Below are 1,150,551 nucleotides of genomic sequence, written 5' to 3' on the forward strand. Positions count from 1 at the left end.
CTCAGTCTCATGCGTGCATGCATAAAACATTCAGAGTGATGGAACTAAGAGGAAAAAAGTAAGATACACCTACAGTATGAGCAACATGTTGAAATGGTTAGGCATTCTTTGTGCCAGGGAGGGTGGTATTGGAGAAGGTGCCCTAAGATGGAGAGGGCACCAGGATCAGACCACTGCTTTGGTAATTAAAGCCAGAAGGGGAAGTTGGGGGTGTGACTGGGCAAGTGGTCTGATTGGTAGTGCCATTTGGGAAGGGGAGAATAAAAAAAATCTAGTGCCCATCATTAAGTTCTACAAGAGACCCTGCTGCCAGAAAACTCCTTGTGTGCAGCTTGTGAAATGTCTGCTCATAGCACAGCAGTCTTTCACTGAAGCTGCCACCCAGTGCATCTGCAGCTTCTGGATTCAATTCACCAGCCTTATTGCAAAAATGAAAAATTATTAAAAGAAAAGGAGTGAGTGGATGTTAAAGTGTCCATGTCTGGGTTACCAGCCGTTCCTTACTATAAAGGAGCATTTCACAAACTTTTCTGGTCAGTGGCGCCTTATTAAAACTCAAATATTTTTGTGCTTGCCATATATGATATCCTTTTACAGAGAATGTATCAATGGTAACAACAAGCCTAATTTATCTGTGGGTGTTTTGAGAAGTGGCAGACAATAATTGACCTTAAAAGGTGAAGATGTGGAGAAGTGAGATTTTCCTTTGATTTACATTGTAATAAAATTTGCAACAACTTGAGATACTCCCCCACACCAATTGCCTTTCATAAGCCCCAGTAGTCACAAACCACCTATTGAAAAATACTGCTTTTGATCCACTGCATTAAAGCATCATTTTCCAGAAGGTGTTATTCCTAGCACCATCACTTCAATCTTCCCAGCACAGAAGAAGTCACTTCCTGAAGTACAGAAGCCACAGTAGCAGTACATCTAGCAAACACAGCCATGCTGGTAATTTAAGTGTTACACCTTGTTACGGAGCCACTGGGTGATGCTCTGGAACTACTCCATACGAAGCCAGTCAGGACTCTGGGGGAGCATGCCTCCTCTCTGAGCATACTGACTCCAGGGCAAGAAGCTTACACAGCTTTGACCTTCCTGGGTCTGACCTCAGAGTATTCAGCATCCCCTTCTCACACCATGCGCTTCCCACAGCAAGTCCGCACAGGTAGGGCTCCTGTGGAAGCCAGAGGGCCTGCACCCCAATTCTGCAGTCAGACTTGACTCTCAGCCAGCCAGTAAAACAGAAGGTTTATTAGATGACAGGAACATGGTCTAAAACAGAGCCTGTAGGTACAGGAAACAGAACCCCTCAGTCAGGTCCATCTTGGGGCCAGGGAGCCCAGAGCCTCATCTGGACCTTCCTCCATTTCCCGAGCCAGCTCCAAACTGAAACTCTCCTGCCCCACATTTGCCTTTCTCTCGCCAAGGCCCGACTTCCTTGCTTTTCATACCATGTGGGACACACCACATTTATATCTACCACCTATTACCACCCCAGTGCTCACTTTCCAAACTAACTAGTCAAAGAGCTTACAAATGAAGAATGTAGTTTCCTTAATAAAATAATGTTTTGCATGTATTTAACATCCCACATAGTTCAAAGCACTATGAACTTTAATCCTCACAACAGTTCTATATGGTAGTCAAATAGGTAACACTAGCCCATTTTACAGATTGGCCATCTGAGACACAGAGCGTAAGTGACACACCTGAGGGCACCTAACAGTTCTGCAGCTGAGCCAGAATTTAGAGTCCAAACCTCCCAGTCCTGTGCTCTATCCATGAGCCTGTGTTACTTCTCATTAACATAGATTGACCAGCAAAAGATAAAGGTCTTATATTACAAATGAAAAGAACAAATTAGGAACAGGTAGAGCCTGTCACTTGCTGAATTACCACAGAGCTTGCTAATACTGCTGCATTATGTTCAGTTTCAATAATTTAATGCCACTTCAAATAGAGAAGCTGCTCCAGACGAAACACGGCAGCTCTGAAGAAATGTTTGGATAAAACAGCAGGAAAAAATGAACCCAGATGGAGCGATGGTTGATATGGTTTACTAACAAATCATTAGAGTTAATAACAACAAAAAACCCATCATCATCATAGTCTGGTGTAAATCCTATGATTAGGATGGCCACAGTCAGAATAGCACATGCAACTGGTGGAGATTTACAAACTATACCCAGAGCACTGAAAATAGATACCTACTCTGGTAGGTCTGATTCACAGCAAGTTAGCACTGAGGGGGCAGGACCTGTTCTGCTTTAGCCACTGAATGTTGCAAGGTATGTCATTGTTAGAGTCCAGTCCTGTTTACTAGAAAACAAAACTAAGACACACACAAAAGGGGAGAGAAAAGAACAGCAAAAATAGACAATACATCCATCTCTGATGTTGACTCTCATTTACAACCTCACTGCTGGAAAAATCCAGGCATGGCACTTGGTCTTATTAGCCTTTCTGAGACGTGGCAAATTCACACCATCATCAGGCAGTTTAGGGCATTGTTTTTAATTGGCCTCTTCCATTCCAGACTCACGGCAGTGTTGCAAAATATACAGTATTGGCCAGCTAAGCCAGACTCTTATTAGACAGAAGGAAAAGGAGAAGGATAGGAAAGTGAAGACAAAGCAGGGAAGAAAAAGGACACATGGGAAGGGAGTGACACAGTCTCATATCCCACAAGACAGTTGGGATTTATCTGGGGACAGTAGAGATGGCAATGTCATCTGGGTCCCTCTCTCTCTCACCCAGTCACGATCTCTCTCAGGATCAAGACAACAATGGGCCAACAGTCACACGGTGGACCCCAGGAGACAGTGGGGATGGCAGCCATGATGCTGAAGCTCACTCTTTTCCTATTCACCCATTAACCAGCTAGCAGTTGTTGTCAGACAGCTAAGTCCTCTGCTAATTTTCCCACCAAAGTCTTCATTTTTTTAAGAACTACAAAAGGGAGTCTGTGAAAGGGTTGGTACTCACCACCACAGCACCTCCTGCTGACACATCTGGGAATTAGCTCTGTCTTCTGCAGGGCACCCTCTGCTGGTGGTGTTCTATGCACTGTCTCTGCTCCACTGTCCTGGGACCCACATGGCTCCCTGCTCAGCAGCATCCTCTGCAGGACACTCTGCAGCCACTTCAGGACACTGCCCTCCAGCAGTGCCCACCACTCTGGTCTCACCCCCTTCCAGGAGGAGTGGGGGTGGTTAACACCAGTCTTCCAATTCATCCCTGCCACAGCAGCCAACCACTATCCCCAAAGTCTAGCCCCTCTGCTGGCTGTAGTCTGTCATGACCAGGTGCAGTACAGGGAGGGGGGACGACACCCAGACCCAACCACTGCTCTGGGTCCCAACCCAGGCAGCCTCTCCACCCTTCTTCTCTCCCCTCATCTGTCCATCCTCCCTGGGACACTTCCCCTCTGACCCCTTGCACCCTCTAGGCCCTTCTGGTCAGGGCCCACAGTCTGACAGGTGTCTGGCTGGAGCTCTCCTCTGCTCCCCGTAGCCTGCGCTGCGCTGTCCAAGATGCTAGTCTCCTTAGCTCAGGAGACAGACCTTCCCCTCTGAAGGTCTGGGAGAGACTAACTACTTTGCTCCTGGACAGCCTTTATATAGGGCCTAGCCTGGCCCTGATTGGCTGCCCTCTGCTCAGCACTGATTGGCTCCCCCACAGGCCCTCTCTGATTGGCTGCATTTCCACGCAGCTGCTCTGGCCTGTTGTAGCCCAATCTTGCCGGGGGGTGGGCACCACCCCACCACAGAGGAGTGGGTGGAACAGCCTATCCTTTTATTTTTTATTCATCAATTAGGCCTAATTTCCAGCACACCAATTTTGGTCCACTGCTTCCAGTCCCTCACTTGTCTTTTCACCAGGCATGATCTTAACAGTTCTTGAATTATATCAGTAGGTCTCTTTGTTTGCTCTGGCTCCCTTCTGCATCTTTTTCCATTATCACTTGTTATAGGTTATGACATTTTCTGAAATTTCACTAACTTTTTTACAATTCAGGTGAATTTGTAGGTTCAATAATCACAACATAATTTCTAAGGATATACACTTTATTTTAAAAAGCTATTTTCCACTGGCTAATGTTTAAAATACTGTGATATTATCTTTAGTCATAGCACTAGCTATGTTTTGCTAGGTGCTATCTTCAACTTCATTAAGGATCTGGAGGATGGCGTGGATTGCACCTTCAGCAAGTTTGCAGATAGTATTAAACTGGGAGGAGAGGTAGGTACGCTGGAGGATAGGGATAGGATACAGAGGGACCTAGACAAATTAGAGGATTGGGCCAAAAGAAATCTAATGAGGTTCAACAAGGACAAGTGCAGAGTCCTGCATTGAGGAAGGAAGAATCCCATGCATTGCTACAGACTAGGGACCGAGTGGCTAGGCAGCAGTTCTGCAGAAAAGGACCTAGGGGTTACAGTGGACGAGACGCTGGATATAAGTAAACAGTGTGCCCTTGTTGCCAAGAAGGCTAAAGGCATTTTAGGCTGTATAAGCAGGGATATTGCCAGCAGATTGAGGGACGTGATCATTCCATTCTATTCAGCATTGGTGAGGCCTCATCTGGAGTACTGTGTCCAATTTTGGGACCCACACTACAAGAAGGATGTGGAAAAATTGGAAAGAGTCCAGTGGAGGGCAACAAAAATTATTAGAGGGCTGGAGCACATGACTTATGAAGAGAGGCTGAGGGAACTGGGATTATTTAGTCTCCAGAAGAGAAGAATGAGGGGTGATTTGATAGCTGCTTTCAACTACCTGAAAGGGGGTTCCAAAGAGGATGGATCTAGACTGTTCTCAGTGGTGGCAGATGACAGAATAAGGACTAATGGTCTCAAGTTGCAGTGGGGGTGATTTAGGTTGGATATTCTCAAAAACTTTTTCACTAGGAGAGTGGTAAAGTGCTGGAATGGGTTACCTAGGGAGGTGGTGGAATCTCCTTCCTTCGAGGTTTTTAAGGTCAGGCTTGACAGAGTCGTGGCTGGGATGATTTAGTTGGGGATTGGTCCCTGCTTTGAGCAGGGGTTTGGAGTAGATGACCTCCTGAGGTCCCTTTCAACCCTGATATTCTATGATTCTATGAACTGAAATTGTGCCTCTATACTGTGCTTATGACTTTACAATCCAGATCTGCAAGTTGCTCAATTCACAACAACTGTTTTTCCTACAAAATGGTGCACGTTTCCCAAAATTTAAAACCACTTATATATATATATATATCCAAAGACTGTAGTCCTGGACAGTTCTGTTATTTGGGTACTTGGGAAGCAGGAGTCATGGCAACTGAAAGAAAAGCATCTCCAGAAGCCACAAGCTCAGGAAGCAGTATCTAGTGGGCTCCTGCAGGGATCTGTCCTGGTTCCAGTACTGTTCAATATTTTATTAACAATTTGGATAATGGAGTGGAGAGTATTTTTATAACATTTGTGGACAACAGCAGGCTGCTAGCACTTTGGAGAAGAGGATGATAATTCAAAATGAATAATTGGTCTGAAATCAACAAGATGAAATTCAGTAAAGACAAGTGCAAAATACTACACTTAGAAAGGAAACATTAAATGTGCAACTAGAAAATGGAAAATAACTAGGGCTGTTGATTAATTGCAGTTAACTCATGTGATTAACTCAAAAAAAATAATCGCAATTAAAAAATTAATCACAATTAATTGCAGTTGTAATTGCACCGGTAAATAATGGAATACCAATTGAAATGTATTAAATATTTTGGATGTTTTTCTACCTCTTCAAATATATTGATTTCAGTTACAACACAAAGTACAAAGGGTACCCTGCTCACTTTATATTATTTTTTATTTCAAATATTTGCACTGTAAAAATGATAAACAAAAGAAACAGTATTTTTCAATTCAACTCATACAATACCATAATGCAATCTCTTTATCATGAAAGTGAAACTTACAAATGTAGATTTTTTTGTTACATAACTGCACTCAAAAACAAAACTGTGTAAAACTTTAGACCCTCCAAGTCCACTCAGTCCTACTTCTTATTCAGCCAATCGCTAAGACAAACAAGTTTGTTTACATTTAAGGGAGATAATGCTGCCCACTTCTTATTTATAATGTCACCAGAAAGTGAGAACAGGCATTCGCATGGCACTTTTGTAGTTGGCATTACAAGGTATTTATGTGCTAGATATGTTAAACATTCGTATTCCCCTTCCATGTCTCGGCCACCATTCCAGAGGACATGCTTCCATGATGATGATGCTCACTAAAAAAATAATGCTTTAATTAAATTTGTGACTGAACTCCTTGGGGGAGAATTGTATGTCTCTGGCTCTATTTTACCCACATTCTGCCATATATTTCATATTATAGTAGTCTTGGATGATGACTCAGCACATGTTGTTCATTGTAAGAACACTTTCACTGCAGATGTGCCAAAATGCAAAGAAGGTACCAATGTGAGATTTCTAAAGATAGCTACAGCACTCAACCCAAGGTTTAAGAATCTGAAGTGCCTTCCAAAATCTGAGATGGATGTGGTGTGGAGCTTGCTTTCAGAAGTCTTAGAAGAGCAACACTCCAATGCAGAAACTACAGAACCCGAACCACCAAAATAGAAAATCAACCTTCTGCTGGTGGCATTTGACTCAGATGATAAAAATGAACATGTGACGGTCCACCTGCTTTGGATTGTTATTGAGCAGAACCCGTCATCAGCATGGATGCATGTCCTTTGGAATGGTGGTTGAAGCATGAAGGGACATATGAATCTTTAGTGCATCTGGCATGTAAATATCTTGGAATGCTGGCTACAATAGTGCCATGTGAACACTTGTTCTCACTTTCAGGTGACATTGTGAACAAGAAGCAGGCAGCATTATCTCCTGCAAATGTAAACAAACTTATTTGTCTGAAGAAAAGGAGTACTTGTGGCACCTTAGAGATTAACCAATTTATTTGAGCATGAGCTTTCGTGAGCTACAGCTCACTTCATCGGATGCATACTGTGGAAACTGCAGAAGACATTATATACACAGAGACCATGAAACAATACCTCCTCACACCCCACTCTCATGCTGGTAATAGTTTATCTAAAGTGATCATCAAGTTGGGCCATTTCCAGCACAAATCCAGGTTTTCTCACCCTCTCCCCCCACCCACAAACTCACTCTCCTGCTGGTAATAGCCCATCCAAAGTGACCACTCTCTTTAAAATGTGTATGATAATCAAGGTGGGCCATTTTCAGCACAAATCCAGGTTTTCTCACCCCCCCCACCCCCCTCCAAAAACCACACACACAAACTCACTCTCCTGCTGGTAATAGCTTATCCAAAGTGACCACTCTCCTCACAATGTGTATGAAAATCAAGGTGGGCCATTTCCAGCACAAATACAGGTTTTCTCACCCCCCCACCCCCTTTTTTCAAAAAAAAAAAAAAAAAAAACCACCACACACACAAAAACTCACTCTCCTGCTGGTAATAGCTTATCCAAAGCGACCACTCTCCCTACAATGTGCATGATAATCAAGGTGGGCCATTTCCAGCACAAATCCAGGTTTTCTCACCCCCCACCCCCAAACACACACACAAACTCACTCTCCTGCTGGCAATAGCTCATACAAACTGACCACTCTCCTTACAATGTGCATGATAATCAAGGTGGGCCATTTCCAGCACAAATCCAGGTTTTCTCACCCCCCACCCCCAAACACACACACAAACTCACTCTCCTGCGGGCAATAGCTCATCCAAACTGACCACTCTCCTTACAATGTGCATGATAATCAAGGTGGGCCATTTCCAGCATAAATCCAAGTTTAACCAGAACGTCGTGGGGGGGAGGGGAGGGTAGAAAAAAACAAGGGGAAATAGTTTGTGGGGGGGGGGGGGCGGAGGGTGAGAAAACCTGGATTTGTGCTGGAAATGGCCCAACTTGATGATCACTTTAGATAAGCTATTACCAGCAGGAGAGTGGGGTGGGAGGAGGTATTGTTTCATGGTCTGTGTATATAATGTCTTCTGCAGTTTCCACAGTATGCATCCGATGAAGTGAGCTGTAGCTCACGAAAGCTCATGCTCAAATAAATTGGTTAGTCTCTAAGGTGCCACAAGTACTGCTTTTCTTTTTGCGAATACAGACTAACACGGCTGTTACTCTGAAACCTGTCATTATTTGTCTGAGTGATTGGCTGAACAAGAAATAGCACTGAGTGGACTTGTAGGCTCTAAAGTTTTACATTGTTTTATTTTTGAATGCAGTTATTTTTTGTACATAATTCTACATTTGTAAGTTCAACTTTCATGATAAAGAGATTGCACTACAGTACGTGTATTACGTGAATTGAAAAACACTATTTCTTTTGTTTTTTACAGCGCAAATATTTGTAATAAAAATAAATATAAAGTGAGCACTGTACACTTTGTATTCTGTGTTATAATTGAAATCAACATATTTGAAAATGTGGAAAACATCCAAAAATATTTAAATAAATGGTATTATATTATTTTTTAACAGTGAGATTAATCACGATTAATTTTTTTAATTACTTGACAGCCCTAAGAATAACTGAAAATTATCAAGGCATTATAGTGGATCACAAATTGAATATAAGGCAACAATGTGATGCCACTGCAAAAAAGCTAACATCTTTCTGGGGTGTATTAACAAAGGAGCAGTGTATTTAAGACACAGAAGTTGTTGTCCCACTCTACTCAGCATTGGTGAGACGTCAGCTGGAGTACTGTGTCCAATTCTGGGTGCCAAACTTTAGGAAAGACATGGATCAATTGGAGGGAGTCCAGAGAAGAGCAACAAAAATTATGAAAGTTTTAGAAAACCTGACCTTTGAGGAAAGATTTTAAAAAACTGGACATGTTTAGTCTTGAGAAAAGCAGACTGAGTGGGACCTGATATCAGTCTTCAAATATGTAAGGACTATTATAAAGAAGATGGTGATCAGTTAGTTGTTTTCTGTGTCCACTGAAAGTAGGACAAGAAGTAAAGGGCTCAATCTGCAGTAAGGGAGATTTAGGTTAGATGTTAGGAAAAACTTTCTAACTATAAAGATAGTTAAGCACTGGAATAGGCTTCCAAAGGAAGTTGTGGAACGCCCATCACTGGAGGTTTTTAAGAACAGGTTAGACAATCACTTGTGAGGGAAGGTCTAGATTTATTTGGTTTTGCCTTAGTGCAGAGGGCTGAACAAGATGACCTCACAATGTCCCTTCCAGCCCTAGATTTATATGATCCTCCATGCCTGGAGATTCTGAATTGCCATTACAAAAAATTCTCCCCTGTATTTTTGTCCTTCCAGCAACCTTCTGAAGCTTCCATGAATCCTCACAACTCACCCGCTTCTCAACTGCGAACACTGTCTTAAAGGTGAATAGATGAAAAATGCAAGAGATGAGAAAACCAGGGAAGTTTTCTAAAAGGCATGATACTCACTAGGGGTCTGATCTAAAGACCATCAAGGTCTGAGACTCTTTCCATTTGCTTCACTGGGCTTTGGTCCAGGCTCTCAGGGCCCCCAAAAATCCAGTTAAGTTCCCAACTTCTATCTCATTTCTTAAAAGCAGGCTCCAAAGCAGCCACAAACAAGCTCACCATCATGTTTTCTGGTACCATCTGTCTGTTGCAAGACTTCTCTAGTGACAGCCATAGCCAGAGATGCAATGGAGTAAAGGTGATGATGCACTACCATTTATTCAAACAAATAGCACATAAAACAGCCTAAAAGGGTCCTTTGTGACCCAGCAGCACCTGAAGACTAAATCAATTTTCAGTCTTGAAACTTGTGTGTTATAACTGTTTTTGTTTGTCCTGTAACAATCACCATTTTATCTAGTTCAGTGGTCCCCAATCATTTGGTGGAACTATACCAGTTTACCAGCTTCAGAGCTCAGGTTTTCCCTCAGACATTCCTATCCAATCCCATTTATTTGAATAGCTCAGCGATAAGCAACGAAGAATTGGAGCCCATAAACCTAATTATTCCAGCCATTGCTAAAATACTTACCGATTCAGTTGCATATGTTCAGCCCTAATAGAATGTGTGCTTCTCCAAGCCCAGGTTTCAATTACTTTATACTCTATTATAGAAGACAATGGAAACACAAAGATGACGTGGTGGGAACACTGGAGCGCCTGGGAGCCAGGACAGAGACTCATTAAATAAGGGAGTGAGGGAAGCTAGAGTATGATAAGAGAATGAAGTACAAGTACTAGTGTCCTTACAAGTGGAGGAGAAGCACTAATCTGCTATACTTTCCCAGTCTCCTTTATGGGTCCATATCCCTATCAATGTGATCTGAATATCTTACTTTTATAAGCCTCTCCAAACGCATGACACTTTTCTTGCCAAACACTAGAGTGCTAAGGGATCTGACTGGCAACTCTTAGTCCATGTATAGCAGCTTTTAAAAAAAGAGAACAGAGAGAAAGAAAAAGGTTCCTCTTATATATTGGAAAGCTGTTGTTTCTTTGAAGTTTCTCTAGCCCATTGTTTTGTTTTGTTTTTTAATGTTAGATGCCCAATTAATTACTTGGGGGTTTGTGTGATTCTGCTTAACAAACAGCACTATTTTCTTGGTAGGGCACATCCCATTAGTGATTGATCGTAAGAGCCTAGGAAATGAAGCTCTAAGTACTTTATCAGCTTCCTGCCCTTCCTTTGAATGACAGCCCATAATCGTTAAAAAAACACACCCCTGGCATTAAAATGATTTATTTTAATCTAAACAGCTATTACTTTAATTAAACACACTTTACTCCTCTTGAAAGTGACAAAGTACTTCTCTGAAGCCCTCTATCGCTCTATTTATCAAACAATTACAATGGAACAGCACGTCCGTTCTCCCAGACCACTTTGCCATGGAATTTCAGTTTCGCTCTGAAGAGAAAAATGCGCAGGGGAAACAATAAGTGGCCAGAATAATCTCAGATGGAACTGCAGCAATGTCAATGGAGTTCCACCTGAGGTGAGCCTGGATCATTGGTTTGAAACAGGAAACAAACCCAAACAGCAAAGCGTGGATCCAAATCTACATGTAAGCTTTCTCAAAGCTCAGAAATATTCAAATCCAAGGTTTTGGCTTAGATGAAATCTCTTCATCATAGGTGGGTGAGGAATCTAAACCTCACTATTGCTATTATATAACATTTGTATTGCACTAGTGCCTAGAGGCCTGCCAGACCTCATTGTTCAAGGCACTGTACAAACATGTAGTAAATGACAGTCCCTGCTCCAAATAACTTACAATCTAAGAGGAATCCTAATACTTGGAAAAGACAAACAAGCATGTTGAGAAAGACAGGGTAACAAAAGTAAGAGGATGTGAGCAATGGAGCAAACCAGTTCAGCTAACTTAAGAACTAAATATCAAAACTAACTTTTTTTTGAAATTCAAAGAAGTCCATTAGATTTTGACTTTTACAGATATACAATTCTGTAATTGCCGATTTTGACAAGGTCTCCAAACACAAATATTGTAAGAATGGCAATTCTCATAATATTCCCAACCAAGCTGAAACCAGCTATTACAGAAAGTCCAATTCTCCTCTCACTTATTCCTGGACAAATCAAGAGTAACTCCACTGCAGTCCATGGAGATAATCTGTAAAATACCAGGATTTTACAGATACTAAAATAGAATAATTGCCAGAAAACCTCACCACCACACCTTTCAATACATTTGCTTGTTTTGTAGAAATAAAGACACGTTAGCATTTTCAAAATATTCAGTTCACTCCTTTTTCCATTATCATGAGTCAGTATTTTTGGGGTTTGATTCAGGACCAAAACTGTGAGGTGTCAGAAGGAAGGTTATTGAATAGTACTTTTAGACCAGCATGCAACAGGGAAGACTACACATCTCATAAGAAAAACAGATTTTGTCATATTATCAGCCTAATTTACAGGTTGGAAGAGTTTGGTTAAACCTGACAAGCATCCACACTATTGTGTAGCTGGCCTAATCAAATCAGAATGCCAGACATTTGAGCTTCACCCATTCGAAGTCTCATGGGAAAGTCTGTTCTTATGAAAATTCTACCCCAGTTGTCTGGATAGCTGTCTGAGTTTTTCAATGCTTTATAGAACAGAACCTTTTCAGGTTCACCTTTCATTTATTATTTATTTAGCAGTATTTACACACAGTTGAAGTTGGCTGTAGCATTAGTATGTGAATATAGAGAGGAGAGAGAGAGAGAAACAAGTATAGACAATATTATATTGTACTATTTATCAGAGGACCATAAAATGAGAGTACAATTCCTATGTAGGAGGACACAGCGATGAGTCACACTTGTTTGAAAAGTTCAGGTGGTTCCTCAAATGGCTCCAGTTATCCTTACCTACTCACGTATACGGTGCACAATTTATTATCCTTGAATTGTCTACTGTAATACACATTTCCACCAAAGATCAGCACCAGTGAACATTCTTCCTGGGGGGAGTGAGGGCTGTTAAGGTTTCTTCTTGGCTCAGAGCTACTTTTATGTCCTGCGATATATACCATAGAAGCTTTCGATATACATTTTGTCTCCAGTTAAGAATATAAGAACAGCCATAATGTGTCAGACCAATGGTCCATCTAGCCCAGTACTGTATTCCAACAGTGGCCAATGCCAGGTGCTTCAGAGGGAATGAACAGGACAATTATCAAGTGATCCATCCCATATTGTCCGTTCAGAGGCTAGAGACACCCAGAGCATAGGGTTGCAATCCTGATCATCCTGGCTAATAGCCATTGATGGACTTATCCTCCATGAACTTATCTAATTCATTTTTTAACTCTGTTATAGTTTTGTGAGATCCCTTTTAACTCTTCATAGTCTGCTTTGGACTTAACTATCTTAAGTAGATTTGTATCATCTGCAAATTTTGCCACCTCACTGTTCATTTATGAATATGTTGAACAGTACTGGTCCCAGTACAGAGCCCTGGGGAACATCACTATTTACCTCTCTCCATTCTGAAAACTGATAATTTATTCCTACCCTTTGTTTCCTATCTTGTAACTAATTACGGAACCATGAGAGAACCTTCCCTCTAATCCCATGACAGCTTACTTTGTTTAAGAGCTGTCATGTGATACTATAAGAAAGGAAAACTGTCTATCTATGGCATTTATAGGACAATGTAAGAAAGATCCCAACAGAAAAAAAAGGAAAACCAAGCTAAAAATAGTTCAAACAGCTATATCCAGTTTAAATACATAAAAACACTAAGGGCAGGTCTACACTACGGGGCTAAGTCAACTTAAGTTACGCAACTCCAGCTATGTGACTAACGTAGCTGGAGTTGACGTAGCTTAGGTCGACCTTCTGAGGTGTCTACACTGTGCTGGGTTGATGGGAGAAACTTTCCCATGAACTTACCTTGCCGGTGGAGTACCAGCGTCGATGGGAGAGTGATCGGCAGTCGATTTAGCGGGTCTTCACTAGACCCACTAAATCAAGCCCCCGTTGGATCAATCACTGTGTGTAAATCCCCCGGTAAGTGGAGACAAACCCTAATAGAGCTGCCTGTCCAAGCAATGGTTATATTCCAACTGGGGGGAAAAAAAGTTCACATTTTACAAATTGTTACTTTGAACAAATGACATGGTATAGCCATGTTTAACTACTATTATATGCTGGACAATGATACTTAGAACCGTAAGAAATCCCAAATTTTTATTTTGCATCTTTCTCATGGCAAAAAGCTGAGACTTCAGGCAAAAGCAACAAGTTTAGCTGAAAGAAAAATTTTAGATTTTTAATATGGAAGACTGAGTTTTAGTACTGAATGCACTATGCAAGGCTTGGGCCTACGCCCAAGGATATCACAAGATAGGAGGACTTCATGCCCTTAAGGATAATACCCCATTACTATAGGTTCTACCTTGACCTTTTTTATTATCTCCCTAGTTAGACTAATAAAGCATCCCACACTGTATGGGTGAGTGAACTTGTTTGAGTATAATATAAACCACCTGAAACATACTCCCATTCTTTACTTCAGGCTTCTTTGGAGGTTTGGAAAAATTAGGTGAGAACTCCCCTTCCTCTCCACCATCATCATCTCCCTTCCTCTCAGAGTAACTGGAAGGAAGTGCAACTATTTTCACCAGGCTGAGAAAGTGCCCATTTGAAATGGCCACAGTAGCACCTACAGGAGTTTTTTCAGGTCCCACTGCAGAAGAACTGAGGCAGTTTTGGGGAAAGTCCTCAAAGAAGTGGGAGATTCCAGGTAGTTTACAGCTCCCAGACAACCGAAGGGGGAGACAAGGGGAGAGAAAGTGCCAGATGATCACCCCCTCAAGCTGTGGGAAGAGTTAACAGATGCTGGGCCTCACTGTCCAAAGGCAACACAAGGAAAGAAGAGAGGCTCTGCCTGTTGGAAAAGAGGACTCCTATGGGGAGGAAGTAAGGATTTTCTGACCTGTGGTGTGGAGGGTGATTCATTTTGAGATTTGAAGGGGCACTAGATATGCTGATATTGCAGACAACCATGTTCTGAATATATTTAGTTCTGTTTTCATGGTTTGCTATTCTTCTCATCAGATATATCTCAGGCACTAGGAAGTGACAGCATTTTTTTATTATTGCTCTTTCAACTTCTCTAATTTCTTACCACACTGGACACCAATTCAGAATTCATTGTGCAGAATTTATTCATATTTTGTAGCAAAGTGACTTACCCTTTGGGGGAAAAAGAGAGGAGAAAGGGAAGTAAAGATTTTTTTGATGTAAGTCTTCCCTCTAGGCTTATTAACCATGGATTTAATTTCACTTCTATCATCTGAACGAGCCAATATAACCCTGTCATTCAGTCTTTCAAACATTTATTTATCTTTTTGTGATCCAGTTCCACTGTTAATGAAATAGCATGTAATAAGAGCCATTGAGATAACAAAATCTATTAATATATCTCAATATGAGTTAGTGACTTGGCAAACATGATCTGACACAAAAGTCATCAAAATTTCTGTAGGACTTTTCCACTGGGAGGTGCTTTCAGATCTCTTCCTAGTGGGCACACAATACCTCATATAAACCATCACAATTGGCACTGGTCATAAATATAAAAGGAAGGGTAAACCCCTTCAAAATCCCTCCTGGCCAGAGGAAAAATCCTCTCACCTGTAAAGGGTTAAGAAGCTAAAGGTAACCTCGCTGGCACCTGACCAAAATGACCAATGAGGAGACAAGATACTTTCAAAAGCTGGGAGGAGGGAGAGAAACAAAGGGTCTGTGACTGTCTATATGCTGGTTTCTGCCGGGGATAGACCAGGAATGGAGTCTTAGAACTTTTAGTAAGTAATCTAGCTAGGTATGCATTAGATTATGATTTCTTTAAATGGCTGAGAAAAGAACTGTGCTGAATAGAATGACTATTTCTGTCTGTGTGTCTTTTTTGTAACTTAAGGTTTTGCCTAGAGGGATTCTCTATGTTTTGAATCTAATTACCCTGTAAGGTACCTACCATCCTGATTTTACAGGGGTGATTCCTTTACTTCTATTTCTATTAAAAGTCTTCTTGTAAGAAAACTGAATGCTTTTTCATTGTTCTCAGATCCAAGGGTTTGGGTCTGTGGTCACCTATGCAAATTGGTGAGGATTTTTACCAAACCTTTCCCAGGAAGTGGGGTGCAAGGGTTGGGAGGATTTGGGGGGGAAAGATTTGTCCAAACTACATTTCCCAGTAAATCCAGATAAAGTTTGGTGGCAGTGGAAATCCAAGGAAAAAGGGTAAAATTAACTTGTACCTTGGGGAAGTTTTAACCTAAGCTGGTGAAAGTAAGCTTAGGAGGTTTTCATGCAGGTCCCCACATCTGTACACTAGGAGTTCAGAGTGGGGGAGGAACCTTGACAGCACCTTTATTGTCAGTCTCAGCAGAAGCACAAAGGATTAATTGGGTCAGAAACAATGAATTAACTTCTTACTCCTAGAGGTAGTCTTTCCAGAAAATTTGAAGTTCACTAATGGAGCAGAGCAGAGGAAACTTGCATTGTGCTGTTCACTTTGTACCTCAACTATAGATAAATGGGATTTAGGTCATCAAGGCTTTCAATTTCACACCTTTCTATGAACACTAATTTCAGTTTAAAGAAGATTGTCTAAGAGTCTCAGAAAGGGCAAACTTGTCCACTGCCACTCATGTTAAAGTTGGCAAGGCAGGCAGCTCAACATAGAGGATGCATAGTTAGACTAGCCTTCCATGGATTTTTGTTTGCCAAAACTGAAATTGAGAAACCAACGATGGAAAAAACAAGAAAGAAAAATGCTTAAAGTGGTAAAGCAACAAGATTTGCTTCAGGGCAAAATCTGGAGAGCCCCACATATGTGTGTTATCAATAACTGTGCCGACAGAGCAGACACATACACCCATTTATCTGCCCTTGTTGAAAAAGTATGACACTCAAAAGAATATGGGAAATCTAAACTCAGAGATTGTTAAACTTATAGCAAAGGACCTTGGAAATCTGCACTGATGGCCTTAAGAAACCAAACAGTGAGAACTGATTCAGCAAAAATTTGGAACTCAAGGGAACAGCCACCTTAAAAATTTATAAGCACCTGTAATGAAAAAAACAATGCTCAGGCTTTTCAACTGCTTGATGAAGTGGACCACTTTAACTGTTTCAGACAATTCCCCCCCTCCCCCCCAGCAACTATAGTTAATTCTTAATGTAACTCTGAAACAAGATGTCATTGTGATCTTGGAAGACTTTAATGCACACATAGGAAAGGATAATGACACCTGGGCAAGAACACTCAGGAAGTTTTTTGTCAGGCAGAAGAACGGAAATGGGCAGTGACTGCTGGAAAGTGCTTGCTGACTCACTCTTCTGCCACCCAAAGATTCACAAACCCACTGTAGCCCAGATGGTTTAATTAAAACAGTGATTGATCATGATCACTAACAATTGTTAACAAGGACAATAGTCATGGATGTACAAGTGTGCAGAAGTGCTGAACTTGACACTGATTATCAGCTTCTGCAGACAAAAGTCTTCAAAGACGGACAGTTAACGGACCAAAATTAGTCCTGTTCAACCAAAGGTTCTTATTACAAACACACTATCAGACAGCATTGTGTTTGGAACTGCTTTAGGCCACTGAAGCACTAGAGACTGAAGTCTCAGTCCCTGTATCATCTGATGAGGCATGGCGCTGTTTCAAGTCCTCAGTGCTGACTACTGCCAGCTCAGTGCAGGGGCTGCAGCCCTTCAAACGTCATCCAGAGATCAGTGAGCAGACACTCACTGGAGTTGGAGCTAAGGAAAAAAAGCAAGGCTACAATTTGAGTCTTTAAAGAAACGTCTGCGTTACTGGGAAGATAGAGTCATGGATAGAAGAACTATATAGTGGAATGAAAACCAGTGTTTGAGTCAATGGCAGGTAAATGGCATGATTTCCTATCTCCATGGGAGTTCAGCAAGGCTGCGTTCTGTCATCATTGTTATTCCACATCGGCATTGATTTGTTGATGGATAAGCTGATGAGGCAGCTGTTGGTGGTGATAAGCAGAATGTCATTCCGCTTCGACATCTCAAATATGCTGATGACATTGTTGGCTGAGTTTGGTGAATCGCTACAGCTCATGACTGATCTGGTTGGGCAACAAGCAATGTGTGTTGGTCTGGTTATTAGTCCAGATAAAAGTGTGTTCCTGGCCATTACCACCAAGTAGCCTCTGGCTCCAGATTATAGCCATCTCAGCATTAACCTGTCCAGATGGGACACTGAGCATGGGACAACTATCAAATATTTGCGCAGCATCAGAGACAGTGCTAGAAGATGTTTGAAAGATGTGGATACTTATATAGCAATAGCGGTTGCCATCTGTCAGGCTTTATAGTGGCCTCTGTGGGGACATCATGACAAACTGGCTATGAAGCTGTGGCTCTACAGAACCAGAGTTATACCTACTCTTTTGTACAGCAGTGAAACATGGGTGCTGAGGAAGGCTGATGAACAACTGAATTACATTTTTTGAATCTTGTTGTCTTCATCAGCTGCTCCATAACAAGTGGCAGGACAAGATCAGAAATGAAGATATTTGAAGCCGAACCCAGCAACATGGCTATGGGAGGACATTAAGCCGAATGACAACAAATGCTTCTACAGAACTCTGCAAGACTCAACCATTTTCATTGAGAGAAAGAAAAATGTTTTTTCCATAACTATGATGTAGAGAAACCAGACTAGTGAATGCAATAGTAAGAAGTTCTGAACAAAGAACTCTTTAATCTGAGATAAAAATCAGCCAAGAAACACAGGCCAAGAGACAGTTACCCAGATTTTGTTGTGAGACCTTGTCTACATCTGAAGTGGCACCACTTTAATTAAAGGTGTAATTTTAAACTGATTTAGCTAAAGTGATACAAAACCCTGTGTGGACGCTCATAAGTCAGATTTAAACTGAATTAAGAGGGTGCACACAGGATTTTCAACTATTTTATTAAATCAGTTTTTAAACTGATTAAAAATGCACTGGTTCATAGAGAAGGCCTCAGTTACACAAGTATAAATCCAGAGTGACTCCCGTTGACCTCTGGTCATGTAATAACTCCATTGAGCTATTTACTGCAGTGGAGACAGCTCCGTATCTGTAAGGTACAGATACTAAATCTACCTTGTTTACATTTTGGCCAGTGTTGCTGAGTGAGGTTCTGGAAATGTTGTGGGTACTCCAGGACATGGACTGCAGGTGACAATTACATCCTTCATTATTGATGAAGGTCAGCAGCGAGTATTGGGTCTGTTGGCTGAGCAGGTCAACATTGCCCCAAGGGAAGCGATTGCTGGGGTGGGAGCCTCAAAGGTGCAGGTACTCTTAACAAATTTGCTGTGGGGCCTCTGCACATGAGATGACTGTCTCTTGATTTTGGCAGTCTTGCTAACTGTTCCAGTTGTTTCTAGTCTCCTGTTTTTGGCAAAGATCAGAGAGAATGTCTTGACTGTGCAGCTCTAGTAGTTCCAGATTTTCTTAATCCTGATCGATTATCTCTTGTAAGCAATGGATCAAATGCCTATGATCATAAGGGTCTTCTTTTATTTATCACCTGATTGATTATTTTTTTACTACCACTAACCACAAGATTTTACCAACACATTTGCAGTCACTTTCAAGCATAAACATATTTGCTTTAAGTGACCACATTCCTGTCTTTCCAAGAGGTCCCAGAGGGTAGTGCCAAAAGGGACCTCTCCCATGGGGTGCTGCAGGAGTCCATTTTGTCACCCTTGCTATTCAACTTTAATGAAGATATCAGAAGAGTTAGTGTGGGGAGACAGACTGCTGTGTATTCAAGAGCCTCCTGACACACAGTGCTACATATCTTATGTCTGATCCAGCCAATACAGTGGCACAAACCGTTTCTGAGAGACTGGAGACATATATAAGGGTTAGTGGGCCATAGCTCAATCCAGATGAACAGAGATAACATTGGTAGGTTGTGGGAAGTTGCCAGAAAAGTTGGAGTATGTCTGTAATTGCTACTTTAGTTCAAACTCTGGGAATCTTATTAGATCCTGGTTTATTCCTGGGTGAGTAGTAGGTATCAGGAGTAGCTAACAGTGCACTTTTTCCATCTGCTGTTAACTAGAAGAATTTGACTTGCCCTTTCAGATGGTCTCAATTAGCCATGTGCTAGACACTTCAAGTTACTATAGTGCACTTTACATAGGGCTACAAGAGGAAACATTTGAAGCTGAAACTTGAGCAGAATACATCTGCGGGTGTTTCACACAGGGAAAATATTACACTTGTGCTCTGGGATCTGCACTGGCTCTCAGTTTTTCAGTTGGCATTCAAGGTATTAGTTTCAACTCTTGGGAGACTAAATGGTTTTGAACCTGGTTACCTGACAGACTGCCTCCCTCCTGTGGTGCACTGAAAACCATGTTACAATTACAACCTATCACTTTGTTTGTAAGGGGTTTCCTGGTCCTGTTTGCAGGCTAAGGGGCTCAGTAGGGAAGTGTGCAATCTGGACTTAGCATTGGTCAGTCTGCAAAGAGCCAGCCCAGATCAAGGTGGGATGAGTTGTGCCTCTCTGCCCTAGTTAGCACCCTGCTTTTGTCTCTGCGGTTTTGATTCGTGTGTGTTAGGGTTCTGGATTTTAAGAAATAAAGTACTGTAGTGTTACTTTGCAACCTTCCAGAAAGAGCATTCTATGTTTTTAATCTATTTTTTTTCTGTTTGTATGCCATGAAATATAAAAAACATCTTCCTTTTTAGTGCCACCATGGTTATGGTTAATGGAGGCAATAAACCCCAAAACTAAACTCGGCATTTGTTCAAATAATCTGAATAACATCTGCATTGCCAATAGAGCTAAGACAAAGTTACAGTGGGCTTACACGGGTACAAAAACACTTCTAGCATAATTGGCAGCATTTTACACTGGGTCTGCACAAGTGTAAGTGGGTAAATAAAGTGCAAGGCAGTGGGGAATTGGGCCAATAGTCCCAATGTCTATAAATCCTCATGTTCTAGATCATAAACTGCATCACAAGGTGCCAGGGAGATGTCTTACCCGCATTGTACAAGGGGTTAAAACCAGCCTTATGTTCCCCTACTCTTGCACAGGTAAAAAGCAGGTAGGAGCATGCCTGTGGGAAGACAGGGCTTCACGTGAAGGTGCTGAGTGAACCCCAGGCTGGGGAATCTCTGTGTATGTTTGCTAATGGTAACTTGTTTTAATGCTGATGATCATTGCTGTCTTATTTTGGCAGCGCCACCCTGATGTGGCACACTGGGAGCGTTTTGTGCTTTTCTCTGAGGCATCTGGCATTAGGTAACATTGGCGACAAAGTATCAGACTAGATGGATCACGTGGTTGGTTCCATTATGGCAGTTCCTGTGAAATGGTGTAAATATGTAGTAATAGTTCTTACTAACTGGCAGTGTCAGTTAAGAATGAGGGAGCAAATAAGCCATATAGGAATTGGTTCAACCCTTCATTCATCTTACAAAGTAAACTGAAACCCTTTTTGTACTAAGGAAAAAATTCCCTTTCCTTAGTGGTCTTTGCTGATCCTCTCTGGCATCATTTAAATGTGACAAGCTTCTGTGTTATGCTGTCTCTGGTACTTCTATCTCATTATCTGAGCTTCTTCACTAATGGAGAAGACACAATGGGAAACTGAAACTCTCTTGGTACACTAGCTGAGCCTATGACAGGAGAAAATACTCAAATGATCCTTGAGGGCCTCCAAAATGGTACCAGTTGTGTTTGCTTCTCCACCATACCTATTGTCATTCTGAGCTGCTTGGCCATACTGCCTTTGTTTTCATAGTTTCATTTTACCAGAGGCTGTTTTTCCCCTTAAAGGGGTGATTCACTGCTGATATTCCCATATGTCCATCATCTTTCTCTCAGCTGATGTTTTAGTAGCAGATGGTTTACATAGCTGCTGCATGCATGTACCAGATTTCTGGCTACTTTACATTAGCAGTGGATGGCTAGTAAGAGATGATGATCTTGGATTATAATTGAAATTGAATTTTCAATGACCTTTGCAGTGACTCTGGTGTGTATCTAACCTCCAGGTTTTTTTTCTTTGACACTTAGTTCAGTGTCCCTTTTCAGCAGTTGTACTAGATATTTAGAAATGGATTTTTCCGTTAGCATTTTCCCCTAACTCTGAAAGAAGATCAGATTTTCTTTACTCTTCTTCACAAGAACGAAATATGGTACTGGATGGAATTAAGACGGTAGGCATCTTCGCACTAAAGGGCTTGACACTTCTTTTCCCTTTAGTTCTCTTCATTGATCATTTGATATAATCCTATTAATAGAAATTGATGATGGTGCACAAATATAGTTTTCTCAGGTTAGTTTATAGTACAGGAGGAGAACTCTATCTAGGTCCTTACATGGCTTCCATCAGCATAGTATTTGAGCATCTGGAGAAGGACCTATGGCTGTGCTCAGTAGTACTATGAATGTTTCATAATGGGTACTGACTGGAGATCTGAACACTTCCAAACTTCGGAAACTTTAGATCTGACTATGAACTCTAGGGCTGTTTCCATCTCAATAATGGGATCATTCAAAAGTCTGAATCCCAAAACTTTGAGTAAGTCTAGGTGTGGATCCACACTTTGTATAGGCTCCTATCTGTGAAGCTAACTGAACCAAATTCCTAGATCCAAGCACCCCTGAAATTTGGAAGAGTTCGGAACAGGATCCAATTTTTGTCTTATGCCATCTCTAATCTTGACACTGTTTCTTTTTTTTCCCTTCAAAAGATGGTCTTCTGATGAATGGTATCCAGGGTAGAGGTGCTGGATAGACCTGGTCTGTTGTGTGGGAAACTCCACGAACTACTGGCTTGGTTCCAAATTGAGATGAAAAATCAAAATCTCTGAATTTTTCACAAAGTGAAATATTTTAAAATATTTCATTTCAACCTCTTTGAAGCATTTCATTTTGACTTTCTCATTTCAACTTTTGTTATATTATTACTTATTTTATTATAATATAAAAGATGAAACAATACAGTCTAAACAAAATGTTTAGTATATGGTAAGTTTGGACAAAATTGATACATTCCTGTGAAAAATTTTTGATTTAATGGAATCAGCTTTTTATGAGGAAATATTGTTCCGTCAGAAAATTTTTGACCGACCCTAATGCTGGTTTGCTCATTTAACTTAGACTTTATTTGTAAATCGGAAGCTGCAAGGCTCATTAGAGAGTGTCAGATTCAGACAGTTCTGTCTCTCTCTATTTATTTTATCTATGAAAATTATGTTGACCTCTGTAGAGATGTATAATTTTGCTAATTACTGTTATGGAATGGCCTGCTAAACAAGTATTGTCTCTATGTTTTTTAAACTTAATGGCAAATATATTTAAAAAGAGACAGTTAACTATAGAACAGAAAGTGTCATAGGTTCTATTCAAATAGCAAGAGTTTTATGAATGATTTTCTGTTTAACATACCCCTCAAGGCAGTAGGCAACATATTTAGAAACATTATGAAATAAAACTTAAAGATTGGCATGCCAATAGAATTGCACCAAAAATCCATTATACTCAGTAGGATTGCACTAGGGTTGATTTTGACCCTGTAGTAATAATTTGAAAGCTTCTTGAAATTCAAACCAGATTAAGCACAGCGAGAGGAGCCAAATTATTTCTCAAATATGACTATAGAGTGAACTCAAGAAAAAAAAATCACAGAGCTTTAGCTTGTCCAACAACTTCCATACATTTCTTGGGGATGAAATCTGGTGTATAAGAACACATAAATTACTGCTAGGATCCTCTCTGTCTTCATGCATGGACTGTGCATTAAAGAATCTTCTGCACCCTCTGGAGTTCTTCCACTTGTTCTAATGCTGGTGCCCAATAAGCACCTCTGCCAAATTTTCATAGGAGTCCTGATAAGAATATTTTCATTAGCTGGCATTGGTACTCAGGACAGTGTCCATGCAACCATTACCAACTGTTTGAGCTTCCCTTTCTGCTTTCAGAGGGATTGGGATAGGGTCCAGGTGTATTTAGTAGAGAGACAAATTTATAAGAGTGGTATATAAATATACATTTTGAAAAATATTTCTTTACATCAGTATTGTAGCAGTTATATAAAGTCAGCATTGTCCAATCTGTAACTTCAATAGGATGTTGGCTTTGGGTTTGATGAAATCATATTAGGATCAGGCGCTCATAGAGAGAGTGGGTTATTTAGGATCTGCAGGAGAAGTCGATATTTTGGACCATACTTAACGCTCATTTAATCAGTAGGATCTTTCTCAAGATCAGAGTCTCTTGCTGGGTCTACTGCTGTATTCAAAATTTTGTCCAGCATTCCCTCCTATGGTACCTACATTTTTCAGGTTACAAAACCTTGAGCTCTGTTCCAGGCTACTTGAAGACAGAAGTTCGTGGACCAGTTGTATAGATATAAATCTGAAGTAATTAAAAACTCAAATAATTAGGTTAGCGTGTTTAAAGATTTAACATTTCTAGTCCTATATACTAGGTGCTTTAAATACTTGCAATATTTAATGCAACCAATCAAAATTTTGCCTTTACTATATTAACACAAATAAACTTAATTATATTAAGTTTTTCAGATTATCAACCTACTCTCTCCTCCATTTGCCTGGAGAAGAAGGTGAGCTTTGCAGTGTGCCTGGAAAGTTAGTAAATTCAAGTTCTAAGGTGCCTAGGGGAAAGCCAATTCCAAAATCAAGGGGCCTTCACAGAAAATGTCCAACAGCTCCTTCTGTTTTAATCCTACAAAGATTTTGTCTCTCATCCTGTGAGCAAGAAACCATTTCCTTTCATCCCTTTTATCTATGTCACCTTAATTTCTTCAATGGAAGTAGTGGTTAGCAACTGAAAACATAATTCTGGTATCCTCAATCTGCTTTGCTCAGCTTTGGCCTCCAAGAACCTGAAGTGCTGCTAATAGAGTTGCACCCAAAAGCAAGACTTCCATTGTTGCACATAGTGTAATTGTAGCTGTATCAGTCCCAGGATATTAGAGAGACAAGGTGGTAATTTTTTGGCCTTTCCCCGTGTTTGAGCTTGGAGGAATTCACACAGGTCTGCTATAAAATAATCATTTGTACTATAGAATAATTTGCCTTTCAAAACTCTTTAAAAACATGTATTAAACCTCACAGAGCCTGATATTGCAAGGTGTTGAAATCAACAAGTATTAAGGTTTCTCAACACCTCACAGACAGTTCTCAATAGTACCTATAAGGCATGGGACCAAAATATCATGACACCCCTTTTCCAAAGCAGACTCAAAGACTTTCTCTGGATCACACAGCAAGTCATTTGCAGTAAGGTACTTAAGCATGTGCCTAACATTATCCACAAGTAGTCTCTGATTGGCGTCAATGAGACAACTAGTCTTTTTAAAGTTAAGCTTCTGCTTAAGCATCTAGCTGAATTGGGCCCAGAACCAGTGACCACTCCCCATTCTGTGATCTAATCATTAGACACATCTGACATTAGAGTCAGAAGGAACTTGCTTATCAGTGCTACAGTGTATGGCACTTCACTTAAAGAAAAATAAAAGGGAAAAATGAGTCTGGCAAACTACTCAGATTATTATACATCTTTCCTTCCAATTTACACCCCACAGGTTGAAGGAACAGGAGGGGAGCAAGAACAATTAAAATTTATCAGAGTGGGTAGACCTTACTTTTTGGTCTCAGACCATTTCCTCTCCCTTTCCAAAATACAGGAATAAATATTATACACACACACACCTTGACTGAAGCAAATACACAAATCAAACACCCGTCTTATCTATCATCAGGGACGCAGAGCTGCGTCTATGCTACCGTCCGTCTAGCTGCACGCTATGCTCCATGTCAGTTGCTTGACTAGGCGGGGGTTTCATTACCGAGAAAGGTGACCTGAGGCAGTCACTTGAGAGAGATTATTTCATCATGAACCAAACACTGAAGCTGTACTGGTTTCAATGCTAGAATAGTTGGTGTAAAGCCTGATTCCCCACTCTGGCACTTCGAGTGCAGAAGTAGGGGCCCACAGGATTTTTAAAATTAATACTGGCCATTCCAGGCTTGTATTAAACTCCCAAGGTTACAGCTTCTCTCTAACTTTGGATGTGTAGATGCTGCCACCACCCAAGTGCAAAAAACCCCTTTGAATCCAGGAAGGAGCACTTGGGAATTCCTCCCTGTGGGGTACCCTCAAGCCTTTTCACCCCGCCCCCTTCCAGGGAATTGCTGAGAAAGAAACCAAAGGAATCAGCTGTTGCCACCAGCTAATTAAGGAACATATGCACAAACCTCTTAGGACACCAAAAATCTAATCCTGTTCTTAAAAAAGGTAAATTTTATTAAAACCAAAAAAAAAAAAGAAAATACATTTGGAACTTAGGCTTTTGCTAGATTTAAAAAACCCACTTACAAAATTTAAACATCAAGAATATCCTTCTTGAGGTCCATCTTAAAGATTACAAGCAAAACAAAAGCATTTGGGATTAGCACAGAGGAGTCCACAAGCCAATAAGAAATAAACAAAAATAAACCTAATCTTGTCTTTCTAAACATTACTAATCTACTTACATATCTGGGTTGTTAAATAAGTATTCCTAGACATCATCTGATGATTTTCATATCTGGCCTTCAGCTTCCTACAGCATAACTGCTTCCTGTTCCCCTCTTTCCCGGAGAACCACAACACACAGACAAAGGGAAGTTTTTTCCCAATTTTAAAAAGTTATAGCTCTCCCATTGGCTCTTTTGGTCAGGTGCCCACTCTTTTCCTTTTACCTGTGGGCTTGTTAACCCTTTACAGGTAAAGAATTAGAGAACAGCTACTAAGGGGAATTCTATAGTTAACTGGCTGGCTGGGTGTCCACAAAAGAGAGCTACCCCCCAACCTCATTTATCACAGTTGGGTTACCCCCTTTGCTGACAGGTGTGTTAAAAGGCTGTGCACATATCTGCATATCAAGTTCCGGTTTTGATTTAGGGGGTTTGAGGTTGCTCTTGATTTCCATTCTCTCAACCATCCCTGGATCCCTTCACCCTTTCCTCTCCCTGTTGTAGCCTCCCATCAGGCTCTTGGCTTCCTGTCTCCCACCCTGTGACCTTTCTGCCTCTGTGTGACCTCTCTCTGGGGCGTAGACTCATTTCTGGCAGTATTGCTGTAGCTCTGCACTGGGCTCTTTTATTAAAGTTGTGATAAATGAAGGGAAGGGTGGGGGGTAGCTCCCTGTTATGGACACCCAGACAGCCAGTTAGCTATAAAATCCCTCTTAGTAGCTGTTCTCTACTTGCTTTACCTATAAAAGGTTAAAAAGTACCATTGCAGTGCACAGATAAAAGGAGTGGGCACCTGACCAAAAGAACCAATGGGAAGGCCAGAACTTTTTAAAATTGAAACATCTCCCCGTTTGTCTGTCTGTTATTCTCAGGGAGAAGCAGAGACAGGGCTGGAACTATGCTGTAAGAAGCTTGGGGCCAGGTATGAAAAATCATCTGAATCATACCTAGAAACTACTCGCTTGAAGCCCCCAGAGATGTAAGTAGATCAGAAAATGTCTAGGAAGACGCGATTAGGTTTATTTTCTATTTCTTTATGGCTTGTGGATTCCTCCATGCTAACCCCAAATGCTTTTGTTTTGCTTGTAACTTTTAAGCTTGACCTCAAGAAGGTTATACTTGATGCTTAATTCTTGTAAGTGGTTTTTTTTTAATCTAGCAAGAGTGTAGGATTCATACAAGGTTCATGCGCTTGGCAACATTCAGGGCACCCCCGGAGTGTTGTATAGGAGCTGTGCACACACAGCTCTTCTCAAGGGCATGAACCTTGGAATCTCGCCCAGATGACATGAACCGTGGGAAGCCTCCCAGGACTGGGCTCAAGGCCCGAGAGCAAGGAATGCCGTAGATAGAAACTGGTAAATAAGAATGTTAAACAAAGCCAGTGTATTCCTTTTATCTGTTGGAGAATGTAATGTGCGGGGGGAGAGAAAAAATAAAGGGGAAGGTGGAATGCTGACAGGCAGAAGTTGGTTGGCAGACCAGCTCGCTTGCTTGCTAAAAGCTCTGTGCTGTCTTGTATTTGAACCGCAACAGCAAGAGCCTGAGTTTTCAAATGTATTTTCTTTCTTTTTGTTTTTAATAAAATTTACCTTTTGAAGAACAGGATTGGATTTTGTGTCCTAAGAGGTTTGTGAACATGTTGTTTAATTAGTTGGTGGCAACAGCTGATTTCCTTTGTTTTCTTTCTCAGCTCTTCCCTGGAGGGGAGGTGAAAGGGCTTGAGGATACCCCACAGGAAAGAATTCCCAAATGCGCCTTCCTGGATTCTCAAAGGGGTTTTTGCACTTGGGTGGTGGCAGCATCTAACGTCAGAAAGAAGCTGTAACCTTGGGAGTTTAATATAAGCCTGGAGTGGCCAGTATTAATTTTTAGAATCCTGGTGGGCCCCCCACCTTCTGCACTCAAAGTGCCAGAGTGGGGAATCAGACTTGGCAAAGGTCATGGACTCTCTAGCACTCAGTGGATACCTGAATGTTCCTCAGTGCCAAAGCTCTAGGTAGTTCAACTATAACAGCCATCATCTTAGCTGCCGCCAAGGACTGAATGGGGAACTTTCAGAGTTAAAGCATGAGTCTCTACAGCTTGAGCTAATCAGCCAGGCTGTCGAGCTAAGGGCTCTAACAGACACACATTTCCAGTGGATTGGGTACAAAGGGGGACATGGAATGCAGCTGACCAGTGAGTTTCACATTTTCAGCCTAGAAGACCAGGGCCAATGTAGAATGACAGACAGCGTGCTAGGACAATATTCATGGGATCATCATGGGGTCTGTGCAGATTGTAGGGTGAAATGGGGCCTGAAGGGGAATTCTAGCTCCCAAGTTGTGGGGAGAGGAGATGGAAGCATAATAGGAGGTTGTGGGATGCAGGGAAAGAAAAGAAAATTGCCAGACCTAAACTATTCTATTTTAATTTTTTAAAACACGTCCCAATAGCATGAAATTTAAGCTATTTGCATTTCATTAACCATATTCATGATCGCTAATATTTAAATAGGACTCAAGCAGGATGGGTTATTCAAATATCCACCCAATTTTAATTGCAATAAGTTTTCAAAAGAAATGTATTTTTCTAGAGAGATTGACTTGTCAGCTCTATCCCAGAGCTAATAATACCAGTGCTATTATTGTGCTCTCAGCCAGAGAGCTACCATGATGCTATGTAACCCTCTATTGTGTTCTTCCACTAGGTCAAAGAAGTAATTCATATAAAATTAATATATTTGTATTGTGGTAGCACTTGAAAACTCCAGTAAGACTCAAGGTCCCACTGAGTTAGGCACTGTACAAACATGTACTAAAATACAGTCCTTGCCCCAAAGCACTTACAACCTAATCAAACATGCAAAAATATATGTACAAATTAAGTTCCCAATCCAACAAAGACATACACATGCCTAACTCTGTGTTCAGAGTGAGTTCAATGGGCTACTCACGTGCATAAAATTAAGGGTGGCACAAAAATTTAAGGATGACACAAGTGGGCTTCTAGTAGTTTTCAGACCTTGTCCTTACACACACCTTTTTTCCCCAGGTTGACATGATTGAAGAGACACAGGAACCTCTTGTGAAAATATATCTATGGCCCACGAGGCTCCTTAAATACCATAAACAGAGTGTAAGCTTTACTGATTATGTCCAGAGCCCCAGTTATTCAATGATTCTGTAACCACACTACAGAAACACAACAGTTCAGCACAGAAGATGAAGTGTAACTAATGTGAATGGTTCTACAGCTTTTGTATAATGTTGACTTCTTCATACCAGAGAGATTCCCTCCAACACACCACCTCGTCTCCCAGTCCCCTAAAGCATGGCTCTCAAATGGTTAAATTCTGCACACTGCCAGACAAGGCTCCATGGAACAGAATTTGAGAACTTCTGCCTAGCCATTTATAACTACAGGGAAATGTCTTCAGAGGCAGAATATAACTGTCTAACTGGAATTTATCCAGGACTCCTGGACTCTCAGTCCTCCCTAGATGTGTAAAAGCACCACAAGCATTTTTAATGGCCATATGTCATCCTCAAGAAATAGGTGTGCTAAATTCAAAATTTAATGCGAGTCAAAAGCAAACTCAGATCAGAGTTGGCACAGTCATTGCAAAAATAATGACAGGGATAAATAGCTAGCAAGTTGAAACAAAATGCAGGAATAAATGCCTTCAGCAACTTGGAGAGATCCACAAGAAATTAAATCATAGTCCATTAATTTAGTCAAAAGTTATCTGACAATGTCATGATATATGATTGGAATGCGTGGGTTTGGGGAAGGCCTAGTGGAAAAGAATACTGATAATCTCATTGGTACTATGCAGATGAAAAGATTAATATGGCTGCTGCCTCCTTATCTAGAGAGCTTCAAATATTAATGACACTTTTAGAAATGGTCTGATTTGATCGATACAGTTTGTGTTAATGAAAGAAGAAATGAGTTAATCATAATATTGACTTTCATTAAAAGAGGTGATTTTTTTTAAATGTTCTGGTATTGAAACCTAGCAAGTACTCCCTCACCCCTGCTTGCTTTTTTAGAAAAAATAAAAAGACATGTGACTACAGCATGGCAAGCCCTGTGAAGTGTGTGGAGGAGAGACAACGGATTGTGCGATATGCTGTAACTAGGATGAGAGCTACAATGGATTTCTTATCTGTGGAAGCCATATGACAAATCATCCTGCAACAAAACCTTATTGTGCCTTATTCATTTTCTTGTGACCCAAATTGTGTGTCATTCCTGATTGATATGCTGGGGGTTTTTTATTGTGGAACTGTGGGACCACATTGACAAAGATATAAGCTGGGACCCAGAGAACAGGTCTTTTTGTGCCCATTCTGAATTCATTCCAAGGTCCCTGGAGGGCACACATACACAAAGCCGTGAATTTGTCCACTGGGCCTCCAGCTCTCTTGATGCTTTGCATTAGTAAGACAAATGGCTAATTCACTGCAGCCAAATGTTCCACATTTCATGATTAAACACAAGCCTCCTCAGACTTGGCTTCATTTGTTTCCCCTGCAATGAAATATGTGCAGGTTTATATTTTTTCATTACTACATAAATACATGCAGTTTATAAAACACTGGAGGAATTATCAAAGTTAAATCTCTCACTCATAGCATGGAAATGGGGGTTTGACAGTATTTTTGTAAGTATCTGCTCCCATATATTTATTTAGTAGGGATATTTAATTATCTTTAAATTAAAAATTTTCATTATCTCAGGAATTCAATTGGATCTCGCCTCAGGTCTCTCAACATTAAGGGGCAGTGTGAAATCTTGCTGTTTCAACTGGCCCTAGTTATTAGAATGTATATATTGCTGTTAAGTATGAGTAGAATTGGTAGCACCTCTTTCACATTCTGGGATGCAGTCCAGATCAGTGAAGAGTTGTGTTACCTCTCACCCTGAGTACCTCACAGCACCTTGCTACTGTAGCTCTCTTACTGGGATGCCCAAAGTCAGCACCAGGCATGTGCTCAGTGTTGATGTATTGGGGAGCCCCGGTCCATGCTCTGGATCCTTTAGATACCTGCCTGCAATACCACAGAGTTCCATTACTCTCCTTGGTTAGCAACTGGTAAAGTGGCTCCACGCTCTTCCCAGCCCCAAATTTCCCCCAAAACATGTGTTCTGAAGTGTCCCAGTCCTGTCCTGGAACAGCCAGAGGAAAGTAAAGGGTTATTGCTCCTTTAAAGAGTCACCATCCAACAGTTTGTTACTTTAATTGGAGTTACCAAGCAGTTCAGTTCAAACACTGCACTGCATTGGTTTAGATTAAAAATAAAGCAAGTTTATTTCATTCCAAAAAGATGGTTTTTAAGTGAGTACAACCATAAGGATTAAAGCCAGAAAAGGTTACAAGGGAAAAAGATAAAACACTTTCTAGTAACTAAAACTTAACAAGGTAGACTTGCTTCAAGGTAAAATCCTCAGCACATTTCCATCAAAATGGCTGAACCAACTTCTGGGTCAGGATCGATTCCCCAAAGTCAAAGGGCTGGTACCTTTGTCTTCTTAGAAGAAAGTGTTTTGGCAGTACTTTTTGTAAGTGTCTGCTACCATACAATTATTTAATGGACATATTTAGTTATGTTTAAAGAATGACAATTTTCATTGCCTCAGGAATTCAGTTGAATCTCACCTCAGGTCTCAAGACATCAAAGAGCAGTCTGAAATCTTGCTGTTTCAACTGGTCCTAGTTATTAGGATTTATATATTGCTGTTAAGCATCAGTAGAATTCATAGCCCCTTACACAGTTTTCAGTAGGGTAATCAAAGTAATTAGCAAAGCTAACTATAAGCACAGCTAAGTACTATATGCCATGCTTGATACACGATAAAGAGTATGTGCTTTAAATACTCAGTGCTTATTGTCCTGGTGTTGTCAGTACTATACGGCACCTGTGTATGATGTGTGCCTCATGAACTCTGATCCCTGGAACAAACAACTGATGCAAAACTCTGGTACAGGATTGTGTAGCAAGGATTGACTTTCTGTATTTTTACCCCTCTCCATTAGAAATAGAGGCTCTCAGACCCTCCTAAAAGCATGCACTGCAGCCTGACTGTTCATCAATTAAGGGTTATTCTGCTGAATAGAAGCTTGATTTAATCATGACTCAGATGGGAAATCACAGCTGCTATCTCCTATTTGAAACTCCAACTCTTCTTACAGCAATCTAACACTTTGGCTCCCCACATGGAATGAACTCAACCTCTTTCATCACCACCTATCCTTGCTAGGTCTTGTTTACACCAGGGATTAGCCCCAATTTCAGCAATCGCTGGCCAATAACCAATTGTAGACAAGGAAATCCCCAATTTACACTGATCTATTTTTACCCCTTTTCAAGCAAAATTAAGCTCTACTGGTGCAAACAGTGGCTTTGCCTGTCTATACAAGGGATTTGCACCAGTGCAGCTACACTGACTGCTGGCCACTGATTGCTGAAATTGGTAATCCCCCGTACCAACGGGTAGAAGCACATGGCAACAGGAGATCAGGACACATCTCATGTTTATCCTATTCTGTCTGTCACCCCCTTTGCACTTAGTTCAGTTTCAGGTGAACTGGGTGACTCAGGGTGTTCCCGGGTCTCAGGGGCACCACATGGAGAAACATAGCTCATATTTGTACCGTAGCTGAGAAAGGCACAAAAGACAAGTCCGTTAGGTAAGATTATATTTCCTAGTTTTCTAAACTAGCCTAATTCCTGCATGACTATTGGTATTGTCTGAAAAACATTGTACCGTCATCTGCATAGCGGGAGTTCACACAACAGGACTGCTTGTTGCCAGCTGAATCAGGTGAACATTTTCTAATGCATTTTTCACCAGCAACTGGGCCGTCTCCTCTTGGGAAGATCGTATTGGTATCTGCTGCTCTGTGTCTCAGTTTCTCTACCCCAACTCCAAAGTACCCTTCAGTCTCCTGCCCTTGGATAGGTCATTTCCAGCATTTCTGGATAATTTAGTCAAATCATGAAGTCCTCCCTCACCACTTTCTGCGGATAAACAAAAAGTTCAACACCACAAAAAGTCTTTCAACCATTCACGCTGGGCTCAGGATTCCTCAAAGCCTTTTGGCCCTCCTCCAGGGTTCACTCTTGTATCAGACCTTCACAAGTCCAGTTGATCCCTTTTTTCAGGATTTCTCAGTCACCCGTACAACAGGCTTCAGGCAAACTTCTCTTGGCTCCCCATTTCCTTCTGAACAGGGGAGCTCTGCTAGTTCTACTCTGGACTCAGACCTTTCTGGAGAGGCCTTCCCTTTGTGGTCTCTGGTCTCCCCCTCACTCCTTTCTGGCTGTTTCCTAAGCCTTCTTCCTGGCCCACTTCAGACAGCTTCGTAGCACTTCCTCTCAGCCACCTGGGCTTTACTGTAGGAAGCCTTCCTCATGTGTCTGCCTTCCTCTGTCTAAGAAGGCTCCCTCTCACATCAAGCACCACCCCCAATATACTGTCATTGAGGCTTAGTTACCTGACCCAGCCTCCAGCCCAAGTCTGTACCCATAATAAGGATGGGCATACTGGGTCAGACCAAAGGTACATCCAGCTCAGTATCCTCTCTACCGACAGTGGCCAATGCCAGGTGCCCCAGAGGGAGTGAACCTAACAGGTAATGATCAAGTGACCTCTCTCCTGTCATCCATCTCCACCATCTGACAAACAGAGGGACACCATTCCTTACCCATCCTGGCTAATAGCCATTAATGGACTTAACCTCCATGAGTGTATCCAGGAGTGTATCCAGTTCTCTTTTAAACCCTGTTACAGTAATAGCCTTCACAACCTCCTCAGGCAAGGAGTTCCACAGATTGACTGTGTGCTGAGTGAAGAAGAACTTCCTTTTATTTGTTTTAAACCTGCTGCCCATTAATTTCATTTGGTGGCCCCTAGTTCTTATATTATGGGAAGAAGTAAATAACTTTTCTTATTCACTTTCTCCACACCACTCATGATTTTATATACCTCTATCATATCCCCCCCTTAATCTCCTCTTTTCCAAGCTGAAAAGTCCTAGCCTCTTTAAACTCTCCTCATATGGGACCCATTCCAACCCCCTAATCATTTTAGTTGCCCTTTTCTGAACCTTTTCTAATGCCAGTATATCCTTTTTGAGATGAGGGGACCACATTTGTATGCAGTATTCAAGATGTGGGCATACCGTGGATTTATAGAAGGGCAATAAGATATTCGTCATCTTACTCTCTATTCCTTTTTTAATGATTCCTTATATCCCGTTTGCTTTTTTGACTGCCGCTGAACACTGCATGGACGTCTTCAGAGAACTATCGACGATGACTCCAAGATCTTTCTCCTGATTAGTTATAGCTAAATTAGCCCCCATCATATTGCCTATATTGTATGTATAGTAGGGGTTATTTTTTCCAGTGTGCATTACTTTACATTTATCCACATTAAATTTCATTTGCCATTTTGTTGTCCAATCACTTAGTTTTGTGAGATCTTTTTGAAGTTCTTCATAGTCTGCTTTGGTCTTAACTATCTTGAGCAGTTTAGTATCATCTGCAAACTTGGCCACCTTGCTGTTTACCCCTTTCTCCAGATCATTTATGAATAGGTTGAATAGGATTGGTCCTAGGACTGACCCTTGGGGAACACCACTAGTTACCCCTCTCCATTCTGAAAATTTACCATTTATTCCTACCCTTTGTTCCCTGTCTTTTAACCAGTTCTCAATCCATGAAAGGATCTTCCCTCTTATCCCATGACAACTTAATTTACGTAAGAGCCTTTGGTGAGGGACCTTGTCAAAGGCTTTCTGGAAATCTAAGTATACTATGTCCACTGGATCCTCCTTGTCCACATGTTTGTTGACCCCCTCAAAGAACTCTAATAGATTAGTAAGACATGATCTCCCTTTACAGAAACTATGTTGACTTTTGCACAATTTAGGTTCTTCTATGTGTCTGACAATTTTATTCTTTACTATTGTTTCAACTAATTTGCCCTGTACGGACGTTAGACTTACTCATCCGTAATTGCCAGGATCACCTCTAGAGCCCTTCCTAACTATTGGCGTTACATTAGCTATGTTCCAGTCATTGGGTACAGTAGCTGATTTAAAGGACAGCTTACAAACCATAGTTAATAGTTCCGCAATTTCACATTTGAGTTCTTTCAGAACTCTTGGGTGAATGCCATCTGGTCCCAGTGACTTGTTACTGTTAAGTTTCTCAATTAATTCCAAAACCTCCTCTAGTTGCACTTCAATCTGTGACAATTCCTCAGATTTGCCACCTACAAAAGACGGCTCAGGTTTGGGAATCTCCCTAACATCCTCAGCCGTGAAGAAAGAAGCAAAGAATTCATTTAGTTTCTCCACAATAACTTTAAGTGCTCCTTTTGTATCTCGATCGTCAAAAGCCCCACTGGTTGTTTAACAGGCTTCCTGCTTCTGATGTACTTAAAAAACATTTTGTTATTACCTTTTGAGTTTTTGGCTAGCTTTTCTTCAAACTCCTTTTTGGCTTTTCTTATTAGATTTTTACATTTAATTTGGCAGTGTTTATGCTCCTTTCTCTTTACCTCACTAGGATTTGACTTCCACTTCTTAAAAGATGCCTTTTTATCTCTCACTGCTTCTTTTACATGGTTGTTAAGCCATGGTCGCTCTTTTGTAGCTCTTTTACTGTGTTTTGTAATTTGGGATATACATTAAAGTTGAGCCTCTATTATTGTGTCTTTGAAAAGTGTCCATGCAGCTTGCAGAGATTTCACTCTAGTCACTGTTCCTTTTAATTTCTGTTTAACTAACCTCCTCATTTTTGCATAGTTCCTCTTTCTGAAATTAAATGCCAGTGTTGGGCTGTTGAGGTGTTTTTCCCACCACAGGAATGTTAAATGTTATTTTATTATGGTCACTATTTCCAAGCAGTTCTATTATAGTTATCTCTTGGACCAGATCCTGCGCTCCACTCAGGACTAGATCGAGAGCTGCCTCTCCCCTTCTGGGTTCCTGTACCTGCTGCTCCAAGAAGCAGTCATTTAAAGTATGAAGAAATTTTGTCTCTGTATTTGTCCTGAGGTGACATGTACCTGGTCAATATGGGGATAACTTAAATCACCCACTATTATTGAGTTTTTTATTTTGATTAGCCTCTCTAGTCTCCCTTAAGCATTTCATCGTCACTATCACTGTCCTGGTCAGGTGGTCGACAATAGATCCCTACTGTTATATTCTTATTAGAGCACGGAATTACTATCCATAGAGATTCTGTGGAACATGTGGATTCATTTAAGATTTTTATTTCATTTGATTTTACATTTTCTTTCACATATAGTGCCACTCCCCCCCACCGCACGACCTGTTCTGTCCTTCTGATATATTTTGTACCCCAGAATGATTGTGTCCCATTGATTGACCTCACTCCACCAGGTTTCTGTGATGCCTATTATATCAATATCCTCCTTTAACACGAGGCACTCTAGTTCACCCATCTTATTATTTAGACTTCTAGCATTTCTGTACAAGCACTTTAAAAACTTGTCATTGTTTATTTGTCTGCCCTTTTCTGATGTGTCAGATTCTTTATGTGAATGTTTCTCATCTGATCTGGCTCATACTTTGTCCTCTTTTGTCACCTCCTCCTGACTAAAACCTAGAGAATCTCTATCAATAGACTCTCCTCTAAGAGAAGTCTCTGTCTGATCCACGTGCACCTCCGCAGCAATCGGCTTTCCTCCATCTCTTAGTCTCTAACCTTTTTAATGTTAAGTGCCAACAGTCTGGATCCACTTTGGTTTAGGTGGAGCTCATCCTTCCTGTATAGGCTCCCCCATCCCAAAAGTTTCCCCAGTTCCTAATAAATCTAAACCCCTCCTCTCTACACCATCGTCTCATCCACGCATTGAGACTCTGAAGCTCTGCCTGCCTACCTGGCCCTGTGCGTGGAATTGGTAGCATTTCTGAGAATGCTACCATAGAGGTCCTGGATTTCAGTCTCTCCTAGCAGCCTAAATTTGGCCTCCAAGATGTCTCTCCTACCCTTCCCTACGTCATTGGTACCTACATGTACTACAACCAGCGGCTCCTCCCCAGCACTACACATAAGTTTATCTAGATGCCTCGAGAGATCTGCAACCTTCACACCAGGCAGGATAGTCACCTTCTCCCGGTCATCACAAACCCAGCTATCTATGTTTCTAATGATCGAATCTCCCATTACTAACACCTGCCTTTTCCTAATGACTGGAGTTCCCTCCCCCGGAAAGGTAACTTCAGTGCGAAAGGATACCCCAACATCATCTGGAAGGAGGGTTCCAACTATGGGAAGGTTTCCCTCTGTTCCCATTGACTGCTCTCCTTCTCTGGGCCTTTCATCCTCCTTAACAGCACAGGGACCGTCTGACCATTGGTGGGACAAATCTACAGTGTCCTGGAAAGCCTCATCAACATACCTCTCTGCCTCCCTTAGCTCCTCCAGTTCTGCCACCCTGGCATCCAAAGCCCATACATGGTCTCTGAGGGCCAGGAGCTCATTGCACCAAATGCACACATACGCCACCCACCCACAGGACTGGTAATCAGACATGCTACACTGAGTGCAATAAACAGAATAGTCCCCACTCTGCTGCTGGGCTTCTGCCTGCATTTTCTCCTACAGTTACCTATGTTAATGATAGGGTTTTTGTTTAAACCAAGATGTTTTGATTATAGTTTAGAGCAAAGGTTTTAAAGAATGGCAAGTGTACCTTGACCTCTTCCCATTCCCCTTCCAAACTCCCTCTCGAAGCTCCCTGTTCACAAAGCTCCCTGGTCGCTTGCTTATAAAGCCCTGGCCTCCTTGATAGCCCCACCCCCTGCCTAAGGCTCAGCCAATGAACAGAGGATTCTAGATTTCAAACCTTGTTTAGAAGGTCACAGCTTCCAACTGCCAGCCACAGCACACGGTCCTACAAACAGACAAACCCAAGCTCAGCACACAGCACATAACCCCCAAACACAAACACACACTACAAACAGCCACTTACCCCAAGGGTCCCGTATTTGCTCCTCCTTCACCTGGAGAACTGCCTCTTGAAAGTCCCTGTTAGCGGCCCCTGTTCGCAAAGCTGTACTTTTTCCAGTGCCAATATATCATTTTTGAGATGGGGTGACCACATCTGCACAGAGTATTCAAGATGTGGGCGTACCATGGATTTATGTAGAGGCAATATGATACTTTCCGTCTTATTGTCTAAACCTTTCTTAATGATTCCCAATATTCTGTTTATTTTTTTTGACTGCCACTGCACATTGAGTGGATGTATTCAGAGAACTATCCACAGTGACTGCAAGATCTCTTTCTTGAGTGGTAACACCTAATTTAGATCCCATCATTTTATATGTATAGTTAGGATGATGTTTTTCAATGTGCATTACTTTGCATTTATCAACATTGAATGTCATCTGCCATTTTGTTGCTCAGTCACACAGTTTTGTGAGATCCTTGTGTAGCTCTTCGCAGTCTTCTTGGGACTTAATTATCTTGAGTAGTTTTGTATCATCTGCAAATTTTGCCACCTCACTGTTTACCCCTTTTTCCAGATCATTTATGAATATGTTGAAAAGGACTGGTCCCAGTACAGATCCCTGGGGGACACCATTATTTACCTCTCTACATTCTGAAAACTGACCATTTATTCCTACCCTTTGTTTCCTATCTTTTAGCCAGTTACCAATCCATGAGAGGACCTTCCTTCTTATCCCATGACAGCTTACTTTGCTTAAGAGCCTTTAGTGAGGGACTTGTCAAAGGCTTTCTGAAAATCTAAGTACAGTATATCCACCGGATCCCCCTTGTCCAAATGCTTGTTGACCCCAACAAAGAATTCTAATAGACTGGTGAGGCATGATTTCCCTTTACAAAAACCATGTTGACTCTTCCCCAACAAATTATGTTCATCTATACATCTGACAATTTTGTTCAATAGTTTCAACCATTTTGACCGGTACTGGCAGACAGATAACTAGGCACAGGAGGAAATGAGTCCAATGCCTCTTACAGGGCCAACACACCCTGGAACACTCCCCAAAAGTTTTTTCAACTTCTAAGGGGATAGTGAGGCTCCCCCTGCCAACCTCAGCCAATCTCCTAAACCCCATACCCCAATGAAGGAGATAGCAGAAGTAGAACCTCAAACAGACATTGCTACTTTGGTCCCAGTGATGACACAAACACACACTGACAGTACAATACTATTAGAAGAACTCAGGCCCAACGACGTCACTGCAAAGATTCCTATTAACTCAATGTGGTTTGGATCAGGCATTTACTATCATAACCAGATCTTATTGGACTGGTAAAGAGCTACTATCAAGGGGCTCATCACCAAGTTATGGTTGGTCACATCCACTACAGCTTCAGTACACAGTCATTCTCAGTACTGTACAAACATACAGCAGTGCTCACAGGTTGGGAGTTTCCATTTCTAATGTAATTCTTGGTAAATAATTTTCTTTTTAAGAGAAACACAATCTGGCATTATTGTTTGTTTGTTATATAGGTACCTACTAAATTTTACATTTTAATAAAATTGTCCTGTGTTATGTGTCACTCTGTTCAGGAGACTAATAGCAAGAAATAACCATGGCAACACAGTAATAACTGGTACCTTTTGAATATCTTTAAATAATTTTTGAATAACTTCTTGACAGTAACTGTAGCCAAAATATGTATGTATTTTTCACAAAATATATGTTATATTATTGTCACTGTAAGCAACAGAGATAGATTATAGGTAATTTCTACTTTTAACTCCTGTTACTATGGTAATATGAGCAACTGCCATTACTTCAGAGCTTGTTACCATGGTAATTTCAGGTTATTAATGTCCTTAAACCTAAAGTGATACTCCCTTCTCCCCCACCCCAATGATGTTGAGTGAAATCACAGTTCATATTTAGGGAGAAACACAGCTCTCCTGGAAGAGGAGAAGAGACAAAAGCAATTGTATATCCTTTGACCTCTGCATGAAAAGCTCATTTCCTCATCCTGTGGGCAACTCTCTCTCACACATGCACAAACACACAGTCTGCAGATGAGCAGTGGAGCTTGCTTCACTTGGTGGTGAAGAGCAGCTATAACCATCCTTGGCTGAAAGGAAGAGCTGTGAACTTCCAAATCCCCTCTGGTCTTATGGAACCTGGTTATAAGGGACTGATTTACCCACTTCTTACAAGTGCTGGCTGAGAGGGTTGCTTGTTCTGAAGCAGACTGTCCCCACATTTCCCTAGCAATAGTTATTTGGGAGCCTGTTCTGTCATTAATTAAATAGGACCCTGATTGAGTCCTATATCAGGATCATCTCACTTAGCATAATCAAATTAAAAAGTTGAGGCAGGCCCACATGATCTTTAATCATAATACAGTAGGACACCAGGCTCTCCCCTGAGGAACCGCTCCAAGTTCCTGAGTTTTTAAAGCTGGTTACGATGATTGGATTCAGAGCCTTCCCCAGGGAGGAAGGATAGGTACCATGAAAGGGTATCATCATCAGAAGACACCATGCCTGTGAAAATAAACTGGCTCTTTATTACTAGAACTATTTACAGAAGTGCTGCAATTGCAGCTACCATTTCCAGGCAAATGTATACACACTAACTTCCTGGTACCTACTCCAAACTTTTCTCTTCAGGACCCTCTGCTCCTCCCTCCAAGTTCCATGCAGGTTGCTGCATCTTTCCTTTCAACATTTTCTGTTGTTGTGTCTTTCATGCATTTGCTGACTTACTGGGGCCAGAGGTTACAAGTACACAGCCCACTGCAGGGAGATGGCCTTTACTGTTAACCCATTGTGGTCTCTTAGGCCTCATAGTCCTTCAAGTATGCAGGTCTTTGTACCGACCTCCCATTTCTTATCTGTGTTATTGCTGTTGGAAGGAAACTTATTGTCACACTGTGGCTGCCTTCATTATGTGGGGTGCAGTCCTGTTGGTCCTCAGTGTGACTCACATACCTTGTTTCTGACACTACCTACAAATGGCCAGCTGATGGTTGAGGCTTTATGTCTTCCTGGTCCTGGTCCTGGTCCTGGTCCTGTCTGTCCCGGTGGGCCATCCGTCTGTCGCTACACTGCAGTCATCTTCAGTTTAGCTCCGCAGCTATTGTGAGTATAATGTATGTCCGGCTGTTGCCCTTTGCCATTGCTTTGTGTGACTGTTTGATGGTCAAACCCAAACCTGTTCATCTGTGCATCGTGGCCTCAGGTCCTCGGCTCCTTTCTTACAGTGGGCTGCCTCCTTAGCTTGGTGTTCTCTTAGCTTGCTCTGTATGCTATTGTGACTTAGGTGGGCTGCAACAGACTATCCACTAAGGGAAGTAGAGCCTTGGTTCTCCAGATCATCATCTGGGCTACTATCTAGTCCCTGGGAGAGTGTAGAAGAGATGGTCTAGCATTGCCAGGTTGGGATCCCTTTTGGTCTGTTTTGCCTTTTCCATTACTCTCTTGGCTATTTTTATAGCTGTGTTTTGGGGCTGGAAGGTTGTGGAAATTTTCTATAATTCTAGTTTTTGTTCTGATGTAGGACAAAAATGTTGGAACTTCAACATTTTTCTCAAAGCAGAATTCCTGTTTTCCAGTCAGCTCCACACACAATGGTTGAAATGCTTTTGTTTTCCCTTGGAGTTCACAAAGTCCTTCCTTTCAGGAAATGATGTTTGTTTCACAACTTTCCTTGAGTTGCTTCAAACCCCTAAGTGCAAAACTCTTTTGACATAGTTTAGATCAAAGTTACTCATCTTTCAAGCAGATACATTCTTTCTCATCTAAGATGAGAACATCTGTAGATAGTAATCATATAAATGGCATCTAAAGCTATTTACACCAACCCACTCTAGAGTGCCATTATATCTAGTGGAAGGGCACCAACCTAACTGAATAAATTGCGGAGACATTTTCCAGTACACAGCTCCTATTTGCAGGCTTGCAGCACAAAATTCAAAGAGGCTCTCTCAATCTCCCTAACCCCCCTTTTCGCTCTTCTGACCCAGGAAGGTCAAGACACTGAGGCTCCTCATAATCTTGAGAGCATAGAAAGCAACACTACTCTGTCCAGACTGCTTCTTACCTAAGAAATGTGGCCCTTTCCTTTCTAAAGTGTAGCCATCAGCATGTAAAAGGACATCTTAATTTTTATCCTTTTGAATTAGTGGCTCACAGCTCTTTCACTTGGCTATATTGTTCCTTTTAATTTCCCTTTTCTAAGCAGCACTGGACTATACTATGGCAAACTCCTGGCATTTTATTATTCCAATATGAGCTCAGTCAGGGTGGGACTATGCAGCACTGAGAATTGCTCTGGACCCCCTCCTGTGCATACCAGCTGTGCTCTTTCCACAAGTGCTGTTTCTAAGGTTTGTTATGCTCTTAATCTCATGCCTCTTTTGTGCCTCACAACACCACCTGTGTATTTGCTTTTCAGTCTGCCAAAATAGTCTCTGACCTGGACAGATTATGAGTAGGATAAATGGGGAGGGCACCACTATCTGCTTTGTATATGTGCTTCCAATATTCCTTACTCTGAATTTTGAAAACTGAAAAAAACAAAAAACAAACAAAAACAACAACAACAACAACAACAAAAAATCCAACCACACTTTACTCTTCCTCCCCCTCCAACATTTCAGTCAGTGCTCATTTCAGCCTAATTACAGAAAGCCAAATCTGGGAAGCTAAGCTGCTCCCAAAGTAAGAACCTAGCCACAAAATCTATTCATTTGCATGACAGTGATTACCACTTTGCAGTAATCTGGAAGCTCCTTCTCTCAAGAAGATTCTCCCCACCTCCGATATCATCCTCTGAATTGGATTTTTTTTCTTTTTCCTAATTTCCTCAACTTTGGCACAGAGTACTCAGGGAGCTGATATGGAAAATACAAATTTTGGTCCATTGCTCTTAACCTTGGATACCGAGTTGCATTCTCCCTTGCCAGGGAAACAACTCTTGAAGCGAGCTTTTCAAAGCAAGCTGCAGCACTTAGAAACATCTCTTCCATTAAAGTTAATGGAAGATGTGTCTCTAAGTCCTTTAGGCTGCTTTGAAAAGCTCAGCCTAGAAGGTTAAGACATCCCTTTCAAAAAGGCATCTCTTCTTAGAGAGGTGGAATTTATTCACACAGGCTACTGAAGTCCCTTGGGAGAAACTTGTCTTTTTACTGAGAAATCCAGGGAATTTATGAGACAGTGTTGTAATTTCTTTTCTCACAGCCAAAAAATAAACAAATCCCAGTACTCAGGAGATGAGCAGCCTTATTGCCTGTGCCTTGCATTTTATGTCATCATTAATGCCTGTGCACAGGGAGTATAAAATTGCACCAGAATAGAACAGTAACATTTTACACACACTTTGCAAGGGTGGGAGGCAGGACTTTGTGATCACATGGCTCTAGCAGCCTCCTTCCCTTCCAGGACCACCAAATGGGCTGAAGTCCTCCACAGAATTTCTCAGGAGCAGTGGCCCTTTAAAAGGCAGCCCCAGATTGTTCAAGAAGGAAAGAGTCAGCAAGCAGGAACAACAGGCCCAAGTGGCTAGCTGAGCTCCTGCAGGCCTTCAGAAGAGCTAGGGCTTTGTAGACACTTGCCATCAACAGCCCTTCTTCCCTCCCAGCAATTCAAGGGTGCCTCAAGGATGTTTCTTGGCAGTTTTGTGTGAATGGGAGATTGCCTGTGTGGGTGGGGTAGGTTTGGGAAATATAGCGTAACTGAGCAGTGGACTCAGTGATGGGCAGGAACCAGAGGCACGGGAACAACCCTGGGTCACAGTGACACAGAGCAAGTGCTTCATAACTGAGCAACAGGCCCTCTTTTACTTGATGCCTGCCAAGGTTACCCCTGGCTCGCTGTACAGCAGCAGTGTGGGGGAGAGCCCTTAAACTGGGCAAACATCTCCTGCATTCTCCTAATCTATTCACATTTTTCAAATGTGGGAGTGCCTCAATGAGCTTAAATAAAAGATTTCAGATGGGCGCTGCAAGTGCTCAGCACTTCCGAAAGCCAGGTCACTTCTTTAGGAGCTGAAATGTGGATTTAGGTGGCTAATTTTAGTCACCCATCTTTGAAGATTTTGGACCCAGAGCTGACCCCCGCCCCCTTCATCTCCCCCACTTCCATCCTGGAGTTTTTCATCTGTTGTACATCTTTTTTCTTTAAAAAGTGACAATTGTCAGTGGAATTCTTTCCTGATTCTAAGTGGATGCTGCTGCTAATGAGGCATACAACCTTTGTGTCCATTGTTATTTCTCATATGAGGGACAAAGCAGCTTTTTTATTATAAATCAATCTCTGAGAATCACCACTATCTGAAAAATGTTAACAATTAAACAATAATTCAGGGATTTTGAAATTAACTACCCTGTGTGTGAACAGATTAAGAGAATATTGTCTATGTAATTCAGGAGAAAACTAATTAAGCCTACCATCTAATGAGCAATGATGCTTTCTCACATCTGCCAACAAAACCAGTCACCAACCTCTATTACAGACTGATATGTTTTCTATTCAGTACACTATAGGGATAGCTTTAGCACCATAAATTATGTAACCATAATCAACAAACGCTAATATAATGTAAGAGGCCATAGTTCTCCTCGTGCTCAGAATCAAACTACAGTTGTGTCAAAAACAGAACCCTTACTTTTGAGTTTGTTACCTGTCCAGCACAATTAAATCAAATCAACAATCCTTCCAAAATGACCCGAAAGGTATCAGAGAGTCTTCATTTGCTGCCACTCCTTTGCACTTCAAGGGTTTGATCACAAGCCCATTGAAGTAGAGTGGAGTCTTCCCATGAGCATCAGTGAGCTGTGGATCAGGTTTCTAATCATCATTTTTTGTAGGTTATAGTATAAAAAAGTTGTAGCCAAACTGTTTCTGTGATATTTGGCAGGATTCTATTATTAATGAGTCTTCTTTTCTTATTTTGCAAAGTCGATCCAAAGATTAAGATCTTATTTATAATCCTCCCACCACGAAAACTAACTTTTTGTCATCAATATAAGGTAACATTTTGATAGGTTTAATGAAAGATGGCAATTGCTTAATAAAATGTTGAATAATCATGAATTGACAGTTGGCAGCTGGCAAAAACAACCTAAATTCAGAGAACTCTGATGTTTGCTAGACAAATAAACTAGACTAATTCCTGGTGTAATGCCACTGAAGCCAAGAGAATAAAATCAAGGGTGAACTTGGTCCATAATCTATTAATCAGATGCACACCTAAAACCAGAAGCTCAATAATCTCCATGTAACGATTGTGATGGAATTATTCACTAAATCCAAAGCTTAACTATGGTCCATGTAACCTTTGGTTAAGATTCCCTCATGGAACAGAACAAATCATCTTTAAAACAAACCAATGAAGCTGTTGCACTATATCCATCAAATACTATGCTGATAGATACCCAAAACTCATTCTCCCTTTTAAAATTTCACTTTCTAGGATTATAGTGAGTTAATTTTTCAAGTTGTGTCAACCTCAGTTCAAATCCTGTTTTGCAATCCTGGTGAAAATGGACCAGAGTCATGGTGAGTCTAGGGAAGTCTGAAATGGTATAGTTTATACACTGATAGGATCAGAAGAAGGGGCCAGTTCACCAGTTTATTCTGACTCACCTCTGAATTTGAGCCAAATTTGTTGTGTGTTCATCATGAAGACACTGGGCTCAATCTTGAACTCTGCTCCAACTACTTTTGCACTGTTCCATAATCCCTGAACTTTTTAGCGACACACTGAAACCCAACTGCTTTTGACAGAGGCCACCAGAAACCAGAAGACTTTAAAGTCAATTAGTAGAAGAGCTCAGAACAGAAATCAGATTCCATGCAGGCGCTCCTTCCCCAATTGAGGTGAAGAGAGTATTTTGATGGGGAAATAAAGCAGGAAGTTCCCTTTTACCCAGACTCGTATTTCTGTGTGACATTTTGAAAGGCATCCTGACCAGGTTGGAATAATTCAAGGGTCCAAAGAATTAAATTCAAGTTTGACTCATTAGCTACATACAGTGTGTGACAGCATCGGGCCAGATGGCTATAGGACAGTAATAGAAGGCAGATATATTAGCCCCAGGCTAAGTAGGTCCCTTTTCCCTGGGTAAAGTAACAGGGAAGTTTCCAGAATAATCAGGAACCTTCTGGAGACAATTAAGACAGGCTAATTAGAACACCTGCAGCCAATCAAGAAGCTGCTAGAATCAATTAAGGCAGGCTAATCAGGGCACCTGGGTTTTAGAAAGGAGCTCACTTCAGTTTGTGGTGTGTGTGTGAGGAGCTGGGAGCAAGAAGCACTAGGAGCTGAGAGTGAGAAAGCAGACTGTTGGAGGACTGAGGTGTACAAGCATTATCAGACACCAGGAGGAAGGCCCTATGGTGAGGCTAAAGAAGGTGTTGGGAGGAGGCCATGGGGAAGTAGCCCAGGGAGTTGTAGCTCTCGCACAGCTGTTCCAGGAGGCACTCTAGACAGCTGCATTCCACAGGGCCCCGGGCTGGAACCCGGAGTAGAGGGCGGGCCCAGATTCCCCCCAAATCCTCCCAACTCCTGGTCAGACACAGGAGGATTCGACCTGGTCTGTGGGTTCAGAAAAACGGCCAAGCTAGGGGCTGCTGTGAAGCTCCAAGGCGAGCAAATCTGCCAACAAGTGCAAGACCCACCAAGGTAGAGCAGGAACTTTGTCATAAGTATGACATTTCTTAGCTTCTCACTAAACATGGAAAATTTCAGGATGAAGAGAGAAAGTTTCAAAAAGTTATTAGTGCCTGAAAACAGGAGGCTGTAGTGGGAACTATTTCGCAACCTTATCTAAAGTAGGTTGCGACCAACACTCCACTATAATACACACAGAAAGACAGAGATATCCTCATATAATAGGAAATAGCTTACATATTATCCAGAAAACAAATACTTTTAGTGCTTCAAGTCCTCATGAAAGGGAGACATTGAGAAATAGCAAGATTACTAAATAATTAGGCCCACAAAACCATCCTCATTTTTCCTTCTGACAGAATCTTCATTTCTTGTGAGTAACACATGGTCATTATTCATTAGTCTGATTATTGGATGTAACCTGGAAATGAATTACAGAACTTGAAAAATGTTATTTTGTCAAGACCCACACATCCAAGAGCACTCAAGCAGTGCCTGATTAAACTACTAATAGAGTACTCCCGCTGTATGAAACAAGCATCTCTGCAGTGGTCCATCACTATAAGGATTATTCATCTTCGGTGAATAACCACTGATGGGATCTTATTTTTTTAAATGTAAGACTTGTATGCATATTACACTATATGAGCTCTCACATGTCCCTATTCTAACTAAGTACATATAGTATGGCTTCCTTCCTGTGAAAATCTGTAGCTGCTATAAGCATTTAAAAAAATCAAATGTTGCAGTTTTCCTCTTGCTTTTCTCCCTCTCTTGCTCAGTTTCTGTATGTGTCCCACTAATTTTAAGAATGATATCTCCTCACCCCCAGGAAAGCCTCCCAAAAGATTATGAGTTTCAACTCTGAAGTTGCTTGTCAACATTGCATTGTGGGGAGGGGAGGTTTGCAACCTTCAGCTACACTTCTCTCTCTTCCCTCTCCCACTACTGCACAGTGGGCAGAGAATTAGCCCCCTAAACAAGCAGATGTGCTGTGATCTACACAGATCAATACACCTGTGAAGGCCCAATATTTCCCTACCACTACTTCCATGCTCCCTGCCTACCATTGTCTGTTTCCTCTTCCTGGTTGCCCAGGGTGAACCACATATAGAGAATGCTCTTAGGAACAGCATTAACTCCTGATTCAACTGGATAGTCACAGGATCTGTAGGGGAGCATGCCACGGAGTGAGGCCCCTTCCTGGCTTTACCTCACCTTCCTTGCCTCTGAATCCAAGCAGAGGCCAGAATTTATGGAGAAGCTTCTACTGGGACCTGTTCAGGGGGAGAGGAAGTGACCATGCCAAAGAAACAGAACCTTTTACACTGCCATCACCCTTTCCCCTACCTACCAGCTTTTAGCAGGTTTGGCTACCTTCTGCTTCAGAATATGGAAAGCAGAACAAATCCCAAAGTATACTGAAGAAGAACTGTTTATTTAATTCTATGTTTGATTATCTATTGCTACCATTAGAACTTGACAGGAACTTGGGGCTGGCAGTACATTACACACCATATTTCTTTGTATTTACCCTTGATGCACTGTTGGCTGCTCAGTTCCCTGACTTTGACATCATCCCTCCCTTTGTGTACGCTCAGAATTTTCTTCTGGCGAGCACAGAGAATCAAGTTTTTAAGATCAAATAGATGAACGTGATCACAAAAGCTCCACATCATCGAATCTGCAAAGTGCAGTCTCCGCTCTCACCTACATTAGGAATGCCATAAAAAATGGATTTCCAGAACTACTAACACACAATTCTTGTTTCCAGTTGTCATGAGTTTTCCCATTTTATACCATGTTATAAACCTGCTGTAGCTGCTCCTTGGGTTAAGATATTATTAAACATGGAATTTCACAGAAATTAAAATGAAAAGAATCCCTGCTCTAAAGGGCACATAGCGTTCTTGAAATCATTGTTATTTAGCAACAGCAAAAAACAGCTAACAATAGTTTACAGTATAGTTCAAATATAAACTTTCCATTGTTGATACCAGTTGCTCACCCTAGTTAAGCAAGCCAAATATATTTGGATTTAAAATGTATAGGGTCTATATATTGCATCTCTGAAGGATGTAGGCCTCATGAGATAGAGCACTCATCTTCTCTTTACAACTAAATGCTTCATTGGGATAACGGACTAATGTTCAGGTATTACACATTTAACATGGTTTGCACATACATTTAAAATAAAGTGTGTATGACAATGTAAATATTCTATGACTGGATAATACAATGACCTAATTCCTATGGCCCCATTAAAGTGAACTACCATCAATTTCAGAAAGATGAAGATTTGGCCAAAAGACTACACCATAATAATTAGTTAATAAGGGTTCCCACGTGTCTGACAGGAGGGATCCTGTTACACAATACTTGTGACAGAATCACACAAGTATTTAAGTGTCCAGCAAAGTAAAAATAAATTTCAGATCTGATCCTTTTCAAATTACTTTCTTTAAAAATGTTGGGACTAGATTGTATCTATTAGGCCCAGCTGTGCATTGGCAATGGTGCACTGCCCCAAGGAGAGACAATCAAAGGAATTTCTTTTATAGTGTCACAGACAAATCAGCAGAGCACTTATTCTTGTGCCTAAACTTGAATCATGCACTTAAGTCCCTGTGATGCCCTATCTGCCACACTAGCCCATAAAGGGTTAATAGAACCCTAAGGAGGCTGCATAACAGCCAATTGGGAAGGACCAGAGGGAGACTGTGCAGGAGACAGCCAATCAGGGCTGGGCAGGCCCATATAAGAAGAGCTGCAGGGCAGAACAGGGCAGTCATTCCCTGGAGCTAGAAGAGGGAGGAGGACTGGCTGCCTTGCAGGCAGAGGGCAGCTAGCACCTTGGACAGAGCAGTGTTGGGCAGGATCCTGGAGTGAGAGTGAGCTCGAGCTCCTGGCTGACTGCTGACAAGATGCAGCCCTGAGACAAGGGCAGAGAAGGTACTGGGGCTATAGGGAAGTGGCCCAGGGAAGTAGACTGTGGGGTTGGAGGGTATGCAGCATGTGGCTGCCATCTATCTACAGGGTCCCTGGGCCAGGACCCAGAATAGTGGGAGGGTCTGGGTCCCCCCCTGCTCCCACTTGACACTGTGGCTGGACAGTGGACTGCTGTTCCCCCAGAAGGGCAGGAGAATCAAGTGACACATAGCTGGAGGGCTGTGTCCTGAAGAGGATGCTGTGTTCTTTGTGACAGCATGCTTCCTGGAGCAGATGTCACCAGGTGAGGGTGCACTGGCAAACTAAGCAATTCCCAGGGCAGCCAGTAGGAGGTGCCATAGTGGTGACTTGAGCCCTGTTACAATCCTATTGAAGTCAATGAGACTTGAGCATGTGCTGTTTATGTCCTTTGATGAACAGAGAGAACTTTAAGTACATGCTTAAATCTAAGCAAGTCCTTAAGAGTTTTGCTGACTCAGAGACAGCACTTAAAATCCTTTCCATATATAAATAATGGAAGCAAAGAACTTTGTACAAGTCTCTTGACTCTTGAAAACCATGACTCTTTTCTTTGCATATTAAGCACTCCAGGCAGCAGATTTCAGTTCTCAGAAGGGAGAGAGGTAAATAGCGGTGTCCCCCAGGGACCTGTACTGGAACCAGTCCTATTCAACATATTCATAAGTGATCTGGAAAAAGGGGTAAACAGTGAGGGGGCAAAATTTACACATGATACAAAACTACTCAAGAGAGCTAAGTCCAAAGCAGACTGAAAAGAGCTACACAAGGATCTCCCAAAACTGGAAAACATAATGCCAACTATACATATAAAATGATGGGGTCTAAATTAGCTGTTACCACTCAAGAAAGAGATCTTGGAGTCACTGTAGATAGTTCTCTGAAAACATCCACTCAACGTGCAGCAGCAGTCAAAAAAGCTAACAGAATGTTGGGAATCATTAGGAAAAGGATAGACAATAAGACAGAAATATCATATTGCCTCTATATAAATCCATGGTACGCCCATCTTGACTACTGCATGCAGATATGGCTGCCCCATCTCAAAAAAAGATACATTGGAAAAGGTACAGAAAAGGGCAACAGAAATTATTCGGGGTATGGAATACCTTCCATGTGAGGCGAGATTAATAAGACTGGGACTTTCCAGCTTGGAAAAGAGATGACTAAGGGGGGACATGATAGAAGTCTATAAAATCATGAATGGTGTGAAGAAAGTAAATAAGTGTTATTTACTTCTCATAACACAAGAACTAGGGGTCACCAAATGAAATTGATAGGTTTAAAAACAAACAAAAGGAAGCATTTATTCACATAATGCACAGTCAACCTGTGGAACTCCTTGCCAGAGGATGTTGTGAAGGCCAAGACCATAACAGTGTTTACAAAATGAACTAGACAAATTCATGGAGGATACGTCCATCAATGGCTATGTCAAGGTTCCTCCCCCACTCTGAACTCTAGGGTACAGATGTGGGGACCTGCATGAAAAACCTCCTAAGCTTATCTTTACCAGCTTAGGTCAAAACTTCCCCAAGGTACAAAATATTCCACCTGTTGTCCTTGAATTGGCCGCTACCACCACCAAACTAATACTGGTTACTGGGGAAGAGCTGTTTGGATGCGTCTTTCCCCCCAAAATACTTCCCAAAACCTTGCACCCCACTTCCTGGACAAGGTTTGGTAAAAAGCCTCACCAATTTGCCTAGGTGACTACAGACCCAGACCCTTGGATCTTAAGAACAATGAACAATCCTCCCAACACTTGCACCCCCCCTTTCCTGGGAAATGTTGGATAAAAAGCCTCACCAATTTGCATAGGTGACCACAGACCCAAACCCTTGGATCTGAGAACAATGAAAAAGCATTCAGTTTCTTACAAGAAGACTTTTAATAAAAAATAGAAGTAAATAGAAATAAAGAAACCCCCCCTGTAAAATCAGGATGGTAGATATCTTACAGGGTAATTAGATTCAAAAACATAGAGAACCCCTCTAGGCAAAACCTTAAGCTACAAAAAAGATACACAGACAGAAATAGTTATTCTATTCAGCACAATTCTTTTCTCAGCCATTTAAAGAAATCATAATCTAACACGTACCTAGCTAGATTACTTACTAAAAGTAATAAGACTCCATTCCTGGTCTATCCCCGGTAAAGACCAGCATAAGACAGACACAGACCCTTTGTTTCTCTCCCTCCTCCCAGCTTTTGAAAGTATCTTGTCTCCTCATTGGTCATTTTGGTCAGGTGCCAGCGAGGTTACCTTTAGCTTCTTAACCCTTTACAGGTGAGAGGAGCTTTCCCCTGGCCAGGAGGGATTTCAAAGGGGTTTACCCTTCCCTTTATATTTATGACACGCCCCCCAAATCTCAGCTAGGGTGAAACACTGGCTAGGATTTCTTCCTGGAGCTCTAGGAAAACAGAGTTAATAAGACACATGCATCTCTAAATATACTACCAAGTACATAAAGACTAACAATATTTTCCACATCTCAAGGACGATTTTAACCAGTTGATTCTGGGAAACTTTCATAGGAGAGTGCATCAGCCACTTTGTTAGAAGCTCCTGAGATGTGTTGGATGTCGAAATCAAAATCTTGGAGAGCTAAACTCCACCGAAGAAGTTTTTTGTTAGTTTCTTTGACGGTGTGAAGCCACTTTAGTGCAGCATGGTCGGTTTGCAGGTGGAAACGCCGTCCCCAAACATATGGGCGTAGCTTTTCCAGAGCGTAGACAATGGCATAACATTCTTTTTCAGTGACTGACCAGTTGCTTTCCCTCTCAGACAGTTTTTTGCTGAGAAACACTACAGGGTGGAATTCTTGATCAGGTCCCTTCTGCATTAAAACTGCTCCCACACCACGCTCGGATGCATCTGTGGTTACTAGGAACGGTTTGTCAAAGTCTGGGGCCCTTAGTACAGGGTCAGACATGAGTGTCGCTTTAAGCTTGTTAAAGGCCTTCTGACACTTTCCGGTCCACTGAACAGCATTTGGCTGTTTCTTTTTGGTTAGGTCTGTCAGTGGGGCAGCGATTTGGCTGTAGTGCGGTACAAATGGTCTGTAATAACCGGCCAAGCCTAAGAAGGATTGAACCTGTTTCTTTGACTTTGGGACAGGCCACTTTTGGATAGCATCCACTTTGGCCTGTAGGGGGCTGATAGTTCCTTGACCCACCTGGTGTCCAAGGTAAGTCACTCTGTTTAGGCCTATTTGACACTTCTTAGCCTTAACAGTTAGTCCTGCCTCCCTTATGCGCTCAAGGACTTTTTGTAGATGTTCCAGGTGGTCTGCCCAGGAATCCGAAAATATGGCCACATCGTCAAGGTAGGCGACTGCATATTCTCCTAATCCCGCTAGGAGACCATCTACAAGTCTTTGGAAAGTGGCGGGTACATTTCGCAGCCCGAAAGGGAGTACATTAAATTCATACAGCCCGAGATGTGTGATGAAGGCTGACCTTTCCTTGGCAGATTCATCTAGCGGTACCTGCCAGTACCCCTTGGTTAAGTCCAAGGTAGAGATGAACTGGGTCCGTCCCAGTTTCTCTAATAGTTCATCTGTGCGTGGCATGGGATAGTTGTCTGGGCGAGTTATAGCATTTAGCTTACGGTAGTCCACGCAAAAACGTATTTCCCCATCTGGTTTGGGAACTAGAACCACTGGAGATGCCCATGCACTTTCAGAGGGGCGGATTACACCCATCTGTAACATATCCTGGATCTCCCGTTCTATAGCAGTTTTAGCTTGAGGAGACACCCGGTAAGGTTGGACCCTAATTGGGTGAGCATTACCTGTGTCAATGGAGTGGTATGCCCGTTCAGTCAGTCCTGGGGTGGCTGAGAACGTTGGCGCGTAGCTAGTGCACAGCTCCTGGATCTGCTGTTGCTGCATACGCCCAAGGGTCATGGAGAGGTTCACCTCTTCCACACCACCAGCACATTTCCCTTCGTAGTAAACACCTTCAGGCCACTCAGCGTCATCTCCTCCCTGGGCTGTAAACTGACAAACCTTTAATTCTCTGGAATAAAAGGGCTTTAGAGAATTAATATGGTACACCTTAGGCTTTCGGTTGGAGGTAGGGAATGCTATGAGATAATTAACAGCTCCCAGGCGCTCCTGGACCGTGAATGGCCCTTCCCACGATGCTTCCATTTTATGGGCCTGGAGCGCCTTTAAGACCATGACCTGGTCTCCTACTTTGAAGGAACGCTCTCTGGCATGTGGAACGCTCTCTGGCATGTTTATCATACCAGGCTTTTTGCTCTTTTTGAGCATCCTGTAAGTTTTCTCTAGCAAGGGCTAAAGAGGTTCGGAGGGTGTTTTGTAGGTTGGTTACAAAGTCCAGAATGTTAGTTCCTGGAGAAGGTGTAAATCCCTCCCATTGCTGCTTCACCAACTGCAATGGCCCCTTAACCTCACGGCCATATACAAGTTCAAATGGGGAAAACCCTAAACTGGGATGTGGTACAGCTCTGTAGGCAAAGAGCAACTGCTGCAATACTAGGTCCCAATCATTGGAGTGCTCATTTACGAATTTACGTATCATGGCCCCCAAAGTTCCATTAAACTTCTCCACCATGCCATTTGTTTGATGGTGGTAAGGAGTGGCAACCAAGTGATTTACCCCATGAGCTTCCCAAAGGTTTTTCATAGTTCCTGCCAGGAAATTAGTCCCTGCATCTGTGAGGATGTCGGAGGGCCAACCTACCCTGGCAAAAATGTCTGCTAGTGCCTGACACACACTTTTAGCCCTGGTGTTGCTTAGAGCTACTGCTTCCGGCCATCGGGTGGCAAAATCCATGAAAGTCAGTATGTACTGCTTTCCTCTGGGTGTCTTTTTCGGAAAAGGACCCAGAATATCCACAGCTACTCGCTGAAATGGAACTTCAATGATGGGGAGTGGCTGGAGAGGGGCTTTGACCTGGTCTTGGGGTTTTCCCACTCTTTGGCACACCTCACAAGACTGGACATAGGTAGAAACATCCTTGCCCATTCCCTCCCAGTGGAATGATCCCCCCAAACGGTCTTTGGTCCTGTTCACCCCAGCATGGCTACTAGGGTGATCATGGGCTAAGCTCAAGAGCTTGGCCCGGTATTTAGTTGGAACTACCAACTGTCTCTGAGGATGCCAGTCTTCCTGGTGTCCACCAGAAAGAGTTTCCTTGTATAAAAGTCCTCTTTCTACAACAAACCTGGATCGATTAGAAGAGCTGAGAGGCGGTGGGTTGCTCCGTGCCGCCGTCCAAGCTCTCTGGAGGCTTTCATCTGCTTCCTGTTTGGTCTGGAACTGTTCCCTTGATGCTGGAGACATCAGTTCCTCATGGGATTGTGGACCTAGGCTTGGTCCCTCTGGAAGCAATATAGGGGATGGAGCTGTTTCTGTTGACTGTGAACCGCTCTCCGCTGGTGCACTATGTTGGGATTCAGGCTCCGGCTGAGCCTCTTGTGTAGGGTTATCGGCTGCTGCCAGTTCAGGTTCGGTGGGGCCCTCTGGTGTTGAGGTTGCAAGTACTGGATTCAGTGCTGACACGGGGTCTGGTGTTGGTTGTTCGGCTGGTTCCGGTTCTGGGACTGGTTCCGTCTGGGTCTCTGGGACTGGATCCACTACTGCTGTTGCAGACATTGGCCTGGGGGCCGGGTCCATCACCTCTGACTGGGTCCTGATAGAAGTTTCCGGAACAGAGCTAGGCCTCACAGCTTGTTTAGCCTGGCTGCGGGTGACCGTTCCCACCCTCTTGGCCTGCTTCACATGATTGGCCAAGTCTTCCCCCAACAGCATGGGGATGGGATAATCATCATAGACTGCAAAAGTCCACATTCCTGACCAGCCCTTGTACTGGACAGGCAACTTGGCTGTAGGCAAATTGAAAGAGTTGGACTTGAAGGGTTGAATCGTCACTTGGATCTCTGGGTTGATTAAATTGGGGTCCACTAAGGAAGCATGGATAGCTGACACTTGTGCTCCGGTGTCCCTCCACGCGGTGACCTTCTTCCCGCCCACACTCAGTTTCCCTCCGCTCCAAGGGTATCTGGGAGGTATCTGGGCCTGTGGACCTCTGGTGTGATTCCGGTGCAATGAACTGTAATCTGTTGGGGTTCTTGGGGCAGTTGGCCTTTACATGCCCCAGCTCGTTACACTTAAAACATCGTCCAGCTGACGGGTCACCGGGGCGAGGAGGGTTGCTGGAGAACGGGGTGGTGGGACGATAAGGGGTCTGGAGGGTTCTTTGGGAGTTGGTGGGGCTTTGGGCGGCCCCCGGTAATAGGGTGTGGTCTGGGGTGGTCCCTTCTGGTCTCCGCTCCAACTGCGACCAGTTTTCTTCTTCTCTGCCACCTCCACCCATCTGGCTCCAATCTCTCCTGCCTCAATTACAGTTTTGGGTTTCCCATCTAGGATGTATCTTTCTATTTCCTCAGGAACACCCTCTAAGAATTGTTCCATTTGCATTAGGAAGGGCAAATTTACTGGAGATTCAACACTTGCTCCTGATATCCAGGCATCCCAATGTTTTACAATGTGGTAGGCATGTCGGGTAAATGACATGTTTGGTTTCCACCTTAGGGCTCGGAACCGCCGACAAGACTGCTCGGGTGTTATCCCCATTCTGACTCTCGCCTTGGATTTAAACAGTTCATACTTGTTCATGTGTTCTTTAGGCATTTCAGCTGCCACCTCAGCTAAGGGTCCACTGAGCTGCAGCCTCAGCTCTACCATGTATTGGTCAGTAGAGATGTTGTACCCAAGGCAGGCCCTTTCGAAGTTTTCTAAGAAGGCCTCAGTATCATCACCTGCCTTGTAGGTGGGGAACTTTCTGGGATGGGAAGTGGTACCTGGAGAAGGATTGCTAGGGTTTGTTGGTATATTCTGCTGGGCCTTTATCCTCTCCATCTCCTCCACATGCTTCCTCTCTTTTTCCTTCTCCTCCTCCACATGCTTCCTCTCTTTTTCCCTCTCCTCCTCCACATGCTTCCTTGCCTCCATTTCCCTCTTGTGGGCAGCCTCTTGGTGTTGTTCTGCCTCCCTTTCTTGTTCCTTCTTCAGCTGCATGAGTTCTATCTGTCTTTCATGTTCCCTTTGTTTTTCCTCAGCCTGAAATTTGGCTAATTCCAGCTGTAGTCGAGCTGAGGATTTGGCCATTCTAACCTCTCTGTTTTTAACTAACTTTACACCCGAGGTTTAGAAATAAACAAACAAAACTTGGCTGTAAAATTTTGCTGTGCTGGAATAGAATACCTATTCTCTGATAGTGATTGTCAGCCTACAGAAAAAGACAATTCCCTTGTCTCTGCTCTGGGCCCAAATTAAAGCAAAAAACCTCCAACTACTTGGAAACCTGCTTACCCAGCCCAAAGAAAAAAAAAATTTCTTTTCAAACCTGTGCTCCTTGTAAAACAAAAAAAAAAAATCAAAATCCTAAAAAAAACCCTGCCACTTTTGTCTCCAGGCAAATGGGTAGAGCACACCCCCCCTATTTACTTTTAGGAAGAAAAGAAAAAAAAACCTCTGGGTTGGAAGACTGTGAATTTCCCTGCAGGAGTTAAGTACCCTGCCTCCAGGCAAAGAAAACCTGCAATTCACAAGATAATCCCCTTTTGTCTCTGCTTGGCCACAAAGCAGAGAGAAACCAAGCTGCTTTCAGTTTCAAAGCTGCTTTCTGGACTTTCTTTCCAAAGAAAAAAAAATTTCCTTTTTAAAATCTGTATTTCTAGTTCAAAAAATCTCAACTGGATCTCAAATGATTTCAGGTTAATCCCACCACTGTGCCACCATGTCAAGGTTCCTCCCCCACTCTGAACTCTAGGGTACAGATGTGGGGACCTGCATGAAAAACCTCCTAAGCTTATCTTTACCAGCTTAGGTCAAAACTTCCCCAAGGTACAAAATATTCCACCTGTTGTCCTTGAATTGGCCGCTACCACCACCAAACTAATACTGGTTACTGGGGAAGAGCTGTTTGGATGCGTCTTTCCCCCCAAAATACTTCCCAAAACCTTGCACCCCACTTCCTGGACAAGGTTTGGTAAAAAGCCTCACCAATTTGCCTAGGTGACTACAGACCCAGACCCTTGGATCTTAAGAACAATGAACAATCCTCCCAACACTTGCACCCCCCCCTTTCCTGGGAAATGTTGGATAAAAAGCCTCACCAATTTGCATAGGTGACCACAGACCCAAACCCTTGGATCTGAGAACAATGAAAAAGCATTCAGTGTTTTACAAGAAGACTTTTAATAAAAAATAGAAGTAAATAGAAATAAAGAAATCCCCCCTGTAAAATCAGGATGGTAGATATCTTACAGGGTAATTAGATTCAAAAACATAGAGAACCCCTCTAGGCAAAACCTTAAGTTACAAAAAAGATACACAGACAGAAATAGTTATTCTATTCAGCACAATTCTTTTCTCAGCCATTTAAAGAAATCATAATCTAACACATACCTAGCTAGATTACTTACTAAAAGTTCTAAGACTCCATTCCTGTTCTGTCCCTGGCCAAGACGACTACAGACAGACACAGACCCTTTGTTTCTCTCCCTCCTCCCAGCTTTTGAAAGTATCTTGTCTCCTCATTGGTCATTTTGGTCAGGTGCCAGCGAGGTTACCTTTAGCTTCTTAACCCTTTACAGGTGAGAGGAGCTTTCCCCTGGCCAGGAGGGATTTCAAAGGGGTTTACCCTTCCCTTTATATTTATGACAGGCTATTAGCCAGCATTGGCAGGGATGGTGTCCCTAGCTTCTGTTTGCCAGAAGCTGGGAATGAACTACAGGGGATGGATCATTTGATCATTACCTGTTCTGTTCATTTGTTCTGAAGCACCTGGCATTGGCCACTGACAAAAGACCGAATACTGGGCTAGAGGGACCTTTGGTTTGACCCAGTATGGCTGTTCTGATGTAAACCCACTTCCTATCCTGAGGTTAAAGTTTCTCATCAAGTGTGAGACAAGTACTGGAACTGTCTCTAGACTCATTCTGACAGGTAACCCATTTTCTTACAATCAGTACCTACAAAAGAGGCTGCTTTATGTTAAAATTCCTAAATGCTTCTACAGTACATATTGCATTTACTTTAAATACTGTTTTTTGAAATATGAACATGTGAGGGGGGTGGGGAAAGAAATATATATGCCCATAACATAAAAAGATACCATTTTTCCTGACATTCTGAGATCTGCAGGAGAAAGCTCTAAGTCGTGTAGTCAGTGTCAAGTAGCAGATGCTAGCAGATTAATTCTCAGCTGCAGTATGCAGTTTATGGTAAGTGAATACATTAGTATGTAATTGTATGAATGCATATTGACAAATGACTGATTCTTTGTAGTCCTTCTGAATAGAAAAGGCTGTCATAACAAATTACTACTGTTCAGGAACAGGTATCTAGAAAATGCTGATACAAAGAACTCCAGTGATTCTTGGCCAATGCTTTACATAATAGGGGCAAATCATTATTGTTTCCCTTAGTATTCATGGTTCTGCTATCCATCATGTGTATTTCCATAGGAATTCCACTGAAATTTAGAATTACCATCAATTAATGTCCATTTACCATGAAGCAGTTTTGATTTATGGACAGTTGCACTACTGAGGTCCAGTGCAGCTGTCACTGGAAAGTGAAACTATTATACCCCAAGGCAGTGGCAGCTCTGATTTTTCTGTGTGAAAGAGAATCTCCAACAGAGGGTCACATTTAACTTCTCCCATATTGCTGAGAAGAACTCTGACCTTGATCTGTACTAGCTCAACAGAAATGTCATACTTAACTTATTGAGAGGGAATCAGTGTATTCAGTGTTTAATGTGAAATTTCACAAAAATTGTATTCTCATTTCTTATTTCAGAAGAGTAGAGAGTAAGATTTGATACTTTTTAATCAAAAAGGAACATTGTTGTTTATAGGTACAATACATATTCATAATTATAATTTATACTATATCTCCTTGTAGCTGAAGGTGACCACCAAAAGAACTTCATGTTAAGTTAATTAAACTGTGTAACAACTTATTAAAAATAAAGTAAACTTTCATCCATTGTTTAAGTTCCTTTCCTAGCAGTGGTCTCCGTTCAGGTATAATTCCAAGATCCATTATTCTGGCCAAGGACCCGCATATGGGCTTTAGTGGCTGAGATACTCATACTCATGGTACTTATTTAAGATCAGCAACAACCTGCATGTATTTGCATCAGCAATGGAGCTCAGTCTTTTACCTTTAGCTACATGAAGGAAGCCCCTCCCCCCACCCTCCTCCACCCCTTTTTTTTAAAAGACATTCAGGTGACAATTCTGAAGTTATAGTGCAGTGGAGGACAATTAATCCAATTAATATGGTAAATATGCATAGGAGGTTTTGTTTGTACAGTACTTTAGTATTGCAGAAAAAACCCACAACGCTAACAAACCTATGCTTATTTACCACGGGGTAGCCAATCCGATATAAGGCCAAATGCTGTAGTCTTTTTCTGAGTAAGAATTACAAGCTTGTAGGTATGGTATTGGGATAGTGACACTTTCCACAAATTAATCAAATGTTTCTTATTTGAGGAAACAATCAGTTGCTCGGGACATCGGAGGTATATTTTCAGCAGTAAATCTGAGGTATATTTTCCAGCAGTAAGTGTGCCTGCTAATTTCCTATCACACCAGGTACACTGTATCCTCGGACTACATAATATTCTCCATATGGCTCTGATTCAGCAAGATACTTAAGGGCATGCCTAACTTTAAGCACATGAATACTACTGACTTAAATTGGAATATTTATGTGCTTAAATATAAGCACATGCTTCAGTGTTTGTCTGAATTGGTACCTCAAAATGGGCAAATGCTACAAAAGTATGTGCAAACTGTCATTTAAATAAAACTATACATTCAGCTGTTTCCACAAACATTCATACAACCAATGTTTTTTGTTCAGAAGATTGTTCACACAAATAAAAACCTTGCAAATATTCATGAAATTGTGTTCACACACTGATATAAGCCAAAAGCATTCAAGAGTTCTTGTTGAAATCTGATCTCCCTCCTCCTCCGAGTACGTTTCAGTCAGTTAAGAAGCAGAAGTGTATATTCACAAGGCCAATTGGTCATCATGAACAACTTGATGACAATCAAAGCGAGTAGTTTACAAAAAAAAACCAGCCATCCAACCATAGGCTAAAATACATTTGTATAAAGTGTTCTAACAATATAGAAGAATGTGTAAAGCTCAAATATATTCTGTGATAATTTACAAACCGAAAAGTTAAATTTGTCAAATATGTCATTCACTATAAACAGTCACCTATTAATTGGCATTTATTTCTTATTTGATATTCTTTGGATACACACAAGTTTATACATTTGTATATGATAAAGCAGTGACAAACATGCAATAACTATATTTATAATTAAAGCAGTTTAGTGTTTGTGGTCCCAGATTAGATCAAACTGATTTTTAAATATATTTTATATTCCTCATGATTCCCACACCCTCTCAACACATACACTCCCTTTCTTAATGTCACTAAGGGCAGAGCTAAAGTTGTTTGGATGCCATACATGTCCATTTGTATACTTTAACATGTTTGGATTTCTTTTAAATTTAACCTTTACTCTTAATTTCCTGTGTTTGTCACACTTGGTTTGGGAATAATTACACTATAATTATATTTTAAAAATATTTTTACCCCAAATATATTAACCTACTTTTTACCCTTCATTACTGATAATTGGCCTTAAATTACTGATTTGTACATTCAATCTTACCTCCATTTTAATGTAGCCTTCATTTGGAAATATCCTATATGAAAAACAAATAAGTAATGCAAACAATGCTACCATGTGATATTTATAATTTGAAAATATAAAGCATCGACCTTAAATAATTCTTTAAAATTTAATTTATATGTCCAGAATCACCAGTATATTTTTCTCCTTTGGTCATTCTAGAGCAGTGCAAACCAGCTGCAACCAGCCAGTTCAGCTGGGTTGACAGCAGCTTTATTTTTGCCAAAGTAGTACAAATCAGGAGTGTACTCCCCAACTTATACCTCTTTCCAGTCCTACGCATTCCCCTGCATGGAAACATGCACACAATTTTCCCCCTTCACTCCTGTACACCCTTTATTTCCCTCTGCAACCCCCATAGTAGTTTCCCTCTCCCTCTGACTCTCTCCACCCACATTCTCCAACATGTGCATGTACACATACACACTAAAGTTCCCCCCTCCAGATTGTTTTCTCTATTGAGCAGCTCTCGTGCTACAAGGACCCTTTTACATTTAGGATTAATGGTCATTTATTGTTGCTTTTCACAACCAAAAGTTGACTCATCAGCGGAGGCTAATGCATAAAATCTTTTTTTAGAGAAATTCACAAATCCTGAATTTCCAAGTGACAATCTCCCATTGTTCTCATTGGGACTAAGGAAATTGGTTCTTTCACCCTGGCCACCACCATTGTTTTAGATAAGAGCGAATCCAGAAAAGGAAGTGGCTCCCCATGCTGCCAGAAGGTGGAGAGTGCTCTGTCCCTTTGAGAACAATAGGAAATAGCCATTTTGAGAATGGCATCTACCCGAAGGCAGCCTGTTTCTTCATCCCATTAAGAACAGTGTAAGGTGGCAACCATTTCTTCAGAGATATGAAATTTTTTCTCACTGGTTAAGGGAATAGCTTTGTAACAGGCCAGAGGGGAAGATATGTCATTGATTTTTTTCCACATTTCTATTCACTCCTTCTTCCAGGCCAATGGCACAACTAGTTTTAGTATGGGTCCCTGGGACACCCCACACTCTTTCCATGATGAGCATTAGCCACTTACATGTATCTCTGCTTCCTTGCTTTCAGCCACTTTAAAATCCAGTACTGATCTTTATCTAAAGCTTCTGAAGGTCTAAATAAATTATATTCCATGCTTCTTTTTATCAATTATTTTACTATCTAATAATATTTCAAAAAATAACTAAGAAAAGAAATAACTCTGTAGATAATATCCTAACTACAGCAATGCTAATGCTTAAGGTAACATTAAGGTTAAAAAAAAAAACATTAAGCAACATTAAGGTAAAAAATGGGAAAGGTTTAAAGATTTACTTTGAAAACTTGAAGTGGTTTTGGCCGGGAGGATCTATTTTAATATGAAAACACTTCTGCACAGATACATGTATAATTTTTCCTGTATGGAGAAAAGTAGCACAATCTTCAATAGGAAAATAGCATCTGACTTGCAGACCCTAGGGCCCTTTTCAATTTAAGGGGGGAAAAGGAGCTACTTATACAGTTGGATCAAGTGAGCTGTAGCTCACGAAAGCTTATGCTCAAATAAATGTGTTAGTCTCTAAGGTGCTACAAGTCCTCCTTTTCTTTTTTCGTTTGTCAGCCATTTCATGTACGACTTGGGAGAAGGAAAGGGTTTCTGTGGGTTAATTATATGGGTCTGATCCAAACCCTTAAGTCATTGGAGAAAACTGACTACAGGGGACTTTGGATCACGTCCATTAAAACGAACCTGTATATTGCCAGTTCACATTACCAATATTATTCTGAATGTGCTTCAGAGGAACCCCCCCCCCTTTTTTATCATAACTATGCTTTCCCCTTTCTATTTGTAGTATTCAATCATATTTTAATTTGTGTTTAAACATCAAAAAATGAAACAGCTGAAAATGGTTAATGAGGATTTTTTTGTTTTTTTGTCTCTCTAGAGAGAAGGGTCACAGTCTACTGCACCATTTTCATCATAAGCCAGCAAGGGAGGTGAGGAAAAGCTATCCTCCCTTGCACAGTCTCTGTTGTCTCCCAGTCTCAGTGATTAATCGGGGGAAGGGAGAGGAGGGGCCCAGGCCCCCCCTCTACTCCGGGCTCCAGCCCAGGGACCCTAATAGTATCAGCTCTGGTAGCTGACCTTTTAGAAACATGACATGTACAATTCCCTGGGCTACTTCCCCCACAGCAGCCCTCACTTCCTCAAGCTCCACTTCACCCTTACCTCAGGGCCTCCTTCCTTGTGCCTGATATGGTGTGTACTGCTCAGTCTCTCCAACAGCGCAACTTCCTCCCACAGCTCCTGGCATGCCCACCCACCTGACTGGCTGGGAGGCTTTTAACTAGTTTCAGCCAGCCCTGGTTCGCTTCACGTGTCCCAATCAACCTAGCGTTCTCCCTGCCTTCTGGAAAGTTCTTAATTGGCCCCAGGTGTCTTAATTGACCTGGAGCAGCTTCCATTTCACTTAACCTGGTACCAGGGATTTGTTTAGCCTGGAGCTAATATAGCTATCTCCAACTACTTTTCTACAGCCATCTGGCCTTGCCCTGTCACAGTACGTACAAAATATATATTTTACACACACTTTAATATCTCTTTATAGAGAAATAAAAGAGATGTAAGTTAACACAGACCTCCCATTACCCCTTAAAATCCTCAGACCCAGATCTCAAACCAAAAATGAGGAAACAGATCCCAAGCACAGTAATGGAGCCTAATCAACCTGAGCTCTGTGGGAGCAATGGATCAGTGGGATGGAGTCAAAAATCGTCCAACCCCCTAGACAAACAAATCTATGGAATCCCTGCCAGACAGCCCCAGCTTAACTCAGCTACCAGCTTTGTGTGATGCTGTGAGATCCATAAATGAAAAGCAGGGTATATATTTGCAGTATTAGCATTAAAAGTACCTAAGGCATCTCGACTGTCCTATCCTGGTAAAACCACTTCCCCTTAGCCTTAGAATTATGTAGTGTGGCAGTTACCATGGAAACTAGTTGTATTTTTTAAAAATACTTTGTCAATAAGTGCACACACTATATTACATGTCTCAGGTGCCAGAGTGAATTATGCCCCCTTTGCTTCAACATGAATTCCTGTATTTATGCAGAAGTGTGAAGTCTGCTTCTTTCTTGTATGACTGACACTGCCCCTTTCACAGCACAATATGCTCTTGTGTATAGTCAGGTGAAAACCCACGTATCTGCACAATAATAAATTAGCTTACATGTCTCAGGAGGAGTGGAGTGAGAAGGGATGGGTGACATTAAAGTTTTGTGCAATTCCAGTGAAACTCAAGATGCATCATTACACACACACACAGAGTGTTAGCAGGAGGATCTTAAATGCCAGAGGTATTTTAAAAAAAAAAAAGTAAAACCCTGATTGACCTTTGGTTATCTAAAGAAATGAAGACTGAACATCTGCACTGATGTATCGTTTCTAGATAGAGGACAGCCTCAAATATGCCAGCACACGGTTTCTATGCAAGCCTTCACTAACATTAAAATAAATGTAAAGGCAGTATGCTTAGGCTTGTGTCATTGTATTACCAACAAGCTGTGTGAACAAGTGACCTGCCACCATGGTAGAAGCCATAGTACTCACACACTAGAGATTCAAGAGCAAATATTTCTACTATAGTATAGAATTCAGAAAAGACCTTCTGTATATAAAAATGAAATTGGGTTTTATTCTTACACTGCTGAAATGCATAAGGACCTATATTCAGAGCTATTAATGTAATATAAAGGAGGCCTGAATAACCAGGCATGGTGGAATATGGCTGTCAATATAAGAAGCTTTAATACAGTATATAATGAAGTTTAAGTATGGAGCTAGAGATAGGTACTGTATAATGTGTACCTTCCTCTGGTAATGATAGAATTTGATAGAGAGAGTATCTTGTATGAGGAGATCAATTTATATCTCAAAGGGGTTCAGATAGTAAACATACATTAAAAAAGACTATTTATGTGGAACTTCATTTATTTGAATTTAGTATTTGTGACAACCAGATAGGACTTCAGTCTCACAGGTTTTCTAACAGGTATTGCAATGACTGTAACAGTGCCCACTTCCTCCCACTGCCCTGTATAAGATGCTCCTAAGTCCTATGCCAGAAGGCCAAGAGAATGGTTGAGTTTCTATGCTTACTATCTGTGGCCTTTGAATTATAATGGTGGCTCTTACAACATGGGCATCTGTCTGTGAGGAAATGAATTGATACCAATTAGTCATTTCTTGTAGACCTCTGAACAGTTGTTAGATAGTAACAATCTTCACTAGTATATAGGGGTGCAAATAGATTTTAACTCTTACTGGTATAGTACTGACCCGCGACCCCAGCCCCCGCCCCCTTCACAAAAAATGTCCCGTGACTAGAGCCCTGCGCAGATACAAATTTATACCCGCAGATGCAGAAATCAATATCCGCTGAACCGCAGCAGTGAAAGGCGCAAAATGTGAGGCTGCCGCTCCCAGGAGCCAGCACCCCACACCAGCAGCTCCTCTGGCACCACAGTACTGTCTCCTGCCCTGCCCCAAGCCCTGTCCTCCGGCAGAGTGGTACAGAGCCCCAGACAAGAGATGCAGCCACATGGAAGGGATGGGGGCAGTACAGCTGTGGGGGAGGAGCTGCCAGCGTGGGGCACTGGCTCCTGGGAGCAGCGGTCCTACATTCTGCTCCTTTTGCCACTGCAGTTCCCAGGAGAGCCCTGCGGTTCAGCAGATACTGATTTCTATCGGCGGATATAAATTTGTATCCACGCAGAGCTCTACAATTCATTCTTGAAAATGTCTTTCCGGTACGGCATACCAGCAATATATGTCTTACTGGTACGGCATTCCTGACCATACCGGCTTACTTGCACCACTGCTGGTATATAACTTTTTCATTACTAACCAAGATTTGATATGCAAGTGAACTCTGACTCACTCTCTAGGCTCAGAAATGCAAGATGAACAACACCTTTCTACAACAGAACAATTTTTCTGTAGTACATAAATATTGTACCAAAAAAATCATTCTGTTTAGGAGAGGCTTTAATTATCCAATTTGTCTCAATAAAAGACAGAAGCAAGGCTGCCCAAATTCTGTTCTCAGTTATACACAAATAGGTAAGTCTCCATCAAATGATGTGGAGTTACATCTGTGTAAATCTTGTATAACAGCAGAATTGGGCCAAAATAGTTCTCTTTTCTGCATATGGTACATATTGGAAAAACAAAGGATAGATATACAATGACTAAGCCTGCCCCTGTGCCCCAAAAATGAATCTGTTGGCTGATGGAACATATCAGCAAGATACTAGACATCTCCTTCAACACCCTCCCATTACACAAGGCGGGCTAAAAGGGGATGGTTAGGGGAGCATTTGCAGTCTGTCATCTGCACAAATGTCTATATGGCACTGCTAGATTATGGGTAAGCTTCTGAAAGCTTTACTTTGCATTTAAATACCTACAAGATTGCATTTTAGCACCCGCTCCCTGAACAGTGTTGCACTACTTGTCTGTCCATTTGGGGAATGATGTATTTGTTTTGTTCCATTCTTGATTTTACAGAACTTCAAAGAGGCACCACAAAGATCACTGCTGGATTCTGTCTCACAATATTTAATATGAGAACTAGATCTTGAGTGTTGTTGATCATGCAGGTCAGTGTGCACTAATCCACAATTAGTGTTTCCACAGTTACAACTAGTTGCCTGTAATCCCACTCCCAAATCAGAGTGTCCGTCTCTTTCCTTTCCAGTCTACTAAAGATCAGATAGACTTAAACATTGAGCAGACAGAACTAGTGCAATCTAATCTTCCCAAATATTTCTGCCCTAGGAAGACAATATAGAGGAGATAAAATTCTCGCTTCCAAACATTGCTATAACATTGCAAAGTGTCTGATGTCCTTCATGCACCACATGCTGTTATCCCACTGACTCTGCTCAACTTTGGTGACCCAAAGATGTCACTGCTGCTCCTGTCAGCCTGCAATTTCTGTTTCCCAGTATTGTCTGAAGTTCTCTTTACATACCTCACAGAAAGAATAGACCAGGATTTGAAGTGGGGAAAGGGAAGGGAGGGGGGAAATCTGATGGAGCTACACTCATGCCCAACTAACCTTGCTCTCTTTCATGGTGGTTCCCCAACTGCCCTTTCCCTTCTCCCTCAGTGGCTGCTTCTGCCTCTCCTTCCAGCCAAGTGTATGGTGACTCTTTCTTTAGTCCCCATTTTATGGGGCTGAATTTTAAACCTGGGTATAAGTAATAGGATGGAGAAAAATGGCAAAGAAAATTTACCCCGGAATAGAGTAACATTTCTAACTGAGGTCTATTAGGCTGTGAAATGGTCTCCCGTGGTGGATACTGCCATTCCCTGAGTCATTTATAACTGGTTTATACAAAGAATTAGACAACATATTGAAGGAAAGAATCCTGCCCTGGCAGGGGGATGGATTAGACTACAGGCCTTTCCATCTCTAGTGTTTGCTGTATCCATTCCCAGTGAAGCACAATAGCTGGATAGGTCTGCAAAAATGAACAGTGATGAAAGTTAACACTGACACTAAATCATAATCAGGCATGAATTAAACACCCAATTAAGTGGAATGGGACATTTGACACTTCTCTTAGAGCTACTGTTTCAGGCTCCCAACAGACCCAGGAAGACAAGTTAACATTTTCAAGGTTCTTTCCCAACTGGAAAGGCAAGGTAGCTTTAAAAAAAATAACAACACACTTTACCAAAACCACCTTACCTTCTGAAGAAACTGAAGAGCATACACATCTAAGGTTCACCCTTGCTCACTTTGAACCCTGAAACAGACAGTAAGTCAAGGGTAACTGTCAAAATGGCTGAATTTAGACAAAAGTATTAGTACATATGAAGAATCATAGAATATCAGGGTTGGAAGGGACCTCAGGAGGTCATCTAGTCCAACCCCCTGCTCAAAAGCAGGATCCATACCCAATTAAATCATCCCAGCCAGGGCTTTGTCAAGCCTGACCTTAAAAACTTCTAAGGAAGGAGATTCCACCACCTCCCTAGGCAACACATTCCAGTGTTTCACCACTCTCCTAGTGAAAAAGTTTTTCCTAATATCCAACCTAAACCTCCCCCACTGCAACTTGAGACCATTACTCCTTGTCCTGTCCTCTTCCACCACTGAGAATAGTCTAGAACCATCCTCTCTGGAACCACCTCTCAGGTAGTTGAAAGCAGCTATCAAATCCCCCCTCATTCTTCTCTTCCGCAGACTAAACAATCCCAGTTCCCTCAGCCTCTCCTCATAACTCATGTGTTCCAGACCCCGAATCTGGACTCTCTCCAATTTATCCACATCCTTCTTGTAGTGTGGGGCCCAAAACTGGACACAGTACTCCAGATGAGGCCTCACCAATGTTGAATAGAGGGGGACGATCACGTCCCTCGATCTGCTCACTATGCCCCTACTTATACATCCCAAAATGCCATTGGCCTTCTTGGCAACAAGGGCACACTGCTGGCTCATCCAGCTTCTCATCCACTGTCACCCCTAGGTCCTTTTCCGCAGAACTGCTGCCGAGCCATTCGGTCCCTAGTCTGTAGCTGTGCATTGGGTTCTTCCGTCCTAAGTGCAGGACCCTGCACTTATCCTTATTGAACCTCATCAGATTTCTTTTGGCCCAATCCTCCAATTTGTCTAGGTCCCTCTGTAGCCTATCCCTCCCCTCCAGCGTATCTACCACTCCTCCCAGTTTAGTATCATCCGCAAATTTGCTGAGAGTGCAATCCACACCATCCTCCAGATCATTTATGAAGATATTGAACAAAACCGGCCCCAGGACCAACCCCTGGGGCACTCCACTTGACACCGGCTGCCAACTAGACATGGAGCCATTGATCACTACCCGTTGAGCCCGACAATCTAGCCAACTTTCTACCCACCTTATAGTGCATTCATCCAGCCCATACTTCTTTAACTTGCTGACAAGAATACTGTGGGAAACCGTGTCAAAAGCTTTGCTAAAGTCAAGATACAATACATCCACTGCTTTCCCTTCATCCACACAACCAGTAATCTCATCATAGAAGGCGATTAGATTAGTCAGGCATGACCTTCCCCTGGTGAATCCATGCTGACTGTTCCTGATCACTTTCCTCTCGTGTAAGTGCTTCAGGATTGATTCTTTGAGGACCTGCTCCATGATTTTTCTGGGGACTGAAGTGAGGCTTACTGGCCTGTAGTTCCCAGGATCCTCCTTCTTCCCTTTTTTAAAGATTGGCACTACATTTGCCTTTTTCCAGTCATCCGGGACTTCCCCTGTTCACCATGAGTTTTCAAAGATAATGGCCAATGGCTCTGCAATCACAGCCGCCAGTTCCTTTAGCACTCTCGGATGCAACTCGTCCGGCCCCATGGACTTGTGCACGTCCAGTTTTTCTAAATAGTCCCTAAACACCTCTTTCTCCAAAGAGGGCTGGCCATCTATTCCCCATGTTGTGATGCCCAGCACAGCAGTCTGGGAGCTGACCTTGTTCGTGAAGACAGAGGCAAAAAAAGCATTGAGTACATTAGCTTTTTCCACATCCTCCATCACTAGGTTGCCTCCCTCATTCATTAAGGGGCCCACACTTTCCTTGACTTTCTTCTTGTTGCCAACATACCTGAAGAAACCCTTCTTGTTACTCTTGACATCTCTCGCTAGCTGCAGCTCCAGGTGCGATTTGGCCCTCCTAATTTCATTCCTACATGCCCGAGCAATATTTTTATACTCTTCCCTGGTCATATGTCCAACCTTCCACTTCTTGTAAGCTTCTTTTTTATGCTTAAGATCTGCTAGGATTTCACCGTTAAGCCAAGCAGGTCGCCTGCCATATTTACTATTCTTTCAACACCTGGGGATGGTTTGTCCCTGTAACCTCAACAGGGATTCCTTGAAATACAGCCAGCTCTCCTGGACTCCTTTCCCTTTCATGTTAGTCCCCCCAGGGGATCCTACCCATCCGTTCCCTGAGGGAGTCGAAGTCTGCTTTCCTGAAGTCCAGGGTCCGTATCCTGCTGCTTACCTTTCTTCCCTGTGTCAGGATCCTGAACTCAACCAACTCATGGTCACTTCCTCCCAGATTCCCATCCACTTTTGCTTCCCCTACTAATTCTTCCCGGTTTGTGAGCAGCAGGTCAAGAAAAGCTCCCCCCTCCCCTAGTTAGCTCCTCTAGCACTTGCACCAGGAAATTGTCCCCTATGCTTTCCAAAAACTTCCTGGATTGTCTATGCACCGCTGTATTGCTCTCCCAGCAGATATCAGGAAAATTCAAGTCACCCATGAGAACCAGGGCATGCGATCTAGTAGCTTCCGTGAGCTGCCGGAAGAAAGCCTCATCCACCTCATCTCCCTGGTCCAGTGGTCTATAGCAGACTCCCACCACTACATCACTCCTGTTGCTCACACTTCTAAACTTAATCCAGAGACACTCAGGTTTTTCTGCAGTATCATACCGGAGCTCTGAGCAGTCATACTGCTCCCTTACATACAGTGCTACTCCCCCACCTTTTCTGCCCTGCCTGTCCTTCCTGAACAGTTTATAACCATCCATGACAGTACTCCAGTCATGTGAGTTATCCCACCAAGTCTGTTATTCCAATCACGTCATAATTCTTTGACGTCACCAGGACCTCCAGTTCTCCCTGCTTGTTTCCAAGGCTTTGTGCATTCATATATAAGCACTTGAGATAACCTGCTGATTGCCCCTCATTCTCAGTATGAGGCAGGAGCCCTCCCCTCACAGACATTCCTGCCTGTGCTTCCTCCCGGTATCTCGCTTTCCCACTTACCTCAGGGCTTTGGTCTCCTTCCCCCGGTGAACCTAGTTTAAAGCCCTCCTCTCTAGGTTAGCCAGCCTGCTCGCAAAGATGCTCTTCCCTCTCTTCGTAAGTTGGAGCCCGTCTCTGCCCAGCACTCCTCCTTCATGGAACACCATCCCATGGTCAAAGAATCCAAAGCCTTCTCTCCAACACCACCTGCATAGCCATTCGTTGACTTCCACTATTCGACGATCCCTACGCAGGCCTTTTTCTTCCACAGGGAGGATGGACAAGAACACCACCTGTGCCTCAAACTCCTTTATCCTTCTTCCCAGAGCCACGTAATCCGCAGTGATCCGCTCAAGGTCATTCTTGGCAGTATCATTGGTGCCCACGTGGAGAAGCAGGAAGGGGTAGCGATCCGAGGGCTTGATGAGTCTCGGCGGTCTCTCCGTCACATCGTGAATCTTAGCCCCCAGCAAGCAGCAGACTTCTCGGTTTTCCCGGTCAGAGCGGCAGATAGATGACTCAGTCCCCCGGAGTAGAGAGTCCCCGACCACCACCACCCGCCTCCTTCTCTTGGGAGTGGTGGTCGTGGAACCCCCCATCTCAGGACAGTGCATCTCATGCCTTCCAACCAGCGGAGTCTCCTTCTGCTTTCTCCCCCCAGACATATCATCTGGTCCACTCTCCACAACGGTACCTGTGGAGAGAACATGAAAGCGGTTAGTTACCTGTGTCCATGTTGCTGGAACCCGGACATTCCCCCTTCTTCTTCTTCTGGAAGTCACATGTTGCCAAGCTTCTTCACTGGCCTCTTGGCTCCGCTGTGCAACCTGCTCTAAATCTTTAGAGCTTTGTGCCCGTAGAAGCATATCCTGACTTTTGTCCAGAAAATCCTCCGTTTCTCGTATGCAACGTAGGGTCGTTATCTGTTGCTCCAGACCTTCAATTTTCTCTTCCAGTATGGAGACCAGCTTGCACTTTGTACAGACAAAGTCGCTTCTGTCCTGTGGAAGAAAGACAAACATGGCACATCCAGTGCAGGTCACAATAGCTGAAGCCCTCCCTTCCATATCACCTTCTTACTATGAGCTTCTTCAGAGAAGTTGGCAAGATGTAAGCCTCGCTGGGCTCACTCCAGGCGAACTCCCAGGCAAACTCCTGCTGTTTGCTGCTCTGCTGTCCCCCGCTGCTCAGCTGGTTCACCACAGCTCAGCTGGTTCGCGAAGCTCTGGCTATTTTTAAACAGCCAGGCTCCCCTGAAACAAACAGTCCGCCCCACTGCCCGCCCCCTGCAGGCTACCAGCCAATCAGACACTCGCTCAGGCTCTCACACTGACATGAAGGTGGGGGTGAGTAAGATTTTTCAAAAGCACCCAAGTAATATTAGTCAATGGGATTTAGGCAGCCATGTCGGCAAGGTACTTTTGAAAATGTTACTGAGCATCTCTTTCCAGAATAAGCAGTATTAAATATCCTCACTTCTTTCTCATGACCTTTCCTAAGTGATTTTCCTCAACCCACTCCTGCTGTGTCTTATGCCAGTGACAGAGTGCAAGAATCTTTTCTCCAACCTGGATAAAGTGGCATGGTCAGATTCCTTCTTTCAACAGGACCACACAGCACTCTAGAGAGTTTGGCGACCACCTCTGCATGAATAGTCCAGTTTCTTGTGGATTAAAACTTGGCTTCCTAACCATGGCAAAAGGGAATGTCTGGAGGGAAAGTGGGACTTTGTGTCTCAAGTTGCTGACAGTGTTTCCTGTAGTTGTCAACAGTATCTTCTGAGAGTGGAGACAGCTACTTTTTGAGGAGCTGCTCTGGGAGCTTTACAGAGAGGTTGTGAAAGCTACAAGAATTAATTTCCTGACTGGGAGAGATTCTATTGTGGAACCCCACAGTAAATGTGTGATTTGTGTCTCCTTTACATTGCCAGTTTCATGTTAATAAATTAACAAATAAAATGGTATGGAATATAGTCTCCTCTAGACTATGAGGGGGTTAACTCAGGAAAATAAGATTTAAATTGTAGTAAAATTAAGTATTATAAATTCTTCAGTGGGCTTTGACTCTCCTAAGGATATTTTTGTTTGTTTTTTATGGAGAGTAAATATACTGAACATAACAAGGAATTTTTATTAATCTACTCCAGGGATTTGAACTGTAAAAAAAGACTCATAATTTACATTTGATTTAAGTAGTAGATTAAATATTTTGGACAGACATTTGAAAATTGTGCCAAGAATATATATAATATATAACTTTAAACTTTAAAGCTATGGTAACTAAACTCTAAATCACAAGTATGGGTCTTGGGCATACATTGCCTGTTTGGTGTAAATTGCTGAAGAATTCTTGTTCCTGTAGGCAGCCATTACTCACAAGAAATCAATGGGATCAGCTCTGTGAGGGACAGCTGCTTGACTGGCTCTAGTGTGTGCAAAAATCTAGGTTTTTTGCTTTTTGATATTGGTAACCCAGTGTCAAGAAATGAGCATGATGTTTGGGAAAACAATTGTATCAGTCTGAATCTTAGCCCCTTTTTCCAAGTGTAGATGACTCTTCCCTTCCATCTTCTCACCTGAACAGTCTTCCTCTATTGGTTTTCCAACTGTGGAGGTTCAGGTGTATAGTCCCTTTCACTAGGCTTGACTAGTTGTTCTGTTCAAATAGGGTATGGTCCCATCAGAGGCACGTACCACATTTTAGGGCACACTATACCAGAGAGATAGCAAACCTATTGGACCCTGGGATGGGATTTGTGACCAAGAGGGGAAAAGATAACCAGGAGGTGCTCAACCCAGCTGGAAATATCAAATCTTTATGGGATACTCAGTGACTCATCTACCAAGGAACCTGTCTGTGGAGGAATGAATCAGAAAGCTACAAGGGAAATACATGGTGGTTTTCCTCGCAGTATGACACGAGCAGCTACCAAAAGAGGTCCTTCAAGCGTCCTAGGAAGACAAACAATAGCATTGGTGTCTCCACATTAAGAATGGATGGAGAATTCAGCAAAGGACACAAGAACAGGACAGTGTCCTGTCTCCCTGGAGCAAAAATTAGATGTCAACTGCAAGGTTTGGTGGGATTAGGATGTTGGCTGGCAAGTCTCCAGAGACAATGATACCCATTGGAACCAATGACACAACGTCAACAAGGGTGCCTGCCCTGTGGCACCACCAGCTGAGCAAGTGTGGCTCTGCTAAGGTCTGCTTCAGTTTCCTATTCACTGAGGGCCCCTTATGAAGTCCACGTAGTCTAGATGGTCAAAACAAGCCCTTTGAGGTCCAATTTATTAAATCCTGCACAAAGTCTTTCAAAATAGAACTCTAACCTACAAAATCTTTATCCCAGTTTCAGCTGCTCTCAGCCCCATCCTGTCCTCTCTTTATACAACATTTATTTTGCCCCAGTCTCGAGCTGGGCATAACCTCTGCTCCCTTGAAGGTCTGCCATCCCTTCAAAGTTCCAACACACTTGGCACTCCACTCTCCATCCTGAGGATCTGTCTTTCTGTTCTTCCAGCACCTGTTGCCTGAAGTTTGGCCTTTTCCACCAGCTTTCCCTCACTGGTGTCTTTCCCCTGCTGACTGAAGGCCCTACAGTAGCAGTGTTACTTTCTGCAGTGTTGGCAGGCATCTGCCAACACCCACCTGCCGCTGCCTCCCCCTTTAAGGCCAAAATACCTTCCCTGAAACACAATTGGGCAGCAGTTAATCAGTCAGGCTTACTGGATTTCATTCTCTTAAAGGGGCCAGTCACCCTATAACACACAGCTACGCAGATTATAGAAGACTTCAGGGATCTTGGAAGAGAGCTGAAGAAGAGAAGTTCAAGTGATCTTCTTGGAAATCCTTCCAGGTCCCATGAGCGAGATAAAGCAGAATGTATGTGAGGTGAACAGTTGGCTGTGCGGCTGGTGTGAAACCAAAGGTTTTGGAACACTGGGTCATATTTCAGTGTCAGAGTGGGCTGTACAAACAGAACAGCCTACATCGCACAGGTGTGTGTGTGTAGGGGGGAGTTAATCTTCTTGGTTGGAAAATAGCTGGAGCAGCCAGGAGGACACTCAACTAGCAATGCAAGGAGAGGGTGCTAAAATAGCATATGTTGTACAAACTCAAACACAGCATGTGACACAGAAATTTAACTGAAGTGGCAAGAAATATGAAGAGGAGAAATGTTTCAGTTGCTTATATACCAATGATAGGAGTGTGGGTAGCAAGCTAAAAGCACTGGAAATTCTCACTGATGAGTAGAAATGTGAAATTCAGCATTACTGAAACCTGATGGGATAATTCACATGGTTAGAATGTTAAAACCTCTTTTAGGAAGGATAGTGTGGGTAGGAAAGGTGGGGGTTTGGCTCTCTCTGTTAGAGACATTACCTATTAAGTGTTGTTAACTCAGAAGCACAAGATTTTTGAATGCATATTGATCAGTGTGCTAACTAAGCCCAGAAAGCAGTACAAGTATGGGTCCATTTCACACCACTGAATCCAGAGATTCGGATGAGCTAATCCTTAAACACTTGTGTAATATATGGAAAGAAAAGCTATTATGGGGAACTTCAGTTTGGGAGATATGCTGGAGGTCTCATGTATCCAGTATTAAAACATCATTTGAGTTTCTAAAAATTATAAATTTTCTAACAGTGTCAGTGCACCAACACAAGGTAACTCTATGGTGGACCTCATTAATTCATCTTGAAATGTCATAATCATTGGTCTGGAAGTTGGTGGTTGCCTAGGGACTAGTGATCATGATCTGATTGCATTCTGTATGAACAAACAGAAGATAGTCTCAATGCTGAGGAAAAATATGAGCAAAATTGACAGGGAAGAAAAACGTAGACACAAATTGAATGAAAACTGGTAAATTCTTTAAGAAGAACTCATGAGATGGCCAAAAAGCCACGATTCCACAAGCAAGAAAGAGGACAATTTTTGCTGAAAGCCAATCCTAGTTCAGTGGCAAAGTGGAGGTAGCAGTTAGAAACAAGCAATATGACAAATGAAAAAAGGGGGAAATAGCAATAAATATAAATTCAAGTTCAGAAGTGCAGAAAATTGATAAGGGAAGCTAGACATAAGGAAAAATCCATGGTGGACAGGACTAAGGACAATAGGGACTTTTTAAAGTACATTAGGAATAAAAGAAATCCTAGTAATGGCATAAGCCCATTGCTAGATGGAGATGGTAAAATTGTTAATAATGATGCAGAAAAGGCAGAAGTGTTCAGTAAATATTTGTTCTGTTATTGTGTTTGGAAAGAAGCAGGATTATTTGCTTCTATTACATGAGTATGTTGAAATATTTTTCTAGTCCATTAGTAACAAAGATGTTAAACATCTATTGGAGATAAAGATCAGACAGAAATATACAAGATGTTGTTCATACTAAAAAATGAAACCTACATCTTAAGATTTGTCTACTAACAATTTTCTTATTGTCTGAGTCACACTATGTCCCAGGTTTGGACTTCAGGAGCCAGACACAGACATTTTACTTTTTTCCCCCAAAAAAATCTTTATTTGTATTCCAAACTGCTGTCTAGTCGAACCATGTTCAAACCCCCTTGAGATTCAATATTTGTTCACCTGACTATTCACAAGTATTTGTTTAGACAAATGCTTAAGGAAGGGCTGTTCACACAAATATCTGTCCATGCATAAGAAACAAACAAGATTCATTACCTGCTATTTGACATTCACTATTCTCCTGTTTAAAAAAAAAAAAATTCAGATGTCCTATCATGGAGCAGAATACCCTGTGACACAGATGATCAATCCCATAGTCTGACTATTGAATGGTGAATTGTTCAAAGGATCAGCAAAAATCCATAGGCTGAAAATTGTTCATAAATATTTACTGAATAGTTTGGATGAACAGCCTATGCGTTACAAGTGTCAGGAATGTTTGCAAATCATTTCTGAACACAAACAATGGCTAATTTTCAATGTATATTATTTGCTAATTCAACCAGCATTACTACTAAAAAGACAGTTTGACACTAGCCAGTCAATATTTCAGCTACTAAAATTTCTTTTGGAGACTATATCAGTCTGGAAGTGATCTAGCGGAAAATGATAATTCAACAAGATATAGTAATTTGAGGACATACTTTCAAGTATAGAGTGTTTAAGGAAGATATTTAAACCCACACACAATTTGAAGACACACTTCAGTGTCTGAAAAGTGTTGAGTTATTAAGGTTTGCCTCATAAGTGTTACAATGTCAATAAGCACTGAGAGTTTATCATCAATTCTTCCATTTTGTCTGGTTGGAATTGAAGTGTGTTATTTCATCAGGAGGATTATTGTTTTGGGATGATCTCCAGAACATTAAAGCTTTACATTTAACCTCTGTTACAGTCCAGAATTGAATTAACCTCTCATATAAAAGCAGCTAACTTTCTTTTCATGTAAAATGTGAATGTTTTTAGAAAAATTCAATGAAAATACAGCTCGTAAAATTTCAATGCAATCAGTTAGAACACAAAATTATAAGAAAATTCGTTTTTTCATCTGTTTTTTCTGAAACTTAGAAGAACAGATGCTGTCATGTTACACATTTGTTAAAATTTCAATCAATATTTTAGTGAATAAATCAGGGCGTGTATAGATTATGTACAGTATTGTACAGGAATATCTTGAAGATTGCTTTCTACAACATAAAATAATCAGACAGAATTATGTTTTATGAAATATCTAGAAATATGTTCTCTTAATAAACTAGAAGTTTAGCGGGACCAGGTGGGTGAGTTAATATATCTTTATGTGGACCAACTTCCAGTGGTCCAGTAAAACTCTCACCAACAGAAGTTGGTCCAATAAAAAAATATTACCTCTAAAAATCTCATCCTGGATACTTGGCATTTTTATTAGGGCACTCTTAGAATTTTACTTGCTGATTGGATCTCTTTCTTGTTTTCCACATCTTTCTCAAATATTATTTTATGTTTAGAGTCTTGCAGAGGACAGAACTTCCATCTGACAAAGGATTTTAAGATTTTTGAAATTTGGCTTCGTTCCAATTTGGAACCAAACCAAAACATTTCAAAAATTTTCCACAAAGGAAAATTTCACACACAAAATTGTTTCCGACCTACCAAAATATTGTTTTGATGTCAGCTTTTAAAAATATTTTGTTTTATAACATATACAATAAAAAGTATTAACAAAGTCTTTTCAAAATGAAAAATTGAAATATAATGTTCCAAAATGTTGAAACAGGTCATTGCAATACTGTCAGAACCTTTTTCTTTTTCCAATTTTCTGCCAAAATGAAAACCCTGCTTCAATATTTAAAAAGTGTCATTAGGCCAGAAAGTGAAAGTGAGAATGACTCTATGGCCTGGTGATTAAAGCACTCACCTGGGAGATGGAAGACCCAGGGTCCAGGCTCCCTTCTCCAATGACTTCTTAATTATTGATACACAGTGGAGTCACTGAGAGACCACCACATCACCACCACCTTTTTCTCTTACAGTCATAGAATTTAAGGCTAGAAGAGACCACCGGATCAGCAGGTAGCAATCAATATATCGGGGGTCAATTTAGCACGTCTAGTCCCCGAGCGCTCTCCTGTCGACTCCGGAACTCCAGCGCCGCGAGAGGAACAAGCACAGTCGATGGGGGAGCAGCGGCAGTCAACTCACCACCGTGAAAACACCATGGTAAGTCGATCTAGGTATGTCGACTTCAGCTACACTATTCTCGTAGCTGAAGTTGCGTACCTTACATTGACTCCCCCGGCCCCAAGTGTAGACCAGGGCTATGTGGTACAAAAACAAATTTTGAAATGTTTGAAATTGTTAGAGGATGAAAATTCCATTCTCCAGCAAGCTCTGACCCACTTTATACACAGCCTCACCAGATAATGAGAGAAAGAGGTGACCCTGCACCACTAAAGACAAGGATAATTTTCCCATTGTTTATAATAGGAGCAGAAGCAGGCCCTAACACAGTATTAGATGAGATCATATCCAGTTGACAGTCAACACACAAAGCCATACACGAGATCTTAGGAAAGTAGGCCTTTCATACATTGGCTTGTGCTGCCTAGTGCACTAGGGGTTGCATTTTTATTAGCGGCCACAACCATGTCAGGCACCTCCATGAACAATTGAGTTTAAAAATCTTAATGATGGACTACAGAGACCATGTTCAAGTGAGGATGTAACATACCCCTGAAAAGACGGTGGCAAAAAAAGACACAAGTTATGGAAATATAATGACAGTTATTCAGCATAGGCATATATACAACAACCTGGGTTCAGAGTAATTTGGGAGAGAAAATTCACATATTGGAGAAAGAAGAAAACATTTTTGTTACAAGATCTTTTATAAAATAACGGAGGGATGGAGATGGTTTTAAAGTTGGTCAGAGGTTTGGACTAGCCAGGGTAGAAGAGGATTAATGGGCTGAGAGCAGGCAAGACTGTCAGAGGAACAAACTAAATGCAATTTATCACATGGCCACCGAAATAAACTAATTAGAATGATATTATTATTACAGAGGAAGAAGAGTAGAGACATCCTTTCATTATCTGCTGGATTAATAGAACCAACAATAACATATTTTTTTCCATCCTTTTAGCTTTACTTCATAAATCAAAATTTGACTCTCACTGTTCTAAGAGGACTTTAAACCAGAAAGAGTTTTAAGGTTTTTTGCTTTTTTTCCCTCAAATGGACCTTTTCCCCTTGTTTTCAGTCAGCCATTGGAAGTATCTTTCAATTACAAACACAGGTTCAGACCCTTGTAGAGGCAGACTTTACACTGCCCATAAATCCTAGATGCTCACAGCCATCAGACAGACTCTGTAAAAGCTTTTATGAGAAAATATGGTTTAGGACACAGACAGCAGGTATTTAAATTATCCAAGTGAGAGAAATTACTCTTATTCATTCACCAGATGCTTTATTCATATATAGATTTTTAAATTAATAATTCCATATAGTTAAAACTATGTAATTCTAAAATCCACACGGTTTTGCTCACTGACCTTAACAAGTTTTGACATCTTTTTCGTTTCTTCCAAATAGTACAGCACACTTGCCAACTCCCATTTTGATTAAATATTGTAATGGATGAAGAATAAAAGTCAATGTTTACAGACAAGTTGAGAAGAGTTCAGCAGAACGTTATTTCTATGCAGAGTCAAGTGTAAGGTGATGAGCCACTCCTGTTCTGAGCTCCAGCCAATCCACAAGCCAGGAACTGATCTGGTGAGTCCCAGGGCAGGCAGGTATAAAAGCCCCCCAGCAGGAGCAGCATCTCAGTCTGTTCAACATCACTCCAGGGCTTGGAACACTTTCCTGCCTGATGGTGGTAATAGACTGCCCAAGGCTGAGCTTGTTCCAGCACTGCTGTTGCTCTCGCCCTATTCCTCATCCTACTCTAGTCTCTCTCCAATCCTGCTGTGGAATCCTGATTCCAGCTCTGAACCCTGGCTCCACCCACTAGGCCCAACTGCTACCACTCCACCTAGTAGGCCTGACCATCCCCATCAAGGTTTAACAGACACCTAGGTTCAGAATATTTCAGAAAGAAAAATACCATCAAGTCACATGCAGTACGCACACCCCTTTTTCTCCAACTGGGCTGCAATACATCAAAGCTCATCACATGAAAGCTAGAGAGATATTTAGAGAGAAAAATAAGATTCAGTATTAAAGCACAATTGAAAACTATGCCAATGCGAAGGAAAGATAGGAAGAATAATAAGGGACCAATATCACTCAATCAGAAGCTCTTTAATCACCTGAAGTCAACAAGGAATCTACAAAAATGTGGAAACATGGAGGAATTGCTAAGGAGAAGTAGCGCAGGCATGTAGGGACAAAATCAGAAAGGTTAAGACACAAAATGAGTTACACCTAGAAGGAGACATAAGACAATAAAAAGAGGCTCTTTAAATACTTTAGAAGCATGAGTAAGATGAAGAAAAAGTGCAAGTCCACTACTTAGCAGGGAAGGGGAGCTCATAACTCAGGATATCAAGAAGGCTGAGGTGTTTAACACCTATTTTGCCTCAGTCTTCACTAACAAGGTCAACGGTGATAAGATATTCAACACAATTAATCTTAATAACAAGGGGGAAGGAGCACAAATCAAAATAGGGATAGAACAGGTTAATGAATATTTAGACAAGTTAGATGTATTCAAGTTGGCAGGACTTAATGAAATTTATCCAAGGAACTATCTGAAGCAATCTCATAATTAGCAACTCTCTTTGAGAACTCATGGAGGATGGGAAAGATCCCAGAAGACTGGAAAAGGGCAAACATAGTACCTGTCATGCTGTCTTGCATAGTTCATGACCATGACTGCCATCCTCAGGGCAGATTGTCAAAAAGCAGTGCAGACACTCCATACTGGTGGTATGTTTTATAATTAGATTTTACCAACCTAGTAACAAATGTGCACTCCTGGATCACTGTAACTGTCTTTCCATGGAGTCACAGATAGTTCCCTTGGACACTCCAGTCTACCTTACCACTATTTAGTGATAAATAGTCACTTACACCAAAAATTGCAAAATATTCAGGTTGTTCCCAGGCCCAAGAGACCAGTCACTTACCCCAGATCAATTTGTACCTCACATCTCAGACCAAAGAGAACACTGGTAGCCAATTCTAGTGCAAACTAACCAAGGATTTATTAACTAGGAAAAAGTAACGAGAGAGAGAGAGAGTTATTTACAGGTTAAAGCATGCAACATAAGCACAAACAAGACTCAGTCTGTGGTTTCAAAAGGTGACAGAAATGTAATAATCTGTCTTTTACGGTTGACCTTGGGAGCGGGGAGGGAGGGGGAGATATCTATCCTTTTGTTTCTTAGCTCCAGACCTAGTAAGAGTCCAAACACTGAAGAGATGTGATTATCTTTATATGCCCTTCCCCCAGAATTCAAACTGATGGGGCAAGAGCCCCTGCACATAACTTTTTCATGAGTGGTAGGAGCAATCAACAAAGTTTTTGCCCTACAGTGGCCCATTTAGTCTTGATTAGTCCTTCTTGATGGGCAGTGGAATTACTCTTCCTGCCGAATTTCACAAGTTCAGAACAGGCATTTTTACAATTGTAAAGCAAAGCTTACATATTGCCTTATAGCACGGGATACAGACATTACAAGTAAGATTAATGACTGCATCAGCGTAAAAGCATTTTATAGAGTCCAAACACTAAACATATTCTTACAAGTCTGGCACCTATCTTGAACAATACTATATAGGTGAGCTGGTCTGGTTTCCAGCTATAAATTTGTTAGTGTTCAGCTGACACCTACACATTTGGCAAGAGCTGGCACCTGGTTTATCACTGCCACAGTACCTATCTTTAAAAAGTGAAAGAAAGAGACCCAGAGAATTATAAACTAGTCAAAAACGATGAGGAGTCCGGTGGCACCTTAAAGACTAACAGATTTATTTGGGCATAAGCTTTTGTGGGTACAAACCCCACTTCTGACTCCATGCATCTGAAGAAGTGCATTTTTTACCCATGAAAGCTAATGCCCAAATAAATCTGTTAGTCTTTAAAGCGCCACCGGACTAGTCGTTGTTTTTGTGGATACAGACTAACATGTGTCCAGTTTTGGGCCCCACACTTCAAGAAGGATGTGGATAAATTGGAGAGAGTCCAGCGAAGGGCAACAAAAATTATTAGGGGACTGGAACACATAAATGAGTTATGAGGAGAGGCTGAGGGAGCTGGGATTGTTTAGCCTGCAGAAGAGAAGAATGAGGGGGGATTTGATAGCTGCTTTCAACTACCTGAAAGGGGGTTCCAAAGAGGATGGCTCTATTCTCAATGGTAGCAGATGACAGAACGAGGAGTAATGGTCTCAAGTTGCAGTGGGGGAGGTTTAGATTGGATATTAGGAAAAACTTTTTCACTAAGAGGGTGGTGAAACACTGGAATGCGTTACCTAGGGAGGTGGTAGAATCTCCTTCCTTAGAGGTTTTTAAGGTCAGGCTTGACAAAGCCCTGGCTGGGATGATTTAACTGGGAATTGGTCCTGCTTTGAGCAGGGGGTTGGACTAGATGACCTTCTGGGGTCCCTTCCAACCCTGATATTCTATGATTCTATGGCTACTCCTCTGATAATAAACTAGTCAGCCTAACTTCATTATCTGGAAAGATGCTGGAACAAATTAGTAAACAATCAATTTGTAAGCACCTAGTAGATAAGGAATAGCCAGTATGGATTTGTCAAGAACAAACCATGCAAAACCAGTCTAATTTCCTTCTTGGACAGGGATATTGGTCTATTGGATGAGAGGAAGCTGCAGATGTCATATATCTTGATTTTAGTAATGCTTTTGATAGTCCCACACAGGGTTGTCCCTAGGGGGTGTGTAGGGCACCAGGGCAGAAGTGACGAATCTTTCACTTCTGGAACCGACCTGTCACTTCCGGGACCAATCTGGTCAATCACACCAGCCCGTGGGATGCCCCAAAGCACAGGGCCAGAGCAGTTGCCCAAATTTGCCTTACCCAAGGGACGGCTCTGGTGCCACATGACAGTGTCATAAGCAACCTAAGGAAATGTGGTTAGATGAAGGTACTATAAGGTGGGTGCAAAACTGATTTAAAAGTCATACTCAAACAGTACTTATCAATGATTCATTGTCAAACTGGGTGGATGTATTTAGTAGGTTCCCAGAGAGATTTGTCCTGAGTCTGGTACTAATCAATATTTTTATAAATTACTTGGATAATGGAGTGGAAAGTATGCTTATAAAATTTGTGGATGACACCAACATGGCAGGGGTTGCTAGCACTTTGGAGGACAGGATTAGAATTTAAACCAACTTGACAAATTAGAGAATTGGTGTGAAATCAACATGACGAAATTCAGTAAAGACAAGTGCAAAGTACTACACTTAAGAAGCAAAAAAAAAAAATCAAATGAACAACTACAAAACAGGGAACAACTGGCTAGGCTGTAGTATTGCTGAAAAAGATCTGGTGGTTTAGTAGATCACAAATTGAATATGAGTCAACAATGCAATGCAGTTGTGAAACAGACTAATATTCTGGGATGTATTAACAGGAGTGTCATATTTAAGACATGTGAGAGAATTGTTCTACTTGGCACTGGTTAGGCCTCAGCTGGACTACTGGGTCCAATTCTGGGACCCACAATTTAGGAAGGATTTGAAGAAATTGGAGAGAGTCCAGAGGAGAGCAACAAAAATTATAAAAGGTTTAGAAAACCTGACCTATAAGGAAAGCTTTTAAAACTGGGCCTGTTTAGTCTTGAGAAAAGAAGACTGAAGGGGGACCTGATAAAAGTCTTCAAATATGTTAAGGGCTGTTATAAACAGGACAGTGATCAATTGTTCTCCATTACCACTGGAGGTAGGACAAGAAGTAAGGGCTTACTCTGCAGCAAGGGAGATTTAGGTTAGATATGAGGAAAAACTTTACAATAATAAGGATAGCTAAATTTTGGAATAGGCTTCCAAGGGAGGTTTTGGAATCCCCATCATTGGAGGTTTTTAAGCACAGGTTAGACAAACACCCCTCAGGGATGGTCTACGTTTACTTGGTCCTGCCTCAGCTCAGAGGGCTAAACTTGGTGTCCTCGAGGTCCCTTCCAGCCTTATATTTCTACAATTCTCTGATTTCAGTTTACTGAAACACAGTGGACTAGGCAAGGATTTGAGGAAAACAGAATGGGGAAAGAAACACTAGTTTGCAAAAACATTACAGATAATCACTCAAGTAACTGGCATTTGTGATGTACAGTAGTACATACTGTGACTGGGCTTGCTTTCTATCATGGAAGGTCTGTAAAAGAAATACTTTAGAGACTAACCAATTTATTTGAGCATAAGCTTTCGTGAGCTACAGCTCACTTCATTGGATGCATCCGATGAAGTGAGCTATAGCTCACGAAAACTTATGTTCAAATAAATTGGTTAGTCTCTAAGGTGCCACAAGTACTCCTTTTCTTTTTGCGAATACAGACTAACACGGCTGTTACTATGAAACCTGTAAAAGAAATGTAATACACCCGAGTTACTGAAATTCAGCACTCAAGCTCATTCAAGAAAATAAAATGAGGGAGGGTTAAGGTCATTTCTTTATCTCAGTCTATCTTATTGCTTCTCTCTCTCTCTCCCCAACAGCCCTAAAAATTTTCCTTTTCATTTCTCCTGCCTAAATACTTGTCCCTTAGTGATCTTTTATCTTGACCCCTGCAACCTCCTCCTTTCACACATAGTAATAGCAGCAGGAGACACGCGGGTTCTAATCTCTGCTAATGTTGACTCCATCTGTGGCCTTGGTCAAGCCAGCTAATCTTCTCCCCCACCACAAGTAAAATGAGGCTAACAATACTTAACTCTCTCATTCAGAGAAGAAGTTGTTGTGATAATCAAATAGTGAATGTGTGCTAAGCTTCGCCAGAAAACTGAGCCAAAAACTCCAGGAGTTGGGGGCCTCGCAAACCAAAGCACCCCAAGTCATTTGGCGATTGCTTCCCTGAAAACCTTTTAAGCTACTGGCAACCAAGCATAGATCCCACAAAGCAGCTGCATTCCACTTCTGCAGCAGAAGCCCCAGGGGAGAAGTGAACCCAACTTTGTATTAAAATTAGTCAGTTGAGCTTAGGATGGGTCCCCAGAATCATCTCACTTAACCTTCTGCACAACATTCTGGCTGGTGCTCTCTATAGTGCAGAGATCATGGTAAACAGGGGGTCAGTTACATTTTGGTGGGGGAGAAAGACTAGTCAAGCCCATTCAAAAACACTTAGGCTAGCTGGTGACAATTTTTTTACTTTTGAAGTTGATTTTTTTTTAAGGTGGAACATTTCCCTCCCTTCCCATCACTCCTTTCCAAATGTAGGTATTTTTTTCTGATCAACTCCACCTCCAATACAGTATGAATCCAAAACTACTCCTTAACTGTTTCAGTCTGATTGTTCCAATGTCACTGCATAAAGAAGTCCATTCACATTTTAGCACATTCATATATTGCAGTTGTCAAGGTTCCTCCCCCACTCTGAACTCTAGGGTACAGATGTGGGGACCTGCATGAAAAAACCTCCTAAGCTTATCTTTACCAGCTTAGGTCAAAACTTCCCCAAGGTACAAAATATTACACCCGTTGTCCTTGGACTGGCCGCTACCACCACCAAACTAATACTGGTTACTGGGGAAGAGCTGTTTGGACGCGTCCTTCCCCCCAAAATACTTCCCAAAACCTTGCACCCCACTTCCTGGACAAGGTTTGGTAAAAAGCCTCACCAATTTGCCTAGGTGACTACAGACCCAGACCCTTGGATCTTAAGAACAATGAACAATCCTCCCAACACTTGCACCCCCCCTTTCCTGGGAAATGTTGGATAAAAAGCCTCACCAATTTGCATAGGTGACCACAGACCCAAACCCTTGGATCTGAGAACAATGAAAAAGCATTCAGTTTTTTACAAGAAGATTTTTAATAAAAAATAGAAGTAAATAGAAATAAAGAAATCCCCCCTGTAAAATCAGGATGGTAGATATCTTACAGGGTAATTAGATTCAAAAACATAGAGAACCCCTCTAGGCAAAACCTTAAGTTACAAAAAAGATACACAGACAGAAATAGTTATTCTATTCAGCACAAATTCTTTTCTCAGCCATTTAAAGAAATCATAATCTAACACATACCTAGCTAGATTACTTACTAAAAGTTCAAAGACTCCATTCCTGGTCTAACCCCGGTAAAGACCAGCATAAGACAGACACAGACCCTTTGTTTCTCTCCCTCCTCCCAGCTTTTGAAAGTATCTTGTCTCCTCATTGGTCATTTTGGTCAGGTGCCAGCGAGGTTACCTTTAGCTTCTTAACCCTTTACAGGTGAGAGGAGCTTTCCCCTGGCCAGGAGGGATTTCAAAGGGGTTTACCCTTCCCTTTATATTTATGACAGCAGTGTTCCCCAAACTGTGGGCTGCAAGCACATTCTAGATGGGTCACAGGGCCCTAGGCAAACATACTCTTCTCCCTCCGTGTGGAGGGGAGGGATTGGAGAGCAAGCTCACTCAGCAGTCACCCATCATCAGCACCAATTCTCCACTCCAGATGTTGCGACCTGGTGCATGGGATCACAGCACCATTGAGGTTAGCCTGGCTGCTAGGTTGCAATGCCTGGAGCGGGGAGCCAGGCCCGGACCCACAGGACAGGAGCCATTGCTGTCAGGTGAATGCAGGGCAGGCTCCATCTCCCCTCTCTGTCCCCGAGGCTCGGGTTAGAGTTGTGATACCAGGGAGGAGGATGCATAAATGTAATGGTGGGTCACAAGGGGAAAAAAAAGACAAAATGCAGTTAGTGGGTCACCTTAGTAACAAGTTTGGGAACAACTCATCTATTTTAATAAGTCTTTTCATGTGCGGCAGGCTGCTAAGGGCCATATCCACTGCCAAAACTCACCAGTAGAATATCTAGGGACAAGACAGTGGAAAAACTGAAGAATTACATCATTAGAATAAGCTGTAATTGGCTGATCATAAACTGAGGTCATGACAATGCAGCAGCTTCAGAAATCTGCCATTGTCAAATTAACTTTTCCCACGTGTGTCACAAATAAAGGGCTATATTAATATAGCAGACGTATGGGGAAACACAGCATGAGCCACAAGAACACACATGGTTGAGAAATAGGAAGTCCTGCATTCAGTCCTCAGCTCTGAAACTGACCAGGTATGTGGCCTTCAGCAAATCACTTCATTCCTCTGCTCCAGTTTTCCCACTTGTAATAGAGAAAACATTTATATAAGCCACAAAAGTGTCATGAAGATCAGGTAATATCTACATAATTATCTGAACATTTCAAGTGCTATGTAAGTCCTACCAATTAATTAAGATCTGAGTTTATTAATATTTGTGTGGTTTGCAGTGTCCTAAACATTGTTTCCAGATATAACAGCTCATATGTATTCTCTCAAGAAAGACCCTGTTACTGCCATGCCAGGTTACACATTTCCTGGGTTGAGATATACTACTTTAGGGCCTGATCTAAGCCCACTGAAGTCAATGCAAGTCTTACTATTGACTTCATTGAGTTTTGGATCAAACCACTAGAGATCTGTAAAAACATTTCTAGTTTTACCTGGAGCTCTTTTTTTGTGTGACAAAGAATTAGATCAATGCTATTATTACAGCAGTAGTGACTTTCATTCTTTGAATAAAAAAGTAAAGACTTAGCCCCCTGCAATGATCACTGCTCTATTACTTTGGTTCAATATACACCTCAAAATTATTACTACAGCTTTAGCAGTCGGGTGCAAAAAGATTATCTCTGATCTGATACTCCTGAATCAGGCTGCTTTATGCACAGTGGAAATAGTCTGCACATAATAAAAGGCAGAAATAATAGCTCTGTAGCAATGGTTTCCTTAGATGATATGGTAGGCTGGACTGTTCTATACAGTGCTTTGGGAGAACTCTGAATTTTGACATGACAAAGCCAAGTTTCATTATTTTCATTGGTGTGTCCCAATTATCACTAATTGCAAGTGTGGACTCTCTCTGCCCCTAAACTTCACCATAATCTGGGACGGGGTGGGGATGGGAGGAAGCAGAGAGGAGAAGTGTTTAGCTTTATGACCACAAACCCCATTAATGTTACACTTTACTCTCCATTCTTGATAATACTTAAAATATATTCTTTGCCTCTTAAATTTGTTCTGTTCTCTGTGTCAGATACCAATTGTTGTATTTACTGAATGGGATTTCATTGTTCTCTTTGTTTAGCAGAGACGTCAATTTGTGTGGTAGAGCACCAGTGGTCTGGGGACTCAAAGATGTCTCTCTTGCTCCATCAACTGTGTATGTGTGTGTGTGTGAGAGAGAGAAAACTTGTGTGTGTCTGTCACAAATGTACTTTTCTATAGCTGCTCTCATCCCAAAAGATCTCACAAGCTACACACAAACAGCCATACTGAAATGCATGCAGTTTGCTATGTGGTAGGATGGAGAGATCCAGGCGAATAATGGATACACAGCTACAAAATATTGGGTTGGGGATTTTTTTCTCATTAATGAGCAGAACCCCTGACATGGGGGCAGACACTTATACTGCTTAAAAGTTCCCTAGGGTCTTTGCTAAAGCAGAGCTGACAGGACCTTGGAGCTAGATCTGCTGTAAACTGATGCAGTTCCACTGAAGTCAACGGAATCATGCAGATTTACACCAACTAAGGATCTGGCTCTTAGTTTTCAAGACTCTCCTTAAACATATATCAGATTCATTTCAACTAGTTTTTTTTCTCTCTCTCTCTCTCTCTTTTTTTTTTTTTTTTTTTTGTGCAGCCCTACACAAGTCTGTAGGCTTGTTGGCAGGACACTTGCAGAGACACACCAGCAACATCCCAGTGACTTGGAAAATAATTCATATTAATCTGTTGTATCTCAAATACTTTTAGTTGTCATCAAGCTTGTATCTTAGAGCTCACATAGGTTCCAATCCAGCAAAGCACTTAAGAATGTGCTTAATGACACCTACATGTGTTTGTATGGTCTGTTCTTTCATCTTTGCTCTTGAATCTAAGGCCTGAAACATGCAGGTATCCAGCATAATTTCATACCCTTTCATGCTCATTGCTTACATATATTTTTGGCCCGTGTGATATTCCAGATACACACTGAACCTATACTAGGAAAATATTTAACATTAGCTCTGTATATGTATGATCAGGAGGCAGTTCATCCCATAAGGAATGCAGATTACATGTAATTATGTCTTCAGCAGCCACATGAATGATTATTTGTTACTCTGGAGCTTTTCAACAAATTAAGACTCTACTCTGCTCTTCTATTAACTACTCTGCATATCACCAATTATGCTTCTCTTGCAATTCTGCTAAAAAACTCTCACATTGCAAAAGAGATTGAGACACAAAGAATAAATCTCTTTATATAGATAAGCAACCTGTTTTAATTCAATGGGTTGTAAGGAATGCCATCAGAAATACAAATATGATGATATATACAATAAATAAGGTGTTAATTCATCATGATCTCTAGGTTGAATTAATGACTCTCCATTTCTTTTGAAAGCTTGACTTGCTATTGAATTCACTGAAATTGTTATTAGCCCCTCATGAGCAGCAGAATACACTAGACTTGTGTTTGGCATCTGGAAGTTGCAACTGCTTCTAATGCAGTAAATAGAGATGATCAGAAGATTTTTGGGGCCAAGGCTGAAGTTGTAGATGTCCATGGGAAAGGAAGATGCTAGTTGCTATAATCTCCAGTTTAACCACCTAACCATGGCCTATCATGCTGTAAAGTCATTTAGAAATTCAATATGGTGAGGGATATGCATAGATGATGGTGTAACCCTTGTGCCTAATAGGGAGATATCTCTTAAAGAGATCTATAGGGGCAGCATAGGAACGAGTCGTATCTGGGTGACTGTTACTAGGCAGATGCACAATTAGCACTCCTGTAATGGCATGGCACCCACCTCTCACGACTGCCTCCTTCCAGTCAGGTGTGTCTACACTATTTAAACAGTCCCAGCCCTGGTATCCACAGCTTCCTCACTGGAAACAATGGTGTCATCCTCTCAGAGCCCTTCTGGCCCCAACTCTCCAGCTGGGCCACTAAGTAGTTCAGATCCCCTTCTGGAGGTTTATCACTGTTCAATTGCAGGCCTCTTGGGGGAGGAGACCCAGGCTGCCCACTACTCCGGGTCCCAGACCAGGGACCCTAAGAATAGTGCCACACCCCACCATGTCCCTTTACCAAAACTGCTTTCAGTTCCCTGGGCCATTTCCCTGCAGCCCCAGCCTCTATGAATGCTCCACCTCACCCCCGGGCTCTTCCATGTTCTGACTGGCTGCTGGGCCTGAAGCTCTTTCTCACTTCTCCCAATCCCTGCAGGCACTGAGCTGTCCATGGTGCTGCAGTTCCCTTTGGCCAGCGAGGAGCACCATCTACATTCCTCTAGCTCCAGCAAAGAACTGACTCTGGTCTGCACTGCAGCTCCTTTTATACTAGCTTGCAACCCTCTGATTGTCTAGCTCCTTGCAGCCTCCCCCGATTGACTACTTTCCTGCACAGTCTCTCTAGCAAGGAAAAGGAGAACTTAGCTCCACTGCTCCTTTCCTGGGATGGATGTGGCAGGACCCTGAAGCCTTCTGCAGGGAGAGCACGTCAACTCAGTCACACCTCCATACCCAGAATTTTCTGGAATTGGGTGTGGTAGTTTGGGGCATAAGTCCCTGTAGTTGGACTCAGAGTCCACTGAGGGCAAGTTGTCTGGGCAGTTGCTTTGCAAAAGGCCATGTGACCTATATGGGTTGGGAGAAGATGAGCCACGGAAGCAGTCTGGTTTTTCCCTAACTCTGAAGCATTTTGTAGCTGATTAGTGATATTGTGAATCCTCTCACAGGGAAGCCCTGGCAGTGTTCATTATAGAACGGGAAAATTGGGAGGGAAAACTAATTTCTTTTATTGTAATTGTATACTTTGAATGTTATTTGGTGTAGCCAAACTGTTTTAGTTAAACTGTCTCAACCAATATGACTTGCCAACTCTTCTTTTATTTAAATGGGATGATGAGGAAAGAGTCATTTATATTTTGCTATTCTCAGTTTATTTTTCTTGTAACAGGGTTGTTTTTATTTTTATATTTAATCTGAGTGGTTGGTTAATCAGGTAGCTGAGTGATTTCAGCAGAGGAGGAGGAGGAAGAATTTGCATGGATGCCAGGGAGGTTTCTGCAAGCAAGAGAGAAGATATTGTTGCAGTGATTTCAACTCAACAGACTGTATAGATTTTGGTGATCAAAGACTGTTACTGAGACTCAGGTGAACTCAACCTAAGTTTGGAAACTCTGCAGACATTCTCCGCTACAATGCATTGGTGTAGACTTCCAAATTTTTAAGTACTGGCTGCTGCCAACAGCCGTTTTATGTATAGTCTAGGTCACTACAAGATCACTTCAACTAGGTTTGTGCCTCTTTTGCATTCACTGCCTATGAATTCTCTAGCAAATGAGCTTACTGACAAGAGTTTTCTAAAAAAAAAAGTTGTAAAGAAATACATTTAGAATGACTCAAATTGGAAACCATATTCTAAGGGGATCCATCCAGTCAGGAATCATAAAATATGTAGTATGATCAATGTGTCCAATCAAAACTGCTTGAATGTCAAATATCAAAACACTGATGATGACCTGCTACAGACCAAGAATTATTCAGTGAATCATTCTGAAAAGTGAATGCATTTGAGAAGTCGTGATCTGTTGTGGATAATTCATGAACAACAAAAAAGGCAAAATTCATCAAATTAATCGTTTATTATAAATTATTCATGCAACTCTTCTTTGGGGCTATGAAGTCTAAACAAAGTGGCAAGCTTTGCTTAAACGAGGAACTGAATATAAAGTATATAGAATATGATTCAACAGACTCTAATGAGTTAACTGGTTTTGGAGGGAAGGCAACAATTTTTTTTTTGTTTCCTTGCCCTTGCTACTTGATTCTTTGTTTGAACAGGGGGACACAGAGCCTGATCCTGAAGATGCTGAGTCCACACAGCTCTCAGTGGGAGCTGCTCAGCACATTTCAGTATGGGGCTCATAAAGTGCTATATGTAAAGTGCTAAGTTTTATTATTATTGATGGGACAAGTTAATCATTAAATTGAAAAGTCAGTGACGAGTAACTGAAAACTGGACTGGAAATCTCTCAAGCACTCACTCTCTCATGACATTTCTGCTTCTAATAACTCTAGAGACACCAGGAGAACAACCTCGCTGACTGCATCATGTTTTTGCAAGTGCACAAATATTTTTCTTTTTGATGATCCACATTTTTTCTAACCTGAAAAATATTTTTTTTCCACATACAACAGGGACGTTAGCATTTTAGTGACTTTTTGAGATTAGAAGGAAACAATCTGCCTCTTTTGGAATTGACAAAGTTTCTGAAATTTGATTTTTCTGATAGGGCAACTCTTTAAATAGTAGGCCCTATTGGAAAGAAAATCTCATTAATAAAGCACTAAGAGTTTTCCTGCTCCCCTGTTGATGCTTACAACAGGGTTTTGGTCAGGCCCAAGATTGACATCACCAAACAATCAGGTTTCCTCCTCCCCTCTTTCTCTGCCTGCTGCTGTTACAGATAAAGAAAGGCACCAACTAAAACTACATCTACACAAACACTCTGACATACAGTAGAGTTGGTCAAAAGCTTTTGAAGTTCACAATTTTTAACAAAAATTCAGTCCCATTTTTCTGACCAGCACTAACTTATAGTCATCTTAATGGTTATTTTTTAAAAAAAATTAGTACCAGGATGTATACACTCTTCCCTTGTGAATATTATTTTCTATCTGATGGTGACCTTTTAAGAAAATAGCAATGCAAGATAGAAAGAAAAGACTCCATGAGAGAGCATACTATGTCACTCTCCTCTTTGACAGTCAGCCTTAAAACGAACCCAGAATGGTTTCCTCAGAATGGCTGCCTTTTCCAGTAGACAGCAGAGTTCTCAGGGATTTAAAGGTACACTACACAGAAAAATGTAAAATAGTTACACAGCTTAATACACTACATAAACCAGGTACAGTTCAAGGTCGGGGAAGGTTCTGTTCTGATTACGTCTAAAACAGTTTTCTGATTCCTACATGAACTCAAATACCTTGCTTTCACACTTTCTCTCTTTTGCGTTCAAGCTAGAGTTTGCAAGGCAAGGAGCAGCCCACAGGGATGAAACCCTACAGGCAGTCCCTTGTTACTGAACATTGCCACATTTATGAAAAGGAGAAACCTGCCATCCCTTCCAACCTCTACAAGAAACATTCACTTCCCCATCCCCTCAAGGGTGGCTTTTTTTAATCCACTTTGTATCTCCAAAAATAAATGGAGACTTTCCCAAGGTTATGCTGCCTTAATTTGAGATTGATGTGTCGTTATCACCCTCGGCTCAGGAATATTAAAATATGACAGAATGAAGCATTTTAGTTCTAAATTTTTTAATGATATTACATTTCCTGGAAGTGAGGTTGTGGACTCTCATTTGTTTCACTTACTGGTTGATCTACACTTTTTCCTTAAGAGGGGAGAGCAAAAAGGCTTTTCTTTGGTCTTCTGAGCATTACAGAACAGTAACCAGTTCAGTGCCAGGTTCTCCACCTCATCCACAGGTCACTAGTCCTATAGGAAAGTGGTTTTCTCAACAGTGCACACACACAGTTCTAGTGATACAAATCAATTCATGGGTGCTAGCTTTCCAGAGCAGAATTTCATATATCACCAGTTTGGGAATCAATTCAGCAGATCCCAACTCCTGTCCCAGGCAAGCAGATTTCTACCCTTGCCCAGTGACTTTGGTATCATTAGATTAACTTAACGATTAAGTACTGCAAAGCTTCCTTGGAATGACAGTCTGACTTAAGAAAAGCAGCACAGAATTTCTTCGTGTTGGAATTTTTTTCTATGCTTCACTGTAGCAGCAAATTTAACAACATACTGTATGGATGCCACAGAGTCTTAGTCCAGCATTTTATAGTATAGGTGAGAGCAGCTAGAGCTGTGCTTCTCAGCTGCCTAAACACAATTTAAATAGGTAGACTGCAAGGAACAATTTTGGAGATTAGAAATCCTTCCTATTCCTACTCTGCTAGAGGGCAGTGGCAGAGACAACTGTGGCCTTCACCCACCTGTACCAGCACAATCCACAATGTTTTTAGTTGTGAGGCGCAATCCCAGGGGAACATAAAACTTTATACAAATACACTCATCACAACAAGATTTTACAAATAGGACAGTTGGTGGCCTGCAGAGTGTTACTGCATGGGGCATTGTATACTGATTTTAAAAAAAGGCTCTTGAAATCTTGTGTATATGAACCCTCACGCGCCCTTTGACTACCCTCAGTGCAAATAGCAGGGGTAACTGAACATCTGCTAGAGTTTGACCCCTGAGTTAATTCTAATTGGGTTCTCTCTCTTTCTCTCTACACCTGAATTGATAGTGGGTATTTGGTCTAAACACTGTTTTAAACATTTCTGATGGGTCTGGCACGTCCCTTTATGAGGCACCAGATGTGCAGGTCCTGAAATAGCTACTACCAGCTTCTACTCACAGGAAAGCATGTAGGCACTTACAATTTTTTAAAAAATATAAACTCTGTGTATGTGTGTGTTTTTAAAAAATGAAATAGCTGAAAAGTCAGTTAACTGAAAAAATATCTATTATAAAATGTGATTTCAAATTTCCCCAGGCTTGATGCTCCATCTGGATAGTCTTAGATGCCTGGTTACATCAAATTACATTATATTTATATAGATCTCCCTAATCCCAAAGTATACTCCAAAAGGTTATTGTATTTTTGTGACTCCTGAGCATTTATGCAGGTGAATAATAGGGCAGCAGTGGTTTAACACAATATTCATGCCACCAGCAAGAGGTTGGTTCCCTCACTCCTTCCCTTGCCTCACTCATCCTGGCCGCCTTATCTGATTCTTCCCTGGATAATTCAGCACAGTTCTAATTATAGGAGGGATAACAACTGGCAGGAAGGAAATGCTTTATTTTTATATCTGCTGCCACTGGTTTGCTATTCACATTGTTCTGGTGTGTGTGTGTGTGTGGAGGGGGGAACTGTTTACAAATGTATCATTATACTGCAGATCTTCAATTGCACAACTATTAGCTGTAACTATTGACTACTGTCAGAGCTTTGCTGCTGCCCATGAAAAGGTCAGGACTTTTCATTTGTGTTCTTTTTATGTGATGAATACCAAATAATAAAAGCACACAATTGATTGGGCTGTTGAGATTTCTTTCCCAAACCTGCGGCAGACCTGTCTCCAGTTCTGAGTCTTCTTTTCATGATTACATGAACAAGTTAATTTCTTTATCTAGTCTTTCTGCTCTTTTTTAATCCCCAGAAGGGGTTTAATTTATGGCAATAGCACCCAGAATTAATGCTGCTTATTTTCGAATTAGGAATGATAGACACCTGCATCGTTATCAACTCCACTATGCTTCCAGCCCGAGGACCTCAACACAGACCAGGAGATTTTTGCTTTGGGGACAAGAAGTAATGATTGGTCCTTGTTGATATGCCAAACTGACCATCAGTCTGAGCTCAGTTTGGAATTGAAGTCTAACATCAGAAATTCTTCATTATCCACTAAGGGCAACATTTTGAAGTGTCAGGTACCCAACTTTGGGCATCTAAATTAAGATGGCCTGATTTTCAGAGGTGTTAAGCAACTGCAAACTCCCACTTGAAATCAATGCTCAGCACCTCTGAAAAATCAGGTCACTTAAATCTGTTCTTGGGCAACTAAGTTAAGTACATAACTTTAAGCAACCAAGTTTGAAAATGTTGGTCCTCACTCACTTAGGGCCAAATTCTGCTGTAAGGGGTATGAGTACAATCCCAGTGAAGTGAAACTGATGACAGATTTTTGACCTCTGAGGACAAATTCTCTATTTACAATTCATACGATCACCTTGAAAATAATGGAACTGCACAGGGTGTAAATCAGTACCGAATATGGCTCTGGACTAAAGAGAATTGTAAGGACACTCACTACAGAGATGCAAAACAGGAAGCAGAAAGCAGCAATTCTCAACCCATCACCTTCTATTCTTCATTCACCAATAAAGAATTATTACTGTGGTGGACTGATATCAAAACATCCACTACCTTGTGCCTGAAAAATCTGCAGTATGTTTGGGCTTTCGGTACCCTACCTTTACATGCCTCCATGTTGGAAGTATGCCGATCATGCACCCCAAGCACTGTACTGCTCTTTCTATCATGAGATCAAGCTATATAAAAGAACTCCACCCAAACATTGGGCAGATGAGTTCTAGTCCTCTACCAAGGCTGTGAACTGAAGGAAGCACATGTCCTTCTAACTTGGAGTAAGACTCCAAGTTCCCTTATATGCTTCCAAGGATGATCATTTCTTTACTTCCCCTTTTTATGCCCTTTCCATGGACTCTTCTAGAATAAGAAGAGACTCAAAACTTAACCCTTTAATTGAAGCAAGCCAGGAGTTCCAGTGTTTCTGCAGATATACGTGCACTGCTCACAGTGAATTCAGTGGAAATTTTGAATACAAAAATAACCAGGGTTCAGTAATCAAGTTATCAGCGTACTTCCTGGAGCCCACGCTGGGTTCCTCAAAGACAGTAGTGAGAGAAGGGGAACAAGTCAGGGGGTTGGTGGATTGCTGCAGGAAGAGATATGGATGTCTCCAAAACACGAAGGGACATAGCACTCTGCCTGCTAACACATTCATTAAAACAATGAATAGTTTGTCCGTGTCTCTCGAATGAGCACCATTTATAGGAATGATAACAAATAAGTTTAACTAATTCCACTGTTGCATTTTCCAGCTTCCTTCAAAGGCTTGGAATGCTCCCACCCCTTTCTTTAGCAAAGACACAGCCCTTGAACTGAGACTGCACCTCCTACATTCAGAGAGCCTCTTCTCTTCTCTTTCAGGTTCACCTTTCAACATATAACAGCAGCTATACCAATCCCTGTTGACAACCTGCATGCAGCCTACAGCCTCTCCTGGAACCCTCTGTTCCTGCTTCAGCCTCCTGCCTGCTTGGCACTTCTCCTGCTGCTCACCTCTCTCCTTCCCTCACTTCTATTCTCTGGCTTCTCGGGCTCACCACCAACCTCCCACTGGAGCCCAGGAACTTTCCTGAACACATTTGCCACACCAAATTCTTGTTTCACACAACCAGCCTCTAATCCCTTACATACCTTTTTTTTAATCTCAGGAGCAAAGAAGTTAAAGATGCCATTGGTCTAGTTTGAAATGCACTCAGGAGCTAATTAAGTATTTCAAATAAATCTCTTAGGTGGGAAAGTACAGTAAAAGGCTAGCCCTGAACTCAAGTCTCCCACTTTACATATAAATTTAACTGCTTAGACAGGAAGCTTGTTGTAAAGTACACAACAAAAATCAAGTTACTCTCTGATAAGGAGGATGATAGAGTGATGACTAGGGATAAGTATATCTAAAACCAAGAACTGACCCATTTTTCATGCCTGCTCCCAAACTGATGTCACCTTTTTGCAAAGTATGATGCACTTGGGAATTAAAAACAGAAACAAAAACACCTTTATGTGTAACCCTTCTGCCTGTTGGTGTTGGCAGCACCGTGGAACCATTTAAGGAATCTAGAGCTTCCACTTAAACTTCACAAAACACCACCAGCTCAAGCTCTCAACCAGAAACCAGGGAAAAACAAAATACTTTCCCTAGGCTACTTTAAAAGGCAACATGTCCCCTCTGGCAAACACAGAGTCTATGATTAAAACAAAGAGAACTTCATTAAGGAGTACACAGCATTAATATACAAAAACAGTAGAGTGATCACATGTTTATTTGAATAAGCAGAACACTTACCCACAGTATCTTTGACAGTTTTTAAACGGCATGCAAGACTCTTGTGCAGAATCCTGGCCATCAGGGATTTACTCCTCATCACAAGGAAGGAACTCCTTTCCCCTCCTTCTCTGCCTGGGTTGGGTCCAAGCTCCACCACTCAGCGGTGCAAGACTGAGGTGTGGTTAGGACAACTCCCCAGTCAGGTCATAGTCAAGATAGTTCCTTTGCCCTTTTGTCACATGATAAGGATAACAACATTTAATTACTTAAATTACTCAAAACTTAAATGAATTTTAAACAGAACAACCAGATGTTCACACTGGGATCGTGGGCAACAAACATGCAAATAGGTCTGCTCATTCTGTCTCTTCCTCCAGATCACCAATAGATTGTAGCAGAAAGCTCCCTCCCTAATACTACACACCACAGGGCTTAACCATGACACTGTACTTCCTGGTCTTACCGAGGAGAGGAAGCAGACACCCTCTGACACCGAGTATTATTCTCACTATATTGCCAATCTAGATGTAAAGAAATAGTGGAAATCTCACAAGAAACACTGTTTTTATGAGATTTATAGTCTGATGTTCAGATAAGCATCCTAACTTGTAGATACTTATCCAAGGCCAACCTTCAAACCTTTTGCATTTTATAGTTATTTCTATTTTAAACGTGAGATAATGCATTTCATAGAATATCACAGAATCATAGAATATCAGGGTTGGAAGGGACCTCAGGAGGTCATCTAGTCCAACCCCCTGCTCAAAAGCAGGACCCATCCCCAATTAAATCATCCCAGCCAGGGCTTTGTCAAGCCTGACGTTAAAAACTTCTAAGGAAGGAAATTCCACCACCTCCCTAGGCAACGCATTCCAGTGTTTCACCACCCTCCTAGTGAAAAAGTTTTTCCTAATATCCAACCTAAACCTCCCCTACTGCAACTTGAGACCATTACTCCTTATCCTGTCCTCTTCCACCACTGAGAATAGTCTAGAACCATCCTCTCTGGAACCACCTCTCAGGTAGTTGAGAGCAGCTATCAAATCCCCCCTCATTCTTCTCTTCCGCAGACTAAACAATCCCAGTTCCCTCAGCCTCTCCTCATAACTCATGTATTCCAGAACCCTAATCATTTTTGTTGCCCTTCGCTGGACTCTTTCCAATTTATCCACATCCTTCTTGTAGTGTGGGGCCCAAAACTGGACACAGTACTCCAGATGAGGCCTCACCAATGTCGAATAGAGGGGGACAATCACGTCCCTCGATCTGCTTGCTATGCCCCTACTTATACATCCCAAAATGCCATTGGCCTTCTTGGCAACAAGGGCACACTGCTGACTCATATCCAGCTTCTCGTCCACTGTCACCCCTAGGTCCTTTTCCGCAGAACTGCTGCCTAGCCATTCGGTCCCTAGTCTGTAGCTGTGCATTGGGTTCTTCCGTCCTAAGTGCAGGACCCTGCATGTATCCTTATTGAACCTCATCAGATTTCTTTTGGCCCAATCCTCCAATTTGTCTAGGTCCCTCTGTAGCCTATCCCTACCCTCCAGCGTATCTAACACTCCTCCCAGTTTAGTATCATCCGCAAATTTGCTGAGAGTGCAATCCACACCATCCTCCAGATCATTTATGAAGATATTGAACAAAACCGGCCCCAGGACCGACCCCTGGGGCACTCCACTTGACACCGGCTGCCAACTAGACATGGAGCCATTGATCACTACCCGTTGAGCCCGACAATCTAGCCAACTTTCTACCCACCTTATAGTGCATTCATCCAGCCCATACTTCTTTAACTTGCTGACAAGAATACTGTGGGAGACCGTGTCAAAAGCTTTGCTAAAGTCAAGATACAATACATCCACTGCTTTCCCTTCATCCACACAACCAGTAATCTCATCATAGAAGGCGATTAGATTAGTCAGGCATGACCTTCCCCTGGTGAATCCATGCTGACTGTTCCTGATCACTTTCCTCTCATGTAAGTGCTTCAGGATTGATTCTTTGAGGACCTGAAGTGAGGCTGACTGGCCTGTAGTTTCCAGGATCCTCCTTCTTCCCTTTTTTAAAGATTGGCACTACATTTGCCTTTTTCCAGTCATCCGGGTCTTCCCCCGTTCACCATGAGTTTTCAAAGATAATGGCCAATGGCTCTGCAATCACAGCTGCCAGTTCCTTTAGCACTCTCAGATGCAACTCGTCCGGCCCCATGGACTTGTGCACGTCCAGCTTTTCTAAATAGTCCCTAACCACCTCTTTCTCCACAGAGGGCTGGCCATCTATTCCCCATGTTGTGATGCCCAGCGCAGCAGTCTGGGAGCTGACCTTGTTCGTGAAGACAGAGGCAAAAAAAGCATTGAGTACATTAGCTTTTTCCACATCCTCCGTCACTAGGTTGCCTCCCTCATTCATTAAGGGGCCCACACTTTCCTTAACTTTCTTCTTGTTGCCAACATACCTGAAGAAACCCTTCTTGTTACTCTTGACATCTCTCGCTAGCTGCAGTTCCAGGTGCGATTTGGCCCTCCTAATTTCATTCCTACATGCCCGAGCAATATTTTTATACTCTTCCCTGGTCATATGTCCAACCTTCCACTTCTTGTAAGCTTCTTTTTTATGCTTAAGATCTGCTAGGATTTCACCGTTAAGCCAAGCAGGTCGCCTGCCATATTTACTATTCTTTCAACACATGGGGATGGTTTGTCCCTGTAACCTCAACAGGGATTCCTTGAAATACAGCCAGCTCTCCTGGACTCCTTTCCCTTTCATGTTAGTCCCCCCAGGGGATCCTACCCATCCGTTCCCTGAGGGAGTCGAAGTCTGCTTTCCTGAAGTCCAGGGTCCGTATCCTGCTGCTTACCTTTCTTCCCTGTGTCAGGATCCTGAACTCAACCAACTCATGGTCACTGCCTCCCAGATTCCCATCCACTTTTGCTTCCCCTACTAATTCTTCCCGGTTTGTGAGCAGCAGGTCAAGAAAAGCTCCCCCCTCCCCTAGTTGGCTCCTCTAGCACTTGCACCAGGAAATTGTCCCCTATGCTCTCCAAAAACTTCCTGGATTGTCTATGCACCGCTGTATTGCTCTCCCAGCAGATATCAGGAAAATTAAAGTCACCCATGAGAACCAGGGCATGCGATCTAGTAACTTCCGCGAGCTGCGGGAAGAAAGCCTCATCCACCTCATCCCCCTGGTCCGGTGGTCTATAGCAGACTCCCACCACTACATCACTCTTGTTGCTCACACTTCTAAACTTAATCCAGAGACACTCAGGTTTTTCTGCAGTTCCGTACCGGAGCTCTGAGCAGTCATACTGCTCCCTTACATACAGTGCTACTCCCCCACCTTTTCTGCCCTGCCTGTCCTTCCTGAACAGTTTATAACCATCCATGACAGTACTCCAGTCATATGAGTTATCCCACCAAGTCTCTGTTATTCCAATCTCGTCATAATTCCTTGACATCACCAGGACCTCCAGTTCTCCCTGCTTGTTTCCAAGGCTTTGTGCATTTATATGGATAACAAGAATATCTACAGATACAAGAGTTAATGCTTAAAGATAATTTTGGAAGTCATGTGAAAAGCTCATGCTTCAAGTCTTAAGTCAATCTTTATTTGAGACAGGGATAAAACTTCCATGGAGGACCAATTATCCCATATTGGTCCTCTGAGGGTTTTTTGCACCTGCATTTGAAGCACCTGGTACTGGCCACTGTTGGAGATAAGATATTGGACTAGCTAGATTACAAATCTGATCCCAGTATGGCAATTCGTGTGTGTGCACTGTATACATATATTGGTTGCACTTAACATTTTTTTTTTCATTTTGAAATATTTCACGAGTTCAATACCTATTCTCTATATTTAATATGGGGGATACCAATAGAACCAACAACTACTGAAAATGGAAGTACAACCATCCTGTATATACTTGTTACAAAAGCACTAGACTCTGTAATGTGGGGGGTAGTACCAGATACAAACCAAGATTTTTCCTGGATTAAACTGATGTTGAAGAACTATATTGGAACAGAGGTTTAATCATCACAGGTAGGGTTTGGATGTGAATGGCATAAAAAATGTCTCCATTGTAGAATCAAATAATACTCTGTGCTTCCACTTCAGTAGACATTTCATTCAGTAGCATATTCCATGTGTAAGAATCTGAAGAAACTGATTTTCTGAACTTTGAGATGACCACAAATATTGTCTGTCCTGCTTCTTAATAGCTTTTGCAAACCTTTATATTTGACTTAAGAATAATTATCTGTTCTCATTTCTTCAGTCCATTTAATCCATTGTTTCCTATCACTTTCTTCAATGTTAAGCATGTTGAGCCAGATAAATTCAAACACTGATGTTTGGTAACCACTGAACACTAATCACCCATTTGCAGTATTGATCAATAGCTTGCACATTTGCTACAGTTAGACTGAGAAGCAACCACCTAGTTAATTCAGCACTGAAGACTGAAAAATAAGATGCTTTATACCAACCTATATCAGATGTACACATTCCAGAGGTTTCAAGATTCTAGAAAAATGCAGACAGGAAATGAGAATGAGAATCTAGGGGTTTTAGACCCACCCTCCAAAATTCACAATTCTATTCACTCTCCTCTCCAACACTGAATTACAGCTGATTGCACCTGACAGCCACAACCATCTCTCTACACATTCCCATTCCCGTCTATAATTATAAAACTATAATTTCCTGTTTCCTAACAGAAACAACAAGAATCTTGCTATTCACTTATCTTTCCTTCTTAGTGAAATTGTTAAAGTGTTCAGACACAGACAGAAATCTGATCGTAATGTTTTAAGTATCCAGAAAACCTCTGAATATATGATGGGTTCATGTAGATACTTCAGAATGACATAGAAATTTTAAAAACAACAACACTAGACTGAGTTTTTATAAAGACAAAAAAATCCATATTTCCCCACAACACTAGTAGGGGACTTCAGGGAGCAGAGAGGTGAACTGCAGAGAATGAGTAAATGCAAGGCACATTTCTTCAGCCTTTGCTTCTCCCATATAAACACATCACTCTGTGTACACTAAAAACCCTACCACTGGAAAACACTCCACTGCACATGCATTTCTCCCTCTGGGGAGAGGATGAGAGAAGAAACCATATGTGACAGATGTTAGTCATGTCACTTAACACTCTGCTGGAAGGTGCTCAAACAGTAGTACAAGAGCCTATGTAGGACAGACTAGCAGAAGCGTAAGTACATGGGTGGTAGTGCACAGGAGTAGGGGGCACAATGCAAGGAAGAAGAGGCTTCATTTTAGTGTTTTCTTTCTTTTTTGTTTGTTTTTTAAGCAGGGAAATTCCTATATTCACAAAAAACTCCATTGCCCTAGAGTTAAGGTTACTCAAATGTATCATCTATCAACTCAATTAATAAAATAATCAAGAAAGTCACCAGTAAAGGTATCATTAACCTCCAGATCAACACAGACTCCTCACCTTCAATATAATCTCCCCTTCCCTTCCAATATACTGCCACTCATAAAACACGTCTAATTCCTGGAAAGAAAAAAAAAATCACATTCAAGAGGCAAACTTTTTACCTCAGTAAGGTATTTTCATCTGGCTAGGTTCAGAGTTCAGGTTGTGCGTTTGCCTGTGATTACTAGGAACAGAACGTGTATGGGTGGTGATATGCTGGAAGTGTAAAAGAAGCTTTTTTGGAAGTCAGGAGCCCGAGAGTTTGGGTAGCAAGGCACGCCAGCTGTGGTTGGTCTGGATGCGAATCTTAATGGTCTTACCTGATGGTTTCCATGAGTTATAATGCAATTGTGCTGATAAGATTTCTCAAGTGAAATACCTAATTCTAAAGTCAAGGAGTTTGGGGGTAGGGATTTATTAGGGCCTGTATTGTTTCTTTACCTTCTTTAAAGATCCACAACACAGTGTACATTATGTCTTGAAGAGACACTTTTGTAGCTCTGTGGAAAACATGCAATTTATCCTGCTCTCTTTCACAACACAGGCGGTTTTCCTTAAAAACTGAATGACACAAAGGGTTAAAGACATTCTCTCTCTCACACACACACAGAGAGAAAGCATATGCACCACATGATCTGCAAGCAAATATCTTTCCCCCACTGAATTCTCTAGTAAATAGTCATATAAAATCTTCTGTAAATAAGCACTCTCTCTCTCTCTCTCTCTCTCTCTCTGTTTGAAAATAAATGTTCTCACTGAGGTTTTTCCTTGTAATAATATTAATCCATGTGTAGGGCATCCCTATCAATATAGGAATGAGTATATATTTTAATGTACAGTATGCATCTTGGGTGGTTATGCACATGTGCATGTCTGTGTGTATATAGATATTAAAACACAGGACACGAGAAATAAATGAAAATTGAAATGAAGGAACAGATTTTTTTCTTAAGGAATTCTGCATTTTGTTTTTGCCAGTAAATTTCATGAAAAGGATGTCTCAATCGAGTATAACTCATTAATGCTAGAACCTAATATGTTAAGTATTATTAGAATACTTAGTCCATTATACAAAAATGAAAGCTAATCTAAATATGGAGTCTCAAACAAAAATCTATGACTTTTTTTTTAATTTGGTAGTTTTCTTGCTGACTTCATTTTGCTGCTCTGTTTTCCTTTCATTTTGCAGAGGATCAAAAAAGTGAGACCATTACAAAAGATAGGACATAATACAGTGATTTCACAGTACCACCTAGAGTCTGAGGAGGTTATGACAGCCCTAAAAAGGAAATGTAAGTAATTTTGTAGACTCTTGCTAGGGTCCATATACAGTAGGCTAAAAAAAAATGTTGTAATTATTCCAATGATATCTTAGTAGTGATATTCTGAGTTATTTTGGTGGATATAAAACTAGCAATTAGCACTTGCCATCCCTCTGTCCCCACCCCATCCCACGGATGCGTGTGTGATTAAGAAGGTGACAAGATACAATTCTTATGATGTTTCTCCATCACATTACCAATGCCTAACAAGGAATGGAGGTACCCAATGGCCTATGTCGTTAATCCTCTTGGCATGTTAGGTAGTTTGATCCTTCAATTCACACATCCTGGTCAAAGTATATTTTAATATCACTATAGTTGAGCTCTATGGCATATAATTCAGATCTTGATACCACTTCCAACCTGCCCATCCTTTGCCCAACATGTGGCAGCATTTCGTTTCTGAGTTTTGACTCAGTCCTCCCGGCCCCAAAATGTCTAATTCATTCAGGGGCGTGATAACATCATGGGGGGCAAAAAACTACTCAGCTAGTCAAGCAGGCCAAGTTCTTCTTTAGCCCATGAAGCACTGAGCACCTGGAACTCCTTCCCTCTATTTATGCACCAGATACTCATCCCTTCCTTGCAAATCCCTCCTCCAAACCCTTTCTCTATGAAGCCTGCTTCACTAGAAACACTCTGAAGTACCCATTGTACAGGCATGTTTAAAACTCTTAGACAGAACCTTCCTTGGGGTCTCCTATTGACTTGTACCACTCTTCTGTTTAGATGATAAACTATTTAGTGCAGGGCCTGGCTTTCCCTTCCTTGTCTTGTCTGGGGGTGAGTTCAGTGGTTAGTACTCAGATAATAGCAATACTAATAGGCCATTTAGAATTCAAAATACATTTTAGTGTGAAGGGGAAGAAAAGAAAATCATTGTCCACACTTCTCTCTTTTTCTTCACTCCCTCTTCCTTTAAGATTCCTCCCTTTCTCTCAGGCATGTCAGCTGTTCCTCTTCTGTGTGTTACATTTTATGAATCTCTCTTTTCCACACAGAGTTGCCTAAAGCTATTGGTGGTCCATAAGGCAGCAGAATTAATGCAGTTGATAAGTGATAAAAAAGGAGAAATGTTGGCAATATATGATTACAGATTAAATGATGCAATTTCAGGGTCAGCACTACAGAAGGCACTCATGAAGAGGCTGACAAGTGAAGATGAATGGCAAATGAATAAGGGCAGTTATAGTATTTAATGTACATTTGCCTTCTCTGAGATCCATAGACTCTGCTACCATCTGCTGGCTTATGAAAAAGAGCCAGAGAATCGGTTTTAGAGGCTCCACATACATAATCTTTCAGCTGTCTCTCATTATGAGAACAGTCCTCATTTCAGGTCACAGCATACCTTCAGCCTCCATAGACCTGTCAATTAGCCTCTCTTTTGTATTCTGATGCATTTCCGACAGCAGGCGTGAGGAAGAACAGCAAAGAGGCAATGGAAAATTTATTCTAAACCCAAATAATGTTTCCAACAGTTAATGCACAGCTTGTGCATTTTTTAAAATATTGAATCGATATAATTAACTACAATATATTCGAAAGGGCAGGAGGTGAGGATAGATTGAAAGGCATTCAATTTTGTTTTTTGAATGAATGCACCTCCTCAGACAGTGTAAGTTGGCATAGCTCCACTGAAGTCAATGGAACTTGCAGATTCACAACAGCTGAGAATCTGGTCCAGTGAGTGAGTGGGATAGATTTCCTCCTTAAATGTAAATGTAATAAAATGTAGTCTCCAATTTATCTCAAGAAAGAGGAAATGCATATGTATGTGCACAGACACTTTTTGATTTTTTAAATAGTCCACCTACCTTCCCCCCCCCGACGTATGTCTAATACAAAAAAATTACAAATCTCACAAAATAAACCAGTATTAAAGTGCAGACTCTTCCTCAGCCATTCCACCTGTCAAGACTAACAGCTACTAATGCCATCTAGCTTGTTTACATCTTTCTTAACCCACTTCCTTCTCAAAACCCTGTCAGAAAAGTAGGCCTTCTATATGGAGTACATAGATCCAATCTAACTGTATTGGTTTTAATGCCAGAAAGTATGATTATGACCATCTTCTGTGACCTCCTGCACATCACAGTATTTCGCCAAGTGATTTCTGCATCCAGCCCATAACTTCTGGCTGAGCTAGATCATATCATATAGAAATACATCCAGTCATGATTCAAAGACTTCAAGTGATAGAGAATTCACTGCAGCCCTTGAAAAGTTGTTCCAGTGATTAGTCATCCTTATTATGAAAAATCTGCTCCTTACTTCCAGTGTGAGTCTGCCCTATGTTGGGAATGGAGAGAAATCACATCTTACCACAGTGAGCTCTGGGGAGGGTTGTGACTCAAGGAGGCACAAACCCTTCCAGAGCTGCTTGGTGCTCAGGCAGAGTGCACATGCTGTACTATCCCATAGAAAGGTGCAGATTTCTCCCCTGGGCAAGAGACCAGCTCTGTAGGCCAGCTGAGGTTGGCCTTGTCTCCTGCCTTCCCCATATGGAGCAATTTGTACCTCTTGGGACATGATGCATTTGGGCAAAAGTCAGCATTTAGCTCATATACCATACGTGTATGTATCCTGAGCACCAGCAGTTCTAATTCAAGTTTAAAAACTCTTTGCCCTGTATCCTCAGGGGAAAAAAGTCACCCACACGTAATAGAAGGCAAAGGAGGCACACTTGCTTTGTGGATGCAGCACACTCTGGGCCACCTACTGGAGATACTCAACTTCTTCAGGAGAGTCTTTTAATGAACCAGGTTGAAACACATAGAGCACCTGGATCAGGGGATATTACAGGGAGCTGCTGACAATGAGATTTTGGCATAAGGTCAGAGGGATTTTACCCCTTAAGAAACATCAGCAGGTCTTGCTTGCCTTGGCTATGTGACATTATTGACTTGAACTGGGACCATATAGATCATTGTTGCAACCAAGGTCCTGTAGTGGCACCAAATCTTATATAAAGGGGGTCAAATGAGGTGTCTAAGACAAGGTTGTGGTTTGCTGGTTATGATTATGATATCCGTATAAGTGTATAATTTTTTATAGTTGAAGGTATGAATATTGGCTCTATACGGTCTGTATTTCAAACTTATGCTATGCTTCTGGGTGACACCCCAGACAAGTTGGTGTCAGCTCTGCCTAGCCTGCTTGATGGCCCATCAAGGACCATCAGCCATACAACTGACCCAGACAGAAGGCAGACACGCCTTGGGACTCAGCAATGTATGCAGGAACATGCCTATGGACAGAACTCTGAGTTTTTTCCAGGCCCTGTGATGGACAACTTGTCTTTGGAACAAAGAAAGAAAGACCACATGACAAGAAAATATAAAAAGCTGCTGCAGCTCCTCCATCTGGTCTTCAATCCTACTTCATACCTCTGGAGGAACTTGGCTACACTGAAGCTTTGAACCAAGGACTGAAAGACCCATCCCAGCTGTGGATGTTCTCCAGAGACTTGATTTGAACCTGCAGTTTATTCTACCACTGCTGCAAGCCTGATCCAAGAACTTTGCCATTACTGTATGTAATTGATTCCATTTAACCAATTCTAACTCTCCTCTATATTTCTTTCCTTTTATGAATAAACCTTTAGATTTTAGATTCTAAAGGATTGGCAACAGCGTGATTTGTGGGTAAGATCTGATTTGTATATTGACCTGGGTCTGGGGCTTGGTCCTTTGGGATCGAGAGAACCTTTTTTCTTTTACTGGGGTATTGGTTTTCATAACCATTTGTCCCCATAACGAGTGGCACTGGTGGTGATACTGGGAAACTGGAGTGTCTAAGGGAATTGCTTGTGTGACTCGTGGTTAGCCAGTGGAGTAAAACCAAAGTCTTCTCTGTTTGGCTGGTTTGGTTTGCCTTGGTGTGCACAGAAACCCCAGCCTTGGGCTGTAACTGTCCTGCCTTAAGCAATTTGTCCTGAATTGGCACTCTCAGTTGGGTCCTGCCAGAACCAGCCTCATTACAGGCTAGTCCAGGACAAATAAGATTAAGTGATTCGCTATGCATGCAGCTTTGCTTAGGACCCTACAAATCCGTGTGAGGAGAGAAAATGCATAAGCTAGGTGAAGTACCATGGAATTAGCAGATGCTTCATAGGCCAGTATTCCTTGGTCTCCATAAATAGGAGAGCTGCCAAAAATAGAGAGCACTGGCACTGAAATTTGTTGCCAACAGGTCTACACCAGGGATTCCCTGATTCTTGCAGAATCTGCTGGAAAACCTTCACCTTTAGGGACTACTCTCCTGGGAGAATCTTAGATCTGCTAGTCAGCCAAACAGCAGATTGAAATTGAAGGGAACCCAAAGAATAGGACCTTACTATGAGAATCATTACCTACATCCAAGAGAATAAGAAGGGCATTCTGGTTTCTTGAGCCACTCTATCAGCTCAGATGTGCACTTACAACCATGCTAAATGTTGGGGGCTAGCCTTCTGACTGTTAAGGTGGCTAACTCTGCCATTCAAGAGTCTTTATGTAGTATAACTTTCTTCCCCTTGCAGGCCAAGTTCCCCGAACTGAGTGGGCATCTATGCAAGTCTCCCATACCAACAAGCTCACATGAGGGATACACATTTTCTGCCTTGATTCATGGATTCCAAGGCTAGAAGGGACCATTGTGATCATCTAGTCTGACCTCATGTATAAGACAGGCCTTATACCTTCCCCAAAATAATTCCTAGATCATGTCTTTTAAACATCCAATCTTGATTTTAAAATTGCCAGTGATGGAGAATCCACCAAGACCCTTGGTAAATTTTTCCAATGGTTAATTACCCTCACTGTTAAAAATGTACACCTTACTTCCAGTCTGAATTTGTCTAGCTTTCCAGCCACTGGATTGTGTTATACCTTTCTCTACTAGATGGAAGAGCCCATGTTCAAATATTTGTTTCTCATATAGGTACTAATTGACTGTAACTAAATTACTCCCTAATCTTCTTTTTGTTAAGCTAAATAGATTGAGCTTTTTGTGTCCATTGCTATAAGGCATGTTTCAAATCTTTTAATCATACTGGTCCAGTTTATCAACATCCTTCTTGAATGAACACCAGAACTGGACACAGTATTCCAGCAGTGATTACAGCAGTGCCAAATACAGACTTAATATAAACTTTGTACTTCGACTCAAGATTTTCCTGTTTATGCACGAGCCCTTTTGCCACAGTGTTGCACTGGGAGCTCACGTTCAGCTAATTACCTACCAGGACTCCCAGGTCTTTTTTCAGAATCACTGCTTCCCAGGATACAGTCCACTACCCTATAATAGACCTATATTCTTTGTTCCTAGATGTATACATTTACATTTAGCCATATTGAAATACATATTGTTTGCTTGCACTCATTCACTCAATCCTCTCCATTATTTACCTCTCTGCCAATTTTTGTGTCATCTGCAAATTTCATCAGTTGTGATCTTATGTTTTCTTCCAAGTCATTGATAACAATTAAATAGTGTAGGGCCAAGAACTGAGCCCTGTGGGATTCCACTAGAAACACACCTGCTCCATGAGGTAACATTGCAAGGTCTAGGTGTATCTTCCTGGTACTTTCAATACTCTTTCTGGATCTGGGCCTGTCATTCCTTCTCTACTTTATTACAACCACATTCTTCAATATTCCAGAATTTCAGATACCCTTCCATTCTTATAGATAACCCGGCACGGAACACAAACATGAAATATTTAAGCCCACACCTGCCAATGCTCTTTGATTTAAATCTTTGACACTCTTTAAATAGGATGTTGTGCCATGCTAACATTTGCTTTTGGGAAGAAAGAGGGATAACAAGTACACAGAGCTCCCATGAGGATAAACTAACACGAAACAGACTGTCTACTGCTCGTCATTAACAAGGGTGGAAGAATCTGGGAAGATCAGATTTGACCAAAACATTCAACTAAAGCAGCATCATGTAATGAATTATGGATAAAATGAACAAGCTGAGCTTCCTCATCAGCTCAAGATGCAGAAGGGACAAGCCAGAGCTACATTCCCATCACACAGCTAACTTCACCTACTAGATTAATTCAGTCATTGGCAAGGTTTCCTGTTTATGCAAGGGAGCTTGGGAAAAGTATGTACAGTATGTGCTGAATATATTTTTGGATAAAGAGGCAAATGCACAAAAATATCCTTGTCATGATGGTTCCTCACAGGGTTGGTTGTTTGTAGAGTGCCTGAATAATTAAAGGCTCCAACTCTGTACCGGAAAAAAGAAAATTGAAAATAAAGCTAGTATTGGGGGGGGATGAAAGAGAAAGGAAGGTGTTTTGGTGCCACCCACCCATGGAAGAGCTTAGCAGAAAAAACAAACAAAATACAGTGTGCTAAATTAATCTCTGGTGCAAGTCCATTACAATGGATAAGTTTGGCCCTGGTTGTTCGGTTATGGGATGGGACAGGACACTAGACGAACGCAACTGTCTCTGCAGCTGTCCACAGTTGTATACTTTAATGGCAACAAAGGAGTATTACAGGAATTTAGGCAATAACAGAGATTGCTGGCAACAGAGTACAGTCAGGTTATTTTGTGCACTCAACACTGCAGTGAGGGTGGGGATGGCTGCTCTTTGCAGACATAAGCCCAATGCTCAGCTGTCTTCTGTTACAATGGCTGCTGGTTTTGGATTTATTTCAAAACACTCAAGGCCCAGAGGATCTATATCAGTTTAGGCCCAAAGATGGGTTGCATTTTATTTTTTTCCATTCATAATTCAGAAGCTTAGAGGTGTCTGGAGTCTAGTTTCCCCTCCCATGGATTTCAGAGTTACTCTGCAAGCTTGATTTTGCTTCCCTCCATTATCACAGGTGGGCATTTTGCCAAAGAATAAATAAAAAGGATTTTAAAATAGCATTTGAGGTGGTGATATTTTTGTTCTGTTTTCAAATATAGAGGAAATGTAAGGGCCAGATCTTGCAGGCCTTGCTCCTCAGAGATCATGAATAAAGGTTGCAGAGCCAGGCCCTAAAAAAAACACTTCTAAAAATTAAATGTAATATTTTGTTTAGATGGACTGCATGTTGTTGCCTAGGCAGACCACCACAAAGTTAGAAAGTTGTTCCAACTGTTCTTTGTGTACACATCTTTCCAGAAAGGATCAAACAGACAGAAAAAATATTCACATCCCCATGAAGATGAAAACCTCACTCATTACTCTCCTGCATCTCTTCACCTGACAAGAAGACCCATCCACTAAAGTTGCTTATTTGCAAACATAGAGAAAGAGAAAATGAGATTGAAAAAAGGCAAAAAGAAAAAGAAAAAGTTTGTGGCAATAGCCTTTTGTTCAATAAAATCACCACCACGGGTGAAATCTTGACTCCATTGAAGTCAAGGGGAATTTTGCCACTGACTTCAGTGAGACCAGGATTTTGCCCCAAGTCTTCAAAGAACAAAAACAGACACATCTTACCTCTCTGGCACGAGAAGAAAAAGAAGAAAGAGGGAGGTGGATCATGGGGGGGCTGTTTTAGTTAAAAGGTCAGTCATCTTTACAAAAGATAATGAAACAAATGTCATTACATGTAAGAGATAGAAAAGGTCAAATATATACTCTGAACATGGAGCTAAAATGTTACTAAAGGACTAAGGGAAGCAGAGGATCATATCTCTTCCCTGGAGGATAACATAATTAAAGAATAAAAATAATTTTGGATGAAGAATCTCTAGGAAGGAAAATAAATCCACATGGCAAAGACTTGAAGTAGCAAACCAAAGTTAGAAAAATTAGGTCCTAGTATTTGGTGTAACAGGGGCAGAAGGAGAGAGCAGGAACTACAGTGATTAAATGTATTGGAAAACTTCTGAATGAGATTTTTAAAACTTGAATCCTCCTGGGAATCAGAGAGCCATAGGTGGCTAGGTGGCCAAACAAAAATAAAACCTCCCCCAAGCCATTTTAGAAGGTTTCTGAAATGTACAGCCTGAGATACCATTTCAAATCAATTATTCAAAATGAAAGGAAATACAGAGCCATTTTTCTGAGAGTCAGGATTGAAGATTAGTTCAATCACCAGTTATTGTCCTAGATGCAAGAATTGCTGGGTCAAATTCCATGAGTCAACGGGTGAAATCCTGGCTCCATTAATGTCAATGGAAGATTAGCCATTGAGGTCAGGGAGGCCAGGATTTCACCCAAAGAATCTATGAAAGGGGGGTCAGACTATACAAGTGTTTTCAGGATTGAGCCCTTATACATATTAACATTCACTGGGAGGGTTTTCCCCTATTCTTGTATACCTAATTTCATCACCATAACAGTCCACTCTATAGATTTCTGGACTTACACTTTGACAATTTCTCTTCATCATAATGAATCTTAACACTCATCCTATCTATTTTCAGCATATTTCTCCCCACCCCTTTGAGAGAGATGCCTCTGAACAATAATTTATTACTGTAGTATCTTATTCACTATTTCTCAGAGAAGCACACACAGAGTTGAATTAATAGTGTATTTTTTAATTTCTTGTCTGGCTATGTGTCTTATGAAGAAGAGTATCTAATTTGTACAAACTGTCTTAATAAAAATTGAATATTACTTTATCCAAGTAATGGGTGCACTTTCTGTCAATTTAATTCTATGAAGAGAACTTATGACTCTCCTCTACCGCTTTGAAACTTATCAGTGTTCTTCTAACTGCACAAATACAAGTGACTTTTTCCATATTCAGCCATCAAAATGTATGCTTGTTTCCAGAGGCTCATTATTCAGCTGTATTACTGTAAATTATATGACTGAAGAAGAACTGCTATGCTATTATATGGACTGTTTACATCTGTATGTTTAAAAGAGCTATAGAAAGGAAGGTAAGCATTATTAGCCCCATTTTGCATATGAGACAACAAAGCACAAAGGTCTAAAGTAATGTACCTGAGTGTTGCTGTGGTTTAGCAAATACAACAGATGTAGTTTCTGTTACCCACTCTGCCACAAGCTTCCTGGGTGACCTTTGCCAAGTCACTTAGTCCCAGATATTTAAAGCTAATTAAGCATTGCTGTGTTCAGTGTTGCAATGCCTAAGTCTCAATTTCAAAAGGAATTTAGGGATTTTGGGTCCTAAGTGCCCAAATCCTTTATGAAAATAAGACTCCAGCTCCTAAATCAGTGGAGTTGCAACGCAAAGCACAGCAATGCCTAAATACCTTTAAAGATACGGGTGTTCACCTCTGTGTTCCTCTGTTTCTCCATCTGTAACATGTGGGGCAGGAGTGATGAGGTAGAGCCCACAGGGCTGGCTGTAGTTGTTTTGGCACCATCCTTCCCCCTCTTTCACCTCCCTTCCCCGTCTCCCCCCACAAGAGCTTAGCAGAAAAAACAATAAAACCAAAACAGCCGAGCAATGTGCCACCCTCCAGAACCCTAGACGCTGATTTGGTGCTCCCAGAAGTTGGCACCCAGGGCAACCATCCTGAGCACCTGCCCTTAAGGCTAAAGAGCAGAGAATTAAGGCCAATCAGTAGAAAAGGTGGGACAAGAACTCAAAAATTCCCCTCCCCCAGGCATGTCTGGGTTTTTTGGAGGGGGGAGGATTGTAGCAAAGGGGGAATGAATGCAGCAGCAGCAAGTTTTCCTTGGCCAAATCTCGAGTTCCATGAAAAATATTTGTAAAGTTGTCTGAGCTATTTTTGAGCAATTTTGTGGTGTTAGAATTTCACCACAAAACTAATGTAGTCTCACACACGCATCCCACGCAAGGTAATATAATAGCTTAAAATTCAGCATCAGAGTGCTTAACACTTTTGATTACAAATGTAGCAGTGGCTTACCCGATCTGGCTTTGAGCCTAAATCAGTTTCCTCAGTTTGGTACCTCAATTTCCTCTCTGATAGCCAACTCACTGGTTTCCTTCTGTTCACCCCTCCCCCCCAGCTTAAAGTGCTTTTAGGTCACTGAGGAGACTTAGCCCTTCAGCTAAGTCACAAAAGGCCTCCCCTTTTCTGGACTTCACTGAAGTGCAAGAGGAAACACAAATCAATCTTCCACCTCAGATTCTTGCCAATACAGCCCTTCCTCTCCAGGTCCACCATTTCCCACACCCTTCTCTGGGGCTCAGCTTCCAGTTCTTTTGGGCTCCAGTCAGTCATTTTCCCGCCTTGTTGACATGGGTGGCTATACTACTCACATGGAGGAAATGCAAGAGGAACCTGTGCCCCCCTTCTACTACAGGTCCCAGGCCCTGGGACCCTAAACACTGGGCTATCTCCCCAGAACCCAAACTCCTCTGTCTTTCCTTTCCAAGGCCTCTTCCTATATACTGCGCTTAGGCCACCTCACTGGCCCTTTTCTGGCTAGTATCCCATGCTTTAGTGCAGTGATTGCTCAATCCTAGGTCTGCTCTTCATGTCTACCCTGAAGGACCACAAGCTACCTTTATAGCTCCCAATAGGTCTGGTCCTTAGTCACATGCTCCCTGTCATGTGGCTTTTAGACTCATTCCGTGCATCTGGGGAGGCAGGCAGGCTAAACCTGGCACAAGTGAGGCTGAGTCCCACCCTGTTACCAGGCCAGTTCACCTTGTGACAACAACCCTCTGTGTTCAGTTTTTTGGTTTTTTTTCACTTTGACAAATTAATCTGTCAGGCTGGAGTTTTCCAGGCTTGGTCTCTGCCTGAAGCTGGATTATTTTGGAAAGCTTCAGCAAAAACAGTGGAGTTATTTCATAGAATGGTGTTGGTTAAAATAGACAGTTTCTGTTATTGTCAACAAATTTTATAACCATTTCTTTGAGCAGCTCTAGTGCCTCATTAGTGTGGAGTAGGGACTTGAAATATAGCAGGGGGATAGTCCTGAGGATGAAAAAGTGCCTTTCGCTCTTCCCAAGCAAGTCCATCCAGATTAGACCAAGATATAAACTATAGAAAATTGCCATGTGCACATGCACAATATAACTTGTTCAACTGCATCATCTATGTTCTAAGACAGTAGTGGGCAACCTGGGGCCCACCAGGGTAATCCGCTGGTGGCCCGCGAGACAGTTTGTTTACATTGACCCTCTGCAGGCACCTCTGCCTGCACTCCGAGTGGCCCAGACTGGGAATTGAGAGCTTTGCTCATAAGTTTTGACCAGGCATCCAAGGACCTTCCTGCCCCAGATGTCATGGAGACCGCTGCAATGGAACAGTTCCAGCTGGAGTACTTGGCAGCCCAGGAAGAATGGAAGCATGAGAGACTGATGGCAGAACTGCAGACCAGGGAGACTGAGGCAACCAAAGCAGCAGTCAAAGCCAATGCAGAGCCTGAGGAAGAGAGCCAGCAAACAGATCGAGGAGAGAGCCCACCAAAGATGCATGGAACAAATAGCAAAAGTCAAAGCCAGCGCTGAAGCTGAGGAGAGGACACACCAGAAAAAGATGGATGCTCACACATTGCAGCTCAGAGTTCTGGAGCAGCAAAAGGAGCTTCCTTGGCCAATGAGTGCACCCCCCCAGAACACCAGGGAATGGGAGAAAGTCTGTTCAATTTATAAAGAGACTGGACAGAAGAGTACTGGTCCACCTTTAAGAGACTGAGATGCACAAGATCCCACAGGATAAGACGATGCTTATCCTCCTAACCAGATTAACTGGGAAAACCACACAAGTTTTTAATCTTATGGAGGAGGATGCTAAGTTGGATAAAAAAGTTAAGCAAAAGGGAACTGAAAACATTTAAGATGACCCTGAGACCTATCGATTGAAGTCAAAATGTTTGACAATATCACTCACATTGAATATGTGCATCAGATGTGTAATTTTATGAGAACATGGATAATGGGGGCAGGGGCTGAAGGTGGTTATAAAAAACTGATCTGATGGCCCTGGAAAAATTGTTATAGATTCATAGATTCATAGATATTTAGGTCAGAAGGGACCATTATGATCATCTAGTCTGACCTCCTGCACAATGCAGGCCACAGAACTTCACCCACCACTCCTAAAAAAGACCTCACACCTATATCTGTGCTATTGAAGTCCTCAAATTGTAGTTTGAAGACCTCAAGGAGCAGAGAATCCTCCAGCAAGTGACCCATGCCCCATGCTACAGAGGAAGGCGAAAAACCTCCAGGGCCTTCCAATCTGCCCTGGAGGAAAATTCCTTCCCGACCCCAAATATGGCGATCAGCTAAACCCTGAGCATATGGGCAAGATTCATCAGCCAGATACTACAGAAAATTCTTTCCCGGGTAACTTGGATCTTACCCCATCTAAAAACCCATCACAGGCCATTGGGCCTATTTACCATGAATATTTAATTACCAAAACCATGTTATCCCATCATACCATCTCCTCCATAAACTTATCGAGTTTAATCTTAAAGCAAGATAGATCTTTTGCCCCCACTACTTCCCTCGGAAGGCTATTCCAAAACTTCACTCCTCTGATGGTTAGAAACCTTCGTCTAATTTCTAATCTAAATTTCCTAGTGGCCAGTTTATATCCATTTGTTCTTGTGTCCACATTGGTACTGAGTTTAAATAATTCCTCTCCCTCTCTGGTATTTATCCCTCTGATATATTTATAGAGAGCAATCATATCTCCCCTCAACCTTCTTTTAGTTAGGCTAAACAAGCCAAGCTCCCTGAGTCTCCTTTCATAAGACAAGTTTTCCATTCCTCGGATCATCCTAGTAGCCCTTCTCTGTACCTGTTCCAGTTTGAATTCATCCTTCTTAAACATGGGAGACCAGAACTGCACACAGTATTCCAGGTGAGGTCTCACCAGTGCCTTATATAACGGTACTAAAACCTCCTTATCCCTACTGGAAATACCTCTCCTGATGCATCCCAAGACGACATTAGCTTTTTTCACAGCCATATCACATTGGCAGCTCATAGTCAACCTATGATCAACCAATACTCCAAGGTCCTTTTCCTCCTCCGTTACTTCTAGTTGATGCGTCCCTAGCTTATAACTAAAATTCTTGTTATTAATCCCTAAATGCATGACCTTACACTTCTCACTATTAAATTTCATCCTATTCCTATTACTCCAGTTTACAAGGTCATCCAGATCCTCCTGTAGGGTATCCCTGTCCTTCTCTAAATTAGCAATACCTCCCAGCTTTGTATCATCTGCAAACTTTATTAGCACACTCCCACTTTTTGTGCCCAGGTCAGTAATAAAAAGATTAAATAAGATTGGTCCCAAAACTGATCCTTGAGGAACTCCACTGGTAACCTCCCTCCAACTTGACAGTTCACCTTTCAGTAGGACCCGTTGTAGTCTCCCCTTTAACCAATTCCCTATCCACCTTTCAATTTTCCTATTGATGCCCATCTTATCCAATTTAACTAATAATTCCCCATGTGGCACAGTATCAAACGCCTTACTAAAATCTAAATAAATTAGATCCACTGCGTTTCCTTTATCTAAAAAATCTGTTACTCTCTCAAAGAAGGAAATCAGGTTGGTTTGGCACGATCTACCTTTTGTAAAACCATGTTGTATTTTGTCCCATTTACCATTGACTTCAATGTCCTTAACTACCTTCTCCTTCAAAATTTTTTCCAAGACCTTGCATACTACAGATGTCAAACTAACAGGCCTATAATTACTTGGATCACTTTTTTTCCCTTTCTTAAAAATAGGAACTATGTTAGCAATTCTCCAATCATATGGTACAACCCCTGAATTTACAGATTCATTAAAAATTCTTGCTAATGGGCTTGCAATTTCTTGTGCCAATTCTTTTAATATTCTTGGATGAAGATTATCTGGGCCCCCCGATTTAGCCCCATTAAGCTGTTTGAGTTTCGCTTCTACCTCAGATATGGTGATGTCTACCTCCATATCCTCATTCCCATTTATCATGCTACCATTATCCCTAAGATCCTCTTTAGTCTTATTAAAGACTGAGGCAAAGTATTTGTTTAGATATTGGGCCATGCCTAGATTATCCTTGACCTCCACTCCATCCTCAGTTTTTAGCGGTCCCACTTCTTCTTTCTTTGTTTTCTTCCTATTTATATGACTATAGAACCTTTTACTATTGGTTTTAATTCCCTTTGCAAGGTCCAACTCTACTTGACTTTTAGCCTGTCTCACTTTATCCCTACATATTCTGACCTCAATAAGGTAGCTTTCCTTACTGATCCCTCCCTTCTTCCACTCCCTATATGCTTTCTGCTTTTTCTTAATTACCTCTCTAAGATGCTTGCTCATCCAGCTTGGTCTACAACTCCTGCCTATGAATTTTTTCCCCTTTCTTGGGATGCAGGCTTCCGATAGCTTCTGCAGCTTTAATTTAAAATAATCCCAGGCCTCCTCTACCTTTAAACCCATAAATTCTTCAGTCCAATCCACTTCCCTAACTAATTTCCTTAATTTTTGAAAGTCAGCCCTTTTGAAATCAAAAACCCTAGTTGCAGATTTATTTTTGTTAATCCTTCCATTCAGTTTGAACTGAATTAGCTCATGATCACTTGAGCCAAGATTATCCCCTACAACCATTTCCTCTATGAGATCCTCATTACTCGCCAAGACCAAATCTAAAATGGCATCCCCTCTAGTCGGTTCAGCAACTACTTGTTGAAGGAATCCATCAGCTATCGCATCTAGGAAAATCTGAGCCCTATTATTATTACTAGCACTCATCCTCCAGTCTATATCTGGGAAGTTAAAGTCTCCCATGATCACACAGTTTCCATTAGTATTTACTTTATTAAAAACATTAAAAAGGGCTCTATCCATATCCAAATTAGATCCCGGCGGTCTATAGCATAGTTATGAATAGTTACACATAAGGCAAAGGCAGCCATCTGTCCCCCAGAGTTCAAACTGATGGAACAAGTATCAGTGCCTGTCTCCTCTTCATGGGTGAGCTGGGGGGGAGGGGAGGGGCAATTGGGAGTCTTTGTTCTTTCAACGGCTCATTTGGTTTCAAAGGACCTTCTTGTATGCAGGGCCAGCACTTTGCATTGTAAGCCTCTTCAATTCATCCGATGAAGTGAGCTGTAGCTTATGAAAGCTTATGTTTAAATAAATTGGTTAGTCTCTAAGGTGCCACAAGTACTCCTTTTCTTTTTGCGGATACAGACTAACACGGCTGCTACTCTGAAACCTCTCCAATTGTGTAACTCATCAAAAGGAAGGAAGCATTAATTAATGTAAACACTCTATATCATGGGTTACAGATGTTATAAGTGAGCTCACTACATGCAGCATCCTATAAGCATTTCACCAACTCTAAACAATTTCTTATCAACGTAAAATCTATTTTAACAATGCTAACACACAGATAAAGCCAGTCTGGTTTCCAGCTACGCATTTGTCAGTATTCAGTGAGGCCTAAGGGCCTTGGCATGAGCTGGCACCTGGTCTGCCAGCATCACATCTATAATAAAGTGAATCACAAAATTTCAACTTCACCTACTTCTTGGGCTTAGTATATCACCACTACATCAAACAGAGGGTTTTAATTTAGTCCCTTTATGCTATTTTAGACAAATAAAAACCTATCACATTCCAAACTATCACCAGGCCTTAGGGCCTTTAAAAACTTTGCTCAGATCAAGAGTTTGGTGGCTTTTGAAGAAGCTTTAATCCACCTAGCAAAAGACTACTCTAATTCTGCTCAGCATTCTCACAAGCAGAGATTTTCTCATAATGCCACATTCATTGCTTCAAGGAACAATTTCATGCCAAATAGGGATCACAGCTCTTAGTGCTCATACACCTGTAGATTTAATAATAAATTTGGATAGCAGTCAAGTGAGATCAAATAGGTAGAGAATGAACTCTTCTGAACTCAGAGAAAAAATATGCTTACACACTAGAAAAAAAGCACTAACGTCCATTTCAGGATCAAGCTCAGGCTCAGTTCAAACATAATGAGGCCTCTGCGAAACAAAAGAATTCTTCCATCAGAGGTGTTATAATCAAAGAACACCGTTAGATGAAAAATCTGCAATTACTGAAACTGTAAATTTAGAAAGAAGAAAAATAAGACTATGAAGATCAACCAGCTAATGAGAGGCTACAAACCTTTGTAAGGTGAAATATGATATTAATAAAAATCTGTGATAATAGAGTATGCCTTATTTAGGCCAAAGTGAAGCTATTACGAATCTGGCAATAAGGCTGTCAGGCTATCAGCCGGGTATTTAAAGAAAATTAGAAAGTTCAATTGGAATGTGAAATGTAGAAATAATTAGCAAAATGCTTATTTCTGATCTTGCAACCACAAACAGAACCTTTGCAGCCTTGTATGTGAACTTGTATAAATCCTGATTCTCTTCAGAACAAAAGCAGTTTAAGTTATTCTTTCCTAAAATTACATTACCAAAAGAATTAGAAGTGGCTACAAATAGCCTGGAGCAAAATATTACACTAGATGAGGAAAAAAGGAGGGCTAAAAAAATGGTACTTTTCCAGGCAGAAATGAACTGCTTGAGGGGTTATATATTATACCAAGCAAAATATAAGCCTGCACTCATGGAGCCAGATCCTCAGCTAGCACAGATCAGTGTAACTCCATTGACTGTAACAGAATTAAAACAGATTTACACCACTTGAGGTTGAAAGTCATAAACAATGAAGGGAAATGCCTCTCACCGTGAACTGAGCAATAGTTTCAATAGCGTCCATAACTTTGAAGCCTGGTAAGGACCCAACAAAATGTGGTAGCTATCATCAGAAATCCTTCCTAAATGCTAGCTATAAACTAGCAAGGGGTTGGACTAGATGACCTCCTGATGTCCCTTCCAACCCTGATATTCTATGATTCTATGATTCTAAATAAGATCCTAAAAACACAAGACTAAATAAAAGTAGGATTAATATTTTAAATCCAGTTTGGGTTACTTGCATGCCAAGGAGATACCGGCGGAGAAGAAGGAGGTTCCACAAATTGTTTTTGACAAGAATGAATTGTGCTACCTACAATATGCTTAGGGTGAAATTCTCCCCTGTGCAGAGGTCCAGCACAAATCCCATGCACAACTTAACTAGGACATAAGTGGTGCACAGATGTGAAGCCCATGCCTTTTTTTTTTAAATACAAAGGGATCAGTTTTACCCTCAAAGAATTCAAATTTGGACCAATTTTTTAGAGGCGTATCACAAGCATTTGCTCTCAATTTCAGTTTAATTCCTGGTCCAGACATGTATATTTTTTTTCAGAGGCTACAAAATAAAACCCTATCTAGATGCAGAATAAAAGTCTAGGCATGATCAGCTGAAAAGAATGCAGCATGTGTTGGGTACAGTTAGTAACATTTCAGGATTTTTAGGAGAAATTCACCCTTATGTGAAGAACCAGCCCAAGGTCTCTAACTACTTAAATCCTATTTAAGCCCTAATTTGACATCCCATCTTGTCATGATTTGTAGGAAGATAATAGAAGCTAAACTAAAATATATAAAGCCTAGTCCAAAGACAACTAAAGTCAATGGGTTATGGATCAGGCCCATTGGAATACTAGATACTAGTCATAAGGAGAGTCGGTTTCAATCAGTGAAGCCATACTAAACGAAATCAAAATTACAGGCCAGAAAACTAATTTTCTTTTTCACTTGTGATGGATTTACTTCTCTAGGCTGAAGTCATGGGAGGTAGCAGGCAGTCACCAACCACATAGGCAGTATAATAAGATAGTGAATAGATGCAGAAATAGTCAGTACAAATAAAGATAAGAGAGAGGCAGCTATGCAGAAACAAAAGTGATCACTGAGAAAACTTCTCAAAGTTGAATTAGCTTGAGACAGAAAGAGATGCTGTAAAGTCTAGCTGAACTCAAAAATTACTTCTTCCCAGAAGGAAAAGGTTTATATCCCTTCGTATACTTTTTTATTTTAATCCATACGTCTTCATCCTGAAACTCATTGTAAACAGATTGAAGGATCTGTTACCTGAAATTTGTGTCTGGCAGACAGCAACGCAAATTTCTAATGTTCAGAAAAAGAATGTAGAGATGACCAGGTAGCAGGTTTTCTCCTAATAAAGCTGGTATTTTAATATCCTACATGTTCCTTATCTCTGGTGGAATGAGCCCCAAAGATCTTATGGGCAGGAGACACAAGGACAGGGGAAGTTATCAAACTGATGATTTATTTCCCAGGAAGATGGGGTTATTTGAGCCATCTGATAAAGTAGAACTTGGAATACAATGTAGCCTTTTCATGAGTGCACTAAATATCATTGGTCAGGATTTTTTTAATTAATTTGGGGGGGGGGGTCACAAAAAGCCAATTTGTTGAAACCAAAAGTCTTTGTGAGAAAAGGTCATTGAGCTTTCCATTTTGGAAAAAAAATGTTTTGGAGTTATTCAAGCATCCTGTTTTGATCGTTTCAAAATGAAAAAGTTCCAGATTTGGGTTGAAATAAATTTTTGTTCTGGAATTTAACTTCACTTATAGTTAAAAATATAAACAAAAATTGAAAGGTCAAAATTGAAATGAAATGTGTCAATTACCAGGTCACATTTTTTTTCTAAATTTAAAGGAGGGTAATATAATTAATTCCAATATACACGGGTTTATGGAAGATAGATCTTTTTTTGATGAGACTGCAAGTTTGATTGATAAAGGTAATAATGTTGATGTAGTATACTCAGACTTCTTTAAGGCTTTGACTTTGTACTGCATGATATTTTGAGTAAAAAACTAGAATGATATAAAATGAACATGCCATATATTAAATGAATACAAAACTGGCTAAATGGCAGGTCTCAAAATGTAACTGTAAATGGGGAATCATCATTGAGCAGGTGTGTTTATAGTGGGGTCCTGCAAGATCTGTTCTTGGCTGTATGCTATTTAGCATGTTTATCAACGACTTGGAAGAATACATAAAATCATCACTGATAAAGTTTGCAGATGACACAAAAATTGGGGGAGTGGTAAATAACAAAGAGAACAGGTCACAAATACAGAGCAATTTAGATCACTTGCTAAGCTGGGCGGAAGCAAACAATATGCATTTTAATATGGCCAAATGTAAATGTATAAATCTAGGAACAAAGACTGTAGGCCCCACTTACAGGATGGGGGACTCTCTCCTGGGAAGTGGTGATTCTGAAAAAGATGTAGGGGTCATAGTGAATAATTGTTATGGACTGGGATGTAGGCAGTCAGGTCTAGTGGGCAGAGCAAGCATACCAGTTGGGGAACAAAGCCAAGGGTCAGCACTACAGTCAATTGCCAGTTACCAGAGCCAGGGGGTAAGCCAAAGTCAGAACCAAGAATCAAAGCTGAGGGTCAGAGCTGAGGTCAGATGCCAAATGCCAGAGCCAAGCTGGAGTCAGGTTCAGAAGTCAGAGGCCAGGGTTAGAGCCGGAACTGGTCACTGAGGATTGGAGGAAAGGGGTAAGGACAGGAAGAGAAGCAAGGCTCAAGCATGGTGGGATAAGGCAGGAGCCAGGAGCAGAGCAGAGCAGGAAGGTTGCAGGAGGCAGGCACAAGCAGGGTCCAATGCAGCGACACCAGGAAACCATCCTGTTGCTTGGACAAACTTTATGTTCCTCCTCCTGACTGAAATAATGTGGTTGGACCAATCGGTGGAGCCAGGCAATCCACCGATTAGAGCTCCCATAGGTGATGCCTTGGCTGGGGCTATAGTCCTAGTAGCTTCAAGACGTGGGACACTGCAATAATCAGCTGTTCCTGAGCTCCCAGTGCAACGTTATAGACAAAAGGGCTAATGTGATCATTGGATGTATAAACAGGAGACTCTCAATTAGGAGAGAGTTTAAACTGCCTCTATATTTGGCACTGGTGCAACCACGGCTGGAATACTGTGTCCTGTTCTGGTGTCCACAATTCAAGAAGGATGTTGATAAATTGGAGAGTGTTCAGAGAAGAGCCATGAGAATGATTAAAGTATTAGAAAACATATTCTATACTGAGAGACACAAGGAGCCTAATCTATGTAGCTTAAAAAAGAGGAGGATAATGGATGACTTGATCACCATCTGTAAGTACCTACACTGGAAACAAATATTTTATAATGTGCTCTTCAGTCTAGCAGACAAAGTTCTAACAAGATCCAAAGGGATGAAGATGAAGCCAAAAAAGTTCACATTCAAAATAAGGCACAGATTTTTAAAGTGAGTGTAATTTACCATAGGAACAATTTGCCAAAGATGTTGGAAAGTTTGCAAGTTTTTCTAAAAGATATGCTCCAGTCCAAACAGGAATTAATTAAGGAAGGTTCTCTGGCATCTGTTATGCATGAGGTCAGACTAGATGATCGCATTGGTCTCCTCTGCCCTTATAATGAAAACAAATGTTGGATTTTTGGTTTGCAAAAATTTTTGAGATTTTGACTCTTCATCTCAAATTGGGATGGGAAAATTTGCAAAAATCCCAAAATTGTTCAAGGGACAGGAAAGCCATTTTCTGCCCAGGTTTACTGCCAGCCATCACAAGAAAGACATTAGTCCACAAAGTAAATGAACTCCATTCCCAGATGCAAAATTCTGGGAATGGGAAATAGCGAAAGGAAAACAATCTTTTGTAAAAGGCTCTCACATTGAACAGATAGGGAAAAAATCTGCTTTCCTCAGTAGAGTCAGTGCTGCAAACATGGCAGAAAGTTGCAAGAAACAGGCCAGCTTTTATTTCTAAAGGAAAAATACAGGAGCTCTGTCTTCATTCTGCAGGATCGGCCAGAAATACCGGTTAGTCAGGACTTCCATCCAGAGCATTCAATCTAGCACAGGAAAAATAAATCCTGCGGTGTGTCACATACTACTTTTTGGTAAGTGTTGGCAGATGTTGATATTTGGAAGCAGTAGCCACTGCAGATGGAGTGTTTAAGAGAGCAAGTTTTCTGAAAACCCACACTCCAGCACCATTCCTAATTTTCAGCTTAACAATCCAATTCATCAAAAATATCTGGGTTCTTAAAAAGCAAGAGCAGCTTAATGATTCATGATGATGACTTGTGAAAAGAGAAAATGAAGTTTCTGTTACAACTCATTAATTTGAATTTTTACCCATGCCATCTTGTTAAAGGGATTATAAATAAAGAACTGAATGCCAATCTGCTTCTCCTTCTCAGAAGCTTGCAAAGGGTTTCACAGCTGGCATCTGAAAAGCCCTCACTCTTCATACTGTACAGGATGTGCTTACAGTACTTTGAAAAAATACTGCATCCAAATAATACCCCATCTAAATCAACATATTGGTGACATTAGCCAATGGGAGTTTTATCTCAGCAATATATGGTATGATTCTGCCACAAGTGTATCATTTATAGCTAATTGGACTCCATATTATATCTATATGGGGTTGATTCATCAGTGAGCTTTTCCAGTTTTGCACCATAGCAATCACAGAATCACAGAAGATTAGGGTTGAAAGAGACCTCAGGAGATTATCTAGTCCAACCCCCTGCTCAGAGCAGAGTAATGCTATTGATTTAAATGAAGCAAAACTGGTGTATGATCTGTCTAGTGCATGTAGTAATCAGGCCCTCTATCTCCACTCTGTGGATCAACTAGATTGGACACTTTATGCTTCCAGAACTCACTCAAGGGGCGAGGATTCAGGAAAAGCTAACTACCATACCATAAGAAAAATTACAGAAGGAGCCCTTGGAGAGGAATTAATAAAGTCTACTGGCATTGATCATGAGCAAAGATGGTGGCAATTTTAGTATTGGTTGAAATGGAAGAGAGCAACTCCTGTGGTCACCATTTATACATCACATACCAGATGAGGGAAGAAATTTTACTTCTGGCATCTACAGGAATTGAGGGTAAAATTCGCTCCTGAGGAGAGAGCCAGCAAAAGGACTATGCACTTAACAGGGCTTAAGTGGGCCATAAGTAATGGATAAACTTTGTGTTGCTCATTGCTAAAGACAAAATGCCAGTTTGAATGGGAGACTCAAGAGCACAAATAAGTAGGGGCAAAGAAAGTTATTCTTTAGGTCAGAAGTGACATACCTATTTGGGGCAAAATTCACTCCTGCCAGCTGCAGATCTATACCCTACTTAACCCTTCAAGATAGAGTTTAAGTGCAATTTAAGTGCTTTTTTGTTATTCAAGCCTGCTGCACAGGGGTGAATTTCATTTTTTGTGAGCATCCAGTCTAAAATTAATCATCCAATGGTACTTTTATAGCAATATTTTGAAATTAAACATGGTTTTGGTCTTTTCCTGCCCCATGTTTTATTTTTCCATTCTCTTTATTAAAAATTGTTTTTTTTTAAATACAGTACACACAAACATTTCTCTCTCTCTTGGGGAAAATATATTGTTTCCTTCCACCACCCCCCACCATACCAATTAACTAATCTCATCAATATGCCAAGTTCAAATAATTCCAGTATGCTGCAAGAGAAGGAAGTCCAGGCCTCTTTCCCCAAGCTTATGAACTGAATCAAAGATAGATGCTGACTCCACATATGAAGAGCAGGGACAACTTCATTTATATCCACTTGCAAAGTTTACCTGTTTCTGAAAAAAGGCTGAAAGTTTTGAAAGGACAAATTGACAGTTTGTGTGTCACACATTTTTGGGGGGCCCAATACAGGGGAAACAGGGTGAAAATTTAATGGCCTTTGTTATACAGGAGGTCAGACTAGATGTGGTCTTAAAACTATTAATCTAAATATTGCATTAAAAATGTGTGATTTTGAGTTTTGCAAAAAGCATGCAGTTGATCTGTAAACAAAAAGACTAGCTGTCCTGATCTCCCTCAAGAAGATGAATTGTGCGCAACAAATAACCTTCAAGAACTGGATAACAGGTAAAATGCTTCATTAGCCATGGAGAGAAGTTTTAGAGCAACATTGTTTAAGAACTAGATCTCAAGTAACTTACAAAGAGAATTATTGAAGAGCTTACAGCCAAAATCTTTCCCGTCAACCTATTTATTTATAGACATTAGCTTCGGGAATCTCCTTCCTTCTTCCCCCGCCCCCCCCCCCATGATAATTGACTAGAGCACAACATAAAATGACCCTGGATAGTTTATTTACTTTCAGTGTTGCTTGTTTTGTCTGATTATGAGCTGCTCTACCTGGACTTACCCTGGAGGCGATTACATAAAGGACAAGGGTCAGGATGCAGGGGTGGGGGGGGAAGTCAGGTAGTCAGAGAGGAAATTGTGCTGCTGTAGAATGGTGCCACAGCTGGTGAATCATATCATTCTTTAATTATTTTATCTGTTAAATATTTATGAAGAGTGTCTGGAGAACAAAAAAAACTATCCAACACCCAGATGTTTGAGACCTTGTAGCTGAATGTTAATGCATAGGAGGGAGCCCCGTGGCACAGTTATTCCAATTCAATGGAAAATAAATCACCCTAACAAAAGATAATAATTCAATTAGTATAACAGGAATGGCAAAAATGTCAGGAACTAGACAAGCATGATTTCGGATAACATGCCAAGCTGGGCTGCTTTACAACTGTAAGGCCAATAATATGCTTTGAACAGTTGTGCACCCGGATCATATTTCCCATTCAATTCTCTGTATATATGTATTTTTAACCTAAAGTTATACTGGCATAAATGCAGCGTGCACCCTAAACTGTAAAATGGAACCTTCTTGATTGACACGCAATTAACACATTTTTAACGTATTCACTAAATACATGATGACAGCGGTCCTATGAAGATTACAGCTTTGCTCCCTGTAAAGAGAAAAACATGCTAAAATACTTCAATATATTCAAACGTAAGGAGCCGTTTAACTTCCACTGACTTTAAATGTGGTTATGCCTGAGTGATGTACAGAGTGGTTTAGCCATAAATGGCATCTATGGCATAGACTGTCTCTGGATGTTTGCCAAATTTATACAAGCACCATCATAAATCAAGGACAATATATTTTCAAGATTTTTAAAGGAATAAAACTACTTAAGTACCTCAGCTACCTACCTTTAATTGGTATGAATTAGACAGAATGGCTATGGGAAATTGAGCTTGAGAGAACATCACATATAGTGAAGAGAATATTTTCAGATACCTCCTGAGCATTTAAAGGTGTGTTTTGTGAGCAATTTATGTTAAATTGGTGCAGTAAAAACAAAAATAATAAAAAACCCTAACATGTGTTTGTGTGTACGCATTATATACATGAATCAAGCATTTTTTATGAAGAAAAGTAGATACTAGAAGTCAAGGTAGCATATTCTCTGGCAGGTAGCAAGTACAACCATATCAGAATAGGAACATAGGAATGGTCACAATGGACCAAAAGAGTGGTCCAAGTAGCCCAGTATCCTAGTTTGGCACAGGTTGGCACAAGAATCTTCAGAGGAGGATGCAAGAAACCCTGCTGCAGATTAATCTGCCCCAATGAGTCCCTCATCCTAACCCCTAATAGTTTGAGATTCCTTCAGAGAGATATACAAGAAACTTCATAGTGGACAGTTATGGAATACTCTACCCACATGAAATGTTTTGTGCAACAACTGAATCAGGAAAGGAAAGAATTTTGAATATCTAAATGGAGTTAAAATACCTTTGTGGGTGTAGAAACACAAATAAGTAAGTGTGAAAGGGTATTGCTCCTGTGTGGATAAACACAAACCCAACAAGACCTCCCTCCAGCCAAAGCCAAGCACAAAGATCTAGCACATGGTTTGCTTCAGCAAAGTTCCAGAGAAAATGAAAAAACAGCACTCGGCCTCCTGGTTCTTCTCACAACCACAGACCTTTTCACAGACCTGGAGATCCTTCCTGACTCTTACTGCCTGATTGAACCTCTAATGCCCTTGGCACATCCCTTTTTAGTATACTGGGAGGTAATCATTCATTCTACACAGCCGACTAACACAGCAACCCAGCAAATCCCTGCACTCACAGCAAGCAGCAGAAGGATAAAATTCATTTCTTTCTTGCCAGCCTTTAGACAGGGTTTATTTACCCCCTCCGTGGTGTATCTGTTGTCATACATTTTACTCATTACATAAAGAAATATGGAAAATATTCACCCATGGAGGAAACTAGATATCATCAATAACTGATGCATAGTCGTAATAAATAAATAAAATAAATAAATATAAACAAACTACTGAATTTGTCCCCAAAGGCTTTATTTGTGCATTCATGCACCTAACATTTCATATCAAATCTGAAAGTAAGAAAGTAAACTGACATTTTGATTATGGAACATATTAGAAACTGACTATATTTTTATTGATCTATCAAAACATTTGAAGGATTGATTACTACAGTTTCCAAGTCATTCATTCCTCAGGAGGTGCAGACATGAGAATGTTGCAGTCCATGGCAAACAAAGGGAACAAAAAGCTTTAATGCTCTTGATTGAAAGTACAATTTTCAGTCTCAATGTAAGTGTTATAGCCATTTTTGCCTTGAAATTGTTGTGCTAAGCAAACAATACTTTATAATTAAGAAAACTACTCAGTGTTTGTTTAGTGCAGTGTTATAGATGTCTTTTGATAGGGTTCACTGAACCTTAAAAGATATGTCATTCATATTCTATCTTTAGTAAGACAACACAAAGGTAGCCTCAAAGGAAAAACAATGGAATTACATCGAAAATTCTCCAGAATGCAACAGTATGTTTGATAATTAAATTGAACTGAGTTCATTACATCAGATGGCACAAAAATAATTAAATGACTTAAATAACTCACTTAAGGTAGGCTGTGTCATTTATTCTCTCTCCCTCATTCACTCCTGAGTATATCTGTTGCAAGGCATTCCTCTCCTCCTTAACTGATAGTCTAACAGACGAGTCTGCCAGATCTCAAAGTAAAATGACAGCCATTTGCCCTTCAGATTGTGCTCCCATCTATGACTAGTAATTTAAACCTTCCTTAAGGTCCCTAAAGATCCAACAAGAGTGGCAGGCAGAAACAACACATGCATCTTCAGTGGTGCAACTGTATCATGAGATAGGTCCAAGTAGACACCTGACTATCAACAGGTCATCAACAGGACATCGTCAGAATAATAATCTGTACAGTCAACAGCAGAGAGAAAGTGCGTCAAGGAATTGAACAAAACAAGACGGATTAAGACAGTTTAAGAGGTGCTGTGGCCTGTGTGTAACAACGAGGTGAGAGTTTTGTAACGACTGGAAGGAGAAGTGATAAACAAAAAGGAAGACTGAAGACAGAGGAAAGCCCTAAGGGGAGCAGACTGTTTTCCTACCCTATTAAGAAGCACTTTAGGCAGAGGCACTGACTTTCTTCTGTCCGGGTGGGTGCTCCACCCCCACTGTACCCTGAGGCCCTGCCCCCACTCCGCCCTTTCCCCCAAGGCTCCATCCTCACCCCCTCATCCCACCCCCTGCTCTTCTCCCTTCCCTGAGCATACCTCACCCTCACTCCATCTCTTCCTGCCCCTTTCCAACCCCTCCCCCCAGCACCTACCATTGCCAAACTGCTGACTGGCAGGTGGCTGCTGAGCACTCACTGGTTTTTCCCCCGCATCTGACTGACTCAGAAAGGGAAGTCCCACACGCCTTGCGCTACGTGCTTTTCTTAAAGGTCTCCAGGGCAGAAGAGGTTTCGTGTATTATTGTGATTTGTGGCTCATGAGGCGTTTCTGAGATAGTGTACCAAGGGGAGTGATGGGACAGCACCATCCTGCAGTAGCTTGACAAGCAGAGCAAACAGTAGCAAGTGCACAATAGGGGAAAGTCCTGGAATAGCAGGGAGGGATGGAAGAGATGACCTAATAGCGCACCACTCTTCCCTCTACCCACATCTCTGACTCTACTGGACAAACAGAAGAAAGAGACCCACTTCTTGGGGCCTGAGCCACAATTCTTTTCTGGAGCTCCTGCTGGGGCAGCATAACTGTATGCCATCCCTTACACAGGAACAAGCACAAACGCTTATCAAGCCCACATTTGGTGCTCTCCCATCCATTTGTCATGTGCCATTTTTCCTACTCTCCAACACACTTTGCCTTTCGTACCTGACTCAACTTTTCACATACAGCGCCACAAGCACAAGTCCAGGAAAAAGAAAAGAGCCCCAACACTCCATTATGGGAGAGCATACAGACTCAGAGGCAGCTCCCTTCCAGCTAACGGTGTTGCTATTAGCTCATGGCTCCTTCGCCATGGCTCCTTCGTAGGACATACCCCCCGAACTTTCCATCAGATTTACTTCCTGAACCAGGGGGTCGTTCCCCCCAAGGGAGGAGTCAGAGCCTTTGGGGGGCATCTTTACATGTGCCAGGAGCACTTACCCATCCATCCAATACTGTAATTCTACTACAAAATATAATCTGGTTTAACTGATCTCTGGAATAAGTAGAAGTTTATGGACAAAAGAGGGTTCTAGCTAGTGATTCCTCCGGTGTTGAAGGAGAAGGAAGGAAGCGATAAGAGGAAAGGAGCAAACCAGCACAAATTGTTTTCCAAACCCAACTAGCTGAAGAGGCAGTCCTACTACAGAGTTTCCTCTCAAATTAGATTCCTCTCTCTGTAGCTTCCACACATTACTACCAACTCTCAATATAGCACATTTGAAATGAAAACAAATGACATTAGTACAACCTTAGATGCTGGAACTGCTTTCCAGCTGAAGTCATTATGTTGCCAAAAATATTTATGAATCTGAGTGCTGAGTTTCAACCCTTTCTCCTCAGCCCTTTTGATAAGAAAGAGGGGTTTACACACTAATGAAGAGTACTATTTATGCAATCTAAACACAGTATCCCTTCTTGAGCAACATAATGCCAGTTGTCCCAGGCATTTATGAAAATGCGAGGAAGAAAGCTGAGCGACTCAAAAGGGCAGCTGAATGGGACGTGCAAACTGGCTTTAGTGTCTGGAATGCATATCATTCACTAGCAGCATACTGGGTTTCCTTTAGTTGCAGAAAGCCATATTGTGTTTGCGTGCTTGCATAGACCAAAATGCCAGAGAGAGCACTTTATGTAGACAAACGCTTTTCCATAACACTCTGACCATCTAAAGCCATTAAGTATTTGGATCACCAATAACATGGCAGAAATTAGATCCATGTCAATAAGTTGTGATATACTGTAGTTGATAAGAGGAAAAATGTATCTACCCTTTCTAGAATGGGAAAATAGCTGTTCTCATTCAGTTTGGTCTCTAGAAGAACAATTTCTGAAATTCTTCCAAAAGCACCACTCCCAGCACCCTCCACATATGGGATATTCTTCAGTGGCACACAAGCAATGCAGTGGTTCTATACCACTTTCCCTGGCAGCCCCTGGTATACATGGTATAACTGGAGAAAGAGCACTGTTTTGCCCTTGCCATTCTTGGCTACCAGAACAGCCTTTTGAGGACACAGAAAGCAGCCCTTTGCTGGTTTCTGAACTGGTTCCAGAAGATATGGAGTGCAAAGGTGGTCTTTGCCCTCTCCCCCTTCCTGAGCTGAGCAGACCTCAGCTAGGACTGAGAACCAGGGCTTCCATCTCCAAAACCACTTTCATTTGTATATAAACTGAGCCTTTTTCTTTCAGGTTATTCCCCCTTAGAAACTTCAGTGGCATTAATTTTAATTTTTGCCACTTTGCGTTCCTCATGTCTAAGCCAAAAAGAAAGCAAAGATTCAAGGTCCTGCTCAAACATTAGGAATTAATCACCAGGCAGTGAGCCATCCTTTGGATTGGTTTAGTAATAGATTTTACCCTTAGGCAAGCCATTAAATTAAGAAAACTCTTCATTCTGACATTTCAAACCAAAAAAGGGAAGGCAGCCTATGAGATACCATCCGGTGCATCTGGGAGTACTGGAATGCAGAATTTATAGGTGGAGGGGGGATGGGAGGGGTGGCTTTGAAGTGGGGGGACAAGAACTATTAACATTTGCTAATCTAATTGAAATCCAAAAATGAGAATCATTTTTTTTCTATCAGACTTTAAAAAAAACTGTTCTAAACAATAATAAAAATCTCCAAAATATAAGCTTCCTAAATGAGCTACATAATGTTCCATGCCATAATCACCACTGCAACGAGAAAATTGTTCAAATCGTTTCTGAGCCAGAGTTGTCAGTCATGCTGCTCTGTGCTCTGAGTAGCAATGTTCTGTGCAATTAATATCAAACCTTCCAAGGCAGCTCTGACTTCTGATGTTCTGTGTGCTTCTGTCATTACAGAAAAGGCAAAGCCATACATGACGGTAATATAGAGCACTGAAGGGAAGAAGAGAGGAAGAAAGAACTTTTGTAGTCAAACAGGGTCCAGAAATTGTAAGATAATGGTGTGGTTTTGTGCAAGATGGCAGCAACTCACTTTGTCTCCTCCCCCCACCCCGCCCCACTGCCACATACACATTTTTATGCTTAATTATGGTTTTTATTGCACTTGTAAGAAATTCAGCTGGTAAAATAACCCTAGGAACCAAGAACAATTCATTTTTTCCCTTTTCGAAAAACTTCCAGCCCAGCCATTATGCACTCTCTCTTTGAGATGAAACCAAGTGCTGTTAGACTCTTGTTTACTTTGGGGTCCTCGTATGTGATCATTATTCTGAGTCTGCATGAAAATCCTGGGGAAGGAAATGGACAAGTGGCACACAGGGATCTAAACAGGACAAAATTATTCTTCTCTGCACCTTGCTGTGCCTTTGCACTGCAAAATTACCACTAGCATCAGTAAAATGCACATCAGGCACTGGGCGTATAGAGCCCTAGCAAAGGGAAAAATCACAAATCAAGTAGGTATGAAATAATCCTGAAACCTCAGACACCTCCCCCCGCCCCACATATGTTTAAATTATACTCCCTAAGCATAGACTGCTGAAGAAACATCCCTCTGCATAAGCACTGGAGGGGTGGAAAGGAAGGAGAAATTACATATGAGGACATTCTTAAATAGCATTGAAATTCAAGATGGTAAGCGATCTGGTAAATATAGATTATTCATCAAACTCTTCAGTATATTTAGAACAGTGCAAATTTGTGCTCATTTACTATTTGTGACCAGATTAAAAAATTAAGCCCACAGCAGGCAGTACTGTGAAGCAGAATTTGATGGGCATAAACAGGAGCCCAACAGACATAATTTGGGGCTTATTTACGTGTTGCTGTCAAATAGTATCTGTGATCACTCCTGTAACCCTGACTCACATGAGCTGTCCTGATTAAATCAACAGGGCTACTCCTTAGAGTAAGGATTGCAGGATTTGGCCTTAATCATTAAAGGATAGTAGACTACACAGAATAGTAGCAATTACCTTCAGGCAACAGACTATTTAAGTAAGATGTTTATTTGTGGAATTCTAAGGATCCTGTCAGTAAGAAACAATGCTCTCTGGCTCCTGTTGAAATGAGATTTAAAATTAGTTGAAGAAATTTTACCTGTTAAAGAAAGGGCATCCAGCGACAGTGTCTATTACCTACAAAGAACTTCAGTTCATCTCACTAACTTCAGCTTCCAATGTGTCTGACCCACCACGCTCGCTCTGTTCCTCTTTCTCGCCTCCCCAAGCTTTTCCTCCCACCAAAATTAAACTCAGGCAGGTGGGGAAAATTCCCATGAAGTATTCAGGTCAGAGAATTGAGGAGTTGGGGGATTCAGGGATGGGATTTCAGCTAAAACACTCTTGTAACATCTGCATAATTTGAAGGGATACTATCAATTGAAATTTGGCCCAAAAATTTGATTTTATAGTAGCAAGCTTTTACCAAACCCAAGCCCAACAGAAATGTTTCCATTTAAAAAAAAATCCAACGGACAGACTACTTTAAAAAAATCCTCTGTACTATCTGTGATCAAAACATTGTGTCACTGAGAACCCACAATGAAATGGACTATGAAACAAAGATGAAATTGACTTAAATAAAATTGTAGAAGGAGAAAGACAGAAAGATGGCATAAATGGTTCAAGTAAAAAGGATTTTTTACACAATATATAGATATATAAAATCAGTTATAAAACCCTCTGGTATTAATGACTCAGGTGAAGAAATATTTGTTTACAATGGAAGGCTCCAGTCTTGCAAACTGTTCTGCATAGGTGGACCCCCCTGACTTCAGCGGGGATCTTTGTGGGAATAAAGTTCCACTGAAATCAACTGGAGGGGCGGGGCAAAGAAAGATCGGCCTATACAGATCAGTGCAGGGCATAATATTTTAAATGAAGGGTCTCTTAATCATAGGGTGACCATATTTTCCCAAAGGGAAAATGGGACACCACACAGGGCTGGCCTGAGATCCCTCTCTGCCCCCCACATACACGGGACCAGCCAGAGCCCCCCTGCCACTGCTGGCCTTAGGCCCCTTCCAACTCACTGCATGTGGTGTGGGCCCAAGACCCCCTGCTTCCCGCCCACGTGGGGCTGGCCCAGCCGGACCCTCTCTTGTCACGGTTCCTCCCCCACTCTGAACTCTAGGGTACAGATGTGGGGACCTGCATGAAAAACCTCCTAAGCTTATCTTTACCAGCTTAGGTCAAAACTTCCCCAAGGTACAAAATATTCCCCCCGTTGTCCTTGGACTGGCCGCTACCACCACCAAACTAATACTGGTTACTGGGGAAGAGCTGTTTGGACGCGTCCTTCCCCCCAAAATACTTCCCAAAACCTTGCACCCCACTTCCTGGACAAAGTTTGGTAAAAAGCCTCACCAATTTGCCTAGGTGACTACAGACCCAGACCCTTGGATCTTAAGAACAATGAACAATCCTCCCAACACTTGCACCCCCCCTTTCCTGGGAAATGTTGGATAAAAAGCCTCACCAATTTGCATAGGTGACCACAGACCCAAACCCTTGGATCTGAGAACAATGAAAAAGCATTCAGTTTTTTTACAAGAAGACTTTTAATAAAAAAAAGAAGAAAATAGAAATAAAGAAATCCCCCCTGTAAAATCAGGATGGTAGATATCTTACAGGGTAATTAGATTCAAAAACATAGAGAACCCCTCTAGGCAAAACCTTAAGTTACAAAAAAGATACACAGACAGAAATAGTTATTCTATTCAGCACAATTCTTTTCTCAGCCATTTAAAGAAATCATAATCTAACACATACCTAGCTAGATTACTTACTAAAAGTTCTAAGACTCCATTCCTGTTCTGTCCCTGGCCAAGACGACTACAGACAGACACAGACCCTTTGTTTCTCTCCCTCCTCCCAGCTTTTGAAAGTATCTTGTCTCCTCATTGGTCATTTTGGTCAGGTGCCAGCGAGGTTACCTTTAGCTTCTTAACCCTTTACAGGTGAGAGGAGCTTTCCCCTGGCCAGGAGGGATTTCAAAGGGGTTTACCCTTCCCTTTATATTTATGACACGCCCCCCAAATCTCAGCTAGGGTGAAACACTGGCTGGGATTTCTTCCTGGAGCTCTAGGAAAACAGAGTTAATAAGACACATGCATCTCTAAATATACTACCAAGTACATAAAGACTAACAATATTTTCCACATCTCAAGGACGATTTTAACCAGTTGATTCTGGGAAACTTTCACGGGAGAGTGCATCAGCCACTTTGTTAGAAGCTCCTGAGATGTGTTGGATGTCGAAATCAAAATCTTGGAGAGCTAAACTCCACCGAAGAAGTTTTTTGTTAGTTTCTTTGACGGTGTGAAGCCACTTTAGTGCAGCATGGTCGGTTTGCAGGTGGAAACGCCGTCCCCAAACATATGGGCGTAGCTTTTCCAGAGCGTAGACAATGGCATAACATTCTTTTTCAGTGACTGACCAGTTGCTTTCCCTCTCAGACAGTTTTTTGCTGAGAAACACTACAGGGTGGAATTCTTGATCAGGTCCTTTCTGCATTAAAACTGCTCCCACACCACGCTCGGATGCATCTGTGGTTACTAGGAACGGTTTGTCAAAGTCTGGGGCCCTTAGTACAGGGTCAGACATGAGTGTCGCTTTAAGCTTGTTAAAGGCCTTCTGACACTTTCTGGTCCACTGAACAGCATTTGGCTGTTTCTTTTTGGTTAGGTCTGTCAGTGGGGCAGCGATTTGGCTGTAGTGCGGTACAAATCGTCTGTAATAACCGGCCACGCCTAAGAAGGATTGAACCTGTTTCTTTGACTTTGGGACAGGCCACTTTTGGATAGCATCCACTTTGGCCTGTAGGGGGCTGATAGTTCCTTGACCCACCTGGTGTCCAAGGTAAGTCACTCTGTTTAGGCCTATTTGACACTTCTTAGCCTTAACAGTTAGTCCTGCCTCCCTTATGCGCTCAAGGACTTTTTGTAGATGTTCCAGGTGGTCTGCCCAGGAATCCGAAAATATGGCCACATCGTCAAGGTAGGCGACTGCATATTCTCCTAATCCCGCTAGGAGACCATCTACAAGTCTTTGGAAAGTGGCGGGTGCATTTCGCAGCCCGAAAGGGAGTACATTAAATTCATACAGCCCGAGATGTGTGATGAAGGCTGACCTTTCCTTGGCAGATTCATCTAGCGGTACCTGCCAGTACCCCTTGGTTAAGTCCAAGGTAGAGATGAACTGGGCCCGTCCCAGTTTCTCTAATAGTTCATCAGTGCGTGGCATTGGATAGTTGTCTGGGCGAGTTACAGCATTTAGCTTACGGTAGTCCACGCAAAAACGTATTTCCCCATCTGGTTTGGGAACTAGAACCACTGGAGATGCCCATGCACTTTCAGAGGGGCGGATTACACCCATCTGTAACATATCCTGGATCTCCCGTTCTATAGCAGTTTTAGCTTGAGGAGACACCCGGTAAGGTTGGACCCTAATTGGGTGAGCATTACCTGTGTCAATGGAGTGGTATGCCCGTTCAGTCAGTCCTGGGGTGGCTGAGAACGTTGGCGCGTAGCTAGTGCACAGCTCCTGGATCTGCTGTCGCTGCATACGCCCAAGGGTCATGGAGAGGTTCACCTCTTCCACACCACCAGCACATTTCCCTTCGTAATAGACACCTTCAGGCCACTCAGCGTCGTCTCCTCCCTGGGCTGTAAACTGACAAACCTTTAATTCTCTGGAATAAAAGGGCTTTAGAGAATTAATATGATACACCTTAGGCTTTCGGTTGGAGGTGGGGAATGCTATGAGATAATTAACAGCTCCCAGGCGCTCCTGGACCACGAATGGCCCTTCCCACGATGCTTCCATTTTATGGGCCTGGAGCGCCTTTAAGACCATGACCTGGTCTCCTACTTTGAAGGAACGCTCTCTGGCATGTTTATCATACCAGGCTTTTTGCTCTTTTTGAGCATCCTGTAAGTTTTCTCTAGCAAGGGCTAAAGAGGTTCGGAGGGTGTTTTGTAGGTTGGTTACAAAGTCCAGAATGTTAGTTCCTGGAGAAGGTGTAAATCCCTCCCATTGCTGCTTCACCAACTGCAATGGCCCCTTAACCTCACGGCCATATACAAGTTCAAATGGGGAAAACCCTAAACTGGGATGTGGTACAGCTCTGTAGGCAAAGAGCAACTGCTGCAATACTAGGTCCCAATCATTGGAGTGCTCATTTACGAATTTACGTATCATGGCCCCCAAAGTTCCATTAAACTTCTCCACCATGCCATTTGTTTGATGATGGTAAGGAGTGGCAACCAAGTGATTTACCCCATGAGCTTCCCAAAGGTTTTTCATAGTTCCTGCCAGGAAATTAGTCCCTGCATCTGTGAGGATGTCGGAGGGCCAACCTACCCTGGCAAAAATGTCTGCTAGTGCCTGGCACACACTTTTAGCCCTGGTGTTGCTTAGAGCTACTGCTTCCGGCCATCGGGTGGCAAAATCCATGAAAGTCAGTATGTACTGCTTTCCTCTGGGTGTCTTTTTCGGAAAAGGACCCAGAATATCCACAGCTACTCGCTGAAATGGAACTTCAATGATGGGGAGTGGCTGGAGAGGAGCTTTGACCTGGTCTTGGGGTTTTCCCACTCTTTGGCACACCTCACAAGACTGGACATAGGTAGAAACATCCTTGCCCATTCCCTCCCAGTGGAATGACCCCCCCAAACGGTCTTTGGTCCTGTTCACCCCAGCATGGCCACTAGGGTGATCATGGGCTAAGCTCAAGAGCTTGGCCCGGTATTTAGTTGGAACTACCAACTGTCTCTGAGGATGCCAGTCTTCCTGGTGTCCCCCAGAAAGAGTTTCCTTGTATAAAAGTCCTCTTTCTACAACAAACCTGGATCGATTAGAAGAGCTGAGAGGCGGTGGGTTGCTCCGTGCCGCCGTCCACGCTCTCTGGAGGCTTTCATCTGCTTCCTGTTCGGTCTGGAACTGTTCCCTTGATGCTGGAGACATCAGTTCCTCATTGGATTGGGGACATAGGCTTGGTCCCTCTGGAAGCGATATAGGGGATGGAGCTGTTTCTGTTGACTGTGAACCGCTCTCCGCTGGTGCACTATGTTGGGATTCAGGCTCCGGCTGAGCCTCTTGTGTAGGGTTATCGGCTGCTGCCAGTTCAGGTTCGGTGGGGCCCTCTGGTGTTGAGGTTGCAAGTACTGGATTCAGTGCTGACACGGGGTCTGGTGTTGGTTGTTCGGCTGGTTCCGGTTCTGGGACTGGTTCCGTCTGGGTCTCTGGGACTGGATCCACTACTGCTGTTGCAGACATTGGCCTGGGGTCCAGGTCCATCACCTCTGACTAGGTCCTGATAGAAGTTTCCGGAACAGAGCTAGGCCTCATGGCTTGTTTAGCCTGGCTGTGGGTGACCATTCCCACCCTCTTGGCCTGCTTCACATGATTGGCCAAGTCTTCCCCCAACAGCATGGGGATGGGATAATCATCATAGACTGGAAAAGTCCACATTCCTGACCAGCCCTTGTACTGGATAGGCAACTTGGCTGTAGGCAAATTGAAAGAGTTGGACTTGAAGGGTTGAATCGTCACTTGGATCTCTGGGTTGATTAAATTGGGGTCCACTAAGGAAGCATGGATAGCTGACACTTGTGCTCCGGTGTCCCTCCACGCGGTGACCTTCTTCCCGCCCACACTCACAGTTTCCCTCCGCTCCAAGGGTATCTGGGAGGTATCTGGGCCTGTGGACCTCTGGTGTGATTCCGGTGCAATGAACTGTAATCTGTTGGGGTTCTTGGGGCAGTTGGCCTTTACATGCCCCAGCTCGTTACATTTAAAACATCGTCCAGCTGACGGGTCACCGGGGCGAGGTGGGTTGCTGGAGAACGGGGTGGTGGGACGATAAGGGGTCTGGAGGGTTCTTTGGGAGGTAGGTGGGGCTTTGGGCGGCCCCCGGTAATAGGGTGTGGTCTGGGGTGGTCCCTTCTGGTCTCCGCTCCAACTGCGACCAGTTTTCTTCTTCTCTGCCACCTCCACCCATCTGGCTCCAATTTCTCCTGCCTCGATTACAGTTTTGGGCTTCCCGTCTAGGATGTATCTTTCTATTTCCTCAGGAACACCCTCTAAGAATTGTTCCATTTGCATTAGGAAGGGCAAATTTACTGGAGATTCAACACTTGCTCCTGATATCCAGGCATCCCAATGTTTCACAATGTGGTAGGCATGTCGGATAAATGACATGTCTGGTTTCCACCTTAGGGCTCGGAACCTCCGACGAGACTGCTCGGGTGTTATCCCCATTCTGACTCTCGCCTTGGATTTAAACAGTTCATACTTGTTCATATGTTCTTTAGGCATTTCAGCTGCCACCTCAGCTAAGGGTCCACTGAGCTGCGGCCTCAGCTCTACCATGTATTGGTCAGTAGAGATGTTGTACCCAAGGCAGGCCCTTTCGAAGTTTTCTAAGAAGGCCTCAGTATCATCACCTGCCTTGTAGGTGGGGAACTTTCTGGGATGGGAAGTGGTACCTGGAGAAGGATTGCTAGGGTTTGTTGGTATATTCTGCTGGGCCTTTATCCTCTCCATCTCCTCCACATGCTTCCTTGCCTCCATTTCCCTCTTGTGGGCAGCCTCCTCTACCTCCTTCTCCAGCCGCATGAGTTCTATCTGTCTTTCATGTTCCCTTTGTTTTTCCTCAGCCTGAAATTTGGCTAATTCCAGCTGTAGTCGAGCCGAGGATTTGGCCATTCTAACCTCTCTGTTTTTAACTAACTTTACACCCGAGGTTTAGAAATAAACAAACAAAACTTGGCTGTAAAATTTTGCTGTGCTGGAATAGAATACCTATTCTCTGATAGTGATTGTCAGCCTACAGAAAAAGACAATTCCCTTGTCTCTGCTCTGGGCCCAAATTAAAGCAAAAAACCTCCAACTACTTGGAAACCTGCTTACCCAGCCCAAAGAAAAAAAAATTTCTTTTCAAACCTGTGCTCCTTGTAAAACAAAAAAAAATCAAAATCCTAAAAAAAAACCTGCCACTTTTGTCTCCAGGCAAATGGGTAGAGCACACACCCCCTATTTACTTTTAGGAAGAAAAGAAAAAAAAAACCTCTGGGTTGGAAGACTGTGAATTTCCCTGCAGGAGTTAAGTACCCTGCCTCCAGGCAAAGAAAACCTGCAATTCACAAGATAATCCCCTTTTGTCTCTGCTTGGCCACAAAGCAGAGAGAAACCAAGCTGCTTTCAGTTTCAAAGCTGCTTTCTGGACTTCCTAAAAATTCCTTTTTAAAATCTGTATTTCTAGTTCAAAAAATCTCAACTGGATCTCAAAATGATTTCAGGTTAATCCCACCACTGTGCCACCATGTCACGGTTCCTCCCCCACTCTGAACTCTAGGGTACAGATGTGGGGACCTGCACGAAAAACCTCCTAAGCTTATCTTTACCAGCTTAGGTCAAAACTTCCCCAAGGTACAAAATATTCCCCCCGTTGTCCTTGGACTGGCCGCTACCACCACCAAACTAATACTGGTTACTGGGGAAGAGCTGTTTGGACGCGTCCTTCCCCCCAAAATACTTCCCAAAACCTTGCACCCCACTTCCTGGACAAAGTTTGGTAAAAAGCCTCACCAATTTGCCTAGGTGACTACAGACCCAGACCCTTGGATCTTAAGAACAATGAACAATCCTCCCAACACTTGCACCCCCCCTTTCCTGGGAAATGTTGGATAAAAAGCCTCACCAATTTGCATAGGTGACCACAGACCCAAACCCTTGGATCTGAGAACAATGAAAAAGCATTCAGTTTTTTTACAAGAAGACTTTTAATAAAAAAAAGAAGAAAATAGAAATAAAGAAATCCCCCCTGTAAAATCAGGATGGTAGATATCTTACAGGGTAATTAGATTCAAAAACATAGAGAACCCCTCTAGGCAAAACCTTAAGTTACAAAAAAGATACACAGACAGAAATAGTTATTCTATTCAGCACAATTCTTTTCTCAGCCATTTAAAGAAATCATAATCTAACACATACCTAGCTAGATTACTTACTAAAAGTTCTAAGACTCCATTCCTGTTCTGTCCCTGGCCAAGACGACTACAGACAGACACAGACCCTTTGTTTCTCTCCCTCCTCCCAGCTTTTGAAAGTATCTTGTCTCCTCATTGGTCATTTTGGTCAGGTGCCAGCGAGGTTACCTTTAGCTTCTTAACCCTTTACAGGTGAGAGGAGCTTTCCCCTGGCCAGGAGGGATTTCAAAGGGGTTTACCCTTCCCTTTATATTTATGACAGGGCCCAAGACCCCCTGCTTCCCGCCCACGTGGGGCTGGCCCAGCCGGACCCTCTCTCCCGAGCCCTCCCTCCCATGCAGGGCTGGCATTGCCACTTGCCTCCCCTCCCTCCCACACGTTGCTTCACACACTGCTAGGGTTTGCAAAACTGAGCTTTTGTCCAAGAGATTTTTCCTGGTAACATACCATGATGACCACTTGGCAAAAGCAAATGGGACAAATGCCCAGTTTTGCCAAAAAAAAAGTTGGGACAGCCAAGACAGGGCTTAAAAAGGGACTGTTCTGGCCAAAACGGGACATATGGTCACTGTACTTAATCATGTCCTGATTTGCTGATCAAAAAAAAAAAAAAACAAAAAACAAACAAAAAAATAAACCTGACTCATGGGCCACTGAGACAGTTAAGACAACTTTTTCTTTGGCTGGTAGCTGATGTAGACCATATAAAACAATTAGGGCCTAAACTCGAGATGAACCGAGTGTCATAATTTCTATGATGTATCACCCCAGATCACTGACTGCCAGAATTCCTACGGACTTCAAGGGAAATTGCAGGTGCTCAGCACTTCTCAGGATTCAACACTGAATACTAGATCTGATCACCATTTATTTAAAAAAAAAAAGTTTCCGACAAATGTTTCCATATTTTTCTTCAAGCTTTAATTAGTACATTCCAGGGAGGACAGCTCAGAAATTACTTGTTAGTGTGAACATGAAAACTCAGTTTGATCCCACAGGGCTTCACATAGACTGTTCTGCAGAATCCAGTTCCAATTGTCCTCTCACACATCCACTGGAGAAGTCTTCTGGACAGAAACTTAGCCATACATCCACTCTCTCCCAGGGAAGTTAAAGTATGAAGCAAATTACCCTAGACTTTCCTAAATCTGAAAAGGATGTATAACCAACAAATCTATTTTCCGAAGACTCAAATGATTAAGAAAAAAATGTTGATGTTGGTGCTTTGATTTTTCAGGAAAATGTTGGATTGTCTTTAAGAAGAGAGAAGCTTGGCTGAAATCCTTTTATCCTGAAGTTTATGTTAGGAAGAAAAAAATACATTTTTCCCACTGACCTATTTCATCAACTTTTGTGACCGTTAGTACCAGCCTTTAATTGATAAACATCAACTTTTCTAACCTTTCCCCTTCAGCTTTTGTAAGCACAACTATCAACATTGGGGTTGACACACTGGTAACCTCACCACAATCCGTTGTCAGAACATGGTTTCTAAAAATCAGTTATGATAGCATCACATTTTTCAGGTCTGTGTCAACCAGCTGTGCTCAGTCAAGAGGAAAATAGAAGGAGAAACTCAGTGCTGAAGAACAGGTCTGGGTTTGGGGGGCAAAGCACCAGGCAGCCTGGGGAGCACGGAAAAGCAGGATTCTGCACAGCAGACTTGGTTCAGTCATTATTCAGGAATTCTATGGCCTGTGTTAAGCAGGAGCTCAGACTAGATTATCACAATGGCCCCTGCTGGCCTTAAAATCTGAAACAGTAAACAGAAAGAGAAGAGTTAATGTGTCATAGACTCAGACTTGATTTCCTCCTAGTTAATCTTATTAATCTTGGTACTTTTGTGTGTGTTTGTCTGTCAAGTAAAATAGTCATAGCTTTTGTTTTCAAGGAGCGCTGGGACATAGCTCCTATAAATGAAAGGGAAAGTACCAGAGCTCAGTGTTGCCCCTATTTTGAAGTTATTAAATAAGATATATCATTTCAGTCCATGGTTGCTATACATACAAACTCATATCCCAATTACGCCTTGGTCACAATCAAGTGTACTGCCTAAGTATATAGGCCTCCTGGGCCCATTAGCTACTAAGGACTAGTCTTCCCTTTTTCAAGTCTTTTAACATTCATAGGGACCAGTTATTAAAGCAATACATCTCTCAAAATACACCTTTCATAAAAGATTAGGTGATAATTTATGTGTGAATATTTTAAGATGGAGAAATTAACCAGAAATTGCAAATCCTTTTTTATATTTCCCCCTTTATGTTTAACTTAGAGCTAGAGTTTTTTCTTGGTAACATGCCAGTCATTTTCATTTTCCCTAGCCCACATTAGAAGCTTTTCAGGCTGAACTTTTTGTTCATTCATTTAGACTTTCTGCACTTTCATAAGAGCCAAACTTTTCTCAAATAAAAGATCTTATATGTCCCATACAAAAATCAATAAAATATATACTAAGAAGATGAGAAAAGCCACGTTTCCCAGTATTACTTATCCTTGGACAGATCTATATTCCTCTAATTGTTTTAAACTGGGAGGAGAATGGAACATCTTCAACTCTATAAATATCTAGGAAGATTTGTGACAGGGTTTTGCTTATACTCAGAACTCCGCTAACAATTAACTCTTCAGTAACCACAGAGAAAACAGGTCCCACACACATTCATCTGGGAAAAAAAAAACATCAAAGGCTGATTGATAGTACAGTACATTTACAGATTAAAAATACCAAATATAAAATAATTGCACCAATAGTCTCCCTGGCTGGACCGTGTCTCTATCAGGGCCAGAACTGCAGTACAAAGCAGAGCAAAAGCTAGGCAACAGCGCCACATCCACCCCTTGCCTGCCTAGGCAACCAGCAGCCATAGTCACCATGGTCTTTCTCCTGATCCTCCTTCATCTGGGCCAGTGAGGAGAGGCCATGACCAGCTTCAAGCAACACTGGCTATTCCACATTGCCAGCAGCAGAGGTCACCTGTCATCTGTTCTCTCCTGCCAGAGCCATGGTTTCATCTGGGCAGGGACAGCACCAGTAAGAACAGCCAAAACCTGTGAGTTAGGTCTAATGGGAACATGCTGTCTTTGGGTAATATTTCCAATTGTCCAATAACTGGCGGAGGGAGCAAAAATTCATTGGCCTGGGAATATGATTCCCAGGCCTGCAAGGGTGTGTATTTAAATGAATGACCTTTGTTCATACTTTTTCAAGAGACCTTTTTTCTTGTGTGTGTCTCTCTCTCCTAGGAGTAAACCTGAAACATATATGTCTAATTCTGGGGAAGAGGATATATGAGGGGAGTGTGGGGTGGGGCAGAGTTAATTATAAGAAGGATTCTTTAAAAGGTCTGTACCTTTAAGAGGACTTTGCAGTTTAGGATGAGTGAGTTTTTCTTTCTGGGGAAGAGTAAATAAGTAAGAGGCTGGCTAGAAGATTACTGGTGTATTACGCAACCCAGAAAAGATAGGCGTCCAATGCAATGTTGTGTATTGTTAAAAACATAGCAATAGTATTTGTAAATTGTGAGTTTGCATATACAGCAGTAATGCCGGCAAGATCAGAAGCAGATACTTATGCTGGGTGTCCTCATGGTGACTTAGAGCTATAAAGAAGATGCGCAGACAACTAGAGGCTTCTTTCTGGGAGGAGAGCGCGAACTCATACCATCAGTCCATTGATGTTTGGGAAATGTAGTTTAGTAATTGAGTGGCAATTTTATTGCAGGCTCTGTTGCTCCTTATTGGTTAAATTCATGCAGGTGGCTTTACTGAAAGAGACTGCCTATATGAAACTGTTTGAGATAAATTACTTGACCTGTTTGCAGCATGTGTGGGTTCATGGCATTTGTTTGTTTGAAATGAAAAGGGAGATTTTAAATGGGAAGGGGAACAAAGAGAGGAATTGGGTAATTAAAAGAAGGGTGTCCCCTCACCCCAACAAGGAATTAGATACAGCCAGAAAAAACAGGAGTGGACAGAAGCCTGGAATCAGTAGCTGCATCTAGGTCTGTCCATTTTAATATGCATTTGTACTGTAAATTAGCAGACAACTCCTCAAACATGGTGGAAGTCAGTTTTGATCAGGGGATTTCGTTGTTTTAATGACCTATTTATTTTCTCTAATGTTTAAACGAGATGGCTTTCATATCAATATTCCTAATTATTCAGCCATTCACATTAACCATGCTGGACACTCTATGAAATCAGTAGAAAGCCTTATAAACAGATGCTAAAATATCACTCCAAACACTGTACTAATACTATTGTAAGCCAAAGAGTTTGTACCAGAACTGGTTGTTGTGTTGTTGTAGTTGTTTTTAGAACAGAATCAAGGCCGGTGCCTTCTCTTCTCCCTGATGATAGTGGTGCTAGCAGTAGGAGACGTTTCTGAGCGGGCCACCTACCACCATCTATGTCACCACATCACCCATTCCCTCTCTCCATCTCCTCATCCCACCTGTGGAGGGAGGTTATAGTGGTGAGATCATCATCAGGAGCCTGTTAGCAGCTGCAGCTGCTCCATGTAGCCAGTTAGGCTCCATTAGGGCTGAGGTAGCAATGAAAAGAACAGCAGGCAATGTAGGAGTGGCTCCCACAAATACTGGACTTTTGAAATGATTAGCAGCAGGGGCTGCCATCTTTGCTCCCACAAGACACTGCTCTATAAGGGCAGCTTTTCAGCACCGAAGACCACAACTTTCAACTTCCTAAAGCCTAAATGTGGATCAAGGTGATCAATATAGACCCAAAATTAGGGATGGTAAGTAAGTAATAGTACAGGACTTCCTTACTCAACAGATCTCTTCCATTTGTATACAAAATCATATCTATTTGCTTTGGGGGGGGATCAGTTTTTACTCGTTAACTCTGCAGAGTCAACTCTGCTAATAGGAAGTTGGGTTCTATTCCATCCCGTGCATCAACAGCTCAGTTTACTAAATTCTAGTTAGTTACACCTGTGTAAAACCCCATGATGGCAGCAAGGAAGGCACCAACTTACAGAAGCTTTATTACAGTTGAGGTTAAAGGGGAAGGAAAGAACCAGCTTGACTCTCAGAGTCCAGGCTAAATTTAAAGAGCTGCTGGTTGGAAAAAAAATCAAAAATGCTTCTTCTGTGTTCATCTGCTGTAGCCTGTGGCCAAAATTTTAAACAAGCCCAGTTATAGCTAATCACAGGAATCCAAAATGGCTGTTGAAAACATGCCTTCCTTTACATATTCTGTTTGGATTAATTCATTTTAAGTATGTTTTGAGAGTGAGGTATTCTTTACAAAAAGATCTCTGAATGTCTTATATCATGGCATTATGCTTATTGTCTGAGTCTATCTGAACTGCATGAGGTAGTGTTTGTAAGAATAACCACAGCTCAGGGGATTGGTAATGGATATACAGATCTTCAGCGGTTATTGGTTCAAATCTAACCCACGTTCGTAGTGGCCAGAAGTCACTGATAAATTAAAATCATAATAAAATAAAACCAGATAAAACCTGATGGTTCCACAGTAGGGTTTAGAAATTTCGAAGCAGCAATGGGGGACACTCAGGACCAAGGGATGTGGAAACTTTCGTGGGTCCTTGATCCAGCTAATTAACAGCCCAAGAAAGCCCCAGGCAGGCCCATGTCTATCTCTAAATGCTGCTTGCTGTCTGTGATGACATCAGCTAAGTGATTATAGTTGCCTTATCTAAGCTGTATTGGGAAATGTCACTCATCTGTCTGCAGCAGTACCAAAATCTAGCAGCGAGTCCTGATCTAGCCTAGCCACAAGGGCTTTCTGGCCTGTCCAGGCCCCATCCTGTGGATTGTCAGGTCAATCACAAATATGCAGAAGAGACCTGGAGGACAACAGGGAGGCTAATAGATTTGGCCAGGGAGAATATGCTGATTGCAGCTGGAAGGGAATGTGTGCACAAGAGTCCTGGCTCTCCCCTAGGCACTTCTTACACTGCCTCTCTAAATGTATAAGATCATCTCTGCTTGCACACGCAGTCTGTCTGTCCTGCACTTGCTATGTGGATGATGTCAGGGCAGTCAAGCTTGCATTTTTCCATCAGCACTACATTCACATGGAAAAGGTAACAAAGAAAGAAATCTTTCATTTGATGCCGTTAAGCATTAGGGGTCTCAAATAGGGCGTGGATGCCAAGCAAAGACAGATTTAGATGAGGAACCTGCAATAGTTTTCATGTGCCATATCTTCCATAGGAAAAAGTCTTTCCTTCTGATGACAGCAATGCCACAGTGGTGTCACATGCCTTTTTATGCTTGGTCAAATCTGTTGACATTTACTTGACTAAAAAGGAATAGCTGAACAGTTCAAGGAAAGAAGAGTTTTTTTCAATGTTAGTAGAAGCCCATTAGACTCATTGTAGCAATAGATATCTGGAAAAAATAATAGACTATGCAGTGTGTTAGAAGAGTAGAGCCAGGAAGCACTGCATGTGAAGGCAGATCCATGGTAGAGTCAGCCACACCAGGGCAATAGCTAGCTCAGTCAAAAAAGTTTTAAGATACCAGAATACAATATAGAAAGCACAAGTGGGAAAGTTTACTCAGAAGTGTGACGGCTGTAAACTTCTCATCCTCTATAACACTAATGAAATGTTTTCATTTACCCTCATTTAGACTAGTCTAAGTCCTCTGAAATCAATGAATTGCATGCATGTAAATCTAAACTGTGGGGCTGAAAACCACCATATTAGGGGTTATTTTTCTTATAGCTTCAGTGTGGAAAGCTGCTGCTGCCACCTCCAGTGGCAGCTGAAGGCAATGGTGAACCCAACTGTATTATGACTTGACTTGCAAACTGTAGGTTGTGACATACACCAGCCAGGTTCCATGATAAGGTTCTGTTTGGTAGGAGTGGAAGTCCTGGTTTGTTAAGAGCCAGTGTCTTTAACAAGTCAGCCCATCCAGAGGGAGATAGGGTTTGCTGAGGTGGGGCAGAGAAAGGGGCAATTAGCAAAGACACATAATCCTGTCATACACACTTTCAAACGTGCCAAAGACTGAAAGCCCTGGTGCAAACTATGTTTGCTTTGCCTGGAATGCTGTACTTTGTCTACTGCCAGGAATGAGCAGAAGAGAGAGTAATTACCTGGCTCAAACACATGGATAGGAGTAGGGGAGTTCAAAAGAGCAGGTTGGTATGATTGTTAGTCATGCTGTGTTGGAGGTACAATAATGAGGAGTCTGGAGGTGAATTTTAAAAACATAAGCAGGGTATATTATAATCTAATTAATTCAACTACAGAAATGTGAGAGCTGGAATCTTCTCTGTGCCTAAGACACCAGTTCAGACTTTATTCACAGAATTTCAGTTTTCAAATTTCTCCAGCATGATAACAAGCAACAATACAATACACTAAAGAAAACACACGTTAGAAACATTACAGTGCTTCTTTAGGACAAACAGTCATTGCTTGATAAGTGATCCTGAGGGCAGGACTTCTATCACCTAGCTATTTTGTATATTAATACCTAGCTCTTATGTAGCACTTTTTGTCCATAGATCTTAAAGTGCTGTACACAAGAGTTCAGAATTATTCCCCCTATTTTACAGATGGGGAAACTGAGGCACAGGCAGGGAAGTCACTTGGCCAAGGTCACCCAGCAAGGCAGTGGCAGAGCCTGGAACTGAACCCGGGTTTCTCAAATCTGACACCACTAGACCAAACTGCCTCATCAAGTGGGTGATGCACATAACAAACCTGCCCAGTACTCTGAAATTGTAATGTGAACTTAAAAAAAATTCGCAATACAACCACCAACAAAATCATACCAGTTCTAATCTACAAATACAGCCCATCTAGAAGCTCTCCTGAGCTATGGTTAGCACATTAGATCTAATATCTGCATGCCCTGAAGATTAATGTCATGGTTTCTTTCAGTAGTAACACTTAAATGTTTGCTGATGCCATTTTGAAGAGATCTGGAATTTCTCAACCACAAACTGGAATTTCAATCTCTGAAGATATCTTAGAACCTCCTGGATAACTATGAATCATCTGAACCTTATTTATCCACCACAATTTTTAGCCATCTACTGCCACAGTTTTTACTGGACCATCAAGGATTTTCTTTATTTTCCTTTGTAACCAAGTTTCTCAATCTCTTCTTCCCCTATCATTTTTAAAGAATATTGATTACTCCAGGGAAGAAGGTACTTGGTGTGTTGGCTCACACTCAGGTCCCTGGGTTTTTCTAGGCAAGCTTGAAAGAGGATCACTATGTATGTATGCTGCTCTCCAGGATTACTATCAATATACTTATACTACTTACCAAGTATTTCAGCACCTCACAGTCATGAATTGATTTTAATCCTCAGAACATCTGGGTGAAGTAGGGATTTGTAATCCACATTTTACAGAAGATGAACTATTTCACCTACTTTATAACACCACAGCATGTCTTCTCAGCAGCACAGGCTACCATGAGCCCATCACATCTCTGCTCCCTCCACAGGCTTCTCATAGGATATCAAATTAAGTTCAAGATCTCTGTCCTTATCTGCAAGGTGTTCCAGGGGCTGGGCCCAGGATATCTAAGAGACTCTCTTAAACTATAGGATGAAGACTGTGGTTGGCGCCTCTGGCACAGTGGAACTGTACAATGAGTAAAGTTTGTCTGTGCCATGAGACAGAACTTTCCTGGTGGCCAGTCTAGTCTGTGGAATGAACTCCCACAGGAACTCAGGACCAACACAAACCTCACCACCTTCCATGCCAAATGCAAGGCACATTTTTTGACCATGCCATCTCTAACATAAACACATAGGAACATGTATATTAAAACAAAAACCCCTATCAAAACAAGAAACGCCTCTGAACATGCTTCTCCCCTGTGGAGAGGATGAGAGAACAAACAACATATGGCAGCTGTGTAGCCCTGCTACTTAATGCATGACTGGAAGGGTCTCCGACGCTACGGGGTGAGTATGGTCGAAGAACCTGTACAGAATAGCAAAATCAGGTTAAGTAACCAAAGTGGCCCAGGAAGCCTGTGGCTGAGCTAAGAATTGAACCCAGCTCTCCTGAGTCCCAGTGCAGTGCTCCAGCCACAAGGTCATCCTTTCTACCCTTATGACGACATCATCATTCGATATCATGCTGTTATGCAGAGAATATCAACGAACATCATTAGTGTGAGCCCCTCTCTTTCACGATAACAGAGTTTGGGGACTCTAGCTCATTCTGTCTCTAGGTTGTCAGGCTTCTCACGGCTGTCTGCCTATCAGCATGACATCACAGCTCCTGCTCCCATGAGTGAGGCATCACAAGGCAAGGACACCAACAGAAAAGGATCGGAATACACCAACTCTTGTGTAGCCGCACCAGATGCTATGTGGCATTCCCATGACCCAATTTTTCCTTCTTGTAACAATTCAGTCAGTGATTTTGCTACAGTAGGTAAGCATGAAATGAATTTCCCACAATTGTTTACCAGTACTAGGAAACCCTATAGCTCAGGAACACTTGCAGATCCCAATGCTAGTCTGATTGCTTCTGTTTTTTTTCTTATTTGGGCAAATTTAGCATTAACTCTGAACTCTATCTAATCTTTTCCTTTACTCACAATTCATAGTCTTGACATCTGCTTATGGCTGCTTCAAAGTTAAACAGAATATTTCTACTGTGGTTTCTTCTGTAACTAAGATATTGTCTAAGTAACAGAGGACTTTTTTAGTGCTTGCGTTATCAGGTCCATAATTCTCTCCATTACATTGTATATGATTTATCCATAAGAATATGAGAATCATCCATGACAATGGCAAAGCTGGCAGAATAATTAATGAGTCCCAGATTGGGGTTATCCTTACACACCCTGAGTAATACTTTACTACACAGATAGTCCTATTGACGATAGTGGAACAACTTGTGATGTAAGGTACTATTCAGTGGGAGTTCGGTTATCCCAGTCTGGCCCCAGCTTTACAGTGGTACGGAGTTAATCAGTTCACTAAAGACTCAATTGTGCATTTACAATAAGAACAGCCATACTGGGTCAGAGCAATGGTCCATCTAGCCCAGTATCCTGTCTTCTGACAACGGCCAATGCCAGGTGCCCCAGAGGGAATGAACAGAAGAGGTAATCATCAAGTGATCCATCCCCTGTTACCCATTCCCAGCTTCTGGCAAAGAGAAGCTAGGGACACATTTAAGGTATCAAGGACAAATCTAAGAATGATTGTTTTAGCAAGCATAATCCCTCCTCCAGTTCCTTTTGCATGTCATGCTCCACACTGGAATTTCTTAAATTGGGAGCTGCACCATGAATCCCCAAAGTGTAAAAACAAAAAAGAAGCAAGTGCAGAGTTTTGTCACTGGTTCTGCCAGCTAGCTATTTGGTTGCCTTGAGCATGATGATTACTTCTTGTTCCCTGCAAACAGAAACTCAGTGTACCCATGTAATTGTTATGGAATAGCAGAAAGCAGTGAAATCTTCCATGCTATGTGCAGTGCATTCAAAATTATTTGCAACATCCAGAGTTCTTGCCTAAGACAAATTTTCCTTTTAGTAATTTCCTACAAAGCTCTCTGTGGCTAATTCCATACACAAAATTGATCTGTCAGCAATTCTTCTAATGTAATGCCAAACTCAGTTGTGGAAGCCAACCTTTTTCAGACATGCTATAAATTCAAAAAACTTTTCTCCCAAATGTTTTCAATAGCCATGGAAACTATTACTGCACCTTTTGGCTGAGACATTGTTCATAGCTGAATAAATATTTCTTAATACCTTAATGGCTACATTAAATTGTAGCTTGTGCTTTTTCTCCCACGGACACCAGCTCCTATAGCAGGGTGAATATCTTCAGTACATTGGTTGACAGGAACACAGATCTTTTCTTGCATTCTTCATTATTGTCTGTTTGTAGAAAGCTCCACGTATGTGCCAACTCCATCAAAGCAAAACCCCACTTTCTCATTTAAAAAGAGGCAAGTTTTTTCTGTGTTTATTTTCTTTCAGAGACTTTTCAAAACACCATCTATAATATTCTCATTGCCAAATTGATGTGTTTGACGTATAAGCAGAGATGGAGTTGAAACTATAAGATGAAAACTCTAAATCCAAATAGTTTTGAAGTGTGGGGCTGTTCAGAATGCTAACTCCGAGCCTGATTGCTTTCCTGGCAATCACAGGCAACATATGCCAAAACTTGGGAGGGCCCATAAATGGAACCTCAGTGGTCATCCATGCATTTATCTTTTGAAGCTACATTCCTGAGTGGTGCTATCGATTATCCTCACTGTGCAATTCAGATATTGTAATGTTATTAGTGTAAGTCACACATGCATATATATGCACAGTGGAGAGCATTGTTCCCTGGTAAGCTCAAGGGTTACATTTAAAGACAGGGATCCAAGTTCCAGAGAGAGAGAGAATGTATATGAGTGTAAATGTGTTTGTGTTTTCACAATTGAATTAGCTTCAGTCTCATTTCAGCCAAGATGCTGAAGCCCGAAGAGCTCCTTGCAGCCAAAATGTGCAATGGGAATTTATGCAGAGCCTTGAGAGTAATGGGTTGTTTTCTTTTTTATGTCCCTCAGAGAAATAGAGATTTGACATTTATCATGTTTAATAGATTTTGCTTTGCAGCAAAGTGTATTTGTAAATATTTTCTGACTGCAGTATTCAGTTTAATTTAAGTCTGACCTCAGCCCAACTTGAAGAGGGGAGAAGGGTGTCTAACAGTGGCACAATGTTTTACCTTGCAAGGATGTGTGTGTAAGCAACTCCTCGCCACTAGGGGAAGACTTCAGCAACACCGTGGTGTGGCATTGGCTATTGTGCTGAAGGGCTGTGGAAAGAACCTCTTTGGCTGGAAGAGCAGTTGTTGAGGTGTGAGTTCCTGGGAATAGAGTGAGATGGATGAGTGTCAGTAGAGGAGGACTTATTATTTAGCATTAACATCTTCTCAAAGCCACACAAACATTAGCTATTGAATCCACACAACACCCCTTTGAGGTAAACATTGATATTTATCCCCATTTTATAGCTGGGAAAACAGACATAGTGAGGTGGAAAAGATGGGATTTTCATATGTGCCCAGGAAGTTAGGTGCTCAAATTCCTTTGAGTTTCAATGCAAGTTACGCACCTCTGGTATATAGAAATTGGGAAATATCCTGGAAATAGTTTGCAAGCCCTCTAGTGGCCCCTACAGGCTTCTGTGTTTCAGAAGCAACCAGAACACTATATAAGTAGCTAGGCCTTACATATTCTACATGGTGACTAAACATGATTATTTTGACTTCACTATGCCAGCGTGGTTCCTTCATATTGCACTTGTGCAAAGAGTAAAAGACAATAGCACCTAACGGCCTTAGGTGCTTTTGAAAACTCCAACCCAGTGAGGCCAACTTTTGCAACCTTATCCCAAGTCATGCAATATTTGATGTTTTCCTTAAAAGCCCAGTTTCTGGAATCAAAAGATTGCATGAGAATCTCAGCTTTCATTTGAAAAAAAGTAAGTTTCTAGACCCTGTGGTTGTGAAGAAAAGTTTGAAAATATGAAGAAAGTGCATCCTAAAGGCTCAGAAAACTAAGACAAAGAAAAAGAGCCTCAGCATTATTATTTTTTAAAATCTCATTTTTAAGTTAATATCATGAGTTCTAGAGACCTGACATGGTTTTTGAATGCTTGAGCTTAGCAATACTGCCATCCTAAGTGAATTGCTCAAGGCCACAGAACATAACAGTGGCAGAACCAGGAGCTGACCTACTAAACAGCATTGCCTCTAGGGATCAAATATGTTTCCCCGCCTACATCTGAAATGTGATATTCCATCTTAAAATGATAAAGAATTGAATATGTTTTGGTATGAATGTATATGAATATATAATCGTATACTGATATTCTTCTAATAACTTTTGCATTTTTATCTTTCACAGAATAAAAATAAATATTATTCAAAACTTCTCCTGTAACTGACGAGCAAAAAAATTACATTTGTAAATATGTTTTGTTTCCAAAGGGCACAGAACATGCAGATTCCACCTCATTCCAGAGAGTAATCAAGATGCTAAAAGAGCAATAACAGAATGTGGTGGGGAGAGGAGTTTTATTTTCATTTTGGCCTATTAGAAATTAAGAGACACTAATAGAAAACGTGTCACAGCAGCTGCACCATGTCAGAGCCTGCTAAAGAAAAGTGGAAACCATAGTTAATCACGTTCATTGTCAACACTATTTTTTAAAAATTGCAGGCAAGAACTAACATCTGCAAAAGTGTTTGTTCTCTGAGTGAGAAATTACCCATCAATCTCCCTGTGATGTTTTCTGCTATAGTGCAGGTTTGTTATCCTCCCATATTTTACTCAGTGCTTTGCTGGGAGGGGCCGGGGGGAGGGAATCAATGCATATGCATCCTGGAATAAATTCAGCTCCCAAACAAAAGAGAGGCATTTGTGATAAGCAGATTGTATCAAGAAAGCTACCTGTTACCTTTGTGGGTGCCAATTTATATGACAGACCAAGAGATGCTGGATTCTACTGCCAATTAAAGTTGCAGTGCTGGTAGCCACAAAGCTACCTAAGCATTAATCTGAACAGCTTAGTGATATGAAACCTAATTTTGCTTAACAGTGAGCATGGAAACAGTGATTCCATGTTCATGAATTATGTTTGTACTGTGAAATCAAAAATCATAGTTTTCAGCGAAGAACTAATTAAGAGCAAGAGCAATTGTTCTGTGTCTACAAAACCTAAGAGTACACTTTAAAAGGTGAGCAGTGTATATCCATAATGGGATTTCTGTGTTAGCTTTTCCTATCTACCATAACAAAAATATTGTAAAAAGAAAAGGAGGACTTGTGGCACCTTAGAGACTAACACATTTATTTGAGCATAAGCTTTCGTGAGCTACAGCTCACTTCATGCATCCGATGCAGTGAGCTGTAGCTCTCGAAAGCTTATGCTCAAATAAATTGGTTAGTCTCTAAGGTGCCACAAGTCGTCCTTTTCTTCTTGCGAATACAGACTAACACGGCTGCTACTCTGAAAAATATTGTAGATTCCTAAACCCTAAAATCTTGCCCCTTGTATAAAGTAGGCTATACTGATTTAGAAAAATTGATGAAAATTAAAAAAACAAAACAACCTTAGCAGTGGTAAAGGCAGCTTTAAGTAGCTGTGACTTGTAATATGGGTAATTATATTTGATTTTTCTCCGTTAGTGAATCCATAGTAGAAATGGACAAGTGTGAAAAGAGGAATGGGCAAAAATAAAAATAGTCAACAGTTCCTTTTGGATAAAAATCATCAGTCAAGAAACTAGGCACGAAGTCTCAGAAGGAAGTGAGATGTCCCTTATTTGCTGGTTACAAACTGACAAAAGAACTGTTAGAAATAAAATAAGCCTTTCTGAACAGGATGATTCATAGGATTAGTTGGTTGATAAAGAGCCTTTCACCTCTAGATCACTGGTTCAAATCCAGGCAAGGTCAGTAAGAACAGAAATTTATTATCACCTTTCAACTCTTCAGTGACTTACCATATATGAAATAAGATGGTGGCAAAGTCCAGTTCTCTGTGGAGAAGTGTCCACATCACAGAAACCACCACCACATGTGGCATTAGCGGGCACCCTTGCTGGCAGTCCCAATAGAGAGGCCAAAGACTGAATGGGCATAAAAATTAAACTATATACACATCCTAGAAGTGATCCTTCCAGGGCAGGAATCAAGTATGTTGGCAGAATAATGCTGGAGCTTGCATTGCCCCACCTGTTCTGTGGATAAATAAAAGACATTCATCCACCCTTCATAAGAAGTGTATACATACAGCATTTTCAGGACAAAAGAAGTTACCTCTATATTGGTATTTTTGTTCTTCAGCTCCTAGTCTAGGAGAAAATAAAAATCAACAAAAATCTTTGACTCTGGCTGTATCCTGTTCTTGAAATCCCTTCACTGGCTTCTCCTCACTTTATACGTTGGTTGAAAGATCCTTGTCCTGGCCTTCAAGATCCTGCCTGATTTAGGTCCTTCCTACTCATAAGAACATAGAAATTGCCATATGCACTCATACCCAAGGTCCATCTAGTCCAATATCCTGTCTCTGACAATGGGCAGCACCAGACGCTTTAGAGGAAGGTGCAAGAACCCTGCAGTAAGCAGATGTGCGATTAGGTAACCAGCCCCCCACATTAGGTCTCATCCTAATCTCTAATAGAGACTGGCAAAAGTCCTGACACAGAAGGTTTAATATTCCTTCTAAAGATATTGTTATCATTAATGACTGTAACATCTTGTTAGCCATATAAATGTCCAATCCCTTTTTGAATCTTGGAAAGTTTCTGACCTCAATGACTTCCTGTGGCAATGAGTTCCACAGTCTAATTAGGCATTGGGTGAAAAAGTATCTCCTTTACAAGTCTTGAATTTTCTACCTTTTAATTTAATTGAGTGTCCTCAATTTTCCACCTGTTAATTTAACAGAGAACAGAGGCTGGGCTCAATACCTGCCATTCTATACCCCCAGTCAAGGCCAGATTTTTCCCATTTAGGCAGAAAAGATTGTGGCTAGATTTTCCAAAGAACTCAGCACACTAGGTGTGCTCTCATCTCTCATTGCTTTAGTATGAGTATGTGCACACATGTGAGGAATCACACCCCAGCTCACAGTGTAAATGTAGACTACGTGTGCACTAAGAGTAAGGGTGACATGAACACCCTAAACAGAGAATGTGCAAATGGAGAATTGGGTGATATGTAAAGAAAAGTAGTGTAAATGAAATGTGACACTAGCATATATCATGTTAGATTGATGTCTAAATGCAAATTGAGCTCTTTGGAAAGTCTGGCCCTTAGAACGTAAATTCCTCAGGGTAAGGACTTTTGGGGCCTGTAATAAGCCTAGCACATCCCTGGCAGTATCTTAACAATGAATAACAGTAGAACCAGGAACTGGAGAGGCACACAAATATGGCGGCGGGGGAGGAGATCAACATACCAAACCATACAGCCTCTAAGAGAGTAGTCCAGAGGTCTGCACAAGGACGTTGCATTGCCTTCAAATACAGCAGTAGCATAGCTGCTGTTTGTCAGTACAGATGTAAAGGACTGGTCAAAAACTTGCACCAACTACTTCCACTACTCTTATTAAAGAGAGAAGAGGAGAGAAAGTTACAGTGATCAGAGGCTGTTAATAGATCCCCCATGCCAGGGTTGGCTAGTAAGAGGACAGGGGCACCACACAAGAGATATACATATAGCATTGTTGAAGGATACCAAGCAGAAAATCCCATTCAAAGCTCCTGTTGAGTATTTCCCCTTAGATAAGTGTTCCACTTTCTGGACCAGTCCCCAACACTGTTCCCTCTAAGCTGTGCACGTGTGTGCATGCACACAGATCCTAAACCCCACGCACACGGCAAAACACCGTGCGCACAAAAATTTGCACAGAAGCACAATAATTTGCACAGAAGAAATTTTTTGTGCACACAGCCTGTCAGAAATTTGCACAGAAGAAATTTTTTGCGCACACAGCCTGTCAAAAATTAGAGGGAACATTGGTCCCCAAATCTTCAAAAATCCCCTTCACCACTTTTTCTGGCATCACAAGATTTTTGAGGCTGCATCATGAAATGTATGCAATGTCATGACACAGAGATCCGATTCTAGGGCTACATCATAATGGACACACCCTAAGATGATGCAACATCACAATGTTACTTTTCCCCCACAGAACATAGCACCTCCACACAATTTTGCACAAAGTGTTACTACCCAGGAGTGTTTCTATATTATCTGGTCCTCCCTCTCCATTTCCAATACAAGCAGGCACAGAGAACCACAAACAAGCTTTTTCTTTCCCCAGCATTGCCCTTAAAAGTTAGTCCCTCATCCCCAAACTCTGCCAAAAAAATACAGTAAACCTAAAATTATGATAACCTCTGGGAGGTTCACAGAAATTATGGAGATTTATGACTGAATGACTGTGGCAAGACATTTCATCTTTGATTGCCAACCACAAACTGGCTTTAATTAATCTCAGAACACAAGTTGCTCTCTGGCACAAGCCACTTGCTTCCTGAATGCTTTGATATGTGACAACTTTTGAAACAGAAATACTTGGTTTTCATCCAAGTAAAATAAGCCTTAAAAAAATACCTAATTTACTAGTTCACATAAACACCATTTTATCATCCAGCATTTATATCTACTTTTCTGGGAAGCATTTAGTCCTTTTCAATCTCTCCCCCATTATAATCATTCTTCACATATTATTGCCTTCTCTCTCTCTCTGGTGTATAAAATCATGCTGCCAAGTCCACTGATTTGACACCTCTGGCTGCTGCTATAAACTAGATACTTTGCCTTCTGGCATCCCACCAGAAAAGAGCATGCTCAGTATTTCCTCTGCCATCCCATTCAATATGAGAGCATGAGTGGGCCAGGTCCCAGTGGCTAACAGAGCCTGGATAAAATTTGTACCTCAACAATTTCCACAGAGTAGTACTCTCTGATCTGAAAGATGAGCCAGACAGCACAATACAGTAGATTGCAATGGGGTAAAGGCATCTTCATAAGCTGAAGCTGTATATGTCTGGAGTTCCTCCTTCCCATTAGACTATTTCAGTGACTTCTTTCCATGTATGTGTCTTGTTCCTCTGAGGTCATTCTAACCCCAAAGATCACCAGGGAGGTATAAATCCAAAGAAACAATGAGGACTGAATTTCCATGCTCTTTCTGAGAACTGTGGTCCGTACTAACTCTCCTTGTAAAAAAGTACAGGGAAGTCAGAGCATGTGTATGGCTCCCTCCCCTCTTTTCCATGAGGCCAAGGGTCAGTGATTACTGACTGGGTCATTGCGGCAGCTTGTTGAAGTTTTCTAGTTGGGCAGGTGACATGCCATTTCAAATTTTTCATAATGGGAACTTTAGCTATGCACAGACAATTTGCAACTCAGCTCCAGAGAATTAGGAGGGAAAGACGGAAAAGTGAAGAGAGGAGAGGAGTAAATGAAGAAAATGCAGTGTTCATATCCAGGATGTCTAGAGGTAGGAACACACTAACTCCATCTTCCTATCCAAGTGTTACTTTAAAGTCTGCAAAACAGACTTTATGTAGATTCATTAACTTCCCCATGCTGCAACCCCCATGTTCTTCAAGCCTGACGTGGAAGAACCAGTTCTAGAGGTAAGTAGGCAGTTCAGTCTGTGTTTTGATGAGACTGACAATAGGGGTGCCAACTGGTGTCAGCATTGAGATAAAAACTGGCAACTTAGAGGTAAAAATCTCTGATTCTCATGACTAGTCTCGGTGGGCCATCAAGTCCTGAGCCTCAGAAAGAGTCTGCTTCTAATGTCATTGGGTATTAGCATAGATTGTCTGCAACTCAAATATTTCCCCTCAAAATCAACAGCAACAAGTAATATATTAATATAAATTAGCATTTTCAATATAAATTTTAGTGAACATTTTTGAATTTTTAGTGAAAAATGGCATTACAGAAATGCTGCTTATGGTGGGTTTGTTTTTAACTATGCAACAAAAATGAAGCTCTCACAAACATGAAACAACCAGGCTTTCTGATTTTCTCCCAATCAGTCCACCTCGAAAGGAGTTCTACATCACCAGCACTGACAATGAGCACACGCTGGCCTGGAACATTGGCACATGTACTTCCCAGAGACTTAACTGCAACCGTGGATGGAAGCCCAGTTTTAAATTGTGAAATGTCCTGATAATAAGGGTACCAAGTACTGCAATCAGGAGATCCTACTATGTAATTTAGTAATTTAAAGCTGGGCTTGTTTCCATGATTGCAGTTAGTTTCCGTAAGTCCTTTGTTGGTGCCAAGAATGTGTGTCATGGGGATATATTCTGGGTATGGAGCCATTTTCTTGATGATATTTCTTAAACCATTATTTCATTTTTTTATTGTAAACGCAACACATGGAATCAGTCACAATTAACCCTTAGAATGTTCAGGTCAGGGGCAGAAGCTGAGATGCTCTCCTTCACCCATCAAGCCATGCCAATCCCATTCTCTTTGTGTTCTCTGCCTATCTCTCCTAGCTGCTAAATAAGACTCCGCCCCACCAGTGTAGCCATCCTCTGATCAACCCCTCACTCCCACAAAGCTTTTGAAGAACTCCATCCCTTCCCAGAAAGCAGTAAGTCACCTTATCTCTGCTGTAAGATGCTTCTTCAGCACAAAGTTTTTTTGTGGTCTGTACCAGGACATCCTTTCCATGTCTAATAGCAGTCACTTGCCTGAGCTACTCCTTCCCAGCTGGTTCCTGGTAGGAGACGGGACAAGAGCTGGCAGGAAGAATAGGCTGACGAAGGTCCTAGGCAGGCTGGTTGAGGAGGGCTAGTTCTTGGTAGGGGCAGAGATTCGGTGGGACGAGACTAGCTCTGCATAAGAGTCTTCCTCCAAATGGGAACAGATCTTCCCTCCTCCGCAGTACAGTATGACTTAATGGACTTCCCTCCCATCAGGAAACTGACTGGTCCTGGTGATATAAAACACCATTAGGATTAGCCAATATTTTGTGCATTAAAATAACAATGCTTGGCCTTAGGGATTATAACTCCAGTTCCATGGTGCTCAATGTCTCCCTCTAGAGATGTATGAGGCCGATTGTAGCACCTCTCCATCTGCAAGCTCTTATAAAAGGTTGCAGGGTTTGTGACCTTACTACATAGACATGCCAAGTTAGGGTAACAAAGCAATGTCACAATGAGGGTGGCACAACACAGGATCCAGTCAATACATGCCAATTATTTTGTGAAGTCAAAGCAGCTCATACACCCTATGTGCCTGGATTCCAAATGTGACAATTGGTGAAAATCCAGATTTGGGATCTGTAAAAGACATTAAAATACAGATTTGGGTTAGAACGAAGCAGCGCATTACAAGGAAAATGCAATGCAATATTGTGTAACTGGAGTGTATCTTCAGGGAGGAATTTTCTGAAGCAGTGAGAGAGCATCACAGCAGTAAAGGCCATGAGCAGTCAGAGCTAATAGGAGGGATGCAGGCACTGTCTGGATGAAAAATTAAAAACCATTCATAGCAGGTAAGGCACAGCAGCGGGCAAGCAAGTATATATACTAGTAGGGGATAGCACAGAGTGGGGCACTGCTTTGTCAAGCACTAGTACCTCACTAAACAGGGAATACCTTGGGCCAAAAAACACCTAGTAAGAGGATGCAGCTTCATTGAAGTCAATGGAGTTGCACCCGCACACAGCAGTGATGAATCTGGTTTATCGCACTGAGGAGCAGGGATGTTCTGGTATTTACAGACATGTTGCTGCTGTGCATGGAGCCACTACTGGGCTCAGATTCAGACATTACAGAAGCATCACTTGGAGTCTCATTGCCCAGCAGCAGCAGCTGCCTCAGCTCCTCTTGGCTGTTGTGCTTTTTATTCCCCAGAGCAGACAGGAGGCAGGAGCAGGTGCACCACTGCCAGTTCTGGTGTGAGCACCAGAGGCAGAAGCCTTTGACAGGGTGTATACACTGTCCTTTCCTTTTTAAGACAGGCAGAGCGATGGGGTCACTTTCCATCCCTCATGTCCCGCACCAATTCAGATGGTTCTATTGCACTTGCTAGCGGGGTAATAGGGTGCTCGAAAGATGTGTCTTCCCTTTCAATTACATTGCCCCTTCAGCATCATGTGAAGGAAGATAAAATGTGACACAACAGCCATTGCAGTGTCACTGCTGCCTGAATATAACCATGTTTCTTTTTTAAAGTAATGCTTTTAAGGCTTAAGAATTCCCTCAGTGACCGGCAGTTCACAAATGTTCCTTAGCTGTTGCATTAAAAAGAAAAGGAAAAGTGCTAGTCCTTTGGTTTAGCTTGCTGGGTGATTCATCCTCTGCCACCGATTCTGTACAACTTTGGGTAAACAACTTAGGGCCAGATTCTTGATAGCCCTTTTCGAGTGCAAGGAGTTAGGTCATCACAGAGGAGAACTCCCACTCTTCTCCTCTAGCTCTGCAAAAGGAGCAAGCACAATCCCCCCAATGCTTGTATTCCTGAAGCTGAAGGAAGTAGGGGAGTCACAGTAATTCCAGAATGGGGTGGGGGACATGGTCATCTAGAACACCTCTTCTGACATAATGCATACATATAAGGGGGCCTGTAGGGCTGCTGACGAGTCACCCCAGCCCAGGAAGGACTAAAGCCACACCTAAGTCTCTTTCAGGCCCTTCCCTCAGGGCATGACTTATTAATTCAAACACAAAACCAGCAAAGTAACATACTCCCCTGACCAACAACATAATGTATAGAGGCCCCGAGGCCTTTGCAGCAATGGCAGCCCTCCCTCTTCTCCAGGGCCAGGAGCCACCTGTCTCCTGCAGTTCTCCTTCAGCTATGCTCTCTCTGACCTTTATGGAGATTATCTGACCCCTTCCCAGCTGGCTTTAATAATTAAACAGGGCTGGCTGGCCCCAGGCCACCCTGTTACAGGGTTGACTCAAGGTTGCATGGGCAATGTTTACTCTGGCATTTTCTAACTTCTGAGTGCCCGACTTAGCAACCTTAACATTAAAATTTATAGTAATTCTTTCGGATGTAACATTCATATACCTTGTCTCTTGATTATGTCTGAATGTCTCCAAGAACAAGATGCCTAGTCACATCACGCCCCTTGAGCCTTCTGGACAAGCAATACCTGGATCCCACAATATAGTTAAAGTTTTTCTTACTGGCCACCAACTGGGGGGTCTAAGATACCATTTATTATTTTATATTCTTCTGTCATATCCATTCTTCTTGGTCTCCTTACTGAACAAAAAACCAGTCCCCATCTTTTCAATCTCTCTTCCTATAAAAGTTATTCCATGCCCCAGTCATTCTCATCATCTGTTTTTGAACATCTTCTCTTTATACTATGTCCTGTTTGAAATGGGTGAAAACAACAGAACCCAGGATTCCAGGAGAGCATGTATCATAGTTTTACATACTGGCATAAATAATATTTTTGGCACCCCACCAAAGTTTTAGAATTTATATGCAACTTGGCCATGCCAACTGGATCGGAGGCATTTCCAAAAGTAAAAATGTGTATTTGTTTACATTATAATAAGAAATGTTTCTCACTAACTCACCTCTGCTTTCCTAAAAGTTTTGCCCTTTCTCCGAGCTCCTACTCATGCAAATAATATCATTTAATTCAAGTGGACCATTTACCAAAGTGTAACAGAACCAAACAGTCTAAACCACTTTAAAAAATAAAAGGAAAAATTGTCCATTGTCCCCTTTACCATCATTAAACTCATACCACACTCCTCTGAGATAGCTATATAAGTATTATACCCATGTTATGGGGGGAAACTGAGGCAGGAAAAGCCTTGCTCAAGGCCACAGAGAAATGATCAGATCAAGGATTAGAACTCAGGAGCTCCCAGACTGTTGTCAAATAGCTACTGTACACTTTTCTCTTTATCATACTGACAACAGCTGTTAGGGCTACAAATTTTGGCCATTGTGGGAGGCATTAACAGCACTGCTATCTTAAGTCTCTTGACATTTTGTAATGCCTGTAATGCTTTACCCTGACTTGCAAGGCATTGGGGCATTTTGCTAGCTTTAATCAGCAACACAATCCAGACAACAGCAGGGTTTACTAAAGAAGGTCTTTTGAAACAAATAGCACATAATTCTCAAAAACGAAATGTAACTCCTTTAAAGGGATCACCTCGAGAGTCACACATTAACACTGGTACATTGTATCAACCTTCACGTATCTCCACACCTCATCGGTTCTCCACCTTCTACCAAAAAAAAATTTTAAACATCTCTTCTCCCTCCTATCTACTTCTTAATTTCTCTCTCCCCCTGTTATTGGCCTCATGACCCAAATGCTGTCTGCCGTGCGAGTGATTAATTTATTCACCATACAGTGTCTAACACCACCATTTCCTATAATTTTATATTTCCTTGTATTATTTAACTGTGTAATACTATCTTGGGATACAGTTTGTAGGAAAGGGGGTATACAAAACAGAGATGCTTTGTGGTGTAATGCTGCAACATGATCTTGTTTCCAGAAAGATTATTTGTTTTTTAAGGCCAGTCAGAGGAATATAGTATAAAGGAAATAATGTAGATGAATCAAAAGGAATTCAGCAAAAACAATGAGGAGTCCTTGTGGCACCTTAGAGACTAACATTTATTTGGGCATAAGCTTTCGTGGGCTAAAACCCACTTCATCAGATGCATGGAGTGGAAAATACAGTAGGGAGGTATAAATACACAGCATATGAAAAGATGGGAGTTGCCTTATTAAGTGTGTGGAGGGGTCAGCGCTACCTTGGCAGCTCTCATACGTATGTGCAGAATTTTATATCATGTCCTAGGAACAATTCTGCAGGTCAGTCACATTTACAAATGGTAAAGGCAATAAAAGTTTGAATCCATCATATTAGGGAAGTGAAATTATTTTGCCTCACTAGACAGCATTACCTTTTGTTCCACATATTGTTCTGCTAGGCAGCATTTCTACTGGGTGAAGAAAATAACCTCTCAAAGGGCAGCCAGCTTAAAAGGTTTGGAAGTTTGCTTCAGATCTCCCTGCTGCTGCATGCATTTACTCACTCAAGTGCTGCAGGTCAAATACAGCTTCCTGTGCCTTGTCTCCTTCCAAGGGAAAAATCCAATGGGAATTTTAGGGTATGTCACAGGCAGGCAATCAGCTCATCACAAAATCTGCAGCTACACAGTGGCCTCCAGGCCTTCCTCAAGTAGGTGAACAATGCTACCATCAACCTTGGTTACCAGTAGTCCTCCAGTATCATGTCAAATCTGTGCAGTACCGTAAGTATAGCATCCATTGTATTGCCAACCCTACCTATGTGACATGTAGTGCCTACAGAGTCAACGGCTCAGCAGGAGCTGGGGCAGAAGGTCAAAGCCTGTAATAGGAAACGGGGCTGGCCTTTCAGGCCCACTAAGCTGTAAGCCTTCAGTTTGGAGAGCCATGTGCCCCTCCCCACTGGATCCAGGAATCTTTCAGGGCAGACCCAAGTAGCCCCACACTTCACCTTTTCCCAGGAGCACCAGCATCACCAGCAGGAGCCAGGAAGAGAGAAGCAAACACTCCAGGTCCCCATCTCCAGCTCTCACCAAGCTGAGAAGCCTGTGACATCATCAGGGCTCCTTCTGAACCTCTGACATGAACTAGTATCTCTTGTTCTGTTATGTCCCGACCTGCACCCCACTCTGTAGCCAGGCCTTTGCCCACTACCCAGCTCTCCTTCCTTATGATAGTTATTGATGATTTCTATTGCAGCAGCGCCCAGGAGCCCCAGTCATGAACCAGGACCCTATTGTGCTAGGTGCTGAACAAACACAGGACAAAAAGATGGTCCCTGCCCCAAAGAGTTATAATGCAAGAACACGGTGGAGGCAGACAGACTGACTGGGGGGTGGGAAATCAGCCATTTCCCTCAGTCTCTATATGCCCTCTCCTGACCCTGGCTCTCTCTGCCCTTAAACGTCTGTCTCCATTGACTCCCCTCCTATGCCCTACCACATGCAGCACCCCTTATGCCCTTTCCATCTTATCTTACCTTCCTTTCTCCTTAGTATCCACTCCCAAAACAAAGCCATAACAATCAGTATTTGAATTAGGATAGCAACAGAGGCCACAAACGGAGACTGTGACCCCGTTGTGCTAGGCACTGTACGAACACATAGCAAAAGACAGCCCCGACCCCAAAGAGCTAGCAATCTGACAAAGGGTGGGAAGGGAAACAGAAGCACCGAAAGGTGAAATGGTCACTGGCAGAGGTAGGCATAGAGCCCACATCTCCTGACTCTTGGTCCAGTGTCCTACCCCCACCCCCATAAGTTTAGCTATTATCCTACACAAAACTCTGCAACTGTATAAAGTGTGCATAGCCAAGCAAACTTACAACCTGCTCTTCTTGTGCATCCCTCATGCTCTCCCCTTCTTTAGTTTGTCTTCACTGTTATTTTGGATTCTAAGTTCTGTTCGGGTACAGATCTTTCTATTTGTTCCATACGGTGCATATCACATTCTTGGGGACTAGTTAAAGCAGGGGTGGGCAAACTTTTTGGCCCAAGGGCCACATCGGCATTGCGAAACTGTATGGAGCACCGGGTAGGGAAGGTTGTGCCTCCCCAAACAGCCTGGCGCTCGCCCCCTCCCACTTCCCACCCTCTGACTGCCCCCCTCAGAACCGCCGACCCATCCAACTGCCCCTGCTCCTAGTCCCCGACCACCCCCTCCCGAGACACCACGCCCATCCAAGCCCCCCTCCCCCGCTCCCTGTCCCCTAACTGCCCCGACCCCTATCCCCTGACAGCCCCCCCCCCCGGACTCCCAGACCTATCCAACCCCCCCCGTTCCCCGGCCCCTGATTGCCCCCCCCCGAACCTCTGCCCCATCCAACTGCCCCCTGCTCCCTTTCTGCCCCATGGGACCCCCTGCCCCTTATCCAACCTCCCCCCCTCTTACCATGCGCAGGAGCGCACAGCCCCACCGTCTGGCCAAGGCCAGCCGCGCTGCCTGGCAGGAGTGGCAGCCCAGAGTGCTGGCGGCGCAGCACGCTGAAGCTGCTGGGGAGAGGGAACAGCAGGGGCGGGGACGGGGGCTAGCCATAGTTTGTCCACTTCTGGGTTAAAGAGTCTATATCAATAATTTGCGGGCTAATTTCTGCGTTTATTATTTTTTAAACAAGAAAGTTTCCAACTCTTTCCAATGCAGAGATAGAATTCAACACACAGATGGATCACTAGGCACGAACATTAGTCCTGAAAATCACCAGTATCTGCCACGGCTGCCCAAAACTTGCTAATTGAGCCTGGCAAGTCTGTGGCTGAGGGTACCCCATTTGAGACTGATTTATGACATGATGGCACTGCTAAGATTTCTGTGAACTCCCCTCTTCCATGGTCTGGTAGACTGTAACTGAGCTCCAAAATAGTCTCCAACCACAAGGGAAGAGACGGAAGCACAATGGTGTCGTCTTCTCAGCTGCACTGCTCAAGAGGCTAGAAAGGAGGACCCTGGAATTGCTACACTCTCAGCTCCCTGGGTAAACAAGAGGAATATGTTGGAAGAGGAAAATACAGTCTCGCTTCCCTCACCGTCAACAGCAGAAGCAATGTTCCGCAAGGGAGTGGGGAGAGGAAAGGTGAAACCCAGTGAGGAGACAGGAGTGAGGGGTCATGGGAGGGAGGGGGGTTTTAAGCATGGGGAGGATAAAGAGCTGTAGAGTCCTGCGTGGGTGGAGGGGGAGACAGAATGTAATACAAAGGGGAGAGCAGGGAATGTGTGCCCCTTATTGTATTTTGTCTATCCCCTTTACTCCTCACCTGCTCACAGAAACAGATATCGTCAGAAGGGAGTGAGCAAGGGGAATGGACAATGGGGAATGAACAAATAGGAACTAGAAAGGATGAGAAGAAAGGAGATGCTGTTTAAAAAGATGGAAACAACAGAAAGAGAGGAAGGAGGTATAATATTAAGATACATGCTGTTTAGCACGTTTACCTCTGGAAGTCTAGCTTCGAGGGAAAGGCTCTGAACTGGGGCTCAAGACAGCTAGATTCAATTCCTAACTCTGCCCCAGATTTCCTGAGTGAAATTCAACTGTTTTCTGTGCCTCCTCTGCAAAATGAGGATAATGTTTCCTCTCTCCACCCTTTGTCGTGTCTATTTAAATTGTAAGCTCTTTGGGGAAGGGACTGTCTCTTGCCATCGGTATTTAAAGCTCCCTGTACAGTGGGATCCCTCTGTGTGGAATATATATAAAAATAAGGAATGAGGAGAATGCTAAAGAGAGAGTTGTACAATTCTTTGCTATTAAGAGAAAGGGACAGCGAAACAAACAATACATGGACAATGATCAAAGTTCTGTGGGTTTCTATCTCCACCTTTCACCCCAGCTATCTAAGTCAGTTAACAAGATATCGGATCATTTTGCTTAATAAAAAAAAATCTGGCAAATTACAGACCATGCAGAAATTTTCACAGAATCTGAGAGGCCATTTCTTAGAGCTATTGCCGACCGCACTCCATGGGTGGGGGGATAGCAAGCTTTATGCTTTATGACAAGGGAATTGTTATGTGGCCCAAGTCCTGGAAATGTTTCCAATTTGCTTGTTTTTTTAAACCTCACAGCTTGCATTTCCCCTGAGCCCTACTAACAAGTGCAAAGCAAGGGAGGCACTGACAAGAAACCTATTAACCCAAATGTATCCTTGCTTCAGCTTAGCCAAGAAAAACAATTCACCAGGCCAGGAAACCAAAGTAAAATGTTTCCACCAGGCACAGAACTATTCAGTGGCTGTATGCCACAGTGCCTGTTCCAATGAATTAATGGTGGGCTGCAGAGCTACAGGTTCAGTCTGTTAAAAGGGGGGCATGTCTGAGGTGGAGGAGTCTGTTGAAGAATATATTTGGAGCCAGGAGGGTTCAGAGAACACCAGCTGTCTTCCTCATGCTCCTCCTCCACCCATCCCAGAAAGTTGTCTGCTCTCAATGCAGCAGCCCCGCTCCTCACTAAAGAAAGCAGAATGTGGGTTTCCTCTCTCACAGACCACATAAGCACCAACTTTGGAAAAGGTCTTTGGCAGCCTTCCTCCAAGAGCAGGTGGATGAGAGCTAGCGCAAGTATGTGTGCGCAAGTATGAATCGCACCCCTAACTCATAATGTAGAAGTAGCCCTAATATAGTAGCCAGAGTGTGTCTTATCCCTCTATCAACAAAAGAGGCCTTAAAGCCCATTGGCACACATTCATAAAAGTGCCCCCTACCCAGCCCTGTCAGTCTCCTGTGGTCCTGGATATATCATAGGAAGGGCTGGTAGCATCACCTATTATTAAGCTTGCCTGACACTTCACATTATAAGACCCTGTTTTCAGTTGCTTATAACTTTGCAAACGTAAACAATTTAGGCAGAAATTTTCCAGGTTGGATGCCTGCCTCAGGCTGAAATATTTGAAAGTTTTTTAAGCAGAATGGTTCAGCTGTTTCTGAGAACAAGACTAGGGGAAAATACATTGTTTTGCCTGGGTTAAAAAATTCTGGCAGTGTTTTCTTAGAACAGCTCTAGCGTCCCCATGCATTGAAACATGGATTTGAAATTTGGCAGGGGAGTGGCCTTCATGTCAGGGATGTGGCTTTTCCCATCCCTGTGAAAATCTGCCCAGATTTGGGCAAGTTTTAAGTCTTTGAAAAATTGCAGTTTGCACCTACTCAATAGAGACTTGTTGCTTGACAGCTAAAAGCTCTGAAGATTCTGCCCACACTGAGCATGCTCCAGCCTCTCACAGCTCCTAGTACTGACCAGACTGTGTAGTCACCATCCACACAGAGGGACACTGCATGCTTCAGCCTGGGTTTGAAGGACTTTCCCTAGAAGGGCTGGTCCGGGCCCAAGTGGAGCCAGGCACCGGAACAAAGAGTAGGAAACCTGTCTTTCCTCTGCTCGTAATGCACAGGCAACCTTAATTCTGGAATTTCTTAACTTTTAAGTACTTTTGTCTCGTTTCTCATGCATTTTTCCCTCTCAGCCATTTCTAAAAGATAAGGCGCTTCCTAATCTCCCAGGCTCCAATCCTGCATTGTGGTCCACATAGGCAGACTGTTGCACCCAAGTGGTGTCACAGTGAAACAATACAGGATTGGGGTCCCAATCAAAAAGGCTCAGGTAACATACTTCCCCGATTAACGGTTTCTAGAGAGGCAGTTGTTGGTGTTTGTTTTTAGTGGTTAGGGCAGGGATAGTAGGAGTCAGGGATTCTGTGGTCCATTTCCAAGTTCACCCTTGACTTGGACAAATCACTTGCAGTAATTGCTCCGTGCCTCAGTTTACCTGTAATGGTCATAATATTAAGACCAATATCTGCCTCACATGAGTGATGAAAGACATATGACATGGCAACATGGAGTAATGCACACTATGGGGGTGTGATTTCTAAAGGGCACTTACACATTGCACATTAATTGGTCCATGTAGACCCTGCTGGAGGGCACTGAAAGTTCCCTAGTGTGCTTTCATGGATTCCAACGCCAAAAAGGATCATTGTGATCACCTAGTCTGACCTTCTGCATAACACAGGCCATCCAACTTCCCCCCAAAATTTCCTAGAGCAGAGCTTTTTTAAAAAGCATCCAACCTTGATTTAGAAATTGCCTGTGCTAGAGAATCCACCACGACCATTGGTAAATTTTTCTAAGGTTAATTATCCTCACTTTTAAAAATTTATGCCTTATTTCCTGTCTGAATTTGTCTAGCTTCAACTTCCAGCCGTTGGATGTTGTTATATTTTTGTCTGCTAGATTGTATATATTTGTCCTCATGTAGGTACTTATAGAGTGTAATCAAATTACCCATTAACTGTTTCTTTGATAACCTAAATGGATTGGGCTCCTTGAGTCTATCACTATAACGCACTTTTCCTAATCCTTCAGTCATTCTCATGGCTCTTCTCTGAACCTTCTCCAATTTATCAACATCCTTCTTGGATTGTTGCCACCAGAACTAGACACAGTATTCTGGCAGTGATTGCACCAATCCCAAATACGGAGGAAAAAAATCTCTCTACTCCTACTTGAGATTCCCCTGTCTATGCATCCCAGAATTGTCTTAGGTTTTTTGCCACAGCATCACATGAGAGCTCTTGTTCAGCTGATGATCCACCACCATCTCCAAATCTTTTTCAGAGTCACTGCTTCCCAAGATAGAGTTCACCATCCTGAAAGTCTGACTTACATTCTTTGTTCCTAGATATATACATTTAAATATAGCTGTATTGAAATGCTTGTGCCCAGCTTACCAAGTGATTCAGATCACTCTGTATCAGTGACCTGTCTATCCTCTTCATTATTTACTACTCCCCTAATTATTGTACCATCTGCAAATTTAATCAGTAGTGATTTTATGTTTTCTTCCAGGTCATTGATAAAAAATGTTAAATACTGCAGGGTCAAGAATTGATCCCTGAGGACTCTGCTAGAAACTGACCCACTTAATGATGATTCCCTGTTTACAAGTACATTTTGAGAAGAAAGCCAGCTTTCAATCCATTTAATGTGCACCATATTAACTTTATATTGTTCTAGATTTTTAGTCAAATGTCTTAAAGAAGAGTCAGTATATTACGTCAACTCTATTGCCTTTATCAACCAAATTTATAATCTCATAAAAAAAGATATCACATTAGTTTAACAGGATCTATATTCCATAGACTCATGTTGATTACCATTAATTACCCTCCTTTATTCCTTTATTAATTCAATTCCCATGTCAGCAATTCCCTCGTCTTGCCGGGGATTAGTGTCAGATTGACAGGTCGATAATTGCCCAAATCTTCCCATTTACCCTTTTTAAATATTAGTGCAACATTAGCTTTGTTCCCATCTCCTGGAACTGCCCCAGGGATGCAAGGCTTATTGAGAGTCAACCTTAATCGTCCTGCAAGTTCGTCAGCCAGCTCTTTTAAATCTCTTGCATGCAAGCTGATTTCAAACAGCACTAGATTAAAACACACTAGGGAACATATAGCACACACCAGCAGGGTCTGCAATGAATGTGCAGCATGTTAGTACACTTTAGAAAGAACACCACTGTGGTGCACGTTACCCCACCATGTAGACACATCCTTAAAGTTTACATGGATTGTGAGACCCTGTTGAAAGATACTAAATAGAAGTAAATACAGTCTATTTTTATTAGATAAACCTACAAGATTTCTTTGTCACCTTCGCACAGATGCACCCGATTGTGGAACTAAGCTTGTAGTAAGATATGATGTATCATTTTGGTAAACAGCTGGTAAACTATCTTTTCACGCTGCTTAAAGTGGCAAGAGATGAGTCTGGCTTCTCTTGGAAACATAAAACGTTTACCCACCACCTGCTAAGAAGGCTTTTGTTACTTGCAATTTGTCCTTTGGGCCGTATATAGAGCAAGCACATATTCTAAGTGTATCTTCAGATAATGAACCAGTTCTGATGTCTTAAAACATGTTTTCTCCAAAATAAATAACAGGTTGTATCACTTAAGGTGATTTTTAATGCTCATAAAAGGTACGGATTTGAAAGCCCCAGAGACCGACGTTCACAAAGGGCCAGAGTCTGAGCCCGCTACCGTCACTGGTGAGCAATTACTCATATGAGCAATACCACTCAGCAGAGGAAAGGCAGTACTATAAATTCATAGAACTGTACAGGACTAAAATTTCCATCTCACGGTGAGTGGTGCCTCCGCTTGGCTGTTCTAGGAATTAGCACTCTTCCAGTACCTTGCGGTCTCTCCACCTGTTGTCCTTTGTCTCACTCTGTGGACCCTCTCTCGCTCCAGGAGCTGCAACTTCCTCTTCGCGACTCAGCCTTCCAGCCAGGTCACTATGTGGTTTCCCCCTCTGGGGTATAGAGTCTCACTTGACCTGCTTTCCAGGCACAGCCACTCTGTCAGTGGCTAGTGAGGAACCTGGGCCGACTCACTACTCCAGGTGCCATCCTAGGGAGCCTAGAACACACAGCCATGGTCTGTTCAGTCCCCAACCTTGCTGTTTTCTCTCTGGGCCGCTTCCTACTCTGACCCCCGGGGCTTTCTTCTCCACCCTTCTCTTTTCTGGGTATGCCCTTCCCTGACAGCCTGGCCGCCAGGGTCCTACTCTTTCCCTAGGTTCTCTCCCTCCTTCTTCAATGCACAGAGGGTGGCTACAGATTTCCTCACTGCAACCATTTCTGTTGCCAGCTTCTAGCTTTATACTTGCCCAGCCCCCAACTGCTCAGCTGAGCTCCAGCTTCCAATCAGGAGTTGCTTCTCCAGCCTAAACCCCTCATGTGCGGCCTCTCTCACTGACTGGCCCCTTTCTCCACTTCCTTCAACCTTTCAGGGCTGTTACGGGGTGAACAGCCCATCAACACCACACCACAAAAAAATTGCATTTCTGGAAAAAAAAATTGTTATGAATTGTAGAAATGCAAATTTTTCCACAGAATGGAATTTGTCAAAATATTGAACCAAAACAGAAGTTTTCAAACATTTCTGGAGCTGGGAAGCTGGAGAGACAGGCTCCTGGGGATGGATCCCAGGGAAGCAGGCAGCTGAGGAGCCTGGTGAGGCAGGCAATGTGGGGAGCTGGGCAGCTCACTAAGCATGCCGCTAGAGCATCAGGTAGCTGGAGGTGCCAAGAATTAGGTCAGCCCATCAGCCAGGCAGCTGGGCAGGCAGGCAGGCAGGCTGGCTGCAAACCAGACAGGGGCAGACAGCATCCCTTGTTTCCATTGAGAGTTATGATGGAATTGACACTTTCTCACAGATCATTCAACATTTTTCAACCAGCTCTATATATTAACAATATGGTTGCCTGACAGCACAGTACAAAGAGTGGAAGCTTACCCAACACCTCACAGCACTATGCCTCCAATGCTACTCGTCCTGCTCTTTTGTAATAACTAAAACACAAACCCACCTACTGCGCTATTCGTCTTGCCTTTTTTGTAAGAACTAAAATAAATACAGACCCACCTAGTTTGTCTGGAAAATATTTTCAGGCATCTCATATGTATTGGGATATGGGGACAGCATCAAATTAGACAGACTAAGTTCAGCTTGCAGATTGTTTTTAGTTATCCAGGATCTCAAACTGCATCCCAGATGTGACAAAGTTAATGCTTTGACTCAAATTACTTGGGGAGACGAGAAGGACAGCGCGGCAGGACATAGGAGGCTTGAGAGCTCAACTGTGGGCAAAAGCAGGGCAAAAAATGACTTTCCAGTCCTCTGGAGGGGTCTTTGCTGATGCAAACCCTTCATATGTAGCATTAGTTCATTACAGTATGTCACAAACTGACATGCAAGTGCAAAATGTAAAATAACGCAAGGAAAGCCAATTTGCGTGCCATTGCCCTGTACTTGTTTGCTGGGAACGCTAACATTTCAGGGGCTCTCCTTTCCTAGGCTTTTGAAGTTGTTAGAGGTTGTTCTCCCAGTCTCCCGAGTGCATTTGGACCTACACAAGCCACACTTTGATTTGGTTAGCCACAAGAACAGCTCCACCAGCACTTTTACCAAGGTGCAGGTAGACCCCTGGCTCTTCTACTGCCTTGCTCGGTGCACTTCAGAAGTTCCTTACAGTACATGCCACGCAACCTGGGAAAACAGCTGACGTGGGGGGAGGGTCGGGGCTGTCAGAGCTTTAAACATGCCAAGAAAGGTAATTCCAGAGCTAGTTTTGAAAACCAAACAAAGTGACAATCCACTTGGTTGTCCATTTTATGAGGAAAATCACGCTTCTATCATTACGAGCTGACTATAATATTAACTTATTAGCTGACTCAACTCCATTTTGTGTGCAGGATTGAGAAGGATAGCCTCCAGCTTTTGTCCCTTTAACTCTAATTATCAAGTGTACACCAGATTAAATTCAGAATGAAGTAGCCAGGTCAGGCAATCCACTTAAAGTTTAATGGAAGTTAATGATTCATTGATCAAACTCATTTATGTCTAATTAAAGCTTCCCTGCATTGCAAAAGGCAAGGGGTAAGTTTCATAATACACCTCTCTACCCCTCCATCCCCAGCACATGGCAGATTTGCTGCACAAATGAATGGAAAATCCACAGTGTGTGTCTTTCATGAGTACATGGCTTGGCAACTGCAATGCATATTTAAAGTATAATTATTTTAGATGACTTCACCAAATGGATGGGGTTTGCATGATGCTGCCAAATACAATCCTGGTATCCAGCTGCACACAGCCAGATTGCAAAGTAAGTGTGTGTGCACCAGCACCAGCTCACAATGATTACGCTGGGGGAGCATAATAACTAGAGCTGTGTGAGGCTTTCGAGCATGAACCTGAGTATAGCCAGGTGGCAAGGACTGAAAGCTTGAGCCTGAGAGGGAAACTTCTGTTTGTATGTGGATTCACTGTCCACGCTGCCCACATTTTAAAAATAGGCAAAATGGCAGAGCCCTCTAAGGCAGAGGAAGGATGGTGTTCAGTATTTGAGCATAAAAATAGAGAGTCAAGACAGTGCAAGATGCAGACTTTATTGCTTCCTCCACATATCAGATCCTCTGTCATCAAGCATCTCCTCAAAATAGTGCTCTCTGAATTCCTGGACATTGTGCTTTATACATAATCATACTATCAGTTTCCCCAATAGGGGGAATATCATAACAGCTTTTATGTCACGTTTGAGAAAGTAAAATTAAACCTGAATACCATAGCCTACTTACATGTGTCACATGCTGTTCCCTTAAAGTCTGTATCATCATTTATATATAATTTAACACCAACTCTTTGACTAACTCAACTTGCTTGAGAGCTGAAGTATTTTCTTTTGTGTTTGGGATGGTTGTTCTTTCATACCTTAGTATTGTCAAAGTCTTGCGTGCACCTTGCAGGTGGTTTAAGGTTGGAACGAGTGAGTCTTTCTCTGGTGAGACAGGAGACTGCCTTGCACTTGGTGGTTCTTGTGGCGTGGTGTTCTGAATCTGTTCTAATACCTGTCACTTTTTGGCCTGTGTTTCTTCTGTGTCCTGCTGATCAGGTAAGTATCAACAGAGTGTTTTTCACTCTCCTCCTCCTCCATGTTTATCGTTTGTGTTTGTAGTGGATTAAGGTATTTGCGGAAGTGGCTGTTGGGCCAAGTCACAAAGAGTGAGAACCCTGAGTCATGGTGTGTTGTGGGGGAGGGGGAGAGAGAGAGAGAGAGAGAGGCACCCTGGTGTGAACAACCAACAGAAGGGGGTGCCAGATGGGGCAAGACCCAGACCCAGCCACAAGGAGGTTCACCTGAAGGCATCTTGGGGCCTCTAGCAGTGGCTTTTTATAAAAGGCTCTACTGGTTTATTTTCATTTTCATTCAAATGGTTTCCCACCCTAGAACATACTGGTCAGACTCTTCACATGCAAACCTTATGGCAAGTCATTCCTTTTCCATTTGGGTTTCTCTTTTGTTCAGCTGCCAAGAGTGACTTTGTCACAAAAGCTACCTGCTCCACCATCCCCTGGTCCCCTTTTGTAGGAGTGATGCCCCAAGCCCCATCTCACTGGCATCACATTGTACAATTGTTTCTTTGTTCACTGGTATGCTGTCAGGAGTGCCTGACAGTATGCTGGTATGCTGTCAGTTAAGTGCCTACTTCAGGGCAGACTGACAAAAACAGGGCAGACACCCCAGGCTGGTGGTGTGTTCCATAATTAGAGTTCACCAACACAGTAACACATGTGAACTTCTGGATCACTATAACAGTCATACCATGGAGCCACAGACAGTCCCCTTGGGCTCTCCAGTCCATCTTGCCATCCAGGCAAGCTGGACTTAGTGGTAGTTGGATGCTATACACCAAAGAGCACAAAAGATTCAGGTTACTTCCAGTCCCAAGAGATCCATCACATACCTCAGATCAATTTGTATCTCAGATCTCCCACCAAAGGCAATCCTGTGATTGTAGCCAGTCCTGTGATTAACAAAAGGTTTCTTAACTAGGAAAAAGAAACAAGACCGAGTTATTTGCAAGTTAATGCAAACAAGCATATACACATACATGAGCTGCCATCTATGGTTCCTAAAGATGAGAGATGTAGTAATCTGTCAATTCAAAACGTTTTTCAGAGCAGACCCAGGGGTAACAACTCTGAAACTGGGCCTATGAGCTCCAGCAATCTCCATGGCTCTCTGCAGTGAGTCCAACCAAAGTTGAGAGACTTTACTTTTGTAGGGTGAAATGCATATCAGTACGTATTTGCCATGACATTGAACAACCTTTTCAAAACAAGGTAGGTTTAATCATTACCTGGAATACAGCATCTCAAAGTTTTTAGGTTCGCATTAGACAGGCAATCTTAAAATAGGGTTCATATTGGTGGAAGCCATAGCCCAATCCATGCTTTGTTCAGATCCCAGTGCTCTCTCCTTGTTCCTTTGTCTAAGTCTCAAATGAGAAGGTTTTTAATTCCTCTGCACCCAGTGGGTAACAATTCAAAGTCAAATGGGTAAACTGAGACACGTTAATAAAAATATTACAGAAAAGTGTTGTTTTCATCACAGAAGGTATTTTCCATTGTCATGTTTTTCTCCACAGTATCCACAGGTCCTTTGCATTTTGTTTGCTTTGTATTTGTGCATTTGCTTTTGCATGAGCTTTGGTGGTGTAGTTTTTCCTTGTATTTCATGTTTTCCCTGTGCTAGTTGGTGCATTATTTCTGAGTTTGCTCCACTTATTCTCTGTGTTTGGATGTGAGCTTGTTCACTTGCTTTGCACACGTCTATAGCCCTTGGTAGAATTAGTGTCGATTCTCTGAGCATCTGCATTCAGGCTCTTGCATCTTTTGTCTGTATTACTAATTTATCCTGAATTAATTCATCTTTAAGGTTTGATCATTGCATGAGTCAGCCATTTTGTGAAGCTTGGCAATATACTGTGTCTACGATTCATTACCAACTGTGATACTTACCAGGCCCAACAGGCTTGGCACCTGCAAGATTTTCCCTTCAGGAGTCTGTGGACAATAATAGTGACACAGGGACAGCTTCTTCAAAACAAAGTACGATTTATTTGCCAAAAAGATCACAGCTCTCAGGATGCATCTACCCTGCATGCTTCTTTCTGCAGCATGTAATGTACATACCCATGTAGCCCCATTAGCACAGGTATAAATAGCAGCTTAGACAGAGAGGCAGGTGAGTAGAGTAAAGACACACCTGAAGAGTGGTGGGTATGTACTCCTACATGGATCTCTGTTCACCCATACTGTGCCTCCCTGTCTGCATGGTCAGGTTTAAAAAGACTCCTGCCCTTTTAAAACTAGGAATTTCAAGAGATTTTTAGAGCTGGGTATATGCTAAATTTTTGAGTTTAGTTTCTGGAAATCTGATCTCAAACAAATGGTCCGTGGATACTGATAGATACTAAAATCCTATGAGCTAGATTAAGTGCTGAATCACACCAGTTTATGATGGCTTAATGCAGATCTCCCAGTGGAGGCAAGTCCACAGACAAAAGATGTTGCAGCCCAAAGTGACTGTAAATCATTAACCTCTCCACCCCCAACCCCGCCCCGTCTTGCTGGGGGACAGCAGATAGCTAGCACAGTCCTGGAAGTAGGCAGTGATGGCTGTGGAGGAAGCCTGGCTAGAGTAGCTGGGGGATATACCAATTCATACCCACACCCTTCAGGTGTGTTTACTCTACTCACCAAGTCAGAGGCAAAGGGCAGGCTGCTGATGTTAACCCTGCCTCCCTCATATGAGGGTGAACCCAAGGTCCTTACTGATACAAAACAAGGTGCCCACGTGCCTCTCCCCAGGCCAGCAGGTGTGACTCAGTCCTAATCTCTGTGATCCAAGGGAACAATCTGCACAAATTCTACCACAGTACATACTCAGAGATGTCCCTTGGGTAGGGCGAATCGAGGCAACCGCCCCAGGCCCCGCACTTCAATAAAATTGGGACTGTCCCAATATATAGCCCTTTGTCCTGTGTCCCAACCGATGTACAATCGGGACACCATTTGTCCCGATATTCAGGTGAGGAGGCGGGAGGGGAGGGCAGGGGTTGGGAAGCGGAAGGCAGGCGGGCGAGCGGGGTGAGGAGGTGAATGGGGAGGCGAGCAGCAGATGGACAGGTGGGAGGGGGTGAGGAGGCAGGCAGACAGATGATGAGGAGACTAGCAAAAAGGCGAGTGGCGGGCAGATGGTTGAGAGGTGAGCAGTAGGCGGGTGGGTAGACGAGGAGGAGGAAAACGGCGGGCAGATGTGGGTGGGGGAGAGGAGGCGAGCAGCAGCCAGGTGCGCCAGGCAAATGGCGAGGAGACTAGAGGGGAGGCTGATTTGTCCCGGGCCCCACATCCCCATAGGGATGGCCCTGTACATACTGTCTCAGTCCTGTCTCTCACTCCTCTGACTTCCTGCTCAACCCAGATCATGGACAGCTGAACTATAAATTAACTACGTGACTAGTAGGATCCAATAGTGACAACACATTAATATACAAATACAAGCAATAGTAATACTTCACACTTCCATAATGCCTCCCAGGCCAAAGCCTATACTTACAATGAAAATATACCATATTTTCAATACACCCTATACATATACCAATAAATTAATTTACAATATACTTTAACATTCCTGAAGCTACTGTGATGAATGTGCTAAGCAGGAAACTACCCTTACCAGCAACCCCCTCCCTGTTAATCTATGACCCTCCAGGGTAGAAGAACAGATCTAGTCCCATCCCCAAAAAGGAGGACTTGTGGCACCTTAGAGACTAACACATTTATTTGAGCATAAGCTTTCGTGAAGTGAGCTGTAGCTCATGAAAGCTTATGCTCAAATAAATGTGTTAGTCTCTAAGGTGCCACAAGTCCGCCTTTTCTTTTTTGCAGATACAGACTAACATGGCTGCTACTCTGAGATCTAGTCCCCTACCCCAGCCAATAGGTGGAGGGGGTGGAAACTCTTTGAAAGGGTTAGACCTGCTCTCTCTCTCTCTCCGGGAAGGTAGCAGCAGAGCAGGATGGGCTGCAGAGCTGCATGGTACGCAGGAGCAGAGCGAGGAAGCAGGAGCTGGAGAGTTGCTAGCAGTGCTCCATGGGGAGCTGAGGACAGGGAAGCAGGCTGCAGGGATGCTGAGGTGTTACACATGCAATGGCTTAGGAGGGTGCTCCTATCACTCTAATACACTCCCCTCCAATCTTTTCAAGGAGATGGCTTCGCAATCTCTGCTGTGGACTTTATGGGAATAACACGCAAATTCACCTCAAATCCAATGGCGCGCTCATCTTGTGGCGTTTCCTTTGCTTGCGTCTTTTCCCTCTGATCTTCATTGAATACAGCACTCTAGCTTGAATCAAATAAAAAATCATCCATTTCCTCTGTCGGCAGTGCACAGCTGCATTAGCTGCTTTCTGTAGGGTTCTCCTGCCTACTGGAGTTTCTGCCAGCAGTTCTCCCAGCAAGCAGGTCTATTTCTATTGGCTCTGGACCAGAAACATGCACGAGTTTGACTGGAACCTTCTCCCACTGTTGTACCTTGTAAACAGGTAAATCACCTTCAAGTTGTTCTACTACTACATATACTAGTGGCTCCCATCTATCTGCATTCTTAGTTTGTTACCTCGTGTCATCCTTCCTGCTGAATTTCAAAACACAGATAAACTGGTAACAGAGGTTGCCTTCCAAAACGTTAAAAATCATGGCGATTGACAGTTGTATCATTCCTAATATGAAGTTCTCCAGTAGCAGTTAGGTACAGCCATGTTGCAATAGCATCTGTTTTCTTCCTATCTGGACAAATCCCCTTTCGGGAGATGGTATGACCCAAGTATTTCACTGAAGTCTGAAAGATCTTATATTTTGAAGGTGCCAGTTTCAAGCCATACTGCTACAGTCTGCTCAAAACTCTTAGAAGACACGGGTCATGTTCTTCTTGAGTAGCTGAGACAATAACCAGATCTAGAAATGCAACAACTTCAGTAAGATTCATGTCTGTAATGACATGCTCCAGCATTCACTAAAAGGTTGCAAGGGCATTGGTATGTCATGAAGGCATCGTTTTGAATTGTCAGTTATCAGATGGCTTGGTAAAAGTGTTTTTGCATGAACTTGTGTCTCTACAGGAACTTGGTAATATCCACTGTTCAGATCCAACATGAAAAACCATTTGAATCCTGCAAATAAAGTAAATGTTTCCTTTATGATTTAACTGTCATCACATAAATTCTGTGGAATACATCTCATGACTGGAATATTGGTATAAAGTGATATAGCTTGTTCAGAAAGGACAAGCATGGGTCAAAAGAGAGGCGATGTTGCATTGTATATTAAGAATATACACACTTGTTCTGAGGTCCAGAAGGAGGGGAGATGCAGGCCAGTTGAAACGCTCTGGATGAAGATAAAAGAAAGAAAACAGGGGTGATATCATGGTAGGGGGTCTACCACAGAAGACCAGATCAGGAGGAGAAGGTAAATGAGGCATTTCTAGAACAAATAACAGAAACATCCAAGACCAGGTAGTAATGGGGGACTTGCACTACCCAGACATCTATTGGAAAAGTAATACGGCAAAATACAAAATGTCCAGTAAGTTACTGGACTGTATTGGGGACAATTTTTTGTTTCAGAAAGTGGGGGTTGTAACTAGGAGGACAGCCATTTTAGACTTGGTTCTCACTAAAAGGGAGGAATTGGCTGTGAATCTGAAGACTGAACGATGCAACAACAAACTATCCCTCAGGAAAGAAAAAATAAGAATGAATAGTAAGAGGTCCCATCAGGAGCTTTTTAAAGACCCGAAAATCAAAAAGGAATCCTACAAAAAGTGGAAATATGGACTAATTGCTAATGACGAGTACAAAATAATAGCACAAGCATACAGGGACAAAATCAGAAAGGCTAAGTACAAAATGAGTTACACTTTGCAAGGGACATAAATGGCAATAAGAAGAGGTTCTATAAATGCACTAGAAGCAAGAGATGGAGGAAAGTGTAGGTTGTCTGCTTAGCGGAAATGGAGAACTAATAATGGATGACATCAAGAAGGCTGAGGAATTTAATGCCTGTTTTGCTTCAGTCTTCAGTAAAAAATAGGGCTGTCTATTAATCTCAGTTAATTCATGTGATTAACTAAAAAAAATTAATCGCAATTTAAAAAATTAATTGCGATGAATCGCACTGATAACAATAGAATACCAATTGAAATTTAGAAGATATTTTTGGATGTTTTTCTACATTTTCAATATAGGTTTCAATTACACCACAAAATACAAAGTACACAGTGTTCACTTTATATTATTATTTTTATTACAAATATATGCACTGTAAAAATGATAAAAGAAATGGTATTTTTCAATTCACCTCATACAAGTACTGAAGTGCAATCTCTTTATCGTGAAAGTTTAACTTACAAATGCAGATTTTTTTATTACATAACTGCACTCAAAAACAAAACAGTATAAAACTTTAGCGCCTACAAGTCCACTCAGTCCTACTTCTTATTCTGCCAATCGTGAAGACAAACAAGTTTGTTTACATTGATGGGAGATACTGCTGCCTGCTTCTTATATACAATGCCACCTGAAAGTGAGAACAGGCGTTCGCATGGCACATTTGTAGCTGGCATTGCAAAATATTTACATGCCAGATATGCTAAATATCCATATGCCCCTTCATGCTTTGGCCACCATTCCAGAGAACATGCTTCCATGCTGATGGTGCTCGTTAAAAAAATAATGCATCAATTAAATTTGTGACTACTCCTTGAGGGGGAGAATTGTATGTCTCCTGCTCTGTTTTACCCGCATTCTGCATATATTTTCATGTTATAGCAGTCTCAGATGATGACCCAGCACATGCTCATCTTAAGAACACTTTCATAGCAGATTTGACAAAATGCAAAGAAGGTACCGATGTGAGATTTCTAAAAATAGCTACAGCACTCGACCCAAGGTTTAAGAATCTGAAGTGCTGTCCAAAATCTGAGAGGGATGAGGTGTGGAGCATGCTTTCAGAAGTCTTAAAAGAGCAACACTCCGATGCGGAAACTACAGAACCCGAACCACCAAAAAAGAAAATCGACCTTCTGCTGGTGGCATCTGACTCAGATGATGAAAATGAACATGTGTCAGTCCGCACTGCTTTGGATCATTATCAAGCAGAACCCATCATCAGCATGGAAGTATGTCCTCTGGAATGGTGGTTGAAGCATGAAGGGACATATGAATCTTTAGCGCATCCGGCACACAAATATCTTGCAACGCCAGCTACAACAGTGCCATGCGAATGCCTGTTCTCACTTTCAGGTGACATTGTAAACAAGAAGCAGGCAGCATTATCTCCTGCAAATTGTAACCAACCTTGTTTGTCTGTGTGATTGGCTGACCAAGAAGTAGGACTGAGTGGACTTGTAGGCTCTAAAGTTTTACATTGTTTTATTTTTGAATGCAGTTTTTGTACATAATTCTACATTTGTAAGTTCAGCTTTCATGGTAAAGAGATTACACTACTGTATTTGTATGAGGTGAATTGAAAAATATATTTTTTTGTTTTTTACAGTGCAAATCTTTGTAATAAAAATAAATATAAAGTGAGCACTGTACACTTTGTATTCTGTATTGTAATTGAAATTAATATATTTGAAAATGTAGTAAACATCCAAAAATTTTTAAAATAAATGGCATTCTACTGTTATTTAGCAGCGCAATTAATTGTGCAACTCATCACTATTAATTTTTTTAATCGCTTGACAGCCCTAGTAAAAAGGTTAACGGTGACCAGATTCTCAACACAATTAATATTAACAACAAGGGAGAAGGCACGCAAGCCAATAGGGAAAGAACAGGTTAAAAAATATTTAGATAAGTTACATGTATTCAAGTCAGCAGGGCCTGACGAAATGCAGCCTAAGATACGTAAGGAACTAGCTGAACCAATCTCAGAACCATTAGCAATTATCTCATGGAGAACTCATGGAGAATCAGTGAGGTCCCACAGGAGTAGAGAAGGGCAAACATGCCTATCTTTAAAAAGGGGAACAAAGAGGGAATTATAAACCTGTCATGCTAATGTTGATACCTGGAAAGATACTGGAACAAATGAATCACTTTGGAAGCACCTAGAGGATAACAGGGTTATAAGTAATAGCCAACATGCATTTTTCCAGTACAAATCAGCCAGATCAGCCTAACAGGGTTACCAGTCAAGTGGATAGGGGATTTTAGTAAGGCTTTTGATGGCTCCACATAACATTCTCTTAATCAAATTAGGGAAATGTGAGCTAGATGAAATGAATATAAGGTGGGTGCAAAACTGGTTATACAGCCATACTCAGAGATTAGTTATCAGTGATTTGCTATAAAATGGAGGGGTGGGACATATCCAGTGGGATTCCTCAGGGATCAGTCCTGGGGCAATATTTCCATTAATGACTTGCATAATCGTGTGTAGAGCATGCTTCTAAAATTTGTGAATGACACCAAGCTGGGAGGGGTTGCAAGCACTTTGGAAGACAGGATTTCAAAACAAACTTGACAAACTGGAGAATTGGTATAAAATCAACAAGATGATATTCAGTCAAGACAAGAGCAAAGTACTACACTTAGGAAGAAAAAAATGGATTGCACAACTACAAAACGGAGAATAACTTGCTAGGCTATAGTTCTGCTGAAAAGGATCTGGGGGTGATCGTGGATCACAAATTAAATATAAGTCAATAATGTGATGCAGTTGCAAAAAAAGGCTAATATCATTCTGGGGTGTATTAAGAGGACTGTCATATGTAAGACCTGGGACGTAATTGTCCCGCTCTACCCAGCACTTGTGAGGCATCAGCTGCAGTACTGTGTCAATTTCTAGGCACCATACCTTAGGAAAGATGTGGGCGAATTGGAGAGTGTCCAAAGGAGAGCAACAAAAATGATAAAAGGTTTCAAAAACCTGACCTCTGAGCATGTTTAGTCTCATGAAAAGAAGAGTGAGGGGGACCTGATAACAGTCTTCAAATACATTAAGTGCTGTTATAAAGAGGATGGTGATCAATTGCTCCCCATGTCCACTGAAGGTGGGAGAAGTAGTAATTGGCTTAATCTGCAGCAAGGGAGATTTAGGTCAGATACTGGGGGGGAAACTCCAAATATAAGGATAGTTAAGCTGTGCAATAGCTTCCCAGGGAGGTTGTGGAATCCCCATCAGTGGAGGTTTTAAGAACATGTTAGACAAATACCTTTCATGGATAGTATAGGTATCCTGCTTGGTCCTGCTTCAGCACAGGGGGTTGGACTAGGTGGTCTCTCAAGGTCGCTTCCAGCCCTCCATTTCTTGATTGTAGGTAAAGGATAAATATCCTTCTAAGTAATGCTGTTCAGTTTTCTTCTGTCTACCACCACCCTGGGGACCCCCATTTTTTGATGAACGAGCACCACAGGTGATGCATATGGGCTATACCTTTCTTCAGATCACACCAACTGTCAGCAATTCACACGGATGTTGCTGCAGACTATCAAAGTCCGAAGGAGACACTCATCTGGTTCACACCTGGAATGATTTCGAAGTCACCTCACCTTCAACTTCCTGATGCAGTTTCTGACTGAAGAAGATGTACATGTAGGTTTCTGCCCATTCATCTGGTAATGAAATCATCATAAAACCAGAAAGCCATTCTTTCTTACAGTCTTCAGTTAAGTACTTCATCACATTAGTATCAATGAGAGCTGGAACTTGCTGATTCATTCGCTGATTTGGATGAACAAGGATAAGGATTGCATGTTTCCTGTTACAATTCCCAAAAGCCATTTTGGGACTCTCTTTAGGGGTATATGCCCTAAGCAAGGAAAAGTTTGACTTCCAGCCCCTTCAATCTTTAGTTGATCACTGAGAGACTGTCATGATATACCTAGTGTCCTGTTGAGTACCTTAAGCAGTCTGGTAAATAATAGCACTGAGCAGTCATGTTAAGTACACCTCATTAATTTTACATGATCACCCTTGAACCTTGATAACAACCTAAATAATGGGCACAGTATATTGGTGGATTATTATTAATTTGTGTTGGCATAACTCCGAGTTGGCCCAGTTAGGAAGTGGGACCCCACTGTGCTAGATACTGTGCTAATACATAACAAAAAGAGCTTTACGATCTAAATGTAAGACGAAAGACAACAGGTAGACAAACAGATTGGAGGGGGCACAAAGCAACAATGAAACAACTGAAAAGATACCCCCACCCACAGCTGAATGTAGCATCTATGTACAAAGATATATATATAAGAAGAATAGTTATAAGGAAATAATACTGCATACAGTACCTACAGCATTACTGTTTTCATTAAAGGTGGTTATTCAAACTTACTATACAAAGTTAGGGCAAAATTTCATGTACAGAGCCTAGTATAATGCAGACCCTATCTTATCTGGGGCCTTTCGATGATATTGTAATACAATAAATAAACAAACATAAAACATATTGTATTTTAGAACCCTCCTCCCACAGGAAAAATACTTTAAAGAGGAGTGTTTCTAATCCATACACAGCTACCATTCAAAACGTTATAAGGGCTCTAAACCCTCATCTACTTCAGGGCCTAAGCCAATCACTAATGGATGGGAGTTGGGTAAAATATCCCCTACAGGCAGGTTATTCCATAATCATCCATAATTGTGTTCTTTCTCATTTTTCTAAAGGATCAGGTACCTGCCGCTGTCAAAGAGCATCATGGATTAAATGGACCACTAGTCTGATCCAGTATACAGTTCCTGTGTTTCTAGTATCCAAATCTAAACACTAGCATTCTTATTACACCTGTGTTAATCTCATCTACTTTTGATGGATGTAGCGAGACAAGCTTTTAAGGAAAGTATAATTACTTTTTTGGAAGATTTACATCATCTGCAGAAGGTCATTAGCAAGTTCCTAATATGCCTGAATTACTTTTGAAAGATTGAATAGACCTTAAGCAAAGGTGTTTCAAGATGAATAATCATTCATGGGTGTTATGATTTTCTACCCATTAATACTAGCTATGCAACTGAAGCATCAGATATTGAGTAATTAATAACAGGTATGTCAGCTGTAGTGTTTTTAGACCATAAAACTAAGACCATGTTAATGGAAGATTAGGTGGCTAAACAACAGAACAGAGCACCCAGGTCTACATCTTGTAATGGATGAGTTTATCCTTTGCATGATGTCTCCACCCACATAAGTTGTAAAGGCAAAAAATCAAGTCTCCTCGAGAACTTTCTTAGACTAGCAGTTTTCTATTATTACATACATGAGCAATATTTACAGGAGTGTGAATGTTTCCATATAAAAGCCAACAGCTTGTCACATAACCAGCACCAGGCTGCAGTCAGGTAGCTGTAAGGCCGGTCAGACAGCTGAATCCTGGTAACTTAGATCCTGTAGGCCAGGTGTAGCTAATGTTTGGCAGGCTTTAACACTGAAAAACTATTATGAGAAGGAATAGCTATTTTAGTGCAAAGCCGGTGAGTCAATAGAACCAGGAAGGTCCAGCTTTGACTTTATTGCAGCCAAGTAGCAGAGGTGGTAGGAAGTATTGTAGTGCCATAGCCCCTTCAAAATACCTTTACAGATCTGCAGTTGTCATCTGGATGGATGACAGGAAATGTATGTGACACACCCAGAGGGAAAGCATTTGGGAACTAAACAATCTAGGTGAAAAAGAGATGGACAGGGAAGATTAATAAGAGTGCTTTAGCGTTTAAGGGGGAATTTAATATTAAAGTTGTAGGGCACCCATGAATTCAGAACAAACATTTCTCCTAGACAATGCACCAGAGAGAAACTTGTAGACAAAACTCCTTTCCCCTATAGTCCTGAAGGCATAAAATTTCACCTGTCCTGTGAAGGATTTCCTGCTCTGCAGAATGAATGCCACTAAACAACATTGTCCCAAAACAAAACACACACACTCCTGCAGGACAAGAGGATGTTTTAAGGCTCCAGAATTGCATGTGTGAACAATCAGGAAGCAACCACAGCAACCAGGAAACACCTGTCTGGACTGTCACCAACTAGAGTACTGGTTTGAAATCCAGATTACAGGGCCAAGCAGCAAAAGTTATTGGGGGGGTTGGGTCTAGAGAGAGCAACTTTTTTGTCTACCCTGCCTTTTCCCAGGGACTGAAGAAAGAGTGGAGGTGAAAGGAAGGCAAGTAGGGAGGATATATGAGAGAGGGGACATGCAGGGGACAAAGGAAAAGGAGCAATATCAAGGGGAGAATATTTGTAATCTGGCTCAGAGAAAGAAAGGGCTGCTATCAGGAAAGTACACAATCAAGCAACAAACAATGGTACTGGAAGTGATAAACCACCTCAGATTACTGGCCTGGTGAACACGGAGTAGTGGAGGTCTTAGTGCCATACCGGAAGGAGAGAGTTGAACTCTGGTTCCAGCTAGAAGGCAGTCTTCTAGAAGATTCCAAGCCAGCACAGATCATTAACCACACAAATGAGCAGCGTAGACCCAGCCAATGTTTCATGTGAGACTAGAAGCAGCCTGAAAGATGCTGACATCACACCCAAGAATCTAACAAGATCATAAAGAGTAGAGGATACCAGTACCAAGGACTAATGGACTGAGACTTCATGGGCAAGCCTATGAGCCAAGCAAAATGTTGAGTACCCAGAGTACAATGCGCCAGTGTGGGGGCTTAGGAAGAAGTTGCAGACCCATTGGCAAAGGAGAAGCAGTGCTATAGTTTTGCATACAAAGCTGTTTCAGAAGACAAGCAGCCATCAGGATTACTAGGACCCACCCAGAGCAAGAACAAAATATTGCAATTTTTATTTCTATACACATACATAAATAATTATTTTTAAAATAATTTTAAAAACAATTCAGTGAGTTCTACTTATTTGTAAATACCCCCTAAACATTTTAGGGAAACAGACTTTCAGGCCATTGGTTGTTCACAAAATGTTCACTGGTTTCAGAGTGGTAGCCGTGTTAGTCTGTATCAGCAAAAACAATGAGAAGTCCTTCTGGCACCTTAAAGACTAACAAATATATTTGGGCATAAGCTTTCATGGGCTAGAACCCACTTCATTAGATGCATGGAGTGGAAAATACAGTAGCAGGTATATATATATATATATACACACACACACACACAGTACATGAAAAGATAAGATAGATAGATAGATAGATAGATATACACACACACACACGCACGCTACTGTATTTTCCACTTCATGCATCTGAAAGCCCATGAAAGCTTATGCCCAAATAAATTTGTTAGTCTCTAAGGTGCCACAAGGATTCCAAAATGTTCACTGTGATGATCTGCTGCCTGCAGTGTGTGATTGGTCACATTATATTTTCTGCTTCCTCATTAAATACTTGAAACTTTTGCAGCAGAACACTAACAAATAGAGCTGGCCAGGAATTTTTCAACAGAACATTTTTTTCAATGGAAAATGCAGATTCATCTAAACAAAACCCTTTTTTTGTGGAAACAGATCAGTTTTGACAACCTTTCTCAGGTCCAGGATATAACTCACAAAGAGACCTACCCCAGAATAGCTAATAACTTGGTGGTTAGCACACTTACCTGAGATGTGGGAATTTGAGGTTCAAGTCGCTGCTCTGAATAGCATCTCTCTCTCTCTCTCTGGCCCATATACAAATATGACAGCTCCACCAGGAGAGACTGAGACTGGCTCTATAGCAAGCTGGTGAATTAGGCAAGGCAGGGACTTGAACGTACGTCTCCCACATCAGAGGTGAGTGCCCTAACCATGGGGGTATTGGCTATTCTGGAGCAGGTAAGTCTCTCTTTTTTCCTTCATAGTGTTCTGCAAAAAAAAAAAAAAAAGTTTTTGTTTGATGTGGAACAAGAAGTATTTTCAAAACATTAAATTTTCCACAAAACAGAATTGTTGCTGTCTGGTCAGCCCCAACAAACGTCCATCCAATCACAAATAGTCAGTTAGAATTCATGAACAAATCCCCTGACTCTCCATTAAATGAATATTCATGTTCAAAAAATAATATGAACTCATTAGTAGCAGCAAATTGAATTAGAGGTCTTGGTGAATAGATTCACAAATCTATGTTTGTTATCTGACTAGTTCTAAAATATTATTTAATGGGTTATGAATTATTGGTCCTTTCCTTGTAAACTAAACTAATAACTAATGTTGAAGATGTAAGGATTATAGATACTTTCTCCTATTGTATATCACTCCCCATCTATCCATAACACAAGGCTACATGGTGTGTACTCTAGATCACTACAATTTAAATATGCTGGACTTATACAGAAAGGACATGACCTGCAGTTGCTATTGATATGTTAATAGTTTTACAGGTTAGAATTCAATTTTTCTAACCTTCCATATGGCGTCTAAAAGAATTTTGTTGTTCACGTAAAAATACAAAAACCAATTAAAAAATGAAAATTTTATATTATAACATCTTACTTAACACAAAAATCAACACAGTGCATTGCCCTCCTGAATTGTCACCTACAGGGATTGAATGGCAAAGAATCCTTTCAATAGTTAGAACTGGCTGGACATTTTTTTAAAAGAAAGAGAGAGAATATGACCACGTATGCTTACTTTCCATTGACCGGAGCTTTGTTTTCACTGTGCTGTTCCAATCCCCAGGGCCTCCCCTCTCCCCCCCAAGTCCCCTCCAAATGTAAATTGTCAAAATTAGTCTATTTAAAAAATAGGTTGAGTTACCCTCACACTGACTTACATAAACCCATTTTCCTGTTTTATTAGTTGCATTAGCATTCAATTGCCCTTGAAATGTCACAAGTTCAAGAGCACAGCTGTACATATTTCTATTTGTTGTAATAAAACATGGGGATACAATTTCCTGGGACACAGAAAAGATGGAAGAGAAGGGGGAATGTACGCGGGCAGCTTAAAATTGACTAACACAGTAGACAGGAAAACAAGATTGTTTTCAGAAGAATGGAGAGCTGGAGGTGAACGTGAAGCAGTTTTAGAAAAGCAAATGATTGACTTGATTACTCAGTTATGAGGTTTGGCTTGTTTGTGTTGTCTCTATCTGGAGACATGAAACAGCCCAAAGACCTGCCACTGGCTTCCACTCAAGTTGAGGAAGAGAAATGACACAGTCTCTACTTCAAACAGCTTCCGTGACCTCTTAGTTGCCTTTTCAGAACTACATTGTACATTCTGACTACTCTCATTTGTTAGTGGTGATTTATTTGGGGGCAGAAGCTAGCAATATTCCCTGGCTGTGCATTAACTAACCTAAAATGTTCCAGGGTTACCAAGTGTAATAAAGAAATTGCAGATTACTGAGTAAGTTTTGAATAAAGTAACAAAAAATCCTGAACTTTTGGGAATCTGATCTATGTACTCTTACCTGCTGTAGAAACTCGGGGGAGGGGCGGGAGAAAAGACGAAGAGGAAATGTGCGGAAGAGAAGAGGAGAGAGAGAGAAGCAACAAAAATCAATTGTTGTTCTTTAAGTTGTGAACCTCTCATATTTAAAACCACTATTATCTCGTAATGGGTGTGCAAGATAGATACATTTTAACTCGGGCTTTTTTTTGAGGGGTTCATTTCTGGGGGATGGTTTTTAGCAATCTTTGTGTTGTGTACCTGTCCAAAAATCAGAGGGTTTCAGGTCTGTCTGTGTTTATATGCTAATGAGCAATGTACATTATATACATTACTCATTACAGTACTATATGCTGTAACAAGCAATCTCTTTGAAATGCTCCCTAATGCAGTTTAATATAGTATTGTTTTAAACAGCACTACATTAAAGCACCCTTTAGTGCACACCAATTAATGCACAACACATTAGTTCACTTTGGAAATCGCACCCCTGTAATCCACATTATTATTCTGTGTAGACAAGCCCTTAGATACAGCTAATGATAGGCAGTGTTTTTCTAGTGTCTATTGGATAAATACCAATTTGTTTTCTTTTTTCCTTTTTTTTTTAAATCAGGGTGTGTTATCGATGTTTATCAGCTAAAACCTAAAATCAGAAGTCCTAATTTTATTACCTGTCCTAAGCAGTTTCTAGGCAGAAAAGCCTTCTTTTGGTGGAGGGCTCCCAGTTGCCTGAAACGCATGCATGCCATTCAAGGACATACACATATAAGCACAGCCACCTAATAGACACATCTTCGAAACTTGGCTGCCTGTGGGGTTGGCCATCCAGAGATAAATGATGGCTACAACTCTTAGGATATGTCTATATTACCTGCCGGATCGGTGGGCAGCGATCAATCCAGCGGGGGTCAATTTATCGTGTCTAGTCTAGACACGATAAATCAACCCCCGAGCACTCTCCTGTCGACTCCTGTACTCCGGCACCATGGGAGGCGCAGGCAGAATCGACGGGGGAGCAGCAGCAGTCAACTCACCATAGTGGAGACACTGTGGTGAGTAGGTCTAAGTATGTCTGGGAGGAGTAAACTGGGAGGAGTGGTAGATACGCTGGAGGGGAGGGATAGGATACAGAAGGACCTAGACCAATTGGAAGATTGGGCCAAAAGGAATCTGATGAGGTTCAATAAGGATAAGTGCAGGGTCCTGCACTTAGGACGGAAGAACCCAATGCACAGCTACAGACTAGGGACCGAATGGCTAGGCAGCAGTTCTGCGGAAAAGGACCTAGGGGTGACAGTGGACGAGAAGCTGGATATGAGTCAGCAGTGTGCCCTTGTTGCCAAGAAGGCCAATGGCATTTTGGGATGTATAAGTAGGGGCATAGCGAGCAGATCGAGGGACGTGATCGTTCCCCTCTATTCGACATTGGTGAGGCCTCATCTGGAGTACTGTGTCCAGTTTTGGGCCCCACACTTCAAGAAGGATGTGGATAAATTGGAGAGAGTCCAGCGAAGGGCAACAAAAATGATTAGGGGACTGGAACACATGAGTTATGAGGAGAGGCTGAGGGAGCTGGGATTGTTTAGCCTGCAGAAGAGAAGAATGAGGGGGGATTTGATAGCTGCTTTCAACTACCTGAAAGGGGGTTCCAAAGAGGATGGCTCTAGACTGTTCTCAATGGTAGCAGATGACAGAACGAGGAGTAATGGTCTCAAGTTGCAGTGGGGGAGGTTTAGATTGGATATTAGGAAAAACTTTTTCACTAAGAGGGTAGTGAAACACCGGAATGCGTTACCTAGGGAGGTGGTAGAATCTCCTTCCTTAGAGGTTTTTAAGGTCAGGCTTGACAAAGCCCTGGCTGGGATTATTTAACTGGGAATTGGTCCTGCTTTGAGCAGGGGGTTGGACTAGATGACCTTCTGGGGTCCCTTCCAACCCTGATATTCTATGATTCTATGATTCTATGTCAACTTCAGCTACATTATTCATGTAGCTGAAGTTGCGTAACTTAGATCGACCCCCCACCCTGCAGTGTAGACCCGGCCTTACTGTCATGGCACAAGCTAATGTTCACCAATATTTTCAGACTGGCCCTATATGCACGAAACTATTCCTTCACGGTGTAACGGGCTGCAGCAGTCTGATGAAAAGCTAGCCAAAACTCAGCTGCCACTACTGTGGATGCACTGAGCTGCAGAGGCAGAACGGTTGCGGCCAGTTTATTTGATAAGGGGGTGAACCTTCCAGTCAAGGGAATGTGAGTGTACAAGATGAGCTGAATGCTGCTCAGCAGGAACAGGTCGGGGACACAGTACTAGAATGGATCACTGCTCTGGGTGGCCACAGGAGGACACCAAGAAGAAATGAAGTTTTCTCCTTGTGCATGCAAAGGACAAGGTGGCCACCAATAGAGTGACTAGAGAAAGATTCTCTTACCAAAATTGGGGGAGGGGGAAGCAATGATTGACTCAGCAGAAAGCCCAGGTCACCACATCCAAGACCATCTATGGGAGCAGTGGTCCGGACGCTACATTAATAAGCTGCCAAAGGCAACATCAGAAAACAAGCACCTTGTGCATTCGTGTACCTCGTTTGCTGTAGTAGGTGGCCTAAAAGCCAAGTGTGTGAGGGAAGGCACTGGTGGGAGACCATTTCTTCCAGCCTCTCCTGGCTTCCACCTTCCTGGCCCATGACTAGCTTGCATGCACCACCCAAGTTAACCTGAGTGGACCCAGCACTGTTCTGAATAAAGGCTGTGATCATCAAGGCTCAGCCCATTTGCACCCACCCATTCTTTAGTGCATGCATGTTCTGCATGCAACCAGCTACACTTCTCTGAAAATCCCAGATGCACCAATCTTCCTCTTGTGCCCCAGACTGAACATTTGTAGAGGTATTTGCATGCATGTAAAATTTGGAAAACTTAACTCTGTTTTCTGGAAATGCTCAATGGTTCTCTCTCTCTTCAGCCTGTCAGGCCTGCAACCAGAGCAGTAAAAATGTGCTCTCAATAAATGTTAAACAACAAGTGAGATAGATGCAATACAACAATTTTGGTCAAATCTGAATGGATCTGTGGACTATATATCGTGCAGCAATGCATCCTCTGTTAGACACACAGATTGCCTTTTTCTTTAACTATTGATACAACCCCACCACCACCACCACCTTTCATTTGATTGCTCCAATAAACCACTTGCCAGCATGTTCTATGGGTTCTGTTACTGTTTCCTCAGTCCTCTTTGTTGTTAATAATTTGGGAGGAATGTATGCAGATGAGATTCAAACATCTCTTTTCCTGGGATATAGTACGTATACATTGCTTGTTCTGCATATTAAATTAGAGGAGGATGTGGTAAGAACTTCAAGTGTTTTCAGCATTTTGCTTCAGACAATATTGTGCCACTCATCTATTTCTGCACTCCAGAGAAACAAGGTTTCAAGTGTACCCTTGAAACAGATTAAAAAAGAAATCCCTCATCCATACTAGACTCATAGACTTTCAGGTCAGAAGAGACTATCCTGATCATCTAGTCTGACCTCTTCTACATTGAAGGCCGCAGAACCTCACCCACTCACTCCTGTAATTGACCCCAACCTCTTCTACCACTTGTTTAAAAGGAAACTTGCCTTTATTCACAATGGAGGGTAGTTGAAAAAACAAAGAATGTGCCTACAAAACACAAATACACCTTCTGCATTTTGTTGGCAATTATGTAAAACACAAATGTCTGAAACAAGCAATGTCTCATTCGTGACCTGGCTTCTTCAATGACATCACAGTCTGTTATGAAAAACACATTGTATATGTTCAGCACTTGCATTTCACTACTAAATCCAGCAGGAACAGGAAATAGGCGAGTAAGAAATCCTTGTTTAAATACGCTTCTCTTCAATTGGCCACTAGGTCAAAACCATAAACTGAAATAAAAGACTTATTTGTTGATTGAGTAAGTGGCACTTCTTCATCTAAGTTACTCAGTACAGAACCAACGCCCCAATATAATGGCACTATACTGCTAGAGGTATTATATCTTTCAGATGAGATGTAAAACCAACCTCTTGATCACTGTGGTCATTAATTAAAAATCCAAATATAATTTTTTGCAGATACAGGAATATTTAACACCAGTGTCCCATCCAAATGTAAACCTGGGTAGTTACTTTCTACCTACATATTATCCCACTACAGTTTCAATGAGTTACAGTATAATTCCCTTCCTGTTTTTAAACACTATGGAGTTTTGCTGCATATTGTGTCTCTAAGAGGTGCAGCACAGAACTTTCAGCCCAGGAAGAGAGGGCCTAAGCTGACTCTAAACCTCCTTTGCACCCAGACTCCTGATCCTGGGCCGTTCCAGGGATGGAGAGGCCTCCAACATAACTTATACAGCCCTGGGGCCTGTTTAAATTATGGAAGCCTGCCCAGGCTGCCTGTTGGGTCACAGTGCTGCCTGGAATCAAAACTCAGCACTGAAATCTCATCCCCAGCACATCCTTCCCATTCCCAGCATGTCCCCATGCCAGAGTTTGTGAGAGGGTCCTCAGAAGTCTTGTGGCTTTCTTCAAAGGGCCTGCACTAGGGGAATCTTGGCTGGATATGGGACATGTGAGTCCCCTTTATGCTGCCTCGGTCCTTTCACATGGCACAAAGGTACTGGAGCAGAGGTGAAGATCTCACTTGGGTTTTTTCAAGTCCCATGATATATTATGGAGTCAAAGGCATGGCACTGGGATAAATGCAATACTATCTAATAACTATCTAATAACATATCAAAACGCTCTACTTCTTATGGGTTTCAGAGTAGCAGCCGTGTTAGTCTGTATCCGCAAAAAGAACAGGAGGACTTGTGGCACCTTAGAGACTAACAAATTTATTTGAGCATAAGCTTTCATGAGCTTTCGTCTCTAAGGTGCCACAAGTCCTCCTTTTCTACTTCTTATGTCTGCCTCCACCAGATTCCTTTTCAAATGGCTGGCACTGAGCTTTAGGAGAGCTGTTATCAATAGCAGCATTCCCTACAGGATCTTTCCATTGCAGAGCAACAAATGATAGTCTTCATCATCCCGTTCCCACTTGCTGCTGAACAGCTGTTTAATGGCCCACAGCAGTGACCTCTGATCCTCATTCAGCTCCTGTGAAGTGCAAAAATAAGGAAAGCCAACACAGGTGGGTAGGGAGAGAGAGAGACGGATAGGAACCAATAAGGAGACAATGCTAGATGTATCCATAATCATAATGGAACTGGAGTCAGAGGGGCCATGTTCCCTGGAGGAACTGTAATTGATGGGACACCTCTGGAACAGGGACCATGGGACATTAGGCTGGAAGCTACTCAACCACATGGATAGAGCCATGCAAGTTCCACTTGTTCAATTTAACCTGCATTCAGCATCACTCGTGCATGAAACATGGTGGCAGCATCTGAGCTGTGAGGTTTCTGCAGTGCAGCAGCTGGTGCAGTGAGATATGGAACTAGGTCAGAAGCCCCCTAAAGCTCTGGATTTTGCAGACACAAGCCTAGCCCAGTGATGGACCTGGTGGAAGGAGGAGCTCAAGCTATACACAGACCTGCCCCTGCAGGAGTATGACAACAGCAGGATGGTAAAACAGTTACTTTACCTTGTTGCAGACCAAGGCAGAGAGATCTGCAGCACACTGAAGCTCACCATTTCCTCAAGCTTCACAGCAGTCCTAGGAGCCCTGGGGAACTGTTGCTCCCCAAAGCAAAACAAAAGTGTGCAATATGCACACTGGTTGCTACCTGCAATTTTGGGGACTTGATGGACTCCCTGATTCAGGACAGGATAGTCTGCAGCATTTGGAATCACCACTTGAGGGAGCGGCTGCTCTGGGAAGGCAATTTCACATTAGTCAATTGCTTAGACATGGGGTGTGCAGCAGAAGCCCTAAGCGAAAGGTGAAAGCCCTAGGAGGCACAGCACCACCAGAAGAACAAGCAGTGTGACAATAGCAAAGGAGAGCAGGTGGCCAGGGTTCCATACCCATAGCAAGATGCATTTACTAGGGGACACATCATGAGCACCCAAAGGAGAAGTGCCCAGCACTCAGACAGCATTGCAAGGAATGTGGCCAGTTGAACTATTTTAGCAGCATGGGCAAGAGCAGAGGAAGGTCCCAGAAAGATTCAGTCAGACTTGTACAAGATGGGGATGGCACATCAGACAGCGGTGATGACATCTTTACTTTCTTGAGTCTAGGGGCATATCAAGTTCAAGCTGTTGGGACAGGAAAGCAACAAGCGATAATATGAACTTCCATGTGCAGAGTGGAGCAATTCCATCAGTACACTTATGGCCACTCAGTAAAAGTGCAATCAGACCCCAATCCCAGAGACAATCATGGCAAAGCCTCTTCTTAGTACTCCAAAAAGATTGCGGCACATGTTGATGCACCTCTAGCACTACCAGGTAGAGATCAGGTATTATCCGAGATGATTACCAGTGTTAGTGGACATGCAGAACAAGGCATATCTACACAGCATCAGTGATTTGGGGGAAAGGAATCAGGCACTGAATCCATTAACATGCTGAACTATCTCCCAGTTTCAACTGATGGAAATCAAAGAGGCTGCAGAAAAGGATCTCCAACCACAGACAGCCAAGAGAGTGATATTAGCAGAATGGCCAGAAGACAAAACAAAAGTGCTGGTAGGAGCAGAGTTCAAATGATGTTCAAATGATGGGGTCTAAATTAGCTGTTACCACTCTAGAACGAGATCTTGGAGTCATTGTGGACGGTTCTCTGAAAACATCTGCTCAATGTGAAGAGGCAGTCTAAAAAGCTAACAGGATGTTGGGAACCATTAAGAAAGAGATAAGACAGAAAATATCATAATGAGGCTGTATAAATCCATGGTACACGCACACCTTGAATACTGCATGCAGTTCTAGTCACCTAAAAATGGATGTATTACAACTGGAAAAAGTACAAAGAAGGGCAAGAAAAATTATTAGGGTATGGAACAGGTCCACCTGAGGAGAGATTAAAAAGACTGGGACTGTTCAGCTTAGAAAAGAGATGACAAACAGGGGAGATATGATAGAGGTCTATAAAATCATGACTGGTGTGGAGAAAGTGTATAAGGATGTGTTATTTGTCTCTTTGCATAACACAAGTATCAGAGTTCACCCAATTAAATTAATAGGCATATAACATATATAAAACATATATAAGGAAGTACTTTTTCCATACAATGCACAGTCAACCTGTGGAACTCATTGCCAGGGTATGTTGTGAAGGCCAAAAGTATAACTGGGTTCAAAAAAGAATTACATAAGCTCATGGAGGATAGGTCCATCAATGGCTGTTAGGGATGCAACACTATGCTCTGGATGCAACACTATGCTCTGGATGTTCTTAAAACTGATTGCCAGAAGCTGGGATTGGCTAACTCTATAATTGCCATGTTCTATTCATTCCCTCTGAAGCATCTGGCACTAGCCACTGTTTGAAGACAGAATACTGGGCTAGATGGAACACTGGTCTGAGCCAGTACAGCCATTTTTATGTTCTTAAGAATGACCTGAGTGTGCAGGATGGAATCATATTTCAAGGACAGAGAGCTGTTGTCCCTGCCTCATTACGTAGGTGTGTCATGCAAAAAAATACATGCTTGAGACATGGGCATTGACAACTGTCTTAGCCAGGCTTCAGAGTGTGTATAGTTGCCAGAAACGAATATACAACTCCGTTTATTGATAGAAGGGTGTGACACCTGCTGGTCATGTGATAACTGCCTTCAGAAAGAGACTCCATTACCATGAGCTGCCTGCCTGACCATGGGAAAAGCTAGGAGTAGAGTTATTTGCCTTCAGTGAAAAGTAGTATTTGATTAGAGTGAACTACAATTCAAACTGTTTGGAGGTCGGTACCATGCCTGAATCAAGCAGCAAATCAGTGATTGCCAAACTGAAGGCTCACTTTGCACAATACAGCATTCCAGACACTGTATTCCAAGAAGAGACCCCAGCATGCCTTGGCAGAATTCAAGGAATTTGCACGCATATGCGAGTTTGACCACCACAACTCCTTCCCAGCAAACCCACAGAGTAATTGGTAACATGGTATCCGCTGTGAAAACAGATTAGGGACTGTTACACAGGGCTGTTTCTTGTGGTTCAGATCCTTTGTTAGCATTTTTGGTACACACAACTACCCCATTGTAGGGGAGTCAAAACAGCCCATTGCAGGCACTGACAGGACAAAGGACCAAAATCCTACAATCAGTGAAGGTAAACCTATTGCAGCAAGAATGCTGGAGATGCTGCTGAGAGGAGATAACCAACAATCAGAAAGCAGCCATTTGAGTACAACAGGTCAGCCAAGGACCTACCGGCCCTGGAGACAGGCATTCTTATGAGGATCCAGCCATTACAGAGACACCAGAAGAAGTGGACTAAAGGAGATGTCAGGGGTACAGTGGCACATGAGTCATACAAGGCAACCGTGCAAGAGGGACAAGTGATTCAAAAGAAAAGGAGACATTTACAAGCCAGCAGACACAACGGTGACAGATGCCACCTGGAACGGGGGTACACTGAGCCCTCTGACCCACCAGCCTGGGCTCCCTCTCACACTGTGCTGCTGTGACAAGCTGCAAAGCCCTCCAGCCTGCACTTTCACCAGCATTCACACAGGTAGGGATACACACAGCTGCAGTTACACACAGGCTCTCTAACCACCAGCTTCCCAGCCTAGGACCCCAGAGCAGTACCATCCTGCCCTGGTCAAATCTGGCCAGTATATGGGTTTAATACCCAGTCCACCTCTCCCTCAATGTGAGGAGAACAATGCACATTTGTGGTAAGCAGAGATTTTCCCCAAGCATACCAGTCAATGCTCACTGGTTTGGATTAAAACATAAAATAAGTTTATTAATTACAAGAGATAGATTTTAACTGATTATAAGTGCTATCAAACAGATCAAAGCAGATTACTTCGTAAATAAACAGAAATGCAACCTAAGCTTAGATAGATTGGATATGAATAGCAGATTCTCACCCTAACTGATGGTACAGGCAGACTTGTAGATTCTTAAGGGGCAAGCTGCATTTGCTTTAGATTTGGAATCCCGAGGTCTTTCAAACACAGGCTAGAAATCCCTTTAGCCTGGGTCCAGCACTTCCCCCAGTTCAGTCTTTGTTCCTCAGGTATTTCCAGGTGTCTTCTTGTGTGGGGAATGAAGAACCACCGACGATGTCACTCCCTGCCTTATATAGCTTTAGCATATGGCAGGAACTCTTTGATTCAAAACTTCGTTCCCAGACTGATTTGTGGAAAAATACTGACATCTCAAGATGGAGTCCAGAATCATGTGGCCTGGTCACATGACCTTGCAGTGTTATAGTAGCTATTGCTTACAGACTGGCCGAAGTGCCCACAGGAAGGTTAAGCTATTCCACGGTCCATTGGTTTTGCTGATGGGTCATCAGCCCCATCTGGCTTCATTGTTGCACCTGAAAGGCTGGCTATGGGTGTTTTCCAGAGTAAGCCCATTTGAAATACAGATCCCTAGTCAATATTCATAACTCCAGATAAAAAAAAGATACATGCATACAAATAGGATAATCATGTTCAGCAAATCATAACTTTTCCACTGACACCTCACATGACTTATCTTGCATAAAATACATCATAATAATGCTATAATCATATCATAATAATCATATGAAGAATATGGGGTGTAGTGTCACAATAACACCCAGAGAGATCCTACAGAGAGACAGAGAACCATCCAGAGGCTAACCTCACAGGAAAGCAGAAATCTCCACACAGAAATAGTTTGCTAGACTAGGAGATGGAGATAACTCACTCCTGGTGTTGTCACCTGTTGAGAAGACCAAACTATCTCAAAGACTATATCACTAGCTGAGTCTGTGGTAAAGACAAAATTTGCACTCAGCTATGTTCCAGAAGCCTCAGGCAGAAAGGATGGGGAATGGAAGGCTGGGTGTCAATTATTTGTTTTTAATGTTTATAAAATAAGGAAGATGTATCATGATGCAAGTGGAACTGGAGTCAAAGGGTCCATATTCCCTGGAAGGTTGTTATTGATGTGACATCAGTGGAACAGGGGGAATTAGGCTGGAAGCAATTCAGCTCCCTGGACAGAGCAGTGCACAGGGTTTAATAAACTTCCACCTGTTCACTTAACCTGCATTCAGCATCACTCTGTGAATGAAACATTGGATACATGCTTTACATGGCTTTATGTTTTAATCCAGTGAAAATAAACAGGTTAATTCCAAAAAACACGCAATGTGTGCACATGAGCTAAACTGAAGAGCACGTGTGTCACTATGTTCCTATGGCCTAGAAGTGTATGGGAACAGTAGAAAGTGATACATTGTTGCAATTAATGCTCACCTTCACCTGATGTGTAATTAGTCTGCACAGGGCAGTTTCAGAGCTGTACTGAGCATGGCTGAAAAGGGGGCTGCTTCTACAAGCTAGAAGCTGGAAAAACCTTCTCTTGCCCTTTGTAATTCTCTCTTTTCTGGCAAGTTCTCCAGAATCCAACCCTTGGATAAGTACCAGATATGTGTCATGCTTTCTTTGTAATATGGACATAATTATGTGTATGGTATATAGGGGGCCACCTGTGCACACTGTGACGGGTTGGCTCACAGAAACCCCCTGGGGCTGCCAACTGATGTACCAGGACTACTTCTGCCCCTGCTTTCTTGCCCTGGCAGGTTGGGACTCCAGCACCCTGTCTTGCTGAGCCAGACACACCAGTCTGCTCCAACACAGACCCAGCATCTGAACCACATGCCCCAAAGCTGCAGGCTAACTGAAAGCAACTTAAGAAGTGTTCCTTTCTTTGACACTCAGATGCCCAACTCCCAGTGGGGTCCAAACCCCAAATAAATCCGTTTTACCCTGCATAAAGCTTATACTGTCCCTGCAGAGTTCAGAGCAAAAAAGCACCTTCCACATGGGGATAACCCTTGGAGGGGACTGCTGACTAGCCATTACCTGCACAAGCCTCAAATGCCCATTAGGAACACTGCAGAGAGTGGAATTCTGGGAACACATGGCTTCTCACAGATTCCAATTGATTCACGGGGTTTGGATGTCCTTGCAGCCTGTTCCACAGAGGGGGGTATAAAGTTACAAGCAGCAGCTCCACTTGCCTGATGGAACAATCAAGACACTGCTCTGTGAGGAGACCCCTCTGTTTACATTTCCTCCCCTTTAGTCTATGGCAATCGTGTTAAAATCTAAAATGCAGGTGCTTACACATGCTATGATAAGGCTGTCCAATGGAGGATTTCTTTTCTTTTTGCTTTTTTTCTTTTGGAATAAAAAAAGCTCTCCTTTGCTTTCCTAACATTTCCTTGGCTGGGCACAAGGCTGAATAAAAATAAATTTCTCAGCAAAAATATGTTTTGCCTGTAGCAACAGTGTAAAGAGACAGGTGCACAAGGCCAGAAGATGTATTTTACCTGGCGTGGCACATTTTGCCACTCTGAATGTATCCTGTGTGATCTGATACACTTATTCTAACAAGAGACAACCCCAGAGCAAGAGGGAGCATGTGACAGCAGTGATGGGGCGGGGAGAGAAATGCAGAAGAAACTCAGCTATTAAAAAAAATAACTAGACTTGAATCTGATTATTTGTTTGAGAAATGAGCAACTGAAAGCTGTTGCATTCCATAAGCAGGCAAGTGCTGTCATCACTGACCTTAGTGGGGGATTTGTGTGTGCCTGTTGAAATACAGCCTCATAAGCTGCACACTGGCAGGAGAAAGACTGTTCATCGTCATCTGGTGGATTACTGGAATGCGACGAAGCTTTTTTGTTCTTGTTCAGAAGCCAGGAGGATTGGCTGATGTCTCAGGAGCTGGCTTTGGTTGGTGCTATAAAGTACTAGAAATAGCTTAGTTGTATATGCATCCATGTCCTCTACGGGATGGAATGTCAGCCCTGATCATGTGTTTATTATGCTACCCATCACTGGCTGGCCTACGAAAAGGTTAGTAAGCTGATTGACACAACATGGACTGAGTGCGTCTCAAATGCCAGAGACCTGTATCCTTGGAGCTTACTATCCTGAGCCATATTTTGGCCCCCGTTCATCTTGGTTGCACTGCCCTGGCAACACATACCAACTGGAAAGCCACCAGATCCAAACCCCAACGGATATCTGCAGTGGGGCAGAGGTGGGAGAAGGGAGGGAGAATCCTCAAATGACATAGCATGGGGTGAAGTTGGGGCATTTCCTTATCTTGACTACCAGAATAGCCATTTGGACCCATGGTCAGCAGGGTGTAAATTACAACAGCCCAGAGACTACTCCAACTTATACTGGGAATGACCACGTCCTTGGCTGGCCGCATGGTCATTGGGATGAGGGGCGTAAAAGTAGCTTAATGTACCACCGCACACCCCTCCAGAGCTGCACCAAGATGAGAGCCCCTGAGTGCAAGGTGATGGGTGCATCACCTAGTGCCTCCTGCTTAATTGCTGTTGCTATGCTGGCTGCCCCAGCCCACCTGATCCCTACAGTGGCTGTCACCTTTGTGTTTGCTCATCACAGACACCATTTTGATAGGGGTCTCACTAGGTAGGCTTATTATTGTTTAATTTTGGTAAGCTAGGCATACAAGGCCTGTAAAGATTTCTGCATGCAACAGAAAAAGACTCTTGGGTAAAAGACTGAGTTTGCTTGTAAAAGCTGCTTTCTGTCTGTTGTCAGATGTTGGCTCCTTGTGTGTGTTTTTGCAATACCAGCCCTGTTCTTGTCCATTTCTGTGAGCCTGCCCACGGGCAGAACCTGACTTCTGCTCACAGCCAGTCTCTTGCTATCTTGACATTATATTAGCAAGGCTTGACCACTCCTTTAGTTCAGGCCTCAGGTCTCACACTGGGCCTCCGATACAAGGCCTTATGTCACAGGCTCCCTTTCTACTACACTGCCGCATAAAGAAACAAGCATTTCCTGGCCATTTTTACATTTGTGTGGTAATGACTAAAAGACAATGCTCCAAATTGATAACATATATGTGGGGCTAACAGCTATCCAGCAGGGAGAAAATAATGTTCAAATTGTATAAGCTGTCTGCTTCCATGGGCTAAGAAGGGTGGGAAGGGGTAACTGAAAATTTGGTCTGGTGGCATTAGAATTAAAAACAATTAATTCTAGGGGATCCCTAATTGAATAAAAAAGTATGAAGGGGTTGTGCAAAATTACCAACGATAAGAGAAAATCCTTGCTAATGTCACCAGAATGCCGAGATATACAGGACAGTGTTAGGGGGCTTATTCCTTCACCCACTTACTTCCCTGGTCCTTCTCGCATGAACAGAGAGCAACAATACCCGAAGTCCAAAGGTGCAAACAATTCGATGTTTATTGGGGTGAACTTCCAGCAAACATGATTCCAGTTTCCTTCCTTAGTATCCTCCTTCCCAGCTCTGACACCACAGAGCCTTACACCTGTGTCCCTGATCCCATTCCTACCCTTAGCCAAACATGATTCGATCTTCCTTACTCCCATTCCCTGTTCCCATTTCCCCCTTTAGCAAAACATGATTCCAATTTTCTTACCCCCATTCCCTGTTCCCATCTCACACACCCACATGCCCACCCCCACCCACACCCAGTCACTTCCTCATTGACTACAGATTATATAGTAAAACTTGAGTTCTGCTTAGCTATACCTTAACCAATCATTTTCCTGAAATTTAACTAACCAATCCTAACATATTGTAACATGATTATGTAACCAATTATATCCCACCACCTCAATTAGTTTACACCCAGCAAAATTAATTATACAGCAGACAGGAACAATCACAGAACCAGACAGAGATTATACAGACAAACAATAGCAAAGTAGGAACTACAATGACAAGACAACACAGAAGTGAGGATTTCACATCCCAGCTATTGATAAGTGACAGGTTTCAGAGGAACAGCCGTGTTAGTCTGTATTCGCAAAAAGAAAAGGAGTACTTGTGGCACCTTAGAGACTAACCAATTTATTTGAGCATGAGCTTTCGTGAGCTACAGCTCACTTCATCAGATGTTTACCGTGCAGTTTCCACGGTAAACATCTGATGAAGTGAGCTGTAGCTCACGAAAGCTCATGCTCAAATAAATTGGTTAGTCTCTAAGGTGCCACAAGTACTCCTTTTCTTTTTATTGATAAGTGAGTTCTTGCCAGACAGGATGCTATCAAACTAAGTTTCCTTTTACATTTTCTAGGCACTTCCCTTTCTCTGGAGGTGATAGGAATACAATCCTGTCCTGATAGTGCCTAACAGCCCAATAGCACCTTATTTCAATGCGACTAGTTTGGAATGTGAGGATGTGACCGTTCGCTTCCCAGCTTATGGCTGCCTCTGCTGCTTAGCCAAAGGCCTGAGCCTAAGCACAGGGCCTCAGACTGTCACAGTAAGAGAAGGCCCTTACACTGGCAAACAGTGGTTTTGATTCTTTCTTTTATACCTCTGTCACTAGCCAAGTGATAAGAATACACCTAAATTCTTAGAGTATAGGCCTTTACAGACAGGCCTGAATATCTATATCCTAACAGACAGTGTTATTACCATTGGGCTCTTACGACATTTTTTAATAATATAGTAGAGTAAGGCATATGGAAATTTGAAAAAAAAATCTGTATATTATAAAGTGGGAGAAAATAATTGATGAGTTCTTGCTGCTTTCCATCAGCCTTTTCTACCCACTCCTCCTTCCTTTATCCTCCCCACTTCCATAGGTGTAATTTTCTCTAAGACATCTTAATCAGGGGCTTAAAACACTCCATATATTTGATTTTTAAAGGGATTGAGTTTTGCCACTGAAGCCAAGGATATAAGCCCCGCTGGAACCTATGACCAGTTTACTGTTTTGATATTAAAACCATATTTTAAAGTCTTCTATGTGGCTACACCAAAGCCTTGTAATACATGGAGCTTGTGCCATGTTCAAGAAGGAAATGGAGTTTGAGTGACATGTCATTAGAGGCCATTTTTCAACTGAAAAATATGCTTGAAATAAGGCACCATACATACACCTGAAGGGCACCAGGAAGGTGACCCCCACCTCACCCCTCTATTGGCTCCACCACAGCTTCATCAACTCTCGGCTGGACCACAGCCATGTGCAACACCTGGGCATGAAGCCACGGGTGGCGGGTGAATCCCCACTTTGGGGAGGCTAGCCAGCCTGCCCTGCTCCTTCCACCCAAGGCCCATCCCCGCCCCCGCATGCTGGAGTCCCAAACCCCCCTGCAGCTGGAGGAGCCCGAGGCTGCCCCCTCCCCATAACCATAGAAGCCCCAGCCTGCCCACCCCGGCCACGCCCACCCCCCAAGCGCCGGGGTGACCCCAGCACTGGACTGAGCCACCAGCGCTCCCAAGCACCAGGCCGGGTCACTGGCCCGATGCCCCTCCGTCTCAGGCCAGCCCAAGTGCCAACCCTGGCAGTCCTGAGGTCCAGGCCTCCAGCTGTAGCTGAGCCCTCAGAGGCTTCATGTTAGCCAAGGAGGGAAGGCGGGGCCTCCCAGGGGAACATGGGCAGGACCATGGTGTGGGTCAGGGGCGGTTTAGCCCATGCGTGAAGCCTTCAGCCCTTAGGAAACTCCAACTAGTACAGAATGCTGCGGTGCATCTCCTCCACAACATGGGCTACTGCGATCACATCAGATATGTCCTCCACTCTCTAACACTGGCTTCCCATAGACTGTCTAATCAAATTCAAAGACTCAGTCCTTATCTTCCAGGCACTCAGTGACCTGTGCCCAGGATATCTAAAAGATCATCTAGAGTTCCGAGATGGAGACCCTGATTGACAACTTCCCTCCTCAGCACAGTGACACTTTCTATTGTAAGGATAAAGTTCATCTGTGTAGGAGACCATGCTTTCTCAGGAGCTGTCTGAGACTGGAAGGAACTCTCCCAGGAACTAAGACCATCACAAACCTCAACATTTTCCATCCCAAGTGCAAGTGCACTTCTTTGACCTTGCCCTTTCTAATATAAACACATCACATCATATACGTTTAAAAAAAATCCTAGAACAAGACACTCCACACACAATCCTCCCGCTTGGAAGTGGATGAGAGGAAAAAGCAAACCTCAAGTGTCAGATGTTAATCATGTTGATTAATGCACTCAGATAATACAGTGATGGGAGTGGCATGAGAACCTATATAGAATGGAATATAAATACAGGGACAGAGCCTCTCCTGAGTATCTATCCCAAAGCATGGATATCTCTGAACTTTGAACTACTTGTGTCCTCAGAACTCACAAGGAATTTGACCATATCAACTTCTCATTTAATCATTAATCTGCTATTGTATTAATTGTACCATTGATTGGGACCACACACAAAGCACTAGTCACTATGAATAAGATTAAGGGCCAGATCCTGCCAATCATTGGACATTTAACTAGAGCTGAACAAAATTCAGATTTTTTGCCCCATAGGAAATGCTGACATTTCAACATTTGTTTTTCTCATATATCAGGACAAAATGATGGAATTTCAGAGTTTCCTACAGTATGGAAATTCTGAAGAGTTTTGCTTTGGAAATGTTGACGTGTTTTGTTTCAACATTTTCAGTCCAAACAAAATGTTCTAACATTTACAAAATTGAAATGTTGTTTGGTTTGTTGAAATGACCCGAAACACTTGGTTTCAATATTATGCTGCATTTTCCCATTGTGGCACTTTGCATTATGGGAGTTGTAATTCAGGATTCTCATGCTCCACATTCTCCCCTTTGTGCCACGCTCTCTGGCTGGACTACAACTTCTATATTGTAACCAGAATCAGGTAATTCCACTGATGCATCACACAGCTGGGTCAGAAGGAAATCAGTACCTTATAAGAGATGTAATCCTTCAGGGAGTATATATGAGTGAATGGGGGCCAGAACTACAACTCCGGTAAGGCAATGTGCTGAGAGGAAAATGCTGTTTAATGTTTTGTTGAACTGATTCAAAACTAAATGTTTCAGTTAAGTTCAAAAATGTAAATATTCTGATTTGGTTCAAACTGACACAAAAATGAAATATTTAATTTTGATATTCCTAAGAAAAAATTAAAATTTTCATTAAAATTATTTTTTTCCATGGAAAATTTCAATTTTGTGAAAACTACATTTCCTTTTGGAAAATCAATCCCAGACAATGTTTAAATAAACTATAGTAACTTCAAGAAGCTTCTTGTAAATATAATCTTAATACACATTTCTGCCTCTGGCCTCAGATTTTGATCTCAAAATAAGGGAAGTACTTGTAAACAGAAAGCACATTCAAATGATCATATTCTAAGTCTTCTCATTTTCATTATAGTGTAATATTGCAGAAAGTCCAAAACCAAGAAGTACAAAGCAAACAAGTTGGGAGGGAAGAAGCCAACTTCTGGCACGGAGGTGTTGCAGAGCCTGGGGGGTAGGTTGTGTATTTTGTATTTTATAACCTAATCTGGAAACTAGTAGATGCCTACCTTTTGACCATTATTCCCCACCACCACCCCCGAGTATCATTGCCATTGGTGATTGTACTAAATTCACAGCAGTGACACACTATTATGTCAGACAACACTCACTGACTGACAATGGTGATGTCACCTTTGAAGGTGGTGCCTCTGGAGATTATGCGCAAAAATATTATTCACCATAAGTTTTGACCAGTCTCCAAACTGGGCCTAATTAGTGCCCTTTTCCCCCATCATTCCAAACTTCTAGTCAAAATATATGTTCAAGAAATTGCATGAAACTGTTCTGTCCTTGTGGAAGCTGCTACAGATGCTCTGCAGCTGATTTAACTGCTATTTTTATCTAGATGCTATAATAAAGCTCCTTCCCCCAAAAGACAGACAGTAACTTTTTCAAGGTAGCTAATGAGATTAAGGAGTGGTAAAGCTGAAAAGGTTACTGTTCCTGACCTTTCATACAGGCCTAACTGTCTTAATGAATTCACAGGCTAAGACAAGTCAGCTTCAGACATTGGATTCCAGATTCACTTCCTCTCACATGGGAAAAAAATCTCAAATTTATTGAAGAACTGAGGAGTGGTGCATTAAAGAAAAAAAGAAAAGGCAAATCACTCAATACAGAAGTAACCCAACTAACTAAAAAAGATAGGCAGAGGTCTGTGTGACTGCATGGTAAGCAGCTATAAAAGAATGTGCGCAGAATATCAGTGGTCTTCAGAGAGGTCTTCATTTGTGCCAGATAAAAAATAAATTGAGACAAACTGAAAAAGTTTGTTTTCCAAAAACACCTGGGAACACAACCTATTGAATCTCCATATGGACTCACTGGGCCTAGTTCTATGCTCAGTAACGTGTACAATCTCACTGGCTGCACTGGGGAGCATGTGTATAAGTAAGGGCAGAATTTGCCCCACCATTTTTAAAAACATAAATAAATGGAGATTAACCTTAACACTCTCAGGGCTTGTCTACATGGTGCCTTAATCCACAACAGCAGGGGTGTAAATTCTAATATGCACCAGCGTGTCATGCACTAACTGGCCCCTGCAGACACTTCTGGTGCACGCTAAAAGTTCCCTCATGTGTTAACATAGCACTTTTTGAAATGTACTACATTTACCGTTTGAAACCATTTCAAAAAGTACTATGTTAAGGCACCCTAAGGAACTTTTAGTGTGCATCAGCAGTATCGGTGCAGGCCAGTTAGTGTGTGACACACTGGTGCGTATTAGAATTTACACCCCTGCTAGTGTGGATTAAGGCACTGTGTAGACAAGCTCTTATATATGAATTGGAGTTCTGGCTCCTTTCCCCTACCTCCATAACAGACACACCAAAAGAAAAAAGGTCTTCCTGGCCAACAACAATCTCCCCCTCTCCTCACCACCCCTTCTGGACACATGGTCTTTGTGATGCTCTGTACCTCAAAGTAGCACCCTGGAACCCCCACATTCACCACTGTCACATGATTATGATATGTTTTGTACAAAATATGCTTTGTGGGGTATCAATTAAGAAGTTTTGATTTGCTGAACATTAATATCCTGTTGGATTGTATGTACTATCATTGTATGTGAAGTTATGAAGTGCTGCTACCTGTATTAGTGAAGTATGTTGTGAGGTTGGGAGACTCCTACAGCTGGCCTTTCAGTTGCAACAAAGGAGCAGCTATCACTGACCAGACAGGTGTTAATGGCCCATCAAGAAGAATCCACCCTCCCAGAGGCTCCTGAGAAAGGGCACACATGCTATGGGGACTGCCTAAGCAATAGGAACTGCCTGACTCCCCACGTCAGGGCAAGGCTCTTTCTAGAGGATGCAAGAAAGTATAAAAGAGGGACAGTAACATCATCACTTGGCCTCTCCTGACCTCCCCCTTCCCCCATCTCAATACCTGGAAGATCATCTTGAAGACAAAACACTTGGAATAGGGAGATTGGGCCCAGGCTGGAAGGGAGTTCAGTCTGAGTATTGAGAACTCCCAGCTGCCTGTAACATCTATTAGGGTGAGAGACTGTTTGGTTCAGATCTTGCTTAGTCTATTAAAGTTAGAATTTAGACTGCATTTAAATTTTTATTTCTTTGGTAACCAACTTTGATCTCTATGCCTGCTACTTATAGTCACTTAAAATCTATCTTTCGGTCATTGTTAAATTTGTTTTATATTTTACCTAAAACAGTGTGGTTTTGGCTGACATGCTTTGGGAATCTCAGCTCAGATTACAAAGCTTGGTGCATGTCCACTTTCCTTTGAAGAAGTGGGGAACTTATTAATGAGCTTGCACTGTCCGAGGGAGTCTTGAGCAGTGTAAGATGGTATATTTCTGGGGTGCAAGGTGGGAGCTGGGGTGATTGTCTGGTGCCTCTCTATATATGATTCACGAATGGCTAAAGGAGCATTCATGCAATTTAGCTGGGGGTGAGGCTCCACACGTTGATGACTGAGTGATCACAGCACCTGGGGGGATTTGCTGCTTGTCACTGGCATAACTTTGTGAGAGACCCCCCCCCCCAGGCTGGAGAATTAAGGTGGCACTGCGGTCCCACAGTTCCAGGTTGTACCCTGGGCATCCCGTCACAGTCCTATAACACCCTGTCAATCCAGACATTAACAAATAGCATTGGGAAGCAGTAGTGTGATGAAAGGGGTGTTCAGAAAGATTGACAGGTTAGTCTGGTGTGTTGAGAGGGGATAGTTTAGTACATGGGGTGCTGGAAGGCTGATACCCCTAGGGTGCATGGTCTGTGATATGCACTATCACAGTGTGTGTACCATACTGTTAGATGACAAGATTTTAATCTCCTCATGTTTGTTGTGTGTGTATATAGCAACCTTCATTGTTTCACAATAAGGTTTCTGTCTGTGTATTAATTCTAATCAAGTTCCTTGTTCAGTGTCTGAAGAAAGTGACTCTTTCTGTGATCCTTTACCACTGTGACAAGACAACAGCTCTGGATACTCAAGTCCTCCATCCAAAGAGCACATGCACCCCAGCAATAGGTGTGCAAGGCTCTTTCATATACCTTACCAGTGTCTCAGCCCTTACTTGAATGGAGTCACATCTAGGGAGAAGAGGGCAGAGTTTAAGCCGCCAGGTCCTTGAAGTCCTGTTCCTCTCTGTTGAAACTGCCATAGTGGTGGTAGTTGCTGGTGTGGATATGTGCACAGTAGGAACCAAAGAAAGACCACTCTCTCATTTCACAGAGCAATTAGATAGTGACAGCATTCAGGTACAAAATGTAGGCTGGTTTTAAATTATTGTGCTAAATAGAGCTGGTCAGGAAGCTTTCATGAAAACATTTTTTAAAATTAGAAAATGCCAATTCATTGCAACTGAAACTTTTCAGAGGAAAGGGTCAGTTTCAACACATTTCTCAATTTGAAAAAAAAATGTTGGAAATTGTTGAAATGTTTCATTTTGACATTTTCAAAATGACAATGCCTGGTTTCCTGGGTCAAAACTATTTTTCTTTTAGGAATTCAAACTAATTATAGTAAAAAATAAAATAATGGTGAAAATTGAAATGAAACATTTTGATTTGACCCAAATTGAAATGTCTTTCAGATTTTCAGCTTGTAAAAATATTTGAGAAGGATTGTTCATCCTGATTCAGGATGGAAACAATTTTTGAAATTTCAATAATTTTGGCAGGATGGGAAATCCAATTCCCATCCAGCTCTAGTGCTAAAGGTCCCTTCCTCCATTTCTGCTTTAGTCCACCCTTCTCTGGCCCTGTACTTAAATTTTTTACTTTTGGTAATTTATTGTGTTTAAAGCACAGACAAAAAATGTGGTTTTTTATGTGTGGTATCAGTCACTCTGAAGGACTCACAATGGCAGGTGAAATTAACTCGTGGACTGCTTTAACCTATTGTAGTTATTACAGGTTTGTGCTGATGTAATTATCTTTTTAGTGTGCTCCTTCTATTATATGGCTTTTATTAAAATATGACCTCGGACGACCTCACACTATATCAATCTGTAGCAAGAAAAAATAAAGTCTAATTAAAAAAAACCCTTAGCACCTTCAGAATTGTTGCTGAATTGTCCATATTCTTTTGCTTTCTTGCAGTAATTAAATAGGCTTCAGCTCTGACAGGGGAGACTTTTAGTATTAAGGCCAATTGTTAGCGAGACGCTCAGTAAAACAGTCACATTTTTCACTTTCAAGGCAAAAATATAAAAGATAGCAAAATTTGAATGAGAAGCAGAATGGAACAGCTCTCCAGAACACCCACTGCACCAAGGATTCTCAGCTGGAGTAGATTGGCCTGGCTCCAGTGCCGATTTATACCAGCTGAGCACATGACCCAGAATATTCAAATATAGTTTTCTCAAGTTTGTCACGTCTGTGGGCCCTATTCTGTAGCATTTCAACCGAAAGACACTAGGTGGTGATATGAAAGACAGTGTTCAGTGGTCTATTTGTCAAAAGCATGGCTGTGGCTAGGTTCCTGAGAAATTCCACTGGTGACATTAATGCCATGCTGTTCTTTTTAATACAGCGTTGCACACACCAGTAAAAGTTATCTGCCTGAGTTTCTACAAATATGTATCAGGCATAGAACTACAGCAAATGCCAGCAGCAAAATTAGGGATTTCCTAAACGTCTTTCAATAGCTACATATTCCTCACCTCCTCCTCCTCTTCTGCAATCTCTCGTATAAGAAAGCTACAAAACAACAATAGCAGAATTTATGGCAGACTCCCCCAGCCAGTAAATGAAAAAGAGTTTACTTGAATTTTCCCCTATCAGGGTTAGTCACCTCCACTATAGCAACACAAGATAGTTTATCTCCATGCTGGTAACAGAGCAGCCTCACCCAGCCTTCTAAATAGGGAGCAGATCATGTCCCTGTTTTGTGTGTTCCCAAAAGGAATCTCTCTTATTATCCAAGGACTACATGGGTGCCTCATGTCAATGACAACCCATTCCCTTGGCCAACAATGATATTACCCTGTTCATAGATCAGGCAAGTACATATGAAGATCAAACCCAAAATCAGAGACCATGACAAGAGACAGTGCTAGAAGTAGAACAGGGATGATGCTTATTCACTTTCTATCATTTCTGCCTAGGAAATTCCATTTTAACTGGGGACTCTGATTAAAGTACCAGTTCAGGAAGATTATTAAAGGGCCTCATATTTGTAGGCCAGTGCAGTTAGTGAATCAGATGCCATAGCTTTGGGCTCTGTAATATGCATCTCAGCCTTTGCTGAAACCACAGAATATCTGTTCATTAACACAGGCTCAGCAACATATTTTTGCAAAGTATTAGGGTGCAGTGTTAAATTCATATTTAATTAAAAGAGGAAAGGCATAGGGCAGTCCCTGTTTATGCTAAAGGACCATGCTCAACTGTGAAAAGAATGGCACTGTTTTAAAGTAACACAATTATTCTGGATTACCAATATTTTGGAGCCATGCCATTATTTTCTAATTATTCATTTTTAAACACGCACACACGGGGGGGGGGGTCCCAATTCCCCTACTCCTGACATCTCCTAGATCCTTTCCCCAGCCCAAAATTCAGCGAGAGGACCCCACCACTTTCTCTTTGCAGCAGCTCCAGCACTTCTGCTATATACATTCTAACTAGGTGTGTGAATACAAGTTATTTTGTTGTGAGAAACAGTAAATTGTGCACCATTTGGGTGGTTCAATCCTGAAAAGTGACTATAAAAAAATCTGTGTATATTGTGGCCTACTGAGTCCATATCAAAATTGCTCAGATATCTGTTAACTGCCAGTCTGCACACTCACCCAGGGCTCTAAAAGTCAGACAGGGTTCTTTTCCGCCTGTGCATTATCATTAGGGCTCCATGTCTGTCACATGGAGGTCGCAGAAATCACCGATTCTGTGACCTCCTGCAACCTGCATGACTTCTGCAGCGGCCACTGTGGCTGACCCCAGGGCCGCCCAAGCAGCTAGCCCCGGAGCCAGCTGCTCAGGCAGTCCTGTGGCAGCCATACCAGCCCGCTGCTAGAGCAGCTCAGCACCCCACCACTTACGCGGTCTCGCAGCCAGCCACACCAGCCACTGCTCTGGGGACCACCCAAGCAGCTGCTAATGTGGCTGGCCCTGGGACGCCCCCCTCCCAACAGCAGCGGGAGCAACAGCGGGCTTCCTGGGGCACCCCCCTCCCAGTGGTGGCCAGAGTGGCGATGGGCCTCCCTTTCCCTCAGCGGCTGCAGGACCCCCGAGGCTCCATCCCCTGCAGCAGGCCCCCTGGGGTTCTTCCCCTGCAGTGTCCCCCTCCCCAATCATGAGTATTTTTAGTAAAAGTCATGGACAGGTCGTGGGGCCATGATTTTGTGGTTTTTGCCCCTGTCCAGTCCATGACTTTTACTAAAAATACTCATGATTAAATTGTAGCCTTAATTATCATCTCTAGTAAGCATTCTGCAGGACAGATTCTCCCCCTGCAGTTACACTTGCGCAGCTCCATTGCCTTCAATATTACTGAAGAGATGTGAATAGGGAAAGAATTTGGCCTCGCAGTCGGAACAATGTTAAAAATTCTGATGAAGACGCGTGAACAGGAATAGAATGCAACCTACTCTTTCAGAGTTGTGCAGGCTTGTTAGGAAAACCGGCGAAAATGTTGGGTGAAATCCTGGCCCCATGGAAGTCAATAGCAAAATTCCCATAAAACTTCCACAGGGCCTGGTTTTCCGCCTTGATTTTTGTCACTCAGGTCAGCAAATCTGATTGACTACAGAAAGGGATGACTACAGAAAGGGAACGGATCTGTTGATTAAGGAAGTGTCATTTTTACAATCACTTTTTATTGTGCTTAAAACGGTTCTGCATCTGCCCTTCTGGAATGGTAGAATGTATATTAACAAGTCTCCATTTCATTTCTTCCCTTCTCACAAATGATTTTTCTCCTCTGCACATTTCCAGGGGAATCCTTTGATACTTCCCACCTGTATGGTTTTTAATAGGTTAGAAATCCAATTGTGTGCTGACCATTGCAATAAAGGGTGCACTGTACACCATTTCCAAACACCTACAATATAGCTTTGCTAAGAAGGGCAGAATTTGATGCTAAGATTCATCATACCATGATTGCATTTAAGTGAAAAGCAATATCTAGCTACCAGTCAGTTAAATAGTTCAGATGAGATTTGTAGCCCACAGAGCTCTTATACTTGTGTGTTACAAACTAAGATGCTGACTCAGGAAAGCACTGAAGTGCATGCTTAACTTAAAGCATGTCCTTAAATCACAATAATTTCAATTAAACCTAAGCAGATGCTTAAATACCCCTCCTGAATAGGGGTGTTTTCATCAATCAGTGCCTACATATTTAGGCACCAGCTGCCGTGCACTTGAGTACAAGGTGTAAGGCCATTCTTTGTAGTGTCTTGTGGAAGTAAATGCAGGCACGTACACAGGTAAAAAGCTAACGCTCTTTTTAGCAGAACTCTATATTCTTCTCCCCACTCCAAAGGCTTGTTTACTATGTAACCCGGGCAGCACTGGGTTTCGTTGATTACAGTATGGAGGCCTTAAAGGGACATGTAATTACAGGGTGGAGATGGCGCAAAGATGAGTACTTTCCTCCCCAATGGCAGTAAAAGCAGCTCTGCTCTTTCGGTACCTTGTGCTCCTGATGATTGGCACCCTTAGTTAACTGTACAATAAATGTCATAACTAGCCTGTAAACATACTACTTTGCTCTAAGTACATTTTTTCTTATTCAGATATAATGTTAGGGGTTGAAACTTTTTAAAAAAGGGCAACAGGTTGAAAAGACCACAAAAAGCAGCATTTTTTTAAACCAATCAAATAGAGCCATCCAAAATGGTACGTTGGGGCAGAAAAAAAGGGCATCTCCTGTCCTTACAATAGCGAAGGCCAGGCAGTATCTTTTCCACTTGTTCACTATAAGCAGAAATACAAAATACAATCAAAATACTTTGTCCCTCTGCAGTTGTTGGGAGGTATCAGGAAAGAATCTTCAATTACAGTGATTTGGACAGGAGATATTATAACACTGATAAAAGCAAAGAAGTTTGAATGCCAGAATGTTACTCTCAAAAATAGGAAAGAGAAAATGCTGCATATACAAAGCATTCAACAACCAATCATTAAACCAGGAAGTGGTGTTTTGAGCAAATGATGCCTGCAGATTATTTGATTGTGTAGTGCTATTCAGTAAAGAGTCCTAATGTAACAAACCTGGAAGAATGAAATGTGATTTCTGCTGAATACCCCCTTTCTCCTCCTCTTAATGGGAGTGTCAGTATCTCTTCCTCTCACCACCCTGTGGTTTCTCTCAACATTTAAACAGATGTAGTACTCTCTACCTCCATACAGAGCATCCAATTTTATTCTAAGTGCTGGAATTTTAAAGAGTCTGTGAGCTTGATGGGATTTTGAAAGAACAGACAAGTGTCTTTATCTTATGCTGCCAGGTTATGCTATCAAATCAGTAATGACATATCAAAATGGCTTGTTCCAGCTGTAGAACTATCAAAGCAGCACATGAACAAACGACAAAGCTCTCCTCACAGGTGAGTTACAAATGAATTTAGGACTAGTCCCCCGCTTTAGCAACAGGGGCCTGAGTGCCTCTGAGTACATTGTACACACAACCAAAAAGCTCACGCTTTGCATTTTTTCTTGCAATGGCTCATGATGTCCCCCCCGCCATAACAAATAGTCCCGTTTTTCTGCAACATACTTGCTCACAGCTTCTGTTGATACTCTGACTTCCCCAGCATGTCACTCCCACACAAAGCTCACCTGTTTGGAGTGAACGGGGAAGTAAATCAGTTAATCAGTGTTTTTATTACATTGTACATTTCTTTTCAGTTTCTATTATTGTTGTATACACTTCCCAAGATAGACACAAAGGAACAAACAAGCAGGAGGCAGCAGAAACACATTTAGTAAATGAGGTTAGAAGCTAAGGGCTCAATTGTGCCTTGGAGGCACAGTCTTTCGTCAACACCTCATTTGGGAGCTGCCGCACCTCAGGGGGAGGCAGAATGGCTTCTGGTGCTCCTGGGGGTACTGCACAGTACTGAACCCCTCTATGGAGTGCAGCCTGGGTCAGAGGTGTGGTCTTGCTCCCTTCCCACCCGTTTTGGCCACCTTGCTCCTACAGGGGAGTAGAGAAAGGAGAATTCCCCATACTTTCCAATTCTACCTGACCCTTATGTGTACTCTGAGAACGCAGAATCTGGCCCTTAATTCTTTGTGATTATTGACTGCTTGCTAAGTTAATTAATAAACCTGGAACGTCATTGTGCAGAAAAAACTCCGTTCCCACTATTTCAAAGCACCTTAGAGAATTCCAAATTATAAGCCAGGTCCTGAGGCTATGTCCTATCATATGGATCATGGAAGCCCCTTATCACCAACATCTATACCAGGTGTGCAACAGGCATAAAAAGCCTGAAGGCCATCTGACACAGTGCTCAAAAAGGGTAGAGGGAACCTGCTTCTGCTTTGGAGTAGGTGGTACAAAGCTACACACGCTACTTCAATTTATGGCCAGAAGAGTTTCTACTATGAGGCTACAGCAATTCCCATGGAACTTCTGCAGGTGAGTGGATAAGGTCTGGGTTGGATAGGGCGAGGAGGACAGTCTCACAAGCTCCACCCATAAACCAGGCCCCACCTACTTAAGAAGCCAAAATGAGAGGCCAGTTGAACGAATTTCAAATGGGAGTAGTGTAGCTAAATCCTCTAGTTGGCTTGGTAACCTCAACCTTTTGTCTCTACCTTGCACAGACTAGTGTCTGGAGCCATTGAACTCAATGCTGGAAACAAGTTAAAAAGTTGTTGTTCATCTAAGTTTGCACAGAAACATAACAATGGTCTGAATCTGAGTCTGGAGTGAATTCATAGCAAGCAATCTTTCTCTTTGAAGTCGATTCAAGACAATGTTGATTATTATACCAACATTTTAGTGTGCTATACTGGATATTCCTCTTCATTGGGATACTTTTAATTGGTGAGCTGCTACGAAGCTCTGCCTTTTAATACAGAATTCAGGTTTAAAGATAAAATACAGGTAATGCCACCTTTATTCAGTATTGTCATTCAAAACCTTTCAAACTGATTTTTGTTTAAATAATCTCTTGTCTTAGTCAGAACAACCATTGGCTTGGGATGGTTGCTATCCACTTAACTGGAACATTAGTCTACTTTATCCAATTACAAGATTCTATTGTATTTTCATAGAAGAAAAACAACTGAGGGCAGAAGAAGGGAGACATGAATGGACTTAAACAGTTAGTTCTTTTGAAGGGAGAACCTCAAAAAGTTCAAGGGAATAAATTGTCACAATTTAAGTCAGTGTAAATCTGGAGTAACTCCAGTGAGGTCTGCATTCACATCAATGTGACTGAGAGCAGAGTATGGTTCTACAGGTCCAACCAAACTACTTGTGTCTGCAGGACTGGACTAGAAATTTCATGAAAACATCCTGACCTAGATCAAGGCCCTCACTATGGACACTTCATGCCAGAAATGCTGCCTTCACCTTGGGGGCGGTTTCCTGCTAGCACAAGTTAAAGCCACCCTTGACAGCTGGTTTCACAATTGGCCCCAGTATCAGGAGGCATATATGTGCTGCAAAGTCACCTTTGAGTCTCGCTGCTATGTCCTGTGCCAAGTGGTGCTTAGCCAAACCAGAAGTTATGGGTCCTTTCTGCTTTCACTTATGATCAGAACCAGAAAGTGCAGAAGTAGGTGAAAGTGACCAAAAAAGGTCTTAACCCACTTTTCCCCCAGATTCAGCTTAGGTTAGTTCACAGGACTGGAGAAGTTTTCAAGTCCATTTTACTTTATCTGCACCAGCTCAGTTTCCCAAGGGCCAAATTATTTTATCCACTGCAAAGGTGTAAATCCAGAGGGACTCCTAACATGTGAACAGCTGGGCAACAGGGTGTGATTCCCTGGAGAATTTGGCATGGTAGCCTAACAGCAAGGAATGTTCAAAGCAGGAACGTGCAAACAAGTGTGCTGTTAATTACTGGAAGCCTTGGTAGCTGAGAAATATCACAAGCAGCAGAGAATGCATCAGTTTGTCTCCAAAAGACACAGAGGGGGCAACATTGACAGAAATCACAACTTGGGAGCTTCTAAGAAGGGATGGATTTAGATCCTGCCTGGTTTAATGAAAAGTATCCTGAGTGCAGCATGGGCTGCCAGGAGAGAGTGCCCATTACCAATTTATTGTCCATGCTTTTAGTAAATGAAAGAATAATTTTATAATAATTTCATATCTGAATATCCATTTTCATGAGAGCACTGCGCTCTACTCATAGAACGACACCGAACCGAGCCGCAGCACTATTAATGTCATAAACTGCTCCAAACAGATTAACACAGTATAGTGAAATAGCTTCTATGGATCCACTCTGAAGCATCCCCTCAAAAGCTCTATTTATGCAAATCTGCAAATGGTGGATTGACAAGATACTTTGTCTGCAAGATCCGCTTATTACTGTCTCCATACAACTGACTGACATCGCACGTTGTAAGAAATCCATCGTCAGGTCTCAGGCTTCTCTATATAAGACATTTTGCAGCTTTATGAAGCTCCATGTGTTGGTAAGTAATGAATGATGTGAAGCAAGCTCAGGGGAGCCAGGAACACACTGACACAGATCTATGAGCCAGCTGCAAAATGGTGGATTACATGTCATTACCTGTCTGCTAGCCCTGCCATTTCCAGGACTTTCAAATTGAATGTCATTGAGATACATGCAGTGCAGAGTGTGCTGAAATGACACCAACAATCTTGGAGCAACCCCAGCACCACTATGACATCAACATGTGCTGTAAGGATTGTGACCTGCTTCATTGTGTGGTTTACACTCATTTCCCAGCCCAGGATCTGTCATCTCAGAGAATGGCACCAAGAGGAACGACTGTTTTAAAAAACTAGAACACTTATAAATCTGATTCGTGTTTGCTTCTGAATACAAGTTAGTGATCTTTTTTTCTTTCTCTACCTCTCTAATAGAGCATTCGTCTAAGGTATTCCTATGGTATCTATCCCTTTTAAGCATGCATCCACGTGTGGACTTTGAATCAAATGTTGGGAGAACCCCAACGCCTCCATGTGCTCCAGATAACAAAAGAGCTTTAGTGCGCCAAGTTTCCATAACATTTGTGTTATGATACAACTCATCACTCATGTTCACAAAGGTTTGGGTTCATTTGTACAGGGTAGAACACAACTTGTTCAAATTTCCACCTGAACTACTTGCCCAGCCCTAACTCACATATAATGCAAAAAATAAGAAATACTTGCTGTTGTGTTATACTTGACGTGAGATGGGTGGGACTGTGACAATTGAGTCCCATTTTGTGGGTGGGACCCACAGAAGGTGATAAGAAAATGAAAATAAGATGTTAGATACTGAGGAGATGGATAGTACGAAAGGGAGATACACACAGTGGTCAATTTCTCCATCTACAGGATATGAGCCATTCGCCTTGACTCCAGTGGGAGTTATTCATATCTTAATGTGTTGGTTTGGGGTTGCAGAATCAAGCCCCAAAAGAGAAGCTGGTGTAAATCAGCAGAGCTCCACATCAGTCAATAGAGATATGCTGCTTTACACCAGTTGAAGATCAAGCCTTTGATTCTCCCTACATTCAGCATTTAGAAGCAATATTTATGTTTATTCATATATAGACTGAAATAGAGGAAGAAAGCAGGCAGATAATTTGCTAGATCTCCTAGCACTGAGCTATTATGTACATTTTTCCTTGCTTCTTGTGCCAGGGCAGAGGCAGAAGCACACAATATGTACACACAAAGTACACTTTTTAATTTCCTGGGGGGCAACATTTCTTATGTCAACTCGTAATGTTGTGCTTCACTGCTAGACAGGTCTAAATCTCCATCACCTGCACCTACTATGACAGTGACCATATTATGTACAATGGTAGGTCTTCCTTGACAGATTAGGGAGATACTGAGAACTACACTGTGGGGGGGTAGTAGAGAGGGAATGGATCAGTCAATTTGTTTGCAGATTTCAACTTCCTAACTATATCTCCTGTAGCCAGGAGGGCTCCTCAAACTGTTCTTTTAATCTGAGTCCATCTAAAATTTTCAGGTGCTTCCAAATCTAAAGGATATTGAAATGTATTCTGGATTTCAACTTCCATGAATAATTATTCAACCACTGATCAAAGTAGATGCTACATTTAATACTTTTAGATTTAAATAAATAACAGTTAAAATGCCCATATGAAAAAGATCTCGGCACCCTAACAATTAGACTTTCAACCACAAATGATGACCACCCAAGCAGCAAAATAAATCATATTCAAACAACAAATTAACTCAGCCTGCCACTAAATCAAAGCAGCAAATTAACCCCTTTAACTGCTCCTCAAGAGCCCTCAAGCTTTCACCAAAACTCGGTCAAATACAGTAAATGGTTTTTGCAGCACACAGAGATGGTCCTCCAGTTTGGGCTATTTAGGACCAAGCTGTTGGATATAAATTGCTATATCATCCTCTTTGTTCATATAATTACTGGATTTTTTTTTCTACTCAGCTTTTGCAAAGATTCCTCTCTCTGTCTTTTTTTCTTTTTCATCTCAGTGCCTCCATTCCTTTCAGTTCTCTATCTTCTTCATGTGGGCAGGGGAAGAGGTCTAAAAGCTCTGTAAAACTGTCATACATCCAAAACAAACCAAGGGCTGCTGGAAAGAAAAGCGAAGACTTAGGAAGAGAAAGAACACAAGAGAGAAAAATAATGTTGGTTATTCAGACAAGATTATAAACCAAGGCTCTGACCTCTGAGCTATTGAAAGAAAAAACTGTCTTCATTCTGCTCTGCCATCGGAAAGTTCACAAGAGAACAACCACCTCCCATCATCCATAAACTGAGACAAGTATTTTAAAAAAAAGTTAAGGATCAGGCCCTGCAAGATACAAGATGTCTCCGGTAAGGTGCCAAGAGCCTTTTGCTACCCCAGTGTTCAATGGGAACAGAGCGTGCTCAGCATTTTGTCGCAGTAAGCCTCGTACTTTTAATCTCAATTGACATGTCTGGGTTTTTGGCTGGAAGCAGCCATCTTCCAAGGGGTGACATTTATGTTAACAGGAGTATGGAAATCTAATGCTGGAGAATGTAAATCCATTTTCCCTCTTGCTTTAATACTGGGCTTAACCCTCATAAGTAGAACTTTAATCTTTAAAATTAAACATTTGATTTAAATGTTAAATATTAAGGTCCATCCATTCGCTAAAACATAGAAGTAGATTTTGAAAGCCAGTCTGTGCTGGAGCAAATGCGGAGTTCCTCTAATTTACATCACTAATGTAGCATCCTTATTGCAGTGATGGAACTTAATGGACCCTATATCTGTGGAGGATAGATGTTGCAGGGCACAGCTCCACATGCCCCCTCTCCATCTCTGCTCTCCCTTACACGTCCCCTACACTGCGGGTGGAGCTGGGGCAGAGGCAGGAGCTCGAGAGCTTTACACCAGAGGGGAGTTCTTCAGCACCAGAGAAATTCCCTGCTGGCCATGAGTAGCCAGAATCCAGTCGTTTTGCGCTACCTGAGTAGAGGAAAGGATGAGGATCTTAGCTTAGAGTCTGGCCTTTTATCTTCACAAGGTTTCGTAATATATTCAGAGCATGAATGCCAGTCATCCTGGTGAACTTTTAGACTGCTAAGTTGAGCAAATGAGGTTGCCTTTTCCTAAAAGGTCTCTTGATAATTTTCACAAGGGTAAGAATTTTAGCCCCAGCCTCCTGGCAAATTCCGTTTTAAGAAATTATATTCTGCAGACCTAAATTTCGTTTTTAGTTTCAAATAGTTAAATCCTTCTTCACATCTGTTCCTAAAGCCACTGTTGCACAGTTTTGCTGGGGCAGAATGGCCACCATGTTTCCACCTGCAAGGTGGCTCTGTAGCACTTTGGGAGTTTTTGTCATAGAAAAATGCAAAGTATTTTTAATTGCCCTTTAGCTCTCTGTTTACATTAACTGTGACAAGCATTCTTCCAAAGCAGACTATTCTTTTTGGCCTCTGTTTCAGAGTACAGCTCTCTTGAAATAACCAAATGATGAAGTTTTCAGCTCAGCTCAGTTCATGCCATTCTGAAAACTTAACTCATACAGACACCTCGTTTGTCAGGACTGGACACTATGCAGGGAGAAATCAAGACCGATCACAGCAAACAGAAGCTAGTTATCCTGATGAAAGATCTCAGGGAATCACAGCTGTAGTAAACTGCGACCCTTAACATCTCCTTTGCACTGTTCAGAAAATAAAGGACACATTGTACACAGATTCTTCTTTGATCTGAAAGCTGCGCACCCTGCTGATATTTTTATTATTTTAAAAACATTTCCTAGTAATGGCCTCTCTGATTTGTGGAGACAATATTGTGACTAATTGTAAGCAGAACTCTGCATTCAAGTGAAGGTCACAATTTGATTTTGGAAATCAGAATCCAGCAGTTCTCTGTGCATTTGCATCTGACCCTATAATCTTTGCCATACCACATTACTTGTATAAGAATTCATCCAGGTTTGTGATTTCAAGGAGAATAGAATCAGTACACTGTGAGGAGAGTGAGAATGGGGCTATCATGAGGAATTAAATACATCTTGAAGGCTTGTCAAGAAACAAAAGCGGAGTTAGCTGGGCTGTTTTTCAGATGGTGAGCAAACAGAACAGTGTTAAAAGGTGATGTGGCTACCCACAGGTCATTCTGCTGACAAAAGAGCAAAGTTCAAGGGGGACTGCATGGCTCAGGGGATTTGTAGCGGGTTACAGAGCCTTTCACCTTTGGATCAGTTCTTGGAATCTGGCTAGGGCATTTCTCATAGGAAGTTACAATCAGCTGGCTGTCCTTTGTGAAATGGAGGGGTGGCCTTAGGCAAATATCTGTAGTGGACAGGAGCCTGTCGCAGAAACAACCATTACAAGTGGCATTAATTGGCATGTTGGAGTGGAAAGGAGTCCCTGTACTATACACAAGGCTATGGAGCAGCCCGTAGGAAGCGGCTATAAATTAAAACAAATGGACGCTGGGTGCTGCACTGGCCCCAGGAACACCCCAGAATCCCTGGAGAGCAAAGGTGCTTTAGTTTCTTTCACTCACACCCTGCCCTTGCTCCTAGGGGCAGTATTTCTGTGCTGCACCTCCTAGAGATGCAGCAAGAATTCTAGCCCAGTTATTATGATAACAACTAGAAAAAGAGAGCCAGTTTCAAGACGGGCATTAGGATCTTCATCTTCAGTCAAAAGAGACAGGAAGAACAACAGGAGAGATGTGATTCTCTTTGTGAAAATGAGGTATCACATAGGAGGGCTAGTAAAAGACTGGACTTCATTTCCTAGCCCCAGGGGGCAGGGATACAAGACCTTAAAGCCACGTCAGCCAGCAGGTGTCAGAATCCACGGATTCTAATTGACTTGATTCTAAGTTCCCTTGCCCCAGTTATACAAAGATATAACTCCACTGTCTTCAGAGAAGATCCTTTACACCAGCGCGGCAGCAGAATTAGATCCTCAGTCCACAGGGAGAATGGTATCAACAGCACCTCCTCGTTGTTCTAGATACAGTCAGCAAACACAAATCTGCTAGTCGCAAGCGAAGAGCAAAACTCCAGGAATAAAATGGCAGCACAAATTAGATGCATGGTTGAAAGTCCTACAGCTCCACTCAGGTCAGCTTAATAGTCAGATAATCAGGGAGGAGAGAAGAACCCTCAACAGACACACATGGTCGAGGACTGGATAATTAGCTAGGCTTGCCTTGCGATTCCTGGGGCCCTTTGCTGTACAAAGAATATATCAAGTTTATTGATTCTATCTGTAAATACTTGGGAGGCATTCAGACTGTAGTGATAGAATGATATTGATAGACAGGCTGAAAGAGAAGATGGATGGACAGAGCCCAGTTGTGATCTCATTTACAATGGTTTTACTCTGGTGTAATTCAACTGACTACAGTGGAATAACTCCTGATTTATAACAATGAGAGATGAGAATCAGGTGTAGAGATGCCAAATCATTTCTTGAAATACAATACTGAACCCGTTTCCAGTATTTGTTATTTGGTTAAGTTCAAGCACAATAGCTTTTAGCTACAGTTGTATACATCTGAATAGTGTTACCAAAAAGTGGATAATATCCTCTCTCCCAGCCAATATTTGACGTAACTGCATACAACTTACCTTCGAAGTTCTCTCTTTCGCAAAAGCCAAACTTGTCTTTTTAGGGTTGCTCTTAGAGGGCAGGTATCTTTATTGAAATGTAAAGTGCCCTGCAATGCCCATCATCAGGTAAGAGTGAGTAGTGGAAGGGAACTATGTTGGGTTCCAACACTTTAGTTATCAGAAGCATAAAAAAGCAAGATTCAGATCAGGTCAGGTCGCATTTGAGGCATTAAAAGGCTCATTAGTTCAGTATGTTTATCAGGATTCACATTATTGGAAAATATCTGTTTCTATATATATAGAATTTTTAAGATGTTCATCAAATGCACAATCAGTATCAAGTTCAGTGTCCCAGGGCGTTAATTATTCATCAGCGGAGAAGGGTTTTCCAATCAAGTCCCATTGTCCAGCTCTTCTCAATAATGAGCAGAATGGGCTGCTTTTCCTTCCAGCCCATCCCCACTTCCTCCAAACCTCTGTCTGTATCTATACTGTGGAGAGTGCTTTGTCACCCTGAAGAAGTAGACATCTGGGAAAACCTGAAAAGGGATGGGGAGGGGAATATTTAACTACAACAGCTGCATCCCATTCAGCTGGCTTGTCAAAGTACATCCTGATTGGAATAAATTACATTGAAGCCTTCTGAATACTGGAGGGGAAACAAGGTGTTTACAGTATACCACCTTGTTGGATCAGATCCAAATCATGACTCATGTCACACAAAGTTGCCCTGGTAGAATTAAACACGGATTCCTATCCAAAAATTGAATGCAGTGCATTAGCATTAAAATTTGGATCATCATATTGTATGACAGCATCATCACAGGAAGGTCACAATTCTCCAATCCATTACACTGGCAGAAAATTGGTGTAACTCCAGATTTATAGAGTTACACCTGGTAAAGCTGATGTAACAAAGTGAAGGATTGTCCCCTAAAACTAAATAACTATATTACTGGAAACCAAATTTTTAAATGTACAATGCAGTTCTACTCTGAAAAGAGATTTTTTTCCCCAATATGGCATTGTATGGCTGCTGTTTATAGCCACTCAGTGATGCCAGATCAAATTTGCTCAGTTTACAAGTAAAAGATGACATTAAAAGAAAACTAATCACTAGCTCTATAATGTCAGGGCAGAAAGTGAATTTCAAGCTTTGTTGGAGTTATTTTGCACTTATCACTACTATTAAAAATTCTGCAAATTGAACTTGGTTATCAATTATGATGATGTGTGAGCCAGCACAGAACCCAATTCTCTCTGCCAAGAGTAAAAATTTAATCATCAGAATCAAAAAATATAACCATACCTCTACGGGGAGCTGATCCATTGTTTAATCGGGTGTCATTTCCATGTGGTCCCTTTTCTGACTACGTAAGCACATTTCTACTCAGCACGTGTTTCACTTAATGAAATTTGACTGAAAAAGTCAGAAACAGAATGTCCACAATTTTTCTTGGCCCTCGTGAGGGAATTAAGAAGAGATCAACAAACTTGTGACTTTAGCCAGGATTTGAACTTGTGTATGCAGTGAGCACACAAAGTTGGTGATTCAAGTAGCCCTACAGCACCGAGAGTTTTAAAGGAAGGGGTCTTTAATCTTTGCTGATGCATGGTATTACCTATGTAATGAAATAGTCTCTCCTCCAATTGCTCTCCATCTCAGGAGGAGATTTCATCCTCCATTCTGAGCCTATCCTCTTACTACCAGGAACATCACAAAACAGACATGACAGATGTTAATCGCGTCAATTACTGCACTGGAAGGCACTCAGCTATTACTGCGATGAGGGTAGTATAAGCACCTGTACAGACTAGATTAGAAAAACGATACTTCACAGTGCCATCAAGTAGTCAAGTCTACTCAATACACCTAACGTGTTTTGTAATTTCTTATTCCTATCCCCTCTGATACACAGCCATCATACCATGGACGTTTCTGTGTTTGCCCTTTAAATCCATAAGCCATTTTTACTTTGTATACTTGAATCCAAACCAGTATAAACGATTTGTGAAGATTAAAACAATGATGGGTATTTTTGTGCTTACTCAAAAGTCCAGAAGGCTGCTAACTAGGCAACAGTTTGTCACCAGTCCTTTCAGCCTGAAGCTCAATTACTGTAGAAAAGCAAGCATTCTCAGTGTTTCACCATGTCAAATAGAAGATTAATGGCAATTATCCGGCTGTCTCTTCCCTGCTCACTCAGACCAGTGTAATATTCAGGCTCGCCCACTACCCTTTTCTACACCCAGGATGTCGTCAAAAGTTCAAATGCCCCCCGTCTTTCCACCCCCTCAACCAAACTCTTTTGCTTCAGCTCCATCAAAGGGTTGCTTGCTTCATTTACAGATAGGCAGCTGAACAACTGTACTGAGCTGTTTGCATTTAAGCAGAAAATGACACGGATTGTCACTAAATATAATGAGTGCCGTATGTACGTTTCATTGGAAATGCAAGCTCAAATTAGCCTGTCAGAATTTCACTGTACCCTGATGCCAGCTTGTCAAATGACACAATTAGCTCAAAAGAATAAAGAAAAGGCTTGTCAAAGGCATCAAGGCTTTCCTCTTGCTCAAGTCCCATCCCTTTGCTCACTACCTTTATTAAATCCAAATGCATTTCATACTTGCAGTTAGGTAACTGCTGTCTATGTCTCCCCTGCATCCCCCCCACTCACCTCCCTCCCCGCACCCATCAGCCCCCCTGTCATACTTTAAAAAACCATCAACTCTGTGAAGAGGGAAGGGAAATAACTTCCTTACAGGCCTCAAAGTTTGGTTTTCTAAAGGTGAAGGGGATTTTTAACAGTAGATGAAAACTTATCAAAGGCTGAACCCTAGTGCTGTGCAAGGAAAACAAACAACAACAAAAATACCAGATTTAGAGCCGAACTGGAGAGCACAGAGTTGAAGTACAATAAATGATGATAATCGTTTTATTTAGGAGTATCTTCTCCCCCACCAAAGCACACAGAACACAATATTTCTTTTGTCATAGCTGCAGAATTCTCAGACAATAAGGAATCGAGCTCAGAATTGGTATCTGCTGCCTCAAAGGGATAGCAGGGTCCAGCACAAAAAGCAAACTCGCTAAACCCAATTGCTTCGGAAATTAGCTGGGAGGTTGGTGATCCTGGAGTAAGTCTAAATGCCTTCCCAGCAGCAGCACCTTCTTCCTCTCCCAAGGAATCTTTTCAACTCCTCCCCAGTGCTCTTCACACTCAGAAGTCCCCTCACAATCACCACATTCTCTTTGGGTCCCTGAACACTGACCCTGGGTTAATGTACTTCCCGATATTGTTGCTTACTCAACTGCAAATGTGGGCAATATTTCAATTTTGGGAATTATTTATTCCTGTGGTCAATATTTTCGTGTTTTTCCCCTCTGAGCCAGCATAGAGTTGTAGTGAATAATCAGTTCTATGTCTCCTTTTCCTAAGCCTAAACTACAAAGACTCATTACAGTACTAGTGTTTAAACCCAGATCTGGACTCTGTTCTGATAAACAATGTTCATGGAGCCCATGCCTTAGGTGAGACTCTCGTCTCAGGCAGAGTCAGTGGAAAGACACACTCAAGGAGCACAGGGAGTGCTGAGCAAATGGACTGGAGCATCTGGGATCCCTTCCTGTCCCTCTAAACAGTCAAGAGAGGTGGAGCAGAGAAGAAAAGTGTCTTACCTTCTCTCCCATTTGCCACTGGCAAAGAGAGGGGAAATATTGTGTCAAAGTTGCAGAAAGGTACAAAAACAGTGGCTTCAATGTCTTGATGCTGAATTGTGATGTTCACATTATAGTGTTGCATCAACACAGAAGATCACTGTTTAGCGATGGCAAAATGTCATGGAACAAGCACTGGAGTGTCAGCATGCCACCCCAGGTCTGTCTGACTCCTGGAGATAGCTGTTGAAGTGGCTCTCCAGCTCTCTCAGCAGACACTATTTCACGCAAACCTCCACCCAATTCAAACATTAAAGGTTTACACTCTAAAAACCTGCTCAGCCAAGGTGTACAGTAAGGGCTTGTCTTGACTAGCATCTAAAGCTATGACATTGCATTGTGCTATCTGGCTAATCTAACCAGAGCCTTTGTACTTTAGCACATGCTACACTGAGCAGATTAAAGTCTAGGAACCCCCTTAGGCTTTAACTTGACCAGTTTATCAGGTACTCAAGTACAATTTGCCTTGTCTTGATTAGAGTGTAGGAAGGCGTTAATTAGATAAAGCTAGATAATGTGAGCTAACACACTTTTAAATCCTAGTCCTGGTGAAGCCTAACAGTCTACACTGCATCTGTTTTTAGTTGTGCTTGAAAACTGAGATTGGGGGTTATAATTTGCCTTAGTCCAGTTACCATCCACCCCCTCAAGCACTTTTTCTGGAGACACCCATGTACATAGGGCTAGCATCTAATGAAAGACAGTCACACACCTTGGATCTGCTATTGGTGTATGCACTACTGTACAGCAGTATCCTGTTACAAGAGTATCATCCAAGGGTGGCTAAACAAAAACTTCAGCAGCACAGAGTAAGAAACAGAAGAACATAACTAATGCTCTAACACTTAAATATTAATTAGACGGAATGGAACATGGAAATGTTTAAAATAAATGCTCTTGGTGGTATTATTAAATGTTAACTTTTATGCATACTAAATCATTTTGTAGCCTGTTAAAATAGCTTTGCTGTGGCCTAGGAAATGCATAATTAATATTTTTTTTTCTAGCCATTGATGTTTAATAATTAAATAGATTGACTAACATTTAGATGCTAAAAGAATAAAAAGTCGTTTGAAAAAGCCTAACATTTCATAAAGAACATTACCGAGATAAGTCATTTTTTTAAATCATTTATTTTAAAATAGCAAGCACCAGTCTCTTTAGGCCTTTCTGAAGTCCAGTGGGGATGGGAAAGAGGGTTTTTCCGGTCAACTCCTGAATTCCAAAATAATTCCTTTTTGAATGGACAAGCTAACTACATGGAATAGGTGAATCAATATAGAAAAACTCCCTTACAGAGTAACTAGATAAATCTGATTGGAGATTTTTTGCCATTACACTTATATTTAGCATCGAGCAAGAATAAGACTTTTCTTAATAATAATACTTATTTAGAACTTTTCACCATAGATCTCAGAACAGTTTGAAAAGTGAGTATGCATAATTATTTCTGTTTTATAAAGAGAAACTGACACTTAGATAGGTCAAGTGACTTGCTCAAGGGCACACAGCTTGTCAGTGGCAGAGATGGGAAGAGAACCGAAGTTCTCTGCTTGTTATTTTTATGAAAGGTATGAGAGGATTCTGGAACCTTTGGAGATGAAGGATGAAGAAATCTATTCTTCCTTTCTAAGGTAAATACCGAAAGTGTAGCTGACTACTGCTACTCTTTGAATCACACAGCCAAATACTCCCGTCTCTCCAATTGATCAACACCTTCCCCTCCCTCCCTGCACCTCACAATCATCTGTTTTGTGGGAGGCAGGAGGCTCTGGGGGTGGGGTGGGGGGGAACAAGGGCATGGTAGGCTCAAGGGAAGGGGTGGGAAGGGGGCAGGGCCTGTGGCAGAGCCAGGCGTTGAGCAGTGAGCACCCCCCGGCACATTGGAAAGTTGGCTCCTGTAGCTCCAGCCCCGGAGTCTGTGCCTATACAAGGAGCTGCATATTAATTTCTGAAGAGCCGCATGTGGCTCCGGAACCACGGGTTGGCCACCCCTTATTGGAAAGAATTTAAAACAGGAAAGGAAGAGCACTTGAGGAAGAAAACTGAGTAGCTCTTTCTTGCACAAGGCATGATATGAAAGAAGATACCTGTCAAGGTTCCTTCCACACTCTGAACTCTAGGATACAGATGTGGGGACCTGCATGAAAGACCCCCTAAGCTTCTTCTTACCAGCTTAGGTTAAAAACTTCCTCAAGGTACAAACTTTGCCTTGTCCTTGAACCCCATGCTGCCACCACCAAGCGTGTTAAACAAAGAACAGGGAAAGAGCCCACTTGGAGATGTCTTCCCCCCCCCCGCAAAATATCGCACCAAGCCCTACACCCCCTTTCCTGAGGAAGGCTTGATAAAAATCCTCACCAATTTGCATAGGCGAACACAGACCCAAACCCTTGGATCTTAAGAACAATGAAAAATCAATCAGGTTCTTAAAAGAAGAATTTTAATTAAAGAAAAAGTAAAAGAATCACCTCTGTAAAATCAGGATAGTAAATACCTTACAGGGTAATCAGATTCAAAACATAGAGAATCCCTCTAGGCAAAACCTTAAGTTACAAAAAGACACAAAAACAGGAATATACATTCCAGTAAGCAAAGCTATTTTACCAGCTATTAAACAAAAGAAAATCTAACGCATTTTCTAGCTAGATTACTTACTAACTTAACAGGAGTTGGAAGGCTGCACTCCTGATCTGTTCCCGGCAAAAGCATCACACAGACAGACAGACCCTTTGTCCCGTCACCCCCCCACCCCCCAGCTTTGAAAGTATCTTGTCTCCTCATTGGTCATTTTGGTCAGGTGCCAGCGAGGTTATCCTAGCTTCTTAACCCTTTACAGGTAAAAGGGTTTTGCCTCTGGCCAGGAGGGATTTTATAGTTCTGTATACAGAAAGGTGGTTACCCTTCCCTTTATATTTATGACAGTACCAAAGAGACGACTCAGAACCCGTTGAAGTCAAGCTCCTATTGACTTCAATGGTGCAAGTTTAGGTAGAGAGGGAATGGAAAGCAGAGACAATGGAATGACATGCGGATCTTAGTTCAAGAAGATATTTTTCCATTTGCTTATTTTACGAAGTATGAGAGCATCACCAATTCATGGAAACCCAGAAAGAAACAATCTGAACTCCAACCAGTGTAGTGATGTGGTTATTTATGCAGGTACACGGCTGCTTTATAATAAGCCTTTTTCATCAGAAGCAGCAGCTAAGCTGATAACTGACTAATGCAATTAGTGGTGAGTCATTTCCTCAAAGTTTGGTAAATAAGCATAAAGTATATGTTACTGGGCAACATTCCTTCTGAGTAACGATGTTCTCTGTGCAGAAGAAGCCTGGAAGTGTGTGTCAATGAAAATTTCATATAGGCTACATTGTTCTCAAAAGCTTACAGAAAACATTCTGCAGACACAGGGGGTTTAAAACAACAACAATTTTTGCCTATTGCAAGGTTCAAACAAACAGTATTTTGTAACCCATGTACAGAATAAATATGAAGTTGCTAACAAAAAACTTCAGCTCTAGTTCAGCAAAGCCACTTAAGCGTGTGAGTAGGCCCACTGAAATCAGTGCACGTGCTTAGTGGATTGGGGCATTAGAGAATGAAGTGTCTTTCCTCGTAATAGATAACTGTGGTTAAAAAGAATTGACAAACAATTTTACTTCAGTCCCTAAACTATCCCCCTGTGATCCTGATATATTCTACTCCTGTCCACTGCTTGACAATAATCTCTCTGGAGAGGACATTTCTGACACACTGCTGTTCAACTTTCTTCAGAAATTTCAACTGTCACGTTTCAATCAACCAAAACTGCAGCTTGTTTGAACTGCCGTCTGGAACCTAGCATTTTCTCCACGGCTAAGATTTGGGCTGTACTGCCATCTAATGGACGTTTTGAAATAAACTTTTGGAAAGTGAGGCTAGCAGGAGGTGTTGTACCATTCAAAGAGGGTGAACTGGATTTGATGTGCATGGTTATACATGCTGCATCACAGACTGGCCTCTGAAATAGGTGTTGCTGTACCATAATCATTAGTGAAGTAAAAAGTGCAACATACTTAGATAAAAATGAACAGGATGTTAACCAATTAATGTTTAACATCCATTTAGTATGAGTTAATAAAATCATTTTCCACAAAATTGTATTTGATACACTAATTTTCTCAGAAATCTGTGAACATATATCCAGTTTGCGAACACTATTTGACCACTGAAGATTGCATAATCTTCAAACTTCCCCTGACAGGTATTAAAGGCATATCCCACAACAGGTAGTCATTAAAACAATTCATTCATTCTTCTATAGTATATTCAAATATTGCAAAGTGTAGCAGAGTCAAAATAAGTAGACAAAAATCCAAGGTTTCATTATGTAGCACTTTTCACAAATGAAACTTCCCAAAAATGCTACATAGAAGATAAAGTTTAAAAAACTGGAAAGGATTTCAAGAAAATTGTCTGGGATATGCAATTTTGGGGCAAAATTCTTCTGACATCAGAGGAAATTCTGCATATGGATCAAATATTGAAAACCCAGGAGATATTTTTAGTGCAGATGGAAGAAGAGAATTTTCCCCTCAATCTCCGTGTAGACTCCTAACAGAAGGTAGGGAGATGGTGACTAAGCCCAGAGGTAAGTGGGGAAGTGGGATACCTGGAGAAAACACAAGGAGGAGGATGCAACAGGGGAGGCCTCCTGATTCATACTGAGAAAGTTGGCAATCAGCTAGTTAACGCAAGAAGCCTGGGAAAGAAGCAGGAAGAATTGGAAGTCCTGGCACAGTCAAGGAACTATGATGTGATGGAATAACAGAGACTTGGTGGGGTAACTCACATGACTGGAGCACTGTCATGAATGGGTATAAACTGTTCAGGAAGGACAGGCTGGGGAGAAAAGGTTGAGGAGTTGCACTGTATGTAAGAGAGCAGTATGATTGCTCAGAGCTCCAGTATGAAACTGGAGAAAAGCCTGTTGAGAGTCTTTGGGTTAAGTTTAGAGGCGAGAGCAACAAGAGCGATGTCGTGGTGGGCATCTGCTATAGACCTCCAGACCGGGAGGATGAGGTAGACAGGGCTTTCTTCGGACAACTAACAGAAGTTGCCAGATCGCAGGCCCTGGTTCTCCTGGGGGGACTTCAATCACCCTGACATCTGCTGGGAGAGCAATACAACAGTGCACAAAAAATCCAGGAAGTTTTTGAAGAGTGTTGGGGACAACTTCCTAGTACAAGTGCTGGAGGAACCAACTAGGGACCATGCTGCTCACAAACAGAGAATAACAGGTAGGAGAAGAAGAAGTGGGTGGCAACCTGGGCAGTAGTGACCATGAGATGGTTGAGTTCAGGATCCTGACACAAGGAAGAAAGGAAAGCAGCAGAATACGGACCCTGGACTTCAGAAAAGCAGACTTTGACTCCCTCAGGGAATTGATGGGCAGGATCCCCTTGGAGGCTAATATGTCGGGATAGAAGTCCAGGAGAGCTGGCTGTATTTTATAGAAGCCTTATTGAGGGTGCAGGAACAAACCATCCAAATATGCAGAAAGAATAGCAAATATGGCAGGCGACCAGCTTGGCTTAACAGAGAAATTTTTGGTGAGCTTAAAGACAAAAAAAGCTTACAAGAAGTGGAAACTTGGACAGATGACTAGAGAGGAGTATAAAGATATTGCTCGAGCATGCAGGGGTGTAATCAGGAAGGCCAAAGCAAACTTGGAGTTGCAGCTAGTAAGGGATGTGAAGGGTAACAAGAAGGGTTTCTACAGGTATGTTAGCAACAAGAAGTAGTTCACGGAAAGTGTGGGACCCTTACTGAATGGGGGAGGCAACCTAGTGACAGATGATATGGATAAAGCTGAAGTACTCAATGGTTTTTTTGCCTATGTCTTCACAAACAAGGTCAGCTCCCAGACTACTGCACTGGGCAGCACAGTATGGGGTGGAGGTGAGCAGCCCTCAGTGGTGAAAGAACAGGTTAAGGACTATTTAGAAAAGCTGGACATGCACAAGTCCATGGGTCTGGATCTAATGCATCCGAGGGTGCTGAGGGAGTTGGCTGATGTGATTGCAGAGCCATTGGCCATTATCTTTGAAAACTCATGGCGATCAGCAGAGGTTGCGGACAATTGGAAAAAGGAAAATATAGTGCCCATCTTTAAAAAAAGGAAGAAGGAGAATCTGGGGAACTACAGACTGGTCAGCCTCACTTCAGTCCCTGGAAAAATCATGGAGCAGGACCACAAGGAATCCATTTTGAAGCACTTGGAGGAGAGAAAGGTGATCAGGAACAGTCAACATGGATTCACCAAGGCAAAGTCATGCCTCACCAACCTGATTGCCTTCTATGATGAGATAACTGGCTCTGTGAATATGAGGAAAGCGGTGAATGTGATATATCTGTATCAAAAGCTTTGCTAAAGTCAAATCTCCCACAGTATTCTTGACAGCAAGTTAAAAAAATACGGAGAGGATGAATGGACTATAAGGTGGTAGAAAGCTGACTAGATCGTCAGGTTCAACGGGTAGTGATAAATGGCTCGATGTCTAGTTGGCAGCCGGTATCAAGCAGAGTGCCCCAGGGGTTGGTCCTGGGCTGGTTTTGTTCAACATCTTCATTAATGATCTGGATGATGGGATGGATTGCACCCTCAGCAAGTCTGTGGATGACACTAAGCTGGGGGGAGAGGTAGATACGCTGGAGGGTAGGGATAGGGTCCAGAGTGACCTAGACAAATTGGAGGATTGGGCCAAAAGAAATCTGATGAGGTTCAACAAGGAAAAGCTCAGAGTCCTGCATTTAGGACAGAAGAATCGCATGCACAGCTACAGGCTGGGGACCGACTGGCTAAGTGACAGTTTTGCAGAAAAGGACTTGGGGATTACAGTGGATGAGAAGCTGAATATGAGTCAACAGTGTGCCCTTTGTGCCAAGAAAGCTATGGCATATTGGGCTGCATTAGTAGGAGCATTGCCAGCAGATCGAGGGAAGTGATTATTCCCCTCTATTCGGCACTGGTGAGGCTACATCTGGAGTATTGCGTCCAGTTTTGGGCCCCCCGCTACAGAAAGGATGTGGACAAATTGGAGAGAGTCCAGTGGAGGGCAACGAAAATGATTAGGGGGCTGGGGCACATGATTTATGAGGAGAGGCTGAGGGAACTGGGCTTGTTTAGTCTGCAGAAGAGAAGAGTGAGTGGGGAATTTGATAGCAGCCTTCAACTATCTGAAGGGGGGATCCAAAGAGGATGGAGCTAGGCTAGTAGGATGGTGAAGCACTGGAATCTAGGGAGGTGGTGGAATCTCTATCCTTGGAGGTTTTTAAGGCCCAGCTTGACAAAGCCCTGGCTGGGATGATTTAGTTGGGGTTGGTCCTGCTTTGAGCAGGGGGTTGGATTAGATGACCTCCTGAGATCTCTTCCAACCCTAATCTTCTATGATTCTGTGGTGTAAAAAAAAAGAGAGAGACAAAAAAGTGGAAAAAAATATTTTAGGTAACATGAGAAACAACTGAAAATGAAAATGTTCACACAGAGGAATATACCATAAACCAGACTCTGACAGACACCCTTATTCATCTTGGATAAATTGTTATTCTCCAGGTAGCCACAATGAAATCAATGAGAGAAGTAAAAGAAAGAAAATAAATTCACAAGTAAAACTCTAGGCTTTGTTTGTTTGGTTTTTTACTTTATTTTATTTTTCAGAACACCCATCAGTCAGTAGGACAGCTAGTGAACTGCCCTTACAAAGGGACATCTGTAACTATAGTTTTAAAATTGAAGTTTGATTCTCAGAAATCCAGAGCTCAGCTCTGAGAAACTGAAGTATTTCACACTTTCAGAGGGTCGCACCATGCGATAACTGTACCTGTAAGCATAGGTACAATCAAATTATTAGTATGAGAGATTCTACAAATGAGATCATGGGATTGATTTTGTTGATGTTCGAGGTAAGCTTTAGAACGTGCCCAGTGTGAAATAGAGGTTTTCAGTAGTCTGAGCAGTCTCAGACTGCTCTGAGTGCCGATGCCATTAATACAAACACTGAATCTTCTCTCCAGACAAACCTGATTCCTGAGTTCCTTAGTAAACATTCCAATCTGAGGTTTCTCTTCCTGAGCCTGGCCTCAGCACAGAACTGCCATTGACTTCAAAACACAAAGCAGTTGCTGGACCTTATTCAGCCTCAGAACACCCATTCTTTTTCTACAGAGTCAAAGGAAAGAAAGAAAACTGATTATAGCAAAGGGGAAAGTCATTATTATAACTACTGCCTAGAGGGAACAAGGATTACAGGGGATTTTCTTTTCTCCAAAGGTTATAATGAGGGCTGTATGAAATTCAGATGCTTTGGGAATTCAAACCACAGTATTCTTCACAGGCCCTCCAACTGCTGGACTTCTGCTTTGAGCTTCAGATTTGAATGAACACCTAATACTCCATTCAGCGACTTTGATGAGAGACAGTGCGAGCAGCCCTTACCCTATTGAGAGAGGTGTTTCAAGATCCAGATCTGAACTCTGCACACCAAGCACAGATCTAGTTCAGATTCCAAAACCATAAATTGGTGCAGCATCACTCTAAACCAGGCCCAGGTTCACTCAAAAGGCTTGTGAACTTTAACAGGGACGTTTCTAGGAACCTGAACTGAGTTTTCGGTTTGCAATAAAACCCTAGAAGAGGCAAGTCTCACATGGATTCAGGTTGCACTGTGAACAGCTTGCACAGCTCTCTTATATATGATACATGATTTCTACAAACCTTGAGGGCAAGTCTAGGTCAAGACAAAGCATGAAAACTTCACACACCCTTCCCCCCAGAATCAATCTGTCTTGCTCCTTGGGCCTCTCTTTTTCCCCGTATTATCCCTTCCTTCCCATAGAACTCCTTGACCTCTCCCAGTTGTCTCAAAGATTCTTCAGCCCAAATTCTCCAAGGTATTTAGACGTCTTAGTCCCACTGTTTTCCATGGAAGTTAGAACCTAAATACCTTTGAGGATCTGGGCTTTAGTTTCTTAATGATTCCTTGCTGTGACTGGGCCCCTCAAAGCCAGCTCTCTGTAGCCCGACTTAACCCTAAAGCAGAGGTACATTGTCTCTTTAATTGAACAAGGACTAATTAACGTATAAAAGTAAAACATAGTAACCTGTAAATGGCCTAAGACATTGCAACCAAACTTGCTGGGAGATGGATAGCCTCCTTAACACAACACATGGCAAGGTCTAAGGTGAGGGGTACTACTCTGAATCCTTCCATCCAAAACTCCAAGTATCAAACACATTTTCTTTCTATTCTAACGTATTAGTTGACAATTTCCTTCAAACCAATAAAAAGGAGGCTATTGCACACCAAGATATAGAGGAAGAAACCAAAAATCAAACTTTTTTTCCAAAGCCCAAAAGGTGGTAAACTACAACAGAAAAGAAAGCATGATTTGATGAAGAGTTCAACCTTCAAAGAGTCTTCATTTGAGACATGAAAAGCAGAATTAAAAGGTTATAGTATTCTTTGTATAAAAGAAAACTCTCTAACCCAGCACAGCAAACTGGCTGATTATATTCAGATCAGGTGCTTTAACCAGATGTTACATATAAGCTCATCAGCATAATGCATGGTTATTGTGATAATCATGTAGACATCAGATTCTGGAAGAACCAATATCTGTGAGTAAAATAGGTGCAGTGGGTGTCATTACAATTCTGACATTTACTATTTGCAGTAAGCATACTTATGTTATTTGTGGAATTTCATTCTAAGTACATGGGGATTCTGCAGACCGTGTGGTATTGGTAAATACTGAAATACTGTGGTACAGTCAGCTCCAATGGCTTGAATTTTTTACCTGAGGGTACACTTTTACCACTCTGGCAGCGTAAAGGGATCTTAAAGTGACTCTAAACCACATCTCAAGTGAGCGTAAGGATCCTCTACACTGCCAGAGTGGTGTCAAGAGCCCTTCGTTTAAACGCAAATCAGGCCTTGAGTTTTTAAAGACATCCTCTGCAACAATATAACAAAGTATAGACTTACCCCAGCAGTCAATAGTCTGCTTGATAAACATCTGAGGACAACTCAGTGAAGGAAAAGGCTGACCAGTCCGCACAAGCTACTGTGGCATACGCAATAATGGCTGCGGTTGGAAAGGGTCAAGTAGAATTAGTTTCTACTTAAATTTCTCCTCTGACATAGGAATAGTTTTGCATGGTTTCATTTTCTGTATTTTCCTCATACTAGATTAAAATCAAAGCAACAGTAACATACATTTGTATAGTCTCTATTTTAATCTAATTCCACAGGAAAGCTGCTGCTTGACACGAGGCCCCAACTCTATTAAAGTGCTACTTAAAAACCAAGAACAAAATATAAGTAATTGTGTAAAGATAACCAAATTTCATAGATGGTGCGAACATGTCCAGACTCCAGGGCTTCTAAACATTTACTGTGGCAAACAAAGAAGGGGTTGAAACCCCATGATTTCTTTAGGTACTATGGAGTCATCCGTAAATATTTAAAGCATGTTGCAAAAAAGCAGAGGCGTCTCTGTGCGCTATGAAGCAACAGATCTTATGTGCTATGCTGGTCGTGGTGCTGGAACTAGGAGTGCTGCAGCAACACCCCTTGGCTTGAAGTGGTTTCCATCATATACAGGGTTTACAGTTTTGTTCAATGGCTTTCAGCACCCCCCACTATAAAACCTGTTCCAACACCACTGATGCTGGTTCATTTCTTTTGGCAGATCTGCATGGGCATATGTTTCTGAGTGGAGCTTCCACTTCTAGCCTTTTCATAAGGACAAAGCCTAATCCTGTGAATCTCACTCATGAATAATTCTTATAAACTCAGTGGCACTCCTTGCGTGTGGAAAGACTATTGCGTGAATTAGGTTTACAGTATCAGCCCTGGCACAGTGTTTATATTTTTGATTAGACATAGGTTGTTCATATTCATTTATGTAAATGGCATTGCCCCTGGTTGTCCAATCCAAAATGTGCTTCCATAGTCATATGTTTATTAATAGACATAACAGAGCAGAGTAATAACTTTGCATGTGAAACAACATACTGATTATTCCCCTTTGTGACATTGGATCTGAGAGAACTGAACTTCTTTTGATCGTTAAACTAAATGTTACCATCCTGGAACAGTCTGTGCTTTCTGTTTAATTCAAGTTTTCTGATGCTACAAAAAATGTTGATAGAACTGAAAAAGGATCCTACTGTAATTTCTGTCAAATACTTTAAAGTCTTCAAGAATCATAGAATATCAGGGTTCGAAGGGACCTCAGGAGGTCATCTAGTCCAACCCCCTGCTCAAAGCAGGACCAATCCCCAACTAAATCATCCCAGCCAGGGCTTTGTCAAGCCTAACCTTAAAAACCTCTAAGGAAGGAGATTCCACCACCTCCCTAGGTAACCCATTTCAGTGCTTCACCACCCTCCTAGTGAAAAAGTTTTTTTGAATATCCAACCTAGACCTCCCCCACTGCAACTTGAGACTATTGCTCCTCATTCTGTCATCTGGTACCACTGAGAACAGTCTAGCTCCATCCTCTTTGGAACCGCCCTTCAGGGGGTTGAAAGCAGCTATCAAATCCTCCGTCATTCTTCTCTTCTTGCCCAATCTGGATTCATTTCATGCTCCTAAAATACGTTGGGCCAGACTCACCACTGGCTTAAGTGGACTTGCATCCTTTTCCATCACTGGTGAATTTGGTTCACTCAAGAAGCAGATACATTTCCTGTCTCTTCTCTTCACTTTGGGCCTTCTGAACAAACTGGAATACGTTGCTTTGAAGTTTTTGTGCTCTGCTTTCCAAGTAATCATATTTTTTGCCCCCTTTATTGACCTCAGCTTCTCTCTCTCTTGATCATAACCATATGGACATGATTTATAGTGCAAATGAACACTGGATTTTGGGACCCCTGGAATAAAGCAAACTATTATCAGGCTATGCTGCCTGAAATTGAGTCAATTTTAAATCATTACTGCTACTTAAATTAGTCTTTCTTTTCATTCTGGGCTTAATTTTCAGCCAACATAATCATCCTCCCCAGGCTTTCGAACATTAACTTTTCTGACTTGTCTTTTCTATGTAAAAAACCTTCATCAAGGTTAAAGATGAGCATGAAGAAGAACTGAAAATGTTTTAACTGTATTCTGCTCCTAGGTTAATATCAAGGACCGCTAAGGGCAGGTGTACTAGGAGAGAAGAAATACAGTGGTCAGGGACTTTTTGCATGACCCCTTAGACAAGCAATCCATTATACAGTAAGTGAAATACTATGCAGTAATTGCTCTGCCTGTGGTGCTGCTTTTTTTTTTTCAGTACCATAATACCATTAAAATAGCAACTCAGTGAACATTATACAGAATTGCTACTCAGGGCACTAGACAATTCCACTATATGCTACTGAGCTGAATGACACAGAAAGACTTATGCTGTTCCCCCACAGGGCACCGAAGGATATATGTATACATAAAGAGGCCACCCCTACAATTCGGACACTTTTGGCTTGTGGTAAATTTGGTGGGAACACTGTGATATTAATTTAAATGGAAACCACTCTGTGTGTGCGCACACACTCTAGAGCTGGTCAGGAAATGGCCTTTTTCCATAGAAAATTTTGACTTTTTGATAAAAATTTAAAACCATAATATTTCAATTCAGAAATGCAGCTGCAGGGCCTCATGCGGGGTGGAGGTGGCGGGGGAGAGGGGTTGAAATTCTAGTGCCTCATGTTCCCAGTCTCCTCTATAGGTTGGGCTCCCTGGTCAGACTACACCTGCTATGATGAGAGGTTTTATCATGGGAGACCCTTGCCATGGTGTACAGCAATCAAGGTAAAATTTAACAAAAAACTTATTTGAAGTTTTACATTGCACAAGTATAGGGATGGCTTTAAAAAAGCCAGAAAGGTGCTTGTGACAGGAGATGAAGGCAACAAGTTTTACATTGAAACAGTATGTATGAAAAGATACAGGTCGCTTCAAAATACTATATGCTTTTCAGTGCAAGAAGGAACACTTAAAGCTTAAAAAAACAACAAATAAAACATGGTAACTGGGCATCTGCAGAATTCTGTCCAGTCATGACATAACAATCCTATGTACTATGAGTATTATGCTTTATACATAAGCTTAAATTTACTTTAAAAGCTTGTTTAAAAGACTGGATTGCATAGAAAGAAAGGCATTGTTTTGCCACTCATGCTAAGCATTTATTACAGTTTAGTTTAACAACTGGTCTACCAATGACCTCTCAGAAATTGCAAGCTGCACAGCAGGCTGAAGTAGGGATATAGGAGTGACCTCACAGCGGCTTATGTCTTGTAGCAGCCCAGACATGCTAGAGAGGCCATTGGCACTATCTCACCATGGCCTATGGCTGGTCAGCAGCCTAGTAGACCAGAATGGAATGTGCAGAGGCTTTGAGGCAATGCAGCAGCCCAGAAAGCTAAAGGTAAGAAACCCTGAAGTCTAAATTGAGTGAAGCAAGCACCTCACAGAAACCTTTATAAAGGGTGCTTACCCTCCCCCCCACCCCTATGGAAATTCAACGAGTCCGAAAAGCAAGGTGTTCTCTGTCCAGTCAGGGAGTTTTTCCTCTGAGAAAAAGAAGCTACAGGACAAATAAGTTTTTAAAAAATGGCAGTAGGAGATGTGGGAACAAAGCCAGGAGACACCTTAGTTACAAAATCCCAAACCAAAGCTGAAACTCAACCCAGTTTAGTCAAGAGTTTTGTGGACACTTGTGAGCAAACCAGGATCCAGCTTCAAGCAAAACTGGGCCAATTTATGGTGGTGTAAAAGTACACAAATCATAACCAAAAGGAAAAAGGTTCATATGAACCCTGCCATCCAAAAGGATAAAGTTAGAAAAAAGATTTCCTGTGGGCAGTCTACTACCTCTCCAGGAGGAGGAAAGGTTTTTGGTTTTGTTCTACAACTGCTCTGCCGATCAAGAGAGCTGCTGCTGCCCTCCATTCTGTTATCCAGCACACAGACACTTGGCTTTAACTGTGTGATGTATCTTTGACATGTTTTCTCCCCCCAGTTGCCTTTATGACATCTTTGGCCAAATGCTGGGCAATTCCTTAGCACATGTGCTCGGCCACCTCTGGCTCCCAAGGATTTTTGCCAGTCAAGAACATTTTTGGTTCCTATTTTCAATGTTAATTTGCCTTTCCCGCCCCATTTTTAGCTAAGAGAATAGGAAGGAAAATACAAGCATATGCACATATATGCATGTATTTTTTTTTAAAACAGAACCACATACAAGTATACATCTTCTAAATAAAAGCCTGTTTTTTCTTAAAAGAAGTTACTTAAATCCCCAAATTCACATGACTGAACTCTAAGCCTGCCACATAAATACCAGCTAGAACATTTTGCCCTTCATTACAGACACACATTTCTCTAATATGTAACACTTCTCCTGGGCTTACTGCACCTCTTATAGTTATCCACAAGCTGGGCCAAATCCCCTTTAATTTCTTCCTTCCTCATAAAAAAACATTGTATCTGCCACTCCACTGGGCTTGTCCCAAGTAGAAATGTTGACTGAACTTCACATGCACTGAAGAGTTAGTGATGGCTTGCCTCAGCCCCTCATTAAAGTTACCAGATTTCTCTTGGTTTGACACACCTGCCCCTGCTCTCAGGAGAACTCTCTTATTGCAGCCCCTCCCAGTGTGTCTTCAGTCTCTGCAACTAACCTGCCAGTTGCACTGCTCCAACAATAAGGAGAGGCAGAGCCACGTTGCTGCTACAATGAGCATTGATTGAGACTGTAAAAGCCTACTCACCTAAGCCATGTTGGAACTGGGAGCACCCCCACCACCCAGCTGTAGGTCAGACTCCACCAGGCCTCAAAGGACCTGACCCCTCCTCTCAGCCAACTCACCTTCCCCTTATCCTCAGGCCACGGGGGAGCCCATACTCTCAGGCTAAAGAGGAAGACTCCTCACACTTGAGAGATTCATCTCTTCCCCACCCATTATGGCTCCCCTTCACAAAAATCTTAAGGGGGTGTGAACAGTCCCTTCCCAAGGCACCAAGGGACAAAAGTCATAGGGGACTCACTTCCCACAAAGTTTCAGGAAATGGAACCTTATCTCTCCCGGAGATATCAGACACACTTTCTTCAAAACTTCTTCCTCTTTGAAGTCTCAGGGGACAAAACCTTCCCTACCCCAGGGGTCAAAGAACATCTTCCTCAACTGATCCCCTCACCCCAAGCCACAGGGGGCCCAACTTACTCCATCCCTTTAGCAGCAGAGGAAACACTCCCCACATGAACTTTCCTCCCCAGTTCATCAGAAGATATGTGCCCAACATGATCCCCCACACAAGGCTTCCTGAACCCACCTCCCCAGAGACATGAAATGTGCTCTAATCTCAACCCTTTCCTCCTCTTCTACAAGTGAATCTCAAAGGACCTGACATCTTTACCCCAAGCCACAAGGTACCTGCTCCCTCCACTCTGTTCACAGGAAATCCACTATCATCTGACACCCTCCATCCTCCATGCACAACAGAACCCATCCCCTCCCCCACAAGCCACAGGGGATTGGTCTCACTCAAACTTCCCATCCCAGATCAGAGGGAACTAAATCTGTACCTGACCCCAGATCTACCCCTGTCATACCCCCACCTTCTTCAGTTGAGAAAGACCTTTTCCCTCTTCCCCACAAGCTAGTCAACTGGAGTACAAACCCACCTAAACCCCATGGATATGTATTTGGGGCTGCTAGCCTCTGCTGCCACAGCCCATGCTATCACGGCTACTGTACTATTTGACGTGCTAGCTCAGATGAGAGCTAAGGCAAGTATGTCTACTCAAGCTGAGAATCATACCCCTATAGACTTAGCCACAGACTCTGGCCTAAAGAGCTTCCAGTCTAAAAACAAGCAAAAAACAAAGGGGTGGAGACAGTGGGGGGGGATAGAGTCAATAACCTACATTTTTATATCCAGTATCATTCTATTTAAATAAAAATATTGCAACCATTCCTTCAGCCTTTACCTTATAAGCTGGTTGATATGTTGTAGACATCAGAGAAGAAATAGTTCTTGAGGAGGGAATTGAAATGGGAAATAGAAGTGGCCTTACAGATCACTTGGGGAAGGGGATCCCAGGAATAGGGGGTGGGGTGGAAAAAGGCATGAAGATAGTTGTGGGAGAAAAGTAGACAAAAAGTCATCCAAGGTTATATGGCTGGCAAAGTAGAGGGGACAGGAAGCACGGCTGCAAGAAACAAGTGGATATGTTGGAAGAGCCAGACCTGTGAAGGGCCTTTATGCCCATGTTTAGTTAGCTCATAGGAAGCAGGTTCACTGGAGGAAAGGCACAGGATTTAACAGCACAAGCAGCCCAGTCAGCCTGAAGTTCACAAGTAGAGTTACATTTTCAGAAGTGCCTACATGACTCAGGACCAGATTTTTTTAAATTAATCGAAGTTAGGTGCCTAAATACCTTCTTAAAATATCTGGCCCTTAAACCCCCCTGAAAGTCTATGAGACTTACGAACTTCTGAAAATTTACCCATAATGCACATGATCAAAGGCTTAAAAGAGATATTAACAGAATTACACCCATATTACCATATACATAAGCTCATCTGTATCGTCACGCCCATGATGATAATTCAATATCTAGTTTTTCTCTGCATGCACAGAGTGGTTTTATATGTTGTTTTTAATTTACTTTGTTAACAGTGTCCCTTCATCATATGTTTATCTTTTCCCTAAGGAGACTGGTTGTTAATTACAGTATCTTACTATTATCCACTTCATGCTCTCTGTTTATTGGAAAAAAATAAAAAAGATTGAATACACCAAATGTTCTAGGTTAAATAATTTAATCACTTTGGATAATGGCTTAATTAACTAGAAAAACAACACTGGAGAAATGTGTGCCACATTTTGATTCTCTGTCATGTGTCCAGATTTGTAATGACTTGAGATAAGTGTCCTGCTTCCCGAGAGCTAATAATGGAGAATTACTTGTCTTCTAATTCAACTTCTCTGAAGAGGATAGTCATGCCAGATTCTCACACTTCTGTCTCAGCCCCCTGGCATGAGAAAGACTGAGCTCCCCTAAATCTAGAGGACTTTTTGTTCCTAATGGTAGTGGATAGGAATGTGAGCCTCTCTGTCCACCACTGATGGTCACATTCCGTCCTGGAACCGTAACCCTTGGAAGCTTCCATACAATTCCAGATATGAATGGGAAACCAAAGTTTCCCAAGGAAAAATAAGCCAAGGACAAAAAATAAATGAACTGACAATTGTAAAACATGAACAACAAAGTGCACAACCCCACCTCCAAAGGCTCCCTCCACATTGTGTGGGTCGGTAAGTGGGAATCCTGCAGAATGAATCTTCAGGGAGGAGGATCACCAGGGAAGTAATGTCCCCTTTCTGAAGACACATCCAGGATTAAATTTGGACTGAGCAAGCCCTGCATGGTGGGTAAGTCAGGCTGTATTCATTCCTTAGTGGATTCCCTGTGGGGTTGGCCAGAGACAATGTACACCATCTCAGCCACACACCAAACATTTCCATCCACACCTCTGAAATTCAAGTTCCTCTAGTGGGCTCTCATTTCAGGGGGTGGGAGGAGATCTGTGCACAGAGGGCCTTTCCATGATTGAGACCCTGTGGGATGACTTGGCCTTAAATTAGAAATTCAGGGTCTGATCCTGTAGGATTAGAAGCTCTTCACTTTCCTGTGAGCAGTTTGCTGATATAATGCATGATCAGATAACCAAAAGTTTCCCCATATCATCTCCAGTGCCGCAAGTATGAAATATACAGGATACTAACCCTCAGGAGTGAAATCCTGGCCCTCAGTGAAGTCAATAGGAATTCTGCCATTGACTCCAACAGGTCAGAATTTCACTGCAGAGGTGTTTGCCAGAGATGTTTAAACTGAAGAAATGGGGTGTCCAAGTCTGCAAGCTCATCATCATTCACCCTCGTTTACAAAACTGCCATAACTCTTGAAAATATATATTTCACGTCTGCCTTGCTTACAAAAAATCCTTCATAGACTGCTAGGACACTGAAACATGACCAGAAGTAAGAGGCAGTGCAGCTGTTGAAGGTGAAGAATATGTTGTCAGCAAAAGAACTGCATCAGAATCTGCTTCTGAAAATAAGGCTTTGTTCTGTGATCACTGGTCTTCCAATCTGAATGGTTCCATTACGCAAGCTGCAGTGGATGACATTCTGAGGCTCTTCTCTCTCTGATCCTTCAGCCAGATGGGGACATCAAAGCTGGTCAGCAAGTTTCCTCAGTCCCACCAGTCCTGCTGACAAACTGGGCTGGCCTATGATTTGCCAGATGAGCATGGGGCTATAGGACTGCCAATATAACGGTCACCAAAGCTCTCACTTGTGTTGCTTGTATTTAAGGCTAGCTCACTGTGTCTTTGTGTATAACACTGAGCATCCAAGAGGCTTGGGGTAGGAAGAGAATGACTATATACAAAAGTTGAATCAGAAAAATAACTAATGTTATAGTTATATGTTATAATGTGAATGGCATTTATGCAGTGTGGAGGCACAGACCCTGTGGAGAGTTTGATGTGGTCAGAGTGTGGCAGATGGGAGGGAAGGGAAGGCATGCATAGATATGACATAGTGTTGCCAAGATGGCACTGTGAAAACCACGTTAGTAGTACCAAAGGTTGTTTTCTCGCTCTTTTTAGTTTTTCAATTAATTTTTATGAGTAAACGGATCAGGAATAAAATAATATTTAAACTTTGTTTATAATTGAAAATCAGTGTGCTGGAAAGCAACACATCTAAGAAGGAAATGGCAATTTTACTGTTAAACAGAATTCTATCAGTTTAACAAAAACAAAAACAGTACCTCTTCCAAATCTAATTAAGAGGCCTGCTCTCCTTGAACATAATGAGTAACATTCTATTTTAAGGACTCAGTGGAAAGTTCTGAAGAGACCTTGAGAGTTTGCTAGTAGAAAACATTAATCATACAGTTGAAGGAAGACCTAATAAAAGGCATGCTGTATGGGAGTTAAAAACACATGTGAAATCAAATCTCAAGCCTTCATTTTGTGATAAGACAATTTGTATTCTAAAAATAACATGTACTTCACTAGCTAGTATCATTTACGCCATAGGCATGTTAGGAAAGGAGGATCTCATATCCAAGACCACTGAAATTAATACATGGACTCAGAATTAAGGTAAAGAATAAGTTGTGGCTGTCTATATAGAACTTACTAAACACTTCTAAAATGTCCTGTTCTAGCATATTCAGGGGTTTGTTTATGACCTGCAAGGGACTCTTCGGAGATGGTATTTACTCTGATTGTCTGAAAGTTTGGGTCTGGGACACAGATGGGAACTTTTATCTAACTCCTCTATCATCCTTTACTCTTGGTTTCATGCCTATGCTGCCCTTTATGCCTGGAGCATACATATTGTCCCCATCCACCAAACTCCCCAGCCTTTCTTACTCTTCTAAATCTTCCTTAAAATCCACCTTTTCACATAATTGTTCTTCCATTCTACTCATTATCATACTCTCACTCTCCTTCTGCTGAGCTGTTGTCCTGGGTCTTACATTTTCTTTGTCCTATTTAGACTATTTTTTTTTCAGGAGATGGAATGCAATTTATCTAGATTTGCAAAATACCCTGTAAATTAAATGTTACACAAATGTTTTTAATAATAATAATGTGGATTTTACACAGAGAACGATCACAGTCTAGTCTGTTGCTTATCCATCTTCATGCCAGAGTGCGGGAACTAGGGGTCGTTTTAAGCCTTTTGGGGTTTCTTCTGAAGGAAATAAAGTCCACTAGAACTTTAAATCACCAGTGTATTTCCACCTTCCAAACCTCCTATCATAAATATAAAGGGAAGGGTAACAACCTTCCCGTATACAGTACTATAAAATCCCTCCTGGCCAGAGGCACAAAATCCTTTTACCTGTAAAGGGTTAAAAAGTTCAGGTAACCTGGCTGGCACCTGACCAAAAGGACCAATAAGGGGACAAGATACTTTCAAATCTGGGGGGTGGGGGTGGGGGTGGGGATAGGTTTTTGTCTGTTCAGTGTGCTTGCCAGACACAGATCAAGAAAGCAAGCAGTCCAACTCCATTAGAATTAGTAAGTACTAGCAAGGGAATGTGTTAGCTTATTTTTGTTTTGGCTTGTGATTTTCTCTGTGCTGAGAGGAAGGTGTATTCCTGGTTTTCTTTTTGTAACTTTAAAGTTTGGCCCAGAGGTAAATCCTCTGTGTTTTTGAATCTGATTGCCCTGTAGATTATCTTCCATTCTAATTTTACAGAGGTGCTTCTTTTACCTTTTTTCTTCCTAATAAAGTTCTGTTTCTTTTAGAATCTGATTGGGTTTGTTTTTTTTTAGTGTCCTAAAAAAACCCAAGGTTGTTCTGTGCTCATCTTGTTTATTCTTAAGCCTCCCCAGGAAAGAGGTTTTGGGGGGTTGGGGGGATATTAAGTGGGGAGTAGGAACTCCAAGTGGTCCTTTCCCTGATTCTTTGTTAAATCACTTGGTGGTGGCAGCATACCCTCCAAGGGCAAAGAATTTGTGCCTTGGGGAAGTTTTAACTTAAGCTGGTAGAAATAAGCTTAGGGGGGTCTTTCATGCCAGTCCCCACATCTGTACCCTAAAGTTCAGAGTGGGGAGGGAACCCTGACACCTCCTTTGTCTGCTCACTGCCAAAAACAGACCCCCTCCTTTTTGAAAGGAAAAATATTTTCTAGTGTCAAACTCTATCTTCTCAAATAGTGGTGTGCCTTCTAGCTTGACATCCAGCATCAGATGAGGGAGGAATTAGATTCCCCTAGAACAGCCATAACTGCCAAATAAAATACAATTTCCTAGGCCTACTGCATCTGAGAAATGGAAGGAGAGTATTATATGAGCCACAAGCCTTTCTCTTCCTTCTACAAGCAGATTTACCACTGCCTGGGCAGAAGGATGGTAACAATATATAAAAAGGTTATACAAAATATTTCTGAAATTAGTTGGTTACCAGTCCAGTTCTTAGTGAATACATATCCACAACAGAAAAACCACCACAACCACCACATTTGACACTCCTTGTTGGCGATCTTAGCAGAAAGGCACTGCACTACCATATGTATGTTGGAAAAACTAGGCAGTGGTCCCTAACCTTTCTGTGGGAACAGCATATTCCTATTCCCAGAAGACTGTGGCGGGTGCCAGACACCCCGCCGCCGAAATACCGCCAAGAAGTGGCAGCGGCAAGAAGCGTTGCCGCTGAAATGCCGCCGAGAAACGGCAACGCTTCTTGGCAGCATTTCAGCAGGCGGTGTCCTGCGGGCACACACAACTGCCCCAGCAGGCACCATTGCGCCCGCAGGCACTGCATTGGGGACCCCTGAACTAGAGGATATATTCTAAGAAGAAAAATAAAATGACTGAGGGACTGGGAGGATTGATTCATAAGAAGAGATTAAAGGCCTCATCCAGAGTCCATGGACATCAATGGAAGCATCCCCAATAAGGATCACGAAAGAATGAGGACATTCCTTGGTAGCATCTTGTGCTGACTATGTATACAAATGTTAACAAAAAGTGAAGGTAAAGATTAAATGTGTCCATAAATACCAGGTTAAGTGACAGCTTCTCTTATAAATGAGATGCTGTCTAGCATTTTGATTATTAAAAACAAAAGAAAAGAAAACAACTACTTTGTTCACTAGACTAGAATTCCATGCCCATTTTGCCCCTGACTTGCTAGGTAACCTTGGAAAAGTCATTATTTAGTTTCCGTTTGTCCCAGTTTATCCATCTATAACATGGAAGTGTTGTGAAACTTAATTAATGTTTGTAAACTGCTTGGAGAGTCTCCGTTGAAAGGTGAGCACAAAACATTATTATACTTTCAACACCTTAGGAGCACCCATATTTTTTCATAAATGCATTAAAAGTAAATAGGGAATTACAAGAAGAAAATTATTAATCTGCTGTAAGAGTTAGCAAGTTCAAAATGCATATTCTAGTTCATAGAATACCTAGGTACACAGATACAAGAATGCACATCAGAGTTTATGTACTGATTGTTTTACTTTACTAACAAAAATGAGATGAAGAACATTTTCCCTACATTCAGGTTTAAATTTCTGCAGGAGGAGAGCTCCTATTACCTTTTTTCAAGTTATTTTATAGTGATAGATGCATGCAAAAATACAGAAAGAATGAAGTATGGAAGAAAGGTGGCCTTGTAGTCAAGGCACTAGACTGGGCCTCAGAAGATCTGTGTTTAATTCCTTGCTCTGCCAGCACACACACTTCCTGTGTGACCTTGGGCAAATCAACTAATCTCTCCCAGTTCCCCATCTGTAAAATGGAACATAGGAATTGCCACATTGGATCAGCCTCATGATTCAGCTGGTCCAGTATCCTGTCTCCAACTGCAGCTTGTACCAGATGTTTCAGAGAAAGGTGAAATTAACCCCACAGTAAACAGCTGTGAGATAGTTTACCCAATATTTAGTTCCGATTCTAATCCCTAAGAGTTAAAAACTGGTTTAAACCCTGAAGCGTGAGGTTTTGTATCCCTTCCAAAACTGATTTTTTTTTTTAGCATTCACAGTTATAAAAACTGGATATTCTTGTAATCCATATAAACATTCAATATCTCTGAATCTTGCTCACTTCTTGGCCTCAGTGACATCCGGTGACAATGAGTTCCAGGGTCTAAATGTTGAATGGAAAAATATTAAATGGGGATAACAATACTTCTTTTTTCCCTCCTTTGCTCTTCTTGTCTATGTTAATTGCAAACTTTTCAAGGTAGGAAATATCTTTTACCATGTGTATATACAGTGTGCAGCACAAAGTCTTGATCAAGGTGATACAAATATATAAAAGTTTTGATACTTCTAATTGTAAGGACAAAGACCCAAGATCCCCCTCAGACTTTGAAGAAAATAACTGTAATGCTCTAGTCTCTGTTACATCAGTGACTCAACAAAATAATTATTAATATACTGGAACGATATGCTACAACTGAACAGGCGAAGCCGAAGAACAGAAAATGCTTGTTTCATATGTAGGCATATTGTTGCAGCACTAACTATTTCAACAAGAAGATTAGTCATCAGAAAATATCAGCCAGCCAGGCAGGCAGCAATTCAGAGCCTGCCACATTTTTCTAAAAATGGAAAACAATTAAAATCATAACAATTTTGCTTTACTAGAAATATTGGGGCCTTCCTAAACTTGGCACTACACTAGGGTATAATGTCCCTTTGACCGTTTCTCCTCAAACCTATCAACACTGGTGGTTTTCAACCTGTGGTCCGCAAACCAACTGGGGTCTGCAAAAGGTTGTCATTACATAGAGCAGTGGTTTTCAACCTGTGGTCTGCGGACCCCTGAAGGGCTATGTCTAAGATTTCCAAAGGGGTCTGCACCTTCATTCAAAAATTTTTAGGGGTCTGTAAATGATTTTTTTTAAAAAAAACATTGCTCTACACAGTTAAGTGTACATGTGTAGTCACTAAAGCTGCCAAGTGAGCTCCATGGAAAATGTTACATTAAATGTGAAATATTGCAGTGCCATGCCTGGCCCACCTTTATCACATTTTACTAATGCAGTGATTTAGTGAAATAAAGTTTAAAAACAAATCACTGATGAAAAATAATTTAAATAGCCTTTCATTCCTGCCAAGTTAGAGATAGGTTTGAACTAAACCCCATGATCCAAATATCCTTGAATTATGGTAGAGTGCAGTTATCTATCTAAACTTTGTTCTTGGGCCTGAGTCAAAGATTGACCTGTAAAAAAAGAAGGTAGATGTGCTCTTCCAAGCTCTACTCATTGCAGATGCCGAAAGGAGAGGCTGCACTCAGCAGATTGTGCATATTGTGTCAGGGTCAGGCCAGATGGCTACAAGAGAGTGGTTGAAGGTAGATACATTAGTTCCAGGTTAAGCAGGTCCCTTTTCCCTGGGTAAGGTAACAGGGACTGTTCCAGAACACTCAGGAACTTTCTAGAACTAATTAAGGCAGGCAGGCCAATTAGGACACCTGTAGCCAATTGGGAAGCTGCTAGAATTAATTAAGGATACTCAGGACACCTGGTTTAAAAAGGCTCTCACTCCAGTTAGTGAGGGGTGCGTAAGGAGCTGGGAGTGAGAGGATGTGCTGCTGGAGGACTGAGGAGTACAGGCATTAACAGACATCAGGAGGAAGGTCCTGTGGTGAGGACAAAGAAGGTGTTGGGAGGAGGCCATGGGGAAGTAGCCCAGGGAGTTGTAGCTGTTGCACAGCTGTTCCAGAAGGCACTCTACACAGCTGCAGTCCACAGGGCCCTGGGCTGGAACCCAGGATAGAGGGTGGGCCCGGGTTGCCCCCAAATCTCCCAACTCCTGATCCAACACAGAAGGTTCCACTGGAGGGGAAGTTCTCTAGGCTGTTCCCCGACCCACACGGTGGATCAGCAGAGACTGTGGGGATTGTTCTTACTCTTTTTTCCCCATTCTGGCCAGTGATGAGGTTATCTGAGTGAACGGCAGATTTGAGCCATGAAAGTGGCCAAACTGAGGGCTACTGTGAATCTCTGAGGTGAGCAAAATCCACCAATAAGCGCAGGACCCACCAAGTTAGAGGAGGAACTTTATCACAATATGTTCCAAGTTTGATTGTACATGGTCTCTGAGCCTCTTGAGTTTAGCTTCACCTTACTGGGGGATTCAAATACACCCAGAGGCTCTGCTAGCCTCCCTGGCTTGGTTTTCTCTCAGGGTACTTCTGCACTGCACAAAGGTTTTAGCCTGAACCTACCATCCATATTAAAAAAAAAACCTGTGACCTAGCTTTAATTTCAGGTTATCTTACCCAGCTGGGTGTGCAGGTTAGACGTCAGTGGCTAAAATCACTCAAGTTCTGACAGTCCTCCAGTATATTTCCCAGACTGGACAATTGACAACTAACTGGGAAAGAATTTTAGAGCACCTCAGCAGAAAGAACTATGGGATATGCCCATAGACACACATTGGCAGACACAGTGGGGACACTCATGTCCAGGCTAAGCTTACCTGGCTGCTCAGACCCAGGGGCCAGTCAGGGGTTATTTACCTGTGCAATGTAGACATAGCCTGGGTGGAGTATGAATGTCCCCCTACTCTCCCTGGATTTTGGCTCCTTTTTGATTGGGGAAAATAATTAGTAGGGGTATTCTCCCCCTTGTTGCATGGCAAAAAAGGAGCTGCTACTTGCAGTAGTCTGTGCAAATCTTCATAATATCAGTCTTCCTTCCTTCCTCTATTTTTTCTTACATACTCTGATGAGCCATGAAATAATAAACAATGTTGACATTTAAAATATCATTACTGGCATCTGAATTAACACCTCTTTGAGATGAATGGGGCAATACACACTTCGGAGCTAGCTTTACAGGCACTCTGCAAATTCAGGCAGACACTGCTGCTTCACATATACTTGGTTTGTGTTTTCAAGGGTTTTATTGCAATTGTAACAGCTAGACATTTACTTTTCTAAGACGGAAGCTGAGATTCTGAAGAACAAGAAGGGCTTCCGGGAGAGGTGCCAGTATGCCATACCACTGTATACCAGTCCAAATCAAGTCCTGTATGCAGTACTTGCAAGAAAGTGTTTGCACACAGTGATATAAATAGATCTTATTTAGAAGCTGCAGCTTCCATTTACTTGAATAGCTGTTAGTTGTGAGTTCCATCCTGGGATTTTAATTAATAACTTCTGCCACTTGCATAATAAAGGTTCCATCACGAAGCGAGGGCGGCTTCTATTGAAAGCTGCATGGAAAAGGCATAGTTACTTAAACAATTGCTATTACTAATTCAGGGCATTTTCTAGATAGTATACAGTAATCTCTTTCTATATATACAGAATACCAAACCATGATAATTTGTGTAAAAAATGGCATGCATTTCTATTTCTGAAGTTGCATTATTATACTTAATTCTGAGACTCAGCATCAGTTTTTCATATTTGGATTTCATTTGCATGGTTTCAAGGTGTCAAGTATACCATCAAGGCATCTACAATTTATCTTCCTACATGTTCTTCTGAATTGTCTGACGATTCATTATCTTCAAGTGACAAGAATTTCTTCAGCAACTCCCACAACTTTCTAAAAACAAAAAGCACACAATCAATACACTAACTGCATAGAAAGCACAGGGTAAAAGTGTCACAGCAAACATCTGGGACAGAATAGCAACCCCTCCATGAACTCTTCCACTGTCAGCAATATAAAAGGAAAGAAAGGTTACTTACCTGTGCAGTAACTGGAGTTCTTTGAGATGTGTGGTCCTATCTGTATTCCACTTAAGGTGTGCATGTGCTCCATGCGCTGAGATGGAAGATTTTTGCTAGCAGTGTCCATTGGTCTGTGCTTGCACCCCTCTACTCCTCATGCTTTGAACTGAGCGAATAAGTGGCAGTGTGACCTCTCCAGTTACTTTTCTACTGTGAATGGCTGTAGGATAAGGCTCCACAGGAGAGGAGCAGGAGGATGGGTAGTGGAATACAAATAGGGACCACACATGTTGAAGAACTCCAATTACTGTAGAGATAAGGAGAGGTCACTTACCTTGTGCAGTAACTGGAGTTCTTCGAGATGTGTGGTCCCTATGGGTGCTCCACTTCAGGACATGCATGCGCCCATGCACTCTTGATCAGAGATTTTTATCAGTGGTGTCTGTGAATCTGCGCCTATGCCCTGTATATCCTTGTGCTGCTCTGCAAGGATTTTCATGGGGAAGTGGTCCTGCTGCCACTCCAGTTCCTTCTCAACCACAAAGTCCAGAGAGAAAGAGATTCTGAGGCAGAAGTGAAAGAAGGTGGGGAGTGGAGCACTCATAGGGACAAAACTTCTTCAAGAACTCCAATTACTGTACAAGATATGTAACCTCTCCTCCTCCTTTGAGTTATTGTCCCTCTGGGTGCTCCATTTGATTCCCATGAAGTACCTCAATACTGAGGAGGCAGATTCCCTACAGACTGTAGAACAGCATCACCGAAAGTTGTGTTGGCTCTGAAAGCAAGTGTGAGAGAGTAGTGCTGGAAAAAGGTGCGCACTGAAGATCAGATAGCAAATAACTGAGATGGATGTTTTTAGTAGGGTCAGAGAGGTTGACTGGATCCTAGCAGAATAAGAAATCATCCTGGGAGGGGGATGCACCCCCAAGACATTGTAACAGGTTAAGATGAACCCCAAAACCCATTTAGACAGTCTTTGAGTGGAGATCAGATCAGATTTGTTCTGTGATCGAGATGAAAAGTCTAGGGCAAGCCCTAAAGTGCTTAGTCCTGTCAAGGTAAAAAGCAAGAGCTCTTCTTACACCTAGTGTACGAAGGGTTGCTGCTTCTCTCACAGAGTGAGCCTTGGGATAACACATGATGTATGTCCTGATGAATGGGGAATTCTGAAGAAATTTTAGGTATGAAATGAAGACAGGGATGTAATGTCACATTGTCCCAATAGAATGCCATGCATGGTGGGTCATCCATAAGAGCTCCCAGCTCCCCAACCCTCCTGGCTGAGGTGATGGCTGTGAGGAATGAGGTCCTGAGGGACAGACGAAGGTGGGAACAACTGCCCAGATGCTCAAACAGTGGTTTACTCAGCTTATTAAGAATGAAATTGAGGTTCCATGGTGGAGTAGGTTCTTTGACAGGAGAAAAAAGGTTGAACAGGCCATTAGCAAACCTCATGGTGGTCAGGTGAGCAAAGACTGAAAAACCTTCAATAAGGAGGTGAAAGGCTGTAAAAGCAGCCAGATGAACGTGGATTCAGCTCAGTGACAATCCTGTGGTTTTTAAATTCAGTAGGTAATTGAGAATATGTGATGCACAAGACTCAAGAGGAGGTGCAGACTGATGGCTGCACCAAACTTGAAAATGTTTCCACTTCTGTAGGAAGGTTTTCCTCATAGTGGATTTCCTGCTCTAGAGCAGTACTCTTTATACTTCTGCTGAGCAAGCCAGTTCTATGCCAGTGAGCCACGTGTAGCCTCAGTGCTTGAGGTAAAGCACTGAGAAGCTGGGCTGGGTGGTGAATCTCAACTGCTGGGTAAGGAGATCCAATGTTAGAGAAAGGTGGAAAGGTGGCTGCAGAGCCATGCAAATCAGCTCTGGGAACCATGACTGTCTTGGCACAACAGCGCTATGAGGCTGGTTACTAATTTCTCCTGTTTCAGCTTGTTCAGAACCTTGCGTAGTGATGGCGTTGGAAATAAGCATATAGCAATATATGATGCCTAGGAGTGGCTAGGATATCTCCCATTGAGTTGCAGCCATGCTCCCCCCAGACAGAAATGCCTGCTCAGGGAATCGACTACTGTGTTCTGCAACCTTGGTAGACAAACCACGAGATCAGGATGCAGTGAGATACGCACCAGTTCCATAGTCTTATGGACTCTGTGCATAGGACTGGGGTCTTGCTCCTCCTCATTGGTTGATATAATATATTGCTGCTCTGTTGTCCACCATTATTCTGATTGGGTGTCTCTTGATATGGGAAGTGATGGCAGTGAAACTGACTACTCTGAGCTCTAATATGTTGATGTAGGGGTTGCCTCCTGGAGGGCCTATTTGCCGTGAAGTCCTGAAAGCGTGCACCCCAGCCTGAGTCCAGTGCTGATGCCAATGCTGTTTCAGGCGGACTGCTCTGCTGAAGAATGTCTACTACAGAAGTTTGTATCATGACATAATGTTTTACAAAACTGTGCATGGAGCCTCATGCTGCAGCCCCCTGTGGATCCCCAGAAGAGGGGCATCTCAAATTACGCTACAGATGCAGCCTAGCTTCTAGTCAAGTGGGGCCTCAAACCTTGTAGGGGAAGAGTCACTATTAGCTCATAACAAAGCAAAATGTAGCCCAAACGCCATTTGAAAAGTCTTTGTGTGGAGATTATTTCCCCTGTCATACACTCAGCAAAGGAGGCAAAACGGTCAAGAGATTTCCTGAAGGGTTTTGTCCTTTGCAGGTATAATGTCAGGGCTCAACAGTGTAGTTTCCTGCCCTCTCTGGTAACATGTGGCTTTGAATAGAAAATTGGTGAGTGTATGACCTCGTTTTAAAGAAATTCTGAGATTATTTTTGAATGAATTTGGGGTGTAATCTCATGGAAACTTTCTCCTTGTGGAATTCCATATTTAGGTCCACTATAAGGGCCCCAGCTTACTTACTATTCTGGCTGAGGTGACTGAAACCAGAAAGGCAAACTTTATAGATAGATGAGCAAAGGCACATGATGCTAACCGTTTGAATGGAGAGTTCATTAAACCCAATAGGACAAGATTGAGGTCCCATATTGTGCTAAACATCAGCAGTGGAGGAAAGATTCTGACAAGTCCCTTCAGAAACTAGTAGTAGGATGGGCAAAGACCATATGGCTATCCACTGGAGAGTGAAAGGCACTAACAGCTGCCAAGTGCACCCGCAAGGAACTGAGAGACAATCCCAACATTTTTAGAAGGAGGAGGTAGTCTATAATAGTAGGGATCTCAGCATCCTCTGGGGGTATCCCACAATAAATAGGCCCAATGGCCTGTGATGGGTTTTTAGATGGGGTAAGATCCAAGTTACCCGGGAAAGAATTTTCTGTAGTATCTGGCAGATGAATCTTGCCCATATGCTCAGGGTTTAGCTGATCGCCATATTTGGGGTCGGGAAGGAATTTTCCTCCAGGGCAGATTGGAAGGCCCTGGAGGTTTTTCGCCTTCCTCTGTAGCATGGGGCACGGGTCACTTGCTGGAGGATTCTCTGCTCCTTGAGGTCTTCAAACTACAATTTGAGGACTTCAATAGCACAGATATAGGTGTGAGGTCTTTTTTAGGAGTGGTGGGTGAAATTCTTTGGCCTGCATTGTGCAGGAGGTCAGACTAGATGATCATAATGGTCCCTTCTGACCTAAATATCTATGAATCTATGAATCTATGAATGCTGGCACCAGGTAGAAAATCTTTTCCATGCTGTGTAAGTATATTTGAATGAATTGAGCAGAGGGTTGAATCTGTTTATGTGAATTTGCAGTTATAGTTTCTTAAGCAGTTGCTTATGTTGAATCTGTTGTTATATAGCGGTTACTATGTTTTTCTTCTCTCTCTGCAGTACAAGATGTAGTCAGCCATCATGGTTCAAACCATGTGTACATGAATGTGTTTCTAAATCAGGGACTCATGCTGTTTCTGCCATACAGAGCAACTGGCAATGAGGATTTCAAGAACATTCTATGCATCAAAGGAGCAAAACAATGTCTGACATTGCTTGCAGCCCTGCGTGGGGAGAGGAGTCTCCTATAACTGTGACTACTCCGAAGTACTAAACTAACAGCAGCGAGGTCAAATAGAAGGCTGTACTGGAAATATGAAGGCCTTCAACACTGCCATTGAGGACTGGCTCACATATAGAGAGAGGCTGGAGCTGTAGTCTGAAGTAAATGCACTTCCACCAGAAAAACATGTAGCAGCATTATTGTGTGTGATAAGAGGAAAAACGTAACAGTTTAATAGGCAGTCTGATTGCCCCAGAGAAACCAGCAAGCAAAACCTTTAAAGAGATAATGCAAACCGTTCAAGAGCACTTGGCACCCAAGCCCCTGATTATAGCACAAAGATTCAGGTTTCATAAGAGAAATCAACTTGAAAGTGAATCTATTTCTGCCTTTGTGACAGAGTTTAAAAGGTTATCACAACATAGTGCTTTTAAGGATGGGCTTAACAAAGCCCTACGTGGCAGATTTGTGTGTGGACTGCTTAATGAAAGCATACAGAAGAGGCTCTTAATTGAGGAAAATCTTATCTTTAAACATGCAGTAGAAATTGGAGTAAGGCTGAAAACTGCAGCAAGGGATGCAACAGAATTGCATACCGCAGCTAAAACGGAAGTGGGAATGAATAAACTATCTGCAACCCAAGGCAAGATCTGGTCCACTCAGCAGACAGACACGTTATTAGTGCAGAAAAGGGTTTCACACTCCTGATTGCTGATTCAAAGATGCATATTGCAGAAGCTGTAATAAAAAAGATCCTATCCAAGCTGTTTGTCACACTAAGATTAATATGGAGGAGACCAAAGATGCAAATTGAAATGGACTATTAGTGTATAGTCTGTAAACAGAGGAAATAGTGACACAGAGCATGAGAGTGGAGTAGCCAGCCTGGATATATATAGTCTGATTAAAAATGACAAGTCAGCAATCTAGTTGACATCCTGGGTGGTGGGAAAAGTGCTCAAACAGGTGCCGCAGTGTCTGTTATCTCACGTCTGGAATATGGAAACTTTTAAAAATACCAAACTGAAGGGGACATTAATGTTGCTGAAAAAAGAGTGCCAATTGGAGTGATGCAAGTGAGTGTGGAGTACAACAATAAGCACTGTTTATCAGACTTATGTCATTGAGAAGTGGGGACTGGCTCTGTGAGGCCATGAATGGTTATACAATCATTACTCTGGATGGGAAATCTATAAAGATGCTGCAGTCACTTTCAGAAGACCTCATGAAAACAGTTGAACAACAGCTGGAAGGGATACTATGTCAGGCACTGGGAACCTGCAAGAAGGACATAGGAACTCTAAAACACATAAAGGCTAAAATAATCCTAGCTGAGAAGTGCAGCCCAAATTTCACAGAGGTTGACCTGCCCTTTCAGCAATGGAACACCTTTTTTCATTTGTGGACCCCTAAAAAGTTTCAGATGGAGGTCAGAACCCCTTTGGAAATCTTAGACATAGTCTGCGGACCCCCAGGGGTCCATGGACCACAGATTGAAAACCACTGTTCTATGGTAATGGCAATTTTTCACAGAACCCTTAGACAGTCTGCAGACCCCCAGGGGGTCACGGACCACCGGTTGAAAACCACTGCCTTACAGTATTCTACTCCTATCGTCCCAAATGTTAAACTTGATGCAGTAAGGGTATGTGGAGATTTTAAGGTCACCGTAAACCCTGTACTGACTTGAAAAATGCCCCCTTCCTTGAATTGAGGACATTTTTGCTACACTGGGAGGGGCAATGATTCAGCAAAATGGGTTTGTCACAGGCCTACCTACGAATGGAATTGAAGGAGAGTCTAAGGCAAACCTCACAATCAAAAGGGTATGTATCAGTACCACAGACTAGTGTTTGGTATTGCTTCAGCTCCTGCTATGTGGCAATGGACCAGGTTTTGCAAGGTATTCTCAGAACAGAGTGTTATTTGGATGACATTATTGTGACTGGTGGAAGTGAAGAACATCATCTGGAAACCCTGAAAAGCATATTAAAACATCTTGAAGAATATGGCTTATGAGCCAATCACATAAAATGTGAATATTTCAAGGACTCGATAGCTTACTGTGAGCACATTATTGATGCATAAGGCCTACATAAATCTCAGGAGACGATTAAAGCAGTTCTGAAAGCTCCACTGCTAAAGGATGTGTCACAACTTAGATCATTTCTCGGATTTATCAATGACTATAGCCAATCTGTACCAAGTATAGTACTGTATTGCATCCGCTTAATTGTTTACTGCAGACTGGTCAAAAGTGGGTATGGTCATGTGAGTGTCAAAAAGCTTTCCTGGAAGCAAAGCAGTAGGTCCTTGAGAAAGTGTGCTTACACACCTTAACCCATCCTTGCCTATCAAGTTACCATGTGAAGCTTCATCCCATGGAATTGGGGTGGTTATATTGCACTCCATGCCAGGTGGCAGTGAGAGAGCCATAGCGTTTGCCTTAAATCTCTCACAGCAGCAGAACATAACTATGCACAAATAGACAAGGAGGATTTAAATTTGGAATGGGGTGTGAAGAAATTCAACCAGTATCTATATGGGAGGAAATTCACCCTTGTCACCAACCACTGACCATTAATAGTCATGCTTCATCCAAGGAATGGAGCTTCTGTAACAACAGCAGCATGAATGCAATGCTGGGCTCTCTTCTGGTTACATCTATGACATCAAATTCAAAAGAAAAGACGTGCACACAAATACAGATGGGCTCCCCCGCCTGCCTGTGCTAGTTGAAGGGCGGCCTGTAATAGAGACAGGATCTATCAAATCTGTCAATGTGTTTCAGATCAAGTGCTCCTGAGTGAATCGTAGTTTGATTGAGCAAGAAACCAAGAGGGATCCCACACTAGCTCAGGTTTATGAAGCCAGCTTTGAAGAGCTGGAAATATACTGACTGCCCGAAGCTGGCACCTTTTTACACATGCAAAGGTGAGCTTACCATACATCAAGGGTATGTCACGTGGGGAATTTGTGTTATTTTACCTAGTAAACTGGGCACAAGAGTATTAGATGAGATTCATTTAGGTCTCTTAGGGGTAGCAAAAATGATGGCACTTGCCAGTTTTGTATGGTGGCCAGGCATTGACCAAGAAATAGAGCAGCTTGCTAAAGAATGTTTAGGATGCCAACAGGTACAGCGCGTGCCTAAACCAGCACCATTACACTCTTGGGAATGGCCATCAACTTCCTGGTAATGTCTGCATTTTGATTTTGCCAGACCATTTTTGGGTATGATGTATCTAGTAGTTGTAGCTGCCCATTCCAAATGGCTGGAAGTTTTTTGCATGAAAACCACCACAGCTGCACAGACAGTATAGAACGTCAACGTTTGTTTGCCAGAACTGGACCACCAGAATAAGTTGAGAGTGAAAGGGGTTCTCTGTTTCGTTCAGAAGATTTTCAGCAGTTCATAAAGAAAAATGTTATTAGATATATTACCTCTGCACCTTACCATCCAGCCATAAATGGCTTTGTTTAAAGGTTTATATAATTCTTTTAAGCAAGCCCTGCAATTCTTGGCAGATGAGAAGGGGTCACTACAGCAAAAGCTGGTACATTTTTTGCTAGCATATCAAAATGCAACACATGCCAATGCTGTTTGTGAGCCAAAATCTCAGGTCACACTTGGGCTTATTAAAGTCAGATATAAGCCAGAAATAATACGTCAAGTGAAGGTGAGAAGGACCAGGGCACCTCATCAGCTACAAGTGGGTCAAACAGTACTGGTGCATGATTACTGGGGACCCAGTACACGGCTTTCATCAATTGTTAGTGCACAAATGAGTCCTTTGTCCTACACAGTACAAGTGGCACCAAATATGTTTTGCAAACGGCACACTGACCAATTGCGAGATTTGTTGGTGACTCCATGTCTGACAAAAAAAGCAACAGTTAGGGAGACGCTATTTGTGCCCCAGCTTGATGCAACAACCAATAACATTATACAGAAAGCAGCTGTGCTGAACAACTGGCATCATCTGAGGGAACACATGAGTCAGACATTGCTGCAGACACCCCACTTCCTCAGGGGAGTGTTCAAAATGTTGGCAGACACTATCCAGAAAGAAAACACTAGCCACCTGAAAGATCTGATTTGTAATTGGACCTTGGATTGTTCTGCCACAAGTATGTCTGACAGCGCTGTGCCCATTATATTTCTGGGGAGAAGACAGATGTGATATATTTGAATGTATCAAGCAGATTTTGAATCTGTTTATGTGAATTTTGCAGTTATAGTTTCTTAAGCAGTTGCTTATGTTGACTCTGTTGTTAGATAGTGGTTACGATGTTTTTCTTCTCTCTCTGCAATACAAAAGTCAGCCAGCCATCATGGCTTCATGTGTACATTTCTGTGTTTCTAATCAGGGATTTGTGCTACATCCACCATACCCAACACTGTTAGATGGAGGGATGCAGGGTTGGGGTATTTGCTTCTGTCTGAATCAACAGGTCTGGGAAAAGCCAAATATGGATGCACAAGGACATCTTGAGAATGCTTGGACATCAGAACTATCGGGGCCATTGGGGAGCAATCACGATTGCTGACATTTCATCTTCTTTGATCTTCTTCAGAACTTGAGGTAAGAGAAGGATCAGAGGAAACATGTACATCCTCTGTCCTGACCATCAAACTAGACGTGTGTGCCCTCTGGAGTTGTGGCCTGGAGCAGGAGGTCAGGCATTTCTTGTTCTGTTGAGATGCAAACAGATCCCAAGATGGGAATGCCCACCGCATTCTCCTCACCACTAAGTCAGATAGTTCCCACTCCTGGTCCTTAGAGAAACATCTGCTAAGGATCTCTGCTATAATGTGTTGTGCACCCGTGGAAGGTGCGCTGCTGAACAAGTGATTGGGTAGCAAATGCACCAGTTTGAGATTGCACAGAAGCAGTAAAAGAGGGATGGACCTTGTTCCCCCTTGTTTCTTGCCGTGGTCTTCATTATTGATGACTTCTTCTCACTCTGTGTTGCTACTGACAGCGTAGAAGATGTCTTCTGCCTTTTTCCCTTTGCCAGTGTTGTGGATGGTCCTACTTTTTCAGTTAGAAAGCTGTTTTCAGGGTGCTGTTGCCCTTTGGTGCCAGGAAACCAGTACCATGTTCCTTGCAAGCTCCTGAAGCTCTCATACTGGGGTGCAGTGTCTCACCTGACTTAGTGGATGTCAGAGATGAGGATCTCTTCTTGGATGTGGACATCCACAGGCTGCAGGAGGAGCTGAAAAGGGAAGCAGAGAGTAGCTCGCCTGCAGCAGCCAGTGAAGGTGAGCAGACCTGCACTCTGAAGCTCTGCAAAAGGAGAATTTTGGGAGGCCCAGCTGCCAGGGCCCCTGACACATCTTTCCCTGCTAAGAGAAAAGGACTCTGGACATTTGCAAGGTCAGAGACATCTTCTTTGGCTTATTTTCTTTACCGGTTTTCTCTTGGAGACTGTTAGGAAGTGATCCAGGGAGACAGTTGCATAGCACTCCAGAGTGCAGGACTCAGCTGCCTGCCTCTGGGCCCTGAATTAGAACCTCATACAGAGGGTGGGATCAAGTTCCCGTACCCATACACCCTGCTCCTGATAGGGCTGGAGGAAAAAAGCCTATGTCTGACACCAGAGACTTATAAGGAAGACCTCCATATCCCAGAGAGTCCTGACTCAGGGACTTTGGCCAGGTGAAGCCTGATGCCCCCAGCTGGGCTGCAGAACTATACTTTGTGGCACTCTTCACATACCCCGGAAGGGGTGGATGCAACTTGTGGCCCACTCAGAGGGCCAGTCACAGAACAGTGCCTGTCATCCTCCTCTGAGCACTAGGTGGTGCCCTGTGGGGCGCAGACCGCTTCACAAGGGGGTTCTAATGAATCAAGCAATAGAGGCATGAGTTGTGATTGTCGCTGATTGGAAAAGCCCAGGGGAGCAAGCCATGCACTTTTTAAATCCAGGGATCCTGGACATACTAGACAGCCCATACAAGGGGCTGTTCGGGTTGGGAGGGATCCCAAGCTCCCATGACTCCTAAACTGCACTATCTAAAAACAGGTTTACAACTATTGGCAACTAACTACAGTTTAAAAGAAGCAGCTACCTAACGGTGCAGGTACCAAAGAGGTTCTGTCTCAGACCACTGTGGTGGAAAGGAACTGGAGAGGCAGTCAGTCCGCACTGCCACTTACACCCTCGGTTTGAAGCACGAGGAGGAGAAAGCACAGGCGCAAAACCAATGTGCATTGCTAGCAAAAATCTACCAGTCTCAGGTGAATGGAGCACATGCGCTCCTGAAGTGGAATAGACATAGGGACCATCACTCAAAGAACTAAGGCCTGGTCTACGCTGGGGGTGTGGTGGGGAGATGGATCTAAGTTACGCAACTTCAGCTACATGAATAACGTAACTGAAGTTGACGTACTTAGATCTACTTACTGCGGTGTCTTCACTGTGGTAGGTTGACTGCTGGCACTCCCCCATTGACTTCGCCCGCACTTCTCACTCCCACGGAGTAACTGGAGTCGACGGGAGAGCGCTCAGCGGTTGATTTATCGCATCTTCACTAGATGCGATAAATCGACCCCCGCTGGATCAATCACTCCGGAGGTAAGTGTAGACATGCCCTAAGAGTTGGAGTCACCATTAGTTGTTATTGTTCGATTGCATAGTACTCCACCTCTCTCTCTCTCTCCCCCAACCCCCGCCACCCCACTGGAGGCAACCGATTTGGAAAGTTAAGCTTGGGCTGTTCCCTGTAAGTCTCGTACTGGGAGCACAGACCAAAGAGTGTAATTTATACAGCATGTATCTTTGGAGAATAATAAATCTGTGACAACAGATAATGGTTTACATTAATTGTCACAGATCTGTACATCCTTTATAATGTTAAATGCAGGCATCTTCACATCCTGCGTTTAGTTCTCTCACTGCAGCTACATGCTGCTTTCCTATGGAAAGAGGAGTAAACCATGGATCAGGTGTTAATGATGCAAGGAGCAGCATTAACTTATACCATTAACTGCCCTATGTCGTACCAGGGATGACTTTGCGGGCAGAACAATGAATGCAATTTTTTTTGTAAATATTCATATGTTTAAACACATTCACTTCAACCATCTTTGTGACACATTTGTGGGCATTTTCTGCAAATATTTGAGGGATCTAGAACTGTAAGAATAACTGGTTTTTCAGGTTGGTGTCCCAACTGAAAAAGTGTTTAAGAAAGAAAGTCAGATAGATTGTTTCAGGTCAAGTGACACAAGGGGGAGGTGGGAGGGCATTGAATTTTTAAGGGGGTTCTTTACCATTTTTAAATAAAAGTGAAGTACAATTAAAAACAAAATATCATTTTGAATTGAAAAATAAAAAGGTTTTGATTTTTTTGCTAGTTTGTTGGGGGGGGGGGTAATTGCCCCCAAACAATTCAGTGAATTTGACACAAATTTGCAAAATGTTTCAATCTTCCTGAATCTGCATTTTTTTGGCAAAAGAAAGTTTCATCTGAAAAACTTCATCTAACTTTAGAGAAATCCAGTTTACTAGCATAAATAATTTCAGAAAGCTAATTCTGAGGGGAATTTTTACTCCTTGTGCTGCAAATCCATGCACACTCATCCAGCCAGGGAAACAAACAATACAATGTGACTTAATCTGTCCAATTACAACTAAACAACAGAATTTGAGTTTAGAATATTTGCAACTAATCAACCGAGGAAAGATACTGTAAAGCCATTTGTCAAATGGAAAAATAAATCTGAGGAAATCACAGCCATCTTCCAGAAAGCTGAATAAATGTCTGCAAAAGATTTTCTCAGCTCTCATCACAGGCTGCATGTTTCACCCCTAATTCACTGAACAATCCCACAGCACCTTGGGGAAGCTGCTGCTGTAGAGATTAAATAATTAAATTGTTAATCTATGCCTTGCCTGTAATTAAATTCCATATTAATAAAGTTATGTGCTTTAAGGGCAAAGGATGATAAAGTTCTGACATCAGACAATTAGGTGTTCTCCTTCAATTGTGCCTCCAGACAGGCTTTGATTCAGAAATCTCATGCTATTGCTAATGTTTTAGTTTTCCTGATCTATCCTGGATAGGAAGAGTAATGTCAGCTCCAGAATTGAGAATCATAATACTAGGAGGGCAGAATTTGGAGGTATCTCATTTATAATATGCCTTATTATGCAAATATCCTGAGGCACTGTACATTTTTAAAGGGTTTATACTTGAGCTCTGCTGGAAGCAAAACTTAAGTCTTTATGTTACATTAAAAAACATTTAGTGAGGGCCCTTTCTTAAGTACCTCAGGGCTAATTACTTTTAATAATTAACATCATAGAAATGAAACTAATTAACTTTGTATTCAAGTATATCTACTACTAATTTCCTTGATATTTTATTTCTAATAACCTCTTGGCTAAGCAAGCGCTGCATTTGAATGATTTTAAAACAATGCTACTGAATTTTTATTTTTTACAAAATAGTTCTCATTATTCTTTCAGATGCAGTGACATTCCATTTTCTTCCAAGTTTTCTTTGTCATATGCCATTGACTTTGGGTTGGGAGGTTCCACTCCTGCTCTCTGGGACATGCAGTTCTAATCTAAAATGTTGTTTTACCTCACAGAACCAAAGGACTATCAGAAACTAAAATCACATGCAGCCCTGTAATTCTGACCCTCCCTCTAACCAGATCTGAGTTGTCACAGTCCCTAGGCTAACCCACACCTCTGACTTCTCCAGATGTTCCCACTTTGTATCAATCAGTGGGTCAGAGATTGACTCTATAGCCTGTTAGTCAGAGCACTCACCTGGCATATGGGAGACCCAATTCTGAGCTCCAGATCAGGCACAGCAGGGATTTGAAAACAGGTCTCCTATTCCACCCCCCCCCGCCCATGAGTGCCCTAACAACCAGGCTCTTGGCTGTAATGACATGGGAGCTCTTTTTCTCCCATAACCACCCCCCACACACACACACACACTTTTTCCCATGAGAAAGTACTGAGCTGGTTTAGGTGCCTAATTCCAGGAGAGGGTGCACAGGTGTGAATCCCAAGCAGAAATAGGCACCTCCTCCTAGCCCAGCATTAGGGCAAGAGCCGAGTTCAGGCCCCACCTCTCTCCTTTGCATTTTCTATTGGCCACCTCACTTAGCTTCCCCACTCACATGCTCTCTTCTATGAATCCCATTCTTAGGCACCGACTTTCTCCCCATGTATTGTATAGGGAGTCTGAATGCCTAAATTGTGTTTGTTAATTCCACTGGGCAACAACTAATTCCCTTTGTGGATTTAGGCCTTTGTAACTTCTTATAGCCTTTTGATCTGTTAGTTCCCAGCTCTGGCAAAGCAGTCTTGCAGATCTGGGCTTGAAAGTAGGTTGTTGTCTGAGGTAATTATTTGTTGGGAGATTGCTTATCCAGATCCATTGTGTTGCTTTTCTGCCTGTTTTTCCAACAGTCTCCTATCAAGCTAGTTTAATACATTCAGACAGGAAAGTCTAATAACCCAAAACACAGCAACTTCATTTTGCTGACCTGGTCACATAAGTATTTATAGCATTACTACAGATCAGTATTCTTAGATAATTACATAGCAGCTCTGTGTCTCCCCTATGAATTGTGAGCCATTTTGCAATGTGGCACTGGACCTCCAAAAATAAAAACCACTGTGATACCACGGACTGACAATCTACAACTAAGTAAAAGAGCATGAAGCAGATTCTGAAATCTTCTCTTAAGTTTAACACTGAACTGAAAAGCTTTTTACATGTCAAGATTTGAGATCACAGTTCTCTATTTGCCACAAGACTCCATTAAAATACCTCAAAGAGTGATGTGACTTTTCTACATTCCAATTGTTGATTTAAAAGTTAGTGATTCTGTCAATGGCAGCAAATAAAGCACAGACTCCATTTAAACTCAGCCCTTGGCAGGTAAGAAGAGAAGGAAACAGTGTTCCACTAATTGCATTATTATGCCATTTTAATCCTAGTCTACACATATAGATTCAGATTTGTACCATTAGTCACGTAACTGCATGTGTACATTTGGGAATTTTGCAGACCATGGCCCTGTATCTACAGACACCATTGTTGTCTGTGGGTACTGAATGTGAGACTTTCACCACCAAAAACATACACACCTCCCATCTGGGCTCAGGGAATAACGTCTGTAGCTATGGTTAAATAGCATAGCGTTAAAATACTATGGGGACAGATACTATAAGGAGATAGGCATTTAATGTCTCAGATCATTAAGTCAATGAGAAGCTTTTCTTTCAGTGTGCACTGGATCAGACCCCATACCAGTATATCACATGTGTCTAACTGGTATGTGAAAAAAAATCTGGCCCAAAAATTATCACTGAAATGGACTCTTAAAACTTTTTATGTAACTTTCAGTCTACTGTTAACCTCTTTCTGCTACAGAAGTTTGCAAGTTAGGTTTTCATAAAACTATATTGCAGACCTATAATACATACCCAAACCTGATGTTATACTACACTAATTTGAATATAGACAATTAACAGAGAGAGCAGTATGTGGTTAGCTGAAAACATCATCTGTAGACCTAATAAATGAAGTCTTGGGCTAAATCTTTGCACCTAATTGAAACCATAATAATAAATACTTTCCTTACTTACCTCTGAAATAAGCATAGATGTCAAAAGTGTAGTCTTTATAATGCAGACTTAGCTGCGTGCTGTCTCTTTTTTCTTTCAGCCCATCTTGATACTAACAAGATGTCATGTAGGAAGGTGGGGAGGATGCCTGAGGGGAGTGGTAATGGAATGTACAGTCTTCTGCCCCTGGCAACCAATTCAGATCCAGCCCCGCTCTGCAGTGACCACTGTTCCCTCTAAGCTGAGCACGCGTGCACAGATCCTAAACCCCGCACACACGGCAAAACACCACACGCACAAAAATTTGCACAGAAGCACAATAATTTGCACAGAAGAAATTTTTTGCGCACACGGCCTGTCAAAAATTAGAGTGAACATTGGTAGTGACTAAAACTTTCTAACTCATTCCTTTGCAAAGCACTCTGAAATACCTTGAATGCAAACAGCACTACTTAACCCAGAGAGCCACAGACAATAAAGGAGCTGTGTGTGAAATAAGGTCTCAGTTCAGTTCCTATGGACATGAGTCCACATAATAAAAAACACTACCACACCTAGCACTGGACCGCAGCCTCAGAACAGAGGCCAAGGACTGGATGGGCATGGAGACTGTACTACTATCTCATGCCCAGAGGTCACTTCTCTGGGGCAAGTCAGAAGCATATCAGCAGGGCCGTGTGGGGAAGCTTAAACAGCCTCTAAAATATATCTGCTCAATAGTTGAATAGACAAGTGCAGCAAGTGGGGGTGTCAATCAAACATCATGCAGAAGCACTCAGATTCACATTATTTTTTTCTTACCTTATTCTAGACTACAGGGCCTTATTTAAACTGAGTCCCTATCTTAATCCCTAAAGTGCTACTGTGTATGTTGTACTAAGTAATACTTAAACCTAGCAGCTATAAATAACTGATCTTTCTTACTCTATTCTGGGACGTTTTTATGACGGGGTTTCAATCATCATTCTGTAACATGTAACATTTATAATATAGACCTAAAACAATATAGTACATCTCAAATACGTACTAACATTTAAAACTCACCGCTGAATTTCCTGGGTGACCTTCTGTTTATTTAAGATGCCTGTGATGTTGTATTGAACTTCCTAAAAAAACACCAACAACAAAAAACTCATCTATGTATAAATGCAGAGAAATATTTTTCAGTGGTTAAGAAAAAAATGGTTTGTGATGCAGTATCTGTGATAAGTAATTGGTGGTGCTGAAGTCTTTTTTAACTTCTTAACCCTAATTTATGGGAAAGGGATACGATGGTTCCTGTGCTATAAAAGGTTAAACTTCAGCAGGAAGTTTAAAGTTGCCAGGCATCTTTGGACATTATGTAGTGCTACACTTCCTGTTGATTCTCACAGGCTCTCACAAAGACTGACAGGAAACAATTGCAGAGATTAAGACAACTAGGTTAGATTACAGCACCGCTGACCAGGCCGTTAAAAGCTGCAGGGCTAAGGCAGGCTAGTCCCTACCTGTCCTGGCCCCGCGTTACCCCCCAGAAGCAGCCAGCAGGTCCGGCTCCTAGGTGTGGGGGCCACAGGGCTCCCTGCACTGCCCCCGCCTCGAGCACTGGCTCTGCACTCCCATTGGCCAGGAACCGGGACCAATGGGAGCTGGGGGGGCAGTGCCTGTGGGCGAGAGCAGCACACGGAGCCTCCTGGCCCCCCTGCCTAGGAACCAGATCTGCTGGCTGCTTCCCGGGCACAGCATGGAGCCAGGACAGGCAGGGACGCTGCCTTAGACCCGCTGCGCCACTAACTGGGAGCCGCCCGAAGTAAGCCTGCGCCCCAACCCTGAGCCCCCTCCAGCACCTGAAACCCGTCATCCCAGCCCCACCCTAGAGCCTGCACCCCGAACTCAGAGTCCATAACCCCTCCTGCACCCCAACCCCCTGCCTCAACCCGCAGCCCCCTCCCACATTCCAAATCCCTCACCCCCACCAAACCCAGAGCCCCCTCCTGCACCCTAACCCCCTCATCCCCAGCCCCATCCCAGAGCCTGCACCCCCATCCAGAGTCCTCACCCCCTCCTAAACCCCAACTCCCTGCCCCATCCCGGAGCCCCCTCCTGCACCTTGAACCCCTCATTTCTGGCCCTACTCCAGAGTCTGCACCCCCAGTTAGAGCCCTCCCTCTTTCCGACGCCCCAGCCCAGTGAAAGTGAGTGAGGGTAGGGAAGAGCGAGCCACTGAGGGAAGGGGAATGTAGTGAGCGGGAGGGGTGGGGCCTTGGGGAAGGGGCAGGGCTAGGGTGTTTGGTTTTGTGCGATTAGAAAGTTGGCAACCATACTCTTTTGTGAGTTATGCATTTTGTGGGTATGTTAAATCCACCTAGCATAGGAACCCGTCCTTCATGCTAGTTCCCTAATTATACTAGCCGCTTTAGCATCATTGATTGAGTTATGAATTATGAAGCTTTGACAAGTTCTTGTAAAAAATAATGCAAATGGTGATCAGGAGAAATTTGCTTCTGATCAAAGTACCCTAATAGCTCTCCTAAATGGTGAAAAATAGAGTAAAGGGACAACCAACACCTTTCTACTCTCTAGCAGGTGGTTCACCTTGTGCCTCACGCAGAGCCCACAATAGTAAATGGGAGTCTTTCCAATGACTTCAGTGGGCTCTGGATTAGACCTAGTGAAGGCAACTGGAGCAAACAGGTTTAATAATGGGGCTTTGGACCATATCACAGTTCTAAAGAAGAAACTTACTTTGATTTGTTTCTGAAGGAAGCTGTTGTCTGAGCTGAGTTTGACAGCTTCGGCCTGTAAAAGCAATAACACAGCTTTGCTAAACTGGAGCGCAACATTTCCAAAAACGCAAGTCATTGAACTGACCTATTTTTAAAATTTCATACATGTGCACAGTACAGGTTCCTGCCATCTTGGCATTATGACATCATAGTGTTAGGAGAACTACAAAGATGGGCTGGTTCAATTAGCTTGCTCTTCTTAAATGATAGCATACTTGCCCTTTGTCTAAATATCCAGTGGGTGCAAGGTTTAGATTATAGCTTTATTATTATGAATAATAATTTGAAATCATATACACCTTATACATTCAGACCCAGATTAACTAACCACCCATTTGCTTGGGGAACTAATGTCTCAGACTTTGTAGAGCAGTGGTTCTCAACCAGGGGTACATGTACTCCTGGGAATATGCAGAGGTCTTCCAGGGGGGACATCAGCTCATCTCGACATTTGCCTAGTTTTACAACAGGCTACATAAAAAGCACTAACAAAGTCAGTACAAACTAAAATAGGGTAAAGACAATCACTTGTTTAGACTGCTCTATACTCTGTACACTGAAATGTAAGTACAATATTTTTATTCCAAAGTATTTATTTTATAATTATATGGTAAAAATTAGAAAGTCAGCAATTTTTTAGTCATAATGTGCTGTGACACCTGGAGTGGCTACACATGAAGCATCCAGCCGGTCTGCCTCAGGCAGCAGCTGCATCTCTCAGGCTGAGAACGCTGTGCAACAGTGCCCTCTGCTGGCTGCTCTTCCTCATTCCAGCTCAGGTAAAGTTAGTAAAAAAATTCATAGATTCATAGATATTTAGGTCAGAAGGGACCATTATGATCATCTAGTCTGACCTCCTGCACAACGCCAGCCACAGAATTTCACCCACCACTCCTACAAAAAAAAAAACCTCACGCCTATATCTGTTTTATTGAAGTCCTCAAATTGTAGTTTAAATTAAACAAATAAAAATAACATGAACAGAAAGTTAAACCCATATAAGGAACTTCTGGTTACTCGTGTCCCCTTAATCGGTATCTCTGGAGCAGAGAAAGGATTTATTCCCTTAAGGTGCTTCACATTTCGCCCAGAAATTAATTGTTTATTTAGCTGTGAGGGGCATAACTCACACATTGTTGATCAGTTTGCAAAAGAAAATTTTCAGAAAATATCTTGGGCTTATACCCTTTCTTTGCCAGTACAAACATGGAAAACTGTGGTGGCTTATTGTTGTTATTCTCTGATCTAATACATTAACACTATATAAATTCATCTGAGTCCAGTCTTTCTCTCCAAATGAATGTTTGTCATTTGTGGGTGACAGGTTTTTGTTTTTTTTAAGTGAACTAGTTTTCTGTCTTGTACGGTTTGATAAGAAGACAAGATTGAAAAAATTGGCAGACAAGACAAAGAATTGGAATGTATTCTGTCAGTTTAAAGGCACCCAAGTGAAACCCAGCAAACACCATGATGGTCTGTGCACTTGATCTGGAAAAGACAAGAAGTGTGGAGTGTGCATGAATTTTGGTCTGTGTGTTTGTTTTCATATTTTTTCCTGGATGCTACACAATTGCATGACTGCTCTGTTTTACTACCAGTACAACTAACTGAATGGATCTGATGTCCTGAAGGAAGGCTAAATTCAGCCTCAGAGGACAAAAGGCTTGGGGAAACATTTGAATGTTAGATGTGTATTTAAATCATGTCTACCCATCAATAACTGTGCCACATTTCACTTTCTGCATGAGCAGGGAATATTCAGCTTTTATTTAATTTCAGGAAATTATTTCACTGAACACACCTGGGATTCCTATCCACCTGATCAGGGACAGGGAAAGCATGGCTCTGTTGAGAGCTTGTGGTATTTCTAGTGGCATAATTTCCAAAGGAAAGAGAATGCTGTTTTTAATGTGTTTGGCACCAATCCTGCAGGCACTTACACACATTTGACTTGTCATACTGTCAGTGATCCCAAGACTTCAATGGGACCACTCACAGAGCTAAAGTTAGGCCCTTAAAGTCTCTGCGAGATCAGAGCCTTAGACTGTACACTCCAGAGCAGGGACTGTCTCTTATCCTCAGCACAGTGAGGCTCCAATCCTGACTGGGACCTCTGAATGCTACTGGAATACAAACAGATGATATATTTGTAGTTTTATTCCTCTGCTTGGTTTTATTAAATAAGGATTTTATTATATATTGACAGTATATTATAGGCCTTATATTTTCAGTCTGGAATCATCCAGGCCTTCCTTTCTGTGCCTGAAATGTGGTGCTCACAGCTAAGTTCATTTAGACATCCAAGAAATTGATTTGCAGGCACATTCATATATTTAGATGTCTACGGGTAGGATTTTTTAAAAGTGCTCAGTGCTGGTCCAGCCATGCTCCCTTTAAGCCAATGGGAGTTTACCATTGTCTTCAATAGGAGAAGAGTTAGGCCAACCAAGTGCTTTTGAAAATCCCACCTGTTATGACCTTACCAGTGCACACAGTTATTACCACACATCAAGTGCAGGAGCAAAAGGAGAGAACATCAGTTTAAAAAAAAAATCAGACCCTCCACCTGTATCACTTATATATTTTAACGTATGTACTTTACAATACATATGGCTCTAAAGCCTCAATCCTGCAATGTGGTGCATGCAGACAGACCCCTGTGTCTCCAGAGCTCCATTTACTTTAACGCGGGGGTCCACCCATATGCATCACATTGCAGGATCAAAGCCTAAACACCATGGTGGGTTGCGGCCATATAAGTACAAGGAGTAGAGATGTATGTTCTCAGAGGAGAAAATACAGGCAACTGAGTCACTGTCTGTCTCGTTCTAAAGAGCCCATCACCAAAGTAGCTAGCTAGGCACCAATAAACTTGATAGGAACTGTTTAGAAATAATTATGTCATGCCTCTATGTCTTTAACCATCTTCTCTATAGTATTTGCCATCCCAGCATAAGTCATGGTTTCTCGAATCTCTTTCTCTAGCGCTTGCATTTCCTCCCACTTAGCGAGAACTTGGCACCTCATAGATTCAATCTGTTCAGCAAGGGTGAGAGGTTTCTCTTCAGGCAGTTTCATAGTATGGTCCCTGGAGGTCTCTGGAACTATAAAAAGGCAGGCATGGTTAATAAGATAGTGTTGCCAGAGAATTATTTGGCTATTCTGTGCTAAACCGTTGCAATCTCAGTTTGAGGACCCAGTGAAAATGGCAAAATGTCTACAGAGAGACCAGTGAGACATTAGATTGCATGCTCTTTTCTCAGAAATTGCCAGATGATGAATCAGCTTGCAGGCACGCATGGTACCTGGGAATTACATCTTGTCCGGCAGCACAGTGAGTATGATAGTGTCTGGTTCATTCCTAGTAGATAATAAAGTTGATTGAGTGTTTTAAAAAAAGAATGAAAAATCTGCCCAGTTAGTGAGTAAAGTATCTCTGCTAAGTATCTGCTAAAATATTTAGAAATAACCGTTCATAAATTATACAGTGTTTTGTTATGGTGATGCTCTAATGTTTTTTTCAAACCAAAGATCCTTCTCTATTCAGATGACCCTCCCCAACTGCACACTTGTTTGCCATCCCTTGCAGCTACCTATGTTTCTAACTTAGGCTATGTCTACACCACGCACCTTTTCGCGACAGAGCCGTGCCGCAACAGGTGCGCAGTGTAGCCGCTCTTTGTCGCAGGAGAGCTCACCCGCCGACAAAGCGCTGTTCACACCAGCGCTTTTCATCAGTAAAACTTTTGTCATTCGGGGGGAGATGTGTGTGTTTTTTTCACACCCCTGAACGACAAACCTTTACTGACAACAGTCCAGTGTACACAAAGCCTTCATTTCCTGTTCCATGCAGTGAGCATCATCTTCTTCCACACATCCCCCGCCAGGAAACAGGCAGCATCACATTTCTGCCTTTGTCCTTCCAGTGATCATACTTGGTATAATAAACAGCAGTCACTGCATACCCCCCGTCTATTGTAGGTAGGCCTCACAGCAGAGGTGAGTTTTAAGGAGGGATTTGCTAAAAACAATGCGGTAATTTGTAATGTTTGTAAAGGTTTTGAAGGCACAAACTGCTAAAGATTATCATTGTGGTTAAGGTTCTACGCTCAGGAGACCTGAATTCAGTTCTTGCTTATGCCACAGACTTCGTGTGTGACCTTTGCCAAATATCTTAATCTCTCTGCTTCAGTTCTCCATCTATAAAATGGGAATAATAGTAGTATTTCCTTTTCTGTCTTGTCTCGACTATAAGTGTACAGAACAAGGACTGTCTCTTACTATGTGTTTGTATAGTGACTAGCACATTTGGGCCTCAATCTCATATTGGATTTTTAAGCATAGTATTCAGCCCCTTCTAATTTTGTTCTTTGTAATTCCTTTTTATCTGAAGCTTTCCCCATACAGTTGTCTAATATATTGAAAATGTTAGGGAGGGGAGCTTGGAATGAATTGGACCAGCACTTCTGAGATGCAAGACTTTAAAAAAGGAAGCATTTTCACATAGTTCTTAAGTCTTCTAACTTGTTTCATGCACAGCCATCTCTAAGAAATGTCTTGGCCTAGAAACTTCAAATTCATTAGTTCTGTCAGAGATCTAGAGCCAATTATCATTTCTGAGAGGGACAGCTGTAAACCTTTGGAATTCAAAGCCTGGGCCAAGTTGTAGAATCAGACATAGCAAAGCAAATGCAACCCCAGCTAAGTCCACTAAAGTGCATGGAGTTACATCAGGGAGGAATTTGGGCCAGCACATTTCCTGAGTGATGGAAGAGCAGAAGTTGGTTTGATTATACGGCACTTTTCATATGCAACATGCGTTCATAATAATAAGTAAGATACTGATAGTAGCACCTAAAATAAGGCACTAATAACAGATCACATGCAGCCTTGGGTATGATGCTGTATTTAATTGACAGGGAGAGTATGGGCCAAAACAGAGTTACGTCCTCCATTTCAGAAGCTGCCATTTTGTATTTAACATATGTGTGGAGCAGCTATCAGAGACAGCCAGAAAGCATCTCACCTTAACAACTCATGTGGCTATTTATTTATTCTCTCTATTTACAGTGTAGAAGCTTACCATTTTATATGGTCACATGCTATGTAAAGAAGCCATGTTTTGCATCTGCCATAAGTACAGAAGTTTAACAAATGCATGAAATATAGATGTACTATGCAGTCTGACTTGGCATACTGTATTCTACCCTGATGACATTTTACAGAACTTCAGAAATGGCCCAGTTCATCAGAAAATGAAGTCTCTTTCCTTTTTGCCCTTTCATGAGCTTCCAGATTCACATACTCTTTTCTTTATTGAATCAGCTGAAAGACCCTGATCCAATGCTCATTGAAGGCAAATTCAAAACTGATCAAAGGAGAGAATTATTCATGCAGCACAGAATTAGACTGTGGAACTCATTGCCACAGGATGTTGTTGAGGCTGAGAATTTAGCAAGTGTCAAAGAGGGATCAAACATTTATATAAATAACAAGATTATCCAGAGTTATAGTCGCTGATGCTTAAAAGAGTTTATGAAAGGACTACGAAAGCTCATGCTGCACAACTTAACCTGCCCTCTGACTATTAGAGATCAGGACAAGACCTTCATGAAGTATCAGATTATCTCACGTCTGAGGCATCTCCTGCTGGCTATAAGATACTTAACTAGATGGACCACGGGTCTTATTTGGTGTGACACATGCCCCGTGTTCTTTAATAAATGCAAATTCTCCTGTTGATTTCAGTGGGATTTAGATCAGGCCAAGAATGAAAAGCAAGGAAAATGTTATGTTGCATTATCCCACAAGATGCTCAGCACCACTGAGATCTATTTCTTTGCTTTTCGTGAGAAGCTGTTTAGCTTTAGTGTGTTTTGATACCCTGAGTCACAATATATGCGCGTGCATGCGTGTGTGTATTTGTTTCTTGCAAAACATCAATTCTGTAAATCCACACTGTGTTGTTACTTACCAATTTTACTCTCAGGAGACTGGCTCACCCACAATTGAATTTCTAATTCATTTCTGAGTCTAGCGTGGAACAAAAGAGAACACTGTGTTAATGTGATCACTGCCATGTTTTGAGTATCACGCTGCAGATTAGACATGAGCCAAGGCAATTCAGGTAATCCTGCAGCTCTGATACATGTGAGGATTCCCACGGACATCCACAGGCCAAATTCTGAGCTCAGGTATACTTGTGTAAATGCAGAGTAATGGTTAATTCAGTGAACTGACTGGAGTTACTCTGGATTCGAGTGATGTAAATCAGAGAAGAATTTGGTCCATGATCCCTGCTCTGAGAAACTTGCAGACTCGAGGCATCATCATACTAAGCCCTTGTTTCCTGAAGGAAGTAATATTAAAATGGCAACAGAGAGAAAACAGCTTGTTTGCTAAATGGAACTACTGAAACAACTACACATCATTTAAACACATGGTAGGGTACACACATAACCCAGAAACACATGTGGAGTGCTGTCCGTGTAATCCACTGCAGACCCATGTAATGATCAGCTGATCACATACTTGCCCCCCCTCACCTGCTCTCTGCTGATTAATCCATCTCCCCTGGACTTGTTTTAAAATTGCAAGCAGCTTCAAACAAATGCCATTTTAAAAAGATATCAACCAAGAAACATTTCCTTCTTCTGCCCCTCCTCCACCAACAATTACATGAGCCCAAGCAAAATTCAGACCTACACCAGTAACACCTTTGGTCTACTTAAAAATGTTACAGCTTTAAATTCAGATTACTAGTGGCAGAAATGAAGATACCATTGGGACAGGGAAATCCCATTTCTCTTGTAACACAGACTCCCCTCTAGACCTGGAAGATCTTGTGATAATGGACTTCTACCCTCTGAGCCCAACACAGTTGGATTCATGGTAAGAAAGGCAGCTGGATTTGCTACTAGAAGAATACAGAAAATAGTAAAAATGCATTTTTCTTAAAATCTAAACATTTGTATGATATGGTGCATATACAGAATGCATGAAGTTGTGAGATGTTATAAAGGTTTTACAACACACTCCAAACACAACACACAAAACCATTCTCTGAAGTGTCCCTAGCCACTGTTTGCCAGAAGCTGGGAATGGGTGACAGGGGACAGATCACTTGATGATTACCTCTTCTGTTCATTCCCTCTGGAGCACCTGGAATTGGCCACTGTCAGGAGACAGGATACTAGGCTAGACGGACCATTGGTCTGAACCAGTATGACTGTTCTTATGAGCCATCCCAAACTGATATCAATAAAACCCTTCTCCCATACCAATCTGTCGCACAATCTGTCTCTGTAGACATCTACATGTTTAATTGTTTGGGCACTGTTTATTAGCAACATGTTTTTGCTACAGTTTCGTTTGGTGTAAACAAGGCTCTGTCACACTTCAATATCTTAATGATCATGGAATTATACAAAATAAATTTGGAAAGCGCAGTGTTAATGCTGTTATGTACACAATTTTGATCAAATAAAAATAACTACAAAATAAATTAAACAGACCTATTCAGTCATCTAATCTAGGTAGCTCATGCAAATGAGAATAAGGAAAAAAGATGAAAGGGAGCAAAAGTCAACTAGGTTAGATTGTGACTCGCTAGTTCTTGACTTTGATGGAAGGGGTGTTGGAGGCAGGAGCATGTGATTGAATTGTCTCCAATTCATGTAAATGGGTCACCAGCAAGATTTCAACAGTCCAGTATGGACTCAACAACTTGAGCGAGGAATAACTCCATTTCTTTTGCAGTAGTAATAGACTCTCATCCTCTATGAGTACTAGGCACTAGAATGGGATAACACATATGGTTTGTACATCCCTTACACTTACGGCACTTACTCTTCATTTCTCTCCCAGACACTTTTGGCTTTTTTCACAAGGGTCTGTACTTCTCGCCTGAGCTCTTCTATTTCTCGCGTCTTCAGAGTTCTTTTCTCCATACCTTTTACCTGAGCCATCAGGGTCTGTGAGATTAAATAAACAGGAGTGAAATATGAGAACGTGCACATTTATAAGGGGCATATGGAAGAAATATGCAAGAACTTGTACAATTTTTCTCCATTGGGCCGATCACAATTTTTTTTTTTTGAGGTGAAAAATCAATTCTGAGGGAAACTTCTGAATGAGGATAAGTGCTAATGCTAACACTTCCACTGATGAACCAGAAAAACTACCGCATGTTTTACAACCATCTCTATAAATGGACAATTCATTCTAATTCCACCGAGATATTGGAAAGGTAGAGTAAAGGTGGTTACCAACAGAAAGAAGACTGACAATGCTGTGTGTCTTCCCCAGCCAATTATCTCTCCATTCCTATCCATCTGAAGGCTTTGCTGCTTGTGGGATAATCACTTTCGTTGCTTCTCTCCTGTGTAATGGGCTAGTTATGCTAGAGAAAGCATACTTCCACTACTGTCAGCAGTTTCAGGTTCATCATTACTGTGATTTCAACAGATCATCATAGTAACACAGCAGCACCAGGGCCCCAGCACAGAGTGCCATTAAGAAAGGGAGGTGGTACCTAGGGTGAAATTCTCACCCCATTGAAGTAAATGGTAAACTCCCATAGGGCCAGGATTTTCACCTTGAGCCTACAACAAAAGCCTGTACTTGTGGTTGGCAGGAGACCATTGACCGAAACAATTACTTTTATATTTCACAGTAAAAGCAAAACAAAAGTATAAAATGTCACACAGTATCCTTGTGTTACAAGCTTCCTGACAGCAATATATAACAACAGCAGAAAACACTATCAATCAGAGAAAATAAAACAATTACAAAAGAGAATAAGGTGTGTCAACACAGCGACAGGGAGCGTGCTTCCCAGTGCGGGTTGACAGATGTGCCCTAGTTCTCCTTGAGTGAGAGTCCTAAAAATAGCAGTGTGGCCACCACAGCATGTGTGGCGGTTCGGGCAAGCCCTCCTGAGAACAAACGCACCAGATTACCTGACTCCCTGGGTCTGCAGGGTCAGCAAGGCCACACTGCCACTATGGCCACACAACTATGTTTAGTGGGCTAGCTCAAGTGGAGCTAGTATGGGTCTGTCTACCCACTCTGGGAAGCATGTTCCCAGCTACTATGGATCCCTACCCTTAGAGAGCCAGTTTCTGCTACCTGATTCAAAGCTACCCAGTCCCTGGCCCAAATGACTACATGCTGGTGGAGAATCAGGTGAATCACAGCACCCCCCCTCCCTGTCCTGCCTGTATTGCACCCCAGAACACTCCCAACGTTCCTTTTTCTTCCCATTATGCTAAGGGGGAGCGGGGGAAGGCAGCTGATGTAGAATGCACAGGAAGCTAACTTTACCAGCTTCATTCCAGTGGTGAGTTCCTCTGCACAGGAGGAATTCTCCTCCTGCTTTAAGGGAACAATACACCACAAAATTGCCTTAGACAGGAGTTTCTGGCTTGAAATGTTTACACAGCTCTGTGTAATTTTCAGTACAAATACCAAAGTTTAAAATTCAGATTTTGTGCTCCGCACAAAATCACTGTGCAGAACATTTCTCGGAGGAACCCTCCCCACTCTCTTAGCTTTAAACATCTGGCTGTGTGAACATATATTTATGTAACATGTCTACACATAGCTGGACATTGCAGCTTGGCACTTATTCAGAATGCTTTCTTTTCCATTTGTGAGGGTGGTATTTTGTGACGCAGATATAAGTCCACTAGGAATTGGAGTGAAACCACTAGCTCACTCGACAGAGACCAACAAAACAGATGTCAGTGGTAGGGACTAAAAGTCACTATCATTCTGTGCTTGCTTCAACCAGTGACTCAGAGATAAATAATACTGAATTTAAATTACGAATCCCCGAGCCATTCGTTCTACTTAAATTCCCCCTTCTGACCACAGAAGAAAATGGAACATATCTTAATACAGAGTGAACAGTGTGCAGATGCAGTATTCATCAATGAAGTCAAAGCCCCCAACAATACATATAGACAGACGTCATGGTTGGGTGCTTCAACATATTCAATTCATGCTGCTTCTGCCAACTCTGTTTTTATGCCTGAGATCTGCAGCCTCCTTAGCCTTTTGCTGTTGGTGCTCCTGCAGAAGTCCTCATAAGCAATGAAATAACAGGCAGGCTTTAGATCTTTGTATCAAAGATAAGTGCACATCACTTTCAGCAGTCCCAAAAGTGTCTAAATCACAGGACAAAACAATCAAGGGCTGTTCAGTTTCATGTAGCTTGTGTGTGTGTGCGCTCATGTGTGCATGTATCCGTTTGCATGTGTCCAAAGGAAGTTTTAACTCATCCATGTGGCTCCACCCACTGTTTTCTAAGCTTTGAATGCAAGTAACATTGACCTTGTGACCTCCTTCTGAGCTGCCATTGGCAAACGACTATTACCTTGTATTGTGTTGTAGGCAGAGAATCCAGAAGTATCACCATGTAGAGCTCATATTCATTCTAAACAAACAAAGAGGAACAAGGAACATTACAGAACAATTATCAACAATGTTCAGAGATTATACAAACTGGATTCACTTCAACACCAGCAACCACGTACTGTACGTGCTCTACAAGAACCTTTTCTGATAGGGCTAGGAATGAGTGTGGTCTTGATCTCACTGAAGTCATTTGAAAGAGTTGGATCATGTCATTTGTTAGTAAATATACCGATTCGTAGTGCATTCTTGCCACCCCCTCAAGCTTCCTTTAACATAGACTGTCTTTTTTCTCCAACCTGCCGCTCCTTCTCTTCTCACTGCCATTAATCCAAGATAGTACTCTGTTTCCTGCCTTTTGCCATTACCCATTGCCAACTATTGGAAGGCACTGGGGTGTGTTCACTTTCTTAACAAGTGTGAAATGTTGCCATTTCTCTCCCTCTCAAATATCAGACCGTGTGTCAACCTGGCACTGTCTAATGCCAATGGCATAACTCGACTATGTACAGAACAGAAAGAGTGAAACTCAATTTTCGTAACAGAGTTTTTAGGTTCTGTTCCATATTAGAGTCACTCTCACAAGGGTACAGCCGGAGGGACAAATAGATTTGATGTCCAGAGAGTTTTAAATGTTAACTTTCAACATGACGACAGTTCAAAAACAGAGGGGGGATAACAAACACTGACTATTGCAGCTAGGTAATAATACAGGAATCAGCATTTTTCATATGTAGATCTCTGAGAGCTTTACATGGGGAAGTATTACCATCCTAATTTTACAGAGAGAGGGAAATTAAGACACTGAAAGGTTAACCCCGAATGACAAAAGTTTTGCCGATGAAAAGTGCCGGTGTGAACAGCGCTTTGTTGGCTGAGCACTCTCCTGCCAACAAAGCTACTGACAGGTTTCAGAGTAACAGCCATGTTAGTCTGTATTCGCAAAAAGAAAAGGAGTACTTGTGGCACCTTAGAGACTAACCAATTTATTTGAGCATAAGCTTTCGTGAGCTACAGCTCACTTCATCGGATGCATACTGTGGAAAGTGTAGAAGATCTTTTTATATACACACAAAGCATGAAAATATACCTCCTCCCACCCCACTCTCCTGCTGCTAATAGCTTATCTAAAGTGATCACTCTCCTTACAATGTGTATGATAATCAAGTTGGGCCATTTCCAGCACAAATCCAGGTTTTCTCACCCCTCTCCCCCCCACACACACACAAACCCACTCTCCTGCTGGTAATAGCTTATCTAAAGTGACCACTCTCCTTACAATGTGTATGATAATCAAGGTGGGCCATTTCCAGCACAAATCCAGGGTTTAACAAGAACGTCTGGGGGAGGAGGGGGTAGGAAAAAACAAGGGGAAATAGGTTACCTTGCATAATGACTTAGCCACTCCCAGTCTCTATTCAAGCCTAAGTTAATTGTATCCAATTTGCAAATGAATTCCAATTCAACAGTTTCTCGCTGGAGTCTGGATTTGAAGTTTTTTTGTTGTGATATCACAACTTTCATGTCTGTGATCACGTGACCAGAGAGATTGAAGTGTTCTCCGACTGGTTTATGAATGTTATAATTCTTGACATCTGATTTGTGACAGTACAGTGCTAATAAATGATGGTCACATAAACACCACCCTATACCGGAAACCTACTGACCGCTATTCCTACCTACATGCCTCCAGCTTTCACCCTGACCACACCACACGATCCATCGTCTACAGCCAAGCTCTGCAATACAACCGCATTTGCTCCAACCCCTCAGACAGAGACAAACACCTACAAGAGCTCTATCAAGCATTCTTACAACAACAATACCCACCTGCGGAAGTGAAGAAACAGATTGATAAAGCCAGAAGAGTTCCCAGAAGTCACCTACTACAGGACAGGCCTAACAAAGAAAATAACAGAATGCCACTAGCCGTCACCTTCAGCCCCCAACTAAAACCCTCCAATGGATTATCAAGGATCTACAGCCTATTCTGAAGGATGACCCAACACTCTTACAAACCTTGGGAGACAGGCCAGTCCTTGCCTACAGACAGGCCCCCAACCTGAAGCAAATACTCACCAACAACCACATACCACACAACAGAACCACTAACCCAGGAACCTATCCTTGCAACAAAGCCCGTTGCCAACTGTGCCCACATATCTATTCAGGGGACACCATCACAGGGCCTAATAACATCAGCCACACTATCAGAGGCTCGTTCACCTGCATATCCACCAATGTGATATATGCCATCATGTGCCAGCAATGCCCCTCTGCCATGTACATTGGTCAAACTGGACAGTCTCTACGTAAAAGAATAAATGGACACAAATCAGATGTCAAGAATTATAACATTCAGAAACCAGTCGGAGAACACTTCAATCTCTCTGGTCACACGATCACAGACATGAAAGTTGTGATATTACAACAAAAAAACTTCAAATCCAGATTCCAGCGAGAAACTGTTGAATTGGAATTCATTTGCAAATTGGATACAATTAACTTAGGCTTGAATAGAGACTGGGAGTGGCTAAGTCATTATGCAAGGTAACCTATTTCCCCTTGTTTTTTCCTACCCCCCCCCCCCAGATGTTCTTGTTAAACCCTGGATTTGTGCTGGAAATGGCCCACCTTCATTATCATACACATTGTAAGGAGAGTGGTCACTTTAGATAAGCTATTACCAGCAGGAGAGTGGGGTGGGGGGAGGTATTTTTTCATGCTTTGTGTGTATATAAAAAGATCTGCAGTTTCCACGGTGTGCATCCGATGAAGTGAGCTGTAGCTCACGAAAGCTTATGCTCAAATAAATTGGTTAGTCTCTAAGGTGCCACAAATACTCCTTTTCTTCTAACAAAGCTACTGCCGCTTATTGGGGGTGGAAGAGTTTTGTCGGCAAAGAGGGGCTACACTGTGCACCTTCTAGCGGCATGGCTGTAGCTGAACGGCCATGTCACTATAAGGTGTATAGTGTAGACAAAGCCTTAGAAACTGGAGAACAGCAGCCGAAATGAAGATGAAAGGCAAGTATTGAAAATATAAGAAAACATGGAGTCTGTGGCATTCATAAAGTCACAGTTAAAGACCTTGTGAAACTCCGGATTTAGTACCTTTTAATGGCATGTGCTCTATGCCTATTACGGTTGAAGATTTTGCCAAGTTATGTTAAGAGACCTAGTTAATTGCTATAAACCTTCAAGTGTAACCTTTGATTTATATATTTCCAATTCGCAGTTTAAAAATGAGGGATAAAAACCAAACTGAATTTTTTAAGGCTTGAGCCTGCAGGGTAGTTATAGATAATTGAATTTAGTGGAGATTTGTGAATAGCACATTAAGTGATAAAATTAAAAACTTTATTTAATATAAAATACTTAAGAAAACAGGCATTACAATATAACCATACACTGCATTTATACTTATATTTTAAGGTGGAATGAGGCATTTTTAAAGGTGATTAGTCCCTAAATGAAGAAAGTGTGTATAATCCTTTTTCTATCAGTTCCTTGATGATGGATGGGCATACCTAAGCTAAAAGTAGCAGGCTACCCTTTTTATAATCAATTATAACACCCCTTAAATAATTAAAATTAAATTTACCTTTTACCATTCCTATATTTCCGCTACCATGATTAAATATATTTTTTACTTTTTCATTGGCTATTTAACATTAAATATTATTTTAATTAGCATTTGTGTAAATACCATACCACTAACTATTAATATAGAGAACATTTTCCAAAACATTAACCATTTATTTAAAACACTTGTAAAAACTGGTTAAGATCAAACCATGTTTACAATGACCGCCCTGCAGCTTAAGTGGGGAGGTAAGGTGACCATTTTAGCTGGGACAGTACCTTTTTTAAGCACTGTCCTCACTGTCCTAACTTTTTTTTGGCAAAAGTGGGCTTTTGTCCCATTTGCTCTTGCCAACTTGATCAGTTGGCAAGAGCAAACGGGACTGTCAAGGTTCCTCCCCCACTCTGAACTCTAGGGTACAGATGTGGGGACCTGCATGAAAACCCTCCTAAGCTTATCTTTACCAGCTTAGGTCAAAACTTCCCCAAGGTACAAAATATTCCACCTGTTGTCCTTGAATTGGCCGCTACCACCACCAAACTAATACTGGTTACTGGGGAAGAGCTGTTTGGATGCGTCTTTCCCCCCAAAATACTTCCCAAAACCTTGCACCCCAGTTCCTGGACAAGGTTTGGTAAAAAGCCTCACCAATTTGCCTAGGTGACTACAGACCCAGACCCTTGGATCTTAAGAACCTGAACAATCCTCCCAACACTTGCACCCCCCCTTTCCTGGGAAATGTTGGATAAAAAGCCTCACCAATTTGCATAGGTGACCACAGACCCAAACCCTTGGATTTGAGAACAATGAAGTAAATTGTTTAATAAAAATAGAAGTAAATAGAAATAAAGAAATCCCCCCTGTAAAATCAGGATGGTAGATATCTTACAGGGTAATTAGATTCAAAAACATAGAGAACCCCTCTAGGCAAAACCTTAAGTTACAAAAAAGGTACACAGACAGAAATAGTTATTCTATTCAGCACAATTCTTTTCTCAGCCATTTAAAGAAATCATAATCTAACGTATACCTAGCTAGATTACTTACTAAAAGTTCTAAGACTCCATTCCTGGTCTGTCCCCGGCAAAGACAGAATATAGACAGACACACAGACCCTTTGTTTCTCTCCCTCCTCCCAGCTTTTGAAAGTATCTTGTCTCCTCATTGGTCATTTTGGTCAGGTGCCAGCGAGGTTACCTTTAGCTTCTTAACCCTTTACAGGTGAGAGGAGCTTTCCCCTGGCCAGGAGGGATTTCAAAGGGGTTTACCCTTCCCTTTATATTTATGACAGGGACAAATGCCCACTTTTGTCAAAAAAGCGGTGTGCGGAGGAATGTGCGGGGTGGGGGAGCAGCAGTGGTAGCCCATGCAGGGGGAGGCAGGGCTCGGGTGAGAGACTCAGGCCAGCCCTGCGGGGGAGGGGGTGGCTCAGACTAGCCCCACACGATGTCCCATTTTCCCTTTGGGAAATATGGTCACCCTTGAGGGGGAGGGTATTGTCTGGCTTGCCGGGGGAGGGGGAATAGAGTTTTACAGGCAGGAAATAAAAGAGGGGCTCAGAAGCTGCCGCAAAAGTGGGCGTGGGAAGGGTTTTGGAACTGTGTAATGTATACTGGCAGGGGCAAGAAGTGATGATACATTTCTGAAGGTCAATGACTTATCGGGGCGGCTGGGGTGAATCTGTTATTCAGGTGGTGAGCCTGAGGTCTGCCCCATGGAGGCTTTGAGGGCATACGACTGGAGAGGGATGGGCCTCTCTTTATGCATGGTGACGGGAGTCCCCTCACAACGTACCAGTTCGTTACAGTGTTGAGACAGGGACTGACAAGGCTGGCGCTGCCAGCCCAGGAATTTGATTCCCACTCGTTCAGGATTGGGGTGGCACCAGCAGCAGCACAGCTAGGTATGGGGGCAGAGGCAATCGAGGCAATCGGACATTGGCATTCAGAAGCCTACAGGATGTATGTGAGACCCCAGGGGGTGAGTCAGTGTTAATTTATTGTATTTTCATTCCAGAGGAATGGATGACCAGCCATACAGATGGTGGTGTGGCTCTAAGGGCACAGTATTGGGGTTTTTTTGAGCGCATAGGTGAGCGGCCAAGTTGCCTGAGAATTCGCAGCTGTGAGGGCTTGTCAGCGGTCACCAGATATAATTGTGGTGCACCAGGGGGGAAAACAATTTGGGAATGTGTGAAGGGAACTTTTTCCAGGAGTAAAAATTGTGTGGTTAGACTTGCTTCAATGCAGAATCTGGCAGGGAGCTGTGAAGCCCCCCAAGGTGGACAAGGTAAGGAGGTATGGGAACAGGGAGTTGGCCAAATTCCTTGGAGCCATAGAAGGGTCGGTAATTTTGCATTCTGGCCTAGCATATGGGGAACCAGAGTTATTTCAGGAGGATGAGGTTTACCTGTCAGACTTGGGCACAGACACGTTTTTGGCTGATATAACAGGGGCATTAAGGAATGTCTGGGAACCTGACTGGATGGTAATTACTGGCACCTCCTTGTGGCGGATGTCCAGTGCAGGGGAGGGATACAGTGATCAGATAAATGGCTTGGTAAAGGTCTTAAAAAGGAGGTGGTTGTTAAAGCAGCAGAAGTGGGGGAGGGGATTCTGGGCTCCTATGACTGGCATGGCAGGAAGCCGACCCCTCTTTCTTATCGTCCACCTTCACCCTTGTTCAAGGGGTGGGGGAATGGTAAGGTCCCAGCAATGAGTTGGCTGGGGGATCTGGATGGAAAAAAGGGTGGGACGGGCGCTGGCAGAAGCTCCTGGGTAGATACTGAATGATCATGGAGGTTCCTGCACTGTACACTTTTATCTGCCAGGTAGTCCCAGACATCCAATAATAAAGTTTCAGCCTGATTAAAACCATATCAAGTGTCTCCTGTCCTTCTTTCGGTATAGCCAGATAACATGACCTGGGGTTATGCCCTAACTTGTTTCCAGCTTGCTTCTGAATTGTTGTACTTAACTTTCCTTATATTTCACCAGGCCTCACTTGGCTATTGTCAAACCTTGTTGAGCATACTTACATTTCAACATATTTTTATATCAATATAAGCAAACATTATCTTTATAGGCTACGCAAGACCCCACACCTCCCACTGTGTGCATGTTCACAGCCCAGGAACTGCTGCCATCTCCTTCGTGGATCTGTGGAAGACCCTCTCGCTATTAGCACAGCGATACCTGGAGATGGTAGGGAAGCAGAGAAAGCTTTTTGTCACCTCAGATTGCTGGGCAGGCAGACTGACTTTTTCTCCAGTTGCTCTCTCTCTCAGCACTTCTCTGCTCTTGTATGTTTAGCAAAATAGAGCAAAGGAGCCAGGAGAGAGCACAAACTAAGAAAGAATCATCCAACCTTCGTGGGGGCATAACAATTACATACAAATTAGGAGATTCTTTGAGCATATCAGGAGCACAGGAAGGCTTCACAGGTGTGTCTGATTTTAATGTGTGGCCAAGAGATCAGGGAGGAATAAAAGGAAAGTAAAAATGTCACTTCATTTACAGTAGCTAGGAAGGGATGGACATCTTGGTTCCATAGAGTAGTGTTAGCTGATTCCATGACATTTTGTGAACAGTCCCTAGAGTTCATAGGGCACAACACTGATAATACAAAACAGGAGATAGAGAACCTTTAGATCACAATGTGCTAAGCCTGACTGGTATCTCTTACCTTAACTTCCTTCAGAATATCACCAAATATTAAAGAGCTGTTGCAAATATCTTCAAACACATCCCCAAAGACCTGCAGCCGTTTGAAATGGGGACGGTTACAATCACAGATCCTCTGGAGCTCCTGGAGTAAAAATCAGAATTAACAGCTGCATGCAGGTGTGTGTCGGATGCATCATCCCCACTCGGCTCTAGAGGGTACAGACAGCACAGACTCAGGGATATGCTTTAAACCAGTGATTCTCAAACAGCAGTCCTTCAACCGTCTGTGGATCTGTGGAGCCCGTCCTGATGGTGTACGAAATTAAATATGGCAACCAAGCAATGGAAGATTAAAGAATTAGGAGGAGATCACTCAAGAAAAGATTTTCTCTCACTCATAACACAGTTCACAGGATGAAAAATACATTTGGAGAACCCTGCTCAGCAGTAAGAAGAAAGGCTCAGATTGGAAATGAAAAGTAAGTGTTGTTTATAATAGCCAAGAGAAAAGAAAGAGAAGCCCTAGGAAGAGTGTTATAGGCAGCAATTAGTATATTAGACCTGAATATATTGTTAAGTATCATTGCTTAGACATTTAAGGCCAATTCCTCAGCCGTTATTAATCGGTATAATGCCACAGGCTTCCACGGATCTATGCCTGTTTACAACAGATGAGAATGTTGCCCTTAGAATCCATCATCTCATTCCTTAAAGAAAACTGTTATGAAATCTTGGACAAGGTATGCAACATTTATAACCTCACGGTTAGGGCTCTACCAAATTCACGGCCATGAAAAATGCATCACGGACCATGAAATCTGGTCTCCCCACCCATGAAATCTGGTCTTGTGTGCGCTTTTACCCTATACTATACAGATTTCACGAGAAAGATTTCAAATTGGGGGTCCTGACCCAAAAGGGATTTGCAGGGGGGTCACAAGGTTATTTTAGGGGGGTTGCCATAAGGCCACCCTTACTTCTGCGCTGCCTTCAGAGCTGGCTGGGTTGGAGAGCGGCAGCTGCTGGCCGGGAGCCCAGCTCTGAAGGCAGAGTCGCCTCCAGCAGCAGCGCAGAAGTAAGGCTGGCCTGGTATGGTGATGCCACCCTAACTTCTGCACTGCTGCCTGCAGAGCTGGGCGGCCGGAGAGTGGCGGCTGCTGACTGAGGGCCCAGCTCTGCAGGCAGCAGTGCAGAAGTTAGGGTGGCAACACCATACCAGGCCAGCCTTACTTCTGCGCTGCTGCCGGTGGCGGCTCTGCATTTAAGGCTGGGATTTAAGGCCAGCAGCTGCTGCTCTCCAGGCACCCAGCTCTGATGGCAGTGCGGTCACAGCAGTAGCGCAGTAGCGAGGGTAGCAGTACCGCATCCCCTCTACAATAACTTTGCACCCCCCCGACACACACACGCGCACACACACACACACACACACCTCCTTTTTTGCTCAGGACCCCCTACAATTACAATACTGTGAAATTTCAGATTTAAATAGCTGAAATCATGAAATTTACAATTTTTAAAATCCTATGACCATTAAATTGACCGAAATGGACTGTGAATTTGGTAGGGCCCTACTCATGGTGTTGTGACTGTTCATATAGACATCTCTTCTGACTACAAAATCTTAGGCATTAGAGACAGAAGAGATATGTTAAGTCATCGGCTCCATCCCCATCCACTGCAACATTTGCTCTATAGTGCTTCTAGTCTAGTCTTCTAGTGCTCTGTTCATCTCCAATATCATACTTGCTTCAGGGAGATGTCCTTATTCAGGTGATGAGCCATGGCACAGTTTCACTTTGTGAACATTCCTATCTCCCAACAGAGGCAGAAAGGGAAATGTGCAGATCCAATCAAAGGCCAAAGTTTGCCATTGCTGCTGGCTAACAGCTTTCACTGTAGTAGACTTTCACAAAGTCACAAAAAAACGTGATGGACTCAAACTTGTCTTGGGGAAAATGTTCTCTGTATTTTTGTAGAGAAATGTCAATGTTTTTGCAGCAAATCAGTTGTGGGTTATTTTTTTTTATTAAGGCTAAACTGCTCTTTTATTCGAATAGCAAGATGCCATTTTCCTGCTTATGATAATGAACAGCACACACTCCCTTCATTTCAAATTGTGGCAAACCTCGCTCCTCTGATTCTAATTCACATCGATGTACCTTCTCTAGCTCATTCTACTGACAGCGTGATCATCTTTTCTTCCCAGTGAAGAAAAGTCTCTCTTGATTCATTATTGCCTTATAACTGTGTCCCTCGGATGAAGAATTAGTAAGTGCAAGGTTGGCCTATAAATTCTTGGTTTTCCTGGGAATTTTTAATGCAATGGCAACTCTACAAAGAGGCAGTTCCTGGGAGGTCTCTCTCAGGTATGTATTTATTCCTTTGCCTACTCTTCTCCTGTTCTCTTTGATGCACCCTGGGACCAAGTGGAGAGATATTCCTCTAGGGATACCTATTGCAGTTGGAAGTTACCAACTTCTTATCCAGTTCTCTCAGCATGGCAGCTTGTATCTAAGAGGAGCCAAAGGTCTGGTGGTGGTTATCCTTCCTCAAGCATTCAGCCCTCTTACCAGAGATGTACACTTTGTCCTAGTGCAGCTGCTGCAGTAGGTTGGAGGCATCCAGGAAGTGGGAGCACACCTTTCCTTAGCTGTTCGTTACCCATTTCATTGCCAACATCTGGTTTGCCCAGTGCTCTCACTGAGGGGGGCTGCTGCCTCTTTCAAGCCTGGACTATCAGTCTCCCTCTCTGGCGAGCAGCCATCACTACTCACTGGCCTGTTAAGCTGAACTCCCTGTCTGCAAATACCACTGATCACCAACCCGCTGCACTCTTATAAAATAGCTAGTGTGTAAATTGGGTGGGGGGAGCTTTGCCTCTTGCACAGCCACAGGATAACATTTCAAAAATCTTGTATGCTGCAGTCAGACAGATTTCTATTTCTGCCATCAGTACTCTTAGCTCTCTAGTTATCTCCCTGCCTACTGCATCATTCCCAAGGCTTCTGAATACCACGGTGACATAGGCAGACAAAGCTGACAGAGAGGACAATGAGGAGCCAATGTATCAATGGCCAGGGACAACTAAGCTATCTAAAGTCACCCTGGCCCACCAGTAGAGTGGTCCATCAGCAAAATGGCATCCTTCCTTCGAGACCTCTGAAACCTGGTGGGTTCCAAAAATACAGAACAATTAGTGTTGGTGACTTGAATGCTGCAGTGCAAGCAGGGATTCTACGGTGCACCAGAGAACCTCTGCTAGTACCTTCTTCATCTCATTCTGACATTCACATCCAAGCAGGACACCCTTAATCAAGGCCAGTTTTAGAGTGGGAAACCACTTGCACTGAAGGGTGGTTGCGAAAAGCTTGGCTATATCACCTCCTAAACTCTCTCTTGATTCAAGCTGAATAGAGTGCCCAGCTGCAGTCATCCAGTATGCAAAGCCCAAAGCCTCATCCCAAATCAAACCATGGTTAGTGATCACAGGTAGCCTGTATTCTTAAACTTAACAGCAGGAACTGAAGAGCAAGATCAGGATCAGCCAATACCCTGTGCTTCTGAGAAAGACCCCATGCTGTGTATGTCGGTGGGACCAATACTGACAAACTGTCAGCCTGTGCTATGACTCTTCCTTGACCTAGAACAAATTTGTACCCACCCTCACACCCCTGCCCACCATGGAAAGGGTCAAGGGACACAAGGCCTTGTAAAAATGATTCTCTCACATGCCCAGACTGAAATACATTTCCCTGCTCACAGCAATGTTAATCAGCTGTTCGGTGACCCAGCAACTGCAGTTGGGTGCCCAAATGAGAACCTAACAAATCTTTTCTGTCTCTAACTACTACTAAATGAATCTCTTACTGTAACTCCTTGGCTACGAGTGGGGCTCTCTCATAGCAATGATCAGATTTATCATTTCTTACCCTGTCCAGTTTAGAAGGTTTGTAGGATCTGGGGGGAGGATGTGTTGTGTTTGTAATAATTATTGACGTGCTTTTCCTTACCTGAGCCAACTTCCTTTCATGCCGCTCTGATGCTTTGCTCCCAGTGGTGTCATTCTCTAGCAGATCACGCTTGACAATAAAATCCCTCTGAAAATGTAAAAACTTGTTAAACTGATCAGTTTTAGTCACTCCAGCCAAATATGAAGGCATAAACTGGTACTCATCCTTAGCAACTTCAGCAGCAGCACGTCGGCTGTTCTTAGCTGGCTTGTACTTCAACACCTTCATCTCTGGCACATCTAACTCTTCTCTTTTAAGTGGCTTATTGAGTCTGTCAGTTTCTTCCTCTATTTTCTTTTTAAGCTCTTTCAACTGCCTTTCCAAAGGAGTAGAAGTTAATGGGCCATTCACTGGGCGATAAACACTGGCCATGAGTGCCTGAGAGTGTTTGTAGATAGGAGATGCAGATTTGGCACGTACTGGAACCAGTGTGGTGCTGGGGGTGAAAGTATTTTTCATCTTCTTGGCTGTCTCATCGCATATATTTTGAGCTGGGAATTGCTTTCTTTCTGTCATGAAACGTGTTGGTTTCTTGGCGCTGTCCCAGTATCCCGGTTTTATATTCTCTTGCGGCTTATAAAGCTTGTTATGGTTTAAGTGTCCTGAGGTGTAAAGTTGAACATCAGCTCTGTGGGCCTTTTCCAAGCCATCTAAAAGATGAGTCAAGCTCCTCTCTTGCTTGCTTTCTGCCATGGTAAAACTGATGATTATATCACAGAAAACAACAACAAAAAGTAGGAAAGTTTTAGTTGAAAAAAAATTCAACATTTGCCTCACCTCTTCTAGCTTCATAATAGAATATTTTAAGTGAAATTAGTGGTTGGATTCTCAGCCCTGGATAGCCAAGCCCATGAAGTATCAAACCAAACAGCACAGAAAGCAGTCATGTCAAATTCAACATGCCTTCCCTACAATGTGCCCCATTCAGCATGTCCCAACCTTGAACTGGGAGTACCACCTGTAGGGCTAAAAGTCTGCATCCATTCTCCATGCCCAGTATATTGCTGATCTCATCTCTACAACCATACCCGTAGGTGCCAGTTGTGATGGGAATTTTTGTAGGACCCATGAATGACATTAGACTCTACAATGAGATAGACTGCAAACAGGGTGATCTGTGGAAAATTATAAGAAAGAATTCCAAGAGTTGCCAAAAATATTAGTGACATGGAAAATTATGAGGGGAATTTCCTGATTTTTTGCAGGGAGGAATTGAGGTTTTTTAAAAAATAATTTTGTAACACATCTGATTGTCACTCACATTCTGTTTCAAAGTTATGTCTTAAATCAGATCACTGTGGTGTTGTGGTCCCTTTGAAATCACTCAGGAAAATGCCATTTCTGCAAAGCATCTGACAGAGGATGTCTGTGTAGTTTCATCAGGACGCAATGTGGGAGAGCTGTGCATAAAGCCGTCATCCTACACCTATTTATGTCTTTGCTTAACTTTAAACACAAGAGTAGTCCCACTGATTTCAATGAGATTACTCATGTGCTTAAAGTTAACCATGTGTATGTATAAAAGCTTGCAGGATCAGGACCTTAGTACTAGACCTAGTGTGTGATTCAATTTACAGTAGCTCAACAACCAAGTATAACTAAGGTGCTTAAGTTTAAACTCAGTTGTGGCAAAAAGAAGTTTGTCTAATACAGTTTGGGCAGCCAATTTAGACGTGTTAGAAGAGAAGTATTTTGCACATACAACATGGTTTTTGAGTATAGCTCTAACCTAGTTTGACTCCATGCACACCTGCCAGTTATCACAGCTTTTGCGTCACTACATGTAGGTTGGTATTTACCCAACAAATCTGTTGGACAAACCAGGCTTTGCAGAAGTATGTGCTGAGCCTCCAAGAGTCAGGGGTTCTGTTGCAGCTCCTCAGCAACTCACTCCCACTGGCACATGTGCAGTGGCTTGTAGTGAGGAGCTAAAAAATAATTTAAAAAAAAATCTACATGCAGGTCCTTCCCCGCCCTTGCTATGTAAGAACGGTGGCTGAGAAACTGCAAAAAACAAACCCTAATCAACCAGCTTAGTTTGATAGAAAATCACACTTTGGCCCCCGTCTTTACTGGCCGTAGGACAAAATCATATTTAAACATGGTTCAATCACTGCTCCATCTAACATAATGCAACATGACAGATCGGTATTGTCTGTGGCCACCCCATGTTTGGGGCTGTGTCAGACCAAAGGTCCATCTAGCCCAGGATCCTGTCGTCCAACGTGGCCAGTGCCAGGTGCCCCAGAGGGAATGAACAGAAGAGGTGATCACCAAGTGATCCATCCCGTCGCTCATTCGCAGCTTCAGGCAAACAGAGGAGCCTGGTCTGACTCTCTTTCTTGGCCACCCAGAAGCTGGGGCTATGTGCTGGCCTGGGGGTGTAAGGAAAGAAAAGGGGTTGTTACGGCAGCCCAGGGGCCTCTCTGCATTCCCCTACCCGCAGTGCAGCTACCGCTCTGGCAACTCCCAGGTATTCCTAGTGCAGTGGAGGCTGCCGTTGTGGGAGTGACAAGGCTGGGCTCTTCAGAATATTTAGTGGTTTGAGCCAAAACGTTCCCAAGGAGAGACATGAGAGGAGGGAACTGGTGATTTTTAACACTCGGAGCTTGTCTTCAAGAACAATTATTGCAGTTGTTCATGGCAAGCAGGGGCGTGAGTGTGCGCTACACTAGCCTGCTGGGGTCTCACTGTCCCTCAGCATCCTGCTGCTGGGTGTTAGCAGCTTGGCAGAGCGCTCTGAGCTCGTCCTTTTTGAAATGGGACTAGCTCAAAGCGCATCATCAAAAAATGGTGGCTGCCCATTAGCAGAGTGCTGAGGGACAGTCAGACCCCAGCAGGCTAGTGCAGAGTAGATTGACACCCCAGCTTGCCACAAACTCATTGTTCCTGTGGACAAGCCCTTAGCTAAATCTCAATAGACGATCACCAGACACAGAAAAGGCACTTTTGTAGCATGAAGGGATCTCCCTGTCCTGAATGTCAAACAATGGAGGTGCTAATGCTTCTTAGAGAAAAGGTCCCAAAAATCCATTATAATGGAAAGTGTTAGGAAACATAAATGTAGGGGCTTGCGACGACCTCACCCTATCATTAAAGAAGAACAAGCAACAGTGTAAATGAATGTGTTTTATAATATTCTGCAGTATTTGTTCAACGTATTACATTTTACAACAGTACATTCTAATACAATACTACATTATAGCTATAGACGGCAGAGCTTGGGGGCTTTCCTGTGTAAAACTCGAAGTGAGCTGTAGCTCACGAAAGCTTATGCTCAAATAAATTGGTTAGTCTCTAAGGTGCCACAAGTACTCCTTTTCTTTTTGCGAATACAGACTAACACGGCTGTTACTCTGAAACCTTCCTTGACAAGGTTACTTATGCCTGTTCCCAGCCTGCTCTTGAGAGCTGCTGAGTGCTCTCAACCCCCACGTGCTGCTCAGAGCCTTGTTGGATCATGCTCTGATACGGTAAGCTCACTAGGCTAGAGAACTTGAGTTCAATTCTGGCCCTATTTATGCCGGTGTAAACAGAATTATTGGAGTCTTTGGAGTTACTCCGTATTTATCTCAGTGTAGCTAGGAGCAGATTGGGACCCTGCATCTGCCGTTATGCTTTACGTAGCACTGACCACACGCTTGGTACTGAATAATGAATGGTAGTAGTCCTGCTCTGCTTCTTGGGCTTGAGTCAACTGAAAGCACAGTTCATTTTCAGACACGCCAAACCCGCAAAGAAAACGCAGACATTGGGCTTGTTTTTGGCTTAATTGGCTTGTGAGTTGCTTGTTGGCTAGTTTTTGGCCTGTAGCTTCTTGCTTGTGTTTTTTTATCGGCCTCCCGCAAGCAGGGGCAAGATGGGGAGAGAGTCAGGGGTGCACAGCAGGCCCACCACAGTCCCAGACTGCATGCCGGGGGCAGGGCCGGATTAATGCAGGGGCTTTAGGGGTTGCAGCCCAGGGTCTTGGGCCAAGGGGAGGCCTGCGGGATGGATGGGGCCTGTTGCTTCTTTTCATCCAGCCCGTGGCAAGTTTCCACGCTGAGGGCCGGTCACGGGTCCCCGAGCCTCGCACACTCAGCCCCGGCCCCACCCCCACCCCCACGGGGCTGGAGCCGCGAGTGCTGGCATGCCCCTCTTGCCTAGAGGCCGCAGGAGTTCAGGGGCAAGGGCAGGGGAGGGGACGCACACACACACTCAGCGCTGCTGCCACGCACAGTGACGCACACACATGCTATAGCGGGACTGGAGCCAAAATCACCCAATTCAAGCTTTCATTCTGATTGGCCGGGAGCCAATCAAAAAACAAGAAACTACAAGCTACTGTAAAAGCCCTGACAGCCAAAGAGCTAGCCAACACGCAACGCACGAGCCAATTCAGCCTAAAACAAGCCCAATTTCTGCTTAGTTTCCATGGATTTGACAACTCTTGGGGATCCTGCCTTAGCCCCGCTGTGCCACTGACCAGGAGCTGCCCAAGATAAGCGCCTTCTGGCTGGAGCCTGCACCCCCTCCTGCACCCCAACCCCCTGCCCCAGCCCAGAGCCCCCTCCTACACCCAAACTCCCTCCCAGACCCCGCACCTCCACCTGCACCCCAACCCCCGTCCCAACCCTGAGCCCCTTCCTGCACCCAAACTCCCACCCAGAGCCCACACCCCGAACCTCCTGCTGCAACCCAACCCCATCCCATCCCTGGCCCCACCCCAGAGCCCACCACCCAGCTGGAACTGCACCCCCTCCCAGACCCCTGCCCCAGCCCTGAGCCCACTCCCACACTTCAAACCCTCAGGGGCCCCATAAAATCGGATAGCCCTGGGCCCACAGGAGAGTTAATCTGGCTCTGGCCAGTGTGATCTAGTCACATAGAGTATTGGGTTTCTCAGGGGTTGGCTTGTTTTGAAATGGGATTAGCTTGATTTTTGGCTTATTGTGAAAGTCGGGGTGCTTATTGACCGCGTGAAAGTCGGCAACTGTGTTCATTTTCTGTAGCGCCCTTTCACTGCACCTTCTAGTAGTAACTCGCTCGCTCTGCACAGCCCGGCCCACAGCCTCCAGGACCCACCCATGCAGTGCGTTGCTTTCTAAAAACGACGGACTCTAAACCACTGTCCCACAGAACCCAGCCCCGGGGGAAGCATTGCAGCAGAGGCCCGAATGGCGGAACGGTAACTTACGTCAAGGCTCCGCTGTCTGCTCTCACCGGCTCCACTGTGTCTCCAGCATAACGGCTCCCCTTCGGCCGGGATGCTGTTACCGGGAAACCAGAGAAACATTCTGCATTCTCGCTCCTGCTGCTGCTGAGCGACCGTGCACGCTGCTGCGAAAGGAACCTCCGAAGGCCAGGGTATTTCCCAGTGGAGTCGAGCAAGCTTGTGGGATCAAAACCGCCTCCCTGGTGGGAATTCTTTTTCTCCTCAAGGTTGACAACTGGTATTTTAAATTCCAACCTGATTGTTTTGTTTTTGTTTGGAATACTGATCTGTTAAAACACACTGGACAGTTGGACACACTCCCAGGAGCTATTCTGCATCCCAAGGAGCGACAGCCTGTTCTTCTTTGTATATTGAATGCACATAACACCTTGTGCAAAGTTGAAAGCCTATTTCTCCCTGCTGTCAGAGTTCAATATTTGCAAACAGATAACACCCCGGAAAATTACACTCTCAATAATTTAAACTCTTCGGATCAAAGACTGTCTTTGTTTTTGAACCTGATACGGCACCTAGCAGATCATAAATAATCATTAAATAATAACTTAGTGCTCATGTAATTGTGGGCTATTAGGCCTGGCTTGAGCCAGGCACTGTGTGGGCAGATGCATTGCAAACTCTTATGTAATATGACTCAATGACAGCACAGTGCAAGTTAATTTTTAGCACAGTGATACACTGTGTCAGAGATACACTGGTAACATAACAGGGGTTTATATTTACAGAGGCGTGGAGCAGAGCAAGGGCCCTGGTCCCATGGTATACTTCCTTGATAAGTTTAACCATTGTGATGCCATTATATCTAACACCCACCTTCAGCATACTCTATGCGCATGATACCACATAACAGAGGTTAATATCTGCTGATTTGTGAAGGTGTGCTTCCATGGTGGGATCATTCCAACCACATTTCTAAACACTTCATTAATATATAATTATTAAGCTTTCCATCTAAGACACTCCAATACTATAGTGCTGGAGGTCATGAATTCTAAATAGATCAATAAATAACTAGACTAGTAGTATTTAACTGCTATAAAAGTATCACTTATTACTAAACAATAAGGAGTACGGTGGCACCTTAAAGACTAACAGTTTTATTTGAGCATAAGCTTTCGTGGGTAAAAACCTCACTTCTTCAGTGGGGTTTTTACCCATGAAAGCTTATGCTCAAATAAATCTGTTAGTCTTTAAGGTGCCACCAGTCTCCTTGTTGTTTTTGTGGATACAGACTAACACGGCTACCCCCGATACTTGTCACTTATTACTGATCATCTTACTACTACAATACAAAAGGCATCATGATTATAAAGTATTTATTTTACAGAATACTTCTGGAAGGCACAACAATGAATTATGAACACAGTGAGCACCACAACACAGAATTTAAAGAGATACAGGCCGCCAACAAATATTACAATATAAGAATATGAACAGGGAAGAACTGAGAATGGGCCCAGTGCTGTGAAGATGAATGCGCAGAACCCTTGCAGAATCAGGCATAGTTTTTGGGGAAGGAGCTGAGGCGAAGGGTGAAATCTTAGTCCTAAAAACTGCTTGACCTCAATTGGCCAGGATTTCACCCTAAACGTTTTAGAAGTCATTTGAAAGTACATGTACAGAAATAATATATTACATAGCAGAAAAGAATCTATAGAGAGAGTTTGTTACACCAAAAAAGAGGCAAAAAATAGAAAATGGATGGAATCAGGAAGAGGAAACACACAAAAAGAACTGAATGGAAAAGAAGTGTGCAGTGGCTAGCAAACAAAATGTTTGGATTTAGGTATGAAGTTTGGAAAACATGGAAACAAGATGGGCCAAGCAAAAGTGTGGAATCAAAATTGTGAACTCCATGTAAATTTGACTCAGTAGTCAGGTAAGCTGATGCAGCAGTGAGAGAACAGATGAAACAGGATGGGCTGTGGAATCCATTCCACGTAAGGCAAGAGTGACCACCTCTAGGACACCCATCTTTGAACCTCAGGTTTCCCATATCAGTTATAGTTGCTTGAACATCTGTGTGTGCTCCTGGCAAGGGTGATGTCGAAATAATGTTAATACCTGTGTATTAATCCTCAGAGGGTGCTCAGAAGCCTGAGCAAAGTCCCAGTCTGATCCAAGCGCTCATGCTGTTAACATAAGCATTGTGCTGCCTTCTCCTGACAAACCAGGTGACTGAAAGCTCACTGAACACTGCACCCAGCACTGATTTTTTCTCTCTACCTCAGAGAACAGGCATATGGTGGTTCTCATGGCCAATACCGTTTCTACAATTTGGCACACAGCAGTCCAGATGCCCTTCCAAGGCATTGTAGTATTTACACACATGGGATCCGTGAGGCAATTGGATCTGCTAATAGTTTGGAATAAACCTGAAACTGTCCGTCTGTGCCCAGAATTGATGTCTCCCAGCTGGCAATGCTGTACATGGCCACAGAGCCAGCTAAAGCAACATCATTTTTTAAATCATGCTCAACTTAGGCACCGACCAACTTCAAAACCTCCAATATCCTTCGGCTGATTCCCTATTCCTCAAACTATGTTTGTTTAAAGAGTAAAGCAGCTGAAGCAGTCTTTTCAGAATGACTGTTAGTGCCACAAGGCTTTTGTTTGCGGCAAACACCACATTGGGCTGCCAGGAAACCAGACCCACTGTTACATATTTTATAGATATTATCATTCCAAAACATGTTCACGATGCACGTTTCTAATGTTGAACGTCTTATTTAAAACAGAGACATTCACATTGCTAGTCCCACTTGCTTTAGTTTCACACTGTTGTTGAATAATATGTATTCATAATAAGGTAAATCCACAGAGGGCCCATACTAGGCTACACACATACCGCACAAGCCCTGAAGGCATAATTCAGGGATTCAGAGCTCAATCCAAGTATCAACGTAGATGGAAGGAGCGAATCTTCCCTCTAGACTATAGAGCTGTTCCATGGAGGCTGCTTTAGCCCAATGGCACAAGACTCCATGGCCCCAGTGTCTCCACATCCTGGACTGGAGGATGTGCATGCAAGTGGAGCCTCTGGCCCCTCCCCTTTCCACAGCCCCACTGCTCCCCTGCCCAGCCAAATTCAGCCCCAAGAGGCTGCTAAGGCAATGTTCCATGGCTGAAATGTGAGGACTGCTGTCTGACTGTCTTACCCAGATTATTATTAGCCATCACTGTGGTATCTGACCACCATGGATGTATGCTTTCCTTTGGGGCTGAAGTAGGACTTCAGCAGAAGCTATGCCTTTTTAAAATCAGGTGCAATTTGGCCCTGATTGCCTTTTATTGAGTCGGACAAAATGGAACGAGATTCCATATTTACACAGTTCTGCCTGTAAGTCTATGAAAAGAAATAAGAATACAATTCTTAGGTCATTAATATACTTCTGATCATCTAAAACTGCCAGAGGACCCTCTCAGGGATCTTTTCTAGTACAGCAACTAAGAACCTCCTTCAGCAGGGGCTTACTGTCAGGGGTAGCTATGTTATCTATGTTATGTTGTGCAAAGACATGGGGGAGAGCTGAAACCCCCTCCTTGTGTGGCCCACAGAAAAGTCAGGCACAAACGCAGTCCTTAGGCTCAGGGAAGGATGGAGCACTTTGCAGGGCTAGGCTCTAGGATCAGACCTGTGAAGGAAAGCTCAACCTGGCTGTTTATAGTGCAAGTATCTGCAGTTCTCCTCATTGTTTTAATGGACCTTAAGCTATGGAAGCCTCAGCCAGGGCAGGAGTGGAGGAGGGGCTGTATTAGGTGCAAAGTGCCTACTTGTTGCAACAGCAATGGGGCGGAGCTACTTGCCTGAGACCTGGGAAAATCTTGCTGATTGCAGAAGTCCTCCTGGGACAATTTCATGACTTTGGACAACATTTCTACATGGAGTGGGATCAGCAGGGGCTGCAGGAGTATGCGGCATTCTGTAAAGGTGAAGTATCAAGTGGTAACGTAAGTTCTCCATTGGTTCTGAGTTTTAGCGTGCAAACTATGCTTGTAAATTTGTGTATGAAAATTGCAAAAAAGTCACGGTCTTTGGATTATATAGAGTAGATGGGGCTCAAATATGTTCCATATTTTCTTAGAAATTGTAAAGTCACCATTTAAATTGTAAGAAGCACTCTGGTTTTTTTCATGGTTTGTTACACACTACACTGGCAAGTTTACCTTGACTGTGGCCCTGAAGGGTGGGATTTTAGTAATATCACTGGCAGTAGAGTTAGGCCAATGATGAGTGCCTTCAAAAATTCTATCCTAAATTCTTTTTAGTGTGTGTTAATAACTAGGGTAGTTGGGTCTGTTGCCTGTTATTCTGGTGATTGGGGTTATTTGCTGTTTTTTTAAGAGGACTGTTTGAGATATGAAATGGCTTATGAACATCATCCTGCCAAGTGCTGAGCACCTCTTGCAAATAATACTGAGTGCTTCCCTCTGGTTCCACTGAAGTCAGTGAGACTGATGTGCTGATCACGTTGCAAGACTGAGCCATATACATTCATAGCCTTTAAGGCCAGAAAGGACCACTGTGATCATTGCATCCGAGCACTACATCCGAGGGTGCTAAAGGAGTTGGCAGATGTGATTGCAGAGTCATTGGCCATTATCTTTGAAAACTCATGGCGATAGGGCAAGGTCCTGGATGACTGGACAGAGGCTAAGGTAGTGTCCATCTTTAAAAAAGGGAAGGAGGAGGATCTGGGGAACTATAGGCCAGTCAGCCTCACCTCAGTCCCTGGAAAAATCATGGAGCAGGTCCTCAAGGAATCAATTCTCAAGCACTTAGAGGAGAGAAAAGTGATCAGGAACAGTCAGCATGGATTCACCAAGGGCAAGTCATGCCTGACTAACCTAATTGCCTTCTATGATGAGATAACGGGCTCTGTCGATGAGGGGAAAGCGGTGGACATGTTATTCCTTGACTTTAGCAAAGCTTTTGACACGGTCTCCCACAGTATTCTTGCCAGCAAGTTAAAGAAGTATGGGCTGGATGAATGCACTATAAGGTGGACAGAAAGCTGGCTAGATCATTAGGCTTAACAGGTAGTGATCAATGGCTCCATGTCTAGTTGGCAGCCGGTATCAAGCGGAGTGCCCCAAGGGTCGGTCCTGGGGCCAGTTTTGTTCAGTATCTTCATTAATCGTCTGGAGGATGGCATGGATTGCACCCTCAGCAAGTTTGCAGATGACATTAAACTAGGAGGAGGAGAGGTAGATACATTGGATGGTAGGGATAGAATACAGAGGGACCTAAACAAATTAGAGGATTGGGCCAAAAGAAATCTGATGAGGTTCAAAAAGGACAAGTGCAGAGTCCTGCACTTAGGAAGGAAGAATCCCATGTACTGCTACAGACTAGGGACCGAGTGGCTAGGCAGCAGTTCTGCAGAAAAGGACCTAGGGTTCCGGTGGATGAGAAGCTGGATATGAGTCAACAGTGTGCCCTTGTTGCCAAGAAGGCTAACGGCATTTTGGGCTGTATAAGTAGGAGCATTGCCAGCAGATTGAGGGATGTGATCATTCCCCTCTATTCGGCATTGGTGATGGTGAAGCCTCATCTGGAGTACTGTGTCCATCCACACTACAAGAAGGATGTGGAAAAATTGGAAAGAGTCCAGAGGAGGGCAACAAAAATGATTAGGGGGCTGAAGCACATGACTTATGAGGAGAGGCTGAGGGAACTGGGATTGTCTAGTCTGTGGAAGAGAAGAATGAGGGGGGGATTTGATAGCTGCTTTAACTACCTGAAGGGGGGGTTCCAAAGAGGATGGATCTAGACTGTTCTCAGTGGTACCAGATGACAGAACAAGGAGTAATAGTCACAAGTTGCAATGGGGGAGGTTTAGGTTGGATGCTAGGAAAAACTTTTTCACTAGGAGGGTGGGGAAGCACTGGAATGGGTTACCTAGGGAGGTGGTGGAATCTCCTGTCTTAGAGGTTTTTAAGGTCAGGCTTGACAAAGCCCTGGCTGAGATGATTTAGTTGGGGATTAGGTCCTGCTTTGAGCAGGGGTTTGGACTAGATGACTTCCTGAGGTCCCTTCCAACCCTGATATTCTACGATTCTATGATCACCTAGTCTGACCTGTTGTATAACATAGACCATAGAACTGCCCCCAAAATAATTCCTAGACTGTATCTGTTAGAAAAAACATGTAATCTTGATTTAAAAATTATCAGTCTTAAAGACTCCACCATGAACCTTGGTACATTGTGCCAATGATTAATTACTCTCACCATTAAAAAACTATACCTTATTTCCAGTCAGGGGTAGCCTTGTTATCTAAGTGTTACACGGGTAAACTGTTTTGAAGTTCTGTAGTGTTCAAACTTACATGTCATCTCTTTCTGATATTTCAGTTGGTGATCCTTCACTTCCTATCCTACACTATTGTGCAATATATCTAGTCCTGTTAAAAAACTACCATGGTCAACCCCACAGACAGCTTTATGTCATCACGGGTCAAGTGATCCCTGTATATAATCTCTAAAAACGTCACATGGTCTCTCTGTATGAGCAAAGACACTGTATATAAAAAAGCTGGAATTCTCCAGGTGAGATTCCGTGCTGTACCTCTAAGGGGTGCAACACAGAATTCACAGCTCAGCACTGAAGCACTTTTGAAAATCCCACAAGCTGCTTAAGCACCTAACTCCCATTAATTTCAATGAGAGTTAGGGACCCTGCCACTTTTGAAAATCCCACTAGGCGCCTATCTGCATTTTTAGGTGCCTGAATATCTTTAAAAATCTGACCCTCGGTGACTTGTACAAGGTCACACAGGAACTCTGTATGGAACAGGGACTTAAATCCAGATCTCCCAAGCACTTAACTCAAATCGAAATGGAGACATCAAGCAGGATTCTTCACAAAATCCCATGCATTTTATGTCAACTATCTTGTGCCCATAATTTGTCACCTATTCCTTTCCCAAGCCAATCCATACGGCTAACAATAATTGTCAAGTGAGGTGATTATTTACTGTTTAGTCACTTTTACAACAGGCACCAATACAGGACTTTACCTGCCCTTAAAAGTGGGCATTGAGGGAAGGGTGGAATCTCCTTGGAAACTAGGCAAATCACGTTCAAGTTCCACTTTACTTTAATTAAGATTGATCTGATGATCTGTGGTATTTCTGGTCTGCCTATTCCCCACAGTATTTGGACACTGATGGTAATATTTTCAAAAGTGCCTAGCAGATGCTTGAAGTCCCTCTGGTACGAGTGAAAATTTTACCCCGAGACTTGGAAACTAGGGCTCTTTTCTGGACCCATAGTTTTGATTTATTGGTGCAAGATGCTGTTCGTGTAAAAACAGTGTAATTAGAGGTAGTTCTCTGTGAATAATGTACTGAATCAACAGCCATTTTCGCTGTATTCTCTCACGGGTGTTCAGGTGCTGTGACTGCAAAGATTACCTAGACCTTCCAGTAATCTTAGAACATAAAGGAAAATTACTTACCTGCTGTAATTCAGCTTTTCCAAAGGTGTCATTTGACTGGATTCCTATTGTTGGGTTTCAAGTTTCCAGTGTGAGACAAGAGGGCACTCTTGTTGTTCTCAACAGACTTTTGACTTTCAAGCACCAAGTGGTGTTCTGTGTACATATCAGACACCAGGACCTTCTAACATGTATCCCTTGGGTTTCTTCATGAGCAGGAAGCCAAGAGCTCCCTCATCTCCAAACAGTATTTATGCCTGATATAAACTTTCCTAAGACAAAATGAGCAGAAAGTTACTGAAATTCAGCTTCCCAACTCTGAGGGGAATGAAGGTGTGGGTGAGCAGTCAAGTAATATTTTCAGAGAAGCTCTCTGAAGATACCTGGGGAACTCCTGGCTCTGTTGAAGACACTGGTAGTTTTGTCAGACTTAAATGGCACCAAGATTTCATCCCCCATATTGACGTGGATACCTATATTGGAACCTGATCCCAAGTTCATGAAATGATCCCCCCCAGTAGCTTCAATGGGTTTTGCATCAGGGCCTTGGAAACTAAAATGTTCAAAGGAAGTATCCACAAAGCAGTACATTCTCTAACTTATAAGGGGGTAAGAAAAATTCAGAGGCATTTTTGTAAGTCTCAAGAAACCCCTTTCATCAAACAGGAGGTAAGAGTTGGAGAAAATATTACTGGGTGGGTAGCAAAGAGTCACTGGCATGCAATGTTCTCTGCAATGTAAGAGCAACTACATTGCCTGTACTGCAAGAAGGAAAACATGAAAAGAGCAAAGGACGTGCTCTATTGCCACCAATTTGAGAAGCTGGATCAAATAGTAACCAATTGGTCCAGAATACTAGTTCTTACCAACAATAAAAAAATTGGTGGAAAGGACCAGGTTAATAAAGAATTTGCAGAAACATTGTCCTTGTGCAAACGTGTTGGGATAGGGGAAAATGTCAAACTAGGATGAGAAAACCTTTGTCCTACACACAGGTCAAATCTCAGCACAGTTAATGTATTAGAACATTGGTCTTGAGGTTGAAACAATCCACAGTTAGATAAAAGGAGCTGAGTCTAGAAGGAAAAGGGAAGGGGTTTGTTTCCCTAAGGAATTCGGAAACAAACTTCAAAACACCCTAAGTGAAGGTGGAAAAAGACAAGCTACAATATGTCCAAAATAGCCTCTGAAATATCTCTGAAGGAGGCACTCAACTCCAGCACAGCATCAAAACTAACTGCATGAGTGAGAAAGACAATGCTCCTCCCCTCAGAAGAGCTGAGGCTGTTGATGTGCTCAGGACTGAGGAGTCCCATATGCCATATCAACACACCATAGCTGACAGAGAACTGAAATTCCCTTATCAACCCCGATTTCAAAGTCCTAGTTGGTTATGAAGTTGAAGGGCTAAGAAAGAAATCGGTTCTCCAAGCAATCTACTGGGAACAGGGCACTGAAAAAAGGATACAGAGCACTGTCCAAGTGGAACTGAGGTCTGCAGAACTGGACCTGGCCTCTATGGCAGCAGTTCCAGCAAGGAGCTCCTTTGACAAACTCAATAAAAAAAAAAAGGAACTGGAGGGGAACATTACACAGTTGGGATTTTCATGCTTTTTAAGTGTGTGGACCCAAATCATAATAGACATTGTTTCATGGATCATCTCCCTTTGATTCAGGACATCATGGATCTCCCTTCCCCCTCCACATACTATCAATCACATAAAATTCTTGTGCCAACTATAGCAATTGCTTACATGGAAAAATAACATAAAGAGATAATATATGTATTTGTATTAGTCATCTAATGCAAGGCAAGAGCTGAAAACAGAGGGAGCCAACAGCATCTGACCAGCCAGTTCTCCACTGATCACTAGTGAGTGCCCTGTGTTCAGTGGGTGGTCTTTTGAAAACTGTTCAGGAGGGCACTGAGGCACCTACTCTAATGTCTTGAAGGGTCAAAAACCATTGAGAGAGATGAGAGTTCCTGCCACTCATGCTGGAACTTTGCTACTTAAAAGTAAGAGTCCAGTCACCATGGTATCTTTAGATGTATTTTTATTATAGTGATCACCATTAAAAAGTCAATGTTTCCCCATAGCTACCCACCATTCTATACCCGAAATAACACATTTCCCTGCACATACAACAAGAAATCTCAGTTACTATGGGCGAATGTTGATTTTTAATGGCAGCTACAGATGAATCTCATTTTGACAGAAGCATATATAAAATCACCTGTTGTATTGAAATTAACTCATCCATGTTATTTTCTACAATTGTCAATACTACCTCACATGATCACATGCTAACCCAATAGAAGGCTCTTATGGAGCAAGGATTTGTTTGTATAGCATCAAGCAGAATCCCCGTCTGGAACGTCTGAGTACTACTGTTATATAAATAGTAATAAAAGGAGGAGTGGCAGAATTATAGGTACTGTAATAAGGTGCATTCATATGGTCTTTTTTTAAATCTGTAATTTTGTCTAGCCATTTCTACCGTGAGGTTTGTTTTAGCACACCTAGCTCTTCCTGGGAACAAACCTTTTCTCTCAGTTAGATGTACCTGTGTGGCTCATGAAAAACAGGGTTTGGAGCATAAGAGTTCTGAAGGAAACCCATGTAAAGAAACTATTCTAACAATACTAATTTTTTGCCCCCTTTCCTCCTCATCACTGTGCCTAGACAAAAAGGGCCACAAATCTTTTCAAGCAACATATATGTAGTTCCAAGGTGCTGGAAATAGATGGATTGTAAATGTACTCAATTAAATTTAATTGTGAACTAAAAAGGATAGCCCAGATCCTCAGCATGGAAATCAATGTAGCTCTGGCAATTTACACCAGCTGAGGATCTGATTGTAATTTTAATATTTAACATACAGCAAGACATATTTTGTTATAGAAAATAGCTGCAACAGCAGACGTTTGGAAAAATGCACCTTAACTGATAAGTTGTCACATGTACAGAAAATCAAATGTTGATCTTTTTCATGGAATCCATTGCCTTTTGTTCTTATTTCTCCTTGTATTTTACTTGTAGTGGATCAACAAACATACACACAGATCCACAAGAAGTCCCTCTCCCTCACTCACAACACCACCAAAAAATGAACATAGAAAATATTAAAAAACTCTGTATTCAGTAATATTCACACCAAAGTGTATGGATATGTATATATCCATTAAAATTATGAACATTTCTAAATATATTTTATGTATCATACATATATTTATATGTATAATTACATATCCACAGAAGTTATCTTGCTGTGCTAAAGCCAGCAATTAAAGCAGAAACAGGTTTCACAACAGGACACCCATATATGCATATGTACTGGCTGTTTGGTTTGTTAATTTATTTACAGCTTAACTATATCATAATAAATGATTACTGCTCTATTGTACAAACATAATAGTAAAGGTTGTTTGTTTTTTAAATACAAAGACTGCAAATGAATACATGAAAAAATACACACCATGTACAGTATTTATAATTTATAAATGCAAAGGTAAGACCTCTTTAAATTATTGCACTTGCATTTTTTTTTACAAAGAAGATAGTTTATATGTGTCATATATATAAAATCAATTTTTCAGCTCACTAGATGTCATAAAGTTGAATGTTGTTATCTTGAAGTTTTTTCTTCTTCACAGAACTGCCCCCCCATCCCTTGAATTTTGAATATACATGGATCTACTCTACAAACCAGTTTGATCTACCCTGCAAACCGGTTGATTACTAACTTTTTCAGTTTTTGACAGAGCATACACCCAAATTACAATCGAGCACAGTTTTTGGTCAGCAAGCAGACAAAAAATAGTTGTGATGTGCCTTTGCTAGATTGGGATACATAACCTAAAATTTGAATATGAGTATCCTTATAGGAGAGTATAGAAAGTCACTTACTCTCCTTAGAATGAACAATTTACTGCACCATTTCACAGAATGGCAACTATATTACAGTGTTTTAGGCAAATGCATTTCTTCAAGAAGGTTGCAACTGTCTGAACAGGTAAGGGACTTGAGTATTTCTTTTAGATAAATAATGCTCTATGTTGCCCTTACAATTTTAACACTAAGTGGCCTGAACACAGTAACAGCAAGAGACTGATTAGCTAGTACAAATATTTCTACTTCGAAATTTGCAATCCATACAGATTATTTAAAACACACCTAAGTACTGTGTACTGCGTGCCATATGAAAATGTAAGTGCCACACTGCATGCCTCCGAGAATCTAATTAACATATTTGAGAATGTGCTCCCATTTAAAAAAAAGCAGTACATTATTCTAATGTAATGCTTCTACCATGCTACAATTTATAACAGTGTAGCTGCAATGTGCTGACCCATTACAGTAGAATATTGCACTATCTGACAAAAATTCTTAATGTGATTACCGCAGTAATGGAGTTTCCAGCAAAGCTTTTATAGAATATACAGTATATTAAGTGAAAGCTAAAATGGCTAATACCATCCTGTGCCAACCACTTTTCACAGGTTGGCTATGTTTTCCGTATTCATTATGTTCCAGGTATTGTTTCAAGATGCATCAGCAGGAGCTATGGCTGAATATGCATCCTTCTCAAATTCAGCTTCTTACACCTACTCAAAAGAATGCTCAAATATGGCTTGAAATAGTCCCTTTTTTCTATTGTTTTGTTTAGAAGGGAAAAGATCATTAAAACTTTAATAAAAACAGTGCTCTTTTGGGAATAAAAACTATACATTTTACAAGACTTCTAGGAAAAATGTCTGTGCCAATTTTTTAAAAGTTCTTATTCATTTTGTGTGACTACATTTTTAAAGAGACAAAAACTCAGCTGACATTTGACCACAAAAATGGTTGTGTCAGATGTTTAGTTGTTCTATTTGCCAGCACAAGTATAAATTTTTGGACAACCAAATATTCAACATGGACCTGAGTCATGACATTCAAATGCAGACTCGAACTTCTTCTTAGATTAGGGTTTTCAGTTCTGGGATACTGATTTGGGTTTACTTCTGTCAAACACCTGGATGCCTAAAATTGCCCTCACTAAATTAGTCTATAGGACAAATAGATGCAACTTAGAAAATTTTGCCCATTAAGACTATTATTTTTGTTGTTGCCTAAAATATAGGTAGGCTTTGTCCGTATGGTTTTACTCTTTTCCCCTGTCTTACTCCGGAGGAGAAGAAAGGGGGTGGGGGGACTGTATTAACTCTAATGGAACTTTAACAAACTATTTTAAGTGGTTCAGGTTACTCAAAATGTCAAGTACCAATATGGTTGTCTCATCACATTAATAGAACTATTTATTGCAACTTTGCTTAATTCGTTAGGGAAATATTTAAAGCACCTATATGATACTGCCAAGCATTTTCAGTGACGACTCATGATTTAGTTAATTTAGATTTTACAGTCACTGACTGGAAATCAGACAAACTTTCTGTGAAATGAATATAGCATGTGACAAGGAATATTTTGCAACACTGACAAGACCAGCAAATAGAGGGAGAAGGGGACAGTAATAACAGACATGCTTGAGCCATGAAAGAGATTTTCAATATGAGTTGTTTTGGGTATCTCACAGATATACAGACAGACTGTATTTGAGGCCACCACTGTGAAGTTTCTACATAAATCAGTAACTCTGTGTCCCAAGTTCTTTGCTTGCAGTCACGCAGGCTGCGTATGAATTGCGTTATTTAAACCAGAACTGATAAGGAATAAAGTAGAGGACACACTTACGTCGATCTTGTTTGTTTAGTTTGATAAAATTGCATCCTTATAATTTTTTTTCATTCCCAAAAAATTCACTGGTGACTATGCAGAGAATAACAGCATTTAGTATTGGCAAAGCAAATTGAGCGTTGCATGGATGTTGCTAGACATCCTTTGTCCCCTGTATGATTCAGATCTGAACTTCAAATAAAAAGATTTGATCAAGATACCCCAAATCTAACCCTACATGGTATTTTATGTACTGCAAAGGCTTATGTATACGTTATGTGATTACAGATCACAAACATATACTGGTTTGTGCTCAACCAGAACAGAAGGCAAAGCTCTTCAGGGACCCAGACATTTTAATAAAAACAAATAATAAGATGCATGCTTATTAGATCAATACAGTTCAGTAAACAAGAGATACTACCTATTGCCTTTAACTGCTGACCGTACTACTTCTTTGTATTTATACTACACGGTAGTGCTGTCACTGAACCACTTCAAGACTTGCCTATCTGCAAGCAGGTAAGAAGAGTTGATTAATAGAACGTAGGCGCGGTGGCGCAGATTACACAAATGCAGGGTTGCTACCGACCGGGGTATAGACAAAATGTACTATATACTGAAAGTTTATTTTATTTTTAAAAAGAAAGATTCAGGGTCAAATTCTGTATATTGAAAGTACACCCTTTGCAACCACATTAAAATCAAAAGGGTTGCATAGAGCATAAGGCCCAAAACTGCAAACTGTTATACATGTGCTTAATGTTAAGCACATGCATAATTGTTTGCAGGATCAGAGCCCTATATCAGCACAGAATTTCTTCCACAGAGTTTCAGTTTTCTGAATCAGTTATTTTTCTGCTTATTTAGGTAGCTCTAAACTTGGAAATGTTTGCTGAACTAGAAAAAAAAGCAAACATAAAAAAGGTAAATGGCTTCCCTTTTTTTTTTTTTTTGTAGTAGAAAACATACAGTACTGGTGAGCAACATAAAAGCTAGTCAAAGAAAAATACTTTCCTTTTATTGTGATGGTACCGCAGTAATGCCTAGTATACCTGACTTTTCTGACAAGGCTCCTACTTCCAGCAGAAAGTATTGTATGTTAAACATGTCTCTCTAATATTTTCTAAAATATGACTCACCACGAAAAATACTAGCATGACCACTTGACATATAGCTAGCTCGGCAGGCAGATCTCTGCTATTACATTCAAACTTTAGCCCGTCATTTTAGTCAATGTTGATAAAAAGGTCCAGCCTGAAATTATATAAGCCTGCATCTTTCCTTACTGGAGATAAATATCCAGTACTTCCAGTGTATGAATGGATGAGCTCTCTAGCTTTTCACATAATTACAAAAAACCGAAACACAGCCAGTGCTTTCAACATTTAACTTGAGAAATAAAACAGTTGCTCTGTGATACCTAATAGAATTTTTGGAGCCTTGAACCTAGAAGTTGATTTTCCTTCTGTCTGCAGCAAGATAATTCAAGTACTGTAACTTCAGTAAAAGTTACAGCTCCAGAGGTTTTCTGCTAAATTTCAAACTGATTACCAGTAGATCACACATAAACATTCACAATAGCAATGTGTAAAATGTTCTATTTATAGCCAAGAACTCCCAAGTGACACTGGTGTTAAATCCAGCCACAGTACAATATAATAAAAGTACCATTGAAACCCTTACTAGAAAGATACAATTTTAAAAGTACCCCCTAATATTTTTCCCTTCAGTTTTGAATTAAGGCCTCAGCAATGTAGCCCATGAGAAAAGGCCAGTCTTTTATATTCACATGTCATAAGTTTGCTTTGACAGCTGATTCTGAAGCAACTGAGTTGTCAGTCTCTCTCTGGTTATGTTGTGTCACTGATGTTAGACAGGAGACTGGTGGACAGTCACCTAGCTGAGGTAACTCTGTAGGTATTACCTCCACAGGCAGATCTGCTTCTCAGCATCTGTAGCTTTTTTTTTCCTTTCCAAAAAAGAAAAAAAACCAAACCAAACAAAAAATGAACAAAGGAGAGATGCCTTAGAGTTAAAGCAATTTGTCACGGCTGTTTAGTCATCAATCTTCACAGGAAGTGAATCTGAGGTCTGGGGATCATGTGATTGGGACGGAATCCATAATGAAGTTTCCTCTCCTTGTGTCAATTTCTCCCATTGTTTGAGATTTTCCCTGGAGATGCAAAAAGAGCAAAGCCTGTATATAAATTTAACAGTTCTTTCCTAATAAGTTCTGCTACATTATACCAACAGAAGTAGCTTTATGGAGTACATAACACTGGTCTATAATAAAGTTTTTCTTACTACTGTATTTATTTCATCTTATTTCTTTCTGTCAACACCACATTTTTAATCTTGATGCCTATTTTAGGGAAGTATATGCTGGCTATTGCCAGGATCCTGTGTGTTCTGCAATTCAACAGCTGCCAATTTGCCACAGAATTCACCCCTTGCTAAAGAATTGTGCTAAGGAACCTGCTTCCATTTCTTATAAAAATTGAATTTCTAATCCTCATCATTGCAGAGATGTCTTTGAAAGCATGACGTAATGCCGTGATGCCTGCTCAAGGCTGCAGAGAAACTGAAACAATAGCTTTTGAGAGATGTGACCTGTCCCATACCTCACTCAGGGAATCATGGACTTTGTGGCAGCCTAATTTGTTGTTTTTCCAGGATGCCACAGAATTCAGCATTCTTGCCATGCCATTTGCCTCTATGGAAGCCCACAATTCTTCATGAAGTCCTCTCTCCATTTAGAGCAGTAAGACAATACAATTCTGCTGGCCAAAGTAGCTAATGATATTTTAGATATTAGGATTATTGTATTAGTCAGTCTTCTCCAAAGCAAAGGGCCTTCGAATAAGGGGGGGTGTTCTTGTCTGATATTCTCCTTCCTAGAGGAAGAGAGTGCTCATTACCTTAGAGCCTGGCCTACCCTATCTTTCAAGTCTCCAAACTTTGGTTTTACAAATCATAAAAGTGTCAAATAACAAAGTTGTACAGGGAGATTTTGGAAAATCAGTAAAGTACCTGAAACCACTATTGCTTATTGCTAAAAGCAGCCAAGTTAGCAGGCCGTAAATTGGCCGTGCAGCAACCTCAGCTTAACCAAGGCAGGAGGGGAGGGGGTTTTGGGTGCCACAGAAAGGGCAGCTTGACCCCACGTCCTTCCTGACAAAAACTGTGTTGAAGTTGCGGATACATGCATTTTAGAAGAGCAGGATGTGCCACAGGAATGTCCATTAGGGCTTCAAGGCTGCAAACTCTGGGAAAATACCCACACCTGATTAATCAATAATCAGAAAGAAACCTCTTGCTTGACCGTTGAAACTGCTTGGTTAACAAGTTTTCTTTAAGTGACATGTCATTGTATTATTAATGTATAAATAAGGGGGAAAAGTTTGAGGTAATGGGACTGCATTCCTCCTCTGAATGCGTCTTGTGTTCCCCACTGGCAGACAGGCTGCTGCTGTGCCACTCGAGAGTCACACTCAGCTTTGGTAATTATCGAGGGTTGGGGGTGTTTTACTAACCTGTGGCGGACGTGTGTAAGTGCTTGAGACTAAGTAAAGTTTAGCTTTAAGTGAAAGCACTCCTGTGTTGTCCTGTTTGTGCCAGCCATCTATCGGTCGGACAGCCGTGTCTCCCCTGATTTATTTCCTGACACCACCCCGCACAGAGCAAAAGTTACCAAGAGCTTTGGGTTGAAAAAACCCCGGGTAACACAGCTGCTTACAGCTTAAGTATCTGAATGGAATATGGAGCCAGAGTTTCACGTGGTGTAAACTTGTATCACTCCAAGGACTTAAATTGGATTATGTCAATTTATATCGCAGTGGATCTAGCGAGTCCATGATATTTACATATGGTCAAAATCGACCATTCAGTTTTCAAATGCAGAGTAAAGGACAGCCATACTATCTGAGCTTTAACAAATTCACTCCATTCTGTCCTACCAAGTGTCTAGTTATGTAGACAGACTCTCAGACAGATGTCTGCAGTGAAGGAATAGGAATACAGTAACTCCTCACTTAAAGTCTTCCCAGTTAACGGTGTTTTACTGTTACATTGCTGATCAATTAGGGAACACACTTGTTTAAAGTTGCGCAATGCTCCCTTATAACGTTGTTTGGCAGCTGCCTGCTTTGTTCACTGCTTGCAGAAAGAGCAGCATTGGAGCTCCTGGTGGGGGGCTTGGAACCAGGGTGGACCGGCAGCCCCCCACTCCCCTAAGTTCTCTGTGTCTGGACAGTTCAGCTGTCCCTCCCTCACTGCCTTGTGCTGCTCCTGCCCTCTTCCTTGGACCTGCCCCTGGGAGCCTCCTGCTTGCTGTGCAAGGGCAGGGCGGGGGGGGGGGGGCAAAGAGGGGTGTTAATGTCAGGGTGTCCCTCTTGCCCCCCCCCACTTTATCCATCTCCATAGAGCAGGGCGGTGACACGACAGGACTTAGGAGGGAGGGAGCTTGATGGCAGCAGCTGCTGTCTCAACTTGCTGATCTACTTAAAAGGGCAATGTACTTAGAGTGGGGTCAGCCTACTTAAAGGGGCAATGCGCATCTCTCTCTCACGCACGTGTGTGTGTCTCTCTCTCTCTGCCATGATGTTTTTGATAAGCCTAAAATTTTGAAAAGTTTTGGGACAACCCAAAAAAGGGTTTTTTTTGGAACTTCTGACAATTATATGCTGTGCAACCTTATGCATCTTATTTACCCTCCCTAATCCTTAATTTCCATATCTCTAAAATGATGATAATAATGCTCAACTACTTCACACAAGTATTGTGAGGCTATGTACATATTTGTAAAATAAGTGCAAAACATAATTAAGGCCAGTCACGTGACTGAGGAGTTCCTGGCTTCCAGTCCTGAGGTTAATCCATCAATCATGTGGCCTCTAAGAAGACTTCTTTCCCACCTACTTCATAATGAAAATATTTAAGAACATATTTTTGAGCAAAAGTGGATTTCTGATTTCAAAGACATCCAGCTAATGGGAAATATTTCATGAAGAAATTCATCTGGAGTTTTCATAAATGTAAAACATTTTGAGGAAGTTGAATACTTTTTTTTAATTTAAAAAAAAACCAAAAAAAAAAAAACAACCAAGACAGCATAATTGAGAAAAATTGTGATGGGAACCAGCTCTGCTACAGAATATGCAATTTGTCTTTAGGCCACAGTGGACCAGCCAGCCAACATCTAGCTTTCAGCTGTTGATATTACTGGATGACTATTTTGTACTTCCTGCGTGGGGTAGATTACTAATCTAGCAATTAGCAAGGTTGCAAGATCGCACAAGCTACCTCTACAAGACAGCTGACTGATTCACAGTCAATTAAGACTGTTTACAAGTAGTTTTATAGGGAACTTTAAGTGAACTAATTTTTTTTTTTTTAAATTCTCAGGATTAGCTTTGGTCTTTTGTTTCTAGCATTAGGAAGGGAGTCTGGAGCCTCCAACACCGAAGGGAATGAGACATAAGGTTCCACTGAGGGAAACTCAGTGTAATAACAAAAACTATGTTAAAGCAGATAGGAACATCTGGAATAGGCAGAAGTAGGTCTTGCTGCCACAGTTACATTTAGGCAATTGGTGGGCTTACATCTGATATGTAGAAAAGGAGAGAATGCAGAGGAAAAAAGGTATGTGCATGCATGGGTGGGAAAGAGTCAGGAATAGCCTCCATCACAATGAGATCTAGAAGTGGTAGTATTTATTTTATTTAGCATTTGCATATTTGCTGAGCCAAGCAATGTGGCCAAGTGGCGCTCTCGGAGCCCATCAATGAATTTAGTTAGCGGGCACTACTCAGTAATGGATATAACTGCTTGATCTGTGCCACAGCTGCAGCTTGCATTGTCTCGAAGATCCCAGTGGTGCTGGTTGGCTGCACAGAGGCCTTGCCCAATCCTGGATCGACTAAGAAGGACCCACTGATGACATGGCAGGTCGAAGCTGGGTGGGTGAGCAGGAGGGTCTGTGATGAGGAACTGATTGGTGGTTGGTGTTAAGCACCAGTCTTCCCGCCACAGGGATTCTGCTGTCATGTCCTGACGTAGCAGCCTCGACCACGGTGAGTGTCATAATGAAAGACATGTAGCTAGTGGGCTAAAAAGGGCGTTGAACAAGGGCAAGTTTGGATTGGCACGTCCCTTCTCAAGCAGTTTGCCAGCTGCAATCTCCCTCCTGACGTAAGGGGGGATCAATGTGGCTCAGAATTGGAAGCTATGGAAGATGAGTCAGTCAGACGGTTCCTGTGATAATGTGTATTGTTGAGCTGATTTGCATGTCAACAAGTTTGGTGTTCCCTGACCGACTCCATACTGGCACACAGTATTCTGCTATTGAGTATGAGATGGCAAGGGCTGAGGTCCTTAGGGTTGGAGCATCTGCTCCGCATGAAGAACCTGCCAATTTGCTGAGAAGGTTGTTGTGTGTCTTGACCTTGTTGTATCTTGCTCAGGTGGCTTTTGCAGGTCAGTGTTCGGTCAAGGGTCATGCCTAAATAAATTGGGTAAGCTTCATGCTTCCGCCTCTGGACATTTATTATGATGTTTAGTTCCCTCTTAGTGTTTGCATGGTGGAAGTGGTATGTGCTAGAGACTGTCCTGCTGGTGCCATGTCTTGAAGTAGTTAGCCAGCTTTGCAATGTTATCACTTCTTCAACTCAGAGAAAGTCGGAGCCTACAGCCCACAGCAAATGCTGTCTACAAAGATGAACTTCTGTGACTGGATTGGTGGCAAGTCACTGATGTATAGGTTGAACAAGGTTAGGCTAGAACAGACCCCTGGGGTAACCTGGCTAAAACAGACCCCTGGGTGGCAATGGATCAGCATTCTCATTGCACCACCGGTCAGTACCCAGTACAGTCCAGGGAAGCTAATGATCCTCCTAGCAAACCAAATTCCGCAAGTTCATACTTGAAGAATCCCAGTATCGCCACTTCCCGTAACCCTAAGAAATGGTAGTGTCACAATGTAAACAGTGTGTGTTTGTACCCACACCACGTCTCACACACACACACGCATGTAGCTAAAAGCCTGTGCTTCACCTATGTGTGGCAGTTGGGCCAAGTAAGCCACCATCTGAGTATTCGTGTCATATAACCAATGGAACTGTTGTATGCAAATGCTGTAGAGCAAGGGTGGTGATTTGTTGACTTACCTCTGAAATCACGTTAGTTCTAGGTCTGTTGGCATGGCATAGATACTTACCTTGCTGTCACACGGATATAATCTGCAAAGTCAAAGTGGCTGAGAACTTAAAAATTGGATGATAACAGACTGTGTATCCCAGTGATGACTGAACCTGGTGATATTCTGAATTAAAAGAGCTTTCAGCCGAGCTTGTAGCTGTTTCCATCACTTCACGCTGACTCAGACGTTGTAGGCTTCAGAGTGACAGTTCTGGAATCTTATTTTATTTATACTACGTATACACAAACACACACACTTCTGGACCTCAAATGTATATTTTAGATGGAGGAGTGGATGGACAGAGAGAGAGAGAGAGAGGATTTCCTTCTATTTACTTTACACTGCCACTGTACCCAGAAAAGAAAATGCTAGTGGTTTAAAGATCTGAAGAACGAAGAGAGTACTCTGATCTGCCACATAGGAGAGAGAGACATGTCTGTTAAACTAGAATACAGGAACACAACCAGAAGAAAAGGAATAGGAGAGAGATGAGGAGACAGTAAAAGCACAGAAGAAAAAGGCATTTTAATTCCCAGTAGTTATGCAAGTAAAATGGAGGCATGAAGCAGACAGTGGGAAGTTGAGTTGTACTAGGCTAGATGGAGGCAGTTAACTGAGGACACATTACGGATGGACCTGTTTGTCTACAGGTAGTTTTGACATTAAATAGATTTTAATAGCTGCATCGATGGACCTGTGTTGGCTGAACCTACCCAATAATCCCTGCCTCCAGGTGTTGGATGCACTTGCTAGAGAAGAACATTTATGTTTGTCTACATGCAATATTTGGAATTTAGAGGCATATATTTCTAGACAGATATATGTAGTGGGACACACTCTCACTCAGCCAAGATATATGCTGTGCAAAAACTTGCACTGCTACTCACCTGCATGCCCGGAGTAGTGGCCCAGCAGGAGGGAAGATCTGTGTGAGTGTGGTGTAACATGGGATGGCTACAGCATTGTAGAATCCAATCTGTGAAAAACAGTGGAAAAAATATTGACAGGAGCCAAATTATGACACAGTTAACTGCAAAAGAGCCCCAAACTAATCTATTTACTTACTTATTTTACAATTTACTGACTTACAACCTATCTTACTGTTCTGTACTGCTGCCCATCTCCACAGCATCTGAGCACCATCAAAGTGAACTCAGTAGCAGTCAGCTCTCCCTTTTGGGGGTAAAACATACTGCTTGAGGTAGGTTTTCTCTTTGAACTTTGTTGGCTGGTTGATTTGTTCATTTTGGGGGTTGGAGGCATGTGGGAGGATGGGACTGTCCATGTTCGGAGTGTCATTCTTATGGTGGAAAGGCTTTTCAAAGCGGAAAATATTGCAGTGTTCCACAAAGATGGGTCAGATTCTGGATTTGACTTATGTCCTCTGGAATTTTAATTCACACTTGGATTCTCTGGATGTTCTAAGGATATGGTATACTGGGGAAATTTTCTAAAAATGTCTCTTGTTTCTAAATACTGGTTTAGCTCTACCTGTGGGGCCCCTCAGTAGATGGCTCAACTGACATTTTTAATGCTGTGTCTCAGAACGCTGCTTAGAGCAGGTCTAGTCAACACAGTGTTAAAGGTGCCACTAGCCCATCTAGGGTAGGGCTCCTAACGTTGCTACCTTTGGTGTACCTGAATTGGTGTTAATGGCAGGACATTTTCTGAAAACGGCCCTAGTACAGGCAGGGCTAAGGGGCCAAATTCAGCCCTGCTGTAACTTCACTGATTTAAATGTAGTGTTTGCTTACACTATACATTTAAATTTGTCCCCCTCCTATCGCCTCTCACTTTAAAAAAAAAAAAATCCCCACAGCTTTAGTAGAGGACCACACGCTAGCCAGTCTAGTGCAAGAATATCCACAGTGTGGGCTACCAGTCTTTTTTTCTGATATATAGTTTTAAATGTATTTTAGTGAAATAGCATACTGTACCATGATCACAGGGTTGACATGTAAACCCCTTTTTATCTACTGACATATTAGACCTTATCCACATCTTAAAAAGCAAATCCTACCTCTGCCTCCACAGATGCAGAGGTTCCCTCTGCAATGGAAGTGGAGTGTAAATAGGTGTGTTTGGTGCTCTACAACAGATAGGAGATACAGTCCCTGTCCTCAGATTCTTACAGTCTAGGCTACAGAACATATGACATGACTGACAGAGAGGCTGCAGTTGGTAAGGGGGCAGGGCTGCAGCAAGAGGAGGGAGGTTTAAACATCACAAGGGAGCTCACTATTTTAAACTGTATGTTTTATATGCACAACATGGGTTTTTTTAAAGATGTTTGTAATTAATTTTTATTTTATTTTAAGAACTGACAGACTGCTACAGACCTGTCACAAATTCTAAAGGAAATATCTGCTTAACCTATCAGTATTAATACCATGTCAAAAAAGTGAGAGGTTTTGCCAAAATTAAACACATCTGGGATTTACATCATAGAATCCTATCACTGAAACCACAGTACTTAAAAATAAAATAAAATATTATGGTTTGAGCCGTATTAATTAGACCATTTTCATTTAAAAAATACACAACAAACTGGACAAACTCTGAGAGGGTCAAAAAGAGGTAGGGTGGAAAAATGAATAAAACCAGTTAATCCATGACAATTCCTTGAGATAGTTTCCACTTCTGACCAGGAGCTTTAAATTTTAGATTTTTTTTATTTTAAAAAGGGCATGGATTCCCCAAACTAACATTCCAGTTCTCATCCTCTCAACCATACGTCTGCATTTTAAGGGCAGATTGTGGCTAGATTAAAGAATTTCATATAGTTCCTCTTTAATTCTGTTTTATAAGTACATGAATATGTAAAAGATTGCAGAAAAACTTTCAAAAGCACCAAGGTGACTTGGGCGCTTAAGTCTCATTGACCTTCAGTGACACACAGGCTCCTCAGTGCCTAAGTCCCTTTTTAAAATGAAATTTAGGCATTTCTGAAAAAGTTACCCAATGTTTTTCCATTTATTAATAACCAACATGTTAAAACCATCACTCGCTTTCATAAACAAGGCTTTTAACTTTCAGAGAATAAAATTTAAAACAACTCTATTTCAGTTTTGCTGCATAAGAAAAAAATTATTTTATTTTCCTACCTGAAAATCCTATTTCTGAGAAAAGCTGTCTTTAATCTGAAGTGTGCGTGCAGCTCTTTCTTCCCTCCCTTCATTACTACGGCTGCATTAGTCTGCTTATCAACAGGGCTTGCTGCTCAATGCATAATTGTGGCAATCACGCATCTGTTCAATGGACCTCAAAAATCTTACTCTTCCAGGTGGGAGTGGAATTCTTCTGAGTGAGAGCTTTGAATCTGCCCTCTCCAAGCAGCTGATTAAAAAGAGCTAAGGTCTAGAGGAAGTAGAGCTGCAACACACTATATTTCAGGACAGCATGAAATAGCATGCTCTTGTTCCAACAATGTCTCTGAGGAGGATGTTTTCAGTTGCCATTTTTAAAATCAGCTATGGGTTTGTATGTAAAGTATGGAATTTGGCATGACAACTCACAGGTCAAAAAATTATCACATGCCTTGCTAGAGGCTAATATCATATCCCCTTATCAGGTTTTACTTGTGTGTATCTTACAGCAACTATAAAACATTTAATTTTAGATAGCCCATACTTGGCCTTGAGGGACCTCATCCTTCTTGTCTCTGTCCATCATAGGTATAGGTTGAATACCTATCTTCCTCATTTCATCACCCTGAAAAGAGAAAGAAAAAAGGGTAATGTACTCCCCAAATAACTAAGGACATTCAGAAGGAAAAATCAAGATTTCTTAAATCAAAAAGTGTTTCAAAAGGTGTTTCTGGTTTATATTATTTTTAATCTGAGTATTTAGAATTCAACATACCATACGGGAACAACTGAAGATACAATCTCAGAAAACTGTACAAGGACTCCTTTCATAGCATGATACACTCAAATGGTAATGCAAGCAATAACTCCTAGAAACTAAACACAACTGTGATATATTTTTGTGTATTTAATTTTGTTTTAGATGGGCCTATCCAAGGTTGAAGCACTTGTACAGAGTAAAAATAACAGATCAATATAAAGATTTACCTGTCCTCCCCACAATCAACCTCATTTCTCTCAAAATGTGTCACCAATGCCTCATAAAATAATGATCTGCTTTGACAAGTTATCCCACATCCCTCAACTCACTCATTCAGCAAAAGCCCAAGAGATGAATCTTGCAGCATGCCCTGAAGGTCAGCTGATCTAGGCAATTTTGGACCAACGGTAAGGAGTACATTTCTCAGTATAGGGCACCTCGCAGAAAGTATCTTGCCAATCAGACACCTCTTTTAAAAACAGATGGTGCTAGCCACGTGCTTGTGCTCATCACAAGTGCTGCAGTATTACATGGTGAAAGAGGCAGACTTTCAGGTATATGGGAGCCACACCTTTTATAGGGCAAAACCATCACCTTAAATTCTACCTGGGAACTAAAGAGAACCCAGTGCACCCTGCTGATCACCACAATAATGTAGTCAAGTTGCCCAATGGTCTTAAAACATAACAGCATGTTTAGAACACCGCAAAAGTGTGATCTAAGAAACATATAGATGCAATAAGATTAGTTTTGGCAACAGCCAGTACTTGAACATCCAGGAATAGTAGAGAACCTAATGTGACCTTCATACTGAAAAACTGAGTAATAAATGTTCTAGAAACTACCTCATTAAGTTGCTGATATAATCTGTGCTTGTTTCAGACCTCTACTGTATTAATAAAAGGCAAATAATTTGAAAAGCAGGTACTGTTCTGCACACTGTAAGAGAAACACACCTTACAGTACATACTGCTCTCTAATGGCAGATGTAAGCGCAAATCTGGTTACGAGTGAGGTTTCCATATGCACACTTCTGGCAAATATGGTCAGTGTTTAACTCAGATATACATATATATGGATCTTTGTTTACACGTTTTTGTCTGTTTGTATATCTTGTTCGGGCAGTCCAGTCCAGTCTTCCTAGCCATTTCTACAAACCAGAACAGTAATTGAAATTAGCATGAGGTGAGATGAACAAGTTGAACCAGCAGAGTCCAAATAACTTAGATAATATATGCAGGTATGAAGGAGGTGGAGAGAATTATTGATCTGCAGGGTTCCTAGAAATCTGTTTGCCATGGAAAAATGCAGAATTTGTGTTTTTACATTAAAAGAAAAGGAGGACTTGTGGCACCTTAGAGACTAACCAATTTATTTGAGCATGAGCTTTCGTGAGCTACAGCTCACTTCATCAGCTGTAGCTCACGAAAGCTCATGCTCAAATAAATTGGTTAGTCTCTAAGGTGCCACAAGTCCTCCTTTTCTTTTTGCGAATACAGACTAACACGGCTGTTCCTCTGAAACCTGTTTTTACATTGAATCTTTAGTTTTTACATTTTGTGGGGAAAAAAACAAAAAACAAATAACTAAATTTTACTGAAAGTATCAGTGTCACTTATTCAACGAGTACAACCTCCCGCTCTTGTGGCTGATTTTTTAATTTGCTGACCACCCCAGCCGCTATCAGCCCTGGGCAGCTGGTGGTTTGATTAATACAGAAAGCCAGATAATGGAGGCTTGGATAAACAGGGTTCTATTGTACATTGCTAAACATACTCCAATAAACTGCTTCTGGAGTATAGAGGCTACTCAACGGCATATCAGGATTCAATTTTAATGCATCTCAAATTTCACTTTAGTCTCCAGGACTAATTCAGAAAGTGAGTAATGTTAATATAAAAGCAATTTTTATTTTATTTTTTGTGCTTTTCAAAAAAAAATCTGAAAATATAGAATACAGACATAGAAGTATTTGGTATATGTAAGAAATACAAATTGCAATTCTATTATTTTTATATTATAATGATTGATGGCACTGGTAGGCTTTGAACTTGCTTAAAAATTGTAAATATATCAATAAAACATTATGTTCAACTGATACCTATATATAGATGTATGTTCCTATTTAACACTTACACAAAGTGAATAACATTTTAAACATACTAGTATTATTAATACTTGTATTCAATATATTGAAAGTAGCTATTAATCTCATATGCAGTTTGTAAGCAAATGGCTTTTCCACTCATCTCTGAGAACTGTACAGACAACAGCTAGATCTTGTCCAAACTTACCCTATTACCCCAGTTTAGCATTATTGCTAACTTAAGTAACAACAAAACATATGGTGGAATGCAGTCTACATTTTCTACTGAGTTTGGCTGTTCTTATGGTTTCCCCTGCAGGATACATCTGTACCTGCCCCTAGTTTCCTCTGCTTCAGAGGAACCTTCAGATCCTTTTATGTTCCTGAGGTAGCACTTGCCTGTACTGCCTGCTAGGACAGGGTGAGGCACCAGAATAAATGCATCTCCTACCACCTGCCACCCCCTCAGATGATCCTTTTCTGAAAAGTGATCCAGTAAAATATTATTGCAGGGCTCTGTGTTTATTGTCAATAGTTTCCAAAGAAAATTTCCTTCATTTACAAGTAAAGAGATGTTTCTCTTAGACACATCCTGGTATTAGGGAGTCGAGTTAAAGTTTTTCCTTCTGGCACATCCTCACCAGTCAAACACTCTGCAGGGCAAATTTTGTCCTTAATCTCACCTTTATTACTGATTAGAAAAAAAAACCCCAACTTGACTCTCCCCTTCCACGTTGGGTTTACAGCTCTGGCAGTTACAATTGAGGTCTTTATACTTGTAAGCAAAGCAAATTTGCTACAGAATCACTGAGATACAATAAAACAATAACCAAATCATTCACATTTTGAATTCCAGAAGAAACATGCAGTAGACAAGAAACAAACAAAATCCATGAAAAATCCATGCAACATCAACTCTGTGAGCCTGATTCTCGCCTCACACCATTGTAGATCACGAGTAACTCCACTGAAGTTAACAGACACACACCTAGTATATAAGAGAAAGGAATCAGGCCCTACAACTTACACATGCAACATCAGTTCAAAATATACAACAGATCTTCTGAAACTGAAACTGGAGAATTGTAGGATAGTTCTTGTTTTAGTTTTTTAGCCCATATTCTCATCTTTGTTCATCTAAACCATTGTCCATTAAATGGGAAATTATCAATCTGTTTAGGCTCTAAAAATATTTTCTTCAAAAGGTTTCAGAGTAACAGCCGTGTTAGTCTGTATTCGCAAAAAGAAAAGGAGTACTAGTGGCACCTTAGAGACTAACCAATTTATTTGAGCATAAGCTTTCGTGAGCTACAGCTCACTTCATCGGATCCGATGAAGTGAGCTGTAGCTCACGAAAGCTTATGCTCAAATAAATTGGTTAGTCTCTAAGGTGCCACTAGTACTCCTTTTCTTTCTTCAAAAGGAAGCTAAATCCAGTGCAACATTCTTTGAATAATACCTTACATTCACTTTATCAGTCATCCTCCCCCCTCTTGTTTTTTTGAACTATTGTAACAGTATTTGGGTTCTCATTTATCTAAGCACAGGACATAATTGTACAAGTACAACTATGTTCCATGTATAGATTCTCATTACATCGTCTTTGTAAAGGGAGCTTTGTGGCTTATTACAAGGCTACCATCACAAACAGCTAGGTCTACTTTAGAGAATTCCCACTAGTGACCTGAAAATCATACAGATTTTCTTCTCTTTCGTCTTGTTATCCATTAAATCACTTTCTATTTTGATGAGATAGATGCCTTCTAAATATAAATCTTTTATTTTGGGAAAACAATATACTTCTTGCTTGCAAGTTGATGACAAATCCCCATACTAATTTAGATGCTCAAATGCTTTCCAGGGAGCTTACAATACCTCTGCATGCATACATGAATATATTTCAAGACATATGTGGTAATTAATCTATTGAAAACTGTTCTAGATCAACCTACTGTTGTGTTCCTTTCTCTCATTTATCTGAATATTTTCCATATGTAGAACAAATGTAAGAGACATATACATACCTCAGCCCAGAACTCTGCATATATATCATTAGCTGTCAATCTGGTAACTGGCCACAACTTTGTTACAGAACATAGATCACACGCTGTCATCATCAGACCAATCATACGATCCCTAGAATACAAGAATATGAAATTTGTTATTTAGATAAAGCTTTATGTTATTGTGTTTTGAAGCTTTTTGTGTGTCCTGTCATATATATGTCCAACAACAAACAAAAAGTACAGATTCTACAAAATACCTCCCACATAACTCCACCATCCCCCTTTGATATTAGCTCATTGATATTTCATCAAATGAATCATATTAGTAACATATCACTCTTATTCAGTTCAGTAGCTTATACTATTGAAAAATGGCTCAATTCAAGAGCAGCCAAGTGAAAACTTTGATGGCTGACCCAAGCAAGTGTAAATAAATGTAGTGTTTCAAGGAAGATCATGCTATAATTGATTTATAGCATACATTATCCACTTTTGAGAAAAATTATGTCCCGTGATTTATACCTGTTGTATTTGTGAAGTTTTTAAGCAATTATTATATCTGACTTGGTACTATACTAAAACGTCCCTTTGTATTTTAACGATTATATGATCCTAGTCTGTTTTGAACATGTGTTAGTTGTAAATTAGAATTTTGTTTGTGTTAATAGCCTGTCTTTTTATTATAAGGTAGATTAATTTAGGGCCATACATATAACGTGTAGGAAATATGAGCAAAATGAAGATCTTTCATAATTATGCAGAGATATAAAAATTAAGTAGTCCAAGGATATCAGTGGTCAGATATTTTCATTTTTAAACAGTAATATATGTGCCCACTCTCGTGTGAGTAAGTTTAGCCCAGAGCTCATTTTCTATTGTTAATTTACATAATGGCATGTCTACTCTTGGAAATTTATCAAAATATCTGTTTTGTAATAATTATTTCAGAATTGCTATTTTGGTAAATTTCCAAGCCCTAAGAAGGACTTTTCAGTTCTTGGGACATTCTCAGGGTTGCCATCAGGAGGGTAAATCCACTCTTGTTGCTTTCAAAGTGGGCTTGGGAAGCAATGGGGATAGAGGAACTTGTTGCTTTCCTTGAGTTTCAAGATACTACAATGATGGGTGCTATAAGAAACAGCCAAGGTGGAAATATTTTTATTCTTTACATGGTCAGGACGCTTGTTCCAGAGTGTTTTCCATTCAAGTACCAGTTTTGCCCCAATGTAAGACATACAGAGGGACTGAAAACTGGTCAAACTGGGATTTTCCACAGGAAACTCACTCTCTCGCTCAATCATTTTGAAAAGTTTTGTCATACTGTGCTACTTTGGTTTGGAGGGGTGGAATGTGTCTGTGTGGTGCTTTGGGTTTGTTTGTTTTTAATAGGTATTTGGGCCTTTGTAATTTACAGGTATTTGTAATTAAGGACATATGTTGGAATTGCACATCTGAATTGAGAATTTATGGCAAATATATATCATAAATGTTTAATGTAATTATTGCTAATGACAATTAAAAAGTTATAAAGCACAAAAACATGAATAATTTGAAACACCCTGTATTACCCGAAACCAATTCAGAGAGTTAACTGATTAGAATCTGAGATACTAGGAGAAAGTAGGGGCTAAAATATTTAAATACCTTTTTACATGTCACAAAAATGCTGCACACTCATATTGTGATAAGTAATGTTCATTCTGTTGTATCCTCTCATACATGATTAAAAATACTTAATTAAAAAACTGCATCTATCCTATTTTGTTTTATCCATAAATTTTAAATTTCAAATGTTAATGCAAAAATGCTTTGAGTATACATTTCTGAGTTTAGTTATGTTGAAAGGTACTTGTGATCTTTTGTGCTTTCAGCTGACCAAATTCTGAAGTACTTGGCTCAAGAGTCCATTCTCCCCTATACCAAATATTTTAATATGGTGTAGCGGTAGTGCTCCGATTTTTATTTTGGCAGGGATGAAAAAACATCCCATACAATCTCTGTGTTTTGCATGCCCAAAAGTAATACATACATAGATTTAATCCAACTCACTCTGTCAAGCAAAACCTTAATAGTGACCTCAGCAATCTTAAAGCAGAGTAAATGGACTGTGTGGCAGTCAGATGTGTCTATCTGTTGATTCAAGAGAGTATGAGATCACTATCAAGATTTGGCATGACAGACCAAGCTGGGTGAAGCTGGGATATGTACTGCTTTTCAGTATGTGCTGGAGGTAGAATAAATGCCTTATAAAATGTGATGCAGATTATGTGAAAGTGGCAAAAGACATTGGAGACTTTTCCCTTAATTCTTATTTTCATGCTTTCAAGGATTTAGGTAGGTGAGGTGAATCCTGGTGCAAATTAGGTTTTGTTTAGGCATGCAAGTGTGAATGTATATTCTAAAACCAGGTGTTTCTGTGGTCTAAATCTCAAGGATAAGGGGGCTGATTCTCCTCTCACTAACCCCGGGTTTCCAACCAGTAAAACTCTACTGATGTCAGTGCAGCTATTCATTATTTACACTGGCATGGGAGGAGAATCAGGCCTTAGGGCTAAAAGTATTTTTATATTAACTGTGTGAATAGGTAATCCCCGTTAAAAGGATTAATTGATTTTAACTAGAGTCGGCTCAGGCACTTAGGCCCTGATCCTGCAAACACTTATGTATGTGCATAATTTCACAAATATGCATAATCCCCTTGAAGTCAATGAGACAGGTGTAAAGTTAAGCATGTGTGTAAGAATTTGCAGAACTGGGGCCTGAGTTACTAATGAACTCCTCAATAGGAACAGTTTGAAAGCAATGAAATGTCAGTGTGATAGATTTAAACATACAATATCTGAACACTGTAAATTGTCCTTTTATAGCTGGAATACTATATTTGTGCATCCATATTTGCTCGTAGAGCTTACTCTGTGTAAAGAACAAGATATTGTGTGCATGGTAAAAGTTCTCATCTTAATTCTTCTTTGTTGTCATTTGCAGAAACAAGGTTCTTTCTTCAAGTTATGAATGTTTGCTTGTTTGCTTTACCTATGTGCTTGGTTTTTAAGGTTTAAGGCTCCTGTCTGATGCAGTTCTTCCAGCTGTTTTCTGTTTCCAAAGTACAGGGCAAGATCTGTGGCAATGATGGCTTTGCGGATGATCTCCAGGACCTGCTCGTACTCGCTGGAGCTCAGTTTGGAGAAGATATTGTGACCTTCCAGCTACAAAAAAATAAAACCAATAAAAAGCACAAGCTCTAATTTTGAGATGATTCATGGAGGACAGGTCCATCAAGGCTATTAGCCAGGATGGGCAGGAATGGTGTCCCAACCTCTGTTTGCCAGAAGCTGGGAATGAACAACAGAGGATGGATCACTTGATGATTACCTGTTCTGTTCATTCCCTCTGGGGCACCTGTCACTGGCCTCTGTTGGATGACAGGATACTGGGCTAGATGGACCCTTGGTCTGACCCAGTAGGGCCATTCTTATGTTCTTCTTATTCCTATATTTATCAGTTTATAACAGTTTTACAGCCCACTAAGGATTTTTGTATTTTGTAAATGAAACCATGAACAGCATGAAACATGCTTTGATATTTTCTTTTTAAAAGGTTAACATGGAGCTGTTGCTATGATTGAAATGCTGCTCTGTGTTTAGGACTCAAAGACATGCCGTCTCTCACAATACTCAGATCATAGATCCCTATTTTTTGCCATAGTACAGCCTACCGTGATTAGCCCAATCCATTGTCATAAACAAACATATTATCTCTATTATGAATCTTAAATTTGCACTCCATTTATTTCTGAACTCTTCATTTCCCCTAAGTTTGCAAATGAATTTACATTGTGGGCCAAAATTTAAAAATTAGGAAAAAATATCTGCATGTGTCTAACATGTACACAAATAACAAATGTGCAAGTTCAAACCAGAGGTTTGGTCTCTTACATTGTCAGATGTGTGAATAACTGGGCATTTGCCCACTTTAGTACCTGAATTGCACACAAATTAGGCACTTGAAATATTTACATGCATCTAACTTTGAAGATCTAGCCCTGTGACCTTCCCTAAAGATATGTCCTGATGCTGGAAGGTGCTGGGTACCTACTGCAAAGTACTGAGTGCCCCACCAGCCCAGGAGCTGATGGTTCTCAGCACTTCTCAAGCCCAATGTTTGCTTGTTTTTTTTTTTTTTAACACTCCTCTCTCCTTCTAAATGGAGAAAGCTCTCTAAAAGTAGAAGAAATTACTAGGCAGAAATACATTTTAACAAAACATTTCCCAGAAGTTCTACAAAGCACTCCCACTTACAGCTGGCTTGGGAGCCTGGGATTCCCAACCTGATCCAGAGTGCTGAGCTGCCACTAGCCTGGCAAACTGGCTTGGGATTTCTTCCTGAAGATAACAGGAGTGTTTTAATAGTGCTCAGTGTATGCACAATATTTAATATGGATAAAGAAATATCTAGTTACTGTAATAAGGTTATTGCAATTTGATTAAAGTGCCCTAAATGAAATGTAATTAATATTCATTAGCAGATGCAATTTCCTCTTTCAAAACCAAGTTAGGTACAGTATTTTCATGTGTGTATATTTAGGAAAAAGCAGCTTTGTTTAAGAATGAGCTGACTTATGAACTTAGAAGAGAGAATAATGTCTTACACCAGGGAGACTGTGGAAACATGCCATGCTTCATGCCCTTTCCATTTTTGCTATTATTAAACCATATGTAATGAACAATATCCATATATGGTAATCGCTGGTGAAAGCTACACCATATAGTTAGAAAACTCTGCACTATCCAATGTTTTTCTCCTTTTGGAAACAATTAATTAAAGGTCTTGCTAAAGCCCAGAGGGGGCAAGAAGAAAAAAGGATGAACCAGCTAAATCAAGGTGCACACATTCACAAACAGAAAACATAAAAAATATATTAAACTTGGATGTGCTTCAACATTTCACTGCCACTTGTACAGAACATAACCAAAAGCCTCCCTGCCTTTTGTCAAGATTTTCTATAAGGATAAGTTGTTCAAAAACAATTTCTTATTGGTGCAAATAAAATAGGCTTGTTTTTGCCATCACCGGGAATGTGAGCTTTATTTTCTAACATTTTGCTTGGACAAATAGATTTATTGTGAATAATGAAGAGAAAATACAATCCATTTGTGTCTCAATGTTCCAAGTCATGGTACAGGATGTTTCAAAAAACTTATTTTAATCCATCGTCAGCACTCTGGTGCCAGACAATGTTTAGCAGTAGTTCTCCTAGTCTGGATTTTTGGCATTGATTTTTTTCCTACTCTTGCTGCATGATTACTATTAATATACTCCAAGTTCTATTACTAAGGTTATACCGTGGCACAACACCACAGGGTATACAGTAGACACCTCTTAGGACCTCAGAAGTTACAGTATCAGGAACATTAACATGACCAGATGGTTATGACTGTTTCTACACAGAGTATTTACCTACAAAAACTGGTTGGTTTTTTATCTACTAATGGAAGTTGCCATTTTGGATATGCCATTTATGTTTCTGAACACTATGTGAATGCATGCCTGCTGATAAGGTTTGTTTCTTTCCAGGATCAGCTAAAACTGGTAACTGGAATACTCTATATTTATACAAAATAAGTAGGGCTGTCAATTAATCATAGTTAACTCAAGCAATTAATGCAAAACAAATTACCTAGATTTAAAAAAAGTCACAATTAACTGTATTTTTAATCACACTGTTAAACAATAATAGAATACCAATTTAAATTTATTATAAATATTTTGGATGCTTTTCTGTAATTTCAAATATATTAATTTCAATTACAATACAGGATACCAAGTGTACAGTACTCACTTATATTATTTTATTACAAATATTTGCACTGTTAAAAGATAAACAAAAGATATAATATTTTTCAATTTATCTCATACAAGAACTGTAGTGTAATCCCTTTATCGGGAAAGTGCAACTTACAAATGTAGAACTATTTTTGTACATAACTGCACTCAAAAATAAAACAATGTAAAACGTTAGAGCCTTCAAGTCCACTCAGTCCTACTTCTTGTTCAGCCAATTGCTGAGACAAACAAGTTTGTTTACATTTATGGAAGACAATGCTGCCCGTTTCTAATTTTTAATAAATAATAATATATGTGAGCACTCTACACTTGGTATTCTGTGTTGTAATTGAAATCAACATATCTGAAAATGTAGAAAAACATCTAAAAATATTTATAATAAATTTAAATTGGTATTCTATTATTGTTTAACAGTGCAATTAAAACTGTGATTAATCACAACTTTTTTAAAATCGCATGACTGTGATTATTTTTTTAATCATTTGACAGCCCTAAAAATAAGTATGGCATAAACCTATGTTTATGATGGTTGAAACAAATAACTATAAAGTTCTAATTAATGTAATGTTTTTACTATTTATTCTGCTGACACACAAGGCCAGATCCCCTAGCTCTGGTTGGTGCTAGTCTAAGAAGGTTCCCTGATCCTGGGCCATCCAGTCCCTAGTGCAAAACGGAGCAACCTAAAGGCTGCTTTATATGACACTCGCCACCAGTGACCTCAAGTGACCATTCTGGCTGCCAGTATTTTAGCCTACACAGTAGCATCCTTGCCATGTCCCATTTCCCAAAACACCACCCCATGCCCAACTGCCAGGGCTAGGATGTGGCATAGGAGCAGCTATGGTGGATTTATGCAACTCAGGGATTCCACAACACAGGGAAACCCCAAATAGGCCATTAAAGTACTGATTTAAGTTTGCTTTGCACTTCCAGAGTGGTACAAAGAAGTCTTAATAGGCCTGAGTTTCTTGCTCACTGTATATAAACTCATTTGAAAAACAAATACTAAAAATCTAATGCCATACTAACACTGATGGACTCATTTACACCCTCCTAAATGAAGGAACATTAAGAGTTAAGGCTTACATTCTGTGAAGGCCTCCATGTATATGAGTCCTAAAAATATGAATCACATGATGTGCTTATGAATGTGATACAGAACATGTGTTTTTATGAATAGCTGATAAGATATTTAAGAAAATAAATAAGTCCCCCTTGAAAGACCAGGAAGAGAAAAAAGTTAGCAAGGGATGAAAGACACAGTACCATGTAAAGGGTGTGTATAGGGAATGTGTACACCAAAACGAAAAACAGTGAGCACAGAAATCATAATGGACTAGGAGCTATTTTTGTAGCTATGAGGTCTCTCTCTCTTTCCAATTCAACATCAGTTTATTTTTAATGAATAACAAAATATCTGTGTGTTATCACTAAGTTTAACTTTCATGAAATTGGTTAGCACGCTCTGTGGTAACTTTGTATTAACTCAACAGACAAAGGCACTACTTCATATTATGTACCCACCGGCATGCAAAATTTAATATTTAAAACAGTTATTTTTAAATCAAGAAGAACAAGAAAGCATATGAAAACAATCAAACTATTATGTACATTTTTCCATGCATGCCAAATATTATGTTTGCTCCTAGGTAAAAGATGCATACACATTTAAAGCCATGCATTTAATTCTCTCAGGAATTTATCACAGCAGATTGCTATAACTCTGCAATAGACTGAAATAAAAGACTAATAAGCACTGTTGCCAATTCTTGTGGCTTTATTGTAAGTCTCAAATTTGGTCATTTTAGGTATGTCTACACTGTAATCCAACATGTGTTTACCTATGCCAGAATGGCTGAAAACAGCAGTGCAGGTGCAGTGATGCAGACTTTAGTGCAGGCTGGACAAGCACCCCATGGACCCTGGGTACCTACTTGCATTGCTAGCCCATGCTGAAGCCCGTGCTGTGGCATCCACCTGCCATTTTAGCCATGCTAGTGTGGGTAAAGTCAGCGTAAGTCTACCTGAGTTGCAACCACATCTCAGGCTGCAGTGTAGACCTACTCTTTCTTGAAGCATCAGCTGCTAGAATCATCTAACAATATGGGAATCTCAGGGAATTTTTCATTTAAAAAACAAGTACGTTTCTAGGTCTTCACTGCTAGAGAAAAAAGCATCAAAACATGACCCAGGTGCGTTCTAAAGCCTCAGAAACCAGACAGCAAATAAAAAGAACTCAATTCTTTATATTTTTTAAAATCTATGGGGTTTTATGGAAATCTCAAGATTTTGGGGGATGGAGGGGTTGACTCCTGATTTTTAACGCTTAGGGTTTGGTAATAGTGCAATACAGGCTTGCTGTAATAAACCGTGGCAACATCCCTTGCAAATATTTTTATTTTCTAGACTAGCACTACAAATCTAGTAATAAAATTAAACATGCTTAAAAATAGCTATTAAGAAATGCTGAGTCTACTACATTCACTACTATGATTCTAAGATGAGCATTCAGTAATCCTACCTGCAGAATGGCCACTGTCTGGGAGAAGTGGTGTTGCTCCATAGTCGAGGTGGAATAAAGAGCTGCCAGAGGGTGATCAAATTTCTGAAGGTAGCTGTTGCTGTAACCCCTGTGATCCAGGTCATGACACAAGCATGCAACTAGGAGACCTTTTCGCTAAAGAAATGTGTGAGGCAAACAAAAGGAAAATATAAGAAGTGAAGAGATGCATTTCCCTGTCTCTAGGTTTCACTTCAATCTCTTTAAATATTGTACAGTCACACTACAATATATAAATTAAAAAGAAACCAAATGGCAGTTTTTCACTCTATGCAATGAATTTTTGATGCTCTCAATTTTCCATTTTATTAGTACGACTGTTTCAGGTTTCCTGTTTAAAGTATGTTTTCTTGGTATTCTAAACTCTTTGTAGTTGTCCACCAGATGCACAGACTATAGCATGTTTCTGAGAAGATCTGTTTTATCACAGAAGTTACACAGGGTGTAAACATATTTGGCCAAATTGTTCTCATTAGATCCATGAACTGAGCTTGACCTTCTCACTTGTGTGTGTATATCAACTACCTGCCCCCAGATCCACTGAGGAGTTTCCAGGGGTCCAGGAGTCTGTGTGGGAGGAGGATGAAGGAGTCAGGGAACATACATCATTCCACCCAGTACCCATCTATCAATTTACTAAACAATTAAATACTGGCTGTGGCTGTATTAATCGGATAGTGGAAATCCTTCTGTGCTGGAGAAGAACTATGTGGGAAAAGTTCCCACAAGCTGGGGAAGTTCAGGAGAGAAGCAAGAGGCCCAAAAGCCAGTGCAGATAGTTACTGAGAGTCAACCTACTGTTTCTTCAGTAGTAGGCAAACCCTGTTCCAAATGGAAAAATATGGAAGAAACTCCAGGAGGGGGACTTTGCAGAATTACAGAATACACATACATACTCCAGAGGAGGAGCAACTGGGCCCATTTTTGTTAGGTGTTTATGTGTGTGTATGTATATGTATGTATGTCTGTGTGTGATGGTCCAAAGAGAGGGTGGAGAAAAGCAACACATTTATACTTCATCTGAAGACAAAGTGCTACATTCTACACCCAGCCTGAGCTCTGCTCAGACACAGAAAAGGGGGAGGCATGAGGAGCTGGTTATTTCTAGGAGCAGCTCTAATTTACACCAGTAGTGTAAGGTCCACCTTATTCCAGTAGAGAACTGGGAGTAGAGAGGAGCAAAGTGGATTTAGCAGACCAGAGAGAATCCAGCCCAAAGATTCTATGGCTTGGAAGGGATCATTGTTTATTTAACGGGATTTAACAGCAAACTAACAATTTAATAACAAGCTAACCTTGTTTTGTTTTTTTATCATCACATTTAAAAAAAAATGGCCTGTCTGTTCTTATATTACAGGAAGGCAAAACAAGGAAGCTAATTAGTTTCAGATTATTTTTCTCATACAAGTTGGGCAATGATAGTACATAGAATTACATTTTTATATTGCAGGCTCTCTCTCTACCATATAGACAAATTGCATTTGATAGGTTTTATTTAAAAATTCTTATTTGAACTAGAATACTAGTGTCACCTTCTGAGGTGCAATCCAGACTGGTGAAGAGTTGTGTCACCTTCTACCTTGTGACTCTGAGTACCTCAGAATGCCTTGCTGCTGTAGCTCTCTGCCTAGGACACCCACAATTAGCAACAACCATGAGCGCTATGTCTATGCATTGGGCAGCCCTGATCCAAAGATTTGGATCCTGGAGCTTGCCTGCAATACTACAGACTTCCACGGCTCTCCACCAGCCTTGGTTAACAACTGGTAAGGTGATGCCATGCTCCAACCCCAGCCCTAAATTTTCCCAAAACATGTGATCTGAACTGTCCTGGAACAATCAGAGGAATCAGAGTAGCAGCCGTGTTAATCTGTATCCGCAAAAAGAAAAGGAGTACTTGTGGCACCTTAGAGACCAACAAATTTATCTGAGCATAAGCTTTCGTGAGCTACAGCTCACTTCATCGGATGCATGCAGTGGAAAATACAGTGGGGAGATTTTATATACACAGAGAACATGAAACCATGGGTGTTGCCATACATACTACTCTACTTGTGCTACATTGATGAAATCTTCATCATCTGGACCTATGGAAAAGAAGCCCTTGAGGAATTCCACCATGATTTCAACAATTTCCATCCCACCATCAACCTCAGCCTGGACCAATCCACACAAGAGATCCACTTCCTGGACACTATGGTGCTAATAACCGTTGGTCAAATAAACACTATCCTATACCGGAAACCTACTGACTGCTATGCTTACCTACATGCCTCCAGCTTTCATCCAGACCACATCACATGATCCATTGTCTACAGCCAAGCTCTACGATACAACCGAATTTGCTCCAACCCCTCAGACAAACACCTACAAGATCTGTATCAAGTGTTCTTACAACTACAATACCCACCTGCTGAAGTGAAGAAACAGATTGACAGAGCCAGAAGAGTACCCAGAAGTTACCTACTACAGGACAGGCCCAACAAAGAAAATAACAGAACACCACAAGCCATTACCTTCAGCCCCCAACTAAAACTTCTCCAACGCATCATCAAGGATCTACAACCTATCCTGAAGGACGACCCATCACTCTCACAGATCTTGGGAGACAGGCCACTCCTTGCTTACAGACAGCCCCCCAACCTGAAGCAAATATTCACCAGCAACCACACACCACACAACAAAAACATTAACCCAGGAACCTATCCTTGCAACAAAGCTCGTTGCCAACTGTGTCCACATACCTATTCAGAAGACACCATCATAGGGCCTAATCACATCAATCACACTATTAGAGGCTCATTCACCTGCACATCTACCAATGTGATATATGCCATCATGTGCCAGCAATGCCCCTCTGCCATGTACATTGGTCAAACTGGACAGTCTCTACGTAAAAGAATAAATGGACACAAATCAGACATCAAGAATTATAACATTCAAAAACCAGTCGGAGAACACTTCAATCTCTTTGGTCACTCGATTACAGACCTAAAAGTGGCAATTCTTCAACAAAGAAAACTTCAAAAACAGACTCCAACGAGAGACTGCTGGATTGGAATTAATTTGCAAACAGGATACAATTAACTTAGGCTTGAGTAAAGACTGGGAGTGGATGTGTCATTACACAAAGTAAAACTATTTCCCCATGTTTATTTCCTCTCCCCACCCCCACTGTTCCTCACACATTCTTGTCAACTGCTGGAAATGGCCCACCTTGATTATCACTACAAAAGGTTCCGCTGCCCCCGACCCCGCTCTCCTGCTGATAATAGCTCACCTTACCTGATCACTCTTGTTACAGTGTGTATGGTAACACCCATTGTTTCATGTTCTCTGTGTATATAAAATCTCCCCACTGTATTTTCCACTGCATGCAGCCGATGAAGCGAGCTGTAGCTCACGAAAGCTTATGCTCAAATAAATTTGTGTCTCTAAGGTGCCACAAGTACTCCTTTAATCAGAGGAATGTTAAGGTTCATTGCTCCTTTAAAGGGTCACTATCCAACAGCTGTTACTTTAACTGGAGCTACCAAACAGTTCAGTTCAAACACAGCATTGGATTGGTTCACATGGAAAATAAAGCAAGCTTACTTCATTCCAAAGAGATAGATTTTAAGTGTGTACAAGTATAGGGATTAAAGCCAGAAATGGTAACAAGAGAAATAAAGATCAAAATGATTTTTAGTAATTAAAACTTAACAAGTTAGACTTGGTTCAAGGTAAAATCCTCACCACACCTTTCCATCAAGATGGCTGACCAAACCCCAAGGTCAGGACCTATCCCCCAAAGCCAAATGGCTGGTACCTTTGTCTTCTGAGTAACTACCTTCTATCAAAAACTGCAACATGAAAGGAGACAAGGGCAGATGTAGACGGGGAGGGGCAGAGTTGAGAAGGGTCTTGAAGGATAACAATTTTTATTATTACATGTGCTAGGTTCTTTCCAAACACAGAGGATGAGAGAATCTGTGCACTGAATAGAATATACTCTGACTACTGAGGCTATTCTGAACCCTTTGTTTCCTATGCTACCAGGAAATTAAAACAAATATTAAAAGACGCTTTTGCTATATAAATAAAAAGAGAACAAGAAAATAACTGGAGCCACTTTGCAGCGAGGAAGGGTAGAGACTAAGGATTATTTAGTTATGACCCAAAAGCTAGAGGAATACTTTGCTTCCATTTTCAGTAAGGATGCTAATGTGGAATATGGGGGCAAAGGCCGGTTGGCAAATGGGTGTGAGTAAACAGAAATGCAAATGGTCTTATTTAAACTCAAACAACTTCATGTGTTCATGTTGTGGTGACTGGCTAAACTCCATCCCAGAATACTGAAAGAATTGGCACATAACATTTTAAGTCTGGTAGCAAGGATTTTTAATAAATCTGTCAAGTTGGGGGTGGTACCATATGACTGGAGAACAGTGAAAGTAGTACCTATATTTAAGAAAGGGGAAAAAGGTGATCTGGACAACTGCAAACATGTTAGTCTGACAGCACTAGTATGCAAGCCTTGAGAACAAATTTTGAGGGGAAAAATCATTAAAGATGTGGAGGTAAATGAAAAATGGGATACAATGCAATGTGGGTTTACCAAAGGTAGGTTGTGCCAAACTAACCTGATATCTTTCTTTAACTGATATCTTGCAATTCAATAAAGCATTTGACATGGTATCACATGGGAAATTATTAGTTAAACTGAAGAAAATGGGGATTATTACAAGAACTGTAAGGTGGGTAAGGAACTGGCTAATGGGGAGATAACAGATTCACCTAAAGGGGAACTATGAGCTGGACAGAGGTTACTGGTGGAGTTTCTCAAGGATTGGTGTTGGGACAAAACTTATTTAACATTTTCATTAATGACCCTGGCACAAAAAGGAGGAAGTACTAATAAAATTTGCTGATGACACAAAATTGGGAGGCATTGTAAATCCAGAGGAGGATCAGAATGCGATACCAGAAGAATTGGGATGACTTTGAAGACTGCAGTAACAGAAATAGGATAAAAATTAATAGTACAAAGTTCAAAGTCATGCAATTAGGAGCTAACAGCAAGAATTTATGTTCTAAACTGGGGAATCATCAGTTGAAAACAACAGATGAGGAGGAAGACCTGTGTGGATTAGTCAACTCCTTGATGACTATGAGCCATCAATGTGATCAGGCAATGAAAAAGGTAAAGGCAATCCTAGAATGTAAGAGGCAAGGTATTTCTAGTAGAGAGAATTAAAATATGTTTCTTCATGTCTAAATATTAGTGACATTGTAGCAGAATTTTTGGAAGCCTTCTTGATCCATTGCTAGCTTCAAGCACTCAGCCACTGACCTCCCAGGGATCTGCTGCACACCATCTACCCACCTCCTTGCTGGTTGTCCCCTACTGCAATGACCTGCCACCATTCCTTCCATAATAATGTTCTCAAGTTTATTTCCATCTCTACGCCTGATGTGATCAAAATACATAGGTTTGTACCTGCTGATATCTGACAGCAGTGTCCGCTTCTCTCCAATAAAGAAATGTAATAAAAAGGTGGAAGAGTTGAATCATGCAGGGAAGGAAACTGGAATCCACTCTCTGTACTTTCTCCCACAAGAAGTATCCAGTAGAGATAGGGAAGTATTAATGCCATTTTACAAGACACTGGTAAGACCTCATCTGGAATACTGTGTACAATTCTGATTGCCCATGGTGAAGAAAGATTAACTTAAACTGGAACAGGTGCAGAGAAGGACCAATAGGAGGATTAGGGGAACTGTGGATCCATCTTACGAGAACAGACTGAAAGAGTTTGGCTTGTTTAGTTTAGCAAAATGAAGGCTGAGAGTGGATATGACTACTCTCTGTAAATACATCTGGGGGTAGGCACTAGGGAAGGAGAAGAGCTATTTAAACTAAAGGACAATGTTGGCCCAAGAACAAATGGTTATACATTGGCCATGAATAAATTTAAGCTGGAAATTAGAAGACTGTGTCTAACCATCAGAGGAGTGAGATTCTGGAACAGTCTCCCAAGAGCAGAAGTGGGAACAAGTTGCCTACGATAGCAAGGGACTGCACCCAGTTACCCAGGGGGTCCCTTCCAGGCTTATGATCCTCTGAAGCAGGGGAAGACACAATTCTCTGTGAAAAACCACTGCATTTTATAGTGAAATTTGTGCAACAAAAGTATTATGCTTTGCACTGACTTCAAATGGGAATTTTGCATGCATAGAGAACAACAGGCCCATAATTTGGATGTCGTTTTTCTTTTTTAAGTTGTTAACTGAAATACCACCCAAATGAAATGCTGTATTTTGGGCAAAGAATCTCTCTCTGAGTAAGACCAAATTATTTTTGTCAAAGTTCTGAGAGGTTGAAAATATATAAATAAACCCAACCGTCCCCCTCCCCCAAGAAATCCCCACATCAACCAATACACACTTGTAAATCTGAACCCTAGAACTGTTGTCTTGAGGATGGAAGAACTCCCAATCTAAGAACTACATTTTGTAATTTTATATGGCATGGATTCCATCTAAATCAACTGCTGAAGTAAAAAACATTTTGTTCTTTCAGATCTAGAAATTATTTCTTGCACAGTATTAAAATTCTGAACAACCATCATCATGCTGTGTAAGAATTCTAATTTTAGTTGGCTTAAAGATCATTCTTCATGACTGTAAGCATTATTATGGTAATTTTATCCATCCTGATCTGCATCTGAATTATACAGAAAGCAAGCTTTAACTTAGAGAAAGAACACCTTTGCTTTAAAAGAATATATAGGGGCTTTTTTCTTTTACAGAGTTTGCCATTAGAAAGTCAACATTTACACACAATTACCAAACAGTGATACCAGATATCACATTATTTCCTGTATTTAGAACAGCTGCAGCGTTGCTCATAACACTGTGTGGTAAATATGGATAAATGCTGACTTTTTAATGGTAATCACTGTATGGGAGAGTGCCATCTTGAGGACACCGCTGTGAGTATATAAAGGCCAAATTTTATGGAAAAGCCCACAGAGAATAAGTTTACAGAAAAACTCAAAGCAAAACAATAACAGACGAAAGATACTGTACATATTTCCAGGACATTTGACACCTTCCTTCCTAGCTCAGAATGACATTGCTGTCTGAGTTATGAGATTTTATGAGAGTACTATAGTCCCCGTGCTTACCTCCAGATCCGTGAAAAGCCCTTGGTTGTTCTGAAGTATGGCATACATGCAATGTGCAACTGTAATTGCATGCTTCCAGTTGTGATAGGGCACACGGCGATAGTTCTTCTTTACAGACATAGTAAAACGACATAGCTTTTCAAGTTCAAAGCTTCAAAGAAAAAATTGGTGAGAGAGAAGAAACAAAATGAAAAAAATGAGAATAATTCTATTTCATCCCAAAATAACCCACTCTTTATAACAAAAAATATATGATTTGGTTTCCTTTCTAAGATCTGTTAGAATTATGAAACTTTTAGATTCCAATAGTCATTGAGTACAAATCCAGGATGGTGGTCTGATTTTGGTCTGCCATCTTCTGATGCAGACCATTTTCCCAAGTAACTCTCAGGGTTCATTTGAACAAAACCCTCAGAATCCCTGACTGTTGCTTTCTTAAACAGGTATCTACTGCTAATAATCTCAAGAGAAATAATGAGTTTAAAGTGGACTATGTTTGTCAAGAAAACGTAACAATTTTTCCTTTTTTCTTCTTCTTTGATACATTTTTGTCTAGAACTCCATTCAAATTGTTGGAGCATGTAGTGGCTCCAGAAATAGTCTCATTGGCTTTTTTACTGAGTTATTGTCACTCAAACATAATTGACATCCTCTGACCATAATCCATGTCTCAATCTATATAGTTTGAGGGGCTATTTTATTTAAGGAAACTTATCTCTAAGCCTGCTTACCTACTATGAATGCTTAAAATAGACTGGTGGTCAAAAGAAATTGGGGAGTAATAGTAAAAAGGACTGCTAAATCAGCATTATGTGATTAAGCATAAGCACGCAGCATTAAGAATATCTACCAGCATCGCTGTTTCTGACTGTCAGCATATTTATATGGCCCTTGTCACAAACGTGTATGAGTGTCTCACAATCATTAATGGATTTTGTCTACATAACACTCCTGCAAGATGGCAGGAAGCAGTATCCCTATTGTTACACAATGGAAATTTAGGCCTCTAATAGTTTAAAGGTAAAATTTTCAAAAGCCCCTGCATGACCTGTCAAAGGTCACAGAGGAAATCTGTTGAACCCAAGTTTTTGAATTAAACCCAAGTCTCCTGATTTCCAGTTCTGTGCTCTTTCAAACTGCCCACTCTTCCAACCTATTTTAGCAGTTTCTTTGAAACTGAGGTGTTGTTCTATAGCAGAATTTCTTGTACATTACATTAGCTAGTTACTATACTGATACTGTTTGTGTGTCTAAAAATGGAGGTTACTTCCTTCTTTCAAGATAGGTGGTCCCTATCTGTATTCCACATGGGCATGCGTACCTACGAAAGGAATACACATGGAAACCAGCACTCAAAGAAGAAATGGCAGTTACTGTAACTAGAGGTTCTTCGAGATGTGTGGTCCCTATCTGTATTCCACTCGGAGGTATGCATGTGCGTGTGGAATACACAAAGGGTCCAGCACTCAAAGAAGTAAAACTTTGATTATATATAATTATTATTAATAATAATATTAATATACATTTCATACACCATCCTTCACTCAAGTTTAAATGCCTGGGTATTGCAATGTATGTTATATGCATGATTACCAACCACATGGTGAGTCCTTCAATATTATGGTTGAACATGCAAAGTTAAGGATGAAGTGGACACATTAATCATAAACCCCTTCCTTTTGGTTAGTGTGGATTGACTGTCTGACCTCATCTGGGAGAGTTCTCTTTGGTTTTGTTACTCTTTTATATAGTGGCAGTATTAATGTCCTGCTTTTACAGTATACATGGGCTGAAAAAACAGCTAAATGGTTCTGACCTATCATGTAAAAATGTAAACACATTTACTATAGAAAGCTATTTAGACAGAAAAATATAGTACTCCATGCTTATTGTTTAGTATTATAACATTTACAGAGCTTTAGCCTTGCATCAGAAAAAAAACTGGAGGCATATTGTCTTTCACAAAATCTTTAGTATTTTTTCTTCTCTTTCTTAAATTCTAGAGGTTTCAGTCAAACATTTTCAAACATTTGTTAAAAATATTCTTTGAAATAGGATATTCCTCAGAATATATATATTACAATGATCACTTCCTTCTGTACAAATACCTGTCCATGCCTATTTACTTTCAGAAACTACTAAAGGACAGGACAATCACCACCAAAAGCAAAATCACCACAGAGAGAATACCTCAGCCTAGAATATAACTATTCCCTCTACTGCTGTGCTCTCATTAGAGGGCAGCACTACATCACTTCTTATTGGGAGCAAGCAAGGAATTGTCACTGGGAGTTGCAGCTCTTTCTCTACACTCCCTCTCTGTGGACAGCTTAACAGCTACACTCTACCCTTTACACAGGACTGTGCTCAATGGTGTAATTCTAGTCCTCAATAAGCTCAGCATCTAAATGCAATGTTAAGACAGTTGCAGACTTTGTTTTGGAGAGATAAGAAGCTTTTTTTCTCTCTATATATATATATTTAAAAATATAAGAAACTTCAAAATAATAAATATGTTTGGATGGCTTGAAGGATTCCAGGCCTTCCAATCTTGACAGTATTCCTTTGGAAATATTTTTTTCTCACATTTATTTATTTTTTAAAAATATCTGTGGGCTAAGACTCACTAAGCAAAGTTTCAACTTGGTGCAATTTTTTCCACACCAAACTGAAACCCCCTGGAAAACAAAGTTTAGAATAGAAGCAATTTAGGAGTAAATTTAGCTCCCATCTCTGGAACCAAAGACTTCTGACACTGGAAACAAGGTGATTTTTCTGTGAAGCAGGGTGCTGTATTTAAGAGGGGCTACTGCTCATCCACGTTGCAGCATGGAGGCAGAAGGGAGCAGAATGCGTCAGGAATGGGGCCAGAAGGGCCATTCATGTCTTCTATTCCTGTCCACAGTTGTTGAATGCTAGATAAGGTTCTAATCAATAACATCTTTTTAGACACTATTTAAATAATATTTTAAACTAATTCAGCAGCTATATTTTGAAATCCTGTGTAGATGAGCCTTAGGTCTCCTTTACTATTGAGAGGTCCTGTTATGTTGCCATCATCCTTCTCACTGAGGAGCAGCTGATGCATCTCCACTCAGAACCAAGCAATGCTGCTGTTTACTCAAAGGGCCATTGTCCAATGGAAAGAGTTCCCTCACTCGGAACTGAGCTCACTGACCCCACAACATCCCCAGCCCTACCAGCTGAGGAACAAAAACTGGGCCTGGAAATCCAATTTGCTTAATAGATTCCTGTGTAGACAAGGTATACTATGTTGCTAAAAAAAAATATCCAAGCATGAGGAGTCTGATTACAACATTCAGTAAAAGAAAAATAAAATAATAATAATAATCACAGAACCAAAATAATAGTGATGAAAAATACTTGTAATTCATACCAGGTTGCACCACAGGACTGGTGGACCATGTAGACAAAAATGGCCGGCCAGACATCCTCGTAGGGACCGATATCAAAGTGGTATCTGACATAAAGAATATTTAAGTTCAGCAGCAGGAAATATCCTTTAATTCTTATTATACTTAGGCTAAAAACTGCTAGATGACATGCTCACCTGACAGCAGAGTCTTGTTTCTGACCATACATACTATATTGACTTTGTCGACCAGATCCTCAGCTGGTGCAAGTTGGTGTAGTTCCACTGACTTCAATGGAGCTAGGAAGATTTACATCAGCTCAGGACCTGGCCCTATTGCTTAATAGAAACATCCTCCCCTTTCCCTTTTTAAGGGAACTATATCGTTTAAAGAACGAGTAAGAGAGCTCATCAGAATCTTCTTTGTTGAATTAGGATAATGAGGGGAGTTATAATGTCATTCAAAAGTATTCAAACTCAAATTAACCCTTCGCCACACAAAGCTGTAAGGGTGGCTCATATTTAATGAGAAATTCACTGGTGTTTTCAGGGCTGGTTGAAATCAATTACTTATTTCAAGAACTGGATGCAACTTCCACCAGGTTTCATTTTTGTAGGGAAAAACATTAGCTTTTACTATTTAATAGAAACTAAATAAAAATGTCAAAATTTAAGGATTTAATACTGTACTTTTATGCTTCATTAGTTGATGTTCCCCCCTGCCCACCCATATCAACATTCATAGCCTCATGTTGGGGGCTAGCATAGCAGAGCTGCTTGTCCTTCCAATATTAATTACCCTCTTTCATTGCACCTGATGTGCTGAAATGTTCTATTTATGTCCCATTGAATCTAACCAAATGTTAGAGTGTCTGTGATACACTGAACAGCACAGCAGGTGTCAGATCTGAAAGTAGCTGAATTGTTTGGAAAACGATTACCTGTGTTCAGATTCTAAAACAATGGGGGTTTGTATTTCCAAAAAGAAAGCCTGCCATATTTAAAAGTAAAAATCATTTTGTTGAGGAGGTGCGTTATATAATATCATTCAACAAAACATTAAAAATTATACTGCAAAGAACTATCCTACATTACGCTTAATCCTGAAAACTGCTGAGCACTCCAACAATCAAAGCACTTAAGCACATATTTAACTTTAATCATGAGTAGTCCCAGTTAAACTTAAGCACATGCATGCATGCCTTGCTGGATTGGAGCCAGAGTGCTCAATGCTTTGCATCACTGAGCTTTTGTATTTTCATTTTTTTGTGGTTTATTTTTTATATGATCAGAAAGTCGGGTCTCCCTTACTTGGTTTCTCCTGGAAGCCTCATTCACTACAGGAGAACTGGTAGGATTAGGATAGCAGAGATCCCATGCAAACAAAGCCTAATTAATAGAACTTTTTTCTCTACATTCCTTTGGCTTGATTTACTGTTGCTGTGCAAAATATATAATTATTTACACGTGTGCAAAGTGGATGCAAAATGCTTCTACTCTGATTAGGTAACATTTTACATTTGTGTTACACTTTGTACAGATATAATGAGGTGCAAGGTAATTCAAAATGAATCCCAATAGCTTTAGGATGTTTCTTTGATAACAACTTCCACAAACCCTCTGCTGTACATGGAAAATTTAACTTCATGAGCAAAATACAGGTTATAGCTGCTGTTGAAATGACAAAAGACTCACAGTTCAATTTCTTTGCAGATGTGGGTAGGGAGTGTGCAGTTCATGAGATTTTGCCATTCTTCTGCTGTACAAATACTGTGATAGGACAGCTTCTCCATCGTTACACGATAAATACACTCTGAATGGCGAATTCTGTGGTACATCTGAAAGAACAATCGTTATTCATTAACACTGGACTTCGGTTACAAAGATAATGCCTGTTTCCTTCAAGATCAAACATTTATTCTTAAGAATAAAGGCTTACATTTTCAAAACTGACTAGTTATTTTGGATGCCTGACCTGACACATTTTATAAGAGCCAGATGTTACGAAGGTGAAAACTTAGCACTTCTGAAAATCAGGTCCTTTCCCTTTAAGGCAGGGGTGGGCAAACTTTTTGGCCGAAGGGCCACACTGGCGTTGCAAAACTTTATGGAGTGCTGGGTAGGGAAGGCTGTGCCTCCCCAAACAGCCTGGCCTCCGCCCCCTATCCACCCCCTCCCACTTCCTGCCCCCTGTCTGCCGCCGTCAGAACCCCCAACCCATCCAACGCTCCTTGTCCTCTGACCGCCCCCTCCCGGAACCCACAGGCTATCCAACCCCCCCTGCTCCTTGTCCCCTGACTACCCTGCCCTGAGGGACACTCAAAAAAGGAAGCACCTCTGCGAAGCCTATTTCAATGCCCTTGCTACTACCTGTGATGTGGGTAGAAGGTGCAGAACTGAGAAACGAGCACATTGCATCCTTTTGACCACTGCGCTAGCCAAGCCACAATTTGGCCCAAAAGAGCTAATTTAGATAACATATTTTCTACACATTTTCAATCTCCCACTGAGTTTTTCAAGTAATGTATTGTCACTGTTGCTTCAGGGACAGCGTTTTTCACAACAGAGAGTGGAGAAATTACCACTCAGCGCCAGGGAAAAACAAGTTCAATGATATAGTAAAAGATTGAAATTCAACTATATTAGGCCTGGTGTGGATTGTAAATGAGTAAAGAGAATTATGCTTCATTTGTAGAAAGTCCCCAGGAGCAACATGCTTTGAGGGTTCATCCTCTAACATGGTAGATCCATGTCCAATAGATGGACTTGACTAGACCTGATCCTGATTTACACTAAGGCCACTTTATACCACTCTAAAGAGGCCTTAAAGTGGGCATAAATATAATTTACTTCCCCTTTTACAGCCAGAGTGCTGTAAAAGGGATCTTATGAGACTCTGGTCTATGTCATTGTACAATATCTCTCTTCAATAAAATGTGCTGAGTTCCTCTTTGTAATGGTCAATATTGCATTTTTATACCTATATGGTAATGATTATAAATGTTTTTATACTTTCTAAATGAACAGTTATCTTTCTTTAAAAGAAAAAGAAGGCTGACTTTCACAGTTAATAGCATCAACACTCATCTAGACGCATGGGTAGTTATGTGAGAAAATTCCAGGATGTTAAAATAAATATTCAAATGTATTTGATATACTCTTTCCACACTACGTATTTGAGTACACTCCCTCCACCATGCAGTAAACTGTGCAAAATACATACTCTGAACCTGAATAAATGACTCAGGCCCATTCACCTTATCTGAACAAAGTTAAGTGGTGCTCTACATACTTTGACTGGAGTACATTGTTTTACGTTAGCTGTACATAACAGATATATCAATTGCACAATTATTTCAGAAGAAATCAACCGAATCCTTATTGTGAAAGAATCAACATATTACTGATGCCCCATTAGCTCAACAAAACAGAATTATTAATCAATTTTAATGATTTGGAAGATGAAGCAGAATTGATAAAATCCCAAACTGATCCTAACTCAATATGTTACAAGCAATAGCTGACAGAACTGAAACTATTTTCTTCACACTTCATATTAGGCTTTTGGGGGGTAAAACTTACATTAGCACAGTGTAAGGCTAAAGCACAAAAGACTGCAAACATTTTAAAGTTGTTCTCATCGGTTTTAGAGAAGGCACTTCCACTTATTTTGTTCACCATCTGCACAACGCCTATTACACTCCCTCGACTCACAATCGGCATGCACAGAATGTTCCTGGTTGTGTAGCCTGTGTAGAGGTCAACTTCTCTGGAGAGTTGGGGAAGAGAAGGACAACAGTTAATGGTCATCCCTTCTTCCCTAGAAATGTCATTTAAATATACACAGGGTTCACTAATCTAACACTTAAATGCATGCATCAATTATTATAATACCCATTTAAAAGTTAAAGAAATAAACTTCAGCCAATTAAGTCAGCTCATTCATAAAAATACTGAAAATGTTTTAAAAACTCTATTTTTATGACTTAGCTGGTCGTCAGGTGACTGAAACACACCTATTTTCTAAACCAATCAGACTTAATTAAGGTTATTAATGTACAGCAATAGTCCATCCAGCTGTGCAAACTTCTATATAGAACAAAATAACTAATGCTTCCTCAATTATTTGGTAAAACAGAATCAAAATCATTTTAATAGACTACAGTCACAAGATCAGAGTGCATGCTATGAAAATAAATATTTCAAGTTTGTCTCTTCATCATACCCCTTAATTCCATGAAAACGTACTAATCAAGTGATAACGTCTTTAAAATTTGAGTGGAACATTAAGTAAAAAGCAAGCTTTTTTTTTCCCTGTCTTAGTTGTAATTAAAGAATGTCTTACCTGTTAAAGCGTGGATCTGCATAGGCATCAGGAATGTTAAGGACTTCACCTGTTCTTGCTACCTGACCCGCTATTCCTTTCTCAATAGAAAATCTGCACATATTAAAGAAACATGTTGATCAGCATACGAACAGTTTGAATAAACATTTTTTCATTGTAGACTACCCTGAACATACAAATGTACATTCAATCCAAACCAGCTTAATTTTGTTGTTTGTAAGGATAAAATTCTTGAAAGACAAGAAGGAATTGTAATGAATAATACAGATCTACTGAAAATATTTATATGGATATAGAGCAGGGGTGTGCAAACTTTTTGGCCTGAGGGCCACATCTGGGAATAGAAATTGTATGGCGGGCCATGAATACTCACAAAATTGGGGTTGAGGTGCAGGAGGGGGTGAGGGCTCTGAGGTGGGGCCAGAAATAAGGCATTCAGGGTGCAGGAGGGGGCTCCAGGCTGGGGTGGAGTGCAGGGGGATGGGGAGAGGTGAGGGTTCTGATTGGGGGTGCAGGCTCTGGAGTGGGGATGGGGATGATGGGTTTGGGGTGCAGGAGGTTGCTCTGGGCTAGGATCGAGGGGTTTGGAGGGCAGGAGGGGGATCAGGGCTGGGGTAGGGGCGCGAGGGGAGGCTCAGGGATGCAAGCTCTGGGCAGCGCTTACCTCAAGAATCTCCCGAAAGCAGCGGCATGTCCCTTCTCTGGCTCCTACATGGAGGCACAGCCAGGCAGCTCTGCTCACTGCCCCATCCACAGGCACTGTCCCTGCTGCTCCCACTGGCCATGGTTCCTGACCAATGGGAGCTGAGGGGGCGGCGCCTGTGACGGGGGCAGTGTGCAGAGAGGAGCCCCTGGCTGCCCCTAAGTGTAGGAGCCGGAGGGGGGCCATGCCGCTGCTTCTGGGAGCCACACGGAGTGGCCCCAGACCTTGCTCCCTGGCTGGAGCAGGGCAAGCCTCAGACCCTACTTCCCAGCGGGAGCTCGAGGGCTGGATTAAAATGGATGGTGGGCTGGATCCGACCCACGGGCCGTAGTTTGCCCACCCCGATATAGAGCTAAAAAAGGTCCCATACTATAATCATTTTGGTTCAGTATGGATTGCTGCCCATAATAAGATTAGAGGTTATTTTTAATTCATGTTCATTACATTCAATTACATTTGCGCAGTCTGATGACTTGTGTTTAAGTCATCAGTTTATTTTATAATTTATCAACTGAATCTCTTATATTCATGCTATTTTATGAATGAATCTCATGTAATATGCTTCTTTGGTGCAAAAAAAAAAAAAGTTTGGAATAAGTCAATGGAAAATGTCAAGTATGCAGTTCATGTGCACTTGGGTCACACAGACCTTAAAATGGATGGATAAATTTCATTTTACAGCAAGCTAAAATGCACTAGTACTGACAGAATCTTGTAGACCTTCCACAATGAAATCAAATACATGAAGCATACTATAGTTGAATCATACAAATCCTGCAGTCAATATTATTACAAGAAAATAATTTGGATCATTCTTCAACATAAAACACTTCTGGCTTTTATAATTCAAAGGAGACATGGGTGAAATAAGCAGAGATGCCCAAAGGTGGGCCACACGCAGATGTTAGTCTAAGTGGGTAAATCCTGGCTCCACTGAAATCAGTTGCAAAACTCCCTTTGACTTCATTAGGGCCAGGATTTTACGCAGTACAGCAGGAAAGCAGAGTTGCGAACTGAACGGTCAACCACACACCTCATTTGAAAGCAAATACAGTACAGTACTGTGTTAAATGTAAACTACTAAAAATATAAAGTGAAAGTTTATAAAAAGATTTGACCAAGTAAGGAAACTGGGCTTGTTTCATTTTTCTTCTGTATAGCAAAGTTTCAAAACTGTATTAAGTCAACGTTCCGTTTTAAAGTTTTGAAAGAACCACTGTAACATTTTGTTCAGTTATGAACATTTCAGAGTTACAATCAACCTCCATTCCCCAGGTGTTTGTAACTCCTACGTTCTACTGTATGTCTAGAAGAAGTTTAAGTTGGTGTATTCTATACCTTCTTCTGCCTATCCCCACAACATGTACACCAATTACAGCATTATACCAATTCAGACTACTTCAGACAGACTCTTACCCTCTTGCAAATGTATATGTTACAGTCCTTTCCCCTTATACATCACACCTGAATTTGCCTCATAGATTCCCTTACATTCAAAGTCAAAATTTGTGTAATTCTCACACTGAGGGGACAGACGAGAGGACTGTAAACAAGAAAATCAATTATCAGGAGGGTATAAGAAAGTGTAAGTAGGCCACCTCCTTCTTTAATTCACACCATCTTCTTGCTCCTTAATATGTAAACTGCACCAGTGTAGACTCTCTTATGCTCATGTACACAATGTAGTAAGAAAGAATAAACATCAGCCTACGTGAGTCCCATTGAGAGTATGGGAATTTGACTTACATTCTTGTATGAACCATATCTGATACTATAACTTTAAAGATACAAAGAAACAATTGAATAAACCATTTTAGAATGTCACTGCTGAGTGAAGAGTGGTATGTATTTTATGTTTGAAAGATTTTGAAGTAATGCATGGGATTTAGTCACACATTTTTCACTAAACTATAAAACAATGTGGACCCAAATCCCCTACCCTGCTTTGAAAAATCTCAACCTATATCCATTAGGGATTTTCCTGAACGAAAGGCACTATATAAATTATCATTCGCTCCTAAAACTGAAATATTTAAAAGTTACCTTGTTATTCTGGCTGTTTTTTCCACTAAGGAGGTGTGTATGTGTAAAATGTACACATTAATGAGGCAATTTGTACCATGTAGATGATGCACAAGTTTTAAAAATACTCATAGAATCTTGTGTAACCTTCCATGCCTGTGCAAAGCTTAAAATTGACCAGTTCCAGTGCACTTTAAAATCACAATTATTTAAATCAGAACAAAGTCCAGACTCATCATATCAGGTGAGGCAAGGAGACACTAAACTAAGAGTAAATGGATTGCCCACCTTAAAAGGATTGATTAGATCTGACCAGTTACCGGCAATGCCTGATTCGCCAACCAGAATTACCCACAATAATTTCCCTACTTTGGGTGTGTGTGAGAGAACATGTCACATTTAGATTGATCTTGGGAAAGCCAATAAAAGTCTTGTACTTTCAGAACTGTAGATAAGGGGGTTTAATTTAACACCTGCTCCTTTACCTACCTTGGAGCACCTGTGTTTTTTTCCAACCTGATTTCCAAAAGGACCGCCTCCGGAAGACGGCATTTCCAGGAGTGACGTTATAGCTTCAGAGACGTTGTTTCGATGGCACTGCAATGTCATTCCCAGAAGTACTACCTTCTGGAGGCGGGTCCTGGTGGGAATGATATCACAGTATGACAAGTATTGTCAGGGTAGGCACCTGCAAGTAGGCACAGACACTGGGTAACAAAATACCTGCCATCGCTAGTTAGAATTAAATTGCATTCTTCTGCTGTTCCTACCTTATTTCTTTGGTCTTCTTGAAGACAGGTTTCCCCTCCTTCTCCTCTCCAATATCAAAAAGGTCTGAATACAGCTCCTTGTTTTTGTGATCAACCTGGAAGAGTGCACAGCGGTCTGCATTCACCAGGTTTTTTGCATATATCTATAGACAAAGAACAAAACTAAGATTAACCATCATGAGATTCAGGTGAACTTTAGTCCCTAATCTGTTCATGAAGGTAGACCCTTCGAATATGAAAGTTCTGACAGCTTTTCTAATAGAGAAAGCATTTTCCAGAAGTTTCCTCAACTATAACAATTTAGGCCATAACTTCACACAAAAATATTTTTTTTGTTTTATACAATAATTTCTTTAAATCAAGCTGTCATTTACAGTTTTAACATTTAAATTTAAAAAGTCAGGGATTTTTTTTAGATGCTTCAGTGGGTGATGTACAAGGAGAAAAATGGGTCTCCCATTGAAGAGGGGTATTTTGTGGGTAGAAAGTCCTTGCTTTTGGACTGACAACCTTTTCCCTACTTTTTAAAATGATTTACTTTCCAGTACTTTAATAGATTTGAAGACACAACAATATCAAAGAACATTTTATGGGCATTATGATTTCTAAAACTCTGAATAAATAGTGTTCCTAATGGAAACGCAGGCTGACCAGTCACTGTATCATTACAGCTAGATGCACCTATCAAAATGTGCTTTGAGGCCAAAGAGAGAAGCATCACGGCATCCTACTTTACAATTAGAGCTTGATGAGATTTTTCTGACATTTCTTTTCCCATTTTTTTTAATAAAATAAGCAAGAAAAGTCCTTGCTTTCTTACATCCTTTAGTTTATTTATCATTAATAGCATTTATTGTACTGTGGTAGCATTTAGATGCCTCAGCCAGGTTGGGACCCCTCTGTGTTAGGCATTGCACAGACATATAATAAATGACAGTCCTTGGCCCCAAAGACATAGAGACTTCAAACCCCTTGGGGTTCAGAGTGTTTTCTCAAGATTAAAATACTCCACATTTTAAATGATAAGCCAGATAAATATTTATTGTTTGAAAATTATAATACGCTTAACTCCTAAAGTGCTTACCTAGGTTACTTCTGAACTATACAAGAGCAAGAAAATTCTGGGATTAAGAGCTAACCCCTGAGTACACGAAACGCAATCCCTCTTGCGTATATGATATTGTAGCTCATAAGGGCACAGTTTAGCTCAAAATACACCAAACTTTCCATCTGCAGAAGCCTTGAAAAATAACTTTTTGCATAAAGTCCAAAAGTACTTTTGGTTGACTCAAGTACACAATGCATATCCTTTCCTAAGAGTTCTGAAATATCCAGGCCCAACAGTGTGACCTAAGGACACAGCAAAAATCTCATCTCTGAATTCCTCCTCTCACTTCAAATGAGAACAGGTTAACACTTCCCACACACTACTCTGTGGGATCACTTTTCAGAAAATTAGTTTGCAGCAACTAAAAAAAGAAGAGAGAGAGAGAGCAATGGACAGAGACTATCCAAATGTATGAGTCCAGCTGAAGTAAAAGATTTTATATAATATTTTTCAAATGTATTGTGTAGCATAGTAGTCATTTTATTATCACGTTACAGGATTTAATGCTACTGTATATATTACATAAATTATATTCTGACATCTGAAAATATAGATCACAAAAGCATGTGTATAGCGGGTGTGCTCTCTCCTTATACTACTAATATAGGAGTTTGCATACACACAGTTTCAAGCTTTTCCAGGACACACATAGACATGTGAAATCCATCAGTAACAATCCCAACCAGATTTTTAAAAGGATGCAAAAGGTAAAATCAAAACTGGACTTTAGAGCATTCAATTTTGGGAATGTCCCCTAATCATGATGATTTCAGCTGGACAAAACACAAACACAAACGCACGCACATCTGATTCTTTTTTTTCTCATTTGCTTTGCCATTGTGAAGAATACCCCGAGATATGTTCATTTACAGCAGACAAAAGGGCCAGACCTTAATCTCAGATTTTAAGAACTCTACATTTGTGTGCATGAATTTTGTTAAAATATCCTTTGTGCGTGTGTGTTAAACATACACTCAAGAATGCTAGGATTCTGAAGTTAGCATACATTTCTAAAGAAGCAAAAGTGCCATTTTTGTCATGGATAGTAGTGAGATATAAAAATATTGTGCCAGATTCTCATCTGTACCAATGTGCGCTGGACTCAGCCTGAGTTGCAAAAAATCTGTGTGTGGCTCCCTGATTCTGGGGCGAATGCTATGCCAACTACCTTTGGCACACAAGGTACCGACTGCCAGCCAGGGACTGCTGGACCACAGCAGTCCTGTCGTACTTTCTATATCCTATCCCTTATGCTGCGACCTGTGTAGAACCCAGCTACACCAGCTGAAGGCTCCCCTCATGCTGGAAAAATCCCCATCTGGAGAGATCCAGAAGTGTTCTGGCTCCTTGGTGCCACCAGGCTAGTGCAAGAGGGGAAGATGGCAGGCTGAGTGTCAGGCCCAAGGTATCTTTTCTCCATGTGGGAGTTCATTAAAAAGTCTAGCCATTCCCATTATTCCTTTATTCAGTCAAACCAGAGGAACTAATTTAAACCACTTTGGCAATCCCTGGGATTACAGTAAAGGAGGTTTCCCTATGTACCTTCTGAAACCATGTCAGGTGCTTCGTAAAGCAGCAGTACTTTAAAACAGACCACAAGGCATTGTATTTTAATACATTCAACTCCTGAAGGATGATGTCATTTATCTTATGTCACAACCTATTTTTGTCAGACTTGCCTGCTTAAAATACTACTGTTTGTGGAGCAGATGCCTAACGGGTTTGGCAAAGCCTTTCTTCATGGGTCATTGGCTCAAATCCAACCCACCTAGACAGTGACTGGCAGGTGATATAATCACAAAAGGTACCCTTGTAACTAGAGTAATAAGGAGGCCAAGGACGGAAGGGGACCAACCTATCATCTCTCCCCTCAGGGCAGAGCCTTCAGAATAGTTCTGAAACACATTAGTGAGGCAGTGTGTGGGGAAACTTACACTCCTGTTCCCTACGCTGCACCACTTCTGTGGATGAAGAAAGACCTTTATTTTCAGGTGCTCCCAATCAGGCACCTTTTACTGCACTAAATTCACTAAGGAGTTTGAATAAGAAAGAAACAAAGATATAAAGATAAACTTAAAGCAGAGAAATGCTACTATTATTAGTGTAAGAACCATCAAAAGCTTGCACTGTAATCTCCAGGAGGTGGACTGGGGAGTGGAGATTGATTCTTGCTGTTCTCTCACTCTAGGAGATAGGGTGAGTCACAGAAATGATCCAACTGGTCTCCAGTAGAATTGCAGTGGATGCACAAACTAGCAGATCCATCCTTCTCTTTCTGCTAGACCCAGAAGAAGCCAATTGGCACAAACTTCAAAGGAAGTTGAATGTGAAGCATCAAAGCAGGTTGTACAGCAGAATGCTGAGAGCAGGTGCTTGGAAGGAAGATGAAAGAATAAGCATATTGCATTGCCATGCGTGTGTTCTACTTGGTGACTGTTCACAGAGAAGAATATCATTATCTGTCATTAAGTTCTGTGTATTATGTTACCACAGTGCTTTTAAATGTTAAACAATGTTGTGAAGCAATTTGTGTAAATAAGAATAGACAAAGCTGCTGAAACTGAGGAATGTTTCTTGTGCATTGAAGAGAGCAATTCTTGTCTGTGTAGTAACTAGATTCAGCTAAGACTGCAAAATATCTCTCCTGAATATTGATTTGAATTTATGAACAAATTTGCTTTGACATGGTTTGCACTGTTGGTGTGCTTACTTTCTGTGAAGATTCTAGCTAAAAAGTTCACTGATAAGGTTAGGGCAAACACTGGAGAGTATTGTTGGATAGCGATTTTTAAATTGGTAAAAATGCAAGCACTCATCAGAAAACTGACTCTTATTTACACTCATTCAATCAGGGAAGAGAACCATATTATTCAACATGTTTGTCCAAAACTAAACACATTCAAACACTCAGCAAACAATCTACAGGCAAACTGATTTGCAGATAATGTTCAATGAATAATTCTGAATAATGAATAAATTCAAGAAAATTGTGATCGGTTTATGAACTCAAAAAAGTGAAATCCATTGACTAAATAATCTGTTAGTTATTACTATGCAACCAGCTTTAATTGCTGCCATAATGTTCTGTGACTGACTGTGCCACTCTGTAACTGCGGAATCTAAATCGGTTTATGTCCTAATTGGTAGGAAACAACTCTCTTTTGTACCTATCACATGTCATTGGATAAACTATCTATGGGTAATACTGTCTATTTTCACATGGCTTCACACAGACAATGCTCTTCAATCAGAAGGGCTATTTTTGTGGGGTTTTTTGAGGAGTGTATTGTAATGTGCAGTGATTTGAAAGTAGAAAGAACCAGTCAGAGGAACAAGTTGAAATGATAAGAAAAAGTGGTACCTTTCCATATACAAATATTCCATTTATCTAGCAAATCTGAGATCAACATTTAGTTCACAGAGACCCAATAACTCAGTACTTATGAAACTGTGAAATGAAGTTTTTGCAATAAATAAAACCAAGAGGACCCTTATCACTATTTCCTTATAGACCATCCTCAGAATTACTGATCATATGAACTCATTATAAACAGCTTCTATGGTTCAACAATGCCACACTTTACTTCAATGAAAGAGAGACTGGAAGACTAACAGATGTGATGTATGAATTTAAAGATGAAAAAAGATAGCTTACCATTATATGTTCAAGTAGAGAATCTATTGCGACTATATTATCAAAATAGGTTCTGTAAAGAAGAAGAGATACAAAATTAGTAAGTAATGTTATTTAGATTGGTGCAGAACAAGGATTTGAGCAGGTTCCAAGTTGTAGTCCCTTTTAGATAAGCATGCAACTCTGTTAAAAATAAATAAACAAAATGAATGAATGAATAAATAGAGAGCCTACCATATGCTGCTTCAGGCCCCTATTTAGCAAAACTGTTCAGCATACGTTTCAGTGCTTTGCTGCCCTTCAGGGCAAGTGTTCCTTACTCTCTCTCTCTCTCTCTCTCTCATTAAATGCTTTAACATATGCATTATTTAATTCCTTCCAAATATACTTCATTAGGTTTATGTATTAGGTTATTTGTCAAAATTAATGTCATACCAAACCACTTTTCCTAATGGAGGCAAACACCTAGAAAACATTTAAATGAACGTTCTTTATTAACCCAGGTAAAGTCTGCTTGGGTGGGTGGAGGCACAACAGCGCAAGACACCTGCACCAATGGGAGCATTAGGGAATGCCAGTGCAGAAAAGCGTGGTGCTGGTGAGGGTGGGGCTTGGGTGACAGGAAATGCACTTTGAGTCCTGGCAGAAATTAAATTCTGGGGAAAGCAGCAGTGTAAACACCACCTGCCCTCCCCATTTATGGCAAAGTTCCCCATCAAGCACAGAAGCCCCCAACACTAGAGAAGCTGACCCACACCGCTGTATTCTCATAGTAAGTCAAAAGGCCAGACATTTTTTTTAAACCGTAAGTATAACAAGGCATCTGGGAAAATAAAACAGTCTTGGATGCTCTCTGTCATCATCACAAAGACAATGGAAAGACTTCATCCACACAGCCCTTGAATTTACTACGTTATTCTAGACAAGGCCTCAACCCATTGTGCTGCATATGGGGTTTCTTCAGATTAAGGAGATGTTACTTATCTGCACAATAACTGGAGTTTTTTGAGATGTGTGGTCCCTAGCTGTATTCCACTTGAGTTGTGCATGTGCTACATGTACTTGATATCAGAAAATTTTTGCTAGCTGTATTCATTGGTCCATTCCTGTGCCCTTCTCCTCCTCATACTCCACATCAAGGCCACATGGGGCAGTGAGGACTGCCTGCCTCTCTAGTAACCTTTCTACTGCCAATAGGCCTGGGATAAGGCTCTGCAGCAGAGGGGAAAGACGGCAGGTAGTGGAATACAGACCACAGATCTCAAAGAACTCCAATTAATGTACAGGTAAGTAATCTTTTCTTCTTCTTCGTCAAGTGGTTGTCACTATGTGTATTCTACCTGAGGTGACTTATAAGCAGTATTCATTGAGGAGGATAGTGCAAGGAATGCTGCTGTACCACATATTGAAGGACTGCTAAACCAAGAGGCTTCTGCTGTAGAAGCCTGTACCAGGGCAAAATGTCTAACAAAGGTACAGATGGAGCCCCACATTGCCACTTGGCAGATATCTAGAAGGATGTCTCAAAGTGAGGCTACTGAGGTAACCTGGGTTCTTGTTGAATGGCTCTCGCCACCTGAGGGGGAGTAGTCACTGATAGTTTGTAATGTATCAGGATTCAGACCAAAATCTCTATAAAGGAGACAGCTTCTCTTCTCATGTATTTGGCAAAGGACACAAACAGTTTGGGAAATTTTCTAAGGGGCTTTGTCCCTGTACGTAAAAAAGACCAGTGCTTGGCAAACATCCAGAGAGTGGAGTATTCTGACCTTTCTAGTGACATGGACATTCAGATAGAAGACAGGTAGGTATACGACTTGGTTCAGATGGAATTCCAAGATTACTTTGGGAGACTACATCCTAAATTCAGGAAATCTTTATCCTCATGGAAGACCATACATGGATAGTCAGCCATAAGAGCATCCAGCTTACTGACTCTTCTGCCCGAGGTGATTGCCATGAGAAAGGCCACCTTCACTGAGAGATGTGTGAATGAGGCTGAAACTAATGGTTCAAATGGGGTCTTCATCAGTGCTGATAAGACAAGATTGGAGGTCCCATGTCGGTGTGGGTCTCAGCACTGGAGGAAAGGTTCTGATGAGCCCTTTTAAATCCTTCCTGTGGTAGGATGGGTGAAGACTGGAGGGCTTCCCACTAGAGGCTGAAAACTGCTAATAGCCACCACATGAACATGCAAGGAGCTAAGAGATAGTCCTCATGTCTTTTGAGAGAGGAGCTAGTCTAAAATAGTAGGGATCTCAAAAGTTTCTGAAGGTATTCACCAATGCTGGCCTCAGGTAGAGAATTATTTTCCATTTTGTGGCATAGTGTTTTCTTGTGGAAGCTTTCCTACTATTGTTAAGGATTGTACTGCCACTGAATGTGCCTTTTCTATGTCCGTCATCCAGACAAATAACATGTTGTTAGATGGAGGACTACTCGATTGGAGTATTTGATTCTGCCCTCATTTTAACTCAGTAGGTCTGGGAAGAGGTGAATATGGACACATGGGCCTGAGGCCACCTGGAGAATGCTCATAAACCAGAACTGTCTAGGCCACCAGGGAGTAATCAGGATAATCAGCTCTCTCTCTTGTTTGATCTTCCTCAGAACTTCAGGTTCCCCTGAGATGCAAAGAGCTCCCACAATGGTAATGTCCATTGCTGAAAGACACTCCATACCACTGAGTCGTGCAGTTATCACTCATGGTCCTTGGAGAAATGTCTGCTGAGGTTGTCTCGCGTGACCAAAAGGTGCACTGCTCTAAGAGGGTGAGCTGATGGAGAATACACTATTTCCACTATTCACTGCTTCTATGCAAAGAGGGGTGGACCTTGTTTCCCCTTCTTACTTGATATAGTAACTATTTGAGAGACAAGGTGGATGAGGTAATATCTTTTATTGGACCAACATCCATTGGTGAAAGAGACAACCTTTTGAACTTACACAGAGCTCTTCTTCATGTCTGGGAAAGGTACTCAGACTGTCAGAGTTAAAGACAAGGTGGAACAGTCTGTTAAGCAAGGGGAGTTAACACATATTGCAAGGGACGTCATCCACTTTCTCTCTCAAATGCCCTGGGACTAACACAGCTACAACACTGCAAATATAAACTATTCTTATGTTGTCTGACATGACCTGGATGTGCAAGGTCTAAATAAAGAGTAGGATTTGTTCGTAGGCATCATGTACAGCAAGCAACTTCAGAAGGTTTATATACAACTGGGATTCTTGGTTTGTCCAGGTACCCTGCATTACATGTTCATATAGGTGAGCTCCCCTCTCTAGGAGGAAGGCATTTGTGATCAGTATTTTTGTCGATGGGGGACAGATTTCAATTCCAAGCAATTATATGCAAGAGTTATATTCAATTCTTTGAGGGAACGTAATGATTCATCTGTCTTTCCTCTCAATAGATCATTTCCCTCAAAAGGCAGATCTTCCATGGTGGATTGGACTTCTTTGGGAAATATGGAGGACTGGAGCCACAAATATCATCTCAGGACTATGGAAGTTGCCATCAAGTGGGAGATTGTATCTCCCGCATTCACTGAGGCCAGGAGAGCCAATCTACCCAGCAAGTTACCTTTGTTGATAATTGCTTGAATTTGAAGTCTATCTTCTTGAGGGAGTTTGTTAGTGAATTCTGATAACTTATTATAATTAATAAAATCATATTTTCACATTAAAGCTTGGTGGTTCACTATGAAGAACTGTAAACTCACCGAAGTGAAGTTCTTTCTCCTGGAGGGGTCTAGATGTTTGGACTCCTTATTAAAGGGCGTAGATCTGGAGCAATGTTGCCTGTTCATTTTGAGGAAGCTTGTCTTGATTCCTGGTGTGATCTTATGGATTTGGGATGTTGCACATAGAATCCCAGAGACCCCAATAAAGCCAGTGTGAAGGGGCTGTAAGGAAAAGGGGGTGGTCCCTGTGACTGTATCTAACCCCTGGCCCAAGACAATGGACTAGGCTTCTTTCTTTTGGTCACGCCAGAGTTGTTGGTCTTGTCATGGTCTACAATACTGACTCCTTCGTAGGCCGTGTTGGTATCATTGGGGTAGGAGGCATCTGCTGCCTTCTTTCCCTCTCTGGTACTGAGGATGCTCCCACTATCATTGATCAGGTCTGGTTTTGGGGCACACTTGCCCTTTGGTGCCACAAAACTGGTACCATGCTCCTTGTGAGTGCCTGACAATTCTATAGCGAGGTGCAGAGTCTGACCTGGCTTATAGGATATCAGAAAGGAAGTCCATTTGGATTAGGACTTGGAGGGGGGTTTCTCACTTTTTTTGTGAGACTGTTTGTTTTTTTCCTCCTACTTGGAGGAGTCGTTTGCCCTACTCCAGAACTAGAGACCAACGTGCTCAGAAGGGCACTTCTTGATGCCTCTGCCCAATGTACACAGGGATCTCATGGGCCAGGATCAGACTGGGGCCTCATAGCGCTATCCACTAAGGATTCTCTGAAGCCTATACTCAGAGGCTTGACAGGTTCTACTTGAAAAGGACCAGCAGATACTGCACTTAGAGTAGAAAGGAACTGTAGAGGTGGTCAGTCTGCACTGCTGCTCCTTATGCCCTTATTTCAGAGCATGAGGAGGAGAAGGGCATAGGTGTGGACCAACAGCCATTGCTAGCAAAACTCTTCCAGTCTCAGGCATATGGAGTACATATACACCTTAAGTGGAATGCACATAGGTACTATTACTTGAAGAAGAAGTAACAGTTTGATATAACAGTGTCCAGCAGTGCAGTGTGGATTGCAATCATCATCGGTGGCAGCAGCAGCTTCATATGGCTATGATGTAGTTGTGGGGGCAAACAGAATGGACTTCCATCTTGAATGGGGTCCTTTGCAACTCTTCTTCCTTTAGGAAGATTCAGTATGGGAGGATTCAGGCTTATTAAATCCTTCAAAATTGCATCTTTCAATCTCATTCATGGTCAGCCTTCTGCTCTCCTTCCTTCGACCTCAGCTCCATAAACATGTAAAAACATACTTTCTTTTGTGCGGTGGACATAACCCCACCACTGCAGTCAATCTTGTTCTCAACTGGTGCAAGAATGCAACTTGCTGCAATCATCTAAGTATCTCCTCCATTGTGACAAAAATCAAACCAATGGATGTTAAGAATATAACTTTTGACGCTGAAAACTGTTTCGACTACTTCCTCTCCTCAGCTCTTTTTAATGACCATGTTTCATCTCCATATAACAGAGTTGTCATCACCAAACACATTGAACACTTGTATCTTAGTTGTCACACAAACATCACACTGCCCAAACAGAGGTCTTTGATATTGCTGAAATGCCAGAGATGTAAGACCAACCCAGTGAGTGATGTCTTTGGATACAGAATCTCTTGCTGTCAACTGACTACCCATTCAATGTCTGTCAAGGTTCCTCCCCCACTCTGAACTCTAGGGTACAGATGTGGGGACCTGCATGAAAAACCTCCTAAGCTTATCTTTACCAGCTTAGGTCAAAACTTCCCCAAGGTACAAAATATTCCACCCGTTGTCCTTGGATTGGCCGCTACCACCACCAAACTAATATTGGTTACTGGGGAAGAGCTGTTTGGAAACGTCTTTCCCCCCAAAATACTTCCCAAAACCTTGCACCCCACTTCCTGGACAAGGTTTGGTAAAAAGCCTCACCAATTTGCCTAGGTGACTACAGACCCAGACCCTTGGATCTTAAGAACAATGAACAATCCTCCCAACACTTGCACCCGCCCCTTTCCTGGGAAATGTTGGATAAAAAGCCTCACCAATTTGCTTAGGTGACCACAGACCCAAACCCTTGGATCTGAGAACAATGAAAAAGCATTTAGTTTTCTTACAAGAAGACTTTTAATAGAAATAGGAGTAAATAGAAGTAAAGAAATCCCCTCTGTAAAATCAGGATAGTAGATACCTTACAGGGTACCTTATTAGATTCAAAAACATAGAGAACCGCTCTAGGCAAAAACTTAAGTTGCAAAAAAGATACACAGACAGAAATAGTTATTCTATTCAGCACAATTCTTTTCTCAGCCATTTAAAGAAATCATAATCTAACACGTACCTAGCTAGATTACTTACTAAAAGTTCTAAGACTCCATTCCTGGTCTATCCCTGGCAGAAACAGCATACAGACAGACACACAGACCCTTTGTTTCTCTCCCTCCTCCCAGCTTTTGAAAGTATCTTATCTCCTCATTGGTCATTTTGGTCAGGTGCCAGCGAGGTTACCTTTAACTTCTTAACCCTTTACAGGTGAGAGGAGTTTTCCCCTGGCCAGGAGGGATTTCAAAGGGGTTTACCCTTCCCTTTATATTTATGACAATGTCATTGCCAACTACATGCAGTATTAGCAGGTCATTCATTTCCATTTTATAGGAGGCATGCATAAATTTGGTTTTATATCACCATTGATCTTAAATCCTATAGGTTCTGCAGTTTTTCACAGCTCTTCCAGCATTAGCTGTAGTTGGTCAGTAGTCTGTCCAAATAAGGCAATATCAGCCTACCCAAGATTTCACACCTTCTCTTTTAACCTCTATCAGCTTTGTCATCAGATAGTCTATTAGAACATTATTTAATATAGGTAAGAAGGATCCCTGGTGTATCCTTGATTCTACAGAAAACCAGTCTGTAATACAACCACTGACCCTCACACAGTTAAATGTACCATAATACAGTTCCTCCACGAGGCACACTAAGTCCTCAGGCACCCCATAGCCACAGTGTTGATCCGTGCACTGAATCAAAAGATGAATTAAAAGAATTAAAAGAATATTTTAAAAGACACCACACACTTGTATAACACTTTGAAAATGTAAATGGGATCCTCCAGCAAAGGAGGTAAAGACTAGTCTTACATTCCTGACATATTAAGGTTAACAAAAACCCAAAGCACAGATTAAAAAAAAAAGTTTTAAACAATCTTTTTCAACCCTTCTAATACTCATCATAAGCTAAAAGAGATACAAATACCATTTTCTATTTTTCTGTAGCAAGACATCTTTAACACTGGAGACAGGAGAAAAACATGGAGACAAGGAAAAACAAAGAGAAAAAAAAACTCAAATAGAGAGCAGCAGCAAATACAACACCTTACTCTTGTTTTAATGGGATGCGAATTTCAGAGCCTGACACCATTTAAAAGCTATTGTTAAGTAGAGTTATTTTCTCCTCCTTTCCTCATTTAAACAAGGTAACTAAATGGAAAAATATTGACCTGATGTTAATCCAATGATCCCTTTACGGCCCCTTGATAAAGGGTTGGGGCTAAGTCAGAAAGAAGGTTTAAAAGCCAGCTCCTAAGCAACCAGAGGAGCTAGTGAACTGGTGCAGCAAACAGGGCAGTTTGGTGAGGGAGTTCTCCATGAGAAGGAGGAGAGACTACATGACCCTTGCACTTGGGGTGAATTTGTCTGTTACCTTGTTGTCTGCTCGTTTGCTTGTTTATCTGCTTGCTTGCTGTGTGTTTGCTTGATTAAAGAGTGTAGCACGGTCTGCTGTAGGGCTGTGTGCTGAGCCAAGCGACCTGCTAGGCTAGGCTGAGAACTTCCTAACGAGGCTCTAGCCTGCCATCTTTTGGTCCCTTACCCCTTTACAATCCCTTGATGGGGAGAAAGGGAGGTGGGTTAGCTCAGGGAGAACAGGAGTTTTAAAAGTCATTTCCTAAGCCACCAGAGGAGCTAGCAGACAGGGGAGTTTTGCAAGGGAGGGTGAGAGGCAGACACACCTAACAAACATACTCTAAACTTAGGCCAATAACCCCCCAAAAAACAACCAACCAAAACAAAAATCCCTGCTAGAGTAGAAATAGTGCAGGTAGAAGTCTAGCAGCAGAGTAGGGGCGATCCACTTTATTGCACTGAATGCAGCATGTACGATATTTGCCTTGTATGCAGGTGCCGTATCAAGCAGTCAGCAAAAGCAACTCATGGCCCTCAGAGCCCAAAGCCGCTGAACTTGACGAGCTAAGGGAAACAGAGAGGTACACAGAGAAGACTTTCAGAAACACAGTAGAGCAGTCCCACACCTAGTGTGACAGCCTCTGTGCTACTAAGGAGGATAAAAGTCTCAGGGAAGGAGCGGAGGGAAACAATCCCATATTTGGGACCCTCCTTCGAGATGATGTCATATCTTCCTGCACTCAGGATATCTCTTCAGGGATAGGACCCTAGTTATGAGGAAGAAACAGGTAATAATAATGGGGGGATTTGATATCAGAAATACAGATAGCTGGGTTTGTGGTGACCAGGAGAACCACATGGTGAACTGCCTGCCAGGTGTGAAGGTTGCAGACTTGGAGACATCTAGATAGATGTATGTGCAGTGCTGGGGAGCAGCTGGTGGTCATGGTACCTGTAGATACCAATGACATAGGGAAAGGTAGGAGAGAAATCCTGGAGGCCAAATTTTGGTTGCTAGGTAAGAGAGTGAAGTCCAGGATGTCTGCAGTAGTATTCTGTGAAATGCTTCCTGTTCCATGTTCAGGGCCAGCTAGACAGACAGAACTGTAGGGTTTCAATACATGGATGAGATGATGGTGGTGGGAGAAAGCGTTTTGGTTTATTGATAACTTGGAATCTTTGATGAAAGGAGCATTTTATACAGGAAGGATGGGTTCCACCTAAACCAAAATGGAACCACACAGCTGGCATGTAAATTTTAAAAGGCCACAGAGGACTTTTTAAACTAAGGGCTAAGGGAAAGTTGACAGGTGCAGAGGAGCATATGATTTGGAGAGAGACATCCCTTAGGGGAGGGTTTATTTAAAAAGATAATCTATATACTAGTAAACATGAGAGGATAAAAGTTGATAAAGTACAATTAGGAGCCAAAGAGAAACAGTCAAATGAAAAAGAGTCCCATTCAGTTACAACACATGAAGGCAGACAACTAAATATTGACAAATTTTATAAGTGCTTGTATATGAATTCAAGAAATATAAATACTAAGATGGGTGAACCTGAGTGCCTGGTATGAAATGAGGATATCAATATAATAGGCATCACAGAAACTTGGTGGAATGATGATAATCAATGGGACATGGTAATATCAGAGCACAAAATATATAGGAATAACAGAGTAGATCACGCTGGTGGAAGAGGGACACTATATGTAAAAGAAAGCATAGAGTCAAATATAGTAATAATCTTAAATGAATCGAACTGTATCACAGAATTCTATGGACAGAAATTCCATACTTGAAAAGTAAGTGTACAGAAGTAGGAATACACTACTGACTACCTGACCAGGATGCTGACAGTAATTGTGAAATGCCCAGGGAGATCAGACATGCTACAAAAACAGAAAACCCAATAAAATAGGGGATTTCAACTAACCCCAAATTTGCTAGACACATGTCATCCCAGAATGGGATGCAGAGATAAAATTTATAGACAACATATGACTGTTGCTTGGAGCAGCTAGCCCTGGAACTGACCAGGGGAGATCAGTTCTTCATTTAGTGCTAAGTGGAGCACAAGATCTGGGCCAAGAGGTGAACATAGATGAACTACACGGTAACAGCAACCATAATGTAATTAAATTTAACATTCTTGGGGGGGGGGTATCAAAGAAACCCAGCACAGTAGTTTTTAACTTCAAAAGGGGGAACTACACAAAAATGAGGAAGCTAGTTAAATGGAAATTAAAAGGAACAGTCAAAGGAGTGAAATGCCTGGAAGCTGCATGGAAACTATTTAAATACACCATAATAGAGGATCAAATTAAAAGGATACTCCAAATAAAAAGAACTGTAACAGGACCAAAAAAAAGCCACCAAGGCTAAAAAGCAGAGTAAAAGAGATGGTTAGAGGCAAAAAGGCATCCTTTAAAAACTGGAAGTCAAATCCTACTGAGGAAAATAGAAAGAAGCATAAACTCTGTCAAGTGAAATATAAAAGTATAATTAAACAGTCCAAAAAAGAATCTGAAGAGCAACTAGCAAAAGACACAAAAACTAAGAGCAATTTTTTTAAAATACATCAGAAGAAAGAAACCTGCCAAACAATCAGCGGGATCTCTGGATGATCGAGGTGCTAACGGAGCACTCAAAGAAGACAAGGCTGTTGTGGAGAAGCTAAATGAATTCTTTGCATCTGTCTTCACTGCAGAGGATGTGAGGGAGATTTGTCACCTAAAAAGAATGGCTCAGGAGTGCCAATCTGAGGAACTGTCTCAGATTAAGGTGTCAGTAGAGGAGGTTTTAGAACAAACTGATACATTTAACATTATAAAGTCACCGGGAACAAGTTGTATTCACCAAGAGTTCTGAAGGAACTCAAATATGACATTGCAGAACTCTCTCCCTCATTCAGTAAGGGTGTGGGACCCTTTCTAAATGGGGGAGGCAACCTAGTGACAGATGATGTGGAAAAAGTTGAAGTACTCAATGCTTTTTTTGCCTTGGTTTGCACAGACAAGGTCAGCTCCCAGACTGCTGCACTGGGCAACACAGTATGGGGAGGAGGTGAGCAGCCATCAGTGGTGAAAGAACAGGTTAAGGACTATTTAGAAAAGCTAGACATGCACAAGACCATGGGTCCAGATCTAATGCATCCAAGGGTGCTGAGGGAGTTGGCTGATGTGATTGCAGAGCCATTGGCTATTATTTTTGAAAATTCGTGGTGATCAGGGGGAGATCCCGGACGATTGGAAAAAGGCAAATATAGTGCCCATATTTAAAAAAGGGAAGAAAGAGAACCCGGGGAACTACAGACTGGTCAGCCTGACTTCAGTCCCTGGCAAAATCATGGAGCAGGTCCTCACAGAATCCAATTTGGAGCACGTGGAGGAGAGTAAGGTGATCAGGAACAGTCAACATGGATTCATCAAGGGCAAGTCATGCCTGACCAACCTGACTGACTTCTATGATGAGATAACTAGCTCTGTGGATATGGGAAAAAGTGGTGGATGAGATATATCTTGACATTAGCAAAGCTTTTGACACGGTCTCCCACAGTATTCTTGCCAGCAAGTTAAAGAAGTATGGATTGGATGAATGGACTCGAAGGTGGACAGAAAACTGGCTAGATCGCTGGGCTCAACAGGTAGTGATCAATGGCTTGATGTCTAGTTAGCAGCCAGTATCAAGCGGAGTGCCCCAGGGGTCAGTCCTGGGGCTGGTTCTGTTCAACATCTTCATTAATGATCTGGATGATGGGATGAATTGCATCCTCAGCAAGTTTGCAGATGACACTAAGCTGTGGGGAAGATGTAGATACGCTGGAGGATAGGAGGGACAGGGGCCGGAGGGACCTAGACAAATTTGGAGATTGGGCCAAAAGGAATCTGATGCCGTTCAAGAAGGACAAGTGCAGAGTCCTGCACTTAGGACAGAAGAATCCCATGCACCGCTACAGGCTGGGGACCAACTGGCTAAGCAGCAGTTCTGCAGAAAAGGACCTGAGGATTAAAGTGGACGAGAAGCTGGATATGAGTCAGCAGTGTGCCCTTGTGGCCAAGAAGGCCAACGGCATATTGGGCTGTATTAGTAGGAGCATTGCCAGCAGACTGAGGGAAGTGATTATTCCCCTCAGTTTGGCACTGGTGAAGTCACACCTGGAGTAGTGTGTCCAGTTTTGGTCCCCCCACTACAGAAGGGATGTGGACAAATTGGAGAGAGTCCAGCAGAGGGCAACAAAAATTATTAGGGGTGCTGGGGAACATGACTTACAAGGAGAGGCTGACGGAACTGGGGTTATTTAGTCTGCAGAAGAGAAGAGTGAGGGGGGATTTGATAGCAGCCTTCAACTACCTGAAGGGGGGCTCCAAAGAGGATGGAGCTAGGCTGTTCTCAGTGGTGGCAGATGACAGAACAAGAAGCAGTGGTCTCAAGTTGCAGTGGGGGAGGTCTAAGTTAGATATTAGGAAACCCAATTTCACTAGGAGGGTGGTGAAGCACTGGAAGGGGTTACCTAAGGAGGTGGTAGAATCTCCTTCTTTAGAGGTTTTTAAGGCCCTGACAAAGCCCTGGCTGGGATGACTGAGTTGGTATTGGTCCTGCTTTGAGCAGGGGATTGGACTAGATGACCTCCTGAGGTCTCTTCCAACACTAATATTCTATGATCCTTAACTATGGTATGTAACCTATCACTTAAATCAGCCTCTGTACCAGATGACTGGCAGATAGCCAATGTAACACCAATTTTTAAAAAAAGGCACCAGAGGTGATCTGGCAATAAAAGGCTGGTAAGCCTGACTTCAGTACCAGGCAAATTGGTTGAAACTATAGTAAAGAACAGAATTATCAGACACATTGATGAACACGATATGTTGGGGAAGAGTCAAGACGACTTTGTAAAGGAAAATCATGCCTCATTAATCTATTAGAATTCTTTGAATGTGTCAAACATGTGGACAAGGGTGATCCAGCTGATAGAGTGGACTTTCAGAAAACATCTGACAAAGTCCCACATCAAAGGCTCTGAAGCAAAATAAGTAGTCATGGGATAAGAGAGACTGTCCTCTCATGGATCAGTAATTGGTTAAAAGATAGACAACAAATGGTAGGAATAAATGGTCAGTTTTCACAATGTAAAGTGGTAAATAGCAGTGTCCCCCAAGGATCTGCACTGGGATTTGTGCTGTTCAACATATTCATAAATGATCTGTAAAAAGGGGTAAACAGTGAGATACAAAGCTGGCAGATGAAACAAAACTACTCAAGATAGTTAAGTCCAAAGCTGACTGTGAAGAGTTACAAAGGGATCTCACAAAACTGGATGACTGGACAACAAAATGGCAGATGAAATTCAATGTTGATAAATGCAAAGTAATGCACACTGGAAAACATAATCCCAACTATACATACTAAATGATGGGGTCTAAATTAGCTGTTACTGCGCAATAAAAAGATCTTTGAGTCATCATGGATCATCCGCTCAATGTGCAGTGGCAATCAAAAAAGCTAACAGAATGTTACAAACCATTAGGAAAGTGATAGATAGTAAGACAGAAAATATCATAATGCCACTGTATAAATTGATGGTACACCAACACCTTGAATACTGCATGCAGTTCTGGTTACCCCATCTCAAAAAAAGATATATTAGAATTGGAAAAGGTACAGAAAGACAACAAAAAATAATTAGGGGTATGGAACAGATTCCGTATGAAGAGAGATTAAAAAGTCTGAGACTGTTCATCTTAGAGAAGAGACAACTTAAGGGGGGAATATGACAGAGGTCTGTAGAATCATGAATGGTGTGGAGAAAGTGAATAAGGAAGCATTATTTACACCTTCATAAGAACCATGGATCACCAAATGAAATTACTAGACAGCAGATTTAAAACAAATATAAGGAAGTACTTCTTCACACCCCACCCAGCCAGCCTGTGGAACACAGTAAATGCCAACTATGATTTTAACAGCCACATTAACATGTTACTTGTGTTTATTATTTCTTTTCCTATTTTCCCAATTAAATGCATAGCTGAATTATAGGGAAGCAATGGACTCCAAATGCAAAAATTCTATTAATGATGTAAAAGAATGCCTATGGGCATTTGCCAACTCCAGTTACATCCTAAACATTAGCAACTTCACGTATTTCTACAAAACAGTAGAAATGTGGTAAAATGTCTTATATTTGAAGTGTAATGATCAGAAGTCACACTAAAACACAGTAAGTGACCTTGAAGCAAAAATACAAATATTTATCACATGAATAATGAATAAAATTGGGACTTTACAAGACTTGTATTGTACAAGAGAAAGCCTTAAGCAGCATTGAAAAAAGGGCAAATGCAGAGAGAGGAAACCCATAAACAAACAGGGAAAATGGAAGGGAAGCACAAACATACAAATTGCCAAGGAAACATATGAATTAGTAACTTTCACTTATCAAAAAAGGAGCCTGTCACAGAAGCAATCATTCAGCTGAAACTGGCTTGTTGCAAATCACACTTACTTTGATACGTCAAGCAGGAAGTCATTCAGTTCAGTCTGTTTGGCAAGACCCCTGCACACCTGAGGGAAACACATTATACATTGTTGCTTATTCCAGGAGAACACTGGACTCATAATGAAACTGTAGGACAAACATTTTATTGGTCTAATCTGTATATAAACAAACAGGTATATATAACAACACGTGTAAAATGTACCAAAAAGCTAATACAAGTTTGTATGTCGGGCTTCAAGTTTAAATATCTTTTTGCAGAGCTGTGGATATGTTAACATGGATGAGCAATACATTTCTCCATCTCTGCTAAAAAAAATACTGCCTATTGTTCAGTACTGTAAAATTTGAGGTGCCATTAACTGGCATCTTTGGGTCCTGCTATGAAATCAACTTAACTACTGCACTTCCATAACAAATGCTACACCCTTGCTGGGAATGCTAATAGCATTTGTTTCCTTTATCCCTTATCCTGTTCCTTCATCACTTCTCTCAGCTTGCCAAAAGTAGCCCATAAAGGCACCTAATGAGTGAAGTGAAGCAGAATTGCTAGATTCCCCTTCCCCATGCTCTTTCTTTGGGGAAGTCAACAGGATTACAGAGACCGAATACAATTAACAGCGCAGGGAAAGGAAAATATTGCTGGATGAAGTGAGGACTTTGAACCCCATTGCTACTTCACCAGATTTCATACTCATTTCATATTAGTTGACAAAAGAATTTTACTCCTATAATGTGCATGAAGCTTTGCAGAAAGAATAAAGAAAACGGGCCTTTACCGCTCTGCACCTTTTATATCATAAAATACCATTCAAATCTGATAATGCTTTATACATGTGCAAAGTGGATGTAAATAACTACATAAAATGTGAAGAATCAGACCCACAGTTTCTACTTAGATTTACTCTATGGTTCCTTAAAAGTGCCATGAAACAATTAACAATTAGGCTAAGGGATGACTTGATCACAATCTCTGGAGAACAAAATTTGATAATCGGTTTTTGAGTTTAGCAGACAAAGGTATAACATGATCCAATGGATGAAGTTGAAAAAAAAAATTCAGACTGGAATAAGGCACACATTTTTAAGTGAGGACAATTAGCCATTGGAACAATTTACCAGTGGTACCGGTGGAATCTCCATCACTGCCAACTTTTAAAACAAGATTAGATATTTTTCCAAGTTATGGGCTCAAACTTTTAAAGGAATTTAGGCGTTGCTGCACTTGCAATGCCTAACTGATTTAAGAGCCTACGTCTCATTTTCAAAATGGATTTAGGCACTTAATCCAGGGGACAATGTGATTTAAGCTCCTAAATGCCTTAATCCCTTTTGAATATAAGTTTTAGGCTCCTAAATCAGGTGTTGCAAAGCTCAGCGCAGCAACACCTAAATACCTTTAAAATCTGGCTCTGCTCTAGTTCAAACAGGAATTAATTCAGGGCTATCCTATGGCCTGAATTATGCACGAGATCAGATTAGATGATCACAATGGTCCCTATGAGTCAATGAATTCAGACCCACCTGTACTTGATGTATTGCTACCGAGGCCCATGCAAGATTTGCTGTTGCAACCTGAAACAAAATATAAGAAACCAACTTTGAGGAAGTCCAGTAAATTTCAAACCAGCTCTATAATACTTTGTTTTTTGATCCAGCTGCTAAATGTCTTTGAATATCCTAATACTTCACCTGCTGATTGTTTTAGATCATAGACAGGGAACTATATTTTGCAGGGGAGGGAGGACAGACAATGAATTTATGAAAGTGTAACAGGACTACCAGTGGTTCATTGTTCTAAAAGAGTATTCAGGCCACACATAGCAAGTGTTTAATACTTTTCATTTGTTTTGTGCCATTGGGAGGCTCACAGAGCTGTGCTCTCCAGAGGCAGCATGACAGATTCACCCCAGCAAACACAAGACAGAAGCAGCCCTTCCAAGAACTCAAGAGGGGCTTTAAAAACTACATTTCATACATTGTTAAAATGTTTCTGCCACACAAAGAAAGATCCTTGTGAGAACAATATATTCTTTATGAGGACCAATCCATTAAACCACCAATATTTCTAAGGGAAAATCTCTGTTTGTGGACAGGCACTGCTTTCTTCATTGCCATTTGTGTTTCAGAAGAATCAGATATGATCACTAAAACAAGAATTCTGTTTAAAATATGTCAGTTTCTGTACAACATTTCAAACAAATGTCATGTAATCTGTAGTTAGCTAAATTTAAATAAGATGTGCTACCAGGCATAATCTCCTGTCCTTAAAGCACACAGGTTTTGTTGGGAACAAACAGAACTGTAAAAAGTCTACTGTTATATACTCTATTACAGCGTTTCTCCAACTGGGGTGTGCAGACCACTGGGGTTCCCCCGAGTGTACCCCAGGGGGTTCGCGGGCCCTGCTGATCAACTCCTCTCCAGCCCTCCCAGCGCCTCCTGCACCCAAACTCTCTCCCAGAGCTCACACCCTGCATCAATTCCTGCACCCCAAATCCCTGCCCCGGCCTAGTGAAAGTGAGCGAAAGTGGGGAAGAGCGAGCGACAGAGGGAGGGGGGATGGAGTGAGCAGGGGGCAGGGCTTCAGGGAAGGGGCGGAGCAGGGGCGTGGCCTCAACAGAGGGGGAGGGGTAAGGGCTGAGCTGGGGGTTCCCGAAAAATTTTACATCAAAATGGGGGTCCTTGGGTTCCTAAAATTTCAGAACCGCTGTTCTATTAATATACATATTTCCTATAGAAGATACTGTAGCTTTTTTTAACTGCATAACTGTGGCATAAGATGTTTTGTGAGATAAAATTAAAAAGATTAAAAGGATACAAGTTACCTTAAAAATTCTCAGATTAGAACGAAAACATTTTATGCAGCATTATTTATTTTTTAAACAAAAAGCTACTGAATTATTGGAAATGTAGCAATTAGTTTAAAGTAGGTCCCAAATGTAAACAAATTGTCCAATACATACACAGCTTTGTACAGAACAAAATATGTGTAAGACCTACAAGAAGTGTGGTTTTATTAACTGCTGAAGTTATTCTAGGGAAGGTGAGGTTACTCACCCTATGTAGTAACTGTAGTTCCATAGCATTTTTGCTTCGGCACAAAGAGAAGGGGATCTTGCCAACCGTTGTTGGTTGATGTAAAACATGCAAGGTATGCTGTCTGTCATGTTTTAACAGATTTGTCTCTGATTCCTGACTGCCCTCAGCTCCAGAAGGTAGATATGTAAATGACCTTCTTGGGCAGACCATTGGCCCTGAATAGCATTGTCAAGGTTCCTCCACCACTCTGAACTCTAGGGTACAGATGTGGGGACCTGCATGAAAAACCTCCTAAGCTAACCTTAACCAGCTTAGGTCAAAACTTCCCCAAGGTACAAAATATTACTCCCGTTGTCCTTGGATTGGCCGCTACCACCACCAAACTAATATTGGTTACTGGGGAAGAGCTGTTTGGACGCGTCTTTCCCCCCAAAATACTTCCCAAAACCTTGCACCCCACTTCCTGGACAAGGTTTGGTAAAAAGCCTCACCAATTTGCCTAGGTGACTACAGACCCAGACCCTTGGATCTTAAGAACCTGAACAATCCTCACAACACTTGCACCCCCCCTTTCCTGGGAAATGTTGGATAAAAAGCCTCACCAATTTGCATAGGTGACCACAGACCCAAACCCTTGGATCTGAGAACAATGAAAAAGCATTCAGTTTTCTTACAAGAAGACTTTTAATAAAAATAGAAGTAAATAGAAATAAAGAAATTCCCCCTGTAAAATCAGGATGGTAGATATCTTACAGGGTAATTAGATTCAAAAACATAGAGAACCCCTCTAGGCAAAACCTTAAGTTACAAAAAAGATACACAGACAGAAATAGTTATTCTATTCAGCACAATTCTTTTCTCAGCCATTTAATGAAATCATAATCTAACACATGCCTAGCTAGATTACTTACTAAAAGTTCTAAGACTCCATTCCTGGTCTATCCCCGGCAAAAACCAGTATATAGACAGACACACAGACCCTTTTGTTTCTCTCCCTCCTCCCAGCTTTTGAAAGTATCTTGTCTCCTCATTGGTCATTTTGGTCAGGTGCCAGCGAGGTTACCTTTAGCTTCTTAACCCTTTACAGGTGAGAGGAGCTTTCCCCTGGCCAGGAGGGATTTCAAAGGGGTTTACCCTTCCCTTTATATTTATGACAAGCATATGTCCCTAGATGAGCCTCCCAATCCAACAACAAAGTTAAATTTGTCTTTATGGTGATGGTTGTAGCTGGCTGGATAAAGGGTACTCTGGTACAGACATTGTGAAGTTTCTTCAGACTGTTTGGTCAGCATATAAACTGTAAGCAGAAAAGGCATCACCTTGTATGACATGTTATGGCAGCTTGTACTTTTGTATGTCCCAGAAGCTGAAGACAATTTCTTGTCAAAGTCTGGGGGCTTATTTGAATCTTTGCAATGTGGTTTGAATGAGTCGAAATGGGTCCATGAGGAGGGAAGCTCTGGCTGCTACTATGTCTAAGGAGTCGCCTATGAATTCTACCCTTTGTATAGAGGTCTAAGTGGACTTTTCTACATTGACCCGGAGATCTTGTCTGAGGAACAGGGACAAAGCTATCTTCGTGGTGGAAAGAACCTCACAGAAAGACCAACCAGTTGTTGAGGTATGGAAAAACTATCATCACCTTCCAACACAGACAGGTGGAAACCATTGCCAATACCTTTGAGAATACTGTTGGAGCAGAGAAAAGGCCAAATGGAAGTACCCAACATTGGAAGTGGTCTCAGCTGACCAGAACCCGAAGGAATCTCTTTGTGAGATGGGTGAATCATGATATGAAAATATGCATCCCGAAGGTTGAGGACCAAAAACCTAGATCCAACGATGGAATTTTTAGCTGCAAGGGTTCCCATCCTGAATTTCTGTACTTTCACTAAGATGCTATTAAGTCTTAGATCTAGAATAGGTCTCCACTCTTCTATGGGACCAGAGAATACTTGGAGTAAAATCCCTTCTCCCTGTGCTGAGCAGGAACTGGTTCTATGGCTCCGAAGCATAGAAGGAAAGTGATTTCCTGTCTCAAGTATTTGTGAGAGGGATCCTTTAAAATGGAGAGGGAAAAGGGGTGGGGTTGGAGATGCAGGTCAAATGAATGCAGTAACCTGATCTTATAAGCTCCAAGTTCAAGTGGAGAGTCACGTGGTCCCATGGAGACATGTAATTCCAGTGACTGTGTCAAACTTGGTACCAATAAATGTTCAGTACTCATCAGGGGAGGGGAGACTCTGGATCATCTGAAACTAACAGGTAGCTAGAATACCTAAACTCCTGAAAGACTGTGTGGGTTAATGGTACCGAGAGAGGAGTCTACCCAGAAGAGTCTGTTGGAGTGGAAGTCATCAGTACCAACAATGTTCATTGCCTCAAAGAGCGTGTGGTCTGAGGTGGCTTCTTAGACTGAAGGAGTCATGGTGCTAGGTACCAGAGGTTGTGGAGGAAGGTCCATCGGTACCATCTTGCTAGAAACAAGCTGCTTCTCTCTGCTGCCCTGCTTGCATTTTGATAGTACCCAAAATAGTTTAAGTACCAATGCACATTTAGAATCATGGCTCCTAGAGGAACTCAAGAGTCTTTAAAGCACTATTGGTTGGTACAGGAGGAGCATGGAACCTCAGATGGTATCCAGCCCAGAACCTGAGGGCTTGGACATGGTCAACTTGTGAGAAAACCAAAATCTTTTTGAAACAGGCTCTTTGTGAGGAAAGGTAAAACTTCTTTTCTGAAAGTCACTCCCAGAATGCGGTGTCAAGGTAGAAAGGGCACTCTGCTCACTTGGAGACTGATGAACGGGCAGAGGGTCTCTCATAACTCTCTGGTGAGGGTGAAGAGAGCTCTCTCTGATGAAGAATTGAAGTCTAATCTCTGTTTTCTTAGCCCTGCTCTTAAGTCAAAGTTCCCCTGAGCCAATGGCTCACTGGACTGATGTGGTTAAGGCATGTCAATTTTATAGCCAACAGTACACAAAGGAGTAACGTGGCCAGCACCACATCCAACTGCCTTTGGCTGCCCTAACCCGATGGATCAAATACTCATTTTCCCCATGGGTGTACTGGAGGTGGCTTTTCAGTGTGAGACTAAGCAAGATTCAAACCTCTGACCTTCAGGATTGTAGTCAAGCACCTTACTCACTCAGCCACCACACTTCTAACGGCACTGCACCTCAGCTCTTAAGGGCTGAGCAGAAATTGCATTTGTGAGGGATGTGCATGCCCCCAGATAAGGAATGCACCAGGAATGCCTGCTGATGACTGGGATAGCCTATTGGTAGGTGAGGCAACACATGAATCTTGGTGATCCTGGTATACTGCCTTCACCTGGAGTGAAAGCCTCCCAAAAGGAGGGTGGGGGAACACCCTGAACAGGCACTGCTACCAAACATCTCTGATCAAAGGTGCATGAAACACATGCACACTTGAAGGGGAGCACCGTACTTGAAGAATAAATGCTTTGAAAAAGTTGACCAGTGTAGAAACACTACCTACCCATATTGCAAAATATAGCTTTACCAAAAGATTTAAATTGAGCTCTGTGTAACTTGGTAATGTCCTTTTAAACAGTAGCAATTTCATTCTGTAACACTAGTTCATGTACTTGTAATAGCCTGAGCTTTCATTGACCCACCCTTCCATTAAGGTGCTGACAACATCTATTATTTTAAAATTCATAATCAATAAACAATTGATAACAACATGCTTTCAATTATTCCCACAAGATGGAACAAAACAATTAGAAAATGCTGTGTGTATGAAATGAATCTTTACCACTTCCCACTCAGAATACCAATGAGAATCAACCGGCCTTATAAGGCCCACTCTCCAAGTACATAACTCAATTACAAAAAATATCAAAACAAAATGAGGAAAAAAAAGGAGGAAGTCTGGGGTCAAAAGTAGCTGGCACCATCTTGAAGGGGGAAATTTAAAAAGAAAACCAGCTGCAAAATTTAGGCCTTACCTCCTGGTGACTGAGATGGAAGGCTTCTTTGCCCCAATGCCGATAAAGCTCCAGGATACCAATCAAATCACCAATTGCAGTGACAATCGGTAAACAAAGAACAGATTGGATACGAGTCCCTGATTCCAGTCCAGTACCTTTGGGAAATCGTTCATCCTAAAAAGTGCAAACAATGTTTCATCAAATGTAAATATTATAACATTAATATAAAAAATAAATCAACATTTCTCTCTCAGCTGGCTGAACCACTTAGCACGAACAGCTACACCCTTCACGTTCAAGAACTCAATCAAAAATGTCTCTCCATGGTTATTCTACAAATATAAATGACCTTATCCAAAGTTAGACTCAGTTATGGTATCAGATGCAAGCTTTGTATTTATTTTTAAAGTACATCTCTTTTAACCTCACGCTCAGCAGAAATAGTACCTTATTGCTGAGGCTAGTCTGTACAATGGCAGAAAGAAAACTAAATACACTGGCAACTGTGCTGTGTCTACACTACTGTGGTAAGTCAACCTAAGTTACTCTACTTCAGCTATGTGAATAATGTAGCTGGAGTTGACGTAGCTTAGGTAGACTTACTGCAGTGTCTACGCCGTACTGGGTCAACAGGCGAGCACTCTTCACTAGACCCGCTAAATGGACCACATGTGCATCGACTGCAGCAGTGTCGATCCCGCAGTAGTGTAGACGTAGCCTCTGAATTGAATTGCAGCAACTCAAACCACAGGGTTACCAAGCAGGCAATAGCCTCTGCGGGAGTAAGTAATCAAAGCCTGAGGCACTCACCGGTGCCAAAGGCCCCATGGAGACACAAATCTGCACTAATAATTCCCAAACTATCCCAATACTGAGGACAAAAGTTACATCTATACAAGACAGAAAGGCTCTTCCCCATATCCTATTGTGCTTTACCACCCATCCTTAGTATACCTGTTCTCAAACTTGGGCAAAAATTACAGGAAAGAATGTCATGACGATGAAATGCTACCACAAAGGGGTCCAGTCTATCAAGTTGTGCCATTAATAAGATATGCCCCAGGCTTTACAGATCAAATGCCCCAGGAAAGGGAACTTATCATGAATAGGAAAATTGCCCATATGCTATTTTTTACTGGGGTTGTAACTAATCTCGAGGTGTAACTGTGGGCCCACACTCTTGAGTACTAACTCTTTAATCCTCTACTCTCAACAGATGATCCCTGCAGTGTGCTCCAGGGAAAGGAGAACACCCCTCCTAGCTTGGCCAATCTGCTGTAGTGGAAAAAAATGCCTTCCTCACCCCAAATAAGGTGATCATTTTCCCTTTTAGCATGACAGTGAGGGTCAATCTGAATGTAACCCATAGCCTGAAAGCAATCGTCGCTCAAACCAATGGTAAATAGTCCCTCCCTCAGGCAACCCCAAAGGAAGGAGAATGTGAAGAACTTCAGACTGTCAGGAAGCAACGTAACAGGAGGATCCTACTTCCACTAGCAGACTCTTTTAGTGCCTGCTTGCATGGAGAGGGATCTGGCAAGTCAGTGTACAAGGGCCTGCTGCTTCCCCTTGTTGAAACACTCCAAAGCCTCTGGAACCCATTCATCCTGGTCAATAACCTCCTTGTAGAAAAGCAAACAAGAATAAGGGGTCTGGGAGGAGAGGAAAACAGGCCAGGTGGAAGCAGCCCTTGCATTTTTCCCAAATCCAACCCACAGGCCATTGTAACACTGCTCACTCTCTGCTGAGATGGAGAGCCTGAATTCTAGAAGAACATAGACTACGCAGAAAAGATTTCTTCTGAGACGAAGGTGAATGACTTGGCACATATGGATATGCACAATCTTTGCAAATAAACATCTATTTGAGAAGAGAAAAGCTGCCATGCTATACTGGTGCTCTGGTGAGAGTGTAAACCGGAAGACATTATTCATACGTTTTCCCCCACAAAAACTCTAGAATTTGATTATGAATATGAAAGATACATATATAAAACATTAAGGTATTCACTGAAAACTACTGAGAAAATTTTCAAGTAATGCAGTCAAGTAGTGTCATGTATTAAATCAAAATTTGGTTGACTGTGCAAGTTAATAGAGTGTCAGTCACTTTAGCATTTGGGCTTGGCATACTGCCTGTTGTGAGGGCTAGGAAGGGAATTTTGGCTGATCATGCTTTTTTCTCCCAGGGATTTTTAGTGCACAGTAGTGTTATTTCCCTTTTCTGGCAGAAAAAAAGTTAGTTTTAAAAAAATGTATAAGATTTGTAAAAGTTAAAAAAATTATACAGGGATGAGTTTTTATTAAACCAATCCAGACACAGAGAATTCATGCTTCTGGTCAGACACTACAAGTAGCAATGTAAATTATTTACTCTATGAATAATCCAGTTTACATTTCAACAATAATACATTTTTTGGGGAAAAAAAATCCATGTATCTCTTTAAAAAGAGAAAGTAATTTACCCCCAGAATATCTTCTACTAACAAAGTTTTTCTATATTTGGCTACATATGCAGATATTGTGGTGCCAAGTGCAATGGGCCCTGCAGGAATGAGCTGTGGTTGTCCTTCCTTAGCTCCCGGAGGTGTGAACACACAGAGGCTCTAATCAGAAGAAGAAAGAAAATGCCATTAGAAAGTTGGACTGTATTTGCACTGTAATTTGTGTTATGTATTGTACAATAAATAATAAGAAGAATTAAAGGATAAATTAAAATAATTTAGGTAGATCCATTTTGAGCTGATACAATGAAACTGAGGTGGACTGATGGACTCAGCTTCATTCTGTCAACAACTGTATCAAGAGATTATAGCAAATTCTGCCCTGGCTTAAGTGGATACACCTATTGTAGTCAATATCCACTGTGCTCACTTACATCAGAGATAGATTCTGCCCTTTTGAATACATTATGTATCGTATATAGAACTCCAGAGCAGTAAGTGACAAGATAACAGAAAACTACTCTTTTGTCAAGGATACATTTACTTCCAACTTTTCAAAGAAAAGTTTTAACAAACTTGGATAACTCCAAGTTCTTGTTTCTCTTTCCTGTTACTTCCCCACCTCTATCTCCATGGTCAGGTGGCTTTGGCCCTGAACCTGCAATTGTATCCAGGCAGATAGACATTTGAACCCATGTGAAGCACAACTGACGACAGAGGGCCTCTGAGCAAGTGTGAAAGTGTCCCGCCGCATGCATTCTGTTTTGCTGCCTTTGCACCCAAGATCAATCCGAGCTGATTATGTTGCTGAAGACTCAGAAGTAGTTATGACAACTTTCACTTTATGAAAGCCGTCCTCAAAACAATGACTTTTTTTTAAAAAAAGCTGAAGTATAAACCAAGGTAGCATTAGTAAAGTAAATAAGGCCAGCACAGAAAAAAGCTGCTGGCTAAATGGATCCAACTGCAGCATCAAGGCCTAAGAGAGACTAAACTAGAGCATCTATTTTTTCCTCTTATTAAAATCAAACATTAAATTACAAATAATAAATAGATTGAACACAACCACTAGCATACATAGGGGCTAACCTGCCAGCCCTCCAGGTGCCCATCTCCCATTGGGAGTCTAGGAGAGTTGTGTTCACAAGGATTTTAGGATCAACTATATACTGCAAGGAACAATCCCATGCTGGAAAGAAAATGGAATAGATGATCACCATCTTCCATTTCATGAGTCTATAGAAGTAGTTATGGCTTTCTGTAAGGTATTTATTGCTAGATGAATGGAACAAGTAACCCAGCCTGCCATGAATCAAAGTAGCGCCATTACCTTCAATGAGGAACTAGTCCATAGTTTCAGTACTATTTCCCTGTTTGTTACTGCAATGACAGTGCTGTTTGAGTTACTGTTTTTTGCTGGGTTTCAGAGTAGCAGCCGTGTTAGTCTGTATTCGCAAAAATAGAAGGAGTACTTGTGGCACCTTAGAGACTAACAAATTTATTTGAGCATAAGCTTTCGTGAGCTACAGCTCACTTCATCGGATGCATTCAGTGGAAAATACAGTGAGGAGATTTATATACATAGAGAACATGAAACAATGGGTGTTACAATACACACTGTAAGGAGAGTGATCACTTAAGGTGAGCTATTACCAGCAGGAAAGCAGGGGGTAAGGTAAACCAAGGTAGCATTAGTAAAGTAAATAAGGCCAGCACAGAAAAAAGCTGCTGGCTAAATGGATCCAACTGCAGCATCAAGGCCTAAGAGAGACTAAACTAGAGCATCTATTTTTTCCTCTTATTAAAATCAAACATTAAATTACAAATAATAAATAGACTGAACACAACCACTAGCATACATAGGGGCTAACCTGCCAGCCCTCCGGATGCCCATCCCGGGGGGAGAACCTTTTCTAGTGATAATCAAGGTGGGCCATTTCCACCAGTTGACAAGAATGTCTGAGGAACAGTGGGGGAAATAAACATGGGGAAGTAGTTTTACTTTGTGTAATGACCCATCCACTCCCAGTCTTTATTCAAGCCTAAATTAATTGTAACCAGTTTGAAAATTAATTCCAATTCAGCAGTCTCTCGTTGGAGTCTGTTTTTGAAGTTTTTTTGTTGAAGAATTGCCACTTTCAGGTCTGTAATCGAGTGACCAAAGAGACTGAAATGTTCTCCGACTGGTTTTTGAATGTTATCACCTTCAGCCCCCAACTAAAACCTCTCCAATGCATCATCAAGGATCTACAACCTACCCTGAAGGACGACCCATCACTCTCAGATCTTGGGAGACAGGCCACTCCTTGCTTACAGACAGCCCCCCAACCTGAAGCAAATACTCACCAGCAACCACACACCACACAACAAAAACACTAACCCAGAAACCTATCCTTGCAACAAAGCCCGTTGCAACTGTACCACATACCTATTCAGGGGACACCATCATAGGGCCTAATCACATCAGCCACACTATCAGAGGCTCGTTCACCTGCACATCTACCAATGTGATATATGCCATGTGCCAGCAATGCCCCTCTGCCATGTACACTGGCCAAACTGTACAGTCTCTACATAAAAGAATAAATGGACACAAATCAGATGTCAAGAATTATAACATTCAAAAACCAGTCGGAGAACACTTCAATCTCTTTGGTCACTCGATTACAGACCTAAAAGTTGCAATTCTTCAACAAAAAAACTTCAAAAACGGACTCCAACGAGAGACTGCTGAATTGGAATTAATTTGCAAACAGGGTACAATTAACTTAGGCTTGAATAGAGACTGGGAGTGGATGGGTCATTACACAAAGTAAAACTATTTCCCCGTGTTTATTCCCCCCCCCCCCCCCCCGTTCCTCAGACATTCTTGTCAACTGCTGAAAATGGCCCACCTTGATTATCACTGCAAAAGGTTCCCCCCTTGCACCCCCCCTGCTTGTAATAGTGACCTTAAGTGATCACTCTCGTTATAGTGTGTATGGTAACTCCCACTGTTTCATGTTCTCTATGTATATAAATCTCCCCACTGTATTTTCTACTGAATGCATCCGATGAAGCGAGCTGTAGCTCACGAAAGCTTATGCTCAAATAAATTTGTTAGTCTCTAAGGTGCCACAAGTACTCCTTTTCTTTTTGTTTTTTGCTGGTTACTGCTTCAGATCTATTTGGCTTTCTTCTCTAGCCAGCTGACACTGTACTAGTTGTAAGATTTGAAGGATCACTCAGTCACTCAAAAGCATCTGACAGGCTGCCACTGGTGGCTGAAATACTGTGAGACATCATACATATCAGCAAGAAAATTAGCTAAAATGTTGATTAATGGGTTAAATAATTATTTAAGTTGTATTTCTAGAAAGCAGGACTGTTCTACTTAATTTACTCTTTGCTTGTTAGTAAAAATAAATCCACTAAGATACTGTTCTCTACTGTCAGAATGTTCTCTTCTCTTCCCTGCTCCTAACCAGTTCCCCTTTAAAATGATTTTGTTTTACTTCTCAAATAATCAGACATCCAAAGTTGAATGGCAAAACAATAAAGCAACATGTTAGTGACTGTCAGTATAACAGTCACATAAGATTATTAAATGCACAGGAAGCAGAATGATATTTCAAACCTTAATTGGAATCCTGGCTCTATTGAAATTAATAGCAAAACATCCATTGACTTCAAGGGGCCAGGAATTCCTGCCCTTATTTTTATTTACTTTCGGTAATTATGTGGCCCCAGGTACCATAGTATCTGAGTGCCTCACAATTTTTATCTTCACAACCACCCCCAGTGAGGTAGGGCAGTACTATCATACTCATTCTACAAATGGGGAACAGAGATACAGAGCGGCTCAGTGACTTGCCCAGTCACACAAAAAGACTGTGGCAGAGCACGGAATCAAATTCTGGCTTCCCAAGTCTGAAGCCTAGTGCTCTAGCCACTGCATCATCCTTTTTTTAAAAAATTCTTTACATTAATAAAACCCAAAGCACTTTTTGAAGAGACTCTTTTTAAATAGGCAAGGGGTGGCTTGTTACTAGTTTGGTGCTGAAATCTTTAGCCCAAATGGTTTGATTTGTTTCAATAGCAAAATTAAATAAAACTGAACCAATAATAATATGCAGAATTTCCATACAGTAAGTAACAATAATGATAAATAGTATTATGACTTTTGGTACGAAATAAACAGGAGATACACTAAGGATGAGAGCTCTTTATTCATGCAAATGTCCCTACTAATAAAAATTATGGAAACAGAAATCAGAAAATATATAATATTTAGGGAACAATTTCTCCAAACCGAATGTACTGCAAGCTTTTTCATTAGGTATCAGAAAGTCTTAATTGTCCAGACACATATGCAGTCATATGATTGCACTGATTAATTTTACCATCAGATGCTGTGTTCATTAAGTCTATTATAGGGATTAAATTCCCCAAGCTTCAAATACTATCACAGACATTATTTTTAAGGATAATTAATATTAATGAATTTTGTTTATATCTTAGGTATATCAAACCTAAAGCTTCCTTTGCCAACAGTGGAAAGCGATACTGCATGTACTCTTCTGCTATGAGAGAATCAAACTGTTCAGAACAGAGCACCACCTTGAAAGCCAGAACAAAAACACCACCTTCTTTCTGAGGCCCTTTTATTTCCTAAAATGGTTTCAGTTTGGGTATAAGGTTGAATCAGGGGACTGGCAGTAATTTTGTTATTTGAATATTACAGTGCCCTAAATATGAATGACCCTTTGTAGACAAAGCAGCAGCAAATCCCAGTAGATTTTATAATCTCAGGGCCTGATCCTGGAAACACTACCAGACACAGGGCTTACCACCATGAGTAGTCCCATCCAACTGATTCCTCATTTGGTAGCTTCTTGTGTTATATCTGATTGTTGTTTGTTTCACAGCACCCAAACTGTGCTAAGTGTGTTATTAAAACACCAAAAAGACAGCTCCCTATCCTGAAGAGTTCAGAATCTAAGTAGGGTACAAAACACAGAGACAAGGAGCAGCAAGGGCCAGGAGGACAACGGGTACAAATACAGAATCATGAGCTGACTTTGGTGGTCTTAATGCATCTTGTGGATTTTTTCATGTATTAAATGTTCTGTCAGGTGAGGGTTTCGACTATGCAAAGGGGGACAAAGAAATGGTTGGGAAGGTGAGAAGAATGGTCAAGCCAGAGGAGCAGAAAGACATGCAGAACTCAACTAGAGGAGGAGGAAGGAATGAAAACTGAGAAGGGGATTGGATCAGAGGATACAGAAACTTTCACCTGTCTCTGGGTGGGCGTGATAAAAGTAAATGCCATCTGCTTGCAGTGGCCTACACTGAATTAGATGGTAGTCCTGTGTCCAGATCACATAAATACCACTAGAACAATTGTTGACCGTGTCAGAAGAGAGGTTAAGGGCTTGTCACTGCAGAGACTTTGTACAGGGCAAACCAGGCTATGAATCTACATTGCACTAGCCTGCCATGCACTAAAAGTTCCATAGTGCGCTTTGACCTACTGTTTCTAACTTTTAACTCTCATGACAGTTACAGTATCAGAGTGACATCAAAAGTTACTGAAATCCTGCATCCTGTTACGAATAGTGGTATGTCCAATCACGCTATGGAACTTTTAATTCACGGTAGCAGGGTCCTCATGGCCACATAGTACATGGCAGCCTTGTAGGCTGTAGATACATATCCCAACTTGCCGTTCACTAGATCTCTGAATAGATATGCCCTTAGTACAGAATGGGCCTGGATGCTGTGCTCCCTCTAGATCAAGATTGAGGTACCTTGATGGAGGTAGTGAGGAGAAACTGTATCTCTTTTGTAGATACAGATCTTCAGTAACTTGTGATATCAGTCTGATATTGTCACACCGATGGGAACCAAATTATCTTAATTTTTTTTTTTAAAAAAAAGAATAAATAAATAAATAAATAGTCCTTTAGCTCTGATAGATTCCACCATGGTGTATTCCATACTACTTACGTGATCTGAAGAAACAACACTTCTTTGGACAGGAAAGTGCTAGTGACCATGCACAAGACAACCATTTTCTTCTGCTGCACCTAGTAGAGGCAGGTGCAATACTGAGGTTTGGTGCTCATTCACTTAAGTCTAATCTGAGACATTATGCTCTGAATCCATATAAATTCACAACTTCTTTTTAAGTTTGGCCTTTTGAAGGGATAAGGGAACTGTTCAAGTCAGATTCTTTGCTATACAAGTGTAGTTTCTTATATGTAGTGAGAAAGAAAATTTAAGAATCCAGCAGAAATCTACCTTTCAATATAATGGATAAACCCATAAAAGTCTGCAAAAGACGGCCAGAATAGAAAAGCATTTTTATTCTGCTTTCAATTACATTCTTATAATCTAATGGAATGCATATACATTATTATATTCAACTGGGAATTTTACGTTTACATGGCTACTTGCCTTTCATGAGACTTAAAACTTAATCCGAGTTTGACGTTATTAAGCTTATTTCAATAAAAGCAAGAAGAATATATTATGCAACAGACACAAAGTAGGGGTCTTGGGATCTGAATAGAAATGAACCATCTTAATAAAACTCAAGAAACCACCACACACAGAAAATGCAGTTACCCCCACCCCCGATTTGTTTTTAAAAAATCAAATAAGCTAATAAACCTACATGCACATTTCTTTCTTTCTAAATTTTGTTTTTGTTAATTTGTACACTTCTAGGGGAAAGAAAGGCTGAAGATTTAGAAAAACATAAGACTATGATTTTGGTATGTGTATTAATAGTATTATTTGTTTAGCACTGAGAGTGTGCTTGACAGTGTACACAGTATCCAAAAATGCAGATGTTCCATGAAACACACAAAGATGGGAGTAAGAATGATATAATATGACATGTGGGAATATGAATGAAAATTACATTAAATTAACAGGACACTGACAAGCCAAGATGACCTCTTGCAGACTTAAAAGCTAACAGTTCGTTTCAAAACAATCTCCTGAACCCCACCCTTAAAAATGTATCTGGTCCCCCAAGATGACAGCAGAACATATGTGAAACTCAATTCAGCAAAGCAATGGTATCGCTATTTTTTTAAGTTATTAGTTAGATGTATTAAAGGGGCTCTTCCACATAAGTCCAGGGGCATGTCCAACTCCGAATATAAAAACCATACACACAAATCTGTCTCTTCTCAGAGGCAACCCCACCCTCCTTTCCTCCCCCTGAAAACCCAACAAAGCAAAGCAAAACAAACAAAAATCTCATAACAAAGGATGTTCCATCCCATTCATGGGCCTTCCACTGTGTCCTCAAGGCCAGTAAACTGAGATATCTCTATTTATGGGTAAACATCAAAAGGATGGGAGAATCAGTTTGATTTTGAATCGCTGGAAACTTGCTTGAAATTCCAATCCTGTAGAAGCTAGCACTGTCCTAGAGAGCAAGAGCTCCCTCCATCCCACTCAACAGGCCTCTGCTCTTCCCTATCTTGATCTGTTATTCTCTCTTCCAGAGGCAGCAACAAAATCTCTTCACTCAGGTAGGACAGTGGCAAAGACTGACAGACCATTATCCCCCCTTCTTTCAGCAAGGTCTGTTTGGTGACAGACTTCTTCCTCCATTAACTGTGGCTAGTTAGTGGGACCCAAGACTCTCACTGTTGACCCTAGTGCAGAGGCCCCCAGAATGTACTGGAAACTCCCTTCCTCCCTTCTCTGTCAGAACTAAAAAATTAGGAGATTTGCAACCAAAGAGGCGCAGTATTTTTCTACAAAGTTCCCTCTTGTGTCAGTTTTTTAGACTTACGTTAGAGTTTACTGTCCATTAACAAAAACAAAAAAATCTCATGAATCTTGGTTGAAAGGTGTTATTGTGCATAAATAGTGATCACTTTTCAAACTCAAATAGCTCAGTCATTCTCATTTATGAATTCTGAAGTATTTCAGTGTACCAGGATTCATATTAAGCATTAAAGGCCTGTACAATTTTAGTTGATAAAGAAATACATTTTTAGTTACAGGACTGTAAAAAAGAATCTACAGCCACACTACCCCCTACCTTTGCTGCTGCTGTTATTGTTTGGTTTGGTTGGTTGTATTTTTTGCTGTGCGGTGATGGTTTTTTATTTTGTTTTGCTGCCTATAAATTAACATTGACCAAACCAATTTAAACCAAGTTTATCACTATAATAATTTTTTAAAACAGTATGCTAAATTTTGGCCTCAAATCTCCACTGGTCAAATTCTGAGTCTCACAAAATAAGAGTTGCTAAAAAGAAACCCTAACAACTTTTACTGGAGGTTAAAAAAAATAACACAACTGCCACTCAACTTCCTATGTACTCTACATATACACAACCTCTACTATATCATCATCACCATGACACTAATATATTAACAAATTTTATGGTTTACCATAATGAGGAGTGATGCATGTTATAATGAATTTTGGAAGAATTTCATCAACTAGACAATATTCTCAGGTACTTGTTACTTTAGCAAAGCTGAACATTTGTTGGATATTTTAAGTGTGATTTTAGTGTTTGATCAAAGTGCTAGATTGGGAACCCCTGAGACCAAAGCCCTCTGTTTATCAACAGAAATGATACAGCATGAGCAGCAGTAGTCTAAGTTTCCCCACACCGTGCTACCAATGTTCCTCAACCATCTTCTGGAAAATCCACTAAGGGATTTGCCGGGCTCAGTCAGTCATTGGCCTTTCAGATGAGGCTGATAACAAAGGAGCCAATTCATGCCAGCTCTTATTGTGGCTGCTGTGCTGTAGCCATTGGGAACCTGGTAAATCACCAAATACATTTTACATAAGCAGTCATCAGATGACAAAAAGTTTCCTTGGGCTGCATTTGAACTGGAGACCTGTTTCATTAACAACTAGTGAGCCATTCAGTTGCTCTTTTTCTTTTTTAAAAAATACTCCTGCTCAGTTAAGCAATACCAGTAACAATCAGATTTTTAAAACACTTCAGATTTTTATTTCACAAAGACAGAAGACAGATTTTGCAGTTAGAATGAGTTTAGGGTTAAAGTAAGTACACACGTTATAAAGCATTCCACCATTAACAATTTGTTTGTTTTTTTTTATTACAGGGGATGTGATCTTGCCCCTACTTCATTCACAGAGAGTTTTGCAGCTCATTTCACTGGAAGAAAGAATGGGCCCAGAAAATGCTGAATGGAAAATTATTTAACATTCAATTAACATTAAATGGACACATCAGTGCTAAATTATTGTTGTATACTTTGGTGCCTAGAAAAGACATTTCCATTCAAGAGAATTCTATATTAAGCAAGTTGATATTAAGTGAGCTTAAGTATATCTGCATCTCACATTCTCTTCCATTTGGTAGCAGAGGCAGGGTGGTTTGTTTTGTTTGTTTTTTGTTAAAGGACATGGCAGCCCAACATATAAGAGCATATCCAAACTCTTGTACAATAAAAATTCTTGGCAAATATATATCAAGGACTGTGCCTTAAAATAATATTCTTAAATGAACAAAACTAAGCCCAGTAGAAATGACGACCAATACAACAAAACAAATCAATAGAAAAGTATCCCCAGCAGAAAAGGTTGGAATTGTAAAATGCCCAAGTTGAAGAACCAGCCAGATGCTATAGCTCTAAAATCTTCCACAGTTAAAGCCAACTGTATCCTGTGTTTGAACACAATTGCCAGCAATCCCACTGCTACGAGAAGTTGGCCAGGGGGAAAAGAATAAACAATAACTTCTTGCATTTTTACAGAAACATTGATAACTCATGATTTATCTGAAGAGCTCTGCATTTTTCTATTATACAGTATTAAGTATGCTGGGAAAACAGATATAAATGTTAGAAAACTAAAGCAAAGACAACATATTTGTACACTGTAAAACAATTTGTAACGTAGCTGATAATTTTGGGGGCCTGTGATAAACTAATCACTTAAGGATTGTGAAGCTGCATGATGGGAGTGCTAAATTATCATAATTAAAAGTCATGCTAAAATTCCAAACTAGTTGGTATATTTTCTGAGTGAATTTGTTTGTTTTTAAGATGGGGGCTGCCATTTCTAAATGCATTTAATTGCTGAAGACTTTGCTATTGGGCAGTGCATTCTACACTGACAAATATGAAAGAAGCAAAGATTTTTCTCTCTATATATACACAAAGGATGCATAATGGCAGAAGTAATTTTAGTAATTTTGGGAGCTATCAACTTGAGACACCTTAAAGTGATTGATTTTCAGAGAATGGGTGCTCTGTTCTTTCACAAAAATCAGTGGCCTTTAAGCTGTCTCCATTTGGCCATCCAAAAACAGAGACAACTATAATCACTAGTCATTACTCCAGGGTTCTTAATATCTACAATCTTCCCTTCTACATAAAATCACTAGATGGCGCTGCATATCTAGCTAGAACAATAATTTCTACATACTGTAGGAATTCTAGAATAATAGCTCTATTACATTCACCCTGAAGCACAGAGTATGTGCACATATTTGTGGCCTCTGACAAGTCTCTTTACAATAAAGCTGTTGTGAATCACCATTTGAAGGGAGGATGATTGATTTGGCATAGCAATTTACAGCATCAGGAAATAGACAATGCTCACAATATAAGATAGAAACTAATGTAAGCGTCTTGCTATTACATTTCAAAAACTAAATGGGTCCAAACCTGCATATCCTTACTCACATGAGTATAGTATTATAACTAACCAATGAGGAATTACTCACAGGAATAAAAACTACATGAGTGAGAAAGCATTTGCAGGAACTGCTCATATATTAATACATAAATATTGTAGTTGTGACACAAAACAAAAAGTTTTGGGAACATTCACATACATAGGCCACAAACTAGAAGCATGTACTTAAGTCCATCCCTATTTAACATAGTACTTAGGAACATGTGTAAATCCCACTGCAGTCAACAGGACTTAATTAAGTCATTCAAGTTAAGCACATGATTAAATGCTATGCTCAATTAAGACCATAACTGCTAAAGTTTTGAACTGTATGTAATTCCCTGTTTTGGGTAATAAAACGGAGGGAACAAAATAGGACAAACGTCTTTTCTCTGAGAGTTGACAAACATTACTGTTTGCTTACAAGGCTGTTCCAGTCTCCAAGGTAAACACAATTAGTTGGTATTTTCAAATATGTGTTAGTGCCCTTAAGACCAAAGTCTCTTATTTGTAATTGTACCAGCCTATCAGACAAACTTTTAAGTAGACCATTGCACAGGCTAGATAGGACAGGGGCCCAGGGTATGTGTGCGCAGGAGGGGGGTAAACAGGACACAAGAAGCCCTTTACACTCTTTCAGGCAAGAGTGTAGGAGGCAGCAGAATCTTGGTGCTTGCACTTCCTGAGCACATCGTGAAGGGAGTGTTAGCACTGCCAGCAGTTCTAGACAATCCAATGCTGTCATAAATATACAGGGAAGGGTAAACCCCTTTGAAATCCCTCCTGGCCAGGGGAAAGCTCCTCTCACCTGTAAAGGGTTAAGAAGCTAAAGGTAACCTCGCTGGCACCTGACCAAAATGACCAATGAGGAGACAAGATACTTTCAAAAGCTGGGAGGAGGGAGAAAAACAAAGGGTCTGTGTCTGTCTGTAGTCGTCTTGGCCGGGGACAGAACAGGAATGGAGTCTTAGAACTTTTAGTAAGTAATCTAGCTAGGTATGTGTTAGATTATGATTTCTTTAAATGGCTGAGAAAAGAATTGTGCTGAATAGAATAACTATTTCTGTCTGTGTATCTTTTTTGTAACTTAAGGTTTTGCCTAGAGGGGTTCTCTATGTTTTTGAATCTAATTACCCTGTAAGATATCTACCATCCTGATTTTACAGGGGGGATTTCTTTATTTCTATTTACTTCTATTTTTTATTAAAAGTCTTCTTGTAAAACACTGAATGCTTTTTCATTGTTCTCAGATCCAAGGGTTTGGGTCTGTGGTCACCTATGCAAATTGGTGAGGCTTTTTATCCAACATTTCCCAGGAAAGGGGGGGTGCAAGTGTTGGGAGGATTGTTCATTGTTCTTAAGATCCAAGGGTCTGGGTCTGTAGTCACCTAAGCAAATTGGTGAGGCTTTTTACCAAACCTTGTCCAGGAAGTGGGGTGCAAGGTTTTGGGAAGTATTTTGGGGGGAAGGACGCGTCCAAACAGCTCTTCCCCACTAACCAGTATTAGTTTGGTGGTGGTAGCGGCCAGTCCAAGGATAACGGGAGTAATATTTTGTACCTTGGGGAAGTTTTGACCTAAGCTGGTAAAGATAAGCTTAGGAGGTTTTTTCATGCAGGTCCCCACATCTGTACCCTAGAGTTCAGAGTGGGGGAGGAACCGTGACAAATGCCCATGTCCCCTTTGGCATCTGCTAGGGGCTGCTGGTTTGTGTGAAAAAGCACAGTGAACACTTTAAACAGATGTAGCAGCTGCCACCTCAGAGATCCTACTCCAGGGATCTTGGGGGCAATCTTTGCCTCTTTTCTCAGCAGGAAACTGCTGCAGGTACATTGCATTACCACACAACTCCTACATACCTTTATAGAAAAGTCCTGTAGAATTTAATAGGGATAAAACCAACAAGGTTATAGAGAAATTACTCTGAAAACCTATGGAATTTTATTAGGAGTGAAAACTACTTAACATATATTTTAACAATCTTATGAAATTCAAGAGCAAGGATATAATTTCCTATTCAACTCCGTCAGATGGTTAAAACACTTACAGAAAGATATCTTGTTCTGTTAAATTATATAGGACTTTTCTCCATTAGTGAGATACCTCTTTAGAAGCCAGTGTAACACCTGTATTATGCACAAAGCAGAATACAGCAGACAGACTAATTCAGAGCTTTCTTTTGAATTAATCAAATGTGCATTAATTTTTGTTTAAAAAAGCACATTCATTTCACCATATTCAAATACAATTTTCAAATACAGAAAGGGCTATCCATACTAAAACCAAGAGAGTGGAAAGCATTTATGACTAATTCATTAAAGCCAATTTTAAAACTGCAATGACAAGGCTGTTTCCCTGTTCCTTCAATGAAATTTTAAAAAAAGCACAAACATCTTCCATGATATGAAGTAATCACTTGTTGGGTCTCACTTTGTAAACCTAGATTCTGAAGTATCTGAAATGAGGAAACTTTCTTCTGTGTTATGTATAAATTAATGCATTAGAGAAATGGTCAGAAGTAAATAGGATGAAATTCAATGAGGACAAATTAAAAGTACTCCATTTAGGAAGGAACAATCAGTTGCACACATACAAAATGGAAAATGACTGCCTAGGAAGGAGTACTGCATAAAGGGATTTGGGGGTCACAGTGGACCACAAGCTCAGTATTATTCAACAGTGTAAAGCCATTGCAAAAAAAAAGTGAACATCCTTCTGAGATGTGTTAGCAGGAGTGTTGTAAGCAAGACATGAGAAGTAATTCTTCTGCTCTACTCTACTCTGATTAGGCCTCAACTGGAGTATTGTGTCCAGTTCTGGGCGCCACATTTCAGGATGGATATGGACAAACTGGAGAGAATCCAGAGAAGAGCAACAAAAATGATTAAAGGTCTAGAAAACATGACCTGTGTGGGAAGACTGAAAAAATTGGGTTTGCTTAATCTGGAAAAGAGAAGACAGAGGGGACATGATAAAAATTTTCAAGTGTGTAAAAGGTTGTTACAAGGGGGAGGAAAAAAAATTGTTTTTCTTAACCTCTGAGGCTAGGACAAGAAGCAATGGGTTTAAATTTCAGCAAGAGAGGTTTTGGTTGGATATTAGGAAAAACTTGCTAACTGACAGAGTGGTTAAGCTCTGGAATAAATTGCCTAGGGAGGTTGTGGAATCTCCATCATTGGAGATTTTTAAGAGCAGGTTAGACAATCATCTGTCAGGAATGGTCTAGATAGTTCTGCCTTGAGTGCAGGGGACTGGACTAGATGACCTCTTGAGGTCCCTTCCAGTTCTATGATTCTGTAAATACACAACTAGTTGCAAGACAACAGTGGAACACTGGGCATCAAGATTCCTACTTTCTTATACAATATCATCCCTCCTTTCCCCATGTACATACATATATACAGGCCCACACACAATGATGTCACTAGTCTCAGGCACCAAAACTTCTCAAATATTCCTTCAAAAAGCATGATGTTATGAGGCTCAAACAAAGATTGGCTTAACACTGAAGTAGTCATCCTGACTGTTGAGATTACTTACTGGATGGAATCAAGAAGCTTTTCAAATATTTCCCAAGTTAGCTAAAAAAGCCTAAGGCCAATATTTCAAAATTGTCCACTATTTTTGGTTGCCAAATTTGATACAGTATAGCTATCCATACCTCAAACTGGATACCCGAAACACTGAGCCACCAAAAATTAGAGGCCATTTTTGAAAATATGGGTGTAAATATTTAACTGCTTCATTCATCTAAATTTAGGAACTTGTATCATTTTGCATTTATATATGCTACACAGAACAGCAGAGCAAAACACGGGAAGTTTTATCTGTGCAACAGAAGTAACTGTAACTAAACCACCAAGAGGGATACTTTCAAACACACAACTGGCAATGAGAGATACCTACCTCGCACTGAAAGTCAATGGTAGTTAGATACCTCACTGTCATTTGTGCCTTTGAAAATGTAACCTCCTTAAAACTACAAAACTTAGGGTAGGTCAAAAATGTTATAGGTCCAGTACACAGGAACAAGGATCCCCAAATTAACTGTTAGTTACAATTTTTTAAAAAAGAAGTCTACTGCATTACTATTAAGTGACAGGAGTACAATATGGGCCTAACCTCAAGCCACTGAAGTGGCAATGGGCTTAAATTGGAGCAAGGGAGGTATAGGTTGGACATTAGGAAAAACTTGCTAACTGACAGAGTGGTTAAGCTCTGGAATAAATTGCCTAGGGAGGTTGTGGAATCTCCATCATTGGAGATTTTTAAGAGCGGGTTAGACAAACACCTGTCAGGAACGGTCTAGATAATATAGTCCTGCCATGAGTGCAGGAGACTGGACTAGATGACCTATTGAGATCCCTTCCAGTCCTATGATTCTATGGTAAGTGAACAGAAAATCTCACATGGGTTTTGATGGGCTTTGGATCAGGCCCTATATGACCAGATGAACACCATGCCATTGTGGGGCAACTGTAATCACATTTCAGTGACAAATATAATCAATGTGTATTTTTTATGCAGCTGGTATTTATTTTTTTCAGTGGTAGAGTTCATTATAATGGAGCACATTATCTTGCTTGTCTAAAAAGCTATAAAGACAGCAAACATACAGCTCCCATGTCAGGTGCTCAAGAGGTCAGGAAGCTGTAAGGTACCCCTCCTCATCTTGTTCCCCCCATGCAGAATCATAGAATATCAGGGTTGGAAGGGACCCCTGAAGGTCATCTAGTCCAACCCCCTGCTCAAAGCAGGACCAATTCCCAGTTAAATCATCCCAGCCAGGGCTTTGTCAAGCCTGACCTTAAAAACCTCTAAGGAAGGAGATTCTACCACCTCCCTAGGTAACGCATTCCAGTGTTTCACCACCCTCTTAGTGAAAAAGTTTTTCCTAATATCCAATCTAAACCTCCCCCACTGCAACTTGAGACCATTACTCCTCGTTCTGTCATCTGCTACCATTGAGAACAGTCTAGAGCCATCCTCTTTGGAACCCCCTTTCAGGTAGTTGAAAGCAGCTATCAAATCCCCCCTCATTCTTCTCTTCTGCAGGCTAAACAATCCCAGCTCCCTCAGCCTCTCCTCATAACTCATGTGTTCCAGTCCCCTAATCATTTTTGTTGCCCTTTGCTGGACTCTCTCCAATTTATCCACATCCTTCTTGAAGTGTGGGGCCCAAAACTGGACACAGTACTCCAGATGAGGCCTCACCAATGTCGAATAGAGGGGAACGATCACGTCCCTCGATCTGCTCACTATGCCCCTACTTATACATCCCAAAATGCCATTGGCCTTCTTGGCAACAAGGGCACACTGCTGACTCATATCCAGCTTCTCGTCCACTGTCACCCCTAGGTCCTTTTCCGCAGAACTGCTGCCTAGCCATTCGGTCCCTAGTCTGTAGCTGTGCATTGGGTTCTTCCATCCTAAGTGCAGAACCCTGCACTTATCCTTATTGAACCTCATCAGATTTCTTTTGGCCCAATCCTCCAATTTGTCTAGGTCCTTCTGTATCCTATCCCTCCCCTCCAGCGTATCTACCACTCCTCCCAGTTTAGTATCATCCGCAAATTTGCTGAGAGTGCAATCCACACCATCCTCCAGATCATTTATGAAGATATTGAACAAAACCGGCCCCAGGACCGACCCTTGGGGCACTCCACTTGATACCGGCTGCCAACTAGATATGGAGCCATTGATCACTACCCGTTGAGCCCGACAATCTAGCCAGCTTTCTACCCACCTTGTAGTGCATTCATCCAGCCCATACTTCCTTAACTTGCTGACAAGAATACTGTGGGAGACCGTGTCAAAAGCTTTGCAGAAGATGAGCATAATGTGAAATCTTGAGCTGCAAGGTTAATGCTACTAGTAGTTTCTGCAAAGAGGAAGTGGAGGAGGTAGGGCTGTTGTTCAGTTCTCTCAGAGTACAGCCACCAGCAGAGCTAGCCATCCATCCACATGCTACACCCTCATAAGTGAAGGCTAAACTTCCTGCGAGCTCAGTGGAGGTTTGCATCACCCCCAAAGTGGAACAATGATTAAATGCCAGAATTGGGCAGAAAAAACTGAAGATGGTATTGACAGTCGGTGGGCAATGTGTGGAAAAGCATACGCCCACGGAAGAAAAGTGATGTCTTTTGCAAGAAATACCTATGTTACAAAACTCTCTCAGAACAGGACTGATTTCTGAATCATAAAATGGGTTCTCTTTATTATACCAAATATTTATTGAAGGAGTGAACTAGAACCCGAAAGTTAGATTCATTTCTTACTTTGAAAGAGCTATTGTACGACATTTAATTCATACCTTTGAATGGGACACTGTCGACTAGTCTGTTTTTAACAAATGAGTTAAAAGTATTTCCAGGTAGTACTCCAGCCCCCTGTCAGTTAGTGCACCTTTACAATCATGCTTTCCTGCTGTTTTGTAAGTAGTTTTCTCTTCTCTTTCGCTGCATGAAAGACCCACACAAACAGCAGCAGGGAAAACTGAATAATGGACTATGCAGGAATAAACCATGAAAGCTGACTAAAGTGAAAGATTAAACTAAAACAATGGAGAAAAATGTTTTGCCTCTCTAAACAGTTGCATTTTTAAGAGTCGGAGGTGTTTCTTGTACCAACAGTAGGCACACATTTTTCAGACAAAAATGTGATTTTTAACTCAATGGTGTCCCTTTAAAGTGTAACTACATTTTCCTGCCTGCAATTTTGTCACGTAACTAAATCTTATATGAGGGCATCTGGATAAATTGCCAAGATAAACATTTCTGCTTAACTTAATGCATTCTAAAAACCACAGCAAAATAGTGATTATACAACAAACAACACTGGACTAAACTCATTCCTGTTATAATTGTTGTAGCCAATTAATTTATACCACAAATTAATTTGGCTCCTCATTTTAAATGTATGTGATCTATTTCTTCATGTTAATCAATGCAGGAGTTTGAAATTTAGGTCACTTCATTTTCAGCCTACAATTGACAACAAAGAAACTGATGAAGTTTAGAAACCAGAAACTTAACAGGATAAAAAGAGTAAGTCACATTTAGAGAAAATCAAAGTTACATTTTCTCTCTTTAAAGAGAACATCTTTGGATAAATGCCAGGACTTGTGCTTGGCCATGTTGTGGGGAAAACTGTACAAGAATGCAGTCTTGCAGCTTCATAGTAACATAAGAATGGCAATACTGGGTCAGACCAACATCCACCTAGCCCGGTACCCTGTCTTACGACAGTGGCCAATGCCGGATGCTTCAGAGGGTAATGAACAGAACAGGGCAATTATTGAGAGACCCATCTCTTGTCGTCCACTCCCAGTTTCTGGCAGTCAGAGGTTTAGGGACAACAAGAGCATGGAGTAGTGTCCCTGACCATCTTGACTAATAGCCATTGATGGGCCTATCCTCCATCAACTCATCTAATTCTTTTTTTGGACCCAGTTACACTTTTGGACTTCACAACATCCCCAAGCATCGAGTTCTACACATTGACTGTGCATTGTGTGAAATGTACCGTCATTTGTTTGTTTTCAACCTGCTGCCTTTTATTAATGAAGTTGCTAGACTTTAGAGAAAGAATAGCATTATATCTGTAAAGCTAAAAAAATACTGATTAAAAAGCAAGGCCCTTGGAAGCTCAGTGCAAAAAATACTTTTGCTCATCACTAAATTCAGCAATATTGCATCTACAGAAACAAAAATAATGTAAAATTAATATTCAGAACTTAACTAGCATTTCCTGCTAAATGATGTACAAATAAGATTACAGTATATTTGGGGAAGTGGAAAATGCACTTTTAGTTAACTGTACAGAAAAGCAGCATCTAAATCCAGAATACTTACATTATTGCATTCTCCCAGGAAATATAGTGCAAATCCATCAGCTTTTGTAGCTGCCAAAGCAATAATAAAAGAAGTAATTGTACTCAGAGGGAGAATCAAACTTTTGCATGTTCTCCAAGGTGAAACCATAGACTCATTCCACTTAGGACAATCAGCTAAACTTCTGAACGTGAAACACCATTGATGTATCTCCTAAAACTGCAAAGTTAGTGGCATATGATAATACTTTGCAGAAACCCTGCAAAGTTAGTGGCATATGATAATACTATCTGTTTCCCCACCAAATTTAATATATTTGAGACATAATTGGAAGCTGCAACCTGATAAACTTACCTAGTCTTTACTTCATGTCTAGTGAATGTTACATTGCATGAGTACATATTACAGCATAAGAATTAAGTAAAAATACACATCCATAATGTAATCATACAGAACATAGATAGCACATTTTCCATCAACAGAAGAAAAGTTGTTTCCCATGTATAGAGCGTAAATATCTCTGTCCTTGCCTTAAGATACATAAGCCTCAAATGCTGCCACTAAGTGTGTATGACAGGATTGTTTCTAGTTTCTATGACATGTGGAGGCCTATGTTTTCCATAGCTGTTCTGTATTAAATTCATTAAGACACTCCAGGGAGTAAATATTTGCTGGCAATTACTGCAAGACTCAGGTGGTGTTGTGAGGCATAAGGCCAAAGGCTAAGTGTTTAAACATGAAAAAGTGCAATAATCCCTTAGAAATAAACCATCAGAGGTATCTTATTGCTAAAACAAAAAAGAACTCTCGGAAACAGAAGAACACATCAAGCCTGTGCTTTTACACTCAGCATTACAAAATAGGCTTAACACTTTGGGCACAAATAGACCTCTCTGCCTGTCAGTAATGCTATCTCCTGTAAATGCACAGGTCTGAATGATTTCCTCATTTTTATGAACAAATAAAACACTCCAGTCAGTGCAGTTCAGGGAAATGATTATATTTTGAGGGCGGTTAAAGTCAGTTGGCCTTCTACACTTGTTTGACAGAACCAAAACTCCACTGTCTGATTGCTTAATTATTGACATGGATATGAATCACATCATTGCCAGTCAGTGAGAAGCTCATTTGTATTTGAGTTCAAAAGTCATTTCCAGAGAAAATATTACATGTCTATTGGACATTACAGGAAAGAAGAGCATTGTAAGTTAAGGAAAGAAAACCTACTCTCTAGTCTACTAGGAGTATGGAAGGATGTGCTGCCTTTGTCTCTCCTCCAGCCCTCATTTGCTCTCTAACATAAACCAGTACTGACCAGCTAGGATGAAGTTGAATCAGAACCCTCAGGGGTTCTCAAACTTCATTGCACCACGACCCCCTTCTGGCAACCAAAATTACTACATGACCCCTGGAGAGGGGGCCAAAGCCTAAGCCTGCCCATGCCCCTCTTCCAGGAAGTGGTGCTCAGGCTTAGGCTTTGGCTCCAGACCCCAGGAAGTCTAACGCCAGCCCTGGCAACCCCATTAAAATGGGGTCCTGACCCACTTTGGGGTCCTCACCCACAGTTTGAGAACCACTGCATTAAAGTGACGGTAAACAAATACAGTCTATTTGAAATACAATACACATAAAACAGAAGAACCAGCTTCATGTTACAAAGTGTCAAGAGTGGTAGGGGTATGGGGGAAAGGTTGTAAAACAACTATTTGCAAAGTATGTGAGGCAAACAAGCCTGAAGAGATGCTTTCAATACAAATCTGCCTGTTCTCACGTTGGTTAAAATTTGGGGCAAGGGGAGGTGATGGAAGCTTTACATTTTTACCGGAAACGTGTTTCACTTTTATTCTTGGACAATATTCTGTTTCACAAAGAGGCACCTGTATCACATCAAAAAGTGCTATAACTCTATAGAGTTTTAATTTATCTTCTAGGAAAACACACATCCAAATCACCTCACTTTTGTTAAAGGAGCAGTCAAGATTTGCAATAATATTGCTGATAGCTAATTCCACAACTTTCCAAAGCAATCTGTCAGGCAGCACCAAAACCAGAATAATCTACCAAGTGGTTTGCTTTGCAGCGGGCCCTGATCCTGCAACTGGACTCATAGCTGGGTGGACCCTTGCCCCAAGCTGTAGTTCCACTGACATCAGTGGGGCTCCATACCAAGGCAAGGGCTACTTGGCGTGGATGCAGTTGCAGGATGGTGTACCAAGCACGTACAGTTATTCTGTAATAACAATATTTATTTAATAGCTTAAGTAATGCACAGAGTACCAAGACAAGGCTTCAAATAAAGGGCATCAAATCCTCTTCCTTACCTATTTTAATGATGCTGCTCAGTTCATATAAGAGAAGTTGGTTGTCTCCGCCTGTATCCAACCGTTGTTCTATGTAGCTGTTCAGTTCGTACACCACTCCTTGCATATTTGTATCCTGGTACTATTGACCCAAAGAGGAAAAACCCAGTTTAGAACAAACATATTCTACAACTTGAAAAAAGCGTTCTCAACATACATATAGAAAAATACACAGTGGAGGTAATGTATCTAATCAATCCTCAATTGTCCCCCTAACCCAATTGCCTGAATATTCACGCCATGGCCATGTGATATGAATTAACATTCCATGCTGTAGCCAGCTAGTCAATTGTTCAAAACTCAACTATCTTTAGTAATTATGTATCATCTGGCTTCAGAGGGGTAGCCGTGTTAGTCTGAATCTGCAAAAGCGGCAAAGAGTCCTGTGGCACCTTATAGACCAACAGATGTATCGGAGCATGAGCTTTCGTGGGTGAATACATCTGACGAAGTGGGTGTTCACCCACGAAAGCTCATGCTCCAATACGTCTGTTAGTCTACAAGGTGACACAGGACTCTTTGCCGCTTGCATCATCTGCAAATTTTGCCACCTCACTGTTTACCCCTTTTTCCAGATCATTTATGAATAAGTTGAATAGGACTGGTCCCAGAATAGATCCCTGGGGGATAGCACTATTTACCTCTCTCCATTCTGAAAACTGACCATTTATACCTACCCTGTTTTCTATCTTTTACCCAGTTACCAATCCATGAGAGCACCTTCCCTCTTATCCCATGGCAGCTTACTTTGCATAAGAGCCTTTGGTGAGGGACCTTGTCAAAGGCTTTCTGAAAATCTAAGTACACTATACCCACTGGATCCCCTTGGTGTACATGCTTGTTGACCCCTCAGAGAATTCTAATAGATTGGTGAGACATAATTTCCCTTTACTAAAACCATGTTGACTCTTCCTCAACAAGTTATGTTCATCTGGTTCTTTTGGGTGTGTAGGCACATTTGACCAACCATACTTATTGATGGATTCAACACACAGCTTACCCCAGGCATCCCAGAATATGGTGTGCTGTTATTTCTGCTATTGCTTTCTTGCATAGATTTCTACTATTTGTATAATTCCCTCCACACTTTCTGCCACAAATACAGAACATATGACCCTATACATCTGAGAGTCATTTGGTTTCCTCATTTCAAAACAAGTAAATGCTTGCTGAGTGAATAGCATTAATTCCCAACAGCCTTATTTAAACTGAACTTTTGTCATCAACGGAACTGAATACTGACCAAAAATGCTGATGGGAGAACAACTCATTGTTTGACCCATAACCTCTTCTTAACTACCTTAATACTGTGTCCACCTATTGTTCCAATAGACATGTACAACTGCATGATACCTGGCAGCTCAGATATCCTCCTTGAGGTTAAGGTTGTTTTTAAATTATATAATTTTTTAAATTATTTGTATTACAAACATTCCTGAAACAATATTAGGTGACAGTGGATGTGTGTGTTTACATTTTGGAAGAGAGCGTGGTGCTTACCAAAAAGAACATCTACTAACATTTTTTTAGAGGAGCACACAGTGCAAGTAAGGTGCTTGGCAAGCTGCGTCCACATACTGAACCTGGTTCTCCACTGCCTTACCCCTTGTGTAGTAATTTACAAGGGAGTACAATCAGAATGGTGGTATTCTACATATAACTTAGCACTCACTTTGCACAGGCACAAGTAACTACACAAAGAGCAAGGCAATGAAGAATGAGGTCTGGTGTTGCCAGCATACATGAGCCCAGATCTGCAAACTCATGTTGCCACAGTCTGGGTTTCTCTAAAACCAGGACTGTAAATCATGAAAAATTGCACATTGGATTTGTTATGTAGAAAAATGTCCTCAAAGGACTTGGGGGTGACCAAATTCATTTTCACCTGTGACCTACAGTAATCAGGATCTGAAGCTAAATCTTCAAAGGTTAAGGCTTATATTTTAACCCGCTCCATCATCTACATCAATCTATCAGCATAGCATCATAACCCTTTACTCAACTTTCACATAACTCAGAACTATGTATACATTCTAATTATGCTGTCATAAATATAAAGGGAAGGGTAAACCCCTTTGAAATCCCTCCTGGCCAGGGGAAAGCTCCTCTCACCTGTAAAGGGTTAAGAAGCTAAAGGTAACCTCGCTGGCACCTGACCAAAATGACCAATGAGGAGACAAGATACTTTCAAAAGCTGGGAGGAGGGAGAGAAACAAAGGGTTTGTGGGTCTGTCTGTAGTCGTCTTGGCCAGGGACAGAACAGGAATGGAGCCTTAGAACTTTTAGTAAGTAATCTAGCTAGGTATGTGTTAGATTATGATTTCTTTAAATGGCTGAGAAAAGAATTGTGCTGAATAGAATAACTATTTCTGTCTGTGTATCTTTTTTGTAACTTAAGGTTTTGCCTAGAGGGGTTCTCTATGTTTTTGAATCTAATTACCCTGTAAGATATCTACCATCCTGATTTTACAGGGGGGATTTCTTTATTTCTATTTACTTCTATTTTTTATTAAAAGTCTTCTTGTAAAACACTGAATGCTTTTTCATTGTTCTCAGATCCAAGGGTTTGGGTCTGTGGTCACCTATGCAAATTGGTGAGGCTTTTTATCCAACATTTCCCAGGAAAGGGGGAGTGCAAGTGTTGGGAGGATTGTTCATTGTTCTTAAGATCCAAGGGTCTGGGTCTGTAGTCACCTAGGCGAATTGGTGAGGCTTTTTACCAAACCTTGTCCAGGAAGTAGGGTGCAAGGTTTTGGGAAGTATTTTGGGGGGAAGGACGCGTCCAAACAGCTCTTCCCCAGTAACCAGTATTAGTTTGGTGGTGGTAGCGGCCATTCCAAGGATAACGGGGGTAATATTTTGTACCTTGGGGAAGTTTTGACCTAAGCTGGTAAAGATAAGCTTAGGAGGTTTTTCATGCAGGTCCCCACATCTGTACCCTAGAGTTCAGAGTGGGGGAGGAACCTTAACATGGTGGCACAGTGGTGGGATTAACCTGAAATCATTTTGAGATCCAGTTGAGATTTTTTGAACTAGAAATACAGATTTTAAAAAGGAATTTTTAGGAAGTCCAGAAGGCAGCTTTGAAACTGAAAGCAGCTTGGTTTCTCTCTGCTTTGTGGCCAAGCAGAGACAAAAGGGGATTATCTTGTGAATTGCAGGTTTCATTTGCCTGGAGGCAGGGTACTTAACTCCTGCAGGGAAATTCACAGTCTTCCAACCCAGAGGTTTGTTTTTTTTTCTTTTCTTCCTAAAAGTAAATAGGGGGTGTGTGCTCTACCCATTTGCCTGGAGACAAAAGTGGCAGGGTTTTTTTTAGGATTTTGATTTTTTTTTTGTTTTACAAGGAGCACAGGTTTGAAAAGAAATTTTTTTTTTCTTTGGGCTGGGTAAGCAGGTTCCCAAGTAGTTCGAGGTTTTTTGCTTTAATTTGGGCCCAGAGCAGAGACAAGGGAATTGTCTTTTTCTGTAGGCTGACAATCACTATCAGAGAATAGGTATTCTATTCCAGCACAGCAAAAAATTACAGCCAAGTTTTGTTTGTTTATTTCTAAACCTCGGGTGTAAAGTTAGTTAAAAACAGAGAGGTTAGAATGACCAAATCCTCAGCTCGACTACAGCTGGAATTAGCCAAATTTCAGGCTGAGGAAAAACAAAGGGAACATGAAAGACAGATAGAACTCATGCGGCTGAAGGAGGAGGTACAGGAGGCTGCCCACAAGAGGGAAATGGAGGCAAGGAAGCATGTGGAGGAGGTGGAGAGGATAAAGGCCCAGCAGAATATACCAACAAACCCTAGCAATCCTTCTCCAGGTACCACTTCCCATCCCAGAAAGTTCCCCACCTACAAGGCAGGTGATGATACTGAGGCCTTCTTAGAAAACTTCGAAAGGGCCTGCCTTGGGTACAACATCTCTACTGACCAATACATGGTAGAGCTGAGGCCGCAGCTCAGTGGACCCTTAGCTGAGGTGGCAGCTGAAATGCCTAAAGAACACATGAACAAGTATGAACTGTTTAAATCCAAGGCGAGAGTCAGAATGGGGATAACACCCGAGCAGTCTCGTCGGAGGTTCCGAGCCCTAAGGTGGAAACCAGACATGTCATTTACCCGACATGCCTACCACATTGTGAAACATTGGGATGCCTGGATATCAGGAGCAAGTGTTGAATCTCCAGTAAATTTGCCCTTCCTAATGCAAATGGAACAATTCTTAGAGGGTGTTCCTGAGGAAATAGAAAGATACATCCTAGATGGGAAACCCAAAACTGTAATCGAGGCAGGAGAGATTGGAGCCAGATGGGTGGAGGTGGCAGAGAAGAAGAAAACTGGTCGCAGTTGGAGCGGAGACCAGAAGGGACCACCCCAGACCACACCCTATTACCGGGGGCCGCCCAAAGCCCCACCTACCTCCCAAAGAACCCTCCAGACCCCTTATCGTCCCACCACCCCATTCTCCAGCAACCCTCCTCGTCCCAGTGACCCGTCAGCTGGACGATGTTTTAAGTGTAACGAGCTGGGGCATGTAAAGGCCAACTGCCCCAAGAACCCCAACAGATTACAGTTCATTGCACCGGAATCACACCAGAGGTCCACAGGCCCAGATACCTCCCAGATACCCTTGGAGCGGAGGGAAACTGTGAGTGTGGGCGGGAAGAAGGTCACCGCGTGGAGGGACACCGGAGCACAAGTGTCAGCTATCCATGCTTCCTTAGTGGACCCCAATTTAATCAACCCAGAGATCCAAGTGACGATTCAACCCTTCAAGTCCAACTCTTTCAATTTGCCTACAGCCAAGTTGCCTGTCCAGTACAAGGGCTGGTCAGGAATGTGGACTTTTGCAGTCTATGATGATTATCCCATCCCCATGCTGTTGGGGGAAGACTTGGCCAATCATGTGAAGCAGGCCAAGAGGGTGGGAATGGTCACCCGCAACCAGGCTAAACAAGCCGTGAGGCCTAGCTCTGTTCCGGAAACTTCTATCAGGACCCAGTCAGAGGTGATGGACCTGGACCCCAGGCCAATGTCTGCAACAGCAGTAGTGGATCCAGTCCCAGAGACCCAGACGGAACCAGTCCCAGAACCGGAACCAGCCGAACAACCAACACCAGACCCCGTGTCAGCACTGAATCCAGTACTTGCAACCTCAACACCAGAGGGCCCCACCGAACCTGAACTGGCAGCAGCCGATAACCCTACACAAGAGGCTCAGCCGGAGCCTGAATCCCAACATAGTGCACCAGCGGAGAGCGGTTCACAGTCAACAGAAACAGCTCCATCCCCTATATCGCTTCCAGAGGGACCAAGCCTAGGTCCACAATCCCATGAGGAACTGATGTCTCCAGGATCAAGGGAACAGTTCCAGACCGAACAGGAAGCAGATGAAAGCCTCCAGAGAGCTTGGACGGCGGCACGGAGCAACCCACCGCCTCTCAGATCTTCTAATCGATCCAGGTTTGTTGTAGAAAGAGGACTTTTATACAAGGAAACTCTTTCTGGGGGACACCAGGAAGACTGGCATCCTCAGAGACAGTTGGTAGTTCCAACTAAATACCGGGCCAAGCTCTTGAGCTTAGCCCATGATCACCCTAGTGGCCATGCTGGGGTGAACAGGACCAAAGACCGTTTGGGGGGGTCATTCCACTGGGAGGGAATGGGCAAGGATGTTTCTACCTATGTCCAGTCTTGTGAGGTGTACCAAAGAGTGGGAAAACCCCAAGACCAGGTCAAAGCTCCTCTCCAGCCACTCCCCATCATTGAAGTTCCATTTCAGCGAGTAGCTGTGGATATTCTGGGTCCTTTTCCGAAAAAGACACCCAGAGGAAAGCAGTACATACTGACTTTCATGGATTTTGCCACCCGATGGCCGGAAGCAGTAGCTCTAAGCAACACCAGGGCTAAAAGTGTGTGCCAGGCACTAGCAGACATTTTTGCCAGGGTAGGTTGGCCCTCCGACATCCTCACAGATGCAGGGACTAATTTCCTGGCAGGAACTATGAAAAACCTTTGGGAAGCTCATGGGGTAAATCACTTGGTTGCCACTCCTTACCATCATCAAACAAATGGCATGGTGGAGAAGTTTAATGGAACTTTGGGGGCCATGATACGTAAATTCGTAAATGAGCACTCCAATGATTGGGACCTAGTATTGCAGCAGTTGCTCTTTGCCTACAGAGCTGTACCACATCCCAGTTTAGGGTTTTCCCCATTTGAACTTGTATATGGCCGTGAGGTTAAGGGGCCATTGCAGTTGGTGAAGCAGCAATGGGAGGGATTTACACCTTCTCCAGGAACTAACATTCTGGACTTTGTAACCAACCTACAAAACACCCTCCGAACCTCTTTAGCCCTTGCTAGAGAAAACTTACAGGATGCTCAAAAAGAGCAAAAAGCCTGGTATGATAAACATGCCAGAGAGCGTTCCTTCAAAGTAGGAGACCAGGTCATGGTCTTAAAGGCGCTCCAGGCCCATAAAATGGAAGCATCGTGGGAAGGGCCATTCGTGGTCCAGGAGCGCCTGGGAGCTGTTAATTATCTCATAGCATTCCCCACCTCCAACCGAAAGCCTAAGGTGTACCATATTAATTCTCTAAAGCCCTTTTATTCCAGAGAATTAAAGGTTTGTCAGTTTACAGCCCAGGGAGGAGACGACGCTGAGTGGCCTGAAGGTGTTTACTACGAAGGGAAATGTGCTGGTGGTGTGGAAGAGGTGAACCTCTCCATGACCCTTGGGCGTATGCAGCGACAGCAGATCCAGGAGCTGTGCACTAGCTACGCGCCAACGTTCTCAGCCACCCCAGGACTGACTGAACGGGCATACCACTCCATTGACACAGGTAATGCTCACCCAATTAGGGTCCACCCTTACCGGGTGTCTCCTCAAGCTAAAACTGCTATAGAACGGGAGATCCAGGATATGTTACAGATGGGTGTAATCCGCCCCTCTGAAAGTGCATGGGCATCTCCAGTGGTTCTAGTTCCCAAACCAGATGGGGAAATACGTTTTTGCGTGGACTACCGTAAGCTAAATGCTGTAACTCGCCCAGACAACTATCCCATGCCACGCACAGATGAACTATTAGAGAAACTGGGAAGGGCCCAGTTCATCTCTACCTTGGACTTAACCAAGGGGTACTGGCAGGTACCGCTAGATGAATCTGCCAAGGAAAGGTCAGCCTTCATCACACATCTCGGGCTGTATGAATTTAATGTACTCCCTTTCGGGCTGCGAAATGCACCCGCCACTTTCCAAAGACTTGTAGATGGTCTCCTAGCGGGATTAGGAGAATATGCAGTCGCCTACCTTGACGATGTGGCCATATTTTCGGATTCCTGGGCAGACCACCTGGAACATCTACAAAAAGTCCTTGAGCGCATAAGGGAGGCAGGACTAACTGTTAAGGCTAAGAAGTGTCAAATAGGCCTAAACAGAGTGACTTACCTTGGACACCAGGTGGGTCAAGGAACTATCAGCCCCCTACAGGCCAAAGTGGATGCTATCCAAAAGTGGCCTGTCCCAAAGTCAAAGAAACAGGTTCAATCCTTCTTAGGCTTGGCCGGTTATTACAGACGATTTGTACCGCACTACAGCCAAATCGCTGCCCCACTGACAGACCTAACCAAAAAGAAACAACCAAATGCTGTTCAGTGGACCGGAAGGTGTCAGAAGGCCTTTAACAAGCTTAAAGCGACACTCATGTCTGACCCTGTACTAAGGGCCCCAGACTTTGACAAACCGTTCCTAGTAACCACAGATGCATCCGAGCGTGGTGTGGGAGCAGTTTTAATGCAGAAAGGACCTGATCAAGAATTCCACCCTGTAGTGTTTCTCAGCAAAAAACTGTCTGAGAGGGAAAGCAACTGGTCAGTCACTGAAAAAGAATGTTATGCCATTGTCTACGCTCTGGAAAAGCTACGCCCATATGTTTGGGGACGGCGTTTCCACCTGCAAACCGACCATGCTGCACTAAAGTGGCTTCACACCGTCAAAGAAACTAACAGAAAACTTCTTCGGTGGAGTTTAGCTCTCCAAGATTTTGATTTCGACATCCAACACATCTCAGGAGCTTCTAACAAAGTGACTGATGCACTCTCCCGTGAAAGTTTCCCAGAATCAACTGGTTAAAATCGTCCTTGAGATGTGGAAAATATTGTTAGTCTTTATGTACTTGGTAGTATATTTAGAGATGCATGTGTCTTATTAACTCTGTTTTCCTAGAGCTCCAGGAAGAAATCCCAGCCAGTGTTTCACCCTAGCTGAGATTTGGGGGGCGTGTCATAAATATAAAGGGAAGGGTAAACCCCTTTGAAATCCCTCCTGGCCAGGGGAAAGCTCCTCTCACCTGTAAAGGGTTAAGAAGCTAAAGGTAACCTCGCTGGCACCTGACCAAAATGACCAATGAGGAGACAAGATACTTTCAAAAGCTGGGAGGAGGGAGAGAAACAAAGGGTTTGTGGGTCTGTCTGTAGTCGTCTTGGCCAGGGACAGAACAGGAATGGAGCCTTAGAACTTTTAGTAAGTAATCTAGCTAGGTATGTGTTAGATTATGATTTCTTTAAATGGCTGAGAAAAGAATTGTGCTGAATAGAATAACTATTTCTGTCTGTGTATCTTTTTTGTAACTTAAGGTTTTGCCTAGAGGGGTTCTCTATGTTTTTGAATCTAATTACCCTGTAAGATATCTACCATCCTGATTTTACAGGGGGGATTTCTTTATTTCTATTTACTTCTATTTTTTATTAAAAGTCTTCTTGTAAAACACTGAATGCTTTTTCATTGTTCTCAGATCCAAGGGTCTGGGTCTGTGGTCACCTATGCAAATTGGTGAGGCTTTTTACCAAACCTTGTCCAGGAAGTAGGGTGCAAGGTTTTGGGAAGTATTTTGGGGGGAAGGACGCGTCCAAACAGCTCTTCCCCAGTAACCAGTATTAGTTTGGTGGTGGTAGCGGCCATTCCAAGGATAACGGGGGTAATATTTTGTACCTTGGGGAAGTTTTGACCTAAGCTGGTAAAGATAAGCTTAGGAGGTTTTTCATGCAGGTCCCCACATCTGTACCCTAGAGTTCAGAGTGGGGGAGGAACCTTGACATATGCAATTAACTATGTGAATAAACGATGTCACCTTTGTAACGTGTTAGCAAACATTTAATAAATCTAAGGAGACTGAAGTTCCTGCACACATTTGTGCAACTGTGAAAATGCTAGCTGCATAACAAGAGTATTAATTTGTAACATGGCAGATTTCCATCCTGAGATTATCTGGATTTGACAACCAGCAAGATGAGCAGAATTTGTTTAGAATCATAATCAAGTCATTTTATAAGAGGCTGATGAGGTCTAAGACAAGTGGAAAATAAAAAGCTAAATCAATCACTATGACTTTGGACCTGTACTGGTTTCATTTTATAACACAGACTAGCACATATTTTGTACAGGTTTGGCAAAATAAAATCTAAACTGATCCCAGCTGATGAAAGAAATTCCTCAAACAATTCAACCTTCAGCAGGAAAAAAAAAGGCATGCAAATATGGTTATTTGCCATCACATAACTATGAAAATATTTAAACTGTAACAGGAGTCCTGAAGGTTAAAAATTACCAACGATACTCAAATCTAACTAACCCCTTCCTCTGCCTACTCAACACTTTGTGTATCAAACTGATGACCCTACCAATATTTTGGGGCTTTTAATTGGGAAATCTAAATTTCAATGTCACTAAACTAAGGCAGCATTAATCTATTTTAATTAACTCTATCAGTGCCAGTGATAAAACTGCATCCTACTGACATGTTAATTGTACTGATCACCTAAATCATAGTACCATAAAATGGGATAATAATTTGAAGGACAAATCACTTTGTAAACATCCATGATTAAAGAATTTTTTGCAGAGCTTTTTCAGAAATACTTCTAGCACCTGTTTATCTTTAGAACATACCAGTAAAGCGCAACAGCTGACAAGAAATCAACAATGAAAAATAATTGGAAGAATACTGCTAGATTTTCTATCTAAACAAAAGGACGCACACTTTTTTTAGAAAGCTGCACAAAAATTACAATGATCGCTGAGTCCATGCAGAGATATTGTGACTTCAGAAAGAGTCAGATGGATGTGAGTCATTCAATATGAAGAATTAAGTAATCAAAAGGTAAAGTGTATGTAACATTAAATGAAACATGAATAAGTATGAAGAACTAAAGTGACAGATTAATCTGCATGCCTTGCTGCTTATAAGGTAACTGTGCCAGGAACATTATTCCTCTTGCTATTGGGGCGGGGGGGGGAGGGGGAGGGGAGAGGGAACTCAACAAAAAAACGACTGATATAATCTGCTGTAACAGAAAGGCTATGGTAATAGGAATCAATGTCAGTAAATACAAAGTTAAAAATCAGGTTTCAGAGTAACAGAGTAATGCATCCCATGAAGTGAGCTGTAGCTCACGAAAGCTTATGCTCAAATAAATTGGTTAGTCTCTAAGGTGCCACAAGTACTCCTAAAGTTAAAAATTAGTAGCAGACATGTGCCTATCTTAGTGTTTTCTATAGTTTCTTACAGTGTTTGCAGAGTTCCTGTGGCAAAATATTAACAACAAAATTGATATTATAGTAATTATTATTATTATTTTCTCCCCCCAAATCAGAGATTCCCAGCCTGTGAGGTACAGTCCTGTCCTTTTATGTGATCTCAGTTATTCAGCAGAATTCACTTTGCAGTGCATGAAATTACTTACAGGATTTTAAAAACTAGGACTGTAGCTTCCCTTTGATGTGTGAGAAGGGAGTGCCAGACGCATTTTGGGACTATAGAAGGATTGGAACTCAGAAACCTCTCTGGATAAGGTGAAGAGAGGTGAGGAAGCCACAAAACATGATGGAGGAAGGGGAGGCAGTAAGAAAGATCACAAGCTTTAAAACAACATTGCTTGAGACATTTAAGAAATGAACTGGCCAGAGCACTAGAAAATATTTATGATGGATTTGGAGCTACTCTGTAATAACCTTAGGGTGACCAGACAGCAAGTATGAAAATCGGGAAGGAGTGGAGGATAATAGGCATTTATATAAGACACAGCCCCGAATAATAGGACTCTCCCTATAAGAGTGGGACATCGGGCCATCCTAAATAATGTATGAATATCATATATTCTAACCATTTGACTGTTGTAAGGGGGGAGGCTGTTTACTGTATGAATACAAAGGGTTAATTCAGGTAGGGGCCAGCTGCAAATATGCAGAATAAAGGACAACAGATTCAAATAGCAACCCAGTTACTCACACTTCAGGGAGAATATTTGACCTATTCACTTTAATGTCCTATATCCAACCCGCTATGGAGATCAAGGGACCAGTTTGTCATGGGGTGATCTCAGTTTGTAAACGTAAGAAAACCAAAAAGCCTGGGAGTCTAAGACAAAGGGCTCCTGGGGGGGATAAAAGTGCCATTCTTGAGGGAGCGGGGAGTGGGTGTTGGGAGTTGCTGATGAGAAGCAGGTTCTCATTGGGTACGTCTACACTGGAAAACAAACAAACCTGCAGCACCATGCCCCACAGCCTGGGTCTGCAGACTCAGACTTGCACTACACCACTAAAAATAGTGGTTTAGTTGTTCCCACCAGGCTGGAGCTTTGGTTCTGAGACACGACCCCCAACACCAGGTTTCAGAGCCGGAGCAGGAACCTCCACATTACTGTTTTTAGCACTGTAGCATGAGCTGGTCTATGGACCCAGGCTCTCTGGCTCACTGCTGTGGGTTTTTTGTTTGGTACTATTTTTTTTTACAGTATAGACTGTGAAGGGGCAAGGCCAGATGGCTACAGAAAAGTAGTGGGAGATAGATATATTACCTCCAGGCTAAACAAATGCCTGGTACCAGGATAAGTGAAATGGCAGCTGCTCCAGGTTAATTAAGACACCTGGGGCCAATTAAGAACTTTCCAGAAGGCAGGGAGAATGCTAGGTTGATTGGGACACCTGAAGCCAATCAGGGCTGGCTGAAACTAGTTAAAAGCCTCTCAGCCAGTCAGGTGGGTGGGCATGTCAGGAGCTGTGGGAGGAAGTTGTGCTGTTGGAGAGACTGAGTAGTACACACCATATCAGGCACAAGGAAGGAGGTTGTGAGGTAAGGTGAAGTGGAGCTTGAGGAAGTGAGGGCTGCTGTGTGAGAAGTAGCCCAGGGAATTGTACATGTCATGTTTCTAAAAGGTCAACTACCATAGTCAGCGGGGGAGCTACCCACCTGAGCCCCAGGGCTCCATGTGGGATGGCAGCCTGAGCCCCAGGGAGAATGGCGCTGGGCAGTTGGGGCTGGCAGCCTGAGCCCCAGCAGTCAGTGGGACCTGCAGCCCAAGCTCAGTGGAGCTCAGTTGACCAGGGCAGTGAATGGGGTCCAGCAACAGGAGCCTCACAGAGTGCGGAGGAAATTTAAACTTAAAACCCTGGAAATATTCATTTTTAGGAGGGGGTTCACGAGATTTCACAATTTAGTGAAGGGTTCACAGGCTGTTAAAGTTTGGGAACCACTGCTCTAGGTCCTCATATCCAGGCTATTTCCAAGTCTTGTAAATTCTTTTTGCATAACATTGACACATTCTACATAACATCCATTCTTTCTGCCTTTCCTATCCATCCACGAGAACTGTAGTCCAAACTGTCATAAATATCATGCCTCAATTATTGTAATATCCCTTTTGCTGGCCTGAAGATATGCAGTCTTGCCCTATTGATATCCATTTGGTATACTGATGCAAAGATCATTTTCCAAGTGTGTTGCTTTGCCTTACCATACTGACTATATTGTTTCCTTATAGTACCAAGTCAGTCTGTCTGTATACATCTGTTGTCTCTTGGCTTAACCTTAGAGAATAAGCTCTTTGGGATCGAGGCTGTCTTTTTGTTCTGTTTTTGTACAGCACCTAGCACAATGGTGTCCTGATCCATGACCAGAGCTTCTAGGTAATACAATAATACAAATAATTAATATAATAATAATAATAGATGGATGTGTTGTGGAGAAGAGGTAGTCTCAGCCTCTTAAGCCATGTAAAGGTTTTCCATGGCTAACTTGTTGGCTGAGGAATAATAATGATAAAAATCAGTTTGAAGACAAAGCAAATTACCACCTCAAATGCACTTTCCATAGGTGACAGAGGATGAAGCAACATAGATCACTTGTGGGAAAGAGGAAAGACATTTCCATGCAACCAGTCCAGTCAGCATTATGTGAAGAGAGAAAAAGAAGCAGAGAGGAGTAGAAAATACCCATTTATAGAAATTTATACACTTATTTGAGTGAGAAGGATTTAGTTCTCATTTGACACACAAAGTGATTACCTATATATGAAAAAATAATGTACTTTATTCCATAAATGATAAAAGATGGCACTAGGTTCCTTACAGATAGAATTTATACATTTAGATTACACAAACCAAAGTAAAATATGCTGACAGCATCTAAGAGCCAATTTTCCCATAAATTTCTTTTCCCAATCATCCCTGTGATGGGGTGGGGATCCCCATCCAGTGCGGGGTGAGTACACCCCACCACTCGAGCACCTGTTTCTTCAGAGTAGGACGCCTGATGGACCTACACTGATAAGATTAGCAATAAGGCCTAATATTCAGAGTCAGTGGAGAATCTCTGGTTCGCAGGGTCAAGGCTTAGCGGTCTGAGTTTATAGGGGGTCTCTGATTCACAGGGTCTCGAGGCCTAGTGGCTGGAGTCAATAGTGGTTCCCTGGTTCACAGGGTAGGCAGACCTAGTGGCCAGAGTTCATCAGGAATCCCTGGGCTGCTGGGTTGGTAGGCCTAGCGGCCAGAGTCCATGAGGAGTCCCTGGATGGCAGAGTAAGCAGGCCTAATGGCCAGAGCCAATGAGGGGTCCCTGATTCACAGGGTAGTGGGCAACCCCCAGGGGGAGGGTGGCAGCCTAGGGTAGGCGGACCTGGGTCCTCCCTACTCCACCGGGTCCCAGCCCAGCGCCCTCGTAGTGGCAGAGGGTTCCACCAAGGAGGTCAGCAGGGATCCAACTGCAACACGCTGCTTATGTCTAGGACTATGGCTAGTCCCCCCCAGGCTACTTCCTACTGTGGTTCTGGTGGAAGTAGTTGGGGCATCTTCAGGTTGCTCGGCAGGGACTGTTCCTGGCGTCTCCAACCCCTCTTGAGTATCAGTGGGTGCCTGGGCGTCAGCCAGGGCCTCAGAGTTTTGGGCTTCTGCGGGGTGGATTGGTAGCTGCTCCCCAGCGAGGCCCTGTATGCTATATCCTTCCCCTCTGGTGATCAGCCCCAACTGAACTGGGCTGTCTGTCTTTATACTGCCACTGCACCTGGAGCATGCCCAGTAGGACCATGGGGGCATGGCTTCCTCAGCCACCCAGGAAGAGTTAACCCCTGTCCAGTGTCGGGTGAGTACACCCTGTCACAATCCCACAGAAAATGATGACCAAAGTTCCTTTAAAGACTATGCATAGTGTAATTATGTGATGTTTGTTCATATACAAATGCATTACAAAATGTCACGTCAATGTTTTTCCTACTAGCAGCAGCCAGCACAAGCTTTCACTACTTTAACAACAAGATCCTTAGCACTGAAACAGAGAACCATCAATGGAAAAACTAAGCCATCATTTTAAAGGTGAACTGAAAAATAAATCAATACAGGTTATTTGTTACAGTCTGGAGGGCTAGAATAATATTTTGTCTGGATGCAAATAAAAACAATATGATCCTCAATGTAGTCAGGATTGAGGAATGCTGATAGTGTTACATAGGGAAGTTTGCAATGCCACTGCTGTGCTATATCTGTTTTGTAGATAATTAAAAGATTTCAGCTCCCACAGCTACAATCCTGCACCTTTCACTATTGCTATATTATTCAATAATTTTTTAAAAATTAAAGATAATAAAATGATTTGATGTATTGTGTTAAAATACATTAGCTGCCCTTCTTTTGAAGTAGCATTTGGTCTTATGAAAAAAGAAAGACAATTAGGAGGTGAAGGTGTACTGCATGAATTTATTGGGCTCTCTCTACATAAGATTCACTGTCTACACCATCATCTTTCTTCATGGCAGAATATTACAGGCTGTTGATTTATTGTATCATAAAAAAATCAAGCTATATAATTTAAAGAATCATATGACCATTGGCTTATTTGTCCACATAACTACCTTTCTCCTAATTTGCTTCTAATACAAAAATGCATTCTCTTCTCCAATCTTCCTTTGTGGCCTACTTTTAAAAAATACTAGAAAAGAAACACTGGTGTAAAATAATTTTCTCAACCTCAGCCTAACGGGTACTTTCAAAGAGCTGCCAGGTTTTGCAGTGCTTGGCTGCACTAATAGCTAGATCCTTCATATATGCAAATTGATATTCCCATTTCCAATCATGAGTTACAGTGACATATCTTAGCTTTCGTGCAATGATACTGCGAAAACAGTTAAACCACACCTGTGAAGAACTGAAATATGGGACACAGTTTCATGCCCCCCAAAATTATGGAAGGTCATGAAATTCCATTAAGACAAAAGTTTGATTTTTGAGGGCAGAAGCACTGAGCGGTGGGATATCATATACTTGGCTTCAAAAATAAAAGTATAGAGAAACACAACAATAGGCTTAAAGTATCCACCTGGCTTTCAAAGCAGTAGAGATGTTGAAGACAGGAAACAAAGAAATCTCCTTGATCCAAAAATCAAGGGTTGGCTTGTGTGAGCAGTTTTGTTTAAGCGTGGACACTGGAAAGCATGATGCTATAAAAAGCTGGCTCTGCTGTGATTAATTGTAATGCTTGTATATAGCCTGAGAGCAAACTGCTGCTACATGTATTTGTCTGACGTCTATTCTTCTTGTTTTGACTGAAGAGGACATGGGTTATAACTTGTTCAGTAAATAAAGCTTAACTTTGCAGCACCATGCACAGGTATTTATGAATTGTTTGTTCACACATCAAATGCTGCTCATGACAAAATCAAAGGAGGGAAAAATGTGAAATAACAGCTGGCAGGACAAGCCCTATTATTAAGTTGAAGGATGCAAAACAGCTCTATTACTACACAGAGAGCGCTCACAGTTTTTGAAGGCATACATTTTCCAGCTTGTTTATACAGTCGATTTTCAGGCCTGATCTTAGAGAGAGAGAGAGAGAGAGAACACTGCCTTCTGAACATCAACTTCTTGCCGCATAGTCACTGATCGCTGGCATCCAATCCCAGAGACTTTCCTCCAACTTTTCATCCACTGGTACATGTCAATATTGAGACAGATTCCCTCAATGCAAACATTAAATTAAAAATTATTTTAATGGAGTGAAGGAGGCATTGACTGGACTATAAAGACAGAACACTTTGATTATGCAGAACAGAAAAGACAGACCCATTTTATAAAATCTGATATTCACTGCAAGTGTTACGAAGACCATACTACCTTAGTTATACCACTTATCCAGACAACAGCATTGTGAAAAACATTTAATGAAGTCCATTAACCTTTATATTTTAATTTGGCAGGTCTGGATATTGCAATTTATTTAAATTTGCCTTGATAAATTGCACATTCCCTGTTAATATAGCTATGTTGATGCCTCACCTGTAAAACACTCCAAAAGACATTCCAAAAGAAATCATGAAAAAATTAAAAATATGGTCCAACCTTTTTCCATCTCCATTCTGCTTATCTGCCCCTTTCCCTAGTCTCTTACTACTACCAACAGTATCCATAAGCCTCTTTCTCCATTCCAACTTCATAAAATGCAAGCATCTTCCTCTGATAACACTGAATGTTGTATTATCTTCTGAAGGATATATATACTGCTCCTGGGGGAATTCTATGCCACTGCGCATGCGCAGAGTTCATGTCCCTTACAGATTTCTTTGTTTCCCTGCAGAAAAATGACTTTCTGACAGGGAAGCAAAGGAAGCCACAAGAGCGGTCATGTGACTCTCCCCAGGAGTATATTTTGGGTGCCAAGGGCAGCCGGCAGAGAGATAAATCACTGTGGGGAAGGGGGCAGGACTGTGGAAGACCCAGCTGGTGGCTTCTACCCTGTGCTGGGCTAAGTTCCTAGTCCCAGCTGGGCTGGGGAGGACAGGACTTCCTCTTTCCCTGCACAGCATCTAGGGCCAGGTCAGACATCCCCAGATTTCTCCCCATGCTGCAGGAAGCTTTGCAAGCTCACTACTCCCTGGCTTCTTGCCTCCATCACTCCTCAGCTGCAGGGGGAGGGATCACTGTACGGGAAGCTGCTCCCTCTTTCGACCAACCCTCATACTCAGATCCTCATGCCCCCACACCTAGAATCCCTCCCCCACACACGGACCATGCTGACAAGTCATATGCACCCGGATCCCCATCCCACTGAGCCCCAACCAGGTGCACCTGGAGCCCCACCCCACTGAGCCCCCACTCCCCCCAGCATTTGGACCCCCCACTGAATCCACCACACCCAGACCCCCCTGCCAAGCTCTATCCCCACCCCCCCCAACCTACCCCCGCTGAGTTGCAACCACTTTAACCTGGGCCCCCCTACAGCATCCCATTACTGATGCACCCAGAACCCCACAACAAACCCTTGTGCATCCAGATCCCCCCTGCCCCCAGGTCCCCCACTTAGCTGCCTGCACCCAGATTGCCCCCCCACATAACCCTCTCAACCCACACCAGGATCCCCCCACACGAAGTTCCTCCACACTTAGATCCTGCTGGGCTGAGCCTGCCTGGCCATACCTGGTGCACCTGGCACAGAGGGGGCAGGGACCTGGGGTATTTCTGGGGCAAGCCCGGTCCCTGCCCTATGTCAGGGTTGAGTCCAGCCTTACTGCTGAGTCCATTTCCCAGGGGGAGCTGCAGAGTGATCTCCCACCTCTGTGCAGCCAGTGGCCTGTGCTCCCCAATGCCATGCTGGAGCCTCCACATTTAGTACACAAATAAAATTTGCAGAATTTTAAAATATTGTGCACAGAATTTTTTTTTTTTGGGTGGTAGAATGCCCTCAAGAGTAATACATATATGTCTGATGTCCTAACCCTTTTCTTTTAACTTTTCATTACACCATTCATTTTTGGTTGTGAAAAAGTTTAAATCCTATGATCAATAAAGAAACGGTGTGAAGAATGAATAATGAACTTGCTGTGGCAGGGAAATATGGAAGGGATTTAAATGGGACAGAGAAGTCATGCAATTATTACAATTATTTACTGAAAAGATACTGATTCTGTAACTTTCAGTGGCATATTATGCGAGGGTGTTACCTGGTGCCAAGGCAGCTGCCAAAAGCCCTAAGTCCAAAAACGGGAAAGGAGAGGATTAAGTGTTATTGCCATTTCCAAGAATAAAGTACTGTAAATCAGTTAGTCATTTGCTAGGTAATAATTTCATGGTGTTTATACTGTAAACTACAGCAAAGCGAATTGCTGCTGGGATCACTACAGTTTACAAAGCAAACAGGCTTGCCAAAATGCAGCTTCACCATGGGTACTGTACAAGCCAAAGTGGAATGCAAAAGAAGCCATTATTTGAAATGAACAAGGGCTAATTTCACTATGATTGTATCAGGCACACTGAGCATTTTTGTTTAAGTTTAAGGTTCTGAGGTACAACATGGAACACAGCCACCATGGGAGAAGGAAGCAGCATACAGGACAAAATCCTCGCCATGACTTAAGCAGCAGTATTGGATATGTTAACCCCTAGCCTGCACACACATGCCAGTTCTGCACCAGACCCATCCACAACATACGTGATATCCTGTACTCTCCCCTCCCTGCACAGCTGTCTGTGATCCCAGTCTTTTTCTACCCATGGACTGGGAAAGCAGACACACAGCACCTTTCACGTAGTTGCCATAGGGGAAAGAAAGTGGTGGGTACCAGATGCATTCAGGGTGGTCAGACTGTCTGGGGTTGCTTGGAAGGCCATGTCCTTCACTTTCCAAATCACCAGAAGTTTCTCCATTCCAAGAAGTTCTGCACCCCTATGGAAGATCTCTTAACTGGACTGTGTGTTCTATATAGTCTCACCAGTCAGTCCATTCCCCCACGGTCTTGGACGGACACTGTACATGCTTAATGTCTCTCTAATGTTATTTCTGATGTCTAGATGAGGCAGAATTATGGACTTTACCCCTGTTTTGGTAGCCATAGAAGACTGACCCCTCTCCAATTCACAAATAGTGTTTTACTAATATTGTGAATGGAATGAGTCCTTACCTCAGTCTAGCACAGAACACACATATGCAAGATTAGTGCCCAAACTCACCCTTCTTCCTGTAGCAGTTCCTTTCTTAGGAGGTAAAAGAGTGATAGCACAATATGAAGCTTAACCTAAGCTATTTCCACTAGGCTGATTCTAGGTTTTCCATCCAGAACCTCTGTCCCAAGACCCTCTACCCTGATAGCCACACCCACCTCTAGTATACCTAGGAAAAGAAAAAATAAGAATAAAAGAAAAAATGACACATGAAACAGAACTCCTGGACATCATTTTATAATGTGTTCAGTGACAAAAAGGTTAAAAAAGAGTGGCGTGGGGGGAACAGAAACTCAAAAACTTGAAATTTTCAGAAAAATAAATCATTGTTTCACTTTGAACCCTGCAAAATAGAAACAACTAAGCAAAACTGTCTTTCCATTTTTCAACCATTTCTGCTCAGACCTAGGGTGCAGGTAGCAAGATGACATCTGTACCGTAAATGAACAGGAATCAATCAGCATTTCCATACAGGTTCCCCAACATTTGTTCACAGGATGGGTCAAAAGAAGGTGCTTGCCACCCATTACAGATACTGAAAGATATTTCACAAATGTTACAAAGTTAAAGTGATAACATGCAGAAAAAAAGTTCCTAGGTTCAAAGTTTCGTCACAGATGTTTATGAAATATTCTGGTTCTTGCATTTTTGATGGTGATAACAACTCTCTGTGATCAGAAAATCCTTGGTAGAATGATTTCCATTTTTGTGGGGGACAATATTTATATCAAGACAATCTAACATCTTTACTTGAGATTTCTGAACCCAAGTTGGTTGAAAAATTGAAAGAATTTTACTTTGTTGTTTCTATTTTGCCAGGTTCTAAGTGAAACATTTTTTTTTTTAATTTTAAGTTTTTGAGATTCAGTTCCCTTCACTTCCATCCTTTTAAAAACCTTTTTGCCAATGAATACAATAGAAAATAATGATGTCCAGGAGTTTTGTTTCACGTTTCATTTTTTCTTTTGCTATTTTGTGACTTTTCAAACCTTCTCCAACTTTTCAAAGATGAAAAAAGGAAAAATGAAACTAACTCTGGGACTCTAATTTTTCAATACTTTGCCACTCTGTAACTTTTGAAAAGTTGGAAGAGTTACAAAGCTTCATTTTTCCATTTTCCATTCTCACTTTTTCAAAAGTTGAGCAAATGCTGAAAAGTTACAGAATGGAAAAAAGAAAAAAAAAAGGAAAAAATACTACACAGCACTCCATCTATTGAATTTAGTGATAGAAAGGAATTAAAAAAAAAAAAAAGAAAGAAAAAACTGGAAGGGGGGAACAAAAGAACACAATTCACATTTTTCAATTGCAAAAACCCCTCTCCCCCAAAATAAAAAACTATTCCTATATGAAAGTTTTTCATAACATTTTTTACTTTTGAAAGGCCATTTTTAATTGTGCAAGAGAGTACTGAAGCAAGTTCACAGCAGAACATAGGAGTCTGATGTTTCATTTTAAAGTTAGTTTTTCATGAGACGTGGTGTAAAGAAAAATGATTTAGCTAGGAAAAAACAAGTAAATTTCAATTTTAGAACTTTGAATAATTTAAGGTTTTTCCATCTATGTACTCATTTTACTCTGCAATAAAATAACTTTCATTGAGCTCTTTGCTTATATTGTAAATTGTCTGTGATCCAGACAAAAGTACTTTTTACAACATTTCCAGAAATGAAAATGTACCATTTATTGCCTTTAAAACTCCCACACAGACTTAAAACTACTTCAAAAATTGTATTTTTGCTGGGTCTGGAGAACTCTACAATTATTCAAGTTTATTATTTTCAGAATTCAATTCTTGAGCAGAGAGATATTTACAATCCAATTACATTTGAACCTGTTTTGGGTTGTTACTGAAGGTAAGCAGTGCACTACCACAGTCTAGATTATTATATACTGTTTCTTAGAGAATACAATATATGCTAACAAAGATGTCTACAACTTTATATACACACACATCCATTTGTAGTGCTGTGTATTAACCTCTGCGTGCCAGACGGAGTCCATTAAAATTATGCAGTGAACCATACTTATTTAATATACAACATATTACATACAAAGTGACTAATATTAAACGTTTGAGGAATAGGGATACCCACATTTACACCCCAAAATTCTGCACTGCACATTTGTATGCAGATAAGTTAGCTTTGTACTCAATTGGCTCCAAGATCTATACTGAAGCCTCACTGGTCTCTGACTGGAGTTTAAGGTGTTTCTTATGATTTGTACGCCTATAAAAGAGTTGGGACTGGCCTATCTGAGGGATTGCCTCTCTCCCACTTCCAGCTGCAGTCATGGGAGATACCCAAGCTGGATCCCCTCACAATAAAAGAGAGGGAGAGCTGGCACAGCATTCTCTGTCAGAACTTCATGACTCTGGAAACTGTTCCCCTGCTTAGTCCTAAATAACCTGAATCTGGAGGCCTTTTGAGCATGCTGCAAAAGAAATGTGTTTGATAGGATTTTTGGAGAGGAATGAGGAAATGATTCCCAGAACAATTAAGGGGTGGAAAGGAGTTTCAGTATGTGGCTGGCTGGCTGGCTGAGTTCCTGTTGAAATGATTAATGCTGCTGGGGTTTTACTGCATTGTTAATGATGTGTTAGGGCATCTAGAGCTTTGGCATCATTTTAATTATTTTAAATCTGAACAAAATAAAGTAAATTATTAAATATCCCCTCAATTATACAATTAACAGTAGGATGAGTACACAGATAAATTAGTTTTATAGATAACCACACTATCCCCCTAATTTCAAAAGCCCTCCAGATATCTCTACCATGTAAAAGGATATGGAGGACTGACCTCAGCATAAATTTACTCAGAAATCTTTCAGTTTCTCATAAATAGCCTGCATTAGGGATTAAGGCTCAGTTACCTAACACGTCAGTCCTTTGCCTTCAGGGTTACTAATCCAAGAAACTTGGTATCAGGCTTCTCCTATACCTTCACAATTCCTTTCTTCATAGCTGTTGTGCAAAAAAGATTCACAGTGCAACCATGACACTTCAGCCTGGGTCTGTGGTCCCTTGGACAATCTTGTTTTTAATCCTCTAGTGGAGACCTCACTATATTGGTTTCAGTCTCCTTTCTTTAGCAATTACTTCTGTTAGAGTAAGTGATTTGAGATGTCTGTTGTTTGGAGAACTCTATCTTTAATTTTTTCTTCTGACTTTGCACACAAACAGAAACCAGAGTTCTATTTTTCTCTTTAATGTTTATACTCTGGACGTGAAATCAGCTTTAAAAAGTCCATCTACATTGGATTAAAACAGAGAACGTCAGAGACCTTATTCTTCAGGGAAAGCAAAAAAAAGCTCAAAGGCCTCCAGTACTCAGTTGCTTGATGGATCATATAAAACATATGTCTAACTTGCAAAGCATTCCATAAGAGACCTCCTAAGGGTAGCAAAATACATTCTACAAATTGTTTCCCAAAGCTTTAACCTGATATGCAATATCACCCTTTCAGGTTTAAAATTCTTTCACTGAGCACTACAAGGCTGATATTCCATCCTTGACTGATGCAGCCTATGATTCTTCCAGCTTCCCTTCATCCAAACTAAGTGAGCAAATAAAGTGAAAAATTACAAAAAGTAAACAAAGAAATGTTTTAGTTCTATTTCTTTGTTCAATAATAATGCAGAAAAGGCAGAGGTAGTCAATAAATATTTCTGTTCTGTATTTGGGGAAAAAGCAGATTATATAGTCTCATCATATGCGGATAACAATACTGTTTCCATTCCACTAGTATCTCAGGAGGATGTTAAACAGAAACTGCTAAAATGAGACATTTTAAAATTAGCAGGTCCATATACTTTGCATTGAATAGTTTTAAAAGAGTTTGTTGAGGAGCTTGCTGGACCATTAATATGGATTTTCAATAAGTTTTAGAGCACTGGGGAAGATCCAGAAGACTGGAATAAAGTGAACATTGTCCCAGTATTTAAAAGTTTAAATGGGATGAACCGGGTAATTATAGGCTTGTCAGTCTGAGACTGATCTCAGACAAGATAATGGAGCAGCTTAGCTGATAATAAGGACTCTATTACTAAAGACTTAAAGAAGGGCAAAGTAATCAATGCCAATCGACATGGATTTATGAAAAGCAGATCCTTTCAAACTAACTTGATATCTTTTTTTTGGATGAGATTACAGGTTTGGTTGGTAAAGATAATAGTGCTGATGTAATATATTTAGACTTCTGTAAGGTGTTTGACTTGATACTGCACAACATTTTGATAAAAAACTAGAATATAAAATTAACATTGCACACATTAAATGAAATTAAAAAACCGGCTAAATGATAGGTCTCAAAATGTGATTGTAAATGAGCAATCATCATTGAGCAGGTGTGTTTCTAGAGGGGTCCCACGGGGATCTGTTCTTAGCCCTTCACTCTAACATTTTTATCAATGACCTGGAAGAAAACAAATTTATCACTGACAAAGATTGCAGATCACAAGCAAATAGGCTGACCAGATAACGTGTGTCAAAAATCGGGACAGGAGTTGGGGGATAATTGTGCCTATGTGAGAAAAAGAAATCGGGACTGTCCCTATAAAATTTGGATATCTGGTCACCCTACAAGCAAACAACGTGCATTTTAATACAGCTAAATGTAGATGTACACATCTAGAAACAGAGAAGGTAGGCCATACTTACAAGATGGCAGACTCTATCCTGGGAAGCAGTGATTCTAAAAAAGATTTGGGGGTCATGGTGGATAATCAGCTGAACATGAGCCCCAATACAACACTATGGCCAAAAGGGCTAATGTGATCCTTGGAGGTATAATGGGTTTCTTGAGTAGGAGTAGAGAGGCTACCTTTATATTTGGCACTGGTGTGACTGATGCTGGAATACTGTGTCCAGCTCTGGTGTAGACAATTCAAGAAGAAAGCTGATAAATTGAAGAGGCTTCAGAGAAGAGCCATGAGAATGTATAAAGGATTAGAAAATATGCCTTATAGTGATAGACCCGAAGAGCTCCACCTTATTTATCTTATCAAAGAGAAAGCTAAGCTGTGACTTGATTATAGTCTGTAAGTATCTACATAGGAAACAAAGATTTAATAATAGGCTCTTCAATCTATCTGAGAGAGGTATAACATGATCCAATGGCTGGAAATTGAATTTAGGACAAATTAACACTGGAATTAAGGCACAATTTTTTAGCAGTGAGAATAATAAACTATTGGAACACTTTATCAAGTGTCATGATGGATTCTCCCTCATTGCTAATTTTTAAATCAACACTGGATGTTTTTCTAAAACATATGCTCTAGGAATTATTTTGGGGAAGTTCTACTGTCTATGTTATACAGGACGTCAGACTAGATTATCACAATGGTCCCTTCTGGCCTTGGATCTTTTCCCCACCTTTTTGAAATTATATTTTTGGATTTCAGGCTGAAAAGCTTGGACACCACTGTTTTAGAGGGGAAAATATTGCCCTATATTGATGTTTCTTCCTTTCCCAGAAGGAGCAGTTAGCCACGAGTAGCTAATGGGGCTAACTTGCACCAGTAATGTCACAGCTGTGTAGTGTTACTGATGTATTGCAGGGTGCAGTAGCACCTGATGCTACTGGCAGGACTCTTGGCATACATGCTGAAACTACAGGTACTGGGGGTGCTGCCGCACCTCCTGGGTGGAAGTGATTTCCATTATATACAGGGTTTACAGTTTGGTTCAATGGCTCTCAGAACCCCAACTATAAAAACTGCTCCAGACCCCCTGCCTCTTGGGGGAGCAGAAGCTGTTCCAGCCCCTAGAAGCTACAATATATATGACTGCCACCAGGGGACTTTTGGCCCTCAGCACACAGACTGCAAGCCTCAGAGGAAGGCAGTATAAAATAGGGAATACAGGCTTCGCTGACTCTAACCCCACAGGCGCAGAATCTAGCACTCTTTGTACATTCTCTCTCAAACTCCTGAAGTTCATGCACCATATGGAGAAGACATAGAACAGGATATTCCAGATCCCATGCTCCCTACAGCCTCCTCTACTGCTTTTCCAGACCCAGCAACAAGTCATGGGGAATTTCTGAGCAGGGTGGACTGGAGCTTCTGACCCCGTGCTGGTGATGAGTGTCAGGTTGTAGGGAGAAGAATTCTGACACTGAATTTCTGTAACAGGATCCACGACCCGCCCCTCTTCCTGGGGCCCGCCTGATGCCCCAGTAAGGCTCAGAGAGGCTTCAGGTTGTGCAAAACCTGTGTCTTTGTTCATTTAAGGTTTGCTCAAGACCGGGCTACGTTGCGGGAACTGGTAAACCAGCTAAAGGCCCTTACAGAGCTGAACTGCAGCCATGATGGGACGCAGATCATGCGGGCCAGCAATTGGCTGCAGAAAATGATGCGGGAGGATGATGTAGAGGCATACCTCCTAGCCTTTTAGAGGACAGCCTTGTGGGAGGTTTGGCCCCGAGAACAATGGTCTGGCATCCTCGCTCCATTCCTGTGTGGGGAGGCCCAGAAGGCCTATTATGATTTGCCTGAAGAGTACACTGCCTGACGTCCCAAGTACACTGCCTGACGTCCCAAGTTGCCCAACCCCATAGTGTTGAGCGGGGGCTGGGGGGGGTGTATATGTGACAGGGTCGGGCCAGATGGCTATAGGAGAGTAATAGAAGGCAGGTATATTAGCCCCAGATTAAGTAGGTCCCTTTTCCCTGGGTAAGATAACAGGGAAGATTCCAGAACAAACAGGAATCTTCTGGAGACAATTAAGACAGGCTGATTAGAACACCTGCAGCCAATCAAGAAGCTGCTAGAATCAATTAAGGCAGGCTAATCAGGGCACCTGGGTTTTAAAAAGGAGCTCACTTCAGTTTGTGGTGTGCATGTGAGGAGCTGGGAGCAAGAGGCACTAGGAGCTGAGAGTGAGAATGCGGACTGTTGGAGGACTGAGGTGTACAAGCATTTTCAGACACCAGGAGGAAGGCCCTATGGTGAGGATAAAGAAGGTGTTGGGAGGAAGCCATGGGGAAGTAGCCCAGGGAGTTGTAGCTCTCGCACAGCTGTTCCAGGAGGCACTCTAGACAGCTGCATTCCACAGGGCCCTGGGCTGGAACCCGGAGTAGAGGGCAGTCCCGGGTTCCCCCCAAATCCTCCCAACTCCTGGTCAGACACAGGAGGAGTCGACCTGGACTGTGAATTCAGAAAAACGGCCAAGCTGAGGGCTGCCGTGAAGCTCCAAGGGGAGCAAATCCGCCAATAAGTGCAGGACCCATCAGGGTGGAGCAGGAACTTTGTCACACTATAGAAATGTTAAGTAGGAAGAGGAGAGTGAGTATGTGGAGGGCTATTTCTTGAGCTGGTGAGGATTTGGGAGGTTGTGAGCTGGAAAAGTATGTGTCAGGTTGGCAGGGGAGTCAACTGATGAATGAGATTGTGTGTGAATTGAGCAGGAGATGGTAGGATCACACCTAGATTGGAGGAGCAGAAATTGCTTTACGAGAGAATACTTAAGGAGTAACAGGGTAAAACTATTGTTTTCTCCCACACTTTCCTTTTCTGTAAAGTGCCCCAGTTTTTCACCTCAAAAATACAATCAACCTCGGGGGAGCGGGAACTGGTGGGAGGTGCAGATTGCTATTTGCAGCCCTTCCACTTATTTTGGGAACCAGCTGTCACTCTAAGAATCAGCCTACTTCTTATTACTTCCCATAAGCAATGTCCAGATACATGACTATCCACGACTGAGAAAGAGACAATTAGTTTCCTTACTTGTAAATTTTATTTCCCATAACAGAAAGCATCTGGCTTGGATAAACTCTTCCTATATATCAAAATGTTTTTGATAAAACAGACTGTAGATGTTATAGTCTTTATTCTATTAAATTTACAATTTACAGTGGTATTACCTCTCTCTTCTAACTAGTTTACATAGTTTCAGCTTCAGAAGATTTCACCTGTAATAAGAGTATGGTCCTGCAGCAGACTCACAAAAGGAGTCTGAACTCAAAGCCGGGAGGAAGGAAAGCGTGGTCGGGGGGAAGCGCTTAAGATGCCTGTATTGCTGTGAAATTAGTAAGGCTTACCTAATGAGTAATGATAATACCAGCTGATTCCCTCCATTGTGAGAAATAAAACTACAGGTAAGGAAACTAAACATCTCCATTCTCAGGAACTTTTATTTATTCAGAAATAGATTTTGATTTTACAGAAACTAGAAAAACTAAAAAGGCACAAATTTCTCCCACCGTACAGGATGTTTTGGAGGAAACTAAGGGGAAAATTCAATACTCAGAATTACATACACACACGCACATAATACCTTTGGCTTCGCCGCTCAAGTTTATGCTTTTATATGGTAAATATGACAAATTACAATTAGGTTCAGACTGTTCTGAGATGAGTGAGGTGGCATTTCTTCTTTTCTATGATTTTGGTTAAGAAAACAGCAGTTACACACTAGTTACCCTCTCATTAGTTACCCCTCCCACACCATGATCATTTTAATGAATCTAGGTTTGATGCATGCACAGCTCAACCAAGTGACTGTTTTCAGAACTCTCCATATTGGCAGCTAGTTAGGGAGGTGGTAGGGGTAGAAGGTTCTAGACTCCATGCCCAGGTAGCTCTAACAAGCCTTAAACTGATGACTTGGGCAAATGTGTGCATTGTGCTGGGAGATATGTGTTGATTTGTGTGGGTGGCAAATGAGAGGTGCATGTTACAGTGAGGGGCTGTGTGTGTCTGGGGTCAGTGTGTGTGCTGATTGTATTGCTTTGTGGGTGGTTTGACTGATTTTTGTCTGGGGACTGTACTGGGGGTTTGTGTGTTGATTTGCGTGTGGTTTATGCTGGAAAATTTTGTGTTCCTTTGTGTGGATTGTGATAGGGAGTTAGTGCTGAGTTGTATGAGTGGCAAATCAACCCCTAAAGAACTGTGGCCATTGGGCCAAGCAACCCACTATCCGTTCAGTCTAGGACTCTTGCCATAGAAACACCTTTCTGATAGTGACTAACAGTTTTGTAAGTGCGTGCCTGGAAAAGATGAATTGTACAATGCTTATTTCTTTCGTAAAACAAGATACGGTTTTCAAGATTACAGTACACAATTAGCACTCAGTAGTTGGGTTCAAAAAACCATGCATGTAATCCCCGGAATTTCAACAGATTTCACATATCTTGGATAAACAGTCTCTACTAGACTTATCCCCTTAAAGACTCAGACCACAGTGAAGATGAAAACTGCAGATGTACAATACAATTCTGGGTGTGAAACTGAAACCTGAAAGGCTAGTCCTGATTCAGATAATGATGCTACTGTATTTGTTTGAGAGTAATTATTTTACACATGTATAATTATTTATATTAATAACTTAAATACCAGGATAGTGTCAGAAAAGTAACTAATGCTACATAATGCTTTTTTATTTCCTCTTCCTTGTCTAACTTTTATTTTATGCTGTGTCATTGTTATAAGGATTATAATCATGTCAAGACGTGATCTTAGTAATGTTTAAGAAATTTGGAAAGATTGACTTTATAGTAGATCCTTAATCTTTAAATTTCCACCCATTTAAAAGATTCTAACCTATTTCTGGGCAGAAGGTTTTCTTCAAAGGTTATTTTATTATCACTTCTCCCTCACAGACAGATATACTAAAAGGTTTGGATGACAAATGTGTTGAAAATATGCTTAAATAATAAACTGATTGCTGTTGGTTTTACCTTTAAGTGCAGTATATACTTAAATTCCTTTAAAAGTAATAGTATTGTTACTCTAGATTTGTTTTTCTATGTTGTAGTCTTCTGTGGTGACTTTTGATACTGTTAAAAATTAAAGTTGCTACATGAAAAATGTATCAACAAAATCAAATAACATTTGTAAATCTTGAGGAAAAAATGTAAACAAATATTCTGATTGAAAGAGATACTGAACTTGATTGTCTATAAAACTTTCTACCTTTAGCTTATTCAAAGTTATCGTAAGATTGATGGTTATTGGGCTAATGTTCCTTTTTTTTTTCCCCGCTGTGAGGGCAGCATTAATAGGTGTGAAAGAAAAAAGGCACTGAAAAAGACCATCGTTTGGCTAGGGCTGATGCATCAAGCAAATCCACCATTCATAAGCGAAGTGTAGAAAAGGCTATTGATGTCCCTTAATTACATGATTATATCTATGACTGGCTCATGAGATGACAGACATGGTAATGTCACTGGTGGAAGAGAGTCCACAGTGAAAAAGGGAAAAGCAGAGAAGTGTGTTTAGAAGGAATAAAAAAGGTGGCAACCATTTGTTTGTGTGGCAGATGGAAGGTTAAGAATGCAAATAGAGCAGAATTATTTACCAAAATATCAAGGTACAACATGGGAGCAGAAAGACATCACCACCTAGTTACCACAAGATACTACATGGTAGACTATGGTAACTCTTTCAACATGAAGTATTTGTTCATTGTATATATCACCCAGATAAATAGGGCACTGAGACAGAAAGAAATACATAATTCTCAAACACTGAAGTTGTGTCATATTAGTTTTCATTCAATAGATTGCAAAATATTTTACATCAGTGAATTTAGTTCTTCTGTACCCTACCATATCTCAAAGGGCAGAATTATATAGGACATAATCCTTGCCTTGTTTCCTCTTCAATAGTATCATGCATGCCATCTCTCATGGTAGTAATACTGATTAAATAGTGGGTAGTCATATTAACAACTAGTCAGAACATTCAAAGTTGCTATGAATTTCCTGTTTTTGTTTAAGCAGCCTTGTTCACATGGGATCATACCAGTAGCTCCTGTATAAGCTCCCTTATTTTGCTAATGAAAAGATGTGACCTTCACTCATTTACAACTAATCAAATGTTTTGAATAATAGGATTTTGTATTTTAATTGCTCTGCAAGTTGTCAGTTAGATATACTTCTCTGGAGATCTGATTCATTCAGGGAATAGAGCATAGCCTTGATCAGAGACTGAAAGAAAGTTACCTCAGGTGACCAGTGGGCCAGAGAGACCTCTTTTTTTTTTTTCTAGTGTGGGATGGAGAGATATCTGTAAAGCAGTACTTACCCTGCTGACTTCCTTAGGAGGTGACTCATCTGTGAGGAAACAAAGCAAACAATTAGGTTCTAGAATGAATGTAGAACAAGATATTGTCCTTCAAGAAACTTTGTACTGTTGTACAAGACTTTCTCTGACTTAAGTTAATTATTTTGGTTGAAATGTCTGTTTTTACTGATATATATTCAACTGGCTTGCCAACAGTCAAGGAGTATAAAATTCCACACCTAGAGCCACAGCAACAGTCTGATTAAACAGGTGAGCTTTGCTGTTACTCTTAAATTAGGACACTATTAGACAAGCTGGGGAAGTGAGTTGCCACCAGATCCCACATGTGCAAGGCTAGAAACTGAGGGCTCGATTCTGCTCTATTTGACGCCAATGACAATACCCACATTTACTTCTTTGGGTGCAGGCGCAAGCCTTAATGACCAAGAGCACATTGATGATGTTGCCTGGCTTAACATCAAAAAAAGAAGCATAAATTATAGAAATATATCTCATCATGTCTTCCATTTTTAGAATACATACAGGCTATACTGTGCATTTTTTGAAGTTTACATTTCAAGTTATAAAGACAGATATAGCAACGTGGCATATCTTTAAAGGATTATGCAACACTTCAGCAAGTGAACAAAGGGAAAGTGATCATACAATAAGAGACCCTCTATGACATGAAGGTTATTATGAACCTACAGTCTCATGTGTCTTCTGCTGCATAATTATTTCTAATAAGAAAACAGGGAACAATCTGTATCTTTCTATTTTTGATCCCACAAGCTAAATTATTACTTTTTGGACATGTCGTACACCCACTATCAAAGAAACATTTTTTTAAAAAAAAAAAGCGTTGGTGACAAAGTTCTGGACAAAATTTACAAGGAAAGTCTGATATCACTAATCGTGTTCATCTCCTCAAATTTGTTTGAAGGATGCTAAGTAAAATAACAGATTTCATGGTGATGAACCATTATGCCTGACCTTAGTTCCGAAAAATAAATCTTACATTGAAAATTCTATGCACAAAGAGTACAGAGATATGCCCAGCTGAGCCATTCTAATTAGTCCTGTTAAAAACTTATCAATGGACCTCTTGCACTTTGCAGTGTGACATACTTATTGTATACGGAAGTGTACATCAAAGACATTAGATCACCATCCCTGGCTGGATCAGTCCAATGTGATTGTCCTTGCAATCATACGGCTTTCATAGCATTTCAAGATGTGATTCTCACTACAACTCCAACTGACAGCCAGAATATGAATAAACCAAATGCCACGAAGCTAAAATCAGCAAAGAGTCTATCATGTTATATGCAGCCTGATTAGATCTTCATTTAAGATAAAAAGAAAAGGAGTACTTGTGGCACCTTAGAGACTAATAAATTTATTTGAGCATAAGCTTTCATGAGCTACAGCTCACTTCATCGGATGCATTCAGTGGTTGAAGTGAGCTGTAGCTCATGAAAGCTTATGCTCAAATAAATTGGTTAGTCTCTAAGGTGCCACAAGTACTCCTTTTCTTTTTGCGAATACAGACTAACACAGCTGCTACTCTGAAACCTGTCATTTAAGATAGTAATTCCAACATCATAAACACCAATCCATGGCTATATATTGTTCCGCACCTTCACCATGACATTGTGATTTCAGACTCCTCTCTGAGCTAAATAATTTTAGCTGTATAATCTGCTTAATGTGAAACAGCATTTCATTCTTCCTGTAAATATTTTATGCAAGGCTTTGGTATATAGGTTACCAGACATTTAGAGGTCTTGCAGTTCACAATTAATGCCTTTATTATTATTTATATTTTCTAGTAAGGAAGCATCTAGAGGCCCTAATCAAGGTTTGGATCTTATTAGTGCTAGGCATAGGACATGCCACATGAAAAGACAGTCTCTTGTACCAAAGAATTTACAATCTAAGAATATCAATAAGTGAATATAACAAACAAATGGGGAGGAGGGGATGACACACACAAGGTATCAACGAGACAATTAAGATTAGAATAATAAACAGCAGTCACAACACACTAGCCTCCTAGCCACTATCTTTTTCTTTGGGGGTGGAGGGGACACGCATCACACTGATGGGTTTTAAGGAGGAATTTCAAGGACAATATAGTGGTGTTGCAGATTTTTCCACTATGCTTCTCCCAGTGGCAGCATTGGGAAAAGCACAATGGTATCTGAGGGAAAGCAGAGGTCAAAGGCTAGATGCTAACCAAGAGGCGACAGGACAGGGCTTCAGCATCAAGGGTCTTAAAAGCAAAGACAAGTTATTCATTCAATATTCATAAATGGCCTGTTCCAAAGTCCACTGAAGTCAATATAGTCTTTCCACAGTCTCCAATGGACTTTGGAGCAGGCCCAAAGTCAACAAGCTTTCATGACAGACATGTCCCAAATGGAACTTGAACCACAGTGTTTAATATGTTGAGTTTCAATTCTTCCAAACTGAACTACATGAGAACTGAACATACTGGTCCATTAAAATTCCAACTCTCAGTCTCCATAGGGAAAGCATGTTACTCAAGATAGAGTAACAGTAATTGAGGCAAAACAGTCCCCAACCCACATAACAACGAGTTCTGTAATAAACTGGGGCTCAATTCTCCTCCCCTAAATTCCTACAGCTCCCATTGGCGAGGAATGGCGAACCACGGCCACTGGGAGCTGCGGGGGACTGTGCCTGCAGATGGTGAACGTAAACAAAATGTTTCACAGCCCACCAGTGGATTACCCTGATGGGCTGCATGCCGAAGGTTGTAACCCTGAGTTACAGCATCCTTGGGGTTGGTTCTTCTAATGAGCACCTGAACGTATCCAGTTTACACCAAAAACAGGAACAATTACTTTCCATAGGATGAGTTGGTGAAGCCCTTCCAGCTTTAAAAAAGAAAAAGCCCTGCGGGCTCTTTTTACAGCAGTAAAACAAGCACTGTGACCTGGAGGACCTGATGTATACTGAATTTATTCTTTTGGAATACAGGGAAATGTAATGCCCAGGGACATTCAGTGTTGAAGGAAGCACGTGGAATATCTGTCGATCTCAGTTTGATGTTTGTACTTGCACTATTCTACAAATCTACACTATAATGTGAAGCAGCCCTTCTTTGTGGATCATTTCCATGCAATGAATACAACAGACATCACTGGTGGAATGGCCTCTTTTCATTAATGATTTTATTCAACAGCAGATTGCTAACAGAATCAGTTAATACATCAAAAGAATGGAGAAAGTGGATATAAAAGGGAATGCCCTGGATCTGTACACCTGTGTTTATTTAAAAGACAGCACATAAACACACCAAGTCCTTTTTTGTAACTCAAGCTCTGCAACTTTAAGAGTTATGAGACATTCAAATAAATTGATTAGTAATTAAACTATACAAAGGTGCATTTATCTTAACACATAGTATGTGAATCCTGCCTAGCAAGTTAAAAGCTTAGGGCAAAATTCAGTCCCATTCTATGTAGATGGTTCTCATTTAGTCAATGGGGATAGGCGGAATTGACAGAATTTGGCCCTTAGTGGAAAGTGGAATACCAAACACATGTAGTACACAATTTTCAATACAATTTTTTCATTAAGTTTTGTCCAAACAATCCATGGTATCCATCTTTATTGACAAGCAAGTCCACGGCAAGTTTAAATTTTGGGAGTAATGAGAATGCAAAAAAGAGTGTGTTGGGAAAGTCTTCTATTACCATGATCTGTTAATTCAAAATTACTGAACAAAATGTTAAATTTAAAAAAAAAATTCATCTTTGGACTGACGGGGAAAAAATATCAGCCATTCCCCCACTTTCCCAGAAAGTTATAAACATTTTTAAAAACAGGGTTTGAAATGAAATTTCTTCCCTTGTAATGACAGCTGTATCTTGTCAGTAATATGACACTTAAAAAATAAAACAATGGTCCATAAAATCAGTCCTTCCTTCACTTACCGGAGTGCAGGGTTTCAAGCAAGGACACACTAGAATGGCTCACACTGGCTTAGCAAGACAGCACTTTTATTTTATTTTTTGAAGAGGCTATCATAGAATCATAGAACTGGAAGGGACCTCGAGAGGTCATCTAGTCCAGTCCCCGGCAATCAAGGAAGGACTAAGTATTATCTAGACCATCCCTGAGAGGTGCTTGTCCAACCTGCTCTTAAAAATCCCCAATGATGGAGATTCCACAACGTCCCTAAGCAATTTATTCCAGTGCTTAACCACTCCGACAGTTAGGAAGTTTTCCCTAATGTACAACCTAAACCTCCCTTGCTACAATTTAAGCCCATTGCTTCTTGTCTTATCCTGAGAGGTTAAGAATGATAATTTTCTCCCTCCTCCTTGTAACAACCTTTTATGTACTTAAAAACTGTTACCAAGTCCCCTCTCAGTCTTCTCTTCTCCAAACTAAACAAACCCAATTTTTTCAATCTTCCGTCATATGTCATGTTTTCTAAACCTTTAATCATTTTTGTTGCTCTTCTCTGGACTTTCTCCAATTTGTCGACATCTTTCCTGAAATGTGGCACCCAGAACTGGACATGATACTCCAGTTGAGGCCTAATCAGTGCAGAGGAGAGAGGAAGAATTACTTCTCGTGCCTTGCTTACAATACTCCTGCTAATACATTGCTTTTTTTGCAACAGCATTACACTTTTAACTCATATTTAGCTTGTGATCCACTATGACCCCCAGATCCATTTCCGCAGTACCCTTTCCTAAGCAGTCATTTCCCATTTTGTATGTGTGCAACTGATTGGTCCTTCCTAAATGGAGTACTTTGCATTTGTCCTTATTGAATTTCATCCTATTTACTTCAGACCATTTCTCCAGTTTGTCCAGATCATTTTGAATTTTAATCCTATCCTCCAAAGCACTTGCAACCCCTCCCAGCTTGGTACCGTCTACAAACTTTATAAGTGTACTCTCTATGCCATTATCTAAATCATTGATGAAGATATTGAACAGAACTGGACCCAGAACTGATCCCTGCGGGAACCCACTCGTTATGCCCTTCCAGCATGACTATGAACCACTGATAACTACTCTCTGGGAACGGTTTTCCAACCAGTTATGCACCCACCTTTTTGTAACTCCATCTAGGTTGTATTTCCCTAGTTTGTTTATGAGAAGGTCACAAGAGACAGTATCAAAAGCCTTACTAAAGTAAAGATAGACCACATCTACCACTTGTTACCCTGTCAAAGAAAGCTATAAGGTTGGTTTGACAAGATTTGTTCTTGACAAATTCATGCTGACTGTTATTTATCACCTTATTATCTTCTAGGTGTTTGCAAATTGATAGCTTAATTATTTGCTCCATTATCTTTCCAGGTACAGAAGTTAAGCTGACTAGTCTGTAATTCCCTGGGTTGTCCTTATTTCCCTTTTTATAGATGGGCATTATATTTGCCCTTTTCCAGTCTTCTAGAATGTCTCCGGTCTTCCATGACTTTTCACAGATAAGTGCTAATGGCTCAGATATCTCCTCAGTCAGCTCCTTGAGTATTCTAGGATGCATTTCATGAGGCCATGGTGATTTGAAGACATCTATCTTGTCTAAGTAATTATTTACTTATTCTTTCCCTATTTTAGACTCTGATCCTACCTCATCTTGTGCTCCAAACTCTAAACTTTCAATTAACATCAATTCTCTAGCTCTTATGGTTGAAAAATTTTCAAATGTGAACCAAGTCTAACACAGTGGAGTGATATCTCCCTGATTCCACAGACAACCTGAAACAATGATTCAGAGAAACATGAATTGCCCCATTTGTTTCAGTGGCTGTTAACTTTGAAGCATAACAATGACCATAATTTAATTGACAAAATTGTTAACTGTTGTTAAAATGGCAGATCATGCAGGAAAACCTGCACATTCTACAGTAAGTGGTTTCTTATTTTGGCATACCAAGCAGATTGATCTTTCTTTGTGAGCAGAGCCTGGGAGAGTGCATCTACTTTATTTCCAGCTCAGTCTCTACCATCAGGGTGTAACTTAAGATATTCTGTAATAATCTCTGGAATCATTAGCACTGTGTAAGGAAATGATCTAGGGAATTTAGTTCCTGCATTGTATGAGTTGGTAATGTCATCAACTGTTGCAAGAGCAATATATGCATGTCCTGTTTTTTCAGATATTAGAATCCTTTGGGATATTACTACAGTCTGGTTGGCTGTGGACAGAAACTATGCTGATAATCATTCCTGCTACAGTTCAATACGTGTACAGATTGTAATTCCCAAAATATGCCATGTTCCTGGAAACTCTTATAATTAACTAGGCCACATTGCTCATAGTTGTGTACTTTAATACACTGTCTCTTACAATTGTGGTTTGTGAGGCACCTTCAATTAGTTAGCAAAGCTGCTTCCATCACACCTCTGAAGAATGTGCAATTTAAACAAGAAGTGAGTTTGCCATTCTAAAAAAATGCAATTGGGCATGTGTCAGTTTTTGAGCAGAGTTCCTTCATTTAGGTTGTGCTTAGGATCTAAAGACTGATAAGTTTCTTTGTTGTTAATCCAAGTACAATCAATTCTTGATTAGACCAGAGAAGAACAAACTGTCAGGTGACCTGGAGAGAATGTGGGAGCTGCAAGCACTATGAGACAACTCGGTACAACTACTTCTACATACTATTAATAATAATTCCTGTCTCTACTATATCACTTCCCAGCAGTAGATCTCAAAAATTTTAATGTATTTACCCTCATAATACCTCTGTGAGGTGGGGAAGTGCTATTACCCCCATTTTACAGATGGGGAACTGAAGCACAGAGAGTTTAAGTGACTTGCCCAAGGTCACACAGGAAGTCTGTGGTGGAGCAGGGAATTAAGGTTGACAACCTGCAAGGAGGGAAAGGAAATAGTTCAACTACAAAATGGGGGGAATATAACCAAGTAGCTATCCAGCTCATTAAAGCAGTTATTTTTAAAATCTTTTCTCCTTAATACTTTGCAAATGTTCTTTAAAAAAGCCACAACACCATCATACCCAGGCATTAATGATGCCACAAAGAATGTGTGGGGTAGTGAGGGGAAGTGCCATAAGAGAATCTCAGTTTTAAGTGGTTCACAATCTGACAACTTTGAATGACTCAGCCTTAGCATGTGTAATTATGACTAACCTCTCTACATATAGCACCACAGGTGTGCATAGCACTTAACATGGTTATAAAAGACAACCCCTGACCAAAAGAACTTCCAGTCTAAACTAAAGGTGGGAAGATAGAAGAGGAACAGAGAAAAAGATTAGAAGGATGAAGGGAAAGAGTACATAGAAGGTGGTTATGGGGATACAGTAGAACTTCAGAGTGACTAACACCAGACTTACGAACTGACTGCTCAACCACACACCTCATTTGAAACTGGAAGTATGCAATCAGACAGCAGCAGAGACATATACACAAAAAAGCAAATACAGTACAGTACTTGTTAAATGTAAACTACTAAAAAATAAAGGGAAAGCAGAATTTCTTATGCATAGTAAAGTTTCAAAACTGTATTAAGCCAATGTTCAGTTGTAAACTTTTGGAAGAACAACCTTGACGTTTTGTTCAGAGTTATGAACATTTCAGAGTTATGAACAACTTCTATTCCCGGGGTGTTTGTAAATCTGAGGTTCTGCTGTCTTCTCCTTCTTTCATGCAGGGCCAGCTCTTGGTTTTTTGCCCCCCACCCCAAAAAAAAAAAAAAGATGGCCAGAATGCCGTCCCTGCAATTGTGCCGTCCCAAGCATGTGCTTGCTCTGCTGGTGCCTAAAGCCGGTCCTGCTTTCATGTAGCTTGGGTAGGTAGCAACAACTACAAATTTATATCTAAGTTTGACAGCCAGCACATTACCACAGAAGTGAGCTGCTGAATATCCTTCAGGGCCCCAGAAAAAGAACAAACGGAACACTCAGATATGATGAACTCTATTGTTTGTGCCTGGTGATCACAGTTACATACAGGTGTTTGCCTCATTTTCCATTTAAACGGGGTTTGTCCACATCTCCCATGAGCTGTCCAGATGCTATTCAATCTGCACCAGCCTTTCCAACACAAATCAAAACCCGGTGGTTCCTCAACAGGATCAATGACAAGCAGTTTGTTTTGAGCAAAATGCTTCATACGACTCTCCATTGAGCCTCAGCACCGAAATTCGGTGTAAGGGTCTTAATACAGTTGCACAGAGGGTTGAAGGATTTTAATCTCATCTTTGGTGGATTCTGCAGGTCATGGTGTAGTGGGATCCTTGCATTTGCATTAACATGGTTAAGAAAATGAGAAGTCTGAGCAGCTCTTCTAATCTGTGGAGGCTGGATGTGCGATAGGACCGGAAGGCAGTCAACTATAATTGGGAGGTGAAGTACAATTCAAGCTACTTGCTAAGTTTGTTTTGGTTTTATAATATTTTGTGTTAAATGGGAACCTTAATTTTGGAATTTTGTGCTTTCAAAGTTTCATCCTTCAGATATGCATATTTTATAATAGAAGATGTAAACTTCTATTTTACAGAGGGGGATGATTCTCTCACAGCTGCACACTGATAGACTAGAGTTGTACTGAAAAAACCATGATGCCAAGCAGTCTTTCAGCATCTCAACCACAATTTATCTGATGGGTGTATTGAGGAGACACCTAGTAAAATGACCAGTCATTTGTAGTCAAAAACTTATTAGTAACAACAGCACTGTAGTTTCCCTTTGGTGTTGAACTGCTTTCTGTTCTGTGCAGAAAAATAATGTGGTACTGTATTTGAATATGTTTCAGATGCACAGATTAAGGGCTGATGTTTATGGTCAACAGGAGCGTTAATGGGGGGAAACTGCAATATGAAGTCAGGTCAAATATCACCCAGATTTACACCTCATAGAACTCCATGGAAATCAAAGGGACTTCTGGGATATCAGTCAGGGGAGATTTTTTTTTCCAGACATGGGGAGAGAGGGGGAAAGAAAGTAGTAGTAGTCTAAGCTTCACCCACAAACTCCACACACTTGAGATGCCAAAATGACACTGCTCAAGGTAGATTGGTCATCAATTAAAAATATGATCATGCATTCTCTCTGTGCTCTCCTGGGCCCCTTGAGTTTAGTTTGCTCATGTTTAGCCATGGATGATGCAATAGTCTTATGACTTATGAGCAGGCCTCTAGAAGTTGTGACTGGACAGAGTCAAGTGAGGCCATAACATGATTCTTCACTGGGTCTGAGCACATGGGAACCACAGTGGTTGTGGCTTCCTGATCCCAAGCAACTAGTTCTGACACCAGTTAGAACCTCAAAGGAGGACTGGACATATTATTTGTATCACAGTAGTGCTTAGAAGCTCCAACTAAGATTGGAGACCAGTTGTGCTTGGTGCTGTACAAACATTAGGTGGGGGGAGGAGGTGCTAGCACCACCTGTCATTAAGGTTGCTTGACACATCCATTTATAGGGCCCTGTTTTATGTTGCTTATAACTTTGTCAAACTAGCTGTTTGGACTGAAATTTTCCAGGCCAGATGCCTGACTCAGGCTGATTTCTTTCTTTCCTTTTTTTTTTTTTTTTTTAACTTTCAGCCAAAACAGTTGAGCTGGTTCAGAGAACAAAGCTAGTGGAAAATTCACTGTTTTGCTCATGTTAAAAAAAAAATCTGGTGATCTTTTATTTGAACAGCTCTAGCTCCCCCATGCTAGGAAGTTACATACAAAATATGTATGGTAAAAGTTTATTAATGTTATAAAGTCCAGCACTCAAAAGTTAAGAAATATCAGAATTAAAGTTTGCCTATGCACCCTTAATTTGGCCCTCTTGTGCTTATGCATGTTGATACATGGATCAACCTGCTTTGCAAATACATCAGGGTTGCATAGTGAAGGAGACTGTTGCCTGTAGGACACTAGCCTCAATAGTTGTGGCAGCTGGCAAGTGTGTAGAGAAGGAGGCAGGGGATTGCAGAAAGAGAAAAGGGAGTCTCGTGGTTAAGGCAGTTGAATGCTGCCCTGGAGAGCTGTATTCTGTCCCTGACTCAGCCACAGAGTTGCTGGGTGATGTTAGGCAAGTTACTTAAACCAATTTTTCACAGGTGGCCACTAATTGTGAGTTCTTGGTTTTCTGGGTGTTAAAAAACATAAGACCCTAGAGTCTGCATTGCAGAAGTGCTGAGCACTCAGAGATGCAACTGAAGTCAATGGGAGCTATGTTCTGAGCACATAAATTACTGTATAAAGCTAAATACTCTGAAAAATCAGGTCCTAGGAATCTCAAATTGGGCATGCCAAATTAGTGGATACTTTAAACATAACTCTCTGTGCCTCAGTTCCCCATTGTAAACGGGGAATAATACCCAGTCATCTCATAGGGGTGTGGTGAAAAACACATTCATTAATATTTGTAAAGCACTCAGTTATTATAATGATGGCATTTCTGCAACCTTAATAATGTATATTTAATGTAGTATGGGCATTTGTAATATGGCAAGAGATAGATTATAAGCTGCTTCGGGCAGACACTAACAGACAAGACAGACAAATGGTACAGAAATAACATACAAGCAGATTTATCATTATGAGCTTGTCTTCATATTGCATTAGTCCGCATGAGAGGGGTCTAAGCTCTAGTTTTGCATGGAAGCAATGTTTCAAGTAACAACATCCTTGATGCCCTTAGCCTATCTATCCAATTTTGGCAACTACTCCCAGCTCCTAAGAGCCTGAACCCAAGGAGAGAAGTACAAACACAGGGATGGAAAAAAGAGTAATAGTAAGTGGGTCTGTGTATCAGAGAACTTCAAATGTCTTTATGTCTGTATTGTGTCAGAAACCAGGACTAGCTAAAATTACAATAACTAGTCCCGACTGCTTCCCCACTGTGTTCCTGAACAAATGGTGAAGTACATATTGGTTGATACTGGCTGATTATGTAACACACACTGTCAAATAAAAGGTGTGTGCACACCGAGACTTTGCACTGTTGGATTAGGATTCTTTTTTCAAGGGATATATGTTAGCACATGCTGGGAGACATATTCAGAAGATATTTATAGGTCGGCCATGCAATTTAGTGTTCAAAAATGTAGAAGTGAAATTGTTTGTCTAATTTTTGCACTCAGTTATCACGACCACATGCACAAATTGGGTATTTATGTGCATGAATGACCTGATAATTCTCTTCAGAGAGTCCAGATCTCACATAGGAATGGAAAGGACAGGCACTGCTTTCTCCTCCATCAAGCTCTGAGTGACCCCCCTCAGCCATATATGGCGGGGGTAGAATCCAGACTACGTATAGAGGAGAGGGCAGGCCAGGGTGGCTGGGACAATGCCATGGGAAGTTCTCACCTCTGGCCAGAAGCACTGTTTCAGGGACTCAGAACCCAGCTGGGCCATGCGCATTGGCTGAACTCTGTGCTTCTGATGCAGCAAAAAAAGGATCTGGCACTGTAATAGGAATATGATGTGATGGTCCTTGTTTCACTGTATTGTAGAAGCCCTGGAAACATTTCAAGTTGTATGCAAATATCTTTACTTCAGTTCTGCATTTTTCCCTTTGTTGCCTGTTATATTGCTCTCATTACTACCCATTTTATTTATTTGCCATATTTTCACCTGTAACTTTTTTTTTAAGGAAATGAACAAAAAATATTCCTGTGGCAAAAGAGAAGTAATGAAGTTATTATACCCCTGTGAAGTTGCTCCAAACTCCCAGCTTCCACTTCTCATCAGCCACAGAATCTGAAATAGACTGAGGAGCTTTGCTTACTGGCTTACTTTCTGCTGCCTATGTCTCTGAATACATTGAAAACAAACAGATTTGTGCTGAACTTTGCAGTGGAACTCTCAACATCTGCAGAGAAGTCAAGACTGAGCAGTTCTCTCTTCTCTTAGACCAGCTGACAAGGGAAACAAAAGGAAATGTCCTGGGGGAATAGTCTGCTAACGTCAACAAGGGTAAGAAGATCATTAGCAGCTGAGATGATACGTTACCACATGGGAGTACCATAGTGAGCCACTGTGGAGCATACTTACGTCAAGGGAATCATTTCATTCCCTCTGAAGGAACCCTGCTGTAACTACAACATACGTACATCTGTATTAGAGACGTATGCTATTTATTTTGCCCAAGGGATTGAAAACAAGAAACTAAAATGTGTTCTGTGTCATTTAAATAAACACTGTAATAGAATAAAAATGACAGAATAAATGCTTGTATGCAGTCATTTTAGTATATTTCCACTGACCTGTTTGTAATCCCAGTCCAGTGTTGACTGGATGTGTGTTGTATATTACAGAATAATGATATGCAGACAGTTCAAGATTTTAGAGTCTTTGGAAAATGGCAAATTAAACTAACATGATAAAGTAATAGCAGCTCACAATAAATCTAAATGATTTAGCACTCATCACCCTTCTTAGCAATATCACTACTGGGAGTGAAGCATTTTTCTCTGCTATAAAGAAATTACTTATCTGGAACTGCTGTTGTCTGAAACTGTATGTTGTAACAGATTCCCACCCTCACATCCATTCTCCGAGTAAGTGACTGGTGGGAACTACCAAAGCTTCACAATTTGGGAGGCAGACTCCTCACCTCCAAACTAGAACAGTGTAGGAGTCCCTAGAGTTAGTTCCTTTTTTAAAGACACTAGAAAACATTAAAAAATATCCAAATGTACCACCAAGTCTGGGGGGAGAGTCAGTCCATGAATACCGACAGGGAGAACCCAATCCTCAGTGCATTGGTGACTTCTCCATCTCTGGGCACATCAGTGTTTAAGGCAATGGTTTTCAAACATTTTGTATTGGTGACCTCTTTCACATAGCAAGCCTCAGAGTGCAACCCCCCCTTATAAATTAAAAATGGAGTTTTTAAATTTTAATTTAACAGCAGTTTGGGGATGACAGCCCCCACACATGGCTGGGCTTGTGACCCCCCACATAACCACTTTGTGACCCCCTGAAGGGTCATCACCCCCAGCTTGAGAACCCCTGGCTTAAGGGAATCCCCTTTTCATCTCTCTGGCACCATGACTCTCCATTAGCACTTAAGAACTGGAGGGAGACAATGATGGGTACCATTGATGTTTGGAGAATCTGTGGTACCTTGGTGCACCAGTGCTTATCTAGCTATTAACACTCACTGAAACTCCAAATATGGCTGCAAATTGATCACCTGTGGTTGATGAATCCTATGTTTGTCAATTACAATTTCATTTTTACAAACTTACCATTCTGGCTGTTCGTCTCTACCAACAACCTTTCTAATGTAACCAAGTGCCACATTTATAGCTTGAATAGGAATTTTGAAAAATAAGTTTGAGTATGTGACCGATTCTATAGAAATCTTCTGCATATACTGCATCTGCCTGTAATGAGGAACTCAAAGAGTTTATTATATTGTTTGCAACCACAGTTCAGTTTGTTTCTAACTTTCCATAGCCAAGCAGAGTAGCATGAAATCTCTCGTATGCCTCAGCTTAAATTTTAGAGTATTGTGAGAGTGAATTAATATTTTAACAGAGAATAACTTAATTTTTTTGCAAAAAGAAAAGGAGGACTTGTGGCACCTTAGAGACTAACAAATTTATTTGAGCATAAGCTTTTGTGAGCTACACATCACTTCATCGGATGCATTTTTTTGTAGCAGGGTGAGGGAGGAGTGACCTGCCCAACCCCATTACCTCCCCTCCCGGAATGATGTGGGGAGGCAGTTTTCTTTAATAGGAGTCCAAGAAACTTTAACAAAAGTTTGTCTCATCAACACATAGCTTGTTCAGGCTCCTTTCTGGGGGTAGGTGGTCCCCAAAGAAACTTAAAAGGGAAACAGAGTCCCAAAAATCTGTCCCAGGGCATGGCTCTTACCTCAGAGCCTGAGTGCATGAAAAGGATTCCTTCACAGAGTCTCTCTTCTGGGCTTGCAGATGCCCTGCCCAAGCTGACTCCCTTGTGGCTTCTCAGTCAGCCCTGCCCCCCAGAACTGCTTCAACTTTCTAACAAAGGAATCTGCTGTTTAAGGTTCCTTTCCTGAGCCAGGTGTCTCCGATTGGCTTATTTAGTAACCCTGCTCCAGGCTTCAAGTCTCCTGCAGAGCAGCTTCCTCACTCCCTCTCATATCCTTACATATCCTTTATCTACACACACGTCAACAGTTCAACATAAAAGATGGACTTTTTTTGAACACACAAAACTAATAAGAAAGACACGAGAACTGTCAATTGTTTAAAAGTGCTAAATAGAGAGTACGAAAAAGGTTATACTACCCTTTTACTGAGGTTGGCTGTATACATGCAATGTCTAATATTTGATTTAGGATTGTGACATAATATTTCATGTCAACTTTTGATAAAAAAATGAAACCATATTTACATACAAAATAGAAAAATAATAAAAACTAAATATTCAAACTTTACCTTCCTGCTAATTTACCACAGAAGAGAATAAAATCCCTCCCAGTCTTCCACACACACAAATAGAGGTGTATACCACTGATAATCCTTGCAGCAGTTACTTAGTCCTTACTCTTTCCTAACAGGTCTTTTTCAAAGTCTCCTCCTTAGAGCTCTTAGAGATACCCAAACAGTCTCTTCTCTGTCTAAAGATTTCCTCCTCAGAGCTGAAAGTCCATATCCAATTTATCAGAAGGCAAATCCAACCTTCCCCCGTTGCAGTCTGACATACAATCAATCCCCTCACAAACATGTTATTTCAGTACCTTCCAAATCCTCTTTTTAGAACTCTGGGCAAAAGATTAAGGAATTTACATTGTGAAGTTACTATGGTAACTGCTGTGTGTCACATTTAGAATGTCTTGAGGCTCTGTAGATTCCAGCTTTACAGTTCACATTTCCATCCCATGTAGCTAAGATGATTTTTTGGGGGTCCAATTGAAGAGGAATCTGCAGTCAGAAGTGATGAGAAAAGAGTGCTCAACATCCATGAGCACTGAATCTTCTGGGAGCTCTTGGGCACTTTACCACTTTTGAAAATTAGGCGACTTATACAGAGGCCTAAATATGGGAGTGGGGTCAAGTAGAGAAATGAAACTTCAGAACAGAGCAGAACCACCAATGCATAACAAAAAGGCAAACACTTGAAAAAATAAGTAACAACTAAGAAAAGGAAATGGAAAGTCAAAGAAGAGGGCTTCAGACAGAGTTGCTACTTGCTGAACCACTCTGCACAGGGGGAGGAAGAATAGAGATTCTGGGAATATTAAGAATCTTAGAGAAAATTCTCTATTGCAATTGGCTGTGACCTGCTTCACTGACTTGTGTAGGAATTACCTCACCTGCTTCCCTGGTAGAAAGAGGAGCACATTCTGCCATGCTTACCCAGAGGCAATAGAACAGTGTCCTACTCCACAAGTAATCCGAGTGAAATCAATGGGTCTATTTAAGGAGTAAAACAGTACTCACCATAACTATAGGAGGCAGAATCTGAGCCAAAATGAAAACAGAATTGTGAAAAGAAGTAAACTGTGAACAAAAAAGCAAAAACTGGGAACTTAACCCTCAACGTTTTAAAACAGTCAAGTCAGGCATTGCAGTGTACTAGATTGATTTCCATAAAGTGAACAGATGGCATAATTAAAATGTTAGAAGAATCAAGTACGTGTAAGTTCCTTAGAAAACTTTCATTATATGAAAAAACTGAGATAGATAAAATTAAGCTACAGGATTCTAAATGACATGAAAACACAAGCAACTCTTCAACATTTATAAGACCCAAATTTTTGAATTCGTTTTAAAAATATTAACTACTGCATTATGGAACAAGAACTACTCAGGAAATACATTGAAGGGACTATAAACCCATGATTCAGTTTCAAAGACCATTTCCAAGTTATACAATATTTTCTGAACCCGAATTGCTGTTAATTTCATTTGAAGGACAGAAGATGGAAACTAAGCAGTCTATAAAAGAACAGAGGGAGGAAAATAGTTCTGCACCTTTGTTGGTCTCTTTGCATCTTTCTCTCTCAAAGCCACTCCATTAATTTCAGGGATACAATACACTTAGTGTGAAAAACCACCTTTACATGTATATTCTCAGACTCATAGATATTAAGGTCACAAGGGACCATTATGATCATCTAGTCTGACCTCCTGCACAATGCAGGCCACAGAATCTCACCCACCCACTCCTGCTATAAACCTCTCACCTATGTCTGAGCTATTGAAGTCCTCAAATCATGGTTTAAAGACTTCAAGGTGCAGAGAATCGTTCAGCAAGTGACCCGTGCCCCATACTACAGAGGAAGGCGAAAAAAACCAGGGTCTCTTCTAATCCTCCCTGGAGGAAAATTCCTTCCTGACCCCATATATCGCGATCAACTGAACCCTGAGCGTGTGGGCAAGATTCACCAGCCAGATACCCAGGAAAGAATTCTCTGTAGTAACTCAGATCCCACCCCCCTAACATCCCATCACAGGCCATTGGGCCTATTTACCATGAATAGTTAAAGATCAATTAATTGCCAAAAACATGTCATCCCATACCATCTCCTCCATAAACTTATCGAGTTTAATCTTGAAGCCAAATAGGTCTTTTGCCCCCACTGCTTTCCTTGGAAGGCTATTCCAGAACTTCACTCCTCTGATGGTTAGAAACCTTCGTCTAATCTCAAGTCTAAACTTCCCGATGGCCAGTTTATATCCATTTGTTCTTGTATCCACATTGGTACTGAGCTTAAATAATTCCTCTCCCTCTCTGGTATTTATCCCTCTGATATATTTATAGAGAGCAATCATATCTCCCCTCAACCTTCTTTTGGTTAGGCTAAACAAGCCAAGCTCCTTGAGTCTCCTTTCATAAGACAGCTTTTCCATTCCTCAGATCATCCTAGTAGCCCTTCTCTGTACCTGTTCCAGTTTGAATTCATCCTTCTTAAACATGGGAGACCAGAACTGCACACAGTATTCCAGATGAGGTCTCACCACTGCCTTGTATAACGGTACTAACACCTCCTTATTTCTACTGGAAATACCTCGCCTGATGCATCCCAAGACCGCATTAGCTTTTTTCATGGCCATATCACATTGGCGGCTCATAGTCATCCTGTGGTCAACCAATACTCCAAGGTCCTTCTCCTCCTCCGTTACTTCTAATTGATGCGTCCCCAGCTTATAACTAAAATTCTTGTTATTAATCCCTAAATGCATGACCATACACTTCTCACTATTAAATTTCATCCTATTACTATTACTCCAGTTTACAAGGTCATCCAGATCCTCCTGTATGATATCCCGGTCCTTCTCTAAATTGGCAATACCTCCCAGCTTTGTATCATCCGCAAACTTTATTATTATTACACTCCCACTTTTTGTGCCAAGGTCAGTAATAAAAAGATTAAATAAGACTGGTCCCAAAACTGATCCCTGAGGAACTCCACTGGCAACCTCCCTCCGGTCTGATAGTTCACCTTTCAATATGACCCGCTATAGTCTCCCTTTTAACCAATTCCTTATCCACCTTTCAATTTTCATATTGATCCCCATCTTTTCCAATTTAACTAATAATTTCCCACGTGGCACTATATCAAACGCCTTACTGAAATCTAGGTAAATTAGATCCACTGTGTTTCCTTTGTCTAAAAAAATCTGTTACTTTCTCAAAGAAGGAGATCAGGTTGGTTTGGCATGATCTACCTTTTGTAAAACCATGTTGTATTTTGTCCCATTTACCATTGACCTCAATGTCCTTAACTACTTTCTCCTTCAAAAATTTTTCCAAGACCTTGCATACTACAGATGTCAAATTAACAGGCCTGTAGTTACCTGGATCACTTATTTTTCCTTTTTTAAAAATAGGAACTATTTTAGCAATTCTCCAGTCATAACGGTACAACCCCTGAGTTTACAGATTCATTAAAAATTCTTGGTAATGGGCTTGCAATTTCATGTGCCAATTCCTTTAATATTCTTGGATGAAGATTATCTGGGCCCCCCGATTTAGTCCCATTAAGCTGTTCGAGTTTCGCTTCCACCTCAGTTATGGTAATATCTACCTCCATATCCTCATTCCCATTTGTCATGCTAAATAAACAGAAACAAAATTACACTTTAAGCATAATCTATGCAGAAATACAAACCTTATTATCTTGGCTGAAGGTTCTCATAAGGTAAACAAAAGGTCATTCAAATGTCTAAAATACATGCGTCAATGCTTTTTAATGTAATGTTAGATCTGCTTATTTGACACCCAAACTGTTGTACTTTGCTGTCCATTTCACCAACTTGAATTATTATACTGGATGGGATTCAACTAGGCACCATATGATTTCAAACCGCTTGTCTTACTTCCTATTGTCTTGATTCTAGCATCTGCAATGGCTTGATTCAGTAAGATGATGTCTGCTGATATTTTAATTTACATAAAGAGATGAAGATTCCTTGTCACCTCCAAAATGTGAGAAACTCAGTATATTATGAACAGGTGACAGACTAAAAACACTGCGAAAATTCAACTTTCCCCCACAAGCTAATATGCAAAGTTTGCATGTAGGTTGTCTTACTAAGATAGACATTTCTTTCACCTCAGGTTTCATTAGCATACTCTGGAGTGTAGTGAAATTTGCCTCTTTTAAGCCCTTCACCCCCTCATTCTAGAAAAACAGTCAACAAAATAAAACAATTACATGATAACTGAATTATATTCTCAAATTCTCATTTTTCAGAGGACAGTGTCAATTATGGGTGTTCAACAGAAATGTGTACATTAAAAAAAAACAACAGTAAGCACTTTAACAGTCAAGGTCAATGCAGGGACTGAGCCAATTAAAGATGCTAAAGGGCGAAACTAAGACAGCATTGCCCAGCCAAAAAAGTGTCCTTTTGAAACTTCCTCAGGTCCAAATTTGTAACTAGAACTCTGAGGAAGAGGAAAACGTGCATGTAGAGTTACACTGTGGAGAGGTTGTCTCAAATAATTTTGGTTACAGGTAAGTAACCTTCACTTCAAGTAGCCTCTGCACAACCCCACACTTAGAAGTTTGAAGCAGTGCTCCTCTCTCCAGATGCAGAGTCCTAGTTTAATAGGGATTGCAATATTGCTTTTGTGATCTAAGAAATAATGTTCTGAGAAGTATGAATCAAGATCCAACTGGCAGTTCTAGAGAGTTCTAATATTGGAATATGTCTAAAGGAGGACATGAAAGTGGCCTGTGCTCTAGCTGACTGAGATCTAAGCCCTTCTAGAAGGGAAACAAAAATGTATTTCTAACACTCTTCAGTATAGACTCTAACCTCTTAGAAAGGTATTGGGATGTGACTGCCTGACCCCTCTACTCTTATGAGAAGAGACAGTCTAAGTCATTTTCTGTATCCCTTAGATCTATTCAAACAGTAGGCAAAATCCACACACTTTGCTGGGTCAATAGGTTTAGATTTGCAGGATATAGTCACAATAGATCCTAGAACCATTTTTGTCTCACTCAGGCTGTTGCTATCAGAATAACCTTCAGTCTCATTTGATTTTGTTAAGAACTCCCTCAGTTAGATGAGGGAAGGCATGAAGGAGACCTAATCCCACAAATCACCCCAAATTTAGAGGAAATGCATTTGAGATGGACTGGTTGTCTTCTCCTGGTTTGGAGCAAAATTTTGACATTTGGAGTTGTGTGTAAGTGCCTTACACTTCTTTCCTGTATGTTTCACTATTGAAGATAATGTATACAGTGTTGCATGGGGGGTCCCGATCCAAAGGGTCCAAATGAGCGTGTTCTAGAAGCACAACATGATTAACCAGAGCCACCATGGTAACTGTGGATCCAGCAGGAATAGATGGATTCAAAAAATCATCAGGTGCCTTTTAAGGCTTACACTGAGGTTTCAGTCATGGAACTGATGGCCTCGGATGGGGGCGGGTTGTGGAGTAAGGTGTTCCTCTATTTTGCAAGATGCATGAAGAAGGCATGAGAAAAACTGCTCCCGTACCACAACCAGTAAGATGCATTTGTCTGAGATTTTTGTTTTTAATTGGTGGGGGAAGAATGAAGAAAAACAAAGTCAGATGTCCCCTAACTACAGACTTTTTATCTGGGAGACAAAAATGATTGTCAAGCATTTGTTCTGGCATTTGTTCCTGAGGAATCTGTGGAATCCTGCTTGGTTTGCCTCTTTCATTGCTCCTATTTCAAAATCTGGCTCTGCTATAATTGGAATCTTTCTTGATTAATTTGTTTGTTATACAGGCCAAATTAATGCTTCTTCCTCACAATAATTTCATCCCATCTTTAAAGTTCTGAGGAAGGTTTTTAATGTTTAGCTTTTTCAGATGACCCCAGGACCGGTTTTTTTAGAATCTTGCCAAATAGTCTACCCTTTCTTAATTTAGCAAATGAAAAGGTTTAGCAAATAAAAATTATTATAAACTTGCCAACCATGTAAACAGAGGAGTCTTTTCCACTATGTCCACTAGAGACAACTTCAAAGTAATCTATAGCAACATCTGCTATGAAAAATGTGACTAAGGTGAACTTCTTCAAAGTAGGTTTGAAATTATTTTCTTTAGCATCTAACCAGTATCACTGCACCAGGAGAAACAGCACTTAAACTGAGCTGTCTGTGAGGAAACATACAACTTCCACATTTATCTTTATAGTTCTTGAGTGTTTTGACCTAATAGATTTCTCTTCAAGGAGTATTCCGATGGAATGACCATATCTGTGACAAACAATATTACTGCAGTATTATGTCTGGGATAGACACAATGTGGGATTTGGAATGTTGCAATTTATAGCGTGGTTGACAGATTTACCTTCAGGATTCTCACTCTGAATGGGCAGTCTCCCCAAAAGAAAAATAGCTAAATAATACCTTATTTTTATTTGTGGTACATTGAATTGTCATACTAGATCAGGCCAACAGTCCATTTAACGTTCAGCCTCTGAAAGTGGCCAGTAAAAGAAACTTCAAAGAAAAGTGTAAAAAAGGTTGACAGTAACAGTATTTCTGAGAAGATTCATTATACTTTTATTAACTCTCCATTATCCCTTTGTGTTGACTACTTTGAATCAAAGTTTCAAACATTTCGCAGGGAATAATTTAGCCTACTGGTCCTGGTCAAACTGTATTGATTGATAACTTGACAAATCCCATTCCACAGTTGAACTAAGAACTTTTGATAGAAAAAAACAGAACTTGATACCAGATTTCTTAGTTTTTTCTATATTTCATTTTTAAAGACCTTTTCCTGTCAATTTCCATGCTGCCATCTTCACTGTATTTTACAATATGTATAATGACTGCTAATATAACCACCTTGGACATTAAAATGTCCCAGAAATTTATTCACAATGGACATTGATACAGCTGTCATGGGTGAATGCTCACAAGCTAAGCTTTCTGAGGAAATGTGGTAACAAGGACATTGCTGGAAAACACTTAAGTCATTGTAGTATAAATCTTTTATCTGACTGGAGGACACATAAGAGTTTCCTACAAAGACATGCCTATGACAACTTACTAATGTTTGTCCAGCTATAAGTTTAACAAGAGGAATAGGCAACAGGGAAAAAACATAGACGGTTCCTAATGTGTCTACAAGCTTTTGTTGCCTAGGCCAGTGGCTGTCAACTTTTCCAGACCAGGTTGACAGCCACTGGCCTAGGCAACAAAAGCTTGCACACTGCACTCATAAAGATACTGCTCTGCTGTGAAATTGCAAAGTCTATGCCCAAATAATGGCATCTGGCCTTACAGCTGGCATTAGCGCCAACCATACATCTACACTGGATAGCAGTGGAATTCACCAACAACAAATATATAAGCAACAGTAAATGGAGCTCACAACAAATGTGCATTTAGGAGCTAAACAGATTAACAGAAGCACCTGTTCATGATTATTGATTATTTGATTGTTGATTATTTGAAGCAATGAGTTGAGTGGTGGATGGAATGAAAGAGCTGGGAATGAGATGGCATATTCATGTCTTTTACTAGAGAGCTGCAAATTAAGATGCATTCATAAAACATGCTACTGTAGGTAACAAAGTAGTTTAATGCAGTCTAATTTGCATTTAATTGTCAGCATTTATTTCAATTTTTACAGCATAAAGAAGCGCACAGGATAATTTGACGTTTATGTAATTTTACCTCTTCAAAGCATTAGAACTACTGATGGTCAGTAGAATCATAGAATATCAGGGTTGGAAGGGACCTCAGGAGGTCATCTAGTCCAACCCCCTGCTCAAAGCAGGACCAATCCCCAACTAAATCATCCCAGTAGGATAATAAGGTGAATTTCAATTACTCACAAGATACAAAGGCTCTGAAATATTTTTTCAACAGCAGATGAACAGAGACTGGGCAGACAGACTAAATCTAGCCAAGCACACAGTATAGAATAATTAAATTCTTATAATCATCTATCTAACAACACTGCTAGAAATGATAGCTATAAAACGGATAGCCCTGATTCATCTAATACTAATTCCTCTGTTACAAACTATTTTAAAATTGATACACTTTGTATGTGCTTCATAGTCCTCTGTCTTAGACAACCTGAATGTTTATGAAAAGCCTGAGTATAAAAGATAAATTTACCTTAGTTGGCACTCTTTATTAAACGTCAGTCAGAGATGGAGAGAGATGTGGATACTTGCCTCTTCCCATAGAGAGACAAACACATCAATTTGTGGAGCATAATATATATATTACCATTAGCATATCTCCATGGAAAGAAACGAGTTTATGTTCAACTTCAGGTGTTCTATGTTTCCGGGGAGATAAGTAAATGGCAATATTTACTGCATGACTCACCAACATATTTTTAATACCATATATGCAATATATAGAACACATGATCTGGATCTTTGTGCATTTATTTTTCAATATTTGTAGCCAATATGTAAATGACAAAATAAATGCAGTGTTAATTCATAGAGTAATGAAGTATAAGGCCAGAATAGACCACTGTGATCCTCTAGTTCAATATTCAACATTTTTCCATTTGTGGATCCCAAAAATTTTTTGAATGGAGGTTGGGACGCTTTTGGAAATCTTAGACACAGTCTGCGGACCCCGAGGAGTCACAGAAAACAGGTTGAAAGCCACTGTTCTATGGTAACAACAACATTTCACAAACCTCTTAGATCAGAGGTTTTCAAACTGCGGGGCAAGTCCCTCTGGGGGGGCATGAAGGAATTTTCAGGGAGGGGGTCTGGAAATGCCAGGCAGTTTGGGCCAGCAATGCCGGGGGGGGGGGGCGCTCAGGGAGGAAGCCCCACCTCCAACCCGATTTACCTCAGCAGGACACCCCATGTGTGGATTAGTGTCAACATTGCTACACTGATTTCCGCTGCCAGCAGCCTCTGCCCCAAGAAACTGTCGCACACGCCTTCTCCCATCCTGAAAACCTGAGCGGGGAGGGGCAGGTATTGTGTCTATTTTTGTCTAGGCAGGGAGGCGCAAGCAAAAATTGTAACTCAAAGAGGGGGCTCAGCTCAAAAAGTTTGAAAACTGCTGCCATAGACATAGCCTGCAGACCCCGAGGGGACTGAGGACCACAGGTTGAAAACCACTGATCCAGACTGACATCTTGCATAAAACAGGTCACAGGGCTTCCCTGAACTAAGTTCCTGTTAGATTTAAAGCATATCTTTTTTAAAAAAATCTGATCTTGATTTTAAAATTGCCAGTGATGAAAATCCACCACAATCCTTGATATGTTGTTTTAATGGTTAACTACCCTCACTGCTAAAAATTTCCAACTTATTTCCAGTCTGAATTTCTCTAGCTTCAACTTCCAGGCTTTGGATCCTGTTACATCTTTGTCTGTTAGATTGAAACCCTTCTATTATCAAATTTCCATTCCCTGTGTAAGTATTCATCAGGGTGGATAAAAATCAATGATTTAAAAAAAAATCTGATTTTGTTTAATTTAAATTGGATTTTTTTGATAAAATGCTTTTTGAGGAAAAAACCTATCTAAAGTTAGTTTTAATTAAGATACATTATAGCTCAAAGATATCTCATCATGGAATAGGGATTATAAATCCTAATTCTATAGTATGAGACAATACACCAGATCGTCTACATAACGTGAATTCGGATATAACGCAGTCACGGCCATGGATCTCAAACTTAAGTACTGTACAGTACAATTTTTTTGAGTATAGACGTGATAAATCGACCGCTGAGTGCTCTCCTGTCACCTCTAGCATTCCACCAGAATGAGGGGCACAAGCGCAGTCGACGGAAGAATGTCAGCTATTCACGTAGCTGAAGTTGCGTATCTTAGATCAACCCAGCATGGTAGTGTAGACAAGCCCTAAGACGATTTCTGTAGGTCTAGAACGCCATACAAATGTAATGTAATAAAAATGTACAAGTACAGTATTTATCTTTAGAAAGATGTCAAAAATGTCAGGCAAAAGGAAGGCTTAATCGGTGCAGCAGAAATTGGATGCTATCGAACGACTTAGGAATGGCGAAACCCAGACAATGATTAGCTGCAATATTGGCATTAACGAGTCCACCATTCGTGGATGGCTAAAGAATGCTGACAAGCTCAGAACTTACATTCATAACCTGGATGAAGAGCATGGCCTTCAAAGAAAATGAGTCTGTTTAGCGAATGATGCTGATCTTGATTTTGCGGTTTACACATGGTTTGTGCAAGAACAGCTGAAAGGCATTCTGATTTCTGGTCCACTTGTAGCCATGCAAGCGGAAAAATTCGACTGGGAACTTAATGGCGAATTCAGCAATTTCAAGGCGAGTTCGGGTTGGCTATAGCGATTTCAGAAAAGACACAGAATCTCTCAGATTGCAGTTTCGGGAGAAAAACGCTCTGCTGATGCCGACGCCACGCAATCATACCCTGCGAAGCTGAGGGAAATTTTACAGGCAAAGGGTTACTTAGAGGAACAGGTTTACAATGCAGACGAAACAGGAATTTATTATAAAATGTTGCCTGATAAAACCCTGGCTGTCAGAACAGATGAACATAAGAAAGAAGGACATAAACAGGCAAAAGATCATCTTACTTTATCGTTTTGTGTGCGTGCAACAGGCAAGAATAAATTAAAACCACTGTGCATTGGAAAGTCTCGCATGCCTCGGTGCTTTCATCACGTAAATGTGAATTGCCAGCTGTTTTCATATTCCAAACTCCAAAAATTCCTGGATGATAAGAGAGATTTTTGAACAATGATTCTTCACTGAATTTGTCCCTTCTGTGCGAAAGCATTTGAGGGCAAAACACTTAGAAGAAAAAGCCGCTCTTTTGCGAGACAACTGTCCAGCGCATCCTCCGGCCGAAAGACTCAGAAACCGTGATGGTATAATACGGGTTGAATAATTACCTAAAAACACGACTTCCAAAATCCAGCCACTTGATCAAGGTGTTATCACCATTTTTAAGCAGCACTATCGACAGAACTTGGTATGACAAATGATAGAAAGCGAATTGTCTGTCACCGATTTCTAAATAAGTTGATTATAAAAGACTTCTTTTACATTGGCGGCGATTCCTGGAATTCATTACACGCTGAAACAATAAACTGCTGTTGGATGGTGGGACTGAGAGAGTCGTTTGGCCACCCGCTCCTGAAAGAAAATGAAGAAAGTAGATCACAATCTGACGAGAAATTTGACTTCGAGGGATTTACAGAGGAGGAAGTTGGAAGTGGATGCAGGAGCTGTGGATGCAGGAGCTGTGCCAGCAACTGTCCAGGCTCAGGGTAACTGTTCTGCCACAAAATATCGAGTCCTGGATAAGAGGTGATGATGAAGCAGAAGAATTTTGTCCCGTTGCTGAAAGTCTAATGGATGACCAAATTCTTCAGGCAGTACGACCAAACAACATTCCAGAAGCTGAAGAATTGGCCTTCACCGTGGAAGAAGAGGAGGAAGATGAAGTGGACGTCGTTCCAACATCAACTGCGACCGTAGCTGGCTTAGAGACTGCTTTGAGATGGTTTGAGTCGCAAGACGTTGAGCCTATAAAAATTATGCAGCTACGTAGTCTTTTGCAGTTTGCTAAGCGGAAGCAGACAGCAGCAAGAAGCAAAAGCAACTCACCGACTTTTTAAAGAAAAACTAGACTAGTTTATTGTAATGTCTACTTTAAATCTCTAATAAAGCAACACTTTTTCTCGTTTATTGTTTCCTTCAAGTAGGAGTTTATTTTCTAGGGTTTTCTATACTTTATGGATGTGACATTTACTGTATACAGTAATTTCATTTTAACGTGGTCCCCGCTATAACACAGTACTTGGCATGGATCCCAAATCTCACGTTCTAGCGAGGGTCCAGTGTATATTCATGTAACGTTGAAGAAAAGTTTTGTAAATGATTTCCAATAGTTCATGGATTAGGGACCTTATCTTATGGGGTTCCAAGGGCTTCTGAATAGATTATTTAGGTTAATCTTTCTATCTACCCAATAGGACTCAGTGCTCGGTCTAGAAGATACCATCAGAGATGCTTAGTTTTGCAGTTCTCAAATTGTGGATTTGTATCTCCAGAGATAACATGCTTATGAACAGCAAAAATGTTTAAAATAAATAATATATTGAGGTGAAAAATAACTGACCTCAACCCTATTGACACTCTGCAAATCTGTGTACACAGAGTCAATCCCTTATCTCTCTCTAAAAGTGCAAAGTTTCAAAAAGTTCAATGAATAGAAGATTGCTGGGGACAGAATAGATCCAGACAAGGAGAAGAACTCTGGAGATAAATGTGAGAAGGCAGGGACAGGCAGTAGAAACAAAAGTGAAACTGTTTGAGCAGCATATTCCCGAAGTCTTGAAGTCTTTCTGAGTGTAGCCTTCATTGATTTGAGATCTACCATACTATTCTCTCACTAGAAAAGGAAAACCTATAATGGCAGCAGGCCGTAAAAGAGACCCACTTTGGGAATAAGAAAAGGAGTACTTGTGGCACCTTAGAGACTAACCAATTTCTCTGTGTATATATAAAGTCTGCTGCAGTTTCCACGGTATGCATCCGATGAAGTGAGCTGTAGCTCACGAAAGCTTATGCTCAAATAAATTGGTTAGTCTCTAAGGTGCCACAAGTACTCCTTTTCTTTTTGCGAATACAGACTAACACGGCTGTTACTCTGAAACTTTGGGAATAAGAACCATTCAAGAAATATATGTTTGCTGCTGCTGTTTTAAAGAAAGTCACACCAGCGAACTGGTGGAAGCCACTTAAGCACTTGGATTCAGAGACTGTTGAAGTGATAATCTCACTTTTAACAGCAGTAGCTTCTTCTCCCGGTGTAGAAAGAATATTTTCTTCCTTTGGACTAATTGATTCCAAATTGAGAAATCGTTTGGGACCTGAAAAAGCAGGAAAGCTTGTTTTTCTTTACCAGATTATGAACAAATTGGAAAATGAAGGTGAAGATGACTGAGTTAGCTGCAGAAGCCAATGTTCTAAGTATTTCATGTTGACCTGGCTGACATAGTCGTTTTAATTTTTGTGGGTTTTTTTAATTTCATTTAACTATTTTAGTTAAAAACTATTATAACAAAAACAAACCTGATTTTAAAAAACTTGAATGTTTAACTAAATTCAAAAATTCATGTCCTTGTTTTGTTAAAATATTATGTGTTTGCTGTTGAAGAAAAAAATCCAGAATACCTAACGTTGTTGTTTTAGTTTAATAAAATAGTTTAAATGTCTGGAGATGTTCTCCTCCTAATACAGCATGGCAAGAAAATCCTCCAAATAATAATTAACCTGTTGAATTGGAGATAGTTCACCTCCCAATGACTTCATAAATATCTGCTTCAATTACCTTTGGTAAATGAAATAACCAAACCATCATGCATTTTCTGATATAGCTGTGATACTAGTCTGAAAAGTTTTCAAAATAAATCACTTTAAAAATGTATAGTGAGTACCTTCTAAAAATGAAACCTCCATCTATCTCTGAGTTGTGAAGAATATGTATTAAAGTTATAACAACCAACAAGAATGCACTTTTATGTAGAAATCCATGATTAAATCAAGTCTTCCTGACTAGTGATTTAAATCAATTTGATTTAAATGAAATCCACCCTGGTTTCACAGACTGTGATCACGTCATCTCTTAACCTTCTTTTTGATAAACTAAACAGATTGAGTTCCTTTCACTACAAGGCATGTTTTCAAATCCTTTAAACATTCTTGAGGTCTCTTCCAGTTTATAAACATCCTTCCTCAATTGTGGGCACTAGAAATGGACACAGTATTCCAATAGTGGCTGCTGTAGTGTGAATAGAAAGTACAGTACAAAGGTACAGTACAAAGGTAATATAACCAATTGTACTCCTGCTCCATATTCCCTTGTTTATACATCACAGGACCACCTTACCCTTTTGGCCACAGCATTTCACTGGGAGCTCATGTTCAGCTGATTATCTACCATAAGCCTAAGTCTTTTTCAGAGTAATTTCTCCCTAGAAAAGAGTCCTCCATCCTTTACGTATGGCCTACATTCTTTGTTCCTAGATCTATAACTACACTGGTCATACCGAAACACATACTGTTTGCTGGCATCCAGTTCATCAAGCAGTCGAGACTGTTCTGTATCAGTGACCTGTCCTTTTCATTTTTTACCACTCCCACAATCTTTGTGTCATTTGCAAACTTTATCATTAATGATTTTATGTTTTCTTCCAGGTCACTAATTAAAACATCAAATAGTATAGAGCCAGGAACCAATGCCTGTGGGACTCCATTAGAAGCACACTTGCTTGATGATGATTCTCCATTTACAATTACAATTTAAGACCTGTGTTGTTTGCACTGATGTTGTAGCTATGTTGGTCCCAGGATATGAGAGACACAAGGTGGGTGAGAGAACCTTTTATTGGACCAACTTCTGTTGGTGAGAGAGAGAGAAGCTTTCGAGTTTCACAGCTCTTTTTCAGGTCAAGAAGAGCTCTCTGAAGGTCAAAAGCTTGTCTCTTTCACCAACAGAATTTGGTCTATTAAACTATTTTACCTCATCAATCTTGCCTCTCTCAGTTTAAGACCTATCAGTTAGCCAGTTTTTAATGAATTTACTGTGTGCCATGTTGAATGTGCCATATCTTTCTAGTTTCTTAGTCAAAATATTATTCAGGACCAAGTCAAATGCCTTACAGAAGTTTATTATGTGAACACTTTTACCTTTATCAAGCAAACTTGTAATCTCATCAAAAAAGATATCATGTTAGTCTGACAGAATCTATTTTTCATAAACCCATGTTGGTTGGCATTAATTATATCACCCTCCATTAATTCTTTATTAATCAAGTCCTATATCAGCTGTCACATTATTTTGCCCAGAATCAATGCCAGGTTGACAGGCCTATAATTACCACCACCCTAGGCTTGTGATTATGCATTATCATACAGTCTTCAGTTACATGATCACATACTATTTTTTCTCATGACATCTGCCTCATTCAGTGCATTGGACGCACAGTGATCATTGTATGGGTAGCTATTCAATATATTGTTTTACCCTCATCATTTAATATGTGGTCCTAGGCTTTATTTACTGGACACCATCCAAATCCTGCATTGCATACAGAATTATTAATTTCTTTGTGGACTCTTCTGCAGTGTTCCTCACCACAGCATCCAAGATCGTCAAAAATATTAACAAATTTATCTTCAAAACATACCTCCAAAGTGTGGAAATGATATTATTATCCCATTTTACACATGGGGAGCTAAGGCACAGAGGAATGAAAGCTAAATCTGTCAAGTATCCAGTAGTCTGGAGTGCCCAGTGTGCAATCCCTATGGCCTGATCTTTCAGAGTATTTAGTATTGTATAGCACCTTTATATGTTCAGAGCAGTGGTCCCAAGTTGCAGCTGAGTGAGTCCTCAGCACTTCTGCAACTCTGACTCCAAAAGTTTCAAATTGCACAACCAGAAAATGAGAAACACAATTAGTGGCCACTTGTGAAAAGTTTGGCTTGGGAAATGCAGGGACAGAATCCAACTCCCCAGGGCAACATTCAACTCCCATGAGACCATCTTTTCTCTTCCTGCAGTCCCCTGCCTTAGTCACTACACAATTTCCAACTGCTGCAACAAATGAAGCAGTGGTCCTATAGATCAGTGGTTCTCAAAGCCGGTCCGCCGCTTGTTCAGGGAAAGCCCCTGGCGGGCCGGACTAGTTTGTTTACCTGCCGCATCTGCAGGTTCAGCCAATCACGGCTCCCACTGGCTGCAGTTCGCCGCTCCAGGCCAGTGGGGGCTGTGGGAAGTGGTGTAGGACAAGGGACATGATGGCCACCCTTTATAGTTAACAGTTCCTCCACTATGCAACCCTGATTCATCCCCTGATAGAAGCATACAAAGGCATAAGAGGATTCAGTGATTGATAGCTGAAGTTAGATAAAGTCAGACTAATTTTTAACAGCAATAGTCATTTACCATAGGAATAATTTACCGAGTGATATTGTGAAGTCTCCATCATTAAAAGTCTCTAAATAAAGAGCAAGCGTCTTCATATAAGATATGTTCTAGCTCAGGGGTTCCCAAACTGTGGTACATGTACTACTGGTGAGATCTGAACTTCATGTTCCATCCATTTACTTCATAACATTTTTTTAAGGTGATACATGAACCAGTGAAGTTTGGAAGCCTCTCCTCTAGCTCAACCAGAAGTTAAGGGCTTGATGCAGGAAACACTTTGTACGGTTTTATGGCGTCAGTTATGCAAGAGGTCAAACTAGATGGTCTTAAAAGGAACCAACTTCCTCACCTTAATACTTATAATGGGGAAGGGAAGGAATGGAGATACATAAGGAAATAAGGAAGAGGATTAAGGGAAGGAGAGGAATGAAGGATGAATTATGAATTATTATTATTATGAAAAATGAATTATTTCTCTCTCATAATGTCACATTGGCATGTGTGACACTGCTTGGGGGCATCTGAAATGCTATTGAGTCAGTTACATAGTTACATAGTTCAGTATCCTCACCAGCCAACTTTATTATTTCCAACTAGAAGGAAGCCATTTTATAAAGCAGGGTATGCTCACAACTTTTTTTCTAATCCTACCAATCTTCATGGTACCTTACATTTAAGAGAAGACTCCCCAGATACTTCTGAAAATTATAAATGGTAGTAGGCTTGAGTGATAAACTGTAAAGCTCACAGTTACTATCCCAGTGCCAGTATTGTAAGTGGAACACTGCCCAAACAATTCACATATTCACTGTTCATTTTTGGCAAGTATTCCTGCTTGTTGGTATATCCTGGGAACGTAAGCACAGCAAGGCTGCATCAGGATGAAACGGCATGCTTACAGCATCAGTGAAGCATGAATACAGCCTAAATATAAAACATGGAGGTTATTAACATGCTGCCATGTCATTTCCTTTTGCACAGTCTGATGAGGTATCAGAATTGCAGTGAGTTATGAAATGTTGCTACTAGAGTAATACCCCCACTTTTTGAATATATTTACTGCTCTTTCATATACACGGTTTGGAAGTACTTCATTAACCTGCTGAACAAACTAGTATTAGCAACTGGATGGTTTGAAGCTGTAGAGCTCCCAAAATAGGCAAACCCTCCATAGGCTCCTTCCTCCTATTTTTACAGGCTGATAGCAAACTGCCAGATTTTTAGCACCACACATACACTGATACAAGAACATTCCTGCTAAGCAGAAACATTTGGCAGTTAGCTACCTTTCACACGTTAAAAGTCTGTGGACAAATTGCAAATGACACATCTCTATATTGCACCGTTTAGTAAAAAGTTCTTCCAAATAAAACCTTTAAAAACATAGGCTGTACAAAAACCCAGAAAGTAAATGAAGGGAAAACAAAATCATACCTTACTTACTCTAAAACCATACACGTTTGTTGTACTCTTTTTATTAACATGCCCACAACACAGCAGAAAAACAATTCCCTTTTCATACCATACCCACAAATACTGAGAAATTACCTACTTCCTATTGGTAAGAACCCATCAATTACTCTCAAAGACTCGCTTGCGTAGGAAGGGAGATTGGGGTGAAAGGAAGAGATTAATGTAATAGAAGTCAGTGTAGTGTACTCTAAAGTTGAACATTATAATGTGAGGTATTGCAAAAGAAACAATTCCCATTCTATTTTGGACCATGGAAGAATTGTTTTTCATGATTCAGCACTGGACAGATTTGCTTTTAATATAAGCCTAAAGGACTAGTGGACAAATTGTCTCTTTTGTGCAGAAGACAACCTCAGGGTTTGGGAATGATGGAGTCTTTTGGTGCAGGTTCCAAAGTTTTATAACAATTAAAACACAAAAACTGTCAACATCACATGTCAAAATATTCAAAGTAAATATCCTTCAATAGACCTATGAGTCTATGACTCTAAATCAAACTCCAAGTTCTCAAGCAACATTCTTCTTTCTTTGCCTATCTGTAAATTTCTATTATCACTGAAGGAAATATTTTTCTGTCAGTTTGTATGTGTATGGAGAAATTGATGTTTACTGACATTTACCATTAAAAATCTAATCCTTTCAAGTCTAGGTGTAATGTAGCTGAGTCTGGATGGCATAGTTGCCCCTCCTTCTGGGAGATTACCTCTGGAAGAAGAGGTACATATATATTGGCAGATGAATGGACAGATTCACTGGGGCTGAATATCAGAACTGATTATCATGGCTGAATACTGTCTGAGCTTCCAGATGTCCCTTGGTACCAGCGGGATAGGTAGGTTGATGAATATTATTCCTGGAGCCCAGGGGATCAGAAAGGCATTTGACAGAGATCTTGGGATCTGGCACCCTCTGGAGCGGAACATGTGGCATTTTGTGTTCTCATTCTTTGCAAATAGGTTTATAATTAGGTGATCTCACTTGTCATATGTCCTGCATGACGGTGTCTTTGACCATTCATGGTCATTTGCAAAATGTTTGCTGCGGTGGTCTTCCAGGATATTCTGCAGCCTGGCTGCAGAAACAGAATTAAAGGCACAACTGTAAAATATGCGAAAAAAAGATAGTACAAATAGTAAGAGGCCATTATGGCTCTTTCAGAAGCTCCTTAATTACCTCAAAATCAAAAAGGAATCCTACAGAAAGTGGAAATATGGACAAATTGATAAGGAAGACTACAAAAGAACAGCACAAGCACATAGGGACAAAATCAGAAAGGCGAAGGCACAAAATGAGTTACACCTAGCAAGGAACATAAAAGGTAATAATAGATTCTTTAAACGCAGAAGGAGCAAGAGAAAGATGAAGGAAAGCATAGGTCCTCTATTTAGCAGTGAAGGAGAGCTAGTACCTGATGATATCAAGAAGGCGGAGGTGTTTAATGCCTATGTTGCTTCAGTCTTCATTAAAAAGCTTATTGGTGACCAGATACTCAACACAATATTTACCAAAATGGGGAAGGAACACAAGCCAGAATAGGGAAAGAGTAGGTTAAAGAATATTTAGATAAGTTAGATGTATTAAAGTAGGCAGGACCTGATGAAAGTCATCCTAGGGCAGCATTTCTCAAATGCGGCCACCATGGCCGCATGCAGCCAGCCAACAGGGGCTTTTCTTGCAGCAACAGGCTTCTGGGTGGTGACTGGGGCGGGGGAAAGAAGTGGCTCCTCCCCTGGGGCTGCCAGGAGAGGTTGGGCCCTGCCCACCTCTGGAGCCACAAATGCCAGAGGAGCAGGAAGCCGGTATGAATTCCCCACCTTCCTGGGGGCAGTAGCGGGCGGACTTCCGGCTTCAGCCCTGGGGTGGCAGGCTCTGGGCATGTGGCAGTGGGTTCAGGTGCCGACCCCAGGCTCACAACCCCAAACATTGCCCCAGCCCGTGCTGCCTTCCCCAGTCCCCCGTCAATTCCCCCATTGCCCCTGCTGCCTCCCTATCCATCTCCCCATTTGGACTTAATTGTACCCTGGTTTGCTGGGGATGAGTAAGTCTGCTGTGAAAAGTGATATTCGTATATTTGTTAATATCACTTTTCAGTACCTCTCAGCTAGCTAGCAGACTTCTAGCTAGCAAGTCTAAAAAATAAAGAAACCAAAAAGCAAAAGAAACAACAACGAAGACAAGAACATGCAAAGCACCTTATATGTGTTTCTATTCCGTTTAGGTTCAGTAACGAATAGAGACAACCATACATTATTTTTATTATTGAGTCTGCAAACAAAAACCGACATAAATAAATTACAATGATTTGGACATGTACATGTGCATATTTATTTTTTTCCCTAAAATTAAGTAAGTATTTTAGGAAATATTGTCAGAGTTGCTGGCTGCACTCTGAGGCCACAAAAGAATTTGTTGTGAGAATCCCTATCCTAGGGTTCTTAAGGTAATAGCTGAAGCAATCTTAGAACCATTAACAATTATCTTCAAGAACTAATGGGGTATAAACTCATGGGTATAAGTAAAGAGCCAGAGGACTGGAGAAGGGCAAACAAAGTTCCTATCTTTAAAAAGGGAAACTAAGAGGACCTGGAGAATTACAGGCCAGTCAGCCTAACTTTGATGCCCAGAAAGGTACTGGAACAAATTATTAAACAATTATTTTGTAAGCCCCAGAGGATAATACGATTATAAGAAATAGCCAATGATGAATTTTTCAAGAATAAATCATGCCAAACCAACCTAATTTCATGCTCTGACAGGGTTACTGGCTTAGTGGATAGGTGGGAAGAAGTAGATGTGAGATATCTTGATTTTTGTATCTTTGACACAGCCCCATACGATATTCTCATAAGCAAACTAGGGAAATGGGGTCAAGGTGAAATTACTAGAAGATGAGTATGCAACTGGTTGAAAGGCCATACTCAAAAGAATAGTTATCAGTGGTTTGCTGTCAAACTGGCAGTGGATATCTAGTGGGATCCCATAGAGATCAGTCCTGGGGCTGATACTATTCAATGTTTTCATTAATGACTTCGAAAATGGAGTGAAGAGTTTGCTTATGAAATCTGAAGATAACACCAAGATGGGAGGGGTTGCAAACACTTTAGAGCACAGGATTAGAATTCAAAATGACTTTGAAAAATTCGAAAATTGGTCTGTTAAGAATAGGGCTGTGGCTTTCTCCTCTAAGCAGGTGCTTAGACATCCAAAGATCTCAATGTTGCTCAAGAATATTTAAATGAGCACAGAGCCTCATCGATCTTAATATTAAATAAAGTGACAGCCTTCAAATAGAACACCTTCTATTGTTGTCTGTACCTCCGTAGGCATGCCAGAAAACTGTAACCTTCAGGATCTCCTGTTAAGAGATGGCCATGGAAACTCAGAGACAAGAGACTTAAATTCTTCCCTGCTGTGATGATATTTGTCTATGAATTTAGAAGCATTGTCCCAATTCAAATAATCCTATTTTGAAGTCGCTTCTAACCCTATCTGTGACACTCTGTACCTCAAAGCAGCACCCTGGAACCCTCATATTCCCCACTGTGATATGATTATGACAGGTTTTGTACAAAGTGTGCCTTGTGAGGGATCATTTGCTGAACATTACCATCCAGTTGAATTATGTGTGTTAGCATTGTATCTGAAGTTATGAAGTTTTGCTATGTGTGTGTTACTGAAATATGTTGAAACAACGAGGAGAAGTGGGTTTTAGCCCACAAAAGCTTATCCCCAAATAAATTTGTTAGTCTCTAAGGTGCCACAAGGACTCCTCGTTGTTTTTGCTGATACAGACTAATACAGCCACTACCCTGAAACCTGAAATATGTTGAGAGTCTGAGAGATAGCCACAGCTGGCCTTTCAGTGGCACAAAGGAGAAACTAACACCCTCAAGAAAGATTTACATTCGGCAATGTGTTGCTGGCCCATTAAGGAGAATCCGCTCACTCAGTAAGCCGCTCCTAAAGCACTTAGACAATGGGAATTGCTTAACTCAGTAGGAGACATAGAACATGTGATCCCTAACTCCATGTTTAAGACAGTATCTTTCCATGCTCATGGATTGGGGAGCGGAGGGTAATAAATTGGAGTCTGTGATATCAGCCCAGGGCCTCTCTCCTCCCCCTCCTGCTCTGAAAGCAACAAGAACATTCAGTAGAAAAGACTTTGCACTGAAGAGACAAGTCCCAGCTGAGCACAGAATTAAGCCTGTGTATTAAGAACTGTGAATTGCTTACAACACCTAGTAGGGTGAGAAACTGCTTGATTCAAATCTTGCTTAATCTGAAAAGATGTAGAATTTAGACTGCAATTTTATTTTTATTTCGTATGTAACCAACTTTGGCCTCTATGCCTACAACTTATAACTAAGGCTAAGATTTTGTCTCAGTTATTTTTACTAAAAGTCATGGACAAGTCATGGGCAATAACTAAATATTCACGGAAGCCCGTGACCTGTCCCTGACTTTTATTTAAAAAAACTATGACAAAATGGGGAGGGAGGAGGTTCCAGCACCCACTGCTTCTGGGCTCTAGAGTTCCCCCCACCCACGGTGGCTGAGAGTGCAGGGTTTCCCCTGCTGCTGGCAGCAGCTTAGAGTTGTGGGGTCTGCCCGTGGGAGCTGGGAGCTGCAGGGACCGCCCCCCAACCCGTGCTGGCTGGGGGCTGCAAGGTTAATTATGGACACCTGAGTGCAAATAAGCGAAGTCTATGACTTTTAAAAACCTCTTCAGAGGAGGGATGAGAAACAGGCAGCAGAAGGGTTGTGTGCAGAAAAGGGGAAAGGTTCTTCTAGATAAACAGGTGTTTTTTTCTATAAGGGAAACCTTGTGTTTATTTCTGTTTGGGGATGAGGCCTTGGTTCCCAGAATGGGTTAGTAAGGGTGGCTGACAATTGGTAGCCAGCATAAGAAGAGGCAGTACTCCAGTGGGAGTTAGGACGGGGGGAGGAGGAGTGGTTTACAAAACAAAACAAAAAACCTCTTGGGCTAACCCTAGGGCCTACCCTGTAAATGCTGAAAATAAACCAATGCTAAGAATTAAACCTCCAGAGTCAGACTGATTTACTCCAGACAGACCAGCCACCCACCAATGCCAGAAGGAGAAATGCTGAGCCCTGATGTGTTGAAAGAGGTGCACTGTCACAGCACCCAATAGGACTAAGGCTGGGGGGAGCTGTCAGGGGTAGGGAACCAAGGCGAATGCTCATGTTTGGAACCACTAGGTCTAGGGAAATAACACTTTGTCCTAGATTCCCCATCACAGCTATAGGGATCAAATAACTGGGACCTTTGAGAGCAGATTGGTGATGTTTCCCTGATGTGCTCAAAGGCTGAAGAGGAGAATGAGTATTCTTTTTCGAGATGTGAAGCTACCTTCACTGGGTCCCAGGCAAAATTATAGTGTCAGATCTGGCCTGCTCCAAGGAAGCACTCAATCCCATAATGGTAGAGGTGCCCAGTCCCAGGAGTGATACTCTCACAACACAGGAGAGTAGTGGTGATTTAAGTAGAGATGACACACTAAGGCGAATCAGCACCATAAAGGCTTTCAGAACTAGGAATAGCAGTACCGAGGGCAGGTGAAGAGAGGCTGTCGGTCTGGAGCGGTGGGCACTGAGAGTTTCTGTGCTGACAAATCAACATTGGATAAGACATGAAACTCATTCTGAGGCATTACCAAGCCGTGGTGCCTGACGGGGTACAAGAGGAACCCATCTTGGGTCTTGAGCTACCCTTTAAAGAGGCAACATGAGGAGATTTCTGCCTTTTCTTGCCAGGATCTGGTGATGGTGACCTAGATCTATGCCCCTTGCAGGAGTAGTGCTTCTTCTTTCCTCTGACCTCAGCTGTTTTACCAGTAATGGAAGACATCTTCCTAGAGACATAAGCCCTAGAACTATGAACCAAGCCTGACCTCTCCGAAGCACTTCATGAAGAGGGTTGGCCACGTGTGAGGAAGAATGTAGAGGAAGAATGTATAGCCCTCTCTAACAAAAAGAGATTCTTGTGAGCCTCTCTTGCCTTCTGCCTTCTCTTAGAGAACAATCTACAGAAGGCACATTTATCAGGAGTGTGTCCCTCTCCAAGGCACAATGTGGCACCCTGTATGCCCATAATTCAGCAGCAGCATCACATCAGAAGATGGGCAGCTTTTAAATCCAGGAGACTTCTGCTCAACAAGAAGAGCAGGAGCTGGTACTGGGAAAGTCTCATAAGAAGAAGTATGAAAGAGCAAGAGCGAGAGATTTTGTGCATGTGTGTGTTTTGTTTTTTTACCAGAGAAGACTGCAAACTACTACTTACATAATTAACCCTAACAGCTATTTAAAAACTATTTACAAGACAAAAGTTAGCCACACAGTGAGTGAGAGAGATGGACACCGCTAGGATTCTGACTCACAGCCACTGGTGGTAAAAAGGAAATAAGGGGCAGATGAGGTAGCCCCATACTTTATATCCTCACTTTAGGGTCATTAGGACTCCTAAGGTGCAAGATGCCACTGCTGGTCAAATGAATCTGAACTCAAGTGCATGGGATGTACATGCACGCAGAATGGAAAGCACATCTCAAAGAAGAGAAAGAATTAAAAGATGAAAAATTAAAGCTCCTATTTTGCAGAGCACAGACCAAATTGTGGAGACTCTCTGAAATAACAGTATCCATAATTATGTTTCTAATTTATTATTAGTCTGATTATTGAAATTCTCTGGTGTGTGTTTCAATGAAACTGATATTGTCCTTAATGTAAACACACACAACAGTAGCTTCTGTACCTGCAAGGTCCCTGACGAAGCCAGGTTTGGAGAACATGCATTCTGCTGTGTCAAAGGGAAGTGTGTTTTAGTATGCTCTGTTAAAGTTCTTAGCAGATGCTCACGGAGCATAGTTATAGATTATTTTTAAAAAATCAATTACTTTATTCACAGTCTTTCAAGCTTCAAGAAGACTAGTAACATCTTAGATAATTTCTGAGCTACTAGTCTGGGGCAAAAGAAAAGCATGGCAATAATTTTCTTTAAAAATAATCCCCCTGCCCCCTTTTATCTTGCCATTGTAACTCAAACAACTATAAGGATGTTGCTTACCCTTCACCCTGCCCCTCCCAAAAAAACAACTTTAGCCAGAGACCATGCATGGAGTGTTTCTGCCCAAAAGTTCAATTTTTTCAGAAAATTAAGAGCATGTAAACCAAAGAGTTATTCACTCAAATTGTTTTGCAAGCTTAACGATAGCACTTACTGTCAAGTGAATGCTATAATATACAAAAATGTAATTGCAAGCTGAATTTGTGTGGAATGGATCTGTTATTTTAATTGCCTTCTTATGTAGATTATTATTGAATACACCAGTTACATCACGGAATGCCACCATCTGTCCACACACTGACTTTACAGCTCTTCATGCTTACTTTGAGAGAGACTAGTTAACTTTTCTGCCTAATTTTCTTGGAATTATATATATAAGCACATACCAGAATGTTGCAAAATTTCAATTTTAGAGACAAATCCAGGTTTAGGAAAGAAGAGATAAAACTCAGCCAATGTCTAGAAGGCACCACTGGATGTCCTTCACATGCACTTAAAAATGAAATGGAACTGCAGATTATGTTACAAATCATATTTATAAGTATGTGACTCACAGATGTGAAAGATCCTAATGTAACCAAAGCAGGAAGAGTCAATGCTTCAATTTTTCTACTTTGTGATATATTACAGTGGTTCTTAACCTTTCTGTACAGCTAGCCTGCACATTCCTAAAATTGTTCCTCAACAATAAATGTTAGCGTGTCTTCTTTCTGTTTGTCTTAGTTCTAGGATAATTTGTTCTCTTCATATTACTCTTATTTTGTGTTCCTCTCATTTGTTTGCATGCCTCAGAATTGTCTGTCATTTTGTTGTGTCTCTGTTCAATATTTTGTTCTGAGTCGTTACTAGATAGATCATTTGCTATGATAAGTGAAATTCTAAGGTCTTTCTTCTCTTTTCCTGAATCATTGTATTCAGTCTTTTGTGTATGTGTTTTTCATATGCATTTTTCCATTCTCTTTTGGTGTCTTCTGTTTTCTTCTTTTTAGTGCCAAGGGTAGAAAGGGAAATGTTAGAATGTTGTGAAGGCCTAAACCATAATGGGGTTCAAGAAAGAATTAGGTAAGTTCATGGTGAATAGGTCCATCAATGGCTATTAGACAAGATGGTCAGGGATACAACCCAATGCTCTGGGTGTCCCCAGCCTCTGACTGCCAGAAGCTAGGTGTGGGTGACAAAGGCTGGATCACTCAATGATTGCCTGTTCTGTTCTTTCTTCTGAAGCATCTGACACTGTCAGAAGATAGGATACTGGTCTAGATGGATCATTGGTCTGACCCAGTATGACCATTCTTATGAGAAGGAAAAACAGTTGGCATGCATTACAATGGTGCAAGTCATATTTTGCACATGTGACTACAGGCTTCCAAGAACAACCTTAATTTCAAAGAACTGAGCTATTTGGAGTAGTTTTAAAATATGAATATCTGCCTGTACAACTCTGCAGAGCCAAGAATATGTACAACCATACCTCCCCAGCATAGAAAAGAGAATTTTCAAAGCCCAATAGTGAGCATTCTTTCAACTCTGAGCTTCATATTACTTACATATGGAAGGCAATCACTTATTTCTGAACTCCTTTTCCATTGTGCTCAACAGCATTTGCTTACTATAGGTATTTGGTAAACTTACATAATAGTAAATATGAAACAATCAACACATGTATGAAAAGGCAATCTAGATGTTCAAGTAATCCTCTAAATTTGCATAATTATATTTTTATATAGCTATTGGGCAGAGATGTAAGTATATACAAAATCTGACATGTCCAATTATATCTTCATTTTATTGTTGTCAAGATACACTAAGATTTCACTCATTCCAAAATTTCATACTTATCAAGCTCTATGCAACTCATTCAGAGTTTACATTTGCAGCTGAACATCAGAAGAAAAACACACAGTAGTGACTACTTCTCATTATAATAGCATCCATAGGATGTATTCAATGTTAGTTTCTTAAAAGATTATGACTTTTTGCCATTACAGCTAATATATAGCATATGTGGCTTTCTTTCAGAAATAAAGATTTCTTTTGGCTTATGTTTATCTAAAACATTTTCCTTTGCAAAGTCCAAAATGGAATAGCTGAAATATTTTTGTATGTACAATGGTCCATTTACGGCAATTGCTTCCAAAGCTTTGTCAGGATCCTACTCATAATAAAATATCCTGAAGATTAAATTAACAAATATGTATAATTAATAACATTTCTCCCATTATTTATTAATTGTGGTTTCCTCATCTGTAGACTGGGGAGTGCAATACTTTCCTATCTTCCAAGAAGGTTGTGATCATTAATGAATGTTTGTATAAAGTTTTGAAAATATAAAAAGTGTTATATAACTGCAAATAGCATTTGCATACTGCAACTGTCATTAGCATTAGCAACTGTCTAATCACACAATAATTTGAAGGAAATGATTTCTCTTCTCCTTGGTTACAGTTGTTCAGATGTCACCTGACCAGAACGAAGGTTGCTGAGAGGCACATTTATTTGCCTGATTTTGTAAATAGCTTCAGCATTTTTCCATCTAATTTTTGCGAAGTCCTGAAATGGCAATATAATGCCACCCAGGCAAATCTGCACCCCTCCCCACAAACAGTTTGAAAATACACTCATGAATATACCTAAAATCCGGATTTGGACATTCAATAAATATGCAAAAACATGCTTCCTTATTGGGTCAATGGAAATCACAATTATTGTTTCTGAAACTTTTAACTTTATCTCCTTCAAAATGTTACTTATAAAATTTTTTGTTAGATTCAAGAAAAACTTGGCTCAAAATCAGAGACTTCTAGCTATCGCTCACAAAAATATAAAGAAAATCTGTAACAATCTATACATTGACTTCACGTTTCAAGGAAAACCAAGGTTTATTGACCCTAGAGTTGTCAACTGTCTAATCACACAAAACCAAACAGCCTTGCCCCGCCCCTTCCCCAAGGCCTTGGCCCTGCCCTGCCCCTTCTCACTCCATCCTCCTTCCCTCCGTTGTTGCTTGCTCTTCCCTGCCCCGGCAGGGCATTGGGTTTTGGGAGGGGGTGGGGCTGGGGGTGGGCCCAGGGTTTCAGAGTGTGGGAGGGGACTTGGGCTGAGCCTGGGACAAGAGGTTAGGGTGCAAGAGGGGGTGCGGGCTCTGGGAGGGAGTTTGGGTACATAAAGGGGCTCAGGGCTGGGACAAGGGCTTGGAGTGCAGGAGGAGATGAGGGGTAAGGGCTGTGGGAGGGAGTTTGGGTGTAGGTGGGGGCTCAGGGCTGAGGCCGGAAGTTGGGGTGCAGGAGGTGATGCGGGGTGTGGGCTCCAGCTGGGCGGTGCTTACCTCAGGCAACTCCCAGAAGCTACCGGCATGTCCCTGCAGCTCCTAGGCCAGGCGGCTCCGCGCACTACCAATGCCTGCAGGCACTGCCCATGTAGCTCCCACTGGCCATGGTTCCCGGCCACTGGGAGTTGTGGAGCCAGTGCTCAGGGCGGGGCAGTGTGTGGAGCCTCCCTGATTGCCTCTGTGCCTCGGGGCCGCAAGGACATGCCAGCCGCTTCCGGGAACCGCACGGAGGCAGCCCTCCCTGCTGTGCCACCGACCGGATTTTTGGCCTATTAAAATCTCCCAGATTGCTTTCAATAGCAACTGGGAGACTGAGGCCAATTCCAGGAGACTCCTGGCCAATCTGGGAGGGTTGGCAACCCTAACTGACCCTCAAGGTCAATATTTACCTTGTCTTTGTTAACTGGTTGGCTCAATACAACTTGAAGCTTACTTCCACAGAAGTCACCATTATTAGAACGTTTTAATGTCACACCCAAGTGTGTGAACAAGCACCATAAGATAATGGCAGCAGAGAAATTCTAAGCAAACCAAAATAACTTCTACTTAAAACTGTCATGTTCTCTGAACTGAAACACTATCTGAAACTTTCTGCCACATTTAAGCACTCATATTCTTAACTCACACCATAACCTACATTTCACACGGAATATCACTCCCTGTACATATCCTGACCTGTTGTAGAAAATCACCCTTTGCACAGGGTGGAAAGACACTATTGTAATCTAAAATAAGGATTTTCCTAGTAGCACCAAAGTATTTACTAATTTGTAAGAAGTCTGACTCAAATGAGTCCATTAGTAGTTACTAGGCTATTCTGCACCCCACCCCACAAAGCTCTCCATACAGACATAGTATACACTTATGGTTCTATTGGGTATCACAGTTCCCATGAGTAACAGTCAAAATAAAAAAAACCCTAACTTTTAGCTCCATACTTGACACACAAACTTGATACAGAAAAATGCTGTTGTGTATGTGTAGATAAATTATAAATATAAACACTCTGTTGTGTATCCATTAAAGTTGCACTATACCTATACCTAAAACAAAACCACAAAAGTAAATGAAAGAACAACTAAGGAACCTAATAGTACGTACCCACCACTCCTTTTCCTAAACACAGGCATCTCACCATTAGAACAATCATCATACACCAAAGAAAATACACTGCATCTTAACTCTGCACACATAATAAGGCCATCCATGCAGTACTACCTTTCACAAACTCCTTAGCACCATTACCACAAACAGACCAGATTCACCCACCACTATCCTTTCTGCATTGTTATAGAAAATCATATTGACTCGTATATGGGAAAGTGGCAATATTCCATATATTTAAAATGGGGAATATCATTCAAACTAGTATTTTAAAAAAACAAAACACAACAAAAACTATTTATTGCTGCATATACGGAGCAAAATCAGGCTTTTTTCCCCAACCTACTATACTGCAACCTCATGTACAATTTGCTACTGTGATCCAGAACTTTACTAGAATTCATTCCTTCCAAGTGTCTCCTTTGCATTGACTCTCTGACGTCTGGATGATGTTTTTCCCCCGATGAATTTATTCACATTTTTCCAGAAAAAATATAATTGTTATTGCCTGTCAATATTTTTTCCTGGTAATTTTTATTTCTCTTCATTCCTCAGTGTTTGCAATAATTTTATTTAATTTCATCTGCAGACCTAGGTTCCAGTGTTGCAAACTACTGAACAAGCAAGGACCTTTCATCTCACAGCTCCACTAAATTCAAAAGGGTTCCAAGTATCCATTCACGTACAACAGCTTGTAGGACTGAGGCATTAGTTAACAAGTTGGCTATCAACAAGTCCAGATCATTAAAAGGAGAAGAGCTCTATGTAGCTGTAAGTCTGTCTCTTTCACAATAGAAATTGATCCAAGAAAAGATATTACCTCACTCACCTTGTCTCTCTGTTAAGTATAAATTAAGCCTAATACTGATCCTGCAGCAGCGCAAGAACCTCCCCATAATTCAATACATTGCTTTTTATAATTACCCTTTGCTTACAATCCATGTGTCACTGCTCATATCCAAACCCATTTTAATTCATGTTGCATGTAGGAATTTGCGAGGTAACGTACCAACTATTTTACTGAAGGCTACATATTATGTGTTGCAGAACCTCCTTTCAGTATTTTAGCAATTTTAGAGGTAAGAAACAAAATTATGTTTTCAATAAACTTGCACCGATGTAATGTTTGTAATGATTAATGGTTGGCCCAAATGTTCATATTTATTCATTTTCAGTTACAATTATTGGACTAAACTTCTACAAAGGAATACCAGTACATTCAACCAGAAATAGCTAACGGCTAGAAACATAAGGAATTCCTAGCCTTTTTTTTTTTTTAACTTTATTAAAAATTTTGCAACCTTGACATGTAAGCTACAAAATACAAGTTTTAAAGAATGAAGCCGGTTTATAAAACCAATCTCCAACCTGTTTAACATTAATGTTTAATCACAATTAATAAGATTTTACCTTCCTGTCTGTTGTTTTTTCTCTTCAGCCATTTTTCCACTGTCTCAGCACTTACACTTTCTGACACAAATTCATCCAGTACCTGGGGGTGAAGAGAAAGATAGGCCTTCACTTTTTCATCTGTCAAACCTGCAAAAGAGAATATTAACTGATTACATTTTTAATCACATTATTCCTTATAGAAATGCTTAGAGACCCCAATCTGGATCAGGGCTCCCAATTGTGCTAAGGGCTGTAAAAATACACATGTACACATGGTTCCTGACCTGAAGCTAAGGTTGCCAACTTTCTACTCACACAAACCCGAACACCTTTGCCCTGCCCCTCCTCCGAGGCCCCACCCATATCCTGCCCCTTCTCTGAGGCCACACCCCCTGCTCACTCCATCCCCCTTCCCTCTGTCGCTCGCTCTCTCCACCCTCACTGACTCGCTCATTTTCACTTGGAGGGTATCAGGAGCGCAGGCTCTGGGTAGCACTTACCTCAAGCAGCTCTGGAAGCAGCCAGCACGTCCCCCTCCAGCTCCTATGCAGAGCAGCGGAGGTGCAGCCAGGCAGCTCTGTGCGCTGCCCCATCAGCAGGCACCGTCCCCACAGTTCCTGGCCAATGGGAGCTGTGGGGGCGGTGCTTGGGGCGGGGGCAGCATGCGGAGCCCCCTTACTATTCCTACACATAGGAGCCAGAGGGGGGACATGCCAGTTGCTTCCCCAGAGCCACATGGCATGGAGGCTAGCAGGGAGCCTGCCAGCCCCGCTGCACAGAGTCACCTACCGGACAGTCAACAGCCCGGTCAGCGGTACTGACCAGAGTCTCCAGGATCCTTTTTTGAAAGAGTATTCCAGGCAAAAACCAGACATTTGGTCACCCTACCTGAAGCGTTTACAATCTAAGACAGGAAATGACATGCAAAGAGTGGGAAAAGGGGATATGGATCCATTCATGGAATATATTTCCACTATAAGGAGATGCATGGAAGAACACACAAAGGCTGTTACAGGGTTGTGGGAGAAAAGTATAGGCAGGAAATCAAGGCTGGAATCGCCGGTGCAGTGATAGGAGACATGTAGGCAGGTTTGAATGAAAATGGGGAGACAGTGGAGCAATTTCAGGGGCAGCACGATCTAAGAATGAGGATTTTAGCAGATGCATTTTGTTAGATTGGAGAGAGGGGATGTGAGAGGAGGAAACTGCAGTAGGTGGGGTGTAAAGGCCTAAATGGGGATTTTTTGAAGCAAGGACAGAGATTTTAGAGACGTTACAGAGGAACAACCAGCAACCTTTGGACACGGCCAGAGGGGATAGGGTGAAGAAGAGTGAGGAGTCAAAGATCACCATTGGGTTACAAGCCTGAATGACACGATGGCTGGTGACAGTGTCATCAGAAACACAGAAAGCGAAAGTAGGGGTGGTTTTGAATGACAAATCAAGAGTTCAGTTTTGGCCAGGCTGAACGTAAGCTAACAGTGAGACATTCAGGACGATATAATTGGAGAGAGAGGCTGAGATGTGGGGTTGGATGCAGGAAGGTAGCCGGGGTAAACATGTCTCATATACAGTGCCAAACTCAGTTTCATCACTTAAACAGCAACAAGAGCAATAACTACAATAACATGTAACATCAAAATTAGGTGGGAACTTAAAAAGGAAAAAAGTTGCAGATATAGCTTCAGAAGCAGAAGCAATATTCAAATCAAGAAGCAACCATTATTTTAGAAATTCCGTTATCATGCTAAGATTACACTTAAGGGTATATTTCTTTACAATATCTAACAACAGGAAACCAGTGATACGTATTTTAGAAAATGCAGGACAACCAAAAGGCCAAATCAGAAATTCTATGATATGGGAAATTCCTGATATCACAAACCTACTGTACCATTCAAAAGTCCACTTAATGTAACTACTCACTTCAGGGGTGTGCAAGTGAAATGAAGCTAAAATTTTTCAAGGGAGAATAGGAAACAACTCTAACTGCCTTGAGAGAGATACATGTTTTCGCAAACAGAAGGTATACTGAATGCAGAAGTGTTAATTAGTTCTGCTGGGGACTGAAGTAACAATTGCAGTAACTCCTTAACTACCTCTTCTCCTCCAGAGTTGTGTGTACATAAACATATTGTCAGTGAAGCTGTGAATTAACGACAGAGTTAGCACAAGTAATGAAAAAGCAGATCAGCATTAGACAAACCTGAAACTCTCCCCAAACCGTGTTAAGTTTGTTTTGAGAATTCCGACACAATACCGAAACATTGATGCTTCTTTTCATATTTCTTGCTTAGTACAGTGTTAGAATACACTGAAAAACCCCTTCAGCCACTGAGATTATAAATTGTAATAATATTCTATAGTAATTTTAAAAATATTATAGCTAGTGTCTTTCAGAATGAAAATATTTGACAAGTAATATCAAAATACAAAAACAAACACAGCACTGACATAATTTTGTACTATCCAGATTCATTAACACTGAATGTTGGAGCTGCAACACTAGATCAGCCACACCAGACCACTAGTACCAAACTGACCACAGATCATACCATTAGTACCAAATTAGTGAAGAATCTCAGTCCACCTAATCCGGGTACATTGCCTCCAGCAGCAATCAGTACTTGATGCAGCAGATAATAGTTTCAAAATACCAACTGACCATGCTTGCACAATTTAAGTTAGACCACATAGCAGGGTGCTTGATTTTCGTTTGGGACAAGCAGTTGGAACTCTCATTTAAGTCAATGAGAGCAGCAGCTGCACAGCTACTCTGAAATTCAGGTTACTTCTTTGGATGCCTAACCTTAGGCAACCATATTTTAAATGTGTACCATAATGCATCGACCACAATCCAGACGTGCATGCTCTGTACGGATTAAAAACTCTCAGCCGATGTAGATCATCATCTACATCCTGAAGAATTAGATTTGGTTACCTATATATAATTTTTGTAACCGGCTGCACAAAGAAATACACAATAATATTTTGGTATCTAAAATACTGGTATTCTTATGGGACAATATGTTTTAATAGGATAATATGTTTACAGTAATGATGTATAACAAACATTTTGGAGATTCAGTTCAGTTAAGCATCAGAAAGTTGTTTAACTTAGCCAAAGCTCTCCGGTCTAAAAATATGGCTGATAACTCATTAGTACAGAAATGCCTGCTATGTTCCAGGTTCTATGCAGATTGCAAGGACAGAAAAAATAGCATTTTTTAGCACTCCTGCTTCTGGCCAAAACTAGGAATCGGGAGGCATGTAAAGCATAAAAAAAAATTTACTCCTACAAGGTTTGGTTTGAATTTTAAATGAAAGTTCATGTCTCCTCTCATTTATCTGAACTAGTCAGCTAATTCTTAAATTTACATTGAAACATAATGTTAAAAAATTATGAATTATGGCCCAATCTTGTAAATCATTACTTAACTTGAGATACTGCGGAAATTGCAGATTCCCCAATATTCAGTTTCCACCACAGGTCTGATAGTGGGAGCCTCCGCTCTCAGCCCCACGCGGCTGACAGCAGAAAATCGCAGAAAAGGAATAATGGACTTTAGTACCGCAAATAATAAGGACCATTATTACTGGTCTGCAATTTTCCATGGCTTGCCCGCAACCCAGCCACACTTTTTTTTGACAATCACCCTGCAATTCAAGTAGGACCTTACTTGTGAGCATAGTCCTTATTCCTTGCCTTCCAAGGAAAGGAACGTGTGCTTTAAACTTTTATAGGATCAAGTCCCATATTAACACTTGCCATCATTCAGTAGAATGTCCACAGGAACTAAGAGCTTACATCTACATTCCATACATTTAACTATAACTTCAAAAATAATTTTGTCCCAAATGTCTTGCAACTTCAGCTACCCTGCGCAGAGGCTTCTGTTTTAACCTCATGGGGACATGTGAGTCTTTCGGTCAATAGGAGAATTCCAGCAGTAATCCAAGAGGAGCACACTTGCATTTGGCTAAGATGTATGTGTCCACACTTGGCTTTGTGTGTGTGTCAGACAATTAAAATAGAATAAATAGGTTCTAAATTCTATTCTATAATTGCAGAGGTGAAAAGAAATGGCAAGATTAATTACAAAATAATAATTTGAACTAATTTTCTTTGCAACATAAAGCAGGTATTTTACCGAGGTTCTAATCTTTAGCCTTCTCTATAGAAAAAGAAATGTTATAGCCACATTAAGAAACCATGTTTTAACCTTACAGATTTTAAACACTGTTCACTTAATGTGGCTATAAAATTTATTTTTCTTCTGTACACGAAGACAATAAAAGTGTTATAATACAGTTTGGTCACAAAAAAGTTTACTGCATTTAAACAGAGCTATTCTGTGGTATATATGGGGCTTTCCATGTCACAGGAATTTATAGGTATTAAATTAGCTACACCACTCTCTTGTTGATCCCTCAGTGCAAGGGAATCATATTGCAGAATTAAAAAGACAATAGTCAATTAATAAAAATTTAACATAAAGGACTATAAAGTTCATACCAAGATGCATGTGCCAGAAATTTTTCATACAAATCTGACATTTTTTACAGAGCATTTAATTTATTCAATAAAAAAACAGAATGAGAAGGAAGAAAAGGATAAGACAATTTTTGCAATAAACCTCTCTTTAAATGTGTCAAAGCCTTAATTATCAGTGCTCTTAAAATATCCTTTTCTGTAAAATTAAAAATATGTATTTTTACATTAAAAATATTTTTTTCTATTTCTCTCCACCTCCACCCAAACCTACAGCATATGTAAATTAAATGAACTTAATTCACCTATATGAATTAGAATTTACACTTGCAGATCTTTTGGAAGATACCATGAATGAAATCTTAGATCTCACTGACTTCAGTGGAGCCAGGATTTCACCCATGTTGTTAGCAATTCTGGTGCTGAACATTTTAAAACTATGTAAACAGCATTTTACAGAAGTCATATCTCCAGAACTTTATTTCTATTTGATGAGCTCACAAAGTTTCACAGACCAGTTTCCTCCAAGGACCTACATTGGTTCTTCTGGCAGAAAATAATGAGCATTCTCATTTCCTGAAAACAATTCTATCCTCCGACAGTGCAGGGATAGTATCAAGAGGGACTATCACTCAGGAGACCTGAACTTGGGCCACTAGCTTACTATACACAAAGCCAGAGCACACAGAAAGGTTTGGAACAATTGATTCTTCTGAGAATTAAAAGGAAAACTTGCATCTCAGTTGACCAGTCAATGGTTCCCTTTATGCATTAGACTTTGCCTTGCTGATTCATACATATCCTGTTTAAAAAAAAACCCACCACAATGCATCTTCCAACTCCCATTTTTCCTCTTTTTTAGGTGATAACCCTATATTTTGGTGTTGACATCCCTTGCTGCAACCTGCTAATCCCCTGTTACATACATGTTAACTATTTGTTCTGGTTTTGTGATTAAACAACGATTATAATGAAACTAAAACACAAAAAGGACCCGCGTATCAGATAAGCACTTCCTTTCTTCATTTCCCTCAGAACAAACTGTAAGCAGAGAAATTGTGCAGGGTCTACCCTCTGCTTCTGCTAGGTCAGCAGCTACTAACTTCCTGACCAGCACATTTGTTTAGGTTCTCTTTGTGGAGCTCACTTAGAAATGTTCCCTTAGGCCAAGCATCCAGTTCATAAAGTTAATTCATATGCGGGACTAACCAGAAGGACTTTTTTTTTCCCCTGGCTATTGCTGTCCTGATAGTCACTGAACACACATCGCTACATCACTGTTGTATAAATGACAACTTTCGCGTGAGTTTTACACACTGTTGTGCTCTCTGTGTCATTCAGGCTAGCTTGCTTATTCTATGGTCAGGAAGAGACTAACATTTTTGGAACCCTGTAAAACGAAGAAGGGAGAGAGGAAACAGCATAGTTTTTACAAAGACAATGCCCTGATCCACAACACTGGTATTTATCACTGAGGAGGGATAACCTATGTTGGAACTGGTTTATCTAGTAGCATTCAGGCAATATCCATCAGGCAAGAGGGAAAGAAAAGGGATACAAAGATGATTTTTCCTAATATTTTTCCATTTTGATTTGACTTGGTTAGGGTGTTAGCTGTGGCCTATTCATACAGTGACTATAAACATTTGGATACTGTGTCCAGTGCATTCAAGTGTACAGTCGAGGTATGATCTGTTCCCTAATCTGCCACCAACGCCTACACAGTCTATAAGGACAGATTTTTTTTTTAATTAAACTTCCTGGCCTTGAATGGAGCAGGCAAAGGGGCAACATTTTTATTCTTGGCATAAGGCAACATAAACCACTAAATTTAACATTACATTTGTCTTTATACCAAGGCAGAATTAGGGATGGAGTCTTTCCTCTTCTTCTTCCTGTCTACTTTTTTAACTAATTATAGAAAATCTGAACGTACATGTTTTTCTAATATTACTATGTAATGACATAGTTTAGTTTTCTAAGCACTAAAGTTGGAGCCAAGAATCTGAGTGCTAAGTCTGGCTCTGCAATTTTTTTTTCTTTGGCCTTAGGTCTGTCACTTAAAGTGCAGAACTTCAGTTTCCTCATCTGAGAAACAGAGAGAAATCTTAAAAAGTTATTGTGGTGATTAATTCACTAACTTTTCTAAAGCACTTTAAAGATGAATAGCACTGAAAGTACATACTGTAACAGCTAAGCATTAATATTATCCATTATTTCTGATTCCATCATTCTAGTGGAACTAGAACACTGGGGCCAACGGCATAACTAGAACTTGGATTCTGTTGCTAGTAGATGTACTACTCTCTCCTTTTAAAAAAAAAGAAAGCATGGTATGAATTGTAGTATTGGTGAAAGGTTTGGTTTGCAAAAGACTGACAGTTCTAGAGTCTGACAACCTTCACTTGTCCACATGAAATCGCTCAAAACCGGATTCTGCTTCTTCTACTATCCAGTGTTAGTAAATAATCAAGAGCTTCACTAAATCAAACAGCAAATCCATAACAGAGTACATGCTATTGGCTTTGATGAGAAAGATAATAAAGCCTGTACAAGAAAAACAAAGTGGACTTCTTGTAGCAACTGGGAGTACTACACAAGTGGAATATATACACAGAATCAGTTTCACTGCAACTCAAATAAGTCTCCTGTTCACTATAACCCTTTTCAAAACGGCAGTCCCTCACAGAGTTTAAATAATTAATAAAATTTGTTACGACTGTGAGCAAATGCTTCAGTCACAGTGAGCTCAGCAATAGTTCACTCACAAGCTAGGAAACTCTTACTGAGAGAGGAATGTTGGCCATAACACTGGAACTATCTTTATACTTTTTTTAAAAAATGCAACATGAACTTCTAAGTTCCACCTGAAAAATCACACAGTCACAGAAAGGATCTTGAGTTAACATTTTCATATGCAATAATGAACCTGTAAATACAACCAAGACCAATATTTCACTGTTAGAAGTAGACGGTATCAGTGCAAAGAGTTTTTGAGATGCCTGAAGTCAAAACAAAATGTTTCAAATGAAATGCACATATTTCCACTTCAATCCAGTGACCAGAAAATAAAAAATAAAGCGAAGCCAGAAGACAAAGCTTACAGAATAGGAAGACTAATGCAACAAATATATGGGCACTCTCCCAGTTGATAAACACAATACTCATAATTTCTATGGTAGGATTTAGGAGAGACAGGATCTCTAAATACTGTCATAGTCTTATATACAGCTGTCCCTTCAAGATGCCTGCAAAATATTCCTTGGAAAATTAGTCTGTATGAACATTTTAGTTTGTCCAGTGCAAAACACTATCACTAACTTAAAAGACCGTTATGTATTCAGCAAATATGATAAGGTATATCCTTTAGAAAGTTGATGCTTTAAAAACTTGAAAAACGCAGTGGCAACTGAGTATGAAAAGAGATTTCGTTCAAATAGGAGTGGAGGGGAGTTCGGATTTACAAAGAGAATGAAATCTTTCATTCCTGCACCCCCCCAAAAAATAAAAATCCCTCCTTCATTTGGAATTTACAATGAAACAAAAAATACCAAAATTATGTTTCTGCTATTAAAGGTATATGTTTTGTAAGCCATATAAAAAATATAAGTTCTTTAGACATTTTGTTTTCATTAACAGCCCAATTCTGGGACTCTTACACATGCTGTGTATCACTTTGTTCTGGGAGTAGCCTCATTGAACTCAGTGTAAAGCAGTGCTACTTGAAGTGGTGGTCCGCGGACCGGTGCCAGTCTGCGAGCCATCGGCTGCCAGTCTGCGCGCACATTGGAAAAAAAAAAATTCCGGTCCCCCACATCAGATAGCTTGCGAAGTACTGGTGTAAAGTACTACTCACTTCCACGATGAATAGGTGGAAGAATTGGGCCCTGTAGCTACACTTTAAAAATCCGTTGTGTTTGGCACCAAGAGTAAGTCACAACCTTGCCGGCTCTTACAGTTTTATCACAAATCTTGCTTACTTGGTGTTGTACAAAAGGTGCCAACTAAAGCAGCCATTCATGTGACTATGTGAGAATCTCATCTTTCATTTAAAAAAAAGTTTCTAGCCCCCTGGCTGTTGAGAAAAATTTGAAAACATGAAACCTAAAGGTTCAAGCACCAGCAAATCAATAAAAACAACCCAAATTCTATTTTTAAAATCTTGTGATTTTTAAGACAGTCTTGTCATGGGGTGGGGCGGGGGCTGGACCTGTCTCACAATTTTTCTACAAACCTGTTTGGACATACTCCAGTCACTGCTATCCCTCAAAGTTCTTCTGCAACGCCCTCAGTGGAATATCATGTTGGTCTAGACACGGCCAATCGCTTTAATAACCATTGCAAGAAAGACCACTAAGAAATTAAGACAGGTTTCAGAGTAGCAGCCATGTTAGTCTGTATTCGCAAAAAGAAAAGGAGTACTTGTGGCACCTTTTCTTTTTAAGAAATTAAGCAGATTTTAAAGTATAGACCAACAATGATGGGGAAAAACAGCTTCAAATATTACAACTTCTTTGGTAATGGAAGTTTAAAAAAAAGCTGGTTTTGCTCTAACTCTGATGGACCACTGCAAAATATTTGACAAGGGCAAATTCATCACTTCTCCACACAATTAAGACAGATATTTTGTACCAAGCATAAACTTTAGCAAAAACACATTATGACAGACTACAGATTAGAAAACAACCTTACCTCCAATAAAGGTAAAAATTTTGTAATGTTAAAATAAATCCTTTCATTTGGACCCGAAAAATGATGAACAGAGATGTGTAACAGCACTTCCTATAAATAAGCATTTGAACTGGAGTGTCATAGTCGGCACAGTGAGATCTTTGACATGAAAAATTCTCAAATTAATCCAGCAAGGAAATGTCAATGCATTTTTGCTCCTATCTTCCTTCCTGAATAATTTAAATAGTCCTGTCCCATGCCCACCCAACACAAAAATCACCTCAGAGTGTCTCACTACAGAACCTTATAACTGTTATTTGTACTCATTCTTGAAGGCATTTGGGGCTTGTGTGTACACTGCTTCACTTGGATTAAACACTAATCCCATTAAATCAATCCCTTCTTTGTTCAAAACATCAGGATTCAAAACCACAGACATAGTCAGTTTTGGAATATTCTTTTAAAGTCAGACTTTTTATCTTAATCCATTTAAGTATACAGGAATGTAATGCAACCAAGTGCCCAAACTGCACAATACCTAAGATTACACTGGTTTGGCAAGAAGTGTAGTTGTCAATTGCTAGCAATCAGAATGGTTGGATCTCTTCTTTAGTTTAACTAGCATTCAGGCTACCTCTTTTCCTTCTTCCTATCCAACCCTCCACTATTACCCCAAGCCTTAATTGATAGGAAAAGAGAAATCATAAATTATTCCTTTGTACACTGACCAGCAAACCAAGTCATTTCTGTATTAAAAACAATTACAAGTATTATAGCAGCTTTAGATAAAGATATTATAGTGCACATAAAAAATACAACAGTGAAAAAAGTATCTAAAGTTAAAAAGGTAAAATCTAAAATTGTCTTTAGAGTTCAAAAAAAGTAGGTGTTTTACACACCTGATATGGTTTACAAATATATTTGTATATCTGTTGCACATTTTAAAATATTTAATCTAGATGCGGAGACGGGACTATGTTAAATTGAAATTGTATGATAAATGTTAAGTGAAGTTTTGTGAAGGGAAATATTGTTGGACAGAAATCAACAAAACATATCCTGCTGGGAGATACAGAGGCTTAGACACCTGGACAGAAGCTCCGCCCATCCTGCTTGTTCGGAAGTTTCGGGGGGTTGAACTGGAAGAGTTGCTGGTTGTCTCCAGAGGGAGGGAGCGAGTGAGCAGGATCAGGGAAAGGGGAGAGCTAGACTATGGTCAGGAAAGGAAGCACTGCTGGATTAGGCTTTCCCTTTGGGAATAAGAAATAGAAGGGATATTGAATGCTATTGTTATGTTTATTCTGGTTAACCAAAAGTTTAGTGGTTTTTGAAACCCAAAAGTTGGAGGCATCATTAATCAGTAGTTTTTGAAGAGATCTTCAGGGCCTTCAAAATAGACTTAGAAACAGCAGCCAGAATGGCCCATTATTCACAGGCAAGTGTCGTCAGGGGAAGCTTTGGAGGGGTGAAAGGGTTGTACTAGGCGACCCAGAGACACACCATTGTTGAACAGGGTCAGGTCATTACACTATATGGTATTGTAAACTGTGTACATATAGGGAATGCTTCATTTCGTCCACCACCAAAATGCCATCTCAGAAGTGGAATATGGTAATTAATATAAGGCTTCCAGCAGCACTACACAACAGTTTGAGAGAGAGAAAATGAAGAATACCTTATCCAATTAAAGCAACAAAGAAATTTAGGCAGGTAGAGCACTCGTAATCATACTGGAATTTAGCCAAGATACAGAGGTGAAAGTAAGCCAGTACGCCCCGGTACGGCGTACCGGCAAGAGCCAGTGCGCTGTACCGGGGTGGACTGGCTTCCTCAGGTGCAATTTAAAGGGCCTGCGGCTCCCAGCAGTGGCTGGTGCCTCTGGCCCTTTAAATTGCTGCCAGAGCCCTGGGGGAGCGGCAGCAGGGCGGCGATTTAAAGGGCTCAGGGTGTTGGTGGTGGCTGGAGCCCCATCCCCGGAGCCCTGCTCCCAGAGCCCTGGGGAAGTGGTGGCGGGGTTCCGGGGATGATTTAAAGGACCCAGGGCTCTAGCTGCCGCTACCACCCGGGGCCCTTTAAACCGCTGCCAGAGCCCCCGGCTGCTGCTGTTACCCCAGGGAGGGGGAAGGAAGCACTTGCCGGTACAGGGTGGGCCGGGGCTGGCTCGGACCTTCCCCAGCCCCGCCCCTTCCCCCCGAGGCCCCGCCCCTTCCGGGGGCCAGAGCTGGCCCCAGCCTAGCCCCAGTAAGTCCCTAGATTTACTTTCACCCCTGCCAGGATACCATGGTTCAAGCCCCTTACTCTTGTGAAAAGTGCCTCAAGAAACTTTAATGACTACGGGGGGGGGGGGGGCTTGATCCCACAGTCTGAGCAACAACGTGAGGTGCTGAGCACCCTCAACTCCTATTGACTTCAACAAAAATAAAGTGCACTGAACACCTCCAGAAACTGCTCAGTTTCTTACAGAATCTAATCCTAGAATTGGTTATGCCCTCTGTCTGATATGTCATCCAAAATATTATACTCTAATGCTCCAATAACTGCAGGGCAGAGCCCTGATTCAGTACTACCTAGTATATGGAAGAACACCATCTATTGAATCCTTATCAAATTTAGTTTTTATTAACTAGGGTAACAAAGATCTGTTCTCTTAGCTTAAGACTTACACACTTGAATGGGTGAATAACCCCCCATGATTTTAGCATTCAGTTTTCAATAAAAACATAAATATTAATACTGAATTGAAAATCTATATATTATGCAACACTGCAGTACATGTATACTGTTATTATACAACATTATCCATCAGTTAATGTACAGGTATTTGATAAAATTGTGACCATTACTGTTATGCCCTGAGAACAGGTCCACTACATTTCTAACTAGAACTCTGGAATAACTTTAAAGAATGCATAATAAGTTTTAGTCTCCACCCAAGTGCATGCTGGGACAGAAGACTGGGTATTTAGTATGCAAGAAGCTCATGGAATGAATGCAGACACACTAACAGCTTCAGATTTTAATCAAAGTAATCTCAAAAATTTGCCTGAAGAATAAACTAAATATTCACTCAGAATTCATGCTAAAGGTGATTACCAACATTTGTAATGAAGTTTCAACATTTCTACAAGTAGCAGAATTAATAACAAATATATAATGAATATTTCACTACAGTTTAAAATCATTTGCCCTTTTTTCCTTCTCTTGTGTAGATTCATGAAAATATTTCCTATTGCCCAGGTTTTCACCCAACGTGCTCTGTGCTAACAGTCTAAATTAATATCAACACGTGCTGAAGCCGTATCTGATTATACATTATGTAACTCATCCAAAACTAAGTAAATTTCATAAAATAAACAAACACATAAATCAGGTTGCAAAATTAATTACTCAAATGTCAAGAAATGCCAAAGATAAGGATGCAACCTTAACCCTGCCTTTGGGTGTCTACAGTAATACAATTTAGTATACAAACAACATTTTCTACAATACAGGACCTGATCCTATAACGTTTATATATTTGAATAATCTCACCGGTCTCAATATTAGTCTCATTATCTATAATCAAGTACTACACTAATTTTTTATATTCATGATTAGAATTCTAGTTACATTAGCCAGAAGCTAAAAGTTTGCCTGATGAACAAGCTGGATACAGAGGTATTTACTTATGAAAGGAGCAAACAAATCAGCCAAACAGTTGCATGCTCAGACAGTTTACCTGGAGCACACAGAAAATCATAATCATGATAGAATCCTCTGACGTAATGATTAACACAGAACATTGATGCAAAATAATCTATTGCATAGCAATGAGACTGTGCACCTGTGTTTTCTCCACTTTGGTGGTATCGGGTGCCCATTTACAGCAGCATACCATAGCTCTACATTTCATTGTAATTGTTTCCAACTTTCAGTGTACATTTTCAGAGAAAAATAAAGGAAAAGTGCACTAAGAAAAGAGAAGATATAAAAACACGGAAACCTGTCATTAGGAAGTTCCATTAGTAAGAAACCTAACATGACTTCCTCATGTTTGATCTGGTACGTGAAAACGTAGCTCTTCTAATACAAACTATACTTCTCTAATTACGTGTCATTTTATTTGTAATTGAGGTTAAACTAAAAATCATAGCTTTTCGTTAGCTCTTTATGAGATATAAAGTAATATAGTCCTAAATATCTTGAGCTGTGACTTTCTCAGATCTTTTAAGATTGTCAGGAACAATCCTGTTTAGTACTTGAATGGGAGATCTCAAAGGAAAACCCCAGGTCCCAACAGGAACGTGTACTGATGCTTTCGGAGGTGGCACTCTTCCATCTGAGTTTGACCTGAACGAACACCCAGGCCTGGTATTGATAAATTCATAGCTTTTAAAGCCAAAAGGTAGGCATAATTGTGATTATTTTGTCTGATAAAAACATAAGAACAGCCATACGGGTCAGACCTAAGGTCCATCTAGCCCAATACTGTGTCTTCTGACAGTGGCCAATGCCAGGAGCTTCTGAGGGAATTAACAGAAAGGTAATCATCAAGCAATCCATCCCCCGTTGCCCATCCCAGCTTCCGGCAAACAGAGGCTAGAGACACCATCCCTGCCCCTCTTGGCTAATAGCCATTGATGTACACTGTCCTCCATGAATTTATCTAATTCTTTTTTGAACCCTGTTATAGTCTTGGCCTTCACAACATCGTCTGGCAAAGAGTTCTAAAGGTAGTCTCTGCGTTGACTGACCTGCCTAACACAGGCCACAGAACTTTATCCGGTAATTTGTGCATTGAGCCCAGTAAATTGTGTTTGACCCAGCGTATATCTTTTGAAAGACATCCAATCTTGAATTCAAGACTTATAAAGGTACCTATAGCCTGTACACAAATAACCTCTTGACATGCTCTTCAAGAGACTAAATAGATTGAATTCCTTAAGCTGAATTTCCTTAATTTAAAGGGGTGCTTTATTACTTGTGATGGCATAATTCAGATGAGATTTATAAAACACAAGGCCTGATCACTCACATTTATTATCACATAGTAGATTCTGACGAGTTTGGTCTTGCAGTTCAGACTAAGGGGGTGTGAACAGCAGTGCGGACCAGAGTACTGCACTGTAACTTCTCTATGTGCACACTGAAGGCTTAAACTTAAAGGTCCCAATTTTGCACTCCTGTAGTTCTCTTCAAAGCTGTTCAAGAGGACTACACTAGCTGAAACTTGGGATCTTTAAGTTTATGCCTGCAGTGTCCACACAGAGGTGTTACAGCATAGCACTTTGGGGCGGTCACACCCTCGTAGTCCCACACAATATAAGTTCTCAAAAATTGACTTGTATATCATGGACCCTAGATGTACTGCATTTTTTGCTACATCTGACTCCTAAACATTAAAGTTGCTCATGTCAGAGAAGTTAATAGCACATTCACTGCTATGAAAACTACTCTCGCTATTTTGTCTCAATACTGCTGTAAAATATAGATACTGTATGTCACTCTCTTCAGATCTAATGCAGTTCTTGACGGACATTAAAAATAAAATTTACCAGTCAAATTCTTGGGGGGAGGGGCGAAATTCCCACTTTCACACTAATTAAGTGTTGAAAATTAGGTGCTGACTCCATCAAAGTGTCAGAAAAAAGTTAGAAATTCCAATTTATTTAAAACAAGATAAATGAAAAGCAGTGTTTTTTTTTTCCAACATCTCAGTCTTCAGATGTGCAAGTGAATAGAGTGAGAGAGGACGCTTTAAAGATACTAATACTGCTCAATTCTGTGGTGATGGATGTAATGATATCTCCATCTAAAATATGGCCTAAAAAGAGCAGCATAATTTAAGAGATTTCAATAAACACTCTGCTAAAGTGAATGGTGATTTAAAGTGACAATTAAATACTGTGTTAAGCTTACTTTTACATTACAAATAAGACTAAGTTGCACAACCCGTGCTGCGAGCACTTACTCAACTCGAGTATTCCCATTGACGTCAGTATATTTGTGTGGGTAAACAGTCACCAACATGATCAAGGGTTGTGCAACAAAGCCCCAACCATGTTTCATTCCACACATTGGTTCAGACGTTATTTCTTTGCCAAAAGTTGCTGCTTACTAGTATGTACAATATTACTTCATTAAATCATGACAATACAAGAAACTCTTTGCATGCACAAAATATGGTTACAGAATTGTTCAACAGCAAGTTACAAATTATGGACCCAATCTGGCTCCAACTGAAATCAATGAAAAATCTTCCACTGATTTGAATGGGAGCAAAATGGGATCATAAACACAAATGCATTTCAAAAGATACATGGTAATTTGGGAGGATTTGCTATTTGCTCTTAAGATAAAATAGTGGAAGATAAAAGAAATGTAGAACAAGCAAACTATGGATATATGCTGAACTATCAGTGTGCAAATTCAAAAGATACCCATGGGCTGCAGCTATTAGAATATGAATATCGTGTTTAAGTTTGAAATATGAAAATTGTTGATAATCTTAATACTTAATAGCTCGTTAGTGCCCTTCATCACAAAGGATCCTAAGGCACCATATGAACTATGGAAATCATCCTGCCATCTTTAATCTTCATAAAATTCCCATAGATTCAATGTGCTATTATTTTCACAGGCCCTGAAATATTAATACAGAATTTTGCAGCACTATTACTCCTATATTTGATGCTATGCAATATTAATAAATTCAGATCAAATTACAAGATATACAATTCAAAAAGTTTTCATTAAGAATGTATACAGTTTCCTTTTCAATATATTAAATACATTATATGCAGTGAATGCAATTAACCAATGTTGCCATGAGCATATTAACAAATTACACAATCCAGCATTTGTAATTCTTTTTTGACAAAAAACAGAATGAAAGGTTCTAAGTTATGGTAACATCAAATCAAGAACTGGATGGTTTGCATGTTACACGAATGAAAACTTGAGAACGTCTGGACTAGGTTTTACAAACTAAATGTTTACACCACTACAAAGCACTACAAGCTGACAATACCTAGACGTATAATGTCCCAAGACCTTTGCTTATTGCACAGTAATTTGCTCACTTACTCTTCCCTCATCACCCTCATTTATGCCTTGGTCACCTCCTGCCAGGACTACAGCAATGCAGCATAGCTAAGCATGATGCCTTCACCACTTGCAAAAAACCAAATAGTACAGAACGCTGCAGCACCTCTCAGCAACATGGGTTACAACGACCACATCAGACATGTCCTCCACTCTCTACACTGGCTTTGTCCTATGACTGCAAAGATTTTAATTATCCACTTCATTGTGAATGGCTTCTTGTATTATGCATTAACTCCTTATACTTAACAATCTGTTCCGCCTTGATACTCTGATTACCTTCCCCAAACCTGAAGAAGAGCTCTGTGGTGCTTGAAAGCTTGTCTCTTTCACTAACAGAAGTTGCTTAACAAAAGGTTAAAAAGTTGTATTTTACAGAATAGTGCAGATAAGTGAAAAGGTTTTGAATTGTGTGACGCAGTTTATGGGAGATGGTGGGTTTTCCATTAAGTTGCATAGATGTTTGAAAGCCAGTATGTCTCTTCTGCCATCCTTTTCAGTGAGTGGTACTACAGAGAGACAGATTTTTTAATTACTTTGTTCACCTATACAACCGTGGGCAGGAAAAAGAATGGAAGGCAAGACAAGACTGGTGGACCAATCGTGGATTCAGAGACTAGCAACAGTAGTATGAGTGGAAGGGACAAAGTTCTGGATGTAACAGAAACACAGTGTCCCAGTAAGGTAGGGCAGCCACTGAGAGGGAGTGCTATTTACTTTTTTCCCCCCAAAGAAGAATAATTTTAAAATTCAGAATATGATTTCTCTTCATCTGCAGCTCCAATTTAATTTATCAAAAAAATTCTAAACATACATTTTAAGAATCAAAATTGACAAAACCACCTAAGATTTTAGCTTTAATAATAAATACTATAATAACAACTATTGATAATAACACTATGACACCATACATTGCCATGTATATGAGAACCTCAAAGCACTTTCTAAAGGTGGATAAATACCAACGCCCCCATTCCGTAGATAGGGAAAACAAGCATTGGAAGGTAAAGTGACTTGCCAAAGGTAACACAATAAATCAGTGGCAATGTCAGGAATAGAACCCTGGTCTCCTGCCTCCCAGGTATCTGTTCTAACCATAAAAAAAAAAATCAGAATGCTGCCTATAATATCTAATATTGGAAGTGGTTTGCAGAAATAGCAAGGTAAGTACAAAGGTGACTGGCACTCTGGAAAGGAACAAATTTTGAATGGCTGCTTTTCCAAAACTTTCTATTGGTGTGACAATCTTCCACTAATAGCAGATTACTTGGCAAGTGATGTTCTAATCTTTAGACATGTAGTCTAGTGCTAGTTTCAGTTCTAGAGGTTTCCCCTCCCTGCACACAATCTAAAAAAAGAGTCACAGGATTTCAGTCAGGCCTCCTAGTTTACCACAATGCTTAAGCAAATGCCACAGAATTCAAGGCTGGCCTCAGAAATTAAAAGTGAGCAGCTGTTTCTCTTCTCTCTCCTCCTCCCCCTCATCACTTCCCCACCCTTTTTCGTTTGTTTTGGAGACAGTGCAGCTCACCACCATGTGTTAATGTCTGAAAAGCATCTTCAAAGGAAAAAAGAGTTGGAAGAGAAATGGAAAAGTAGTGGTAGATGGAAAAGGAGAGATTTCCCCCGGGTTTGTTCGGGACTCAGAAAACACCTAAAAGAATTAAATTGCAGCCCCCACCTTTGCACTCACAATGTGTCTTTGTTGTAATGACATATACAGCATTAGTCAGTCAGTAAGCATTGTGCATGCTCTGATTCTAGACTGTTAAGCACCTAAAGCCCAGGATTCTGTTTTGCATCTGGTGCACTGACCAAATGCAAAGATGCACACATTACAGTGCAATATAAATGTCAAAATAATAATAGTGAAAAGAAACGTGGAAATCATGAAGCGGGCACTTATAAACAGACTGACCCGTTCTCAAAATGAATTAGTTAGAAACTGCAACATTAGAAAACCTCCTGTAGCAGAGGTACACCGTGAAATGATCACTTAATGCTTAACTATTAAAATCAGTGAAAAAACACAGAGGCTTAATAAAATGTAGCTTTTCAAAACCTCAAAATTAAAACCTTTTTTGTTGACTTCAGAGAGGGCCTCCACATTAGCTGTAAAATTGCTGCACTTGTAGGCAAGACCGCATTAATTTAAAGGCAGCTCAAATTAATTGACAGTGACAAGAAAAGTCCGGAGAAAGAATCATTAGGCATAATAATTGAGATACTAAAAGTATTGCATCTGTAGGATGCAGCACAGGAAAAATGGACTCCAGAGGTCTCTCTGGCGTATGGTACAACACATTACTGCTTCTCCTCTTGCTCTTTAGATTTCCCCAGTTTCGAACCTTCAGTGACAATTTTTGGGACTTCATCCTGCTGACATGCTATTCATGTTATTCCATGTGTTAACACTTAGGAAGGCATATCTTACACTTAACTTCTAGTTAATCCTCCTGGAAGGAACAACTTTTTCCACTGAACAATGAGTCCCAAAAAGATACAATATGCTCAAACTACCGTGACTCAAAGATAAGATCTTAAGTGTGAGACACACTTTATGCAATTATTTAACTCAGTAAATATTATACTATTCAAGATATACGAAACTTTTTCTTCTAAAGTGCGTTTTTGGTTTATTTTTGTTTTGCTTTCCTGGTTTTCCTGTAAAAATGACAAAAGCAAGGTTCCATACTTATACTCTCTTAATTGCTCCATATCAAGTGACTTGACAAAGTGCACCCAACATAAGAGCAAGTTGCAGACTTCTTAATCTGTCTGTATTTTTTACTTTGAGGGGGCAAGCAGAGAGGAGGAGTGCACAGAATGAAAGGGGAAAGAGGGCAGACAAAATGGGATAATGAGAGCCACGCTGACTCACAATTCTGATGAATAGCTGCCTCCCACTGTAATTGGCAGGTCACACAAAGCCTGCTGGGTGCATCGGCAGCAGGGAACCATCACGGGAGCTCTGGGGACATCAGCTATTATAGAGGGAGAGGAAGACAGAGCACAGCTGGAAGACAGCACAGATAGGAGAAAGATATAAGCTCCAGAATGTGTGCAGATAAACAGGGAGCCAGAAAGAATGAGGAGGGGATTTAGGAAACAAGTGAATGAAATTTCAGTGTAGGTGGTGGTATCATGATCAGCGGAAATGGAGTCACAGGGCCCATATTCCCTAGAGGGATTGTTGTTGGTGGGACATCAGTAGAACAGGAGAAGCAGGGAGTTAGGTGAGAAACAGTTTGGTCACATGGACAGAGCAGTGCACAAAGTTAATAAAGTTTCATTTGTTCAGCCTAATTTGCATTCAGTTTAACATTTTGCAAATGAAACAGGTGGGTGAGGCAATTCTATGGAAGGGTGGAAACAAGAGAAAAACAAAAGAGAAAGGACAATTCAATTGACTGTGGACATGACTTCTTGGAAAGCAGGGAAAATGTTTTGCAAGAATGATAGGATGTATACTATCTTATCATGAAAAATAAGGTCTTAAGGGAAGCATAGATAAATCCTATGACTGCAGCATGGCTCTTTCCTCTCTTCCCTCCCTCCCCCCCAAACCTGAAGAAGGAAAAAGTGAGGCATAAAACCACACCAAGATAAAACACCTAGTGGAAAGCAATCTCAAAGACAAAGGGGAGTGGACATGACATTGGAGGTGGGAGGGATCAGGGGAGGATGAAGCGGTGAAGGTATCGGAGGCAATACTTTCAATGTAATCTCAGGATTTTATTTTTATTTGTTTCATTTTCTGCCCCCTTTTGGGGCCAGTAGTACTGTATAGTTATATCGGGTCTGCTGTGCTAAAAGTAATTCACATCAGTAAAGTAGAAACATACATAACTAATAAACATAGGGAGCGACATGTTGCTACATGTTATAAAGCCACATTTTAACCTGCAAGTATATAATGTATAGAAAAGTTCAGCTACACACGTTAATCGTACATGTACACACAATCATTTAATAGTTCAACAGGATTTTTTCACTTGTGAGATAAAACACATATGCCCCACTGTGATAGGATCCCTGGGGTACAACCTGGAACTGTGGGACCACTGCACCTCCTTAACTCTCCAGCCTGGGCTGTCTCCCACAATGCTTTGCTCGTGACAAGCAGCAAACCCCTCCAGGTCCTGTTATCATTCAGACACCAGCATACAGAGACACACCCAGCTAAACTGCATGAATGCTCTCTAACCACTCATGAACTATACACAGGGAGACATCAGCAAATCCCCCCAGCCTTACACCCTAGTGTGTCTTACGCTGCTCAAGACCTTCTCTTCAGCAATGCAAGCTCATTGATTAATTCACCACTTTGTCAAAGGATAGTGAAATGCACCAGCCTGTGTAATCTGATCAGATTCCCCTAGCACTTAGGACAAACTCACTGGTAAGGATAAAACATTAAAGTAAGTTTATTGACTACAGAAGGATGGATTTTAAGTGATTATAAGATGTAGGCATAAAAGTTGGCGACAATTACCTACAAAAATAAAAATTAAACACCCATTCTAAAGTCTGAACTTTCAGACTAAGGAAAATTTGAATCAATCAGCTTTTCTCACCCCGTTGGATGTTGCAGGTAGGTTACAGTTCTTAATACAGAGGCTGAATTTCCTTCTCAGTCGGGGACCAATCTCCTCAATTTAAAGTCGGTCTTTCCAGAGTTCTTGTTGTCTTCCGCACAGGTAGGAGAGGAGAGAGGTATTCTCCTGGTGCCACTATCCCTTATTTTATACTCTTAATTCATGGCCCAGGCATGTCCTGGTGGGCCTTGCTGAGCCACAGAGTTGAGCAATTCTCATTGTGTGCGGCTTGTACAACTGTCTTACAGAATTGTAAATCCCTTATTTACAATTCCTCTGCTGATCTATGGCTCATGATGGTCAGATAACGCCCATTTGGGTGTGGGTCACCACCTTTGTCACCACTGAAGAGCTAGCAGTGTGTGACTCCCAAATTCACAACATATTTCAATAAAAACCATATAGCAAAATCTCATAACTTCATACACACTAACGATATACCTATTTTGCCAGAACAATGAGTTTCAGCAGATCATCACTTTTCATATGACATCTTACATGGCATGCTTTGTATGAAATATCAGAACCGCAGATAAATGACAAATATGGGGTGCTACTTTGAGGCCCAACGCATCACACCCATCAAAACTGTTCTCAGTGAATATGCATTCACTTTATGGGAGCATAAAGAACATGTCAGAATTTTTAGGGGAAAATATCTTCTGCACAAAACCCTGAGCTGCTTAGCCTTCTTGGAATACAATAATGCACCCATTGTACAGTATTGTATTTCTTATGGCAAACTCTTTCAATGTCTTCAACTATGTCATCAAGCCATTTTATTCCAAAGATGTAAAACTTCTTTAAGCTCTGTTTCTTGTGACAGAGATGTTTGCTCACATTAAGAGGCTTATCTAAAGGGATCATATATGAATAACTTGCCTTTTTAATATTTAAAGCCAGTGTAACAGCCTTGGAGATTAAGTACCACTAGACAGCTACAGAACAGATGATGCAAGCTTCCTCACAACTCCCTGCTCCAAAAGGGCCACCTCTAGCAATGAGAGCAAGATTTGCCAGTGGAGAATGGGAAGACTGCGAGGTGAGCATGGGGATCTAAGTCATCAGTTTGGGCATAATTTAAGCTTTCATTTAAAAAAAAAAAGTTTTTAGCCCTTATGGTGGCATGCGAAGTTTTCATTCTGTTCACTTTTTGAAGGTTAACTGATGAAACCACCAGAGTCTGCAGAGTGAGCTGTAGCTCACGAAAGCTTATGCTCTAATAAATTGGTTAGTCTCTAAGGTGCCACAAGTCCTCCTTTTCTTTTTGCAGTGGCTCTGTTGTTCATAGCTTTATCAAGCAGCCTCAGAGTGAAATAACAGGTCTCTGTTCAATTTCATTGTTATTATTCAGAACCCTGAGGGTTATCAGGAAACTTTTAAGAATGATGTCAGTTTCATGTTGCTACTTCTTGGGGAAAGCTATCAGCAGAGGCAGGGAGTAAAGTTATTCACAGGAAAGGAAAACCCCTTCAACCCTCACCCCTCCCCCCCGCAAAAAAACAACCACCCATTGTCACACACCAAAGGCTGTTTGAAGAGTAGAGCCATGGAGAGTAGCAGTGGAGATATCTTTCCATTTTCATTGCAGTGGGCAAGATACTCTTTGGGAATGCAAGGGGGAGGGGGGAGAAGGGGAGAAGAGACAAAGTTCTTTCTCCCTTCCAGCAGCTAGTCAAAGAGAATGGGGATAGATTTCAAATTTACAAGACTCCTACTAGATAGCAACTGATAAGAAAGATGGAGTCCCCCACCAAAAGGGTTCAGGATATCATCCTAGTAGACATCACTCTTTTCCACCAACTTGAGGCAGGAAGGAAGCTTGGCTTCTCAATATGCATTTACTTCTGAACCTCATTAGTGGGGCTCCCTACCCTCATTTATTTTATCTATTTCTGACTATAATCCTCTAGCTATTAGATGTCTAGTAAATTTTTGATTCCTCTAGGGAAGCGTCTAGCTTATCCAAACCTTGTCCTCTATGCTAAGAAAGTTACCAGTTGGTGCCAATATGATATATGAGTGAGTCCAGTCTGCAAATACCAAGGAGGATAAAAATCAACAATTTTTGTTAAATAAAAAAAATCTGATATTTTTATTTAAATTCAATTTTTTTATTTAAAATTGTATTTTAAAATTAAATTTGAAATTAACAACTTACATTAAGGCTTATACTTTTTATAATTGATTTAAATAATTTAAATTAAATACCAAAAATAATATTAGGCACTATGTGTTAGCTGTCAAGTTTTAAAGAAAGCCAGATCACTGAACTGGTGGAAGTCACTGGCTAAGCACCTGGAACCAGAGTTTGTGGAAGAGCTGAACCAGCTTCTGACAACAGTAGCCTCTTCTGTAGGCGCAGAGAGAATATTTTCATTTCAGTTTATTCAACTAGTTCAGTACAATGACTGGTTCAGTCAAAATTAAGAAACTAACAGGGAGTTGAAAAAGGAGAAAAAGAGAAGATTACTCAGTAACTGAGATTCTTTGAGATGTGTCCCCCTGTGGGTGCTCCACTGAAGATGCAGCAGCCTGCACCTGGGATCAGAGATCTTTGGGAGTAGTGCCTGTCACACCACACATGCGCTGCTTCCCATCTCATACCATGAACAGCATCTATATATAGCACTGCACAGTCCAACTGCCCCCCAGCTCCTCCTTTTCCACAGAGCTTATATGTCAGCTCAGAAGCAACAGGGAGGAGGGCGGGTAGTAGAGCACCCATAGGGGGACACATCTCGAAGAACCTCGGTTACTACACAGAGTGAGTAACCTTCTCTTCTTCTTCAAGTGATGTCCCTATGGGTACTCCACTGAAGTTGACTATAAAATAGTGCCCCTAGTTGGAAGGCTGGGGCTTCAGAGTGGTGTTTAATGCCAAGGATAGAACAGTCCATCCTAGTAGGGCATCTGAAGCTCCCTCATAAGTAATTGCGTAGTGATGGCTAAAAGTGTCCGCAGATGCCCATGTGGCTGCTTTGCAAATGTCAGCAATTGGGACACTGTTGAGAAAGGTTTCAGAGTGGTAGCCGTGTTAGTCCGTATCAGCAAAAACAACGAGGAGTCCTTGTGGCACCTTAGAGTCTCTAAAGTGCCACAAGGACTCCTCGTTGTTTTTACTGTTGAGAAAGGCAATCAAGGTGGAGAGAGAACAGATGGAATGTGCTCGAGTTCCAGGAGGAGGCTGTTGAATGTTTAGTTTGGTAGGATAGGTGTATACACTGCAAGATCCACTTGGAAAGGCGCTGCTTAGAAATGGCCGTGCCTTTCGATCTTTCACCAGTGGGTTGGAATAAGCTTGGTGATTGTCTGAAAGGTTTAGTTCTGTCCAGGTAAAAGGCTAATGCTCGTCTGATGTCTAAGATGTATAATGCCGCCTTCTGCTGGTTGTTGTGTGGTTTTGGAAAGAAGCAGGGGAGATTAATAGGTTGCTTTAGATGAAAGGAGGATGGTACTTTGGGTAAGAATTTCAAATGTGGATGTAACATAATTTTAGCTTTATGAAAAATCGTGTACAGGGGTATGCCATGAGCCCACCAATTTCACCTATTCCTCGGGCAGAGGTGATAGTAACAAGAAATGCTGTTTTCATGGATAAATGAATATAAGAACACATTGCCATAGGTTCAAATGCTGGTCTAGTAAGAGAGTGTAGAATCAGGCCAGGGTCCCAAACTGGAGTGAGATCCTGTATGTGAGGGTAACGGTTTTGGAAGCTTTTCAGGAATCTTTTCATGAATGAGTGAGTGAAAACGGAGTGGCCGTCTATATCGTGGTGAAAGGTCATGATGGCAGCTAAATGTACATGAATGGAGCTTGTGGATAACCCTGATCTTTTAAGAAGTAAAATATAGTCTAGGATGAGCAGTAATGGAGTGCTCTTTGCCTCGACATGATTGGTGGTGCACCAGGATCGGAATCTTGTCCATTGTTGCAGTTCAGTGTGTCAAGTTGTGTCACATATGCTATTGAAGAGTACTTCTTTTACTGCCTCTGAACAGGTCATCTCTGAATCCCGAAACCATGGAGAAACCACACCTTCAGAGGGGGTAGCTATGGACTGGCATGGAGGATTCGACCCGAATCCTGTGAGAGGAGTTGTGGACTCGATCACAGAGTGATAGGAGGACATACCACCATGCAAATAAGGTAAGTTTACCAGATCTGTCATGGCTATGTTGGAGCTATAAGGGCTCAGTCCCCTAGGATCTTGTGGAGTATTCTGAACAAAAGGAAAAGAGAGGAAAGGCAAAGAGTAGCTAGGCATTTTAAGTGAGGAGGAACACGTCTCCCAAGGGATTCGTGGCCTAGGCCTGCCCTCAAGCAGAATGGAGAACATTGGGCATTCTCGAGTGTGGTGAAGAGATCTATGGTGGGGAATCCCCAGTGGCTGAATACGTGGTGTAGGGCTTTGTAACCAGCTCCCACTCATGGTCTTGGGAGAATCTCTTGCTCAGTGAGTCCTCTGTGGTGTTCTGGTGTCAAGGGAGATATGTGGCTGTTGTGTTGGATACACTAGTTCCATAATTTCAGTGCTTACAAGCACAGAGAGTGGGACCTCATTCCACCGTGCCAGTTAATGCAGAACATGCAGGAAATATTGTCCGTCATAACTCATACTGCACTGTCTGATCAATGGCAGAAAAGGTCAGCAGGCATTGTGGACCGCTCATAGCTCTAGGGGGTTGATATGCACGGTGGGACCATCCGCCCTGCACTGTATGGGTCTGAAGGCAGGTAAGGAGGCATGAGTTGCTAGCATCATGGACGGTGCTTGCTGAAGGAAAGGGACCCTGTGCAGATGGTTTTGGGTTGGGTCCACCAGAGTAGCGAGTTCTTGACCTTGATAAACATGGATAGGATTTTGTGAAGGCTGTGTCTGTGAAGTACATTAACTGTATGTAGCCATGCACGGAGACAGTGCTTGTGCAACCCTGCATACTCTCCCACAAACTGGTTGCTGCCAAGGGGCTGAATAGTTGAAGTGATTTCCTGGCTGATATCTGGGGACAGCTTCTCACCATGGATACGAGATCGACTATTGCTGAAAATCTTTGAGGTGGGAGGAAAGCTCTGGCTTGTATGGCATCCAGTTGTGCCCCTATGAACTCCAGGTGTTGCACTGGTGAAAGTGTAGATTTTTCTAGGTTTATGCAAAGGCTGAGGCTTGAAAAAAGGTCCATTGTCAGTCATATGGCGTGAAGGGCGTTGGCCTTGAATGGGGCTTGAGGAGACAGTCGTCTAAGTATGGAAATATGACTATGCCATGTTTGCATAAGTAGGCAGCACTACCATGAGGACTTTGAAGAATACTCAGGGGGCTGTAGAGAGTCCAAAAGGTAGTACTCTGTATTGATAGTTATTGGTCCCCATGATGAATTGGAGGAACTGTCTGCGGGCAGGGTGTATTGTGTTGAGGGCCAAGAACCAGTCCAGCAGGGAGAGAACTTGACCAGGGCTGTGACAGATGTGCAAACAGAATATCTAACTCAACAAGAAGAATTAAAGTACTCCTTTTGAAGGTGGGCAACATTTGCTTTTATCAATTCAGAGAGATTGGAGAGATCCTTGGGAAAGCAGCCAAACAATTTTGTTCCTGAAATTTTTTAGAAGTCAGCAATAGTTTTCAGTGGTTGTCAGCCTTCCATAGTACTATATTAATATTTTTGCTTACAAGCCGTCAGTGGCTCTTTCCCAACACAGTACTTTCTCAACACAGTCCCAGTCATAAATAACTAACAATATAAAGGCCTGATCATTCAGAGCACTGCACCTCAATAAAGCTGAGCACCGCTACCTAACTCAGAGACACAGAACAGTTCAGACACAAACACAATGGATGACCAGGGGATGGTCAGATCTCAAAGCACTGTACATTGGGAGAGTGACTTCAGCCAACAGTGGCAGAAAAATGTTAACTCCCCTTCACTGATTCAAGCAATAAAAGGAAAGAAGGAACAGAAGATAGAAAATCTTTTCTTGGCTAGATGCCAAATTGCTAGTGGAGAAGTCAACCCTGGATTTTATTTAAAGGGGTGAAAGCATTTGTGCAAACTTGTCATATTTAATATATGTCTACAGTCCTCTGTTGCATAAGCTGAGCTGAAGGTCCTCAGCTCACTCAGACATCATGAAGCAATGCACTTTTTTGCAAAACACACAAATTACAATTTCATGGTTTTAAAATCTAGACTTAACCCCTTCACTCCTGGAGAAGCAGCATAGCATTGTGCACTAGAAAGCATATATGCACTAGAAAGCACCAATATTCTTGAGATTTCAGAACAAGATATTTAAAATATTATTGTTGCATACAGCCTAGGGTAAATCTTCCAGAAAATGTTAAACATTACGCAAATGCTAAAGATTATTAATAAAACAGAATCAATCTGTATTTTGTACCATGTACATTGCTGGTATCTTGAAATTCTACCTGTCCTGAAGGAAGGAAAGCTTTTGTTTTGTTCTTAAACAGGAACCCATTAACATTTAATGGTCTTTGCCCTACAGGAAAAGAAATCTCCTGCAGGACAGGTAGAATTTTATCCTTCAGAAGATTTTTATATATATATATATATATATATATATACATACACACACATACAGAGAGAGAGAGTAATAAAAATCCTTAAGAGTTAGTACACAGAAATGTACATCAGAATAAACCACTATTAAATACTATTAAGTATCTTTGTTCTTTTGACTAATTAGAGAAAAATACAGTAACAGAACAGTGATCCATCTGTGACACACATTTGACACAGTGCTAAAAATTGAGTTTTTATTCAATATTTGGGATAATTGAATATTTCAATTCTACAGTCTGGGATATCCACAGGCAGGTCTCCTGACTGCCTATGGAATCTCTGCATATCAGCACAGCAGCACAAAGCATTCTAAATACTTCCCAGTAGACCTAGCTATTGAAGAGTAGTTAACACATACAGTTTTTAAGCACATAGGCAAGCTACTGTTTGAACTCTAACCACCAAGTTTAGTTATTAAAGAAACAAGGTGTGTGAAGTACTATCTTTTATTGGACCAACTTCTGTTGGTCAGAGACATATACTTTCGAGCTGACACAGAGCTCTTCTTCAGGTCTGGGAAAGGTACTCAGAGTGTACTGCTAAATACAAGGTGGAACAGACAGTTTGGCATAAGTAATTAACACCTGATAATATCTCTCCAATCACAGGAGGGAAAGGAAAGCAGAGGGGAGGGGGGAGAATGCCACAGGGGAAAAGGGTGTTGTTAGTGGGTTATAGATTGTTGTGATAAGGCATAAATCCAATTTCTCTAGTCCATGATTTTTAGTGTCTAACAAAGTTATGAATTTAAGCTCCCAGGTTCATCTTTTGAAAGCATTGTGGAGGTTTCCTTTGAGGATGAGGAGGCCTGAGAGATCAAATACAGCGTGATTACTTTATGAAAACTGTTCACCCACAGGTGATATGGTGTTTTTGTCTATCAGTTTCCTGTGTGCATTCATTCAAGAGCGTAGTGATTGTCTGGTTTCACCCACATAGTTGTTATTGTGACATTTAGTGCACTGAACAAGGTACGCCACATGCTGTCATACACATGTGTAGGCCACATGGATCTTGAAAGGTGTGTTGTGGGCAGTGTTGATCATTGCAGCAGTGGAGATATGTTTGCAGGTTTTGCATCTGTTGTTCTGGCAGGATCTGCTGCCGCTTTGATTGGTGTGTCTGTGGGGAGCTTCCTTCTGATAATGACCTTGGAAAGGTTGGGAGGGTGTTTGAAGACCAGAAGAGGGGATTCAGGAAAGATTTCTTTCAGGATAGGGTCCCCATCAACTATGGGTTGTAGTTATTTGATAATATGGGTTCCAGTGTGGGGTGGCAAGTGTTAATTAGGGTTGTGTGATCAAAGGGGAGCTAATTTCTGTACTGAAGCAGGTTTTCTCAGGGTATTTGGTGGGCCCCTTTCCATGATGCAATCTATTTCTCTGGTGGAGTGTCTTTGGAAGACAGTTTGGAGTATGTTAAGATGTAGATCTTGGGCTTTCTTCCCAGAGCATATTCTGTGGTATCTGAGTGCTTGGCTCTAGATAACATTTATTGATGTGTTTGAGGTAGTTACCTGATCTATGAAGATAGGTGTGGGGCCTGGTAGGTTTCTTGTACATAGTTGTCTGTAGTGCTCCACTGTTGCAGCTGATCAAGGTGTCCAGGAAGTCATGCTAGTTAGTGTCCAGCAAGGTGTCCAGGAAGTCACAGCTAGCCAAAAACTCAAAAGGTAATAACAAAATGTTTTTTAAGTACATCAGAAGCACAAAGCCTGCTAAACAACTGTGGTTTGAAACCTGTCCTTTAAATCAGCTTCTGTACCCAATGACTGGAAGTCAGCTAATGTAATGGCAATTTTTAAGAAGGGCTCTAGAGGTGATCCTGGCAATTACAGACTGGTAAGTCTAACATCAGTACCAGGCAAATTAGTTGAAACAACAGTAAAGAACAGAATTGTCAGACACATAGAAGAACATAAATTGTTGCGCAAAAGTCAACATGGTTTCTGTAAAGGGAGATCATGCCTTACTAATCTATTAGAGTTCTTTGAGGAGGTCAACAAACATGTGGGCAAGGGGGATCCAGTGGACATAGTGTACTTAGATTTCCAGAAAGCCTTTGACAAGGTCCCTCACCAAAGACCCTTATGTAAATTAAGTTGTCATGGGATAAGAGGGAAGATCCTTTCATGGATTGAGAACTGGTTAAAAGACAGGGAGCAAAAGGTAGGAATAAATGGTACATTTTCAGAATGGAAAGGGGTAACTTGTGGTGTTCCCCAAGGGTCAGTCCTAGGACCAATCCTATTCAACCTATTCATAAATGATCTGAAGAAAGGGATAAAGAGCAAGGTGGCAAAGTCTTCAGATGATACTAAATGGCTCAAGATAGTTAAGATCAAAGCGGATTGTGAAGAACTTCAAAAAGATCTCACAAAACTAAGTGATTGGACAACAAAATGGCAAATGAAATTTAATGTGGATAAATGTAAAGTAATGCACACTGGAAAAAATAACCCCAACTATACATACAATATGATAGGGGCTAATTTAGCTACAACTAATCAGGAGAAAGATCTTGGAATCGTCATGGATAGTTCTCTGAAGACATCCACGCACCATGAACGTGCAGCATGTGCAGCAGCAGTCAAAGAAGCAAACGGGATGTTAGGAATCATTTAAAAAGGAATAGAGAATAAGACGAAGAATATCTTATTGCCCTTCTATAAATCCATGGTACGCCCACATCTTGAATACTGCGTACAGATGTGGTCCCTCATCTCAAAAAAGATATACTGGTATTAGAAAAGCTTCAGAAAAGGGCAACTAAAATGATTAGGGGTTTGGTCTGTCCCATATGAGGAGAGATTAAAAAGGCTTGGACTTTTCAACTTGGAAAACAGGAGGCTCAGGGGGGATGTGATAGAGGTATATAAAATCATGAGTGGTGTGGAGAAAGTGAATAAAAGTTATTTACTTGTTCCCATAATATAAGAACCAGGGGCCACCAAATGAAATTAATGGGCAGCTGGTTTAAAACAAATAAAAAGAAGTTCTTCTTCACACAGCGCACAGTCAACCTGTGGAACTCCTTGCCTGAGGAGGTTGTGAAGGCTAGGGCTATAACAGGGTTTAAAAGAACCTCCATGAATTTATCCAGTTTTAAGTCCATTAATGGCTATTAGCCAGGATGGGTAAGGAATGGTGTCCCTAGCCTCTATTTGTCAGGGGGTGGAGATGGATGGCAGGAGAGAGATCACTAGATCATTACCTGTTAGGTTCACTCCCTCTGGGGCACCTGGCATTGGCCACTGTCAGTAGACAGGATGCTGGGCTAGATGTACCTTTGGTCTGACCCAGTATTGCTATTCTTATGTTCTTATGGGAGAGTTCCAGAGAGAGTTTAATGGATGGGTGGTGGCTGTTGAAGTTGCGGTGGAAATCCGTGAGGGATTTTAAATCATCTGTCCAGACAATGAAAAGATCATTGATATATCTCAGGTTTATCATTGGTTTCATGGTGCATTTGTCCAGAAATTCTTCTTTAAGGTTGCCAACCTCTTCATGGGCCACCTTGATGATCTTGATTAGGAAAGGTGTACATTGGATGTAGGGCAGTAGTTAGCATCTAGGGTTGGCTTCTTCAGAAACAGTTTGATTATTGCCTTCTTCATGGTAATTGGCAGACTTTGATGACATTGGATACTAGTGGGTACAGATGTTCTTAACTGCTTTTCATCAGCCAGAAGGGGCAGATGTCTGTTTCACATATGGTGATCTGGACCTACTTCATAGCCTAGAGAGCTTCCTATTTTTTATGGTCAGAATGAATTCCCTGAAGTACGGATTCTCTGATTTAAAGAGGGTTGTTGGTTCAATGTATCTTGTTCTAGTTGTCAAACAGAAGCAGACTAACTTTTTTCAAATCTGAGTATCATTCTAGTTGCAGAATACAATTGTATGAAACATTATATTTGTGTTTCTTCTGAAAGACCAGGATCATATTGGACAAACATACATAAAGTTCTAAACCAGATAACCTCAATAACTGTTTTCTAAAATTGATGGATACCAAAAAGTCAAAGGTTGCATAACTCTTGTGTTGGACGCTCAATCAAAGCATGTTTGTGGTCATCAAAAGATTAGGCTCCAAAAGAAAGCACTTAGGGTCACAGCATTTGTTGGCATATTGCATGCATGTCACAGCTAAAAATCAGATGTGTGATACTCTTCACTTTACTGATATGCAGACCATAAAACCCCTTCACACATTGGATAAACAACTTCTATTGCCGCAGTCTCATAAATGTTCAAACACAAAAGTACACTTTTTGTTCAGTCAATAAGTGTGAAGTTTCATCTGTTGCCAAGTTAATATTTATACTATAAATATTTCTGAGTTTGTTTGGGGTGTATAGCAATGGCTATTCTTGTTCAAAAATGTACATGCAACCTGAGTTAGCTCCTGCTAATGTGCTCAGTTCTCTAAAGTGGTTGCCAAGAATTCAATCCAATTTTCCTGCTTTTCCTTGGAGACTTATCCTGGAATGTGCTCATGGGCACTACACAAAGCTGGGCACTCTGACACAGCTGCCCAAGAATATGTGAAAACCCTTCTATTACCAGAACATTAATACTGGTGGACAGCATACAGAGTTAAAAGAAAGATAAATTTAGTTTAGGTTGCCCCAAGATGCCAAAAGGAAAGTTTTGGAAGTATAATCGTCCCAGAACATCTCAAATCCATAAAAGGGTCATGAGTGCAAAAGTCGGAGTTGGACTCTTTACATTAATATATAAGAACAAAGGGTTAAAATGAAATATAAATTAAAAACAGAAATTAAAAAGGTATAGTGCCAAAAGTGAAATCCCTGCAAGCAGCATGGAAACCTTTTAAAGACACCATAATAGAGGTTGAACTTAAAGGTATACCCAAATTAAAAAACATAGTAAGAGAACCAAAAAAAGTGCCACCGTGCCTAAACAACAAAGTAAAGAAGCAGTGAGAGACAAAAAGGCATCCTTTAAAAAGTGGAAGTTAAATCCTAGCGAGGAAAATAGAAAGGAGCATAAACTCTGGCAAACAAAGTATAAACATATCATTGGGAAGGCCAAAAAAGAATTTGAAGAACAGCTAGCCAAAGATTCAAAAAATAATAGCAAATGTACTTTTTTTAAGTTTATCAGAAGCAGGAAACCTGCTAAACAACCAGTGGGGCCACTGGACAATCGAGATGCTAAAGGAGCACTCAAGGATTGTAAGGCCATTGCGGAGAAACTAAATGAATTTGCATCCATCTTCATGACTGAGGATGTAAGGAAAATTCCCAAACCTGAGCCCTTCTTTTTAGGTGACAAACTATGTAGACTCCCTCCTCAGGCCCTACACTACCAGCACTCCCAGCTACCTTTGAGACACCACTGACTTCCTGAGGAAACTACAATCCATCGGTGATCTTCCTGAAAACACCATCCTGGCCACTATGGATGTAGAAGCCCTCTACACCAACATTCCACACAAAGATGGACTACAAGCCGTCAAGAACACTATCCCCGATACTGTCACTGCTAACCTGGTGGCTGAACTTTGTGACTTTGTCCTCACCCATAACTATTTTACATTTGGAGACAAAGTATACCTTCAGATCAGCAGCACTGCTATGGGTACCCGCATGGCCCCACAGTATGCCAACATTTTTATGGCTGACTTAGAACAACGCCTCCTCAGCTCTCGTCCCCTAATGCCCCTACTCTACTTGCGCTATATTGATGACATCTTCATCATCTGGACCCATGGAAAAGAAGCCCTTGCGGAATTCCACCATGATTTCAACAATTTCCATCTCACCATCAACCTCAGCCTGGACCAGTCCACACAAGAGATTCACTTCCTGGACACTACGGTGCTAATAAGCGATGGTCACATAAACACCACCCTATACCGGAAACCTACCGACCGCTATTCCTACCTACATGCCTACAGCTTTCACCCAGACCACACCACACGATCCATCGTCTACAGCCAAGCTCTACGATACAACCACATTTGCTCCAACCTCTCAGACAGAGACAAACACCTACAAGATCTCTATCAAGCATTCTTACAACTACAATACCCACCTGCTGAAGTGAAGAAACAGACTGACAGAGCCAGAAGAGTACCCAGAAATCACCTACTACAGGACAGGCCCAACAAAGAAAATAACAGAACGCTACTAGCCGTCACCTTCAGCCCCCAACTAAAACCTCTCCAACGCATTATCAAGGATCTACAACCTATCCTGAATGATGACCCAACACTCTCACAAATCTTGGGAGACAGGCCACTCCTTGCCTACAGACAGCCCCCCAACCTGAAGCAAATACTCACCAGCAACCACACACTTCATAACAGAACCACTAACCCAGGAACCTATCCTTGCAACAAAGCCCGTTGCCAACTGTGTCCACATATCTATTCAGGGGACACCATCATAGGGCCTAATCACCTGCACATCTACCAATGTGATATATGCCATCATGTGCCAGCAATGCCCCTCTGCCATGTACATTGGTCAAACTGGACAGTCTCTACGTAAAAGAATAAATGGACACAAATCAGATGTCAAGAATTATAACATTCATAAACCAGTCGGAGAACACTTCAATCTCTCTGGTCACTCGATTTCTGACTAAAAGTGACTATTCTTCAACAAAAAAACTTCAAAATCAGACTCCAATGAGAGACTGCTGAATTGGAATTAATTTACAAATTGGATACAATTAACTTAGGCTTGAATAGAGACTGGGAGTGGTTGAGTCATTATACAAAGTAAAACTATTTCCCCTTGTTTATTCCTCCCTGCCCACTGTTCCTCAGACGTTCTTGTTAACTCCTGGAAATGTGCTGGAAATGGCCCACCTTGATTATCACTGCAAAAGGTTTTCTTTCCCCCCACCCCACTCTCCTGCTGGTAATAGCTCATCTTAAGTGATCACTCTCCTTACAATGTGTATGATAAACACCCATTTTTTCATGGTCTGTGTGTATATAAATCTCCTCACTGTATTTTCCACTTTATGCATCCGACGAAGTGAGCTGTAGCTCACAAAAGCTTATGCTCAAATAAATTGGTTAGTCTCTAAGGTGTCACAAATACTCCTTTTCTTTAAACTGAGGAACTGTGGCAGATTGAGGTGTCATTAGAGGAGGTTTTGGAACAACTTGATAAACTAAACAGTAATAAGTCACCATGTCCAGATAGTATTCACCCAAGAGTTCTGAAGGAACTCAAATGTGAAATTGCAGAACTACTAACTGGTAGTTTGTAACCTATCATTTAAATCAGCGTCTGTACCAAATGACTGGAGGATAGCTAATGTGACACCAATTTTTAAAAAGGGGCTCCAGGGTGATCCAGGCAATTACAGGCCGGTAAGCCTGACTTCAGTACCAGACAAACTGGTTGAAACTATATGGTAAAGAACAAAATTGTCAAACAAATAGATGAACAAAATGTGTTGGGGAAGAGTCAACATGGTGTTTGTAGAAATCGATGCAAGAAAGCAAAGCAGAAACAACAGCACACCATATTCTGGGATGTCTGGGGTAAGCTGAATCCATCAATAAGTGTGGTTAGTCAAATGTGCCTACACACCCAAAAGAAGCAGATGAACATAATTTGTTAAGGAAGATTCAACATGGTTTTAGTAAAGAGAAATCATGCCTCACCAATCTACTAGAATTCTTTAAGGGGGTCAACAAACATGTGGAAAAGGAGGATCCAGGGCATATAATGTACTTAGATTTTCAGAAAACCTTTCACAAGGTCCCTCACCAAAGACTCTTAAGCAAAGTAAGCTGTCATGGTATAAGAGGAAAGGTCCTCTCAAGGACTGGTAATTGGTTAAAAGATAGGAATAAATGGTCAGTTTTCAGAATGGAGAGAGGTAAATAGCTGTGTTCCCCAAGGGTCTGTACTGGGACCAGTTCTATTCAACATATTCATAAATGATCTGGAAAAAGGGATAAACAGTGAGGCGGCAAAATTTGCAGATGATACAAAACTACTCAAGATAGTTAAGTCCCAGGCAAACTGCGAAGAACTACAAAAGGATCTCACAAAACTGTGTGACTGGGAAACAACATGGCCGATGAAATTCAGTGTTGATAAATGCAAAGTAATGCACGTTGGAAAACATAATCCCAACTACACGTATAAAATGATGGGGTCTAAATTAGCTGTTACCACTCAAGAAAGAGATTTTGGAGTCATTGTGGATAGTTCTCTGAAAACATCCACTCAATGTGCAGCGGCAGTCAAAAAAGCAAACAGAATGTTGGGAATCATTCAGAAAGGGATGGATAATAAGACAGAAAATATCATATTGTCTCTATATAAATCCATGATACACCCACATCTTGAATACTGCAAGCAGATGTGGTCGCCCTATTTCAAAAAAGATATATTGGAATTGAAAAAGGTTCAGAAAAGGGCAACAAAAGTGATTAGGGGTATGGAACAGTTTTCATATCAGGAGAGATTAATAAGATTGGGACTTTTTAGCTTGGAAAAGAGATGACTAAGGGAGGATATGATAGAGGTTTATACAATCATGACTGGTGTGGAGAAAGTAAATAAGGAAGTGTTATTTACTCCTTCTCATAACACAAGAACTAGGGATCACCAAATGAAATTAATAGGCAACAGGTTTAAAATAAATAAAAAGAAGTATTTTTTCACACAACGCACAGTGAACCTGTGGAACTCCTTGTCAGAGTATGTTGTGAAGCCCAAGACTATGACCGGGTTCAAGAAAGAACTAGATAAGTCCATGGAGGATAGGTCCATCAATGGCTATTAGCCAGGATAGGCAGGGATGGTGTCCCTAACCTCTGTTTGCCTGAAGCGGGAAATGAGAGACAGGGGATGGATCACTTGATGATTACCTCTTCTGTTCATTCCCTCTTGGGCACCTGGCATTGGCCACTGTTGGAAGACAGAATACTGGGCTAGATGGACCTTTAGTGTGACCCAGCATGGCCGTTCTTATGTTCTTAAGCTAAGATTTCTACCAGAAATGTTCTATATACTCTGCAAAGAAAAGAAAACCCTTAGAGACAGTGATGCCAGCCTGAGCTAAAGAGCTGCACAGTTTTAATTAAAATAGGCACCATAACTCCATAGTTAAGAATACTCTTATAATAACTCTCTTCTCTGGTCCTAATTCACAAAAAGAAATAAAAGAATATGGAAGTTCAACCCAGTACATTTCTCTATGTGAAGCCACATTGCTAACTAATTGCTGTAAATATGCCCACTGTGCAAACGGTGTACATACAAGGCCAAATTTATCCCTGGTGCAGCTCTATTGAAATCAACAGAACTACAACAAGGATGAACTTGCCCCACTTCTTGTCAATATGACTAGTTCCAAGCATATTCATTTATGCTCTCAGGGTTAATGAAGTAAATATGTTTTTAATATCTTTATAGATATCTTATTTTTCATTATAACGATGCACAGAACTATTACTCAATAACAGTATAATGGAAGTGTTTATCAAACATTATTAATTATCAAATATAACACAACAGACGTGCATGGCACTAGACAGCCATGTCCTTGTCCATAAGGATTTACAATTTAAAATACAATGTATAACCAGGACAGACAAAGGAGTGGAAGAGTGATGAGTAAACAGTGAATAGAAAGGATATAATGAGAATTATATTACTGTAGCATTTAGGGATATGTCTACACTGCAAATGGGAGCATGCTTCCCAACCCCAGTGGAAAGACATGTGCGAGCTTTGTTAGAGCTGCTGTGCTAAAAATAACAGTGTGGACATTGTAGCACAGGACACAGCTCAGGCTAGTCACACAACTATGTCCTCCACACAAAGTTACAGCCTTTCTAAAATGCTACCAGTAGCTATGCTGCTTTGAACATTGGCTCACTGTAATGTTATGAATAAGGCCCTACCAAATTCACGCCATGAAAAACGTGTTACGGACTATGAAATCTGGTCTCCCGCCGTGAAATCTGGTCTTTTGTGTGCTTTTACCCTATACTATACAGATTTCACGGGGGAGACCAGCGTTTCTCAAATTGGGGGTCCTGACCCAAGAGAGAGTTGCAAGGGGGTCACAAGATTATTTTAGGGGACTCACGGTATTGATACCCTTACTTCTGCGCTGCTTTCAGAGCTCGGCAGCCAGAGAGCGGCAGCTATTGGCCAGGCACCCCAGCTCTGAAGGCAGCGCCCCGCCAGCAGCAGTGCAGAAGTAAGGGTGGCAATACCATACCATGTCACCCTTACTTCTGCGTTCCTGCCTTCAGAGCTGGGTGGCTGGAGAGTTGCAGCTGCTGACTGAGGCCCCAGCTCTGCAGGCAGCAGCGTAGAAGTAAGGGTGGCAATACCATGCCATCCTTATTTCTACATTGCTGCTGGGATCCAGCCAGCAGGTGCCACTCTCCAACTACCCAGCTTTGAAGGCAGCGCCACCACCATCAGCAGGGCAGAAGTAAGGGTAGCAGTACCACAACTCCCACCCCCGCCCATTGCCTGGCAACCTTCACATAACTCCTTTTTGGGTCAGGACCCTACAATTACAACACTGTGAAATTTCAGATTTAAATAGCTGAAATCATGAAAGGATTTTTTAAATGCTCTGGCCATGAAATTGACCAAAATGAACAGTGAATTTGGTAGGGCCCTAGTTATGAACTGGGTAAAATCTTGTTATGGGTTAAAACCTCATTGAGATTAATAGGTGTGAACCTTCAATTAACATAATGTGACAAAGCTCTGTCCTTGCCTCCATGGGTCCAGTGTTTCCTGGCGGATTTCGCTAGCCTCAGAGGCTCACTGTGACCCTCCACGTAACCCTTCTCTCTCTAGAGACAAGGATCACAGTCTACTGAGCCACTTTCATCATAAGCCAGCGAGGGAGGTGAGGAGAAGTTATCCTTCCTTGCACAGTCTCTGTTGCCTTCCAGTCTCAGTGATTAATCAGGGGGCTAAGTGGAAGTGGGGGGGAGCCAGGTCCACCCTCTACTCCGGGCTCCAGACCAGGGACCCTAATAGTATCAGCTATGGTAGCTGACCTTTTAGAAACAGGACATGTACAATTCCCTGGGCTACTTCCCACACAGCAGCCCTCACTTCCTCAAGCTCCACTTCACCCTTACCTCAGGGCCTCCTTCCTTGTGCCTGATATGGTGTGTACTGCTCAGTCTCTCCAGCAGCACAACTTCCTCCCACAGCTCCTGGCATCCACGCCCACCTGACTAACTGGGAGGCTTTTAACTAGTTTCAGCCAGCCCCTGATTGGCTTCAGGTGTCCTAATCAACCTAGCATTCTCCCTGCCTTCTGGAAAGTTCTTAATTGGCCCCAGGTGTCTTAATTGACCTGGAGCAGCTACCATTTCACTTATCCTGGTACCAGGGATTTGTTTAGCCTGGAGCTAATATATCTATCTCCCACTACTTTTCCATAACCATCTGGCCTTGCCCCATCACAATAACTAAGGATACATTAATTACAACCCTCCCACCTCCCACTTAGAACAAATAGGGTTATGTGAACCTAGCCAGGAGTTTTCGGATTGTGTAGACAGAGGAGCTTTTGCTGAGTAAGCACAGTGTGGCTTTGGGAAAAGCTAGAGAGAGTGCACTTTTGGGTCTGGGTGGCTGGCTGAAGAGTAAATTAAACTGCTCATTTTCTCTTTGGTTCCTCCTGCATTAGCAGAAGCAGGATGTTGTATATGCCTTACAAATAAATAAGATTGCACCAAAGAAAATACCAGACTCCATCATCAATTTCTACTCCCAGTGGAACATCTCCAGGGCCTCAAACTTAGACTAGCTGCTTGGTTCAGAAAAGGTGCAACAATCACTTCAGAAGCAGTAGAATCTTCAAAATGTGCTTAATGTACCCCAATAATCAGAAAATAAATCTGAATCTCCTCTTTAAAAAGAAAAAAAGAAAAAAAAGTTAGTGCATGAAATTTGGAAAGCCCTGACATTGATGTCACAATAGTCTATATTTATACTTCTGTTGTGTCATTATTTTTAAAAAATAATATACATTGTTTGTTCTCAGCAATTACCTTTTCTAAGACTTTCTGTGTATTCTGTTCCTAAACCAAACAACACACATGAAAATCATGTTAGTGTCCACTGCCTTTATATTGTTATTTCAATATCAAAACATGGACTTCCCATATTTTATCAGAGACACTCCACAATACTCTATCGTTTTTTTGGCTAGCAAATACTACTTTGCACTTAAACAGAACTTTGAAGCATTTAAAACACATTAAATTAATTAAGCCCATGAGGTAGGCAAGAATTATGAACTCATTATAGATATGTTATAGATGTAAAAACTGATATGGAAAGGCTAATTGATTTCTCCAAATTTATATGGCAAGAGCTGAGAGCAGAATCCAGGAGTCCTGATTTCCACTTCTTTGATTTAACTACTGAACAACTCTCTATCATCTTGAGGGAGCTAACAATGCTCCCAAACTACTGACAATTGTTTATGTTAAGACCCCTGCCAAAGCATCTTAAAACAAAAACAAAAAGGCTTTTAGTTTAAAAGGTTTTGACATCACTGACACAGAGGGACAAAACTTTCATGAGAATTTTAGCTTTAAATGCTAAAGCTGTATTCTCATATAAGTCCAAAACTATTACATCATTAGCATCTAACTCTCTGGAAGGCGTATACAATATTTACAACTTCTAAGAATATGCCTGTATGTAAATGTATGTATTGAAGCCCATGTAGCAGCCTTATATATCTCAGACATTGGTACATTCTTCAGTAATGCTGTAGACGTTGCCTAAGATCTTCTAACATCCAGGGTATGGAAATAGGATTCCTGCTGAAAACTATCAGATTTCAGAAAAAAATACTAGTGGATGGATTGATTGAGGTGGAAATCCGATAGAACTTTTGGTAAGAACTTAGGATGTGGGTGCAAGAACACTGTAAAGGAGGGATCGCCATTAAGGCCCTGATTTCCCCAACCCCACAGGCCATGTGATGGCAACTAATAAGGTAGTCTTCGTAGATAAATGGAGCTGGGAGCAATTTGCCATTGGTTTGAATGGAGGTCTCACAAAGTGATTGAGAACCAGGTTGAGGTCCCAGGTAAGGGCAAGCTATGTAAACGTTGGGGTAGAGATTTCCTAACTCATTAATGAATCTAGATGATGCTGGATAAGTAAACACAGAGAATCTTACTTCACTGGGGGATGAAAGGCTGATATAGTGGCCAAATGTACTTTAATCAGGATAATCCCAATTTCTTCAGATCCAACAGATAATCCAGGATGAGTGGAAGTGTAACTGAATCAGTCCAGAAGGAGCAACGATCGCATCAACGAGAGAATCTCTTCCACTTTTGTAGGTAAGCAGTATGGGTTGAGGTCTTTCTAATATTTAATAGTACTTGTAGTACTTCCACAGAACAGGAAGCCTCTAACCCCAAGAACTATCAAGGAATTACACCTGAGCATAGAACCACTAGACTGCGCTGAAGCACATGACCCACATCCTGAGATTGAAGGTGAGGAATGGTTGGAAGTTTGAACAGCGGTTGAACAGATAGGTGAAGCAGGTACAGGAAACCAAGGTTGTCTTGGACAGTTTTGCACTATAAAGATACTTCTGGCTCTGTCCTATCTGATCTTGATCATGACCCGGACAATTAAGGGTGTAGGGGGAACCACATAAAGAAGGTCCTTCTTCCAAGATAGAAGGAAGGCATCTCCCAAGGAGTGGTGACCCAGACCCCCTCTTCAGCAGAAAAGAGGGCACTTCTTGTTTTTGGAGGTGGCAAAAAGGTCGACCTGGGACAGTTCCCATTTTTGGAATATGCTGCGGAGAATCTGAGCATCCTGTGAGAATCATCTGCTGAGGGCATCGGCTGTGGTGTTCTGAATGCCTAGGAGATAGACCACTGAAATATGGAACTGATGGGTTATGCAATTCCATAGCTTCAGTGCACAAGGAAAGAGCCCTTGCTCCCGCTGTTTGTTGATGCAGAACATGCCGGGCATGTTGTCCGTCATGACCCTGACTTCTTTGCCCTTTATGAGGGGCAGAAAAGGACAGCAAACATTCCTGACAGCTCTGAGCTGCAATGTACTGATGTGTAGACTGCTTTCCTGGGCTGTCCATCTGCCGTGAATCATGAGGGTATTGAGATGTGCTCCCCATCCTAACATGCATCAGTTGTTAAAGCCACTGATAGGGCTGGGCAACAGAAAAGGACACCAGCACAGACGTTGATTTGCTCCTTCCAACAGTTTAGGGCGTTTTTTTACTTGCAGAGGAACCATCATCTGTCCATCTAGGGTGTCCCTGACTGGGGAGTAGGTTGATCTGAGCCAACCTTGGAAGCTTCAAAGACACAGCCTTGCATGATCAATCACAAATGTGCAAGCAACCATGTGTCTCAAGAGCCGAAGAAAGTTCCTTATTGTGGTTTAAGGACTTCCCTGAATTGCCCCTACCAGACTTGACAAAGTTAGCAATCCGTCCAAAAGAAGGTAGGCTCTGGCTATCAATGAGTCCAAATACACCCTTCTCCTGGCTGCTTTTCCCAGGCACAAAGCCCCTTTCTGCCACTCATTTGAATGCCTTGCCACTCTCTCTCTCTTTATGACCCAGCGTGCTCCACCTTCTTGGCTTGGCCCTCCAGCCAGATCACTGTGTGCTTTCCCCTCCCCTTTCAGGGGATCAAAATCCCACTGCACACCTGTCCTAGGGAGTCTTCTGCTCCACTGCTTGGCCTGTACCACTTCCTCGGTGTCTGGTAGGGGAATCCAGGCATGCCCACTACTCCAGGTTCCAGCCCAGGGACCCTACAACCAGCAGCCAAGGTCTGCACAGTCCTGAACCTTGCTATTGTTTCCCTGGGGTGATTCTATTTTGCCTTTTTCTCCACCCTCGTCTGGGTACATCCTTCCCTCAAGGCCGGGATCCCAGGACTTCTATTCTCCCCCTTTTTTTTCCCTTTCCTTCTCTACTGCTAGAGTGACTGCAGGCCTCCACACTGCAGCCCCTTTCTGCTGCCAATTTCCTGGGTTTATCATAGCTTCCCCTGTTCCTTCTTAGATCAGCTCTATGCCCAATCACGGGCTGCTTATCCCACCTAATTCCCCTCAGATGTGGCCTATCCAGTTATTTGTTAGCCTCATTAACCCTTTCAAGGCTGGTGTAGGGGTGAACACCCAATCACACCCCCTATAAAGTGTACCCTTTGTACGAGCGTCAATATGGATTTCTTTTCATTCAGCTGCCAGCCCAACTCCTGGAACAGGGTGAGGGGAATATGAGTTGATGATAACACTGATTCATAGGAGCAACCCTGGAGCAGCCAGTTATTGAGGTATGGAAAGTCTAGGATCACTTCCTGCTGAAGGTTAGCCACCCTTGCTGCTAAAACCTTTTTGAGAATACATTTGGAGCTGATGATAGACCGAAGGAAAGCACCCAGTATTGGAAGTTATTCTGGCCTATGGTGAAGCATAGGTATTTCCTCTGCAATGGGTGTATTGCTATATGAAAATAAGCATCTTGTAGGTCAAGGGCTGAAAACCAATCCTCTCCCTCCAGTAAGGGAATTATAATTGCCAGAGTTACCATCCTGAACTTCTGAGGCTTCATGTGCTTGTTTCATGTATATCTATACATACAACACTGCTGTGATGCAGTTGTACTGATACAGAGATGCACTTAGAGTGGCCATCGCTTACAGGAATAGCCTCTCAGGAGGAGAGGCAGTGTTTAAAGCCTGACAAGCCAAGCATGCCCTGTGAGGTAAACAAGTCTCCCGGAGGAAAAAGGGAGAGGAGAACAAAACAATCCCCTCACTACCTAAACAAACTATCTATACCTATACTAACAACTGCAAACTAAGTATATTAACACTAAGGAGAAAGAAACCAGAAAGGCCATGGCACGCTCAAAGCAGACACGCTAAAGCTCCATCTCAGGCCAAGGTGGTTGAGAAGGAACTGAGAGCACTTTGCCCGTGCACCCCAAGTAGCCTCTGTTTCTGGCACAAGGAAGCTTAGGGTGCATGCTTGGAAGTATTATGGATACTGCTAGCTGGTTGTGGGTCCCCTTATCAAATAAGTTGCCTGTCTTTTTATTGGCAGAAACCGAGAAGCATCTAATTCAGCATTTTCAAAAAGAATTCCCATCACCTTACCATGAAAAAAGGTGATAAGAATGAAGTATGTTTCTCTAAAGGGGACTCCAACACTTGCTTAACAGAGTAGTTGGTACCCACAGATGTCTTCAGGCAAACACAGCTTACCACCACATTAACACACTTAGGTTGGGGCTTGAAGATAAAATTTTGAAGACTATGGGCCAGATTTACAAAGGTATTTATTTAGGCATGTAAAGAAATGGGTAGGTGCTCAAATGTGTCACTTTGAAACCTAAGACCCAACTATTTCAATGGGAGTTAGGCACCTAATCTATTTAGGTGCTTTTGAAAATCCCATTAGGCAACTATCTGCATCTTTGGGCACCCAAATCCTTTGTAAAGCTGGCACTCTGACTCTCTCTACTCTGTTGTTTGAAACAATTCATTTATGTTTGGATAATTAATATCAAGTGATGGTAATGTATTGCAATAACATTGTGCCTTTCATAAAAGGACGACTGTCAGTTTAAATTAGTTTACAAACAAGGGTGCCAAAACATTTTTGCTGCCTGGCCAGATCACCACCACCACAAAGAGGCTCTGAGCAATAACTGTCTCATGGCTGCTTCTTTCCAGCCCACCCACTGTACTCCTTCAGGTCACTGACTGGGCTTGCCTGCCTGTTGTAACTATAACCACCCCCCCTTTTTTTGAAGTCAAACCTTCCATCATTTCTTATTTGTCCTAGTCCTGTCTCCTCCTCTATCACTATATTAAGTTTTGCCAACTACTGAAAGAAATAACAGCAGCCAGCTGTACACTCAGCTGCTGCACTTTGGTCTAGATATTGTGTAGATGACTGAACATGTAAAAATTTCAACTGCCATGCTGACTACGATGGGCTGCATTACAAGTGCTGAAGGCTTATCCAATGTGTCAGTTCAGTTTGACACAAGAAAATCTTTGTTTTCTCTTAAATTGGTTATTTCACTCTTAAAGTTCATAATATGTATCAGTAAGGTTACCTGCTTTACATACACCATTGTGTATGGCATAGTATTTACAAAAGCAAAAAAATGCTACTGACATACGCTATTCTCTAGACTTAGCCTCACTGATATCTCTATTCATGCCTAAATCACTTCCTTCTGGACTTCTGCAACTCCCTCTCAGAAGAGCTTAAATCCACACACCAAATTTCAGGAAGTCAAGAATACTGTGGCTGCATTCTGAAGTCATGCCAGGAAGTGAGTTTATCTCATCTCTGCCCTCCATTGCCTTTACTTGCTTCCTAGAGCCACCTCCATCTCCAATTCTAAACTGACCTCTTGGTTTTCAAAACTTTCCCTGGACTCACTCTCCCTCTCTGATCCATTCTTCACCTAATCTCTTGCCTATTCATCCTGCTCCTCCAATCTTGGCTTTCTCTCTGCCCTCACCTGGCAATTTTTCATAGTTTGGAGTGGGGTGCGGGTGTCACTCTTTTGTCTTGAGCCATAATTCTGGAATTCTCTCCCCCTTCTCGGAACAACTGCGTCACTGCCTCTTTAAATCTTGCCTAAAAAAACCTTTCATTTTCTCCTTAGATTATGATTGTGTAACTTCTTTGTGCAGCATTTTCTGATACTTGCTATGAAAGAAGCCGTATAAAAAATACAGTGTAAAAGTGAATGAAGTTGCTCAATCACATTCATTTAACTATAGTTTAATGATGACATGCAAAATACTGTACATCTGTTTTGCTGTTCTGGAGGGAGTAGGAAAGCTGTGAAAGGAGGTCAGTCTGTTGTTTTTTTGGAGGAGAACAGGAGGGATTTTCCGAAATGCATAACACAGAAATTATGAATTTTAAGAAGTATGCTGCCAAAAGATTCAGGCCAGAGGCCAACATGTAGGTTGGTCTCTAATTTTCTCACATGAATTACTGGGGAAAAGGCAGAGCTGAACATACTTTTGTATCATTAAAAAAATGTTTTAAACTTATAGCGTTAATTCTTTATTTTTATGGAACCATCAAGATTACCCTAGTAAAGTTATCAAACAAAGCAACTGTAAATATAGAATTAGCTGACCTTTCTGTACTAACCTTTCTGTAACTATTGTTCTTCAAGATGTGTTGTTCATGTCCATTCCATGTTAGGTGTGTGCACACTGCATGAATCATCACCAGAGATTTTTTCCTCAGTTGTATCCGTTGGGCCGTCTCTAGCACCCGCTGGTGCAACATGCCTATGTGCTGGTATAAGGGGCACTGCTGACCCCGCTTCCTCTCAGTTCCTTCTTGCCAGAGAACTCCGACAGACGGGCAGGAGCATGGGTCGTGGAATGGGCATGAGGAACACATCTCAAAGAACAACAGTTACAGAAAGATTAGTAACTGGGGTTTTTTCGTTGAGTGCTTGCTCATGTCCATTACATCTTAGGTGACCCACAAGTGGAGGTGGGTTCAAAGTCCTGGGAGGTGGGTTCAAAGTTCATGGACGTGCGGATTGCAACACTGCTCTCCTGAACCTGGTGTCATCTCAAGCCTGCTGGGTGATGGCATAGTGGGAGGAGAAGGTATGCACTGACAACCAGGTTGTAGCCCTGCAGATGCCTTGGACTGGGACCTGGGCCAGGACCACCACTGATGAGGCCTGAGCTCTCGTCAAATGAGCGGTGAAGGTAGCAGGAGGTGGGATGCCTGCCTACCCATAGCATGCCTGAATACAGGAAGTTATTCAGAATGAGATTCTCTGGGCTGAGACTGGCAGGCCTTTCATCCTCTCTGCTATTGCTACAAGATGGCAGAGTGAGCAAAACTGCTGACATTTTCTGTTCTGCCTGGTTGTGAAGAGGTCTACCTGGGGAGACCTCCACATCTGGATGATGTATCTGGTCACTTCTGGGTGAACGGACCACTCGTGGTAAGAAAAGAAAGGTCTGCTAAGGTGATCTGTGAAGGCATTCTGGGCTCCCGGAATATGGGAGGCCTCAAGGTGAATGGAGTACTTTACACAAAAGTACCACAGACAGAAGGCCTCCCGGCACAGGGTAGAGGAGCACACTCCTCCCTGTCTGTTGATGTAAAACATGGCTGCCATGTTGTCCATAAGCACTCGAACTACTTTTCCTGTGATCTGGGGAACAAACACTTGGCAAGCTAAACGGACCATTATGAGCTCCCTGACATTTATGTATGTAAAGGGATAGCTCTTCCTGGGACCACAGGTCCTGCATCCTGAGGTGTTCAAGGTGGGCTCCCCAACCTGCATTGGATGTGCCCAAAATTAGGGATCCTGAAGGGTGATGGGTGGCAAAGGGAATGCCTGCAGCTACCGACTGGGGGCCCTCCACCAGTCAAGGGAGGCAAGTCCCTGGGCAGGAACCATAAGCACTGAGTCCAAGTGGTGTCTGTTTGGTGAGTACAATGACGCCAACTACATCTGCAAGGGTCTGAAGCACAGCCTTGCATGTCATACCATGTAAGCAGACACAGCCATGTTCCCCAAAAGTATGAGCTGTTGCGACAGGGTGGGCCTTGACCCTGGATATCAGATCCAATATCGTCTGGAAACAGGCCTATGGAAGGAAGACTCTGGCCTGGGTCGAGTCTCGCACTGCCCTGATAAACCTCTGTTCTCTCTACTGGAACGAGAGTCTACTTTTATTAGTTTATCAACAGGCCCAGTATTTGGAAGGTGGCTTGGACCAGGCTGATACTGTTCCTTACTTAAGTCTCTGAGCGACCTTTGATCAGCCAGTTGTCGAGGTATGTGTAGACTTGATTGCCTTGCCAAGGGGCTGCCGACAGGCCAAAGGGGACGATGGTGAATTGGTAATGGGCTTGGGTTACAATAAACCTGAGGAACCTTCTATGGCCTCAGAATATTGAAACAGGCATCTTCAAGTCAAGGGCGGTGTACCAGTCCCCCAGATCCAGGAAGTGAATGATGGAGGCCAGGGAGACCATACCGAACCTCAGTTTCTTGAGATATCTGTTGAGGCAGTGCAAGTCCAGGATTGGTCGAAGACCTGGTGCTGGTGGGGGGAACTGCACCGGGGTTCAGTGGGATGTAAGAACGACAGTGGTGGCAGCTCTTAGACTGGGAGTATGGTTCAGACTCCGAAGAAAAGTCCTCCTGAAGAGACCATGGGGGAGCGGTAACCCTTACTTCAAAGGGGGTTGAACTATCTACACTATAGTATTTACACTACTACTAACTAAGACTAATAAAACTAAGTTGAAGAGAAAACCACTGAATAATGCCTTGCCGAAGAAATAGGTGTTGTTCCAGCTCACGAGCAGTAAGAAGGAACTGAGAGAGCGCAGAACTGGCAGTGCCCCTTTTACCGACGCACAGGCATATGGCACCAGAGGGCACTAGAGCTAGTCCGACAGACACTACTGCGGGGAAAATCTCTGGCAATGATGCACCTGGCACGGGCACACCTAATGTGGAATGGACATGAGCAAGCACTCGAAGAAGAATGACAAGCTGTCCTTAATTAATGCCAACTTGTACAGAAATATATTAACACTCAAAACACTTAAAATATGGTGCACAAATGACAAAAGAGTTAATTAATATTTAAGGCCTATCTGCTATCTTTAACTGTAAAGTGGCTTTGACAGATGTATTTCAACTGTTATTCAAAAATCAATGTAAGTGATTATAAACATACTGTAGTTTTTGGTGTTTTAAAGGAAAAGAGTACGGTAATATAAAGAACATCAGAATCATTAGATCTAGTTACAAAGAAGGGGGCATGATGATGCTTCCCTCACAGAAGTCAACAGACCATCTCCACTGACTTCAGTGAAAGCAGATTAAATCCCTCGTTACAAAATGTAAACAATAGAACTATTTACATTCAAATAGGAAGCTGTCCTCTTGTCAGTCTGATATTATAAAGAAGAATACTGCATGTCTGAGATAGGTGATTTTCAAAGTTATATGGTAATTATATTTATTTTCTAAACTTTTTTTAATCAAACATTTTTGATGGATAAACAGAACTTACAGTTTTAAAAGTCATCAATTCAAATGGGAACTGAATGACCTGTTCTCCCACATCAAATTTCAGAAACTCCTATTGATTTCAATTGGGAATATTCATGCCCTACTGCAAGAGAATAGGGACTCAAGTCCTAAGGTGAAATCCTGACCCCACTCAATTTATTAGGAATTTTGCCACTGTCTTCAATGAGGCCAGGATCTTACCCCTAATTTACAACATCAGGTTCTATCTCCTGTTGGGAAGTAAAATTAAATAGCAGATCCCACAAAGAGACATGATTTACAGTTATGGAGATGACGAAACAGAGGTTGGTATTTCTAAGCTCTTATGATAATTCATTTTTATTATGTATTATTTTTGTACTAAATATTTAAACTGATCATTGATCAGTTTTTCTTTGAAATAAAAGTTCATGCAAAAGTTCTAAAATATTTGGTTATCTATCAGACCAAACTGCTCCAAACGCGTCAGGTAAATTATATTTGAATAATTTATTCTTTTAAATGTACGCTGCATATTCTGTTCTTTATATAAGTAAATATGCACATAGTCAAATAGGTTTGACCAAAAGTCATCCCCTCCCACCCCCGAAAATACCAATACGGATAAAGTGATTAGCTTTTACACAATGAGTTACCTTATGCCAAATTTCATTTCAATATTATTCAAATGAGCTATCCAGATGAGCTCCTCACTTCAACAGTCCCTTATCTGACTGTTCAGTTGGGAATTAACACGATATTTTTCACAAAGAGATAAAAACAGTGTTCTGTCCAATATTCCCACTCTGAATAAAATCTGAATGTATGAGACAGTGTATAAACTGCTATCAGTACAGTCATTCCTACATTACCTCTTACTCGATCATTGTGAGCCCAATCCTGCAAGCTCTCCGTGGCTGGAACTTTGACTTTAATAGGAGTTCCCCATGCAGAGAGAGCCATTGTAGGATCAGGCTCTTGATTGCCATATAGTAAAGCTGCATTTTGAGTTACCCAGAATATGAAATAAGCAATATAGAACTAAATTCTATTATACTGGTTTTGAGAAATATGCATAAGAGGTTTTTCCAAACTATTATGTGTTTACAGGCAGTTGTGCATTGCATAGGTAAGGTTGAACTGAGTTTTGTACTTAGAGGAGCAATTCAACCATGTTGTTAAACATGAAAAACACATCATATACCTGTCCAAGTTACAGTACTTATTCTTTGAGTACAGAATGAGTTTTCTGAGAACTTACAAGTAAACTGATTTGCATTAAAATTAATTTAACAGTGGTGCTTAAAAAATACAGCATATTATGTTAAACTTTTTTGTCCCAAATTAGCTTAATAACAGAATACTGCAGACTTTTCAAACTTCCCATCCATCAATTAAAACTCACTAAAATCTCAATACACTCGGTTATATTTAAAACAAATGTTTTTTTAGGATTAATGGTCATTTTTCCCATTATTCTTCATAATTGAAAGTTTCCTCTTCAGCAGGATCTGACAAACACTGCTGTGCTGCAGAGAATTCCATGACAAAACGGCTGACATACTCTATTGTTTTCAATGGGAATGAGGCTAGAAGTTCCTTTATCAAAGACGCCCCAATGGGCACTGCCACCCATTGTTTCCATTCAGAGTAAAGAAAAGCTGCCCTTGGAAAAGAAAGTAATCCACTATACCGTCCTTAACTATGGAGTTAACTACCAGGGTCTCCATTATATGTACACAGACCATGTCACATATGTGAAACTGATATCTATCTCCACTAGAACATATACTTAAATATATAACTCTTCTTCATCTAAGGGTATAGCTACACTTCAAGCTGGGGTGTGATTCCCAGCACAAGGAGACATACACCCATGCTAGCTCGAACAGACTGTACCTGTCCAAGATGCCAGATATATACTCAGGCAGCTAGCCTCTCCTGCTGCTCACACTGCTGTGGCTACACTTCTTATTTTTAGCTCAATAGCTTGATCTTTGAGCTGGGAATCACTCTCCGCTCAAAATGTAGACATATCCTAGATGTGGTGCCCACTAAAAAAATGTTTCCTTCTTTCTCCTAAATGGAGAATTCCACTGTCCTCTGTCCCCCAAAAATTTACACTGGCACAAAACAGGCTGTATTTGGTCTTGGATTAGTTACTCATTTAAAAGATCAGTAAGACCAAACCTGCAATGTTAGAATTGGGAGCCAGGATTAACTTCTAGCCTCAAAAGTCCCAAGATATCAGATTCCAAAGCTGTGATATTTTACTAGATATAAAAGTAATTTAGGGGATTTTTTAGAGGTTTTTAAGATTTACAGTGAGGCCTGTACAGATGGACTCAAGACAACCAAATTATTTGGCTTTATAGGCAAAAGGATGCAGAAAGTAGCCCCAATAAAATTTTTACAAACTCTCTGAAATATTTCAAAAGTAGTTTTTTTTCTGAAATGTGTGTGACACATACACAGAATACTATGATGGTATAATATAAAGCTTTTACCACCACTCAGACTGACCTCCACAACTCACTCATGGCTTCACAATTTATCATTAATATGGCCATCCCAGACACATTCTTAAAACCTTTTTACACTACATCACCACGTATTCCCTACAGATTACGCCAACTGGCTCAAAAATGGTCAAACAAAATTAAAATACACACACAACTAAAATAAAAATATATATGCCAAGTTATAGGTGGGGTGAACTTTTATAGGCAATCTGCATACCCATGAAAATAGGACCTTTAAACAAAAGGCTTACACAACAATTACTTATATAAATCCATCATAAGAAGGGACCAAACACAGCTCATAAGCTCCAGCATTAATTCAAAAGAGTTTCAATGATTCATAGACGACTGCCTGAAAATGGCAGCTAACTGTCCCCATTTTTTCCTGTATATATCTTAACATTGAGCAATATTTGACAAAGAGGACACTACAGGTTTTTGTTGATATACAAGACATTACCAAGAGAGAGAACACCAAGGAGTATATTATCAAAGTATGTTTGCACTTCTTTAATGATCGCTTAGGCTACGTATACATGAGAGACCTTACAGTGGCATAGCTCTACCAATGCAGCTGCACCGCTGTAAGATCTCCCGTGTAGCTGCTCTATGCCGACAGGAGAGAGTTCTGCTATTGACATAATTAAACCATCACAAACAAGCGGCGGTAGCTATGTCAGTGGGGGAGCGTCTCCTGCCAACATAGCACTGTCCATGCCAATGCTTCTGTCATTGTAACTTATGCCACTCAGGGGGGTGGGGGTTTCACACCCCTGAGCAACATAAATTATACCAACAAAAATGCTAGTGCAGACATAACCTTAGAAGTATCACAACTGGAAATGCATTACAAAATGTTACAGAGTAAAAAGAACCATAACGAGAGAAGATAAGGAACAACAGTAAACAAGTAAGAATACTGTGTCAGTTCTCATACTCCATACAGAGTACTATCAAATTCTATTAATACTATTACATTTCAATATATTACTTAAATAGTGTAATATTTTGAGACAACACATGCTTTATCTAAAATTATTCTTGGATTTCATGACATTTCTTTCTGGCCCTCAGCCAGAAATTGGGTTCTTGCAAAGCGTACTTCACATAGCTTTTAAACAGCACTCTGTAATACACAAAAAAGTGGGTTCAGACATCCCATTTTAAAAACAATTCATGCTGTATTCTGCATCTGATGTGACAAGCATAATGAAGTACACATTATGCATGATGAATTAAACACTTTTTTCTAGTGAACATTTATTCTTGCCAAACAATTTAGAAATAATACTAAATAGTTTAAACAGACAGGACTCTGGCTTTAATTCAAGAAAAGCAATAAGATGTTAAAAAAATACCTCAACAAAGCTGCCTTTTTCAGACAAAGAGCCTATTTTCCCCCTCTGGCACAGAAGTTTGGGAACAGAGCCAAGATGCTACTTATCAGCTGTTTGACATCAGGGGAGAACTGCTTGCGTCAGTAGGCCCAGTAGAGACCCCTAGCTTATGGCAATGGACCATGTGGTTCTTATCTTATCAGTTTGCAGGGTCTGGCACTTCAACCCATTGCAGTGTGAATAGAAAAAAAAATAAAAGCAGGAAGGTGTGTATAACTGGGAGGGAGGAGGTGAAAGATGACTAGCGAACCAGGTTATGGTGTGTTACAGCTGGCAGCCCGATTCTGTTTGAGTCTTAGTTTGTCGTACAGTGTTGGGGGGAGGGCATAAGCAGCTTTCCCCACAGTACCCCCCATTTAAGGTTCAGGCAGAACTGCAACCCGTGTTCTGTATGCCACAGGGATTGCTCCTTCTCTGTTTGCCTGGGAGCAGACACAGCAATGTCTGTGTCCCCTCATATACACCAAATCAGTAGAACTGGCTACTCGGGTAAGGGGGAAATAAGCTGCACCCCACAAAGGGGTATTATAACAAACACACTGCCTCCTGGTGTCCAAAAACTTTCTGCGGCAGTACAGCACCACATGACCCTTTACTGTGGACTGCGTCTAAATTGCACAGCATAGTCCTTAGCACAGCTTCAGTAGGACTTGTTACTAAAGAATACTACTTTTGGAGCGATACTGTACCATGAGGTACATAACTCACCATGCCTAAGACCCAATTGCACACAATGACCATTTATTTTTAATAATTAGAAAAACATTCACCTAGAAAGGCAACCATAAAGTAAAACATTTCCTTTTCAACAGTGCTATGCCAACTGAAAAATTAGTAACTTACATACACCACTCAGAAAAATATAAATCTCCCCACCTGTCTCTCCCTCTTTCTCTCTCTCTCTCACACAATGTATGTGCGAGTTGGTGAAACAGAAAGCTGTCTCCTTTGGATGATTTTTTTTTTTTAAGTAATACACAGCTCTGCTGAGAATGAGAGGGCAGTTACCCCATATGTTCTAAAGCTGCATCATAAGGCACATATTATACAAGGTTCATTGAGAAGCTGGTTAAAATATCTGTGGAAACTAGCTGTTTTATGTCCTTGACTAACTATAATTCTGTTCAGATTTTTTCCTTCCAAAGATATGTTACTTTATACTGCAGTAAACCAGAACAACAGCAGTGCACAATATGGTGGGACTGCATAACAATTTAGCAGCCACACAGAAACCTTATTTGTTAAAGATTCGAGGCAGTTTTCTAGAACTTTTATCCCTTCTTGCCAAAGTCAGAATTAGCATGGGCAGCTTATGGTGGACCTCCGATGACTTTAATGAAGGTTACTTGCTTTGTTATTCCAAATACATTTTATATAAATAATGTAACTAGGAATAAATCTTTTGCTGCATATAACCACCATTTACTCAAAATATTTCTTAAGTTTTCTCCATCATGTTACGGCAGCTCTGTCAACCATAATAACCTCAGGCAGTTTGTGGCCCAGCGTTGAGCTTTAAATATTATTAATCTGAAGAAGTAATATACTTTGTTATGGTATAAATATACTACAGTAAATGATCAATTAAACAAAACCATACCTTAAGCCTTGACACTAGAAAAATTAAAGCAATACTATGAGCTAAGTGTATTTTGCTGAATTTTCCAGTACACGTAATACACTTTCCTCACCCCAGCTTTATAAGAAAGCTCTCTGTATTTATTAGGTAAGACTAACAATGTGCTTGGAGAGATACAGGCACAAAATAAAGGCAGTCCCTTCCTCAAAAAGGCACATGAGGTTCTACATGAGGTAGACATGGGCACTGCATGCCCATACGGCTACAAAGAGTACAGTTTCCTTATAAATGCCCTCTAATATTCATTCTTCCATACTGGTAACAGCTAACCTTTCAGGCAACCATTGCAGAACCCAAGATTTTTTTCATTGTACTTTCAACATGTCTGCAGGGGAGATAAAGCAAAATCCAAGTCTGAGAAATTGCTCAATTTTTTTTTTTTTTTTTGAAATTGAGGAATAACTGCACAGTCATCTCCCCAGCTATAGCTCGCAGTTCCCTTCCACTCAATGCAATACTTCGGGGGGGGGAGGGGGAAACCATATCGGGGAATAACTTCACAGTGTGCCTTTCTTTGTCTTTTTGAAGAAGGCTATTCTGTGCCTTCTAGCTACCCACTTCAGTGTAATGTCATCCAGAGTCAAGACACCCTAACGGGAGTTTAGGGAGAATTACTATCAAGCTCTTCCCCCAGATGCCCTCCGCTAACCCCTCCAACACCATACAGACACTTCCTGGCACAGCAAAACTACAAAGCCAGACCAGGAACCTAATTCCCAACCCCATCTCGTGACCAGGAACATGATTCCCAATCCCACTCCACCCCCAGCCTCCAAGGCACAATGTCAAAGCCACACCACATACACTGCACAGCCAAAAATCCCAATTCACACACTACTGACTACCTCCCAGGTTCCCTCATGACAGGGAAGAATCCCAGGGAGATAAAACCAGACATACATGTTTAAAAAAATGCTATCACAGCCTCCCTAGAATATGAACAATAAGTGTTTATCTTTTCTTTAAAAATATCTCCACAACTATGGTAACAACACCGGCCTGACCTTCAAGGACAGGGGCCTTATCAATGCCTGAACAGCTGAAAAACCTAAGGGGAAGAAAACAGAAAACTCATGTAGAAGTGTTTGTGGACATCATTACAGAGCCTCTCAGAAAACCAGCAAAATGCAGAGAGGTAGAGGCAATGTGTGAGGGAAGAGAAGAATCTGATAAGGAGCTTTCCAGGGAGATCATTGTGGTGACCAGTGACAGCACAGCAATTTCCAGGGAAAGCCTTGCCCTGGCCACTATGGAAAAAGACAGGAAGATGCAGAGACAATTCCTGGAGGCAATACAAAGAGCAAATGCCCTGTTGCAGCACATGTTACTATTAGGGCAGCAGGCAATACAATTCTGTAAACCAGCACCCAGCCATGTTATACAGCCATTAGTCAATACAGGCTACCGGGAAGATAGAAACTCCACCCTTCTGTACCTCTACAGCACTGCTCCCAGAGGCCATTCCCCTCCTAGACCCCAGCTTAGGGCACCAAGAACAGTGGTACCTGGGACCCCCAGCTCTTTTGAGCCCTCTATCACCGATGGTACTTTTGAGCCTCAGCACTCCAGGCCAGAAGAGGCAGAGCCAAGACATATACTCGCCTGTGACTGTAAGCCCCTGCACTGTGTCCTGCACTGCACTGTTGCACTTTATTGTTTTGTTTAGCTGCCGGTTTAATAAAAGGGTTCTTTGAGTTAGATCATAGATTGGTTTTTAATATATTGTTTCATAATTATAAGTTGGTTTTTCATTTAAGCTGAAGGTTCATTTCTGTTTGTTCCATGATATATTGTTTAATAATAAACAAACTTTAAAATTTCATTCATACTGAGTCTACAGTTCACTCTGCATAGAAAATAATTAAGTGTGCACTAATACATAAGGTTTTTGCAAACACAGATAGGCAAAAATACAAGATACAATAAAGAATTGCCACAAAGTTGCACTTCTACTGCCAAAAAGCAACACTGAACTGCACAAAAATCTTCCACTCCACACGTAAACCGCTGGAGGTACAGCCGCACCGTTTCAGGCCTGAGATTCAAAATAGGAGCAACAGGCACCCCTGACAACTTTCCTCTGCCTATTTCCATTTTGTATTGGACACCTTGCTGCTTGCTGAAATCACTGAGAAAGTCTCTTCACTTCAGCTTCCCACTTATCGCTAAGTCTTTCTCCCTTCCTCTCACAAATATTGTGCAAAATACAACATGACGTGATAAATTTTAGGATTTTTTTTCGCTGCTTGAAACCTATTCCACTAAAAGTGACACCTTCCTTTCAAACAGCCCAATGCACACTCCAATACCAAACTGCAACTACTGAGGCAATAGTTAAACAGTCCCTTCCTTCTGTCCAAGCAGCTTGTGAATGGTTCATTAACCAGGAAAGCAGACAGTAAGCCGAGGTATCCAGGATAACCAGAGCAACATCCATATAATTAATATCCATAGTGCTCCCAGGTGCAAACATGCCTTTCTCCATTAATCTAAACAGAGCTGAATTCTGCAAGATCCTAGTATCATGGACCCTTCCAGATCGCCTAGCATCTACGTCTGTAAACATGCCACAGAGGTCAACCAGCCCTTGGATAACCGTGAACAAATATACTTCCTGTTAACGAATTCTGAGCCCAGGCGGCAGAAGGGACAACAAATGATAGGTACACGGGTTCCATCAACTGCCCTAATATGGTTTGGAAACCCCACGGCTGCAAAGACATCAATAAAATCCTGAGTATTGCCAAGCTTTATAACCTAGTGCAACAGTACGTATTCCATGGCATCACACACCTGCATGACAAGGGCCCCCAACATCTCTCCCCAACCTAAGCTGGTTTGCTACAGACCCATTACATTCAGGGGGTGACCAGCTTCCAGATGGCAATGGCAACATACTTGTGCATGGATATGGGGCACCAGGTGTTGGCAGGCTGCCACTTTGGGGTTAGTTCAGCACATATCTCCAGAAAGGTTGCCTTCCCCACCCTGAAATTCTCTTGTCACTGCTGGTCATCTCAGGACGGCAAAAAAGTCCTTTCCCACCAGCATGAGCCCAGAAACAGCGCTGCACCCTGTGAAGCTGCTCCAGGAACCAATCACTATCAGCTCCGTGTCTTCCTCTTCCTCCTCAAACAAGTCAGAGTTCCACTGCCATTGAAGACCCTCCTGCTGATAGACAAGCTACTGTCACTGCCACTTCATCTGTTCTGTGGTGTGGCAAGCAAAGTCCCAAACCAAATTCATCCAGTTTTGAGTGCTAAAATACAGCCCAAGCAGCCTCTCATCGCTGAGGGTGCCAGCATAGTAGTACAGAGCCTTGTTGGGTCCATGCTGGCCAAAAGCAATTAGAAAATAGCACTAGGCCGCCATAAAGGAAATACAGGGCAGAGACAGATGAATCATGGATTTTTTTTAAAATATGAACTAGCCTGGCTTCCGTTACGCATCCCACAATGCAAAGCAAGAAAAAAACACCAGAGGCACACTGCTCAGCAACCAAGAAAAGGACCATCCAAGAAAACCATGCCCCCAAACCACGTGGCAAACTGCCATCACACACTGACAGAGGGAATGCCAAACTGTGTACACGTTATTACTGCAGATTGGGTAATGCAAGATTGCAGGTTAACCCCCGCCATTACTCTGATCCAAACTGTTAGTCTGATCTAGTTTACAGCTCTAAAGTAACACTGGGGTGAAGAACGCCTTTGATGTGTGATAGCATTTGTAGGCTTACAGAAAAGGGGAGTCTTTTAGACTATTTGGTTTTCCTTGCTGTCAGTAACAATGTTTTTATACTTCACTGGAAATACCTGAGTAGCAAAATGACAAAACTGATTAGAAAAACAAACTATAGATTTATGATAGCCAGATATGTAAAGATTAGATGTGATGACTTCAATAGCCAAGAAAAAGAGACACACATGAATTCCAAATGTACACTGTCCCCTTTGAAGACTAAGGATCTGCCATACTAACCGACTGCATCATCTAAGAATAAACAAATATATACATAAATAGTAAAAAAAAAATCTTGTACACTATGTGTTTCACTTTACTTTAATCGGAGACTGATAACAGAAAAGATTCCTATGCAAGCGTACGATGCCAATGCACTATTTTTTAAATCTGTTTTCCTCTATAAAAGTATACTAAATTAAAAAAGAGTCAGATACACAATTATGCAGTCATATATCTTTCTACTATTTATGTAAAACACAATTATTCTTTTATCAGAACATTTAAGAATGTCAGAGATTCCACACCATGAAGTAAATGATATGCATTATTAAAGTGTGGTTTTATTCTGAAATGCAACAGTAAAAAAGCACAAAATGGGAGCCCAAAACAAGTTTTGGTACTTTTTGCTCTTGTGACACAGCAGAGCCAACAGAGTTCTGTTCCTTTTTGAGCAGTAGCCACAGTATTGTTACTAAATCCCAATTAGTTATATTTTGACACATCTACTGAAGACAATGGGTTTTGCAGTGGTGTTGCTGTAGACTTACTTTTACCAACAGAATATTTATTACAGATGATGACATAGAAGAAAGAAGGAATCCAACTCGATTTTCAGGTCTTGGGTTGAAAATGTATATTCTTACCTGACAACTGAGCACACCAGACATGAAAAAAAATCAGAAAGTTAAACAAAGAATCCCACAATGCTATTATTACAGAGTCATCTTTCAAAGCAGAACTGTGCTTTAAGGGAAGTCAGTTTTGTAGTAAAACTGAAACACCGAAAAAAGTTTAGGGGCATCAGTATGTGTCCATCAATGGTAATGCTAATTTTAAAAGTGAAGATAGTAGTACTAGTTAGTTTTACTCATAGTATACTGGTAACACACTTCAGTCTTGACTTTTACTATATTTGCTAGTCTAAAAGCTACGTCTACACTACAGACACCACAGTGTCATAGCTACGGCTTTGCAGCTGTAGCGTCATAGTGTAGACACTTGCTACAGTGACAGAAGGGGTTTTTCCATTGCTGTAGTTAATCCACGCCTCCAAGAGGCAGTAGCTAAATCAGCTGAAGAATTCTTCTAATGAACTAGCAGTATCTACACTGGGGCTTAGGCCAGTTTAACTACGTCTCTCAAGGGCGTGAATTTTCTCACCCTGACCAACATAGCTAGGTTGACCTAAGTTTTAGGTGTAGACAATGCCTACAATTTATCCTTTACAGAGCACAGAATACCAGTCATATTGAATAATATGTCTAATTGTGTGATGTTCTTGTGGTGTGAGTAAACATCCACTAGGGAGTAGACTCAAATAACCTGATTGTCACTTGTAACACTTTCATTTAAATGAACAAAGTTCCTTCCTACACAACTAAAGTAATATCTGTATGGTATATTGCACTTATTAGGAGAATTTGACTTGGGATTGGAACTCTGGATCAGATATCAGAATCTACCTTTGAGACAAAACATTCCTTTAGAAGAGGGAAGTGTCAGATGTTTCTTACTGTAGCTAGATTTCTTGTCAACAGAAGAAACACACTGCTGCCAACTATAATCCTACCCTAGAGGAAGAAATCCTGATGACACATTGGCCAAAACACCGGAAAGAATAATAAAAGAGAGAGAGAGAGAGAGAGAAAGTCTGGCCCTCTGGTATGATCTGCCAGAACCACACTTTATGAGATTAGTGAAGATATAGCTACAATGTAACTAACAAGTCTGTTCAAACTTGGTCTGGCATTCAGAAAAACCAGTAGTAGCTGCTGTCCTGAAGTAGGATAACCCAACACAAGAGAGATGAATTAAAACCAGTGATTTTAAAATTCAACTCACTTTCAGTATTAATACTTATCGGACAGTAAACTATTAAGAGATGTTTTGCTAGTGGGTTTTTTTTTTTGGTTTTGGTTTGCTTGTTCATTTTTTGACAGGAGTAAAAATAAATGTTTGAATAATCACCTCAGTTCCTCATCACTTCCATTTTTAATACAGTATGGTACAAGATGTTAAATATTAATTTGCCTGAGGTTAAAAGAATATTGAAAATGAACAATAATCCTCATTTACTATTTCATCTTTTTTGATTTCCCCCCGTCAGTAAATGGTAGCAAATGAAAACTGACAATGAGAAGTCTATTTTTCTTAAAAATCAAGAGTAACAAGGAGCTCCATGAAACAAGTAACATGAAACAAGTAACATGAAACAGATAAAACAGTATCTTGTCGAACCACTACATCAGATAAATGATTGGCTTGCTGTGCTATCCAATGTTCTAGGCAAAAAGTTCAACAAAACTACACAGAACAAGTTTTGATTGCTTAAAAGGAAGACTTGTCTTGTGAACTGAGAGTCACGAAGATCTGAGTTAAATTTTCAGCTCTGTCTCAGACTTAGTTGTGTGACCTTGCAAATCACTTAATTTCTCTGTGACTAATTTCCATATCTGTATAATGGGGAAAAGACTTCTTTTCTCCCACACTTTTCCTCTTCTACTTGGGCTAACACTCAGACACTTAACTTGACTCTTGTAAGTAGTCTAATTGAACTCCATGGAACTACTCATGTGCTTAAAGGTAACAACCTAAGGAGCCCTGAATTGTAAACTCTTCAATGCAGGAACTATATCTCACAAGGTATGTGTACAGCACTTTGAACAATAGGACCTCAATCTTGATTGTGGCCTCTAGGCACAACTATAATGCAATAAATAATCTTATTATTAAATAGCTTCTTAGAAATAATCAAAGCAATAATATTTTACAAATTCACAGCAGGCTTCTCCTGAGGATTCCAAACTGCTATACAAACTAACTAATTTAAGAGACAACACCCTTGTGAGACAGATAAGGGATATATACAGATCACTTCACTCACCAGTGAAATGGCACATCATCTGGGGTGGAACCCTGCTCTTTTTAATACCATACCACAACACTAATAAACAGAGATAAGCAAAGAAGAGCACAGTATCTTACTGAAACTGAAAGAGGAATTTAAGTAGGAAAAATAAAATTACACGAGTTAAAATTTAATCAGGTCAATTGGGTTAACATCCCCATCCAAAGAGTGCCACAAGAAAGTCAAATGACCTCAGGTGGTGGGGACTATTGTTTTACCCAGAAGTTCACACCTCCGATAACAAACTTCCCCTAAACACTATGCTGGAACAATGATTCAGTAGTGACTCAAAGGGAGAAATGTACTTACTGAGTCACCAACATGATTTCCATCACCACCCGCATGTTTCCTGGAGATCCCCCACTCAGGTACTAACCCTGCAAAGCCCTGCTTGGTTTGTGACATCTAAAAAGATCACAGCTCAGTTTTTACAGTTGCAGGCAAACGGTCTCAAATACAAACTAAAACATGCACATCGCATATTCTAAAAACACAACAGAAAAGTTATAGACAACTGTGCTCTTTACAACCCTAAAATGTTTATTTTTCATAAGTGTATATTTTAGCCACAATGTTACATGACCTACATCAACTTTGACAAGGGAAAGAGTTGAGGAGGGATGAATCATAGACCACAGAACATTTGCTACAGAAAGGTGTTCTGAGCCCATTATAATGGGGCTTATGTTTTTTTAATATGAGTTATGCAAAATCACCTAAAATGTGGCTTTATCAGATATTCTGCTATGTCTTACTTTCCCCTTATGGAGAATACTATAGAATTTAATAGACAATAACCACCTTTTTATTGACTTTTTAAACCACTCTACTTAATAATGACATATCTGCTACAGAATTCTATAGAATGGATACAAATATACATAAGAGATATAGATTTTTGAGTAATTTCTATAGAATCCTATTATTTTTAATGAACCTGGTAATGTTTTTCTATAAGGGTATTAGTACAAGAAATTAATATTCTATTACATAAAGCATGCAGAATTGGATACTTTTACTGTGTGCCATTTATGAGAATTGTGTACTTATTTCCTCCCTAAAAACAATGAAAATGCATATCCCAAAGCTTTTACAGAAATAGGCAATCTGGACATGTAACTTTCAAAAATAAATGAAATCCATTATTTATATGTTGGCAGTTATAACCATCCTTTTAATCTTCAATAGTACAAGGTGGTGTGTTGCCTTTTTTAACTCCTGTTTTTATTTTCTCATATGGAATATGTTTGTAAATTTTAAAATCACAAAACAAGAGGTTGTATGTCAAGGTGATTTTGGAAAGACTGCAACCAATGGCGAAGGAACCAGGGAAGGGTCAGGGGGCCACTTTTAAAAGTGGGAGAGTTCGGGGGGGGGGGCAGGGGATGACATTGTCCCCCTGAACTACAAGCCACCGGCATGCATGGAGCAGCGCTGCCAGGGACTGCAGTGGGGGAAGCTGATAATTGTGATCAGCTCCCACACCATGAAGCGCAGCCCCTGCCAGCACCACTATACACCTGCCCAAGGCTTGCAGTGCCATCCCTTACCCCCAAACTACACCCATGTTAAAAAGTGGGGGCATGGCTTCCTCCCACCCTCTCCAGTTCCATAACCGGTGCCCTCCCCACCCCTTCTACAAATGTTTCAGCATACCTGACTGCAATAGCATTCATATCAAGAAAGTTTGCAGTAAATGATACAGGAAATTATTATTTTCCCCACAGTAACAATACCTTTGCTAATACAAACAATTCTGTCTTTACCACTAATGTTGCCATGTAGCAGATGTGGTTTCTGGCCTACACATTGCATTACCTGACCTTTCTGCAAATTTATGTTGTGTCCCCAATACATACCTTTTTTGCAAATTTAAGCCTCAGAAAGTTTTACCAGCATAAGTTCTGCCAATGCTCTAGTTATTTCAGCAGACTGCATTCATATTTGTCTGTCTTTGCCAGTGCAGTATATATCTTCAGCACATCAGGCGGTACACACAAAAGATGTGTGGCACTGTCAGTAGGCATCCCAGTGTTCTCTGCTCCACCGTCTGGTGCACTACCTTGTGGGAAATGTTTGCAGTTTATTGTGGGCTGCTGCCATGCATTGTGGGATATCCCTCCTCCCAGGGAGCTTTTCATTCTATCATCCAGTCTTTTTCGTGCCATTTTTCCATTTTGCACCCAAAATACATGGATGTGATACAGATCAACAGAGCTCTCTTAACCATTTTAAAGACAAGACAAATGACTGTTGTGTATTTGTGGAACCACAGCTAGCACACAACACATTAAAACAGAATTTCTTTGTCCCGTACGTGACCAGCCACCATTTTGAAAGAGATGTTTCGGGGGCCTCAGAGAAAATAAACAAAATGGCCTGTATTAGAGGAGCAGTCTTACTAAATTGCATGTACCCGAGCCCCCTTCCTCAGTGACTGACTGAGTCTTTGGGGCTGGCTGGTTCTCTAAGAGTTTCTGGCTGTTAGACTGGCCCAAACATAGTCCATGTCCCTGTTTTCAGTGCTCTCTTCTTTGGTCACCAGTTGTGGGGTGCCCTACACTGCAGCTCACAAGGTGTCCACTGTTTCTCTCAAGGGAGAATCCCAACTCAGCAGGACTATTATAGGGCCAGGTCTTGGGGAGCACACCAGACTTGAGGTTGTGCTCCTTTGTCTTCTGGTAAGCCTCCACAGCTCCCCGCAACTTTGCCAGCATTGGCCCTTGTCCATCCTGCACCCCAGGTTCTTCATGGCTCTTACAATGTCTGCATATCTTTATTCCTGTGGGAATGCTGCAGCTGTGTCTGCAAAATGTTCCTCCCCACAATCTGTGGCCTCACTCCTGGACTAGAAAGCAGCATGAGGGCAAGCTGTAGCCATGCTTGTACAGGTATACTTATAGAGGGGCAGGGAAAGAGGTATCTCCAAAACACAGTGGGAATTTTAACTGGGAGGTGGGCTTCTGGTCATTGTGAACCCTGGGAAGTAGCATTCAAAAATCTGACCAGAGTGGTCACCGCCGCAGGGACAGCTGCACTGAAAGCTTGCTGCTGCAGGACTGCTTTAACCTGTATAGCGTTACTTCTGTGTCCGCATGGGCATGGTGCCAGTCAAACTATACCAGTAGAGGGCTTGTTTCATTCAGGGATTTTGTGAAATTTTGCTGGCAAAAGTTGAGGGTGTTGACAGCAAACTCAAACAGAACATGAATGCAGGAAAGCTGTGCTGACATAAGGAAAGTTTGGCCGGTAAAACTTATGCACCAAACCTGCAAATATGTATGCATGAAAGATCCCACTGAATTCAAAGAAACTGACGATGTGCTTAAAGTTACTCACATGCAAAGGTAATTTGCTGGATTGAAGTCTGATGCTGTATGTGCAAGGGTGCTAAATTTGTTAAAAAGATACTTTTTCATTAGGGCTGTCAAAATCTTTCAAGACTCCTCATTTACAGTACACTTTGCACAGTAATTTTTTCTTCAGGTAAAACTGATAAAAATAGGGAAATTTATATGTGCTTACCTGAAAATGTCCTTTCTTCAACTAGTGAAATCCAGAGATCTTAACAGGCTTTCAACCTGCTTGCAGCTCTGTGCCTAAAATGGAGGGGGTTTGGGGTTTGTTTTTTGTATTTTTAAGATGTACATCTTCATGGAGACACACCCAGGGTCAGAACCAGGCTTGGTTTTGATCCTACAGTTTTTGCACTTCCTTATGAATCAGATACAGTAGGTATATCTGAGGAACGGCCAAAGAATTTCCGTAGAACGCCAAAATCTCCCCAGATGATTGTAGCTTTAGTTTGCCCTACGGGGCTAATCAAATCTTTGTTCTCCTTATCTAGGCAATAAGGCTTCATCTAGATTTGAATTTGGAAGGGGTTTGTTATTACCTGTTATTCTAAGCAAGGCCTTAAGACTTTCTTAATCATTATTTTAATTGACCGACAATTAACTCAGGTTGTTTGCACTGTTGTAGCAATGTTGGTCCCAGGATATTAGAGTGACCGGAGGAAGAGCTCTGTGTGGCTGAAAAGCTTGTCTCTCTCACCAACAGAAGCTGGTCCTACAAAAGATATTATCTCACCCACCTTATCTGGCTAATTAACTCAGGGTAACTGACCTATTTGTAAAGACTAAATCTGGACATTCCCCAAACATTTATTCCAGGCTACAAATATTTGAGGAGTGTCCAGACGAGCCTTTATAAAGTGTTGACAGCCTTGAGATAACTGGCAGTCAATTAACTCAAGATAAATGTATAGTCTAGTCAAAGCCTTAGAGGTAAGTTCTGGGAAGGGGACACTGATATGTGTTTGGGCTTCTCTATGGGAATTTTTGCTCAGGATAGAAAGTCCTAGGGAACCCTCAAGGTTCATTTAAACCAAGGGCTTGTCTTCAAGTACAGTACTGTCAAGTACAGTCTTCAAGTACAAGAAGGATGTGGATAAATTGGAGAGAGTCCAGCGAAGAGCAACAAAAATGATTAGGGGTCTGGAACACATGACTTATGAGGAGAGGCTGAGGGAACTGGGATTGTTTAGTCTGCGGAAGAGAAGAATGAGGGGGGATTTGATAGCTGCTTTCAACTACCTGAAAGGGGGTTCCAAAGAGGATGGCTCTAGACTGTTCTCAGTGGTAGCAGATGACAGAACAAGGAGTAATGGTCTCAAGTTGCAGTGGGGGAGATTTAGGTTGGATATTAGGAAAAACTTTTTCACTAGGAGGGTGGTGAAGCACTGGAATGGGTTACCTAGGGAGGTGGTAGAATCTCCTTCCTTAGAAGTTTTTAAGGTCAGGCTTGACAAAGCCCTGGCTGGGATGATTTAATTGGGGATTGGTCCTACTTTGAGCAGGGGGTTGGACTAGATGACCTCCTGAGGTCCCTTCCAACCCTATGATTCTATGATACTGCAGTGGCACAGACACACTGGTACAGCTGTAGCGCTTTAGAGAAGATGCTACTGCACCAACGGGAGAACTTCTCCCATCGACAGAGTTAATTCACCTCCCCGAGAGGCAGTAATATCTTGGCGGCAGAAGCCCTCCCACTGACATCATGCTATATACATGCAGGGTTAGGATGGCATAACTAGGTGGATTTTTCACACTCCTGAGTGACACCATTATAGCAATATAGGTCTGTACTGTAGACCTGGCCTAAGACTTTTGCATGTGTGCTTCTGATCATAGCAACACCTACTGATTCCACTAGCTAAACAGTTACATCACAAACTGCTGCCACAAAAAGGACAATGAGATTTTAAATAGAACACATTATGGGCTAAGAAAATTGCAGATTCAAGTACATGAAAAAGGGAGAAACTGTTTTATGAGTCATGGGAAACAAGAAAAAATAGTCTTATTCTTATTAATTATGTAGCAAAGGCAAGTACTGAACTTCAGAAGATGGACAGTTAAGTCAAACATTGTTGACAAATGTGATTGAAAGCAGTCTGTCTGCACCATTATTCAGCTACAGGAACAAAGCTTTTTACTAAACTCAAGATTATAACATACCATTAAAAGTCATGACTTTGAGCTATTAAAATTGTCACAAAATGTCATCACAACAAAAATGTAATTCTAGAACTTAACATAACAGTTCTTTACATTTTAGCTACTAGTACTTCCATCTGAATGGCAAGAGAAGTGGGGGGAAAGAAAGGAAAATCGGGTGGATTAAGCCAAGGCCTTCCATCAATTTGCACCCAGAAATCCCACTCAAGTCAATTGTTATCTTTCTTTACACACACACAACCTATCTACAACCTCAAGTGCTAGGGATTACACATGGAGGCAAGCTATAAATCTCTAGGGCACCTCCTTTTTAATATTTAGTTAAGAATATCATGCTGAGAATTTAACACAAAGAATAAAAAGGGTGCTCCTGGAATAAAGCTATTTTGGGTTTACATTTGATCCAAAACAGGATTGTGCTTGGCAATGTCTTTGCCCAAGGAAACTGAATAAAGCTGCAATAATAAATACTATGATGGCTAGTGGCCTTGAAAAAAATAATAAAAAAGCCTATTAAATATCTGACAAATCTTTGTATGGTTGGTTGGAACTTTAATCTTCAAAGGACTGCAGTCATAACGTATGCCATACTTTTCTTAGGAGTTTATGCCCGATTGCTTACTTCCTACCCTTAATTCCAACTTTTTTCTCCCTGCTCCATTTCTTTTTCCCCAGTCTAGCTGCATTTTTTAAAACACAAATCCACTATTTTTAATCTCTATGATTTGTAATAAAATGTATTTTCTATACCATTTTAAAACAGTCTCATCATGAGGGCTTGAGAATACTGCAAGGTTAAAGAGCACTGTGGCCCTGATCCTGCAAAGCACTGAAACATGTGTTTAACTATAAGCACGTGAATAGTTCCACTGAAGCTCTGCTGGAACAGGGTAGAGTACAAAGCACGTTGCATGATCAAGCTCTGAATTTATAATGGAGCAGAAGCCAACATGGGCCTACTGTTTACTTTTACTACTTCTTTTTTTTATTTATCATCCTTATCACACACGGATGCCAATTCTCACTCTGGGCTTGGCCCCTATACACCACTGGAGCAGTATACAGGACCAACCCAGGAATTGTACATGGTGGCCCAGAAGAATTCCCCCAATGCAGGAGCAAACAGAGGACCAAGAATTTTGGGGAGCAAAGGTGATGTAAAACCACCTTTCTTCCCCAAGCTTCACACTGAATGCTTCCCTCAGGAAAAAAAAGCACAGGATCTAGTCCAATACATCACCATAGATGAGATGCTGTACACCACTCAAAATGATTCATTTCAACCCTAAGTAATAAAAATATAGCAAATTGGAAATATTCAGTTTCAAGACCAGGCTGGCCCCAGCCTGGGGCAAGGAAGGAAAAGCACATGTTAAATTAGTGGCTTAATACCTCATTGCTACATATATGTTCTGAGGCAAATGCATAGTTAATTACACTCAGACATTTCTTGAGTTCCCTTTAATCAACCTTCATCTTCATGGCTCTTCCCCAAATGTCTGCACTCATTTACAAAAAATGCAAACTGCAGCCATTAATAGGCAAATTTCTACTAAACAAAAATGTGTGTTGACTTCTCTTCATCTCTACAAGCAACATCAGTGATGTTTAACAGGACTGATAAGTACACAGACTTGAAAATGCTAATGTATTACCACATGGCAGGGGTGTAAACAACTGTTTTATTTGGGGGTCGGGAGCAGCTAGATTTAAAAAAATAATAATAAAATAAGAGTTGCTGAACATCGCTTCAGTGAGCAGTTCTGTACCATGAATAAATCCATCCATTTTTAATAAAGTGAGATAAATGATCTAATACAGTGTTTTCTTTACTAATGCAAACCCTAAATTTCTAAAGCCTCACTAAGTCCTCAATTGCTTATCCACATACAGAGGAGAACTGAATAAGTGTCAACTGTAGTAGACGTCAAATCCCTTCCACTTCCACCAACAGAGTGGACTCAAATAGGGTGGATGGCATATAGAAAATGGGGGAAATGCTATTTCAATGTTGTGCTTTCCCCAATCCCTAAAATACCCTTCTACAGGTGCAATATGGTGTCTTCATGACTCCAGAGATGTGCCAGTGACAGGAGGAGAAAACATGATGGTCACTATGTGGCATCACCCTTCCTTATACTCCTCAGGGATTCCAAACGTAAAATAATGATAACTATCAGAATTATCTTAAGTGAAGGGCTGTTCCACGCACTGAAGGGAGTTACAGGTATAGCAAAAGCAAGGAGGCACTGGCAACATGGTTCCTGAGTAAAGTGGGAGGCCATCAGTGACGGGGAATGATGAAGAGGTGAGGGTCTCTGAAGTATGGGGCATCCATGGTTTCAGTGGTAGCAAAACCCCTGTCCCAGCTCCCTCTTCTTCATGACAGCAAAAGAAACAGTTTGAAAGAAAGTCTATGAGTTAAAATTTGAAGTTTCCTTCCCTTTATATAGCTTTATTTTCTCATGTAGGATTTGGCCTTTACCCATTGAAAACAAATCTTCTTAATCTGTTTAGAACTAAAATGTTACCTACTTTTTAAATTTTCTGGTGAAATGGTCTTCCAGGCCCTAAACATTAAAATCCACAAAGCTATTTCTTGGCAAATTTAAGTCACGTTAAATTTTCAAACAAGCACCTTCATGCTTCAAGCACCTCACAAACATCCACAAAGCTACCTCATTATCCTCAAAACTCTGCTTTGCCATGACGCCTACAAAAATAAATTGACACTGGTTAGGCTGCTGGTGTACAGAGATCACTGCTTATCATGCTGACCAATGTTGTCTAATTGTTTCCTTGAACTTCCCCTTCTGTCTGTATCCATCTGTTGTCTGCCTTATACTTGGATTATAAGATCCTTGGGACAGCGATGGTCTTTGTGTTCAGCGTTTCTACAGCATCTAGCACAATGGGATCCTGGTCCATGACTAGGGCTCTTAGGTGCTACTACAATACAAATTATTATTTTGACTTGAAACACTAAAAAGCAACATGCTCCCGGCACGCAAATACAATTTTGTGAACCTGTATTTTGGGAGATCCTGGACAAGATACATGGTGTGGTACCAATGCTGCAGACGCCACAATTTTAATATGCTCATGTTTTTTGTACTCCTGTCATTTCTTTATCTGGAATAATTACTGTGGTTCTTAACTTTCTTCAAGCTTAAAAATCAAGGTAGATGCAAAATTAAACCACCAAAATCCAGCAAACTCAGCCTATTCAAGATTAAAGGCTGAATAATGTGACCCCAGAGAAATAAACAAAATGAACATCTGTGAGATTTCCCACAAAAAATGATTTATAGCAAAATTCCTTTCTTTTTGATGAATTATAGTGTCATCTATCTTTATTTTTCTTTGAAAACTGCACACTGTAATATGAAAATTTAAGATTTATAGTAGAACTGATGCAATCATTTCTAAATAACCGACTTTATCCAGGATAATGTGTGGTATGTATTGTATTTCACCATAGAGTAAGAAAATAGTGAGTGCTAAAAACATTTCTTGTATAAAACATGGACATGCAATTTGGCGGCCTGCAACAGAGACTATATTAATAACTTTTACACAGATTTATAGGCTCTTACACATATTTAAAAACTAATGATTGTAGACAGAATTTTGAAAACTGAGGAGATCATATCTCAAATATATTTGCTGCATTGACACACTGGTATAACATACAGTAGTAGTTGCAGTTAGAGACAAATCCTCCCATGCATCACACAGACTGATACTTTGCTGAGGAGGAAGGCCAACTGGGAAGGAATCCTCCCCGGAGGCCATGGGCTACTCTGCAGCCACTACTGCAGCTCAAGATGCCAGTAGCCTCACAATCCTGCAAGCAGGTTGCCACCTTAGAGCTGAATTCTGTGTAATACCAGCGCCCAATTTAGCCCCCTAGACAGAACTGCACCATTTCTACTGATAAGAGACTCTCTTCATTCAGAGGAGAAGGAAGCAGATTTTACTTACTAAACAAGAACTAGCTTCATCTTCACAGAATGCAAAGGAAACATCACTAAAGCTGTATGAAGTTTAAATTGATTAGCAAGTTATGATCTTTAATACAGTCTAAGACAGGGTTTTCAAACTTCCTCCACATTTTAAACACAGAGATGTCATGGACTACCCCCTTTCAGTGGACCGACTACTTCCCCTCCCATTCACATGACACAGCACAGCACCTCTGTGGCATCTACAGAAACTGCCAACATAGAAAAGTCATAACAGGAAATTATTTAATATATTTTATGTCCATCACCTTGTGACCAGCCAGCTGCCTCCACAGACCACAATTTTGTCACTCTAAAATTCAGCCCCCGATCCCAATACACACACACACTTCATGGCAAAATGGCAGAACTAGCATAAGGAGGTAGAGTAATCTGGATAGTCCCCAAATTATTAGTTTTTATTTAAAATGGGTCTGAATCAAAACCAAAGATTTAATCTTCATCTCTGTATAATGGGCCACATCACAAATGACTACATCTAAATATGGAGGTTCAAAATCTGTATCCAAACTTAAATGCCACTTAACAAAATATATTGGCGCATAGATTCCATAATCATACATGGCCCAGTAGAGGCACAAGTCTGAGCTACAAATTCAGACCTGGACCGAGATCTATGGCTTAGACCAAGCACTAATCTTAATATAAAACCAAATCTAGGGTCCAAAGATATTGGCAATCCCTTTGGTACAACAGTACATCTCTTTCTCTTTGCCTCTGTTTTGTTTTCATAGTTATTTGTTTTGTTTTCTTTCCATCCATTCTCAATTATTTAGAGGACTCACCCTATCCTCTTTCCTCTGCAATACCTTTATCTATTCTTGACCACATACCACATTTTCCCTTTGCGCTATAATAGATGGGTCCAAATCTTCATGTCAGAATGAAAAGATGATCAGAAGTGCTTTCTAAATAAATAATTTATAGCTTAAAAGCTCAAATTATGACTATAAATGTGTAAACTTAATTATTACAAACAAGTCCATTTAAAAACAAGATGAAAATAATTTCTGCTGTCAAGTAACTGACAATATTTTTATTCAGACCTTTTGGGTTCTGTGTTCCCTCTGTTTGATTGGTAGCTCTACTAATGTTTAAAGCAGTGAAAGAAATGCAACTCCCCCAGTTTAGGTGTAAGTGATGTCTCCAACTGTTATGAGAGAAATACATAACTCTCAGGGACTGAACTCTGTTCCTGGCAGGAAAATCCCTTTCAATTGACCTTTACATTTAAACTGCAGCATTACTTACTTTAAATCATAAGGTGAAAAGTAAAATTACTTTTTAGCTACACAATATGCCATAGCATTTAACTGGTTTGCATTAAGTTTTTGTTGTTAAAACTAGTAAAGCAGGGATGGGTTAATATACAGCATGGGTGCATCTTATCATCCCCACCTATTTTCAGGAAAGTTTTTTACTTCTAGGAAGAGAGTAAATCAATGTGTGAAAGATATGGCAATTACCTATAATATCCTTGAATACCTTATGGTTTTAAGTTTATGTATTATTGTGGGCCAGGACTGAATGTAACTTCTCAAGGAGAGAGATGAGACACATATTGCAATGCAGTATCTTTGGGGTCCATTGTGTTAAATGAAAGTTTTATAACTGTGTTATACTCAATGGGGAGGGATATCACAGCTCCCCTCTGGGAACTAAGCATTGTATGTGGTGATTATGGCAAATCAACCAGGTTGTAACCCCCCACAAAAGGTATCACATATACTAGTTCAAACTGAATTCTCCAGAGGCCAACAGACAAAGAAAGGACTTTGAGATAAATAGCCTGCATTTGAACTGACTTGGTACCTTCTTTCGGATCCAGCCAACGGACGGAACCTCCAGCTCAAAGGGGGTCCCAGCGCTTGTGGAAGGGTCGGAAAGATTTTGGTCTCCTAAGCCCTCATAAGGTTAATGGGTGACCTCTGGTAAGCTGTTAGCATGGGTTTAGGAATGCTTATGTTTTTTATATCTTATCTGTAATGCTTTTTACCTGAAGAATAAATGCACTTGCTTAAAAGGAGCTGTGTTGTAACTTTTCACTGTGGTCAACACACAGGTTTTAGCAAAGCACAGATGCTGGCCTGTTTAGGCAGTTTGGCTTGTTGGGGATATCACAGTGTAAACCCAGGGAACTGTGCAGCCTTAAACCTCTCTGTCAGCAGAGACTGAGATGCAGGTCTCTGCCCAAGAGAGGTAATGGCTGGGAGCTAGAAACCTTTAAGAGGGTGCCCTTTCTGGACCAGAGAGGGGGAAATCAGGTGCAGTTGGATTAAAATTGTGACACAATATACCAGATCTTCTATCCATCTGATATCTCCAACTACAGAAAGACAAGACTGTCCCTTTGAATTTACTTTTATTATAGCTGGAGCACATACCTACAACTCTAGTTAAAGGGACACTGTCAATTTAAAACTTACTTCTGACTGATTTTATTTTTAACTACTATTGTTTCAAACACCACCTAAAGTTTCTGTACACTAAGAAAAGGAGTACTTGTGGCACCTTAGAGACTAACCAATTTATTTGAGCATGAGCTTTCGTGAGCTACAGCTCACTTCATCGGATGCACACTAAGCGTATGTCTACACTGCAGCTGGGAGCATGGCTCCCTACACCAGTAGACAGTGCATTAAAAATAGAACTGTGGACTTCGTGGCACAGGCAATAACAAAGGCCAGCCACCCAAGTATGAGCGTGCCACCATGTTCACGGTGCTATTTTTAGCATGCTAGCTCAAGGAGAGGTAGCGCATGTCTGTCTACCCTGGCTCACAGACACACTCTCAGCTACAGTGTACACATTAGACAAACAAATATTTTCTCTATTTTTCAGTTTATTTCCTTTGTCAATCTGACAGCATTCTTCGTATAACCAGTTTAACATTTTTCCCTGTTCAGTCACTATCCCATTTATATACATCTTTCCCACAGCAATAAGAGAGAGAAAAACACTTTAAAATACAACTTGATAGCAAAAAATACAAAAATTCATTTTTCACTGCCTAGATACAAGTATTTTAATTGTTAAAACACAAGTTTAGCATTTAGTCCAGAAAAAAAATCACAATTATCTGATATTTAACCCAGGTTTTGTAAATAAGAGTGTTGTCTCTTCCTGTTAACTAAATGCAGTAACTAATGCATTCAATATGATATTGCTAGGATTTTATAGAGGTTTTTATTTATTGTTACTGTCTAGTTAATAATTTTCCCTCTTAAACTCTATCAGATGCTTTTCTTTGGTCTGGTTGTTTTTCTGTCCACTGGCTGACAGAGACCAGATTTGTATAATGTGACATTGCCTGTTATAAACTTTTGAGAATTCCATATACAACTCTGAGCTTCACATCAGTTGGTTTTGTATTCAGTTTAAGTTCCTTTGGCTTAAACAAGTTCCTACAACAACATCAATTCTTCCATATTGCAAATGTGTAGGATTTTCTATTTCTACTTAATTGATTAATGTAAATCTCAACAGACTGCATTACAGTTTGTGTTGTTAAATGAATACCATAAAATATACGAAGTATTCAACATGTCCAAGTTAATGTTGCAAACTTTAACAACCTTTAACAGTGGAGAAACATTTTTCCTCCCCTCATATAACATTTATATTAGAGGGAAATCTGAAAAGGTGGAGAACATTGTCATGCTATAGTCTGAGGTCCCAATCTTACAATGCAATCTATGTATGCAGACCTAGGAGCTCATGCAGTTCTGAAGTCCATGGGAATGAACAATATCTTAAGAAAAATAAAAAACATAATATACAACAAATCACATAAGCACTACTAAGCAACTGTCAATCACTATTCAAAAACATCATACAATCAGAGCAGCCTAGGTGTTTTAAGACATTTTTGAAGTACAGTGATAGAGCTGTGTTGGGAAGCTTGCACGAGACCTGTTTGCTAGCCAAAGCATGTGGCTCTAGCTAGTCGTCTAGTCCCTCACTTTTGTGAGTACTAAATACACTCAAATTTGAAAACAAAAGCACAATATATAATAACACCAATTAAGCCCTATAAAAGAAATTCTCTGAAGTGATTCAAGTAAAATTCTTGCCAAAAAGATCATGGGGAAAAAATTAGTAACTCAGAAAAAATTAACCTAAAAAGAAAGAACAACGAAGTTGAGGGCAAGTTTCTGTGTGCATGTATAACAAATATAGCATCTTTGGAATAGACATCTTTGGAACAGGCTAACTATTAATGTTTGCTGCTGATAGTCACTTGCTGCAGTAGTGGATCCCACAGCACTAAATCTGTTCCATGTAAAACTTCAGCTTCAGAAAAATCACATATTAGTATTGTTATAATTGAAATTTAGGAAAACATGTTGTTTGGGTGGGCAAAAAATGTTTTCCTCCCTGTTCCATACATATCATATTTTAGGGATAATAATTAAGAGGTTACATTCATCAGGCATGTTGTTCAAGCATCATACTACATATCTGGCGGTGTGGGGGGAGAGAGCCTCCAACCACTACCTGCAATTCAGGTTGACTGAAGATTGACAGTCAAACTAGTGGCATGCTAGGGTGTGCATGAGTTGATGTATAGTCTGCGCAGTATTTATGTCTTTGTCATAATACTGCCAGAGAAACTGTCCGGAGAATAGTGAAGGACAACTCTTGTTATAATTCAAAAGATGTAGACCATGCTCCTCCTAGTGTTGCTTGACTGATGCATGATGGGCAGAGCAACAGCTCTATATGCACACACTATTACCTTGCCCAGATACACCCTTTTTGGTGCCAATGACAGCTAACAGTAGTACAACCCTTACACTCCCCACAGCCAATTTCTGGCTTCCCCTGCTCAGATGTGTAAGGAGCAGGAGAGAGAGGGCTTCTCATGCCTTCTTTCCTTTCTAGGGCACCATGCTAGAGCAGCTGTACTCTGAGACAAAGCCTAAGAGTTAATATGAGAAATAGCAGACCAAAATCCAAATATCCTGAGAAGAATTGATGGTAATACATCTGACTGAGTTACCTGATAATTTTTAATAAATCCAGCAAAGTAGTGGTAGTCTAATTAACTGAACCTGGTAAGGAATACAAGCCATCTGAAGACTGTGACACAACTTCAACTAATTAATGCTACGATTTAAATTTAAAGGTGAATTGAACAGCTTTAACCTTGCCAAGACCAGAATTCAGGACTTAGAAGGTTGAGGGGAGATATGATTGCTCTCTATAAATATATCAGAGGGATAAATACCAGAGAGGGAGAGGAATTATTTAAGCTCAGTACCAATGTGGACACAAGAACAAATGGATATAAACTGGTCATTGGGAAGTTTAGACTTGAAATTAGACCGAAGGTTTCTAACCATCAGAGGAGTGAAGTTCTGGAATAGCCTTCCAAGGGAAGCAGTGGGGGGCAAAAGATCTATCTGGCTTTAAGATTAAGCTCGATAAGTTTATGGAGGAGATGGTATGATGGGATAACATGATTTAGTAATTAATTGATCTTTAAATATTCATGGTAAATAGGCCTAATGGCCTGTGATGGGATGTTAGATGGGGTGGGATCTGAGTTACTATAGAAAATTCTTTCCTGGGTATCTGGCTGGTGAATCTTGCCCATATGCTCAGGGTTTAGCTGATCGCCATATTTGGGGTCAGGAAGGAATTTTCCTGCAGGGCAGATTGGAAGAGGCCCTGGAGGTTTTTCGCCTTCCTCTGTAGCATGGGGCACGGGTCACTTGCTGGAGGATTCTCTGCTCCTTGAAGTCTTTAAACCACAATTTGAGGACTTCAATAGCTCAGACATAGGTGAGAGGTTTTTTGCAGAAGTGGGTGGGTAAGATTCTGTGGCCTGCGTTGTGCAGGAGGTTGGACTAGATGATCATAATGGTCCCTTCTGACCTTAGTATCTATGAATCTATGAATTATTTTCCTGCAATAGTCAATGACATCACTAATGCCAACAATTATACCACTTTAGGTGTTAGTGATGCTGCCAAGTGCAGCAGTGGAGACATGGAATCAGAAAAGACAAATAATACGAACACACATGTCAAGGTTCCTTCCCCACTCTGAACTCTAGGGTACAGATGTGGGGACCTGCACGAAAACCTCCTAAGCTTACTTTTACCAGCTTAAGTTAAAACTTCCCCAAGGTACAAATTAATTTTATCCTTTGTCCTTGGAATAACCACTGCCACCACCAAACTCTAACTGGGTTTACTGGGAAACGTAGTTTGGACACGTCTTTCCCCCCAAAATCCTCTCAACCCTTGCACCCCACTTCCTGGGAAAGGTTTGGTAAAAATCCTCACCAATTTGCATAGGTGACCACAGACCCAAACCCTTGGATCTGAGAACAATGAAAAAGCATTCCGTTTTCTTACAAGAAGACTTTTAATAGAAATAGAAGTAAATAGGAGTAAAGGAATCACCCCTGTAAAATCAGGATGGTAGGTACCTTACAGGGTAATTAGATTCAAAACATAGAGAATCCCTCCAGGCAAAACCTTAAGTTACAAAAAAGACACACAGACAGAAATAGTCATTCTATTCAGCACAATTCTTTTCTCAGCCATTTAAAGAAATCATAATCTAACGTATACCTAGCTAGATTACTTACTAAAAGTTCTAAGACTCCATTCCTGTTCTATCCCCGGCAAAGCAGCATACCAACAGACACAGACCCTTTGTTTCTCTCCCTCCTCCCAGCTTTTGAAAATATCTGGTCTCTTCATTGGTCATTTTGGTCAGGTGCCAGCGAGGTTACCTTTAGCTTCCTAACCCTTTACAGGTGAGAGGATTTTTCCTCTGGCCAGGAGGGATTTTAAAGGGGTTTACCCTTCCCTTTACATTTATGACAACACACTATAAATTAGACACTGTCAAGGACAAAAGGCTTAAAATGTGATGTGTCTGCGTTGATCCATCCTTCTGCGTTGCTCTTCGGCTCCATTCTTAGGAGCAGGGGAAGTGTGGATATATACAAGTGTCCTGCTTTCCAAGGGGAGCTATGTACAAGCCGCCTCCCAGTAACAAGCTGGAATTTTATCTGCATTATTGGCAGGAGGGACTGATAATATTTTCTCAATCAAGGGCCATGAGTGTATTTCAAAATTTTGGATTGTGATGACCTGAACAAATTCATTTTAAGGCTTTTTTTTAAACAAGCTCTCTATTCTACCCTTGAGTGTGTGTACTTAAGCAACTGAAAATATTCGGAAACCTCAGATATAACATCCTGGTGAAAGCGTTAACATTTACTTTTCATTTGGCCTGGCAAAGTACATCTTTTTTATACAATCTCCTCCAATTTTGTCATTTGGCTGTTTTATATTTCACACTGTTGGTGGAAATGTATTAAAATACAGCACCTCAAGGTAAAACAGGGTGGGGTTTTGTTTGTTTGAAGTCTAGACATTTATATCAATAAATAAAATCTCAGCGAAAGGAAAAAATTTTGTTACAAGATCCCCTCAATTTTCAGATGTATTGAATCAAGACAATTAAAATAATGATCCAGAGTTTCACAGGTTTCATTTGATTGTGTTTGTCTTTTATTAGTCATGTGCCTTCAAAGTGCAGCCCAGCAATGGAAGAGGTATTTTTATGAAGCAGGAAGTGCACGTTTGGGAGGGAGGCGATTTAAAAGGAACTATGCACAATACTCTTGGATAAGACAGTTGTGTCAAAAAGGGAATTATGCTGCTACCTTCCTGTACAGCCAACACAAAGGTGCTTTTCTTTTACAGCCCATAAAGAAGGGTGAACATGTTTAGAGAATTTTATTACTGCCAAGTTTTTCCAGTCTTTTTCTCTTTTTTTGGTGGAAGCAGAAGGAGAAAGGAGTAACGTCTAACACAGTGGCTCTCAACCTTTCCAGACTACTGTACCCCATTCAGGAGTCTGATTGGTCTTGCATATCCCCAAGTTTCACCTCACTTAAAAACTATTTGCTTACAAAATCTGACATTAAAATACAGAAGTGCCATAGCGCATTATTACTGAAAAATAATTTACTTCCTCATTTTTAACATATTATAAAATAATCAATTGGAATATAAATATTGTACATTTACATTTCAGTGTATAATATATAGAGTAGTAGAAGTCATTGTTTGTATAAAATGTTAGTTTGCACTGACTTCACTAGTGCTTTACATGTAGCCTGTTGTAAAACTAGGCAAATATCTAGAGGAGTTGATGTACTCCCTGGAAGACTTCTGCGTATCCTCAGCGGTATGTATACCCCTGATTGAGAACCACTGGCGTAAAAAACTTTGTAGTAGATGCTAAAGCTGTTCCCACTGTATTGATGGTAGTATGTTGTTTTATTGTAACTGATCTGCCAAATTCCAGCCGTTTCCTATTTATTGCAAAATGTGGGTTTTAAATGAGAGGCAACACAGCTGCTTAAAATGGTTCCCCAGAGATCTGAACCACCACAAACATTACTCATCTGGTCCTGCCCTGATCAGTTTTTTTGTCCAAAAGTCAGGCTCAGGCATGCCTGAGACTTGGGACATACAAACTAAAACTTTAAAATAGTACTTTTCTGAATATGAAAACTATTCTCATGTATCCTCTGAAAAGTTACATATAGTTCTGACCTAGGTTACAAATATAATCCACTATGGTCGTTTTTTATGGTCCTCTACACTAAATAGTTATGGGGTAAAGGACTATAACTTATAACTTGAAACATATCCACAAAACTACATCCATCCACCCAAGATGGTTATCAAAGGGGACAACACTAACCGTTTTATTTATTCCTAAGTAGTTCACTTTAAACAAAAACAATCTGTAAATGTTTCTCTATACACGCTTGCCAACTTCATCTAACAGGTGCACACAACTGTAAAAAGCCATTAAAAAGCTTTGCATTCTGATTGACTAACAGACAAGGCATTGTGTGGTATAAACACAACAGCACAGGTTCAAAATTAGTTTTGTTTGCTGAACTGCATCACAAATACTATCAACAGAGCCATAGAAGTTATGGGTACTGACACTTAATGTTGCATTTTCTAGTGGCATTGCTCATATTTTAACTGTATTTTTATCAATAAAAGCTTTGCACATGACAAAACCAAAACCTTCCTTTCTTCTATCCATTTATTCCTTGTTTTTGGTTTACTAGCCTATATTTAAAAATTCATGTCTTAAATTTTCCCCTAATCTTTCATCACGTTTCTCTGGAAGACCATGACTTACTCTCCTGCTGGCTTCTTCTGCTTCCTGGTCTCTGATTCTCTACATCTCTTTGCCTCTCTTACCGTCTCTCTTCCACATTTTGTACTCTCCTGTTTCCTGGATAGATTATTGTAGCTTTATATTTGAGAATATTTACCCCCCCACACACACACACACTTGAATAGCACTTTTTCATTTTGAAGAATTCTAAAATGCTCTAAAGACTAACGTGATTTTTTCTGTTATTGGGCAACCTCCTGGCTTTAGAGGCAAATAGTCTCCCTAAACTTACTGAATACAAGATTGTTCCACCTACCCAGCCAGCAGTTTCTGTCAAATACATAATTTTTCCAGTCCCTGGCAGATGTGTGTGTACTGTATATATTGTAGACTGAATTAGAGAAGATAAATCACTCCCTCACTACTGAAATGCAGCTTTTCTGAGTACAACATGGCGGACATTCTGCACCAGTACCATGCACACCAGCCTTTATGAGAGAAGTGGACAATATCTTCTCCCATAAAAAGAATTTTAGGTAAGCAGCATGGGTAATCAAGTAATCAAACAGGTATTTAGTGAAGTGACAATAGCTAACACCACTACACCTAAACAAAGTAGCACGGGACATTTAACAACAAATGGACAGGATCTTGGCTTTTAAAGCTCATCCAAAGCCACAGTCAACAGCATTGTGTCCTCTAGCATTACATGCTGGAATTACTTCATTATTGACACAGAAGAAAGAATGCCACGCACCGAATCACCAAACTATTTCCAACACCCTGGGTTTGGAGGCCTCTTCTCCTAAATGCTGACCAAGCTTATTCACCCTGCTCTGGAGATGATATACGACTGCAGGCGTTGATACAGTATTCTTCACCAAAATAACTTCTCAGCTCTCCTGCAAGGTTTTCTAAACTTTTGCATTTAAAAGTAAAATAGCTAAATCATTAATGACTCCAGAATAAAATCTAAAAACCTCTCAGGCAAGAGCAGATGCTATGTTAGTGGATGAAGCAGTGAGACAGGGAAGAAGACTGTACAGGACGCCAGTTTCTTCCAGAGACAAAAGAAACAGAAAAACCAAGAGGAGCAAGTTTTTAGATTTTAAAGGTCTTTTCTTTTAAAAATGTATTTATATATTCCATCTTTCAGTGGAGAAAGCTGAATCAGTAATTTGCAGCAAGCGTTAAACAGCAAATTGAAGATTTTTCCTTTTTTGAAGCTTTTACAAGCTCAACTGGCAAATTTATAAAGGCAAGAATAGTTGAACTGACTTCTGCAAACAATAGGAACTGACCCACTTGCAGTAGCGACAGGGACGTTTCAGTCAGAGTGACGCATGCATAATATTATTTTGCCTAAAGCTTTCTGGGACTGAAGCCAGAACACCTACCCCTTAGAAAAGCAGCTAGTTTCATTCGACCCAGCTGACCCTCTCTGCCTAGCTCTTCCTTCTCCCTCTGGAAGGAGCCAGCCAGCTCACTCCATTCACTCTCCTGGTCGGGTTAGCCAACTTCTGTCCCATTGAGAAATTGACATCCCATCCTTCCAATGGGGGCTAGCCAGCTGCATCACTCTCCTCCTTAATGAGGCTTGCCTCCTCACCCTCTAGCAGCGTCCAGGTGGCTCTGCTCCCCTCCTTTCACTTAATGTGTCTAACCTTTCATTGCTTGTTTCTGATAAGGCTGGCAGGCGCCAACCTGCTCTGCCTTGCTTCTCCCAGACTCCTCCTCCCAGGTCCCGCTTTCCCTCTCCAATAACTCTCTTGCACACCTTCTAAGCTCCTGCAAAACCTTCTTGATAGCGTCCCTTGTCACCCTCCCATTTTCTGTCGGTTAGCGTTCTTCAGCAGTAATTACAGGGTGGGATGCATCTGCAAACCCTGCTAGCAAGGGCCTAGTTACCAATAAAAGAAAATTAAACTTTGGCTCTGTCAACACTACAAAATAAAGTCTCTTAGGAAACCATTTTTCAAAAAAGTGACTTAAAACATCTGAAAACTATCAACAGGGGCATCTGAGGAGATAAATAAGGACACAGAAATACACTGTATTTGGGGAGCTTTTGAGAGACAGAACATGGAAAAATGGTATGTATCTGGCTTGAACAACAGGTCTGTCCCTCCAACCTAGCAGTTTAGCCAACATGGGTTTTGCCACTTACATGAACAGAATACAAATGTGTTAATTAAAAAAACACCACACACACACGTGCGAAACTAGTTTCAATTATGCCCTGCTCCCACGGGCAACAAAACCATGTGAGGCTGAAATGTTAAAATTTGATTTGTGAAGCTCTATTTCTTTGTTGTACCATGTATTATTTTCCACCATTTCAATAAATGTGCCCCCTCACCACCACCACGTGCTATCACCTATCTGCGCCCACTCAAAAGTTTGGGACACAAATGCTTCTCCTCACCGAAGTTTTTTCCTGCCATCCAATACATGCTCTGGTTTTTGGTTTTCTGGTCCCTCTTACAGGCTGCAGGTGGTTCTGGTGTTTTGAGCACGCCAAGTTTGGCTGTCTTGCCCCTCTTCTCGCTGGTGTCGTCCATGCACTCGTGCTGAGCGCCTGGCACAGCGCTGCTTCTGACGCGGCCTGGGAAGCGCAGGGAAGCATCAGATAATGGGCCCACTCAACAGAGCACCGCAAGACAGGTTGGGACAGCAGACGCCCCGGCCCTCGCTGAGTGACGGACACACAGACAGGGCTCCGCCCAACAGACAGTCTGCCTCTAACTGACCAACTGACTCTTCCTAGAACTTTCTTTCCGGGCTACTGTGACATCAGCATCTCCTCCCTTTCTCGCCCACTGGATTCTAAGCGGCTCTCAGCACCAGGTGACTGTCAAACATGTTAAAAAGGGGCACTGCAAGGCTAAACGTCAGATACTTACAAAAACTTTTATTGTGCTAATGGCACCGTCTGAGATGACTAAATCTGAAAGTATCTTAAAAATCTAATTCAATTTACTTTTCACTAGTCATGCCATTGGTTTATGCGTCACACTTCCCTCAGCTTGGGCAATGTACATCACATTAGTCTCTGTTATGTGATTATGTATTGAAAGACCTTCCTGTATGTGTATATACAAGGGGGAAGAGGTCAGACTGTTGTAGGAAACAACATGTAATGAGACTGAAATCATAACTTTAAAGATGCATCAACTTTTTTGTGCATGTTATTATATTTAATAGCACCAACCACATGTCAGTTCAGTGGTTTTCAAATTTTTTCCTAGTGGGACTCCCTTTTTCATATCAGAACTTCTTTTCCTATGCCTCCTCAATCTAGCTGGACCTAGCCGACAGCACTCACCCATATAATCGTTTGGAAAGGGCAGGGTTAGCAGGACCCCTAGACACCAGTGTGCAACATGCCTTCACAGTGTGACCTCCATTTTGAGAACTCCTACATGAGGCACTTCACAGAGGTGGCAGGAGTGAAAACAAAACCGCAGAAAAATCCTGCAGAAGACAAAACTGCAGCAGAAGTCTAATGTAGAAAAGATACACATTTCACAAAGTTCTTCCTTTTTTATAAATTGGCATTCTCCTATCCATGAACTAGCCGCACTTAACTTTGCCTAGCTGAGAGACCTGACATAGCTGACCTGACTAGTACCAGCTAGTTCGATAATAAAACAGAACAATCATTAAATCCTGGGGAGTAGATAAGAACAGCAAGCATCAAACACAAATATTACAAATAACTACTGCTAGGCCACAAGGTAAAAGCTCAAATATATAAAATCTCTCCAACTAATACCTCAGAAAAATTACAGACAATGCCTACAGTTAAGGTTGCCTAACACTTTCCATTATAATCCCCCTTTACAGCTGTTCATAACTACAACAAATTTTAACTATTTAGGAGGAAATTTTCCATGCATGGTCTCTACTTCAGGTTACATTTTTTTTTTAAATAAAGTTGAGCAAAAATGGCTTGACTGTTTCAGAGAATAAGGTGGTGAAAAATATATAGGCTTACCAATACTAAAAAAAAATCAGTTCATTTATATATTTATTTTCTTAACTCTAATGTCTCAGGAATTTAGGAGTAGGAATTTGACATTTGGCAGTGGGTACATCTGAGGTCAGAAACGAGCCTTTCACTGTCTATGTGAAGATTTGACCAAATATGGCGAAGTTATAACCAACCGAAAATCATCCACTGAACATGGACAGAACTTGTTCTACACTTGTCCTTTAACTTTCTAAATGTTCTGACTGAACTTCACATGCTCCCAGAATCTGCTGAGCCTCCTGCAATACACACAGCTTCAGACAGGTCACAGAAAAAACTTATGCTTCTGCTCTTCATCAAAATACCCGTGAGCCTTGTGGAAGATGCACTGTGTTGGGAGCCAGGAAACCACATATTCTACTCTTCACTCTTCCACTGACTTCTGATAATATTACTTGCACTTCACAATCCTCCTTATTAAGCAAGGCCTCATACCGCTAACTCAGGAGGCTGGCAAGTAGTCTGCCATTTCTCCTCATTTACAAACTAAGTAACATGATCTCTTACAGTTGCGCAGAATGGAATTTCTTTGATTTTTCAGGTTTCTGTTTTAAGAAACCTAGGTAATGTCTTTTTTTTTTTTTTTAAATCTACATTGTGCGACCTGATTTGTGCTCTGTGTTTTGTAAATCAAGCCATTTGATAGTGAATACTGTACCTCTGTTCTTTTACTGAAAAAAAAAAACTGGGAAGGCTGAACTATACTTAAGTAAATAAAGAGCACCTGTGTACTGTGGGTAACATTAGCTAGAAGAATGAGAATGATCAAAGCATGTCAGGTGCTGTTAGCATAGACAGCTTTTCTACAGAGCAGTTGGCCTCTACATGAACTATAATGGTAATATTATCACTCAACAAAGTTTAGCAAGTTAATCTTTGACCTCAACAAGCTAAACTGTCTGTGACCACTACAGATTTGCCTGCATGACAATATAAACTTAGCCTGTACCACAAAACTCTGGAGCAGAGTTTTATTCATCTCCCATAAGGACTACTGGATTCACAAAATCCTGACCCCAAGTCCAAAACTAAGGAACTATTATTGTCGCCGCAGAGGCATTACCAATCTTTAACAAATTTTACTGATCTCTGATAACACCACTATAGATAACCTGACTTTAATAAAATTATTCATTGTTACATAAAATTGCTGAATGCCGAATTACTACTGAATTACAAGTACATCTTTCCCTCTGGAAAAATGCTACTACACTGAAACGTAATACAGCCTCTCAACAAATATCACTTGTGCCAGGGATGATTATACTGCTCATAGTGAAACACCCAACATTGAGAGACTGGAATAACCATTTTTGATCAGAGCTGACATGCCCCTGCAAATCACAGCAGCTAGGGTTACCTGTTACTTCACAAATAGGAGAATGGCTTGTATCTCCTGAAGCTAACTCCATTAATGAACAAAGAAGGGGGAAAGTGCAACTGCATTATTTAGGAGTAGAATTAAATTAATTACAAAACATGCCCAGGGTTACTGATATGCCTTCTAAGGCATTCCTTTTCATCAAAACTGCTAAGAAAGCTTCTATTTATACATTAAAAAATAAATCCCAACAGGATAGATCAGGTTCCACCCATTTCTCATTTACTAGGTAATTTAAAGAGGTAGCCTTCATGGGCCTCCTCCGGTCCCTTTACAGTCAAGGTAAGTTTCATTGCTGACTTCCGTGGAAGCAAGATCAAGCCTGTGTTTGTTACCGTATTTTGCATGATGTTTTTAAAATATATATTTTCTGGAAAGCAAAGTAAGTAAAATTAGAACTCAAATTAAACTGAGTCATGACACCACATATCAGACTGCAGCAATTTTTAAAATCAACTCTGCTTGCTTTGTACAACAGCTAGCATGCTTGGTTATACATACTAACCTGCCAACCTGAAATCATTATTTAAGATGGGTCTTTCAGTTCTATGCACTAAGCCTATTATGCAATTTTACCAAATAGCTTATAAATATTATAGTAGTATAGTCATTACTTTTTAAACATAAAAATTAGAATTGTGTTCCAAATGCTATCTCGATTATCTTTCCAAACACAAAGATGCTGCTGACTCATTTGCTGAATCTGAATCCAACTTTGCACTCTGTCCAAACTCATTCACATTCCCTACAAGGACAGCTTACTGTAGAACAGGCATTCACAAAACCCACAAGTGCATAGAACAATATCAACATTTTACTATGTACTGTAAATACAAAGGCAGACTAAACATAATCAGCATATTTTGTGAATACAATCACAACTACAGAATGAAAAGGAACACACCACTTATTGAATAAATTAAAAGAACTGCATAATTAAACATGAGAACCTTCTAAAAAACACACATGGATAAGATTTTAAATAAATTATTAGACTTAATACTTATCTAACATTAGACATTTTTCATTTTAAGTGTGAATTTCCTAAGCAGGTTCTGTACAACCCACGTCACTAAAACTGTTTATTTTAATATTGTTGGGATGACAGACAGTTGTGATTTCATTCATGAGTGACACACAAAAGAAGATTATGAGTCTGTAATGAAAGCAAGTGGATATTATCATTGGGTAAAAGAGACAAGAAGATAAAATTTGAACACCAATAACGGTAGTGATGTCACTCAATAAGTTACAATATTAGGCCTGGATTCCACAAAGAGATCCACCAGTGTGCACCCTAATCTCTATACTCACCTGGAATACTTTAGTAGGACTCCATAAGGGTGTCCAGTAGTGGTTCCTTTTGCAGGATCAGAAATTGCTACAGAAAGTTGCAAAATGTCTACACATTTTGAAGATAACAGCAAAATAGTCAAAACAACATTGACATGAAACACTTTTAAAAAAGCTTATCACTCTAGGCAACCAAAACTGACACAAATTAATTTAGCTTTTAAAAATTCCCTCATTTATGTTGTTTATTCTTTGCATTTCATTTATCCCAGACAATGACACTAGCTTGGTCCCTTCCACTTTCTGGTTCTCAGGCATTAATCGTGAAAGCCTACAAGGAATGGTTACATTAAAAACAAAAGAAAAGATTAAATTCACTGAAATTTTATTTTAAAAAATTAAAACATCTAGAAATTAGGTTTCGTGAGCACACTGCTTTTTATTTTTATCGGAACCTACATTTTGGGCCTAAATTAAGCACCATATGACAGTATCCTTGTAATTCATGGTTGATGATGAGAAAGAATCATAGAATATCAGGGTTCGAAGGGACCTCAGGAGGTCATCTAGTCCAACCCCCTGCTCAAAGCAGGACCAATCCCCAATTAAATCATCCCAGCCAGGGCTTTGTCAAGCCTGACCTTAAAAACCTCTAAGGAAGGAGATTCTACCACCTCCCTAGGTAACGCATTCCAGTGTTTCACCACCCTCTAGTGAAAAAGTTTTTCCTAATATCCAACCTAAACCTCCCCCACTGCAACTTGAGACCATTACTCCTTGTCCTGTCCTCTTCTACCACTGAGAATAGTCTAGAACCATCCTCTCTGGAACCACCTCTCAGGTAGTTGAAAGCAGCTATCAAATCCCCCCTCATTCTTCTCTTCTCTTCTGCAGACTAAACAATCCCAGTTCCCTCAGCCTCTCCTCATAAGTCATGTGTTCCAGACCCCTAATCATTTTTGTTGCCCTTCGCTGGACTCTCTCCAATTTATCCACATCCTTCTTGTAGCGTGGGGCCCAAAACTGGACACAGTACTCCAGATGAGGCCTCACCAATGTCGAATAGAGGGGGACGATCACGTCCCTCGATCTGCTCGCTATGCCCCTACTTATACATCCCAAAATGCCATTGGCCTTCTTGGCAACAAGGGCACACTGTTGACTCATATCCAGCTTCTCGTCCACTGTCACCCCTAGGTCCTTTTCCGCAGAACTGCTGCCTAGCCATTCGGTCCCTAGTCTGTAGCTGTGCATTGGGTTCTTCTGTCTTAAGTGCAGGACCCTGCACTTATCCTTATTGAACCTCATCAGATTTCTTTTGGCCCAATCCTCCAATTTGTCTAGGTCCCTCTGTAGCCTTCCCTGCCCTCCAGCGTATCTACCACTCCTCCCAGTTTAGTATCATCCGCAAATTTGCTGAGAGTGCAATCCACACCATCCTCCAGATCATTTATGAAGATATTGAACAAAACCGGCCCCAAGACCGACCCTTGGGGTACTCCACTTGATACCGGCTGCCAAATAGACATGGAGCCGTTGATCACTACCCGTTGAGCCCGACAATCTAGCCAACTTTCTACCCACCTTATAGTGCATTCATCCAGCCCATACTTCTTTAACTTGCTGACAAGAATACTGTGGGAGACCGTGTCAAAAGCTTTGCTAAAGTCAAGGAACAATACATCCACTGCTTTCCCTTCATCCACACAACCAGTAATCTCATCATAGAAGGCGATTAGATTAGTCAGGCATGACCTTCCCTTGGTGAATCCATGCTGACTGTTCCTGATCATTTTCCTCTCATATAAGTGCTTCAGGATTGATTCTTTGAGGACCTGCTCCATGATTTTTCCGGGGACTGAGGTGAGGCTGACTGGCCTGTAGTTCCCAGGATCCTCCTTCTTCCCTTTTTTAAAGATTGGCACTACATTTGCCTTTTTCCAGTCATCCGGGACTTCCCCCGTTCGCCACGAGTTTTCAAAGATAATGGCCAATGGCTCTTCAATCACAGCCGCCAATTCCTTTAGCACTCTTTCATGCAACTCCTCCGGCCCCATGGACTTGTGCACGTCCAGCTTTTCTAAATAGTCCCTAACCACCTCTTTCTCCACAGAGGGCTGGCCATCTATTCCCCATGTTGTGATGCCCAGCGCAGCAGTCTGGGAGCTGACCTTGTTCGTGAAGACAGAGGCAAAAAAAGCATTGAGTACATTAGCTTTTTCCACATCCTCTGTCACTAGGTTGCCTCCCTCATTCAGTAAGGGGCCCACACATTCCTTGGCTTTCTTCTTGTTGCCAACATACCTGAAGAAACCCTTCTTGTTACTCTTGACATCTCTCACTAGCTGCAGCTCCAGGTGCGATTTGGCCCTCCTGATTTCATTCCTACATGCCCGAACAATATTTTTATACTCTTCCCTGGTCATATGTCCAAACTTCCACTTCTTGTAAGCTTCTTTTTTATGTTTAAGATCCGCTAGGATTTCACTGTTAAGCCAAGCCAAGGCAAGTTTTCAAACTCCTGAAGTTATTTCAACTTAAGTTTTCTTTCTGCATTGTTTTCCATTTCCTCTCTACATTACTTACCAAGTGCACAGAAGTCTAACAGTTCAGTACTTTGACTATTTGTTATTTTAGAACAGATGCACTAACTACTTATCATTGAGTTTACACAAAGAAATAAAAACAGCTCTTCCAGAATTGCTTGTTTTACTGGACCTGGTTATAAATACAGAAAAACCTGCCTTACAGATCGCCTCTGAAGACAGGAAAATCAACCCTGGAACATCACTATTCTCTGGTGTGCAAACCTTTGAAGAGAGAGCACTTTTGCTAAATCCCAGATCTGGTCACTCTTGGCAGGTTTTACTGTAAGTATATAATCATACAGGAAAAATCAATTTCCACCTGACATCCAGTGCAACACTGGCTACCAGGAAGTTACAAGGAATCTTGCTTGAGCAAACAGAGCACCAGACTGGGAGTCAGGAGCCCGGAGCTCTATTCCCAGTTTGGCCACAGATGCGATGTTCAGCTGGGGCAAGTCACTTCACCTCTGTTCCTCTCCCTCCTTTTGGGTGTCTCATGTTTTTATCATGTAAGCTCTTCCTCAGGGCAAAGACCATCTCTTATTATATGTGTTTGTACAGTGCCCAAATACATTATTTGTAATCCAAACTAATAATAGTAACATCAAGAAATTATGGGCCAGACTGTGCATGCTCGATTCACTTACAAATCTCACCCCTCCCAGGCAGAAAGGGAATAGGACACAAATAATCACCTCTGCAGTTCCCTTCCTAAAACCATGAGAAAGACACTGCATAGGTGGTATTCACAAGGGGAAGGAGACAGGGATCCAGCAGCCTTATATTGGGCGAGGACATGGTCAGGCCAGGGTGGGGCAGAATGTACATTATCCCTCTGATCTTTAACTAATCACATTCTAATACCAGAGGAGATTCTCAAGATGGTGTCCATGCTTAATGAGAGAAAGATTCATTTTACTAATGTCTTTAGCTGCTATTCAGATTAAACTAGAATAACCCCTAGCAGAAATATGTGCTGTTAAATTTTAAAAAAAAAATACAGATGTTCCAATGCCCTGATGGTGGCACTATGCACTGCCAAGTGAAAAACCAAAGTTTGGATCTCTGAAATAGCCTTTTGCTTCTTAGGCCAGTAGCTTTAAATTGATGCAATAAACTCCTTAGGGCAAGGGAGCCTCATGTTGCTTTAACAGCAGTTTACTCCCTTAAATGGCTACTCGATGAGCAGCTCATGCTTGGAACGGTGATCCAGGTCTAGTTACATGGCCAGAAAAAAGATTAGGGGAAAACAAAGCAAATCTATTCGTACAGGAGGATAGTTTTGAAGGTTTGGAGAGAAGGACAAATTCAGATCTCTGTTTCTCCAGTTTAAATCTCTAGTAACTTCGCTGCAATTACTCTGGATATATATCAGTATAACCGAGATCAGACTCTAGATCAGAATGCTCAAAAAAGAGGATGTGTGCTCTTCAGACCTTCCAACCTAGGCCCTGACCCTGTTTCTGATTAGTCTAAGTATCCCAAAAAGAGGGGAGAAAGGTGGTGTGTTCGTCAGCCACTCTGAGGTTGAGGAGACACCTGTTAGATGCAGCCTAGGTGTTTAATAAAGGAAATTAAAAGATTCAAAGAACCTTGTCATTAAGACTAACCACATCTAGCATTATGGTTTAAAGGGTCCTCTTCATTGTTCAGGAAACTCCATGGGGCTATAAAGCAATTATAGTAGTTCAGTCCACAAAACAAGTTATAAACCAGCCGGGACATCACAACTGTCACATCAATCTTTATGTAGGTGGAGAAGATGATAATCTTCTCTTGTCATTTGTAGTTTCAAAGTAAATTGAATTTTTATTTCCAATTTCAGAGTCATACAATTTCATAAACATATTTTTCTAACTTTTGACAACCCCCTCAGACACAGAGCGCAATCTCGTACCCAGTTATGTAAATGGAAGTTTTGTGAATGGATTTGATGGCAGCAGGATCAAACCCAAGTGAACAAATCACCTAAAAATCAAGATAGCATCTCAAAACAATTTAATACGTAAAACTTAGCTCTACTTTATAAACACACAAAACACTAACAGATTAAACTGGCCCATGGCAAGATACTCTCTCATCTGAACTAAATCCCTGCAGTTTGATTCCTTCTCAATGGTTGCTACATATTTTTAATGCAGTATTTCACCATTTTCTTTCCTGAGAGTGGAGAAAACACAAGCTGATAAGAATTAGCTACCTCTCGCATAGCCTATAAGAATTGGTGTAGCACAGAATCAAGCCAAGGTTTCTACAGCACTGCTGACTTAACCACATTGTCCATATAGAGTATTTTCTATTCCTGTTTCTGTGGCAAATGTGTAATTTATATTCAAAATATACAAATGTAAAGATTCCAACAAGACTTTGAAGTTTACATCTCATTAAGATGAACAGGTTAATGGACAGCAGTGTTTCCATCTTTGATGATGATTCTGTTTTCCAGGAGACAATTTTCTGCAAAACTGAGTTAAATATGGCCGCATCACATAGGTTTATATCAAAAGAAAAATAGAAACTTCTGTTCAAAATAAGAGTCTAAAAATTGCAGAACATCACAGAAAGCAGCAGAAACTTCAGGAGCACCTTAAATTGCCGGATCTCTGCCTTTTTTTTATATTTTTTGAGACCATGGTTTCTTCCTCTCTTTGATGTTGAGGCAGGTTTGGTTGGATTTGTTTTTTTGAGGATTTAATTGTGGGTCTTTCAGCAAGATATTTACATCAGCCTTGCATAAACTGTCTCAGCAGCAGTTATGGACAATGAGAATGTGGCTGGGCAAAGAGAATGTGGCATTCAGAGACAAATTACGTGATGTCTCAAAGGAGATGGGTTTCAGCAGGCTTTGACAAAAATCTGAGATAATCTCCAAGCATGTTCTGCAATGACGTTTCCATCACTTAGATGTTACCCAAGTGTCATGCTACATGTGTGATGCACCTGCAGGCCACCTACCACCATCACCACCCCACACTTCTGCAGGATTCTCTTACACATGGGCTGCAGGGTGGCAGTAGTGATTCCCCTGTAATTTATTCTACAGACTGCCAGGGCTTCTGTGGAGCTGAGATCAAGGGTAGCAAGGTTTCCTCTTTCTCACTCCTCATAATGCTACTCCTGGAGGCCATCCAGCATGGAACAGCCAGAAATAAGGAGGAATCAGCAATGGCAGGCCTAGTGCAAGTGGGAGAACTGAACACTGGGGTCAAATGGGGGAAGCTGCCTCTGGTTCTCCATGAACCTGGTCAACCACCCCCTTAGGCTGCCCCAGATCCCCTGCCACTTCCACACACACAACCCCCTAGTCAGTTCCACAGCCAAACTACACCTCTTGGTGGCCTAAGGCTCTCCACCTTCCTCTCCCAATAACTGCCCTGCCCCAAAATATGCCCCGCTGATTTTGCTCCAACACCTCCCTCTTGTCAGGCTTTTTACCTGAAATTCAGGCTTTTATAGGATTTCTCAGGCCTGCCTCCAAAATCTCATAACATGTGGTGCTGCAAGTAGGTCAATGACACTGAATACCACAGATGAGGAAGAGGGCAGGGAGTTCTCTCCTGGTAGTCTGCAAAGAAGGTAGTTCTCAAGCAATTTGGGCAACAGAGGATCTTGAGTCACAAAGTCAAGGAACATATTATTGTTTGATCAATGAGAAACTTTGGAGGGAGAGAATACAGGGAGTGGTTGCCAAGACGAAATAGGGAACCGGAGAGCAAAGAGGCACAGAGACGGAACAAAACTTGAAAGAGGCTCAGAGAGCTGAGGGGACAAGAAACAGAGCAGAAATAAGTTACAGACTTATATGAGACATGTCCAGAGAAAGCGGGGAGGGGCTCAGCCCTTCAGGGAATGAGGAGAGCATCTTCTCAGGTTGCCGCAGGGTGGCAGACCATCTGCCCTTGAAGATGTGGAAATTAGCGGACGGAAATGCTTGGTTTCATTTTCTCAAAGAGAATGACTATTAAAATATACACAAATTAGCAATTACCTCAAGACACATATAAAGGGTTTATCTAGATTAGAAAAAAAGTCTTCAAGCTTAGGTCAGACTTAGCTAACTTATATTAGCTGAGCCTCACCTAAACTCCAACTTTCTCCTAGTGAAGACAAGGCCAAATATTGGCTCTCAGCCTAAGACCAGGCAGGGAAAGAGTCAGTCTCAAAAGGATTTTCTTTTTAAAAGCATGTGTATAAGACCTGAGAAGGTGGAGGCAAAAACCAAACTAACAAAAAAATCCTCCACTCTAAAAAGGCCTCCTAACCAAGCCCACTGGTCAACTTTCTAGATCTTTTATGGTTCTAGGTGTCAGGCAGGCTTTCTTCTTTCCCTTAGACATCAGGTTGGGGGAAGAGCAAATTAACAAAGTTCATAACCCCCTTACCTCAGAGCCTTGAGTCAGTGCAACCAAATTTACAGTCAGCAAAACAAGAGTCTCTAGGGTGTCCTTGTGTCTAAGGGGGCCTAAAATCCATGGCAGCCAGCAGGACTTCTGCCTCCCCAGATCAGCATCCTTTTCCTGTTTAAACAGCCCAGCCCCGAGCCTCGGGCAGGCTGCTCCTTGATTGCACCCAGGCTGTCTCAGCTATAAGCACCAGACTGTCCCTTAAAGGGGCAGTACACCTCACTTAAGAACTTCTGAAAACAGGAGGTTGTAACGGAAACCATTTTGCAGCCCTAACTGTATCTTTTGCTTCTAGCAAAAGTTAGAATAGCAAAAAGGAAACCACCAATGATTTTAAGTTAGCTTAATACAGAGAGGAAGATAAAACAAAGCAGTGATCATTTTCACAGTTCAAGGTCTACCAATTAATCTAATGGGATACGTGTAAATTAAAACATTGATGACCAGGGAATACAAACATGCTCATTCCAGATAACAAAAATGCTCACTGACAGCTTTAAGGGAAAAAAGGAAATAGGATATAAGCAAAAATTAAACACAACCCTTATTTTTTTATTATTATTATTACTACAAAAGCTCACAACCATAAGACAGAAGGTCTGTTGCTTAGAATCTACTCATGAAATAGACAGACAGAAATAAAAATGTTTTCCCCATGGGGAAAAAAAAATCTAGGGTAAAATATGTAGGCCAAAGTTCAGAAGTTCAAACCACATCTATCTAATGTTGACTGAAGAATCTGAAGTTTATAGAACCCCACACATTTATAGACAGACTACTGGAAACTGCATTATTTGATCTTCTTCCCAGTGAATGCAGTCAATCTAGGTACTGGTCCTTTACAACATTTGACCACACCAATCTCAAAGCCAGAAAAAGATCTCCCCCACCTCTTCAAATTTAATTCTGTTTGGTACCAAAAAGCATCTGAGGCTACCCAGTCAATCTTTTTTTAATTTAACATTTAAAAACAAATCACTTTAAAGGGATTATATCAATTTAGGCAAAACCCCTGCAATTATCAAAAAAAGAGGCCATTACATTTCAAACTATTGCCATGCCTCCCCAATCTGCAGTACAATATTTTATTATTTTGTAAGGAATATATTCTGGGATTGTCAATGGTGCCTAAAAGAATTAGCTGCTCAAATCCCATCAGCTTCCCCACTGCCTTTGAAAAATTCCACCCATCATCTTAATATTCCTTTTTCCTTAAAAGCACAATATTTAAAAAAAAATAAACCTTGGGTGATTTCATAAAATCTCATATGCTTAAAGAGTGCCAAATTGGGTCAGTTCTAGGGAAACCTTCAGAGAAAATCCAATTGCTGTAGGAAGTGGTTTGGTGAGTCGGTAGATTGCACATTTTCCTTTGACCATGCTTAAACAATGCCCTACAACAGTACTTGTGGGCACTATGCTCAAGGTGCAAATCTTTTGGATAAGACCTACAAATGAGGTCCTGGCCATCTGCAGCCATTAAACATCCCAAAGCATTTAAAACAAAAAAAAAAAATGGGAGCAGAGATGTTAAACAAAGCACACCAGCCAAATTCTACTTTGGCTGATTATATTCTGTCTACTATAAACATACCAATTTAGTTTCAATTGGCTACAGTATTCTTCACTTCCTGTCCTAACTGTAACATGATGTTTCTGTGTTCTTAGACACAGCAGCTGTGTCTTGCTCTAGAGATAGCTGCATTTCATCAGTGGCTAAAAGAATTCCTAAACATACCTTATAAATCAGCTTGTAGCATTTTGGGATCTTTCTGAATGAAAACTATGCATCTCCTAGCAGCTTCACACTCCCTTTGTACATACAGGGGAAAACTGGGGGAAAACTCTACAGAACCCCACATGACAGCCTTCTGGGTGACTGAAAAATAACACCACACTCTGGGATCAATCTTAAACAGTGCCTACATGAGGATCAAGATTTCCCAGGTGGCTCCTGAATCTCCCATATGGTAATGCTTAATATTGTCATCCAGGCCATCAACTCACACCAATGGAGGCCTTTCTGAAAGAGATAACTGCAGTAAAGAGCTGGACATAACCTAAGACAGACATACTGAAGTAGATACGATTTTAGTTTTGTACTTTCAACTTCACGGTAAAGCAGCCTAATAAAGATTTGTTGGAAATACACAGGTCCCATCTGCACCAGTGGCAATGTTGATTTTCCTCAAAATAAAAACCTGCCAAATAAGTAGGGTGAGAGTAAACATATTTATGCTAGCCATTTACAGCAGTGATTCTTCTCCAAAACAGTCTCATGCTACAAACTTCAGTCGACACTGTTTTGACATCTAGTAGCCCATTATTTTAAGTTGGACCTCGGCTTACACTTTTTAAAATCCTGTAACATTCTATGCTCTTCTGAAAGATTACTGCTTCTACTCAGCTAGGCAGAAGATTTGTCCATATATGGACAACTGAGAAGACAACAAATGGCTCTTTTCCCAGTCTATCAAGCCAAGAAATTAGAGGGCTTGAGGTAGTCTGGCTGACTTATTTTGTTCAGAGCCTTGACGGAAACCTTTATGAATTAGTTAGTTCCATGAAGAGATCGATACTCTATGATGTTGGCTGCAGTCAGCACTGTCAATTTCATAAAAGAGCAGAAGACGTGGCACTCATATAGATACAGAGAAGAACTGATGGTGATTGCTGCCATACTCCCAAAAGGAGTATCTCCTGATAAAATGCACATCAATAAATCCAACAACACTTACAGGAAAAATTGGCACCAAGGAGAAAGTCAATCCGTTATTTGCTGCTTAAAGCCCCTCACAACTTTCCTCTTGATTCCTAAAATTTTGCTTAGTTCTTTATAAACGTAAAATTTGCAGACTTTGATCAGTATGCAACATTTTGTCCTCCGACACTGGATTATCTGTAAGACAGTTTAACTTTCTTCAGTGAATTCTAGTTGAAACTGTTTTCTTCTGATATCAAAAAATGCAATGGATGAATCAAACAAATTATGGGACTTTGAACCATTCTCAAAACATAGATTTAAGATCTAAAACAGAACAAAATTTCACAGGTAAGCTTTCTCACACTGGGACCCTGGAAAGAAATTCCCTTCCAGTCAGCTCAGCTACCTGGAAACTTAACAGTATGCCGTGCCTTGCGTTTTTAAGCTGCAACAGAGGAAATGATTAAGGAAGCATTAAAATCTAAATGCACCATAAAAGGCATCTGCCAGAAAACTAGCTGCTATTTGCAGTAAGGAAAGTATGTTATTCACACAACATAAAGAAACAGCAACATTGTCCTCTAAACGTTTCTAACCAAACACATGAACCATGAACCAAGGTTGGCATTTCAGAGTCTCTAACTGGCAGAGTTTATTTCAGGAACTTGAATAAGTGGGGCAGTATCTCTCCAGTGACAAAAAAACATGAATCAAAGTTTTAAGAAGCTTCATGCCCCAATTTTATTTTGTTCAGGTTTTTTTACCCTTTACCTTATGCCAGAAAATCCTTATCACCCCTTCAGTTTCCTGATGCCTGAATTGATTTTTTGGTAGTACTTATTTTCTTACTGGCAAGAAAGCACTGAAATTCTCTGCTGTGTTTCTTTTTGTGTTTTCTGTCTTCCCTTCTGTTTTCCTACTAATACCCCATCCTGCCAGTCACCCTACCCTTAACCTTTCAGGACAGATCTAATGGTACAAGTTAGCAGCCATTCTAGTATCTTAGCCAGCCAGCATTTAACACTGCCAGTAATAGGCATAACATACTGATACAATTGCTATCTATTATTGGCATAGAATTCATTACTCAAGAAAAATTCTTGCAAACTTTTCTTAAAGCTCTCCTGTTGTAAGAAAAAATTAAAATGGGCCAGGGAAATAGCAGTCAATCAAAAGCATTTGAGTATTCCAGTGTAAATTGGATTTGATTTGATCAAATTGATGACATTTGCACTCTGCATAAGTGCAGTATATTTTGCATGGGATTTTCTTGTTCAGCTCATAAAAGTGAGAAAGGAAAGCCAATATGCACACAATGTGTGTGGTGAAAAACACAGTGCAACTGAATAGTTAATGAAGGAGGGCTGTGCAAAACTGATGTGTAGTAATCTTTGCTTCAAGAGTTGACAGCCTCACCAAGTGAGGTCAGATAAGGTAAGCCCAGGAGCTGCTAGAAAGAAGTCTCTGTTCTGCACAGTACTGATTTAATAATAAAAGCGTTTACAGATTAATATATTCATATTAAAATCATGCTACTATTAACAAGAGAGATTGAAAAATCCACTTACAAAATACAAGACCAAGTATGGGGATCTAAGCCATTAATGATGGCAGCATCGAAGCTTTCATCTTTTTTAAAAAAAATATGCATTAGCCTTTATGCACCCTCCACATGGGAGCTTACTGTAAACAAGTTTAGTGCCATCTTCCTGAGTCTGCAGACAGAGAGCTAGCTAGATCCAGGGCCTCTACTATTGCTCATCGCAGAGTGAAACTAACAAGATTTTGGAAGTTTCAGTGCTACTATTCAAAAGATTGTGGGTAACCATCAAACTGCCAGTTTTTAATCAATTGTATGCTGCTTCTGCTTGGGAAAGCTGTGATAGAAAGCTTGGGAGAGCAGAAGAGGCAGAAAGTAGAGCTGCTGAAGGGTAAGGCCTCCCACACCCAAAAAATGGAAGTTGGGGTGGAAAAGAAAAATGAAAACTTCCCCCTTCTTCCCCAAACACTGCTCACAGCAGCCAGGAGGCTGTGGGAAGATTAAATTAACACTAATATACACAGCTGGCAGGAGTTCTGGAAGGAAGAGAAGAGACAAAAAGTTCTCTTTCCTTTCCAGCAGCTAGAAGGCAACTTAATAATTCACCTATCTGCCTCAAGAGGATATGAAAGGTGGAGCCATGAAGCAGGTTCAGGAACAACATATATTGGTAGAAATCCCAGCACCCCATTTTCCCAGTAGCTAAAGGTGACATGAATAGGACTAGGCTGCATGCAAGGGCTACTCCTCTTTCTCATCTTCTGAAAGTTGTCGAGCTAGTGTGTCAAAAATGAAAGATTTGGGTAACAGTACACAAACTACTAGTTAAAAAAACAAAACACAGCAGGTACCAAACATATACCACAATCCCATGCCAATGCTATGTATATTTCTCATTTAGTAAATAAATATTCGAGAGGGGAGGGTGAATAAAGAGAATTGCAATGCAACAACTCTAGTGGTTAATAATTTAACAAAATATTTACTTTTTAAAACAAACTTTTTCTTTCGATTGTTGAACCAGTATTAATCTCTTGAAGGCTGTGTCACACACCTGCTGTGGTACTTAAATTGGAAATGCCAACACATCAAAAGGAAGCAGCTGCAGTCCACATGCAGCCACAGTAGTAACAAATGATATAATAGAAAGTAAAGCTAGTTTGCAGGCTTACACGCCACTCCCACATTCCAACTGTAACCAGCAGCATTGCTTTTTCAGCACGATGGCAACCTTTTGACATAGGCTCAGAATTAAATGCCAACTACAATTTTGTTTAAAAAAAAAAAGGAATTACTTATTTCAGTTCTATTCATGGGGAGAATAGAATATATTACTTTTAATATATTCAGACTGTGATGCTTAAGTAAAATGAATTCAATTTTCCTGTAAGCAGGACTGTAATTGACTACCTAACATTAAATTGTAAAATCATCAGGGCAGGGATTGTGTCTGCCTCTGCTTGTACAACAGCTAGCAGAAAAGGCTCATTGTTGGAGAAGGGACACTGCATCCTACTGTAAAATAGATATTAAATATTTAATAATCTACACAATATTAATAAGGATTTTTACCATGGCAGTTGTGAAGTCCATGGCTGATTGTCATCATCATCAACCAATTTGCTTGATACTGAAGTTAGGCTGACTGTCTTATAATTGCCAGGATTGTCTCTGCAGCCTTTTTTAAAAATTGGCGTCACTTATCTCCAGGCTTCTGGTACAGAGGCTGATCTAAGCAATAGGTTATATTCCACAGTTAGTAGTTCTGCAATTTCATATTTGACTTCCTTCAGAACATTTGGGTGAATACTATCTGATCCTGGTGACTTATTACTGTTTAATTTATCAATTTGTTCCAAAACCTCCTCTACTGACACCTCAATCTGGGACAGTTCCTCAGATCGGTCAGCTAAAAAGAATGGTTCAGCTGTAGGATTCTCCCTCACATCCTCTGCAGTGAAGACTGATGCAAAAAATCCATTTAGCTTCTCCACTATGAAAAAGGTATGCACAAATTGCTATGAACTGAAATCAGTATGTTTTGCCTAGCTGCATGTGTCACACATGCTCTAATGGACAATGATACATACACAAAGAGCACATCCATGTGAAAGTCAGTAAGAAAAATCCCTACTTTTCTAGGTGAAAGGTCTGTCAGAGTTAAAGAAACACCTTTGGAGGAGTATCAGAAGTGAGAGACAATATTTTGATATGCAATTTATGCAGAAATAGTGGCCAAGAAAATGCCAGAACCTTTTCCTCCCAGCAGGAGTTCATATTATCAAGAGACATGCTCAGCTCCTATTAAGTGGTTTTAAATACTATTCAGTGGAATCTTTTTACAGGGAAGAAATATTTTTTACCACAACAAATACAGATTTACTTATCATAACAGCAATTTGAACATTGCCACGAACTGAAACAGTCCAAAGCTTTCAACCTGCTGCACTCAAGATGAAATTTTACCATATTAGGCTTAAGTGGGCTCCAACAGTACTTAAAAACAATTGATAACTAATGTTCCTTAGTAAGTTTTATGCAGTGACTTCTTGGAGAGGAAGAGCAAGTTTAATAATTCTGAAATGATCGAACAGCTAGGCAAATACAATTGTTCCACAGTGGAAAATCAAGGTGTGACCTAGAGCAAGACTCCTGCACAGGCCAATCCAAGGTCTATGCACCACTCAAGTCCTTCTTAAACCATATATTTAATGTTGAGTGGTGCACAGACCTTGGGCTGGGCTCTGCAGAGGGGTGCATTGTCATCCTACAGGGTGAACAGCTTTCTGAAAAATATACTTACTTTGTTTAAAAAGCATCTTGGGCCATTTTGACAAGGTATCTTAGAAAAGCTTTGTGCAAAGATGACCATTTGGGAAACCTCACATTCAAGAAGTGTGTCAATCTAGCCCTTCTACCTTAAGGCATTAGCTGAAGCCACAGAAAGAGCAGTCTCTCCCTTTTCTTCTTTCCACTGTAAACTGGGAACAACACTTACCTTACCTTCCTCCCTCACATGGTTGTGGTGAGACTCAATCAGTGTTTGCAAACCTCTCTGAGATCCATGGATGGAAGATACTATACAACAGTGGAACAAATTCTCTTTATTTGCAATTTGTGTCCACTTCAAGTTTTTTTTCCGTTCTGCTGATATGTGAAGTCATTTTTGCTATTAAAACAGCATCTCTAATTGTTCAGAAACTTTAGAGAAATGTCTAAAGTGAGTATGTTCATAACTAAAGCCACTAAATGGATTTTGCTGAATCCTGCAAGCATCCAAAAAGTGCTTAATGCAAATAGGCTGATTCTGAGTTTAAAATTATTTCTTCAAGGATAATCTAACCTCTTTCATAATATACATACATTATTTTATACACACACTTTAGAATTTTCACATACATTCCCTCTTCCCCTATCCCCCTCTCTTATCACACGCAAAAATGTATTTACAAAATTACCACGGGCCAAACTGTGCCCTCAGTTATACCCATGAAAATCCCACTGAAGTTAACATGTATAGCTGAAGGCAGAATTTTGCCTTACGAGTACTGTTAAAACCCTTCTGGGTATGCCTTCTTTACACAATTATTCACCACATAAATTAGGGAAGTTTGTGGTATAGAAAAACACATTTGGACTACCCAGCAATTCAGAGTGACTGCTGGTACATGAAGTAGTTCATGTGTGCAGACTGTCAGCTTTCCTTATTCTGTCTGAAGTGACTAAAGAAGAGGCCATGCCAGACAGTTCGTAAGAAAGTCACTAGCTTTGGGATGTCAAAACCCAAATTCAAAACAAGTTATTTCATTTTAAATCTTTAAAAATATATAGTAATTCCTTGAGTGATGGAGTGCAGTGTGTTCATACCTCAAATTAAATAAATTATTGTAATATATTTGGACTAAATAGCTAAAATAATACATAATATAGCAAACTGATTTGGTTTAAACACACATTCACGCAGTGGATAAGATCCAGGTGATACTGTCTCTACCTAATGCACTTTTATCTTCCAAGAATGCAGAGTTTAGATCAAGAAAGGCCAGGAGGGATCAATATGTCTTCATCAAAAAGCATTTAGTCATTAAGGTCAGTCATTTCCATGAAAGTACTGTGCATTAGACAGCTGTATTCTTTCAACACATTAAATGTTTATTCTATTTATCAGATTCATGAGGTTTTATGCATTTAGCAATTCTTATTGTGGAATCAATTACCAAGGATTCCCTGGTTCAGCATAATGCAAAACTAAACAGAGGTTTCATTAAACTCAGAAAATTTCCTTGCACTAAGTTTAAAAATAAAGCTTTTTCACTAGTTCTGTAGACAGCTGTACGTGAACAAAACAAAAAACCTGCCACTTTGCAATGATTTGCAATGAGGGATCAACCTCAGGAAACTTGTTTCCTAGACCAGTGGACAAACAACAAGGTCAAACACTTGGGGTGAAATTCTGGCCCCACTGAAGTTGATAGCAAATCTCCACTCACTTCAATGGAGTCAAGATTTTGCCCTTACTTCGAAAGGGCTATGAATGAATTAATCAATAGAGAGGCATTAATGGTATAATTGTAACTGCAGAGACAAATCCCATAATGACAGCTATTTAGGTGAAGATACACTGGTAAAGAACATTGGGAAGGTATGGAGCCCCTCAATGGTCATGGGAACTTTGACCACATTCTGAAGCCTCGTATGCAAGAACAGAGAACTCTTCGATCCTAAAAGGCAAGAGAGTCATCATCAGAGAATCATGGCTGCATTAGAAATGAGTATGGGCATATCTTTAAACAAATCCTTTCTGGAAATTCATTTGGACATTTTTCTAAAGGATTTATTTTTTTTATTTGCTTAAATGCTTTGTCGTGATTGCACATTTGCAATTCACCAAGATCTCGGCAGAAAAAACATGCAAGTCAAGTGCCTGGAAAAACATAGACTGATCCTGTGAAAGGAGACAGTGATTTGGGAATACTCAAACAAGTTATCACACTACTACTAAAAAGGGGAGTAGGTGCCAGTAAAACTAAATATAAGTCAACATTTTGTGCTTTACCCACAGATACTCACATTACCTATGTAACAGAATATATGAATAGTGTAGCTTTTTCAGAGAAGTACTGTTACCAAACAAGTGTGGGATAAGAAATCATTAAAAATATCTAAAAGTGAATCTAAAAAAGGCAAATTAACACAAGCCTTTATTTGACAGAAGGTGGTACTAATTACCAAACAATTAATCCCCTGCTCAGATACAACACTGCACAGCCAATCAATAAAAACCAAACACCAATAAGCAGAGGTCTGTAGACAAGTATTACTTCTGCATTTTATCATATATAAATGCCAGCAAATCATCTGGAAAGCAGTCTAGGAAAGAATTGGCAACCAGCACTGTGGAGCCTGAGAGCACATTCCAGCTTCTCTGTGATTGCACTGCACGATGTTAAACATGAATGTCCAGCCCTCTTTCCTTTCTCCTCCCTGTCCTCTGGTATTTATGAATGCATGATGGTTTCAGTGCAAGAAGATCTCTTACACTTTCTAAAACATCTTCACAAAAGTTTCTGAACACAAGCAAAGGAATATGGACAGAATATTGAGAATGACCATAATAAGAGTCACCTCGCATAATCTCTAGTTTTGCCACCCTTAGACTAAGCAGTAGTTTACTCTGCAAGTTATGCCACTGAAATCAATAGAACTACTTGTGGACAAAGGTTCTAGTCAACATAAAGAAGGAAGAATTGGGCCCTTAGTCTGAAAGCATAAGGCAAGTACCAGTGCTGCAGTTGGAGACTGATGGGGGAAAAGAACCACCACGGGGAAGAAGCAAAATTTGCTATAAATTATGAGGCCCGAATAGAAGTATGGCAGAAGAGACCAACTGTCCAGAAATCTTCTGAGCCAAACACAGAGTCTGGCAGCATTTTAATATTATCCTTCCCTGTTTTCACTTCTTTTGTCTTATTTATTTTCTTATTCCTTTTTTTTTTTTAATTACTATTGCCCAGGTAAGATGGGCTCCATTATTATTTCTGTCATTTCTCAACAAATGTATCATTAGTTCCTGAAATGGTGATTGCTCCCTGTGAATGAGGACTTGTCTAACTTAGAAAAGTTGCACCACTGTAATTAAATTGATCTAATTACACCATTTCAGCACTCTTAAACCGGTTTAAATATGCCTGTATGAATCAGTGTTTCCAAAACGGTGAGTCTCGACCCACAAGTGGGTCATAGGAAGGGTCTAGCAAGGTTGCTCGCCATTGCCGCCCTCCCTCCACATCATTCCGCACCCTGTGTATACCCCAGAAGCAGTCCCCCACAGCAGGGCCAGCCAGGGCAGCGGGAAAAGGGGCAGTTTACCTCAAAGCCCAATTTGACAGAGTTCCCAAATTAAGTGATGTTGCAATCTGGTGCACAGGGTCACAGTGCCACTCAGTTTTGGCCTGTCCACCCTTCTGTCATGATGGAGGGGGAGACCATGCCAAACCTGAGTGGCACTGAGACCCCATGCAACAGGACGCGATGCCCAAAGTGGGGAGCCGGGCCCAGCTGGGTTGGGGCAGGCTCACTCTTCAAACCACCACCAGGAATTCTCCAGCCAGGCTGAGGAAGGGAGGAGAAGGGGGGCAGGAGGCTGGGCAGTGGTACTAGCAGTGTAGAAAGCACATAATTGTGTGTTTTTCTTTCATGTTTGAATTTTAAAAAGTTAAAATATAGTAAATAGTCGTTACCACACTTACATACGTACTCTCTCTCTCTCCCCGTGTATAATATATGCAATTGTCAGTCACCTTAATAAACAGTCTGGGAACCACTGGTTTAAATAGCTCTTGAGCCATTTTGTGTTCCTCATTTTCTGGCTGCTCAACCTGAGACATCTGAAGCCTGATATGCAGAAGTTCTGAGCCCCCACAACTGTAACTGAAGTCACTGGAAGCTGTAGATACTCAGCACCTGTGCCAAGGCAAAGTGATTCAGAGAACTGAGCACCAGGTAGGGAGCAAGGAGAGCCTGAGTTCTAATTCTGGCTCTCCACTTATTCACTGTGTAGCCTTAAGCAAGTCACACTGTCATTGTGTGTGCTTTCTGGTCTGTAAAACAGGGATGACGATGATGCCTACCAACTTACCTTCCAGGTGTGCTCTGATTAGCCAATGCCTGTACAGTGCTTTGCACAAATAAAATACTCAGAAATACCAGTCCCTAAGTATCTCAAATTGGGGAGCAATCACTGAGGTGCCCAAAGTTAATAAAGACTTTTGCATAGTGGCCTCAATCTCCCTGTTTCGCAGCTCCTCATCTGTACAATGGAAATTACATTACTACCTCATAAAGTGGTTGAGTAGATAAATTCATCAATGCTTGTGAACAGGGCTTAGTACCATAGAAAAGCACATGGGAAACTCATCACTCCATGCAGGGTTTGGATGGTGTGCACAAAACATTGCATAATGAGGAAAAAATAAATATTACATAATAATAATAATACCTCTCTCTTATATAGCGCTTTTCATCGGTAGATCTCAAAGCGCTTCACAATCTGCTTTATTCCCAAAGCACTATCTACCCTGTGCACTGAATGAGGCAGGGGTCCTGTGGAAGAAACAGTATGCAATCATGTAATTAAGGAGTGTTTCATAATGCACATGCACAAGGTGGCAAAGGCAGTACAGGCACCCTCAAATCAGGCATTTCTTACCTTTCAAATGAGGTAGATTTTGCAACCTCAATAACTTTTTTTAATTAGGGTTTTTTTAAATTGAGAGAGTAGGGGAAAGAGAGAAAGAATGATTTTTTTGTGTGAGTGAAAAACTGATCTTTATTTTCCAGAAATATACAAACTTATTCTCTCATTTCTCCATCTTCATCTTCTACTCCTCTGATGTACAGAACTTATCAAAACTTCACCAAGGTGCCCTGACAATGCACCATCTATGTATTCTTCTGTGTTTACAAGCTGCATGTTCATGTAGCTATCGCCAGACACCAGGTAGCCCTTGTACTCCATGATTGCAGGCAGAAAGAGCATGCTGGTAGAACTTAAAAACTTTTCTAAAGCTAATTAACATTAGGTAAAGGTGCAGAATATATTTTCTTGTTAATTTAAAGTAAATGCTATGACTTTGGCTCTGTATGTAGCAACAGTAATCTTCCCCCAGACTGAACCTCCTCTTTTTTTCCTATCCTTTAAAAGGCATCTATGATCAGCTTTTTTTCCCTCCCGGGGTACTCAGCACCTTGCAGGATTAGGCATTTAGTGCCCCTTCTGTTCCATTGAAATCAATGGGGAAAAACAGTCAATAGAGCTCTTCGGAATCCATCTGGATGAGACACTCTACAGAAATGCAAGATCCTTATCAGAAAGACAAGTAACCAGCACTTTAAACTTTGGCAATTTAAACAAATGCACACTGATTACAAGACACTTGAGCACACAATTTACTGTAAGAAGTATGTAGAAAAGAATAGCTCCTCACAGTTTATATATCTAGCTTCAAGCATAAAGGAGAAAATAAGTTCCCAAGAGTAATTTTTTTTAATAAATAGATTACAATGGATATAAGCAAGACTCTAAAACCCTTGGCCAAATACAAACTTGCACCAGTTCAGTTAAAGTGATTCAAAGCCAATGCAAAATTCTATGTAGAGACTTATTTCAGTTTGAAAATGGCTAATTTCAGTTTAGTTTAAATCTGTTTCTAATCAATGTAAACCAACCAAAATAAACATGGTTTAAATTAATATACGAGTCCCATCCACACAGACTTCTGTACCAGTTTAATAAAATCAGTTTAAAATCACACCTTGAGTTAAACTAGTATAACTCTGTATGTAAAGAAGCCTCCCCATGACTTTATGTCTTTGATCTTAACAACATGCGGATTTCTTCTCAGTACTGACCATTTTAAGTGGGTGACCAGCTTTGTTATAATCTTTTTTCTTATGCATAATTTATGGAGAAGAATTCAGCTTTCCTAAAGCCCCTTTATACTACATAAGCATCAAACCGAAAATATGTTTTCAAATAGAAAAAAACCCCTCCTTTTGTAGGGGATTGGAAAAAAATTGCTTCTTGGCTCTCCAGAATGGCCAGTTGCTTTGATTCAGGCTCAGTCAGCCTCAAAGACATTAAAAAAAGATGTTGCAGAGAGTCAGCAAAGTGGTTCATCACATTAAGGTACACATAGCTGAATCCACCAAAACAAATAAAAGTTCAGTTCTTACAGCCATGTTGGAAGTGAACACAAATGTAACATCATATTCGTGATCTTGACAGTAAATATTGACACTTGTCTTGGAGCCAGAGTACTTTACATACTGCCCACGCAATTGTCATCAATACTAGTCTCTATTTTGGTGGTCTATGATGATATCACAGCCACACACAGGTCCTTTAGAGCAGTGGTTCTCAACCAGGGGGTACATCAACTCACCTAGATACTTGCTTAGTTTTACAACAGGCTACATAAAAAGCACTAGCGAAGTCAGTACAAACTAAAATTTCATATGACTTGTTTATACTGCTCTGTATACTACATACTGAAATGCAAGGACAATATTTATATTCCAAAGAATTTATTTTATAATTATATGGTAAAAATGAGAAAGTCAGCAATTTTTCATTAATAGTGTGCTGTGAGACTTTGTATTTCTGTGTCTGATTTCTGTAAGTAAGTGATTTTAAGTGAGGTGTAATTTGGGGGTACGCAAGACAAATCAGACTCCTGAAAGGAATACAGTTGTCTGGAAAGGTTGAGACACACCCTTTTAGAGACTAATCAGATTAACAAATCAAAAATGGGCAAGCAGTATGTATGTAACCATATTTGTATTATTCATGCAGGGAGGGAGAGGAACAATGTGCACAAATCATTGTGTTACAAATAAAGGATACAACGAAATGTACTGAAGAAAGTACATAAAAGTCCTAGAGTGACTTAGCAGAAAAATGGTAAAAGACTGGGCCAGTTTACATATACAAAGGTTTGTTACAAAGAAATGAATCAGATAAGAATAATAATGTTCAAACTGCAAAAAGTGCAGAATACACATTTTAGGCACTCACTGCAAATGTATAAATAAATTCAGAAACAATATACCAGTATGGATGCTTGGTGACTTTTATCGATATTAAATAAAGGAAAGAAAAACATTTTTGTTGAAAGGAGGAGATGATGATAGTTAAAGAAAGGGCTGGAGCCACATACAGGAAAAAACCTCATCTTACTTCAATGAAAGAATATCTACAAAATCATATCAACAACTTGCTGACAGACATCATTTACAAAGTAATGGAAAAATTGTTTCATCTACCCGAAAGACATAAGATTAGAGTTTAAATATAGCCTTCTCTAAAGGGATGCACCTTTTCTTCCAATGTAATCACATTCTTTTGAGCACTGAAAATGTTGCATTCTCCTTCTTTCCTATAATGTTTTTCACTTTGATTTCTTTGTAATGCCACCACTTTAACTAGATATGTTGCTGTCATTTTCCCCTAATATCTGCAGTCAAAATTATTAGCATATTCTAGCCTCTTGTCATCAATAGATAAACTTTTCCCCCACCTTATAAATATACTTAGCACTTATATAGCAGTTTTCATCCAAAGCTTTCAGAGAGTTTTACAAGGTATTGTCAGACAGGGCAAAGGCACAGATGGGTCAAATGATTTGCTCACGGTCACACAACAAATCAAAGTCCACCACTCTGGTGCCATATCCAATGGACCCCTCTGTTTCACTTACCAGTTTGTATGACATATGGTTCTGCTTTAAAGGTGAAATACTGGTCTATGATTTTGTGGAAGTAAGGGCTGCATTAGCCCATTCAACAGCATATGCTAGCTCTGCACTGGCTCAAACAATCCAAGGAAATTGAGGTCAGGTATAAGAGGCGCAGACAAACTCCACAATCAGAATTTGTGCAACTGCTCAGCTGGCAGGAGGCCTCTGTGGATCACAGACCATTTTCTTCCCACACAGTCTATGCAGGTTTCTCTCACTACACAGAGTAGATACATGAGGAGAAACAAAGGCTGAAGCAAGGTCCCATTCCCCCTAGTGATTATCCTTGACCGATACAGTTTTCACTGAAGAGAGTTTTGCAGGGATGGCTGGGGAACTAGTAATCTCCATTCCTTCCCCAACCAAGACAGATGTTTCTGCAGGCCTCTACACATTCCCAGGCTACCTAGCTCTTCCCAGACTCTGCATTACATCTGGAATTTGGCCTTCAATTCTTAGAATAGGACATAACTTTATTTAGTCATGACCCTGAGTCACCTAGAGTTTCTTGCCTTTCTAGATGCAGTGGCTGGAAAGAAGCCAGTAGTCCTGAAAGCCATGCTGAAGCTGATTATACTCATAATCATAGACTGACGGATCTGAAAACTAAATTCTACAAATTAGGATCTATGCTAAAGATCAGCTTCTCAAGGGAAGCTGACTCAAAAACATTATTTGTGAAAAGTAAAGACTGAACCTCCTTCCCCATAAAAGTAGTTTCCCTACAGGTTTGTAGTCAGGCACATCAGAAGGCTGGTGTAAAGAAACTTGCGCATGCTGGCTAAGGCAGCGCCAGTTATGAGAATAGATTACTTCAGTTTTCTGTTACATCAAACTGCACCTTTTAAGAGAGCTAGAGTACTGTGGCACCTTAGAGACTAACAAATTTATTTGAGCATAAGCTTTCGTGAGCTACAGCTCACTAGAGCTGTTTGCTTTAAGAAAAAAATACTAGTGATATCACACTTAGGGCAAGGCAGACAGTGCCAGATTAGGAAATTCAGTGAATCACAGGAAACATGCAACACATAGGAAGGTTTCTGAGATTGCTGTGTGTGATTTGGAATTCTTGGTGGGGGTGGGTGAAGAACAGGACATATAGGTAAAATGAACTTGAACTGAAGTAAGACCAGTGCACTGGCTCAGAGGAAAACAGCTGTTGGGGGTATGCTGTGGGAAACTAAAACCTGTAGATAGGACAGGGTAAAGAGTCAGGCATATGGGGGGAGGAGAAGGAATCTCTACAGAATCCAGCAATCAGGAAGGAAACAGCAGCTAAAATAAGCTGATGGGTGGATGAGGAGGAAATAATATTAAGCAGAGAAACAGATAAGGCCTAAACAGCGGGAGAGGATGATCGTGAAGACAAAAATACCGGAAACAGGGCGAAACTCCAAGAAAACAATAAAGAGTTCACTCAGAGGAAGTTTCCAAGACATCTGTATATAAATGAAAGAAGCATATCAAAAATAAATAAAATAGACACTATAGGCAAACAGGTGATATATCACAAGCATGAGAAAAGTCAGTGAAGGATAAATATGGAGGTGTATAACTTTGCTTTTAGGAAATCTCAGAGCAGAAGAGAGACTAGTAGCTTTAGACATACAGGAAAGTTTGGAAGTAAATGCAATAAGACATCATGGAAGGAACTACTATTGAGGTACAAAGATTAGATAGTGAAGGGAACTATAGAGAAATAAGGAGGACAGATACCTAGTTATCACACTAAAGATAGGAGAGCCCAAGTTTAGCCTCTTGTTCTCTGAATCAACAGAATTTTTGAGAGTTGCAGAAATGTTGCTGAAATACTCAGGACAAGGAAAAGGTATATTTTCTGCCAATATGATGTTACCCTACAGGCTGAAGCAAATTAAAGCTGCACTCCTAAGGGGTACATATACTAGTTTATGGCTTTAGCTGGAAAGCATTAATTCCTAAAAGATCAGGTGGTCCCAAGCAGGAAGAGGAATTAGATGATCTAGATCCTGACCATCTACAACTTCTGAAGTTCCCTCCATCATGCAAGATCAGGATTATTCTTCTTCTTGTTATAGGATTTTTTTAAGAGATATTTTATTTTTGAAAAGCCACTTTAAAACAAAACAAACCACTAAAGTAGTTTGGGCTGCGATTAACATCCCAAAGTCATTTATTTTGTGACTTTTTAGGGCTAGGTTAGCATGCTAAACCCCACCGGGAATCAGGGATTCTCCCTCCCAGTGGCATAGAGCTCCCATTTCTAGCCTTTTGGGACTGTGACATATCACTTTTGAAGATGTGACCATTTAATGAACTGAAAAGCTGTTACTTGCCCAGGATTAAATCTTACCTATCCTGGGATACAGACAGGTGTACTACGGGGGAGGTCAACATTTTAGAGAACAAAACATTTCTATGTCAGCTTTTTTTTTTTTTTTTTTTTTAAATTGTACCTGTTTGAAGCATGAGTTCTGGGCACTGGGGTTGAGGGGTGTATAAATGACTTCATCCTCCATCTACATAGTACATTGATTTACAATGATCCAAGCTTTTCCCAATAAATCAATTAGCAAAATCCATCTCTGATTAACAATTACCCTAAAATGAATGATATTGCTCATGAGCATTAAAAGAATGATTCATTCTTTTTCTTTAGGATAAAATACAGCATGTTGATCTCTAATTTAAATTGGGGTGTTTTTTTTAAATAGTGGATTTGATATGCATAAGGTAGGAGAGAAAACAATGAGTCTCACTTGCAGCCTTTGTTAATTCTTGGCAAGAATATACTGTAATACGTACACGAATGAATGTTCGGAAATAGCCATCATCTAAGTACATACATATACACAATACTGTTTTCCTCCACACCATTCCCACAACAGGAGCTGCCATGTTTCATTGATGTTCTTCAGTACTGCCAACACCAAAAATTCAAAAAATCATGTATCAGACCCTTTAAAAAATCATGAGATTTGAAAAGATTAAATCGTGGGATTTGGTCTGTCTGTGATTTGAACCCCCAACTACTCCCAATACGTCTGCGATAATGAACAGTTAAAACTAATTCTGTCGTGCACATTGATTCCAGCTCACTCTGCTTCTCCAAAATCCATAACTGCCGACATCTTCTGTCAAAATAAGCAGCAGATCTTTAATTTGCATAAAATTATAGAAAAGTGTATAAAGTGCTTCTGATAGTGTTGAAGCTTTCCAACTTCTCCCAAAACTCAAAAATGTCAACTAAATAATTCTGTATCCCTTCTAACCCCTCCCCACTACTAGGCCAGCCTTTTGTCTGGTTTTAAGCTTGACAGTCCTGTTTTATCAAGGTTTGTCTGCTGTCTGGTACCAGTATAAAACTGGACATGGTTTTGCCCGGCATTGGGCATGGAGGATGCCATTTTGAAGAGCAAGCCATGCTGCTTCCGCTGGCATCCTCCAGGGGCAGAGTAACACAGGCAGCGTGGGCCCATGACATTCCTGGATGTACCAGAATGTCCAGTATTTTGGGGGTCATGAGTGGCCACCTTACTATCCATTAATTATCCATTCCTACAGCAATCGATTCTGCACCTCCAGCCCTGTAATGCATGTCTGCCCTCAGCTCCAAATCAATCATTTTTTGCCCCCCAAGCCCACATCAATTCTGCCCACCCGGTCACACAACTGTCCCTGGCCTCCTGCCGCTGCAGATGTTGTACACCCAGTGGTTATTAACCTGTGGTCTGTGGACCCCTGGGAGTCCACAGACTAAGATTTCCAAAGGGGTTCGCACCTCTATTAGAAATTTTGTTTAGGGGTCCACACATTAAAAAAGGGTTGAGAACCACTGTTCTCTACCCCCTACCAGGACGGAGAGCATCCAGGGATTTTTCCACTCCCCTCCCAGTCCTGGGACAGTTCCAACAGCAGTCATCTTCTGCCCCTTCCCAGCATGAGGCTGAAGGAGAAAGAGGAGGAAAGGAGCATAGATGAGCTGACAAACTTATTACAAGAGAAGAGGGAACAGAGTCATCCTGAGCTGCTAGTCTCTGATTCCTCCCCCCCTGCCCCAGCACCTTATGAAAGTGATATCAGCTGCTTTTTGCTCCCAGAACAATTCTGCCAGCCCTTGACGGGACAGAGAGCACTGCCTGCAGCAGCTGTGATTGCCTGTCCATCCCCAGGCGGCAGGTAGTGGGGAAGGCAGACAATCAGAGGAAGTTTTCCCTGGGCAGGCCTGAAAATCACATGAAGACTTGATTCAGAGTAACAGTCGTGTTAGTATGTATTCGCAAAAAGAAAAGGAGTACTTGTGGCACCTTAGAGACTAACCAATTTATTTGAGCATGAGCTTTCGTGAGCTACAGCTCACTTCATCGGATGCATACCGTGGAAAATGGCACCTTAGAGACTAACCAATTTATGTGAGCATGAGCTTTCGTGAGCTACAGCTCACTTCATCGGATGCATACCGTGGAAAGTTTCCACGGTATGCAACCGATGAAGTGAGCTGTAGCTCACGAAAGCTCATGCTCACATAAATTGGTTAGTCTCTAAGGTGCCACAAGTACTCCTTTTCTTTTTATGAAGACTTGAGTTTCTTCACATCATGGTGTGACTGCTCATAGCATATGCCAACATCACCTGTGAGAGTGAGCAACGCCAATTCATTCTGAATGTTATTCTTTGAGTAACAGGTCACTACAGATCAAGGGACCAGCCTAAATAACTCCTGCTGTTCTACACCTTAGGACAAAAAAGTAATGAAGAAATAAACAAAATAAACCACGGAATTACACCATTTTATTACATTTAAATGACTACTGTGACAATGAATAGCTACATTAAAAAGAAATCTTCCAGAATCAAAACTTTGTTTCCTTGCTTTGTCTGAATTAGATAGTAAAAACCTGCCATTGGATAGAATAGGCCAGCAGAGCTGAGGCTTGATTCTGCTTAAATGCCACATGCAACCACACAAATCTGTGCGGAGTGCCAGTCAGATCTCACAAGTTAAGCAGAGTCAGGCTATGTGAGCATCTGAATGGAAGAAGAAACACCAAGGTGCTGCAGGAAGGGATGTTTGTGATTCAGTCTGTGTCAGAATTAAACCAGAACACCAGCACAGATGAGGTATAAAACAGTGGCCTTAACCATTTGGTAGTAACTAAAGATCTTGGAGGCATGGTCCAAATTCCATGCCTACCTAAATTCCCCTTGCAGTTTCAGCTAAATAGTGGCATTTACTTCCAGCTCTGAAATGTTGCTATACACTCTTAAAATTGCCTTATTTCCCCTCCAGAAGTTGCTGCATTTCAGTGGTACATGAAGCAATCCCTGGCTTAGTCTGTAAAATGCTCAAGGATGGAAGGTGCTATATAAGTGTAATACAATTATTGTACACTGGTGCACAAATCAAGTTTCCTATAAAACTAGCTATTGCATTTATACAAGAAACACATGAACACATGCCTATACAACTAAATATAAGATTGAGCACTGGTTGTGGTGATCTTACAAAGTAAAAAAAAAGTTCATGGCCCTTTCTGCAGTTTTTAAATCCCATACTACGACAGAATATTGTTTGGTGTATAATACACCCATCTGAGACTTTCCAGTGTAGTGTGATGTTTATTTACCTTGGTGTTTATTTACTGATAAAGGAGATCCTCACAGGAGTCAAAGGATATCAACTTTTCTAAAGTTAAAATCAATGCAAAGTAAAACAAAAATGAGAAGACCCTTCTTAGAAATTTGCACATATTTTCTTTTTCCACCAATTTTTTTTCATTTACCAACTGTAAGTTCTTCTGAATTTCTACTGATGATTGAAATGAACACAGATTTCTGCAATTCTGAATACCAATGTTTCTGAAAGCATTGGTAATATCAGCACAGATTTAATACCAGGGTTTGAAATAGTTATTTACAATTCAAACAGCCAGCAGAGGGAGTAGAAAAGCCCAAAATATACTGAGTCAAAGAAAATAAAGGCAGTTAAGTTTGAACAACAATAAAAAAAAAAACATTGTGTGCAGTGTTGTTGTAGCTGTGTTGGTCCCAGGATATCAGATAGACAAGGAGAGTGAGGTAGTATCTTTTACTGGACCAACTTCTGTTGGTGAGAGAGACAAGCTTTTTGAGAAAAAAGAAAAGGAGTACTTGTGGCACCTTAGAGACTAACCAATTTATTTGAGCATGAGCTTTCGTGAGCTACAGCTCACTTCAGAAGTGAGCTGTAGCTCACGAAAGCTCATGCTCAAATAAATTGGTTAGTCTCTAAGGTGCCACAAGTACTCCTTTTCTTTTTGCGAATACAGACTAACACGGCTGTTACTTTGAAGCTTTTTGAGCTTACACAGAGCTCTTCTTCAGCTCTGGGAAAGGTACTCAGAGTATCACTGCTAAATACAAGGTGGAACAGATTGTTTAGCATAAGTAGCTAACACATATTTCAGGTTTCAGAGTAGCAGCCGTGTTAGTCTGTATCTGCAAAAAGAAAAGGAGTACTTGTGGTACTAATAAATTTGTTAGTCTCTAAGGTGCCACAAGTACTCCTTTTCTTTTTACATATTTCAGGGACCATTTAAAGTGAAGTGGCAACTCCTCTCAAGTCATATGGGGGAAAGGGGTGGGGGAAATGCTGGGGGAGGGGTAAGTGGGTTATAGATTGTTGTAATAAGACATAAATCCAGCGTCTCCATTCAGTCCACGAGTTTTAGTATCAAAGTTATGAATTTAAGCTCCCAGGTTCGTCATTTGACGGTGTTGTGCAGCTCTCCTTTGAGGATAAGGACTCAGAGGTCGAATATAGAGGGATAGTTTTATTAAAAGCATTCACCTACAGGTGATAATGGGTTGGTTTTTGGTTTTGTTTTATTGTCCTTTAACATTTTCCTGTGTGAGCTGGAGAACGTAGTGATAAAAAAACATTAACATCCTAAAAGTATAAAAGGTATAAATTCTGTGCTAAGGAAAACATGCCATTTTGTATTTTTAGAAAATAATAAATAGCAAAGGAACAGAGACTATTCTTTAAATGGTGTTATTCATTTAAATCTCATTGACCAAACTACTATTAAACTGAAACCCTGTAAAATTTTGGATATATTCAAGCCTGACACTAAACTGTGCTCTGTTTTTAAACTATGAACATACATTCAGAGAATATCTGATGGGCGTGTTTTATAAAGCAAAAAGTAAATTAAAACAATTTCAAAAATTTACTGGAAGCTGCTACGTACACTCTATTGGTATTAGAATAATGAAGGAGAACAATTTTAAAGCTGAATAAAGGGAGGTTTTGGTCTGTACAAGAGATTAAAAAGTTGGTAAGAACAAGTATTTACTGAGTTTTAGCAGAGATAAGTGACTCAGTGGCTTGGGTGTGAAAGTTATATAAACACATACATATGTACCCATCCTAACACTCTAATTTCCACCAGATCAGATTAAATGACAGTGGTTCAAATACCTGATACCACTACCAAAGGCAGGAGGGAGGTCAGTGTGGGTGTCAGGACACTCCATTACAGTTATAAAGCTTTAATCCAACAAAACACAAAAAACCTGTCCTTTTCTGAAAAGTGGCATCTCACTCAAGTGGTGTGATCCCAGTGTCCATTTGTTTGCTTCTCCCACAAAGATTCTTCTGCTTTCTTTCACACTGCCCCTTCCACAAGGAATGCACTCCCTAACTGATATGTGAGATCACTACCTCCGCAACTTAAGACCTAATTCTGCCATGATGCCTACAAGAAATCAGTCAGTCAATGACGCTGGGGAACATCTGATTTATTTATAAAATAAATCACAAGATTTAGAGCCATGAAGTTGTTCAATAGCTAACCTATGTAACTGCATGAGCCTTTTATCATTACCCTGCTCGTCACTGCTCCCATTCCCTCTCCTACTCCCTGATATATACAATTTTTTTCAAAAGAAACAAGTGAATGCTCTTCATAGCAAGGCCCCTGGTGTTCCTACATGTTTGCACAGAGCAACAGAACAATCCTGATATGGCCTTTCAGTGACACCCCAAATCACATAAATAATTGTTTATATTACTTCAGTGACATTTCTACTCCCATAAACAATGCAGAACCAGCACATTTATAAGAGTGAGAGCCAAAGCCTATGCTGGCTACTGCATCATCAACTAAGTTCTAAAGTAAGATTCAATTGCAAAACCTACTTCTGCTCAGTCACACATCTGAATCACTGCTGAAGACAAACATTTGTCCTACAAAATCTTGATGACAAGTGATGATACATAAGCCAGAGACAAAATAGCTTGATCCCAGGTAGAATTTCCTGTTAGCCAGGCTAACAGGGGCATTCAAGATACTACTTTACCTAAAATCTCATCCTTCCCCACACTTCCACGTCCCACTACATCCACCCTTTTTGGATGATTACTTCATACTGATGCTTTAAGTTTGCACATTTAAATGCAGACAAACTCGTGGCATCACAACAAAGCATTATTGAGACATGAGATTGCAAACATGAGACCCAAAGTATTAGTGTCACAATAGTGTTTCTACCAGCACAGGTCTCCAATCTGCAAATACTTATGCATACGAGTAATTTTCTGTATGCGAGTAGTCCCCTGGGACACGCACATGGAAAGTTATATGTGTGTTTGCAGAAGTGGCCTCTTGGAAATTAAGACCATTCCACAAAAAACGGGAATGGGTGGCAACTTACAATATCACAGCTACTGTGGAATTCCACTGGAGGATGGACCCAAAATCAAGTCTTATGGATTAGATTATATTATATGTTTCCCAAAGTTTATTTTATATCCCAAATTATCTTAAATATATAGTTTTTAAAACTTTGAAAAACACAATATAATAATAAAGGACATTTACCTGACCCACTGCAGGCCAGTGCAATGCTCTAGTTGCGACAAAACCAATATGTGGCATGTTTGGGCATCACAACAGAGCAAGAAACAGCCAGATGTGGCATGAACTGATACTGCAGGACCTGAAATAAAAAATATAATCAGCTTTTAGCTAATATTTTGAATGCCACTATTAGCCTGGTTCGCGTGGACGTGTCGAAGAGCAGTGAGGAAATAAATTCCTAGCAACTTCATCTGAATCACAATGCTGAGAACTTCAATTAGGTCACCTCAACGTCTCTTTTCAAGAAACCCATCCCAATTTCCATAACCTTTCCTTATGTAAATTTCATTTAGTCATTATATTGTGCAGTTTTTCAAAGATTTTATTTACACACGCACAGTGTTTGGGATAGAAAACAAACTTTGAGATATGCATAGTATAATCCATCAGACTCATTATCTTCATTACCCTGAACTACCTCACCTTCTTCATAACAGTAATATCGTTCTTACGATACTGTAAGCAGTAATGCAAGCAGTATTCCAAATGTGGACTGACAAGTGCATTTTCCAAAAGATATTCTGCCTTTTACAATAGCCCCGCTAAAACTGTCTAGACTCTAGTATTTTGTTTGACTTTCTTCCCTTATTTATTTATTTAAAAGCTTCTCTGTGAACTGGACTCATGTTTTCAAAATATTTTACATAATAATCCTTCAAATCCTTTTCCTGATGAAGTGTGCCAGAGAACTGCCCAACTGGCAGAAATTCACTGGTATAGTCTCTTGTTCTCAGACTATTTATTTTAAAATATCTGACTTGTGCCGTAAGTATGAGTAGCCTTCTACCATCTCTCTCAAAGTGGGAACAGGAATAAAGACAGCAAGAAACCCCATGGCTTAAGCTTTTTCTTTTAATTTCTATTTCTACAAACACTTCTGGAATTAGCTATACATGTTTGTAGTGTGATAACACTGTGTATGTGAACATGCATAAACAGCTATATAAAAATTTGATTGTATGGCAGGGTGACATGCTGATCAACATGGAAAGAAGTGCCAAAGCATGTGTGAGGGAGTCCTTTCCCATGCCAATCAGATCACAAAGCAACAAATATTCACTATGCTAATTACACTAAAATCACTGATGAGTTATCAAGCAATGTGGTGCGATTTTAGGTAGCATCCCTGCAATTTTTACTTTACTTCCAAAATGCCTATATTTGTGTATGTAAAATAGCTTTTACATGCACCCAAAAAAGTCAGCTAATCAAACTGAACCTGTGACATTAAAAATAATTACGATTCAACAGCCTTCTAGTTAACAGACCCCTATGGCAATAACCAACTCCAAAAACTACCTGTGATTTTTTTTTTAAATGAAGTAACTGGGTGTCAAAATTGGCCCCAAAACATTTTCACACTAATACAGTTACAATACCCTAGGGAGGAAAAACGCAACTCAGGTTCCAAGTAAAGCAGAGAAAGCTTAATACAGTTCCATAAATATTTGCACTTGGGTGAAATGAATTTCTCCTAAAACAGAACCAGGGGTGCTGGAACAATTTGTATAGCAGTGGCACTGAGAGCCATTGAACCAATCTGTAAACCCTGTATATGATGGAAACCACTTCAAGTCAGGGGGTGCTGCAGCACCCCCAGGTCCAGCGCCTAGCACAGAAAGGACCAATCCAGGCGCGTGGTCATAGATTGGCTAGTTCATGCGGCTCATTAAGCAGAACAGCGAGAATTCCCAGAAAAAAAAGCCCGTTTGTCCTTCCTTCTCCATTGTGCAAACCTCTCCCCCAGCCTCCTTTCACAGCCAGAGCCTGGCAACTGCCCCCCGGGTCCAGAGCTTCCAGGGCGCGACTCCCATCGCCAGTCCCAGCAGCGAAGGGCGGTGGAGAGACGCGAATGCGAAGCGCAGCACGGCCCTGGGGGCGGGGCTGACACTCGGGCGCGGAGGGAGAGCCCGGCGCTGGGTTATGAATGGAGCGGTCCTGCAATGCGAAGACTCGCTCCCCTTTCACCACCTCGTGGATTTGGCAGCTCTTCGCTGGCTGCGAGCGGCTCCCCGCTCCCCCGCGCCATGTGCTCCGCTCCCGGGCACCCGCCCTCCTCTCAAAGCTGCCCCCCGTCCACGCTACCCCCTCCTCCTCCGCCGACAACCTTCCTCCCCCCGGCCGCCTGCCCTCCAAGCCACCCCGCCACGTGTCCCCCCCAACTGCTGCCGCCACCTCGTCCCTCCCATGGAGCACCAAGGAAACCCCCCCCACACACACACCCCGCTGTTGCGACCGGACAACTGCGAGCCTGCCCCCAGACCCCGACTGAGCAGTGCAGGGAGGAGGGACGTTGGGTATATTGGTCTCACTGCCACCTCTTGGTACTTTTGTAACTGGGCCCACCGACACCTGCTTATGTGTAGACCGGGGGGGGGGGGGGGAGGGCGGTCTGACCGCTTCTTGTGGGGGTGGTAGCTATTAGTCGTACGAAAGTCCCTTGTGACTGTCCAGACCCATTGATTTCAGCCTCCTGCCACTCGGGCACCAGCCACCCCAGCGGTATCCCGCAGCTGCACAGAGCACGTGTTTCTGCCGTGGCTGTTGTTATCCCGGCGGCACGAAAAGCCACAGCCAGGAGGAGAGGGCATTGGCTGCTGAAGAGCGACCAACCACACACCCATCTCCTTGTGTCGGATCTGACCGGAGCGTGGGGTTTTGGTTGGTCTTCTTCAAAGCATCCCACCCTTTCTCGTCCCGATTCCATATTCTCTGCTGCTGCTTTCCCGCCCCCACCTGGAGATAGCAGGAGCTTGGTGATTTTACGACTTTAGGCAAGTCCTGAGCCTGGAAAGGGGGAAAGTCTCCGATCCTCCCCCGGGGTACCCACGGCATGAATGGCCACACAAGCATGCACCAACTCAAACACTGATTGCCCCCGCGCTGCAACTGATTCTAAAACAACGCTCGAGAGAGAAATTCCGAACACATCATAGCCTCCCCCAAAATAAAACTCGGTCCACCCACCACCCCCTTCCGCCATGCACCCCATCCTCCATGCATCTCCACGCACCCCGCTCTGTGCAACCTGAGCCACCCCATCCTCCCCACGCGGAGAATAAAAGGCCTTCCCCTTCGTGTAGCTCCCCCAAAACACCCCCGTCCGTGCACCCAGCCCTCCCTCCATCCTCTCCCCCCCGCAGGCAAGCAGCCAGTCCCTGCCCTGAGTGCTCGGTCACCTACTTGTGCCCAGGAAACAGTCTGTAAACCTCCTAAAGCAGCTTGTAGAAGAAGATCCATCTTCCATGTCTGGCCTTAGCAGCAGGGGAGACGAGAAGGAGAGGAAGGAGCCTCTGTGCCGCTGCCTAGGGGTCCTGCTCCTGCCGGGGCCGTCTCCTCTGATCCCGTCGCCGCGGGCGGCTGCTGCTGCAGCACCCAGGAAATTGTAGGACCACAGACGAGAGGCAGCTGGGGCCAGGAGGAGCCGCGGCTGGTGCTGCCGGGGTCCGGCGGCTGGAGAGGGGAGCAGCAAGCCCTGGATGGAGGAAGAGAAGAACAGCCTGCTCCTGCTGCTGCTCCTGCTGCTGGGATGGACGATCAAGGGAGCTGCTGCTTCGGCTCCTCCAACATCTCCTCCTCCTGCCGCCTCTCCTCCTCCCCCCTTTCCTTGGAGACTTGCGAGCGCAGAGGCAGGGGAGGGGGGGAGGAGAGGAGGAGGCGGCGGCAAGAAGCGAAGGGAAGAGGGAGCAGGGGCGGGGAAGAAGGGGGCTGGAGGAGCCCGGCGAGGAGCGGCGGCGACTCTGGGGACGACGCTGGAGGAGGCGGCGGCTGCGGCCGTCCCCGCGGCGCGGCGGCTGTTTGGGAGCAGGGCAGAGGAGGAGCTGCAGGCGGCCGAGCCGCTTCTCGGAGGAGGAGGAGCCCGGGCGCTGCCTCCGCTGCTCTGCCCACAGGAGGGGACCGTGCCGGAGCCGGGCTTTTCCCCGGCGGCAGCCAGGGGGGCCTGGGGGCGGGCTGAGAGCAGCCTCTCGGGGTTGGACATCTGCCCGCCCGGAGGCAGGACGTTGGCCGGCGACACGCGAGCGGAGGGGAGAGGCGCGGCGGGCGAGGCGCTCTCCCCGCCCCCCAGCAGATTCCCCCCGGGAAACAGCTTCACCCCCCGCTTTAGGGCGGAGGGGCCACGGCGCTGCTGCGGCTGCGGCTGGTCGCGAAGCGGCTCCGCCCCGGGTCCCCCCCCCGGGGGGGCCCCCGCGCCGGCACGCGCTCGCCTCGCGATTTCAAGACAGCTGGAGCGTCTTCCCCGCCATGCAAATATTTCCGTGCGTGTGTCTGCGAGGGAGGCGGAGAACCTGGCCGCCGCCGCCGCGCGCCCTGCAGCTCCGGCCCCCGCCGCCAGAAACCGCCCACTGGCGGAGCTCTCGCTGCCCCGGCTGCCTCCGCGCCTCTCACGGCCCGCCCGGCCGCCGGAGCCACAGCACGCGCGCTACCCCCGGGAAACGCGCGGGCTTTGGGTTTTTCTCTCTTACGAAGAGCAGCGGGGGGGGGGAATCCTTCCTAGGGGGTCCCGTGACCGAGAACAGCTCCAGCTGCGGAGCTCAAAGAGGCTGGGTGGGAGCAGATGCGATGCAGCAGCGGCGATGGGAGCGTGAGGTAGAGGACTGCTGGGAGCATAGTCCAGGCTCCGCTAAACACCACCGCCCCCTTCTCTCGCTTTATATAGAGAGACATAATGATGTGCATAACCACACTCCCCCCCCCCTTCATTTATTATTTTATCTGAGTCTCCAAGTTTCTATTACGCTCATGAAGCCAGAAAAATAGTTCACACGTTTGAACCCCCCCCCATAAACCTCCTTCTGCCCCGCCCCACCCAGAGCTATACCCTGATCTCCCACGCCGGGTGGTGCAAATCTGATGAAAATGCATTAAATTCGCTAGAATTACTCCAGATTTACACGGAGCGTAACTGGCAACGGGATGGGGGTGGGGGAAGAGGAGGCGTGCATGCAAGAGTGGCACATTAAAGTTTGTGGTTGAATTTAGGGCATATACACTCAGTGGTCAAATGAAGTAAAAGATCGCTTTAAGAAGGCTACGCAAACAAAACAACACAGCCACCACAAACAAAGAAACCCAACCTTGGCTCTGCTTGAGCTGATGCCTCACTAATGGGAGACCCCTGGACAAACCCCATGGTGGCTTTCCAGGCTCTCTCATTTAGCAGCACATGGACCTATCAACACCGCACAGTTTAGGACCCACAAAGAAATGGCAAATAGCAAAGCGGGGTGTTTGGAAAATAAACCTCAGTTGATAAGAGTGTCAGACAAAACAATACCTAATAATGGGGAGGGCTGTGCCGGGCAGCAGTGACCCAAGCACATCCTCTGGAGAGGTTTGACACGGGGCGGGTTGAGGAGCTCCACAAGAAGGCTACACAATCCAGATTTCGTTCTCAGTTCAAATCTTTTTAAGCACCACATAGAAAAGGAAAAGATAGAGGAGTTTTAAATATGCCCTTCCTGCCCTTCACCCTCAAAAAGGAGTGGGGGGGGGGGCTTACTGCAGTTACAATACGATATGGATAAGTATAAACAGCCAAACAAAACAGTACCACGCGCAGAGTTACAACAGGATGTAAGGAGAACTGCTCCCTGTAGTAATAACGTCTTTCGCACATTTTAATACCCTAATGCTGTCCCCCCTCCCCCACCGTAGAAAAGTTTTACTCTCTCTAAGGTGCATGGTTAAAAACAAACTGTTACAAAGTTCAGGGGTTTGATATTGTCTTCAGTAGAAATCAACTGCCTGCCTGCCTTTAGTTAAGCTAGCCATTCGTGAAATATTCCCCCATTATTTTATCATTTTTGTTTCTAAATCGTAGTGAAAATTCGTTAGCTAACGGAAATTAGTCTCATCAGGAATTATATCAACATTAGAAATTCCCAGGGAAAAGAAAATACAGCCACCGACTTGCTTATTAAAGAGAGCTGCGTTTACATTGGGATGGCCGTTCTTTCATGGAGAAAAAAAACTTGTTCTCGCAAGGAAACTATTTTCCCCAGACATCCAGCAGTGTAAAATCCACAAACAAGCTCGTCTACTGTTCCTTTCTTATTCTGACAGTTGAGTCCCCGGTGCTGGGGGCATTTCCTTGCATTTGCTGTTGTTGGGGGGGGGGGGGGGAGTGGAGGATTTGCAGCAACCTCCTGAAAAGAGGTCCGATCCTATATTAGCTTCAAAAGGTATTAGCTAAGAAATTTAGTATTAATAGTAGTCGCATCCAAAGAGCCGTTTTCCAAACCCTTAGCTCTTCCTCCAAAAAAGAAAAAAGTCCTATTACAACTCTATCAAATTCAGACCATAACAAATATATTTTTCCTTGGGGAGCACACACATTTTTGCTATACTATCCCAAATTTAAATGAGGTCTTCATTAGTCTAATATAAGCATTTAATATAAACTTCCCTCCTTTACTAGATTCAGTCTCATCTTCAGTTATTATTTACTCCCCCTCCCTATTTGCCAGTTTTAGTATATAGAGCAAGCTACCTACAGTTCTCTAGGCTTTTGCAAAACTGATAAGAAAGGTCTCTTTTTTAAAAAATCCTCATTATAGCAATGCCTTGTTAAATGCTTTTAGAGCTATTACTGGGAGAACAAACCAAACTCTTTAATTAAAGATGATTCAAATTTACATTCCTGCATATAATAAGCCACCATAAACTGAGTTAACATAAAAAGTCAAGGTATAATTTGAACTCACAAGAGCAAAGAAATTATTCTTTACTTACCCTTTTGTGCTCACACATTGGAACGGGGATAGTATTTCTGTGGACTAATTTCCTTTGTTTTGATTTTTCTATAATAATGTAAAATAAGGGGAATTTGTTTAATTATATGTATATGGACCTATTGAGGCTCTTTCAGAGACCTGTTGAGTTTTGCGCATTATTCTTATATTTAAACACAGTATACTGTAAAATCAGATCAGCATTAGTATGTGCATAATGGATCAGAATTACAGAACATTTCTGCATTTTGCATGCTCTTTTTGAATTGGTATCATAACACTAGCTCACATTTGCATATTATGGATTTATAATACTAATCCATAGAAAAAGCATGAATTTCAGAAGTATTTGTATGAGTATTAGCACTTATCTGTATTACATGTATATAGTATTATACATACATAATCTATTGCATATCTATCATACGTTCATATTGATAAGTTGTGTTACATGCATACTTTATATATGTGACTGCACCTATTAAAAGGGTCTTGGTCTACATGATACAATAACTAATTTTAAAATATATTTTTATCAGACACAAAAAAACCCAGCTGTAACTAGTAATAGTCTGTTTTCCTCTAGGTCCACCTTTACCTCTCCATGGACCTAAATATTTAATTGCCAGGTTTCATTCCTGAGTTAATTGTTATGGCTAATTTATTTATAAACCCCCTGAACACAGGGGTTTATATTAAGAATCCTGAAAAAGTTGACAATTGCAATTGAGAAAGAGAACTACTTATAATCTTTCCATTTTAACCCTTCTCCCTGAAGTAGCTACTTATTTTCCACTCAAAAATACTAACACAAAAGTAAGATTTTGTCCTTTATTGTAATAATACAATTATTTTTACTTATTACTTCAGGTACAGTTTTTAAAAGGCTAGGAGGACTACTATTTCAGTTTAAGGATCAAAGCCCTGATGTATCATCACCATTAACCCTGAAAATTATCAAATGAGATGGTATTTCTCTCAAGATCATACAACCCTCCGAGTGAAATACTTTTGTCAGTTATTTGAATGCTTGTAACTGTGGAAAACAATCCACACAGTTTGCAAAATTTTTGTTCAAGAGATCAAAACAGATTAGAGAACTCATTTTAAAAAAACAGAAACAGAGGTTGGCAGGTTTTGGTAAAGTTGCTATCCTACATATATAACCTATTTTTGCCTAAAAATGCTGAATTGAAATACAGAAAAACAAAAACAGTGGATTTGCTTTCATGACTCACACTTTCCATTTCATACTGTTTGACTTTTTGTCAAAACAGCTTAATAACTGTAATTTCACATATATATTGAAGTTGGACAGAAAGTAAATACTTTTGTTTGCTTGAATGTGAATATGTTATTTCTTGTGAATCAATCAGGATTCCTAGAGATTTATAGAATAATACAATTCCTTTACAAAAGATTTAGTTAGTTTACAGAAAGAAGAGATTAGTGAATGGTGTTTTATTGTTGCAACCTATTTTTAAATGCATATATTTTGCTGACATAAATTTGTAAGCTCTTCAGGGCAAGGACCTTGTCTTTATTTCTGTCTGTAAACCACCTAGTAGAACCAAATACATTAATGAGCTGTCAATTGCTAAGCAAATATCTGTAGTTACTGTTACAAAATATTTAATAATAAAATATCTTACAAAGAAGAAGAAGAAGACTGTCAAATTAGAGTAAAACTCTCAACAAGGAAAATCATCACCAAAAATTAAAGATACCAAGCCATCCAAAATCCACCTTTATTGTGTTTAGGTATTGCAGTCAGTATGGGATTCAATTAATTAAATTAGTTACTGAATCTCTACATTTTCAGTGCATGTTTTCAGAAACCCTACTAGACTCTGAAAATCTGTGTTAAGTCCCTGTATTGTTGCTTATCCAAAAGTATAGCAGATTGAACAGTATTAATCAAACCAAACATTGCCATAGTTTGGCTTTTTATATTATGTTATACACAAACACTCTTCCCCCCTCCCCACAAATCATTCATACTCCATTGAGGATGTATTCTATATTTGTAAGAAATCACCAGATTCTCCAGACAAATAGTTTTCAGGCCAAGAGTTGTTTGCAAACTGTTCACTTCATTTATGTATTATTCATTAATTTGTTATTCATGGATGATTGGTCCCATAATATTGTTTCTGCTTTCTGACTAAATGACTGCAGCATTATTAGAACAACAAATAGTGAATAATGAAAATAAAATTTTATAAGATCTACATTTGAGAACTTTTCTTGATTTGAGAACATTTTCATGAATGCCTGGTGATTATCTGAATAATCAGGAATAAATCAACAGAAAATCATATTTGATTCACAAACAGATTTGTGAATAAACAAATTTTTCATTATTTGACCAGCTCTATTCAAAACCCAGTATAACACAACTGCCAGTGCCACTGTGGAATGATGGGGCTGTTACAACAATAGTGCACAATCCTACATGCTTTGTATCTCATAGAAACTCCCATGGACTTCAACACCACTTTTGGGTGTGTAAAGAACGCAGAATCAGCCCTGAATCTAAGAAATCAAACAAACTTTTCTTGTACAAAAATAAATAAAAAAGTTAAAATGATCCTCCCTACCCACCTGATTCAGATGTGTGCATCCCTCCGAGAACAAATGATACCAATACAATATGGTCAAAATGTATTCTAGGTGGCATTTGCAGTTACAAATGTTGATTCTGATCCTGTAAGAGCTCCCCATACAGAACTCCCATTGAAGTCATCATGAATTCTGTATTCAGTGCACTTACATCATTAGAAATATTATGAAAAGCAGTTTGTGTGCCTATCCAGGAGCTACTTTACAACAACAATAGTTTGGGGGGTTTTTTTGTTTGATTGTTTTTAAACATAGTTAACCAACAAACACCCCAAATTTGCCTAATTCCACTTGTAAACTGTGACTTTTCAGGAAAGACAGCAAAGTAGGCTGTCTGATGTCTGGCCCCCATTGTCTGTTCCTCTGCCTGGTAAATACTCCTGTCTCTGAGCTGCCTCCATCCTGGAGCCCACTCTGTGCAAACCTGGTCTACTCCCTTGAAAGAATAAAGAAAAACAGCCAGAGAAAGGGAAAGGCAAATTTAGCAAAATCTAAGACTGAAGTCATCCAGAATTCAAGATTCAGCAGATGAGCGAGATGGTTTCCGCGTGGGTTAGAGAGGGGCCGCAGCTGTGAAATGTAACCTGCTGGAAAAGTGGAGCTGTAACCAGAAAGTGGAGGGGTGGGGGGTGCTGGGAGGAGGAAGAGGCAGAAAGAGAAAGACAGATAAGACTCTGTCCTAGCACTGAGTAAATACCACCTTTAAAGAAATCCCTTATGTAAAAATCCTTTGTAATTCAATAACAGTGACAGCCTTTTTATAGTTTTTTTCTGCTAAATTATCTTACAAAATGTAATGATTATATCTCAGCTACCAAATTCCATAGAGTGATAAAAAAGCCCCACTATATAAAGGACATTCTTCTTTATTAAATTCTATAATATTTTTGAATAATCTATACAGAATACTTTTGGTTTAATCCCTATTACATTCTGTAGCACACTCTCATGTGGGATTACTCAAAGATTTATAAATCAAAAGCATGAATTCAATACAAGGGTATACACCAGCCATTTTATTTAATTTCCACATTCAAACGAGCTAATTCTTGTTCCAAGGTCATTGACTAAAAGAGAAAGTGTTTAGAATACTCACACAAGTATGTATTTACAGAACTATTCATGCTGCTGGCCATTTTGAAGGCTCTTTATGAGTTTGGGAGGCATCTAATCCAAGAGAAGAAATAATACAGTTTGATTTATGGTGACCAGAATCACTCACAAGGTGCAAATAAGGAAGTACAAATACCCAAAGCAATACTTGCAGCAAATAATTTGTAAGCATCTCATAGGCTGCAATATGTTCAAATAAAACTGTTAATTGAATAATTCAAAATAATGAACACATTCTTAAAAATCACAGATCACTGGCAAATAGGAAAAAAGGGGGGAGGGCTAAAGTATGAATATATTGCTCATTCTGAGTAGTTCCCCCAGCTCTGCTCATCTCACTCTGCAATATGGCAGCTGAGAGAATATGTATTCATAGGTACCAATAGATACAAAATATTTAAAACTTTCACAGGAGTCTGTTCAGTAGCAGTTATTCTTTAATGTTAATGATATATTCATTTTCATAGATTTTTTTATAGTTGGTTGGAAAATATATTACCCCCCCTTACAGAAAATTTTAATTTGGGGGTGGGGGGAACTGAAAAAACAAAAAGGGTTCAATTTTTAACTTTTTTTTTAAACAAAAATTCATAATTCCCTATGGAAAGCAGGTAACTTGTGGGAAAAAAAATCCCCATCCACCATTTGGTGAAAAAACCCAATATTCCATCAAAAAACATTTTGACAGAAAATTTTTGATTTAATATTTCAGACTCTGTTTAAAAAAAAAACCAAAACAAAACAAATGTTATCGTTAAAAACAGGAAAAGGTTGGTACCAATGCACAAATTGAATTCTGAGTCTGACTTTCTTTTTAGTCATGTGCTTGGGTTTGTTCACTCTAAAAAGATCATGTAAACCTAAGCAGCCAAAGAAAATATAAATTTTGTGGCTTCTTCCACCTTGTCTGTCACCATGAAATACACAGGTCAGATATTGCATAGTTTTTAGGTGGTTGTTTGTTTGTTTCGGGGCCGGGGGGGGGGGGAGATTGGACAGGGGAGAAAAGAGAGAATTTTTTTTTTAATTTCAATGGTCAAAATAAAGGACATAAAAATCACTAGTGAAGGACTGACACCTTCTGTCTAACAAATGGAACCGTAATAAATAATAATAATAATATCTAGCTCACACAGAGTTTTCTGGCAGCAAAAGGTTTTACAAGGAAGGTCAGTACTATTTCCCCCACCACCACTTTACAGATGGGGAAACTGAGGCACAGATTTCAGGGTAACAGCCATGTTAGTCTGTATTCGCAAAAAGAAAAGGAGTACTTGTGGCACCTTAGAGACTAACCAATTTATTTGAGCATAAGCTTTCATGAGCTACAGCTCACTTCATTGGATGCAGCTTATGCTCAAATTAACCAATTTATTTGAGCATAAGCTGCATCCAATGAAGTGAGCTGTAGCTCATGAAAGCTTATGCTCAAATAAATTGGTTAGTCTCTAAGGTGCCACAAGTACTCCTTTTCTTTTTGAGGCACAGAGGTGAATTGTTACACCTTACACAAGTTCCCCCAGCAGGCCAGTGGCAGATCTCCTCAGTCCTAGTCTAGTGCTCTGTTCACTAGGCCAGCCATCAGCTTTAACAGTAACATTTAGAACATACCTTGTTATTTGTATAACAAAAGTTCCACAAACAAAGTAAGCTCTTTGAGGCAGGGCCATCTTTTTTGTTTGTTTGTAGAACCTATAGCACAATAGGACCCTTGATGAGAACTCATAGGTGCTCTTGCAATACAAATTATAAACAGCAGCAGCAGGCAGCAATGTGGAAAGCAGAATCAGGAAACTGATGCTATTAAAACAGCCATTTTTGTTATGCAAATAAAAATAAAACCAGGCTACCAGTATTTTTGTAATCCTATTTTTCAACTGTAATATGCAAATAATTTATAAAAATCCAATGATTACAATTATGTATCTGCTAAGTGACAAGTAATATTGATATGTTATTTCAATTCAGTAATTAATCAGCACACCTACACTAGGTTGAGAGAGAGTTAGGATCCCTCTATACAGAACATACCTAAGAAAACCAAAAAAGCAAGGAAATGAAAAGGTAAGGCATCTAACATGACGTATCTTTTACTCCTCCACCTAGTGACACACATCTGACTACTACACAACTACTGTATCCCACAGGCAACCCACCACAACCTCAACCCTGCTCCAATTGGCATACCAACCTTCCAGTGCCCTTTCCTAAACTCACCACCCACTATGAACATCCAGACTTTCCCTGTTCTGCACAGTTTTGGAAAATTGCACTTGTGGTTAGGTTTCAGAGTAACAGCCGTGATAGTCTGTAACCGCAAAAAGAACAGGAGTACTTGTAGCACCTTAGAAACTAAGAAATTTATTTGAGCATAAGCTTTTGTGGGCTACAGCCCACTTAATCAGATGTGTAGAATGGAGAATATAGTAATAGGATATATATACATACAGAGAATATGAAAAGGTGGAAGTTGCCAGACCAACTCTAAGAGGCAAATTAATTAAGATGAGCTATTATCAGCAGGAGAAAAAAAATTAATTAAGATGGCCATCAGATGACACCACTGTTGTCTAGAATACATATTAAATGTTATTAAATATATATAAACAGGCACACAGGATTGACACCTTATGGTCCCCTAGGCACAGCATCTTCAGTGCCCCTTCCCCACCCACAGAACCTCCCCCTGCCCCCACTCCACTGCCCAGCACCTCCCACAAACTCTTAATATACTGTAAAAAATGGCAGGAAAGTTTGGAGAGATTAGATGGAAATATTGAGATCCTGCAGTTGTTTGTAGTATACCACTAGGTTAATAAATAAAATAATAATAATAATAATAAAAAAGTACTTATTTTTGAAGCAATTTCTCTTGAGCCTTCACAGTAAGATACAGAAAAGAAAGACTGCACAGTTCAGCATAGTCCACTAGACTCAATCTCTAAAGTGTCCTCAGTGAAAACTGATTTTGCTAGAGAGACTATGCAGGAATGAAATCCTGCAACTAAACAACTGTGGGTTTCATATGTATATGATCAGATGAGTGCCATTGTCATAAATATAAAGGGAAGGGTAACCATCTTTCTGTATACAGAACTATAAAATCCCTCCTGGCCAGAGGCAAAACCCTTTCACCTGTAAAGGGTTAAGAAGCTAAGATAACCTCGCTGGCACCTGACCAAAATGACCAATGAGGAGACAAGTTACTTTCAAAGCTGGGAGTGGGGGGAACAAAGGGTCTGTCTGTCTGTGTGATGCTTTTGCTGGGACCAGGTCAGGAATACTCTTCAGAACTTCTGTTAAGTTAGTAAGTAATCTAGCTAGAAATGCATTAGATTTCCTTTTGTTTAAATGGCTGGTAAATAAGCTGTGCTGAACGGAATGTATATTCCTGTTTTTGTGTCTTTTTGTAACTTAAGGTTTTGCCTAGAGGGATTCTCTATGTTTTGAATCTGATTACCCTGTAAGGTATTTACCATCCTGATTTTACAGAGGTGATTCTTTTACTTTTTCTTTAATTAAAATTCTTCTTTTAAGAACCTGATTGATTTTTCATTGTTCTTAAGATCCAAAGGTTTGGGTCTGTGTTCACCTATGCAAATTGGTGAGGATTTTTATTAAGCCTTCCCCACGAAAGGGGGTGTACGGCTTGGGGCGATATATTTTTTTGTGGGGGGAGGGGAAGACATCTCCAGGTGGGCTTTTTCCCTGTTCTTTGTTTAACATGCGTGGTGATGGCAGCATGAGGTTCAAGGACAAGGCAAAGTTTGTACCTTGGGTAAGTTTTTAACCTAAGCTGGTAAGAAGAAGCTTAGGGGGTCTTTCATGCAGGTCCCCACATCTGTACTCTAGGGTTCAGAGTGGGGAAGGAACCTTGACATCCATACTGCTTCTAGCCATAGAAAATAGTCAAATCCACAAACTGACATATGGTGCTTGACAACCCCTTGAATTTCTGATTTCCAGGGAGCAGTAAAACTATAGCAACACAACAGTTCCAATACCCCGGTCACATCAGATGATCCCTATATCTGATCTGACTAGTGCACACAAAAGTGTCATTGTCTATCATTACCTTTTTTTTGTAAGGACAGATTGACATTCAGACTAAACAGATTAGGGCAGGAGCAGCTTTGGGTTTTTATTTGTGGAAAAAGGATTAGTTTGTGAGACCACAAAACCTTATAGTGAACCGAAAGCTGTTTGTGGGAGTTTTTCACAAGTTATTCTAACCTAACTCATGGCTTAACTGGATGTGACTTCACTACAGAAAATCTAGGGGTGTTTATTAGAAAAGCCAGATACCTGCTGCCAGTAGCTTTTGCAACCTGTCGGTCTCCTGTCCTTCAGCATCATGGCCTAACGCAATATGGATGCAGAGTTCGAAGACCATCTCTCACCTACAAAAATGACAAAGAGTTGATTCTCTACCTTCAGAGGGGGTTTACATCTGTTGCTGTTTAGATTCTCTAGAACTCCAGAGAGAGTGACAGATTACCACTTTAATCCATCTCTCAGACAAGACTTTAAAAAAAGGGGAGCCATGAAAACATTTAAATGGGACAAAAATAAGCACATATTTGAAAATGAAGCAGATTAGGTAGATGGAAAGTTGAGGTGAGTAAAACCTTTAGGAACAGACCATTTGTCGTACCAGGTAAGACCACTGGTACATTATATCTGCAGTCCCGTCTCTGGCAGCTTTTAATGGCAGATAAAAGCCATAATGCAGTTTCAGTTTATTGCACTTTTATTTATTTATAGGTATTTCTAAGACACTCATGATTGTAGTACCTCAGTGCTTCACAAATATTCATGAATTTGACCTCTTAACACCCCTGCAAAGTACATATTAATTACATGTAAAGAAAAACAGGGAGGTTAAAATGACTTTCCCAAGGTCATGCAGGAAGTCTGTGGCAGAGTCAGGGGAAAAAACTGGCACCCTGGTTCCCAGCTCAGTATTTTACTTACAAAGCCACCTTAATACCCTTCTTCTCTCTCCTTCAGTGGAGAAGAATTAGTAATTCCTTCCTGATTCCTGTGGTGATCAGCTTACAGCCAAAAGCATAGTGTGTGTTATCCTTATGTTAACATGCTTAACTGCAGATAGCGTTATTCGTCATAGAACTCTCCAGTTCTTTTAAAAATTCAGCTACAGTGTCTGATTATGGCCTCCCACAGGAGCAAACTGTAGAGACTTTCATGGCACAGTGTACACAGGGGTAGAAAACTGAAGCACATGGAGCCCAACACCCTTTCAGTTTTAGGGAACCTTGAGTAATCCCATTAAGGACCACTTTTAAGAAAGGGAATTTAATACTAAAGTGTTGACCTCTGTTTGACCTTTCCATACAGACTTTCTTGCTACTTATTAGGGCTGTCATGTAATCACAGTAAACTCATGTGATTAACTCAAAAAAATTAATCACTGTTAATCATAGTTTTAATCACACTGTTAAACAATAGAAATGTATTCTATATTTTGGATGTTTTTCTACATTTTCATATATTGTATTTTGTGTTGTAATTGAAATCAAAGTATATATTTTTATTACAAATATTTGCACTGTAAAACTGATAAACAAAAGGAACAGTATTTTTCAATTCACCTCATACAAGTACTGTAGTGCAATCTCTTTGTTGTGAAAGCGCAGTTTAGAAATAGATTTCTTGTGTTACATATCTGCACTCAAAAACAAAACAATGTAAAACTTCAGACACTACAGTCCTCTCAGTCCTACTTCTTGTTCAGCCAATCACTAAGACAAACAAGTTTGTTTACGTATCAGAGGGGTAGCCATGTTAGTCTGGATCTGTAAAAGCGGCAAAGAGTCCTGTGGCACCTTCTAGGCTAACAGACGTATTGGAGCATAAGCTTTCATCGGCGAATACCCACTTCGTCAGATGCATGTAGTGGAAATTTCCACTACATGTAGTTTGTTTACATTTACTGAGATAATGCTGCCCTCTTTATTTACAGTGTCACCAGAAAGGGAGAACAGGCATTTGCATGGCACTTCTGTAGCCAGCATTGCCAGATATGCTAAATATTCATATGCCCCTTTATGCTTCTGCCACCATTCCAGAGGATGTGCTTCCATGCTGATGACGCTCGTTAAAAAAAAATAATGCATTAATTAGATGTGACTGAACTCCTTGAGGGAGAATTGGATGTCCCATGCTCTGTTTTACCTGCATTCTGCCATATATCTCACGTTATAGCAGTCTCAGATAATGATCCAGCACATGTTCATTTTAAGAACACTTTCACTGCAGATTTGACAAAACGCAAAGAAGGTACCAATGTGAGATTTCTAAAGACGGCTACAGTATTCAACCCAAGGTTTAAGAATCTGAAGTGCCTTCCAAAAATCTGAGAGGGATGAGGTGTGGAGCATGCTTTCAGAAGTCTTAAAAAAGCAACACTCTGATGCGGAAACTACAGGACCCAAACCAACAAAAAGAAAATCAACCTTCTGCTGGTGGCATCTGAATATGCGTCAGTCCGCACTGCTTTGGATTGTTATCCAGCAGAACCAGTCATCAGCATGGACGCATGTCCCCTGGAATGGTGGTTGAAGCATGAAGGGACATATGAATATTTATCATATCTGGCACGTAAATAGAATGCCTGTTCTCACTTTCAGGTGACATTGTAAACAAGAAACAGGCAGCATTATCTCCTGAAAATGTAAACAAACTTGTTTGTCTAAGTGATTGGCTGAACAAGAAGCAAGACTGAGTCAACTCGCAGGCTCTAAAATTTTACATTGTTTTGTTTAATATAATTCTACAGTTGCAAGTTCAACTTTCATGATAAAGAGATTGCACTACAGTACTAGTATCAGGTGAATTGTCAAATACTATCTTTTTACAGTGCAAATATTTCTAATAAAAATAAATATAAAAGTGAGCACTGTACACCTTGTATTCTGTGTTGTAATGGAAATAAATATATTTGAAAATGTAGAAAACATCCAAAAATATTTAAATACATGGTATTCTATTATTGTTTCACAGTGTGATTAATCGCTTGACAGCCCTACTAGTTATACATCACACCTGGTAGCCTTTTAACCAAACATCTGATCCAACAGAAGTGTGATTTTTCAAAACCACTCTTAATGCTGGGACTCAACTCAGCTTCCTCCACTGTGGACTACCAGCACATCTTCCCAAGACCCCTCTACAGAATGTTAAATACATCATGTGTGTTAGTTTCTTAATTTCATTTTACATGAAATTTTAAAACTCCTAGCAACAGTAACTTCACTATAATCTCAGAAGGAGCTCTTGTTTTATTTGTACGATCATTGTGTGATTTAAAGCAGTCAGGGTTCAGCAGATACATTTGCTTAAATGACAGCTTGTTCTTTGGGTTTTCTGGCATGTCACACACAAAATGTGAAGAGGAAAAATAATTTACTGCCAGATTGTCACCCAAGAATTAGTAATATTTATTAACAATAACTAATTGATTTCATAAGATAACATAGTAATCTTATACTTTCCTCACAGATAGAAGAATTAGCCTTATACATTTAAATATAACAAAATATTTAAACCATGTGGTAAGGGCAGAGTCTTGAAACACTGCATTGCTTTTAGTGCAATTTCATACACTTCTGACATGTTTCTTGGACCTTGTATATTCTTTCAGCCACTGGTGTAGCTGCACTGGTAGAAAACGCTATTGTGGACATGAGTCTCACAGGAGGGACATAATTTGCATTAGTGCAAATTGTATTCACTTCAGGGGGTTGCCCCAGTGCAGTTACTCCACTGGTTGAAATCCTAGTGTAGGCAAGGCCTTGTTAGTATGCAGAATAAGTTTCAATAAAGATCAAGACAGAGGGGATGGTGAATTCTGTAACACTGCAACTTGCTCCAAGACACCTGTTTCAAAAGACATGTTGAAATGGTTACTGTTCTGGGCCACAGTGCAGCCACCTCTGGGGTGCCCCCCATGGCCTCACAGGGGCCCTGAAAGAAGCCCCTTGCCCCTGTTGCTGGGGAGCATTCTCCTCCCTGTTTCTCTCCCAGGTATGGTTTATGCACTTGCCTGGAGACATCAGCAGGCTTATCTCTCCATCACAGTGCATACTTCATCTTCAGCTCTCTTCATCTTCCTCTGCTGCTCTCAGCCTTCAGCTTCCTCCAGCACTCTTGGGTCTGGAAAAAATGTAGGGGACCCTGAACTGCCTTCTTTCCTTCTGTTTTCACCAGCCTGCTCTGTCTCTACTGCTCTCTCGGGAACTCTCAATCCATGTTCCTTCAAGCACATTCGCTCCCTGAAGCTCTCAACCCCTGCTCTTGTTCTGAAATCTGGCTTCTGAACCCTCCCTTGCTTTTGTGGCTCTCACTTATAGCTCCCAGGGGCAGCCCTGCCTCTTCAGTACACCAAACTAGGGGGCACCAGGACAGGAACAGGAGAGCTGGGTCCAATTTCACTTAAGGGGCCAGCTACCCTGTTACATTGTGATTAGCAGAAATATTAATTTGCACTGTTACTCCTTGGTGAGAATAAGCTTCCGTGAAACCTATACAAAATATTTCTCCTGTATATGGATTGTGTGTTTCTGCTGAAACCTAGCCCCACAACTAGTCAGTGAATGTGACTTGAATGAGAAAAACCTAGCAAATGGTCTCAACGTTTGCAAACATTAAAACATACGACAGAGAAAAAAATTGAGCTTTATTATCTGACAGCAACTTCAAATAGGAAAGAGAAAGGAATGTGGGGGGAAGGTAATGAACCATAAGCCACATATTAGGGCTTTGGGAGAACCCCCTGGTTTAGGATAAGTGGTCTTTGAACACTCCATCTCCCTTTCTTTCTTTTTCTCTCTTTAAAAAGCCAAATACATTAGTTAATGGTTTAGCCAAGGTTTGTTTCTTTTTTAATTAATACAAAAAGTGAAGGTCTCTGATATCTAAAGCCAAGCAATCAGATATAGGGTGATAAGCTCATCCTTCAGCCAGCATTATTGTGCTACCCAATCGGACAATCTTCCTGAATGAGGAGGAATCAGAGGTGACCAAATATGATTCACAAATTCAGCTGGAAGGAAGACTACCATAGGAGGTGCACACAGTCCAGATCACCCAGGCCGACCTTGAACGAGGCCATAAAATGCAGGAAATCTTTAGATAAGGATAAATTACTCAGGAGCAATTTAATCACTGTGTAATAGACACAAAGCCTCTCTCTGCTACAACTGAAAGATTAGGCTTGATTCTCCTCTCATTTATGCCAGTGTAACTCTACTGACTTCAATGGCATCACTTATTTACATATGTGGAAAAGAAAGGAGAATCAAGCCACATACCTTAGCCACTTTCTTCCAGTCAGTCACTGTCCTGCATTTCTGTCTCATTCTCCCTAATGAATTCAAGCATCACTTGTTGCCTTCGCTATAGATCAGCAGCAGGTCTCAAATTATGGTCTGTGGAAAGCCGGCTGATCACAAGGTGCTGGTTTCCCCTCCTTGGTTCCACCAGCTAAAGAGCATTAAAAAGATACATAAAAATGCATTGCTTTCCTACTATTACTTTTCCAGATAACCACTTACTGTAGTTGCCCCATGGACATTACGCGATCAAGAATGGAAGAGGAAGCACCTATAAAACAATTTCTTGATAAGCTGTAGTCCACACTATAAAAAAGGGTTTGAGAACCCCTGTTATGCATATGTGGGTTACACATAAGAATGATATGAGGCTAACAGTAATGCCCAGTATAAGTGGCATTGCTCCAGCTGGATGAACCCACCAGTCAAAAAACTTGCTTCATGCTAGAGATCTTGCCACATTCAGCATGTGGCTTCCAAGGAAGTTTGAGTTAAAAAACAAACACAAATCTTTAGAAAACTAGGAAATGCAGAGCTAAGACTGCACTTCTCACACAAAACACCCAAACAAAATTGCCCTGGTTAGTAACCTCAGTCCTCTCAGGCTACCTAGATATCGGGGACATTTTTCATGCACTGAGTAATTCTTAGATTAATGGGATTTTCCTAGAACTGACTACAATAAAGCATCTTTTAAAAAGAAATACAGATGGGACAAAACACACATGATAAAAAAGCCCATTTGTGCTTAATACACAGAAGAAATTGTTTAAAAAACTTTCATTTCTATAACATTGCCATGGTCGGTGTCCGATTAGGTAACTGGTCAAAGCCAGTCACCCCAGAGGCAATTTTGACTTGCACAATAAAGATTTTCAAAGGCATTCTATGTTCTGCTTTTAGGAATAGGCTGCCTTGTTTGGAAGAAAGGAAGCCTCTCTTTTTCTCTGCCTCCACCTCAGCTTATACATCCCCCTACTGTTCACTGGGCTGAATAAGTATTTAAGATCATTTTGGACTTTATGCAAATATCCACATGGGATAGTGCTGGTTTTAGAGTTTTGCATGTTCCATACACAAGACACTGGCCTTCTATGGGTTGCAAGTGATTAGAGAAGAGAGTTCTCAGTGTTTAACCCCTTGAACACTTTACCCCTGTGCACTCAAGGTCTGTAGGGATACCATGGAAATAAAATTATGAGTATAGGAATCACTGTGCAAATAAAACTGGTTCTATCTCAGTATGGGGATGACTGTGCTAATACCTGTGGGCATACCCAATGTGAGCTGGATGTTTTCAGAAATCTGAGCAGACTCAGATGGAGCTAAACATTTGTAAAGTGTTGTGCGTTCTTCTGAAAGATGACACATGCCCAACTGAGAACAGAGAGACAAGGTGGGTGAGGTAATATCTTTTTTTGGACCAACTTCAGTTTGGTGAGAGAGACAAGCTTTTAAACTTACACACAGCTCCTCTTCAGGTCACTAATATCAGCTCTCGTTCTTCAGCTCTCTACTATCCTGGGACTGACACGGCTACACCACCACTGCATACAACCAATAAGAAATGTTTAAAATACACAATGCATAATTAACCTGTAGAACTCATTGTCACTCAATTTCATTGATCTCCAAAGCATAGGAAGATTTAAAAAATGATTAGACATTTATAGGGATAATAAAAACATTCACATTTATATTAGGATAAAAATTAGCAGAGATGCAAACCTTCATGCTATAAGCCAACCATTAACTGAAATGAGAAAAATCATCTTGCACCTTCTTCTGAAGCCTCTGGTTCTGGTCTCTTTCAGAGACAAGGCACACTGCACTAGACATTGTCACCTGGCGTGGATGTCCTTATGTTCCTGACAAACCAGACTCCTGCATGCTTTTTAAATGTTACTGGGGGATAGGGAGACCCATGACTTAATCAGAGCAGCGAAACAAAGTCAACGGGAGTTTTGCCAGTGTAAAAAGTGAATAAGAACTTTAGGATACAGCCCTTGAAACAGATTGTACTGCAAATGGTACCTGCAAGAACAGTTGTTTTAATGTATTTTGTGTGACATAATGGTACCTCAGAATAGAAGTGATTGTCTAAACAGACTAGTGTTCATATAACATTAGTAATAATATTTCCACAGCCCAGTAAAAGATTGTCAGAAAGAAGATAAGACGACATGCAGGATACCCTTCATGATTGCAGCCTCACATTTTTAGACCTCCAAAAGGTGCATCTTTCATTAGCAAAGATCTTCTGGATAGCAATTCCCTCCTTTCCCCCCAATCAATTTTCTCCTCCAGTTCTGGGAATCACTAAAAAACTCCCCATTCTAATCTAAAAGGCAATTACTGACCTTATTGAAGCCCATGTACAAACAAAGCCCTGCACTCAAGTTGTGACTGCAGATGGCACATGCATGGTTCTGGCACATAAGGAGTTAGAAGTAATAGTCGTGCATCTTTATCCATATATGCCAGTTGTTCTCACTCAGGGACAATATGCCACATTTTAGGAAATTTATCTATTTCCCCCCCTCAATGTCTACCCAAAAGTGAATGGATTTACCAAAAAGAACCACCACCCCCCACCCACACCCCTCTTTTAGCCATATTGGCTAAAGGATCATGCTTACTATGACAAACTGAAATATCCTGGACAAACATTTGGAATTAAGTTAAATCTTATTGAATTAGGATTAAAACCTTTGGGGGCCATTGAATTAAAAATGCTATTTGGTATGTGTTATTGTGGAGCTGTAACTCCTGTAGGAGAAGGGGGATGGTAATATAATTCCTCCAGTTATCAGTCTTTTGAAGCCACTCCCTGGAGAAGTTCACATATACTAATTTAAATGGGATTCTCCAGGGACCACCAGACAAAGAAAGAACTTAGGTATAAATAGCCTGATTTTAAATAGGCTTGTGGCCTTCTTCCTGATTCAGCAAATGGACAGGACCTCTGGTCCACAGAGGGCCTCAATCCTTCAGGAAGGATTGGGCCTACTGAGGCCCCTTAAGACTGGGTGCTTGTTCTGAGCTGAAGCTGTGATGAACTTGGAAAGCACAAGGAAACCCTTGGATGGGGTGCTGAAGAACTGCTCCTGCCAGACTCCAAGTTAGGGCTGGGGTGATCTCTGGTAAGTTTATTCACAAGTATGTAGGCTCTTTTATTGTTTTTAATAGGTTTCTCTGTAATGCTTTTACCTTAAAAATAAAATAGGCTTCCACAGGAAGTATTGTGTGGTACCTTATAGTTATGGGCAATTACTCTGTTTTTCATCTCTGAAGAGAAAGTAAGCAGCCCTGCTTAGGTAGAATCACTTGCAGGGGTATCACAGTGTAGTCAAGGGAGTATGCAGACTGGAAATATCCCAACTCAGAAGGGAGCGAGGTGTGCTTCCCCCCTGATGGCCAGGGGAGCCCGAAGCTCTTGCTGGACCATAGAGGGGGAATACGGGTGCAGATACCCTGAACCGTGAAACTTACTCTTTTCTCTCCACACCCACACAGAGACCCTGTTAGTATCTTCCAAATTGTGGCAAATTTTGTTTTCATGACTGTACCAAAGTATCTTAACCCTGTTAACACGGCAGACTGGCTTGAGCCTCATCTGTCAGGCCTCTGTGTTAGGGCACCATTCTTCTTTTACATGCCCACGACTGCCTCTAAAGTCAGCAGGCTATTATAAACTGTCTGCTGTACACAGCCCTAGATAATGGAAATTATTCTTCCTTGACAGATACTCATTTAAGTTCCTCTCTCCATATTTATCAAAAATTAAAAACCTTTGAAGTATGTTTGCTTTTATTTATGAATACCATTGACCTCATATCTATTATCTTTCTCCTCACCCCCCAACCCTACTTCTACATACATCTTTTCCTCCAGGGGATCCGCTTGGACTACTATTGTTTATTTGGATTTCTAGAGGCTGGCATTTCATTTTAACATTTTTATGTATGTGTTTGAGTTATGGCTCCTATGTGGTAAGCACAATAAGAGCCTCCAGAGGGAATGTTGTAAATCCTGCGGGTTTCATCTCAAATCCAGCCACTCCTCTCAATCCGCACTGCTAATACCCTTGATTCTCTTGTGCATTGTCTTGATTCTCTTGTGCATTGACTGCTGCAGTTTCCTCCTCTCTGGTCTCCCTGACACTCACCTTACTCCCTCTCCAAACCCATCCAAAGCTAGGCTGGAAGGATCATCTATCTTAACCTATAACACATTCAGCGCCTCTTAAATTCCCTTCACTTGTCTTCCCATTGCCCACACCCCAAATCAAATACAAACTCTGTGTTTTCACCTCCAGGGCCCTCTACAGTCTAATTCCTCCCATCCTCTCAGTCTCCTCTTACTACTCTCCTCTGCTCAGCACAAGCCACTCACCTGGGTGCCCCCTACCCCCCCCATCCTCTTTGCATTCTTTTTACATGCCTGCTTCTAAGTCATCTTTCATGCTGCCACTATGCCTGGATTTCCCTTCCTAAGCCCCATCTGCCATTTATTCTCTCCCTCTCCTACCTTAAATCCCTGCTCAAAACCCACTTCAAGACGACTTACAACAATGGCATCTTATACATTTCAAAATGAATTGACTTTTTTTAGGACACCTCATTACTTCCAGCCCATGATGTGCATTAGTTTCACAAGCAGCCACATAATTATACTGGTCTTTTCTTCATCCTCTCCTCCCCCCGTCCCCCATCTTACTGCCCTCTGCTGTTTGCTCTCGACTTAAATCAAGTTGTGAGCTCTTTGGGCATTTCTGTCTTGACTGCAAGTGCCACGCATATCTGTGGCACTATGGAATAGATAAGTAACTGAACCGATTGGAGTCAAGATGACTCAAATCTTGCTGAAGATGCTGCGTCAAAGCCTTCTCAGTTGCCTTCTCCAAAAGGAGCAGATTTGAGACACGTGATCAAGAGTTTGTCTGTGTTAAGAGATGATTGCTTGAGCTCATATCTAACAACCACTTCTTTCACAGAAGATGGCATCTTGCCCACCATACGGAAGGCAGTAAATCCACTCCAGAATTTCCTTGCCGTGTTTCACCAGCCAGGGATGGCATAAATACAACTCACAGGACTTACATAAAGCTCCCCCAGCTTCTCTAGAACTTCAGTGAATGACACTGGCTGGCTCTCAGGATGATAGGACTCTATGTTCCCCTCCTAACACCATCCCAGACATGGCTCTGCTACTGTAGAGACTGACAGTTGGGTTTGTCATATCACAATAAAAGTTCCATTGCAACAATCTTAGTTTTGCCACTGGTTGCCTGTGTGAAGTCACTTCATCTCTCGGCCTCAGTTTTCCAGTCTGTAAACTGGGAATAATACCTATCTACCCAATATGAATGTTGTGAGAACTAATTCATTCTTGCCCTAGGCACCTGAGCAAGGAAGTAAGGAGCCAGAAGGTACATCCTTATTTATTAGTATTGCAGTAGCACTTTGGAGCACCAATCATGGACCAGGACCCCACCGTGATAGGCACTGTACAACACAGAACAAAAAGATGGCCCATGCCCTAAATAACATATAATCTTAATCCCCTGTGCAAACTACCTGCATCATAGGTCACAACAGTGGGGAGAGCAGCCTCTGTGGGGGTTACCATTCCCCCTCCCATGCAGGTGGGCAGGCAATGAGAGGAGCATTGGCTTGATCAGCCCCCACCTAAAGACAGCTGAGTCACCACAAAGAGAGATGTCATCTGCTACAGTACTCCTAGCCTGGATCAAGGGAGGAAGTAGGGAGAGGACTGTCCATGTAGCATTTGTCATAGGCTATAAATCCTATTATCAATCTCAAATTCAGAGAGAAACCATATTTTTCAATGTATCAAATACATTTCTTCTTGATCTTCCACCTCTCCCTCTACTGCCTGAACACAGCTCAGAATTTAACAATAAAACCTAGTCTCTTCACCACAGCCAGTGAAATACTAAGGGCAAAATTTTTTCAAAAAAGAGCGCAAGGCCAGAATTTAAAGTGTTCATCCTCTAAAACTGGTGTCCAGTTTTTGGAAAAATTCAGTTCCCTTTTAGGTATATAAATCAGGGCTAGATTTTCAAAATTGCTTAGCACCCAAAGTACTGAGCTTTTATGAAAACGTAAAGACTTATTACACAGCCTAAATGAAAGTGAAGCTCTTTTGAAAATCAGTTCCTACCTGCTTGTTTCTAATATCAGAAACAGATATTCAGCATTTCCCCAAATCTTAACATCAATAACTGTATAAGGAAATACAGTGGCTGATTGTTCCAGAATTCATATAAGTATACACAGCTGCACACACTAATGCAACACTGGAATTCGTTAGCAATATTCTTATTGATTATCATTGATACATTCAAGAGCAGCAACCAAGGAGATTTAATTAGCCTGATTATGATCTCAATCTGTGGCCTGATTTACACCAGACTGAGACCAATATCAGGCCCAGTAGCCCTGATATGCCACAGAGAAAGTGAAAGGACAGAAAAGGATACAGAATCTCTTGGAATCTACATTTTAAAGTGATACTTAGACACACAAAATTAATCTATGTCATGCTATCCTTAAACAATGTAAAGAAAACAACCAGTCCAACAAGGAGAAGAATGATGAAGGAAATAGAGAGAGAATAAGGAAAAAAACAGATATCTGAGCTCTTCCCTATTTGTAGTTAGGAACACAAACCATCTCCTACATTTGAATTTGTTTACAGTGTCCAGGCAGTATTCCCATATATCCTGAAAGTTTGAAAAATTATCGTTACATCAAAACGTTAGAAATTAGTCCATGATTATGTAGATTCAGTTGTGGATTTCTCTTCTTTTTGCTAAACCAAATCACTAAATCACTGATCCTACAATGCACTCTGGGCATATGTAGGGGGTCCACACATACAGAGCTCCTTGTGGGATTGGAGCCTTACTGGTTAGCTGTAACATACTGCTCAGATCTTTAACACAATATAACATTAATAAAATGCCAAGACTAACAATTGTTCTTGCCATCACTTGGTCAATTTTGTCTGACTACACTCATTTACTGAACCCATGCTTTTAAGATTATATTTATCTGTGTCCTAATATTTATCAGTGCCAAATAACCAAACCAAAAGTGGACTTTATACTGTCAGGCAAATATAAAACAAGAAACAAACTGAATTAAATGAAACTTATTTCATTCAAATAAAATTTAGAAAATAACCTCTCTCCCCTACTACATTTGCACTTTATCATGCTGATAGTTCATGTATATTTTATTTCTGTTGCATCATTTATTCCTGTGGGGCTGGACTGTAACCTTACAATTAGAGCCGGCCAAAACTCCAGGTTTCTGGTTTGCAAGAAATTTCAGCATTTCAAAATTTGGTTTTGTTCTGAATTGGATCAAAACCAATATTTTTAAAATTTCTCACAAACTGGAAATCCCCCAAAAATTAATTTTGGAAACATATGGTGTTTCTGAAACAAAATATGCTCCTTAGGACTACCTGCTGCTGACTGAAACTAACAGGAATGTGAATTTCATAGATTCATAGATATTTAGGTCAGAAGGGACCATTATGATCATCTAGTCTGACCTCCTGCACAATGCAGGCCACAGAATTTCACCCACCACTCCTAAAAAAGACCTCACACCTATATCTGTGCTATTGAAGTCCTCAAATTGTAGTTTGAAGACCTCAAGGAGCAGAGAATCCTCCAGCAAGTGACCCGTGCCCCATGCTACAGAGGAAGGCGAAAAACCTCCAGGGCCTTCCAATCTGCCCTGGAGGAAAATTCCTTCCCGACCCCAAATATGGCGATCAGCTAAACCCTGAGCATATGGGCAAGATTCATCAGCCAGATACTACAAAAAATTCTTTCCTGGGTAACTTGGATCTTACCCCATCTAAAAACCCATCACAGGCCATTGGGCCTATTTACCATGAATATTTAATTACCAAAACCATGTTATCCCATCATACCATCTCCTCCATAAACTTATCGAGTTTAATCTTAAAGCAAGATAGATCTTTTGCCCCCACTACTTCCCTCGGAAGGCTATTCCAAAACTTCACTCCTCTGATGGTTAGAAACCTTCGTCTAATTTCTAATCTAAATTTCCCAGTGGCCAGTTTATATCCATTTGTTTTCAGTCAGCAGCTTCCGGGGCTCCAATGGCCTGTGGCTCTAAGGCAGCCCCACAGCTTCCAGACTTCTGGAAAAGCTGGCTCCATAGGCTGCCGGCCAGCACAAGGAGCCAGCTGGCCCGGAAGTCACAAAGTCCTGAAGCTCCCAACACAGGCCAGTCCTCATGACAGGACTGCCCCAGAGCTGCAGACTTTGGAAACCCAACTCAGGAGGACTTCTAGGTTCCCAACTCTATGGCTGGAACCCTGGAAGCCCTGGTATGGCCAGGCTGCCCCAGAGGCAGGGATCCTGGAAGTATGGGGTCCCAGGGCTTGGGGCAGACAGCATGGAGCCAGGGACCCTGGAAGCCTGGGCTCTCCAGCATCCTGACAGGCAAGCTGGCAGGGAACCAGGCAGTTTTCCAACACAACACTGCTTGTGATTAGGTGAAAGTTTGTTGAACCCAGCACACTTTTATGACATTTCAGGTTCAACAATCAGCATTTTCGAGCTAATTTTCTACTTACAATCCCACCCACGTAAGGAGCAGTGCTGCCTCAGAAGCACAGCAGGAACCAGGCTGCAGTGTTACCCACTGTCAAGATATTTGGTGATGTTCTTAAAATCCAAGATAACAGCTGGACTGTAGTGAGGTCAAGACTCACCGGTGCAGTGCCTCTTGCTCTCCGCCCTGGGAATTAGCTCTACTCCAGCTGCAGAGCGCTCTCAGCTGGTCCAGTGTCTTGGCTGCCTCAGGCCCTGTGTCCCTCCCGGACCTGGTACCCCTTTACCTCGGGGTTCTGCCCCAGCAGTATCCCCATATGCTGGGTCTCCCCTCCCAGGGGAACTCCTAATCCTCTACACACACCTTGCCTCAGTGGCTACTGCCAGTCATCAGCTAGTCCTGGCTCCCAGGCAGCCAGGTCCTTCTCTCTCCACAGCTAGAGAGAGGCTGACCCAATTCCTCCCTAAGCCCTTATAACAGGGCCAGGGGTGACCTGATTGGGGCGTGGCCCCAGCTGTGGCTGCCTCCCCAGTCAGCCGAGCCTTCTTCCACCAGAGCAGGGTAACTGCCCCACTACATGGACAACCCACATCAGTGACTGGATCCCCAGAGATCACAAGCAACCTCTGGGCAGACTGAAAATGCATTGGGCCAATCTCATGACAAAACTCTTTGGCCAGATATAGAAAGAATGTGTTCACAACAAAACGGAATGGTGTGGCATCAACTTGCGTTCGTGGGAGGAAGGACGAGGACAAGCCAGACAAAGGCAATAAAATTTCAGCTCCTGGAGTCAAAAGAGTATGAGGAATATCTCATCTTTCAGTTAAAGGAAATAAAAATAAAAAGATTTTAGCCCTCACGGGGGTGGCGAAAAACTTGAAAATGTGACCCAAGTGCGCCCATAGTGGTTCACAAACTAGGAAGTAAATATGAAACCCCACAAAATATGGGGGTTTTTTTAAATCTTTTTTTTTTTTAAAGCCAATCTCATGATTTTGGGGCCTGACCCATGATTTTTTAATGCTTGGAGTTGTCAGTACTGAGACAGCGATTTCAGTCACAATTTTATCCCTACTTTCTTCTCGCTCTAACAGAGAAGACGTCTGTTCTAGCCCTTTTGCTGCTACAGTTGACTTCCCCTTCTGAAACTAGCTCAATATTGCTGACCAGTAAGCCGGAATGGCAGAGCCAAGAATCTACCCAGTCTCCACTCCTGACAAGCCACAAGTAGAAACTTGGCAGCAGCAGCTCTTCCAACAAGCAGGCTGGGGTGTTTGTGGGTTGCCCACAAAAACAGAGTTGCAGGGCTCCTTACACACACTTCCTTCTGCACAGATGGGCTCACAACTGATCCCACGTTAAACTTCCCTATTAAAATGTATTTTATTTTTAAATATGTAAAATAAACCTAATGTTACACACCCAGAAAGAACATAACACATACATACCTACTACAAACTAAAACAAAAGTCAGATAGGCACTTATTTTTGAAAATTTTTGCCTAACGTGCCCAAGTGTATATTTAGGTGCCTAAGTATGGGCATTTCAAAAGCACTTAAGTGACTTGGGAGCCCAAGGGCTGAGATTTTCAACAAAGATAGGTCCTCAAATCCTGTTGATTTTCAATGGGAGCTGGGCACATGATAACTTCCGTTCTTCCCTTTGAAGGTCCCAGCCTGAGTCCCATTTTCAAAGGCAATTTACGGTTTTAGGAGCCTAAGTTTCACTGAAAGTCCTTGAGATAGTAATTAAGATCCCTTTTTTCTAAAGTTAGACTTAAAAACAAAACAATCAAACAAAACCAACCACCACTAATTTTTAACACAAACTGGAATTTTTCAAGGCAGAGGACAAATGACAAGGATCTAATTAATCCAATAACATACCTGACTTCAGAAACGGGTCACACAGGCTGAATGTCAATTTTCAGGGACTTGTAAAGCCTACTATATCTTTATAAAAGTATTACAGAATTCTACAGTAATGCCCCAAAACAATGGAGGTAAATTTGAATCTCGGTTACACCACTGCAATCCCAGTGTATTCTGTGGAGTTTTACCAGTGTTAGCAAGAGTAGAATTTTACCCAGCAGTAGTGCTGAACGTTAGTATTTTCCTTTTTTTTTTTTTTTTAAATGCTATTGAATGCTACTGTATTCTTGTTTAAGGAGATGCTTGAATAGCGGAGACAGTTTTGCTGAGTTCAGCCCTATGTTTTCTTTATATTTTACACAGAAATTATTTATTGTGTAGCTTGTAAGCTCTTTGGAGCAGGGACTCTACTACATTGAGTTTGTACAGTGCCTAGCATAATGAACCTCTGATCTTGGTTGGTTTCACAGCAATACCATAATAAATAATAATAATGATTTAATGCTGGTAATGGTGTATAAGCAACATCACTTTTGTCTAGTCTTTTTTTAAAAAACAAAAACACCTTTTTACATTCTTGGCTGGAGCTCAGGAGAAATCTGCATAATTGGAGTTAATAAAATGGCAATGTGGCCTACTCATTGTGCTCAGACTGCCATATTTATGGGGCCACATACAGGCCTCTCCTGTTTTGGGCTGTAGGAGAAAGCATTCAGCCTACATGTGAGCATGGGGCGTGTGAATGTTTGGGGGCAGAAGAGATTACTGAAAAACTGATTTAAAATACCGCTGAATTCCATAATAGCAGTTCAAAACACTGTAGCCATAACACAAGTTTAATTATGTGTTTTTAGCCATTGCTGTAAAATATTGTAAGTTTATTTCGGTGCTTTTTAATAAGGAATAAGGTAATAAGGTAAGGAAATGCCTTGCATTGCTCAGGGATCTGAAAGGAACATGAAAGATACCCAGAGGGAGTAAAGGCCAGGAATCAAGTTAAATCAGGGGAAGTAGCAATAGCTGTAAAAAGCTCTTGCTATTTTTTGTGTTCAGGTTTATAAAGCCTCCTGCAAATGAGTAAGTCGTATGAAAACGTTAAAAGGTTACAGTTAGACATGGAGTAAACTCAGCTGTGTGTGTGTCACAAACAGCAATATGCTGCATTCCTAACTTGGAGATTCCAGATACATTTTGGAAGAGACCCAAGCTGTCAGGCTCTGGGCCAGCAGAATCTGTGGGTAGGTGCCAGTTGCACTCCTAGAACAACACCCATTGTCAGCTAACCTATGGCGCAATAATGGCATCAGTTTTGGAGGGAGATATTGATCTGCCTTCCAAGCAGGAGATGAAGAGTTAGCATGGTGGCAGAGGACAGCACGGTGGAAGGAATTCTAAAAAATGGCTTCGCCTCAATTTTAGGTAAACCCCACTCCCAAAATTACTTTCTGATGTCATGATGAATATTGTTAAACAGCACACTAAGGAGAGACTTGATGAGAGGATCTTTGAGAGGATCAAAGACAAGGTAAAATCATATATTAAACATTTCTTAATCAGTATTTCTAACAATACTCAAATGTATAGGAAGGAACAGAAAGAATGCAAAGAGGCTATTCAAAGAGCAAAAAAGAGGAAGTGAAACATATTAGATAAACATAATGGGAGGCTGAAAAATAAGAGAGCAAATGGGGCCATTAATAGGGCAACAAAGTAGAGAATTTTAGGTTACTGAATAAGAAAATGAAGAAATAAGTAGTTTGATCAAATCTGTGTTTGTTAAAAAGAGAGATCCCTGGAGAACGTTTTTCTGAGAACGGATACTGACAAATCAGAGAATACCAGTTACTAAAAGAGTGATAAGCAAGTATTTGGATTGGATATAGGTTGCTAAAGGATCACATCGGAATAAGTTACATCTTTGGATTACTGAATAATATACTCCACTCATTTGGAAATACCTTATTAAGAAATGAGCCCTGATTCTGTGGTCTGGATGCCGACAGAACTCCTCCTGATAATTCCCAATGGTAGTTCTGTCTAGCTAAAGAATGTAAACTAGTAGGTGGAAAAGAGAAGGCTGGAATTAGTCATGTATTCTTCCTGGAAGTTCTTGAGAAGTGGAATTTTTCAGGGCTCTATTCTAGGACCAATGCTTTTATACTGTTTTGATACAATAAATAAAGTAATAATAATGTGTACTTCTGTAGTGCTTTTTATGCAAGGCTTTCAAAGCATTTTACAAAGGTCTGCACTACTATCCCCATTTTACAGATGGAAAAACAGGGGCAAAGAAAAATCATAGGACTTGTGTAAAGGTACAAAGCAAGGGCTCTGCACCACTGAAATCAATGGTTGTTTTGCCACCGAGTTCAATGGCAGCAGCTTCGGGGTCCAAATCAGTCCAGAATCAGGAGTAGAGCACTTCATCTTTCCTGTTTCAAGTCTGTCCAAAATGCTGAAGCTATTAATGTCATCGTCCCCTCGCACCACTCAAACTAGATCACCTCCTCTTTGAACCCGTTAGCTTCCTCTCTCTCTTGCTGAGTAAAATGCACATGCCCTGTGCTCACCTAAAACAGCTATTCTATCTACATGTTCTCCTGTACTCCCTACTGCTCTCTAGACTTCCCCGTTCTCTCAGCTTACTCTGCTTTTCATTTCCTCATTCTAGTCTCAGATTTACATTTTATATTATCTCACCCCCTCCGGTAGGAGCACACTACCTGCCAAGTGCCTTCTTGCTTTTCCTTTAAATCACTTCTTAAAACCCATCTCTTCCAGAAATCCCCCCTTTCCTAGGTCTTGTTGCGCATTTGTCTTGACTCTTAACTCTCTACAGAGAAGGCATCGTGTCTGTCTATGTTATGTAAAGTAGTTATGTTAAACTAATTATGTTAAACTACCTAAAGTAGTTATCTTATGTAAAATAGATCTCCTAACTCCCACTTCCCTAATCCAACCACTAGACCACGTTATAACATTGTGTTTTGGGTGGCAATTGTTGAATTCCCTGTTAAGTAGACATGGAAGTAGTTAAGATTTAGAGACACACAGCTGTTTTAGTGGATAATTGTAATAGATTAGGTGAATGGACTCAGAAATACACTATGAAATAAAATGTTTAATTGCAAAGTAATGCACTTGAGTAGAATACTTACGCTACATAAAGTTTAAATGGCACTGGATTCATTATTATAGTAGAGAAAAAGATCTGGGTATTTTGGGATATCCAACATTCATATACTAAGTTCAGAGAGGAGCACCAATAAAGATGAACAACAAGATGTTTGTTTGCACCCAGGGAAACAATCCAGTGACTAATTAGATTAAATCTGAACTGTAGTGTCCAGTGTGCGTCATCTTATTTAAATAATATACTTAAGAGAACACAACATAAGGCAATTAACATGCTGAAAGACTGACAAGCTTGATATTTAGTTTTGAAAAAAGACTGTTAAAGGGGAGGTATTTGAAGTATGTAAACTAGCTAGGGACTAGTTTAAGTTATTAATGTAACATAAAGAGGCCACAATCACATTTCTGTTGGAAATTTTTGTACCTAATATAATCACAGCTAATATCTAATGATGTCTAAAACTGAAACAAGTTGGAAAAAAATTCTCTAGATGTTCAATTTGTACATTTGATGGCACTTTGTATATAGTAACTTCCAATGTCTGCAAAGACCTTATTCACCATAAAAAGTGAGCAGAAAAACCCTTCTAAATATCTTTAAAGGATTTTTTAAAAATTAGGTTATACTATTTAAGAAGCACTCTCACAAAATAGCTACTTGTAATTAGTCAGTTTTTAAAAAATTCAAGCTGACAGTCTCTCTTTAAACTTGATCTAAATGAGGTTGTCAGAGCAGAACTAAGGAACATAGGTATATGAATTAAATGGAAAGACTGTCAGAACAATTAAAAAGGTATTATATGTTAGAGTGGTGAGTAGTTAAAATAAACTTCTGGAGCCAAATGGTTTAAAGTTTTTATGCAAAAACTGGATGACTATATGGAATGGAATGAGACAAAGTATTTGTTTTCTCCTTGGATGCAGTCACTCTCCCTGCTGGGGTTTATCATACTTTCCCTTTGTCTCCCCCACCCCACACCCGCAATTGGCTTTGTGGTATTTTGAATGGCAGTGTTTCTGGGAGCCCTCTGCCAAAAATGTTATAATGGAGAATGATACTAGAGTTGTAAATTTCACTTTCTGTTTAGGGTTCATTTCACTCCCCAGCTCTGATGCACTAGCACAAAATTCTTTTGTTTGGATTCGCATTACAGGGGATCTCAAATATGTTTTTTAAAAATCCTCCCCCCCCAAAAAAAATAATTATGAAAACAACTGTTTTCATACCAATTTTGTAAACCAAGCCTTTCAGCTAAGCCCACAAACTAAATTTTAGGCCTCAACTAAATTGATACTGTCTTTTTAATCCTCTATAATAACCACTCTCAAAAGGATGGGAAAGTTACAACTAACTTTCTCAGATTAGTGCGTAGGCGCTTAACTAGGTTCCACTCCCCCACAACACTATTCAATCAGCTCTCCACATAGAATCTCCAAGGAATTTGCATGTGAAAACATCACAAGATACTGAAAATCTTTGAAAACTGGAATGTCTTAAGTAATTGGTTTTAATATATAATTTAGAATACTGGTTTTAATAAAGAGCTGTTTGGAGGTTGTCTCCTGTGCCCTTGAGTTTCTGCTTATGAATATTTATGTTGCGCTGGGAAACAAGGAAAAAGGCTTCTGTGCAAGTTCAGCCTGTGACAAACAGATGAGTCCCTTGGCTCTATCCCAGATAAGACAGCCATAAAACAGGTAGCTGATACACAGTCACCATGTTCTGCGTTCCTGGGCCACAACAAAATTACAGTCTCCTAAATTTAGTCCACTTGTCCCTCCCCCCCCTAGTAACCAGGTCCAATCACATGCCTGGAGGCTCTTATCCTCCTGGAGGTTCAGACATGGCATAGGCTTGTTAGGAGCAGTACACACAGTGTTTGCTTCACCTGACTGCCAGCTCCAGACTCAGCCTGCCTAACCTCTGGCTTGCAGCTTCTCTTTCCAGTCACCACAAACCTTACAAGGTATTTCATAGGTTCAGATAAGAATTTCACAGGTAAAATGACCTTCTCTAGCTGCCTTAGGGCCCCATAGGCAGGCACTCCACAGCGGGAGGACGGCACAAGGCTCCGAAGGGTGACAGGAGAAAGAGCCCCTCCAACAAGTTATTGGTTCAGAATAGGGGTAACTGGGTGAAATTTATGGCCTGTGTTATACAGGCAGTCAGACTAGATGAGCACTGTGATCCCTCCTGGCCTTAAAACCTATGAACACACTTTACAGATTGCACAGCACAGAGTGTTCCAGTGGTGTCTTGTCAAATAGTTCAGGACTGGCTATAATCGGATTATTTTAAAACAAAACAACTTCTGAGAAACGTCATGCAAAAAATGAATGAAAAGAATGTTAAGACTACACAGTGAAACTTTCAAAAAACAGGAACGGACTAAGTTAAGATTGTACATGCAACCTAAACTCTACCCCTTTGTGCATATGCATTATAATAGTCTGCTAATTACACAGGATACATATAATTGCTCAAATAATGCAATGTACATTTTTTCTACTAACTTAGATACACATGTGAAGCATCTTGTATTACTGCATACAATTCTGTGTATGCCAGAAAGAGTCCATGACAGTCCGTTATTTTAAAAGTATATATTAAATCATTTACTCAGCATATACAATAGTAATAAACATATATAGGATACCTAATTTTTCATATAAATTAGCTTTGATCTTAACTGCCTCATCCCATAAATTGCATCTAAAAAAGCTATTAAGTTCTGGTATCTCCTGACGGGCTGGAGTATGAAAAACACTGTATTACTGTGGAAAAAGAAGGGTTTCAGGATCCACAGTGGGGTGGACAAAAATATCATTTTGAGTCTTAAAGATGCTTGGGACCCTGGATTTTAAACCCCTCCCTAACAGAGAAGTGAATGTTGCTCACCCTGTAATTCTGGGGGAAACTCCACATTAAGTGAGGAAAAACATTTGGGGAAGAGGGGGCTTGTCTTATCTTGTTTGTTTTCATAGATTCTTAGTGTTTAAGGCCAAAAGGGACAATGAGATCATGTAGTCTTATCTATTGTATATCACAGGCCATTACATTTCATACACTTGAAACTTGGGTTTGACAAAGCATAAAACTTTGTTTGATCTAAGTATACCTTCCAGAAAGGTGTTCAGTCTTGATCTGAAGATGTCAAAAGATAAAAAATCCACCTCTCCCTTTGGTAGTTTCAATGATTAATTACCCTTGCTGTTAAACAAACAAATGAACAAAAAAAAAACCACCTTCCCTATTTCCAGTTGGAATTTGTCCGGCTTCAGCTTCCAGCCATTGGTTCTTGTTATGTCATTCTCGGCTAGATTAAAGAGCCCTTTAGTACATGCTATTTTCTCCCCATGAAGGAACTTCTGCATGGTGATCATGTCACCTCTTAGTCTTCTTTTCAATAACTTTAACAGATCCAGCTCTTTACATCTCTCACTGAAAGGCATTTTTGTCTAGTCTTGAAATAATTTTTGTGGCTCTTTTCCATACCCTCTCCATTTTTTCAGCATCCTTGTTAAAATGTGGATGCTAGAACTGGACCCCGTATTTCAGTGTTCGTTTCACCAGTGCTATATACAAAAGGTATCACCTCCCTACTCCTACTCACCACTCCCCTGTTTACACATCCAAAGATCATGCATTAGCCCTTTTTGGCACAGTATCACACTGGGAGATCTTTCTGTTGCTTGTCCACTGTGATCCCTAAATCCTTTGAGTCACTGCTTTCCAGGATTCAGTCCCTCATTCTGTAGGTAGGGCCTGCATTCCTTGTCCCTAGACGTACAACTTTGCATTTGGCTGGATTAAGACATTTGTTTGAATGTGCCCAGCTTACTGAACAATACAGCTCACTCAATACGACTGCCCTGTCCTCCTCTCTATTTACCATCCCATCAAACAGAGTCATCCATAAATTTTATCAGCAGTTATTTTAAATTACTTCCAGATCAATGATAAAAGTGTTGAATAGCTTGAAACTTAGAAGCAATCCCTGTGGAACTCAACTAGAAACATCCCCATTTGATGTCAGTTAGCCAATGAAATCAATTGAATGTGATTCTCCATTGATACTGGATAGTACTGCACAACATTCGGATGAATAAGTACTAAGTCAAACGCTTACAAAAGTTCATGTTACATCTATGCTTTATCAACCAAATTAGCAGTCGCCTTAAAGAATGAAATCAGATTTGTTTGACGAGATCTCGTTCCATAAAACCATGTTCATTGGCATTAATTGTATTTTATCTTTTCGTTATCAGTTGAATTCTGTATCAGCTTTTCCATTATTTTACACAGTATTTATGCCAGGCTAACCCGTCTATTGTGACTTAGGTCACCCTTCCTGCCCTCTTCGAATACTTGCACAACAATAGCACTCTTCTAGTCTTCTGGAACTCCCCACCGTACGCCAAGGCCTACTAAAAATTAACATCAGCAGCCCAGAGATCTCCTTAGTCTGCTCTTTTAGAACTGCTGAGTACAAGTTATCCAGATGATTTATCCTGATGATTTAAAATGTTTATCCCTGGTAGATGTTGTTTAACATCCTCCTGAGTTATTAATGGACTAGAAAGTACATCAACCTCATATGATACAAACATATCATCTTGCCTCTTTTCCAATAGAAATATGTGTTAAACATTTCTGCCTTTTCTGAATCATCAGCAATTTTTCCATCTCCATCTAGTAATATGCCTATATCATGTAAGTGCTGTTTGAAGCTTCTCAGAAGTTTGGAATGTAAAAAGTAGTCCAGGTGGAGATGTTTTAGTGGGAGAATGCTGGTGAAATTGGGGATGAAAGATGGTCTTGTGCTTAAGGCACTGGGAGAACTGGATTCAATTCCTGGCTCTGCCACAGACTTCCTTGTAACCATGGACAAGTTACTTCATCTTTCTGTGTCATAGCTTACCCATGTATCAAATGAGCTTCCTTCCCTCAACAAGGGTTCTGTAAAGTTAAACTCATCAGGTTTGAATAGAACAGGTACTATGGTGATGGGGATTATATAAATACTTAGATAGCAAGCTAAAGGTGCATTTATCGCAAATGAGGTATTAAAAAAAGAACCCATTCCTATGTCTTCAAGTCTACATCAATGGCGACCTAGTCTATACAATCATCCATCCAATATACAAAGGGTAAGTTGGTTTCACTCAGTTTAATGGTAATAAAAATATTATCTTTAGACACCGGAAGTATATACAGCATCAGGAACAGAAAAGCAACAAAAAACAAAAACAAAAAACAACTAACAATCCAAACACCCCAGAACTTTGAGAAAGCTTGAATCTTTAAGGCTAGTCCCTATTTGTGTAATGGATTAAGCCAAAACACATGATCCAACACTAAAGTGCACTGAAACAGTTTAAAAAATTATCATTCCACTTCATCTTAAGATCCTGAGTTACCTCAAGCCACAACTGTTACTGCATGTCCCTCTAAAGCAGTGGTTCCCAAACTGGGGTTCATGAAAAGTTACAGGGGGTTCTCGGGAAAAAATTCTCTAATGGCAGACAGCTGTCCCTAGGAACCCCGGGCAGCATGGGGCCAGCAGCCAGGAGCTCCTGGACTTCCAAGAGCTAAGCAGATCAAAGCAAGCATATCTATCCCACTGAGGAGATTTACATGTTAAGACTCCTTATAAGAAATGGAAAAGGAGGGGGATAATTTTTGCTGTTTTGAAAATTAAATAGGCAGCTAGTATTGTTTTAAAAATTATTATGAAGAACAAGTTTAAGCTTCGTTGTAACGTGCGTATTTGCCTGGACTGCTGAAGAGCTGAATGCTTGTGTAGGAGGAACTCTGAGTTGGCTTCTTACATCCCTTCATGCTGTTTCACATCTGATACTCCTTGATGAAACATAGGAGCCTTGTCTTATAACAGGCTTATTCAAAGTGATACAAGCTATGCAAGTGAGATCTTGGAAGAGCGTTGCCGTTTTCATAATGCATTAAAATACTGTCAAAAATAATAATTAAAAATAAATAGTGTGTAATAAGCATGTCATAAAACAAATTTTATATTTCCAAGACCACTGCTTTTATAATTTATACTCAGGTAAAGGAGAAAATCCCTGGAAATATTCATTTTTAGGAGGGGGTTCACGAGGCTTGACATTTTATTGAAAGGGGTTCACAGGTTGTTAAAGTTTGGGAACCACTACTCTAAAGCAACTGAGAATAGTTACATTGCCTGTGTTCTCTGTCCCATGGTGCCATCTTGACAAGGCTAAGAACAGAGGTTTCCCAGTTCAAAGCCCTTGCTCATGGAACTCCATCTCCAAGGATATCCACCAGAATCATTCTGTAGCTCTTGTCAAAGGCAGGTTGAATGCCCTTTCTATCATTTTTACTATGTTAGCCTCCTCTTGTGGGTTATTTTCCCCATGTGCTGATCATCTGGTTTGTTAAGAGTGGCCAGCTTTACTGGGACATAAATATTTCAGGTAATATATTGGAAACTTTTTCCAGATAAAAAATAGGAATATCTATTTAGGCGACTCATGATCTGCTATTTTGTACCATTTTGCACAGAAAAAAAATGTTTTTAGCAAAGATGACATCACTGAACTTTAAAAGGGTTTCATCGGACAGACTTCCTGTAAAAAGAATGAATAAAGTTAATTAATGGCTGATTCAAAGCTCTTATTTAACTTTTAGAGATTGAATATGCACATTCTAAGCCTTCTATCTAAGCAGAAGCATTAACAACTCTCTTGGTCATTTACTTCAATTCTGTTTCCAAACTAAAAAAAACCAAAAACCTGGTTGTAGTGGCATTCGTGGAAAAATATATAAAATTACTAAGTTTGTGCCTTTCGGATCCAAACACATGGTTACAAAACGGACAACTCAGTTCATAAAGCAAGAACTTCTGGACCATAAAACTTCACATTTGTAATACACAAGCAAAAAATAAAGCAGGTTTCAGGAAGTGATAGGATCAGGGTTTTTGCTACTCCCTCTGTTTGAAAAAAATCCAAAGGAGTCTTATCCTCATGAGATTTGGGTACTGTGTTAGTATTTTTACATCTGAACATCATGAGAAAGGAAATAAACTCCATACTGGTGAGTTTTCCACAGCTTGACACAATCAATAAGGTATCTTCAAGGTGTCTCGATCAAAGGACAAGAGGGATACTGTGAGGCTATTTTCAGACGAAACGGTAAAAGTGATCCCAAATTTCTCTCTCTCTCTCTTTTAAAATAAACACAAATACTCACACTTTATTCTATGATGCAGAAGCAATTCAAGTTTATGGGGGTCAACAGGAGCAGGGTTATTGGATTTATTGTTTGAGGTGGAGAAAGGGGCTGGTTAACTCAATTCTCTCTCTACTTTTGGCTGTTTAGGCTAACTTGCATGCCAGCCACTAGCAATCAGGAGGGAGCACATGACACTGGCTTCTAATAGATGTGGTGTATGGACTAAGGAAAGGGTCTGCCAGGAAAAAGAATTCCCATTCTGCTAACGTCATGTCTACCACAGAGTTTATAAGGACACTATTACTAAGCATTTATATAACACTCTGTCTTATATTTAAAGTGCTAAACAAATATTAATAGTCATAAATATTCCTCGAAGGTGAGCTGAGAAGCATTATCCTTGTTTTCAGGTGGGTAGGCAAATATATTCTCCGATAACGTTGCTACGCCCACTCTGCCTATCATTTCTTGTTCACTACTGAGATGTTGACTCCCACCTCTGATCAGCCCATGATCCCACCCTCCATTGCCCACTGGTTTAAATTTTCAAATGAACATCTCCTTGTTTTCTCCTATGTTGCCCCTCACACTGGGGAGGTGCTCCCCATAAACATCCATAAAGCTACCTCATTATCCTCCTTCAAAACATTCCTCTGCCATGAAGACTACCAAAAACCTGACAACAGTTGGACCACTGGTGCACTAAAACCATTGCCTCATCATGCTGACCAATACGGTCTCCTGGTTTCCTTGTACTCCCCATCTGACTTTATCCATCTCTTGTCTTTTACTTAGATTGTAAGCTACTGGGGGCAGGGACTGCCTATTTGTTCTGTGTTTGTACAGCACCTAGCACAGTGGGGTTTTGGTCCTTGATTAGGGCTTGGAGATAGGGTTCGGTGGACGAGTCTAGAAGATTCTCTCCACCACTTGCAGTTCAGTTAATTTATTGAACGCACTGTTTCATTCGCAAAGTGGGAGGCCGAATGCAGGTTAACAAGGTTGAATGCAGGTTGAACAAGTAAAACCTCATTAAACCCTGTGCACTCTCTATATGGCTGAGTTGCTTCCAGCCTTACTCTCCACATTCCCTGTTCCACTCATGTGCTCTCAATAACAGTTCCTCCAGGAAACATGGGCCCTCTGACTCCAGTTCCACTGATCACAGTACAGTCACTTGTTATTCTTCTAATCTGCCTTCAGACTTTTAATTACTGTTGCTCCAAAAGACACTGCCACAGCTTTGATGGAATGAGATCAAACCATTATAGGTACAGGAACTTCTGCTAATATGTCACATTGAACAATTCATTGTTTAATCCATCTAGAAACAGTGTGGGAAGACACAGTATAACCCGTGTGATTCTTAGCATAAGACACAAATAATCTAGATGATTTTCAAAAGCTTTTTTCTTCTGTTGAAACAATACATAAGAGCTCTTCTTGCATCCAAAGTATATAAAAGAGTTTCCCCCTTATTAATATGGAGCTCTGGAAAAAATACCAGCAAATTCATTGTCTGATTGATGTGAAATTCAGAAACCACTCCAAAAACCTGGGATCACTTGAAGAAAAAAGGTTACTTTAATATAGCAAGAGGACAAAATGTCACTCACAAAAAATTAAGTCATTAAAACAAAATTTAAAGGGACTCTGAAGCATGGAATGAAATTCAGCCATCTTGAGTCTTCACTCACTGGCATAAATCAAAACTACTTATTTGCTACATACTGTGAGGCTTATTATCCATTGGTCGGCTAGACAATAAAGGAGTTAGAGTACAACAATAATGGTAACGTGCTAATCTGTTTTATTTCTCATAAGCCAGAGTGCTTTTCTTGTGAAACTGATTAGTAAAATGAAACAAAGAAACACACACCACTTTTTACACTAAATAAACAACCTCCAATCCTATTAAAATTCAGACCAGAAACTTATAAAAAAAAACATTTTGCAGGAAATGGATATGTGATTTATAAAGACAGTTAAACATACTATTCCTTTTTCAGTGAAAGGGCAAAATAAATATCAGTCTTGCAATCACTGGACTGTCACACGAGTCAACAGCATTTGCTAACAGAGACTGCATTAGTATCATACAGGAGGAGAGGACTCAGTCTTTTAAATTCACTAGAAACAAGGTGCATTCTAACCTGCAAGAGAGATTTATGCTTAGTGCCTTATCCTGTGGTCCAGACAGGGTAAGGCCTGGGGCAACAGTAAACAAACCTCAATATCTAACAGTCAAAAGAGTGAGAAAAGGAACTAATAGATTTCTTATCCATGACATTTTTCACTTTTTAATTTTACTCACAGTCATGTGTTTTGTTATGGCCCACTGGTTGCTCTCTGATCATTTGTCCAATGCATTTTTGCAGATACTTGAAGTTGTGCCTGTTTGCTGAATTCAGTTCCAGTAGCCTAGGCAAGATACAGAGGTATGGGGAGAAAGAGAGAGTTTTACTTCCTGCCCTTCAGTGGAGCAGGCTGGGAGGCAGTGTTTTGTTTTGTTTTTTTGTTTTTGTTTTATCCCAAGGCAACAGAAAGGGTTAATCCATCACTGCCCAGGAACTGCAGTCTTTTATCATAAGGAAACATACAGATATCCTGACTCAAGTATCTGCAATTGTCTCCAGGCTTATGTACACCACAAACAGTGCCATGTTGTTTGGTCCTGCCTCTGTAGACAGGACTGAAATGTTTTAACTATGTTGCAGATTTTTGCTGTAGCCTTGGACTTTACAAGGCTCTATTGTGATTTAGTAATGTGGGGCAATATCATCTTTAGGTGGTCAGACCAGCCAATCACAGAGGTCCCTGCTGGCCTTAAAAGATCTATGACTCTTCTATATAGGCAAGACCAAACCATGTTCTGGCCATTTTGTGGCACTACTTTCATGTACTCCAATACTGTACTTTGTGCAGTAAATGGGACCCAATGCTCCATTTCAGAAAAGTACTTAAGCATGTGAGTAGACCTAAAACAGGAATACGAATGTCCTGGGACTACTCATGTGCTTGAAGTTGGGCATGTTCTTAAGTACCATGCTTAACTGGGACCTGAACCTATAACACTGTAACAAGCTTTTAAAATGTTCAGTTTCCGCCCCTTTCAAAATTGTAAAGATGACATCTCTTTCAACACATCCCCACAGCACACACATTAAATTTAGACAGCATGTCAGACTGCTGAATTTTGTTTATTAATATTTAGAAGGTTCCTCTCCAACACGTAAGTGTTTATGACAGCCTCCTTTTAACCTGATCACCATGTAAGGCATTGAAAGATCCCAAAGGGAGGGCTCCAGGCAACTGTGCACTCCAAGGTCGCACTTATATTATGGAGAAGGCTGGTAGTGACTCCATAGTTCTAAAACTATGTTGTGTGTTCTAAAATGGATTTAAAATAGGGCATAAAATCCTGTCTCTCTAAAAGTAGATGGCTTATTCAGTGTGAAGTGTCATGCAGGGATAGTTGTTATACCCTTTCAATTTTCTGTATAGTTTGTTTGGTTTCTATTAGTTTTTTTAAAGTAGTCTTTGAACTTGGACTCTATCTGAATTTTTCCCTTGACAATCCTACTGTTGACCAAGCTCTCTTCAAAAATCTTTGTCTATACAAAAATTGACAGAAAGGTGGACTCTGGTGCAAAAGGTAGTTTTTTTTAAAAAAAGTTACGTTTAGATTAATTTTTAGTCATGATTCATGCTGTAGGTGTAGGTGCTGTGCATGCAAGCCCGATTGGCTGATGGGGGCTGGCCAGATGCATGCCTTATTTGTTGATATAGGCACTTTTCTGCCTGACTGTCCTACAGCAGAGGAGGATTCATGTGCAGCTGCATTCCCTATCAGCAGCTGTACTTCTACCCACACTCCTAACTCACTCTCACAGCCAGTAAACCATAAACAAAATAGAAAAGTAATGTGTGTTGTGAAGCAGTTAGGATTGCTTACATATAGAATTCCTGACAAAAAAAGGAAATGAAAAGATAAGCCACCTAAAAGCACATCCCATTTACTCCTCCACCTACAATTACACACTTTGCTATTAACACAACCATCATGCCTCATGCAGACCATGCAATGTACCCTTAACTCTGCATCCCTAAGGAAGTCAGCCTTCCATCACCCCCTTTCGCTGCCCACCTGCACATAACTCGTTAGTGAAGTATCCTCTCCCAATGCAACCTACTACCGCACCCAACAGCCACAGCTAATAAGAGCATGGGGGTGGGGGATTATCTAATAAAGGAGTACATGTGGAGAAAGGCAACATTAAGGTTGAGTTGCATACCCTATAGAAGGTACAATAATCATGGTAATGGTAAGATGCGAGCTTGCAGAGGGAGGAAGAAGCAGCAGATACGTACTATTAGGAGGCTTAACGGTTCATTCCTTGATTTTGTGGCTTTGTACCACACAAGCTTGCTATGCACACTATGTAACTGCTTCACAATAAAGATTTCTGTGTATTAATACCACTAGCACTCTGACAGCAGGGGTTGTACGTACAGGCAAACAAACACCATTTCCAACAGCAAACAGATATGAGGAAACCTTACCCAGCAGAATCTTAAGCCATAAAAGGATAGGAACATGAGGAGAAAGTGAATATTGGATACCATATCTTACCAAGAGAGTTATTAGACAGATCAATAGGCTGATTACATACACTAGACAAAATTCATCCCTGATGAAACTCCGTAAACTTCAGTGGTGTGACAGGGATGAATGCGGCCTGTTTTGATGAAAATCGCTGTGCATTTACAGCTCACTTCATCCGATGAAGTGAGCTGTAGCTCATGAAAGCTTATGCTCAAATAAATTGGTTAGTCTCTAAGGTGCCACAAGTCCTCCTTTTCTTTTTGCGAATACAGACTAACACGGCTGCTACTCTGAAACCTGTGCATTTACAGTGTATTCTCACACATGTGGGTGTTATTTTAAAACTATATATAAAAACTATTATATAAAACTATAATGAAAATGAAGCCAAAAATTAGACAATTTTAGCACTTTTGTGGACTCCAGCAACTGCAGATCATATGCTCTATATTGCTGTTTATTTCCTCAAAACGAGGTCATTAGAACTTGGAAAATTCAGTTTCAATAACGCAGAAGTTTTGGGTAAGCTTTTGAAAACATGAACTTTTATCCAAATAATCCAGATTTCTTTAGTTTGGCAAATTTGAATGAGAAATTACAATGAATGAACTTTCCTGGAATGTCAGCTCTTCAGCTTATGGTCCTTGAGAAATCTGGGACAATCAGAGCAATGTGAATAAAAAAAATTAGTGAGTGCGCTTGCACGGGGGAGGGTCATGTACTTAAACGTCCCACCCCCAAACACCTTTATGCAAAAAGGGTTCACAATCTGGATTCAAGGTCATACTTGTTTTAGCCAAATTTGGTGACCTCTTCCTAGTCCTAACAAATCAGTTTGCAGACTACTTACTTCATGGGATATTAACATGGACGAAGAGGCAATTTAAGGTACATCACCACAAATATTTGGATGTTGTAATATGGCTCACTTAACAACAGAAAGACCATAACATCTTTAAGAGCTCAGGTTAGCCAGTCCAAGGTTTGACTCTCTATTGCATATGGATGGCACTGCAAGGCCGTGTCATGGTAAGTAGTTCCAGATTCCATCAAGCAGTCCACAATCAATTAAAAAGCAATGCAATCCAGATGCTTTCTCTAGTAAACACTTCCTTTCTCAGCAAGGTGAACTAAATGCAAAGGATATTGCAATATAGTTTTTTTTCCTAGAACATTTATTTTACAGAAGCTAAAGTCAAGTGTAAATACCATAAATGTCTTTTCTTTCAACACAGTAGAGCCTTCTGACATACTTCTTTGTGCTATCCATGTTGTAAGCCAAATTCTTGAGGACATAAATCATTCATGCAAGCAAGATATATTTGCCTATAGATATTTGTAAGCCTACTCTTACTAGGACTGACATGTCAAATTTGGCCCCCAAAACCTTGCAACACAAATATTGGTGTTTTACTTTTGTACCTAGAAATAGGAACTGAAATTGACTATAAATAAAAATGAAACTGACTAGCATAATTATTGTCCAAGCTGAGAGAGATACAAAAAGTATCAAATACAATTCATTAATTAAAAGCATAAAAACTACAAAGTAAATAAATTATTTTAAAATCTTTTCATTTTTGATCATCCTTGTACCAGAGATAAGGATTTTTTAAACATAATTTTTAATCTGATAGAGTCACTTTCAATGGAGGCAAATTTTCTCAAAGTATGAAACTTTAATTGAAATGTGTTTCTGAATTTAGGTTTGGGGTTTTTGTTTGTATTTGCTTCATAAAATTTTTGGCTGCTGAAATTAACAAAACAAAACTTTTCAAGGGAGACAGAATGTGTGTGTTAAAGCTGGGTCTGTCTGAACAAACGTGCAAATAATTTAGAGCTCCATACTCAAAATCTCAAAGGAAATGACTAAAACCTCTCAAGATCAAGCCCTTAGGATATCATTTAGGTACATTCTTCCTTTTAGAATCCAAGGACCAGATTCCTCAGCTGGTGCACCTGGGAGCTTGTGCGGAGCCCCATTGACCTCAGTGGGGATTTGTGTGGGTGAAGGGTGGGTCTAGCAACAAGTCTAGGACCTAGTGGAGGCTTCTGTAATCCTGTCCGGAGAAAACTGAAGGCCAAATCCTGCCCTGGATGACACTATAAGGGGGTTGGGGAGCAGGATAGCTGTCATATGGTGGGGAGAATTTGCTGTGGTTCTGAAAAGGAGTATATCGTATCCCCTAGGGCCACAGCATATCAGCCACCATGTTCAGTGTCTCTGCCTTTCTAGGGTTCTCATGACCAGTAAAGATCTTAACCATCCGTTTCTACATACACCCTCTTCCCAACCCAGTGCATCAGATGGAAAGATCTAGCCCTGAGCATCAACAACAGATTTCATTCACTCAATAAAAAGGGTGTCCGCTTACTTCATGTAATTCCTCTTCTATGTATGGTCTGCCACAGATCCCTCTACCTGAGCAGGCAGCTCCTATGGTGCGGCTCTGTGGAGGGAAATATCCTGAAGGAGAACACATTTTAAAATACAAATCTTGATGCAGCAGCCTCCCTAGTGCTGTACAGGGGATCGACTGCTTCAGCCAATGCCTTGATAAATTAAACTATGCTACATCTGCTCATCCTCCAAACACAGCACGTGGTTTTGTAGCTTGAATGAAAGCTACAGACCACCATACTTCTTGATTTAGGATTTTAGCTAAAATAAATAATAATTTATCTTGTAATAGGTTTTTAAACCTAACCTTGTCATCTTGAAAAATGATGCAAGATTCAAGTATAAAGAAACTGACAAGCTCAAGGGTCATTTTTATATGCATACATCCCATACAATACCTACTGTATCTGCAACCATCTAGAAGATTCAAAAATCCCATCACAGCTTTTACTTTGGAGCAATTACATTAAAAAGCAATAAATGAACATTAAAAACCATCTTATCCAATATAGAAAAACATCAAAAAATAAGTGAAAATGAGGTATTCCTTGGTGAAAACTAGCTTATATAAATGAAACAGTGATCATAACCATTGCTCCATACATCACAGCATTAAAGGAGATCTGAAAAATCTTTTTGTCTGCCAGAATCTGACTTCATTGCTTTGAGTTTCTTTTGCTCAGGCTGATATTGCTAGCACCAAGAGCAGACATTTTCCTATATTTTTGCAGTTTTTAGTTGCATGAAGGTAGATTCTGTTCTTACTGACCACAACATGAATCCAGAGTTCCTCCACTGAAATCAACGAAGATAGTCTAGATGTGTACCACGGAAATTATTGTGTGCAGTGTTGATGTAGCTGTGTTAGTCCCAGGATATGAGACACACAAAGTGGGTGAGGTAATACCTTTTATTGGACCAACTTCTGGTGGTGAAAAACAAGCAAGCTTTTGAGCTCAAGAGAGTTCTTCTTCATGTCCTGAAGAAATCAAACTCCAATTGTGACATTTATAGTAAATAAGTGAAGAAATGATTTTTAATTTTTTTATTTTAAATGTTGGATATTTGTACGTTTGAAAGTATATTTTCAGAACTCTGATACAGTTTTGAAAACCGGTCCCGTTAAGTTAACACACACACTATATATATTCTGTCAGAGTACTCTGGGAAGCTTTTAAAAAAAGAATTATTGAAAAGAAAAGGGAACAAAAAACCTTTAAAAGTGGTTTGGGTAGAAGGAATGCAAATTTCTCTAAACAAGACCACACAACAAAGGTTTATTTGATGAGAAGAAGTGTCTTGATTTAGTCCTTTCCTTTCCCCGGCAGTCTGGTCTGTGAAGTGTAGGCAAATGATGCAATCCCTCTGGGGGATGGGGAGAGGACAGCAAGCAAGCAAGCGACTATTTCACAGCGCAGTGTATTGCTGGCATGTCTGAAGTTATGTAAGCTGTTCCTGAAGCTAATGCAGGAACTCTCAAGTTCACTGCACTGCAGGGAAAGCTGATAAACAGGGTGCTCAAATCCCCATTCTGGCTGTAGATGTGCCAGTCACCCATCTCAATTAAGTACATGAGATTTGGGCTGAATTAGGAAAAGCATCAGAAGTAGCCAGATCATCTAAATTAAAAAAATTGTAATTTTAACATTTTTGTTTCTAAAAAACAGCCAATCCAGAATCAGAACATTGATGATTTTTCTGAACTGAAGATTAGCTTTTGTTCTGGTGTTTGAACTTGCCAAATGTGTTTACCCTTAAAAAAAGCAGGCAGGAATTATAAGGCTCTTCTAAATTTCTATACGATCCCTTACAATTCTTATATACAATTCTTATATAACATATTTAGAAAGCCAAGGAATGTGTGGGCCCCTTACTGAATGAGGGAGGCAACCTAGTGACAGAGGATGTGGAAAAAGCTAATGTACTCAATGCTTTTTTTGCCTCTGTTTTCACTAACAAGGTCAGCTCCCAGACTGCTGCGCTGGGCATCACAAAATGCGGAAGAGATGGCCAGCCCTTTGTGGAGATAGAGGCGGTTAGGGACTATTTAGAAAAGCTGGACGTGCACAAGTCCATGGGGCCGGACGAGTTGCATCCGAGAGTGCTGAAGGAATTGGCGGCTGTGATTGCAGAGCCACTGGCCATTATCTTTGAAAACTCGTGGCGAACCGGGGAAGTCCCGGATGACTGGAAAAAGGCTAATGTAGTGCCAATCTTTAAAAAAGGGAAGAAGGAAGATCCTGGGAACTACAGGCCAGTCAGCCTCACCTCAGTCCCTGGAAAAATCATGGAGCAGGTCCTCAAAGAATCAATCCTGAAGCACTTGCATGAGAGGAAAGTGATCAGGAACAGCCAGCATGGATTCACCAAGGGAAGGTCATGCCTGACTAATCTAATCGCCTTTTACGATGAGATTACTGGTTCTGTGGATGAAGGGAAAGCAGTGGATGTATTGTTTCTTGACTTTAGCAAAGCTTTTGACACGGTCTCCCATAGTATTCTTGTCAGCAAGTTAAGGAAGTATGGGCTGGATGAATGCACTATAAGGTGGGTAGAAAGCTGGCTAGATTGTCGGGCTCAACGGGTAGTGATCAATGGCTCCATGTCTAGTTGGCAGCCGGTATCAAGTGGAGTGCCCCAGGGGTCGGTCCTGGGGCCGGTTTTATTCAATATCTTCATAAATGATCTGGAGGATGGTGTGGATTGCACTCTCAGCAAATTTGCGGATGATACTAAACTGGGAGGAGTGGTAGATACGCTGGAGGGGAGGGATAGGATACAGAAGGACCTAGACCAATTGGAAGATTGGGCCAAAAGGAATCTGATGAGGTTCAATAAGGATAAGTGCAGGGTCCTGCACTTAGGACGGAAGAACCCAATGCACAGCTACAGACTAGGGACCGAATGGCTAGGCAGCAGTTCTGCGGAAAAGGACCTAGGGGTGACAGTGGACGAGAAGCTGGATATGAGTCAGCAGTGTGCCCTTGTTGCCAAGAAGGCCAATGGCATTTTGGGATGTATAAGTAGGGGCATAGCGAGCAGATCGAGGGACGTGATCGTTCCCCTCTATTCGACATTGGTGAGGCCTCATCTGGAGTACTGTGTCCAGTTTTGGGCCCCACACTTCAAGAAGGATGTGGATAAATTGGAGAGAGTCCAGCGAAGGGCAACAAAAATGATTAGGGGACTGGAACACATGAGTTATGAGGAGAGGCTGAGGGAGCTGGGATTGTTTAGTCTGCAGAAGAGAAGAATGAGGGGGGATTTGATAGCTGCTTTCAACTACCTGAAAGGGGGTTCCAAAGAGGATGGCTCTAGACTGTTCTCAATGGTAGCAGATGACAGAACGAGGAGTAATGGTCTCAAGTTGCAGTGGGGGAGGTTTAGATTGGATATTAGGAAAAACTTTTTCACTAAGAGGGTGGTGAAACACTGGAATGCGTTACCTAGGGAGGTGGTAGAATCTCCTTCCTTAGAGGTTTTTAAGGTCAGGCTTGACAAAGCCCTGGCTGGGATGATTTAACTGGGAATTGGTCCTGCTTTGAGCAGGGAGTTGGACTAGATGACCTTCTGGGGTCCCTTCCAACCCTGATATTCTATGATTCTATGTTTGCAAGAGTAAATCACAAGTCACATGCATCCTCTCTATTTACAAGTGAGTGACTAGTTAAATGGAGTTTATTTACACTACAAATTACACAGAATGAAACTCAGGTTAAGCATTAGATGATTCTCCAATGTAACAGGGTAACTTTTCAGCATCAGGAACGTTTTGAAGCTTATTTGTATGTCTATCTATGGTCCTGAATCAATTCCCATCAAAGTCAATGGGAGTCTTTAATGGATTTCGGATCAGGCCATATCTGCCTATCTCCAGTGTTGCTAAGTTTCATGATTTTATCACGACTAATTTTTTTTCCTAAAATCCCAGGTGCTAAATTCAAGAGATGGCACGATAGTTTCAGCATTCATTTCTATCTATGACATAGCCCTCCTGGTTGTGGAAAAAGCTTGAAAGTGTAAAGTGAATGAACACTAAAGAACATTCCCCCACAGACCACCAACACTGCTTTAACCTCAGGATTTCTGAGGGCTTGATTCATGATATTTGAAAACGCACCTGGCAATATGGTACCTATGTGTGTTGAGGGGTGGGGATAAATGGCACAACAGTCAAAGGACTTTAAATGGAATTCACTATTTGGTGCTAAATGAATCCGGTTTCAGTCCATTCAAACCTTTTCTACTCCAAGGAGTTTCATTCATTTTAAAACTCGTCTCCCTCTAGATTTAGCTCACACTACTTGTCACTGCCTAGCAGTCAAAAGGGATCATCCACAAGGATGGCTGTCATAGTGTTGCTGAATTGCAAAAGGGAAGCAGTATGGTCTAACAGAGCACAGGACTGGGATTCAGGAGACCTGGCTTCTATTCCTGGCTCTGCCGCTAACATGCCATATGACCTTGGGCAACTCACTTCAACTCTGTGCCTCAATTTTCCCCATCTATAAAATGAGAATGATACTGACCACCTTTGTAAAGCACTTTGAGATCTACTGGTGAAAAAAAAGTGCTGTCCTGGAGCTAGATATTAATAATAATACAATTTAGTCTAAAACGAAGTGCCAGCTACAAAGTATATTAATAAAATAATATGTTACATATAGCGTGGGATTCCTCCCAGAAAGGACATACTTTATAATTGTACTTTATGGAAACACTACTGGGTGGAAAGGTGGGAATTATTTAACAGTGGATTTAAACACTACAACAATAATTTAGAACAGAGAGTGAGGAACACCTTATCCAACAGAAACTGCAGAGGTAAATGAGGTAGAGAGAAAGTAATTACTCGGCAACATTCTTGTCAATGGAACCATATGCCAAAAAAACCCCCAAAACAAACAAACAAAAACCACAATCAAGCACTTAAGTGTATCGTAGAGCATCTGAAAACAGAATGTAACATCAGACAAGGAAAAATGCATTTATGAACATATATTTTCAGAAAAAAGTGTCAGCCTAGCTCTTTTAAAAGTCAAAGCAATCAAGATGACGATAACACAGCAGTGTTGCAGATGTCTAACCATTCGCATGCCAGTTCCTGCTTGTGTCTCCTCTTATATTTTCCAACTTTGACTGCTTCATTTAAATGACTTCTAAAACAAGACAAGGTGCTTGCATGGATGATTGGAGGCATTTGAAGGCATAACATCTAATCTTGCTGAACAGATAGCATTGCTGGACTTTAGCACTACTTTTTACACCAAACTTGTGGCTAATGTACGTGCATTCTGATTTGCAGCTAGGATGACTCAAGTAAATCCTGCTGGATCATCATCATGTTGTAGCCCTTTCAATCGGAAACCAGTCAGATGACAAAAATAAATAAAGATTTGTAGAGAGCAAGATTTGGCTGGAGGGTGGGGTGGTGAATGCTTTTACCCATCCTTGTATTCTGCTCTATTCATCATAATTATTGATCACCAGACACTGGTAAACCCTTCTGGAAATACTAATGCCAAAGCAATCAGCCAGGACTGAATGATGAGACCTATGACTCTAAGCGTATACTTTTGAAATACTTCACAGATCTGGAAAGACCAGGCCTGCTGACTCCGTCATCAGACACTGCATAAACACTATAAATCCCCCTCCACCAACTGCTGAAAGAACATCAATCATATTGTCATTGACGCAATTCCAGAAATCTTGGACTATGAAGGAAACTGCAGTCACATCATGAACTGACCCTGCTCTGACCTCCATTAGACAATGAAGACAAAATGAATAGTGGTTGGTAGAATATCTTACTTTAAAAGAAGATGAGGATTTTGTTCCTCCCTGAAACAGAAGAGAACATACCACACATAAGGATTCTACTCTTTAAAAGAAATCTGGCAGTACCTGCAACTCCCAGGAAGATGATCACTGAAGTTGTGTATTTTTAGCCTATGCGACACACACATTGGAGGATGATTTAGACCCTTCCACTGCATTTAAACTACTCAAATCACAGAAAAAATTATTTTGCTGAAGATAGCAAAACATCTCTGGGACTAGCCATACCAGGTGACTCAAGATAAAATATTGCTATAAGGCTGATAATTTCACTTTCTCCCAATGACACTGTGCGATGCTATTTGAGAGTTTTGCATAATAATATTCTACATTATAGCTGACAAACTGAAAAGGCTAGTGTAACAGCCATATAGTTTCCCCAGATAAGAAGAGCAGTCGTTAATCAATCCCCACCTTGTGCAGGTATTTTGTTTTCCTGCTACATGAAATAAAAGAAAAAGTACTTGCAGCACCTTAGAGACTAATAAATTTATTAGAGCATAAGCTTTCATGCACTACAGCTCACTTTAGCTCACGAAAGCTTATGCTCAAATAAATTTGTTAGTCTCTAAGGTGCCACATGTACTCCTTTTCTTTTTGCGGATACAGACTAACATGGCTGCTACTCTGAAACATGAAATAAAAGATGACTCTTGTATAATTGTCCCAGAATATCGGCTTGAGCCCAAATAATCTCCAGATGGTAACTTCAGACTAACATGCTTCATTCTTGGGGCCAGATTTGGATGCCTTTACTCAAACCAAGTAATATTTTATCTGCTAATAGGCTCCTCAAGGAGTAAAGGTATACTCAACATGACTAAAGGTATTAGAATTGGGCTCTGGTGTTAGGTGGACTGCTTTTAGTAAATTTAACGAACAAATCAACATGGTACACACAAAGACAAAAACTGCCAAGAAACTGAAATACATATGGAGCGCTTGTTATTTGGCAGCGTTTTGTACCCAGTTCACACTAGTGTAAATAATTACACAAAGTGCAGAGACAGAGAATCTGGCCCAAATTTTAACTCTCCTGCCCCATTTCTCCCATTCCTATACATCTGTCTAACCCAGTGATATGCAGACTGAAGCTCATGAGCCACAAATGCTGTTATTGCTGTTAATATATTTATTTCCAAGGTACTCAAACCTGAACATTTCTGCACAGCTAAGAAAACCCAACAACTAAACTCAAGAATTTCAAAAACACAATAGATTTGAATAGCAAAAGCAATACTTGAGACAGTATAAATACCCACCCCCCTCCCCCGCACACACACACACACACACACACACACACACACACAAACCATCACCTACCCTAGACAATAAAAACAAAGGAAATAAAGAAAAAAAACAACTAAATTCAACATGCAAACTGCAATCTTAAATGGAGATGTCAAATGGCTTTCGGTCATTGCCAAGTGCTGTACTACTATGTTTACCTCTGCACAATGTAAGCACTATAGCTGCAGATCTGGTTATGATCACTAATGTAGAATTAAACTTGTTGAATAGGCCACACAATGTCTAACAACAATAAATCAGTTTGCATGTGATTTGAACAGCAGCAAACAATGTCTGCTTCAAAAGTTCAAGGGTGAAATCTCAGCCCCACTGAAGTTAATGGCAAAACTCCCATTTCAGTGAGATTGGGATTTCAGTGAGATTGGGATTTCACGTCAAGGATATGCAAGCTTATGCCTCCTGTAAAGTTGAAACAATTGATTTCAGATAAGCCAGGCAAAACCTTGGAAGGCCAGGCAAAACACAAATAAACTCACTAAAAACACAATACACTCTTTTCCACTTGGAAAGGCTTGTCCTTCTGAAAACATTTCATTTTAAAATATCTCTCATAAGTCCAAAACAATAATGCGCTCCAGTCCAAAAACTACCATTGATTCTGAGCAAGTCACTTTGATCTTCTGCACCTCATATCCCACATCTGTAAAATGAGGATGATAATCAAATTTATAAAGCACTTTGAGTTCTATGAATGAAAAATGGCAGACAATTGCTACAGTATTACCATTAATAAAGTTTACAATGATCAGCCAATCCCTTCCCATCTCAGTATAGTTGCCTTTTCTTTTCTGTCGTTTCACACAGTCTGCCTCAATAGTGGCATGGTAGTCCAGGTCTGGTTAGTATCTCGCACCACACACAATAGACAATAAAAAGAGGAGCCAGCATTTGGGATTAAACATGCCAAAATTAAACATGCCAAAATTCATTTTTACAAAGTTGATGAGTCACTTAATTCTCTTCCCTGCAGCAGGAGCAAGCAAGCCTAAAATATTCAGGACTCCATCTTATGCTATATTCTGTCCTCCACCCAAAATTTACCTTGATGTTTGTCTTTTGAATAAATTTTCCTGGACTAACACAGTGGGCTTAAAAAAATGAAGCTGAAGATATTTTAAGAGAGTCCAATATAAAAACATGCACAGCACATTATATATAGAGAGAAAATATGGGATCCAGTTCTTCCTTATAACAGAAAATCATGCTATTATTGTATTTGATGGTCCAATAGGACCATTCAACACTACTGTCCAGTTACATGGTAGCAAAACTGGAGTAGAAATATCCAGTAATGGACATGAGTAGACAATGAGGACAGCCAATACATAGGCATTGGATTATAAACAGACACTTGCCAAGAAAGATGGACTGACATCCATAGACAGAACTTGTCAAATGCTTATAGTAACAAGACTATCATGAAACCTATGGATAGTCACTGAGGAAGGTAATATAAAGGGATACCTATAACATATATTTCAGGTTCTTGCAACACGGGCAATATTGTCTACTTAAGCCTGGTGTGTTCCAGTCTATTTATTACAGATCAGTAATTATTTAATATTTATTAAATGCAGACAAGATGCTCAATGCTGTATAAGATGCAAACAACCCAGAATCCACCGGTGAGGTTTCTGTTTCTGCAGCAGTATACTTACAATGCTATGCAGGAATTACATTTTAATGTCAGGCAAAACATCAGGGTACTTTAAGCCCAAAATTCAAGTTTCATGTACAAAAAAAACAAAAAAACCCCAAACGACTGATATGATTAGAAATGCATTCATGAATGGCTTTAACATGTCTACTTGAGCCTCATATTTTCCTCTCTAGGCTACCACAGAAGGTGTTTGAGAACAACCACTTAGTCTTAAAACGGGACACCCCAGATCCTTTCTACAGCTTTACAATGAACAACACAGTGCTGAAGCTATATTCACAATTGTTCAGTGTACCCACTGAATGAGGATCAAAGAATGTTAATATAACCTCTCTCACTAACAGGACATAACTGGGGTTTATGATTTAACTGGGAATTGGTCCTGCTTTGAGCAGGGGGTTGGACTAGATGACCTTCTGGGGTCCCTTCCAACCCTGATATTCTATGATTCTATAACACAGAAACTAAAAGGAGTTGTAAGTCAAAACACATATTAAGAACAAAAAAATCTAATATTTAAAGGAATATTTAATATTCTTTCCCATGTGGACAAAAATCAGATTGGCTTTTGGACTGATTCTCCTATAAAAGGTAGCTGTCCAAATTGTGCATCAAATAAAAGGTTGAAGAAAGAATTCAGCAAATCAAAAGAGAAGGCAAAATCTAAACGTTCTACCCTCTATTATAAAATGGGGCCAACAACAATCAAAGAAGAGATTGATAGTGCCAGAATAAATGCAGTGTAATTTTCTCCTGCATCATTATTCATCATGACATTTCAAAAATAGACGCCCAGATACATTTTAACTATACAGTTATCAAATTTAGGTGTTTCTATTATGCCCATGAGTATCTACACTACTAACAAAAGGAAATGGCACACATAGAGGGAGTAAGGTAAAATCAGGGCTGGCCTTACCATGAGGTGAACTGAGGCGGCCGCCCCAGGTGCCAGACTGTGCAGGGGTGCCACTAGGATCCAGCATTTCAAAGTTTTGGCCCAAGCAAGGGGGCATGGGGCATCATTTGAGCTCCCCGCCTCAGGTGCCAAAATGTTGTGGGCCGGCCCTGGGTAAAATGGGGGAGTAGAGTAAAAAGAAAGTTCTAAAGACACAGGTACCCAAAACATCCTTACAGGATAGTCACAAGGAAATAGGGATGGCCCTAGAGGTGAAAGTAAGCTGGTACACCGTGCCATACTGGCTTCCCCGGGCAGGCGATTTAAAGGGCCCAGGGCTCCCTGCAACAGCCGGAGCTCCAGGCCCTTTAAAGTGCTGCCTGAGCCCCACTGCCTGAGCCCCAGGGTAGCAGCGGCAGGGCTCTGGCGGTGATTTAAAGGCCCAGGGCTCCGGCTGCTGCTGGGAGCCCCGGGCCCTTTAAATCACCGCCGTAGCCCTGCCGCCGCTACCCTGAGGCTCAGGTAGCGGGACTCAGGCAGAGATTTAAAGGGCCCGGAGCTCCGCTGTGGTAGCGGTGGCTGGAGCCCGGGGCCCTTTAAATTGCCCCTGAGCCCCGGGGCTCCAAACCACCTCTGTAGCTGGGAGCTTCGGGGGTGATTTAAATGCTGCAGCTGGGAGCCCCAGGGCCTTTAAATCTTCTGGTTGAGGCCATGCCCCCACTCAGGACTCCAGCATACCGGTAAGTCCTTTAAGTTACTTTCATCCCGGGAAACCCAGAGGCAAAACTAGCATCTGTCAATGCTTTCTTTGGTCTCCTCCCTGTCAACAGTACAGAGAACCTGATTCACTTCTTATTTCCATCAGTGTAAACCTGAGATAAGTGAAAGGAGAACCAGGATTCTATATGGCTCTCAATTATACAGCTCTCAATTATATGGATCTAGCTTACATCAAGAGGAGGAGATGGTCTTATCTGAACTGAGATTTGTGGGGTGAAATCCTGGCTCCATTTAACCAATGGCAAAACTCCCAGGGAGGCAGGATTTCACCCCAGAGCTGCACAGCTGTGTACCAAGTGAGGCAGAAAGAGAGCTGAAGTGCTGCGCCAGAGATGCTGACCCAATGAATACACCGAAATGACCACGTAATATGCTTTTCTGCTTCCAAGAGTTTCCGAAATCAACTGTAAAGCATTTCTCTCTATTTTCCTCTTACCTGTAAAACTATTTGCCATAGATAGTTTAAAGGTAAAGACATTTCATTTCACTGTACTCTTCCACAGGAGCTCCCTCATTGCTTATGAGCACTAGAGAGCCAGCCATTTATGTAAAGGGAGTGCTTTGCTCTGAACCACACCCTCCCTTCTTTATACCACCATCCTGATGAAGGGAGGAAAGTTCAGCTGTATTACACTGAGCTAGATAAAACCCCAGTGCCTCCCATTAAGGGCCCCACATATTTTAGCTAACTAAGGATGTGACTTTTACCTCGCAATACTATGAGGTTGTTTTTACACAGGGGAGAATACAGGTAGCAGCTGAAATTTCAGTAGCCTTCTAACTGCCTATAACTTACTTTATGCCAAGTAAAAGCCCTCATAGGGAAAAAAAGTCACCCATGTTTTGGTTCCAAAGTCTCAGTTTAGTACTTTCCCCACATTTCTGCTGTTCCATCCTGTGTGAACGTCTTCCCTTCTTGAAGGGGAAGCAGGTGGCAAAGAGAGAAAGTGATGGGGAAGGCTAGGAGATGGAGAAGAGCAGGTAGGTGTTTCCTGAAAGGAAGTTACAAAAAATTTGTCTGTATTTTGTGGTGACTCCTGTCATTTTTGCCACTGCTGCTGGTGATTCTGACCCTCAAAGCAGCTGTGGTCAGCAAAATGAAAAGAATCCTGTCAGAACTTCGTCTCAAGCAGAAAATTAATAGCAGCCTGATGTTTAAAAATATCTATCCTTGCACTAGAGAGCATGAAATTTGTTCCCTTCTCTGATATAAGTGACTCAATAAGGTTACAGAATAGCAGCCATGTTAGTCTGTATTCACAAAAAGAAAAGGAGTACTTGTGGCACCTTAGAGACTAACAAATTTATTTGAGCATAATCTGTAGCTCACGAAAGCTTATGCTCAAATAAATTTGTTAGTCTCTAAGGTGCCACAAGTACTCCTTTTCTTTTTGTGAATAAGGTTAGTGATTATAATGAATTCTGATTATTTAAGGGCCAACATTGGAATACAATAATAATACAATGGAATAATAATGCACCTCAGATATTAATGAATTCAAACTGACAACACCTTACTGAAGGAGCCCATTTTGCATATATGGAATTGAAGCACAGGAGGGATTAAATGACTTGCCCAAAGGTCATCAAAAAAAAATCCATAGTTGAGCTGGGAAAAGAACTTAGATTTTCTGACTCCTAGTTTTGTGCTCTAGCCACAAAACCGTCCTTCCCGACAATAACCTTTTACCAAAGTGTGTGATATCAGAGAGCTTTATACTAAGGGCTCGTCTACATGGGAAAGTGATACTATTATAAGCTAGGGTATGAATTTAAAATTAAATGCATGTATAACTCCCCACATGGATACCCCTATCCTGGAATGATTTTTTTTTTTGGCTTACCCCGTGTCACTTTGGAAGGGATGAAGCTAAATCAAAGTCACTCTTATTCTAGAATGAGAATGGCCACATGAGGAGTTATAGATGCATAACTGGTAAAAGTTTCCTGTGTAGACAAGCCCTTAGACTCTTGGGTGATAATCAACAATCTATACTTGGTTTAAACGTGGTTTCAACAGAACTGATTTCTAGCAGTGTAGCCTTCTTTACACTGAGCTGTTTTTGTTTTTTAAGTTTCCCATCAATGCAGAGCCATCCAATGGGAGCTCATGTACAAAAGGTTCTGGTTACCACTAGCGATCTGAGCACCATGTCATCTAGACTAGCTCTGAGCAGGGTTAGGAAACACATTGGTTAAAATACTGGTTGTCACTGATATTTTCTTTACACTAGAGCTCCCACTGCTGCTGTCTCCAGTGAAGCTGACTCATCACTAATGTCATCATGAGAAAGGACCAGGACAAAACAGAACTTAAAAAAAAATCATATTATGGTTTAGATACCCAGGTTTTTTAAATAGTTAGGTCACATCCACAAGGCCTAACTATGCCAGAAATCAGTTTTCCCTGAAGATGTGTAACACCACAGTTATATAACTCAACCCACTTGGAAGCCTGTTACAGATGGGACCTATTGGTAAAGAGAGGGTGATCAAGTATTCGGATTGTCTATGACTAATGTCACCAAATTAATTACCATGACAAGTCAGATTAAAAGAAAGAAAGAAAAATGTTCTGATGTATTTTGAATTTCCCACTGAAATTAAAGTCTTATGCATCAACAGCAGGATAAGCCAAACATAGGTTGAGTGCAATTGTCTGGGCTAATCCCTAAACCACCATGAATGTAGAGTTTGAATACGTGGTTTCAATATATTTTTCTCTCTAGACCAAAACCAACACAAACCCTCCCTCTGTGTGAAAACATTCTGGGAGAGACAAAAAGCAGTTTAAATATCCACTCTCCTTTGCCGATAACTGGAGAGCAGCACCATTTTAATCACACCAAATGGTGAGAAAAGATTTTTAAGAAATCTGAAGCCTTGTTTAACTGTGCCACTTAAAACATCCTTAGTTGGGTGTGACATCAGACAATGCTGCATATCCCATTAAGTCCATACCTTTTTTGGTATACTGCAGTTTATAGTGAACAAATTCCTTTTTAACCAGCGGTAAAAGCTGACTGACATAGATGGGTAGAATAAAAGTTGTGGTGGTGTATTGTTGTGGGTTTGATTTTGTAATGTAGTAGTTTAGAGTCTGTAGTTAGTTGTTTTATCTACATTATATGCAACTGCTGCAGAATAGTACTGACGAGTTCTGTGAACCCAGCCATAAGGTTCACCTGCAACTTAGACTGTAGGCTCGATTCTCCTCTCATCGTTTATAATGATTTTAAGCTTGAACTACTCCTATTAATTTGGAGGTGCTCCTGATTTAAGCAATGACAGATGAAACTAGAAATCAGGCCCCATGATTTTATACAGAAAAAAATGAACTGGAGGCATTGAAATGGTAACCAAGGTGGCTAAGTTAGCTCATTAGCTTTCAAACTTGGACATATGGGTTCAAAACGTGCTTTCAGTCACAGATGAAAATAAGGTTAGTGTCCCATCCTAAACTGCAGGACAACACTGGTTCACAAACCACAATTCAATAATGATACTTCACACTTAAAAAGCACTTTTCAATGTCAAAGTCTTTTGCAAACTTTAACTAATTTGCCAACGTGGGGCAGCGTGGATGGAACAAAGGCACCACAAGTCTCCCTTAAATTTTTCCGCTTACTTGGTTAGATCAAGAGTGGACATGATTGGTTTTATTGGCGTTTGAGTGGGAGTTCTGTTGGAGGAGAAGAGGCTTGTAGGGGCAGTGTGCTGGGAGAGAAGCTGAGCTCTGATTAGGGGGCGGGGCTTCTCTGACTCGGGGTCCTATAAAGGTAGACAGCCAGTCAGGCAGCGGCACAGACAACTGCAGCGGCACAGGAGCCAGCAAATAGAGGAGCTTGAAAGAGGAGTTTGGGAGGAAGACTAAGAGAGCCAGGCAGAGGAACAGACAGGCTAGTGAAGTGAGTGTGTGGTGTTGTGGAAGTGTTTTCATGCTCGTTGGGGGTTTGTTTTGCTCTGGGTGGGTGTTTCGGTTCGGTTTCTGTTTCCCAGACTAACAGGACTTAGGTGGGAAGGCTATGACAGACACAGAGGCAGCAGCGGTAGTGACCCACATAGTGGAAGACACTATGAAGATGACTGGATGGAGAAGCTGTGGCATGTACATGACCCTGGAGGGGGTACCTTTAAAGAATTTCGTCTGCATGAAGTGCCGCCTGATAGAGCTGATGGAAGAGAAGATCCTAGGATTGGAGATGCAGGTGGAGACTCTGGTTGAGTTTAGAAGGGCGTTCGAGCGGATGATGGAGCAAAGACATGAGGAGGTTGAAAGGAAAAGCTCAGACTTGCAGATAGAAGCAGGACCGAAGAACTCTGAGGGAATACTACTGGGTGAGGAAAGTGGACAGTGGAAGCATGTGACTAGGAGAACGAGGCAGAGGAAAAGATGGGGCAGTGAAGGAGAAATAGAGCTCAGAAACAGGTTTGCAGAGCTGGAAAATGAAGAAGGGGCACAGCAAGTGGTCACTGAAGGTGAGAGGACAAGGAAAAAGAGAAGAGCAGATAGTCCTATTGGAAGAGGGCAAGAGTCAATGGAGATAACACACTAACCCAGGAACCTATCCTTGCAACAAAGCCCGTTGCCAACTGTGTCCACATATATATTCAGGGGACACCATCGTAGGGCCTAATCACATCAGCCACACTATCAGAGGCTCGTTCACCTGCATATCTACCAATGTGATATATGCCATCATGTGCCAGCAATGCCCCTCTGCCGTGTACCTTGGCCAAACTGGACAGTCTCTACGTAAAAGAATAAATGGACACAAATCAGACGTCAAGAATTAGAACATTCAAAAACCAGTCGGAGAACACTTCAATCTCTTTGGTCACTCGATTAGAGGCCTAAAAGTGGCAATTCTTCAACAAAAAAACCTTCAGAAACAGACTCCAACGAGAGACTGCTGAATTGGAATTAATTTGCAAACTGGATACAATTAACTTAGGCTTGAATAGAGACTGGGAGAAGATGTGTCATTACACAAAGTAAAACTATTTCCCCATGTTTATTTCCCCCCCTACTGTTCCTCACACGTTCTTGTCAACTGCTGGAAATGGCCCACTTTGATTATCACTACAAAAGGTTTTTTCCCCCCCTGCTCTCCTGCTGGTAATAGCTCATCTTACCTGATTACTCTTGTTACAGTGTGTATGGTAACACCCATTGTTTCATGTTCTCTGTGTATATAAATCTCCCCACTGTATTTTCCACTGCATGCATCTGATGAAGTGAACTGTAGTTCATGAAAGCTTATGCTCGAATAAATTTGTTAGTCTCTAAGGTGCCACAAGTCCTCCTATTCTAATCTCTGTACTAGTAACTCCAGTGCTTTCGATTTTATACCTGTGTAACTAGAATCAGAATCTGAGCTCAAAGGACCCAATTCTGTCACCTTATACTGTGGGTACATTCAGACCTTCAGCGTAGCTGCTGCGGTGCAAGCAGCAGGGTGGGCTAGCCACCTGAGGTACAGGCCTTGGGTCTCGGAAGGGTATGTGCTTGGGGTGGGTGCATCTCCTTGAGCTGGGAATTGTGTAGACAAAGTGTAGTGTAGACATACCTGCAGAAAAGTACTTCAATCTGAGAACACACCTAGTGGTTTCAATAAGATTATCCACAGAGCAAGGTATTTCTTGCTGTTTGTAGCAGTGAAATAATCAGGCTCAGAAAGAGCAGGGAATAGTACTGAGAATTTCCTAGCCTCCAGTCTTAGTTTAGACTCCGAGACCAGGCTTCTATCACAGCAGGCTTTTTTTGCTCAAGAAAAGCCTGGAATTAGAGGAGTGTTGCATGTCAGGACCGAGACCATGTCTACACTAGCGAGCTTACAGCACTACAGCTGTACCAATACAGCTGTGCCGCCAAAAGCTCGCTCATGTAGCTGCTCTATGCTGAGGGGAGAGAGCTCTCTTGTTGGCATAAAACCACCTCAACAAGCGGTGGTACCTATGACAGCGCTGTGCACACTAGGGCTTATGCCAGTGAAATTTATGTTACTCGGGGATGTGTTTTTTCACACCCCTAAGCGACATTAGTTTTACCAACATAAGTGGTAGTGCAGACATGGCCTGAGGTGCATTGACAAACCAGAAAAGAGCCCCAGGACTGTTGACCCCTGCCCTCTACCAACACAAACAACCCCATCATACAGTCACACTCTAATTTGTCCATCTCTTTTAAAACTAATTAAGTTGTTTGCCCCACAACTCCTATTGGGAGGCTGTTCCAGAACCTCACTCCTTTGAGGGTCATAAATCTTCTAATTTCCAACCTGAATCTTTTCATGGCCAGTTTATACCCTTTCGTATAGCTCTTTACCCTTCTGGGTGTTTACCCCTGTGACGGGGTTCACTCCCCCACGCTATTGCCTCCTGCTGGCTGTCCCAGGGGTTAGTTCCTCTCACCAGTGTGCCTTCTTCTGGTGTGTCTCACCCTCACCACTTCTGCTCCTGGACCTGTGTTGTTCCAAGAATAATTTTCAGGACACAGCCCTCCGCTGTGCCACACCCTGTGTTCCCCAGTTCCAGGGGACCTGCAGTCCACTGTCCAGCAACTCTCTCAGTGGCAACTGCAGCCCATTGTCTGACCACTTTCTCGGTGGCAAAGGTGGGAGTGGGAGGGACCCGGGCCCACTCACTACTCTGGATCCCAGCCAGGGACCTTGTAGAAGGCCGCTGCTTGTGGCACCCTCTCTGACTCCTCAGTAGATTTCCCTAAGCTACAGCCCCAGCACCCTCCTTTCTCTTGCCTGAGAGCCTCAGCCTGCAGATCCCTGCAGTGCACCAGGAGCTGCTGTTAGCTCCCCAGGTCTCTGCCTGCACCACTGCTCTGTCCAGGGTACTTGCTGCCATCAGCCTGCAAGGCAGCCAGTCCTCAAGCTCCAGGGAGTGATGAACCTGCTCTGCCCTGCAGCTTTTCTTATGTAGGCCTACCTAGCCCTTCTCTGATTGGCTGCCTCCTGCGCAGCCTCCCAAGGGCTCTATGAACTGCTTAGAGCCCAGTGTGGGGCAGGCACCCCATCACAACTCCCTAATATATTTAGAGAGAGCAATCATATCCCCTCTCATCCTTCTTTTTTGAGAGACTAAACAAGCCTGGCTCTTCCAGTCTCTTCTCATAAGATAGGATGATCAGGGAATGGAGGGCCTGATAGCCCTTCTCTGCACCTGTTTCAGTTTAAAATTCATTGGCGACCAGAATTATACACAGTATTCCACAGGGGGTCTAAACAGTGCCTTGTACAATGGCATTAATACTTCTCTCTCTCTCTCTCTACCAGAAATGTCTTGCCTGATACATCCTCAGATTGCCTTTACCCCTTTCACAGCTGCATCACACTGGGGCCTCAGTCATCCTGTGACTGACCCCACCCCCGTCACACACATACAGGTCTCTCTCCTCGTCAGTCACTTCCAATTGATAAACCCCCACATTGTAGCAAGATTTCTCATTAAACTAAGTGTATGACTTTGTACTTCTTACTATTGAATTTCATCCTATTTCTCTCTCTCCAGGCTTCAAGGTGATCCAGATCTTCCTGTATAGTATCCTGATCCTGCTCTCTGTTCACAATGCTGCCCAGCTTTGTATCAGCAGCAAATTTCATTAGCATGTTCCTAATTTGGGTGCCAAGATCAATAAAATTATTCAACAAAATTGGTCCCAAGACTGATCCTTGAGGAACCTCAGAAGTAACCTCTCTCAGCACAATAGTTCCCCTTTTGGCACAATCTATTGCCTTCTCCTGATTTATCCAGTTCCTTATTCTAGTCACCTTACAATTCTTGTACTAATCCTCATCTTTTCTAATGTAACTAATGATTTCCCATGTGGTATGGTTTCAAATGCTTTACTGGAGTCCAAGTGTGAGATCTACTGCATTTCCCTTATCTAAAAAAAATAGTCATTTTCTCAAAGGAGGACATCAGGTTAGTTTGGCAATATCTATCTTTGGTAAATCCTTGTTGCATTACATCCCCTTTACCTCCATGAATTTAATTGTTCTTTTCTTCACCACTTATTCTACAGCCTTGAATAGTACTAAGTTCAGACTAACAGATTTGTAATTGCCTTTCTTAAATATAGATATGACATTAGCTATTTTCCAGTCATATGATGCCACCCTCAAACAGATAGTTGCTACTAGATTAGCAATCTCATATGCCATTCTTTTAGTAGTAGTATGTGTGGCATGCGCAAAAGAGTCAGAATTTACAGAAGGAAAGCTAAGTCAAAGAAACAATTTTTTGATTTAGTTCTGTATATGGTAAAGTCAGCAGCCATTGTTCTCTCTTCCGGAACAGAGGTCTGTAAGCTACATCTATTTCCTGTGACAGTCCTGTCCCATGAGCTGACAATCCTCAACAGTTTCCTTGGGCCAGTCAAACCTGTTGTGGTGGGGGGATATAATTTTAAGGTTGCCGAGAAAGAAGCCAGGGCCAATCCCATTGATGAGGTTGAATATCAGGACAAGTTCTTGAACTGGATTCTGTATGCAATGGGGGTATCAGTGAAGAGTCAGAGCACTAAGCTGATGTGTTCATAGTGAACTGCATTGTTTAGAAAACAGGCAGCTGCATTTTGTATCAACTAGACTCTTTCTGGTTGCGTGGCTTCATTTCTAGAGATGAACTGCAGTGATCAGTTCTGGAGGTCACATATCATGGTGTCTGGGCCTGTATCTGACAGACTGGGAAACAATCTTGGGGCCTTTTGCAGATGGAAGTGAATATTTGTGACCCAGGAATCTCTTAATGGCAGTTAGCAAGAGGGTGCAGAGGGGTTACAGAAATCTCCTGAGTCTGGTATGTACATTCTAGTTAATCAAAACAAGTCATGTGAGGTCTCAAATAAAAGCCGGGGTCACAGTGAGAAGAAAAGGAGTACTTGTGGCACCTTGGAGACTAACCAATTTATTTGAGCATAAGCTTTCGTGAGCTACAACTCACTTCATCGGATGCATACTGTGGAAACTGCAGAAGACATTATATTCACAGACACCATGAAACAATACCTCCTCCCACCCCACTCTCCTGCTGGTAATAGCTTATCTAAAGTGATCACTCTCCCCACAATGTGCACGATAATCAAGGTGGGCCATTTCCAGCACAAATCCAGGTCTTCTCACCCCCCCCCCCCCACACACAAACTCACTCTCCTGCTGGTAATAGCTCATCCAAAGTGACCACTCTCCTTACAATGTGTATGATAATCAAGGTGGGCCATTTCCAGCATAAATCCAAGTTTAACCAGAACGTCTGGGGGGGGGGGGGGGAGGTAGGAAAAAACAAGGGGAAATAGGCTACCTTGCATAATGACTTAGCCACTCCCAGTCTCTATTTAAGCCTAAATTAATAGTATCCAATTTGCAAATTAATTCCAATTCAGCAGTTTCTCGCTGGAGTCTGGATTTGAAGTTTTTTGTTGTTGTAAGATAGTGACCTTCATGTCTGTAATTGTGTGACCAGAGAGATTGAAGTGTTCTCTGACTGGTTTATGAATGTTATAATTCTTGACATCTGATTTGTGTCCATTTATTCTTTTACGTAGAGACTGTCCAGTTTGACCAATGTACATGGCAGAGGGGCATTGCTGGCACATGATGGCATATATCACATTGGTGGATGTGCAGGTGAACGAGCCTCTGATAGTGTGGCTGATGTCATTAGGCCCTGTGATGGTGTCCCCTGAATAGATATGTGGGCACAGTTGGCAACGGGTTTTGTTGCAAGGATAGGTTCCTGGTTAGTGGTTCTGTTGTGTGGTATGTGGTCGTTGGTGAGTATTTGCTTCAGGTTGGGGGGCTGTCTGTAGGCAAGGAGTGGCCTGTCTCCCAAGATTTGTGAGAGTGTTGGGTCATCCTTCAGAATAGGTTGTAGATCCTTAATAATGCATTGGAGGGGTTTTAGTTGGGGGCTGAAGGTGACGGTTAGTGGCGTTCTGTTATTTTCTTTGTTAGGCCTGTCCTGTAGTAGGTGACTTCTGGGAACTCTTCTGGCTCTATCAATCTGTTTCTTCTCTTCCACAGGTGGGTATTGTAGTTGTAAGAACGCTTGATAGAGATCTTGTAGGTGTTTGTCTCTGTCTGAGGGGTTGGAGCAAATGCGGTTGTATCGCAGAGCTTGGCTGTAGACGATGGATCGTGTGGTGTGGTCAGGGTGAAAGCTGGAGGCATGTAGGTAGGAATAGCAGTCAGTAGGTTTCCGGTATAGGGTGGTGTTTATATGACCATTGTTTATTAGCACTGTAGTGTCCAGGAAGTGGATCTCTTGTGTGGACTGGTCCAGACTAAGGTTGATGGTGGGATGGAAATTGTTGAAATCATGGTGGAATTCCTCAAGGGCTTCTTTTCCATGGGTCCAGATAATGAAGATGTCATCACTATAGCACAAGTAGAGTAGGCGCATTAGGGGACGAGAGCTGAGGAAGCGTTGTTCTAAATCAGCCATAAAAATGTTGGCATACTGTGGGGCCATGCGGGTACCCATAGCAGTGCCGCTGATCTGAAGGTATACTTTGTCTCCAAATGTGAAATAGTTATGGGTGAGGACAAAGTCACAAAGTTCAGCCACCAGGTTAGCAGTGACATTATCGGGGATAGTGTTCTTGATGGCTTGTAGTCCATCTTTGTGTGGAATGTTGGTGTAGAGGACTTCTACATCCATAGTGGCCAGGATGGTGTTATCAGGAAGATCACTGATGGATTGTAGTTTCCTCAGGAAGTCAGTGGTGTCTCAAAGGTAGCTGGGAGTGCTGGTAGCGTAGGGCCTGAGGAGGGACTCTACATAGCCAGACAATCCTACTGTCAGGGTGCCAATGCCTGAGATGATGGGGCGCCCAGGATTTCCAGGTTTATGGATCTTCGGTAGTAGATAGAATATCCCAGGTCGGGGTTCCAGGGGTGTGTCTGTGCGGATTTGATCTTGTGCTTTTTCAGGAAGTTTCTTGAGCATATGCTGTAGTTGTTTTTGGTAACTCTCAGTGGGATCAGAGGGTAATGGCTTGTAGAAAGTGGTGTTGGAGAGCTGCCGAGCAGCCTCTTGTTCATATTCCGACCTATTCATGATGACAACAGCACCTCCTTTGTCAGCCTTTTTGATTATGATGTCAGAGTTGTTTCTGAGGCTGTGGATGGCATTGTGTTCTGCATGGCTGAGGTTATGGGGCAAGTGATGCTGCTTTTCCACAATTTCAGCCCGTGCACGTAGGCGGAAGCACTCTATGTAGAAGTCCAGTCTGCTGTGGGGAGAGTGGTCGCTTTGGATGGGCTGTTACCAGCAGGAGAGTGAGTTTGTGTGTGTGTGTTTTGGGGAGGGGGGTGAGAAAACCTGGATTTGTGCTGGAAATGGCCCACCTTGATTATCATGCACATTGTAGGGAGAGTGATCACTTTAGATAAGCTATTACCAGCAGGAGAGTGGGGTGGGAGGAGGTATTGTTTCATGGTCTCTGTGTATATAATGTCTTCTGCAGTTTCCACAGTATGCATCCGATGAAGTGAGCTGTAGCTCACGAAACCTTATGCTCAAATAAATTGGTTAGTCTCTAAGGTGCCACAAGTCCTCCTTTTCTTTTTGTGGATACAGACTAACACAGCTGCTACTCTGAAACCAGCTATTTAACAGTGGCTCTTGGACCATATGACAGAAGTATCTTCTTATTTCCAGATCTGAGACTATGTATACACAAGGAACAGGGTTGTCTTAGAAGCAGGCCTCCTAATAGGAATCAGAGACATTGTTGCTATATTCTGGTTAAAATGCAGATCCATCTCATAATGGAAAACTATACTTATTTTGGCAAAGCAACCCTAGTCAGCTAGTGATCCCAAACTGGAATGAATGCAAGTACAGATTTCAGGCCCTGCAAGCTAAACCCATTACTCTAACAAAGTTTATTAGACTCTTCTGAAATTTATGAATCTGTGTATGGTTATTCATATTTATGAATATATTAATTAACAAAATTGGGATGTTTAATGTGAGTTGGTTTATTCCTCTGCGTGGGAATTATAAAACAATTAGAAGAGAAACAAGAGCTGCATATTAGGGGACAGTATTTTCACCCAAAAGTTCAAACTTGTCCTAACAAATGCTAAATCCATGATGAAAATCCCAGCCATCTGGAAAATTATAACTGTATCAGTGAACTTCTAAAACTGTGTTTGTTCAAATCTGAGCCGGTCGCTGGGAACAGGCCAAAGATGTAAAAGCTATAATGTGTCAAATTCTGGGGCCACACAGGATGCAAATGAGAAATGAACTTGTTCCAAAGTGCTTTCTTACTATAACCCCCCTGAATAAGCAGCAACAGCGAGGCCATGATGTCCGATCACAATCCTAATATTGCATGGATATCCTGAAATCTTACATCAAAGATTGTTTATTAAGTGGATTATTTTTATTACCCCATTGTACTCCTGCTCTTCCCAATTTCCTTCCTGTATTGTCCGCTGTAATCCTCAATTGTTGGCTTTGTCATATTATGAAACACACACAAAATCAAAAATCACTTGATACGTCAGTACTCAAGGAAGAACGAGTGTGTGATCTCACTGCTTGTTCAAGACGTCCTTTTTTTTTTTCCCGTCCAGATTTGAGGCATACGTTCCTCTGATTCCAACAATGTGATCTTATCACAGGTATTTGGCTTGCGTTCTACACTTTCATTTTTATTGTGTGGGGTCTGAGCCTCTGATGCAAACAGTCTGCCAAACATCCTCCCTCAACTGCACATGATTTCCCTCCCCCTCTTCAAACTCCTCCATGCAGTGCACTCTAGAGTCACCCTGGCTCCAGCCAGCTCCCATTGTTTTCATGTCAAGGGCGTGAGAAGGATCTTTTTGCCAGAGCAGCAGTTTAAAGAGTAGGCCTTGAAAACATACTCGCTGTTTGCAGAAGAGCAGCTATCCGGCTCTTCACAAGGCCAGAGATGAGGAACAGTTCTTTGTGGTTTAAAAAAAGAGATGGGCAAATGGAATTAAATGATAGGGCCAATGTTATAAACACACACACACACACACACACACCCCAATTACAGAACTACGTGGAGACACCAAAACCAAAGTCTTTTCTGGAATGGCACAAAAAGAGGTATTGCCATAGCAGATTAGACTACAGCTCCAAGTTGGCTGGTGTGCTGACTCCAGTAGAGGTCAATACCTGATGCTTCAGAGAAATTGAGTGTTTGGGGGTGACAGAGGTAGATAATAAATTTAACCAATTGTGCAGTGTCGAACACAGGGTATGAGAAGTTTCTCCCTGACCCATGCAGGTGAGCTTTAGTATTAATCTCTTAGCTTGCTTAGGCAGAAATGTTACTACAGGTCCTAACATTGTCCAATCCTTTAAAAATAAATCCATCCACAGGATTTCTCATTTGTCTAAATCTTCTGAGACAGCAAATTCCAGAATTTGATTGTGTGTTCGGAAAGGAAGTATATCCTTTGATTTGCTCTAAATTTACTACACTAGCTTCATTGAACACATCCTTGTTTTTTGCATTATACTACAGGAAAAAACACCAGGAAATGATAATTTTTCACTCTCTCCATATTTTTTTTGTTACTACTCTCCTTCATAGTTTTAAATGCCCCAATTCCATCTCCTTTAGCTCTTCTCCTTTTCTTTCTCTCATTATGTGTAAATCCTACCATCCTTCTATAACAAGTCCTATCAGCTCTTTAACTTTTCCAATCACTACTAATTTTTTCTTAAGAGGTGACCAAAACAGGACACAATATTCCAGGCTATCATGAGTCTATACAATGTCACTTTATATTTTCTAGCTTAATTTTTATCCCCCTTTTAATGCAAGCGTCTTAGTAGCATTGTTAATGGCTGCTATGCCCTTCACAAACATCTTCCTTGAGATATCCACGGTGATCCCAAGATCTTTTCCTTCATGCAGTCTTGGAGCCTGTCAAGTGTCCATGGGAAGTCCAGACTATTTTGCCAATATGAATTATCTTGCCCTGTTCTAAGTTAAGTTGAATCTCCATTGTGTTACTCACTCCAAAAAGACGTCTACATCCGAGTTCTCACAATTCTGCACACATATTACTGACCAAAACACTTTTGTGTTACTAACTCACTTCACTAAGGGCTCCATCCAAAGCTCACTGAGATCAATGGGATTCTTTCCACTGACTTCATGAGTTTTGGATCAGATCTCAACCCACATTCTGCTCCCTCCTCTAAACCAGCAGCTCTCAACCTTTTCAGACGACTGTATCCACAAGTTACACCTCATTTAAAACTACTTGCTTACAAAATCAGACATAAAAATACAAAAAAGTTCACAGCACACTATGACTGAAAACTGCTTGCTTTCTCATTTTTACCATATAATTATAAAATAAATCAATTGGAATATAAATATTGTACTTGCATTTCAGTAGATAGTATATAGAATAGTATAAACAAGTCATTGTATGACATTTTAGTTTTCACTGACAGCATAAGTGCTTTTTATGTAGCCTGTTGTAAAACTAGGCAAATATCTAGATGAGTTGAGGTACCCCTGGAAGACCTCTACGTACCCCTGGTTGAAAACCATTGCTCCAAATCATTAGCAAACGTATTACACACTTATTCTGTCACGAGTGACTCACTGCCAATCCACTGTTACAACTACCAACACACTACAAACTTCACTCTACTTTGAGGAGCTGCCATTAATGATTTATTGTATTGTTTTGTAGAGTACCCAGTGGCATAGGAAATATCTATGGTTCTGAATCTACCTCTTAGCCAAGATGTAATCCATGCCAAGACTTGACCCCTTACCCTGTGATTATTTATTTTCCTTGAAGTTTCTTATAAGGGACGTCACCAAAGTTTCTGAAAGTCTAAATATATCATGTCTGCCAAGACACCACTATCTATTGCACTGACTTTTTCAAAGCATTCTAACAGGGTAGAAAGACACAATGGATCTTCCCTTACAAAAGCCACACTAACTTGGCCTTATTAGGGTATACATGGCCAAATGTTGCACTTTCCTCTCCTTAATTACAAGCACAATAGTCTCAAAGAGAAGCATAAAGCAGTAGTGGGCAACCTGCGGCCCGCAGGCTGCACACAACCCATCAGAGTAATCTGCCGGCGGGCCACAAGACAGTTTGTTTACATTGACCATCTGCAGGCACAGCTGCCCGCAGCTCCCAGTAGCTGTGGTTCACCGTTCCCGGCCAATGGAAGCTGCAGGAAGCAGTGGCAGACAGTCCATATAAACAAACTGTCTTGCAGCCCACCAGCAGATTACTTTGATGGGCTGCGTGCGGCCCGTGGGCCGCAGATTGCCCACCACTGGTATAGAGTCACCAATCTGAAATAGGCTCCCTCTGATTAGTTTTTGGCAGTTTGGAAAGTCACTAATGTCACATTCAGAAACTCACTTTCTGAAGAAAGTCACTTTCAGAAACTCTTGCTGTTTTTACAGCTATTTCATATATATTACACTTGGGGCCTGATCCAGAACCCAGTGTAAAAAACAAATCAATGGGCATCTTTCAGCCAACTTCACTAGGCTTTGGATTGGCCCATTCGGAGTATATTAGTATTTTTTCTGTTGCACAATTTATTTCAGAATTCTTAAATGAATACTGGTACCTGAAAGACCTGGCAATTTACTGAGCTTCAGTTTCTCAAGTGGCTCTATAGCTTCCCCCTCAGACACATCCATCTCTGTTAAAGAGACAGACTGGTTAAAAATTGTATTTTTAAATGTCAACATGTCCTTTAGAGAGACAAAGTGAGTGAGGGAATACCTGGTTTTGGACCCACTGCTCTTGGTGAGAGAGACAAGTGAGCACTCTACATCTGACCTATCAGTCCTCATCCTCCAATGAAACCCGAGCAACACTTTTGTCATAAATATAAAGGGAAGGGTAAACCCCTTTGAAATCCCTCCTGGCCAGGGGAAAGCTCCTCTCACCTGTAAGGGGTTAAGAAGCTAAAGGTAACCTCGCTGGCACCTGACCAAAATGACCAATGAGGAGACAAGATACTTTCAAAAGCTGGGAGGAGGGAGAGAAACAAAGGGTCTGTGTGTCTGTCTATATGCTGGTTTCTGCAGGGGATAGACCAGGAATGGAGTCTTAGAACTTTTAGTAAGTAATCTAGCTAGGTATGTGTTAGATTATGATTTCTTTAAATGGCTGAGAAAAGAATTGTGCTGAATAGAGTAACTATTTCTGTCTGTGTATCTTTTTTGTAACTTAAGGTTTTGCCTAGAGGGGTTCTCTATGTTTTTGAATCTAAATTACCCTGTAAGATATCTACCATCCTGATTTTACAGGGGGGATTTCTTTATTTCTATTTACTTCTATTTTTATTAAAAGTCTTCTTGTAAGAAAACTGAATGCTTTTTCATTGTTCTCAGATCCAAGGGTTTGGGTCTGTAGTCACCTAGGCAAATTGGTGAGGCTTTTTACCAAACCTTGTCCAGGAAGTGGGGTGCAAGGTTTTGGGAAGTATTTTGGGGGGAAAGACGCGTCCAAACAGCTCTTCCCCAGTAACCAGTATTAGTTTGGTGGTGGTAGCGGCCAATCCAAGGACAACAGGTGGAATATTTTGTACCTTGGGGAAGTTTTGACCTAAGCTGGTAAAGATAAGCTTAGGAGGTTTTTCATGCAGGTCCCCACATCTGTACCCTAGAGTTCAGAGTAGGGGAGGAACCTTGACAACTTTCAAAAGACAACCTTGGAAGCTTAAATTCATGACTTGGCTGGGTGCTAACCCACCCACCCCCCGGACTCAACAGAGGCACTGGTTTTATGGCTTAGTCCAACAATCTGTAACCTGAGCTCTTAAAAAAGCAGGCCAGGACTGGACACGGGCAAGTAGGAGGGAAAGATGGCTGCAGAATTTGCTCTCAGCGCCACAGCAGCATAGCGCCACCTGATCTGCTCTTCCCACAGCACTTCTGGGGTGGCTCGTGGGAAAGGGCATGGAGTTAGCATCCCCTGTGCACTGGCGGCAGCAGCTGCCGCACTCAGGACAGAGAGAGCATGCCTGTTGCCTCAGTCCCAGCCCTAGAGAGGGCTAAACATGTTAATAAGAAGAGCCATTTGTGGACGGGCAGGCAAACAATTTTATGTCACCTCACCCCAAGCACACCTGATTCATAGTTACCAGCCTTCCAGCACCTATGCATGGGACATTTCTCAAATGGAAGGTGGTCATGGATTCCTCTTCCCTACAGTACCCCGAGCAACAGGAACAGGGTGAGATTTAGGAGCCTATTCACCCTGTCCACCATTCACAAGATCACATAAGGATTTGGGGGAGCATCAGTGATAGGAATACACATTTATTTTTAAAATAAAATCCCCAATAGAATGTTTTTTTTAAATCATGCACATATTTCTGTACAGTTTTCCAAAATTATGAAGAAACTTACATTGGGGATTAAAATTTAACTTGATTATGTTCCAATGGCTGCTAATTTTCTGGAAAAGTCCTCTTAGAAGAGGATTTTCTTCATAGTCCTCCCCAATAAAATCCAATATGCATAGTAACTATAGAGCTTGATCATGTGAGAGCCCTATGCTCAGAGTGGCTACGTGATCCAATCACAATTAACTCTTTTCCTATCTCACATAATTCCAAGTTATACTTCCTCTCTGTAAAGAGGAACAGGATGGCGGAAGGTGGGTTTGCACTTCTTTGTATTCTAAACCCACTTCCTGGCATGGGTTAGAGCAGCCTCAAGGCTGTTCTAACTTATGCTCAGCAGGAACACAAATTTCACAGCTGAGAGTAACTGTAGCACAGCAATGCTCTAGCCATGACTCTCGCATGTGTCCTAAGCCAAAGGCTGTGATTGGGCAGCACAGAAATAGTTTGCCAGCTGTACCTGAGCCAGACAACCCCATTTCACACAGTTTGTTGCCCAGGGGCTTGTTCTGCCAGATTTACAGTCTCTTTCGGCCACTGGAATTGCATGAAAGGGCTAGTATACAAGATAGAGGGTAAAGCCTGTGCGCCTGATTGGCTCTCTCTCCTGATATAGAAAACATACCTAGCTGCCGTGCTTTAGCTGCATCTTACCCAATACTGTTGCCATGCTACTTTCATTGCTCAGAGAGGATTTAGCCTCTGAAAGAGATGCTTTTTAGCCCTAATAAGCTTGTGTACTTCTCTGCTTAATCATGCTCATTTTACTTTTTCTTCTTTTGCTCAGAGGCACACCAGCTTCCTGGGCCTCTAGTACAGTGTTCTGAAAAGCCTGCATGTTGGTTAGGTTCTTATAGCCTTTACTTCACCCTACTGCTAACCATTTTCCTCAGTTTTAAAATCTGCCCCTTGAAAAATCTATTGATGTTGTTTCAGAGTAACAGCCGTGTTAAGTCTGTATTCGCAAAAAGAAAAGGAGTGCTTGTGGCACCTTAGAGACTAATTTAGATTGGTTAGTCTCTAAGGTGCCACAAGTACTCCTTTTCTTATTGATGTTGTGTTACACCCCTTAGAAAAGTCAGCCTATCACAATACTCATCTCTATCATCATTATTATTTAGTGACACGTTTCAGAGTAGCAGCCATGTTAGTTTGTATTTGCAAAAAGAAAAGGAGTACTTGTGGCACCTTAGAGGCTAACCATTTATTTGAGCATAAGCTTTCGTGAGCTACAGCTCACTCCATCAGATGCATTCAGTGGAAAATACAGTAGGGAGATTTATATACACGCAGAACATGAAAAAATGGGTGTTATCATACACACTGTAAGAAAAGTGATCACTTAAGATGAGCTATTACCAGCAGGAGAGCTGAGGGTGGGGGGGAGGAAAAAAACCTTTTGCAGTGATAATCAAGGTGGGCCATTTCCAGCAGTTAACAAGAACATCTGAGGAACAGTGCGGGGGGGGGGGGAATAAACATGGGGAAATAGTTTTACTTTGTGTAATGACCCATTCACTCCCAGTCTCTATTCAAGCCTAAGTTAACTGTATCCAGTTTGCAAATTAATTCCAATTCAGCAGTCTCTCATTGGAGTCTGTTTCTGAAGTCTTTTTGTTGTAATATTTTGAATTTTAGGTCTGTAATCGAGTGACTAGAGAGATTGAAGTGTTCTCCCACTGGTTTATGAATGTTCTAATTCTTGACGTCTGATTTGTGTCCATTTATTCTTTTACGTAGAGACTGTCCAGTTTGACCAATGTACATGGCAGAGGGGCATTGCTGGCACATGATGGCATATAACACATTGGTAGATATGCAGGTGAATGAGCCTCTGATAGTGTGGCTGATGTGATTAGGCCCTATGATGGTATCCCCTGAATAGATATGTGGACACAGTTGGCATCGGGCTTTGTTGCAAGGATAAGTTCCTGGGTTAGTGGTTCTGTTGTGAAGTGTGTGGTTGCTGGTGAGTATTTGCTTCAGGTTGAGGGGCTGTCTGTAGGCAAGGAGTGGCCTGTCTCCCAAGATTTGTGAGAGTGGTGGGTCGTCCTTCAGGATAGGTTGTAGATCCTTGATGATGCGTTGGAGAGGTTTTAGTTGGGGGCTGAAGGTGATGGCTAGTGGCGTTCTATTATTTTCTTTGTTGGGCCTGTCCTGTAGTTGGTAACTTCTGGGTACTCTTCTGGCTCTTTCAATCTGTTTCTTCACTTCAGCAGGTGGGTATTGTAGTTGTAAGAATGCTTGATAGAGATCTTGTAGGTGTTTGTGTCTGTCTGAGGGGTTGGAGCAAATGTGGTTGTATCGTAGAGCTTGGCTGTAGACAATGGATTGTTTGGTGTGGTCTGGGTGAAAGCTGGAGGCATGTAGGTAGGAATAGCGGTCAGTAGGTTTCCGGTATAGGATGGTGTTTATGTGACCATCGCTTATTAGCACCGTAGTGTCCAGGAAGTGGATCTCTTGTGTGGACTGGTCCAGGCTAAGGTTGATGGTGGGATGGAAATTGTTGAAATCATGGTGGAATTCCTCAAGGGCTTCTTTTCCATAGGTCCAGATGATGAAGATGTCATCACTATAGCACAAGTAGAGTAGGGGCATTAGGGGACGAGAGCTGAGGAAGCGTTGTTCTAAGTCATAAAAATGTTGGCATACTGTGGGGCCATGCGGGTACCCATAGCAGTGCCGCTGATTTGGAGGTATACATTGTCCCCAAATGTGAAATAGTTATGGGTGAGGACAAAGTCACAAAGTTCAGCCACCAGGTTTGCCGTGACATTATCGGGGATACTGTTCCTGACGGCTTGTAGTCCATCCTTGTGTGGAATGTTGGTGTAGAGGGCTTCTACATCCATAGTGGCCAGGATGGTGTTATCAGGAAGATCACCGATGGATTGTAGTTTCCTCAGGAAGTCAGTGGTGTCTCAAAGGTAGCTGGGAGTGCTGGTAGCATAGGGCCTGAGGAGGGACTCTACATAGCCAGACAATCCTGCTGTCAGGGTGCCAATGCCTGAGATGATGGGGAGTCCAGGATTTCCAGGTTTACGGATCTTGGGTAGCAGATAGAATACCCCAGGGTTGGGGTTTCAGGGGTGTGGCTGTGCGATCACAGGCGTCCCATGGAGTTCCTATGTTTACCTCTTGTATGTACTCTGACAACAGCGAGTGAGGCTACTCCCTCAATAAAGTTAAAGCTAGCTCCCCCCATTATATACCTAGTATCAACTCTTCCCAAACTTGTATTGATCTTGGCGCAGTCTCATGCTCTCTCTTTCTATCCCTTGGATATCACATTCATCACATTATACTAAGTGAGGTTTTGGTCTTTCCTCCCCATCTTTTTCACTTTCCTCCTATGTGCACAGGAAGGAGCAGTTGGTGCAGAGTTTGACTTTTGTCGTTTGCCTCTGGATCTTGTCAATTACAAGTTATCTAGCCTTCGGCACAGAGGACTGCTTCAGAGATGGTCCCAACTCTGAATGATTACATTCAGATGCAGCAGATACTCGGACAGCCTTCTCTAACAAGAGAAGGCTAAGCTTCAATTCTCAATGGCCATAGGTGCAGGAAACAAAGAACATTCAGGTCAAGTACAGACTTGAGCAATCCCCTTTCTTCCAGGCACTACAGGCAACAAGAATGGTGGTCAGTGATGGACATCTCGTCTTGGCAACATGCAGACCATTTGAACCGAGACTTCTCGCAGAGACTGGTTTTGTTGATAGCACCAAAGAATAGAGCTGGTCAGCCCATGCCACATGCGGTACAGAATAGAAATTGATCCCAAAAAATCCATTTACCTACACTAACTACAGAACTAATAATATACTGATTACCACTGTCTTCACAAGTGTTGGTTTACTGAAATGTTAATGGTGAACACCTGTTAAAGTGAAAGAAGAGAAAAACTAGGGGTTCCACCTGTAGCTGATGCACTAGGAGGGGCTGAAGTTACACTCCCATATATACCCTCAAGTCTGAATATATAGTGCTGTCAGCAAGCAAAAGTGCAGCTTCAGCCATCATTCCCTTCTAAAGAGTGTTCTTACCTGATGCTCTTGGGCACATGCACATGCACATTATAAGAGTGGAGATCCCCACTGCCAATACTCAAAGGGCAATATAGTATACAATGCTTAGGAACCCATTGTGACAGGTTCGGTCACAGAGACCCCCTTGGGACTGTCACCCGGTGTGCCGAGACAACCTCTGAGCCCATTTTCTCTGCCAGTTTGGGCCTCCAGAACCCTGCCTTGTTGAGCCAGACATGCCAGTCTGCTCCAACGCAGACCCAGGGTCTGAACCACGTGCTCCAAAGCTGCAGACTTAACTGAAAACAGCTTAAGAGGTGCTCCTGTCTCCAGCACCCAGACACTCAGCTCCCCATGGGATCCAAAACCCAAATGAATCGGTTTTACTTTGTATAAAGCTTATACAGGGTAAACTCATAAATTGTACACCCTCTATAACACTGATAGAGAGAGATGCACAGCTGTTTGCTCCTCCGGGTATTACTTACTTACTCTGGGTTAATTAATAAGCAAAAGTGATTTTATTAAGTATAAAAAGTACGATTTAAGTGGTTCCAAGTAATAACAGACAGAACAAAGTAAGTTACCAAGCAAATAAAACAAAACACGCAATTCTAAGCATAATACATTAAGAAATTGATTACAGATAAAATCTCACCCTCAGAGATGTTCCAGTAAGCTTCTTTCACAGACTGGACTCCTTCCTAGTCTGGGGCCAATTCTTTCTCCTGGTACAGTTCTTGTTAGCTCCAGCTCAGGTGGTAACTAGGGGATTTCTCATGACTGGAACCCCCTTTGTTCTGTTCCACCCCCTCTAATACCTTTGGCACAAGGTGGGAATCTTTTGTTTCTCTCTGGGTCCCCACCCATCCTTCCAAATGGAAAAGCACCAGGTTTAAGATGGATTCCAGTACCAGGTGACATGGTTACATGTTCTGTGAGACACCAAACCTTCATTCTTCCTGGCCTGACTCACAGGAAGTCTTGCAAGTAAACAGAGCCATTTACAACCAATTATCCCAGTTGATGGGAGCCATCAAGATTCCAAACCACCATTAATGGCCCACACTTTGCAATAGAACCTGAGAATTATATTTCATATTTCTAGTTTCAGATACAAGAATTATACATTTATACAAATAGGATGACCCCACTCAGTAGATTATAAGCTTTGTAAGGATACCTTACAAGAGACCTTTTTCATGAAGCATATTCCAGTTACATTATATTCACACTCATTAGCATATTTTCATAAAATCATATGGAGTGCAACATCACACCCACACATTAAAACCAAAGAGTTCTGCCTTTAAAAGACAGGATTTTGCATGACATGAAATAAATTGTTGCAAAAAAGATCTTTTTTCCAAAACGCTAAGCTTTGCTGTTCCTATTTTAGAGCAGTGTACAAACACCATCCAAAACCATTAACTTCTTTTTTCCTAAACAACCTTTTTTCCTAAACTTCCTCTTGTGCAGAGACCTTGCATGCCAAGTTTCATTTATTCCCAAAACAAGCAGTTTGCTCGCTCACAGCCTCCTGAAATCAGCCAATATCTGGGCTGCTCCAGAATCATTCCTTTTGCTGTTTTGTAATGTTCCTGACAGCAGTGAGAAAAAATGGCTTGAGTGGGCACATGCAGCAAAAAAAAAAAAAAAAAAAATCTTTGGGCTAAACGTGCAACTTAATAGTAACATTTGTCATTTATTTGTATTATTGTAGCATCTCTGAGCCCCAATCTTGACCAGGACCCCATTGTGCTGGGCACTGTATAACCAGAACAAAACAGACAGCCAGGCTACAAAACGGGCTCCATTGGGAAACAGACAGCCATGTCTACATTGGGATGTTAGCCGCTGGTGCAGCTATGCACACACAAACCCCTTGGTGAAGACAGCGTTTACTGCAGTGTGGCATTAGTTTGTATTGAGGTCAGATACACAGGTTTAAATAGCGTCTCCTCGGTTTTGCACCCCAAAAGCTGCGCCAGTGACTAAAATCCCAGTCCAGACATCTTAAGAAGAAACCAATATAGGTCTAATTTTCGTGAGCACATTTTTAATAGGCCCCACTAATACCCTAGGTTCTGGCTTAGTGATTAACCATAGCTGACCATATTATGAAATTCTTTCAAAACAAAAAGTGAAAGTTTTTCATTAAATCTTTTCCATTTTCTATAAGTAACACTAACTGCCCTGGCCAAATTACTCAAAAGATTCCATAATAGAAACAAGTTACCAAGCAAGACCTTGTTCAGTGTATCATTTTATAACCCGGTATACATCTGTTCTGCACAGCTATTTCATGGAAATTTATACTCCAAAATTAAATCACACACACACAGATGTGGATCAGACTAGTTTAATTAGGATCTGGAATGATACTGAGTATCTCCTACTGCTAAATCACAGTCCGTTACTGTTAAAAAAAGAGATCATGCAGCAAGGCTATTAATTTTAACTACATTGACACCATAACCCTTAAAACATATCATTGACCGCATGAGACTGTAGAGAGAAAGGCCAGCAGCAGAGGGAAAACACTGGAGGGTGGGGCAGAGTCGTCAGAAGAGGGCTGGGGTCTTGTTGGTCAGAGGAAGGGACCTGGAGAAGGGAAGGAGATGGGGATACCTTTGGGGTGTGGGGAACACATCCAATACCTACATAACATTTGGGATTCACCTACTAAGCAATAACACCATGGTCCTCTCTCTTTTACAAATACAATAATCCAATTCCTGAAGGGATAAGATACAAGAATGAAGGCCAAGTAGTGTAGTCACAACACGGGAATCCAATTATTCTTGAGGAAACAAGAGGGGCAAGGATATCATTGCTATCATCATACAAATTAATGCAACAGTGAGGCTAAGAAATTAAGGACATAAAGTCAGGGTTCCATTTAAGAAACATATCAGGGGTGAAAGTAACTTAAAAGGACTTACCAGTACTCTGGAGTCCTGAGCAGGGGGCATGGCCTCGACCAGAAGAGGCATGGCCTCAACCGGAAGAGGCGGGGCGGGGCGGGCCCTTTAAATCAACATTTAAAGGCCACAGGGCTCCGGCTGTAGCTGGGAGCCCCAGGGCCTTTAAATCTCCCCCAGAGCTACCAGCTGCAGAGGCAGCTGGGAGCCCTGGCGCTCAGGGGCAATTTAAAGAGCCCCGGGCTCTGGGCACCGCTACCGCAGTGGAGCTCTGGGCCCTTTAAATCACCGCCGGAGTCCTGCTGCCGCTACCCCAGGGGCTCTGACAGCGGGGCTCGGGGAGGGGGCGCTTTAATCCTTCTACGTATTATTTACTAGCTACTTTTGCTATGTTTGATCACCTGAACATTTTCTAAATTTCCCTATTTTATTTGGATGGTGGGGTTTGTTTGTGGTTTTACAGGTCCCATCCCCAAGCATTATCACTTATGAAAACATGGAGTGCATAAAAGCTGAAATCAATTAAACAAAACCCTCCTGATCTTCAATGGTCCAGTTAAAAATGGAATCCATTCTGATCCAACCCCAATCTTGGCTTTGCAAAATAACCCAAGCAGGAAGGTTTTACAAAACAAAAGCCATCACTTCTGTTTTGCCCATCTACAAGGTTACACAAAAATCTTTATATTGTACAAGATAGATTTGCTTTTTCCAAATATAAATATACACTAATTATGTAGCCCTGAGCTATATTTGTTACAAGCATTGATAGACTGTCCATCATTGTAGTGTCTGGGCACACTTGTGTCTGTGTCTTATACCAATTTTACTGCAAGGCAATCTGAAGATGAGTGACTTGTCCCAGGTCACACGAAAAATTAATGTGGAATGGAACCCAAATGTCCTGATTTGTCAGTCCCCTTTTTTAGGGCCTAATACTGTAGACACCTTATTCATGGGAATAGAAATAAGAAAATCATTGGGACTACTTAGGTGTGTGGCTGTACTACAGGGCCTACAGACAGTAGACCACATCTACTGACATCTGACATTTTGCCATTCTGAGATGTTTTTAATGAAAACAATGTACCAAAAGTTACATATTTCCTGAAATTGTAGACTTTTTCAGACTTATTTATACAAGCTTTTAGGGGTGGGGGTTTTTGGTAGGTGTGTTTTTTTTTTCTTTTTTGAGGGGGATGCATGTGTGGAGGGAAACTAACTATTTTGTCTTGTCCTTTCTTGTGCTGAATTCTTTTTACCAGTTCAATTATATAGGTCACTTTCACGAGACAGGAAAGAGGCATAAATGACAGGTTGCTTCAGCTGATCCTTGTGTCTGCTCTCTAATGCGTCTACTCATCCAGTCACATTTACTATGTATATATGTGACTGGATAAGTAGAAGAGTTAGAGGGCAGACACAAGGATCTGCTGAAATGACGGGTTGCTTATGCCACTTTCTGGTCTACCAAAAGTGAGCTAAATAAGAGAACACCCACCCAATTAATTTAATCTGCATTAAGCGTCTCTTGCACCACCGAAGTCCAGGGAGATTTGTTCTTGCTCGCCGTAAGAGCAGGAGCAGGCCCTAATTTATCTGTGCATTTGGTTTCTTGAAAGGACAGGCATGGTGTTCAGCCTCACAGCATGAAGGAGAACTGCATTATACACATTCACCAATAATTTAATAAACTGAAATGATTTTTAATCCAGACAGAATTAGCATGGACAAAAATAGAATCAGATTAATTAGGTCTGACTGGTTTATAATAGTTTCCCCAGTAGTAGCCCAAGACAGAATCAGAAAGGGACCTGTCTGCATTCACGCAGTGCCATCTGATGGCCACGTCTCCTACCCAAGCTTCAAGGAAACACTGCAGTGATTAATCATAATTTGAGAGTTAAAATAAATATTCAGAGCCAGATTGTGTCTAACCCATATACAGAGATCAAGCATGTCAGGAGGGGAAGGACTGCTTAAGGGGCATTACCTCCTTTGTCTTCCCAAGGCACTGACTCAGATGTAGTACCTATATACTGCTCCCTGCAGCTGCCCCTTGGTGTGCCAGCCACTCTAAATAGGGCTTTTAAAATAGCAGAACCTGAATTTAAAAAAAAATTTAGAAGCATCTGAGACCAATTCAGTGTCTGCAGAGCTCTGAACAGTTTATGTGGTAGATGTAGAGATTCAAATATTTTATATATTACTTGGCAGTTTTCCGACAAGCAATCTCTCTGACGGAAATATCACTGTGGTATATAGCTGCCAGAATACACTGGCCTCACCCTGCAAGACTCTCTCATGTGATTAATCCTTCTGACTTCACTGGATGAGTAAAGGCTGCGGAGTTGGGGCTGGAGTTTGAAGAACATACTTTATACACTCACTCATCACAATAAACTTTCTGCTTCTCCCCACCCGCATCCTTAAATTTTAGTTAGAGCCTTTCAAGTTCCAGCACTATTACCTGGGATTTCTTATGTATTTCTAGGAATAGCTAGTGAACTACTTGCAGGAAAGTCATTGACTAAGCAGGCTGACATCACCACACCAACAGTTTCCAAGAACAGCTGTCAGAACACCACCACCCACCCACCCACACAGAGGTATAGAAGTATTTGTTGATTTATTTCAAATCCATTGGAGCAAACCCTGGCCCTTGCTGCAGCAACTCTGAGCCAGTCTGCGAGTACAAAACAACCACAAAGCCACTTTATCTGGCTGTACAAGGATTCTCCCAGCATAAAGGGGAATCCCTAGCTGATGTAGGGCTGATATAGCTGGCTCTCCATCACTCTCTCATGGCTTCTCCACCATAGAGACTATAGTGGGGAGTAAGGGGACAAGGCTAAAAAAACCCTTGTATTCCAGCATTCTGCCAATGACCAGAACAACCCACTGGGGGATACTCCAGCTGGGCACAAATTAGAGAAGCCCAAAAGCTGCTCTAACTTTAACTGAGGGCTAAATCAGCTTCCAGTCAGGATCAGGAAGACATATGCTCAGGTCCTGAGCCAAGTGATGCTCAGATAGGCCTGAGGATCTAGCCCCTTGTTTCCAGGTTCATAGATTCATGTTCGTATGATCACTATTTTGCACATGGCCTCTAACAGCAAGGTTCAGACACTTAAAGCGGAACAAACGGAGCTAAATATATTATTTAATGGGGTTATTACCACCATCTGCCAGTAATCAATCTTCCCTCCATTACATTCCCCCACCCTCTACCCACACGCAGCATTTATTTATTTATTTAGGTCTTGCTGTTTTACTGGAATTAGTGTGCACACTAATTTTCCATTCATTGCTTTACAGTCATCCTTTCCAACTGCTTATGATTATCACCTTTTTACTCTAATCTTCCTTCCCAAGGACACTCTTATAAAGAAGATGCAATTTACAGCTGCAGGTTTTTTTCTGAAATTTTAAACCTAGCTGTCTTTTTTTTTTTATTTTAATTGAAAAAGGTAAAAAATTAGGCACAGGGAGCAGAAAGAACAAAAGCTCAGAGGGCTCTAGTGCATTAAAAAAATCAATAGCAGCAGTCGAACAGCGCTAAAGGTTGATTCATGTAAAAGATGATGGATCAAATACATATAATTTCTGCAGTTACCTCAAGGGCTCAATCTACACGTGTGCTCCCTTGCACAGTCAAAGCCTGGAATGCAACGCAAGGTTGAGTCAGACCATTAAAGGGCTGTTCCGTTCTCTATATGTAAAACAAAATAAATCCAAATTAAGAACATGCCCTTTTAAAACTTTGGCAAAAAACTGGGTACAATAAGGTCTTGTCTACACTACAGAATTTTGTCAACAAAAGTCAGCTTTCATTGGAGGTGTACATGCTCCAATGCTCCTCCTGCCGACAAAACTCTCCTGCTTTGCTGAAAAAATAAAATCACCTCAGTGAGAGGAGTGGAGGTTTTTGCAGTAAAGTTATAATCGACAAAGTGTCAGGGTAGACACTGCGTTTGGTTATGTTACTGTAAATGGCCTCCAGGAGATGTCCCATAATTCCCATCCTGACCGCTCTGGTCAGCAGTTTGAACTTGCTGCCCTCCACCCAGGTACACAAAACATCCACCCCTTCCGCTTTAAAGGCCCAGGGATTTTTGGAATTCTACTTCCTATTTGCTCAGCATAGAGAGCTCATATTGCATCTTCTGAGCTGACCATCGTTTGCTGCATGGAGCCACCCTCTCCCGCTTGGAGCACACCTGAGTTATTGGCTCTGTGGGGAAAGCAGGCTGTGCAGTCTTCGCTCCGCTCCAGCCATAGGAACTTCGACATGCAAGGTCAGATTTCTCGTGGCATGCTGGAGAAGGGTTATGAATGGGACATGCATCAGTGCCCTGCAAAGACCAAGTAGCTGAGGCAGGAGAACCAGAAGGCAATGAATTCAAACCGTCACTCTGGTGCTGCACCGAAGACCTGCCACTTCTAGAAAGAGCTGGATGCCATCCTTGGCAGCAATCCCACTTCCACTGCCGAGAGCCTTGCGGATACTGCAGCAGAGCTGGAGCCAGTGGAATCACCCCCAGAGGATGAAGTTGTGGATGAGGAGTTCGAGTTGGAGGACAAGCAATAGGATCATCCGGTACCATGCGGAGCCAGGACCACTTCTCAACTCCGGAGGGTTCTAGCCAGTACTGTCGCTGGCGTGCATGACGCAAGAGAGGGGAGCTCTGGTAAGTCATCTTTTTGAGTTGATGCTGCTCAGTTATGAGGTAGAGCTGTCCTTTGCTTTGTTATATTCTAGAAGTGGGTGAAGAGATAGAAATGTATATTATTAGCTGTTGTGTGCTTCACATTCCCTTGTGAAGCTAAGCAGTGTGGCAGAGATTTTGCAGGAATCCTCCATAGAAATCTCTAGGAAACTTTCCTGGAGGTACTCGCCAATCCTCGGCTGAAGGTTCCTTAGCAGAGCAGCTTTGATCTTTCCCCCATTGTAGGAAACTTTCCCACATCAATCAGAAATCGCTTGTGCAGCGATCAAAGCGGCACATAAGCGAGCAGCACAGTGACCCGATCTGAAGCTGCACACATGCAGGAGATGCGCCTATGCATCCTTGTTTGCCCTCAGGAGGAAGATATCAACTACAATGACTCCTGCCTGTGGAAAATGGTGGCTGAATTTACAAGTTTGTCCTAGTCACCTGCAGTGATCTCCTTAAAAAGCCATGTAGATCCTTTGCCCCATCTTGAGCCCCCTCTGCCTTCCATGGGCCGAACGCACAATATTTAGGGCATTTGCCAAGCTGTGCGCTTGCTCAGGGACAGTGAGAAACTGATTCGTATTTAAAAAGAGGTGTATTTTACTATAATGATTCAATGCTGTAAGTGCACTAACAATCATGCTTCTGTTTATTGTTTGCTTCTGCAGATGTGGCTTTCAGGAGAGCCCCCTACACACAGAGGTGAAAGTAAGCCGGTACGCCCAGGTATGGCGTACCGGTAAGAGCCAGTGCGCCGTACCAGGACCGGCTTTCCCAGAGGGCAATTTAAAGCCCTGGGGTAGTGGCGGTGGGGCTGCGGCCAGGATTTAAAGGGCCCCGGAGCTCCAGCCGCTGCTACCTCCACCCCGGACCCTTTAAATCCCGGCCTGAGCCCTGCTGCCCGAGCCCTGGGGTAGCGGCGGCGGGGCTCTGGTGGAGATTTAAAGGGCACCAGAGCTCCAGCCGCTCCTACTGCCCCAGGGCCCTTTAAATCCCAGCCTGAGCCCTGCTGCCTGAGCCCCAGGGTAGCAGAGGTGGGGCTCTGGTGGGGATTTAAAGGGCACCGGAGCTCCAGCCACTCCTACTGCCCCAGGACCCTTTAAATCCCGGCCTGAGCCCTGCTGCCTGAGCCCCAGGGTAGCAGAGGTGGGGCTCTGGCGGGGATTTAAAGGGTCTCGGAGCTCCAGCCATTGCTACTGCCCCGGGGCCCTTTAAATCCCAGCCTGAGCCCTGCTGCCCGAGCCCCGGGGTAGCGGAGGCGGGGCTCTGGTGGGGATTTAAAGGGCACCGGAGCTCCAGCCGCTCCTACTGCCCCAGGACCCTTTAAATCCCGGCCTGAGCCCTGCTGCCTGAGCCCTGGGGTAGCGGCTGAGGTGGGGCTCTGGCGGGGATTTAAAGGACCCCAGAGCTCCAGCCCCCACTACCCTCCTGGGGCCCTTTAAATCCCTGCCTGAGCCCTGCTGCCAAAGCCCTGAGGTAGCGGCGGTGGGGCTCTGAGGGGATGTAAAGGACCGCGGCGGTAGCGGCGGCTGGAGCCCCAAGCCCTTGAAATCCCCGCCTGAGCCCTGCTGCCTGAGCCCTGGGGTAGCGGCAGTGGCAGGGCTCAGGCGGGGATTTTTCAAGGGCCCCGGAGCTCCAGCCCCCACTACCCTCCCGGTGCCCTTGAAATCCCTGCCTGAGCCCTGCTGCCAAAGCCCTGGGGTAGCGGCGGTGGGGCTCCGGCGGGCATTTAAAGAGCCCGGGTGGTAGCAGTGGCTGGAGCCCCGGGGCCTTTTAAATCCCTAGTGGAGCCCGGCCACCGCTATCCCAGGGCTCAGGCAGCAGGGCTCAGATGGGGATTTAAAGGTCTCGGGGCTCTGTAAGATGTTACCACAGTGGAGCCCCAGGCCCTTTAAAGCTCTGCACATCACCGGGAGCCCCCAGGGCTCCTCAGTGATGTAGAGGGCCCAGGGCTCCGCTGCAGTAGCAGCAGCTTGGGCCCTGGGCCTTTTAAATTGCCCCCGAGCCCCAGGGCTCCCAGCCGCCTCTGCAGCTGGTAGCTCAGGGGTGATTTAAAGGGCCCCGGGCTCCCAGCTGCCACTACTGCAGCTGGAGCCCTGGCCCTTTAAATCAAGATTTAAAGGGCCCGGGGACTTAAGGCCCTGCCTCTTCCAGTTGAGGCCATGCCCCCTGTTCAGGACTCCAGCGTACTGGTAAGTCCACTAACTTACTTTCACCCCTGCCTACACACCTGCAGAGTGCCTCCACCCGCTAAGGAAACGACCAAGGAGGAGCAAGGACAACATGTTTCAAGAGGTGATTCAATCCTCAGAGGATGATAAACAAGAATGTAGGGCGTGGAGAGAGACTTTAAAAAAATTATAAAATAGACAGGCAGGACAGAAAGGATAGCCAGGAGTGAATTTTAACAGGCCAGGAGAGGATGACAAAAGTGGAGGATCACCAAACAGATGTCGCAGTCCCTAATCACGCTGCAGGTTGAATTCATGCATGCTCACCTCCCCTGCAACCGATACAGAACTGCTTGCTATGCCCTCCCCAAACTCTCACACAGTCCTTGCAACCTCCCAGCCTGTCTCGGTACCCTGTACACTCCACCCTTTGGACAGCTTCCAAAATGATAGCTGCACTTACACACAGCTATGAGCGCTTACACTGCCCTTCAGCGTTATCTCCCTTCCCACCAAGTGTTGTGTGTGGTTAACTGGTATTTAATGAAAACATTATATGAAAGATCATCTTTATTTGTCTCCTACCCACGGTGGTTACTGCTGAAATTAACACACAGTGGCAATTGGATCATTTGCAGACTACAAATCCTGATCAGGGATCAAAATTTTCATGCAAGGCAGCAAATTAACAAAACATGGTAGAGTGCTCTACAGAAAGACATTACTAGTGCTCATTGTCAAAATGGTGCCTCAAGACCTCCCTGATTCGAATAGCCTCCCTCCCCCGGGTTGCGTGCCCCGCATAGTCCTGGTATCTGGCTGCACATAATCAGTCACCAGGTGCTCCACCTCCATGTTCCATGCCAGGGGAAACTTTTCACCCTTAGCCTCACAAATATTATGGAGCACACAGCAGGCTGCTTTGACCATAGGAATATTTTCCTCATTTAGATCTAACCTGCCATAAAGGCAGTGCCAGTGTGCTTTTAATCTGCCAGAGGCACATTCAACAGTCATTCTGCACCTGCTCAGCCTATTACTGAAGCGCTCCTGGCTGCTGTCCAGCTTTCCCATATAAGGCTTCATAAGCCATGGGAGTAAAGGTTGGCTGGGTCTCCCAGAATCACTATGGGCATTTCAACATCCCCCACTGGTCTGGAAAGAAAGTCCCCGCTTACTTTCTGTACAGGCCAGTACTCCTGAAGATGCATACACCATGCATCTTCCCTGGCCACCCCATGTTGATGTCAGTGAAACGCCGACGGTGATCCAAAAGCACCTGCATTACCATAGAGAAGTACCTCTTTCTATTGATGTACTCCGTCACAAGATGGTCCGGGGCCAAAATAGGGATATGCGTGCCATTTATCGCCCCGCCATAGTTAGGGAATCCCATTGCCACAAAACCATCCACTATTTCATGCACGTTGCCAAGAGTCACAGTCCTTCATAGCAGAATGCAATTAATGGCCCTACACTCTTCTGTTACTGCAGCCCCCAACAGTGGGCTTCTTGACTTCAAACTGTTCTGCAACTGACTGGTAGCAGTCTGGAATTTACACAGCAATCGCCATGCATGTCTCCACCAGCTCTCATTTTGGTGTTCTTCCACCGCAATGCTGGTGTGAGCTCTGCACACGTTTCCAGGAAGGTGGAATCCTGCAGCCCCTGTTCATCATCCAGGCCTGCACAATGACACGATATCACCATTCAGCACTTGTTTCCCAAGACCTTAAAGCAACAGTCCACCATGTGCAGCTGCTCTGTGAATGCCAAAAGTAACCTGGTGTTGTTTCTTTCCAGGGCACACAGCACATCAGGCATGACCATCCACAAAGCAGTAGACGTGCTATATCTTGACTTTAGTAAAGCTTTTGATACTGTCTCACATAACCTTCTCATCAGCAAACTAGGGAAACACAACGTAGATGGAGCTACTATAAGGTGGATGCAAAACTGGTTGGAAAACTATTCCCATACAGTAGTTATCAGTGATTCACAGTCATGCTGGCAGAACATGACAGGTGGGGTCCCGCAGGGATCGGTTCTGGATCCGGTTCTGTTCAATATCTTCATCAATGATTTAGATAATGGCATAGAGAGTACACTTATAAAGTTTGTGGATGATACCAAGCTGGTAGGGGTTGCAAGTGCTTTGGAGGATAGGATTAAAATTCAAAATGATCTGGACAAACTGGAGAAATGGTCGGAAGTAAATAGGATGAAATTCAATAAGGACAAATGCAAAGTACTCCATTTAGGAAGGAACAATCAGTTGCACACATACAAAATGGGAAATGACTGCCTAGGAAGGAGTGCTGCAGAAATGGATCTGGGGGTCATGGTGGACCACAAGCTAAATATGAGTCAACAGTGTAACACTGTTGCAAAAAAAACGCCAACATCATTCTGGAATGTATTAGCAGGAGTGTTGTAAGCAAGACATGAGAAGTAATTCTTCCACTCTACTCTGCGCTGATTAGGCTTCAGCTGGAGTATTGTGTCCAGTTCAGGAAAGATGTGGACAAATTGGAGAGAATCCAGAGAAGAGTGACAAAAATGATTAAAGGTCTAGAAAACACAGGATGACCAGATGTTCCAATTTTATAGGGACAGTCCCGATGTTTGGGGCTTTGTCTTATGTAGGCGCGTATTAGTCCCCCACACCCATCCTGATTTTTCACACTTGCTGTCTGATCACCCTAAGAAAACATGACCTATGAGGGAAGACTGAAAAAATTAGGTTTGTTTAGTCTGGAAAATAGAAGACAGAGCGGGGAAATGATAACAGTTTTCAAGTATGTAAAAAGTTGTTACAAGGAGGAGGGAGAAAAATTGTTCTTCTTAACCTCTGAGGATAAGACAAGAAGCAACGGGCTTAAATTGTAGCAAGGGAGGTTTAGGTTGGACATTAGGGAAAACTTCCTGTCAGGATGGTTAAGCGCTGGAATAAATTGCCTAGGGAGGTTGTGAAATCTCCATCATGGGAGATTTTTAAGAGTAGGTTAGACAAACACCTGTCAGGAATGGTCTAGAAAATACTTAGTCTTGCCATGAGTGCAGGGGACTGGACTAGATGACCTCTCAAGGTCCCTTCCAGTCCTACGAGTCTATAATAGCAACCTCAACAGTGGAGAGCAGTGCAGGATCCATGCTTTTGGGCAGAGATGGTGGGTGCACAGTAAACATGGACCATTGAAAAATGCCACAAAATGCAGTTGGAAGCCCATTGAATGATGGGGTCAGAAAAAAATGCATCATGGGACGTTGAGCCAGCACTCATGATGCACTGCAATCCACTCTGCCTTCCCAGAACTCCTAGCTGTAGAAGGTGGTGAGTTGCACAGTGGGAGAGCTACCCACAGTGCACTGCTCTTACAGATGATGCTAGAGCACCAACTGTGGACACTCTCCACCAACAGAAGGAGCATTGTGTGAACATGCACAAGTCAGATAATTATAAACACTTTTGATAGTTAGTGTAACTCACTTCAACAAAACTCTGTAGTGTAGACAAGGCCTAATGTTCTCAACAGGAATTTTGATGACATGAGTTCCTCGGAGGCAGTGTTTCCGCTCATAACTTTCTTGTACATAATGTAAATGGTTGCTTCTCAAACAGAGACGCATTGGGTGCATTTATGTTATAAGGCCAAGGTTTTCAAAAGTGACTAGTAATTTTGAGTTCCTCACTTGAGAAACCTTTGAGATGCCTGATTTTCAGAGTGGCACTTTCCAAACATCAGGCCTCAGTAAGGTGTCAAGTTGGGCACTCAAAGTCACTTGTGAAAATCATGGCCTCGTTTTCCAATTCAGATGCGGGAAGTTAGACACCTAAATCCAGAATTTAGCACATAAATACCTGCTTTTAAGTACTTACTGTAAGTCCTGATAGGTCAAAATTTTCAAAGTCAGGTCCATAAAGTTAATTCCATAGTTTGGCACCTAAAACAAAAGTAGTCCAGTCTTCAAAGACATACTTGCAGCTTCCATTATACTTGTATATGCTCAGCACCTCTGGGGTGGGGGTAAACCACCTATTTCAGGTGACCAAATGCAAAATTACGTACCTAACTTTCATGACCACATTTGAAACATTTCATACTAGCACTTCATCAGAGCTCAAAGTGCTTTCCAAATGTGATAAATATAATTATCCCATTTTACATACAGAAAAACTTAAGTGTGAAAGACAGATTACTCCAATAGAGTCAAACTAGTACTGACTCCTGCCCTATACTTAAGCCCCTTTGTTTTCCGTTTAAACCAATTTTTATTGAAGAATTCCTAGGTTTTACAAAAGTATTATTCATTTTTTTCTGATTTTCACCCTACTTTTGTATCATTCAAATATATAAAAAAATTGTATTTTCCTAAAAAACCAACACGTTGCATGAAATATGTGTACAGTATTACAACAATACATTAGTCTGTGCGTATATGCAAAACTGCCTGTTGAAGTAAGGCTATGCATTAGTCCAGAAGATACATCAAACAGACACATATGCAGGCTCTGAAGTGCATGCACATCTGAACGTACTGATGAATCTCACGCCCACCTCATACACATTTCAAGCTGTTAGCAGATAACGGTTTAAAGATTTGACACACTAAATGGGAAAAAAATGAAAATCTGTATCAGAATACATTTCAGAACACAAGGAAGTATTCAAAAGTTTAAAAAAAAAACAGGAGAAAAGGATGAAGTTGAGTGTATGCGCTGCAAATGGTGTGGCCCAATTATTAAATGTAAATATTTAGAGACTAATAGTTCTAAGTCTGCAACAGCAAACTCTTCAGTCAAATGAAAAGTTATTTGGGGATCAGAGATACATTGTTTTCTTAAACTCAGAGGTGGCACTGTGTTCTGAGTTCTGTTTTAGTTCTGCAGAAAACCACACTGAATTCCATTTCTCTAAGCATTAATCTACTGAATACTTCCCCCCGTCTTTCCATCCACCAAAATAAACCCTGATATTTACCCAGAAAATTAATAGTTTTTGCACTGATTTTCGTCTTTTTTGTTCTTGTGGTAATAAAAACAGATAAATTCCCAAGAAAAATTAAATAAAATAAAAACTGAAAGTGAAGGGCCCTACCTATACTGGATACAACAAACACTTCAGCATTACTAAATTTTGTCAACCTATGGAAAAGGATTACCTGCTGGAGATCTGCTACCTGTCAATGGCATGTGTTGGGGAAATATGCAACTGAAGCTAGGTAAAGCAGTAGTCAGATACTTCACACATGCAAAGCATCCTTTTGACACATGATTTTGGCTGGCAAAGGATTAAAGTTACTATTGTATGTACGCAGTAGAGATTCAATCCTTCGAGTTTAAAAGGTGAACAACAAAGGTTAAATAGTGTGACCAAACAAACATATGTGGCAGGGATTTTGGCACAATAAAACTTGTTAACCACTGGCGTGTGGCTTTAGGGACTGGCTTGGGGAATCTTAATCTTCTCATGTTTAATGCCCAATCTTGTAAAATGCTGAATCCCAGCAGCTCCTATTGACTTTAGGGGGAATTGAAATCACTCAGTGACCCTTCAGCATCAGGCTTCAAAAGCGTGTAGATATTCAAGCATGGTTCTGGTCCACTAGAGGTGGATAATGTGCTTCATCCAACAGGCACACACAATAAAGTCATGGCTTTATAAAGTAATTTTCCATTATTGCATTTAAAATTAGTAGCTAATACAATATTCATTTTTGCTTTTGGATATATCCACACAGAGCCAGCTAAATACCGATTTGTTTATAGTGTTACTGGTTTGTTTTCTGCTTTTACAGTTAAGTTACATGGAGCAAGGGATTGTCACACAGTAACTTGGCAGATGTACTTTACTAGTGTCTATTGCATTCCATTTTCTGCATAAATCTGATGCTGGCATCCAATCATTACAGTTGCCTCTTCCCTTATCCTCAAATTTCAGATCATTGCTGTGCTTATGAATGTTAATGAAAGAAGTTTTTAATAAATTTAAAATTGCAATTTATTTTTCTTAACAGGAATCTGGCACCCTGACACTTTAAAAATATTTTTGTCCCAGAAGTAGTTTGGGGTGCATTAGCCAAGACTGCAAGAGATTTTCCAACAGTGTTGTGACATTCTGCAGTTTTTGGTTGGTTTCAAAACAATGTGTTAGTTCATTTGAAAGTAGTCAATTTCACCTTGTTGTCTGAAATTTTCTGCTTCTCCTCATCCTTCTTTTTGTGGTTATGAAAATAATCAGTTGGGAAAGTGCTGTATTTACAGGGTGAAGGAGGAAATCATAGGGCAAGTGACAGCACGCAAGATGGGGAACATTTTGCCAGGATCCTGTTTTGAATGTGATAGCTTTATACAGTGGAATATTAAGTGTTGTTCTGACTCCTACTCATATAAATCTTGCTCCTGAAATTGACTCACTGTTATGGGACCCTACTGACTTCAGTGGCATTCTACACAGTGCAGGAGTGTGTTCACACGGAGGCAACTGTAGGATGGGGCCATGTTACTATGTCCATATATACACACACAGAGCCAAATTAAGTTCTTCATTACACTGGCTTGATCTAAAACAAATCTGAAGTTACTCCAGCTTTACACCATTGTTTGTGAAAGAAGTATTGGGTCTTTGGCCCCCGTTTCCTTTAGATTGATGTATAATTTATTAGAGAACAAACCAGTCATGATGCCTTGTAGCACACTGGATGCTTCAGAGTTTATAAACCCCAATGTGTTATTTATTGGGACCCCCCTCCACCACTTCACTAGTACAGCTTTGGGCAGGAAGACATAATCTTAAGTAAAGTCCCTCCTTAGCCCACTCTGTATCCTGATCCTGTATCCCCTGGTCCATGTCAGCCTCCCCACTTATACTTCCTTCCTCTCCTTTAACTGTTCCTAGCTGACAGGTTGATTGCTCTCATTAGCTTGCCAGCCTCTGGCCTAATCAAGTCATTGTGCACCCATCCCCTAAATTAAATCCACTCTTGGAGGGAGAGGGAAGAAACAGCTAGTAACTTAGTTACCAGAGGGCTGGGTCATGCTAGGTTCTTAGTACTTGTCACCTGCCTCAATAAGTATTTCCCCCCCCATACAGGCTGCCTCTGTATTAATAAAGCTCAGCTCAAAGGTCCAGCTGAATGTTTCTGCACAGGAAACCAGGTAGGCAAGTTGGCTGGGAATCCAACTGTGGCATTTAACGGGCTTTACAAATTAACGTCAATGCTTCATGCAATTGTTTTTTCAACCTGGTCAGGTTTCTCTGAACTCTAATTGTTCTATAGCAATGTGGTAAACACTTCCTGCAGACAATTTGTTAGGAAGTTTGGATTTTATATAACCCAGGAAATGAAGTCATCAGACCTGTAGGCTGACTGTAATGATTCAGTCCCTGGTTCCTGAAAGAAGCAGACCTTTTGGATCCATAAAAAAAACAATCCACAGGCAGTGAAAGTAATTGAAGAAAAATTGTGGATAACAGTTTCTTAACTAACTCCATTTGAAGAGTTGTAGGGAACTCCTAGATGCTTCTGAGCTTTTTATTTTACTCTAGGGCTGCAAGCTTTATATACACTATGTGTCATTTCAGCTCAAATCAATACTGAATGTTTTTTTCCATGATACAGAAAGGGTGGAAAGAAAAGCAGAGTTTCTGTCCCTCTCCTTTTTCATTTGGCAAATGTGGATTTTCTACTCTCTATTTCTGCTTGATCTGAAAGGAAGATGGCATTTTTTATGTATTTCCCTGCTTGTGCATCACCACCACCACCGACCATTTAATCACAGCTCTGGGAAAAATGTTCTCGAAACTACTACCTGGTACAGAACAGCAGGGGGAGTGTCACCAAATTATTTTTGAGTGTTCCACCAAACTTCTTCTAAGGGTGCTTTCTTGGCAATGGAGGTAGAGTTTTATTAAGATTAAAAAAAATAAAGATATTTAGAATTTGGAGGACTTTCCAACTAGTATGTAACACCATACTACCTCTCGCTCCTGGACACAATGCCACAGCTTTGAAAAGTCCATGTACGCTAGATCCCTCTCGGTGTAACAGAAGGTGCTGCTGCCCAGTGTTCTCTGGAATAGCTCACTGGTTCAAAATAGCTCCAGCTCTGGTTCAAAATAGCCTGGATTGTCAACAATGGAGCATGCTGCAGCTCTCATTTGTTTCACCAGGCCTCAGAGGAGAATCAGGGGAGGCTTAGATGCTGTCTGATGTACGGGGTTATTAGTATTTTATATTAAGAAATGTGTCTTTGTAGGACTGAGGCCAGTTCAAAATGCACAACTCATTTTGGAGGTTTAAATAACTCTGAGGGTGTACAGAGCCTGTGTGGGGGTGCTTTTTAGTGCTGCAAATCAAAATAAATTCAACGTAATTTCCAAAATACAGTCACATATTGGATACATATTTTGACAGTGTACCTATCAAGGTGATCTGAATCAAATAAAAACCAGTTCTACCCTACACTGCTCATATATGATAAGGCACTCAGTTTCTTTATTTCCTACTAAAAAGTAAAGTTTCTGCTTGTTTTGTACATTAGGAACATGAGGTCCTGAGTGCTCTTTTTTTCCCGGAAGACAACTGCAAACTCCGATGCACCTGTTTTCCTGGAAACTAAAATTTCCCCCATCTTATTTTAGACCCATTGAACCATGCAATGCCCCCCTTTTGAAGTTCTAATGCATATTGTTCCTTCCATCCAGCCCTGGATCTGCACATAAATGTGGAACATGACCTCAATCTGGCCATTCCCCAAGGTACTGTAAGTGTGTTATACTGGAAGCAAAACACTTATAAGCAGAGCAACATTCCTCCCAGTAGCCTCGAGGAAAAAAAAAACCACAATAGGTATAAAAAGATGGAAGGAATTTCATGTTACAAACAAAGGACAGTCCTCTCTTGCCTAACATCCTGGAAAAACAGTGCACAAGCAATTCATCTATGGGAAAATTATACAGTACTCCACATTTAATCAGGAAAACTGCTTAATTGCACATCTCCCAGTAGACAGACCGAAGCTGACTGCTACTTAGTGTGTCTGCCACTGAAGCAGAAAGCTTTTGGGGTACTTACTGGCATTCAGACATTTTACTGTGTCTCAGCTTAATACTGTTTTTGCCAGTCTGCTTTTCAAACAACAGTTTTTAGTTCCTGTTTAGCCATTTTATGTACTGGAGGTGATTTAAGTGCTTCACCACTGCATCTTCCTGACTGGCACCTTGCTCCTTCCACATCACTGGCAGCTGTACAAGACATTTTGAAGCAGCTCAAATGCCAAAGTTGGGCAGACAGCTCAATCTTCACCCAACTGCATATCTAGGGCCTCCGATATCCAAGCAATATGCACTCATGTGACTGGATCACTGCAGCTTAAAGGAAGCCATGTTACTGTTGAAATGCCACCTCAGACTGGAATTCCACACACACTAGAATTACTGATCTTCCCCTGAATTGTCTTGCTTAAGAGGATTCTACTCTACCCGTGTACTACTGCACACCTCAAGTTCTAGTGTTATGCTGTGTTAGCACCGGTCTCACAAGCTAACACTGCCTGAGGGCACTCTTCACTTGGGGCCTGTCAAGATTCCTTCCCCACTCTGAACTCTAGGGTATAGATGTGGGGACCTGCATGAAAACCTCCTAAGCTTACTTTTACCAGCTTAGGTTAAAACTTCCCCAAGGTACAAACTATTTTACCCTTTGCCCTTGGATTTCCACTGCCACCACCAAATGTTTATCTGGGTTTATTTTTATTAGGAAAGCATTGTTTGGAAACATCTTTCCCCCCAAAATCCTCCCAACCCTTGCACCCCACTTCCTGCTGAAGGTTTGGTAAAAATCCTCACCAATTTGCATAGGTGACAACAGACCCAAACCCTTGGATCTTAAGAACAATGAAAAAAAGCATTCAGTTCTTGAAAAGAAGAATTTTAATAGAAGTAACAGTAAAAAAGAAGTAACAATAAAAAGAATCACCTCTGTAAAATCAGGATGGTAAATACCTTACAGGGTAATTAGATTCAAAACATAGAGAATCCCTCTAGGCAAAACCTTAAGTTACAAAAAGACACACAGACAGGAATATCCATTCTATTCAGCACAGCTTAATTTCTCAGCCATTTAAAGAAATCATAATCCAACGCATATCTAGCTAGATTACTTACTAAATTCTAAGACTCCATTCCTGTTCTGTCCCCAGCAAAAGCATCACACAGACAGACACTTTGTTTTTCCCTCCCCCAGCTTTTGAAAGTATCTTGTCTCCTCATTGGTCATTTTGGTCAGGTGTCAGTGAGGTTATCCTAGCTTCTTAACCCTTTTACAGGTGAGAGGATTTTTCCTCTGGCCAGGAGGGATTTTAAAGGGGTTTACCCTTCCCTTTATATTTATGACAGGGCCCAACCCAACCACCACTGAATTTAATGAAAAAAATCCCATGCCAGGTATATGACAGGACAGTGAAAGGTAAGTTTCCTTTCTGAGATGTGGCATAATTTGAATGGGAAAATACCATGGCTTCAACCTTGTAATTCAATTTAGGCAAACAAACAATCAGAGTTGCAGAAGGCACATACAGACAACCACAGATGAGCTCCCGTGTGGTAATTCGTTCCACTGAGCACACACGTATCAAGGATCTGTGAATCTGTCCCTTTTAAATGTGATTATCCAGGCGTAAGCAGGCACCATCCGCATTCCAACACATGTATTTGCACAAGGAGAGGTTGCTTACCTTTCACTTGCATTCTTCAAAATGTTTTGTCCCTACAGGTGCCCACTGTAGGAAGTGTGTGCACCCCTGTTCTCTCGGAGATTTGTATTAGCAGCATCCATGGGGCTATGCCTGCACACCATGAAGCCTCATGCTCCAAAACAAGGGCATCTAGGGAGAAGCGGACCCGCTACCACTCCAGTTCCTTCTCAACTACAGAGCAAGAGACTCCGCAGCAGAGGATGACAGGAAGTGGAGCACCCATAGGGACAAAACATCTTGAAAAATTGAAGTTCTCGCTCCTCCTCCAACTGTATGTCCCTATGGATGCTCCTCTACAGGAGACTCCCAAGCAGTAACTCAACATGGAGGTGGATCCAAGAAGGTGTGGAGGACAGCATCAAAGGTCATGTATGTCCTGGGTGCCAATAGAATAGCATAATCTTTAGAAAATGTCTGAACAGAGGACCAAGTTGTGGCTCTGCAAATTTCCACAATGGGTATGTCCTTGAGGAGGGCAACAGAAATGGACTGAGCTATCACCCAAGGATGAGGCTGTACACCTTGGACCTGATAGCAGGCTATGAATGAAACCTGAACCCCACTTTGGTTTGTTTGTTCATATCCTTTTCTGAAAGAAAAAGAAAGAAGGAAAGAAAGAACTATCTAGGAGAAATCCTAAAGGTTCTAGTCCTGTCCAGAAAAAAGGAAAACACTCTCCAAATGTCTAAAGTATGAGGATGGCCTCATCTCTCGAACAGTGAGGTTTGGGAAATAATGCTGGCTGACTGATACAAAAGTCTGAGGAGATCTTCAGGAGGAACAGAGGATGGGGGTGTAGCATGACCTTGTGATGGTAGAAGGTAGCGTAAGGAAGGTCACTCATGAGGGCCTCAAGTTCTTCCCCCCTACTAGCTGAAGTGATGACCAGTGGGGATGAGACTTTAAAGGAAAGATGGCAGAATGAACAGGTAGCCATAAGTTTGAAAAGGTGGCTCCTTAAGGCACTGAGGACCAAATGTCTGATGGAGGTGAGGGATTCCAGATATAAGGAAACGATCAGATGGCTGTGGTCGGGTAGGCAAAAAATGAGAGAACTTCGACAGGCAAATGAAAGGCCATAATAACCTTCCGGTATACTTTAACCAAACTCATAGATAATCCCCTTGTTTTTATTCCAGCAGGTAAAAGGATTCTTGAGAGTTGCTTCTGAAGTGGATAAACAGTTACGTGAACACCAGGAAAGAAAGCATTTCCACTCCTGCAGTTTTATGTGTGGAGGGCTTTCTACTATTGAGAAGTACAGACTGGACCTCTGCCAAGCAGTCCAGCTCTAAAAAGTGAAGCGCCATTGAGGAGCCAGGCCTTGAGGTTCAGGGATGGAAGATTGGGGTGGTTCATGGTCCCTGAGTTCTGTATAACAAGCTCTCTCTAGTGAAAGGTAACAACCCCAAATACCACATTTGTCTGGGCTTCGACAACACTATCAGGATGACCCTCACCTGCTCCTGCTGTAATTTGATCAGTGTCTTGAGAATTAACGGTGCTAGAGGGAGGCATAAAGATGAATACAAGACCAGGAGATATGGAAGATATCCCCTAAGGAGTTGTGGCAAGTCCCCCCTCTGAGCAGAAGATTTGGCATTTTCTTTGTCCAAAGTTGCAAATAAATCCACTGCGGGGATGCCCCATTCATTGCAAATGTAGCAAGAGATCAGATTGTTAAGCTCCCACTCATAGTCCTAATGAAGTGTCTACTTAGGCCATCTGCTACCACATTCCGGAGGCCTGGTAGGTAAACTACAGAAAGCTCTATGTGACGGGCAATGCACTAGTTTCAGGGATTCTGTGCATAAGGACTAGGATCTTGCTTCCCTTAGTCAATATATATAGTATATTGTCACCTTGTTGTCTATCATTACTCTGATATGATGCCCTTGAATATTGTGGAAAGTGTTGGCATGCATAATGAATTCTCCATAGCTCTAGAATGTTGATGCCTAAAGAAATGTTGCTTTACAACCATTCGACCTTCACTATGGAATTCTAAGTTGGCTCCCCAGCCTAGGATGAAGGTGTTCATTGTGATGATTCATGCTGGTGAATCACCCAAGATAACCCAGCACCTATGAGGGTATGGAAAGTCATTTGGTAAGGCTGTGCTTGTTTGGTGTGTATATCGATTTGAGACAGGCCTGAAGATGTGCATGGAAGATGTAGTCCTGCATATGGGGTTATAAACATTAAAGCAGACATGTGGCCTGAAGCCAGGTCCTTGCTGTTGTCTGGGGACTCAGCTGTAGGGTAATAACTAGATTAGATATGGCGGAGAATCTGTCCTCTGGTAAATTGGATCCGGCTGTTTGGGCATCCAGGGTAGCCCCAATGAAATCTATCTTCTGGCAACATGTTGTCATAAATATAAAGGGAAGGGTAAACCCCTTTGAAATCCCTCCTGGCCAGGGGAAAGCTCCTCTCACCTGTAAAGGGTTAAGAAGCTAAAGGTAACCTCTCTGGCACCTGACCAAAATGACCAATGAGGAGACAAGATACTTTCAAAAGCTGGGAGGAGGGAGAGAAACAAAGGGTCTGTGTGTCTGTCTTATACTGGTTTCTGCAGGGGATAGACCAGGAATGGAGTCTTAGAACTTTTAGTAAGTAATCTAGCTAGGTATGTGTTAGATTATGATTTCTTTAAATGGCTGAGAAAAGAATTGTGCAGCATAGAATAACTATTTCTGTCTGTGTATCTTTTTTGTAACTTAAGGTTTTGCCTAGAGGGGTTCTTTATGTTTTTGAATCTAATTACCCTGTAAGCTATCTACCATCCTGATTTTACAGGGGGGATTTCTTTATTTCTATTTACTTCTATTTTTATTAAAAGTCTTCTTGTAAGAAAACTGAATGCTTTTTCATTGTTCTCAGATCCAAGGGTTTGGGTCTGTGGTCACCTATGCAAATTGGTGAGGCTTTTTATCCAACATTTCCCAGGAAAGGGGGGGTGCAAGTGTTGTGAGGATTGTTCAGGTTCTTAAGATCCAAGGGTCTGGGTCTGTAGTCACCTAGGCAAATTGGTGAGGCTTTTTACCAAACCTTGTCCAGGAAGTGGGGTGCAAGGTTTTGGGAAGTATTTTGGGGGGAAAGACGCATCCAAACAGCTCTTCCCCAGTAACCAGTATTAGTTTGGTGGTGGTAGCAGCCAATCCAAGGACAACGGGTGGAATATTTTGTACCTTGGGGAAGTTTTGACCTAAGCTGGTAAAGATAAGCTTAGGAGGTTTTTCATGCAGGTCCCCACATCTGTACCCTAGAGTTCAGAGTGGGGGAGGAACCTTGACACATGTCAATGTGGATTTTTTTAAGTTGATAAGAAGACCCAGAGACCAAAACAAGGTGAAGGCCTTATTGGTTGCTGATTGGACCTCTGAAGCAGAGTTCACCTTGAGGAGCCACAACATTGCCATCTTGATTTAAGTGAACAGTGACTATTGAGAGGACCATCATAAAATGTGTTGGGCTGGGGAAAGTTCGAAGGGGAGGAGATGGTATTGATAATGTTCTGAGCCAACAATGAAGTACAGAAAATGTTTCTGGGAGGGGTTTTTTCACGTTGCTATGCACCCATTTTGAAGCTCAAGGGCGGCAAACCAATCCCCCTCATTCAGGAATAGGATTATAATAAGGAGAGTCACCATGCTGAAATGCTGTGAAAGGATATATGTGGTCAGGCTCCTGAGGTCTAGAATTAGCCTGCAACTACCCTTTCTTTTCGGAACCAGGAAATATTTGGAGTAAAATCCTCTCACAACAAATTTTAAGGGAATTGGCTCTATCACCCTCAGATTGAGGAGGAACTGAACCTCCTGTTTCAAGAAATTGTTGTAAGAGGGGTCCCTGAACAGGGAAGGGAAGGGAAAGGAGGGTGGGCCATAGATTGGAAATGGACAGAGTAACCCATAGCTATTACTTCTCAAATCAACTTGTCCATGGTGATAAGTTCCCACATGTGCACGAAATGCGAGAGACTGTTCCCAGAGCAATGACAGAAGGCAGGGGAGCGAAGCATACCCAGAGAAGGGGAATGATTGTGACCCTCAACAAGACTGTCAAGATGGTTGTTTGGAGGGAGACCCACAAAGGGAGGTGGTTGTCAGGATTGTCCCTTTCTCCTGTGAGGCCTGGGTCTTCTTAGGGGAGGTTCTGTAGGTCTGGAATAGGCCTGGGATGCTTGATACGGAATGGCTGGGATTGTTGTATTATCTGAAATTTACTCGAACATCTTTGTACCAGGTACAAAGATTCTGAGTGACCTCATGGTTGCCCTTGAATCTTCGAGGGAATATAGTGAGGTGTCATTATTGTCATGGAACAGCTTCAGTCCTATGAAGGGGAGATCTCCCATTGTGTTTTGTACGTCTCTGCGGAGGACAGACAATTGAAGCCAGGATGCTTACCTCATCACAATAGAAGTGGCTAGAGAACATGAAGCTGTATCAGCAGTGTTAGGGCACTCTGTAAAGAAGTCTTGGCTTGGAGCTGACCCTCAGAAATGAAGGCTTGGAACTGCTACCTCTTGTCCTGTGACAAATAATTAATATGAATAACTTTGCATAGTTACTAAAGTCATATTTTGTCATCAGACTTGGTAGTTTGCTACCCAAAACTGAAGGGCAGAGGAGAAATAACTTCCTGCAAGGAGGTCTAGGCATTTGGTCCATGGCCCAAGCCAGAGATTTGGCAGAGGGATAGCTTAGTGGTTTGAGCATTGGCCTGCTAACCCCAGGGTTGTGAGTTCAATCCTTGAGGGGGCCATTTATGGATCTGGGACAAAAATTGGGGATTGGTCCTGCTTTGAGCAGGGGTTGGACTAGAACTCCTGAGGTCCCTTCCAACCCTCATATTCTATGATTCTATGAAGGACACGGTATCCAGGAGGATGCTGAGGTGACAGACTGGTATTTCTCTGGTTCGAGTGCATATGGCCGGAGGATGGTACTGGAGAGTCAACTAATACCAGAGCTTCGGGTTTCCTCAGGTCCTTTGGTTCAGACAAACCTTGATGCCTAGACAGTGCCAGAGAAGATGGCTTTCTACTGTGCTTGCTAGCAGGCTTGTCTCAAGTTGCCTGCTTGGGCTGTACCAGGGCCCCGGGGCAGTGTCAATGGGGGCCTTGGAGGTACTCATTTTGGGACACGAGCTGACTTACCTCTTTTTCTGGAGGCTTTGTCCAGAAGGAGAGCTCTCTCTTTTTAGAGTGCTTCACCTCTGAAGGAGTCTCAGTAGCCACTGAGGTACTGGGAGGAGTGGGAAGATCAGACCCCACAGCTCTTAGGGAGAGCTCCATGAGGAAAGGTTTCAACCTCACCTCCCTTTCCCTGCAAGTCCTGCTCTTAAACATTGTGCAAACTTTGTATTTCACCATGTTTAAGAATCTCCAACACACCAGAGATAGCTGGAGTGCCCATTGCTCTGAGGGGGGGAAATGTATTGCATAACTGGCAGGCTTTGATGCCTGGAGCTTTTGGCATGCCCCATCGTACGGCCAGTGGGAAGATCAAAGAATTTGTCCCCCAAAAGCAGGAAAGACTGGGGCAGAGGAGGGTCTCTAAACACACAATCTGTGCAGGGGTGGGGGGTGAGGGTGGATAAAAGCTAAATACAAGGAAAAATACAAAAGAATAAAATAAAAGTGAAGGAAATAAGTAAGAAATTAGTATAGCTACTAGAAGCAGAGGCCATGCAGTTGCTCCATCTCAAACAGCAGATGGCTGAGAAAGAAGTAGAGTGGCAGAGGGTCCTATAGGCCCTCATTCTGGAGCGTGACACTGCTAATTCAAATCTCCAACCAAGAGCGTGCAGGCCTATGCACATCTTATGGTGGAGCACCCATAGGGACATACACTGGAAGAAGAAATCAGACTCCTTCGTATTCTGCTTCAGCATTTCTTAAGAAAACAGGATCAGCCCTACAGACAATACCAGCTTGAAGGGTTTTGCTGCCTTATATCAAAGTAAAAATGCATGCTGTTCCCAGTCTGCAGTCACTCATACCACTAGTGATCACTGAAAGGTAGGGAATTAACTGAAGATCTGAAAAAACTGACTAGAATAGCATCCTGGGGGCTAGACAGTGTATTATGAGAGCCTGGATTGAAGATGTTGAATCAATGGTATCAGCAGGGATACTGAGGGAGAATTCTCACCCTTCATTAGAGGCATGGTCATGTAAATCAGTGTAGGGTAACCACATCTAAGTGTGTATAGAATATTTACAGTTAGTACATTTAGTATTTATATTTGCTACCTATACTTCAAGATTTACTTACTTCCTGCACTTATCAAGTTTTGTTTTCATTGGAGTTTGGGTTTGTCATTTTTGTAGGCCACCTGATCTTGGAGCCAATGAAGTTAATGGCAAAACTCATCTTCAAAGGGAGCACAACTTGGGCAAAAGATAGGTTTCATTTAAAAAACTGGGGGAATGGGGGGGAGAAGCAAACAAAAAAACATTCTGGGGAAAAATCTTACTGTCTGTACCCACACAAATAGCCCCATTGACTTTGACGGGACAACTCCTGGAAATAAAGCTCCTTTATTATCTTGCATGATGAAATGTGTTAGTTTCGAAGCACAGCATCAATTTTGTTGTATGTTTTTAGCTATTATAAACACAAACACACACACTCTCCCCACTCCTAAGTTCTTCCCACCTGGAAAACAGATTCAGAGCTTCAGATGAGTAAAAGAGGCAACAGTCATAAGTAAATCCCAAGAGAGAAATAAAAGGACTTAATAGCAGGCTATTATTAAACTCTATTTGACATATTAAAAAAATCACAAGCATGCCTGTCAAAAAAAATTACCATGCTCAAATAAATTGCAAGGCAAAGCTGTCAGTCACATCATGTGAACAGGTGAGGCAGAGACATGATGGAAAATAAAGAGTCGCAATGCCAGTGAAAAGTCAGCATTGTAACACTGAACAAGTTGATGTCCTGGTGCAGCTACTTTGTCCCCAACTAATCCTAGTCACCTGCCACCTTCATAGGTTGGCCTTCTCTAGTTGTTGGCCTGGTGAAACTTAAGAGCAGTACATAACCCGTGTTCTGGTGCAGAACCCCCTCTAAATAAAACCCATTCTTCTGCTCTATGCTAGTTACTGTCTACACAGTCATTGTACTAACTTATAAGTAACTGCTTTGCAAACTGCTTTTGGGATTATTTTGGTGGTTTATAAAACCGACTGTTCCACATCATTGAAGCACCTATCTTACAGATAGTGCCAGACACTGGCAGAGACTTTCGTTTAAAAGTGAAGCTTTTTAAAATAAAAAGAAGCCTTTTGATGTTTGTCCCCAACACACTCCATGCAAAGGTGCAGCACAATATATCTAATGCAAAACAAACAACAAAAACAAAATCCACACCCCACAACATACACAACATCATGGTTGCAAAGTTAAGCACTCAAAAGTCCGGAAATGGGAAAGTCAAGGGTGAACATATAATGAAGGCACACAAAGAACAGAGATGAGGTTACAATACTGTCTAGGATCACATACTATTGCCCAAATTATACAACACAAGGCAACTTCTTCTACGTCCTCCAATACACATTCATATCACAGAGAGTGGCATAGATTTAAAGACCATATCATAAGGTACATGTGGAAGAGGGCAGAGTTAATGTTAAATGTTCAGCTTCACTTTTTAAACTTAATATTTCCCCCCATTTCATTTGCTGGACATATTTTTAAAGAAAGGTGGGAGAATTCCCAGTTTTATAACAAGGACATTCAGCCAACTTGTGCCTATCAACATAGTTGGCAAACAGAGCACTTGAAGATTTAACAGGCATGAATCAATAGAAGATTGACTAGTGTCTGTTAGCACAGCAGGCTAGGTGTGCATTTCCACACATATTTGTGTCTATATCTTTATAAGTATTGAATTTAAGAAATAATTAAAGGTACATAATACTCCTCCTGTATCCTGTCCAGTCTTCTAGGACATTGGTACTCTCCCCGCACCCCCAAGCAACATTGTGAGTGGGAAATTTTTCCAGTTTAAAATTTTCCCAAGTCTTAATAGGTGGGTTAAAGCTGCTTATTTGTCTTAACCCACCTACCATGGGGGCTGGCCCTCTGAAGGGTCAAGCACCCAGCCTCCCTATGCAGGACCGGCTCTAGGCCCCAGCAAAGCAAGCACATGCTTGGGGCGGCACATGTCCAGGGGTGGCATTCCGGCCATCCCAAGCATGTGCTTGCTTTGCTGGGGCCTAGAGCCCATCCCATCTCCTCCCCCGCGAGCATGCCCAGGGGCTTGGCCCTGCCCTCCGGAGCTGGGCGTTGCAGCCCAGTGCCAGCAGGAGCAAGCAGCGGGCATTGGGGCGAGTAGTGGGCCTGCTCGGTCCCTCCAGCCAGGGCACAATCACCTCCGCTCCCCTGATGCCAATCCAGAAGTGAGTAGCTCACTCCCCAGGAGCTTCAAGAGAGCTGGATTACTCCCAGTGGTGTCTCCTTGGAGAGCAGAGGCTCCCAGAGAGAGGAACAGCCCCCAGAATACAAACAGAGAATGCTTTAGAGGAGACAGACTATGAAGCTGTCCAGGAAAAGAGGGCCCGAGAGAGTACCCCTGCTAACTCTGGGTGACTGCAGAACTCCAGGCTGTGGAGAAGCCTGGAGACATGCAGCAAAAGGTGGTTTATATACGTACCACGTCTGGCAGTTGATTAAATAAATCAGACCCCTGAAGTGACACTGTTCACAGTCACTGAATTTACTGAAAGCTCAATAGGGGAAACTGAGGCAGAGATATAACTGCCATTTCCGGGGGGCACTCTAGGGGTGAGTGCCTGCCACTACACCATCTGAAAGCCAAAGCTGGCTTGCTTAAGACAGAAGACATAATGAAAGCAGCAAAAGTATGGACATAAAGAGAACAAGCATGACTTGGCCAAAGGTGGGTTTAAACCCCATACTTCACTTTAAGGCTTTAGAGTAATAGTTGAAACTGCAGAAAGTAAATAACAGATCACCATAGAGAGGGAAGACAACAGGACTGCTGCAACTTAACCAGTCTTAGAAAGTGAGCACTTCCTCAGCTACACACCTGCATTAGGTGCATCTACCAAGGAAAACGCCACCATTCTATTTAACATGTTCAGTAGTTTTCAAACACTCCTAAACATTTTCTTTCAAACCAAGCGAAAGCACTAGTCTAGAAAGCAGAGCGGCTAGTGCATACTCAGATGTCCCAGCTGCATGCATGCTCTTATAGGAAACCCGGTGGCAGACAGAAGTTGTAGGTACAGCATTGCAAGGGAAAGGCTGGGAAGGCTCCCACTGCCAGCGACCCTGTAGTTACATCCCACCCATTTAAAAGGGACATGACAACTAACCTTTAGAATCCAGTCAAGCTGGAGCCCTCCATAGCCGTGCAAGAGGTAGCCCAAAAGACATGGCATGTACTTCCACCAGCATATACCTGATCTTTGGCGGAGAAAGAACATGCCGGATATTTGAATCTAGGGCCAGGTCTACCACATGCTGTACCTAGGTCATAATCCAGCAAAGCACTTTAGCATGTACTTAACTTTAAGCATGTGAATAGTTGAAATCTGTGTCTAAATGCTTTGCTGAAGCAGGGCCAAACTGTTACAAAGGTTCAGCTCTTAACCCATACCACATATAAGTAGATGAGGTGGCTTTTGTGCCTCATGCTTTAACAAAACAGGGATTGAAGAGCAATTCTTTGCAGAGCGGGCTTTCTGCTCTACAGCATACCTGTGTGCAGGCTGCAGACCCACCTGGTAAAAAACTCCTGGGTTTCCTTTTTACATTTGCAGTGACAAATTCATTCTCATACTGTCATTTATCCTTGTTTGTAGTATATAAGCCTCAATATAGCTACTGTGACTTCTCAGAGAACTAGCTCGCTGCATTCTGCTGATGGGCTTGACATGGTGTTGCTAGGACAGTCTGGTGTGGGTTACTTTTTCCTCTGGTCCCTACTAGGGCAGCCTCTCCTGAGACCCAAGTAAAATGCCCCGTGTTACACAGGAGGTCAGAATGGATTATAATGGTACCTTCTGGCCTTAAAAATAAAATCTATCAATCCACGTAAGTGCGCTACTCCAGGTCAAGGGTTACAATATTTTATTGGCTGTACTTGTACTCACTGCTGCACTATCCTTGAACCAACTACTGAACATGGGGTAGCAGCTGGAGAGGCTGTCTGGTCTCCCTACATTCTCCGTTTGCCCTCCCCACTTTGCTTCCAGGCTACGCTCTGTCATGCTTAGGGCACTATGAGAGGATGTACAACCTAGTTAATTATTCCAAAAGAAAAAAAAAACATTAGAATGGATTAGGTTAAAGTTAATTCAAAATCTAATTAAAATTAGGTTACTGACACATACTCCCAACTGTAAGGGTAAAAAAACATTACAGGGTGGTTGTAAGTATCCCAAAACCAACCCTAATACACCCAAGAAATCCAGACATAAGGTTAAAAGAAATCCAAACATGTTAAGGCCAGAAATGCACAGTTAGAGCACCCGAACAACTTTAAATCTGTCCTATAGTGACACCAGGCAATAATTATATGATTAAGACTTTAGTTTTTGTGGTCCCAGAATAAATTAAACTAATTTTCACAGACCCCTTCATTTCTTCCCCTTCACAGCATCACTACAGGGTAGAGTTAATGTAGAATTTCCCTGGTCTTTCAAAATTAATAATTTAATACACAAGAAACACAAAGAGAATGCTATGATGCCTTCAAATCATTAGAAATATCTAGTATCAACCTTAAATCACTTTTAAAATATTTTAACTTTTGAGAGCAGAGTCACAGATACACCAGATGGCTACAGTGCACTGGACAGGTAAGCTGTGGTTAGAACTGCTTTCATAGATGTTAAGGCCAGAAGGGACTACTGTGATAATCTAGTCTAACCTAGTGCATAACACCGGCCATAGGATTTCCTTGAATTAATTCCTACTTCAAGTCCAATACCTGTGGTTTAGCTAGATCATACCTTTTAGAAAATCATCCACTCTTGGTTTTAAACTTTTCAGTGATGGAGAATCCACCATTACCCTGTCAAAAATTTGCAGATGCCACTCAATATAAAGTCCCTCGTGATAACATAGCTTTCATTCATTCACGTTATAGATATGTGCTTCAGGAGCCAGTCATCCTGTTCCCTAGTGTGACTTTGTGGTCTGTAGCACACCAACTAGTGCCCCATCTTGTGCACTTCATCTGTTAGATTACTGATCCATAAGCATTCAAGAATATTCTCTTCTGAGTTATCAGTGACTTGGAAACAGGTAATGCATTTTCTGACTGAGTGTCACTCCCCTTTTGCCCATTCAATCCTTTCTAAATAGGTTATAACCATTTATTTTAATGTTCCAATCATGCGACTCCTCTCACTAGAGTTCAGTAATACCAGACAGGTTGAATTTATGCTCTTAAATGAATAATTCCAATTCCTCTTGTTTACCACGCAGAACTCTTAGCATTGGTGTATTCTTCTCTTCATAGCCCTTGGTGTCTTGATTAATTTGGTTCTCTACATCTTGATTTTGTGCTAAATGAACACTCATTTGTTTCCCCCGTTCACCCTCCCTTTTTGTTGTTCATTTAACACCCTCCTGACTAGTCTAGGCATATTGTCCCTTAGAAGACTGGTTCTCCTTCTACTGAGATGGCCCATCTCCCCATAGAAGGTGGGCCAACGTTCCACAAAACTAGAACCCTTCCACCCTACACCACTGACCTTGGCAGTGATTCACCTCTAGAATCTTCAGTGTGCCATCTTCCTTCACTCATGGGACAGGACGGATCTTAGAGAAGATCATTTGACCATTCCTCTTCTTCAGCACACTCCTGAGTTCCCTGAAGTCATCATATCTGTGAGGTATCCTGAGCAGCAGAGCCTCTGATGGTGCATATCTGCACTATCACCAGTGAATCCTTGCCTGCCTCAGAAGCCTATCAAATCTTGGTCACATCTCATGTTTTGGCTTCAGGAAGAGAGCATGTTACTCTGTTGTCCACCTGTCCCTTTCAGAATGTTCTTTCCAGTACAGAATCCCCACCAAGGATTACCTGTCTTTGCTGGATGGCTGGAGATATCTTTGTGGGCACAATTGATTGTCTTGTGGATTGGGCTGAGAAGCTATGGGGGCATACCACTATGAATTGGGCATTCTCAGCTATGTCCCATACAGCTCTCCATTCTGTTCAACCAGCTGGTTCTTCAGACATTTTTTCTGGAGGTTTCCACACTGAGCACGACAGTGATTGACTACTTCTAGCTCTGTTGAATTCCTCCTGGTCCACTTCTCTCCAGTAGTCTCAGCCTGCCCATTCTTGTTTGCCTCCAGCTGTGCAGAATGTGGTCCTTTTGCCTCTGGTTACAAACTTCCAAGACTCTTCTCTGGTATCCACTCTCTCGCTGGTTCCTCCTGACCAATTCCTTTTTTCCTTGAATCTGGGGTAATGACATTTGCTGAACCTGGCTGTCCAAGAGCTCCTCTCAAACTCTTTAATAAGCGGTCATGTCTGTACTTGCTCTTTCACATCATGAATCTTTTCTTCCAGCAGAGCCACCAGCTTATACTTAATGCACAGGAAGTCCCTGCTGGCTTCAGGCAGCACACAAAATACATTGCAGGTTGTGACTACTGTTCTATTGCTGGCTGTCACCGGATTGAGCGTAGAACTCTGCTTTCAACGAAAACCTCACATACTCCCTCCTGTAAACTCCTTCAGAAACTCCACTGATTGCCATTCCTGTTCACCTGCTCAGGAATTTGAGATGAAGAGGGATGAAGTGGGGAAGGGAAGAGGGGAACAGGGAAGGGAGGAGAGGAGAAGATGATGATGACTAGCAGAAACTACCTCTGAAATCACAATCTTAGCAACTCAGTGTTTCATGGGTACCAGATAGTTCTTACTGACTGACTGTTCTCTTCACCTTTTTGAGAACCAGGGATGGATGAAAGTTTTGTATTGAAGGCCAATGATTACCTTTCAACTTTATTTCTTAAATTTAATCTCTGAACGGGCCTGAATTCATGCTGACTATGCTCTATTCCACAGAGTCTCCTAAAAAGTCACTGTGCTTTTATTTATTCTTTCAAATATCTGAAAGCTATTTTTCAACAGTGGCTATTCAGTTTCTGTTTGAGGGGATCTCGGTTCATCACAAGCTACAAGGTCAGCATGAGATAGAACAATGACTTGTTGCAGATCATCCTGTGATGCAAGAAATAGACTAAAGGCTAGATTATAGCAAACACTAATGCAGCCATGCAGGGAAATGAGCCCCACACCTCTTTGCATAGATGAAAAAGGCCTACTCAGATCTTGGGACCAGGCCATGGGTATAGCACACGCACTACAAGGCCAATGCTCCCAACTATGAGCAAGTAAGCAGGAAGAGGATGGGGAGAGAAAAAGTGGGAGGAGCGTTTATTCTACTCCTCTCTCCCCACAACGCCAACCAGCACATCTGGCTGGGCACACACAGTGGAGGGAACAGGGGAATATAATGCACTCTTTCAAGGGCTAGAGTAAATTATTCACCCCTCCTCTGAGCCATAATTCCTTCTAGGCAATGCAGCTTGTGAACCACCCCTTTTGGGGCTGTGCATATAGGCAAAATCTAACCTGTAGCAAGTTGGTGTAAGATCCTGTAAGATAGTCCATCTGCAGGCAACGTATTGACAAAAAAAATCCCAAAGGAAAGTTTAAAAATCTCAGATGTAGAACAACAACAAATCTGCAAAAATTTACAAAGCCATAACTCCCACAAGGGGCAGAGGGCGGTGATGAGAGACAAAGAAAGCAAAGCTTGAGTGGTTGGCAATATCAAAAATACCATGCTGGAAATGGAATTAAAGTTTGCAGTTTTTCATTTATATTGCTCCAAAACCTTCCAGAATATCTTCCACAAACCTGAAATACAGTTTCTGTTCTCTCTCCTCCTTTACATCCTCCGCTTCAAAACCCACTCCTTTCCACAACCTCACCAGCAATGACTCACATCAGCCTAATAAGACAATTTTGAAATTCCTGAAGTAAAAAACTAGCAACACAGGCCTGGCTTATGCAAGCAACCTTATGACCCTACTTTGTGCAAACCTCCCCTCTTTAGGTCTCCTCCTCATGAGCCATATTATATTACATCTAACCTAGACTGAATGCTTCTCAGGGCTGGCACTAAGTGCCACAAATACCTTTGGTGCTATACATAACTAATATCAAAACTTAGTTTGTTCTCAAGGTTGGCAGATTGCCAGTTCACGAGTCTGAAGCTCTCTGCAAAGTAAAGGTACAATACAGGCAATAGCAATACAGGCTGCCCTGCCAGCGAGCCTCAACCCTGACTCAGAAGGACCAATTCAGTGGGGTGAATCACTTCGCTTATCCAATCCTTGGCTCCTTTAATGAGACTGCCAGTGGAAGCCTGCTGTGTTCATGCTTTTGTGATATTGACCATAGTGCACTGGGAACTGGACTAAAGTCACCAAAATGATTTCAGAGCAACTTGATATCAATGGTTTTCATTAGATGCTAACCTAGGATGGAGCTGGTCTATAGGGGAAAGAATTCTGACTCCTTACCTTATTATGAAACCTTGGTGCCAGCCAGTGCCCCATAGTACTTGAAGAGCAGATATGGAAATATTTAAATTATGATGTAACTGTTCATTTTGATTGTAAAATAACCTTAGACACTGACAAGCTGTACTATAATTGATTTGTGAAACACTAATGTAATCTACTGTAATGGCTCAACACACTATGGCCCTATTCCCCAGCTGCAGCCAAGGAGCACACAGCACAACTCAGGAGGGGCACGTGTACACAAAGATGGTTCAGGCATCTCTAGGTTACAACAGTGTACTGATTCTCTTAATCCTGATTCAGGCAGTGCACTGGCATAAGCTAGAGATGTCTGAAGGCTGTTCTAAATTAGATCAGCTGCTACAGCTTCACTGGACTTAAAGGGCATAGTAGCCATTATACTAACTCTACAACACTGGAGTACCCCCATATGTTGAGTGAATCTCTGAAGCAGTCCCAATGCAGCCAAGGATCATAGATGACAGCTCTTCTGTTGCAAGAGGTGTTATCTTATGTGATTACCATAAAATACAGCCTTTAAAAAAAAACATAATTCAGTGTTCATACAAATATTGTGATAATTCTATGTCCTCTGCCATGCTGCACATTTATAGTTGAATTTGTCTTTATATATTTCTAGCATACAGAGTGAAGCAATTTTCCCACAAATATTTAATCACATTAATCAAAAACAAGGTCAATGGAGGAAACGAGATTAGACATTTCAGAGACCTGATCTGTTGCCGTAACAAAAAAGCACAAGATAAAAATCAACATTGTTAAGCCAAATCGTGGTTAGGCTGAAGCAACCTCTCCAAAGTAATTGTCCCCAAAAATTCTCCTTTCTACTCTAGTATTGGCCATTGCAATCAGAATTACATAACAGTAGTAACCAAGGCTTCCTTAGCAACCAGCTTAGCGATATGCCCTCATCGTCCATTATTATGGCAACAGGCTGATTTTTTTTTCTATTTATCAACTTTTTATAAAGTCATCAGAAGAAAAACGAAAAATTAAATGTTTTTCTTGGACTTTTTCCCAGGCACACAACACCCAGTAAGCTACCAGAAACACAATGTGTGCTGCTAGACGAATAAAAACAAAGTTTCCATTTAAAAAACTGCCTTTACTATACAGAACAGTTGAGGAGAAGGATAGAGTTATTGCCGCTCTTTCTTTGTTATGGATAGAAAGGGTTCAATTCTTGCAGACATCTATATGCATCAGGCAGACGTCCCTTAAAATGACGGGCGTTCACATCAGGTGAAAGAGGATGGCAGATTGAGGGTTGGTCTATACCCAAAACTTAGGGCTGTGAAAAATTTTACACCCTGTGCAATATACTTCAGTTGACCTAACCCTGGGGTGGACACTGCTAGGTTGATAGAAGAATTTTTCTGTCAGCATAGCTATAGGATCACCAATTTTCAAATTTCTCCAAACTGGACACTACACACAGCTATGGTCAACATTTTTGATGTTGAAGGGGACTGTGTCTCTCCTGCTCCATCCAGCAGCAGCTCTGAGACAAAGAGTTTGCAGGGAGCGATGAGGGCAGGAAGTGGGGCGGGGGAGCTTCCTGAAGCTGGGGGAGGTTCCCAGAGGTGCTATCCCTCCCCTGCCTGTCTGGGACAAGCAACTGGGGCACCACCAGCTCTGACCCTCCCCATCTCTGGGGCCAGCGCTCAGCGGTTAAAGGGACCTGGGACTGGCATGACAATGCGATCGCAATAACTGGACTTTTGGTGTCTGGTCAATACTTCTGACCGGAGACTGCACTGGTCTCCTTAAAACTGGACTTTCCAGTCAAAAACCAGACACCTGGCAACCCTACATAGCTACCACCTCTCAAAGGGATGGATTTACTCCAGTGACTGCCACCACGGTAGCAAATCTCTACACTACAGCAGTGCAGCTGCAATGCTTGGAATGTAGACTACCTTCAGGAAATCTGGGGTCTGCCACAGAGTGACTCTGGGAGCTGGGACAAGTCCCATGGGGGAGTTAGATGCCTCACTATCACTTGTGCCTGTGCAATCTCCCCCTTGTGTCTCTCTGTACCTCAGTTCCCCCATGTGGAAAAGGAGGATGATTATACTTCCCTTCTTCCACATGACCTTGTCTACTGAAGTTGTAAGCTCATTAGGGCAGACTGTGTGTCTCTATGTGTACAATGCCTAGCACAACAGGACCCCAGTCTCAACCTGGATGATTCGGTGCTACTAGAATACAAAGTTAATTAACACCGTTGGTTGAGAAATCAGTTAAAATGTTGTATGAAATATTTGCAAATTTTACTGATTTTTCAAAATTAGAAGAAAAAAATGCATCAAGCTCTGTAGTTGGTTAAGAAACTAACTGTGGACTGGAAGCACAGTTGCTCTCAGTTCCTGAAAACTCAGTGTTGTGAAATCTCCACACCTACAAGGAATGTAAAATTAGGAAAGGAAAACAAAGAATTTTATCCTATCTGCCTGCCATTGTGCTGCTGCCATTCCCCATATCTTTGCTGCTGCTGGTGGTGGTGATAAACTTTTGCAGCCAAATCCAGTGTTGCTCATCTTCTAAACTTTTCCACTTCCTACTTGTGCACCCTGCTTTGAAGGAGCTGTTTATTTCAGGGTTCTGTGCTGATGTTGTAAGCCATTTGGGGGCAAGGACCATCTTTGTGTTAGGTGTGTGCACAGTGAGGCCCCAATTGGGGTCTTTAGGTGCTTCTCCAATAGAATCAGCATCATCATCATACTGGACCAAATTCATACCTGGTGTAAGAGGATGAAGTTTCCATTGAAGTCCATAGGAATTGCCCATTACTATGAAGCTTATTAGAAAGACCACCAAGAACAACAAGCCCTCTTCTAAAAAGGTGAACATTTTCTCCAAATGACTGGGATCACCATATAGATGCTTCCAAAAAGCATATCCAGCAAACTATTAGTACTTCACCATTTATTAATGAATTAGTTCAAGTTCTCATTTTAAAAATAATTTTAGAGTGGAGATGTCTTCACCTTTGGGTTGCAGAAAACTAAAATTGACAGTATGGTTTAACACAAAAACTCTCATCTGTTCATTCTAACAAGATCTTCTTTTAATCTCTTATTGCTTCAGATAAGCTTAAAGGAGGGATGTGAACAATAAGCGATTAAAGTTGCACTACTTAGAATCATAGAATATCAGGGTTGGAAGGGACCTCAGGAGGTCATCTAGTCCAACCCCCTACTCAAAGCAGGACCAATCCCCAATTTTTGCCCTAGATCCCAAATGGCCCCCTCAAGGATTGAACTCACAACCCTGGGTTTAGCAGGCCAATGCTCAAACCACTGAGCTATCCCTCCCCCCATTGTATTATATTGTAAACAAGTGAGATTATGTATAATGGTTTTGATCACTTTGCAGTAACATATTGCATATTAGCAAGATTATACTACTTGGTTAAAAACAGATAATGTTTCAATGGACAACTCAGCACAAAATCCTCTCTTAAATTCACTTGACAATATTTCCATACTCTGAACTGTACAGTTATACATATTAAACAAGATTATGTATACTAAAAACAGTCAAGGTTAAGATTTTATCAGGGTAGTCTTAGTAAAAGTCACAGACAAGTTGCAGGCAATAAACAAAAATTCATGAAGCCCACGACCTGTCCTTGACTTTTACTAAAAATAACTGGGGGGTGGGACTGACTGCCGGGGGACTGAAGCCTGAGCCCTGCGAGGTAAGGATGGGAGAAAGGCCTTACAGCTCCCGCCACAGCCACTGGGGCTGAAGCAGTCATTAAAAAGTCACAGAATCAATGGCCTCCTCATATCATATCCTTAAATGTAATGTGTGTGATTTGTAAAAGTTAGACCATGCTTCACAATTCATCTTTCCCCATCAACCTCCCATTGTCCGTCATCTCCTCCTACTCAGCTTATACTGACAACAAACTCTTCACAGTAGGAACTTTGTCTTTACGTGTTTTGAACTGTTTTACTTATAAGGCACTATGCACATCTATGTCTCTGTATAAACAATACACAGTGCTGATCCTAGGCTTGTTTACCAGACATGCATTCGATGTCTGTTAACCACAACTCCTTAATGGACATCCGAATTTACATCATAGTCATGCATCAGACCATGACCTTAAGTTGTGGTTCATGCAGCTGATCTGGGCGGGGTACAAACAGAAATGGGAGGCTGGTGAAAAGGAGTCTATCATAGGAGAAGGCTGCGTTCTCTCCCCATATAGCTAGCTGGTGCTGGAAAGGTGCCAGTGTTATTACCCAACAGTTTAAGTTGATTTGTTTGGTCTAAGAGAGTTTGTGTTTTTGGAGATAATGCAAGCCCTGAGGAAAGAGCTATGAAGAGTCCTGTAGTTGGGATTTTTCCCCCATCCTTGGCAGCTGGGTATGCACCCTGGCTCACACAGTATTACTGGGTGCACTAGTCTGAAATATACTAGAAAATACAAACTCAATCATATATAGACTATTTTACTGCTGTTATACTGAAAGAGTGTTCATGCAACATTAGAGCTCTGAGAACACTGGAAATTTCAAAATTAAGGTTGACCCAGCAATGGTGACTTGGTCATGCAGTATATCCTATGTATTTCAAGCACTAAAACTGGAAACATGGTTTTATTTTACAGCAAACTCTGTCTATATGTTAGTTAAGTAAACCAAAAAACTAACACTTGGGACTTCAGGTATTATTGTAATACTTTACAGCAGTTTGTTTTTAAATGCACTTTTCCAGTACTAGTAAATAATACACATTTAAAAATATATTTTATGTTTTCATCCTTTCCAAATACTAAGTAGCTAAAGGATTTTGCTCAAAATTTTCTAAGAGAAAACAAATCTTCCTAGGAAGAGATCAGCTTTCAAGGTTTTCATGCCAAGCAGTGAAAGTTTCAGAAGGTGAAGACAAGAGGATGTAATTTAAACTGTTTTGCAACCTTAGCTATGGTATCATGGATGCTACCAGCTGACTGCCACAATGCAGTACAACTGCAAAGTTACATGTCAATTAAGAGTCCTTCAGACATTAAGGGCCTGATCCAAAGGTTGCTGAAGTCAATAGATAGATTCCAATCAACTTCAATAGCTTTTGAAATCAGGTCCTAACAGTACTGGTCATCTAAAGTTTTGCATATCTACTTTGAAAAAGAAACAAAAGAATTTTTAAGTGTAGAAATTTTATGACAGTAAATTTCATTAGTGAAGTTACTGTAAAACACAAAAAGGATTAAATCATTAGATGAATCACTGACATGTTAATCAGCCTCTGGGAGTCTGTCACTCTCATCAGGAGTCAAATGCTTTCACGAAGTTGCTTTACTCAGTTTATGAGTACACTTTACAGAACATGCACCTACTGATTCGGTCACAGTCACAGTCTCACACTTAAGCCTACCATATATGTAGCTCAGAATCTCTGGGCTAAATTCACCCCAGTGTAGATGCAGGTCCTGGAAGAGGGGCTGTGTAACGGTGTAGCCTTCCCCTTTATGGGCTGGTGACCAGGAGCTAGCCTGTCCTGCCTGCCACACCTGGGATGAGGTATGGGGTTTAATTAGAACCAGCTAGGTATGGACTAGATTTCCCCTATAAAGCAGGAAGCTGCAAAGCCGGTGGGGGGTGGGGAAGGAGCTCAGGATGCTGCAGAGAGTGGGAGACAGGAGACCTACTCCAGCTATGAAGGTCTGGGACAGGCCTACTAAAGCAGGAAGGACCCTGCCCAGACCAGACCCTGCCCAGTTGAAGGCTGCAGGGAAGTCTTTCCTGTTTATTTTTGAATTTTAAGTTAATGAACCAGACCCAAAGGAGAGCTGGTGTGATTGGACTTGTAAATACTTTTAATTCACTGAGGAACCAAGAGGGTAAACTGAGATGATGGGGCACTCACAGGGCCCAAGGCCATGAAATGGTGCGTGTGATCAAGCCACTTGTTGACAGGCTGCAGCCTGTCAACAATTGAGACAAGCCCACCGACGGGGGGGCCAGGGGCAAAGGGGGGCAATTGCCCAGGGCCCTGGGTGATTTAAAAGGGTCCAGGGGCCCCTGGCCACTGCCAGGGGCACAGCAGGGCTAAGGCAGTCTTCCTGCCCACCCTCACTCTGCACCACTCTCGAAAGCAGCTGGCGTGTCCCTGCGGCCCCTAGGGAGGGGGTCTCCGCAAGCTGCCCCCACCCTGAACGCCGACACCGTAACTCTCTTTGGCCAGGAACTGCGGCCAATGGAAGCTGCAGGGGTGGTGCCTGCAGGCAGCAGCACACAGAGATGCCCTGGGCTCCCCGCTTAGGAGCCGCTGCCAGAGGGGAGTGCTGGTCGCTTTCAGGAGCCATCTGTGGTAAGCACTGATCCCCTCCTGCACCCCAACCCCCTGCCCCAGCCTAGAGCCCACATCCAAACTCTCTCCCAGAGTCTGACCCCGCATCCCCTCCCACACCCAAACTCCCTCCCAGAGCCTGCATCCCACACCAACCCCTGCCCCAGCAGGGTGAAAGTGAGCGATGGAGGGAGGGGGATAGAGTGAGCAGGGGGCAGGGCCTTGGAGAAGGGGTGGGAGAGCGGCATGGTCTCAGGGAAGGGGCAGGGCAAGGGTCTTTGGGTTTGCGCAATTAGACAGTTGGCAACCCTATCAGGCGGGTATGTGGAAGCCCTGGCCATGCCGGCAGCTCACTGGCCACCAGCCAGTGCACCGCCCAAATGTCAGGTGGACAATGGCCGTGGCTTGTGTGTGCGTGGGGGCCTACTGTTCTGCCCTGGGATCCAGAATTGCTGTCAGTGGGCCTGAACTGAGAGGACTCAGGGGTTCGGTCACTATCACCCAAAAAATAGAGTGACTCTCTCTGGAAAACGTGTGTGGCCAGCATGTGCACTCATTTGGCACTTCCCTTCAGCAGAGTCTGGTGATGGGTTTCCTATAAACCCAACAGCAAATTAAACTGCCTTTCCCCATGGAAAGCCCCCAAAAGAACCCCCGCACGCCCCTATGCTGAGGGGGGGGGAGGGAGTGAGTGTGAGTGAGTGTTTAAAGAACCTTGCTGATGCAAGGATACACAATTTGCTTCTCCTGTGCTAGATTTAATCTAGTCCTATATAACTATGATTTTTTTGGACAGAAATTTGAGACAGTTACCACACTTAAGACCTTGTCTTCACTAGGAAAAGTTTCTTTTAAAAATAATCCAGTTAGCTAACTGGATTTGAAATTCCACTTGGCACCTAGAAGGGACACAGTTTAACACTTAAAGTTAGTGAGTGATGGGGTGCCCTGCCAGATAACCTGGGGTACCCCATGATCTACCACCATGAATTTAAGTTCTCAGATCCTGAGACCTCTGAGCAACAGGCTTCCTTGTGTCCCTGACAGTCTGAGCGACATCACAACTGCTAGAAATATAGATTCTCCTCTTCTAAACTTCTAATTTTAATTTATTTATATTATGTGCTGTGCCACTCAGCCAAGTAACCCATTGCTTAAATTTCTAGGTGTCTTTGGACAAGAATTTTGCTAAAATACACTTCATTGCTACACTAAACAGCCAGTCCTGGTATTTCTTTTAATATCTTTCAAACAAGTTTTCCAATTCACCTTTTAAATAAAAAAAATGTAAACTTTTGAGAGGAAGTTGGATTTTTTTTGCAATCCACCATTGGCCGCATTCTGAAAAATCCTCCACATTTATTCTATTTTAAAATAAAGTTTGACTCACATAGAGATGGCTTGAGCCGTGTTCGCTACCCCATACTTTGAGTAGTTGGTACAATACTTTGACAGGCTTTGGTTAGTCTGTAATTGACATTTCTACATAAATAAGATTAATAGACTTGCCATGCAGCACCTTGTTTTCTGTCCCTTGACTTTTACTGACATCCAGTGGAGATATAGTCAGACCTCTTTAACGCACTAATATCAGCAGTGCATTTTAAAGATGCTGTAATTAATTCGCTAATGAGCTGGACAAGTCTGTCCTTGTAAAAGCTAGGACTTTTCTCACATTTTATCTATATTTAGCGTGTTTAGGAAACCAACTCACAGAAAATCAAACCTTAAAATCATTTCATTAATTTAAATAATTACATTTCACAGTTCAGTCACAACCATCCTCTTGGGTTAGATTTCAACACACTGGAATTCACATTCTCCTTCCCCCTCCCCAACCTCTGATCACAGAAAGATTAAAAACAACACGTGATGTGTTATTCTTGCACATGTAAACTCAGTCTGTTAACTGGAAGAGGATTGCAATCGTAAATGAAAGCACACCGGCATACACACCGGATTTGGAATCCAAAGAGAGAGCATCTGGAATATTACAACTAGAATATTCTATTTATGAATGAAATTAAACAATCTGATCTAAACCCTCCTCAGTTCTCGTTAACCTTAGCTGGGTTATGGCCCCCAGCATCCATTATTTACGTTGCAGTTTCCCACCTTTTTGTACAAATACAACCCCCCACATATCTAAATAAACTCAGTGTTCTCCCACAGTATTTGGATAAACTGAGCCCCCTTATAATAAAAACTTAAAACACAAAACTTGCTCTTCAAGATCCCATATGCTACAGTATATTCCAGTCACAAAGCAAGATGAATCTGGTATAAGGATCTTTCAGTTTTTTTCTGGTTTTGTACAGCGTATTATAAAACTTTTAAGAGAAAGGGACATTTACATAAATTTCCCTATATATTGGAATCTCTGAACAGTGCACCCCAGCACAGTGAAACTGTCTAGTGATGAGAAACAATTTAGAATTTGTTTCAAGGAACAGCAATGGGCAAACTAATTCTGGTTACAGTGAAATTGTTCTTCCCCCTCCCCCTCCACAAAAAAAAAAAAGAAAGAAATGTAAAGGGTTCATCGGCATTTCACTTTTTATTGTCTTTGACCTGAACTGGATCCCCAACCCAATTGCCTTGAATTCACACAAGATTAATTTACAGATCTGTCTCTGAGCTTTAGCCATCTGTCTCAAAAATAGTTCTATTACACTCTTATAGGTCCAGCGCTTATTGTGGGCAAAAGTTTGTGTGAAAAGAATAAGTGTGTTGTAGAAATTTGGGGACTCATTTACCACTCCATTACACCTGTTTTGTTGCTGAAGTCATAGCAGCATAAAAATGATTTAATGGAGCGGAAAACGAAGCCCTTTGTTCCACAACCCTTCATTTACCAACTTCAACTTTTCATATTCTGAGGACAAATTTGGAAAAACAGATACCTTCTGGATCTGCCACAAAAACACAGTTGTAAAACCAGCAAATGTTCTGAGATATATTTCGTCCCTGCCATATAACCACTAAGACAATCTTCTCTCTTCCCACTGACCTCAATATTAATGTCCTAATTTCTAAACTGTGGTATAATAAATTATGCTATAATCACCAAACCACAGGGCCTCTATATATGGGTACTACTTTCTCCACAAAACACAACTTCTTACTTGTTTATACATATGTCCTCATACAGGTAAGCTTCTTCTGGTGACTTGCCCAGCTCAAATCCTGGTCCAACTGAAATAAATGAAAATTTTGCTATTGACTTCAAATAGATTAGGATGTAGCCTCAAGTCCTGTTTTGGAGCTTTCTCAGAAGCAATATTTAACACATATAGCTTCTCACCCTTTTTCCAAAGTGTTGCACAAACAAACTCAGTAATGCTCACCTCGCCCCTTCAAACTTCCATCAGTTAAGACATGCCAGTGTTTCCATTCTTAGTTCCAGGTGTTCATTTCATTTCTACTTCTACTCAGCCTTTGCCCAGGGAAAAAAAATCTCAGTTACCCCCACTTCATCACCATCAACTCCTCTCTCCTCTCCTCCCCTTATTCAGTCAAATATTTTACCTCCAAAGTTTTAGTTCTTAAACAAAAACAGTTGATATATGTTCTTATATGATTTGGGTTTCAAGTATATAAGAATGTTTGTTCTAAAATAGACCTAAAAGTTAAAACTATGGCCCAGATCATCCCATATCTAGGAGTAAAATCCATGGAAACAGGCTCTGGTGGAAGTTTCCCCGATGATCTGCTCACAACATTCCTATCTTATCATTCCATCTGTGGAGCAGAGGTTGCCTTCTATTCCTGGGAAAAGGAAACTGGGTCCACCACCAAACCTGGTAAAATCTCCATACTCAGGTACAAGGACAAGCACTTCCCTGGCACAGTCCTGAGTACCCTCAATTTCTGTTAGAGCATCTGGCAGGGACTGGCCTCTAATTCATACAGCTTTGAAAGAAGCAATATACCTCAAAATGCTATATGTTATTGCAACATGGCGAAAAAAAAACTCACCCACACACCTTGGTCTTACTCTTCTAACATTATGGCAAGAAAATATGTGGTAATGGTTAACAGGCAACTTTCAGAATCTGCTAGATTAATGTCCTCAGTGAATGAAAATATCTTCTGGTAATGGAAATTTTGACTTTGGGTTTCTTCAGACATGTTCTTACTTGATGTCCTGCTGAGATGCGTTCAGGGGTGGAGTTCCGTGGAATAGCCAAAGAGGCTTCTCCCGTCCACACACAGCTCCGAAAGAAGTTAGTTTTCTAATCCACCTCAACACTGTTAGGATCAAATCCTGTAAAGTGCAAGTATGAGAGACTTCCTTTGATTTCAGAGACAAAGAGCAGTGGCTCAACTCTTCTCAGGATTTGGCCCTGTATTGCTAATGCTCAAACAACAACAAAAACCCACACAAAAAAACCCACCCTCCTTTCTGCTATTTTATTTTAAACTTTTAGATCTATCCAAAAGGTGCCTACTTGCTATTTCAGATATTCATTTCATCTGGCTGTAGCAGGTGTTATTCAGTTTAGTATGATTGTTCATGTAAGCAAGCATGCATGCTATCCAAAATATGGAATCACTGTGTCCTGACATGTCTAGTATTATCTGGATGATCCCCTGTCCTGTACCTTGGATAGGAACATTTTTTGTTGTTGATTTTCTCTGGCAGGAATTTCTCTCGCTTACTTCAGCTCCACATCAAGTTTCCTGGTTTTAGAGACCTTTTCCTCAACTAACAGAGTGCTGTCTGGCAAGCTCAGATGTGAGAGCAAGATTTCTCCACAGGGATCTAGTAGTATTTTGTGTAGTATCAGGTACATTACATCTGTGCCAGGGTCTTTCCTGGTCAGGGAGAGCTCTTCTCGAGAATACCTTTATCATATACAAGTGTAACACTGACAGACCCCAGTGGTTGGTAGGCGGAACCGAACCTGGGACCTCAGTGCATGAGCTAAAGGCCAGCTAGCTCTTAGAGAGACACCCACCCACCCGCTCCCTGACTATACATTGAACTGTGTTAATGACCAGTTAATAATTGACCTCTAAAGGACAAACACCAAAACAAAGAAGCAACTTTTATTGAAAATAATTAGGGATGGACGGACACTACAAAATTCTGATTCAGATTTCAAACAACAAAATTCAGGGCTGTTCGGATCTGGAGCACTTGTTCAGGGCTCCTCATTATACAAAACAAATGTGAAGCATCAACTCATTTAGACCCTCATTATAGATATCTCATTGAGACCCTTCAAACTGCTAAAGCAAATATAGAAAGGATATTCATATTTTTCTTTTTGAAAGTAAAGTAGTTTCATTTTAGAGGCAAATAGCACATTTTACAGGCAGAGAAAAGGTGTGTCACTCTGGTATGTTCCCATGGGTACATACTACACTGTGCTGAAAAAGAAGGGAATTTAGTCATTTCTTGCTTATATCTCGCAATAAGGGGAAAAGGGCAGGGAGGAGAGAACATGGTTCCAAAAAAAAAAAAAAAATTAATACGCCTACAAAAGATATATTACAGGTTATATAAATATAAATCTATTTCATTATAATCATTTATTTAGAAATACATACTGCATTCATGCAAATACTCTGGCCAGACTGGTCTGGTTTGCACCATAGTTTATACCACTTTAACTGACCCGAAATGCCCCCTCTAAGCATTATGTTAAATGGGCTGTCAAGCTGTCTAGTTTCATTTTACATGCAGTTCTTTATCTTCTGCTAAATACCCTTTTTAAAAACAATTTTTACAAGGTCCTCAGTGAATTACTTCAGATATGCCCACGCCTGCTGCAGCAGCTTTTATGTAACACAGTCTATATCTGTGGTGCTATATAAGTGACTGATTAATAACATGACTTTTTTCACAGATGGGTAACAGTCTGCAGTGCTAAGGGCAACAGCTTAATGAGTGTCCACTAGTAAGTTGTTTGAGGCAGGGACTGTCCTTTATTCTATGTTTGTATTGCACTTAACACAATGAGCCTCAACCTGCTTGTGGCCTTTATATATGACCATGAGGTAAACGATACATTTTAATCACTCTTTTGAATGCCTCAGGATTGGGGCATTCTAAGAGACACCAATGGCCTAGTTATTAGAAGCATTAAATTTTGAAAATGCAGGTTCTCAGCAACTCTGACAATTAGGCCCCATGCATCTTAACTTGAGTAGGGATGCCACCTGGCCAATATTTGACCGACCTGACCAGGATTTTTATGGATTTGCCAGTTGCTAGAAAAAAAAATGAAATCTGCTGGCTTGTTTTTTTTTTAAGTGATCTAAAGATTTGCATTATCACCACAATACAGTGAGATATCGAATGTTAAAAGTTTCTGTGTCCAGCTAAAGATGCTGCAGTGTTCCCACTGCCGCCATTTAAGAAAGAAAATGATGTTCTCTCTTTAGATACTATAAGTGGCTGTTGAAGTGGGGGAGGTGTGGAACTGCCATGTGGTTGGGGTTGCGGTGGGCACCCTCTTTTTGCATTTCAAAGGTGGTAACCCTACACCTGAGGCATCCCAAGTAAGTGGACGCACTTTGAAGTTTGGGCTGAAGCAATTTGGACAAGGTCACACACTGAGTTAGTGGCCAACTGGACACTAGACCTGAGGAGTTTTAATTCCCAGTTCCCTGCTTTAACCAACAAACCACATTCCCCTCCCCCCGCAACCAAAGTCATGATGCTGTATTAATGCTCCCTGATGGGACAACATACCGCGTTTCCATGTTAGAAGAGGGGGGTTGTTTATGTTGGACATGGTCTCACAGCTGATGTGAATTATGAATGCACAGACAGCATCAGAAGACTTAAGAGGTATTTGATAAGATAAATCAGGAAACCTATGAACCAGGTTAAATTCTATTTTCTATATATTATTCATAATCTGCATTATTATTGTACCAAGATAATTATGGCCTCAATTCTCCAGTAAGTCCAAGCTACACTTGGACATGGTTCCTTGTGGCTCCACCCTGCACTAATTGTGGTTCCCTAACCTTGGTAGTTTGACCCTACTGGGAGGGTCTCCTGCCGTTCTAACTTCTGCCACTCTTGGAAACTGAGTTTATATTAGCTAGGGATCAAGCATTGTGGAGCACAGCTCTACCATGTACACCCCACCCAGTCCTGTTTACACCATAGGTGGGGAGACTGCAGAGGAAAAGTTGGCACAGGAGGCAGCTACACTGCTTCTGTCGGTTTTGCACCTGCAGAGATTCCTCCTATTGAATTTCTTCTGTGGAGGGGAAATCTCTGGCCAGTTTAGTACGCTTTGTGCTGCATAAGCCTAAGAGGCACAAAGTGAAATTTGCCGACTGAGAATCCAGCCTTGTGCTGTTTAAACTATTCTCTTTTAAAAAGAGCAATTACTTACATGATACATATTTTCCAGATGTAACTTTTAAAGACTATATGGTGATTCATAAGACTTTAAAAACTTTTGACGTGGGTACAGAACAACGTTAAACAGTGTACCTAATTGTCAGTTTTTCTTAAATCGACAAGAGTTATCACATCTACAATAGCAGAAGTATAATAATATCTTAAATATAAAAGTGAACTGTCATGATGATTTAATTCAAGCTTATATTTTAATTTGTACAGTATATTATGAACTGTAGAGTACCATTATATATTAGCAAAAAAGATATAAACTTAATTTTATAGATGACAGTAGATTAATATACTGAGAAGTCAGATAAGAAAATTCACATAAGTTCAGTTTTTAATGAATCTATGATATGGCAGTTTGCAAGTCTTGAAAAAACTCATGAGAAAGGCAGGCAAAAAAATCAAATTTTAATTAAAAAACACAATCTGATGGGAAGAAACAAAGTGGTACAGAAAATTCTTTCCCAATGCCTAAAATTAGAAAATACTCCTAGGAGTTCAAAGAAACTGCACAGTACAAATATATAGTTTTCAATCTTTGCAATATATAAATGAAAACAAATAAAGAATGAGCACTCATGATTCAGCATGTCCATCAATCACAGAATGTTAGTGTATAATTATGGCCTAGTTAAGTACATGCTGTATTTATTTTCTAACAGACACATGGAATATTATTCACACATATTTGGGTCAAATTTATACTAAGTATATATAAAAAAAATTAAGTGAAATTCTCATGCACACTAAAACTGGAAAAACTATTTCCTTTAGTAGTCGTAATAGAAGTAATGCAAATGTTTCTTTTAATTATCTCAAATTAGACAGAAGTCTATTGAAGTATTTTTCCTGTAATAAAACCCTTTAAAAGCTAGGTTTTGGCTGGCCCCTGCACAGGCATGAAGGAGACAGGTGATGGAGAAACAGTACAAGAAGCTTTTCCACTATCCTATTGCAAGGACCAAACAACTGCAGGCCACGGAATCAGGGGACAGCAGGAATTTCACTCTCCTAGAGCACCCATAGAAAGAAACCATCCCAAAGGGAACTGAGTGGAGGTAGGGTTACAGCTTTGTCTTCCTGTCTCTACCACCATGCACGCACAGAAAGCTGGCTTACACCAGACGGGTAGTGCAGCTGGCTCCCATCTAAGGAACTGAAAACGCCAAGAGATTGTGCTTCAGGAGGTACAATCTCATCAACAGCTCCCTCTCAGGAGGAGCATTCTGTACTGTCCTAAATAGGAGCCTGTGACTGTAAGACACATCTGGTCCTAAACTGGGGTGGCCAGGTGCCTGGTTTTTGACTGGAAAGTCCGGTCGAAACAGTGTCTGGCCAGATCTACTGACTGGAGACACAAAGTTCAGTAACAACAGGAGGGGAAGGTGCCAGGTCATCACCCGCGCCAGCCCATCCTCGACCAAGGCCGCCGCCTACATGCATTGGGCATCTGCAGCTCACAGCCCCGGAGGGAAGGAAGGAGGGAGAGGAAAAGCAGTGAGCGATGCCGGAAGGGAGGGAAGAGGAGTGGACAGGGACGAGGCCTTGGGAAAGAGGCGGGGCAGGGGAGGTTCCGGCACTCCTGCTGGAGTGTTCAGTTTTTAAATATTACCAAATTGGCAACCTAGTAACAGTGTATAACAGTAACAAGCTGTATAAATAAGTGAAATCAGAAAATGGCACATGACACTGAATGCGTGGTATTTATATAGGGTAGTCAGTCCATTCCCACGAGAGCCATTGTCAAAGTGCCTTTGTGGTTTTTTCATGATGAAAGATTAGATCAAAAATAATTTGTGGAGGTGGAGGGCAAGGAAGAATAGGCGTTAACTCTGCAAACACATGGAAAACAAAAATATGCCTGCCGTCTTTGCCACTGGTGAAACCGCATTTCCAACTTGTACACTTTTAGTGAGAGTCTCGCAATATCTGGTGCACTTCTTGAGGTCTCACCATCTGGAGTCATGTAATTATATGAGCAGAGCAGCTTTTGTTTAAAAACAACAGTTTCTAATCATGCTGGTTGCAGAAAAAAACCTGGAAACATGACCAGAGTGTACCCTAAAGGCTCAGAGAGCCAAAGGCAAATAAGAATCATCTCAAAGTAACTAATTTTGTTTAAAGCTCATGATTCTTGGGGCCTGTCTTGTGATTTTGAATGCTTGGGTTTGACAGTTCTGGTACATGCCCTTCATTTAGGGCTGATGTGATAATCTTGCAAAGATTTCCACATGTGTTTAACTAAATTCCACGCTAGTCCCACTGAAATTAATTGGATTACCTATGTATTTAAGATTAAGCACATGAGTAGGTCTTTGCAGAATCACTGTCTTGGACTGTAAGCTATTTGCAGATAGGGAATTAACTTCACAGCTGTCTGTAAAGCACTATGTGAATAAATATATAAATAATGAAGTAAACATCAATGACGCATGTGAAATAATATTACAAGTCTATTAATATTATTTTCCTGGTCTACTTTTAAGATACATATATAAAACTAAAACTTAGTGCTTGGCAAGTTAGTGTGCTGTATATTCACACCCTCCCTTGCTTCACACTATGTCCCTGTGTGAACCAGCAAAGCCAAAGACCAGAAAGAGGATAGGGTTGACCTTAAGCAAGGTATGTAGACTTCACTTGGCATTCCTATCCTGCCCCACCTGCCCAATACAATATTTTCAATCTGCAGTTACCTACCAATATTCCGTTGGCTAGCGTTTCCAAGGGAATATAAAGGTAAGATTGTTTACTTCAGCATTCTGCAAATACTATAACAGGATTTGATCCTACACCACTGCAGTCAACAGATAGGCTGTCATTTCTTTCAAGGGAAGCCAGGACCAGGCTCCCAAAGCACAATAATTTATAACCTACTCTATCTTAATGAAGCCTTCTGTCTGAATTTCTCCCCCTTCTTTTCCTATCAGACATTTTAAACAACAAAATGAAATGAACGATAGCCTTCTTGACCGTATGGCAACAAATTATAAAGAACAGAACATATTCTACATAGTCTATATCAAAAAGTAGACCAGTTAGGAAAAGATCTGTCTCTGCAGATGTGAGTTAAAACAGAAAATGTTGATGATCCACAACAGCTGTGTAACATATTACAAATATTTCATGTAAATTGTTCAATATCTGTATCACATCCACAAAAATAGTTCACACTTTTGTTTAAGGACTTTCAAAACCATGTATTAAAAACAGTTCAAAATAATTTTAGTGGTCAAATGCAAACCAGAAACCAACAGATGGTAAATCTTGTAATATTTCTACATTACAAATATACTGGTGTGTTTTATCTTGATTATAGAACAATGTAGTGTCAATTGCAAATGTGAATGGAAATCAAACATTTCACGCCTCCAGAGAAAACTGACTGCCATTCAAAAGCCCACATACATCCCCTTGTAGGCTTGGGTTCATTTTCTATTACCTAATTAATGAAATATACTAACTGTATAGACCTATATTTTCAGCTGGTGTGACCTGGCATAGTTCTTTTGACTTTGGTACAAGTACGTCAGTTTATACCAGTTTATAATCTGGGCCTCAGTGTTTAAATTAACGAGCCATTCTAAATGGATGATCATTTTACAAAAGCTAAAAAAAAACCAACCACCCCACTCTTACTTAGATTTTTTTCAGAATACGCCCTAACTGTAGCATAGAAAATAAGTTCTCAGTACTTGGAATTTTTATTTGAAAGTATACAGAAATGTTTTCCTGCTTCAGTCAATCAGACATAGTCTATGGATGTAAATAAGAATTGCAAAATGATTTACTTGGTGGCCACAGACATTTTTATTTTAGAGATTTTGTATTCCCAGCCAGCCATTGTGTGATGGAAGTCCAGAATCCCAAAAATGTGAACAATTCAGATAAGCAGGATACATATGCTATACACTTTGAATTGTATTATGATCCAAAAGTGTAGGCAAAGGGAATATAAAACCAATATAAATATGACCATACATTGTATCAGAAGATGAAATATTGAAGGCATTGTAAAATAGTTTTATCTTTCAAATTATATATTGATATTGTTAATATGGGGCAGTTTAAACCAATTTCAAAAACAGCAGTAAACTGAAGGAATGCTGGAAACCTATGGAATGGAACCTAGGCATCTCTTAGACAAAGTAGAATGGACATTACCAAAAGACAAGGTCCCAGAGGTACCATCCAATGGAGAAGAAAGTAAGCTGCAAAGATTGACTGTTTGCCTACGTCACAGAGGAAGAGATTACATGAAAGGACTTACAAAAGATGTGGTCACTCAAACACCACTAAAGCCCTTGAACAAATTTGGGTACTCAAATGCCAAGTGTTATGGAAACTGGCCATTACCAGGATACATGGGTGTATACCATACAAAGCATAACTTCTATGTTCCTTTTTCAATTACCTATTCTTGGACAAGATGAAACAAGTAGGGAATACTCTCACAATTCTGAATATAAAACCAATCCAGCGCCAATACCTTCAACACTTTGTTAACCCAAAGGAGTGCTATTACACCTTCAGAAGCCTTTCTGATGGCTGATCATCAGACCCCTAAGTCCACACCCCTGATCTGCCTCTTTCCTCCCCCCTGCCCCCCACGCCAAGTCTCTGCCTCTCCCCTATGTCCAGATTTTTTAAAAAGGGCTTGTCAAATGGCACCTGGATACACAAGCCAAAACCCGGACTGTCTGGGTGGAAAAATGGACAGGTGGCAACCCTACTTCTAATACTTTGGTTATCTGGCTTCTTACGGTAGGGGATAAGTGTGACAACTGCAGTTTTAATTTAATCTTAATTTTTCCCCTCACCCGCCTGCTGCTCATTCTTCCAAGAACTCTATAATAATTATGTCATATAACAGTTACTATAGACAGACATTTTACTTGGCTTGTCATTAGACTGGTATACAACACTGCTGCCTAGATTTTCTTAGGCAAGATTTTTTCCAAGTCTGGTTTTTTTCCCATGGTGTCCCTTAACATTATAGGATTTTTCATGCCAATTCAGTGTCACTTTGTTGATCTGCTGTTTCACATGTATCACATTTGCTGTTCGACAGTCTTAATTCCCATGCCCAGTTAATAAGCTCCCACGTCTCTCAGAAAGTAGTTTCTTTGTATTGACTAGATGTGTCATTTCCGATATCATAAAACTCACTGTCTGCTATAAAAAGCTGAGTGGGTCAATTTTAATAGCAGGGGTGTAATCCATAGAGGGTACATGTCCCAACATGCTCGGCTCTATCTTGATCAGAGCAGACCTGGCTGCTAGCAAATTAGCTGCAATAGCTTTTACATGTCTCTTATGTTTATGACTTGCAAACAGGGAAATTCTTCTATTCTATCTGAAAAACAAAGTTTCACTATAACCACCAGTGCCCACCATTTTAGAGACTCAGCTCTTTGATCACTTTACAGCTACGAGTAGGAAAGGACTCTCCTCTCCTGCCCATCCTTCTCCAAATCTTCAAGAGGCAGCGTGGGTTAGTGGGATAGGACATTTGATTGGGAGTCAGGAGCCCCAGGTTCTATTTCTGGCTAAGTCACTGATCAGCTGTACGACTCTGAGCAAATCACTTCACCTCTCTGCACTTTTGTTTTCCCTCCCACCCTGTCTGCCTGCCTTGCCTATTAAGTTCTTGAGGACAGGGGCCATGCATCAGTATGAATTTGTACAATGCTAAGCACCCTGGAGTTTGGGTCTCAGCTAGGTCCTTTCAGCACTATCATGCTTCAAACACACACAACAACAAATATAGCTATCTGGATAAGTGAATCAAAGAGGTTTATTATACAGGCCCCCTAATGAAGGGACTGGTTCCATCTGCACCATGCAATTGCAGAAACTTTCTAAGTGGCAGGGGAAAAAGTCACGCGACTCAGAAAGCTCAACGGTCAAAAATAATGAAGTTAGTAAGCCTATTGGGGCAGAGAGCAACTTAACATTAGGCATATGTACAACATCCAACACAACAGAGCGTAAGTCAGGGATCTGGGGCCTAAGTGCCACCACTGTACAAATCAACAAAACAAGTGTGATCAGAGCAGCTGCTGACATCACTGCAATTCAATCACTTCACAGTGCGAAGGGTGTCTGAGCCAATCAGACCACATTGTCTAAAATTTTAAATGCAGCCAGGAGTGGCTCTCTCCCAGGGCTGGGTGCCGGCACAGCACAAGCAGCACCATTTCTCTCTCTCAAACCCAGCTGTCAGGCTATGGGGAACCCACCACACTATTAAGCTCTGGTCAGAAACTAAAACTTTTACAACTTGACTTAGAGATGGCAACACACTTGTTCCAAAATCCTTCCCCCAAACAACAGGAGACCCTTTCTGATGCATTGATAACCTTTTTTTAGGAAAAAGTTATTTTTCATTCTTCAAGCTGTATATACAAACAAAATAACCCAATAAAAAGTACATCCATTTGTAGCAAAGCCAGAAGGAGCAGAAAGTGATCTTCTCCTTGCAGCAGCAAACTTCCCAGGAGATTTCCCATTCATAATGCTTTGAAAATTAGGGTCATCCGTTCTGGTTGTTACTTGAACTCAAGAGAGCTAGTCTGGGTCTTAGCCTCCCACTCACTGAGCCAATGTGTTTCCCTTCATTTAGGCTTTAAAGACCATCAAGATTGGTATTAATTCAATGTAATCACCACATTTAAAGAGTTATTTAACTGAACACATCACCCTCGGAGAAAAAAAAAGTGTTTCTTCCACCAAACGTTCTATAAAAAAGGGTTGGGTTATAATCTATTTTGAGTTTTAATGAGACTGTATCTGCACATTTTGGAAAAGCTTCCTATGGAATCTGAAACAAAGGAAAAACTAATTTAAAAGGAACTCTTTATATTCAAATAGCTGACTAAATAGAACCTAGTAAGAGCTCTTATTAGATAGGACAGTGATGAGCACCACATAAATGCCTCTGAATAAACAGATTGCAGGACTACCAATAGCGCATGGAAGACAAAAGGTCATTAAGGGGGTAGCAACTCAAATTACTTTCTACATACATTTGCACTGTGTGTGTGTGTGGGGGGGGAAGTTAACCTATAATATGAAACTATGCCTGAAAGAGGACTGTGCAAGTTTTCCCATAATTTGATTATATCATCACAAGAAAAGCACATAAAAAAAGAAATTTGCTTATTCCCCAAAATAAACCTATTTAAGTAGCAATCCATCCATTATATGAGAACTACATACGCTCATCATCACAGATGGGCTAACAGCTTTAGGCAAAGTAAAAATTATGCAACAAGACTCAAAGCTTTGCAGAGCACAGAAATGGCTCTAGCTATTATAGAAAGTCATATCTAGGAGTGAGAAAACACACTCTGAGAAAGCTCCAACTGGTGCAAGAGGTGACAAGCCCGCCTGCTTAGCAAGCCAGGTAACCATGAAAACATCCCCTTGATGCTCTGCTCTCTGTGCTGGATCCCCATTCAGCACAGTGTCCACTTCAATGTTGATAGCTAAAGCCCCTTGGAAACTTTCATAGGAACTGGGCCTAGATTACCCAACTCACTCCCAGAAGATGGACAAACCACCACAGATTTAGTCATATCCCAATTAAATACAAGACTCTCCTCCCTCATCTTCCCCTCAGTAAGGTGTACACTCACAAATGAATCAAGTCATTCCCTTTTATTGGTTAGGAAGGAGAATATGGGGGATTGCCTCTCAAATATTTAAAGTTAGAAATGAGAAGAACACAGATACAATGGTGACTGGGGCCAGGCATCGACAGCAATTGATTAACTAGTTAGACAAGAACGGAAGAGAGGGCTAGAACAGTCCCAGCAAGAATGATCCACTGCACATGCTTGCACTAGAAAGTGTCCATCGCTCAGTCTCTTTGCACGATCAATCCCCACACACAACATTTTAGTATAAGAGAGTACATTCTCCGAGAACAGTGACAACAACAGGTCAAACATGAGGAGCTTTGCACTAGAAAACTCTGATGAACAGGCCCCCATACATATGTGCGCACACACACACTTCCGTTCTATTTTAAACATGGACAAAGGAGGCCAACCCTATTTACCAAACAAATGAGATGATGCAAGTGCAGTTCTAACTTGACACACCACTATATAAAAGTAGCACGTTATTACAGTACTCAACTTCTGTTTGCATACTGAGACTTGAGAGAAATAGTTTTTGTTGCTCTATTCCTGTTAGCCCTGCAAAAACAACACAGCTAAGGAAGAACAAGGAAGATTTCATTCCCTGTGGTACCTGAACAGATTGTTCCAGTTGGTGGGATCTGGGTATATCCATTCCCTTCAATGGGTTTGCACAGGTGTTGCTAAGAGTTTAAATGGGCCTGCAGAACCTTAATAACTGATGATGATGATGACGACAAGTGAATTGGTCTCAGGCTGAATTTGCAGGGCTAGGAGTTGTGGGGAGGGGGACTTAATTGTAAACTAAACTTAAATAGTCTTGATCTGGAAATCAGTGAAATGCAATAAACATGAAAACTCACAATTCCATTTTTATAATTATTTTTCAGAACAGAATTCCAATTTAGAGACCCAAATTCTGCTAGCGTTTGTTCTTCAGAAAGAAGTCAGATATAATACAGGTGTTGCAGTTTCTAGCATTGTTTTGTCTTTCAAAGGCCAAAATCACCACGTCCATCCCTAATAAAAAAAAACAAAAAGCCTTTAATAGATACACACACCTCACACTGAATGATGGCAAGGACAGTTATAGCCAGTGACATAGTAACAGACATATTGCTATAGTTTAGAAGGGGTCTCATGACAGAGACAAAAATTGAAGTAGTAGACTATTGCTTAGTTACCTTACAAAATTGCTCATGAAGTCATTGATTTGGGGATAGATCTTTATCCCCATTGCAGAGATAGGGAGAACTGAAATGCAAGGAGTTTATGTAACTTGCCTATGGTCATACAGCAAGGCTTTGTCTACACCAGCTTTTCCTTGCCATTCCACTAGCATTGCTGCAGCTGTAGCAATGATGGAAAGCCTCACGCAGACTTGGCACAGATCTTTCCAATTACTGTGAACTAGATTTTTAAAAAGGTATTTAGGTGCCTAGTGGGATTTTCAAAAGCATCGACATGCTTAACATCCAGTAAAAATCAATTAATGATGCTCAAGGCAGTGGTAAGCACACATGCAACTGATCCATGCTAGCTGCTAGCACAGAGAGAGTCACACTAATGCCAAGCCAATAGCGAGTAAAGGGCTGAAAATCCCCAGCAGAGACATGCCCCAGGAGTGGCAGAATAGACTCAGACCAGTGCTCTAAGCCCTAGTACTTATTGATGGGCAAAGGGGCAGATCTTCTGAGAGTTTAAATGTTCATTATTTTAAATTTGCTCTAGGTGAGGACCTGACCCCAAGCAGTCTTTAAAGAAAATATTCACTGAGTTCTGGATCACAGTAATGAAGTGTCCTCAAAGGTGCTTTGTTAAATTAACTAGTGCCATTAGATTGAAAACAGGGATAACTAAATATTTTAAAATTTACCTCAAATCAATTGGAGAGTAGTCAAACATCACACAGAGTGTGTGATTGTGAATTCTGTAGACACTAGGCATAATGGAAACAATAAAATTTTAGTTTCAAGTATTTTGAACAAGGAGGATATGGAAAAAGTGAAGAGACACATTTAAGGATAGTTTGAGGAATAGTGATCTCATTTTAATAAGGTTCCAAATACATTGGAAGGAGCTCAGTTTCCAATATGATCAACCTTGTAAAAGGAGAAATAAAGTGAAATAGATGGGCATAGTTCATAGAAGTGCCATAGATAAAAACTAGCTACAGTTTAAAGAAGTGATGGAGTTAGCTCAAAGGGAGTGTATACTATTATGCAAAATTAAGCACAGAATTTCAAAACCAAGGAGTCTGAGTGACAACTTGCTTAAGTTAATTGCAAGTAAAAATGGAGCTCTAAAAAATTACAGGGAGCATAAGACTACAGCATTGTTAGTTTTAAAAGGAAAATCAAAAGGAATGGAAAGATGGTATTTCAAGCGCACAAAGGAATAATGAAGCACAAATAGCTAGGAGTATTAAGACTAACAATAAGATTCTTTAAATATATTAGAGAACTGAAAAATGAGAAAGAACAAGTGGTTCCATAAATAAAGTGACAAAGTAAGGAAATATTTGTTGTTGAAAAAAGAATTAGCAGAAGAACTAAATACTTTTCCACATTTGTATTTGAAGACATTATTAACTACAAATTCACTGTGAATGTATTTGTGGCTACAAAGGAGGACAGAAACTGAGAAGACTAAGATTAATATTAAACAAGTATATTTGGTTAGTGAACTGCTGAGACCCCATTTGCAGTAAAATGTTTAATTGTGTTCACATTTAGGTAACCTAATGCTTTTCCATTATACAAAAAAGTTGGCTTTAAAAAAAAAATTAAAATACTAACATGGCTTACAGCAGGAGCTTGAATTTTGGCAGGGAAATAGTCTCAGTGCACAAACTGTTACTCTCCTAAGGAAAATTCACTCAAACTGGACCGTGTTATACGATGTTAAAAAAAAATCACCCTTTGCAGTCCTCATTTTGTTCAACAGAACTTGCTAGAGTTAGCTACTCAATTCTACAAGTTTGCAGATGACACTGAACGGGGAGGAGAGGTAGATATGCTGGGAGGGTAGGAATAGGATACAGAAGGACCTAGACAAATTAGAGGATTGGGCCAAAAGAAATCTGATGAGATTCAACAAGGACAAGTGCAGAGTCCTGCACTTAGGAAGGAAGAATCCCATGCACTGCTACAGACTAGGGACCGAATGGCTAGACAGCAGTTCTGCAGAAAAGGACCTAGGGGTTACAGTGGACGAGAAGCTGGATATGAGTCAACAGTGTGCCCTTGTTGCCAAGAAGGCTAATGGCATTTTGGGCTAGATAAGTAGGGCACTGCCAGCAGATCGAGGGACGTGATCTTTCCCCTCTAATCAATATTGGTGAGGCCTCATTTGGAGTACTGTGTCCATCCACACTACAAGAAGGATGTGGAAAAATTGGAAAGAGTCCAGTGGAGGGCAACAAAAATGATTAGGGGACTGGAACACATGACTTATGAGGAGAGGCTGAGGGAACTGGGGATGTTTAGTCTTCTGAAGAGAAGAATGAGGGGTGATTTGATAGCTGCTTTCAACTACCTGAAAGGGGGTTCCAAAGAGGATGGATCTAGACTGTTCTCAGTGGTACCAGGTGACAGAACAAGGAGTAATAGTCTCAAGTTGCAGTGGGGGAGGTTTAGGTTGGATGTTAGGAAAAACTTTTTCACTAGAACAGTGGTGAAGAACTGGAATGGGTTATGTAAGGTGGTGGTGGAATCTCCTTCCTTAAAGGTTTTCAAAGTCAGGCTTGACAAAGCCCTGGCTGGGATGATTTAGTTGGGGAATGGTCCTGCTTTGAGCAGGGGATTGGACTAGATGACCTCCTGAGGTCCCTTCCAACCCTGATATTCTATGATTCTATACAAACATCCCCTCTGGACTCCGCATGTACCATCCCTACTGAGCCTCCTCACAGACCCCTTCATGCTAAGCATGCTCACCAACATCAAACCTGAAGCAGCCACAAGGAACCATAAGGGCAATGGGAGAAAAGAATGTGTCCTCCTATAACAGAGTCCACTGCCCAGTATACCTCCCTCATGACCCAGTGTGACATAGCAACCCCCAGGTAAGCTAGCATCCCCTGTTGACAGTCACTCTGGCACCATGGTGGTTTCTCTGTCAGATAACTCAGCCCTCTAGGCAGCGTGCAGTCTTTTATTCACCCTTCCAGGTCACAGCCAGCCAAGCTAAACTTCAAAATTATTTTTAACAGAAACAAAAAGTTTCCACCCTTGTCTAGGGCTCTTCTTCAGTCAGTATCTTCCCTGGTTATTCAAGGTCTACTCCCAGACCTCCCTGCTCGAAAAGCTTGCCTCCCCACTCATTCACTCACAGTCCTGAAGGAGCTTCTTGCAATCTCTTCCAAGCAGCCTTTTCCCAGGTGGACCCTCTCAGGGCTTAAACCTGGCCCCTTTTAATACAGGAATCATCTGATTCCTTTCAGGTGGGGTCCATTCTGTAATCAGGACTGGCTTAGCCTCAGGCTCTCCAGTCCACAGGGCAAGCCACCCTATTATGCCTCCACATAGTGATTTCCATTCCAACTTTGCTTTGCCAAACTGTAAAAAGAAAAGGCTCCTTCTTCCCCTTTCTCCCACATGCCCGCCTGTTGTTGCTAGTCTCCCTTTAACACCTCCTGGACCAAGCCATTAGCTTACCTCCTGTTGGTGCCACCTAGCTTCTGGATTGTTGGAGCCAGCAGATCCTGAAGGGAGAGAAAGAAGCCCAGGTACTGTAGCTCCTCCTCCTCCTAAGGGGATGCAGGGAAAAGCGTGTGCTGTGGGGACAGGGAATGTGCTGGGGAAAGGGAGGTGGGGTCAGAACATGTTGGGGGAGGGACACAGAGGGGAAAAGAGCATTTGATTACTATATGAAGATCATCATAATACATACAGATGGGGGCAGAACTGAAGTTGCATGGGAAGCCTTAAATCCAATATTTCTTAGCTTCCTCATGCTTGATTTTGTAACCCATGTAACATGCACTTAGCACTTTAACCCACTAACCCCCTTTTGGGGGGGGGCGCTAAGATTGCTACAGTATTAACAGGCCACTGTACCATGAATGGTCCCTTAGAATATGTGCTAACTACTTATGCTAAACAATCTTCCAATGTGCATTTAGCTGTGATGCTAACAGTACCTTTCCCAGGCTTGTACACACTGCCACTTGTGTCACTCAGGGCCATGAATAAGCCACCCCTCTGAGCGACGTAAGTTAGACCGACTTAAGCACGAGTATTCACAGTGCTAGGCCAGCGGGAGACCTTTTCCCGCCGACATAGTTACCAGTGCTCATGAAGGTGGTTTTATTATGCCGATGGGAGAGCTCCCATGCAGCTAGTGCTTCTAGTGTAGACTACCCTGCAGACTTGAAGAAGAGCTCTGTGTGGCTCGAAAGCTTGTCTCTCTCACCAATAGAAGCTGGTCCAATAAAAGATAGTACCTCACATACCTTGTCTCTCTAATATTCTGGGACTGAGACAGCTACAACAGAACTGCTTTTTAAAATGTAATTTTAAGAAATGCATAACTAAAAGGGAGATAGTATAGCATAGGGAAATATTGATTATAGGAGGGACAGAGGGGATTACACAGCAATATGGGGGGAGACTGACAAAAGAAATTGCTTACTCTCAAGAAAAGACAAATGAAAGGTGACTTGATTAAGTATGGAAACTAGGCTAAGCATTGTTCTAAAAATTAAGCTTCATGATTTACTCAAGGTCACTGGACAAACCAGGACTAGAGGTGTCAGAAAAACTCAAGGAGATATTATTTTAGGGAGCGAGTGTACTGGGTAACTGGAGGGGACTTCCAGTTGAGTAAAGGGTGTCAAGTAGTATTAATGTGTTTCAGTCAGAACTGGTTGATTATATGGAATGTAGTACATCTAGAGAAAGGTGTATTAGCTTGGTACCTGGGAGTTGCTAACTAGAGCTGATTGAGAAGTTTTCAAGTAAATATTTTTTCATTGGGAAATGCCTATTTGTCAAAACCAAAACTTTTCACAGAAACGTATCTGTTTAGACAAAACTTTAGCTGGGAAGATTTCTCACGTCCAAGAAGAGATTGTGTGCAAGCGTGCACCTACAATAGCTAATAACCCAGTGCATAGGGCACTCACCTACAATGTAGAAGACCCACACTCAAGTCTGTACACTGAATCCAACTGAGCAGGGATTTGAACCTAGGTCTCCCTCATCCCAGGTAAGTGCACTAACCACTGGCCTATTGATGACTCTGTAATGGGTGGGTGTGCGTCTCATGTTTTTTTGTGAAAAAACTGAGCAGTCTCATTTTTGGACTGATGCAGAAAACAAAACAAAAAATTCTGGACAGGAATTCTGGTCAGCTCTCTTGCTAACCCATCTTTTGAGGGTAGGTCACAAGAAAATTTCCCCCACTGATTTTGTTATTCCCCTCCTCCCTGAGGCTGGCTATTGTGTTTTCTTTATTCAGAATGTTTTACTTTTGCTCTGGTACAAAAAGATTTTTTTAAAAAAATTTTAAATGTAAGAATGTAAAAAATTGAAAAACAGAGGAGGAAAAAGAAGCAGACTGTTATCAGTTGTTCATGAGATGAAAGCCTCTTGGCTTGCTTCTCTTTCCAGCTACGCAACTATAGATCGGATGTGGTAGCATAGCATGCTGCTGTCCGAGTCACTGGGTCAGCCAAAACAAACTCAGAGGCAGCAAAAATTGAGGAAAAGGGGACACCGAGCCATAAACATTCTGATCTTTAGACAGCAAATCAATCAAGGAGTTCCATGCTGTTAATCAGAGGACTGATTCTCTCCACTTTCCAAGATATTGAAAAGAAAGTGACAGTTCAGAAATCCATACAATATGGTCTATATTCCTCTCCTACAGATTACAATAACCTTTTATTTGGGAGTATATCATCAGAGCCTGTACCTAAAAGAAATCAGTTCAATGACTAAACCACTTACTCCTCTTTTGCTTTCTTTTAGCTCAGCTAGAATTAACACTGCTTCAGAAAAACACAATGTACTGCCTAGTCCTTCAGCTTTTACAGCCTGGTTATCTGTCCTGCAGCAGAGTGGATAAACAGTTTTCTTGCCAAGTAGAAGTGGATTAGCTAGAGCAGTGGTGACGATAGCACAGTGTGTGGATGGACAAGAGTTATAATAGATATTCCCAGAGATGTAACATGAGATGGGATAGGAGGAGATGAAATGGCATCATTCAGGCAAACATCTACATGCTGTGGAAAGGATGACCGGGATTTGGATAGAACAGAAGGGCGAGTTTGACGTCACATATCTCATCAAAGTGCACTGGATAAAAATCATCGGTGCTGAACTTTAACTCCAGGCAGTCCCACTTCAGCTTTAGTTCTGAAGATATAAATGCAGGTTATGCTGCTATGATAAATTCCGTGCAGCAGGTCACCATTAAAGTATTCAGGATTCCAACAGCGTTAACAGATCAAGACTTTGACATTTTCTGTTGTCAGCACTTTGATGGCTGAGGAGTGGAGAATTCTGTCTCTATATTTCTTTACTCAGGGCATGGCTACACTTGCAGATGCAGAGCGCTTTGAGTTAAACCAGCTTTCGTAGAGCGCAGTAGGGAAAGCGCTGCAGTCTGTCCACACTGACAGCTTCAAGTGCACTGGCGTGGCCACATTTACGGTACTTGCAGCAGCATTGGGCACGGTGCATTATGGGCAGCTATCCCAGCGTGCAAGTGACTGCAACGTGCTTTTCAAATGGGGAATGGGGTGGAGTGTGACAGGGAGTGTGTTGTGTGTATATGGGGGGAAAGAGAGTGGGTTTTGGGGGCTCTGAAAGCATGTCAGCTCAGTCTTGTAAGTTCAGACAGCAGCAGACCCCCCTGACCCCCAGCCTCTCCCTCTCATACACACAGCATTCCACACTAATGGTTGCTTTGTCTCAGAGCAGATAAGCATGCCAGCTGGCAGAAACTGAGCTTTCAAAGGGCATATCCGCATTCCTACAGTGATTCAAAAACAATGACAAGAGTGGCCACTTGACTTAAGGGGATTATGGGATGTTTCCGGAGGCTAATTAGAGCGCAGTAATGCAACACCTTGTCCACACTGGCGCTGTGTCGCTCCAGCGGGGGCGCAGCAAATGTTATTCCACTCGCCAAGGTGAAGTACCAGCAGCCCTGTAGCCGTGGAGTCAGAGCGCTCTATGTGCCTTGCCAGTGTGGACGGGTAGTGAGCTAGTGCTCCTGGGGCTCCTTTATTGCGCTGTAACTCGCAAAGGTAGCCAAGCCCTCAGGGTCTGATCCTGAGAGATGCTAAGCAATCTCAATTTCCAATCATTTCAAAGAGCTGCCAGTCCTCAGAACCTACCAGGATCAGGCTTGTAAATTGATTCTAACCAGCCAAGAACAAGTTGTCCAAGATTACAAGGGGTCTGGAAAAATTGGAGGGAAAAACCCCATGCAAACATTGAGTTACTTACTATATGAGTATTAACTATCAGAGGGGTAGCCGTGTTAGTCTGGATCTGTAAAAGCAGCAAAGAGTCCTATGGCACCTTCTAGACTAACAGACGTATTGGAGCATAAGCTTTTGTGGGTGAATACCCACTTCGTTGGATGCATGTAGTGGAAATTTCCAGAGGCAGGTATAAACATGCAAGCAAGAATCAGGCTAGGGATAATGAGGTTAGTTCAATCAGGGAGGATGAGGCCCTCTTCTAGCAGTTGAGGTGTGAACACCCAGGGAGGAGAAACTGCTTTTGTAGTTGGCTAGCCATTCATAGTCTTTGTTTAATCCTGAGCTGATGGTGTCAAATTTGTAAATGAACTGAAGCTCAGCAGTTTCTCTTTTATGTCTGGTCCTGAAGTTTTTTTGCTGCAGGGTGGCTACCTTTAAATCTGCTATTGTGTGTCCAGGGAGACTGAAGTGTTCTCCTACAGGTTTTTGTACATTGCCATTCCTAATATCTGATTTGTGTCCATTTATCCTTTTATATAGGGACTGTCCAGTTTGGCAGATGTACATAGCAGAGGGGCACTCCTGGCACATGATGGCATATATTACATTGGTGGATGTGCAGGTGAATGAACCGGTGATGGTGTGGCTGATCTGGTTAGGTCCTGTGATGGTGTCACTGATGTAGATATGTGGGCAGAGTTGGCATCAAGGTTTGTTGCATGGATTGGTTCCTGAGTTAGAGTAACTATGGAGTGGTGTGTAGTTGCTGGTGAAAGTTACATGAGTATTGTACCACAGCAGTGTTTTTCCAGTTATATATTGGTGTTCCTAGACTTGCCCAATTTAATGCAGTACTTGACATACCAAACATCACAAACAAAACATTTTATGGATTGGTATGTGGTACTTCCCTCAGTGTCTTCTGAATGAAGTAAAGCTCATGTACCCCTGAGAGGTACAGAGGCATTAGCACCATTTTACATATAGGAAGAATGAAGCACAGAGCTGTTAAGAGGAAGGTTGGTCCAGTGGTTAGGGCACTAGCCTGGACACAGTTGCAATTCCCTGCCCTGCCAGAATCTACCTGTGTGACTTTAGAGAAGTCACTTAGCTTCTTGATGCCTCACTTCCTCCATCTTTAAAATGAGGATAACAGCACTTCCTTTGCACCCCCCACATAGGTTTTGTGAGAATAAATATACTTAAAGACTATGAGGAGCTCAGATACTATGGTAATGGGGTCGTATAAGTGCCACAGGCCTTTTCCAAGGTCACAGAGACACTCTGTGGAAGATGTGAGAACAGACCCCAAACCTACAAGCTCCCACTCTTATACTTTGCCTACAAGACCATCCATCTCCTTCCTCAAAGTATCTGATTTATGTTATGACTGGTGATGCCATATCCTGCCAATTTCCTATTGCTTCACTTTCCACATTGGTTCTCTCCTTTTTAGTGTGGGTTCTGAAACTAGCTCAGGTTCTTTCACTGTTTTGCTCTCATTAACAAAGCATTCAGCCAGCACTTTTCTCTGCTCATGTTGAAGAATTTGTTCCAGGTCATTGCTGAGCTGAAGATAATGTCCTTGAACGCGTAACCTGTAAAGAAATGAATGATTCCCTTATCAGTTGCCAACTGTTCATCCAGGACATTTCTTTTTCCAGACATTTCATCTGATTGTTGGACTGGCTCCCCATTCCACTCACTGAATGTGTCATGGCAGGGTAAAAGAAAAAAAAGGGGGAAGATGGAAAAATTAGAGCTATTTCTCCTTCCCCAGTTCACATCCTATGGGATCCTATGGAAGGGATCCTATGGATGACCTGGGTAACAGTCATGGTTTGGGCTTTGCAAACTGTTGTGTAAGTCACTATTTACCCATATTTCGGCAGAATTTGAAGTTTTCATGCAGTGCCTACAGACCACCCATATTAACATGCTTAAAGAACTTAGATTTATATATAGCAGTCAATTATACATAAGTAGCATCCCAAGCAGCATCTACCACATAGCAGAAGTGGAGACTATGATTATGGAAGTTGCACCCTAATCCCTTTGAGTTAGTTGACCCAGGCAACATCCCAGTGACCAGCTATTGGTCATCCCCTCCAAAAGCAAAGCTGCCCATCCCCTTCCCCATCCCAAATCAACTCAGTGTCATGGCCACAGAAGGACATAATTTATTTACAAGTGCTAATTTGTGTGTTTTTACAACAACGTTTCAACATGAAATGTAAAAAAGTTTGCTCCTTCTTTGCTGGGCAATGCTGCTTGTGCCATTCACAGCCAGTCTTCAATGTGCTGTCTACAGAAACCCAGCAGAAGCTGCTAGAGCCTGAAGGACTCAGGCAATAAGCATCTATTCCTTTTGTTTGAGAGACTTTCATTGGGAGGGGAGAGGATAAGGAGCATCCCCAACTCTTTCTGCCTTTTCTGGCTATATTGTCTTAGCCATTAGACTAATCGGTTCCCCCTTTCCCCCTCACTCCACCCCAGAGCCTTTAAATGTATGTAAGGGACATATGAAACAGATATGCCATGAATGATTAATACCTACGGATTCCTTCTGGCCCTCATAACATTAGAAAAGCTGTCCACCTGTGCTTATCCAAAATAGATTTCACCTAAGTTGTAGAGACAATAAGGTGGTTCACATCATGAGAGACGCTTTGTCAAAGAACCCACAGATCAGCCCAAGATCGGGAGTTTCTATCCCCAAACACAGAATCTGAACATGGCTAAATGAAAGTATTGTTAATCACCTAGGCAAGAATCCCTCATAATCTACATATGAAAAAAATACTTTCCCTCCCACAACCTAGCAGAAAAAAATCAGTTACCAAGCAAGGGTCATGCCCTGCTTTCCTATGCAAAGTGTTTGCACCCCAAAGTAGTAAACTATACAGTGTGTTCTTTGTAAAATCAAACTTACCATGGAAATCTCTCACCCCAAATTAGATGACCCAGGCGTACATCCTTCTATATGTGAAAAAATGTCTCATTGCTATAAGTCCTAAATAAGGTGAAGTGCTTATGTACAATCAAAGAATGTATGGAGTATATGTCCTTCAAATTTAGAAGATTATAATAAGCATTTTGTTGTTTTTCATTGTAAATAACTGTTGCACTCTAGAAATAATAGGAATTGTGTGGCACAAAAAAGGGAAAAAAATATTAAAAGATATAAATCAGGATATAACTTTGGGATATTAAGACCAATTGCTTAAGAGGAGGGATCCCAGTTGATAGTAGGGGAAAATAATGAAATACAATCCTTAAAATGAATCAAACTTAAAGCCTCCATTAACAAAAGGACTAAAGAAATTGGTTATACACCAAAGCCATCTACTGGATACCAATGGAAGCAGCAAAGAAACCTAAGCACTCACTTGGAAGGTATCGAAAGGGATTAAGAGGGTGGGCCCCCTCCTACGAGCTCTGAAATGAGGGTATATAAAGTGACATCACCATGCGCTGAAGAGAATTGACCAGGGATGCTGGAACAATTTTACAGTGGGGGTGCTGAGAGCCATTGAACCAAACTATAAATACTGTATGTAATGGAAACCACTTCAAACCAGGGGGGTGCAGCAGGACCCCTAGTTCCAGCACCTATGGAGTTCACTGAACCCAACAAAAAGGTGAAGAATCCTAAGTGCAACCAATACTTGGACTAGTTGTGTGGAAAGGATTCTCACCCATCCTACCGTTAAGAGGATAAGAAATGGTGAACATGGGACATCACCATCTTCATTGGGGGCTGGAGGACCTGGGGCTCCACGCAAGACCCTACCTCAGCCACCTTCAGCAAGAGGCAGAGTTCAGCATTCCAGCAAACTGCTGCTCAGTCCCTGGGTCCCAAACCCAGGTGGCCATGCTGGCTGCTGCTTCTCTTCAGATGTCCCAGGTTGTAGCTCCCCAGGTGCCCCAGGCTCATTAAAATAGCATGCTAATGCCTCTGGACACAGTAAAAATGGAGTATCCTACTGGATTCCAATATATATACACAAATCTAGTTCATTAGATTTCAGTTTTAAAATCTAACTGGCACCCTGGCAAATTGATAAATTGACCCCCTTTCATGCTTACATGTGATGTTATGAACACAAGAAAGAGGATCAAATCAAGACTGCAGTAATTACATCCTATTTAAACTTGACCATTAGGATGGTTAAACTTTTTTTTAACATGTCTGTTTTTATAGCAATAACATCTTTATATGGCTGAACAACTTTAATTTGGCTTTCCTTTTTTTAAGGAAATGCATGTGAAAAATGTTGACACCAACAATATGATAGATGGATTTACAAGAGAGGCCTTTTCATGGACTGACCATGAACAAATAGCCCAGACAAGAAAGATGGGTTTCACTAATTAATTTGCTCATTTCTGGCTTTTTAATACAACTACATTTTGATGGTTCAAAGTCTACCAGCTACATGGGTCTCCCAAAAGAAAGAGGGAGGCGGAGAAACAGCAGTGAACGTACTGCAGCTCTTTCTTTGCAGAATTTTCTCCCCCTCCAAAAGCATTTAAGTTAATTTTGACTAGGTTTGACAAGAGTAGGCTTCAGCCTCTGTGCTGAAAACATTTTCAATGTGACAGCTCTGTCGGGGGGGGGGGGAGAGATCTGTGATATCTTAAAGTTACACAATAAAAGTTACTTTTAAAATGTCTTCTTTGTTTGCATGCAGCTTTTCACCAATGTCCTGAATAAGCCCATTCTGTCAAGGAAGGACAGAAACAAGGTGGTTAACATAAGCCAGCTGAAGACGCCTGCTGCTTTTCCTGTAAATAAAGCTGACCTTTTGGAGCACTGACAGAAACTGCTGTAAAGCAACAAAATAAATTCTTTGTTTCTTTGCAAAGATACATTCATGAGTGCATGTATTTAGGTACACCTCATGTTGTTAGCCAAACAACCAGCTTTCATGCACAGAGTTGCAGTACAGTGCTCAGTTCAGCAGTCAGTTTGCTGTGGAGACAAAGCTCTGTGGCAAAAAGTGTGACTGTTTACAGCATACTGCAATGAGCCCAGAAACTGCAGGCAGTCAGAAACCCAATGACAATTCAACTACACAATCACTACTGTAGCAGAGGAGTATTTTTGCCCACTGCCCTTTTTTCATGCAGTGCACTGCTATTTATTCAGAGCTGGAGGGAGAGAGAAAGAGTGTGGGCAGATAATAGTTTCAAGAACTGTCTACTAAGAAGACTGAAAAGATCACAGCGCTACACCAGCACTTTCCAACTTTCTCCAGTTAAAGTAAGTAAATTCCTTGGAGACTATCATCAGTTTTTCTCTTTCTCTCAGGTTTGAGAAATAACTGAGCACTTTGAAAGATAATAGGAATATCTGTCCCTGTACTTAACTGAGTACCTCACATTTATTAGTAGATTTTATCCACACAACATCCCTGTGAGGTAGAAAGCATTATCCACCTTTTACAGATGGGGAACTGAGACCGAGAAGATTAAGTGATTTGCCCATGGTCATACAGGAAGCCTGTAGCAGAGGTGGGTACTGAACCCAGGTATTGAGTCACACTTCAGTGTCCTCTCCAATAGGCCATTTCTTCTCCCCTAGGAATGTCTACCTAGTACATCTGAAATATTTACAAGGTGACACTCTCCCCCAAGAGCCATACCAATCTTCTGTATAGAGCCCCTCTCCTACTTCCTCCCGCACACTCCAGCCTGAGAGAGGTGAACTGGACTAGTTTCCCCCTAGTGATAGAAACATCAAACTAGCAATAATAGTTTCTCCTGATCAGCAGGAACGCCACAGATCCACACAGGGATTGCTGCTGACTAGCAACTAAACCAGAAATTAGTGTGTGTATATAAACTCCTCCGACCCCAAATCCCATCCCCACAACTTTTGCACATTTCCTCTTCCATTCTAAGATTCTGCTCTGTCCCAGAGACTTGATGCCATGTACTCTGACAGTTTCAGGTTTGGCTTTCTATGCTCTCTGGGATAGAGAAATTAGGAGATCAGAGGAATGCAGGCAAAAAAAGGAAGATTTAATGGCACTCTGGGAAGTAGAAAAAGAGCTCAGCTGGCTACACTGCTTGCTAGTGCTATCTGCTGGCAAAAGCATGGGAACCACAATGGTGTTACCCACAGACTGTGTTGCATTTGAAGCCATCAAGAGAAGGAGCAGAAGGGCTAAAGTTTATGGGGGAAATGGAGGGTCCCCAGGAATGAATCAGAGGCAGCTTGCTCTTTGGGATCCTGCTTGGACCAACTTCTGGAATGGAGGCAGGCCTAACAAGGAGGATTCTTGTGTGGGGCTTTAAATAAAGCAGAAATGTCACTTGGAGGAAGACAGTTTGTACAACAGGAGGTCTGTCCTTCCAACTAGGAATTAGTTTTACCAGCCCCTTTTCCTTTAATTTTTGAGAGAAAAAGGAATAGACCTAAAACCTTATATCTGAAGACCCCAACGATGAGTGTAGTACAAGCCTCCCTCTGTATTGTGGTAGCACATAGGAGCTCCAATCAGGGTTTGGGGCACCATTGTGGTAGGCTCTGTGTAAACACATAGCACAAAGATTGTCCATAATAGACAACTTAGGTAAGGCTCCACCATCACTAGAGGAAACATCCAAACGCATGATTGCACTCATACACATGAGCATTGACCAGCCAGATGAGTAGTCCCGTTCATGGACCATTGAAATCAATTATCCTTATGCGAATGAACCCTTAATATATTCACTAGTTTGCAGACACCACTGTAATGCAAGATAGTGGTTATATATTTTTAATTAGAAAAGTAAATATTCTAGAAATTGGAGTCCCCCTCCAAATGAACTTCCATTCATTTGTTCCTCTCTATGATACTTGAACAATCCTCAAAGGTAGAGTTGGTTACAGCATGCCTCCGCCAGGTTTAGTTCTGTTCCACCAACATTACCTTGCTCTCAAGGGAATTTATTGTTATGTGCACTGAAGAATTTCAGAAGAATGTCAGGATGGAGGGGCCATTAGATTAGATGAAGAAAACATCCAGATAATTAGATTGGCAAAATGATCCAATTGTTTACACACATTAGCAAGTTACCTCTTCATACAGTATCCCTTCTTGGAAGTCTCAATTAACCTCTTTCAACAAGTATGTGCTCAGAAAGAGACATGAGCACCTAATATGGACGGTGTCATCAAATTAAAAAGAGAGCTTATCATCCAGTTTCACATTATGCCACTGGGCAGCCACTCTGAAGGTAGTAGTATGTTTGCACTCAGCTCCATGCCATTGGGCAGATCTGGACAGTAGTTTTTTAAGGAGACACTGAAGAGGTTTAAACCAAAAATGAGATTTTTGACAGAAAGCAAAAGAAAAGGGGTTTTACAGGAAAGTATTAATAAAAACCATCAGTGAAACCAATGAATTAAACATTCCCCTGTAATCAGACATCCAAAACACATGTGCTAATGCATGAGAAGAAATTGAAATGGACTGTTGGATTCTCAGAGTCAAAGCTGAGAGAAAAACAAAGTAAACAGTATAAATAGGGAAAAGTACACTTGATTTTTCAAGGGTTTTTTCATTTTAATCATGAGGTATTATTAGAAAAAGACAGGGATTTATGATTTTTTAGATTAAATTTACAGGTAAAACTGTTCAAGTGTCATCAGTGCAATTATTAGTTACAGAAATATTAGCATCCAAACCACAAGCTCATCTGCTTCCTGTGGGGGTCTACAGCTGAGGACAAGTAATTCTGGGCTTCATTCACAGCACTTGTGCATATTTGAATAAACTCCCTGTACAAAAATATTCACTCGGGGTAACTCATGAGCCATCTTCTCCTCAGTTTCCAGCTCATCCATTTCACCTCCTGCAACTCATGATTAAAATCACATAGCATCCTTCAAGCTCCAGAGACTACCAAAATACAAGTCAAAGTCCAGAGGCCCCTCCAATAGCTACCAATGAAAAGACTGACATCCTGTTTGGAAGAGGAGACCAAAGAGGTCATGGTACCAGTGAGGAGACTACTAAAAATCAACAGCACTCATGAAATGGTTAGGCTGGGATTAAATACATTCGAGCCCACTCTGATGTGGATATGGAATAGTCAGCACTGGTACTGGTTGGGTGATGGTCAAATTCTGCAACAGGAGTTTCTGCATTTATAAAAGAAGATAGTCTATTGCCACATGATCCATTTAAATTTTTTTAAAATGGCAATAATTCCTAAACGATGCTTAACATACGGCAGTGTAAGAACAGACTGAAGCAGAGCCTCCCTAGGAGGGTCAAAGCACTCCATTCCAAAACAGTAAAATAGAGGCACTAAGCAACAGCACACTTTAAAATAAAATGTACACTTTCCTCAATGACCAATGAAATGTCTATGTATTCCTAAATCTAGCATCCTTAGAGAAACAATTTCAAAGGAAGAGCCTAGCTACCTCAGGTCCTATCAGTGAGATCTCAGAAAAGCTATATTATTAACAGAAGACTGAAAACAACCACCAATATCATGCATTAGGCTGCACGAAAGAAGCTGCAATAAGGCCATGAAGAGCTTTGAATGTAAGCAACATAATCAACTACTTTTACTGGAAGACCGTAGTGGTGATAAAACATGTCCACTAGAAGGACACTTGGATCTTTTCTTTTGGAATTACAGTTTAATATTAATAATGCCAGTATTGTTACTGCTAGGTGAAAAAGAAAAGATGATGAAACTGTTTGGGAGATAGCTGAAGTTGGAATGACTAATTCAGATGTAAGAATTAGAAACTGGAGAAGAGAGGATTTTGATTCTCTAGATCCCAAAAGCTGGCATGAGGTGGAAATGGAGAAATCAAACTAGTAAGTATATCTGGCTTTTTCCTGCAGAAAGTCCTTGGGATTGAAAGGATGTGTTAGGGAGCTTATTCCTTCACCCATTTAGCCCTGGTCTACACTAGGAGTTGAGGTCGAATTTAGCAGTATTAAATCGATTTAACCCTGCACCCTGCTCCATTGTGACCGCTCTGGACAACACTCTCAACTCAGATGCACTGGCCAGGTAGACAGGAAAAGGCCCACGAACTTTTGAATTTCAATTTCCTGTTTGGCCAGCATGGCAAGCTGCAGGTGAGTGCAGAGTTCATCAGCAGAGGTGACCATGATGGAGTCCCAGAATCGCAAAAGAGCTCCAGCATGGACCGAACGGGAGGTACGGGATCTGATCGCTGTATGTGGAGAGGAATCTGTGCTATCAGAACTACGTTCCAGTTTTTGAAATGCCAAAACATTTGTCAAAATCTCCCAGGGCATGAAGGACAGAGGCCATAACAGGGACCCAAAGCAGTGCCGCATGAAACTTAAGATGCTGAGGCAAGCCTACCAGAAAACCAGAGAGGCGAACGGCTGCTCCGGGTCAGAGCCCAAAACATGCCACTTCTATGATGAGCTGCATGCCATTTTAAGGGGTTCAGCCACCACTACCCCAGCTGTGTTGTTTGACTCCTTCAGTGGAGATGGAGGCAACACGGAAGCAGGTTTTGGGGATGAGGAAGATGATGATGATGAGATTGTAGATAGCTCACGGCACGCAAGCGGAGAAACCGGTTTTCCCAACAGCCAGGAACTGTTTCTCACCCTGGACCTGGAGCCAGTACCCCCCGAACCCACCCAAGGCTGTCTTCTGGACCTGCCTGGCGGAGAAGGGACCTCTGGTGAGTGTACCTTTTAAAATACTATACATACAAAAGCAAGCATGTTTAATGATTAATTTGCCCTGGCATTCGTGGCTCTCCTGGAGCAAACCTTGCAAAAGGTTTCTGAGGAGGGCAGCCTTATTCTGTCCACCATGGTAGAACACTTTACCACTCCAGGCCAGTAGCACGTACTCCAGAATCATTGTAGAACAAAGCATTGCAGTGTATGTTTGCTGGTGTTCAAACAACATCTGTTCTTTATCTCTCTGTGTTATCCTCAGGAGAGTGCTATCATTCATGGTTACCTGGTTGAAATAGGGGGCTTTTCTTAAGGGGACATTCAGAGGTGGTTGTTCCTGCTGGGCTGTTTGCCTGTGGCTGAACAGAAATGTTCCCCGATGTTAGCCACAGGGAGGGGGGAGGGGCTAGCCACGTGGTGGGGGGAGGCAAAATACAACCTTGGAATGAAAGCACATGTGCTATGTATGTAATGTTAACAGCAAGGTTTACCGTGAAAGAGTGTACCCATTGTTTTATAAAATGTGTCTTTTTAAATACCACTGTCCATTTTTTTTCCCTCCACCAGCTTCATGTGTTTCAAGGATCACAGGATCTTCTCCTTCCCAGAGGCTAACGAAGATAAGACGGCGAAAAAAACGCACTCTCGATTAAATGTTCTCTGAGCTCATGCTGTCCTCCCACACTGACAGAGCACAGACGAATGCATGGAGGTAGACAATGTCAGAGTGCAGGAAAGCACAAAATGACGAGGAGGAGAGGTGGCGGGCTGAAGAGAGGGCTGAAGCTGAAAGGTGGCGGCAGCATGATGAGAGGAGGCAGGATTCAATGCTGAGGCTGCTGGAGGATCAAACTAACATGCTCCAGCGTATGGTTGAGCTGAAGGAAAGGCAGCAGGAGCACAGACCGCCGCTACAGCACCTGTGTAACCAACCGCCCTCCTCCCCAGGTTCCATAGCCTCCACACCCAGACGCCCAAGAACGCAGTGCGGGGCCTCCGGCCACTCAGCCACTCCACCCAAGGATTGCCCAAGCAACAGAAGGCTGGCATTCAATAAATTTTAAAGTTTTAAACTTTTAAAGTGCTGTGTGGCCTTGTCCTTCCCTCCTCCACCACCCCTCCTGGTGCTTCTCTCCTCCACCACCCCTCCTGAGCTACCTTGGTAGTTATCCCCCTATTTGTGTGATGAATTAATAAAGAATGCATAAATGTGAAGCAACAATGACTTTATTGCCTCTGCAAGCAGTGATCGAAGGGAGGAGGGGAGGGTGGTTAGCTTACAAGGAAGTAGAATGAACCAAGGGACGGGAAGTTTAATCAAGGAGAAACAACCAGAACTTTCACACCATAGCCTGGCCAGTCATGAAACTGGTTTTCAAAGCTTCTCTAATGCGCATTGCGCCCTCCTGTGCTCTTCTAACCGCTCTGGTTTCTGGCTGGGCATAACCAGCAGCCAGGCAATCTGCCTCAACCTCCCACCCCGCCATAAATGTCTCCCCCTTACTCTCACAGATATTATGGAGTGCACAGCAAGCCGTAATAACAGTGGGAATATTGGTTTTGCTGAGGTATAACCGAGTCAGTAAACTGCACCAGCATGCTTTTAAACGTCCAAATGCACATTCTACCACCATTCTGCACTTGCTCAGCCTGTAGCTGAACAGCTCTTGACGGCTGTCCAGACTGCCTGTGTATGGCTTCATGAGCCATGGCATTAAGGTGTAGGCTGGGTCCCCAAAGGATACATATAGGCATTTCAACATCCCCAACAGTTATTTTCTGGTCTGGGAATAAAGTCCCTTCCTGCAGCTTTTGAAACAGACCAGAGTTCCTGAAGATGCGAGCGTCATGTACCTTTCCCGGCCATCCCACGTTGATGTTGGTGAAACGCCCCTTGTGATCCACCAGTGCTTGCAGCACTATTGAAAAGTACCCCTTGCGGTTTATGTACTCGCCAGCTTGGTGCTCTGGTGCCAAGATAGGGATATGGGTTCCGTCTATGGCCCCACCACAGTTAGGGAATCCCATTGCAACAAAGCCATCCACTATGACCTGCACATTTCCCAGGGTCACTACCCTTGATATCAGCAGATCTTTGATTGCATTGGCTACTTGCATCACAGCAGCCCCCACAGTAGATTTGCCCACTCCAAATTGATTCCTGACTGACCGGTAGCTGTCTGGCGTTGCAAGGTTCCACAGAGCTATTGCCACTCGCTTCTCAACTGTGAGGGCTGCTCTCATCTTGGTATTATTGCACCTCAGGGCAGGGGAAAGCAAGTCACAAAGTTCCATGAAAGTGCCCTTACGCATGCGAAAGTTTCGCAGCCACTGGGAATCGTCCCAGACCTGCAACACTATGCGGTCCCACCAGTCTGTGCTTGTTTCCCAAGCCCAGAATCAGCGTTCCACCACATGAACCTGCCCCATTAGCACCATGATGCCCATATTGCCAGGGCCCGTGCTTTGAGAGAAGTCTGTGTCCATGTCCTCATCACTCTCATCACCGCGCTGACGTTGCCTACTCGCCAAGTTTCGCTTTGCCAGGTTCTGGTGCTGCATATACTGCTGGATAATGCATGTGGTAACCCATACCCTTACTTCCCTGGTGTTTAATGTGCTCCTAATTGCCAAAGTGATCTGAGCGAGCTCCATGTTTGCCGTGGTGTGGTGTCTGCACAGAAAAAAGGCATGGAACGATTGTCTGCCATTGCCCTGATGGAGGGAGGGGCGACTGATGACATGGCTTACAGGGTTGGCTTACAGGGAATTAAAATCAACAAAGGGGGTGGCTTTGCGAGAAACTGAATGGCCCCCTCAAGGATAGAACTCAAAACCTCAAGGATAGAACTCAAAACTGGGTTTAGCAGGCCGCTGAGTTCACGGAGAGAGGGAGGGAGGAGAAAATGAATACAAAACAAATCTGGTCTATTTCTTGTTTTGAGCCACTTCATCTATCTTTATACATCTTGCTGGCAGCAGACTGTGCAGTACGACCACTAGCCATCGTCATCTCCTGGGTGCTCGGCAGAAGATGGTGCAGTATGACTGCTGGCCATCATCTTCTCCTGGCTGCTGATTAAAAGACAGTGCACTGCCGGTAGAACTCAATCGCCATGAGACGAAACTTAAAAGGGAAATGACCTGTCTGAGTCACTCCCATGTTTGCCCAGGCGCCCCGACCTCATCGAGATCGGTTAAAAGAGCACCCAGGACCATGCCGATGACGGTTACCAGTCATACTGCACTGTCTGCTGCCAAAAGGCAATAAACTGCTGCTGTGTAGCAATGCATTACCACGTCTGCCAGCACCCAGGAGACATACAGTAACAGTTAGCTGAGTGGGCTCCATGCTTGTCATGGTGTGGCGTCTGCACAGGTAACTCAAGAAAAAAGGCGCAAAATGATTATCTACCCTTGCTTTCACGGAAGGAGGGAGGGAAGGGGGGTCTGACGATATGTACCCAGAACCACCCGCGACAATGTTTTAGCCCCATCAGGCACTGGGATTTCTACCCAGAATTCAAATGGGCGGCAGAGACTGCGGGAACTGTGGGATAGCTACCCACAGTGCAATGCTCCGGAAGTCGATGGTTGCCTCAGTACTGTGGACACACTCCACCGACTACATGCACTTAGAGCATTTGTGTGGGGACACAATCAACTGTATAAAACCGCTTTCTAGAAAACAGACTTCTATAAATTCGACCTAATTTCATAGTGTAGACATACCCTTACTTCCCTGGTCCTACTCGCATGAATAGAGAGCAACAATACCCGAAGTCCAAAGGTGCAAACAATTCAATGTTTATTGGGGTGAACTTCCAGCAAGTATGATTCCAGTTTCCTTCCTTAGTGTCCCCTTTCCCAGCTCTGACACCATAGAGCCTTACCTGTGTCCCTGTTCCCATTTCCCCCCTTAGCAAAACATGATTCCAATTTCCCCACCCCCATTCCCTGTTCCCATTTCCCCCACCCACACACTTCCTGATTGGTTAAGGTATAGCTAAGCAGAACTCAAGTTTTACTATATAGTCTGCAGTCAATCATTTTACTGAAATGTAACTAACCAATCCTAACATATTGTAACATGATTATTTAACTAACTATATCCCACCATCTTAACTAGTTTACACCCAGCAAAATTAATTATACAGCATACAGAAACAATCACAGAACCAGACAGAGATTATACAGACGAACAATAGGGAAATGGGGGCTACAGTGATGGAACAACAAAGAAATGAGGATTTCACATCCTAGCTATTGATAAGTGAGTTCTTGACAGACAGGATGCTATCAAACTAAGTTTCCTTTTACATCTTCTAGGCACTTCCCTTTCTCTGGAGGCAATAGGCACTATCAGGGCAGGACTGTATTCCTAACAGCCCAATAGCACCTTATTTCAATGTGACTAATTTGGAATGTGAGGATCTGACCATTCACTTCCCAGCTTATGGCTGCCTCTGCTGCTTAGCCAAAGGTCTTAGCCGAAGCACAGGGCCTCAGACTGTCACAGTAAGAGAAGGACCTTACACCGGCAGACAGTGATATTGATTCTTTCTTTTATACCTCTATAACTAGCTAAGTGGTAAGAATACACCTAAATTCTTAGAGTATAGGCCTTTACAGACAGGCCTGAATATCTGTATCCTAACAGGATGTATGAATCACGATCACACATTTAAAGTGGATTCTCATGCAGTATGTGGTCTTGAACAGGAAGAAAGTGTTCACATCTATTACACTTAGCTTACATTTGTTGAAAATTCAGAAAACCTAATTTAAGGCATTTACACTTCGCCACTGAAAGCAGCATTTTTGAAGCTCCATGCATCAGACTACTTCAAATGGCATACATTACCTTTACTAACTTCTGTCAACCCAACCACTTGATCACACAGATTCAAACTAGTTCTTTGTAGCTTTTACAGTTAAGTTACGGTCCAAAAGGTGGCTATGTAAAAATATTAAATGTACCATACTAGCTCCCTGTGTATATTCATATTCAAAGTCATACCTCATTGTTGTGTTGACAAGCAAGTTTTACTATTGTTAGCAAATTTATTCTTCAGGCAGCAACAAAATTGTCAGATAATTACAAAATCTCATTATAGGCAAATATGTAAGATGCAGAAACTACACAAGCCTGGTTTTCAGATGCAGGGGGATGGGGAATGAAGCATCTTTTGCTAATACTAAGCCTCTGACTGAGTTCAAATATATTCAAGTCTGTGAGAATTCACAAATGTGCAAAGCTTTAGAGGTGTTCTAGATTAACTTGCTTGAATACATGTATTTGATGTCTCGTACATAGATTTGCCCCACCTCTTGTCTTTATATATACTTGCTGTGTGTCACATACCAGTGTGGGAGTAGGGGAGCTGGAGAGGGAGCCTGTGACTCTTGAATGTTACTGTATTGAGTGTTCACTGTTCTCTCTCTCAGAGGGAGAGCGTGAGTGTCGCTCTTAGCAACAGTGCAGGAAAGTAAGGGGGTAAGGGGATAGAAAAATTACAGGGACCAATACAAAATATCAACACAGTCTATTTCACTCATGATCTCGAAGCTACTCTTCTTTTATTTATTTGCTTGCAACAGTCATCAAGTATTTTAAAAGCCAAGTATATCTGCAGATACCAGAAGTAGTTCACAAATTATTTGTAAAGACATCAATCCAAAATTGGCCCAATTTTGTATTGAGTGAGTACTATTCAAACAGATCCCATTGGAAAGCATGTTTTCAGAATATAATTACATTTAAAAATGATTAGCAAGCTTTCATGGAGGAACACGGTTTACAAATGCTCGGAGACTGCATTCTGACAGTTTAGTATGAAGGTGGCTACCTACCATGGTTTAGAATTGAAATTCAAAAGTATTTTGGCATGTTATTACATATTAACGGTTTACACATTAATGAACTTTGGGTATTAAATGGTTATATACTGTACCAGTTAATTGCAGCACATTATGTTGCATCAGGCATTTCTGTACCACAAATGTATTTTTTGTTTTTGTTTCTATAAAGATAACAAACAAACAGTTACCTAATTAGGGGTTACATTGTCACCAGCCAGTTTTCCCCAGATGGGGTCAGGAAACTCTCCTTTTGACTTACAGCATTTTCTCCTACTTATTCCATTGGGGAGGATGGAGAAGTTTGTTGTTCACCTCCAAATCATGGACATCCGAAGATCCACAAAGACCACAGGACAACTGTAGAGATCCTGTCCCTCTGCACTGCTTCCTATATAGGATTCCAATCACTTTCTGCTGGTTGCTGCCCGTAATCCCCAAGAGGTTTATTCAATGGATGGGGAATGGATAAAAGATAAGGCTGTCCAGGTCCACGTTAGCTTACACAGGGAGTAAACTGTCTTGAATAGTGGTCAGGGCCAGATTAAGACCTTTAGAGGTCTTAAGCACTGAAAAGATTATGGTCTCCCCCGATATGTAATTCAAAAGAAAAACAATACTATACCGTAAAATAAAATTTTATTTTTCGAAATGACAAAAAAAAACTTACTTGTATGCTGAAATTAAAATAGCTTCTTTCTAGATTTTCTGATTGCAAAATTCTGGATAAGTTCATCGAAGCTGACTAGACAAAGTATGTCCGCTTCCATACACAATAGGGAAAGTGAATCAAGTCTGTCCTGACACACTGTTGTTCTCTGAGGATTTTTTATTCGTTTCAGCGGAGAAACAGCGCATTCTGAAGAGCAGTTAGTAATCATCAATGTTAGAAAAATACATAGTGCAATCTCTACATTTGGAAATACACATTGTATTCCATCTTTCAATATTGTGTCATGAAGATCAATGTGACTGAATTTCATTTTTCCTGTTCCATTAAACTTTGCACGCATGTAACAGTGGAACTGCCGTACTTCTCCACAGAGATTCGTGTTCAAGTCAACAGGGTATGAGTCAACTTGCTTTTGGGAACCTTGTGAATATTGTTCGTCAGATAAGTCCATATCGTTTAGAAAAGAAAATCTACTTGATACTTCTTTGTACACTTCACCTCTCCTCTTCATATGAGCTTCAAGTGTATCAATTATAGCATAGTAAGTAGATATGCAAAATTTATCTCTAGGATTTAATACTGTTTCTGTTGCACTGCTATCATTTGTTTGTTTTTTCCTGCTTCGCTTGCGGGACTGGGCTTCTTTGTAGTTAGTATCAGGCACGATATCTTTTGATACGTCTTCAAATCTTTCAAAATCATTCCTCAAAGTGTGTAAGTGGTCTGCTAATGATTGACAGAGGTCTGCACATGTTTTCAAATCCAATTATTTTTCTTGGAGAGCTTGACTTATGTGGTAAAAGTGTTGTAAAATTTCAATCCACATGGTCAACATGAACACAAACCCTAGTTCTTGCATCTTGTTTGCAATGTTTTCTGCCTCTCGTATAGTTTCTCCCTTTTCTGATTGGTCTTCGGCTGTACTTTCTAATGCATCCAGTCTTTGAGTTGGACTCCAGAATTGCACTTGTTGCTAGTGATGTGCGAGTATTAGAAAGAGATTTCAACACACGATCATTGCTCAAATATGTTTTAAGAACTGCCCATCGGTGTGTTGAGGCAGAGAAAAATGTATGAAGTAACTGGACTGTTGAGAAAAAACTTACTGCCACCGGACAACAATCAACAGCCCTGCGGCCAAGACGACTGAGAGAGTGTGCAGCACATGGTATGAATATGGCTTATTTGTTCTGTTCGAAAAGCTTCTTCTGCGTTCCTTGATAACGCCCTGACATGCTGGCAGCGTTGTTGTAAGATTGACCCCTGCACTTTGAGAAATCTACTTTGCAAACTTGGCACAGATAATGCAGTACTTGATTTGCCATTTCTTCACCAGTGTGGCTTTTCAAATTGAGGAATGTTATAAATCGTTCATCTGGTTTTCCATCAGTGGGAGACACACATCTTAGTACAATACTCAACTGATCAATATGTGAAATATCAGGTGTAGAGTCAACAGATAAACTGAAGTAGCCAGCAGTACTTATTTCATCCATACAGCTGAACGAACTTTGTCACTCAGACCAATGAATTCATCACATATTGTCTTGGATAAGTATGATGGGTTACCTTTGCCAGCATTCCCATATTTTGAGATATGGCCTGCTAAAAATGGGTCAAACTGAGCCACAAGCTCCAACAGTCCCAAGAAATTTCCATTGTGCAATGATCCAAATGTGTCATTTGAAAGGCAGACCACGTTCAGGTAATGTTTGAACAACAGCTATAACACGCTGCAAGATATGTTGCCAGTATTCATGCTCCCCTTTAAATCGAAGACAGGGCTTTGGATTGACACAAAAATTGGAAGAACAAATTAAATAGGTCAACATTGAATCTCTGTGAGTAGTGCTATTTTCATGTTGTTCAGTTAAAACAGTACTCCGCCAGTCACTAAATCCATCTGCAGCAAACTGGGACGTTGAAGGTTTATATGCAAAAAGTTTGCAAACAAAACAGTACCCAGAACCTGTTGATGGTGAATACAGTAGCCATTCTCAAGTGTATTTCTCACCATTTGTTTTTGTGCCTGTTTTACCACCAGGAGTAGGATGATCAGTTACAGTCTCTGACACATCCACATGTTCTTCTATTGATGAAACAAACACCATTCCAGAAAGGTCAGTCTCTGAAACACCTACAGGTTTTGGAATGATGTCTGTGCCACTGAGAGAAGACGTTGCTTCTGATGGATTTGCTTTGAAAAATGTCAGCTTTGGAAGATTTTGCAAAATTTCACTAGTTTTCTTTTCTTCCACCAGTTTACGTTTCTGTGCTCCACTCAGTTGGTTATGTTTCATCCTGCCCCTTATCTCAGTTATCTGACCTTAAAAAAACCAACAAATTACACAGTGTACACTATTTTGTGTGTGTGTGTGTGTGTGTATTATATATATATATATATATATATATGTATAAAAAAAATCAAGCACGTATAACTCAGAAGAATATATCAATAATAAAACAAATTTATTGCAATACATGACAGGATCTGATTTCCTCAAATTATTTTGATCTATGTTAGTAGGACACCCCCCTGGTTTAGGTGGGGATAAGTAATAAAAAGAGAACAGAAAAATGGGTGTGTAGTGGAGTGTAAGGAAGTCTAACAAAGTTCTGATTTTTCCCATGACGACTACTTTGATGCTTTTTTAAAAATATCAAATATCAATTTTTTTCCAAAACAAAATCTCATTTTTGTGCCCCCTGCTTTGCTAGTGCCCTAAGTATGTGCTTAGTCTGCCTTTTGGGTAATCCAGCCCTGACAGTGGTCATAACCTCAACCCAGCCCTCCTACCCCTGGGCCCAGCCTCCTCCCAGCCCACAGAGCTATATGTGAGGAACCTATGGAAGGACTTGTGGACTGGTGGATAAAAGTGGGGATAAAGTCAATATTCTGTATTGGAGTGCCCTTCACCCTAGCACAGATAACTCCAGTCTTAGACAAATGTTAAAGACTAAGCAAGTGGATGGGAGAATTAGGGCAAAAAAAGCATTAGTGTAGCCGGTGACACAGATTTACATTGGGGTTTCTCTTTCAGAAGCACTTATGCAAGAGATAAAAAGATCCAGATACTATATCAAAAAGTTTATTTCCAAGAAAAATCTGAATTTTTAGCATATTTACCAGATATAAGAAAGGAAACGCACACAAAGACCGAGAACAACAAACACAAACACTCCTATAACTAGTAATGAAGCATTAAAATACATTTTCAGAAAAAAGGTGCAAGTCATTTTCCAAAGCACATAAATCCCATAGGAGGCTAGGTCACAACTGTCTATGGGACTTAGGCTCCTAAGTCACTTAGATGTATTTGAAAATTTTACCCAGGGTGACGATCTAATGGATTTTCAAAGGAGTGTAATGTACCAGACTTGGATTATGGGCTGGCAGCTCGGAAAGATATGTGTTTTTCACTGCAAAATCCACACCATGCAGCTAGGGAAAGGGTATCTCAGGATGTCTTTTTAAAACTTTTTTTGTTTGTTTGTTTTTTAGTACCGGTAGAAGGTGATGAGTGACAGCTCTGAAGACTGAAGTTCTCTATTGTACCATAGCCCGGGTAACAGAACTGCAGCTCTACATTTTAAAAAAAAACACTTAGTCTGGTATCAAGTGCCTCAATCCTGATCCTCCAGGGACCACTTATAATGATGATGATGACAGTAGTTCAGGCTCAATGCCCATCAAGTCTCTTGCCTCTCTGCTGCAATTGCCAGTAAGGATGCCAGCTGGGGGAGATGGTTTTGTGGATGGGAAAACCTCTCAAGGAGCTGCACCAATGTATACTTATTTCACAGAAGGCATCAAAACAGGCACCAGATGCCTATAACTTCTGCTCCTTGCTAGACCTGGATCTGAACCAAACCCACCAGGGCTGAATATTTCTGAACTTTGTGGAAAGAAAGACCTTTGTGAAATCTGAACCTTGATCCAAACTTTGCAGCTAGTACCTGTCCCTACAATGGGTTGTGCCATAATCCTGGATTCAAGCAACTTTCAGCTTTTGAAATTTGGATCCAGACCAGAATTGCATCATGCAGAGCCAATGTTTAATGACTGACAACTTAGTGTGAATTTGAACCTATGAACTAAGCCAAAACTGTTCCCCTTTAATAGCCAAAGAGCCATTTTGTTATCAAAGTATATGCCGCAAAAGAACAAAACCCAATAGAAAGTATAACACAAGTTTATTATTGGACAAATGCAATTGTCTCGGTCAACGAGACTGCAGGGAGGCAGTAGAGTTACTGATGCACAACTTCTCAGTTTTTCTCCAGATATGCAATACCCTGCCTTACAATTGGTTGTGGGTGTTCGATTTGCATAATCGTTCATGATATTCCTCAATAACCACATAGCACGCAAATCCCTATACTTTGCCTGACAGCCACTATTAAGCAATCAGAGAACAGGAATTTTCAGGCTTTTTACTAGCAACAAAGAAGCCATCTCTTGTTCTTGCTTCCTTCAGCTGAAGCACAAAAAATTGCAAGTAGTATCTGAAAGGAAATTATGTACAGCAAAAAGCAAAGAAAACAGGGCTGTGAAATCAGATAAATGGATTTTACTTAAGTTTAAAAAAGAAATGAAATCTTTTGACACCTCAGTCCTTTCTCTTATTCCTACATCTAACTTCTATTACCTCCTCCCTCCTATATAGTCCACCAGAGAGCTAGCCACTTTTTTTTTTTTGATGGAATAGTTTTCTGCTTCTGAAACATGTCAATTCAACAAACTTTTGATCAGAAAAACTGAAATGTTCCAATAAGGTCCAGACATTTCAGTTTGGACTTTATCATTTTGATTCATTTTGTTTCAACTTGAAGAATATATAGATGTAGACGTAGATATAGATATATACTATAGTGTTTCCACATTATCAGAAAGAAAAGATTCAATGATTCCTATACAACATTTTTCAGAGTTCTTGACATACAATTGATTACTCAAACAAGAAAAAAAATTATTTTGCCGTCTGGTGTCCGAGCCTTTAAGATGCCCTTGCTTCACATTTTCTAGCTTTTCTCGGCAATCATGAGGACGAGAAATGTAATTTCAAAAAAAATGAAAGACATTGTCATGCAAGCTCTTGTTTCCAGTGGGGCTTTAAGAAAAATAATGCAAGTCTCACAATAAAAATCACAAGAGGTGGCAACATCGGTTGGGGAAATGTCCCCCCATACTGATTAAAACCTGTTCATTGTCAGGGCTGGTTGACAATCTTTGAAGGAAAATTGGGGTTTTGACAAAACAAAACATTTCTATGAAAAACGTTTGTTGCTTTCCTCAAAAACAATTTTCTTTTTTTTTTCTTTTTTTTGTTTCAAACAAGAAGTTGGATTTTCCTCCACTGAAAATTTCAGCATTTTTTGACCAGCTCTACTTGTTACCCAGGAGCAAACTGGAATAAAAATCTTTTGTATGTTATTCTCTGACAATTTTCCCTTACCTCCATTTTTTTGAACTGTAGGAGTGAGTTTTAGATAGAACGGAATTTGATACAGTTCTTATTGATGATGAGAAAACATCCAAGAGGAAAGACTGAAGCACAGCATCACAGCAAAGGAAACAATCATCAGAATCCCTCATATTTTAATAGGCTCACCATGCAGTTGAAGAATATTGAAGTAGTGTTCTGTTTGCTCATCAAGTAGCAAATGATGCATTTCTGTCCTGATCGATCTCTCAACTATTGTAGAGGCCCAGATTTTAGCACACAACTATACTGCTGTGTTTGTATGCTTGCTCACATTGCCATCCTATGTCATTTGGAGGGATTTGCCTCCCGTTTCCATTTTATGATGTTCTACTGGTGATATCATTGTCTATACTTCACAGATCCGCCCATATTTGTTTTTGATAATTGGCTACAGAAGCTTTCATAGAATCATAGAATATCAGGGTTGGAAGGGACCCCAGAAGGTCATCTAGTCCAACCCCCTGCTCAAAGCAGGACCAATTCCCAGTTAAATCATCCCAGCCAGGGCTTTGTCAAGCCTGACCTTAAAAACCTCTAAGGAAGGAGATTCTACCACCTCCCTAGGTAACGCATTCCAGTGTTTCACCACCCTCTTAGTGAAAAAGTTTTTCCTAATATCCAATCTAAACCTCCCCCACTGCAACTTGAGACCATTACTCCTCGTTCTGTCATCTGCTACCATTGAGAACAGTCTAGAGCCATCCTCTTTGGAACCCCCTTTCAGGTAGTTGAAAGCAGCTATCAAATCCCCCCTCATTCTTCTCTTCTGCAGGCTAAACAATCCCAGCTCCCTCAGCCTCTCCTCATAACTCATGTGTTCCAGTCCCCAAATCATTTTTGTTGCCCTTCGCCGGACTCTCTCCAATTTATCCACATCCTTCTTGAAGTGTGGGGCCCAAAACTGGACACAGTACTCCAGATGAGGCCTCACCAATGTCGAATAGAGGGGAACGATCACGTCCCTCGATCTGCTCGCTATGCCCCTACTTATACTTCCCAAAATGCCATTGGCCTTCTTGGCAACAAGGGCACACTGCTGACTCATATCCAGCTTCTTGTCCACTGTCACCCCTAGGTCCTTTTCTGCAGAACTGCTGCCTAGCCATTCGGTCCCTAGTCTGTAGCGGTGCATTGGGTTCTTCCGTCCTAAGTGCAGGACCCTGCACTTATCCTTATTGAACCTCATCAGATTCCTTTTGGCCCAATCCTCCAATTTGTCTAGGTCCTTCTGTATCCTATCCCTCCCCTCCAGCGTATCTACCACTCCTCCTCCTTTACCTGTGCTCCTCTTGTATGGTACCCCAGTGATCTCATTTCATTATAAATTACTCTATATGCCTACTTTTCTTACTTATTTCTGGCTGTACTTACTATATTACTAACATATCTGCTTATTTGGACTGCTGTTTGGTCAATGGCTTGCTGAACTCATGCCCTGCTGCATAGCTCCAATACTCTGCCTGAAATTACCCATTTCTTGCATTGCTGCCCAAATTAAATTTTTTCTGCAGTGTCAATTGGACATTGCTCTTTATCTTTGCATAGTCCTATTTACTGCTGTATTGTTTGCCTTCATGATATACAGTGGAAAGGGTACGCCTTTCTTGCTGCGTTGCTGAATCATGCTCTGTATCACCGTTGCAGTATTCTTTCCCTGCTTCTTTTTGGATCGCTCTGTGATATTATTTCTCTCAATGTACTGTTAAAACAGGTTACCCTTTACTGCCTGGCCCATTTCTCATCTAGTTCCTGCACAGACCCGGGTCTTGTACAAACATATACTCCCTGCAAGCCTTTTCCTACTCCTAGGAAGAAATGTTGGATTGTCAGTCATGGGCAGTGAAGACTTCACTTTATTCACAAACCAGGTACAAGTTTCCCCTGTCACTATTCCTCTAAAATACTCACTGCTGGCCTGGAAGGAGCATCTTTAAGAGACCAGAAAGTGGTCCCAGTGTCCACTGTCTACATTTCATACAGGCCACCAAACAGCTTTCGAATGACACTGACTTTCAGCCAATGTTGATTTAGGCCATATTAAAAATAATAATAATAATTTGCTACCCAGGGGCAACTGAATCCTTATTCCATCACCAATTCCCAGGGCTATCCACCTGTTCCCACCCAGCTCCCCTTCCTCCCACACCCCTTTTTTAAAAAACGTTCTGAATGACCAACCATTACTTTTTTCCTTCCCAGCTCTAGAAGCCGGCATCAGCAAGCTTTAGAGACTTGAAATAAGATTTAAACCTTTGTTGTGCTCCATTCTAATATCCTTTTCTCTACAAACAAAATGTTTGTTCCCCTTGAAGCTCGTGCTGTGACACTGAAAGTATGAAACGGTGTCTTTAGCGGATAGGTGCTACTAATCACTGCCCTCATTCTTTAGCTGCTCTCGATATCATTTCAACGTGTATTAAAAAACAGTCCTTCCCAGACCACCATATTTCCATTTCCCCTTGAAAATGAACTGTTACCGTATCACAGAATCATAGAAAATTAGGATTGGAAGAGACCTCAGGAGGTCATCTAGTCCAATCCCCTGCTCAAAGCAGGACCAACACCGACTAAATCATCCCAGCCAGGGCTTCGTCAAGCTGGGCCTTAAAAACCTCCAAGGATGGAGAGTGGGTATGGTTTAAAAGGTTTTCTAAAAAAACCTACAAAATGGATATTATTACTGACCCTATTGGTATTCCCTATAAGTTCAAACCAGTCATAGCTTCTCCTGTTGGTTAAAATAAAAAAGGTAAAAGAAAAACATTGAGCCCACTGTATATAGTGTATGATGCTTTCTCCCAATAAAGAGCTTCTGTACTATATGGTCAAAAGAGGAATAAATGCCTCTTCAGCTGACAAGAGCACAGTTCCATACGTTCTCGCCCCATCCCCGAGGCAAATTATATTTTTTTGTTTGGTTTGGGGCAAGTGGGGGCAGAATCTGCAGAAAATTGAGGGCAGGGTCATAATGAAATATTTATTTAAACTTTATTTTTGTAAGATTAAAAATATTTTCATCTTTCCTTTTTCAGATAAACATGCATTGTAATTTCAAGACATTTGCCACAGTCTCTCAATGAACTGTGTGACATGCCTGGGTAAGCAGCCTTTTATTATTATGGTCACCACTTTTACAAGACTTATTTTTGTAAATAAATGTTGTACAACGTATACCTTGTGAGTTATCATTTGAAATATCATAATCTGCTGAATATTATTGTCCTGGTAAAACATGTGTATCAGTATTGTATGTAAAGTTACAAGATTCTACTGTATAACATTGTTATAGCATGCCCCAAGGTTAAGAAAAGGAGGCCCAAACCAGTTTTTCAGAGACAAAGACTCACTGGCACCACAACCAGGCGTTAAAGAGCTAACACTGGCTTAAGAAGCCATTCTCCAGCAATGGGAAGGCGTAAACAAGGAATTTACATTTCATCCCAGGGACAGTTCAACCCTCACGTCCACAAGAGACTACTTGTCACCTGCACCCCAGCTGGGGGTAACCCTCAAAGAGGGGAGAGTGGTAGAAATATGAGAGACAGTGGTCTCCACTTCACCTCTCTCTTCCTTGATGTCATGAGCAGAGATGTACAGTAAAAGAGCTGAAGCAAGTGGAAGGAGTCCCAAGCTGAAAGGAGACCCAGCCTGTGAAATTTACTGCAGCATATGGGGAGACAAAACTTTTTGCTTTTAAGTTCACTTAGCTTCTTAAGTTAGGTATTAGCTTGAGTTTTACCCTTTTATTTTCTTTTGTAACCAATCCAGACTTGTATGCTTCATCACTTGTAATCACTTCAAATCTATCTTTCTGTAGTTAATAAACTTATCTTATTGTTTTATCTTAACTAGTGTGTTAGAATCATAGAATCATAGAATATCAGGGTTGGAAGGGACCTCAGGAGGTCATCTAGTCCAATCCCCTGCTCAAAGCAGGACCGATCCCCGACTAAATCATCCCAGCCAGGGCTCTGTTAAGCCGGACCTTAAAAACTTCCAGGGAAAGAGATTCCACCACCTCCCTAGGTAACGCATTCCAGTGTTTTACCACCTTCCTAGTGAAAAAGTTTTTCCTAATATCCAACCTAGACCTCCCGCACTGCCACTTCAGACCATTGCTGCTTGCTCTGTCATCTGCCACCACCAAGAACAGCCAAGCTCCATCCTCTTTGGAACCCCCCCTTCAAGTAGTTGAAGGCTGCTATCGAATCCCCCCTCACTCTTCTCTTCTGCAGACTAAATAACCCCAGTTCCCTCAGCCTCTCCTCTTAAGTCATGTGCCCCAGACCCCTGATCATTTTCATTGCCCTCTGCTGGACTCTCTCCAATTTGTCCACACCCTTTCTGTAGTGGGGGGGCCCAAAACAGGATGCAATATTCCAGATGTGGCCTCACCAGTGCCAAATAGAGGGGAATAATCACTTCCCTCCATCTGCTGGCAATGCTCCTACTCATGCAACTACTAATCGTAGTACTAAGGTAAGAGTCACGACGTTAGCAACAGCACCTCTCATGGTAGAGGAGGTTTCAGTTTACGTCTAAGCCAGCACTTATTTGGGATTTAATCAGAAGTGTGCAGTGACTCTGAACTGCATCTGTGGAAACCAGCCCACATTTACAGTAACAGCGGCAGGGGCAGGGGCACAACCGTGTATCTCTTAAATGACGCTTGCTACTCAAATAACTGCAAGGTATTGAATGTGCAGTGGGGGACAACACACACATGCAAGATACGTGCTGACGTTAACCTCAGCTAATGAGACCTTTATCAAGCCCGTCCTCTGAGTCACCCAGCTCAGCAGCAAGATAAGAATAAGCTCATGAATCAAACTACATCATTGTAATGAAATGAAGCAGGAGGGGGAAAGCAAGACACGGCTTCTGTCAGAACAGTATCCAAGGCTGTTTTGTTGCGTCTCTCTTTTCCGTCCCTCACACCACTCCTTTTCTTAGGCTCTCATACCTGAATATGAAATACTGTATGTGCCACTCCTTAGCTCAGAGGCCTTGTGGAAAAAGCATGTCAGAGCAGTGGAATGGATTCATGAGGGCCTTACCTCTGCAGAGCCCAGTTGTCACTGTAGTATGTAACAACTGATGTTTACATTTGCACAACCACTTGCCAGGCTTGTCATTCAGCATTCAAAGACTGCTTGTACTAACTATCTGAACATGGCTTTGATGGGCAGGGGGAATTGGGAAGGTGGGCTTTCACTGGTTCCTTGAGAGAGTTAAGAGGATCGATGCCAAGTCTCTCTTTTCATGTGTACAAATCAGAGCAAAAAGTGACTAGCAATGGAAACTGAGCCCCGAAAGGCAATTTTGCAACCTTTCACCATGCAAAATGCTGAATGGCATAATAAAAAGAGTTGGCTACGCTGGAAAACAAAGCCAAAACATCACGAATGATTTACTATGACACCTGCACAGAAGTCTGTGAAAATCCCACCAGGGCAACTGAAAGCCCAAATCTTACAGGGCGGGAGATTCAGTATTTTTTCGTTTGAAAAAGGATTTAAACAGCTCAGAATCTAGGTGTAAAAAATATTCTAAGTCTCATTAAAAAAAACAAAACAACAACACTACTTTCCTCTATAATGCATGCCTGGAAGAGTTATTTGATGTGTGTATATGACTAAAAACAAACAGAAGGTTTTTACACTTACAACCCCGAGTTATTTTTGGCCAGTCTCTTAGATCGTGGCGTACTCCAAGGGCTAGGCAGTGAGTTAAATGATGTACAACTCCACGCACTAAAGCCATTATGCAATTCTTCACATTCGAGAGATTCCTTGGTTATTCCACAAGGGCTAGGATCAAACCAAATGTCTGCAAAAGATTGGTTCTCCATGCTCCCAGTCCAGGATTTCTGTCCCAGCATCCAACTACTGTAGCTACTTCTGGAGGGGAGACGATGAAACTGGCAGGAGAAGTATTAAAAGCCTCTGTGCCCTGCAGAACTGACACACATGATGCAGAGCAACCAGGCTTGGAGTGAATCTTGTAATTAGTATTTTTTCAAGGGGCGGAGGGTTGGGGGGGGCACGGGGGAAGGGTTGGTACCAACAGAAATGGTCACCTTGCTGACCAATGCAGCAGGGCTAATTACACAAACAATGGCAAAAGGCAGGATGAAATTTAAAATGAATTAATAGTCATTAGGGCTGTCAATTAATCGCAGTTAACTCATGTGATTAACACAAAAAAATTACCACAATTAAAAAAGTAAATAGCGATTAATCACAGTTTTAAGTGCGCTGTTAAACAATAGAATACCAATTGAAATTTATTAAATATTTTGGATGTTTTTCTACATTTTCATATATATTGTAATCGGTGTTGTAATTGAAATCAAAGTGTATATTATTTTTTATTACAAATATTTGCCCTATAAAAGAAATAGTATTTTTCAATTCACCTCATACAAGTACTGTAGTGCAATTTCTTTGTCATGAAAGTGCAACTTACAAATGTAGATTTTTATTTGTTACATAACTACACTCAAAAACAAAACAATGTAAAACTTCAGAGCCTACAAGTCCACTCAGTCCTACTTCTTGGTCAGCCAATCTTGGTCAGCCAAAGACAAACAAGTTTGTTTACATTTACAGGAGATAATGCTGCCCTTTCTTATTTACAGTGCCACCAGAAAGTGAGAACACGCATTCGCATGGCACTTTTGTAGCCGGCATTGCAAGGTATTTACATGCCAGATATGCTAAATATTCGTATGTCCTTTCATGCTTCCGCCACCATTATAGAGGACATGCTTCCATGCTGATGATTCTCGTTAAAAAAATAATGTATTAATTAAATTTGTGACTGAATTTCTTGGAGGAAAATTGTATGTCCCCTGCTCTGTTTTACCCCCAATCTGCCATATATTTCATGTTATAGCAGTCTCGGATGATGACCCAGCACATGTTGTTCATTTTAAGAATATTTTCACTACAAATTTGATAAAATGCAAAGAAGGTACCAATGTGAGATTTCTAAAGATAGCTACATCCCTTGACCCAAGGTGTAAGACTCTGAAGTGCCTTCCAAAATCTGAGAGGGACAAGGTATGGAGCATAATTTCAGAAATCTTAAAATTCCTCTGATGCGGAAACTACAAAACCAGGAACCACCAAAAAAGAGAATCAACCTTCTGCTGGTGGCATCTGACTCAGATAATGAAAATGAACATGCATAGGACTGCACTGCTTTGGATTGTTATCGAGCAGAATGCATCATCAGAATGGATACATGTCCCCTGGAATGGTGGTTGAAGCATGAAGGGGCATATGAAACTTTATTGCATCTGGCACATAAATATCTTGTGACGCCAGCTACAAGAGTGCCATGAGAATGCCTGTTCTCACTTTCAGATGATATTGTAAACAAGAAGTGGGCAGCATTATCTCCTGCAAATGCAAACAAATTTGTTTATCTGAGTGATTGGCTGAACAAGAAGGAGGACTGAATGGATTTGCGGGTACTAAAATTTTACATTGTTTTATTTTTGAATGCAGTTTTTTTGTACATAATTCTACATTTGTAAGTTCAACTTTCATGATAAAGAGATTGCACTACAGTACTTGTATTAGGTGAACTGAAAAATACTATTTCTTTGTTTTTTTACAGTGCAAATACTTGTAATAAAAATAAATGTAAAGTGAGTACTGTGCATTTTGTATTCTGTGTTGTAATTGAAACCAACATATTTGAAAATATAAAAATCAAAAAATATCTAAATAAATGGTATTTTATTATTGTTTAACAGTGCAATTCATCGCACAATTTATTTTTTTAATCGTGGGATTAATCACAATTATTTTTAATCGCTTGCTAGCCCTAATAGCAATATTAATATTAAAGTATCTAGCACTTAACTAGGGCCTTTCATCCAAGGATCTCAAAGCATTCACAGAAGTCAGTAAATATTATCCTGATTTTGAGGAAGGAAAACACAAGACACATAAGTTAAGTGACTTGTGTGATGGATTTGGAGCCGCTTTGTACTAGTTTATGAATACTGCACGCTGACCTGGTTACAGGGATGTTCAGTTTCATTAAAAAGGGGCTGGAAGTAAACAAGCATGAAGGAAGGAGAATGGCTCAAGATAATCCACCTCTCCACAAACACACAAGATTGTTAAGAGACATTGCCAGGACAGGCAAAAGCCCACAGACACCAGAGATCAAAAGGACTAGAGCAGTTTGAAAAGGGACACTCTCTCTCTCTCTCAAGAGAAGGGTGGGTTGTTCAGGGGAACAAGCCAGAGACACAGAGACTCTGCTCAGAGTCATGCCCCCCAGCACACTCCTGCCTCTTACCCTCAGTGGTTCCTCCCTGCAGCTCCTGGCTGTTTGCTGCTGCCTCTCCCCACAGCTGCAGCTTGCCAGATCCAGGAGTTGCTGCACAGGGAGGGGGCTCGGCCAGCAAACCCTGGCAGAAATCGGGGGGTGGGGTGGAGTACATGACCCCCACGTACCACACCCCCATATTTTCGCTGGGAGCTTTGATGGGAGGATCACCCAGCTTCACCAATTGGTCCAACTATGCTATTTAAGCCATGAGGAGAAACAGGAAGTTTGCCTGAGCAACAAGGTGGCTTCCTGTTGTGGCTATTTTGGACCCTGCTTGTGCACCTGTTCCTGCCTCTTGCCTTACCCCTGCCTTCACTCCTGTTCCCACCGTGCACCTGCACCATGCTTGATCCTTGCCTCTCCTCCTGCCCTTATGCTTCACCTCCAATCCTCAGTGACCAGTGACCTTGATCCTCGGCTCTGACCCTCAGCTTCGATTCCTGGTTCTGACTCTGGCTTGACCCCTGTCTCTGGTAACTGGCAGTTGACTCTGGTGCTGACACTTGGCTTCCTTCCTCAACCTGGATGCCTCTTTCACCCACAAGACCCGACTCCTGCTCTGATTACTAGGCCAGACCATCTACATCAGAGGTGGACGAACTTTTTGGCCCGAGGGCCACATCTGGGAAGAGAAATTGTATGGCGGGCCATGAATACTCACAAAATTGGGGTTGGGGTGTGGGAGGGGGTGAGGGCTCTGGTTGGGGGTGTGGGCCCCAGGGTGGGGCCAGAAATGAGGAGTTCAGGGTGCGGGAGGGGGCTCCGGGATGAGGCGGGGTGGGTTGCAGGGGGAAGGGTGAGGGGTCCGGCTGAGGGTGCAGGCTCTGGGGTGGGGCTGGGGATGAGGCATTTGGGGTGCAGGAGGGTGCTCCAGGCTGGGTCCGAGGGATTTGGAGAGCAGGAGGGGGATCAGGGCTGGGGCAGGGGGTTGGGGCATCGGTGGGTGAGGGCTCTGGCAGGGGATGTGGGCTCTAGGCTGGGGCTGAGGATGAGAGGTTTGGAGTGCATGAAGGGGATCAGGACTAGGACAGGGGGTTGGGGCATGGGGGGAGGCTCAGGGATGCAGGCTCCAGGCAGCGCTTACTTCAAGCAGCTCCTGGAAGTAGCAGCAAATCTCTTCTCCAGTTCCTATGCGGAGGCACAGCCAGGCGGCTCTGCATGTTGCCCCATCCGCAGACACCGCCCCTGTAGCTCCCATTGGCCGCAGTTATCAGCCAATGGGAGCTGTGGGAGCAGCACTGGGGGTGGGGTCAGTGTACAGAGCAGAGCCCCCTGGCTGCCCCTTCATGTAGGAGCTGGAGGGGGGCCATGGCTGCTGCTTCTGGGAGCCGCATGGAGCAGCCCCTGACCCTGCTCCCCAGCTGGAGCACAGGACGGGGGCAAGCCCCATACCCTGCGCCCCAGCAGAAGCTTGAGGACCAGATTAAAATGGCTAGTGTGCCAGATCCAACCCGCAGGCCATAGTTTGCCCACCCCTTGTTTACATCTCCACCCATAACAGCTATCCTCACAGGATGGTAGGGCTTTAGATAAAATAGATGTGCGTAGTCTGTTTTAAAATCCTTTTTCTCTAATGCTTTGTTCCTATTGCAAAATAAATAATAAATACTTTGGTTTAAAAAGGCTGTCTGATCACTGTACACCACTGGTCATAGACTCCTGTAGGGAAGAACGGCAGGTACGCATACTCCGTCAGTCCTGCTGGGTAAGCACAGTTGATACACAGGGCTCTCGAGGGCCCAGTCTATGAGTGGCAGAACTGCAGAAGTCTACCGCAGGGGAGGAAGGAGCATGAGGCCCAACACCTGAGGGGATGCACTCAGAGACTAGAAAGGGGACAGAGATGCAGCTGTCCCTCAACATGCTAAAGGTCTGACGTGATACAGAGACAATAAATCAACTAGTCTCTGCTCATTAAAAAAGTAGATAAAATGCCCTGGATACAGATCACTGGGCAACACTTTCACACCTGAGGGTGAAAGCTTGGCCCCACTGAAGTCAATGAGAATTTTGCCACTGCATTTGGGGGTCAGGATTTCACCCTGAGTGCCTAAAGTTAGGCTCCAAATGAATATTTAGGAAATTAAATAAACAAAAATGGCCTGGTTGCCAGAGGTGCTGAGTATCCCTGCTTCAGGTGCCGGGTGTCCAGTTTTCGAAAGGAATGCCCAGTCAAAAAAGGACCTGGCAGCTCCGGTCAGCACTGCTGACCAGGCTGTTAAAAGTCCAGTCGGCAACGCAATGGGGCTAAGGCAGGCTCCCAGAAGCTGCAACATATCCCCTGCTCCGCACGCTGTCCCTGCCCCAAGCACCAGTTCTGCAGCTCCCATTGGCCAGGAACTGCAGCCAATGGGGGCTGCAGAGGTAGCACCTGTAGATGGGATAGTGTGCAGAGCCACCCGGCTGCACCTTGCATAGGAGCTGGAGGGGGACATCCACTGCTTCCAGGAGCTGCTTGAGATAAGCACCACCCAGAGCATGCACCCCTGACTCTGTCCCACACCCCAACCCCCTGCCCCAGCCCTGATCCCCCTCCCACCCTTCAAACCCCTCGGTCCCAGCCTGGAGCACCCTCCTGCACCCCAAGCTCATCATCCTCATCCCCACCCCAGAGTCCAAACCCCCAGCTGGAGCCCCATCCCCTCTCCCCCACATCCCAACCCCCTGCCCCAGCCCAGAACCCTCTCTGCCCTCCAAACCCTTCGGTCCCAGCCTAGAGTACTCTCCTGCACCCCAACTCCTCATCCCCAGCCCCACCCCATACCCCCAGCCGGAGCCCTCACCCCACCCCCACACCCCAACCCCCTGCCACAGCCCTGATCCCACTCCTGCACTCCAAATCCCTCAGCCCCAGCCTAGAGCCCACTCCTGCACCTCAAACCCCTCATCCCTGGCCCCACACCAAAGCCCACCCCACCCCCAGCCAGAGCAGTCCTCAAATCATGAAGTCCTCAAATCATGGTTGAAAACCCCCCAGGGCCTCCACCAATCTGATTTAGGAGAGAAATTTCTTCCCAACCCCAAATATGGCGATCAGTTAGACCCTTAGCATGCGGGCAAGACCCAGCAGGCCAATATCTGGAAAAGAATTCTCTGTAGTAACTCAGAGCCATCCCCATCTAGTGTCCTGCCTCCAGCTGTTGGGTATTTTAAAAGAGCTATAAAAGTGACTTTTATTCTGGAATAGTGTGTCCCCACACCGGGAGCTATTCTGGAATAACTACAGAGGAACAGCTACTGAAGCTATGTCAGTCAATTTCCTCATATAGGCAAAGTCTGTATTTCCTCTTTCTCCACCAATGGAAGGAGATAGGGGGAGAAATCCAACAAACCTATGCTAATTTAGGTAAAGATTTTTGCTGCATCAGTTAAACTATGCAAATAGAAGGCAAGCCAACACATTGAGTTTTACATTGGCATTTAGATAGTTCAAAAATAATTGCAACCTTTGGAATTGTTTCCCTCTTTACTAAGGCCTCTCCCAAGGGCATCTCCATCACTCACAAACATATGGCACAGAAAATATAGTGTAAAATACCTGTTTATGGGAGCCGTAGTCACCCAAAATTTGGTCTGCCCAAGCACAGTGAGAAATAACTACTTTTAAAATAAACACATATTTGTATTTCCCCTTAAATTTTCAACTACTGCACATACACAGTGTGTGTCTCTTGCTTCTCTAACTTAGCCACAGACAAGAGTTTTCAAGAGAATCTTTTTTCATATCTTGTTTCTTTATGGGTTTTCCTGGCACAAGGAAATGATTTATCCCCTCATTCCTCCACTGCATATCAGTCTGACAGGGGCAATTATTCTCCCCAAAGCTGGGGGAAGTAAGTAATAAAGACACTCCTGGAATCATCATGAAATCCCATGCTCAGAACTTAATAGAGTTCCCAGAAGCATCATCAGTTCCCCCGTGAGATGGTCCCCACCAACTACTTTGCTCCTACTAATCCTACTTGGGCTTCCCTCATGTTACCCTTCCTTCTTCGGCTGGACTTTCCTCAAATTCTCCCTAGCAGCATCTTCAGATAGTGTTCCAAGTCCCTCCTTTTGAAGTGTGCTGCTTATATCCTCCACCCACAGCTAGACTCTGCCTCATTTCCCCATTTCTATCTTCCTCTCTAGGCCTCCACACATCTGTCTGTGCTTTGATGTTAATGGTTATTTCCTCTCCCTGAGTTCAGGGCTTTACTTTTATTAGTATCACTCTTCCCTTCATTACCTGCAGCCCCCAACACACTGTCCCAGATCCAAACACTCAGTCTTTGATGAAGTTCAGATCTTGCAGGCCCATTTCGAGACCTCTCTTTTTCCCCCCAAACTCACTGACGGAGGCATCTGAAAGTCCCTTTAATTGTAGAGTAACCATAGCATTGAAAGAGTTTCTGTAATTTTTAAACCAGCTTAATCATGGGGTTCAAATGACATTGTAAACCACTCTACAGTAGCGCCACTCAATTCAGATTCTCAGCAACACCCTTGGTGGATTTCTTCCCCCTTATTAATCCTTCTAGTCCATTCATTATTCTCTATCTTCAATGAAAAAAAGCTTTGTTAATGGAACATTATGACTGAGATACAGATGCAAATTAAGACAGAGATTTAAACCCACAATTAAGGGAATTCTGAGGTTTTTCCCTGCCCTCACCTTCCCAATTCATTCCTGCCCCATCTCCCCCAAACTCCTCCGTCATGCACACATGCACTTAGCGCTTTGCAGTTTCCCAAGTATTTATCCCCATTTCTGAAGACAGGAGACTGAGGGTCAAAGAGGGTAAGGGCACATTTTTCAACTTGGGTGCCTGAAGTAGATGTGGTGTGATTTGCAGAGGTGCTGAGCACCCGCAAGTCCTGTTGCTGTCCATGGGAGGTGTAGATGCTCAGCACCTCTGCAAGGCATATCATTTGTTTAGGAGCCTACAGGTATATCTATGCCACAAATTAAGGTCTGATTGCAGCACTGGTAGGCATACCTGTGCTAGCTTTGTCTAGCTAGTAACAATAGGGAGTAACAATAGTAGTGAAGAAGTTATGGCAGCATGGACTTCAGTGCAAGTTAGCAAACCAAGTACATCCCCAGGGGGCTTGTACTGGGGTGCCTAGCCTGTGATGATCTCCGTGCCACCATGTCTTCGCTATTATTGTTACCTGAGCTATCTAGATTAAAGCCACTGCAAGTATGCCTGCGCTCGCTGCAGTGACTCTGTCAGCTGTGGAATAGACGTACCCTGAATGTGGATCTAGGTGTCTAGTTTTAAGCACCCAAGTTTGAAAATATTGGCCTAAGTGAACAGCCGAATGTCACACAGTAAATCATGCAGAGCCAAGATTAAAACAAAAGAATTCCTGGTTCTTCATCATTTATTCAGTTCGCTAGTCCATCCTGCTGCTTAATTGGATGAACCCAATCGGGAACCTCACCTATGTTAATTTACCTATATAAAGCTCTGTTAATTATGTTACTTGAATTATATGAATAGCATCAGCAGCCAGGGGAGAAAAACCAACCTGCACAGAGATGGATTACAATCGGATTCATGGATCCACATCCTAGAATAAAAGGAAGCCCGTGGACCCACAATGTATGGTTCCAAAGATTCATGGTGAGTCCCATAGCCAGAAAGAGTGGACCTCTGCCATGGGGACTAGGAAACATTAGAAGGGCAGGCAGCCAGGAGTGCCATTGCACTGTTGTTCCCAGGCTCTTCCCCATTCTCCCCGCGTCTGCTAACTCTAGCCCTGCCAGCTGTCAGCTGGCCAGCAGCACTGCACTATGAGGCTTAGGAACAGTCTGCAGTTTGCTGAACTAACTGCATGCAGAATGGGGAGCAGCGACACTCCTTTACTCCCTCCATCCCAGTGGCAGCTCTCACCTCACATCCACCCGCCATGTCAACAGAGACAGATCCAGCCAAGATTTATGCTCTATTTCAGTTTTCCTCTCAGAGTTTTATTTTTGTTGGAACTTTAATGACCTAAAGGAGGAGGGGACCCCTTAACCAGCAGGAGACTGATCAGGGTCCATCTCATGCCCCTTGCTCTGTATAGCCATAAGGGCCTGAGCCAATCACCTAGCCACTACACACAGGCCCACTACCAGACTTCAGCAACAACACAAAAATTATTTAAGTAGGGCCCCTCAGGGAGTCATCTGAGAGGGTGGAGGGAGGGGGAGCATAGCAGAAAGAGAACATGAACCTTCGAAGCTTAAAAAAAAGAAAATAGGGTTAATGTATCATAAAACACACAAGCACATTTGCTGGGTGAGCGGGCTGTTGGACAGGGTCCAGCACTTCACCTGCAGTCCCCTGGCCAGCACCCATTTGGAGACACCAGGTCCCGCTCCTCCCCACCTACATGGGAAAGCCACAACCTCACTCACATCCAGGTCAACGTCTTAAAGGTCCTTGCTCTGTAAAAGCCCCTCTAGCCAGCCGCAAACAGCAGGAGCTGTTTGCTAGAACTGTGAAGGCAATGTAACCAGTGGTGATCTTCTCTTACCTCAGACTTTATTACATTTGTTTGCATCCCCTGTTTTACAGTATTGGATCACAAATCCTGCTGTCATGCCTAACTGGCCTCTGGGAGCCTCAGTCACAGACCAGGACCCCACAGTGATAAGCACTGTACAAATACAGAACAAAAAAGACGGACCCTGCCCAGGGACCTTAAAGCTCTGTGCACATCCATAGTACTATAAAAAAAAATGAAACATTCCTGATCTTTACCGCTCACTATTAGTGCAACGTTTGATTTGCATTTAGAGATGGTGGAAGGATGAGATGAATTTTACACAAAAGTTCACATGAAAAAAGAACCAATTTTTAAGTCAAAACATTTTTTAATTTAAAAATTTCCTGACCGTCTCTAGTCATATTATGATTTCAGGTCATCCTGAAAAGCATTTTACAGACAGAAAGCTCACTCATTCACTACTGTGGTGAAACGTCAACCATTTCACAATGAATAGCACCACCACACAGGTGGTTTACACTTTCTTTTCTTCCTTTAAACTAGCATCACCATTCCACCTACTTCTTGTCCCTAGAGCCCAACAGATCTGAAGGGTGGGAGGCTGCCTTAAAAAGTCCTAAAAAGGGCCATCTTCAGTTAATACTGAAGATAAAGCTTATAAGAGCAAGTGGACACTGCAACAACATTGGTATGGGGGTCTGCAAAATCTGCAGCCAAGAGAGGTCTTTGATGTGTTCTCCACCCATTTATGGTAGTTCTGAATTTACGGTAGGAATGGAGGTGTCTATTGCTAGCTGCATCCTTCAGTGCTCTGTTAATTCTGCTTCATCTTAGGCAAAGCTAGCAGAGCAAAGATCAGTGGGCACTCTGCTGACTAGTCCTGGGCTAAGACCCAGTAGCCAGTTTCACTCCATCTTAATGGTTGTACCTGCCAACTAAGTGCCCTCTGAATCTGAGCACAAACTGTTTTAGAACATTACTTAGCCAGTGCATTTCTAGAGAACCGGTCCCTGGAAGTTCCTCTGGGTTTTTTATCACAGGAAGCACAAGGACAGCTTTTAATAACACTTCACTACTATGGCTGGGTAAAAAGACTTCTCACCAGTTGGGATCCAGTGAAAACTACAGATTTCAATTTTCTGCTGAAGGAAGAGGGGATTTTTGAGCTAGAATACCTTTTTCTCCCCTCTAAAATTACCCAAAAACTCTATTCAAATCAGTGGATGGATCAAATTAAATGAAACTGGGAATAGCTCTGATACTTTTCAGTACTTAAGTCCCACTATTTTGAAATCTGGATTGGCACTCCTTCCCTCCCATTAACAAGCGGAAAACATAAAGCACGATGGGCTTTATCTCCTCTCAGCATTCACGTAGCTCCCATTAACCACCTCAATGAGAAATAAGAGATATAAGAACAGGAGGACTTGTGGCACCTTAGAGACTAACCAATTTATCTGAGCATAAGCTTTCGTGAGCTACAGCTCACTTCATCGGATGCATTCGGTGGAAAATACAGTGGGGAGATTTATATACATAGAGAACATAAAACAATGGGTGTTACCATACACACTGTAACGAGAGTGATCACTTAAGTTGAGCTATTACCATCAGGAGAGCTGGTGGGGGGAACCTTTTATAGTGATAATCAAGGTGGGCCATTTCTAGCAGTTGACAAGAAAGTCTGAGGAACAGTGGGGGGTGGGGAGACAAACATGGGGAAATAGTTTTACTTTGTGTAATGACCCATCCACTCCCAGTCTCTATTCAAGCCTAAGTTAATTGTATCCAGTTTGCAAATTAATTCCAATTCAGCAGTCTCTCGTTGGAGTCTGTTTTTGAAATTTTTTTGTTGAAGTATTGCCACTTTTAGGTCTGTAATCGAGTGACCAAAGAGATTGAAGTCTCTCGTCCCCTAATGCCCCTTACTCTACTTGCGCTACATTGATGACATCATCATCTGGACCCATGGAAAAGAAGCCCTTGAGGAATTCCACCATGATTTCAACAATTTCCATTCCACCATCAACCTCAGCCTGGACCAGTCCACACAAGAGATCCAATTCCTGGACACTAAGGTGCTAATAAGCGATGGTCACATAAACACCACCCTATAGCGGAAACCTACTGACCGCCATTCCTACCTACATGCCTACAGCTTTCATCCAGACCACACCACACGATCCATTGTCTCCAGCCAAGCTCTATGATACAACCGCATTTGCTCCAACCCCTCAGACAGAGACAAACACCTACAAGATCTCTATCAAGCATTCTTACAACTACAATACCCACCTGCTGAAGTGAAGAAACAAAAATGACAGAGCCAGAAGAGTACCCAGAAGTCATCTACTACAGGACAGGCCCAACAAAGAAAATAACAGAACACCACAAGCCATCTCCTTCAGCCCCCAACTAAAATCTCTCCAACGCATTATCAAGGCTCTACAACCTATCCTGAAAGATGACCTATCACTCTCACAGATCTTGGGAGACAGGCCACTCCTTGCTTACAGACAGCCCCCCAACCTGAAGCAAATACTCACCAGCAACCACACACCACACAACAGAACCACTAACCCAGGAACCTATCCTTGCAATAAAGCCTGTTGCCAACTGTGCCCACATATCTATTCAGAGGACACCATCATAGGGCCTAATCAGCCACAATATCAGAGGTTCGTTCACCTGCACATCCACCAATGTGATATATGCCATCATGAGCCAGCAATGCCCCTCTGCTATGTACATTGGTCAAACTAGACAGTCTCTACGTAAAAGAATAAACGAACACAAATCAGACGTCAAGAATTTTAACATTCAAAAACCAGTTGGAGAACACTTCAGTCTCTCGGGTCACTCGATTACAGACCTAAAAGTGGCAATACTTCAACAAAAAGACTTCAAAAACAGACTCCAACGAGAGACTGCTGAATTGGAATTAATTTGCAAACTGGATACAATTAACTTAGGCTTGAATAGAGACTGGGAGTGGATTGATCACTACACAAAGTAAAACTATTTCCCCATGTTTATTCCCTCCCCCCACCGTTCCTCAGACGTTCTTGTCAACTGTGGGAAATGGCCCACCTTGATCATCACTACAAAAGGTTCCTTTCCCCCGCCCTCCCAGCTCTCCTGCTGGTCATAGCTCACCTTACCTGATCATTCTCATTACAGTGTGTATGGTAACACCCATTGTTTCATGTTCTCTATGTTTATAAATCTCCCCACTGTATTTTCCACTGAATGCATCCAGTGAAGTGAGCTGTAGCTCACAAAAGCTTATGCTCAAATAAATTTGTTAGTCTCTAAGGTGCCACAAGTACTCCTGTTCTTTTTGCGGATACAGACTAACACGGCTGCTACTCTGAAAAGAGCTATAAAGGTACAGCATGTTGCATTGTAGAACAGGTCAGAAATCTGGCGGTGATTATGTTTGGTAACAGCAGCTTGCATGATTTTACTCAAAGCAATTTGAGATCTGTAGTGGGGCAGCTGCCCCACTCCCACAGAAAGTGAGTTAAAAGCAGCCCTGGAGAGGGCTGCGGCTGGGAAATGGAGTGAGAACAGCTGGGGGAAGCTGTGAGGAAGCAGCCACAGCTGTGGCCAGCTCAATTAGGGCCTAGCTGGCCCTTATAAGAGGGCTGTTGGCCAGAAGCTGAAGAGTCTCACTCTAGCCTTGAGAAGGGCTAGCTGCCTGAGAGAAGGTACCTGAAGTGGAAAAGTGCTGGGGAAGGGCAAAGGGAGCTGGGGAGCTCCAGCCTGGTAAACCCCCAGGCTGCAGGCCTTGATAAAGGTCCAGAAAGGTACTGGGGCTGTAGAAGGGCAGCCTGAGGATAGGCAAAGGCAGCAGGTCCTACGCCCTTGCCAATGATGAGTGGCCATTACACTGTAGTCTGTCCCAGTGAATGGGGGCTAGCTGATGACTGGCAGTAGCCCCTGAGGCAAGGTGGTCTGGAGGGTTTGGGGTTTCCTGGGAAGGGAGACCTAGAGTGGGGGTCCTGCTGGGGCAGAACCTCAGGGAAAAAGGCACCGGGGTCCAGGAGGGACATGGGGCCAGCGGCAGGCAAGACACAGGCCCACAGAGGGTGCTCCAATGCTGGTGAAGAGCTAATTCCCTGGAGAACCAGCAGGAGGCACCACACTGGTGTATATCGTCCCACTACAAGACCCCTGCACATACTGTGAATGGTCTTACCAAGGTAAGTAGTGCAAGCCCCATTCCTCAAGATATTTCAGACTATACCGATGGACCATTAGAAAACACAGCAAAAGAAACCACCCCAAGGGGGATGAAGCTACTTCGCCAAGACATCCCACCTCCCTGATAGCAGCCTCCTGGGCCTAAAGACAAAACTACCTACTACTTCTGTGCAGGAATATGAGCTACTGTGGGAGGTAGCGAAGTCACCAGCTTTATCACACCAACAGCAGACACTCCAAGACTACAGATTCCACCATCAACCTACTGACCATTGCCTCTTCTTCAATTCACTGAGCTTTTATCATTAACAATTGATTTTCCTTGCCTATCCCTAGCAAGAGCATTTGTCCTCCTGATTCTTGCTTCTTCCTGTGCCTGACACCACCCCACTACTTCTCCACATTAGAGAAAAAAAATGTTCTGAAATTTAGGACAATTAAAAGGTGCTGCATGCATCCAGTAACATTTTCTAGCCCAAACAACACAGTAACTAGGGTTTTTTTTAAAAGAGTTCTATTCGCAAAATACGAAGGGATTTTAGAATATGGCTTGCACATTCCTATGTAGCTTTCATAGTTATCAGACCACAGAAAAATAAAAGCATTGAGTCCCTCTTTTTCCGACTCTATTTCCACTTTAATAACTTTAAGGACAAACCATTTTTCAAAACACTTTTGGAAAAAAAAAATTAAGTCTTGGGCAGACAAGTTTAAACACACAGGGATGGCAGAATTGTCCATCCTTGAAAGCAAGGGTCTATAATGCAAGTGACACAACGCAACTGTGGCAGTACAAATGGTGCTGCTAGGAGAGGCTTTTAACTTATTTATAATAGGAAATACTGCTAGATTTAATCAATCCTGCCAGGGTTTTATTACTGTACTTAAAACATGAAATTTGGGCAGACATGGTAAGCCTGACTATGCTTGTTTAAAGTTCAAGGCTGTTTATTAAATGTTATTTATATGCTGCTAAACCTCAGCGAGAGAAATATTAAACATGTCTGGGGTTCAATGAGCACACAAGACAGGCACTAAATTGTACTCTATGTTATATAACTTCCTACGGAGAATAAATCCGCCAACAACTGCTAAATATGTAAAGGATTTATGGCATTTTCATAAGGTTTGCTTACTATGAAGACATCATGATTTAACAAACAAACAACTGAATATGAAGAAAACTGGTATTTTCAAGCTTTTTTAATACCGACTGCACAAGATACAAAAATATTTCCTCATCACTGTTGCCTGATGGAAGAAAGAGCCCCCAAGCTGTAGAACTAGCTGAGAGAAAGAGAGAAATTGCATCTCAGGTCTTGTTTATAGGACAGAGTCCTTGTGCTTCTCTTGGCAGTTACCAGAGCAAGGTACAGTGCTGCATATTATCACTCTCCAAAATCCTGCTGCTGGACTCAGAGTCAACAAAGATTATAGCACAGTGCAAAGACCCTCCATGCCCCTGAGGGAGAACGTGTCAGGCTCTCCTCCCGAAGGATAATGAAATCAGACATTTATTTTGGCATTCAGAGAGCTCTCTCTTAAAACCTAATAAGTTCGCATATGCTGGAAACCTTTGATTAAATGCTATAACGTTATCGTATCACTAGGCAATAATCATGTACACTGACAATAAAATGGAAAATCTGGGTATGGTGAAATCCTGTTTGCACCAGGTCAGGGAAATCCCATTATCCCTCCCACCCCCAATGTATTGCTGTTCATTTACATGAATAGTCAAGCTTCAGCGTCATGGTAAAATTGATTTCTACTGTTTTAGGGGAGAAAAAGAGACAGGCAGACAGAGGCTTAATTAGGATGCCATGGAAAGCAGAGATTTAGCCTTTTCAATGGGGGAATAAAGGGGAGTATCTGCAATTACCGGAAGCATCTGCAATTACCAAATGAGAAAATAAGTGAAACCACCAGGGATAAGAAACTACATGTCTGAGGCCAAACTGTGTGCCGCCCCCACTGACTTCAATGGAAATTGTGTCTGTGTGTGAATCAAAGAGCAACATTTGGCCCATGAACTCTCAGACATGGATGAATTATTCCAAAACAAATTATATTTTGCTTCCTGGTCTCCTGCCTTTATTCCCTGAGCACTATTGGCTAAAATCAAGTGTAGGCTTAATTAGGATGCCAAGTGTAGTATCACTTCAATATCTGATGCAGCCTACTTCATGGAATAATATGTCCCATCCTTACAATGGGATGGAGTTTATATAATCTAACTCAAGTTTTTCCATTTCTGTCCTCCTTTATTCCTCCAGTCCCTGCAACAGTTCAGGTCAAACTTTAAGGGAAAATTTCATCCTGGAGATATTTGCACACAACTTCCTGTGAAGCAGAATTCAACAAGCATTTCACATGCATCTTCGGGAAGACTCTGGCCCTGAGGGAAAGCAGAAGTGTTAGGCCTGTCCTAGCTATTCTCAGTCATTTAAAAGCCAACTGCCAATGCAGGAGCTGTGAACACAGCTCAATTTTTAATATCTGTACATGACTTTGGGGCAGAAAGGCAAGAGGGCATTTCCAAGTTACAGACATCACAGTGCCAGTAATGACAATTTGCCAGCACACCACCATTCCCACTGATGCATCTTTTTACAGGACAGTTGTCCTACCACAATATATCAAAATACAGCTGTTGCACCCACAGGGATAGACTGAGGTGTTTATACACATTTATCTCTAATCAACATCCACATAAAAGCCTGAATCATAATTTGAGGTCATACCTTACAATCAAAATTCTCCAGGGCAGGGATGCTCATAGTTTTGTGAAGTGCCAGGCCCATCTAAGGCATTGTACAATGAATAATAATAATATTTCAGTGCTAGTCAGTCTACAGATAGAATCATGCAGTCTACTCTCAGACACCTAGGGATAAATACACAGACACCAATAATAGAAGAAGTCTGCCTTTACCAAAGTTAACTTCCTAACACTCTGGTGAAAAATATGTCTTTCAATGATTGAAGCACCGATTTTATTACTATTATTTAACATATGTAGGTTAGAACCGCATGTGTGAATTGACAAGGCAAAAGATATTGAGGAGAAACTTTGTTACTCCTTGTAGAAGCACATCCCTGAGGCGGTGTCTACATTAGCACTTACTGTGGCAGATGTTATGTTGCTCAGGGGTGTGGAAAAACCACCCCCCTCAGCAAAGGAAGTTACACTGACCTAAGTGCCGGCATAGACAACTCTAGGTCAGCAGGAGAGTTGGACTAGGAGGATTTGTAATTTAAGGATTTTGATCTCAGATTTTCAGGGGGGTACATACTAATCAGAATACAACTGATGTTGATAGGTACGGAGAAACAACCTGAAGTTATGTTGGAGATTGTATTAACCTCCATGACTGAAGATGTGCACCTGCCATTCAGAGTCTGAGGTCCGGTAAGAAGCAACTATTGGTTTAGAGGACCAGCAGCTATGGTCAGAACAGCTTTCTTTGCAATCTTCATCCATTCCTTTGTCGTTCAATTATTGCAATGCCTTCTACATGAAGCTACACCTTAAATCATTTGGGAAGCTGAAACTGGGGCAGAATGTAGCTGCCCACTTCCAGAGTGGAGTGCCTTGCCAGGAGTAGGTGACATCAGCCTCCCATGAGCTGTACTGCTTGTTAGCTAGCTTCTGGGGAAAGTTCAATGTGGTGGTTCTGACCTATGAAGTCCTAAATAGCCACCCACGACTCTGCCTGACAGAAAAGACTACATTTTTCCTCCCACCATCCCATTACAGTTGAGATCAGTAAAGACGATTGTGCTGGAGCTCCCTTGGTACATACAGGAGAAAACTGCCAGCAAAGCTCTTTCACTAAGTGGCTCTACCGTGGAATCCATAAGCTCTTTGGTCCAAAATAGCTTGAATTATTAATATTACAATAGCACCTAAAGGGCCTAATCAAGGTCATAAATATTGTGCTAGACACTGTACAAACACCTAGTTTAAGACTGTTCTTGCCCTAAAGAGCTTGCAATCTATAGGCCCTGAAGGTCAATCTCTTGCACATTTGGGAACAATGAGACTATAGATGGTGTCTATCACTTAGATACATATATAGCCCTCATTATCATGGTATCTGAGCACCTCAGCTCAGTGAGATAGTGCTTTCCTGATTATTCCCATTCCAAGATTCACAGCCCTGCACAGTTTGAACTAGAGCTTTATGCCATCAGAGAGGAGAGGTTTCTAGCTCTGCAGAGGAGCACACATCAATTGCTTCTAAATCTGGAGGGTCCCCAAGATACTGACTTTAAGTACCTAGCTTGGCAAAGCATTTCTGCTCATGCTTAATTTTAAGCATGTGTTTAAGACCCGCTGAAGTCAATGGGACTTGAGCACAGACTCGTGGTAGCAAAGCCATCTAGTTCCACACGTGAAGAGATACAAGAAATAGTCCAAATAAACGTATTTAAAACTCTCCAATGTATTTCTAAATCACTTTCTGAAACACGTGTTATATACAAAAAACAGGATGTTGTGGTATAAAGCTTTGATTGGCACTCACTTAGAATGACCTGAATAATTCACTTGTGGCTTCATCATTCATGAGTAATGCAGTCATGAAATTCCCACTAAGACATTTACACCACATCATTATGTATGTATGTATGTATGTATGTATAAAACAAAATGTACATACAATATACACATACATAAAATTTTGTGTCTATGCATGTAATATCTATAATATAAAAGTGTGTGTATAGATATGAAACACATCACCATCCTCAATTTCCCCTTACTTTTCCATTTAAGCTTTATTTTTCACTCTTCAAAGCTTGATTCATTTAGATTTGTCTAAACGTTTTTAGCACATTCCTACTGACAAAGACTAGGGACAAGGCCAACTTCTAGAGAATTTGTGCCCTCTGCTGTTCATTGGAAGGCACTGAATTCATAAACCATAGCAGTTTATCTGCGCTTCTACAGCATTTGCTTATTGCCAAGCCTTGGTTTGCTGTAATATGTATAATTTTAACAGAATAAATTATTTAACCAATGTCCACTTAATAGTAAGAGGATGAACAACAAAATATTGGGCAAGTTTTCTCATTTTTAATATATTTACACTTTATATATAAGAGCCCATTAATAAAACAGTGGACAGGCTATAAAGTATTCATTTGAACAGATGATACTCTGGTTTCAAAGAAAAAGTGAAAACATTTCACAGACCCTAGGAAAGGTGCTCCTTTTATATTTTTTGTAAAAATTCAAACAAACAAAAACAACCCTGGTTAACCCTAGAGTCTAATGAGGTTGTCAGTTGATTTAATGTATTGTAAACTTCCAGGTTCTTTACATAACATACATGATATCATTTAGAGATGCTTCCTTCAGCAGGGCTGTTCCTGTGTGTTGTTTTCAATAAGTTAAGGCAAGTTCTAACTTCACATTGGCACATCTGTACTATGAGGTCTACATCTAAGTACGCAACTTGGTGTGAGCCTATTCAGGTGTTGATAATCTTTGTTCCATTGATGATCTGGAAATCCAGCTACATGCTTTCAGTTAGTTAGTCCAGTGGCTCTGAACCTTTCCAGACTACTGTACTCCTTTCAGGAGTCCGATTTGTCTTGTGTACCCCCAAGTTTCACCTCACTTAAAAACTACTTGCTTACAAAATCAGACATAAAAATATAAAAACATGTCACTGCACAGTAACTGAAAAATTGCTTATTTTCTCATTTTTACCACATAATTATAAAATAAATCAATTGGAATATAAATATTGTACTTACGTTTCAGGATATTATACATAGAGCAGTATAAACAAGTCATTGTCTGTATGAAATTTTAGTTTGTACTGACTTCGCCTCTGCTTTTTATGTAGCCTGTTGTAAAACTAGGCAAATATCTAGATGAGTTGATGTAGCCCCTGGAAGACCTCTGTGTACCCCCAGACGTATGTGTACCCCTGGTTGAGAACCACTGAGTTAATCTAAGGAGGCCAGTAGAGACATTTTGCTCCCAGTCAGGTTTAAGGTAGTTTGTGGTCGGATTTTGGTGACTGTATTGTTGTGTTTTGCCATCTTCATTGCTCTACCACCTTCGCTGCATTCTTGATCTGCTCCCAATAACAGCTGCAAAATTTGAAATCAAAATTAGAAAGAACTGTCCTCCTTAAAGCTTTACAAAGGATTACACAGAAGTTTAGCAGGCTATTTCTGTGGTTAATCAGCTGAGGCAACCAAAAAGGAAGGTTTTAGAAGGATTCCAATGGGAGTTCGCAAATATCCTGCTCATTGGCAGTACTGTATCACATGATCTCTCAGTTTGCCTCTGTCTTCAGCAGAGCCAATGGCCATGAACACACCACACTGGTGTTCCACACTTCGCATTAGCTGTCAGTTGTATTCTGGGGCCAACTCAACCTCATCTTGCACATCTAGAATGGGCAGGGGCCCATTTGCTGTACCTCAGGAACCATCTCCCTATGCTCCTTACCACCCTTGCTTCATTCCAGTTGTTACTGCTGTGCTGAGAGACCTCACACTTCCTCCTGGGACAGTAGAGAGAAGGGTATTCTCAATAAAAGGCTCATTATTACAAAGGAGACTTATCCCCAGTCTCAATCACCCATAGGTGTGCTCCAAGACACCACACTGAACAAGGACTTCCCCAAGCAGCTGTATCATAATGACACCCAACACAGAAGGCATCAGCCACCAGCCTCCAACACTGGATGGAACTGGTTTAAAAAGAGAGAGAGAGAGAGAGAGAGAGAGAGCGCGCGCGCGCCACAGAAATCCCTCGGAATAAAATTAAATAAAACACTAATAGCCCTTTGCCACAATTGCATTAATGTGACTGCTGGTATCTGTGTCATTACAGGAGTCCACTCAGACAATGCACTGTGGTAATAAGTCATGCACCATGTACCTTTCAATAAAGCTTTCTTGTGTATTCTCCTAACCATAACAACACATTTAGACATTTTATAAACATAGCTGATTCATTTTAACATGAAATTTCACAGCAATGCACTCTGATTCCTTAATGCCTAAACTTCATTATTATAGCATCCTGGGAATTAATCGAACATATACCACATACTGTTTGCGTGAATAAAAAAAGCTTTCATCCCAAGTAAGATAGTGGTTTAATGAAGTGCAATACTGGCCCATCCAGTAGACATATAATGGTCCATCCCAGACACTCACTGGAAGCTACAGACTGAAGCTTTCTGTGCAACTCATCATCAGCTTTCCAATTTGCTGGAAACTTAAGATTTATTTTAAAAAACTGCAGTGTCACAAGTGTGGTTGAAATCAGTAGTCTGACAAGCACCATGAAAGCGGTTTGTTTTAGTGGCATGGAATTAGTTTCCATGCCCATCAGTTACGTGACAAATTTCACAATCCCATAATTAGTCTAACAAATGCAAGGAATCTTTCAGTCCCACACCCCACATCAAGCAAGAATGATTTGAATGGAGCTCAAAGTTTGGGAAGCTAAAAATTTCACCGGCATGCAATTCATAGCTCAAAGGAAGAGTTGGAAAGTGCACTCAGTCTGGCAACAATTTCTTCCAGCAGAGTGTGTTTGACATGGGCGGCGGGTATCATAGGCTGGGGGAGGCTGTGCTGCCCTAAACAGTCTGGCGTGGCCCCGCCCATGCTCCACCCCTAGGCCCCTTCCTGCAGTTCCTTCCCGGTTCCTACTCTTCCATAACCCAGGCTGGTTAGGACTGGGGAACGCTGGCATGCCCATGCCACATGGACTCGGGGCTCTGGGGCCTGGCTGCGCCTCCCGCCTGTGGTGCTAGGACCACCACATCCAGCACTCCAGGGCTGGGGTTGGTAGCCCACCCGGAGCTCCAGGGCTGGGAGTGCTTGGGCGGGATCAGCTGCGGGGGGGGGGGGAGCAGAAGGAGAGAGCAAGGGGTAGGGCCTCAGGCAGAAGGGGAGGGACTGGGGGCTAGTCTCCCCCAACAGCTGGTTAACTGGCCACCCATGGTGTTTGAGATTAAGGGTATGTCTATACATCCAACACTGCAGCGAAGCAGCTGTACTGAGAGCGAACCTCCCCCGTGAGCAGCAGAACCTATGTCGGCAAAAGAAGCTCTCCCATCAACATAACGCTGTGCACACAAATGCTTATGTTGGTGAAACCTATGTTGCTCTGTGGGTGGCTTATTCACACCCTGAATGACATACATTTTGCCAACATAGGCTGTAGTGTAGCCATAGCCTAAGAAGGCAATGGAAGCACTGTGTAGTGACAAGACTCCTGGTTCTTATGAGAGTTTCAAGTGCTTGGCCGTATGTTTAACCTCAAAAACAGCTGGCAGGATGTGATGAACAAGCACCAATCACTGATTAGTCATTATTTCTTGGAAAACCTGTAAGAAAGCTTCTGGATCAATTACAAATTTCAGGGCTGTTATGACAACCATGAGATTTTCCTAAATGGTTTCTAGCTTAACAAATACAATGGGCCACACTCTGGATATCCTAGATTAGGAGGTAGGATCAGAACGCTGGGTTGGAAGTGGAAGTGTCAACCTTGCAATGACCTATTCACTACCCTCTCTTGTTTAGAATTGGGGCCCACCTTTCCTGTGGGGACAAGATCTGTTTTCATGGTCCACCGTCTCAGGTTAATGGAACCAGTGCATCTACAGTGGTGTGTTTTAGTTGTCACTGTCGTCACAGTTTAAGAAAAAAACAGCAACAAAAATCCCGATCCAGACAACTGATTCTTTCCTACTAGATCATAGCTGGGGTGCCTTATAATTAACAGTTGATGAAGTAGCCTCCAAATATCCTCTTTCTCAGATTCAATCTAACAGGTCATCATGATTCATGGACAATCAGCAATAGCAAAAACAAGAGGGGAGACATGAGCACCAAGGGCAGGAATCTTGTATCCAGTCTGACCATGACAACACAGAATAGTGCTTGAAGTCTTCTACCATGCCTGTGTAGAAGGTGAGGAAAGATGTCTTGGCCTCCACCACAGCAACTGTGAAGTCTTTAGCAGCAGAAATATTCCTGATAATATTTCTAGCTAATCTAGCCTAGCTAATCTACCTTGCCCCCACCATCAGTCTTCTATGTGCTGTTCACAAACACGTACAGGTTTTCATATAATAGCTGTCAGAGGCTTGTATTTGCATAAATACGCTTGTTTGTGCAAGAACATGAATTGTCACTGGAAATTACAATACAATGGAACTTCACTGACCAGTCATACAAGTCAAAAAAACAAATACTGAATAGAAAATAAATAATCACACCAAAAAAATCTGTGAGTAATCCAGTCTGAAATTCATTTACATATCATAACACCTGCAACTTCCCCCATGATTACCTGCTCTCCATTGTTGTTTGTTTACAGGAGGTGAACAACACTATAGAAATTACCACTAAGTTATGCAGTAGATTTGCCCAGAACATTTCCGTTACTCTTGGCCTTCTGATTGCAGATGAGGTTTGTTTGATCTTTAATGGAAAATTTCAGCATAACCCAGTGAGAACTTGAGGCATTCCTTACAGGTCCTGTTTACAATTGCTAACGCTTACCAACCATTTAATAAAGGTTTCCCTGATGAAGAGCAAACGGCTCTCAACAATATCAATGGGCCAACTGTCTCTCTTTGGTATGCAACAAATTGAAGGCAAAATAATTCACTTTACAGATGTGACTAAGGGTTGGTCTACACTTGAAAGTTACTCTGGAACTCTGGGAATTTAAAGTGTGATCATTGTTTCTGAATAACTCCATGTGTTTGCATAATTCACTTATGCAAAAGCAAGAGAGTGTCTTGCCTCTGTGTAACTTAACCTACTTTGAAACTGCTTTTGGGACCCAGGATTATGCTTGTGGAACACCAGAAAAATAAGAATGATGCCGCAAATAGCAGGACTGACAACAAGCCTTCATTGGCCAAGCTGAGCCACCTGTACAGTTGAAACAGAGGAAGAGTAATTTAAATGGGGAAGAGTAATTAGACAAAGTTTTCAGCTTTAGTAACAGAGTGATATTTAGGGACAATGCTAAAGATTTTGTTAATTCATGCATTTTATGTTGGCCATGCCCTTTTAAGGGAATTCTGTTTCCTTAGGTTAGAAAACTAAAAAATCCTTCATATATTAGGCATCTCTTAACTGCTTGAAATAGGATTTAGACATAATGTCAGATTCAAACACCATACTAGACTTTCCAAAACAAATAAAAGAGCTACCATCTGAACAAAAAGAATAATCTTACAATTCATGGAAGCAACTGGCTGCAGCATCACCTGCTTGCCATAATTCAAGAGATTTTCCATGTCTGTATTCACTCTGGGTGGGTTTGGGAAGAAAATGTTCATGTAACACTTTGAACAAAACCTACTCCAGGAAGATTTTGAAAAAGACAACTGGGCAGAGGAGAAGAAAAAAGGCAGAAAGAAGTAATTTAAAATATGATTCCATATCAAAGTATTTATTATACAAATAGGAACATTGAATAAGGTAAGAAAACAAGGCATTCTATTATTGATTTGACTGAAACACAAGGAAACCGTACCATAGGTTTTGGATGGAACTGTAGAATTACACAATCCATTCTCTACTCCCAAACAAGAAATTAAGAGTGTTTTCATCAGACTTCATATACTGACTCACAGACTTTGAGACTGGAAGAGATCATCTAGTCTGACCTGCACATTGCAGGCCAAGGCCACAGAATCTCGCCCACCCACTTCTGTAACAGACCCATATCCTCTGGCTGAATTACTGAAATCCTCAAATCATGATTTAAAGACCTCATGTTACAGAGAATCAATCCACCATTTAGACTAGTTTAAATCTGCAAGTGACCCATGCCTCATGCTGCAGATGAAGGTGAAAAACCCACAGGGTCTCTGTCAATCTGACCCAGGGGGAAATTTCCTCCCAACCCCAAATAGGGCAAACTCTCAGAGCCAAGAATCATGCCATTTCATGCATCAACGTTAGCAATACAATGAAAGATAGAATATAACCAAAGAAGCATTCTATGCAGGCAAAATGAGGCAAACTACATTATTTATGGGGATAACATCCATTTGCTAATGCACATCAGTTGCACATGTGCACTAAGACCACTCTGATATGCTGGACATTTGCTGTCTGTTATAGCTAACTAAAAATGAATAAAGTTTGATCCTTTTATATTTGGCTTGTGTTATAGCTACTTCAACCCAGCACGCAGAGTTCTTACTCACACAAAACTTCAATGGGACAACTCGGATGAGTAACTTTGCACCAGCATGAATCGGGGCTCCACAATCTGGCCCTTAGCGTGGGAACACATTTCCTAGATATAACACCCCATGGTGCAGGCAAATTGAGTTCAAATTCTTTCGTGTAATAAGAGATGAAGAGTTTGCAGCAAGTATCTTGGCAAGTTTTGCTTTCTCACCTGAGGCCCCCCCGGGGAGAGAGAGAGAACAAGTGCAACTGAGCACACACATACATACACAATATTGACAAAAGAGGGAAGACTTTCTCAAGTCGGCAACATTGTCCGTGTCCTGCCTATTGATTTGTACATTCAGAGTGCCTGTCATGCAAGTGAAATAGGATAAAACTAACTGCATGGTATTAGCAAAAGCCTCACTGAAAGAGCATCAGCTCACTCAATGAAGAAACAGTAAGCTAACTGTTAGGGAGACACTGACAATAAGTTGCATTAGTAACCAAGATCAAGCAATGTTTGTTAAATGAGTGGTTTTATCAAGTATGCAGAGTTTTGTTGAAGATGTCACTTGGCTTGGACAGCAAAATAAAAGTGGAATTGATCAGTTTCTAGCTCCCAGAGCATACAGCTGCTTCATCTGAATTCGCAACATTTCAGGGGAATCCCTCAAAGATAATTTTCACTGAATTTTATTTTTAATTATGATAATATTTCTATTTGTATTATACTTTGTAAATCTCCTTGCATTGCACAGAAATCGGAGGTTAGCCACATTCCTTGCGTCGCAACATTCTATTCTTTCTGGCAGGCTAATTGTTGTTCTACAGCAGGGGTGGCCAAACTTACTCACCCTCCGAGTCGCATACAATAATCTTCAGAAGTTTGAGAGCTGGATGCCACTGCCGGGGCTTCCGCCCTGCAGGGCACGTCTGCCGGGGCTCGGGGCTTCTGCCCAAAGACCCCCCTCCCCGCAGGGCAGAAGCCCCTAGCCCCACCACCCTGCCACAGGGCAGAAGCCCTGAGCTTCCCCTCCCCCAGTCTGGTAGGTGAAGAATGGGGGGAGGGGGGAGTGCGCCATGGGGGCTCCACGAGCTGCACTTTAGCTGTAAAAGAGCCATAGGAGCCAGAGCTGTGACCCATTATACTACTTACTCCATTCTTGTGTCAACATTATCATCTCCCCACGTTTCTCTCTCTCAAATCACAAACTAGAATTTTAGCATAAGACAATAGATAGTGTCCCTTTGAAAAGCTTTGCACTGAAAAATGTGCTTCAGGGGCATGTTATTTGGGCAATCCTCTCTCTTGGGGTCAGGATGGTGCCTGAGATCATTAACCCATCAAGTGGTGAAAGCCTAGAAAGATGAAGTTCCATTCTTGCAATTGCTGATACAAATGGACTTGCAAGCCCTGGCTCAAGAGGGCAGCAAGCATCTTTGCAACAACAAAGATCCAGTTTTTGTTACCAGCTGGTCAACAGGAGGTCATCGTATGTAAGTAACCACATACTTCAGTGTGATTTCCTAGAAACTTAAATTATATATTAAAAAACAAAGAGGACGTTTCAGGGTTGGAACTGTTTGGCTAGGCACTGCTGGAACATACTGCCTCTCATAAACTTGTCAGGTTCCAAGGCAGATCATCCTCCCCCCTATGAATCTTAGGAGCTGTCCAGCTTTTGCCTTAGAAGGTGTCCATGAGAATAAGAACCCTTGCTTCTTTTACTGTGCAGCTTATAAGATAGGATCCTAGAGGAGTCCTTGCCTTCATGGCCTATCTCATTTCACTGTATATATTTATTATGGGCTCAGACTAAAGGCCATTGAAGTTAATAGAAAGATTCCCATTGACTTCAATAAGGCTTGCATCAGGACCCATATTATTCAATATGTAGATAAGTTAGGCTTTACTGTGTACGCATGTAAGACTCTCTTTATTCCAAAGAGCTCTAAAAAGAGAAAAGATGTATCATTTGTACTACTCATATATGAAACCATGTTCGTAACCCAGTCAAATAAAAAACAATGGTCACCAGAACACTCAAGCGCATTTCGCCATGAGGACTGTTTCCACCACAAATTTCAGCTTGCTCCCCTCATTCCTTTCCACAGCTGCTCAGAAAAGCAGATATATAAATAAAGGGTTTCCCCACCACAATGCACAAACGTCTGAACCATTTTAGTTCAAATCTTCCAAATAAAATTTGCCCTCAGGCAGGGTCCAAGCCTAGGAAATTTCAGCCTGAAATGTGAAGAAAGAAAGAAAAAAAACTTTGTAAGTTTATAAGCATCTGAAAACAGGGGGTTAAAACGGAAACCCTTACACAGCCTTCCATTCCCACGGGATTTGCCACAGACTCCACCCTTTGCTTTCAAATTGTGCTCAGGAATGTGAACTTTAATATTTTATATGTGACAAGAGCCTCAGTTGGTGTAAGCCTGCATAGTTCCACCCTGTGTTTCTAGTCTGCATGCTTTCAGAGGGCAACTTCCAAACCCAAACTGACCATACACGGATGCAATGTTGCCTGCCTGAGCATGAACACAGCCTGGAACAACTTAAGAGATGTGATTGGCTTCAGTCATCTCAGTGAGGTGTCAGTTCTGAAATGTAATGAACTGCCTTTCATATCTTCCCCAGGTACCAACATCCTTAACTGTCCCCTATTCAATAACCAAACCTCCATCTTCCCCCAACCAACAGGTTTCTCCATCATGCGGCCAGGCGACCCTAATCCACTCAATGGGAAGGAGTTTCCCATGGGTTGGAAGTGCTGGATCTGGCAAAGCTCAGTCAGGCTATAGCGATGGTCATGTGCCTTCCCCTGAATATTCTAGTGCTCTCAGTGGGTGGAAGGGCTGTGGCCTCCTGATTAGCAGCCCTCTGAAGATGGGGAACTAGCCACAGACTGGAGGGGAGGTCATCAGTGCTCCCCCTCCTCCTGAGGGCTTCTAAGGTAAGAGGGGCAGCCAGAAACTGGAGGCTAGATGTCAGGAAATGGAGGGATGAGAGGTGTGGAATGGGGGGTCCTCTGGGCAGCAGTCACCTCTGAAGGAAGGCACGTGGTTCTGGAATCCTCACCTCCCACATGGGCCTCGCTAGCACACTGTAGGTCTCTCCTGTTGAAAGCAACAGGGAACTGGGTAGCAACTGCTCCCCAGCCAGCTCTCAGACCGAATGGCTAGACTGAGTCACATAGGGCTCCAGCCAGTTGCATACAAGGCTGGTAGGTAGCAGGTAGAGCTCGGCCTGTTACACCTGGCCAGGGACTGGGTCGTCTATCACAAAATGTAGCAATTGCGATTGGCTCTCTTTTCCCAGGAGGTGGGTGAATGTGAAAGAACAGACAAATCAGATAGGATTTCCCTTGTAGACCAGGGGTTTTCCTGACTGATCACTATAAGGGTCTGAAAATTCTTAGTCTGTGCCCTAGTCTACACTTGGGACATATGTCAGAATATAACTATGTTGCTCAGGCATGTGGAAAATCCATACCCCTGAGCAATGCAGTTATACCAGCCAAACTCAGGGTATAGACAGTGCTGTTGACGGGAGGGCTTCTTCCTTCGATGTAGCTACCACCTCTCAGGGAGGTGGAGTTCCTATGCCAATGGGTGAAACTCTCCCATCAGCGTAGGTAGTGTCTTCACTGCCAAGTTTTTTCCCCAAAAGTTACACCACTTTTAATGAAGAGCTTTAAACAAACTGCAGTTGCACATCCACACTGTGCTCCCTTGTGTCGGCAGAGTGCATCCACACGAGCAGCTCTTGCATCAGCATAGAGAGCAGTGCACTGTGGGTAGCTATCCCATTGTGCGATTGGCCGCAGGGTGTTTTGGGAAGGGTTTGCAGTGCCTCGTGGGGCAGGTACAGCAATACATGATGCAGGTTTCTCAATCCAATCATTCCATGGGCATCCTACTAGATTGCCAGCCACTTTTCAACTGAAGTGGGTGGGGGAGCATGTGTGTATGGGGTGTGGGGGAGACAGACAGTGTGTGTTGGGGGAGCATGAGTGGGTCGGCATGCTGTCTCTTTGTCCAGACAGCCACTGAAAGCAACCTGTCCTGAGGAAGAGGGAGGGGGAAACCCCAACATCAGCCCTCGCCTCCCTCCCTGGCTCTGCACAACCATCAAGCTCTCTCGCTCTCTCTCTCTCTCTCACACACACATACACACACAGAGGGGCTGTCAGAACGGAGCTTTGAAAGGGGAGGGGTGCATGTCTGCAGAGTTCAAAACAATGAGCAGAGCTGTCACCGCAGGCATTGTGGGACACCTCCGGAGGCCATTTACAGCGATAAAAGCAAGTGAGGTGTTTACACTGGCACTCTGCTGATAAAACCTTTGCGCAAAAAGCCTTATCATTCTCCTGGAGGTGGTTTTATCACAGCACTGCAACTGAGGAGTTTCCTCCAAAAAGTGGCTTTGCAGTGCGTACACCTCTGCAGTTTCATCACCAAAAGCTGCCTTTTGGCAAATAAACTTGGCCGTGTAGATGAGGCCTAAGTGTTACAGCAGTGCCGCTGTGGTGCTGTACATTTAGACAAGCCCTTGGACAAAAAGCTGTAGCATTGGGAGGCTTATTGAAATGCTGGGAAAGATCAAAGAGGTAACAAACTCTTCTGGAACAGTAATAGGGGGAGAACTTTAACAACTTCAAAATAAACTGGTTTACCAGCACATCCAGTTCTGGTTTGGCAGTAAAAATTCCTTTATACCATAAATGATTGTTTCTTGGAAAAAATCAGTCCTTGATGTTATAAAAAGGAGAAACTACTCTTGACTCATTCCTGAGTAACTCACAGGGGATGGGTCTATGAGGTAAGTACAATGAGCCACTCAGCAACAGTGACCACAGCATAATTAAGTGTGACATCCTCTCTGGAGAAATTCATAGCATTTGTTAATACTGAGATACTATGCCAAGAAGGCTGGAAGGGATTTTCTGAAAATAAGAAAGTTAGCTAAAAACTGCATGAAGTTAGGAAATTAACATGTTTAGGATCCACATGAAATACTCTTTGTGCCAATTTAACTTCTGATATAAGGGCACGCAGCAAAGGGCATCCCTCTGACTTCAGTTGAAGCTGTACCCTTTAACCCAGGGCTGATGTAATCCTACCAGATTCGCAGAAGGTTGCAATACTTAAACAAAAAATTGAATTCAAAATGGGAGGGAAAAAGCTGTGATTAAAATTGCTAGTTATAAGAGTTACTGTATCTTTTTAACTTTACTACTTAAATAACTGACCCTTTTCTAACAGGGCTGTTTTTATAGGCAACACATGTCAGATACTGTACATCTGCATTAGTCCCTCTCTACACTGACTTAAAAACAAAAAAGACAGTTGAAATATTTTGATGAGTTCCCCCCTCCCATTCTAAAAAAGAAGAACTAACCTTCAGTTGAGAGGAATGAAGAAAGGAGAAAGTGCCACATCCAAAAATTGTTAGAAAACTATTGAGTTCTTTATACAGCTAGATAACCCAATCTTCCTTTGATCTTTCTACAATAGTTTGGCTATGGGGAAGCATATTATTTGATACACTGATTGTAATCTATCTAGATTGACATAGCCTGGCCACTTCCAGCTATACCCTTTGAATGGAAGGTGCCCATAAGAAGCTGGATTTTTAATATTTTACACACACACACACACACACACACACACACACTTCAGCTCTATGACAGTACATCAGAACAAAAATATAATAAAAAAAGAATGGGGGAAGGCAAGGAAGAACATTACCATCTCTCCTTTGGAAAAGAAAATATTTTGTAAGTGTTTTCAATATTCTTAAATTCTTTAGCTTGATGTTTTCGAATTCAAAAAATCCATTTCATTTTCATAGCAGGGATTGGTTTATATGTTTATACAGCACAAAGGTCCTCTGATTCTGAGTGGGACCTTTATGCATTACCTCAATTAAAAAAAAACAAAAACACACAGTACATTTGAAACCCTTTCCACTGGTTTTCTCATATAATCAGATCTGTATAAACCTTACTAAAATATATATCTCATAACTAGTGTCCTTGTGTCAGAAGACAGCTCACTAAGTCCCTATATCTTTTGAAACAGAATGTTCTAAAATGCAATGTTGCAAAAATATCTACAGTACTGCTCAGGGTCAACCTCAGAGTCCAGTGGATATAGTGTACTTGGATTTTCAAAAAGCCTTTGACAAGGTCTCTCACCAAAGGCTCTGAAGCAAAGTAAGCTGTCATGGGATAAGAGGGAAGGTCCTGGCATGGATCTGTAACTGGTTAAAAGATAAGGAGTACATGTGGCACCTTAGAGACTAACAAATTTACTTGAGCATAAGCTTTCGTGAGCTACAGCTCACTCGATGAAGTGAGCTGTAGCTCATGAAAGCTTATGCTCAATTAAATTTGTTAGTCTCTAAGGTGCTACACATACTCCTTTTCTTTTTGTGGATACAGACGAACACGGCTGCTACTCTGAAACCTGGTTAAAAGATAGGAAACCAAAGGTAGGAATAAATGGTCAGTTTTCAGAATGGAGAAAGGTAAATGGTGGTGTCCCCTGGGGTTCATACTGGGACCAGTACTGTTCAATATATTCATAAATGATCTGGAAAACAGGTAAACAGCAAGGTGACAAAATCTGCAGATGATACAAAACTACTTAAGATAGTGAAGTCCAAAGCAGACTCTGAAGAGTTACAAAGGGATCTCACAAAACTGGGTGATTGGACAACAAAATGGCAGATGAAATTCAATGTTGATAAATGCAAAGTTTTTCAGTGTGTATTACAATCCCAACTATACACATAAAATGATGGGGTCTAAATTAGCTGTTACCACTCAAGCAAGATCTTGGCGTCATCCATAGATTCATAGGTAGATTCACAGATATTTAGGTCAGAAGGGACCATTATGATCTAGTCTGACCTCCTGCACAACGCAGGCCACGGAATTTCACCCACCACTCCTGCGAAAAACCTCTCACCTATGTCTGAGCTATTGAAGTCCTCAAATTGTGGTTTAAAGACTTCAAGGAGCAGAGAATCCTCCAGCAAGTGACCCGTGCCCCATGCTACAGAGGAAGGCAAAAAACCTCCAGGGCCTCTTCCAATCTGCCCTGGAGGAAAATTCCTTCCCGACCCCAAATATGGTGATCAGCTAAACCCTGAGCATATGGGCAAGATTCACCAGCCAGATACTACAGAAAATTCTTTCCTGGGTAACTCAGATCCCACCCCATCTAATATCCCATCACAGGCCATTGGGCCTATTTACCATGAATATTTAATTACCAAAACCATGTTATCCCATCATACCATCTCCTCCATAAACTTATCGAGTTTAATCTTAAAGCCAGATAGATCTTTTGCCCCCACTGCTTCCCTTGGAAGGCTATTCCAAAACTTCACTCCTCCGATGGTTAGGAACCTTCATCTAATTTCAAGTCTAAACTTCCCAATGACCATTGTGGATAGTTCTCTGAAAACATCCACTCAATGTGCAGCAGCAGCAGTCAAAAAAAGCTAACAATGTTGGGAATCATTAGGAAAGGGCTAGATAATAAGACAGAAAAATCACATTGCCTCTATATAAATCCATGGTACGCCCACATCTTAAATACTACATGCAGATATAGTCGTCCCATCTCAAAAAATATATATTGGAATTGGAAAAGGTACAGAAAAGGGCAAAAAAACAAGTAGGGTATGGAACAGCTTCCGTATGAGGAGAAAATAATAAGACTGGGACTTGGAAAAGAGACGACTAAGGGGGGATGTGATAGAGGTCTATCAAATCATGATTGGTGTGGAGAAAGTAAATAAGGAACTGTTATTTACTCCTTCTCATAACACAAGAACTAGGGTCACCCAATGAAATTAACAGGCAGCAGATTTAAACCAAAGAAAAAGAAGTACTTCTTCACACAATGCACAGTCAACCTGTAGAACTCTTTGCCTGAGGATCTTGTGAAGGCCAAGACTATAACAGGGTTCAAAAAAGAACTAGATAAATTAATGGAGGATAGGTCCATCAATGGCTATTAGCCAGGATGGGTAGGGATGGTGTCCCTAGCCTCTGTTTACCAGAAGCTGGGAATGGGTGACAGGGAATGGATTTGTCATACATATAAAGAGAAGGGTAACAACTTTTATATATACAGTAACATCAAATCCCTCCTGGCCAGAGGTACAGAATCACTTACCTGTAAGGGGTTAATCAGTTCCATTAACCTAGTTGGCACCTGACCAGAAGGACCAATGGGGAAAGAAGATACTTTCAAATGGGGGGGTGGGAGGGAGAGGGGAAGAGGTTTTGTTTGTGCTCTCTGTGTGTTCCCTCTCAAGACAAAGAGAGAGACCAAGCAAGTAATCCATCTTCTACTGAAATGACACATCTAAAATTACAGAAATTGTAATAGCAGGGAAATGCATTAGGTTATCTTTTGTTTTAGCTTGTGAATTTTCCCTATGCTAAGAGGGAGGTTTATTCCTGTGGTTTCTGTAACTTTGAAGTTTTGCCTAGTTTCTGTGTTTTAAATCTTATTACCCTGTAAAATTACCTTCCATTCTGATTTTAGAGGTGCGTTTTTTACTTTTTTCTTTATAATAAAGTACTGCTTTTAAGAACCTGATGGGTTTTTAGTATCCTAAAAACCCAAGTGTTTGGTCTCTGCTCACCTTGTTTACCTATTTGATTGGTATAGCATTCTCAAGCCTACCCAGGAAAGAGGGCTTGGGGCGATATTTTGGGGAAACAGGAACTCCAAGTGGTCCTTTTCCTGACTCTTTGTCTAACTCACGTGGTGGCAGCAATACTGTCCAAGGACAAGGAAGAATTTGTGCCTTGGGGAAGTTTTTAACCTAACTTGGTAGAATTAAGCTTAGGGGGTCTTTCATGCGGGTCCCCACATCTGTACCCCAGAGTTCAGAGTGGAGAAGGAATTCTGAGAGGATCACTTGATGATTACCTGTTCTGTTAATTTTCTCTGAAGCACCTGGCACTGGCCACTGTCAGAAGACAGGATACTGGGCTAGATGGACCTTTGCTCTGACCCAGTATGGATGTTCTTATGTTCAACCTGCTTCTCACAGCAGACATGTATCAACATGAGGAAGAAACAATTACTTACCTTACTGGAACTGTCGTTCTTCAAGATGCATGGTCCAGTCTCAGTGCCCATGTGACCCATGTGCTCAAGTATAGATTCTTTTGACCAATAGTGTCTATTGAGTGTCGTGCTTGAGCCATGAGTATCCTGATGCCTCCAGCTGAGCACCTGGGGGGGTACCGGCAACTGCCCCTCAGTCCCTTCATCAATACAGAATACTGTAAAGGTAAGTATGACCTAAAGAGCAACCCTATGCAAGAAGCCAAGGGGCTCTGTGCTATCTAGCAGTAAGCCTCAGCGGACCCAACCAGCTCAGTATACTCCAACTCATTGTTGCCAGAATCTGTGTCTAAAAGGTGTTATGCAAGGTATCAAATGTGAATTGGTAACACACTGGCTCATTAATATTATTGCCTGATGTATGTACAAAGAATGTACAGAAAATTACAAATATGTGCTGAAAATTATGTCAGTAAAATGTGTGGCAGGCAGAGCATAAATTACACCACTCTAGACAAGGGAATTTGCTTGTGCCTTCTTGACTGTGTCTCCTTTGTAAATCAAGCCAAGGATGGCCAGAAAGACAATGGGTGAAGGAGATTGCCAGGACATCATTTGCATTGTAAAAAGAAACAGCAGGGAACAAACCAGCATGGAGCCTACATCAGACAGCCTACAATCCTGGCAGTTACAGGCTGGTAAGTCTAACTTCAGTACCAGGCAAATTGGTTGAAACTATAGTAAAGGACAGAATTATCAGACACATAGATGAACATGATATGTTAGGGAAGATCAACATGGCTTTTGTAAAGGGAAATATGCTTTACCATTTTATTAGAATTCTTTGAAAGGGTTGACAAACGTGGACAAGGATGATTCAGTGAATATAGTGTACTTGGATTTTCAGAAAGCCTTTGACAAGATCCCTCACCAAAAGCTCTTAAGCAAACTAGGCAGTAATGTGATAGGAGCATCCCATTGTTCTTACCGTGGAAAATTACAGCAACAGGATGGAGTTTGGAGTCACATGGGCAAGTCACATGGCCATGCATGCCCAACCCAAAACATAACCCCAAACTGGTAGCTATTCTTTTAGAAGATATACCAAGCCAGCCACAAAAGTAAACTCCTGTTTCGCCACACTGGCTAACAAGAAAACAAAGGCAGTTTCCTCAGGCATTCCAGTTCTTATATCACCACTGAATTCAGAGATGAGTGGTTCTTTACAACCCTTCTTATCCCAAAGGACCAGCCACACACCCAGGTCAATATATAACTTAGATCTTACCCAAAAATCACACTAGTGCCATTCTAAGAAAGAAAGAATTGGCTAAAGGAATCAATTACACACAGTAATGGCAAAATTCTTGGTTCAGGCTTGTAGCAGTGCTGGAATAAACTGCCGGCTTAAGTCAAGTCTCTGGAGTACATCCACAGCTTGGATGGGTCATTCAGTCCTTTGTTCAGAGCTTCAATTTGTAGCAAAGTTCCTCCAGAGGTAAGAAGCAGGACTGAAGACCAAATGGAGGTGTTTCCAGGGCATTTTATAGCTTTTGCCATGTGGAGGGCATCCCATTGTTCTTACTGTGGAAAATTACAGCAACAAGATGGAGTTTGGAGTCACATGGGCATCTCCCATGGTCCACTGTCAATTAAATGTTCTTTCAATGGGCCACTCAATTTGAGTAGTCCCTCCAAGATGTGCTGGCTAATTACTTTGTGGGCGTTACCCCAGGAGCAAACATTTGAAATTCAGGTAGAGCACCAATACTCAATTTTAAATACAAAAATGATACATGCATTCTTTGTACAAGATTTGCTGCAAATATATAATAGTGGTTGCAACAATGATCTATATGGTTAAATTGTAACCAGATAACGTCACACCTCTCTATAGACATTTCAACCTAGGATAGTTTCTCAGGTCTGCCACCTAAAAAGAATGGCTTACGTGTGGAAATCTCCCTTACCTCCTATGCAATGAAGACCAATGCAAAGAATTCATTTAGCTTCTCCACAACCACCTTGTCTTCCTTGAGTGCTCCTTTAGTACCTCAATCACTCAGTGGCCAGATTGTTTGGCAGGCTTCCTACTTTCGATGTACTTTTTAAAAAATTGCTGTTTGTTTTTGTGTCTTGCTAGTTGCTCTTCAAATTCTTTTTTTTGGCTTGCCTAATTGTAGTTTTACACTTGACTTGCCAGATTTTATGTTCCTTTCCATTTTCCTCCATTTTTAAAATGCCTTTTTGTCTCGAACCACTCTTTTTACTTTTGTTTGGCTATCATGGTGTTTTTTGGTCCTCTTACTATTTCTTTTCATTTGGATTCTATAGTCTGAACATCTATTACGGTGTTCTTAAGAAGTTTCAATGCAGCTTGCAGACATTTCACTCTTGTGACTGTTCCTTTTAATTTCCATTGAACTAGCCTCAGCATTTTTATATAGTTCCCTTTTTTGAAGTTAAATGCTACTGTGGTGGGTTTCTTTGGCACTTCTGCCCCACCCCAAGGATGTTAAATTTAATTACATTATTGTGGCTATTACCAAGTGGTTCAGCTAGATCCACCTCTTGGACCAGACCCTGCACGCCATTTAGAACCAAATGAAGAATTGCCTAAGGGATGTGTCTATCCAAACAGTGTGCTCCTCAACACCTTTATGGTTTTCCCCAGCTCTTAGTTTAAAAATTCCTCTACAACCGTTTTAATTTTACACACCAACAATCTTGTTTCATTTTAGTGTAGGTGGAGCCCATCCTTGCAATTTAGGCTCCTCCTTTCCCCAAAGGTTCCCCAGTCTACAATAAACCTAATCCCTCCTCCCAACACCATCATTTTATCCATGCATTGAGATCCTGCAGTTCTGCCTGTCTAACTGGCCCTGCACATGAAACTGGAAGCATTTCAGAGAATGTTGTCATGGAGGTCCTGTACTTCAATCTCGTACCTAAGAGCCTACATTGAACCTCCAGGATCTCTCTCCTGCCTTTCCCTATATCACTGGTACCTATATGTACCACAAGCACTAGCTTCTCCCCAGCACTGCACATAAGTCTGTCTACATGTCTCAAGAGGTCCACAACCTTTGCACCCAGTAGGCAATTCACCAGGAGGTTTTCCTGGTCATCAAAAAACCCAACTATCTATATTTCTAATAATTGAATCCCCCATTACTATTCCATCCCTCTTCCTAATAACAGGGGTCTTCTTTCTTGGAGAGGTATCCACAGTGCGAAAGGATACCATGACATCATCTGGAAGGAGTGTCCCAAATATGGGATTGTTTCCCTCCACTCCAGCCTGGGTGTTCTCCTTCCTTGAGACTTTCATCCTCCTCAACAGCACAGAGGCTGTCAGACTGGGGATAGGACCACTCTGCTGTGTATGGCAAAGTCTCGTGTATGTACCTCTCTGTTTCCATTAGCTTCTGTAGTTCAGACACTCTGGTCTCAAGAGCCTGTACTCGGTCTCTAGGGGCCATGAACTGCTTGCACTGAATGCACACATATGCCACCTGCCCACAAGGCAGCTAATCATACAGGCTGCATTCAGTACAATATAAAGTGGTTAGGCCCCACTTTGCCACTGAACTTCTGCCTGCATTACTTTCACTCTTGCAGGGGTTCTTTGTTTATTTGTTCTTTGCGTGTGTGTGTGGTTTTTCATTTGTTTGTTTTTGAGGGGGGGCAGTTATTGGCTTAAGTTTATTAGGTATGTCTGGCTCTCATGCTCCCTCTCTCAACTCCCTTGTAACGCTCCCTGGAGTTCGTATTGACTTTGGTTTGTCTACTTTTAGACCTGGAAAGGTGAAAAGTTGCAGAGACTGCTAAACAGACTCAGTTACCTGTGGAGACAACTTTCCGCAAATGATCCAATGGTCTAAGTATGGATAAACCTAGAGCCGTTTTCTCCTCAGGAAAGCTGCCATTACCACTAGCTATTCTGTGGAATACTCAACTGGCAGTGGAAATTGCACACTTGAAATCTCAGACCCTTTCTGTGGGCAGGGTGAACTGCTATCTGGAAATGAGCATGCTAGAGGGCAAAAGCTGGCCATCAGCCAAGGTGATCTAGGGTTGGAATCATCTGTGCCAGAGTTACCATCCAGAACTTGAACTTGCAAACTGAAGGATTTGTTTGTCTTAGGTCCAGAAGAGGGCACCAAACCCCTTTCTTTTGGGGAATTAGAAAGTAAGGAATTTAAAATCCCCTCCTGCTCCATGTTCTGCTACCTCTTCCACTGCTCTGAGAATTAGAAGTGACTGCACCTCCTGCTAGAGCACGCTGTTGTCAGAGGGGTCCCTGAAAAGGAACCAGGAAGGTGGGTGGGGTTTGGGGAGGGACTGATATTGGGTGGAATAGCCCTGCTCTACAATTTCCAGGGCTCAGTAGTCCATCATGATGATGGTCCAAACCCCACAAAAATAAAATAAATGACTCCCAAATGGAGGGAATATAAAGAGGAAAATCCAACAGAATTTGTACCCAATTCACAAGGAAGGAGTCAAATCTGCTGCCTTGATGATGATGAGAGCTGAGGTGCAGACATGGCAATGGATGCAGAGGAGTTCCTTCTGTGGAATTTGTGGGGGTTTCTAGGTGGTTCAGGTTGCCAGTATGGCTTATTGACAGCCTCTGATGTGCTTATGGCTTCAAGTGCTTCTGCTTTGGTGTAGGAGCACAGACTCATAAAGACCTCCATTTGCTGAGTCCTTCAGAGGGTATAAAGCTTCACCTGTTCTCAAACTGAAAAGTTCACATCCCTTAAATAGAAGATCCTCAGTTGCAATTTGTACCTCCTTGGGGATCCCTGATGACTTGAGACAAGAGGACCTCTCCATTGCTATTAAAGTGGCCACAGATCTGGAAGATGTGTTAGAAGTACCAAGGACTGGTTGGGGGGAGAAGGGGAGGTTAACATTCCATAAATTGAACTTCAGCAAGCCAAGACTTAAAATCCTCCCTTTTATCTTAGGAGTAAGATTTTGTCTGCAATTTTAGACATGAAATCCAAGTTCAAATAATCGTACTTTGCCAACAGGGCCTGGTTATTGGCAATTCTCATTTGGAGACTTGAGGTAAATATCTTTTCTAGCCAAACTTCTATTTTTTAGGTTCCTTGTCTTTTGGTATCACTTTTTGTTGACTTTTTCTGGACCTCTCATTCACCACAGTGACAAATAATGACCCCCAAAGCCCTCAAAGCACTTGGCTGCAATGGTCTGCTCTTAGTGTTGGTGCCAGAGATTTGTGCTTTATTTCTCGTTTGAATTTATCTGGCTTAAATTGCCAGCCATTGGTTCTCATTTTGCCTTTCTCCACTAGATTTTTCTCTCTTTGTAGGTATTTATATATTGTAATCAAGTCATTACTCAATCTTCTTGTTGATAAGCTAAACAAGCTGAGCTCCTTAAGTCTTTCACCGTAAGGCATTTCTTCCTGATAACACCATCCTGGCTACTATGGATGTAGAAGCCCTCTACACCAACATTCCACACAAAGATGGACTACAAGCCGTCAAGAACACTATCCCCGATAATGTCACGGCTAACCTGGTGGCTGAACTTTGTGACTTTGTCCTTACCCATAACTATTTCACATTTGGGGACAATGTATACCTTCAGATCAGCGGCACTGCTATGGGTACCCGCATGGCCCCACACTATGCCAACATTTTTATGGCTGATTTAGAACAACGCTTCCTCAGCTCTCGTCCCCTAAAGCCCCTACTCTACTTGCGCTATATTGATGACATCTTCATCATCTGGACCCATGGAAAAGAAGCCCTTGAGGAATTCCACCATGATTTCAACAATTTCCATCCCACCACCAACCTCAGCCTGGTCCAGTCCACACAAGAGATCCACTTCCTGGACACTACAGTGCTAATAAACAATGGCCACATAAACACCACCCTATACCGTAAACCTACTGACCGCTATTCCTACCTGCATGCCTCCAGCTTTCACCCTGACCACACCACACGATCCATCGTCTACAGCCAAGCTCTGCGATACAACCGCATTTGCTCCAACCCCTCAGACAGAGACAAACACCTACAAGATCTCTGTCAAGCTTTCTTACAACTACAATACCCACCTGCAGAAGTAAAGAAACAGATTGATAGAGCCAGAAGAGTTCCCAGAAGTTACCTGCTACAGGACAGGCCTAACAAAGAAAATAACAGAACGCCACTAGCCGTCACCTTCAGCCCCCAACTAAAACCCCTCCAACGCATTATTAAGGATCTACAACCTATCCTAAAGGATGACCCAACACTCTCACAAGTCTTGGGAGACAGGCCAGTCCTTGCCTACAGACAGCCCCGCAACCTGAAGCAAATACTCACCAATAACCACATACCACACAACAGAACCACTAACCCAGGAACTTATCCTTGCAACAAAGCCCGTTGCCAATTGTGCCCACATATCTATTCAGGGGACACCATCACAGGGCCTAATAACATCAGCCACACTATCAGAGGCTCGTTCACCTGCACATCCACCAATGTGATCTATGCCATCATGTGCCAGCAATGCCCCTCTGCCATGTACATTGGTCAAACTGGACAGTCTCTACGTAAAAGAATAAATGGACACAAATCAGATGTCAAGAATTATAACATTCATAAACCAGTCGGAGAACACTTCAATCTCTCTGGTCACGCAATCACAGACATGAAGGTCGCTATCTTAAAACAAAAAAACTTCAAATCCAGACTCCAGCGAGAAACTGCTGAATTGGAATTCATTTGCAAATTGGATACTATTAATTTAGGCTTAAATAGAGACTGGGAGTGGCTAAGTCATTATGCAAGGTAGCCTGTTTCCTCTTGTTTTTTCCTACCCCCCCCCCCCCAGATGTTCTGGTTTAACTTGGATTTAAACCTGGAGAATGGTCAGTTTAGATGAGCTATTACCAGCAGGAGAGTGAGTTTGTGTGTGTATGGGGGTGGGGGGGATGTGAGAAAATCTTGATCTATGCAGGAAATAGCCCGACTTGATTATGTAAAGAGCTGTCACTTTGGATGGGCTAGCACCAGCAGGAGAGTGAATTTGTGTGGGGGGGTGGAGGGTGAGAAAACCTGGATTTGTGCTGGAAATGGCCCACCTGTTGATCACTTTAGATAAGCTATTACCAGCAGGACAGTGGGGTGGGAGGAGGTATTGTTTCATGATTTCTGTGTGTATATAAAGTCTGCTGCAGTTTCCACGGTAAACATCTGATGAAGTGAGCTGTAGCTCACGAAAGCTCATGCTCAAATAAATTGGTTAGTCTCTAAGGTGCCACAAGTACTCCTTTTCTTTTTGCAAACAATTTTTGTGACTCTTCTTTGCACCCTCTCTGATTTATGAGACTCCATCTCTCTACGCTGCATCTATAAGCTCTGTGGAAATAATTGCACATCAGACATGGAAGGAACTGGGGCAAGACCAGATCATATTACCAGCTATCTTTTGCTCCTCCATCTCCACAGTAACAATTCTATACCAATAAAAAGCACGGCTTCCAGTACCTCTGCATATATCTAGCTAAACTAAGTATTTATACTACCCATCATGGTGGTAACTGAGCAGGTCTTTTGAACTTTCTGATACTCTGTATAACATGTAGACTGTAGTAGCACCTAGAGGCCCCATCCAGGCCAAGGCCCCATCCAGGCTAAGGCCCCATTGTACTAGGTACTGTACAAACATTCAGTAAAATGATTAAGTTGCGGGATGAAAAAGAGGCCCAGATTATGATCTCAATGACTCTAGTATATATCCAGAACCACTATACCGAAGATAGCGGAGTTATTCTGGATTTACACGAGTGTAACAGAGCAGAATCTGACCCATAATCTCTGACATAGCTGGGAGGAAGCCCAACATGGCTGTGCCACTCCTGATTTTTGAAGCCTTTGCATGCAGCACATGGACTATATTTTGTGCTTTCCTGATCAGAAACATAGGACAGACTCCCAAAAATCAAAACAAGAAAGGGCAAATATTTTTCAGTAAGCAAATGCTGTGAACTAAGGCCTACAAACCAGTGCAGACCAGGGAAATCAGAAGACAGAGGGAGCCTACATTACTAAAGTTCAGAAGATTTTTTTTTCCTCAGCTCCCTAATTCAGATTTTAAAATTAGACTATTTATTGCATTAGCATCAGTTCTTTGTTCAAAGAGCTCTTACTGAGCTTTAAAAGTGTGAGAAAAACAGCAAGGCCACAAAATGTTCCCAAATTACATTCAAATATGTACACTATCTTCATTTATTAGGCACATTAATCTTCTAAGGAACTTTTCTGGCATTTAATTAACATGTGACAAGATACCAAAGTTAAGGGAAAATGCCAGTATTTAGTACACTATCCATACACATTATTACAGCATTTGCAAAATTAAAGTTTCAAATGGATTTGTCTTTATTTTAATGTGGCACTTGGGTGTGTATCTTCCGTCCTATTTTAAGGGTAAAACTGAGCCCACACTAGGTCATACGGTAACAAGGGGTAAAATTTTCTAATGCGCTTAAGTGACTTAGGAGCCCAACTTTCATTTTCGAATGAGACTTAGGCACTTTTTAAAGCTGTACCCAGGGGCTTTTTGCTGTTATACAGTGACCCATTGTTAGAATTCATTTTGGAATTCTCACTCTAGGAGATTGAGCCCATTGCAGTCATCTATAAAGCAGTCTGGGCTGTGGGATTTCAGAAAGTCTGCACATTCTGCCTGCCCAGCATTTAAGCAGAAATAAGAGAAATAGTCTACAATTAATGTACAAATAATAAAGTCAAGAAGATTAAAAAATGCATCCAAGAATGAAGAGGTGGAGAAGAGCTATTATTTGAAGTAAACTGTCCCATCAAATCAGAGCTCCAGTTCCTTTACAGGCACAAATCCTGCTCCTTCCACAATAGATCTCAATCCTTACCTTTCCTGAAATGTAAAAAACAAAAAACAAAAAAAACAAGTCACTGACTTCTCTTTCAGAGTATTTGCCACCTATCCTGCCCATTTATCTTTGGCTTCTGAAGCACGTCTTTCTAAACACTATCAGATGACAGAGTGTATGAGACAACCCTCAGTTTCTATCCAATCAGCTGGCGACATAATTTGATGGATTCTTTATAAGATAATATATTACGGTTTTGCTGCCAGATTGAATTCAGAACACACCACATGTTTTAAAATTCTCTGGTACTAAAGACAGTCTCCCTGGATTCCTCTTTGCATGTCGCATAATTTATGTCAAAGGCAATCACATTAGACTTTACTTCTCTTTTACTGCATCATGACTGGTATTTAAAATAAAGCACTGTCCACCAGGCATGTGAATACAAATAGTTAAAATATTTAATTTACTGAGTAACTATTACTAGGTGATAAACAAGAGTACAGAATAGAAAAAACACACCTTACACAGGTTTAATCAAAATCTGAACAGCAATAAAAATATTGGAAGAACCAAAACTGACATAAATATATAGAAACAGAAGAACAACGTAAGATTTAGGTTGAACTATTTTCCTTACTTATGATCTTAAACAACGAGTTACCTTAGCCCCCCTCTTGGTCTAGAAGTTTGAAGAGGCCACCTTTTGCTGTCAGACACAGGTTGGCCTGCCTTTCATGCTCTGTCAGAGACAATGAAGCCATTTTACATTATTCACTCATCCCTTCAGTCCACTCACCAAAAGAGTCTGGGACTCTAACTCTGCTCTCAGCCAGAGATGTTCCATAACTAAGCCTTTTCATTCTCCCCAGGAGCTTCTAGAATCTGCTCTCTAAATTTCCACAGTAACAGCATACAGCTAACAATGGCAACTGCCCATTCAACTTCACAGCATGCACCAGAAGACAGTCAGAAAATCAGTCAAAGGAGAACTGTGCTACTGCTGTAGAAATCTGATCTGAATCAACAACACAACAGAACATACAAAAGTTGATTCTTAATATTGCAACTGCACAAATTTGGAAGGGTTTTGTTTGTGATTGTGTCCTTAACTAAACCCTGCACCTCTTTGGACAGGTCTTGAAACTATTCCTGCAAGTGGTTTTGTAAGCTCAAGTTGAAATGCCAGTGATGATCTCTCACTCACCATATCCCCCCCCACTCCAGTCCTCAACATGCCCCATGATATTCCTGTTTACCATCAGTCTCACCAGGAGGGATTATTATCCTTCTACCACTCCTGTGCCTGCTGGTTGGCTCGCTTCCCATCTGCTTTTTGGAAGGAGATGACTGGATGAAGCCACCAAGAATTGCCATTGCCCCACAAGGTCCTCTGAAGGGCTAGGAGGTGTCCCAGTTCTCCTCCCCATTCCTCACTAAGGACAATGGAAGAGAGAAACCCTCCCTCTCCTCCTGCTGCAGCAAACTCTGCACTAATCCCAGGGTCAAGGAGGGGCAAGCTGCATAAAGACCTAGTGTGGTACCTAGGGAACCTTAAGGTTCCTTTAACAACTACCTATGAGGTGTTACCTTCCTACTCCCCCTGCAGTCTTTTAGAGGTGAAGGGGAGTCAGACCACCTCCCGGCTTTGCCAGGAGACCTTTCCTGTCAGCCTCTCATGCTCTGGAAAGACAACTGGGAGGGAGCAGCCAGACAGATTCCCCTTCCCCAAGACTAGGATGAGGAAAAGGTAGCCTCAAAAATAGCAGTGGCAAGTATGGAAGCCATGGGGCATGGTAGAGAGAACTGGAGGGCGATCAGACAGCAGTAGGCAGGAAGTTAGGCTATTTCCCAACTGCACAAACTTCCTCTGCCCCAGTTTGCAAAATGTAGCAAACTGCATATGTATGCAAGGACACTGAACAGCTTGCACTTAATAGCCACATGTTATATGCTCCTTAAAAAAGAAAAAAATCATCTGTAGTCCTCTCCTTAAAGGGGAATGAACAAAATACATGACAAAAGTTTGCTTTACAAAGTTTCAGTTTACATACCACCTGATGAAGTCCATGCTCTATCACTTGGCTTTTTAATGCCTCGCTTCCCATTAGTTGTCCAGGATTATAAGCTCTTTGGGGCAACTGGAGTGGATCCAGAATCAACACCAGACTCACCTACAACAAGCATCTTGATCAACAATGATAAGCAATACAAACACTTCAAGAGGAAAGTAGTACAATAAGGAAACCGTGGGGTAAACAGACACAGGGAGCTACTCTTGGTACTCTGGAGAGTAAACATGACCCGAGGACAATGAGAATACAGAATTTAAAGAATTAGGAATCTGAAAAAACAAACAGCTCAAACTGGAGCTAGCAGGGATTAAAAAGTATTAAATATGAACAGTTTGGCTAAATAACCACTAAGGGGAGGATACGATAACTATTTGAGTTTTTGAATAACGTTTACATCAAAGAGGGAGAGAAGTCAGTTAAGATGATACATGGGGATAGAACTAGGAGTAAGGGAGACCAGAAGAGACTGGAATGGTGGGCAGTATCAGTAGTAATTAACTTAAAGTCCTACTCCCAGGGAAAAAGAAAACGAAAAAAAACATACAGCAGATAAAATGGCAGGAGCTTGTAACCAGACACCCCCATCCATATCATTAAAGGCCTGAGCCAAAGCCCACTAAAACCGATGGGAGTCTTTCTATAGATTTCAGTGGCCTTTGAATCAGGCTCGAACATTTATTTTCATCTTGCCTTAATCTACTATGTAACCAAGTCCTACAGCTGCCTCAGGGAAGGTACAAGCTGTCCAGTCTCTCTCCTGAAGCAGGAGCATCCAGCATTGATGAGTTTTTCACATTCCCTGTCAAACTCTTATAATCCCTCCCACCTCACATTTCCAACAGACCTGTACCATTCTCTGTCATCACATTTTCTGTTATCACATCACATGACAATGGTTCCATGTCTAGTTGGCAGCGGGTATCAAGTGGAGAGCCCCAAGGGTTGGTCCTGGGGCCGGTTTTGTTCAATATCTTCATTAATCATCTGGAGGATGGCATGGATTGCATCCTCAGCAAGTTTGCAGATGACACTAAACTGGGAGGAGACGTAGATATGCTGGAGGGTAGGGATAGGATACAGAGGGACCTAGACAAATTAGAGGATTGGGCCAAAAGAAATCTGATGAGGTTCAACAAGGACAAGGGCAGAGTACTGCACTTAGGAAGGAAGAATCCCATGCACCACTACAGACTACGGCCCGAATGGCTAGGCAGCAGCTCTGCAGAAAAGGACCTAGCGGTTACAGTGGATGAGAAGCTGGATAAGTCAACAGTGTGCCCTTGTTGCCAAGAAGGCTAATGGCATTTTGGGCTGTATAAGTAGGGGCATTGCCAGCAGATCGAGGGATGTGATCATTCCCTTCTATTTGACATTGGTGAGGCCTCATCTTGAGTACTGTGTCCAGTTTTGGGCCCCACACTACAAGGAGGATGTGGAAAAATTGGAAAGCGTCCAGCGGAGGGCAACAAAAATTATTAGGGGACTGAAACACATGACTTATGAGGAGAGGCTGAGGGAACTGGGGATGTTTAGTCTTCAGAAGAGAAGAATGAGGAGGGATTTGATAGCTGCTTTCAACTACCGGAAAGGGGGTTCCAAAGAGGATGGATCTAGACTGTTCTCCGTGGTAGCAGAGGACAGAACAAGGACTAATGGTCTCAAGTTGCAGTGGGGGAGGTTTAGGTTGGATATTAGGAAAAACTTTTTCACTAGGAGGGTGGTGAATTACTGGAATGGGTTACCTAGGGAGGTGGCGGAATCCCTTTCCTTTGAGGTTAAGGTCAGGCCTGACAAAGCCCTGGCTGGGATGATTATTTGGGGATTGGTCCTGCTTTGAGCAGCGGGTTGGACTAGAGGATCTCCTGAGATCCCTTCCAACCCTGATATTCTATGATTTTAATCCATCTTTCACTTCTGACACACATGACCAGAGTGGGAAACTGAGTTTGGGTCAAGGGAGTGTTCCTTGTTCTCTAGTGTGCAATCCTTGCCCCGACTTGTATTTGGCTCCCTGAGCTGGCCTGGTGTCATAACAGACTGATAAATAGTTGTGTCACCCCTGCCCACCTTGCAATGCTTTGGCTGAAGCAGCTCCCACCTGGGCTGCTCACAGACAGCCTTCTAGCATGCAAGGCACACCCTGAGCATGTGTGGATAACTGTGACCTGCCAGCCACACTTGGTTTATGCTCTGGCTCTCACCAGCCTTGGTTATACTGCAAGATGACCCCAACACACCCCCAGTCTTAGATTTCCTCCCAGAAATGTATCTCCTGTATTGCTCAGCAACACTCCTGGACAGTAGAAGTTTATATAAAATGCATTATTTCTTTAATAGAAATAATATGCAGACCCCTGCACGGTTATAAAATTTATATAATTTCAGGTCGCTGGTTGCAGGCGCCAGCACCCCATGCAGGCAGCTCCCCTAGCGTGGCTGTACCATCCCTAGCCCTGCCCTCACCAGCAGCTGTCCCTGGTCATGCTAGTGCATGCAAGCGGCTCACATGTTCCCAGATAGGAGAGACAGACTGCTGCATGGAAGGAACTCCTGTCCAGGGGCATGCAAGCTGCTTGCACACTGACACAACCAGGGACAGCTACCAGTGAGCCTGGTGCCCACCCCAGTGGGCGGGGCTGGTGGTACAGCTACACCGGAGGAGCTGCCCATGTGGGGCTCTGGCTCCTGCGAGTGGCAGCCTGATATGCTGCTGCTTTCACCACAGCAGTTCCCAGTAGAGCCCTGCAGCTCCGTGGCTATCTGATTTATATCTGCATATCCGCATCCATGGACATACATTTTGTATCTGCACAGGGCTCTAAAAATACACACACAACTTGCTATCCTAAATGGAGTTTCCCCAAACACTTCAATTTGAACTTACTGGATAAGATAAAACAATAAAACAAGTTTATTAACTACAAAGAGATAAATGTTGAATATAAGTAATGAGGCATGAAAGTCAGAAATGGTTACAAGAAAAATAAAGATACAACAGGTGCCTAGCTTAACAAACTATGTTAAATTCAAAGCAAAGCTCTCTCAGCGCATGCTTTCAGCAGTCTTACTGATCAAACTTCTTAGGTCAGGACCCCTTCTCCCAGAATCCAACTCATGCTTCCTTTGTTGCTTCAGGTGCTGCAAATGCAATGGTCAAGGGGAGAAAGATGGGTGCCTTGGGGTGTTTACCCCTCCTTTGTATAGTTACAGTCCCACGTTGAAAAACATTTCCAGCGGTGTTCCAGGAGACAAAAAGTCGATGGGAAAGGATGTTCCCTGCTGCTTTTTCCTCATCAGTTTGAGCTTCAGAAGCTGGGAATGAGCGACAGGGGATAGATCACTTGATGATTACCTGTTCTGTTCATTCCCTCTGGGGCACCTGGCACTGGCCACTGTTGGCAAACAGGATACTGGGCTAGATGGACCTTTGGTCTGACCCAGTAGGGCCATTCTTATGTTCCTTTGTTTATTTCTTAAATCCACATTAAGCAGAGCACACTTTCCTTTGAGACAGACCTGTTTGCTAACCTCAGTTTGAAGCAGGTATTAACACCACCATACAGTAGAATCTTATAACTTCACATACAATGTTGCCACACACATTTTATCAAGACAATAATGACGAGTAAATTATGAGTTTTCAAATGATAGCTCACAGGCATACTTTGTACAAAGTATATTACAATAGTGCATAGACATGGGTACATTCTGTCACACAGGTTGAGTGAGACATTTGATGACTGGACTGTCTGAGGCATATGGCAAGTCCTGGCGTGAGGAACAGGGAGAGATGAGAAAGTTTTGAGAGAGCAAAAAAAGCAGTGGGAAAGAAAGTAAAGCAGGAGAAACAAAATCCAAGCTTCTTTTCTGTCCCCTCCTACATACTTCTACTTACCTCTTATATAGTACTTCTCATCTAGGATCTTAAAGTGCTTTACATGGGACGGCACATATCACCTTCCTCCCCCACTTTATAAATAAATGGGGAAATAGAGAGAGATGAAGTGATTTGCACAAGGTCACACAGCAAGTCAATGACAAAACCTTGAACAGAACCTTGTTTTCCTGACCACTAGACTAGTACTTTTACCACTGTACCATGCTTCCTTCCTTGCAAACTCTTCTCATGCCTCAGGTTGATACATGGCAGCTCTCAGAAGAATGGGCTGACAGCAATGGAGTGTGCCTTGCACCTGGAAAAGAATGTGAACCAGTCACTCCTTGATCTGCACAAGCTGGCAACTGACAAGAATGACCCTCACTTGTGTGACTTCATTGAAACCCTAAGACACCTATCACTGTGACATCTGAGCAATTAAGTGGATAGATATTCAGGCGATCTTGATTTTAAGAGGTGTTCCCCAATGTAAAAAAAAATATGACAACCTCTTCTCTAGCAAGATGGATTCAGGGAAGTTGCATATTTACTTGCTCCTTTCTTGACCTTTAAAACATGCACCATTTAACTACACTAGTAAAGCAGGACTGAGTATCTCTCTCTCTCTCTCTCAGCATAAGCTTTCGTGAGCTGTAGCTCACGAAAGCTTATGCTCAAATAAATTTATTAGTCTCTAAGGTGCCACAAGTATTCCTTTTCTTTTTGCGGATACAGCCTAACACGGCTGCTACTCTGAAATCTCTCTCTCTCTCTCTCTGTTTACCACAGGGTGGCAGCAAGAGTTAGAAGATAAAAGGAAAAATAGCTAAAGGGGAGAAAGAAGAACACTACATTTGCCTTCTTAGATATCAGTGACATTTTAAATGCTGTGGGATTCATTCCTATCGTGTAAATAACTCTATAATGTTCGTGATTCTTTGCTTTTGAGATCAATACATAATTTTCAACAAAAGTGAAGGAAAACTGAATTTTTGTGGGACAGATAACTTTGGGGTTGAAATGAGTGATATCCTTCAAATGAGTAACCTATAGAAAGAATGTACCAGCAAAACATCCTACAGAAAAAAATTAATGTTCAAAATTAATCTGGACAGAGAAGGAATTTTCCTTCTCCGGGTACATTTAAAAGTTAAAATGTATTCTAGATAAAGCCTTAAAACATATTCCAGATAAACTTTTAAATGTACCTGGAGAAGGAAAATTCAAGGACCTGAGTTTGCTCAATGGGGGACATCTGACAAACTATAAAGGACTTTGGCTTTTTAAAAATTAAACAAAGTATACATCTACTTAGTGTAGAACATTCATAGTTATCTAACAAAAATAATTTTATTTACAAAGCCACTCTGCTAATGTGCTTATAATGATGTAGAACAGAATAATAAGAAAAAACTCCCTTTTAAACCATGGAAATTATAGAAGAATCCAAAAGAATTAACAGAAAATTAAATCCTTCCAATAGATATTTTTAAGCCAGGCTATAGAATTCTCTAGCAGGGGTATCTTATTTTATTCAAGTAAGCTATAGAATGCAACAGAGAATGGCACCTATGCTGTTGAACTCTACAGTGTTGGCTGAAACAAAAACTATTAAAAGGGTTTCATTCTTTATTAAATTCTATAGGTTTTAGAGTAATTTCCATAGAAACCTTCTTAATTTCTACAGACCCTTATTGATTTCATCCTTACTAAATTCCATAGGGTTTTTCTATAAGTGGTATGAGAACAAAAAACTTAACAACGGGGGGGATGCAGGATGTCAGAGCTATTCATGAAAATGGTGCCTGGAATAGAAGTCTGGCTAATGTCACCAAGAGATTTTTAAATTTTAAAGTAAATTCTTGAATCAAAATATTCTCTTTTTTTCCAAGCCAGATCTTGTTGGCTATTGGTGATGGCTGTTGATTGTTCACCGCCAAAGCAATCCAATAGGTCCTCCAAGATAGCTGGTAACCCATCATACTTCTAAGCAGTAGGATATTTCAGATATTTGGAAGACATCTGTCACTGAAGTACCAGTGGACCCCCAATAAGCTTTGAATCAGACCTTACATAATTAGGCTCAGGTGTGGTCGCAGGACTCCAGTCTCTTGGGTTGTCAACAAACCTGTAACATGCACACTTCAACAGGTTAGCTCTTTCCCCCACGGTTCTCACATACTCCTCTCTAATTGTTGTTTAAAAGCCCTGCAGCACTACAGGACAAGGTTTTTCTGGTCTTAAAATCAAGGTGGCCACTATCATGGCTACTGTGCTAGAAACGTACACTTTGTATACGAGAAAGTAAGACTATAAAGTTGGTAAGGGGAAAAAATGACAAAGTCTTTGCTTCTGTCTCAAGGACATAAGAGTCCATTCAGCTTACAGATGAACTGGCCAGAAAGAATCCATGCTCAGATACCTGGGGACGTTCAATGTTCTAAAATAAGACTGTTTCCCATATGCATCAAACACACCAAAATGATTTATTCTGGAGCAACCAGCAGCTGCATTCCTACATTTCTCCCATCCATGACACTGTCATTCCACAGCTATGAAGGAAGATTCTGAAAAAAGTGTTTTTATAGCCTTCTGAAACCTTCTTGCTGCAAAAATAGACTGTAACCATCCTTATGGTGTGTTGTTGCTCAGCAACCTTTTCTCTTTTCTTCTTATCTCCCTGATCTCTAATTTCTCATAGGTCTTTGTAGCTATCAATCATTCACCAATCAGAAGCAGCACTGCCTGCTAAGCTTGCAGGACATTCCACCCTCAAGTGATGACGCAGAGCTAGAGAGATGGGACCGTGGGCAAGCAACAGCAGATAGGACACAAACTTGAGGGAGAGCGGCTAATTTGAAAGAAATAATAATAATAGCGAACATTCTTGCCGCGTAGTCCCCTACCCTAAGGGAATATCTCCTTCAGCTTTTATCTGAAGTTAAAGAAATTTCTGGGGAGCCAGCTGGGTACTTTTTCCCCTTGGTCAAGTTCAGCACTAGAAAAGGAGCATGGAAGAGACAGAAGGGAGAACAAAAGAAGATAACCTCTTCTCTGGTGGCTGAACAGCAGTGGAGCAATAGGAGATGGGATGTTGGGACACTCAGTTTCACAGCTGATGGTGAGTTCACTTTACTAATGGGAAATGCTAGGAACAGGGCTAAGAATCTCTTGTGCTGACCTCCATCACACACAGTCCTGTTTATAGCCTCTCCCAAGCTGACCCAATGGACTAGTATACCAGCGCACACCAAGAGAGACAACAGAGGAAGCATCTTGATCTTTTAAAATGTACCTCAATGCTCTCAACAAAATACCCCAGGAGAAGGAATACAGCCAGTATATCCTCAAGTCTCATTTTCCTAGACCATTCCTCCTCGTTCCCAAGACTTCCTAACAGCACAGGACAAAGGAAGCTTTTCCTGCTTTAATGAAGCTTGCTGCCTCCCAGGAATGGTCAGAACCTTGTGAACGTCCTACTGCCAGCTTGGAGAGTTGTGATACATAAACACAATGGAAGTCTGGGCAAGCATGTGATATCTGCAAGGTTTGATTGCCACCTGGTGAAACCCTTTCCTTCTTCTCAAGTGATAAGTTTTCCACTGTGATTTCTCTACAGACCACACAATATTTCAACTGCCTAACCTCACTGTGATGACTTTGGGAATCTGCGTAAAATTTATCGATGCTGGTTCATTTTCTGAAATTGCTGAATGCCTCAAGGTTTAGCGAGTCAGCCATAAGCCCTGATGCACATCACCTCCTCGCCTCTGGAAGAAGCTATAGAACATATAGATGTGTGCCTGAAAGGCCAAAAAGAGAGAGCCTGATTGGATGGAGCCTACTGAGACTCAGGAAAGCTTTAAAGCACATGAGCCTAATGTGTGAGGCCAAACACAGCAGCCTGGTGAGTGTGTCCAGCACAGGGAGCATAACCAGGGCTGACACACATACTTATTCCCTGGGATCACCACTCAAGCATTTTATTAAGAAATCCCCAGGCAAGATTACATTTTAAAAAATCACAGGTAAAATCCGGACATCCATTTATATCAATGGGAATTTTACCACTGACTTCAAGAGTCCTGCAGTTCACCCCAGGTGTTGAGCTACTCCAAGAATCCACATTCACTTCCAAGAATAGAGCTCTAAAATGACTCTGCAGATAGTCACAACTATGATCTGATTCAGGTTGGAAAAAATGTTACAGACAAACTTCAATGCTTATTGCAAACATAGTGGAATTTCACCAGAAACTAAATTATTAAGTATTCTGATTGAGGTGTGTGTATGAGGGATGGGGAACAAAACATGAAATTTCAGCATTGTAAAAAATTTATTGTGGTAAAATTGTATTTGTGTGACTAGGCTGGCTCTGCCTGTGGCACCGCCTGAATCAGGCCATCGACACAAAAGGCACGCCTGCCTCAGTTTCCTCTCAGAGCTGCCATGAAAAGAGCACAGCTTACCTCTCCCTCCAATACAAAGCCCACCTCTGGGCATAATTTATGCACACACACATACAATAGTCTGTAGAATCCTAATGGTCCTCCCAATTCCCACAGTAACACATTAAAGATACCATGGTTTTTCCCCTCTCCAGAGACATCAATTCCTGGTCTCCCACCCGTGACTTCACCAGCACTCAGTTCTCTGTTCTTTTTTGCTCTTATTCCAGGGCCCCACTCTCCAGCCCAGCCATCTGAAAGTGACCAGTCTCAGGATGCTTCTAAGCAAACACAGTCCAACAACTCAGCCCCGTTCAGTCTCCCACCACTAGACCTCTGGCTCAGGAAGATGAGCAATCTTGCCCCTCCGCTGGTCTCCAAAGAACTGAGGCTGCAGAACTTTCTGTTCTCTACAGCTTCCCTGTCTCTTCCAGGCAGCTCTCCCCTGCCCCTTTTCCTTGCTGACTCTCCAGGTCTCTAACTCACCCAGACTCGTCCCCTCTAGGACCCAGGTGCCCTGTGTATCATGATCAGTGGAACCCATGATCCCTGAAGAGACTGTTATTAACAGGACACCAGCGGAACAGGGAACACAGGGAGTTAGGCTGGAAGCTACTCAACCACATGGACAGAGCCCTGCACAGAGTGTAATAAAGCTCCAATTGTTCAACTTAACCTGCATTCAGCACCACTTTCTGAATGAAACACAGTGGCAGTATCTGAGCTGTCAGTTTTCTACAGTGCAGCAGCTGGTGCCCTGAGACATGGAACTTTGTCTGAAGCCCCCCCGCAGCTCTGGATTTTGCTGATGCAAACCTAGCCCAGCGATGGACCTGGTGGAAGGAGCAGCTCAAGCTGTACACAGACCTGTCCATAGACGACGACGACGACAACAACAGGGAAGTAAAATTATTATTTTACCTTTTTGGGGAACAAGGCAGAGAGATCTGCAGCATGCTGAAGCTCACCACTGCCTCAAGCTTCACAGCAGTCCTAGCAGCCCTGGGAAACCATTGTTCTCAGAAACAAAATGAAACTGTGGAGTGACAAGTTTTTCCACTAGAGACCAGTACAAAGGGAAGGGGGGATAGACCCTTTGTTATTGCCTTATGCACACTGGTTGCTACCTGCAATTTTGGGGACTTGATGGACTCCCTGATTCGGGACAGGATAGTCTGCAGCATTTGGAATCACCACTTGAGGGAGCGGCTGCTCTGGGAAGGCAATTTCACATTAGTCAATTGCTTAGACATGGGGTGTGCAGCAGAAGCCCTAAGAGAAAGGTGAAAGCCCTAGGAGGCACAGCACCACCAGAAGAACAAGCAATGTGACAATAGCAAAGGAGAGCAGGTGGCCAGGGTTCCATACCCACAGCAAGATGCATTTACTCTGCGAGACCTCATGAGCTGGTAAAGGAGAAGTGCCCTGCTCTAGGATTCAAGGAATGTGGCCCTTGAAACATTCTAACAGTGTGGACAAGAGCAGAGGAAGGTCCCAGAAAGGTTCAGCTAGATTTGTACAAGAGGGGGATGGCACATCACACAGCGCTGATGACATCATGACTCTCTCCCCTTGAGACCAAGAGCAAATCAGATTCAGGCTGTCGGGACAGGAAAGCAACAAGGGACGGTGCACGCATGGAGGCTGATAATGTTAATAGAGAAATGCCCTGCGCGATTTCAGCTGCAAAAGTGGGCCTCCTGCAATGTGATTCCTCGGGATGAATTGGACTAGAACACATCCATTACAAACAGCAGTCGTAATCTAATCCCACACGATGACAGCATAATGCAACCCACAGGAAAATGTGACAGACAAAAACAACACATGGTAACAACTGAAATTTGTGGTGGTGGATGGTAAGTGCCACACACCGCTCTTGTGGAACACAGCCATACCAGCCATGTATCTGATCAAGCGATAGAACTTTATAGTTGCAGTGCAAGAAGCTAAAGGGAGAATCCCATGGACAATGGAGACAATTTTAAAAGCATATGGGGATGTTTTCAAAGATGATTGCTGCTTCGAAGGAAAGCGGAGACTGGAGGTAGACCTCACAGTGGAAACTGTGTGCCTAGAATGAAGAAAAATTCCAATGGTCCTGAATAATTCATTATGCAAGGAGCTTGAAAATCTGCAGAGCTGGACAGGCCAGTACACCTAGGGTAAACAGCATGGTGGTGGTAAAGAAGTCATCAGGGAAATTACATCTGTAGAGACCATAAGACTCTGAAAAGATACCATTATTCACTGCCCTCAACTGATGACACCTTGCCAGAACTTTCCCCAGCCACAATCTTTACACTCCAATGTGAGGAATGGATTTTGGCACATAAGCTTAGACAAAAGGGTCCACCAGAATAACAACCTTTGCAACACCATGTGGTCACTACAGATGACTGTGCCTAGCAATGGGCATAAAACTTAGCCCAGCACCAGAAATGTTACAGAGAAGAGACCCAAGGGCTGGAAGGACTGCCTGGGATGAAAATCATTGCAGATGATGTCCTCACTGTAGGTGAAAGGAGCAACAATACAGAAGCTGAACAAGATTAAGACAGAAAATTACAAGCTTTTCTACAGCAATGAAAAGACAAGAACATGAAACTGAACCCAGAAAAAATGCAGCTCAGACAGTGTGAGGTGATGTACACTGGGGCTGAGGGACTGAAAGCAGATCCCAGCAGGATGAAGGCAATCAGAGACATGCCAGCTTCAGTGGATACAAAAAGTTCTGTCCACAATTGGCTGCAGTAGCGAAACACGTACATCAGCTCAGAAGACAGAGTGTTGAATGGGGCTGGGCTGGTCACCAACAGCAATCATTTGACACACTGAAAAAAAATGAGAACAGATGCTGTGATGGGACACACCACCCTCCCACTGACAGCAAGCCTAACGAGAGTCCCTGCACTCAGACATTAATAATTAGGAGCAGCACCAGGGACTGGAGTTAATTAGACCCAGAGAGGATCCCACAAGTGAGCTCAACTCCCATGGGGATCAGTGATCTAGCCCAAGCGCACTGTTCCCTCTAAGCTGTGCGCACACACAGATCCAAAACCCCGCGCACACGGCAAAACACCGTACACACAAAAATTTGCACAGAAGAAATTTTTTGCGCACACGGCCTGTCAAAAATGAGAGGGAACATTGCCCAAGAGTGGAGGCTCTCATAGGGGACCCAGGGCATCAAACTGGAAGAGACTATGGCCAAGCCCAGGCTAAGGGTCAGCCAACTATTGGTGGGGAATGCCTGTAATGAAGCCCTATGGCCGAGACAAGGCCCGGAGACAAAAACAGGTTCTGCACTACTCCATTGAGAGGGAGGTTCTGCCAAGATGGACCCCGAGCACTGGCATAAGTGGATGGCAGAGTGGCAACAGCAGCAGGCCAACCAGCAACAGCAATTCTAGCAGCAAACGTTGCAGCAGTGAACGGCCCAGCAGCAGCCCCATGCAGTGCAGCAACAGCAGCAGTAGCTGAAGGAGATTGTGTCCCAGCAGCAAGAACTCCAGAGAGACTTCCTGCAACAGTTAAGACCACCAGCACCTGCCCAGGTGTGCCCTGCAGGGCCCAATACACCGGGGAGCCCTGACACCCGTGCCAGTGAAGTTAACTAAGATGAGCCCAGACAACAATCCAGAGGCATTCCTCACTGCCTTTGAGAGGGAGGCACTGACCTCTCAATGGCCTCTGGAGCACTGGGCATTAGTTTTGGCTCCATACTTGATGGGACAGACACAGCTGGCCTACTGTAACTTGATTCAGAGCAGGCTCAAGACTATAGCTGGGTGAAGGCTGCTGTTTTAGATTATCAGGGTATATATGCAAGGAGACACATTGGCAGTGCTTTACAGCAAGGCCATACCCCAAGGGGGCATGCCCCAGCGGTAGTGCATTAAAAGAGTATTGTTGGCAGTAGCTTCGCCTGGAGGAACACTCGAAGGCCCAAATTGCACAGTTGGTCCTAATGGAGCAGTTTGTATCTATACTTCCAATAAGGGGCCAGGCATGGGTGCTCTGTGAATGCCGGATGCGGTGCAGCTAATGGAAAATTTTCTCACAGCTGATGCGTCGCTACAGATGGAACATGCACAGCCTCCACCCACTTGCCAACCAGGGCCACTGATGGTGCTGGACTCCTGCCAGCAGATGCTGCATCCTGGGCATGACAGAAAACATGTAAAAACCCCACCCCAGTGACCTGAGCACAGAGAGGGGAAGGCTTCGGTAAGACATAGGTCGGAGCTATCTCCCAGATAACCACCTAGGGACACTAACAACCAGGCCGGAGCCCTTGAGCTCAGACACAGGTCAACCTCCTAGTTTAAACCTGCTTCCTGCCAGGAAGGAGCCCCTGGGGGTAAGCTCACCAACCAACTTCACCTGTGGCCAACAGGGGCACAGGAGGAAAGAGTTCCCATGGATGGAATGCCAATACGCAGAGGGTTGGACAACACTAGAGAGGGCCCATAGGAGGACTCCTCTTTCCCAAGTTGGAGGTCCCAAAATGAACCCAAGGGAAGGAGATATTGGTGCATGTAGAGTCGGGGTGCAGCCAAACCGTGATGCAAGCAGCCTTAGTGGGCAAGACGACCACCCCGGGGGGATGATTTGCTTGCAGCATGGAGATATAAAGCCATCAAATCATTTGCACCAATTGGATCTTCAGGTCTGGTGAAAGGGCCTCACTCAGTGGTATGGATTCAGATTCTGGGCAAGCAGCTACCTTGGGCCTAGTTCAGGGTTCTTCGGCCAAAGGTCAATCAGGAGAACTTGATGCTGCAGCCCCCAGGGGGCTTGATGCCAGCTCTCCATCAGTGACCTGTAGCTGGACCAGAGGAGCAACGACAGGGACTGGAAATAATTAGACCTGGAAAGGACTCCAGGGAGTGAGTTCCACTCCCGCAGGGAACAGTAAACTTGACCAGGAGTAGGGTGCTCCTGTAGGGGACCCAGAGGAAAGAAACAGGAAGAGACTATGGCTGAGCCCAGGCTGAGGGTCAGCCAACTACAGATGCCCCTATCCTGAAGCCAGAAGAGCCACTGACACTCCAGCATGAGGCATCGGAGAAAGGAGTTGGGGTAGCTCTTTTGCAGGAGCAGCTGGTCACTTATGAGGGCAGAGACCTGTCAGACTGAACAGGGGTATGCCCAAATTGAAAAAGAGCTTTGGACTATGGTTTCTGGAGTGGAGTGATTCCATCAGTTCATCTACGGCCACCCAGTAATAGTGCAATTTAGACTACAAACCTCTAGAGATAATCATGGCAAAGCCTCTTCTTAGTGCTCCAAAGAGATTGTAATGCATGTTGATACACCTCCAGCTTTACCGGACACAGATCAGATATTGTCCAGGACGATTACTCGTATTAGCTGACAGTGGAGTTGGGGTTAAAATATTATGTCACAGTGCCACTAGATCTGTGGATAAAAAGGAAGGTAAGCATCACTAGACCCATTTCATATATTAGGAAATGGAGGCACAGAAGTGATTCACTTAAGGTCATGCAGCAGAGCACCGCAGAGCCAAGAATAGGATTCTGGCTTCCTTTCTCCCAATCCAGTGCCCCGCCTATTAGGCAACATTGCCCTATCATTACATCTGTTTGAAATACCAAAAAAATCTTCTAACCTAAAACAGATTGCTCAGTTTAAATGGAATAGAAATTAAATAGCGTGATGATTTTTAGCTAGCATTATCAGGTAAAATCTAAAATTACTACTCCTATATACATATATGCCCTGGAGTACAGCTTGATTTTTGGAATCAAATTGTGCTGGAAAAGACTAAAGCTGGTAACTAATTTTATAATCAGTTGCTTTGAAATATATAATGCGTCAAAAGTGGCACCAAAAAAATTCTAGGGAGGCCCAAATGTTTGGTTTTCCCCTTAACCCTAAACTTTTCTCTGATAGTATCCAAGATTACTCAAGATACAACAATTTGATTTTAAATTCCCATTTAAAACAGATAATGACCAAAATCTGACATGGATATGGTCCTCAGGTCCTGTGTTCCTAACAATAATATTTCACCTGTTTAGATTTTGACAGCATTTGAGTCATCACAGTTCTGGATCAACAGATTGCAGATTAGGAATTGGCTGTAGTCTTTTCCAGCACAATCTGTAATGGTTATTTCTCTTGGGTTTTTTTTAAAAAGCAGAATAATTATACATTCCAAAGTTAAGGTTCCCATAGCAATGTTAACTCGGCCACATTGCACATATGTAGTATTTTCAATAACTGTTAATTTATGCTTTACTATGTCTCTTAAATGTGGCCGAGTTATCGTTGCTTTGGGAACCTTAACTTTTGATTGTCTTGGCTTCTTTGCATAGTTAAATTCTTGATTATAAACATTTTATTAGCATAGAGGATTTTTTAATTTTTTTTTAATTTCCTTGTTATTTTTCTGGAAATAGAATGAGAGGGAGGAAAAGAGACAAAGGACCAAATCAGAAGCTATGACTGTGTATGCAAATAAAAGCTCTTAACCTGTACCTTTTTCTTTCAACCAATTTCCTTATAATATATATTGTAATCACTACACCATCTAAGAAATGTGCCAATTCTTTCAGGAACTGCAACATGAAGTACCAGTACAAACACTCCTGTTTTCATACTCACTTTTTCATAGTGTGAACCACACCTTAATAGTAAGATTAGACCACTTCCCTAGTATTTGTGATCACCTGTGGCAACTACAGTAATTGCTGGTTACACTGAAAAGTAAAAGTACTGAATGCATCAGCTGTCTCTTTAATGAAATTTAACAAGCTGAGTCAGCTCTGTGGCCTAAATTTTCAAAAGTGACTAGTGATTTTGGGTTTTGCCTCTACTTAAAGGTGTCTTGGGTTGGCACCCAAAAAAGGGGCCTTATTTTCAGGGAGAATTACTCAGCATACCTGAAAAATCAGGCCCCTACATAAAGATGCCTGATGATGGTCAACCAAAAGCACCAGTCACTATATAAAAACTGTATGTCACATGATTGGCCATGTGATCAGCCAGCTCTCTGCATACCACAGTTTCGGAACCTTTACTATGAATTGACAGAGAGACAGGTATGAGGGAAAGGGAGAGAAAAATATGCCACACAAAACATTCTGAGTATTTCTGAATGCTTTTGGTGCACGTTAGGGTTGCCAGGTGCCCAGTTTTTGACCGGAAAGTCAGGTCAAAAAGGGGACCTGGCAATGTCCCGTCAGATGTACGCCAAATGTCCAGTTACCACGGGGTGGGGAGAGGTGGCAAGTCATTAACCCATGCTAGCACCTACTCAGCTATGGCTGCCTCTTACCTGCAGGCAGGCTGCAGCAGCTCCCATCACAGCCCCGGAGCAGAGGGAGCTCAGCGGAGCGCGGGGGGGGGGGGGGGGGGCGTGTGGAGGAGAGAAGGGAGGTGGAGATGATTCAGCGAGTGATGGGGGAGAGGAGGGAGCGATGGGGGTGAGGCCTTGGGGGGGGGAGAAGAGGAGGAGCAGGGCCTTGGGGGAAGAAGTGGGGAAGGGGGCGGGGCTTCAGCAGTGTTACCAGCAATTAGAAAGGTGGCCACCCTACTGTGTGTGCATTTTCAGAATGAAAGTACTATATACTGCAGCTAACTGCAGTGGTGCCCCAAGGACTGATTAATGCAAATATTACAGGTACAGAATCCCCCAAACCTGTTTGTGACATCCTCTAGTGACCTGGCCAAAGAGGACTTATGAGATCTATAAGCACTACTACTAGTAGAATTAATGCGGAGTCTCCTTTAATTCAGATGGTAGGGGCCTGTGCTTTTGGAGGTGAAGATCTTTTGTTGAATCTCATTAATGACATTGAAGTCTAAATGGCCATGCTGTGCAGCTGACAACCTTTTCATAGAATCATAGAATATCAGGGTTGGAAGGGACCCCTGAAGGTCATCTAGTCCAACCCCCTGCTCAAAGCAGGACCAATTCCCAGTTAAATCATCCCAGCCAGGGCTTTGTCAAGCCTGACCTTAAAAACCTCTAAGGAAGGAGATTCTACCACCTCCCTAGGTAACGCATTCCAGTGTTTCACCACCCTCTTAGTGAAAAAGATTTTCCTAATATCCAATCTAAACCTCCCCCACTGCAACTTGAGACCATTACTCCTCGTTCTGTCATCTGCTACCATTGAGAACAGTCTAGAGCCATCCTCTTTGGAACCCCCTTTCAGGTAGTTGAAAGCAGCTATCAAATCCCCCCTCATTCTTCTCTTCTGCAGGCTAAACAATCCCAGCTCCCTCAGCCTCTCCTCATAAGTCATGTGTTCTAGACCCCTAATCATTTTTGTTGCCCTTCGCTGGACTCTCTCCAATTTATCCACATCCTTCTTGTAGTGTGGGGCCCAAAACTGGGCACAGTACTCCAGATGAGGCCTCACCAATGTCGAATAGAGGGGAACGATCACGTCCCTCGATCTGCTCGCTATGCCCCTACTTATACATCCCAAAATGCCATTGGCCTTCTTGGCAACAAGGGCACACTGCTGACTCATATCCAGCTTCTCGTCCACTGTCACCCCAAGGTCCTTTTCCGCAGAACTGCTGCCTAGCCATTCGGTCCCTAGTCTGTAGCGGTGCATTGGATTCTTCCATCCTAAGTGCAGGACCCTGCACTTATCCTTATTGAACCTCATCAGATTCCTTTTGGCCCAATCCTCCAATTTGTCTAGGTCCTTCTGTATCCTATCCCTCCCCTCCAGCGTATCTACCACTCCTCCCAGTTTAGTATCATCCACAAATTTGCTGAGAGTGCAATCCACACCATCCTCCAGATCATTTATGAAGATATTGAACAAAACCGGCCCCAGGACCAACCCTTGGGGCACTCCACTTGATACCGGCTGCCAACTAGACATGGAGCCATTGATCACTACCCGTTGAGCCCGACAATCTAGCCAGCTTTCTACCCACCTTATAGTGCATTCATCCAGCCCATACTTCCTTAACTTGCTGACAAGAATACTGTGGGACACCGTGTCAAAAGCTTTGCTAAAGTCAAGAAACAATATATCCACTGCTTTCCCTTCATCCACAGAACCAGTAATCTCATCATAGAAGGCAATTAGATTAGTCAGGCATGACCTTCCCTTGGTGAATCCATGCTGGCTGTTCCTGATCACTTTCCTCTCATGCAAATACTTCAGGATTGATTCTTTGAGGACCTGCTCCATGATTTTTCCAGGGACTGAGGTGAGGCTGACTGGCCTGTAGTTCCCTGGATCCTTCTTCTTCCCTTTTTTAAAGATTGGCTCTACATTAGCCTTTTTCCAGTCATCCGGGACTTCCCCCGTTTGCCACAAGTTTTCGAAGATAACGGCCAATGGCTCTGCAATCACAGCCGCCAATTCCTTCAGCACTCTCGGATGCAACTCGTCCGGCCCCATGGACTTGTGCACGTCCAACTTTTCTAAATAGTCCCTAACCACCTCTATCTCCACAGAGGGCTGGCCATCTCTTCCCCATTTTGTGATGCCCAGCGCAGCAGTCTGGGAGCTGACCTTGTTAGTGAAAACAGAGGCAAAAAAAGCATTGAGTACATTAGCTTTTTCCACATCCTCTGTCACTAGGTTGCCTCCCTCATTCAGTAAGGGGCCCACACTTTCCTTGGCTTTCTTCTTGTTGCCAACATACCTAAAGAAACCCTTCTTGTTACTCTTGACATCTCTTGCTAGCTGCAGCTCCAGGTGCGATTTGGCCCTCCTGATATCATTCCTACATGCCCGAGCAATATTTTTATACTTTATTATACTTTATTTTTATACTATATTTTTCCAGTTGTAAGGAATTGACACACACTAACTCCTCACTTAACATCCTCTCACTTAACGTTGTTTCGATCTTACATCCCTGCTCAATTACAGAACATGCTCCATTTAAAGTTGTGCAATGCTTTACTATAACATCATTTGGCTGCTTGCTTTGTCCACAGCTGGCAGCCCTCCTATCAGCTCCCCTAAAACTCCCCCACACAGCACCTCCCACCCACCAGCAGACCCCGTGGATCAGTGCCTTCCCCCTCCTCACCCACCTTCTGCCTGCGGCAATCAGCTTGCTTGCAGCATTCAGGAGGCAGGAGGCAGGACTCAGCGCGCAGGCTCCTCCTCCCTCCCCTGCCTCCTGAACACCGCAAACCAGCCGATTGCCGTAGGCAGGAGGAGCCTGTGTGCTGTGTCCTTGCTCCTCCCACTCCTCCCCTCCCTCCTGTTCCTGAATGCCGCAAGCCAGCTGATTGCTGCAGGAGGACACAGCGTGCTGAGTAAAGGCGGAGGAGGAGGGGGGAAAAGAAGAGGCAGGTTAAGGAGGGGGGCTTAGGGGAAGGGGTGAAGTGAGCAGGACGAGGGTTGAGCCCCTGCCTCTGGTGCTTGCAGAGTAGGGGGAGCTGCCGCTACTGCTGCACAACATGCTTCTCCTAGCCTACAGCACCTTCAGCCTCCTTGCCTGCCTCATTGTCTCCAGTGCCAGTGGGCAGTTCCTGTGTGGGGTAAGGCGGGGGCACCTCCCATCTATAGTACTGTACTGTACGGCCAAAAAAAAAAATTTCCCTGGAACCTAACCCCCCCCCCCACCATTTACATTCATTCCTATGGGGAAACTGGATTCACTTAACATCGTTTCACTTAAAATCATATTTTTCAGGCATATAACTACAACGTTAAGTGAGGAGTTACTGCACTCCAAACAGGGCCAGATTAGGCAACCACCTGTCCCAAATTAGGCGGCACAGTCCCAAAATGCAGAGTTAAAGCCCCAGTCCTGGGCTGAATGACTCTGGGACAGCATTTGTCCCAGATTCCCTATGGCACCGCTCCACAACTGCCCCAGGCTCAGAGGCAGTGCCAGCCTCTTCCTGGTGGGGGAGGGGGCTGAAGGGGGTGGGGCCTCGGGGGAAGATGAGGAACAGGGCTCCTGCATGTGTCCTGCTTTTGCCTTTTGAAAAGGTGGGCACTCTAGGCTAGTTCTACTTAAAACACACATAAGAAGCTGTGGGCCCTTCAACCCCCTCCACCCACACACAGTATCTCTTGCCTATAAACCGTCTTGCTGTAATAAGAATTACTGGTATCTACAGGCACAGGCAAAGGTTGATTTGTTAGTACAGTTGATTCAAAAGTATTTGATGTAAGTAGTGAGCACAAGTAAGTTAGCACAAAGCTGTTCAGGATTCACTAACCCTGTGAGAAATCTTGAAGTTAAAAGCATAACAAGAACCCGTGGCTGGAAGTTAAAGTCAAATTCAAATGAGAAATAAGGCACACATTTTTAAGAGTGAGAGTGCTTAACTGCTGACACAAATTAAGAAGAGAAGTGGCACATTCTCCATCTCTTGTCTTCAAAGCAAGACTGGGTGTCTTTCAGGAAGATAAGCTATTGCCGAACACAAGTTATGGGGCTCAGTACAGGAGTTACTAGGTAAAATTCTATGGCTTGTGTTATGCAGGAGTTCAGACCAGATGATCATAATGGTCTTTTCTGGTCTTCAAATGTATGCATGTGGAAAGAGACACAGAAGTTTCAGGATGTCTACGTTTGAAGGAAACTTGACATATTTCCAGACTTAGTTTAGTTCACTGGTGACGACATACAGTCACTGTCACCTAGGAAATGAAATATGTTGCCATAGGAACCTCAAGACTGCATTATTACACAGCTTCAAAATATTGACAGTTGGAAGAAGGCCTCTTCTGATAGTAATATTTATTAAGAAAAAACTTTGGGTAACAAATAACAGATCAGGTTTTATGTGGAATGGCTCAGGAGAAAGAAGTGCATCTTAACATAAAATACCTCTGTGGTATTAACCCTTTGGGGAAAAATGCATAGACAGTTTTAAAATAAAAGAAGCCACTGCCTCCTATAATAATTGTAGATCCTGTGAAGGTAATTTTATTGAAATGTAGGACGCTCTACTAGACTTGAATTTCAGGAGTTGCCCGATTCACATGCTGGATCCCCTTACATAGTTTGACACATCTCCTGCTATAAACCATAGGCCTGTTTTGTTAGTGTATGGAAATTGAAACCCCCAGTTTGATATTATATGCACAGAGCTACATTTACTATATGTTGTCTTTGGAATTTCTTCACTATTTCTTTATACGGCAACGTTCTTGGAACTACCATGAAACAGCATAAAGGCTGAATCCAGCCTTCAATAGTTTTGCAGACATAAAACTTTATAGCAGCTGCATAATCAGCAATTTCTCATGAGCAGTGGTCAGTTGTAATATGCACATCATAAAGTTGGTTAGTTTTGGCAACAATCTGGAAATGCTCTCAGACAAATAATCTGCATCGGGGGGATAAAAAATGATGTTTTTTTTAAAAAAATGGATTTCTTTTAAATCGGATTTTTATTTAAATTAAATATAGGTTTAATTTTTTAAAAACTATTTAAAATTAAATTTTAAAATTGGCAACCTATGTTAAGGCCTAAACTTATTGTAATCTATGAAAATCATTTAATTACATAAAATAATATTAAACACTACATGTTTGTTGGCAAGTTTGAAAGGCAGTCAAACCACTGAACTGGTGACGTCACAAGCTAAGCACCTGGAACCAGAATTTGTTGATGTGCTAAACCGGGTTTTGACAGCAGTAGACTTTTTCTGCAAGTGCAAAGAGAATGTCTTCATTTCAAATGATTCAACTAGTTTAGTTCAATCACTAGTTCAGTCAAAATTAAGAAACCTATCGGGAGCTGAAAAAGCAGGAATTATAGTTTTCCTCTTCCAATATACAAACAGAAATCAGAAGTGAGATGGTGAGATCTACCAGTTCTAAAATCTTGAAGGCCACAGTGACCAATAACAAATCGGTTCAATTCTTTAAAAAGAGATATACTTCTGTAAGCACGTGGCTTGCCAGTTGGCATGCCCCATGCTGGCTGAGTATGTAGGGTGGCCGGTTTTCGACTAGGAAGTCAGACACCCAAAATCTGGTTACTGCAGGCAGGGGAGGCCCAAGTCATCAATCATGCCAATCCCTACTCAGCCAGGGCCACCACCTACCAACATCGGGTGGCTGCAGCTCCCAGCCCTAGCTCTGCAAGTGAGTCCCTCCCAACCCATGGAAGGAGCGGGGAGAGGGGTAAAGCAGTGAGCGACAAAGGAAAAGAGAAGAAAATGGTGACAGGGCTTCAGGGAAGGGGCATCATTCCTAAGGAAGTTTTATTTAATAAAACAGTTTAAAATGCTGTATTTTGTGCATTTGAATTTCCACCCAAATACAGCTTGACACAAGACAATTAAAAAATGAATCAAATATTAAACGAGAAATCCATCATTCACCATTGTCTAACAGAATCAAAAAATGTAAAAATTAAGAATCTGAATAAATGTGAACTAATCTACATAATTGCTTAAATAAATGTGTATAGATATAGTGTAGCCTCCTGGCTAGCAAAAATAAGCACCAAATTTAGTGTAAAGGCTCTACTTATTTGCAAATCAACATATTTTAATGGCTACCAACTAATGAGAATCAACCTTTCTTTAGGAAAATAAGTAAGGAATACAAATGCAAAACATGATTAAAATTGATTGTTTAAATAAAGGTTTCCTGCTTGCTGATTTAAATCATGATTAAAATCGGTTATTTAAATCATTTGATTTAAATCAATCCACTCTGCCAGCAGCATTAAAATAATTATTCAGAAAGGAACTTTTCCAACCTGCCATCTCCCAAAACTAAAACTAAACTAAAAGCAACTCTTCCCACCCTTTCATTGTGCTAGGAGCATATCCTCAGCCCTCTCCAAAATTCTTATCAAACAGATTTCTTTAGCAATGTATGTCACCAAATCCATGGTGTTTTGGATCAAGCAGGGCAGCTAGTTCCAGAGTCCTGGAGCCATATGGAAGAGTAGTAATATTATGAAAGCACTATGAAATGAAAGTGTAAAATCCTCCAATCCAATAAGTATGGCAAGTCTCCACTGTGATATTCCACTCTCCTTATATGCTTGGAATTGTACTGACATCAGTGGAATTTCCACGTTTGTATGGAAAGCAGAATATCAGCATTGAAACAACCCTCCTGGTTCCAAGGAATCCCCATCTGGGTTACTCAATGTGATCCGGATTTCTTGACAGTTATAAGGCAGCACCACTAGCACAGGTTTTTGTGAGTCATAAGATTATATAGAGATTGTAACCTGAAGGTATCAGAGTGGGTATGGTTTAAAAGGTTTTCTAAAAAAACCCTACAAAATGGATATTATTACTAACCCTATCGGTATTCCCTATAAGTTCAAACCAGTCATAGCTTCTCCTGTTGGTTAAAATAAAAAAGGTAAAAGAAAAACATTGAGCCCAATGTATATAGTGTATGATGCTTCCTCCCAATAAAGAGCTTCTGTACTATATGGTCAAAAGAGGAATAAATGCCTCTTCAGCTGACAAGAGCACAGTTCCATACGTTCTCGCCCCATCCCCGAGGCAAATTATATTTTTTTGTTTGGTTTGGGGCAAGTGGGGGCAGAATCTGCAGAAAATTGAGGGCAGGGTCATAATGAAATATTTTTGTAAGATTAAAAATATTTTCATCTTTCCTTTTTCAGATAAACATGCATTGTAATTTCAAGACATTTGCCACAGTCTCTCAATGAACTGTGTGACATGCCTGGGTAAGCAGCCTTTTATTATTATGGTCACCACTTTTACAAGACTTATTTTTGTAAATAAATTTTGTACAACGTATACCTTGTGAGTTATCATTTGAAATATCATAATCTGCTGAATATTATTGTCCTGGTAAAACATGTGTATCAGTATTGTATGTAAAGTTACAAGATTCTACTGTATAACATTGTTATAGCATGCCCCAAGGTTAAGAAAAGGAGGCCCAAACCAGTTTTTCAGAGACAAAGACTCACTGGCACCACAACCAGGCGTTAAAGAGCTAACACTGGCTTAAGAAGCCATTCTCCAGCAATGGAAAGGCGTAAACAAGGAATTTACATTTCATCCCAGGGACAGTTCAACCCTCACGTCCACAAGAGACTACTTGTCACCTGCACCCCAGCTGGGGGTAACCCTCAAAGAGGGGAGAGTGGTAGAAATATGAGAGACAGTGGTCTCCACTTCACCTCTCTCTTCCTTGATGTCATGAGCAGAGATGTACAGTAAAAGAGCTGAAGCAAGTGGAAGGAGTCCCACGCTGAAAGGAGACCCAGCCTGTGAAATTTACTGCAGCATATGGGGAGACAAAACTTTTTGCTTTTAAGTTCACTTAGCTTCTTAAGTTAAGTATTAGCTTGAGTTTTACCCTTTTATTTTCTTTTGTAACCAATCCAGACTTTTATGCTTCATCACTTGTAATCACTTCAAATCTACCTTTCTGTAGTTAATAAACTTATCTTATTGTTTTATCTTAACTAGTGTGTTAGAATCATAGAATCATAGAATATCAGGGTTGGAAGGGACCTCAGGAGGTCATCTAGTCCAATCCCCTGCTCAAAGCAGGACCGATCCCCGACTAAATCATCCCAGCCAGGGCTTTGTCAAGCCTGACCTTAAACTTCCAGGGAAGGAGATTCTACCACCTCCCTAGGTAACGCATTCCAGTGTTTCACCACCCTCCTAGTGAAAAAGTTTTTCCTAATATCCAACCTAAATCTCCCCCACTGCAACTTGAGACCATTAGTCCTTGTTCTGTCATCTGCTACCACTGAGAACAGTCTAGAGCCATCCTCTTTGGAACCCCCTTTCAGGTACTTGAAAGCAACTATCAAATCCCCCCTCATTCTTCTCTTCTGAAGACTAAACATCCCCAGTTCCCTCAGCCTCTCCTCTTAAGTCATGTGTTCCAGTCCCCTAATAATTTGTGTTGCCCTCCGCCGGATGCTTTCCAATTTTTCCACATCCTCCTTGTAGTGTGGGGCCCAAAACTGGACACAGAACTCCAGATGAGGCCTCACCAATGTCGAATAGAGGGGAATGATCACATCCCTCGATCTGCTGGTAATGCCCCTACTTATACATCCCAAAATGCCATTGGCCTTCTTGGCAATAAGGGCACACTGTTGACTCATATCCAACTTCTCGTCCACTGTAACCCCTAGGTCCTTTTCTGCAGAACTGCAACCGAGCCATTCGGTCCCTAGTCTGTAGTGGTGCATTGGATTCTTCTGTCCTAAGTGCAGGACTCTGCACTTGTCCTTGTTGAACCTCAACAGATTCCTTTTGGCCCAATCCTCCAATTTGTCTAGGGCCCTCTGTATCCTATATCTACCACTCCTCCCAGTTCAGTGTCATCTGCAAACTTGCTAAGGGTGCAATCCACACCATCCTCCAGATCATTTATGAAGATATTGAACAAAACCGGCCCCAGGACCGACCCTTGGGGCACTCCACTTGATACCGGCTGCCAACTAGACATGGAGCCATTGATCACTACCCGTTGAGCCCGACAATCTAGCCAGCTTTCTACCCACCTTATAGTGCATTCATCCAGCCCATACTTCCTTAACTTGCTGACAAGAATACTGTGGGACACCGTGTCAAAAGCTTTGCTAAAGTCAAGAAACAATACATCCACTGCTTTCCCTTCATCCACAGAACCAGTAATCTCATCATAGAAGGCAATTAGATTAGTCAGGCATGACCTTCCCTTGGTGAATCCATGCTGGCTGTTCCTGATCACTTTCCTCTCATGCAAGTGCTTCAGGATTGATTCCTTGAGGACCTGCTCCATGATTTTTCCAGGGACTGAGGTGAGGCTGACTGGCCTGTAGTTCCCAGGATCCTCCTCCTTCCCTTTTTTAAAGATGGGCACTACATTAGCCTTTTTCCAGTCATCTGGGACCTCCCCCAATCGCCATGAGTTTTCAAAGATAATGGCCAATGGCTCTGCAATCACATCCGCCAACTCCTTTAGCACTCTCGGATGCAACACATCCAGCCCCATGGACTTGTGCTCATCCAGCTTTTCTAAAGAGTCCCGAACCACTTCTTTCTCCACAGAGGGCTGGTCACCTCCTCCCCATGCTGTGCTGCCCAGTGCAGTAGTCTGGGAGCTGACCTTGTTCGTGAAGACAGAGGCAAGAAAAGCATTGAGTACATTAGCTTTTTCCACATCCTCTGTCACGAGGTTGCCTCCCTCATTCAGTAAGGTGCCCACACTTTCCTTGACTTTCTTCTTGTTGCTAACATACCTGAAGTAAACCCTTCTTGTTACTCTTAACATCTCTTGCTAGCTGCAACTCCAGGTGTGATTTGGCCTTCCTGATTTCATTCCTGCAAGCCCGAGCAATATTTTTATACTCATCCCTGGTCATTTGTCCAATCTTACACTTCTTGTAAGCTTCTTTTTTGTATTTAAGAGCAGCAAGGATTTCGCTGTTAAGCCAAGCTGGCCACCTGCCATATTTACTATTCTTTCTACACATCGGGATGGTTTGTCCCTGTAACCTCAATAAGGATTCTTTAAAATACAACCAGCTCTCCTGGACTCCTTTCCCCCTCATGTTATTCTCCCAGGGGATCTCCATCAGTTCCCTGAGGGAGTCAAAGTCTGCTTTTCTGAAGTCCAAGGTCTGTATTCTGCTGCTCTCCTTTCTTCCTTGTGTTAGGATCCTGAACTCGACCATTTCATGGTCACTGCCTCCCAGGTTCCCATCCACTTTTGCTTCCCCTACTAATTCTTCCCGGTTTGTGAGCAGCAGGTCAAGAAGAGCTCCACCCCTAGTTGGTTCCTCCAGCACTTGCACCAGGAAATTGTCCCCTACATTTTCCAAAAACTTCCTGGATTGCCTGTGCACCGCTGTATTGCTCTCCCAGCAGATATCAGGGTGATTGAAGTCTCCCATGAGAACCAGGGCCTGCGATCCAGTAACTTCTGCGAGTTGCCGGAAGAAAGCCTCGTCCACCTCATCCCCCTGGTCTGGAAGAAAGCCTCGTCCACCTCATCCCCCTGGTCTGGTGGTCTATAGTAGACTCCCACCACAACATCACCCTTGTTGGTCACACTTCTGAACTTAATCCAGAGACTCAGGTTTTTCTGCAGTTTCATAGGGTTAAAATGTGTGGGAAACTCCACTTGGGATAACAAGGCTAGTACATATATCATTTTCCTTTGATGAAATGATAGGCTGTGAGCTTGCGTTGTTCAGTAATGTGCTAGACATTACAAGATGCATGTTTCTTGGGAGACAAGATTGTGACAGAATTTGTGGGTGTTACCCTGTATGTAATTCATGAGTGACTGGTTAGAGTGCTCATGTATTTAGCTGGGAGTGAATTTGCATGCTGAAGGCTGTGTGAACAGGCCAGAAGTGGATGTTCTGGCAGGAAAGCGGTGTAAAAGGCACCCCAGGCTAGATATTTAAGGGGACCCAGCTGTTCAATGGTCCAGATTGTACCCTGGGCAATGTCACACTTTCTCATCTCTCTAGTTGCCCCTCACAAACAATCTTGTTGGCATAATTCAATCTGTTTCACTCTGGCCATCATATGAAAGCCACCCTTTTCATTACAGGCAACATCCTCCTCCTTTCTGCTGAATGCTCCATTTCCTCATCATGTCTTGACATCAGTACAGCCTTTTATACTGCAGAGCATTCCATTTTCTTTGACAGCCTCCATAGCTATATATGCACCCCTACTTCCCGACAGATGGTTCTGCTCCCCCATGCTCTTTCCCCACCTAGATGGAGGCTCTTCCTGTTTGGTATGAAGTCCCAAAATTGAATTTTCATGCCTCTGTTCCTTTTCCTCTACTTTCTCCTCAGTGGTTATCTTAGCCCTACCTTTAAAACTAGTTAACCACTTTCATACCGATACCACACAACAACTTCAATGCCTTTTCTATCATTTACCTTCTGGTGATGTAACACACAAAAGGGACAGAGCACTGTTAACGAGTCAGAGTATATATGCAAAAAAGAGTGCATCCTGGCTGGGTGTGGATGAGTTCGCTACGTTCACTTCTGATAAGCAATCAGATACCATCTGCAAATCTCTACTTCCCAAATAGCTCATTCGAGATGAAATAGTCTCTCCTATAGTATATTAGCTTTAAAAGGGGGGGGGGGGGAAGCTGCTTTTGCAATGTGGCTAAAATGGAAATATTCCCAGACATTTTTGTCAAGAATGCAACAACATATATTTTGATGTATAAGTGTTCAGAGTACAGTAGAACCTGGAAATGTCTCCATGGCATGTCCAAGGTAACCAGGATATACACATTCCAGGAACCTTTTTCTTGGACTTCTCCTCTAAGTATTCTCAAAAACACCTACCACGGTAGTTCCTAGGCATTGTATAATATATGGGACACAGCAAAGAAGCCATTGAGGACTATCCAGAGTGCAGTCAAGTTTTACACCTTGCGCTTGGTTTAATTACAAGTTTCTGCCATTCAGACAGACACCTAACTTCCTACTTTTCACATTGTTTGGGGAAGAGGTGGGACCAACATCAGGTCCTGACGATAGCAAATGAGGGACTTAGATTTCTTTGAGAAGGTGATACAGAGCTTAGGGTGAGATGTAATAATCAGCAGACACAATGACCTTCTCATCCTCAAGTTTATACCTGGCTATAATATGTTCCAAAATTCAGTCTGGAAATGGAAGCAATACCAGAAGGATCAGCGAATCTGAGCAACCAAAGAAGGTAGCAGCGGTAGAGAGAAGCACTGGGGCCTCTTGTACTCCCTAATTAAAGTCTGGAGTCTGAGTCTCTTCTTCCTGAGGCGAGAAACAGGAGCATTAAAAATTCTCTAAAGGGCTGAAAAGTTATCCGGAGGCTGCCGACTGAGTGATCTGAGACTCTGCAAAAAGCCTGTGCAGTAGGTATCAATAAGAACTGATGACAAATTATGACTAACAGTTAAAGTATTTTTGTATCATTGTTTATTTCTCCTCCTTCCTCCCCCCACCCCCCGTATTTCTTATACATACTAAAACCCATATTCTCCCAACAATTGTGGCTGCTGCTCTAAGGAATAGTAAGCAAGTAGGGAAAAGCTGTCTAAACTAAGCAACCAACCTCATAAACTATATCATCATCATACACAGATCAGCCCCGAAACCGGATATAAACAAAACAGGGGCTTTTTAAAAATTTCCCCCCTCTAAAATTAAGAGCACCAAATTGCATGTGGCAGTCACCTATGTCAGGCAGGTCAAGCTATATTAAATTCCCATTCAGTCAACATGTATTGTCCCTTGAGCTAAAGTCAAGATTTACCTCTCAGATGATACATTTTATCACCTCAAGAGAACTCAAATCAATGGCCAGATTCAGCTGCAGGTTACGCTGGCACCTACAGGGCTTCTGCAGTGGGAAGTTTACTCATAAGAGGTATTGCAGTGAATTATTATCCAGCAGGGGCCTCACAGTTGGCCAGCACATTTTCAAGGGTGGCTGGTAAGTGACTTGGCCAGAGCAACATGAAGATGGTCTGAATCAGTAACCCCAAGTGACCTCAGCATCTCCTGTGAAGCCCATTCACAAATTAAAACTGCCTTCCCCTGGCAAAATTTGAAGGGGAGAGTGATGTTACAAACATTGCTTTCCCTGGCTCCAGAAGTGAAGGCCCTATAGAGTGCTGCAGCCCCTGTTATCATAAGAGATGCAATCTGTGCCCATACATCTGCACCAGCAGATCAAGCCCAGTAACTGCTCAGTATTGAACTATGTAAAGCATTGGGGAATGGTTTCTTTTAAAGATGCTATGTAAAACAAAGGCCTGACCTGCCCCTATTGAAGTAGTTTGCCATTGGCTTCAATGGGAATATGATCAGGACCTAAATCTGGCTGATACCACAAACCATTACAATCAGCCTGACATTTGCCTTTAATTCATTTGCACGTTCTAATCCTAATAATTATTACTAGTAGAAAATTGTTGTCAGCTTTCCATAATCCTTAAAAGGACTTTTATGGCACTGACTCACAGTCATGAATTACTACTGCTCAACTTTCTTCTAAACTGCCCATCACTGAAGTGTCAGCATTACTGGTGTCATTTTTATAGCCCCTCTCAGGCTGTGGAGTCACTGGTTTCTCTCCCTAGCAGTGGGAGGCTTTGCTACGTCCTGTTATGTATAAATAATTGCTCATCAGAAGATAAGCAGTTTTACCCAACACACCTTCCATGCCCTTCCAACCACTGAGAAATATGGGTATCCAGCAGAGCAGCAGGCCTTCAAAGCATTAATTTTAAAAATGTTTTTTGTTAAACCTTAAAAACAGATTCTGTTCTATGGTCAAATACAGAGTACACAGACAAGCCTGTGCACCTTTAAACCTAATATATGGGAACTTCTTAAATACTTGCAATGTCAAAAATACAGTGAGCTGAAATAAGAAGTTCCAGAATCTTTGCAAGTAGAGAGAATTGCACATGCTTAGTTCTTAATCTGTCCAGAAGAGGGCAATGGTACACATACAGAGAAACAAGTTTTATTTTAAAAAAAGATATTTATAAAAAATGTAGTATAAGCATAAGAATGCTTACAAAAATGATTTAGTGCCTTGTGTGTTGTCTATAAATTTTAATTCAAAATGTTTGCTCCTCCAGAGTTTTTAGGTTTTCCCCTCTTCCAACAAGACGCTGATCTTAAAAAAACAAACACACACACCCAAAGATGTAAAGCTATTTAGCACTCATTTTTGGGAATCAGACCTCCAACCACTGATGCAAGTACAGAACTGTAACTTTTAGCCTTCAATACAATTAGGGTGCCTAGAGATTTCAGGTAAGGCTGCAAAGTGAGTGCAAGAAGCACTTCCCCCACCCCCACCCCCACCCCAAAAAAACAACAACAAAAGCACAGATTTTAGTTGCTAAAAAAAAAATAGCACCTAGTTTTTTGTTTGTTTGTTTAAAATTGGAGCAGTCACTCTGGTCCAGAAGAATGAGGCATATTGGCATCTTAAACAAGGAAAATGTCTTGTCTTTAAAAGGAGACTAATAGTTATTTAATAAGTTTTGAAAATCTTGTTATTTAGATGCACATATTTGCAGGGAGACTTATTGCAGCAATCAAACTTATTTTCTTGCCATTCTCAAAAATTATCAAAATCCCTCTAAGTGAGCCAAACCGGTCTTTTTTGTAATACATTTACTGTTATTTCTTCCTTGCATTATCATAGCACCTAGGGAGCCCATTTGTGGTCCACGACCACATTGTATTAGGTGCTGTACAAACAGAGCAACGAGACTGTCCCTATCCCACAGAGCTTCCCACTTAAAGTACAAGACAGGAGACAACAGGCAGATGTAGACAGATGGGGAACACAAGGAAACATGGACACAGCACTGATAAGTTGATTGGAACAATTTTGTCAAAACAGTTTTTTGTTGGAAAAAGCTGTTTCAATGAAAAGGAAATTTTTCTGTGAAACTATTTCATTAAAACACAACCAGAAGAGAGTTGAATGTAGAAAGATAAGATGTTTCATTCAGTACTAAGTAGCAGATGACCGTAGTGGTTTAATAATAAAAATATAGAATATTCTATGATCATATTTTTGAAATCGTTGTACAGTAGAACCTCAGGGTTACAAACATCAGAGCTATGAACTGACTGGTCAACCACACACCTCATTTGGAACCGGAAGTACACAATCAGGCAGCAGCAGGGACAAAAAAAAAAAAAAAAAAAGCAAATACAGTACAGTACTGTGCTAAATGTAAACTACTGAAAAAAGGGGGAAAAATTTAAAAAAGATTTGACAAGGTAAGAAAACTGATTCTGTGCTTGTTTCATTTAAAATTAAGATGGTTAAAAACAGCATTCTTCTTCATAGTAAAGTTTCAAAGCTGTATTAAGTCAATGTTCAGCTGTAAACTTTTGAAAGAACAACTATGAAGTTTTGTTCAGAGTTAGGAACATTTCAGAGTTATGAACAACCTCCATTCCCGAGGTGTTCGTAACTGAGGCTCTACTGCAATAGCACTGACATGCCATGAAATAACATACAAATATAAAAAATGAAAAAAGCCAAATAAAATTCAGAAAAAAGTTTTGAAATCCAAAATGAAATTTTGATTTTTTTCCATGGGAAATTTCAAAATTCCTGTGAAACAAAAATTCTGAGTTCCAACCAGCTCTAATAAGTAGTATTTGCAGCACACCAGCTGCCTTCCCTTGTCAACTTTTTGTAGCCACCATGGCAAAGGACAGTTTCAAGGAAATTGGTTAGTCTCTAAGGTGTCACAAGTACTCCTTTTCTTAAAGCAAAGACTGGAGTCCACACTTGGACAATGGGAAAGAGATTCTAGGTAGGGAAGGGGGTAGGCCATGAAGGGCCTTAAAAATGAAGACAAGTAGTTTGTGTTTGGTGTAGCAGAAAACAGGAATCCAGTAGAGAGGCGGTGTGGTCAAAACAACAAAATCTTCACAGCAGCAAAGTTTTGAATACTACAACTTACTATTCTGTGATGACCAAAAGCTAATAGCTTCTGAATTCCTATGGATTAATCTGCCCTCATGGAATATTGCCCTGAAGTCTAGTGAGGATTCTCTCTTCTTATTCAAAACCCTAACAGATCCCTTAGCTGAAGGAGTGTTTAAAGTGTTTTAATTACAGCAGGAGTGTCTGTCTAAGCAACTAAGTTTTCATTCAACTAAAGCTGCCCAGTTGGAAAAGAAACAGCTCCCACCGTTGCCCTCTGAAGGTTAGTTGTATGACAATGTTTGTAGCTCTCTTCATTCTCGAGCACAACAAACATACCTTTGCCAGGGCCTGATCCTGAAGATTTTATTCACATGAATAGCCCTCACTCATGCAAGTGATTGTACTGAACTGTATATGCACAGATCATGAGTAACCATTGGCAGGATCAGGCCTCATCTGCACCCAGTTTCATAGTGCTTGATTAAAGCAAAGACATGTGTCTCGGGCCAAGCAACTCAGCTTTCATTAAAAAATGTGTGTGTGTGTGTGTGTCCAAGCCCTCTCTTGGTTGCCAAGAACAACCTTGAAAATTTGAAGCTAGTACTGTATAACTGATGCAGTGCTGACTGACTGTCTGCAGAGAGACTGAGAGGAGGAACTGCCCCATTTATTTCAATGGGTTGTTAATGCAAATCCACAGCTCTAGGGTGGCTCACAGGCACAACTCTAGCAGAGGAGTCCCTGGGAAGTGCAGACCTTCATGGTCATCGTCCCATCATAGCTGCACAGGGGTGGTTCAGCAAATCCTCATCACCAACATCTCCTCTGAGACAGACCCAGCTCATCTTAAGAGAGGACCAGGGAGTGGGGGGAGAGCAAGCTTGCTTAAAGAACAGAGCCAGACATCCCTCTTCCCCAAGATGACTTGATTAAAGACCCTGGTACCTGAAGGAGGGTTGGGACCACGGCATGGGGTACAAGGCCAAGAGACGGCTCTTACTGGAGTTTGCCTAAGGCCCTGAAATGCCTTAATCTGGCCCTGCAGTTCAAAAATGTTGCACTTGTCCAATTCCATACGTGCCAACTTCCACAAAAGTTTTTAATTTTTACTTCTCCAAATAGCATGCACTATTTTGCAAATCTAGTCTTGAAAGTCTATATATAGAACCAAATTCTACCACTCCTCTCTTCCTCTGCTACTGAAATCAAGACAATGGGATTGCATAGGTATGACTGACAACAGAGTAATTCAGGGATGAATTTGGAACTCTTATATTTTTATCTTGGGAAAAATACTATATGGAAAACCATTGTGCTCTTTTTCGTCGTAAGTGTTGTTGCTGGACGGAAGATAAATTAGTTAATTAAGTGACACAGCTGCATTCCTATCAGGTGCATTGAGAGAAGGAATCTTAAGCAGACCTTCTGAAGGTATTTTAATAAATGTTCATTTTCTGAACAGATGTAAAAAATCCTGCTGCCATCTACTAAAATCAAAAGTGGAAACCAAAACATATTCCACAGCATACTCATATTCCACATACTCACAGTTGTGAGTCCAGATGCTATATTTATATTGCAGATTTTACATAGCTTTCACAGTATTTTAACAAAAATAGGATAACTGCCCTTCTCCCGCCCCCTCACCCCAAAAATCCTCAAACAACAAAAAAAACCTGATAGATTACATGTAAAGTTCCCAAATGCAATTCAAGCAGAGCAATATTATTGAAAATATCCATAAAAAACCCAAACTTCAAACACCTGTTAAAAAGCCGGTATTCCAAAATTACAGGCATCACAATCTAAAGTTACAAAAACAATTCTTATGCCATTCCAACCTGAACAGTTAATTCATGCACAAGGATCAGTGCTAAATACCCAAAATGACCTTAACTGTGACCCTGGTTTTTAATCTTACTATTTTAGGGCTCGATCAATCTTCCTCCGAAGTACCCAGCAGTCTATCTTTTAATTTTAATGGGAATTAGATGAGGCCCTTGTATGCTTTTTTAAAAATTATAAATGAAGATAACTTAGTATTTGTTCTGTATTATTAAGTTTAATCATTTGTTGCAACATGAACAGTTCCTGTTTTAATGTAATGGCCCTAGTTTTATGGTCTGGTGTTAGTTACACTAGTCTATTTTTAAACAGTAGTTTTATTAGTTAATTAGAGGTAGACTGAATTATTTTCTTCAGTAGGAAAACACTTCTTTTTGGACATGCTTATGCACTAAGATCGTGGATGCTGTAGAGAAACATTAGATATTCAAATAGTCTTGAATTCTTTATGTTTTTATTTTAAGGATTGTGTACGGTTGTATTAAATGCAAGACTTTAAAAAAGAATTTTGGGGAGAATTGATTGAAATTTTTCTCATCAAAATGTGATTTTCATAACAAGGTTTGCAGGAATTTGTTTTTTCAACAACAACAAAAAAAATCAGTTTGGAGTTTTCTCTTCATTCCTTTCTCTCCATTTTCCCTCAGAGGAGGGAGAAAAGTGCAATTTTTTGTTTTAATCTTTCAGAAACAAAAGAAAATCAGTTTTCTTTTTTCAATTGTCCTATCTCATGGAATTTTTCATTGTTTCAACTAAAAATGAAGAAATAAAAAATATTTAATGTCATTCAAAGTTTTCACAGAGAATATATATCATTTTTGACCCCCTCCATGTGAGTTTAAATAAAGGATCTAGTCCTTTATAAGTAAAATCATGGATTGAAGAGTTTATGTTCACTTCTGAAAGAAAGTGAGAGATGAACAGCCAGACAATGTTGTAGTTATTGTGAATGTTTTGTTAAAACTGACAATGAGTACTACTCAGAGTTTTTCCAGTTTCATGGAATTAATTGGGTATTAAGATTGGTATTCGAATTGTTTATTAACTTTGGCTGATAATTTCCAGTTTTTTCGTGTTCAGATTTTTTTAATTGATATGTTTAATGGTATTTTTCTCTTGGAATGTACTTAGCAACCTACCTCAAATTTAATAAAGAACCTTGTACTGGAATCTCATCTGATCCCACAAACTATGTGAAATACAGCTCAGTCAGTCTTCAGTTATCAAGATGCTAGCTACTGTAGGAAATAACTGATGTTGGAAATCAGTGGGCTGTACTCTTTTACTTTGAATAGATACCAAACCTCACCCCCAAACATGGTGTCCGGAGGCTGAGCATTTTTGCAGATGCTGGCCAAAATTTCTAAAAGGTAGGCTCCTTAGTTCATAATTAGACATCGGACAATGGGCTATGCATAAGCCCTTAAGACATTTAGAAGCACAAGTCCCATTGACTTCAAGGCATTTCTGAAAAAAAAAAAAAAATCTCACTTTTAGAATCCTAAAGTTTGGCTATCGTAGAAAACTTTGGCCACTGTCCTTTGATTGAAATGTAAAATAAAGGTGCTGGTCACTTCTGTTTATTCCAGCAACTCAGCAAAGCTCCCAAGGGAGAGACATCCATATCACTAAAACCACACTCAAAATTGGCATTAACTAGTATCCCTGTTGGTAGGCCCAAGACAAGAATGCCACAGGCTGAACTGCCCTATCACCCCAGAGGTGGTTCTAGGCCAGCACTGAGGCATGTGGCCAGGAGAGCATAGGGAAAGTAGGACAAACATCACGCTGCCAATGAACAATTTCAAAATGCCTTGTATCTTTGGACAGCTTGTGGAATGCTTCCTATATGAAAGCTGCATGGTCTTCCAAGCCCGCAGGCACCAGAACTGGACTGGCTGCTGCCAAAAAACTTCCTTGATGTAAACTCCTCAGTAGGCTGGACTTTGTTGTTAGATGCCCAGTGTGTGGTGCTCTACTCCATTCACTGTTGATAACGGTCGGCTGCGTGTGTGTGTTCTCTCCGTGTGCTGCCCTGGCTCTGCAGATCGCTAGCACAGCAGACCCAGAGAGAACCCCCAATGACCACAGACTCCGATAAGGTATGAAGGCACCCAGCCAGGTTTATTGTCAAACGAAGCACAGTAATAGTTTCCAGCAGACTCTACAAGACAACTACAAATGTGTACCCCCTGACAACGGACACAGCTCAGTCAGTGGTGGGACACTCCACTGCCCCCTAGGCCGGACAAAGACACCACCCCAGGGATGCATTTTTATAAACAGGTACAAACAAGTTACACATCACTTCCTGACATATAGAGGTGCAACACCTCTACGTAGCTAGGTACAAACCCTCTACGCAATAAGGTGCCCCCTCTGACCTTATACGTGCTGGTTTGAACAAAACAACTCTATCCATTATATTACTCTTTTGCCTGTCTTTAGGATGGGTCCGCCTGGTCTTTGTTATTTGTGTGTAATGTGCAAGTATCGGAGTGTTCTGGTATCATCCTGGCATATGTTTGTATCTTTAGTTGTCCAGTACCTTTTAGGTATGTGTATTTTTGCAACATCAGCCCTTTCTTTCCCAGCTTCTGTGAGCAGGGCCTGCCTCTGGCTCACAGCTTAACTTTATGTTAGCAAAGTCTTGACCATTACTTTAGCTTAGGCCTTAAGCCTCATACTGGGTCTCTGATACAAGGATTTATGTTTCAGGGACTCATCTTACTGCAGACTTCAGATCATAATTGAAAAGCCAAAGTTACTTTGACTTTTTAAAATCCAAATTACACTTAATTTCAGAAACAGTGTCAGTCAAATTAGTTTCAGAGTAGCAGCCGTGTTAGTCTGTATTCACAAAAAGAAAAGGAGTACATATACATATAAATCTCCCCACTGTATTTTCCACTGAATGCATCCAATGAAGTGAGCTGTAGCTCATGAAAACTTATGCTCAAATAAATTTGTTAGTCTTTAAGGTGCCACAAGTACTCCTTTTCTTTTAGTCAAATTAGTCTCTGCTATAGTCAAGACTCTTTGGCATTTCCTATTGTCAAGGGCTTATAAATTCAGGATAAACATTTTCTCAGTGTTGAAAATTTGGCACAAACACACCACGTAACCAGCCCAAGTTTCTAACTAATTCCAGAATAATAGAAGTGCTCTGTTCCATTCCACCTTGGAACTGCTCGAGAAATGGTGGGCAATTACAACTTCTAGTTTGGGTTGGCTCTCTTTGACAAAAGACACTGTGGGTTGAAAAGATCAGTGAACGCAGTTAGAGGTGTAACAGGATTCATATACAGTGAGGGACGGTGGACATTAGGGGTAAATTTTTCAAAAGAGACCATCTTTTGAAAAAATTACCTTAGGATTATTTAGCCTAGAAAGAACAGTTAAAGAGGACATGAATGAAGAACTCAAAATTAAAGTGAAGACCGATTAGCTTCAACTCCTTTATCCTGTCTCATAACACAAACACTTCATGAGTCTATACGCAAATTTAGAATAAATATAGGATATGCTAATATTCAATGTCAATGGGAAAAGGTTATTGATAGAAAGTGACTGTATTTTAAAATGAGCATTATATTGGTCATTTACGATAGTGGTGTTAGTCATGCTGCCTGGCATTTAAGAATGCAGTAACACCAGCTGAATGTTGTTATACTTGGGTGAATGTTGAACACGTTCTGTAGTTCTGTATTTAGTTATGACTTTAATTATGGATGCTTCAGACACACAGCACTTAAGCTAAAAGAAAAGGAGTACTTGTGGCACCTTAGAGACTAAGCTATTTCCTTACTTTTGCAACTTGGTTTTAAAAAAGGGGGATTTGCAATCAAAGAGCACAGATTCACCTTGCAGAAGCTGCATGCAAAAGAAAAAAAATAAATAAAAGACACCCATGTGCACGTGATAAAGAAACAGACAGGAAGGCACTAAAACAGTAAAAAGCATGATTGACACCCTAACATTTGTATCAGAAAGATCTTAATTACACTGTGGTTCCCTCCCATAAGAGGGAGTACACATGCTCAAAACTTGGCATTGGCTTTTAGCTTTTACTACAAACTTGGAGAAACATTCCCTACCCCATGCTCCAACACACAACCTAAACAACAAAAACATGAGTTGTCTTTAGGTAGAATAAATGACTCCATTGTGCCCTTCCTTCCTCCAAAATGTTCTGCAATAAGGTAAAATGCCTCAAGAAGCACATTACGTTGTGGTTCATTAACAAACCCTTAGAGGGTTTTAGGGAAAGACACAAAAACAAAAAAGCACCAACATATTTTTTTTCCTTTCAAGATGGATTTAACGACCACAATAAAAGTTAGGCTTCCTACTCAGCTGAAGTTATTTGTAAGTTGGTTGGGCTTTCCCCTGCCAGCGTGGGCAGCACGTGACTCCTGCATTTGGGGAGGCTAGGACTGAGTGCTGGAAGCTCTCCAGAAGTGGAAGGAGCCACTGGCATCCAGACCATGGCCCCACCCACTGCTCTGCCCCAAGGTCCTGCCCACACTCCACCACTCCCCACTCCCGCTCTGCCCCCTCCCCTAAGAGCCCACCACCACCCGCACCTCTTCACCCCCTCCTCTGCACCTCTCTATCCCCTCCCACAAGGGGGCCCCCCAGCCACACCTCTCTGCCTCTCAGGGGGCCAAGAGGCAGGGAGAGGCCATGTGAGAAGTGGCAGAGAAGCACGAGTGGCAGGAGGGGGGCCCATGGGAAAAAAGGCAAAGAGGTGCGAGAGGCGGGGGGAAGCAGTGAAGAGGTATGAGCAGCGGGTGGGGGCCCACAGGGAAAGAAGCAGCGTGGGGACAGGAAAAGGAACAGCATGGGTGGGGCCATGGTGGAAGAGTGGGAGGTGGGAGCGGGTCCTCAAGGCAGAGTGTGGGCGGGGCCATGGCCTGGGTGCCCTTCCGGCGGCAGCACTCCAAAGGCAGCAGGCCAGTGGTGCACTACCAAAGTGAGATACAGCACATCCTGTCTGGGGAGGCTTAGCCTCGCGTGGCCTATTATACCTGCTGCCCATGCCCGTCAGATATTTGCAGTCAGGTTCTGAGAGACAGGTCTTTGTCCTGAGATCCCCTTTTCCGAACAACGATGATGCAAGACACAAAAGAACTTCATGAGCTTCCTATCTGACTGACTGCCAGCACATCTGGATTAGCTATTAAACCTTATTAGTATTTAGATGTGCCAGGACAAACCCAGAGGGAAAGCAAGGATATTTATTCTGGAAAGGCTGAGGGACATTTTGGAAGAACCATGGCAACCCTTATGGGAAAAGTCTTATGCACTGTAATACCTAGAGAATTATATCCCCACTATAGAATTCTATGCGTTAGTTAAAAAGAGAAAACCTATAAAAAGGATAATGTTTTGTATTAAATAATGTAAATTGCTGAGAAATAAAAGTATAATGGTTACATCCCTAATAAAGGCTATACGAATTTTTCCTAAGGGAAATGACATCTTTCCATGTATTACATTTTTGTAAACTAAAAGTTCCCTTCCTCTTGCCCCAAAGGAGATGCCCCCATGTCAATTTCCCTTTCAAGAACTATTTATCCAGCACCTAAGAGTGTAGTGGGTTTCCCACAAAGAGAGAGACTTATGTTTCCTGCTCCTAAAGAATGATCTGAAACTCGAACACCATCAAAGAGCCACAGATGCTGGGGCTAGGAGGAGAATATGTGACTTATAACTTTGGCCATGTGGGCGCCATAAGGCTCCAGGGGCAGGGAAGGGCTTCACTGGGAGGAGATGGCACACTAGAGAGGGATGGATCGTGAAGGACAATTAAGGGCATTCTGAGCCTTTGAAAAGGATACCCTGCTTTCATTATGCAATTGATAAAGCAGGGAGTCACCTGTTCACAGGCCCTCTTCCTACCCCACATTATGTGAAGTTATTGTATTCTTTAGGTCTCCTCTACTTCACCTACTGCTTAGTTAGATAAGAACAGATGGGAATGAATCAATCAGTGGGCAGCTGCCGTTGCCAACACAGCAAGCTCCCACATATGACATACTACCAAGCCAACCGCTACTTCCTTAGCAAGATGACCTGCTTGATTGCTTAGAAACCTTCCTCTGTTGGTGAATATTTTCCTCCTGCCCAAAAAACGAAGTGCGTGAAACAAGGGCTTTCAAACCTTTTCATAACAGAGATCACATCTTAACAGAGAGATTCTTCCCCAGACCCCTCTCCTCGCAATTACACAAACCACCTCCCCTCCCCTTCATAAGTCCCTGTTGCAACAGCAATTTGAACCAAATTATACAATTATTAACTCATTACATTCAAAAATATTTGCACCGACTTACAGTGCAACCCTGGTCCCACTGAAATCAATGGCAAAACTCTCATTGACTTCAGCAGAGCCAGGACTTAATTCTTGGTAGTTTTTAGCAGGAAGGGTACGTGTAGGAAATCGAAGACTGAGCCATCAAGGGCTCATGTTAAGTCTGGTTTCAGTGCATGTGTGCACAAGAGAGAAATATAACATACAGGAGTACATTTATAAATACATCCTTTTCTCTACACAAAGCTATTGTCATTTCCTCATCCCTACAGCTTATTTTTTTCTGCACTATTATGGGTACAAGTGTTTCTCTGTAATAATCTCTTCTGGCTGTGAATTTTAAAACATTGAGTGTTGGCCAATATTTAGCACTTTTGAAAATCCCACACTCTGGGCATGACAGGTTTTTTTCCCCCTGCCCATTTCTTTCTGTATGGAAATTCCCACCACTAACCTTGTGTTTTGGTTAAAAAGGTACAGTGGTCACCCTCCACAAATCAGAAGTTACCACACAGCCGTGTCTTTGATACAGGTGTTTTCCCCTATACGTAGAGAAGTTTATCTTAACTTTTGGCAAATGGCATTATTTCAATGGCAACTGCAGTGCAGAGAGGATCATGCTTAAAACAATTTTTTCCCCTACGAGCTTCTACAAGTTATACCAGTTTGAGAGCCATTCCCTATATTTAAAAAAAAAAAAAAAAAAGATGAATACTAGAGGAACTAGTAATATTGCTCAGAAAAGAAGAAATATTTGAACTATATCTATTGTAGATCAGAAGGTAACCCCTTATTAGGTTTCAGGTGATCTCTTACTCTGAGAGGCTATGGAGTAGTGGCAGCTGAGATTCTAGAAAAGGCTATCATTTGAAGGTGGATGCCCCTTCAGCCATACACTAATTTAACCCTTATTTCTTTCAAATTACAAAGGGCCCGATTCAGATACTCTCACTCACAACAAGCAATAGCACCTTTCCAATGGCTAACTGCAAAGAACTACTCCTGAAGTAAGGTGCTATTCAGTGTGAGCAAAGGCATCAGAATCTGGCCTGTGTCAGATTCCTCTGTTGACACACACCCAAATACCGGCAGACTTTATTTTCTTCTGAACTCAGGACTAAAATATTGTTTTGGATGCAAGAATGTTCTTCACATTGCTGGATTTAATGGAAATTTGCTCATGTTTTTCGTACAACAGAGCCTGATCAAAGATTGCAAGGGCAAGCCCTTAGAATTTTGCATGAGTTATAGTCTTACGAATATTCTAGAGCATGCTCAGGCGATCAGCTTTTAATCTGCATTCTGGGAAAGAATACTTTTTTTCTGCATTATTTCAAGTATCTTATGCTGACAGCTCTGATGTTTTATTATATTCTCTGTCTTACTGTGAAATGCCATCCTATTTAGCATGACTGAAGTTTTGAAAGCTCTAATTGATTAATTGTAACTACATTTAAAACCATTTTAAAAAAAAACAAAAACAAAACCCCCCCACACCTGGCTAGCTAGCCCTAATTGTGAGAAAGAAAGGGGGTTTATGGTAGCGCCCAACTAAAACCTCTCCAGTGCATCACCAAGGATCTACAACCTATCTTGAAGGATGACCCAACACTCTCACAGATCTTGGGAGACAGGCCAGTCCTTGCTTACAGACAGCCCCCCAACCTGAAGCAAATACTCACCAGCAACCACACACCACAGAACAGAACCAGTAACCCAGGAACCTATCCTTGCAATAAAGCCCGTTGCCAACTGTGCCCACATATCTATTCAGGGGACACCATCACAGGGCCTAATCACATCAGCCACACTATCAGAGGCTCGTTCACCTGCACATCCACCAATGTGATATATGCCATCATGTGCCAGCAATGCCCCTCTGCCATGTACATTGGTCAAACTGGACAGTCTCTACGTAAAAGAATAAATGGACACAAATCAGATGTCAAGAATTATAACATTCATAAACCAGTGGGAGAACACTTCAATCTCTCTGGTCACTCGATTACAGACCTAAAATTCACAATATTACAACAAAAAGACTTCAAATCCAGACTCCAACGAGAGACTGCTGATTTGGAATTAATTTGCAAACTGGATACAATTAACTTAGGCTTGAATAGAGACTGGGAGTGGATGGGTCACTACACAAAGTAAAACTATTTCCCCACGTTTATTCCTCCCTCCCCCTCCCCACTGTTCCTCAGATGTGCTTGTCAACTGCTGGAAATGGCCCACCTTGATTATTACTACAAAAGGTTTTCTCCTCCCCCCCACCCCCGGCCCACTCTCCTGTTGCTAATAGCTCACCTTACCTGATCACTCTCCTTACAGTCTGTATGGTAACACCCACTGTTTCATGTTCTCTGTGTATATAAATCTCCCCACTGAATTTTCCACTGAATGCATCCAATGAAGTGAGCTGTAGCTCACGAAAGCTTATGCTCGAATAAATTGGTTAGTCTCTAAGGTGTCACAGTACTCCTTTTCTTTTTGCGGATACAGACTAACATGGCTGCTACTCTGAAACCTTGCTTAGATCAGTGGTTCACATCCTTTTCCATACTGTGACCCCACATTACAACAGAAAAAAAAATGTTCAGATCTTCCTTTCCCATCTAGCCATTAAGGACTGTGGTTATGTTCATAACTGGGCCTGTTCATAACTTCTCCAGGAGTCTCCACCCCAAGTTGAAAACCACAGTTTAGTTAGCTTACTATGGAAACAAACATTGGTTTGTCTTTGGTCCTCTAGTAGATTGTGTTAGTCTTGATGGTCACAAAGAGGAGTGGTCAGATTAGAAATGGAAAACGACAGACACTTTTTTACCAGGATTTGGGATGTCTACGTGATGGAAAACCTCATGTATCAGAAGCACGAGTCAGGCACCCAGTTAGCAACAGCTAAAATAAATACAAACTACCATTTATCAAATGCACAGAGCAGGAAACCCTGGCCCCGTTTCAGTCAAGTGCTCTAGCAAGTGCTTAAAGAGAGTGGGACTTGAAGCATGTGTGTAACTGTTTGATTAAATATGGACTTGGGGAGGGGAGTGTGGGAGGGGAGAGCTAGCAACTTTTCAAATGTGGGGCTAAAAAGACTGAGGAAATCCAGAATATACAGATTCCCTAAGGCAGGGGTGGGCAAACTTTTTGGCCCGAGGTCCACATCTGGTAATAGAAATTGTATGGCGGGCCATGAATGCTCACAAAATTGGGGTTGTGGTGCGGAAGGGAGTGAGGGCTCTGGTTGGGGTTGTAGGTTCTGGGGTGGGCTGGGAATGAGGAGTTTGGGGCGTAGGAGGGTGCTCTGGGCTGGGACCAAGGGGTTTGGAAAGCGGGAGTGGGATCAGGGCTGGGACAGCGGGTTGAGGTGTGGGGAGAGGCTCAGGAGTGCAGGCTCTGAGCAGCACTTATCTCAAGCAGTTCCCGGAAGCAGCGGCAGGTCCCTTCTCCAGCTCCTACGAGGAGGCGTGGCCAGACAGCTCTGCGCACTGCCCCCTCTGCAGGCACCACCCCTGCAGCTCCCATCGGAGTGCCAGAGGGAGCCATTGGAGCATGTAGGACGTGTAGCGGGGCCATGCCGCACTTCCGGGAGCCACGCAGTGCAGACCCCAATCCGGCACCCCAGCTGGAGCACCAGAGCAGGGCCAAGCCGCGCAGTGCAGCCCCTGACCCAGTGCCCCAGCTGGAGCACCGGAGCGGGGCCGAGCCCCAGACCCTGCTCCCCAGAGGGAGCTCGCGGGCCAGCTTAAAATCGCTCGCGGGCCAGATCCGGCCAGTTTGCCCAACCCTGTTCTATAGTTTTAAACCAACAGAGAATACTATAAAAAGAAGGATAGAATTATTTAATTCTATAGGATGGTTTAAAAGCTATAGAAAGAATATATAGAAAGAGTATAATTGAAAATGATAAGCTATGGGAAATTTTCCATAAGGACCAATGACCCACAGTGAACTGAAAGGAAGGGAGAAACGGAGGACAGTTTGATCCTTCCTGTTTTGTTTGATTCTCTTGTTGCATGGAGTAGTTGATACATAGAAGATACTCTTGCAGTTATGTGTCACAACAGCACTATATTTCAATAATAAAATGAAATTGGCCTCACTACAAACCTCCCAGTTTTTAGAAAAGAATCATGCAATATACAAACAGTGCTTCTCCTATGAAAACATTTCTTTGCTTTTGGTTCACACTAGTTTGCAACTCCCAAGTTTCACTTTAAATGTGGGATTTGAATAAACACTGAAGTTCAGTTAAAACTATGAATTTCATTTGGTTTGGACGGAAACTTAAAATATAGGCCCATGTTTGCTTTATCACAGGTTCAGGTTTATAAGAAAGTTTTGTGAACTTCATCTAAAACTTTCAAACAAACCAGGGTAGAGTTTAGAGTTTGTAACAAAATGAGGACCTAAGCTAGTTTAGTGTGGTTTTAGGTTTCATTGCAACTATCTTGCAAGGCAGTATTTTATGTGCATGAAATCAGAAACCCTAAGGTTATAATAGTATATACAAATATTTCTTATAGGACAAATCAAGACAGAATAATCCTGAACTATTTTATACCCAAACATAAGCAAAGCGGCATATATAGTCAAATTATTTCACAATTTGTTCCAGGGCTTTTTCAGGACAACTGGCAAAAACTGATGGGACAGTTTCTGAAAATCCCACCTTTTCCATATTTAGATCAGGATTTTTGCAAGATAAAACACTTCTCTCCAACAACTGAATTTTAAAATGTTCAGTATGGCCTGATCCACAGCCTGCTGATGTAGTCAATGAGAACCTTTCCATTGATTTCATTTGGGTCTGATCCAAAGCCCATGACCGTTCAGTGTCCATTTCAGATCTTTAGAAGACACACATTGTGGGCTCAGAGTGCACAAGGGTTTCCACTACAGAGATTGTTTCTTTTCTCTCCTTTTTTTTTTTTCGGGGGGGGGGGGAAGGTGTCTGCACAGAGATGATTTTCAATACCCACCAAAGACAGTAAATATTTACTTCCTGTGTGCTAGAGAGCCCATGTCCTTTGAGCCGGGGGGGTGGGGTGAGGGGTGGAAACACACCCTGCCAGTACAAGAGAAGTTAATACTAAATTAATTGTGAGAACAATTAAAAAAAATTTCTCCCCCCCTCCCTCCTTGAGTAAAGCTAGGGTGGTCATAAAAACGTTTGCAATGTGAATTATCCCTTAAACAATGAGTAACTAAAACAAGTAAACATAAGCTATTGCATAACTGCTTTTGACTGCATAGGTTTCCAACCAGTAATTAAAATTGGTGTAACCCTCTTCCTTTAATGATTGTACTTTTTGTGCAAGACCAAATTCTGTTCTAATTACCCCAAACTGCAGCCACTGACTACAGTAAGGCTGCCCTAGCGTAGCATGGTAGAATTTGGCTCATAACGGAGAAAGGAAACCAATAATTAAGCAAAGACTTTAAACAAAAACCTGTTCAATGGATAACTCTGATAACCCATACGTTCTATCCAGAAGCCAAATGCAATGCTCATTACTGGACTGGGATATGGAAATGACCTTAAAAAAAGAGTGGGACAAGGCTCAAATTAATGCCTCATGGGAGAGGAGGGTAGACAGCGCATTTTTCCTCTTCTAAAATGGGGTTGTATAAATGGATTTACCAACTGAGCCAGCTGAAATTCTTGTAACAAAGAGATATTCAAAATACCTTTGTTGTAGCATTCGTTAAGATCAAACACTCCTATTTATTCTCTCATAATACAAGAGCAAGGGGACGTGATGAAAGACAACAAAAAATTTTTAAAGTGCATTTCTTTTTATTGGAATGTATAACTAGCACAGGGAACTCATTGCCACAACATATAATTGAGGTCAAGCGTTTAGTAGCATTCAAAACAAAAAAAGCCAAAAAAAAAATTTATATGGACAAGAACTTTTACATCAACTGTTTCAACGCCTAAGTTAAGCATGAGCTGACGGGGGTTATTCCAAATGGATAAAATAATTATCCACTCCATAGTTTCTCACACCTTCTTCTGAAGCATTTGATACTGGCCACTACCAGGGATAACACTGGAAAACTAAGCTGATGACATAACTTATGTTCCCAGGAAGTCAGGACCTTAGTTTTATGTCTCATCTAAGAGCCAGCATTTCCTAGCACCATGCTGGGACATTGGTTCAGTACTGACTCAGAGGGAAGAGTGCCAGTTATCGAATCATCAGTACCACTGCCTTCAGTGCCTTGACGTTCCTTGGCGGTCTCCCATCCATGTGTTTGTCTTGCTTAGTAAAACAGATCTGACAGGAGCACAACTCAAAGCTGTATGGCTGCAGTAGACTACATAAGCAGTAACATGTGTCAGACTACCTAATAAGTTAAATAAAGAAAAGCCTAGTTTCAAGCTCAACACCTCTCTCTCTCTCTCTCTCGCTGGCTGTTCTTGGCAGACATTTTTTATACATATTAGAATAAAAAAGTTTACAATGTGTTCAGTAGATCTGAGAGCCAAAGTGAGGCCATCCTTTAAAAATGTTCAGTTTCCTACTCCCAACCAACAGCTCTCAGACTAATCTCTGCAACTAGACTTTTGCTCACAGGATGGAGTTTTAATGTCCCTTAGATTTCTTTTTTGTTGCAATCGCACTAAAAAACGTCCAGGAGTCAATTCACAAAAGATACAGACAAAAAAAATGAAAACCACATTTTTAAAGGTTGGCCAAACTACACCCAGAGAACGTGTTGAACTCTATTTAGGAATTGCATAGAAAAATATCTGGCAGAGTTCACAGTGTCTGTCAGGCTTTTGGGAAGGGAAAGAGAGGTTCTGAGGACAAGGAGGCTCAAAGAAATGGGAAAGCTTCACAGAACTGTATATCGCAGCTGGTGTTAATACAGTGTACTTACAGCTCGTGCAAGTCTTCTATTACCAGCTGTTGAGTAACTTTTGATCTTCCAACTGTATTTTGTTTAAAATTACACGAACCAGTGGATCACAACTGGGAACCAACAATAGGGTCTGATTTGGTTATGACCGTAGCATTGCCCAACTCTGTATTTCCCCTCCTCCCCCCTCCCCATACACACTTAGCTGTACTTTATAATATTACTAGAGAATTCTGGATACATCTGAGACTTCCTGATTGACTGTCAATGATGTCAAATTCATATCTATAATGACCAACAAATGCACATGCTCAGCTGTTTTCCTTATTGTACATTTCAGTTCATAAAAAGCAATAAAGCACTTTAGGGAGTACATTTCAGTGTGGTTATCACATTACTTGGGGACACAGTCACACCCTTTGGCCATAATTCTACCCAAAGTATGTTATTATGGTCTACAAAATTAACTGCTTTCCATGTCTTATGACTTAGGTATGTACTGTAAAACTTGGCTTTAATATACTTTAAAATATCAAAACAGGAATATTTAATGGCTTATGACTACATTTCAAAATGCAGAATGCACTACAAAAATGTTAATTTTTAAACTTCCCTTATTTATTGGAGAAAGCGTTTAAATGTGGAATAGGGCTCTGAAACATTTATTAAAAAATAAAGTTCTTAAGTTTTCTTGCATTCACAAAATAAAATTTAAAAATAAAAGTGGTTACGTCAGCCTTGAAAAGTAAAGAAAACTATTTATCAGCCCACATAAAAGTCTTCTAACCCTCCCTTACTATAAACATGTGTATTCCCTTGCCCACACACACACGCACCCCTGAACCATCTCTCTCATACACACCTCTCACGTGTGTGCCTCCATCTGGTCTATATTAGAAAATTAGGTCAGTTTAACTACGGGGGTCAAGAGTGTGAAAAACCCACATCCCTGAGAGATGTAGCTATTCCAGCCTAACTCCCAGCGTAGACAAGCGCAGGTTATGTATTAAGATCATTGAAGGGGATGGTCCAGAGTAAGTCACTGCACAATTTATGGAAAAATGTACATTTCAGTAGTTTTCACAAGTTTCTTCTTTCGTCCTTGCTACCAAGTCCACTCCCCGCTACTCCCCCAACCACTGCATGTTCCAGTAAAGGGATAGAGAGCAAGTAATGATACTCCTATATACAAACAACCCAGTAATCAGTAATATGAGATGCACTTTAAAATCTTGAGTAGATATTTTAGGTGTTTGAGTTGTATAGTATGGATAAAGAATGCCCCTTTATGCTGGTATGACAGTTGGAGCAGCCTAAAGGGGCTCTAAAATCCTTCGTTCCAGCTTGGGGAGGATTTCCCCAGCAAAAGCACTGGAGATTTCAGGCTGTGCTGTAGCCAACAGGGCAGCCCCAGGAAGCTACCATCCCTTAAGAGAGGCCCCCAGAGCCGCCATAATTATGCAGTGTACCTCTCCAGTTTGAAGCCACCTTAACTCCTTGCTCCTCCCCTTAGAGGTGCAGCACAGAATCTCACCATAGATTTTATGGTCTATTCCTCATTCAACCTATAGCAATAACTGCAGCATATAAACACATATGCCACAACTGAACAGAAGAATTACATACACAGGGCAAATTACCCTTCTTGGTGGACAGAGTTGAGCCAGAACCCAACACCTAGATCTAAACTCCTCTCCAAATGTTGTGGAAAGTTTGAATCCAGACAGGGTCTTTGCGGCAGACCCTTGTCTCTATAATGGGCCACACCTAAATACTAGATCTGAACCACCACAAACTGGGAAAGGCTCCTCTCCACTCTGTACTTTGAATTGCACTGCCATCATGACAATTAAGTCACCGGACCAAAATTTTAAGGAGCAAGCCCTGGACACACTCAGAACCTAATTCTCCTCAGTACTTACATTTTATCAGCAGGTTTCTGGTTTGGTTTTTTGGCACTAAGATCTTAGGGGGAAAAACTGACATTTATTCTACATTTGTGCAGCACTTTGCATAATGGGACCCCACCTGGTTGTGGCCTTTAGTCGTTACCACAATATTTTTAACATTGTATATACAAACAAATAGTTTATATACAGTAGAAGACAGTTTAAGCAACTTGGCCTCAATTGACGTGCCCTGATGCCAATTACCTGTGTTCAATACATAATGCATGCAGCACTGAAGAGAGACTGGGCATGCGGGTACATGCCCATGTCCAGGAAGAGCCAATCCCAAGGGGCATTAGACATAACTGATGCTCCAGGGTTTCTGTACATGATTTTAATGTTTGTGAAATTCTTCCTCAAACTGAAAAATGCTAGTGCAAACACACAATCCTGACTCACCATGTTAAACACCTTCTCTCCATGTCCACAGAAACTGAGAGGATCTGGATTTGCCCACAGAGAGATAATAATTTAGACCAGTAAGTCTGAACACATGATGTTTTTCATAAAAGAATAAAACATAGAAGGAAGAAAGGAAGAGTGAAGAATCTATAGGAGACAGCTACAGTGTGGAATGTTTCTCTCTGAAAACTCCAGATTTTAACATTACTAGACTTTATTGGCCATTGATATGGGGTGAAATCAATGGCAAAATTCCCATGGACTTCAGTGGAGCCAGTGATACAGACAGTCTCCTGTAATACCCCAAACAAACCTTATGGAATTAAGATTAACTTTAGTGAATGAGGGTTAATATCTTTTGGGTCCATTGTGTTAAAAAAAGCAACTGTGTAGGTGTTACTATGGCATTTTATGTACCTTCTCTAGTAGTGAGGGGGATGTTAATATACCTCCTCTGTTATTAACCCCTTTAAGCCACCCCTCAGGAGAGGTGCGAACACACTAGTTCAAACTGTATTCTCCAGGGGCTGACAGACAAAGAAAGTGGGTTTTTGTTTTTTTGGATAAATAACCTGGTTTTAAACTAACTCAGGGCCCTTTTCCTGATCCAGCAAACAGACAGGACCGCTGGTCCATGAAGGACTCCAACCCCAAAGGGAGGATTGGAAGGGCTGGGCCTACTGAGGCCCCATAAGACTGCGCTTGTTCGGAGCTGAAGCTGTGATGAACCACAAGGACATCTCTTGTGTGGGGATTTAAACAACAGCTCCTGCCAGAATCCAGGTTAGGGTTGGGGTGATCTCTGGTAAATTATTAGCATGTGTGTAGTTTCCTCTATTGTTTTTAATAGGTCTTGCTGTCACCTTAAGAATAAAACAGGCTAGCACAGAAAGAGCTGCGTGGTCACTTATAACCATTGGCAATCGCTGTTATCAGTCTCGGAAGAGAAACCAAGCAGGCGTCCCTGGGCAGCCAGTCTGCGCAGGGACTAACACAGTGCAGGCAGGGAACTGTGCAGCCTGGAAATACTCTGGGAAGAAGGGAGAGAGACGGAGTCTCCACACAGGAAGGAAACTGCTGTTAAGCGGGAACCTGAAAGTGGGTGCCCTTGGTGGACCAGTGAGGGGAAAAAAAAGTGCAATTGCCCTGAACTGTGACACCAGGTTTCGCCCCTCCCAAACTTCTTGAAGATTTTACAGGCACCTCCCCAGCTGCCTAGCACACAAGTAGTTTCTCAGGTGAATTTTGACCAGTATCTAACACTGGCACAAAAGAACTTCATCGGATATTGGGTTGTGAGGTAGCAACATTGTCGATGCAGCAGGAAAAGGTTACTAAAATGACCAGTGAGGTAAAGTGCCTCAGAACTGTATGCAGTATATGAAAGAAGTGTTACTAAATAGGGACTGATGAATGAACATGGCCCATGTGCTGATCATGTAATATCTACCTCACAGAGGGATATATGGTGATCAATATGACATGTGGCAGGAATTGGTCCTCTGGTTATGGCCCATATATTATGATAGTTTAGAATGCTCACTCCGGACAGTGCATAATCCTAAAGGGAAAGAAAAGAGTCGTAAACACATAGCCTGCCAGCAGGCCAGAAATGACCAGGATGTGTCACTTTACTGTAAGACCCTCCCAAGGTTGCCCATTTTATGGGAAGCAACCAGATGAGCCCAAGGCTTTTCAGAGAGGGGCTGTGTTTTGCTTATACAGTCTGCTTAAGTTATTACAGACAGTTAAGAAGCAGCAAGAGAAATGTGGACTCATGATGCAAACATCTAGCTAGGCTACTACCATATAAGAGAAATGATCCACAGCTGGTGGGACAGACGACTCAGACAAGAGAAGAAATTGTGAGGGGCGATTAAAGGCAGATATTGGCACACCAACCTACTCCATAGTTATCTGAAGGGGGGTCCTTCCCTCACCCCATCCCCAGTACAGATAATGTGGTTACCTGCAATTCATGGTGATGAAAGGAGCGGAGTCACTGCAGTGGCAAGTTAAAAGGAAAGGTCAAGTAAGGTGGAAGTTTCATCTCAGACTACCTGTAACGTGTTGGATATGTGAAATTTCTATAAAGAGACAGAGAGCAATAAAAATATGTGTACTATATTTGTTAATATTCAGGACCACCTGTTTGGGCCAGCTCTGGTAGGCTGGTAGAAATCTTCTTAGGCACAGAGAATCTCTGGGGATTCCCATGGTAAGGTGCATATACACTGCTAGGTGGAAAAGACTGCCTCAGCAGCTGATATTTCCTGTACTTCTGTGTAGCAAGAAAATGGCAAGAGCAGTTCCCATGAAGCTAGAAGCACCAGAAACAGCAAGAATAATAAAAAATCTCATCCTTCTCTTAGGCCCAGAATCACTCTACTCTCTCTCTTTGAGCACATAACTCTCACTAAGAGAGGGCAGGTATCTGCTCCCTTTGAGCACATAACTCTCACTAAGAGAGGGCAGGTATCTGCTCCAACTAGACAATTCTTCCAGCTTTATTGGGATAGCAGATAGGTGACGAACAGCTATCTAAGGAAAAAGCATCCCAGTTTCAGTAGATCTAAAATGGAAACATCCAGGTACACTGAAGCAAGGTAGAGACAGTAGATGAAGTGTGCAGAATAGAGAAGCCTCTGATGATCAACCTGTAAACACACCATCTCCTTTTTCCTCTCCAGTGCCTACTGCTGCTCCTGATCAACACTCACATCTCAAAAGATGGTCATTTCAGCCAATGAATCTTGAGCAGAGGAGAGTGGATGCAGAAACAAGAGCCCTGGAAGGGACAAGAGATGAGGGACAAGAGGTTTCCCCAGGATGAGGGGCTGGAGTAAAGAGAAAGAGGATAGTTTGTATGTAGTCTTGTTATCCTTTTATCCTATTATTTGTGGAGCATTGATAACACACTCAGCACTGCAGAGAACACAAAGTAGATAGGATATGGCAGGATATTTGTTGTTACAGATCTTGCCAAAGTAGCGAGGCAGCTGGGGAAGTTAAAAGCCTCTGATCTGTACAGAACTGGTGTCCATGACAATACAAGACCTGCAGTGTCTAGTCATCATTTCAAAAGAAATGGAGCAAAACTGATGTTTATTACAGTAGAACCTCAGGAGTTACGAACACCAGAGTTATGAAATGACCAGTCAACCACACACCTCATTTGGAACTGGAGTGCACAATCAGGCAGCAGCAGAGACCAAAAGTTTAAAAAGCAAATCCAATACAATACTGTGTTAAATGTAAAATACTAAAAAAATAAAGGGAAAACAGCATTTTTCTTCTGCATAGTAAAGTTTCAAAGCTGTATTAAGTCAATGTTCAGTTGTAAACTTTTGAAAGAACCATAAGGTTTTGTTCAGAGTTATGAACAAGCCTCCATTCCAGAGATGTTCGTAACTCTGAAGTTCTACTGTATTTATATGTAAAGAAGAGAAACAAAAAGATTACTTAACAGAAAAAGAAAATAAAGTTATTATTACAGCATGGAGTTAAGATAGAATATAGCAAGTCATTAAAAATACTAAAGTTAAGAATTTATGTAGGGCTTCAGTAATAACTCTTAAAGTTTCCCGAATCTTTTCAATGCTCCAGACCAGGGGTTCTCAACCTCTTTCTTTCTGATGCCTCCCCAACATGCTATAAAAACTCCAAGGCCCACCTGTGCCACAATAGCTGGTTTTCTGCATATAAAAGCTGCAGCCAGTGTTAGGGGGTAGCAAGCCGGGCAATTGCCTTTGGCCCCATGCTACAGGCCCCCCCCATGAAGCTACATTGCTCAGGCTTAGGCTTCAGCCTCAGGTGGCAGGACTTAGGGCCTTGGGCTTCAGCTTTCTACCCTGGGCCACAGCACGTCTAATATTGGCCCTGGTTGGTGGCCCCCCTGAAACCTGTTTGCAGCCCCCCAGGGGACTCTAGACACCTGGTTGAAAACCACTGCTTTAGACCAAATCCACTGCTACTACCCATCACCACTATGGTTGAAGCTTTCAGAAGCACTTCAATAATAGCACCAGCATTTCACTCACTTTTTTTTGAAGAAAAAAAATCCTGACCAGAAATTAACACTTTTTTAAATAAAGTCAAAAGTTAGGTGTCGGTAAAGGCAAACGTTGCTGAAAAGCAGAGCTGTGCCAGCAGTTTCCCATTATAATCTGGCATTATTTTTCTCTAACTGGCATCCAGGCAACCGTGGTTGTTAACGGCCCTTTGCATATATTCAAACCCGCACTCATTAAAAAAATATAAATCTGGGACACTATGCTTGGTACTTTTTTGAGAGAGGTGGGCAGGAAGAGACAAAGTTTAAGTGAAATAATTAAGTTACACATTGACACAGCACTAATGTAAGAACTTTAAAAAAAAAAAATCAGGTCTAAGTAATACGAGGAGAGTAAAGAACAACCAGTCTGTAGCAAGAGAGTCAGGAGATCATTCTGAAGATGTGTGTGATAAATGAAGTGGGGGGGGGGGGAAGGGTAGCTCCCTTTTATGGGCACCCAGCCAGCCAGTTAGCTATAAAGTCCCTCTTGGTGGCTGTTTTCTGCTTTCTTTACTTGTAAAAAGTTAAAGTCCTGCAGGTAAAGGAAAGAGAGTGGGCACCTGACCAAAGGAGCCAATGGGAAGTCTAGAACTTTTTTAAATGGGGGAAGGGGAAACTTCCCCTTTCTCTCTGTTGTTGTTTTCTGGGAAAGCGGGACAGGGAGCAGTTATGCTATCAGAAACTTTAAGCCAGGTATGATCATAAATCAGGAGATCATACCTAGAATTAGTTATTTGGAATCCCCAAATGTGTAAGTTAATCAGGAATGTTTAGAAAGACATGATTAGGTTTATTTCTGTGTATTTCTTATGGCTAGTGGACTCCTCTATGCTAACCCCAGATGCTTTTGTTTGCTTATAACCTTTAAGCTGGACCCCCCCAAGAAAGCTATTTTGGGTGCTTAATTTTTGGAATTGCTCTTTTAAAAGTCTAGCAAAAGCCTAAGTTCGATGTATTTTCTTTATTTTTGTTTTTAAATAAAATTTACCTTTTTTAAGAACAGGATTGGATTTTTGGTATCCTAAGAGGTTTGTGCATATGTTGTTTAATTAGCTGGTGACAACAGCTAATTTCCTTTGTTTCCTTTCTCAGCTCTTCCCTGGAGGGGGGTGAAAGGACTTGAATTCCACAGGAAGGAATTCCCAAGAGTGCCTTCCTGGGTTCCAAAAAGGGGTTTTACATTTGGGTGGTGACAGCATTTACCCAGCCAAGGTCAGAAAACAGCTGTAACCTTGGGAGTTTAAATACAAGCCTGGAGTGGCAAGTATTAAATTTTTTAAATGCTTGTGGGTCCCCGTCCCCCCCCATCTCCTGCACTCGAAGCGCCAGAGTGGGGAATCAGCCTGGACAATGTGAAATAAATCAATTTTTTAAAATTTATAAAATCACTTTCATATTTTCAGATACATGTTGTGCTTAAGGAACTGTAGGAAGGGGCTATAAAAAAGGCATCATGAAGTTCCTTGTTTACAGTCTCACCAGGATTTCTATTTTAAATTAGTTCAATTTAAATGTAAAATTCTAACTGTTGGCCCTACAAACTCAGCCTGAGCTCCAAGAACCAAGCTGGAGTCTTTCCACCTCACACATCAGCACAACCAGTAATAAAGGTTCCATTAGCCAAACTATACCCTAAACTAACCTTGCTGCTGAAAGTGGTGCCATTGCACACTTGTTCAAACCCATTGCCTTCAGTGGGTTTCCACACTTATTGGCAAGTGGAACACAGTAAGCCATCTTACTGAAGATACACAAGATGGATTCTGTTCCCCCTCAGCTGTATTGACTTTGTAGGTGTAACCCTTTGGGGTTTAGAGAGCGTGGCCCCTTTAAATCGTTTTCCTAAGGGGAGGGAGGGGGGAGCAGTGAGCAGAAAGGAGGGAAACTCCAGGGTGTGGCTTGGGAGCTCCAGAGAGAAGGGCTGCAGCAAGCTGGCCCTCCCAAAGTGAAGGAGCAGAGAACCTGCCTGAAGCCTGAGAAGGACAGGGTGGCCGATCAGGGGCAACTCAGGACAGGAGCCAAGAGGAGCACTGTGCCAGGGAGGAATCGCCCAAGAAGGACAAGCCGGAGCTGGACCCAGGATCACTGTCACTGCTGCCCAGAGCTGCATGGGGCTGTGAGTACTGGGGCTTGTGACTGCATTGGGAACAAGGAGCGAGGCTGCTAGCCAGTTAAATGGGGAGGTGGTCGCTCTGTGTGGCTTTGCAGAGACGGCCGAAGAGGGCACCGGAGGGGTTTGTTGGGGAAAGTTTACTGGTGCTGAAGATGTCTAGGAGCACCCAAGACTCACCACTGGACTGGAATTTTGCTCAGGACTCCTGAACTCGGTGTGCAGACACATTGCTCAGTGTCTGCCCTTTCAGACTGTGCTACCACTGGGCCTGTGGGGCCTTGGTTTGGATGCAACCCTGGTTTACTGCTCCCCCTATATTTCCCCTTGTTGTTTTTCTCCTCTCATCCCTCTGTAAATAAATATTTCCCTTTCTTATATCCATTGTATTTTTCCAATGGGTGGGTGTGTTCACTCTCGGGGGTTTGGAACAGGTGCCCCTAGGGTGGAAGGGATTTTTCCTGCTGCATTCTTTCGTGCGCCTTCTCTTGGCCAGAGCTGCCTGCAGAGCAGACTCCATCTTGGCCATGAGGGTGCTAAAGTTACATAGGGTTAAAAGTAGTAAAAATAAATATATATATTTTAAACTAATGTACTTTGTCATGAAAGACAGAAGATGCATCTCAGAATACCCACAGAGAGCAGATCTGATAAGTAAGGTAATGTATTTTTTTTAACAATTACTTTTCAGAGTAGAATGAAACTGTAAGGGCCTTAATTTTTTTTCAAAAAATTACTGAATTTTTAAAAAAAAAGATCAAAATGAAGCTATGGCAATTTAAAATTTGTTACTTTTAAAAATATTGATGGCTGTTTCATTTTAGTGGAAACATTATATTAGCCTCAGTATAAGGTAATCCGTCTTCGTAATGACAATTTCATTGATTAGGTGGTCAGTTACACAAAATGAGGATTTCATAATTTTGTTTCTATAAACATGCTTGTGTAAACTGAGCTACACAGGTTTGCGCCACAAAAGAATTGCAGCAAACCTACGCCATCTAAATCCTTGAGGAAAATCAGAATTACATACTGGCTACCTAACAAACTACCTCTTTTGGGTTTTTTTCTGTTTGGAGATTTCATCTTTGCTTCTCCTCCATGCCTTTTTTTTTTTTTTGGATGCATGGCTAGAAAGGGTTAAACATCCTGCAAAATAAATAACGCTCAAAAGGCACGTGGAGATAATGTTTGTCTTTTTGTGTATTTACATATGTGTGAGTAGGGTCAACAATGTAATCAACAGTCCCTGCCTATGCTGTATTCTGATAATTCAGAGGTCAAAAGAACATCCTATCATTTAAATGAATTGTAAACACGGGATCTCTCAGTATTCATCTCTCTTTGAAATGTACTGTGAATGGTGGAGGAACAAGCAAATGGCCTTATGTTAATCCATATAGCTAAGTACTGGTGATGGACCTCCTTCAAAGTCATCCTAATTACTTTTTGTTCCCTGAGGAACTCCAACTTGTCAAAAGACATGAAATTGTATAAAAGATCCTTGGGTCCTGATTCTGTCATCTCCAATCTGCTTAGGCTTTATCAGAGGAAGTTTGAGTCACAAGACTGAGGTCTCAGTTATGCTGGTACACCCTGAATATGATACTTGGACATTGGACTATAAACTATGAACTATTTCTGAAAGAACTCTTTGCAACTATGAAGCTCATCATCTCTGCTATGACTCGAGCTCATGTCTATATGTATATTGATCTTTTAACCATTCTCTCTCTCTCATTTTTTAATAAATTTTAGTTTAGTTAATAAGAATTCACTGTAGTGTGTATTTGGGTAAGATCTGAAACATTCATTAACCTGGGAGGTAATGTGTCCGGTCCTTTGGGATTAGTAAAACCTTTTTTTTAAATATATGATGAAATAAGATTTACAGAAATTTTCATCATATTTGATGTGGATACCTGGATGGAGGCCTGAGGCTGGAGCACTGTAAGGGAACTGTGTTGTTTGGACTTCTGAGTAACCAGGAAGATAATAAAGAGGCTGTTCTATGCTGGCTTGGTAAATCTAAATATTGGAATATCCACCAGCTTTATGGGGATTGTCTGCCCCATTCTTTGCAGTTCACCCTAATTGAATGACCACAGCTGACCCCCACTGGGATCCCAGTCACAGAACAGCAACATTACAAAAAGAGCAAAAAGTCTGTACAATCCCAAAGGACTACCATAAATAATGGTTGCTGAAGATGGGCCATTTTTAAAGAGCATGCAAAATTGTACTAGTAAATAAGAAACAAGGAAAGGAGTAGGAATGGATGCAAGACGGGCTCTAGGCACCAGCAAAGCAAGCACATGCTTGGGGCAGCACAACTCCAGGGCCTTTTTTTTTTTTTGGCTTGGGCAGTTGCGCTCTCGGAACGGCAAATTTTTTGCTTGGTGCGGCAAAAAACCCTAGAGCCGGCCCAGCATGGATGGATAGAGGCCCCCTGCCTTCTCCCTTTTCCGACCTGCTATCATGTGCTTTTGGCCAGTCTCTTGCTAACTTATTTCCCCTTCTTTGCCAAACTGACTCCAGTGTTAGAAGGTGGGCAGGGTAAAAGGAAGGCACTTTGGGCCAGCAATGGCAAAGCTGGTTGGCTAGGGAATCTGAACAGAGGGGAGGAACTGGGAGATAATTTGAGGACTTCTTTTTAAAAAATGGTACCACTGTACCTCTCAGTTTTGCTTTATGTTGTCTGTTTACATTGTAAACTCTTTTGAGCAAAGACTACGTCATACTATGACCCAAAACAGCAGGGCCCCCAGTCTGGATTGTGGCCTGTGGATACAACCTCACTATAAAAATGTTAAATATTAGTGGTCCCTTAAAGCAAGGGATTGCCTATTGGGAGATGGATCCTTAGTGCAGCCTTCACTGTATTTGGTGAGTGTGTGTGTAAGTACAAAGAAAGATGTACCTAAAGCAGAAGGTAGGAGTCGGAGGAGAGGGGAAGAGCAGCTGCATCGTCATGGGTCTCCCACTAATAGAAGCTTCCCACTCATCTTCTGCGTCTATTTATTCATCTTTCACTGGAAAGAACTACTCTTAACTGTGTGGATTTTCCCCAGATGGGTATTGTAGTTTAAGAATGCTTCCCCACCTGGGGGGGTGAGGAAACAGAGTGACAGAGCGAGACAGGTACCCAGAAGTAACCTAATACAGGACAGGCCCAACAAGGAAAACAACAGAACACCACTGGCCATCACATACAGCCCCCAGCTAAAAACTCTTCAGCGCATCAACGATCTACAACCTATCCTGGAAAATGATCCCCCACTCACTGGCCTTGGGAGGCAGGCCAATCCTCACTTACAAACAGCCTCCCAACCTGAAGCAAATACTCAACAGCAGCTACACACTACACCACAGAAACACTAACCCAGGAACCAATCCCTGTAAGAAACCCCGTTGCCTTCTCTATCCCCATATCTACTCTAGCAACACCATCATAGGACCAAACCACACCAGCAGGGACTCATTCACCTGCACATCTACTAATGTGATATGCCATCATGTGCCAGCAATGCCCCTCTGCCATGTACACTGGCCAAACTTGATAGTCTTTCTGTAAAAAGGATAAATGGACACAAATCAGATATCAGGAATAACACACAAAAGCCAGTAGGAGAACACTTCAATCTCCCTGGACATTCAATAACAGATTTAAATAAAACAAAAACAAAACAAACACTTCAAAAACAGACTTCAAAGAGAAACTGCAGAGCTACAATTCATTTGCAAACTTAACACCATCAATTTGGGCTTGAATAGGGGCTGGGAGTGGCTGGCTCACTTCAAAAGCAATTTCCCCTCTGTTGGTATTGACACCTCCTCCTCAATTATTGGGAGTGGACCACATCCACCCTAACTGAATTGGGCTTCAATAGTGGTTCTCTACTTGTAAGGTAACTCCCTTCTCTTCATGTGCCAGTATAGATTTATGCCAATATATATTAATTTTCACTCCATGCATCTGAAGTAGTGGGTTTTTACCCATGAAAGCTTATGCCCAAATAAATCGGTTAGTCTTCAAGGTGCCACCAGACTCCTCGTTGTGTCAGCTGAAATTAGACAGCCATGACCTCAGCACCTGGCTGGGCAAAGACATCTCAGCTATGTAGATGCCAGATGTGCAACCAGGAGGTTTTGCCAATATATTTAGTGAATAAAATGAGATGTTCCCTCATTTAAAAGGTTTAGGATTCTCTGTTCCCATCCCCATTCTCCCTACAAATCCCATCCTAGTCCTGAATTAAAAATTTATAGCATTATGATTAGCAGAGTTGATCCAAAGAACTTCTAGTCAAAAACTGGTACACTCATTATTTATAGTCACGGAAAGAGAAAAACAGAAAGGTTAATGAATATATTCTTGCCATTAAAAATAAATAAATGAAATCACACGCTATCTGTTTTTGAAAAGTGACGCAGCGCTTTCTATTCCTATATACTTTCTGCTTGCCTTGTAACAGTGCAATAAAAAGAGATCGCTTATTCATTCTCAGGACACTGGAAAAACCTAATAGCAACACACAAGGTCTCCATGACTTTCAGTTATTGTTTCGGAGTGGATATAAACTGTTAAGAGCCACACACAAGAAGCCACTTGCAGCACTCAACAAGAAGATGTGTTGGTCCTACAAAACCCAAGAAAAATGTGCCACATTCTTGAGCACCAGCAACTGGCACCTTATTAACTAACTGTTTACTTATGAATAGACACCTTTCTTTTACAGAGAACTCCTGTAACAAAAATTAGGTGGCTGAATACATTTCAGAATAGAATTCATCTCCAGCAACCCTCTGGAAAGGCTCAGTGCCTTGAGCTGAAAGATGAGTAAAGTTTTTTCCACAGAGTGAAAAATGAAGGACTTTAGCTTGTCCATTCTTCCAACTATCCGGAGATAATAGATCTGCTGTAGTTCTTCTACCCGAACATTAGCAGTAAGTACACTAGTTGGCAGTCATTCTCAGTCCATGCATTTATGGCTTGCAGATGGCCTAATTTCTTAATATTCTACAGTATATCCCATTGCTGCTTAGGGCTTTAACAGTATGGTCATAACTTTCTCCTGCTACCTAAATCTGACATTTCTCAAAGTTAAGCTAACTCTGACCCTCAAATAAGGTTGCTTACAAGGCATGTGTATGTGGAAGCTGCATACACTTTGCATGTACTTTATATTGCTATCTTTGTGCATGGTTACAGTGTTGGTGTGGTGTGGGGGAAAAATGAGGGAGAAGAGAAGGGAGGAGCTGCAATTCTCCTTCTTCTGTAAACTGGCAGGGAATAGGTGGGGCCTTGGCTTGCCTTTTTCCCCCTGCCGTCCCCTCTCTAAATGCCCCAAACAGCCCAGTTGAGCCAGCAGAGAGAAGAAAGTAATCTTCTACTGGTATAGACCTGAAACAAGGGGGGGGGGGGGGGGAAATCCAGAGAGAAAAAGAGAGGTGGCCAAGTCACAGTTCCTTCCCCAGTTTTCTCCTGGGGCCACGTATCTATGTACTGCTGCTGGTTATAGGCCAAAGTAAACTCTCAGTATCACCCTTGTCTTTCTGTCTTAAAGTGCATTTTCATCTTTCTGCCTAAATTTCAGCATTTCATTTTTCTGTCTAGCATTTAAACCTTGCCTAAATAAATTATTTCAAGCTTCTTCATGCTAAGGTATGTTTATATTCTCTCTCATTTTAAGTTGTGGATAATGTATACTAATAGTGGTATGCATGCCGATGGACAAATGGTATGTTTAATAAAAAAAGAATGTTAGTATAGGGGCAAACTGGGAAAAAGCAGCTCTATTAACGATCAGTCAGTTTACAGAATATTCTAGTCCCTTACATTGTGTGATTCCCCAAAATTGGCCCCAGAACCCACCCCTAGTTGCAGAACTGTGTTATAGAATCTAAACTTTCACTGGAAAAAACATACATATCCCTTTATGGTTGAAAAGAAACCGTAGGCTCACATTTTCAAGGTTAAATCAAAGCTGTGGTATCTTCCTGAGACTGCAGACATCTGAAAGCATACCTCTAGGAAGTAGGAACTGCTCCGGTGGACTGCTAAATAATCAAGATTTTTTTCTTCACTGTTTATCATTTTTAATCAGACACATACAGCAAATGTGCTTAACCCCTCAATCCCAGGTAACTTCCTTCTCCTCCCACGGTATATGAAGCCCCAGTCGTCCCCTACCAAGTCACCATAATTTCCACCATTGTCCCTGGCAACTTCTATAATGTGGCTATGCTTATTACAACAATCTTTGGAATAATGAAAAATGTGAGAACCACAAAAGATAACTTTAATATTAAATAAATAACAGGGTGCCCCTAGGGGCTGATTATAGTCTTATTTTCATATTTAATGTATTCAAAAACTCCATTGTTTAAATGTAAATGAAGCTGCTTCCATACGATCAGTCTCCCACAGAATCTAGGACTCTGGAATACATGGTGCCTTGATTACTTTATACATTCCATTACTATTAAAGGAATTAGATAAACTGTCCCCCTCCCAACCCACTTTCCACTTCTGCCTGATCCTGCAAAGAGGTTATAAGCCTGCTTTTAATGACATCACACCAAGCCACCATGGTCCACTCAAAACCATCAATGTGACGCACTGCAACATGAGGAAGGAGGCAAGAAGCTGTATGAGACAGCAGTTGTTTAAATGGAAATATACTTGACAACAAGTAAAATGGCAAGGAAGAAAAAGGTAAAATGAATTGTGTTCAAGTCAGAAATTTTTAAGAGGCTTCCTAGGAGTAACAACTACACCTTAAAGGGACACTCCACTACTTTTTCCATTATTTTGTAATAGGCTCCTACAGGATCTATGTATTTTGCCTTGTTTTTATTCTTTACCCTCCATGATCTGAATTCTTCACTTTATCACTTACTGACATTTTTAGGAAGCATCTGAAGTCAAACACACAGAAATCTGTGAATCATCTTTAAGAAGGCATGGGGCCAGATTCTCAACTGGCATAAAGTCAGCATAGCACTACTGACGTCAATGGAGCTACATGGATTCACACTAGCTGAAAACCTGGCTCCTGACTGCCAACTTCAGGGCCAGCCCTCATTTTGCTAATAATTGCTACCTCTGGGTCAATAAATACTTGTATACTAGTGCACCTCTATCCAGAGAGAGATAGAATGAAGAATTTTGTCTTACACCCACCAGCGTATGAAAGTAGGACCAGGACAATGTAATACTAACACATTCATTACTAACTCCACTTAATGCAAAACAAAAATCAGACATGGGTACTACTGGACTCCAAGGGGAATATTTTCAAAGGTGCCTAATAACTTTGAAAGCCAATGGGACTTACGCTCTTAAAGCACTAGTGATTTTGAAAATTTTATCTTAAGTACTTACATGGCCTATCACTGAAGGATCCAAGTGCCCCCAAAACAATAAAATTTCTTCTCACCACACCCCTCTAGTTAAGAAGTCATCCCCATTTTTATTTACAGAGAAAATAAGTGACTTGTCCCAGGTTACATTCTTCAGCCAAGGAAAAAGTGCCTATGTCAAATATTCAAAATGTCAGCACTTCCAGTAGCTCTACCTCATAGCATCAGGTGGCAAAATTACTTCCCCCTAACATGTAGGCTACAATCTTACCCCTGAAGATCTAAATTTCTCCCTCACAGTTCTTCAAAACCAAACTGTATTCTTCAGGTCTAGATACAGTTAACCTACTCCAATATATTTTAGAAACATAACCTTAGTGATCACTCTCTTAAAAGAGGCCATTATGACAACAGGAGTGAGCATGACTCTCCCACGCTTGAAGCCTTGATTCAGAAAGTTACTAATTTAGTACCTGCCTAACTCTAAGCTTTCCAATGCATGCTTAAAGTTAGGCATGTGCAAAGTACCTTTTTAAACTGGGATCTAAACGAATAGAAATGGGAGGTTTCAATAGTTGTTGTTGTTGTTTCTGTTGATTCTCCATAACAACAACAACTTGGAGTTATTTTTCTCCTGGTAGTTTGTACAAAGCATTATTGCATCATCCATAAATCTTATCTACCAAGACATATCATCTCTCTTCCCCGGCATCCATACCTCTACTTATGTTTTCTCCCATCCTCTCTTCCTTAAACCCACTACCAGTAAGTCACCATAGCAAACATCAAAGGCCAAGGTCAGCCCTGGTGAACATGGATATAACTCCACTGAAGTCAGTGAGGTTGCCCTCACTTTCATCAGGCTGAATTTAGTCCATAGAGCCAACAGTAGACTAAGACACACACCTTACCTAGTGTGTTAGTTGCATTTATACTTTGCTTACATACATGACACCCTTTATCTTTCCAGAGCCCTCAGAATGAATTTGTTAGCAGTTAACTGTAGTTACTCCAACTGGTCTCAAAGCTTTTTTTGCTTGCTTCCTAAGAAGGCCCTTACATCACAGTGATCATCGACAAAGCACCAAGGGTTGGATGTTACTCTTTCAGTTGACCGGAAATGCGTATGTAGGGAGAAGGCTAGTATGTTTCTGAGAAGCAAACACAGGTAACTGAGTACTTGTCTGCTAGAGGAGTGACAACTCAAGATCAAAAGTCCCAACTCACTAGCCCATGAAGCCAGCCAACTTTTTAAAAGCATTGTTTACTCTCCAGTTTTTTGCCACATCCCCTAGAAATTTCCTACTGGATTACTTTTCATTTGGTACACATATACACAGGCTTCTGCAGCAAAAGCCAACAGGGGCTGCCCTTTCTTCATTGCAGTACATGTGTAGTACCAGGCTATACTCAATGCTTTATATCAAACACAACCACCGCCCCCCAAAAAAGTTTGTTCCAAAATATCTACACTCTGAGAATAAACACAGATCACACAATAGAGTGGCTACTGACATTATGAGCTGTACACTTCATGGATCAGGCATTTGAGGAGGAGAAGAAGGAATGTGGCTGGCTTATATTTCAAACAGCTGATTAACGTAAGACTTGAAATCACAAGTGGAAGGAGAAGACAAATGGAACATAAGAACGGCCATAATGGGTCAGACCAATGGTCCATCTAGCCCAGTATCCTGTCTTCCGACAACGGCTGGTGCCAGTTGCTTCAGAGGGAATGAACAGAACAGGGCAATTATTGAATGATCCATCCTCTGTCATCAAGTCCCAGCTTTTGGCAGAGGGACCCACAGAGCATATGGTGGCATCCCTGACCGTCTTGGCTAATAGCCTCTGATGGACCTATCCTCCATGAACTTATCCAATTCTTTTTTTAAAAACTCTATTTTTACTTTTGGCCTTCACAGCATCCCTTGGCAATGAATTCAACAGACTTCCTTAAAGCGGTTTTAAACCTGCTGCCTATCAATTTTGTTGGGTGACCCCTTGCTCTTGTGTTGTGCGAAGGGGTAAATAACATTTCTTTATTCACTTTCTCCACACCAGTCATGATTTTATAGACCTCTATCAGATCCTTACTTACATCTCTTTTCTACGATGAACAGTCCCAGTCTTTTTAATCCCACCTTGAATGGAAGCTGCTCCATACCCCTCACCATTTTTGTTGCCCTTCTTTGTATCGTTTCCAGTGGGAAGGAGAAAATGTTGGGCTGAGCACAGAGAGGGGAAGGAGGAAACTAGTGCAGAGATGTAAGGGAGAAGCACCGGAATTATAGGTTAGTCCTGCCTTGAGTGCAGGGGACCGGACCAGATGACCTCTCGAGGTCCCTTCCAGTCCTACGATTCTATAATTTACCCAGAAGGTGACAAGTAGCCAGGTTACTTCTGTATGTACACAACAGAAATGCACACAGACAATGAATGTAGAGAACAGTATTTGAATGTAACTGCTTCTACCAAGTGAAAGGGAGAGAGTGAAGCAGCAATGTAAAGCAAACATTGGGTCAAACTCCTAATTCAGTTACATCACTGTAAATCTGCAGGAAGAGCTAAATTTGGCCTCCTATATTTTGATGTGCCCACATCAAGATTTCAGAAGTTTATTTTTCTAAACTGTCTACAAGATTTAATCAATAATACTTTATACCAATCAAAAATACAAGGCATAAAGATAATTTTTCAGTAGGTATTTAAGATCTCACATAACTAGACATTTTTAGTCAGAGAAAAAGGTGTATCCCAACTGTGCCTTTTAACTTGGAGTCTTTGTGCGGGAACGAAACTCAAGAGGACTTGGTTAATATTAACCAAGACCCCTTATCCAGCAAGCACAGGACTGGTCATACTGAGCTCAATGGAACTACTCATATATGTAAAGTTACACATGTGCATAAGTGTCTGCAGGATTGGGGCTCAAGTTTGCCTCTAGAAAAAAAAAAAAACAGTTTTTAAACAATTTTTAAAAAGCTAGCCGTCAGGAGCCCAGTTCGGCAGAATGCTGAAAGCCTCAACAGTCACGGATCTCTGTGAAAGCTGAGGGTATTTAACACAGTACAGAATTGGACCTGAAGAAAAACAAATCATCTACTTTCATAGACTGTTAAAATAGAGACAGTGAAAAGAAAAATACAGCAGGTTAAATTTTATTCTCAGTTATGTGTGTACAGGAAAGCAGCATTTGGTCAAGCGAGGACTCGGAGAGTTATTCTGTCCATCAGCTCCCACACCAACAAAACGCCTCACAAAAAGTTGTCTGAAATATTGTCTGACACTAAAGCAGTGATTGCTGGATAATGACAAAAGTAAGAGCTGTGAATAGGATTACTGAATAATTTTAAGTTTATCATATCATTTTGTGTTCCATGATTACGAGAGCACAAAATCCATTTTAACTTGCTCTTTTGTAGCTAAAGCCCTCCATCTTTGCACATTCTCCACCAGCTTTCAAAGGAACATAGAAAAGAGGGACATACAAGGTCTTCTGGATCATTAAGTATGCCCTAATACAATATACAGTCACCACCACAGGCTTTCAATTTGTGACCCAAGATCCTCAGCCATTTAAATGACACCAAAACCAGCAAGATGCAGCCAAAGGTGCTGCTAGTAATGTGACATGGAGATACACTGACTGACCAGTTGCACATATCCATAGGGCTCAATTCTGAGGTTATTTACTCTGGTGGAACTCCATTGACCTCACTGGAGATACTCCTGATTCAAACTGATGTAAGCAAGGTCAAAATTAGGCCTGTTTGGTCTCCACACTTCATTACTAAGGATCTGATGCTGGAAACTCCCGCTCAATGCAATGTGCTGAATGTCCGAAACTTGCAATGTCAGGCCCTATTTTAGCAGGAGCAGTTAGAGAGAGTTCTAGCAAGGCCTTCATAAAATGCTTTGTGAAAGACTAAAAAAAAAGTCACCCCAAAGGAGGTTAGAAATTGTATGCCACAGCCTAAATGGTGTCCACCAGCCTGCCCCATGTATACTGAACACATGTGGGAGAAGAATAAAGCTCCACAAGCATTAATTTAATTTGGCCAAAGAACTGACACACAGTGCAGCAGTTTGGAATTAGTCTATGTTAGCTAGATGTTTTTAAACCATCATAGGCCCTCAAAGTAAGGATACTTGTTATTTAGCATAGCACATCCCTGATTTACCAAATAGAGCACAGAATTAAGATGGCCAAACTAGAACGAGTCTCTCTATGGTCCATGTCTGTGCCACTGGAAGAAGGCCCCACAGTTGAGCTGCATTTGCATTCTGCACAGATGCTGGGTTTGGTAGTGTCCAAAAATCTGAGCTTTTATTATTATTTTTTGGTTTATTAGTAAACTAGAATCTATGATTTAAACAAGCACCCTACATGTACATTGTAGAACTAAATCTCAGGAGTTACATGGCCTTTTCATACTTCTGGGAAAATATTACACCCCCTTGCCAATCTAATAAGCATGTTCTCTCTACAGAGGTAGAAAACCTACCATAAGCACACACAGCATGTAAATCATTTCAGATTAAACCAAAAATAACTGTACATCTGATGTAAAAAAAAAAAAAAGAAGAAGAAGAAGATCACATCCACCATTTTGCACAAAATATGCTCACTACAGTATTGTGGTACATTGAACACTCTTAATGGTTTCTACAGTTACATATTCATACAGACAATATAATTAGCAAGCAGCATTCTTTTCTGTGAAATACAAAGGAGAAAATAAAATAAAAATCACTACATGTTCATAAAAATACACTTGATCTCATTAACAAAAACTAGATTTTAAACTAAAATTCCATAATTTACAATGCCATAGTCTGCATAAACCTGGATCATATAGGCACAGCAAGGTTCACATCCAGTTTGATTTGCAAAATACCTTGTGTGTTTTCCTACAAGATATTTATTATTTGCTCTCTTAATACAAGCAGATCAGTGCTTTGCTAAATAATTTTCCACTTTCATTTTATTTCTTATTCAGTGTACTTCCAAAACAAGAAAAATATCTGTATAAAGTTAAATGCCGTTTTCTGTTCCTCATTACATAACCAGAGATCTTGTAGGAAGTACTATTGTGGAGTTTAAAAAAAAAACAAAAACAAACAACTACCATATACACACCACTGCATTACAATAATGTTCACCATGTTTCCATACACACCATTGGTACCCCAATTAAATGAAAATGATATGTAACCTATAGACCAACTTTCAGGTCAATGCTGAATATCTTTTCTGTGTCTGACATCATCTATACCTGGCAAAGAGGTAAGCTTTTCTCCATTAGTGACAGCAAAACCTCAATTTTTCCCTATTGATTGCAAAAACACTGTATGCTGTCATGCAAATAAAGTCATTCAGAGAGATAAAAATGTTCCTCAGGTGACTGTATTTGTTTTAATGGACAAATGGTTTTAGGAAATGATGGACATGGATTTTATTTTACTGTGGGAGAGACGAGCAGTTTAAAATAACAGCCCCGTAAACCCTAAACAATCTCTTTCGAGATAAATGGTGCATCACTATGACTTTTTCTTTCTAACGAAGCTAAAAGAGCACGCCAGGAACCGGATTTGAGATATTTCACTTCACCAGAGAGATTTTTGCATTGGGTTGTGTTTTTTTGGAGGCTGAATTTCATGATTTTTGATTACTTTTGTGACATTGTGATCCTTATCATTCTTTATAAAAAGGACCATTGACTCCATATTGGAGAACACACTCATTCCATCCCTATCAGCTCTATACTCGGGTTTGCACCTGCTAAGACAAAAGCACCATATTTCTGAATTCTAACATGGTAAGAAATAAATTTACATTTTCACCTTACTCCACCATACACACCATCATCTCCCACCTTAGTCTTCAAAGCCATTATAAACAGCTTTAAACATTGCTTTTAATCTGGCTGGTATTTTTCCTCTCTTCTGCATTATAGCCACAACCCCTAAAACACTGTAGCTTGGCTTGGCTCATCTGGGCCCACTTAGTCAAAATAAACACAAAGGAAAGAAACTATTGGGCTAACTGAAACAAACAAAAAATCAGCTGCAGAACTCCCTAATACTTGTGTGCATAGCTGATTTTACACCAGCTCAGCTTCTACATTGATATTATCTTGTCAAAATGTGACGAACAGCTTTCATCACAAATACTTAGAGCTTGAAAATTACAGCAAAGCTGTTGAAAAACCAACTTTAGCTGGATGCGAAGTGTGCTGTGCAAGTGCAGCATTTGAAGCCTCAACATGACGCAACTGAAATCATATTAGGGATGGGGACTTATGAACTAAAATGGAACACCACACACACCCCAAAAAACCCCACATACACATCCCACCTCAGAAATATACCACTCATTGCTCAAGCTGAGAGCACCTTGTAAACACAAATTTACACAAGCTGCTAATCAATGATACAGTGTGAATATACCAATGCAATTGACAAACAGCAAGTGGTGAAGGGAATCTGGATTGATCAGCAAACCTGCAATTCCCCCTCAGCAATCGATCAATATAGCCCCTTCTCTCTCCTTCCTGCTCCCCTTAACCCCTTCACCATCCAAAGTTCAGTGTTGATGCAATCACAGCAGACCTGCTCTTTTAATGCCCTTATTGGAAACAATCTGGCCTAATTATTAAAGTCACCTCTATAGCTCTCTTTACTCAGGGAGATAAGCCAGGCTGATGCATTCCTGTGCTGGGATCCCCCTACACTCCCAATTGCCTCCCCTCCACTTGCAGGCTCCCTTCTCCCTACCTTGCTCCTCGCTGCCCCCAAAGCAGGCTCTGGGTTCCTCCTGGGGGAGCCCGGATCCTCTACCCTCCAGGGTTTTGCGTTTCTTCGACATCTGGCCGGTTTTTGGGAGTTGGGTTTCTCCTCTCTCTCTCTCTCTCCGGGGAGATGAGTGTATGTGAAGGGAGAGAGAGACACACACACAGAGGGGGAGAGAGAGATTGAAAGAAATCGCTGCTTAAAGAGAGGGGAAGAGACTTTGGAGTGGCTGGAGAGCAAGTAGGAGGCAGGGACTAAGTGGAGAAATCCTACAAATCACAATCCCATCAATTCAGCCCCACGTCTAAGGGGGTTGCTCCCCCCACCCTTTCCTATCCACCTGGGGGAGAGAGGCAGCATTCAAGAGGGAGGCAATAGGCACCTCTGCAGGTTTTACACTTGTTGGTGGCCAGCTGGGGGGAGGGGGTGATTTATATTTATTTGTACTGGGCTCCCTGTGGGTTAAAAAAATGGTTCGAACAGACTGAGGGAAAGAAAGGGGCGGGGGCAGAGACAGATGAGGACAAACGACAGGCGCTTCCAGGTGTAGGGGTCATGTGTGCTGTAGCTGGGGATCCTGACTTCCCGGCGGGGAGGGCTGTTCTCCCCTAGGTGGCTGGAGGCCCCCCCGCAGCCCAAACTCGGAGTGCAGGAGAGCACGGGCTGTGGCCACTGGCCGCCCAGGCAGGCACCTGCGGGAGCAGGGGCATTGCTGCTGAGCTTCGCAGCTGGCTAGGAATATTCACGAGGAACTCGCACCTTGCAAACTCCGCTGTGAAGTCAGTGCCCGGCCCCCGCACTCCCCCGGTAACCCGTTCAGCCCTGGATGTAAAAAGCGCCGCTCTCCCCCTGCCTTCACAAACATCGCCCCCCCACACACACACCTGTCCCACTTTCCAACCCAATGCCGAGGCTCGGGGCTGATGCTACGTGGAGGGAGAGAGCAACTTACCCTCAGAACTATGCACCAGCTCATCTCTGCCTTCCCCTTCGGATCCACTTTAAAGAGCAGATCCTCGCTCCCACTTCAGTCCGGGAGACAGAGACAAGGGGGGCGGGGGGGGGGCCTCAATTAGTAACAGCAGCTGCAAAGTGGGTGAAATTCGGGGAGCTCTTAGGGCACGATCCCAGCTCTTCTGTGCTCCCAGCAGCAGGGCTTCTTCCTGGGCGCTGGAGAACAAGGTGCTCAACAAGTCTTCCTCGCTACCAAAAATGAAGAGCACAGGCTGAGTGATGATCCCTTCCCGTCAGGTGGCATTTAACAAAACGATGCAGCGAGCTACTCAGCTGATCAGGAAATTTTAGTGGAGCTTGCAGTGGCAGCAGGTTTTCCTAGTTCTCTCTCTCCATATATATACACACATATATACAGTGTGTGTGTGTTTGTATTATACCTATATATGTGTGTGTATATATATATACTGTAAATGTTTGGTTCTTAGGATCTCATAAAACCCTGTCTGCCGGCTGCCTGGAAGTTAAAGAGTTGTTCTTAAGCAAAAGGGGCTGATGCTTGGACACATCTCACGTCCAACAGGAGGCAATGACGTCTGTAGCTTCATTGCTATAACAGCACCAAGGCTGCAATTGCCATTCATTGAAATGATAAGGGGCGCTCAGACGTAAGCAGCCTGGACCTTTTGCAAGAGACTGAAGCTGATTCCCGCCCCCGCCGCCCGAAAAACCCCCAACACAAATAAATAATAACAATAAGCAGCAAGAGAAGGGGCTGGGGGGGGGTCTCAGCGCTGCGATCAGAAGCTTGTTTCTCAGCTCCAGAAACATTTTGTAACTGACTAGACTTTGGGAGATTTCTACATATTGGGGCGGGGGAAATGTTAATTGTTCGTCTCTCCCCAGGCAGAGGTTGATGGAGGCTGGGGAAGTGCTCTCCCTCCCATCTCTCCCCAGCGCATTTTAGATCGGGTTCATGCTAAAGTGTTTGGGGTGCACGGCTTAATCTTAAGGAGCAATTTTATTTTATTGCTGTACACACAGCAGCGATCTTGTTCTGCAGCCGTGGAAAGGAAGGTGCTTTTAAAAAAAGGGGATGCGAAGCAAGCGGTTCATTGCCGTGTGGGCTCGCTGAATTGTCATCGTTCTGGCCGCATATAGAGTCTGTTTCCTTACTGTGTGCCAAGCTTTGCTACACTGAGGTGTGTGGGGGCGGAGGGGGGGCACATTATATAAATACCCAATACTCCCAATTCCCACAGTCACTGTTTGGAGCTACAAAATTATCAGGAGGGGGAAATAAGCAGGATCCTCCCTCCGTGATCTAGTGTCCTAGAAATGACAGCTCGGGTGTTAAATAACCAAAGAAACTGCCTGCCAACAACACGCTGCTCCAGGATAGGACCAAGTATATTAGCATCAGCATTGCGCCGCACTCTCATTGCATGCAGCAAAATGAAAACACACGCATAGGCAGAGTTGCAAAGTAAGGTAGTGGGTGAGGGGAGCAGCCTTGCATCTCTGGACACCGCAACCTGCACGCCTTTCCCCGATATGAAAACGCGCGTGGGAGATCACCGTTTAGGGCTTGATCCAGCCCCACTGAAGCCAGTGAGAGTTTTGCCATTAATGTCAATGAGAGCGGGATCACAGAATCTTAGAGCCATAGGATTAGAAGGGACCACAAGGGTCATCTAGTCTAACCCCCTGCTAAAATGCAGGATGTGTTGTGTCTAATCCATCCTAAACAGGCCCCTGTTCCCTACTGGACAGTCCACACTTCAGTGGCACTGTGTTCACTAGAGGCCCAGGAGGGACCCGGCAGGGCTGATGCCAGACAGGATGGGCAGTAAAGCGCTCAGTGAAGAAACTTGCACAGCTTCCCCTCACATTTGCCTTTCATTTCAAAGACACAAGGGAAGGGAATGAAAGGGAGAAGACACAGACATGGGCTAGTGACCTGAGTGTGGGCTGGGATCTAGGTGACCTGATCTCTATTCCTAGCTATGCCGGTGTCTTGTTGCACGTCCTTAAGTCAGTTGCTCATTGCTCTGTGTCTCTTTCTCCATCTGTAAAAGGATACTTTATTACCCCACCTCTGACAAGTGCATTCAGCCCCGCCGCTGAAAGGTCCTAGGTATGTGCTACATATTCTTACACCAAATGAAGCTCTTAGGGCATTCGGCCCTGCTTCCGGCAGTGGTTTGGTGCCACTCACTATCCCTGTTTTCACAATATGAACAGTCACTAAACTATATGAAAAGGAAGTCATGTCGCTGAATAAAATGTCACCTATCGCTGTTGTGGTCTTTCCTTATGAATAATAGATCCCTCCACCCAACCTAAATAAAGAAATTGGCTTGGACTGGTCTTGCAGACAGCTCATCAATACCACACATACACACCAATAACTGGCCCAGAGGTGCTTTGTTTTTACAAGCCAGCCTGGGGTAGTCAGAATTCCTGAGGTTGTGATTGGAACCCTGGGAGAGAAAGCTGTCCATTTCCCCAGGCAATAATTATAACCTTTTAGAACAGGCCCAGTTTTTGAGGTAAGTCACAGCTATTGCTTTCTCCCATATATCTCTTCATTCTCACCTCTAAGCTACTATCAAATGCTTCTACACATCTCCACCTCTTGAACATGGTTTGTCTAAACTAGCATTTAGATGGGCAAAAGTACCCAAACAGGGCCTAATTCTCTAATCCATTACACCCATTTTATGTTGGTGTAATTTTACACTAGTAGCTTCAATGGAATTACACCACAGTAAAAGTGATGTAAGAGTGGTGAATTTGGCCCCCAACTACCTGCAAGATGTTGAGCTCTTATTAACTTCTTGCTCTTTTCAAAGTCAATTGATGGGGAAAAGAGAAGGCAATAATCAGGAATGATGGGGATGTAGATAGTGATTGAACAAACACATGCCAGAACTAATTTTATGGCTGGCTAGCATGGCCCACTATTTTATGACACTGGCTACAAATGGCCTCTAATGTCTCTGTCAAGATAAAGTGGATAGTCTTCCATGTGAATCTTTTGAGGGATCTGGCCATCAAGTGAATGTGGAGGCTTTTCAAATTAACAGCCAGTAACTGTCTTCTTTATTATACATTCCTATGTAACCCTTCTGCCAGGTGGAACTGGTAGCAACCAGGGCCAGGTTCAATATCTAGGGGTTCCTTTTCAACAATATAACACAGAACCAGCTTGAGCCCCCACCCAGTAACCTGGGAAAATTACACACGGCTCCGGGTGACTCTGAGAGGCAATATGTCCCCTCTCGCAAGAACAGAGTCTGAGTGTAGAAAAGAAACTTTTAATGAAAGGAGGGAAGTCACCCGACATTAATTAGGGAAAATGCTACAATCAGGATTCATAATCATAAAACTGGGAGCAAGACACCCACCCCACAGTGTGTGGGGAAGTGGCTTCTGCCTCATGTTCTTGAGTTCTACAACCAAAAGTTCCTTTACTGTGCCCCTCTCTGCTCCCTCAGCACACCTCACTCTCAGTAGTTGTCCTTGGCCAGTGAGGATCCAGGGTTCAGAGATGCATCTGTGTGAGTTCACCTCCCACCCAGGGAAGAAGGCACCTTACTTGCTCTGGCATCTCAGAACTTGTTCTGGCTGGATGCCCCGCCAGCCGCAGTTTCTCACTGCTGTCTGTCCCACCAGCCGCTCCTGGCGGCTGACTGCTCCCTGCTCCCACCGGCTGACTACCAGTCACCTTCTGCTGCCACCTGCCTCTGTGTTGTGACCTCTGCAAGTGAGTCTCTTAGTGATGGTCAGTGACTTTCAGCTTTTAGCAGGCTAGGCAGAAACACTGTCCCACCACAAGTGATTTCAGTTCTCATTTAAGTACTTAAAATAACAAAGGCTCCTAACGGAGCCTATTTAGCTCTATCTTTGAACAGTGAGGAACAGGTTAAACCAGACCAGGGACATTTAGGGACAGTCCACGCCTCCTTGCTGGGACACCTGTCCCCACCCCATTATTTTCACAGGGTCTGGCATTCGAGCCCCTGGCTTAACGAGGTCCTTTCAGGTGCGGGTGACCCCCTCATTTGGGACAGGTTAAGGACAGTTCTGCTCCCTTTATTCATACAATAAAGACAAACAACATTTCACTATCCCTGCATTCAGTACGAAAATGGCTGGTGTTGGGTTACAAATCAAAGTTGATCACTTTGAGCAACACAGCTCTATCTGCTGGATATCTTGGCAGAGTAAGTGTGTTCATGTAAATACAGTTTGCTCCTGAAGTCTCTCCTCCTCCCCAACTAGCTGTCAGGGGAGAGTTCATTCAGACCCTGCTTACACCAATTTTACCAGGTGTCTAAATTTTGGGGGGCGGGGGTTCCCAGACAGTCCCCTTTTTGGGCACCCAGCAACACCATCCTCTTTTTTATATAATTGTTCTAGAGAATTTAATAGGGATAAAACTGGAGTAAGAGATCCTGCCTGGAGGATTTTTTGTAATCACCCTACAATATTCTATAGCAGGGATATAATTTTCCTTTAAATTTTATATCCTAATCCTTCCCCTCCAAATATATGTTTGTTTTTTTCTGTAACATGTTGTAGGACTTTTGTCCATGTTTTAGGAAGTTACAGCCTGGCTCTGGCTTTTCAGAAGTGCTGCTACTAATACTATAATCATGCCGCCAGATCTTGTTCTTTATTATTGAATCATAGAAATTTGAGGTGGAAATATGAATTAGGTCGTGTATTGTGATACTGGCAAGGGATGACTAGGATTGTTCCATAAAATATATTCTCTGAGGCTTTGTCCAGTCAAACATTAATTAATTTCACCTCTCTCAGAACTTTATTCCACTCTCTATTATATCGCACCAGTGGGAAGTTTTTCTTACTGTTTATTCTAAATATTTCTCTGCTTAATTTCTTCCCACCACTTCCTACACACTTTGGACCATTTTAAGCAACTTCTCTTGATATTTCTTTAAGATATTTGATTTGTGCAATAGACGAGGAAGAGAAAGAAAATGGGACAGACATCCCCATGCCATTAGTGGTAGAGTTCCAGATCAAGACTGGTTTTCTAAGATAATAGTGCTGACCTAATGCTTGTTCTTTAAGAGGTGCTCTCAGAGGAGCTGAGGAAGGGGGAAATTGGGTCAGATCGCATGTCACACGAAGGTTGGAGGTAATTTTCCAGTGAAGAAAAGTGGGGTGAGGTTTCTTTGGGGATGGGAATGCAGCCAGCTTGGAGTAATTTATCAATGGCAGTATTTGCCTTTTCTTGCAAATAAAAAACATAGTACTCACTACTTCCCCTTTAAAATAAAATTTGCCTTTTTTCTGTACATGGCAGCATGGTGAGCTGTAACTCAGCATGCCTTTAGGAGTAAAAAATGCAGCGTACCAAGATCTTAAACTAAGTTAGTTTGCTTTTTCCTGATCTATATTAACCAACTCTTTTATAAAGTTATTTATTGAATGTTGTTCATTTTTCAAAGGTTTTGATCAACTATTTTACCGAGAATTCCAAGTGTTGTTTTCATATCTTTTGACAGAGGTCAAGGATATCAGTGGGAATTATTCTGTTAACATCTCTTCAAACCAGTAAGGAATTCAAACTCTGTGGGCCTAAATCTGAAGTCTTTCCATTAGCTTCAATGATTTGCCTGAATAAAGACTGAGAGACTGGGCCAAAGCCCATTACAGTCAATGAGAGTCTTTATATTGACTTCAGGGATCTTTGAAGCAGGCTCCAAAAGTAAGGATTTCAGGATTAGGCCCTCCATCATGGAAGTAAAGGCTCTGCTAAATTGATTCCCCATACGAGGTTGACTTATACTGCTTTCAGCCTGATGCATTTAGACTGAATATTTGCCTCATCTGAGACAGTACTGAAATCACCAGATGAAAGACCGTCAATAAAAATAGCTCAGTTTGCAAACACTTTACTTTTTACTTTATTTTTAATCAAAGGAGGTGTTACCAGCTGAATCCATCAATCGTGCTTACAGAGGGGCATTCATGTTTTTTACTGACTAGGTGGAATGACTGCAGCTTATTTTAAAGGGTATAAAATTAAAAATCCAGAGGAGAGAGAAACAGCAGTGGTAGGCAAGCCCTGTTCTCCACTTTATACAGTACACAGATATACAAAATTCAGTTCAACTCCAGTGCAGACAGAGCAAACAACCATATTCTAGAGTCAAAAAACCAAAAAAAGAAAAACATTTTGTTAAACTTCTTTTCTTCTTTACCTTTCCCTCAGAAGGCTTACCTTACTCAGTCGAATCACTAGAGCTCTACACTCCCTTCCCTTTGAAAAAAAAAATCTGCAGCATCTTATGTGCACAGTACTTTTCAGATCTAAATTATGATTTTAACCCTGGGGAAAAAAAACAAGACACCCTTCCTGGAACATTCCAAGCGCTTCCTTGAAGACCGCTGTGTCCGACTCCCATTGAAGTTAATGGGATCAGGCTTTGGTATGTGACAATACAGATAGCCCGCCTGATTCTCAGATACACTTTAAAGTGGGTGCAAGTGTAATTATTTACACATATACACCCACTTTAAGGCCACTTTACATTGTCAAAGAGGTGTATAGCAGTCCTGGTGCAAATGACAATCAGGTCTGGGGGGCCAGCTACTGCTTTTGTTAAAGACTATAGGAATTCTGCCATTAACTTTAATAGAAACAGGATTGAATCTATGTGAAGGTAAGGAATAGATATGAGAAGCCTCTAAAATACATGAAGCTATATATTAAGGGATCCTGCATAAGCCTGTGTGCTATGGTTGTTTTGGGGGAGGGGACGGCTGACAGCACTAAAGCCAGGAGCTGTCCCAGAGATACTGAAGTATGACAGTGGCCATTGCAGTTGGAAAACAGAGAGGTTTTCTCATGCAGAATGACTTCAGAGATAAGGAAGTGCTATATGTTAAGGTAAACTCTTTCAGTCGCCAAGATTAGCCAAACTGCCCCATCAAGGTAGTAAAATCCCTCTAAATAGCCAACGATTAGCCAAACTTGTAAAGCTATATTTCCCATACATTTCTGATATATGACCTAACACCATGTAACAGTCTTCATGGCATGAGAGTCAATTCTGTTTCAGCAAAAAGAACATGAGTACTTGTGGCACCTTAGAGATTAACAAACTTATTAGAACATAAGCTTTCGTGAGCTACAGCCCACTTCATCAGATGCATGCAGTAGAAAATACACTAGAGTGTGTACGGTAACACCCACTGTTTCATGTTTTCTGTGTATATAAAATTGTCCTACTGTATTTTCCATAACTAATAAATTTGTTAGTCTCTAAGGTGCCACTAGTACTCCTGTTCTTTTTGCGGATACAGACTGACACGGATGCTACTCTGAAAGCTGTTCCAGGCATCCAGTGACATATTAGTTTTCTCAAGCAGATGAACGTTATTTCTTAATAAGTCTTCATGAGGTCACTTGTAATATATTGCTCTGGATATTGTATCAGTATGGACTAATCTTTGCAAAACCCTTCTCCAAAACTCATAGCAAAACTTTCACCCTTAGTGGTGAATATACTCTTTCATATTTTGACAGAATAATCCTTAGCATTTATATCACATTTTTTTAATAGTTTGCAAAAGCTAACTATTTATCCTTCCAACACCCAGGGAAGTAGCTAAATTTTATTATCCTTATTTTATAGAATAGGGAACAGAAGAATAGAAAGGCCCATTCTGCCACCCTTATTCATACTGAGTAGTGCTTTAATCCATAAGTAGTTCCATCATGGAGTAAGATCCATTAGCACTTCCATTCATGGAGTGAGATACTATTCAACATGAGCAATGGTGCCAGAATCTGACCCTCTGTGATTTGACCGAGGCCATGGAGGGAAATTAGAGGCAGACTCAGACTTAAGTGTAGAGCTGAACAAATAATTGATTTTTCAGTTCAGTGGCTGATCTGGAAAATCTGGGGAAAAAATGGTTTGTTTCTAATCAGGCTGAATTTTTTTGTTTTTTCTCACTGCCATTAAAAACTGCAAAATGTATTGACATTTCTACATTTTTTTCCCCTCAGAGAAAGCTTCTCATCAAATTTGACCAATAGTTTTGGTGACCCCAAAAATGCATTTTTCAGTGAATTTACTATTCACCAAAGCAAAATTGCCCAACTCTACTTATGAGTCTCTGGCTCCATGGATGGCCAGTGACCCAGCCATTGAGGGAGGCTAGCCCTCCCTTGTGCCCAAGGCCCCACCCCTCTCTCTCCCTTCCTGCCTCCCCTCCCCCGCAGGAGCCCAGAGCACCCCCACCACAGCCGCGGCCCCAGGACCAGGCGGCCAGGCTGCGCAGCCACAGCACCTCCAGCCCTGGTGCACCAAGTGGCTAGGTGAGACAGCCCCAGTGCCAGCTGTTCCGAGTCCCTGCGGCAGGCAGGTTAGCCAGCCCCAGCCCCAGCCAGCCTGGGCCAGGGGCAGAGCGCAGGAGGGGGGATTGGGGTAGATCATGGGCGGGGCCATGCCAGGCTGTTTGGGGAGGCACAAGCTCCCCCAGCCTACGATACCCATTGCCCATGTCTGGCTCCTAGGCCTTTGATCAGACCACCTCTCCCATTGAAAAATAAAAGCTGGAACCTATTGACATCTGTACCATTTTTCTGCCCCATGAGCTAATTTACAGTAGCAATAATGATCAAGTATCCCTATGTGGCTGACATTGCACATAGTACAAACTAAAACATATTACAAAGAAAACCCAAAGGACTGATTCAGATCCCATTTTCTTATGCTAGGAAATGACCACCTTTATAGATTTTTTTTTGATCTCCTAGCTTAACAATTTGTAGGGGATGAAATGTGTATTTATAAATGTCACCTGAGACTCTATGCCCCTAGTGAGCCAATATCGTGTCCGTTTGCAGAAACAAACTGTGCTGCTGTAAATAAAGAAAATAAAATAATGCTATTTCAGCATAGAACAAGTACTGCAAATTCATTACACTAATTTCCATTTCCTCATAACAGAACAGGAGAAGAATCAGGGCAGTAATCTAGAGAGTTGTGATTTAAATTTGCTCCTTTATACTTACAATATCTGCTTCCTGTATTCCAATGTTTTTTCCTCCATGAATGAAGTTCTTTTCTTCCATTTTTTCTGGCAAGTCCTTCAGATGTGCCCAACATATATTGCCGCTCCAACCTGCCCTATCTCTGTTCACAAATGTTAGCCATAATTATGCAACAAGCGTGGTCTTAGCTGTAAAAACATGTTCATTCTTTTTGTGTATGGCTGATCTCAAATTAACAAGGATACCAATTTTTAGGTATTCTGTCAAATTGTAGACTAGATTTCCACACTACACTCAGAATAATTTTGAATGAATTTTGAATAATTTTGAATTGTGGTGGGGTGGGAGGAGGGGGGAGAGAAGATGCTGTCACAGTTTAGCCATATGGAGTGGAAATCCATCAACTTCATGAAAAATGTCATTAGGCAGACTCATTTGTAATTCTGATCACTTCAGAAAGGGACTTGTATAAAGCCAGGTAGCTGAGGGCAGAAAGGGGCTGAGGGAGGAGGTCTGCAGTCACTCTCTTTGAGGCTAGTGAGAGTGAGGAGTTTGGCCCAGTGGGAAGGGAATACACGAAGAAGGGTAGAGAAGGAACCTGAAAGAAGCAACATAGGAAGCAGTCCAGAGAAGCAGCAGCAAGATGTGGGATCGTGCGGACCTTAGCTGCTGGTTGTAAGATCCCTGGGCTGGAAACTGGATAAGAGGGTGGGCCTGGATTCCCTTGCCAGCCACTGGGGAAGTGGCAGCATTGACGGGCAGTGAATTGGAAGACTGCCTGGAACAGCTAGCACAGAGAGACTTTGGTACTCAAACCACCCCAGAAGGGGACAATTACAATGACCTGGCTGCAGGACCAAGTCATGAAGAGTGAGCCGTCAGGCCCTGAGAGAGAAAGATGGAATGAGTGCCTACAGGAAGAGGTGTCAGACTGGCAGAGCTAATCCCCCACCTTGGCCACAAGGAGACATTCCACTGGTGAGTAGAGCACCCTGTGACCATCACAAGTGTTTCAATTATTTCTTTCCAGTATCTCTGGCAATTATAAAAAATCAGAATGAGTATCCTGTGTGTTGAAAGAGACATAACGTCCATCTATCTATTCTTAAGGTATCGGAAAGCTGTTTGCACACAGGGCAATATACTGATATACACAAGCAAACTTCTCACCGTTAAAAAAGTCACTACTTACTAACAGTTACCACACCTTGGCATCTGAGACACCTTACACTTAAAAAAGGATAACAACTTGCAGCACCTCAGATAATAAAGAAAGGTTTGAAAGAGGAAGAAGGATCCCCACAGGCCTCTAAGCCTTGAGCTCTGCACTCTGGACTTAGTATGTGCTCTTCCATCTTCCCCAAGAATTCTTCTCCTGAAGAACCAGGATATGGAAACCCCAGTCCCTGGCAAAATCATGGAGAAGGTCCCCAAGGAATCCATTTTGAAGCACTTGTAGGAGAGGAGGGTGATCAGGAACAGTCAACATGGATTCACCAAGGACAAGTCATGCCTGACCAACCTGATTACCTTCTATGATGAGAGAACTGGCTCTGTGGATATGGGGGAAGCGATGGATGTGATATACGTTGACTTTAGCAAAGCTTTTGATACGGTCTCCCACAGTATTCTTGCCAGCAAGTTAAAGAAGTATGGGCTGGATGAATGGACTATAAGGTGGATAGAAAGCTGGCTAGCTCATCGGGCTCAACGGGTAGTGATCAACGGCTTGATGTCTAGTTGGCAGCCAGTATCAAGCGGAGTGCCTCAGGGGTCTGTCCTGGGGCTGGTTTTGTTCAACATCTTCATTAATGATCTGGATGATGGGATGGATTGCACCCTCAGCAAGTTTGCTGGGGGAGAGGTACATATGCTGGAGGGTAGGGATAGGGTCCAGAGTGACCTAGACAAATTGGAGGACTGGGCCAAAAGAAATCTGCCAACCCTACTGTCATTGGGCCTGAATCTCCTGTTATTTTTACTGGTGAGACAAGGTGGGCAAGGTAATGTCTCTTTTACTAGATCAGCTTCTGTTGATGAGAGAGACAAGCTTTCAAGCCTACACGGAGCTCTTCTTCAGGTCTGACTATTGCAAGACATGGCATCTTCAGCCTAGCACCAGCAGGACAGTTTCTAGCACATTCCATCCCCACCAAGCCAATGCTAAGAGGGAACTAAATATCATAAAGAATGGCCAGAGGCTGAAGCATGATGAAGCACACCCAGCATGCTGAGAGTGTGACCCTTGACTGAACACTGACATACAAAAGCCACCTGAGCAAGATAGCAGCGAAGGTCAAGATACGTAACAACTTTCTCAGCAAACTGGCAGCTTTTTCATGGGGCACGGATGCTCCAAACCCAGGACCTCAGCTCTTGCCATCTCATACTCAGTAGCAAAGTACTGTGTGCCAGTATGGAGTCGGTCGGCACACACTAAACTTGCTGATGTGCAAATCAACTCAACAATATGCATCATCACAGGAACTCTCTGACTGACTCATCTTCTCTGTCTTCCAGTTCTGAGCCACATTGCTCCCCCTTACATCAGGAGGGATATTACAGCTGGCAAGCTGCTGGAGAAGGTACATGCCAACCCAAGCTTGCCCTTGTTCAACGAACTTTTTAACCCACCAGCTACACATCTTTCATCATGACACCCACCATGGTCGAGGCTGCCACGCCAGGACATGACAGCAGAGTCCCTGGGGCGGGAAGACTGGTGCTTAACACCAACCACCAATCAGTTCCTCATCACAGACCCTCCTGCTCACCCACCCAGCTTCGACCTGCCATGTCATTAGTGGGTCCTTCTTAATTGATCCTGGACTGGGCAAGGCCTCTCTCTGTGCAGCCAACCAGCACCACTGGGATCTTTGAGACAATCCAAGCTGCAGCTGCGGCGCAGATGAAACAAGGATACATATTGTTGAGGAGTGCCCGCTAACTAAATTCAGCGGTGAGCTCCGAGAGCTCCACGTGGGCACTGAGAACGCTATTCTCAGTGAATATAAAAATGCTAAATAAATACATTTTATAAGCCAGGGCTGTGAGGATTCCAGTGGCCAAAACTGAATTATCTACTGGATAGAAGGTGTGTTTGAGAAAGAGAAATTAATTTGGATAATGAAATTCCTTGGGGATTCAGTACCTCCTGGCAGATATTTATACAGTGTAGGCCAAATTCTGCTTTCCGATACATCATTGTACATCTAAAATAACTCCAGTGAAGTCTGTGGAGTTACTCCAGATTTACACTGGTGATAATAAAGAGTATAATCTTGCATTGTATGTTTAATGAAATCACATCAGAGACTGTCATTCTCATTATGTTAATAGTGCTATTTCATACTGTTGGCCTGATTCTCGTTTCACAATGTTGGGCCCCAGCCCTGCAACTACTTCAATGCGGGCAGAGCTCCATTAACTCCAGTGGAGCTCTGGGTGGGCAGGGTGATCCATTCATCCATCCAGCTAGAGACAGTTTCAGGATCTGGGCCAAAGTTAAGAGTAACTATTGAAATCAGTGGAGTTACACTCGTATAAAATCAGTGTAAATGAACCCAGCTACAATCAGCTTCCTGTGTTCTTCCACTATAAAAATAGTCCCTCCAAAAATAAATGAAAGAAAAGTAGCAGTAATTTCTAGTGTTGTTCAAACTCTGAAGCCCAAGGTACTGTATTAATTGTACCAAACAGTATTTTTGGGTTTATTTCCATTAAATTCAGAGCTTGGCTCACTGTTTTAAAGGCCAATCTTGTATATCAAGACTGCTCAGGAGGGATCAGTTGGCTTATCAGGAAGCGGGATTCTCTCCAGAGAAAGAATGGGTCAATAGCAGTCTTCACACAACATGATTCAAAGTTGTTATCACCAGAAGCAAGTACATAAGAACATAAGAGTGGCCGTATTGGGTCAGACCAAAGGTCCATCTAGCCCAGTATCCAGTCTTCTGACAGTGGCCAATGCCAGGTGCCCCGGGGGAATGAACAGAACAGGTAATCATCAACTGATCCATCCCTTGTCGCCCATTCCCAGCTTCTGGCAAAAAGAAGCTAGGGACACCATCCCTGTCCATCTTGGCTAATTGCCATTGATTGACCTATCCTCCATGAATTTATTCTAGCTCTTTTTTGAACCCTGTTATAGTCTTAGCCTTCACAACATCCTGTGGTGAAGGGTTCCACAGGTTGACTGTGCGTTGTGTGATGAAATAATCCCTTTTGTTTGGTTTAAACCTGCTGCCTATTAATTTCATTTGGTGGCTCTAGTTCTTGTGTTATGAGAAAGAGTAAATAACACTTCCTTATTTACTTTCTCCACACCGGTTATGATTTTATAGACCTCTATCCATCCCCCCTTAGTCACCTCTTTTCCAAGCTGAAAAGGCCCCGTCTTATTAATCTCTCCTCATACAGAAGCTGTTCTATACCCATAATCATTTAACCATTAAACTCTTCCCACAGTCTTGCTGGAGGAGTTGGTGGCTTTTTGATTTGTTCGGTTGGGGTGGGGGGGAATTGGGTTGTTGGTTTTTTAAGAGGAGGAGCAGACTTCAGCCCCCCAGATGAATCCTGCATTTTGCAGGTGGCCGTAGCTTTTTCTGGTGGGGGAGGGTTATGGAGAAAGGATCAGAAGAGATACTGGAATTAATAGAGAATGCAGCCCCAGTTCTAGTCAGCAGTCTGGAGCAATTGTCTGCACTGCAATAAGGCATGGCTGTGGCTGGTCCGTGTCAGCTGACTTGGGCTTGCAGGGCTCAGGCTGTGGGCTATTAAACTGCAGTGTAGATGTACCAGCTCGGGTTATGAGACCCTGCAAGGGGAGGGTCTCAGGCTCCCACCCAAGCCTGAAAGTCTGCTCTGCTATTTTTAGCCCTGCAGCCCCCTGAGCCTGAGTCATCTGACCTAGGCGCTGAGATTCAGTGTCACAAGTTTTTTATTGCAGTGCAGACATATTGTCTTCCCACTTACACCAGTATCATTCCATTGACTTTAATGGAGATACTTCCACAAGTGTAATTCAAGGGTTAGAGGAGAATCAGGCCTAAGAGTAAATATTCACGGTACATATTCCTAAATAGCAATCAGTATGCTTTTTTTTTTTAAAAATCACTGCCTGTTTTTAAGCACCACATAGGACAACAACCATGAGTGGCCTACTTTGAAGTCAGCTATTGCAACAGATTTGGCTACCTCTTATTTATTTTTAAGCAGGGCTTTTCATTACTCTTCTCAAGAGTTCTCCGTGTAGGAAGAGAAGACTGTCCATTCCTGTGCTAACACCTTTTTTCCCCACCTATGGTGAATGGTGTTGGTGGAAGGTATGGGACTGACAGCCCTGGAAAGCGAAGTCCTTTCTAATCACGTATGGGGTACAGCACAAACAATGTCCTCAGCAGCATGCCTCAGTCTGAAGGCAGAATGGTATTTTCAAGATTGCTTGGCATGCTAACTTGAACACTGAAAGTCAGAAGGTACATCGGTGTTGCCAACTCATGCAATTTTATCATGAGTCTCATAATATTTGGTGGTTTATTTCAAGTCCCAGCTCCTGGAGACAAGTGAATACATGATGGTTGCTGAGAAAAACTTGAAAATGTGACCACAAACATCCTGAGAGCTCACTAGCCAGAGGCAAATAAAAGGGACCCAGAATGCCTTGGTGGGGTTTTCTTAATCTCACTTTTGAACATTTGAGGTTGGCAATACAATACTGGAAAAGCCTTATGACATTTAACAAAAGTAGGAATTACCCCCTCCCCCATGTCATTTCTGTAAAGCTTTCCATAATCCATTTGAAAAAGGCTAAAGGATGACTGGGGTGTTTTAGTGTTATACAATTTAATTCTGAACTCCAACCCGTGAAAAGACGTTTACCACACAAACAAAAATGAGTTCTATGAAAGTGTTTGTTTATTATTAGTAGCCAGTCATCAGAGCTCTGGTTTATTAGTCCTGTTGCTCTGGCAGTTTAACAGCTACTCCAGGCAACTGTGCTTTTTCACCTCGGAGGTGGAAGGACAGAGCATGCTAGCAACTACAGGCTCTAAGGGACATTGCACCCACAGATGTGTGGGTGGGGGTGGGAGGGACACACAACTGCACCCACAGACCCGGTGGCAATTAACAGGGTTGGATTGTGTGGTGACACTGCACCAACACCTGCTAGCCGGGGACACACTGCACCCACAGACCTGGGGCGGCGGGGTGGTTTGGGATGGACACATCATTGCACTGGCATATCTGCTGGCAGCTGTGGGCTGCAGGGGACATTGCACCCACTGACCTGCAGGTGGGTGGGGAGAGAGACGTTATTGTGCGCACACCCCGAGCTGCTGGCAGCTAGCGGGGTGGGCTCGGGGGGTGACACTGCAGGAAGCTGTTGCAGAAGGATGGTGAGCACACACACTGCCCTCGCAAAGCTGCATGCAGAGGGGGCCGCACTTCGAGCCAGCCCCCTTTGCAGCTCTGCCTGTGCAGGGACATGGCACCCAGAGACCTGCCTGAACTTATAGACCGCTTTGCAGCTGCACTACACTTGGTCGATTCCTTCCCCCCCACCTTGACACCACATGCTGGCACCAGAGCCGCAGACACACCCTCCCCCATCCTGCGCCTGGCTCTTTGCCTTCTCCAGCAGGAGCTGTGCACGCATTCCCCCCGCCCCCTCCATCCCATCCCCCCGGCCGGGCCAAGCTCTAAGCAGCTGGACCAGCACACACTGCTCCGTGCCTGGCACACTGATGAGGGCTGCAGCACAGGCTCGCATCATCGGGGCCGGGGGGGGGTGGGGGGATGGGACTGGGGACTGGCGGCTGAGCCGTGCCGAGCGCAGGAGTGAATGAGGCGCAGGCTGCTCGCTTCGCCCCCCCCCTAGTTCCATTCAGCCAGCCCCGGCCCTGCTGCTGAGGCTGCTGGCGTCAGAGCTGCCTGCGTCAATGCTGCCTCAGTGACACACACAGGGGCTTTCTCCCCCCTCCTCCTCCTCCACTTTTTTTTCTCAATGAGCAGCCTAATGGGATTTTTATGATCCTGCTTATAAATCAAGCCATTAGGGCGACTCTCTGCAGCTGGCACGTTTGCAGTTAATGATCCCTTTGTCCTTTTTTCATCATTTTTAACCCTGGGTTTCCACGCAGAGCCTGAGCGGAGTGTGCCTTCCGCCTCCGGGCGTTTGCACGGCTACCTGCCGACGGCAGCTCCCTGCATCGGGGTTGATGCAGAATAAAAACACAGCCACCGTGCAGAAGGCAAGAGTCCACACGCCACCCTGCCGCTCAAACACGCACGCTACCAACGGTAGTTTAGGTGATTTCCCTCTTAGCCCCCCCCCCCCCTCCAAAAAAGGCACAGCTTTGTGGTCGAGCTGGTTGGCAATTTTCATTATTTATTTAAAGCAGCTGACATTGTCTCCCCTCTCCATTTTAACATGCTTGGCTCTGAATGCATATACAAGGGTTGCTTTGTGCGGTGTCTATGTAGTATGGATTAAACAGGAACCTGCAGGCTGCCACTCACCAAGGTCCATGGGGGGTTGGCGTGTGCCCTTGAGCCCATAATTGGTGCATGGGTGGGTTTATCAAAATTGGGGGTATGATCCTCCCCCCTCACACACACACACACACCCATCAAAGTTGATGGCAAAGTGCCCATTGATTTCAGTGGTGCAGGATCAGGCCTTGCCTTTAAAAGTATCTAGGTTTAGCTATGCACACAGGACTATATGTTGGTCCCACTGTAGACAGTGAGAATCACTGAACACAACAGGCCCCAGATTTGGCTCACGGAGGACATGTACCCCACACATTGGCCCACATCCTGCCCCGTGTTAGTTCAAGTTCACCAGAACAATATCAAACTGCTCTAAAACTGGCTTACCCCCTGCCACCACAGCATTGCTTCTCCAAAGAGTAATCCTTAGAGACATGGAGCAGGTCCTATCCTACGCTTCCCCCAGTGCAGAGGACATGGCTCTCTCAGGCCGGCTCTACACCTGAAACTTAAAATTCACACCTCCGAGACACAGTTATGCCAACCTAAGTTCTGCAGTAGACACTGCTAAGGCGGCAGCAGAATTTTCTGTTAACCTAGCTGCTGGCTCTCAAGGGGGTGGATTTACTACAGTGACAGAAAAACCTCTTCTGTCACTGTAGTAAGCGTCTGTGCTACAGTGGCATAGCTACAGCACTGCAAACTATAGTGCTTATAGTTTAGACATATTCTTATACTCTGTCACCAGCTGTTGAAGGGCCTCCTGAGGCCACAGGTAGCTAGTGTAAATTAGAGCAACCCTCAGGCTCTGGACCATTATCTACTATATTATACTTTTCCTATGAATACAAAAAACAACAGCTTTATAAAACACCTGTCCCATAGTACCGACTGTTTTCAGTGTTAAACTGCAACAGCAGCTTTGAGTTGAAATACCAAAAAAAAAATTTTTTTTTTAAATTGCAAGCAATTAGACCACAAAATAGAATTTTGGAGAGAAAGAATTCCAACAACTGAATGACTCATACACAGCAAGGTTTTTACAGTTTAAAACTATATTGTTATTTGCATTTTTAACACAAAAAAGGAAACAAACCCAATATCTTAACAACAATGTGCTGTAGGGCAATAAGAACCATTAATGAATATGTATTCTAACACCAAGATACATACATTAAACTTGCATTTACAGTACCTATGTGTTAATCTGCATTTTATTAAAGTATATTAACATGAATTCAAATTTATAAACACCTGTTCAGCAGATAGACCAAAAAGCCACAGACTTTCACCAGGTAGAGGACCAGATAAACAAAGCGTATTGGGGGCTCATTATGGACTTGGATATCGGCACACCAGTGCAAAGGCAATCGTACCTACCCTACCCATGAAATGTGTGGGGAAAGGAAGGCAGAACACCTGAGAAATCTCTGAGTACCACAGTGGACCAATTTAACATTACTTGAAAGGCAAATTCTGATTCCAGAAGTGCAGATTAATGGACCATGTTCAAAGATGCCATGAAAATCATTTAGATCAGGGCTCATCATCCTTACTCAAGGGGGCAGGGAGAGGTGGAGTAAAGGGAATCGACCTTGTGATTTGTTCTTTCATGACCTTCACAATATGAAGGACATATATATGTATGCATTAGCATGTCACATGGTAATTTGAGCATATATATTGCATATTAGAAATAGTGATCTGGCACTCTACCACTACTTCTGCAAACTAAGATCAGCCTGTTTATTTCAAGCAGCCATCCCTCCTACAACATCTGGGGCAGTAACCTAGGCACAGTGAATCATGTGCATGGCTGCCAGTCATACACACGGCTTCCTCATGGCTCCCTCCTGGCTCATGACCCATACAAGGAGCTGGGCCTGGATACTCCAGGACAGTGCTCGGCCGCTATAGAAGACCCTAAGATTAGACAGGCAGACATAAGGGCCAGATCATGCAATGCCAGTAGGTATGGCATGGTACTGAATGGAGAGTAATGGATATGGAGCTGGAACAGGCCTACTATCCACCCGAACAGCTCCTCTTCCCTGACAGAGCAATAAAGAGAAACAATAGCTGCACAATGGATGCAGAAGTGGCTCCACATTCCTGTCCTGAATACAGAGCACTCTCTAGGGAAGCATGCTTGGAAGGAGTGAATCTTTTCCCTGCCTCAGGAGATACTCAGGGTCTTTGACTGTACCTGTGACTACTAAATTGAGCCCATTATCATGTATTGTACTTATTTTCCTCCCAGGGTGCTCTACACACTTAACAGCCTATGTGATATACCTACAGGAATCACTTCATCCACTAAGGAAATGCAGCCACCTCTTCAGGAGAGCCATTTTGCCTGGTCCCTGGAGGTGGTTACTTCGAGAAAAGATTTTGGTTTATCCAGATGAATAGGTTCAGCATTTTTAGTTACTTGAACCCCTCCAACTGTTTAAAAGGGAAACTAGCAGGGGCTGTATGTACAGATTAGAGGTGAGTGCATTGAGCTATGTTCAGATCTGGATTTTAAAACCTCCAACGTTAGAGGTGATCCATTTTGGAGCTTTTGTTTGGGTCTCTCATATCAGCTAAGAAGTTTTTTTTAAAAAAACCTCTACAGATGGTGAACTTAATTGCTCAGGGAGCTTATAATGGGATACAGAGCCTTTCACCTATAGGACACTAGTTCAAATTCAGCCTAGGTGGATGGGAACTAAGAGTTATGATGATCTGTTGGCTACTTGATGGCCTGTATGTGAAATGAGTTAGTGGTTTCAGTGTAGTTTCTTGTAGGCAGGTGTCTACATCATTCAGACACCACCACACCAGGCATTAAGTAGCACTGGATGGTTTCAAAGGGGTCCCAGGCTAGAACAGGCATGGAAGCTGAACTATCTCATGCCTTCAGAGGTAGCCCCTCTGGTTCATGGCTGACACTAACTGGTCACAGCAGGGTAGCTTGCACTGCCCTTGCTTGTGCTGTGCCCTTGCTGTGGATAGTGGACTTCAGTCTCAACAACTGTTGAGTCTTCCACTAAATTCATTTTAAAATGTATAAGTGAAATATGAAGCATATAGCAAGAGCTCATATTATATATATATATATATATATATATATATATATATACACACACACACACACACTACTGTACATACACCTTTGTGTATAGACTATGCATATTGCATTTAATAACCATGCCTCTCTGTCTCTGGTTAGTAAGAAGAGGGAACTGGGTGGTGGAAAACGTAATTTGTACATTAGGAAGTCTCTGCTGCCAGATCAGCAGCAGCATCGGTGACGTCTGTACTCTCTCACTTTGTTCCTGTTGCTATAAATCAAAATGACTACAGTCCAAATGCCTTGCTTGTTTAACTACAAATGCACTGCTAGTCAAGAAAAATCAACACTGGGAGGGTCCTACATAATCTGGATATATTTCAAATTGATTAACCAGAGAAGGTCCTAAAACAGGGTGAAAGAAAGATTTTTCAATTCATGATAAAAAAAATAGCTTTTAAATGATGGGATCCAGCAGAGCTGTAGAGATTGTGTATCTACAGGCACTGATGTCTTTGCTAAATGAACTATCAAATTTGCTTTTCTTAATATGCACTGGGATTTCTTTCTGATTAACACAAACTCTTCAGAAACCCTTTTTCCCTGTGTCATGTATTTTCTTCATCATCATGTAAACTAATAAAAAAAATAGCAAATTAAAATAGGAGAGAGGCAATAGATCAGGTTTTGCTTTCCCTGCATTTATATTTTTGTTGAGGATTTGCTATGTTTATTTGGAATTTTACAAGGTATTGTTTCTCTTTATAGTCAGACAGCTTGACATCTTCTCTTTAGAGGTGAAAGTAACCCCTGTGTGCAGCACAAGGCCTAACACACCACTTAAATCCAAATGAAGTTCTCAAAATAAGACTTTAGTGTGATATAAAAATGGTACCTAGACCTGGTGCTCACCCTCTGCACAGAAGTCAGTGTCACCTTGAGTAATTAGGCAAATGATCAATTTAAAGCAAAGGGAGAGTCAAAGATCAGGAATTCTGTGGGGCTGAGACATTGTCCAGTGGTCCCTTATGTGCATGTGCACACACACTGAATTCAGGTAGGGACAGGTTTTAAAACTATCTCTACCAAACAAAAACTCATGTGAAAGCAGGTAGAATTTTAGTGGAATGGAGCCATCTAGCTGCCTGCAATCTACTAACAAGGGTTTATGGAGCAAGAGGATTTCTATAGAGGAACGCAAACAAGCCACTCCTTGCCCAAGCAGGAATATTAATCAGAGCAGGGATGAAGAGGAGATTTTATATTTATATTTCCTCTTGCTTTCTCTAGGGCCTCCCTGAACAAAGTCTGTTTCCTTTTATTTATTTGGTTTCTTAGGAAAGCCTTTTTATTTTGGTGGTGTGGACTAAGAGGTTTAAGACACGCAGTGCATTTTTATTTTCTTATTCACTCCTTGTACTGTAAGCAGGACCATTTCCAACCTGCTGCAAAATCTGCTGTAGCAGGGGCCTCAAGTAGAGAACAGCCTCCATAGGGAGACTGGATTATGCACAAATTTGCTCCTCATTCCTCCAGTCCATACAAGGAGGGACTGAGCAAGCTGCACTGCACATGGCCTAGTGGAGATACTCTTGATGCCTGAGAGTTTTCTAGTCCACAAGTCAAGACTTCCTGAACTACTATTTTGCCAGATATTTTAGAGTGCCTCTTTATTAGAGTGTGCTGGCCTGCATTTAAATTCACCACAAGAGGAGAGACTGAGGGCAAAGGAGTGGAGACGTGATGTGTGTGGGGGGGGAGGGGGGTGTCTTATCCCTCTTGCCTTCCTACATGCTCCCCCACAGCTTAGACTCTCCTCCAGGGACCCCCAGCTGCTGCTGCCTGCTCTAAACTCCCTGCCTGTAGCTACAATTCCAGGATGTCGATAATGCCTCTGCCTACTCTCCCAGCCTACCTGTGCATCTCCTTCCCTCTTTAGCCTGCACTGTGGTGTGGTGGTCCAATATAAGTAGCCCCCAGGTAGTCCAGAGCATTCTTGAACACCATCCCTGACTAGACTGTCCTATCACTGCAGATTCCTTTAGTCTTAATGCCACCACTCATCACTCAGGCCTTCCTCAGGATACCAAGAGCCTGTCATTTTTGCAGATGTAATATTATTGCACAGAGGACAGTGTGTGGATTAGTGGATGCTGGGTTGGTGCGGGCAGGGGTTTATAGTGATAGGACCAGGTTCCAGATTTAAGCTAAAAATAAGCTCAAACATGGATTTGTAAAGATGTTGCAGGTCTTTGCATTGTCTGTTTTTCAAAGCCATACTTACCTCGTAGACTGTCCCTAATATCCCTGTCCATTTTGGACTTCAGTTCAGATTTGATTTAATCCAAAACTTTGAACCCAGATCTTGCCCTGATGTTTCAGAGGTGAACACTCTCATGGTTAGTAGCTGAAGCTAGACAAATTCAGACTAGATAGAAGTGCAATTTTTAAAAATGAGGGCCGTTAACCATTTGAATAAGGCACCTGGTGGATTTTCATAATCTTTCAATGAAGACTATATGCTGTAAAATGATAGGCTTGATACAGAAATTATTGGGTCAGGATCTTTGGCCTGTGCTGTGCTGGAAGTCAAACTAGATGTTCATAGCGGTCCCCTCTAGACTTTAAAAAAAAAATAGATCTATAAATGAGGTGTTCCTATCCAGAGTTCCAGATGCACCCTCCCCTCCTCCCCCCCCATCTCTAATATGGTCTTTTCTGTACTATTATCAGTTTGCAAGAGGACCATGTACACACCAATCACATAGTTGTGAGAATGCAATCCTGCTGGGGAGAAAAGAACTGGAGAACTTTTAGCAAGTGTTATACTTGGAGTCATAGGGAGTGTATTAGTTATTCTCAACTCCAGCAAAACGATGGCCATAGTTGTGGGAGTTGGGCCAAGGTTCAGATAGCTACTCAGCTAGAATTGAGGGGCGGGGGCAGGAAGTAAGAATACTGGTTCTTGCTCAAATACTAAATGCATACCAAACAAACATCGGACACTCTATAGGAATGTGTTGGCTTTTCGGGGCGCGGAGAGGGCAGGCATCAGCGGAGGGAAGTCCACAGAAAATTTATATCAGAGAAAGATTTAACCTGCAGTTCCTTTGACTTGATCCTCTTCCAGGCAGGATTGAAGCTTCCATTAATATCAGTGGAAGCAGAATCAGGTCCCTAGTGGTTAGGAGTCCACATCTCTTAAGCCATCACATTTGGCAGCCTTATTGGTAGATTCAGCAGAGATGCCAAGCATTTAGTAGGCACAGGGACTCAGCTGTGAAGCGGTTCTCTTCGGGCTAGGATTCAGGACACCTTTGCAGGGTTACGTGTGGGACACTTGCACTGTTATGGCCAATACCATTCTGCAGATAAAGAGGACTCAGATCTCCAGAGCTATTAATCCAACACCTGCCACCAGCACCACATGCACCAAAACAAATAATGAAGGCTATATTCTAACGGTTCCTATGAACATCTTTATTTTTCAAAGAGGCTGGTGGTGGAGAAGCTAGATTTTAGCTTGGAGATTTGAGCTGAACACCTCTTCCAAGTTTCAAAACTGTGCTGAGACCAAGGAGACTTTTTCAGAAAGAAATCGAGTGAAAGGAGAGGCTATGCTGACCTGATAAAAGACTCTCGGCCCTGTATTACAGGGTCACAATGCTAATTTAAACCTTGCTCATAATAAGCCCTCATATTTGCCACAACTTATTCTGGAAGTCTCCAAGAAACTCAATGGACCAAAATAATCCTTGATAAACTTTGTGAAGTTACACCTGGGATGAGCTTGCCCATTCATTCATTGAAATAAAGGAAGAACAGAGAGTAGAACTGTCAAGCTATCCTGCACTGGCTCAAGAGCATGAGTACTGTCCTCAGGGCAGACTGCTAAGAGCCAGAGCACAAACCACCAATGGGTTAAGTTTTATATTTAGATTTCACCAACAAATTATTGCGTGTAAACACCTCAGCCACTATAGCAATCTAAGTATGGAGTTGCAGACAGGCCCCTTGGATACTCCCATCTGTCTCACCATCCACATGAGCCTACTTTTGTGATAGATGGCCCCCTTACACCAAGAATCACAGCAATATTCAGGTTACTCCCATTCCCAAAGGACCAGCCACTTACCCCAGGTCAGTTACACCTTAGATCTCACACCAAAGACAATAGTTTTAGCAAATCCTAAATAAATTATGTACAGCTATACAGGAAAAGGAAACTAGTTATTTACAAGGTTAAAACAAATAAACATACATACACAAATGAATTATAATCTTCAAAATTTCAAAAGGTAAGCTCCTGTAATAAGCAAGGTCTATATGTCCTTTAAGGCTAACCCAGATTAAGCACTTGGGGTTCTCTTGTTTATGCCTAGGAAACCCCACCCCTGCGAGTCCAAGCAGCATAAAGATACAGTTCCTTCTTGTCAGGGGGCTTTTATTCCCCTCCTCCTACGTGCTATGGGCTGTGAACTCAGCTGATGGGAGAAATCCATCTTCATGACTCAGCTTCAGCTTGGGGGCGGGGGTGAAGGTCATTGAGAAGGGCCAAGTCTTTTGTCCTCTTTAATGTTCCACAATAGTAAGTCTGGTGTAAATGGGCGTTCCTTGTTCGCCAAGACATTACCTTCTGTTGGAGATCAGCACTTTATACTGGTTAATGGCTCTCTCCTGTCTGTTGATTTACGCAGTCACAGAGGCTTATAGTACAAATGCTTAAGTATTACCTTACAACATGGGATACAGATGTTATTAGTGAGATTAATGCAGGCAGCAACTCACAAGCATTCAATAAAGTCTAAACACTAAACACATTCTTATAATCCTAATACCTATTTTAACAGTACTAACACACAGGTGAGCCGGGCTGGTTCCAGCTATGTGTTTGTCAGTGTCCAGTTGAGACATGGGGACCTTGGCATGATCTGGCATCTGATCTGCCAGCACCACAGGAACCGCTGCTCCGATTGTTTCTTCTGTCAAGGGGCAGGGCATGTCAAGAGCAACAATTAATGACTTAGAAGCTTGGCCTTTTGGTTTTATATTTTGGAAAAAAAAAAAAAGTTTCCCTTCAACCATTCAGGACTTTAAGAGGAGGAAAAAATGGCAATTGCCTCTTAAATTCTCAAGTATGTAGACTATCAAATGTAAAAAAAACTACTGATGTCATCATACACATCCCAATGCTTGAATACTAAAACCTATTGTATATTGTACTGCAAGTGAAACCATGCAACCAATCAGAATTTACAGCAGCTGTCTTCTCGTTATACAGTAGATGCAACTAAAGGTGCTTAATTTTAGACTAATAACATGACATACTGTAACAGTGATAGCCACTGTAGCAATGGGTGTACTCAGGAATAATTGTTCCTCCAGTACCTTGACTTTGTCTCATAATTTGCTGCTGCAGGATAGATTCCTTATGGCCTTGAACATTCCATCATCATTGTGGTAGGGGGTGTTAATTTCACACAAAAGTCTTTTGAGATTAAAATAAAGGATGTTTTCCCATGCTGTATATAAAAATAGCAGTCAGTCCAGTGTATTAAATTTCTATCAGTGTCCTGTGTTTCTGGAGAACATCTTAATGGCAGTAAACCCCAAAAGTGGAATTTAATCCATTTTGTTGATTTAATTTGGCCATATAGATGTGGTGCTTATATTCTTGTGCATCTGGAGCAAAATAATTCACATGGAGAAGGTGAGTTATTTAACCTTAGTCACAAATTGCCACGTGTGCTAGTTCTGAACTATTTCCAATTCCTGGAAATCTACATCCAGTGCTAGGTTCCAAGGGGTATATTTAAAATGGGTTCTGACTGGTGGGAGAAAAGGATTACAGAGAAAAATAGAAGGAATTTACTCCAGTAACTAAATCCCTCCTCTCTTCTTCTTTGAAGTAGTAAGTTATAGTAATCAAGTCACCAGGCTTAGTCAATTACCAAAACCAGACTGAAGTCTAAAACTGCTTCTCCCCTTTTTCCACCAAACTAACATTGGACCAGGATTCTGGAAAAATAAAAGCAGAGAAAATGCTTGACAAATCTACCACAGGTTTTTGGTAAGACCTTAGCTCATGCTTGGATGGGACACTTTACGTGGAACTGACTAAACACTTCCAGACAGCTGGCCAGGATGTATATATTGAATAAAAGCTGCAAGTTATTTGCTGTTGTGAAGTGATTTAGCTAGTTCTTTACCTAATGCCATAAGTTCAAAGCACCCAGTCATCTGGATCACAACACAAAGCATTCTACTTTCAGAGACCAGACACTTGGGATAGGTGAACCCTTGAATATATACATTTCCCACTTTTACAAATATTTATTAATCTCCTAATTCACTTAAAAAATTAGCAGAGCTTTGGATTTAGTTTTGTTTGCAGTTGCAGAATAGACATCTAAAACCCTAATATATCTATCACAGAGGAGATAAGTCATGTATAGTTCTCCAGAAATAACTTAATACTTAGAAATACTGAGAACTGTTCTAATAGGATTTGAGTATTAGAAGCTATTTGTTTGGGCAGGGGGGAAAAAAAGGTTATTTTCAAGGGTTTATAGCCACCTTGAAAATATTTAAATGGAACAAAAGATTTTTCAGAAGAAAAAAATCAATTTTTCAAATCAGATATGTTTTCTACTGTTTGCTTTCTAAAGGAGGAAAATACCAAAGTTAAACTCAAATGGAGGTTCTGTAACATCCTCAAAAGCAATAGAGGATCACAGCATGAGGCTGAATTTTATCAGATCTCACAACTTAAGCAGAACTGGGCTGGATCAGTGCTAGAATAGGATACCTCCAAGGAAACTGCATGTACTAGCAGAAGTAGTGTTGGAGGATTACCACGTACTGAATCACCCTCTCTATCGGAATTAAGATGGTGCCTCATTGGGATGTTTGGAACACAGTACTGCTCTTTAACCTTGTGTTGAGGCATAACATACAGGTTGCACCACCCATTCTCTGTGTGGCTGCACTTATGCTGACAGTTTTCAGGGAGTCTCCCTGCAGAGTTGACACCATGGTACTTAAGCCAGAGAGGAGACAATAATGCATCATGGGAGATGTAGTCTGGACAGGGAGCCCAGCCTACAGATGAGATTTGGTACTTAAAGCCCAAACTATTGTACCCATAAGGCACCATGGCGACTCAGAGGGACACAGTGTTGAATTTACAATATTTTGATTGTTAGCCAACTTAAAAATATTTGTATTCAGCATGACCCAGCCCCCAAATAAAATATTTAATTTCTCCTAATCAAGAAATTCATGGAAAACATTTCAACAGAAAATTCCAGCCAGCACTAGTTTTTACTATGATGTTGTCTAGACCTGTTCTAAACCAGATTAGATGACACACTGACAAAAATGTCTGCGTGTAGCCTCACTTAGTGCTTCCACCATTGAGAGGACTAGTGCTAAAGAAATTACAGAAGAATGGCTAAAATGCTCATTAGAAATGCAGCCATAAGCCCTGATCCCACAATAAGCTCCATGCAAGTGAATTCTTGTGCTTGTGTGGAGGCCCTTTAAAATCAGTGGGGCTCCTTCATGGTACATAAGTCCCACCATGTGGAATTCACTGGAGGATTTGGGTTTAAGAGGTTAACTATAAGACTAGAAGCCTACAATAGTTACTAAATGAGAGCCTGTCTGCACTACCACTAGACCCACACACAGTTGTCTGTAGTGATGGTGTCTGTAATTGTTTTACTCCTAGTGTGGATGGAAAGATGCAGTGTTATAACTATGTTAGTGATAGAGCCTAGGTTGGAGGCCTTAAAATGTAGGAAAGTGGCTCTTAAGATCTATTTGCGTCTCAGATTAGAGCATTTTATGGTTTATACTTGAGAGGAGGAGTGGGGGTTTGGAGCTAACAAAAATGTTCCATTGTGCAGGCACTGACAGCTTTAGCCAGCCTTCCTGCATTTTAAAACTTCTGAAGCAGTATGTGAAAACATGCTGACCCTTGGGAAATAAGTTGAGCTGTTAAAAATAAATAGGTTCCAGCTTTTTCAGGAAGAGCAGATTGACAACAGTGACGTATAGACACCCAGCAGCTTGTTGTCCGTTTCCCACGAGACTCTGGTGATTTAGTAAGAAACTGCAGCTCATGCAGATGGTTGCCTGGAAATTTAAATACCAGCATGTTCCTTAGTTCTTCAATCTCTATTTTTCACAGGTCACCTTTGACATAGTCACACCTGCTAAACTGCCTTAGAAAAGGAGACCATTGAAGGTTTTTGAAAAGGTTATTAACTTAGTGGAGATGTTATAAGTTTCTCTTCCCACATACCTGCCTGCCCCACAATAGACACAAGATGGTACTAGTGCCAGGTGTAGGTAGCCTTAGTACCAACAGAAGCCCATGAATACTGGAGCAGGGTTTCAGAGGTAATGAAATTCAAGGGTCAGCCTTTAATTTCTGTTGGGAGTGAAATCAAACAGTCCTGAGTATATTGTGGATGCCATGTTATTGGGCTACAGTGACCCAGAGACCCCTTGTTGCCAACTGGTAGAGGGCACAAGAGGTGCCTGTGGTTTACATAGTTCCCATGGGTCTGTCATCAATATACCAGGGATTGCAGGTGAGGTCTGTACGAACAGTCAGTAATGGACTGGTTGTCCTAATCCTTGCAAGGTGGATACAGATGATATTTAAGGAATTAGATATCTATACCCGAAATCATGGTCTTAAAGTTAAAAGCAGATCACCAGGAGGTGATAGGACTTGGATGACTTCTGCTCAGGTAGGGGGCAGGAGATGTTTCTCTCTCTGTCTGAAAAGGTGTGTATTGGGCATCTCACAGCGTAAGCGTAGCTGCATGGAGAGCCAGATGCTAACCAAAGTTTGCAAAATCTACAAGAAAGAAGCCTACAGCAAAAAACAAGCAGCAGTGGGGAGGCATCCTGTTTATTAGTAAATATAATGGCTTGCTAGAATATAGCAAGGGATACAGGAGTGCACCCCCTATCCTTCACCTTGGGGACAAGCTGCTAGAGTGCTTGTCTTATGAACGGAGGAACACAGCTGGTCTGGCTGTTTAAAGCTGGGAGAAAGATTTGGGGTTAGCTAACTTTTATGAGACAGGAGAAGGTCCTGTTAGTTAAGTGTAGTCTCTAGAAACGGTTTTATAATTTTATTGATATGTAACCCTTTGTTTCCATGTATTCTACTTGCTTCTCACATCTATCCTTTAAAGAAACTTTTGTTTTCACTACAAACATTTAAGTGCTGCGAGTTGGGCAGAGCAGTGATCTGAGGGGTAACTGATAAACTGAGGAGTGGGTACTGTTTCTTTGGAGATAGCAGACTGGTGAATTCTCAGAGCATCCAATGGAACAGAGACAGGACACTCCAGGGGGATGCTCCGGGGACTCAAAGGTGGGAGTGTGCCTGTTGCTTACCTGCAGAGGGACAGCAGCCCCAGGTAGGCTGCAAGGGGAGTGGTTGGGTTGCCTGTGGCCGATAAAGTCAGGGAGCTCACCCTTGGCAGTTATAGACAAGTCTTCCTCACACCAAGGGGGCAAGTGCTAGCAAGGCACCCCCAGAAAATGTCACAGATAAAGTCACCAGCTGGTAATGTTGTGGCATTGCATCACACATGACAAAACAGCATCGTGACATCATGGGGGTGGGTTACAGCTATCTGGTCAATACCAACAGAGAGCAATAAGTTGGAGCGAGAGTAGAGGACTAAAGCGTCTATCACATTTAGAGATCAAACAAGCATCTCCCTCATTTTAATTTGCAGTAGCAGCATTTAAGTCAGACTATTTGAGACATTATGGCTGGAAGCAATAAATAAGAGGGACAGTTACCTGGCTTTAAATTTAGGATTTAATTCTGAGTCATTTAGTTGGGGGCCAAGTGAGTAATCAGGTCATTTTATTAATTTGGAGTATAGTTTCCCATTAAGTTTTTCTTGGTGCAAGAGAGATAATTAATCAGTGAGCTGGTTGTTTTACCCTTTCTTTCTTAGATTTAGACCACTGCTTTTCCCTCAAAATCTTGTTAATTCCTAGTTAACATTTTCCATAAAGACAATACAGATGACTCAGTGGCTATTTATCAAAAGGTATGCAGGAATTAACATGCTGGAACAGGCTCTTCGTATGTTAGGAAAGACACATGCAAAGCTATCCATTATAAAAATGCTTATAGTCTAACAAAGGGCAAATTGCTAGATTGGTTAGTTCTACTTGTGCCCAGAGGGAAAAAATAGACAATTTACCAAAAGAGATTGTGGGTGAAAAAAACTGAAGTAATCCCAAGGAGCACTTCTCCCTGACCCAATAGAAAGCCAGTTAAACAAAAGCCAGAATAAAACAGAAGTCTTCAACTAGCCCTCAAGTTCACACCACCTTTGTTTTGGGGAAATGAATGTCAGACATGGAGATCACCCTGCTCCTAGCCCTCCAAGTTCAGTTTGGGGAATTATTTTAGCAAGGGCTCCCCAGCTTATTTCTCTTTAGGCAAAACCTTAGCAGTTGAAAAGGAGAGTCTCTATGGCAGCTATGTCCGGAACTATGTGGAGATTTATGGATTAAAGTCGCAATAGAATAGACACCCAGTAGCTTGTGCATTCTACAGAGCAAAGGTGTAACATGTGCCACAGTAAAAGTATCACCTCATGTATACAACTAACAGGAGAGGGTGACTGAATACAATCCTTGGAGCCCCAGGCAGAAGTACAGCAACCTGATACCACCCTCTGGGATTTCTCAGAGAAGCAGCAAGAAAGCCACTGATGTGCAAAGCCATCCATCCGTGCTGGAGTCAATAGATAGATCGATCAATATTGTCAATGGTATCGAAGGCTGATAACAGATTTAAGGGAATCAGCACAAACAACTTGGGTGAAATCCTGACCCTATTGAAGTCATTGAGAACTTTGGCATCAACTTCAATGGGACCAAGATTTTACCACTTATCTTTTTCCAAACACCAGAAGAGCTACTGACCAATGAGAGCAGTGCAGTCCATAACCAGGCCTAAAGCCAAACCAAAAGAGAGGGGAAGGAGGTCAAAAAGTTAGAGAGCAGACTATGACAGCCTTCAAAAACCTCTCTCATAAGAAAGGACGGTTAGAGATATGGTAGGTAACTGGTTAGATCAGAGTGATAAGATGTTTGACCCTGCTGTCAAACATCAAAATCTACAAGAAAGAACCCTCCAGGGGAAATAAAAAACACAAAAAAACACACAACCAGCAGCGGGGAGACATCCTGTCAAACAGGCCCTATGCCACAGGGCTCACTCACCATTGGGGTACCTCCACCTGGCTGCTCTGGAGACTAGCTCTTTTCAGATCCAGCACCCCCTTTTATTACTCATCCACATGCCCTGCCACCTCTCTCTCTGTGACTTCGCCCTCCAGTCAGATCCCTATAGTCCTCCCCTTCCAGGGTCCTCTTGGGCAACCTTCCTAGGCAATCTTCTGCTCCACTGCCTAGTTTCTGCCACTTCCCCCAGTGGCTGGTAGGGGAACCCAGGCCCACCCTCTATTCCAGGTTCCAACCCAGAGACCCTACAACCAGCAGTCAAGGTTTGCATAGTCCCAAACCTTGCTGCTGTTTTCCTGGGCTGCTCCAACTTTGCATCTGTCAGGCTCCTTCTCCAGCCTTCTCTGGGTATGCCCTTCCCTCAGGACCAAGACCCAAGGGCTTCCATTCTACTCATGTTTTCCTTCTCTCCCACCCTGCTGCTATAGAGCAACTGTAGGCCTCCACACTGCAGCCTCCTTCTGCTGACATCTTCTTGGCTTTATCATAGCTCCACCTGTCCCTTCTTAGCTGGGCTCTACTCCCAATCAACAATTGTTTATCTACCTTAATTCCTCTCAGGTGTAGCCTATCCCATTAATTGGCCCCTTTCTCAGCCTTATTAACCCTTTCAAGGCTTATTTGGGGTGAACACCCTGGCATATCCTGGCTCAAGAAACCAAATGTTTAATTTGAAGGAAGTTTACCAGACAAGAAGGAAATAGCCTATGATTCCAAGTGCTGTCTCACTTTTACTAGCAGTATGGAGTCCATATTACAGGTTGTAGATTACTGTTCACCAAATACCTTCATGAACTCCATGAAAGCAACCAGATGAATTCAACAGGAAATGTTGCATTTGCTTTCTCCTGTTTTGACTTTTTACCATGGAGATGGAGAATCTAGTTCTGAATCTGAGCAATCTTGCCAATAAAGAAGGAAAATTCCCCACTATTAAAAAGTATATTTTTTCCCCAAAGGGGAGGCATTCCAAGTTCACCAGACTGACCAATAATTGGAGTAGCTCTGCTGAAAAGGACTGCCTAGGCCTTAGAGACTAAGAACAAGAAAGCCTCCAAGATCTTCACAACCACAAAGGGAAAGAGTTTTTAAAACCCTTTGCCACAACCAATTTCTTTGTGCTCCTTGCTCAGCTCCCTCTTAGCTGGGAATCCTACATCTAGTCTTACAGCTCCTCCTTGGAGAGGCTCACAGGCAGCTCCCTGGCTCCCCTTGAGTCTCACAGTATTTGGCTTTTTGACTGTACACTCCCTCGTCTCAGAGTCCTTTCCTCAGCCCTACACATCACCCTAGGCCCCTGTCTAGTTGTGTCCACACAAACCCTCTCCCATGCCACAGCTCTTCTGCTTGGCTCAGGTAGTGGAGTACCACACCCCAGGTCTTACCTCATCTCCAACCTCTCACCTACTGGGAACAGGCTGCTTTCATTACAGTCCTGATAGTCCCTTGTTTCCAGTCTGCAGTCACATGATCCAAGGGGATGACAGTCCCCAAATGCTCATCCTTTAGGCCACTGCTTGGAGTATGGAGGTGTTGGACTGGGCCCACCCTTAAAAAGGGGCAGCACGCTGCATCCCTATGCTAGAAAGTTCTACCAGAGGAATATTGTTAAGTTCTACAGGATGGAAACAATAAGAAAAAAACCCAACAACTCTATAGAATGGTTAGCAATTTTCTATTAAATTATATTGAATTTTTCATAAGGAAAGGACCAGTGAAATAGGTCTACCACCCTGATAGGAACAAGCATCAACACCAACCTCAATCTAGAGAAGGTAATTATCTCACCATGACAAAGGTCTTGATCCTCATACCTCCATTATACAATTTCAGTCCAAAACATGCTCACTTACGAATGAGCCTGAAACCATCTGGACTATGGCTTTCATAGCAGCTGTAAGATCACAAGTCAAACTACAAAAGTCATCATTCAAGTGGATGTTGAAGTCATCCAGGACATCAGACAACACAAGATCCACAAAAGCAACTCGCAATCCTGTACTATGTCATTACCACTTAAGGGTATCCCTTTACTCCTACAAGGAAAAAGGTCAAAAACTGATGTAAATACAAAGACAAATAACTTGGATAACAGCGAACAAAGCTTCCACATTTATATAGTGCCATGTCCTCCAGGACCAATGATTGAGTGGAGGTATTTGCAAATATGTTCTTTACAAAGCAGATGTCTCCAGGGAATATCAAGTTTATAATGGAGTGATCAAAATGAATCCAAGTCTTCAAAATTATATAGGGAGGGAAGGTAGTCTATGATATCTGTGTGACTACCCTGTAAATTAAGGTTCTTTGCAAAAAGGACCATTTAGAGTCCAATATACTTCAAGAGTCAGACCAAATCGATTGTCTCCAGCTCACTTGGAACCAGTCATTTTTTAAATTCTGATTAGCTACTCTCCTAGAGATGAGTTGTCCCTGTTTAAAGACAGGTTTCAGAGTAGCAGCCATGTTAGTCTGAATCCACAAAAAACAGGAGTACTTGTGTCACCTTAGAGACTAACAAATGTATTAGAGCATAAGCTTTGTGGGCTACAGCCCACTTCATCAGATGCATAGAATGGAACATATAGAAAGAAGATAGATATATACACATACAGAGAAGGTGGAAGTTGCCATACAAACTGTAAGAGGCTAATTAGCAACACCTAGAGACCTTTTCCTTTCAGATAAGCATGTTGAGACAGCTTCCAGTTGATCGGTTATCATGCCTGACAAACTCAAGTGTGAGGATCACTGAATTGCTAACAAGAATGTTGAAAATTGGCTTCCCTAACATGGTAAGATTACTGTTAAGAGAATGGGCATATTAAAAATAGCCACGTTGTCACAACATTGAGGTCATGGGTCAAAAACATTGCAAATCTAGGGAATATTAACTTTCCAGTAGCAATGGGCATGACCTTCATCTCCTACAAGTCCTCCATGAGGAGCTGAAGTTGAACCATTTTAAGTCTAGAAAAATCAAATCCAAGATTTTATTGCAAAGCCATAGCTTTCACCTCTGAGTAGTCTAGGAGTCTGCATCCAATCTTTTATTCAAGCACGCAAAATTAAACATTGCATAAGATGAAGATCTGACAGACTGAGAACTTCGCCTTGCCTTAGCTTTTCCCTCCCTCCCATTCCCAAACCTGGATTGCAGTTATATATGGGCAAGAAACTTATCATATTACATGTCTTGGTTGTGTTGTTTAGAAGAGGTCAAGCTTGTGACAAGGAATCTTATTCTATTTCTTTCTTTAGAGTCACTAACTATTATTAACTGAACAAGGTGTTCAATACTTACTGGTCTTGCAAGTAAGTAATGCTTCATAGCTTGTGTGTTTCAAAGATCAGCTGCTGTCCCTCCCAGCCCACCCAACTGCCCTGGCTTGGATGGCTCAGACCATGGCTGTCAGAATATTTATCTGTACATGTTCTTAAATTAAACGCTCCCACTTTGCAGTCATGTCATTAGCTAGTTACTGTGTGGACTTGCACCTTCCTGCACAAGTAATTTGCTTTCTTGGGTACACTCAATTGCTCTTGTGGAACAGGGAAGGGAAGACTTATGACCATTTGTAAGTCAGTCTTAAGAATTCCTGGGTTCAACTCCAGACCTGTTGCAAGAAAGAATGAATCTGTGTTTCAGCCTAGTCCTTGTTGATCTGCCAGACTAGAATTCCAAGGGCAAACTCTTTTCACCAGCTGTTTTTTGTTTGTTTGTTTGTTTTTGGGGGAGGGTTGTTTGTTTGTTTTTAGGTAATTAGAAAAAACAAGAAGATCCTATGGATCTAGTAGGGTCTGATTTTCTGATGAGCTGAGCACCAGTTGACTTTTACTGGAATTGTTGATGTTAAGAACATCTCGAAGTCAGGCACTTAGTCTTTAGTTGTTTTGTTCCAGGAACAGACCAAATTTCACCCTCAGATATGGAAGTACAACCCCAATGAATTAAATGGGGTTGCAGAGGTATAAGAGAGTAGAAATTGGTCCAGGTTGTCTAATGGCTAGAGACTGGGATTTTGAGTCTAAACTGGATTCTATTCCTGGCTTTGCCAGCCTGGGACCTTGAGCAAGTCACTTAATCTTCATGCCTCAGTTTCACCTACATAAAGCATCTCAAGATCCTTCAGCACTCTATGAAATCAAAGTAATGTTATTGCCCCATCTTTGAAACTTGCCAATAAAAGGGAGACAGCACTCAGTTTTCAGAGTAACAGCCGTGTTAGTCTGTATTCGCAAAAAGGAAAGGAGTACTTGTGGCACCTTAGCGACTAACCAATTTATTTGAGCATGAGCTTTCGTGAGCTACAGCTCACTTCATCGGATGCATACTGTGGAAACTGCAGAAGACATTATATACACAGAGACCATGAAACAATACCTCCTCCCACCCCACTCTCCTGCTGGTAATAGCTTATCTAAAGTGATCATCAAGTTGGGCCATTTCCAGTACAAATCCAGGTTTTCTCACCCTCCGCCCACCCCCCCCCCCCCCACACACAAACTCACTCTCCTGCTGGTAATAGCCCATCCAAAGTGACCACTCTCTTTAAAATGAAAAGGAGTACTTGTGGCACCTTAGAGACTAACCAATTTATTTGAGCATGAGCTTTCGTGAGCTACAGCTCACTTCATCAGATGTTTCCACGGTAAACATCTGATGAAGTGAGCTGTAGCTCACGAAAGCTCATGCTCAAATAAATTGGTTAGTCTCTAAGGTGCCACAAGTACTCCTTTTCTTTTTGCGAATACAGACTAACACGGCTGTTCCTCTGAAACCTCTCTTTAAAATGTGTATGATAATCAAGGTGGGCCATTTCCAGCATAAATCCAGGTCTTCTCACCCCCCCCTCCAAAAACCACACACACAAACTCACTCTCCTGCTGGTAATAGCTTGTCATTTTCAATAAAGATACATTTAACAGCAAATGGTATTTTGAGCATTTTGCATCAATTAGTACTTCATTAAAAAATTGTTCTGTGAACGATCTTCCCAATGCAGTGTGAATTTGAACTTCAAAGTGCCCTGGGATATTCTGCACAAAAGGCACTCAGGAAATGCAAGATCTGCTCTATTGTGTTACAACTGCAGTGTTATCTAGCTCCGTTTTCCTTCCATGTTATATTGTCAATGAATCTGCCTCAGGAAAGGACCACCTGCTGTTTTCACACTGAATTTTAGGATTTACAAACAGAAATTGATGCCAAGCACTGATGCTTCAAACCTCATCTCTCTCATAGGAACTCAGAACTCACTAGGGTGAAGGGCATTGTATGAATACCTAGATTCTGGAGATAAAAACTTATAGGAGTCTTTTATGCCTGTGTAATATGAACAAACATACATTGCAGTAGAATAAATATTATGTGCAAATCCACCTTTGTTTGTCCAGCACAACTGGTGAGATTTCATTTGGACTCTGTCTTTAGAATAAGTATTAAAATGGACAGTGTTTAACATCGGTTAAGCACAAAATAAAAAAAAGGGTATTTGTAGTTACAAGAAAGTTTTGGGAATATACAAGTTGCTCTCCCAGATCAGCTTAATGGTCACGACTAGATGTTTCAGAGGACGGTGTGAGAAACTCTGAAATAACTGTGGAATAACTTTTCATAGGGAAAGTTTCTTCTTAACCCCCTATTACTTAGTGTTTGACTTGTGCCATGAAGCATGAGGGTTTATATCCTTTCCAAATCACTATCTTAAAATTCTTACTCTTGTAAAGCCCAATAGGAAGAACAGAAATTTTCAAGATTAAAACACCACCATTTAAAAATGTAACTCACTGGGTGTTGGTCACCCTCAGTGCCCAATCCCCAGAGAATGAGTCTGTTACAGCCTAGCTCATACTGTAGCCACTCATGGAGATCAATGGTTCAAGCCCTGATAATGATCAAGAGGGTGACCATCATATAAACCACCCACAATGTGGTGAACTCTAACATGGGAACCAGGAAAGAACTGACTGGGCTGGGTGGCGCGAAGAGGAAGGAACTGCATATGAGGGGGAAGTTGAAAACAATCTAAGTCTTTCCATTTTCATAATCTAGGATCAGATTTTCAGATCTAAGTTGTATAAAACTGGCATAGCTCCACCAAAGTCAGTGGAACTCCTCTGATTTACATGAGCTGAGGATCTGACCCCTAATGTGTTATTAGGCAGGTTAGGGTAGCATGTATTTAGATATATGATCTTATGTTGGCAGTGTCCCTTTAAAATTTTGCCACTTCATGTCTTCATAAGAAGTACTTCTTCTTGCACACTTACCTGAAATCCAAGTGCAAATCTAGTAATTAAATGTACAATTACTTCAATTTTGCACCTGCAACTTAAAGCTTAGATACTACCATGATGGGCGCTAACGAGCATCTTGTGATAGCAGGTAACTTTTGTGGGTGCAGTAGAGGCGGTGCAAGTTGCACCTGTCCAAAGGCAGCTAGATTTCCCTCTTTTTAAAATGTTACCCCAAATGTACCTGTAAATGTGTTTATTGTGTTAGAAGAATCTTCCTCTACTGTTCCTTGATGACCATAAAGGTTTGGGCTGGGATGGGGTTTAAACGGATAATGAAGTCAGATGTGACAGACATGGAGGTACTTAAATACTGTACATTACTGATAAAGTCAATCTATTTTAGGGTATGTCACTAAATCATACTATACACCTAATTATTAGCTACAGCATCAAAGCAGGGAATAACTAGTTCCCAGAATTAATCACCAACATCAGACTGTACAGAGTACTTGAAGACTTTTTGAAAATGATTAAAAGCATGTATTTTGATCCAGCATTATAGTAAATCAATATCACCACCTTGCTCTTATAAACATGTTTATCAGTAGGTATCCAGGTGCATTACAATGGAGGTCAGCATCATCTATCCCCATTTTACAGATAGGAAAACTGTATTAAGAGAAAACTGTTCTCAGTGCTGATGTTTTTGCTGAATCCATGGCACATTTGTGCCTCCATCCTGATCAAGATTAACTTTATAGGGAAACTTATATGAGTCACCAAGTATATGTCACACAATTTCTTTTATAAGTAAGCCCACGCCAAAGCTATGAAAATCCCAGGTATCCTAGATCTCACTCCTTCAGACATGGAGACTGAGCTCTGGAAGTGGTCCTTTCAGAATGGGGATAAGGCACATTGACAGGCCACTAGCCTGAAGAAATTTGTATTCCCACTGCCTGGCCTGTATCCAGGATCCTGGATGTAATTCTGTTATACACTTTTGAAAAGTGTGCAAAAAATTGTTTATTTTAAAATTTGTATTGCAGTCGTGCCAAGAAGCACTAGTCATGGATGCGGGCCCCACTGTGCTAGATGCTGAACAAAGAGAAGACTGTGTCCCAAAAAGCTTACAATCTAAATTGTAGACTTGTACTCCAGAATCTACACTTTGATTTTAAAAATTATGCCTACAAGTTCTTATGGCTCTAAAGATAGCCCTCAGAATGTGAGCAGATCATGATAGCCACAGCCTGAAAATAAAGCTGGAGGTGTAAACTGCCCCCAGTCCTCTTAACTGGCTATTAATTCAGACATCTGCAGACACTTTTAGCGTTGACACACTAACCTTATGCTTACACCTCCAAAAAAGCTCCTATATACTAATGGAACTTCCACCAGATGTCTCTTTGCATTTGACTTACAGATCCTGAAGTATATACACAAACATCATAATTTGACCAGCATTGTACATTTGCTTGGTAACAGCTGTGCATACTTGCTTCATATTTTTCACTAATACATAAGCATGTCACCCTCTAAAACTTTTCCAGCAGTGGTGAAAATGCTGTTTCTCCCTCTGCTAGGCTATACACACCAACTCCAACCTTCCTCTATCTTACACCATCCAAGATACACAGTTTAAAAACAAGCAGTTTGTTAGAGTTTAGTGAGTAGAATCTAGGTCATGGGCTCTCACAACAAATGTTTTGGTGGCCGTACTCTGAGGCCACCAACTCTTGCTAGTGGCCGTTCTGACAATTTTCCTAAAATACTTTAGGAAAAACAAATAAATATGCACACAGACATGGTCCAAATATTGTAATTTATTTATGTAGGGTTTTTTGAAGGCTCAATAATAAAATTAATGTACAGTTGTCTCTAATCTTTACTGGACCTAAACAGAATAGAAATACAAATAAGGTGCTTTGCGTGTTTTGCTTTTTTTGGTTGATTTTTTTGTTTTAATTTGCTAGCTAGTAAGTCTGCCACTGTGAAATGTGATATTTGTATATTTGTTAATATCACTTTTCACAGCAGATTTATTTATCCCCAGCAAGCTGGGAAACAAATTAAACCCTGGATGGGGAAGTGGGTAAGGAGGGCCAGGGGTGATGGGGAACTCGATGTGGGGCTGGAAGAGGTAGCAGGGGTCAGGGCGATAGGAGATGGGGTGAGTCTAAGGCTAGATCCTGGGGTCCTGCTGCATGGCTGGCAGGGATTTCTCTATACCCCCCCATGGGGGTGTTTACCACCCCTGAATTTCCCCAATCCCCCCCCCCCCAGTTTTGTGAACTAGTTACATGCAGTGTTGCCAATTTAGTGATTATTTGGAAATTTGAATTGAAATTGAAACATTAATACACACTTTAAAAGCATATACAGTGTATGATAAAATACATGTATCTGAAAAAGTATAATAGATTTGAAAAGTATGAACATAGACTAGCTTCCTTACACAGCTGTTGTTTTTATGACCATGTCAGTGCATTCATTTCGGTGATGTTGGCCAACCTAATAATTTCAAATTATGATTTGTAAGCAAAGTCTAAATGAGCTCTCCCTGACAGCTAGTGATGAGCTGAGGGCTGGCGGGAAAGGCTTCAGGGCCAGATTGTATTTACATTCACACCTCATCTACCTAGGTATGCAGCAAACAGAGCTGTGTTGCCCAAGTGATAGATTTTGGCTGGGGTTGGGTCACAAATCACTTGAATGTGGGGGGTAAAGAAATGTTGTTATTCTTATTGTATGAGTAAAAGGCAGTAGAACTGTACTTAGCCTCTGCTGATTGAGGGCATCGAGAGAGGGTGGGGACACGTGTTTTGCTTGATGGTCTGCCTGAGTCACAAGTACTATTTGACCTGCCCCTCTCCACTGTTTAAAGACAGAGCTGATTAGGCTCCATAGATAGTCTTTTGTTCTGTAAAGCGATCATTACAGCTGAAATCACTGAGAATCAGGTCTAAGTGCTTAGACCTGCTGGGGGACAGTGTTTCTGTGGAAGAGATGGCCCAGCCTGCACTAGCAGCGAGGTTCCCCCACGGAGAGCTCAGCTGAAATCACTGAGAGCTGGGTGGAACCTCAAGAGACCAATTCACAGAGGTCACAGTGGCAAGTGGCAGCAGAAGGTGATGGTGCAGGGCCACTGGCAACAGAGCGATGGAGTGAACGGTGGCACAACGAACAACAGCGGCCAGAGTGAACAGTGAGCAGCTGGAAGAACAAGCAAGGTGCCTTCTTGCCCCCCACCTGGGAGGTAAACTCATGCGAAAGCAGCTCTGAACTCTGAGTCTCCACTGACCAAGGACAACACCAGTGAATGTTAATGAGGCTGTTAAGAATGCTGGAGACACAACACAGTTCATGCGAACAAACATGGCCGTGGCATCATACTTTCTATTTAAGCAAGAGAGATACCACACACTATAAACTGGAGGCCAATGTTAAGTGCATTGTCACTTGTTCATCCTGAAGTTGAACACTGGTTCCAAACAAGACCAGCAAATGCTCGCTATCTTTCTGCAAGAAACTCAACTGACTGGCTAGACGCATGTGGTGCAACAGTGAAAGACTCAACAGTTGAAAAAGTGAAGAACTCTCTCACCCCATTCAAAAAAATTGCATACATGGCTGATGAACGCACCAGTGCAAATGGTCATCAAGTATTAAGTCATTGTGTATGTTATCTTGATGTCAGTGGTAGGCCAGTAGATGCATTTCTAGATGTTCAAGTTATAGAAGACACATCGGCTGCATCTGTGACAACCCACATCTTAGAAGAGTTAAATGCTTGTCAGTGGAACCCCAAACAGATGGCTGCTTGTGCATTTAATGAAGCTGCAAACTTATCTGGAAGACATGGTGGAGCACAAGCTTTGCTCAGAGAAAAGTGTAACCCTAATCTCTTCTATACACACTGCAGAGGGCATCTACTCCAACTAGCGTTAGTACGAGCTTCAAAAGACATTTTAAAAGCTATAAATTTAATGTCTTCATTGTATTATTTTTTCAGCAAAAGTCCAAATATCTTGGAAAATATAGACGATACACTGGGACACTGGGACTCAAGTTCAAATTAGTCCAACCTAGGAAAACCCTCTGGCTTTCTCATGAGCAATCCTTGGCTGTTGTCTCAAAATTACTCCAGCCATTATTACTGGCTTTGGAAAGTATCTACCAAGATGGGATGGATCTAAGTAGTGAGGCTGGTGGATTACTTTTGCTACTACGTTCAGAGAAGACTATTGCCATTCTCTCTCTTAAGTCTACTGTTGAAACCACTTGGGTCGTTAAACAATGCCATCCAGGCATCTGCTACAACAGTAGTAGATCTTTGTCCAGCAATAGAAGCTACATTTGGATCAATCAGACAGCTATCCATTGAAAAAGTACTGGAAGAAGCAAAGACTTCAGTCCAGAAGTTGACTAGTGAAGGCATTTATACTGAATCCTTAAGTGAAGAGGACAAGAAGTGTTTGTTAAGACAACTGAACAAGTACACAGACTTGATTCTTAAAAATCTACAACAGCGACTTCTAGATTCTACTCAACCTCTAGGTAGCTTTTACAGATCCCTGCCTGATATAACACCGACAGTTGAGTGGAGTGAGGCACTACCAGCAATGGGGCTGCCATGTGCTCAGGACAGAATAGAGAATTTGAACACAGAGTGGAATAGCATACAACGAATGAATGAAGATTTGACTTCAACTTCTTTTTTTATCACCACTAGTGGCTCGACCCAATCTTTATGCTATGTTTCCTGGGCTGAAAGAAGTAGGAATTCATCTCTTGCTATTCCCAGTCACAACAGCTACAGCTGAGCATTCCTTTTCCATCATTTAATAGAATTTTGTGTTTTGAAAGAAGTCGCCTTCTGCCTGATCATATGAATGAACTAATGAGCATACCAATTGCAGGAATGGAAGTACCGGACACATGAGAAGCCACCAAAGATGAACACATTGCATTCAAGAAGTTCATTAACAGACTTGTGCAAAATTATAACAAGAAACCAAGAAGGATGTAGATGTAGTGCTTCATAGAAGGCTTGAGTAGCCAACTTTAATTTGTGTGATGATTTTAAAATCTAATAAAATGGTCATGAAACATTTTTCAGTTTTTACTATGATGCCATACTGCCCACCTTCACCCTCACGGTCTCACCCCTCATCGGCCCTGACCCCTCCCCCTGTAAATTTGAACACCCCCCCATTTCAATTCCTGGGGAAAACACTGATGGCGAGGGACTGGAGGAGGCAGCAGGGGCAGGGATGACATGAGCCCATGGCCAGAGCCCAAAGCCCTGTGGCTGGGGGATGAAGCCCACCACCTCATGGCCAAAGCCTGCCACCCACCACCCCAGGGCTGAAGCCCAAGGCCCAAGCTCCATCACCCCTGGGAAGGTGGGGGACTCACACGAGTCACCTGCTCCTACAGTGTTTGTGGCTCCAGAAGGGGGTGGCCTCGAGGGAGGAGCCTCTGCTTCCCCCACACACACCCCAAATCACCACCCTGGAGGCTGTGGCCACAGGAGTAGCCCCTGGTAGCTGCATTTGAGAAACACAGAGAAGGAAAGCCTTAGTCTGTGCCATGACAGATGCAAGTTCAATTCCTGCTATCCATAAACCTCTCATGAGAGTTTGGGAAAGACACTTAGTCTGTGTGCTTCGGTTGTCCATCTTACCTCACAGTGGTGTTGTGGGGGTAAGGACATTAAAAATTGTGAGGCACTTAGATACATGATCCCGATAGTTGTAGTAAGTACCCTAGATAGTTTCCTTACCCTATGATGATCTTAGCACTTCAGTTTGGAACTCTTGACTTTTTTCTATAGAGCACAGACTTGAAATGGCTTCTGCCATTTTATTTTATTTTTTTATGCTAAACAGCTCCAGTGGGCTATTCATACTACTTGAAGGAAAAATAGTACCAAGCACAACAGTCACATTACGCGGGCGCAGATTTAGGTTTGCAAGTGTCTCATTTCTACACAGGTATTCCTTGAGATGAGAGTAAGATTGCAAGCAATTTTGAGATAACATGGAAGAGTCTGCATATTGTATTATTGTATACAAGTTCTCCAAATCACACCACAGTTTATTAACTAAAGAAGAACAGTAGTGAAGGAATTGTTAATGTGACCCAAATACCTTACACTTCTTAAAACCACTTTTTCCCTTTAATAGATTATCTGAAAGCAGTATCTTGGCATATTTTAAACAAATTTGAAGTAATGCAAACTAATCTGCCAAGGTCTGTTATGTCTGTGAAAAATTATTTCTTTTCTTAAGCCCAGATTCAGTAAGTCTGCTATTATGAAATAAGCAAGCAGCAATGTCTCAGGCTGTAAACGCAACAGTTTTCCCCTCAGAGTCTGAAACAAGATTCCTACTATTAAGACAGCTCTTGTTTCTCTCCGCAAGTTTCAGAGATACAGGCTAATGAATGAGTGGTTATTAATACATTTTGTTACTACAGTAGGGGCCAAACCTCAGAATGTCTGGGTCAAGGGTTTCAGATACAGGTGCCTGGAGTTAGACACAATACAGATTTAGGTGCTTAATTTAGGCCCCTATTTTAAAAAAAACAACAACTTCACCTTGGCGTTTGGATTTGGGGTAGGTAAGTACACAGATTTCTGGATGCTTATCTGAAACATCATACCCTCTGAGGACTCAAGAGATCCCATATTCTCCTCCCCTTTTCCCTCACACAATCATCCTTACCTACAACAGGCTCTAATTCCTCTCTAGCTGCTGTATTTTGTTCTTGAGGAATGGGTTAGAATCAGCAGCTTTATATGCCTATAGGTGGTCTCCTTCACCTTCAAGAAGAGGCTCATGGGCCGGTTATCTCTCTACAGCACTGAGTTACCTTCTTTGGATGGTGACTGGGAAGCTCCACAGGCATTCTGACATTGTCACTTTAGGATGTAGCCTGGTGTCCTATTCCATCTCCATTTACTGAAGCATAACTACATGGCTGGAATCCTCCTACTCTACTGCTTTAAGAGGCATTATGTACTTTAGGCCTCAGAGTGCACCACAGTACTGTAAAATTCTTGAGTCCATCCCTGTGGCATTAAAGAAGGGTAGATCATTACCCAAGCCTCAAAAATTATATATATGTGCCTTGCTTTTGGTTCAAGGGACAATCCAAGTTTTGTAGGTGAGGGAGAGGGGATGGGGGTCTTCTCCAAAACTGCTTGTCCCTCCCTACTTGTAACATTTCCGATTATAAAAGAGTTTTAAAGAGATTACGTCCAGTCTCTATATAAAAAAAGAAAAAGGATTTTCAGGCCCGATTCAGGCCCACAGCATTGAAGCTGGACTTTATATTAAAAAATAAATAATTAAAAGTCTAGACCCATTGCAGCTCAGGTCCCAATACCTCACTACCCAGTCTTTAGCATGCAAAGTTCCTCATTGATTTAGTTGAGAGTTACCCACACAAAGGCTGAAGAATCAATCCCTTGGGAAATAGTGAAGAAGGAACTGGAAACAGCTTTCAAATCGCTGATGTTGTGGAATCTTTGAAGCAGTGTAATTCTCTCTGCTCTGAAGTTTTCCTTTACCCCTCTGCTCCAATTGCCAGGGCCTCCATCCTACTATTCAGCAAGACATACTGCCATTAGAGCAGCTTCTTTGCTGTCCCATTCCTTAACATCCTGCTGAGATTATAGCAAGAATTATAGCCAATTCACTTGCCTGCCAATTAGAAATACTATATCAAAGCCAAGGGAGTAAACACCAATAAACAATGTCAGCTGTCTAGCCCTTTTGATCCTGAGACCATTTTCAGTGCTTTCCATTTTATTAAAATGAGATATTAATAGAGCAGATACATTTCAGGATAAATGGCCCTATCCTCAGTACTTTGAATTATAATTGATTTTCATGAGCAGAAGATTGGTTCCTTACTATGCTGCTGGGGTCCTGGTATTCTTGGAGTTACAGATCACAAGGTTATTATATTTATTTTGTTGTTTCAGTTAAAAAGTTACCCTGGAATATGATTAAACAGGCACCACTAATTTCTTCTCTTTCGCTATTATTATAGACTGAGCTGGTAGGCTGAGCATATTCACGTTCCCTGAAACTTCCCGTTTTAAGACCCTGTTTCAGTTGCTTATAACTTTGCTCAACTTTAACCCAATGGGCTGATATTTTCCTTACTGGGTGTCTGCCTCAGGATGATTTTTGGGAAGAATTTCAGCCAAAATGGTTATGAGAATGAAGCTAGGGGGAAGATACAGTAAAAACTTCAGAAATGAATTAATGTAACAGAACTTAACAAGGGGAAAGCATATTCATCTCCATTTCAATCCACAGCTATACCTACAGCAATTGTGTGGCTCTGATAGGTCAATGTATGAAGCTGGCGTTCTCCTTACTGTCCCCAGGGTAGAGTGATAGGGATGCAGCCCCTGATGCCAAATGGAATGTTGGGAGGGAGGGGGAAGAGTTGTTCTCCTTTGATTGCAAAAGGGAGCCAGGTCATGCTTGTTGAACGTGTAGGTCCACAAGAGTCTGCCTCATCTGTGTTTGCTTCCAGAGAAGCCCCATTATGTGCTGGTGCATCTCCCTCACCTTTTCCTGCTTGGCCTGCCTCCTGCCCATGCTTTCCTTATCACTACAGTCTGAAATATACACCCTCCCGGACCTCTGTTCATGACCTGATACCGCACTGGTGTGCAGGATCTCACTGGACATGTCATCTCAAGTCCTCTTTTGCCTCCTTATCTGGCTCAGGTGTTCCGCAGGTGTTGCGGGGGGGACAACACCCACCCCCTCCCCTAAGGCTGCAACCACAGCAGCTACAGATAAAACTACAGACAGGCATCACTGTCAGGATAGTCACAACAGAAAGTGAAAGTTAATTTCAGAATTCCCTTCCCTTGCTCATGCTTATTGACACCAGCTGCAGAGCGCTTGTGCACAGTGTCGCTCTCTAATCCCAGTAACTCTGACTGGGGCCCACCAGGGGACAGTCGGGGGGCAGAGGAGAATGAGGAGGGAACTGTTCAATTGTATGAAACTAAACAAGTATAAGGCAAGGACACTGAATACTGAGACCATTTTCCACAGGTGGTGGTGGTGGTGATTTTAGCTGATCTCACTCCTGCAGGTAACACAGGCCCAGAGCACACCTGCTGTTGACATCTCAAGTACCACCTGGGCCATATGCAGCTTGCTTGTTCACTGCACTGCAATAACTTTGGCAGGTGCCAGAGTGGCATGGAAAACTTCCTAGTGCTGTAGAAATAAGGCTGCCATCCCTAGAAACCTTTGGGAGAGGATTCAGAGTACCTCCATGAAAGTTTCTTTGGTATCTCTCAGGAGGATTCAAGGGACATGGACCCATGCATACGTAAACAAACAGTTCTGCATGGCCTCCCTGCCCTCACCTAAACTAAGGTTGCCAACTCAATTCGGACCTATTCTGAGAAGTTTTACCACATGATGTAATGGCATTAGTGACTGACCTACTGTACTCTAGAACTCATTCACTACAGAGCCATCATTTTACCTCAGTGAAAGTAAGGAGCATCTGACTCATAATTTCATGTTTAGCATATTGCATAAACGTTGCAAAATCTCCAGTTGCAATGCAAATCTTATTTTTAAATAGCAAGATCGGGTTTAGGTTACTTTGCTTGTTAATGCACGTTTAAATGTTTGTGTGTGTGCATTAGTTAATTACATTATTTAAATACAGAAAATAAAATAGCATGCCATTAGAAAATTATATATAAAGGAAAAATTCACTGATGAGACTTAAAATCAAATGTTATTGTATTTTCCTTATAGACGTTGGGTCTCCTGTAGCAGAGTGCCTTTGCTCAGTTTCTTTCTTCTTAAATCTATACTTCAGTCGTCTTCTTGCTGCTTCAGCAACTCCGGGGACTTAGAGGTATTCATAAAAGTCAGTGCACGACATACTGTTGTTCGGTTGCATCTGTAATTCTGCATTCACCACACTTTCAATCTGTTTCTTTCTTTGCTTCAGGGCTGAGTCCTTAAGCAGAAAACCCTTTCACAGTAGGACTGGAATTGAAAGTGTGAAAGACAGGACTTAAATACCAGAAAGTGGAAACAGCCAAACGTTTAGTTTGAAAACATAAGAATGGCCATATTGGGTCAAATCAGTGGTCCATCTAGCCCAGTATCCTGTCTTCTGACAGTGGCCAATGCCAGGTGCTTCAGAGGGAATGAACAGAACAGGTAATTAAGTGATTCATCCCCCTGTCACCCATGACCAGCTTCTGGTAAACAGGCTAGTTGGGGTTGGTCCTGCTTTGTGTACAGAGTTGGACTAGATGACCTCCTGAAGTCTCTTCCAACCCTAATCTTCTATGATTCCATGACACCATCCCTGCCCATCCTGGCTAATAACCATTAATGGATCTATCCTTCATAAATTTATGTAGTTCTTTTTTGAACCCTGTTATGGTCTTGGCCTTCACAACATCCTCAGACAAAGAGTGCCCCATGTTGACTGTGTGTTCTGTGAAGAGATACTTCCTTTTCTTAGTTTTAAACCTGCTGCCTATTAATGTCATTTGGTTAGCCCTGGCTCATGTTATGAGAAAGTAAATAAGGAAGTGTTATTTATTCTTTCTCCACACCAGTCATGATTTTATAGACCTCTATCATATTCCCCCTCTTAATTGTCTCTTTTCCAAGCTGAAAAGTCACAGTCTTATTAATTTCTCCTCATATGGAAGCTGTTCCATACCCTTAATCATTTTTGTTGCTCTTTTCTGTACCTTTTCCAATTCTAATACATCTTTTTTGAGATGGGGTGACCAGATCTGCATGCAATATTCAAGGTGTAGGCATACCATGGATTTATATAGAGACAATATGATATTTTCTGTCTTATTATCTATCCCTTTCTTAATGATTCCCAACATTCTAAACAATCTTTGATCTATGTTTTGATCCTTTGAAATGAATTTCTCCTCTTACTTGCTCTAAAATGCAGTAATCATCATACAGCTTGTCAAAATAAATCTACATGTGAAGAACTTCAGCCAACTTCAAGATCAGACCATTTTACTTCATGGTCCAGTGAGAGGACTGACATTCATTTGAAAACAGCTGTCTTGAAATCATACAATTTCTGAAGACATGCTATGCATATTGACAGTGCCTTATCTGCTTCCTCCTTAAAATTTCCTCTTATTAGATGGAGGCATTACACAAAATAGCCTGAGCTGATCTTCTGCGGAACTTGTTCTCTTTAGTTTGTGTCATGGAAGGTCTTCATTCTAATCTAATTCTCTACAGCTGGCATTGTTGCATTCTAGCTTTTGGAGTGTTTCATAAAAATACTCCCATCATGTTATGCAGAAAGTAAACAAAGAGGGCAGAGACTCTTGCTCATCCTCACTGAATGCTTCCAATATCATCTTGACACCTCCACCCCAATACGAAATATGCCTTTAATGCAGGCCGGCATTGTAGGACTCTTTGTCACAGGCAGAAGGGACAGCCACCTAGTTGGAACATGACACAGAAGTTCTTTCTTCGATGAGTTAATTTCCTGGCTCCCTGTTTGACCTTAGGCAATTTCTTTAACCTCTTTGTGCCACAGCTCCCCACCTATAAAATAGAGATAATACTCCTTCTCCCACCCTGTGTCTACCTTGTTTACTTAGATTGTAAGGTCTTGAGATGACACTATGTAGCACAATGGGACCCAGAACTTGACTGAAGTCTCCAAATGCTAGCATAATAGTCTTACATTATGTAACACCAGATACATTAAGAATACATACAAAACTTTAAATCCAATACAGAGAAAATTGTATATCATATGTACTTGAAGCAATAAAAACCCAGCAACCCATGAATATAAGTAGCTTAATTTGCAACACTAAGTTGTTCACAAGCCTTATATCCATGGAAGCTGGTTGCAGTTTGATAGCGGACAGCTAACAGATCAAGTTTATAAGACTTTTCTGTCACAAATAAATCTCTTCCCCCAGCCCCATGTGTTCCCTCCTTCCTTTTTTGTGGCACTTTCCCCACCAGCCAATAAAGCTGATACAAGGTCTATCCCCAGGAAGTTGGTAGTGCTGCTCCAGTGATAAGCTACCAGGGAGAACAGAACAGTGCCACTGGGACTATCCAAGGCTAAATTGAAGTGTAGCTTTAACCCTGGATGTCACAATGATGTTCAGAAGTCTTATTCAAATAGAATATCTAAAAGAGGAAAATAATCCACGGGCATGAGCACAGGACCAGGAGCCACAAATGCCTCAATTCTAGTCACAGCTCTGACAGTCTCCCTCCGATGCCTTCAATAAGTCACACTCTCTCCCTCAGATCCCACCCATGCCCTGTTTGTAAGATGGGTGTTGTGACAATTAGTTAATATTTGTAGAGCTCTATCAATGCTTAGTATGCTTATCCCTTTTGACCAGAGCAGCTAGTCAAAACTTTGGGATCTTGCAGGTTGTTCCAGCTGAGAAGAGAACCTGATGGAGTCAGGTATTTCTGACACAATTTTGTTTATATACAAAGAATGTACAAAGTCTCGTTTCCCTAAACACAGGGGAAAAAAATCAGAGAATTTCTTTAAGCACAGCTTCAAGCTGCTTTCAACTAGCATCCAAGCTGAAAAAAGTCCTCCCAGAGCCACACACCATGCTTGTTCAGGCTGTTTCTGTAGCTTCTTGCTCTATTTCTGTGTGCTTCTCTGCCCCGCTCCCAGCCCACTCAAACAATGCCCAGCAAAACCCTTTCCTCCCATAGTTCAATTTCCTGACTAGCCTTAGATGCGCCTGTGTTTTGAGCAGATACTGCTCTTATTTCATAAGGGAGCTTAACCATTTCTACTATCTTAAGTGAAGTGTGGTGGTGGATGCGCCCATCAGCTTCACTTCAACAAGTGTTAACCCAACCGATAGTGGTAGTATTTTCCCATTAACATGTAAATGCATTCCTCTCCTCTCACGTTATATATAACTATCTGCATACTTAGGGTTATTTTTAAACTCTTCCTTCTCCTTCACTCCACACTTTCAGGTCATTTCATGCTCACATATAGAAATGGTTGCCAGTGTGCCACAAAAATCATTTATCAACTTCATTGCTTCAGAAAACTACTGATGTTCAATTTGGCTGAGCAACCTAAGATATTTCTGAACTGACTTCAGTGATCTTTCTGTAAGCTGACAGTTGGCTGGCAGGAGACTGTGCGGGGGTATGGTTGATCATAGTTGAAATCAGAACCATTGACTCCAACCACACCTTGAGCTTATGTTTGGAGTTGTTCTAAGAATCTTGAGGTTTTGAATAAAAAATTTTCAGAGTTCTCTGTCCAAGTCTTGATTTTGATAATGTCCTGTATTTAATCACATCAGAGATGTACTTATAAAATTCCTTTGCTGAATTTTGGTAGCTTGGTTCACTTTTCCCTATTTGCATTTTCTTGAGAATTTGTCACTTCCTGGGAAGCTCAGGCATTCCAACTCTCTCCAACTTTAAAATTTTCCTGGTGGACTTGCTCCCAGAATATGTTGTTGCTTTCATCTGATCAGATGAAATGAAGTAAATTAAGTGTCACTTTCATAAGAGATTGGCCTTCTGTTGCTGAAAATGTCTGACCCTTGCAGAGTTTTGGACAGGTTGTCTACTATTAGAACTGTTTTGACCTAGTTCAGTACCAAAGAGGACATTCAGCTTTACCATTGGAGCTCCTTTGCCACCATTTCAACCTCTTATTTCAGGATCTTTTGCTGCATCCATTGCAACCTCTGAAGTTGCACACGGTGTAAGGTAGTTCTCAGGAACTGAACCCAATGCTTCTGCATGACAAGTCCATCGTATTAGATAAAGGGTACTGAGGTCTGGTGATGCACTTCATACTTTAAATGTCCTGAAATATAGCATTGCATTTGGGTCGTTAGTTAATTTTGTGAACAAAGTTTCAGGAATATCTTAAGACAGTATTTTTAATAGTATTGTGGCATGTCCAATTCAAGGCCCACTGCAATGAGTATATGTGGCTCATGATTCCTCCTGTGGCAATATGGTTGGTACAACTGATTCTAAGCCTGCCATATTAGCAGCACCATCACAGCATTGGCCATGACCATTGTTGATCCAATAGATGCAATAATATATGGTATTGTTTTTTACATTATTGGTTATTAGCTCTGCTGACGTACAACTAACACTGGACTGTACACTGAAGCATTCATGAATATTCATGTCATCCTCCACATATTGCATCCATAAAGTCACATGCTTTTTTTTTGAAGCAGTCCACTTCAACTACCATAATTGTATAGCATTCTCCAGAAGTTCAGAAAATCCCACGTGATTTTAAGAGACATGATTTCCAATATCTTATTTTGAATAACTGGTCTTGTGAAGTTGTCTTGGCTCTGTATCAGCCACTTTGAAATACCAGGATCATATTTTGCCTACAAAACAAAGCAGTTGAACAAAGCTTCAGCCAACCTCTCCGCTTAAAGGCATATTTTCAGAGTGTTCCATGTAATAGCCTAGCATTATGGCCTTGCAGTGCAAGTCACTGTCTGGCAAAGTAGTGTTTGCTACTTTGTATTTCCATTATCATCTTCCTGTTTTCTTCTCAGAATATTGATAACTTGGCATATCACCAACATTCTTTGGTGATCTTTTGAAGACTATCAACAGCTTTGTGGTGACATGAAGAAGCTTGGTGCCTCTCAAATTTGTCTCAAGACTTTTTCCAGTTAGAGAATCCAGATTACATGAAAGCTTTATCTGTACTTGATCAAAAAGTAGTTTGCACCTAAAAGCTGTACAATAGTAGAAACAAAGCACACCATCACTAGCTTCAGAATAATGGGGCCATTAGGGCGGGGGGGGGGGGAAGGAGGGGAGAACCCAAACCAGGATGAGCAGAAGAGTAAGAATAGCACAGGATTGCAGAATTAAACAAAACAAAACAAAACAAAAAAACCACACATGCACACCACACATAGTACTCTCTGGTGTTCTTAAACATTTAGCTGGCCTCTTGGTTTTTATACAGTCACTGTGGTTGTAGAAGTCTAGATGTGGCAGAATGAAGAAAAAGCAGCCTAGACCTGTTCTGTTGCTTACAGTGGAAAGCAACTGCTTTTATGCTCTGCCAATGTTACCCTCTGGGTCCCCCCTGCCCCCAGCCAGAAACTGATAAGGGGGAAAATCCCTACAAGATGGCAGATGGAAGCCCTTTAAACCCCTGAGCATGATGTGACTGGGGTCAGAGATTGCAAAAGGACAGCCAAAGAATTACAGGTTCCATGTTGTCTGGTCTTCCTTCTCCTGTTGTAAGAAGAGCACATTGAAATGGTGCAGTTTGGGGAATGGAGAGAAGAGCCAATCAGGAGGCTCCGGGAGTCAGCCACAGAAGAGTGGCAGCTGGATGGACTATTCCAGGTGTTCCTAGAAAGAGATCACAAACCTTCCTGAGAGAAGGAGGGAAACAGCCAGCCTGGGGCCAGAAAAGTGGGAGAGGCACAGACAGATGAGCCTCACCTGGGCACACCCAATTCACTTTTCACAAAAAAGAAGAGATCCTGCTCAATGAGCTATTTCCCCTCAGGGAAGAAAAAAGCCAGAGCCTTCTGAAGGAGAGACCTTCAACCCAGCCCTGGCTACTTAGAGCCAGCCAACTCTGGAGAAATAAGACTGACTTCAAGAAGTCAGACCAGAAGACTACTCCTGCTTGGCTAAGGAGAACAAACTGCAAGTTATCAGGGGACTGTCCCTGCTGCAATCATCGCTAGACATTGAATATTGTTTTTACATTTATTTGAACTCTAGCCTCCTTCCTCTCCCTCCCCCGCAAATAATGGAGAGTTGTCTGTGTCCTTGCTACCTCAGGGTGTGATGCCTTCACTGCAGTCAGCTCAAGTTATCCACATGCATGTTAGATCCTTGAGTTAGGACTGGTCTACACTGGGAACATACATCAACATAGCTACGTCTCTTGGGGTTGTGACAAATCCACACAGAGATGTAGCTATGCCGACCTAACCCCCAGTGTAGACAGCACTAGGTTGACTGAAGAGTTCTTCAATAAACTTAGCTACTGTCTCTCGGGGGAGGTGGATTATCTATGCCAATAGGAGAACCCCTCCTGTCAGCGTAGGTAGTGGCCAAACTGAAGCACGACAGCAACTTAGCTGCAGCACTGCCGCTGTAGTGGTTTAGGAATAGACATCCCCTGAGGCTAGCTCCAGTGAAGCCACATGGCAAAACAAAACCCTGAGCTGCACTAGGGGTAGGATGAGCAACAGAAAAGAGATAGTAGTAGTAGAGATGTGACATTGAACCAAAAAAAAAAACAAAAAAAACACACCACAGTTACTGTTCCCAAAAATAAGAGATTCATTTTGGGTCAAACAAAACGTGCAGTTCAAATCAAAACAAAAATATTTTAGCTTTTTACTTTAAAAAATGTTCAATTGAAGGAAATGTCAAAACAAAAAGTAGCTTTGAATTTAAAAAGGTGAAACATTTGACTTTGAGGATCCTCCCCCGCCCTTAATGTTAATTTGGTAAAAACTGATAAATTCACAAAATGTTTTGATCAACAAATTTCATTCAGCTTTAGTTAGCAGCAAAGAGTAGCTGCATCCCCACTGCATTACTAGTTGGAGCGTCGACAGCACCGGAGCTTCAACCTCTAAGACTGGATAAGCTCCTGAAGTAGACAGGTAAAGATCTATTGGTGATGGCTCTGATGGGTACTAATGACACCGCATTGTGGAATCTCTCACAGATAATAGATGACTTCAGGGAACTTGTAAGTGTGCTGAAGAAAAAGAAGGTGGTCCAAAGTGATCTTCTGAGATCCTTTGTGTCCCATGAGCAAAGGAAGATAGAAAGTGGGTGACTCTGGAAGTGACTCACTGGCTAAGTGAGTGGTGTAGTGTGGAGGATTTTGGTTTTGTGGAACTTTGGTCTACCTTCTGTGGGATGGGGGTGGCTGTATAGTTTGGATGGCCTCCACCTCAGTAGAAGGGAGGGTATTCAGGAGGGTGTGCAACTAACAACAGAAGGGCAGGATCAAAATATGGAAGAAAAGAGCACTCATTTAGCACCAAAAAAAATTGAGATGTTGAAAACAAAAATTAATCAAAGAACCAGAGAACATGGAGAAGAAATTCTTGAACTGTCTACACACCAATGCGAGGAACCTGGGTAACATGAGGCATTGGAACTGCTTGTTTATTAGCATAAATTCAACCTAGTTACTGTACCTGAAGCCTGGTGTGATGATTTGCACTGTTGGATTATAATCAATGGTTCCAATCTATTTAGGAAAAATCTAGTGGGCAAAAGGGGAAGGGGAGTGGCACTATCAAAAATGGCATTACCTGCTTCCAAGTCACTCATAACTTGGATGAAAATGATCTTGAATGCTTATGGATTAATGTTCTTTATCTGTTAGGACAAGATAGGGTGCTAGCTGGTGCTTGCTACAGACCAAATCACACAAGGGAACAGGATGAATGGCTCCTTAAACGTCTATCCATAATGAGTAGGGGGAAAGCTGTGTCATCATGGGGCACTTCAATTAGAATTACATATGCTGGAGTCCTCCTGCTGCCAGTACAAAAACATCCTTGGAATTTCTAAATGATAGATGACAAGTTCCTAACTCAAGGTGTTCCATCCTCTCTCTCTCATACGGAGAGATCACAGCTCAATGTTCAAGTTCTGTTTTTAACCGCCCTCCAGATGTCCGGTTGGGTGCTCTTCTACCACGAGCTACTGTCTGCAATGCTGCCCCACAGTCAGTCACACTGTGGGGAGGAAGCCAAGACATGCTGATGCAAATCTGAATGAGCCAGAGAGTAGCCTGTTGAACCTGGTCCAGGATCTAGGCTCAAGCAGACAAGGACACAGGTGTAGCGATGGACACCTGAGGTTAGTGTGTTAGAGTCTAGCTCCTTACAGAAAGGAAGAAGCAGTGGGAAAGTTTTCAGCTCCCTGCAGTGTTGCTTGACTGTACATGGTAAAAACCCAGTAGCACTCGTTCGAGAGCGAGAGCTGCCGTAGCAAGGGGTGTTGAGAGATCAGCCCTTGTGTCACAGATCCACAGGAATGGGATTTATTCCCCTGAATACAATGAGATCTTCACATTGGCACTATGTGTTTCCTATCTGAGAATGAGGCAATCAGCCAGACATGTAATAGGTTGCTATAACCTGTAATAGCTCTCCAGGCAGGCTTAACCGTAATGGCATCTCAGCCCTAGTCTACACTAGGAGTTGAGGTCGAATTTAGCAGCGTTAAATTGAGTTAACCCTGCACCCATCCACACGACGAAGACCCTTTTTTTTTTTTTACTTAAAGGGCTCTTAAAATCGATTTCCTTACTCCACCCCCGACAAAGGGGATTAGCGCTGAAATCGGCCTTGCCGGGTTGAATTTGGGGTACTGTGGACGCAATTAGATGGCATTGGCCTCCGGAAGCTATCCCGGAGTGCTCCATTGTGACCGCTCTGGACAGAACTCTCAACTCAGATGCACTGGCCAGGTAGACAGGAAAAGGCCCGCAAACTTTTGAATTTCATTTCCTGTTTGGCCAGCGTGGCAAGCTGCAGGTGAGTGCAGAGCTCATCAGCAGAGGTGACCATGATGGAATCCCAGAATCGCAAAAGAGCTCCAGCATGGACCGAACGGGAGGTACAGGATCTGATCGCTGTATGGGGAGAGGAATCCGTGCTATCTGAACTCCGTTCCAGTTTTCGAAATGCCAAAACATTTGTCAAAATCCCCAGGGCATGAAGGACAGAGGCCATAACAGGGACCTGAAGCAGTGCCGTGTGAAACTTAAGGAGCTGAGGCAAGCCTACCAGAAAACCAGAGAGGCAAATGGCCGCTCTGGGTCAGAGCCCAAAACATGCTGCTTCTATGATGAGCTGCATGCCATTTTAGGGGGTTCAGCCACCACTACCCCAACCGTGTTGTTTGACTCCTTCAATGGAGATGGAGGCAACACGGAAGCAATTTTTGGGGATGAGGAAAAGGTTGTAGATAGCTCACAGCAAGCAAGCGGAGAAACTGGTTTTCCCAACAGCCAGGAACTGTTTCTCACCCTGGACCTGGAGCCAGTACCCCCCCGAACCCACCCAAGGCTGCCTCCCGGACCTGCCAGGCGGAGAAGGGGCCTCTGGTGAGTGTACCTTTTTAAACAGTATACATGGTTTAAAAGCAAGTGTGTTTAATGATTAATTTGCCCTGGCATTCGTGGCCAGTACAGCTACTGGAAAAGTCTGTAAACATGTCTGGGGATGGAGCATAAATCCTCCAGGGACATCTCCATGAAGCTCTCCTGGATGTACTCCCAAAGCCTTTGCAAAAGGTTTCTGGGGAGGGCAGCCTTATTCCGTCCACCATGGTAGGACACTTTACCACGCTAGGCCAGTAGCACTTCGTCGGGAATCATTGCAGAACAAAGCATTGCAGTGTATGTTTGCTGGCATTCAAACAACCTCCATTCTTTATCTCTCTGTGTTATCCTCAGGAGAGTGATATCATTCATGGTCACCTGGTTGAAATAGGGTGCTTTTCTTAAGGGGACATTCAGAGGTGGCCGTTCCTGTTTGCCTGTGGCTGAACAGAAATGTTCCCCACTGTTAGCCACGTGGAGGGGGTAGGGATGAGAGGCTAGCCACGTGATGGGGGGAGGCAAAATGCGACCTTGTAACGAAAGCACATGTGCTATGTATGTAATGTTAACAGCAAGGTTTACCGTGAAAGAGTGTACCCATTGTTCTATAAAATGTGTCTTTTTAAATACCACTGTCCATTTTTTTTCCCTCCACCAGCTGCATGTGTTTCAAGGATCAAAGGATCTTCTCCTTCCCAGATGCTAGAGAAGATTAGAAGGTGGGAAAAAAAAGTACTCGCGATGAAATGTTCTCTGAGCTCATGCTGTCCTCCCACACTGATAGAGCACAGACAAATGCATGGAGGCAATGTCAGAGTGCAGGAAAGCATAAAATGACTGGGAGGAGAGGTGGCAGGCTGAAGAGAGGGCGGACACTGAAAGGTGGCGGCAGCATGATGAGAGGAGGCAGGATTCAATGCTGAGGCTGCTGGAGGATCAAACTAATATGCTCCAGCGTATGGTTGAGCTGCAGGAAAGGCAGCAGGAGCACAGACTGCCGCTACAGCCCCTGTGTAATCAACTGCCCTCCTCCCAAGTTCCATAGCCTCCTCACCCAGATGCCCAAGAACACAGTGGGGGGGCCTCCGGCCACCCAGCAACTCCACCCAGAGGATTGCCCAAGCAACAGAAGGCTGGCATTCAATAAGTTTTAAAGTTTTAAAGTGCTGTGTGGCCTTGTCCTTCCCTCCTCCACCACCCCTCCCAGGCTACCTTGGCAGTTATTCCCCTATTTGTGTGATGAATTAATAAAAAATGCATGAATGTGAAGCAACAATGACTTTATTGCCTCTGCAAGCGGTGATCGAAAGGAGGAGGGGAGGGTGGTTAGCTTACAGGGAAGTAGAGTGAACCAAGGGGGTGGGGGGGTTCATCAAGGAGAAACAAACAGAACTTTCACACCGTAGCCTGGCCAGTCATGAAACTCGTTTTCAAAGCTTCTCTGATGCGCACCGCACCCTCCTGTGCTCTTCTAACCGCCCTGGTGTCTGGCTGCGCGTAACCAGCAGCCAGGCGATTTGCCTCAACCTCCCACCCCACCATAAACATCTCCCCCTTACTCTCACAGATATTGTGGAGCGCACAGCAAGCAGTAATAACAGTGGGAATATTGGTTTTGCTGAGGTCTAACTGAGTCAGTAAACTGCACCAGCGTGCTTTTAAACATCTAAAGGCACATTCTACCACCATTCTGCACATTGCTCTGACGGAGGGAGGGGCGACTGATGACATGGCTTACAGGGTTGGCTTACAGGGAATTAAAAATCAACAAAAAGGGGTGGCTTTACATCAAGAAGAAACAAAAACAACTGTCACACAGAATGGCCCCCTCAAGGATTGAACTCAAAACCCTGGGTTTAGCAGGCCAATGCTCAACCCACTAAGCTATCCCTCCCTCTTGTATTTCAGGCTGGACTTCATGGAGGGGAGGGAGGGAGGGAGGGGGGAGCAAATGAGTACAAAACAAATCTGGTCTATTTCTTGTTTTGATCCACTCCATCTATCTTTTACATGTTTGGCTGGCAGCAGATGGTGCAGAAGGACTGCAAGCCATCCACATCTCTTGGCTGCTCGGCAGAAGATGGTACAATAGGACTGCTAGCCATCCACATCTCCTGCCTGCTCACCATAAGATGGTACAATAGGACTGCCTGCAGGACTAAAGAGAGTGACCTAGTCGAGTCACTCCTAATGTAGTTCCTGCACCTATGTCCGCCCAGGCGCTCCTGACCGACGCAGCCAGGAGCACCTCGGACAGGACGATGACGGCTACCAGTCCTATTGTACTGTCTGCTGCCACAAGGCAATGGGTTGCTGCTACTGTGTAGCAATGCACTACCGCGTCTGCCAGCACCCAGGAGGCATACGGTGACAGCGAGCTGAGCGGGCTCCATGCTTGCCGTGGTGTGGCGTCTGCACAGGTAACTCAGGAAAAAAGGCGTGAAACGATTGTCTGCCGTTGCTTTCACAGAGGGAGGGAGGGAACGAGGGCCTGCTGACATGTACCCAGAACCACCCGCGACAATGTTTTTTGCCCCATCAGGCATTGGGATCTCAACTCAGAATTCCAATGGGCAGCGGAGACTGCAGGAACTGTGGGATAGCTACCCACAGTGCAACACTCCAGAAGTCGATGCTAGCCTCGGTACTGTGGAAGCAGTCCGCCGAGTTAATGCACTTAGAGCATTTTGTGTGGAGACACATACAATGGACTATTTAAAAACTATTTCTAAAAAACTGACTTCTATAAATTCGACCTAATTTCGTAGTGTAGACATACCCCTAGTCTCGGTCCAGCAATCACTCACACACCCATAGTTAGTCCTTTGTCCCAGTTTCTTTCAGGCATCTCTTTGAGGTGGAGAGGCCATCTCTTGAGCGAGCTGAAGACCAAATGGAGGGGCTTCCAGGGCCTTTTATATTCTCTCTTGTGGGTGGAAACCCCTTTGTTCTTCTGTGCAAAATCACAGCAACAAGATGGAGTTTGTAGCCATCTTGCCAAGTCACAATGTCCATGAATGATTCAGCTTTTTGCAGGCCAACACCATTGTGTACATGTTAGTTTGAACGTACAGCTCAGATGTAGATTGGCGTCTCCCAAAGTCCACTATCAGTTAAGTGTTTCTTGATTGGGCACTTACTGAGAATAGTCCTTTCTTCAGAAGCTGACCAAATGCTTCACTGAGGCTACTTAGAATCAAACACATTGAGATACAAGTACATAGCCAATATTCATAACTTCAAATACAAAAATGATACACACATACAGACAGCATAATCATAATCAGCAAATTACAACCTTCCTATAGACACCTTGCTTGACCTCTTTTGTACAAGATTTGGTGCAACTCTAGGACCTTGGTTGCAACAATCTATATGGTCAGAGTTCATGTCAATAACATCACAACTACACTCTTAGTTTCCTATGTGCGTTCATTCAAAAGAAAACTAGAAAAAAAACCACACACACTCTATCAGGAGATTCTGTTAGTGATGAGGGCAAAGGGATGAGAACAAAAAAGTTACAATGAACTAAGAACGACCACACTGGGTCACACCAAAGGTCCATCTAGCCCAGTATCCTGTCTTCCGACAGTGGCCAATGTACAGGTCTTTGTGGAGTGGAGGAGGAGTCCAGGAGGCTTCCCACTAGAGTCACCCATTCTTTGGCTGCTGCCCTCCCCCACTCCCAGTTCTGTGGGGAGTTTTAACACTCTCACCACCTTTGGCACAGTGTATGCTGTAGGGAAGTGGATGTGGAAGGAGTGGATGCAGGCAGGGCCACAAGGAGATGGAGAGCACTAATTTACCTAGTGCTTTGGGACCGGGAATGACTTCATCCAGTTTTGCACACAGGGCAGTTTGGGGGCCAAGGTTGAAGCAATCCTGATGCTGTCCCAGCTCTGTAGGAGAAGAGGACTTTGTCTTAAGTCTTCCTGGAAGATGCTATATTGTCAGGCCAGAAACCATTCTCTAAAAACATAAGCTTCATTTGAAATTGAGAGAGAGCGAGCATATTTTTAATAAAGGAAACAATAGTCTTATCACTATTTCACGTAAGGTGACCACCTTTTCAAGATGCAAAAATGGGACACACGCAAGAGCCCTGCCCCCTCTGGGGCACTGCTCCCTTCCCCTCCTCCTGAAGTCCTGCCCCCTGGCCAAGCTAGGCAGCGATAAGAGCCACTCAGGGAGCCTGGGCCACTGGGTGAGCCCCGGACCCTACACCTGTCCTGGGTAGGATGCCAGGATGCCCAAGAACAGCCCTCTGCCCACCCCTCAGGGAGTGCTGCCCAGGGGAGGTAGAGGGTCTGGGGCTCCCCACAGCCACATGGGTGGCTCTTAATAGTGCCCAGCTCCAGCTTCTGGCCAGGGTGGGGCCTCTGGGAGGAAGAGGAGGAGCAGCAGGCAGAGCCTCATGGCAAGACGGGTCTAAGGACTACCTCAGCCCTCCCACACCAGGAAGAAGCTGGCTCAGGCGCAGAGCGGTGCCGCAGAGATTTTGGGACAAATGCTGTCCCAGAGTCATTCAGCCTGTGAACTGGACTTGAAATGCACACTGCGTGACTGTCCTGCCCTTAAGGATGGGTCATGACTCTAATTTCAGAAAAACGGGAGCGTACAGTAGGGAACAACCCTACACTGGTAGGGAGAGAACAAGTTACTCAGAAGACCTTTTCTGATTCTAGATCCCACTGTTCTTAATTACTCTAGGCTCATATAGGACAATAAAGGCAATATTCTGCACCTTTCCTGAAACAACCTAATAGCCTACTGTACAACCTCTTAGAGAAAGAGACTCAAGGACACCATATAATTAATGCCTGTGTGCACATACATGCAACCATCCCCTCACCTACAAGAGAAGTCGCTGGAGTTAAAAAAACCAAACAAACAAAACACACAAACACACACTAGTGATAGTGAGATCAGAAGCAGGTCCCAAGATTTGCTGTTTGTTTTTACAGAAGGAAGGTCCAGTGGCAGCTGCATTCTAACTCTGGTTCAGATCCCTTTACCTACCCACTTGCCTTAGAACAGGGCTTTTCTGTGTGTGCTTTAAAAATAAAAAATGGCTTGGCGTCAGCCTTGCCTTTTTTCTTCATTTTGCCTTAAACTGCTCTTTGTTTGCTGATGTTCAATGAGGCGTTTGTGTTGGATGGGGAATATTAATTATAGCTTCCATGAAATGATCTGACCAAGAGTTACAGCACAATCTTGCTAGCAATGGAATCAAACTCTGGAGAAAGCATTTTGTGCAGTAACCCAAAACACCCTCTAGTGGCCAGTTCATGAACATTGAAATCCTATACAAAGAAAAATTCTGAGCAGTGTTCTAATCTAGCAGGAGGGACAGGAAGTGAGGTAGGGGTGTAATCAAAGGCACAGCCCTGTGGCCACAATTCCCCTGAAACTGCACAAAATGAATAAACCTCATCAACTGCAGGATTTTATTGTTATCTAAATTCCTTAACCTGAGTGGTTTCAGAGGGGTAGCCGTGTTTATACCAGCCTACTGTATTTTCCACTCCATGCATCTGATGAAGTGGGTTATAGCCCATGAAAGCTTATGCCCAAATAAATTTGTTAGTCTCTAAGGTGCCACATGGTCTCCTCGTTGTTTTAACCTGAGTGATATGTATTCATGCAAGCTCACAAATAAGAGTCTTAAAGACCATGCAACGAATGACCCTGTCCTGTGTTGTGCACTAAGGGGGTGGAAGAGGGTTGAGAGAGTTAACTGCCCCTTGCACACAGATGGGACAGATCATGGTCCTAGAGCTCTCTTGGTCGCTAGAAAGTGGTGCACTGACTAATGTTTACCTGTGCTGCACAGTATTGCTATCTGTTGTATCAAAGGATGACATGGCATCACATTTGTTCTCATATGGCTATATATTCAAAGCTGTGAGGAGCTCAATTGCTAAGATGTCACATAGGAATGTGCAGGCTTGCACTGGTGACATGATAGGATGTTGTTCCCCACACACCCCTAAATCAGTTTTTTGCATCTTTCTCAAAGTGTTGGTAACTTTGAAGAAACAGCCCACGATGGATCTGAATGGAGAGCACCTTTCAATAAAAAGTTCTCATTATTTAGCCCCAGAATCAGATTCTGCTTAGAGGTGTCTTTGAAACATTTTTGTTGGCCACCACTCCTGTGCTTTCTGAGTTTTAGCTTGCTCCAGAAAGTTCTTTTTCGGGACTGTCACCACCCCCTACTCTGATAACATGTCCTGTCCATCAAAGTTCAGCTTTGATGATCATTGCCAAGATGCTGGCTGTTAATTTTTTCTCCCAAGGATGGTAGCATTTGGCACTTTGTCATGCCAGTGGACCTTCAGAGTAGAAGACAGACAACGTATATGTCTGTACTAAACTGCCCATGTTTCACACCAATCTAGAAGGGAGGCTGTCACTGTTCCCTTGTAGCTTGTCAGTTTTGTTTGGTGTTTTGGTTGAATAATCTACGACAAAGGATTCCCAAGGCCTGGCTTGCTTTTTGCATTCTATTTTGTAGTTCTCTGGATCAAGAACTGTCACTTGAGATACTACTGCCAAGGTACAGTGATTGACACACTTCAGTTCTGTACCATCAATGGTGATATTCCACTCAATGGTAATGCATCATTCTTTTCCTTAAGGATCTTTGTGCTTTCATCATTTTCAAACCAATCCTGCTGCCATCTTGGATGTTGTCTAGAGTTTCTTCTGAGGTCTGACGAATGGCTAATTTGAACATATGCCACTCAGAGCGAAAAAAAAATTGATAGAATTATATTATTCCTTAACATGCTCAAAGTTTTCCCCTTAGTTTTTCCTGCAATGTGATCAGCTAGTTTGGGGGGCACGATGAACTCATCCATAGGTGCACAAAGTTTCTTGCATCTGGTTACAAAGTCATATTTTAGTGTGCACTATACCATTTTTCTAGAAATGGTGACTTTGAAACGTTAGCGCACACAAATGTTTTTTATATGGTATGAGAAGTGAACATAATTGCATATGGTAAGGGAAGTGGGAGAAAACATGCTGAGGAGCCAACTGTGGATCGTATGTAGATATGGGAGACCAATAGTCCCAGGTCTGAGAATAATCAGCTATGTTTTTATATTCCTACGTGTGCCCATATCCCGGCGCAAGATTATTATAAACCTGTGCTTTTGGTGTGCATCTGTATATTAACAGGATAGAATTTGCCACTGGGACATTATTCTTGTGCAGAGTTTCAGATAAATGGCAAGTAGTTGCTTATTTTCTTTTGAAAAAAAATTGTGTTGAAGTTCTTGCAAAATTCTAAAATGCAAGAAATGGAAGCTTTAATCTACATAAGTTTAAGACAACTTCAGTGGGTATATTTAAGAGGCCTACCATAGCTTAAATATTCAATTGAGCTTTCTGAAAAAGAGTCTGCACACAAATTTGCTGCTAAGTTTCAGCTTGGATGGAGTTTTCATAGTACACTTACGAATTCTGCAAGAGTAAGTATAACATCTAAACACAAGTTACATCCTGGGGAACACCCTAATACAAGATAAACTCCAGTCTACACAATTTGCATGAAAGTCTCACAAGAGCAACCTCAGTTATGGCACTTTGGTACCTCTGTCTCCGGTTACAGCTGGAATAGAGGTGTACAGGAGCATGTTAAATGCACATGCACACATCCTCCCCCTGAAGGTCACTAAAGCCCTGATCCTGCCATCACTTACAAATGTGCTTATGGCAGAGACAACTGGTACCTGCACATAGTGAGGTGGGTGCAATTTAAAGGTTCAAACTGCCCCCCAAACAGCTTGAGTCATGCCCCTCCCAGGCATGTGCCCCCCATCTTACCATCTTACTTATCAGCAGCCCCTCCCTGCAGCTCTCGGCTGTTTGCTGCTGCCTCTCCCCACAGCCGCAGCTTGCAGCCCGCCAGCTCCAGGAACTGCTGCACAGTGAGAAGTCCTGGGTGGCAAATCCTAGCAGAAATCTTGGGGTCGGGGGGCACACATGCAACCCCACATACCCACCCCATGTGTTGCTTCTGGATTACATGTTTGCAGGAATCATAGGACTGGAAGGGACCTCAAGAGGCCATCTAGTCCAGTCCCCTGCACTCATGGCAGGACTAAGTATTATCTAGCCCATCCCTGACAGGTGTTTGAAGATTTTTAAGAGCAGGTTAGACGATGATGGAGATTCCACAATCTCCCTAGGCAATTTATTCCAGTGCTTAACCACCCTGACAGTTAGGAAGTTTTTCCAAATGGCCAACCTATCCTATCCTCGAAAGCACCTGCAACCCCTCACAGCTTGGTATCATCCACAAACTTTATAAGTGTACTCTCTATGCCATTATCTAAATCACTGATGAAGATATTGAACAGAACCAGACCCAGAACTGATCCCTGTGGGACCCCACTTGTTATGCCCTTCCAGCATAACTGTGAACCACTGATAACTACTCTCTGGGAACGGTTTTCCAACCAGTTATGCACCCACCTTATAGTAGCTCCATCTAAGTTGCATTTCCCTAGTTTATGAGAAGGCCATGCAAGACAGTATCAAAAGCTTTAGTAAAGTCAAGATATACCACGTCTACTGCTTCTCCCCCCATCCACAAGGTTTGTTACCCTGTCAAAGAAAGCTATCTGGTTGGTTTGACATGATTTGTTCTTGACAAATCCATGCTGTTACTTATCACCTTATCTTCTAGATGTTTGCAAATTGATTGTTTTATTATTTGCTCCATTATCTTTCTGGGTACAGAAGTTAAGCTGACTGGTCTGTAATTCCCCGGGTTGTCCTTATTTCCCTTTTTATAGATGGGTGCTATATTTGTCCTCTTCCATCCTGGGCAATCTCTCCCATCTTCCATGACTTTTCAAAGTCAATCGCTAATGACTCAGATATCTCTTCAGTCAGCTCCTTGAGTACTCTAGGATGCATTTCATCAGGCCCTGGTGACTCAGACATGGAACTTGTCTAAGTAATTTTTAACTTGTTCTTTCCCTATTTTAGGTTTCAGAGCAGCAGCCATGTTAGTCTGTATTCGCAAAAAGAAAAGGAGTACTTGTGGCACCTTAGAGACTGTCAGATTTATTTGAGCATAAGCTTTTGTGAGCTACAGCTCACTTTATCGGATGCATTCAGTGGAAAATACAGTGGGGAGATTTATATACACAGAGAACAGGGTATTAGCTCATCTTAAGTGATCACTCTCCTTACAGTGTAACACCCATTGTTTCATGTTCTCTGGGTATATAAATCTCCCCACTGTATTTTCCACTGAATGCATCCGATGAAGTGAGCTGTAGCTCACGAAAGCTTATGCTCAAATAAATTTGTTAGTCTCTAAGGTGCCACAAGTACTCCTTTTCTTTTTCTCTATTTTAGCCTCTGATCCTACCTCATTTTTACTGGCATTCACTACGTTAGATGTCCAATCACTACCAACCTTCTTAGTGAAAACTGAAACAAAGAAGTCATTAAGCACCTCTGCCATTTCCACATTTTCTATTATTGTTATTGCTGAATGGAGCCTTGAATTGTGAGCTCTTCAGCCCAGGGACCAGCTCTGTGGTATTTTCTCAAGTGCATAGCAAAATGGAGCTTGGGCCTCCAGCCGCCTCCACCACAATACAATACAATAATGAAAAGTGGTTTCTAAACTTCCAACCTCAAGAGTTTTGGGTGAAGGATCAGAGCATTTTTTGTGTTATTAAAAATCAGCTCACCCATCGCTGACAACACAGAAGAAGAGTTTTCTTAGGTCCCTTTGAAAGCCCCAGCCTTAGAAGCTGTTTTGTTTTTGTTTTGTTTTTTTAAAAAAAGAGAAATGTCAATAAAAACCAAAAAAGGAGTGTTACAAAAGTAAACAGCTGATTAATTACACTGTGGCCTGGTCAACACTTTAAAAGGTTGGCAGTATAGCTGTGTCAGTTTGGATGGGAAAGGAAGATACAAAGTAGATACACCCCAAACCAACAAAGCTATGCTGGAAAAAGTCTTAGTGGAGATGCACTTATAGCAGCTAGAATGTCCTTTTGCAGGTATAGGTTATGTCATTCAGGGAAGTGGTATAAGCTGCATCTCCACAAGATTTTAAAGACCAGAAAGGATCATTATGATCATCTAGTCTCACGTCATGCCTTACACGGGCCATAGAATTCCAGTCAAGTAAACTCCTGAAGATAAGCAAGTCCTTTCTTCTGAGTTGTAAATGCCAAAGATTAGGAACAAAAAGAATTTTTGGATTCTAGGCTTCCTGGAAGATCTGCCAATCTGCCACATGAGATGATCCTGCTAGCATTGCAATTATTTTGAGAGCTGGCTCCAGAAGCCAGTTTCAGAAGAACTAGCTGTAAATTCAGCTGTTTGTTTACCATAAAGTTGAACAGTGTCTTGTTTCTGACACTAGAGAAATGCAGAAAATTACAAGACAAGCTTTTCAGTTTCCTGACATTTGAGCGCCATTTTTTCACCTTACCAGCAAAAGGTGTCCTTTTTCTAAGGTTTGAAACCTTAGTTTTTACATTGCTGAAAACAGGTTCTTCTAAGGCTAGGACTAAGAGGAAACTACTTGTTTCCTTCTCCGTCCCACCTCCACACTCCAGAAAAAGAATGGAGATCAAGTTGCATAAATATGCCAGTTCAATGGATAAATGAAAACATTCATTAATGCTTGTAGTGGACAAAATAATGGGTGAATAGAACATTTGCTAGCAGGGAATGTCAAGTCTCCTATTCCTGAATTGCTGGCAAGTGTCAGAAATAACATTGATGGGTAGCAGAAAGTCTAACGTGAGTCAATGACATATATGACTTGTTAGCGATCACTAAAGCCAAGAAGATAAAGCAATGGCATAACTGGAACTGCTGTTCAACTTAGCTTCAATGTGCTATCACTCGGCAGCACAGGGATGTCTTATTTTCCTTTTCAAATGAAAGGATTCCTATCTACCTTCAGAAAACAAACAGCAACTATGAGCAATGGAAAGCTCTGTTGGCTGGCTGAGGAGAGTGAGCCACCAAGGTGGTTGTTTCCCCTTTGTATCTGCCTAACTACTTTGCTTCCTGTCAAACCATCTGCGCTTTTTTAATGAAGCGGTTAACTCCATCACCCAGTTTAGCTGGAAAGTTAGGACATCTTGGTTAAGTTATTTTTTTATTGCAGTAGCCCCTAGAAGCCTCAAACAGGGAACCTTTGTGCTATGCATTGTGCAAAAAGCAGCTGCTTCCCAAAAGAGCAAATGGTCTCCTCTTTGTGAGCTTAGAGCGATGGGAGGATTTGGACACCATAAATTTTAAGTTTTTACTACTATAATTCATACAGCTCCAACATCCCCAACTGGAACTACATCTTTTAAAGGCACCCACATTCGGTAGTCTAATACAGATAAGCAAACATTTGTTTCCAGACCTTGCTGTTAGATTTGAGAGAGGGGAAAAATGGTAAGAAAAAGAGCAAATACTTAACAGGGGCTGTAAAATTGTCTTTACAGTATATGTTAAATCCTACTTGCTCTAATGCTGCAAAGTATGCCCCTCTTTACAGTAGCAGTGATTTATAAGAAAATAATTGGGTGAAGAGAAACACAGCCAACTCTGTTAAAGCAAGTTTAAGAGGATGAGAATTTCACTCAGGCCTTGTCTACACTAACACTAAGTCAATCTAAGTTAAGCTAGTTGAGTTTCATCAATTTAAGTCAACGTAACGTACATCAACTTAAAGAGGTGCCTACGCTGCGCTGTGCCGACGGGTGAGTGCTCTCCCCTCGACATAGCATGTCTTCACCAGACCTGCTAAATCAACTCCACTGCATGGATGGCAGTGACACTGATTTAGCATGGTAGTGAAGACTGGCGCTCAGTAAATCCAGAAAGTTATGGTCTTACAACCAAAGCAATTGTAGCTCAGTCCCCTTATGTGTAGTATTTTGTATACCATATTTGCTGTCAAATTTGTACTATATATGCACACAATGTGGCAGTGATGATTGCTAGGGCAATTTAAAGCTCGGTTTCACAAGTTTAATATTCAAATTCTGAGCTAGATTTCACGCATTCCTCCCCCTGACACCCTGCATTATATATATTGTAAACTTTAAAAAAAAAAAACTGTGAATATTGCTTGGTCATTTCAGTTGTTAATGGGAAGTATCTATTAACAGTAAAATGGAAGGGCAAGTGACAGACCTAACATGAAATACTGATTTTAAAATTTTGGGGACTTCTTGCTGATGCCAGGACTGAGTTTGGCACAAGTATAATTGAGGTCTTGTGCAGTTACTCATTCACAGCTGCACCTTCAGTTCAGTAAACACTGAATTACAGCAGGGATGAGGGAAACCCATTACGTTTAACATTCATACATAAAATATGTATGCCTAGTAGAAATTCATTTGTCATTAGTTTTTTTGACCTATACATGATACAGTAGAACCATAGAGTTATGAACACCTCAGGAACGGTTTCAGAGTAGCAGCCGTGTTAGTCTGTATCCGCAAAAAGAAAAGGAGGACTTGTGGCACCTTAGAGACTAACCCATTTATTTGAGCGTGAGCTACAGCTCACTTCATCGGATGCGTTCAGTGGAAAATACAGTGGGGAGATTTACATACACAGAGAACATGAAACAATGGGTGTTACCATACACACTGTAACGAGAGTGATCAGGTAAGGTGAGCTATTACCAGCAGGAGAGCGGGGGGGAACGGAGGTTGTGTGTAACAAACTTACGCTGAACAAAACTACTAACTCTGAACAACATACATACTAACTCTGAACAAAATGTTATGGTGGTTCTTTCGAAAGAACAACTGAACATTGACTTAATACAGCTTTGAAACTTTACTGTGCAGAAGAAAAATGCTGCTTTTCCTTCATTTTTTTTTTAGTAGTTTACATTTAACACAGTACTGTACTTTTTTTTTGTCTCTGCTGCTGCCTAATTGCATACTTCCAGTTCCAAATGAGGTGTGTGATTGACCAGTCAGTTCATAACTCTAGTGTTCTAACTGAGGTTCTCCTGGACCACAAATATTTTCCCTGCATGATTATGTAAAACAAGTTACATCCACAAGAGGGAGCACAGAGATCAGGAATAGGAACAACAATTTTTTTCCAAAAGCTGTTCCTCCAATATATTGATCTAAAGTCAGTCAGAACCTGCATTTGTGTTCCAAGACCCGAGTAAAGAGGTATGGGTTTTTTCCACTGAACAGCCTGCATGGGGAAAATGAGAGTTGAGACTTCAGTTGGGTTTTCAACAATATAAGTGTACAGAGCCATAGAAAAATCTATTTATTCTGAGATCCTGAATGTGCCAAGACAGTTAGACAAATGGGCCGCGGGGGGAACCTCAGGCTAATACAGACTCAGATAAAGTAGACACTGAACTTGCTGGATGCTTATCTGGAAAGAACTTTGAAGTGTTGACATTGAGATTCTAGTGGCAGTATGAAAGCTTATGTTTCGCATACTATGGGTAGTGTGATCCAGTTATTATAGCACTAGAACAGGGAGGCTTGACTACAGAGTTCTATTGCCCACTCAGCCACTAATGAATTGAGGGCACTGGGCAAGTCAGTTAAACTCATCCCTCAGTTTGGCTGTCTATAAAGTGGGCACAATACTTACTTACCTCAGGTATGATTTCTATGCGGCTTCTAAAGCAGTGGTTCCAAAACTTCTGACTAAGGCAACCTACCCACTGCATTTTATCTTTGTTTATGACCAACCATTTTACATATACCAACCTTAATCCTGGCCTGATGCAGAGGAGAGCAAGCCTGCTCCATGCTCGTCCCACAACAGCAACTCCTGCCCAGAGGGCTGGGCCCAGCTCCCCACTTCACATTATGACCTGGTATAAGGGGTTGCAGCCCCACTCATGTTTGCCCTGCCCAAGGGGCAGCCTCATCGAACCTGGTCACAATGCCTTGTGTGAGGAATTGGACCCAGCCTTGCTGGAAAGGAGCTGCAGTTGCAGGGTGAGCTTGTTCTCCAACACACAGCCACCCCCTCCCCACACATGGGCCTTCCCTCCACACCAAACCTGGGGGGGAGGGGGGGAGGGAGGGGTGGAAGTGTATGTTTGCCTAGGCCAGGGCCCATTGATGGTTAATCTGGCCCTGGATATGGTAACCTTCCCATGACCCACTGATGGGTCAGGACCCACTCTTTTGGAAATGCAATACTAAACCTCATTAGCTCACTCCAGCGCTATTTTTTTTTCCTTTTATACCTTACTCATATTTTGACAGTAAATAGCCCACAAACATCTGAAGAGCAGAGACTCAACAAGATGTCATTTTGCTGTATATTTTTCTTCTTGCAAAGTTGTTTTTCCTGATTCTCAGTCATTGGTAATGGTGCTTCTGGGGCATATATTTCAAAAGTCTAAAGAAATCAACAATATTTTCCCTTACTGTATGTGTCGTGGACATTCACTAAAGGAATGGGGATTCTCCAATCAGAGGAGCAGAGTAAGTGCAAAGCAGCATGAATAGATGTGTCAAAGTATTGGCAATCCCTTTAATTCAAAAATCATGAATCAGCTCCAAGAGAAATTTTTAAAGATGGAAAATAAAAAGAGCCCAAATCTGTCTGTCCTTTCAACCTTAGCTCCACAGCCACAAGAACTAGAAACTTATGTGGCTCTTCCTCTTAGGACAAGGACAGTTTGGATTGGTCTCATCCAGTGTGGCCGTGTTCAGGTGAATCAGACAAAAGTGATTATTAAACTAAATGTTTTGCAGAAGTCTGATGCATTCATTAACACCAGAGGCTAGATCCATGCAGGGGACTTCAACTCAGTGTTACAACATCTAACATTTAGGTGCTCTGCTGCCTAGTGGAATCCACAGCCCTGAGTTAGGTTCTTAGGCTCCCTACCCACTGCATAGGGAGAGTTGGGTCTTTAAGCATAGGATTCATAGAAGCCAGCCAACTAAGCAGGAAGCCATTTAAGCTAACTATTAGGAAATGCTGAGGAGAGGCCTATGACCCACGCCCCCTCAAAAGGGAGTAAAGTACCTAACTCCAGGCATAGGCTCAGATTCCATGGGTGCTCTGTAGCTGGAGCACCCATGGGGGAAAAAAATAGTGGGTGCTCTGCACCCACCAGCCACCTGCTGATTGGGGGAGGGGGCAGGAAGAGGTGGAGCAAGAATGGGGTGTTAGGGAAGGGGTGGAGTGAGGGGCAGAGCACCCGCCCAGAAAAATGAAAGCCAGCACCTCCCTCGACCAGGAATTCACAGCTGTGAACCCTCTCCTTGAGTTGGGCAGCTAAGCCCTTTCCTCACAAAAAAGGGTGGAGGCAGCAGCACCCTTGTAACTTTTAGCCCCTCTGCCTGATCGGGAGCAGGGATTTGAACATGGGTCTCCCAAATCCCAGTTGGGTGACTATGCCCTAATCACTGGGCTATTCTCACGCTTTACCTGGTCCAGTTATTCTTTATGTACAGTAGAACAGCTTCAACAGGAGAGAGAGAGAGCGTGCGCCCTGCCTCACAGCACTCTGTATCTGAGCGGTTAAAGCACTTGCCTGTAAGATAGGAGATGTGGAGCAGGGATTTGAACCTACATCAGCCAGAGAGGGGAATTGAAATGGGTCTTCTACACCCTGGGAGAGTGCTCCAACCCAAGCTAAAGATTATAAGAAAGGCTTGTAGCTCTTTCTCCAGTGTTGTGTCATGTAGGGCCCCAACCTGTTAGGTGTGCTTAGAGGCTGCCTGCCAGATTGGGTCCCAGAGGAGAACTAGGCAGGGCAACTCCTGGTTTGAGGGTACCACTGCAGTTTAGGCATGAGCTAGGTGGCCAGGTGCCTATCTGCATGCCTAGCAGCAGGCTTTTAGGATCCTAATTGACTTTAATGGCAGAAAAACTTAGCCACCTAGGGAATTTAGGCACCTACAGGGTTAGGCAGAAGCTAAACAGGAGTTTTAAAGGATCTAAGTATTGGACTTAGGTGACTAATGTGGTAGTTAGCTATTAAATCCTTTTGTGATTTTTAGCCTCAGAATTCTTATTGCCCTTGGAATATACATTGCTGACAGACTGCCTTCTATAAAGCTCTCTTTTCCCTAACAAGGGGACTCAAACGAGGCCAGGTGTGTTGGGTTGCTGTGGCCATCACAAATCAGCGGCTGTCCTTCAAATCAGTGTAAAGAAAGTTTGTGTTTTACAACTAGGTTTAATTTGTGCTGCTTCTTGCAATTAAGTTAAGCCCTCGTCTTACTGTGTGTTAGAGTGGTAGTGGGTGGGAGGAGGCTTTTATAAAGCCAAAACTAGGAACTTGAGCAATATTCAAGTTTTAAAAAGGAAAGTATGGAGGAAAAGACTGTAGGTGAGGAGTAGGGTGACCAGATAGAAAGTGTGAAAAAAATCAGGGCAGGAGGTAGTGGGGGTAATAGGCACCTATATAAGAAAAAGCCCCAAATATCAGGACTGTCTCTATAAAAATCGGGACATCTGGTCACCCTAGTGATGAGTACAAGGTAGAAGTTCCTGCCCCAGTAACTCATAGGCCAAAGCTTGGTTCTTGGGGCAGAACTACTTCTTGCTTGCTGTGGGTTGGCAGCCTGAATGTCAGGGAACTGGAAGAAGGTAAGTTAAGGAAAGTTGAGAGCCACTATAACTTAAGCCTTTGTGCAGCTTCTAGGCACATAATCTTTACCAACTTTGGTATTCTAACAGATGTCAGTTCGCTGAACAGAGTCAGAGTAAGAGTCTACATTAGTGTGTGGGGAGGTCTAACATCACTATCACTTCTATATTTGGTTTTTGGCTTGCAGTTTAAAATAAGACTTAACAGAAGCACTGAGTTTGGGTAAGTCTACACTGCCAAAACTCCCTCAGCAGCAAGTCTTGGAGGCTGGATCTGCTGACCATGCTCACGCTATGGGGCTTTTAAACAAGAAAGAGCTGTGTAAAGACATTCCCACTACCAAGTTTCAGAGCCTAGGCTCCAGCCCAAGCAGGAACGTCTAAACTGCTATTTTTTAGTCCTGTAGCATAAGCCCCAGCCTGTAGGCTCTGCTTCTGAGACTTGCTGCCATGGGGTTTTTGTTTTTGTTTTGAGAAGTGTTGCCATACTGTAAGGAGTCTCATTGAAAAGTCTGGGGGACTTCAGCTTCTGAGTCACATTGGAAAGTTTTAACCCAGAGCTAGCTCATAGATGTTGAATCACATTCTTATGCAAGATCCCCAGGAACAGCTGCATTGGAGTATTATGACTTAATTGCACACAGTGTTAGAGTTCCATTTTAGAATTGTCTGGATATGTAGAAACTGAAGTCTTTTTGGTTTTTTTAAAGTGAGGCAAGTACGTCTCTGATGCGATGAATCAATCACTGAAATCACACCACTGAGGAGAGAAATTCACCTAACAGATTAAAGCTGTCCTATTCTTAGTGGGGGAAGCAGGGGAAAGTAGGAGAAGCCCTTTTGAAATTGACAGATCTATTATCAAAAAGCTATTTTGGATTTTTCCTGTGAACTTGACATCTTCAAGGTAATGAGAGCACACTGAATTGCTTTCCTTGGACTCAGCCATTGCAACCTTAGTTATTTTTGTCCAGAGTGAGTCACAAAAGTGAACCCCAAAACAGCATTCACTTCCCAGCAGTAACCATTCCTACCTTCAAACATGTTTCCAGGGAGTTTACTGCAGGCTTCCAGGTCTTAATTTGGCAAAGTTACAAGGGTAGAGCTGTCCCTTGTGTTCTTGAGAAACTGCAGTGTGGGGCTAAGATAGGAGGTGATGCACAGAGGAGCACAAGTCATCACAGTAAGGCCCAGAGTCTGCACACTCCTCACAATGGATCCCTGCTACAGGATCAGGGTCCAAACACCTTTGTCAGTGTAATGTACATCCCAAGTCAGAGGTTGGAGTTAGCCCCTCAGCAGCTGTTTTCTGCAAAGATCTCATCCTTTCTTATACCTGTTTGTATAAACAAACTGACATCATTTGTCTCAAGTGTATTTGGCCCACATCCTGTAAATGCCTTCAAAGCATTGGCCGCAATTACATTTCGGTTGGACTGTTTCAGTTTAAGGAGCACAGGTTTCAAAACGCAATACAGGAACTTTTTGAATGCAGACCGGTAATGATGGAATCCTACAGGAGAGGCTAAGGTTTGTTATCTCAGCATCAAAGTTATTTAACACAGTATTAAAAAGCCACAGCTTGGAACTTTTGTAAATGAAGGTGTTTTCCTTTTGATAGGGATGCACGTTACGTTATACTATTTAACAAATAAGAGACTTGTGTAAGAATTTGGAAACTGCTGTGCCAGAACAGATCAATGAACCAACTAATCTGGTACTCAAAAACATTTTTATTGGGAGTTTCAGAGGCATGTACAATCTACCATTACAATATATCTAAGCCTCTTCAGTTTTAAACTGATTTTTACTGAAAAATTCCCAGGTTTTACAAAAAGTATTTAGTTCCCCCCTCCCCTGATTTTCACCCTACTTTTGTATCATCCAAATATATAAAAATAACTTGTTTTATTAGGAAATTACAACACATTGCATGAGATATGCATTATCATAATAATTAGTTTGTGTGTATATGCAAAGCTGTTGAAGTAAAGCTATGTATTAGTCTCAAAGATACACAAAAGGCACGCACGCAAGCTCTGAAGTGTGGGCACACCTGAATATACTGATGAATCTCATGCCCACCACGTACACGTTTCAAGCTGTTAGCAGATAACGGTTTAGAGATCAGACACTAAGATGGGAAGAAAATGAAAATCTGTATCAGAATGTGTTTCAGAACACAAGTTTAAAAAAAAGACAGGAGAAAAGGCTGAAGTTGAATGTATGTGCTTCAAATGGTGTGGCCCAATTATTAAATGTAATTGTTTTTAGGCTAATAGTTCTAAGTCTACAACAAATTTTATTCAAATTAAAAGTTTTATTGGGCAGGGGCTTAGATATATGTTTTCTTAAACTCAGGTCTGTAGCAAACCACATTGTATTCCATTCATCAAAGCATTAATCTACTGAATACTTTTCCCGTCCTTCCGTCCACCCAAATAAACCCTGATATTTACCCAGAAAAATAGTTTTTTCCCCACTTGTTTTTGTTGTAGTAACAGAATTTCCCCATGAAATATTAAACAAAATAAAAACCAAATACAGAGGGCCCTAAGTGTGTAAAATTATGCTATGTGCATTGGGGTAGGGCAGAAAAGAGCTTCATGATCCCAAGTGGTGAGTGACCAATAAGGTGTGTAGTATTTTGTCTATCCAGAACACAGTACAGATACTAGCTCATCCCCACAACACCTTTTTTAAAAACATCACTGAAGTGCTCCCAACACCACATTCCCGAGGCCTGGTCCATGGAATTGTGTCCTGGAAGAAAGACTGCATTTGTCTGCTTCTCTGCCTACCCCCAGCTACACCAGAATGGGCAAGATTTAGACAGAGTTTTGAAATCCAGCAATCAGTTTTGATAGAGGCATACCAGATATGAAGGATATCTAAAAGATAGGAGTCCTCAATAAGAGAAAGCCCATACAATTTAATAGTTTATCAAATTTACTTTACATACTTAGATAATTTACTATACAATTATGTTTTGTGAACCCCAACAGAATTTGATAGCAGAGAAAGATTTTTTTGAAAGAAAGTAGAATAGTTTTCTTTCATCTGTTTTTCCTCCATACGACGTAACTGTTACGGATGTGTGATTATGCATTACACCGCAGATCCCTGTAAGCTCCCTCTAGTTATGGGGAAAACCCAGATTCCCAGTATACTGTTTATACAGGATTTATCTTGGAGTCATTACTCTGACTTAAATTAGAGCTACATGAATAGCAGGGGCGGGGGGTGTTGCATTATTTGTTCAGATCTGACAAAAATTTAGATCTGCACTGTTCACAGCCTGTGTGTTCACTTTCAGCAAATATTTGTGGTGGAGTTTACTAACACAATTACATGCGAAAGGAAGGAAGGAATTTAAGCTTGAATAGTGCTGAAAGAAAATTAAGTTTTATCATGAATAGAAAACAATTTGCACTTTTTTGGTTAGTTACAAGAGAAGTCTGCCAATAGAGGAACAAAAATAATTTTATATAATTTGTGAAACGCTACAAACTTTGAAGAACAGAAGTTCATGGATCAGAATTTCAGAGTTTTGAATAATGAATAGACTTAAGGATGTTGCAGTCTGCTTGTTAACAGAAAGAGAAAATTAAAGAAATAAACCACTTTTGCTTGAGTTATTCACTCAGCTTTCATAGCATATTACAGTAGTTTGTTATGAGTGGTCAGTTAAGAGTAACAAGGAGGTACATCTTATTTCTTTGTTAAAGGTTTGGCTTAACTCAGCTAGGCACCAGTTTCATTTTCCTGACAGGGATTTTTTCAAATACTGTTTAATTGCTACTGTTTTCTGGCAGCCAAAGCATTTGTGGGTCAGGTTCCTTCTGGCAGTCTCTGATGGCTGCTGTGTTTTTCGAGGCAGACAGTTAAAAGATGAATGCCATTCCTCACCTATGTAGAAGAATTTGCTCATAAGGAAAAATACATAGAAGACAGATTACTGAAGCCAGACCTTCAGATTGTCCAGTTTCTAAAGTCCATCTCTTTTCTTATTCTTGAAAATGTTCAATTTTAAACACATTGAAGCATACAACTAGTGTATTTTCAGATTATCGCTTGCAGCTGGCTTAAAACTAATAGGAGGAGACTTAACTAGTATTAAACACTTTGCAACTAGCAGGCACCAGTGTTTGCTCCAGCGTTCTCTCCAACTGAGTCAAAGATTGCCAGAAATATTAGAGGAATTATGCAGCTTTTAGAGAGTCTCTCAGTGAACTGAAAGTACACCACTAGGAAATCTGTTCCTGAGGGATCTCTGCAGTTGGATCCATCTAAACTACTTAATCAGCTCTATTGTATCATTTGGAACTCCTGTCATCTATAGTATTCTGAATTTTAAACCAGGTCATCTGGCTACAAGATTAATCAAACCAAAACACCTTTCTTTCCCTTCCCATTGTATGAAGATATCTGAATACCCCATAGAAGTATTCCAATAAGTGCAGGTGCTATAAACTTCCTTTTGAATACAATGCTGAAGTGCAGAGATCTCATTTTCTGAAGTTTGTTAGCCACTCCCCTCCCACGTAGCTCTCTCAAGTCAGGAGACAACCTCAACCTCACCTTCATTTTTAGGAATTGCATCAAACTTTCTCTGAGTCAGATAGCGTAACTAAACTAACTAAGCATATGTGAAACTTTGAGCACTCAAACAATACAAAGCCAGCAGCTTCGTCAGCAGAGCCCACCTACCTCTCTCCCCATAGCCTGAATGGCATTTACTATTGCCTTGCAAATTTTTGTAGTCAAAGTGGGTTTTTAAAAACAAAACAAACAAAAAAAAACCATCAAAGCCCCAAACACAGGAATTTACACTCACACCTGTGGTAGGATTTTGCCTAGGCATCAATGGAGAATCAGGCTCAGTCTACATACATATCCTGTGTTGCAGTTATAGAAAAACTGCCTCTCCCCTGGGCCATACTCTTCAAGTACGAATTTAGGCAGAGAACTTTGAGAGAAGGAAGGACTATACTAACATGAAATGGGCTCTCTGTATTAGAACTGAAATTTGCATATGGGACAACTGACAATTACTGATGCTGCATTTTGACAGAACATAGCAAGATACACCTGAAATACAATTGCATGCAATATCTCAACAGTGCATCATATAAGAGATTGTGACACATATGAAGTTGGGCAGATTGAGTCTTAGAGGCACAATTGGCTCAAGATGCACTCTGTATGCAAATATGCCATTTAAAATAAATTTTAAAAAACACAAGTCTATTGAAAGCCAGTAAACAGCCTCACAAACTTGGAAGAGGGCATAGTAAATATTCCTCTTCACCCAGTCCATCAATCAAAAGCTTCATAAGGCAAGAAGCACTTCTCTTCATACAGGAGATACAAAAATTCTTTGCAAACGTTTGCAATTTGAGTAATCTCTGGTGGCAGCCATCTTGGTGCTACAAATATTGCTATTTTAACAGTGATATGGGAATTCAGTGGAAGAGTCTACAAACAAGTTACCATCCTGCTTTAGCACCCTTTTAAAGAAACTCCACTTTAGATACAACTCCCATGTGTTTAGGTGGTGACCGGTTTGATTCTTTCAATTAGAGAAAAATTTCACCTCCAATTGCCCTGCAGTTGCCCCCACACACTCTGTGCCTTCTCCACCCAAGGTGAAAACCATCTCTCTGGCTGCTTGACTAGTAGCCAGTTTGACCCTTGAAATCTGGTAAGCCTCCGTGCCCCTGCGCTGTGGAATCTGCATGCGCAGAAGAAGGCTGTAACTCTACTTCTGTTAAATTTGGCGTCACCTGTTTGAGTCACTGATCATTTTCTTCCAAGTTATCTTAAGTACTTATGGATCAATATCTTAAAAGATTAAGCACAAGATAGCATATCAGTTGGTGTCTGCTACAGACCACCAGATCACATTAGGGAACAGAACGACTGACTCCTTATGCGCCTATTTACAATGTCAGGTTTCAGAGTAACAGCCGTGTTAGTCTGTATTCGCAAAAAGAAAAAGGAGTACTTGTGGCACCTTAGAGACTAACCAATTTATTTGAGCATGAGCTTTCGTGAGCTACAGCTCACTTCTGTATTTTCCACAGTATGCATCCGATGAAGTGAGCTGTAGCTCACGAAAGCTCATGCTCAAATAAACTGGTTAGTCTAAGGTGCCACAAGTCCTCCTTTTCTATTTACAATGTGTAGGGGGGAAAAGAGCCCCCATGATCACAAGGAACTTTAATTAGAGTGAAAATGCTAGAAATCTCATGCTACCAGTACTAAAACATCCTTGGAATTCCTAAACATTATGGATGACAATTTCCTAACTTAGTAAGTGTTGCAGTCAATGTGGGCGAATTCTATATTAGACCTTGTCCAAACAGATAAAAAAGGAACTGATCACAGAACTAAAAGTTAATAGTAGCTTAAGTACAAGTGATCATGACTTGATTATATTTGTTACGTGCAAACAGAATAGAGTCCATACCAGTTTGTTCGTGTGCACACACACACCCTTTAGAAGGGCCAGTTTCACAAAGCTAAGAACAATTAGGAGCCAAATCAGCTGGGAGGAAGCATTTAATTAGAAAGACAATTCCTAATTACCATTCACATTTAAGAACACTTTACTAGATGCCCAAGAAGCCACAAACAAGAAAGAAGGCCATACAGGTTTAAAAAGCTGGCTTGGCTTAGAGCAGAAGTGAAGGCAGCTAAAAAAAAATAAAATAAAAATAAAAGGTATATAGCAAATGGAAGAGATGGGAAGCTAATAGTAATGAATACAAGTCAGAAGCTCGGAATTGTAGAAAATTTATAAGGGAAGCAAAGGGACACAAGAAGTCGAGTCTATGGTCAGAGTTAAGGACAATGAGAAGGTATTGGTTTGTTACTAGATGGAAAAGGTAGAATTAATCAATGATAATGCAGAAATGTTCAATAAATATTTCTGTTCTATATTTGAGGCAAAAATTATATTGTCATATCATCCAATAACACTTTCCATTCCAATAGGAGCCCATGAGGATGTTAAACAGCAGCTAGTGCAGTTAGACTTAAGTCAGCAGGTGCTGGTAACTTGCATCCAAGAGCTTTAAAGAAGCTGGGTGAGGAGCTTGCTGGACTAGTAATTTTGATTTTTAAATAAACCTTGGAACACTGGGGAAGTTGTAAGAGAAAGCTAATGTTGTGCCAATTATAAAAAGGCTAAATGGGGTGACCCAGGTAATTTATAGGCCTCTCAGCCGGACATTGATCTCAGGCAAGATAATACAGAGTCTGATACAGGACTCAGAGGATATGAAACAACATGGATTTATGGAAATAGACCCTGTCAGACTATCTTGATTGGGGGTGGAGGGGCAGGGGGAAGAATTACAGGTTTGGTTGATAAAGATAACCGTGTTGAGATAAACTTCTGTTTTACCTGGTGCTGCACAACAACTAGAATGATATAGAATAATGTGGCACAATAAAAGGATTCAAAGCTGTATAACTGAGGAGCGGGGGTCTCAAAATGTAATTATAAATAGGGAATCATCATTGAATGTGTGTCTTTATAGTGAGTCCTGCAGGGATCAGTTCTTGGCCCTATGCTATTTAACATTTTATCAGTGACCCATAAGAACACAACACCACCACACGTAATTAAGAGCATTTCATAAGGCCCGTGGCCTGCTTCAATACAATATACTAACGGCAAATTCATTAGCATTTTGTCTTCATATTTACATCATTTTAGTTTACACAAGTGTACAAATAGAAACAACCTCTGTACAGTATTGTCTATCTAGATGACTTTAAAGCTTATTAAAATACATAAAATCTGTCTGGCTCACACAAGGTTGCACTTAAGTTTATGTAGCCCTCTTGTCTGACAGTGGGCCCCACTTTTAGTCAGTGGTAGAGACTGCAAGGCCTTCTTTACATGACTGAAATATCAGTGTATACTAGTACTCATGAGAACTATAAGTACTCACATTTATTGCTATAAAGTAAGTATCAAATGGTAAAACCACAGCTCAAGAGACAGATGAATCACAGTCTAATATCAGCATGAGCTACATGCAGAGCAAAACCATTCCTATCAGTATGCAAATAATCTTTTAAAAGAAAAATGTCCGCTGTCCCCTCCCCTTTTTTGTTTTCCCACAAGGATCATGCAGTCAACATTTATCAGCACAAATACTTGTGGAACGTGAATTTTATGCTGCCAAGCTTGAGTATTAATGGAAAGTGACTTTTGTACTTGGTTTCTGTTGCCGTTTGGACAAGACACCTGTTATAAGGTAACAGAACATGGCAGCAGACTGGGAAAGGGGACGATTCAACCCTCTACTGAAAATGCACAACCAAAAGAATTCAAATTAAAGCGGAGTTAAAGCATGAGCCTTACAACATTAAGAGAAAGCACTGAAAGGAAGAGCAAAAGAGAACAGTCTGACAAAACACCTCATCGTGCCAGGCAACCACACCACGCTCTTTGTCAGCACAGAGCGAAGCACCTGACACTGAGGCCATCCCTCTAAAAACTAGTATTGTACATTTAGATAAAATAGTTATGTGTAGGAATGTCCTAATTTGTACAGAAACAAGCTGACAAACATGTCAGCTCAGACAAGCCCTCTGAACAAACAAATACAAAGGGAGAATACTACAAATGAAGAATCACCAGCCAGCCCATGAGGTGATTCACAGAACAACAGTGCGAAGGAGTTCATTTACCTCACGCACATCCTTGTGATTGGGCATCCACCTAGCAAGCTCTGGTCTGGTGCCCCCTACAAAACAGCTGTTCCAGCCCTACAGTGGCCTGGCTCCTTTTACACCTCAGTCCTCCAGTCAGGTCACATTTTATATCCACCCCTTTTGGGATAATGATATCTTTTCAATCTTCTCCTCAGACATAGGCCTCAGCCAGAATGTCTCTAGAGTTCTCCCATTTCAGGGAGCAAGGGGATGATAATATCCTAAAAGTCCTCTCCAGATGTCTGGTGCTTCTAATCACTTTTTTCCTCTCCACAGTCTTCATCTTGAGCCTGACCCTTCCCTCAGCGTTGAATTCCATTTAGCCCAGGGCCTCTTTCACAGCCCAGCTTTCTAAATTTCCCCTTCCTTCTAGGGGTTAACTTCCTTTTCAAAGTTCTCATCTGTGCTCGCCCTTCTTTCAGGGCCCACTGTCCAGGGGTATTCCTTTTTCTACGACACCACTTTCCTAACCATGTTCCAGAGCATCCTATCAGACACAACCTCTAACACCTACTTCTCTTCCTCCCTGACACCCTGCTCATATAGCAGCCACCCACCCCAGCTGGATCTCATTCCAAATTGAGCCTGGCTGTTCATCCAGGTGCAACTGAATGCACTAACTGAGCTTGCCAACTCCTCTTAACCCCTTCAATGCTAGTGTGGGGTTTATATCCCATCACAGATGGTTTTGGAAAAATAAGTAAAGAACCTGGAGTATCTAGTTAGAGCCCAAAATATCTAGATCCTGTGCTTCCCTGACAACTGGGAGAACCTGGATCTAACTGAGTTTATTCTTATTATCTGAAAGCTCTTTCATATAGACACAAATGAAGACACCCATCAAAGAGATGGTATAAGATCCTAACCAGAAATACAACATACAACTCTTCTCTAGAGTCTGGGTCTCATCTTTTCTGCCTTAACTGTCAGGGACACAACTAAATCAAGACTCTTCCCTAATCCTACAGAATACTGCCTCTTCAGGGACCAATTTGATGAGGTGGAAGCTCAGAGATCCAAGGAGCTTCTCTGAGCTGGCAGCTGCTCCTTATACAGAAAAATACAATAGTAATGGCCCAGTACAGAATATTATATGTTATAAAAAGGACCAAGACCATTTTCTGCTGGATTAAGCCCTGAGCAATTGGTTACCCTGGGGTAGTACCCAGCAGTCTGTAACCTAACATCTTTCTGGCCTGTGTCATAGTGACACTAAATACAAAAAGTATTGAGTCAGTTGTCACAGAACCACACAGCACCTGTAGGCAGACTCAGCTGGATCTCACTAGATGGGCTTTCTTCAGAATTTGGAAATGTTCAGCACACTTGTAACTTCATGTCCCCTCCCTGAAAACAAGTGAACCCAAAGCCTCATGGCGGGAAGCAGGGGAGGGGAGTATGTGGCAGAAGAGGGTGCAGATGATATATTGCTCTCTTATTACAGGCCTAACTGTGAGAACATTCTCTCCAGATGAGTCAAACAGATTCCGTGTGTTTTTCATGCCTGCTCAGCTATTTGTAGAGTTAGCCAGGTCTGACCTCACAGCTCCTTCAGCAAATATGACAGTCAGTAGCTTTGGAAGGTAAATGAACAAATAACAGTGACACTCTGTTCCAGTGGGTCTTCTTTGACAAATTATCTGCAGTATTACCAACGTTTGGGGGAAACAGTACAATCCAAAGATTGGGCAGTTGTTGGGTGGGAGTAGAAGAATAAATGCAAAATGTTCAGACAACCCTCAGTGCCTGGTTTTGAATTTTGTGCAATTCATATTTAGTGGCATGGAAAGTGTTTGTTATTGGGAAATATGGAAGAAAAGCCTATAAAATGGAATATGGTATACATCCCATTCCCAGAACAAAACACATAATCTTGTACAGACTGACCAATGCTCTTCTACCAACTGCAGCCTGAAGCTGTAAAACATTTCATTTCTTAATAACTCTAGGGCAAAAGGGCCAGAAAATGGCCAGGTCATCAAGGGCAGAAAAAGCATACTAGAGCCACCACTGTACATAGCTGCTTTGTAGTCACAGGAAACCAGTTATTCTATTATCTGATGGTGAAACCATAGCCCACATTGCTAGACCTGTCTTAAATAATAAATTGTTCAAAATGTTTGACTAGCAGAAGAAATCATCTAAGGGAATCCAGTCTTGTCAACTGGCCCAGAGTGTACATTATTCCCATCCAGGAGAAGGAGCCATGACATGCCCCTATCATTAAGCAGAACACCCTCCTGAGCTCAAGGGGGAGTTCTGCCTTAAAATTGGGCCGTAATATGACCCAAAGAGAATTACCCATATATGGCAAGAGTTGAATGCCTCCTGAGTGCTTTAGGGTTAGGAATCTAGCTTTATCTTCGAATTATTTATTGAGGAAAAGCTTAAGGGCACAACATTTAATCTAGGAAGGTCCCAAATTACAGAATTCCCAAAATGTTCATATCCTTATGTTTGTGTCAGGTATCTTCTTTGTGTAGCAACTTTCATTATTTCAGAGTGACATATTCGTTTCTTAGGTGTTTTTAAACCTTATTTTTAATGTTTTAGTATTAGATCTCACCCCCACATAGAAATTCAAACAATCACTGCTTCTTTCTTAACGCCTGGGCTTCCCCAGCCTTGGAATGGCAGCTGGGGCATGATTTCTCAGCCAATGAACTTCTCATAGTGTGTCACTTAAGAGCTTCCCATGAGGTGACCCATGGTGAAATTTGTTAGACCCTGAGACTGGTTCATTAACTAGAATGGAAAGGTTTGATGTTAGAGTATGATATCTAATTTGATCTAACACCTTCTAAAACTCTAGTCCAGTGGCTCACAACCTTTCCAGACTACTGTACCCCTTTCAGGAGTCTGATTTGTCTTGCGTACCCCCAAGTTACACCTCACTTAACGACGACTTGTTTACAATATCAGACATAAAAATACAAAAGTGTCACAGCACACTATTACTGAAAAATTGCTTACATTTTCATTTTTACCATAATTATAAAAAAAATCAATTGGCATATAAATACTGTACTTACATTTCAGTGTATAGTATATACCGCAGTATAAGGAAGTCATTGTCTGCATGACATTTTAGTTTGTACTGAATTCACTAATGTTTTTTATGTAGTCTGTTGTAAAATCAGGCAAATATCTAGATGAGCTGATGTACCCCCTGGAAGATCTCTGTGTCCCCAGAGATACATGTACTCCTGGTGGACAACCACTGCTCTAATCAGTGCAAAGCAATTGTATTTTTTAGGTTTCAGAGTAACAGCCGTGTTAGTCTGTATTCGCAAAAAGAAAAGGAGTACTTGTGGCACCTTAGAGACTAACCAATTTATTTGAGCATGAGCTTTCGTGAGCTACAGCTCACTTCATCGGATGCATACTGTGGAAACTGCAGAAGACATTATATACACACAGAGACCATGAAACAATACCTCCTTCCACCCCACTGTCCTGCTGGTAATAGCTTATCTAAAGTGATCATCAAGTTGGGCCATTGTTTAATGGTATCTGTGTGTATATAATGTCTTCTGCAGTTTCCACAGTATGCATCCGATGAAGTGAGCTGTAGCTCACGAAAGCTCATGCTCAAATAAATTGGTTAGTCTCTAAGGTGCCACAAGTACTCCTTTTCTTTTTGTATTTTTTAGCACATGCTAAATTGGTCAAGTTAAAGCATAAGAGAGAGCCTAGATTTTAACTCAGCTTGCATAGCATGTGCTAAAGAACAATTGCATGGGTCACTAGAGTTATGAAGGTCTTGTCTGCACGCACAAGTTGTACTGCTTTAACCTTACCCGTATAGTTAAAGTGGTACAATGCTGCCCCCCTCCTCCTGCCCCAATGTCAACACAGCTCTTCCGGTATAAAGGTTTATACCTCTATAGCTATTCCCCTACAGGAAGGGCACACAACAGCGAGACACCCAGCTGGCTGCTTGGACAACACTCGACTGAGCCTTGGGGGTGAAGCAGCTGCCATTCTATACTGCTCGGTCCTCCTCCCTTTCCCCATCACTATCCTGCCTCCAGCTAATCCTCCTCTCCCTCTCCACCCAGCTTCTGTCCCATTCACATTTGCCCTCCATAGTCCCCCATAGCCTCTTGTCTGCCATGTGCCCCTTCCCCTCTCACAGTGTCCTACCCCTCAAATTCTTCCTGCTCCCTTTTGTATTTCCTGACTCCCTCCTCCTACATTTCCCTGGGCCCATACAACCCAGTTTTCCCCTTGCACTTCCTAGCTCCCATATTCACTTGCTCCTCTAGTGACTCCTGTCTGCCTCCTGACCGAGATCTTCCCTTTGTTCACTCCCATTGGGAACAATGCGGGAGATGGGGTGGCCATCTTTGCTAAGGGCAGTCTAAACTGCAAAGGCTATAGGGAAATGGCAACCTCTTAAGTGAGGACAGCCTGTGGCCTCAGTCTTACTGAGATCATAGCCATTTTGAAAGAGGGCAGTTTTTGACAAATTCCTCCAAAGGAGATTTTATTTGTCAGCCGCTGCTGACTGATTAACTTTTCCTTTCCCTTTTTTATTGATTTTCATGAAGAAACAGACAATAAAAAGTGTAAAATGACTTGCAACTTGTATATGTTTTTAAATACTGCATGTTTCATGGGCCTTGCAATAAAATTGTGCAATTACATAATTTTAAAACTGGTCGAAGTTGCAAGACCAGACAACACAAAACCGGACAATACTACATAGACATAGCATATTAGAGTGGGGATAAGAGTAATAAAACAGGAAAAGACATACATGAATAGGAAGATGAAAGAAGGAAGGGACCAGGGGGGCTAAGTGGAATGGCACATTCGTTGAGCCATCTCAACATTTCTAGCCAAATGTATCTAGAGATGGGGTCCAAATTTCTTTGAGTTCATACAATTTATCGCTATGATGATAAGCTATTACTTCTTTGGCTACTAACCCAGACTGGTCCGAATAACATTGCTCTAGTCTGGGCATAAGCCTACTCTTCCCTTCTTGTAAAATCATGAGGTTGGCGATCATTGCAGCCCTCAAGAACTAAAGTCTTTGTGGTGGAGTTAACCACCTGTTTAGCAGGTAAATAACCTAAGATATAGTTTTTGGCTGCTGAGGTTTGGCTGCTGAAGCCAAGCACTATTCTAACTCTGGTATCCACCTCTTCCCACAGCTGCCTGACTGATGGCCAGTCCCATAGCATAGGATTCCTTTTTCTTTGTTACAGTGCCAACAAAGTCAGAGAACAAGGCCTTTGTTTTGTGCAAGCTCTGTGGCATCCAATACATTTTGAATAATATCTTTTGTGGTATCAAGAGTAGCCTGAGATCCACAGAGGCATTTTTACAATTCCATAATAAGCTCTGCCATAAAAAGGGCTGTGATAAATCCCCTTCCCACACTTCAACAAAGAACTCCAGACTAATGCAGTTCCTCTTCATTAACTGAGTATATGTTGGAAACAAGCCTGGGGAGTTTATGAAGCATTTCCAAGGTTCTTGGTAGCTCTGAGGCCTCTGGCAGTCCTATGGCATCCAGACCAAATTAATATGTTAGCAAGTGTCTTAGGCCAGGTCTATACTACACACTTACTTTGGTATAACTACATCACTGAGATGTGAATCCACACCCCTGAGCGACATAGTTCTACTGACCCTAATCCCCCATGCAGACACCACTATGTCAGTGGGAGAGGTTCTCCCACCAACATAGCTACTGCCTCTCGTGGATGTGGAGTAACTAGGCTAATAGGAGAGCTCCTTCTTGTTGGCTTAGAGCATCTTCATCAAAGTGCTACAGCTGCATCCACCGTGGCGTTTGTAGTGTAGACGTAGACCTGCCCTCAGTTGTAAGTACTGCCACTCCTTTGAGGATGGCAGGTCATAAAGTTGCTTTAGCATTAGAAAAGAGGCAAAGCCCTCATCAGTGACTAATTGGGGAAATCCGTACAATGCCCTTGCTCAGCTAGTTCTTCCAAATTAGAGGTTTGTTCCCAGTTGGCAAGCTTGGGTTGACCCCAATAGGTGCTTTTGCATGGTGGTGTAGATGAAATTGGTACCTCTTTAACTAGGATAGTCCAGACCTTTTTGCACTGCCACCACTGTAGGCATCTTATTTCTCTACACTGGACAGCAAGAGGAACTGAGGAGAACCCCCGGGGAATTGGATGCATTAATGCATGTTCAGTTTCCACCCATGTTGCCATAAGGGTGTTACCGTGCTTGAACCAGTTTGACATCTGTAACATGATAAAAATGTAATAGTTATTTTGTAGGTCTGAGAGCCCAACTCCCACCCTACCTCATTATAGGGAGTTACAGTTTTTGAAATTATACCTGTGGGCATGGACCAGGATCCCACAGGAAGGCTCTGCTAATGCTATTAAATTTTCTAAAATAAGATTGAGGGATGTATACAGGTCAGGGCCGGCTCCAGGCACCAGCTTTCCAAGCAGGTGCTTGGGACGGCAGTTAGAATGGGGCGGCAGTCCGTGTCCCATGGCGGCTCTGCTGCTCTTCCCTCCACTGCGGCAATTCGGCGGCAGCTCTGCCGCTATTGCAGTGGCGGCAATTTGGCGGCGACTGCTTGGGGCGGCAAAATTGGTAGAGCTGCCCCTGATACAGGTAGGCCATAGGTAGCATATTGAGGAGCCTAGGCAGAATATTCATTTTTATTGTGTTAACCTTTCTGCACAGGCTCAGGGAGAGAGGATGTTACCTATTTGTATCACTAACTAGTTGGGAGAGTACCAGATGTACGGATCAACTTTTAATTACGAAGAATAATGGCACAAATTTATCTTCAGTCCTACATATTTCTTTTCAAAAACAACCTGATGCACCATATCTACTTAAGATTCACATGTCAAGTTTTGTGTAGATAGACAAGGTTTTGTAGCAAATTCTCTACTAAACCTGTGAACTAGTCCTGGTTTGAAAACAGAATTTCTATTCCAGGCAAATTTTTGACATTTGGATATTTGCTTTTGTTCCAAATCAAAATTTCTCAAAATTCCAAAATATCTTGATTCAAAAACTTTGTAATGTTTTGACCTTATTTGAAAGAAACATTTGTGTTTCAATAAGGTTGGAACATTATAATGTAATATTATATATATGTAAATAAACAGGCCTGATCTCTCATCCTAGCCCAAGGTTTTCTTGTGCAGATAAGGGTAGATTTGCTTGGGTACATTGAGTGGGTATGGGAAACGTCAACCATCAGTTTTATATCACATGATCTCCCAGGTAACCAGAGGTTCCCGCTGCTCCAGTGCATTGATTTCAGCTCTGTCAGAGACTTCTATGGCCAAGTATACTGTTCACCTAGGAAATGGTTAAGGGGACTTTCCACTCTGCTGCAGGGTGAGTCCTTAATTGTACCCAGGGCAGGTCACTTTGGCAAGAGCAGTTCTAAAACAACAGATGCTCCTGCTCTCTGAGGAAGCATTCTTGCCTGCAGACCTAGCCCAATTTATTTTTGCAGTATGAGCACTCAAAGAATCTGATGTGATTTCACAGATCTACACTCCAAACATCGGCTGTGCTGCCTCACACCTCAGTCACTTGAGAGAGGTCCAGAAAGAGCAAAAACATGACTGGACTTCAGTTCCAGAGTGAAAGACAGCCCTGTGTCTCACTCACTGCATCCCTTCCTCCCTACAATATCCCTTCCTTTCCTGGCCCTACTTGACAGAACTACTCCCGTTCCCTTTGAAATGTCTTTTCCACAGTGATGGGTCTGAGACTTAAATAATGGGGCCTATTGCCAGACTGTGAGCCATCCAAAGAGTAGCGAAAGGTAGATCTCTATTTCATGCCACCACATGGACTAGGCCTAAATACTGACTATATTAGACTTTCAGGGTCATATTTGTAGTACCTACTTACACTCACAGTGACTGTACTTCAGTGTGCACATACCCAGACATTTGGGCACCCAAAACCAGAACATGTCAGTGGGCAGTTAGGCATGAATTACCCAGTTTGTGCAAGTACTAATACAGGCTTTTGCATGCATGGATACATTTATTATCATGGGTATATATTTAAAGGCAGGGTTGAAAAGTTTGGTTATCAAGGCTGAACACAAGGCATCTGCCAGAATTTAAATTCAGGTCCACCTTTACTCAATGGATGAGATTTTCATTAAGAAAAACCTTGCTCCCTAGCCAGTAATATACTACAGTACTTCCGATTTTGATTACTACGCCTTCCTGGCCATTAACTGTACACATTTCTTTACAATCCTCATAACTAAGGGTTTAAGATGATCATCAGTTAGGAAACAGTCAAAAAATCTCCCCTTCCCATGGTACAATAGTAACACTGCATAACAAGATGCAAAGTGGGGTTATTTATAAAGCACCTAGCATAGACTTTCTATCTTTGATAGGGGCGAAAGTAGACTATTGATTTTTCCTGATATGGCAGTTCTATGTTCCCATCCCATAAAGGGCCAACCTACTTACTAGTTTAGCACAAATGAAATATGACCACTGCCTGTCACCAATATTGTCTCATTATTTCATTATACTCCCCGATCTGTCTGCATCCATCTGTGCACACTTTTGGGGCAGGGAGCTTTTGTTCTGTGTCTGTACAGCATCTAACACAGTGGGGTCCTAGTCAATGACTAGGGCTCCTAAGTGCTATGGTAATACAAATAATAAATGATAAGTGAAATTCATTAGATTAAACTTATTTCCACAAATTGAAAACTAAGCATTTAGTTTATTAAAGAAACTTTACTAACTGTTTTTCAATTTAACTTAATACTTTTGAAATATAAGTACAAAACACAATGAAACAAACTTCGCTAACTTCTACAAAAGAGTATAACAATGCACTTACATCATTTACATGATTCACTTTCACAATAAAATAGGAGAGCTTAGATCAATATTTACAATACTGAGAGGACACAGTTTACAGCCATCTGACTCTGGTGCTGCCCTTTGTTGTGATTGGCTCGTCTGGAATAACATCTAACTTCCAGATCCTGCTGTTGGCCCTGCCTGGGCAGATCTTTGTGCCTGGCACAGATCCCCACTGAACTCAATGGGGCACTGCATGAATGCAAGGGTCCACCCATGTGGATCCAGTTGCAGGAACAGGACCTAAGAAACCAAAAGTGCAGCATGCATTTGCTTTTTCATCTCTAAACTGCCATTGTAGCACATGAAATATTGAATAAATCCTCAAACTTAGAAGTCTACTTTCCAACCTTATGCACTTCATCAAAAAGGGGTTTGTTATGGTTTATGCATAAAGGTCAGATTCCACCCTCACACGTGTGTTCATTGAAATCAGTGGGACCAGAATGCACATCCAAAGGCACATTTTGACCCAACATTTGGAGTTTGTCTTCAGCAGATGATTAGGTCAACTCATTGTAGTTAATAAGAGCCCTCAAAGACATGAGGCATGGATAGCAAGGACATTACCATGACCTAATCTTCTAGTGAAGACAAGCAGTTGGTGTACATTAATCTTATATCTATACTCCCATCCCAAATTACTGACATTTGGGATTTGTTCATGTATAATAACTTAACTACTTGGATCCACACTATTTCCATATGTCTTGGGGTGACATGTCCTATGTATGATTGTCTTAAGGTACATAGCATATTGACGGATTATATACACATCTTAAAATGTACAAAACAAAGTCACATCCTAACAAATAATAAATATTGATCAGAGTACAATATTGAACTAAAATAAATTAGAAAGAACCGTTAGGTATTGACTTTCTTCTCTCATTTAGGGCCTGGGCCATAGACCATTAATGTCAATTAAAGTCTTTCCATTGGTTTCCAAGGACTTTGGATGGAGGCCTCCATTAGATAACAGCTGTTTGAAAGGCAGGAGTTTAGTTAGCCTGAAAGTTGCTCATTGGCTATACGATCAAACAATGAAACTCACCTTAAAAAGGGGGTATTTTCGGTAAAAATTACTAGAGCAAAATTTTATATTGCATTTATTATGCAGAAAAAAGTTCTTGCTGATTGTCTTCATCATTTAATTCAGTAGCAAGGAAATAAGCATACAGTTGTGCATAAAACTGTTAACTACCAGAATACCACATATTCTCATGACAAATATACATTAGCGCACACAGTTTTCCAAATTTCACTCATTAGCTAAATTTGTGTAGATTTGAGATTGATTCAAACTATGCACTTAATAAAGCTTCTCTCACAACTACAACTAAGCAAAACGTTAACTGGCAATTGACAGGAAGTAGCTTATTTAAAAAAAAAAAAAAAAAAGACTGACAAAACTGTCAAGATGGGCATGAAACAAAACCCCAGATCCAGGTACTCAAAGAACATTGAGAAGTGTCGAATATGGGTCAAACTTTGGTGTCTCAGGCCCATCTCTGCCAAATTGAAAAGGATTAAAAATATTTATTTTAAAAAGGTAGAGCAGTGGATCTGCTATACGAGAATTGCACTCATAAGGTCTATATGCTGCTAATGATACACTGTTATACTGTAAGAAGTATAATTCAATTACTTTATACAAAAGCAGTGCAGTTTTTTGTTTGTAATTTACTTCATGTCTCTTTTTCCCCTCCTCAAGACTTCATTGTGGATTCAGTATGAAGAGTAACTAAATAGCTAGAAAGTCTTTATCTTAAAGAAAGGGCTTGGTTTACATAGAAGGTGGTGTGACAGGAGTCCATGTGGATGCCAGCCTATTATGTGCAGAGGTATCATACTGACTGTCAGAAATGTCTGTTGGTGTGCCAGCATCATACAGCGGAGATCCCGAGGAGGAGGCAGTGACAGAGTGAGGAAGGGGTGGGTAGTGTGCTGTAGAGCCTCGCAAAAACTGGGAGCTCAGTCCATTGGACATCCCACCTGACTGAGACACGGGTGTGATGGTGCTGTTATTCACAGACCACAAGTTGGGATACTGACTGTAAGAGAGAAGGATAGATAATATGGATTATTAATTAACCCAGTTTTCCCTGTCAGCTATGCAGTTTTACACCTCACAAAGCATATTCCAAGTGTGTTTTTATTCAGCTACTTTATGCATAGAGAAGAACTTTGGGAAGGTTCTTGCTACTTCAGTACACGAGAGAAGTCTCAAGCACTTAAACTGTGGATCACACTGATTTGCTGCAGCCAGCATGCTGTGAGGATAAGAATCTACCCAAATCTTCCCATGAAGATGAGCTCCCACCTCATCCCTCTACTCCCCCCACCACACACCTATAAAAAAGTTCTTTACCTGGGACCAGAAATAAAAAAGTTGATCTGTGAGAAAAATTTAAAGAGGATAAATTTAGCTTTTCCATTTATTATTTAGCTCTTACACAGCACTTTTCACCCATAGATCCCGAAGCACTTTACATTATCTCTGTTATCCCCATTTTACAGATAGGGCACCAGGGCCCAGAGGGGTGAAGTGACTTGCCCAAGGTCACACAGCAATTCAATGGCAGAACCAAGAAGACAACCCAGGTTCTTGACTCTCAATCCAGTGCCCTGGACTTTGCTGCCTTCCAAATGTAAAGACATTTTTGGGAGGGAGAAGAAGTGCTTGGGAGTACTTGTTATTTCAATAAATTTATGTTTAGTAAAAAAAGTATCTAGTAGTTCGTATTAGTAATAAATATGGTATATTTTAACAGATAAATGCTAACTTGCACATTTCATAAATAAGTGCCTTTTCCACAATTCATGTATATTAGCAGAATAGTTAGACTACAGATTTCAACTGCAAGATGTTTAAAAAAAAAAAAGATAGAGGGCCAACCCCTGATCCTATTGAAGTCAATAGCAAAATCCCATCAGGCTCCCCAATAACTTCTAGTTGAGGTTCCTAGGGATTGAGTACAAATTCAACATCAGATAACTTCCTTCAACAGGTGAGCCAATATTTTATCAAGATAATCATAAGCCTAAAAAAGAGACATGATATATGTCCATGACAGGAGGATGGTTTTCACTGAGCTCTCTTAAAAGCAATAAACAAGGGCTATTATTTAAAGGGATACTGTTTGCTTGATCTCTCACACTTGTCCAAGTGTTATTTTTACTTACTGTTGTTATAAATAACACTTAAGATTCCAAGAACTGAAAGTCGAGAAAATAATTGTTCCTTATTTCTCCAATGAGTTTGCTTTGTGCATTTGGCAGCACTGTGTGTACAGTCCTTTTCACTGTTTCTCCTGTACTGCCAGTTATTTTCACATATTTATAAGGGGCTTTTCATATATCAACAGGGAAGAGAAAAAAAGCATTAAAAAAGGAAAATGTGACAATAAAGCCATAAATAGGGAGAGAGACTAGACCTGATCTACACCTAAAACTTAGGTCAATTTAGCTATGTCGCTCAGGGGTGTGAAAAATTCACACCCCTGACAGATATAGTTAAGCAGACCAACGCTCCAATATAGACACCACTAGGTCAACAGAAGAATTCTTCTGTCGACCCAGCTACCGCATCTCAAGGGGATGGATTTATTAAAGCAATGGAAAAACCCCTTCCATCGGTGTAGCGAGAGACTACACTAAAGCAGCCTAGCTGCCGGACTGCCACTATAGCCCTTGTAGTACAGACATACCCTGAGAGACAGGGTATGTCTACTTGTAACTCTTTGCTTTAAAACTGACTAGATTTCAAGATGATGGTGACCTGTTCACTCCTTTTTTCAATTAAAAAATCCCAACATACTCTAATTTCTGAAGATTTGGGGGGCTGCATTGAAAAGGGACTGAATCCTACCTGGAGCTGGTAGATGTGCCAGTGCTGTGACTCATGGGCAGCATACTAGTGTGTGTGGGAACTCCTAGACTGGACCAGTTGTCATGGGATTGGAGCATGGAAAGACAGGCTGAGGAATTATCAGCATAGGCTGCTGTGAAAAACAAGCAAGCACTTAACAAGCAGATTAGCAGTTAAAGTGAGGCACAATTCTCATTTTCAATGCAGAGTATGGCTTTTTTATTACTGTTTTGTATATCTATATACACATACACACACACACACACATATCTACCAGTTGTATCAAACTATCAATTTTATTGGGGCTGTCAAGTGGGTGGTGTGCCAGTCTGCTATATGAGGTGCCCAAGTTCAGTTGCCAGAGCATATTTCACTTCCTACCTCCAGTAGTTCCTTATGCCAAAATGCTCAGCCTCTGATGAGGGGAGTGCATTATGTAGCTCTGTCGTAACTATGGGGCTAAATTAGCAATGGCCTCAATGCCATTCCACCCTCCCCAGCCAGAAAAGGTTGCTGTGGCATATGAACTTAAGGGGAGGAGAAAAATCCTTTATGGAGGATGGGGGAAGAAGCAGGGCACACAGAGTAGTCAATTATTCTCATGGAATTTTATTTGAATTTGCAAAATCCATGCAAAGGATCAAGATGCAACAAAAATCAACTACATGCAAATTTTCAACTTTAACACTCTTTACAGAATTATGTATTGTAAGAACAGCCAGGCTATGGGCTGTGCCTGGAACAATTTGATGATGACTATGCCACATAGCCTACATAATATTTTATAAAATTTAAAATATTAAGCTGTTTTTTAAAAACAAACAAACAAACAAAAAGCCCTTTCAGTAGTTTTTATTGGCTGGGAGAGAAAAACCCATAGGAAGTTCTGGATGGGCAGTTAAACATTCCCTCCTTTCTTCTCATGGAAGTGCAATTGGATAGACATACTGTCATTATTCACCCAATTCCATCATCCTGACTTATTCTGAGGAGTACCTTACTACACATGTAGTCTTGTTGATTAAGATGTTCCTCAATGTGAGTAATGCTGGCAAAACTAGGCCCTCCGTTATTTACTTAGGTTAATGCCACTTGACTCCACTACCATAACTAGAAGTCTATTCAATTCACTGCCATTTCTTTAAGGTGGTGCTTCCTCAAATTCTTCAGATACGTATATTCTATCTTCACTTAAACCAAGTCCCCAAACTTCTCCTCTTGCACGCCTCCTTACCAGTAATAGAAGGTGTCCGCACCCCTTTGGCCCAGAAGCGGATCCACAGCTAGGAGCTGAGAACAGGGTACGGCAGCTGAGGGCAGAGGCCGAGGGTGGGGCCGGAGCAGACTGGGTGGCACTCCCTCCCCACCCCCTTGTGAGGGCTGGCCCAGGCCCTGACATGCATGCTGAGACGTTCCTCTGTGCCCCCTTAAGGGGCCACGCCCCACAGTTTGGGGACCACTGACTTAAACTGACGAATATTGCCAGAATAAACTAAGCTTTCCTAGGCTAAAAATATTTGAAGTATTCCTTCATTTCAAGATTCTTGTTCTACAGTAGGACACAGGGACAATGCTAGCACAGAATTGTCTAATAACCTAACATTAGATAGAGCATTACACAATCTTACTTTTCCATTGTTAAGAGGCTAGAGAAAGATATTTACTTTTTGTTATTGTCTTTCAATTGTTGTCACAAGCCCTCAGCACAAATGGAGCTAGATACTGATCTCAGTTCCAGTGACATTACTCCAGGTTTACAATGATGTAATTTATCAGAATTTGAACCACTAGATTAATTTCCCTCTTTAAATAGCCACAGAATAATAAAGACTTACTTGGAGAGTTGTTTCTGTGGGCATATGGATTGGGGTAAGGGGCAGAACGGTGATTCCTCAGCGATGAGAATCTTTCACAGCTGTGAGCAGAGGACAGTGATAGAGGTGCTCCAAATTGAGCATGAGGATTGGAGGGGGGGCACAGACTCCCAGTTCCAGGAATAAGCCAGCCACCTACTGTGAGAAAGAGAGGACATTTTGTAGCACTGATACTTGGGTGACCAGATGTCCTGATTTTATAGGGACAGTCCTGATATTTGGGCTTTGTCTTATCTAGGTGCTTATTACCTGCCACCCCTGTCCTGATTTTGCACCCTTGCTATCTGGTCTCCTTAACTGATACATAATGCCACAGGGCAAGCTATGAATGTTATGAGCCCTTTGAACACTATTACTCTGAAGTTAAATATTAGAGCTGGTCAGAAATTTTCCAACACAATGTTTTTCCATCAGAAAATGCCAATTGTCAAAAGTGAAATGTGGATACATGTCTCCTCGCATAAAAAATCATTTTGAAAGAAAAATTGAGAAAAAGGGCAATTTTAATAAGGGCAAAAAACAGGTTCCCTCCCAGCACTATTGAATAACATTATTCAGGTTGGCTTCTCCCTGCCCTTTACAATAGATGCTGTCAAAATAAAATTTATATTTTTAAGAATTCTTAACCTGTGTTACTAATTACACCTTAGATTATTAAAATTGAAATATGTTTAAAACTTTGCATTTTTTATGTTGTGTGTGTATATTTTGCATGTCATTAACTCTGGACAGTAAAACCACACTGGTTAATTTAATCTTTTGTTTGTAGCTTCTCTTTTTGGTTCTCCTCCATTAGCACAACATTGCTGTGCTTGGGGTTTCCAATACTGATGTGGGATGATGTTTAAATGCAAAAGAAAATGTTTTTATAGAGTTTTTTAAAAATTCTATTCCCATTATATCTTGTAAAAGCCCATTTATTCAAGTTGTGGACCTAAGTTTTTTGACAATGTTCCTTTAAAACAAAATTCAATTTAAAATTCTAAACCAGTGACATTTTAGCCATCTGAAAACAAAAGAATTTTAAACCTGCTGCCTCCAATTTCCTTCGTGTACTTTAAAAATAAATTAATTAATTAAACTGGTGAGTTTATTCTCACTAATTTTTGTTACCATTTGAAATAAAACACTCTTTCCATTAATCTCCCCACAGATATTGCATTCTTTACATCCAAGACCCATTGTCTTGCAGAAAACTAATGTGATTATGAATTTTTGAAGGCAGTATTAATGTTTTTAATAAAATATATTACACACAATGAGAAAGATGAAAAACTACAAAATAGTATTCATAAGATTCAGACACTCATCATAGAACTGAAAGGGACCTAGAAAGGTCGTTTAGTCCAGTCCCCTGCACTCAAGGCAGGACTAAGTATTATCAAGAATGTCATACTTAATCTATAGTGAGAGTTAACATGTGCCTGCAAACAAACACTGGTTTCTAAATTTTACTCAGCTATAACATACTACGAAACTGTAATAGAAAGGAAATATAAGAGAAGCTGAGATGAAAGATGAGGTATTTTTTAAAGTTATATACTTAATAGTATGAAATTAAACATACACTGTGAATACCCAGACTGTTGATTGTCTCCGACTTCATCCATCATATCTTTGTGATCACTTCTGTGAAAGAAGCCACATTTCATTAGTCAAAGAAAAGAATTTGAAATAAATGTGTTTTCACAAATATGTAATTTTTCTGTAAATTCTGTAACTGGGTTTAGTCAAGAATTCTCACCTTTCTTTTGCATCAAGGAAAGCCTTTGCAAATGGATTGTATTTAATTTTTAAAGCTGTGATCTAAAAACAACAACAAAAATCTTATTTTGCAAGTGTTACTATTCATTATCATTCATTATCATTCATTATCATACTATTCATTATCATACTATTCATTTTCTGATTTTCTGATTTCTGATTTCAGGATTTTCTGATCCTGCTTCTCTAAAATTAGTGGGATTTTATCATTGATTTCAGTGGCAGTAGGATTAAGGCCACAGTATGGACTTATGTAAAGTAACTAAACAGCATCCAAACATCTCAAATGTTAACAGCAGACTTGAAATTATTCTCTCGACAAAATGTAAAGACATCCACTGTCACTGCCTGACTAAGTTGCCTGGTTTTATTATCCTATTAAGGAAACACATATGAAAGGGGATACACTAATGACAATTATAAAGAGTTTTCGGTTTCTGGATAGACCAGAATGAACAACAAATCTCAGCTAGGATAATAAGCTTAGTAACTTACAGTTTAATTGAAGTTTAAAGTGTACATTTTAGTTATTTGAAAACAAGAGTCAGTTCTGAAAATGATATTTCCAATTAGTTCATGTATTATTATTATTTCATATACTTTAAAATGGTGAGTTTATTCTTACTGATTTTCTAACATTAGTAGTTAACTTTGATGAATTCCAAAGAATCTTTATAATTATACGTTAACAAATAAAGTTACAAAATATAGGAAACAGGGAATTAGTGTTACTAAATGGCCATTTATTTATTTATTTATTGGGCTTTATTATTTAATTTAAAACAAACACTTTATATACAATTTAAAATGAAATACAGAGAAGTGAAAAAATGTTACATGACAAATATTTTGCTCCAGCGTCTTTCACTTTGCTAATTCAGGGGATATAAGTGCATGTAGGTTTCTTTCCCATTTTGTGCATACCTCCTCATTCTGATAAGCTGTCACAGCTATAAACTGGGTCTCTGGGAAGGAATGGCTGGTTATCATACGCTGAGGGCCACCAACTCTCACTATATGAATCCTAGGCTCATACTTGTGCAAGGAGTTCAACATGATCTGTAAACATATAATAGCACAGATAAGCATTGTCACAGTGGGATGCAAATTCCTACAGTTACAGAGCACTTTCTGATTTTAAAAAGCTAACGCTGGATATTTCGGGGGGGGGGGGGGGTTGGAAAGTCAACAGACAGTAGTAAATTCTAAAAGTGAAGCCTGACAAAAGAAGGTAAACCTCAGGCAACTAAAGTATCTGCCTAAATATTATCCGCCATTATATTTGGCAGGGCAGCCTATTTATACAAAGATTAGATTGGATATAGATAGATAGACTTTGGATTATCAAATAGTTCAACCCTGAAATGACTATTTTTAAAAAAATCCCCCAAGGAATCCATGATCTGCTTGGAAAGTTTCATCAGGACAAAAACAGCCCAGTTAGTTTGTCAAAAATTATAGAGGATATTGATTACAAAATCCAGTGTCAACAAAACTGAAGAACAACTTCATAGCTAATGTAGGGATCAAATGAAATCTAGTTCCCCTTTCTTGGTGAAATCTACTAGACAGACTCCTTGTCCTGGTTTTCAGGCATATAGGTCTGCGTTTTTATTTTCGCTCTTAAAAAGCGACCAGTTTTTTAGACCACTCCAGCACACTAGTTACATAAAATAAACTCGTCTAGTCAGAAGCCCTGGCTGATTTCCGTGTTCTACAGGGGCAGCCTTTGAAACGGGTCACAAGTTTACAGACAATCCTGGATAGGTGCTCTCGGGGGAAAGCCGTCACGCCATTGAGGCTGGGCTGATTGTTACAGCGAGAGGCTCTGGAAAAGTTTTCTCCCCGCCCTGAATTTTAGCTACACCCTGACTGACTTTGCTGACAGGATAACCTGGGGCGGGGGGGGGTCTCGTCCCACTGTCCCCACCGAGTTCCGACACCCCGCAGACGCGGGCTCTGGGAGAAGGTCTCTGCCGCCGCAGCGCAGCCCAGCCCGGAGCGCCGAGAAGGGGCAGCTTTGCGGGCGCTATTTCTCGGCGCCCCTCCCCTGGGCTCCTGGCCGGCCACGCTTGGCCAGGCCCCTGGGCGGCTCCGGCCCGCGCCACTCACCTGCCCCCCTCCGTTGAGCTTGTTGGTGAGTTTGACTTTGCTGAAGGAAACCGGCGCCTTCATCCAGTGCGCTCCGAAGTTGGGCGAGTCCGGGTGGATGTAGACGCAGCTCGGGGCCTGCGGCTCGGGCTTGCCCCCGGGGACCCACTCCCCGTTCACGTACTTCCAGCGGTGATTGTCGGCGGCCACGAAGTCCAGCAGGAAGGAGTACATGGCGTTGGGGTCCAGGCCGGACACGCTCACCTTCAGCACGGGGAACATCCGCCTGGGGGAGAGAGCAGGGCCAGGGAGAGGCGCATTGTGCGGGGGAGCCAGCGGGGACCTCCGGGGGGAGCCGGCAGCCGGGCCAGGGCTCCTGCTCGCCTCAGAGCAAGGCCGATCCCGGCTCCGGTGTGCCCTGAGCCCCGCTCCGCTATTTCACGGGACTCCAGGAAGCCGCGTTAGCTTCTCACCTGCCTGGCCCTTGACCTTTCTCTGGGTGTCCCCGGAGCAAAGGATCAGCCGGCTCTAAACCACCCCCCGGCCCTTTGTGCGGCTCCGGGCCAAAACTAATCGCCCCCCCCCTTCGGCTCCCGCTCCGGGCTGCAGCCTCCCCCGCTCCGGGGCCGCGCTGGGCAGAGGGGAGGGGGCTCCCAGCAGCCCTGGGAGGAGGGCACCCCGGCAGCGTCATAGAATCTCAGAGTTGGAAGGGCCCTCAGGAGATCATCTTGTCCAACCCCCTGCTCAAAGCAGGACCAATTCTCAATTTTTGCCCCAGATCCCTAAATGGCCCCCTCAAGGATTGAGCTCACAACCCTGCGTTTAGCAGGCCAATGCTCAAACCACTGAGCTATCCCTCCCCCCCCCAAAAAAATCAACTCTTAAAAAGGAAGCCTTGGAGCCCAGGTTCCACCGAGGGCCCCCAGCAGAGGATCTGGTTCTCCAGCCACGTTACAGGGAGATCCTCCCCAGCAGGACTGGATTGGAGGGAGGGAAGTCTCCAGTAAAAAGGGGGGAGAAATAAGTACCCCCGGGGCGGGGGGCAGAGTCTCCCGCAGCATTAGATAACGGTGTCTCCAGCAGCGTGAGGGCAGCAGACTCGGCCCCACATAATGTTGCAGGGAGGGATCCTTTAACTGGGGGGAGAGAACCCCAGCGGGACTCGGGGCCAGGGGCCTCCTCAGCCCCAGTGGCTGTGCAAGCATTTGGGGCTGCGGCTGTCTCCAGCAGCAGTGGAAGCTGGGCAGGGGCCCCCCCCCCGGGGTTGCCAGCGGTGTCCCGAGCCTACCTGCCGTTCTTGGTCACGATCATCTCGTTGGTGAGCTCCTTGAAGCGCAGCCACAGCTCATTCTCCTCCAGAGTGACTCGTAGCTCCCGCTCCGTGGGGTCTCCCTTCTCGCTGCCAGCCTGCAGCTCGTTTTCCACCGCGCTTAGGAGATGGTCCACCCGGTACTGCAAGCTCTTGCCGGAGCTCTCCGTGCCGGGAGAACTCATCCTCTCTCCTCCCCCTCCCCCAAAACCACTTACTGCCCAGGAGCCACCTCCAGCCTCAGGTCTGGCTCCAACTCCTGGTAGAACTTATCAGAGGCGATTGCACACTGATCAGCCACGCGGGAGAGGAGGCCCCCGAGGCTCCTGGGAGGGGGTCCTGGCTGCTTACAGTGGGAAGGATCCAGGCTGGTTGCAATGTAGTGGCAGAAGGGTTAATCCACTTGACCTCTCTGGTCAGCGCGACTGGAACTGGCCAAGGGGGTAGCAATTATACCCCCCCAATAAATATCGCCTGGTGACATCACAATGCCTGTGGGGGGGCTCCCCTGATTGGAGGAGAACCCCTTTGATGTGTCCGGCCGACCCAGCTGATTGGCTCCCTGCGGCCATATCAGAACGGTGCCCGGGGAAGCCTGTGATGTTAATTGCGGCCAGTGGGATTAAACACGGCTATTTTATGTAAATCTGCCCCCAAATGTTTGCACCTCTATCAAAGCCGCCGGGGTTGGAGCTTCAGCAGCCTCGGAGGAAATGGCCCATCTCAGCAACAGCCCCATAACCTGTGTGCAGCATCCTCCTGCCTTCTCAGCAGCAGTCATTATAGGTACATTGACATGCCGCTCGCAACATAGGGCTGCAAACCCTAGAGGTTTTATTTTAGACACCATTCTAGACCAGCCAATCCTAGAAAGGAGACACCCCTAGCGCAAGTTATTATTTAATTAATATTAAAAGTCCTTCCCCCACCCCCTCTGCTGTTGAAGGTACGTGCAATGTATTTCTATAGCAAATTGAAAAAGTATCACCTCTTAAAACAGAAACCTCACTTTCACATTGTCAAAGATTGTGGCATTCCTGTCTATGTGAACATTAAAATTAGCATAAGGCCAATTTTAAGTTGACAAGAAATGTTTAAAATAATTAAAAAGCAACTGACCAGAAAGCACTTCTCTGAAATAAACCCTCAACCTCAGTCTGATGATCTCATTGAACTATTGCTTTCACACAACCTAAAGAATGTACTGACCACCTCAGATCATTTTTTAGAAGGACTGTAGCTCTGTCTCTGACTGATGCTTACAACCATCTAATTATACCATTTCCATTTAAATTGGAAATATTTATAAACATTATATGGATAAATTGAGGCTTAAATCCCCCACTCCCCTTTATAACAAGGACAAATGTGTATAGTTGGATTGGGGGAAAAAAGGGCTTTGTGTGTTTTAAATGAAAAAACGGTAACTCTAAGTGAGGATCGCATCCGATGAAGTGAGCTGTAGCTCAGGAAAGCTTATGCTCAAATAAATTGGTTAGTCTAAGGTGCCACAAGTACTCCTTTTCTTTTTGCGAATACAGACTAACAGGGCTGCTACTCTGAAACGAGTTATCAAAGTCTGGTGAGTGGTGTTTTAAATGAAAAACTTTCCAGTCCTCAGAGTTTCCGTCAGTCTCACGGGCCAAGACGTAATAAATACAGAGTGAGAGAATGAAAATTTTGAAACATACTAATGCTTTGGAATGGTTTGAATTCTCAGGAGGTGCTGCGATCTGTGGTGTGAGGGAACAGTTTATTACCTTTCTGTGAGAATCTCTGGATAGAGGGAGAGGGGGAGAGAGAGGTGACAATGAGCAGGAAATAGTTCAATGGGGTCTCTTTAAACAATAACAATCGCTTTAAACAGGAGCAAAAGAAGGGGAGGGGAGGCAGTGCAGTGTAAAAATAAGGATTTCTCAAAAAAAAAAAGATATAATGCAAACATACATTCAAAATACTGGATATTAGTTTTATTTGAACTGATTTAATGAGATTTTTTTTTAAGTTTGCTTTTTAAGAGAAGTTTCTCTGCCAATGGCAATGTCTATGGAAGAACAAGTTGAAACCAGTGTTTAGTATGGAGAGTTATATTCAAAAATAGTTAATCTTCGGGATAGATAGGTAGATAGATAGATAGCCACTTTTCTCATCTATACACGCATCTTGATTTCAGGAATAAAACTGCTACATTAGTCAAATTTCAAATACATCATATATTTTTGCACCCATTTTCTTTTCCTCTTAAGTTTAGAAATCAAAGTTGTATTTTTAAAAAGCTACCTGAGGTGATCAAGTTAATGTTATTTTGCTCGATCGTGTTGCTTTAAAAAAAAATTATCGCGAATGCAAACATTCTCTGCTCCTTTATGGAAATAGAGTGAAGACATTTCCCTACTTTGGGTGAGTCTTTGCACAAGTTTTTTAAAAAAACCCTTTGTAACCGACACGCTTTGCTTACTGAGCGCAACTAGTCCACTTCTGATGGGGAACGAGCTTTCTCTACAAGCAGGTTTTCAAAGAGCGGGCAAGAAGAGACGCCCAAACAGTCACCGCTCTGAATATTTCCACTAGATCCTTGCCACCAGCCGAACATCACACCCTGATTTGACTTAGGGTGTTCCATACAAACAACAACACTTTACTTTTAAAAGGCATGAGCGCACTCAAGCTCAGAAACTCGATGCGAGGCTGTCACTCTGTGACAATCTGCGTTATTTTTTTTAAGGATGGGATTTCTAACATCTTATTATAACACTGCAAACTCCTGCACCTCAAGATACTCTTAAAATTAATCCAAAATGAGGGAGTCTCCTTCACAGCCCGTACTGCTTCGCAGCTCAGTTTAGATCTTTACAAAAAAACCTCTCTCTGCTTTCGACACATTCTGATTTTGCGAAGTTTTCTGAAGTGATCTTTATTCTAGTGGATCCAGGGTAGGACACATTTCGTTCTAAATTCTTCGGCAGATCTAATATGCCTACAGATGAACCATCTGAAGATCTGGCACACAGTAATAGAGTCAAGCGGAATCGAAGGCGACCCGCCTCTTTCAGTGGATTTAGGTATGAAAGGGAAACTGGATTTGATTTGATTATATATTAAGATGGGTTGAAATTTAATAAAAAAACATTGTTATTGACGATTCAGAATTAAAATATTTCTAATTTCTTCTATTTTAAAGAAGAACAATACATATAAGGAAAGCTCAAATACCACTGGCAATATACATGCTTTGAACATTATTATTAAATTTTGCACGTAGTATCACGAGATGTTTTCATTTTCTCTAATTTACCGTTCAAAAGGAAGATGGAATTTATTTCACTTTGCATATTTCACTTTTATAATATATGTTTTAGTAAGTGGCTTCCCCATTTAGTCCCAAAGAACTAAGGAATATCCCAAGATTTAGCTGACAGTTTTTAAACAGTCTTCCCGGATTTAAGTTACAAATGATCAAAAGAATGCCTGCAGTTTTGGGTTTTTTTTAAACAACATAAAGATGAGTGCTGTGGGAGATCTGTGTATATTTTGGGAGAGATAGGGAAAATACGAAGATTTTTCCTGGGCAGCTATTTGTGCCCTCTTCTTTATTATTATTATTATTATTTTCCCCCTCTGCCCTGCTTCTCCTTTCTGATCTTAATTGCACTTTGGTTCTCAGGAGAGAAAACTCCCCACTTTCACAGCCTTTTCACCGAGAGCTGCAGTGCATGACAGTTTACAGCCAAAAACTTCCTCCAGCCGAACAGCTATAAAGACTCCCAATTTATAGCAATACCTTCCTTCTTACACTGGGCGAGTACGAGCCTCCAGCTGTTCCCCCTAGGTTCATGGGATCTGTCTGTCTGCATCTGCATTATCATCACCTTAGGTATACGGTTCTGTGAAGAAGACTGCCATGGAAATAATAGCGATCATGATAAACCGAGCATGCCATTATTATCCCCCCTTGATAGTAACCAATAAATATATAATATAGCCCAACTGGAAATGCTAAGAATCAGTGAGTAAATAAATATCTGGAGTATTTGTTTTGCTATTTTTCAGCTTGCGATGCAGGATTATGTAGAATGTACATCGTTCTTTCCCCCAGATCAGTCTTCCTACTCCCAAATAGTTTTTTCCCCCCGGATCCAGGATTGATTTAATGCAGACTTAAAAACAATCAAAAAGACCAACAACAAAAACCGGGCTATTAATTAAATCGTCCAATTAAAGTGCAAATTAGAAGTGTCAAGATGTTCTAGATCTTAAAAATAAACGTCTGTTTTCTCCTGACTAGCCTTAGACGTTTAAAAGTAATTTCAGTTTATATTTTTATACAAGTTGTGTCTCTAGACATGTCCCTTGCCTTCCCTTTGAAACTGAAGGCAAACATTGTTGATATCAACCAGTTCAGAATTACCAATGTAGAATATATGTGCTCGATAAATGTGCCCACATCTTTTTAATTAGAAACCTCAGTTCCTTTATTGTTGTAGTCTTAGTGTGCCTTTACTGAACATTTTCTTCAAACCAATAAATATTTGATTTTAATTCTCAGTGTAAATCAAGCAAAATTATTCACATGATTCAGAAATTCCCCAAATTTACTAACATGTGTCCTAATCAAACTCAGGAACATATGTCCTAACTGGGATACGTTCCCCTATAAACATATGTCCAAACTATCAAAATTACAATGTACAAAACCCTCCAATGTCTTGATGTATTTATTTTCGGTTAATAAAGATGAGTAATTATGTTTCATGCTCTTGTTTTTTAATTTTAGAGGCATATGACTGCTGCCCTTTAAAAGTCTTTTTTTACAGTTCAGAAAACAGTTGCATGTCAAGTAGCCAAACAGAGTAAATAAAATGCTTTCTACTTTCACACAAGGTGTTTTGGATGGTAGGACTTATGTAGGTGCCTGGCTTGCATTTTTGATCGCGGGCAAAACTCTCATTGATTCAATCAGAGCTTTACTTATTGGTTAGTCTGTAAGGTGCCACAAGTACTCCTTTTCTTTTTGCGAATACAGACTAACACGGCTGTTACTCTGAAGCTTTACTTGAGGTCTGCAAAGTCCTCTACTTGTTTTTTTAAGTCACTGTAAATACTTGAGGCCTCATTCTTCTCTCATTGAAGTCAATGACAAAACTTCCACTGACTTCAGAAGGAGCTGGAGTAGGTAACACCAGTGGGGAGGGACCTAAAAATATTTTACACTCCCCACACAAGCTCTAAAGAAAGGCTGCCTGAAAGATAGATTAACAGGGCTGTCAAGACAAATATATTTTGTTTTAAAAGTCAATCCCAGGATTTCTCTCCTATTTTTTTCAAGGCCACAGTAACCTTGCCAAGAAGTATCCTGCTAGTTAAACGGAGTATCTTTGCATAGGCCAGCTGGTGCAACTGGGATGACAGAATAAGAACCAAAAAGAAAAGGAGTACTTGTGGCACCTTAGAGACTAACCAGTTTATTTGAGCATAAGCTTTCCTGAGCTACAGCTCACTTCATCGGATGCATCCACCACTGTAGCAACCTATTTCTTTTAAAAGTGCAAAAAGGAGGAGGCATAATGGGTTGTGAAGGGTGGGGGAAGGGAAGAAGGATTGTTTACTCTTTAAATCTGCCCAGGATTATCATCTGTTGGGGGTGGGGCGGGGGAGTGAGTCTATTCTACGCCCAGTGGAGACAATGGGAGTTTGGGGTACACAGAGTGCAAGGTCACCCCTATAAGTTTAAGGCTTTAACATACCTTCTACCTATTTTCTTATACCTCCATTGGTCCTGATCTCTAACTCCAACTGCAGTCAATGGGACTTTTGCCTGCAAGAGGACGTTAGGCTTCATTGAAAAGCTAGTGGTTCAGAGATCAAAACTATCTAATAAAACAAAATTAGCGGTCATCTCTTCCTCCATAATAGTTCGCACAGTAAAAAAGTAATTTCCCAAAATATTTGGAAATTACAACTAAAACCCAAAATTGCCATAATAACACTAATCTGCATTTATATGGCACCAATTCACCATTGCCCTGAATCTTGTACAGCTATTTACACTAGCCTAGTATAAAGTGAATGTAAAAGGCTACCAAATCAAAATGGTAATAATTAACACCCACTTTACACTGGTGTAAATGACTATACAAGATGTAAGGCTATAGTGAATCAGACACAGAGTTCAGAGTAGCAGCCGTGTTAGTCTATATCTGCAAAAAGAAAAGGAGTACTTGTGGCACCTTAGAGACTACCAAATTTATTTGAGCATAAGCTTTTGTGAGCTACAGCTCACTTCTTGGGATGCAGAGTGCCTCCCTTCCCAGAAAGGGCATTTCAGAACTAGTGAATTTGAGCAATTATTGTCTTAAAATCAACATCATATTGGCATTTAGATGTCACATAACATTAAGACTTCTAGAAAGGCATTTGAAGCCTGAGAGCAGGTTTTGTAAAACCAAATTAATTTTTCTCTCCCTGTTTTGTTTCTTCATTCTACTCTCTCAATACTTTTTCCCTTTGACTACCAACTCCACCACCAAGGTAAATATAAAATAGGAATATTTTAGTTCTTTATTGTACAAAAGGCAGTAAGAATTACAGTATTTGATAGCCAGCTAAGTCCTGAGCATCTCATGCCTGGACTAGTGTCAGGGCCGGCTCTACAGTTTTTGTCGCCCCAAGTAGGCGGTCTGAAGACAGAAGCTGCCACCGAATTGCCACCGTGGCACAGCCTACAGAGTAAAGCTGCTGCTGGATTGCCGCTACCGCGGAAAGATGTGTGCCGCCCTGATGGCACACGGACTGCCGCCCCTTTCACAGTGCCGCCCCCAGCACCTGCTTGGAACGCTGGTGCCTGGAGCCGGCCCTGACTAGTGTAATGGCCTCCATGGCCTTAATGCTTGCAAACTTGCCCTTTTCAAGTCCCTTCAAAACGTTGCTGCTAAGATAATTTTCCTGGCTTGTTGCTTTGACTATGTCAGGGTCACACTGTTTTGATGAGGTATAAAGGCACTTCCTAAGTTCCAACATGTAAGAGGTTACAAGAACTTTCAGGTTCCCTGCCCATCACATGGGTGATCTGGGTTGGCATTATAAAAGGAAAGTGGAAGCTGTTGCAGAGTGTGTCTTCTTCCCTTCTGAGTTTGCTGAAAGCTGGAAAGGCTGTGGTGGCTGTTACCAAGTGTTCTGCATTATTTTGATCCTGTTTTGGAATATTAACTGTTAATAAAGCCTACCCTGAGGAAAGGGTCTTAAACTGAACTACAATTTGGATTTTTTTTTAACTCCCAGCAGGTGTGTTTCTGCTTTTCCCCATCTTTAAGTCTCTCTGCTGTTTACCTCTTTTCTACCACATCAAACACAAATGTCCTGTTCTTTCTTTCAAACCCCTTATGACTTACCTCTGTCTTACCTGTCCAGCATTTTACCTTATCGGTGATGCTAGCCTTGATCATCCGATTCTCCATGTCTCTTATGTTGCTCCTTAGGTGTGGGAAAAGCCTGCAGTCAAAATCCATCATCCCGCCACTTTATCCTCATTCAAGTTCTTCTTCAAAACTCACCTCTTCCTAATGTATTCATTATGTTGCAACTTGATAATAGCTAGGTAGAGAGGTGGCAATTTATGATTACTGCTCAGCTGCACACATCATATTACTTTTGGTACCTTGTTTACTCCTGCCCCTACCCTGAGCTGCTTGTTTGTCTCATCCATCTGTTATTTCTTATTTTTTAAATTGCAAGCTTTTTGGGACAGTGATTGTCACTTTCTTTATGTCTGTATGGCATCTAATACAATGAAACCCTTATCTGGTTGATTTCTAGGCACTATGGCAGTATAAATGTTAAATAAATAAATATAATGATATCAACGACAACTAGGGCCCAACCTGCAAACCTTTAATCAGGTGGCTTACTGAGGGATTGGAGGCTATGGTGATTGGTGCTGTAAAAATAGATAGACATGGTGGAAGGACCAGAAGTTCACCAAGGGATGGGGTTGCAGTGGCTGAAACTTCACTATAGGGTCAAGAGATCATAGGGGCCAATGCAGTGACATGAATGGGCAGCGCTTTTTGAAAAGTGGGCACTTAGGGGAAACAGCGAGTCTGTAACAGCTCACTGAAGAAGCTCCCAGTAGATTTCTCAGGGAGCCAGAGTACAAATTAAGGCTGGTCCCTCCTCCTCACATACAGAACTCTGATGGAGGAGGAAATGGAAATACTACCTGCCCTTAAAGAGGATGAATATCCATTTTGAGCTCAATAAACTTAACTTGCTCTTGTTTTTTGCCCTATCTTGCACTACTCTACTGAAGTTAGTCCTATAGGAAGCAATGAGGTCTGTTGGCAAGGGCAAGAGAATAGGAGTCAGGAGACCTGGGCTCTAGTCCCACCTCCTCCAGAGACTTGTTTTGCAACCTCGGGCAAGTCTGTAATATCTTTGTACTTCAGTAGGTCTTGTGATGATGTTTTCAAATCTTTGTAAAGTGCTTTGAGATCAACAGAGGAAAGTTGCAGTAGAAATACTAATTAGTATTATACTACAATGTTATAATAATATACTATAATAATTAATATTAATATCTATCCCATTCTTCTGTTCTCTCAAACCAATTAACACAGAAACAAATATCAAGTAAGTTGGTTCTTAATGGTCTAAAACTTCCTTTTCTGTATTTTTTTTGGGGGGAGGAGGTGTTTGCTTTTCTTTTCTGGATTGATGCAAGTCTGTTTCCCCCAATGTGCTCTGCCCACTGGATGCCCTTAGAACACTTGCCCTTCTTTTTTTTTTATTCCACCCCCCTTTATACAGATGCCATTTTGGTTCATGGTTCCTTTACAAAAATCTGTATATCATATAAAGGCCTCTTTAAATCTTGTCTCATCATCTAGCAGTTCATACATGTTCTCAGTACCAGACAATATATTTTGTTCCTGTTAAGGAAATAACAGATGAAACATAGGAACAAATGTCCATTTAGTCTATCTTGTCTTGTAATGACCAGTCAGTCATTGCATAGGAAAGTGTAACCCTCTGCCCTCAACAAAGGACTTAAGCCCGCAGTGCTATTACCATCAGGGTCATTTTCTTCCTGACCCCAGATAGTGACCTGTTTATGCTCTGATGGATGAAGATTGATAACCCTTGTATTTTTGTCCAAGCTGATTTAACTATAAATTAACTATTATTCATGTAAGTAGCCAATCTTTTTAAAAATTCTTGCTTAACTATGAGCCTGCTATTATCATCTAGCTCAATCCACTGGGTGTTTACCACATTCCTTGCTTAATCTAAATACTTCTAGAGGTTGTTAGAAAAACATATTCCACCCTCTGATTGGCAGACAAGAATCTAGACATTCCAAAAACTGTGCTAACTGTACATATTTAATTCATTTAGTTTAAATTAGTTGAGTTAATCAGTTCAAAGTGCTTTACAAAGATAATCACTAAATACTTAAGTATTATTATCTTACATAATCACCCCACAAGATCATTTCACTTTTGATCTATGGGTTCCAGAGGTGAAATTTCTAATTTTTAGATAAGAACAATTAAACAGCGTAAATTTGACAGCTACTAGTATTTATTTTCATTCCTCCAGTCTGATTTCTTCTTAGGCAGGTTTCCTCCCATTCTCTCTTGAGCGTTCTTATATTTCCAGTAGATATATGGTTTTTGTAGAGAGTGAATTATTAATTAAAAATAACAATAAGAATGTTAATACAACACATTGTCTAAAGACAAGAAAATACCCTCATGAGTGCCCATCTCTACTACTTTTAAACTGAATTATGAGCAAAGTATTTCACTAACCATTCCTTCTCCCTTTCCACACCACAGACGCAGGTTTCTGATGATTGGGTAGTAAATGTTTGGTTGTGCATCTCTCATATCATGAAGGGTCTGATTCAAAGCCAACTGAGGTCAGTGAGAATTGTTCTATTGACTTCAGTGAACTTTGGCTCACTCCCTAGTTGAAACAATACTGGTATGTCCAAAGCTTAAAGAAAACAATGTGCCTTGTTCCGACCTTTTCTTTGCAGTTGTGCATGTGAATTATGCACAGAAAGAGAAGAAACTTTGACCCCCAATCACCTCTACATTGTCCAATATTCCTAACAAGTCCAATTACAAGAGATATTTGTCATTTGCAATGCTATTGCTAAGTGCATTGGTATCCCATGCCCCACACACCTTTCCCAAATGAGCTCTGGAACTCTTTGTACCAGCTGCAGCAGTGCTCCAAAGAGTATCAGGGTGGTGAGTACAAAAGATTGAAGGATTCTGAGGCACTTAGTTCAAAGTAGGAATCGCACCACAAAGCACCTATAAATACTTTAGTTTGATTTAAAATTAAATTCTTCCCCATGTACTGTGGTAACTTAAAGTGAGATCTGCTAAAGCACTTTAGCTAAAAGCCTCCTGGTTTAAACAGGAGGGAGCTGTTGGTAAGGTGTTTTCAGTGAGAGGCCTTCAACTATGGAACTTGCTTCCCCCTTCTTGTAACAGAGTTACATGCTGCAAGTCCCATCTGTTCTCCCAGTTTTATGAGGAAGGACTGGGTTAAGCGGCGTGGTATTTGTTAATCTGGGGCTGAATGAGATGGGTGAGGAAGAATTTTTGAGCAGATATTTGTTTATTTTGTAGTGCATGTGCACCTACAGTAAAAAGATATTCACATTAAATGAAATTGAAACAGATATGTAAAATAAAATATTTTGATCACAGGAAGAAACTATACTGGCATCTATTTAGACATTCTACTCCAGAGGCAGTTGTCTATATCATCTGTGTCTAAGGCTAGCTCTGATCTCTTGAACTGGGAGAACCATATTTCTTTTTTAAAAGAATCTAGGGGGAGATTTTCAACAGTGCCTAAAACTAGAATTTAGGGTGCTCTGATTACTCTTAGAATTCCTTGAAAGAAGATGATGTACATATAAGAAGTCACATTTTATTTTATCTTGTTGCGTTTTAAGGAGGAGATCTCTCCAATTTTTGTAAACCTAAGCAGCTTTCCAAAAAAAGGTGTAGCTTTCACTTCATCAAGGTGTACAATCCTTCTTTTTGGAAAGGACTCTACTTAAATAAGTTCCTACCTGTGCATGGCTTTGTCAAAATTGATTCATTATCAGACTTTAATTCAAGACTTCCATTCAAGATAGAGGTCTCCCCACCTATCAGCAGTAAAAAATTAACATATACATACAGTAAACAGATTTGTTAATTCCATTCAAATATAAACTGCAGTGATTTAGGTCTCATTCACTGAGCAGGGAAGCTTCAAGATTAGCTAAGGTTTGCCCATTGTTTTAAAATCTCCAATAAGTTTTCTACCTCTTTGACATCTAAAATACAATACAGTGTGAAAATAATTCCAGATGTCACAAACTAAAATATCACAAGATTATAAGGTCATGGTGTATATTTTAGATCATGATACTGGGTCTGCAACACATCATCTTGTTAATGAAGTTTGTGCCAGATCAATGCCTGCCTATCAGCTGAATCCTACAGTTTTACTCAGGAAAAATTCCCTTTTTTCTCAATGGCAATTTTACCTTAGTAAGATCTGCATGGCTGAAACTGTATCTAAGACAAACCTCGATCCATACAAATCTTATGATTTTGTTCTCAGGACATCAATGGAAGACTTTAGCTTGTATGAAAATCTTCATATTTGCAAGGATGTTGCCTTTTTGTACAGGAGATTACATTTGTAGTTATTGATTACCATCATAGAACCTGGATCATGGTTTATTTGCTCCTTGATATGTTATCTAAGGGTGACAATCTTTTCTTTTTTGTTTAAATTCCTTGTGCAAATGATATACTGCTCTGATTTTCAGCAAGATTCTTAGTATAAAGATACCAAGATGGCTGTGATTTAGATATATGAAGCTTTCAAAATTGAGCCCTCCTGAAAAGGAATTTATCAAATCTCCAGAGCTTCTTGGTTTTGTCCTTCTGCCTTTTCTGTAAAACACTTTGTATTGCCACAGGGAGGGTGGTTTTTGTTTCTTTTTGTTTTGTTTTTTTGAGGAACCCCGAAATCTCCACCTTTTGGCTGTCTCAAGTACATGTCTGCCCTGAAGCTCAATATGATGCAATTAATGAACAGCCATCCTCCTCCCTCAGCTCTTCCTTTCCTTTCCCGAGACAGATGTGCTGACAGTATGGCACCTTCTTTAAAGGAATTCAGTTTTATGGAAGGTGATCTTTGGCAGGAAAGTATAAGTGGCTAAAAGCTTTTGGCTGCCCTCTGTATTCCAACTGTTGTTTGCAGTGTTGTTGTAGCTATGTTGGTCCCAGGATATTAGAAAGACAAGGTGGGTGAAGTAGTATCTTTTACTGGACAACTTCTATTGGTGAAAGAGACAGACTTTCGAGCTTTCACAGAGCTCTTCTTTAGGTCCTGAAGAAGAGTTCTGTCTGAGATTAAAAGTCTGTCTCTTTCACCAACAGAAGCTGTCCAGCAAAAGATATTACCTCACTCACCTCGCTTCTCTCTATTCGAAAGCAGACTCACCAGCTCTCATTCCAAATACCTATGAAGAACCATAGAAACTAGATATGGAAAATACTTATCTTGTCAATCTTCTAGGGGCCAGTGCAACTGTGTTTCTTATAATATATTCTTTGTCCAGATGACTTTTAAATTTCTTGCATGCTGGAGCTCCCATTAATACCCTTAAGAAAATATTCTCATAGACTAATATATATTAGGACATTCTTTCTGATAATCAGACTACATTTTTCTTTGCTTAACTTCATCCCATTGCTCCTAATTATATCACAATGGACCACCCTAAATCAGCCATTTCCCTCCTTTGTATTTACATCCTTCAGAATAATACAACGCTACTCTCTCCTCATTCAAATTGATCCTTAAAAACCACTTTTCTTTAAAGGCCTATCAACTTTATCTCCTCAACTGAAACTGAATTGTAAACGAGTTAGGTAACAGACAAAATACTTGAGTAACTATAAGTTACAAATGAACATTCAGTAAAACATGTAACATTTTAAAAAAATGTAAGGCCAAAATTTTTTTCAACCTGGGGGCCTAAAGGTAAATGAGATATCTATTTTCTTGGGGAGTCAAGTGGAGCTGAGGGTACAGTACTTTTGAAAATCAGGCCACTTAGGCTATGTCTACACAGGGATTTAAAAAAACCATGGCTGGCCTGGGTCAGCTGACTCAGGCTTGCAGGGCTCAGGCTCCGGAGCTAAAAAATCACTGAGTTCTGTGAGGGTGAAGGGTCCCAGAACTTGGGCTCCAGCCCAAGTCCGAACATCTACACAGAAATTTTTAGCCCTGCAACCCAAACCCACGCCAACTGACCCAGGCCAGCTGCAGGTCTTTTATCCCTGTGTAGATGTACCCTTAGGCCCGCCCCCACCCCTCCTGCAGCACACATGCATATGCTTAATTTTGCTCATCTGAGTAATCCCACTAAACAAAATGGGACTACTCACCTACATACAGTTAAGTATATGGGTAAGTGTCTGCAGCATCAGTGCCTTATTTAGGCTTCTAAATATAGATTTAGGTGCCTTAACTTTAGACACCCAGGTTTGGGTATTTTGGTTTGAGCATGAAAAAAGAATAGGAAAGGAAAAATTAAGGAAGGATACATAAATATTCTAATATGATTGCATGTTACACCATATCTTTAATCAGTGGACATATGTTAAAAAAACCATACAAAACATATTCCCAAACCAGCCTTAATTCTGCTCATGTGACCTGAAAAATGAGGACTCCAAGAAGTCCATTAAGAACTTTGCTCTTCTTAAACTATTTTAGGCAGAAAGTGTTCAGCTACTACAGTGATGGATAGGAATAGAAAACCCAATCATAGACGGATAGATAGACTAGAATCCTAGTCCTTCTAATTGTGTGCAACCTACAACTTCACACCAAGAAAGTGATATTATTAACATTTCCTCCTATCATCAACTGACAGTTGTGAGAAGTGGAGATTTAGCATAATAACATTCCCTCATCTTGAGTACAGTATTGTCCTTCACAAACCACTTCACACACTTGGGTGTATCAATGCATACACGCAGAAGAGGAAAAATCATTTATAATTACTAACTAGAATAAAGCAAAACAACTGAAATTTAATCCAAACTAGGAATTAGTAGAAAATTTGGGATGAAAACACTTCAGGTGAATGTTACGCCTTTGAAGAATTTCCACTGACAATTTTAAAAATCATGGAAATCTTTCCTTTAATGTAAGGCTTCATAAAAGCTTGAGAAATATAAGGAAATAATCTATACTGATATAAGCACTTTTATACCAATATAACTGTGTCTTCACTAAGGAATGGAAGGGTTTTACCTAACCAGTTTCTGAACTGATATAGTTAAAGCAGTACAAAAACTGTTATGTAGACAAGTCATGGTGTGTTTTTGCTTCTTAGGTTGTGTCTGTAACTTGAGTTAGCTAACACATGGCAACTAACTCTAAGTAAAGCAATTGAAGAGAAAACAATCTGTAGTTTTCACACAAGTAAATCTTTAACTCAATTTACTAACTTGTGTATAAACTACAAACTGCCTTGTCTTCAGAAGGATTTTACTTCAAGTTAGTTAACTCAAGTTGGATAACTTGAGTTAAGAACATACCTATTTTTCCTAGTGAAGACAAGGCCTTACTCATGCACCATGGGCAGATGAAAAACTGAATGCTAGCCATCAACAAGCGCCTCTCCACAAAGCTGGCAAACAATTAATTTTACTGAGTATGGAGGTATTAAAAACTCCCCAACTAACTTCTTCTCGATTACACAGTTATAATTCCAATTCAAGTCAGTGAAGCTGAACTTATATAATTCAACAGGATTTATTCCCCCAGCTCTAGTGACAATTTAATATCAGGATAGTTCAGATATTTTTTCAACTACAACAGTGAGAACATAGGGTTAGATGCACAAAGGAGACTTAGCACTGCAAGCTTAACATTTAGGTGCCTCGCCACCTTGTGGAATCCTCAGCCCCGAATTACGCACCGAGGCACACTACACAACGCATGGGGAGAATTAGGCACCTAAGAATCGTGTTCACAAAAGCTAGCACACTGAGCGGAGAACTGCTTAAGCTTGCCAATAGAAAATGCCAATGAGTGGGGTGTGGCGTATACCATGCTCCTCAAAGGGAGTTAGATGTCTATCTCTGGAGAAAAGGTGCTTCACTCCACTCGGGATTCACAGCTACAGACTATCTCCTGGACTAAGGTGGGTAAACAAGGTTAGCCTTTTCTCACAAAAAATGGTGGTAGTAGCTCTATAGCCCAATGGTTAAAACACTCATCCAGGATGTGGGTGAGCCAGGTTCAAATCCCCACTTTGCCTGGTTTGGAATAGGGATTTGAACTAAGGTCTCCCATCTCTTTGGTGGATGCTCTAACCACTAGCATAGAGGATGGGTCTTTCAGTCTCTCCAAATATGTAAATATTCATTGGGCTAGACGGAGAGTGAGGATGATTGTAGCAGGATGATTAGGCCTCTCATCTAGAAAGTGGAAGACCTGGTTTCAAGTCCCTGCTCCAAATCGTGCAAATTGGGGACTTGAATCCAGGGCCCCCAAAAGCTCATCAGTTGTCTAACCACTGAGACAGTGCATCGGATGGGAGGGAGACACCACCCCTTCCTCAACTGGGGTTTGTATGGGGCCTGATATTGTAGGTTGCCCACCAGATTGGGCCCTGCAGGCAAGGTAAGAAGCAGAGTCCTTATTTTGAAGATACCACCAGGGCTTAGATGCCAGACTGCACAATAGTGTCAGGACTTAGGTGCAGAAATCTAGGCACCATGGGGACTTTACCAGCATAACTTAGGCCCCTAGGGAATTTAGGTGCCTACAAGATTAGGCAGTAGCTGGATGTGTGGGTGGGTTGAGGATCTAAATTTTGGACTTAGGAACCTAAATCTCTTTGTTGATCTAGCTTATAGCTCACAAATGGATCATTGATATATGCCTAAATTGTGAAGTGAGGCACAAATTGGAAAGCCAAGGGAGTTCAATCATTCCACAAATATGCATACCAGTTGCCCACTATTATCCACAATGCAGCATGCTACTGCTATTATAGATCTTTTCAATTGTAACTATTAAAAGACATTTAAAATGTTTGTTTTGCTGAAAATGTATTTCTGTTAAATAATTCACAGCAGCTACCTGGACAAGTAATAGAAAAAAGTAGACAAGAGGAATCCTTTCCCCCCGATAGTTTAATGTTTTACTTTTCATAATCATTATTTTAAATTAATCTGGTGACTTTCTTTTTATACATTTTAGTTTTTCTTCCTCAGGTTCCAGACCCTTATAGTGTCAGATTTAGTATGAGCTTTAGCTAAACGTTCAGCCCTCCTGATCCTGAACAGTTACACCATTTTCTTTCTTTTAGTTCCATCTCTGCTTCCTTCGAGCAAATAACAAAACCTACTTTGGCAACCAAAGTAAATGAGCAATGTAGGAGAAAAGATAATCTAATCAGTATAGCTGATTACAAAGAATAAATCACTATAAGCTCTTCAAAGCATTTAATAATAAAAAAATAATAAAGGATAACTGACAGACAGCTAGAAGCCTGAGCAAGAATTCTGAGAAGAGTTGACAAACAAATCTTGAGCACATTCTCAGTAACTTTATTTGAGACAACAAGGATTGAGGAATTTAGGCAATATAGCTTCAATATCTTTGTTTATTTCTAGGGTGACCATATTTCCTTATGCTGAATATGGGACACCTAGTAAAATTACTCATATTCAAGCAACTTCAACAGCAATCAATCCAAACTATGCAGTACAAACGTTCAAATTAACATCAAGTTGACTGAGCCTGTTAAAAAGAAATACTGTGGAGTTGGATTCTTTTTTATTTACCTTCTTAATCTTTAAGGCTTTAGGGTTCACATGGTGAGGGGTGACACACACACACTTACTCCCCCCACACACACACAGGGAGAGATGACACACACACACCCCCCCCTCTCTCTCACACAGGGAGGGTGACCGACCCTCCCTGCCCAGCGCTCTCTGCCCTCCATGACTGCCTGGGCCCCCGGGACGGACCCGTCTCTCCTGGTACCTGGCGCCACGTCTTCCCAAGGCAACACATGGGGGCACGGAGAGTCACATGTCCCCCCCTCCTCAGATTTCTGCCAGGGTTCACACCAGAATGTGGACAGCAGCAGCCATTCAGCACTGTGTGGGAGGGAAGGGATGGGAACTGCTTCCAGCCACAGGGAAGTGGGGGTGGGGGGAGAGATGACCTGGCCACTGACATAGCCCAGCCGCCTTTGGCTACAGCATGGGCAGGAAGGGGTTAAGTCCTCAGGATGCATTGTGCACCAGGGCCCAAGGAACCTGACTGCAGGGGCTTCAGTGAAGCTGGCCAGAGAGGTGGCTCAGTAGGGGAACGTGCCTAGGAGAAAGGAGCAGCCCCGTGCTCGCTGGGGGCAGGACCTGGGGTGGGGTGAAGAGGGTGCTAAGCCCCTGCCCTGTGGGCTGCTGTGGAGCCTGCAGGTTCAGGGCATGAACAGGCTGGAAATTGCTTCTCCTCCCCTAGAATGGAGTTCTTGGTTTGGATGAACAGGTACCATCTTCCTTTCTCTGGCTATCTGGGGAGCCCTATAGAGAGTATTCAAAGCATTCTCTCCTCTGCTGAAACAGGACCCTTGGAAGGCATCTCATTCAAGTGGAAATAATGGGGCATGAAGGCCTCAGTTAGAGGAAAACAATACTACAGTCCTTGTCATGAAAATATTTTTCTCTTTCTGGGAAAAGCATCATCCAGGGCTCTAAAAGGCTAGCAGCGTTTTGTAGGAGAATTTTTACAGCTTATCTTGAAGAAACAAGTGTGTAGTCTTTCATTTGCAGCCTCAACACCCACCAAGCTTTCCCTTAGAAGCAGGGCTGTCTGAAGAGCATGCATATAAAGGCAGTCACAGCAGGAGCATGATCGCTTTGGAAAGGAAGCGCTGACTTAGCTATACATTTTTAAAGTACATGATTCACCTTTAATTTTTTCCTCTATCCCTTCCCACCAAGCCAGGAAGAAAAAGAAAACTAGAGAAAGAAATGGAGTCCTTTTTCAAAATGCTTGCCTGTAACGCAAAGAATTGTGGGAGCTGAAGGGTTGAAAGCCCTGCCCCAAAAGCAGTTGAACAACTAGCAAAAGACACAAAAATTAACAAGAACAAAAACTGTAAGTACTTTCGAAGCAAGAAGCCTGCCAAACAATCAGTGGGGCTACTGTATGATCGAGGTGCTAAAGGCACACTCAAGGAAGACAAGGCTGTTGCAGAGAAGAAAATGAATTCTTTGCATCCATCTTCACTGCAGAGGATATGGGGCAGATCCCACACCTGAGACATTCTTTTCAAGTGACAAATCTGAGTAACTGTCCCAGATTGAGATGTCACTAGAGGTTTTGCAACAAATATAAACAAAACAGTAATAAGTCACCAGGACCAGATGGTATTCACCCAAGAGTTCAGAGGGAACTCAAATATGAAATTGTAGAACTGGTACCTGTGGTATGGAACATATTGCTTAAATCAGCCTCTGTACCAGATGACTGGAAGATAGCTAACGTAATGCTGATTTTTAAAAAAGGATCCAGAGGCAATCCTGGCAATTACAGGCAAGTGTAACTTCAGTACCAGGAAAATTGGTTGAAACTATAGTAAAGAACAGAATTATCAGACACACAGATAAACACGATATGTTGGGAAAGAGTCAACATGGTTTTTGTACCAGGAAATCATGTCTCACCAATCTATTAGAATTCTTTGAGGGTATCAACAAGCATGTAGGGAAGGGTGATCCAGTTTATATATTGTACTTGGACTTTCAGAAAACCTTTGACAAGGTCATTCACTCTTAAGCAAAGTAACCAGTCCTGGGATAAGAGGGAAGATCGTCTCATTGACCAGTAACTAGTTAAAAGATAGGAAACAAAGGGTAGGAATAAATGGTCAGTTTTCACAATGAAGAGACGTAAATAACTGTGTCCCCCAAGGATCTGCACTGTCACCTGTGCTGTTCAACCTATTCAGAGATGGTCTGGGAAGTGGGATAAACAGTGAGGTGAGTAAAGTTTGCAAACAATACTAAATTACTCAGGATAGCTAAGACCAGAGCTGACTGTGAAGAGTTACAAAGGGATCTCACAAAACTAGGTGACTGGGCAACAAAATGGCAGATGAAATTCAATGTTGATGAATGCAAAGTAATGCACATTGGAACATATATTTCCAGTTATACATACAAAATGATTGGCTCTAAATTAGCTGTTACCACTAGATTAAAAGATACCCTACCCAACTACACTATAGTCTGGTGGTTAAAGTACTCCCCTGAAAGGTGGGAGACCTAGCTTCAAATCCCTCCTTCCTGTCCCTGGAGAAGGGGAATTTGAACATGCATCTTTCATACACTGGGCTAAAAGTTAATAAGAGCACCACTGCCACCTTTTTGTATGTGTGCATGTGCAAAAGAGGGCTTAGGCACATAACTCCTGGAGAATTCACAGCCATGTATCCTGAGCAGAGGGAGGTGCCTCCCTACAGCCCAGATTTAGAGGTGCAGTGTTTAACATACATCTCCTCTCCTCTGCATTTTGTGTTGGCTAGCTTAATTTGCTCCCCTCTCAGTTTTCTTGCTTTTGTGAATCCCATTATTAGGTGGGTAAGTAGGGGTGCCTAACTTGGGGCTGTGGATTCCAAAAGGAAGCAAGGTGCCTAAACATTAGGCATTGCATTATTGTGCCTCAGTCCCCTTTGTGGATCTAGCCCTATCTAAAAAACTTTTCCACAAACTCTCTTACTGATTAGTCTTTTACCTTCTATCATTTCTTGCTTCTAAATCTGTTTTGGGACATGTACCTTATTTCTAGCCACCAGAATTTTATACATCCGTTATGTTGCTTCATAAACTCTTTTCTGATTAGTTATAATTAAACCGAACTGTCCTAACTTATCCTCATAGTTATAAACTCAGAGAACCTTTATCATCCCTGTTGTCCTTTACTATCTCTTTTCTAGTTCTTCAATAATCTGTCTGAAATATGATGCCCCAAATTGTTCCCAGTATATCATTTGGGGTCTGCTCTTTCCACACCTAGTTCAATGCCCTAATTAGGTCTTTTGATTTTTCCTCTGTTCATCTATTTATACATCCATTTGCTTTCCTGAAACCAGACACACGAGATACTTTTAATATTCTCACATCTTTCTAATCTAATGTCTACCAATATGCCTGGTATTTCTAAGGTGTTTATCACTTTACTATCTAGGCACTGCATAACAATTAAGAAGCATTGAACATACCTGCACAGAGTTATGATTGCATTGTCTTCCCTTTTGCCCAGTGGACAGTTTTTGGAATTGTTTTGTTTTTCTCCCCATCTCTCTTCTTCTTCCAGATCCTTTTCTTGATCAATGTCTTGCTATGATTATGGCCATAATGATCCGGTTGACATTTCAATCCTATTCTCATTTCTTTAGCTTGTATCCCTTTAAACCCATCAAGTAACCTTGTATTCACTGTCCCTTTTCTTAGGTGTTGGCCTTCCCAGTTTCAAGTCATATGAAAATGTGCAAGTCTTGCTGAACATTCCCTTCACAGGTCATTTATGCATAATGTGAACAAGGTTGGGTCTAACATTGATCCTTGTTGCATTCTACTTGTCGCCTCCCTACTATCTGATCAGTAACCATTTATACCTCTCTGTGGTCTCAGTTAATAAGTCAAGGTTTCAGAGTAACAGCCATGTTAGTCTGTATTCGCAAAAAGAAAAGGAGTACTTGTGGCACCTTAGAGACTAACCAATTTATTTGAGCATAAGCTTTTGTGAGCTACAGCTCACTTCATTGGATGCATACTGTGGTTTGGGGTTTTTTATCTCACTATTTTACCATCAATACCATACTTGTCCACTTTATCTGTTGTGGTGTAAGCCTTCCTGAAATCCAAGGAAATTAGGTCCACTGCTTCACTTTTTATTCTCAGTCTCTTTCTTAAATAAATTAATAATTTCTTAAAGAGACAATGCGGGTGAAGTAATATTTTTTTATTGAACCAACTTCTGTTGGTGAAAGAGAAAAGCTTTTGAGGTTAACACAGAGCTTATTCTTTAATTTCTTTAAGTGCAGTCTGCTCCAAAAAGACACTAGGTAAAAAGAAGACACCTTTTCATTCAACATTTCTTTCATTTGTGTATTCAGAGTTGTATCTACTTACATTAGTGACAAAAATAAGTTTTTGGTATGTTTTACTCTTGTCTTGTTAGCCATACAGACCCAATGCAGTTAGGAGGGCAAGAAGAAGATTCTATTCCTTCTTGCGCACCACTAATAGAATTGTTCACTTAGTTCCTGATAGTTACAGCTATGCAACCCACTGAAAGCAATAAGTTTGTCTAGATGTCACTGAAGGCAGAATTTAAGATGAAAAGGTAACACAAGTATAATGGAAGGTCTAATTGAGCCTACAGAACTTGTATTCATCTGTATATGTAAAAGGCATATCCACACATTACATTTTATTGTGCCAGTTCATGTTATTTTATAAGCTATTCAAGTTTTGTTAATGTGTAAAAAGAAGGGAAATCTTGGATATCTGTCAGAGGTAGATATACTCAAGCATTGATCTACCCACGATAGGGTTTCACAATGTCTTTGAATTTCTATCCTTAGTCCATTTGTCATTGTTGTCAACTTATGATTCAATGACAGATTGGTACCTGGTATGATGCTCTCTCTGCCATATTTCTGCCAATATTCCATTATTGTTGTTCAATGGTGAAGTAGTTTGTAGGTTGTTTTTTAGCAGTCTAACTTTTGCTGTTTTTCATCTGTTATTTCCAGGAACTTATATATTGTTGTTTGTAGGTTTTGGTCTAAAGTCTTAAGCATAATTCAGTTTGGGGTGAGGTTGTTTGTTCTCTTGGTCTGGAGGTTAATTTGTTGAGGCATGGGAGTGATGTTACACAGGAATTGAATATAATTTTGTTTGGATTTAGATTTTGATTCCCAAATGCTTTGCAGGTGAAGTAGTGTATGTTTTTGGTTTACACGGCATCAGAAACTGAATGTAAGGATGTAGAGGATTCTACTCAGAGGCCAGCAGACCTAGTGGGCAGACTGTGGCTCAACAGTCTTTCCACTCCCAAAATTCCAGGACCGACTTGCCTGATGGTCAGCAGGCCCAGCAATCAAATTGTGGTCCATCAGGGACCAGGGGGAAGGGGGAAAAGCAAGGGGACCAGGGTTCTCCCTCTCCACTGGGTCATGGCCCAAGGCATGGAATGTCTCAATCACTTCTTCCTAGTGCACCAGGCAAGCCTTCCTTGGGCCACTTCCTACCTCCCTGCTCTCTCTTTGGTTTGGGGCATGATCACAGACCCCATCCCCTTCCAACAGGAAGTTCCCAATCAATGTCAGTGTTAGTTGGTCAAATAAGTATTCCCCCAGCTCCATGGGTGGCAGGCGAACCCTCCCTTAAGGGAAGCTACCCCCCACCCCTGCCTCTTCTGCCTGACGCCCTGCCCACTGGTATTCTGAGCGCGCCCCCCTCCTCACTCCCACTGGAGCATGTTCCACAGCTGCTGAGGGGCAAGTCCCTTAGGCCCGGTCTACATTACACAGGTTGATGTAAGGCATCTTATGTCGACCTAATTATGTCAGTGTACACACTACAGCCTTGTCCCGCTGATGGAAGTGCCCTACTACAGCTACCTAATAACTCCACCTCCAGGAGAGGCGTAAGGTTTATGTCGGTGTAGTTAGGCCACATTCTTTACATGGGCTGTCTTGTCAATTTCAAGGCTCTGTCTGTAATCCCCATCACAAAAGACCAGTGCTTTAATGTGGTTCAGTAATGTGGTGTGTGATAATGCATTTAGTCCCATATACATAAGTGAGATCACGCTGCGTCTATGCCTTGTGGCTAGAGGAATATAACGGGACCCCTGACATGGAGAAAATTCATTGTGTAGATGGGTGCTTAGCACCTGCCTGTTGGAGTGAAACCTAGGAGCAGTCCTGATGGGAGGCATGTTCCCTTGGGGCCGGAGCACCTCTAACTAACCGAGGTTCAACAGGGCTCTGCTGGCTGGAGCCCAGGGGGGAGTAAAGGCTAGTTCAGCGATGCTCTCATCATGCTGCTTTGCTCATGAGAGGCAAGACGGCTCTGCACGCGTGCTACGGCGCCCACCCCTCCCCCGGCACCAGCGTCTCGCGCCGGCAGCCCGCCAGGAGGACACCCGCCACCGCCTCTCCCTCCCACGTGACACCACGCGGTAGTTCCCCGCCCCGCGCGCCGCATTCAAACGCCGGCCTGTTCCGGGGGGCGCGCGTGCGCGCGCTCGGTAGACTCCTCCCCTCCCTCTCTGGGGGGCTTCTCACCATGTCAGGCAAGGAGCAGCAGCACCAGACCCCCGGCGCGAGAGCGGGGCCGGCGCGAGACCAGGAGGCCGCGCGGCTGCAGGTTGGAGTAGAGCCCCGCCCCTTCTCGTCCCCACGCGCGCTGCTGTCCTCGCGGAATCACGAGCGCCTGCTTCTTTGGGCCGTGGTGGCGTCCGGTGGTGCGGTGCATGCTGGGATCGGGGGGGGGGGTCACATTCTCTCCGGCCAGGGCGCCAGCCCAGGAATGGGGGGGGCGGCTATGGGCTGCCCTGGGCCCTCGGCGCTGTCACGGGAGCGGAGACGACCCGCCTCGTCGCCGGTTCCCGGAGTGTGTCGTGGCTGTGGCGATACGCGGTGTGTACCGGCTGGCCCAGCTCTGCGCGGCCGTGCGAGTCTCCCCCTCCCCGCCCGCTGTCAGAAACCAGGGCGAGCCCCTCCCGCCGGCCCCGCAGACTCGTCCCCAGCGCGAAGAGCTGAAATCTCGCGATGTTTAAGCCAAGTCCGGCGGGCGGGGGCTTGGCTCCGGGGTCGGCGGCCTTGACCCGCCCGCGCCGCGCCCCCGCCTCCCCCCCCGCTGTCCCCGTCTCGGGCCGAGCCTGCCGGGGTAAGGGCCCGCCGCAGGCTGGGGGAGGAGCGTCAACGTGATGCCTGTGAACGGGCCGTGGAGCCCCGCAAGCCGAGACGGTGCCGCGTGTTCCGGGGCGGCGATTGGCAGGTGCCCCCGGCAGGCTCTGCTCCGTCCTCGCCTGAGCGCTGCCCTCCGCTCCCCTGGCGCCGGGAGGGGAAACTTGAACCCAGGGAATGTGAACGTGCGATGTGGCTCTGGGTCAGCGCCGGGGCTAGGCGGTGGGAGCCCCGTGCGCTCTCCCCCTGCCAGCACCGCGTGAAAGGAGAGTGCCCGGTGTGACTGGACCTTAAACGGAGAGGATGTCAAAATAAGTGTTTACAAAACCTAGCCCATAGAAAACGGTTCTAGGGTTTTTATCTAAAATGGAAAGAGTTAACCAGGCTGTTGCCTGGCCGCCTTTGCAACACAAACATCTCAGTATCACCTGCACATTTCCCTAAAACATTACAAGGATGTAGTTTGCAGTTATTGTGAAGCAAGTAACTTGCGTCACGCACCCAAATTTCAGCGCAGGAAGGGGCTGCTTTTTAGATTAGTAGTGAAAAGCCTGTTTGTGCGGGTCAGTGCCAGAAAAAGTAATGCAGTCTGCCTTGTGGACTTAGCTCCTTTTATTTAAAATGCATCGTATGTGTAGACTCATCCTACGGTAGTGATCTTGTTATGAAAACTTAGCTAGAGACTTGCAAAATTACAGAAAAATCATTGAGGCCAACTATTCTATTGAGTATTTTGTACAACTTTGCTACTGAAATAAGTGTGGCTTGCTGAATATTAAAAGGAGTTTCTGTTAACATAATGCTTTCTTTGTGACTTTGTGCAAATCTCATAGCCATTCTGTGCCTCAGATTTCCATCTGCATAATAGGTATATATCAGGGGCGAGCAAACTTTTTGGCCTGAGGGCCACATCGGGTTTCCAAAATTGTATGGAGGGCCGGATAGGGGAGGTTGTGTCTCCCCAAACAGCCAGGCGTGGCCCAGCCCCTGCCTCCTATCCAACCCCCTCCCACCCCTGGCTTCTCACCTTCTGATGGCTCCCCTAGGACTCCTGTCCCCTAACGGCTCCCCGCCCCGGGACTCCTACCCCATCCACCACCCCCAGCTGACTGCCCCCTGCTGCCCCATCCAACACTCCCTCTCATTCCTGATTTGCTCGCTGGGACTCCTGCCCCATCCAACCCCCTGTTCCCTGCCCTCTTGACCTCCCTGGCCCCTAGCCACACCCCTGCCCCCTGACCACCACCCCCAACTCCCCTGCCTTCTATCCAACACCCCCTGCCCCCTTACCATGCTGCCTGGAGCACCAGTGGCTGGTGATGCTACAGCCGTGCCACCCAAAGCACCGGGTCAGGCTGTGGATCTGCAACTGCACTTCCCGGCTGGCCAGAGTGTTGTGCTGGCAGCGCAGTGCACTGAGGCTGCGAGGAGGGGGGACAGCGAGGGAGGGGCCAGGGGTGAGCCTCCTGGGCCAGGAGATCAGGAGCCAGGCAGGAGGGTTCCGCAGGCCGTAGTTTGCTCACCTCTGGTATATATGATACAACCTACCCTTAACAGATATGTTGTGAAGCTTAATATATTACTGTTTGTAAAACATTTGAGATGCTTGGTGCTATAGAAAATGTTATTAAAGCCAGAATCGTAACATTTTAAAAATGTACAATTAAAATGGAAGTGGACTGGGTTTAGGTATATTTTGGGAAGAAATGTGAAACCAAAGCATAGAGTTGAGTCCTCCAACAAAGTGGTAGTACGTGTGTGTAAAATTATTTATGATGGTGTTTGTCTTTCCTTTTTTTAAAAAATTTCCTTTTAAAAACTCAAATAGGAGGAGCTAAAGTCTCTTGAGCAGATGCATTCATCCCTGAGAGCCCTCCATCAAATGGTTGCCTCCTGTAATGAGGTAAACTGCATGCACATTTACAAAGTACTATGAACATAAATTCTCTTTGCCAGTTGGGTGTATCTAGGCACTGCATAACAATTAAACATGATGTGGAATGGGAAACTTTTTGAAATCTTGACAGTTTTTTACAGGACAGGAAGACTACCCACCCAGCAGTAGTCCTGGTATCCTCACAGAACACCCCCTGGCAGTCTCTCCTCACTTATAACCAGGGGTAAAAAGCTTGTGTATGTGTGCTGACCGCAAATGTGGCAGCATGGCACAAGGAGGGAGGCCTATTTAGGGTTTTATAAGTCATAACCAATGACAAACTGCATCTGGGGACCAATGGACCACCAGTGCAGATTCCAGAGTACTGGTGTCATTCATCCCAGTGAAACTGTGCTCAGTAAGCAATTGTATTCTGCACTAGCTTCCATCTCCAAAAAGTTTTTTAAGTTACTAGTGAATCGCAGGTAAGGATGAAAGTACTTTGTTAGAACTCAACTAAGCTAAGAGTTGTTATATGGGCTTACTGGCTTACTCTCGAACAAGTTGCCGTTCTTATGAAAATAATTTTTATTAATGTCTGCTGGTGTTCAGAGTTCACTAGAGATTCTCTGGAACATATAAAGGTCATAATGCAAGAATTCTCATACAACACCAGACTATTCTGACCTCTGTGACATAGGGATGATGCCTTCTGGGGCATCTCTAGTTTCCACTGCACTCTCTGGAGCATGGAACCAATTGATCTTCTATGGGATAGTACACTACTAGGCTTTATCTTTGCTAATTTAGTTTTGTTATATAAAAATTAGCAAGTATTATAGATTTCTAACTCATATTTTGGACTGAATTTTAGATCTGCTTGAAGGAACCTACTAGAAAAGGAAGGATGTCTTTCTCAAAAACAAAATGCCTTTCTTAGGGAAAGGTTTGATCATGCATTAAAGCCAAGACTCTGTCCTATCTTACCTTAACTAATTGATCTGTTTTTGAAGAGAGACTCCTCCAACCTATTAAGGGGTGGGTAGGCACAATTTCCTAGTGGTGTCATGAAAATTTGTTGGGATATTTAGCTTAACTTTCCAAAACTTGGAAACTGATGGCATGATTGTTACTTGTGCTTTTTTTTAAATAGACCATAAATTCTCTTGTCCAGAATAACAACACATTAACAGGTTAGTATTATGCTACTGAGGTTTTTTTAAATCCGCATAGAGGGGACTACTTTTCTAAAGACTAGGAATTTCTTTAAAAGCTTTGGGTATGTCTATGCTGTAATTTAAAAACCTCTGGCACCAAGACTCAGAGCTCCAGTCACTTGACTTAAGCTCAGGCTGTGGGGTGTCAGGCTGTGGGGCTAAAAGGAGCAGTGTAGATATTCAGGCTCAGGCTGGCATCTGGGTTCTGAGACCCAGGAAGGGCTCAGGCTCAGGATCCAGCCCAAATGTCTACATGCTACTTTCAGCCCTGCAGCCTGAGTCTTTTGAGCCTGAGTCAACTGACCTAGGCTTTGAGACTTTGTGCTGCTGGGCTTTTATTGCAGTGTAGATGTACCCTTAGTGAAACAATTTGAAATCATGCTCTGTCTCTAGTTGCAGGTGTAAACACCTTTAAAAAGAGCTGCTAGGGACTTCATACTCCCAGCTATCTTTTTACTTTTAAAAAAAGAGCGTTTACAAAACCTAATTTTAATAGAAATGTGCTTGTGACGTCTAATGTCAGTAAACAGTTTTTGTTTGATATGAATGTTTAAATGCATGCATACATCCTAAACACTGCAGCATTGTGCCAGTGCTTTCCTTGTGGTTTGAGCTTTGTGATCCTGGAGTGTTTCTTGTAGTCCATGTATCTCCTTCTGGCAATGTTGCTGTGTTCCACAATAGTGCTTTCCGGCAGCATTTGGCAATTCCTTCCTTTCACTGTCCACTGCCAATGGGAATTCCACTGCTCCTGGCTCCATGGAGTCAGCAGAAAGCAAAGGTGTGCTTGGCTCCTGACTGCACAGCTAAGTAGTGCTATGGGAATGAAGAACCAAAACTATTGGCTAGGAGGAATGGAATAGGGTCAGTGAGAATGGGCAATAGAAGAGCATGGGAGAGGGAAATGGGGGGTGTTTTAGAAATTGTGAAAAGAACTAGAGAATAAATAAGGGAGATAGAGGGGGGAATAGAGAAGATGAGTTTTAGGACTGGATGTAAATAGATGGAGAGGAAAACTCTGATGCAAGAGACTCAGTGGAAGAGAGAACAAAGAAGGAAGAATAGAAGGCAGGAGTGAATGGAAGAGAGCAAGTAAAAGCATAACTTTAAGGCTAAAGTAAACTATTATGCATGTTCAGTTAATTAACACTCCCTCAAGGGGGAGAATGCAACTGGACTTATAGTTAATGTAATATTTCTTTGTATATGCAGAAAAGATATGGCTCTTGGCTGCATATCACAAAACGGACTAACTTTTTGCACTTAATTCATCTTGTACAAGAATAAAAATTAATTTGAAAATTTTCATTTTTAATAATCTAAGATATTAGTGCTACAGTTAAGGACCTTTGTTCAATAAAAATTGTAACCTTACCATATGAATTTAATTATGCGTACTTTTAGCTGCACTCAACTATTGCTGTTTTTCTGTCTCTCTGCAAATGCTAGGACTCTAAATGCTCTCAAAAAAAGTAAATTGACCCAAAAATTAGAAGTTCTAGTTTTGTGGGAAATTCAGCTTGCAATGTGCATTTACAGGTTGTTGATCTATTACTTTAGTTCTTGGGTGATACTAGAGGTTTAGTGCGGAAGGATTAATATTATTTAAGTGCCAAAGTCTACGTTTTATTTTAATATGTAATTATGTGGACTTGAATAAAAATTCTCCTATGGGAACCTGATTCTGTTGTGGAAAATGGAAAAGAAGTTTCAAGTGTAGGTGACAACTTAAACCCCCCTTTTTAAGAGAAGTGTATAAAATTACAAAAGTAATAGTAATCCTTACTGATACTCTTATAGTCATCTAATATTAATTCTTTCTACTAGGTTGCTTGCACTACACTGCAGCAAAGTATTAAGCATTTCTGCATAATCTGCACTACAATGCCCTGTGTCAGTGGTTCCCAAACTGGGGTTCGTGAAATGTTACAGGGGGTTCTTGGGGAGGGCGGGGGGAATCCCTAATGGTGGACAGAGCTGTCCCTAGGGACCCTGGGCAGCCCGGCACCCCTGAACTTCCAAGAGCTAAGCAGATCAAAGCAAGCACATCTATCACACTGAGGAGATTTAAACTTCAAGACTCCTTATAAGAAATGAAAAGAGGTGAATATTTTTTGCTGTTTTTAAAATGAAATAGACAGCTAGTACTGTTTTTAAAATTATTATGAAGAACAAGTTTAAGCTTTGTTGTATAGTGTGTCATTTGCCTGGACTGCTGAAGACCTGAATGCTTGTGTAGGAGGAACTCTGAGTTGGCTTCTTACATCCCTTCATGCTGTTTCACATCTGATACTCCTTGATGAAACATAGGAGCCTTGTCTTATAACAGGCTTATTCAAAGTGATAAAAGCTATGAAAGTGAGATCTTGGAAGAGTGTTGCCGTTTTCATAATGTAATAAAAATACTGTAATGATAAACAATAAATAGTATGCAATAAGCATGTCATAAAAACAAATTTTATATTTCCAAGATCACTGCTCTTCTAATTTATACTTGGGTAAAGGAGAAAATCCCTGGAAATACTCATTTTTTAGGAGGGGGTTCGCAAGACTTGACATTTTAGTGAAAGTGGTTCACAGGTTGTTAAAGTTTGGGAACCACTCCCCTATCTTAATGCAGACTGATATGTCAAAACAGGGCAACACATGAATAATCCTTGTGGTATAACTCTTGGGCCTAACAATTAATGGTTCACTTATTAGTAGCTAAGCGTAGCCATAGAGCATTGTTTTTTTTTTAAAAAGTCTAATCTTTGTTTTACATTTTAGCACTGTGACTGCTTTTAAGAACTAGTTTCTTTACTAATCTGTTTTGAAAACTTGCATGTATTGTAGGTGTATTAATAGTGTTCTAAATGCTGACTCTTTAGTTGTAGTGATTTGAAATATAGGGCTAAGAAAATATATATACTTTGTTTCCATTTAAAAAAAACCTTCTCTCTTTTAGACATGAATAAAGGCTGGCAGATTTTCTTCACTGGACAGAGAGGAGATTTAAAGTAACTTGTTTCATACTCCTTATGCTATATTTTGAATGCTTTTTAAAAAAACACAAGTTGGAAATCAAATTAATTATCTTGAAGTGGAATCTTGCTAAACCCTCACGGAATTGTTTGTCATTGATTCAACTGGATTGAACATATTTGCAACTACAGGCTTGGTCATCAGCCATAGACGACAACTTGGAGCTGAAAACATCCCCTCAACTGTAAAGAAGATAGATGTTTTTTAATATTGGACTTGAAGTGGCTTAACAACGAACACACCTTAAAGTAGTGGACTCACTGCAGCCTCATTTTTGTTATTTCTGAAGTGTCTTATTACATTCTTCATTTTCTAATTCCTGTCTTGAGGTCTACTGCTTACATTTTTGTTTACATAAGTGACCTGTTTTATTAAAATACTCTGGCTGTCAAGGTACTCACTTCTTCAAATTGAAACTTGCAATGGAGGAATTTTACAAGCAGTGGGAATGCTTCATAGCTATGGAGATTACTGACCCTAGCAGCTGACTTCAGCATGTTGTCTTCTGTCCACAGGATATTAATACTAAAGGTAATGCACTATGAAGGAATATTTACTTATCAGGTGTGCAGTGGTGATTGTATCTATATACAATAACATGCAGCACCAGCCCCATTCTTCCAACATTTTAAAGCCATGATCAGTAATTTGTATTCATCCATGCATAAATTGCATGAAAGTTGGCCAGTTTGGTCGAGGGATGGAGATATTGGCTAAACTTGTTCTAAGCATCACAGCTGTAAAATGGGTCAGAAAACCAAAGATGATAGCCTGTCAATTTCACTGATATTACATTTCCTAAAGAATCAGATAAAACATATAAAGATGGTTCAAGTATGTAAAACTTTGATCAATTTAAAACATTGCCTTTAATATCTCACTCATGATGGATGATTTTCTATGGATGTTTCCCTCCTGTTCTCTGATAACCTTCACAGGTGGGTAGGTCTTTACTGCAGGGATTGGAAGCAGCAGAACTGTCAGTCAAGGAAGCAGTGCCTGAGGGGACCTACTCATCAACTGATAGTCTCAAATTATTTTGCTTCCAAGTAATCTGATTTATGACACCTATGAGTTGTTTGCATTCTTTCAGTAGAGAACCATTATTTCACCGTCTTTTGGTGTTTTTTCAAGTCTGCTCTCTCTTCTGCTGAGTTGGTCTCTCCCCTCACAGTGCTAAGTGTCCTCCTCTGCCACAACAGCCAGTGATGTGTTTGATTTGCAGAATGGCTGATGAGCCCACTTGTGTGTGAAGTGCAACGTCTCCCACAGCATGACACGCAATAAGCTTGTTGCATCCATTAAAAAACAAACATCTGAAACTGAGCACATTTAATTTTATAGTGAATGTTTAGAAGCTTACACTATAGATTTACATGTAGATTTTAGATTAAAGAATTATGAGTTAAGTGTATTTCTGACCAAATGCCCATAAGTAGCCTGTCTGCCTTCTTTGATTAAGTGAAAGCTTGTCTTGCATCTAAGTCATTGTTTCTTAAACTAGACTTCTCTACTTTTTAAAAAATCTTCCTCCTTTGAGTTCATCACTCAGCTTGCAAGAGCTCAATGAGAAATTATTGTTGATTTTATCACATCAGGATAAACTGCAACAACAAAAGCATCAACTGGTTCACTGGGGTATGTTCCAACAATTAATACTGTAGATCAGTTAAAGATTAGGAACCCAGCCAAATTGTACAGTAAATTATCTATTTTCACAAGACACATTTATCATCTGTTTTGAACCACTCCATAGTAGCACTGCTTTAGAGCCAAATCCTGCTGTAATTAAAGTGAATGACAACCTTCACTTTGTCTTCAATGAGATCAAGATTTTGGCCTGTAGGAAGTTCAATTACATTTAGTACAGTGATTTCATAATCTAGGTACATCACAATGTGTGTGGGTTACAACGTAAAGATCTACGTAAACCTGCAATTCCATTGCTGTTGTGAGTTTCTGTATTTTAGTCATCCTTTTCTACTTTAGAAAATGGATTCTTTGTCCACATAAGTAGTCCAGTAGGTAACTGTTGACTTAGCTTCCTAAAATTTAAAAAAAAAAAAAATTAAGATCAGAGATGTATACATTTATAACTGTATTGAGGCATTAACCTACATATGTATTAGGCTGCATATTCAACATTTTTGGTTGAAACAGCTTGTGAGAGCATGTTGTAATACTTTGTTATAAAATTTCTATTTCTCTATTGTGCCACCTTGCTTCATGGGAGTAGTAGTTTGGGTTCCCATTCCCACCCCCGCCCCATAGGCTGAGCTTCCTTCCCAGAGCACATCTCCCAGCATACAACGTGGTCACCCCTCTGCCCAAGTTGTGTGGTGTGCCTTGAGTCTCACATTACTTCAATTGCATCATTGGTGATCTAGTCTGGCCAGGTGGCCTGGGCTATAACGGAGAATGGGGAGATCAGACAACTCCCATAAAGCCATGCAACACACTAAGGAAATGGAAATCATTGTTGAACTGACTCTAAATGAATTTTTTTTGGCGGTTCAGTTCAGCTAACCAAAATGAAACATTTTTGATTTGGGAATGTTGAAACGTTTCATTTTGATAAAAAATGAGAAACTCTTTTGCTATTTCCAAACTGATTTTTTTTGGAATTTCCATTTTGCAAAAGAACTGATATTTCAATTTTTTTGTCCCAGTTTGGGATAAAAATGGTAAAGTATTGGAATTTCTCAAAGGACAAAAATTCTGAATTTTTGCTCTACTTCTGATGCCCCTAAATAAAACTATACTAGTGGCCTATATATGAGCAAAGGGATTTTTTTAAATGGGAGATTGTCAAAGCTAAAGCTGTAGGCTTTACTTTAAAGTAGAAGATGGCTGTAGAAGCCCATCCTCTCATTCTAATGTTTGGCAGAGATGTTGGTAACATTTAAGGTTAGGGTCCTGCAGTCTTTACTCATACAACTCCTACTGAAGTCAGTTGCAGGGGAGGAGCGATTCCCTTTGTAAAAGCTGGGCACAATGGGACTAGAGTAGTAGGGGATTGCTTTGAGATTTGCACATAAAACAAGATGAAAAATCCCTCTTTCCCAGTAAATATTGGTTTTAGTCTCCAAATTTGCTATGATAGTTTTTCACAGGAGAATTTAGTTTTCTATTTATTTTTTTGGGACAAGATTTAATAACTTTTAGATGGAACTTATTAAAATATTCCCTCTTCAAACTCTTTCACTGTTTTCCTCGTATTTCTGTGGTTCTCTAAAATTAAAAAAAAAATTTAGGTTTTTCATTTCACACATCAACTCCTCTTTAAGCTGATATAGGTGTACAGGAATGGGAAATATTAAAGTTATTGCAGTAATTTGTCACAGCCAAATGGTTTTGCCAAAGAAAACTACTGGACACACTGACTATATGTCATCCTCCACACACTGTTACAGAGCTAGAGATGTATGAAAAAAGTGTTTTGTACGGTGGGACAGAAAGGAAGAAACAGAAGTGTGGAGAAGACATGGGGAAACATGAATGTTGGGGAGATAAATAGCCACATTAAGGGAAGGCGGAAATACAGAAGTATAAGGTGGGTGAGCACTAGCAGTTTTCTGTCCTCTTCCCTTGATAGACAGCCCAACATGGGGCACCAGTACATGGGTGCTGCAGCCTGGTGCCTTGGCCAGCTGTAACCAATAACCTTAGGCTTTCCACCAGGAGAACATCTATAGCTCTTCTCTGGCTCAAAGTGGTTTAATTCTCCAGCAATCTGCAATAGGTCCATCCAGTGGAGAGGGTAGGAGTACTCCCCTGCTGCCTTCTAGCTGTAATCTCCCCATGTTCCCTAATATCTTTTCTCCCTCTTCCCCAGCAGGCCCACTCCCTGCCTCATGCTCCATATGTCCTGCCATGCCTTGCTCACCCCTATAACTTCCTTGTGATGCTCTGATAAACCCACCCCTCATTGCCCCAATATAGTCCCACTCACCCTGAAGGCTACTGGCCAGCAAAAGGATTGGTAGCAAGGGTCTTGCTCTGATGAACCTCTTAAAGGTGGAGAAGCTTTCTTGGTGGTGAACCCTAAGACATTTGCCAAACCCAGACTGTGTCTTTGTTGTGGCAGGGTATGCTGGGCTTGTTAGCATAAGTAACTGCAAATTCAATCCTCCCCTCTGCCTGACTTCCCACCATTTCAAAGGGATAAAGCAGTGGATGAATGATGCTCCTATAGAGCAGTTTAAGTGAAAAGAAGGATCTCCCCCCACCCCACCAATGTCTGAGTTTCTGCATGTATTTGTTGGTCACTTGGCCCAATTTCTGACCTTTGTTCTGTGTTTACAGCTTCCACTGATCTCAAGGGGAGCCCTCTGTGTGCATTGGAAGGTAGAATTTGATGCTATAATAGCTCTGTTCTCAGAGTATTACAAGGAACTTTTAATCTATGGGGTAAAAGTGTATGACAGCTCCTCCAGGCTATACAGCACTGACCTGATGGGGGACAAAAGAGTAAATAAAAATACATGCCACATCTGGATTTTTCAGAACCACATCTTCCATGGTAAGAGAGAGGCACAGTGATCATTTCTTGAGGGGCAAAGGTATTGTTATTGTATTTCTGATCCTCCAAACTATAAGACACATCCAAAACATCTTTAGAAAAGCTTAGTAGAAATAACCAATCTAAATAATTTCTCAGTGTATTTATCTGTATTACAGTGCTGTGGTAGCAACCTCATAACTATGGTTGAGATAGATTTTCTGTTCTAAACTTATGATTTTTGCTTTTCATTTTCTTCTTTTGGATAGAGAATATCCAATCTTTTTCTCATACTCTCTTAACTTTCGGGTGCATTTTAACTCCAGAATAGATAACATGGATTTTATTTGCACATGAGAACAGTTGACTGGTAAGAAATATATTAACAAGCATTCCTACAGTCAGATAAACTCGATATCAGCTTGATTTTAAAATTTCCAACTTGGTATGCATGGCACATAGTCCTGGATGAGGAGTATGTGCTTTGCTTGAAGAGATCTAGTTTCAAAATAACAAAATTATGGACATTTTAAAATGTATCCTGAGTTTGCACAGCAGGTTTAATCTTAACTTCAGAAGCAAGCGCCAGGGTGTGATGCTCTGAATATTCACCAGCGAGGGTATTTGAAAGCTCACACTTACATGTATTTTAATGTGTGATCACTCTTAAGAGCTGCAATGTTTCAAGTAAAATTTACAAAAGGAATAAGGGGATGGAACCCTTATTATACATCATATAACAAATTTCTATTTCCAGTCTAAATTAAAGAGCATAGGCAAAGCATGTAGCATACTCACATTTCAACAGCTCCTTTATTTTCATGTTGTTTCTCCTTTGAATTGTTTTTCATTTCTTTAAAAACTAGGCGTGTTTTGGAGAAGCCCCTGTGACATTGCTCATGCGGTTTCCTATCTAGCAAAATGGGAAATGTGCTTCCCTCTATTCCTCTTTCAGTGGAGCTGTTTCCAGGTTGTTTATGATGACTTGGAAACAAGTATTCCATCTTGGGATAACAGAAGCACAAGAGGAGGTTACACAAAGCAGCCCTGCATTTTCAAAGCAGAACACTGCAAATTGTTCTTGTAAAAAAAAAACAAAAAAAAACCAAACCCCAAATGATATTGGAAACAAGGCACCTGGCAACATAATATGTTCAATTCAACCTCATATTCATATTGTGATTCATATTTGTTAGTTACTAGAACTAGATGATCCTCTTCAGACAGATAGCAGTTTTAGACTCTAAAGGAGACGCTCTCCCTGCTGTTCTGTGACCACTACTTCAGCTGGAATCATGCCAGTAGGGTCATACTCAGAGCTGATATCCAGTTGAAGTGCCTATAAAATCCAGACCATGATATAGCTCAGTGAACCATGCAGGAGACACTTTGAAAGAAAAGTTAATGAAATTTCCTTTTCAATCCAGCATCATAAATACCTGAAACCAGTGTAGTAATAAAGACCATTATCCAGTGTAAGATACACCCTTTGTGGACTGTGATGCTTTTTGGTATTTTTCAATAAACAGGCATCTCCAGTCATTTGGAACAGAAGAGAAATTATTTCCTTTTAATTTGAAATAACATTTCTTATTTATGCTCATAATCTGTCATACATCAAATGGGAATGCAAGAGATGATTTTTACCAGAATTAGATTGGCTTATTCCCTCAGTCTCCCTTCAGCTTTCATATATTTCTATAGCTTTTATTATTAGAAAATGAATCTAGTGCCACCTTTTTATGGCATTTTATAAAGATAGAGCCTACTGCCGATTCCATTGAGTCAATGGGAATTTTACTTTTGACTTCAGTGGAACCAGGATTGGACCCGGGGGGGGGGGGGGGGAATGTTTCTCTGCCTTGAAGAGTTTTTGCATTATTTTAGCCATAACACATAACTACAATGTTACAATAAGAACTGTTAGAATTATTCATAACAATAAGACCACCAAACCAGTTTCCTGGGTCGGAGAGTTTTGATTAGCTCCTTGTGGAACCAGACGTCTTTAGAATATAGACCCCTCTGGTTGCTCCATTGCCCACTGACCAGCTAGAAGGAGACAGGAGCCAATTATCTTCTTGCTCCCCACAATCTCTAATTTAAACCTGTGTCCAGCGTTTCTTGAGCCTGGTTCCCCATTTAGCTGAACTCACCCTCCCTCTCCACAGTTGTATAGGACCTGTGTTTTTAGGATGTTGTGGATCTGACCAATCACCTGGGTCAGGAAGGAATTTTTCTTATCAGGGCCAAATTGTAGGTGATTGAGTTTTTTTCGTCTTCCTCATAGCCTCATGGAGACACAGTTAGGCTAAATAGGAATAGGACTTAACATTAGGAATTGTATGACTACTTAGTCCATTGCAACTTGTAGCTGGTGTCCAGTGCAGATAAAAGGTCGAAAGGGCCAGCACCCAGAAATAAGAAACCTGGAATTTCACTGATGGACCTCAGGCCTATGGGGAAAAGGGAGACCTGAAGTCTGCACGGAGCCAGGTCCTTCTTTGATACGTCTATCCTCTTCACAAGGAGGAGAGTGAGAGGATTCAGCAGAGCAATCTGAATCCTAGGGGTAGGCAGTGCAGAGTCTAGCCTGTGGTATGGGCGACATGATAGGAGCACTGTAAACCCCACATTGGATCCTCTTCTAGGCCTGGAACAGGGAAACAGGGCAGTAACACTGGGGAGGGGTGCTAAGTTTAGTAAAGTTTTGGCCTGCTGTTTAAAATCCATCCCAATGTCTGTCCTCAGCCACCTGAATGTCCTGATCGAGTCATCCAATGAATTCTAACATATGTATTGAAATAGATTATTCACTTATACATTTTGTCATTATTTGACCAGCTCTATAGATAATGGAATAATAATTTGTATATGATTTATTCTATACATTTTCCCCATTAATTGCTAAATTATTTATTAGCAAATAACTTTTTGACCAGTTGTAATTTCAGACAGACAGAGGAAACTGCTTATGGTGAAGTAAGATACAGACAAACTCCATTTATAGTGAAGTAGAATGAAAGTTCCTAACAGTTTCTGTGCCATGCAATGTGCAAACTGCAATTCCCATTACACTGAGCCTCTGCTAAGAGTAAAGGTTTTCTATTAAAAAAAAATCAAAAACAAAAACCCAATTTCATTGTAAGTGGGCTTCACTGATGACTCAAGATCTTAATAAAAACTGGCAAGTGTACAAAGGAGATGTAAAGAGAACTTTTATGCACAAAAAAGGTGGCATACTCGAGCCCAACATTTTAAGATTGCAGTGTTTAGAGTTAGAACCTAAAACCCATATTTAGGCAATTAAAGAAGTGACTTGATTTTCACAGGTGCTCAGCACCCACATCTCCACTGAAAAACGGGTTACTTATTTAGTGATTTAAGACCCTGATCCTGCAAACACTGATGCATATTTGCAGTATCAAGGCTTAAATATGGATTTAGGAACCTAATTCTAAAACATCCAGGTCTAGAAAGATTGGTCCTACTTCTCTTCTGAAACACTTAATGCTGTTTTCTTAACAGTAGTAGTAATCTATGCAAGTAATGTCCAAAAGACTCAGAAAATGTTTTAGTGAAAACCATCTCTTACACACAATTGTATACAAAACATGTTTTTTAATCTGTTCTGTGTGGAAAGTATGCTTCTAACAGAATATATGCCTAGGGGAAGTCACACAATCTTTATTTTACAATACATTTATATTATTCTACATCACTGCTCACATTCTCTTGTGTTAGGTCCCACTTACGTGGTGGGGACACAGGTCATGTTCGCACTACACCTTTTTAAAGTTGTATAACTTGACTTGGAAGGATAAAATTTTTATCAGTAAACGTCAGTAATCATCAATTTTATCATCCACAGTCCCAAACACAAGAAAAAATATTTCCATCAATAATAATCAAAATGGGCAAAGTAAGAAAAATTCTGCTTGAGAACTTATACGTTTGCTTTAAGAATATTTACTCTGTGTATTTTGACATGTGATGTTGACAATTTGTGTTTTACTGGTTATAAAAGCTTTAACTTTTTGAATCTCAATGTCTATTGTCATTAAATAACCACTGTCTGACCACTCTCATTGTCTGGCCCCTGTGTAATTTCCTGCAACTGTGAAACCTTAAAAACAATAATGATCTTAAAAAAAAAAAGCTTTCAAATAAATATTGATATTATTTGTCAAAATTATAAACAAATAAAAATCAAATTCTGCCAAGCCTAGGTATAACCAAGTCCCCTAATAATGCCTTACTCCATTCCCCTGCTTTTAGCTAACATGTAATACTGCAAAGGAGATTGAAAATGAGGGAGGAGAAAAACTGTGGCCCCACTAAAGTTGATGGGAATTTTGCCTTTGACTTTAATGGAGTCAAGATTTCACCTGGGTTTAGTTTATTTAGTTTGAAGTTTATTTTAGCTGTTAGGTAAGTAGGAAGCTAATAGTGCGGACTGATTCAGGCATAATACATATAGGAATTGTGAAAACTTCCGCACATAGTTCTACTAATGACCCTCTGGCCTGAACCCTAATATTTCAATCCTGGGCCTCTACAGAGACTATCAATTGTAACAAATTGTGTGGTGGTTTTGTAAGGTGAAAGGCCAGTGCACAAATCCACATACCTACCACTGATCTGTCTGATATGCAGTCTGGACTTTGAAGCATACTGTAAAGCTTTAAAATAAAATCATATTCTAGGCATGTAGCATTTGTAGTGACAGTCAAGAAAAGCGCTTTAGTTATTACTTTGCGTTGGTGAACTATTCATTAAGACACTTAAGAAAAACAGCATTAACAGTAGTAGTAATCTATGCAGAAGGTACAGATGATAGCAATGACCATTTGACTACTAACCAGATCACGGACACTGTGCTCTTTTTCAGCAACTGCAAACTGGCCATTTTTCTCCAGCAGCCTGTTCCAGGTAGCACCAAACAGAGAAAAGCAAATTTAGAAGAAAGCAGTGAGGATCATCACTCTTTAAATACACAGCAGATGTTATCATAACTAGAGCTGAGCAAATATTTAATTTTTCAAACTGGTGGCCATGCTAAGGGGGGGAAAAATCCCGCTTTGGTTAATTTCAAATCAAAACTGAATTGTTTTTTCTCACCAAAATGAAAAACTGGAAAAAATAGTTTCAGATAGATTTAACTTGAAATGAAACATCATTGTGAAATGAAACATTTTGACGTTATTAAAAAAATTTCCCTCTTTTTTTTATTCAGCTCTAACTCCTTACTGAATATGACCTGAATTAGAGGATAGATTTGGTCGCTCCGAAACTACATTTTTGGGCATATTTACCATTCTCTAAAAAAAAATTTGCCCAGCTTAAATGATAACTCCTAAATAGTGTTCTTTGAGAGTCACCTCTGTCCATTCCCACTTACAGATATGGCATCTGACATTGAGATACGGAAGCACCTTGAAAACTTGTGTCTGCTGGGAGGACACATGAAAGATCTTGTGAGAGGATGACATCATTGCCCTACTTTGAATGAAGGACTGCAACTACCTCAGTTCCTTCTCCCTAACTACCGACTGAGTCCTCATGTTATATAGAGCTCTGGGGCAGAGGAGAAGGCAGATGGGTAGTGTGAATGCACAGAGATGACTCTTGAAGAATGACAGTTCACTTTTCTTTCTTGTTTGAGGCCCTCTGTGCATTCCCACTTATGGGAGATTAGCAAGTAGTGTCCCACCAGATGGAGGGTGGATGAGGAGTTCTTAGATAAATATGAACTGTAGCATTGCTCTCCCAAACTGGTCATTGACACGAGATGCTAAATCCAGGGAGTAGTGTTGTAATAACTGGGGGCCTGCACAATTACAGTAAACGTGTTCTTAACTGTAAATACTGTAAGAACGTTTATTAGCGGTCACAAGAACCTATAGCAACAAATGTTGATAGGAAAATGTGCAAAAGCAAGAGACTGAAATAGTCCAAACACAAAGGACTACTGATATAAAACTCAAGGACTGTATTAAAATTATGCCTGGTAAGTGTAAGACCAGAAATTAATGAACCAAAATTGGTGCGTTGGAAAGTACGCCTAGTGAATGAACAAAACAATGAAGGAATGGACTATTCTGCCCATTGCTACTTTTTGGGGGTCCTAAAAAAGAGACGGTGGGCTGAAAATTAGCAGAGGCTACTGGAATGCTGGCTGTCTGAAAAAAAAGGGAAGAAACGAGCTCCATCATTTTCACCCTTGCCATCTCCTGGGAGCCTGGACCTTCTTCATCCTGATCCTGAGATGTCCTGACCAGACCAGGCCAAGAAAGAGGGACCCAGATGGCATCTCCAGTTGTACTGGCTACGTCTGAATCCCGAATACCACCTGGGATGGGAGACTTTATTCTCCCATCCCACCCATCCCTCGTGTGTCCTTTTCCTTCCCCCACCTTACTTCTTTTCTTTCCTATCCCTCTCCTTTTGTCTAATAAAAGTCTGGCTTAGCGGGCCAAGACTTCATATTTTGCAATGCTGCTATAAGCCTGTGACTAGAAAGAGGCCGTTAAATACAGTGCCCTAAAAAGTCATACTGTGGTACAAGTCTGTCAGGTCTCAGAGGGTATGTCTCCTCTGCAATTAAAAACCTGCAGCTGCTCTCGAGGGGCTCGGACTAAGGGACAGTTTAATGACTGTGTAGACATTTGGGGTCAGGCTGGGTTTTAGGACCCTGCAAGGTGGGATGGTCCTAGAGCTCAGGCCCAAATGTCTACACTGCAATTAAACAGACCCTTAGCTCAAACCCCGCAAGCCTGAATCAGTGGACATGGGCCAGCCACCAGTATCTAACAGCAGCGTAAACATACCCAGAATGACTACTAAGACTATGTGCTGTGCCTGTGTTTTTCCAGCAGTGAGGTTACAAATGAGAGTCGACACTAGAGACAAAAGCTGCATGGCGGCTGAAATGGCAGCTGAGCACTTAAGTCCTCCTTGGAATCCCATCTTTAGTTTATCTGCCTTGGAAAGATGAAGGGCTCAGCCAGCCCTCCTAGGATTTGTACCAATGACTCCAAGGAGACTTGGTATTCCAACCTCACGTGTAGACCATTAAGTGACTTATGAACTATATCAGCTAACACAGCTGTGTGTTAAAAACAGAAAAATACAGCACACGAAAATGTCCCGACTTAACTTGCACAAACATCTTCATACAGTTTGTTCATAACATTAACTGACCTCTTGGAAGACGTCATATTAAGAAGGGCGAGATGATACATATGATGCAAGTAAATCAGATGTCGTTCATGGTGGAAATGCTTCCCAGTCCTTTTGAAAGGTTTGCGCTGTAAATAAAAAATAGCATGTAACAACTTATACAAAGTACGAGTTTATTGAGCAGAAGGTTGAAAATTCAAAGCAACTTTTATATTCAGGAAGAATGAAAGACGATGATTACTTTTAGGTTTCTGTACTAACTCTTACCTCCTGAAATATCTATGCACTTGATTCATTTGAAAAAGTTTTGAGCTTTGCACTCAATAGGTCCTACTACCAATACTGAAACAGTCTAATTTATTACAGTGACATAAACCCATAGTAACAATACAGAAGTCAATTTACACCTTGTATGTCAGATCAGCATGAGCCCAGTAAATTTTTAATTTAGTTTAATTTTCATCAAAGGAAACGTAAGTTTTCATATAACATACATTTTAAAAACACTGATACTTTTAATATTCACAGTCACCTGCAGCACACTTCCAGCTGCATTTAGCTTTCCCTAAAGTTCTAGCTGTCTGGTGCACTGAAACAGCTTATCCTAAGAGGTAGTGCCTTCCTCTTATTTTGATAAAGTTCATTCCTATCACTTTGTGGCTGGTCTGGTTACCCACAAGTCCACCCACTAGTACACTTCTCCCAGTTTGCATAGCATACAAATGCTTCCTACATTAATAACTACACCTGAATAATAATTTTTAGCTGTAATCATATTTTATCATTACATGGATCTCCTTTGGCTCAATCTTCTTCTAATTTATTCATAAGTTTGGCCTTCTTTGTAACCTGAACAATTCTCAACACCCAGGGATTGAGTTAGCCAATAACACTTCCATAAATAAAACAAAATAGAAAAGTTGTTTTATTTTTAATACAAATGGTTTGGTTTCTGGAGTTTTGAGCTACTTAAGGGCCCAGTCCAAAGCCCATTAAGTGAATCGGGGTCTTTCTACTCTCTTCAATGGGCTTTCCATCAGACCCTAGAAGCAGGATCAGTTTTTAATCAATGACTGAAGTAAATGGCCTGCTATACAGTGCCTTCCACATTCGACCCTCTCTGCAACCCTAATAAAAATCAATAGGCTTATATGAGTGAAATGAAGAGCAGAACTTGTCCCAGTCTATATGCTCAATGGACTGCTCAAGTACATTTAAAAAAACCTGTTCTCGTTACTTGTACTGTACCCCCATCATTGCATAGCCCTTGTATGTAAAAGACCAGACAAAAAGTCATTTCGAATACATGCTCAAAACAGCTAATGAAGTTATACACAACTTATATACAGGGATAAGTTGTAAATACCAAATGGCTAGTGTATGTGTTTTAAATTTTATTTAAGAAAAATTGACTTAATATACTATGTTCTCAATCCTCTAATGACCTCTGCATGGACAGATGCCTGTGCTTCAATAATCTGCCTATGTGGAGCTCATTGCAGGGTCAGAGCCTTTTATTATTCATATAAATATGTATATGCTATGAAGCATTATGTACATTTATGGTGCAATTTAAATAACCATTTATAAAGGTCCATATACTGCAAAGACTGAAATGTGTGTAACTTTACATTGATTTCAGTGGGACTACTCATGTGCATAAAAGTTATACAATAGAGAGCAAATACATCAATACTCATCTACTGAAATAATTAAAAAAATAGTAATTTCTCCACCCTGAAGGAAAATTATTACGGTAAAAAGTGTCACCCAAAAATCCTTCCACATTTTGCTGACTAAGTTATTTTAACTGGTCTGGTTATGAAAAGGGTGTTTCTTTGTTGCGGACATTTCCTTTCCTTGTCTTATAGTTTTGCCTTTAAAGCCATGTAGACAGATACAGATGGACAGATAGGTGTTTTGTTTTGTTTTGAAAAAGCTTTTGTGGTGAGAGAATCACTGTAACCAAGGTTTCATTGACATGAATGGCAAATAGGCAAGTTTACAGCAGGATTAAGCTAATTGATTAGAAAGCCTGATTGTGTCCCTGAAGGGCTGGATCCCTGAAGTGAACTGCATGGACAGAGGCACTGGATTTAAAAGAAAGCTTAGAAGAAGGTACAGAGTTGGCCTTGTCATTTTGGGGGTAGGGTAGTGGGGGAGGAGCCTGGCTTGTGAAATAATTTTTCACTGACCCCCTCCCAAGTGTGACAGAATCCCATCCACCTTTGGCACCCCACTATGCACAGGGCCAGCCAGCCTACAGACTTTGGAGAGGGGCAGCAAGATAAATCTTTGGGATACACCCCACATTTAACTGACACCGAAGGACTAGTATGAACAGCCTCAACTCCCATCAGAGTCAATCAGAATGTTAAGGGTGCTCAACACCTTGCAGTGTCAGGCCCAAAATGTTATCATTCATAATTTGTAATCAATAAACTCACAGAGCAGCTCCTTTGTTTTGAGTCTACATTTCATTTTTCAGGAGCAAAAAAACTGTGTCTACAGGGCAGCCCTGAATATCAGAAATGTTAAGTATTGGCGAGCTTCTGACAGAAAGTCAAAACCAGCTCGCCTGGCTTTGTAGTTCTCTAATCAGCCAAGTAAAGGTGACTTGTGAATTTCAGTGGCAGGAAGCAGTTTATAGTACAGTAACCTAGCCCATTGTCTGGGCTTTTTCTGCTCAGCTTCATTACTATTACCATGATAAAGACAAGTGTTTTTTCTACTTCCCTTTCTTCCCCTTCAAGTCTCTGCTTGCTCTTGACTCTTCTGAATTTCACTTTGATACTTCGACACCTTGGCTCCTCTCCCAGACAGAATAATTACAAGGGCTCAAATAAACTTTTTTCTTTCTTTCTTTCTTTTTTCTGGTGGGGAGGGTGGGTGATGCAGAGATGTTGTGAAGATTTGTTGAAGGAAACTCACCACCTCCTGAGTTCTGGATTGCTCTTCAGGTCTTTTCTGCAATTCAGAAAGCCAAGAAAGCAGCAGCTGTGGGAAATAATTCAACTCTCAGATTTAGCATGAAAGAGATAACTAAAGTGGAGCTCACCAAATATGGCCCATAGCTTCACTCATCTTACACCAACAAGACCTCAAGCCTCTGCCTCGAGAAGTTCAGAAGCTGACGGTAATTTAAAGTAGCAGCAGAAAAGCCACAGTCATGTGATCCAAAAGTTGGATAGAATATCTAACTCAGCTGCCTTGTTCAGGTCTCATTCAGCTAAAGAAAACAGAGAGCTAAGATTTTAAATAAGCATGGTCTACTGCTGCAACTGCATTCCTGAAAACAACTGTTAGCTTGCTCAAGTGGTGTGATCCAACATATCTGAGCAAAGCAGTTAAGAGACAGGCTGGGGATTTGAAATATCCAGCTTCAGGGCAAATATCCTGATTCCGCCCATGTACATAGGCAGAGTAACTCCATTGACTTCACTGGTGAAACAGATCAGAATCTGACCTCATGTACAGAAGCCCCTAACCAGTCACATTTTAATTGAAATTATATAGAATGAAATAATTAGGCCAACTTGTGCCTTCGTGAATAGCCATGCAGCCCCAAGCACATAAATAAGGTGAATGGGTGTAAGTAACAGAAGAATTTGGCTCACTGGCTGCAGATAGGACATTATTAACATAAGGAAAAAAAACCAAAAGCATTGGTATTAATTTTTCAGTCGAACAGAATTTGTAACCTTGACAGTGGTTAAACCATATGACTTGATGGAAGGAAAGTGGGATTCTATTCCTGGCTCTGCCACTGATTCAGTGTCTGGCCCTGGGCAAGTCCCTTGACCTCTCTAAGCTTCAATTTCCCCTCCTGTAAAAGGAGAAAAATAACACGCATATATCTCCTAAGTATTAGAAGCTACATTTATTAGTGTGTTTATTAGATTTCCTGATAAAGTACATTTATTTTTATCCACTGACAAACATGGTACTACTATAATTTAGCACTTTGTTTCCAAAGCAATGCAGAAATATTAATGTCTTACTATTCAGTTGCCAATTTAAAAAGCAAATCCATTAAGAAATATTAATAAAGGGAAAAAACCCTCTGTTTTATGGCTCTTTGAAAGGGCCGCACATGGTTCAGTAATGATGCAAAGGCAAAATGCCACCTATGTCATCAACATAATTTCCTAGGGTGCCTGGACATTCTCTGGTTTCAGAGTAACAGCCGTGTTAGTCTGTATTCGCAAAAAGAAAAGGAGGACTTGTGGCACCTTAGAGACTAACCAATTTATTAGAGCATAAGCTTTCGTGAGCTACAGCTCACTTCTTCAGATGCAGTTTCCACGATATGCATCTGAAGAAGTGAGCTGTAGCTCACGAAAGCTTATGCTCTAATAAATTGGTTAGTCTCTAAGGTGCCACAAGTCCTCCTTTTCTTTTTGGACATTCTCTGGAAGTCTCCTATGCAAATACAACCGTGCTTAGCTTATGAGATCTTGAGATCCAGAGATCCCACGCTGCTAGGGCTGCAGACATAAATACACCAGAGAATAATCAATGTATTCTAGCTCACATTACACAAAGGCATATCCCAGATTCAAACATCACTGCTCTCTTCCTGACATCAGAACAATGAATTGCAACTTCATCAGCAACGTCCACTGCAGCTATTACAACAGTGGCAGAGAGAGAGAGACAGAGAGACAGACAGACCCACATACTCCTTTACTTCAATACAAAGCAAAGGTAGCCAGCTGGTGGAGAAAACTGAAAGGGCAACATAGCAGTCATTAAATCTCCAATCCATATTGCAATAGAAAACAATACACTGTGGAAATCCTGTGTTCTGGTGACCTCATAAATCACCTTGATCCAAAATACATACGGACTCTAGAAACCAGCCTCAAGAGAAGTATTTCCCTCTCAACATCTATTTTATTTACTAGGGATACTGCCACTTATTAGGGAATGAGATTACAGAAAATAGATCATCGGATGCTGTAGCTCATGAAAGCTTATGCTCAAATAAATTGGTTAGTCTCTAAGGTGCCACAAGTCCTCCTTTTCTTTTTGCAAATACAGACTAACACGGCTGTTACTCTGAAACCAGAAAATAGATCTTGTTGCTTTTTCTTTTTAACCTGTTTTCCCCCCTTACGCTGAATCTTTTCTAGAGTCTTGGGGCCTGATTCTCGTCTTACATTACTGTAGCTCTGCAGACTTCAACAGTTACTCCTGACTTACAGTGCTGTGAGACTGCAATCAGGCCCTTACGTCTTGACATGTCATCAGGCTAAGACATCATGTTATTTTATTTGTAATGCACCTAAAACCATTATGACAGAGAAAAATATAGTTTCTTAGTAAAATATGTTACCTTATATTTCTCACTACCTGATCTAAGAAACGTAATACATTGTTCTAACAACACAAGCAGCCCAGGAATTTTAAAGTTAATGTTATTTGTTCAGGGCCTCCCCCTATCCACAACATTTGCAGGTGTTGCCAATGTTTTTCATTTGAGGTGCTCCCAGAAGTATTTGTGCCAAGCTGTCAACCCACCGATATTCTGTCAGCTTCCTCATCAGTTATGCCAGGTTTCCAGAAAGAGAGAGAGAGGTAGCCCTAAATGAAAGGTTTTAGCACTACACACAATTTCATATTATTTTATCATAGTCCTATCAGGATCCATAGTCTTATCCACAGATCCTGAAGATCATGAATCTAGGAATGTTGGGGGAGTTTTTCCCCACCAAGTATCTGGTAAAAATTGGTTCCTGATAGGACTATGATGATAAAGTATTATGAATTTATACTTGACCTTTAAGGAAAAAAAATCAACACTCCTTTATCTTTTCTCAGGGAGCTGTTTGGCCACATGTGTGTTTTGTACACCTTTCAGTTAAATCAGAGGTCCAAAGCAGGGGAAAAATACAAAAGAAAGGAGCATCAAATGGACTTACAGTACTCCCTTGGAGGAGTCCGAGTTAGTAAACCATTGAATGGCTGACAGACAAAGAAAAATATGTATATGAATTAGTGTAATAGACAATATAGATAATGTCCTTCATTTGATAAATAAATGAAGTTTAACTGGAGATTATAAATATGAGTTAAAATACTCCTTTTTTCTGTTTCTGAACATCACATGTGAAACTAAAAATGATGCTTTATATACTAATTAGGTAAATTATTGTTGAGCTATATATATATATTCTTTTCCTTTCAAGCTGTCCTTTCACCTTTTTTAAAAGTTTGTCTCCTGCACTTATCTTTCATACAGGAACCCACTGAGCCAAATTCTGCTCCAGTTTATACTGGTATTTCTGAAATATTAGAGCATGATATTTTCTGTATTTATTTATTTTTAAAAAAATCACTAGTTAGGGCAATAGATGCTTTCTTGGGCAGCTCTCACAACTCAAATCAGTTTCTGTAACGTAAATCCTCCAGTTTGGAATACACCATGAAGATGAATGCCTTTGCCAGATTTATCAAAACAAAGTCATCTGAAAATATATTGTGCATGTTCCTTATCTTTTTAGATGTGCCATGATGTGGCACCCTTGTTGCATATACAGAATGAATAAGCAGATATTTCGAGTTCCCTACCCTGAAAATAAATGGATGATTATTTTAACAAAGTACATATTCAAATAAGCACATGGATCATTTGAAATCAATGTTTGATAGACTTAAATACAGTTAAAATAAACACACTCAATATGTTTGAGAATCTCCTCAATCGGAGAACTCACATTTGAAACATTTGAAACCCTCCTACACATAAAGGATCAGATTTTACGACAGACCATTTACGTCAATGTCGTTATTCCAATTTACAGTGTTGTAATCAAAATTAGACTCTAGCTTCTAAATATACAACCAGTCGAACACAGGTTTTAAAATTTTCTCTTTATCCCTCTCTTAATCACAATTAAATAAAAACTAGACAAAACAAAACCACACACACTCCAAAGGCTCCGATTCAAATACATTCAAAATGTAGTTGCTACAGCAACTGTAATTTTTCCATGGCATCATCAAAGTATGCTCTCAGGTACGCTAGTGCCAATCTGTCATAACCACTGGGGCTACCCGGGAAATTCACTTGTGTAACGAACATCAGAATTTGCTGTAAGTTAACACCATAAAGTAATCCAGAATTCTGCATATGCACAAGGGGGCTGAGTTATTGTTGCTGTGGGAACCGTAACTATGAATTTCCTGGCTTGCATGTGATTCAAATTTCAGCTTTAACGCTGCATTAATGTAGCTTTTCACACTCGACAGGCATACACTATTTTTAGCTCCGAGATTCCCCAAATGGAATACATGGTTTCCTTTAATACTGAAACTTAAAAAAATTTTAAAAGCTTTAAAAAGAAACACACACACACACACACACCAGACTTCACATTTTAATTACAGTACATTGACTAGTTCCAAGCAATTCCCCATCCACCCTTTTTTTGTTTTTCTTTTTACATTCAAGCTGGTGGCCAATATCTCAATGTACCTGAGACAGCTAATTTAAAAAGGAAGTGGTCAAAGTCATGCTTTTTTTGTAAACTTCAAAGGTGATCCCTCTCCTTCCTCCTCTTTACATTTTACTGTCTGGCTTTCTGCCCATCCTGCAGCTGTTAGCTAAGCCTGTGTTTCATGGCGTCAAACCTGCCTCCTCACGGTCCATAAAGTTACAGCAGGGATCGTGATATGCAGGTGTGGAAAAGGGAGAAGTGCAGGATGAGCCTGTTAATGATTTTTCTGGCACCCCATGCTGAGCTGCTGAAGAAAGAGAGCAGCTTGCAGAAGAGTGACTCTTTGTTTGCGAAGGTGTTCTGGGCCATATTACTTCTCCCACAGCAAAGGTGTTGGGTTTTTTGCTTTAGGAGCTGTTTACAGAAATGATTCACCTTTTATACAGCTTTTAAAAAAATGCTTTGAGGCTTTAATTAGACACAGGAATTCCATCACACCACTATGAAGACTTTTACTTTCCATTTAACCTCCCATTAGATGATTCAATGATCTTATTCAACGATATGTCCACACAATTGAGGCTGGTTGTTTAACAAAAGAAGGAAGACACCATCAAAATCAACTGGTGCTAGCTTATGTCACAAGCTTTAGTTGGAGTCCTAACACACATTTATAATTTGTTAATGTAGGTAGAGAATCCCAACTTTAAAAATGTTCATTTGCTGCTTTAAGATACAGCTAATAAGTAAGACTCTCATTCAGGAATTCACCTAACTTTAAGCATATGCTTAAGTGCTTTCCTGAATAGCGTCTAATAGATCTGCAGATTTACAGCGAAATAATTTAAATACATTTAAGTCAAGATTTTCAGAAATGGGTGCCTAAAATTAGTCTGCTACAGGCAAAAATCTCAGAAGGGCCTCAGGGTATGTCTACACACCTATCCGAGCTGTGATTGCAGCTCAGGTAAACATGCCTGAGCTAGCACAGCTAAAAATAGAAACATAGAGGCAACAGCATGGACTTCAACACAGGCTCGCAACACATGTATGTATGCAGAGTCCCCGGCATGCTGGTCACCAGCTTGTGTTGAAGCCCATGCCGCTGCATCTCCTGTGCTACTTAGGTATGCCTACCTGTGCTGCAGTGACTCCTCAGACTGCAGAGTAGACATGCCCAAGTGACGAAGGAGCCTCGGTGCCATAGAAAGCCAATGGGATGTAAGCTCACGTCATTTGAGTGTTTTTGAAAATTCTACCCCAAAGGCTATATTTAGGTGCCTAAATAAATGGGAGCTTTGGATACACAGCACTTTTGAAACCTTTCAGTCCAGTTTAGGTGCCCTAGTAGCTCATATTAATAAATACAAAATAATTTAGTAAATAACTGTAGGCAAAGTGTGAGGACTCATTGGAAGTTTAATAGGGGCTATTGGGATAAGTAGACACGGAGCACCACTTCTCTCCTACACAGTTGTCTGTATGTTGTCCGCTTAGACTGTAATTGCAAAAAGAAAAGGAGTACTTGTGGCACTTAGAGACTAACAAATTTATTTGAGCAAAAGCTTTCGTGAGCTACAGCTGGTCTGAATGTATCCGATGAAGTGAGCTGTAGCTCATGAAAGCTTATGCTCAAACAAATTTGTTAGTCTTTAAGGTGCTACAAGTCCTCCTTTTCTTTTTGCGAATACAGACTAACACGGCTGCTAGTCTGAAACCTTAGACTGTAATGTTATCCAGGCAGGGATCTGTCTATTTATAGATCTAAAAAGTAACTTTTTTTTATTGATATAGCTCCCAAAATTGTATGAAATGAGAACAGCCTACTTGGCACTGCACAGGGCACTAATAAAGACACAGGTCCTGATTCTGATCTCACTTAGGACTGATGTGCTTTATAAATCTAAAAATAAATAAATAATTTTCAAGTTCCAAAATGTAGCACACATACAACTGGTAATAGAGACATCTTTCCAACACTGGGGCGTCCCCAAACAAACACATCATCAGATACCCAATACAATTCTTCTGGAAATCAACTCAGTCAAAACTGACCTGCTCTCTCCAAGAAAAATTTGATTAAAAGAATGAGGGAGGGGAGGTCTGCCTTGTTAGGCTGCAACTCAGAAAAGCACTTACATGTATGATGAAGTCAATCCTTATTCAGGACAGCATTTAAGCATGTGCTTAAATTTAGCCATTGAGGTGAACAGGATTTAAGCACACTTCAAAGTAAATGGCAGGTTCAAGTGAAGTCCTGAATAGGGATGTTTTCCTCAATCAGGGCCTAAATGCGGTGATGGGAAATTTTAAAATACATACATACATACGTTATTTGTTTGTATTACCATCTCACCTACGGGCCCTACTCATGAACCAGGACCCATTGTGCTAGAAGCTGTTTAAACACAGAACAAAAAGACAGTCCCTGGCCCCCAGAGCTGCATATTTTTGCCATCACCATATGGTCTTTAGTCAGAGATAGGAACACTGTCAAGCCACCAGTAAAGATATATTTTATTGTTATGAAGGCAGAATAAATGATAGATTTGAACATATATTAATATATAATTCTGTGGAACAGAATTATTGATTGATCCCACTACAATCAATAAAAGCTTTCCATTGACTTCAGTGGGACTAGGATTTGGCCTTCATTTGAGCAACAGCAAAGGGACATTTTCTTCCTGATCAAAGGATTTCAGCTTATCCCTTTACATTAGAAATAAAATAAAAACGAGTGCTCGCACACAGACTCTACAATTAAAAAAAGACCACAGCTAAACTTCTTGGTATTCAAGATTCCGCTGACCTTCCAGTCACATTGCAAGGCTTATTTGTTCTCTGAGGGGATTGGGAAGTTAAATAAACAAAACAAAAAACATTTGCCCAAGCAGTTGTAGATTTTATAATATTTGTACGTGACCCAAAGCACTTGATAGGTTTTTTTTAAATGGAATAAATATATATAAATAAATAAGATGATTCATTGAAGATCTGGGGGAACGGCTTTTGGACTTGGCAGTGATGTGCGGCTTAATCTTTTTCAATTCTTCCAAATCTGCTGCTACAACCTACCTCACTTTTTATTTTTTCTTTGTAGGATGATAGGTACACCCCTAAATATAAAACTGGCTTAAAAGCTACTATTACCTGTAACCCACATCATGTCAAAACAGCCACCCTGAATCACCTGACTACTACACTGCCAACCCAAATGCTTTTATTAATTTGTCAGTCATATTTAAAGTAGGGGTAACAATCAGCCAAAGCATAGCTGTGTCTCCTACCACTAACAAGTAGGGTCCTGATCCTGCAGAGACCCCTGGGACTGCTCACAGTGAGTAAAGTTGAGTGCATGCATAAATCTTTTGTGCTTGGCTGAGTGTCAGGAAGCACAGTGCCTACACTGCCTTGCTAATAGCAATGCTGTGTTATGCTATTATTTGTTTTACAATAGTTCTAGAGGCTACAATTAGGATCAGCCCCATTGTGTAAGGTGCTGCACAAATGCATAATAAAAGAGTTCCTCGACTTCAAATCACCAGTGCCCTGTCTATGCCAGCATTCCCACCACTCCTTGTACTACTGGAGCAGCACTGCTAACAGTGAAATGGTAGGAGACTTCTTAAAAAACGCTAGTGTAGACACTTCAGGATCAACCCTTGAAGATCCACCATGTTTTCTGAAATGGTACTAAACACAGTTTGGTCCTGTCTACACTTGCATTAAAACCATTTACAGCACCAGTTCAGCTGCACCTATTGCTGAAAGCAGGCGTTAACACCAGTTATATTTCCTAGCTGGCATGAGGCTTACAATAACTAAGCATTTCAAACTGGCCATATTTAACTTCTCACAACAGAAATGTAAAGGAGAAAAAGAAAACTAAGCTATTCATCTTTGTTCATATAAGGACACATCCCTCTGTTCTGCCAGTTATGTGTGGACCGTCATTCAGTCCTCCTGCCTGGTTCTATAGTAAATCTTGTTCTTCCCAAGACTCCACAGAGATGGGCTTGTGTCTAAACTAACAAGCAAAAACTGCCTAGGTCAGGAATAAAGAAAAGGAGTACTTGTGGCACCTTAGAGACTAACCAATTTATTTGAGCATAAGCTTTCGTGAGCTACAGCTACAGCTCACGAAAGCTTATGCTCAAATAAATTGGTTAGTCTCTAAGGTGCCACACATACTCCTTTTCTTTTTGCGAATACAGACTAACACGGCTGTTACTCTGAAATAGGTCAGGAATGGAATTTATTTTGGGCGTTGCAGTATGGGGTGGAAGAACAGGGAGAAGAGAGAACACAGTGAAGAAAATGTTGGCTTTATATATTCTTGCTGAGAAATATCCCAAACTGGTTTCTCAGCTACCAGAAGAGTAAAATGTGCTCACATGAGTAATTGCTTTTGCCAGTCCCCTTGACCACCAGACTCAGCTTTATTTACCCATTCTGCAGCAGTCTATAATGATCCCCCTTTTCTGTCTGAGTGGCTAAATTTTAACAGCAAAGTGTGAGAAACAAAATCTACTTTTAAACCCAGCAAGTGGCAGTAAACTTTGTTCTATACACACCAGCCACCTGGTTATAACAACTGGCTTCTTTTGGTCATGTCAAAAATGTTTTCCCAAACACTTGTTTGAAAAGTGCTACAGCGTAAGCTCTTTGGGGCAGGGACTTTGTTCTTCTGAGTTTGGATAGCAACTAGTGAAGCCTGGATGCTACCACAGTAAAAATAATAACTGAAGGGGAGACAAAGGATAGTCCAATGGTTAGGGCATTAGTATAGGCCACAGGAGCGCTGAGTTCAGTTCCCTGCTCCACCACAGACTTCCTGTGTGACCTTGGGCAGGTCACTTAGTCTTTCTGTGCTTCAGTGTCTCATCTGTAAAATGGGCGTAACAGAACTTCCCAATCCAATGGGTGTTGTAAGGACAGAGGCATTAAAGATTTTGAGGTGCTCACATAGTATGTGAATGGGGGGACACATAAGTGTCGTAACAGAGACAAACAGAAAATGAAAACTGTTCTACAGAATTCTTAAACAAGCCTGTAGAATTCTATAGGGGCATATAATTCTCTATTCAATTCTATAAGCGGATTTTATGGAAAGGATCTCATTTCTCAAATTCTGTGGTTTTTCAGAGTACTTTCTAAAGAATTGTATTGATTTCATCACTATTAAACTCTGTAGGACTCTTTCATAGGGAGTATATTCAGATTTAATAAAAGTATCTTTGTAACTGAATATCAGATTTGATTTCTGTCAATTCCTTGGCATTTTTCCAACACTTAAGGCATTTATTCTCATTCTATTATAAAATAGGTTGGCTAACAAAAGTTCCAACCCTGCGCTCACGTAGCACAGACACAAAGGGCAGAACTGGTTTGCCACATCAGGTTCTCCAGAGCCCCAAACTCCTGAGGTCTCAGTGAGTTTAAGCTCATTTAAGCATGGGAGCATCTCAGGAGTTTACCATGCATCACCACAGTATCTGAATGCCTTCAATATAAAATCAATAGCAATATTAAATAGCATATATTTATTATATATATATTTAAACATTTCATGATTTTGTAATGCTTGGGGTTGGCAATAGTGTGGGACACATCATGACAGAGGGAAGAATCTCTGCAAAATAGTAGAAAAAATAATCTTATCTGCTTCCTCATAAGATTTCTTGTCTCCAAACACCATCAGACTACATTGACTACACTGTACAAAGGGTACACCTATGTGTCAAAAAACCCAACTCATATCCTGCAGCAGCGAAGCTCAGAGCCCATGTCAACTGAATCAGGCTCATGAGTCTCACTATTGGGCTAAAAACAGCAGTGTAGATGTTTGGGTTCAAGCTGGAGCGCGGGCTCTGAAATCTGGCGCGTGGGGAGGGCCTCAGAGCCCCAGTTTTGGCCCGAGCAGGAACATTTACACAGCTGTTTTTAGTCTGTAGTGTAAGTATGAGTCAGTTGTTATGGGCTCTGAGACTCACTTCTGCAGGTTTTTTGTTTTGCTTTTGCAGTACAGATAGACCCAAAAAGCAAGGACTTTTCAGACACACTGAGAAAATTAGATCTTACTCCATGCTCATGATTCTCCACCCTGTTTTCTCACTGTCAGCCTGAATGATGCTGATCCTCTACATAAGAGTGTAGTTAAATACGTGAAAAATAAAAGCGACAAGATAGATTTCCTCTTTGGAGCTTCAGCTCCCATTCTGCTGTCATCACTTGTGAAATGTGGCTTGATTTTGCCTTTTCATAAAGGCAAAGTCCAAACTGTAATGTTGTTTGCATTTTGTACACATCACATACTATTTTTTAAAAACAGATCTATTGGACAGCCACTGATTATTATGAGTAGTATTTATTCACTGTTTATGGTAATGCTAATCGTTTTCCAGACATTCAAGAAGGGAATGTCACTGTTCCAACATCACAATCTAAGGATGGACAGACAGGGTGACAAAGGGAATGGGCCCAAACAGGGATTTTCACACAAGTCAACGTGATTCACTGTAACCCACTGCAGCAGGAGTGGAATTTTAAATCTCTCCAAAACTGTGGACAGGGCTCTGTGGATGAATTCAGGGAAGTTGTACAATGCCATATGGACAAAGGCAAAAAGGCATTTGTGGGAGAAGCTAACAAATGGGTGAGAACACTGGCAGAGCAAGGTAATCCAAAGTCCAACAATGAAGGATACATAAAGAGGAGAAAAGTTATGTAGAGCTTTGAAGATGGCGACAAAAATCACTTAAATCTGATGTGACAGCAGATGAGGAACCAGTGGAGGAATTTTTCCCAAGATGGTAGTGACATGATCAATCAACACACAAGGGAGATTTTAGCAGCTGTATTTTGTATGGACTGAAGAAAGAAAATGCGTGTTATCTGGGGGACCAGAGAGGACGGTGTTGCAGAACTCAAGGTGAGACATAACGAGAAATTTGGCTGAGAAGATGGAAAGAAAAGATGAATTTCAGACACAGTCTCATCCAAACATCTGTTTACTGGAAAATAATGTATAATGCAGGACTGGAAAGAACAAACTAAGCACTACTTCTTTCCATAGGCAGAAATAATTGGTACACCTGCCTTTTTGGATCTAATTTATGTGTCTCTCCTTTTAGAGCACCTAACATGCGACATACCATATATTTAATCAGACGTCATTAGAACTGGAAAATGTAACTTGAGGGTTTGGAGGAACAGGGAAGCACCATCCTTGAATGAAGCCCATCCCTATGCTAGAGCTTGCACAAAGGCTATGCACCAATGAGATTAAGTGACAAATAGGCCTTAGGCTTTCCCTCTGGACAGGGCTGGACTTCCTCCTTTGCATTTTATGTACATACAAATAATGTGCAGGTGAAGTCATAAAACTTGACTTAAATGCTTTGGAGACATCTGAATTGAAAAAACGAACAAACACCTAAAATGGTGAATTTCTGGTGATGATTCAGTAAGAATAAAAAGCATAAGAAAAACAATTGCCAGTTCTGGGGCAGGAGGGAGAGAGGCTGGAGATATACTGAACTGCAGTGTATGTTCCTTTTTACAGCAAAAGTCACAGCTCCAGAGAAAACAAAGCAACCTGCTGACCTATGAGCACAAAGGGCCACAATTTATCCCTCGTGTGACTCCACTGAAGCTAATGAACTCCTGTCGGGGAGGAATTGGCCTTTATCCCCAACGCTTTATCCCCAACACTCCACCTTGGCTTGACGAACTAACTAGCAAGCTGAGAAATTCAACTGAAAGGATGCAACAACGGCCAGGGTTTTCTCACCTACCTTAGGAAATATTTGCTCACTTTCTTCTTGGGCCTTCATGTGTTTACTTGGATGATGAGCTGGAAGTTGGCAGGACACTGATCCTGGTGGAGAAGCTGAGCTCTGTAAGATAGCAAAAGCAAAGTCAAGAACAGTAGGTCTTCATAGCTAGGCACTTACTTTTCATGCCCAGTTGGTTACTTCATTGTGGATTTGTGTATTCATCATTTCTGTGCCATTTTGAAATGTGCCTTAAAAAGAGCAGTGCTGATTTAGAGGTCTTTATTTGCTCCTTATTCAGGCAAAACCCTATCTGGCTTGAAAGAGTCAAGAGTACTGAAAAGGACTACTCAATAGCCCTACCATGATATTTTATATTTTGGGAATCGCTTCGGATTTGAGATACACCAGCATAAAACACAGAGTAATGGCACTGATTTCAGTGGACTTGTTCTGGATTAACTCTGGTATAATGGACAGCACAATCTGTCCTAAATTAACACAATTAGGCTACGTCGATGCTACGAGCTTGGGGTGTATTTCCCCTTCTCGTGAACACAGTGTCGCTGCAGTAGCATGCGTAATAGCAGCAGAAGAATGGCTGAACTGTGCCAAGTAAATACCCACCTGAAACCAGTGAGTATTTACTTGGCACAACTCACTGTACCTTTGCTGCCACTATCTGTGCTCCCGCAGGTATGCTGCTATTTATACTCGCACTAGCTCGATGAGAGCTGGATGAGTATGCGCACACGAGCAAGGGAATCACATCCCTAGCTCATAGTGTATATAGCCTTACTTAAATATACAAAAAACTACCCACTATTTGGGAAATGACACGGATTCTTTATCAGTACTTTCATTTTTGTCATAAAGGTGGACAAGTAATACATGATAATAATCGATGAAATCTGGTTCAGGAGCTAAGAGCCAGAATGAAACACCAAGATTCCTTGGACCCACATGTTCAAAGCGGAGTCTGGTCAACTCAGTCTTTCATACTTCCCAAGTGGATACATTAAGTACCATGCAATTAATGCGCAGAGAACTTAAAAACTAAAATTCTATTTGTTCTAGGTGAACATTAAAGATACAAAAAAATGTCATGGTAAGAGTAGGTGTTTTTCCCCAGTGTCATTAGCTACAATTTCCTTCACCTGTTCCGCTCATGGTTGTGCAGTTGGTTGCCACCTTCAACTCCCAAAAATAAATGAATTTTATCAGTGCTGTCTCAGATTTCCAGAACTTCTTGTTTTGGCTGAGCTCAGCCGAAACAAGAACATTCCGGAAATCTCAGACAGCATTGTTATAATTCAGCTACTTTTGAGGTACAAAAGTGCATAAAAATGAGAAAGATAGCAAGAGTGAACCTCAAGCACAAAAAAGGTTTAGTTTGGATCAGAGAATATTGAGTTTTGTGCAAACCAGTTTGCCAACCCCTCCCTTATCTGAAATACCTTAATGTAAAGAATTAAAGGATAGGAATACAATTAATGTCAGTCAACATGGAAAATTAGGTCTTAGCAAACAAAATTGAATTCATTCTTTGAGGAGATTACAAGCTTAGTTGATAAAAGTATCTGAGTAGATGTACTTAGACTTCTGTAAGGCATTTCATTTAGCATCACACACCATTCAGATTAAAAAATAGCACTATACAGTATCCATACAGCACATCTTAAATGGATCAAGAACAGTCTAACTGACAGATCTCAAACAGTAGTCATCAATGGGGAAGCATAATCAAATAGAGGTGTTTCTCGCGGGGTTCTACAAGGACTGGTTCTAGGTCTAATGCTATTCAACATTTTCATTGGTGATCTAGAAGTAAATATAAAAACTACTGCTGATAACACTGCAGATAACACAAAGATTGGCAAAGTGGCGAGTAATGAGGATGACGGGGAGGTCATACACAGCAAATACAGCCAAATGCAAAGTTATACATCTAGGAGCAAGGAATGAAGTCCGGACCTATAGAATGAGGGACTGTATCCTGGAATGCAGTGGCTCTGAAAAGAATTTAGGGGTCACAGTAAAAAAACAACTCAACATGAGCTCCCAGGACAACACTGTGTCAACAAGGGCCAGTGCAATCCTTGGATGTATAAACAGGGGTGCAGTGAGTACGGAGGTTATTTTACCTCTGTATATGGCATTGCAGAGACATGCTGGAATGCTGTGTACAGTTCTGGTGTCCACATTTCAAAAAGGATGTTGAAAAATTGGAGAGGGTGCAGAAAAGAGCCACAAAAATTATTTCAGGATGGAAGAAAATGAAAAGTATCTTAGTGAGATACTTACAGAGCTCAATTTGTTTAGTTTATCAAAAGAAGAGCAAGAAGTCACTTGATTACAGTGTATAAGGACTCTCATAGGGAGAAAATACTAGGTATTAAAAAGAAAAGGAGTACTTGTGGCACCGTAGAGACTAACAATTTTATCTGAGCATAAGCTTTTGTGAGCTACAGCTCACTTCATCGAATGCATAAATTTGTTAGTCTCTAAGGTGCCACAAGGACTCCTTTTCTTTTTGCGAATACAGACTAACACGGCTGCTACTCTGGAACTAGGTACTAAAAGACTCTTTAATCTAGTGGAGAAAGTCATTACAAAGAACCAATGGCTGGAAGCTGAAGCCAGACAAATTCCAGCTGGAAATAAGGCACACATTATTGGCTATGAGGGTGATTAACCATTGGAACAAACTAGCAAGGGAAGCGGTGGATTCTCCCTTCCTTGATGTCCTTAGATCAAGACCGGGTGCCTTTCTGAAGATTGGCTAACCCCTAACAAAAGTTATTGGGCTCAATACAGGGGTAACAAAGTGAAATGTAATGGCCTGTGATATACAGGAGATCAGACTAGATGATCTACTGGTCCCTTCAGGCCTTAAAACATGAAGCTATGACTAAAGAATGAGGTACTAGGGAGAGAACACTTTATGAACTTTTAAGAGAGTCTTCTATGACAAGCAGGGTTAGGAATTATATTGTTACTAATTTTGTAAAGTAAATTCACAGTTCTAGGTTCTCTCTTCGAATTCGTCAAGTCACAAGATTACTGTCCTGACTTCTATCTACAGATAAAACAACTACAAACATCCTTACTACAGCAGGCAGTTTAAGCACAAGGCCAGCTGAACAAAGAGAGAGTGCAGTGTATTAGTCTCCCTGACTTAGTACCAGATGTTAGCCATCTATTTTACTCTGCAAACAATAAACTGCTTTCTGTCCTCAGAAGCCCACCACCTCATGCAAACAGAGCTGAAACAAAAGTGGGGATGTATTTACATTGGCTCCAAAACTATGTACACCCAGTAGTTCTGTGTCAAATTAATGTTTTATATTCATGGTCAACTGTGAGATTTACATTACATTAAATATGTATGTTTAGCTTGCCTATATAAAGTTCAAGAATAGGACAATCTCTGAGTAGTGATCATTTCTATAGCCATAGTTTATTATATATAATGGTTTTGCTTTAACTTCATTCTAGTGAGAAAACATTCCTGCCAATATGTAAAATGTGGATAATTTGAGTCAAGAGCATTGATGCCATTTTAAGAGGTACAACACTGGCTAATGGGGATTATGATGCCACAAACACCTTGCCTAGGAGGCTGGAGAGCTAAGTATCTCATTTTGTTTTACATACAAATATATTTCCATAAATTTGTTCACAATAGAGAGAGACACTCTTCATGGATGACAGGAAACCTGACAGATCACTCAACTAGCCAAAGAGGAAAGTCAAAACAGGCTCATTTTTTCCCTGAAATCACTATTAAAGACTCATACTTTTTAGAGTAATACAGGAAAACAATTAGCAGGATATGTTTCATTGAGAGAGAAGCTGCTCTAAAACCAAACTATTTTAAGGGCCACATCAAAGTAACTATTACATTTGACAGGGGTCAATCCTACAACCAACAAGTCAGGCCAGTGCTGGCCAGTTCTTTGTTGCTCTTCACCTTATACAGTAATTCACAACAGTGCAAAGTTAGTGCAAAGCAAGTATGCTTCACACTGGTGTAAATAACTGCACAAGATGCAGGGAATCATAGATTCTATGCCACTGATCTTCCAATTATTAAAATCATCATCAGACAAGAAGAGAATGCTGCTTGCTTGTGCAAGTGGGTAGTGAGATTCCTCCACCTTGCAGGGAAGATGCCTACAGAAGTGTGAAAACTTTAAAAAGAAAGAAAGCTGAAAACAAACTAAAAGAAAGTTGAATTTATAAGAGAAGAGAAAAGAGGTGGCCAATAATAAACAGGAAAACAGGTTGAACAATGCAGCAATCATACTGTTTAGTCTTCTGGAAAAGAGCAGCCTGGATGAGGTTGGATTTTTATGTTACCTGCTGCACAGTCCTGTGAGTAAACGCAGCTCCTTGCTTTTTGCTTAGGGTCTCTTTCAGGGGAGATTTTTGCACTCAGCAGCCAAAGTGTGTCAGCACTGGAGTGAGCAGTGTTATCGGGTGTTAGCTGCAGCACTCTGATACGTCCTTGAGAACTAGCACATCATTAGTGATACCTTCACAACTGAATGTGTGGGTCTTAGGTCATATGCCAGACAAAGCCAAGGATACCTTTTAGAAAAAGCAATTTCTTATTATAGTCCTTTACATGCCCCTTTGGCATTTAATGTCAGCTTTATTGCTGAGATAATCAATGAATGTCTGATCAAGATACTCTGTTACAATGCTGTTTGGCAAAGGAGTACAGTAGAAGTCCCAAATGTTGATCAAATGATATGGGTCAATACACTGAAAGTAAATTGGAAAGGGGAATCCATTTTGCAGTGTATCTATAATGTCCTCAGTTACAAGGCCTGAGTCTCTGTTAGGGCTTGTCTGCACTGAGTCACAGTGCAGACTGTGGGAATGTGACTATAGTCCTGTTTCAGAGAGGACTATGTTAATGTGAACTAGATACCTTTTAGTTCATGCCAGCAGTGTCCACACAGAGCAGTGAGAGCCCAACTGTTTGGTGCTCTTTGCAGTTAACATCCTGTAGTCCTCACCATGGGACAGTGTAGAGAGGCTTAGCCTGCTCTTTCTGCAGTTATTTCCATCGTTCTGATTTAGTACCAGCTTACACCCACTTTGCATTCACTTTGCACCAGTGCAAATGACAACACAAGGTTCAGGGAGACAAAGAAACAGCCCTAACACACATTATAAAAAAAACACATTTTTATAATGGTTCTTACATTCCCAAAATTCACTTCTCAGATCCGCTCTCAGAGTTTCCTGCAGAGCTGAGAAATGCTCTTTGACACGTATGAGGCAGAATGTTATCACCAGGCAGCCGGTTTCAGATGGAACAGTGAGAGTTCACACTAATAAAAGACTTGTCAACACAAATCATTGCAATTCTTCTAGATCCCTTCCTAGTTTCTGCTGGTTGAGTACCTGTCCCAGTTAAACAGCCTTGAACATGCTGCAGACTGCTACTAAACTGAGGCCTCGTCTACACTACGGGATTAGGTCGAATTTAGTCGGGTTAGGTCGATTTTAAAATGAATGCGTCCACACAACCAACCCCGTTCCATCGACTTAAAGGGCTCTTAAAATCGACTACTGTACTCCTTCCTGGTGAGGGGAGTAGCACTAAAATCGACCTTGCTGGGTCGAATTTGGGGTAGTGCAGACGCAAATCAACTGTATTGGCCTCCGGGAGCTATCCCAGAGTGCTCCATTGTGACCGCTCTGTACAGCGCTTTGAACTCCGATGAACTAGCCAGGTACGCAGGAAAAGCCCCGGGAACTTTTGAACTTCATTTCCTGTTTGGTCCGTGTGGCAAACTCAGCAGCTCAGGTGACCATGCAGTTACCCCAGAATCACAAACGAGCTCCAGCATGGACCAAAAGGGAGACACTAGTTCTGATTGCTGAATGGGGAGAAGCATCTGTGCAGGCAGAACTCCGATCAAAAAGAAGAAATGCAAATATGTTTGCCAAAATCTCACAGGGCATATTGGAGAGAGGCTACAATAGGGACACACAGCAGTGCCACGTGAAAATTAAGGAGCTGAGGCAAGCCTACCAAAAGACAAAGGAGGCAAACGGTCACTCTGGGTCAGAGCCCCATACATGCCGCTTCTACGATCAGCGACATGGCATTCTAGGAGGGGACCCTACCACTACCCCACTACTGTCTGTGGACACCTGCAAGGGGGGTGTCTCACGCAACAGGGAGGAGGATTTTGTGGATGAGAAAGAGGAGGAGGAGGAGAATGCGCAGCAGGCAAGCAGTGAATCCGTTCTCCCTGGCAGCCAGGACCTTTTCATCACCTTGGAGCCAATACCCTCCCAAGGCAGGATCCCCAACCCTGAAGCTGGAGAAGGCACTTCTGGTGAGTGCACATTTGTAACTACAGTACAGGGTTTAAAAGCAATAGTGTTTAATGTTTGATTTGCCCTGAAGAATTGGGATGCATTCGCGGCCAGTACAGCTACTGGAAGAAAGTCTGTTCACATGTCTGGGGATGGAGCGGGAATCCTCCAGGGACATCTCCATGAAGCTCTCCTGGAGGTACTCAAAGTATTCTGGAATCATTGCAGCACAAAGCATGGCAGCGAATGGTCCTGGGTTTTGGTCGCATTCAAGCAACATTCGGTCTATATCTTTCTGTGTTAGCCTCAGGAGAGTGATATCATTCATGGTCACTTGGTTGAAATAGGGGAATTTTTGTAAGGGAACAGTAAAAGGATCCCATTCATGCTGGGCTGTTTGTGCTTGGATAAAAAGGATCATCCCAGAGAATAGCCATGCGGTGGGGTGGGAGGTGGTTTGTGCTGCACATCCACCCAAAAACTGCAGCCCCTCCTTTTAAATGTGAAACCCAACCCATTGCTTGCTATGGGAAAGGATGGTGCTGCAGTCTGAAACCATTCTCACATGTTATGCGTAAGAAGCCAACCCCACTTACCCTTTGCCTTACCATGGCTCCATGGAAATCGAATTCCAGCCGTGTGTGATGTGTCACCATACTGGCAGGCACTCAATATAAAAGGCAAAATGCGACCTTGTACCTACAGCACATGTGCCGTCTGCTGTGAATTGCTTGATTCATTATGAAAGGGGCAAGGCTCTGGGCCCTCAGCCACTCCAGAGGATGGCCCAAGCAACAGGAAGGCTGTCATTCAAACAGTTTGATTTGTAGTGTGACTACAATAAACAAAGTGGCCTTGTCCTTCCCTCCTCCCCACCCCACCTGGGCTACCTTGTCAGTTATCTCCCTTTAAAAAAAAAAAAATAATAAAGAAAGAATGCATGGTTTCAAAACTATAGTTACTTTATTTTGAAGGTGGGAGGATGGTTGGCTTACAGGGCATTAAAATCAACAAAGGGGGTGGGTTTGCATAAAGGAGAAATACACACAACTGTCACACCGAAGCCTGGCCAGTCATGAAACTGGTTTTCAAAGCCTCTCTGATGCACAGCATGCCTTGCTGTCCTCTCTAATTGCCATGGTGTCTGGCTGCTCAAAATCGGATGCCAGGCGATTTGCCTCAACCTCCCACTCCGCCATAAATGTCTTCCCCTTACTCTCACAGATATTATGGAGCACACAGCAAGCAGCAATAACAATGGGAATGTTGGTTGTGCTGAGGTCTGACCTAGTCAGCAAACAGCGCCAGCGAGCTTTTAAACGTTCAAAGGCACATTCTACCACCATTCTGCACTTGCTCAGCCTATAGTTGAATTGCTCCTTACTACTGTCCAGGCTGCCTGTGTATGGCTTCATGAGCCATGGGAGCAAGGGGTAGGCTGGGTCCCCAAGGATAACTATTGGCATTTCAACATCCCCAGTGGTAATTTTCTGGTCTGAGAAGTAAGTCTCTTCTTGCAGCTGCTCGAACAGCCCGGAGTTCCTAAAGATGCGAGTGTCATGTACCTTTCCCGGCCATCCCACGTTGATGTTGGTGAAACGTCCCTTGTGATCCATGAGTGCTTGCAGCACCATTGCGGTTTACATACTGGCTGCCAAGGTGGTTCAGTGCCAAGATGGGGATATGCGTTCCGTCTATTGCCCCACCACAGTTAGGGAAACCCATTGCAGGAAAGCCATCCACTACGACCTGCACATTTCCCAGAGTCACTACCCTTGATAACAGAACATCAATGATTGCACTAGCTACTTGGATCACAGCAGCCCCCACAGTAGATTTGCCCATTCCAAATTGATTCCTGACTGACCGGTAGCAGTCAGGCGTAGCAAGCTTCCACAGGACTATCGCCACTCGCTTCTCAACTGTCAGGGCATCTCTCATCTTGGTATTCCTGCACTTCAGGACAGGGGAAAGCAACTCACAGAGTTCCAGGAAAGTGGCCTTACACATGCAAAAGTTTCGCAGCCACTGTGAATCATCCCATACCTGCAACACTATGTGGTCCCACCAGTCTGTGCTTGTTTGCCAGGCCCAGAATCAGTGTTCCACTGTATCAACCAGCCCCACTGCCACCATGATGTCCCAATTGCCAGAGCCCATGCTTTCAGGAATGTCTGTGTCCATGTTCTCATCAAAATCATCCTCATGCTGGCGTCTCTTAGCTGGTTCTGCATATGCTCCAGGATAATGCGCGAGGTGTTTACAATGCTCACAACAGTAGCGGTGAGCTGAGCGGGCTCCATGCTTGCCCTGGTATGGCATCTGCAGGAGAGCAGAGTTGCAGCAGAAGTGGTGGATGATGACGGATGTCATGAGAATAGATATTTATACAGAATGACGAGAGGACCTGTGAGATGGATTCATAGCACCAGGAGAGCAGAGCTGCAGTGGAAGTAGTGGATGATGACAGTTAGCAGTCATATTGCACCGTCTGCTGACAGCAGCATCCAGGACACAACAGCAGTGGTGACAGTTAGCTGAGCTGAGCGGGCTCCATGCTTGCCGTGGTATGGCGTCTGCATGGAAAAAAGGCGCGAAACGATTGTCTGCTGTTGCTTTCACAGAGGATGGGGTGACTGATGACATATACCCAAAACCATCTGCGGCAATGTTTTTGCCCCATCAGGTATTGGGAGCTTAACCCAGAATTCCAATGGGTGGCAGAGACTGCGGGAACTGTGGGATAGCTACCCACAGTGCACCGCTCCGTAAGTCGATGCTAGCCACGGTAGTGAGGACGCACTCCGCCGACTTAATGCGCTTAGTGTGGACATAGGCAATCGACTGTATACATTCGATTTCTAAAAATTGACTTCTATAAAATCGACCTAATTTCGTAGTGTAGACATACCCTAAGTTAGAAACTCACTGACAACTGTGTCAACTGCCTTTGTCAGCTACTGTTAGTGCATAAATAATCCCATGTTTTCACAAGTATGAATGAATATTCTAACCTTCCTTTTTCAATACTAGGTTGTCTTAAGTACCACAGTAAATCTCCCCCACCCCTGGGTCACCTATCTACGCTCCTAGGCTATGTCTATGCTACAAAATGATGTCAACCTACTTATGTCAGCATACAGCCATTATATCACTTGTGTGTGTGTATGCTTTGCTCCTTGTGTTGGCAGTGTGCATCCTCACTAGAAGCACTTGTATCAATTGTATTGTCACTGTGGAGCATTAACAGTCAACATAAGCAACACAGTGTCTACACTGACACTGTGTCAACCTAATTACATTGGCTGTGACTCTTACCACACTATGTCTACACTACAGACTTTACAGCGGCACAGTGTTATCACTACCGCTGTGCTGCTGTAAGGTCTCCCGTGTAGCCGCTCTTTGCTGGCGGGAGAGAGCTCTCCTGCCAGCATAATTAAACCACCCCCATAAGCGGCATTAGCTATGTCAACAGGAGAGCCTCTCCTGCTGACATAGAGCTGTCCATATCAGCCCTTTTGCCGGAGAAACTTATGTCGGTCAGGCAGGTGTTATTTTCACATCCCTGACTCACAAAAGTTTTACCGACAAAAGTGGTAGTGTAGACAAAGCCTAAATCGATGTAGAGAGCCACTTACATCAGCAAGAGCCAAATTTAAGGGAAGACAATTTCACAGCTAGGTCGACGCAAGGCAGCTTATGTTGATCTAACTGTGTAGTGTAGACCATGCTTCAGAAATATGCTAACAGGGGTCTCACCTTCCCCAAGCTTGCATTTAAGATATCAGGCATCTCTGCATGGAATCCATGACATTGGCAACATCAGGTCTTGTCTACACATGGAGTTATCCCTGATTAACTATTTCTAGTTAACTTCATATGTGGACATTCTTATTTCAGAATAAGACCGTCCACACATGGAATTAACCAGGAATAGTTACTCAGGGATAACTCCATGTGTAGGTGCATTAGCGTGCACCAGCAGGGTGTAAATTCTAGCCTGCAACAGCACGTTGTGTTAATTAATCTGTGTGGACACCAGCTGGTGCACACTAAAAGTTCCCTAGTGTGCATTAATGTAGTATTGTTTGAAATGGGACTACGTTAATGCACACAAAGGAACTTTTAGAGCATGCTAGTATGTCCACATGGGCCAGTTAGTGCATAGCATACTGGTGCAGGCTAGAAATTGCACCCCACTGGTGCACGCTAATGCATCGTGTAGCTATGCCTCAAGATACTCTCTCACACACTGTATCTGAGTCTCCCCTGGAGAAACACTTTATGCTGAAGCTAAGTCATGGGACTGCCTATTCAATGAGGTTCTGACAAAAACCTGATCACAAAAGTATCCAATATACAGTTGTTTTTTTAAAAGTTCTTTCAAAATTGGCACATCTGTCCTCCTGCTGCTGGTGCTGCTCCACCCACCACACATTCACATTTACTTTCAAATCTCAGTATATAATATTTCATTTGTCTGCCAACAGTATCATTTGAGAAAGGTCAAAATAAGCTTCTCTTGATTTTCAGCCACTTTAAAACAAATAAAATGGCCTCTCCAAAGAGAACAGATACATTAGTACACTGGGAAACAGAAGAATGCAATTTTACTAATAACTATGTAATAGCAAAGCATATGGACAGTCCTTGCAGGCCAGGTGCTAGTGAGTCTCTCTTTAGTCAAAGCAACACAACCACATACCCTCTCTCACAAGCCCCATACAAGTGCCAGATCATTGTCCCCTAGGGGCTCCAAGGGCACGCACTCTGGCACATATGCCTGCTCCGTGCAAGCAATTCAGCTGTACCTGTTGCCCTTTATAAACCATGGTTCATCCCCGACCCAATTATAATGTCAATGATGTCCCAACTCCAAAAAATGGCTCCTTCAAATTTTTATTTCACTATTTCTGGATACGTCCAAATGCATGTGTAATATGTAACATAGCATCAACCCCTTCACTTCCTGGGAGTGATATATGAGGTCTGGCAGATGTATTTTTGTTGATCAGACTTTTTATTAGTGTGCTCTTGTACACCTAGCTATATTTGCAATGTTACTGAGCATATCTGATCACATTAACTCCTAGTGTAATGCCAATTAAGTCAATGGAGTTAAACCAGGGATGAATTAGGTCTAATGGCCTGTGTATTTGGGGAGATTATGGACACGGGGACACTGAATGAACCACTGTCTGTACTAGTTCCAACTTGCTAGCTTAGCCTTGTGCTCTGACCCACTCCTTTTCGGAACGGTCTATAATACAAACGCATGATTATTAGGGGGCTCTCTCACAGAGTTCCATAAAAATCATTTCTGGAAAAGAGCGTGTGTCCTTTTCTCCTGTTCCAAAGTGCCCCATCCCTGCAGTGCTGCACATCAATTGGCTGCTGCAACCATCTCTGTAGCGAGGGGCATTTCAGTGGTGCTCTCAGGTGAGTCTCAGAGTATGTCACTTCAGGATGAAAGGCATTATATTTATACACACACACACACACACGTAAGACAATACAATTTGGGGAAAGGAACTTAATGCAGCCTAACACATTAGAAGGAGAGAGCTTTATTTTTTTCAATTACAGTGATTACAGAACACCCACGCTCATATGTACTCGTGTAGCACACAAGCACACTAGTATCTGCCAACCTCAAAAAATTGAAATTGGTTGTCTCTCCAACTGTCTCTCCATCCTTCTAATTCCCTCCATCCTTAATATCCTTGAATGAGTTGTTTACAATCACTGCCTTAACTTCCTGTCCTCTAACTCACACCTTGCTCCCCTCCAACTTGGCTTCCTTCCTCTCACCTCACTGAACCAGCTCTCACCAGCATCTCGCTTCTTTTCCTGCCCACAACTCATCAGGATCTCTTTTGCTTTGTCCTCCTTCTTGACCATTCTGCACTCTGAAACACAGCTGTCACTTTCTCCTCCATGACATCCATCCTACCATGACTTTCATAGTCCTGTCCTTCTTTGGCTCTCCTCCTATTTCTCTGACTCTTTCAGTGTTTCCTCTGGTGGTTTCTCCTCCTCCTTCCCTCTCTCCTGTCAATGGGGGATCCAGAACTCTATTTTATACTTGGAGGACCTCTTCTGCTCACACTGATTCAATTACTATCTTTTGGTCAATGACTCACAAATCTACATCTCCATACTTGACCTATCTTTCTTAGTTTCATCCTGTACATCTGACTAAGTCTCCAACATGTTACCTTGGATAGCTTGCCATCAGTTTAAATTTAACATGGCCAAAATTGAACTCCATATATTATTTTTCCTTTCTTTGCTACTTTCTCCATTGCTGGTAACATCAACATCCTTCCCTGTGCTCAAACTTGCATCCTTAGAGTCATCTTTGACTTCTCCATATTCTTTGACTTCTCCATATTCTTCTGTTCAAACATCTGGGTTGTTCCAGTCTTGCTGAATCTTCCTCCACAATTTAACAAAAATCCCAGCCTTCCCATCTGTCCAGGTAGCTAAAATACTTATCTATGCATTATTGACCATCTGCTTGACAGCTGTAGTCACCTCCTCCCCGACCTCTCCGATACCCATATTGCTCTGGTCTGTTCAAAATGGATCTGTGATGATCTGAACCTAAATTATGTGATAAGGTTCTTAGATTCTCTGACACCCTACCACAGCAGACTGGAATTATCCCAGTAGCTTCATTTACATGGGTTTCAGTGAAACAAATATGAAAATGAGTAATATAAACACAGGGGCTTCTGTACTAACTATTTATCTTTACATTAAATTAAATTTATGTTTCCCCTACATTTTCAGTTTTTAATGAGGCACAATTTTTTGTCTTGACAACACAATTGTATCATGGAAGTTATCTGGGTCATACTGGAAGTTTTGTATGATCAGGAGGGGCTATTTGCTATTCAGCAGAACAGAATTCACCAAATAACCTACTATGAGTGGGGGAGTGTGCAAGACCGATTAGCGTTGTGTGACAAACACATTAGCCAGATGCTTCTACTCAGTGGTCCCTAGTGAAAAAATTAACAATTTTGACATTTAAACTGTCATCTTTATGTTTCAGAGTTAACAGTCTTAGGAAACGAATGAGATGGTTCACACCTATGAGAGCTATTATTTCAGGATGTCTGCAGATTCAGAAAAAACACTTCATCAGTTTCTATGCTAGGACTTCAGCGTTTTCTTCAAAACCAGTAGAGCAGCAAACAATTTTGTTAAGGGGAAGTGTAACTTCTGGAGCACACTTCTATGCAAGAGATAGATACCACTGTAAATTCCACCGGTGTGGAATTGCAAAATATACACGGCCCTGCATATATAGCACGGAGAACATTGCTGACACCTAAATCACCACCACCACCATCACCGCCACCTATATTTTTTGGTTAATCAGTAGCTTAGAATTTACTTTCAGCATCTGCTGTTAGTGGGTGGCATCATCGCTAAAATAGAATTATCTGCTTATCCATGTTTTGCCTTTTTTATTTAATGGACATTATTCTGAGAGCATTTATCAAACGAACAGTTTAATTGCAAAGTCTTTAGACACTTTGATTTCTGTTCTGGTTTGTTAACAGTGTGTGGCAAAAGTAATTTCTGAACATCAACTATATGGGGCAGTAATAGTATATATTTGGGGCTGGGCTCTCATTTATTCCAAGGTCTGTTTCTAGCACTCTGGCAGTACAAAGGCCCCTCTGCCAGAGTGGTGTGAATGAGAACCAGACAAAGGGAAGAATTACTTTAAAGAATTATTAAATTTATCTAGCTAAAGCTCTTTACTTAATCTACAAATGGAACAACTGAAAAGGCTTCCACACAATGTATCTGAACCAAACTAGGATATAAAAAAAGCAGTCTTCTCTCCACTCCCCCGAGTGCGTGTGTGTGTGTGTGTATATATATTAGTGCATTAAACAAAGCAGAACTTAAGAAATATTTCCATTTTTAAATATATCCACTCAAAAATATAAGCAAATCTTAATTAATAGGCATATGGTGTATATCGTGGGGTGGGTGAGGGTGGAATACAAGATTAAGGGCAGGTCTACATTACTGCTTATGTCGATATAACTTATGTCGCTCAGGGGTGTGAAGAAGCCACCCCCCCCCCGAGCGATGCAAATTACACTGACCTAAGCACTGTCTACACCAGCACTATGTCAGCAGAAGACACTCTCCTGCCAACAGAGGTTCTGTCTCTCATGGAGGTGGAGCAATTATGCCGATGGGAGAGCTCTCTCCCATTGGCATTGAGCCTCTTCACCAGATGCACAACAGCGACGCAGCTGCATCAGTGAAGATGCGCCAATGTAGTGCTTCTAGAGTAGACTAGCTCTGAGAGAAAATGAATTAGGCCCTATCTACACAAAGTTGCAGACATTTAACTAACTGAGTTGAAAAAAAAAAACCAAAAAAAACCCCATACCCTTAGCTAAACTGATGCCAGCTTGTGTGAGGACCAGGCCTTAGCCTGGGAGCCACTTCCCCTCATGGAAAATCTGAAAACATTCTGGGCCTCATTCTCCACTGCCTTGTACCCTGCACAGTTATTTACACTAGTGCAAAATGAGTGTGTAATGTTACCATTCTGAATGTCTATCAGCTTAAAACTGCTTTGCACAGGTGGAAATGATGACACGGGACAAAATACTGAAGAATAAGTTTCTGTGTAAAGAAAGAATTCTGCCTATGTGTTATTTCCCCACCCCCTTTGCTTTTCTTCTCTCCTCCGAAACCCAGGCCTCTTTGGCATCCCCCGCAAAATGAGCAACCTTGTATCACCAATCACTTGAAAATCTTAGTTTTGATTTTTCCTTAATTATTTTTCCATAAAATTGTAATTCTTCTAAAAAAAAAATGTTGATTGCACTTAACTTTGTCTCTGTTGATGCTCTGTCAGTTTAATTGCATGGAATTGGTTTTGAATTCATTTTCAAGTGGCACTTTCCCCTTTTCATGTTTAAAAGGTCACTTCTTCATTTCGGTTTTATTTTTCTCTCACATCTCTGTGAACAATCTCTTCTGCTTCAGTCAGGCTCGTAGTAACAAGGAATGAGCCAAGATATATTTGTCTTAGGCCAGGCAAACAGGGACCCATGTGGCCTACCTTTAGACTGGGGCAGGATAAAAGGCCAACACGGCCTCCTCACGGTTTGGTGACATCTCCACTAATCCTCCCTTCGTTTGGAAACGATTACAAAAGTCACCTGAAAGTGTCTACTGAAGAAGTTTTCTAGAAGAGTTAGGTGGTCCAACATGCTGCTCTCACACTGGTTGAAATTGATAGTAGCTCCACTGGTTTCCATGGAGTTACTCAACATTTACAATTGTGTAGGTAAGTGCAGAGTTTGGCCTTTTGTGTTCAGAATCCAGAGAGACAATAGTTAGTGCATAGCACAGAGCAAAGCAAGTTTTTTTATGCGAGTAGATGTTTAAAAGTTATTTTGTTAATGAAGTGCAATGCACAGGTGTATTTGTGCGACTTAACACATTCATTTATATACTGTGCTCGAAGGGTTATATATTCATTTCTGCATAGATAGACAACACGAGGTCTATACACTGCTTATATTACACCTAAGCCCTCTTTTAAAATCTTTACTGGTGCATAGATCTTGTCCTAGTGCTCTGCACAGGGGTGAATTTCACCTTCTATCAATAAAGTGCTGGTGAGAAAATTGGCAAGTGCAGATTATAGTGGACAACATTCAGTTGTGGAGCAGAGCAAGAGGGAAAAATGAATATTGTCTATAAATTAGATTCTTGGCAATGGCATAAACTGGCTTTGGTCAGGTGACCCTGTTTAAGAAAAACCTGAGTACATACTGCAATATAAGGGCATGATACACTGTTCCACTGTATGTAGGACTCCCAGGGAAGCTCCTGACTGGAAACTGATGGCAGGCTGAGGCTCTTGAGGGTTTAATGATTTTATAGATTAACACATATATGCAAGAATAACTGTACAGGAAACTTTCCCCTCTAACCTGAATCAAAATGTCATTATTCCATTTCTTTATGTATTATTAACCATATATAAAGAACAACTCTAGGCAAGGTTGTGAAAAGCCTTTGTCTGCAATGCTACTAGTATACTAAACATACCAAGCTAAACCTCTCTTTTTTAGCAGACACAATCAATACTTTCACCTAGATGTGACCATGTCAGAGAAACATATATGAATTAAAAACAGCTGACTGACTCAATCCAGATAAGAGATAATACACAACGAGAGAGAGGAGACCTCTGAGGAGCTGGGTGGGACAATGTCCTCATCCTCCACTTTCCAGTCACCAAGGTAACGTGGAAGTCCTGAGGTTCTCTTGGACTCAACATTGCTCCTGGATACTCATATAGCAACAATGAAGAGAAATGCCTTCTTTCAAATTCTGCTACTCAGAAGTGTGTGCTCATTCCTCTCAGACAGAGACCCAGCCATTGATCCGGGCTTTTGTCACTTCCAGGTTCGATGCAGCACATCCTATCCTTGGCTAACTATTGAGGTTCACGTGGGAAACCTCCACTGGGGCAACACATAGGAGCCCACCTTTTAATAATAATTTTTAAAAAAGCACATCACACCGTGCTCCAATAACTTCCCCATTACATTTCAGATCCACTTCAAGGTCCTGCCCCTACAGTTGCCTTAGACCCTTACCTAAGACTCAGCTCATGATCTCCATCCCGGACACAGCTCTACTTTATGATGACAAAAGCTGAAAGATCCTATGGTGAACTTTTGCAAGCAAGGGGCAGTGCAACTCTTTACCGTTAGAGAGGATGACTAGCTCAAACCTGGCCAATTTTAGAGCACAATGTAAGAACCATCATTTTGTCCTCTCAGAAACAATGGTGGAAGAATGACTAGGCAACATCTTTCATTGGGGAAGATGCAAAATATTAACTAACAACGGTGGACACTTTATGGACACAACTACTGCAACTGTAAATTTTGTAACTCGCATCTAGATACCATGATGATGAGTTCATTAGAAATGCAAAGATAAGGAAAATAAGATATTCTGATAACTACAGGTATCAAAATCTGACCACACTTTGACAATATAACAACTCTGAATAGAGAGAATAAAAGCTATAATCAAATCCTTCAGCCACAGTTTTCACAGCAAAAAGATTTTTAAGGTAAAATGAATTTTAAAAACCCAACATGTTAACTAGAGTTAATTGAAAATTTTCATCTATTTTCATTTTCATTTGATGAACAAGTGTTTTTTTAACTATACCAAAGTTTTTGTGAGAACATTCATTTCCCCCCTTTTCCTTCTTGCCACTAGAAGCAGAAAAACGGGTGGGGAGAGGAAAGAGTGGAAAAAAGGGGTGTGTGTGGGGGGGGGGGATGAAGAGGAAAAAAGAAAAACCTTGACATTTTTGTTGCAAAGTGGCCTTAGCAGACCAGAGATCATAGCCACAAGTGCTTAAGTAAACTCTTCAGAGGGATTCCTTGTTTTTTTGTCTTTTGTTTATAGGATAACATGCTACTCCAGGGGTGCCGGATTTCTTGCTAGCAACTGGCCACCCTGTCATTCACTAGTCTGGTAATACCCATATCAAATTCACTGTCATTGGTGCTGGACCAAGAAATCTGTGTGGGACAAAAAAAATACTCTCTCAGTACTGACTGGGGTGTGTGTGTGTTGCTGCCTTTTAGTAGCTGGCCCAAGGACAGGATTTCGACACTCCTAGTTTTTGAAGTAGAAGGACGAAGCTCTAGCCTGAGCTCCCCAGATGTGTATGTATTTAGTAACTCTGTCTTCAGCACAGGGATTCATTACAACTGGTTTGATTCTAGAGGGTTCAAATTTTGTATCATATCAGGAGCTCATTGCAGGACTGGGGCCTAATGTATAAAGGAAAATGCATCTGATGACTACAGTCTAGCCCAGTGGTAGGCAACATGCGGCCCGTCAGGGTAATCCACTGGCAGGCCGTGAGACAGTTTGTTTACATTGACTGTCGGTAGGCACGGCCGCCCACAGCTCCCATTGGCCTTGGTTCTCTGTTCCCAGCCACTGGGAGCTGAGGGAGGCCATGCCTGCAGACAGTCAATGTAAACCACTGGGCTAGCCCCGATAGACATCTAGACTTACAGTAAAACAACTCTATTCAGTTTGGCATAATTGGTGAGCCCTACTCATGAGAGGTTCCAGACTGGAATAGCAGCAATGTGGCAGGTCAGGACTGAGGGGCCTCAGAGGAATGCTGCAGAAAAGCTTGCACAGCAGCTGTTTGTGGTCCAGAAGTTCGAGTACAGGAGTGAGTGCCAGGAACCCCCAAGTTCTAATCTCAGCTCTGACAGTAATTCCCTTTGACTCTGTTATTTAACTTTATCTGTAAAACTACGAATACACCTCTTTCCCCAGAATATTGTCAGGATTCATTCATGGCTGTAAAGTGGTGTGCAGATTAAAAGCACCATGTAAAACACATTGTGTTCTTATAACTAGAACTTTCAAACTAAATATAAAAATAAGTAGGAACAACCTTGACTTTGGTATTCTATAATTCCCCAACCAAAAACATGTAACTATTCTTGTCCTGGAAGTTGTTAGGTTTGGTTATAGTTTGGTAAAATTATCAGATACTTTAGGCAGAAAGATTCATATGCTACTGTGCCCCTAGTTCATACATGCAATTACAGTCAGATGCACAAATGAGGTAACTCCATTAACAAAAAGAAAAGGAGGACTTGTGGCACCTTAGAGACTAACTGATTTATTTGAGCATAAGCTTTCGTGAGCTACAGCTCACTTAACAAAGGATCAATTGTGCACAGTTGTGTGCAATCTAAGTAATGGCATGTGCACACATCCGAACATCTAAATTGTCTGAAGACCTGCTCCTAGACGGCAACATTTAATTTGGCATGAAAAGATGGAGACTGAGAACATATTTAGATTGTGTAATAATAGAGCATAATTTTTTTCATCACAGTGTAAACAAGCTTAAGATGTCCAATATATGAAATGTCTTTTGGATATAACTGACTTCATTACATTAAAAAACAGACAGTTGTAACCAGTGAATTCATAATCATAAGACTGTTTTTGACTTCTCTCCAGAGCATGTAGTACCCTGGAAAAGAATGCAAACTGCAAATTAAGCCTTCAGTTACGTTCAGCAACCTGACAGACTGGCCCAAGAAATACTGCTATGTCTAGCAGATTGGAAGAGTGATGTGTTCATTGCACAGAGGTGTGAAGGATCCAGCCCACCCCAGCTCATCTCACAGAGCACAGCTGGTGAACTGTACACAAAGGGGGAAGCAAGTGGGAGGGGGAAGAAAGGGCCTGAGGTAAACTAGGAGACATCTTTGCCTTCCATCATCCCCTCCCACCCCTTCCTTCCAAGCAGTTTTCATTGCCACATCACCAGAAAAGGATTTTCAACCCATGGAGCATTCTGGGAAGTGTTGGATCAATTTGCGAAAAAATATATAAAGGGATCCAGGAGCACAAGTGAGCTTTCTCAGTGAGGTTGGGCGTCCATCACTCACCCTTGAACACAGTCATTGCAACACAAGACCATTGGAAAGCTTGCATTTGTGCTGAAGATATTAGTCATAATGATGATATTAAACAATTAGACACGTACATCATAAGCAAAATGCGGTGTCCTCTGGGGCTGCAGCCAACTGGCATACAGGACACACTGCGCAACAGTGGGTGGGAAGAGAAAATGTTGTACTGACACACTAGGGAAAATTCTGTTGACAGTCTCTTTTTTTTAAATCAGCTTCTCCCCTCAGAAAATGCTTCTTCCAACCACCTGCCCTCCTCCTCCATGTGTAGACCCTCAGACTTCCCCATCTGCTCCATTCTCCACAGAAGCTGTGCGTGAAAGGCAGAAGACAAAGGATAGAGTCAGGGAGGTGATCCTCCCAGCTGTAGGGGCACCTCATTCTTACACAGTGCTTTTTGTTGTTGTTGTTTAAAAGCAACTTTAGGAACTTTAATTAAGTATGGTTAATTAAATCTTACAACACCCTATAAGATACATTATCATTCCCATTTTACAGGCATGGTCAGTGAGACAGTAGTAACTTCACTCTCACACGGCCATGAAATGAAACAACAATCCCAAGCCAGTTTCCTGCTGACAGGGAAGGAAGAGTGAGATATATTCATTCCTATTCTTTGCTTTTGGGAGGTGCTCTGGGATGGACACTATGTCCTTCCAGTTTCTTATATTTGTGCCCACTGCCAGAGAGTGGGTCAGATTCTCAAATACAGTCTGGCCCCTTTGTGCTACTTGGTATCTTGGTGGGAGGGGGACCCTCAACGGATGTAAAGCCAGTGAACCCAATGTTTCAGCCAGCCTCATTCCCCCCCAACCCAGGCGCAGGATGCATACTGCAGAAAGAGTTAAGAAGGGGCAGAGGAGAAAGCTCCTAATGAAACATAGGCCATGTGGCCTAAGTAGAACAGCCCCCTAGAGCAGCTCCCACCTGGACCATTGCTGGCGCAGACTGGGCCACGGAATCTGGGAATCAGTTATGGCTGCCTCCCAGCAGCTCCCCCCACCACTCTCTTACACCAAATGGAGTTTGGACACAGGGGAGCATCAGTCCTAGACAGAGCAAGAACTATGTCATTAAAGTAGCATTATTTGAAAGCACAAGTTTCTTAAATATGAAAGTGTTACGTACCATTTTCAGCTGCCCACATCGGTTGCTCAGAAGGACATTGGCTGACTGTGCTACACTGGTTCTCACAACAGGATGCGAAGGAAAAGACTTAGCTGCAACCACTGTAAAGTAACATCAAAACCTCAGTAATAATGCTCTGGGTTGAGTTAAAACCCCATTGAAATAGCTAGGTGTAAACTCATGCTTCAATTAACATGACTAAGGAAAAGCCCTCACCTAAGACAAAAAGAGCACCAGAGAGCTTTTGCTGAGTATTGTTTTGGTTAGGGGTATAGAGATATTATATATATATATCTATATCTATCTGTGTGGAAAGCCAGAACAGACAAAAACAAAAACTGGGAATGACAGAGGGAGGGAGCGAGCAGCTGAAAGCATGCTGTCTGACTTTGGAAAAAAACATAGGGAAAGGTTTTGGGGTTAGGTGTGCAGGCTGAAATGAGTGGGTTCTTGGTGCTATGAGTAAAGGAAACTATTTCCTGCTATTTAAGTCGTTCAGAGAGACACTGAACTTTGTACATTCTTTGTAGATAAACAAAACTGCATCAAAGAAATACACAAATATCACCAATTTCTCCCCTTAACTGGAACAGCCTGCTAGTCCTAGAATTTTTAACTAGCCACTCTGGTCAACAGGGATAACAGTAATAAGAATTTCTCTCTGTGTTATAAATAATGTTGCCACTCTCAACTAGAATGTGATTTTTTATTGTATCGACTCAATATAATCCTCCTATTTGCTCGAGTCTTTAGGATTCACTCTTTCCACTGTGACTTCAAGAGCTTGCAACTCCAATTCTAGCCTTAAAGCATGTTTATGGCAAACATAATTTCCCCAATCTTACCAGAGTAAAGGGCCAAATCACCCCCTTCTGTGGAAATACTCACCAAAGGGAACAAAACCCTCATAAAATAGCAAAAATGCTATTTTGACACATTGAAAACCAAGCTGGGTGAACTCAGTGAAAGATGAGTGGGAGAAAAGAGAAACCAGCAGCCACGTGGAAAAGGCAAGGCCCGGGGTTTGACCTTGGAAGCATGCACCACCCAAAATTCCACGGGGAATCCTGCCTCCAATTTCATGCAGCACATGGCCTGCTGCATGTTCTCCTGGGGACACCTTAAAAATGGCAGCATGGTTAGTTCAGTGGCTGTATTATCTGATCTCCTGGTCTGTGGCTGCATAGTATTACCCATCCCTCCCACTAGAGGGTCCTAACAATGCTGCAAGATCAGTTCTACTGGGTTGTCCATTTATAAGTGAGGGTTTCACAGGGGAGCAGCCACGTAGAACATGGTCTCACAAAGGTAAGCGAAAACTAATGCATCTTCCCTGTCTATGGATTAATACCATGCAAACCCATGACATTTTACACATTTTCCAGAACCATAAATGAATCCCTAGCTCTTGATACAATGGTCACGTACCAAAATCAGAGTCCAAGTTCACAAAAAGATTAATGAACTTCAGCCAACACACAGGGGTGATAGCTCAGTGGTTTGAGCATTGTCCTGCTAAACCCAGAGTTGTGAGTTCAATCCTTGAGGGGATTCAGATCCATTTAGGGATCTGGGGCAAAAATTGGGGATTGGTCCTCCTTCGAGCAGGGGGTTGGACTAGATGACCTCCTGAGGTCCCTTCCAACCCTGATATTCTCTGATTCTCTATGGCAAGCTTGCCTTGCATTTTGAGTTTGTAATTAAACCTGACCTCAAGTACATTTCACCTATGCTTGGTCTTCATTTATGAATATTTCTACTCGCCTCTAGCTAATGTCATTCTAACACATTGGGATGTGGCATTTATTCTCTTCAAATTGAAAAATATTCCATTTATTTTAAAGAAAAATGTGCTATAGTCTTAGTCTCTAACACTCAAACAAACTGCAACAGTGAGGCAAGTGACCCAGGGAAACCCTGCTCCAATTTAAATAGCCACATATTAGTGACAGATTAAAACTTTTGTTAGAAAATATATAAGATTATAAAACACAAACACAACCATGTCTGTTCATGTGTGTGTAAAAATGGTATTATAACCATGAATAGCAAAAGAAAAAAATGTATGAACGGACAATTGCCCATGGTAAAAAAATACAGTCGGGGTCTCATGGTCAAGTAAATAACTTTTCAATATTCACTTTTTCTTTTCACTCTCCTTGGGCAATAGAATTAAACCTCAGATTCAATTTTAATTCTAATCAATTTCTCTTTCTTTCAGTTTAAAGAGGTTTTAATATGTAAAATAAAAACCAAACGTATGTCTGAGTATTGTAGATGTACGCACACAAACATAAAACATATCGGTATATGTAAAATGTTATATAATAAAGATGCTTTCTTGTTCTCACAAACAACACAAATCTGTTGCATCCTGGTTCATGGCAACTGCAGAAGAATATTTAAATAAAACTTTATAAATGAAATTTAAGACATATTCAAGAGAGTATTTTTATTTATTGGTCTCATTTTCAATGTCCGTTGCACATCTGCACCCCAAGTTTGCATGCACAATCATAAAGATTGATAGTCATTTGCCTAGGTTATGTTCATATTTGTGTGGGCTCAATTGCTATAGATTTTATATACATAAGCAGAATACAAAAATGTACCTGAACATACAAAACTTAAAAATCTAAACTGAGTAACATTAGTGCATTCCCTCAATTGTGTTTAGATGCTAAAAAATTAAGGTGGAAGAAACAGTTGGTTCTCAAGCATAAATTACCCTGTTGGGGGTTCACTGCTGTAGTTTTGTATTCTGTAAAAATGGGATTAAATAAAGGGAAAACCTATTTATATTGTGCTTGATTCAATGCCCACAGCAGTCTATAGGAGTCTTTCCACTAACTTCAGTGGGGCTTTGGATCAGACATATGATTGTGCTCATGAGTCAGATTCTCAAAGGTTCAGTAAGAAAATGGTTGTGACAGGGATAAAAGTGATTCAAGTATAGAGTTTTCATACTCTTTGGTATCACACTTTTAGACTAGACAGAGATAGTTATTTATTACATTTACTATTTGTTATTTTTATTATAGTAGCACTCAGAGGTCCCAATAAATCAGATCCCTATTGTGCCACAAAGTAAGATTCATTCCAGATCCTCTGCTGGTATAGACTGATGAAGCTCCCTTGAAATCAGTGCATCTACACTGATTTACATCAGCTGATGATCTGTCTCTCTCTCTGACTCCAAATCCTACAAACACTTAGGTATGTGTGTAACTTTATTCATGGGAGCAGACTCATTTAGTTCAGTGGTATTACTGACATGAGTAAATTTATCCATGTGCATGTTTGCAGGATCGAGGCCTGAATTAAGACATGATGTGACAAATGGATGCAAAACAAATGGAGGGAGTGGAGGAGGACGGGCAAGGGTAACAATGAGAGAAACACATGGTTATATAGACTACCTATGAGCACAACTTGTTTGCAGTGTTGTTATAGCCGTGTTGGTCCCAGGATATTAGAGAGACAAGGTTGGTGAATGTCTTTTATTGGACCAACTTCTGTTAGTGAAAGAGATGAGCTTTTGAGCTACACTGCGCTCTTCTTCAGGTGTGGGAAAAGTCACAGCTAGCAGCAGGTTTCAATTTTTTTTAAAGAAAGGCTATAATTGTACGAATTATATTAATGATCACAATAATCTTATGTTGACTAATTATTTCCTCATTTTCCTCCCTCAAACACAAATGATTATGAATGCAATACAATATTAAAATTAGTGTTAATCCTAAAACCATCTTTTTCAAAATATGTTTTAGGCTGTTTAGGGATTACATTTACAAAATAACATTAAGACTTCCATCTGCACACACTAGCGTTAGTGTTTCTTGTTCCTTACAATTACTAAAAACATGTTTCTTTATGAATTTTTTTGATTTTATTTTAAATTTAAATTTCTTTTTCCTTTTCTTCTTTCTAAATCCAAGATTTTTGTTATGTTACAAACATGAGAAAAGTGATATATAGTATTGATTTGAAGGGGTGAAATTTTACAACTTAGCCAGATTCTTCGCTGGAATATATCAGCATTGTTCCATTGACTTCAATGGAGCTCTACTGGCTTACACCAATTGTGAATCGGGTCTCTTGTTTTGATGTCTTGTTAAAATCAGATTAAAAAAAATAAAAAAGTAAGCTCTTAAAAGTATTCAGAAGAGACAAAGTGTGTAAGAAACCCAACTTTTTGATTTTATAGCCTGAAGTTTTTCTTTGAGCCGTGAACCGTGAGTGCCCTCTAGGATCAGTGTCCAAAAGTCTTCATAATCTTGCTGGTTCTTTAAGATTCCATGTCTAGTTAACTCATTCTGCAATCCTATAATCTTTAAAAAAGAGGAAAAAAGTGAATACAGAATTTACTATTCTGAATTCTTATGTGCAACAAAGCCAAATATAAAATTATCAAATAATGGGCCAACTCCTGTACTGGTTGATGCAGTGCATATGAGCAGAGAAGCCTTCTGATGTGCCCTTTACATTGGAGAAGCTGCTAGTGTGGACAGAATTCCTCAGTGATCCACTGGGATATAAAACTACAGTGGGACAGATCTTACTGCTCCACTAAGAAAGGCCAAAGCCCGCTTCCTCCCCCTGCATCATAGCGTATGTGCTAGCTCAGTGGTTTTCAACCTGTGGGGTCCGCAGACTATGTGTAAGATTTCTAAAGGGGTCCGACCTCCATTTGAAAGTTTTTAGAGGTTCACAACTGAAAAATGGTTGAAAACCTCTGTGCTAGCTAATGGTGATGAGGTCTAGACACAGTCCATTTTATTTTTTCAGATTATGTCCCCTTGGAGTTGTGCTGAATGGGCTGTTGCATTAGGTAAGAGTACATTCCATCAGAGAAGCGTACACTGTACAGGTATCCTGCCTAGCTGCTTGTACAGGGGAAGTGGTTCTTTGTATCTTCTATCCCCACCCATACCCCATCACTGTAGAACAAGGGGTTAAACCCTGGAACTTTAAATCTAAATCCTGTTCCTTTAATACTGGAGAAACTTCCTGGAAATCACACCAATTTAAAGATTCAGTGTCCAATAAAGATTCTCTCCAAATGGCACAGTTAGCATGTGATGATGCCATGAAGATCCTTCAACTGTAAAGTGTAGGCACATTTGTATTTTATGTCATTATAATCAGTATGCAAGTGGCAAATGTATGAAATGGAGTTGAAATAGACTTAAGTGGAGATCCTGGAATTTAATTTATTTTCTCTCTCTGGGATTTATAAAACAAAACACCTCAGGAGCCCACCAGCTATGCCATTGTTCACACCCTAATTCAGCTCTTCTCAAACCAGTTCAAACAATCACTTTCTGTTTAAAAATAAAAGGAGTACTTGTGGCACCTTAGAGACTAACCAATTTATTTGAGCATGAGCTTTCGTGAGCTACAGCTCACTTCATCGGATGCATACCGTGGAAACTGCAGCAGACTTTATATACACACAGAGAATATGAAACAATACCTCCTCCCACCCCACTGTCCTGCTGGTAATATATATTTGTGTATATAAAGTCTGCTGCAGTTTCCACGGTATGCATCCGATGAAGTGAGCTGTAGCTCACGAAAGCTCATGCTCAAATAAATTGGTTAGTCTCTAAGGTGCCACAAGTACTCCTTTTCTTTTTGCGAATACAGACTAACACGGCTGTTACTCTGAAACCTGTTTAAAAATAGATGTCAGTATTAAGCACTGGGAGGTGTGGACGGATGACTTCAGTTGCTTCCCCCCACCCCCCACCCCCAAGCAGAGGGCATAAGACTAAAATTTGCATATATCTAAAATAAATGAATAAAATGACGAAAAATAAAATCATAGGACTTCAATTCCTTTTTCAATCATTCAATCTCAACAGAAAATACTCTTTGCATTTTCACATGTAGCTTCATGTTATTTTCCTCAGTCAGTCAGTCAGCAAAAGAGCTACACTAAACCAATTTGCCATCCATTCTGGCTGTCACATGGGAAAGCACTGGCCACAAATAAATCAAGGATCACAAGGACAAAATGCATAACATTACATGGAAATCTAACCCCCTTCCAATCAATTTGCTCCATATCACAGAACATTGACACCTTGACTGAAATAAACAAAACGTTAAGAAATCTAACATATCACCACTGCATAGATGGCTTCCAAACTTAATTTTATCACTAAGAAATTGATCCAATCCCCTGTGGCTATACACTGTTTCCCCATATAAAAATATATATACATATACTAAAGTGAAAAATCTGCATTTGAGAAAGAACTTCTAGATATGCAGATTAAGGGTTGGTTCCTAAAGAGAGGCATAGATAAGATGCATTTTCTCAAGGGTCTGTGAGTTGCTGTTTAGGGTCCATTTGTAATTCAAAAAAAAAAAAAATCATTGTAGGAAGAGCAGATGACCGGGAGAATGAGACTGGGATCTTTTCACTAGTTCTAATTCTACCCCAAGTCAATTGTGACTAAAATCAGTTACTCTTCATCAGCTGTTCTGTGGCCTCTTTTAAATTAGTAACAAGAAAAGGAGTACTTGTGGCACCTTAGAGACTAACCAACTTATTTGTTAGTAGTTTCAATCCTTTTCCCAGTGTGTAAGGGTCCATGTTACAGCTGGCACTATCCAGCACTCTTATGGGTGGTCTCAACGGGGAGGCCAAGGACTGAATGGGAATGGGGTTTGAAATATTTTGTCTTCTGCTGATCAAGTCTCCTTGGGTCAAGAGTGAAGGTATATTTGTGCGCAGTGTGGGAAAGCCCAAATTTCTGCAATCTGTACCTGCTCAGTTGATAATCAGAGGTTTTTAGTGTGCAAGGTTTTCAGCCTGGCACCTTTCAGAAGCATTAAACAGAGATTTATGGGTGATGGTGGAAATTGTAGGCAAATGGCATTCTTAGAAAAAAAAATAGAGAAAATATTATGCATTCATTTAATATATCTAAACAGAGGTTTAGATTAGAAACAATTGCTCCAAATCCTTAAAAAAACAATATTCATAACATTTGCTAAAACAATTCAGAAGCAATACTGAGAGCAAATCGAACTCTTGCAGCATACCAGGTAATTACTGGACTGTGGAATAGACTTGAGGTACTTAGCATCGTGAGACAATTTGCAGTAGGGCACTTGATGTCCAGGGATACACTTAAAAGAAAGATAAAGTTTTGGTCAGTATTTTTTTTCCAGTAGCTGGGAAACAAAGCACAAAACAAATGACAAGTAAACACTCAGCCACAGGAAGCCATTAACAACAGTGGGCACCAATTAGGACCCAGCAGGTATTCCTAACACCGCCTGGTGCTCTAGCTCCGCCTCAAATGCTTTGACATAACACTCACAAACTTAGGCTTAGGAAACAACAGGCTGTTTCATTTACTCAGCAATTTGTAGCCACATATTCCTGCTGATAGGCCCATAAACCTGTTTGTAGTCTTCTTCTGTTTCCCTTCAAGTTTGTGTCATTAGAAACTGCAATTACTGTCTGCCCAAAGGAGCATACTTTTGAGGACATAAAATAAAATGAAGATACTGTGATCCCCTCTTTCTTTCTCTTGTCTCCTATTTCCATCCTCTCTTCTGCTGAGAAATGTAAAATCCAATGGCTGATTTAAGGAAAATCTATTAATGAAGAATATTTTTGCTAGTTTCCTCTTCTCTCCACATGGACTTTGTTTTAAAAACAAAAAACAAAACAGAATTTTCAAAAAGCACAACTTTTTTTTAAAAAGGGGAAGTAAATGATTATTCTCAAAATTAAGCCATGGCCTTAATTACAAAGCATTTGCACAACAAAACAAAATACACCTTTTCCCCCTACAATCACAACCAAAAAAACAATCAGTAAAGTAGATGTAAATATATATATAAAATGTTTGCATTAATTATAAAGATATTTTGCATTTCTATAGCATCTTCCATCCAAGAAACTCCAAAGAACCATCCAATCCCTTGAAAAACATTTATGAATTAAGCCTCACACAATGCCCCTGTGATAGAGGTAAATAAGATTACCGAAAATATAAGATGTAATCAATTTTTACTCTTGGGTCACAAGTCTTCAAAATAAGACCTCATCTTCACTGCTTTTAAAAAAAATGTATTTTTTTTTTTACCTTGGAACAGCTAATGTGTGTGAATTATCCTGAGGCAAAAACACTGTGAAGACCAGGAACTTTAGTTTTACCATAAGGTAATCTCATGAATGGTAACCCCTGGAGGGGGTATAGCACTGTGTACTTTGCCTCATTTGCCTGATGGTAAAACTCAAGTGCCTGGTCTTCAGTGTGTTTTCACCTCAGGATAGCTTGTGCATGCTAGTTACCCCAAGGTTAAAAACAAAACAAAAAACACCCCTTTCACACACACACCCCAGACTATTTTTTTTTAAGCAGGAAAGACAAGGCTTAAGAGAGACTGGGAACTGCCAAAGCTATTGTGTCTGATTCTGTCCTAAATTGTGCCAAGAATCAAGAGGGATTCTCTGGGAATTACACTATTGCAAAACCAGTGAGAGATCAGAATCCGGCTGAGTTTTGAGGACTCTTCCTATCATGCATCATGGTATATTCTGACCCCGTGAAGTAGGTGAAACAACCTACTGATGCCACTTTGTTGTCCTTTTTTTTTTTTCACCACTCGCTGACAGTAAGTTAATAAACACATCATCATCAATTAAAGTCACATAATTTCTTGATGCTTTCTTCATAACTTAGTTAATTCATCTAGACTTCATTAACAGGCCAAAAAATAAAAAATAAAGAGGAACATAAGTGGAATAAAGAGGTGACTATAGTCTGAAATAATTTTGAACTCCCCAAGTCATTCAGATCCTATGATGCCTTAGGATAGGATTCTGTCTTTGTCTTTAGTTTCCTGCATTTTTTTCCTCTCTTTTTCAGGAAATCGAATCTGCAATAATCAACAGATTAGCAAGTCAGCTTCCAATAAACCACCTGTCCAAGTTCCTTGTGGCATTTCTAGCCAGCTACTCACTTCAGGGAGCCCATTGCCAGTTTTTATGAAAGTTTGCAACTCTAGCCTCTCAGAGCTCTATAGGTACAGTCCCCCTACCTGATGGCTGCAGGAGGCTTGGAACCAAAAAGCCCCAGTAAAATGTGACTAGCAGCAACAGTGGGGACAAGTCTGCAACAGAGCTTCAAGGTTTCATGTAAAATGGATTTGGAAAGAACATCTAGATGCCTTGGGTCTTACAGTGCAACCAGCGTAAATGGATACATAGTATACAGATGCTCTTCAAGCTTCCCACCACTTGGCCACCCGAGAAGGATAAATCACTCAATACCTCAGAATCCCAGTTCGTGCTGATGGCTCACTGTGTCCGATGACTACTTGATGGAATGTAGCCGGCAGGCTTCCAAGCACTGATGTAATGTAAGAGGGCCCATGCATCGTTGAGGTGCTACTTCTCTGCATGCTGGGCATTAGTGAGGTGTTGACACCACTGCACTGCAGGTCAGCACCTTAGGAAGGCCTTGCTGCCACAGGTGCAAAGAGAGACAACAGAAGGAACATGGGCACTAAATTGTCAGAGCCTCAGTGGTGTACCAAGAAGGCCTCGCTCCTTTGCCTCCCTGTGTACCTAAGCACAGAGCCGGGAGAGTCTTTGCAGCTGCCAAGGCTCCTAGTGAATAAAAGAGTTCCTTCCAGCACATCAGGGAGCTGCACTGAGGAGCCTTTGTGGTGCCCAGACTGACACATGGAAGCAGAGGAATTTAGTAGCTGGAATTTGAGTTACTGACCCCCTCCAGGCATTGAACTGGTACTGTCACTTGGAAACACAGGCAGATGCTTTGCAGGTGGGGAAATTGAGGACGGAGAAATTGAAGTAATTTGTCCACAGTCAGAGAGAACTTCTATAGCAGGGCAAGAAATAGAACCCAGAGCTCTTGATACCTGGCTCTGTACCTAACCACAAGCACAATCATCCTCCCTTACTTTATATCCACCGTGGGCAAAGCTATAGTATAGGGTGACCAGATAGCAAATATGAAAAATCAGGATGGGGGTGGGGTAATAGGTGCCTATGTAAGACAAAGCTCCGAATATCGGGACTGTCCCTATAAAAATTGGGACATCTGGTCACCCTACTATAGTATGACTTTATGCAAGCGTGTTTTCCTTCTTAGGACTACTTACTCCTCTTCCAGTTGTCTTAAATAAGCCCTGTGTAAAACCCTCTGATGTCCGTTTTACAAACTGCAGTGAAATCTAGCAGCAAGAAAAAAAGCCTCATTGCATGCATGCTTCCTTGTTGTGCACAAATATTTCAGCTCTGTCTTGATATTCTCAAAAAGGATTTTTGGGTTGCACCATATAACCGACAGCTGGGGATGCAGTCTTACTTCACCGCACAGGGATTTATGTACACAACTCCTGTTAACACAGTGTCTGCGCATGCATATGTGCACACACAGAACTCATAGAACTGTGGGACTGGAAGGGACCTCTAGACATCATCTAGTATAGCCCCATGCACTGAAGCAGGATTAAATACACTATCATTATTATAGCTGTTTGGTGCAGGATACATCAAACCTCTAAGGTGCCCGCAGCGTTCCAGGTGTACCGCGAATTGGAGGGAAGAACTGTTGTAGTCACTTCAGCAACTAGATCTTGTAGGCACTACAGTAACCACTCGCACACCTGGTTCAGTGAAATGATATTTTATCAGGGCTGGGAGGAAAGAGAAAGACTGCAGATACCCTCGGTACAGAGTCTTAAACAATTCAAGTTCAAGTGAGCCATAGGGGTTCTTGTTTGGGTCCCTGGGGCAGCCCAGTCAAGAATCAGGGCTCTTCAGGTCTAGTGCCAGGTGTGCCCTCTCTTATCCAGTCACTATCCCACCAAATAGGACCTTGCAGGTTTCCAGGCCAGGCTTCAAGTATCTCATTGGGACCCCAGTGCACCATCATTCACAACACTACCTAGACCTTCACTGATGGGGATTCCTTAGGTAACATATCCCAGCACCCAACTATCCCTATAGTTAGAAAGTATTTCCGAATATTTAATCTAAACCTCCTTTGCTTCAAATTAAGACAATTACTTCTTGTCCTGCAGGTTAGATCTTTTATGCAGTGAAAGACACTTCTGAAAATCCCAGCCTATATACTGTTATATAAAGTAGAAGACTATAAGGAATTAAATGCACACACAATACAAATGCACAGAGATACACACACATACTTATGAGATATTTTCTTTATATTCATGAAGGAATTCAAAATTTAAATTCCTCACCGAAGAGAGATGTACAGTCTCAACTATACCATCCGTTATACCTTTGTTTGACTCCTCTTAACTGCTATAATTTTTTCTTCTAACCCCTCTTTTGTTTGCTACCTCATTTCATCTGACATTATACTATCAATTTACTATATTACACGGATGGTTTTTCTCTTTAGTTCTCCTTATTTTCAGTGCTGCAAGCTTTTTGGTTAGATTTAGTTTACAACAATATATTTATTATACAATATGTCCCTAGCGAAAAAATAAATTAACAATTGCCTCATTGTTTGGAATAACGAATTCAACAATACTTCACCTTTGTTATTAAAGCAGCAAGAGTTATTTCTCCCTCCCCATGTCTATGAAGCAAATGTAAGAAAATCCTCCCACAAAAACATAATCCAGAACAAACAAAAAACCACCCAAACCATTGGGAAACTAAAAATCTTCTACCTCTTTAAATGCAGAAACTGTTTTATGCCACTATTACTTACATTAGTGTGTGATGTTTAAAATTAATACTCATTTTGGGTCCAATCCTGCCATTCTTACTCAGACAAAACTCCCACTGCAGTCAGCAGGAGGGTTAAGGATTCCAGGGCTGTGCCATTGATACACACAATCTATATAATAATATTGAACATTCAGAACTTCAATAAAAAGCAAGCAGAGCGCTCAATCCTTCATAAACCAAACGTATGACATCACCTGTTGAATACGTGACTATGACCCAAAATGAAGTACACACACCCAAAACCAGATTGAGAAAGGGACGATAATGAGGGTTTTTTTTTTTTTTCTTCTATAGACTTCCATTATCTTTTGATTCAGGACTTTCACTTCTGATGTTAATTATTTGCAAGCAGGAAAAAATACAGAGGTGACACCAGATTAGCATCAGATGAAATTAGATGTGGATCTGAAATCAGATGTGTCTTGTAAATATTTACCTTTGAGAGGAATGGAAGAAAGAAAGATGTAAACTTGAGACCCAGCCTTCAATCATGTTTCTGTGCCTAGGTGAGGCAGTTTATGTTATACAGACGCTCCCCGGGTTACGCAAGACCCGACTTAAGCAAATCTGCACTTACAGAAAAAGTTCCGTAAAGCTAGAAATAGGAGGTTTGGGTTTTGGGGGGGTTTTTTTGGCATAACGGTTGGGTACACGTTTCCAACTTACACAGAATTGAGTTATGCAAGGCGTTCTAGAACGGAACGATTGTGTAAGTCGGGGAGAGTCTGTACCTACAATCACAGTGTTTTCATCCAAGGCAGAGTGGCTTAAATTATTAAAGGTATAAAGCCTCATTATCACACAGTACCCTACATATATGTGTCATTGGCACTTTAACCACATTTGTAGCCCCTGTCATGCCAATAGTTATTGAAATTCAAATTGTTAAGGACAGGAGCAAAAAGTCATAATTTACTCATCAATTCATCACAGCCTAACCCAGCCTTATCTTAGCTTTATGCTCCCCTCCAGTAATGTGAGCAGAGAGAAAGACTGGGCAGACCAGGCTGTAAAAGAGAGAAAGCGAGCGTGAGCACATGTGCAACAGTTCTGCAGCATGATTCCTAATGAACCTCGCTCATAGAAACTCACAGGATTGGGGATCTGAAGGCAAAGAGTGGCATACAAAGAGTAGAACCAAGCAGCAGCTGCATTCTGTGCATGGTCACCTCCAGATCCCATGTATAACTTATGTAAAGTCACAAAAAGCCTTAAGGTCTTGGTTCACAAAAGCATTGAACCCATCAGTACAAAAGCACATGTTTAAATGATTTGCTGAATCAGGGCTTATCTTTGAAAGGTTCTCACTCTCTCGCTTGTACAGTACCAGCAGCACCAGGAGGTAGCCAATGGCCAAAACTGCTCCCTAAAAGCTATCTTGCGGGGGAGGGGCCACTTTGCAGATCATCATCAGGCTCGCCCTGAAAAGACTCTAGGATCTGTGAGGCTGAGAGCAAGCCCCCCCCTGCAGCCTCTCAAATTTGTGTCCACCAAGGGGAGCATTAGAAGGAAACTCCATGAGGATCTCTGCCCCCTCCTACAGGTTTCTCCACAAGAGGGTAAGACATGGCCAAAGACGTGGCCCAAAGTTTGTGTATTAATTAATTTGTTTAAAATAAAAAGATACAGAGATTGCAGATGGACATTTTGAGCTGATCCTATGTTAATGCATTATATAAACTAATCACTGGATTGAAGGTCAAATACTGTTTCAATAGGCTGCTAACTATTTTTTCCATCAATATTATGGACTCAATAGATCATGAACTTAATATTGCCTCATGCACACAGTAGATGCTTTCAAAAGCATTGAAATTAGCACAGAGTGGGATGCACCTTATTCCACAGAACTACTGCCATCTATTGTGTCAACAAGTATTTAGGGAGTCCTTAATCTGCAAAGCACTGACAAAATAATCTAACAAATGTGTTTCAAAGCATGTTTATGAAGCCTCTAATCCATTAATCAGTGGATGTGTGGATTAATTCCGCATACTAAGAATTCTTATGAAATTTCTGATGAAAAATAAAGTTCATTTGTAAGTGCAGAAAACCTGGACATTTAACAATTTTCTTAACTCTTCAAAAGGCACTAACTGCCTGAAAAAAATTCTTTAATACGAGAATTTTTTTTACATCCGATTAAAACTGTGGGGGTAGGGGGAGCTTAATTTTGGTTTTAAAATTCTTTGTTTGACTACAGCCACTGTCTAAAATTTGTTTATTCTCCCTCCCAATAAAAACAACCAACAAACCACACACACACACGGGCAAAAATTGGGGATTGGCCCTGCTTTGAGCAGGGGGTTGGACTAGATGACCTCCTGAGGTCCCTTCCAACACTGATATTCTATGATTCACAGGCTATCCTTATGTGTGCTGAAGTTCAACTCAGAGAGCATTTCTAACACAACAGTATAACAGCAAACACAGGAGTTCATAACAGAAATGTTGAAATAATTTACACTAAAACATCTATGCACATGTGGTCTCCTATAATTATTAGTATATTCTTATGCAGAAGATCTGTGTTTTCCATGAATTTTCATTCTCTGTTTGTTTTCATATTAACCTTATACATTTTGCAGTGCAGAAATATACCCATTTTAATAAATATTTAAGAAGCTATTCATTTTAAGAGTGGAAAAATTAACATAATGCCTATTTTTACAATTTGGGACCCCAACACGACAACATCTGAGAACATAAGACTTGCATTGATCTCTCTAGGAGTGGCATAGGGTGGGGTAAAGTGCGGGTCTATATTTTCCACTCAGTGTATGTAGAAATGTATGGCTTTCATTCACATTAACACTGAGTGGGAAATAGTCACATAAAGCCCCTAATCACTGATGTGTGAATAGAACCCATAATATAAAGCATTAGCATAGTTTTACAAATCTGAATGACAATTTAGTAATTGGATGCAGTGACTTTCCATGGGTTTTTAGGCACATTGGCATGGCAGCATGGGGGAGATAGAACAGAAACAGTCTTGACTGCCTCAGTACAGTGGATAAACAAAGGACATCAGTCTGCAGAGCCATTCATCCAACATTTTCACCAGCAGTTAATTCACTAAAATTAGAAAAAAGGTAAGAAGCCACCACAAGATTCCAGAAACTTTGGACAACATTTATGGCTTAAAAAAAGCTAGAAATTGTTTTTTAAAAAGAAAAATAGATTTATTTAAATGCACAGATTGTTTATTTTTATTTAATAAATATTAAAACCTTAGTTCCCTTAACTAAGTGAAATTCTCATATACCATTATGCTGCAAAATTATTCCCTCAATTATTTTCTGACTCCTTAAGAATACAGGGATGGACCTACACTTTGCTGGGCAATATGCAAAATGACATATACCTATGCTCACATCATCTTGCATGCAATCCCCACTGAGGCAACGGTGAATCTCTGCTCCCAACACCCCTCTCCACATAGTTCCATAGCTTGCAGTGATTCATATATGGGGGCCAAGTAGCCATGATTGGATTCAGAGAGCAACTTTTCAAATGAGTTTTGAGAGAGAGGGGAATTCATTCTCTTCTGCAGCCAGCCAGCAGAGTCAAATTGCATCATAGAACAAGAAATCTGATAGCGAGCGGACTGGCAGATCAGAGAAGTATATGTGTAGTGAGTGTAGGGCCCCAAGAAGGGGAGAGGCCCTATGTGGCCTGACAAGGCTAAGGCTGGCCTTAAGAAAATACATATATGACTAATTCTACAGACCTGCAGAGTCCTCACTCAGGAAAAATACCATTTGAGTGGGAACTTTCCTGTTAAGGAATGAAGGCATGGGATTATTAGTGAATTAGAACAGCATTTCCATCAGTTCCAGTTGCTAAATGCTTCAGATATTTCAGGTAATATCTTTACACTAATATTTTAATTGATTTGCACAGGCATAAACATGACCGTGCGCGTCAATAAATGCAATCTAAAATTGTTGTGCTCTTCGAGTACAGCCAGCTCTGAATATCACAACTGCAAAACAGAATCATCCATGAACAACTGTACAAAGGAAAGCAGGATGAATACAAAAACACTTCCAGAAACAACCTCCATGGAAGAAGGTACTTTAGATATACAGGGGATGAGTGCAGCATAAATACAGGCAGGTTACGCAGATAGAAAACAATATAAAATTGACAGAACACTATTTGCAATTTTTTAAAATGTATTCGCAAAAAGAAGAGGAGGACTTGTGGCACCTTAGAGGCTAACAAATTTATTAGAGTATAAGCTTTCATCAGCTACAGCTCACTTCATCGGATGCATTTTCCACTGAATGCATCCGATGAAGTGAGCTATAGCTCACGAAAGCTTATGCTCAAATAAATGTGTTAGTCTCTAAGGTGCCACAAGTCCTCCTTTTCTTTTTGTGAATAGAGACTAACACAACTGCTACTCTGAAACCTGTTAAAATGTATTGTTAATTTTAAAAAGTGCTGTTAATCACATTCCAAATTGGTTCTCTTCTCATTGAAAAAATTAATTATGCAGTCATCAGATGGTCACTGTATGTGACTTTACAACTATTACAGGACTTGCCTAGACACAAACTTGCACTGGTTTAACTACAAGTGTATTTTAAAATTGATTCAGGCTTCTCTGCACTAGAGACCTTACAGCAGCACAGCTGTACCAATGCAGCTGCGCCGCTGTAAGATCTCTCATGTAGTTCCCTCCCCTAACATAGTGCTGTTCACACTACCATTTATGTCAGCGAATCCCACATAGCTTGGTGGGGTGTTGTTTTTCACACCCCTAAGAGCTGTGCACACTACCACTTATGCAAGCAAAACTTATGTCGCTCAGGGGTAGTGTAGACATGACCCCAGATAAAGTGAGGCAGACCACTGTGTAGATGCTCTTATTTTAGTTTAAGAATGGCTTTTATGGATTTAGCTTAAATTAATTGGTTACTAACTTAGGCTAGAAAGAAATAAGCCGTTCCTAAATTGAAGTGTCTACATACGGTTTTTCACTGCAGTACCTAAATAAGTTTTAAATTAAATTGTTGTAATTTTCCTATGTAAATAAGCCATTAGACTCTCCGAAACAAAACTTGCTACTGCAGTCGGGCATATAAACAAAACAAGTTATCCAACTGAAATTTCTTTAAAATTCCTTTCTTATTCATACTTATTGATATTGGGTGTATGCATACTTTGTCACAGCAACAATTCATTATTTCTTTTTCATTTGAAAAAAGATCTGAATTGTTGCACTTTACGATAAATGGTTTTGTTATACAAGTCAAAGTTAAGATTCAGAACATTATGATTAAAGTAGTTTCTTTCCTCTCAGTGGCTATGTGGCTGAAAACATAGTTCCCTGCAGTATTCTCCTGTTAAATGTGGAGAAGTGTTTCCTTTAGAAGAGGAAATTCTCTTAAGGAAGTTGTTTTAAGATAAATAAAAGTTCAGGATGAAGCCAGCAAAAGGTGTGAAGGATTTCTCTTTGATTTCCCAATTTGTGTATTTGGGCTCAGACACAGACTACATTTTATGCACATATTAATAGGATGCTAATAAGGCTACAACTCTACTTTAACATGGACCTGTAGAGACAGCCTGATATGTGGCACCAAAATATATTAACCTTCTTAAGAAGAAACATTTTGTTCCTTTCTTGCAAAAGAGGGAATCAGATCACGCCTTTTTAATTTTGAGTTGAGGAAGTCTTGCAAACGCAGCCTATGAAGTTATTTTGATGTTAAGACTGTTTAGCAATGTCACTGACCAGTTAAAATGGTCTTTGAACATCAAGAGAAAGGAACCAGGTCTGTCTAGAATAAACTTTAGTAGTATATTCTCTTTATCAGTATCATTGTGGACAAGGAAAAGTGCCTAAATTAGGAAACAGGTTTCAGAGTGGTAGCCCTGTTAGTCTGTATCAGCAAAAATAAAATAAAATAAAAAAAAAATGGAGGAATACTTGTGGTACCTTGGAGACTAACAAATTTATTTGGGCATAAGCTTTCATGAGCTTATGCCCAAATACATTTGTTAAATTAAGAAAACCACTTATATCAAAGAGGTCATAAAAACAACACATCAAAATAATGCAGCACTGAAGCTCACAGAACTGTATTTAAATGTTTGCTGAGATCTCAGGGAAAACTTTGGAAAACATTTGATTTAAAGACAATTCTGCTTATGTTTTCTAGATTTCTCTTCCCTTTGGTTGTTTTCTTATAATTCCCTGGGAAATTCACATGAAACCAGGCCTTTGTTCCTCAACAGTTCATTTTATCCTGGCTGGTTACTTCTCAGCTAATAATGCCAATATCTTCTCTTTGGTGACATTATAATCATTTCTACAAAGCCAAAGGTCATGTCACAAAGACAGGATTTTAACATTAAGTAAGGGAATAAACAGAGGGAGTAGATGAAATCTTCAGAAACAAAGATCTTGTTTTCATGCATTTTTCCCTAGCAATACAAACAAAGGAAAGAAAGTCCCAGAGAATATACATCCAGTTTTGCAGTCGTCCAAGAACAGAACTCAGAAACTATATTTAGAGGTACACTGATAATTTAAAAATCATACACTGTTAACAATGTTTTTACCTGTGATATGAACACCCACTTAGATTAGTAAAACTGAAAGATTTTTACAAATCAAAATAGCTTTTTACCATTTACCATTTTACCATTACTGTTTATCTTTTTCATAATTCAACCACCAAAAAATGGAAATCAATTAAGCCAGTTTCACTTTGGCTTATACTCAGTCTCATTTCTCAGATTCTCAGACACTGCAAGGAAAGCATTTATTGCTTTAAAACAAAACAAACCCCCCCACAAAATCATGATTCCATTGGAGTTTAAAAGAAAAAACATGGAAAAACATTATTTGTGGGGTTAGACTATTTATACAAAACCTAACTACTGGATCACATTTACTTCATTAAAACACGAGTAACATTTTCAAATGAACCTAAGTGATTTAGGCACTTTTGAAAATTTTACCTAGTACCAACTGAGCTGATTTCTAACATGGTCTAACCTGGCTAGACATCATGGATGAGGCCAAATGGTGTTAGAACTGTGTTTAAAATGCTGCCCCAGCCCCCTCCCCCCCGTGCTACTAGGGACCTAAATTAGAAGACCTCTCCCCCTCCCCCCCCAAATAAAAGGGTTCTTACATTTTTTCCTATTCACGTTGGCTGGCAAAATCTCGTTAAAGTACAGCAAAAATAGAACAGTATTTAAAATTAGACCTTAATTCATGTGTTAGCTCCATCTATAAAGGATTTAAAAGAAAATTATTGTTCACTGTTTTTCTACTGTGGTAGCCCTAAGAGCCCTAGACACATACACAGCCCCACTGTGCACTATACAACACAGAACAATGTTTTCCAAAGTTCTCCAGAAAACATCAGTAATTCTAAGATTGTGTCCAAGTCTCCATCTACACTATTAAAATAACCACATAACTGAACCATTAGACAAACCATTGCATTAAACAACTATTAAAAATTAAATGTAATAGTTAAACTGTGGGTTAAACTGGGTTAAAATAGACAGAGGAAAACCATGTTATAAACATGTTTTTGTTTAAGCATCTCTCAAAATGAGAACAGTTCTCTAACATGGTTAAAATATGGCTAGAGTACAGTCATGTTATGTTTACTTTTAAGCATTGTTATTTCTGAAGTGCAGATGACAGCTAAGCTTCCTTAATAAAAACTTATTTTCCATGGAAAAAGGAGTTCACTTCAGCCATTAGTTACCTCTAAAGCCAAAACCTGCCATGTTGCGTTTTGGTATTTTTGTTTTTTAAACAATTTAAAAAAAATTAAAATAGTTCTTAAATTTATGGAGTTGCTAAATGGTTTAATACTTCAAGATTGAATGGCAAATTAGTCAAAACGTACTGAGCCTCTGCATGCTCATCTAATCCCCCTCAAACAAGCAAAGAGGATTGGATTGAAATGCCCCATCTAGTATTATAGTGAAGATGGATATACACATTACTGTTAATCACTTCCTACACCAAGCTGCTTTTAAACCTCATTGGTTAGTCCCACCTGTTGCTAGCAAGGGAACTTCTATAAATGACTCCTGCTTTGAAAACTCCTGTATGCGGTTCTTGTGTAGCAGCCACCAGTTTCTCTTGCTGAGAGAAAAGGGAAGGTGCTATACTGCACATTCAGGGAATCCCAAAGCACTTCACAAAGTAAAGTTTTATGATTTATGCGTCAGTGCTATGACTGGGCCAGTCATGGCAGTGGTCAGACTACAGAACAGGGAAGAGTCAAGCAAATCTGAGGCATCCTGCAAATCTATTCTAGGTTCCCCAGCTGGACAGCCCAAGATTCAGTGTCGGCCTTCTTCTCCCCAACTGCAATGCATGGCATCAGAGTGAGTCTGGGGGATTAGGTCATAGGCACACTAGAGTGTGCCTTTGTGAAAGAATTTAAGGGACAGCAGGAGAAGGGGAACCTGTGAAATACTTCAGCCAGGGCCACGCTAAAAGGGGAGACATCTCAACTCCCCTGGAACAATCAAGTTACACTCTAGAGCTCAGTCAATAAAAAGCAGCCCCATCGCTGGCACTATACACCAGCGGCAGCGAAGCACAAACAAGTCACATCACACCAGCATCTCAGCCTGTCCTTGGTGGAGTGGAGATCCCCCAGGATGAAGGACCTCCATCATCGAAACTATCTTTCAAGAGAATACTAAACTGCATCTCTCTAGGGAGCCCTTCAGACAATAACCCCAGTGTCCTGGCCAATATCCCTAAAGACGGTCCTAAACCAAATGTAACCTACTATGAATGTAAAATTATGAAAAGACAGTTACCTTTTCTGCAACTGGTGTTCTTCGAGATGTGTTGCTCATGTCTATTCCACAATAGGTGTGTGTGCTTGCCACGTGCACCGGTGCTGGAAGTTTTTTCCTTAGCAGTACCTGTGGAGGGGGGCAGCACTCCCTGCGACCCCTGGAGTGGCACCAGCCTGGTGTGGTATAAGGGGAGCTCCGCACTCCCCCCACCCTCAATTCCTTCTTGCCAGACAACTCCGACAGAGGGAAGGAGGATGGGATGTGGAATAGACATGAGCAACACATCTCGAAGAACACCAGTTACAGAAAAGGTAACTGTCTTTTCTTCTTTGAGTGATTGCTCATGTGTATTCCACAATAGGTGATTCCAAGCTATATCTGTTGGAGGTGGGTAGGAGGTCATAAATTCCCGGGACGGAGTACGGCCCTGCCAAACCTGGCGTCATCCCTGGTTTGGGAGACGATCGCATAGTATGAGGTGAACGTGTGAACCTAAGACCACGTAGCGGCCCTACAAATGTCCTGGATGGGGACATGGGCCACGTATAAGGTTGAGGGCAGCGTACCAGTCCCCGGGGTCCAGGGAGGGGATGATAGAGGCCAGTGAGACCATGCAGAACTTGAGCCTCACCATGAACTGGTTTAGATCCTGCAGGTCCAGGATGGGCCTGAGTCTTCCTTTGGCCTTTAGTCGTGACCACGCTGGGAGGAAAGCACACAACCAATTGTAGAAGGGAAGCTTCATTAAGGAGGGGGGGATCTCAGAGGAAAACTGGCAGGGCGCCTCCATCAAAACCTCCTTTTTCCCGACTGTTTGCCCTTGGAGGACCCAGGTTGCGGGGCAGGCCGCAACTGCCTCTAAGGGCGCCTTTTATAGACCCTCAACATGCGATAGGCTGCCTCGTACTTCGGCTGGGTGGCCTGAGCGGGAGACTGCTGCGGCCTAAACTTAGATTTGGCCAGAGCCGGGACATACAGACCCAGAGTCTGGAGGGTCGCATGGGGGTCCTTCATGTCATGCAGCTTTGTATCCATTTGCTCGGCAAACAGAGCTTTGCCGTCAAACGGGAGATCCTGCATGGCAGCCTGTGCTCCACTGGGCAGCCCGGAGAGCAGTAGCCACAACGCCCTTCTCATGGACAGCGCCAAGGCCATGGACCGTGCTGCCGTGTCTGCCGCATACGAAGCTGCTTGCAGGGATGCTCTGACAGACGCTGTACCCTCCTCCACCAGCGCCTTGAATGCTTTCTTATCACGCTCCTGGATGGAATGCTCGAACTAGGGCAGGGAACCCCACAAATTGAATTCGTACCTGCCCAGGAGTGCCTGTGGTTTGCCACCCGCAATTAAAAACTCGAGGGAGACTAAAGCCTTCTCCCGAAAGAGTCGAGCTTTTGCGATTCTTTATTTTTCGGGGTAGGGGCTGGTTGGCCCTGCCGCTCCCTGTGGTTGATGACTCAACCACCAGGGAGTTGGGTGCCAGGTGGGCGTAGAGGTACTCGTGCCCTTTAGTGGGTACAAAGTACGTGAGTTCTGCCTTCTTAGAGATGGGGGCCAGCAAGCCGGTGTTTGCCACAAGACATTTGAAATTTTTGCCACTCCTTTGTGGAGGGGCAAAGCTACCCTGCCCGGTGCCGAAGAGGACAGCACGTTGAACAGGGAGTCTGAGGGTACCTTCAACTCCTCTACCTGGAGGTGGAGGTTTGATGCCACCCTTTTACAGATTCATAGATTCATAGATATTTAGGTCAGAAGGGACCAAGATGATCATCTAGTCTGACCTCCTGCACAATGCAGGCCACAGAATTTCACCCACCATTCCTGCAAAAAACCTCACACCTATATCTGTGCTATTGAAGTCCTCAAATCACAGTTTAAAGACTTCAAGGAGCAGAGAATCCTCCAGCAAGTGACCCATGCCCCATGCTACAGAGGAAGGCAAAAAACCTCCAGGGCCTCTTCCAATCTGCCCTGGAGGAAAATTCCTTCCCGACCCCAAATATGGCGATCAGCTAAACCCTGAGCATATGGGCAAGATTCACCAGCCAGATACTACAGAAAATTCTTTCCTGGGTAACTCAGATCCCACCCCATCTAATATCCCATCACAGGCCATTGGGCCTATTTACCATGAATATTTAATTACCAAAACCATGTTATCCCATCATACCATCTCCTCCATAAACTTATCGAGTTTAATCTTAAAGCCAGATAGATCTTTTGCCCCCACTGCTTCCCTTGGAAGGCTATTCCAAAACTTCACTCCTCTGATGGTTAGAAACCTTCGTCTAATTTCTAGTCTAAATTTCCTGGTGGCCAGTTTATATCCATTTGTTCTTGTGTCCACATTGCTACTGAGCTTAAATAATTCCTCTCCCTCTTCCTCTCTGGTATTTATCCCTCTGATATATTTATAGAGAGCAGTCATATCTCCCCTCAACCTTCTTTTAGTTAGGCTAAACAAGTTTTTGATGGGCCCTAAAGTCCTCCTGTGGGACACATCTGGGCAGGGCGAGGAGGCTGGCACGGTGCTCTTGGTGTCCGCCGGCACCGGAGGATGCACCACTTGGTCAGACTCCGGGCATGGTGCCGAGGACGTATGTCCCACCTACCCCCTTCTCGGAGGTCTGGAGAGGGAGGCCGACGGTGCCTCTGGGGCGAGTGGGCTCCCACCGGGGGCTGTGTCGGGGCCACGGTGCCCACTGGTACCATTGGGCCGGCCACGGGGCCCGGGGCCACTGAAGCCTGGCTGGCCTGTCCCATAGAAGGGCGACTATAAGCGGAGGCCGGGCTGACGAACAACCTGCCACTGTATGGGGTCTGGGAGGAACAGTGGGGCCGGGAGTGACGTTGCCCATGGGACTGCGATCTTGATGCGGAGGACCAGTACCGTCTGTAGCTGCTGCTCCGCGATCGGCTCCGAGGGGCAAACCTGTGACTGCGAGGTGCCGGTGATCGATGCCCTGGGCTGCAGAGGCAATGCCTTGGAGGACTCTTGGAGTGGGATTCTGAGTGGGAACAGCATCGACGTCCGTGCCATGACTGGCCATGGTAATCCCTATGAGATGAGGACCTCTGGCAACATCTGCTTCGGTCTCGTTGGTACTCACTCTGTGACGCGGAGTGGTGCCGAGAGTTTCGGTCGGACGGCACCCATCCAGACAGTCTGGTGGGAGTTGAGGGCGATCCACGCGGACTACGCCCTGAACTGTTGCTGGGCAACGAACGGCGTTGGGAACGTTCCCTGGAATGAGACCGGTGCTGAGCTGGGGGCGACTGCGGAGAACCCAGCGGTGGCTTGCTCCTGCAGCATGGTGCTGACGCTGGTGGCGCTCCTGGTACCAGCATGGACATGACGTCCCAGGCCGCCTACAGGGCCTCCCATGTTTCCGAAGCAGCCGGGCTACTCCACTCTAGTGAGTTGGAGGCCTAGAGGCCGGAGGGAATCGAGGACTGCCTGACATGGGTCTAGTCTCTGCCCCTGGTTTCCCTCGGTGCCGCTGCAAAGAAGGTGTTTCCTTTGCCTTCTTGTGCCCCGTGTATGGGGAGCGGTGCCGACTGGTCGAAGGCACCGGAAGGTCGCTGCCCATCGATGCTGCGGTGCCCGGTGCCAACTCAGAATGGTGCACCGGAGTAGGGGTCAGCACCAACTCCATCAGAATAGCTTGGAGCCTAATCTCTCAGTCCGAGGTGTAAATGACTTGCAAATCTTGCAAGGATCGCTGATATGGGTTTCTCCCAAACAGCGTAAACAGTCTGCGGGTGGGTCACTCCTTGGCATAGATCGCCTACAAGTGTCACATGACTTAAAACCCGGGGCGCAGGGCATGCCCCGGTCCGGGCACTCTAACTGAACAGCTAACTAACTACAGATACTAGCACTGAACGAACAAAAAGTTCTGGGGACAAGCTACAGCAAAGCTGGAGCAGAGTAGTTCCGATGCACCTTCACGGGTGGCAAGAAGGAACTGAGGGTGGGGGGAGTGCGCAGCTCCCCTTATACCACACCATGGAGGAGCCACTCCAGGGGTTACTGGGATGTTCCCCCTATGGGTACTGCTAGGGGAAAAACTTCTGGCACCGGTGCACTAGCGAGTATGCACACCTATTGTGGAATACACATGAGCAATCACTCGAAGAAGAATGCCCAGTTTCCCCCAAAGGTTTGCCAGCTATTCAAGTGAACCTAAGCAGAGTTTCAAGTGAGCGTCTCCCCCCGCCACACACACACACACACAAATTGTGTGTGTGAACCATGCAAAACTCATTGGTTTCAGTCAAGTTTGTTTTGAATTTGGGGTCATTAGAGCGCCAAGTGAAACTTCAGGGATGTGAAGTTCAAACCGTGTGAACCAGAACTAGCAAGTCTGGCATAGCTCTACTTCTAGAGCGCAAGGCTCTCTCCTAGGAGCTGTTAGTGAGTGCATAGTGTGTGCCATACCTGCTCACCTAATCCCATCTGACTGCTTTGTGGGATACTTTTAAAACCATTAGATGCCTAAAGGAAGAACATACTTGTCTTTAGAATAAAAGTTCTTCTCCTGTTTCTCTCATCCCTTCCTTCCCCACACCAGTCCCACTTTACACTTCGCTTCCCTCTCTCACTTCCCTCAGCTCTCTAACTTCTCTTGCCCCAACTCTCATTCCAACAGCGCCAGAACAGGTTCCTCTGAGCCTCACATTCCCTACCTGCCAAGCTCTTCAGCAGCTCCCATAAACTCCGGAGTACTGATGCAGAAGAACAGTTTTGCACTGACTGGTGTCCTAATGGTAAAATGGTCCACATGGCTCCTTCTAATCCCATTGGAGTAGGGATTGCTCCTGCAGTCAGGACTCTTCTCACTAGGCCTAGCGCCTGACTCAGCAGCTATAAACATGCTTCACCAGCAGACTTGGTAGTGTGAGAAATACCATAGGAAGCTTGGAAGCAGTCTTGCCAATAATCATGTCCTTTTCAGGATAATTGTGTCAATCATAAATTATATGAAAGACACTCAGATCTGTATGGCTGGCAAGTAATGGCAGGGTTGCTACTCTTTAGTTTATTCACGCTGGGCAGAGTCACATGTTTAGTGATAACTTTGTTTTTATTCCCACCATCAAAATACTTGTTTTAGATAGGGTGACCAGATGTCCTGTTTTTATAGGGACAGTCCCGTTTTTGGGGACTTTTTTTTTTAATGTAGGAGCCTATTACTCACTACCCCTGTCCTGTTTTCTCACAGTTGCTATCTGGTCACCCTAGTTTTAGAGCAAGATCTGGAACCAGAGGAAGAGTACCTAAATCATCTCCCTTATGGAAACAGCCTGTATATTTCAAACAAGATGACATCAGTATGATTTATAAAAAAAACAAACAAAACAAAACAAAAACAAAAAAACCCAAACACCTGTGAATTTAAAGAGAAAATTAAGTCCTTTCTATTACCTATGGCTAGAAAACTGCTACCAAAACTATTTCTGAGAGAATATTTTTAATGAAAAATCATAAGGAAAATTGGTCCAATTTTTCATTCAACACTACTTTCCATAGATGTTTTAAACCAACATAGAGGACTGACTAGAAAGCTACATTCCTAGTATACAACTCTACAGACTGATTTAAAATGGCTACAGAAAAGTTATCATTCTTTATGGATTGCAATAGACTTTCCATATGGGCAGACTCTCCCATAGTTTTTGTTTTTAACTTGGTTGTATTCTCTCTTTTTGGAAGGTAAAAATTCAACAGCACTGTCAGAACTAAGCTAATGATTGATGCTTCCTGAAATGGTAGCCATCTTGTAAATTGGGAAGGAACCATTTCATTCAACCTGCCAAAGCCCAAACATGAGAGAGACCAAGTTGGGCTTAATAGACTCAAAATAAGGGACATATGATTATTAGGGCTGTCAATGATGAAAAAAATTAATTGAGCTGTTAAACAATAATATCCAAAAATATTTAAACAAATAGTATTCTGTTTTCTATATTTTCAAATATATTGATTTCAATTACAATACAGAATACGAAGTGTACAGTGCTCACTTTATATTTATTTTTATTACAAATATTTGCATTGGAAACAACAAAAGAAATAGTATTTTTTATTTCACCTAGTACAAGTACTGTAGTACAATTTCTTTATCATGAAAGTTGAACTTACAAATGTAGGATTATGTACATAAAAATAACTGCATTCAAAAATAAAACAATGTAAAAACTTTAGAGCCTACAAGTGCAGTCAATCCTACTTCTTGTTCATCCAATTGCTCAAACAAGTTTGTTTACATTTGTGGAGATAATGCTGCCCGCTTCTTGTTTCAATGTCACCTGAAGGTGAGAACAGGCGTTTGCATGGCATTGTTGTAGCCAGTGTCACAAGATATTTACGTGTCAGATGCGATAAAGATTCTTATGTCCCTTCATGCTTCAACCACCATTCCAGAGGACATGCGTCCATGCTGATGACGGGTTCTGCTCGATAACGATCCAAAGCAGTACAGACCGACGCATGTTCATTTTCATCATTTGAGTCAGATGCCACCAGCAGAAGACTGATTTTCTTTTTTGGTGGTTCTGGGTTCTGTAGTTTCCGCATCGGAGTGTTGCTCTTTTAAGACTTCTGAAAGCATGCTCCACACCTTGCCCCCTCCGATTTTGGAAGGCACTTCAGATTCTTAAATTTTGGGTTGAGGACTGTAGTTATCTTTAGAAATCTCACACTGGTACCTGCTTTGCATTTTGTCAAATCTGCAGTGAAAGTGTTCTTAAAATGAACATGTGCTGGGTCATCATAAAAGACCGCTATAACATGAAATATATGGCAGAATGCATGTGAAACAGAACAGAAGACATACAATTCTCCCCGCGCAAAAGAGTTCAGTCACAAATTTAATTAACACATTATTTATTTAATGAGCATCATCAGCATGGAAGCATGTCCTCTGGAATGGTGGCCGAAGAATGAAGGGGCATACGAATGTTTAGCATATCTGGCGCATAAATACTGTACCTTGCAATGCTGGCTAAAAAAGTGCCACGTGAACGCCTGTTCTCACTTTCAGATGACATTGTAAATAAAAAGCAGAAGGTATTATCTCCCATAAATGTAAACAAACATGTTTCTCTTAGCGATTGGCTAAACAAGAAATAGGGCTGAGTGGATTTGTAGGCTCTAAAGTTTTACATTGTTTTGTTTTTGAGTGCAGTTATGTAACAAAAATATTTCTACATTTGTAAGTTGCACTTTCATGATAAAGAATTGCACTGCAGTACTTGTATGCTGTGAATGGAAAAATATTTCTTTTATCATTTTTACAGTAAAAAGAAAAGGAGTACTTGTGGCACCTTAGAGACTAACCAATTTATTTGAGCATAAGCTGTCGTGAGCTACAGCTCACTTCATTGGATGCAATTTTTTATTAATAAAAATAATAAAGTGAACACTGTACACTTTGTATTCTGTGTTGTAATTGAAATCAATATTTTGAAAATGTAAAACACATCCAAAATATTTAATAAATTTCAATTGGTATTCTATTAATAGTTTAATAGTGCAATTAAAACTGTAATTAGTCCAGATTAATTTTTTTTTAGTTAATGGCGTGAGTTAACTGCGATTAATCGAAAGCCCTAAAGATTATCTATTCAGGAAGCTGGAAAGGACGCAGGATTCACTGCTTTAGTATAAATCACTTCAGTTTCATGATTTTTCATTGCTGATAAATGAGCGCTGGGGTCAAAGGAAGGAAATAACAAAAATAATAAGACCAAAGTCTCTGGCCTATTGTGGAAAAACTCCACTGAAGTCACTGGCACTGTGCCCATTGACACTAGCAGAGAATTTGGACCTCAATATGACAACCTGTTACAGGAAAATCTAAGCCTCTGATTAAATAGTTTAAATTGCTCAGAATATTTCTGTAACAGTGTCATGTGCTCCTGTAAGAATGATTGCAATTTCATAAACATGTCTGTTTTATTGTCTCCAGATAGTCTTGAAAGAACAGTAGCGTAAATTCCCACACACAGTTTTAACCTGTTAACACCAAACGGACCTAATACAAGCACCATCTAATGAAGCTTGTGATCATGCAGTTACGGAGGGTGGCGGGGGGGACCTCACTGCTGCCTGCTTGTTTTGACTTCAACTTGGTAGGGACCCTATGCATAAATAATGCTACAAGTTCACATGCAACAATAAAACATTGTATTTCCTAGCATAGCATTGTCACTTGGTTTCAGTTTTTTGGGATCCCAGTTTCACCAGTACACTCCCACATCCTGCTAGTAGGATAATTCAGCTATCCTGAAAATTATTATTAAATTATATTTTATTGCAATGGTGCCTCAGGACCCCAATCATAAACCAGGATCCCACTGTGCTAGGATCTTGCAAGCACACAAGAGACAGTCCCTGCCCAGTGCACTGTCATCACAGCACAACACAATTTTCACATCATCGTGTGTTACAACACGTGAAATAACAGGCTAGACTGTGGACCCCTTACTGATAAAAGAAGCAGGTATGTCTACACTGTGTTTTAAAACCCTCAGTAGTGAGTCTCAGAGCTCGCACTACAGCAGTAAACTGCTGTGGAGACATTTGGGCTCTGGCTAGAGTTTGGGCTCTAAAGCCCAGGGAGGAAGGTGGGTTTCAGAGCCTGATTCATCAGTGCAGGATAAACAGCTGCTCAAAAATGCTCTTTCTACAATTCTTCTTCCCCATCTAGCTTCTGAGGGATTACCAAGATCCAGAACTCACTTGCCACCTCAGTTTCACTTTCTCAGCTTGACATGCAACCTTGAGAAATAAACTGGTCTTCTGTTTAAGGCAGCAGTGTTCTCTAGTGCTTAAGGTGAAAATGACATGCTCAGCAGTGAAGATTCAGGGGGATAGCTCCTATTTATTTATTTTTAAAATCAGAAGAGGAATGTAAGTCCTCCCAACAACCTCTCACAGATCCACAAGCACTGCTGATGGGGACTCCAGGAAAGAAGCCCCATTAGTAATGAGTGGGTAGCAAATTCCCAGTATCCACATCTGGGGAGCTGCAACCTATGGAAACTGGTTTTTGTGGACCAGCTGTGATTTCTAGGCATTGCAACAGAATTCTGCCTAGTTTCAAAGTCTAGTTAAATTTGCTAATTGACAAAAATGTCTTTAGCTCTCACATGTACAAACCCAAGTGTTTAAATGCAAAGACATGAATACTTAACGATATTGTAAATCTTACATTAACAAAACACACAGCACAATCTCTGCTGGCATAACTGATTTGAATTTAATAGAAGCTGTTGGGTCCTCAACACTTTTGAAAGACAGGCCATTTATGTAGGTGCCTAAGCAAGTGTTGAGGACCCAACATACATAGCCTTTAAAGTCATCTGCAAAGGAAAGACCACTGGGTTTGTACTGCATAAGCAGGTGTTTACTTTAACACACAGTCCACAGATAAGGCAAAGTCCAAAATGACCACTCTTTCTGGGGTTTGGATTTGTTGGATTATTGTTGATTTTTTATTATCCCTCAGTATTACATCATAGGGATTTTTTTTTAAAGTCTTTGCAACATACAAGATCTTTAAGCATAAGAAAACTGCTGTCTAAAATGTATCCCCTTGAGTTACCAATAAATCTTGAGCACAAACAGACGCTATAGGTTTGGGTTGTCAGATGTTGTGTTAAACCATCTGCAGAACTGAATTTTAGGTGCTCAAATGTTATAAAGAAGCAAAAAAAAAAAAAGATTGTACATACAAAGGATAAGAAATGTGGGTACCTTTAATGACTACGTGAGGGCCTGAAAAGTGATTTTATTGGTTCACATGCATTGTCCTCTTTTCTTTTGAATGACTTTGGAAATGAGAGAGAGTACTTAACAGTAACTGTTGCTCTTCAAAGGTCACCTCCATGCATTCATAGTACACGCCCGCCTTCCCCTCTGTTTTGGAATCCTATATAATGTCAGGACTCCACAGGTAGGGAGGCGCATTCCCTTTGCAGAATAGGGCAAGAAGTTCAACTTCACGCAAGATCTCTTTTGCGCAATCCTCCCCCCATCAACACACACAGCTTTTCAAGGCAGTTCCACAGCTCAACACCAAGAACACAATATCCCACAAGTGCGAATGCACAGAGGCAATTCTCAAAGAAGAGTAAGTCACACACAGATATTACATTTCCCAGTGATGCCTAAAAACCAACTCCCAAAAATTTACGCATCTCTCTCAAGTCTTCCAGCATCATAAGGGACCATCCTCCTCATTTCAGTTTACATCTGTTTTATTTCATGTGTCATAGGAGAGCAAGGAGATCATTTGTTTTTTCCACAAATCAGAATTTTGTGATTGCTACATTAGAAAAATAAATTTGTTTTAAACATTTTGATATTTCTTAAAATATTTTAGTCCTAATTTCCTCTGAAAGTGGCTGTCCTATACTTGGATTTTATAGTACTAGCCTATTCAAATACACACTTTTTAGCCTTATTTACACGGACCTCTCTCTTAGAATGTCCCATTCTTGCATCATCACCAGTTCAGCTCCACTGGTGGTACCAACAGGGAGAGCTCCAGAGTAATTAACGTGTAAGCTCAGAATAGACACAGCCTTACTTTTGTGGCTTGTGTTCCACATTAAAGAATAAGAAGATTAAAAGCACAGTAGGTGATTGTGCTTGGGATTCAGCATCCATTAAACTACCTGGCAGTGTTGCTTTAAAGTAAAGTCCAAATTTTAGTTTTTACATAAAACAGGGGGGAGGCAAGGAGGGTGCTTTATAAAAGCTAACATTTAATGGATTTAATTAAATATCAATACATTCTAGCAAGTGACTTACTGAAAGAAAAAGTGAAATGCACTAATTTGTTTTCATACACCAAAAATGGTGAAAACTAAGCCAGCTTTCTAAGAATCTTTTGTCTTTACTCATCAATAATTATTAGTGACTCAGGCAAGGACTTTTTTTAAAAGAGGATTATTTTTAATCTCACTGTGTTCTTAAGAACATTTTCCAGTTTAATCAGTCATTTTTCTTCTTGCAACAAGCTCACTTTCCAGGAGAAAATCCTGAGTTTGAAACTTTCAATAATTCCCCACCAACAGACCAACTTGCCCACCCTCCCATGAAAGGAGGGGATTTATAGTTAAATTGTATTAATGCTAATGGGTGTTATTCACATAAACCCTGCATATTAATACTAGAAAAGACAACTCCTACAATTTCAAAAGGGTATGGGGAAAAAAATCTCTTAAATTTTCCAGTCAAGCCTTATATTTCTTTCTAAACATTTCCCTATATTTTCAGTAGGCAAATCCCCCTTCTTTTCCCTCAAAATAAAAATTCATACCTTTTTTCTTCCTTGCTGTTCAAGAGTTTGCTTGAAGTTGAGATCAGACATTTGGATCTGAATTCGTTGCTTTTGAACTTTCTTGTTCAACAAATCCCTGTAACGCACATACATGGCATTTCTCAGCCTGTATAGATTTTTGTAGTTTTCAAGATGGCGCTGGAAGAAAATATTCACATGAATTTGGGGTTTGGGTTTGTTTATTTTTTGTTAAATGTGTATTTTCTTTCCACCTTTCCACTAACCACTAACCACTTCCATTTCCAAAATAACTGGACATGGACTTTCCTGATCAGAATATAGGCTCACTTGTAGAGTTGTGCAGGAACCAGATTTTTTGCTTCAGAGAAAGAGTTTTGCAATTTTGAATTTTTTTCCGTTCTGGAACAGAATGAAGCTTTTTCTTTTTCTTTTTTTTTTTTTTTTGAGATTTCCCATTAATCAAATTTTCAAAAAACCCCTGCAATGTGAAACAATGTTTTGATCATCCCAATGTGGACTCGTCTCATTTTATAAAAAAAAGATCAGTCATTTTGAAACAGAAAAATCAAAAATGCTCCATTCCAAAAAGGTTAAAATGCAGCGTATCAGAATGACATTCAAATTCACTTTCAACGAATCTGCATTTTCCAACCAGCTCTACTCATTTCTGTTCTAAGTACAGACATCAGAAACACTACAAACAGGGAATGGAGTCAGAATCCATGTGCTGAGTGGGATCCCTAACTCCCAGATGAGGAGGGACTGGGAGTGAAGGAGAGAACATCTTGCATTGCTCGCAAAGAAGTCATTATGGGCATCCATCTGCTGTGAGGGAGGGATGATACTTGAGATTGTGTTTAGGTGGATATCAACAGGAAAGAAGAAGTTGGGAGGGGGGTGACGAGAACATGTCCTTCTCATCTAATGGCTGTATCGATAGTATTTCTCTCTGCAATCCCCTCTAGCAGAGGCATTGGCTCTTCCAATTCTGCACTGAAATCCTGTGCAATCTCACTGATTTCAACAGGATGTAAATCAGCACAGAATTTGGTCCCTGAAGTAAGCTGGTAGGCACCACTAGAAGTTACATTCAGTCCTCATTTGAAAGCAAGGAGGAAAAGAAGGCTCCTGGGCCCTGGAACTCCTGGAAAGATGGAAGAAAAAGACAAGGAAGTTATGAAGTGACTGCAGCAGCACCACCATTGTAGTTTAAACAATTACAATAAACGCTTTTTTATCCTGCATGTTGGAGGAATGGGGGGTGTTGGTAAGTGAAAAATTCCAGTCAACTAAGAGGAAAGGAGTTTGGGTGCAGGGTTGGGAGTTTGGGTATGGGAAGGGGCTTGGGGCAGGGGGTTGAGGTGCCAGATCCGGGGGGTGCTCCCCTTGGGCGGCTCCCCGCAAGTGGCAACCTGTCCCTGCTGCTCTTAGGCAGCTCTGCATGCTGCCCCCACCCAGACTGCTGGCTCTGCAGCTCCCATTGGCTGGGAACCGCAACCAATAGGAGCTGCGGGCGCAGCGCTTGCAGCGGACGCAGCGCACAGAGCCGCCTAGCCGCACTTCCACCTAGGAGCAGTAGAGATACGTTGCCGCTTCTGGGGAGCCAGGAGGAGCCAGGCTGGGAACCTGCCAGCCCCATGCCAACTAGACTATAAACCGAACTTTCTATGAAGATTAAAAATGCCAGTTTATAGAGCTTTCCAGTTGGTACAGGGCTGATAACACACCTTTTACTGTATTTAAAACCTGTCAAAGCTTTTGATGAAACATTCCTAGAAGGCTGAGAAATAGTTCAGCAGAAAGAGGGGCGATTGCTGCTGTGAAAACAGAGAAGCATATTCTGCAGTGCTGACTGGAAGGGGCTGACTTCACATTTCGCCTCCACAACCCTCCAGCAGTGGATGAATTCTAATCCACATATCTAAGCATCTTTTTTTATGCAGTACCTGGATTAAGGCGCAGGCACCAACATTCAGCAATGATTCCTGTCATAAGACATCTTCAGAGTGACTAGCTTCACAAAGCATCAGAGAGAAAGAGACACCTGTAATCATGCTCTTTTAAAGAAGCTTTTGATGTGACAAATAAAACCAAGAGAATGGAGAAGAAAAAGAGAACAAGTCACAAGTTTGGGGGGGGGGGGTTTGTTTGTTTTTTATAAGCAGTTTCAGTTTAGGCTCATTCTGGAGACCATCTGGAAAAATCTTATTAAAAAAAATAAAAAGCCCTTTGCTATTTTAATAGTTGTTTTGTGTATCCTTACTTGCTTTATAGAGTCTTTAAATTAAAGGTGGGGGGGGAGAGACACAATGAAAGACAAAGATCTTTGAAATATTTAGGAATTTCTTATGATGGTAAAATACAGCTAAGGAAATGGACATAAGACAGGGCATGCGAGTTAACACTTTTTAAAATACTTCCTTACTCCAGGATCTTTTGGGCTTCTTGGGAAAAGTTTTAGTAGAACTTTCATTCAAATCAATTGACTGCCAGGACTTACAGGGCTGCGCTTGAAACACTCATTATTTGGATGCTCTAGGTATGAGTCAGATTTTTTTTTTTCAAATGAAAATCAAAGTGCCAGCAAGTCACTATACGGAATACCCCATAAAAAGAGAGCATACTGTGTATGGAAAAAAGTGACTTGCCATCAACTGTTGGCTGCAGTGAGTCTGTCAGCTAAGTCACATTGCACATACAGGTCCTATATGGCTAGCACTTATCAGACAATTAGAAGGTCTCCTTGAATGATATCGTGAAATTAAATAATGGATAATTCAGGTACCAGAATTCTCTCTCAGCCAAGCTTGCATCTACAACATTGTATTAAAGAATACAGTAAGTATTCTGGTACCTAGAATACTATCCAGTAGTATACTTAGGGCCCAGTTCCGTGCCAGTGAAGTCAATGAGTCTTGCCATCAACTTCAGTAGCTCAAGAACAGGCCCTTCGGGGTCAGGTTTATAATGAAAGATGGCTGAAAAATCCATGAGCAAAACTGCACACCTATGTTTATACATGCAATTACTATGACTGCATGTTCAATACTAATTACAGTAGAACCTCAGAGTTATAAACACCTTGGGAACGGAGGTTGTTCATAACTCTGAAATGTTCGTAACTCTGAACAAAACGTCATGGTCGTTCTTTCAAAAGTTTGCAACTGAACATTGACTTAATACAGCTTTGAAACTTTACTATGAAGAAGAAGAAAAATGCCATTTTTAACCATCTTAATTTTAAATGAAACCAGCACAGAAACAGGCTTTTTTTAGTAGTTTACGTTTAACACAGTACTGTACTATATTTGTTTTTCTGGTGTCCAGTATCAGGGGGTAGCTGTGTTAGTCTGTATCCACAAAAACAACAGGGAGTCCGGTGGCACCTTAAAGACTAACCGATTTATTTGGGCATAAGCTTTCGTGATGCATCTGAAAGAGTGGGTTTTTTACCCACGAAAGCTTATGCCCAAATAAATCAGTTAGTCTTTAAGGTGCCACCGGACTCCCTGTTGTTTTTACTTTTTGTGCGTCTCTGTCTCTGCTGCTGCCTGTTTACGTACTTCCAAATGAGGTGTGTGGTTGACAGTCAGTTCATAACTCTGGTGTTACGTAACTCTGAGGTTCTACTGTACATACAAAATCCCAACAATTGTGCATGCAAATGTAAGAGCACAATTGTACACATACTTTATACACAAATCTCAAAACGCCTTTAAAAATTTGGGTCCACTGTGTATTACATAGTAAGTCATTTGAACACTAGTAATAAACTTAAATCCAATGTACCGTTCAATACTTAAAGCTGGAAGTGCATAAGTATCATACAATACAATAGCCAGTGCTTTCTTGTGTCTTTGAGCTAAATGCATGTGCAATATCAGTTTTATGTCTGACATATCTGGGAACGATATGCTGCATTTGTTTGGTGACAGGTGAATCTACCAGGTCTTTTCTTTCTCTATCTTCTATGACCCGGTGTTCTTAATTCTAAATTAGAAGGAACTTAAGTCTGAATTATTTTGTTCACTTCTCTGTGTATTCAAAGTGCCAATATACCACCCACTATTATACTGATAACACTCTGCATATTTACAGATAGAATATAAATATTCTTAGGTTAATATATTGAAGAATAACTGAAATAATCTCGAAGTATTATAGTGAGTTCCCAGCAGATGGTGCTGTTGACTATGGTCTGGATCAATACCATCACTGGCCCAAGAGGAGCATATTGTCATCCATTTCACCCCTGCCCCAGCAGAAGAATTTCTGTGATCAGTGCCTCAGTAAGCTGCCAGGCCCCAAATCCATTTTCAGTAGATATCCGTGCTTTACTCAATGGCAGCTAAGAAAGTAAGGGTGCCTGCTTTTCTAAATAAACTGTTTTGGACCCTGACAACAGAGTTATGTTTGGATTGCCAAGTTCCCAAAGAACTTTATATAGCATCATAGTTGTATGGTGATATGATGTAACAACCCACAACGTCGGGGTCAATGCTGACTCCATCAGGACGGCCCAGAGCCTAATGTCTCTCTCTCTCTCTCGGTCCAAGGCTTAAACGACTTGCAAATCTTGCAGTGACAGCTGAGATGGGTTTCACCCAGTGTAAACAGTCTGTGTACGGATCACTCACTGGCATCGGTCGCCTACAAGTGTTCCACAACTTAAAACCCAGGCGTGGGGCATGCCCCGGCCCAAGTGCACTAACTAACAACTACTAACTACAGGTAACATTCACTGACCTAACAAGAGTTCTGGGGACGAGCTGCAGCAAAGCTGGAGCAGAGCAGTTCCGAAGCACCTTCACTGGCCGCAAGAAGGAACTGAGGGTTGAGGGGAGCGTGCAGCGCCCCTTATACTGCGCCATGGAGGCGCCACTCCAGGGGTCGCTAGGGGCACTCCCCCTACAGGTACTTCTAGGGGGAAAACTTCCGACACCAGTGCACATGGTAGTATATCTTATTAGCACCTACTGTGCAATAGATATGAGCAACCACTCCAAGAAGAAAAATTGCCTTACATTACACGACATAAGGTGGTACCTGACAACTTCCACATTATGAAACGAACATTCACAAATATTGTCTATATAATGTTTACTTTAGCTAAACTTTCAGTTTGATGTTTCTAATTCTAATCTAATTTAATTCTAAAGATGAGAATTCTAATCTGCTTACAAATAGCTAATAAGATGTACTACCCATTTATCTGCAAGCTGCTATAAAAAAAAAAATTCTGTTGTAAGAGCAACCTGACTCTCCCATTAAGTGTACGGTAATTACAGCTACCTCAATTCCCATGTGTCTTCCTGTTTGCCTTCGCCTTAGTAATATAGGTACCAGAAGTGCCTTTTTGAGGAGAGTTTTTATACGAGAACTGGATCATTGGGTCCAATTTTTAAGAGCAATGTCACTGAAATTAATGGAATACCACGTAAGGCTAAAATGGGCATTAACATCAGCATCAAATCCTTTATCAGCCAAAGGAATGAATAAGCCCTGCAACCAGAGAAGCCGCCATCAGGCCATGTGGATAACAATGGAGAGCTCTTTGGGTTCTCGCAATCCAAATGTTCTAACTCTATGGAATTATTACACAGAGTAGTTTAAGTTATCTGCAAACATCATACTGGAATTACCTGTTCTAGCAGGGCCTGTTTCATTGCATCTTCCTTGTCTTCATCACTAAATGATGATTTGTTGTTCCTCTTCTTCCCGGTGTCATCTTTCATCATCTTTTTGGGGGTTTTGTCATTCTGGGCAGAAATATATGGATGTGAAAACAGGGGGCCGATCAATCATGGCTAGGATAAGTGCCACACTTTAAAATGTGCATACCTTCTTCAGTGCATAACAGAACCCTTGCTTTGTCTCTTTCACTGAAATCAAAGAGTAGCCAAATAATACAAAAATTAAATTTTCAGAATTGTGGAGCTGATGCTTGGCTCAGTTTGAGAATTTGTTTATAAGTTTTAATCCATAAATATTTTCCACTCAGTTATTGTTCAGTATTAATATGAGCTAGTAAAGTATTCCAGAGAATATATACAAACTAGTATAAGAACTTTGTTTCTATGGCTTTCAGTAACGGACTTCACTGTATGTGCTTGAACCAAATCCCTGGCAGATCTCCCATAGCCCACCTCCACGTGCAAAGGCCTCATGAACGGCTATATCTACTTAATTGAATTTTCACCTTTTTTTAAAAAGCAATTTCGAATGGTGTACACCCACCCACCCACTTCCAGAGTCTAATCCAAATTACCAAACATACACCTTTATGAAAATGGAGGTAGAGACGTAAACTCGTATCAACAATTTAATATAGATTTCTGCTCCTCTTGAAAGTAATATACACAAAGCACCTGGGTTAATGCAGTGTTAAATCATTGGCCCTAGGGACAGGATTTTGCAAGCTGCACCAGCAAACTATAGAAGTTTCCCTAGACATACTTTACAATCTCTGCCAGAACCCAAAGCCTGCTAGATGCAGATGTACGCACATACAAAACTCAAAAGTTCCAAATCAAGAGACCAGTAATGTGCATTGATGGGTCCAACACACTTAGTAAATGCTTCTAAACTCAGAAATGTTGGAATATCATGGTGTCACAGATTATTTCTTGTAATTTCTATAAGAATTTAAGAATCACAGACCCTCCCTAAAAAGAAAAGTTAATCTAGAGATAAAGCAGTGAGATTGTATCAATGCCTTACTCAAACTAAACCTGATTAGAACATTGTGGCTTTACAAACAACAAATGTTAGAGGACCAGGAAACTCTACATCAAGATAAATAAAATGAAGCATGGAAAGGCAGAACTAAGGTACCCAATCACCCTTAACTCTGACCTTAAAATACTCTGTACACTGTTTGTGCTGCCCTGTCCGGTTTATTAAGTATCTTTCAGGCTGTATCCAGAATTTGGAACAATTTACCAAGCACCGTTGTGGATTTTCCATCAGACAATTTTTAAATCAATCTTGATTTAAAATCTAGGCATTATTTTGGGGGAAGTTCTGTGGCCTGTGTTATACAGTAGGTCAAACTGGATGATCACAATCGTCCCTTCTAGTCTGAGAATCTATAAATCTAGAAAATGACCAGGATCCCAGTATTTAGAGAGCAGACATGTTCAAAGTAAGGATCTGGTAGCCTTTGATCTTGAGATGTTTGTTAGAATTGCAGTTAGCGAAGGCTGTTGGTTGCAGAGTGAATGTACTATGAGTGAGTATTTGTGTCTCTCTGAGACTGTTCTGGACTACTCTAGGAGCTCAGTTTCTTATCTTGAAGCCCTGGCTGCAAGAAAACATTTAATTTAATATAACAAATTCTGACTGTGGAAAACTTTTTTTGCTTCATTTATTTTTAAATCACAGACTTATGGCTTGTTTGTTCATCAACCAGCCTAGCCTTACTTGGCCCATCTCATGGGCCTACCATGTTCCTAAATTACTGCCATAAAATGAGCCCCCGGGAGGGTGATATTCCTGGGAATTTGGTCCCAACAGAAACCAATCATTGTATGAGGTATGTGGGGGGTTTTGTACCTTGTCAACCCCTTTGATTCCAGGGGGGGCGAGGTTAACCCGGCCTCCCGGCTTCTACGCCAGTTCTACAACCTCCCCGGTAGTCAGGGCTATATGGCCCAGTGGCCAGAGTCCCTCTAAATCTTCTTCCCCTGGTGGGATAGCGCGGCATAGCAGCCGGAGTCCCCATAGTGCGCTCCTAAAGCAACATGGCCCAATGGCCAGAGTCTCCCGAAACTCTCTTCCTCTGGTGGGATAGCGTGGCCTAGCGGCCGGAGTCTCTATAGGGAGCTCCTAAAGTGGTGTGGCCTGAGGGCCAGAATCCCTCTAAGTCCTCTTCCCCTTGCAGGATAGTCCAGCCCAGCAGCCGGAGTTCATCTATCTCCTTTGAGGTAAGAGAGGGGTCGGTGAACTATGTTGTCACAAAAAAGGGGGGGTGTTAGAGACCCCCAGTAGGGGAGCCTGGGCCCACCTGCCTTCACCGGGCTCCAACTCAGGGCCCTGTCATTGACAGCGTGATCTGCCCCGCGTCAGCGGGGAATCCTACTGCAACACGCTACCCTCAGAGTGGTGGGAGATACCACTCCCTTCCCTTTCCTGGGTCACTTTCTACCAGTTCTCCAAATGTAGCAGTCCCTGTGGCATCAGTGTCTTCAGGTTCCTCAGCCCCTGGGGCTCCCTAGGGTTCCCACAGCTGCCAGTCTCTGGTCCCACTTCCTGGCACCTTGGCTCTCTCCTGTACAAGTCGCCACTGCTCCTGGGCTGGAGTGTTGGATCATATTAAAGAAGTTCTGTATTAAAATCACAAATGAGTTTGATTCCCCATAGTTTAAATTCCAGCGTATTACTAATTAAGAGGTCTCTTGGTTTCTGGTACTGTTTCTCTCCCTCTATGTGTGAAACTTGCAAGCTGCTAATTGTGTTAGTACATTCTAAGACAGAGTCTGTTCTCAAAGCAATTCACAGAGAGAGAGACTCAAAGCAATACTCTAACAACAGAAACAGCACCCAGAGACTCCCCGCCCTTTTGTTGTATTAACAATTGTGATTAAAATAGAGATAGAGGATGTATGTGGATGGATGCTTGGTGTGGATAATAACTGAATGATCAGGGAGGTGCCAGCCTAAGAATCCAGTGTCCATCGGCTGAAGAAGGCGTCAAGTGGAAATAACCAGAGGACCCCCACTCCCCCCGCCCCCGGAGGGCAGACTGGAATCCACCCAACAGCCTCAAGAATGGGAGAACCAAAGAACAAGATAACATCTAGCAGCACAGAGCCGTCAGGAATGTGCTATCTGCTGATTGATTCAGCAACAGCATGATGAAGCAATTCCCATAGACTGGCATAGGAAGAAATTCCTATAAAAATAGACTCTAAAAAGTGAGAACTTTGGGGTCTGATTCTGCAAACCAACTTCCAGGAGCATCAGATGAGTATCTGACAAGGCCCTGCTCCCTCCTCATGTCCAGGCCACCTTGGCATGAGCAACTCTAAGGCTGGTAACTATGATAACAACCTTGTAGAACCTGTGTGTGTGTGTGTGTGTGTGTGTGTGTGTGTGTGTATGAATGAATGTGTGAATAAATATGAGATTGAATGGAATGTTACAGCTGTAACTAACTGCTTACTATGATTCTTTCTATATTCACAATTAATGTGGTATTTTGCCTTTTTCCCTTTAATAAGATCCTGCTGGTTTTTATTTTATTGGTGCAACAGGAGCCTCTGCTGGGTGTCCTCCTTCCACAGCCGCCAGCCCTGACTGAGCAGCTCTGCAGGCTTTTATACTTGACTCTCTGTTGGAGCATGCCCAGCAGAGCCTCAGGGGCGTGGCTTCCTCTGCCAGCAGGGAAGGGTTGACCTTCTCATTCCCAGTCCGCCCCATCACAAGGCAACTCTTAAAAAGTCCAGATTTGCATGGTAATTGTTTTGGGAGTGACAGAAGCACTCACACCAATAATTAAGTGGTTGGGAGCTAAAATAAATCAAATTTAAAAAAAAAAAGTTAATCTGCTTCTCAGATTAAAGTAAATTGTTTGAGATTGTTGTTTGAGATTCAGTGTGAACACATCCCTTTTGCTGACAGGAGACCAAAGTCGATATCGGAAACTGCTACCTCAGAAATAAATTTGGTACTATTTAAAAAAAAGAAAAGTTTATGCAACTCTGTATATTCTTCCACCGTGATACAATTGGTTGTAATAACATGTCCAGGATAGCATTGAATTTATATTGGTAGTTTGTGTTTTATACAATACTTTTCATTCAGTAAAGCACACAGGACAAAAGTTTGCTAAAAATACAGAAAAATAAGAATGATTTACATATAAAAAGAATCTGTGTTAAAAACAAAAAACCCAAACTATTGATTTGCCTCCTATTTACAAAAATCTGTCTCTTTGGATGGGGACCAAGGTACAGCTCAATAGGCACATTGCTCACAGTTGAAAGAACCCCCCTTGCATTGTAAGTAATTCCTTGCTACCAAGGACACACTGCAAACATGCATAATCCTGGCCATTCCTGTCCTGCAGAAAGGTCTGTGTGTGAATACTGAGTTTAGAAAAATGGCAGACTGCCATGGCACAGCAGTTGCAACAAAAGCGAGAAGGAGAGAGCCTGGACTGAGCTCAACTCTGCTTCAAGCAAAATGCATCAACTGTAACTATAGCAAAAAATGTGACGGAGATATAAAACACTGCCATTGCTGTGAAGCCAGTTCTGTTTGAGGGGAAGAAGAAAATCTGACAGAAGAGCTAAACTCAAAACTGTCACAGGAGACGCCTCCCAATGCCTTTGATGGGCTAACAACCCTGGTGCCTGAATCAAGAACTGAGACAATCATTAGCACACTGTCTCAAAGGCTCAGAGGTCCCTATCAAAAGTAAATCAGTGGAATAAATATCCTTTATATTTCAGATGCAGAAATACCTATTCCCATGCTGGGGTAGCCTTCAGTGATACATGGCTCGTGTCCGAAGAGAGATTTACTGACAATCCAAACACACGCTCTTTACTCCTCTCCAAGCATGTATGATTACTTTGCTTAGGGCTGGTCTATACTACTGGGGGAGGGGGGAGGAAATCGATCTAAGTTACGTAGCTGAAGTCAACGTACTGTGACAAAGCTCTGTCCTTGCCTCCGTGGGTCCCGTGTTTCCTAGCGGATTTCGCTAGCCTCAGAGGCTCACTGTGACCCTCCACTTAACCCTTCTCTCTCTAGAGACAAGGGTCAGAGTCTACTGAGCCATTTTCATCATAAGCCAGCGAGGGAGGTGAGGAGAAGTTATCCTTCCTTGCACAGTCTCTGTTGTCTCCCAGTCTCAGTGATTAATCAGGGGGCAAAGGAGGGTGGAGGGCGAAGCCTGGGCCCATCCTCTACTCCGGGCTCCAGCCCAGGGACCCTAATAGTATCAGCTCTGGTAGCTGACCTTTTAGAAACATGACATGTACAATTCCCTGGGCTACTTCCCCCACCAGCAGTCCTCACTTCTTCAAGCTCCACTTCACCCTTACCTCAGGGCCTCCTTCCTTGTGCCTGATATGGTGTGTACTGCTCAGTCTCTCCAACAGCGCAACTTCCTCCCACGGCTCCTGACATGCCCACCCACCTGACTGGCTGGGAGGCTTTTTTCAGCCAGCCCCTGATTGGCTTCAGGTGTCCCAATCAACCTAGCATTCTCCCTGCCTTCTGGAAAGTTCTTAATTGGCCGCAGGTGTCTTAACTGACCTGGAGCAGCTTCCATTTCACTTACCCTGGTACCAGGGATTTGTTTAGCTTGGAGTTAATATAACTATCTCCCACTACTTTTCTATAGCCATCTGGCCTTGCCCTGTCACAGTACTTAGATTTACTTACCGTGGTGTCTTCACTGCAGTGTGTCAACAGGAGACACTCTCCCGTCGATTCCCCTTGTGCTTCTTGTCGAGGTGGAGTACCGGAGTCAACGCTAGAGTGATCAGCGGTCGATTTACTGCGTCTATACTAGACACAATAAATCGACCCCCGCTGGATCGATTGCTGCCCGTCGTGTAGACAAGCCCTGGGAATTGTAAGCTTTACTTTTGATTTCCCATACCTTCTCAATGCAACTACAGGCACTTTGCTCCACCAAAGAAGTCAGCCTAGGCACCCTGTTTGGCCACTTATCTCATAACTGTCTCTGTGCTTTTTACCACCTTCTCCCCAGAACAGAATGCCCTTCCCGAGCTGGTCCCCAAAGCCATATCATCTCCTTTCTCTTCCACCATACCTACATGAAACTGGCCAATTAGGTGCCCAACTTCCTGTTTTTATTATATTTTAGAACAAAGTCTTTGCTCCGTCATGGCATGCACTTGTCTTCACTGAGCATTTGTATAATCTTTTTAAGTTAGCCCTATTTTTCCCTCTCTCCTGCTTGGCTGTCTTTTAACCCCTCACATCCCCAGTTGCGTCATGTCTGAAATTAATTTATAAGCTTCATGTAAGCTCCTGTCTTTTGTGTGTATTGGGTCATGGCAGGACCCAAGAGCCTCCTTCACTACAAAACCCTGATTCATCCCCAATGCTGGTCAATCTGTGTACTGAATGAGGAAGGCGTCCAGAAAGAAAATTAGTGTCTCATCTTGTATTTAAATTTTAACACTAAGCCTATGTGCAAGGAGGCCAATTAAGGTTGTACAAGAAACCTTAATACTGGCATTTCCTAACTTTTGAGCGCTTGACTTTGCAAACTTTGTGTGTTACTTTCCTAGGTTTTATAAATAAAGCAAATTGAATAAACAAATTCTATCATGTGACATCATATTGACACCCACATGGGTCATCAGCAGGGTTCAAACCTTTAGATCCACTACAAAGACCTCTTCCATTGTAGATACCAGCATAATTGGTAGCAGTACTAGACAGTTATCCTCTAAGGACCAAGCCACTAGAGGGGGATGGCACACACTTTGCCAGTGGGGTTCACCAATATTGCTGACAGGGGAATGGTAGATTCAGGAATGCTGAGGTCTATTCCAGGCTCTGAGGGGTGGATACTCGAATGGTTAGAAACCCATCTACCCCTTATCCCCCACAAGCCTGACTCCCTTCTCCCCTTCAGCTTGTTCTTTTCCCCATCCTAGCTCTTCCTCACTCCTCTGTCGGGCTCCTCACTCCAGTCTCCTGCCTTCCTCGACTCCTCATCCCAGTCACCTCCACCCACTCCCTCCAGACTTCTTGTCCCTATTTACTCCCTCCATTGCCCACCTCCCCAAGTCTGACTCTTGTCCCTTCTGTATTCTAGTCCAGTCAGCCAGCCTCCTCCTTCTTCTCACTGCCTGGTTACCGGCTGGGGGAGCGCAGAGAGAACAGGAGTGACAATCTCTCTGCAGGGAAAGTCATACTCATTCCCTGCAGCCCCAGGCTGGAGCCTGTTCCATGCAGATGGAATCCTCAGGAAATTTAGCTGCCAAATCTAACAAGACTTTATTCAGCATATGTGAAATGAGCTCTAAGGTTTATAATTTGATCAAATACAGGCAGTTTTTCCATAAGAACAGCAAAGCCAAACCCCTGACACAAAGTCAAGCCTCCCACCAAATGTCAAGTTCCTGCTCTAAAGTATGGAGGGTGTAATTTTTTTTTAAAAAGAACATGGGCAAAACATATTTTTCTCTAATCTCATTCTTGAAATGGCTGAACCATTTTTGCTGAAACTTTCCAAAAATATTTAGCTTGCGACTGACACCTCACATGGAAAACTTCAGCCAAAATGGTTAAAATTTGGCAATGTTTTAAGCAATTGAAAATAGAGTATTATAATGGAAAACATTGGGCAACCTTAATTAATTGGCAGCACTACAAGCTCCATCTATAATGCACATACACTTTATACAATGGATCCTGATTGGGACCTCTGGGCATTACTATAGTACAAGTATTTACACAACAGACAGTGACCTTACTGAAACAAAATCAGCAGAATGTGTTGAAGGGAGACACTTGATATACTCATATAAATTAAACGTCAGAATACGTTATCTGTGACTGCACTTTGCAGCTCAGCATGGCTTTCATGTGGAAGATATAATGCTGTAATTGATAGCTCTACAAATGTTTGCTGAATGCCCTAATTACCCTCACATCATGTACAGAGACACTTAATTCCTGACTTACAGAATGGACCATATAAGGGAGACCTTTTATTCCTTAGCTCAGTGTTTCCCAAACTTGGGACTCCGCTTGCTCAGGGAAAGCCCATGGCGGGCAGGGCCAGTTTATTTACCTGCCACGTCTGCAGGTTCGGCTGACTGCGGCTCCCACTGGCCACAGTTTGCCACTCCAGGCCAATGAGGGCTGCAGGAAGTGGCAGCTGGTACGTCCCTCGGCCCACACCGCTTCCCACAGCCCCCATTGGCCTGCGGCGGTGAACCGTGGCCAGAGGGAGCCGCGATTGGCTGAACCTGCAGACGCGGCAGGTGAACAAACCGGTCCAGCCTGCCCGGGGCTTTCCCTGAACAAGAGGCGTCCCAAGTTTGGGAAACACGGCCTCAGTTCATCATGGAGACCTTAACATTCTACATTTTACTTTTATTACAGTAAATAACCATAGTGTCTGTTTTAGCTCAGCATTCTGTGATGAATGGCTATATTCACCATTTTGTTACTATGGCAATATTACATGTGAAGTACACCAACAAGCTGATGCTGTCAACTCTCTTTGTACTTATAGTATACTCCTTTTTCTTATTTTGAGGGTGACCAACTATAAAGGGGACTGTGAATTTTTCTGAGACTCAAGAAAAGGGGTTATTTTCTATTTTTTTTTATTAACTGTAGCAGGTAAACTGAATGGTTGTGTGTGACAAATAACTGCCAGCAACCGTAAAACAGGAACTGGCAAATCATACTCTCTTCCCCGTCAGAAGAGATTCAGCTTATCTATACTTCAAAAAAAAAAAAAAAAGAAAGAAAGAGAGCAAAACTGAAGCCCCCTGCAAGGGTGGGAGCAAAGAAACATTCACACACCTGCATACCCATAGCTTCCTTCACAACAACCTAAACATTAGTTTTTGGAACATTTTTGATGGATAGGCACCAAAAATTGGCATTCAGTCCCACACATTTAAATGATGGTGAAAGTAGGCAGGCGCACTATTAGTAACAATAGCCTTTCTGTTCCCATTAAACACAAACTCAAAATAATTCAGGGCAAAAAAGCTGAATGTAAGTCAAACTCTTAGGGAATCCCAGGACAAGTATATTCAACTCAACTGGATGTAAGACAGCAGAAAGATTTATAGCAAAACCTTGCAGACTGTTCTGTTTAATTGCTATATTAATTAGTTACTGGTAGAGTTACTAGATCTGTCGTACTTCTACCTGTAATATTTCTCTTTCAGATTGGTGATTCCTAGGTGGGGAAACGTAGATTCATTTAGGGTCAGAGCAGGGGACAGGGAGTCAAGAGAATTGGATTTGCTTTTTGTCTCTGCCACTGACATACTGTGTGACCTTGGATGAGTCACTTATACTAACTATTTTTCTTAGCGCTAAAATGAGGATAATACTTCCCTCACTTGCAGGGAAGTTTGTGAGGCTTAATTCTGTAAAAGATGTAAAATGTTTTCATATCCCCATATGAAAAGCTCTATAGAAGTGCTAAGTAATATTACAAGGTAAACATTTAACTCTTGGCAATACTGCAGGTTAATTGCTTTATTATCAGTTATTTATTTAGGAAAACGGAACTGGTTTGGGGCATTACATGCTACAACTTGATGAAGCAATAAATACTTTATAAAGCATTCTTCATCCTCAGTGTGACTTCCAAAGCACTGAGCAATCATGTCTTCCTTTCTCTCTTTAGCAGATTCCTCGCACAGTTTCTATTCGGATTTTTTAGGGCACTGAATTTCACTCTATTATTTGTGTTTTGGTAACTGCTATATTATTATTGTTATATCGTTTCTGGGTGGATTTTCACACAATAGTGTCTAGTAGTGCATTTCTGATTTTTGGACAGTTATTCAAATGAAATGGTTTTTTGGTTGTGTTCTGGGAAAGACTTTCTTTCTTTCAAGGGCCAGGCCGTGTGCAGTCTTGCCTAATGGTCAGGGCGGGAGACTGACCTAACGTTGGAGCAGGTGACCAGGCCTAGTGGCCAGAGCCCCAATCAGGAGCTGAGTTACCAAGTCCAGCAAGCAAGCCGGAGCCAAGAGCCATGGTCAGACACCAAATACCATCCAGTCTTTGTTCTTGGGGGTCGGGGCTGGTTGCCCCTGCCGCTCCCTGTGGTTGACCGACTCGACCACCAACGAGTTGGGTGCCGGGTGGGTATACAGATACTCATGTCCCTTCGTGGGTACAAAGTACTTGCGCTCCGCCTTTTTAGAGATGGGAACCAAGGAGGCTGGTGTTCACCACAGGGCATTTGAAATTCTTGCCACCCCTTCATGGAGCGGCAAGGCCACCCTGCCCTGTGCTGAAGGGGACAGCACATTGAACAGGGAGTCTGAGGGCTCTTCCATCTCCTCAGCCTGGAGGTGGGGGCTCGCTGCCACCCTTTTTTTAGGAGGTCTTGGTGGGCCCGGTAGTCCTCCTGCAGGATGGAGGGGGGTGGGGCTGCAATCAACTCCTCTGGACTGGGCAAGACCGGTGCAGTGCTTTGGGTTTTGTATGGCACCTGACGATCCATCACCTGGTAGGACTCCGGGCACGGTACCGAGGACACAGGGCCCACCGACCTTTTATCTGGCAGTCTAAAGATGGACGCCGACGGTGCTTCCAAGGCTCTGGCTACCAAGCGAGCCCCCACCAGCGCTGCGCCGGAGGCCTCGGTGCCCACTGGCACCACTGGGCCAGCCACGACACTTGGTGCCATTGTGCTTGCTGAGACACCACTGGAGCTGGCTGTTTGGGCTGCCTAGCTTGGCCTGTAGACAGGCGGCTGTGAGCGGAGGCCAGGCTGGCGTATGATCTGCTGCTGCCTCTGGACCGGGAGTATCGGCGGTGCCGGGATCTATGTTGGCCACGGGATCACGATCTCGACGTGGAGGAGCGGCACCGATGGTAGTAGCTGCTCCGCAAATGGCCTTGACGGGCAGACCCGCATCGGCGAGACACCAGCGATCGACGCCCAGGGCTACGGCGCCTTCGCAGAGACTTGGAACGGGAGTCCGAGCGGGAATGGTGTCAACGACTGTGCCGCGACTGACTGTGGTATCTCCTGCGAGACGAGGACAGTTGGCGACGTCCGCCACGGACCCATTGATATTTTCTTCGCTAAGACGAGCGGTGCCGGGAATTCTGGTCGGACAGCACCCATCCAGACAGTCTGGCCGGCGTCAAAGGCAATCCACATGGACTGAGCCCTGAATGGTCGCTGGGCAGTGAACGGTGTTGGGAACGTTCCCTCAATCGGTACCGGGTCAGGGGCGACTGCAGTGATCCCAGCAGCAGCTTGCCTCTGGAACATGAGGCCGACATCAGCGGAGCTTCAGGCATTGGCATGGATATAATGTCCCTGGCTGCCTGGAGAGCTTCGGGTGTAGATGGCATCTGGACATCTGGAGAGGCCTGCTCCGAAGGGGCTGGGCTACTCTGCTCAACGTGAGTTGGAGGCCTAGGGCCCAATGGGAATCCAGGACTACCTGACATGGGCCTAGCCTCTGTTCCAGACTTCCCTCGGTGCCATTGCGAAGAGAAAGTCTTTCCGGTCCTCTTGGCGTGCCCCGTGGATGGGGAGCAGTGCCGACTGGACAATTGTACCAGCGGGTCTCCGCGTACCGATGCCAGATACCGGTTTGGAGCAGCCAACTCCATCAGGACGGCCCGGAGCCTAATGTCCCTTTCTTTTTCAGTCCGGGGCTCGAAAGACTTGCAGATCTTGCACCTGTCACTGATATGGGTTCCTCCCATGCAGCGCAGACAATCCACGTGCGGATCACTCCTTGGCATACAGTGCCTACAAGAGCCGCATGACTTAAAGCCTGAGGTGCAGGGCATGTCCCGGCCCAGGCTCAATGACTAACTAAACTAACTGAATTAGCTAACTGACTACAGGTACTACTGGGGTCGAGCTGCCTCAAAGTTGGAGCTGAGCAGTTCGGACGTATCTTCACTGGCGGCAAGAAGGAACTGAGGATGGGGGGAGCACAGCCCCCCTTATACCGTGCCAGGCAGGTGCCACTCCAGGGGTCGCAGTGGAGGGGGGCGCTCCCCCCTACAAGTACTACTAGGGGAAAAACTTCCGGCACCGGTGCACGTGCCAAGCACGCACACCTATTGTGGAATACACATGAGCAATGACTCGAAGAAGAATGTCCAGTAAAGGCCTGCCTGAGACAACTAAACTAGCTTTCTTTTGAGGTCTTCAGAATTTGAACTTACTAGAAAGACTCTGTCCTGAAAATTAACTCCCTGTGCCACACAGACCCAAACAATAGTCTGCATTTAATGGCAAGCACATATTTATATTAGTTGCCTTTACATTTATAGTAGAATTCCTTCTTGTTGAGAAAGGAAAGGGAAATCTGGTTAACAGGCACTCTTCCATAGAATACACAAAATTAATTTAACAGCAGATAGCAATTAGTCAATAGCTTACTCCTTCCCTGTTTGTTTGTTTTGCAACTTTCATTTGAACTGAACTTTGGGGAGGTGGGGAAGAGGGGGAGAAATGTGGCCCTTAACAGGAAACACGCGAGAAATGGCAATGCCGAGTCACGATAGAAAAGAGGATTTCGTCAGCGGACCTTGTGCTAAAACACTTAGGCCTCGGTCACTGCATGGCCCTTCTGCATGCTTTGAGTAAATACAGATAATTCTCCCAGAATGCAAATAATTCTCACATTTTAAAGAAGTATTTCGCTCACAACTTCGACATCATTTAAAATGATTACCTGATTCCTGCAATGCGACGGCTGATAAATATTCAGAAGAGGAGGAAATGTACTTTTCTTATAAAGCTGTAAGCTGGTTGCCATGTCCTATCACAGTTTCACTACCACTCTGTTATGAAACAGAAGGTAAACAAAACAGTATAAATAAAGGACAATATTACTACATCTAATTACCTTAGCCAAATTTCAAAGCCAACATTAAACATATTTATAAAGTTTTATATTACAAACTGACATCTTATTACTTAAATCATACATAAAATCTTTTTATTGGGAAATTACTTAGCAAGTAGAGGTTTCAGAGTAGCAGCCGTGTTAAGTCTGTATTCGCAAAAAGAAAAGGAGGACTTGTGGCACCTTAGAGACTAACTTAGAGACTGGGAGTGGCTAAGTCATTATGCAAGGTAGCCTATTTCCTCTTGTTTTTTCCTACCCCCCCCCCCGCCCCGCCCCCCAGATGTTCTGGTTTAACTTGGATTTAAACTTGGAGAGTGGTCAGTTTGGATGAGCTATTACCAGCAGGAGAGTGAGTTTGTGTGTGTATGGGGGTGGGGGTGGGGGTGAGAAAACCTGGATTTGTGCTGGAAATGGCCCACCTTAATTATGAACATTGTAGGGAGAATGGTCACTTTGGATGAGCTATTACCAGCAGGATAGTGAGTTTGTGTGTGTGGTTTTTGGGAGGGGGGTGAGGGGGTGAGAGAACCTGGATTTGTGCAGGAAATGGCCCAACTTGATTATCATGCACATTGTGTAAAGAGTTGTCACTTTGGATGGGCTATCACCAGCAGGAGAGTGAATTTGTGTGGGGGGGTGGAGGGTGAGAAAACCTGGATTTGTGCTGGAAATGGCCCACCTGATGATCACTTTAGATAAGCTATTACCAGCAGGACAGTGGGGTGGGAGGAGGTATTTTTTCATATTGTCTGTGTATAAATAAAGTCTGCTGCAGTTTCCACGGCATGCATCCGATGAAGTGAGCTGTAGCTCACGAGAGCTCATGCTCAAATAAATTGGTTAGTCTCTAAGGTGCCACAAGTACTCCTTTTCTTTTAGCAAGTAGAATACAAGTCAACTGCCATAGTAAATTATGTTGTCTTTAAAGTAACTACTAGGTAAATGAACACTCTCTAAAGCATTACTTTTCCAGACAAGGATTTTTTTTTGGGGGGGGGGGGGGGGATAAGACATTTCCAATTCTGAAAAACTGATTCCTGGACTTACTACTATCTTTATGGGAGATATACAGACCTTGTGCCATTGCTCCTGTACCTTGGCTCCCATGAAAAGCCATTAATATTACCCACCCTCCACCAGCTAGCATAGATTTACATAGAGTTATGAAATCTTTAGACCACTTCCAATTTTCTCTTTACTGAAATAATAGCCAATTTTCTCCATGATTTTAAAAGGAGAAGCTGCATAGCCTTCCTTTTCAATATAGGGCCATGATGGACAGTAGAAAATATAGCTCATTAGGGATCAAACTCTGGAGAGTGGTGGGGAGTAGCAGTCCTGCTGCTTTTGATCCTTTCCTCACAGATACCTCACAAACCCCTCCATCTGGTAGGAACTTTACTGCTCAGAGCAGAAGGAAGAAGGGAAGCAGCCACATTCCACAGTGTGCCTTCCTTCTCCTCAAGTCCATGAAAATTGCTGAATAGCTATCCATCTGGAACTTAATTTGGGTCTTACTCCTCCTCCAATGGTGCGTGCATGCTCTACGGGTAGGATTTACAAAGGTACTTAGGTGTATACGTCCCATTTTTTGGCACCAGTGTGATTCACAAACTTCCTGCTCGGCTACCGCCTAACACTGTAAGCACATAAACTTTCTCAGCACCTAAGTTTTTCCTTTAGGCATGTGCACTGCAGCAGCTAGATGCCCACCTCCTGCCTGAGCGCACACACAATGCTGCCTCATAATTGGCATCTGGACATCGATCTCCTGCCTGTGCCCCCGGGCGATTCACAATCCCTTGGACAAATTCACACAAAATCACTGGGGCAGGGAAGGGATGGCGGGGGGGGGGGAGGGATTAGGAAGACAACCTCCTTTATAATCTTTAACCTAGTGCATAAGGTAGTCATCCAAGATGTAGGAAACCTCCATTCAAGTCCCCACCTCAGCCTGATGGGGAGAAAGGATTTGAGCAGGATCTGCCTTTGCTCAGGGATGCATCCTACTCACCAGGCTATAGAGTGGTTCTAACTCTCTCTCTCTCTGGCCCAATTAATATTTACATATTCCATTGTTTAATTCAAGTGAAGCCACGTCAACAGCAGAGATTAAGAGACCCCTCCTCCCATCAGAATAGCCCATAACCTTGTGGTTAGAGTCCTGACCTGAGAGTTGGCTGATCCCCTTTGCCTCATGAGGAGGATGTGGGACTTGAAGCAGGGGTCCACCCCTGCCTGATGAGTACCCTATTCACTAGGCAAAAGGTTATAATGGAGGTGGTCCTCCTGTGGTTTCTTTCATGCAGTTTAGGCAGCCAAGTGCCCATCTTCCCCAATTTGTGGATCACTAGTCAAGGTACAAGGTGCCTCCATGGAACCTGGACTTTGGCACCTATCTCTGCCCAAGAATTGGCACTTAACACATACCCCTTTTACCAGTGTCTCCCTTTGGTTAGATTAGGCGGCTAGCATGCTGGCTTCGCAGAACACCATTCTCTGGTGCCTATTTCTCCACTTTCATTGCATAGGAAGCCTAAGGGTGCCTAATTCAGTCTTTGTGGATTGCAGCATTGTTCCTGTGATTTTCAAGCCACCAAGGTGCTCAGTGTTGCCCTTCATGGATCTCACCCTAAACTTCTGCTTGGATACTCCTGCCCCATCTGTAAGTTTGGATGAAACCTACTCCTAATTGTGTAGGAGAGAGGGAGGAAACCCCACCCATTCCACTTCAAAAGTACAATTTGCAGGAAACCTCATCAATGGTAACTCAAGGCTCTCACAGGGAGGCAGCGCGAGCTTCCCTTCACTCTCACAACTGAGTCCAGATTGTAGAAATGTATTTATTTAGAACAAAGAAAAGCTCTCTGGGTGATTCAAGTTTAAAGGAAAATTGTAAGGGAGGGGAGGAGGAGAGGGATGTGAGTGTAGTTTTCAGTTAAGCTGGAACATGGTGAAGACTAGTTTATAAAAACGCTAACAGCTGCTGTGCTGTACCCCGGAGCTTGCTGCATTTCAGTGGTGCAAGAAGTAATCCCACCCTATGGGGTTGTGCGGTTAGATGCTTTGGGAATCTTTGAGATGAATGAGGCACAGAAATGCCGAATCCTGGTTTCTGAAAGGCAGAATAAGTCCAACGTTGTTTGACTAGCTTTTAAAATGAAGTGCAGCCTCATTCATGTGCAACACATGAAATTCCGCCCGAGTGACCGTTTCGGGAACACCTGGGTGCTGTCTTTAAGGAAAGGCCGTGAATCAAGTGGGAACAGGACAGACACCCCCAGGGCGATCTCCTGGTTCTTTCAAACCCGCCCGCTTAGCGCCACTATGTCGCCTGCGCGGCAAGAAGCCTATTCATGGGGGTTGGAGGCAGGGGCGCGGTGTCAGACCCCCGAAGAGCAGAAACAGCTTCCCTGAGAAACAGTCGTGCCCTGGCCGCGCCCCAGCTTGGGAGACTTGGCCACAGAGGCGCCTTGCCCTCCCCCCCTTCTCCGGGGCTGGTCACAGGAGCCCGCGCACGTGTGGGAGGGAGCCCCACTCCCGCGGGGCTCGGCCTCCCCAGCGCGGTTCTTCCGCGGCGGGGCTCGCGCTAGCCCCCTCCCCGCCGGGGGGGGGCGGCACTTACCGCTTGCGAGGTGGCCGCGGGCGCAGTGAGAGGAGCCGCTGCCGAGTCCGGCCAGCCGCCGCAGCGTCCTCGCAGCGCCCCTGGCTCTGCCCAGCCCCCGCGCCCCGGGAGGAGCGGTAGCCGCCGGGCACCCTCCGGAGCGCGGCCCTGCGGCAGGCCAGGGGAAGAAACCCGGGGCAGTCCCGGGCAATGGGCGGCAGCAGCCACGCGAGCGGTGCCGCCGTGCAGCCGTCAGCAAGAAGCAACATAGGGCACAGCGCGAGGGGCGTGGGCTGCGCGCTTTTTCTGCTTTGGGGACGCGGGTTGTTGCTGCTGCTGCTGCTCGTGAGCTGGGCACCCCGTTGGAAAAGCAAACATGCAGCCTGGCGGTAATGAGTGAAATGAAGGAATCAGGGTGGGGAGGGGGGTCACATTTCCTGCAAACAGCCCGTGCCGTGACATCGTTAAATCAACAAAATATGAGGCATTGGACGAATGACCATTGATCTTTCACAGGTCTGGACGACCGCTAAAGGACCTACTGGGTCAGGTCAGAGCAAGGGTCCAGCCAGCCAGGGGTGTGTACAAGGGGGGACAGGCAGGGGCACAGAGCTCCTCTGGCCCCAGAGGAGGGAGAGAGCGAGCTCTTCCGGCCCTCTCTCTCTCCAGCAGCCAGGGGAGCTGAGCTCCCCTTGTGGCCAAGGGAGCTGTCCCCCCCCCCCTCTTTTGCTATAATGAACCCCTGGCTATAATGGCCAAATGCCTTGGATCCCCAGGACTTTGTTATAGTGAGGATGTACTGTACTTCCTCATAACATGACCAAGGGAAGGTCATGCCTGACTAATCTAATCGCCTTTTATGATGAGATTACTGGTTCTGTGGATGAAGGGAAAGCAGTGGATGTATTGTTTCTTGACTTTAGCAAAGCTTTTGACACCGTCTCCCACAGTATTCTTGTCAGCAAGTTAAGGAAGTATGGGCTGGATGAATGCACTACAAGGTGGGTAGAAAGCTGGCTAGATTGTCAGGCTCAACGGGTAGTGATCAATGGCTCCATATCTAGTTGGCAGCCGGTATCAAGTGGAGTGCCCCAAGGGTCGGTCCTGGGGCCGGTTTTGTTCAATATCTTCATAAATGATCTGGAGGATGGTGTGGATTGCACTCTCAGCAAATTTGAGGATGATACTAAACTGGGAGGAGTGGTAGATACGCTGGAGGGGAGGGATAGGATACAGAAAGACCTAGACAAATTGGAGGATTGGGCCAAAAGAAATCTGATGAGGTTCAATAAGGATAAGTGCAGGGTCCTGCACTTAGGACGGAAGAACCCAATGCACAGCTACAGACTAGGGACCGAATGGCTAGGCAGCAGTTCTGCGGAAAAGGACCTGGGGTGACAGTGGACGAGAAGCTGGATATGAGTCAGCAGTGTGCCCTTGTTGCCAAGAAGGCCAATGGCATTTTGGGATGTATAAGTAGGGGCATAGCGAGCAGATCGAGGGACGTGATCGTTCCCCTCTATTCGACATTGGTGAGGCCTCATCTGGAGTACTGTGTCCAGTTTTGGGCCCCACACTTCAAGAAGGATGTGGATAAATTGGAGAGAGTCCAGTGAAGGGCAACAAAAATGATTAGGGGACTGGAACACATGAGTTATGAGGAGAGGCTGAGGGAGCTGGGAGTGTTTAGCCTGCAGAAGAGAAGAATGAGGGGGGATTTGATAGCTGCTTTCAACTACCTGAAAGGGGGTTCCAAAGAGGATGGCTCTAGACTGTTCTCAATGGTAGCAGATGACAGAACGAGGAGTAATGGTCTCAAGTTGCAGTGGGGGAGGTTTAGATTGGATATTAGGAAAAACTTTTTCACTAAGAGGGTGGTGAAACACTGGAATGCGTTACCTAGGGAGGTGGTAGAATCTCCTTCCTTAGAGGTTTTTAAGGTCAGGCTTGACAAAGCCCTGGCTGGGATGATTTAACTGGGAATTGGTCCTGCTTTGAGCAGGGGGTTGGACTAGATGACCTTCTGGGGTCCCTTCCAACCCTGATATTCTATGATTCTAACATCATGTATTTAATGTGTCTCTCCAAAAGCAGTCAAATGTAAATGCCTGCGCAGGCCCCTGTGCATCCAGCCCAGTATCTTGTCTTCTGACAGTGGCAAGTGCCAGATAACTCAGAGGGAGTGAACAGAACAGGATCCATCCCGTTTTCCAGTCTGCAGCTTCTGGCAGTCAGAGGTTAATGACACCTGGAGCCTGTGGTTGCATCCCTGACCATCTTAGCTAATACTTACAGTATTCACATTGCCCTTGTTGACATGGAGCAGCGATGTGACTCATCTTGTTGACAGTGTTCTTGTTGCTATCTTTCTCAATCAACTGGTTTCTGATCTTTGAATAGGTATGTGCTATTTTGCAACTTACCATTCTTTTACTTAGGAAACTCAATAGTGCAAACATTTACTCACTTGCATATGATATATTTTTGCAAGATTGTGGTTAAAGGCCCAAATCCTGAAAGCCCTTGTGCACTTATCAGTGGAACTACACAACCGGAGTAAAATTAGTTACGTGCAGGTTTGCAGGACAAGGGCTGGGGATTGCAAAAAACAAAACAAAACCCCAAAAACAATAAAACAATTACATGTTCTGTTGATACGATTAATTAAAATTGGGGTGGGTAGTTTCTTGTATTAATTATAATTAAGGAATTCAGTTACAGTGCTCCGTTGCCTTGAAAGTTGGTTATTTTATGAAAATCATTACTCATATTCAACTTATATGTAATATTTACAGTTAAATTTTAAAAATTGAAGGCAATTTGGTCCAAATTTCTTCCAAATTACACTTTTCAATTCAGAAAATGCTCTTTCATTCAACACAGGAAAAGCCATATGCTGAAAAACTGTGTTGGACCCATCTGAAGGTGTATTACTTAACTTCTCAGTAACAAATTTGGGGGTATAATTCAGCTGAAGTTGAAAATATTTAAAAGTTGAAATGTCATAAGTGTTTAACATATTCTTTTCTGTACCTATTTAAAAAAATACTGTAAAATGTCTTTGGGGGTAGCTATTGCTTCATTTAGTTCATTTAGCACATAGACTCACATGGTTGCAACAAAAGTCTCACTATCCTTGCATGGCTATAAAGGCTACCCCTGTATGATGAAGCAAACCTTGGTTCATCATGGTGGCCAGTTCCAAGAAGTTTACATAGGGTTGGTGCGGCAATCTGCACAACAGGATGCTGATGGCAAGACTGACTGTACCATTGCAACTGTTATGCCAGTGCTTGCTATCTGTTCTGGTGCAGTATTGACTGGAGGCTGACATGATGGGTACTCTTGCATACAGCAAATGCAATCCTAATCGATGCACGCTTTATGGTAATTGTGTGCATAGATGTTATAGGGATGCTGCTAAGGAGTTCATATAAGGGTTAGCACTCCTTATGGAGATACGATCTTTGACATCTGCAACAAATTGTGGAGTCCAGCATTTTCTGCAGAACTGTCTTCTCTATTGGCTTTGCAGCACAATTAAAGAATCCTGACAAGATATAATAAGAAACACTGAGCAGTGTTAAGGACAATCACTGACACTCCAAAAGTGGCTAAGTTGGGTCTAATTAACAATATTTCACTATCCATAAGTAACCAGCAAAGAAAAAATTAAAACTTTGTTTGTCCCCTTTCCTCTGTTTATTTAAAGAGTGCCTAAAATATTTTTGTTTTTCTGCATTAGAAATTCAGTTCTTATCAGCCCTGGAAGATACTGTCATTACTGGAAAACTCATGCAATTATGACATCACAAAAGCCAACAGACTGAAAATAGATCAGTCAACTCTATGACTTTACTTTGATTCTGCTGATCCTTTGTGTAATTCCAATAACTAATGAACATTTAGGAGAAAGGAAGTTTTTGTATATAAACATATCTTCCTTCTCTCCTTCCCCCCTTCAACCAGGTGCAATAACTCACAATACACATGCTCTAAGATCACTGCCCCCAGAGGTCCTCCTGCAAAACACAAACTTGATGTTTCTGGTATTTCCAGAGTTTAAAAAAAAAACACCAACAACTTTTAAAAGCTCACACAACCTTTCAGGCCTTCATTATACATCATAAAGAAGCAATAAATAAATAAATTAAATAAAAGCCCAACTTTTTATAAACATTTTGCAAGAAACCTTTAACAGCCCTATTAATTAAAAAGTGATTCTTAGTACACAAATGAAGTTCTAGAAAGCCTGCTTTTATATCATTGCTTGACTCCCCTCTACCTCCAATCTTACGTGGTGTTAAAGAGACACTTATTTCCAAGGTTCTGATCACATTAGGATTTATAATCACGTTCAGAATGTGTTTGTTTTTTGAATATGTCTCTTGGCTTGGGTAGTTTCATAAGTATTGTTTTATGATGTTTATTTTGTATGCTGCAAAAGCAACAACATTAGACTTACAAAAAGGCATTATGGCATGGATTTGTAATGGCCACATTACTCACAAGTGGTGAGCTGTCAAGGCTAGAAACAAGCATCATATACCACTAGGAAAGCGAGAGTCACAGCTCTCCAATGAGATAAGTCATTTTTACCTTCATGGCTCGTGAAATTAGATTCATTCAGTTCACATATTCGACTATGATTAGTGCTCGGCCTGTATACTTTTTTATGGGCTGGGTGTAATATGGAGAGGGGGAAAAAATCTACATTTGTGGAAAAATTTTCCCCCACTGTGGGTTGCTTGAACGCTATTTACTGGTTTGGAATGTTAAACATAGGCCTGGTGGAGATGGATTAGTGAACAGAGTGCAGATAAGGCTTAAATAGGTTCTGCATGTAACATATGTTATTGATTACAAATCTTAAAAGGTTAACACAAAAATTACATAGTCTTTCCTGCTCAGGTGAAATCCTGGTTCCATTGAAGTCGATGATAAAACTCCCATTGACCACATTGGAGCCAGGATTTCACCCATTATATATATATATATATATATATATATATATATATATATATATATATATATATATATATATATATATATATAATTTTACTATATACTATAGAAAACAACACTAAGACAACATTAAGGTTGCAAACTCAAGCATTCAAAGAGTAGAATATGCCAGAATTAAGGTTGCCTGTGCAATCTTGGCTCCTTTGTGCATATGTGTTATGATACAGTCTTTAATTACATGACCACATACTGGTGTTTTTTTCCCCACAGGGCATTCCTGTTCCATTTAGTGCAGAGGATAGACAGTGCTCACTTAATGAGCAGCTATTCAGTATTTGTTTTATACGCCTTGTTCAGTGTGTGGCCCTAGGCCTTATTTACTGCACATTATTCAAACTCCGCTCTGAAGACAGAATTATCAAATTTCATAATGTACTTTTCTCTGGTGCTCATCACTGTAGTAGCCAAGTGCTTCACAAATATTAATTCAATTTAATCCCTCATCGCAACACTACTGTGAGAAGATATTATCCCCATTTTATAGATGGGGAGCTGAGGCACAGAGATTACAGTCAAAAGTTTCTACTAATTTTGAGCGTCCAATTAGAGATGCCTAGAACCTGATTTTTCAGAGTATCTAGCATTTTATAGCACTTAATATGCAGAGCTCCCACTGACTTCACTTGCAGGTGAGTGCTGAGCATGTCTACAAATCAGACTCCAGGGTATCAAGCTGAACACCCCAGAAAGTTATGAATAAACAATTAGTGACCATCTCTGGAAAGTTTAGCTTAAGTGACTTGTCCAGCATCACAGAGGAATTCTGTGGCATAGGCAAGGATAGATTCCAGTTCTCCAGGGCAGCATTCTACTGCCTTAGCCAGGACACCATCCTTTTTCTTCCTAACATCTCCTGCTTCATTCACCACTCACGTTCCCACTTCTGCAACAAATGAGGCAAGGATCCTACAGATAAGAGTTTTTTACATTACACACCCCTGATTCATCCCCAGAGGAGGTCCATTATGTGCACTGAATGAGTCAGGGGTCTTGTGGAAGAAAAAAATGGTATGTAATCATGTAATTAAACTATCATAGTGCAGACAACAGTGGAAAAATATTAAGGTTGTGGGGGAAACCATAATTCTGGCATTTCCCAACTTTTTAGTGCTTCACTTCGCAATTTTAATAATTTTAACGTAGTTTGTAGGTGTAATTTCCTAGGTTTTTTAAAAAACAAACTGAGTAAACAGAAATCCCATGTTGTGGCATCATATTGACACCCACATGGATCATCAGCAAAAGTTGGAACCTTTAGATCCACCACACAGACCTCTACCACTTGAACTAACAAAGTAACTGATAGCAGTAGTAGGTTGTCATCTTCTGAGCATAACAGCTCTAGGGGGACGAGACACATTTTGCCATTGAGTTTCACGTGTATTTGCTGACAACAGCAGAATGGGTAGATTCGGGAATTTGGAGTTCTATACTAGGCTCTGGTGGGGACAATGCTCTAGTGGGCAAAGATTCTTATTCATTCTCCCCTGCCCCAGCTTGATTTCTTTCTTTCCCTGTCCCCTTCAGCCCTGTCTTTTCCCTACCTCTTGCTCTTTGTTCCAGGCAAGACCAGTCACAGTCTCCATTCCTCAGGCTTCTGATCTCAGTCTCCTTGCCCAGAAAATCCAAGCTTCCCTTTCTGGGCTTACTGTTCAAATCCCAATTTCTCTACCTCTCCAAACCCAGTCAGTCCTAGTTCCCCCCTCTCAGTATCCTTTTCTGATTGGTCTCTCTCCTCCACCCTCTCCTACTGGCTCCCAATCCCAGTCTCCTCATCCAGCCAATCCCAGTCTTCCCCGAGTCCTCATGTGATATCAGTTTCCTACCACAGCCAATCCTTCCTCCCTCCACCCAAACTCATTTCTCTCACTGGCACCATCCCAATTTCTCTCCCAACTCCTAGTCCCAGCATCTCCTCTTCCAGCTCCCAGTTCCAGCCTCCCCTCCTCCCAGTTCACAGTCTCCTTGCCCAGCCTGTGCCTGTTTCTCCCCCACACACATTCTCCAGTCCGAGTCTCACCAGACTCCTTGTTCTAATCTACTCCCTTCCATCTCCATTAGTCTGCCAGCAGAGAGGTAATTAAGAGAACAGAAGAGACAGCCTCCCTGCTCTCTCAGGTGAGCGGCAGACACCACCGATTGAATTGACTTAATATACCGTCTCTCCACACACAATACATCTTTTGAAAGCTTATTATGTCTACTTTAAGATGAGGTATGATGCAGAGCTGTCAAGTTGTGGTGTTACTGTAGAAACAATGATAAACAATGACACCAACAACACGTTAAAGTGCCAATTTTAAAACATTTGCATTTGTTTGTTCATAGAATCATAGAATCATAGAATATCAGGGTTGGAAGGGACCCCAGAAGGTCATCTAGTCCAACCCCCTGCTCAAAGCAGGACCAATTCCCAGTTAAATCATCCCAGCCAGGGCTTTGTCAAGTCTGACCTTAAAAACCTCTAAGGAAGGAGATTCTACCACCTCCCTAGGTAACGCATTCCAGTGTTTCACCACCCTCTTAGTGAAAAAGTTTTTCCTAATATCCAATCTAAACCTCCCCCACTGCAACTTGAGACCATTACTCCTCGTTCTGTCATCTGCTACCACTGAGAACAGTCTAGAGCCATCCTCTTTGGAACCCCCTTTCAGGTAGTTGAAAGCAGCTATCAAATCCCCCCTCATTCTTCTCTTCTGCAGGCTAAACAATTTAATGGCTCGTTGTATCATTTTAAGACATAACATTGTATTTCTTTGTTGTTCTGATGCTTTGAGGTCACAGTCTAATAATAAATGTGTACAGATGTCATTGAAATTAATAGCACTGTGAAATTTGTGGTCAACATCATCGTCATCTTGCTCACCATTATGATCGCTCTCAAGAATGCGTAGATTATCACAATCTTCATTGCCTTGGAATGTACAGAGTTCTGTGCAGGGACGATTGTTCTGAATCCAGACACAGTGGATTGTGCAATGACCCCCTACTGGTACAGATCCAAATAAGGTCTTGTAGAAGCTCAGATGCCATTGGGTCCCTGAAGAATAAGAGTAGTTCATCATCTACCTTTTTCCATCCATGTTGCAATGGTGATCCAATATCTGGATTACATATGTGCAAAAACATCCAGGTCTTTGTTTGCCAAGATGCTCTTTTGACATGCTCTTCAAAACTGTCCCTCACTTGGGAAGTCTGGCCAGTGACTTGTCCTTTTTCATGGCCAGATTGCACTTTAGGTCTCTGTGGCTCTCCAGGAATTGTGGCTTGTCCATCACTCTCCCCAAGTGTGGCAAGATCTCTGAAGCAATAAGCTACTTTTGTTTTGATAACATTAAACATGCCCCCTGCCCCCACCATACCAAATAGGGATGGCACAGAATCACATCTGGTTAATGCGTATACAGCAGGAGTGAGTGCATCACAAATTGCATGCACAGGTATGAAACAGTGATTGTCAGTTGTGCTGGCAATGGTGCCTGTCTCAATCCACATGTTATCTGTGTATTCCCATTTCTGGAAAGTAATGAATAGCAAGGACCAAAACATCTGTATCAGGTGACCTAATTCCTATGGTTCCTTTGACACCAAGAAACCCAAAAGCCATATTGGCACATACAGCATGCAGAAACATTCTTGTGTCTGCTTCCTCTTGAATACCATACAACTCTCAGGCTTCTTCAACACCTGTTCTGGTGTTGGACTTTGCTACTTCACCATCATAAAAGCCCCCAGCAAGAAGGAGTGTTTGTGTTGGGTAAGCTCCTACACTGAGGTGCATTTTGAACCATATATTCACAGAGGAACCATATATTCACAAGTGATTGCTTGTTGGATGCCATGGTTAGAAACTTTTTCCATGGAGGCAGAGGGCATCCACCAATCACCTGGTATTTCTTACACCCATCCTTAGATCCTGTCCAGCACCAGCTTTCTGCAGTTTTCACAGAGTTATTGTTATATCTGCAAAAGACTGATTACAGAGTTAGCCTTGTCAAGTCCTTTTAGGATCTGCTTCGAGGATTCAACAGCCAATTCACTGAATGTGTGGAATTTGTCTGCAGCCTTCATTTGTATGACAGCAGGGCCTCTCTGTTGTACACTGTTTTCTTTGTTGCATACTCTTTGCTCAGGGATTCTTTCAGCTTGAGCTTCCAGCTGATGCCCTAATTTATCTTTGTCTGTTCTGCTCATTGTTCCATCAGCATGGAAGGAGGACATAGGCAGAGGTCCTGTTGGATTGGATGACTAAGGACAGTTGCTATTGAAACATCTCTGCATATTGCTAAGGACAGGGCTCTGTGGAAAACACTCTCTGGACTGATAGATTCTGTGATTGTCCCTCACTTGCTAGATTTAAATGTAGTGGTCTTGGCCATGTGAGCAAATGTTCTGATGTCAGATTTCTTGACTGAGCTGAAGAAGGTGTGTGTCCTGTCAGAATCAAGTGCACCTCTCATAAATCTCTCCATTTGCTCTTCACCAACACCTGCTATTTTCATTAGAGACCCTCGTACATCTGGTGTTACATGAAGGCCAGTAGATATGTTGATAAGCACATCTGGATGTGATTTGGTGTCAAATGGGTTTGTCGTATTGTTGATGACATGGGTGATAAGAGCTATAACATGCCCTTCATCCCTCTTCAGTATAGAGACAAGGACTTGTTTGTGGACTTTGTCTTCACTATTTCTTGTTAGGCCACTTTCTTTCTCTCATAGCTTCATATTATGAATATGCAAAAACTATGTATTATCTCTAACACTAATACTGACGTGCATAAGTGTCACTGTATTAAAAATCTAGTTTCTAGGATACTTCAAAGGCTAGTACAGCATCCATAGGCAATTACAAATTAAACCTTCAGTCAGGCAAACTAGATGCTATTGTATGTACCAAAGATTACAAATGGAGAAGTATTATATAGTGAGGAGGGCTTTAAACTAGGTTCACCGGGGGAAGGAGACCAAAGCCCTAAGGTAAGTGGGGAAGTGGGATATCGGGAGGAAGCATGAGCAGGAGAGTGCAAGAGGGGAGGGCTCCTGCCTCATACTGAGAAAGCCAGACGATCAGCGATTATCTTAAGTGCCTATATACAAATGCAAGAAGCCTGAGAAACAAGCAGGGAGAACTGGAAGTCCTGGCATAATCAAGGAATTATGATGTGATTGGAATAACAGAGACTTGGTGGAATAACTCACACGACTGGAGTACTGTCATGAATGGATAAAAACTGTTCAGGAAGGACAGACAGAGCAGAAAAGATGAGGGAGTTGCATTGTATGTAAGAGAGCAGTATGACTGCTCAGAGCTCCGGTATGAAACTGCAGAAAAACCTGAGAGTCTCTGGTTTAAGTTTAGAAGTGTGAGCAACAAGGGTGATGTCATGGTGGGAGTCTGCTATAGACCACCGGACCGGGGGATGAGGTGGACGGGGCTTTCTTCCGGCAACTAACAGAAGTTACTAGATCGCAGGCCCTAATTCTCATGGGAGACTTCAATCACCCTGATATCTGCTGGGAGAGCAATACAGCGGTGCATAGACAATCCAAGAAGATTTTGGAAAGTGTAGGGGACAATTTCCTGGTGCAAATGCTGGAGGAGCCAACTAGGGGCAGAGTTCTTCTTGACCTGCTGCTCACAAACGGGGAAGAATTAGTAGGGGAAGCAAAAGTGGATGGGAACCTGGGAGGCAGCGACCATGAGATGGTCAACTTCAGGATCCTGACACAAGGAAGAAAAGAGAGCAGCAGAATATGGACCCTGGACTTCAGAAAAGCAGACTTTGACTCCCTCAGGGAACTGATGGGCAGGATCACGTGGGAGAGTAACATGACGGGGAAAGGAGTCCAGGACAGCTGGCTGTATTTTAAAGAATCCTTATTGAGGTTACAGGAACAAACCATCCTGATGTGTAGAAAGAATAGTAAATATGGCAGGAAACCAGCTTGACTTAACAGTGAAATCCTTGCTGATCTTAAACACAAAAAAGAAGCTTACAAGAAGTGGAAGATTGGACAAATGATTAGGGAGGAGTATCAAAATATTGCTCAGGCATACAGGAATGAAATCAGGAATGTCAAATCACACTTGGAGTTGCAGCCAGCAAGAGATGTTAAGAGTAACTAGAAGTGTTTCTTCAGGTATGTTAGCAACAAGAAGAAAGCCAAGGAAAGTGTGCGCCCCTTACTGAATGAGGGAGGCAATCTAGTGACAAAGGATGTGGAAAAAACTAATGTACTCATTGCTTTTTTTGCCTCTGTCTTCACGAACAAGGTCAGCTCCCAGACTACTGCATTGGGCAGCACAGCATGGGGAGGAGATGACCAGCCCTCTGTGGAGAAAGAAGTGGTTCGGGACTATTTAGAAAAGCTGGACATGCACAAGTCCATGGGGCCGGACACATTGCATCCGAGAGTGCTAAAGGAATTGGCGGCTGTGATTGCAGAGCCATTGGCCATTATCTTTGAAAACTCGTGGCGAACGGGGGAAGTCCCGGATGACTGGAAAAAGGCTAATGTAGTGCCCGTCTTTAAAAAGGGAAGGAGGAGAATCCAGGGAACTACAGGCCAGTCAGCCTCACCTCAGTCCCTGGAAAAATCATGGAGCAGGTCCTCAAGGAATCAATTCTGAAGCACTTAGAGGAGTGGAAAGTGATCAGGAACAGCCAGCATGGATTCACCAAGGGCAAGTCATGTCTGACTAATCTAATTGCCTTCTATGATGAGATAACTGGCTCTGTGGATGAGGGGAAAGTGGTGGATGTGTTGTTCCTTGACTTTAGCAAACCTTTTGACACGGTCTCCGACGGTATTCTTGCCAGCAAGTTAAAGACGTATGGGCTGGATGAATGGACTATAAGGTGCATAGAAAGCTGGCCAGATCGTTGGGCTCAACGGGTAGTGATCAATGGCTCCATGTCTAGTTGGCAGCCGGTATCAAGCGGAGTGCCCCAAGGGTCGGTCCTGGGGCCGGTTTTGTTCAATATCTTCATTAATGATCCGGTGGATGGCATGGACTGCACCCTCAGCAAGTTTGCAGATGACACTAAACTGGGAGGAGAGGTAGATACGCTGGAGGGTAGGGATAGGATAGGATACAGAGGGACCTAGACAAATTAGATGATTAGGCCAAAAGAAATCTGATGAGGTTTAACAAGGACAAGTGCAGAGTCCTGCACTTAGGACGGAAGAATCCCGTGTACCTCTACAGACTAGGGACCAAATGGCTAGGCAGCAGTTCTGCAGAAAAGGACCTAGGAGTTACAGTGGATGAGAAGCTGGATATGAGTCAACAGTGTGTCCTTGTTGCCAAGAAGGCCAATGGCATTTTGGGACGTATAAGTAGGGGCATAGCGAGCAGATCAAGGGACGTGATCGTTCCCCTCTATTCGACATTGGTGAGGCCTCATCTGGAGTACTGGGCCCCACACTAAAGAAGGATGTGAAAAAATTAGAAAGAGTCCAGCGGAGGGCAACAAAAATGATTAGGGGACTGGAACACATGACTGATGAGGAGAGGCTGAGGGAACTGGGATTGTCTAGTCTGCGGAAGAGAAGAATGAGGGGGGATTTGATAGCTGCTTTCAACTACCTGAAAGGGGGTTCCAAAGAGGATGGATCTAGACTGTTCTCAGTGGTAGCAGATGACACAACAAGGAGTAATGGTCTCAAGTTGCAGTGGGGGAGGTTTAGGTTGGATATTAGGAAAAACTTTTTCACTAGGAGGGTGGTGAAGCACTGGAATGTGTTACCTAGGGAGGTGGTGGAATCTCCTTCTTTTGAGGGTTTTTAAGGTCAGGCTTGACGAAGCCCTGGCTGGGATGATTTAGTTGGGGACTGGTCCTGCTTTGAGCAGGGGTTTGGACTAGATGACCTCCTGAGGTCCCTTCCAACCCTGATAATCTATTATTAGGAATTCATGTACATTTATATCTACCCACGAGGCAGGGCAAACTGTGGGCATGCAATGTACTGCTACTGGTGCACAACCTTCAGTGTGAGACAGATCAGTCTGTCAGCAAATTTCAACTGAAAATATAAAAACCTATAATCACTTGTGAGATACTTTGACAATTAAAATATGCAAGTATTCGTATATTGCAAAATGTTGATATTTGCCATTTTTGTCACATGCAAAACAGCTCCATCATTTCTGGAGAGGAAAAAAGCCCTGGCAAAACCAATAAAAATCTTTTTAATACATTGTCATTTGGTAGCTTTGACCAATAAACACATTGCTGTAACATTACAGCGTTAATTTTAACTTAACCAGTAAAAACTGTAGTCATAGCCATGTTGCAGTGTTTCTGAAACTGTGCAAAAATGTGACACATTCTCATTTTGGGTATCATTGTTTCCCCTCACCTACAGGCTTACAGCACCACGTGATACCTTCACATCATACCTCATCTAAACCTACATTAAAATAAGCTTTCAAATGTGTATGATGTGGGTGTGTATATTAAACTCCAAAATTATAGCCCTTTCTGGAGAATTGCTGCATGCCTATCTGTTCCAGTGCCCAGTTGCACCACAGTCCAGAACAGCCATTACAGGCAATGTCCTTCTGAGCCTCCCATATCAAGGGCTGGAACGTGCTCAGTCACGCTATGGGGATGGCACAGATGCAGTATGGTCACTCTTAGAAGCTGTGACAAGATGGAGCATGCTGAGTTGCTTTGTGGGGTTGGTGCATATGGAGTCTGGTCAGTACTAGGAGCTCTGAGAGGCTAAGCCTGCTTACTGAGGCCTCTTTAGTCCCCGTGCATCTGGCAAATGCCCCATGCTCAGTGAGAATGGTATCTTCAGAGCATTTCGGTACTAAAATCAAAGAAGTGTCTACTGAGCCTGCTCAAAGTTTGGGTGGAGGCACTGGGACAGCAGAAGGCACATCGCTGACATAAAGGCTACCCCTTGCCAAATTTCAAGTCCCTGCTCCAAAGCATAGGGATGCTGGAGCCGTTCAAAGAAAAGGTCAGCAGAATTTTGACACTGACAAAACATTTTTCTCTAGTGTCATTCTCTAAACACTTAAACCATTTTGGCTGAAATTGTCGTGAAAGAAGAAGAAAAATCAGCCTGAGACAGACACCCAGCATGGAAAATTTCAGCCAAAACAGTTAAAGTTTGGTAAAGTTATAACCAACTGAAAACAGGATCTTATACTGGGAAGTGTGTGGCAATCACAATAATAGGCAGTGCTACCAGCCTCACCTATAATTTGAGAGAGATCTGTGCAGACACTGTAGATATTGATCAGTTCCTACAGTACGACAGCGATGCCCCCATAGTGCCAAAAGCACAGGTAACAAGAAGCCTGGGGTCCAGAATAATAAGACTGTATCCCCTTTGTTGAAATCTCTCATTGGGTCAATTAGCCAAACTAAGCGGCTATCTGAAATGACACCTTGAAAAAGGAAGAACATTGAAACCATAACTACAGCAATCTCAGAACAGAGAAGTAAAAACCATAGTACATATCGAACATATTTCTGCTTCCAACAGTTGTTGCTGTGGTTTCTCTTTTCTGGGAAGGTAACAGAAAGTCTTCAAATGGGTCTGGCACAGTCTGAGTAATCAGCACTTAAAAACTGTTTAGATCTTTGTTAGATTTTGTGGGCCAAATCGTGAGCAGTACTAAGTAACTTCAACTCTCACTGAAGCCAATAGGTATTTCAAGCTACTCAGCACCTCTCAAGATTTGGTCTTATTAAACAGATGAGAGCTGCATGCAGTGTTGTCATAGCTGCATTGGTCTTAGGATATTAGAGAAGCAAGGTGGGTTTCTTGTCTCTCTCTATTGGACCGAGAGAGACAAGCTTTCAAGTTTACACAGAGCTCTTCCTAAGGTCTGGGAAAAGTACTCAGGACATGTCTGCACTACAGAATTAAGTCAAGTTAAGTTAAGTTGACATACAGCCACTTTAGTAATTAATTCAATTTTTAACATCCACACAATGCTCCTGTTGGCGGCGCGCATGCTCACCAGCAGTGTTTGCACTGATTTAACTGACAATGTGGGGCACTGACAGCTGCAGCCCCACCACTCAGGCTCAGGCTCTCCTTCCCCCCACCATTCAATCCCTCCCGGAAGGCAGCTGAGCTCAGGCTCTCCTTTCCCCCACCCAATCCCTCATCAGGAGGTGGTGGTGGGACTCTGGCGGTCAGCCCCAGGTGGCAATTTAAGCAACACAGTGTCTACACGGATACTGCGTCGACCTAACTTAAGTGCTACAGCTCTCGTGGAGGTGGAGTTATTAAAGCAGTGTAGTGGATGACTTACATTGGCGGGAGTGACATTTTAGTATAGACGCTTACAGAGTTAGGTTGATGTAAGCTACCTTTAGCTCCACAAGTGAGGGATACAGCAGCAGAAGTGCAGTTTGCCCGTCACAGCTCTTTGGATGCATGCCTCCAGGAGGGACACACACCATGTTGGTGCATTACCCTGGATCTCTGCCATCTCTCAGGTAACACAACCGTGTCTCCTGGTTGACAGTGTCAAATGCTGCAGATAGATCCAGGAGAATGGGAATGGATGTTTGCCTTCTATCCATTCACAAGAGGAGATCATCCATCAGTGCCACTAAAGCAATTTCCATCCCATATCCTGGACTGAATCCAGATTATGCTGGGTCTAGGATATTCACTTGAATTAGATGATTGTGTAGTTGACCTTTGTCCACCTGCTTTATGAGCTTGCTTAGGAAGGGATGGTTTGATAATGGGTAGTAATTGACTAGAACCTATGTATCAAGGGTAGACTTTTTTCTGTTGGTCAGACTACTGTGTTCGAAAGAGAAAGGAGAGATTCCTTCCCTAAGTTAGGTATTGGCTGTTGAGGTCATGAGTGGCACAAGTTGCTCTGGAATCTCATCATACAGGGAAATCCTGAGTTGGATTCACAGATCTTGGTTGTGATTCTTTGGGGTGTCCAGTACTTCTTGAGGAGCGAATGTGTGTAGGCAGGCTGTTTGTCAGGCAGAACAGAGTTATGCTGTTTGAGACACCTTCCTGAATGTACTAGATCTTTTCAGCAAAGTAGGATGATAGTCTTCTCAGGGGTTGGTGCTGAGTTCTGTTGTGGGTTGTAGGCACTCAGGATCAATTAATCCCTTGCACAGCTCCTTAGGGCAGGATTTGACAGCTACACTACAGGCTAATAGGAAGGTTCTCTGAGCCTGTAGCAGCTTCAGTAGAGGCTCAGAAATTCTTTGTGTCGGTTTCAGCCTTTTGTTTTACATCATCCTGCTCAGTTTTCTGACACATTGTGTCAATGAAGAGAGAGGGTTGAAACTCAAGATTTGTGTGTGTGATGGGGAGGGGCTGTCTAGGTGCCAGCACATTCATGGTTGAAGCAAGGGTACAATAATTAGGGTTCACCAGATACTTGACTCTGTTCTGTGCACGAAGCATTGCTGTCCTTTGGCATGCTTTGGAATTTGATGGAGTGTATGAGCCTTTGTGGTTAAATAAGGGTTGTGGGTTTTGTAGCCTCTCAGAGCTCTGCCCACCGCCTTAATTTGGTGATGGCCTGTCCAGGACAGTGGCTGGGTCGTGATGTCCTCTAGCCTAAGCCAAATATCAGGTCCAGGGCGTGACCAGATGAGTGGGTTAAACCAGAGGTGACCTGTAACACTCCTAGGGAGGCAAGTAAGGAGATTAGTTTGGGGACTTTTATATCTGTGTGGCCTTTTCATCCTGGGAGATTTTAACACAAGAAGTCTGGGGTATTCCACCGATACTGCCAACAGGATATCAGTGTTGTATAGATTTACATGGAATATGTGGGCTAAAGGTGTTCACATAACTCAGTTACCATCTAACATTAAACATTGTTAAACAAGGTCACGGTTTGGTATACATGCATGTAAGGCTGCTTCGTACTATGGCAAACAGACTATTAAATATCTTTTAAAATATTTTATTAAAGATACAGAAAAGAAGGAAAACCAGTTAAAGCATTTGAAATGTAAAGTATTAAGTAAGGCTTTCGTTTTAATAACATCCATTGTTGCCTTTCCTTTTAGCTGGAGAGAGTTTTAAAAGGAAAATGCCCCTTTCTCAGGTCAAGGCTTCTTAACCTTTTTCTTTCTGAGGCACCCCCAACATACTATAAGAATTCCAGAGGGGCAGGGGATAGGGATTTTGGCTTCAGCCACCAGGTGTGAGGGGCGGGGGAAGAGCTCAGGGCTTAAGCTCCGGTGTGGGGCACTGGGGCTTGAGGCTTTAGCTTTGGGGGGAGCACCGGAGCTCAGGGCTCTCTGTGGTTCTGCTCCCAGACCCTGGTGGGGGCCCCAGTGCTCCACTCCCAGTTTTCTGTACTGAAACCAGCTTGGAGCCACAAACCCCTGGCTGAGAACCACTGTCTTTGATGGTATTCACGATGGTAATACCAGTCCTTTTGCAGAAAAGAGAAGCTAGTTAGATGAGCTGAAGCTGTTGCTGCTGTTAAAGTCTGGTTTTATTTTATCCCAGGTGGTGGTCGGGATTTAGCTGGAGCAAGTAAAGCGTGGTGTTAGCTGGTTCCCTCTCTTTGGCTGGTCTGGTAAGGACATGTCTCAGGTCAGGGTGACAAAGGTCTGGGGTCCCAGGAAATGGCCAGGTGAGCAGCCATGATGTTGAAGCTCACTTCAGCAGCTTTCATCTGTTTTTCCCTATTTTTTCCTCTAAGTCTTCTTTAATTAGCCACAATGGGAGTGATGGATGGAATTCTCCATCCCCTCATTATTTTGTTTACTAATTAGGCTTAACATTTAACACACTAATTTATTAATTTTTTGTTTTATATATTCTGTTTTTAGTATTATATATAGTTCTGGAATTATATTAACATGGACTTTTTATTTGTTTGGACAAATGTAGTGTCTCTGGTTTTTTCACTTGTTTGTAACATTCATTATAAAAAACAACTTGACCTATTCTCCATTAACATTGGTTATTATAGATTATTGTATTATTTTATAAACTTTTACATACTTGTTACAACTGATTTTACGATTTGGTAAATTTGTCAGTGCAACTGTTACTTTATGAACCCTATTGCAGCCTGTAAATGAGCATAAAACATGTTATCCTTGACATAAATTAAATAAATATGTAAAGTTTTATTGTTTTACTGCAATCTAGATTATTGGTTAATGAGCTGGGATTCACTAAATTAAAAGGAAAGGACTAGGGCTGTCAATTAATCACAGTTAACTCACGCAATTAACTCAAAAAAATTAATCGCGATTAATTGCACTTATAACAATACCAATTGCAATTTATTAAATATTTTGGATGTTTTTCAATATTGATTTCAATTACAACACAGAATTCAAAGTGCACAGTGCTCACTTTATATTATTTTTTATTACAAATATATGTACTGTAAAAATGATAAGCAAAAGAAATAGTATTTTTCAATCACCTCCTTCAAGTACTGAAGTGCAATCTCTTTATTGTGAAAGTGTAACTTACAAATGCAGATTTTTTTGGTTACATAACTGAACTCAAAAACAAAACAATGTAAAACTTTAGAGCCTACAAGTCCACTCCGTCCTACTTCTTATTCTGCCAATTGCTAAGACAAACAACTTTGTTTACATTGACAGGAGATACTGCTGCCTGCTTCTTTACAATGTCACCAGAAAGTGAGAACAGGCTTTCGCATGGCACTTTTGTAGCCAGCATTTCAAGGAATTTACATGCCAGATATGCTAACCATTCATATGCCACTTCATGCTTCAGCCACCATTCCAGAGGACATGCTTCCATGCTGATGATGCTCATTAAAAAAAAATAATGCATCAATTAAATTTGTGACTGTACTCCTTGGGGGGAGAACTCTTTGTCTCCTGCTCTGTTGTACCCACATTCTGCAATATATTTCATGTTATAGCAGTCTCGGGTGTTGACCCAGCATATGTTTGTTTTAAGAACGCTTTCACGGCAGATTTGACAAAGCGCAAAGAAGGTACCGATGTGAGATTTCTAAAAATAGCTACAGCGCTCGATCGGAGGTTTAAGGATCTGAAGTGCCGTCCAAAATCTGAGAGGGATGAGGTGTGGAGCACGCTTTTAGAAGTCTTAAAAGAGCAACTCTCTGATGCAGAAATTTTAGAACCCAACCACTAAAAAAGAAAATCAACCTTCTGCTGGTGTCATCTAACTCAGATGATGAAAACAAACATGCGTCAGTCCACACTGCTTTGGATCGTTATCAAGTAGACCCCGTCATCAGCATGGACGCATGTCCTCTGGAATGGTGGTTGAAGCATGAAGGGACATATGAATCTTTAGTGCATCTGGCACGTAAATATCTTGCAACACCAGCTACAATAGTGCCATGCGAATGCCTGTTCTCACTTTCAGGTGACATTATAAACAGTGCTGCCTATTTCTTATCTCCTGCAAATTGTAACCAACCTTGTTTGTCTGACTGATTGGCTGACCAAGAAGTAGGACTGAATGGACTTGTAGGCTCTAAAGTTTTAACATTGTTTTATTTTTATGTACGTAATTCTACATTTGTAAGTTCAACTTCCATGATAAAGAGATTGCACTACAGTACTTATATTAGATGAATTGAAAATTATATTTTTTTGATTTTTACAGTGCAAATATTTGTAATAAAAATAAATATAAAGTAAGCTCTGTACACTGTGTATTGTGTTGTAACTGAAATTAATATATTTGAAAATGTAGTAAACATCCAAAAATATTTAAAATAAATGGTATTCTATTGTTTAACAGTGCGATTAATCGCGCAATTAATTTTTTTAATCGCTTGACAACCCTAGAAAGGACATATTTTATCTGTGAAAAAATATCTAGAGGTTCATGATATGCACACTTCTTGAAGGATAAAATCATCTCCAATGTCTTAAAAAGGAGTCCCATCTTTCTCAATCACACATGGTACCGTTTCAAACAAAATCAAGCCAACTCACAAAAAACAGAAAAATATTCACTAACCACAAATTGATGGATTTTGTTGTGAAAGAGAAATCTATGCATAGGAAAGTAGTTTGCAAAAGATGTAGATGGACTGCGGTGTCATTTTCAGGCACATCCTACCTGCACCAACAATTTAAACAAGTTTAAAGAGCTTGTTAACTTTTAGCAGGTCCAGTGGTGGATCAGGGATGCACAAGGAAATAGTATCACACTGTATTAACAGGAAATAAAATACCTAGCATTTTTCTTCTTCAAGGCACTTTACAAACATTAATGAATACTCACAACATCCCTGAGAGAGTAGTTCTCCTTTTCACAGATGGAAAACACATAAAGTAACGGACCCAAAGCAAGACAGGGAGTCTCAGCATCCAGACCACTAGAAATGCTATTGGTACGTTCAACGGAAAAGTTGAATGAATTAAAACATTTTTGTGATGTCATTTTCTATAGTTTATCTCACAAATGAGTACTGAGTTCTGAAGCTATATTAGCCAATCAGATGGCATACGCAAACATATGTATTAGCACTGGCTTCAGCAGAATTCACTGAAAGCTACTGTACTTCTTTGAAGAGCCAATAAGGTGATTGTAGCATATGAATATTTGTACTTCCTAATTGACTCAGAGGTGAATAACTGTTGCTGAACCTTTGCCTCCATCTCACCTTTACAATACTACTGTACAAAGGAAAACATGTTACATTTCTGAAACCACTTGGTATAAGGGAGAGGTTTATGGACACATTTAGATGAACATCAGTGTTTGTTATCCTTCCAGTCAATAACACTTAATATTCATTTCAAGTGAAGTTGGTTTCTGCTTCCTGTGCACTTAAAATGGAGAGGCACACAAACCAAATTCCTGGGTTCAAACATCTGAGAAATTGGTAACCCTTAATATCTGTACCCAAATCTTAAGCCAGTGGTTCAGGCCCATTTCTAATTCAAAGGCACAGTGGTGCACCAGCCCAAAATGCAGGAAAAGCTGGGCACCTTTGCACAAAATTAATTCTTCAGAAAAATGCTACCTCACTATCTTCAAACTGGATATTTTCAATCAGATTATCAATTAGGGATAATCAATTCCTTGATGCTTTGAGTCTTTGGAATTTTGCTTCCCCCCCCTACCACCAACAGCAAGTACTAGCCTTGAGGTGTTCCATATTTTCTCATGATGTAATATTCCCTTTAAATTCATTTCACTTGATTTCATATGGAATGAAATCATCTACCAACAGTTTATGCTGCTGTCAGGCATTCATATGAGCTGAATTCTCACCTCACACTGAATTTAGCAAGTTCCAAATGTATAATTTTTTTTTTATACTTGATACTTTAAAAGTGATTGACTGTTCTTTGCAACTAGATGTACTGATTAAATATATTTGTATATAAAAGTACATTGCATTTGTCTTTAACCATAAATAGCACTTTCCCAAACAGACTAACGTGGTACCTTACAATTAATGATGCCAAAAAGAACAAAGAAGAAAGTCCAACTACAGCTTCAACTACTGATGCCTCTGGTTTCACTGTAGCCATAAAAGGATGTCCAAGACTGATCCAGTAAAAATCAGATTTGTGTAGTGAATTTCTATTTGCTAGAGCTGAATGGATTCAAGGTGCTAATATTCGTGCTGTACTGAAAATTAAATCAAACAGCTACGGCAGAGGCTATGTGCAATGCATTGTTTTAAAAGATTGCAAGGAAATTTTATGTGACAGTTACATTTCATACACAGTATTACAAAGCAGCCTCTAAATTGATTTTTAATAACACTCAATTATTTGACTTATTTTCTCATGCATCACATTTTTCTCTGGGCTTCTGAGCACCACTATTTCACATTTGTGACAGATTAGGGAATTATTTTTTACAGTGGCCACCAGCACTCTGGTATCTAATTAGTAGACATCCAGATGTGTAGGTTTTGTGGCTTATATTAGGAAAGTATGAAAAGGCCCAACTTTCTGGAACAAAATCAAAGAGCTATTTCAATCATGAAATGTCATTTAAAATGAAGCTAAAATACACGACCACTTTGAGCAATTTATCTGTAAAAACAAAATCTCCTGGGAGTTCACGGCATTGCCAACACAGGCAATTTTTTTCTGCTCTGCTGCATTAATGGCAGAGTAATCCACTGCATAAAAAGCTAAAACCAATATGCATAAAAAGTGAATCCTTCCTAAAGTACCATGAAACATTTTACATCAAAGCCACATTTATAGTTTTTAATTTCTAACACGTAGTAGTACTTTACAGCATACTTGATAAATTCAAGTTAACATGTTCATACACGTTTAAACAAATTTATTTCTTATGAAGGGTTTGCCACAGCATCTTAAGTATTTACTTATGAATTTTCTAAGTTAGTGAATTACAGTATTGTTGTGGCAACAAGTACCTGAGGAGACTCTTGAGTTATCAGCCGGTTTTCACACCCTTAACTTTATTTTAAGACTTACCCTTTCAGAGGCATTGCGAGCCCATTGGGGGCCCTAAACAGGAATATTTTGGGGTGCCCCCCAACACTTACTAAAAAAGCAAATGGGGAGCTCTTTGAGCTGCTCAGGTCTCTAAACAATTGCTTAGTCTGCTTATGCCTATTGCCGGCACTGCCCTTTCAACTGACGTTTTTTACATTTGTTCTTAGTCTCAATGATGGGGGGAAATTTTGGTTAAATACTATTTGCTGTGCATTTTTAAGTTTTTTGAATAGCATGGAGCAGAGAGAAAGGGTTTCCACCTCCACTAAAATATGTTTAGCATGTAGCAACTTTAAAATGTCATATTTTTCAATCAAGACAAGTGCCCTTAAACATGTCAGAAAGAGTTTAATTTAGACATAATGTGATTATAAGTGTCAGAACATTCATACACTGTTCATGCACAATGCCATTTTTTTCAAACTGTACACCCAGGTAAATGCTCCATATATATCACACACATATGTAGAGCTACAGCTCTGTATGTTGAGTGCAAACCAGTTGAAGGTCTCATCTTAACCTGCTCTGTTCTGCACACTCCCTAAGCCATGGCCAGCTATCCATCTCATTGAATCCCCGCTATTAGGCTTATTTGAACACAATCATTAGATTTAATTAATCTTCCTATAAGTAGAGCCCTACCAAATTAATGGTCCATTTTGGTCACAATCATAGGATTTTAAAAAATAGTAAATTTCATGATTTCAGCTATTTAAATCTGAAACATCATGGTGTAATTGTAGGGGTCCTGACCCAAAAAGTAGTTGGGGGTGGGGGTGTCACAAGGTTATTGTAGGTTTCAGAGTAGCAGCTGCATTAGTCTGTATCCACAAAAAGAACAGGAGTACTTGTGGCACCTTAGAGACGAAACAAATTTATTTGAGCATAAGCTTTCGTGGGCTAAAACGCACTTCATCGATTGAATGACCAGGTTATTGTAGGGGAGACTGCTGTACTGCTACCCTTTACTTCTGTGCTGCTGCGGGCGGCAGTTTTGCCTTCAGAGCTGGGCAGCTGCAGAGTGGTGGCTGCTGACCAGGCGCCCAGCTCTGAAGGCAGCGCCCCTGCCCGCAGCAGCACAGAAGTAAGGGTGGCAATACCATACCATGCCACCCTTACTTCTGTGCTGCTGCTGGTGGCAGCTCTGCATTCAGAGCTGGGCTCCCAGCCAGCAGCCACCACTCTCCGGTTGCCCAGCTCTGAAGGCAGCACAGAAATAAGGGTGGCAAAACTGTGACCCCCTCTAAAATAATCTTGAGACCCCCACCCCCCGCAACTCCCTTTTGGGTCAGGACCCCCAATTTGAGAAACGCTGGTCTCTCCTGTGAAATCTGTATAATATAGGATAAAAGCACACAAAAGACCAGATTTCACAGTCCGTGACGTGTTTTTCATAGCTGTGAATTTGGTAGGGCCCTACCTGTAAGGGTTTTGGTTCCAATTCTTAGGTTTTAAATCTTCTGAGCATTTTAGTCTAGGAAGGAAATTAAAATTATCCTAAATAAGCTGCACATTCTCTGCATATTATCAGCCCATCTTTATCATTGTGTAATCACTGTTTGTCTTTTTCTCAATCCCACAGCTAAATGCAATCAAATACCTGCAACAGATTAAGAAACAGCCCCATTCACAGTTACAAAGGTGCTGCTGTTGCAACACAAAAGGCTTTAATAGTTTATTCAAATAAATAAAAATGTTCCTTTATGTACAAACAGACAAAATCAATGTACCCTTCCTCTATTTACAAAGTAGTTTCTTTTCAAAAGGAAATCAGTACATTTATCCTTCAGTAACTGAACACTTTGTCTTGAGGCCCTGTATTGCACAGCGGTTTTGTTTTCCTTTTTTGCTTGACTGCCTTTTGTTGTTTAACACAAAGACACTTTTGTGACAGTTTCTGATAAAGGCTCCACAGTTTAAACAAGTTTCTCCCACCTTCCTCTCCCTACCCAGACCCAGAGATCATAAACAATTCCTGCAAATGTCAGGAGTCAGCTTTTGCTACAACACACACTGAAGTAAATACAGCAGATGAAGCACCTGTTGCCTTACAGTAAGTTAACTAGCCGAGAACGTCTGTCTTGGTTTCTGCTCACATTTGATCACATTCAAACACCCCCAACCTGCACATTTTAACCTCCCCGTCCTGTCCATCATCCATTAAAAACTCTTGTCTCCTGATTTCAGATAAAAAGCATCCAGCAGCCCAGCCGGATCAGAAGCATCTATACAACACTGATTAGTCAGCCCCCTTTTTTCTCTCCCCACAAGATGTGAATGAAAATGCACAGGATACAGCAGCTATAAATACATTTCCACCCCCTTTATGTAGCGCCTGGAACGGCCGGCCGCCTCCAGCGGGCCAAAGCGCAAGTCAGTTTCCTCAGGCGCGGATAGCAGCAGCAGGGCGGGCGGTTAAACCTGGCACTAAAACTCCGCTTTCCGTGACTCTGAGTCTGAGGAGACGAAGACGTCAGGTGGCTTCGGAGCAGGACACGGTGCTGTCCAGCTTCCCGGGGGGGTTCATGATGAGAGAAGAAGAACCCCCGCTCCCCGGCACATCCCCCGGGGAGCCCCCCGGCTACTGCTGCGAGGAGGGGCGGGGGCGGAGCGCTCCCCGGCTGCGCGCGGCAGGGCAGGGAGAGGGGGTGTTTGGCGGGGCGGGCAGGGCACTCCCCCCAAGCCTCAGAGCGCCCCCAGGTGGGGCAGGGTCTCCAGCTTGTCGGCCCGCTCCCGGCCGGCCGCGCTCTCCACCCCGCGCAGCCACTCGGTGCACTTGCGCACCAGCCCCTCGTCCGCCGCGGCCCCCGGCGCCGCCTCCTCCTCGTACTCCACGTCGTCGTAGCGGTGCCGCTCGTTCAGCAGCGAGATCTTCAGCAGGGCGCGCAAGTCCCCCGGGCCGGAGCCTGGCCCGGCCCGGGCCCCCCTCCGCGCCGAGCCCGCCGCCGCCGCCGCCGCCTTGCTCCGGGAGCCCGGCAGGAGGCGCTCGGGGCCGGCGGAGGGGCTCGGCCGCCCCCGCTGCTTCTCCAGGCTGCGGCGCTGCAGCACCAGGGCCGCTTCGGGCGGGAGGCTGAGCGAGAAGCGCAGAGCGGCCTCTCCAGCCCCCGCCTCCGCGCACAGGCTCTCGCAGGAGCGGCCGCGGGGCTGGGGCGGGGCCGGGGCCGGCCTCCGCGGTTGCTGCCTCTGCAGGGAGGCGCAAGGCCAGGAGCTGGGGAAGGGACCGGCCCGCTCCGGGGGCGCCCCCCGCGGCTTCCGCAGCGGCTTCTCCTCGGCGGCCGGCGGCGGCGCTGCCGCCTTCCTGGGGGCCGCCGGCCTCCGGGGCTGCGCTCGGGGGGCGGCGGGGAGAGCGGCCGGGGCTGGGGGAGGCAGGATGGGCGGCAGGGACATGGTGGTGCCCGGTGACCCCCCTCTGCTCCTCACAGCGGCTCAGGGCTGATGGCACCCCGGGCAGGGCCGAGCATCCCCCGCGGACGGGTCGGTCCCGGCTGCGTGCCCAGGCTGCAGCTCCATGGGAGAGCGCGACCGTGCTGAGACCGCCGCGCTCCGTCGCTGGCTCCCGCTGAATGAGACACACACGCAGCGGCGGGGCTGAGCAGGAGGCGGGACTGAGGGGCGGGGGAAGCACTCACGGCGGGGGGCTGCGGATCACTCCCTCCGCGTGTTTGAGCCATGATGGAAAGGAAGGGCGTGATTTTTTTAAGGATTAATAGAAGAGGCAAGACTGGCTCTGAGGAGGAAGAGGTAGAGCAAAACGTTCGCGAGAGCTGTAAGCACAGTTTGAGCGAGACTGTGCCATTTACATCTGTAAAATATTAGGACAGAGGATTTCAGGCTGTGTTTTAAAAGCTAGTGCGATGGCATACTGTACCCCTTGCAGAAGGGGGGTTACTGCTTTTTACATTTTAAAAAAAGTCACTTAAAAATATGTATTTATTGTAATAATTTGTTCCTAATACACTAAAAAAAGAACATTAAATATATTCAAATTAGAAAATATAAATGCTTCCCTTATCTATTCAGATGGTCACTTTCCCTTTTTGCTGTGCACTACATACTCTCCTCCCCCTTGAAACAGCTATTTATGATGTACCGGTTCACCTTCTCTACTAAAATATAGTGAAATAGTCAACAGATACCAATTCCTTTTTACATTCACAGGTGAATTTAAAGAGACCTCCACAGGCCATACATTTATTCTGAAATAAGGTGGCATAGTGGAAGTTTCGTTACTGTTTCAGCCCCTCACCCTTCATTCACACTCTCCTCGCCATAGGCACTAGTCTCTTAAGCTCCCCCCTCCTTCCTAAGCTCTTAGCTTTGTCTTGTTCCTAGACTTAACTTCTACCAGTTGAGGATGGTAGAAGGAGGGAGCTGCTGTTCCTCAGTTGGATGGTCGCTGGTAGGAGCTGCTGGATCGCTGTAACATCAAAAGGCTCACCCAGGCAATCAAAAGGAGGTTTTGGAGACAGTCTCCCACCCAAAAAAGTGATAACTCCCCACCCTGCTTTCACAACAAAGTATTACTCATTTTTGAGTTAGCTTTCCCACAATAATTCCAATATTAAAGTCTACCCAACTGAATGGATGGGTAAGAATAGAAACCAATATATCCTTCCCCTTACTCTGACCATGGGACCAGTTTTAAAAGGTACATAAAACAGCTTGCAAACATGAATGATAGGGAGGACAGTGAAATTGTCAGCAATGATAAGGGAAGAGAGAACCTAGGAGGAAAAATGAGAAGTTAGATTAGTGAGACGATTTAGTAGAACAGCTAGGAGAAGATATCAGTAAGACAGGCTGAGATGCAAGACTGGTTGGGATGGAGGACTACATTAGTTTGCAGCAGAGAGCAATGGTTAGGTAACATTCACCAAGAGCATGGATGAGATCACCCAGAGTGTAGAAAGAAAAGTAGTCAGAGCAACAGTGAAAGATAATTGAAGTTATTCTTTCAAGCAGGCCAACAAAGTAGCTATATCATATTGTTCTAAGAAGACAGTCCACAACAGCTAGTGATTGAATGTGGGCAACCACTCCAGAGAAATATTTTGCAGGACGGTTTGCAAAGGGCAATCACATGGCTCAAAAACAAAGATAATGTTTCAGAACATGATATTCTAATTGAGGAAAATGTGGAAACAAGGACACAATTGTTAAAGCCAAATTAGATAAGATGTTAAAAGCAGGAGAGTAAGGATGACCCAGTTGTTAGGCTGAGATTTGGGAGACCTGGGATTCCCTGCTTCACCACAGATTTCCTGTGGGGCTATGGACAAGTCACGTGCTCAATATGTGCCTCTGTTCCCCATACAATGAGGAACAGTAGTACTTCCCTACCTCACAGGAGTGCTGGGAGGATAAATACAATGTGGCCATGTAACTACTAAAATGAACGATTAAATATATGTTGATTTAATCAGCTGGAGATTAATTACTACCATTCACAAGTGATTGGAGCAAAAATTGTAGCAGCTGGTTCTTAGAGATTCCTTATTACAACATTCTTGGAATAATTTTTTAATATTCATTAGTGTACCTGAAACTGTAGTACTCCAAGTTTCTTATTGTGTGGAGTTGATTCCAGTTGTATATGCAAACAACTTGCCCAGTTATTGCATAGTGTCTGGAAATAAGGAAAGTAGTTGACACAGGGAGACCATGATAAACAGCTATCCTACAAAAAGAAAAGGAGTACTTGTGGCACCTTAGAGACTAACCAATTTATTTGAGCATAAGCTTTCATGAGCTACAGCTCACTTCATCAGATGCATACTGTGGAAAGTGTAGAAGATCTTTTTATACACACAAAGCATGAAAAAATACCTCCCCCCACCCCATTCTCCTGCTGGTAATAGCTTATCTAAAGTGATCACTCTCCTTACAATGTGTATGATAATCAAGTTGGGCCATTTCCAGCACAAATCCAGGTTCTCTTACCACCCCCACCACACAAACCCACTCTCCTGCTGGTAACCTATTTCCCCTTGTTTTTTCCTACCCCCCCTCCTCAGACGTTCTTGTTAAACCCTGGATTTGTGCTGGAAATGGCCCAACTTGATTATCATACACATTGTAAGGAGAGTGATCACTTTAGATAAGCTATTACCAGCAGGAGAGTGGGGTGGGGGAAGGTATTTTTTCATGCTTTGTGTATATAAAAAGATCTTCTACACTTTCCACAGTATGCATCCGATGAAGTGAGCTGTAGCTCATGAAAGCTTATGCTCAAATAAATTGGTTAGTCTCTAAGGTGCCATAAGTACTCCTTTTCTTTTTGCAAATACAGACTAACACGGCTGTTACTCTGAAAGCTATCCTACAGCTGCAGTTCCTGCCTACATCAGTTCACTAATGATAAAGTTTTCAGTTACATCTGATTTTATGAAAATATTTTTAAAACAATTTTTTTGAGGGGGAAATGCTTGCACTTCACTTATAGAAAGGATAAATGCTGCCGTAACTGACAAAACATTTCTGGTAAGAGAATGTGCATGGAATGTAACTTGTTCTCCAGAAGTGAGCTTTCTAGATAGTGATCTAATTAATAAGATACTCCAGACCAAGCAGTAATACTGATTAATGAAGACAATTAAAATATGTAATGAGACAAGGCGAGTGGATCAGCAGCATTTGACTTCAGACTATGTGGTAATGACAACTGAAGTGTTTAACTGGAACTAGCATCTGTGAACAACACCTGTAGCATATTTTTAGCCCAAAGCTAGTTTCTTTTAACTTGTCAGTCAAATGGGAGGTCTCATCTACCTTTTCCATATTTTATCATGGACCAAGCATGCTTTCTGCATAGATGGGATTATAAAATAGGCACTTAAAGTATCACTGATAATTGAAGAGGCTAATGAGGACAAATACAAATATCTGAAATTTTTGGCCAAGTGTTCACAACCTTATTAATTCCCTAACAGGATAACATTTTGGGGCAACCTGATTTGGCAGCAATTTGGAAGAGAAAAGGCCATCAATGCTCCCCATCACCTGCCTTACCCCTTTTTGATGCTCAAATTCCAAGCACAACAATCCCAGGTTAAAAAAACAAGGCCTTCTCAGAGCCTGATTTACTCTTGATGCCTATTATGGCCTACCGCCAGAACAGCCTACTGCCTGAGAAAGCCCTGGCTTTGTAGGATGGCTCAGGCTCACCCATAAGTTAACTTCTTCCCTTGAGAAAGACATCAACATGCCTGTCACAGAGAAAAGGAAGGTGTCTCCAAAAATCAAACAACTTCTGTTGTTTTGGGAGAATCAAACCAATGGCTATCCCATTGGAAAAAGAGGGTTTTGACTCCCCTGCTGCCAGAAACAACTGCTCAAAGTTGCAATCCTATGAAGCATATAAACATAACCCCAGTGCTCATTTGTCCTTTAATTTCCATTCCAACTGACAGCAGGAGTCCACAAGCTGTTCCATGAAATTCTTCCATGTCCATCACTATGTGTACAATTGCTGCAGTCCAGGTGACCTGTGGAAGTCACCAGCTGGAACTGCAATGAACACAAAATTTATTGATACCCTCCACCACTAACAACGAAGTTGGGAAGGCCAGAGCAGTGAAAGGCCCTCTTGTTTGCTTCGTTTGCTAATGTCAACTGCCCTGTGTCCCAGCTAATCAACCCAAACAACCTACTGAAGGGACCAGGACTACCTAATGAGAGCCCTCCTCTTAGAGATTCTACCCCATTGGCTCACTACTTCAACAGGACTACCCAGAAGGTATGCACCCCCTGCAATCTCACACTGACTGGTAAAGCCAGAATGCCTTATACTGCTGATCAAACCATACCCATATTGCAGGATCTCTCCACCACATTTGATAAATTTCAGTGGAATGCTGCTGTTGTCTTACATATAGGGGTTTAGCATTAATCAATACAATGGCTTCCTTGTCCTTCTGCCTGAAGGCAGAGGACTGCCCCCAGAGTCCTCACCTCTGAATCCTCTCCCCCAGCCCTTTTCTATTTAACACCTATATGAAGCTGTGAGACAACAGGAATGCATATGCTAGTAAAATGTAGCCACCACGCTGTTTCCTTCGAAGAAAATGCAAACACTATCTCCCAGCCATCCCACGGTCTAGGAGTCAACATTCACATGAAGACAAGCTTGTTAAAGCTAAACCTGGAAGAGATGGAGGTACTGCGGGGTGGAGAGAGGGAAACTTGAAGAACTTTCTACCATCATAACATCAGCCATTTAAGAGCTAGGTTGTCTGTAGCTTCAGGATCCTCAGACTTATCTTTGCTCTTCAATGCCTGAATAGCTACAGCTGGAAAAATATTCAACCAAGGCTTGCCCCCAAAACACTGCTTTCACAGAAGCTAAGCAAAGTATATTTATAAAATCATAGAACTGGAAGGGACCTCTAGAGGTCATCTAGTCCAGTCCCCTGCACTTAAGGCAGGACTAAGTATTATCTAGCTAGACCATCCCTGACAGGCGTTTATCGAACCTGCTCTTAAAAATCCCCAATAATGGAAATTCCACAAACTCCCTAGGCAATTTATTCCAGTGCTTAACCAGTCTGACAGCTAGGAAGTTTTTCCTAATGTCCAACCTAAACTGCCCTTGCTGCAATTTAAGCCCATTGCTTCTTGTCCTATCCTCAGAGGTTAAGAACAATAATTTTTCTCCCTCCTGCTTTTAAGTACTTGAAAACTTATGTCCCCTCTCCTCCAGACTAAACAAACCCAATGTTTTCAATCTGCCCTCATAGGTCATGTTTTCTAGACTTTGAATCATTTTTGTTGCTCTTCTCTGGCCTCTCCAATTTGTCCACATCTTTCCTGAAATGTGGTGCCCAGAACTGGACACAATACTCCAGTTGAGGCCTAATCAGCATGGAGTAGAGCGGAAGAATTACTTCTTGTGTCTTGCTTACAATACATCTCAGAATTATGTTTGCTTTTTTTGCAACAGCGTTACACTGACTCATATTTAGCTTGTGATCCACTATGACCCCTAGATCCCTTTCCACAGTACTCCTAGGCAGTCATTTCACATTTTGTATGTGTGCAACTGATTGTTCCTTCCTAAGTGGAGTACTTTGTATTTGTCCTTATTGAATGTCCTATTCGACTATTCCACATAG

At 41.8% G+C, this 1,150,551-nt stretch overlaps 5 protein-coding genes across 19 annotated transcripts; all 5 read right to left on the reverse strand.

Annotated features, from left to right (window-relative positions):
• Window positions 1–257,125: 257,125 nt before the first annotated feature.
• On the reverse strand, window positions 257,126–302,541 carry C3H6orf118 (chromosome 3 C6orf118 homolog). 5 transcript variants are annotated; one of them, XM_073337879.1, is made up of 11 exons: window positions 302,169–302,541; window positions 296,993–297,692; window positions 293,002–293,124; window positions 285,695–285,754; window positions 283,165–283,289; window positions 281,291–281,349; window positions 278,224–278,420; window positions 275,276–275,329; window positions 273,596–273,657; window positions 257,697–257,799; window positions 257,126–257,461 (listed from the first exon to the last, which is right to left on the reverse strand). In XM_073337879.1, the coding sequence occupies exons 2-10, from the start codon at window positions 297,683–297,685 to the stop codon at window positions 257,715–257,717; spliced, it is 1,458 nt and encodes a 485-aa protein (XP_073193980.1). In that variant the 5' UTR covers window positions 297,686–297,692; window positions 302,169–302,541; the 3' UTR covers window positions 257,126–257,461; window positions 257,697–257,714. The 5 variants fall into 5 exon arrangements, 4 of the variants coding, with proteins under 4 accessions (XP_073193980.1, XP_073193979.1, XP_073193982.1 ...); XR_012158126.1 differs by lacking the exon at window positions 257,126–257,461 and adding an exon at window positions 272,573–272,699 and having other exon boundaries at window positions 257,758–257,799; XM_073337878.1 differs by having other exon boundaries at window positions 257,126–257,799.
• Window positions 302,542–311,682: 9,141 nt separating this feature from the next.
• PDE10A (phosphodiesterase 10A) lies at window positions 311,683–885,970 on the reverse strand. Of its 6 annotated transcripts, none has more exons than XM_073337884.1 (28): window positions 885,436–885,970; window positions 789,587–789,928; window positions 739,303–739,441; window positions 736,521–736,583; window positions 735,508–735,664; window positions 641,499–641,605; window positions 481,241–481,369; window positions 436,524–436,552; window positions 406,200–406,320; window positions 403,900–403,949; window positions 385,394–385,534; window positions 382,948–383,103; window positions 377,458–377,508; window positions 375,943–376,001; window positions 362,050–362,101; window positions 357,287–357,429; window positions 353,792–353,884; window positions 353,029–353,215; window positions 351,142–351,284; window positions 349,471–349,554; window positions 346,074–346,224; window positions 338,866–339,021; window positions 334,796–334,879; window positions 333,531–333,703; window positions 330,516–330,627; window positions 326,190–326,270; window positions 323,447–323,535; window positions 311,683–317,537 (listed from the first exon to the last, which is right to left on the reverse strand). In XM_073337884.1, the coding sequence occupies exons 5-28, from the start codon at window positions 735,513–735,515 to the stop codon at window positions 317,420–317,422; spliced, it is 2,517 nt and encodes an 838-aa protein (XP_073193985.1). In that variant the 5' UTR covers window positions 735,516–735,664; window positions 736,521–736,583; window positions 739,303–739,441; window positions 789,587–789,928; window positions 885,436–885,970; the 3' UTR covers window positions 311,683–317,419. The 6 variants fall into 6 exon arrangements, with proteins under 6 accessions (XP_073193985.1, XP_073193984.1, XP_073193987.1 ...); XM_073337883.1 differs by lacking the exon at window positions 885,436–885,970 and adding an exon at window positions 884,469–884,542; XM_073337886.1 differs by lacking the exons at window positions 739,303–739,441; window positions 789,587–789,928.
• Window positions 885,971–975,878: 89,908 nt separating this feature from the next.
• Window positions 975,879–987,291, reverse strand: TBXT (T-box transcription factor T). Its single transcript, XM_073335239.1, has 8 exons — window positions 986,825–987,291; window positions 985,558–985,822; window positions 984,370–984,504; window positions 983,426–983,487; window positions 983,249–983,310; window positions 981,643–981,819; window positions 979,808–979,940; window positions 975,879–977,990 (listed from the first exon to the last, which is right to left on the reverse strand). Exons 1-8 carry the CDS (start codon window positions 987,028–987,030, stop codon window positions 977,723–977,725), a joined length of 1,308 nt encoding a protein of 435 aa, XP_073191340.1. The 5' UTR covers window positions 987,031–987,291; the 3' UTR covers window positions 975,879–977,722.
• A 30,460-nt stretch (window positions 987,292–1,017,751) lies between these two features.
• LOC140909185 (uncharacterized) lies at window positions 1,017,752–1,119,297 on the reverse strand. 6 transcript variants are annotated; one of them, XM_073337890.1, is made up of 14 exons: window positions 1,119,004–1,119,297; window positions 1,118,376–1,118,493; window positions 1,115,202–1,115,310; window positions 1,102,440–1,102,556; window positions 1,096,816–1,096,974; window positions 1,071,976–1,072,062; window positions 1,069,112–1,069,250; window positions 1,064,920–1,065,020; window positions 1,043,930–1,044,031; window positions 1,031,620–1,031,685; window positions 1,028,710–1,028,816; window positions 1,026,369–1,026,429; window positions 1,022,305–1,022,510; window positions 1,017,752–1,019,050 (listed from the first exon to the last, which is right to left on the reverse strand). In XM_073337890.1, exons 3-14 carry the CDS (start codon window positions 1,115,283–1,115,285, stop codon window positions 1,018,972–1,018,974), a joined length of 1,308 nt encoding a protein of 435 aa, XP_073193991.1. In that variant the 5' UTR covers window positions 1,115,286–1,115,310; window positions 1,118,376–1,118,493; window positions 1,119,004–1,119,297; the 3' UTR covers window positions 1,017,752–1,018,971. The 6 variants fall into 6 exon arrangements, 5 of the variants coding, with proteins under 5 accessions (XP_073193991.1, XP_073193990.1, XP_073193993.1 ...); XR_012158127.1 differs by lacking the exon at window positions 1,118,376–1,118,493 and adding an exon at window positions 1,021,292–1,021,457 and having other exon boundaries at window positions 1,018,967–1,019,050; XM_073337889.1 differs by lacking the exon at window positions 1,118,376–1,118,493.
• Window positions 1,119,298–1,141,769: 22,472 nt separating this feature from the next.
• On the reverse strand, window positions 1,141,770–1,145,117 carry PRR18 (proline rich 18). Its single transcript, XM_073337895.1, has one exon. The coding sequence runs from the start codon at window positions 1,144,826–1,144,828 to the stop codon at window positions 1,144,127–1,144,129; it is 702 nt and encodes a 233-aa protein (XP_073193996.1). The 5' UTR covers window positions 1,144,829–1,145,117; the 3' UTR covers window positions 1,141,770–1,144,126.
• Window positions 1,145,118–1,150,551: the final 5,434 nt, after the last annotated feature.

Source organism: Lepidochelys kempii, chromosome 3 (genome assembly GCF_965140265.1).
Source record: "Lepidochelys kempii isolate rLepKem1 chromosome 3, rLepKem1.hap2, whole genome shotgun sequence".
Lineage (NCBI taxonomy): Eukaryota > Metazoa > Chordata > Testudines > Cheloniidae > Lepidochelys > Lepidochelys kempii.

What these genes read in the sequence shown, in the direction of transcription:
- C3H6orf118 (XM_073337879.1), bottom strand. Translation starts at nt 297,685, where the DNA reads ATGGCAGAAAGCAAGCAAGAGAGGAGCTTGACTCATCTTTTAGATGGC. An exon ending in TGCCTACAACACAATACAAG is followed by an intron (nt 283,290 to 285,694) that starts GTAATAGTCGTT and finishes TTAATCTCACAG; the next exon opens with ACCCTGATGGCTCAGGTAAA. An exon ending in TCCTTCAGAAACAAATCAAA is followed by an intron (nt 273,658 to 275,275) that starts GTAAGTTTCTTC and finishes GTGTTTTTTTAG; the next exon opens with GAAGTTCAATACAACATCAC.
- PDE10A (XM_073337882.1), bottom strand. Translation starts at nt 602,491, where the DNA reads ATGTCCAACCCCGAGAGGCTGCTCTCAGCCCGCCCCCAGGCCCCCCTG. An exon ending in CTCCTAAGGAAGTCAGCAGG is followed by an intron (nt 406,321 to 436,523) that starts GTAAGTACTGCT and finishes TTGGGTCAATAG; the next exon opens with TACCAGGATACAAATATGCA. An exon ending in AAGAAGACCAAAGAAATAAG is followed by an intron (nt 353,885 to 357,286) that starts GTAGGAACAGCA and finishes TAATATGTGCAG; the next exon opens with ATTTTCTATTGAGAAAGGAA.
- TBXT (XM_073335239.1), bottom strand. Translation starts at nt 987,030, where the DNA reads ATGAGTTCTCCCGGCACGGAGAGCTCCGGCAAGAGCTTGCAGTACCGG. An exon ending in TTCCTTGATGCAAAAGAAAG is followed by an intron (nt 983,311 to 983,425) that starts GTGAGAATTCTT and finishes CTTCTTTCACAG; the next exon opens with AAGTGATCACAAAGATATGA. An exon ending in GGCACATCTACCAGCTCCAG is followed by an intron (nt 977,991 to 979,807) that starts GTAGGATTCAGT and finishes TCTCTCTTACAG; the next exon opens with TCAGTATCCCAACTTGTGGT.
- LOC140909185 (XM_073337889.1), bottom strand. Translation starts at nt 1,115,285, where the DNA reads ATGGCAACCAGCTTACAGCTTTATAAGAAAAGTACATTTCCTCCTCTT. An exon ending in GATGTGGGCAGCTGAAAATG is followed by an intron (nt 1,044,032 to 1,064,919) that starts GTACGTAACACT and finishes GCTATCTTACAG; the next exon opens with AGCTCAGCTTCTCCACCAGG. An exon ending in AATCCAGAACTCAGGAGGTG is followed by an intron (nt 1,028,817 to 1,031,619) that starts GTGAGTTTCCTT and finishes TTTTATTTACAG; the next exon opens with CGCAAACCTTTCAAAAGGAC.
- PRR18 (XM_073337895.1), bottom strand. Translation starts at nt 1,144,828, where the DNA reads ATGTCCCTGCCGCCCATCCTGCCTCCCCCAGCCCCGGCCGCTCTCCCC.